The sequence below is a fragment of the Nycticebus coucang genome, chromosome 4 (assembly GCF_027406575.1).
Source record: "Nycticebus coucang isolate mNycCou1 chromosome 4, mNycCou1.pri, whole genome shotgun sequence".
Lineage (NCBI taxonomy): Eukaryota > Metazoa > Chordata > Mammalia > Primates > Lorisidae > Nycticebus > Nycticebus coucang.
Genome location: NC_069783.1, coordinates 61,590,395 through 62,743,827, shown reverse-complemented (window position 1 = coordinate 62,743,827; position 1,153,433 = coordinate 61,590,395). Strand labels below are relative to the sequence as shown.

Sequence of the window (1,153,433 nt, the reverse complement as noted above, 5' to 3'; positions counted from 1 at the left end):
GCATAGATCCAGAGAGAAAGAAACACTCCTGCACTGTTGATGGGACTGAAAACTAATACAACCTTTATGGAAAGAAGTACTGAGAATCCTTAAAGAATTAAACGTAGACCTTCAATTGGATCCTGCAATCCCTTTAGTAGGTATCTACCCAAAAGAAAATAAGACTTTTACCATAAGGACACATGCATTCAAATGTTTATAGCAGCCCAATTTACAATTGCACAGATGAGGAAACAGCCAAAGTGCCCTTCAGCACATGAATGGATTAATAAACTGTGGTATATATGTACTACAGAATACTATTCAGCCATAAAAAGATGGAGATTTTGTATCCTTTGTTACAATTTGGATGGATTTGGAGAACACGCTCCTAAGTAAAGTATTATAAGAATGGAAAAACAAGCATCGCATGTACTAAATACTAATCTGAAACTTGTAGATTTATAACAACATGCTCACATGAAAGAAAAACTCAAATTAAAATCCAAGAATGGATAAGGGGGTTGGCAGATTCCTTCCCAGCAGGAACAATGTGCAGGTATATGGGACACTTCCTATGTGAAGGACACAAGTACCAATTAGACTTTACAGATGCAAACAATGTAATCTAATTATATGTACTCTTGTACTAATCAGAAAATTTGTAAAAAGAACATGCAAAGAAGAGAGGGGTAACTATATTTCTAAGGGTCCAGAAGTTGATCCAGAAGTGTAAATTGTGTCATGTTTAGAACTGTGATTATAAACATGAAAATGCTCTGAAGCAATATGTGCTCCCCTTTTTGTCCCTGAAAACTTAAGCCCATCTGTCCCCCTGGATTAAAATTTCAGTTTTCATTAAAAAAAAAAAAAAAAGGAAGAAAAATTAGCTAGGCATTGTAGCGGGTCCCTGTAGTCCCAGCTACTTGGGAGGCCGAGGCAGGAGGATCGCTTGAACTCAGAAGTTTGAGGTTGCTGTGAGCTAAGCTGATGCCACGGCCTTCTAGCCTGGGCAACAGAGTCAGACTTTGTCTCAAAAAAAAAAAGTAATCATTTAATTTAAACACCCATATAAGCAAAAGCATCTTTAGTAATGTATTAGAAGGAGGATAAGCGAATGGTAAAGATGATAGGAAGGAATGGAGTAGATGCCCAGATTCAGGTATACAAACCAGGAAACAGAGCACACCATGAACTCTTTCTTTTTTCTTTTTCTTTTTTTAAGCCATTGTTAATCTATTTTTCACAACCTTGCATAAGTCAGTGGTAAATAATGATGAGCAAAGCAGCAATCTTTACTATAGATTTTATCCATGAGTTGAGAAATCAAATATTTTGTGCAATAGAACAATGACTAATAATTTAATTACAGATCATCATGTTTAACTGGGTGATTATTAATTTAACTATGTGATATTTAAGATGAGGGATGTGGCAAATTTTGCACATAATTCCAAAATAGAGGTGTGAAATATCATTTTCCCATGTGACTATTTGGTTTATCCTAGATATTTACTATGTATAATATTACAGCTGTCAAGGAGACATAGAAATTAAAAACAAGTTAAAAACCTTGTTGAGTTTTATTTTCCACTTTGAGGCAGCTAAGACTTTTAAAATGTTCTGCCCAGAGTACAGACAGTGCTCCTCAAATGTCCCGATGTGAATGGAGGCGAGAGGACATTATGGTTGACTTTAAGGACAAATCATTTCATCCACACTGTCTTCTCGCATGACTGCCCATGCCCAATGCACTGCTCCTGACTTTCATTTTAGGCATTGCTCAGTACCTTTTGGTGAGAGTGTGCCAGGGGAACAGGTTTTATGAAAGGATGTGATAAAAGATATGATAATCTTGTCCCAAACCACCTCTTCCCTTAAGGCCCTGTCCTCCTCAAAGCTTTGTGATGCCACAGTCCCTAATCAAGGAGTCAGGCTATAAAGGCATAAAGGGACAACAAATTTGCTTTTACAGCCAATTCCCCTCTTTCTGTCCCAAGATGAGAGTTGGGAAAGACGGACTTCACTCAATACATTATTAGAATAATGTGTATTGTTACATTGATGCATTACTGCTCACCGTAGCAATGAGTCTGGGTATTTTAGCTGTCTTAGAATATCCCCTAAGAAAGTGTTTTACCCTTTTTCAGAACCAGCCTTCTTACTGTGGTTCAAGACTTCGCCATCAGCTGAGATCTTGATGTTTGTGAGAAGCTGGATTTAAGGAGTGTACCTTCAAGACCAGAAGTGGCCCCAGTCACAAATGGACATTATCCACACATTTTCATCTGGACTGTCATACCCACTGAGCTCCTCTCCTTTGTCTCCTTGTCAAATCCCTGACACTTTCGACCTCAGATTTGCCCACACACTGTGATTGTTCCCTATACCTTGGAGTAGTCAAGATTCTTGAGTGCAAATAACTTTGTTTTAAGCAGATAAAAAATTTATTGGCAGACTAATAAGTACTTCCTAGGACTGATGAAAAGCCTGAAGAACTAGGCTCAAGAAATAAGCCAGAACCAAGAGAGACCCAGAGATTAGAATAGCTAAATCCACATGCTGAGTTAAGTTTCACTAGGCTGCTGTCACTGCACAAGATGTGGAAAAAACACTGGGAGCCCCTTAGACACTGCTGTCACTGGATGCTGCTACCACTGTCGCTTCTGCCAAAATGAATTATTTCTTGGACTTACTTCTCCATTCTGGAGTCCTTAGTGGCTTAGATCACACAACATACCCTTGTTGCTAGGAATATGGAAACAGAGTCATTGAAGTTATGCCTTAGTCATGGGAAGTGGGCCCTACATCTAATGAAGGGAATTTCCTGAAATAGAAAGGGGTTCATACATCGAACACTGAAAACCAAACTATTATATACATGTACCTATAATCAGACATGAAATCTCCTGTTTTGGCCCAGCATCTAATCCTAAAAGATTGCTGGCTTCAATTTCATATTATGGGCCAGGTTTTGGCACGTTGCACACCATGAAGCTCCAACATGTGCCCATCCTGGTATTCAGAGTTTATCACTCTAGCTAGATATTTGTCACTTATAATGGCTTTGTCCTAGTAGGTATCCCAAGTTAAAGCAATTTTAATAATTATTTTCCTGCTTAATATGATCAGGTCAAATTCTTCCCCTAATATACACTTAATTTATATTGAAGCATTTGAGTATTTTGTGTAATTATCCAAGGGCTAAGAAGTATTTTTTATGTTTCAGGATTTAAATAATAATAACATATTTATTAAAGGTCTACTATGTTCTAGGCATGTATGTTTTTTACTATAATCCCATAAGCATTATTTCACTCATTTTTACAAATGAGAGAAGTGAGGTTAAGTGACTTGCCCACAAAACTAGTAAAGCCAAATTTTTAATTTATTCTGATTCCTCAACCTATGCTTTCCTATGTCGCTTCACCAGAAAACCTAAGACTTCTATAGATACATTATTCCATATGCAGGTAGAGCTAAAATTATGTCAGCCAATTTTGTTTCAGATTTTAGATCTGTGCTTATTGTTTCGTGCCTAATGATTTACTTTCTATACTTGCCTAACAGAGAAGGTAACAGATGCACAGTGCGAGTAGAAGAAAAACAAAATGTGTCCTGATGCCAAAGTCAAAATTAACTCTAACAGGAGGGAAAAGTTGAAGATGGCAATTTTCTTTGCAATAGTGTTTATTTTAAATACCCATGCTCTACAACATTTTACAAATCATTGAGGTTATCGGGGATCTACCTTTTTAAAAATTGTCTCTTTAATGGAAATGTTTGCAAATTCTTGAAAAGCAGATAACTATCTGCATTAATGACTCTTACCTATTCACTTCCATGTCTTTCTTTCCCTACTTGACTCTGTGATCCATGGAGACCATGTCTTATCCATTTTTTCATTACCCCTGCCCTCCCCCCGCCACCCGCCAAAAGTAGAGACTCAATGGAGGAAGGAAGGACTATCAAGCAAATTATTATCAAGTTAAAAACAGTACAAAGGAGGTTGGGCATATCAAGCTAAGGCCATTTCTCTCCCAACCAGAGAATTCTTTCTAGTTCTCTATCAACCTCCTTAATAGGACAGGAGTCTCTTTCCCAAGTCTAACGGGTACATAAAAGGAGGAAGATTCAAATTCAGCTAACACCCACTGAGCACCTGTTATGTGTCAGGAGCTTTCATGTACAATATCTTATGTAAAACATCTAATAACTTCATAGCTATTATTATCTTCACTTTTCAAATGAGAACACTTAGGCTCAAAGAGATTACATGTTTCACCCAAGGTTTCACAGCTAATAAGGGGCAGGATTGAGGTCAAACCCGGTCTCAATTAAAGCACAGGGCTCATTCCACTCCCTCACTTCTCCTTCCACATAATGCACCAATCCATAGACTGTCATTCATCACTTGATGATGGGAATACCTTCTGAGAAATGTGTCGTTAGGTAATTTTATCACTGTGTGAACATCATACAGTATACTTACATAAACCTAGATGGTATAGCCTACTGCACACCTAGGCTATATCATATAGCCTATAGCTCCTGCCTAGGAGTGAACCTTAAAGCATATTACTGTACTAAATACTGTAGACAATTGTAATGCAATGGTAAGTATTCGTGTATCTCAACATCTTTAAACATGGAAAGTAAAATTATTATAATTTTATAGGACCACCCTCATATACCCAGTCCATTACTGAACAAAACATCGTTATGCAGTGCACAACTATACCATATTTTAGTAGAATAGTTGGTACACATTTTTCAAGACTAATATCCCTGAAATAGGGATGAGTTTTATAAATGTTAGCATTTTAAGTTATATGAAATATGGTAACAGTTTCTCAAAAAATATTAAATCTACCATCTCTATCCTATATCATTATCTCTGACCAAGAGCTTGTGTTGGAGACCTCCATTCTGTGTGTAATGTCAAAAGGAAGTTGGAACTTGTGATAATTTATTTTTTATTTTTCATTTCCTTTTCTTTCACTTTGCCTATAGGTATTCTTTAACTGTGATAATTTAAAGAACAGTAGGATGACATCTCTGGTTAAAATAAATTTCTGCACTGTTTTTGTCAGATAAGGAAGTACCAGAAATCTGTACCTTGGTTTATAGTAGTTTTCTTGATTTATTTCCTTTCAACTCTTAACTGAGATCACTTTGGAGGAAATAGGGGTTTTGACTGGGAATTAGATGGAGAGAGATGAGGGAGTTGAAGCCATTTGAGAGGTAGTGCAGACTTTGGGAAAGAGTATAATGTGTCTGAGAAAAGGTGAAACAAAAAAAGCCTGGGTTAAAGAGTAGAGTTTAAAATAGCAGAAAGCATCTTAAGAAGAAGGTAATAAATACGCCCAATACAGATTGCCATATACTAAAGAGATTATTCCTAAGAGACTACAGCCAGTAGGATGGTGATATTAAGAGCAAAGGGAGTAAGTTTTATGAGTAAGTTAATCAAATGCCCAAGGTGAAGTGAAATAGTCCATAATTTATATTTTAACATCAAAATAAATTTTAAATCACTGATTATTACTGTTCCTCAAAAAAAAAAAAAACTATTGCCTTTTGTACATATTATCAACCAAAACATTCTCAAAGTTGACTCCAGCTCATGATCAACAAGTATCTAAGAGGCCAGAAGTCTCTTGCTTTTGACCCTGAGTCACTGAGTTTCATCTAGGAAGATTTGTTAGCTCAACAAAATTTTTGAAACCACTGGACAACTTCCAGGCAAATTTCAAGACAATTGTATAACCAGTTACATGTATATGCCCAGTGGGCTCAGCAATGGAATAATAGCCTCTCTCTTACTGACCTGAAGAATTTGTATTCCAGTTTGCTGGGCAAGCCAACAGTCCCTATAAGGACTCCAACTATAGCTCCTGACAGGAGGAAGAGGCTCCAAGCAGAAGTGACAATGATGTCTAACTTGTGACTCAACCCTCTGGTTGCTGATAGTTGGACTCTTTCCTGGTCCAATTAGCAACTGGGCTGAAAGAAAGTCCATTTTAGCCTTCCCCGTAGCCTATGAAATACAGGCAGTCCCCAGGTTACAAACAAGATTGTTCTTAAATTGAATTTATATGTAAGTTGAAACAGGTACATTTACCTATTACCTGTAATAGTCTCCGTACCTGTAATAGCCTCCATTTATAAGTGTGAGTTGTACGTAAGTTGGATGTTTGTAACTCGGGGACTACCTGCAGACAGTTTCAAGAGCACTTTCTGATCGGTATCCACGTCAGACTAATTGTGTTCTTTGCAAGATGAATGTATGAACTGGCAATTGGAACTGGGAGCAGAAGCAGACAGACACAGAAAGGAACAGATTTACAGGAAGAAGCTGTTCCTTCAGTGGTGGAGCAGTAGAGATTGACAACAAGGATCCTAAACAAACTTCAGTTCTATCATATGAGACAGCTGGCTATGGTTTCTGTTTTTCCTGAGATGTGTTATTTATTCAGATTATCCTGAGTTCTCCTGAGCCCTAATACATAAGTTAGGAATGGCTAAGTTTTGCAATGGTGATAAATAACATGAATATTTCAGAGTTTAACATGACAAAAGTATATTTCATTTTTGCAGAATCCACTCCAGGGCATATGTCCTTCAATATTGCAGACTGTTTCTAGCTGAGAATTGATCACTGGCTCTTAAGTACTTCTTCCTACATATTATATATTATTTCTACTCCCAGACAACAGGCCAGAGCTTATCACATGATCCACCCAACTGTAAGGGAGTTGAGAAATGTGATTTTCGAAGTACTGAGAAGAAGAAAACTGGAAATATGAGTGAATCAGGTACCCAAATGAGGGATACCTTGCTAACATCCCTTTAACCTTTCACTGGGGCCTTATGTTAATCCTTTCAGCCTCCCCTATGCTTCACTGAAACTTATCAGGTTGTGTCATTTACTCACCTTTGATTCACACTCAGACACACCTAGCCACACCTCTTGCCACTAGCAAATTGGATGCCTCATGATAAATAAAACTTGTAGCAAGCAGGGACTTGCATTGTTGAATGGATACTTTCAGCTGCCCCTTTTTTCCTTCTAAAATAAAAATAGTAGCAGAGAATCATGGATTTCTGCCATGTGGGAGAAAAAAGATAATGAGAGCTAATGAGATCATCTCAGTAGGACCAAACTACTATAAATTATTTCTTTGCAAGTTATTATAAAAGAGTAAATTCAATCCAAAAAGGAAAAAAAGGGGGAGAGGGATGCTAAAATTTACTGAGTATCTACTTTGTGCCATCACTTTACACAGACCTTATTTCATTTATTTACCACCAAACAGTACCTATGGGCTAGATACTCTGTTTTCCTGAAAATAAGACATCCTCCGAAAATAAGAGGAAAGGTAAGGAAAATAAGACCTAGCGCATCTTTGGGAGCACACCTTAAAATAAGACACTGTCTTATTTTCGGGGAAACAGGGTAGTACTATTTCCCAGTTGATTAAACTGAGACAGTTGATTAAATTAAAGAGGTTATACAAGTTGCCCAAAATCACACAGCCAGCACCTGGTGCTGTGAAAATTCAACCCAGGCTTCTAAATCCAGACCTCCAAATCCATGCTTCTCATAATTTCACAAAGCATGAAAAGCAGCAAACCTAAAATATATCCTAGGAGAGACAATCCAGATTTTCTGGGACTATTCCAAAAAGAAATTGGTTTAGGAAGAACTGAACTGATTTTAGGAAAGTTCTCAAGGCTTTGGAAGATGACAATCTCTTGTGCATTCATTGATGCATTCACATATTCAAAAAGAATTAATGAATTAGGATAAAAAGGAAATAAACCTAAAAAGTCAAGATTGAAATCCCTGTTCTCAAGTTTGCTCACTGTGTTTAGGCACAGATCCATGAGTAAAGAGAAGACTGTGATACAGTGGGATAAGAGGTGAGATAGGAGTAAGCAAGTGGTATTGAGGGTCTTAACCCAATGTTGCTATTCAGTTCACTGAGAAACAGACTCAGAAGGAAATGGGTGTATAGGAGGCTTCCTTTCAGAATTAGCACCTATATTATGAAGTGGAAAAAGCTGAATTGAGCAAAAGGAGATGTTGGACTATGATACAGTTGCTATAAAGCCATCAGCCTTTCTGTGGAGGATTATGGAGCTGGGATGGCCTACAGAGTTGTCCCAAATGTGGCAACAGGACTAGGTTTTCATGCTTTTCTAACAACTAGTCATTGTTTACAGGCTGCCTCTAGGAAGCAAATCATGACCTTAAGCAAAAATGACTAAGTTCTCTTCAATTAAAGGCAATCTCCAGACAGGGCAGTGGCCCATGCCTGTAATCCTAGTACTCTGGGAGGCTGAGGTGGATGGATTGCCTGAGCTCATGACCAGCCTGAGCCAAAGTGAGACCTCATGTCTAAAAAAATAGCCAGGCATTGTGGCAGGTGTCTGTAATCCCAGCTACTCAGGAGGCTGAGGCAAGAGAATCACTTCAGCCCAAAGTTTGAGGTTGCTGTGAGCTGTGATGCCACAGCACTCTCCCGAGGGCAACAAAGTGAAACTCTGTCTCAATAATAATTATAATAATAATAACAATCTCCAGAATGAAATGTAGCTGAGATCTATTGGTTATCAACACTCTGAACAGTTAGGAGAACGAGTGCTTCAGTCCTGACCCAAGCAACACATCATAGCATCCACCACACCCACCTTCAAGGAAGATTGCCTGGGTAAGATGGCCCTGGAGCTGAGTACTAAAGAACCAGCAGGTGTTATGTAGGAGAATGGCACAAAAACACGATGGGCCTGAAGAGAGCATGTTCAAAGAAGTTTATCAGCACTCATACATGTAGGAATGAATAACACATATAGGAAAAGAGAAAGCACTGAGGTGGAACAGGAGAGTAGAGACCAGAACCTGCAGAACATGGCACACTATGCTGAGGAGTTTGGACTCTTTCCTGAAGGTAGTGGGATGGCATTCAAAAATTGTATTCAGAGAGTGACATAATTGGATTTGCTTTGTAGAAGCATCATTCTGGCAACCAGTGGAGAATATGTTACATGGAGATAAAAATGAATGAAGAGAAGGAAACACATTAGGGGGCTGTGATAGTAATTTCCAGAAGGAAGAATATTTGAATTGACAAATAGCAGTAGCAATGATCATGGATAAAAGAGGACAGATCCCAGGGATATTAAGTGGGCAAAACAAAACTTAAGAAATCAACTGAATATTATGAGGTAGGGAGACTTAAAGAGTCAAGAGTGACTCAGAGAATGGTTCCATTCATGTGTTGATGTCAATCTGGAGTGAAAGATGACTTCAGTTCCGAACATAATGTCTGTGACATACTCATGTGGATATCTCTAGCTATAGATGTTTGCCCTTTCTTGGAGCTTAGGAGAGAAATCTAAGTTGGAGATTACCATGGTTTGGGTATGGTTTTCCCCATCGAATTTTATGTTGAAATTTAATCCCCAATGTAGCAGTGTTGGGAGGTGGGGCCTAATGGGAATTGTTTGGATCATGACAGGTGATGCCTCATGAGTAGATTAATACCCTTTCTCCGGGGGAGAGGTTTAGTGAGTTCCCACTCTATTAGTTGCTACAAGAGTTGGTCATTAAAAAAAACCTGGCACCTCCTGCCCCTCTCTCTTCCTTCCTCCCTCACCACATGATTTCTGCATACACCTGCTCTCCTTCACTTTTCACAATAAGTGGAAGCAGCCTGAGGCCCTCAACAGATGCCTGAATTTGAACCTTCCACCCAGCAGAACTGTGAGCCAAATCATTCTCCTTTTGTTAGAAATTACCCAGCCTCAAGTATGTCTTTATGGCCCTACAAAACTAAGACAGATATAAAGAGTCAGAGTCTACACATAGGTGGTAGGTAGAAGCGATGGGAATGCACGAAATCACCCAAGGAGCATACACTCTGGACTGTACAGAGACACATGGGAGAAAAAGTACTTAAGGTAGAAAGGAGCCCACAAAGAATTGTTAGAAATGTAGGAAGAAAATCAGGAGAGAGAGATGTCTTACAAGTAAAAAGAGGGGAAGTATCAAGAACAAAGAGCAGTTGACTGCCACTGAAAAACAGCAAGACAATTTTTCCAGAGTATTGAAAAAGCAGGGAATTATGGGTAACCATGGAAAGGAATATTTCAATGACATGGAGAAGACAAGGTCAGAGTAAAGAAAATAAAAGAAACACTAATGAACTTTAAAGATAGATTATGCTAAGTAAAATACTTCAGTCACTAACAGCTTGATTCTAATTATATGAAGTACATAGTGTTGTCAAACTGATAAAAACAGAAAGTAAACCCAGCCCTGGCCAAAAACCGCAAAAAAAACCCCAAAAAAACAAAAACAGAAAGTAGAATGATGGTTTCCAGGAGCTGTGGAGAGGGGAAATAGAGAGTTATTGTTCAATGGGTACAGAGTTTCTATTTAGAAGATGAAAAAGTTCTCGAGATAAATGGTGATGGTGGTTACACAACAATTGTGAATGTACTTAGTGCCACAAAACTCTACACTTAAAAATGGTTAAAGGGCATATTTTATGTTATGTATATTTTACTACAATAAAAAAGAGATAGAGAGAATAAAAGAGTGAATGAGAGAAGAGAAAATGGAAGGACTGAATGTAGCCCTCTCTCAAGAAGCTTAAATGGGAAGAGAAGGAAAAACAGGACAAAAATCTATAAAAGGGTGTGAGGCCAAGAGGGGCATTTTTAAGAGAAAGCCAGTAGAAAGGTAGATAATCAAAGGTACAGCAAAGGACTGTGAGCTGAGCAAGACAAAATGATGGGGAAACAGAGGCATTGAGAATCTCATCCTAGTGAACACTAAGGGAAGTAGGATAACATAATGGAAGCATGAATTTGTTTGTCTGTTTGCTTTCAAACAAGGTCTCACCCTGTTACCCAGGTTGGAGTGCATCATCATAGCTCACTGCAACTTCAAACTCCTAGGTTCAAGGGATCACACTTTACTTATTTTTCTATTTTTTGTAGATACAGGATCTCACTCTTGTTCAGGCTGGTTTCGAACTCCTGATCCTCCTGCCTCAGCCCCGCACAGTGTTAGGATTATAGGTGAGAGCCACCTCGCCTAGCCCACCAGAAGCATGAATTACGACTGTAAAGGATAACAAAATGTCTTGCTTTGCCCAGATGAACTTAAATTTGGAAAATATAGAAAACCATTAATGGTCCTTTTAAGTTTGCAAATCAATATCTAATTCATTGTGACTGTTCTAAGCAGCTGATAGTGACCCACACAAGTCACAGGCCAATTACATAAAATAGTGTATCATGTACAATACATGAACCCAATGATAATTTTGCAGTAAATAAGTTTTTGTTTTCCAATTACATGTTTATTTTATTTAAGACAGAGAAAAAATTATGAATTTTGAAAACTGCTTTCAAATTTCAAGAGAAGAGTATTGTCTAAAAGTTGTATTCTTAAATATTTCTCTAATTAAGATTTAATTTACTGTATATTATTTTTATAGAACAAATTTAAAATACCTACAAGAAAAGTATATTTAGATCTTGGATTTATTTGAATCATAGGTAAAAACATAGTTAAATAAAAGACCAAATTATTTTCTCCAGAGTGAAAAAAGGGGTGAGGGATTTCTTTAGAAGCAACACATGTATTTTAGGGCTGTCTAAATGGTCTTTGCAAATGATCATCAGACACATAAGAAATAATGACTAAACACTTGATGTATTTTTTCTGCCTAAATATAAAAGTTTAAGAATTATAAAGATAAAAATCCTTAACCTTTCTATTCATGGGGCGGTGCCTGTGGCTCAAAGGAGTAGAGCACCCGCCCCGTATGCCAGAGGTTCAAGCCCAGCCCCGGCCAAAAAACTGAAAAAAAAAAAAAAAAAAAAAAAAAAAATTCTATTCACGAACATACACATACACTCAAAAGTGCTTGTCAGATTTGGTTATTGGTCATGATTACATGAATTTGTATCATTTATTAGTTATATGAAGATAAAAGGCCAGGAAATCACATACAAACAGTAATTCTCTCTCATTTCCAGTGCCCTGCCTGACATGAATTGAGTATTGGGCTTCCTGTGGCAACCTTTAGATCCAATATATATAAATACATAAATAAAGTAAGAGCTCTCCTGTTCAGTACATGTGTATGAGCTCATTAAAAAACACCTTCAGGGTCATAATAATGACAATATTGACAATAAAAATTGATAATAATGACACTGATGTATACATATCTATGCAACAACATACATAATTCCCAGATAATAGTTAAATTTAACATCTTGATTTGACATGTGAGAAGTATGTCAGAACAGTCATAAAAGATATGTAACACAAGTATTTACAAAAGCAAGTATTTAGAAGCCAGCTACAGTATATCCAAAACATAGGCATTAGGCATTGAGGACAGGCTACATTAAAAATGAAAGATGACATTATCCCCTGAGGTCTGGAACATGTGGACCAGTTAGAAGTTAAATGAGAAAAAGGCAAGGAAATTAAAAGATTGATCTTTTCTGATAAGATGTCAAGCAAGTGAAGATAAGGTCCCCTTTCAACATTTTCTTTAATAAGCTAGAAATAGGTATGCCCTGTTACTACACTGTTATTGCTAAACTGTTCCCTTTCCTTAAAGAGAACAGGATATTATGTTCTTATAATAAGGTAATAAAAGAGCTTCATTTAGGTGTGCAAAGTACTGTTCTAGGCCAATTATTCAATTGTTGCTTTGACTAGACCTGTCACACGGATTCAATATTTAAATAATTTCTTAGAAAATACAATTATAGTAAATATTTTTAAATGGAAAAATATATTCTCTTACATTGTTGAAATTCTTTCCTAATTAGTAATAGATGATGGACTTTTTCTAGATCATGTATTAATCAGTATATATAGACGTAAATATAGTTATAGATATACATATACATAGACTTAAATTGGAAGAAAGCTTTTAGAGTAATTCTAGCACAATAAAGCTGCATAACTACATCTCTCTATGATCTTATGAACCCAGACTTTATATTTAATAAAACTTTCTGAAGCCAATCAGTAGGTGTGTTCAAAATCAATTAATCTTCACTCATTAAATGCTTTAAGTTTTAAATAAGCATAGAACTCATCTTGGGAAACTCTAATATTACATTTGGCATCAATGTAAAAGTAAGATTTTCCTAAGAATGTCTACCATTACCCTCCATGGTGTACAAACATTTTGAGATAAAAGTAAAAGTGAATGGTTTCAAGATAGAATGTTAAAATTTAATCTATCTTGAAAAATCTAGGAATAGTAGTTGTAGTACAGTCTCCACCCATCATATAAATGCCTAGGAGGAAAATAATGTTTTCCTTTCTCTTGTACTTTTTTTTTTTTTTTTTTTGAGGCAGGGTCTCACTCTGGATCAGGCTGGAGTATAAGGCGTGATCATAGTTGACTACGGTCTCGAACTCCTGGGCTGAAGTGATCCTCCCACCTCAGTCTTCCAAGTACCTATGACTATAGCTGTGCATCACCATATTTGTCTAATTTTTTTAATTTTTTGTAGAGGTGGGGTCTCTCTATGCTTCCCAGGCTAGTCTTGAACTCCTGGTCTCAAGTAATCTTTCTCCTGTACTTTAAACTACATTCTTTTCTTTGATTTAAAAAAAAAAAATTCCCCACAATTAGCAAATGGGCTTAACCAAAAATAAGATATATGCCTAATTATGTTTTTATCATTGACATAGACTATTATGCTACTTTCCAGTGCACATATATATAAGGATAACCATAGTTACCTCTTACACAAACTTTTCGCAAGTAAAATGTTTAAACTTTCACTACTGAATGGTATTTTTTGTGTATTTCTATTATTATTAACTAATTAAAAAAATCTTACTATTTTTAAGTTATTAAAATATATACCATGATCTGATAAAGATGAAATAACAACAGACTCCTCAGAAATTCAAAAAATCCTTAATGAATATTATAAGAAACTCTATTCTCAGAAATACAAAAATCTGAAGGAAATAGACCAATACTTGGAAGCACACCACCATCTTCCTATGCAGCCAGAATGAAGTGGAAATGTTGAACAGGCCTATATTGAGTTCTGAAATAGCATCAACTATACAAAATCTCCCTAAAAAAGAAAAGCCCAGAACCAGATGGCTTCACATAAGAATTCTACTAAATCTTTAAAGAGGAACTAGTACCTATGTTACTCAACCTTTTCCAAAATATAGGGAAAAAAGGAATACAACCCAACACATTCTATGAAGCAAACATCACCTCGATCCCCAAACCAGGAAAAGACCCAACAAGAAAAGAAAAATATAGACCATTATCACTAACGAATATCAATGCAAAAATATTCAACAAGATCCTAGCAAACAGAATCCAGCAGCACATCAAACAAATTATACACCATGACCAAGTGGGTTTTATCCCAGGGTCTCAAGGCTGGTTCAATATACATAAATCTATAAATATAATTCAGCACATAAATTAAAAAACAAAGACCATATGATTCTCTCAACTGATGCAGAAAAAGCTTTAGATAATATCTAGCATTCTTTTATGATCAGAACACTTAAGAAAATTAGTATAGAAGGGACATTTATTAAACTGATAGATAGAAGGGACATTTATTAAACTGATAGACACCATCAACAGCAAACCCACAGCCAATATTGTATTGAATGGACTTAAATTGAAATCATTTCCACTCAGATCAGGAACCAGGCAAGGTTGCCCATTGTCTCCACTGCTTTTTAACATTGTAATGGAAGTCTTAGCCATTGCAATCAGGGAAGAAAAGGTGATCAAGGGTATCCATATAGGGTCAGAAGAGATCAAACTTTCACTCTTCACAGATGACATGATTATATATCTGGAAAAACCCAGGGATTCAACTATAAAACTCTTTGAAGTGATCAAGGAATACAGCAGCATCTCAGGTTACAAAATCAACACTCATAAATCTATAGCCTTTATATATACCAAGAATAGTCAAGCTGAAAAAACAGTCAACGACTCTATTTCATCCACAGTAGTGCCAAAGAAGATGAAATATTTGGGAAGTGTATCTAACAAAGGATGTGAAAGATCTCTATAAAGAGAACTATGGGTGCCTGTGGCTCAGTCGGTAGGGCGCTGGCCCCATATACCGAGGGTGGCGGGTTCAATCCCAGCCCCGTCCAAACTGCAACAAAAAAATAGCCAGGCATTGTGGCGGATGCCTGTAGTCCCAGCTACTGAGGCAGGAGAATTGCTTGAGCCCAGGAGTTGGAGGTTGCTGTGAGCTGTGTTGATGCCATGGCACTCTACCCAGGGACATGGAGTGAAACTCTGTGTCTACAAAAAAAAAAAAAGAGAGAGAACTATGAAACTATAAGAAAAGAAATAGCTGAAGATGTAAACAAATGGAAAAACATACCATGCTCATGGCTGGGAAGAATCAACATTGTTAAAATGTCCATACTACCCAAAGCAATATACAATTTTAATGCAATCCCTATTAAAGCTCCACTGTCATACTTTAAAGATCTCAAAAAAATAATACTTCGTTTTATATGGAATCAGAAAAAAACCTTGAATAGCCAAGACATTACTCAGAAATAAAAACAAAGCAGGAGGAATCACATTACCAGACCTCAGACTATACTATACATCTTGTGATCAAAACAGCATGGTTATTGGAACAAAAACAGAGAAGTAGATGTATGGAGCAGAATAGAGAACCAAGAGACGAACCCAGATACTTACCATCATTTGATCTTTGACAAGCAAATTAAAAACATTCAGTGGGGAAAAGATTCCCTATTTAACAAATGGTGCTGGGTGAACTGGATGGCCACCTGTAGAAGACTGAAACTGGACCCACACCTTTCATCATTAACTAATAGACTCTCACTGGATTAAAGATTTAAACTTAAGGCATGAAGCTATAAAAAACTAGAAGAGAGTTCAGAGAAAACACTTGAAGAAATTGGTCTGAGCGAATATTCTATGAGGACCCCCGAGGCAATTGAAGCAACACCAAAAATACACTACTGGGACCTGATCAAACTAAAAAGCTTTTGCACAGCCAAGAACACAGTAAGTAAAGCAAGCAGACAGCCCTCAGAATGGGAGAATATATTTGCAGGTTATGTCTCTCACAAAGGTTTAATAACCAAAATTCACAGAGAACTCAAATGTATTAGCAAGAAAAGAACAAGTGATCCCATCTCAGGGTGGGCAAAGGACTTGAAGAGAAACTTCTCTGAAGAAGACAGGTGCACGGCCTACAGACATATGAAAAAATGCTCATCATCCTTAATCATCAGAGAAATGCAAATCAAAACTACTTTGAGATATCATCTAACTCCAGTAAGATTAGCCCACATCACGAAATCCCAAAACCAGAGATGTTGGTGGGAATGTGGAGAAAAGGGAACACTTCTACACTGCTGGTGGGAATGCTAACTAATATGTTCCTTTTGGAAAGATGTTTGGAGATCACTTAGGGATCTAGAAATAGACCTGCCATTGGATCCTATAATTCCTCTACTAGGTATATATTCAGAAGGCAAAAAATCACTTTAGAACAAAGATATTTGTACCAGAATGTTTATTGTAGCCCAATTCATAATTGCTAAGTCATGGAAGAAGCCCAAGTGCCTATCGACCTATGAATGGATTAGTAAATTGTGGTATATGTACACCAAGGAATATTACGGAACCTTAAAGAAAGATGGAGACTTTACCTCTTTCATGTTTCCATGGATGGAGCTGGAACATATTCTTCTTAGCAAAATATCTCAAGAATGGAAGAAAAAGTATCCAATGTACTCAGCCCTAGTATGAAACCAATCTATAGCTTTCATATGAAAGCTATAACCCAATTATAGCCCAAGAAGAAGGGGAAAGGAGAGAGGGAGGGGAGGGGAGGAGTGAGGATGGGTGGAGGAAGGGTTATTGGTGGGACCACACCTACAGTGCATCTTACAAGGGTACATGTGAAATTTACTAAGTGTAGAATATAAATGTCTTAACACAATAACTAAGAAAATGCCAGGAAGGTTATGTGAAACAGTGTGATGAAAACATGTCAAATGGTCTATAAAACCACTGTATGTGCCCCATGATTGCATTAATGTACACAGATATGATTAAATAAAATATATACATATATTATGAAAAGTATATCAAACTTGTAAGGAGGACATGGGACTTTATTTACTAATTTATTTATTTATTTATTTTATTGTCAGGGATTCCCTGAGGTTACAAAGAACCAGGTTACATTGATTGCATTTGTTAGGTAACATCCGTCAGGACATAGGACTTCAAAAGAACATGTAAGTCAACAAAAGTAACATAAAATATGTAAAAATAATTTTCCTACATTTCTAGTAATACTTTCCATAGATTTTTTTCAAAAGTTTCCATGAATACACTGGAAAATATTTGAATTATCTGAAAGCTACCGGATAGCAATAGTTGAGTTATTTTTTAAAAGATAGGAAGACAAGAACAGCTTCCCTGCAACTGGGCATGGTGACTCGGGGGAGATAAGACTCCAGGCATCTCTGGCTGGTGGGATCTGCCTATAATCATCCCTTTGAGGACACAGGAAGTCAGCAAGGGACTTCTGGACCCCAAGAGGAGGACAAAAACAGTGGAAAACTGGCAAGTGGTTGTGTGTGTTCGATCGACCTAATCCCACCAGCAGCCATAAGTACAAGCAGCAGTGAGATTGCAAACAAGAAAGGTCTTACCTGTGAACTGTTTCAGTGTTTTTGGACTTGGCACTCAGTTGAACTGCCTTGGGGAGAGCTTGAGCAGGAGTGCAGAGAACTTTGGGCATTGTCTAGGGCCCCAGACTGAGCCGCTGAGCCGGATGGAGCTAATAGTGTTTGGCTGTGGGCCGCAGGGAGCCATTGTGAGAGAACTGCCCCAGCAAGCTCCGCCCTCAGGGTCGCAGAGCAAGGATTGGGCAGGAGCTAGTAACCTTGTGACTGAGCAGCCTAAAGGTGGGGACTGAGCTGCCTTACAGCCTTAACCCTCAGGGGCAGAGTGAGACCAGTTTTGGCACACTGGCGCCTCGGGCTGTTGCCCTGGGTAGAGTACCATGGCGTCACAGCTCATAGCAACCTCAAACTCCTGGGCTTGGTGCTGCCTGGACCTTCATAAGAGCTGCGCTGCAACCCCCAACCTGCGACCCGAGCCCACCGGGCCTCTGCATGCCCTGACCAGAAACTGCGGGAGCTGCGCAACCCTGCGTCTTCCCTCCTGTACTATCCCTGCCTCCACACCAGCCGGCTCATCTGTCCAGGGGCTCTGGTAGCCACGTGCCCTCCGGAGCCCTACCAGAGACTGCTGGAGCCTTCAGCTCTCTGTGCCAAAGTGACTGGGTGCCAGGCACTCCCAGAACCGTGCGCACCACCTCCCGCCCTTTTGCTGGATCTGGGTGTGTCACACTCTGGAGCTGCTTCCACAACCAGAACTCCCTGGCTGGGGAAGCCCCAGAGGAACTACACAGGGTCACTCCCTACAAAGATCCAGCAACAACAGAGTGATCCTGCTGGGGTCTAATCTTGGAGAGACACCTCCCCAACTCTGAGGACAGCCAGAGGCAACAGTGAAAAACAATCATGAGGCGAAATCAACAGAAAAACTCTGACAATATGAATAATCAGAGTAGACCAAGTCCCCCAAGGATCAATGAGGCAGACACAGCACAAGATCCTATGCACAAACATATAGCTGAGATGTCAGAAATCGAATTCAGAATCTGGATAGCAAATAAGATTGAATTAGAACTCCAAGCAGTAATGCAAAAGATATCTCAAGAATTCAATGAATTCAAAGACCAAATGACCAAAGATTTTGACACATTGAGACAAGAAGTTGCATCCCTCAAAGATCTGAGAAACACAGTAGAATCCCTCAGTAACAGAATGGAGCAAACAGAAGAAAGGATTTCTGACATTGAAGACAAAGCTTTTGAACGCTCCCAAACTCTCAAAGAGGAAGAGAAATGGAGGGCAAAAACAGAGCACTCTCTCAGAGAGCTCTGGGATAATTCAAAGAAAATCAATATTTGTCTTAGAGGGATCCCCAAAAGCAACAAAGTGGCTTCACAAGGCACAGAGTCTCTTCTCCATGAGATGATGAAGGAGAACTTTCCAGACATGCCAAGAGACTCTGAAATTCAGATAGCAAACAGTTTCAGAACTCCAGTACAACTCAACCCAAATAAGACATCCCCCAGACACATCATAATCAATTTCACTGAAGTTAATATGAAGGAGAAAATTCTGAAAGCAGCCAGATGAAAGAAAACCATTACCTACAAGGGGAAGAATATTAGAATAACTGCAGATCTCTCTGCTGAAAACTTTCAAGCTAGAAGAGTATGGCCATCGACTTTTAATCTCCTAAAACAAAATAACTTTCAACCCAGGATCCTGTACCAGCTAAACTGAGTTTCATTTACGATGGAGAAATTAAATACTTTAATGACATTCACATGTTGAAGCAATTTGCCATAACTAAACCAGCTCTCCAGGATATTCTCAGACCTATCCTCCATAAAAACCAGCATAATCCTCCACCACAAAGTAAACCCACCCAGAAAATTTTGATCAAATTCCAACTTCCACAGTCGCAAAAGGATTAAAAATGTCCAACGGACTCTCGAAAGGCTTATCAATCTCCTCAATTAATGTGAATGGTTTAAATTGTCCTCTAAAGAGGCACAGGTTGGCTGACTGGATCGTGTATAAACTCAAGCCAGATATCTGCTGCATACAAGAATCATTTCTTACATTAAAAGACAAATATAGACTCAAGGTGAAGGGATGGTCATCTATACTCCAGGCAAATGGAAAGCAGAAAAATGCAGGCATTGCAATCCAATCCTCAGCTACTTGGGAAGCTGAGGCAAGAGAATCACTTGAGCCCAAGAGTTGGAGGTTGCTGTGAGCTTTGATGTCACAGTACTGAGGGCAACAAAATGAGACTCTGTCTCAAGGAAAAAAAAAATGATGATGGTTACTTGCAGAATTGTAGGAGAGAGTAAATGAAACAATAACTGTAAGGATCTGGTGATCCTCAACCTTCAGCTCCCTTCCCTGTTGTTCTGTCAGTTGTTGCTCCTACCAGTTAAAGCTTCTTACTATTCCCTGCTGTTTCTAAAGAGAGTGTATTCACAGCCCTTGGTGTTTACTGCTAAAACCTGGAAGTGCATGACTTCATGGCATTTTGGCTAAGATCAAGTGTAAAACCTCAAAGTGCGGGCTCTGGTAAAACACTTGTGTTCAAATCCTAACTATCACTTTCTACTGTGTGGTCCTGGACCAATTAATCAACCTCTTTCCATTTCAGTGTCCTTGTTGGTAAAATAAGGGGTATCATACTACCTCAGAGGATTAAATAAAGCAATTTATGTAATTATCCCTCACACATAGTTAACAAACAATAGATGCCTGGAGAATTTTTTTTATTGCTTCTAATCTTCTGTGGCCTAAGTAGATTTATTTAAATGAGTTTAAAATATAAAAAAAATTATGTTAATAAAGTTTGAGAGCTTTAGTATTTAACTTTTTAAATCTTTTCCTTTCTTCTTTCTTTGTTTCTTTTTTTTTTTTTTTTCCTCTTATTAAGCAGCTCAGAGGTTTTACTTTTACTTCTTGGGTTAGTGAGTTCTGTTTTGATTACTGTATAAGTAATCTCATGTTAATTGGGATTTTTGCCATATAGAACTATGATATAACCTTTTTTCTTTTTTTCTTACTGTGTGACCTGACTGTATTTCCCTGTTCCACTTATAAAGACAGATTTGCAGTTTTCTTCTAAGCCAACCAGTTTGCTTGTGTTTTTGTGTATAAATGTCTGCTTTTGTTCTTGTGTAGCCAATGATTTCAATAGCCAAATCCACAAGTCACCATGTTATCAGCAAAAATTCACAGCAGTTATATTTATAAATCTTAACACCTAACTCATTTCACAATCAAACAACTGTCAAATATTTACATCGTGTGTTTTGTTTGTGTTTAAGTATATCTCCTGCTTGTTTTTAACCACTAGCCCAGCCTAATCCTCCAGTTGGAATTTGGAAATAAAGAGTAAAAATTGAAGGTAGATAGCTGTTGCTGAGTAGTGAATAGCAAGAAATTGTTTAAGACAGCAAAATAATCTCCTAAGTGATGTATATTCATGGTTCTAGTTAAACAATTAAATCTAGAAATTGAATAAACAAATTTAACTGAAACTCGAGTTATGAAAGGGCTTATTTTCTTATTTTGTATCAACCTCACTGTTCTATACTTCTAGAACAAGTTTTTTACTGTATTCGATTTTATGCTTATTTATCAAGACGTAATATGACTATTGATCTGACATCAGTCGAATTTCTAATGGCAATTTCTTCACTCTGTGTCAAGAGTCATAAATAGAGCTCCGAACAGGCATATCAGCTCTGCTCTAATTCTCTGAACAATCTAAGGGACCACTTGAACCACACACTTGTTAAGGTTCGTTGGCCAGGATTTAGGCCTAGCATGCTAGAGACTAGAAATTCAAAAGCTTTCCCACAGAGTGAATGAGAGCTTGTGGGTGGGAGTATTCTTGGCAGATCAGAACATCCCAGAAGGCATTTGGCATTTGCTCAGTGATTGCAGCATAGTAGACATTTTTCCAAGGGGAAAGGTGAAACACAATGACTGCCAGCTAAAGACCATTCCCAAATCTTAGATCTGACTCTAAATTTAACATTACGCATAATCACGAATCCAGGCCTTTGTTACCTTTCTAAGCTTTACACAGGAATCTGTCTTCAGAGTAATCTGACAGGTTCTGATTTTATTATTAAACAGAACCTAATAATAGCCCGCAACTTCTAGCCAAGTCTAATCCTTCCATTTAATAATCTGTTGGAATCTGGAAATGAATGAATCTCACAGACATAATACTGAGAAACAGCTGGACATAAAAGAGTATAAAGTTGTAGAACTGGCGCTAACCTAAAATTTTAAAAAATTAAGACACTGGTTCCTCCAAAAGGGTAAGAGGCAGAAGAGAACCTTCTGAGGAGATGAAAATGTCCTATGTCATGATAATTATGTTGGTTACATTGGTATATCTATTTGTCAAAACTGCACGGCTGGAATTTATTTATATATGTCAATGTCTGTACATGTTATCTCAAAAATTATTTAAAAATAATTGAGTTGGGGAGTGAGTGAAGATGCAGATGATACAAGAGCGATAGTATTGATCATTGTTGATGCTACACATAGACTACATTATTCTGCTTACTTTGTATGTTTGAAATTTTCCATAATATTTTTTTAAAGAGAGACGTATAAGAAATAACATCAGCCATGGCATACATATTTCTAATTTGAATCTCAACTCAAAATTACTGTCTGGATATTTGAGGATATTAAGAAAATATTTCAGGTTTCTATTTTTGGGTGTGATGGTGTTTTTTGTGCTTAAACTTAAAAAAAGATACCCCCCTTTTTAAGTGGCACATATGAAAATACAGATGAAATTATATGGTATCTAGGATTTGTTTTGAAATAAACCAGAGATTATAACAAGATTGACCAAGAGTTGAAACCACTGAAGGTAGATGATGGGTACCTGGAGTTCATTTGCCTATTCTTTTTCCTCCTGTATATTTTGGAAGTTTCTATAATAAAAAGATTTTAAAATAATATAAACAATATTCTTCTCAGTAAAGTATCTCAAGAATGAAAGAAAAAGTATCCAATGTACTCAGCCCTACTATGAAACTAATTTACGGCTTTCACATGAAAGCTATAACCCAGTTATAACCTAAGAATAGGGGAAAGGGGGAAAGGGAGGGGAGGGAGGGTGATTGGTGGGATTACACCTGCGGTGCTTCTTACAAGGGTACATGTGAAACTTAGTAAATGTAGAACATAAATGTCTTAACACTATAACTAAGAAAATGCCAGGAAGGCTATGTTAACTAGTGTGATGAAAATGTGTCAAATGATCTATAAAACCAGTGTATGGTGCTCCATGATCGCATTAATGTACACAGCTATGATTTAATAATAAAAATTAATTAATTAATTAAATAAAATAATGTAAACACTAGTGTAACACTTCGTGTACAATTTAAGATCTTTCTATATAATTCCATTTCCCACTTCCATCCTTTGAGCTATTGTTGGCAAACATTTTACATGTTTATAGACTTCAACTAGAATTTTGTCCCTTATATTTAAATGCAGCTAGAAATCTTTGTGACTCTCATAATATTATTATTTTTTAATAATAGTATTATTATATTTAATAGTATTATTTTTGCTTTAAAGTTACTTAACTTTTAAAAAAATTTTTTAATGGCGTGGGAGTCCTTTATATTTATTCATATATTTACTGTTTTGTCAATCTTCATTCTTTAATACAAATCCATGTTTCCATGTGGTATGAAAGAAGTTGCTTTAACATTTCTTATAGTGCAATTCTGTTGGTGACATTGTCTCAGCTTTTGTTTTCTTTAGACTTCATTTTTGAAAGATATTTTCTGTACAGAGGATTCTGTGTGACAAGTTTTCTTTCAGCATTTTAAAAATGAATTTTTGTAGTCTTCTGACCTGTATAGCTTCTGATCAGAAGTCTACTGAACTTCTGCCTGTGTTCCTCCATGTGTAATGTACCTTTCTCCTCTAGCTGCCTTTAATATTAATATCTTCTTCTTCTCATTGGTTTTCAAGAATTTGATGATAATATCTTTTGCAGGGGTTTTTTGGAGCATGTGCATCTACCCTTCTTAGGGTCTTATGGTGCTTCTTGCATCTGTGCATTTATAATTTTCATCAAATATGAAAATATTTTCACTATTTTACTTCAAATAATTTTTCTGTCACCCCCTGTCACCCTTCTCTCTTCTGGAACTCCAATTACACAAACACAAGAACATTTGGTATTATCCCACAGACCATGGAGGCTTTGATTTTTAGAGTTTTGGGGGGCTTTTTATCTTTGTGTGCTTTATTTTGGCTAAATTCTACTGCTCTGTCTTCAAGTATACTAATCATTTCTTCTCAGCATCAGTTTTACTCAGTGTGCCTCTGAGTGTTAATCTTATCTAGTGAAATCTTTATCTCAGCCGTTATAATTTCTAGAAATTCCATTTTTTATACCTTTAGTTTCTCTTTTTCAGCATATAGAGTGTATCACAATTGTTTTAATGTTGCTGATCATTAATTCTCTCATCTGTCATTTGTGGCTTTGTGTTCAGTGACTTTTCTCCTGGTTATATATTATATTTTCCTGCTTCTTTGTATGTTCTTCACCACTTCCCAGGCATTTTCATATTCTATCTGCCTACTCTTTAAGTGTTGGTGTTCTCCAAGGTACTATTATTGACTCCTCCTTTTCTGCTGTGCATACTCTCCCTGAGTGATATCATCCATTCCCATAATTTCAACAACCATCTACGTCAGTGTTTTGCAACCTTTTTATCTAATAGTTATATTTTCAGGGCACACATAATCAAATTATTTTGATTTTTTAAAAAGTAAATATATATATACATATATATATATACTTACTGTGCTTTGAACTTCTTTCAAAACAATTTCATCAATAATCTTTTTTTTTTCATCAATAATCCTTAAAAATCTTTGTGGCACACCAGTTGAAAATCACTGACCTACATAATGGTACATTCCAGTTATATCTTATGCTCCCCTGATCTCTCCCATAGCCCAAGAATCATATCTATAACTGCCCACTTCTTCACCTAACTACTCCAAAGTCATCTCAAACTCAAAATATCCAAAGTGAAGTGATCAAATTCCCCCTCGAAAGCTCTTTGATATCCTAACTCAGTAAATGACATCATTAGCCAGAGATCTGGGAACCATCATTGGCTTCTTCCTTGTGATAGATATTATGGTCTCCTTTTCATCCTCCATTCTTCTTTTTCTGTAATCAACTCAGTTTTCATTGGGACTCACTCTTACATGTCAGGGCTTCTGGGGAAGCTGACTGCCGTGGCTCTGGGGGCAAGTATATGTCTTCATCCTAAGATAATTAGTGTTGTGCTATCTCCTGGCCACCATTTTTACTGTATTTATGGACGTGTTACTCTACTACTGAGGCTTCTGGAAAAGGAGCTTCCAAAGTGACTCATCTTGGACCTAAATGGCAAAACTTACAGTCACAAGAGTTGTTGGCAACTCATTTGATCATAATGCTAATACCAAGGAACATAAAAAATGTGTTTTTAATGACATCACTGAGTTGTTGAATTAGTCATTCCTGTAGCTACCTTTTTCTGAACTTCCTAGATAGATGGGTCAATAAATCTCCTTTATTGGTTAAGCCACTTAGAAGTAGGTTTTCTGCTTCTTGCAACCCAAAGCACCGTAATTCACAACTTTTCTTCACCCTCACCCCCAAACAAAGGCAATTAGCCATTAGGTTCTATTAATTCTATCCCCTAACTAGTATATGACTGATTACCCTCAATTTTGTCTCCTGCTACTGTCATTGACTTAGTTCAATCTCTCAACATTTTTTTTAAAGTAATACTGTAATAAGCCCTATAGATTCCACATTCCACAGCGTGATCTACCTAAATCTTACCAAAACGTTATCTGCTTACAATTCTAGTGTGGCTTCCCATTGCTTCCAGAAAAAAGTTCATGTTCCTTAGCATATTGTACAAGATTCTTCAAGATTTAAACTATCCCTCTTACCTTTTCCACTCTCCTCAATGCCATTCTACCACCAGCAATGCTGAACTAAGTGCTGAACCAAAATACCTTTGGGTCACATGTCTCTAGGTCTTTGCACTTGCTGCCCTCCCCACCCCCACCACAATGTTCTCACTTACTTCCCTCTTCCTCCTATGTTCTCACTTACTTCTCTCTTCCTCCTTCCCTACCAAAATACACAAACACACTCACTCACAGTCATCTCAAGTTCAAATGATCTTTGAAGTATTTCCTGACCTTGCCTGAATCTGTGTACTTTCCCATTGTAATACTTATCACACTAAGTCTATTTACCTGTCTTCTTTGCATGGTAAGCACTTTGAAAACAAGGTATGTTTCTTTTACATGCTTGTATTTCTATTCCTGCACATAGCAGACGTCTAAGTATTTTTTGAACGAGTGTGTCAATATGTGGTCTGCAGACTTAAGGATTTCTGATCTTGAGACTTTATTTGAAAACTTTGACTTTCACTGTTCTATATGTGTGAATGATTCCCAAGCATTAATCTTTTTCTTCCAGGGTATGGGGTTCTAAGTAGGCAGAGAAAGAAAACAAAAGAGCTTGGGACAGGTTGCTTGTAGCCCTGTGAAGAGCCGGTAATGTGTCTTGCCTTTCCCTCCACATCACCACCTGGCTGCCCAGTATGGGTGTAGACTTAGCTGACCAGCCCAACAACATACTCAAACCTTGGTTCAGACTTCTTTTATTGCCAAATGAATTGGCCAGTATATATACAATGAACAGTTTTCTACTCTCTACTTAGCTTTTGAAATTACAAGTACTTTATGAAATGTGTATGTCTTAAAAACTGTAGGCCTTAAAATGAAAAAAAAAAAGTGGATTATTTACACTGATCAAGTAAAATAAAAGATCCTGATCTTTACCTTTACCAGTCTTACAGTTAGATATGACTAACTGAATAAAGAAATTATGAGATTTTGATAGTGATGTTCCCAACAGTTTCATAACCTGATTAAATTATTGGAAGCAACTACATTTCAGCAAGTAAAGGTAGAGAAATTTGGTTTAGAGTTTTAGAAATTTGGTTTTAGGTAAAGAAATTTGAGTTTATATAGAGGGGACTCGCTTGAGAAAAGCGAGAGAAATGGGTAGTTGTGATTTAGGATTTGTGGAAGATAAATTAAACCTCAGGGAAGACTCAACCAGTAGGAGGAAGTTAGATTTCGCTGGGCACTCGTGAACGGTGCGGCTAGGAGTTTGAGGGCGGAGCGAAGTAGGAAAGCCAGGCTGAAGGCGGATCCCAGCGGCACGATTATACAAGCCCACCCTTATTCCGTCAACAGCAACAACGATCAAGCTCGCTTAGAGGGTCGGTGACCATGGTTACGGTGTGTGTGTGTGTGGGGGGGGTTAATCGCCAACTTCTTCTCGAGCATGCGCAGTGCGGCGCGAGCGTGGCCGGGCTCTCCGTAACAATGCATCGTTTCCTTCCGTTGAAGAACTACAATTACCAAGAGGCCTCTCGGGCCGCGGGACGGCCTTCCGAGAGGCCCTGCCCCGTCCCCCTCCCTCAGGCCCCGCCTCCCTGCTAATCCCCTCCCCAGCCTCCGAGTGTGTGTCAGTGACCCAGAGGCGGTGTAAGGCGGAGGGACCGTCGGGGGGCGCCGCTGCCGCCTCCACCCGCAGCACTACCAGCCTTGCGGCGCGATCAAATTTGTCTCGAGCTCTCTGCGGGCGCCCCACAAAGCGGCCCCGCGCTTCTCCCTCCGTCTGCGGCTCCTCAGCGCTTGGCACCGCGATCAACTTCCCCTAGCTGGGCTTGGCCGGCTGGCAAGCAAGGCGGCGGCAGCACGCCGAGCTGTCTGCTCGCGCTCCCCGCGCACACACACTTCACCCTCTCGCTCCGAGTCTCGGGGGCCGTGTGGGATCCCGGCCACCAGCAATTGTCCGGTGAGTGTGACCGCGGTGCGCCGCGGGAGGGATCGTGGCGAGGTCGGCGAGGGTTGCGGGGAAGGTGGGCGCCCAACTTCCTCGGCGGCTTCCCCCGGCGGCCAGCCAGCCGGCTCTCCCCACCCGCGTGCGCGCCCCCGCGCCGCGCCGGGAGGCGGTGGGGAGCGGAGTTTGCGGCGCCTGCATCCCGCGCCCTCGCAGGAGGAAGAGCCTTTGTCAGGAGCTGGCCCGGCGCGGCCTCCCCCGCCGCCCGAGAGCCGAGCGCGCGGCGGCCAACTCCGAGCCCCACTCCCGGCGCCCGGTGCCCGGCTGCTGGCGGGCCGTGCTCCCTTGCTTGGCTGGGGGAGCGTTGCGGGTGGCGGGGAGGGAAAGGGAAATGGAAGAGAAACAAAGGGGGCGGTGGGTTTTTCTTTTGTTTGTGCGAATCCGGTAACTTCTTTCTCCTTTCTTACATAACGCAGACTTCCAAGTTAGTCATTCTTTTTATTGTTATGATTATTGTCATCACTTCTGTGTGTATCTCACATTTCCTTTCATCTTTGGATCTCAGGGCATTTTAAAAACACTAATTAATTTCACCTACGAAGCAAGTTAATATGAGCATGTTTCGTAAGGGGGTAAACTGAGGTATGGTAAAGCTCTCTAATTGATGGATATACTTGATCTTCTACTGCGCCTGGATCTGAAAGTATTTATGAGTAAGAACTCGTTCTCCAGTGCCCCGTGGAAAAGTTAAAGATGTTCATTTTACTTACAGGTTAACTGAAATCTAAAAGAAGTCTGGGGAATTGTTACATAGTTCAAACAATAATTCTTCTCGCATAGTGTTTGAATATTTAAAAACCTCAAAAGACTTCTTGAAAAATACTCCGAGTGGGGAAAATACTGTATATCATAAACATCTCACCACCTACTTTTATTTTTATATGTGCAGGCCTCTTACAAGGCAAGAGAGCAATGATGGGAACAGAGGGCAGAGGTTTTTTTTAGCGTACATTCAACAGATTTTTAATCACTACACACAAGGAAATGTGTCTTAGTTGTTACAGCACCAACAATCTATGGATTAGTCATCAGTTTATCAACAAATATTATTGAGCTCTTTATACATAAGGTGCTGGTTGTGCTAAGAACTGAAGTTTTAAGTATTTGGGATCAAAGTTGTTTACTTATTCTTAATCTGCACAATGTTACTTTGTTTTCATAGCAAGTGATCTTTTGTTTCTGAAATGGCATTGTCTTATTCTACACTGAGTATATGTTACTCTTATACTTGAGGAAAAATGAATTTATTATTCTGTTTGCATAGCAGGTTGAGTTTAAATTTTTGAATTGTGGAGAAAGTTTAGTTTCTTCAGTTCTGTTTTAGTTTGTGATACATTTTCTTTATGGCTAATAGAAAATGTTTTCTCAAAATGATCAAATTTACATGTCTCAAACATTGTCTTTATTATACAAATACAGCATAAGAATTTCTTACGGTTTTTATTTACACAAACAACCTTTACTGGAGAAAATACTTAACTCTGAGGACCACTTTATTTTGGTAGATTTAATTTGGTACCAAACTGGAAGGTACTAAAATTTAAATCAAGCATCACTTCTGCTAGTTCTTTGCTGAGGGGAATAAGGATCAGAGCTGAGTAACAGTGAATACTTTCACTTACCCTAAATTCTCTTAAATTTAACTTTGTATTGTGTAGTTACCTCCAGATTTTATATTCTGGTGGTTACATCAGAAAATGAAAGTGAGACTTTTGTTCTTTTTCCCAAATCCTATAATCTCTTCCCCTTCTGTAGTATGTTAGCGATCTTGAGTTTAAAACAAACAGTTGGAAAATAGAACAATGAAGTATGTGAAAAGTTGTAGGTAATAAAGTGGTTATATTTGCTTCATCTACTAAATTTATGACTTTCAAAGAGGAAATTATCACCAAGGTTTTTATTAATGTGGTAGAAATGCTGTAAAGTAATAGTACTGTTTATTGACTTGAAAAAAATAAGCTGGAAATTTGTCTCAGTGGCACATTTTGTGGGGGAAGGATTCATGCTCTCCTTAAAATTGGCATTTAAGAATCTTTACAGTTGCATATATAGAACTTTTTCTATAGTATTTGCAAACCAGATTTATCTGAGGCATTTGTACTTTAAGGAAGCTGCTAACATTGTCTTGCCTCAATCACTAGAGTCCAAAGACAGATGTCAGTGATGACTGGCAAAATCTGGCCTTGCAGGTTTCCAAATTTCTCTAAGACCCGTTAAGGAAAGGACCAAAAGTAGGGAGAAAGAAACTGAGTCTAATACTGTTGAATGCTGCTAAGGCAAGTTTCATGGGGCAGCCTAAGGATGTTTTCATTGACTTAGTTTCAGCTTCCTTTCAGGTTGTCTTAATGTCACTTATATTTTAAGAGTGCTATCATTTCAGAATATGCTTTATTGGAGGCCAGGTGATAAGGACTGTAATAACTACAATTTGTAAACAACTGAATGTGTTTAGACAGAAGCTTCTATAGCTGATAAAAGTTTTAAGCCGAAAGACTTAGAATATACATGTACATTTTAATCCTGGTTCGTCAATGTAGACCTGTCCTAGTATTTGTTAAGTCAAAAAAGCTTATATGGATTATTTTATTATATGAATACATTTAACTGTATATACTGTATTAAAATTTCATAATGAACACTAAATGATGGCACTGAAGTGGCTTTAAGAGTTTTTTTGAAAAATTGTATTATTGTAAAAGTTACATTTATGTGTTTTAACTGAAAGGAATAAAGCAGATTTAAGTGCCGGTGGAAAGAAAGAAGGAAGAAACACTGATGAAGATGTTTTTAAAGTATAATATTAAAGATTCCTGGCAGCATTTACGTATAAGGGACACAATTTCTGTTTGAAGTCTATGAACAGTGAATTCCACTTAGCACTTTCTGTTTATAGTTTTCTAGCTATCTCTGTCACATTCCCTCTGAATATATTACATAGGAAAAGTAAATAAGTCATTCTTTCAAGGGATTTGGGTTGTTGAAGATTTTTTTTATGCTTGTGGTAGTTGGGAGTTTATTGATGTTTTCTTAATTTTGACTTCTGCCAGGGTAAGTTTTCCCCAGACTAATGTGTGGGAACCTCAAGACAAGAAGTGCTGGTCACTGAAAAAGCTGGATATGATTTCAAGTTCTGCCACTAACTTTTTTAAACTAGTATTTCACTCAGTAGGTCTTAAATAATTGTTGTTGCTCAGTGAATTTGCAAGTAATAAAGAGAAAGTACAAGATTTCTCAAGTGTCAGGGAATTTTTCATTTTCTCTCTTTTTTAATAGAAAATGAGTAAGAAAACAAACATCTGATTGGAGCCTTTTGATTTAGCATAGCTACCTTCAGAAATAAGGTTAGAGAAAAAGAGCTTCATTGATAATTTAGGGGAAATGAATTATAATGATTCTAAGAAGTATTGATTTTTTTCAGAATGTTGTATAAAGATCTTTTGGATTCTTTTTGTCACAATAAATTCCATTTCAGAGAAATGAGTTTCTATACAGTACCCTTGTATCACCTTGGTAATACTTTTTACACCTTAAACCTCTAAATGCCATTTACAAAAAAAATAGAATGTGTTGCTGGTACCTGTAAATGAGAAAATCCTGATATCTGTCATCATCTTCCAGTTAATCTTGACCATTTATGTAGTTTAAAAAAATTAATTCAGTCATATGTAATTTACTTCTTTTCCAAAGACTCTATTGCTGATATTTAATTAACCTTCTGGGATGTTGCTAATTCTAAAAATATGTAGTATCCTCAGTTTCCCACTATCTTCTGAAGTTTCTTTTTCTACTTTTTTTGGGGTGGGGACTGGCTACAATTTGCTTTTTGCCCTAAACTGGTCTAAAATAAAATAAGAAATGTTCAACATATTTGACAGAAAATAGAGTAAATAATTTATCATACCAAATTTCAACATACAAGGTACATTGACATCTACTTTGGGGATAGAAGCACACTTTTAGAGGGGACTAAAGCAGGGATAACGAAGAGATTTCATCTTGGATACCAAATCTGGTTGCTTGGTGGTGGCTGCCTGGAGTGCTATGTTTAGAAAACTGGGAGTCCTAGTTCAGACATAGCAGGAAGGAGGGCTTCATGATTAGCAATTTCTGCTATTGGGTGGGCAGTCAACTTTGGGCATGGATGTCAAATATTCATTAAGTATTTCTTGGATGCCTTTTATATGTTAGGTGCAGTTCTCAACAGACTGAAATCTCTGCCTTCATAGTGTTTACATTCTAATGGCATAACACATAAATATGTAAAATATTTTGTTTTAAGATTAAAATGGCCTGGTTTCTTCAAAAAATAAATGGCAAGAAATAAGAGAGGGAGGGGGAATTATAAGATTAAAAGAGACTTGAGAGGCTTATCTACCAAATGCAATGTATGAACCTTAGATCCTGCTTTGAACAAACCAACTGTAAAAAGATGTTTATGCAAAATTGGGGAATTTAGACACTAGATATTTAATGAAAAGAATTTGTCACTTTTTTTAGATGTGATAATGTACTTTAAAAAAAAAGTCCTTACCTTTTAGAGATATATAATAAAATAATTATAAATTAAAAAATGAGGTCTAGATTTTTTGCTTTAATTTGACAGGGGAGGAACATAGATGAAACCAAATTGGCCATATATTGAACATTGTTGAAGGTAGTTGCCATGTGGATGTATCATGAGATTTTTACATTCTCTCCTATTTTGTATATATTTTAAATTTTCCATAATGAACAGTTTGACACACACACACAAAGCAGGAAAGAGGAAGAGGGAATATATGGGATATGAATATGAGATGGGTGGAGGATGTAGTTTTAAAGAGTAGTCGGAAAAGACCCCATTGAGAGGGTGATAAATATTTGCATAAAGACCTGAAGAAGGTGAGGGAGAAAGCCATGCAGATAATCTTGGATCAAGGTATTATAGAGAGGGCACAGCAAGTACAGTGACCCTGAAGTGGAAGCCTGCCTGGACTACTAGAAACTATAAAAATACTAGAATGGCTGGATCAGAGTGCGAGTGGGTAGCAGGAGATAAAGTCAGAATGGTAAAGTAGGTAAAGGAGACTAGATTATGTAGGGTCAGTTGTCCATCCTTGCTTTAAAGTAAAAATATTTTATATACTTATCTAAAATTATGTAGTAGTCATCTTTGAAGCTTAAACATATTCAACACTAGCATTACTCAATATTTTTAGAACTACTTTTTTTTTTTTTTTTTTTTTGGTTTTTGGCCGGGGCTAGGTTTGAACCTGCCACCTCCGGCATGTGGGACCGACGCCCTACTCCTTGAGCCACAGGCGCTGCCCAGAACTACTTTTTTTTTAAATGCCTTTTAAGCCAGTTTAAGAACTCATATGAAAATAGCTCATTACTTTATATTTGCTCCTTATTTTTAAGGAAAAGGGCTATTAGCCACATGCTATTTCATCTTATTTATCAGATATGACTTAGAAAGGCTTTTGATACAAAGAAAATAGGAAATAACGAGGCTGTTTCTAAAAATCAGTTCTACTCTGAGAAGGCAATTACTGTTTCTAAAAGTCTTATCTACTATCTACCTATACACTAAAATGGAATTTTAGAAATGGGTTAAAGAATTGTGGCATCATTTGGAATAAGTGTATAACATCTGAGAGTAACGAGTGTGGAAGGTACTGTACTCACTGGGATATTTAAGGTCTTTCTAATACATTAAAATAAACACAAAATCATGTACATTTCTTAATACTTAGGTACTCAAAACAGTCATTGCTGATAAGTTTCGTGTATATCATGCATTCAAGAATAAAGGGACGGCATTTTTAAAATCTAGTGAAATTGTATAACTTTCTTATTACCGTGACATATGTTTAGGGAACTAAAAGACTAAACACACCTTTAGTGTTAAGAGATGAATCTGGCTCTCAAGTTTTCTTGTATTCAGGCTTCATCTCTCAGATTAATTAGTTTGTTTTGAGAGCATGCTTATTTACCATAAAGGATGGTTTTTTAAGCTTTGTTATTAAAAGTATAGGAAAAGGGCGGCGCCTGTGGCTCAGTGAGTAGGGCGCTGGCCCCATATGCCGAGGGTGGCGGGTTCAAACCCAGCCCCGGCCAAACTGCAACAAAAAATAGCCGGGTGTTGTGGCGGGCGCCTGTAGTCCCAGCTACTCGGGAGGCTGAGGCAAGAGAATCGCTTAAGCCCAAGAGTTAGAGGTTGCTGTGAGCCGTGTGACGCCACGGCACTCTACCTGAGGGCGGTACAGTGAGACTCTGTCTCTACAAAAAAAAAAAAAAAGTATAGGAAAAAATTTGATCTCATCCAAATGTTTAAATGTCCACCCAGACCTCAATAAATATGGATTGTTTTAAGTCTGCTCATAGGACAATGTACTTGTAGGATTACTAGTTTTGAGCAATTACACTAGTTCATTCTTTATAGGGATAATTTTTCTAACCTAGAAGACTAAACTCATTTCAATGATGTTTACTGATAATTTTGTTTTTTATTTTATTTATTTATTTATTTATTTTAGAGACAGTGTCACTGTCACCCTCGGTAGAGTGCTGTGGCATCACAGCTCACAGCAACCTCCAACTTCTGGGCTTAGGTGATTCTCTTGCCTCAGCCTCCCGAGTAGCTGGGACTACAGGCATCCACCACAACGCCCGACTTTTTTTGTTGTTGTATTTTTGCTGGGGCTGGGTTCAGACTTGCATATACACACCTATATGGGGCTGGCGTCCTACCCACAGAGCCACAGGTGCTGCCCGTTTACTGATAATTTTGAATAAAGAAAACCATTCTCTTCTAGTTTTCTGTAATTGTGAGGAAGCATAAACTTTTCATTTGTATTTTTAAACAAAAATATGTAGAATTTAATGACATCGAGTATAATTTATGAACTTTTATTATGTAGTAAATTATGTAGTGACAACTAAGAATGTAAGTGTATAACTGTTTAAGGAATCTTTAAGAAACTTGCTATTTTAAATAGTTTTCAGTAAATTGTTAGGAATCTATTTCTTTAATTTACTCAGGTTTTTGGCCTTTGGGGATATGTGTATATGTATACGTGTGTGTGTATATAGGTAGTTAGACCCTTTCTTCATAAGTATATTAATAGGATTGAGCTGCTGCATGGATTACTTCATGTGTATCAGCATGAAATACAGAGCTTATGCTTAATTACTGGGCTTTCCATTAACTCTGAAAGTCTTTTAGGAACTATCTTTCATCTGTAAAGTAAAAGTGGCAGTAGTTTCTCATAAAGGATTTTGAAATTCTATGATGGTGACTATACTGAAGTGGGGCCTATTTTGGAAATAGTTTTCAGTCTCTTGATTTAGCGGTAGGTTTATGAACTGTTTTTCTTTTCCATTTTTGTAAAATATGTGAATAACAGGATGAAAGAGATAGAGGAGGGAGGGAGCAAGAGAAAGAAGGAAAGAAAAACATTGATTCTCACACAATAGTAAACATGACCGTGGATAATTCTCTAAGACCCAAATGTTTAAATTAAGTAGAGAATAGAAGCAATAATACAATTTCTATTTTAGGAAAAGAAATTGCTTTGCAAAAGGGACATCTTATATTTCATGTTGATTTAAACATCATTACTATGATAAAACCTTTGCTTAATTTTAGGGAAATAATAATGATTAAGAAGTATTTGAAAATTTTAATATATTTTACTTAAGCTTTGTAGGTTTTTTTTTTTTTTGGAGACAGGGTCTCACTATGTCACCTGGGTGCTGTGGCATGATCATAGCTCACTACAACCTCGAATTCCTGGGCCCACGCAGTTCTCCTGCCTCAACCTGAGTACTGAGACTACAGGCACTACACCTGGCTAACTTTTCTATTTTTTGTAGAGATGAGGTTTCTCCCTTCATCAGGCTGGTCTTGAACTTCTGACTTCAAGCAGTCTTCCCACCTTGACCTCCCAAAGTTCTAGAATTAAAGGCATAGCCACCTCGCCCAGCCAGATTTGTAGATTTTTAATGCATCAGATTCCAGATTATCTTTCTCCACTTGTACACTGCAACATTCTTGCCACTTTCATCTCTTTGTTACCCTGCCACTAGCTCTCTTTGTCATCTTTTGCCAACTTTAGTCATGCCCATTGCTCTTCCACAGTGTTTTCTGTGTTTGCCATTTTTATACTTACAAAGTAGACTTGGGTTGAATTAAGGGCCCAAAGAAGTAACATGTGGATGACAAGTATAATACTTATTTAGTTGTACATTGCTTAATCTTCTTTTTAACTTTCCTTACCTGTTTTGATGTATGTCCTGGTGGAGATGGTGCATTCTATCACTAGACACTAAGAGATAACTTAAAATATAGAATAGGATACTTTTTAAACTCAGTAACATAGGAAACAGAAATATTTATTTGAAAGCTTTGTGAGTTAATCTTGTGTCCATCCAGAAACTATATACTAAATTAGCAAAATTTGATAGTAGAATTAATAGTGTAGTGGAATTTCAAAAGCTATTTAGAACTCTTGGTGTCTGTTGTCTTTTCCAAAAATGTGAAACAGTTGGGGACTTCATCACTGCAATGAGAGTTAATCGTAAGTGACCATTGGAGAAAACTGCCTGGACTTCTGTTGAGGTTCTTTTGCATAGTCAGAAGGAAAAGATGAAAAAAAATCAATAATGTGGTAAAAAGTTTATAGCGTCTGCTTTCTACAGTAATGAATTATGGAGCAATAGCCCCTAATTTTTTGCTACTTATTTTAGCTCTCAATGTAGCATTTAACTTGATCATTAGAAAACACAATTAAGTTTAATTTTATTTTTTAACAAAAAGTCAAAACAATTGAAGGTGCTTTGTTCTTCAACACCTTAATGCTGTATTTCTGGTTCTTGGCAAATACCGTTCATAGTACTTCATGTTTCTCTGGGTTTATGCCAGATAGTATGTGAACTGCATGTATTAGAAGCACTAAAAGCTGGTTTTCTTTCATTTTAGCCTACAGTTAACATAATAGATTTCTCTTTGAATTGTTTTTAACTACTATTTTTTTAATTTACCATCAAAGGACCAAAACATTCAAATTATAAAACCAGTTAAGTTTATCATTCATGAGAAAATGTATTACGTATGTCTTTTGTGAAGCAGTGGCTGCTTCTAGTTAGAAACCAGTCCTGTAGGCAGCTTAATGTATCAGAAAGCTTTTTAAATGTGCTTATTGCTTTACTGTAATTTTCATTTAAATTAGTATGATTCAGGATCTGAACTAGTCCTTCCTAGTTCACCAAAGGAGCTATGATGAATTTTGAGGTAGGTTCTTAAACTGTTAAACATAGAGCAGATAGATTTGTGACTTCAGTAACATCAAACCTTTTTTAAATCCATCGCTGACATTTATTCAGCAACAAAAACGGCATGTCAATTTATTTGCATATAGTTCCACTCTTAAAAGATCACTCTTATAAGGCTTTGGCCAGAGTTTGTCTCTTAAAGCTGACTTTAAATGGCTTCCAAAAAGGATTTGCTAAGTTTCAGAACTGAGTAGGCTGTTAATGATTCAGTTGGCCCCCTCATTTTCCTCCTACCCCTTAAATTGAAGCTCCTTCATAGCATCTAAGGTGCCTTGAGTCATCATGGCTAAACTCTAAAGAAGAATTGTCATATGGAAAAACTCACCATGAAGTACAATTGTCAGAAAACAATCTGAGTCAGAAATCATTCACCGACCACAGTGGTACAACCTAAAGGTTGTGAGTTTCATTTAAATCTTTGAACATACTTACGTATATGTCCTTATTATAGATTGCAAATCCTATAATACTTAATAAAACCTTTCTGAGGTGTTTGTTCCAAGTTAATTTTTAATTGGTTTGATTTTTATTATCTTTTATATGAAAAGGATTTTATATTTTCTATTGATTAAACGTATCAGAGAAGAGAGACAGTAAGATACAGGAAAATAATCACTATAGGAGAAATTTGGGGACCTAGAATTCTGGCTCATTTATTGGGTATGTGACCTCATCTATTTCATGTAACTTCTCTGGGCCTTAGTTTGTCTTTACAAGGCCAACAACTCTATAATACTTTTGCCCTCTTTGTAAGCAACCATGTCAGATAATGGCTGATCCCAAATCATCTTCAGGTTCCTTTGGATACAGCGCTGTCAGAAACTATAACTGTAGTTGGCATTCTCAATGAAATTGGTCTCTTTCAGCTCCAGGATTCCATTATTTTAATTAATTTGTCTATAGAAAGTCTTTCTCTATTTTCTGAGTCTATACTGTCTCTTTACATTGAATGTTCAGGGTTGAAACTTACTGTACGAGTTTAAGAAAAATGCTTTGTAGTCAAGAATAGCATGTTTATGCTTCAAGTACTGATGTTGAAAACAAATGGTTGAAGAAAATTCATGGAGGCCCTTAAAATTCCAAATGGAATGAAAGCAAATCAAAATGATCCATGCTTATTTGATTTAAATTCATTTCAAGTTCTGAATGTTCTATGGCACAAACCTCAGGTTAGTGAAGTTCAATGTTATATGTTTGTCTGGAGAGTACATATTGGAGCAATACATGTACTAGACTAGACAGAGAGATAAGAGGTCTCAGTTCTAGTTCTGCAAACTGTTTTTAACCTCGTTAGTGTCTTCATCTATGTAATGATATCAGACCGTTGTTTCCCAAGCATTAATATAATTTATGAATTACCTGAGTATAATACTAAAATGCCTTAGTAAAATGAGGTAGTAAGTCTCAGGATTGAGATTCTTCATTTTTAACCAACTCCTAGATGTGTAGCTGCTGTGGGCCATGGACCGCAATTTACTTACAAAAGTACTAGATTTCCTTTATAAAGTCTTTAAATCTTAACTTATTTCTTTCCTACTCTTTCACCATGAAACTTGTTCTTTTTGAAGCTTCTTATTTTTAGACTTATTTCCTATTTTCTCAGTCTGAGAGCTCCCTTAGTTTTGTTGTTTTTCCCAGTTGAGAATCAACTTGATATAGGCCAGGGGTCCTCAAACTGCGGCCCATGGGCCACATGAGGTGGTGTGATTGTATTTGTTCCCATTTTTTTTTTTTTTACTTCAAAATAAGATATGTGCAGTGTGCATAGGAATTTTTTCATAGTTTTTTTTTTTTTAAAACTATAGTCTGGCCCTCCAACAGTTTGAGGGACAGTGAACTGGCCCCCTGTTTAAAAAGTTTGAGGACGCCTGAATAGGCAGTCATTTAAGTTAGGTCGTATATAACAGATGCTTGATTTGAAGAAAACTATATTAGCAGTTCTGTTGTCTTGGGCAGTTGACTCATTTACTTAACTTCTCAATGCTCTGAGTACAAGTTGAGTGAGTATCCCTATCCAAAAGTGTTTCCAATTTTGAATTTTTTTTGAGTTTTGGAGTATTTGCTTTATATTCCAATGGGCATTTTCTTTGAGCATCATAGTCAGCTCTTAGAAAGTTTGAAATTTTGAATTTTGGATTTTTGGATTAGGGGATGCTCAACCCACACCTTCTTAAAATGGTTTTTAAAAAGAATAGAGATAATATATAAAATACTCAGCACAATGTCAAGCATAAAGTAGGTACAGCATTCAAAGATTGTGAGCTATTTTTATTATTCTTCTTGGCATCCTAACTTGATTTTGTAGAAGGAGAAAAAGGTGAGGGCAAGATCTGTCCCCAGCCCAGGAACTTCCTGGTGCTACACTTAAATTTTCAACTGCTTATTAGACATAACTCAAATTATTCAAACTTAACCATAGTCAAAAAGACCTCCATTTTTCTTCCCATATCTGTTCTGCCTCCTTCAGTTCTAATGGAGGTTAGTGTTAAACTCTCTACATGCCAGTCAGGAATATGTCATTTCTGCCTTGGTTTCTCAAGTAATGTCAGCTCTCTGTATCCACAGGTGCTGCATCTGAGTATTCAGCTAACCATGCATGGAAAATATTAGGGGAAAAAACAACATAAAAATAATAATGTAACAAAATAATATGCATTTAAAATACAGTAGAATGACTACGTTGTATGAGGTAATATGAATAATTTAGAGATGATTTAAAGTATACAAGAGAATGTAGGTAGGTTATATGCAAACACTACACTGTTCTAGATAAGAGGCTTGAGCATCTGCAGATTTTGGTGTGGGGGGATGTCTTGGAACCAGTCCCCTGTGGATATTGAGGGACAACTGTATGTATTTGTTTCTCAGTCACTCCAAGAATGTCTCAAAAGTACCTTAAATTCCCATGCCCAGAGTCAAACTCACGGGACCCTCTGGAGTTCCAGACATACAGCAGTTTTTGAAGTTACACAGCTGCTAAGTAGTAGAGCTTATTTATTTGATTTATTATTGTTAATAAAAATGAATCCTTAGTAAAAATGAATTTCCAGCATTGTCCCCTTCACGAAAAATAGCTTCCATATCAAAGTAATCATTGCTAAATAATTAAAAATACAAATATTTGAACTCCAACAATGTACCTTTATTGAGCTACTACTGCATATTAGATGTTAGACATTTATTTAATGTCGCCTTTATAACACTCCTTTGAGGTAAGTAATATTATACTGTTGAAAGATAATAAGGTATAATGATTACAGGTATAGGCTTTTAACCAAGACTTCTCAGGTTCTCATCCCAAATGTCAGCTCTACTACTTAGAGTCAGCTCACACTACTCAGTTGTGTGACCTCAGGTAACTCACTGAACTCACCTGGACCTCAGTTTCCACCCATATAAAATATAGATGATAATATTTCTTAACTCCTAAGAACATTATTAGAAGTTAAAGAATTAATACGTAAAACTCTTTGAAAAATGCCTGGTGCTTATGATAAGCATTGTGTATGTGTTTATTATTGTTATTGTCTTAGATGTACAGGTGAGGAGATTGAGCTTCAGTGAAATTGGTCAAGTCCCACAGCTATTAAATGATGGTGCCAGGAGTCAGATGTGGACAGTTTGGCTCCAGAACGCCCTTGACCATTCTATTTTACTTAATCACAAGTAGTAATAATTTATGTCATCCTTTTGCATGTAGATTCCATGTTAATCGTTTCACTATGATCATAAGATTATTCTAATTCATTCTGGTACACCTAATGGAACAATAGCTCACAGTAGCTCACGCCTGATGCTTAAAATGTAGGCGCTCTAAAATTTGTGAGTAAAACTTAACTTAATATGACCTCACAAACATGAGCACATACATCTTTTTTTTTTTTTTTTTTTTTTTGTAGAGACAGAGTCTCACTTTATCGCCCTTGGTAGAGTGCCGTGGCATCACACAGCTCACAGCAACCTCCAACTCCTGGGCTTAAGCGATTCTCTTGCCTCAGCCTCCCAAGTAGCTGGGACTACCGGCACCCGCCACAACGCCGGGCTGAGAACATACATCTTATTTATACATCGACTTTATTCCATGTGCATTGTTTTTCTCCTTTTCTTTTTATCAGTTAAGTCACCAAAATTCTTAGAATATGGAAGTACTAGTTTTTCATTACTTCTTATAGTGACTTTAGTTGTTATTTACTTAGTCTTTTAAATCTTCTTTTACTGAATATCTTGAGAATTACTTGGGCACTCAATAGGCATGTCATAACTATATAGTATACTTAAAATCAAGAATTTCTGTGAGGATTAACTATCACCTCTTTTGAAATTACATAGTTATTTGCCTATTTTTAAAAGTCTAGGACATTTCAATCTCCCAAGGAGTTTTTTTAAGTTTGAGGGTGTAATCAATTCCACATAAAAGTGTTTTTCTCCAAAAAAGGAAATGAAGATAGTGTTATACCTGAAGGGTAAATGTTTGTTAGACAGTATAAAGTAGATGTCAGTAATGCTTGATAGGACCTTTTTCGTTTTAAGGGTTAGCTCTCAATTAGGAAAGGCCAGTTTTTTGTTTGTTTTCTTATTTAATATTTAATGCTAATTTGCGGTTTGTATGAATTGACTTCCACATTACTGTTTTAAAGCAACATGTAAATGGAATTGCTAGTACTTTTCAACCTCTGAAAACTTTGAGTATGTATCAGATTTCAAAATTTGATGTTACTTTAACAAATACCATATTATTAATTTTCTCATAGCTTTAGTAATCAAATTTGTTGATAACTAGTTCTTTAATGTCTTAAGCAGATTGGGCTTTTAGCCAAAGAAATTGATGAAGAACCATGAAAACAAAGATCCTCTCCTAGGAGAGAGAGAGTAGGAATAAAGAATTATCAGGGACATTAACAGAGACTTTACACGTTGATTTCTATAACTGATTTTAGTCTGAAAATGAAGTCAGTTCTTACAAGAAAGGAAAATAAAATACCCATTGTGTGGTTACTCTTTTCTTTAAACATCAAAAATTTGAAATGAAGTGGAAAACAATACATTTCAGTAGCTACTATAATCATTAGATAGCTCCTCCTTTATGACTTGTTATATTAATGTGTATATGAATAAGTTTATCTATTCTCATACGGCTTTAACATTCTGCAGTCTTTAAGAAATTTTTTTCTTTTAAATATATTGATACCATAGAAATATTTATGCTTTTTTATCCATCAAATTAAAATGAAGACTCCATAAGACCTAATTTAACAGACATTTAAAAAATATCTTTTCCATCAGTGTAACCTGGCTTATTGTACCCTCAAAGAATCCCCAACAATAAAAAAATATATATATATATCTTTTCCTTATTCCTTCAATATTAAGTGCTGTAAAATGAGCAAGACAATTTCTCTGTTGAAGGAATGTTCAGCTTTAATAGGATGTAGAATAAGGTTATATGTAACTTAATACAACTGGATATAAAGTCCACAAAAGAATTGTAGGTAAATTATGGGAGCTTGAAAAAAGATTATACTCAGTTTTGACGATAAGGAAAGACTTTCCTATTATAGGTCTTCAGAATTTTTTAGAAGTGAATATTGTTAACATTAACAACAATTTTTGCTGAGTATTTATTACATATTCATTTCATTTCTGTCAAAAATTTCTGATATATGAGCTGGATTTGGTGGTGTGTCCTTGTAGTCCCAGTTGTCCAGGTGGGAGGATTAGTTGAGCCCAGGAGTTAAGACCAGCCTGGGCAACTTAGCAAGACTTCATCTCAAAAAAAAAAATTATCTGATATATGTAATATAGAAAAGGACAGGCAATCACTTTCTTTTGGAAGAAAGGTTGGGAAGAATTTGAACTATGGTGTATCCAAAAGACAGGTGGTTTAAAGCTTTAAAATCAAAAGTAATAGAGCTGGCCTAGCTCAGTGGCTCGTGCCTGTAATCCTCACACTCTGGGAGGTGGATGCAGGTGGATCGTTTGAGCTCAGGAGCTTGAAACCAGCCTGAGCAAGAGCGAGACTCCTTCTCTACTATTAACAAAATTAGAAAAATTAGGTGGGTATCATGCAGCACACCTTGTAGTCTAGCTCCTCAGGCAGCTGAGGCAGGAGGGCTGCTTCAGCCCACAAGTTTGAGGTTGCAGTGAGCCATGATGATGCAACTACACTCTAGTTAGGCAACAGAATGAGATCCTGTCTCAAAAAAAAAAAAAAAAAAGTTAAAATTAATGGAGCTAATTGGGATACATCATTGAGGAGCTTTCTACTTCAGCCACCACAGTAACTCTTCATAGTATATAATAGAGTTGAGAATCATTTCCAACAAAAATGACATTGTGTCTCTGGGGAGATAATGATTTGCATGAAAACTTAATAGTACATACATTGCCTTAAAAGAGGCTAGTTTAATCTTCTATCATTTAAGGAATTCCTGTGACTATATGTGGATCAGCAATACTAGCAATTGTAGGCTGTATTCTACATATTCTAGAATCAGCAGTGTATTTGGTGTTTATGTAGATCTTAGTGTATTTTGGAAATTTAGGATGATTCACTTAAAATGGGCTTTTCAAGATACAATGTGACTTTAAATGAATGGTCTTAGAAAATTTATGTATGTGAATATATACTGAAGAACATTTTCATTATCATATAGAGGACATAATATATTTCATGAGTTAAGATTTTAAGTCCTCAAAGTCATCTTTTTAAAAAAGTATTAAGAAGAGCAATTAGATAAAACCTATTCAAATTCGTTTTTAATTGCAGTTTATTGAGTTATATGAAAAAGAGTCCAATTAGTTTAAACAAATAAGATGTCTGAATTTATGGTATTTTGAGCCTAGTATTTTTTCATTGAATGCCAGGGGTATATTAAAATGCCTCCATTTATGTTCCTGTACAAAAGAGTGTTCTGACAGTAAGTTTAAGTGATTTTCAAAATTTATTGCTGTCTAAAAATTTCCCTTGACTTCACATTTTGTTCTGAATGTCTTGATTTCTTTCTTCCACCCACACAATGTTGGAAGCAAGTAAAGCAAGAGTTGCAAAGTAATATAGTGAATTTGAGAACCCTGACTTTTTCCCAAAACAAAATAAGCTTTTATCATAAGATTTCTTTTTATTGATACCAAAAGTGAAGGACTTTGACAAATGTTCAATAAATGTGTGATAAACTAATTGATTTAGCGGGAATGAATAGGAAGCTTTGCTGTTTGTCCTTGTAGATACTTGGCTCAGTAAACACAGTGATGATGAAAAACCCACCAAATTTACAGATTCAAAGATTAGCAATTTTATGTCTATGTCAGCATCTTCAAAGAGAAAGTGATGTGTTAATTAGGATCTTGTTTGTATTTCTATTATGAAAAATAATGTTAACTTACATGAAACACAATGGTCTGACAAATGTAATGTGTGAAAATATTAATAGAAGAGATCCTTGTTGAGAATTGTAAGCTGTATGAAATTCAAAGAAAGATGTAGAAATTTAGACATAGTATATACTCTGCAGTAAAACTCCAATAAAGGGAGGGGGCATAGTTAGGACAAATAATTGAAGATAATAATAGAAGCAAAGTATGAATTATTGTTAAAAAAACAAAACTCATTACAAATGTCACATTAGTCAAACTCACTTTGTAACTCTAGTTAGAGATGTAAAATTTTAGGAGATATTTGAGATCCTATTAAAAAAAAGAACTTTGAGGGGAGAATGTGGAAGAGAAAGAAATGTTGGTGGCAATTAAAATGTATACAATACTTTTAAGAGATACATTTGCAGATCTGATCACTTAAAGCAGAAAAATGTAGCATGTGTAACTTTATTTATTTTTAATACTCTTGGGCGGCGCCTGTGGCTCAGTCAGTAAGGCGCCGGCCCCATATACCGAGGGTGGCGGGTTCAAACCCAGCCCCGGCTGAACTGCAACCAAAAAAAATAGCTGGGTGTGTGGCGGGCGCTTGTAGTCCCAGCTACCTGGGAGGCTGAGGCAAGAGAATCACTTAAGCCCAGGAGTTGGAGGTTGCTGTGAGCTGTGTGATGCCATGCACTCTACCGAGGGCCATAAAGTGAGACTCTGTCTCTACAAAAAAAAAAAGAAAGGCTTTCACTATTTTTAATACTCTTAATGTTGTTATTATATGATTAAACATAGGAAATTTTGAAAAATTCTAGGAGGCAAATGTGTTTTTCTCTAATTTTATTATCTCCTTTAAGATGGGATCATTTCTCATCAGTCCTTAATCACAGTACCTGATCTACAGTAGGTACTCCATAAATGTTTCTTGAACTAACCTAAATTTTAGAAATTGTAGGGTAAAGCAGTGTTCTTTTTCTTGGCTTTAAAACTGTATCCCTCTCTTCCATACCTCCAACCTTTGTATCTCAGTTTTGAGTGTGAAGAAAAGTGGTTGATAGTTTTTAATTTACCAAATCTTGGCGTGAGCTGAAATTACTTGAAAGGGAACTTGATTTAACTTGATTTCCTTTTTTTCAGGTATGTGGAGTCTAGAAGATAGGTTTTGAATTACATGAAGAGGAAATGTCTGTTTTTCTCTGAGATAATTGATTGGAAAAAAAGTAGATAAACTGAGGTAGAGAGCTGGTTTGAAAAAAGGTGTATGTATTCCTTTCTATGGGTCAGTCCTAACACTAATTAGAGGGAAGCTAAATTTCACCTTTCAGGTGTTAACTAAGACAACAACCTGATTTTCCAAGTTTTCCAATTTCAATACAGTATTGTATTCCCAAATCTAATAATCCTTTGGCAACAAGAAAAAGAATCACAGTAAAATTGCAATCATCTCAATTAAGGTCTCATTAGAAATGGAGGGTTGGATTAAAAGTTAAAATAGACTGAAATGAATATATTTTTTAACACAACAAGAGTTCCCAGAAGATTTTCACTTCTAATTCAGGCCATATTCATCAATGTTAAAAACCTCATTCTTTAACATTTTTTTAGGAAACACTACAACGATTTGTGATCTACTGAAGTATAGTGGCCCAAAAAGTTTCATACAAAATCACGCTTCTTTGAAATGATTTCAAATAAATTCTTAATGGATTGGACTTTGATAGGTGGTGTACTTTCATTCTCTTTTGTTTTGTTACTATTGTTTAATATTAGCAAAAATGTTATATGACTCTCTGGGCCTTTGCAAAGTAATGTGCTTTGAGGAATTTTTTTTTTAGTCTTGATAGTCTATTCATCATTATAAAAGTATAAAGAGATTTTCTCTAATGTCAGGATATAAAGGTGAATCAATAATTGTTATCCTTTTTGTTTTCACTGAACTGAATTTTTCAACTTGGTTTATATTTTGATGTACAAATATTAAAAATCGTAATTGGTGACTGATTTTTTTTTAATTTTTGTTCCAATTCACCCTGCTCATTCCCCATCCCTATCTGTAAGTGAACTCATACTTTATTTAATTTGTCCTTGTTGTCAGTATCTAAAAATATTATAGGAAGACCCTGTCCTTCTGATCAATTTTGGCATACCTGATTTTACATAGTTTAATAAGCATCTTCCAGCTTTATATACAGTTATTAATTTATTTAATATATTTGCATTCAGAAATGTCTGTGCATTACTTGAGGAAGAGCCACATTACTAATCTGTTCTTGATCTGTTCACCCTGAGAAAAAGGAAGGCTGCAAACCCAACCCTGTCTGATGATCCCAAGGGTCTTCTGTAAGCCTTAGGGAAAGAGCCTTTATCCTGGGAGAAATGGAACAATAATATTTACTAATACTGAGGAAGCCCATACAAGGCTCCTGTATTTATCAGTGTAGATGTTCATAAATTAAAAAATACCAGAAAACTTATATGAGGAGAATCAGTAACCAAAAAGAGGTCCATGCTGTGTATATGTTTTATGGCTTTTAATTTATGGCTTACATCATCCATCTCATCCTAATGTATGTCTTTAGATTAACTTTTCACTTACGTATTAGTTTTATCTGTTCTGAAAGATAACTTTGTTTGAAATGACTTCCCAAGAATCCCCAAAGTGAGTTTTATGCTGCACAACCTATATGGGATTAGACCAGGGGTCCTCAAACTGCGGCCCGCGGGCCACATGCAGCGGTGTGATTGTATTTGTTCCCATTTTGTTTTTTTACTTCAAAATAAGATATGTGCAGTGTGCATAGGAATTTGTTCATAGTTTTTTTTTTACAGTCTGGCCCTCCAGCGGTCTGAGGGACAGTGAATTGGCCCCCTGTTTAAAAAGTTTGAGGACACCTGGGTTAGACTATTTCAGTGTCCATTTAAATTTGACAAAAAAGCCATAATGCAGACATAAAAGTTTAAATTTGATATGATACATCATTTTTGTCCTAGACATTGTCACCAGACATCTTGTGGCCCTGGTGGTTGGTTGGTTGGTTGGTTGATTTATTCATGCGGTGTAGAATATTAGAAAGAATAGATGTATAAATTCAGATCTCCACTTTTACCACTTTCTAAATTACCTTAAACAAATTATTTAGTCTGATTTCCTCATCTGTCACAGTTGTAAAGATTGAGGTTAATGTACAGAAAGTTTTTAGTACCCGCTGTATACATGTTTGTTTTCTTCCCCTATGAAACCTCAAATTAAAGGCTTTTAATTAACTCTGGGGTGAAGTTCAGTCTTAAGCACCTGATTTTTAAGGCCCACTGTATCAGGTACTTCTTTACCTTTTCAGCTGAATCTCATTCAGCAATTAAACATTTATTGAACCCCCTCCTCCATACGTACACACTGAGGTTACAAAGAACTAGTCCTTGATTTCCACAGACTTACTCCATTGGTTTCCTAACCAAACCCTTCACTTTAGGGAACTCACTGATTTTCCCTTTCTTGAGCAAATAATATGGTTTTCTCCCCCTTTCCTTTTGTATCTTGATACGATTGTTTCTTCCACCTGAAATATCTTTTTTTTTTTTTTTTTTTTTCACTTATCAAAATTGAGTCTGTCTCCCAAGATCCAATTCTGATACCTCTCCTTCTATGAAACTTTCCCTGGATTCTCTTCCATCTGCCTGGGAACACTTTTCTTTAAAGTCTTACTGCACTTGGGTTGGGCTGATTGTTTTATACCCTTTCTTCTATTTACATAAGTAACAAGTTTGGTATAGGAAATCATACCTTTTGCATTAGTTTGAATACTCCCATAACTTCTGACATCATGGTGAATGCTCAACATTTCCAGGGTTAGTAATTGTATTTTTTGGTGATTCTAGATGTGCAAAATGAAAAGTGGAGAGACCACAGCTCTTGTTTGAAACTCTGACATTTAAGCTAAACTACAAGAGAAGCCTGCAATTGTTAAAATAGAAGAAATCATTAAGCATTTTAGGGAGCGAATGTGTTCATTATCTCTTACCCAAAATGCTTGAGACCAGAAGTGTTTCAAATTGTGGATTTTCTTGGATTTTCAAACATTTGCGCACATGTAACGAGATATCCTGGGGATGGGACCTAACTCTAAACATGAAATTCATTTATATTTTATATATGACTTATTGCTGGAAGATAGTTTTATATTTTTAATTTTGTTCATGAAACATAGTTCCTGTTAAGTACTTATGTGTGAAATTTTCCACATGTGATGTCATGTCAGTGATCAAAAAGTTTGCTTTGTGAGCATTTCAAATTTTTGGATTAGGGTTGCTCAACCTGTACTAATCTAGATGGCTCTTTACACTCCTGTGGTGGAGGGATATCATCATGTGGTGACCTAGATATACGTGTTGATGGAGGATTTTTATTCTTAGCAATTTAGCCAAATAGGACTGTTAGCTAAGTAGATAGGCAGACTAGACAATTAGTGTTAAGAGATTAGATATTTGTATTAAATAATCTTTAGTTACAGGAATCAAATGAAATTATATTGGCCATAGGTTTATATTGAGCTGTTTGCGTATTCAATTTAATTTGATACTGTTGCTATGGTATAATAACACAAATATGTTCATCTTTGTGCCATGTCAGGTTCCTATCGTAAAACCCTTGGAATTTTTCGAGTGATAGGAATGTCTTTTGTTACTTACAAGTCCCTTTCCTATTATAACTGCATATGCTAATGAGGTGGTTCAGTTTGGGGGCCCCTAGTCTCAGGATGGGGCTGGTCAACAGAAGCACCACCACAGCCCTCTACTGCATCACCACCTCCAAATACCTTGCCCTATGCATCTCTTCCATTTGGCTGTTTCTGGGTTATATATACTCTTTGTAAAATACTGGTAAACATAAATGAAACGTTTTCCTGTGTTCTGTGAGCTATACTAGTAAATTATGGAACTCAAGGAGGGGGTGTAGGAACCCTCAATTTGTAGCTAGTTGATCAGAACTCTGTGAAAATTTACATATTTGTAGCACATGATTAATTCCCCTCAGTTCCTCTGGCTCAAGAAATAGGAGTTTCAGTATCTAGAGTATTTTAAGATTTATGTTACGTTCTAAGATCAGTACCACATTTGAATTCCAGATGTATGCCAGGATCCCAGTGATCCTTAAGTCTATATGTAGTAGCAGGGTATTTTTTAAAAATGTGCTAGTGCTTTATATATTTGTTTACTTGTTCCTTTATTGTTTTTTTATTTTTTTATTATTAAATCATAGCTGTGTACATTAATGCGATCATGGGGCACCATACACTGGTTTTATAGACCGTTTGACACGTTTTCATCACACTGGTTAACATAGCCTTCCTGGCATTTTCTTAGTTATTGTGTTAAGACATTTATATTCTACATTTACTAAGTTTCACATGTACCCTTGTAAGAAGCACTGCAGGTGTAATCCCACCAATCACCCTCCCTTGTTCCTTTATTGTAATAACCTTATTGAGATATACAATAAACTATTCCATTTACCCACTTAAAGTGTACACTTCATTGGGATTTTTGTTTAGTTTTCAGTTGTGAGGCCATCACCACAATCAGTTTTAGAACATTTTCATTACCCAAAAAAGAAACCCCCCTACCCTGTAGCTATCATTCCCCATCCTTTATTATACACCCCTCCCCAAGTAACCACTAATCAATATACTTTCTGCCTCTGGATTAGCCTGTTTGGGGCATTTCATATAAATTGAATCATATAATACATAGTCTTTTATGACTGACTTCTTTCAATTAGAAGAGTTTTCAAAGTTTATCCATGTTCTACCATTAATCAGTATTAGTGCTTCTTTCCTTTTTATTGGCTATATGACATTTTGTTCATCAGTTGATGGACATTTGAGTTATTTGAACTTTTCGGCAGTTACAAATAATGCTGCAGTGAACATTCTTGCATAGTCTTTGTGTGGGTACAGGTTATCCTTTTTCTTGATTATGTATAGAAGAATAGAGTTCCTGGGTCATATGATAACTTAATGTTTAATCTTGTGGAACTGCCAAACTGTTTTCTTAAAGAGACTGCACCATTTTACTTTCCTAGCAGAAATAATGGAAGTATCCAGCGTTTTTACATCTTTTCTAATATTTATCATCATTATCTGACTTTCTGGTTATAGCCATCCTAGTGTGTGTGAAGTGACTTTAAATTGTATTTAAAGGAGGAATTTAAATTAAATTTAAAGAAGAAATATAAAATTGTATATAAATAGAGGAATCATTGTGATTTTAAATTGTATTTCTCAGATGGCTAATGAGTTTCTTTTCATGTACTTACTGGGTATTTGAATATCTTTTTCAGAGAAATAAATGTTCCATCCTTTACCAGTTTTTAATTGGGTTGCTTATATTTTCTTGAGCTGTGAGAATTCTTTATATATTCTAAATACACATACCGTATCAGCTATGTGATTTACAAATTCTTTTCCCTATTCTGTGGGTTATTTATGGCACTACTTTTGATACTTGGATTTTGTTTTAGTTTGTCTTTATTTTAAGTGGAAGTGTGAACAGCCAAGTTAGGGAGGCATATCCTATTTGGTGAGCAAAAACAAACAAATCTTTATGGTATGCCTGTCATCAAACTTTTATTTGTCTCGATTCCAGCATTCTCTTTATGTTATAAAATTAAAACAACACACAGCAAAGAGTGGAGATTAAGTTGACCACTTGGCCATCTCATGTAATAATATACCTACATGGTACAGAATGAGACTTGTTGGCTGACTGCTCTGTTCTTTAGTGTTTGTGGTATTGCCTCCAAAACTCATGAAACAAACTTTAATATAGAAGTGAAAAGATCTATTAGTTAGCTCCACTGCTTAGCTCTATGGCCTTTATCAAATAACTTAACCATCTCTGGATATGTATTTTTCTCATCTACAAAATGAGGGAATTGATAGGAAAATAGAACAGATTGAATAGTATATTCTTTAAGGTCCTTTCCATCTTTGAAATATAGTTATATAATACAGTAACATAAGTGATTTTATTTTTCTTCTTTTTCTGCCCCTTAACAAGGAAGAATTAGACATTGTAGAAAAATCTTAGGCCTCACGTATATTTTCGGAAAAGGATTAGAGTTAGACGGACTTGACAAGTAAACACCTGGGCACATGTAGATATTCAATGAAGACTTATTGTAGAATAGCAAATACTATCCGTGTGAATTTACATTGTCGGATAGAGGAACATAACCTGAGTCACCAGTAAGGTGGAACTGAAGGAAGAAATAATTTAAATATCTGCTGAAGGTGTGGCTAGAGGTAAAGGGACTATGAGAAATGAGTTCTTCATTGCCTCTTTGAAAGTATTCAGAGATCAGTAAGAAAGCAGCAAGCTCTGAGAGGTCAGTTGTATCCAAAGGTGAAACCAAAACCTATACTACAACTAATAAGAAAAAAATTAGGAACATAAGAAAGAAAAAAAAAAACATCAGAAAAGGCCTAGGAATTGTTAGGTAAGTATGCTTTGTTTTGTTTAGTTTTCTTCTGGAGTGATATTTTTTACAGCTTCAAGATACTGAAAGTTTATCATTGGTCCTTGAGCTCAACTGAGATATTAATAATTATGAAAGATATAGACATCACAGAGGAAGATAAGCAAGTTTGACATCTGTGAGCCAAGCAGGATATGGAAGAGTAAGCAGAGGGTTATTGAAATTCAGATCCATTTGTCAAAGTTTGGTGACTTTGACTCCCACCAACAACTACTTAAAGTTTTGGTTAGGTTTCATTTTGTATTTGACTAGCCTCCATGATGTTATTAATCAAACATCATTATAAATAAAGTACATGAGAAAAGCACAAAGAAAAGTTCTTTTTTTAAAAACATAAAGTAACAAGTCAGGAGTGTTAAGATGGGGAGGAGAACCTTAGAAATTTAATTCTAACACTTTTGTCCCCTCTGGATATGGGTCTTTGTCCCATTATAAAAATAGCTCATCATAACCACTTTAAATATATGAAGATTTTATCTTTAATATCTTAGAGTTCTTTTTAATGTTTCAGAGCTCTTTAAGAAAACATGTATTTTGGGCAGCGCCTATAGCTCAGTAGGTAGGGCATTGGCCACAAACACCGAGGCTGGTGGGTTTGAACCCAGCCCAGGCCAGCTAAAATCAACAATGACAACTGCAACAAAAAAATAGTCGTGCGTTGTGGTGGGCACCTATAGTCCCAGCTACTTGGGAGGTTGAGGCAAGAGAATTGCTTAAGCCCAACAGTTTGAGGTTGTTGTGAGCTGTGATATCACGGCACTCTACCAAGGGCTACATACTAAGAATCTGTCTCCAAAAAAAAGTATTTCCTCAGATTATTTGATGTAAACACAGAACTTAAATATTTTTATATTCTGTGTACTCTGTTTTTAATTATTAAGGTAGTAATGATTATGTATGAACTGTTGATGTCTCTGTTTCCCAAGGGTTGAGCAAGAAATACACTTCCAAAGTTAAGAGAGTTGATATGTTGGTTCAAAGTGTGGCTGGTCCTTGTGTTTTGTTATGGAATCAAGCTTGAGACATAGAGAGTCAACTACAGCTACATTCTTTTTGGTATGAGTATTGAACCTTTCATGTCTGGCTTCTTGAGCAGTTTCATCAGGCTAGAATCATGTGACAAGGCAGAATCACCAAATAGCAAAGTCTTAGAAAATACCCAGATCATCTTTGCAGGTGTGTTTCCTGGGCTGAACATGTATCTCCATTGGACATGAGCAGAATACCTGGGCAAATTTCTTTCACTCCAGTCTAAATGGGCCTGCTGCCAGCGTAATGACCAAAAGAAATGTTATGCAGACTTATTGAAGAACAACTTCAGGAATGTGACACAGTTATGGAATGCAGAGGATGGTTCATTTTGTGCCAGGCCCATCAGGTGGCAAGTTATAATCATAGTGATGTTCTCAAAAATGATATCCCTACTGTGAACCAAAGCTGTTGTCCTGTGGACACATTATGAGAAGATAAACTTGGGGCCACCAAAAGTGTTTTTATATAACTTTTTTAAAGAAAGTACAATGTACTTAAAAATAGGACTTTCAGTGATTTCAATTAAGGTCACCTATTGCGTTTCTAGTCATATATTATTATATTAGCAATGTACTGTGCAGTATAGTGTAATTGAATTAAGTCTCACATTGTCTAGTCATTTACATAGGTGGCCCTCAACTGTGGGTCTCAGTATCAATTTTAGAGTTCTGCTATAGTGGTGATTACAGTTTACAAGAAGGTTGAACACTTGAGGCTACTCAAGACCTTTAATAAGAGAATATTGGACACCTAGATTCAAATTGAACTTCAGTTTAATAGGGATTTGCATGTGTATCTTATTGAAAAGTATGAGCAGCATTTACTCTTTGACTGACTTTTAGCATTCTTTTTATTTATTTATTTTTTTGAGACAAGAGTTTCACTCAGTTGCCCTGGGGTTGAGTGCTGCGGTGTCATAGTTCACAGCAACCTCAAACTCTTAGGCTCAAGCAAATCTCTAGCCTCAGCCTCCTGAGTAGCTGGGACTACAGATGCCCACCACAATGCCTGGCTATTTTTAGGGTGGGGTGGCATTCGCTCTTGTTCAGGCTAGTCCTGAATTCCTGAGCTCAAGCAATCTGCCCCCCTCGGCCTTCCAGAGTGTTCGGATTACAGGTGTGAGCCACTGCTTCGGCAGTATTATACCATTCTTTAAAAAAAAAAAAACTCTAAACGTAATTAAGCACAAAGCAATTTGCCTTTGGCTGTGTAGAGAAATACACTCCGCACACGACCATTCACCATAAGAAAACATTTCTCGGGCCGCACCTGTGGCTCAAAGGAGTAGGGCGCCGGCCCCATATACCAGAGGTGGCAGGTTCAAACCTGATCCTGGCCAAAAACTGCAAAAAAAAAAAAAACATACTTTCATGAGAAAGTATATGGGAAAGTCTGGAGTGCCAGGCAGTACCTCCTAGAATGGAACTTATAAATGGGATAGTTTGAGAGCAGCAAAAGTCATTAAGTAAGCGCCTTCCATAGCTATTTGATGACATTTTTCCAATAGCAGGTTACCTCTGGATACTGCTGTTTCTTCATGTTCATGAGCATCAAAGGAATCTAATTTATTTCAAAGTGGAAGTATAAAACTGGAAACAAATGTGATCAAATTGAAAATATCATTGAACCGACTTTTATGCCTGGGATGGATAGTGTTTTGTAACCATACCAAAAAAATAAGGTTCATTGTAATAGTGCTAAAAGGGCATTCTTTCTTTACATATGAATGTTATTGACCTGTTTTTTTAAATGGAGGGTTGCTTAACTGATTATTATACTAAATCTGTTGAAATGGGCTATTTCGCTGTCATTAAAATGTAAGCCAGGATCTTAATTGTACTTCTGACATTTTATAGAGGGTTTATATAGTTAATTCAGGCAGATTTTTAAGAAATTGAATACTTTCCTATTTCTATTCTATACTTTTAAACTACCTTATTCCATAATTTGATATTAATCCTGTGTTAAAAATTACTCTATGCTTCCTCCTAACTTCCACTTCTTCCCTTTTGGGTCACAGACTTCCTAAGGAAGAAATGAATTCTCACTTTAGCCAACAGAATCTAGAATTATGTAGTGTTTACCTATTATTACCCATAATTTGTGTAACATAGGCCCACCCACGTACATTATGAAGTGTTCAAGTAAAGGAACAGTGAGTAGACAGCTATTCAGTGTGATTTTAAGTGTAACTGGCACATGCTTCAGTGTTGTATGGATCTTATTCTCTGAGAAAGTTGTCTGTCTAGCTTGTAGTGATAGCGATGGAATAGAGAACTAGGTTTTTTATGGCTTCATTTTAAGTATCACATTGTTGATGCTTCAGGTTAAAGTAAACTTGCAAAAGGAATGATTGGAAGCATAATTCATCAGATCATTTATATTTAATTTTTCACATTTTTTTCATATTCAGCTTTAGGGATTATATTCTCCCATTTTAGGGAAGGAGTTGAGTAAATCTCAAACTCCAAGGCTTTGTGTTTTTAGGGAGGATTTACACTATTAATCTTATTCTTTATCAATTGCAGAGAAAGCCTAGGAAATACAACCTTAGGTGTTTATTGCCTGTCGATTATTGGTCAACAGAAAACTGAAAGCTGCTCATCATTATAACTTTTTCAATCCAAGCTATAGTACTTAGGTTTTTTAAATATGTTTTAGAATTTAACATGTCTATTGGTTTCCTTTCAATTACAAATTTGAGAATTATTTTGCTCTCTGAAGGAAACTGTTTAGTAGTCAGAATGATGATGCTGTCATTTAACTTTAGTTAGCTGTTGACAACTTATTCAGAATCTTAGTTTTTTAGCAATAAATCTCCCAAGATTCTCTGGGAATCTGAGCCTTTGAAAGAGCTATAATTTAGTATTTAAACGTTATCATAAGGTGGGGAAAGTTATAAAGAATTTTTAAAAATATTGACAGCCATGCTTTACAGGGATTTTAAGTAATGTTTCTACCTGAATATTTTGTTTTATCTTCCTAAGATGTGGTCAGAAGAGATTTAATAATTTTAGATCTGATGATTGATTAGGGAGACTCTTTCTACTAAAAAGTGAAGTTACAAATTTCCTAGCAATATTTTTTTCTGAAGCATTTTATTTTCACCAGACAAAAAGTATAATTGAATTCTTTTCTCTCTATAGAAAATTCATGAAAAGCTTATTCTGGTTTCTAGAATATTGACATGCTGCCCACCACAGTAATGTGTAATTGTTTCAGATCCAATTTTCTAATCTATTTGTGAGGAAGAAGTATTCACCCTCTTCTATATTTATAAAATGGACATTAAGTTAACAAGAGAAAAGTTACAGAACAGAGGGGGAATTGACTATAATAATTTACCATATTGGCACGTTTGTAATGTGATAATATTAATAATAATAATTAGAGTGGAGAATAAAATCTGTAGAAATATCCCAGCTGTATATATTATTGTGATTTTCTTTATGAAAAGGGTTAAATAGAAATACCATAGTGGGGCGGCGCCTGTGGCTCAGTGGGTGGGGCGCCAGCCCCATATACCACAGTGGTGGGTTTGAACCCGGCCCCAGCCAAACTGCAACAAAAAAATAGCTAGGTGTTGTGGCAGGCGCCTGTAGTCCCGGCTACTCAGAAGGCTGAGGCAGGAGAATTGCCTAAGCCCAGGAGTTGGAGGTTGCTGTAGCTGTAATGCTATGGCACTCTTTACCAAGGACGATAAAGTGAGACTCTGTCTCTAAAGCAAAAATAAGTAAATAAAAATAAAAGAAGAAGAAAAAATAAATACCAGGCTGAGGGATTTAAAATATTTGCTGTGCTTTAAAAAAAAAAGATGTTCTGAGCCTCACACACATAGTGTCTCTACATTATTGCTATAAACATTTAACATTCATGGGGAAAACATGATTTGATCAAAGAAAGATCAGCTGCTACTTTTGAGAACTTTTCATGGACCAAAGAAAAAATTTAAATTCTCTTAAGATGAAATTTTTGTTCATTAGTGAGAGTAGTAATAATTGTCATCTTTTAATATTGATGTCTCTATATTAGTAGCTGACTTTTCTGTTAGAAACAATATTGGAGATTCATTCATAATTTGAATTTTCAACTATGTTTTTTCCCCATTCTTTCCAAATGGGGTTTCTAAGCTAAAGACTTAAAGTTGGGCAGCACCTGTGGCTCAAAGGGGTAGGGTGCCAGCCCCATATGCCGAAGGTGGTGGGTTCAAACCCAGCCCTGGCCAAAAACTGCAAAAATAAATAAATAAATAAATTTGACTGTTAAAAAAATAAAATAAAGACTTAAAGTTAACTTCTCTAAAAGAGCAGGGAATATATATGATCTAATTCATTTGATTTAGATACACTGTTTTCTTCTCCTATTGAGAATCAAACATTTATATAGCGTTCAACCTTGAAACTAATTGCAGTGGTTTTTGATGTCTTTGATTATATTTCAGGTTCTGTTTAGTATTAAGAGCAGTAGAAAACCAGAACTTTCTACATGGTATCAAAGTTATATGTAAAGAACAGATTACATAAACATTTGTTCATATCCTAAGAAAGATGAATCTAAGTCTATGGTTTGTAGTCATTTGTAATTTTGCTGGGGCACAGTTTTGAGTTCTTTCTAGGACGTTGGTTTACAAAAGAAATGGTATCTTTAGTGAATGAACATAAGTAGATGGCCTAACATCCAAATCTCAGTGCAGCTTTGTTGTCCTCATTCAGTCCTCACAACAAATCCTATGAGATATAGGAAGTACTGTTGTCATTTTATAGAGAAAATCATGTACTACAGAGCTGGTTTGTACATTTGAGAATTCATGAGAGACCCTCTTAACTATCAGGCGCCACATCCTCAGAGTTGGCCCTAAATACAGTCATGGCTTGGTCCTTCACTAGTGTCTCTTCTTTAAAGTTTAAAGAAAACACTATCTTAATGAAATAATTAGTGATAATTCAAGAAAATATCTGACTTTCTCTTAAGATGAAATTTATGTTCATTAGTGAGAGTGGCTTGGTCTCTCACCAAACATGTAAAAGATTTACATTTTTAAAGCTTTTTTAATGCAAATGTATCGAGACTACTTAGGGCTGCTTCTACTTCTTCTTCACTCTTCCTTCCCCTTCCTTTCCCTCATTTCTATTCCCTTTCATAAACTTTTAAGAATAGGAATCATGAATAGGCAGCAGAACTGAAATAAGTTCAAACGCTATTAAAGATTTTGGTATGCATTATTAATTCAGAAACTATAATATAATTACATATACAATGTGTTTTTTAACAAACCACCAAAAGCATTCAATAGTAAAATTGCCCTTGTATGTCGTAACTCCCCCCACCCCACCCCGACACACATCAACAGTGGCAAATGTTATAACTTTCTTTAGGAAGAAGCCAAGATGCGTGGTGGTGCCAAATTCTGGTCAGTGTGGGATGGGTCACTTTGGTTCAGGTATCACTCAGTCCAGTGAGTGGCCACACTTGTGCATTATAATTTCCATGACCAAGGGGCCTGTGGACAGGGCAATTTCACATCGGAAAAAGAATATGATACCTGACAGGCCCTGTGACTTGACAGGCCCAGTATAACAGAACTCTAAATCCTTTAAGTTGTGAAAAGGCTGACAGGAGGCAAACTGTGAATCTTGAATTTCTTTCTTTTCAATGCCTTGTACTAAATTTAAAGAGCTTTTTTACTTCTCTGTATTTATCTTTTTAAAAATGTTTTTGTTAATGGAAATGTTAGCCTTACTCAAAAATTGGAAAACTTATGCAGTAAGATAATGAACACACCCTTTACTCACTTTCTCAGAGTATATTTATCACACTCAGGAAATTAACATTGGTATAATACTATTAACTCAACTGTAGGCCATATTCACATTTCATCACTGAAAATTTCTCCATGTCAGTAATAAGGCTGTTTTACTTTCTTACCATTTGTGTTCACTAAAGTAGCACTTAATTTCCTCCAAGAATTTTTCCTTTACATTTGCAACTAGGCAGACTGTGGCATAAGGAGCCTAGTTTTGGGCCTGTCTTGGCTTTCAGCATGCTTAGGGCTTTCCTCACTAAGCTTAATCATTTCTTTCTTTTATTTAAAGGAAGAGACTTGCAACACTTCATTTCACTTGGACACTTAGAGGCTCAAGTAGGGTTATTCACTGGCTTGAGTTCAATATTATTGTATCTCAAGGAATAGCAAGGCCAGAGGAGAGATAGAGAAATGAGGAAACTAGCCAGTCAGAACACACACAACACTTGCCTATTAAGTTCACCATCTTACGTGAGCGTGGTTTGTGCCCCCCCCAAATTACAATAGTAACATTAAAGATCACTGATCACAGATCTCTATAGCATATAAAGTAATAATGAAAACGTTTGAAATACTGTGAGAATTACTAAAATGTGACATAGAACACAAAGTGAGCACATACTGTTGGAAAAATGGCACCCCATAGACTTACTGATGCGGAGTTGCCACAAACCTTCAATTTGTAAACGCAGTATCTGTAAGGCACAAGTAAAACAAAGCTCAAAGAAGTGACATATGTCTGTACTTTAAAAACCCAATCATTCTAGCAGTTTCAGAGTGCACGAGTTTGAGTTGTAACCTTAGTTTTCTTATTTATAAAATTAGGGTTATAGGCTGGGCACAGTGTCTCACACCTGTAATCCTAGCACTGTGGGAGGCCAAGGTGGGTGGATTGCTTAAGCTCATGTGTTCTAGACTAGTCTGAGCAAAAGCAAAACCCTGCCTCTACTAAAAATAGAAAAACTGAGGCAAGAGGATTGCTTGAACGCAAGTTGGAGGTTACTGTGAGTATGACACTACAGCACTCTACCCAGGGTGACAGCTTGAGACTATCCCAAAAAATAAAAAATGAGGGTTATAATTGTTCCTATCTCATAAAATTGTTCTGGGGATTAAATCAATTAATTCATGCATCATGCTTAGAAAAGTGGTTGGCACTGAGACAGAACGTGGTAGCCATTATGAAAAGCAACTACCAACCAGTGTTAGTTGCTCACTTTAGAAAATGAAAATTTCCCATGAATATACTTTTATCCTATGTTTTTGTTCCAGATAACTGTTTATTCCCACTGAATATGCTGCTTTATGCATAATTTTATTTGAGATTTCTATGATTAAACCTAGGGGAATTTCCAGTCTGTCCTTCTGAGAAGTATATTACCACTATAAGAACTTCGGTGCTCTAAATTGTTGATTGAGCAGGGACAAGAAATGAGTCTTAGTTATGTCTTTAAATATATTTTTATAGGTTAGGAGAATTAAGTGATTATTTTGGAGTAGGGTGGCAAGATTACATTTAAACACCTCCTCCTTTCCTGAGTCAGGAATTCTGCCCTATAGTTTTTTTTCTGTCTGTTACATTCAGGGAGCACATGAAGCTTTCTATCCCCAGCTGTCAGAATTCACTCTTTGTTTTTTTTTTTTTTTTTGAGACAGGGTCTCACTCTGTTGCTTGGGCTAGAGTCCAGTGGTATCATAACTCAATGCAACCTCAAACACCTGACCTCAAGTGAGCCTCCTGCCTCAGCCTCCCAAGTAGCTGGACTTCAGGCATGCACCACCACACTCAGTTAATTTTTCTATTTTTTTGTAGAGATGAGCTCTCTCTCTTGCTCAGACTGGTCTCAGACTCCTCCCAGAGCTCTTGGATTACAGATGTGAGCCACTGTGTCCATCCTAGACTCCCTTCTAATGTATATGTTTTTCTTCCTGTTAGTACCAGGAATTTACCTTTGTGCAATATTCTGCTTTCCCCCCTTGAAAGCAGAATTCCTTTTGCTCAATTCCTTGAGTTCCTTTTTTCCCCTCCTCAGTTTTTAAACAAGCGTGCAAAGTCCATTTCATATGCTGAAGTTTTTATTGTTGGTCACTATCAGGAAATAGGATTGACAAATACAGTGAGCATTGAGGAAGTGACAAAGGTTGAAATAATCTCAAAAAATACCAGTCATAGTCACATAGTTATTACTAAACTATGCTGAAGTGGAACTTGTTTAAGGCTTTATTTTACATGGATATACTTTCTGGTTTTTCTCTTAAAAGGTCTTTTATTGTATTTATGAATTAGCTCCATTCAGCCTTGTCTGAGTTGTGGATTAGTGCTATCAGAAAGCCTTCACTTCTGATAACCTCAGTTTCCCCATTTGTAAAATAAATATTGTAATATAAATATTGTACTTGATATATTGTGATAGAAAATAAATGAGTGAATGTATGCTGAATTAATACGTGGATCTTAGTCTTAGCTCTTCCAGGACTGTTTGGCCTTGATCCAGCTACTTGACCTTTCTGACCCACTCAGTTACCTTATCTGGAAAATGAAGTCAAGACTTTCTTACCAATTCATAGGGCTAGTGTGAGGGTCAAATAAAGTAATCTTATGTGAAAGCATTTTTCTAGTTAACTTTTTTATGCAAGTGCAAGATATATATTACCCCAAGATTGATTCAGATTGACACCTCCTTTGATTTAAAAGGAGTCTGCTTTTTCCAAAGTCTGCCTTTTATTTTTCTAGGTGTAGGTTCCTTAGATTCAGAAGCTACTTACGTGGCATCTAAAGATTAACCTTTCCCTAAATAACAGGCTACCTAGCACTAGTCTTATAGCTACTTCTGTGCCGTCCCAAGCTCTAATCCCTTTCCTTTAACCATGTGAGGGAGGTGGCAGCAATATTAAAGTGTTCTAAATGCACCAAAATATTAATAATTAATTGCCATCAAGGCAAAATAATTTTCTGTCTCTCACCCACTCTTATCAATTCTAGTAAAATACTGAAACTGCAGCTACCTTCATAATCATCGCCATCACTAACACAAGACTTATATAAATAAACTTTTAGATATCAGTATTACTGTCCCCTACTTAGTATTTTGCTTTTGCTTTTTCAGGGCAGGAATTTTGTACTTGTGTATACTAGGTAGTAAGCAAAAGGCTGCGTGTGATGTAAACAAGATCATATTGAGATAGAGGATAGACCAACTAATTTAATTGAAGACCAAGAAGCGGGACAAAGTTTTAGTAAGCAAACTTATTAAGTACCTATGTGCCAAGCAGTGTGCCAAAAATAGAGGAAGTTTACCTCCTAAAAACAAATTCTGTTATCTCCAACTTAAGATTAAACCAATGGTTCTCACAGAGTGGGGGGAGAGAGGTAGGAGCCAAGAAGAGATGTTTTTGACTATCACAATTAGTGTATGCTGCTGGCTTCTCGGGAGCATAAAGGCCAGGGATGCTTATGAACCTCCTAAAATGTAAAGGCCAGCATCCCACGATATCAAAATGCTGGTAGTGCCCAAATTGAGAAACTCAGAGGAACAAACACTGTCATTGGGAAAGACATTAATGCCGTCCCATCTGGCTGAAAATAACTTATCCCTGTAGGTGATAGACTACCAGCAGGTCATTTGGCTACTCTACGGGGGAGGCTGAGTGTTTGCGAAGGTGCTGCCCTTTACCTAGGGAAGGGGAACATGGCCTTCTTTTCCTTCACTACTGCACTGAGAAGCTGAAAGACTAACAGAAATAGTAATCTCCAGCTACTACCACCACAGTTACAACATAGCAGTTCTTTCTGCTGTCATCCTTTTGAAATCAACCACAGGGGAACTCTAGTGTAGATGGAAATCTGTTTAATCAGAGATAATATATGCAGTGCACATTATGTTTTTCATAATAAAGAAGCCTTATAAAAAACATTTTCGTGTTTTAAAACATTTTCCATTTGTTTCCTCAGCACCCTTTTATGCCTATTTGCCCGCCAAAATAGAAATGCTGAAAAGATTGCAGGGTAAAAATTGTCTAGTTGGAAGTATATTGTTTGTCTTAACTAATTTGGCCAAGGGTTCTAGAAAGTGTATGGAGACTACATGCTAGTCCTACTCTTATTCTTTAGTTCCTTGTCTAAACTAAAAACTGTTCCTTTTGCCTTAGAGAAGCAATAGAACTAAACTTACAGTGTACATTACTTGTAAATTCTTATGTCAGACCAGATGGTGGCTTATATTTTTTTCAGCTCCAAAATATTTTTCATTCTACTTTAGTCTCTTCATTTTTGGAAAAAAAGAAACAGATTGCTTTGTTCAGAGAGCTAGGACTAGAACACAGGCTAAGCATAATACTTCACCCATGTGATATACTAATATCAGCCAAATATGGGCATTCACATAACACTTTCAGATTTTTGCCATATCCATGTACTACTAATACTATTTAATGCTATTTAAATTGGCTTCTTTAAATAAATAAGCTTATGTTTTAAAGGAAATGTTTTGCTACTATAAATGGAAAACCATCATATCCTTTAAATACAAAGTAATTCTAAATGGGAATCCAAATCAAAACAAAGCAGTGGTATTAAAATTTAATTGAATTTAAAATTAATTTAGTTTTAATTAGTTTATGTTATTAAAATTTTAATTATTGCTGTTCCTGGTCAGAAATGTGTCAAAGCAGTGTTTTCATATTTGATAATAGGACTATAATTGTCAAAAAGCACAGCTAAAGCCTGTAGTTATGCTTCTGTTTAACTTTTTAAAATGGAATGCTTCTTAGGGGAATATTAAAGAGTATGAATACGTGTTCATATACTAAAGTACAATTTCATGTATCTAAGAAAGTCCTGTTAAACTATTCTTTGGTTAATTTCAGTTAATTTTTCTTGAAACTCTTAAATTTTTACATTGAAGCTAGTGTGTTTCTTTTCCTAAGTAGGGAATTTGATCAGCATATTTTTGCTTAGTAAAACATTTCATCGGAATTCTAATATCTCACAATTATAGTGAAATACCAATATATTGGTTTTTGTAAATTTTTAAGTTTATCTGGGGAGATTGAGAGGGTTTGGGGGTTTTTTAGTGTATTTGAATGAAGAAAATGTTTTTTTGAAATAATTCTGAAGCATTTTTTATTTCTTTAGTATTTTTGAATTTACTGATAATAGAAATTAGCATATTTGTCTGAATTCCTGGTCTGAATGTGTTTGTAAACTTCTAAGGAATTAAAGAGGATCATAACATAAAGCCTTCTCCTTTGAGTTATTCTTATTCATTTTGGCTACAAATATTCTATGTTGCCTTCTCTCCAAAAGTGCCACTGTATAGGCTATATTTCATTGTAGAAAAAGACAGGTAAACATTTTTTATTCATAAGTTTCCTGTGAAACTTGTTGGTGGAGGTGTAAAAGTAGAAGACTTTATGGGCTAGCTTGTAAGAGTTTTGCTGTGAAACTTTTATAACAACTTTATCAGGGGCCAGGGAGAAGAAATAAATAAAGGAAATTACTGGGCCTATTAAACTACTGATGAAATAGACATGATAGTATTGGGAACTTATTCATTGTAGTGATTTCTCTGGCTTATCAGAAATATTAGTCTTGGGTTTTTTTACTTGTATCAAATTTCTATTTTTTTAATTAAACTTGTTTTTTATAGATAGGGTCTTCCTCCAGTGTTAGGCTAGAGTACAGTGGTATCATCATGGCTCATTGCAGCCTCAAACTCCTAGGTTCAGCAATCCTCCTGCTTGATCCTGCCTACAGGAGTGTGGCTGCCACACCTGGCTGAGTTTTCTTATTTTTGTAGAAATAGGGTCTTGCTCTTGCTCAGGCTGGTCTTGAATTCCTGGTGTCAAATGACCCTCCTGTGTCAGCCTTCCAAAGTGCTAGGATTATAGGTTTGAGTTACCATGCCCGGCCTAACTAAAGTTTTTATTTTGAGATAATTGTATAATTCCATGCAATTTTAAGAAATAAGACTTAGATTCTGCATAACCTTTAACTAATTTCCCTCAATTGCAGCATTCTGCAAAACTGTTGTAAAATATCACACCAGGACATTAAGATTGATAAAGATGGGCAGCGCCTGTGGCTCAAGGAGTAGGGCGCCGGTCCCATATGCCGGAGGTGGCGGGTTCAAACCCAGCCCCGCCCAAAAAAAAAAAAAAGATTGATAAAGATACAGGACATTTTCATCACTACCAGGGTCCCTCATGTTGCTTTTTTGCAGCCACGCCCACTTCCCTCTTATCCCACCCCCATGGTAACTCCTGGCACCCACTAATCTGCTTTCTATTTTTATAATTTTGTCATTCCAAGAATGTCCATAATATAAGTAGAATTATTTGTGAAACCTTTTGAGATTAGTATTTTTTTTTAAACTCAGTATGATTCTCTGGAGATTTATCTGTGTTGCTGCATTTATCAGTAGTTTGTTTCTTTTTCTTGCTGAGTAGTATTCCCTGGTATCAATGTACCAGTTATTCATTCAGTGGGAACATCTGAGTTGTTTCCAATTTTTAGTTATTACAAATAAAGCTGCTGTAAACATTTGTGTACATTACAGACTTGTGGGAATACAAGTCTTCATTTCCCTGAAATAAATGCTCAGAAGTACAATATAATTGTCTTAAGTATTTCTTCTACATACATTAGAACCACATAAAACAGTGTTATAATTTTTGCTTTGAACATCAGACATAATTTAGAAAATTCAAGAAAAAGAAAGCTTATTATTTTTCCCCATGTTTTTTTCACTTCTATCTGGTATTTCAAGGTTCTTATCTTGAATCATTTATTTTCTCTTCAGAGAATTTCCTCTAGCCATTCTTATGTTGGTCTGCTGGTGACAAATTCTCTTAATTTTCCCTTATCTGAGAATGTCTTGATTTTTCCCCTCCAGTTTTGTCAGTACCTAAAAAAATATTATGGCACTGCCTTCTGGCTTCCATGGTTTCTGGAAATCTGCAAATTCTAATTGTTTTCCTCCTATAAATAAGGTGGTGTTTCTTTCTGCTTTCAAGATATTTTCTTTGCCTTTAGTTTTTAGAAGTTTAATTATTTGTCGTGGTGTAGATTTCTTCTGGTTTTTTTCTGTGTGGTTTGTTCAGCTTCTCAATTGATCTATAGTTTTATTTCTCTTTCCAAATTTGACGAGTTTTCAGTAATTATGTTTTGAGTACTTTTTCAGCTCTGCACATCTCTTTTTTTGGATTCCAGCGACATAAATGTTATATGTTTTACTATAGTCCCACTGGTCCATTAGGCTCTTACCTTCCAACTCCCATTTTCTCCCTGATACTCAGATTGAATAATTTCTGCTATTCTGTCTTTCAGTTTGTTAATTGTTTACTATGTCTCCTGCATTCTGCTATTGAGCCTATATAGTGAACATTTTATTTTTGTTAATGTGGTTCTTAGTTCTGATATTATTATTTGCTCTTCCTTTATATTTGCTGGGGTTTTTTTGCTAAGACTTTCTATGTCTTTCATTTGTCCCAAGTGTATTTTGTAATTGGTTATTGAAGCATTTTTATCATGGCTGCTTCTAGTATCTCTGTCATCTCAATTTTGTCATCTATTGATTATCTTTTTACATTTTTAAAAATCTTTCTAGTTCTCGTTATGATGATGGATGATTTTCTGTTAAAACCTAGATGTTCTCTTATTATATTCAGAGACTCTGGTTATTATTTAGACTTTCTCTGTTTCCATTGGCTTTTTCTGACATGTCTTCAGCAGGGTGGTAGGGGGTACCTCCTCATTACTGCCAGGTAGATGTAGAAGTCCATGTTCCCTACTCAGCTTCCATTAATAACAGAGGAAAGAGGATTCTTCTTGTTATTACTGGGTGGGAGTAAAAGTTAACATTCTCACACAGTCTCCACAAACCACTGGAATGGATGTGTGTGGGGACATGCCCGGCCATCAGTGTGAAAATCCTGGCTCCTTACTTGGCCTCCTCACTACCCTAATTGGGCATTGGACTTCCTTATTATGGTTTATAAGGTGGAAGTTAAATCTCCTCACTTAATTTTGGTGTGGGAGGTGGTGAGGGTACAGTGGTTTTAGAGATGTTACTGCCAAGAGTTTTCTATCTTACTTGGCTGTCCCTTGTTGCTTTGGCTTAGAGCGGCAAGGTTTTGTTGTGGCTTTTTATTTTTTTGCCTGTAACGGTTGGCATTTCCAGATTGCTGAATTCTTTAGTTCCAAGTCTAGGGTATGTTAGACAAAAAGGAAACCCAGAGAATTCACACCACCTTGTCGTTCCTTGGATCTTTTACCTAGTCTAGGTCTTTAACCTAGTCTGCCCTTCTCTCCTCTTTTCATAATCGTATATTTTATATATAATGTCCAGGGCTTTTAGTTGGTCTTAGCAGAAATAATAGGGAAAAGTACATCTATTCCATCTTTCTGTAAGTGAAAGTCCCAGATTTATATTTTTGTTCCATTTAAACAGTTCTGTCCATACAACCGTCATTGGGCAAAATGTCATACATTGTTAACCACATAATTTATATAATATTGTACTCAAGAGGGCTACTGGAAAATAACATCTTTAATGAAACTAGAATTCATTGTTACTAATGAAAACTTTTCCTCCTTAGGAAATAATGCAAAAGGTGTCCCAAGGCTCCTGACCAGTGAACAAAGATTTGAGAATAACAGCCAAGCTCATGTTTTCTCCTGACCAAGAAAATCATCCATCTAAAGCACCAGTAAAATATGGTGAACTCATTGTCTTAGGGTAAGGTTTCTCCATTTGATGAGTATAAAAATTGAATAATACATACTAACTTTGGCATGTAGGTTAAAAGTACTTGGGGTGGGGGGGCAGATTTATATTTTAACTACTTTTAAAAAGAATTTAAAGCTACCAGGGTAATGTTAACAAATCAAATTCTTCTTAATTTTCAAATTTATGCTATCTTTTATAAATACTGAAAATAAGCATAAACATTGTCTCTCCCTCACCCACAGAAGGGGCAAAGTTTCTTAAAAATGAAATGAAAATTGTATATTTCTAATGTCACATAGTCATTCCATCTGTCTTTTGTGTCCCATCTTTTACAAAAATTTGTCTCTGCTGACTTAAAATTCCCTTTCCCTGCTTTCAAACATTTTATTAAGGCTAGTATTTATTCTTTTGCCCTTTTGAGTTAGTTACTGCTTTATTATATGTCTTAATTAAAGAGTTATATAGGCATATGCCTTCAGCATAATAACTCTGAAGCCCAAGACCTAGCTATTTGTTTGCTTTAAAAGTAATCTTATCCATATAACTCGCAGAAACACAATCTGACTATTAGAAAATAGATAATTCCATCATTTCAAATTATTCCAATTTATTCAATCTAAATTTGCCATAACTATCAAAATGGAGACATAGTTAGCCTCTGTTACCTAGAGATGTCAGAAAATAGAAATTATAAAATTTTCTTTCCCCCTATTTCTGTCCATTTGCTTTAAAAAACATCTCTAGACATTGCAGTGTTTAGAAATCCAGTTGGTATAAGTTCTTAAGCAAGACTATGTTGTTTCAGATGAAAAGAGTAAGAGAAACTAGGGGGATAATCTATGGAGTTATTGAGCTTGACTGGAAGCCAGGAATCCTAAAGTCCAGTGCTTATTCCAACACTGCTAGCTGTATGATCTCGGGCAAGTTAATTTACTTAACCGTCTGGGCCTTAGTTTCCTCCACTAGTAAAATGACAGTTACACAAGATCATCTGAGGCCCTTTGAGATTTAAAATATTTTTCTTCAAAAAACTTAAATTTGATCATAAATTTAATATAGTAACTACAATATTCCAACCTCGAATCATATGGACTTTAATGGCATTGATGACAAACAACTTTTAACTACCAAAAAGTATTCTAACTTAAAGTCTTCATGCAGGAAATTTGGCAGTCATTTGAGGACTAGAGTTTAAAACTTAGTGTCTGGTTTTAAACTGCTCTCTTTAGAAATTTCCCGGTTAATCATTAACAGTAGCAGTTGTCTCTGTATCTGGCATTTGTATCTTAAAATGCAAATAATTCTTCTTCCCAACCCTCTAGACATGAAGGGGGATAAGGGTTGTCAGTTTTGTGCTTTTGCTACTTAGAAAAGATCTTTGGGCATGGTGTGGTGGCTCACACTAGCATTCTGGGAGGCCCAGGCAGGGTGGATTGCTTGAGCTTAGGAGTTTGAGAACGGCCTGAGCAAGAACAAGATCTTGTCTCTACTAAAAATAGAAAAACTAGCCCGGCATTGTGGGGGTGCTTGTAGTCCCCCAGCTACTTAGGAGGCTGAGGCAAGAGGATCACTTAAGCCTAAGAGTTTGAGGTTGCTCTGGGTTATGATGCCATGGCCCTCCACCCAGGGTGACAAAGTGAGACTCTGTATCCAAAAAAAAAAGAAGAAGAAGAATAAAAAGAAAAGATTGGGACTAAAGAACATAGGTCCAGAGGAGGGATGAGTTACGCCAACTCAGAGAACAGTAGTGAAGAGCGGTGAGGACTCCGTAGTGGGCCTGGTGGCAACACACAGCCTAGAATAGCAAAATTAATGTATTAGCTGAGGGACTACACTTCACAGGGTCACTGTAATTTCTGTGTGTATATGGCAGTCATTGAGTAAACTCATCTCTCAGTTTTAAAACATGATTCTTCCTTTCAGCCACTATTGCAGGCCATTTTATAATTCCTTTCTCTTCCAATTTCAAAACTGTCCCTATTCACTGCCTCATTTCCCCCAAAATCAAACCAGAGATTTTGCCAGAGGTGTGGGCAATGTTTGAGGAAAGATTATTAGTAAACTACAGTTTATGCCTCAATGAAGCAGTAAAGAATGATATAATAATATGACAAATATGCATGGATTCAAATACTGGCTTTGCCATTGTCACACATGTGACCTTCAGAAAATAATTTCTGTGAGCCTGTTTGTAAAAATGGGGACAATGATGCCAATCTTGCAGAGTTTTTCTGGAGATTAAGTGTGGTGATGTATGCGATGTGACTCAATAGTATATAGTAAACACCCAGACGTTTTTGTTTTAAACTTTTTCCTATTGGTTCAATCCTTCCTTACTTATCTTTAGGGTATATGTATGTGTGTTTACACACACACACACACATATTTATCAGAGAATGGACAAAAAATCTGAACAACAAAAGCATGTTTGCTGTTCAGCAGACAAGCCAATTGGACAGGTTCTGCTAAGATAATGGGAAAAGGTGTACAGGTATGTTCAGACTTAACAAACAAGTCTAAGACTTTTGTTATTTCAAAAGTTCAACTATTTCATTTATTTGGTTCACAATTAAAGGAGATTCTTTTTTAAACAATACATACTATTCATTTTAAAGATTGTATTAACATGATTAACATGTGCAAACATTCACCTGAAAAAAATAGAATGAGTTCATAAGGAGTCAGATATGCCATTAATAAGCTTTTTATTCTTTTCAATATAAGAGAGAAAAAATATATAGATAAATCTATGTATACGAAATAACCCAAAAGGTACTTCTTTGTGACTTAGAACGTACCTAGAAAGAATATCGTTTTATTTCACATCCAGGCATTTAGTCTAGAGATAAACAGTTGCTAAAAGGAATTTAAGATAATTATAATGTGCTAATAAAAAATAATTAATTGGAGATTGAGTCTACAAGGCAAAGTAAAACATTTGTTTTATAATTGTGCTATTCTTCCAGGAGATGACCTAAACTTTTTTCCCCCCATCAGGTATAATGGGTCTCTCCCAAATGGCGATAGAGGAAGGAGGAAAAGTAGATTTGCTTTGTTTAAAAGACCTAAGGCAAATGGGGTGAAGCCCAGCACTGTGCATATTGCTTGTACTCCTCAGGCTGCAAAGGTAAAATTATTTAAAAAGCTACATAAATTAACTTGGAGAAATTGAAAGACCTTTATACTTTTATGTGTTTATATTCTCTAGCATTCCCCTCACATTTCTGTTTCAGAATTTCCTTTTTTTTTTTTTTTTTTTTTGGATTAGAGAAGAGACTTTGGAGACATGGTATTTGAAGAGGTGCCATATGGAAGGGGAATTGGATTTTTTATTTTTATGACAAGCTAGGATTGACGGGTGAAAATTAGAAGGAAATGTTCCCTTTCCTTATCAAAAGAAATGGGGGTGGGGCCGGGGCTTTATCTACTATTCAGAATTGTACAGTTATCTATTCTGAGAAGTAGGGAGTTCCCACTCTCCTACTCTGTTACTAGGGGGGCCTCACCTGGGCTAGGTGAAGAATGTGGTGTATAATTATATGTATTCAGGTATTAGAAGCATGTTTGGATGAAGTGATTTTTTTACCTGAGGATCTTCCAAGATTCTATTGTTTTTATTTTTGTTGTATGACCCTCAAAGCTTTTAAAAATGCCTTGTACAAAGTAGACCTCAGTGATTATTAAATTACATCAAAGGCATAAAAGCAAATGCCCAACTGCATCTACAATATAACTTCTCAACTTTCTGGCTTAGTTAGTGCATCTATCCCATTTTTCTTTTCCTGGAGTAATAAACAAGTAGGGGGAATTTCAGATCTTTACATTTTCATGAATTTCTGTGATAAGCAAATAAAATTACAAAGAGTTCTCTGGTTTTTCAAAGTGTCTATATCTTTAGCTAAGTAATCCTAGGATGTACATTAATTTATACCATCTGAAATATATCTTTGTAAGTTAAATAAACAAGAGACAGTAAAATTGGCATATGATGCCCTGTTTTAAGTCACAACTTCAGTCTCTGAAGTTAATTGGGCTTCCAGCTTTGTTTTATATCCAGTTTGGTGTGGAAACCAGAGTACTCAGCGTTCGAATAGAACTCTTTAGTTACTTTCTTGGGAACCAGTAAGTGTAGAAAAGGGATAGTTTCTTTTTTGATGTTTCTTTTTCCTCCTTTGCAGAGAATGGATGTGGTAGAGAATAAGCAAGTGGTAGAAGTAAACAGCTTATTTGATCCAGTCTGAGGAGCTTCTTGCAATATTTCCCCACAGGAGGGCTCTTGGCACTCTGGGTGTGCCTGTTCATTGTTGCAGGATTATCCCACATATTACAGGACGTTTAATATTCTTGGTCCCCTACCTACTAAGTGCTATTTAAGTCTTCAAGTCCTTGCAGCTCAAATCCTTGTAACCCAAAAAATGCATTTAGATGTTTTCAGATGCCCTTTAGACAGTCAGTGCTACATTTGTTTGAAATTCACTATCAGGGAAAATATTTTTAATCTATACTTCTGTAACGTATTATCCTGTACTTTTCTTCCCATTTTTATTCTGTCGTTCCCTTCATGTTTTCATCATTACCTCCTTTTCATCTTTACCTGGCAACAAGAATCTTAGAGGTTGACTCTTTAAATTTTGAAGGAATGTATTAGTGAGGTCATGAAGAAAAGTGTTTAGTTTGGAGTCCTCTGGGATGCGTGGTGAAAATCCTGCCTGCCGGTCCAGTAAGAATCAAACTTAACTTGACATAGATTTTATTCTTAATCTAAGAGTAGGTTTAATATCTAAAAAGCAAAGATTACAATCTCAAAGCACACAAAAACCAAAGGTTTAAATCCCTTTAGCCATTAAGAATTAATTTTCAAAATACTAAGTGATTATTTGATTGAAAAGGTGCTGTGTGGTCCCAGCTATCAGGAGGCTAAGGCAGAAGGATCTCTTGAGCCCAGGAATTTGAAGCTGTAGTGTGCTGTGATTGTGCCTGTGAATAGACACTGCATTCCTGCTTAGGCAACATAGCAAGGCCCAGTCTCTAAAAAGAAGTTTTAAAAAAAAGAGGAAAAAAAGTCAGTTGTTTAATAACTGAGTTAAATTGTAGGTTTTTCAACCTGTAAAAGTTATATAATTTTTTTTTTTTTTGAGACAGTGCCTCATGCTATTGCCCTGGGTAGAGTGCAGTGATATCACAGCTCACAGCAACCTCAAACTCCTGGGTTTAATCAGTTCTCTTGCCTCAGCCTCCCGAGTAGCTGGGACTACAGGTGCCTGCCACAACACCAATACTATTTTTTGGTTGTAGCTGTCATTGTTTGGCAGGCCCAGGACAGATTTGAACCCACCAGCTCTGGTGTGTGTGGCTGGCGCCTTAGCTGCTTGAGCTATAGGCTCCACCCTAAAAATTATATAATTTTTATGACTATCTAAATGTATAGTAAAAAATATTAATAACATGCATATAAATGATCTACAGTGCATTCGTGAGAGAAAGGGGAATAGGGAAGGACATGTATGTAGCCTCAATTATATCTGTAATTTAATTTCTTAAAAAAAAAAAACAAATCAGAAACAATAGTGACATTGTTAAGCTTTGATAAAGCTGAGAATTTGGTACCCAGCTATTTATATATTCTCTTTGTATATTTGAAAATTTGACAAACTTAATCTTAAAACGGTATTTTTAAGGCTTTATCTATTACAGATTAGCTACAAATTAAAATCAAGTAAAAGTTTATAATGCCAAATTTCTAATTAAGAAAGATTTTTTTCATTTAGCATCTTTGCTTTGTATAATCACTCTCTTGTGTCTTTGTATCTGTTTTCCTTTTACACCACCCATTTCTACTTCCTTTGTGCAATGACTAGGTTTTTCCCCCTTTGATATTATCTTCAACTCATATGCATAGAAAATGCCTGAAAACAAAACTGAAAAGTTCTTTTTAGCAGTATTTTTCATTTGGCACAAGTCAGAGATATAGTCATAAACATTACATGCCTTTCCTTTGGCAGTGTTTAATCAGTCTATGAATTTTTCCATATCAAGCCCAGAATATGGCAAACTTTTGTTAACTGTAAAGTCACAGAATTGTTAGAAAACAAATAAATTCTGCTCATTAGTGAACTTTATAACTCCTTGAATGATACCAAAAATAAGATTCCTCTTACCTTGCAAGATTTTGTATTTTATTCTTTACCAGAGCAGTACTGAGTTTTGTTTTCAGTTTCTACATGGGGATTGGTTTTGATTATTTTACAATTTAAAATACATACAAGGGAGACCTAGAATTTATAGAGTTTTAGGAAAATGAAATTATATTCTTATTCTGTTACTACTGCTAAATATTCTTCTGTACCCCGCACAACTTGAGAAATTTCTTTCACAGGTGAGGTTATATAGAATGTATAAATCTCTACCCTAAATTTCAGGGGGAAGAATACATAAGTATGTAATATATAAGATAAATAGATGTCTCTTTTTTAATGAAAAGATTATCTGATTTGATTGATCTGCCTACTAATTTTTGCTATTAACCTTTTTTATTTTTAGGCAATAAGTAACAAGGACCAGCATAGCATATCATATACTTTATCTCGGGCCCAAACAGTAGTGGTCGAATATACTCATGACAGCAACACTGATATGTTTCAGGTATTATAACATCTGAAATTTTTTTTCTTAAAAAAACGTGAAAGTTAAAAATTTATTATTGGTGGTTTTGCTATGGTCAAAAGGATTATTATATTTTAATAATGTATTTCACTGAAATGTATATTGATTTCTAAACCGAATCCATAGAAATTTGTGTAGCATGGTTGAAAAAGGCTCTGGAATTAGAATTCCTGGTAAACATTACTTAGCCACTCCCTTAGTTTCCTACTCTGTAAAGTACAGATAATAGAATCTCCCAAATGACTTTTAGGAGGCTTGGATGATTTAGTGCATGTAAAGTACTCAGAGCTAAATGTTAGCTATTATTGTTCAAAAAAAGAAACCAAGAAACACTCTGCACATATGTATGACTTTTTTTTGCCACTATTTCTTACTTTTTTCTCAAAGCAACAAGAAGCTCAGTCAGTTTCTAACTATTCGTGTCATATATGTAAAGTCAAACTTGTTTCTCAGCACATATTTGGTCAAAGCTACTGGTACAGTAAGTTTTCTTTCTCTCATTCTTTGTACCATCCAGTGCTGATAATTTTTATAAACCAACAGATTTTAGGATAGTCAAGCCCAAAAGCCTTTATTTTCTTCCTTAATTTTGGGCTCTCTAAAGCTTTGAGTTTTTTTAAAAACAAACTTAAGTAGGGCATAGATTGCCTGATAATGTTGTTCTTATAATTATTATACCAGTAACTTCTATTTTTCCTTATTTTATAAGGCTAAATAAAGGTGAAAGGCCCAGAAATATATATAATTTTAATCAATAACAACATATTTCTTTAAAGTCACTCCCTCTACCCAACCCTTTTAAATGAGTTGATGACATTTTTTTCTCCAGTTAAAATTAGAATGTGGGTATTGGTTTATGTTTTCATTGCTTTTACTAAAAATAAATAATATCCTTCATGAAGATGAAGGTTTAGATCTAAGAAAAACCTAACACAAAGCTCTAGGAGGATTTTTAACATTTTACTGCACCAACAGCAATTAAAATAAATGAGCTTAGCTTTTTTGAAAATCAAGATACTACCAAGATATTTAACCATAGACTAGAATTTTAGCTTCAGAAAGTACCTTATATTTATTTTGTAGATGATGTTAACAGAAATCTTACGACTTAAAGATTATAGAATTACTACAGGGCAAAATTGGGATTAAACCAGGCATCCTGAATTCTGGAACAATGTCTTCACCTTTTAATGAATGCCCTTAAATAAGTTGCAACCTTTTTGGTTTTCTCCTTTTTCATAAAGTAAAGAATTTTCCCCAGTATCATAAACTGATTATGCCCTTTCTGCGAGCATTTCTTTGGAAAATTGAAGCATTTCTGCATCCAAAGTGTGAAATCTGTCAGAAACTACTTTATTTAATAAACGAGCCAGTCTTTGGGAACTTGTATTATAAACACTCTAGGATTGTCTACCCTCTAAACTAGGTAAGATCATTGATTGTTCAAGCCATCAGATATTCCTAATCCAACTCTGTGCATTGCTTGGCACTTTGAAGTCAATAAAGGAGATGTGAGTAAATTAAATGCCCAGGTGCTACACTGGCAGTCTACAGAAGTACAGCCTTTTGAAGAAGAATGGAGAAAAGACTTACAGTACTGTCTTTTTATCTAGATCTTTTTATCAGATTGAGTAGGAACAACCAGTAGAAAGCATTCTGGGAAAAGAGATGGCAAAGAAGTACATACACAGTGTGACAAAAGATTGGTGAATAAGCTATACTCAATAGCAACAGGATACTTGTATACCAAAATAGCAGGAAGTTAGGCTGGACTGATAGATGAGAGACAAATCCTGTGTCTGTTTCTAACTTTTATCAGAAATAAGAACATAAGAAGTTTCTATAAACTGTTAACGAACCACTGAATTTCTCATGGTGTGGGAGAGAGTGATATTATAAGATCTGTATTTTTTAAGCTAATAATAGCAGTTAGGGGAATAATTACTAAAGTTTATCCTAATGTGCAGTCCTATCTTATCCCAGTCCTGTAGCTTTTTCTCCTTATAGATACTTCAGATTTCTTCCTTCTCACTGTCATTACCAGTATTGCTTTGATGTCTTAAATCTTCCCCTCCAAGACCCAGATCAAATGTCAATGTTCTGAAACAATCTCTCTTCCCAAATAATTGCTGCTTCTGCTTGATTCTGAATATTACTCTTCAGTTGAAAAGATCTGAGACCATTTTCTTTGGATATCATTATCTTAAAAGTAAAGAAAAGGGACATCTAGTTTTCTATTTGTTAACCAGTTTGCCCCTAAAACTAAACTAAATATAAAGACTTTATTCTTGGCCAGCTATAGTGGCTCATTCTGTAATCCTGGCATTCTGGAAAGTCCTGACAGGAAGATAGCTTGAGGTCAGGAATTTAAGACCAACCTGAGCAAGAGCGAGACCCCATCTGTACCACAAATAGAAAAATTAGCCAGGCTTCGTGGCACACACCTATAGTCCCAGTTACCCAGGAGGCTGAGGCAGGAGGATCCCTTAAACCCAGGAGTTTGAGTTTGCTGTGAGATATGATGATGCCACTGTACTCTAACCGGGACAACAGAGCAAGACTCTGTCTCCAAAAACGCAACAAAAAAAAATTGTATACTTAATGACTTCAAGATTGGACAGAAACACTGAATAATTTTATCTAAAAGTGAGGCTCAACTATGTGAAGAATAACTTTTACAAGTCATTATCCCAGCCCGGCACAGTGGCTCACACCTATAATCCTAGCATTCTGGGAGACAGAGGCAGATGGATTGCTTGAGCTCAGGAGTTTGAGACCAGCCTAAGAAAGAGAGACCTCCATCTCTAAAAATAGCCAAGTGTTGTGGCAGGCGCCTGTAGTTCTAGCTACTTAGGAGGCTAAGGCAAGGGGATCACTTGAATCCAAGAGTTTGAGGTTGCTGTGAGCTATGATACTATGGCACTCTACCAAGGATGACAAAATGAAACCGTCTTAAAAAAAAAAAAATCATAATTCCTTACTCTGCACAGTCAGTGCTTAAAAAAAAAGTCATTGTCTTTGTAGAGGGTTAGTATTTCTAGTCAATACCCACATCCTTATGAAGATGTTTTTAATTCTTGGGTTCCTCACCCATCTAGAACTCTTATCTGGGAACCTTATCTCTCTGAAAAGTGGTCAAGAACCGGAATGAAATAGGAAGGACATCTAGGCATGTATAATAAATGTCACTAAAGTCCACGCACTGAAATTCCTTTTCTGTGTATCCTGGAGAATTCCCACACTCTCACCAAGAACCGTTTAAACTACTCTTCTTTGAAGAGTTACTTGATATCTCAACACATGGCAGAATAAGAGTAGCCAGTTAGAGAAGAGGCTCGTTGCTGGAAATAAGATGACCAAAACCAAGGATGATTGCTGGTGCAACCTGACAGAAAAGAAACAGGAAAATCTGTGAAGCTTACATAAAACTTCAAAACAAGGCCATGCAAGCCCTTAACATTAATCACTGGTCTTATTTACCTCTTATAGCTGCTGAAGACATCACTGCATTTCAGCTAAGTATAGATGGTATTCATAGTGTAATGTCCTGGAGTCATCACAAAAGATTGACTTTTATATTCACTATATTTTCTTAAAGGCGGTAGAGTAATAAATGATAGACACATTTCCAGCCAAAAGGGTTAAAATTAAAGTCTGCAGCCATCTTGAGATCTCACCCATCCTGAATTCTTCATTCCCTGAGAGTTTCATATATTGTTCCTACTTAATTCTGTGCTCTGAGTGATTACAACATCAGAGAAAGTCTGACAGATTAGTTTTCAAGGGTATAGATGCCCCCAGAGTTAAGTATGTTATGTCTGAGCTTTAGAAATTTTAGAAGCTTATGTTTTCTCCTTATTGTGTGCCTTTCTTGAATGGATTTTTCCACTGTGCTTTTTCAATAGGCTTATAGGTTTTCTTTTGTTTTTTTTTCCTCTTAGATTGGTCGGTCTACTGAAAGTCCCATTGATTTTGTGGTAACTGACACAGTTCCTGGAAGTCAAAGTAATTCTGATACACAGTCAGTACAAAGCACTATATCAAGATTTGCCTGTAGAATCATATGTGAACGGAACCCGCCCTTTATAGCACGGATTTATGCTGCAGGATTTGACTCTTCAAAAAACATCTTTCTTGGGGTAAAAAACTTTTTTCCTAAGGGATACTTTTCTGTGTACCAGCTTCTATTTCCAAATTACAAATAAATGGAACCTTACTATATTATTTCTACTAGGAAAAGGCTGCCAAATGGAAGACATCAGATGGGCAGATGGATGGCTTGACCACTAATGGCGTTCTTGTGATGCATCCACGCAATGGATTCACAGAAGACTCCAAGCCTGGAATATGGAGAGAAATATCTGTGTGTGGAAATGTATTTAGCCTGCGTGAAACCAGATCAGCTCAGCAGAGAGGAAAAATGGTAAACACTAGATTGTAGCTTCTTATTTAGCTATAGTAATCACATAGGATGAATTGGACTATGTGATTAATGTACATTCCAAAAAAACTTTTAAATCTATTGTTGACACAGTACTAAATGTAAGAATCAAATGCTGACTATCATATTACACTATAGAAGAGTATTTTAATGTTTCACTTACTAAACTTTAAGAAGTTATTGTTCTGCATATTATGTTAATATATTTTAAAACCTAAGCTTTCCTAAATTAAACAGCACCTTATCTTTCTACTTAAATCTGTATATTATTGATCGTATCTTCTTAATTACAAATATTAACCATTAAATAGCCATAAGTCTAAAAAGAGATATTTGATGTGTTTATTCTTAATTTTCAAACATATACAGGAGTGCCAGAAAATTGTGTACACATTTAAAGAGATGTTACCATCTATGTATTACTTTTCAAAGTTAAATTGAATTGTGGTAGCAGTGTGTAGTATGACATTCGCTCAAAAGATTGCATTAATCAAATGAATGCTAGCATCACTGTGTGACCGGCATGAATAAGATAGCTTTTTCTTTTAAAACGTGCATACTTTTTTTTGGCACACACTGTATTTTTCATGCCTGCCATCAGTTTCTTGATCATTTAATGATAATCATAGAAAATGTCATTTCTTCAGTAAAGAACCACATAATACCAAAACTCTTAGGTAAAATTTCAAATCAGTAGTGAATGTGTTTTTTGATTCTTGTCTTCTGTAGGTGGAAATGGAAACCAATCAGTTACAAGATGGTTCATTAATTGACCTCTGTGGTGCAACATTGCTGTGGCGTACTGCAGAAGGCCTTTCCCACACTCCCACAGTGAAGCATTTAGAAGCTTTAAGACAGGAAATCAATGCAGCACGACCTCAGTGCCCTGTAGGATTCAACACACTAGCATTTCCTAGTATGAAGAGGAAAGATGTTGTAGATGAAAAACAACCATGGGTATATCTAAACTGCGGCCATGTACATGGCTATCATAACTGGGGAAACAAAGAAGAACGTGATGGAAAAGATCGTGAATGTCCTATGTGTAGGTCTGTTGGTCCCTATGTTCCTCTGTGGCTTGGATGTGAAGCTGGATTTTATGTGGACGCTGGCCCTCCAACCCATGCGTTTAGCCCGTGTGGGCACGTTTGTTCAGAAAAGACAACTGCCCATTGGTCCCAGATCCCACTTCCTCATGGTACTCATACTTTTCATGCAGCCTGTCCCTTTTGTGCACATCAGTTGGCTGGTGAACAAGGCTACATCAGACTTATTTTCCAAGGACCTCTAGACTAACAGACAGTTGTCCTCCCAGGACTGCATTATAAATTTATAAGCTAAGTGAGTGGGTTTTCAAACCTGTTGTCCACATCACAGTTTTTTCTGCTCTGGTCATTTGCATTAAGATGAAGAATTTTTTTAAACATTTATATAAACAGTTTCAATTTCTGAGTAAAAATCTGGAAAACTCAAGCAAAAGAATTTCTGAAAGTACCAGTCTTCTGAATTCTGAGTTTTGGAAATATATTTTGAGGAGAAAAAAATATGAATCATCCATCCTCAGTATTGAAACATTGTTTTGTATAACTGAGGGTACTGTTGGTTCAAACTATGTTAGTTTACTGTTTGTTGCAAACATTGTAAAATACAGCAACATGTATATTAACTTTTTTCTATTTATCTTTATTATAGAAAATCTCTTAGAACGTTCTTGATAGAGTAGCATGGTAATGATGGTGTCACACTCTTGGTGTGAATGGTAGATTAGTGAGCACATAGCTCAAGGATTTGCAAAGTTAGGAAGGACAAGAGAGCCTCTCTCCTCCACCCCTCATCTAGATATGGAATTTGGTAAATTAGAATACTTTATAAAACCAAATTCATGTTACCATTGTGTAAGAAGTGTTTGTTTTTAACCACATTGAATTTAATCGGGAAATATTTTTTTCCTTAATGTTTCTCTCGATTGTAGTACTATAACAAAAACTTAATGCTAAGAAACATTTTATATGCTCCTTTGAATATGCAATTTAATCTAGATTATCTATTTTTCTCCCATGATAACTAATCTGTTTTTAGTATCAGCAACACTTGGCAAGTTTATTTTTTGGATATAAACTGTGGTTCATCTGTTCACTGTTTCTAGAAAAAAAACCATTCCTTTAAGAAAAAGCATAAATTAACAAGGAAGGAGAATGACTTGATTTGCTTTTAGAAAGTGAAATGCTTAATTAATTAATCATTCTGTATTTGGCCTTATCCAGACATTAGGAAATCTGGAGATACTATATATAAAGGGTTATATGAAAAAAATGACCCCTTTTTTTCTTTATTGGCCGGGGCCAGGTTTGAACCCGCCACCTCCGGTATATGGGGCCAGTGCCCTACTCCTTTGAGCCACAGGCACCGCCCTGACCCCTAGTAGACCAGCCTTAAATGTGGGCCTGAATCCTAAGGAAAGTTGCCACAATAGACTCCAGTTAGACATCTGGTTGGCAGATGAGCAATGATGACAGCAGAGTGAAGGGCATGGTCTGTTTATTCTCATTTCAGTAAGTCCTTTGCTTTCTGAAGCAAGAACAAGTTTCTTCTCTCCTCTCACTTTTTTAAAAATGTACCACAAGAAGCGTATAGACAGTTGTACCACAAGAAAACTATAGACAGTTGCACTACATCAAACCCTTTTTTGACACTTGTATAAACCAGTACACTTAGATTTAGACAGAATCGTTTTTTTAACCTTTTGTTACTTTACTTTGAAAAGTTGTATAATACCCAATTGACTATAGCAAATTTTTGTATGTGGTAGCATAGCTTTAATTTATCTTATTACAGTGCTGTTCCGAATTTCCTTTTGGTTTTAAAAAAAGCAAAACTTATTGCTTAGAAGCCATGAACTGTTTTATTTTACTTCAGCTGTCAAAATTTCCTTGTTTTTAAAAATGATCATTTGGGTTCACTCAGGAAATGCATGTCAGGAAACTTGTATTATAAGTTTATTAGTTGTGATGTATCAGTAACTGCTGTTACCCCTTTTTCAAAGAAATACAATTAATTTTGAAGTTTTCTAGATTGTCACATGCTTTGTGACTAATGCAAGGAAATCAAGTCCTGTGTTGTATTTGTTCTAGTCATTTCTGTTCAGGCTATATATTGTAGCTTAATTTTTATTTGCAATTAATTTATTCAAACTAAGTAAATACTTTTCAAAATAGATATTTGAATTTGTCTCTGTGAATTCATTTTTGCACAACCAAGAATGAGAAACTAGAAGTGAAAATTGTATACAAATCTCCATACTTCAAAAAATTCATTTGAAATAGATGAAGAGTTTCCATTTAATGGAATACTTTAAAGTCTCTGGTTCTCTTTGGAAAGCATCTCTTACTTATTAACAAAGGAGCTCTGGTAGTGGTTGAATAATTGAGGCTTTTTCTAAGTTAAACCCTGACAGGGGAGTTGGCTTTTTGCAAGTTATAGTGCCTTGGTGACCATAAAAGTTTCATGTCCTTCCCAAAGTACCTGGATTTCCTCCTAATAGCTGGGAAGAAGCTGGGGTACATTTTTCTCTCAAATTCAAGTGTTGAAAACTCAGGCAATTTAAATCATTAATCAGGACTTTTTGTTCAAGCACTTCGAATATTGCTTCTGTCATTTTGCCAGTGCCTAATAGAACAGTTTTACTTACTCATTTGTCTTAAGGGAATGTCAATATTCTGATCAAGAAAGGTAAAAAGTTGTATTTAGGTTTCCTGAATGTACTGTCAAGAAAGATAATCTTAATGGCTCTTTTATCAAAGCAATCTTTGTATTTAAATGTTCCTTAATTCATATAGGGAACTAAATTTCCCTTCATATGTTAGCGTTATGAAGCAAGACATGAGGGCAGACATTCAGATGCAGAAGTCTTTATTGGTTATCCTCTTGCAGCCGTGGTTGCTTACTTCCCCATATGAAAGTCATCTAGTACATGTAAGGCAGGTTAGGAATAAATAATGTAAATATTTAATTACATCTAACATTTGAGTACTCCCACTCCACTCTTCCTTAGGATACCTCAGGAACCATGAGTGATGCATGACACAGACTGAGGACACCATTCATTACGTCTTTAAGTTTGTAAGATAACCGTAATTCTAACACTTTGACCCCTCATTCCAATGGATCATCTTGTGCTACTCAACTTTAGAGACCACACTGGTTAATAGATCTACGATACATTCTCTTTATGTGCTAAGCATTGACCCTGTCACAAATCGGATTAGTAAAACTCTACATAACTGAACTCTTATTATTTGCCCACCTCCCACCTTCAGAATTACTCTAAGTATTCCCTAATGCTTTGTTCTCAAATTTCACTCATTGTTCCAACAAATGTTTGTATGCCCACTGTGTACCAGGCCCTGTCCTAAAGGGGGTGATGTAGCAGAGAAAGGGGGAAAAAAGATCCCTGTCTTCATGATCTTTGTGTTCTGGTAGGAAAGATAGAAAAAGAGCAAAAAAAAGGTTTAAAAATACATGAGGGAACATATGCTGAGGGGGACAAATAAAGCAGGAAAGAGATACAAAATATCATGAGTGGGAGGTGTAGTGTTGACAGTATCAAGTAGGGCCTGGGAAAGCCCCCCAGGGAAGGTGGTATTCGAGTAAAAGTTCTGAAGGCGCAGAAGGGAGAAGGACATCACTACTCACAAGAGCATTTAGGCAACGGAGACACCATTGCAAAGGCCCTGGAATATTTCTATAATAGCAAAGAGGCTAGTGTGTGGTCAAGTGGTATGGAAAGGGAGAGTAAAAAAGTAAAATGACAGAGGTGAAGTGGGAGCTGGGGATGAAAGTAGATTATGGAGGATCTTTTGGGTTTTATTCGGAGTGAGGTAGGGACCATTGTTGAGTTTTGAGCCGCAGAGTAACATGATCTGGCATGTTTTAATGGGATCAAAATAGACTGAAGGTGGGATCAGGGAATTGCAGTGATCCTGGAGGTGAATGATGGTGGCGTGGATCAAGATAGTGGCAGTGAGGGTGGTTTGAAAAATGGTAAGTTTCTGAATGTTTTAAAGGCAGAGCTGACAGATTTAGTAGTAAATCATATATGGGGTATGAACGAAGAAAGAGGAGTCAAGGATGAGATGGCTCAGTCAAGATCAGTGAAGATTATGAGAAAAGCAGTTTAGAGGGAGAGGTGTACTAGCGGTGGAATCAAGAACCTAATAGTCTTAGACATTAGACTGAGTCTCCTATTGGATGAGATACTTGCCAAAGATAGGATGTCTCCATTTTTTCTCATAACTGCAATTAAACGTCTCAGCCATTGTGATCAGTGTTTTCTATCTGCCCCATATCAGTTTAGAAACAAAAAAGAATTCCTCCTGATTAATAGTGAACTTGCTTTCATCAAAATAGATTTGAGACACCTCTCATGTTTCTCTCTTTGCTTTGGCTACCCTCTGAGGAAAGGCACACTCTTGTTTATTCAACTAGAGTAACTTCCTTTAGCCAAGTACTCTGATACATTTTTTTCTTCTTCCTCACCCATATACCTTTTTACTTGGCTCTTGCCTTGTTTAAAAAAAAAAAAAAAAAGTCTTCAGTTGTTTTTTTTTAATCTTAGTATTTTGATGCTTCAAATCCTTTTTGGCAGTGGCAGAGTATAAGTTTTTGTTTATTCAAATACTTAACAGAAAACAGAATTCTTGAACTCTATTTTATAGTCCAGATTTTAATCTCCAGTTTCCCTGAAGGAAATGCACCTATGTTTGATAATTGTCAGCAGAAAATTGAATAAGATCAAAAGAATTTCCCAAATAATCATCATAAAGAATCATATCCAATCATTGTAGCAGGGATGTGATAGTAAGGCTGGGTTCTTTAGGTTGACAATAGGTTGTAAACCCAGCTATGTATGTCAGAGAGTTAAAAGCACAGCATAAAATCAATTCCTTTCAACTAAGATTTGCATGTTTGCTGTGTTCCAAGAACTGTTTTATATACGCCAGACTAAGAATATTACTGACATTATTTAAAACAACCCTAGGACCAGCCACAGCAATGTAACTTGGCTCATAACTGACTTAGAATTAGAACAGTGTAAGTCTCGCCCAATTTGTGTGTGCACAGACACCACTTTTAGCTTCCCTGTTTTAATGCTAGAACACATTGAAGGAATTTTTTTGCAAGTTGGTAAGTATCACTTACCATGGTAGATGGCACATGGTAGATGCTCAAAACCTATTTGTTGGATGACAGGAGAAAACAGAACTCTGAACCTGTAAGCTACCAGAACACCCTGAATAGGAGCATTCACAAAAAGAGTCAAAACAATTTGGGTTACAGAAGCAAATTTATTTGATCAGAAAATGTGTCTTCATTGGCTGAAAAAGGGAAAAGGTGGAAATACTGTGATAAGTGACATTAACTGGAAGGTAGGGCAACAAAGAAAAAACCCATGAATGGTGCCAGAAAAGAACAAAAAGGAGTATCCTGGAGATATGAAATATCAGGTATAGCTAAAAACCAATCCTCCTGCCTCGGTCTCCCGAGTGCCTGGAGGAACTAGAGGTGCCCACCACAATGCCCAGCAAATATTTCTATTTATCATAGAGATGGGCTCTCACTCTCACTCAGGCTGGTCTTGAATTCCTAAACTCCAGCAATTTTCCCACCTTTGCCTCCCAGTGTGCTACAACTACAGGTGTGAGCCACTGCGCCTGCTGACATTCAAGTTTTTGAGAACCTATTATTGAGGAGGAAAGGCACAAAAGGTACCCAATACTGAAAGGGAAAATCAAGGATACCTACATTAGATGTTCCTGATACTATGTTATATCATATTATTGTATAACTATTAATAAAAAATAAAATATAAATTAGAGAGGATCTTGGCAATCAAGTTACATATGAAGAAATGAAGGCCTAAGTGAAGTGATTATTGATTGACAGATCTAATATTAGAACTACTATCCTAATACTCTTAATCATCATAAACTTGAGTCACTTTAATTATAAAGTTACTGTTAAAGCAGAGGTAAGCATGTTGCACTAAGTTTGTATTTTTTAATTATAAGCATCTGCAGAGTAAATACCAATTCTTGTTTTCATGTTAACAATGATTCCCAAATGTAGGGAATGGTCTGCTTCAGATTTCATTTAACTAAAAGGTTGCCTAGTTTGGAATTGAAAGACAGAAGTAGGGTTGCCCAGTAGTTTCACTTTGGTTCTCTGCATAAATCATTTAAAATCATTCAGCAAATATATAAGTGCTTAATGACAAAGCTTTTAATTTACTTTCCTATTTATTGTGAAGTTAGAACAATTATTTTGCATACCACATCTCTGCAGAATGCAATGCATTCAGACACCCCACTTTCAATTGGCTTCTTTGTTAAATGACCTTTGGAAAATGAGTTATTTGAAATAGAGATGGTAACGTCTATTATTACATTGTCAAAGAAACTTCTCAGTTCACAGGATAGTTGAATAATAACCTGGACCCCAAGTGTCTGTAAATTGTCTAAATCTGGAATCATGAAGGACAGATTCCTAAGTAAAGAGGCTGGCGTTGAGTTGGACCAGGTGTACAGTGATGGGAGAATGAGAGGCTCCCACAAACTGTTGGTTATCTATAGCCGGGGGCTTCCAAAGCATGGATGGGCTCAGGTGGCAGCTGAGGAGTAGGGAGGGGAATTCCCTACTGTGGGTCTCTCTCTCTCTCTCTCTTTCTCTCTCTCACACACACACACACACACACACACACACACGACAGCTGCTTCTCAAGATGACTAGTTTGAAAGAAACTGTTCACTTGAGTAAGTTCTAACAAGTTTGTTAGTGTCATTTCTATATTAGTCACCCTGCATAAATGCAAATGTCAATTCTACTTTTCATTGATTTTATTCAAAGAACTCAACCATAGCAGGAGTTCCTGAATCAGGTATACTGTGCACAGTTGGTATCTTGTTGCAGAGGTAATGTAATATAACTTTGAGGTGATACTTGTCACATGATGGAAATGAAAATCAAAGATACTACTCTTGGGATGTGGCCTTTTGTGGAGAAGCATTAAAAGAACATTTAACCACTTTGGTGTATGCTATAGGATTTTTGAAATTTGAGAGTTAACAATCACGAGTTTATTTGAAGGTACTTTTCTGATTCCATTATTGCTACCAACTTCAAATATGGCCATATTTATTTACCAGAGTGTTTTAATTCCTCTTTAAATACAAAAGTACCATTGAAAGTGTCTGGGTGGAATTTCACAACTACAAGGAATTCAGACAAGGCAGGAGTCCAAGTCTCAATCCAGTCTGGGCTCAGATACCAGTCCTTAAATGTTCCTTTATCACAGTAGGTAACAATGGGCAGTTATTCGTTGTAAATAAACTAGAGACTAGGTGAGGAGAGTTAGAAAATATCAAGATAAGCAGTCCTGCCCTTCAGAGAGGATCCAATTATACTGAAGCCAGCATTTTTTTAAATTTTCTAACATGCTTTTATATTTTAACTCCTTGGCTCTGTGGACATAAATCTTATTACCTGCTTTTCTACAGGAGGAAATAATTCAACCCTTTGGCATCAACAAATTAATTTTAGTTCTACCTCATTTTTGTTCCTTAGGTCTTTGGTGCTGGTTCTATGTGTGAAATTAGACTCATAACAGCAGGTGATGTCAGACTAATAAATATCCTCTTCTTTGCGGAGCTCAATAGCCTCTTTGAAATACATATGTACAACAAAATCAAAGCATCTTTAATGAATTATGCAGTTATCTTAAGTTTAAGAAACTTTCTAGTCATTCAATGGCTAATGGAAAAGATAATCCAAATTATTTGGGGACAGAATACAGAACCATGATCCAACATATCAAATTCCCTAAAAATAAATTCCAAAGGACTGCCTCCGGTTTATCCCTCTGCTGGAGCCCCGCAGGCTTTCCTGACCTAATAATATAGACTTAGGCAGACAAACTAAAACTATTTAGTAAAAATACCTCACTGCAGCTTAAATTGACATTTTTTCAATGGTGACTTTTGCCACAGTTTTTTGGAAACTAGTGTGGACTAAAAGCACTAAAAATAGATTAATTGTGAGAGGCGGAGCAAGATGGCAGCCGAGTAACAGCTTCCTTGCATCTGGGCACAGTGAGTCTGGGGATATAGGACACCAGGCATCTCTGGCTGGTGGGATCTGCCTATCATCACCCCTGATAGGATACAGGGAGTCAGCAAGAGACTTCTGGACCCCAAGAGGAGGACTAAAACAGTGGAAAACTGGCAAGTGGTCGCGTGTGTTCAATCGGTCTAAACCCGCCCGCAACTGTAAGTTCAGTAGCAGCAAGACTGCAAATGAGAAAGGCCTTACCTGTGAACTGTTTCGGTGTCTTTGGACTTGGCACTCAGCTGAACTGCCTTGGGGAGAGCCTGAGCGGGAGTGCGGAGAACTTTGGCCTTTGTCTAGGGCCCCAGTCTGAGCCGCTGAGCCAGACGGAGCTAATAGTGTTTGGCTCTGGGTCACAGGCAGACATTGTGAGCGATCTGCCCCGGCAAGCTCCGCCCTCAGGGTCGCAGAGCTGGAATTGGGTGGGAGCTGGTAACCCAGCGACCAAGTAGCCTCAGGGCGGGGTCTGAGCCGCCTTGCAGCCCTAACCCTCGGGGGCAGAAGGAGACCAGTTTTGACACACAGGGTAAGTGGATAGCCACTTCAGCAGTGATTCCAGCGACAAGCACTTCCCTGAGAAAGCTTCTGCTCAGTAAGTGAACAAGTTCAAAGTGCCTTTTAAGTGGGCTGAAGAGAGCTTTAGGGTGTCTACCTGCTCGGGTTTGAGAAACTAGCAGCCTCCAGTCATATCAGAACTGTGATTAACCTCTCATACCCCAGAAGACCACATGTTGCCCAGACAATATTCAATAACATATACATACTGCTTTGTTTTTGGTTGTGGTTTTTTTTTTTTTTTTTTTTGGTTTGGTTGGGTTTTTTTTGTTTATTTTGATGTTGTGGATTGTTGTTTTGTTTTTTAAGTTTAACCTTTTCCATACAGATCCTTTTTCTTTCTCAATTTTTCTAGTTTAATTATAATTTCCCATTGCTGCCTATTTCAATAATTAGAACTTCATTTTTGTTAGTGTTTCTACCGCTATTATTTGGTTTTTCCAGCCAATTTTATCCCGTAAAGTTCTCTGTTTGCTTGTTTTGCTTTGATTTATAGCATTTTTGTCTTTCCTTTCTACTTGGTGGAGGTGGGGTACTGTGTCTGATCAGGTTAGCAAAGAGCTGCTGACCTCAAGGGAACCACCCCACTGGGCACCACCAGAAGGTGTTTTTTTTTTTTTTAAGGTTGTATCAAAGTACCCTACTGTACACCTATATTGCTCTGTCTCCCTCTTTCTGTGCCTCTCTTCTTTTTGTCAATATTCCTTTTACCCACCCCCTCTCCTTTCTCTATTTTTCTTTTTTTTTTTTCTTATCACTCGGTCCTCCTTTCTTTCATCCCTTTTTTGCTCTTAAACCTTCTCACCCTTCTGGTCCTGTAACCCTTAGTCCACAGGCACAAGAACTTAAAGAGCAAGAGGAAGTGAAAGGAAAATTAGGGCAAGGAAACAGATAAAAGAAATCACCCATGAGGAAGAATCAGCAGAAAACTCCAGGCAACATGAAGAACCAGTCCAGAACAACCCCGCCAAGGGACCATGAGGTACCTACTGCAGAGGATTCCACCTATACAGAAATGCTAGGAATGACAGAAAGGGAATTTAGAATACACATGTTGAAAACAATGAAATAAATGATGGAAACAATGAAGGAAACTGCTAATAAAGTGGAAAATAACCAAAAGGAAATACAAAAACAGAATCAAATAAGAGATGAACGATATGAAGAATATAAAAAGGATTTAGCAGAGCTGAAGGAACTCAAACAGTCAACTAGGGAACTTAAAGATGCAATGGAAAGTATCAGCAACAGGTTAGACCATGCAGAAGAAAGAATTTCAGAGGTAGAAGACAAAGTTTTTGAGATAACTCAGATAGTAAAAGAGGCAGAAAAGAAGAGAGAGAAAGCAGAACGTTCACTGTCAGAATTATGGGACTTTATGAAGGGTTCCAACATATGAGTTATAGGAATTCCAGAAGGGGAAGAAGAATGCCCCAGAGGAATGGAAGCCATACTAGAGAATATTATAAAAGAAAATTTCCCAAATATCACCAAAGATTCTAACACACTGCTTTCCGAGGGCTATTGGACCCCAGGTCGCCTCAACTCTAACCGAGCTTCTCCAAGACACATTGTGATGAACCTGTCCAAAGTCAAGACAAAAGAAAAGATTCTGCAAGCTGCCAGGAGTAAGCGCCAGTTGACCTACAGGGGCAAATCCATCAGAGTGACCGCAGACTTCTCTAATGAAACTTTCCAAGCAAGAAGACAATGGTCATCTACCTTTAATCTACTTAAACAGAACAATTTCCAGCCGAGAATTCTGTACCCTGCTAAGCTAAGCTTCAAAATTGACAGAGAAATCAAATCATTTACAGATATACAAACATTGAGGAAATTCGCCACAACAAGACCAGCTCTACAGGAAATACTTCAACCTGTTCTGCACACTGACCACCACAATGGATCAGCAGCAAAGTAAGAACTCAGAAATTAAAGGACAGAACCTAACCTCCACACTAATGCAAAAGATAAAACTAAGCAATGGACTCTCACAAAATAAGACGAATAGAATACTACCACACTTATCAATTATCTCAATAAATGTTAATGGCTTGAATTCCCCACTGAAGAGACATAGATTGGCTGACTGGATTAAAAAACACATGCCATCCATTTGCTGTCTGCAAGAAACACACCTGGCTTCAAAAGACAAATTAAAGCTCCGAGTCAAGGGTTGGAAGACAATTTTTCAGGCAAATGGAATTCAGAAGAAAAGAGGAGTTGCAATCTTATTTTCAGATACATGTGGATTTAAAGCAACTAAAGTCAAAAAAGACAAAGATGGTCACTTTATATTGGTCAAGGGAAAAATACAACAAGAAGACATTTCAATTCTAAATATCTATGCACCCAATTTAAATGCTCCCAGATTCTTGAAACAGGCCTTACTCAGTCTGAGCAATATGATATCTGATAATGCCATAGTAACAGGGGACCTTAACACTCCTCTTACACAGCTGGACAGATCCTCTAAACAGAAATTAAACAAGGATATAAGAGATTTAAATGAGACCCTAGAACAACTGTGCTTCATAGACGCATATAGAACACTCCATCCCAAAGATAAAGAATATACATTCTTCTCATCACCCCATGGAACATTCTCCAAAATTGATCATATCCTGGGACACAAAACAAATATCAACAGAATCAAAAGAATTGAAATTTTACCTTGTATCTTCTCAGACCATAAGGCACTAAAGGTGGAACTCAACTCTAACAAAAATGCTCGACCCCACCCAAAGGCATGGAAATTAAACAATCTTCTCTTGAATAACAGATGGGTGCAGGAAGAAATAAAACAGGAAATCATTAACTTCCTTGAGCATAACAACAATGAAGACACAAGCTACCAAAACCTGTGGGATACTGCAAAAGCAGTTTTGAGAGGAAAATTCATCGCTTTAGATGCCTACATTCAAAAAACAGAAAGAGAGCACATCAACAATCTCACAAGAGATCTTATGGAATTGGAAAAAGAAGAACAATCTAAGCCTAAACTCAGTAGAAGAAAAGAAATCTCCAAAATCAAATCAGAGATCAATGAAATTGAAAACAAAAGAATCATTCAGAAAATTAATGAAACAAGGAGTTGGTTTTTTGAAAAAATAAATAAAATAGATAAACCATTGGCCAGACTAACGAAGAATAGAAAAGTAAAATCTCTAGTAACCTCAATCAGAAATGATAAAGGGGAAATAACAACTGATCCCATAGAGATACAAGAGGTCATCTCTGAATACTACCAGAAACTCTATGCCCAGAAATTTGACAATGTGAAAGAAATGGATCAATATTTGGAATCACACCCTCTCCCTAGACTCAGCCAGGAAGAAATAGAGTTCCTGAACAGACCAATTTCAAGCACTGAGATCAAAGAAACAATAAAAAGTCTTCCAACCAAAAAATGCCCTGGTCCAGATGGCTTCACTCCAGAATTCTATCAAACCTTCAAGGAACAGCTTATTCCTGTACTGCACAAATTATTCCAAAAAATTGAGGAAGAAGGAATCTTCCCCAACACATTCTATGAAGCAAACATCACTCTGATACCAAAACCAGGAAAAGACCCAAACAAAAAGGAGAATTTCAGACCAATCTCACTCATGAATATAGATGCAGAAATTCTCAACAAAATCCTAGCCAATAGATTACAGCTTATCATCAAAAAAGTCATTCATCATGATCAAGTAGGCTTCATCCCAGGGATGCAAGGCTGGTTTAACATACGCAAGTCTATAAACGTTATCCACCATATTAACAGAGGCAAAAATAAAGATCACATGATCCTCTCAATAGATGCAGAAAAAGCATTTGATAAAATCCAGCATCCTTTTCTAATTAGAACACTGAAGAGTATAGGCATAGGTGGCACATTTCTAAAACTGATGGAAGCTATCTATGACGAACCCACAGCCAATATTGTACTGAATGGAGTAAAACTGAAAGCTTTTCCTCTTAGAACTGGAACCAGACAAGGTTGTCCTCTGTCACCTTTACTATTCAACGTAGTGCTGGAAGTTCTAGCCAATACAATTAGGCAAGACAAGGAAATAAAGGGAATCCAAATGGGAGCAGAGGAGGTCAAACTCTCCCTCTCTGCTGACAACATTATCTTATACTTAGAGAACCCCAAAGACTCAACCACAAGACTCCTAGAAGTCATCAAAAAAATACAGTAATGTTTCAGGATATAAAATCAATGTCCACAAGTCAGTAGCCTTTGTGTACACCAATAACAGTCAAGATGAGAAGCTAATTAAGGACACAACTCCCTTCACCATAGTTTCAAAGAAAATGAAATACCTAGGAATATACCTAACGAAGGAGGTGAAGGACCTCTATAAAGAGAACTATGAAATCCTCAGAAAGGAAATAGCAGAGGATATTAACAAATGGAAGAACATACCATGCTCATGGATGGGAAGAATCAACATTGTTAAAATGTCTATACTTCCCAAAGCAATCTACCTATTCAATGCCATTCCTATCAAAATACCAACATCGTACTTTCAAGATTTGGAGAAAATGATTCTGCGTTTTGTATGGAACTGGAAGAAAACCCGTATAGCTAAGGCAGTTCTCTGTAACAAAAATAAAGCTGGGGGCATCAGCATACCAGATTTTAGTCTGTACTACAAAGCCATAGTGTTCAAGACAGCATGGTACTGGCACAAAAACAGAGACATAGACACTTGGAATCGAATTGAAAACCACGAAATGAAACTAACATTTTACAACCACCTAATCTTTGATAAACCAAACAAGAACATACCTTGGGGGAAAGAGTCCCTATTCAATAAATGGTGTTGGGAGAACTGGATGTCTACATGTAAAAGACTGAAACTGGACCCACACCTTTCCCCACTCACAAAAATTGATTCAAGATGGATAAAGGACTTAAACTTAAGGCATGAAACAATAAAAATCCTCCAAGAAAGAATAGGAAAAACACTGGAAGATATTGGCCTGGGGAAAGACTTCATGAAGAAGACTGCCATGGCAATTGCAACAACAACAAAAATAAACAAAGGGACTTCATTAAACTGAAAAGCTTCTGTACAGCTAAGGAGACCACAACCAAAGCAAAGAGACAACCTACACAATGGGAAAGGATATTTGCATATTTTCAATCAGACAAAAGCTTGATTACTAGGATCTATAGAGAACTCAAATTAATCCACATGAAAAAAGCCAACAATCCCATATATCAATGGGCAAGAGACATGAATAGAACTTTCTCTAAAGACGACAGACGAATGGCTAACAAACAAATGAAAAAATGTTCATCATCTCTATATATTAGAGAAATGCAAATCAAAACAACCCTGAGATATCATCTAACCCCAGTGAGAATGGCCCACATCTCAAAATCTCAAAACTGCAGATGCTGGCGTGGATGTGGAGAGAAGGAAACACTTTTACACTGCTGGTGGGACTGCAAACTAGTACAACCTTTCTGGAAGGAAGTATGGAGAAACCTCAAAGCACTCAAGCTAGACCTCCCATTGATCCTGCAATCCCATTACTGGGCATCTACCCAGAAGGGAAAAAATCCTTTTATCATAAGGACACTTGTACTAGACTGTTTATTGCAGCTCAATTTACAATCGCCAAAATGTGGAAAGAGCCTAAATGCCCACCAACCCAGGAATGGATTAACAAGATGTGGTATATGTATACCATGGAATACTATTCAGCCATTAAAAATAATGGAGACTTTACATCCTTCGTATTAACCTGGATGGACGTGGAAGACATTATTCTTAGTAAAGCATCACAAGAATGGAGAAGCATGAATCCTATGTACTCAATTTTGATATGAGGACAATTAATGACAATTATGGTTATGGCGGGTGGAACAGAAAGAGGGAAGGAGGGAGGTGGGTGGGGCCTTGGTGTGTGTCACACTTTATGGGGGCAAGACATGATTGCAAGAGGGACTTTACCCAACAATTGCAATCATTGTTACCTGGCTTATTGTACCCTCAATGAATCCCCAACAATAAAAAAAAAAAAAAAAGTCAGGAAACAGATAAAAAAGAAAAATAAATTCCAAAGACCTATCTTTATTTGCTTGTATTGGAATTTAATTACATGTGACCTGTGACACTAGTTTAAATGTCTTTGTTATCTGGAAAAATGTTGTTATAATGGAAATTTAGATGGAAAGTTGATCTTAACCCTTTTGTTCATTCCTTCATTATGATAAAGCCAGCAACCAATGTGAAGTACTATAGAATGGGAAAGACATGAGCAAAATAACGGACGTGCAGAAATGTACAGTTTTAGGCCAGGCGCAGCAGCTTATTCCTGTGGTCCCAGCTACTCTGGAGGCTGAGGTACGAGGATCGCTTAAGCCCATGAGGCTGAGGTTGCTGTGAGCTGTGGCGATGCCATTGTACTCTGTCACAGGCAATAGAATGAGATTCTGTCTTTAAAAAAAAAAAAAAAGTACATTTTTACTCTGAGAATGTTTGATCTTTGTCATCACTGTTGCTCCTTTACTATGCATAAATTTTGGGATACCAATTAACCTTCTGGATTTTCAAATACCCTTGGTTTGATTTGTAAGTTCATCATAACCATATGACCCAGCATTTACTAGAGAAGGTTTGGTCACAAGTAGCTCACACCTCATTGAGTGAAAACATTTCCAAAAAATCCATTTTGTTCTTTCCTTAAAGTTTCTCTTTATATGGAAAGGTAATAGAAGTCTTTATTAAGAGAACTAGGTATAATTAGGCAACCTTATGCAACGACAGCATCATCTTCCTGGCTGGAAAGAACACATTGACTCTAAATGTTCTCCTTTATGTGCTTCTGTTTGCATGGTTCATTTCCAGCTAACCCAGCACTTCTGAAATGCCAGCATTTGCTTTTTGTTTTCTGGTGTTGTTCTAAGCAAACTAATGTAGGTGCCAACAAGATAATGCCATGTTTTCAACAGAACTCCAGATCATCAGTTTGCTTTCAAGTGGAGTTGGAGGTCGTTGTTTTGTTAATAAATCTAAAATTTGATCTCCTTTTTTGGCCAGTTATTTTCTATGGGGAAAAACTATTCTGACCAGCAATCTCACAAACATGTACCAAGGCTAGTAGACACTAAAGTAAATTGATAAAAGAGTGTGGATGGTGCAATGCCTTGTGATCAACATGATTAGAAAAACAGAGCAAAATTCTCTGATGATTTAAGATACCAAAAGGAGGATTTTTGATAACATAAATTAATGGATCTTCTTTCTGATATCTCAAATTAGTAATGTCCTTTGGACCGCTGGAACTGAAAGTAATTTTATTCTGCTTCTTAAAGGCTAGGGGGCCTTTGGCTATAAAGTAAGAGTCTTATTCTCTTGAAGAGAAGTCTGTATGAAAGAATAAAATATGTACAGGAGACAAAGATTTGACTCTTTATAAAACCTGAGATTATAAAAAATAAGAGGATATCTTGCATATAGTCAGCCTGCAGTTTAATACTCATTAATATCTGAGATTAGAGCTGGACTCTCCATGCTTAATGTGTTAAAGAACTATTTTTACTTTTCTAGCAACCTTGAGACCACAGGATAGGAGAGAGAAACTCCACTCTTAAATAGGAAAGTAGTAGGAATCTTGGCAGACAGTTGGGATAAACCTTCTCTCTCATTCTATGGGACTCCTGGGGAAGCCTCAACCAAGGAAGCCTGTTAATAAACTGGAAAGCAAGGGCTGATTTTAATTTGACCTTTTTCTGTGCATGCACATCACAATTTACAGTGCTTGGTTAAAATGAGTGACTTTTTAAAACATTAAGTGATGTCTGGAGAGAAGAATTCTTTTCACTCACCATGAGAGTGGTTGTTATACTGAGTATCTCTTAATTGTCTGCCTAGTCAGACATGTTGATTCTCTAGGAACATAAAGCATATATTGAAAACTGAATAGCTACTTTGAACTCATTCAATAAAAATATATTGAGCTAAGTGAGAGACCCTGGAGACATAAAGATGAATAAAATAGATGTCATCCCTACCCTCACAATGCTGAAAATGTAGTAGAAGGAAATAAGCAACTACAATATGGTGTGATGAGATCTATGACAGAAGTAAAGCTCTTGGAGAGCATAATTAGGGGCATTGAACTAGGCATTGAACAGGAGGTCAGAGAAGACCTCTAGAATTCAGAGGTGTCCAGTCTTTTTTTTTTTTTTCCTCCGCCACACATTGAAAGAAGAAGAGTTATCTTGGAATACACATCAAATATACAAACACCAAAGAAAACTGATTGACAAAAAAAAAAAAGGTCAGTGCATACGTTTCATGATATTAGACACCATAAATAAGCAAAAAAAGTCCTCACAAAATCAGCAAGCAGCCCTCAGGCTGCAGGTTGGGACGCCAGCTCTAGATAGAAGTGACAGATGAAGGAAAAGGGAGGTGGCTAAGGATGGGGGCAGGGTGTCAGGTGGGGACAATAAGAAAAGGGTTCCCAGAAGAGGGAATCGCTCAGCTTGTGCAAAGACTCAGCACCAATAGAGAGTAGTATGTATTTGAAAAACTGAAATTAAATGTGGCTAAGTGGAGGGTAAAAGGAAAAAAGTGTCAGGAGAAGAGGCCAAAGACACAGGCAGGAGACACATCAGACAAGGCTTTTATAACCAGTCAAGATGTTGAGTTTTATCCTGTGAGCCACAGAGAATCAGCGAATGATGTGATCAGATCTCTACTTTTGAAAGATCCCTTGGGCTGTACTGTGGAGAATAGGTGTGCAAGACTAGAGGCAGAGAGACAAAGTGGTAGAATCCACCCCATTGAGAAATGATGAGGGACTACAGAAGGGAAGTAGCAGTAGGAATGGAGGGAGATGGGTGGATCTGAAATATATTTCACATGTTTAAGAGTAAACCTGGCAAGACTTTATAATTACATGAAAGAGAAGCCATGATTCTGGCTTGGACAACTAGATGGATGGTAGTCTATTCACTGGATTGGAATAACACAAGGGCAGATGTATAGGGAAAGGGAGGAGTGTGAATGTAATTTGAGATGACTATGGGATATTCATGATGCTGTTCTGTTAGCAGTTGGATATATGAATCCAAAGCCCTTAATGGATATCTGCCTTACAGATACGGATTTGGAAATCATCAGCCTGAGGTCCTACAAGTGCATGAAATCTCCTAGGAGCCATGACCTACACAGACTGAGATGATTAGCATTTAAAGGATAAGGTAAGAGAAAAGAAACAACAAAGACTCAGTGAAAGAGGTGGCAGGGAATAAAAGACAAAGAAAACCAGAAGAGATCAATGGCACAGATGCCAAGAGAAGGGAATGCTAAGGAGAGGTGATCTACAATATCACATTACTGAGAAGCAAAGTAAATTAAGGGCTGAGAAATCTCCGTTGGATTCAACTACAAGGAAAATGATGGTGGCTTTAACAACAGCAGTTTCATAAAGTGGTAAAGGAAAAGCTATACTCCAGAGGTTTTGAGATCTTTAGAAATGAAGAAATGGACCCAGAAAAGTCAAGTAATTTATCTGTGGAGGGGAGGAATAAGAGAGGGAGAGGGGAAAGGAAATGAGACAAAGAGAATAAAGTAGAAAGGGAAGAAAATAGCTAGAGAGGAACTAGAAGATGAGGCAAAGTTGAAGGAAACTGAAAGGAAAGAGCCAGTAGAGTAAGCGAGGAAGGTATGCAATAGAGGGTAGTTCCTGAGCAGGATGAAGGAGATTGATCCATAGCAGAGGAGGAATTAGCCAAGGTGAGGGAAAGCAAAGGAAGGGGTTCGGAAAGAGTAATCTTAGAGGTAGGCAGTTGAGAGAAGTTCTTATCTAATGGTTTCTTCTATGTTCCCTCTGAAATAAGCAAAGGTCAGTTGTTGAGAGGAAAGTGGGAGGAGGAGAAGCAAGAAGTTTGAGGAGCATGAAGAAGGCTTAAATTGGCTGCTGGAGAGAATTGGAGAGACTGCTGGAAGCACTGAGGAGGGTCCAGTGAAGTTGGGGAACATACTTGATGCTGACACTGATCTGCTGAGTTGTGTGATTTGACCATCAGAATTTAGAACTTCCAATGTTGGGCCAATCTAACTTCTTCCTCACCTGGGGGAGAAGGATGTTATAGTGGCCCTATATTGATTGTTGTATCAGTTATATTTGGCCACAAATGACAGAAATAATGGTTGCTTAAACAGGAAAGAAGTTGCTGTTTTACATAAAAATCCAGGTAGACAAATAAAGCTAAAATGGAGCTCTATGGTGTCATAAATTCAGATGTTTTTCCTAGCTCCTTGCTTTGCCGTCCCCTGGATATGGCTTCCATGTCCTGGTCCAATACAATTTCTCCAGCTCCATCCATTTTGTTTGCATTCTACTCAACAGGAAGACTTAAATCCACTGATCATACATAGATCCGTCCCATAACATACCTAGTCACAAGGGAGGTTGACAAATACAGTCTTTATTATGGATGGCCATGTGCTAGTTAAATTTTTGAGGTCTTATTTTCAAAGAGACTAGAAAGGGGAGTCCCTGGGAGATTTAAGAGTTGACATAAAGAAACTCAGGCAAAATTAACATAGGTAGAGAGTTTATTTGGGCCAAGTTTGAGGACTACAGCCTTCTTCAGAAAACAAAGGAGAGGCTTAAGTTCTTAAAGAAAAAAAGGACAAATCAGGAGAAGAGGGTCATGACAAAAGTTGTCTATTAGGACAATTAATTGGCTTATGGAAAGAGCATTAGTGATTGGCTATACTTTGTTGAACTATAAGGTATGAGTTATGGTGTCATACAGTGCTAGAGTATAATCGTTAGGTCAGTTTATAGCTATTGGTGGCAACACGCAGCCTAGAATCTATATAGCAGACAACTTCAAAATGATTACTTAGCTAAAGGGGATAGGGTTGGAGGAAGCGGGGTGGGCTGTGACTGATGCCACATTTCAATGTCTCTTTGGGCCTGAGTAAAGGGTACTCACATTTTTCAGATAAAACATTTCTTTTCAGACATGGTATGGTGGCTCATTCCTGTAATACTAGCACTTTGGGAGGCTGAGGAGGGAGGATCACTTGAGGTCATGAGTTTCAGACTTGCCTAAGCAAGAGTGAGATCCTGTCTCTACAAAAAAAAAATTAAAAATCAGCACTGAGTTTGGTGGCACATGCTCGTACCCCAAGCTCTTAAGGAGGTTGAGGCAGGAGGATTAATTGAGCCCTTGAATTTGAGGCTGCAGGCCACCATACCCTAGCCTGGCTGACAGAGCAAGACCCTTTTTCAAGAAAAAAGAAAGTTTCTTTTCTTTCTCAAGTAATTGCCACAATAAGGTTTATCTGGGGGGGTACAACAGAATGGGACTAGGAAGTAAAATTGTCAAGAAGGTAAAGTAAGAGATGAGTAAAGATCTAAATGAAGATAGAAGGGAGCCAGTAAAGCTTAGGAAGGAGCCGAGAGGTTTCATCATTTTTATTTAGGTCTCCATACTGCCTCAGTATGGCTTACATACTTCAGAGATATCAGAATCTCCAGCATCAGTATACCGTGGTGGTCCAAGACAGATTTTCTTCACAGGGGAACTGTGGGCATTCGGGGTAGGCCAGTTCTTCATTGTATAGAACCATCCTGTACATTGCAAAACTTTTGATGCTCCTGGTCCCACCCCACCCCACACCCGAATGGCACCACAGACATAGCAACATTTCCAAATACTCTTGAGATGACAGTACTGTTCCTGGTTAAGAATCACTGGTCTAAATTAAACAAGGTAATCCCAACTCCCTTATCACTGTTGTTGGCTCAAAAGTGGATAATTTAGTTCAGAGCTAAGTGAATTAGCAATGGCATTTCCTAATCACTATGATTGGTTCAAGCTGTTCCAATTAATAAAACATAGGATTTTTTTGTTCGGTAGTTGAAGACTCACTTCTCTGTCCTGGTGGGCATAATGAAAAAGCATGTAGGCCCAGTTGCTGCTGACATCCAGCCTACAAAACCACTAAGAGAGCCAGTTTCAGAAAGAGAGTAGCAGAATGGAGAGATAGAAACAAACATAGTCCTTGGTAAGTCTGAAAAGCAACCTACCCCAAGGCCCTCACTACTTCTGAATTTTCAGTTACTGCAGTCAATAAATCCCCAACATTTAAACCAGTTAGACTTGAGTTTCCTGTTATGAGACAATGAAAACATACTAATTAATAAAAGAGGGGAACAAAGAGATTGAGTTGAGGAAGTAAAATATAGGGAAAGATATAAGAGTAAGGGATACAATAAATGAAGAGGCTTACATCTTGGTTAGAAACAGAGCAAAACAGGATAGGTATGCTGGATGGATGCAAGATTTATAAAAGTTACTCTGCTCTTTTGGACTGGCTATTGGGGGTAATCAGAACAGTACTAGCATTGTGCTAGGACAACCCAATGGGGTTCATGTTACTCTAATATGTGGAAGAAGAAACTTGAGCCTTACCCAAGGACCTAAAGCTAGTAGCTGGCACAGGTAAGCCCTAGTGAGTTTGATTCTATTACCTAAGTGCTTTTCACTACTGCCCCATTGCTGTGTGATGCCAAAGGGGTGGACATAACCAAAGGAGGGACAGAAATCTGTTATCAACAGTTCCCATGCCTCAGTATCAGATGGCAGGCAAGATGGCGTCAGTGGGGTTCCTTTCCCCTGTATAAGGAATGGCCTATATACATATAGGTGTGCAATAGCAAGTCTGGAGTAGGTAGAGAGGTGGGACAGATAGCTTGCAGAGCCAACATAAGCATAAATGAAAGGAATACCCACAGGTACACTGGGGAGAAGTGACTCAAAGATGCTGGTGAGATGAAAAGTATTTAATGTTAATTATCAAGCACTGAATATCAGATTCTGTGCATCTGGATTTTTTCATTTTAGAAACTTATTTTTCACATTTTATCTTTGAATGGTTAATGTATGCATGTGGAACAAATACAAAAGGTACAGAAAAAGTACAGTAAAAAATGTCTTTCTCCGTTCCTCGGTCACCCTCCTCAGAGGCAACCACTGTTGACAGATTCAATCTTGCCCTTTCACTCCCCTTTCTCCCCCTCTCTCCATAGTAGGCAGAGGTACATCAGACTGAGTTCTCTTTATTTGATAACAATGCAGACAGACTTTCCTAATGTAGCAGGATTGAAATGTGCCACTAAAAATTAAATGTATTTAAAGACAAGCAACTTTATTCTCTATAATGACTTCTTGCCAGAAAGCCCCAATTTGTGATGTAGGTAGAAAACACTTGATTTTGCCAACTAAACATCTCAGTCTCTGTGGGTTTAAAACAGTCTCTCTTGGGAAGTCACTTAGTCTTTCCAGTCTTCTCCCCCATCCAAGTGTTCTTGTCTTCCTCTTTTTTCCCCCAGGTACAGAGATGTCTACCACCTTTCAGGTTCTCCCAGGCTCCCTTGGTGAGGAAATTGTTCTCTCAAGCCTTTGGGCATACAGTGATTTCAGCTACTGACAGCCATAGCTCTTCCAGTGATAAAGGCCACAAGCTTTTCACCTTTTGGGTCCACTGGTTCCGATAGCCTCCATCATTTTGCCACTGGATTCCCTGCACAGGCCCTGAGGAATAGAAAGCACTATGTCAAGGCCATTGTTGACTAACCACAGCATTTCCACTTCTCTGTAGTTGCCCTAGTTCTAAATGGGAAGCAAGGTATGTACCTCTTCTGCTTTAGGGTTCCCCTCCACTCATGTGGGGCAACCCTGTGCTCATACTCTGACTCTCCCAACTTCCTGCCTGCTTAAATTTTTATTTTCTTTTCTAGTCATGGGATAATAGCTCTGACATCAAAACCTGTGTTCTTTGCAGCCCTGTCCATGATCTGTTGAGGGGCAATCCACCAAGCTCTGTCTCATTGGTATATTCAAATATATCTTTTTGTTTCAACAAAGTCTGGTTTTTGCTAACCAAAGCACTTGATTTTAAACTATTGACTATTAGTTTAAAATATTATGAAAGATAGGTGCATGGCCTACAGACATATGAAAAAATGCTCATCATCTTTAATCATCAGAGAAATGCAAATCAAAACTACCTTGAGATACCATCTAACTCCAGTAAGATTAGCCCATATCACAAAATCCCAAGACCAGAGATGTTGGCGTGGATGTGGAGAAAAGGGAACACTTCTATACTGCTGGTGGGAATGCAAATTAATACATTCCTTTTGGAAAGATGTTTGGAGAACACTTAGAGATCTAAAAATAGATCTGCCATTCAATCCATAATTCCTCTACTAGGTATATACCCAGAAGACCAAAAATCACATTATAACCAAGATATTTGTACCAGAATATTTATTGCAGCCCAATTCACAATTGCTAAGTCATGGAAAAAGCCCAAGTGCCATCGATCCATGAATGGATCAATAAATTGTGGTATATGTACACTATGGAATATTACGCAGCCTTAAAGAAAGATGGAGACTTTACCTCTTTCATGTTTACATGGATGGAGCTGGAACATATTCTTCTTAGTAAAGTATCTCAAGAATGGAAGAAAAAGTATCTAATGTACTCAGCCCTACTATGAAACTAATTTATGGCTTTCATAGGAAAGCTATAACCCAGTTATAACCTAAGAATATGGGGAAGGGGGAGAGGGAGGAGGGAGGTTGGGCAGAGGGAGGGTGATTGGTGAGATTACACCTGCCGTGCATCTTACAAGGGTACATGTGAAACTTAGTGAATGCAGAATATGATTGTCTTAACACAATAACAAGAAAATGCCAGGAAGGCTATGTTAACCAGTGTGATGAAAATGTGTCGAACTGTTTATAAAACCAGTGCATGGTGCCCCATGATCGCATTAATGTACACAGCTATGATCTAATACTAATTTTAAAAAAAAGGAAAAAAAATTATGAATATTTTAATTCCTATTTTGAAACTAAGATGACTTAACCATGTCTTGGCTGGGTTTTTTCTTCCAGTAATTCAATAGGTGGAGGAGCAATGGGAACAAGGGCTTACTGGGAAGGAAAATACATTGGTTTAACATCTCCCAAATGTTATCTCATTACATCAGCATAAAGTTCCCAGTGCGAGATGAAAGGAGCAAACATCAGTTTGGTAAATGCTACTGAGTTTTCACGTTGTAATATGGGTACGCTCACTGCATGTGAAAATTTCATGGTCCTCAAAGTGAACATGATCAAAATTGAACTACTGATTCCATCACTCTCCACCCAATTATTGATGTGCAAACTTGTGTTCCTGGATTCCTCTCTTTTCTTCATACCTCACATTTGATCTATCTGCTATTCAAGACACCTAAAAGGAAGAGAAGTCTTTTCCTAATTTTTACAAAGGTATTGTGTAGGCCAGTAGTAGCCTGTTGCTGCAACTCTAGGCCAAGCCACTGGTGTCTTTCACCCAGACTTCTGCCATAGCCTTCCCCCTGGTCTCCCCATAAAAGAGGAGAAAATAATCTCCTACAAGCCATTTTCCACAAAGTATCTTTTAAAAGATATCTTTTAAAAATATAAATTAGATTCTGTCTCTTCCCAGCTTCCCTGCTTTGAATCCTCCACCAGCTTCTCATCCTTCCATCTGGCTCTGGCTTTTTTCATCCTAGCTCCTGTCCAGCCTCATCTTTCCAAGCCTTCTCTCTTCACTCTGCTCCAGCCACACCATCCATCTTTCTGCCCCTCAATACACAAGGCTATGTCTTTTGCACTTACTATCTACAGAGCTGTTACACTGCTTCCTTCCCAGCCTTCACATCTCAACTCAGATGTCACCAAATAGCCACACCTCACCCCAGGTACCACCAACTATAATACCCATTTTATCTTCTACATAGCCTTTAATCCTAAAATTACATTATTTGTTCGTTTTCATGTCTATTGCCCATACCCTCCCCCTTTGGAATGCAACTGCCTTGGACAAGGACTTGGTTTGTCATCTTCAGCACTGTTTTTTTCATATTAAACAGTTACCTAGCACATTGTAAAAACTCAGTAAATATTTATGAACCAAAACCAACTAATTTCAACCAGAAGGCAAAAGGAGAAATAATACCTTTTAACGCCACAAGCACTCGTGGATGCCATTTTATTTATATGTTAGAGAATATTAATTTCTGTGTAAGAGAATCATAAAACTAATGTGGCTTTCTGGTGAGAAAACTGGCTGCAAGACTTAACTAGCATCTATATTTATGCCATAGAAAAGTAGTTTTTTCAAATAATCAAGTCAAAGTATAAATTGTTAGCCCTATTTGCCAGGTATAAAATTTGAATGATTTGCATGCATGTTAGTTAACCTGCTGCAGTTCATCTGCTATTTTAGGGTCCCCTGATTGCTGAAAGTTGTTTACTTGATTTCTTTCATTTTAAAATTACTGATCACAGGCAAGCAGGAAAAAGCGGGGAAATGTTAATGATTTTTTTAGGCACACTATAAAACCAACAACAACAATATTTAAGCATCTCTTGTATTTTCAAGAATGAAAACTAAGCTGTCCTTGATAGGTGCTTTAAATATTTGAATAACTGATACACTGAGAAGTTTGGAACAGCTGCATAAACCCTGAAGCAAGAACTTTAAAATTCTGCTCTGAGTGAAATATCTAGAACAAAAGGCAGGAAAATTAGACCTCAGCTTGAACAGAACAGATGAGGTCAAACATCCTTCTCCATCCCTGGTGTCATTGCATCCAAAATTTCTACCATTAGAGCTGTACCTTTTTAACCTGGAGTCCTTTTAAAATGCATATATTCCTGGCAATATATTAAACCAATTCATGAAGAGAAGGAAACTCATTAGATCCATGTTCTTCCCTGTGAGCTCTGAAAAAGATGCATCAGGGGTGAGTAGGCATACCAACTCTGACCTTTCTAAACTTGGAATGGACCCAATACAGCACAGTAGTTGTTGCACTGCTTTGGATAATGACATGCAGGCAAATGATTTAATGAGATTTGTGATATGAGTTGGTTAATCTGATAAAATGAAATTTTGTTTTGAGACAGTCTCTGTCTGTTGCCCCAGACTAGAGTGCTATGTCATCATTCTAATTCACAGCAACCTCAAACTCCTGGGTTCAAGCAATCTTCTTGCCTCAGCCTTCCAAGTAGCTGAGACTAAAAGTGTATTTTTATAACTTCAGGTGTTGCTATGCAATATGATTTTGATTAATTTTTCTCCCCCAAGAAGAAGGGTCCCAACAGGAAAAATGACAAATTTAAATTGGGATAATTTGAGAGTTTATTTTCAAAGAGACTACAAGAGAATTGGTGGGGTAGAAGGAAAACATTAAGGAAAGGAAAACAAACAGTCTAGGAAGTAGGAGTTAGAAGCAGCAAAATGGCTCATACCCTTAAGCACTAAAGGAGTGATGAGAACCTGGAAAGGCAGAGTCATTTGGAGGCTCCTTTGGGAGAAGAAATGACTTCTACTCAAGGGACACAGCTAGCCAGAGGCTGAAAAAGCCCAGGGAATAAAGACTTTGATCTCACTCTTCTCCCTCCCTCTGGTTTTCTGCCAGAGCTTTCTGTTGGCCAAACCTAACTGGGAGACAAAGGTAAAGGGAGCACATTCATCTGGGTCAGCCTCCCAGGGCAGAGGGAAGGTAGAAAAGGATAGAGTGTGGATCTGGAAGAGCAAATAGGAAATCTCCAGCATAACAATACCACCATATACTTGATAAGTGCTGTGTAAGAGCCACCCACACGCCTCCCCACCCACTGCAAGCTTTCCCTGGGAAGCTGTCTCTGGCTGGAGGAGTGGAAGGCATGTGTCCTTAAAAATCAGTTTGGAGTTTTGATTAATATTTTACACCAGACATTCTAATTTCTACATCAAGGCTGTTTGTAACTGAAAGTGACAGTCTATAACCTCAAAGTGGCTGGAAAATTTGAGGGCTTGCCAGAATTTTCATTCTGGATCAGAGAAAGATAGACTTTATATATGTAAAGGGACAGTAGAGACAAAAATTACGTGTTTTTTCTCACAAAGCAGTGTGAGGAAGGAGAAATAACCTGAGTGGGAATGGTGGGAAATGAGACAGACACAAGAGACAAAAGAAGGGATTGAAAGGACTGGTGCAGCTGATGCCTGCAGCCAGCACCAGTCCTTTCTGTGAAAACAGATTTATAAAGTATGTTTTAACAAGGTAAATCTTAACATCTGGGTAAAGATTAACTTTGAGGAAAAGCTGTGCACTTGCTGATAAGGAAAGTATGCATGGACTACATGACTTGTGGCAGGTGAAAAGAATGTTAGAGGAAGAGAAGCAGCTGGTGGGGTCATTCCCTGACACCTCACAGCCTGTTCCCCGCATATCCTCTTTTTCTCCAATTCATGAATAAACAATTTTAATGAGAGGAGTTGTTCAACTCTGCAGAAGACGGATTCATCAAGCCAAGGTTGAGATAAATTTACAGGTAGCATAGCAAAAAGAAGGTTGTTCAATCACAGCAATAGCAAGAAAAAGATTAAAATGATTAACAGACAAATTACAATGTATACAATTTAAAGCAAATTTATATTTAGCCTTAGTTATAGAAATATTTCCAAATAACAAGAGTCTTGGGATTCAGAGTCTTCATCTGAGGAGGAAGAGCGTTCTGCTTCATAATGACACTTCTCATTCTGAAGTTCTTCTGGCTCCATGTCTGACCAACCCTTCACGGAACCAGTGAGGGCTGCCAGCTATTTTAGGAAAAACACAAACATATCCTCTCCCTCAGAGAGATAAGCTTTAGCAACAGATAAGACACCCCATTAAATCCATTGTTTTATTAGTGGCGCTAAGATATTGTAAAAGAGGCCACTTGTCTGACTTTTTTCTCCAAGCTTGTAAAGCTAATTAATTTGTTGATAAGCTTCAGGTGGATAATGTAATTGATTTGTCATAGAAGTCTGAGCCCCTTCACCTAATAACACATCTACAGTGAAAGGAATGTTGCTTTGTCTGTTTCTTTCTGCCTGCTGGAAGCCCCATTTGCCCATTCTGATTTCCATAACAAATAATCACCTCCAGAAAGGCATGCCTCAGTAACTGACTTCCAGTCATTAGGAGGGAGAGCCTCATTTCTTAAAGTATCTACTAAAGCCAAAGTAAAAGGAGCTTTGGGGCCATATTAAGCACACACTTTTTTTTTTAACTCCTTAAGCATTTTAAAAGAAAGTGGCTGAATGCTTTCTTACTCGATTGCCCTGTTGATTAATTTCTAGTCCCGGGAAGTAAGAAAAGCCATCTAGACATTCTCCTTTAACCTCACAGTTTCTAGTTTTAACCTTACAATTTTTTTTGCCAATTAATCAGAGCACTTGTGTATATTTTGATAGTGAAATATCATAGGCACATGACACACACAAACACATAGACATACACAGACATACAGACTTTATATTTGCTGGCTTTTAAACATATTTTAGCAATTCCCACTCTTTTGAGCCTGACTGTCCCATAATTTATTACTCCCAACAATGATTACCCCAGAAAAACACTTACCAACTATGCAGTTTCGCTTTTTTCTTCTCACGGAGGATTTCCTCACCTGCTTAGTTTCACTTTCCTGTACCTCAGTTCCTGTTTGAACCAGAGGGGAAATGGTGGGAGAATAAAGATTCCCTCACTTGCTTGCACTCACTTTCCCATACTCAGGTCCCTGGTAAGGCACCAGCTTTCACGAACCAACATGGAGAAGGAGAAATAACCTGAGTGGAAATGGTGGGAAATGACAGAAAAGAGACAGGATGGGATCAAAAGGTCTGAGGAAGCTGATGACTCCAGCCGGCACAGAACTGTGGAAACAACTTTATTTATAATGTGTCTTTTAACAAGGTAAATCTTAACACCTAGGTAAAGATTAACTTTAAGGAGGAAAAGCTGTGGGCTTGCCGGTACTAAGGAAAGCATGCATGGACTATGTGACTTCTGACAGGTGAAAAGAATGTTTGTTGTTAAAGGAGGACAAGCAGCTAGGGGGTTATTCCTTGAATGTCTCCCCAGGCTGTGAGGGCCCTGCCACCTCATAGCCTGTTCTCCCATAGCACTTTGATTAGGTCAGAGAATTATACTAATTCAACATAATATTTTCCAACTTTCTCACTTTATGGGCAATGAAACTGTTTGATTCCCATGCCTCATTGTAGTAAGCCATTTCTCACTCAGATCTGAGCTAGAACTATCCATTGAGGCATCTATAGGACATTTAGCTTATACAAGTTAGCACTGTGGCAAATTTCTTTTTTATTTTTGGCCGGGGCTGGGTTTGAACCCGCCACCTCTGGCATATGGGACCGGCGCCCTACTCCTTGAGCCACAGGCGCCGCCCGAGCCACAGGTGCCGCCCTGTGGCAAATTTCAAACAAGGTCAAAGACACTGATTAGTAGTCTTTGCTAATGATTAGTAGTCTTTGTCCTTTGGCTATAAACATAGAGTCCAAGTATCTAGTAGGTGATGCAGTATCTAGTAGGTGGGGAAGATTCACTTGCCAGGCCAGGCATCCTTGTTACAGTGACTTATAGTTCTGCTCTGAGTTTTAGGTCTTAATTCTATGATTCAGAAATTCAGTTTTATCTGTTTACCCAAGAATAATCAGTTTCTGAATTGATGTACTTACCAACCTCACAGCAGATTTATTGGTAAATCAAAATGTACATTGAATTATGCTGAAAAATGTTACCTCCAAAGACATAAGACTGGTTTTAGTCAGCACTTTCTCTGGCTGATGTGTTTGGAGGGAGAATATAAACAAATCAGACATTCAGTTTCATTCTCAGGAAACAATTCAAAATGTAAATCCCACTGATAGTGAGCCAAAGGCATAAACTTCACACATAAATGACAACATATAATAATAATTTGCTTTACTAACTGTATGACCTGCATTTTTATAAATTTCTGGGTGTTTTGATACATATATACATCAACATGGTAGAACCTGGGTGTCAAAAAACTTGGATTAGCTAGAAAATTAATTAGAACTCTTTATTTAAAAGAATTTATTTTGGTGTATGTTACAGTTATCAGCGTATTTGCTCTCAGCTCCAAATCCACCCTCCCTGCTCTACTTTGCAATGCTGGAGCTGGGCCTTTCCTTTGCAGGCAAGATGTTAACCTTTGTCAGTAAATAGTACTGGAGGGCCACTACAGCATTTCTCTCTTCTCTGTTCTGATGTGATTTTCCTTCTTCTAGGGTACATAGCAGTCAGTGGGTGCTGAAACCACCCAGGGAGTCTCACAGGTACCCTAGCAGGTAGTTTCTTGCTTCCCAGACTTGCAATGAACTGCTTACCCCTAGTGGATGAGAGCTCTATCCTCTCCAGTGCAGTCAGCCTTGAGAAAGAGAGGGCTTTTCTAAATTTGTTCCTTGTCTGGGTCCTCTGTGATAAGTGGAAGTAAAAATTGGTTCTTGGTGGGGAGTGTGTGTGAAATAATCTTAGGTTATTCCCCCCAAGGGCCAAAGTACACACACATATACAATGCATCTGTAGTATTAAGGTTTCATGGAGCAATGGGGGGTAGGGGGGACTGGTGGTGAAAAGGGGAGGAATTATCTTTAAAAAGTTTCCTTATAATGAAAAAAATGTTTTTGAGGAACACTGGCTGTGAAAGTAGTAGTTGCTCCCTTAGTTATCCCTTAGTAGTTAATCCATTTCCAGTTAATATATTTTATATGAACCTTCCCTGTTCAAATTATTGTGGTGTTGTCTCCTGACTAGACCTTGACTGGTATAGTACATTTGAGATCTATGAAAAAAAATACAAATAATAATTGAAAATACGCTAAAATCAGAGGCTGATTTTTGGTTTTTGTTCTTTTGAGATGGAATCTCACTCTGTCACACTGGTAGAGTGCCATGGGTCATCATAGCTCACAGCAACCTCAGTCTCTTGGATTCAAGCAAACCTCTTGGCTCAGCCTCATGAGTAGCTGGAACTATAGGTGCCAGCCACAATGCCAAGCTAATTTTTCTATTTTTAGTAGAGATAGAGTCTTCCTGTTGCTCAGGCTGTTCTCAAACTCCTGAGCTCAAGCAATCCACCTGCCTCAGCCTCCCAGCATGCTAGAATTATAAGCATGAGCCCCCATACTTGGCCACAAATGCTGAAATTATTTTTAAATTGAAGGATATTTTCTAGAGCCAATAGAGATCAATCTCCAGCTCCTTACATCTTTTACAGTAGGAATCTATGTTTAAAATGATGATCTTGAGATCATGATAGACAATAAACGGCAATAGACAGGTTGTTAGTCTGAATTTAGCAAAGCAAAAGATTCATAAAAAATCAGGGTTGAAATAACACAGGTTTTTTTCATAACCTTTAACCAGTACAATGCATACTATAGACATAGAATACATTTTCATTTATAACTAATTTAAGTGTAAATTAGTTGTCACTAATATAAGCATAAGCTCTATATTAATGATACTGCTGCTGCTAATGATAATAATAATATCTAACATCTATTGGCACTTACTGAATGCCAGCACTCTTTTGAGCTCTATCACTTTGGTACTAGTGTTGAAAATGGATGGAGAAAGCTAAGTAGAGGTTACTGCAGAAGTCCAGGCACAAAATGATGGTGGCTTGGACTAGAGTGACAGCACAGAGATGGCAGGTGGATGATGGCTGATGCCCAGAGCAGAAAGGGCTCTCCGGCCTCTTCAACTACCACACGATCTGCACCAGAGGGGTTATTCAATTCATTAAAAGAGAAACAGGGTTAGAAGTTGAAATAGAGCCACGTGTAGCAACTCATACCTATAATCCTAGTTCTCAGGGAGGCTGAGGAGGGTGGATTGCTTGGCTCAGGAGTTCTAGACCAGCCTGAGCAAGAGTGAGACCTTGTCTCTACTAAAAATAGAAAAATTACCTGCGCTTGATGGTGCGTACCCGAATTGCTTCAACCCAAGAGTTTGAGGTTGCTGTAAGCTATAACACCATGATGGCACTCTATCAAGGGCACAGAGTGAGACTCTGCCAAAAAACAAAAAGGGAAGCTGAAATAGAATTTATTTATTTGTTAAGTTCCTATAATGTAGCCAGTACTGTCTTACACAATGTGGCCAGTAAGTCTTACACAGTGTTTACGATACCCAACAATTATAATCACATATTTTTAGTACCTATTGACCTTTTGTAAAGCTATAAAATGATAAGGCTAATAGATGAACCTAAGAATATATTTGAGAATTTGTGATGGGAAATAATTTTGTAAATCAGACTCAAAGAACACAAGACATAAGAAAACATTTGACAGATCTGACTGCACCAAAATTAAGGATTTGTGTTTAATGAAGGCCATCATAGGTGGGGCGGAGACAAGATGGCTGACTGAAGCCAGCTTTTCACAGAGGTTCCTGTCCAGAAGGAAAGTTAAAGGACAGAAATTTAGCAAATAACCTAGCGGATTAGAGCTGCGCCAAGAGAGAAGGTTGAAGAATGCACATCAACCCTGCTGAGGCGAGCTGCGACCCCAAGGATACAAACACAAGGTACAAAATCTATCACCACACAATGGGAATCACCTCACCCATGAGAACAGCCTGGAGTACCCCATAAACAAACAAGCAGAGTTCGAAAGTCTTCCCATTATACTCCACAAGAGAAACCCTCTGAAAACTGGACCTACTTCCCCTACTAGGGTGCCATGGTGCTCTCCTGCCAGGCATAAAACTGTGTAAAACCATATATATTTTTTACCTGCAATTCTGAGCTCCCAGCACTCCCTTCCACTCTCACTCTGAGGTCTGGAGGCCTGTCCCTCAGGAGTCCAGATTCTTGGGTGATTTCTTGAGGGGTGTGAACAGGGCCTGGGCTGCTGCTGGCCAGTGTTGATTCTGCAGCATAGGAGTGAGGAGAGGATGGTCTCCTGAGAGGGAACCATGCCAGAGCGGCAGTGCCCCGAGAGGCAGAGCAGCAGCCGTTTTTGGCAACAATAGAGCTCACCCATGGATATATTGGAGTCACACCCCCTATCTCTCTGGGCAACCAGATGAGGCTGGGCATCTTCTCAGGTGGCAACCACTGGCGGAACAGATCTGGGATGGAAATGCAGGCCCTGTGAGTAAAGGGTTTGCCTGAAGCGGTACCGGCCTGGGTGGAGTGTGGGGACTAGAAGATGCATGCGCAGTGCCGGCTGACTCCCAGGCTGGGGCAGACCCAGAGGACCACTTTACTGAGCCTAAGACACACCCAGCCCCCAGGGGATCATCAGCCTAGACAAAGGAGGGCAGGAGGCTAGAACTGACAGCTAACCGTGCTGAGAATACAAACCTGTAGGAGCAAAGACAGGGCCTGAGGTGCAGGTTCTGTGAACTCAAAACCGCTTCTCTTCTGCGGGGAATTTAGCCGGGACAGAAAAAACTCCGCAAAGTTGTTCTGTTCTGTCAGTAATATCAATCAGGGGCAGGGCTGGAACTGAATGAACACCCCCAGCCTCCATCAATCCCCACCTCTCCCTGCTGGATAGTGGCAGAGAGCAGCGGACTGGCTGAGGAGACATAGATTCAGGCAGGTACAATCCCCTGGAGTATCTGCTCATTGGAGGCAACTGGGTCACAGCCCTGTGGGGTAATCAGTGACTGGGTGTGACAGAGGTGCAAGGTGGGGAAGGAGGCATCAACCTTCCCAGACTAATCTATTTACTGGGTGGGTCCTCCTGACCACACAGAGCACCGAAGCAAGTCATATTTCAGTGGTCAGCAGACCCCTGCAATCAAGATGCCAGAGACCTTTTAAACTCTTCCACCTGAGACAGGCACTGACTGAGACAATTGATTTGGACCTTTTGAACTGAGCCAATTGCCCGAGGACAATCCAAGTGATGCCCTGGGTGTGTGGTTATAGGAAGGTTTGATTTTCCTTTTCCAATTGTTGCCTGTAGGGGGCGGGGTGACTTAATTACTGGTATTTCCCCACAGTTGAGACTTCAACCCAGAGTAACTGTTTCACTAGGGTCAGACAGAGACCAACTGAAAACTACTCAGAGCCACTTAGCCCCACCACACCAAACAGGTCCCCAGGTTCTCAGGCTGTAGCACTGTACGAGTCCTCGGCAAAGCTCCAGGGGAAAAAGTCAAATGGTGTAAAATAATCATGTGGCGGAATCAGCAGAAAAACTATGGTAACATGAATAACCAGAGTAGATCAACCCCTCAAGGAAAGATAAGGCAGATGTAACTAAAGATCCCATTCATAACCAGATGGCCGAGATGTCAGAAATTGAAGTCAGAATTTGGATTGCAAATAGAATGGAGGAAAATTTGGAATTAGAAATTCGAGGAGCAATTCAAAAGTTGGAATTAGAAATTCAAGGAGAAATTCAAAAGTTGTCTGAAGAATTCAACGAATTTAAAGACAAAACCACCAAAGATTTTGACACATTGAAGCAAGAATTTGCAGTCCTCAAAGATATGAAAAATACAGTAGAATCACTCAGTAACAGAGTGGAGCAAGCAGAAGAAAGGATTTATGACATTGAAGACAAAGTTTTTGAACACTCCCAAACTCTCAAAGAGGAAGAGAAATGAAGAGCAAAAATGGATCATTCTCTCAGAGAGCTCTGGGATAATTCGAAGAAGGCTAATATCTGCCTCATTGGAATCACTGAAAATGATGAAGTGGCTTCGCAAGGCACACAGATTCTTATCCATGAAATTATGAAAGAGAATTTTCCAGACAAGCCAAGAGATTCTGAAATTCAGATAGCAGACAGTTTCAGAACACCAGTATGACTCAACCTGAATAAGACATCTGCCAGGCACATCATAATTAACTTCACTAAAGTTAATATGAAGGAGAAGATTCTGAAAGCAGCCAGACGTAAGAAAACCATAACCTACAAAGGGAAGAATGATGGCAGATCTCTCTGCTGAAACTTTTCAAGCAAGAAGAGGGTGGTCATCGACTTTTAATCTCCTAAAACAAAATAACTTTCAACCCTGGATCCTGTATCCAGCTAAACTGAGTTTCATTTATGATGGAGAAATTAAATACTTTAATGACATTCATATGTTGAAGAAATTTGCCATGACCAAACCAGCTCTTCAGGATATTCTCAGACCTATCTTCCATAATGACCAGCCCAATCCTCTATCACAAAAGTAAACTCACACTGAAACTTTTGATCAAACTCCAACTTCCACAGTGGCAAAAGGATTTAAAATGTCCACTGGACTTTCAAAAAACTCAATACCCAAAATTTTACCAGACTTATCAATATTCTCCATTAATGTGAATGGCTTAAACTGTCCTCTAAAGAGGCACAGATTGGCTGACTGGATACAAAAACTCAGGCCAGATACTTGCTGCATGCAAGAATCACATCTTACCCTAAAAGATAAATATAGACTCAGGGTGAAAGGACAGTCGTCCATATTTCAGGCAAATGGTAATCAGAAAAAAGCAGGTGTTGCAATTCTATTTGCAGATACAATAGCCTTTAAACCAACAAAAGTAAGGAAAAATAAGAATGGTCACTTCATATTTGTTAAGGGTAATACTCAATATCATGAGATTTCAATTATTAATATTTATGCACCCAACCAGAATGCGCCTCAATTTGTAAGAGAAACTCTAACAGACATGAGCAACTTGATTTCCTCCAGCTCCATAATAGTCAGAAATTTCAACACTCCTTTGGCAGTGTTGGATAGATCCTCCAATAAGAAGCTGAGCAAAGAAATTTTAGATTTAAACCTAACCATCCAACATTTGGATTTAGCAAACATCTACAGAACATTTCATCCCAACAAATCTGAATACACATTCTTCTCATCAGCCCATGGAACATACTCCAAAATCGATCACATTTTAGGTCACAAGTCTAACCTCAGTAAATTTAAAGGAATAGAAATTATTCCTTGCATCTTCTCAGACCACCATGGAATAAAATTTGAACTCAGTAAGAACAGGAATCTGCATACTCATACAAAAACATGGAAGTTAAATAACCTTATGCTGAATGATAGCTGGGTCACAGATGAGATTAAGAAGGAAATTGCCAAATTTTTGGAACAAAATGACAATGAAGACATGAATTATCGGAACCTCTGTGATACTGCAAAGGCAGTCCTTAGAGGGAAATTTATAGCTCTGCAAGCCTTCCTCAAGAGAATGGAAAGAGAATAAGTTAACAATTTAATGGGACATCTCAAGCAACTGCAAAAGGAAGAACATTCCAACCTCAAACCCAGAAGAAAAGAAATAACCAAAATTAGAGCAGAATTAAATGAAATTGAAAAGAAAAGAATTATACAACAGATCACTAAATCAAAAATTTGGTTTTTTGAAAAGGTCAATAAAATAGATAAACCTTTGGCTAACCTAACCAGGAAAAAAAGAGTAAAATCTCTAATCTCATCAATCAGAAATGACAAAGACGAAATAACAACAGACTCCTCAGAAGTTCCAAAAATCCTTAATGAATATTACAAGAAACTTTATTCTCAGAAATATGAAAATCTGAAGGAAATTGACCAATACTTGGAAGCACGTCACCTTCCAAGACTTAGCCAGAATCAAGTGGAAATGTTGAACAGGCCAATATCAATTTCTGAAATAGCATCAACCATACAAAATCTCCCTAAAAAGAAAAGCCCGGGACCAGATGGCTCCACATCAGAATTCTATCAAACCTTTAAAGAGGAACTAGTACCTATATTACTCAACCTGTTCCAAAATGTAGAAAAAGAAGGAAGACTACCCAACACGTTCTATGAAGCAAACATCACCCTGATCCCCAAATCAGGGAAAGACCCAACAAGAAAAGAACATTGTAGACCAATATACCTAATGAATATAGATGCAAGAATATTCAACAAGATCCTAACAAACAGAATCCAGCAACACATCAAACAAATTATACATCATGACCAAGTTGGTTTTATCCCAGGGTCTCAAGCCTGGTTCAATATACGTAAATCTATAAGTATAATTCAGCACATAAACAAATTAAAAAACAAAGATCATATGATTCTCTCAATTGATGCAGAAAAAGCTTTTGATAATATCCAGCATCCCTTCATGATCAGAACACTTAAGAAAATTGGTATAGAAGGGACATTTCTTAAACTGATAGAGGCCATCTACAACAAACCCTCAGCCAATATCGTATTGAATGGAGTTAAATTGAAATAATTTCCATTCAGATCAGGAACCAGACAAGGTTGCCCATTGTCTCCACTGCTCTTTAACATTGTAATGGAAGTTTTACCCATCGTAATTAGGGAAGAAAACGTGATCAAGGGTATCCATATAGGGTCAGAATAGATCAAACTTTCGCTCTTCGCATATGTTATGATTGTATATCTGGAAAACACCAGGGATTCTACTACAAAACTCTTAGAAGTGATAAAGGAATACAGCAGTGTCTCAGTTATAATATCAACATTCATAAATCGGTAGCCTTTATATATATCGATGATAGTCAAGCTGAAAAAACAGTTAAGGACTCTGTCCCATTCACAGTAAGGCCAAAGAAGATGAAATATTTGGGAGTTTATCTAACAAAGGAAGTGAAAGATCTCTATAAAGAGAACTATGAAACTCTAAGAAAAGAAATAGCTGAAGATGTAAACAAATGGAAAAACATACCATGCTCATGGCTGGGAAGAATCAACATTGTTAAAATGTCCATACTACACAAAGCAATATACAATTTTAATGTAATCCCTGTTAAAACTCCACTGTCATACTTTAAAGATCTTGAAAAAACAATACTTCGTTTTATATGAAATCAGAAAAAACCTCGAATAGCCAAGACATTACTCAGAAATAAAAACAAAGCAGGAGGAATTACGCTACTGGACCTCAGACTATATTACAAATCGATAGTGATCAAAACAGCATGGTATTGGCACAAAAACAGAGAAGTAGATGTATGGAACAGAATAGAGAACAAAGAGATGAATCCAGCTACTTACCCTTATTTAATCTTTGACAAGCCAATTAAAAACATTCAGTGGGGAAAAGATTCCCTATTTAACAAATGGTGCTGGGTGAACTGGCTGGCAACCTGTAGAAGACTGAAACTGGACCCAAACCTTTCACCATTAACTAATAGATTTTCACTGGATCAAAGATTTAAACTTAAGACATGAAACTATAAAAATACTAGAGGAGAGTGCAGGGAAAACCCTTGAAGAAATCAGTCTGGGTGAGTATTTTATGAGGAGGACCCCGCGGGCAATTGAAGCAGCTTCAAAAATACACTACTGGGACTTGATCATACTAAAAAGCTTCTGCACAGCCAAGAACACAGTAAGTAAAGCAAGCAAACAGCCCTCAGAATGGGAGAAGATATTTGCAGGTTATGTCTCCGACAAAGGTTTAATGACCAGAATCCACAGAGAACTCAAACACATTAGCAAGAATAGAACAAGGGATCCCATCACAGGCTGGGCAAGGGATTTGAAGAGAAACTTCTCTGAAGAAGACAGGCGCGCGGCCTTCAGACATATGAAAAAATGCTCATCATCTTTAATCATCAGAGAAATGCAAATCAAAACTACTTTGAGATACCATCTAACTCCAGTAAGATTAGCCCATATCACAAAAATCCCAAGACCAGAGATGTTGGCGTGGATGTGGAGAAAAGGGAACACTTTTGCACTGCTGGTGGGAATGCAAATTAATACATTCCTTTTGGAAAGAGATATGGAGAACACTTAGAGATCTAAAAATAGATCTGCCATTCAATCCTGTAATCCCTCTACTGGGCATATACCCAAAAGACCAAAAATCACATCATAACAAAGGTATCTGTACCAGAATGTTTATTGCAGCCAATTCATAATTGCTAAGTCATGGAAGAAGCCCAAGTGCCCATCAATCCACGAATGGATTAATAAATTGTGGTATATGTACACCATGGAATATTATGCAGCCTTAAAGAAAGATGGAGACTTTACCTCTTTCATGTTTACATGGATGGAGCTGGAACATATTCTTCTTAGTAAAGTATCTCAAGAATGGAAGAAAAAGTACCCAATGTACTCAGCCCTACTATGAAACTAATTTAGGGTTTTTGCATGAAAGCTACAACCCATTTACAACCAAAGAATAGGAGGAAGGGGGAAAGGGTGGGGAGGGAGGGGGGAGGTGGGTGGAAGGAAGGGGATTGGTGGGATTACACCAGTGGTGCATCTTACAAGGGTATATGTGAAACTTGGTAAACGGTCTGTGAAGCTAGTGAATGATGCCCCATGATTATATCAATGTACACAGCTATGATTTAATAAAAAAATAAAAATAAAAATAAATAAAGACCTTGAAAAAATAACACTTGTTTTATATGGAATCAGAAAAAAACCTTGAATAACTAAGACATTACTCAGAAATAAAAACAAAGCAGGAGGAATCACGCTACCAGACCTCAGACTATACTATACATCGATAGTGATCAAAAAAGCATGGTACTGGCACAAAAACAGAGAAGTAGATGTATGGAACAGAATAGAGAACCAAGAGATGAACCCAGCTACTTACCGTTATTTGATCTTTGACAAGCCAATTAAAAACATTCAGTGGGGGAAAGATTCCCTATTTAATAAACGGTGCAGGGTGAACTGGCTGGCAACCTGTAGAATACTGAAACTGGACCCACACCTTTCACCATTAACTAATAGACTCTCACTGGATTAAAGATTTAAACTTAAGACATGAAACTATAAAAATACTAGAAGTGAGTGCAGGGAAAACTCTTGAAGAAATCGGTCTGGGTGAGTATTTTATGAGGAGGACCCCCTGGGCAAATGAAGCAGCGTCAAAAATATACTACTGGGACCTGATCAAACTAAAAAGCTTCTGCACAGCCAAGAACTCAGTAAGTAAAGCAAGCAGACAGCCCTCAGAATGGGAGAAGATATTTGCAGGTTATGTCTCCGACAAAGGTTTAATAACCAGAATCCATAGAGAACTCAAATGTATAAGGAAGAAAAGAACAAGTGATCCCATCGCAGGCTGGGAAAGGGACTTGAAGAGAAACTTCTCTAAAGAAGATAGGCACACGGCCTACAGACATGAAAAAATGCTCACCATCCTTAATCATCAGAGAAATGCAAATCAAAACTACTTTGAGATATCATCTAACTCCAGTAAGATTATCCCATATCACAAAATCCCAAGACCAGAGATGTTGGTGTGAATGTGGAGAAAAGGGAACACTTCTACACTGCTGGTGGGAATGCAAATTAATACATTCCTTGTGGAAAGATGTTTGGAGAACACTTAGAGATCTAAAAATAGATCTGCCATTTAAACCTATAATTTCTCTACTAGGTATATAACCCAGAAGACAAAAAAATCACATTTTAACAAAGATATTTGTACCAGAATGTTTATTGCAGCCCAATTCATAATTGCTAAGTCATGGAAAAAGCCCAAGTGCCCATCAATTCCCGAATGGATTAATAAATTGTGGTATATGTACACCATGGAATATTATGCAGCCTTAAAGAAAGATGGAGATTTTACCTCTTTCATGTTTACATGGATGGAGCTGGAACATAATCTTCTTAGTAAAGTATCTTAAGAATGAAAGGAAACGTATCCAATGTACTCAGCCTTACTATGAAACTAATTTATGGCTTTCATATGAAAGCTATAACCCAGTTATAACCTAAGATGATGGGGAAGGGAGAGAGGGAGGGGAGGGAGGAGGGAGGATGGGCAGAGGGAGGGTGATTGGTGGGATTACACCTTCGGTGCATCTTACAAGGGTACATGTGAAACTTAGTAAATGTAGAATATAAATGTCTTAACACAATAACTAAGAAAATGCCAGCAAGGCTATGTTAACCAGTGTGATTAAAATATGTCAAATGGGTCTATAAAACCAGTGTGTGGTCTATAAAACCATTTATGTGCCCCATGATCACATAAATGTACACAGCTATGATTTAATAATAAAAAAAGCCATCATAGATAAATTTATACAGAGGGCAGACTGAAAGGAAACATTTAGAAGATACTTCAAATCAAAGAATTAAAACCTAGCATATGGAATAGTCTCCTTTATCCATGGGGACTACATTCTAAAAACCCCAGTGGATGCTTGAAATCTCAGATTGTACCAAACCCTATATGCACTATGTTTTTTCCAGAACAAAAATACCTATGATAAGGTTTAATTTATAAATTATGCATTATAAGAGATTAACAACAATAACTCATAATAAATAGAATAATAACAATATGCTAGCATCACTACTCTTGCACTTGGGGACAATTATTAAGTAAAATAAAGGTGACTTGAATACAAGCACTGCAATATCTTGATAGTCATCTGATAACTGAGGGGGCTACAAGTGACTATGGGTGGAGAGCCTCTATAGCATGGATACACTGCAAAAAGGGAGAATTCACATCCTGGGCAGGGTGGAGTGGGATACATGAGATTTTATCATGCTACTCAGAATGGCATGCAATTTAAAATTTATGAATTGTTTATTTTTGGAATTTTCCACTTAATATTTTTGGGTTGCAGTTAACTGTGGGCAACTGAAACTTTGGAAAGTGAAACCGTGGATAATGGAGGACCAGTGTTAAGGAATTTTTATAAATCAGAAAAAGACCTAATGGAAACATTTACAACAAATATGAATAGCCAGTTTTCAGAAGTGAAAACCCAAATGCCTAAGAAGGGTTGAAAAGAAGTTCAGTGTCACTAGTAAACAGTGGAATGTAAATTAAAATCATTCAAGATACCACGTAACACCCAACAGAGTTGTAAAAATTAGATAGCTAGGCAATCTTAGCATTTTTGGCAAAGATGTGGGGAACAGAAATCCTCATGTGCTGCTGCTGGGACTGTACATAAATCAAGGTATTCTACAGAGTATTTTGGCAATATTTCATTGGGTTGTGTGTATGTGCACACACACGTGCACAACCAATGATCTAACAATCCCTTTCTATTCAAGTTTTTGAGGAGGGCTGTCTGTAATATAAGAAAGTTAGAGACTGTTTTTTGGGGGGTGGTCCATCACTAGGGCAATGGATGTTAAGAATATCAGATACAGGGCCAGGTACAGTGGCTCACACCTATAATCCTAGCACTCTAGGAGGCCCAGGCAACTGGATTGCCTGAGCTCACAGGTTCGAGACCAGCTGGAGCAAGAGTGAGACCCCCCATCTCTTCTAAAAAGAGAAAAACTGAGACAAGAGGAATGCTTGAGCCCAAGAGTTGGAGGTTGCTGTGAGTTATGATACCACAGAACTCCACCCAAGGTGACAGCTTGAGATTCTGTCTCAAAAACAAAAAAAAAAAAAACAGAGTATCAGATACATAATATGGAATCTTATATAGCACTTAGAAGAAATGAGCTATATGTGCATAAATAAACATGGATAGATATTTAAAACAGTGTTGCATAAAGAAGTAACAGAATGAGAACCATTAGATGTTGAAAAATCAAAACACATACCTTCATAAAATATTATATAGAAAACAACTGAGGAAGGCTGGACGCATTGGCTCACGTCTGTAATCCTAGCACTCTGGGAAGCTGAGGTGGGTGGATTGCTTGAGCTCAGGAGTTTGAGACTAGCCTGAGTAAGAGTGAGACCCTGTCTCTACTTTAAAAAAAAAAAATAGAAAAACTGAGGCAAGAGGATCACTTGAGCCCAAGAGTTGCAGGTTGCTATGAGCTATGATGCCACATCACAGCACTCTACCCAAAGCTACAGCTTGAGACTCTGTCTCCAAAACAAACAAACAAAGAAACAAAAAACAAAAACAAATAAACAAACAAAAAATTCAGGGATACGTACATATCCAGATACATATTAAATACATCAGAGTAGCTGCCAATGCTGGTGATGAAGAAGGAAAATAATAGAGTAAAATAAAATAAGAAAAATGTTCATATCAGAGATCTAACAATTAAGTTCCTGAACTTGCCACTGTGTGCTCACATTGGCAGCACTGTACGAACAACTCAGTAAGGTTTCATAACCCTGGTATATGAGTTGTCTCACAGCTGTGTTTGTGTTGATGTGTGGCAGTGTCTTGCTGGATGGCATTCACTGTGTTATTGCATGTTTTTGTGTGCCATTGCAAGAATGTTGGAGCTTGAATTAAAGCTAAAGGCAAATATTAAATTTCTTGTTAGACTTGGAAAGAGTGGAAGTGAAATCAGGGACATGTTAGTCCAAGTTTATGGGGATAATACCATAAAGAAAACAGCAGTGTACAATGGATTAAACTTTTTTTTGAGGGGAGAGAAAGCATTACTGATGAAGAGAGGTTAAGGTGGCTAGTAATAACAAAAACTTTGCAAAAATTTGTTGAATTGTATATCAAAATCATCAACTGACTATGAGAAGCATAGTAGACCCAGTAAACATCGATATAGAAAATGTTTTTGTTGCTGTCGTTGTTTTTTAGTTAGGAAATTCTTTGCTTTTATTTCTCTTTGGGTCTCACTTTGTTGCCCTCAGTAGAGTGCTGTGGCGTCATAGCTCACAGCAACCTCAAACTCTTGGGCTCAAGCAATCCTCTTGCTTCAGCCTTCTGAGTAGCCAGGAGTACAGGCACCTGCGACAATGCCCAGTTGTTTTTTAGAGAAGCTCTTGCTCTGGCTGGTCTTGAGCTCCTGAGCTCAAACAATCTACCTGCCTTGGCCTCACAGGTGTGAGCTCCTGTGCCTGGTCCTAGTTAGGATAATCTTAACAGAAAATCTTGACCAACAACTCATGGCTCTTGCATCACAACAATGCACCAGTTCACAGCACTGTCTGTGAGGGAGTTTTTAGCCAGTACACAAACAACTTAGAACACCCTCCCTACTCACCTGATCTGGCTCCTAGTAACTTTTTTCTTTACCCAAAGATAAAGGAAATATTGAAAAGAAGACGTTTTGATGACATTCAGGGCATCAAGGATAATATGACAGCTTTGATAGCCGTTCTAGGAAAAGAGTTCCAAAATTGCTTTGAAGAGTGAACTAGGCATTGGTGCTTCAAAGGCAATTGTAATGATATTCAGCAATGAGGCATGTAGCACTTTTTTGAGGGTGAGTTTGCAAACTTAATTGTCAGATCTCGTAGATGATTACGTACAATAATCCGACAAAGGTGATTTGTGCAAGTCTTTACACAAAATCTAACAGAAAACAAAAGATATAAATCCTATCTTTCTTTATTGAATTTTTTCATCCCACAAATGGGATCCAGTGCCTATTTTGTTTGTTTGTTTGTTTGAGATAATCCATGTAAACAGCTGTGTGAGCAGCAATTCAAGGCTCCTCCATCTAGCCAGTCCTTTCAGGCCTCTGGGAACACTTGAGTAAAACACACATCCATGAAAAGCCAGAGAGTGGAAATAAAATAGAGTGGAGGATATCTTTGTAAACTAACTCTGTAAACCAAAGCCTAAATGCAGCCTTATTTATGAAACTAGAAGTGCAGTGTGAGACAAATAATAAACACATTGCAGAGTCAGATCAGTGACCCTAGCTTGGTTTTTTCCATCAAGCAAAAAGAAAAGTTATTTGAAATGTTATCTGACTATGGAAAGCAGAACAGAGCAGACAAACGGATAGCTCCAAGACATCTGCAAAGACAATTTAGTTGGGAAGGTGGACCTCGATAGGCAATATAAAATGTACATATGTATGTGTTCATATATATAATATTTTAAAGCAGATTGATTGCAATAGTTTGCTCTCAGTCAAATAGGAAACACAAAGGAGCCTGGTTTGATTCCAGGATTCTTCCTTTTTAAGGCTGCCAGGTCTCTCCTCTTGCAGAGAATGAACGCAACATACAAGGCTTACTTTTTCTCTGTGTTTCTGAGAAGGGCTGTCTGACCCAAGGCCTTGCAGCTGCGAGCACCACCTGTGCAATGACACTGCTGCGCTTTTTCAGTTCGTTCTTTCTCATCTCCAACTATCTGCCTAGACAGATGATTGCTGGGAACTCACATGTCTTTTGTTTTCCTTTGCTTTAAGATTATAGTCACCCCACTGAAATTACACTGTAAAGAAAGCAGGAAGTGAAAGATGTGTGTGAGCGGGTAAGTTTTGATTTTTTAGTGCTGTATTATCACTTGACTCTTCTTCCACTGAATTATCTCTTGTACTTAAAATTCCTTTATTTGGCCATTAAAGTGAGTGATTCTATATACTATACTCACTCAGAATACTTAGATATTTGAAAACATTTTTGGCTACTATTTCATTTGGCTAGCATTTTACAGTGGACTCATCTAGAGATTTAACTAAATATATACAAAGACAATCTTTGACAGCATACAAATTTAATTAGAGAGAACTTTAAAATGTATGTTAATTTAAAAGTACATAATTTTCTAAAAGTATATAATAAGGTATGTACACTAAAAAGTATATAAAGAGTATATCAAAAAGTATATAAACTAAAACTATCACAAAATCTTACAATTTTGGAGAGGAAAAGAACTTTGGCAATTACTGACCAGTTCTCAGCCTTTTTTTCTGCCTCCAAATTGTTTACATTTGCAACATAACTTTGGCTTCTATTTAATGAGTCTCACCTGGAAAAAAGAAGATGCTATGGTTTGAAAAGATCCCTTTTCTTCCCCCCACACCAAGTTTATTCATTTTTAAAGATGTTTGTTGCTAACTGAAGATAAAAGTAATACTATGATTCACAGCCTTTCCCTGTTTATTATCTAGCAGCCTGAACTTCACTTTGAACTGTGTGACATAAGATGGGGGCCATCAACCCCAGATAAGTGAATCCTGATCTTTAGAGAAGGACTGAGTACCCAGGCATTGTCCTTTTAAACCACATAATTAAATTCTATACTTTCTCTGCTATTGTTTAAAGTATTTAAAATAAAATATTTTATTTGCTACGAGTATAAGTATAGTATAAGCATTTACTATATTATCAAAAACATATTAACAAAAAGCCAATTCACAATTTTTATGATACAGTATCTGATTTTTTTTTTTTTTCAGACAGTCTCACTCTGTTGCGCTGGGTAGAGCAAACTCTTGTGCTCAAGCCATCCTCTTGCTTCAGCCTCCTGAGTAGCTGGAACTACAGGCACCTGCTGTAACACTATTTTTTTTAGGAGAGATGAGATCTTGTTCTTGCTCATGCTGGTCTTGAACTCCTAAGCCACTGTGCCCAGTCAGTATCTGATTTTTTAAATTTTATTATGCATATTTATGTAAAAAAGTACAGAATACAAATGAACAGAAAAACAATTTTTTACAATCTCACTATCTTGAAAAAACAGCATTTCCCATATATACTTCTAATCTTCTAGTAAAATAAGAATACTGTACTTCAAATTTTCCGCCCAAATAGACAAGTTTCTACAAAGGTGAGCTTCTGAGAAACCAACTTCCCTTGTGCAGACAGCAGATACTGCTTTAGAGGAAAGGAAGTAGCTCACATCCTGACTAACAGGGGATCATTGTTACTCGATTAGAACTGGCATGACGCCTTCTTCAGCCAGAAAGACAATTATGTGACAGAGCCTTAGGGGAAAGTGGCTTTAAAGCAAATTTTACTCACAGAAATCAGTGCTGCCCAATATGGTAGCCACTAGCTACATGTAGGTATTGAGCTCTTGAAATGTGGCCAGTGCAACTAAGGAATTGAACTTTTAGTTTTAGTTTAATTTTAATTGATTCCAATAGTCACAGTTTGTTCTTTGATTTCTGTCTGCTCCTATCCCTATCTAATCAATCCTATTTCCTTTAGCCACAAAGTAGTTCCGTCGATAGGGACTTTGGTAAATGTCTCCTCATTCACACCAAATTTTGTTTTTTGTTTTCCAAGACAGGATCTTGCTCTGTCACCTAGGCTTAGCATGCAGTAGCATCATGATAGCTCACTGCAACCTTAAACTCCTGGGCTCCAAGTGATCCTTCTGCCTCAGCCTCCCGGGTAGCTGGGACTATAGGCATACATCACCATACCCGGCTAATGTTTCTGTTAATGTGTAGAGACAGTGTCGTGCTCTTGCTCGGGCTGGTCTTTAACTCATGGCCTCAAGCAATTCCTTCTTCTTGGCCTCCCAAAGTGCTAGGATTACCAGTGTGAGCCACCAGGCCTGGCCACACTAAATTTTGACTAACATTTTATTTTCTTATTTTTTTTGAGACAGAGTCTCACTATGTCACCCTCAGTAGAGTGCTGTGGTGTCACAGCTCACAGCAGCCTCAAACTCTTGGACTTCAGCGATTCTCTTACCTCAGCCTCCCAAGTAGCTGGGACTACAGGCACCCACCACAACACCTGGCTATTTATTTTGTTGCAGTTGTTTAGTTGGCCCAGGCTGGGTTCAAAACCTCCACCCTCGGGGTATGTGGCTGGTGCTGTAACCACTGTGCTATGGGCACTAAGCCAACATCATTTTCTATATACAGAGCTTTTATATACATCTTGATAAATGGTAAGTACAATTCTACCATTAACGATGCAGAAATAGGCTATGTGCAGTAGCTCAGGCCTATAATCCTGGCACTTTGGAAGGCTGTGGTGGGAGGATTACTTGAGGCCAGGAGTTAAAGGTTACAGTGAGCTATGATAATGTCACAGCACTTCAGCCTGGGTAGCAGAGAAAGATCCTATCTCTAAAAAAGTGAAGAAAGCACAAACAAACCAGATATATAGAGGATGCCAAAAAAAAGATATACACATTTTAAGAAAGGAAAAAACTGTATTAAATTTGTAATATTCAAGTCACATTTGACTTCTGCAATTACAAGAGGCAATAGACTGATTGCAAGAGGGACTTTACCTAACAATTGCAATCAGTGTAACCTGGCTTATTGTACCCTCAATGAATCCCCAACAATAAAAAAACAAAAAAACAAGATGCAATAGACAACATAACAAATGTTATCAGTATATATAGAGTATCACAAGTTTAATACAGTTTTTTTCCTTTCTTAAAATGTGTATACCCTTTTTTTTAAATACCTTCTGTATTTCCAGTGTTAAGTTTCTCTGTCAAATCTGACGTTTCTTCTACTAAGCTCTCTGCCAATTTGAAGGCAAACAACTTAATCATTTTTTGCAAAATACCACACACACAATTTGGCAAATTAGTTTAAAAGCTGCTTTACAGATCTGGAATGTAAAAAGGGGTACTTCTACAATCAAATGTCCTCCCTTACAATATGTTAATTCTTTTGTAAAATTTATTTTGACTTTATTTTTGAATGTTTTAAGCAGCACAATTCTTGATGTGCTCTGATTCTGTGTATTTGGGGCAGTTCTGTGAATCCCTGTGGCCCTTTGCTCAGAGACATCTGATGGTGTTTGGTCTTGGCCAGACTCCCTGAGGGCAACCACTGAGTTACTCAGAGCCAGCAGCTGTGGGACCGTGCTACGGAAGTGAGTCTACACCCACCTTTCTAATGTACAGGGTCCCTGCTCCTCTTCGCACTGTGACAAAGCCAATCTCAACTTCAGGATCTAGATAAATTCCCTGATCTATCAAAGAAAAGCAATAAATCCCAAACCAGTTTTGGATTAGGAAAGGCTCTTCCTTCTCTCCCAGGGAAAGGCTGCCACCTGCTGTAATACATTAGCATTAGGCTTTCCCAAGGTCACTGAACAACCACTTCCTCCATGAAAAACGAATGTGTACACAGCCCCACCTATCTTCACCTCTGTGTGTCAGGAGCATAAGAAGAAGCCAACAAAGGAGGCACTGATAAAACAAGGAGGCAGCCTCATCCCTATGTGTGGTACCCAGAAGGAACGGCATCACCACGACTCTGAATATGGGAGCAGGCTTTCTTCAGCAGTCAGCAGGAATGTTTCTCAGTAACCTTCAGAAAATCTCTATTGATAGGTTTATGATATCCTCAGTCCTACTAGTTCTTTGCATCTTTGTCTATTCACAACCCTGGCAAGTCTTATGTAGCTAAAAGGATTTGAGGAGAATAAAAATTGACTGTTTTCAGGGCAGCATCCCTGAGCCTTGTTCCTGCCTTCCTGCAAAGATTCTGGGTTGCTCCTTGGGGGCCAGGCCTACCACAGTGCCTATCATTACATAAAATCTTGGCTTGTTTCTTTGTTTCTCAATCTTCTTGGTGGGGACAAGTGTGCCCAAGAAAAGGAAGAGTATTTTCTAGACTCAGAAAAACAAAAGCAAAGAAGTTTGAGATATGCTGCCCCAAAGTATGCTACATTGGTATACTGATTATTTTGAGTTGAAGGCATTTGAAAAATAGCAATTGCAGGGATAGGCTTTTCTCTGAACTCCCTTTATCTACCTATAGAGAGATCTTCCAAAAGGAACTTTGTCATTAATCCCTCCCTGGGAGTTTCATCAACCAGGGAAGATTGACTCTTATTATAGGACAGGAGACTAGATGCAGACACCACACACAAATAAACTGTCCCAGATAAACTATTATATCTCACATCTGTTCTTCTAGGGCCCATTCTTTACCCCAGATTATTTACTTTCCCCTTAAGTTACCTATATCCTTCCTCTCCTTTCCCTTATGAAGACAGTATATAAGCTCCCAATTCTCACTGGTATTTTGGGTATTTGCATTTTTTTCCTCTAGTCCCCTACATATGCAATACATTTGTATACTTTCTCTGGTGCTAACCTGCTCATTGTCAGTTTATTTCATAGACCTAGCTATTGAACCTAGAGGGAAAGAAGGGAGGTCTTTTTCTACAAAAGCATTCTTGCCCTACAAAAGCAAGAATGAGGTGCTACTACAGGACCCATCACTTCATTCCCCTGAACCCTCTTTTCCCTTTCTGCATTCTCCACTCCTGCCTTGAGGCAATTCATCTCCCATCAGCTGCTGTGGTCTACATTCAGTCACCAACTTCTAAGAATTGGTTTTGCTTACCAAGATCTTCCTGCAAAGGGTGCCCCCTCACCCCAACTCCCTTCCTAAATTATGCCTTTGGACCTGAGAACCTACCGAACATGAAGAATTATTAGGAGCTCCATGCCTGTAGCTCAAGCAGCTAAGGCGCCTGCCACATACACCAGAGCTGGCAGGTTTGAATCCAGCCCGGGCCTGCCAAACAACAAAGACAACTACAACCAAAAACTAGCCAGGCATTGTGGCGGACGCCTATAGTTCCAGCTACTTGGGAGGCTGAGGCAAGAGAATCCTCAAGCCCAAGAGTTTGAGGTTGCTGTGAGCTGTGCTGCCACAGCACTCTACCCAAGGCGACAGCTTGAGGATCTGTCTCAAAACAAACAAACAAAAAAAAATTATTAGGGATTACAACATTGAGTAAACTTGAATATAAACAAGTTGACATTTAAAACTAAATATCTAATATCCCCAAACTTTTCAACATAAGGAAAATAGGACCAAACATCAAAGCAAAAATGGCCACAAGAAAGATGATGTACTGCCTGGTTTTAGCCTTATAGAATCCATGGCATTGGCATGGTTGATGCAATTATAAAATATCTGCAAAAGATTGCCACTCTGTTGAGGAAATTGTTATTTTCTACACTGTAAAGTTGACAGGGTAAACCACTGGTAAGCTCTAACATCTCCCAACTGCATTCAAATATAGGGATAAGCAAGCATAAAGATAGGAAAGGACACAAATTTTTTTGTTAGTATAAGATGACAGTTTTGTTTGGTATTTTTTTCTTTTTCTTTTTTTTTTTTTTTTTTCAGTTTTTTGGCCAGAGCCGGGTTTGAACCTGCCACCTGTGGTATATGGGGCTGGCACCCTATTTCTTTGAGCCACAGGCGCCACCCTAAGATGACAGTTTTTAAAAGTTGCATCAATAGCTAAAGAAATGAAATGAACTTTTATTGTATCTGATCCCACTACACATTTATGTATGTGATGGTTTTTCAAATAAGGTTTTTAAGGCACCATTTTATTTATCAAAATATTATAACAATACTAAATATTTAAAATCCCACCTCAACTTTTCTTTCTTTTTTGCTTCAATCGTTTTTTTATATACATTTTACACACAATTTTATAATCTACACACCAATTTTAGTGTTTCAAACTATCCCTTTTAGTTGTTATGTCAAAATTTAGCTAGCTATTGAATATTTCATTTCCCAAGTATTTCATTTTTGTTAATACTGAAGTAAATGTCTTCGTGAAAAGTGGGTGTATTCCTAACTATGAGTTAGTCTACCATCTATTACAGCGAGGAGCATGTGGCAAATGTTTAGCAGCTATTTGTTGTTTAGATAAATTGTTTACTATAAGTTATTAGGAATAAGAATATGAGATCGAGCTTTAAAATAATTCTGGCATAAACAATTTCAATGTTTCCTGATACAGGCTACTAAATTGCTTTCTAAAAGAATTTTATATGCTATGTCAACAGATAAGTTGTTTAACACATCATTTCCAGTGAGACTTCTTTTTAAATCTTGTTAATTAGCCAGAGATCAAGGAATGACTTCAATACTGCTAAAATCAATGAATGTGAAGAATATGAATATGTAGAGTGTTGATTACTTTTTTAAAATTCGTAACTGTTATTAAAGTCTGCACTTGACTGTAGTTTAAGTTTTCATTTCTTTAAGTCCTCATTCTAACTTGCAAGGCAGAACATGAATTGGGATCACTTCACCACTCAGATTTGAACATCTTCTCAGGCTTAGCCCAAGGGACCAAAGGGAAAGACAAAATTTGTTGTAAGGCGAAGTGATGGCTGGAGGGCCACAGAACTTAGCCACTCTAAGTATGAGTCCCAGAGCACCTGCATCAGCATCACCTGGGAGCTTGTTAGGAACGCAGGATCTTGGGCTTTAGCCCAGACTTACCCAGAATCTTAATCTGCATTTAAACAAGAACTCTAGGTGATTCTCATGCATGTCAAATTGGAGAGGCTGTGCTCTAGACAGTGAAAATTGCTACTGCCAGCTGTCTACGGGCTTTAGCAGAAAAGAGTGCTCCACATGAATATTAAAACAGTATCTAAAGATAGCAAAGAGCCATCTGTACTTTTAATTTGGCTGATTCTTTTGAGAACATTTTCTATAGTGTAGTCTGGTTTTTATTTATTTTTTTTTTTTGAGACAGAGTCTTACTCTCTTGCCCAGGCTAGAGTGCAGTAGTATCAGTATAACTCACTGCAACTTCAAATTCCTGGGCTCAAGCGATCCTCTTGCCTCAGCCTCCTGAGAAGCCAGGACTACAAGGTGTGCACCACCATACCAGCTAATTTCTTTTTTTATTTTTGTAGACATGGGTTGGAGCAGGCGGAAGGGACTCTTTTTGTTTTTTAGGCTGGTCTCAAACTCCTGGCCTCAAGTGATCCTCCTGCCTCAGCCTCCCAAACTGCTGGGATTATAGGTGTGAGCCACTGCACCCAGCCTAGCCTGGCTTTTTAAAAAGTCAAGTCACTTATGGAGCATTTTAAACATAGGCTTATTTAGTGTCTTGTAGACCATGCCTTTTCTTTCTTTTTTTTTTTTTATTGTTGGGGATTCATTGGGGGTACAATAAGCCAGGTTACACTGATTGCAATTGTTAGGTAAAGTCCCTCTTGCAATCATGTCTTGCCCCCATAAAGTGTGACACACACCAAGGCCCCACCCCCTCCCTCCATCCCTCTTTCTGCTTTCCCCCCCCATAACCTTAATTGTCATTAACTGTCCTCATATCAAAATTGAGTACATAGGATTCATGCTTCTCCATTCTTGTGATGCTTTACTAAGAATAATGTTTTCCACTTCCATCCAGGTTAATACGAAGGATGTAAAGTCGCCATTTTTTTTTAATGGCTGAATAGTATTCCATGGTATACATATACCACAGCTTGTTAATCCATTCCTGGGTGGGTGGGCATTTAGGCTGTTTCCACATTTTGGCGATTGTAAATTGAGCTGCAATAAACAGTCTAGTAAAAGTGTCCTTATAATAAAAGGATTTTTTCCCTTCTGGGTAGATGCCCAGTAATGGGATTGCAGGATCAAATGGGAAGTCTAGCTTGAGTGCTTTGAGGTTTCTCCATACTTCCTTCCAGAAAGGTTGTACTAGTTTGCAGTCCCACCAGCAGTGTAAAAGTGTTTCCTTCTCTCCACATCCACGCCAGCATCTGCAGTTTTGAGATTTTGAGATGTGGGCCATTCTCACTGGGGTTAGATGATATCTCAGGGTTGTTTTGATTTGCATTTCTCTAATATATAGAGATGATGAACATTTTTTCATGTGTTTGTTAGCCATTCGTCTGTCATCTTTAGAGAAAGTTCTATTCATGTATCTTGCCCATTGATATATGGGGTTGTTGGCTTTTTTCATGTGGATTAATTTGAGTTCTCGATAGATCCTAGTTATCAAGCTTTTGTCTGATTGAAAATATGCAAATATCCTTTCCCATTGTGTAGGTTGTCTCTTTTTGGTTATTGTCTCCTTAGCTGTACAGAAGCTTTTCAGTTTAATGAAGTCCCATTTGTTTATTTTTGTTGTTGTTGCAATTGTCATGGCAGTCTTCTTCATGAAGTCTTTCCCCAGGCCAATATCTTCCAGTGTTTTTCCTATGCTTTCTTGGAGGATTTTTATTGTTTCATGCCTTAAATTTAAGTCCTTTATCCATCTTGAATCAATTTTTGTGAGTGGGGAAAAGTGTGGGTCCAGTTTCAGTCTTTTACATGTAGACATCCAGTTCTCCCAACACCATTTATTGAATAGGGACTCTTTCCCCCAAGGTATGTTCTTGTTTGGTTTATCAAAGATTAGGTGGTTGTAAGATGTTAGTTTCATTTCTTGGTGTTCAATTCGATTCCAAGTGTCTATGTCTCTGTTTTTGTGCCAGTACCATGCTGTCTTGACCACTATGGCTTTGTAGTACAGACTAAAATCTGGTATGCTGATGCCCCCAGCTTTATTTTTGTTACTAAGAACTGCCTTAGCTATATGGGGTTTTTTCCGGTTCCATACAAAACGCAGAATCATTTTTTCCAAATCTTGAAAGTACGATGTTGGTATTTTGACAGGAATGGCATTGAATAGGTAGATTGCTTTGGGAAGTATAGACATTTTAACAATGTTGATTCTTCCCATCCATGAGCATGGTATGTTCTTCCATTTGTTAATATCCTCTGCTATTTCCTTTCTGAGGATTTCATAGTTCTCTTTATAGAGGTCCTTCACCTCCTTCGTTAGGTATATTCCTAGGTATTTCATTTTCTTTGAAACTATGGTGAAGGGAGTTGTGTCCTTAATTAGCTTCTCATCTTGACTGTTATTGGTGTACACAAAGGCTACTGACTTGTGGACATTGATTTTATATCCTGAAACATTACTGTATTTTTTTGATGACTTCTAGGAGTCTTGTGGTTGAGTCTTTGGGGTTCTCTAAGTATAAGATAATGTTGTCAGCAGAGAGGGAGAGTTTGACCTCCTCTGCTCCCATTTGGATTCCCTTTATTTCCTTGTCTTGCCTAATTGTATTGGCTAGAACTTCCAGCACTACGTTGAATAGTAAAGGTGACAGAGGACAACCTTGTCTGGTTCCAGTTCTAAGAGGAAAAGCTTTCAGTTTTACTCCATTCAGTACAATATTGGCTGTGGGTTCGTCATAGATAGCTTCCATCAGTTTTAGAAATGTGCCACCTATGCCTATACTCTTCAGTGTTCTAATTAGAAAAGGATGCTGGATTTTATCAAATGCTTTTTCTGCATCTATTGAGAGGATCATGTGATCTTTATTTTTGCCTCTGTTAATATGGTGGATAACATTTATGGACTTGCGTATGTTAAACCAGCCTTGCATCCCTGGGATGAAGCCTACTTGATCATGATGAATGACTTTTTTGATTAAAAGCTGTAATCTATTGGCTAGGATTTTTGCATCTATATTCATGAGTGAGATTGGTCTGAAATTCTCCTTTTTGTTTGGGTCTTTTCCTGGTTTTGGTATCAGGGTGATGTTTGCTTCATAGAATGTGTTGGGGAAGATTCCTTCTTCCTCAATTTTTTGCAATAATTTCTGCAGTACAGGAATAAGCTCTTCCTTGAAGGTTTGATAGAATTCTGGTGTAAAGCCATCTGGACCAGGGCATTTTTTGGTTGGAAGATTTTTTATTGTTTCTTTGATCTCGGTGCTTGAAATTGGTCTGTTCAGGAGCTCTATTTCTTCCTGGCTAAGTCTAGGAAGAGGTTGTGATTCCAAATATTGATCCATTTCCTTCACATTGTCAAATTTCTGGGCATAGAGTTTCTGGTAGTATTCAGAGATGATCTCTTGTTTCTCTGTGGGATCAGTTATTTCCCCTTTATCATTTCTGATTGAGGTTACTAGAGATTTTACTTCTCTATTCCTCGTTAGTCTGGCCAATGGTTTATCTATTTTATTTATTTTTTCAAAAAACCAACTCCTTGTTTCATTAATTTTCTGAATGATTCTTTTGTTTTCAATTTCATTGATCTCTGATTTGATTTTGGATATTTCTTTTCTTCTACTGAGTTTAGGCTTAGATTGTTCTTCTTTTTCCAAATCCATAAGATGGCTTGTGAGATTGTTGATGTGCTCTCTTTCTGTTTTTCGAATGTAGGCATCTAAAGTGATGAATTTTCCTCTCAAAACTGCTTTTGCAATATCCCACAGGTTTTGGTAGCTTGTGTCTTCATTGTTGTTATGCTCAAGGAAGTTAATGATTTCCTGTTTTATTTCTTCCTGCACCCATCTGTTTTTCAACAGAAGATTGTTTAATTTCCATGCCTTTGTGTGGGGTCGAGTGTTTTTGCTAGAGTTGAGTTCCACCTTTATTGCCTTATGGTCTCAGAAGATACAAGGTAAAATTTCAATTCTTTTGATTCTGTTGATATTTGTTTTGTGTCCCAGGATATGATCAATTTTGGAGAATGTTCCATGGGGTGATGAGAAGAATGTATATTCTTTATCTTTGGGGTGGAGTGTTCTATATGCGTCTGTCAAGCACAGTTGTTCTAGGGTCTCATTTAAATCTCTTATATCTTTGTTTAATTTCTGTTTAGAGGATCTGTCCAGCTCTGTAAGAGGAGTGTTAAAGTCCCCTGTTATGATGGTATTATCAGATATCATGTTGCTCAGACTGAGTAAGGTCTGTTTCAAGAATCTGGGAGCATTTAAATTGGGTGCATAGATATTTAGAATTGAAATGTCTTCTTGTTGTATTTTTCCCTTGACCAATATAAAGTGACCATCTTTGTCTTTTTTGACTTTAGTTGCTTTAAATCCACATGTATCTGAAAATAAGATTGCAACTCCTCTTTTCTTCTGAATTCCATATGCCTGAAAAATTGTCTTCCAACCCTTGAATCGGAGCTTTAATTTGTCTTTTGAATCCAGGTGTGTTTCTTGCAGACAGCAAATGGATGGCATGTGTTTTTTAATCCAGTCAGCCAATCTATGTCTCTTCAGTGGGGAATTCAAGCCATTAACATTTATTGAGATAATTGATAAGTGTGGTAGTATTCTATTCGTCTTATTTTGTGAGAGTCCATTGCTTAGTTTTATCTTTTGCATTAGTGTGGAGGTTAGGTTCTGTCCTTTAATTTCTGAGTTCTTACTTTGCTGCTGATCCATTGTGGTGGTCAGTGTGCAGAACAGGTTGAAGTATTTCCTGTAGAGCTGGTCTTGTTGTGGCGAATTTCCTCAACGTTTGTATATCCGTAAATGATTTGATTTCTCTGTCAATTTTGAAGCTTAGCTTAGCAGGGTACAGAATTCTCGGCTGGAAATTGTTCTGTTTAAGTAGATTAAAGGTAGATGACCATTGTCTTCTTGCTTGGAAAGTTTCATTAGAGAAGTCTGCGGTCACTCTGATAGATTTGCCCCTGTAGGTCAGCTGGCGCTTACTCCTGGCAGCTTGCAGAATCTTTTCTTTTGTCTTGACTTTGGACAGGTTCATCACAATGTGTCTTGGAGAAGCTCGGTTAGAGTTGAGGCAACCTGGGGTCCAATAGCCCTCTGAAAGCAGTGTGTCAGAATCTTTGGTGATATTTGGGAAATTTTCTTTTATAATATTCTCTAGTATGGCTTCCATTCCTCTGGGGCATTCTTCTTCCCCTTCTGGAATTCCTATAACTCGTATGTTGGAACGCTTCATAAAGCCCCATAATTCTGACAGTGAACGTTCTGCTTTCTCTCTCTTCTTTTCTGCCTCTTTTACTATCTGAGTTATCTCAAGAACTTTGTCTTCTACCTCTGAAATTCTTTCTTCTGCATGGTCTAACCTGTTGCTGATACTTTCCATTGCATCTTTAAGTTCCCTAATTGACTGTTTGAGTTCCTTCAGCTCTGCTATATCCTTTTTATATTCTTCATATCATTCATCTCTTATTTGATTCTGTTTTTGGATTTCCTTTTGGTTATTCTCCACTTTATTAGCAGTTTCCTTCATTGTTTCCATCATTTCTTTCATTGTTTTCAACATGTGTATTCTTTTTTTTTTTGTCTCTTTTGGCCGGGGCTGGGTTTGAACCCGCCACCTCCGGCATATGGGACCGGCGCCCTACTCCTTGAGCCACAGGTGCTGCCCCAACATGTGTATTCTAAATTCCCTTTCTGTCATTCCTAACATTTCTTCATAGGTGGAATCCTCTGCAGTAGCTGCCTCATGGTCCCTTGGCGGGGTTGTTCTGGACTGGTTCTTCATGTTGCCTGGAGTTTTCTGGTGATTCTTCCTCATGAGTAGGTTTCTTTTATCTGTTTCCTTGCCCTAATTTTCCTTTCACTTCCTCTTGCTCTTTAAGTTCTCGTGCCTGTGGACTAAGGGTTACAGGACCAGAGGGGTGAGAAAGTTTGAGAGCAAAAAAGGGATGAAAGAATGGAGGACCGACTGATAAGAAAAAAAAGAAAAATAGAGAAAGGAGAGGGGATGTGTAAAAGGAATATTGACAAAAAGAAGAGATGCACAGAAAGAGGGAGACAGAACAATATAGGTGTACAGTAGGGTACTTTGACACAACCTTAAAAAAAACCCACCTTCTGGGGGTGCCCAGTTTGGTGGTTCCCTTGAGGTCAGCAGCTCTTTGCTAACCTGATCAGACACAGTACCCCACCTCCACCCAGTAGAGAGGAAAGACAAGAATGCTATAAATCAAACCAAAACAAGCAAACAGAAAACTTTACGGGATAAAATTGGGTGAAAAGCCACGTAATAGGGGTAGAAACACTAGCAAAAATGAAGTTCTAATTATTGAAAAAGACAGCAATGGGAAATTAGAATTAAACTAGAAAAATTGAGAAAGAAAAAGGATCTGTATGGAAAAAGTTGAACTTATAAAACAAAACAACAATCAACAACATCAAAATAAACAAAAAAAAACAACCAAACCAAAAAAAAAAAAAAACAAAAAAAACACAACCAAAAACAAAGCAGTATGTATATGTTATTGAATATTTTCTGGGCAACACGTGGTCTTCTGGGGTATGAGATGTTAATCACAGTTCTGATATGACTGGAGGGTGCTGATTTCTCAAACCCCAGCAGGTAGACACCCTAAATCTCTCTTCAGCCCACTTAAAAGGCACTTTGAACTTGTTCACTTGCTGAGCAGAAGCTTTCCCAGGAAAGTGCTTGTCACTGGAATCACTGCTGAAGTGGCTATCCACTTACCCAGTGTGCCAAAACTGGTCTCACTCTGCCCCTGAGGGTTAGGGCTGCAAGGCGGCTCAGACCCCGCCCTTAGGCTACTTGGTCTCTGGGTTACCAGCTCCCACCCAATTCTAGCTCTGCGACCCTGAGGGCGGAGCTTGCCAGGGCAGATCACTCACAATGGCTCCCTGTGACCCACCGCCAAACACCATTAGCTCCGTCTGTCTCAGCGGCTCAGACTGGGTCCCTAGACAACGGCCAAAGTTCTCCGCACTCCCACTGAGGCTCTCCCCAAGGCAGTTCAACTGAGTGCCAAGTCCAAAGACACCAAAACAGTTCACAGGTAAGGCCTTTCTGGTTTGCAGTCTCGCTGCTACTGAACTAACAGTTGCAGGCGGGTTTAGACCGATTGAACACACGCGACCACTTGCCAGTTTTCCACTGTTTTAGTCCTCCTCTTGGGGTCCAGAAGTCTCTCGCTGACTCCCTGTATCTGCGCAGGGGTGATGATAGGCAGATCCCACCAGCCAGAGATGCCTGGAGTTCTATCTCCCCAGACTCACGGTGCCCAGATACAAGAAAGCTGTTACTCGGCTGCCATCTTGCTCCGCCTCTCTGACCATCCCTTTTCAAGTATAGATTTTATTTAAATCATCTAAGTGGATAGTAGATTATTCAATTTCTAAAATTGTTTAGTGATGATTTTTCAACACTCTTTGCCACCAATTCCTCCTGCCACCAATTAAAATACCTTGTTCTTCTATGAGATTTAAATTAACCAGTATTAGAGTTTTCCATAGTTAGTTCTTTGATCCACTTTCGTCAGAATCACCTACCCTTGGGTGAATGAAAAATGCAAAGAGGGGGGCAGTGCATGTGGCTCAAAGGAGTAGGGCGCCGGCCCCATATGCCGGAGGTGGCGGGTTCAAACTCAGCCCTGGCCAAAAACTGCAAAAAAAAAAAATAAAAAATGCAAAGAGGACCAACCTTGACTCAGTCCTCTGAATCAGAATCTATGGGGGTGAGGATTCAGAATCTGCATTTTAAATAAACTGACCAATTGATTCTAATACACAACAAAGTTTGAGAACCATTATCTTTCGAGTATTAATAGGAAGCTGAACAACTGAGCATACTTTGGATGAATGATGGAATCACCTGAAAAACTTTTTAAATGAACACATTGATGCCTGGGTTCCACCCCAAAGATTTTTACTTAATTGGACTGGGGTATATAGCCTGGTACTGAACCACTGACTAGGTTCAATAAATACTTATCTCCTTGTACTTATCCACTTTGTGTAGAAAGAAAAAATAATTTGAGGTTAGAACATACACAGAGTCATAAGCATTGGCAAAGGGCTTGAGTAGCTACTCAGAGCCTGGAAGAAGAAAGATTGGAAAATCAGGGACAAGGAAGGCTAGGGAAAGACAGCCATATGGGAGTGAATATGCCTGTTAATGCCTGTCAACAAGGAGCATCTACCATAGAAGAGGCACTGAACAACCAGGAGACAAAATGACTTGACTAGTTCACTTCAGCCAACCTCCAGCATCAGCTTCTAGTGCTAATATAATAGATATAAACAGTATACCATGGTGACAAGGTGTGGGTTATGCAAAAGGATCAGGTCTCCATGGGGATAGCTGGAGCACTATTTGAAATTGCATCACAACTCAACTTCTGCCTCTGTCCGATTTTGCCTCTGCCCCTTCCCTTCTACACGTGTTGATCCCAAGAGCTTCTCCTTACAAAATTTCTGCCTGATAATTTCCTCAGAGTCTATTTTCCAGAGAATCCAATTTACTGCTGACAACACCAAATGTTGGCAATGAGGAACTATTAAAACTCTCATACTGCTTGTGGGAGTATAACTTGGTACAAACATTTTAGAAAACAGAATTTACGAAAACTGAACATGAGCATACTATATGATCCAGCAAAGCAGCTTCTAGGTGTACACACAACAGAAAGGAAGATGTATGTGCAGCAAAAGACTTGTATAAGAATGATCATAGGAGCACTATTTTCAATAGCCAAAAATCGAAAACAACCCAAATATCTATCAATAGTATAGTTATAAAACCTATGGAATATTTATACAATGAAGTACTCTTTCTATGCTCCATAGTATGTAAATATAGTATAATGTATTAACAAACTACATATGAATGAATCTTAAAAACATAATGTTGAATGACATCAAACAATATGATACCATTTATATATGTAAAGTTTGTGATGCAGTTCTATGCAAATAAAGATCAAAACCAGACAAAACTAATTAAAGCTGATAGCAGTTAAAATAGTGCTTAACTTTTGGTAGAGACTCAGAGAGGACGAAAAAGGGATGTCTGAAGCATTGGAAATTTTGTATTTCTTGATATGGAATGTGGTCATATAAGTGTTTTAATTTTGTAAAAATCGAGCTATACACTTTAATATGTATATTACATGTCAACAAGTTACAGAAATGTATTAAAGTATAGATAAATGAAATGATATGATACCTGAGCTTTTCTTAGAAAAATTTAGAAAAATAATTAGATATGGAATAAATAAAACAAAAATATAGATTGTTAATAATTTTTGTTTTGAGACAAGATCTCAATCTGTTGCCCAAGGTGGGCATGTACCACTATGCCAAACTAATTTTTTTAAAGAGATGGGGTATTTTTTGTTTGTTTTTGAGACAAGGTCTCAAGCTGTTGCCCAGGTCAATCTCAAACTCCTATCCTCAAGTGATCCTCCTGCCTCAGCCTCCCAAAGTGTTGGGATTATAGACAAGAGCCACACGACCAGCCATAGACTTCATAATTTTTAAAGCTGTATGATAGATACATGAAATTTCACTATTCTATTCTCTCTACTTTTGTATATTTCAATGTTTTGAAAAGTTAAAAAAAAAAACCCACACATGAAATATTAGTCTTAGGGTAGAGAAAGGTATAAATCCCCAAAATCATAAATGAAAATAATGATGATGGCTTTAGCCTCCATTCCAGCCCCCTTCCTCCCTGTCTTCCATTGTAAAGGCTTTCAGTGAAACATTGGCATTGCTAGTGCCCTGGCCCTAGCCTGTCCCTGTAACCAAGAATGTATTTCTGCTTACATACATAAGCAATACATTTTAAAATAACAATGAAGTGCCATCCATTTTTCACCTATTAGATCGATAAAGATAAAAAAAAGTTAATGTCAGTTGTTGCTGACAGTTTGAGGACTGCTATAAATTCATATAAAATTCTTTGGAAGGGGCTGGCATGGTGTCTCATGCCTGTAATTCCATAACTTAGGGAGACCAAGGCAGAGGATTACTAAAGACCAGGAGTTCAAGACCAGCCTGGGCAACATTGTGAGACCCCCATTTCTATAAAAGAATAAAAAAAAATAACTGGGCTCAGTAGTGTGAACCTATAGTCCCAACTACTTGGGAGGCTGAGGCAGGAGGATCACTTAAGCCTAAGAGGTAGAGGTTACAGCAAGGTATGATCATGCCACTATGCTCCCGCTTGGATAACAGATCAAGACCTTGTTGCTAAAAAAGAAAAAAAAAATTAATGAAATTAAAAATAATTTGTTTGGAAGAGTAATTTGGAAATATCTATCAAAATTCTCCTGAAAGCAAAAACAACATTTGAGTGGTTATAAGTGAGAATAGAAATAAGGCAGGGAGGACGGGTGGAGGGAGGGTTATGGGTGGGACCACACCAATGGTGCATCTCACAAGGGTACATGTGAAATTTACTAAGAATACAAATGTCTTAACACAATAACTAAGAAAATGCCATGAAAGCTATGTTAACCAGTTTGATGAAAATATTTCAAATTGTATATAAAACCAGCACATTGTAGCTCACAATTGCATTAATGTACACAGCTATGATTTAATTTAAAAAAAAGTCTGACCAGAGTCAACTTTAATTATATGACTGGCTAAATAAGGAGGAAAGGGTCAAAAATTATCAGGGGCTATTTATGGAGATAGGGAAGTCCAAAGACACTGTTTCAGACAAGCAGATAAATAATTCAGTTTCGGATATCTTATGTTTTCTGTTACTTCACAATGAAGACAATTTTGGCATTCTAAGTACAGAATCTCGATGTAAATACGGGTGTTTACATAGAAGATTGGTAATTTCATCAAGTATTAATCTAGAAACTCAACAAGAAGCAAACATAAAATGTCACTTAACTTTAGCTACATGCAGGACCTACTTATAAAAGAAGACACATTTTTATCAATAGCGAGATTTTTTTTTTTTTGCCTAAACAATTGGCAAAGATTTTGAAAAATAATCTACATTAGCAAGGACATAGAAAAACAGGTACTATCATATACTGCTGGTGAGAGTGTAAGTAATTACAGTGCTGGAAGACAATTTTACAGTTTATAGAAAAAAACCTTCAAAAAGTTAGTCTTTGATCTAATAATTTCAATTCTATCTGAAAATAAACAAATATACAAATATTTTTAAATTATTTTAAATCAAAGTAATATATGTACATGGTGGGATTTGTTTGTTTATTGTTTTGTTTTTTGGAAACTGGATCTTGCTATGTTGCTCAGGCTGGAGTCCTGTGCTCCTGTCCCAACTATACAAGCCTTTGGAGTAGCTAGACTAAAGACATGCATCACTGGTGCCTGGCTTACACATAGCATTTTATTTTATTTTATTTTATTTTATTTTATTTTATTTTATTTTATTTTAGAGATAGAGACTCACTTTGTCGCCCTCCGTAGAGTGCTGTGGTGTCACAGCTGACAGTAACCTCCAACTGTTGGGCTTAGGCAATTCTCTTGCCTCAGGCTCCAGAGTAGCTGGGACTACAGGTGCCTACCACAATGCCCGCCCAGCTATTTTTTTTGTTGTTGCAGTTTGGCTGGGCCGGGTTTGAACCCGCTACCCTCAGTATATGGGGCTGGCACCCTATTCACTGAGACACAGGCACCGCCCAACACATGGTATTTTAAAAATGAATTATTCTAAAAGACTTAGATAGAAAAATAGTGTACGTCTGCTCCATTTCTTACCCATAGTGCTTTCCAATCTGCCACTTTCATGAAACTTTTAGCTACTTCTTCTGCTGTTTACCTCTTTGTGATTAAATAATTTGCTTATTCAGCCTTTTCTTGATTTCTCCGTTTAAAACATTGTTTCTTGACATTGGCAACCTGTTATGGTATTTGAGGATTTAGCCCTTTAGCTCAATCTCCACCACTTCCTTTCCCCACATCCTCTCATTATAGTTTCATTATAATCTTTAAATGTCATATGGCAGGACTTCTTGGCAAAAATATCACAGGGCAAAAATGTTTTGATTAATTCAGCAGTAGTATTTACATAATTATGACTATATCAAGACTCTAAGCATCAACAGGCTAGTAATATTTTTTCCAAACACAAAACCATCCAACAATCTAGCAATTCCATTTTTTTCTGAAGGCCTCCCTCCCATATCACCTGTCCTCCTGATCTAATCAGAACTGACTCCTCCTGAGGCTTGGGGCATGGTTGTCATCCCAGAATTTCCTCTCATTGTGCTCTATACTACTTCCCCCACTTCCTAGACTCCCTTTTCTTTCTTGGTATACTCTCTTATATTTCTGAAATAGTAATTTCCTAAGAAAAGGTACATAAAGGCAAAGTTTTGTGTCTTTGAATCTTTAAAAATGTCTCTATTTTACCCTCATCCTTTATTGGTGATTAGGTATAAAATTCTTGTGTAAGCATAATTTCACTTCAGAACGTTGAATGTAATATTCCATTGTCTTCTAGAATTCAGTGACACTATTGAGAAGCCTGAAGTTATTGTTTCTTCTCCTTTTAATACAATCAGTTTTCCTTTCTTTGGAAGTTTTTATGGTTTTTATTACCAGTACTCTAACATTTCATGACCATGTCCTTGCTATAGATTTTTTTTCATTCATTGGATTGCATAGTCTGACCTGGAGATGTGTGTTCCTTACTTTATATAAACTTCTTTAGATTTCTTTTATACTTTTTTTCTCTTTGATTTTTGTTCTGTTCTCTCTAGACTAGCAGTTCTCAACCTGTGGGTCGCAACCCCTTTGTAACAATGAAAATAGATCCTGCATATCAGATATTTACATTATTATTCATAACAGTAGCAGAATTACAGTTATGAAGTAGCAACAAAAATAATTTTATGGTTGGGGGTCACCACAACATGAGGAACTGTTAAAGGGGTCCCAGCATTAGGAGGCATAGAAAGGCTGAGAACCACTGCTCTAGACCTAAACAATAGAATTTGGGTTGATTCTTTGTCTCTTATCTATATTCTCCAATTTTCCATCTTATTGTCTTCGTGTTTGACTTTCTGAGAAGTGTCTTCAGTATTCTTCCATGCTTCTCTTGGGATTTTTAATTCAACAATAGTATTTTTAATTTACAAATGCTTTTTTTTTAATTTTATCTATCTATTTATTTATTTTGAGACAGAGTTTTACTACATCGCCCTTGGTAGAGTGCTGTGACATCACAGCTCACAGCAACCTCGAACTCTTGGGCTTAAGCGATTCTTTTGCCTCAGCCTCCCGAGTAGCTGGGACTACAGATGCCCACCGCAATGCCCAGCTATTTTTTTGCTGTGGTTGTCATTGTTGTTTAGCAGGCCGGGTTCGAACTTCCAGCCCCAGTGTATGTGGCTGGCGCCCTAGCTACTGAGCTACGGTGCTGAGCCATCCAAATGCTTTTTAATAAAATTGTCTTCTGCAGCCTCTCTCATCTTGGTTTCCTCTGATTTTCTTGTTTGTTTGCTACCTCTGATTCTGTGGGCTTTTCTGAATTCTTTGGTCTTTTTTTCTGATTTTACTTGAGAAAAATAAACTTTAAATGTACATTAAAAGCCCTTGCTGGAGCAAATCATCAAATGGTGGACTTTACTTACTGTGATGAGTTGATAAACCAGCCTTTTTATTGACAGCCTATCAAATTTCAGTCTGTGAAGGTATTTTTTTTCTAAGACTATTTAGTTGCCTTCTAGAAGAAGCCAAATTCTTCTATCTTTTTTCCTTGGTTTGTTTTGTTTTGTTGTTTTATCTCTTCCTTTCCCCACCTCTCCCTCCTTCTCTCTCTCTCTGCTCTCTCCCCACCTTTTTTTTTTTTTTTTCAAATTCTCCTATCTTAAGTTGCATTTTGTGAGCAAGATGCAGAAATGAATCTGATAGTTCACTGTCAGACAGTAAATTTAGGTTGATACAATCAAGGAAGTTCAGGTTACATGTCTGTAGCATGTACACTCACATAAAAAATAATATGGAAGTACTACACCACAATGTTAATACAGTCATCTCTTAGTTATGGGTTCAATGATGATTTAAATTCTCTTTTTTTCTTATCTGTTTTTTCTCATTTTCTTACAAAATTAGAATTAACAATATTAAATTAATAATATGATTTTTAAAAAGTGTTTAAATAAGCCTAGCATAGTGGTTCACATCTGTAATCCTAGAAATTTGGGAGGCTGAGGCAGGAGGATTGCTTGAGGCCAGGAGTTCAAGACCAGCCTGGGCAACGTAGAGAGACCCTGCTTCTACAAACAAGTAAAATTAAAATTAAAAATTAGCCAGGTATGATGTAATTCCAGCTACTCAGGAGGTTGAAGAAGGAGGATCACTTGAGGCTAGGAATTCAAGGTTACGGTGAGGTATGATCCTGCCACTGCACTCCAGCTTGGGCAACAGAACAAGACTTTATCTTAATAAAAGAAAAAAATAAGTCATTTAAATAAAAGCAAACCATAAAAAACAAAGAACCAGACTTTTAAGATTTCACAATATATTTCACCAAAGAAGATATGTAGATAGCAAATAGGTATATGAAAATATGTGTAACATCTTCAATAATTAGAAAAATACAAATTAAAACCACAATGAGATAATACTACACACTCATTAGAATGTTTTTTAAAAGCAAAATGTATACTACCAGGTGCTGGTAAGAGTGCAGAGCAATTCTCACACATTATGGGAATGCAAAATCGTACCAGTCACTTTGGAAAATAGGTGGCAGTTTTTGTGAAATTAAACACATACTTACCTTATAACCAAACAATCCTTCTTCTGGATATTTACTCAAGAAAAATGAAGGTATGTGTTCACACAAAAACATGTATATGAATATTTATAGTACATTTATTTACAATAGGTAATAACCACAACCTGGAAACAACCCAAATATCTTTTAACTATAGTACCTCCATAGCAACTAAAAGGAATGAACTATTGATATATACAACAATATGAATTAATCTCAAATGCATTCTGCTAAGTGAAAAAGTCAGACTCACAAGGCTATATACTGTCTAATTTCATTTATGTGACATTCTGGAAAAGGCAAATCTATAGGGACAAAGAACAGATTGGTTGTTACCAAAGGTTGGGGAAAAGGGGGCAGCCTAACAAAAGGATAACATGAAGCAATTTTGGGGGTGATGGCATTTTCTGTCTTTTGATTGTGTGACTCTATGCATTTGTCAAAATACATAGTGCTAAAAACAAAGATATAGTATATATATATGTATTTATATACAGTAAATGTCACTCTTTTTAGTGAATAGCACTATAAAATACAAATATAAAAAACACAAATGACCCTCATGTATTAAAATCACAACTTATAAAACACTTCAGTTGGGAGTTAAATATTTCAGAAGGATTTCATATGTGGTTCCTCTAAATAGCAAGACCCTCTAGCATTAAAATATGCTTAAATTTATAATATTAATTCACATAAAGAATCTAGAATGTATGCATTATACCCTGAATGCTGGTGATGATTAGCCCATGACATCATAAAAACTACATCTTTATCTTTGGAAAAGATGAGACATTGGTCAAAGAGAATGTAACATGAAAAAGTGAAATTAATGTAACTCTATTCTAACTATTCCATTCATTAAACGCACATTTATATTTATTTGTAAATATTTGTTAGTTGCTCATTCCATAAGAAACTTAATGATAATCTAAAAAATACAGAGATAAATCATGAATTTTATGTTTAAGATCTAGAAGGGAAAACTAACCTCATAATATACTACTGTACATCCACACGACAAGGCAGAAAATGACTAGTGCATGAGAGTAATGGAAGAGGGATTCAGAGCAGATTACTCTTTCTTTTTCTGCTTTTTATAGAGACATGGTCTCACTCTGTCACCTAGCCTAGAGTGCAGTGATGTGATCATAGCTCACTTTAACGTCAAACTTTTGGGCTCCAGCGATCCTCCTTTACCAAGTTCATTGCCTACTATTTCAGGCAGAAGCCAACACAAGGAGACAGCAGGGTTTAATGCAGAGGAAGAGTTTAATATCACAGGCATTATGTGAAGATACTGAAGGAAGGTCTCAAATCTGTCTCCCCAAGAGGAGAAAGGTTTATTAACATAGTTTAGAGGGCAAAAGCCTAGGCAATTATGCTATTTGCTGGGTTAGGGGCAGAACTATAGGAATGTAGAAAAAATTTTCTTTATTACTGAGTTGGTTTTTGGATGGGGGTTGAAAGAGCAGTTAACTTGGTTCCTTGATATGGGCTACTGGTCTGGGTGGGTCAGCTCTTCCACTGGATGCAGGACCTGGAAGATATCTCAAAAACTAGCCTTAGGTTTCCCAAAGGTGACATTGTCTGTGGGAGCAATGAAGAAAACTAAGAATCTTTATGACCATCAGCTATATGACTCCTGAGTTGTAAAGCAATTACAGGAAAGCAAGCTAGAGAACAATGCCTGGTTTAAAAAAAAAAAAAAAGTACACACATTTTAAGAAAGGAAAAAATTGTATTAATTTCTTTTTTTTTTGTTTTTTGTTTTTTGTTTTTTGAGTCTCACTCCCTTGCCCAGGCTAGAGTGCCCTGGCATCAGCCTAGCTTACTGCAACCCCAAATTTCTGGGTTCAAGTGATCTTCCTGCCTCAGCCTCCCAAATAGCTAAGACTATAAGTGCCCACCATGACACCTGGCTAATTTTTAAAATTTTTTTTAGAAACAAGGGTCTCACTACATTGTTCAAGTTGGTCTTGAACTCCCGGCTTCAATCAATCCTCCTACCTTGGTTTTCCAATGTGCTGGGATTATAGGCATGAGCCACCATGCCCAGCTAGATTGCTCTTTCAAGTATCTGAACAAGTATTGGCTGATATTCTAAAGTTCTTTCTATATTACAGAACACAAGTATTTTTGTTTGTTTGTTTTTTTCAGTTTTGACTGGGGCTGGGCTTGAACCTGCCACCCCTGGTATATGGGGCCAGCACCCTACTCCTTGAGCCACTAGATTGCTCTTTCTTAGTAGTGAGATCAGAGATTGCTGCCTGGATTAAACTGCATTTTAGAAAGGTCTCTGAATGAGAGGTCAAATTTGAATATGAAGATTTGGGAAGGGAGTGTTAGGAAGGGGCCCAGGGAAGGCATCCAAGCAAAAGAAAAACCAAAACTCAGAGAATATTTCTTATAAATAATGGGGAAGTAGCTGTAAACACACCATTATCCTTGTCTTCCTTTCTTGAACACTGTTTGACAATACAGTATTGGCCACTTTGTCTACCATGCTGATTTGTTTTCAACCTTACTTATAATAATAGTAGTTGTGTTTCTCTAGTAGAATCTTCAATGTTAGGCCAGTAGTTCTTGGATTCTAATCATGCAAAACTTGATTTTGTTGAATTTGTCATTAATGTTAAAATATATGATTATTCAGTTAAAAATATGTACCTATGTCAGCCTTTTTCTCTATCTCCCCTTTGCCAGGGTGAATAATACCCTTTTAAAAATGCCATAAGTAATCCTACTTTTCTGGTAAGCTCATTAATATTAAAATTTGCTTGAAATTATTTTGTTCCTGTATTGTTTAACAAGATAAAAAGGAGGAATAGACCAATTTCATGTGCCCTCTGTAATTGCAATTTTTAGTACTTCAGTCATACCCCTTTATATTCTTTCTTTTCTGGTACCTAAATGATCACTTGGCATCAGTTGCTGCAGTGAAACAGGAAACCTGATCACTGAAGAAGCCTGCAATTTATCAGAAAAGAAATCACAGCAGGATCTTCTTTTCCAGCTGCATATCGAGGATTCCAGTCTCCTTAAAAATACCCTTATACTTCTTGTTAGTTTAGCTGCTTTAACAACTTTCCAAAGTTGACATTAAATATGAAGTGACTGATTTTGATTCAAAAGTTTAGTTTATTATGTCTCACATAAGAAGCAGTACAATTAATCAAAGTGTGTTCCTGACCTATCGACACAGTTTTGGCATCTTTGCAGTAGCTTGTATACACCAGTAGTGAAGGAGGCTGGAGAATGAGTGGTAAAGAAATCATGGAAGGTGTTTTCCACAGCTTGTTGACAATTGATTATTTTTCCTTGCAAGAAGTGGTCCAAAGCCTGGAAGAAGTGGTAGTTGGTGCGAGGTCTGGTGAATATGGCAGATGACAGAGAGTTTCCAAGGCCAGCTTCTGTAGTTTGAGCAGTGTTGTTTGTGTGACATGTGGTCAAGCCTTGTCTTACAAGAGGATTGGCCAGCCTCTATTGACCAATCTTAGCTGCTTAATCAAAGCATCCTCATCATATCACCCAAACTGGTTGCAGTAGATATCCATTATAATCAGCTGAGCAGGTTTCATGCAATTGTAGTAGTCAATACCAGTGCTGGACCACCAAACAGATACCATCGCTTTTGTTGATGAATTTTCAGTTTTGGACTGTGTTTTGGCACTTCATCTATATCCAATGCTTGTGATTATCAAAAAATCCATTCTTCATCACACATAACAATACAGGGCAGAAATGATTCATCTTTATGTTGTAACAGCACAGATGATGTCTCTTCTGACATTTGTTTAATTCATGCAGAACCTGTTTGTCCAGCTCCTTACCATACCTATTTGTTTCAAATGGTCCAATATTGTTGGAATAGTAGTGTCAAACATTGCTGCAAATTCATGCATACGTTGAGATGGATTTGCTTCTACTATTGCTTTCAGCTTATCTTTATCCTTTGGTCTCATGTCACCTGCATGGCTCATTTTTGAGATTAAAATCACCAGAATATAAGATCTCAAACTATCAATGTATTCATTAGCCACATCCTTCCTCAGCACTTTGTTGATATTTCAACCTGTCTGTGCTGCATTGGTTCCATGATGAAACTCATATTTGAAAGCAACATGAATTTTTGACTTACCTGGTTTCACAAAAATTGCTTTTAAAAAATATTTGAGACCTGGGCAGCACCTGTGGCTCAGTGAGTAGGGTGCCAGCCCCATATACTGAGGGTGGTGGGTTCAAACCTGCCCCAGCCAAACTGCAACAGAAAAATAGCCGGGTGTTGTGGCAGGCGCCTGTAGTCCCAGCTACTTGGGAGGCTGAGACAAGAGAATCGCCTAAGCCCAAGAGCTGGAGGTTGCTGTGTGCTGTGAGCTGTGATGCCACGGCCCTCTACCGTGGGCAATAAAGTGAGACTCTGTCTCTAAAAATATATATATATATATATTTATTTATTTGAGGCCTGACACGGTAGTGACTCACACCTATAATCCTAGTACTCTGGAAGGCCAAGGTGGGAGAATCAATTGAACTCAGGTATTTGAGACCAGCCTGAGCAAGAGTGAGACCCCCTCTCTACTACAATAATTAGAAAAATTAGGCGGGCATGGGGATAGGCACCTGTAGTTCCAGCTACTTGGGAGACTGAGGAAGGAGCCTCAGGAGTTTAAGGTTGTTGTGAACTAGGCTAATGTCACAGCACTCTAGCCTGGGTGAGACTCTTCTCAAAAAAATAAAAAATTGAGAAGTAATCAGAAGCCAAAATGTGCATTTGAAAGAATGAGGATGTATGTTTGGATGTTTCATACTTAATAACCTAATTCATTCATACCCACCCCCAAATCTTAGGAGGCTCATTTACAGCATCACACTGCTTAACCATAATTTGTAGGAAATGAGATGTGCTGGTTAAATCCTTTTATCTTTAAATCTCGTTGCATGATTCAGAATTTTGAGTTACTTCATTTCAAGAAATGACGCTGTTATTGGCATATGCTGGGCATATGCTGTTAGTTGCTGCTATGATATTATTTTACTGCTGGGCATATGCTTTTAGTTGCTGCTATGATATTATTTTACTACTCTTATCATTTGTCTCTAATAAGGGCAGGTCCTTCCTCACTCTTCTTGCTCTTCTTTTTCTCTCTCTGTTCCTCTCTCTCTCTGCTGTAGTCTGTGTGTGCATGTATGTAACTGGGGGTGCCAATTAATGCCAGTTAATCAAGCCTAGTTAATGGGACTTTTACTATTAGCAGACCAAATTACCTCTACTTAGAAACACCTGGAATAAATTCCCTTATTTTTCTTCTCTTAGTTACTAGTCCTTCTAAATTAAAAAAAAAATTCACAAAACCATATTTCCCAACTATTTGTGGAAACATACTTTTCACAGCTACTAAAAGTTCATCTATACCTAAATTTGCCAAGTTGATATTTGATTGTTCTGAATGTAACCCCTTGATTATCCAGAGAGAACACAAGCTGTAGAGTCTAGGATATGAAAAAGGAGGGAAGATCTAACAATGATTTGCACAGCCCTAAGCCCTAATAGCAGGAAAAATGGTTGGCATATGAAAGTCACCACTGCAACCATTAATTTATTGAGCAACGTTTTTTTAACAAGTGAACCATGTGCAAATCACCATACTAGGGATCATAGAGAGGACAAGATGTGGTCTAGTAGTTTAATATGAAAACTAAGAGCTGCTAATAGCTTGAACTAAGCTAGCATTTTACAAATACCATGTAAGTGGTTCAGGAGATAAATAATACAATTCATCAGACAATGATATCATTTCTGACTATGTGATAAGGGAATGTTTTGTAAAATGATGATGTCTGAGCTATCCTTGAAGAAGGGGTAAGATTTTAGTAGAATTCAGCAGAAACAGAGGCAGGAAAGTCCAAGTCTGTTCAGGGATTGACGAAAGATGCATGAAGGTGAACAATGACAGAAAGGCTTAGGACAGGCAGGATTCAATAAGGGAAAACTTCTCCAAGCTAGTGTTTGAACCTTATTACAAATAAATGAACATTTTTGACAAAGAGCACAGGTTTTGGCATCAGACAGATTTGAGCTCCAATCCTGACCACTATTTATGACCTTGAGCAAGTCACTTACCTTACCTCTCCAACTCTCAGGTTGATCATGTCTATCTCACAGGGTGTTATCAGGATTAAATGTAATTGGAGTATGAATTACTAATTCTGAAAACATTTATGGAGCTTCCATTGTGTGTGTCCCAGACACTGAACTTTGTACTGGTGATGCAATCCCTGCCTTCAAGGAACCCATGAGCCAGTGGTTAAGACAGATAAGTGAACAGAAAATTACAGTACAGTATTCATGAGCACAGAGGTCAGAGAAGCTTAATATCTTAGATCAGGTAAGGCTGTGGTAAAGAAAGCTTAAGAGAGGAGGTAGCACCTGAGGTACTTGAAAGGAGGGTAGAAAGAGAAGTTTTTTTCTAAGGTGGTTTTTGTTTTTGTTTGAGACAGGGGCTTGCTCTGTTGCCTGGACTAGAAGACAGTGGTGTCATCATAGTTCACTGCAATCTCAAACTCCTTGGCTTGAGCCATTCTTCTGCCTCAGCCTTCCAAGTAGTTGAGACTACAGGCAAGTGTCACCACATCTGGCTAATTTTCCTATCTAGAGATGGGTCTTGCTCTTACTCAGGCTGTTCTCAAACTCCTGGCCTCAAGAAATTATCCTGCTCCAACCTCCCAAATTGCTAGAATTACAGATATGAACCACCATACCCGATGTGGTTATTTTTATTAATCCTTACATTATAGTTTCCAGCAGAAACAAACACTTAAAAACCTAAATGGTTTTTTGTTGTTATTGTTCTTGTTTTACACTTGTTTTGTTTTTGGCTTCTTTCAATGTCAGAAAAACAGAGGTGGAGTCGAAGACAGTACCCTATTTCTTGAAAGGGAAGAAGAGTCCAATTCCAGTCATTATAGGAATGGAAGAGGGAGGCAAGCCAAGATGTGTGGTAAAATGAAAGAGATTAAAACAGAAGTTGGCCTAACACAAAGCAGCAGATCTATGTTCTCACTTGTGTGAGAACTGTTACAGATATTTTTTGGGTTTTGAACAGAACATTTATTTCCTCTTCTGAAAGGAGGCCACAGTTTTGTTTTGTTTTCTAGAGAACCACATCTTTCCCCATTCTCATTTTCTGTGTTCTGGTGAAGGTGACTGTATTTGATTCTGGCTTCAGGGAATGGATGTTATTCAGGCCTGACAAATTACAACCTCACATTGGCCATGGTTGTTTGGTCAGGGACTGAAGCTTGACCCAGTTAGAGCCAGTGAGAGGCAATGTGGGATTTTTGCTCAGCTTCTAAGACAAGTATACTTTGGCTTTTGCTGGTTTGAAGCAGGAAGTTGTATAGTAGGAGCTGCTGGCAAGCATCCTTTCATCACTTGCCACCACGCGTAGCCTGAGAATGAAGCCATCTAACAGGGAGGAGAGCAAGGATCCTCACTGCAGAATACAAAGTCTGTGGTAGGAGAAAGTTTGGTTTTGTTTTAAAATCTTTTTTATCACTCACATAAAACACAAAACAAATGTTTGGATCAAAAATTATTACAAGGTAAATATACCCATTTACCTATCACCCAGATCCAGAAAAAGCATTATCCCCTCACGCCTCTCTGAATCACTACATTCTCTCTCCATAGCCACTAACACTGTAGTTTTGACAGTTTTTTAATTTATATAAATAGAATTATATACTATGCATTCTTGTGCATCTGGCTGCTGTCACTCAACATTATTGTTAATGTCTTTGGTGCACATATGCTTGCATATCTACTGGATATATTACTAATAGAATAGAATGTGTAGACTGTAGAGGTATACATCTTCAGCTTTAAGAGAAATTGACTAATTATTTCCCAAAGTGATTGTACAAATTTACTCTTCTACCCTAATACATACCTGTTGTGCCATAGCCTAAGCAATATTCAATATTATTACTTTTTTTTTTTTTTTTTGAGGCAGAGTCTCACTATGCCACCCTAAGTAGAGTGCTGTGATGTCACAGGTCACAGCAACTTCAAACTCTTGGGCTCAAGCAATTCTCTTGCCTCAGCCTCCCAGGAAGCTGGGACTAAAGGCGCCCACCACAACGCCCAGCTATTTTTTGTTACAGTTATCATTGTTAGTTAGCTGGCCCCGGCTGGGTTCAAACCCCCAAACTTCAGTGTATGTGGCTAGTGCTGAATAGTCAATATTATTAATCTTTCAAATGTGGATGTGTAGTATATCACATTGCATTTTCTTAACTACAAATGAAGCTGAATTTTTTTCATATGTTTACTGGCCATTTGTATATCTTTTTTTGTGAAATGTCTACATGATTTTTCTAATGAGTTACCCACTTTTTCCTTTTAGAATTGTGGGAAGTTTTAACATTTTTGTCTTTTAGAATATTCTGGATATGAACTCTTTTTAGTTGCATGGGTTGTAATACCTTCTTATACTCTGGTTTGCAAATGTTCCTGATTTTAATGTGTGTCCTACAGTAAAATATTTTTCTATGTTATCTTGTATAAACTTCATTATTTTCCCTTTGGCATTTAGATCTACAATCCACATGGAATTAAATTTTTGTGTAGGGTGGAAAGTAAGGATCCAATCAACCCAGAACTGTTTGTTTTGTAAAGACCTTTTTACTGCTCTGCAGTGTCACATTTTTCCTAAATAAAGCATCTATATTTTTATGGATATGCTTCTGGACTCTCTACTCTCCTTGATTTAGTCTGCCTATCCTCATATTAATACCTTACTATTTTTACACCATGCCATATTATATTGTAGGTTTACAATAAACCTTGATAATCAGTAAAGTAAGTCTTCCCACCTGTTCTTTATAAGAGTATTTTGGCTATTTTCGGCCCATTGCATTTCCATCTACATTTTATAATAAGGTTGCTATTTTCCACAAATAAACTTGTTGAGATTTTCATCAAGATTTCGTTGAATCTATAAATTAATTTGGAAAGATTGATATATTTACAAAATTAAAACTCCCAATCCATGAACATTGTATATATTTCCATTTATTTAGATTATCTTTAGTTTCTTTTAATAAAATTCTGTAGTTTTCTGTGTAAAGGGATCTTGTGCCCTTTCATTAAATTTATTCCTAGGCATTTGATATTTGTGTATAATTGTAAATGTTAACTTAAAGTTTAAAAGAAATTGTTGCTGGTATACAGGAAAATAATCAAATTTTTGGTTATTGACTTTATACAGTAGTTTTCTATTGTTGCATAATTGATTATCACAAGTTTATCATCTCAAAAAACATAAATTTATTCTCACAGTTCCCAGGAGCCAGTAGTATGGATTAGCTATGTCAGATATCTGTTCAGGACTAAGCTGAAATCAAGGTGTTAGCCAGGGTTACAATCTCATACCAGGCTTAGGGTCCTCTTCCAAGAACACAGGTTTTGGGCACAATTCAGTCCTTTATAATTGTAGGACTGAGATTCCTCTTTCATGCTGGCTGTTATCCAGCAGCCACTCTCAGCTTCTGGAGGCCACTGCAATTTCCTGTCATGTGGCCCTTTCCATAACATGGCATTTCATAAGCAAGCATCTCTTTTGCTTTAAATATCTCTGACTTCTAATTTCTCTGACCTCTAAATTATCTTTTTAAAGGGCTCACCTGATTAGGTAAGGACCAGCAAGATGATCTCCCTTTTGATTAACTCAAGTTCAATTGATTTAGGGGCCTTAAATTATATCTCTGCAAAATTCCTTCACTGGTCCCCCCACATAGCATAACCTAATCATGTACGTGAAATTTCATCATATTCATAAGTCCACCCACACTTAAGGAGAGGTGTTTATATAGGATGTGTATACCAGGAGACTGGACTCTTGGGAGTCTCTTAGACTCTTGGGAGTCAACTTAGAATTTTATCTACCACATCTCATATTCATCAACTTTACTGGTATCTCTTATTAATTCTAGTAATGTATCTGTAGAGTCATTAGAATTTTTAAATATACAATCATATCATCTAAATATAATAATACTTTTATTTCTTCCCAATTCTTATACCATTAAAATTTTCTTGACTTGTTGCCCTGACTAGAACCTCCAGGACAATGCTGAAGAAAAATGTAGCTGATAATGGCATATTGACAACTGGGATAAGCTACTATGGGTTTGCTTGTCTTTTGTGCCATCGTAGCTTAAGGGCACAAAATAGAACCTGGGGCATAGTTGATTTTCAATACATAGTTTTTTGGGGGGTTAGTGGGCTTGAGACAGGGTCTTGCTCTGTCACTCTCGCTAGAGTGCAGTGGTGTCATCACAGCTCACTGCAGCCTCAAATTCTCAGGCTCAAGTGATTCTCCTTCATCCTCCTAAGTAGCTAGAACTACAGGTGAGGGCTAGTTTTTCTATTTTTAATAGAGACAGAATCTTGCTCTTGCTCAAACTGTTCTCAAACTCTTTACCTCAAGCAATCCTCCTTCTTTGGCCTCCCAGAGTACTAGGATTGCAGGCATGAACTACCATGCCTAGACTTACTCAATTTTAAATGAATGACAACAATGCTGAGAGATGGGGAAAGACTAGTTCCAGCTTGATCATTTGAGCCTCCAAATCCCACCATGTCTTAAGTCATCCCTAACTGTGGACTTTTTAATGACATGAGGCAATAAATTGTCCTACCTTTTCTTTCTTTTTTTACTTAAGCCAGATTTTTTTGACAAGTTCAATCAAAAGTTTTAAATAATATTAGATCTCTGACCCACAGAATAACATGAGCAAACAAATATTGGAGGGAAATTGTTATGCTCAATACAGTTACTTTTTTTTTTTGGAGGATATTTCTGGTAGTCAAACATGTTCAAATATCTACCATATTAAAATCTTCCACAGACCCCATGTCCCCTTCTGCCTATCACTCCATCTATCCTTTGTCTATATATATATATATTTTTTTTTTTTCAGTTTTTGGCCGGGGCTGGGTTTGAACCCACCACCTCTGGCATATGGGGCTGGCGCCTTACTCCTTTGAGCCACAGGTGCCGCCCCCTTATTTTTTTTACAACTAAACTTCTAGAAACAATTTACCTGGACTTTACTCATAATCATCTGCTTACAATTCTACAACCCACCATATTTGTTTGCTAGGATCAGCAATGACCTTTATGCCACTATATTAACAGACAGCACACTTCTTATTTCTATTCTATTCTATTTCTCATAGATTGACTACTACTCTCTTCTTCAAAAATTTTTATTTCCCTTGTCTTCTGTGACTCCACAGTTTCCGGTTTTCCTCTTATTTCTCTGGCTCTTCTTTCTGGTCTCCTCTGGTTGCTTTTCCTCTTCTCGGGACCTAGTCCCCTAACCAGGAAGATTCTCTGACCACCTGGGCTCGAAGAAGCACTACTGGCACACATCACTGACCTGGCTTACTCATAAAGACAAAGCTATTATACAATTTTTTTATTTACTCATTGATTTGATATAGGTTTGTTGCATAGATCTGTGGCTAGTCTGAGGTCCTCTTCTTTTATTATCACTCTACTCTTTCCTTCAGGGTTCTCATGCATATCCATCCTTTCGATTATTAACTACATGTTGACAACTTCTGGATTTATATCTTCATTCAGATCTCTCTTCTTAGTTCCACACCTATGTATCTAACTGCCTCCTTAACATCTCCAGGGAGATAGATATTGCCTAGACAGTCCAAGATAGACATGTCCCTTAACTGAACTTATGGTGCCAAATCTTTTCCTCCTCTAATGCTTCCTATTTAATTAAATGGCTGTACTATACTTTTCAGTTGCTAATGTCAGGAACCTAGGAATTATCTTTAACATCTACCTATTTCTTAGTCTCTTTTTTTAACCAATTACCAAGTACTCCTAGATACCTCTTAAATCTGTTATTATGAAATTAATGTTTCCTCCCACTACCTCCCCCAACTCCCCCTACCTCAGGTCTCCAATTCATATGTTGAAGCCCTAATCCTCAATGTGATCATATTTGGGGATGAGCCTTTGGGAAATAATTAGGTTTAGAAGAGGTCATGAGGGTGGAGTTTCGTGAAGGGATTAGTGTCCTTATAAAGAAGAGGAGACAGGAGTCACTCTCTCTCTACCATGTGTGAAGACATAGGGAAAAGGTAGCCATCTGCAAGCCAGGAACAGAGCCTGCACCAGGAACCTGGCTATGTTGACACTCTGATCTCAGCTCCTGGAACTGTGAGAGATAAATTTCTGGTGTTTAAGCCACCAGTTTATGGCATTTTGTTATGGTAGCCCAAGCTAAGACAATTGTCTATTGCTCTCAGACTTTATCATTTCCACCACCTTTGTCTGATACCAGCCAGTTGGATAGCCTTCTAACTGCTGGTACCACACCTTCTATTGGTCATCTCCACTCATTCATTTCCAAAGAGTGCTCAAACTGATCTTTTTAAAGCATGTTGCATCATCTCCTTGCCCAAAGACCTATGATATCTTATAATAAGGTTCAAACTCCAACATGACCTACAATTTCTTGTATGCTTTGGCTTTTGCCAACTTGTTTCACTGCGTGCCAGTTCCTCTTGCTTGCCTAGCTCCTTCATGCCTCAGAGCCTCTTTCTGCTGCCTGCTTCTTTTGCCTGGGACTCTTTACCACAATCATGCCCTTTTTCTGGCTAGATCCTATTCATTTTTTCGGTTTAAATGTTGCTTCCTTGGGCACGAATTCTTTATTCATCGCCATTAAATTATACTGATCTTCACAAGCCCTCACAATTTCTTCTACCTTTTCATGATACTCGTCCCATGACACTTATTCCTGTCAAACAATTTCTATAAACATTTAATGTCTTTCTTCTCACCCCAGATTGTGAGTTCTATTAGAGCATGAACTGAGTCTTGCTTACTGCTAGCATACAAGACCCAGAAAGTCCTTGATAAGTATTCATTGATCTCTTGGAATGAAAAAGGAAAGAAAAACAAACAAAAGAATATTCATTGAGTGTGAATGGATGTCTTATTGTCTGAGAATAAGTATGAATGCTAGGGTGGATTAAGAAATATTAAAAAAGGAATGCTTTTCTTACCTTTTTTCTTTGATTGATTGATTGATTAAGACAGAGTCTCACTCTTTCACTCTGGGTTGAGTACTGTGGCATCATAGCTCACAGCAACCTCAAACTCTTGGGCTTAAGCAATCCTCTTGCCTCAGCCTCCCAAGTAGCTGGGACTACAGGTGCCTGCCACAATGCTCAGCTATTTTTTTTTAGAGATGGGGTCTTCCTCTGGCTTAGGCTGGTCTTGAACTCCTGAGCTCAAGTAATCCAACCACCTTGGCCTCCCAAAGTGCTAGGATTACAGGCACGGGGCACCAACCATTTTTCGTTATAATAAGAGATTTAAAATCACAATTAGAAAACTGGTTCCGCCATTAAGAGAAATCAATTTTGACAAAGTTTACCCTCACTCTGAGGGCAAGTAGTGAATAACTGAGGAAATTTCCATTATACAGGGGCAAAATGTAGGTAGCTCAGGCAGGCAGTAAAGAATAGACAATTTTCTTCTCGGATGCCATTAACCAGAGAGATGTGCTGACCACCTGAAATCAAAGCAGCACTCACAGGCACGCATGGGTGAGCCAGTGTCATCATAAAAACAAACCCATTTATATAGCTTTTTATTTGCTCATTGATTTGATAAATGCTTATTGTAGGGAATCTATGGGGGAGAAACTGTCAGTGGTCTGACTTTCAATCTATAACAGACACAGAAATGCTTATGTTTTGTAAAAGTGTCCTTAATGCTCATTTTACCATTTCTTTTGCTATGTATACTCATCTGCAGAGTAAAGTTGGGATAAACTTAGAAGAATGGAAATAGGCTTTTGCATATTTATAAAGGACAAATACATAAAAATAAGCTATACATTTTCTAAATTACTGGATTCTTGCAACTAAATGTGGGAACTGTCTCTTGGATTTGGGAACTAGTTTAAATTACTTAAAATATTAAATTAATCTATATTGATTATTTGCTAAAGTAATTAAATATGAGTTACCAAAACCTTCCTTACAAGATGGCTTTTTCTTACAACTAATGAGAAGTTTCTTATTTCATATTTTAGTAAAAGCTTAAACTTTTCCTTAGGGAGTGGGAAGGAATCTTATATTTTTGCATTTGAATAATAAGTAATTCCATTTACTGTAATTCTTTGCTTTTTCAGTAATTTGTTGGGGTAGCATTCCCTTAGTACTCTGTGAGACAAAGAGCAATGGACTGGAAGTCCTTAAACCTGGCTTCCGATTAGAAATTGGCTACCACTACTAGAGACCGTATCTGTCTCAGCCCTTTGGACCTCCATTTCTTTGTCAAATGAGATGCTTCTTCTGTTCTAAAAATCTGATTTCAAAGATTTTTTTCTGTCTTTGGACTTTATTATTTTATGTTATATATTAGCTTAAAAGCTGATAAATATATAAAAGAATGGAAGGGGAAAATACTGTTTTAAATCTAAAGTTAGACTTTTAGAAGTAAAGCTTCCAAATTGAAATCAGACTCTGAGAAGTTATTTTTATTAAAGTTCAGGAATTTATAGTAATAAAAAGAATATGGGTTGAAAATGCATATATTTTACTGACTGGTGGAATGACCATTATCTGGTCATTTTGATTAGCAAAACACATATGTTTATTGACTGGTGGAATGAGAATCAAAATGACCAGATAAACGACCTTTATAAAGCTTTTGGGATCCAAGGAAAGTCCATTGCGTAATTGTAACCTATTTTTATATTAATCTTTTACTTTGAATTATATTGTAAATTTTTCTCAATGTTGTTGTCCCTCTGTTTATTTTGCTTATAAAAAATGTCCTCACTATTTGAATTTCTTTTCATTTGTTTAAAAATATTACATAGTGTTGTAAGAATTTGTATCTTTACTACTTAGAGGGTTCTTTCTGAGCAACCACTGGTTTTGTCACATACCCAGTTGATGAACAAGGTAGTTACTGAGAAAATCCTTTATGAGGCCAGCTAAAGCTCCTGTTTTTCTGGAAATGTCTGGCTAATAAAGAGTCTATACTTTTCCTTGAGTATTTTTAAATGAAATTTCTCCTTTTCCTAGAGAAGTTTTAAATGAGTATTTTGTTTTCCTAATAAATGTTTGACCATTCTGTTCTTATAATGCTACTTCATTAAATTAATAGTGGTTTACAAAAATCTTGAGCCCTATAACAATGTATCAGTGGCAAGTTGTTTTCAAGACATTAGACTAACTGGTTATTTATTTTGCTTAGTATATGAAAATAGTTTACGTTTGTTTTTATCATTCATTAACTATTCCAACAAGTATTTACTGAACTCTTACCTTGTGCCAGGCACTGTTCCGGGGGCAAGGGGTACACTGGTAAACAGAACAGACAAAACTCCTTACCCTCATAGAGCTTGCATTCATGTGGGGACAGATAAGCAATAAATAAGTAAAGGAAATGGTGGACTAGATAATAGTAGAGGCTGAGGAGAAAAATAAAAGGGAAAAGCAGGTAAAGCATAGTTTTGTAATGAAAAACATGGATACCAAGGAATGCTTCACTGAGGAGGTAAAATATGGAGGAGGTAAGGAAATTAGCTATGTTCATTTCTGAGAAGATTCCAGGAAGAAGGAAGAGCAAGTGTAAATGCTCTGAGGCAGGAGCATGCCTGGTATGTCCCAGGAACAAGTGAGGAGCCTCATGTGAGAACAGGAGGAAATAAAGTTAGAAAGGTAACAGGTGGGATGAGATCATCTAGGGCCTTGAAAGGGTTTTACCCTTTACTTTGAATGAGAGGGAGCTTCTGAGGGATTTTAAGCATAGGAATGACATGATCTGACTTAAGTTTAACAAGATAAAGCTTACTATTGTGTTGAGAATAGATTGATGGGGGGATAAAAGCAGAAATGAGGAGATGGGCTAGGAAGCTTTTGCATTAATCCAGGCAAGCAGGATCACTTGCCAAGTGATCCAACTCCAAGAGGCATTACTTACCTTGTGTAATGAGCGGTATATTATAGTCCAACAGCCACAGTCAGGGGCCCCACAGGCAAGGTGGTTTGGACCAGGATAGATGTAATGTGAGTGGTAAGAAGTGTTTAGTTTAGATATATTCTGAAGATAGAACTAATTGGAATTGCTGGCACATGTGATATAGTATATAATTTTAAGGTCATTAGTTTCATAAAGTATTAATATTCATTATACCAAATACCATGTACTAAGGAGGAGTAATTCATAATTATTTTTAAATTCCATGAGCATTTATTGGAAGTCTACTATGTGGTATAGTGTTCCAGACTCTGTAGAGACATTTTTTAAAGGTACAAGAGCAGCAACAACAGAAAATTTAGTCTTAGAAATAATGATGATTTAGTCTGTTAGACCAAGCCTCTATAGATTAAAGAACCAAATGAAACAATAAAAGAATCAAATTCTGCATAAAACAAAATAAATAACAGGACTAACGAAATGGTCCACTTTGAAAATAATTTTACATTTGTCAAGATATGTACATGTCTCTGTCATACTCCTTCAGTCTGTTCAACATCTTACTCACTATTTTCTTTTCTTTTTTTTTTTTCGAGACAGAGTCTTACTGTGTCGTCCTGGGTAGTGTGCCATGGCGTCAAAGCTCATAGCAACCTCCAACTCTTAGGCTTAAGCGATTCTCTTACCTCAGCCCACCACAACCCCTGGCTATTTTTTTTGTTGTAGTTGTCATTGTTGTTTAGCAGGCCTGAGCTGGGCTCGAACACACCAGCCTTGGTGTATGTGGCTGGCACCCTACTCACTGAGCTATGGGTGCCGAGCCTCACTATTTTCTGATAGTAACATGACTCACCTGTTTCCTATTCAAAGCTGGGCTAGTTATGCTCCGTGGTCAACTCCTGCTCCAGCAGGAAGTATACAAAAGACTTCATGTTTGAGGTAGGAATTATTTGTTTTCATGTACTCTTTCTGTTGTTGATGTCCTGGGCTGCATTTTTTGCACTTTGGTTTAGAATTCTTACTTGCAGCTTATTGACTTAAGAGAACTTTTGAGATCTCATGGCTTCCCATGCCTCACCTCACCTACCTTATTCGCAGTAATACCTCGCTACTTCTTGTTTTGTGGGTTTTATGACTACAGCTTTCCGAATAATGAGATAGTGAAGAATAGAATAATAATTATGATAGTTAACATTTTAAAGTACTGACTATGAGCTAGGCATTAAGTTATGCTACTTAAGTACTGAGGTGGATTGGTTCCAGGATGCCACCCTCACCCCTGCAGATACCAAAATTAGTGGATGCTGAGTTTCCTTATATAATGGCAAAATATTTTCACATAACCTACCACTACATATCCTCTTATATGCTTTAAATCATCTCTAGATTACTTATAATACCTAATACAATGTAAATGCTACGTAAAGAGTTATACTGTATTGTTTTTATTTGTATTATTTTAAATTAAAAATTTTTTTTCTTTAAGTATTTTTGATCCACAGTGGGATGTAGAAACTACAGATATGGAGGTCTGAGTGTACATTTTAAATGTAATTCTCACAACATACCTAGTGGGTACTATCATTATCCCTATGAAGAACTAAGCCTCAGTGATGTTAGTAACATGCCCAGGGTTATTAAGCTAGAAAGTGGCAAAGCTGGGGTGCAAATGCAGAGCCCATGAGTGCTGTTATGACATAACATGTCCTTTCGTATCTTGTACATATTGAACATGATTCAAAAGTAGAAAATATGCCAATCCCAACAAAATTCTCTAAACTCTCAAAGCCTTCATGTCTAATAACTATCTTTCTAATGTTATGGATTTGTCATTTTATTAATTTTTACCAACCCCAAGTTTGATATGACATTTGCACTATCAGTTCTATTTTTAAATATATTGATACTAGAGTTGATTCTGAATGGCTCCAGATACAGGCACCCAAACATATACATGAACTCTGGACCCAGGATAAAGAAGTAGCAGTTGAAAGGGTAGAAATGCCAATAGAGAATTTTTTTTTTTTTTGATACAGAGTTTTACTCTGTGCCCAGGCTAGAATATCATAGCTCATAGCAACCGCAAACTCCTGGGTCCAAGTGATCCTCCTGTCTCAGCCTCCAGAGTAGCTGAGACTACAGGCACCTATCAAGATGCCAGGTAATTTTTTTACTTTTAGTCCCCAGCTCCTTCAGCCTCCCAGAGTGCTAGGATTATTGGCTAAAGCCACTATGCCTGGCCTCAATGGGGACTTCTAAAAGACCAACATCAAAACAGAAGGAGAGGAGGGAAAGAGAGGGGAGGAAGGAAGAAAACTAACAAATGTTTATTGGGCATTTCATGTCATCAGTTATTGCTTTAAAATGCTTATTTAATCCTTTAATAATTCTATTATTTGCCTCATTTTATACAAGAGAAAAATAAAGTATAAAGAAACTAATGGAGACTTGAGATCAGAGTCACATAGCTAAAGTGTCAAAGCCAAGTTGAAAATCCAATGTTAGCTGAACTGCAAAGCGTGTGCTATCAATTACAGATTTTAGGGCCCCCTTGATTCCTGCCTCCTGGTGTTCACACCCTGCGTAATCCCCTCTTCTTGAGCCTGAGTGAAACTTGTGACCTGCCTGCAAACCACAGACTATGCAAATATCATAGGATATCACTCCAGTTTGCTAACAGATTCACTTTAGAGACTTAGAGAGATTCCCCACTGGCTTGATGAAGAAAGCAGCCATGTTAGGAAAATCTGCAGGGCAAGGAACTGCAGGTGGCCTCTAGGAGCTGGGGCTGCTTCCAGCCAGCAAGAATCCAGGGCTCTCAGTCCTGCAACTGTAAGGAAATGAATTCTGTCAACAACATAAATGAACCTGAAGCAGATTATTCCCCAAACTTTCAGACAAGAACATAGCTTGACTGATGCTTTGATCGCAGCCTTGTGCCCAGACTCCTAACTCACAGAAACTGTGATATAATAAATGTGTGTTGTTTTAAATTGCTAAGCTGATAGTAATTTGTACACATCAACAGTAAACTAATATACCACACATTACTTTGGTTTTCTCTATGCTTGGAGTGCAGCAAATTCTTAGAACATTGTAATTGTAGTTATTACTATTATAATAATAAAGATAGAAAGTTGGAGTATCAGAGTGAAAGAGGAAGGTAACAGAGAAATATAACAGAGATAAATAATTGCTTTCAATCAAGCAGCTAATGTAGAAGACAGACAGATGTTATGTTGAAAACTTGTATATTACTCCCAATAATTGAGTACATTATCATGTGAAATATCACAAATTTTCTAGTAGTGCTTACATCCGCATTTAATTTTGACATCTTACACCGCACTTTAGTTGAAAAATTTTCTGACATTAAAATAGTCCTACATTACATCTGAAGAAGTATCCAAACGAAGTTTTAGATTAGAGTCATATTGTTACAAATTATGGTTTTTAAACATTGTAATATTTAAATATAGCTTAAATATGATAGAAAAAATAATTTAGGAATTGGATCAGAAAAATAAACCCTAATGAAATAACTGTCAGCATAATACTTTCAGTTCATGAGTGCTTGTGAGTTTACTAAATACCTACAAAAGATAATTTATTTATATTAAAAATACAGGTGTAATTATATATATTTGGCCGTAGAGTAGGTTAAGAACTTGAATGGGTTTCCATTTGATAGAGTCAAGGTTTGCTATTGTGGAAAAAAGAGTGGTTAGTGCTCATATTTTACTAAATTGCAAAATGATTTTTCTTTTACTTGTTCCTGCATCAGTGCCTCCTTTCCCCTCTGTATTTATATTGGCAAATGAATGTACAGTTTCTGTCAAATGAGTCATTACAAATGGTAATGTTCATTGATTTAGTAGATTCCTTATGTATTAACCTCACTACTGCCACACATGTAAATGTGCACTGAACATATAATAAACACAAGCATAGGAATTTTATAGCTGTTTTGGCATTATAAAATTTGCCCTTCTCCCTCTAATGGGACTATATGACCCTGATGGACATAATTTCATGTATTCTTAACAGATACAGTAAATTTGCCAAATACAGTGCCAGTGGTATGGTGGAATATGCCAAATACATGCTAGTGGACAATGATGGAATTTTAATTTTTATCAGTTTCTTAATTTTCTATTAATTTCTTAATTTCCTTTCATCTATGCTTTCTGAAAATGAACATCTATATGTATTTGTGATTTGGCTTTTATTTCTTTTTTTTTTTGTAGAGACAGAGTTTCACTTTATGGCCCTCGGTAGAGTGCCGTGGCCTCACACAGCTCACAGCAGCCTCCAACTCCTGGGCTTAAGCGATTCTCTTGCCTCAGCCTCCCAAGCAGCTGGGACTACAGGCGCCCGCCACAACACCCAGCTATTTTTTGGTTGCAGTTTGGCCGGGGCCAGGTTTGAACCTGCCACCCTCGGTATATGGGGCCGGCACCTTACCGACTGAGCCACAGGCGCCGCCCTTGGCTTTTATTTCTAATACTGAAATAATTCAAGTGATAGCAAGTAAATATATTAATTTGAAATCTAGTTTTAAACAATATTGCTTGTCTGGTTTATACTTTAAAAATAAACTTCGCAAACTTGATCATCAATATTTACTTTTCTGTTTAGAGTTAAGATTATAAATTGTCCTATGGAAAATTAAAAGTAAACATTGTGCTAGGTCCCTGAAAGAACTAAGTATAATACAATGCTCAATGTGTGTTTTCTTCTTATGGTATGTTATCAACAGATGGATAATGAGGAAGCAAATTAGTTTGTCTGTTCTAATGTCTATCATTTAATTCAATAACCACTTAGAATCTTTTTTGGAACAAGGTGGGGTGTCAACACAAATATTTTTTAAAAGGCCAAACCAGCCATACTTAAGGTAGATTTAGTTTCATTTTGCTTTCTGAGACAGGGTTTCACTCTGTCACCTAGGTTGGAGCTGGCATGAGCACAGCTCATAATAACCTTAAACGCCTGGGCTCAAGCGATTGTTCTGACAAAACTGCTTAAGTGCTGGGATTATAGCAAAAGCCACTGTGCCCAGTTAACGCAGCTTTTGAACTGTTGTTGACTTCCTGGTGCAGGTTCAAAATATAGGAACTTCCTAAATCCAAAATATATAGGAACTTACTATATAGTAAGTAAGCCATTTCTTACTATAATCTATGAACTTATTCTAGACATAAAGTAAAATCATTTATCCTTCTGGCCATAGATAAAATTTGTTAATTTTCCCTTAATATTTTCATAGTATAAACTCATATTTTTAAATTAAAATTTTAATGAGAAAAAATAATTATATATAATTATTTATGGGGTACAATGTTATGTTTTGATATTTATGTATGCACTGTGAATTGATAAAATCAAGCTAATTAACATGACCTTTACCTCACCTTTTTTTTTTTTTTGTTTGTTTTTTTAAACCAGGGTCTAGCTGTTTTGCCCAGGTTTTATCTGCTTTTATAAGAGATCAGGAATTTAAGAGGACTTTTTTTATCATTTTATAGTTAAATTTATTTCATACTGGGGATTGTTTTTTCACTTTCCTTATGACAAAACTGTAGAGAAATGCATTTAAAAATATATAATGCAAGCCTTTCCTCTCAACTATTTTGTTTCCTTTCTTTTTGTCCTTCCCTTCCCCCAACTTCAGCTCTTCTGTGGGTAAAATATTATTTCGCAAAGAGTTATGTTTGCAGTTTTCAATTGTCTAGAAGTGAAAATTTGAATCACCTGTTTTTTTAATATCCAAATGTAAGAGTTACATTTTCAGTTTTGATTTGTTAAAACATACTGAATATAAGAGTTTGAAGTTATTTGTAGGCAAAGAAATAGTTTTGGAATCAAGTGAAGCCTTCCTAAAATTAAGATATAAGCACTCAAATGATTGAGGATCTTTTTCTTCCTTAATAAAATACATATGTGTACATACCGTATATATTCTCAGATGTTCCCGTCATGTGAATTTTATCGTTTTAAGACTGCAAGCCTTCTAAAACCCGGTAGAAATGGAATACTGCTAAGAATCAGAATTAGGAGGCATTAATACACACACTTCACGCACCTCTGTCAAATAGCAAGATTGATTTCAGGGGCTGGGGAAGCCCAGAAATTGGGGAAGGCTCAGAGGAGAACCCAGTGGGGGAAAGGTCTCAATAGAAAGATAGTGCATTGTTCCAGAGTCCAGGGGGTTTTGGGGAAGAGGGTGATCTTTAACCTTCGTAAGGGCATTTATTTGGGAAACGCTAAACAGCGTTTACTTGGAGGGTGTGAAAGGATAAGTGTAAACTTTTTAAAGTATTTGCTTTAATAGGTCCTGGGTGCTTTAGGGACCTTTACAGCTGGTCGGTCTGTTGGGTGGGAGACGGCCACGCTGGAAGGATCGAGTCCTAGTCCCAGGGAAGGCGGCCAGCAGCATTTGGATGTTCCTGAAACCAATTTGGGGTGGGGGGAAAAGTGGAATTTAGCGCGAATTTTTGTGTTTGCGTGTAGGACTATTAGAGGAGGCGCAAGGGAGCCACGCCGGGTATTCTCCGCGGCGGGTGCGCCGGCCCGCGCCGAGGCCCTGTTCCGAGGCGGCGGCGCTGCTCCCGGTCCGGGCCGCGGCCCTCCCGCCCGGGCGAAGCCGCGCGGTGGATTGTGGGCTGGGGGCTGCGGCGGCCTCGCAGCGGCCTCTGGCGCTGTCTCCCCCGGAGCCCACCGGGCTAGGCCAGGCCGGGCGGGCCGGCAGGGTGAGGCAAAGCAGTTGAGAGGGGAGTTGAAGCGCTAGGGACAGTGCTCGTGGCGCGGCGGCAGCGGCTCCCCTGGAGGCCGGGGATGTGGGAGAGGCGGTGGCAGCAGCGGCGGAGGCGGCGCTGCGGACTCGGAGGAAACTGCTGGCTGACAGGACACCCGGGAGAGACGTGAGGGAGCCGCCGCTGCCGCCTCTCACCCCCGAGCGGAGCTGGGCTCGAGAGGGCGGCCCTGTGCTCCCTGGGCCGACAGGCCAGCCGGCGCGGGGCGCGGGGCGGGGGCGGGAAGCCAGGCTCTGGCCTGGCTGGGCTCCCGGCGCCAGAAGGTGGCGGCCGCGGAGCGGCAGCCTCGATGCGACGTGGAGGGCTGGAGGCGGCGGAGATGCACTAGGCCTCGCTCTGGGCGGCTGCCCTGGACCCGCAGGTAGGTGTGGGGCCGGCCTCCCTCGGGCCCAGCGCGTTGCGGCCCACCCTTACCCTGACCTGCTGCAGAGAGAGGGACTGAGACCCCACCCTCACTGTCACCTCCCCAACCCGAAGCGGACGGAGTTTCGGTCACAACTGACCGGAGCTGAAGCTTCCATACTCCTCTCTGCCACCTCCTCTTCCCTTCCACTCTGGTCCGGATTCGGGCCGGCAGCTGTGCTCCCCACCTTCTGCTGCTCTCGCCCCTCTCCGGGATCCCAGCTCTGAACTTCCATCACCCCCTTTGACGCTGCCCCCAAACTTTCTTTTTCCAGTCGAGCCCTTAGTGCCTTTGGATACCATTGGAATATTAAAAAAATTTTTTTTCCCCCTTCTCTCTCTGGGGAAGGCTAACCCAAAGAATAACGCGGTGTTTTGCATTTTTGGCAGTTTGTCACAATAATTTGTTCAATAATGAATTTTCTTCAGTTATGTTTCCTTTCATTTCTGCATAGATACTAAGGCAGGCCATCCCTGCCCTGTCTTCGTTGACTTGGGAACTTTTGCCTGACAATTATAGTTAGCCACTTAGTCCGTTCATTAGGATGGTATTTTTAGAATTTTGGCTGACAGGGTTGCAAAAAATTTATTTTAAAGTTGTTTTTAACCAGCTTTATTTTTTAGTCTTCATTGAAGTTCTTACTTTCGAAGAATTGTTTGGAGTGTTTTTGTTTTTAATTGGCTCTATTTCTGATTTGTCAAACCCAGGGCAGTCTCAATAGTATAGCTTACAAGGCAAGTGATTCAGTATAAATTACTTGTAGTATACTGAGAACTGTGTTATGATAACTCAAATTGTGGATTTTGATGGACTTTCACGTTTATAAATCTAATGGCGAGTTCTCATTGGAGAAGTAAGGACCCTGAGAGCCCAAATGATTTGTAAGCATCTATGATCAGACAGATGGAATGATGGGATTTGTTTGTTTTACTGTGTTTGTATTGCAGTCAGCATCTGATATCCTAGAAATGGATATTGATGGTTCATAGCGACCATCTTTGCTCATGATAGGCTTGGGTAAAAATTATCAATATGTGTAATTGATAGTTGTGGCATGGGGGATTAAATATTTGCAGTTTTATTGTGATTTGGCTATTTTTGAATTATGATAGTCTGAGGATCACTTTTAAAAGAAATGAACATGTTGTAATGGTTTTTTTTTTTTTTTGATGTTATTGTTAATTGTTTTTTGAGATAGAGTTTTTTTTTTTTTTTTTTTTTGTGATTTTTTGGCCGGGGCTGGGTTTGAACCCGCCACCTCCGGCATATGGGACCGGCGCCCTACTCCTTGAGCCACAGGCATGGCCCTGAGATAGAGTTTTGCTTTGTCGCCCAGGGTGGCATGCAGTGCCACAGTCATAGCTCACTGCTACCTAGAACTCTTGGGTTCAAAAGATCCTCCTGCCTCAGACTTTTGAGTAGCTGGGACTACAGGCAGGCCAGGCTAATTAAAAAAAAATTTTTTTTTAGTGTTTGGATCTTGTGTTGCCCAGGATAGTCTTGAACTACTGGCTTCAAGCTGTCCTCCCAAAGTGTTGGGATTACAGGCATGAACCACTGCGCCTGTGGGGTTTTAAAAATAATGAATCAACAAAGTGCAAAGACTGTCTGTGGCTTTTTGTTGTTAATATATACTATTTTGTTCTTGTAGAACTGTTGATACTATGCTATGAACAAATGCTATTTGTTACTATAGCATTTGGCTTTCTGAAATGTTTTTCATTGTTTTCAAAATTATGACAGGCAATATTATCCAAATTTTAGAAAAAGGTGATTGAATTTACATATGTTTATGTTTTCTGGAAAAGTTAAAATTTATAGCTGCATGAGATAATTATGTTTTTATGTCAGAATTAAAATAAAATCTAAGGTAGCCCATGAAACAGCAAACTTTGCAGAATATTTTCTCAGTCACACTTCTTTTCCTATCAATAAAAGTTAATTAAAATTATTTTTCCTGCTCCAAGCTTTTTAAAAATAGCTTTATTGAGATATGATTAACAGATCACAAAGTACACTCATTTAAAGTGTACAATTCAGTGATTAGTGTGCTACCATCATTGTAATCTAATTCTAGAACATGCTCCTCCCCCCTCGTCCCCGCAACACACAAAAGAAAAATCCTTTACCCATTCTCCTCAGCCAGCTTTAGGGAACCACTGATCTGCTTTCTTTCTCAATATTTGCCTAATGTGAACCTTTCATATGTAGTATAAATGGTATCTGCTCATAGCTTCTTGAAAAGTTTTTCTTTTAAAATCAATTTACATGTTATAATTTTTTTATTTGGGTCAGGAAATAAGCAACTGATCACCTGTATTAAAAATGGTGTTATAACTGATATACAGTTTGGTTGTGTTTGGCATAAATGTGAAGTTGGAGAAAGAAAAAATTGAGCGTGAATGGCTTCAGTGACCTTACGAAGCAATTTGGTCAGCCAGGAGTCAGTAAGAAAAAGTTGTCATTGAGTATTAGAATATCCGGGTTGGAAAAGATCTTAAGGGTCATCAACTTCTTACTGCTTGTCGTCTCGTAAATAGTTGGCAGGAACCAGATGAGGAAATCTGAAGAATATAAGCTTGAATGTTAGATGTTGACTCAGGAACCACAGTGTGGTCATGTAAAGCAAGAAATGGGGATTTAGAATTTGAATTGAGGCTGGGTGCAGTGGCTCATGCCTTTAATCCTAGCACTCTGGGAGCCCGAGGCAGGTGGATCCCTGAGTTCACGAGTTCGAGATGAGCCTGACCCAGAGTGAGACCTTGTCTCTAAAAATAGTTTGGCCTTGTGGTGACTGCTTCTAGTCCGAGCTACTGGGGAGGCTGAGGCAATAGGATCACTTGAACCCAAGCGTTTGAGGTAGCTGTGAGCTATGACACCATAGCATTCTACTGAGGGCAACAAAGGTGAGACTCTGTCTCAAACAACAACAAAAGTTTGGGCCGGTGTGTGGCTTAACCTTGTAGAATCTGGAATTGTTTAGATTTTCATTTGTATGTATGACATTTTGTTAGCAGAGCTGGGAAATAACTGGCCATTCCCCCAACTTTGGGGAAATGTGGGTGACTATAATGTATCCACATAATTGAAATAGGTATAGAAGCCTCTAAAATGCTTTAACCTACAGAAAGATCACATATATATTAGGTATCTTCTTTTACTATTAACATATTATTTTTAAAAAGCCACATTTTAAAAACAAAGTTAATTAAAAAATAATTAATAGTGCTGGTTGGAGGCTTCCTTTTTCAAAGATCTAGGACCCTAACATCTAAAACAGTGGTGCTTCAGGGGTGATTTTGCCCAAAGGACATTTGGTAGTGTTTGGGGAGAGACACTTTGTGGTTCTTACTTCTGAAGGGGACTGCTATTGGCATCTAGCCATGGAGGTTGCTAAATATCCTACAGTGCACACAGGACATGCTCCAGCCCACCCCACCCCTACAAAACAGAATTACTGGGTTTAAAACATCAGCAGTACCATTCTAGGCCTATGATTTGTGTGGTTCTGATGGGGGCCTAAACTAGTTTTCTTGACCCCTACCAGCTCAGAAAATGCTCTCAATGAGCACTGTTGGATGGATTAGATTAATGCTTTAAGATCCTCTATTAACTCTTTCTTTGCAGGGTAAGAGTTGAGGGAAGAGTAAATCTGCTGATAACATAAGGCAGATATTCTTTAGTCTATTTAGTTGTCTTCAAATCTGAAGGAAAAAAACCTTTTTCCTCCGGAAAATGTTAATAGTAGCTTCCTTTCCTGCAAATTTGAATTACTGTTATGCTTTGAGTTGTCGGGTATTGTTGTATAGGTTTTTGAAATCGTGAAAAGACTATATAGTAGTATCTTCTTTATCCAGAAGCAATTATTTTTCCTGGCAACTGCAACTGCCAAGAAAGAAGTAAGCTAAGTGTTTTAATTAATTAATGTTTTGTGAGTGTCCAGAAAAATTCAAAGTGTACGCATGAAATTCTTTTCTTTTCTTTTTTTTTTTTTTTTGTAGAGACAGAGTCTCACTGTACCGCCCTTGGGTAGAGTGCCGTGGCGTCACATGGCTCACAGCAACCTCTAACTCTTGGGCTTACGCGATTCTCTTGCCTCAGCCTCCCGAGCAGCTGGGACTACAGGCGCCCGCCACAACGCCCGGCTATTTTTTTGTTGCAGTTTGGCCGGGGCTGGGTTTGAACCCGCCACCCTCGGCATATGGGGCCGGCGCCCTACTCACTGAGCCACAGGCGCCGCCCAAAATTCTTTTCTTGTTTCCTCCTATAGTCCACAGTTTCAACTCTTATTTAATGTTTTTAACAAGCTTAATTTGCTCATGAAAGGTGAGTGACAGTTGAGATCACTTTTGATTTTTTTTATAATGCTAATAATCTTATTGATAAATTCCTCAATCTTTCTGAGCCTCAGTTTTTTCTCAGTTTCTATAAAATAGAGATGATGATAATTCCTGTATTACAAGGTTATTGTAAGAATAAAATGAGGTGATATGTATTAAGATGCTATGTCAACTATAACCATTCTGTGTAAATTAGTTACTGGCTTCAGAAGAATCAAATTATAAAGGGATAAATAGATTAGAGGTTGCAAAGGGAGGAATGTGTTATAGATAACAAGGGGGAGAACAGGGACTACTGACAGCCTCTCCAGGGAGGAGAGAATTACTAAAACACATACATTGGTAACTAGTAAAAGAACTAGTACATCTCCATTATCTGAAGCTCCTTAATGCAGGGGTAAACTGATTTCCTGCCTGATGAGTATTGCTATTGTAACATAGTATAATAACTGATTATTAGAATGGCGAAATTAAGTTAGCAAGAAAATGTTACCCTGTTTCCAAATATGATATTTCAAAAGACATTAAAATATATTATTTAATTCAGAGTTAAATTTTTGGGAAATGTTTTTTGAACTCTTCAAAAAATTTTAACCTTTTTAAGAATAAGCTACAGTTACCTGGCTTAATTCCATTTTGGAGAATAATTCCTTTTGTCTTCTTTTAGTGTTCATGCTTTCCTTTGTATTTGAAGGGGGTTTCTATCAATGATAATTGCTCTATAAATGTGAGGATTTAACTGAAGAAATAGGGGTTTTAAACCTACTCATCATTTGCAAAATCTCATCTCTTTCTAGAATATTTCTTTATTATTTTTTGAACTTTTTTTTTTTTTTTTTATTGAATCATAGCTGTGTACATTAATGCGATCACAGGGCACCATACACTGGTTTTATAGACCGTTTGACACATTTTCATCACACTGGTTAACATAGCCTTCCTGGCATTTTCTTAGTTATTGTGTTAAGACATTTATACTCTACATTTACTAAGCTTCAAATGTATCCTTGTAAGGTGCACCGCAGGTGTAATCCCACCAATCACCTTCCCTCTGTCCATCTTCCCCCCTCCCTCGCCCCCTTCCCCATCTTCTTAGGTTATAACTGGGCTATAGCTTTCATATGAAAGCCATAAATTAGTTTCATAGTAGGGCTGAGTACACTGGATACTTTTTCTTCCATTTTTGAGATACTTTAAGAAGAACATGTTCCAGCTCCATCCATGTAAACATGAACGAGGTAAAGTCTCCATTTTTCTTTAAGGCTGTGTAATATTCCATGGTGTACATATATCACAATTTATTAATCCATTCGTGGATCGATGGGCACTTGGGCTTTTTCCATGACTTAGCAATTATGAATTGGGCTGCAATAAGCATTCTGGTACAAATATCTTTGTTATAATGTGATTTTTGGTCTTCTGGGTATATACCTAGTAGAGGAATTATAGGCTTGAATGGCAGATGTATTTTTAGATCTCTAAGTGTTCTCCAAACATCTTTCCAAAAGGAATGTATTAATTTGCATTCCCACCAGCAGTGTAGAAGTGTTCCCTTTTCTCCACATCCACCCGAACATCTCTGGTCTTGGGATTTTGTGATATGGGCTAATCTTACTGGAGTTAGATGATATCTCAAAGTAGTTTTGATTTGCATTTCTCTGATAATTAAAGATGATAAGCATTTTTTCACATGTCTATAGGCCGTGCGCCTGTCTTCTTCAGAGAAGTTTCTCTTCAAGTCCCTTGCCCAGCCTGCAATGGGATCACTTGTTCTTTTATTGCTTATACGTTTGAGTTCTTTATGGATTCTGGTTATTAAACCTTTGTCGGAGACATAACCTGCAAATATCTTCTCCCATTCTGAGGGCTGTTTGCTTGCTTTACTTACTGTGTTCTTGGCTGTGCAGAAGCTTTTTAGTTTGATCAGATCCCAGTAGTGTATTTTTGAAGCTGCTTCAATTGCCCAGGGGTTCCTCCTCATAAAATACTCACCCAGACCAATTCTTCAAGTCTTTTCCCTGCACGCTCTTCTAGTATTTTTATAGTTTCATGTCTTAAGTTTAAATCTTTAATCCAGTGAGAGTCTATCTTAGTTAATGGTGAAAGGTGTGGGTCCAGTTTTAGTCTTCTACAGGTTGCCAGCCAGTTCACCCAGCACCATTTGTTAAATAGGGAATCTTTTCCCCACTGAATGTTTTTAATTGGCTTGTCAAAGATCAAATAACGGTAAGTAGCTGGGTTCATCTCTTGGTTCTCTATTCTGTTCCATACATCTACCTCTCTATTTTTGTGCCAGTACCATGCTGTTTTGATCACTATCGATTTATAGTATAATCCGAGGTCCGGTAGCATGATTCCTCCTGCTTTGTTTTTATTTCTGAGTAATGTCTTGGCTATTCGAGGTTTTTTTCTGATTCCATATAAAACGAAGTATTATGTTTTCAAGATGTTTAAAGTATGACAGTGGAGCTTTAATAGGGATTGCATTAAAATTGTATATTGCTTTGGGTAGTATGAACATTTTAACAATGTTGATTCTTCCCAGCCATGAGCATGGTATGTTTTTCCATTTGTTAACATCTTCAGCTATTTCTTTTCTTAGAGTTTCATAGTTCACTTTATAGAGATCTTTGACGTCCTTTGTTAGGTGTACTCCGAAATATTTCATCTTCTTTGGCACTACTGTGAATGGAATAGAGTCCTTAACTGTTTTTTCAGCTTGACTATTGTTGGTATACATAAAGGCTACCGATTTATAAATGTTGATTTTGTAACCTGAGATGCTGCTGTATTCCTTGATCACTTCTAAGAGTTTTGTAGTAGAATCCCTGGTGTTTTCCAGATATACAATCATATCATCTGCGAAGAGCGAAAGTTTTATCTTTTCTGACCCTACATGAATACCATTGATTGCCTTTTCTTCCCTAATTGCCTTGGCTAAAACTTCCATTATAATGTTAAAGAGCAGTGGAGACAATGGGCAGCCTTGTCTGGTTCCTGATCTGAGTGGAAATGATTTGAATTTAACTCCATTCAATACGATATTGGCTGTGGGTTTGCTGTAGATGGCCTCTATCAGTTTAAGAAATGTCCTTTCTATACTGAGTAGAAGTCTCAGCTGTGGAGAAATACCAGCAATTAAGTCACCCCGCCCCCCCCACCCCCCACAGGTAACAACTGGAAAAGGAAAATCAAACCTTCCTACAGCCAAACACCCAGGGCACCACTTGGATAGTCCTTGGGCGATTGGCTCAGTTCAAAAGGTCCAAATCAATTGTCAGTCAGCACCTGTCTCAGGTGGGAGAGTTTAAAAGGTCTCCGGCAGCTAGTTGCAGGGGCCTGCTGACAACTCAAGTATGACTTGCTCAGGTGCTCCGTGAGGTCAGGAGGACCCTCCCAGCAAATAGATTAGTCTGGGAAGGTTGATGCCTCCTTCCCCACCTTGCACCTCTGTCACACCTAGTCACTGATAGCACCCGCAGGGCTGTGACCCAGTTGTCTCCAGTGAGCAGATACTCCAGGGGTTTGCACCTGCCTGAATCACAAGGAAATCTGTATCTGCTCAGCCAGGCCACTGCTCTCTGCCTCTGTCCAGCAGGGGAAGGTGAGGCCTGACAACCTTGGGTGCTTGATGGAGTCTGGGGGGTGTTCACTCAGTTCCAGCCCTGCCGTGATTGATGTTACTGACCGAACAGAACAGCTTTGTGGAATTTGTTTCTGTCCCGCCTAAATTCCCCTGCAGAAGAGAAGCTGTTTTGAGTTCACAGAACCCGCGCCTCAGGCCCTGTCTTTGCTGCTGCAAAGGTTTGTATTCACAGCTCGGTTAGCTGTCAGTTCTAGCCTCCTGCATTCCTTTATCTATAGGCTGACGATCCCCTGAGGGCCGAGTGTGTCTTAGGCTAAGTAAAGCAGTCCTCTGGGTCAGCCCCACCCTGGGAGTCAGCTGGCACTGTGCGTGCATTTTCTAGTCCCTGCGCTCCACCTAGGCCGGTACCGCCTCAGGCAAACCGCTTACTCATGGGGCCTGCGTTTCCGTCCCAGATCTGTTCCGTGATAGTTGCCACCTGAGAGGATACCAAGCCTCCTCTGGTTGCCCGGAGAGACAGGGGATGTGGCTTCAGAATATCCAGGGGTGAGCCCTATTGTTGCCAAAAATGGCTGCTGCTCTGCGCCTCGGGGCACCGCCGCTCAGGCGTGGTTCCCTCTCAGCCGACCATCCTCTCCTCACTCCCATGCCACAGAATCAGCACTAGACCAGCTGTAGTCCAGGCCATGTCCACACCCCTCGAGAAATCACCCAAGAATCTGGACTCCTGGGTGATAGGCCTCCAGACCTCAGAGTGAGAGTGGAGGGGAGTGCTGGGAGCTCAGAGTTGCAGGTAGAGAATATGTACAGTTTTATACAGTTTTATGCCTGGCAGGAGAATGCCGTGGCACCCTAGTTGGGGAGGTAGGTCCAGTTTTTAGAGGGTCTCTCCCATGGAGTATAGTGGGAGGACCTTTGAACCTTGCTTGTTTGTTTGTGGGGCACTCTGAGCCATTCTCATCGGGGAGAGGACTCCCGTCTGCTTGGTGATGGATTTTGTACCTTTTGTTTGTATCCTTGGGGTTGCAGCTCACCTCAGCGGGGTTGATGTGTGTTCTTCAGTCTTCTCTCTTGGTGCAGCTCTAATCCACCAGGTTACTTGTTAAATTTCTGTCCTTTAACTCTCTTTCTGGATGGGAGCTTCTGTGGAAAGCTGGCTTTAGTCAGCCATTTTGTCTCCACCCTGGCATGTGGATCCTCTTGATACCGGAATTTTGCTCTTCAGTAGGTCCTTGGTCTCAGGGAGTCGAAGAATGAACCCACAGACCACAGATCAGTGGTAAGATAGGACTTTTATTAGAAGTTAGAAAGGAATACAGAAAATGTAAAAAACACCAGAGCTTTTGGAAGGGGGAAAGAACTGAAGAACTCACCCTTTTTTTTTGGAAAAAAGAGTTGCTTTAGTTTTTCTGTATGTCCAGTAGTCCACAATTATGCTTTAGCATTTAGAGTTGAATTAATTAAAATACATGAAATGAATTGGAGAAAAGTCTAATGTTTTACAATTTTGTTAACTGGTCACAGTCATATAAAATGAAGGGTGGAGGTGGGCAGAGCTTTGGCTATAAAGTACAATTTGTCTGGAATACAATAGTGGGAGACAATATTCAGAATATCATGTGGTGGCAGTGGTAGCTTTTTTTTTTTAGTATAATGAACTTTAAAAAATTGAATATTAGAAAAATGCGGGTGGGGGGATGCCGCAGCAGTCTACCAAGGGCAACAAAATAAGACTCTGTCTCAAAAAAAAAAGAAAGAAAGAAAGAAAAATGGGGGGAAGGTTTTCCTGGGGAAAATGCTATAGATTTAGAGAATTTTATGTTCTAATAGTTGGCTTTTTGACTAATAGGAAGTTCAAAGAGTGGGTGTTTGTGTATGAATGTTGTAGTGATACGTTGTATTTTATGATGTTTTTCCTCTATAGAGTGAATAAAGTAAAAATTTCAAGTCATAGTAATTATGTTAAGAAAGTCATGCCCTGGTCATCTTTAATGCCTTTTTGCAATTTGGTTAAACTGAAGGACGAGTTGGTTGCTATAGATATCATGATGCTTCACATTTAGTTACTTAAGCATGTATTTCCCAATTACAAGGACATTCTCAACAACCATGATACAATTATGATGCCTAAGAATATCAGCATTTACTCGGTAACATTATTCTACATACAGTCTACACTTAAGTTTTCCCAGTTGTCTCAAAATCTTTATGGCTTTATTTCTCCTCAAATGTAGGATTTGATCAAGGTTTGTACATTAGCATTTGTCTCAACTGTAGGATTCAATTAAGGTTCATACATTACCTTTGCCTGGCATGCCTCTTTAAGTTTCCTCTGATCTAACTTAGTCCCACCACTTCCCTCTCTTCTTTAGATTTATCCTTTGAAAAGTAGAGACCATTTGTCCAAGAGTATGTTCTACATTCTGAATTGGTCTATTTCCTAATGATTAGATTCTGGCATACATTTCTGGTGAGACCACTACACAGATGATGTCTATACCTACTACTGTATTACATCAAGAGGCACACGGTATCAGGCTCTCCCCTATTGGTAATATAAGCTTGATCACTTTGTAAAGGTGTATCTCTATACTATTTAATTAATAAGTAATTGATGGGGAATAATTCATGACCATGTAAATGTTCTGTTCCCTAGCAACCCTTCAACTTGTGATTTTGGTATCAATTAATGATCCTTGCTTGAATCAGTCATGACATTGGAGGTTTGGAAATGATGATTTTCTAACTTTTTCCTTCCTACTACATATATTACCTTCCTTGACTTTTCAGAACAGTGAGATCAGGTTTTATAAAGACTGAATATAGACCATTGAATTTCGAATCAGGTTCTAAACCTCCAACTTTTCTAGGGCCAAGAGAGTGGTGAAGATAGAAGACATATTGCTGAGGAGGTGGACCAAAGAGAGAATAGAGGTTTGCCTATGAAGAGGAGGCAAGAAGTAGCTTGGAGAGACAGGGATGATGGAAAGAACATTAATTTAGTACTTGAACTTTTTTTTTTGATGGGCTGATGAAGAAAGAGATTGAAGGATAGGAGAGTCAGGGTATAATTAATAGAACATGACTCCAGGTAATTTGGGAAGAGGTGATATCAAGAACAGCTGGTTGTGCGGGCGGCGCCTGTGGCTCAGTTGGTAAGGCGCCTGCCCCATATACCGAGGGTGACGGGTTCAAACCCGGCCCCAGCCAAACAGCAACCAAAAAATAGCCGGGCGTTGTGGCGGGCGCCTGTAGTCCCAGCTACTCGGGAGGCTGAGGCAAAAGAATCGCTTAAGCCCAGGAGTTGGAGGTTGCTGTGAGCTATGTGAGGCCATGGCACTCTACCGAGGGCCATAAAGTGAGACCCTGTCTCTACAAAAAAAAAAAAAAAAAAGAACAGCTGGTTGTGGTATTAATTCAGGAAAAGATCTATACCGTATCTCAAAGTTAGGAACTGCATATAGATGAGAATTAGGTATATTTGAATATGGAGGGGAAAAGTCATATCAGAGGATTTTTTTTAACAGTTACTTTTTGAGCATAGGGTTGGTGAGGTAGGCTTGGGGACTTAAGAGTGATAAAAGTGTTAACAAATATGTAGAGAATGGACAAGAGAAGTGTTTCAAGGTAAGTTAAAGGATTATTGAGCAGCATCAAGAGCTCATCTGAGATGGGAATTCATAAATTTATAATCAGTGCCTTTTATAGTTTTCTCTGGCAGTGTTCTATAGCCAGGAATAAAGTAGAGACAGATTGTACTGAAGATGGATGAGAAGGAGATAACTGAAGATGTTAAGGGAGACTGTTGAAGTAATAGGGTATGGGTCCAACCAGTGGAAAGGGATGGAGATGTAATGCCAAACAGTGATTGATTAAAATACTAATTTAATGTTGGTTTGAAGTTATGGCCGTCATGAAGCATATAGTTATTTATTTTTTCTTAAACTAACATTTCTTTTCTTTTTCTTTTTTTTTTGAGGCAGGGTTTCACTTTATCACCCTCGGTAGAGTGCTGTGGCATCACAGCTCACAGCAACCTTAAACTCTTGGGCTCAAGTGGTAACCTCGAACTCCTGGGCTCAAGTGATTCTTTCGTTTCACCCTCCCAGGAGGCTGGGACTATAGGCTCCCGCCACAACACTCGGCTATTTTTGTTGTTGTTGTTGTTGTTGTCATTGCTGTTTAGCATGCCCGGGCCAGATTTGAACCCACCAGCCCCTGTCTGTTTGGCCGACACCCTAACCACTGAGCTACGGGTGCCAAGCCATTAATTTGTTAATATGTTTTGAAAGTATGTTTAAGTTGTAGTGTCATTATTTAGATTGTTGATATATAATTTAAATTTTTTCAAGCACTTAAAAAATTATGATTAAACTAGATTTTTTCAAGTGATAAATCTTAAATAGTTTGCAAGTATATTGTTATTTGTGTCTAGCTTATATGAAAGAAGCTTAACTTTACCATTTACCAGAAATTGCTCTTAAAATTTAAAAAATGTTATGGAAAGTACTTAGAATATAAGATATTTGAGCTATTTTGTAGGCAAATAGCAAGAAACCAACTGAAGGATGAGATTAAAGATGAGTAAGAAAAAAGCAATAGAGAAAGGAGGTGGGCAGAATTTTTACCATGGTTAAAAAAATAATCTGATTTTTGTCAAATTGATCTTTGATAGGGCATTCCAATATGATGATTTAATGTTTTTCTTGTATGTATCAATACTTGGAAATCCAAGTTGGCTATTTTGTATTTGCTCAAAAAAAGTAACAGTGAGTTTTGATTTTTTTCTTTTTATTTAAATCGAAAATTATAGAAAAATGCATGAAAGCTATATCACGAAAGATGAGTTCAGGTCCAGTGTAAGAAAAAATTTCCTACTTTATATTTTCTCAAATTACAAATAGACATGTTATAAGAGTTTATTTATAAGTTAATTATTTGAGTTTAGAACACATTTCCTGTTGAAAGTGCTAACATGATGGCCCATAGTAGCGTATTTATCCCTCATTGCAGCTAAAAAATTATTCCTTTGCTTAGAAAAATATAGTAAATTATACTGATGAAAACATATATAAAAAAACAAAAAACATATATCATCTTTTTCCTTGAGGAATAGTTTTTCTAGTAATATTACAAAATTTTTCCACAATTAGATGTTAATTATCTCTATCATCTTATAGGAGATGAACCTAAGTAATAATTAGTTATGAGAATAAATAATTGTTATTGATTCAGTAATTGATAAGGAGAAAAAAGACAGAAAAAGAAAGCACAGGGTGCCTGAAATGATTGTGAGGCAGTAGTGAAATAACTTAGTTTTTTTTTCTTTTTTATTGGTGCAGAGATAGAGGCATGGAATTTAGAATCAGAAATCTGAATTCAAATCTCATATTCCCAGTTAACTAGCTAAATGTTATGAAATCAAGTTACTCTTGAACCAGTTTCTTCATATGTGGGAGATCATTGATTTCATTCACTGATTCAAATGTTTTCCTTACTAGGTTATTTTGAAGACAAACAAAATAATCTGATTGAAAACAAGCAATCGTGAACTGTTTAGTGTTTAGTCAAATATTAGTGATGATGTAATTCTTCTTCTTAACTGTCTTTCCATTGCTTCTTTCCCTGTTATCCTTCTTTCATCAATAATGTGTTTTCACTGCAGTCCTGATCTAGGACTTTAGAGAGCCTTCAGTACTGGTGGTAGGAGTGAGGCAATCCAAGTTTGCCCAAGTCCCAGGTGATTTCCTCACTGCCTCTCCCATTGGGCACAGGAGTAGGGTGTGAGGCAGCTTTTCTAGGTTAGTTTGCTCATTTTCTCATTGTCGCCTGACAAAGTCCTATATTGTTCTCTAGGTATGGCATGAACCTAAGGTGTCTGTCTCATAGTGTCTGAGCTTCTTGGTCCTTCTTTCTTTGCCTCCTCTCCCCTTACTCTTTACCACCCCATTTTCATGTGTATTTAACTCTGCCTATCTAATTTCCCCACCATTTTTTCTTGTTCCTCTTTAATCTTACCCTTCAGTTGGTCTCTTGTATTCTGCCTACAAATAGGCTGAGGTCTCATAACCTAAAACCCTCTTGCTCAACTCTTTAGTCTTTTTATTTTCTTTTACCATCAAAGAGATGTTGATATTGTTGCCTTTTGTCCTGAAACTGTTCTAATCCAGTATCCTTTCTCAAATTAGTAACATCCTTGACTTCTTTGCAGCATGTTGAGGATGGAGTGCTTCCTTCTTGACACTTCTTTGACTTCTATAAGAATGGTATCTCTGATTGCTTTTTTCCTTTCTTCTATCTAAATGTATTTGGCGCCCCCCCCCCACTTACTCGGACAGTTTATTAGCCCTCTTATGTCCTTTCTCCCACTTCTTTCCTATAACTACAGTTGTCCACTCTATCATTCCTAGAATGCAATTGAACTAGGTAGGAGCAGTGATGGAAAATTCAGGAAGGGAGGATTCTGTTCACTACAAGAAAGAATATTTTTTCCTAAAGCAATTATAGTAGTTGTTTTTATTGTAGTGATCTGCTTTTGCAGTAGTTAATTCTTCATTGTTGAGGTTTTCAAGTGGTGGCAGAAAGACCCCTTATAAAAAGGATTCATGTATTATGTGGAAAATTGAGCCCAAATATCCTTTTAAAGTCTTGTCTGACTCAGAGATTGTGATTTTTATCTCATCTACTCTACTCCAATGGATTCAACTTTGCCCTTTACTCAAATGTCTTCCATAGCATTATTTCCAGCCCTTCCCCTACCATTTCTCATCTTTTTTGCCAAGCAAAAAAATTGCTTCTGTTCTAGGCTACTATGTTTTCTATCTTCATTATAACTTTCCCATATTCTTTCTCCCCCTCCCCCTTTACTGCCGTGGCAATGAGGATTACTTTTCTATGCTTTGGCTACTTTCCTGATAGTAAAGTATACCTGCCCATATTGATTTGCTACTTCCTCTCTCCTCTCACCTTTTCCCTCCCCCCTCCAGGACTTGGAGTGCTCAAATAAAGAAAAGGACATAAAAAAAAAAAAATGGCAGTGCCTGTGGTTCAGTGGGTAGGGTGCCGGCCCCATATACCAAGGTGGCAGGCTTGAACCCAGCCCCAGCCAAACTGCAGTGAAAAAATAGCTGAGTATTGTGGCGGGCGCCTGTAGTGCCAGCTACTTTGGGGGGTGAGGCAAAAGAATCGCCTAAGCCCAAGAGCTGGAGGTTGCTGTGAGCTGTGATGTCATGGCACTCTACCAAGGGTGACAAAGTGAGACTCTGTCTCAAAAAAAAAAAAAGAAAAAAGAAATGGACACCAAAAGAGGAGGCTCAAGATCTTAAAGTTTACATTTATTTTAAAATTTTGTATAGCATATGCATATTCTAAATGTTAATGCTTGCTGACCATTTTAAAATAAGTGTTTATAATAATAGTTATAGTTGCAATTATTTATTGAATGTCTGCCATATACCAAGCCATGAGCCTGCATAAGTTATTTCATTTAAATCTTACAACATTCCTATGAGGGAGATACTGTTGCTGTCCCATTTTACAAATGAGGAAACAGACTTAGGAAGGTAGGAACGTTGTCAGAGGTCACACAACTAATAAATGTCAGTGATTGAACTCAGTGTACAGCCATTACACTTAACCAGTGTGTTGTATTGTATAAGAAAGGTAGAGATCTAGAATCAAATTTCAAAAAGTAAAATAGTGTAATACAAACATAAAAATATATTTTGGACTTAAGTTTTTAGGTTATTTTTAGTGTATGTAACCTATTGAGATAGTGCTCATCATGGCTTGTGTATCCTTACCTCTTTTTCCATGATATTCATTCATCATTCACTCATTGAACATTTGTATAGTTTGTTGAATACTTAAACTCTGTATTGGATGCGGTATAGGAAGTTAAATGAAACAAATGTAAAATTACAGTATAGTGGGGGAGAGAGGCAACAAGCAGGTAAATAATTACTTATAATTTAAAGAAGTACTATAAAGATCACAAACTATAAGGCTAGTGGTGGAGACATAAGGGGTGTATGTGTGTGGAATAGGGGGAGTGAACGGGAAGAATGCACTTAGAAACAATTTAACAATCAAAGGGTTTAAGATTTCATCGAAAACCCTTTCATATATATAAGTATAAAAAATTTTATATCAAAATGAGATACTATATATTGTTTTGCAGTCTCATAATTTTATATCAAAATACTGTATATTCTGTTTTGCAGTCTCATAGTTCCTTAAAACAATAGCCAAATGTTTTTAAATTTTCTCACTTTCTATTCTATCTCAACCTTTGCAATCTAGCTGACTGGGTCCCTCCTACCCATGGAATTGACATTTCTTCTGATGTATCTGGTGATTTCCTAATTGTCAAATCTGAAGGTTTTTTTCTTATTATTTTATGTGTAAATTCTGGGCTGATATTTCTGTCCTGCCTTTTCTTCCACTATTTTGGATGTTCCTTCTTGATCACAAACCTTTCTTTATATCTTTCTTCAGAAATGTTGAATTCTTTAGTTCTGTACTTTGCCCTCCTGTCTTACAGTCCCAGAATATTCAACACTAATGTCTTGAAGTCTACAATGACTTATAGTGGATAAAGTTCAAAGCCATTTATAAGGTACCACCCAGTTTAAGGAATATTTATTTTTTATTTAAAGAAAAAAATTAACTTTCACTAATATTTGTTATAAAGATGGATATCAGCATCTTCAATCAGTCCATAGTCCATGTGTCAGATTATCGCATTTCATGTAATTGAGCAAGCGTAAAGGGATTAGCAGTGGTACGTATCTGTCTTTTATTTAGTTCATCCTGTGATGCAGTACAGTTTATATGGCAGTTAAGTGAGTTATAGATTATGTTATCTAGTTTTAACTAAACCAACTCTCAAAAAATGTCCAATTAACCTAAAATGATTCCTATAGAGAAACCTTGGGTGAAAGATAATTCTAATAATAGAAGCACAAGTAAACAATGAAGTGTAGAGCTAGGTTCTCCTTCTGCTCCTAGTACAAGCTCTTGAATAGCCATATATAAAAGTGTGTAAAAGAGTTGTTTGTTATGTGGTTGGTTGTTTTTTAACAAGAAGAAAAGGCATTTCAAATTTCCTGATCTTTGGACAGCTGGCATATAACTGACAATAATATTGAATCAAACAGCTTAAAAAACACAATCTATTTCTTTAGGATGTTTTTTCTTTTTGTTTTTAACAGTGAGACGTTGTTTAAAACTCTTTTGATTTTCTAGAGATTCTCATGTTAGGGTGAATGTATTTTGAGAATGAATGTTTGGAAATAGTCCATCATTATGTGATTTTTTTTTTTTTTACTAAAGATAATGAACTCTTTAAAAACACACAAATGAAAATTTTTAACTTGCTTTAAAAATTAAGGGTTGAGAAAGTATAATCAATGATGCAGTGATGTTTCTTCCATCTGGTTCCACATATACTTGTAAGGTAATCTTTCTTTTTACAATAGGCCTTAAAGCCAGGTATTAAAAGAAATTGAATTTAGAACCAAATCTTTGAATTGCCATTTCATAAAGTGTTGAATTAAGATTTGTAATGATGGCCAGGCTCAGTGTCTCACGCCTGTAATCCTAGTACTGTGGGAGGTCGAGGCAGGTGGATTGCTTGAGCTCACGAGTTCTAGATGAGCCTGAGCAAGACTGAGACCCTGTCGCTACAAAAACTAGCCAGGTGTTGTGGCAGGTGACTACAGGTCCCAGCTACTTGGGAGGATGAAGCAAGAGGATTGCACGGCACTCTACTCAGGAAGAAAGAGTGAGACTCTGTCACAAAAAGAAAAAAAAAAAAATTTAATGATAATGAGTTATAGTGAGCTACACTGTTACTGGTTAAAACTAGAGAGAATAAAAAGGGTTTTTTTGTACCATTAATTAATAAAATCAAGATTATTTTAAAAAGTCTTTTCTCTAGCTCATCTTTTAAAAGATTTCCATTTGATATAGTTTCATATTGTACATAATATACTATTAATATACTGGTACCCTATGTAATTTATAATTGGTGTTTGCTTAAATATTTTTAAAGGTTGGGGTACATAATAAAATTTATAGACTGCTGATTTAGACGAGCACTTAAAGTTCAAAGGAAGGCTAGTTCTTTGTTGGGTATGGTTATTAGAAAAGATTCCTTGTGAAAGTAGATATAAAGCTGAAGCTGAACTCTTGTAGTTTAATAATAATAGCACTTACTATATAGTCAGCCTTCTATATTTGTGTGTTCAATAAACCATGGTTCAAAAATATTTTAAAAAATTGCATCTGTACTGAACATGCACAACTTCTTTGTCATTATTCTCCAAATAATACAGTATAACAACTGTTTATTTAGCATTTACATTGTATTAGGTATTATACAGGTAATTTAGGGATGATTTAAAGTACCTGGGAGGAGATGTGTAGGTTATATGTAAATACTGCACTGATTTATGTGGGCCTAGAGCATCTGCAGATTTTGGTATCTGAGGGAGGTCCTAGAATCAACACCTGGTGGACACTGAGGGATGATTGTATATTGCTCCTGATAGACAAAGTAATTCATTTTCACAGGAGAACATTTAGAAAATTGAAAAAAAGCAGAACAAAGATTATAGCTAATGGAATGAAAATGTCTTATAAGTCTGTCCTTTGGAGATAACCACTATTAATATTGTGATATAGGTCCCTGCAATCTTTTTTGCAAATATGTGTGCTTACTTTAAGTTAGGAATTTGGGATCATACTCAATGTATTGTTTTGAAAACTGTTTCCTCTTAACAGTATGTAGTAAACATTTTTATGTCACTAAGGATTCTGTAATCCTATTAACTTTTAATTGGGTTGAGTATACATAGCATAGAATTTACCATCTTAAGTACTTTGTTCATTAGTAGTAAATATGTTGCTGGGCACAAATCTCTAAAACATTTCATCTTGCAAAACTGAAACTCTGTACTTACTGAGCAGCAACTCCCTCTTTTCCCCTCCTCTCTGTGCCTGGCAACCATTATTCTATGTTCTGTCTCTGAATTTTACTATTGTAGATACCTCATATAAGGGTAATCATGTAATATTTGTCTTTTTGTGGCTGTCTTCTTTCACTTAGCATAATGTCCTCAGTGTTCATCCATGTTGTAGCATGTGTCAGTTTTCTTCCATTTTAATATTGAATAATATTTCATTTATATACACATACATTTTATTCATTCATCAATGGACACTTGGGTTGCTTGTACTTCTTGGTTATTATGAATGATGTTGCTGTGAACATAAATATATACATACATCCTCTGGACCTTGCTTTCAATACTTTTAGGTATATGCCCAGAAATGAAATTGCTGGATCATATCATAATTCTATTTTTAATTTTTAGGAACGTCTATAATTTTTTTTCAATAGCGGCTTCACCATTTTGCATTCCCACCAACAGTGCACGAGGGTTCCAATTTCCTACATCCTTTCCAACACTTAGTTTTTTTGTTTGTTTGTTTTTGATATTAGCTATCCTAATCAGTGTGAGGTCTGCAGTCCAATATTTAATGACCATGTAATCTGTTGTTTGGTTCTACTAAAGCTTACTAACCAATTCCCTCTTATTTAGAGTTTGGTTGTTTCAGTGTTTTATTCTTAAAAGTAATGCTAGCTTATATCTTCAAATGTGCGTATCTTTATTTTCTTAGGATATATAATCTAAAAATGAAATTTAAAATAAGAGACATTAGATAGATAGGAAGATGGTATGAATATTCCAGGAAAGGCATAGGCTTAACAAAAATAAGGAAGCCTGGATAGCACGATAAATTAAAAGACAGTTAGGCCAGCCTATATGGAGGAGAAGTTATCCACAGGTCATAGGAAATAAGACTAAAAATAAAGATTAGAATTAGATTGTGAAAACCTTTGAATATCAGCTTATGAAGTTTGTGATTTGTTTAGAAAGTAATGAATAATCTTAAAGAAGTATGACAGGTTGAAAACTTTCCAAAAGATTAATCCTAAAGCAATGTGTAGAATTGTTTAGAATGGTAGAAAACAGACCAGTTAGATCATAGTATAATAGAAGCATGGTAGAGGTCAATAAGTTTAGATTTTATAAAATAGGCTATCACTTTTGATAATTAGGAGGAGGGAAATAAAATTATTAGTTAATGTATCTGTATGAAAATTATTAGTTAATGTATCTGTATGATACATCTCTAGTGAGATGTTTTATATAGATTGAAATAGTAAGCTGGAAAAAAAAAAGACTTGCTATTACCTTACTTGTAATAGGCAATCTCATGGATAATTCAGAGTTAACTATAAATGATTTTGTAATATTAACGTTCCCTATAAGTAGTTAGTGTTACAGGGTAGAAGTAAGGGAAAACATTTTTGTATGTAAGAGTAATGCCTATTACAAGTGTTTCTTTGTCTCAGCTGTCTTCTCATTTAGACTTCAAGGAATTCCAGATTTTATATATGGTGTTATTCTTCTGCAGCATAAAAATTTGATTGTAATCTATTGAGAATTTTTCCACCCTTATTTGAAGTTGTACAGTAATGCCATTTACAGTAATACAGTAAATGTTACAAATTGAATGTTTTTCCTTTTCTTATTTGTATTTTGTAGTATTTATCTATTTAATATTTGACAAATATGTAGTTTTTTTTAATTTTTATTTTGAAAAATTTAGAATATGCAGAAAAATGAAATAATATAAAATACATATGTATATATGAAGTATGACAGTTAAGTTCATGAACTTGCCACTGTGCATTTACATTGGCACCACTGTATAAACAACTCAGTAAGGTTTCAGAACTTTGTATATCAGTGTCTCACAGCCCTATTTGTGTCCACTTGTGGCAGTGTTTTTCTGAATGGAGTTCATTATTATTGTGTATTTTTGTGTGTAATTGTGAGAATATCAGAGCTTAAATTAGAGCAACAAACAATAAATATGGAAAGAGTGGAAGTGAAATCAGGCATGTATACAAATGGATTAAAGGTTTTTCTAAGGGGTGGATGAAGAGAGGTCAGGGCAGACAATAATGAGCAGAACTGATGAAAACATTGCAGAAATTCATTGAATTGTGTGTCAAAATCGTTGGCGGACTGTGAGAAGCATAGCAGACCAACTGAACATAAAATAGAGAAATAGGAAAATCTTAACACGAGAAAGGCAGAGCACCAGCTCACATGGCACTGTCTGTGAGGAAATTTTTAGCCAGCAAACAAGTAACCATTGGAACACCTCCCTACTCACCTGATCTGGCCCCAGAGATTTTTTTTTTACCCAAAGATAAAGGAAATATTGAAAAGAAGACATTTTGATGATATTCATGTATCAAAGGTAAAAAAGAATACAGCTTTGATAGCCATTCCAGAAAAAGAGTTCCAAAATTGCTTTGAAGGGTGGACTGGGTGCTGGGATCGGTGCATAGCTTCCCAAGGGGAGTACTTCAGAGGTGACTGTATTAATATTCAGCAGTGAGATAAATGCAGCACATTTTCTAGGATGAGTTCTCCAACTTCATTATCAGAATGGATATATTTCCCTTAAATAAACTACTTTATGTATGTGTATTTTCTTGCTGAATCATTTGAAAGTAAGTTGCACATGAAGTCATACCTTACTCTTAAATACTTTGTTATTCTTTTGTTAAGGATAAGGATATTTTCCTATAATCTCAAAACCATTAACATAGGAAAATCTATAATTCTAAAATATCATCTAGCAGCCAGTCCATATTTAGAATTTCCCAGTTCCAAGAATGTATGAAAACCCATATTTTCTTTTTGAATTAGGATCCTGTCAAGGCTCACATATTGCCTTTAGCTGCAGCCCCTTTATTTATTTTAATCTATAATAGAATAATTCCCCTCTTTTTTTTTTTTTTTTTTGAGACAGAGTCTCACTATGTCGCCCTTGGTAGAGTGCTGTGATGTCACAGCTCACAGCAACCTCAAACTCTTGGGCTTAAGTGATGAATGAATATCATGGAAAAAGAGGTAAGGATACACAAGCCATGATGAGCACTATCTCAATAGGTTTACATATATTAAAAATAATCTGAAAACTTAAGTAACTTGAATGCAGGAGTTCAAGGTTGCAGTGAGCTATGATTGTGCCCCTGCTCTCCCTCCATCCTGGGCAACAGAGTGAGACTCTGTTTCTGAAAACAAAAGAAAAATTTAAAAATAGATGATGAAGGGAATGGAATGTCAAATGGTTGGAAATTGAGACTTACAGTCTCTAGTTTTACATAATTCCTGTATAGCTAGAGATTTTTCCCTTTTCTCATAAGTATTAGGAATGGTGTAGGAAAAACAGAATATACATATATATTAATATTTCCCAATTTAGAATCTTTAAGGAAAAAAAAATAGTATGCCCCCCCCCCCCACATAGGAATAAGGGAGTCTAGCAATATATTTTCCACAATTCCCCATCTCCCTAGGTATTTCTAGGTTCTTAAAATAGCACCTTTTTCTGTAAAACATGATGATAAATAGAACAATTTAAGATAGCTGTGTACTATTGTTGGGGCGAATAGTTTATATTAAGTAATAGATGTTCCACATAAATATATTTTTCACATATCTGTGGCTTACTACTATGAGTCAAAATGTGTTTATTTTAGCCATTTTATTTGAGAAAATAAAAATGTTAACAGAGTCAATTTTAAATTTAGAATTGTCTTCACCAAAGATTTAGTATACAGGATTCTGTTACGGTATTTCCTGTACTTTTTGTTCTCTCTCAAATATGTATAAACTTTTATGCAGAAGCAACCCTGTACTTAATGTATATGGGCATAAATGTGGCCCAGCGATGCTTTGCAAACAGAGGACCTAATTAATTTTCCCAAATATCATTTTCATTGCAGTAGTACTCTCTTGACCCCAAATCTCTGTGGCTCCTTATTGCTCATAGAACCAGCTACAATCTAGTCGTACTCTTGTGATTTGTGTGTAAGTGTAAATATAACGTATTTGTCAGTACTTTACAGTGCAAGCATTTCACTATAGCCAGTTCAGTTTCCACTATACTCAGTTTCGTAGTCTTATGATTGATTATTCTATGTTCCTAACCTTTATTCATGCTATTGTATGTTTTCTGTTTAAGGACCTTTTTTTTTTAAATTTTTTTTTATTAAATCATAATGTTTAAGGACCTTGAAGAAGTTATTTATCTTTGTGTATTGTCTTAGCAGCTTATTTCTTATCTGTGGTTTCAGTGATTGGTGTAATTAGTTATGTTTCCTTTGCATTGAAAGTTCTGAGATATGCAAGGAAGTCTGGGAAATTTAGCTTTCCAGCAAACTAGAGGAAAGTTAAAGTGGATGTACTATTTGTCACATGTCCCAGCCTTATATCTCTGCTCCTTATATCTCTGCTCCTTGGTTCCTACTCTTATTTTTTTATTCACTAGATTTCCTAACTTGGCTTTTTAAAAAAACTTGTTAAACCACATAATCTTCCTGGGCCTTCCTATACTTATCTCTGTTATGAGGGGACTTAAGACTAGGTGATCTCTAAACATTTCAGTAATAAAATAATACATATTCTTCAACTTTGTGCCTGTGCTCAGTCGTTAGGGTGCCGGCCACATACACCAAGGAAGGGGGTTTGAACCCGAACCCAGACGGGCCTGCTAAACAACTGACAACTGCAACAAAAAAATAGCTGAGTGTTGTGGTGGGTGCCTATAGTCCCAGCTACTTGGGAGGCTGAGGCAAGAGAATCACTTAAGCCCAAGAGTTAGAGGTTGCTCTGAGCTGTGAGGCCATGGCACTCTACTGAGGGCAATGTAGTGAGACTCTGTCTCAAAAAAAAACAAAACAAAACAAACAAAAAAAACCGAACATATTCTTCAATATCCTGTTGTAATACTGCTTCATGTATAACATCCTACTTGACACTGTTGTCTTTGTTATGTTGTCTTGCCCCACAATATTTTTTAGCATTTACTAAAAAAAGGTAACCATAGAATAACTTGTTTTTTGCTCACATACATTTATTTTGATCACTTAATCTAGTTGCAAGCTCCTTGTAAAATAACACTTCTTTTTAAAATAATTTAGTTATTTATGATTTTACAATCATAATATTACTACATGGCAGTCATAATAATAATGACAGTGATAATAGCTAATGTTTATGAACTCTAACTTTGAGGCAGGCATTGTTTTAAATGCTTTATAAATATCCATTTGCATAATTCTTAAAAGAAGTTTATGAGATGAGATTTCTTTCCATGTCTATTCTACTGATAAGGAAGTGCGCACAAAGGTTAAGTCAATTTCTTCATGATTATGCTGCTGGTGAGTAAAGGTGGGATATGAACCCAGGCAGGCTGACTTCAAAAATTTGTGCACTTATCCATTTTGCTGCAATGCAGAGTTACTATATATTTGTTGAATAAATGGAATGTGTTCATCTTAAATATATATTGGGCATGACATTGGGATCCTTTGTACTTTGGATGAAAGACTAAGTAAGGATGTTTTAGTTTGGGGAGTTTTTTTTTTTTAACAAGGACTAATAACTTTCTTAACAAACTAAATATTTTCATTGATTTTCATGATTCACAGCAAATATTCAAATTACCTACTTATACTTTGAGGGATTTTGAAAAACCCTTCCGTTTTTAAAAGGGAGTTTGTGAGACACATAATTCTTACAAATACATCTTAATTATGTGTCTTAATTATTATTTGTTTCTTATTCATTTTCAGTTGAGTGGGGATTTTATGCAATGGCTTCAAGCCACAGTTCTTCACCAGTGCCTCAAGGAAGCAGCAGTGATGTTTTCTTTAAAAAAGAGGTAGATCCAACAAAACACATTCGATCTGTGCAGTCACTGCCAGATGTGTGTCCCAAGGAACCCACAGGTAATGCTTTTTTTATTTTTATTTTTTGAAATTTTTACTGGCAATTTATATTACCTTTAAATGAGTAGTCAAGTTTCACATACTTACCTTAGAAAACTAAATTTTATAATTTTAAAAGTATATAAATGTCTTTATAGGGAAATTGCAATGTAATTCTTTTCATACATTTCATACATTATTTATATAAACTGAAAAAGTATTGAAGGTACAGATTGAAACTGGCTTAATTAAAACATAGTATAGTCATTCCTCATTACTTGTAGATTCCATATTGTAAGTCTCATATTCCTTAAAATTTTTGTGCAACCCCAAAATCAATATGTATGGCACTTCTATAGTCATTTGCAGACATGTACAAAACAGTGAAATGTTTGAGTTCCCTGACCCCAGTTCTCAGCTGGGGTTGAACAAGGCAAAGCTCTGCCTTCTCATTTAGTGCCACATGTTTTGGTGATTTTGTTGATTAATATGGCCCCTAAGCTTAATGCTGAAGTGCTGTCTAATGTTCTTAAGTGCAAGAAGCCTGTGATGTGCCTTGCAGAGAACATCCATGTATTATATAAGCTTCATTGAGGCATTAGTTATAGTGCTGTTAGCTATGAGCTTAAAGTTAATGAATCATTTATATATACTGAATAAGGTATCTTTAAACAGAAACACACACAAAACAAGGTTATGTATTGATCAGCTGATGAAACTGTTGTGACCAGAGGCTCTTGGGAACCTAATGCTTTATTTCTTTTAGCAGCAATATTTCAGTGTTTGCTAAGTGTTCGAGGTGACTTTATAGAACAAAACTACCACAAATAATGAGACGTGACTATGTACTTTTCTTCTATAGTTAATGCCATTGCAAAATGTGTGTCACCTAACTATAATCTAAATAAAGTATATTTTAACCAGGAGTGTCTAATTGTACAACAAAAAAAGGCCTACCTCTAAACAATACTGGGTATTAAAGGATAGAAAATATATAACAGAGGGTTATAGCAGAGGTTTGATATTGAAAAAATAGAGTAATTGTACATTAAGGAAAGACTGACTTTGTCTTTCACTCCATCATGTAGCTATAACTCTCAAATTGCATATCCTTTATCTTGTATATATTTTTTCATATCCTTGTCAATTGATGCTGGAAGCTAAGATTATTTAATTATACTAATTTTTTTATTATTAAATCATAGCTGTATACATTAATGCGATAATGGGGCACCATTCACTGGTTTTATAGACCATTTGACACATTTTCATTACACTGGTTAACATAGCCTTCCTGGCATTTTCTTAGTTATTGTGTTAAGACATTTATATTCTACGTTTACTAAGTTTCACATGTACCCTTGTAAGATGCACCGCAGATGTAATCCCACCAATCACCCTCCCTCTGCCCATCCTCCACCCTCCCTTATACTGATTTTTATTAAAGCGTTTACCATGGATAGTTTAGTTGGTTTGTGTAAAATAGAATCTAAGCATTTTTAATTTTCTAGTATGTACTCTCAAAGTTCTCTTGTTTACTTTTTACAGGTGATTCAAATAGTTTATGTGTTGCCCCATCTCTAGTTACAGATCAACATAGATGGACTGTGTATCATTCCAAAGTAAATCTCCCAGCAGCATTAAATGATCCTAGATTAGCAAAAAGAGAATCTGACTTCTTCACAAAAACATGGGGACCGGACTTTGTGGACACTGAAGTCATACCTTCATTCTACCTCCCACAGATCAGCAAGGAACATTTTACAGTATATCAACAGGAAATCTCTCAGGTAATATCTAATCCTGAAGTTAGTTTAGTCAAGTCAATAGTAATAATAGAAAGATTTTTAGTGTGATTTATTGTTGATTTTTGAACACTAATCTCTGATGAACCTATCATATTCTTTTCATACAAATTTTAGTATCCTGGATTGCATTTAATTCTTTGCTTAGCTATATTTTAATACATTTCTCTTACTAAGTAATTTTTCAGAATTACATATTTTCTTTATTTGTTTTGCCTTTTTAAAATTTCAAAATATTAAAGAGGTACTAATGTTACTTGACTTGAGTCAGGGCTATAAATGTACCCATTTGAATAGTGTTCACTATACCCATTAGGTGGGGTTTTGCTCCTCTCCTGCTCCCCTCCCCCCATGATTTTTACTTCCCTCTCTGCACTTGTGTGTCCATCACTTAGTTCCAATTTATTAGAGTATACATATAGTGTTTGTTTTTCCATTCTTAAGATTCTTGAGTTAGGATAATGGTCTCCAGTTCCTTTCAAATTGCACTAAAAGACATTTGGTTCATCCTTTTTAATAGCTGAATAGTACTCCATGGTATACATATACCACATTTTTCAAATTCACTTATGAATTGATATGCAATTCAATTGCATATCAATTTTGGGCAATTGCATATCAATTTTGGGTTGATATGAGATCTTTGTAATTGTGAGAATTACATATTTCTAATAGAGCTAAGATTCAGTATGACACCTATCCTACCTATACAGGAGAATGGTTGTATTAGGCCTATAAAAACCCAGATGATTTGTGAATTTTAAGAAATTAGCAGAGCATTACTGTTTCTATGTATCTTGTTCACCACAGACAATTTAATAGAGCATCTTAGTTAGCCTTATTACCTCTAGATACAATTATATCAATTGTAACTCAATATATTCCTTTAAACTCAGTCTAAGAGCAAGAAGTGAGTATAGTACTGAGTTTGAGATAGCCTCTTATTCGGTTTTAGACTCTTAAGTGACTGCTTTCAATATAATTCTAATAACTATTTTAGTTTTTTAAAAATCATTAAAATATAGAGGATATTTATTATATTTTTATAACTATTCCTTTTTATACTTTTTCATTCTCAAGCTTAATTTGAATTTAGCTGGTTTTATTTTACCTGATGTAAATATATTTTTTGTTTTTCTTTATGATGTGAAGATAGGCTGAATATAACTATATTGTTGACATCACCAGTGTCAGGTTCATTTTGGTTGGTATCAAATATTTTTATACAGAGCCTGTAAATTTTATTTATCTTTATATGTATATATTGCCATATGCTGTCTAGAGTTTTTGTTCTGTTTTCAGTCATCAAATCTAACTAGATGTTAAATAGATGAGCTTTAATTAAGATGCTTTTTTTCTGATAGTTTCTAGCCATGTATTTCATAACTTATAATTTGGCTTTATCCAATTATTGATAAAGTATTTATTGAGTGTCTTCTATATGCCAGGCACTGTTAATTAATACAAGGGATGTAGTAGAGACCAAAGTAGATACCAGTTCCCTCCTTTACAATGATTATATTTCTGGAAAGGGATAGAAACAATAAATCTTAAAGTAACCACTAAAATAGCCAAACAAAGTATACTAGCTAATCAGCCAACAGAAGAGAGAAATGGGATGAAAAAAATCTCAGTTCAAATAAAGGCATAAAAAGAGTAAAAAAGGAAAAAAATGGATGAGATATAAAGAAAATAAATGTCAAGATGATAGTCTTAAGCCTAACCATATAAATAATTACATTAAATGTAAATGGTTTAAGCACCCCAATTAAAAGGCAGTATTCTAATGAAAAAGTAAGACCCAACTATATATTGTATATAAAAAGCACATTTTACATATATAGGCAGGCCAAACATAGTGGCTCATACCTGTAATCTAGCACTTGGAAGGCTGAGGTGGGATCACTTGAGGTCAGAAGTTTGAAGTCAGCCTGGGCAACATAGTTGAGAGCCTTTCTCTACAAAAAAATAAAAAAAATTAGCTGGGCATCATGATGTATACCTGTAGTTCCAGCTTCAGGAGCCTGAGGCAAAAGGATTGTTTGAACCCAGGAGTTTGAGGTTGCAGTGAGCTATCATGATGTCACTGCATTCTAGCCTGGGGAACAGAGTGAGACCCTATTTAAAAAAAAAAAAAAAAAATACAAAGATGAAACATTTAAATGTAAGAGGATGGAAAAAGATACACCATACTTAACACTAGTAAAAAGAAAACAGGAATGGCTATATTAATATCAGACAAAATAGATTTTATTTTATTTATTTTTAATTTTTGTTTTTTCGAGATAAGAGTCTTATTCTGTTGCCCTGGATAGAGTTCCATGGCATCATCGTAGACACAGCAACCTCAAACTCTTGGGCTCAAGCAGTCTTCTCACATCAGCCTCCTAAGTAGCTGGGACTATAGGCGTCTGCAACATTATCAACCAATCTGGTCTGAGTTGAAAGAGCACATTGAAAAACAATAAAAATCCTTGAAGAAAATTTGGGAAAAACACTTGAAGGTATTGGCCTATAGAAAGACTTTATAAAGAAGACTCCAGTGGCAATTGCTACAACAAAAATGAACAAATAGGACTTAGTTAAACTGAATAGCTTCTGTACAGCTAAGGAGACAACAAGTAAAGCAAGGAGACATGCATCAGAATGGGAAAAGATATTTGTGTATTGTCAATTGGACAAAAGCTTGATAACTGGAGTCTACAGAGAACACAAATTAAGCAACAAAAAAGAGCCAATTCCTTGTATCAGTGAGCAAGTGAGATGAATAGAAATTTCTCTAAAGAAGACGAATGGCTAGCAAACATGAAAAAATGCTCATCATCACTAATTATCAGAGAAATGCAAATCAAAACCACCCTGAGATATCACCTAACCCCAGTGTGAATGGCACACATCACAAATTCTCAAAGTTGCAGATGGTGGTGTGGATGTGGAGAGAAGGGAACACTTACACTGCTGGTGGGTCTGCAAACTAATTTAACCTTTTTGGAAGGAAGTATGGAGAATCCTCAAAGAACTCAAACTAGACCTCCCATTTGATCCTGCAATCTCATTACTCGGCATCTACCCAAAAGAAAAAAAGTTACTGTAAGGACATATGCACTAGATTCAACTAGTCATGACCCACAGGAGCTGTATTAAAGGGCTGCGGCATTAGGAAGGTTGAGAACCACTGCACTAGACTGTTTATTGCTGCTCGCTTATAATTGCCAAATCGTGTAAATAACCTAAATGTCCACCAATCCAGGAATGGATTAACAAGCTGTTTTATATGTATACCATGGAATACTATTCAGACACTAAAAAAGATGGTGACTTTACATCTTTTGTATTATCATGGATGTAGGTGGAACACATTCTTCTTAGTAAAACATTCCAAGTATGGAGAAGCAAGAATCCAATGTGCTCAATTCTGATATAAGGACAATTGATACCAGTACATAGGAGAGGTAGGGGAATGGGAGACCAGAGAGTGGAAAGGAGGGAGGGGGAAGGAGGGTCACTGTGTGTGACACACCTCTTGGGGGTGGGACACAATTATAAGAGGAACTTTACCTTACAAATGCAAGCAGTGTAAACCTGGTTCTTTGTACCCTGAACAATAAAAAAAAAAAAAAAAGAACACGTTGGAAGAACATTCTATTTAACATGGCAGAATATAGATTCTTCTCAAGTGTTAATGAAATATTTATCAAGACAGAATATATTCTGGACTTTAAAACTTTGAAACAATATATTGTTTCAAAATATTTCAAATAAATTTCAAAATATTAAGGGGGTACAAATGTTTTTGTTACATGGATAGTGTTTGTAATGCTTAAGTCAGTGCTGTTCATGTGCCCATCACCCAAATTGTGTTTATTGTATCTGTTAGGTAGGTTTTTAACCTCTCCCCTCAAATGTTAATACATTTTAGAAGGCTTCAAGTATGCTGTCTGGTCACAATACAATTAAATTAGAAATTAATAATGGAAAAGTCTGTGGATAATCAACAAATATTTGAACTAAACTTTATGCTTCTAAATAAAGTGTGAATCAAAGAGGAAAGAAAAATCAGATAGTAATGTTAACTGAAAGCACAATATATCTGAATTTGTGGGTTGCTATTCAAACAGTACTTAAGAAACAATTTGTAGCTCTAAATGCATACATTAGAAAAGAATAATAATCCAGATTTTCTACCTTAAGGTGGAAAATGAAGAGCAAATTAAAACTAAAGAGAAAAAAGAAATACTAAACATCAAAATGAAAATCAGTAAAGTATAAGTTAGAGAAACAATAGAGAAAATCAATGAAACCAAAAGCTGATTCCTTGAGAAGATCAATAAAATTGATAAATCTTTGGCAATACTGATCAGGAATAAAAGAGAGATGACATAAATCACCAATAACAAGAATGAGAAAGATGATATCACTACAGATTCTGTGGAGATTATAAGGCCAATAATGAAACATTATGAATAACCTTATGCAAATAATTTCAACAACTTAGAGGAATTGACAAATTACTTGAATAATACAAATATCAAGGGTCTTTAGAAATGAAATAACCCTAATAGCTTCATATTCATTAAAGAAATTGATGTGTAAATATCCTCCCACTAAAAAAACTCAAGTCTGTGTGGTTTCACTGGTGAATTCTACCAATCATGTAAAGAAAAAATAATACCAAGTCTATATAAATTTGTTCAAGTTTTGGCCAAGATGGTGGTGGTGGACAGGACCAATATTAAGATGAGGCAAAGTAAATGAGCAAATTATGAGGGGCACCAGAATCTGAGAATGGGTACCTCTTTAAATATTAAACCTTAGGGTTCTTGCTTGCCTCGCCCTACCACCAACCCTTGTGGAGTAACTAGAACTCTCAAATACCATTGGTGGGAATGTAAAACTTTCCTCTTTGGAAAGCAGGCAGTTTCTTCTGATCAGGTGTGTAAAGAGCTTGGAAGTTGTCACTTTTGTTCTCCCAACAAATATTGTGAATATTGTAAATAATTCTGTGCCCACAAATTTGATAATGTAGGCGAAATGAACCAATTCTTTGATTATCTTGCACAATAAGAAATAGATAATCTGAATAGGTCTATATTTATTAAAGAAATTGTGTCAATAATAATCCATCAAAAGAGAAAGCAGTAGGCTTTCTGATGGGTTCACTGGTGAATTCTCCCAAACATTTAAGTAAGAAATTACACTTATTCTTTACAGTATATTTCAGGAAATAGAAACAAAGGCAGTAACTTTATCTATGAGATCAGTATGAATCTGATACTAAAATCAACAAAGATAATACAAGAAAAGAGCACTATAGACTAATATCTCTCATGAACATAGGTACAAAAATCCTTAACAAAATTAGTTCTATGCAAGGCTAGTTAAAGCAATTAATGTAATCTGTCACATAGATAGGCTAAAAAAGAAAAATCATGTAATTTTATCAACAGATATAAAGAAAACATTTGATGAGTTTCAATACCTATTCATGATAAAAGAAATTCTCAGCAAGCTAGGAATAGGAGGAAACTTCCTAAACTTGATAAAGATTATCTACAAAAACCATAGCTAATGATAGAAAACTAGATGCTTCCCATTAAGATCAAATCAAGGTTAGAATGTCCTCTCTCACCACTCCTTTTCAATATTTTCCTGGAAGCCCTAACTAATAAGACAAGGAAAGGAAATAACAATAAATGTACAGATTGGAAAGGAAGAAATAAAACTTGGCAGAAAATGTGATTGTCTATGCAGAAAATCCCAACAAATTAAAAAAGATATTCCTGAAACTAATAAGTGATTATAGCAATGTTGTAGAATATAAAGCTAATATAAAAAAGTTAATTATCAGCAGTAAACAGTGAAATTTGAAATTAAAAACACAGTATCATTTAATAGCATCAAAGTAAATGAAACACTTATGTAATAAATCTAACTAAATATATAAAAGATCTACGTGTATTTGAAGAAAACCATAAGACTCCCATGAAAGAAATCAAAGATCTAAATAAATGGAGAGATACTCTAGGTACGTGGCTAGGAAGACTTAATATTGTCAAGATGTCTTTTCTTCTTTGTTTGATCTGTAGATTCAACATCATCCCACTTAAAATCCCAGCAGTTTGTTTTGTGGATGTTGAGAAACTTATTCTAAAGTTTATATAGAATGGAAAGACCCAAAATAGCTAACATAGTATTTAAGAAGAGGAGAAAAGTCAGAGGACTGACACCATCTAACTTTATAATACTTGCTGTAAAGCTATAGAGCAATAGTAGTGAAGACAGTGTGGTACTACGTATTGGCAAGAGAGTAGACTATGGATTAATAGATCAGAAAAGAAGTAGACCCCGCACAAATACAGTCAACTGAATTTTGGCAAAGGGGTAAAGGTGATTCAATAGAGAAAGGATATTCTTTTGAAGAAATGGTACTGAAACAATTATACATCCACATGCAAAAAAAAAAAAAATGTAGACATAGACTACCTTATGCTTCTGCAGAAATTAGCTCAAAATTGATCTTAGACCTTAGTGTAAAGCACAAAGTATAAAGCTTCTAAAAATAACACAGGAGAAAATCTAGGTGACCTTGGATTTGGCCCTGAGTTTTTAAATGTGGAACCAAAAACATACAATCATGAAAGAAAAACTTGAAAAATTGGACTTCAATAAAATTAAGACATTCTACTCTGTAAAAGACATTGTTAAGAGAATGAAAAGCCAAAAACTGGGAAAAAATATTTGCCAAACACAGACTGGTTAAAGGACTATTACCCAGAATATACAAAGAAGCCTTAAAACTCAGCAATAAGAAAACAACCCAATTAAAAAATGAAACAAGGATTCTTCCAATGGACTTTTCTCCAGAGAAGATAAATAGATATCTAGTTAACACATGAAATGATCAGCATTAATTAATGATAAATTTTGCTTACGTAACTTTTACCACAATAAAAAGAAAATATGAACAGGCACCTCACCAAAGGAGAAATGTAGATGGAAAATAAACATGAAAAGATGCTAACCATCAAATGTCATTAGGGCATTAAAACAACAATGAAATCCCACCCCATATTTATTAGAATGGCAAAAATCTAAAACACTGACAGCACCAACTGTTGGCACAAATGTAGAGCAACAGGAGCTCTCATTTATTTCTGGTGAGATTGCTAAATGGTAGAGGCACTTTGGAAAACAGGCCTGTAGTATTTGACAGAATTGTTACTAGAACTCTGAACAGTTATAGCCTAGTGCTTTTCTTGTTACTTTACTCTAGCAAAGGATTCTTAGGTATCCTTTCAGTGGTATCTCTGAAAAGATAACAATGTTGTTATTAGTGGTTCTCCAATTCTAAATCAGTGGGATTTTTTTTATTTTGACTCATAAAGTATCAATAACTACTTTCTATCTTAGGTTACATAGGTTTTTAAATTTTCTTGCTTCATTAAAAATGTCATTCTCTTAACTGATTTCTGTTACATAAAGATTTTCTATTTGCTTTTCCATTTTATTCCAAACATGAGGATTTTTTTATAATTAATAAGATGAGGTGAATAGAGGAATATAGGTGTTTATAGATTTCATAGTGGCATTTGGTTTGTTACGCACACTTACTATTTGTATTTAAGTTCAAGAAGATAGTGATTTCATATTAAAAATTGTAGAACTAATTTGGTTTATTCTGATATTCTGTTGTGAAACATTTTGATGCTTTGAATACTCATATTTCTGTTGATCACATTACTTATTTAATTGTCTTTTTATTAGAGAGAGAAGATTCATGAGAGATGCAAGAATATTTGTCCTCCTAAAGATACCTTTGACAGGACTCTTTTACATACTCATGGTATGAATATGTACTATTTGTAGGTAATAAAGCATAGCATAAATACTAATGAACAAAATCTTAATTTGGGGACTTTGTTGGCTGTCATATCTATAATTTTTTTCTAGTCAAATTTTTATAGTCTATGAATATAATTTCTGAAAACTTTAAGAGAACGGCGGGTCTGACAATAGTGTAATTTTTCAGTTCAACAAATATTTATATCTTAGTGCTTGGTACTTTTCTTTTTTGCTTAAAAACAGATGAGTAAGATGGATGCAGTGGTGTGTCCCTGTAGTCCCAGTTATTTGGGAGTCTGAGGTGGGAAGATTGCCTGGGCCCAGGTGTTTGAGGCCACCCTGGGTAACATTGTGAGATATTTTTTTAAAATGAGTAAAAAATAGTCCGAGTCCTCAAAGAGCTGATGGTTTCTTGAATAAGGTCAATGAAATGAATCAATAATCGCAGTGCTGTATATTAAATAGTAATTTCACTGTGGTAAGGTTGTATAGTGTTACTAACTAAACTAGTTAACATGAAACATTTATGTGGGAAAAGGCATTCCAGGAAAAAGGAACAGTTTATACAAAGCCATAGAGTAAAGAGAGAATATAGCACGTTCAAGGAATTGCAAGAGTTTAGTATATTAGCTCTACTAGGAGTAAAAGATGAGGCTGAAACAATAGGCCAAACAATAGGATTGTGAAGAGCCTTGTATGCCGTTGTCAGGAATCTTTATCTAAAGGCAGTCTAAAGCTACAAAATATTTTTAACGAGGTATCACATTTATGATTATCCAGTTTATTGTGAAAACAATTGTAGATAATCAATTATAGGATGATGGTTAAGACTGAAGGCAAAGGAACAAAAAGTGGTCAGAGAGATAGGAAAGTCAGCCAACAGCAAATTCCATCTTAGAGATGAAAGGTAGTGAGAGTTTCAGAAAAGTCAGAATGATTAGTCTATAATGTCAGAATACTTCAGGGAAAGATCAACTTGAACACTGAGAGATCGCCTTCAATTTGACAATTAGGAGATCTTAGGGAGAGGAGGCATTTAGACTGCTGAAATGGATATAGTAACCTGCATATGTAATGTTAAGGAGTGAGTACAAGATAAGGAAATGTAGACTGCTGGCAATGTATTTGACTTGAATATTTGAGTTAGGGTATTGATGCAGGGATGTCCAATGACCTTTTTTCTTTTCTGTAGCACATTGGAAGAATAAGAGTTGTTTGGGGCTACATATTAAATACACAAATACTAACTAAACCTGATTAGCAAAAAAAGGTCTGTGCATATCTTTGATGCCACAGATAAGCAAAAAAAGTCTTCACAAAATCAGCATGTAGCCAGGGGGCCTGCAGGTTGGACACTCCTGAGAGAACAGAGTAGAAAAATGTTTTTAATGTTTTTCATGGCTAAGACTGAATGAGGCCAGACAGGTATTTGCATAACCTTGAGAGAGAGTGCTTTTGCACCTGAGATCCCTCCCTCAACCTAGTTTTGGCTCTGGGTTTTATCTTTTCTTTTTGTTGTTGTTGTTCTTCTTAGTAGAGGGAAAGTAGTTGAAGACAGGAGAGAGTCAGAGTACTTGATGAAGCAAGTTCATAGAGGAGGCAGGAAGGGATAGAGCCCAAATGCCAAATGTTTACTTTTAGAGAGGAGAGGAGTACCTCATCTGATATTGGACTGGTAGGGTAAAGGTAAAGTAGGTTCACGAAGGTAGGTTTGTGGGTCATACAAAACTAAGATTCTGAAAGAAAATTAATACAGTATAAAAAAGCAATCTTTGATCATAAATTCTGAATGAGATGGTGGAAATTTTAAACAATAAAACAATATTCTTAGAATTCAATTCATTTTTAAAAAACTAGATAGCATGTCATATTTAATCTTAACAAAACCTAGTAAAATTGCCTCAAGCTTTCTGTGTCTATTTTAAAAAGATTTGAAACATATTTAGTTTTTTTATTGCTACTATATAATTAAAATTATTTGAAACCTATTTCTTGTTCATTGCTTTGCCTACTAGTAGGCATATAGTAGGTACTTGGTAGATACTTGTTAAAAGAAGAAACTTAGTTATTTGGTTGTGATCCAGTATGATACTAAATCTGTCAAATATATTTTTGGTAAATTATGGAGGTATAGTGAAAACAAGTTCAAAAAATTATATTTCCCTTTCTCTTTGTGTTATAGATAAATCCAGGACAGATCTGGAGCAAGTACCTAAGGTAACAAAGTATAAAAATGAGAAAACTACCTTTTAATATTTATTGAATCTTTAATTTTACCTTTATAAGAAGCTTTCATTTGGCTCTTTTTTCATGCATAGGCCACTTTGCCCCTTCTGGGACTTTTTTGCATCTCTTCTTTCTCTCTCTCTCTCTCTTTTTTTTTTTGGTTAAAAATTTTTTTTAATCGACAAATAAACATTGTGTATGTTTATGGTATTCTTTTTTGCATTGTCACTCTCTTTCTCATCACTGAAACTTACAAATGTGTTTAGGTATCATCGTTTTAAAAAAGAATTTTATTGGTCATACTACCTCTTCAAATTATTAAGTTTTTTTGGTATGAAAAATTTTGTAATGATGTATAATAAATAGATGCATTTTTTTCTGAGATGAGAGGCCATTGCCTTTATTAGGTTCTTAAAGAGGTCTGTGACAAATGCTTTTCAGGGTGAGAAAGATATAAAGATGAAAGACACAAAAAGGGAGAGGAATATAATTTTTAAAGTTCTTTGATTACTACAAAATAAAGTTCAAACTCTTGTCATTTAAGGCTCTTTATTGTTCTCTTTCATGTAATATACATTCTTTGCTTCAGCCAAACTGGTTTTGGGGGCTCCATGCTTTATTTGCAGTGTTCCTTCCTCCTGGAAGACTTTTCCTTTATCTTCTCATGTTCAGTTCTCTATAATCTTTTGCTAATGTGGCAATGTTACATGGGTAATTTCTTGTTCTTCCCATTGAAAATAATTGGCACCTTTGCCGAATTCCTGTAACATTTTATCTGGACTTCCCTTCTGTTCCTGGCCTCCTCTTAAAGCATTTGTCTCTCATTTCTTTGTAAGATTTTATATACATATTTTATCATATCCCTTGGATTGAAGATTCTTGAGGTGAGGACCTGTGTAATAATTTATTTTTGTTTCCTCCTCAGTGCTTAGTGTAAGACTCTCAGTAATTATTGAATTAGACAGCACTTTTAATTATAATAACAAAATGTGAATTAGAAAATCTAATCACACCCGTAGTTAGATTTTCCCTCTCATGTTCATCCTAATTTTCAGACATAGGTGAGATGAATCACTAACTAAAACATAGCGTAGAAAATAATTAGTTAATTTATTAAACTATGTTTTAGGCTTTATTCTAGGTGCTAGGGATACGAAGATTAATAAGCTAGAAGTCCAACACTATAGGAACATATGGCCTCACAGGGGAAATATGCCTATTAAATAAATAATTTTGGTAAAGTATGATATAAATAATTATACATAGTGTATTTGTTTTCAGAGGTGGGGGTGATTAATCTGTGTCATGCACAGAGACACATTTGCCTTTTAATGTGGTCATATTCTCCAGGAAGGTAGGCAAGGAAGGGCATTCTAGGCCAGAAGTATGCATATGAAGATACTTAAGCATAAGAGGGTATGGAAGGTAATTGGTACTGCTAGAATGTAAAGTGGAAATAGTAGAAATGGCAAGATACAAAGAGGTAACTGGGGTCCAAAAAAACAAAAAAAAAAAAAGAAAGAAAGGTTTTGGATGCCATTCTAATTGGTTTGGTGTGCACATCATATCATGGGAATCCATTCAGAGTTTTAAACAAGGATGTTAAAACAGTCGTACATGGTACTTGATATTTTAGAGGGGTTGTTCTGATAGTAACATAGAGGCTAGATTAAAGAAAGATATCAGTGACTGGCTATTTACTATAATACAAAGATAAAGAAGAGCTGAACCAGTGAATGTTGTGGAGATAGAGAAGAGAGGAAATTCAAGAGATATTTAGGAAATATAGAAGATTGGTCTTATTCCTTAGGGTTGTGATAGAGAAGGGAAACAAAATAGTTTATTCATAAAATTGAATTTGTTTTGGTTTTAATTTTTTATATGTTTAATCTAAAAAACTAATTTTGAAAGTATTTTATACAGGAGAAAATAGAAATACAAGCTAGAGAAATTAATATTTAGCTTTTTTTTTTTTTTTGTGGTTTTTGGCCGGGGCTGGGTTTGAACCCACCACCTCCAGCATATGGGACTGGCGCCCTATCCCTTTGAGCCACAGGCGCCGCCCTAGCTTTTTTTTTTGCAATTTTTGGCCAGGTATGGAGCTGGCGCCCTACTCCGTTGAGCCACAGGCGCCGTCCACATATTTAGCATTTTTAAAAACTCCTGTAAGTGGGAAAAAATACAATAATTTTAGGATAAATATTTTGTCTCCCTTTGGTATATACTTGGTATATACTTTTGGCATTTGTGAGTTTGATCATGTAGTAATTGAATGATCATCTCCCTTTTAAAGGCAAAAAATATTTTTCTATCATTTATGATTATTTTAAACTTGATGAGGTATTATCTATACATTTTTATCATACAGACACATATATAAATAACTCACACATTATCATTTGGTTTAGCTGTTTATACTCAAGATCCAAATTAATTTTTATTTAATGGCTGTAATGTTGGAAGGGATATAAAGAAAAATGTTAATCTAATTGAAGGAAATGCATTTTTTTAAATAGATTTTTATGAAACCAGATTTTGCCTTGGACGATTCTTTAACTTTTAATTCAGTTTTACCATGGTCTCATTTTAATACTGCTGGTGGAAAAGGAAATCGTGATGCAGCTTCCTCAAAGTTGCTTCAAGAAAAGGTAATTTCTCTTTGCCTTTTTCCATGTAGAAAACGTTATTCTGGTTAAGTGGTTCTGTTTGTATGGGTTCAGGTTTAATTATTAGTCAGCTTTACTTATTTTAAATTCATTTTTTGTTTTTATTTGCTGATAATTATAAACCTTTCAATCTTAACTGAGAAACTAATATTATTTTGGTTCAATGAAATACAAATTGTTCTGGTGAAAAAGGAAAAACTTACTGATTTAGTGCTACTTAGCTGAAATAGCAGTTGATGGAATTTTAATTGAAAGGATATGTTAGATAACACAAATATGCCACTCAATTCTAGCCTGGGCAACAGAAGGAGATCCTTGTCTCAAAAAAAAAAAAGGAGCTAACACAATGAATTGCTTTGCTTTTATGCCAAACATTGCAATTATATATTGGCTAATTTTATAAGAATGATTTAAAGCACAGAAAACCAACTTTTCTTAAGGTACTGTTTTTCCTCATTTTCACTGGTAAGGAGGATTACTTTGAAGCAAAAATATGTTAGTTAAATTTTTGGTTCATAAAGCCTAGTCTTTTGCACGTTATTAATTAGCAGTTCTTTAAATTTTACAATTTTCTGTAATTCATGAGTCAACATAGTGAAACATTTAACGTTTAGAACTTTAAGCTATGTGCAGTGGTTCATGCCCATAATCTTAGCACTCTGGGAGGCTGAGGAGGGTGGATTGCTTGAATTCAGGAGTTTGAGACCACTCAGAGCAAGAGTGGGACCTTGTCTCTACTAAAAATAGAAAAACTAGCTGGGCATGTGGTGCAATGCCTATCTATAGTCTCAGCTACTGGGAAAGCTGGGATCACCTGAGCCCAAGAGTTAGAGGTTGCTGTGAACTTAGATGCCATGACACTCTACCAAGGGTGACAGACTAAGACTCTTATGTCGAAAAATAAAATAAAAAAATATTAAAATAGAACTTCAAATTTAATTTACATAATTAGAATCTTATAAAACTTGTCTGGTAGTAAATACTTTTGATCTTTGTTATTTCCCACCACTCAGTTTAGAGTTTTCCTAAAACAGACTGTGGTTCTTAAAATGAGAAGAAATCATTTGTTTTACTCTAGTGACATACTTTGGCAATCTGAAAGCTTGTCTTAAGATTATTTAATAAACTAGGTGCCGTCTTCTTCACAAAGTGAAGGAAAGATTAGCTTGGGGGAGGAGAGGAGAAATGTAGATAAAGAATCATGAGTATTTCTTTTCTTACAATTGAAAATTAGCTAAGTTTTTCTTTGGCAACATTTGGCAACATCTATAAAAGATTTCATTAAGAATAAATTCATAAATATGATGAAAACCATGGGCTTATAGACATAGGCTTGCTCCCAGACCGCTTTTTTACATTCTAAGTATATATATATATATATATATATGCCTTGGTAGGATAAGACCTTTAAAAAAGATTAATACCTTAACAAAAGGCAGCAAAAATCTCATCAATCAGTAGAGATCTTTTTAGGAACACTTAAAAAAATTATAGGATTTTAATAGGAAATAGTGAAAATAGTATGTTTCTGAATAGAATATATCAATGGAATATCAATAAATTCCAGAAGTCTTTGAAATTCAAATGAAATGCTTTTTTCTCCAGGGTGAATGTTTAATGTGACTAAAGTAATGGAAATTGTGTTTTACTTGTAAAATCAAATAAATTGTAGAATCAAATTTGCTGTATTTACATTCTAACTCCTTTTCATTTTGCTTTGTTTTTAGCACAGAATGGAAGTTCCAGAATCAAATTTGCTATATTTACATACTAACTCCTTTTCATTTTGCTTTGTTTTTAGCACAGAATGGAATGGGCTCCAAGAGAGCAATTTTGAACTCTTCTTTGTATTGGAGAAGAGCTAATTTATCTTGTTAGCTTTAAAGAGAGGGGGTGCACAACCAGAATTAAAGAAATTTGTATCCTATTATAGTACTACCCAAAATACTAGTTGGCAATGAAATGAGGAGTTTGCACTGCATACAAATCACTGCATTGCTTTCTTTATTAAAAAGGTCTGTGGGAAAAAAATGCAGTGTGCTTAATAGTGTAGTTGGTTTAATTTCTGGCAAAATTCCTTATTTTATTATGTCCCTATTAAATAGTCCACAGATTGGCAGCTGCATGTAAACTATAGTCTGATTAGCACTGTCTTAAAGGAATTATTTATTTTCCATTTACTATTCTAAGACTTGAGTCCACTTGTGCTTGCGATCTACCTTAATACATGTGTGCCCTTGTTGCTTTTTTAGGCAAATAAATATACAGCTATATTGAGGACATAAAGAACAGCACAAAAGAGCATACACTCCAGAGATTTAAACTATGTGGTTGAGTGCAGTGGCTCACGCCTGTAATTCTGGCACTCTGGGAGGCTGAGGCAGGTGGATTGCCTGAGCTCATCAGTTTGAGACCAGCCTGAGCAAGAACAAGACCTCATCTCTAAAAATTAGATGGGTGTTATGATGGGCATTTATAGTCCCAGCTACTGGAGAGCCTGAGGCAAGAGAATTGCTTGAGCCCAAGAGTTTGAGATTGCTGTGAGCTGTGACACCACAGTGCTCTACCGAGTATGACCTTCATACACATGGAGATTCTATCTCCAAAAAAAAAAAAAAAAGAGAGAGATTTAAACTTTGGGAAAATTTCTTATTTGTAATTAATTGGATGTTATAATAAGCTTATTGAAGGGACAGTTTTGAAGATATGAGTGTTACTTTATGGTTTTAAAGGAAACAGATTTGATGACCAAATAATCTCTTGTAATCATACAAGTGCTAAATGCTATGAATTCTTCTGAGATATTCAGAGATAAAGTCTGAGCTATAAGTTTAAAAATGTCTAAAAGTCTAAAAAAAGGAGAGAAATGGAAAGATAACATAGCTAAAAAAAAGCACAAGCAGTTAGAAAAGAAGAAAGACAAATCAAGTTTTAGACGTTCATATTTGAAATTTAGAAGGCATTTTTAACATATACTGTAAGAATTGATCTTGGTAGTATTACAAATAAAATATATATGAGCTAAATGTTAAATGCATTTGTTTAACGTCTTAAAAGGAAAATACATGGGAAATAAACTTAATTTTACTAATTGACAAAAGAATCATTTCTGAAATGTGAAGTAAGCAGCCTGAAGGAAAAAAGATCCAAATAAATTCTGGTACTTTCTGTAATTTGTGACTGAACCATCAATCTGTCTTTCATGGACTCTTTGGCATTTGGGGGCAGCATGGTACAGGAGAAAGAGCTTCAGTTTTGAGTCAGACACACCTGGGCTCACATTTAAGTTTTGCTACTTACTAACTACCTGACTTTACTCAAGTTATCTAATGTCTCCAAGTTTCCTGATCTATAAAATGAAAATAATAACACCTGTTTTCAAAGTTTTTTAAAATTAGAAAAATTACGTGTTTATAAAATATCTGTGCCTGGTATCATAGAAGAAGGTCAATAAATGGAAACTATAATCATACATCTAGTCAGATGTGATGTTGGTGAGGGTAAAGAGATCATTCTTTTTCGGATCTTAGAACTTCTGAAACTAGACACTGAGATGGCTATGGGATCCTCTTATCTTTTAGAAACAACTTTGTGTTTGTAGGGTAGTAGTGGCAGGAGTAGAGGAAAACTAGTAAATCAACTTCTACTCTTCTTATTAATGTTTGGGCTGCACATTTTATCTCTCTTCTGTTTTATGCCCAATTCCAAGGATCTCACAATCAACAGTTCACACAAAGGAATTTAAAATCTGTGTAGAAATATTTTATTTTCATTTTTAGAAAGCATTTGGATAGTAAAGAAGGCATTCTTATAATACTCCATAATTTTTTTCCTTCCTTTTTAAGCTGAGCCATTATCTGGATATTGTGGAAGTAAACATTGCTCACCAGATCTCTCTACGTTCTGAAGCATTTTTTCATGCAATGACCTCTCAACATGAATTGCAGGACTACCTCAAGAAAACTTCCCAGGCTGTAAAAATGCTTCGAGATAAAATTGCACAGATTGATAAAGTCATGTGTGAAGGATCACTACACATTTTAAGACTGGCACTCACCAGAAATAATTGTGTTAAAGTGTACAGTAAACTGAAGTTAATGGCCACTGTACACCAGACTCAGCCTACAGTACAGGTTTTATTATCTACTTCTGAGTTCGTTGGAGCACTGGACTTAATAGCAACAACACAAGAGGTTCTTCAGCAGGAACTTCAGGGCATTCACAGTTTCCGGTATGTCAATTAAGCCATTAGAAATAATGTTAGAAATTTTTAAAGAATAAATTTGAGCATATAATGTTAAAAGTGTGAATGCATTGAAAGTTAAATGGGTATTTTTTCCCAGATTAATCTGTTTAATAATGTTATTATTCTGATATTTTAGGATTAGCAAAGCAAACAGAGCCCATAAGGAATAACATTTACAGAGATATTTGGATGGAGAAGCAAAATTTAAATTTCTAATAGATGAAATAAATGCAAGGCCAGTCACACATTGAAAATAAACTTTTGAAAATGTTGAAATAGCTTTGTGTCAAAATGGAGAAGATGGAGAAGGGAATACTAATATATTTAAAATTAAGTTAATTTATAATTAATTTTAAAAGCCCTTTAATAGATTTTAAATTGAATAATTATTATAATTCATTTGTGATTATTTTTTTTCTGTTTCTACACAGTGATGGAAAAGACCCAATTTTTCCTGTTCTTATTTTGAAAATACCTTTAAAATGATGATTATAGATATTTTATGTGAAATCACTTCAAAATGTTTATTTTATACATAGAAGAATTGCAAACCATTTAAATTTCATTCATTTAAGGCAGCGGTTCTCAACCTATGGGTCACGACCCCTTTGGGGGTCGAACAGCCCTTTCACAAGGGTTGCCTAAGACCATCCTGCATATCAGATATTTACATTATAATTCATAACAGTAGCAAAATTATAGTTATGAAGTAGCAACGAAAATAATTGTATGACTGGTGGTCACCACAACATGAGGAACTGTATTAAAGGGTCATGGCATTAGGAAGGTTGAGAACCACTGATTTAAGGCTTTTGGTGTCCTTGTAGAAGTTTCTATCCACTGGCAAACCCATTCAAACCATATACTACTAAGGAACTACAAAGAAATTTTATGGAAGATGTACTGTATAACTTAATATATTTTAGAAAATTAACTTCAAAATAAATTTATTTTAAATTATAAATTATTGACAAGAATATGTAAATGGAATATTTTTTGAATGTATTTTTTTAACTTGAACTGAATTTAGATGAGCAATTGGTTGATTCATTCCTTCATTCAAGAAATGGCTCTTGAGCACTTACTACTTATCAGTCACTGGGCAGAATACTGGGAATATAGTCATGAATAAAGCAGGGATTCTGTCTGCTTTAATAGTTTCTATAATTTATTTGGCAAGGAGAGGAAAACAAATTACTGTACGGTTATGATACGGTGCAATACATTATGCTGATAATTGTACAGATTGCTGTAGAGCTCTGACCTCAGGGGAAGAACCTAATCCAAATTTGGATTGTTAACAGAAAATGTTTTGAGTAACAAACTTCTTTAACAGTCTATTGAAAGCTATTGTTAGACCATCTTCTCATAAGAATATACATACAATTTTATAGTCAATTTGGGGTGATTCATGGTTCTTTGAAGCCTAATTTGGATTCTCCAGCATGGAAAGCTAAGTGACTAAATGATTTTTAATTTCCCTTTCACCTCTGAAATTTTAAATATTTCCCTTTTGAATTTGTGTGTGATATGTATTTTTCAATAAATAATACTAGTTCTGTCATTACTTTAGATATAATGATAGAAGCTGAGTTCATGACTTGTCACATACTATGTAATATCATGAATGTTGATGAATATTGTGAACTAATATCCTCTGGGATGTGCAATGCTGAGAAACAGAACCAAAGATTGAATGCTTGCTTGCCAAATACAAATTCTAAAACTGTTACATTTTTACCCCAAAGTTCAGGTAGTTTTTTCTTTAGTTCATAAGTTTATGCTCAGTAATATTGATGAAAAGTATAGTTATCCAAAGCTATCTGGAAAAATACTTTAAGAACAGGGTTGAATATTTATGCTCAATAGTTTATTAGATGATAGTATAAAATTTTAATAATCTTGTATTTATTCTGAGCCCAAGGAAGGCTTACCTTTCTTTTCTTTTTTTTTGACATAGAGTCTCACTCTGTTGACCAGGCTAGAGTGCCATGGCATCAACCTAGCTCACAGCAACCTCAGACTCCTGGGTTCAAGTGATCCTCCTGCTTTAGCCTCCTGAGTACCTGGGACTACAGGCAGGCACCCACCACAATGCTTGGCTAATTTTTTTCTATTTTTAGTAGAAATGGGTTCTTGCTCTTTCTCAGGCTGGTCTCCAACTCCTGAGCTCAATGGATCGTTCTCTCCTTGGTCTCCCATAGAGCTAGGATTGCAGGCGTTAGCCATTGGGTCCAACTACTTACCTTTATTTTCAAACTTACTTTTTTCTTTTTACCTTATCTCAAAGGACAAAACATTGTTCATTAAAAAATGTGTGAGTTCCAAAAGACTTTCAAGTGTTCTGATTGTCTACATTTTGCTCAAATATCTTTTCACTACTATCATTTTTAGATCCTATCCATGGGTAAAGTATGTTTATTCTTCATGTAAAACATTTTTATAAAAATGACTATCAAGGGTGGTGCCTGTGGCTCAGTCAGTAAGGCGCCTGCCCCATATACCGAGGGTGGCGGGTTCAAACCCAGCCCTGGCCAAACTACAACCAAAAAATAGCCGGGCGTTGTAGCGGGCGCCTGTAGTCCCAGCTACTCGGGAGGCTGAGGCAAGAGAATCGCCTAAGCCCAGGAGTTGGAGGTTGCTGTGAGCTGTATGAGGCCACGGCACTCTACCGAGGGCCATAAAGTGAAACTCTGTCTCTACAAAAAAAAAAAAAAAATGACTATGAAATGTCAGTTCCAATGTGTTTATAACTGTTTAAAAGTTTGGTATCAGAACTTGAGTTTCTAACATGATAAACATCTTCATAAGCAACTTTTCAAAAAAATACTCTAAAGGAAAATATTTTTCTAATCAAGTAAAAATACTGAATCATACTTGAAATACTTTAAGACTGGCTTCTTATAACTAAATTTTTTTTTTTTGTTTTGAATTTCTGTTAATTCCTGTCTGATTTACTTTCTTCATTTTATCTTTCCTTTTGCTATAAAGTTGTTAAATATCAATATTAGTTACTTTCTTGTATAGCTTCACAGATATTTTTAAGGCCATTTAATTAGAAACAAAGGAATTACTTTTGTACCTTTGTTTTTGTCTAATCAGTTGGGACAGTATGTGTGATAAGTATTTTGCCTACTAATAAGCATTAGTAGCATAAGTTGTGTTCTCCTTAGTTTATTAAAATTATTATGCTCTTTCATGAGGAAATAAAATGTATTCTACATGAACTTAACACACATTTCTCTCTTTTTTCATATCAGAGACTTTATTTAGGTCATTTTTGTGGGATGTATCTTTGAAAAGAATAGAGTCTTAATAGAAATATGAAATTTTTCTCTCAGTAGAAGAAACAAGGGACTCTATTGAATTAATTTGTTAATAGTCTTTCCATTTTATGGAATTTAGTCCAAAATTTGCTTACTATTGCTTTTAAAGGGAGCTTTCATACCAAAATCTTATAATAGTCAAATTACCACAATTACAAATCTGTTTTTTTAAAGAATGTAAATATTTTATTTTATTTATGTACCATTTTTCTATGTACTATTAACAAAACATCGCATTTTTTCTAGTCAGTGGTAGTCAGTAATGTTTGTTTTCTTTTTGCTCATTCTTCTTATATTTTTTGACCTTGAATTGTTTTCTGTATAAACTTGTTTTGTGACTTCTGAACTCCCAGAACACTCTGATTATCCTTTCTAATGAAATTTTATAGCATTCTTTCATATTTCATTATCATTTTTATTTTTGTTTCTTTGTTTATTTATTGAGACTGAGTTTCACTATGTCACCCTTGATAGAGTGCTGTAGCATCACAGCTCACAGCAACCTCAAACTCTTTGGCTTAAGCGATTCTCTTGCCTCAGCCTCCTAAGTAGCTGGGACTACAGGAGCCCAAAAACACCTGGCTGTTTTTTTGCTGCAGTTGTCATTGTTTAGCAGGCCCAGGCTGGGTTTGAACCCCCCTCATCAGTGTATGTGGCTGGTACCCTAACTACGGTGCCAAGCCCATTTTTATTTTTATTTTAAAACTTTTTAGTGGGCCTTAGTGTCTTGGATAAGAGCTGCACATCTTAACACATACTTGTGAAATCTGTTAACTAACCAGTTTATTGTCAAATGCGTTTTGACACTTTGTACTGTCCTCTTTTTCTTTCTTTGTTTTTTTTTCTTTCCATAATTATTGTCCTAATTTGTGCTGAAATTGAGTACCTAATTTATAATTACTATTGCATAAATTATTCCACTATTTCGGGATTTAGAATTAAAGTGGTAACATCTTCCTACATAAATTTGTTCTTTTTAAAAAAAGTATTCAACTAAAACATCTTCTTGTCTCTATTCAAAGAGATTTCTGCTAGTGAGTATTGTAGGTCTCATAGCAATGAGATTGATCCAAAGTTTGATCCTTTATTCTAAACCTGGAGGGTAATTATACAGTAGGAAATTTTGGATCATTGCATAATATATAATTATTACAATTACTCTTTTGTACATTTGTTGATTTTATAGCTTTTGAAGATTTTAAATGCTATTACTGCCTAAATTATTGCAAAATTGGGAATTTTTAATTATTAAGCCATAGATATTTCTAACTTATATTTATGAAATTTTGGTTCATTGCATAATGTGCAATTATTATAATGACTCATTTGCACATTTGTTGATTTTATAATTTTTGAGGATTTTAAATGATTTTACTACCTAAATTGTAAAATTAGGCATTTTTAATTATTAGGACACAGATATTTCTAACTTATAACTTATGAAATTAAATTCTGCTAGTTTTACCAATAAAATGATAATCAGTGAAACAATATATAGTAGAACCTTCATAGTTGACCACTTCTCCACATTGAAAATTAGGCCAACTTAAGGAGGTGGTCATAGACCAGACATGTACCACATGTATGCATTAGTACAGTAATAGGCCTAGTTTCTTATGTTGAATATCTCCATATGCTCCATATGTTGACCACTTTGTTACAGTCCCTTGTGTGGTCAGCTTACAGGGGTTCTACTGTGTGTCATTTGTACTCTATACCTGCAGTCCCCTACCTGTGGGGCTGTGAATGGTACCAGTCAGTGGCCTGTTAGGAACTGCCTGCACAGCAGGAGGTGGGGAAGCAGATGAGTGAGGGGAGCTTCATCTGTACTTACAGACATTCCCCATTGCTCACATCACCCTCTGCCTCCTATCAGATAATCAGTGGCATTAGAGTCTCAGGAGGGTAAACTCTACTGTAAACTGCACGTGTGGGATCTAAGTTGTGTTCTCCTTAAAAGAATCTAATGCCTGATGATCTGAGGAAGAGATGTAATGGCTTGAATCATCTTAAAACTGTATCCTCCCACCCCAATCTGTGGAAAAATTGTCTTCCATGAACCAGTCATTGCTCTATAGTGATGTCATTGCTAAGGCTAATGACATTCAAACGCTTAAGCAGATGCAATATAGAAGTCTCATTGTCTGCCTAAGAATACACCTGAGCATCAGTATCTTGTAGGTATTGATGTAGAAAATCTTCATTTACCTTGAAATTCAGGACTGTAATGTTGTTATTTGCTGTTTCTTATCGTAAAGCTTTAGAAACTTATTTAGTTTTCATCGTTGTTAATATTCTTTTCTTACTACCTACAACCACAATTACTACCACCACCCTACAACTGAGGGCATTTATTGAATACTTCATTATACTATATCAGCTACTGTGCTAAGTATATATCATGTATTATTTGACTTTCTCTGTTTCCCCCTCCCCAGCTATGAGATAGGTCAGGTTAATCTCATTTTTATAGATTGGGAAACAGGCTTAGAAAATCTTAGATAATATTTAGCTTAAGGCTTGTTGGCTCTGAGAGTTAAGCTTTTTAATGTATTTGTTTGAAAATCTTGTAGGATCTCAAATAGGTAACTGTGAACATCAGTGCTAATTCAGTTGAGCTATATGTTTGCTGAGCCAGGAACTACCACAGTATAGGATAAATAGGATAAAAATTACTAAAAGTTTATTTTACAGTTGTAAGCCATTTCTTTTTGAAAACGTGAAAAACATTCAGAGTTTATTATAAATTCCAGTTTATTATGGTTTAATCGATCAGAAATTACCTTGGTATTACATTTGATGGATTTTTATTAATATTATTAGATATATCAAAATATTATTTGATCCTGAAATAATCTCCTATAATTTAGACTTCAAAACATTATAGTAAGAAAACATCCACATTGTGTGTTAGGGGATGAAGTCAAGAAATTGGATTTTGTGCTGTTTGATGAAACTAGATTCACTAAAGAGTTTATTGATATACAAGTTTCTCTTACAAAAACAGCACAAAGGTGACTGTATTGAACATACGGCTTAGTGGAAAATCTGAATTAATGTACAAATTGAGATATTTCTAAGTAGAAAGTATTAGACTTGTTCCAATTTACTTAGTTGGAAATATGGACTTAATATTCTTTTTCAGAAAGTGATATTTTAGTTACTTATCTTTTTCAGAATTTCTCTCACCACTCTAAATTACTGTATATAATTATTAGGTTACATACTTTTAAAGTAAACTGTTAGCAGATTTATGTACTATTAAATATTTTTGTTAAGGTTAATGATGTGCAGGCAATTTTTGCATCTATTATCAAAGTAGACAAGAATACAAAAAGAACAATTAGAGCAAGGATGAATAGGTAAATCTTGTAGGACATTACAGTTCTGGAGGTTTTTTATTTAAGAATTTGTTTACAGGGTGGCGCCTGTGGCCCAGTCGGTAAGGCGCCAGCCCCATATACCGAGGGTGGCGGGTTCAAACCCGGCCCCGGCCAAACTGCAACCAAAAAATAGCCGGGCGTTGTGGTGGGCGCCTGTAGTCCCAGCTACTTGGGAGGCTGAGGCAAGAGAATCGTTTAAGCCCAGGAGTTGGAGGTTGCTGTGAGCTGTGTGAGGCCACGGCACTCTACCGAGGGCCATAAAGTGAGACTGTGTCTCTACAAAAAAAAAAAAAAAAAGAATTTGTTTACATAAATCCTTACATATATATTATCAGATACTAGTGATTATATGATAAATGCCATTTGGTGTTAGTATTGAGATTCTTCTTTATTAAATTAGTTATATAATATTCTGTATTAGGTAGGGTTATGAGACTTTAAAATTACTTTAAGAATGAATAAAAAGATGCTGCTGAAGTTATTTAAGATACTATCTAAGGACCAGGCTCACACCTGTAATCCTAGCACTCTGGGAGGCCAAGGTAGGTGGATTGCTTGAGCTCAGGAGTTTGAAACCAGTCTGAGCAAGTGCAAGACCCTGTCTCCACTAAAAACAGAAAAACTAGCCAGGCATTGTGGCAGGCACCACAATGTAGTCCCAACTACTTGGGAGGCTGAAGCAAGAGAATGCCTTGAGCCCAGGAATTTGAGGTTGCTCTGAGCTGTGACACTATGGCACTCTAACCTGGAGCAACAGAGTAAGAATCTGTCTCAAAATAAATAAGCAAACAAATAAATAAATAAGGCATAACATCTAAGGTCAAATAGAATCTTACATTTAAGTAATTATTACTGAAATGATGAAGTTTTTTTTTTTATTCTAGGTTAATGTGAGGGTATAATCAACCAAATCACAATATTTGAATCTGTTACATAGAGTCCCTCTTAATAGCTGTGTCCTGCAACCAAAAGGTGTGCCATAGGCCCCTACATTGTGCCCATTCACTGGGATCATCTCAACTCTTCTTCATCCGCCCTCATTCTCCTTCCCCCACCCAACTTGAATTGAAATGAGTTTTTCTTCTGTGTGGGCATGAAATAGATCATACTGGCTTCATATTAGTATTGATATTTCCTTTTCCATTCTTGTAATACTTTACTAAGAAGAATGTGTTTTAACTCCATCCATGTTAATACAAAAGATGTTACCATTTTTTTATATGGCTAAATAGTATGCTATCGTATGCATATACCACAGTTTGTTAGTGTATTCCTGAGTTGATGGGCATTTAGGTTGTTTCCACATCTTGATGATTATAAATTGAGCTGTGATAAATAATCTAGTACATATGTCCTTATGATAAAATGATTTTTCTTCTTCTGAGTATATGTCTAGCAGTGGGATTGCGGGGTCAAATGGGATATCTACTTTGAGTTCTCTGAGGGTTCTCTATACTTCTTTCCAAGGAGAATGTATTACTTTGTGGTTCTACTGTGTAGAAGTATTGCTCTCCCTGAACATCTGCACCAGCATCTGCAACTTTGGGACTTTGTAATGTGGGCTAATCTTAGTGGGGTTAGGTGATACCTCAGGGTGGTTTTGATTTGCATTTCTCTGATGATTAGAGACAATGAGCATTTTTTCAAATGTCTGTTAGCCATTTGTCTATCCTCCTCAGAGAATGTTCTGTTCATGTCTCTTCCCTAGTGATAGACGGGATTGTTATCTCTTTTTTTTGTTGATTAATTTGAGTTCTCTATAGATCCTAGTTATCAAGCCTTTGTCAGATCTGTATTATGCAAATATCTTTTCCCATTCTCTAGGTTGTCTGTTTGCTTTGATTGTTGTGTCCTTAGTTGTGCAGAACTTTTCTGTTTAATTAAGTCCCATTTGTTAATTTTTGTTGCAGTTGTCATGGAAGTCTTCTTCATAAAACCTTTTCCCACATTAATATCTTTAAGAGTTTTTCCCACCCTTCTAGGATGTTAATTATTTCTTGCCTTAGATTTAAATCTTCTTTTATCCATTTTGAATCAATTTTTGTGAATTGTGAAAGGTACAGGTTCATATTTGGTCTTTTACATGTGGTTATCCAGCACTATGTTTAATAATAATGGTGGACACTATTAGTAGTAGACATCCTTGTCTGGTTTCAGTTCTAAGTGGAAAAGCTTTCAGTTTTACTTCATTAAGTATTAAGATATTAGCTGTGGGTATGTCATAGATGGCTTCAGTCACTTTAAGAAATGTGCCACCTATGCCCATATTCTTAAGTGTTCTTGTTAGAAAAGGATGCTGAATTTATTTTTTACTTTTTTTTAATTGTTAAATCATAGCTGTGTACATTAGTGCAATCAAGGGGTACAATGTGCTGGTTTCATATACAATCTGAAATATTCTCATCAAACTGTTCAACGTAGCCTTCATGGCATTTTCTTATTGTATGTAGACATTTGTATTCTGCATTTAGTAGGTTTCGCCTGTACCCATTCTAAGATGCACCGTAGGTGTGGCCCCATTCATTGCCCTCCCTGCCCCCTAACCTCTCCCCTTCATTCCCCTCTCTTGGCCTTTCCCCATATTCTTGTGCTATAGTTGGGTTATAGCCTTCATAGTAGGGCTGAGTACATTGGATACTTTTTCTTCCATTCTTGAGATACTTTGCTAAGAAGAATATGTTCCAGCTCCATCCATGTAAACATGAAAGAGGTAAAGTCTTCATCTTTCTTTAAAGCTGCATAATATTCCATGGTATACATGTACCACAATTTGCTAGTCCATTTGTGGGTCGATGGGCAATTGAGCTTCTTCCATGACTTAGCAATTATGAATTGGGCTGCAATAAACATTCTGGTACAGATGTCTTCATTATATTGTGATTTTTGGTCTTCTGGGTATATACCTAGTAAAGGAATTATAGGATCAAATGGCAGGTCTATTTTTAGATCCAAACATCCTTCCAAAAGGAACGTATTAATGTGCATTCTCACCAGCAGTGCAGAAGTGTGCCTTTTCACTACATCCACACCAACATCTCTGGTTTTGGGATTTTGTTATGTGGCTACTCTTACTGGGGTTAGGTGATATCTCAAAGTAGTTTTGATTTGCATTTCTCTGATGATTAAGGATGATGAGCTTTTTTCATGTGTTTGTAGATTGTGTGTCTGTCTTCTTTAGAGAAGTTTCTCTTCAAGTCCTTTGCTCACGCTGAGATGGGATCACTTGTTCTTTTCTTGCTAATACTTTTTGAGTTCTCTGGATTCTGGTTATTAAACCTTTATCAGAGGTATAACCTGCAGATATTTTCTCCCATTCTGAGGGCTGTCTGCTTGCTTTACTTACTATGTTCTTGGTTGTGCAGAAGCTTTTTAGTTTGATCACGTCCCAGTAATGTATTTTTGATACTGCTTCAATTGCCTGGGAAGTCCTCCTCATAAAATATTCACCCAGGCTGATTCCTTCAAGAGTTTCCCCTGCACTTTCTTCAAGTATTTTTATAGTTTCATGTCTTAAGTTTAAATCTTTTATCCAGTGAAAGTCTATCTTAGTTAATGGTGAAAGGTGTGGGTCTGGTTTCAGTCTTTTACAGATTGCCAGTCAGTTCACCCAGCACCATTTGTTAAATAGGGAATCTTTTCCCCACTGAGTGTTTTTAATTGGCTTGTTAAAGATCAAATAATGGTAAGTAGCTGGATTCATCTCTTGGTTCTCTATTCTGTTCCATACATCTACTTCTCTGTTTTTGTGCCAATACCATGCTGTTTTGATCACTATCGATTTATAGTACAGTCTCAGGTTTGGTAGTGTGATTCCTCTTGCTTTGCTTTTATTTCTGAGTAATGTTTTGGCTATTCAAGGATTTTTCTGATTCCATAAAAAACGGAGTATTATTTTTTCAAGATCTTTAAAATATGACAATGGAGCTTTAATAGGAATTGCATTAAAATTATATATTGCTTTGGGTAGTATAGACATTTTAACAATGTTGATTCTTTCCAGCCATGAGCATGGTATGTTTTTCCATTTGTTAACATCTTCAGCTATTTCTTTTCTTAAAGTTTCATAGTTCTCTTTATAGAGATCTTTCACATCCTTTGTTCGATAAATTCCCAAATATTTCATCTTCTTTGGCACTACTGTGAAAGGAATAGAGTCCTTGACTGTTTTTTCGGCTTGGCTATTGTTGGTATATATAAAGGCTACAGATTTATGGGTGTTGATTTTGTAGCCTGAGACATTGCTGTATTCCTTGATCACTTCTAAAAGTTTTGTAGTAGAATCCCTAGTGTTTTCCAGATATATGATAATGTTATCTACAAAGAGTGAAAGTTTGATCTCTTCTGACCCTATGTGGATACCTTTGATCGTCTTTTCTTCCCTAATTGCAATGGCTAAAACTTCCATTACAATGTTAAAGAGCAATGGAGACAAGGGGCAACCTTGCCTGGTTCCTGATCTAAGTAGGAATGATTTCAGTTTAACTCCATTGAATACGATATTGGCTGTGGGTTTGTTGTAGATGGCTTCCATTAGTTTAAGAAATGTCCCTTCTATGCCAATTTTCTTCAGTGTTCTGATCATGAAGGGATGCTGGATATTTTCCAAAGCTTTTTCTGCATTAATTGAAAGAATCATATGGTCTTTATTTTTAGTTTGTTTATATGCTGAATTACATTTATTGATTTACGTATATTGGACCAGCCTTGAGACCCTGTGATAAATCCCACTTGGTCGTGGTGTATAATTTTTTTGATGTGTTGTTGGATTCTGTTTGTTAGGATCTTATTGAGTATTTTTGCATCTATATTCGTTAGTGATATTGGTCTATAATTTTCTTGTTGGGTCTTTCCCTGGTTTGGGGATCAATGTGATGTTTGCTTTGTAGAATGTGTTGGGTAGTATTCCTTCTTTTTCTATATTTTGGAAGAGGTTTAGTAATATAGGTACTAGTTCTTCTTTAAAGGTTTGGTAGAATTCTGACATAAAGCCATCTGGTCCTGGGCTTTTCTTTTTAGGGAGATTTTGTATAGTTGATGCTATTTCACAACTTGATATAGGACTGTTCAACATTTCCACTTCATTCTGGCTAAGTTTTAGTAGGTGGTGTACTTCCAAGTATTGTTTGATTTCTTTCAGATTTTCATATTTCTGAGAGTAGAGTTTCTTGTAATGTTTGTTAAGGATTTTTTGAATTTCTGAGGGGTCTGTTGTTATTTCATCTTTACCATTTCTGATTGATGAAATAGAGATTTTACTCTTTTTTTCCTGGTTAGGTTGACCAAAGGTTTACCTATTTTATTGATCTTTTCCAAAAACCAACTTTTGGATTTATTGATCTATTGCATAATTCTTTTGTTTTCAATTTCACTTAATTCTGCCCTGATTTTGGTTATTTCTTTTCTTCTGCTGGGTTTTAGGTTGGAATGTTCTTCCTTCTCCAGTTGCTTGAGATGTCCCATTAAGTTATTAACTTCCTCTCTTTCCGTTTTCTTGAGGAAGGCTTTCAGTGCTATAAATTTACCTCTTAGGGCTGCCTTCGCAGTATCCCAGAGGTTCTGATAGTTCATGTCTTCATTGTTGTTTTATTTCAAAAAATTGGTGATTTCCTTCTTAATCTCGTCTATAACCCATGTATCCTTCAGCATAAGGTTATTTAGCTTCCATGTTTTTGTATGGGTATATAGATTCCTGTTGTTATTGAGTTCAACTTTTATTCCATGATGGTCTGAGAAGATGCAAGGAATAATTTCTAGTTTTTTAAATTTGCTGAGGTTGGATTTGTGGCCTAGGATATGGTTGATTTTGGAGTATGTTCCGTGGGCTGATGAGAAGAATGTGTATTCAGTTTTGTTGGGATGAAAGGTTCTATAGATGCCTGCTAAATCCAGATGTTGGATGGTTAGGTTTAAATCTAAAATTTCCTTGCTTAGCTTCTTTTTGGAGGATCTATCCAGCACTGCTAAAGGGGTGTTAAAATCTCCAACTACTATGGAACTGGAGGAAATCGAGTTGCTCGTGTCTCTTAGAGTTTCTCTTATAAATTGAGGTGCATTCTGGTTGTGTACATACATACTAATGATTGAAATCTCATCATATTGAGTATTACCTTTAACAAATATGAAGTGTCCATCCTTATCCTTCCTTATTTTGGTTGGTTTAAAGTCTATTGCATCTGTAAATAGGATTGCAACGCCTGCTTTTTTCTGCTTTCCATTTGCCTAGAGCAGAGATGACCATCCCTTCAGTTTGAGTCTATAATTGTCTTTTAATGTAAGATCTGATTCTTGTATGCAGCAGATATCTGGCTTGAGTTTTTGTATCTAGTCAGCCAACCTGTGCCTCTTTAGAGGACAATTTAAACCAGTCACATTAATTGAGAATATTGATAAGCCTTTCGAGAGTCCGGTGGACATTTTTAATCCTTTTGCGACTGTGGAAGTTAGAATTTATAAAAATTTTCTGGGTGGGTTTACTTTTGTGGTGGAGGATTATGCTGGTCTTTATGGAGGATAGGTCTGAGAATATCCTGGAGAGCTGGTTTAGTTATGGCAAATTTCTTCAACATGTGAATATCATTAAAGTATTTAATTTGTCCATCACAAATGAAACTCAGTTTAGCTGGGTACAGGATCCTGGGTTGAAAGTTATTTTGTTTTAGGAGATTAAAAGTCGATGGCCATACTCTTCTAGCTTGAAAGTTTTCAGCAGAGAGATCTGCAGTTATTCTAATATTCTTCCCCTTGTAGGTAATGGTTTTCTTTCGTCTGGCTGCTTTCAGAATTTTCTCCTTCATATTAACTTTAGTGAAATTGATTATGATGTGTCTGGGGGATATCTTATTCAGGTTGAGTCGTGCTGGAGTTCTGAAACTGTTTGCTATCTGAATTTCAGAATCTCTTGGCATGTCTGGAAAGTTCTCTTTCAAAGTCTCATGGAGAAGAGACTCTGTGCCTTGTGAAGTCACTTCATCGTTTTCTGGGATCCCTATAAGATGAATATTGGTTTTCTTCGAATTATCCCAGAGCTCTCTGAGAGAGTGATCTGTTTTTGCCCTCCATTTCTCTTCCTCTTTGAGAGTTTGGGAGCATTCGAAAGATTTGTCTTCAGTGTCAGAAATCCTGTCTTGTGCTTGCTCCATTCTGTTACTGAGGGATTCTACTGTGTTTCTCAGATCTTTGAGGGCTGCAGCTTCTTGTCTCAATGTGTCAAAATCTTTGGTCATTGGGTCTTTGAATTCGTAAATTCTTGAAACATCTTTTGGGTTACTGCTTGGAATTCTAATTCGATCTTATTTGCTATCCAGATTCTGAATTCAATTTCTGACATTTTAGCTATTTGTTTGTGCATGGGATCTTGTGCTATGTCTGCCCCATTGTTCCTTGGGGGGAGTTGATCTACTCTGATTGTTCGTATTGTCAGAGTATTTTCATTGATTTTGCCTCATGATTGTTTTTCACAGTTGCCTCTGGCCGTCCTCAGAGTTGGGGAGGTAGCTCTCCAAGATTAGACCCCAGCGGGATCCCTCTATTGTTGCTGGATCTTTGTAGGGAGTTACCCTGTGTAGCTCCTCTGGGGCTGCCCCAGCCAGGGAGTTCTGGTTGTGGGAGCAGCTCTGGAGTGTGACACACTCAGATCCAGCCACAGGGCGGGGGGTGGTGCACACGGTTCTGGGAGTGCCTGGTGCCCAGTGACTTTGGCACAGAGGGCCCAAGGCTCCAGAAGTCTCTGGCCAGGAGAAGGGCTCTGCACAGAGGCAGAAAGGGTTCCATAAGGCATGCGGCTACCAGAGTCCCTGGCCAGACGAACGGGCCGGTGTGGAGGTAGGGAGGGTACAGGAGGGAGGACGTGGGGTTGCGCAGCTCCCGGAGTTCCTGTTCAGGGTGTGCGGAGGCCCGGCGGGCACAGGTCGTGGGTCACAGTGCAGCTCTTTTGGAGATCTGTGCTGGCGCCCATTGCGGGTCAGGATGCTGAATTTTATCAAATGCTTTTTCTGCATCTATTGAAAGTATCATAAGGTCCTTGTTTTTGCTTCTATTGATATGGTAAATTACATTTATGGATTTGTGTATGTTAAACCAGCTGTGTTAAACCATACTGAGATGAAGCCTATGTCATCATGATGTATAATATTTTTAATGTGTAGCTGTGACCTATTGGCTATAATTTTTGTTGAGTATTTTTACATCTGTATTAATTTATTATTGAAATTGGTCTGTAGTTCTCATTTTTGGTTGGGTCTTTTTCTGGTTTTGGTATCAGGGTGATGTGTGTTTCATAGAACATGTTGCAGAAAATTTCTTCCTTCTCAATGTTTTAGAATAGCTTCTGAGTATGGGTAAAATTTCTTCTTTTAAGATTTGATAGAATTTGATGGCGTGAAGCCATCTGGTCCCAGGCATTTTTTGTTGTTGGAATTTTTAAAATATTTTCTTCGATCTCAGTGCTTGATTTTGGTCTATTCAAGAGATCTATTTCTTTTTGGGTAACTATAGGAAGAGGGTATGATTCTAGTTATAGGTCTGTTTCCTCCACACTGTCAAATTTCTGGGTATGGGATTTCTTGTAGTAATCAGAGATAATATCTTGTATCTCTGTGATACCTGTTATTATTTCCCCCTTTTCATTTCTGATTGAGGTTATTAGAGATTTTACTTTTCTGTTTCTAGTTAGTCTGTCCAACAGTTTATTGATTTTTATTTTTTTATTTTTTGGAAGAACCAACTTTTTGTTACAGAAATTTTCTTAATGATTCTTTTGTTTTCAGTTTCATTAATTTTTGACTTCATTTTGGTTATTTCTTTTTTCTGCTAGGTTTGGAATTAGATTGTTCTTCCTTTTCTGTTTCTGTAAAAGGATTCATTAGTTTGTTGTTTTGCTGTCTTTCTATTTTTTTGGATGTAAGTATCTAATGTCATAACTTTCCCTCTTAAGATTGCTTTTGTTGTATCCCAACTTGTAACTTCATTGTTGTTATGTTTGAGGAATTTAACAATTTTCTCCTTTATTTCTTCTTTGACCAACTTTCATTCAGCATAAGGTTGTTTAATTTCCAAGCTTTTGTGTGGGGATCACAGTTTTTGTCAGAGTTGAGTTCTACCTTTATTTAAGCCTTGTGATCTGAGAAGATACAACGTATAATTTCAATTGTTTTGATTTTCTTGAAGTTTGATTTGTATCCTAGGGTATTATCTATTTTGGAGTATGTTCCATGGGCTCATGAGAAGAAAGTATATTCCATAACTTTAAGGTGCTGTGTTCTGTATATGTCTATTAAGCCCATTTGTTCTAGGGTCACATTTAAGTCCTTTGTATCTTTGTTAGTTTTTGTTTATAGTATCTACTCAGTTATGTCAGAGGGGTGTTAAAGTCCCCAGCCATTATGGTATTATAGGATATCATATTGCTCATATCAATCAAGATCTGTTTCAAAAATCTGCAAGCATTTAAATTGGGTGGATAAATATTTAAAATTGAAATATCCTCTTGTATTGTTCCCTTGACCAGTATAAAGTGACCATCTTTGCCTATCTTAATTTTAGTTGCTTTAAATCCACTTGTATTTGAAAATAAGATTGCAACCCCTCCTTTCTTCCGATCTCCATTTGCTTGAAATACTGTTTTCCATCCCTTTACCTCACTGAGTCTTTATTTGTCTTTCAGGGTTAGGTATGTCTCCTGGAGACAGCATATGGAGGGCTTGTGTGTTTTTATCCAGCCAGAGTCAGCCAGCCTATGCTTCTTCAGTGGGGAATTTAGCCATTAACATTTTTTGAGAGAATTGATAAGTGTGGTGGTGTTCTAGTCATCTTATTTTGTGACAGTCCATTGCTTAGTTTTATCCTTTGCACCTTTGTGGAAACTAGGTTTTGTCCATTAGTTTCTGGGTGTTTATTTTGCTGGTGGTCTATTTTGATGGTCAGTGTTAAGAATAGGTCTAAGTACTTCCCTTAGAGCTATTCTTGACGTGGTGAAATTCCTCAGTGTTTGTATATCAGTAAATGATTTGATTTGTCCATCAGTTTTATTTATTTATTTATTGCAGTTTTTGGCTGGGGCTAGGTTTGAACCCACCACCTCCAGCATATGGACCTGGTACCCTCCTCCTTTGAACCACAGGCACCGCCCTGTCCGTCGGTTTTGAAACTTAGTTTAGCAGGATACAGAATTCTGGGCTGAAGATTGTTTTAAGAGGGTTAAAGGTAGATGATCATTCTTTTCTGGCTTGAAAAGTTTCATTTGCGAAGTCTGCTGTAACCCTTATGGATCTGCCCCTGTAGGTCAGTTGGCACTTAGTTCTGGGTGCTTGCAGAATTTTCTCCTTGTCTTGACTTTGGACAGGTTCATTGGAATGTGTCTTGGAGATGCTCTGTTTGTGTTGAGATGACTTAGGGTTCAATAACCCTGTGAAAGGAGTGTGTCAGAATCTCTGATGAAACTTGGTTAAGTTTTCCTCCAATAGGGCTTCCACTTCTTGGGATGTTTTTCTTCCCCTTCAGAGATCCCTATTATTTGTGTTTAAATGCTTCATGAAGTCCCGTAATTCTCTAAGGGAATGTTCTGCATTCTCTCTCTTCTTTTCTCTCTCTGTAACTACCTGGATAAGCTCATGAACTTTATCCCCTAACTCTAAGATTCTTTGTTCTCCATGGCCAAATTTGTTGCTGATACTTCTAGTGCACCTTTAAATTTCCTGATTGACTCCTTCATTTCCTTAGGCTCTGCCATATCCTTTCTGTATTCTTCATACCTTTAATCCACTTCTGGTTCTGTTTTTCCACTTTCTTATCAATTTTCTTTATTGCCTTTATCTTCTATGTTTTAAGTTTCCTTTTGTCATTTTCATTGCTTCTTTATAGGTGGAGCCCTCTGCAGTAGCTGTCTCATGGTCCCTTGGGGGTGGGTTGTTCTGTTTTGGTTTTTCATGTTGCCAGAATTTATCTGTTGATTCTTCTTCAGGTATGTTTTCTTCTTGTTCACTTCCTTCCCTCACTTTTTCCTTCTCACTATCCCCCTTGCTTTGAACTGCCTTGTCTCAGAGCTTAGGTGTTAAAATGTGGTCTGTTGATATAAGGCCAAAAGGAGGAGAGGGGTAAAGAGTAAGAAAGAAGAAAAAAAAGAAATAAAGAGAAAAAAAGGGGAAGGGTGATTGAAAAAAAAGAATTGGAGAAAAGAAGGACAGAAAGAACAAGAGCAACAGGATAAATGGGGTTGATTGGCAGGGAGCTATGGCCACACTTGCAACTCCAGGACTTTGGGGTGCTGTGCTGAATGGGTTCTTTGTAATCCAGAGAGTTCCTTACCAGTCTAGGCATAAGGAAGGTACCACCTCTGCCAATTATAGGAAGAAAAAGAGAAAAAGAAAAGAAAAATAAATTCAGCAGTATGTCACAGTGGGGAATCTGCCAGTACTGACTTCCAAAGCCAAAGCCTGAAGGACACCCTGGACCCTGAGCTAATGACCTCTTTGAGGTGAACTCCTACTGTGACATTCCAGACAGACCAATGACATGACCCCCCGCCCCCCTCAAGCACTCAGAGAAAAGAAAAAAACATAAAGAAAATTTAAAGTACAATTATATAAGATAAAGAAAAGAAAAAAAGGGATATCTTGTCAGTTGTATGAGAAATTCATCTGGGAAAGATGAGCAAAGTAGAAAAGTCTCAACCAAGAGAGAGACAAAAAGAAGAGAAATGAAGAAGAAAGAGAGAATAAAATAAAAGGGGTAAGAATTCAACCAATGAAACAAAAACAAAACAAATAAACAAAAAAAAAAAAACCCTAGGCGAACAAACAAACTGAAACATCTTCAGCAACAAAAAAAGAGGAAAGAAAAAAATATGAACACCAGGTGGTGCTGTGGTGTTAGGAGATGGAGAACACTTGCCACAAACCACTCTAGTTATGGAGGCAATCTAATCTTGTCTTCCTGACTTAGTTGTCCCCAGTCATACCTGTTTGTCATCAGCATTCAGTCCCCACAGGGTTGAGGTCTTAAAGCTGTCACCAAAATCCTTAGGAGGTACGTTTAATAGTGCCCCCTGACAATTCCAGGGGGTACGGGAGCTGCTCAGCTCACCTCAAGAGTGGATGCCCAAGCTCATCAGGCATGCCAGAGCTGCTGTGTATTAGAACCCAACCAACTCTCCCCACAGGGCATTCCCACAATGGTGGCCCAGCTAGCAGCCAAGTCAATGGGAGATCCATCCCATTGTGTATTCCTTCTCACTACCCCTCTTGCTTTGAATTGCCTTGTCTTAGAGCTTAGGTGTTAAGAAGTGGTCTGTTGATACAAGGCCAAAAGGAAGAGAGGGGTAAAGAGTAAAAAGGAAAAAAAAAGAAAGAAAGAGAAAAAAAGGGGAGGGGTGATTGAAAAAAAAGATTTGGAGAAAAGAAGGACAGAAAGAGAGAACAAGAGCCACTGTACACAGAGCCTACCTACTGGTCTGTGACCTCCCTCACAGTTCTAAAGCATAGTTCAGCCCAAGATCAGAAGCCTGTAGGACAGCCTTCCTGTCTCCATTTCTCTGTGTCAGGGCTGGCGGCTGGCTAGTCCCTGCCTGTTCCCCAGCACTCACCTTCTGTGGCAGTTGTCCTTAGCTCCTAACCGCCTCATATAGTCCACCACTGCCTCAGTTTACTCCCTGAGTGATGACTCCAGGTAGATTTACCTCACTGGAGATGATTGGGGCTTTTTTCCCCCCTGCCTTGCCAGAGCAGGCTAGTAGGGACATGTTTCTAGTCTGCCACCTTGCTCCAAGTTCTGAAATGATGAATTTTATTACTTTAATGCCTAAATATAGGCCAAATTTTATTACTTTGATGCCTAAATATAGGTGCAATCATGTGGATTACCCACCATTATTTTGTATGGTAATTTGTCAAAGACTATTCATACTTGGAGGTAAAATATACCTAGGTGTTAGCCTTTGGGATGCATTATAAAGGAATCTATGATCTTTATAAAAATTGAAAACCAAGCAACATTAAAGTTGTGTATAAATTTATATCCTACCTTTTGGTTATGGTATTTTTAAAAAAACTTATTGGAAACTCAAACATACACAAAAATGACAGAAATTATAGGAAGAGATATATAGGAAACCAGATAATTTAAATATTACCTATGAGTTATTGACTCATGACCAAGTTTTTATTTTTTTTATTTTTTTATTAATACCACTTTCCCTTCTCTTGGATTATTTTGAAACAAATCCCAAACATCATTTTGTTTCATTTATAAATATTTCATTATGGACCTTTGAAAGATAAATATTTTTTAAAAATATAACTAATATCACATATATTTTTGAAATACCTAGTAAGTGATCATTTATGTCTCTGTTTCAGAATTCATTTTTACAGGGTGTTTGTTTGAATCAGGATCCAGATAATATCTATACATTGAAATTGGTTGATAACATCTCAAAAGTCTTTTGGTGTATAGTTTCTCATTCTCATTTTCTCCTTTTCAAAATATTTATTGAAGAAAATGGATTGTCTTGTAGTCTTCTCACAATTTGGATTTTGCCAACTGCACTCCCACATTTAGCATGTTCTTCTTTTAGTTATCTTTTCTATAATTGGTGAAGATTTAAAAGCTTAATCAGATTTAAGTTTTATCTTTTTGACAGGAGCATCTGATAATTATGTATTTTAGTTAAGCATAAAAAGTCTCTTTATGATTAGCAGCCATTCAATGATCATTGCCTATATTTATCATTAATTGTGGGTTATAAATCATGACACACTAATTTTGCAAAATCTGACAATTAAGTTTGCAAACTCATCCTAGACAATGTGCTACATACCTCATTGCTGAATATCACTATGGTCACCTTTGAAGTACTCCCCTTCCCCTTGGGAAGCTATGCACTGATGCTATCCCCTAGTCCACCTTTCAATGCAATTTTAGAACTCTACAGACTGGCCGTGAAGGCTGTTGTCATATTACTCTTGATTCCTTGAATGCCATCAAAATGTCTTTCTTTTGATATTTCCTTTATGTTTGGATAAAGAAAAACTCACTGAGGGCCAAATCAGAGTAAGGAGGGTATTCCAATACAGTTATTTGTTTAATGGCTAAAAACTCTCTCAGACTTTGCCATGTGAGTTGTGCTTTGTTGTGATGGAAGAGCCAGAAGTTGTTGGTCAAGATTTTCACTTAAGATTTTCCTGTTGCTCTATTGATGTTTGTTTGGTCTGCCATGCTTCTCACAGTCAGCCAATGATTTTGACACACAATTTGATGAGTTTTTGCAGTGTTTTCATCAGTTCTGCTCATTATTTGCTATCCTGACCTCTCTTTGTCAATGATACTTTCTTTCTCCTTTGAAAAACATTTAGTACCCATTTTTACATTGCTATTTTCTTTATGACATTGTTACCATAAAGTTGGAGTAACAGGTCCCTGATTTCACTTCTACTCTTGCCAAGTTTGACAAGAAATTTACGAATGCTTGTCCGTTGCTACAATTCAAGTCCAACCATTTTTGTGAAGGCACACAAAAACAAGGAACAATAACGAACACCACTAAGCAAGAGACTGCCACATGTGGTTAGGAACAACTGTGAAACACTGATACACCAATGTTCTGAAACTTTACTGAGTTGTTTGTACAGTGCTGCCAATGTAAGCTCATGATGCCAAGTTCATGAACTTGTCTGATCTTGTGTTTCTACAAAGTGATGTTTCTCCATGATATTTGGTCACCCTTTGAAGGAAAATTCTTATAAGGATAGGCAGGATAAATGCTAGATACTATTCCTTAATTTAGCAATTTTCAAAATAATGAATTGGAAATCTAGCATCCTCCAAAGATGGCTGATGAGGTTTTTAAAAGAATATATAATAAATACATGGATTTACTTGCATTTGAAGTATTTAAGTTCTTTGCTGTTTTTATCGAAATTCAAATTGTCCCATCTTTGTAGGAATCTTCTCAAATTCCTCCTTAAATTTTTTTGACATGATTCCATAAGTAGTGACTGATACTTTTCTTTGTGTTATGACAAGATACTCTTACTAAGATACTATTTGTCTAAGGAACCCTAGTTTCCCTTAGTAAGAAATGGTGCTTAAAAATCTAGGTACTACAAATGTTCTTTGCTCACTAGATTGGTCATTATTTCTAGGCTTTCATAGTGGGTAGGGCTAGAAAATAATTTTCCTTTTCAAATGACTTCAAAACAGTAATTTAGCTGTTCATCCCACATGGGATCTATCTTAAGGAAAAGAAGAGAAAACCTTATATTGTTTGTAATAAAAATATTTTTAGTTTGAGGAGTATTTTTATATATATATATATATATATATATATGGTGAGATAAAACAAGTTAGAAATTATGTTGATGTCATTACGAACCACAATTTTCAGCCTTGTAAAAAGGGTATTCATATATAAGATTGAAGAATTAAAAACCCTGTAGTCCTGAATTTAATTTGGAAATATGAGTATGACCTCATATTTTTTCTGCATTCCCCCCACTCTTTGCCATAAGTCATCATTTAAAAAAAATCATAGTTTATATCTCTCCATTCATCTATCTGTCCCTCACCTTAGGTAAGCATTTGTACACTGTACATTTCTTCACCTTGCTGTTTATACCTTACAATATGCCCTAGATATTGTACCATGCTCTACAGCAGTGATTTTAAGGTTTTTTATCTCACAGCACACTGTAACCTACATTTAAACTTCTGTGGCACACTTAAATTATGTTGATTAAAAAAAAAAAGAATAAAAAAAATATATACTTACTGTGATCTGAACTTCTTTTGAAAATAATTTAATTAATTATCTTTAAATTTTTCCATGGCATACTTAAGATCCTCTCATGGCACACTGGTTGAGTATCACTGCTCTACACTATGTATTCTCAATGGGAAATAGCACTCTAAGAGAGCAAAAATTGGTTTTTGAAGAGTGAAAAAAAAATCCTGGATATTAAAATAGTTTGTGGCTTAATGTGATTTTTGAACAGTGAAAAAATCTTGGCTATTATAATGGTTTGTGGTTTAATACCAGAGATATATTATAGTTTTCTTTTAGTAAAAGAAATTAAAATTTCATGGAAAGCATGTGTGTGTTCTTAGGAATAAAAATATCTAAAAAGGCTTCTGGAGAAGCAATAATGAAAAAAGGTTGAGAAACTGCTTTAGAGCACTATATATAGGTATTCATCAATTCTTTTGAAAGTATATAGTTTCTATTTCAGAATGTGTTATGATTTATTCAACTAGTTCCTTATTGGTCAGCATTTGGGTTGTTTTTATTTCTTTTCAGTTACCAACAATACTACAATTAATGTATGTTCTTTTGTATTTTTATCAGTGCATCTTTGATACAGATTGTAAGAAATGGGACACCTATGTCAAAGGTTAATTGCCTATGTAATTTTGCTAGATGCTTTGCCAGATTCCTTTTGTGGCAATGTATCAGTTTCTACTAGTGGGTATGTTCTAAATTAATTTATTGTGAGATGTAGGTGCCATTTTTGAGAACCTTTCTAATCTTCTAAGTAGCTACAGGAAATATACTTTTCATACTATTAAATGCAAACTATGTTATTTGATTTATCAGAATTGTTTCAAAATTATCACTACCTCTACTTACCATATGTTGTTTATAAAAGAAGGATAAGGCATCTGTCTAAAAAGTTCATATGGTTTTAAGTAATTTTTTAAAAATTGTGCTGGGGGCACCTGCCGCACCCACGGCACCACAGCCGTAGTGAGGCGGCGCTGTCCGCGTTCTAGAACGCCGGTAAGGAGGCTTGTGCTCCACGGAGCTTCGCCCCCAGCGACCCCTGCACAAACGGCATCAGAAACGGTGCTCTACGTGCCAAGTCACCCGCAGGAGCTTGAACGACCGTGGCAGTCTTTAAAATTTATCACTTTGTTTTTCTTTAACATAAGTCTGTGTGTTCTATTACTAATTACAATGTGCTTTCTCAGGGCCGGACCCATTGCACTACAGAATGAGATAAGGCACGAGCTTGCTAGGCTCAATGCCGCCTATAAGTCAGGCACTAAGATGTTTAAGTAATAAATACCTTCACAGTAAATACCAATGATTTCAGACAATGTATAGATGTTTTGTTACAAGAAGAATCATTTATAACTAGAATAGACAATAATCATATACAAATCAAAATAGTACAATCACACAAAGGCAGGGAAAGCAGAATAAACAGAAAAGTAAGAAATTATGCCAGCCTTCCCTTTGCCTTGAGCAGTTAGCAAAAAAATGCAAACCTTGTTATCTCTGGAAAGAGGAAGAAGCAAACAACTTCACAACCATACTGAGACCAGCTCTTTTATAATGAGTTAAACTTTGTATTGTTTAGTCTGGACATGCTTTTGACTGTTATCAACAAAAGGGAGAGCAATTGAATTGTTGTTGAAAATGTCTCAAATAATCAAAACTTACCTAAGCATGAAAAACTGCAAACATAAAAGAAAGATCTATACATCTAAGTAAATGATTGTAACTCTCCCACTAACTCAAAATAACTCTTGTGTATGACGCCCCCTGCCTGTAAGAAAAAGTGTATAAATACTTACATGCTTTCACAGTGAAATTACAGCTACATACTTTAACCCGTGGTATGTCAGACTGTCATTCCTGCGCCGACCTCTCAACCTTCCTCGTTCCTTCTCCCTGCTTTCCCTCGGACTGAAGCCCACCGACAGGGTGGTCCGCGGCAGGCACCCATAGCTCAGTGGGTAGGACACCAGCCCACACACCAGAGCTGGTGGGTTTGAATTCAGGTTGGGGCAGCTAAAACAAAAAAAAAATAGCCAGACGTTGTGGTGGGTGCCTGTAGTCCCAGTTACTTGGGAGACTGAGGCAAGAGAATCACTTGAGCCCAAAGAGTTTGAGGTAGCTGTGACTGTGACACCATAGCCCTCTACTGAGGACAACAAAGTGAGACTCTGTTCAATTTAAACAAAAAAATTGCGCTAAATCTCTTCTTAGTAAAGACAGTTGCCACATTAAGGATTTCTTCATTTTTTTTTTAATTAAATCATAGCTGTGTACATTAATGTGATCATGGGGCACCATACACTAGTTTTATAGACCGTTTGACACATTTTCATCACACTGGTTAACATAGCCTTCCTGGCATTTTCTTAGTTATTGTGTTAAGACATTTATATTCTACATTTACTAAGTTTCACATGTACCCTTGTAAGATGCACCGCAGGTGTAATCCCACCAATCACTCTCCCTCTGCCCATCCTCCTCCATCCCTCTACTCCCTCTGCCCCTTACCCCTATTCTTAGGTTATAGCTTTCATGTGAACGCCATAAATTAGTTTCATAATAGGGCTGAGTACATTGGGTACTTTTTCTTCCATTTTTGAGATACTTTACTAAGAAGAATATGTTCCAGCTCCATCCATGTAAACATGAAAGAGGTAAAGTCTCCATCTTTCTTTAAGGCTGCATAATATTCCATGGTGTACATATAACACAATTTATTAATCCATTTGTGGATCGATGGGCACTTGGGCTTTTCTCATGGCGTAGCAAATATGAATTGGGCTGCAATAAACATTCTGGTACAAATATCTTTGTTATAATGTGATTTTTGGTCTTCTGGGTATATACCTAGTAGAAGAATTATAGGATTGAATGGCAGATGTATTTTTAGATCTCTAAGTGTTCTCCAAACATCTTTCCAAAAGGAATGTATTAATTTGCATTCCCACCAGCATCGTAGAAGCGTTCCCTTTTTTCTACATCCACGCCAACATCTCTGGTCTTGGGATTTTGTGATATGGGCTAATCTTACTGGAGTTAGATGGCATCTGAAGGTAGTTTTGATTTGCATTTCTCAGATGATGAGCATTTTTTCATATGTCTGTAGGCCGTGTGCCTATCTTCTTCAGAGAAGTTTCTCTTCAAGTCCCTAGCCCAGCCTGCGATGGGATCACTTGTTCTTTTCTTGCTTATACGTTTGAGTTCTCTGTGGATTCTGGTTATTAAACCTTTGTCGGAGACATAACCTGCAAATATCTTCTCCCATTCTGTGGCTGTCTGCTTGCTTGACTTACTGTGTTCTTGGCTGTGCAGAAGCTTTTTAGTTTGATCAGGTCCCAGTAGTGTATTTTTGAAGATGCTTCATTTGCCCAGGGGGTCCTCCTCATGAAATACTTGCCAGACCGATTTCTTCAAGGGTTTTCCCTGCACTTGATTTCTTCAAAGGTTTTCCCTGCAGTCTCTTCTAGTATTTTTATAACTTAAAGATTAAATCTTTAATCCAGTGAGAGTCTATCTTAGTTAATGGTGAAAGGTGTGGGTCCAGTTTTAGTCTTCTACAGGTTGCCAGCCAGTTCACCCAGCACCATTTGTTAAATAGGGAATCTTTTCCCCACTGGATGTTTTTAATTGGCTTGTCAAAGATCAAATAACGGTAAGTAGCTGGGTTCATCTCTTGGTTCTCTATTCTGTTCCAGACATCTACTTCTCTGTTTTTGTGCCAGTACCATGCTTTTTTGATCACTATTGATTTATAGTATAATCTGAGGTCTGGTAGCATGATTCCTCCTGCTTTGTTTTTATTTCTGAGTAATGTCTTGGCTATTCGAGGTTTTTTCTGATTCCATATAAAACGAAGTGTTATTTTCTCAAGATCTTTAAAGTGTGACAGTGGAGCTTTAATAGGGATTGCATTAAAATTGTATATTGCTTTGGGTAGTATGGACATTTTAACAATGTTGATTCTTCCCAGCCATGAGCATGGTATGTTTTTCCATTTGTTAACGTTTTCAGCTATTTCTTTTCTTCAAGTTTCATAGTTCACTTTATAGAGATCTTTCACGTCTGTTGTTAGATAAACTCTCAAATATTTCATCTTCTTTGGCACTACTGTGAACAGAATAGAGTCCTTAACTGTTTTTTCAGCTTGACTATTGTTGGTATATATAATGGCTACTGATTTATAAATGTTGATTTTGTAACCTGAGACACTGCTGTATTCCTTGATCACTTCTAGGAGTTTTGTAGTAGAATCCCTGGTGTTTGCCAGATATACAATCATATCATCTGCGAAGAGCGAAAGTTTGATCTCTTCTGACCCTATGTGGATACCCTTGATCGCCTTTTCTTCCCTAATCGTGATGGGTAAAACTTCCATTACAGTGTTAAAGAGCAGTGGAGACAATGGGCAGCTTTGTCTGGTTCCTGATCTGAGTGGAAATGATTTCAATTTAACTCCATTCAATATGATATTGGCTGTGGGTTTGCTGTAGATGGCCTCTATCAGTTTAAGAAATGTCCCTTCTATACCAGTTTTCTTAAGTGTTCTGATCATGAATGGCTGCTGGATATTATCAAAAGCTTTTTCTGCATCAATTGAGATCATATGGTCTTTGTGTTTTAATTTGTTTATGTGCTGAATTATACTTATAGATTTACGTATATTAAACCAGCCTTGAGACCCTGGGATAAAACCGACTTGGTTATGATGTATAATTTGTTTGATGTGTTGCTGGATTCTGTTTGTTGGGATCTTGTTGAACGTTTTTGCATCTATATTCATTAGTGATATTGGTCTATAATTTTCTTTTCTTGTTGGATCTTTTCCTGTTTGGGATCAGGGTGATATTTGCTTCATAGAATGTGTTGGGTAGTCTTCCTTCTTTTTCTACATTTTGGAACAGGTTGAGTAATATAGGTACTAGTTCTTCTTGAAAGGTTTGGTAGAGATCTGATGTGAAGCCTTCTGGTCTCGGGCTTTTCTTTTTATGGAGACTTCGTATGGTTGATGCTATTTCAGAACTTGATACTGGCCTGTTCAACATTTACACCTGATTCTGGTTAAGTCTTGGAAGGTGACGTGCTTCCAAGTATTGGTCAATTTCCTTCAGATTTTCATTTTTCTGAGAATAAAGTTTCTTGTAATATTCATTAAGGGTTTTTTGAATTTCTGAAGAGTGTATTTGGTCTTTCTCGTTTCTGATTGATGAAATTAGAGATTTTACTCTTCTTTTTTTCCTGGTTAGGTTAGCCAAAGGTTTATCTATTTTTATTGACCTTTTCAAAAAACCAACTTTTTGATTTATTGATCTGTTGTATAATTCTTTTGTTTTCAATTTCATTTAATTCTGCTCTAATTTTGGTTATTTTTTTTCTTCTACTGGGTTTGGGGTTGGAATGTTCTTTCTTTTCCAGTTGCTTGAGATGTCCCATTAAGTTGTTAACTTCCTCTCTTTCCGTTCTCTTGACGAAGGCTTGCAATGCTATAAATTTCCCTCTTAGGACTTCCTTTGCGGTATTGCAGAGGTTCTGATAATTTGTGTCTTCATTGTCGTTTTCTTCCAAAAATTTGGCAATTTCCTTCTTGATCTCATCTCTGACCCAGCTATCATTCAACATAAGGTTATTTAACTTCCATGTTTTGTATGTGTATGCAGGTTCTTGTTGTTACTGAGTTCAACATTTATACCTTGGTGGTCCGAGGATACAAGGAATAATTTCTATTCCTTTCAATTTACTGAGGTTAGACTTGTGACCTAAGATGTGATTGATTTTGTAGTATGTTCCGTGGGCTGATGAGAATGTGTGTGTTCAGTTTTGTTGGAATGAAATGTTTTGTAGATGTCTGCTAAATCCAAATTTGGATGGTTAGGTTTAAATCTAAAATTTCTTTGCTCAGCTTCTTATTGGAGGATCTATCCAACACTGCCAAAGGAGTGTTGAAATCTCCGACTATTATGGAGCTGGAGGAAATCAAGTTGCTCATGTCTGTTAGAGTTTCTCTTATAAATGGAGGTACATTCTGGTTGGGTGCTAAATATTAATAATTGAAATCTCATCATTTTGAGTATTACCCTTACCAAATATGAAGTGACCATTGTTACCCTTCCTTACTTTTGTTGGTTTAAAGCCTATTGTGTCTGCAAATAGAATTGCAACACCTGCTTTTTTCTGATTACCATTTGCCTGAAATATGGACGACCATCCTTTCACCCTGAGTCTATATTTATCTTTTAAGGTAAGATGTGACTCTTGTATGCAGCAAATATCTGGCCTGAGTTTTTGTATCCAGTCAGCTAACCTGTGCCTCTTTAGAGGACAGTTTCAGCCATTCACATTAATGGAGAATATTGATATGTCTGGTAAAATTTTGGGTATCAAGTTTTACCAAAGTCCAGTGGACATTTTTAATCCTTACGCTACTTTGGAAGTTGGAGTTTGATCAAAAGTTTCTGAGTGAGTTTACTTTTGTGGTAGAGGATTGGGCTGGTCATTATGGAGGATAGGTCTGAGAGTATCCTGAAGACCTGGTTTGGTTTTGGCAAATTTCTTCAACATATGAATTTCATTAAAGTATTTAATTTCTCCATCATAAATGAAACTCAGTTTAGCTGGATATAGGATCCGGGGTTGAAAGTTATTTTGCTTTAGGAGATTAAAAGTCGATGACCACCCTCTTCTTGCTTGAAAAGTTTCAGCAGAGAGATCTGTAGTCATTCTGATATTGTTCCTTTTGTAGGTAATGGATTTCTTACATCTGCCTGCTTTCAGAATTTTTTCCTTTGTGTATTAACTTTAGTGAAGTTAATTATGATATGCCTGGGGGACGTCTTATTGGGATTGAGTCATGCTGGGGTTCTGAAACTGCCTGCTATCTGAATTTCAGAATCTCTTGGCATGTCTGGAAAATTCTCTTATATAATTTCATGGAGAAGGGCCTCTGTGCCTTTCAAGGCCACTTCATCACTTTCAGGGATTTCAGTGAGGCGGATATTAGCCTTCTTCGAATTATCCCGGAGCTCTGTGAGAGAATGATTCATTTTTGCTCTCCATTTCTCTTCCTCTTTGAGAGGTTGGGAGCATTCAGAAGCTTTGTCTTTAATTTCAGAAATCCTTTCTTCTGCTTGCTCAACTCTGTTGCTGAGGGATTCAACTGTATTTTTCAGATCTTTGAGGGCTGCAAATTCTTGCTTCAGTGCATCAAAATCTTTGGTGGTTTTGTCTTTAAATTCATTAAATTCTTGAGACAACTTTTGAATTTCTCCTCGAAATTCTAATTCTGACTTTTGAATTGCTCCTCAAACTTCTAATTCCACATTTTCCACCCTTCTGTTAATCTGGTTTGCAATCCAAATTCTGAATTCAATTTCTGACATCTCGACCAGCTGTTTATGAATGGATTCTTCAGTTACATCTGCCATATCTTTCCTTGGGGGCGGGGGGGTTTGATCTATTCTGGTTATTCGTGTTACCAGAGTTTTTCCACTGATTCCACCCCATGATTATGTTACACTGTTTGATTTTTCCTCTGGAGCTTTGTTGAGGACCCCTACAGAGCTATGGCCTGAGAAACTGGGGACCTGTTTGGTGTGGTGGGGCTAAGTGTTCTGTCTTGTTTTCAGCTGGTCTCTTTCCAACCCTAGTGAAACAGTTACTCTGGGTTGAAGTCTCAGCTGTGGAGAAATTGCAGCAATTAAGTCATCCCACCCCCCACAGGCAACAATTGGAAAAGGGAAATCAAACCTTCCTACAAGCACACACCCAGGGCACCACTTGAAAAGTCCTTTGGCGATTGGCTCGTTCAAAAGGTCCAAATCAGTTGTCTCAGTCAGCACCTGTCTCAGGTGGGAGAGTTTAAAAGGTCTCTGGTAACTGGATTGCAGGGGTCTGGTGACAACTCAGATATGACTTGCTCCGGTGCTCTGTGAAGTCAGGAGGACCCACCCAGCAAATAGATTAGTCTAGGAAGGTTGATCCCTCCTTCCCCACCTTGCACCTCTTTCACACCCAGTCACTGGTAGCCACTCAGGCGTGTGACCCAGTTGCCCTAGTGAACAGATACTCCAGGGGTTTGTACCTGCCTGAATCACAAGGAAATCTATATCTGCTCAGCCAGGCCGCTGCCCTCTGCCTCTATCCAGCAGGGGGAGGTAAGGCCTGACAACCTTGGGTGCTTGATAGAGGCTGAGGGGTGTTCACTCTGTTCTGGCCCCGCCCCTGATTGATGTTACTGACAGAACAGAACAGAACAACTTTGCGGGAATTTGTTTCTGTCCCTGCTAAATTCCCCTGCAGAAGAGAAGCTGTTTTGGGTTCCCAGAGCCTGCGCCTCACGCCCTGTTGTTGTTCCTGCAGGTTTGTATTTGGTTAGCTGTCAGTTCTAGCTTCCTGCCTTCTTTTGTCTATAGGCTTACGATCCCCTGAGGGCCGGGTGTGTCTTAAGCTCAGTAAAGCCGTCCTCTGGATCAGCCCCGCCCTGGGAATTTCCTGGCTCTGCGCGTGCGTTTTCTAGCCCCCACGCTCTACCAAGGCTGGTACCGTCTCAGGGAAACCCTTTACTCAGGGGGCTGCCTTTCTGTCCCAGATCTTTTTCACTGGTGGTTGCCACCTGAGAAGATGCCCGGCCTCCTCTGGTTGCCCAGAGAGATAGGGGGTATGACTCCGGAATATCCAGGAGTGAGCCCTATTGTTGCAAAAAAATGGCTGCTGCTCTGCACCTCAGGGCACTGCTGCTCATCTGTTGTTCCCTGTCAGCCAACCATCCTCTCCTCACTCCCGTGCCGCAGAATCAGCACTGGCCAGCTGCAGTCTAGGCCCTGTCCACACCCCTCGAGAAATCACCCAAGAATCTGGACTCCTGGGGGACAGGCCTCCAGACCTCAGAGTGAGAGTGAAGGGGAGTGCTGGGAGCTCAGAATTGTAGGTAGAGAATATATACAGTTTTACAGTTTTATGCCTGGCAGAATAGTGCCATGGCACCCTTGTAGGGGAAGTAGGTCCAGTTTTTAGAGGGTCTCTCCCATGGAGTATAAAGGGGGGACTTTAGAACTCTGCTCATTTGTTTGTGGGGTACTCCGAGCCGTTCTCATGGTGGAGAGTTATCCCGTCCGCTTGGTGATAGATTTTGTACCTTTTGTTTGTATCCTTGGGGTCGCAGCTTGCTTCAGCGGGGTCGATGTGCGTTCTTCAGCCTTCTCTCTTGGTGCAGCTCTAATCCACCAGGTTACTTGCTAAATTTCTGTCCTTTAACTCTCCTTCTGGACGGGAGCCTCTGTGGAAAGCTGGCTTCAGTCAGCCATCTTGACTCAGCCCCCCTAAAATGTTTCCTATTTAAATTTAATCACTTACATTTAAATATTTTTAAATTGCCTCTAAAGATAGAGCTGTAAAATTCTTAGGAATAAATAGATTTTCCTATTAGCCTATTTCGCTTAGGTTTTGAAATACTTTAGAGCAACTAAATTATTTTAAGTTTTTCCAGCTCATTGCTTTTGTGAAACTGTTAGATTATATTGTAGCAATTCCTTTGTATATGAAAGTACTTCATTCTTACATTTTCAGTCTTGTGTTCTAATGACATTCATTTTAATTACCTGAGGGATGTTGCAGAGTAACTCAAACTGATTGTGACAGAGACTGAATGGAGTCAGACTGAATGTATGGTCCTTCCAGTATTTATTTGTACCTAGAACGAGGCCTGGCGCATAGTGGGCATTTCTATTTGTTGAATACCTAAACAGCTGGGAGCTACCCCATTGATAATGTGGTAAATGTTTAATAAGGAAAGGAGTTAAAATATCTAATTTTTTGTCCATGAAATGCAGTCACAAAATTTATGAAGTAGCCAGATTTTGTAGAACACATTTAACTGTCTATAGATATAAGGATATACAGTTGACCCTTGAACAACACAGGGTTGAACTATATCGGTCCATTTGTATATATTGAGTTTTTTTTTTAATAAAGTCATTGGAAGATTTTTTTTTTTTGAAATTTGCAGCAATTCGAAAAACTCACAAACTGCCTGCAGAGTGTAGAAATATAAAAACAAATTAAGGGAAAGTTAAGATATGTCATGAATACATAAAATATACATAGATACTAGTCTATTTTTTTATTTACTACTATAAAACACACACAAATCTATTATAAAAGTTAAGATTTATTAAAACAGACTATACATGGGGTCTTTCATATAGTATTAAATCATAACTGCAAAAATTTTACTATAGTATATACTACTATTACAATAATTTCATAATCACCTTCTATTGTTCTTGTGGTGAGCTCAGATGTTACCTAGCTTAAAATGCCATAATGCTAATCATCTCTATGTGAACATTTTTTCTCTCCAGTAAATTGTATGGCAGTAAAGTGTGTTCCCTCATGGTTCTTCTGTATTTTTCATTGTTTGACGTAATATGACAAACTTGGAATAACACCATGGAAGTCATACAGAAGGTCACTAGTGATGCTGGATCTGCTCTTAAGAAGCAGAAGAAAATCATGACATTACAAGAAATACTGTATTGCTTGATACATACGGTCTGCAGGTGCAGGTGCCAGCTATTTCAAAATAAATGAATGCAGTTTAAGGACCATTGTAAAAAAAGAAAAGAAAATTTGTGGATTCATTGGCATAGTTATACCAGCAGTGTGAAAGCCTTGAATATTTGGAAATACCTTTTTATCTTATATTTAAAATGCGGCTTTTACATGGGTGCAGGATTACTGTAAGAACAGCAAACCTATGATTGGAGAAAAAGCAAAGTCATTATATGACAACTTAAAGCAAGAGGAAAAGTGAAAGATCAAAAGCTGGGGGATAAAGTGCCAGGAAAATGTCCTTTGATAATTTCAGGAAGAGCTTTGGCTTAAAAATGTAAAGTTGGGCGGTGCCCATAGCTAAGCGGGTAGGGTGCCAGCCATATACACCCAGGCTGCCAGGTTTGAACCCAGCCCAGGCCAGCTAAACAACAATGACAACTGCAACCAAAAAGTAGCCAAGTGATGTGATGGGTGCCTATAGTCTCATCTACTTGGAAGGCTGAAGCAAGATAATTGCTTAAGCTCAAGAGTTTAAGGTAGCTGTGAACTGTGATATTTTGTCACTTTACCGACATAGTGAGACTCTGTCTCAAAAAAAAAAAAAAAGTACAGGTAACAGTAGAGGCAGCTTCTGCCAACCATTAGGCAACAGAGTTCCAAAATACCATTAAGAAAATCACTGAGGGCTCAGCACCTGTAGCTCAGTGAGTAGGGCACCAGACACATAAACCGAAGCTGGCAGGTTCAAGCCCAGCCCGGGCCTGCTAGACAACAGTGACAACTGCAACAAAAAAATAGCTGGGCAATGTGGTGGGCGCTTGTAGTCCCAGCTGCTTTGGAGGCTGAACTAAGAGAATTGCTTATGCCCAAGAGTTTGAGGTTGCTTTGAGTTGTGACACCACAGCACTCTACCAAGGGTGACATAGTGAGACTCTATCTCAACAAAAAAGAAAAGAAAAGAAAATCATTGAGAAGAAAAAATAACTGCCTGACCAGGCTTGTAAGGTAGAAGAAAGTACCCTACTCTGGATAAAACCACCACAAAAGACATTAATAAGGAAGACAAACAAACACTGGGATTTAAAGCAGGAAGAGATAGTCTACTGTTTTGTGCAAATGCAATTGGGTTTATGTTTAGGACTGCCCTTATCTGTAAAGCTGATAATCCAGGAGCTTTGAAGGGAAAAGATAAATACCAGCTGTCAGTTTTTTTGTAGTATAAAAAGAAGACCTGGATGAAAACCTTTTTTCTGGATTGGTTCCATTGATGCTTTGTTCCTGAAGTCAGGAATTACCTTGTCATTAAGGGACTGCCTTTAAAGGTCTTTAGATATTAGACAATGCCTCTGGCAATCTAGAACCCCATGTATTCAACACCGAAGGTATCAAAATGATCTCCTTTCCCCCAAACACATCGTCTCTAATCTGGCCTTGAGATCAGGGAATCATAAGGACCTTTACTGCTCATTATACACTGTGCTCTGTGCAAAGGATAATTAATGTTATGGAGGAAACCCCTGAAGGAGGAACATCAGGAAAAGTCTAGAAGGATTATATCATTGACGCCACCATTGTTACAGAAAAAGCTGTTTCTCCTGCTGGAGAAAATTATGTCCAAATGTTGTACCTGACTTCACAGGATTAAACAACAGAGCCAATCAAGGAAATCATGAAAGAGATTGCAGATAGGACAAAAAAAAAAAAAAAAAAAAAGAAAACGAATGTGTGTGGAGGGGGAGATACAGAGTTTCAAGCTGTGGATCTTGGAGAAATTAAAGAGCTAATAGACACTACACTAGAGGAATTATCAGAAGATGGCTTGATGGAGCTGAATGCTCCAAAACTAGTACCAGATGATGAGGAAGAATACATAAATTAAAGTACTACCAGAAAATATATTGACATTACATAACCTGGCAGAAGGGTTTAATTATTCAAGATTGCTTTTGACTTTTTTTATGACATTGATTCTTGTATCATGTGGGCACTGAAACTAATGCAAATGGTGGAAAAAAGATTGGTGCTGTATAGAAAAAAACATTTTTAGAGAAATAAGAAAGCAAGAAAGTCAGGCAGAAATTACTGTGTATTTTTGTAAGGTTATATCAAGTGTTCCTGCCTCTCCTTTAATCTCTTCCACTTTTGCTGCCTTTGTCAACCCTGAGACACTGAGACCAACCTCTTTTTTTCTCAGTCTATTAAACCCAAAGATGACCTTTATATTAATCCACTTCCGTGAATCTACTAATGAATAATAAATATTTTTTCTCTTATGATTTTCTTAATATTTTCTTTCTTCTAGCTTATGTTGAGAATACAGTTTGTTATGCATATAATACAAACTATGTGTTAATTTATTATTTATGTTATCAATAAAGCTTTGTTAAGAGTAGGGTATTAGTATTTCAGTTTGGGGGGAGTCTAAAGTCGTATGCAGATTTTTAGCTGTGTAGTGAGGTCAGCACCCTTAACCTCTGCAGTAATAGTCATCTGTAAAGAGAAAAATAAAATTTGGGAGATGAAATTATTGCAGTTCTTTTGGTAAGTTAAAGGAATTCATTTTAATAAACATCACATTATTGCACAGGCACTCTCAGCTAAAAAAGTTTTGCTACTAACTTGCCTTGACTGTGGAGTGAATTTGTGGTTTTTAGTTGATACATGTAACATTTTTCTCTTTCTTTATAGGCATTTGGGATCACAGCTTTGTGAATTAGAAAAATTAATAGATAAAATGATGATCGCAGAATTTTCTACTTATTCTCACAGTGATTTAAATAGACCTCTGGAAGATGACTGTCAAGTTTTAGAAGAAGTATGTGTTTTGAACTATGGAATGAAATTGATGCATTGCTTAGTGTTAATCTCTACCAGTCTTAGCTGAAAATATATTTTTCTCAGATTATAGTAAGCAAAATTACCTTAAATTTCAAGGTCTATCAGAACTGTTAAGTTCTTCACCATGTAACTTAAGCAAGCACCCTAATTATTAACTATCCTTTTTGACAGTGAGCCTAGAGAATAAAATACTTTTATAGCTTAATTAGAAATTATTATTGAAATGAGGTCCTTGTAGCTTACAAACCAAGTTCAAAATATCAATATAGGATCAGATTAATTTATCATTCATGTTCATGTATGTACGTGCTGGAGTTCATCTTTTGTAAAAAATGATCATTTTAGATGGTAATTTATTAATAACTCATATTCACTGAATAACTATTATGAACATGTTTCTATGTTTTATGCCTATGCATATACAAACCATCATATCTAGGCTTCACTTCTCTGGTAACTTCTCAGTGCTAATCACTGCCAAGAACTAGTAAAGAATTCAAAAAGCCCCAGTAACAACCTAAGTAATTCAAGGAATTTTTGTACACGTTAGCAGTTGATTTCCCACCGAGAGTCCAGGTCATCATTCTAGTCTTCTAGACCGAACATGAATTAAAAAGCACAGGGCTGACATTTATTGGTCATTAGGGTTTGAGGAGGAGATTTTTCCAGCTATTTGTTGAAACTAGGCCAGAAAAAACCCTTATATTGTTTTACCCCCAAACCAACTTCATTTGATCCATTGTGCTAGAATACAATTTATCTGTTTTAGAACACCAACTCCAGAAATCTAATGACAAGATTGCTGTGAGAGGGTTTTTTCAGGCTGTGATAAAATACCATGTGTAGGATAGAGATCTGAGAATCAAACAAAACCCTTAATGCTGAGTATTTCTAGCTCTAAGTAAGATTATTTCATATTTAAAATGTGATGTTACATACTTTTATTTTATTTTAATAGGAAAGACTAGTATCTCTTATATTTGGACTTTTGAAACAAAGAAAACTTAATTTTTTAGAAATCTATAGTGAAGAAATGATTATTACAGCAAAAAATATCATTAAACAGGTAATTTTATACATTCTTATTTAATATCTTTGGTGAAGTTTATTTTTATGCTACCCCAGTAATATATGTAGTATAATAGTAATACTTGATCCTTTAGTAAAAATAGAAAAACAGAAAAAAGGAAAACATAGCTCTTTTAATCATAAGATAATTGTTTTAAGAGTATTTCTACGTGTAAAATGTTACTGATATTTTCATTGTTGTCATGGTGTATATATGATTTTGAACATATATTTCAGTTAGAATCATAAGGATTTTCTCATGATTATATAAGTCTCAGAAGCATCATTTTTAACCCTGAAATAAAATTATATTGATATTATGTTGGCTAAACATACTTAACTTCCTCTATGTTGAATATTTAGTTTGTTTTTACTTTGATACTATAAATTACACTGTGATAGACATCTTGGTATAAAGCTATTTTCTTTGTTTTTCATATTTAACATTGCTTTCTTAGATTAATTCCCAAAAGTGGAATTATTGGTCAAAGAGTGAGAAGTATTTTTAAGTTATTTGGTACATAGTATTTAATTGCTGTCTAAAAAGATTTTACCAGTTTATAATCTCAACAGCAGTAGACAAATGTTCATATCCTTTTTACTCTGATCGTTGAGAAATTATAATGATAAATTAAAATTTAGTCTTCCTGATTTTTGGTTTGACTTTTTCTACTCAGATACATCATATTCACTAAAACTTCATTTGTCTACTTATAGATAACATCATTTTAAATATACTTATTGGGATTAATTGATCATTATTATTAGGTTAAATGTACATATTAGAGTTTGTCTTTGTTTTGTTTTTTCTTTTTTTTTTTTTTGAGACAGAGTTTTACTGTGTTGCTCTTGGTAGAGTGCTGTGGCATCACAGCTCACAGCAACCTCAAACTTTTGGACTTAAGTGATTCTCTTGTCTCAGCCTCCCAAGTAGCTGGGACTACAGGTGTCTGCCACAACGCCCAGATATTTTTTATGTTGCAGTTGTCATTATAGTTTAGCTGGCCTGGGCTGGGTTCAAACCTACCAGCCTCAGTGCATGTGGCCGCCGTGGTAACCACTGTGCTACCGGTGCCAAGCCCGTATTAGAATTTTTAACATTTAAATAAAACAAGCAAAAAAAATAGTTATCCCCTCTTTACCTATTTTTAACAATGATTAAAACACTACATTTTTAATTGGTATAGCCACTTTGAAAAATGATTGATAATATCTACTGATGCTAAATGTACATGTATGTTGTGACCCAGAATTTTTATTTCTAGGTATTCCCTCAAAAGAAATACATACACAACTTCACCAAAACACAGTAGGAAAATGTTCATGGTAGTACTATTTATAATAAAAAAGTGGTAACAACTCAAATTCCATCATCAGTAAAAGGGATAAATAGAATTGTGGTATATTCATACAATGGAATACTATATACAATGAGAATGTTTATATTACACAGAACAGCATTAAGTGAATATTACAGACATAACGTGGAGCCGAAGAAGCCAGACACTAAAGAGTATCCACTGTGATTCCACTTATGTAAAATTCAAACACAGTTAAAAATAATCTATGGTTGGAAATAGGATAATAAGTATCTTTTGGGAGAGGAACAGAAAAGGAGCTCTGGGTATTGGCACTATTCAGTTTCATATACTGAGTTCTAATTATACAGATGCATTCCATTTGTATAAAAATATTAAACTATAAACATAATTTGTACAATTTTCTGTATGTCTGCTTTCAAACTTTTTTTTAAATTGATATGTTTCTTAGACTTCTGAAGTCTAAGCATTTTTTTATACTTTAAATTATTTGGTGTATTACAAGGAAATGTAACTTCCAATGTGAATTTCTTTTGGGATTTTAATATGAAACTTACATCATGTTCCTAAGTATTATATTTCTGTTATTTGATGTTTGATTTTTGAACAGTTTTAAGTATTAGGAGGTTTTAATTATTATATTTCTAACATACACTTAAATAATTATTTACTTGGGTAAGGATAACGCTGCAGTTTTAAAAACACCTTGAGATATGTATAAAAGATATAAAAAAAAAGTCTGCTAAAATGGTTATTATAGTCAGTGAGGGCCTTTTTTTTTTTTTTTTTTTGGCTAGGGCTGGGTTTGAACCTGCCACCTCTGGGGCCAGCACCCTACTCCACTGAGCCACAGGCACCGGCAGTGAGGGCCTTTTTAATGTGTAAATGGAACATAAAGAACTTAGGATTTGAAAAACAATTAATCAAACTTTTTCTTTGATCTTTCAGTGTGTGATCAATAAAGTTTCACAAATAGAAGATATAGACACAGATGTTGTTGTGAAGTAAGTATAAATACGTAAGTTGATTATCAGGAAAAAGATGATATATGGAAATTAGAGTAATTTAAGGAGGATTTAGTTAAGGAATTATTTACTAAAGTGTGAGCAGGGTCTAGGAAAAACAGAAGTAAGCATGCGGAACTTTTAAGAGACAAAGGAAGATAGCAATTAACGGAATTTGAGAAAGACAGGTAGCAGCTGAAATAAAGCTGTGGCCTTGAGTAAAGGAAAGCAGTCATCCTGAAGGAGTAAGTACATTTACTCCTTCCAGTCTTTTTAAGGGCACCTCATTGACCAAGCCCAGCAGGTTGGCCTCCCAGGTCAGACGAAGATAATTCATATTGCCACATAGCAAGTATTAAATCTAAATTATTTTGCTATAATTAAAATACAGCTTCTAATTGGCTTTGAGAAGTTTGAGTATATGATTTTGAAATTTTTTCATCCTTGAAATACCTATTCTTTTGAGAAAACTAGGGATAAATATTTTATGAATAAATTTCTCATACATATAGATATTTCAACTTTGTTAACTGGCCTAAGATATGAACAATAATATAGATAACTGTAAAACTTCCCTGGACAAACCCACAGAGTAGAAATTGTAGAGTTTTAATTTCCAAACTGTTGTGTAGGGAAAACACAGTTCAGAACTGAGGTAACTATAATAATGAAGTAATCGCTAGTAATTGGAAAAAATATATCATTGGGGCGCTGTTCGAAGACCAATGGATATGAAGAGTCACTTTTTATTTTCTTCTTTGTAGGGATTTTTTGCAACATAAGTAGAGAACTTCATATGTATCAAGTGTAGAAGTAGTCTTTTGAATAAACTCCTAGCTGCAGTGGCATTTATTAAAAATCTCAAGTAATGGGTGGTGCCTGTGGCTCAGTGAGTAGGGTGCCGGCCCCATATGCCGATGGTGGCAGGTTCAAACCCAGCCCCGGCCAAGCTGCGACAAAAAAATAGCCGGGTGTTGTAGCGGGCGCCTGTAGCCCCAGCTGCTTGGGAGGCTGAGGCAGGAGAATCACGTAAGCCCAAGAGTTAAAGGTTGCTGTGAGCCGTGTGATGTCATGGCACTCTACCCGAGGATGGTACAGTGAGACCCTGTCTGTACAAAAAAAAAATCTCAAGTAATAATTCATTTTAATACTATAAAGACTCTTTGTGGAATTTATTTTGCATTAGTGTTTTCACCTTGAAGTTATTGATTTATGTCATTTATCAAAATAGTACTGACTAATACATAGAACTTTCAAAAATATACCATGCATTGTTCTAAGTACTTTTTATTAATTCATTTAATATTTACAGCACCCATATAAAGTGGGTTCTGTTACTTTCCTCATGTTAAGATGAGAAAAATTAGAACATTGAGATGGTAAATCACTTGCCAGAGTTGCATAGCTAGTAATTCCAGTAAGCTGCTGGAATTTTGAATTGAGATAGTGTGGCTCCAGATCCCATTCTTTTAGCAGCCATGCCATATTACCACTCATATATGGAAAAGTACTTTTTAGGTTGTAGTTAGAAAAGTAGATTATTAAATTTGTTGGAAGAGATGTTATGTTTCTATTTTTATTCCAGAATATATCTTTACCTTTATCCAGAGACCACAAAGCATGTTCACCTGAAATTAATATGTGATAAGGTTCGTGTCAGTATACATGACTTTTTTTCTGGCATATGGGGCTGGTGCCCTACTTCTTTGAGCCACAGGCGCTGCCCAGTATACTTAACTTTTAAGCTTGTCTTAAAGATATTTAAATAAGTCATGGTAGTTTGGTAATTGACCTCTTCAACTTAAGATTCTAAGTAAAACTTCAGTTTTTGCTTTGGTCATTAGGTAGTATGTAGTAGTGTTTCCTCTAATTTTTAAATGTTATCAAATTGGACCAGGGACAATGATTATTTTTGTTTGAATTTTTTTTTCTAGGCTTGCAGATCAGATGAGAATGTTGAATTTTCCCCAGTGGTTTGATTTGCTAAAGGATATTTTCTCTAAGTTTACAGTTTTCCTACAGAGAGTTAAGGTATGTATTGGTTTGTCCAGAATATCCCTAAAATTAATCAGCTCTTGAGATATAACAGATATAGTAAAACAAGAATGAAACACAATTTCTTTGTTTTTGTAACTTTGCTAAAGAGACTTTGTTTTTTTTTAACTTTTTTAAATTTTTATTTATTATTAAATCATAGCTATGTACATTAATGCAATCATGGGGCACCATATACTGGTTTTTATATACCATTTGACATATTTTCATCACACTGGTTAACATAGCCTTCCTGGCATTTTCTTAGTTATTGCATTAAGACATTTATATTCTACATTTAGTAAGTTTCACATGTACCCTTGTAAGATGCACTGTAGATGTGATCCCACCAATCACCCTCCCTCTGCCCATCCTCCCCTCTCCCCTCGCCTCCCTCTCCCCCTTCCCCATATTCTTAGGTTATAACTTGAAAGCCGTAAATTAGTTTCATAGTAGGGCTGAGTACATTGGATACTTTTCCTTCCATTCTTGAGATACTTTACTAAGAAGAATATGTTCCAGCTCCATCCATGTAAACATGAAAGAGGTAAAGTCTCCATCTTTCTTTAAGGCTGCATAATATTCCATGGTTTTAAGTAAGAATTTAGGTACCTCATATTATTGTGGTAATTTTTATAATTTTGGATGATTTGTTTTATATTAAAAAGAAGTATTGTATGGCTGGTTGTGCCTCATGCCTACATTCTCTCTACTTTGGGAGGTTGAGGCAAGAGGATCACTTGAGCCCAGGAGTTTAAGACCAGACTGGGTGACATAGTGGGACACCGTCTCTACAAAAAATTGAAAACAAATGAGCTGGACATCTTGGCCTGGACCCATAGTCCTAGCTACTGGGGAGGCTGAGGCAGGAAGATCACAATCACATGAACTCTGGAGTTCAAGGTTGCAATGAACTATGATTGTGCCACTACACTCTAGCATGAGCAACAGAATAAGACCCTGTCTCCAAAAAAAAAAAAGAAAGAAAGAAAAAAAAATACTATAATGCTTACTGGGCATTGAATATATTCAGTAACATTTACTATGGTGGGTTTGTGATGTTTGAATCCTTTAGATCAGTGGTTCTCAACCTTTGGGTCACAACCCACAGGAACTGTATTAAAGGGCCACAGCATTAGGAAGGTTGAGAACCATTGCTTTAGATTATCTAGAGGTACAAAATTGTGCAACACGCAATATCTATTCCACACTATTAATTTTTTCATAAATTCAATGTTGCTATAATTCTGTTTGTAAACATAATCATATTCAAATTATTTCACTCCCAAGTCATCAGGTGAGAGGAAGTTAAATAACCTTATGCTGAATGATAACTGGGTCAGAGATGAGATCAAGAAAGGAATTGCCAAATTTTTTAAGCAAAACGACAATGAAGACATGAATTATCAGAACTTCTGGGATACCACAAAGGAAGTCCTAAGAGGGAAATTTATAGCACTGCAAGCCTTCCTTAAGAGAACGGAAAGAGAGGACATTAACAACTTAATGGAACATCTCAAGCAACTGGAAAAGGAAGAACATTCCAACCCCAAACCCAGTAGAAGAAAAGAAATAACCAAAATTAAAGCAGAATTAAATGAAATTGAAAACAAAAGAATTATACAACAGATCAATAAATCAAAAAGTTGGTTTTTTGAAAAGGTCAATAAAATAGATAAATCTTTGGCTAACCTAACCAGGAAAAAAAAGAGTAAAATCTCTTAATTTCATCAATCAGAAATGAGAAAGACCAAATAACAACAGACTTCAGAAATTCAAAAAACCCTTAATGAATATTACAAGAAACTTTATTCTCAGAAAAATGAAAATCTGAAGGAAATTGACCAATACTTGGAAGCATGTCACCTTCCAAGACTTAACCAGAATCAAGTGGAAATGTTGAACAGGCCAATATCAAGTTCTGAAATAGCATCAACCATACGAAGTCTCCATAAAAAGAAAAGCCCGGGAACAGAAGGCTTCACGTCAGAATTCTACCAAACCTTTCAAGAGGAACTAGTACCTATATTACTCAACCTGTTCCAAAATGTAGAAAAAGAAGGAAGACTACCCAACACATTCTATGAAGCAAATATCACCCTGATCCCCAAACCAGGAAAAGACCCAACAAGAAAAGAAAATTATAGACCAATATCACTAATGAATATAGATGCAAAAACATTCAACAAGATCCTAACATACAGAATCCAGCAACACATCAAACAAATTATACATCATAACCAAGTCGGTTTTATCCCAGGGTCTCAAGGCTGGTTTAATATACGTAAATCCATAAGTATAATTCAGCACATAAACAAATTAAAACACAAAGACCATATGATTCTCTCAATTGATGCAGAAAAAGCTTTTGATAATATCCAGCAGCCCTTCATGATCAGAACACTTAAGAAAACTGGTATAGAAGGAACATTTCTTAAACTGATAGAGGCCATCTACAGCAAACCCACAGCCAATATCATATTGAATGGAGTTAAATTGAAATCATTTCCACTCAGATCAGGAACCAGACAAAGCTGCCCATTGTCTCCACTGCTCTTTAACACTGTAATGGAAGTTTTACCCATCGCGATTAGAGAAGAAAAGGCGATCAAGGGTATCCACATAGGGTCAGAAGAGATCAAACTTTCACTCTTCGCAGATGATATGATTGTATATCTGGCAAACACCAGGGATTCTACTACAAAACTCCTGGAAGTGATCAAGGAATACAGCAGTGTCTCAGGTTACAAAATCAACATTCATAAATCAGTAGCCATTATATATACCAACAATAGTCAAGCTGAAAAAACAGTTAAGGACTCTATTCTGTTCACAGTAGTGCCAAAGAAGATGAAATATTTGGGAGTTTATCTAACAATGGACATGAAAGATCTCTATAAAGTGAACTATGAAACTTGAAGAAAAGAAATAGCTGAAAACGTTAACAAATGGAAAAACATACCATGCTAATGGCTATACTATAAATCAACATTGTTAAAATGTCCATACTACCCAAAGCAATATACAATTTTAATGCAATCCCTATTAAAGCTCCACTGTCATACTTTAAAGATCTTGAGAAAATAACACTTCATTTTATATGGAATCAGAAAAAACCTCGAATAGCCAAGACATTACTCAGAAATAAAAACAAAGCAGGAGGAATCATGCTACCAGACCTCAGATTATACTATAAATCAATAGTGATCAAAAAAGCATGGTACTGGCACAAAAACAGAGAAGTAGATGTCTGGAACAGAATAGAGAACCAAGAGATGAACCCAGCTACTTACCATTATTTGATCTTTGACAAGCCAATTAAAAACATCCAGTGGGGAAAAGATTCCCTATTTAACAAATGGTGCTGGGTGAACTGGCTGGCAACCTGTAGAAGACTAAAACTGGACCCACACCTTTCACCATTAACTAAGACAGACTCTCACTGGATTAAAGATTTAATCTTTAAGTTATAAAAATACTAGAAGAGACTGCAGGGAAAACCTTTGAAGAAATCGAGTGCAGGGAAAACCCTTGAAGAAATTGGTCTGGTGAGTATTTTATGAGGAGGACCCCCCGGGCAATTGAAGCAGCTTCAAAAATACACTACTGGGACCTGATCAAACTAAAAAGCTTCTGCACAGCCAAGAACACAGTAAGTCAGGCAAGCAGACAGCCACAGAATGGGAGAAGATATTTGCAGGTTATGTCTCCGACAAAGGTTTAATAACCAAAATCCATAGAGAACTCAAACGTATAAGCAAAAAAAGAACAAGTGATCCCATCACAGGCTGGGCAAGGGACTTGAAGAGAAACTTCTCTGAAGAAGATAGGCACACGGCCTACAGACATATGAAAAAATGCTCATCATCTTTAATCATCTGAGAAATGCAAATCAAAACTACCTTCAGATGCCATCTAACTCCAGTAAGATTAGCCCATATCACAAAATCCCAAGACCAGAGATGTTGGGGTGGATGTGGAGAAAAGGGAATGCTTCTACAATGCTGGTGGGAATGCAAATTAATACATTCCTTTTGGAAAGATGTTTGGAGAACACTTAGAGATCTAAAAATACATCTGCCATTCAAGCCTATAATTCCTCTACTAGGTATATACCCAGAAGACCAAAAATCACATTATAACAAAGATATTTGTACCAGAATGTTTATTGCAGCCCAATTCACAATTGCTAGGTCATGGAAAAAGCTCAAGTGCCCATCGATCCACAAATGGATTAATAAATTGTGTTATATGTACACCATGGAATATTATGCAGCCTTCAAGAAAGATGGAGACTTTACCTCTTTCATGTTTACATGGATGGAGCTGGAACATATTCTTCTTAGTAAAGTATCTCAAAAATGGAAGAAAAAGTATCCAGTGTACTCAACCCTACTATGAAACTAATTTATGGCTTTCACAAGAAAGCTATAACCTAGTTATAACCTAAGAATATGGGGAAGGAGGGGAGGGAGAGGAGGGAGAGGAGAGGATGGGCAGAGGGAGGGTGATTGGTGGGATTACACCTGTGGTGCATCTTACAAGGGTACATGTGAAACTTAGTAAATGTAGAATATAATTATCTTAATACAGTAACTAAGAAAATGCCAGGAAGGCTATGTTAACCAGTGTGATGAAAATGTGTCAAACTGTTTATAAAACCAGTATATGGTGCCCCATGATTGCATTAATGTACACAGCTATGATTTAATATTAATAAAAAAAATGTTTTAGAACCCACGAAGATGAATATCAAAACAATGTTAAAATATATTTAGTTTTTATAATGAACCATTATTGCAATGCTAGAATTACTTGTTGGTTATTTTCCTTCCTTATTGAAAACAGACACAAAACATGGTGAAAAGCAGATTAATATTGAAAGCAAACTTTATTTGGAAACTTGAAAGCCATGGTTGGCAATACGCAAATTTGTATCTTATGTTAAAGCTTCCAACACATAGAAATAATAAGGCAAAAGAAAAATTTGTGTGTTCTTTCAATATCATACCCACAGACCCACCCAAAGACTATTTTTAGTTCTTGAGGGGTGTGTCTTTCTTTGATTTTCTCCTTAGTCTTGATGAGGGCATAGAGTCTGTGAGGTTACATGGAACTTGTAGATCTTTGTCCAGAAGCGATACAAATAAATTCTGTCCAGTAGAAAAGATAAAAAAAAACAAAAAACATTGAGGATTCAAAGTTATTCATATTTGAATGATTCTCAATGACTTCAGGATCTATATTGCTGTTAACTATATTTTTATATGTATTTTTAAATTTCTTGTAAAATAAACATAACAAAATTTATCATATTAACTTTTTAAGTGTACTGTTCGGTGGCCTTAAGTTTACTCGCATTGTTGTGCTACTACCACTATTTTCTATTCACAGAACTCTTTTTATCTTGCAAAACTGAAACTCTGTACCTATTAAAAAATAATTCTTCGGTCCCTCCGTCCTCTGGCCCCCGACAGCTACCATTTTACTTTCTTTCTCTATGAATTTGACTATTCTGGGTACCTCATATAAGTGCTATCATAATTCTTCTTATCCTTTTGTGATTGGCTTTTTTCAAAATATCTATCTTGTAGTATGTGTTAGAATTATTTTCCTCTTAAAGGCTGAATAATATTCCATCATATGTATATATACTAAATTTTGTTTATGCATTTATCTGTCAATGAACCCCTGGATTGCTGCTGTGTTTTGGCTGTTCTGAATCATAACATGGATATAGACATATCTCTTTGAGTCCTTATTTTCAGTTCTTTTGGTCATATACCTAGAAGTGGAAGTGCTGCATCACACGGTAATTTTCTTTCTAGTTTTAAAAAAAATCTTCATACTGTTTTTCATAGCAATTACTCCAACAAATAATGCACAAGGGTTCTAGTTTTTCCACATACTTGCCAATACTTACTATCTTCTGGGTTTTTTGTTTTTTAATTTTTTCGAGACAGAGCCTCAAGCTGTCACCCTGGGTAGAGTGCCATGGCATCACAGCTCACAGCAACCTCCAACTCCTGGGCTTAAGTGATTCTCTTGCTTTAGCCTCCCAAGTAGCTGTGACTATAGGCGCCCACCACAACGCCTGGCCATTTTTTGGTTGCAGTTGTCATTGTTGTTTGGTAGGTCCGGGCTGGATTCAAACCCACCAGCTCTGGTGTATGTGGCTAGCGCTTTAGCTGCTTGAGCCACAGGCACCGAGCCTGTTTTTGTTTTTTGAGAGTAGCAATCCTAATGGGTATGAGGTGGTATTTCACTGTGGCATTAATTGGCATTTCTCTAATGATTAATGATACTGAGCATTTTTTCATGTGCTTATTGGGCATTTCTGTCTTCTTTGGAGAAATGCCTTCTTTGCCTATTATTTAACGGGATTGAGTTAAATCCCGTTTTTTGTTGAGTTGTAAGAGTTCTTTATATATTCTTGATATTACCTCTTTAATGGGCATATGATTTGCAGATATTTTCTTCCATTCAGTGTGTTGCCTTTTCCTTTGTTGTGTCTTTTGATGGACAGAAGTGTTTTTATTTTGATGTAGCCTAGTTTTACCTCTCTATTTTTTTGTTGCTTGTGCTTTTTGTTTTATACCTAAGAGATTAATGCCACAACCAGTGTCAAGAAGCTTTCTCCTTGTGTTCTCTTTTAAGAGTTTTATACTTTTAGGCCTTTTGCTTAGTCCTTTTATCTATTTTAGTTAGCTTTTGTATGTGTGTACGTTAAGGGTCCACCTTTGTTCTTTGGCATGTGGATATCCAGTTTTCCCAGCACCATTTGTTGAAAAGACTGCCCTTTCTCCATTGAATGGTCTTTGTACCTTTGTTGAAAAACATTTTACCACCTATGTAAGGGTTCATTTCTGGGCTTTCTTCTATTTCATTGCTCTACATGTCTGTCTTTCTGTTAGCACCATACTATTATGATGACTACAGTCTTGTAGTAAGTGTTAAAATTAGGAAGTAGGAGAGGAGAACTCCATAATTTGTTCTTTTCTATTAATCATATTTTGAGTTTTTATTGAAATTCTTATTTGTTGTATATTACCCCATAGATTAAGGCAATGTTTATAGCTAAAAAAGAAAACAGTCCTTACGTGGAGCTTATATTCTTTTTTAGGAGTTTTTAGCATATATATTCTGTTGTTGTTTTTGAGATAGGGTCTCAGTCTGTCACCAAGGCTAAAGTGCAGTGGCATGATCATAGCTTACTGCAACCTCAAACTCCTGGACTCAAGCAGTCCTCTTGCTTCAGTCTCTAAGTAGCTGGGACAACAGGTGTATGCCACCATGCCCAGCTAATTTTTTTTTTTTTAGAGATGAGATTCTGCTCTTGCTCAGGCTTGGCTTCAAATGATCTTCCTGTCTCAGCCTCCCAAAGTGCTAGGATTACAGGAATAAACCACCATCCCCACTCATATTTTAATTTTGTCGTGTGGACAAATAATCTTAATCTGTCATTGTAGAGACTTGTCAATATTGTTACTATCGTATTTCATTTATTCTCAAGATTAGAAAATTATACAATATAACCTCTGTAAGTTGACCACCTGAGGGACCATAACAAACTGGTCAATATGAGGAACTAAGCGTACTGTACCAATAAGTACATGTAGTACACGTCCAGTCTATGAAAATTAAGTTAACATAAGTTCAGTATAGGAAAGTAGTCAACTCTGGAAGTTCTACTGTTATTTCATTTAGATATCCTGAGTTTTTTTGAAACATGAACTTTTCTACAGATAGTACAATAGATAGTTCAGAAATTATTATAAATCTTGTATCTACTGTTGAACTTGTTATATATTGTAAATTCTTGTTTCTTGGAGACCAACCATCTGGCATCCTTTAACAAGAACATCTCTGGAATTGGAAAACATAATCAGCATATCTCTAAAACTGTAAATATGATGAAAACAACAAAGAAGAATCCCTAAGAGATCACCTGATGTGAAAAATTTATTATTATATCAGCTAGGATATTGCTATTAAAGGTATTCAAATAAAACTTGTTTAAATGATAAAAGGAATGTATTGGCTCAAGTAATTAAGTCCAAGACTAGGATGGGCTTTATACATTGTTTTGTCTTGGTTCTCCAGCTTAGTTCCTCTTGTTTTAAATTTAGTTTTGTCTTCCTCTTTGTTGACTTCATCAGTTCCAGGTCTGCCACATTTGCCAGACATTTTTACTACCTAGAATTTTTCTTTCCTATTTTTTACCTAGAGTTTTTATTCTCCAGTCATCAAATGAAATTCCTTTATTGACTGAACAAATTTAGAATTTTTCACCCAGATTTTTTGTTCTTTAGTCGTCTTTAGTCATCTTTAGCTTTGATTGATTTAACCACTTTAAGTCATATGCCTAGTCACTGTGGTCAGGAAAATGACATGCACTGATTGATGTAGGTCTGGATTTTCTTCTCATCTCTGAACAAATTACAAGGCAAGGAAGTTTGGAACACATCAAATGGACTATTCAAGACTAACTCTTGAAGTGAAAGGCAGGCTCAGTTCCACCTACAACATGGTTGCTATACCATGGAGGAGGTGATATAGAATAGATGTTGAGAAGGAAAAACTATATCCATTTATCCTTTTCTTTTTATTAAAAGTTAAGAAAATTAGCAAGAAAGGAGAGATAAGAAAGAAGAAAAGTAAAACAAAATGGGGTGAGTGATTGCATCAAAGATTGGACAGTGAGGATTAAAAGAAGCAGGCAGAAAATTTGTAGAAGTTAGTGATCAGTGAAGAAAGAAAAATATGTAGCATCCATAGACACTTTGGTACTGCAGCTTTTGAAAGCTGAATACTATATGGGCTATTGTCTCAGAGTGCTTTCAGTTCCAAATAACAAGAAATACAATTCGGAGTGTCTAAAACAATTGAGGGGATTTGTTAGCTCAGATAACTGAAAAATATCCGTAGGTAGGTCAGCTTGATACAGAGGTTGATGATGTCATCAAGACTTGGCTTTGTTTCTTTGCAATTGTCTTATACTTTCTTTAGCTTTAAGCTCAGATAATAGTGTTCCATGTGCTGATTTAACTAGCTTAGACCCTTATCCTGATTTTGGAGATCTCAAGTTGGAGTCTGCTTCTCTAGAACAATAAAGATTCTAAAAATGAAATCAATGGTTTTGAGAAAGGGAGGAACAAATTATGAGAATGCAACCATGAATATTAAAATAGGCAAATAGCCCCTTCTTAATACTAAAGACTTTAATTTACATAAATTTATTCTTCATTCATCTAGCTTTCAATATTTGTTTTGAGTACCTCCTAATTGCCAGGCACTATTCCAGGCTTTAGGATTATAGTATCTCATTGACATTATTTTGTAGTGGAATAAACCTAGAATAAACAAATTTTAAAAAGATAATTTTAGATAGTATTTTTTTAAAAAATAGATAATGGGATAGCGTTGCTGGGAGGACAATTAGGGAAAGCATTTTTGAGGAAGTGAGCATTTGTGTCAGAACCTGAGTGATAAGAAGGAAATGTGTGCAAAGCACTGAGATAGGAGCAATCTTGGAACAATAGAAGAATGGAATAAGAAGAACCAGAATATGTTTTAGGGAGATTTGCATTTAAAAACTAGTTAAAATGCAGGAACTCTATTACTGAACTTTAGCTGAAAATTGTTTTCTTGTCACTTTTACTATATAATAAGAAATTGATAGATATTCTGATATATATGACTTTTATGTTCAATGTTACATGCACAGAATTCACTTTTGAGAACTTTATGTGTAAGATATTTTAAATCTTTTAAAAGTTTATCCTGTTTTCTTGTAGGCAACATTAAATATCATTCACAGTGTTGTTCTCTCAGTTCTTGACAAAAACCGAAGGACTAGAGAATTGAAGGAGATTTCACAACAGAAGAATGCTACAAAAGATAATTCACTGGACACAGAGGTTGCTTATTTAATCCATGAAGGCATGTTTATAAGTGATGCATTCAGTGAGGGTGAATTAACGCCTATGGTAGCCGACACTGCCTCTCAGAGAAATGTGTCTCCAAATAGTGAGCCCTGTAGCAGTGATTCAGTATCAGAGCCAGAATGTACAACAGATTCTTCATCTAGCAAAGAGCAGACATCATCATCTGCTACTCCAGGAGGAGTGGATATTATGTAAGTATAGTAGCTACTGTCAAATTGACAGGATTTTGAGTCATCTTATTAATAGTTTCAATAGGATTGATCATTCCATTTATTGAAAAACCATGTAAACTTTAGAATTTAGCAAAAATATATTAGAATTCAACAAAATATATTAATTTTTGAAACATTTTTGTTTCAAAGATGTATGAAAAGTAAGGAGATAAGCATCAAAAGTAATTGATAATTTCAGAATTTTAAGGCTGGAAAGGAACTTTCAAGACCATTTATTTAAATGCCCTCCTTTCAGTCATAAGGTACTGATGCTCAGAGAGCTTAGATGACTTACTTGAAGTCATTAGTGGCAGAATTTGTACTGGAACCCAGGTTAGTTATTGCTTTAGTCATTTTACTTTCTTTTTTTTTTTGTGGCCGGGGCTGGGTTTGAACCCGCCACCTCCGGCATATGGGACCGGCGCCCTACCCGCTGAGCCACAGGAGCCGCCCCAATCATTTTACTTTCTTCTACTATGCCACCTTTATATTTTATATTTTGTGAAGATATGTTTGACTTACAACCTTCAGTTTTTCAAAGACATGAATTTCTAAGTGGATCACATGTTTTTAAACATTTTTTTGAATTTTGAAATAATTTCAAATTGCTAGAATAATTTCAAGTTGCTAGAATAGAACAAAAATTTTCATTTTTCCTTCATTCAGCTTTCTGAGTAGTTAACAAATTTACCACATTGCCCTCTATCTTCATTTCTCCCTTTTTCACTTCTCTCCTTTTCTGTCTTTCTTTGTCTCTTATGTTAATTATTTTCTGAATCATTTGACAGCAAATTGCAGATAGTCAGTAGCAGACATGATACTCCATTATTCCCAGGTACTTCAGCATACATTTATTTCCTAAGAACAAGAACAATTTTCTATATAACCGTAGTATGCCAATTAAATACAAGAAAACATTGATACATTATTACCATTTAATCCACAGATCCTGTTCAGATAAACCAATTGTCCCAATAACCTGTGATATCAAAAGATTAAAACAACAACAAAAATAAAACCAATAAAATCTTTCTGGTCCAAGAATATAGATTTAGTTATTGTCAAGAATAATGAGAACTTAGTACTTTTGTTTATCTTTACATAAATCACCTTATGATCCAAGAGCTTATGAAGGTCACAGTTACAGCATAAAGTCAGCTATAACACCTTTCTTTTCAACAAGCTAGCAAAGAAAACCTTGAGCTAATAAAAATATTTTTTCTGTATTCAAGCTATTACTTTTCACATTTAATATCTGGGGTACAATCTAAAACTGTCATTAAAAAAAGACTTAAAAACTCTAGAGCTTAGGTTAGGTACAAGGGCTCACACCCTTTGGAGGCTGAGGCAGGAGGATTGCCTGAAGCCAGAAGTTTGAGATCAGACTGAGCAACATAGCAAGACCTGGCTCTACAAAAAGCAGAAAAATTAACTGCGTGTGGTTGTGCAACCTGTAGTCCCACTACTTAAGAGGCTGAGGTGGAAGGATTTCTTAAGCCCAGGAGTTGGGGGCTGCAGTGAACTATGACGATGCTATTGCAGTTTAGCTAGGAGACAGATTAAGGCCTCGTCTCAAAACAAACAAACAACTCTATAGCTTAAACAGTATAAAATTTTATTTATCTCATGATCACATTTTGGAGGTAACATAAATCTTTCTGTACCTTAAGACCTTAGAGATACTCTTTTATGTTATCTTCTAGAAGTTCTGTTACTCTCTTTCACATTTAGATCTATAGTCCATCTGGAATTATATGGTATGAGGTTAAGTGACCTCCCCCAATGTGGCAATGTTTTTGATCTTGCACCATTTATTGAAAAGATTATCTTGCTTACTGTTCTATAGTGCCACTCTTGTCATAAATAAAATATTCAGATACACGTATACCTGCTTCTGGATTTTTTTTTTCTATTTTTCCTTCTTTACACCAGTACCAGTAAGTAAAATTGTCTTGGTTACTTTATGTTTTAATAAATGTTGATATCTAGAAGAGTAATTTCTTCTATCTTTCTTTCTTCAATTTTCCTTGACTATTTTGGTCTTTTGCAAATCCATATGCATTTTTAGTTTTCTGCTGCTTTCATATAGATTTGTTTACGTTTTATTGTTTCTTTTTTAAGAAGAGCATAATTCAGCATTTGCACTTAGTACTTCCACTCAATCCTTAGGACCAGTACATTATTACATGCTTATATCTAACTGTAAGGGAGACTTGAGAAATATAATCTTTAGCTTGTTGGTGATTTGTCCAGCTAAAGCTACTGTTATGGTGCAAGAGAGCAGATACTGAGAGATAGCTAACAGCCTACCATACTATTTGAGATTCTTTTAAACCACATGCAGTCTAATAGTTTAAATCCTTCCCCATCTACCTCCATTGTGGCTCACTTAATACTTTGAACCTTTACTGGCTTTCCCAAAGCACATGCTCCTGTAGCATGGACATGGATCCTATAAACGGTTGTTTCCTATCTTCAGTAGGCATGTAAATGTTTGGGAACTACCCAGCCCAAAGGAGCAATGAATTAATTGAGCATATTTATGTGTAGCCCTAATTAGTTCTTGTATTCAAAGACTCTATTTCTGAATTGTTTTTGGTATATATAAATGAATGATGGATATAGAACATTTAAAAGTGATGCCTGACATTTTAACTCTGTTAATGGTGGACTTGCCCTATTTTCTTTTGTCAAAGTATTATTTGTTAAAATAATCTATAATCCTGTAAGTTTATTGCAATGCAAATATGGATACAAAAGAATAAATACTTTTCTAGGCAGGAAATAAGAAAGGAAAAACAATGGGAAAGATTAAAGAGTTACGGGTTTTAAATTAATTTTCATTGTTAATTGTGGTTTAAAAACATAACATAAAATGTATCATCTTAATCCTTTCTAAGTATAAAGTTCAATAATGTTAAGTGTATATGCATTATTAAAGAACTTCAGAACTTTTTCATTTTGCAAAACTGAAACTATATCCTTTAATTGGCTTGGCGCCTGTGGCTCAAGTGGCTAAGGCGCCAGCCACATATACCTGAGCTGGCAGGTTTGAATCCAGCCTGGGCCCCCCAAACAACAATAATGGAACCGAAAAAATATATCCTTTAATTAACAACTCTACATTTCTGCCTACCTCCAGCCCCTGGCAACCACCATTCTACTTTCTGTCTCTGTGAGTCTGATTGTTCTAGGACCTCATGTAAATGGAAATCATACAATATTTGTCCTTTTATGATTGGCTCATTTCATTAGCATAGTGTCCTCAAGATTCACCCATGTCACACAGCGTGTGCACATCAGAATTTCCTTCTTTTTAGCTTTGAGCAGTGGCAGTATCGTAGCCAATGAGGTTTATCCGAGGTGTGATTATTGCTAATTGAAAACTTTTCCCAATACCCCGCTGTGATGACTTGCAGTATATTCGGCACTGGCAATTTTTGATGGTCTCTATGAAGACTGAATAATAATATAATAAAAATAATGTCCTTTCTTTTTAAGACTGAATGATCTTCCATTATAGGGATTTATTACATTTTGTTTATTCCTCCACCAGTGGGTACTTGGGTTGCTTCTACCTCTTGACTCCTTCAAATAGTGCTGTCATGAGCTACAGTGTACAAAAATAACTTGGAGATCTTATTTTCAGTTATTTTGGATATATACCCAGAAGTGGAATTGCTGGATTAGCTGAATTGCTGAGTGTGTTTCCTTTTTTCCCCCTTGCCATGAATTAGAGATCTAATTAAAATTTAAAAATAAAAAATCTTCTTAAAAACAAATTATAGGTGATTAAATTATTTTTAAAATGTTTCCAGCGTTTTGGATTATGTCACCCTACCTTTTAGACTTGAGTTGCTTTTATTTTCTATTTATATTTTTATGAAATGATAGCATATTGCCCAAGAGTTTCAAATTTCTTAGTCATTCTGTTACATGGGGGCAAATTTTAATAATCTTTTAGAAAATAAACTTTACTTCAGTAGTAATTTTGAACATTGAAATTTAAACAAATTTTTGTAGGAACTAGTATTGAAATATCACTTGACTGTTTATATAGCAATAAATGTTGGCACAGAGGAAGACAATTAAAGATGGACTAATTCTGGGTTCTAGTTCTATTCTTTTAGCCTCATGTCCTTGGGTAGGTCATTTAAACTTTCTAAGATTCAAGATTCGGTGTTCTTCTCTGTAAGTAGATATTTGCCTGCTTTAGAGTGTGATTCTTGAACAAGGTAGTGTCTCTGAGAGTACTTTAAAAATATTAATTCCTCCGTTATTTTAAAGCATTAGTAAATAAACTTAGAGATATTATACTTTTTAAGGATAGCAGGTAATAATATTCTTTTTTTTTTTTTTTTTTTTTCCGCCCTCGGGTAGAGTGCCGTGGCGTCACACGGCTCACAGCAACCTCTAACTCTTGGGCTTACGCGATTCTCTTGCCTCAGCCTCCCAAGTAGCTGGGACTACAGGCGCCCGCCACAACGCCCAGCTATTTTTTTGTTGCAGTTTGGCCGGGGCTGGGTTTGAACCTGCCACCCTCGGCATATGGGGCCGGCGCCCTACTCACTGAGCCACAGGCGCCGCCTATTCTTTAATACCTTAACCCAGAATAGTGGTTTGCCTCAAGTTAGTATACATAAGAGCCTCTTTGGAATACCTTTGAAAAGTATTTTAATACAACTGAAAGGGAGAAAAATGATATTAAGTCACTTAATGTGGCTCATGGTAACACTAAACTGAACTGTTGGCATGGAATCAATGGTCTTTATATATGCCCCTGGAGGGAAATATTTAAAAACAGAAAGCCTTAACTTTTTCCCTCAAAATCAAAAAAGTACATTACATCTTATAAATACTCCTATTCCACTGTGAATTCCTTGAGCACAGTGACCTATTGTATCCTCTCCAGTGTCTAGCACTTAAATCAACACATTAAATGCATCTCAAATATTAGTTCAGTCAGACTGAATATTAATAGTCATTCATAATTGTAAGTAAAAGGGGACCTGTTTGCCATAAAATAATTTTTCTTCCTTCCTCTTTATTCCACAGTGTCGTCCTATGTGTCTGTACAAGGCTCCTTACCCATCACAGCTACCATCTTGTACCTAAACTAAAATTTTTATTTTGCTATAGTTTCTGCAGACTTTGTAGAGTCTTAGTTCTCATTAAACTAAGAATTATTAGAGTCTTAGTTCTCATTAGACTAAGAGTTATTCTCAGAACTAAGTGTAAAAATACTACAATGGAAAGAGAAATTTATTCCTTTTTCTTTTTTGAGACAGAGTCTCACTATGTCACCCTCAGTAGAGTGCAATGGCATCACAGCTCACAGCAACCTCAAACTCTTAAGCAATTCTCTTGCCTCAGCCTCCCAAGTAGCTGGGACTACAGGTGCTTGCCACAATGACCGACTGTTTTTTTGCTGCAGTTGTCATTGTTTAGCTGGCCTGGACTGGGTTCAAACCCACCAGCCTTGGTGCATGTAGCTGGCCCCATAACCACTGTGCTATGAGCACCGAGCCAAGAAAATTATTCTTATATAAGGTAAGGATAAAATATGTTTGCATTATCTGAGCATGTTTAAGTGAGGCTTCATCCTAAAAACTATAAAGTATTTGGTACATCATTGAATATTTCCTCAAACATGGATTTTACAGATTTTTCATCCTTTACGTTGATATGTCACCTATGGAGAATACTGTTTCTGCAACTCCCCCTAAGTCTCATTTTATCATTTTCAGGGTCAGTGAAGACATGAAATTAACTGACTTAGAGCTAGGAAAGCTGGCAAATAATATCCAGGAGTTGTTGTATAGTGCCTCAGATATATGCCATGATCGAGCTGTCAAATTTCTCATGTCAAGAGCAAAGGTAGTTATTTTCTTAAAACTTCAGAATATTTATGTTGTATATATAGTATATTTATTTTGAAGATGTAGAGTTATGTCTTTGCTTGTGCCCTTATATTCCCCATAATGCATATATATTTTTAGCATTTAATGCAGTTAATGGTCCTAATGGTGTTATCTCTTAGATGTTGAAATGTAAAGTAATGTAAATAAAAGAAATAGAAAAATTATTGAAGCATTTATTTCAAATAAATGATTAAAGTATTTACTTTGAAATATGTTAATAATTTTAAATTATTATTGTTTTATGTATGTACATGTATATATGTATACATATATATAGTGAAAGGAATTTTTAATAAAATTAAACTCTAATGTTAATTGTGAAAATTTTATACTATAATCTGAATTCATTTGAACTACTATATTAGTTACAGAGAGATCAGAATCAAATATAAACATCTTAAGCTTTTCATATGCAATTTCTGGGTCTGAAGTGTTAGAAAATTTTGATAAAATTATAAAAAATAATGCTTATTGGTAAATATAATTGTTATGTATTAGAAAATAATATAATTAATATTATCATTTGTCAAACTAAGCTAGTTTTATAGCTCATCCATATTTGGTGTTAAACTAACTGTCTTGATTTTTATGTTATCTTTAAATTTAGGATGGTTTTCTTGAGAAGCTAAATTCCATGGAATTTATAACACTTTCCAGATTAATGGAAACATTCATTTTAGACACTGAACAGATCTGTGGAAGAAAAAGTATGTCATTACTTGGAGCACTTCAGAGCCAAGCTAATAAATTTGTAAATAGATTTCATGAAGAGAGAAAAACCAAACTCAGGTATCATTACAATGTTCATTCTGTTCAATTTTTTCCTTTCCTTACAAAATGCTTTTATATTTAAAAGAGAGAAAACCTGATTGGCCATCCAAAATCACTGATGAAATTTTTTTTTATTGAAGACAGATTAAGGAATTAAAGTCACATTTCTTGGCTTTTCAAAGTGGAGTAAGAGGCTCGGTCCTATGGCTCAAGTGGCTAAGGCACCAGCCATATACACCTGAGCTGGCAGGTTCCAATCCAGCCTGGGCCCACCAAACAACAATGACGGCTGCAACCAAAAAATAGCCGGGCGTTGTGGCAGGCGCCTGTAGTCCCAGCTACTTGGGAGGCTGAGGCAAGAGAATTGCTTAAACCCAAGAGTTGGAGGATGCTGTGAGCTATGACGCCATGGCACTCTACCTAGGGTGACATATGAGACTGTCTCAAAGTGGAGTTAGAATGTTTACTTTTGTTAAATTGCTTATTAGGAAGACCCTTAATAGATCTACTTTTTTTTCCCCCCACTCAAAGTTAAGTAAATGATGTTTCATTACTCTTTTTGGTTAGCACTTTTAAAATCTTATGCACTCATTCAATTTCTCTTCCTTTTATTTTCAACCAAGAAAGATGGTGTCAAAATATTAAAGTTTACTTTCTTTTCTTTTTACTTGTGAATAGTCTCCTCTTAGACAATGAGCGCTGGAAGCAAGCTGATGTTCCTGCAGAATTTCAGGATCTTGTTGATTCTATATCAGACGGAAAGATTGCTTTACCTGAAAAAAAATTAGCGGGTATGTGTATTCATTCACACATTCTCTTTTAATTTTATATTGTTTATTTTATATAGATGCTCTGTAAATTGGTCACCCAAGGGGCTGGGACCCCTGTAAATTGGTTACCCAAGGTGCTGGAACAAACTTGTCAACGTATAGAAGTGGTCAACATAAGAAACTGGGCCTGCTGTACTGATACATGTGGTGTAAATGTGATGTAGTGTGTCTGCTCTAGAGAAATTATGTCAACTTAAGAAGGCAATGTAGGGAGGTGGTCAACTATGGTGGTTCTACTGTATGTCTTTAATTGACAGTGCAAATTGAAAAGCCTAGAACTAATACTCCCAGCTTAGTTAGTAAATAGTTGACAGGAAAAGTATCTATGAAAATTTATAATTTCAAATATTTATTGTTAATCATATGCCAGACAGTGGACCATATACTTTATATGCATTACTCCAGTTTATTATCACAACAACCTATGCTAAAGGTACTATTGCTACCTTGTGTAATGGTGAGGAGACTTAAGGCTTAAAGGGGTTAAAGAATTTTGTACAAGTGACGAGCTGGGATTTGAAATCAGCTTTATGTAATCTCATAGCTACGTTCTTAACTACTATACTAAATTGGAGATGTGTTCATTCAGTGAACACTACTTTCTATTTTATGTCATATGTTGAGACAGATAACAGTTATAATTCTGCTTTAAAGAAGCTACATTTAATGAACAAAACCAAAAAATATATAGTAATATATATTTTTATCACAGTTATATGATAGAGAAAAGCAAATGTTAAAGAATGATAAAGGTGGAGGGTGAGGTAAGATGGCCGACTGGAGCCAGCTTTCAATAGAAGCTCCCATCCAAAGAGAGAGAATGCATCCAGAGAGAGATAATGGCAAGAATGAACCCCAAAAAGCTGAAGGTTGGGAGCTGAGTTGAGAGAGAGAAGTGCATGTCATCCCTGCTGAGGCAAGCTGTGACTCCAAAGAAGCAAATTTCAGGTATAAAGCCCATCCCAAAGAGAATGAGAGTCTCTCCTCCCCCAAGAGAGTGGCTTGCTGTGTGATCTCTACAACGGAGCAGCGAACAGAAGACTTCTTTTTTCACCCCACAGGAGAGAGTCACTGAAAACTGGGACTCCTTCTCCAGAGAGATCCTGTTGTGAGCCTGGACATTGTCTTGCCTGGCATGAAAGTTGAACAAATATTTTCCCTGCCATCTGAACTCCCAATCCACCCTTTCACCCTCATCTGGAGGTCTGGAAACCTACTTTCTGCAGAGATCAGAGTGTCTGGTGGTTCCTTGCTAGGGCTGGACATTGCATGGGCCATGGTGGCGGCAGCTGTGCTGAAACTGTGACTCGAGTAGAAGTGGAGAGAGAGATGTAGGAGTGTGGGTGACTTGCCTGGTGCCGCAAAAGTGGGTATCAGCAACAGGCAGAGGTGCAAGAACTCTCGCAGTGGCACCTGCCACATAGCAGCAATAGTGGTGCGCTCCTGCCAGGGTCAAATTTTAGAGAGACACCTCCCCAATTCTGTGGACTGCCAGAGGGAGCCAAACCTTGCCCTGCAGGGGTACCAGAGGAGGAGTGTGGCTGGGGCAGAGGAGTGGTCTCTGAGGGAGAAAAACACATGTTGCAATATTAACCCCCAGTTTGGAACAGACTCAGATGGAACACTCCCAAGTTTCCAGGGAGTACTAGAGGGAGTCAGGCTTCAGCTCCCCTTGTCTGCTGGTGGCAGAGTGTGGTGGCCCAGCCGAGGAGGTATTGACTCCCCTTTGACTCTGCCAGGCGCAAATCCCTGGTGCATTTGCTCATTGGAGGGAACTGGGCCACAGCCCCACAGGGTTACCAGTGACTGGGTGTGGTGGAGGTGCAAGGTGGAGGAGGAGGCGCCAACCTCCCTGGACTAACTCTTTTGCTAGGCAGGCCTTTCTGACTGCATGGAGCACTGGAACGAGTCACACTTGAGCTGCCAGTGGACCCCTACTGTCTGGTGGCTGGAGACCTTTTGAACTCTCCCACTTGAACAGCGATTATGCTGTCCAGGACAATTGGTTTAGAACTTTTGACCAGGGCTGGCTACCCGGGGACCCTCCAAGATTGAGCCCTGGTTATGTTGTAGTGGGAGGGACTGAGTCTCCTCTTCCAGTTGTTGCCCATGGTGGGGTGTGTCTTAGTTGCTTGTATCTCTCCCCAGCTGAGATTTCAGCCCAAAGTCACTGATTCACTAGGATTGGATAGAAGCTGGCTGAATACAAGACAGAGCTACCTAGCCTCATCACACCAAGCAGGTCACTAGAGTCTTAGGCTACAGAACTGAAAGGGACCTTTGTAAAGCTGTAGGGGGAAAGCCACAGTCACCAGTCCCAGCTCTTTGGTAAAGGGCTGGTTAACTACAACTCCTGGAGCCATCAATAGAATTTCATCTTATCAGCTTCTCTAGTCAAACTGTGAAAAATAATCATGGGGTGGAACCATTGGAAAAACTCTGGAAACATGAATAGTAAGAGTAGATAAACTCCCCCAAGGAACGAAAAAGGAGACACAATAGAAGATACCATTCATAAACAAATGGCTGAAATGTCAGAAATAGAATTCAGAATATGGACGATAAATAAGATTAATAGAATGGAAGTAAAGTTGGAATTAGAAATTCAAGGAGTCTCAAGAAATCAATGAATTCAAAGACAAAATCTTCAAGGATTTAGATACTATCAGGAAAGAAATTGCAGACCTCAAAGAAAGAAATGAGAAATACAGTAGAATCCCTCAGTAATAGAATGGAGCAGGCAGAAGAAAGGATCTCTGACTTTGAAGACAAAGCTTTTGAATGCTCCCAAATGCTCAAAGAGGCAGAGAAGTGGAGAGCAAAAATGGATCACTCCCTGAGAGAGTTGTGGGACCACTCCAAGAGAGCAAACATTCACCTTATAGGAATTCCTGAAGGAGAAGAAGATGGTCCTAAAAGCACTGATGTTCTTCTCCAAGATACAATGAAGAATTTCCCAAGCATGGCAAGAGATACAGAAATTCAGATAGACAGTTTCAGAACCCCAGCCGACTCAATCCAAATAAAGCATCTCTTAGACACATTGTAATTAATTTTGTCAAAGTTAATATGAAGGAGAAAATTCTGCAATCAGCCGGATATAAGAAAATTATAACCTACAAGGGGAATGACTGTAGATCTCTCAGCTGAAACTTTTCAAGCCAGCAGAGGATGGCAATCAACCTTCAACTTCCTAAAACAACTTTCAGCCCAGGATTCTGTATACAGGTAAACTGAGTTTCATTTGTGATGGAGAAATCAAATACTTTACTGACTTACACATGTTGAAGAAATTTGCCATAACTAACCCAGCTCTTCAGGATATTCTCAGATCCATCCTCCATAATGATCAGCTTAATGGTCTACCACTAAAGTAAACTCACCCAGAAAGCCTTGAACAAAACCTAACATCCGTAATGGTGAAAGGATTAAAAATATCCACTGGATACTTGAAAATCATGACAACCAAAATACTACCATGCTTATCAATACTCTCAATTAATGTGAATGGCTTAAATTGTCCTCTAAAGAGGCACAGCTTGGCTGACTGGATATAAAAACTCAGGCCAGATATCTGTTGCATACAATAATCTCATCTTACCTTAAAGGATAAAAATAGACTGAGGGTGAGGGGATGGACATCTATAATTTAGGCAAATGGAAATCAGAAAAAAGCAGGGGTTGCAATTTTATGCACAGATACTATAGGTTTTAAACCAACAATGGTAAGGAAAAATAAGGATGGACACTTCATATTTATCAAGGGAAACACTCAACACGAAAAGATTTTAATTATTCTCCCAACCAGAATGCTCCTCAATTTATAAAGCAAACCCTAACAGACATGAACAATTTGATATCTTTCTGCACTATAATAGTTGGAGATTTTAACACCCCTTTGGCAGTGTTGGATTAAATACTCTATGAATGAACTAAACAAAAAAAAAAAAAAATTGGACTTATACTTGACCCTACAAGAAATGGACTTAACAGACATTTACAGAATATTTTATCCTAATAAAACTGAATATACATTTGTCTCATCAGCCCATGGAACATCCTCCACAATTGATCACATCTTAGTTCATAAATCTAACCTCAGCAAATTTAAAAGAATAGAAATTATTCCTTGTATTTTCTCGGACCATCATGGAATAAAAGTTGAACTCAACAGGAATCATCATACTCACACAAAATCATGGTAACTAAATAACCTTATGCTGATTGATAAGGGTCGAAGATGAGATTAAGTAGGAGAAATCACCAAATTTTTGGAACAAAATGACAATGAAAACACAAATTATCAAAACCCATGTGGGATACTGCAAAGGCAGTCCAAAGAGGGAAATTTATAGCATTGCAAGCCATCCTCAATAGAATGGAAAGAGAGGAAGTCAGCAACTTAATGGGACATCTCAAGAACTGGAAAAAGAAGAACATTCCAACTTCAAACCCAGTAGAAGAAAAGAAATAACAAATATTAGAGCAGAATTAAATGAAATTGAAAACAATCATTCAGAAGATCAATTAATCAAAAAGTTGGTTTTTTGAAAAGATTAATAAAATTGATAAATCTTTGGCTAACCTAACTAGAAACAGAAAAGTAAAATCCTTAATATCATCAATTAGAAATGATAAAGGCGAAATAACAACAGACAACTCAGAAATTTAAAAAATCCTTAATGAATATCTCAAAAAACTCTATTTGGAGGAAATAGCCCAATATTTGGGAGCATGCCACCTTCCTAGACTCAGACAGAAAGAATTGGAAATGTTGAATGGACCTATATCAAGCACGGGAACAGCATTAACAATACGAAATCTCTCAAAAAAGAAAAGTCCAGGATCAGATGGTGTCACCTCAGAATTCTTCCAAACCTTTAAAGAGGAACTAGTACCTCTATTGCATAAGCTTTTCCAAGACACAGAAAAAGAATGAATACTTCCCAACACATTCTTTGAAGCAAATATCACCCTGATCCCCAAACCAAGAAAAGACCCAACAATGAAAGAAAATTATAGATCAATATCATTAATGAATATAGATGCAAAAATATTCAATAAGATCCTAGCAAACAGAATCCAGCAACACATCAAACAAATTATCCACCATGATCAAGTTGGTTTTATCCCAGGGTCTCAAGGTTGGTTCAGCATACATAAATCTGTAAATGTAATACATCACATGAACAAAATAAAGAGTAAAGAACGTATGATTCTCTCAATTGATACAGAAAAAGCTTTTGATCATATCCAGCATCCTTTTATGATCAGAACACTTAAGAAAATAGGCTTAGACGGGTAATTTCTTAAACTATTAGAGGCCATCTATAGCAAGCCCACAGCCAATATCAGATCAAATGAAATAAAATTGAAAACATTTCCACTCAGATCTGGAACTAGACAAGGATGCCCATTGTCTCCACTGCTATTCAACATATTAATGGAAGTCTTAGCCATCACGATCAGGCAAGAGAAGGCTATGGGCAAAATGGGGTCAGAGGAGATCAAACTCTGAAGTCTTCACAGATGATATGATTTTGTACCTGGAAAACCTCAGGAACTCAACTACAAAACTCTTAGAAGTGATCAACGAATATAGCAGCATGTCAGGATACAAAATCCATACTTACAAATCAGTTTTTATATATACCAGTCAAGTATATATAAAAGCTTTTATATATACTAAGGATACAAAATCAAAACTTACAAATCAGTAGCTTTTATATATACCAATCAAGCTGAAAAAATAGTCAAGGACTCTATTCCTTTTACAGTAGTGCCAAAGAAGATGAAATATTTGGGAATTTACCTAACAAAGGACGTGAAAGATCTCTATAAAGAGATGGATCTCTATAAATAGTGGTTGGGTTTCATATAAAGGGGATATAATGGCTAGGAGTTATTTTTGCATACCAGTTAAAGTGGAGTTCTCATTTGATAATAATGTAGATTGATTTACAACACATAATACCAAATCAAATACCAGATTTGATATTTTGAAGTTCTTGAATGTTTTTGATAAAGGAGGCAGTGCATTACTTCACATTTTATCATTTAATAAAAGTTTAATATTTCTGATATAGAAGTATTTTTAAATTGTATACTTCACATTTACATGAAATGCAACTACACGACAAGAGAAAGACTTGGTAAAATACAAATAGCAACTATTGGTTTGACACATAGATTATTCACAATCTTAGTAATTCAGTAGTTTTAGAGTCAGTTTTAGTTTAGTGCTAAGTAACTGGAAAGGTGGAGAAGGGTAGACAAACATAGCCTAGAGGTTTAGCTATGGAGGAAAAGTAAGTAATGACATGGTAGCTAAAGAGATAAAGAGAAAATAGATTAAGGGTGATTTATGAGGCATGGAACCTGGTATTAAATTCAGAATTCAAGAGAAAAGCTACCTTTGCTACTATGATTAAAGAAGGAGTTAAGGACAGGTATAAAATAGATTCATTTCATACAGGCACAGAGAAGAACTAAAGGAAATAAGTAAATTTATCTTATCTAATGATCATTTATATTAGGTAACAGTGTGGGAAGTAGTTAAATTTTTTAACTGATTATATGATATTAGTAACACAAAAGCATTCAAGTAGCGAAAGGTGAAGGAAAAGTAAAACACTAACTGTACTAGTTTAAAATTATAAGACATTATACATCTATTCTGTCAAGCTATATTTGATCGACTTCCCTTTATGTGAGCTACTGTGCTTGATAACTAAGGACTTGTTTTCTGTCTCAGCAGCTCATTGTCTTTTAATTCCACTGTTATGTAAACAGAATATTTTTTTTTTTTTGTAGAGACAGAGTCTCACTTTATGGCCCTTGGTAGAGTGCCATTGCATCACACAGCTCACAGCAACCTCCAGCTCCTGGGCTTAAGCGATTCTCTTGCCTCAGCCTCCCGAGTAGCTGGGACTACAGGTGCCCTCCACAGCACCCGGCTATTTTTTTGTTGCAGTTTGGCTGGGGCTGGTTTTGAACCTGCCACCCTCGGTATATGGAGCCGGCGCCCTACTCACTGAGCCACAGGCGCCGCCCTAAACAGAATATTTTTTAATTAAAATGATAAATGTAGAATGATAACCATTAAGTATATATTTTTCTGCAAAGTTAACTGTTTTTACCACTTCTTTGAAAAATACTGATATTAGGAGGTTTCTCTTATTTTATGTTATCGTTTGCTTCTGTCTCAGTCTTCTTGTTTGTTTTGTTTTGTTTTTTGAGACAGAATCTTGCTCTATTACCTGGACTAGAGTGCAGTGGCATCATCATAGCTCACTGCAACCGCAAACTCCAGGGCTCAAGCAGTCTTCCTTCTTCAGCCTCCTAAGGCTTTCATTCCCAGACTCCTGGCTAATTCAGTCTTAATTTTTTTCTCTCTAAATAGCATAGGTGTATGTTATTAAAAATGCATTAATATTTTACTAGTCCTTATCAAGTTAAGGGTCCTGGGTTATTATTCCTTCATTTACCATCCATTTATTTAGTTACTAGCCATTCAGCTAGGCATTAGAGAAATGATAGTTAATGGATAGTAGCTATATTGAGTACTTACACTGTTTATTCTAAACACTTTATATATGTTGTCTCATTTACAGGCCCTTATGCTAGACACTGTTAGCATTTAACAAATAGGAAACTAAGGCATAAAGAGGTTAAGCAATTTACCTAAGGTTACAGAACTAGGAAGTGATATAGCTGGGATTCAAATTTAGGCAGACTACTTTAAGGCCCTTTCTCTTAACTACTATGCAATGCCACTTCTCTGCGATATAGGTAATTGGTTAAGATACAGTCGTTGCCCTCAAAATTAATTTATAGTCTGACATGCATAGTGAATTATGAATAAAAAATATATCAAATGGGACTTCTTTTCTTCAAAAAGAGGAAGTAGACATTTCAAGTCTTAGAGCTCAAAAGCCCTTGGAGTTTAGGGAAACATTATGACTTGCCCATTGTAATCTAATTTGTGTAATACAGGACAATAATTTGGTCTACTGTTTTTTTCACCTCAATATGCCCGATTTTGTCTTATAATGATAAGTATCACAATTCAAAAAGGAACTTCTGGGTTGAAATCTTGAGAATTAAATATATAATCTTTGTATTGAATTTGAAAATTAACTTGTATTCTAAGAATGATTATATGAAAGACAGCCAGCTAAAATGCTAGTTCTGCCTTTCTAAACTTATTTTTTAACTACTGATCATCTATCATATGCGGGGTAGACAGTTTATAATCCTTATTTCTGACATTAACAACAATCCTGAAAGACAGATACTGTCAATAGCATTTAGTAGATACAAATAGTGAGTTTCAAAGAGGTTAAGTAATTGGCAGTACTGGGACTCAAATCCAAATCTTTCTAATTCCTAATAGACTTTATTTACTATTACTTCACCAAAAGTAGATATTTATTTTCAGAAATGAGATAATTCAGTCCCTGAATGGGACCTGCCTTGTTAGGCTTTTTCTCCAGTATTTTGTTTCATCTTATACCCTTGTCTTTTGTTTATTTGCTTTACTCTCTAGCTACAGAAGAAAGGAAACCAGCTGAGGTTCTCATTGTTGAGGGAAAACAGTATGCTGTTGTTGGGTGAGTGACACATATTTCTTTGTTATTTGATTCAATTATTGAAAACATAAGTCTTGTAGTTCCCCTTTGAAGTGAATTAGAAATTTTAGATTAACTATTCCAAATTCTACTAAGGATTTAAAGGAAATGTTATGGATTTATTTTATTTTCTATGATCTGCAGTATGCATTCTCCATTAAGGACTGCATCGGCTTAACAAAAAGGTTTTTTTTTTTGTTTGTTTGTTTTTCACGTAACAAGAAATATAGACAGTCTGAGAGTGTTATAGTTGATTGAAGATGTTATTTACTACCCATGGTTCTTTCTGTCTTTTTTTTTCTAGAGCTTTCTTTTAGTGTGTAGGATAACAGTAGTTTAAGTTGTGGGCTCTGGAGCCTACAAAACACAGAGAATAGTGCTATACATAGAATTCCTATGAAAATTGTAATAGGTAATGCATATAAAGCATTTAGAATAGTTCTAATACCTAATATGTTCATAGTTGTAGGTATTTTCATTGTCTTCATTTAAGTCATTAGGTTTTTTATACTTAATCCAAATTGAGGTTAACTAAGAAGCCTACCAACAATTCTATTGTTGTTTGTACTACATGTCTTATTATTGCTAATTAAATTAATATCCTCATATTCTTCAACAGTACTTTACAGTTTATTTTCATGTGCATAACTTCTCATTTGATCTTTACAACCACTTTGTAAAATAGACACATAAGGGTTTGTTTCTTGTCTACAGTTAGGAGAATTGAAGACTAGAAGGTTGAGTATGGTTAACATAAGGTGACCCAAATGTAGTGAGAATTAGAATCTAGGTCTAATTCTCTCTCTCTCTTTTCTTTATTTTTTGAGACAGTCTTACTATGTCGCCCTCCATAGAGTGCTGTGGTGTCACAGCTCACAGCAACCTCAAACTCTTTGGACTTAAGCGATTCTCCTGCCTCAGCCTCCCAAGTAGCTGGGACTACAGGCACCCACCACAATGTGCAGCTATTATTATTATTATTTGTTGTTGTTGTTGTTGGCTGTAGTTGTCATTGCTATTTGGCAGGCCCGGGGTGGGCTTAAACCTGCTGCCTCCAGTGTATGTGGCTGGTACCCTAGCTGCCTGAGCTACAGGCTCCAAGCCTAGGTCTAATTCTCAATATCTAGACCAGCATTCCTTTCTCACTTTTATTCTTTGCTGTTTAAGCCTTTTGTGAATACCTATCTAGGCCATGAAGTATGTATCTCTATGTCCCTCTATCATGTCATTTACTGAGCTATATTGGGATTATTTATTTATGTTTATAGCTCCCTAGTTTGAGCTCCTCAAAGGTGTCAAAGATTAAGCCTTACCTTTTTACTGGCATCATAATCATTCTAAAAGTATGTATAGAATTAATATTTTTTCTCAGTCTGTGTTTAAGTCTCAGAAGTCTACACATTCTAAAGTAAGTCTCCGTAGTTCTGCTTAGGGCAAACCTTTTTTCAGCCTTCCTACACTCTCCTCCCTTCAATCTAATTTCAGTTTCCCTCCTTAACTACCCATTTTCTGTTTGCTCTTCATGGGCTTGATGGAAATAGTCCCCTCTGTCTATTTTGCTTTCTAGATTTTTAGTCAGAGGATGTTGTCAAAGAAACAACTCCTTGGCCAAAGGGGAGCTATTATGACTTCCAAGAGAAGATTACAAGAGATAAGTAGTGGACTCATGCCCAGTAAAGCAGACTCTTAGGAGTATGCATAGAGAATAAATATGGTGTGACAAAGTGTTACAAAGGCTAGACACTATCTTTCTGGAATCACTAGTCCCCAATATCCTTCAGACCTTTCTAAACCATTATTTTACGTAGTTCTCTCATTTCTGAACTTCTCATTGAACTTAGTTATCCTACAGTGAATGGCTCTTTTCCCCTTAATTTCTACCTTATTTAATCTCCCAGTAGTCCATCTTTTCAATTTGTGACATATCTGATATTGAGCTACTAACTTTATCATCTTTGGAGAACCTTTTGTGACCTACCATAAATTTTTTTAAACCATTATAGCCTCCTTGTTTGTCTCACCAAGAAAATCTAAACTAGGTTGTCTTCATTAATTCAGTAATTGTGATTGAGGACCTACTATATCAGTAAACAAATACTGGGTAGGCTTTTGGTTAATGTGTCTGAATTGGCCAAGGAATGAAACACCTACCTTACTGGAGAGACTTCCTTCCATGCCATGTGGAGACTGCTATGCCTATAGCACAAAATTTAAGGAGATACTCATTCTCAGTGTAGTGCAAATGCTGACCTTCCCATTGCACAACTCTAAAAGTAAATACCCATAAATTTTGTACACTAAGCACCTCTGTTACCTCACTCTAATTCAGAACCTGCTGCACTTTGTGAGTGAAACACATAATTTAACAATTACTAAGATCATTGTATTCTCAGATTTATTGTATTGGTAAGTAATTTGATTTTTATATGGCAAATGAGTTTGATTTTTCTTGTTTTTATCATGTACTATCTTTCTTTTCTTATAGAACTGTATTACTATTAATAAGAATTATCCTTGAATATTGCCAGTGTGTGGATAATATCCCATCTGTTACTACTGACATGCTTACTCGTCTGTCAGATTTATTGAAGGTGTGTATGACTTCATCTCATTATAGAAAAATAGTTGGAAGAATTAATTAATTAAGGTCTTTTCTAATCTTTCAACTTTAAGACATTTCAAGGTCAAGTTATCTTTAAGACATAAGTTTTATAACATTTGAATGTGATTGAATCACAACATGTTACTGGAAAAAAGCTGCCTGCTTCCTTCTCACTCCACATTTAGTGATTCCTCATTACACCCATAGAGTTGTTAATGACATTGGAGACAGGAGATGATTTGTTCATTAGGTGCTGAACATGACTGAGGCCACTTAGGTCAAAAAACCTGGACTGGTTTCAAATGTACATGGAAGGAATTCACTGAACTTTACAAAATTCATCTCACTAAGGTTAGAGATTTTTCTTGCATCATTCTTTCAGAACCATTGATGTAAAATGAAAATGTGGTTATTTTATTTGGCCATTTTATATTAAGAGATATTTTTAACTGCTAGTTTAAAGGAAAGGCTTTATTTACTTTTTTCAAACTCAAATCTATCTGTTAATTCTGTTCTGAACTTGAGTTGTCATGTTTTAGTCAAGAAAGATTTTTGAAACTCTTGAAAACAGGACATTTTAGTAAGAATAACTGAAACTGAACTCGTTTTGAGAATAAAAATTAAAGATTAATTACTTAAAATACATTTTTAGAATCTCTCAACTTTTTTTCTCTCAGATAGTAAATATTATCACTTAGAATTCCCTTCCTCCCCTTTTTTCTCATTATGTAAGTAAATGCTAATTGCTTCTACTAGAAAATTAATTTGGTCCTTGAATGAGAGGAAAGAGAAATGTATTTTTGAACAGTAGCACATTGCCAGCATAGAAAGAATAGTTTTTAATAAAATGTTTGTTTTTTTCTCCTTTGTTAGTACTTCAATTCAAGAAGTTGCCAGTTAGTTCTTGGAGCTGGTGCGCTGCAGGTTGTTGGACTAAAAACAATAACTACAAAAAATTTGGGTATGGATTCTTGCATTTAGTTTCACATGCTGAAGTGTTACAATGATGTCACTGTACTCACTGTGTTTTTATTATATCTGATGTTTTCATGGTTCTGAACCAAAGACTCTAAAAGTGGAAATGGCACTTCACTCTTTTATGTATTATCATAATAGAAAAATTAACCTTGGGGAAAATGTTATGAGTGATTTCCACTCCAACAAGTGTAAGTTATTTGGAAATTGTACCACTCTAGAAAATGTTAATGTTAAGATGTAATGTGTATGAAGTATGTTGGTATGAAAGGTATCTGAATGTCAGAAGAGGTTCATTTGTCCCAATATTATCTTCATACTGGTAATGCTTACAAATTGAAAGCAGCATGGTCATTACATTAATAAGTATCAAATTATTTTTGTAAGCAAAATCAAATCTGTTGCCTTCTGCCACAGTGCTCTCCATTTATAAAATAAACTGGATCTGTATAAAATTAATGGACATTTTGTACTTAATATGATTTATAATTGAAATCAACTAATATCTCTTTGTGTTTCTCTGTTATATATCCACTTCCTGGATGTTTTAGCTCTTTCTTCGAGATGTTTGCAGTTAATTGTGCACTACATTCCTGTGATCCGGGCTCATTTTGAAGCTCGACTACCACCTAAGCAATATAGTATGCTTAGGCATTTTGATCATATCACTAAGGTACTTTTTCACACATTTTCTATCAAAGTTTCTTGAGTTTAGATCCACAATTGTTAAGTATGTTTTAGATGTGTCCCAGGGACTTTAAAATACAATATTATTTCTCATTACAGGACTACCATGACCACATAGCTGAAATATCAGCTAAGCTTGTAGCGATAATGGATAGCTTATTTGACAAGCTATTATCTAAGGTAATGATTTATGGAAATTATTAGTTTTTGCTTAGGGGCACCATGACTTTCCATTTCATAGAGAATCTTGTATAACTAAGATATGATAAAAGAATCTAAATTTTCAGAAGAATATTTATGAATTGGTAAAATTTTTAAATTATTTTCAGGAAAATACAAACATCTGCTGAGGCCAAGGCTACAAATAGTTGTCTAAACCATAATTATCTAGCAAATCAAATTTTTCAAGGTTTAGAAAACTATTTAATAAAATTTTTAGATTTCCCAAATAATTGGCATTTGCTTTCTAAGCAGCTCAGGGGAAGAGATGATTCTAAGGATGGTAGAAGCCCTGTAGAGAAGCATTTTTATGTTAATCAATTTCAGTATTCATTTTTTGTGTTCTTTTCATTCCCAGTTTGTCATTCAATGAAGTAGTAGTCCCCAAAGAATTCTCTATTATACTGAGAAGGTATCTTCAGAAAACTGTGTTTTAATCAGCCTTAATCATGTTTACCCTATTTCTCACTCTTTTCCTTTCCCTAAATTCTTTAGGGAGAAAGCAGAAATTTCTTAACTTGAAAGTTTAAAGGTTTATCTTTTGCCCAAGATCATATTTGGAAAACTTTACTAAGCAAGGAACTTTGATTTGCTTTTCCTTGTGTTTGCATGTTTGCATCTTTCAGATTCATCAATGGCAAGAATAGCAGGCTCATAAGAATCAAAAGAACAAGATAAAGTGATGTTCATTCATTCACATAGTCATGTGCCTAAAAGTGCTTAGAAAATAATATTGAATTTAATAGTTCTCAAGTTTTGGTCACTGGATACCTTTACATGTTTAAAAGTAATTGAGGACCCCAAAGAGCGTTTGTTTATGTAATTTATACTTATAAGTACCATATTAGAAATTAAAACTAAATTTTTTTTTAAATGTAAGAATACACAAACACACATTCTATTAGCTTTCAGAATGGTGATATCATCACATCACAAGCCATTTGAAAATCCCCACTGTTCAATCATGAGCGAATGAGATTAAAAAGGATAAATACATTTTAGTATTATTATGAAAATGATTTTTACTTCCCGATTCCTTGAAAAGGTCTCTTGACTCTCAGGAGTCCCTAAAACACACTTTGAAAAACTCTAATGTAGTTGATAATGTATATGTTTTATGTTTCACTTTTAAGAAGCTTATGGAGTTGGGCAGTGCCTGTGGCTCAGTGAGTAGGGCGCTGGCCCAATATGGCAAGGGTGGCGGGTTCGGACCCAGCCCTGGCCAAACTGCAACAGAAAAATAGCCAGGTGTTGTGGTGCGCGCCTGTAGTCCCAGCTGCTCGGGAGGCTGAGGCAAGAGAATCGCGTAAGCCCGAGTTAGAGGTTGCTGTGAGCCGTGTGATGCCACGGCACTCTACCCGAGGGCGGTACAGTGAGACTTGTCTCTACAAAAAAAAGAAAAAAACAAACAAAGAAGTTTATGGAGTTTATAATTATGTGCAAACATTTCTATACTATGTTATGACTATTAAATAAGTTTCTATTTTTGTATGGAGAAAAATTGTTGTTTAGAAAATTTCTATTTTCTTGAGTGCCAAGAGCAAGCTAAATTCAGAAGAAATTCTATTCCAACATTCTGATATGTAGCGTTCTTCTGTGTCTGAAAGTCAAAAACACGTTTTGTCTGCTTTCAAGAAGTTTACTATCTAAGAAAGCAAAATAGTGTAATAGTGTAGGATAGAAAAATGTTAAATAGTGGAATTAGAGATGAAATGGAATATAATGAAGCAAAACCAAAAATGTGCCAGGACTTTTCAAACTCTGACTCTAATTTGCCATTTTGGTTATCACAGAGGTTTTGAGTAAGCATTGCAACAATGACTAGACTTTTTCCTGTGAAAATTTATTTTTTTTTTTTAAGTTTTCTGTAAGGAAAAAGATTGATCTTTAATGAGGTTTCATATATTTTTGACCTCTGCTTAACAGTTATTTACAATTTGCTTTTTTGGCTAAAATATTTTATAATAAATTTGAGGTATTCTGGTGTTTCATCTCTAAATACTTAAGTATGCATTTTTTAAAACTAAGAACACATTCTTACATAATCACATTACTCTTATCACACCTAGTAAAATTAACAAAAATTCCTTAATATTATCCTCTAATACCTGTTGTTTAAATTTACTAATTATCTCAATGTCTTTTTATAATAATTTATTTAGAAAAAGTCTTTGCCACACTTTTTCCTTCCCTTCCCTTCCTTCCCTTCTCTTCCCTTTCCCCTTTCTTTTCTCTTCTCCTTTCCTTTCTCCTTCCCTTTCCTTCTTCTTTTTGGTGACAGGTTCTCACTCTCTTGCCCAGGTTAGAGGGCAGTAGCATCGTCCCAGCTCACTACAGCCTCAAACTCCTGGGCTCAGGCACTCTTCTTGCCTCACCCTTTTGAGTACCTGGGTGCACACCACACTCCGGCCTAATTTTTTTGTTTTTTGTAGGCATGGGGTCTCGCTTTGTGCTTAGGCTGGTCTCAAACTCTAGCCTCAAGTGATCCTTCCATCTTGGCTTCCCGAAGTGCTAGTCAATGAGCCAGTGCTTCTGGCCTGTTTTTTGACTTTTTAATGATGGCCATTCTGACAGGGAAAAGGTGGTATCTCATTGTAGTATTCATTTGCATATTCCTCATAATTAGTGATATCTTCTTTTGAAAAAATTCTGTTTCTGTCTTTTGCCTGTCTTTGAAGGGGTTTTTAGTTTTTTTTTTTCTTGCTGATTTCAGTTCTTTATAGATTCTGAATGTTAGTCCTTTGTCACATACGTAGTTTGCAAGTATTTTCTGTAGGTTGTCTGTTTACTCTGTTGATTATTTCCTTTATTGTACAGAAACTTTTCAATTTAATTAACTCCCATTTATTTATTTTTGTTGTTATATTTGCCTTTGGGGTGTTAGTCCTAAATTCTTTGCATAGGCCAATGTCTAGAAGAGTTTTTCCTATATTTTCTTGTAGAACTTTTATACTTTTCATGCCTTAGATTTAAGTTTTTAATCCATCTTGAGTTAATTTTTGTCTGTTGTGAGAGATAGAGATCCTTTTTTATTCTTCTTCGTGTGGCCATCCAGTTTTTCTAGCACCATTGCTTCTCTGCCTTATAGCTAAGATCAAGTACAATTTTCCCAGCCATTTATTGAAGAGAATATCCTTTCCCCAGTACATGTTTTTGTCTGCTTTGCCAAAAATCAGTTGGTCATACCTGTATGGTTTTATTTCTGGGTTCTCTATCATGGTCTATCTCTCTACTTTTATAACAGTATCATGCTGTTTTGGTTGTTGTAACCTTGTAATATAATTTGAAGTCAGGTAATATGATACTTCATGATTTGTTTTTCTTGCTTAAGATTGCTTTGGCTATTGGAGCTCTTTTTTTTTTTTTTTTGTTCTATGTGAAGAGAAGGATTTATTTTGAGGCTTAGGATTATTTTTCAGGATCTGTGAAATATAACATTGGTATTTTCATGAGAATGGCATTGAATCTGTAAATCACTCAGGGCAATATAGACAATACTGTCTGCTTTTTAATTAATGTTAGTCTGCTAGTCGGTATTTATGTGTATGTGTAGTGACATCTCATTGTGGTTTTAATTTACGCAATTACAAATACATGGAGAATCTATTAATATGCTTGTCATCCATATGTTTTCTTTAGTGTAGTATTCAAATTTTTGCTCATTTTTTAAAATTGGGTTATTCATCTTCTTACGAGAGTTCTTAGATATAAGTTCTTTGTCAGATATATAGGTTGTAAGTATTTTCTCTGTGGCTTGTCTTTTCATTTTGTTAATGGTGTCAGTCAATTTTTTATTTTGATGATATCCAGCTTATAATTTTTTTTTTCTTCAGTTTTTGGCCGGGGCTGGGCTTGAACCCACCACCTCTGGCATATGGGACTGGCGCCCTACTCCTTTGAGCTACAGGTGTTGCCCATGTTCATACTTCTTGCGTCCCACCCAAAGAAATCCTTGTATAACTTAACAATAGGGGGAAGTGGGAAAGGGGGGGGGTGGGTAGAGGGAGGGGAATCGGTGGGATCACACCTGTGGTGCATATTACAGGGGTATTTGCGAAACTTGGTAAATGTAGAATATAAATGTTTTGGCACAGTAACTGAGATAACGCCGGAAAGGCTATGTTAACCACTGGGATAAAAATGTGTCAAATAGTTTATGAAGTGAGTGTATGATGCCCCATAATCATATCATTGTATACACTTATGATTTAATAAAAAAATTAAAAAAAAAAAAAAGAAATCCTTGTATAACACAAGTAATAACAATATTCTCCAATATTTTCTTTTAGGCATTTTATTGTTTTAGGTTTTATAATTAAGTCTATGATACATTTCTAGTTGATTTTTATATATAATGCAAAGCATAAATCAGTGTTCATTTTTTGATAGTTCTAGCACTTTTTCTTGAAAAAACTTTTTTCTCCACTGGTACCTTCATGGAAAATCAATCATCTACTTTTGTATAGATCTCCTTTTTTGAATCTGTTCTCTTCCAGTACTATCTTTATACCAGTACCACAGTGTCTTAACTATTATAGTGTTATTGAGAGTCTTAAAGTAAGGTAATGTGAGTCCTCTAACATTGTTCTTTTTCAAAATTGTTTTATGTATTCTAGGTTCTTAGCTATCCCCCATACATATTTTTAAGTTTTTTTCTTTCCTTTTCTTTTTTCTTTTCCTTTTTTTTTTTTTTTGAGACAGAGTCTCACTTTATTGCCCTTGAGACTGCTGTGGCATCACAGCTCACAGCAACCTCAAACTCTTGGGCTTAAGCAATCATCTTGCCTCAGCCTCCAAAGTAGCTGGCACTACAGGCACCTACCACAATGCCCAGCTATTTTTAGAGATGAGGTCTTGCTTTGGCTCAGGCTGGTCTGGAACCCTTAAGCTCAGGCAATCCACCCACCTCAGCCTCCCAGAGTGCTAGGATTACAGGCATGAGCCACCACGCCCAGCCTCCCCCATACATTTTTAAATCACATACTACCAAAAAGAGTGCCCAGATTCTGTTTGAAATTGCAATGAATATATATTCATTGGGGAGAATTTGACATCTTAACATCTCTCTATTTGGGGAGAATTGACATCTTAACATTAGCAAGTCTTTTCATCCACACTGTATATCCAGTGTTACAGGAGCCAGGTTGTACTTGTAGCCAGAATCTATTTTGTGTATCTCTTCCCAGTTCCATATTCTATAGCATCACATTGATAAGCTGAAATTGGCCATGGTGTAATATTTACACTACAGAAATTAACAAATACTACAAACCAGCGCTTTTGCCCCCTAAGAGTACTATTTATCACACACCACGTGGTTTATCTTTATTTCCTGAAGTCTTTAATTTCTCTCATCAAAAATTTGTAGTTTTAAGTAAATATATATTGCACATAGTTTGTTAGGTTTTTTTTTTATTGTTAAATCATAGCTGTGTACATTAGTGCAATCAAGGGGTACAATGTGCTGGTTTCATATACAATCTGAAATATTCTCATCAAACTGTTCCACGTAGCCTTCATGGCATTTTCTTAGTTATTGTATGTAGACATTTGTATTCTGCCTTTTTAGTAAGTTTCACCTGTACCCATTCTAAGATGCACTATAGGCGTGGCCCTCCCCATTATCCTCCCTCCACCCTAACCTCCCCCCTCCCTTCCCCTTCCTTGGCCCTGTCCTCATAGTCTTGTGCTATAGTTGGGTTATAGCCTTCATGTGAAAGCTTCATAGTAGGGCTGAGTACATTGATACTTTTTATTCCATTCCTGAGATACTTTGCTACCAAGAATATGTTCCAGCTCCATCCATGTAAACATGAAAGAGGTAAAGCCTCCATATTTCTTTAAGGCTGCATAATATTCCATGGTATACATGTACCACAATTTGCTAGTCCATTCGTGGGTCGATGGGCACTTGGGCTTCTTCCATGACTTAGCAATTATGAATTTGGCTGCAATAAACATTCTGGTACAGATGTCTTTGTTATATTGTGAATTTTGGTCTTCTGAGTATAAACCTAGTAAAGGAATTATAGGGTTGAATGGCAGGTCTATTTTTAGATCTCTAAGTATTCTCCAAACGTCCTTCCAGAAGGAATGTATTAGTGTGCATTTCCACCAGCAGTGTAGAAGTGTTCCCTTTTCTCCACATCCACGCCTGGTTTAGGGATTTTTGTTATGTGGGCTACTCTTACTGGGGTTAGGTGATATCTCAAAGTAGTTTTGATTTGCATTTCTCTGATGATTAAGGATGATGAGCTTTTTTCATGTGTTTGTAGATTGTGCATCTGTCTTCTTTAGAGAAGTTTCTCTTCAAATCCCTTCCCAACCCTGAGATGGGACCACATGTTCTTTTCTTGCTAATACGTTTGAGTTCTCTGTGGATTCTGCTTATTCGACCTTTATTGGAGGTATAACCTGCAGATATTTTCTCCTGTTCTGAGGGCTGTCTGCTTACTTTACTTACTATGTTCTTGGCTGTGCAAAAGCTTTTTAGTTTGATCAGGTCCCAGTAGTGTATTTTTGATGCTGCTTCAATTGCCTGGGGAGTCCTCCTCATAAAATATTCACCCAGGCTGATTCCTTCAAGAATTTTCCCTGCACTTTCTTCAAGTATTTTTATAGTTTCATGTCTTAAGTTTAAATCTTTTATCCAGTGAGAGTCTATTTTAGTTATTGGTGAAAGGTGTGGGTCCAGTTTCAATCTTCTACAGGTTGCCAGCCAGTTCACCCAGCACCATTTGTTAAATAAAGAATTTTTCCCCACAGAATGTTTTTAATTGGCTTGTCAAAGATCAAATAACCGTAAGTAGCTGGATTCATCTCTTGGTTCTCTATTCTGTTCCAGACATCTACTTCTCTGCTTTTGTGCCAACACCCTGCTGTTTTGATCACTATCGATTTATAGTACAGACTCTGGTCTGGTAGTGTGATTCATCCTGCTTTGTTTTTATTGCAGAGTAATGTTTTGGCTATTCGAGGTTTTTTCTGATTCCATAAAAAATGGAGTATTATTTTTTCAAGATCTTTAAAATATAACAATGGAGCTTTAATAGGAATTGCATTAAAATTATATATTGCTTTGGGTAGTATAGACATTTTAACAATGTTGATTCTTCCCAGCCATGAGCATGGTATGTTCCATTTGTTAACATCTTCAGCTGTTTCTTTTCTTAAAGTTTCATAGTTCTCTTTGTAGAGATCTTACACGTCCTTTGTTAGGTGTACTCCGAAATATTTCATCTTCTTTGGCACTACTGTGAAAGGAATAGAGTCCTTGACTGTTTTTTCGGCTTGGTTATTAATGGTATATATAAAGGCTACAGATTTATGGATGTCAATTTTGTAGCCTGAGACATTGCTGTATTCCTTGATCACTTCTAAAAGTGTTGTAGTAGAATCCCTAGTGTTTGCCAGATATACGATCATATCATCTGCAAAGAGTAAAAGTTTGATCTCTTCTGAGCCTATGTGGATACCCTTGATTGCCTTTTCTTCCCTAATTGCAATGGCTAAAACTTCCATTACAATGTTAAAGAGCAATGGAGACAATGGGCAACCTTGCCTGGTTCCTGATTTAAGTGGAAATGTTTTCAATTTAACTCCGTTCAAGACGATATTGGCTGTGGGTTTGCTGTAGATGGCCTCTATGAGTTTAAGAAATGTCCTTTCTGTACCAATTTTCTTAAGTGTTCTGATCATGAAGGGATGCTTTATATTATCAAAAGCTTTTTCTGCATCAATTGAAAGAATGATATGGTCCTTATTTTTTAGTTTGTTTATGTGCTGAATTACATTTATAGATTTACGTATATTGAACCAGCCTTGAGACCCTGGGATAAATCCCACTTGGTCGTGGTGTGTAATTTTTTTGATGTGTTGTTTGTTAGGATCTTATTGAGTATTTTAGCATCAATATTCGTTGGTGATATTGGTCTATAATCCCTGGTTTGGGGATCAAGGTGATGTTGGCTTCATAGAATGTGTAGGGTATATTCCTTCTTTTTCTATATTTTGGAAGAGGTTTAGTAATATAGGTACCCGTTCTTCTTTAAATGTTTGGTAGAATTCTGACGTAAAGCCATCTGGTCCTGGGCTTTTCTTTTTAGGGAGATTTTGTATAGTTGATGCTATTTTAGAACTTGATATAGGCCTGTTCAACATTTCCACTTAATTCTGGCTAAGTCTTGGTAGGTGGCATAGGTCGATTTCTTTCAGATGTTCATATTTCTGAGAGTAGAGTTTCTTGTAGTATTCGTTAAGGATTTTTTGAATTCTGAGGGGTCTGTTGTTATTTCATCTTTACCATTTCTGATTGATGAAATTAGAGATTTTACTCTTTTTTTCCTGGTTAGTTTGGCTAAAGGTTTACTTATTTTATTGATCTTTTCAAAAAACCAACTATTGGATTTTTTGATCTGTTGTATAATTCTTTTGTTTTCAATTTCATTTAATTCTCCTCTGATTTTGGTTATTTCTTTTCTTCTGCTGGGTTTGGGGTTGGAGTGTTCTTCCTTTTCCAGTTGCTTGAGATGTCCCATTAAGTTATTAACTTCCTCTCTTTCCGTTTTCTTAAGGAAGGCTTGCAGTGGTATAAATTTCCCTCTTCGGACTGCCTTTGCAGTATCCCAGAGGTTCTGGTAATTCGTTTCTTGATTGTTGTTTTGTTCCAAAAATTTGGTAATTTCCTTCTTAATCTCGTCTATAACCCATATATCCTTCAGCACAGAGTTGTTTAGTTTCCATGTTTTTGTATGGGTATACAGGTTCCTGTTGTTATTGAGTTCAACTTTTATTCCATGATGGTCTGAGAAGATGCAAGGAATAATTTCTATTTTTTTAAATTTGCTGAGGTTAGATTTGTGGCCTAGGATGTGGTCGAAAGTTCTCCTTCATAATCTCATGGAGGAGAGACTCTGTGCCTTGCGAAGCTACTTCCTCACTTTCGGGGATCCCTATAAGATGAATATTATTTTTCTTTGAATTATCCCAGAGCTCTCTGAGAGAGTGATCTGTTTTTGCCCTCCATTTCTCTTCCTCTTTGAGAGTTTGGGAGTGTTCAAAAGCTTTGTCTTCAGTGTCAGAAATCCTTTCTTCAGCTTGCTTCATTCTGTTACTGAGAGATTCTACTGTGTTTCTCAGATCTTTGAGGGATGCAACTTCTTGTCTCTATGTGTCAAAACCTTTGGTCATTTGGTCTTTGAATTCATTGAATTCTTGTGATATCTCTTGGGTTATTGCTTGGAATTCTAATTCGATCTTATTTGTTGTCCAGATTCTGAATTTGATTTCTGACATCTCAGCTATTTGTTTGTGCATGGGATCTTGTGCTGTGTTTGCCCCATTGTTCCTTGGGGGAGTTGATCTACTCTGATTTTTCATATTGCCAGAGTATTTTCATTGATTTCGCCTCATGATTGTTTTTCACCATTGCCTCTGGCCGTCCTCAGAGTTGGGGAGGTGTCTCTCCAAGATTAGACCCCAGCGGGATCACTATGTTGTTGCTGGATCTTTGTAGGGAGTGACCCTGTGTAGTTCCTCTGGGGCTTCCCCAGCCAGGGAGTTCTGGTTGTGGAAGCAGCTCCAGAGTGTGACACACCCGGATCCAGCAACAGGGCAGGAGGTGGTGCGCACAGTTCTGGGAGTGCCTGGTGCCCAGTGACTTTGGCACGGAGAGCCTAAGGCTCCAGCAGTCTCTGGCCAGGAAAAGGGCTCTGCGCAGAGGCAGGGTGGGCTCCGTAGGGCACACGGCTGCCAGAGTCTCTGGCCAGAAGTGTGGGCTGGTGTGGAGGCAGGGAGGGTACAGGAGGGAGGATGCAGGGTTGCGTGGCTCCCACAGTTCCTGGTCAGGGCATGCGGAGGCCCGGTGGGCATGGGGCATAGGTCAGGGTTCACAGCGCAGCTCTTATGTAGGTCCAGGCATCGCCAAGCCCAGGAGTTTGAGGTTGCTATGAGCTGTAACGCCACAGCACTCTACCTAGGGCAACAGCCCGAGGCGCCAGTGTGCCAAAACCAGTCTCACTCTGCCCCTGAGAGTTAAGGGTATAAGGCAGCTCAGTCCCTGCCTTTAGGCTGCTCAGTCACTAGGTTACTAGCTCCCTCCCAATCCTTGCTCTGCGACCCTGAGGGCAGAGCTTACCCGGGCGGTTCTCTCACAATGGCTCCCTGTGGCCCACAATAGAACACTATTAGCTCTGTCCGGCTCAGCATTTCAGTCTGGGGCCCTAGACTATGCCCAAAGTTCTCCGCACTCCTGCTCAAGCTCTGCCCAAGGCAGTTCAACTGAGTGCCAAGTCCAAAACCACTGAAACAGTTCACAGGTAAGGCCTTTCTGGTTTGCAGTCTCACTGCTGCTTGTACTTATGGTTGCTGGCGAGGTTAGGTCAATCGAACACACGCAACCACTTGCCAGTTTTCCACTATTTTTGTCCTCCTCTTGGGATCCAGAAGTCCCTTGCTGACTCCTGTATCCTCAAAGGGATGATTATAGGCAGATCCCACTAGCCATAGATGCCTGGAGTCTTATCTCCCCAGACTCACCGAGTTTGTTAGGTTTTATCCCTAAGTAGTTTTTGGTTTTTGATGCCTTTGTAAGTTATATTTTTTGAAGTTAAATTTCCAATTATTCAGTGTTGGTATATCAAAATAACATTTATTTTTCTATTTTAACCTTTGTATCCTGCATACTGACTAAACTTACCTTTTAGATTTAATGCCATTTTTGTCAATTGTTTCAGATTTACTGCATACACAAAATCATGTCATCTACCAATAGAATTTTGCATCTTTTCTACTTGTATGCCTTTTATTTTTTTTCTTCACCTTATGGCATTGGTTAAGACCTTCAGTACAATGTTACATAGAAGTGGTAAAGCAGACATGTTTGGTTTCTCTACTTTGACCTCAAAGTGTTTAATCTTTAACCATTATGTACAGTATTAACTATGGGTTTCTGGAAATACCTCTATCAGGTTGAAGAAGTTCCCTTCTATTTCTGCTTTGCTGAGATGTTTACTTTATTAGTAGATGTTGAATTATTTTAGATACTTTTTGTGCATCCTTCTTTCTTAGCCTGATCTGGTTAATTGCCTTGATTGATTTTTGAATGTTGAACCAACCTTATATTCCTGAGATAAACCACTTAAGGATTTTTTTGGCATGGTATTATGAAAGATATTCGTCTATAGAGTTTTTGTTTTGTATGTGTTTTTGGTATCAGAATAATGCTGGGTTCATGAAATGAGTTGAAGTATTTCTTTCCTTTTATCTTCTGGAAGAATTTGTGGGGAATTGGTATTATTTTTTTCCTTAAATGTTTGTAAGAATTTACCAGTAAGGCCATCTAGTCTTTGTGTTTGCTTTGCAAGTAGGTTTTTAAGTATAAATTCAATTTTTTAAATATATATAGGACTATGTGAGTAATCTAATTCCTTCTTGAGTATACTTTGGAAGTTTATTGCTTCGAATGAATTTATGTATTTGATATATGTTATTAAATTTATATGCATTAACTTGTTTGTAATATTTCTTTATTATCTGCTTTTTTATTTGTGATATTGATAATATTTTTTTTTGTTTGTTTTGGGGGAGATAGAGTCTCACTCTGTCACTAGAATGCTGTGGCATTATAGCTCACAGCAACCTCAAACTCTTGGGCTCAAGTAATCCTTCTGCCTCAGCCTCCCAAGTAGCTAGGACTACAAGTGCCTGCCACCATGCTATTTTCAGCAGAGATGAGTTCTTGCTCTTGCTCAGATTAGTCTTGAACTCCTGAGCTCAAGCAATCCACCTGCCTTGGCCTCTCAGTATGCTAGGATTACAGACATGAGCCACTTCCCCAGGCTGATAATACTATTAGTTTGTAGTGTTCCATCTCTCTTTTCCGTTTAGAAATTTATCACGTTTTGGTCTTTCAAAGAACCAGCATTTGGTTTCACTGATATTTCCTTTCATTTTATATTTCTTTTCTTTTCTCTACTCCTGTCTGTATTATTTTTCTTTGACTAGATTTGGATTTAGTTTGTGCTTCTTTTTCTAATTTCTTAAGATGGAATCCCAGATTATTGATTTGAAACTTTGCTTTCTTAAAAAATATAAGTATTTGATACTCTGAATTTCCCTTCATGAACTGCATTAGCTGTGTCCTGCAGATTTTTTTTCCTTCAAAATATTATAGGAGTACAAATGTTCTTGGTTACCTGTATCTATTTTGTTATGCTCTAGTCAAGGTTGTAAGTGTACTCGTCACCCAAATAGTGTTCATTGTACCCTGTTCATTGTACCCATTAGATAGGGCATCTATCTCCTTCTTCTCTCTCCCACTTCCTTGATTTAAGTTTTTTACTTCCCTCTGTACACATATGTGTTCATTGGTTAGTTCCAATTTAATAGTAAGTACATGCGTTGGGTTTTTTTTTTTTCCATTCTTTAGGTTTTTCCCTTAGGATAATGGTTTTTCCTTTCATCCAAATTGTTGCAAAAGATCTTTTTTCTTTTTTTTTGAGACTGAGTCTCACTATGTTGCTCTCGGTAGAGTGCCGTGCATCACAGCTCACACCAACCTCAAACTCTTGGGCTTAAGCAATTCTTTTGCCTCAGCTTCCTAAGCAGCTAGGACTACAAGTGCCCACCACAATACACAGACATATTTTGTTAATCTACTCACAAATTGAATGGGCACTTGGATTGATTCCACATCTTAGCAATTATGAATTGTGCTGCAATAAACATTTGAGTGCTGGTCTTTTCGATAAAATGACGTATTTTCCTTTGGGTAAATACCTTGTAGTGGGATTGCTGGGTCAAATGGTAGGTCTATTTTAGTTCTTTTTTTTATTTTTTTAAACCATACATCCTTTTTATTGTGAAGTCATAAAGAGGTATCAAAATTAATTAAAAGCAAAACATTACAGGGTAAGACTTAACAAAACTACTAGGAGCGTCAAAAGAACTGAAAATGGGACTAGGCGCAGGGCAATATGAATTAATGAACATGGGAAGGACAAGGATAGGGACAACAGTGAGCATGTGGTGAAGATACTAGGGGGAGAGGATCTGGTGTGAATTTTGATCTATACAAAGCGCCTAGGTAAATAATGGAATAAGATTTCTAAACCTGAGGAGGAGACCAAGATGGCGGCAGAGTAACAGCTTCCTTGCATCTGGGCACCGTGAGTCCGGGGAGATAGGACTCCAGGCATCTCTGGCTGGTGGGATCTGCCTATCATCACCCCTGTGAGGATACAGGGAGTCAGCGAGAGACTTCTGGACCCCAAGAGGAGGATTAAAACAGTGGAAAACCGGCAAGTGGTTGTGTGTGTTCAATCGGTCTAAACCCGCCCGCAACTGTAAGTTCAGTAACAGTGAGACTGCAAACCGGAAAGGCCTTACCTGTGAACTGTTTTGGTGTCTTTGGACTTGGCATTCAGTTGAGCTGCCTTGGGGAGAGCCTGAGCGGGAACGCAGAGAACTTTGGCCGTTGTCTAGGGCCCCAGTCTGAGCCGCTGAGCCAGATGGAGCTAATAGTATTTGGCTGTGGGCCACAGGGAGCCATTGTGAGCGATCTGCCCTGGCAAGCTCCGCCCTAAGAGTCGCAGAGCTAGAATCGGGTGGGAGCTGGTAACCGAGCACCCAGTAGCCTAAGGGTGGGGTCTGAGCCACCTTGCAGCCCTAACCCTCAGGGGCAGAGTGAGATCGGTTTTGGCACACTGGGTAAGTGGATAGCCACTTCAGCAGTAATTCCAGCGACAAGCACTTTCCTGGGAAGGCTTCTGCTCAGCAAGTTTACAAGTTCAAAGTGCCTTTTAAGTGTCCTGAAGAGAGAATTAGGGTGTCTACCTGCTGGGGTTTGAGAAATCAGCAGCCTCCAGTTGTATCAGAACTGTGATTAACATCTCATACCCCAGAAGACTACGTGTTGCCCAGACAATATTCAACAACATATACATACTGCTTTGTTTTTTTTGTTTGTTTGTTTGTTTTTGTTCTTTTTTTGGTTTGGTTGTTTTTTTGTTTATTTTGATACTGTTGATGTTGTTTTGTTTTTTAATTTCAACCTTTCCCGTACAGATCTTTTTCCTTTCTCAATTATTCTAGTTTAATTATAATTTCCCATTGCTGCCTTTTTTAATAACTAGAACTTCATTTTTCCTCCTGTTTCTATCGCTATTATTTGGTTTTTCACCCAATTTTATCCTGTAAAATTTTCTGTTTGCTTCTTTTGGTTTCATTTATAGCATTTTTATCTTTCCTATCTACTTGGTGGAGGTGTGGTACTGTGTCAGATCAGGTTAGCAAAGAGCTGCTGACCTCAAGGGAACCACCCAACTGGGCACCCCCAGAAGGTGGTTTTTTTTTTTTTTAAGGTTGTGTCAAAGTATCCTACTGTACACCTATATTGCTCTGTCTCACTATTTCTGTGCCTCTCTTCTTTTTGTCAATATTCCTTTTACCCATCCCCTCTCCTTTCTCTATTTTTTTTTTTTTTCTGTTCACTCGGTCCTCCTTTCTTTCATCCCTTTCTTGCTCTTCAACCTTCTCACCCTTCTGGTCCTGTACCAAAAAGACTCATCTAACCCTTAGTCCACAGGCACAAGAACTTAAAGAGCAAGAGGAAGTGAAAGGAAAATTAGGGCAAGGAAACAGATAAAAGAAACCACTCATGAGGAAGAATCAGCAGAAAACTCCAGGCAACATGAAGAATCAGTCCAGAACAACACCGCCAAAGGACCATGAGGTAGCTACTGCAGAGGATTCCACCTGTAAGGAAATGTTAGGAATGACAGAAAGGGAATTTAGAATACACATGATGAAAACAATGAAACAAATGATGGAAATAATGAAGGAAACTGCTAATAAAGTGGAAAATAACCAAAAGGAAATCCAAAAACAGAATCAAATAAGAGATGAACAATATGAAGAATATAAAAAGGATATAGCAGAGCTGAAGGAACTGACAGTCAATTAGGGAACTTAAAGATGCAATGGAAAGTATCAGCAACAGGTTAGACCATGCAGAAGAAAGAATTTCAGAGGTAGAAGACAAAGTTCTTGAGATAACTCAGATAGTAAAAGAGGCAGAAAAGAAGAGAGAGAAAGCAGAACGTTCACTGTCAGAATTATGGGACTTTATGAAGCGTTCCAACATACGAGTTATAGGAATCCCAGAAGGGGAAGAAGAATGCCCCAGAGGAATGGAAGCCATACTAGAGACTATTATAAAAGAAAATTTCCCAAATATCACCAAAGATTCTGACACACTGCTTGAAGAGGGATATCGGACCCCAGGTCACCTGAACTCTAACTGAGCTTCTCCAAGACACATTGTGATGAACCTGTCCAAAGTCAAGACAAAAGAAAAGATTCTGCAAGCTGCCAGGAATAAGCACCAGTTGACCTACAGGGGCAAATCCATCAGAGTGACCGCAGACTTCTCTAATGAAACTTTCCAAGCAAGAAGACAATGGTCATCTACCTTTAATTTACTTAAACAGAACAATTTCCTGCCCAGAATTCTGTACCCTGCTAAGCTAAGCTTCAAAATTGACGGAGAAATCAAATCATTTATGGATATACAAACATTGAGGAAATTCGCCTCAACAAGACCAGCTCTACAGGAAATACTTCAACCTGTTCTGCACACTGACCCCCACAATGGATCAGCAGCAAAGTAAGAACTCAGAAATTAAAGGACAGAACCTAACCTCCACACTGATGCAAAAGATAAAACTAAGCAATGGACTCTCACAAAATAAGATGAATAGAATACTACCACACTTATCAATTATCTCTATAAACGTTAATGGCTTGAATTCCCCACTGAAGAGACACAGATTGGCTGACTGGATTAAAAAACACAAGCCATCCATTTGCTGTCTGCAAGAAACACACCTGGCTTCAAAAGACAAAGCTCGGAGTCAAGGGTTGGAAGACAATTTTTCAGGCAAATGGCATTCAGAAGAAAAGAGGAGTTGCAATCTTATTTTCAGATTCATGTGGATTTAAAGCAACTAAAGTCAAAAAAGACAAAGATGGTCACTTTATATTGGTCAAGGGAAAAATACAACAAGAAGATGTTTCGATTCTAAATATGTATGCACCCAATTTAAATGCTCCCAGATTCTTGAAACAGACCTTACTCAGTCTGAGCAATATGATATCTGATAATACCATCATAACAGGGGACTTTAACACTCCTCTTACAGAGCTGGATAGATCCTCTAAACAGAAATTAAACAAAGATATAAGAGATTTAAATGAGACCCTAGAACAACTGTGCTTGACAGACGCATATAGAACACTCCACCCCAAAGATAAAGAATATACATTCTTCTCATCACCCCATGGAACATTCTCCAAAATTGATCATATCCTGGGACACAAAACAAATATCAACAGAATCAAAAGAACTGAAATTTTACCTTGTATCTTCTCAGACCATAAGGCACTAAAGGTGGAACTCAATTCTAACAAAAACGCTCGACCCCACACAAAGGCATGGAAATTAAACAATCTTCTGTTGAATAACAGATGGGTGCAGGAAGAAATAAAACAGGAAATCATTAACTTCCTTGAGCATAACAATAATGAAGACACAAGCTATCAAAACCTGTGGGATACTGCAAAAGCAGTTTTGAGAGAAAAATTCATCGTTTTAGATGCCTACATTTGAAAAAAAGAAAGAGAGCGCATCAACAATCTCACAAGCCATCTTATGGATTTGGAAAAAGAAGAAAAATCTATGCCTAAACTCAGTAGAAGAAAAGAAATATCCAAAATCAAATCAGAGATCAATGAAATTGACAACAAAAAAGAATCATTCAGAAAATTAATGAAACAAGGGGTTGGTTTTTTGAAAAAATAAATAAAATATATAAACCATTGGCCAGACTAACGAGAAATAGAAAAGTAAAATCTCTAGTAACCTCAATCAGAAATGATAAAGGGGAAATAACAACTGATCCCACAGAGATACAAGAGATCATCTCTGAATACTACCAGAAACTCTATGCCCAGAAATTTGACAATGTGAAGGAAATGGATCAATATTTGGAATCACACCCTCTCCCTAGCCTCAGCCAGGAAGAAATAGAGCTCCTGAACAGACCAATTTCAAGCACTGAGATCAAAGAAACAATAAAAAATCTTCCAACCAAAAAATGCCCTAGTCCAGATGGCTTCACTCCAGAATTCTATCAAACCTTCAAGGAAGAGCTTATTCCTGTACTGCAGAAATTATTCCAAAAAATTGAGGAAAAAGGAATCTTCCCCAACACATTCTATGAAGCAAACATCACCCTGATACCAAAACCAGGAAAAGACCCAACCAAAAAGGAGAATTTCAGACCAATCTCACTCATGAATATAGACGCAAAAATTCTCAACAAAATCCTAGCCAACAGATTACAGCTTATCATCAAAAAAGTCATTCATCATGATCAAGTAGTCTTCATCCCAGTGATGCAAGGCTGGTTTAACATACGCAAGTCCATAAACGTTATCCACCATATTAACAGAGGCAAAAATAAAGATCACATGATCCTCTCAATAGATGCAGATAAAGCATTTGATAAAATCCAGCATCCTTTTCTGATTAGAACACTGAAGAGTATAGGCATAGGTGGCACATTCCTAAAACTGACTGAAGCTATCTATGACAAACCCACAGCCAATATTTTACTGAATTGTGTAAAACTGAAAGCTTTTCCTCTTAGAACTGGAACCAGACAAGGTTGTCCTCTGTCACCTTTACTATTCAACATAGTGCTGGAAGTTCTAGCCAGTACAATTAGGCAAGACAAGGAAATAAAGGAAATCCAAATGGGAGCAGAGGAGGTCAAACTCTCCCTCTTTGCTGACGACATGATCTTATACTTAGAGAACCCAAAAGACTCAACCACAAGACTCCTAGAAGTCATCAAAAAATACAGTAATGTTTCAGGATATAAAATCAATGTCCACAAGTCAGTAGCCTTTGTGTACACCAGTAACAGTCAAGATGAGAAGCTAATTAAGGACACAACTCCCTTCACCATAGTTTCAAAGAAAATGAAATACCTAGGAGTATACCTAACGAAGGAGGTGAAGGACCTCTATAAAGAAAACTATGAAATCCTCAGAAAGGAAATAGCAGAGGATATTAACAAATGGAAGAACATACCATGCTCATGGATGGGAAGAATCAACATTGTTAAAATGTCTATACTTCCCAAAGCAATCTACCTATTCAATGCCATTCCTATCAAAATACCAACATCGTACTTTCAAGATTTGGAAAAAATGATTCTGCGTTTTGTATGGAACCGGAAAAAACCCCGTATAGCTAAGGCAGTTCTCTGTAACAAAAATAAAGCTGGGGGCATCAGCATACCAGATTTTAGTCTGTACTACAAAGCCATAGTGCTCAAGACAGCATGGTACTGGCACAAAAACAGAGACATAGACACTTGGAATCGAATTGAAAACCAAGAAATGAAACTAACATCTTATAACCACCTAATCTTCGATAAACCAAACAAGAACATACCTTGGGGGAAAGACTCCCTATTCAATAAATGGTGTTGGGAGAACTGGATGTCTACATGTAAAAGACTGAAACTGGACCCACACCTTTCCCCACTCACAAAAATTGATTCAAGATGGATAAAGAACTTAAATTTAAGGCATGAAACAATAAAAATCCTCCAAGAAAGCATAGGAAAAACACTGGAAGATATTGGCCTGGGGAAAGACTTCATGAAGAAGACTGCCATGGCAATTGCAACAACAACAAAAATAAACAAATGGGACTTCATTAAATTGAAAAGCTTCTGTACAGCTAAGGAGACAATAACTAAAGCATAGAGACAACCTACACAATGGGAAAGGATATTTGCATATTTTTAATCAGACAAAAGCTTGATAACTAGGATCTATAGAGAACTCAAATTAATCCACATGAAAAAAGCCAACAATCCCATATATCAATGGGCAAGAGACATGAATAGAACTTTCTCTAAAGATGACAGACGAATGGCTAACAAACACATGAAAAAATGTTCATCATCTCTATATATTAGAGAAATGCAAATCAAAACAACCCTGAGATATCATCTAACCCCAGTGAGAATGGCCCACATCACAAAATCTCAAAACTGCAGATGCCGGCGTGGATGTGGAGAGAAGGGAACACTTTTACACTGCTGGTGGGACTGCAAACTAGTACAACCTTTCTGGAAGGAAGTATGGAGAAACCTCAAAGCACTCAACCTAGACCTCCCATTTGATCCTGCAATCCCATTACTGGGCATCTACCCAGAAGGAAAAAAATCCTTTTATCATAAGGACACTTGTACTAGACTGTTTGTTGCACCTCAATTTACAATCGCCAAAATGTGGAAACAGCCTAAATGCCCACCAACCCAGGAATGGATTAACAAGCTGTGGTATATGTATACCATGGAATACTATTCAGCCATTAAAAAAATGGAGACTTTACATCCTTCGTATTAACCTGGATGGACGTGGAAGACATTATTCTTAGTAAAGCATCACAAGAATGGAGAAGCATGAATCCTATGTACTCAATTTTGATATGAGGACAATTAATGACAATTAAGGTTATGGGGGGGGAGCAGAAAGTGGGACGGAGGGAGTGGGGTGGGGCCTTGGTGTGTGTCACACTTTATGGGGGCAAGACATGATTGCAAGAGGGACTTTGCCTGACAATTGCAATCAGGGTAACCTGGCTTATTTTACTCTCAATGAATCCCCAACAAAAAAAAAAAAAAAAAAAAAAGATTTCTAAACCCCACTATGTGCTTAAGAGTCATCCTTCCCATTGGCGCTTTCTCTGTCATCCTCTCCTTCCTCAGGCTCTTTTTCATCATCCTTGATGAGCTCCAGCTGTTGAGAAAAACGCAAATAGGATATATGTCACAGGTAGTTCATGTGTCCCTCAACGTCCCTCTGTTGCCTTATACTTTCCTTTCCCATAATTTTCACCTGGTCTTCTCCCCAATCTTCATTATCATCATCCAGGAGGTCCCCCTCCTCAGCAGAGTCATGAGCATCCCCCTCAGACTCCATCTTCACGTTAGTCTCATCTTTCTTCAGGGAGCTGCTGCTCTGCTCCTCTTCTGATTTATCATTCTTCAGCTCTACTGCTGCTTGTTTGCTCTGCTCCTTTTCCAGGTTTTCCAGTAAAGAATCCATTTTTTGTTTTATCTGGGTCAATTCCTTAATGGCCTGAAGATCATCTCCTTTCAACTTTCCAGACTTGGAAGAAGAACCTCGCTGTCCACTCTTAGAATTGAAGCCACTTTTCCCCCTTCGTGAGGTGTTTTCTGATTCATGCTGGCGTTTTGAGGGCACCACAGCCCAAGCAATAGGAGGAGAAGGAACACGGGCTGTGTAACTGTACATCCTGTCATAATAATCCCGTTGAAAGTCATAGTCCAAGTCAAAATAGGAGCCATACATCTCCGCTGCAGATCGTTTCACACCTGCTTTTCCTCGATTCACTTTTGGCTCTGCAGCCAGATTAATATCTAAAACTTAGCCAGCATTCATTCTGCCATTTTCTCCTGCTACAGCAGCCCGGTTATTTCTCTCATTAATGTACTGAACAAAGGCAAAGCCCTTGTGAACAGAGCAGCCCACAATTTTGCCATATTTCGAGAAAATTGCTTCCACATCAGATTTCTTCACCACAATAGTGTTGAGATTCCCAGTGAATACACTGGAGTTCATGGAGCAAGGGTCTGTCTTGTTGGTAACATTGCTAGCCATTGCGTTTGATGATAAGGTTCTTAACAAAGCAAAAAAATGTAGCTGAAGATCAAAAAAATCTCACAGGAGAAGGGAGGGAGAAGAGATTCTATTCTGAGTCTCCTACTCCCGGATTCTATGTGAAGAAGCCAAGTACTGCTCGAGGTGGACAATGCCGCCGCAACCAGCTGCAACCGCTCTGTCTTCGTCTCTTCACAAAATGTACTTTTAGTTCTTTGAGGAATCTCTATACTGTTTTCCAAAGAGGTTATACTAATTTTTTTTTTTTTTTTTTTACAATTTTTGGCCAGCCATCCCTGGTATATGGGGCTGGCGCCCTATTCCTTGAGCCACAGGCGCCACCCAGTTATACTAAATTTCAGTCCCACCAACAGTTTACAAGCGTTCCTTTCTCTCTTCATCCATGCCAGCATCTATTATTTTTGGACTTTTTAATAAAAGCCATTCTAACTGGGGTAAGGTTATATCTCACTGTGGTTTTAATTTGCATGTCCCTGATAATTAGTGATGCTGAGTATTTTTTCATATGTTTATTGGTCATTTGTCTACTTTTGAAAAGCCTCTGTTGATGTCTTTTGCCCACTTTTTATGGTGTTATCTGTTTTTTCCTTGCAGATTTGCTTGAGTTCTTTATAGATTCTGGTTATTGGCTCTTTATTTAATATTTAACTTGCATATATTTTCTCCCATAGGTTGCCTATTTGTTTCTTTGATTATTGCTTTAGCTGTGTAGAAGCCTTTTAATTTAATCAAGTCTCATTTATTTATTTTAGTTGTTGTGATTACCATTGGGATCATCTTCATAAATTCCTTGCCTAAGCTATTATCTAAAAGAGTTGTTTCAGCCTTTTCTTCTAGAATTTTTATAGTTTCATGACTTACATTTAAGTCTTTTATTCATCTTGAGTTAATTTTTGTTGGCGGTGAGAGATATGGATCCTGTTTCAGTCTTCTGCATGTGGTTATCTAGTTTTCTCAGCACCGTTTATTAAATAGGACTTATTTTCCCGAGTATATATTGTCTGCTTTGTCAAAGGTCAGTTGGCTGTTTTGGTTGCTGTAGCCTTATAGAATAGTTTGAAGTGTGGTAATGTGATGCCTGCAGATTTATTCCTTTTGCTTAAGATTGGTTTGGCTATTTAAGTTCTTTTCTTATTCTAAATGAAGCATAGAATTATTTTTCCTAGATCTGTGAAATGCGACATTGGTATTTTGATGGGGATTGCATTTGAATCTGTGAGTCAGTTTGGATAGTATGGACATTTTAACAATGTTGATTCTACCAATCCATGAGCATGATATACTTTTCCATTTGTTTGTGTCATTGGCAATTTCTTTCCTTAGTGTTTCATAGTTTTCTTTGTAGAGATCTTTCCCCTCTTAGGTATTTTATTTCTTTGTAGCTACTGTGAATGATATTGAGTCTTTTATTTGACTCTCAGCTTGACTGTTATCAGTGTATAGGAATGCTACTGATTTGTGTACATTGATTTTATAATCTGAGGCTTTGCTAAATTTATTTATTAATTCTGGGAGTGTCTTGGTGGAACCTTCAGAGTTTTCTAGATATAAGGTCATACTGTCAGCAAAAAGCAATGGATTGAGCTCTTTTTTCCCAATTTGGATACCCTTTATTTCTTTCTCTTGTCTGATAGTTCTGGCGAGGTCTTATAGCACTATATTGTTTAGAAGTAGTCTTCTTCCAGTTCTTAGTGGTAATGGTTTCAACTCAGTATGATGTTGACTACCAGTTTGTCACATATAGTTTATAGTTTATAATCTTGAGATATGTTCCTTCTATACCTAGTTTGTTGAAGATTTATACCACGAAAGAGTGCTAAATTTTGTTAATGCTTTTTCTGCATCAATTGAGATGATCATATGGCTTTTGTTTTTGCTTCTCTTTATGTGGTAATCACATTTATTTTGATTTTATTTTTTTTTTTGGCCGGGGCTGGGTTTGAACCCGCCACCTCCGGCATATGGGACTGGCGCCCTACTCCTTGAGCCACAGGCGCCACCCAGTAATCACATTTATTGATTTACATATGTTGAACCATTCTTGCATCCCTGAGATGAAGCTTAGTTGGTCATGGTAGATTATCTTTTTTGATGTGCTGTTGAATTGGTTTGCTAGTACAGTAGAACCTCTATACTTGACCACCTCCCTAAGTTGACTTAATTTTTATGACATGTACCACATGTACATATCAATACAGTGTGTCTCTTTCCTTATATTGACCATCTACATATATTGACTAGTATGTTACAGTCTCTTTGAGTTTTGAAGTTGCTGTGAGCTAGGCTAATAAAACCTCTGTAAGTTGACTTTATTGAGGATTTTGACATTTATATTTATAAGGGATGTTGGTCTGTTGCTTTCTTTTTTTGTGGTGTCCTTTCTTGGCTTTAGCGTCAAAGTGATATTGGCTTTGTAGAATGAGGTGAGGAGAATTTCTTCCTTCTCATTGTTATAGAATAATTTCTGTAGTATGGGTACCAGCTCTTCTTTATAGGTCTAGTAGAATTCATCTGTGAATCCGTCTGGTCCAGGGCTTTTTTTTTGTTGGAAGTTTTTTTTGTTTTTGTTTTTGTTTTTTACTGCTTTAATCTCATTGCTTGTTATTGGTCTTTTCAGGAGTTCTTTTTCTTCCTGATTGAGTCTTGGAAGGTCATGTTTCCAGGAATTTGTCCATTTCCTTTATGTTTTTCAGTTTGTGCATGTAGAGATTTTCATAGTATTCAGATGATATTTTTGTATTGCTGTGGTATCAGTTGTAAGATCTCCTTTTTCATTTATTTATTTATTTATTTTGAGACAGAGCCTCTGTTGCCCCAGACAGACCAATACTGTCATGGCATCAGCCTAGCTCATAGCAACTTCAAACTCCTGACTCAAGCAATCCTCCTGCCTCAGCCTCCTAAGTAGCTGGGAGTACACACGGCCACAGCAACTCCCAACTAATTTTTTTATTTTTGGTAGAGTCTCTTGCTCAGACTATTCTTGAACTCCTGAGCTCAAGGGATCCTCTTACTTTGGCCTTCCAAAGTAAGAGGCCTCCATACCCTACCCTCCATTTTCATTTCTGATTGAGCTTCTCTGAATCCTTTCTTTTCTGTTCCTAGTTAATCTAGCAAGAGGTCTACCAATTTTATGTTTTCAAATAACTAACTTTGTTTTCATTGATACTTTGTATTTTTTTATTGTTTTCCCTTATTATTTTTTTGTTTTGTTTTTCCATTTCATATTTTTTGGTTTTGGTTTGTTTGACATTTTATTTAGTTCTGCTCTGACCTTAGTTATTTCATTTCTTCTGATGGCTTTGAGTTTGGTTTGCTCTTCCTTTTCTAATTCCTAGAGATGTGTCATTAGGTTGTTAATTTGTGATCTTCTGTCTTTTTGATGTAGGCATTTAAGGCTTTGAATTTTTCCCTTAGGACTGATTTTGTTGACTCTCATAGATTTTGGTAGCTTGTGTCCCTTTGCTGTTCAGTTTGAGGAATCTTTTGATTTCCATCTGAATTTCATTATTGACCCAATAATCATTCAGTAGGTTAATTTCCATGATTTTTTGTAGAATTGAGTGTTTCTCTTGGAGTTTATTTCTAGTTTTATTCCACTGTGGTTTGAGAATTTTGATACTTTGTGCTTTTATTTTTATTTCATTCAAAATATTTTCAAATTTTCCCTGTGATCCTTCTTTGGCTTATGGATTATTTGGACATGAGTGTGTTATGTAGTTTTTAAATATTTTAGGATTTTCTAGCTGTTTTTCTCTGATTAATTTTAAGTCTAATTCTAATTCTGTTTTGGTCAAAGACCATACTTTATATGACTTCAGTTCTCTTTTTTATTTTCTTTTTCCTCAGAGACAGAATTTCACTCTGTTGCCCAGGCTATTGTGTAGTGGTTCAATCGTACCTCAGTGAAGCCTAAAATTCTTTCCTCAGTATCCTGAGTAGCTAGGTCTGCAAGTATGTGCCACCACACCCAGCTGTTTTTTTTTCTCTTTGAGGAGGCAGGGTTTCACTATGTTACCAGATTGGTCTCTTACTCCTGGCCTTATGCAGTCCACCCGCCTTGACCTCCCAAAGTACAATGTCATTTCTTTTAAGTCTGTTGAGATTTGTTTTATGGCTCAGAATATGGCCTACGAGTATTTTGGCTCATATAGTACATGCACATGAACAGAAGGTGTATTTTGTTGTTGATGGGTGGAATGTGCTGTGTTCATCAATTAAGTGTTGTTCCTTGGTGATGTTATTAAGGTGTTTTCTGTTTTTACTGATTTTCTGTCTACTTGTTCTATCAATTACTGAGAGATGACCCCTGAAGTATCTAATTATAATTGGAAATATATATGTTTTTCTGTTTGGTTCCATCAGTTTTTTTGTTTTATATATCTTCAAATTATATTTCTAGATCAATGCATATTTTGGATCATTATGTTTTCTTAATCTTTAATATTATCTAATATCCTTCTTATCCTTGGTTATGTTCCTTGTCTTGATTTTGTTTTGTTTGGTTTTGTTTTTTTGAGAGAGTGTCTCATTTTGTTGCCCTTGGTAGAGTGCTTAACCAGTGCTTTTGATTTATCTATATCTTAACATTCAAAGTTAGTTTCTTATACCCAGAAAAGAGTTATCTTACTTTTTGTTCTATTTTGACAATTGCTATCTTTTATTGAACTATTAAACCATTTAAATTTAATGTCTTTTTACATAGTTATATTTAAATCCACCATCTTACTAATTGTTATCTACTTGCCCCTTTTGTTGTTTGACCTATTTTCCCCTTCTTTTGGATTAAATATTGTATGTGACTTCATTTAATTTAATCTCCAAAGTTGGCTTACTAACTATACATCGGTGTTTGTTTTTATTGGCTGCTCTAGGGTTTATAATATACATCTTTAAGTCTACCTTAAATAATATTTTTATGTCATGTTCTGTATAGTGTAAGAAGTTTATGACAGTTTACTTGTTTCCTCCCTCTCTTACTTAATGCTGTTGTTGCTATATATTTTATTTCCACGTATATTATAAAGCCCTTAATACATTGCCACAATTTTTACTTTAGATTGTCAGTTATCTTTTTTTTTTTAATTTTAGATTAATGTAAGGGTACATAGGATTAGGTTACATTCTTTGCATTTGTTAGATGAAGTCCAAATTGTAATTGAGGCCTTCACCTAGGAGGTGTGCCTTATACCCCTACATTACGTTCATTAGGTGACAGCTTTCCAAGCCCCCTCCCTCTTCTCTTCTCCCTCCTTCCCATCCCCTCTCGTCCCTTCTTAAATTCAATTGTTCTTTTCTCGTGTAGACATGTGGTTGTTCATCTACTAGTTTCATATTTGTTTTGAGTACTTTGGATACTTGCTTTTCCATTCTTGTAATACTTTACTTAAGAGGATGTTCTCCAAATCGTTCCAGGTAAATATAAAAGATATAATGTCTGCATCTTTCTTTATGGCTGAATAGTTTTCCATGGTGTGTGTATGTATGTATATATATATATATACACACCACGGTTTATTTATCCATTCATGGGTGCTTGGGGGGTTGTTCCCACATCTTGGCAATTGTAAATTGAGCTTCTATGAACATTCTAGTGCAAATGCCCTTATGGTAAAATTATTTTTTTCTTTTGGGTAGATAGATTTTCTGTACTTCTTTCCATAAAGTCTATATTAGTTTACAATCCCACCAATAGTGTATGAGTGTTCCACACACACACCAGCATCTACAGGTCTGGGATTTTGTGATGTGGACATTTCTCATTCGGGTGAGGGATATTTCAAGATGGTTTTGATTTGCATTTCTCTGGTGATAAGCGCCAATGAGCATTTTTTCATGTGTTTGTTGACCATTAGTCTGTCTTCTTGTGAGAAGATTCTGTTCATGTCTCTTGACCAATGGCAAATGAGATTGTTTGCTCTTTTCTTGGTGATCATTTTGAATTCTCTGTAGACTCTGGTTATTAGCCATAAAGGTTGTATCAGTTTGCAATCCCACCAGCAGCATAGAGGTGTTCCCTTCTCTCCACTTCCACGCCAGCATCTGCAGTTCTGGGACTTTGTGATGTTTTTGATTTGTATTTCTCTGATGATTAGGGACAATGAGTGTTTTTTCATATGTTTTTTGGGCATTCATCTATCATTTTCAGAGAAGTTCCTGTTCAAGTCTCTTGCACACAAAGACGTGGGGTTGTTTGCTCTTTTCTGATTGATTAATTTGAGTTCTCTGTAGATCCTAGTTACCAGACCTTTGTAGGAATCATAACATGCAAAAATCTTCTCCTATTCCAAAGGCTGGCTGTTTGCTTTGTAGGTAGAAAGCAAACCTTAGCTGTGCAGAAGCTTTTTAGCTTGATCAAATCGTAGTTATTTATTTTTGGTGTTGCTATAATTGCCAGGATGTTCTTCCTCATAAAATATTTCCCCAGGCCAGTACCTTCAAGTGTTTTCCCTTCACTGTCTTCTAGTATTTTTTTTAGTTTCATGTCTTAAATGTAAATCTTTTATCCAGTGAGTATCAATTTTTTTTAGTGGTGGGAGGTGTGGGTCCAGTTGCAGTCTTCTACAAGTGGCCAGCAAGTTCTTTCAGTGTCATTTGTTAAATAGGGATTCTTTTCCCTAATGCAAGTTTTTGTTTGGCTTATCAAAGTTGTGGCTGGGCTCATCACTAGATTCTCTATTCTATTCCATACAGCTTTGTCTCTATTTTTTGTCAGTACCATGCTGTTTTGATCACTATAAATTTGTAGTATAACCTGAAGTCAGGTAACATGATGCCTCCAGATTTGTTTTTATTTCTAAGAATTGTATTGGCTATTTGGAGTTTTTCTGATTCCATATAAAGTGCTATTTTTTCCAAGTTCTTTAAAGTATGACATTGGTGCTTTAATGGGGATTGCGTTGATGTAGATTGCTTTGGGTAGGATGGACATTTTAAAAGTATTGATTCTTCCGAACCATGAGCATGGTATGTTCTACCACTTGTTAACATCTTCTGCTGTTTCTTTTTGCAGGGTTTCATAGTTCTCTTTATAGAGATCTTTCATGTCCTTTGTTAGATATATTCCCAGATATTTCATCTTCTTTGGCACTACTGTAAAAGGAAGTCTTTGATTGTATTCTTGGCTTGACTATTGGTATATGTCTTACCACAAAAAATAAGTAAGTGAGAGGTGAAGGCTATGTTAATGAGTTTGATTTAAGCATTCCACATTGTATATCAAATCATCCACATTGTACCACATAAATGTATACAGTTATGATTTTAATTAAAAAAATAAAGGGCTACTTAAGTGATTCATCATTGCTTATTAAGCCACATTAGTAGCTGATACTTTTTGAGTGCTTACTTTGGATCAAGCACTGTTTTGTGTTGTTATGAGTTATCTTTGTAAATCTTCATAGTAGCCTTTGAGGTAGGGAAATTAAGTAACTTGCCCAACATTACATATATAAGAATTGGAGAAGCTGGGATCTGAATCCTGCAAGTTTCTTTTGAGTCTGAAACCAGTCTGTGGGTTTAGTTGCTAAGCTTTTATATTAACTCTCTCAAAATAGATTAGGATGTGAAATGAAAGATTCTCAAGATTTATGTGAGTTTTGCAGATTACAGTTGAGGTGTAAGCTTCAGTGCTCTACTAGAGTTGAATATGTGGAAGTATAGAAAACATGTCTCTGAGAACAGTGGAAACAGTATGTAATCCAGAAGACATGAACATTATTCTCATTATTTTTTCCTACCAGTATGAGGTGAAAGCTCCCGTTCCTTCTGCCTGTTTCAGGAATATTTGTAAGCAAATGGCAAAAATGCATGAAGCTATATTTGATCTCCTTCCAGAAGAACAAACACAAGTAAGTAGTAATTCCTAAAACTACTTTTGCATACATGAAATGTAATATCCATGCAGAATTGGGGCATCCTCATGCTTTTGGCACATGTGAGCTTAGTTCATGTTTCAGTATTGACTATCATTTTTTTAGATTGTTATATTGATTAGTGGAATATGGATAAAAATTTTGATTTTCAAAGTACCCTTTGCTCTGACAAGCCAAAGTTACAACTTTGTTATATGGTAAGCAGTTCTAAAAAGCATATTTTCAATTTGCCCATTATTATAGATCCCATAGTCTGATATCATTCATTGTTAGTAGTTTGAAAATCTGAGTTAGCATTTATCAGTGAATATCAAAATGTTACTCACTGTGATTGTAATCCAAATCGTATATGGGAGGAATTAGTGATGGAGTTACTAATAAGATTAACTTAGTCTGCTTTATCATTAATATTTGTTAGATCAGCATCAGTGATCTGTAGTTAACTACAAACCAGGAAAAAGAGCAAAATAGGGAAGAGTCTTTGGCACGCCTCCTCTACTAGTATTCACTCTATCCCTGTTGTATTTCCCTACAAAAATATTACCACAGAGTTCTCTTCAGTGACATTTGTCCTCTCTACACCCCGTGTTTCCCTTTCTTGGAACTTTGAAGCTGTTAATATTTCCTTTTTTCCAGTCTTTACCCACTTTAAGCTTATTCCCTTTGTCACAGGTGAGCCTAGTTATAGAACGATAATGCTTGTTATGTAATATAAGCATCATTGCTGTATGACTAATGAAGTTAAATTTCACTGGGATTTTTGCTGTTCAGATTAAATATATTTCAATTTGTCCCTTAATTGGTTGACTGCTTGGAAATGCTACTTGGGAGCAGAGGGTAGCGTTCTTGGTGTCTCTTACCTACGCTTGCTCCTGCTGGCCTCCTTTCCCATGCCACCTCAGACTTCTGTCTTGCACTAGCTGTCACCATTTTCCTTTATACTTGCCTAGGTTTTCACTAATCATACCAACCTCATGATTAAATACCACCCAGCTTCTTTGGGGGTCACTGAGGACCAAGGGGGAACCATAAGATATGGAGCACCCACTAGGGTCTCTTTTCTCCTTCTCATTTCTTTCTTCCAAGCCATCCTTTTCATCCTTCATCTCTGACCTTCTGGATTTGCTATCTGAGTTATAATACTAGAGCAAGCCAGCTCCACGTGAGGGAGCTGGGCACCCAGGTACTTCATGTGTTTTTATCTGCATCATAATTTAAAGGATACTGTCAAAGCTGGACAAATGTTTTAGGTTTTTATGTCCATATTGCCACATGAATACCAGTAATTCCACAAAACTTCCATCAATTATATATATTTTTCCCATAGAAAATACGTATTTTACAAAATCATTTCCATAGATTAATTATATGTAATTTTAGGTCAGATATTTCCCAAGGAAATATTGGACCATTGCATTAAAAAATCTGCATGCAGGGATAATAAAATAGTTTGAAGTAATTTTGCTAGTTTAAAAGAATGAAGCTATCTTTGTCTCCATCATTATGACTTTATTTTTCTGTATCAAGTGCGTACTTGAATACAATGTACTGTAAAATTTTCTACTATTTTTTATTCTTTTTACCTCTCACAGTTGACCACACTTACATATTCAACAGGAATTCTTCCAAGTTATAGAAACCTAGTTTTACTGCTAAAAACATTGCTAAGAAAGGAAAAAAGAGCTTAAAACCCAGCCTAGGAGAAAAATCATAGTAAAATAGCAATTGAATACTTTCAAAGAAACAGTTTGAGAATAGATGATAAAGCAAAAGTTTGTTTTTTTAAATACTCTCTCCAAATAATATTGATAACTGAGATACTTAACACCTTCTATTTCAGTAGAACTTTAACTTAGTTTTATTTCCTTTCCAGATGTTATTTTTAAGGATTAATGCAAGTTACAAACTCCATTTGAAAAAGCAATTATCTCACTTAAATGTGATAAATGATGGAGGACCTCAAAATGGGTATGTTTAAACATTTTTACCACATATTCCCATTTTAGATTATTTTAATGATGGATTTTTATTCTTTATACTATCCTTTTCTGCTGATATCATACCAGGGACTAAAATCAACTGTTCGCTTTTTTCCCTCCTGTAGAAATGATGTCTTTCTGTCTACCTTAAAAATAATCAGTTATTTACCTGACCTTCCATATCTGTTTTGAGGCAGGGTGGATTGGTAGATCCACTCTTAAGATACTCTGTAGTCTTCCTCTATTCAAACAAGACTCAAGGTCTGCTTAGTAGCTGTGTGACCATGTGAAAGTCATTTAACTTCTGTCTCATTTATAAAATGACATGGATAAAATCTGCCTTAATACCTTCATAGGGTTATGAAAAATAGTAAAGTGTGCATATGTATGTATTTTATTATAAGCTGTTGAACAAATTATATGTTACTGTTGAAATAGTATAGTATATAAAAGAATAAACATAGGATTTAGAATCAGAAAACTTGGGTTAAGGTCTAGTTCTGTCATTTACAAGCTGTGTAACCTTGGTCAAATCACTTCTCTCTGGCCCCCAATTTTTTTAGATGTAAAAATAGTGATGATAATAAAAGTTTCCTTATAGGATTTTTGAAATCCTATAGAGTAAAAGTAAGAGTAAATCCTAAGAGTAAGTAGGTAAAAATATTGGGGAAAATTTTTACAAAGTATAAAGGACTAATCATTTAGTTACATCTTAATATGATTTCTTTAGTGTGTTAGCTGTGTCATGGATTTTTAGAAATAAAATTTTATTGTCTTTTAAAGGAATTTCAGGTTTAAATTTCAAACTTGTGAGAACACATGAAAAAAAGTATATTAGGATCAGAAGTTGGCCCTGACATTTATAAATAAATAAATAACACTGAATTGATTTTGAAGAAAATTATTTGGAAGCTTCAGTGTGTTGAATCTATCACCCAAGATAAATTTAGGAGTTTTATGCAAAAATATGATACTTTCTCTGATTATTCTTTGTCTTTTTAAGAATTATTTTACCGGGCGGCGCCTGTGGCTCAGTCGGTGGGGCACCGGCCCCATATGCCGAGGGTGGCGGGTTCAAACCCGGCCCCGGCCAAACTGCAAACCAAAAAATAGCCGGGCGTTGTGGCAGGCGCCTGTAGTCCCAGCTACTTGGGAGGCTGAGGCAGGAGAATCGCTTAAGCCCAAGAGTTGGAGGTTGCTGTGAGCTGTGTGAGGCCACGGCACTCTACCGAGGGCCATAAAGTGAGACTCTGTCTCTACAAAAAAAAAAAAAAAGAATTATTTTACCTTTTACTTTACCTCTTACATGTTTACATGGATGGAGCTGGAACATATTCTTAGCAGAGTATCTCAAGAATGGAAGAAAAAGTATCCAATGTACTCAGTCTTAATATGAAACCAATTTATAGCTTTCTTATGAAAGCTATAACCCAAGAAGAAGGGGAAAGAGAAGAGGGAGGGGAGGGGAGAGGAAGGGGAGAGATGAGTGGAGGGAGAGTAATTGGTGGGACCACACCTACAGTGCATCTTACAAGGGTACATGTGAAATTTACTAGGTGTAGAATATAAATGTCTTAACACAATAACTAAGAAAATGCCATGAAGGCTATGTTAACCAGTTTGATGAAAACATTTCAAATTGTATATAAAACCAGCACATTGTACCCCATGATTGCATTAATGTACACAGCTATGATTTAATAATAAAAAATAAAAAGAATTATTTTTAAAAAGTCAAATCCACAGAAAAGTAAAGGACTATATAATGACCACTAAATACATCTCATCTACATTTACCAATTGTTAAATTTTGCCATATTCTCTTGCTGCTGTCCTCCCTCTCCCTACTACCCAACTTACTTTTTTTCCAAACATCCAAAAAAGTAGGCTACGGTCATCATGAAATTTAACCCCTAAATTTGGCATGTATCTCTAAAAACAAAGACATTTTTATGCCATTCCTTAACTCCTCATATTAATCAAAGTGCCAAAGTACCAAAATACCGTCAGGTATTTTCAACCGGAACACCACATGGGGGTACCGTGCATATTTCCCCCTTGATGTCAAGAGATATAAATTACACATGTATACGGTATATTGAACTTTCTTCTCTTGAAATGATAGTATCATATTAGGAACTTGGAGGCTATTAATACATATGTTTACTGTGCCTAAAGAGGCTGTTATTTTAAAAAAGAGTTAAATATATATATATATTTTTTTTTTTTTTTTTTTTTTGTAGTTTTGGCTGGGGCTGGGTTTGAACCCGCCACCTCTGGCATATGGGACCAGCACCCTACTCCGTTGAGCCACGGGCGCTGCCCGAGCTAATAATATTTTTAAGGCCTACCCCTTTCATCCTTTTTAATTTTCTATAGCTAAATCTGGGTTGGTTGGCTTTTCTCAAATCAAGAGTTCTGAAGTATCCAAGCTAACTCATTAGCTATTATTTTCTTTGTTAATATAGCTATTTGAGAGTTAGTCCCACCTTAGAGATCCTCACTCTCACATACTTACAGACATTAATTATGTATAAGTCAGTTCATTTATGTGAAAGATCTTTGAAAAGTAGGATTCTCTGAAAATTAACTTCTGCAGTCTAATCAAGAACATAATAAACTACCTGCATAAAAGGAATTTTTATCATTAAAAATTTTAGAGGAAAAATCCTCTAAAAATGTACCTTATTTTGAGGTAAAATTCACATAGCATTAGAGATTTTAAAGTGAACAATTCACTGGCACTTAGCACATTCACAATGTTGTGCAATTACTGCTTATGTCTACTTCCATAACATTTTCACTGCCCCAAAAGAAAATCCTATACCTTTTAGGCAGTTGCTCCCTCTTTCTCCCTCTCCCCAGTCCTGTACTTTTTCTTTTCAACAGGATTTTCTCTATTTTACGGTATTTTTAAAATACAGAGACATACGGATAATAGTATATTCATATTCTTCCTACCCAGAATTGATCATTAACATTTATTATTTTGACTTGAAAATATGTTTATCATAGTAAAAAAATGGCATTCAACAATTGTATTCTAAATGAAGCTGAAATACACCTTAATACCCCATCTTCAGTCCCATTCCCCTTTTCTCCCAACTTTCGGGCAACATTTCTTATGAATTTGATCCTATACTCTTTTTAGTCCTTCTCATTTATTGTCTCTGAAAACTGTGTAGTGCTCTTTTTAATTTACTTAAATGGTATATTACACATATGCAGCTTGCTTTTTCCCACTTGACATTGTCACTGATGTTTCTATGTTGAGATATGGAAGTGGTCTATTTTTGCCTGCTATATAGTATTCTATCACGTAAATCAACCATATTTAAAATATCCATTTCCTCTAGTGATAGATTTCTAAGTGATTACTTTTTTCCACTGCAGCCATGCCAACCTGAAGATTCTTACACATGTCTAATAATGTAACCATTTCTTTAGTACATATACTTCACAAGTGAGTGAAAGCACATGCACGTTTTATTTCTACTAGGTATTGCCAAGGACTGTGTCAAGTTTACATCCCCACTTGCTATAGATTTCTTAGTTGTTGCCAGTCTGATGAGGGACAATGGTATCTTGTTTTAATTTGCATTTTCCTAATGGGTTTACCATCTTTTCATAATTTATTGGTCATTCAGGTGTTCTCATCTGTAACTTTTTTTTTTTTAATTAAATCTTAGCTGTGTACCTATAACTTTTCTTATTCTTGTTCTTCCCATTTTTCTCTTAGGTTTGTGGGGGGAGGTTGTTATTTGAATTTTTGTTTATGGTGTGTTAATAATCTGTGAGATTTCTGTATGTTGTGAATATCTGCTTTTTTTATGAAGCAAAATTTGTCAATTTTGATGTAAAAAATATTTTCTATATACTTTCTTGTATATAGTGTAAACAGTTGTTTGCTATGCATAGATATTAGTACTGTTTTAAAATGGAGGTTGGAATAGGTAAGATTTCTTATTTTAGATGTACCCAGCTCAGTGATTTCTAAAATGATGCTTTTCTTGCGGGTCACTTCAGTGTCAGTCAAGGAATTACTCCAGGGGTTGGACAGGAGAGGTAACAACCTCTTTTTCCTAGTAAGTGACAATAACCTATGTGCTCTGTTGCCCAGGTACCAAGGCCATGAACTTTGTATTTTCTTATTTCTAACCTTAGAAGACTGTTGTGAGAATATTAACTCATTTTTAGAATATTAACTCAGCTGGATGAAACTGTATCATTCAACATTTATTTAAATTTCAGACTGTACTTCTATATCACATTATTAGTTACTTCATTTATTCTACCATTTATCATATACTATTTGCAAGGCAAGGATATCTTAGGTAACTGTACCCTACACCAACACATGACTGTTAATGAGTTACAGTCAGACTAAGTTGAAAGCTGAATGTTTTATCTGGAGTAGAACTTTTTAAAAAGAATTTAACTCTAGTTTAATACAATATTAAGAAATTCAGACTTATTATTTCACAATTTCATTTTAATTATCCATTTATAAAGTGCAGTTTTTCTTTTTTCTAAATGAATACATTAGTTGCATCACCTATTTGTCCTAAGAATTGGATTGCTACACTGGGAAATAATTGTGCATAGGTGTGCCCTACTGTCCTGCCTCTGAGGTATTTTATGGGTGGAATGCATCATTGCCCTGCAAACATTAATTCTAAAAATTAACTCTTCTCTTTCATAAACAATTGCAATTCTGCTGGCCATGTATTAAACTTTTGTATGTACTTTTAAAAAAAATTCTCTAACAGTTCTTTACAGTTCAGATTTTTTTCTGGACCTCAATATACTTGCATTTAAAAAGTAAAATTGCAGTTGAACCAAGTAATAACATCAAATCAGCATTTATATGACATTTTTTAAAAGCAATGTTTTTTTTTTTTTTAGTGAGTCAAAGGGTAAATAATTCCTATTTATTTTTTTGTGACGGGGGCTGGGTTTGAACCCACCACCTCTGGTATATAGGACTGGCGCCCTACTCCTTTGAGCCACAGGTGCCACCCCCTACTTATTTTTAAGGAGTGCAGTGTGTGAAGGAAGTGGTCTTTCAGGTATAAGCATTAATGTAACAGCTCAGTACTCAAAAGTATAAATCTTTTTTTATTGTGGTGTTATAAGGGTGTCCCAAAAGTGATCCCTAAAGTTACCATACATAAGGAAAACAAGAAATTGTAGCTAAATGTACCTTTATTTACAAAATATTCATTACAAAATTTTACAAAGAAATGGCCAACATGTAGAGAATAATTTGTTTTTATTTTTTTGCAGTTTTTGGCCAGGGCTGGGTTTGAACCCACCACCTCTGGCATATGGGGCCAGCACCCTACTCCTTTGAGCCAGCAGGCGCCACCCGAGAATATTTTTTAAATATTTTGGAAAATTTTATAACTAATTATTTTCCCTACATATGGCAACTTTAGGTCCAAATCTTTAGGGGCAACTTTGGGGACACCCTGTATTATTAGTGTCAAATTTTATATCCACTAGTACTTATATGGGTGAATACTAACCTTCATTTAACTCCTTAGATAGCACTTAGGAAACCAGTACTTTCCTTCCCTTGAGTTTACTATTTTAGTCACACAACCAGATACTGCAGTGTCAACCAATTAGAAACATTTTAGTTTAACCTGTTATTTTCTCTATATTTTAAGAGATACCTGATTTTATTGGAAAGAAACTAACTTCAACATGCATTGGTTTATTCCTTTTCCAAATATTTATTATTGAAATATAGAGTATTAAATGGCCTAACTGTACTGCTAAGAGACATTTGTTGACATTAGGCCCCTAGAAAATCTGAATTTTAAATAGTATTGTACCAGCTAGGAAAAAGACCAGCTGATTATGAGCATTGCTACTTTACTTACCTGAATAGAAGTTTGGGATTTAAAAATAATTTTCTCTCTAATGTTTAGGTTGGTCACAGCCGATGTAGCTTTTTACACTGGAAATCTTCAAGCCTTAAAAGGCCTTAAAGATTTGGACCTAAATATGGCCGAGATCTGGGAACAGAAGAGGTGATGTCATACTGGAAAACTGGGTAGTTCATCTTACCATGGGAAGTGAAGATAATCTGGATGCGAATGATTTGAGAACTGAACCTGGAACCTAAAAGTGAACTGGGGTGGGGAAAGGGGAAAAGGAAAGTATCAGTGTTGGGAAACTGGATTCAGTGGGATCTACAAGGAATGCCATTTTGGTGCATCCTTCAGTGAGGAGTAATTGATCAGGTGTCTATAATATTTTCATTCTCTCTGGAAACAGACTCAGGTTTCTTTGGACCAAATCCAAAAGAAAACATAGCTGTAACACAGCTGTAGTTGACTAGAATGCTCTGTATACTTTATATTAAAAAAATGCTTTGCATTTCTTCCAGTGCAATGAAATTCATATGGTGTCCCACCTTATTTAATGATGGTTAAAATTTAAAATATTAAAATCTTAGTCAACCTCTGTAGAAAGTTTTCTCTATGAAAGTAAAGCTGTTTGAAAAATTATTTTTTTACAGATCTTTCTATAAAAAATAAACATCTTTTGATTGCTTGGATTTAGGAATTCAATTTTTGTTTTAGTGACCAATGTCAAGTTTTAGGCTCTGTGTTGCATATTTAATATTTCTACTACCACCATATGTCAACTGCGTAAAAGCCTTCCAGAACTGTCTAAATACTTGAAAGGCTGATTACAAATAATAATTAAAGAATAAGATACTGGCATTTATTTATGCAACTAATTAATTTAAATACTTTTCAGAAGTAGTCTCCAAAAGGCTACAGATTAATATCTGTATTTTTATAAAAGTATCTATGAAGGGTTTTAGGTGTTGGTTTTCTGGTTTTTGGCCTCTTATTTCTAACAGAGTTATGAATGCTCATTTTCTGCCTACCTTTGAGTTCTCATTTCAACATTTTAATAACATATAAAGTATAGCCCCTTTGGATTATTTTTAAGTTACTTTCAATGTGTGTAGCAACAAAGACCAGAGAGAAACATAGGCTGCTGTGTTGGGACCTGAAATAAGGTGATAAGTAAGTTGAGGACTTTTGTAATACCTACCTTCAAAATTAGCATCAGCAGCACTCTACAAACGAAAGTGCCTGTGCCTCACCTCACACCAGGAATCTTGCCTAACCCTGTCAGAGTGCCTAATCTTGTGGTGATTATGTACAGTGAAATAAGTCTCACTTTGTGCTCCTTGGCTTCTTAAAAGGAAAGCTTATTTTTTTTTTTCCATTATCATTACAGAGGTATGTCATTAGTTCTTAAACTGTCTAAAATAAAGCTGTAAAAAATTACCAGACTTTAAAAGGCAACTTTTTTTAATGGTATACAGTGAACTTTAAGTTAAATAAGCAGCCTATTCAAAAAGATTATAGACAAATTGGAAAATGCAATTGATTTCTTAGAGAAGACATACATTGTCTTACCAGAAGACCTGATTGAAAAGGTTATTAATGAACATTTTTCAATTGTTAACAGGCTTCAAGAAATGAAGCTTCAAGGTTAAAGAACTTTTTATGAAGTTATACCCCCAAACTACTATTCAAGAGTACAAGGATGTGAAAGAATTACCCTCCCTTTGTCCACCACACCCACTTAGCTGGGAAAAGAAACATCTCTTTGTTTCAATAAATGGAGAGTCTGTGAAAGCATGGCAGACATCCCAGCTTTTAAAAATTATTTACTTTTAGAGACCAGATTTCTGTTGCCCAGACAAGCACAGCTCACTATAGATTCTGACTTGCTCCTGGGTTTAAGCATTCCTCCTGCCTCAGCCTCCCAAATAGCCAGACAACGGGTGCCCAGCTAATTTCAAAAAAATTTTTTTTCAAGACAGGGTCTTTTTGCCTAGGTTGTCTTGAACTCCTTAAACAATCTTCCCACCTCAGCCTCCCAAATAGCTGGTTCAAGCCACCCCAGCTTCAGAACTAGATGAAAGGTACTAAATACCTTCACATTTAATTCCTGTGGAAATAATAATCTGGTTAAGATTCTTAGAAATGCCAAAAACTAGACTTTCTAGGTAACAAGCTAGAGATTAAATATTCCAAGAGCAAATCTTCCAATTTATATAACTTTTTAACAAGAATAAACCATTTTACCATTTTATAGTTAGCATTATAAAGTGCAAGTGTACACAAGTATTGCTTCATCACTTTATTTTTGAAATTACAAGCAATTCAAAATGACCATCATCGAGACTTCTGTTAAAAGATCTTTCAGCAGAGCTGCCCCAGTTTTAGGATTAAATATTGCACTTTAAGATGAACTAACTTTCAGTATCCTCTTCAAAGAAGGAAAGTATTGCTCCATCAGTGCCTTTTTTAGACTAAAAGCATATTGCAGAAAACTCTACTTTAAAAATCAACACTGCAGGGAAGTACCTGCTGATTTTAGAATCCTAGAGAACATTTCATTGTAAGAAACTATTTAGCCCATAATTAGTATAAAGCATCCACAATATTTTTCATTTCAGTGGTCCAAGATGCGAAGGTTTCCAGATACAATCTTGTTCTCTAATACTGCTCCAGGTGGGATGTCAATTCTGTCCCCGTGATTTGCAATGATGATAACCGTTCCCTAAATGATAGAGAAAACCAAAATTTAGAGTGGGTCCTTGCAACTGAAATTCAATTTGATTGTCTTACAACTATCAAGTTTATGTACAACTTTTACAGCTGAGTAATTATATTTATAAATGATATTAAACATGAAAAAGAACATGTTAAAGAAAATTGTAAAGTGTCCTCCTGTAATAATCCTGGTGGTAGTACTAGATTCCTTGCCTCTTTGTCACAAGGTACAAAGAGTGAGAAGTGGACCCAGTATCACAGCGTAACTGGCCATTTTTAAGGCCTACTTTCAAGGCCATCATCCTTCATAAAGAAATTAAAAGGTGCTTGATTTATATTTACTGGTAAAATTTTTCATGTCTTGAGTCTGTAGGCAGTATCAGCAATAAAGCTTAATATATGTATTTTTTTGTTTGGTTTTTTTCAAGATCTTCATTTAAGTAAGTAGCTTTAATTGAAAGAGCACTTAAAATCTTATTAGGGCACTTAAAAAAAAATTACTTGATTAAGAAAAAGCTCTTGTATCTTTGGCTGTGAACTCCTATTTCCTCCCTATTTCTTATGTGAGGGTGGAATGATAAAGTAATCAAGTACTACAGTAATGTAAACATCTTTCTACTGATGACAACAGATTCGTTTAACAGGAATAGACTATATTTAGTATAAATAAAGTTGTCATTTTGTCTACTTTCATTCAACTAGTCAGCTTAAGTAAGCTAATGCTAATAGTGATCCTATTTTAAAAACTGTCTTATAAAATCTAATTCTTAGAAAAAATAAAGACTGTCTCATTTCAATAAAATAGTACCAGTTCAGTTACCTATTAGTGTTTGCTTTCCATATGAATGCTAATTACATGAAATTCCTATATACTAATTATGCTCATATTTTAATTAAGTTTTATATCAGTGGAAGGTAATAGTAATACTAAATACTAATGCAACCTACTTCATGTCCATATCTACTCATTTTAAGAAATATATCTAATAAACATCTGGTATAGACTAAGAGTAGTCTTTAAGACTTTATGACTAGAAAATGAAACTTGTTTTGTAAAGCTGTAAGAAATACAATTTTCATCATAACAACATACCTTTAATGAAACATTCTTGCCAAATGTCACATCTCCTGAAACTGTGAGGTGATCTAATTCAAGCATATCTGGAATACTTTCAAATCTTCTTAGATAATCTTGAACCTTAAGTAGAAACAAAAATTGTTTCAAAAATGAGTTCACAAAAAAAATCAGGAATTATATTATTACGATTGTTTAACTGAACTGTAAAAATATTATATGACCAAGTCAGGTCCATTATGGGAAGCACTTATTAAGTACTCAATGTATATTATATACTATGTAGGAAAAACAAGGCGATATGAACATTGTCCCTATAATCAAGCAACTTACAATATAATTGAGCGGGCCAGACATTGAAAAAAAAAAAAAAAAAAGATAACCAACATAACCAGATAAGTAGCTCACATAATCTGCATTTAGCTGGAAAAAGGGGAACGCATCATGGCCTGAAGCAGGCTAGACTGGAGCTGGGCTTCAGGTGATAGGTAGGATTCAAAAGTGGAGCACATTTTAGGAAAAATACACAAATTATCATTATAATAAATTATCACTATCTTTGCCTCTTTTTTTCCTTAGTCTTACAAGGACTAGAGGTTGTTCTATATGACCTTGCTTCCTATTCTGATGAGAAAATAGAAAACAATCAGAAAACTTCCACTGGCTTCTATCCACCACCACCACCTTGCCTTCTAACCCAGTACACTCACTGTTTTCCCTGCAAGTATTGGGCTGTTTCTATTCCTACATAAAGCCAACCTCTGCACTTGGGCATTAGATCCCTTTTTATGGCCTAGTCAAGGTTTGAGCAATTCTCCCTCTTCAATGTTTTCTCCCTTGTAACTGCATCAATTCCCATCAATGTATAAACACGTTATAAATTCTCTCATATTAAGAATTTTTTACTATTCCTTTCTATGGCCCCATTTGTGTTTCTCTTTAAGGCAGAACTCTTAAATGAGTTTTTTACAATTCATATATCCTAATTCCCTCCTCTCCTATTCTCTTCTAAATTCATGCCAATCAGACTCTAAAACCTCCACATTAATAAATCTAATAGTGAATTCACATTCATCTTACTTTCATCAGCAGAATTGTACACATGATCACTCCCCTCTTTCTTAAAATACTTCATTTGAGAACACACACATACCTATTTTCTACCTAATTCTTCATACGCCCAGCCTGAATAAGTGAGGGTATGTGTGTGAGTGTGCCCTGTGACAGCATTGTCTCCTGGCCAGGCCTTGTGCTCTGAGCTACAGGGGTAGGTTCTGGCTACCCTTGACCCTGAACTGGAATAAGCAACTAAATAATCATCTTATTTTTGTTCATTTTTCTTCAATATTATGTATAGCTCACATTTATTTCCCTGCTTAATATCAGAAGTGTTTGGTCTTTATTCATCAGTCTGTTGATGTTTTAGTGACAGAAATAATACCATAGGAACTTAATTCTTGCTTGTATCAATTAGCATGGTAAAAATTGTTTTGTTTACATGTTTCACTTAAAGTCAGTATCCACGAACCTAGTTGCAATGCTAATAAGGACTTATTATATTTGCTATTGCTCATACCTGGAATACTTTTTGCCCTAGATACCCATGTGTCAGACCCACTCAACTTCTTAATGATAGTCTGCAACTACCTGTTATAAAATTACACCACCAATAACCCACCCAAAACATTCCATGTTAGCCATCTGTGAATCATCCTTACCCCAGGAGAATGTCAATTACTTGAAAACAAAGATTTAGTCTGTTACTGCTAAATCCCTAGCACCTAGAAACTACCCAACACATGGTAGGGGCTCAGTATTTGTTAAACCAGAATTAATCCTTCTGCTGATGAAAGTAGTATCGGTCTTAGAAAAGACATAAGATAGCATGTCCTGAAATTTAAGGTTTCTTTTCTATTCCCTATAACAATTCATGTTTCAAATGTGAAGTAAAATCTTTATCTTCTATCATCAATTCCCTTTAAAAGACAAAGATGAAGGAATACAACAGGTGGAGACTACACTTAAGTACTTAGTCTCTAACTCACATGTATATCACATCTTTATAATAACACATTTAAGAAATATGAATTCATGTGCATATCTTTATAGTTACATACCTTTGTAAAAGAACTGCCTAATTTAACCAAGGGCACTGTAGGAAATTCCCGCTTTTCACTCATTGTCAGCGATCCTGCATTAAGGCTATAGAGGTTTGACATCACAAGCAAGAGATCTGATGTGGTTTTGACAGGCAGAAAACGGCTTCTGGGAACATTAATACCTAGAGAATTCTCAAAACTTTTAATGGCAGCCCCTACTGCAGTTTCTAATTGAATAACATTCAGGCCTCCATCCAAAGTCTGTAAGAAAGGGGTAGAGAGACAGAACAAAGGTTTTAAGCACCTACAACTTAGTTATATGTGGCTAGTTAATATTGAGGAAGTGGTTTCAGAGATCCATTGAAAGAAATAAAATTTTGAGAAGTGCTATTTATCAAGCATCCACTATCTGCCAAGCTCTTATACATATGTGATTTTTTTCAGTCCTAGTTTAGTAATATCATTTCCATTTTACAATAAAGAACCAAAGAAGTCATGCAAGGTACCTATGTCCAAATGACCTCAAGTGTCAGAGCAACAACTGAGACTGAAGTAGACCCTCTCCTTATTTACTTATTCATTTTTTAAAGAGATGAAGTCTTACTCTGTCACCCATGTTGGAGTGCAACGGCACGATCATAGCTCACTAGAGCCTCTAACTCCTGGGCTCAAACTATCTTCCTGCCTCAAGCACCTGGGATTATAGATGTGAGCCCTTGTGCCTCTACTTTTGAGCCCAGTGCTCTTGCCCTTTGCTTGGGGTCAAATAAAGGGCACCACAGCTTGGCACACTACAGGGGCACACACTGACTTTGGAAGACAGTGCCAGAAAATGGAAAGTCTGAACAGGCAAAAAGAGTGACCAAGGTAATAGATGGTGCAGAGAGAGTGGGTAATGGAGTATGTATGTAACCTATTATGACCTAAGAAACCAGGAAGCCCCGGGGGCCACTACCTTGGCTTACCTTTGGATTCACAATGATTTCCATGTCAATGGCATTCTGTTCCTGCAGTCTTTTAACTGCTGCAAGAGAAATCCATAGGTTGTTTGTGTTAAATATTTTGAATTTTGATACAGACTTGAACTCATCAACGTGTGCTTTTGGCACTTGAGCAATTTCCACCAGTCTCAGTTTGCCTTCATATTGAGTGAGTGTCCCACCCTAGAAAGGCAGAAAATAGAGAGTGCTTCCACATCTGCCCCAATTACAACCTCCCGCATTGTTTAAAAAATCTCTGACTTTTATAGAAAAAATATTATTGATAGACTCTCTTAGATTACAAAACAATGTATGTTTCAAGGTAGAACCAAAGAAAGTAATTCAGGCCTTCTGTTGTTTTACACCAAATATATTCGCCATCTTGTCCCTTATAAAAGCCCTGGGAGTACATCAGGATCTTCCTCACTTTTCTAAGGCGTGCTGCAACAGTCATTCTTCTTCCCAAACCACAACATCACCAAACAGGCCTATCTCAGGCCCTGCCCTGATTGGCTCCAGGATAAGGGAAGGAAAGGGAAAACAGATTCACCAATTCAACCTGAATGGCCCCAGCTAGAGATGGTCTTACAGCCAACTAGGTTGTGGCAGTGTGGGAAGAGGGGGACACTGCCAGGGACTGACCACTTTAGTATCAACATACTGCCCGTTTTGCTTTCTTGCTGTGGGTACGTAGTAAAACCCTGTGCAACATCTTATCAAAGGCCAAGGGTCATGACCACCAAACGTGTAAAGTTAAGCAAACTTGTGCTTTGTACCAAATCAACTGCATTTTTTTATAAGTACAGAGATATAGTTATATATTATATTAATACCAAATCAACTACATTTTTTTGTAAGTACAGAGATATAATATATATATTTATTAATATATACATTTAATATATATTATATTTATAAATACATTCTATAGAAATAGTAAATTCTCATAAAAGGGACTGTGAATTAAAAATGGTTCAGTGCCAAACTAGAAAAATATTAAAGGCTTAAGCAAACTTATTAAAAATGTTTCACATCTTCCTTACAAATCTATGTGGAACTATTTTCAGTTAGAATTACTGACACAGATTATCAAAAAAATAAAGATGATTTTAATACTATAAATTCTGGATTTATGTTACAAATATAGTTATATAAATAACAGGACTGAAAGTACTCCAAAGAATACTATCTTACTCTGTCTTAGAAGTAGATAAATGTGTTGTTTAAAATAGAAACTTTTAAATTAAAAAAAAATTTAACTGTATAACCTATGAAATTGAAAACATGAATCCCCAAACTGCTTCCTCTCATTAGTTACCTTTACATCTGCACGTGTTTTATTTGTGACTTCCATGACAAATTCACAGCGTTTTCCATTAGGTGGATTCATTAGATGATTAAGAATATAAAGATCCACTGTGGCACCCAGATTATCTATGTTAGACACAAAAATATACTCTTTGCCCTCTCCTATAAGGGTATCGAGCAAACCAGAGTTGTAGAAACTGGCGTAGATATCACCATGACCAGGAGGGTACCAAGCTTCTGTATTTTCCCCTGAGTAAGATACATCCTTTGCTACAGGAAGTAAAGATTCTTTATTAATCCTTGGGTACCTTAAAACAAACAAACAAAAAGTTCTTTTTCAATATCAACTCTATTGGGCATTCCAGAACTTCATGTAAAACAATGCACTAAAATTAAATTTTCACTGTTTTTGGAGCCTAACAGTAATAAGTAATTTAATTACAGGGGAATGCTTTTAAGAAAATCTCATTAACTGTTTTCCAAATCTGTTCTCTAGATGATTATAATTGCTGCCCCCCCCTGCCAAAAAGCATTCTGTGGTCATACAGATGGAAGTTTACTTCATATTTTTAAGATATTAATTATATGGATTTTTTTTTTTTTTTTTGAGACAGAGTCTCACTCTGTTGCCCTGGGTAGAGTGTGTGTCAGAGCTCACAGCAACCTCAAACTCATGAGCTCAAGAGATGCTCTTGCTTCAGCCTCCCGAGTAGGTGGGACTACAGGTGCCCACCACAGCACCTGGCTAGTTTTTCTATTTTTAGTAGAGATAGGGTCTCACTCTTGCTCAGGCTGATCTCAAACTCTTGTGCTCAAGTAATCCACCCACCTCTGCCTCCCAGAGTACTAGGATTACAGGTGTGAGCCACTTTGCCTGGCAATTATGTTTTATGACTCTCAAGGGATATATTTAGTAAATTTCCTTAAACTTATTTGGTTGTAGGATAGTTCTTTTCCCTAAAAAACCATCTGGGAAAAGGTTCCCATTCTTGCAAACAGGTATATTCAAGAATGGTTCTTTTTCCTTCCCAGAAAATCAGCAGGAGGTTAATATTTCAGCATGCCTGCTTCTCATCACTAAAGGCCACAGGCAGGGCTAGTGATGGAAGAGGAAGACAGAGGAGCCAGCACTGCAACATAGTGAAGACCAACTAGAAAATGGAACCAAAGCATCTGTGATGTAAGAAATTCACCATGGGAAAATAGATTTTTTAAAAAACAAAAACAAATGATAAAACTTTTGAAATGTCCCTTCTGTACAAGTTCGTATAGATTGGTAATCCATCCTTAAAATGGAAGTCTGTTTCCCCAGTTGCCTGGCGTTTATTTGCAATTTATCATTTGAATTCCTTTTTAGTCTCACCTTCCCTAAGTAGAATATTTTCTCCAGAATTTATTACCCTCAAACCTATTCAAGATGTTGAAGAATTCCTTCCTATAATAAACAAGGTTATCAATATGGAAGAATACAGAAAGATTTTCATGGACCTACCTAGAGAATAAATATGCCCTTAGAAAGCAAAGCTAAGCTATCAAATATTCTGGGCATGTAACAGAATCTTAAGCAGAGTGTCTTTTAAGAAGTGGACGTCACAGAACCAAAGGCTGATTATTAATAATCACATACCTATTAACAAATGTTCAGACTTTAAAGGGGTGAAACACTTGTAAACAATCTTTGGCACATGCACATCTTAAGACTGCTCTGTTATAAATAAGACAAGAAATACAGACCCAGAGTTAATGTTTTTACTCTTTGTACCTGCTTTGATTGAAAGTGTAGATTTTCACACGACAATGATTATACTTCTGTAGTATTTTTTTGGTATCTTCATCTGTGTTAAAAGAATTCATTAAAACAAGAGGAACATCTGTATTGTAGGTTTTGTTCAAATGCTAGGAAAGAAAATGACAATCAGATTACCCAGACTTTTCTTTTGCTTAAAAATGTAAAAATTAACTCTTAATGGTTAATCACAAAATGTCTAAATCATTATTTATAGGTACCCAAATATAAAGATTTGATATAAATAACTGCTTAGTGTGCGCCATTTTGCTAAGCAATTCACCATGTATTTGTTCATTAAATCACAACCTTTGAGACAGAAACCATTGACATTTCATAGATGACTAATCTGAGGCCCAACAGGTGGTGTTTTAGCAGCAGCAATGGCAGAGAAAGGATGACACCACTAACATTATTACCATTACCACTACCACCACCACCACCACCACCCCTCACCCCTAAAGTAGTTTGATTCTGGCCACAGTGCTCTGTGGCCTTACTAGGTAGGCAAGTGCTGATTCAGCATCTACTTTGTGTTCACATCTCTGTGGGGATGTAAGTACAAATGTTACAAAGACATGGCTGCCTATTCTCAGGATTAATGGTCAAGAATTCTGAATCACTTCAATGGAAATCTTTTTAATCTCTTAGAAGAGCTAAGAGGTAACACAGAGTGTTAAGAAAACAACAGTATCTTGGAAGTCAGACTGCTCTATGTTCAAATTTTAATTCTGCACTTAATAACTAGCTAGGGAATTCTGAACAAGTAACTCAACCTCTCTGTACCATGTTTTCCTCATGTATAAAATGGGGTAACAGTGAAGAGCTTACAATAATACTTGGTGGACAGTGAGTGCTGAACTTTGTAGTTGCCAACACCATACTAGGCAGTCGGGTTAAAGAAATAGAAAAAATAGGGCCACTGTCCCTGAAGAGCTTATAGTCTATGAGAGATGACTTTGTCTTGACAAAGAAGCCAAGAACACATCTTCGCTAATCCATGGCATCCACCCAAATACGTGACATCCTCTCCACATTCCCAAAAGGGATTAATAAAGCCAAACCATCCCTGCTTTGATGAAGACTGTACTGGAAAGAAAGGGGGTAAAGTGATAGGGAGATCAAAGGAAATTCATTTGAACAGACCCAAAGATTTCAACAAGCCAAATGCTATTTCAGATCAAAAGCTTTTATATCACCCTATATTTCACCCTACGGATTTGCCCTTGTAGAACACTAAACCTTTTTTTACACTAATAAAGAAACTAAAGATAGTAAGTTCTTTGATTAGCTCAAATTCACATCTTCTACATTTATAATATAGTATTTATGATAACCTAAAAACTATTTTAGTATCTCATGAGAAAGAATAAATGTTACTCACTTCGATTTGCTGAACAGTCAGATCCAAAAAGGTATTCTCATTCCTCACCCCAATGAGACTTTTAGGGCCTTTGCAGCCCATGCTAGTTCCCAAACCACCATTGAGTTTCACCACCACTAGCTTGTTCAATACAGAAGATATATTATCAGGCAAGCCCCTGGCCTTTATCTTTTCATAGGGTTGAATCTGAAAGAAAAATAAAATTATAGGTGTAAGTCAAACAACTTTATGAGAAGTCAAAGCATTATCAATCCCAAGGTTATTAACAAGTTTCCTTTTTGAGTTTTGGTTTCTCTCTGTAAAGTTTCAACCACAATGTCATGGGGCCCTTCTGGTTCAAAATCAAGTACTTGTAGGCAACTTCTCTTGCACAGGAAAGTACATCATTTACTTTATAATGGAGTACAAGAAGGGGACAAATTTGTAGTCTACAAATACTGCCTGGCTGGTGAGAACATCCAAGTCTCTTGGACTAGCTTCAAATATTCAGAATTCCCAATTTGCATCAACACAGCAAATGAGATGCATAAAACTCCTCAAGTCTAAATATTTCTGGTACACTATGGATCTACTTCAATTCTAAAGAAGTTTATGTAAAATCACACACCATGCCTTCTACCACAGGAGGAAAAAACCAAAACACACTTGTTCTTTGCCATTCTCCATTCAGGCATAAGTTTTCCCTTCAGAGGAAGGTGGCATAGGATTTTTGTCACACTTCTAGGTACGCGCAAGGACAGAATTCCTTCCTCAAAAATTTACCTTTTGGTTGTCACCATATAAAAGCTCATACTGAAAAAATAAAGTGTTATCACTGTTGCAAGAATGCTCTGGAAAGGAAGGAGAGGGAACATTGCATCTATTTCATCTACTTCTGTGAGAAAAGCCTTAATCTTTAACTGCTCTTATAGGAAATGAACAATAACACAACTTACAGCAGAGGCCTAAATTCTTTTGTTCAAAGCACAGGCTTAAGTAAGTCTAACCATCTTATAAGCACGAATAAAGGCTTTTAAAGAGATCAAAATGCATTCTTCTATCCACTTATGTGACTTTGTTGTCACTTTGGTTTAAGGAATAGGTCCTTAAATGGACTCTTCAGTTATTTCATGGTTGAGGATAGATAATACTTTAAAAGACTAAAAAAATAAAACCACTCAGTAGGTACTGTGTGGACGTTAGCTGTTATTTGTTCTGCTACCTGTAGCTGTGCGTGTGTGTCATGGGCAATGTTTCTGATTGGGAAAGGACTTGGTGGGCTCATATTCCAGTGATCTAGGTCTACAAAGACAAAAATCTCTTTATGCTTGGTCAAATACACATACTTGTATCATATGGCAGGTTCCTGACCACACAATTCTTGCTGTTATCCACTCTACACACACACACACACACACACACACACTAGTCTATAGCTCTATTTCTTCTATCCTACAATATATACTATTAATATATTAACTGCCATGTGCAGATTAATACACTTCCTACTTGGTATAACCACTAAGGAATGTGGAGCATCCTTCTCTACTGGTTACTATCCCAATCATCATTCATTCTGAATTATTTCCTAATGCAGGATTGTCAATCTTCCTAGTAAGTGCTACAAAGTAACCTTCTGCAGCCACTCACATTCATGCACCAAAAGAAGGGCTGGTGGCAGAAAAGATGGTAGGAGAAGATAAGATTGTGGACCTAAATACCAAGATGCTAAATACCAAGAGGACAGGGAGGCAAGAAAGAACACAGACCATCATGGTCACTTCCCCTGCAGCTCATGGTGCAGGTGAGGACAATGTAGGGACGATGACAAATTACCCCCAACACACACACACATACCACAAAAAGTACCATGGCCCAACTTTCCTGGAATGTTGTTTAAATTTGACTTTACTGCCATGAACATCATTTATTTAGCATTTCAAAATAATACTGCTTAGGGGAAAAAGTCCCAATTTAAGTGCCACACTACTAGAAAAATAAGAGTAGATGACAATGCTAGAACCTTTGTCACTCTGATGTAACCAGGCACCTTACAATCGTTTCTAGCTAAGCTGTTGAAATCAACTAAGTAAAAGGAATGCCACAATGATACAAAAGTTTCAAGTAGTCTAACAGGTTAGAAGAATTTCTTGGGCACATTATATTTATTCAAAAGAGTTAATTAGCAAATGGGACCAAGCCAATTATTTTCTAATTATTTTGTAAAAGCCAAGAATGTCTATTTATCACTTACATTTTTCCCTTCCGAGTAAGAATTTTTTATAGAGGTCTCAAAAAATGTGAAAATCAATTTAATATAAAACCCCTAGTTTATGCATTCATTTTAGGTAAAATTGTTGGTTCAGAAATAGTCTTATATATTTAATGACTTGAATATACTTTAAACAAAATAGAGTACCACAAAAGCAGTATTTTTTGCACTGCATATGGCAAGACAGCCTTGTTTTCCAAGTTCACCTAAAACTTCGAATTGTAAAACATCATACATTTAAAAGTTTATAAAATATACATACACAGTTGAAAGAATAACCAATATATATATGTGTGTGTGTATATACATACACACACACACAGAGCCACGAATCTGTTTCTCATCACCTTCCTTTTCCACCCCTAAGGGTAACCACCATCTGAACTTACTCTCTGTCATTTTACCATCTATATGTATATCCCCAGTAACAATATTTTACTTGATTATACTTGTCTCCAAACTTAAATAAATTGAATCATAGAGTAAAGTAGGTGCCTATTTTGTAATTACAACATCAGCAATCAAACAAGGTATATACTGAGATTTCTTGTTATTTGACTATTCTGTTTCAAATAAAGTTAAACATTACTTCAATATATCCTGAAGTGAAAACTTTCATGTATACATTAATATCCTTCAAAGTATAAATTCTTATTATTGCAAGAGTAAAAATTCTGTAAAAATCATTTTGAAAGGGGCGGCACCTGTGGCTCGGTTGGTAGGGCGCCGGCCCCATATACCGAGGGTGGCAGGTTCAAACCCAGCCCAGGCCAAACTGCAACCAAAAAATAGCTGGGCGTTGTGGCAGGCGCCTGTAGTCCCAGCTACTCGGGAGGCTGAGGCAAGAGAATCGCCTAAGCCCAGGAGTTGGAGGTTGCTGTGAGCTGTGTGAGGCCACGGCACTCTACTGAGGGCCATAGGATGAGACTCTGTCTCTACAAAAAAAAAAAAAAAAAAAAAATCATTTTGAAAGCTTTTAATTTCATTAACAATTAATGTCTTCCTATAGTAGTTATTTGAATAAATTGCGAAACAGAATGACTGTAAATGTAAAAACTCAGTACATTAGTTACATATCTTTTTGAGTTGACAAATATTTATACAAATTTGAATAACAATGCCAGGAAGTATACTTTAAATTAGTTGCATCATAATTTAAATTAGTTACATCTTAATTCTGATATTTAAAGAAATGTTTGGTATACTAACATTCATAGAAATTAAACAGAGTAAGCTGACCTATATTTAATTTTTAGCCATTTAAATTTCATTTAGGTCATGATTCTTCAAAAAACAAAAAAAGTACTAATAGGAACTTTTTACCTCCTGTTAAGATGAATTAAAAACCAAATGTCAACCTTGCTGCCTTAAAATGAAACCAGGAAAAAAGAAAGAATGTTAAAATCATGCACATTCATAAATCACCTTTGATCCACACACCATAAACAATATAAAGTTCATGAAAAATAGTTATCTAAATATATTTTGTTCTCAGTAATCAAACTTCAAAACACAGCTTTATTAGAATGCTTTTTAAAAATTCCTTATAATTAAGTTGATGGAGGCTAAACAAATACATGAAAACCACACCAAAATCATTTCTATAGACTGCAAACCTGTTTCAACTAAAAATACCTGATTCTTAATATATGCCCAAGTCTGGTCCTAGGTACAAGGTTCCTTGTAGAAACATGTTACTGGAAAGCTTTACTCTAAATTTAGTTACTGCAATTAAATGTTCTGTTTCTCCTTCCTGTAAGTAGTTATGAAGACCCAATCAGAGACTTTTCAAGCATAATACATTGATGCTAAAAACATACTATCTGACTGAAGAAGTATTTCTAGAATGGAAAACAGTAAAAACTACAAGTGTTATGCAATTATCAGTGACAAATAGGGTGAGAGAATGGTTTCGGAATCACTAACATTCAACGTTTCATTCATACTTGTCAAGTACTAGCTATGACCTGAGAGATGGGTGAGCCACTTTCATCATTCTATATCAAAGACAAGCTACCAGAGAACATTTACTTATATGAGATGTTCACACAAGATGGGACAGCAATTATTACATTTTTATAGCTGCTTGAACAAAATAATAGTCCCCAAAATATACTTTGGGAAGAATAAAACAGAATATAGCAGAATAACAGCCAGTGTTGGTTTCCCTCCTTTGCCAGAACCTGTTAAGAAGGAACCAATCCATGTCCCCTAAGTATGCAAAGACTTCTTATTAAGATAAAGCTGTGAAGGTACTCCACTCAGTCTCCTCTAAGGACCACGCAAAAATTGGTGCTTATGCAATGAAAACTGGTTTTCAGAGACACCTGCTATCTTGAAAGCCATTACTCCATCATCAAATTTCTAGAATCTAAAGCTAAGATCTTAAATGACTGTATAAAGGAACAAGTTCATGCAGGAATATTTTTCTTTCTTTTTCCCCCACTTATTTTTTATTTGTATATATTCAGGGGATACAGGTACAATTTTGCTACATTGATAGACTTCATTGTGGTGAAGTCAGGCCATCACTGAAGCCGTGCACATTGTACCCAGCAAGCTACCTCCCATCATCCACCACTCAATCCCACACCCCTCAGAGTCTCTGTTGTCCTTCATTCCACACTCCATGCAGGATTATTTTTTTAAAACATGCATAAAATCAGGCAATATAAATGAGAAAATATTTGGAAATCATCTGTAAGTACACACATACTTCAGTTTGTGAGATAACTCCAAGGCAACAGCATTATTATCATAAATTAAAGATACTGAAAAGACAGAGCTTCACTTCAATCAGTCACCATTAGAAGGAAAACTTGACAATGTGGCAGCTATGTCACCACCAGCACATCCAAAACTAGCAAAAATAGTTGAAAAATATTTTGTTCCTCCACTAACCTCAGTTGACTAAAGTCTATTTACTGTTACAGATGTGCATTGTAGTGACCACAAAAGCAATCTAGAAGATGACCATACTTAGGATTTAGTGTTCTTGCACTGTAATATCAGCATTTTAAAGTTTTATTACTAATTTTTTTTTGAGAAAGAGTCTCACTCTGTTGCCAGGTAGAGTACCATGGCTTCAGCCTAGCTCACAGCAACCTCAAACTTCCGAGCTCAAGTGATCCTCCTGCCTTGGCCTCCAGAGCAGCTGGGACCACACATGTGAGCCACCATACCTGGCTAGTTTTTTTCTATTTAACTAGAGAAATAAGTATGGAATTGCTCAAGCTGGTCTCGAACTCCTGACCTCAAGCAATCCCCTCACCTCAAGCCTCCCAGCATGCTAGGATTACAGGCCCCTGGCCAGGTTACTAAATTTCTAAATAAAACTATAACAACTGCAGTTTTTTTCAAATATCCCCCAAATTTATTCTGTAATGGTGAGATAAGGTCTCAGCCTCATATTAACTGCAACACTATGCCATTTGGCCTAGTTTTAACTCAAATCTCCTCAAGCTTGGCATCTTAAGAACCTGAGTTTGAATTTAAAATGAAATCCTGAATACTTTTCGAATATTTGGCGTGAAATAAAATGAGCTGATCCACTGCTAACCTTAAAATTCCACAACTGAGTTAATAAAACTCTTGGGCACAGGCCCTAGCAACTCAAAGTACAAACCTGTTAACCACTCAGGTAAGTGCCTGGATTTCTCTGTCAAGTATTTAGAACCTTGCACCCTAAGTTAAGAAGGCAGAATGTCAACCTTCCTCTACAAATATCAAGGAACCATGGTTCTTTATGTGGTGCTTTCAGTTATACCTACTTATCTTACTGTATCTGACCCTTAATGCAACTAATTAAATACAGGTCCTGCTGAGGAATTTGTTAAAGAAGGGACTCTGAGAAGAACTCAGAGAAAAAGGAAGAAGAAAGTAACAAGGTATGGAGAGGGGAGGAAAGGTTTGAGCTGTCAAGGTAATGTTGCTATTGGAAGACTCCAAGGAAGGTGTTAACTTCTGTTTCACCCCTACTCCATACACACAGAGAGACACACATGCACACACAAAGAAAGGGACCAGTCATTTGATTCCAGGAACCAGGACACTTTTTTCCTAAAGCTTATTACACATTTAGTGGTAAGTTCAATTTTCCAGCACATAAATCACCCTGTATGTCAACAGAGGTTCTCTCTGTTGATGACGCTGTCCACACCCTCCACCAGGGGACCTCACCACGCAGTTCCACAAAGCTAAGTTTAACAAGCCAAGGGGATCTGTGTTAGAAAGTTGCTTAAAGCAACAGCTGAAGTCACACAGGACACACCTAGTTGCTGAGACATTTTTAGACCTGCCCTCCACTTTCCCTTCTTAGCTCCTCCCGGAGAATGCACAAGGACATTTACTCAGGCAAAGGTGGATAGTGTTCAGAGGAAACAGGGAGGAGTACCACACATTGCTGGATATTGCTTCAATGTTACTCTGACTGAGTCACTTTAGTCCATCATTAGTGTGATCTTTGTGCTTTCAATCCTCATTGCTGTTTCTCTTTTTCCTCCAAACATGAATAGAATGCAGTGGTCTAAAAAGACCTCTGTTGCAACTAAATACACAGTAGGGCAACCTCCACAGACAAGATGGGCCAAACCCCAGGAAGCTCCTGGCAAAATGTTTCACAGTTCTAAAGGTAACAATCAAAATCTGTGTCATGTGAAAAATACAGATTAGTTTAGTAACAGAAAAATCATACCTGCACCAGAGATTATTTTTCATTAAGGAAAAGCTGGTACATCATATACATGTAAATTATCACAGGGTCCCCAAGTTCGTCAACATTCTCTTAGCCACCAAGATGAGCTCAACTACTATTTCACAGGCCACCCACTCATGTTTTCTTCTCACTGGTAGCAAACAACTGGTCAAATACTTAACTTCTTCAGGGGAATGAGTAAAAGAAAGTAGTTGACAATCTACTAAAGAATGTAATTTAAACAACATTCTGCCCCTTAGGCTGTCATCTAGCTTCTCTGCTGAGAAAGATTTGTAAAAATATCTTTTAAAAACCATCTACCATGATCTATATCTTGCCAAGTCTGTTCACAACTTAGTTTGCAGTTAGAAAGAAAGCCAAATTCATCACACAAGCATGGACACACTGTTCCTGTTACTACTGGTATAACCCAGTTCTTGGTAGCATGTTTGTTCTACTCCTGGAGACAGTGCCAAAGACCAAAAGCAAACTTACAGTACCTGCCCTGTTATGGTTCACAAGGGTCTAATTATTGCAATATGGAAAGAATTTTTTTCAACAAAAGCAAGTTTACCTAAAGGAAAATGAGCTGTGTAAACACTAAAACAAATTAGGAATGACATTCCATATGTACAGAAAATGTTCTAAGAACATTGGATTATTCACCAAACCCTTACTGCACAGTGTTTGTGTGCCAAGTTCTGTGCTGGGCACTTTCACTTATTGTCTCTTCATTTCACATTTCTAAAGGTAACAACCAAATTCTAGGTCATGTGAAAAATACAGACTAGTTTAGTAACAAAAAAAATCATAGGTACACCAGAGGTGTACAAGTGTACACCGTTGCTTCCTCTCCTTTCTTCTAGTTATAGGAAGAGCTGTGCCCTATCCTAAGGCAATCTCTCTGCCAGTATCCATCTCAAGGAACTCACTTCATCCATCATTCAGAGTCTCTCTCCTTATTTTCAGCCTATGCCTCTCTATTCTTTTCCACTAGCATGAACAGTATTTACCATTTAAAAAACAAACAAAGCAGCAATATATAAACACACACTTTTTCTTCCATCTTCCTAAAAGCAAAACTTGAAAGAATAGCTACACCCACCTCCTGATCACTCCCTCACCCCCTCACCCACTGCTACTGTTTTCTCCTCCATCGTTCAATGAACTGCTGATCGTCAACAACCTCCTAATTGCTAACATCAGTAACCTCTTACCTGTACTCCTGGGAGCATTTGACACAAATCTTGAAATGCTCTATTCCCCTTGACTTATGAAACACCATACTCTATTTTCCTCCTCTTTCTGCTCTAATTTATAATGCAAGCTCATTCTAAGTAGATCTCCTCTTCCACGAAATTGGCTCTGATCATTCCTGTGGCATCAAGACACACCCATCTGTCAAGCCTGGAGCATGTTCATATCTGATCACAACCAAGTCTTGTGAGTCTCATGGACTCTTCTCTGCTGCCATGATCAGCCCTATTTGCCTCTGACCTGTGTTACTGCTGTGATTGCATTACCTCTTACCCACCCCTCCGTCACTTGTTGATCTTTTAAAAAAAGAGAATTTGAGCATGTTTTTCTTTTTATTTTACTCAAAAAATAAACCACTGACATGGCATGGCAAAGGTTATTAGCTTTTTACCCTAACATCATTTTTTCCTTCCACTGTAGAACCCTGACTCTCAGCTGGGCATATCACCACACAGAATAAAAGATTACTTTTCCAGCCTCCCCTGTAGCCATTTGTGCCAATGTTCTGATAAACATGATTAAGTAGAAGTGAACCAGAAGATTTCCAGGAAGTTCCTGTAAAAGGAAAGGAAGTGTGCCCATCTTCCTTCTTCCTGTTATTTGGAAGTGAGACATGATGACCTGAGTTCATTCTGGCAGCCATCTGGGACCAAAAGGAGATGCTCTAAAAATGGCAGGGCCCAGGTTTCTGATGACCACCAAACTCTGAACTGCCTATTTTATTTCCTCTCCTATTGTCCCTGACACACTGTGCCCCCAGGAACATGCAGCGTTGGGCTCTCTAATGTACCACATCATCTCTTGCTTATAAGGCCTTATGCTTTCCCCCCCTCACACAACTTCAGTTCACCAACTACACATTCTTGTCTTCCTCCACATCTCAGCTCTGACCAATCATTCACAGGCCTTCTGAGCCATCAGGCACATCTGTCAAGATCAAAAATTAACCCTTTTCCAGAGAAGTTCACCACTTCCTTCAAAAAACCCCAGAACTTTTTGCATGCAATTTATTTCACTACACTGGATATTTCATTCATAGAATATAAAAGTAATCTTTGTAAGAGATGTTACGTATTTCCCAGTGAAAATTAATGTGCAAATAAAGCAGAAAATAAACTTTAACTCTCCAAACTAAATTTAAAAGCCAATGTTTCTGTTTGGCTTGAATAAGAAGTTGATGCCATGATGTGGTTTGAGGTGGCTATATGTACACCATCTTTAATTGCCATTCCATTTTTAATTTTCTTTTTGATGGTCACAAGTGGTGAAAACCCTCTCTCAAAAGCAAGCTCTCACAGCTTGCTCTGTCAGTTAAATGCAAGCTTGTGCTAATAACACCAGAATTCTCTTTCTGAATGAAAGAGCTGAATGGTTCCTGCTTCTTCAAAGACTACAAGGCCAGCTTTGCAGACATCTATATCATTCATGCAGAACTGCACCATCTTTGATACAAGGCAGATACACATAGGATGAATTATAGTAATATGTAGAGCTCACCCTCCTTCACAGCAAGACAGGGAGTACTGGCTGGAATCACAGATACTCTATTGGTGTACAGAGCACCAATACGTCTCTTCAAGCACAAGTTTTGCTTGGCTTAGACACTCAAACGTCTTCAGAAGAGGTTCATAAGTAATTATTCTTTGAGGGCACCAGTATGCCATAATGTTCAATGAAAACCAGTAGCTGGCTGCACTAAGAAATGTCTGAAATTCAAAAGCTTGATAACTAGGATCTATAGAGAACTCAAATTAATCCACATGAAAAAAGCCAACAATCCCATATATCAATGGGCAAGAGACATGAATAGAACTTTCTCTAAAGATGACAGATGAATGGCTAACAAACACATGAAAAAATGTTCATCATCTCTATATATTAGAGAAATGCAAATCAAAACAACCCTGAGATATCATCTAACCCCAGTGAGAATGGCCCACATCACAAAATCTCAAAACTGCAGATGCCGGCGTGGATGTGGAGAGAAGGGAACACTTTTACACTGCTGGTGGGACTGCAAACTAGTACAACCTTTCTGGAAGGAAGTATGGAGAAACCTCAAAGCACTCAACCTAGACCTCCCATTTGATCCTGCAATCCCATTACTGGGCATCTACCCAGAAGGAAAAAAATCCTGTTATCATAAGGACACTTGTACTAGACTGTTTATTGCACCTCAATTTACAATCGCCAAAATGTGGAAACAGCCTAAATGCCCACCAACCCAGGAATTGATTAACATAATGTGGTTATATGTATACCATGGAATACTACTCAGCCATTAAAAAAAATGGAGACTTTACATCCTTTATATTAACCTGGATGGAAGTGGAAGACATTATTCTTAGTAAAGCATCACAGGAATGGAGAAGGATGAATCCTATGTACTCAATTTTGATATGAGGACAATTAATAACAATTAAGGTTATGGGGGGGAGCAGAAAGAGGGACGGAGGGAGGGGGTGGGGCCTTGGTGTGTGTCACACTTTATGGGGGCAAGACATGATTGCAAGAGGGACTTTGCCTGACAATTGCAATCAGTGTAACCTGGCTTATTGTACCCTCGATGAATCCCCAACAATAAAAAAAAAATAATAATAAGAGAACGAGAAAAAAAAAAAAAAAGAAATGTCTGAAATTCCAAGTGAAGTAATGCAGCTCGTTTCCTCCATGAACTACATTAATGCAGGATGGATGGTATCATTTGACAAAAGGCCCTCTCTAAAACCAAAAGCAGCAGTATAGTACAACTGCTGAGAGAGAACATCTGCTTTAATGCCAGATTGCCAGGGATTCAATCTTAGGCTCCACCACTTATTATGGCAAGTTATTTAATTGCCCTAAGCCTGTTTTATTTATTTCATTAATTTGTTATGAAGATAAATGAGATAACACATGTAAAATGCTTAGCAAAGTTCCTGGCCCATAGTAGCACTCAAATGTTGGCTGATATTATTACTACATCATTGATACAGACACATTTCCTTACTCCCACACTTTTAACATTTCTGAAACAGATGCATCATACAACCAATGGGTTCTAACAATCAATTGGTTGCATTTTTTCCCTTATAAATAGTACAGAAAGGTGTAACCTATAATCAATGGCCCAAATTTGATGAGATGTGGTATTAAATTTCTTTCTCTGTTTGAAGTCACAAACCAGCTCAATAATCTCCAAGGCATGGGCTTTACCCAATGTTTCTCTCCACTCACATGTAGCTATGAAGATATTAAGACAGGGGTCCCAGCCTCAGCATGAACAAGACCCCACTGATAGAATCAGGTGTACCCGCCCAAACAGACCTACCCCACCCAGGAAATAGGAATACTGCCAATTGCTGCCCTCCCCAACTCTTTAAATCTGCATTGCCATAACCCATGTGTGGAATTCCTTTCTTGATTTCACCCCACCCACATCCAAATAATAAAGACCATATTATTTCTACAGAACAGGGATTCCATCTTCCTTCTGTTTCATACATCAGAATAATCTTTCATCCTTGGGTCCAGAACCTTTGACCCACCTCTACAAAAAAATAGAAAAATTAGCCAGGCATCATGGTGTACACCTAAGTCCCAGCTACTCAGTAAACTGAGGATTCCTTGAACCCAGGAGTCTGAGGTTGCAGTGAGCTATGATGACACCACTGCACTCCAACCCTGGAATAGAGTAAGACTCTGTCTCAAAAACAAAGGCAAGGGTCAACAAACATGGTCTGTGGGATAATCAGACTTTCCACCTGTTTCTATAAAGTTACTAGAACATAACCATACTCATTAGTTATTTATAGCCTATGGCTATTTTCATGCTATCATGGCTGAACTGAGAAATCATGAGAAAGAATGTATAATCTATAAAGCCTGAAATATTTATTATCTAGTTCTTTACAGAAAGATTTGCTAATCTCTGGTTTAACCGAGACTTCTGAGAAAAATCTAAGATTTCCTAACAGTTATACCTTTTTAAACCATGCTTCCTCTCCAAAAATTGTTCCTTACTGCCTGAGACTCCTTAGGATGACCAGAGAGATTAGGATCTCCCTTAAATTTTGACTATATGTTGGCTTCATGCTTCCATTTGCAAGAACATTGCCATATAACAACCCATAGTCTTCTGTATCTTCTCGTATTTGTTGAGGAAAACAAAATCAATGATATATAGTTGGTAGCACAAATCAAGCAATTTTCAAAAAAATAGAAAACCTGAGATTAAAAAGTTTGTCTACTCCTATGGGCTACCTAGAGTAGTCAAATTCATACAGACAGAAAGAACAATGGTAGCTGCTAGGGGCTTAGGGGACAGGGGGTAAAAGGGGTTAGGGAGTTCTTTAACAGGTATAAAGTTTCATTTTGCAAGAGGAAAAAGTTGTAAAGACTGGTTGCAAAACAATGTGAATATACTTAACACTACTAAAATATACACTTAGAAATGGTTGGGATGGCAAATTTTGTTATGTGTATTTTGTAAATTAAAAAAATTTTAAAGTCTGGGGCGGCGCCTGTGGCTCAGTGAGTAGGGCACCGGCCCCATATGCCGAGGGTGGCGGGTTCAAACCCAGCCCTGGCGCAAAACTGCAGCGGAAAAATAGCCGGGCACTGTGGCAGGCGCCTGTACTCCCAGCTGCTCGGGAGGCTGAGACAGGAGAATCAAGTAGGCCCGGGAGTTGAAGGTTGCTGTGGGCCGTGTGACGCCACGGCACTCTACCGAGGGCGGTACAGTGAGACTCTGTCTCTACAAAAAAAAAAAAAAAAAAAAAATTTTAAAGTCTTTTGTGTTAAATGTTTATTTCTCTTCATGTCACTTATTACCACTTAAAATTACATTATATATTTTTTATTGTCTGCTCTTTCACTAGATTATAAACTAGAAAACAGATCAAGGGAGGGTTTTATCAATATGGTTCTCTATTAATATATAGTTGGTGCTCAAAAATATAGCTGTTGAACCAATAATTAATATGAATGGGAGTACATACAGCATATTCTTTCTAGAAAGCAATTAAAAACACGTAATGAAAACCTTTAAAAGGTTCATATCCTCTGAATCAAACACCATTACTGCCCAACTGGAAAAAAATGTTAAATACACTAAAGGCAGAATGAATTCAGTAGGTGTATGTGGGTAGCCTTTGTAATGGCAGAATATTTTAGTGATTACACTGAATGTGAGATCATTTCTCAGGTAACTATTTTCTAACTATATGAAATCCACACAATACACATGACAAATGTACAGAAATTAAACTGCAAGCTAGCCCTGAGAAAGGGTATTAAAAATTAAGAAACATTAGAGAAAATTAAAAATAACCATTTCTCCAAAAGTAACCAAGAACCATAAAAAATCCAGAATTCTTGGGTTATTTGGGGTTTTGGATTTAAGAACTTAAAGTACAGCCACTCCTCGCCTGCCTCTTAAAACTTCATTTCACTTAACTTGCTGTAAGGCTCAGGCCCTCCCATCTCTGTGTTTCCAGCTTCTAAGTTCAGCCAAAATGATTCCCCCTAATTGACAATAGTTTGCAGACATGGCCTCTACTTACCTTGCCTACTCTCATCTCTCACCCATTTCCATTCTTACTCTTCAGTAGTACTACAAAAACTATAGTTCTTGGAGCATCTTCTGTTCTCTCATGCCTCTAGTACTTTGAATACCAGGTTCTCGAAAACCCAGAATGCTCATCACTGATTTTTTTAGCAAATTCTTACTCATAATTCAAGTCTCAGCTCTGATGTCACCTCTTTATCCTTAACTTGATTAGGACTTGCCCAAATCACAAGCTGCTGCTCCTTCTCCAGTTACACTTGGTACATACATATACCAGAAACTCATTTATGTAAAACATCTGGACAAGTGGACAGGTAGACAGTTAATTTAAAAAATAAGTGTAGAATTGTGAAAAGGTTTTACATAAATTAACCATTTTAGCTTTTTACAAATAAATGTATTCACTCAGGTCTTTTCCTTAGGTAAGGTATGAATCCATTGTTCAGAATTCTGTCTTTTTGTTGTTGTTTGTAAACCACAGCAACAATATATATTCTGTAATTTCTGGTGCAGTTTCTTCCAAGTAGGCCAAAAGCTTAGAGATCTTTAAAATAATCTGCATGTAAAAGAATCATTCTGGACTCACACAATTTTTCCAGTCTTTCATAGTTGTCTTACCAACACCTAACTCAACATATTTTTGCTACTCATCTTTTTCTATTTAATTTTCCCAAAATGTTCAATTCAGTTTTCACAGAAATAACTTTATACCCATTTCACTGGTTTATATAGAATTTAGTTACATATGTCATGATAACAAAGATAACTGGCACAGATTTGAGAACACAATTGACTTTTGGTGAGCAAGCCACCACTTTGGTAACAGAACTTAAAGCATTATAAAAAATAGACTCAAGCATTCAAAAAGAATAGAGACCACCAGTTAATCTAAGTAGAAGCCAGTAAAGTGTCTCCTGAACCACCCACACAGCTTTTACCCTCACTGTGCACTAAACATATCTTTGTGTAAACATCTTAGTAAACTAAAGTTTAGAACTGATTTGTTATTCCATGCCTGTGTTAATTGACTCCTCCAGCCCTCCAAGCAGCTGGGCAGAGCTTAAAAGGCAGTTTTCCCAATTCCACAGCCTCTTGTATGTATTCCATTCATTTTTTCATGTATTTCGTAACACAGGAAATGCTGGAGAGCAGTATAAAAATTGTAAGCTCTTTAAGGCCAATGATTGTCTTTATTTTTGCATTACCAATAATTAAAACAGTGAGTATTTGCTAGATTGATAGAATAAAAGTAAAAAAATAAAGGAGATTTCCACAGCCTCATACAGTGACTACAGAAAAACAAACAAACAAAAAAATAAATAAATACCTCAGCCAGGGAGATGTGATTGTCGAGGGTAAGCCCAAGCCAAGAGAGTAGTGATAGGAAATTAGTTTTTAAAATTATCTTATTTATTTTTGCATTAATGTTTTCTCTCTCCCACTAGCATGGAGGTCCATGAGTGTTAGGACATTGTCTATCTTGTTCACTTATATCTTAGTGCCTAGATAAATGCCTGATAGTATTCAATAAATCTTACATTTGTTAAATGTGTTGCTGAAAACTTCTAAGATAAGTAACAGTATTTTAGGTGCTAAGGAAAGGAGTGGTGCCTATTCAACAGCTCTATTCAAGAAAAGATGAGAAATGATACAAAGCCATGCTTTAAAGACTTCTAAGTTCCTTTCACACATTGATGACAACTGGTGATTGTTCTACAATGTATCATAGTAGTAAAGACTATGAGCTCAAGTAGAGCTGGGCCTAAATTCTGATTTACTAAGGATACTTGTGTGGATAAGGCAATCCCCTCTTAGCCTCTATTTTATCTTCCACTGTGAAACAAAGGATAGTAGCAAGCTCCTAGAGGTATCTGAGAAACACCTAAGGAAATAAAGGTGAAGCATTGAGAACAACTTTTGGCACTTTAGTGGAAGCCTAACTACCTGCCTGGTTCACTTCAAGGCTCCCTCCTCTTTAGGCAACTTACTGGGAACTTCAGCTTCCTCTTTTGTAAAATGAACATAATAATAGTGCCTATCTTCCTGGTCTGTTGTGAATAATAAATGAGATCACAAAGGATTCAGTATAATGCCTGATATATGAGCACCTAAACAACAGTAGTAATCAATAATTACAGAATATAGAGCCTTGCATACATAGTTTTTTACAGACTTTTTAAAATAAAAAATGCTTAAAGCTTTGCTTCATTAAAAACAAACAAAAAGGCCTTTAAAACGGTGTGCCACGTTTTTCCGAAATAATAGAATATCTGCCAATGGCTTTAGGACCAGTAACAAATACACTTGTCTTAAGCCCATCTACAAATAGAAATCTGTGTTTAAAGGCCTACTTCCATTTTTTTTTTTTTTTTTTTGTAGAGACAGAGTCTCACTTTATGGCCCTGGGTAGAGTGCCGTGGCATCACACAGCTCACAGCAACCTCCAACTCCTGGGCTTAAGCGATTCTCTTGCCTCAGCCTCCCGAGCAGCTGGGACTACAGGCGCCGGCCACAACGCCCGGCTCCTACCTTTTTTTTTTTGGCAGGGGCTGGGTTTGAACCCGCCACCTCCGGCATGTGGGACTGGCGCCCTACTCCTTGAGCCACAGGCGCCACCCTCCTACCTTTTTTTTTAATGTACGTCTCTTTCTAGCTTTTCTATGTTTCTTCTCGCTATCGTTTACATATTTTCAATTTTGAGCTTGGAAGAAAAATTCCATCCAATACTTCCAGCAATTGTCTTTTGCTTCTTTTGACTTGGCAGGAAGTTTTAAAAAAATGGATATAGATAACAAAAATTAGCTTGGATGCTTTATGACATTTCTAGTGAAAAAATGCAGTGTATCTTCTCAACTTTTCTGTAAATCAAACTACCTGTGCTCTAAAATTAATAGTTTATTTAAAAACACATTGGAAATTATTTCTCATTTATTCAATTCTCGTCTGTTAACCTGTTACAGAATTTTGTTTCTTACTCTTGTAAACAATCCAGATAACAAAAACAAGAAACAAAGAACAGGGTCAGTGCCCATAGCTCAGTAGTTAAGAGTGCCAGCCACATACACGGAGGCAGGCAGGTTTGAACCTGGCCCAAGCCTGCTAAAACAGCAATGACAACTGCAACAACAACAACAAAAAAAAAATAGTCAGGCACTGTGGTGAATGCCTCTACTTCCAGCTACCTGGGAGGCTGAGGCAAGAGAATCACTTAAGCCCAAGATTTTGAGGTTGCTGTGAGCTATGATGCCACAGTACTCTACCAACGGTGACATAGTAAGACTCTGTCTCAAAAAAAAAAAAAAAAAAAAAAAACAGGGTGGTTACACATACCAAATGATCTTATAAAGAAAAGAAAGTTAACTATGAAGTATAGGTTCCAACTGCTCCCTAAACCTAATCTAGAATTTTTATAGAAATTCTAAGAAGTTCGAAGACTTCTGGGTTTTATTTTTAACTTTATTGCAAAAGTAATATATACAGATGGTTAAAAAAATTCAAATACTATAAACAAGTATATATTTATCATCCTTTTAAAAAAAGCTGAAGTCATAGAATTAGTCAACCTTGGGTATCTGGCCCATATCCTTATCAGCTAAGGTGATAGTTTTCAAAGAACATTGCACTTTAGTATACAGATCAGAGGACAAGGGTAAATGACCCAGGAAGTTGGAAAAGAATGCTAATGGGAGAAATGGGAGGTCCAAACACCAACCAGCTTTGTCACACCTGCTTCTGTCACTAGGATTAGCTCTTTACTAAAATCACCTTAGACAATCTTCCTGTTAGCCTACCTGTGGGCAAGAGAGGTTTTGGAATAACTATGATAATCCTAAATGCCCTAAAAAATAAAACTGAAGCCTCTAAAATCATCTTGTTTATGCTGCATACTCGCTATGAAATTTGAGACACTGAATAGCTAGTGATTAAATCAGTGTAAAGTACATTGTTAGTTTAATTATGTAATTCACATTGCTAGTGCAGCCCTGGAGAAATGAAGGTGAGGAAAGGGGAAAAGGCCAGGGGCTGTAAAAAGAAAGCTCTATGGAAGATTAAAGGGCAGATATGAAAGAAGAAAAAGTCAGTATTTTTAGAAAGATATGTATCTGCTCAGCTTGTGTGTTTAAGGGAAGACCTGTAAAAAAGAAACACAAGGCAACTATTGGGGATGATGGGAAAGTTCTGTATATTGAATGTGGTAGAAGTGACATGACTACATGCATTTGCTAATATTCACAAAAACATACGAAAAAGGGGAGCCCTAAAAGTTATTAATAGCTAAAATGCTGATTAACCTTGTAAGGTTTGCTTATCACAACTAAAAGCAAAAACAACAATAAGCTTCTTTAACTAATTGGGTTTTTTAACAGTGTTGAAAACTCTAAACTGTTTGAAGTACACAATGAAGCATGGTTGTTTTTCTTTTTTTTTTTTTGCAGTTTTTGGCCGGGGCTGAGTTTGAACCCACCACCTCCAGCATATGGGGCCAGTGCCCTACTCCTTTGAGCCACAAGCGCCACCTAATGAAGCATGGTTTTTAAATTTTGTTCCAATCTTCAATCATTGGTGTCTTTCTTAAATGGAAACTGCAGCTTGTGATGTCTCCCCAGTTCAACCAACACAAAGAAGAGGGAGGCTGTCAGCCAGTAATGGAGCAAACAGTGACAGGCAGAGAATCAGCATCTGGCTCTTTCGGGGTCTTTCTTCTGGCCCCAGACATGGATTAGCAGGCATACCCACCATGTGCTCCACCACCAGGCTATTATTTTTAGATTCCTACTATTCTCAAAGCTTTTCTCTCACTGATCATCCCTCCATCCTCAAAGAAGTCTCACCTTAAAGTCACCCTACAAATGTATCCTAATGCCGGTAAGTCCTTCCTGAACCCCATGCCAGATGGATGTTTCCACACCACTCTATGGACAGATTAACATATTGTTCTGCAGTCAGCTGTTTCTGGACCCATTTCCTCCACAAACATGGGGCCAAAATAATGAAAAAAGACCTAAACTTGTTTTTGTAGCCCTAGCATCCAGCTAGTGCCTGACAGTGAGGAAGTTCCTGATAAATGTTACTTGAATAAGATTCTAAGATGGTAGTTCTTACAACCTTTACAGGTCATAAACCCTTTAGGAATCTAAATGAAAATTAGGATGAAGAATCAGGAAATCTACTCTAAAAAAGATGTACATTTATATATAGTGTTACCTATAATTTCAAGAAATCTATAATGGGTCTATAATTCCTATAAGACCTCTCAAAGTGAGATGCCTGGTGTAGACATTCTAGTGTTGTCTATATAGTGAGATAAATGGAGAGTTAGCTATTCAAATTTACTAGAACAAAGAAAAATTAATAGATCCCCCAAGGAATTTCAGGGCAGAAAGAATAAGAGTGAGGCATTGGCCGTGGTGTTACAACTCACAGCAACTTCCAGCTCTTGGACTTAGGTGATTCTCTTGTCTCAGCCTCCCAAGTAGCTGGGACTACAGGCATCTGCCACAACGCCCAGTTATTTTTTTGTTGTAGTTTGGCAGGGGCTGGCTTCAAACTCACCACCCTTTGCATATGGGGCCGGCACCCTACTCACTGAGCCACAGGCACCACCCCAAATCCTTTTATTTTTATTAAGACATTTTTGTTTGTCATTTATATCTTTATTTTTAAATGAATGTGCTTAAAATATCAAAGAATAAAATAAATAAAAACAAAATAATCCTCCCTGATTAACCAACAATTAGAACATTAGTAAGCCATAAGAGGTAAACTGACAGCTGCTGTGCTCATGATTTAGTTCTAACTTGCCCTGCCTGATGGGCACCACTACAGCATGAGGTTGGGTGGTAAGAGTTTATCAGGGTTGAGTATGCCAGTCTGTTTATCTGCTTTTGACAATGGTGCACTGGGTTATATTTGAAGAGGAATTTGTGAATAACTGCACAGCTCAATAGTATTTTTTAATTCTGTCTGCTTAATAGCCCATCGTGTCAGAGAAGTCCAAGGAAAAGCTGAAGAAAAAAAACAGGTATTTTAATCAGGATTGGGAATTGCATTATCATCTTATTTCTGCTAAAGATAAGATGATTTGCTTGCTTTGTGATATTGCAAGATCAATATTAAAGAAATTCAATTCTTATCAGCATTATAACACTAAGACGGACCACAATATTTTATTAAATCCAAGGGAGAAGTGCAAAAGGTTGTAATGCAGAAATTAAAAGATGAAAAGAAAAAGCAAAGACAATTCTTTCAAGCATTAATAGGACCTGGAAACAATGCCACTGAAGCAACTTATAAAATAGTTTAAATGCTCAGGAAAAAAGGGAAGCCATTCAGTGATACGGAAATTGTAAAAGAATGCATTATCAAAGTTGTAGGATGCTTAGACCCTGATAACATTTCAAAGTACAAACAACTGCCTCTTTCAAGGAGAACCACAACTGATTGGCAACAAGAATTAGCCTTCAACTTAATAGAACTTCATGCAATACTTCAAAAGGAAAATATATATTACTCAATCATTTTGGATGAATCAACAGATACTATCGACTGGGCACAGTTTTCTCCTTCTTTGAAGACATAACAAAATACTCTCTTTGCTACAAAGAGTGACTCACTTAGGTACTCTTGGGAACAGAAGTTAGGGGGAAAGATACCTTCAATAGCTTTCAAATAAATGTTGTAAAGTTAGACTGAATTTGGTAAATTTAATGGGTGTATGTATAGAAGATGCACCTTCCGTGACAGGAAAACATTAAGAGTTTATTGCACAGATAAAAAATATATATATTAACAGATCCAGATGCTCTCTTCTTTGCATTCTATCTTCCTGGAGCAAAACCTGTGCTAAAGCTATATTTTAAATGATACTTTGCAGCAAGTTTTAAGTATTGTTAACTATATTCAAAATTTGAAGAATGAGGTGTTCAGTGTGGATGTGCTATACCATTCTAAAGTGGTTGGCTATCTTAGAGACAGGAATTACCCAAAATTTTACCTCGGTAAGAACAGAGAATTAAATTTTATGAAGAACAGAATCAGCAGTGTGAATTATTGAAAGAAGATTTGTATAGGAATGTAGCATTTCTGTATGTTATCATGTCAAATCAAAACAACTTCAATATATCTTTGCAAGATAAAACTAAGTCTATATATGATATGTGGCAAAATATCCAAGCATTTCCAAAAAGCTACATTTTTCAAAACTTTAAAAGGAAATTTCAGATGAACATTTTCCCCCGGTAGCAAAGGTTATTGATGAGCAAGATGATATGTAAATCATTTGAAGAATATGCAGCTTTTACAGACCTATTTATTGGAGAATACAATAAAATGTTCACTAACTTTGAGGATCATGATAATACACTCAAATTAGCATGTTAGCCTCACCTAGTGGATATCATCAAGATTCCTCAAGAATGAAGCTGATTGAGCCCTCAGTAGATGACATTTAAGGTTGCTGTCTGATGCTAAGAATGACCCACTTAAAATACAGAAAAAAGCAGTGGAATAGCCACGCCTGCAGCAACATGCCCCCTAAAGTTTTCTTGCTTTTCAGCCTTATTGCTGCAAATCTACATTCTCCTACCCAACCCAAATCAAGATGCTCTTAAGGTCACAAATGACTAATATCTAGAGCAGTGGTTCTCAACCTTCCTAATGCCACGGTTCTTTAGTACAGTTCTTGTGGGTCACTACCCACAGGTTGAGAACCACTGATTTAGAGGATCAACTGAAACTGCAACCTCCAGGCTGCAACCAAACATTCAAATGCTTTTCAACAAAAAACAGACATAACAAAGTCATCAAAAGGGTAATTAACTTTAAAATTAACAAATAGTTTTCATTTTTTGAAATTATTAAATACATACATTTTTACAAAATAATGTATATTTTTAAGTATATCTAACTAAAGTTTCTTGAATGCAGCCTTATTTGATTACAGCTGAATACAGGGTTCCAACATTTGCTGCCATTAAAGTTCCATGTATTTATTACTCTTACTATTTATTTTTATTTATTTATTTTTGAAGAAAAGGTCTTGCTCTGTCACTTAGGCTAGAGTACACTGTCATGCTCACAGCTTGCTATACCCTCAAATGCCTGGACTTAAGCCATTCTCCTATCTCAGCCTCCTTTCTAGGTAGGAGTACAGGTGGGTACACTGATGACTGGCTAATTTTTTAAAAAAATTTTAGAGCTGGGATCTTGCTGTATTGTCCAGACTGGTATAAACTCCTAGACTCAAGCACTCCTTACTTTAGCCTCCTGAGTAGCTAAGACTACAGGTGTGAGCCACCACACCCAGCCAACTTACCATTACTATTTCTAAAGTGAAATTATAGATATGTAACCAGAATGAAATTAAGACTCATACGCTTGTCACCTGCTCCTTAATCAGGTCCCTTTTGCTGAAATAAAGGTTCTGTATACAAAGGCATGTGAAGGAAGGTAGTGCTGAGGAGAATTCAAAGACTCTTCAAATTAATCATAGAATCTAAAGGTAGAAAATAAAATCTTTGGCAATATTTGCCAAATTATATCTCATTACATTAGTATTTCTATACACTATTTTAAAACTTTATGTCAAGATAACTCTCTTTGGTATTCAGCCACATCCTAGGGGGTATTTCCAAAAATGCCACTAATTCTTTTTTTTTTGGAATCCCATTTTTATCTCTACACAAGCCTCTAATGGCTTTACCATTATCTGACTACAGCTGGGAGATTTCTACACACTCAAAACAAACCACCCCGTGTCAAATCATGTCAGATCCTTGGCCAAAATGCCTCCAGTAAATTTTTCAAAAAAATGTGCAAAGTTTAGATGCACAGTGTAATGCAGTTCACCTTCTGAAAAAAATTCCTATGTAAGTGGAATTCTATACACACATATGTTATAACTTTCTTAGAATTCTTTATAATTTAAATATTAAGATTTTAATGTTTTCAAACTAATAGACTAAAAGTAAGAAAAGCTCTTTTATAGAACAAAATCAAAAAACTGTTGGTGCTAAATATCACAGTGATGCATGACATTCTCTTCATGCCAATTCCCTACCCAATGACCCTGTTCCTGCACATTCGCAAATATAATCTCACCCTTGTGATTCTATCTAAATAAAAAAAGACTTCTTTAGAGAATACTTTCACAGAAATAAGAATGTATCATCACCAGAGGTCAGTGCCAGCCACATAACAAGAATTTTTAAGTCAAGGCTCAGAAGAATCTGTTAGCCCCAGTACCTTCTGAACTCTGTACTTTCAATTATCTTTGCTCTATTTCCCATCCATCTCCACCCGCAATACATAAGCGTGCCCAGAACCAGATACTCCCAGAGCTTCACTAGGAAACAATGAAAGGATCAAGTGAAACTGCACATGCTGGCTTATTCTTTCTTGCTCTAATCTAAAAATTAATCTTAATAATACATTTTTAAGACTTTCTCTTATATAGCTAAATTATCAAGGTAATCTTGATAACAGCATACATTAAGTTAACATTCATAAAGACATGGCAGAACACTATCCATAATTCCATAAATTGGGTTCTTCTTAGCCATAATTCAAAAGATACAGACTCAACAGACTTTTCAAAAAACATCCATGTGCCAGGTTCAGTGGCTCACACCTATAATCCTAGCACTCTGGGAGGCCAAAGCAGATAGGTCACCTGCGCTCAGGAGTTCAAGACTAGCCTGAGCAAAAGCAAGACCCCATCTCTAAAAATAGCTGGGTGTTGTGGCAAGTGCCTATAATCCCAGCTAAGGAAAGAGGATCATTTGAGCCCAAGAGTTTGTGGTTGCTGTGAGCTGCCACAGCACTCTACCTAGGGAACAAAATGAGACTCTGTCTCAAAAAGAAAAGAAAAGAAAAAGAAAAAAAAACTATGTGCTCATTTAAGGGTAAAATGAAGTATTCAACACAGTAGACCTCAGTAAAACCCGACAATATGAAACTTCAATGCTTATTTATAAGTATATCCTTCAATCTAATATTTAGAAAAAGTTATTTTTATATAAAAAGTGATCATCTGAATCGACAGATTTAAGATCAGTTATCTTGGGGCCAAAGAAGTAAAGAAAACTACAGAAGATCTTCTGAAAATACACTAAAACAGAGTCAGCATACAGGCCAAACAATATATATTTTAAGTTTCACAGGCCAGACTCTCTTCATTGCAACTCTTCAACTGTGCCACTGTAGCCAAAACAGACAATATGTAAATGAAGGAGTGTGGCTGTGTTCCAATAAAACTTTATTTATAAACCTTGTAGCTGACTCTGGTAATCTGCCCATCTATGTACAAAAATATAGATCCTTTGTTATGACAATGTTTATGTGTATACCTTTGGTACAAGGCTACCATAAGAATCAGCACTCTAAATCGCTGTTATTCCACAATAATTTCTTTTTGTCATCTACTTTTTTTTTTGGTTTTTGGCTGGGGCTAGGTTTGAACCCGCCACCTTCAGCATATGGGACCAGTGCCCTACTCCTTGAGCCACAGGCCCCGCCCTGTCATCTACATTTTTAAAAAGACCTATGTTCACTAAATAAAATTACACTTTGAGGGAAAATTGATCTCTCTGTAATCTGTAAGACCTGAGAAAGAAAACCTGTGGGGAAGAGGGAGGGGTTGGGAGAGGACAATAGAGGGAGGTATGCAAGGGAAGCAAGGTGAACAAACATTAACCTATGATTTGTACTTTCAGAACTCGGAGCAAAAGCTGGTAATATATGTGACTATTTATAAGATGCATCTGTGCTCTCAAGAAGCTCATGACATAAGTAAAGAGCAAACTTATTTTTTGCCTCTGTATCCCAAAACCTTATTCTAACACTAAAGGTTTAAGAGATTATAAACACATTTTTTAAAAAATGCTCAAAACTTAGGCTTTAAAATAAAGACACTGTTAATGAAAGATTTACATTTTCATAAGCAGAAAAAGACTTGTATAAGATCATGTTACATCCACATCCAGAAGTTACTTTATATTTCTATTCTTTTTTCTACATAAACTCTGCATTCCTCTCAGTAACCATAACTCACTACATAGGCAAAGCCTCCTGAAAGGATTTATCAGAACTTTGTTGAAAATGGCAAAGGGTAGTACTGAACTCTGCTCCTTTCCTTCCCTACCCTCTAACCCCCACTTCAAAAATCCCTACTATTTATCAAAATACACAAAGATTTCTCCACTGACAAATAAAAACCTTCAAATATACTGAAAGTAGCAAATTTGTGTGTCTTCCTTCCAGGTAGGCTCTACCTTCAAAAAGGTAAGTTTGTGTAGGAGACGACAAAAAATTCTCAGGCCTGCAAGCAAGAATTAAGAAGTGAGAAAAACATACCTTATACCCAGGTACATCATTAAGTAGGTAAGTGGCTTACTTCAATTAGGAATAATTCCTAGTCAAAAATTCAAGTATTTCAAAGGGGGAAATAAATGGCACCTGCCTTTATTATACTATAATTTTAGACCTGCTCTGAAACATTTTTTAAAATATGACTAAATTTATATCTAGCTCCTTTTTTAAACAACATAGCTACCTAGAAAAATTATATTATTCTCTTTTGGGAGAAAATAATTAATTCTACTAAAAGCAGAAAAATAAATCACAATTCATTCACTACGGCCAAGGAAGTAAAAAACCAAAAAAGCAGACCTTAAAAAAAATGTATACTCTAATTGTCAAGCATTATAAGCAAGAGACACTTTAACTTCCACATAAAATAAATGATAGATCCTTAAAGTGAGTAATTAGGTAAGATTTTTATTTTATTTTATTTTTTTTGTAGAGACAGAGTTTCACTTTATTGCCCTCAGTAGAGTGCCGTGGCCTCACACAGCTCACAGCAACCTCCAACTCCTGGGCTTAAGCGATTCTCCTGCCCCAGCCTCCCGAGTAGCTGGGACTACAGGCGCCCGCCACAACGCCCAGCCATTTTTTGGTTGCAGTTTGGCCGGGGCCGGGTTTGAACCCACCACCCTCGGTATATGGGGCCGGCGCCTTACCGACTGAGCCACAGGCGCCGCCCATAATTCATAAATTTTTAAAGTTTAATAACTGAAAGATATTTTCCACATGTAGGAATAAAAGCACTCCTAACTGGGAACTACATTTAAGATTTTCTTGGCGGCGCCTGTGGCTCAGTGAGTAGGGCGCTGGCCCCATATGCCAAGGGTGGCGGGTTCAAACCCAGCCCCGGCCAAACTGCAACAAAAAAATAGCCGGGTGCTAGGGCGGGCACCTGTAGTCCCAGCTACTCGGGAGGCTGAGGCAAGAGAATCGCTTAAGCCCAGGAGCTGGAGGTTGCTGTGAGCTGTGTGATGCCACGGCACTCTACCAAGGGCCATAAAGTAAGACTCTGTCTCTAAAAAAAAAAGATTTTCTCATTAGAGGCAGGGCTTGGTGGCTCATCCTATAATCCTAGCACTCTGGAAGGCCGAGCTAGGTGGATCATCTGAGCTCACAAGTTAGAGACCAGCCTGAGCGCCAGAGCAAGACCTCATCTCTAAAAATAGCTGGGCATTGTGGTGGGTGCTTGTAGTCCCAGCTACTCGGGAAGTTGAGGCAAGAGAATCACTTGAACTCAAGAGTTTGATGTTGCTATGAGGCTGTGACTCCATGTACTCTACCAAGAAAAACAAAGTGAGACTCTGTCTCAAAAAAAAAAAAACAAAAAAGAAAGAAAAGGTTTTCTCATTAGTAAAAAATAAAAGAAACCCAATCAGCTTAAACTGCTATAGATGATACATAAATGAATGAGTGAAGCGGTGTTCCAATAAAACTTTTCAAACATAGGCACTCTCCATATAGTAGTTTGCCAAGCCCCTATTCTAAATGGCCTCATTTTTAAATCATATGTAAAACTATAAATACATAAAATATAAGCTACCTACATATAATTATTCCCCTCTATCAAGTCTTTTCTAACTGTAGTGAAGGTGCCAAAAGCAGCAAAGGTCAAAAGAGCAGACAGGAAAGGGAAAAAAGGTTAATGTGTGAACAAAACCTGTTCCTTAATCACTTCATTTAGATCATCCATTTAACAAATATTTGCTCAGGACACATGGCCCCCTGGCCTTAAGACCTGGTACAGAATACAACACACTCAAAAACACCTACTACTAACTAGGCCAACTAAAGTGCTACATGATGGTAGAAATAACAACTAATATCAGCAAAATACTTCATAGTTAACATACCTCCACATATATTATTTAATAAAAGCCTCATAACAACTCTGTGAAGTAACAAAAGACTTGGTATTATTCTCATTTTACACAAAACTCATAAGCAGCAGAATTGGAATTTGAACTTCCAACACTACGAACTCTAAATCTTTTCAAAGTAGCTTTCTTCTAGGGGCCAAAGACAGAGGTACAGACATTTGAATTGAGCCTCTGAGAATGAGCAGGATTTTTTTTTTTTTTAAATTTCAGCTTGTTATGATGTACAGACAATTAGGTTACATTGTTTGTGTTTATTAGTTGTAGTTCTATCCCTCACTATGCCTATTAGTTGAGAGCACACCAATCCCCTTCCTTATCCCCCACCCCTCACTACTTGAGTTTAATTGTGTTTTTCAAAATGAGCAAGATTTTGATAAACAAGATCATAGCTGTCCCAGAAAAGAACACATATAGACATCCAGGAGCAGGGGAAGCACCCCCGACTTGAGTTTAATTGTGTTTTTTTTTAATAAACGAGAAAAGAATACATACAATAGTCCTGGACCAGGGGAATACAATGCTAGATTGGTTCATATAAGGCCTGTAAGATAAAGCCATAAAAATGGGTTGAAAGCATGGGGAGGGGTTTAAGATCTGTAAGTCTATCCACTGCCCTAGGGGTAATGAAAAATCAAATGGTTTGGGAAAGAGAAGGAAGAAACAAATCAATACCGTATGTTTAATAATCTGCAAAACATCACCTCATACATAAGGATGTTAAGTTATAAGGTAGTGCTACAGGAAGATTAGATTTTCACGTTCTCAGCAGAACTCTTAAAAGGCCTACAAAAAGGGAAAGTAATCAAGGCTTTCTCCCTAGTTTAAGCTTGAAGGGTCAGATAATGCAAAGCAATTCCTGTCTGGGTCTGACATGGTACTTACGGGTCACCTCCCCTACCCAACCCTCAAAGTTAAACCAATGCCTAAATTTTCCTACATTTTCTTTAAAACTTACTGAATCTTCTGGAGGTCTCTGGATTTTTCCCCAATCCACAGAAGGCCCTTTTTCTTGCAAAAATCTATGAAATAGCTTCCGAAATCCATCAAGGTCTTTTTCAGTATGCTGTGAAAATAGAAGTCATTATAACAACCAGCAGAATGGTTATTTAATAAAAACATAAAAACAAATACAAACTATACATTTAAAATACCTTTAAATGAAATTCTTATACTATTAGAATATGGAATAGTAGAGCAGAGACTTTTTTTTTCTTTTTTTTATTGTTGGGGATTCATTGAGGGTACAATAAGCCAGGTTATACTGATTGCATTTGTTAGGTAAAGTCCCTCTTGCAATCGTGTCTTGCCCCCAAAAGGTGTGGCACACACCAAGGCCCCAACCCCCTCCCTCCTTTCCTCTCTCTGCTCTTCCTTTCCCTACCCCTCCCTCGTTCTTTCTCTCTCTGCTCTCCCCTTCCCCCACCCCCACCGTGACTTGAATTGTCGTTAATTGTCCTCACATCAAAATTGAGTACAAAGGATTCATGCTTCTCCATTCTTGTGATGCTTTACTATAATGTCTTCCACGTCCATCCAGGTTAATACGAAGGATGTAAAGTCGCCATTTTTTTTTAATGGCTGAATAGTATTCCATGGTATACATATACCACAGCTTGTTAATCCATTCCTGGGTTGGTGGGCATTTAGGCTGTTTCCACATTTTGGCGATTGTAAATTGAGCTGCAATAAATAGTCTAGTACAAGTGTCCTTATGATAAAAGGATTTTTTTCCTTTTGGGTAGATGCCCAGTAATGGGATTGCAGGATCGAATGGGAGGTCTAGCTTGAGTGCTTTGAGGTTTCTCCATACTTCCTTCCAAAAGGGTTGTACTAGTTTGCAGTCCCACCAGCAGTGTGAAAGTGTTCCCTTCTTTCCACATCCACGCCAGCATCTGCAGTTCTGAGATTTTGTGATGTGGGCCATTCTCACTGGGGTTAGATGGCATCTCAGGGTGGTTTTGATTTGCATTTCTCTAATAGACAGGGATGATGAACATTTTTTCATATGTTTGTTAGCCATTCGTCTGTCTTCTTTAGAGAAGGTTCTATTCATCTCTCTTGCCCATTGATATATGGGATTGTTGGCTTTTTTCATGTGGATTAATTTGAGTTCTCTATAGATCCTAGTTCAACTTTTGTCTGATTCAAAACATGCAAAAATCTTTTCCCGTTGTGTAGGTTGTCTCTTTGCTTTGGTTGTTGTCTCCTTAGCTGTACAGAAGCTTTTCAGTTTAATGAAGTCCCATTTGTTTATTTTTGTTGTTGCAATTGCCATGGCAGTCTTCTTCATGAAGTCTTTCCCCAGGCCAATATCTTCCAGTGTTTTTCCTATGCTTTGAGGATTTTTATTGTTTCATGCCTTAAATTTAAATCTTTTATCCATCTTGAATCAATTTTTGTGAGTGGAGAAAGGTGTGGGTCCAGTTTCAGTCTTTTACATGTGGATATCCAGTTCTCCCAACATCATTTATTGAATAGGGAGTCTTTCCCCCACAGTATGTTCTTGTTTGGTTTATCAAAGATTAGGTGGTTGTAAGATGTTAGTTTCATTTCCTGGTTTTCTATTTGATTCCAATTGTCTATGTCTCTATTTTTGTGCCAGTACCATGCTGTCTTGACCACTATGGCTTTGTAGTACAGCCTAAAATCTGGTATGGTGATGCCTCCAGCTTTATTTTTATTACTAAGAACTGCTTAGCTATACGGGGTTTTTTCTGGTTCCCTACAAAACACAGAATCATTTTTTCCAAATCTTGAAAGTATGATGTTGGTATTTTAATAGGAATGGCATTGAATAGGTAGATTGCTTTGGGAAGTATAGACATTTTAACAATGTTGATTCTTCCCATCCATGAGCATGGTATGTTCTTCCATTTGTTAATATCCTCAGAGCAAAGACTTTTTTACACCCTAATTTAAAATTAAAGAGGAAAAACGCTAATAGGGACCTAATTTGTAGGATTAAAGGCAATTAATCCACCCCATCTCCCACCAGTATCACACAATCTGAACATCACGTGGTACTTGGAGATTCCAACGGGTTCTCTACTTTTATTCATCAGTATTTTTCTCTACTTCTTTTTCCTTTACTTCAGGGTAAATGGGGTTACAGGCAATTAGGTTACGCTGTTTACATTTGTAAGGTAAAGTCCAAGTTGTAGTTGTGTCCCATACCCAGGAAGTATGTACTCATTGTTCCCTGCTGGGTAGGAACTAGCTGACCCCTCTCCCCACTTCTTGAATTTCACTGAGTTTTTCCCTCAAGTGAGCACATTGTTGTCAAAGTACAAGTTTCAAATTAGTATTGAGTACATGTGACGCTTGTTTTTCCATTCTTGTGATACTTTATTTAGGAGAGTGTTCTCCAATCCATCAAAGTTGTAACAAAGGATACAAAATCTCCATCTTTTTTTAATGGCTCTATTTCTAAGTGAAAATCTTCACCAAAAACACAAAAAGGAATAAAATACAGCTAACCTCAAAACATTAAGTACAAACTGAAATTTGAAAATGAAAAAGATAATCTATTGATTCATAAGTAAAAATATAAACACCTACCAATTCTGGGAAACTTCTATTAGAGTTGTCAAAATAGCATGGTTCTATTAGAATTAGCTCTTTGGAAAAAGACATGCAGGATATATAGTTGATAAGCTAACTTCTCATGATTCCAGCTGAAAACTGGCATCCATTTCTCCACTCGATATCAAAACAGAACAAATAAAATATAATTTTGTTTTGATTCTTTCAGTGATTTTGGAAACTTCTTAGACTTAAAAAGACTTAATAGTTCTACAATAGGTAAATGTTAAAAGTCCTTAATTATTGAGCAATTCTAATTTTTTATTTTTGATGTTATCACATATCTTGTGCAGCTGGATGACTGACAGCAACTCACCACCCAGACAGATGAAGCAAAGACACACTGTAGAGTCCTTACCTCTAACTCATGCAATGGTGCTGTGGTGAGTATTTTCTCTAGTTCCTTCTTCACAGATAATTCTAGCTCTTGTCGAATGACTTCTTGAAACTGAGAAGCGCCATCTTGAGACATTGCTTTGCTAAGATCTTAAAATAAAAATATAAAACCACTATTTGAAAACTCAGTCATTCAAAGAGCTAGTAAGCTATGTCTGCTGTCTATGCAAATGAAAAGGGCTCAACCCTACAGTCCCATCATCGTCTGGCAAGATTTCAGCAGTATCAACTAGTTAGGACTACACAATTGTATAGGCTTAAATTTCACTAGTATATCTACATGGTTTACAAGTATATCTGGGAAATGAATTAAACACTTTGGAGTAGGTGAGACAGGTAAAGTAAACGGATTAATTTTCATTTGAGCATATACCTCTCTATTTTACTGTTTCCCTATTAACCATAAAAACCAGAGAAAAATTAAAACAACTGGAATGATGTTAACAAAGATACAGAACTGCTACCTTATAAGAGAACTGCTGGGCAATTTTATAGAAGCAAAAGACTCCTCACTCCTCCTCTCTAGGCCACATGAAAAATTTAAGGAATCCTTTCCATTTTAGAAGGGGAGCCACCCCAGTTTCTAAATTTTTACTAAAGCGCCCCTTGAGAGGTACTGGCAATTCCAAGATGCCTTTACTTCCCTGCATCAGAATTTTCACTTTAGAAGGAGAAAGGCACAGGGCAGCCTGCCCTCTTCCAGGCTCCAGTTTCAGCCAAGACTCTTCACTCCTTATCTGTGTCAGATTAGACCTTGAGTGCTTTTGGCATGCCTAGGCACCTATGGATCACATTAAGGTGACAAAAATGCCTATTAGATGACTACAAACAGAAAATACAGCAAAAAAGAAACACCCCAGGCCCAAATACCCTGGGAGAAAAATACCAACACAGGTTGCTTTATACACTTAACTATCTAGAGAGTAAACATTCTATTTACTTCTCATAAATTAGGGGCAATCAGATTATATCATCCACCTCTCCCCTTTTTTCCTCAGCACCTAATTCAATCTTATTTTATAAATGTTTACATTCAAACATTGTTTGATAACTAGTGATTTCTACAAATGCTTCTTAATTTAGCAGAATCATATTTCAGTAAGACTAAAAACTCTGTCCCCTTATTTGCTCCCACACACTATAATTTCTTTCATTTATTATTTGGGCAGGAGAAGGAAACATTTATATAGACAGACTTAAAGCCAACATACTTTTAAAGATACTTTGAAAACAGAAATTAGTAAACTACATAACTCCTGTGGTAATTTATTTACTATAGATAGCTTCTGTCTTCCACAAATATATAAAAATGTTAGAAAGTCATATTTAACATACATTTTAACAAATCTTTTCATATATACTTTCCATATTAAAATCTAAGAAAATTTGGTAAAATTCAAAGCTAAAATATTTTTTAATTTCGTTCTTTTTATAGGCATAAACTACAACACAACTAAGTTTATATTCTCCAGTAAAACTACCAAGTGATGCAAAACTGTGGTTCACACATAACATCTTTGTGAGTCATCATCTTGTGTTCCATTAACAACCTAAAGATATGTTTTGACCAGCAAGCAGCAATTTGATTATGATCTGCAAAAACTCATGACAATAGATGAGCATCTCTGCATAAACTGTCATAGGTAATTAAAAGCTACTACAAAGTGACATCGTCCATGCACATACCTAGTTTCTTGGCATACCTAGTTGTAATTTAAAATCTGTCCCAGAGTTAAGTCTCCTACCTTTACACCTCTTGTGTACTTAGGATGCCTCTTCCAATTCCCTTGCCAATTCCCTTTAAGCCAATTCTCATATTAATATTTGGGAAATAACTTGGAAGAATCTACTAAATACAGAGGAAGAAAAACCTCTATATTAATGAGCATCAGAATTGTTTGATTCTATGTCATCGATCAATTAAAACAGATGAAGTAGCTATACAATAATTTTTTGAATAAGTTTTTTGTTAAACTCAAAGACATCTACAGACTTGCTGCTTTGTTGATGAAGTTAGATCCTGAAGGCCAGTATTCACAATCAGTTTCCTAAAATATAGCGATGGAAACATTTAACTTACTCTTATACTCTGGACAAATGCCAAAATGAGATAAATCTACATGTAACAGCAAAGTTTAAAAATAGCTAAAGTAGCTGTTTGAGATTTGTCTACATGAGAACAGTTTAAACACACACACATACACTCTTTAAAGGCCCTCTCTGCAGAGTGGTAGACTAGTTATCAATTTATATGATTTAAGGTCAAAACACACAGAATCATGTCAATATGCTCCTCCCAAGAAAGCATGGCTGAAAAGACTCACATTTAAGTTATCTCTGTCAACTTGGCTAAACCTCCAGACAAATTCAAAAATATATCTCAGACACAGATTCAAATGTTAGTTGTAAGAAGCATCCCTAACATTTATTTCTCCCATTTGTTTGATACCAATGCACAAGAAGAACAATTCAGATTCTTTCTACCCTTTTTACAAACATGATTTGCTTAAGCAACAAAAGAACATCACAATGAGCCTTTCACTTCTACCTAGATCCACTGCTGTTTTATTCCCTCTCCCCTGGGCAAAGTGCTACTATGAAGTTTTGCTTTTAGTGATTAAAGAATAAAGAAGGGCTTTTAAAAGGAATAAAGAATATGAAAGAGCGCTTAAGCAAAAGAGTAGCTTTCTTAAGCACAGGGGTACAGAACAGGAGACATAGAAATATAAACCATTTCCCTTTGCAGTGGCCTCCTTATTCATCCTATATATTTTAAGAAAGATCTGAAATTTCTAGTAGGAAAAGAAATATAGACCTTAAAAGCTTTCTTGGATTTAACATTCTCAGGTTACATTTCTGACAATGACAGCTGTGTTTCTAAAGGAAGGTCAATTAAAGAATCCCTTGAATAATGCAAGATTTCTAACCTCATAAAATGTTTTGTCTCTCCCTACTTCCTCACAATGCAGAAGTAATCCTCTGTAACTTTAGACAGTGAGTGTTTAGGAATCAAACATTTCATTACCTTAGTCATAAATCAAAACCTTTTTATAGATGGAAGGGAGCATTTCATCTACTCATCACTTTACCCATGAGGAAACCAAAATTGAAAATGGTCAAATGACTTATCCAAGGTCACAGAGAAGGGTAATGCTGGAACTCAGAAGCAAAGACATTTTCTTCTGTGCCCTATCCCACCAGTTAGTAAAAATATCTTGCTCATTTTCCCCCTAGTCTGGCCTTCTTTAATCTTTGGTTGGCATAAAAATCTCTAAATAGCACACTCTCCTCCAAAAGCATTTCTATCAGAACTTCTTCTTATGTCCAGACAACAGATATGACAACTCCCTACCACGTAAAACTGGGCTTACTAGAATTGTAAATGACTTCATTACACTGCAGTCAATTTGAATTTGGGATAGAGCTTTTATTTAGAAGTCCCCACCCCGTGCCCCATTTCCTAATTCTTCCTTGTTCACCAGAACTAAAATTTCAACATCACAGACCTTACTTTATCCAACTGAGCCAAAAAAGAGAGAGCAATAATCTGAAAAGTGATTGTTTTTCTTTCTTAATTCAGGTATTTGGTGTTATACATTTCAGCAACTAAGAGATATATGCAATACCCTTCCTTGACACAGGCACAACTAATTTCATTTTCTGAAGCACAGAGCTAGTTTCACAATGCACAGACCACAGGGAAAACACCAACAGCAACAGATATTGAAGGAGCCACCCCTAGACCATCTCCCACCACTCATTAATTAGAATTGATCAGTCTCATACTTACTTGGAAACCCATATTGAAAGGTACACAAAGTCTGAGAATTGAAGAGCTCACTTAATCTTAAATGAGGACATGACTTGTGATCCAAATGTTCATAAAACTCCAAGAATGTAATGGCAACAAGAAATAATCATGATAAAGTTGAGGAACTATACCTATTCAATTTATGACCAATTCAAGCTAAGCAGCTTCTCTACTGTAGTTGTTTAACTCAATTATCGAGTGAAATGTTCCTCCTAGAAAAGATCTTGGGGTTCTATTATCCTACATCTTCTCTTACCTCTCTCTGACTGTGTCTCAATTTCCATAACTGGCTCCTCCTTTCTTATCCTACTCCCTAGGATTCCTGAGATTCTGTCCCTACACCATTTTCCTCCACCATTCCCCACCAATCTCAACTGATTAACTCCCACACATGTGCCTCTCATCCTGAACTTTTTTTTCTGAGCTCCTCCTGGCTCACATTCCCTATCACTTTCTAGACATTTTGCACCTGGATACCCAGTGGGGTATTTCAAAGTCAACACATCCAAAATAAAACTCATTTTTCAAATGACTCTTCTTGCCCTCCCTGCTCCCTGTGGTATTAACATTTTCCTAGTCACCAAGGTTGGCTCTTCTCTCTTTTTTACATTACATCTACGCCAGTACCAAAACTACTTAATTGAATCACCAAAATTGCACTCATTGCTTTCCATTTCCATACTGCTACCTCAATTCCCCCAGCATTTTCATTCTAGTTGTGACAACAGCTTTCTAACTGGTCTGCCCATTACTTTAATCTGGTAGTGCCAAGTAGAATAGATTGATTTCCCTGTAAGCGTCCACCCCTATCACATTGCTTCCCTTCCTCATTTGGTGGGATTCTCGTCGCCTGCGGAAAGCACGTTCTAAAAGCCAAATTGAAGTAGTACTTTTTCTAAATAACCAAAGCTAATGAAAGTGCTAAAGCATACAGCCTAAAGCCTTCAATTTCTTACTCCATTTGAGGTATCTAGAATGGTGCTTCTAAAACGATAATGTGCATACAAATCATCTGGAGGGCTTGTTAAAACATAGATTCCTGGGCAAACTTCCAGAGATTCTGACTCAGTAGGCTTGAGGTAGGGACAATATACATTTCTAATGAGTAAACATTGCCAGTATAGCTTTGAGTAGCTCTGATATAGACCATATTCCATTTAATCTCAATATATTTGTAGCAGCCATTTCTTGTTCCTACCCCAACGATATTCTGTCACCTATTCTCTGCTCCAAGGCCATGTGTTTCAGAGATGGCATAAGGCCTAGATTGATGTAAACTCTTCCCAGAGATTAAGTATGAACTGTAATATGATTCTGGCCAGTGAGCCACTAGAATATAATTTGTCAAAGGACTTTAGAGAAAGGTGCTCCTCACTGAAAAAAGAGATACATAAGAAAAGATAGTATTTTTTTTCCACGATTGGACATAATGAGTATGTGTCCCCCTCACCCCTATTTTCTTCTGCCATTTAGTGACCTTGAAGAGCAATAATCCAAGAATGAGGCAGATATGCCAAAGACAGTACAGCAGAAGGAAGGAAAAACTGATGAGTTGCTATACTGAGCTAACCAACCCTGGAATATCCTACTTCAAGATGTATGGGATAAAAGTCTCTCCTTTTTTAAGCCAATCGAATTACTATTTTTCTGCTCCATTAAATTAAAAGCATCCTATTATAAGATTGCTCAAAACATGCATCTTAAGTGCCACTCAACATTTTTAGAAAAGGCAAATGAGAAAAAAATAAGAGACTTAATGTCTCAGCATAAATTACAAAATCATGAGAATTATCTCAACCTTTGAGAAACCTTGTTCCCTCAGCTCCTAAGGACTCAAACTCTATAACTTGAGCAGCTTCTACCATTTTGGTGGTGGTGTACCTAGTGTTCTAAGTGGCTTCTGAACTCCCAAACAGGCCTTCCCTTACTACCACAACTCTTTTATGCGGGGGTTTTAATTATTCCTGCCTCTGTAATATATCCTCCTCAAAATCTAAATACTCCCAAATTCCCGTCTGTGCAACCTTAGAACATGTTTTCTTTAAGGGCAAAAACTATATTACATTCTATAATTTTATTTTCCCTGATAAAATGAAAGAGAAAGAAATTATTTGTGGTCATGGAAAGGTGGGGTTAGGAAAAGTACGGGCAATGTCTTAAGTACTTGAAATCCCAGTCCCTAAACCTTCTAAAGAAGAAGCTAAAATTTATTAGTCAAGTATCAAGGGTGTGGTCAAAGAAACATCAAAAGGTAGGCAGTCTTGATAATATGACTTCTAATTTCTTTCCTATTTTTATTAATCCATAAAAATATCAATGTAATGTTTTCACTAACTTTCAAGATTAAACAAAATTGGGCAGTTTATACATTGATACTTAACTTAATTTAGTAAGAAAAATGTAGAAAAAATGTATCTCACGTCATTCAATCATATATAAAGAAAACTAAATTCAGTTTAGTGGTATCTTTTTTTTTTTTTTGAGCCAGAGTCTCAAGCTGTCACCCTGGGTAGAGTGCCATGGCATTACAGCTCACAGCAACCTCAAACTCGGGCTTAAGCAATTCTCTGGCCTCGGCCTCCCAAGTAGCAGGGAATACAGGTGCCCGCCACAACACCTGGCTATTTTTGTTGTTGTTGGTTGTTGTTGCAGTTGTCACTGGTTTTTTTTTTTATTTCAAGTCATTAGAGAAGATTTTACTTTTTATATTCTTTTTAAATTTCAGATTAATATGAGGGTAATCCACACTGTTTTAAGATCCAAGAAATCAGAGGTTTAGAGGTCAAGAGTGAGGGTTGGCTCATGTACTCCAGGGTGGCATTCACCACATCCTCCTTGTTCAAATCAAGGCAAGTATATTGATCTGAGCTCTCTGAGTCTCAAGTGTCCACTTCTGTAAAATGGGGAAAGGAGGACTCAGTACTCGTGGAAGTTTTGTGAGAATTGTAAGTGGTTGGAACACTGTTGGTCCTTATGAAATTAGATTATCAAGGTAGTATTGTTGTTGTTTTTAATCTGGGCCTTTCTTGTCTTCACAGCAATAAAGAGAAGGTAGAAGAAACCCAAAAAGGAGAAGGATAAAGAGGGTAACTAAGGCCTGAGGCTGGAGGAGGGACAGTGGCCTCCAAGCCATGAAAAAAATGGAGAGCCTCCTACATTAAGCCTGTTTTCTCCAGGCAGCCCACCAGAGTTGCTTCAATGCCTCTCCCATGTCTTATAAGAAATGACCTGGTCCTGGAGTCAACAAAATGACTTTATCTGGGGTTCAGGGAAAAGTGTTCCTGGATGAAGAGGACTCAAGATCCACCACCCTCTATTGCAGTTGTCATTGTTATCCCAGCTGGCCCAGGCCAGTTTTGAACCCACCAGCTTTGGTGTATGTGATTGGCGCCCTGCCCACTGAGCTATGGGTGCCGCCAATTAGTTGTATCTTATGCAAATTTGTATGCTCTTTTCATGTTAAAGCCAGTGATGATGATGATTTTAGGTTATAAGCGATAGTACAACTACATTTTTTTTTTTTTTTGGAGACACAGTCTCACTATGTCACCCCTGGTAGTGTGCCGTGGTGTCACAGCTCACAGCAACCTCAAACTCTTGGGCTTAAGTGATTCTCTTGCCTCAGCCTCCCAAGTAGCTAGGGCTACAGGCACCCACCACAATGCCCAGCTATTTTTTTGTTGTAATTGTTATTGTTGTTTAGCAGGCCCAGGCTGGGTTTGAACCCGCCAGCCTGAGTGTATGTGGCCGCCCTACCCACTGAGCTATGGGTGCCACCAGTACAACTACATTTAGATAGGTTTTTAAGTGACTCAGCTTTCCATGCATATGAATGCTTAATAAACATGTTTTTTTTTTTTATTTTTTATAGACAGGGTCTCTGTTATCCAGGCTGGAAGGCAGTAGCATTATCATAGTTCACTATTGCCTCGAATTCCTGGGCTTAAGCAATCCTCTTGCCTCAGCCTCCCAACCAGCTGGGACTACTGGAACTTGCCATAACACTCAGGTAATTTTGTGTATTTTTTGGTAGCAATAGGGTCTTGCTGTGTTGCTCAGGCTTAATAAATGCTTTTTGATAGCAAAAGTAAAAGGATAGTAAGCTTTCTAGAATTGTTCCAGCAACAAATATGCAGAGCTACTTCCTAATCAAGATTTTTGCTAATCATGCATTGATTTAAAAAAAGAAAAGAAACCTGTTACAATTTATATATAAACCATACTTCTTATTAAAAATTAACATTAACTTTACTCTCATATAAGAGGGTAGCTCTTAAAATCTCAAAGAAAGAAGAAAATGTCAGTTCTGGAAAAAAAGAATATTCAGAAGAAATTTGAAAAATTATACTCCTTTAATAGATAATAAGAACGTCATCTCAAGGGGCCAATTCACACTTACTTGTTGAGAAGAGAGGAAAGGTAAAAGGATACAATATAAAATCACCATCAAAGACCAAAAAATGATTTGGTAGTCCTGTCCTGTAACTTGATATATGTACATTTAGATAAAACTTTTAAGCTTAGAAGCTAAGGTTTAAAATCAGTAAGACTGGGCAGCGCCTGTGGTTCAAAGGAGTAGGGCGACAGCCCCATATACTGGAGGTGGCGGGTTCAAACACAGCCCGGCCAAAAAAAAAAAATCAGTAAGTCCAATTCCTTATCTTAAGAGATAAAAAAACAGGAGCTCAGAAATGCAAATTTGCCTAAGGGCACAGTGGTGATGCCAAGCTGGAACCCTGTTGGCCGGGTGCCCTGCTTCTCCCTCTACTGGGGAAGGTCTCTCCTTTCTCAGTTATAGTGTATTTATCTGTTTTACCACTCCTTTCTCAGTTACTGTGTATTATCTGGTTCACCATCTCCCAGTGCAGGCCACTAAATGTGAATGAAAACCAGCAACTCAACTATGTCTGTTATGTGAGGCTACTATGTGAGGTTAAAACTACAAATTATAGGCTCAGCTCCTGTAGCCACAGGAGGGTGCCAGCCACATGCACCTGAGCTGGCGGGTTCAAACCCAGCCCCGGGCCTACCAAACAAGGACAACTGCAACCAAAAAATGGGCGGGTGTTGTGGCAGGCGCCTGTATCCCAGCTGCTTGGGAGGCTGGGGCAGGAGAATTGCTTGGGACCAAGAGATTGAGGTTGCTGTGAGCCGTGATGCCACAGGACTCTACTGAGGGCAATAGTGAAACTCTGTCTCAATAACAAAAAAAACCCTACAAATTAAAACAAACATTCTCTTACTGTACCTTATGCTCATCAACTCTTCCTTATATACTGTTTCTAAGCAATGAAAAAAAATTCAAAAAAGCATTAACGTACTTCATAAATATTTTACTGCTAAGGCTACACATTTTATCACTGGCACAAATAAACCCTATGCAGTGCACAGAACTGTCTTACAGTTAAGAGTACAGGAACTATCTTCTGTTTTTCTGTACTCTTCAGAAGTTTTAAAATGCTAGGTAGAGATACAACACAAATGAAATATCATATCAGCCTTTGACAGGCAGCAACTAGAGAAATACCAAACCCAATTACCCAGCAGCAAGTGGAGCTACTGTGAAAGAAGGGTACTCCAAATGAGCATTTTGTACTGATGATTAGCAAGTAAAAATTATACTACTGGCAAATAAAATAGTACTACCACTATTTTAGGTCCATGAATACAATGAATGACTTTTTTTTTGGTAGAGACAGTCTCACTTTACGGAGTAGAGTGCCGTGGCATCATACGGCTCACAGCAACCTCCAGCTCTTGGGCTTAAGCGATTCTCCTGCCTCAGCCTCCCAAGCAACTGGGACTACAGGCGCCCGTCACAACGCCCGGCTATTTTTTTGTTGTTGTTTCAGTTTGGCCGGGGCTGGGTTTGAACCCGCCACCCTCGGTATATGGGGCTGGCGCCCCACTCACTGAGCCACAGGCGCCGCCTGAGTGACTTTTTCTTTTTTAAAGATGTAAGTGATGTCATAGAGAAACAAGGAATTCTCTTGATTTACACAGAAGTATTTAGAAATATTTTGGGAAAGTATTTTGTTGTTTATGTAAGTTAACACACACAGTGAACACACCCTGTGTTCTCAAAAACAATCCTTAATTGTCAAAATGGTTTGGGGGCACAATCGATTTCATTGGCAAAGGATTGAGAAAAATAAACAACGGAACTATTGATAGTGGCAGAATGAGTCCTAGATAATTACTTTGCAACAAATTAAAAGAGAAGACTGCATCACCAATCAAGAGAAAAGGGAAACAGCTTTTCAAGAGTCTCTGTTCTTACATAAGCTGCCCAATCAAAAAACACAGGAAGTTTAATTTTCTTTCTATAGCTTAGCAAGCCAACTTTCAGAGATTTTAAAAAGTTATCAATAGAAAGAGCATGCCTTGTAGTAGAATTTTAGAGATCAAAGAAACATAGTTTCAATTAATGTCACCGTTCCTGGAACAATCCACCAGGCTACTAAGATTAAAGATGTCTACAATATAAACACTATTACTCCAAGTTCAAAATATCGTTATTTTAGAAAAGAAATTGTAAACTATATCAAAAGGGCAACAGTCTTTAGAAAAACTCCAATTTCTAAAGAGATTCCAGGTAACCAAAAGGGCAGTAAGTGAAACACATTTTCTTATCCATTAAATCCCAAACCCTCATAAGATTTTCCCCGTAAGTTTATTCTGATAATGCTGCAATTTTCTCCAATAATACAAATGTTGGCTATCAGCATGACTGCCATTAAGGTTAATATTCATTTTCACAGATAATCTAGTTTGACTGATATTTCAGCAATGAATATGTCTGACTTTCTGAGAACTCATAATATCTATACTTCTACAAAAAGTATCAAACATGATTTGGTGGAAATTAGAAAACTATAATACATTATTCTTTTATTTAGAATATTTTCATTAGACCAACTAATGTTCCTCTCACAGAGTGTCCCATTATTTTAATTAAGGGTACTACAATTCATCTATTAAAAAAAAGAATATACACACACAAAGAGAAGGTATTTTCTTGTAGTATCACTGTTCTTTAACTGTAAAGTGATATTATAAGAAAATACCTACTGTTCAAAATATCTTAATTTCCTTTTAAAGTTACTTTTTGATTTATCTTCAGAATATTAAAATGGCACTTCCAAGAAGTGTATACCAGTTAATATTTCCTATTTCTCGGGCAGCGCCTGTGGCTCAGTGAGCAGGGCGCCGGCCCCATATGCCGAGGGTGGCGGGTTCAAACCCGGCCCTGGCCAAACTGCAACCAAAAAAAAAAATAGCCGGGCGTTGTGGTGGGCGCCTGTAGTCCCAGCTACTCGGGAGGCTGAGGCAAGAGAATCGCTTAAGCCCAGGAGTTGGAGGTTGCTGTGAGTGTGTGAGGCCACGGCACTCTACCAAGGGCCATAAAGTGAGACTCTGTCTCCACAAAAAAAAAAAAAAAAAAAAAAAAAAAATTCCTATTTCTCTAATGTTCCTTGTCAATATTCTTTCCTCAATAGGCTTTCACAAATGAAAATCATCCATATTATTAGAAGAAAAGCTGAGTTAGAAAGAACAAGGGTAATTTAACCACAGAGATTACAAGGTAATGTCAGAAAACAGTCAATGAAGTTTTCATGAGCTCAACTCTTCCTTTTGAATTTCTTTAAATTTTACATGTATAACTATGATTCTGAATTTAACTAAATCCCTCTCTCTCTCCAGCAACATAATCAATTCTAAGCCACAGCTTTAAAAAGTGAGAGGTATGCCTTAGTCATTACTTTCATGCATCCATTTCTGACTCAAATCCACACCACTATCACCCTGTACCAAAAGCATACTAGTCATCTACATGATCAACAACAGGCTAAATTTGGTTTTAGGATTTGAGAAGAATCAGGCCCCAGAATGCTTCCAATTCCTATATTCATCTAAGACCCCTCCTGTTATAATTAGCTCAGTAATCGTCCCTGGCTTGCTTCCATCTACCAAACAGGAATCACCAAAACAAGGCACAAAAAAATTCTAAGAAATGGGAAAGTTGATAGGGTCTTGAATATTTTTAAAGTGACACTGAAGTACTTAAATGATTTTCCCTAAAATATAAGAAAGTACCTCAATTTAAGAGCATTAGGGACATTTTTACCTAATTTGGATAGGCATATTAAAACGTTTTTAACAGTGCCTCGAATATTATAGCATAAGCACCTAACATGGCCTTAGCTGGCAAGACAACATTAGTCTCTCCTCTATTTATAAGTTTCAGAACATTTAGGAAGATCAGCCCATAGCTCTCAGAACTATTTAAAAGCAAAATGCCATATGGCACCCACTGACAAGCCTGGCAAAAAACACAGCTGCTGCTGACCCCTCCACTCCTCCAACTGTGACAAGGAGCTCCTACTCACTCAGCTAGGTACTCATATTTGTTTAAGACAACTGAGCACACTGCAATAACCCCTAAGGCAGAGAAAATCAGCAGCAGCAGAAGAAATGCCATAAGCAGGCAGAAGGTAACCTGAGGGCAGGATACACCAGTCTAGAATTATACTGCAGATCCAGTAAAGAAGATTCTTCCTATGAGAAGGAACTTTGCAGGGGTCCTCAAACTGCGGCCCACAGGCCACATGAGCCAGTGTGATTGTATTTGTTCTCATTTTTTTTTTACTTCAAAATAAGATATGTGTGGGCGGCACCTGTGGCTAGTGAACTCACCACCCATATCCCGAGGGTGGTGAGTTCAAACCTGGCCCCAGCCAAACTGCACAAAAAATAGCCGGGCGTTGTGGCGGGCACCTGTGGTCCCAGCTACTAGGGAGGCTGAGGCAAGAGAATGGCCTAAGCCCAGGAGGTGGAGGTTGCTGTGACGCTATAGCACTCTACCAAGGGCAATAAAGTGAGACTCTGTCTCTACAAAAAAATAAATAAATAAGATATGTGCAGTGTGCACAGGAATTTGTTCAGTTTTTTTTAAGTACAGTCCAGCCCTCCAACAGTCTGAGGGACAGTGAATTGGCCCCCTGTTTAAAAAGTTTGAGGACGCCTGCTTAAATGCCTGAGGAACACAGATTTGGGAAGATGACCAAAGAAAGCTAAACATTCTGAGAACTCTCCAACCCTTCAGAAGGGTTCCACCAAAATAGCTAAAGGTCAATAAGCTTGAAGATGAAGATGCTCAGCTTTTCCCTAAAGCACATGCCTTGATTTGGGGAAAGATTCAAGTCAAGTGTAGCAACCCCACATTCTATGACATTCAATAACACATGTACATAACAGATAGGTATAATACTCAGATCTGCTAAACTTGAAGCATCCACCAGAAGAGATACACCGCAAATCCCAATACAGTTGAACTTCACATAGTAGGAGCTCAAAAAAATTTCGTTGACTTATCTGAAATGAAAACTGTCACCAGTTCATATTGACCTTCACACTGTCACTCCACACCACAATCCCACCCCTACACTATTTTTTTTTTCTTTTCTTTTTTTTTTTTTTTTTTGGCCAAGGCTGGGTTTGAACCCACCACCTCCGGCATATGGGACTGGCGCCCTACTCCTTGAGCCACAGGCGCCACCCCACTATCTTTTTTTAAACATATCAAATCCCAAGTGCCTGGACCTAAACATCAAACCTGAAACACGAAAATAAAGAACTGTCAAAGCTGCCTTGTTTCTGTGTATTTCTGTTGCTAACGTGGTTATATTCCTGATGATGATGCTATCTGAAAGGCCACTTATCATTTTAGGAAAGTAAACTTTATTGGCACCTATATGTGCTTAGCACATTCACATAATTTATCTCACTTCAGCTTGTCAATAACCCGGAGGCACAATAATAACACCCAATAGGTAGAAACTGAGGTTCAAAAAGTTACGTGCCTAAGATCACCTATTAGGATTCAAGCCCTTCCATCTTTCATGAGACATTTACATAATCTAAGAGGTATTACAAAAATTATAACCCAAAATGTAGGCTAACCTACTAAAAAAGCACACAGAAAGTGCTAAGTTGTAGGTTTTCATTTATTGTCCATAATAAATTCTTTTAGAGTAGCCACTACTTACAAAACACTGTATTTCCCCAGGGATGTAACATTGTCTTTGCCAAAGAAAACTGACAGCCTAACTGGAGAAACAGGCCATTTCCATAGTTGTTAATGTTAGAAGCAACAAAAGGTACGGAAAGGACAAGGGTTTCATACACATCCATATATGAATTTCAGTGTTTCACACTAGCTGTGAACTTTGGACAAGAACTTAACTTTTCTCAGAGGTAAGGGCATACATGATAAAAAATCTACTAGCTTAGAGCTCTGACAAAGTTTAAAAAGAAAACACAAAAACCTAATATTTGTTAACTCTTTCCCCTATAAAGTAGCATGAGAAGTGCCAATAAGTGGAAATTTCATAAAGTTCTGTAGCAAAAGCCTGAGTGCAGTGGCTCACACTTGTAATTCCAGCACTCTGGGAGGCCGAGGCGGGTGAACTGCTTAAGCTCACAAGTTCAATCAATGTGAGCAAGAGTGAGACCCTCCATCTCTCTCTCTCTCTTTTTTTTTTTTTTTTTTTTTTTTTAGAGACAGAGTTTCACTTTATCACCCATGGTAGAGTGCGAGACCCCCCATCTCTAAAAACATAGCCGGGCACTGTGGCAGGCTCCTGTAGTCCCAGCTACTTGGGAGGCTGAGGCAAAAAAGGAACTCTTGAGCCCAAGAGTTTGAGGATGCTGTGAGCTATGACACCATGGGGCACGCTACTGAGGGTGACCAGGCGACATTCTGTCTCAAAAAAAAAAAAAAAAATCTGTAGCAAAATCAAATAATTTGATTTGTTTAAATTAAAAAAAAAAATTCCAACCTCTACACTTGAAAACTGATCTGTGGATACAGCTATATCATTTGCCAATTAGGTTTATCAATTATAACAGCAGCAGACTTAAATATATAAAGGAATCACTTGAAATACAAAATTTAAACAATGTTAAATGGGAACATAGTCATTAAAAAATTGGGTGGAGGGAGTCGTATCTTTTTGTGCAAAATTGCCAGTTTAAAGAAAGAAAACTATCATTTAAAGTAAAAGTGCATAGCAATTGCCAACACATTGGCACACATCTATAGGAGAGTGAAGGGGGTAGATCCCTTGAGGGAAGGAGTTCAAGGCTGTAGTGTGCCATCACTGCACCTGTAAAAAGCCACTGCTCTCCAACCTGCGCAACACAGCAAGACTCCATCATTTTAAAAAATTAAAATTAAAAAAGTGGATGGCAACTAAATGCAATGTGTATCTTAGATGGAATCATAGGATAAGTAATCTGAATGTGGTATGTAGTTAACTGTATTGTACCTACCTTAACTTCTAGTTTTGACAAATGTGCAACTTTTCCATAAATCTAGAAGTATTCCAAAATGAAAAGCTTATTTTTTTTAAAAGTGGATGACAAAGTAATAACATATACTGAAATTTTTAAGTATCACCACTTGATTTTGAATGTCCTTGTGATAGAAAGCCTTAACAGCAGCCGATGATCACCAACTCTACAACCTATCCTAAAACATAAATACACAGTACACCTTAAGTTTAATAATATTCCTAAGTTTTAAAGAGAAATGATTTATGCACGTTTTCCTAGCACATTCTTGAAAAATAAAAACTATGAAAATTGTTGTTATAAAACCAGTACATGTTTAACAATTACCTTCGTCTTTCTAGTCTTTAATAAGACATTTATTCACTCAGAGTGCAAGAAGCATTTCTTACCATGCATAAGGTACAAGAATTTGAAAGTCTAATGACAAGCGACATTTCTGAGCTTAGTGCTAAAGGCTTGTATAATGTCTAATCTGTTTCCATAATAATGCAAGTAGTCAAATTCTTTTACTTTAACCTATCATACAAAATTTAAAGAAGAGTTAATAAAGTAATGTAGAATTCACTGGGGCATTTTATTCCCAGGGTCAAATGATGGCCATTACTGACACAACTTTTTTTTAAAAGTACACCTACATTTATCCACAAGTAATTAAGCGGTGTGAACTTTACTAGCTGTGTGTTCATCAAGATGGCTGAAGCTTTCCAGAGTCTGCGAGGAAAGAGTGTACTTGCACAAGAGAAGACAAATCTTACACTACAAATTTGTTAGAGGTTTAAGGCAGTACCAATTTCAATGTGTACACTGTACACACATACATTCATACATACATGCAATGTTACTGCCTAGCCCAGTTGATGGGCATTCCCTAACCCTTATTTAACGTACATGTGGAATTTAGAAGGCAATTTTCAAATTCCAAAGAAACGTTAATCATATTTTCATAGTTCAAAAAGGGAAAAAACAAACACAGCAATGCAGCAAAGTCATTTCTCAGGCTGAAATGACCTCCAGCTTCTACAGGCTACTCCCGGTTTCGCAATAAATGAATCTGAGACTCAAACCACGTACACACAAACGGAGCAGAAGCAGAGAACACTAAAGCTTCTCCAACAGTCCTGGCAAAACCCACTAGCCCTCCCCCAGCCCTCCCAGGTCCCCTTCCCGTCCGCGCGCGCGCGCGCAGGCACCTTGACACCGACTAGGAAAAGAGAACAGGGCATTATTAATCATCAGCCAAAATCCTGTTTTATTATCATTTACAGGCACTTTCCAGGAGAGCCAGAGTACTACTAACCTGATTTCAGACAGACAGAACTAAACTCAGCAGACCACAGGGGAATAAATTATAGATATCTGACACGCCAACCCAGCATCACAAGGCAGCTCAGATGACAATTTAACTACGAGGGTTTCGCAAATGTTATCTCAGATAAACATTTCCACTTTCAAAACACCCACCAACCTCTTGACTGCCAGTACCCAAACTCAGCTGAAGTAACTCGGGAGATAAGAAGAGGCACGTCTTACCTTGTACAAATCTCGACATTTTAGGGTAAAATACACAGGCTTGTAATTTTTTTTTAATTGCTGGAGGAGTCACGCTATAGGGCAGTTCTCTCTTCCTTCCCTGGTTTAACAACCGATGTGTTCTTTCTCCTCCTCCTATGTTTAGCTACTTAAGGGAGTATTTATCCAAAGTGATTACAATCTCCCCCAAATACACGTAAGAAAATCTCCCCAATTCCAAAAGACAGAAACTTGAAGCGACTGAGTCTGCTTGGAAACTCTTTGCTAAACTGCGCTCCTGACACAAATGAGGGCCAGCTGGAGTCTCCCGGAAAAGGTAAAACCACACGAACTTAAATTTCATCAATGAAAGAGGCGGACCTACAGCTGCTATTTCACCGCCCCCGCCCCCCGTCCCCACGCCCTCCGGGGCTGGACTGCAGCAAGCACCCGGAGGCCGCACCCCTCGCTGCCCTCTCCCCGGCGCCGCCGCTGTTCAGTCTCCAGCCGGTTTCTCGGGAAACTCCATCCACAGAGGGTCCCGCCCAACCAAGGGTCCGGGAAGTGCGTGAGGCCGGCAGAGGGAAGCGGTGCAACCATTTTTATCAGCCATAAATATCCTGGGACTAGAAGGCGCTGCGGCATTCCAACCGGTTGTGGCCTCCAGCTCCCCGCATTCCCGCCGCAAGCGGCTGTTTCGCCTCAGCTTTTTCCCAATGGCTACCTTGCCCCTTTCCTGAAACGGAGCGCGATGGGTGGACCCTTGCACAGGCCCAGGAGTCCCCAGCAAGGGCTCCAATACTTCCCACACATATTCTTGTCCCTCCTGCCCTGCGCTCTTTGGAATCCCAAATTTGGCCTCCAGGGCCACACGGCGGGTAGGGGAGAGCGTCCCTATATCTTTCACAGAGGGAAACAAACCCACCCAAGAGGTCACCGGAAGCTCGACCCCGCCCCTTCCCAAGTAGCCAGCGAGACCCACCTTCTTCCTTTTCCTTCAGCAGCTGAGAAATTGGGGGGCGTTTATGGAGCCCCAGGAAGAAGGCTTGCAGGATGAGAGAAAGTCACCTCTGAGGAACCCTTCTCTGTCTCCCTCTTCCCCCACACATGCGCACCTTGAGCCTCTCGCCAGCAGCGGCAATCCAGCTGCTAACCCCCTCTGCCCACCCGCCAGCCGGCTCCCAAAGCCCAAGCCCCCACTTTCTCTTAAACACCTCCCCTCCCCCTCCATTCGGAGCAGCCCCCCTCAATGCGGAAATGTCCCTACCGCGCAGACCGACGGACGCGGCCGCCAGTCAGGAGGCGAGGCGGACGCAGGGCCTAGCCAATGAAACGCGTGGAGGTGGCAGGGGGCGGGGCGCCTGTGGCACGAGGGACTCGGGCTTAGGCGGGCACTCAGCCAAACGCGGGGATCCAATGCGTAGGAGCGGCACCTGTGGTGGCGCGACGGCGAAGGATGGCCTAGCCAGTAACACTCTGCTGCCTTCAACAGATACCCCAGCAGGGGAGGGAACCTAAGCAGAGCGGTTATTTTTGCAGCCTGTAGAAGCCTTCCCGCTAACCGGGCACTGAAGAGAGCTCTGCGGATGGAGCCCGAGCTCCGCACAGCAGCTATGGGGGAGAGCCTGTCCAGACCTCTGTCAGTGGACACTTTACTCACCACAAAGTTTGGGGAGGGTGAGGATGCCTTAAGGAGTAAGCAATAGGATGTATGGGGCCAACTAACAAGAGGAGGGATTTAGGGCCTTGAAGAAATACCAATGAAGGCTCCCTCGCCAGAACCACCACCATCCTCTTTACTCCCTTTTCTGCAGATTTCTGCTGTGATAGGCCTTTATTTTTCTGATAAATGTGGAAATGGCTTAAGTTACTCCTCAAGAGATGTTTTTCTTTTCATAGATTTTTGACGTCCTCAAGGCAAGAGGGTGTTAAAAGATGGAACTTGACCCTGTCTGGGAACTGAGAGGGGGCCAGCCCAGGGCCCGTAAAATCATACCTGGTATTGCCAACACCATCTACCTGCCTGTAAGACTCAGTGTATCTGTCGGTGGGCGCGTTTCAGACTTTGCATATACAATTCAAGACTCAAACTGCCTGCATCAGGACAGATGAATTGTCAGCGCTCTCTGTTAAGTGCTTCCAATAAATTAAGTACTGTAATTCCAGAAGAGCTTGAGGTTTTGGCAACACTTATCAACTAAGGTAAAGTGAGAATTTTTAAATAACTCATTCTCTAAACAAAGAAACTTTAATTTAGTTCCACTTATCCATATGGAAATGTTATTAGAGCAAATAACACAAATTTAATGATCATTTGTCATGCTAAAGCATGACAACCATTGGTACTATATTTCTTACATGAAATACAACAAGATTACACTTAAAAACCTCTCAACCACAAAACTGATTTCCCCCAAATAAAACCTGACTGTCAAAAATCCAGATGTTTAAGCAGTTTAATAACAGCATTTGAGGATGAAGGTCTTGTCGGAATCTCTACATCCTTTGCATACAGTAAAGAAATTGTTCTACCCCTGAATAAACAGTATTGATCAATCAGCTTTAGCACCAAAATAAAATACCACCAAAAGGTTTGGGCACCATAGGGTTACTTTGCTTCCTGCAAGAGATAAATGAAGTTAAATAAAGAGTCCTTAATTATACAAGTTTATTATAAGAAAACATCATCTACTGTATTTTATATCTTCATAGAAGATTAAGGGAGAGGAAATGGTTTTAATTGGAGAATTTGGTAATACCTAAAAATGACATCTTGATTTATGAGTGTTTAAATATTGAGATACAGTATCAGGAGATATTGTATCTTTGCTGCCTCAACTGCAAAAATTTAAGGAACTGCCCATCTTCAGTGATTAAATCTGTAACTACTCAGGGACTAGTTTATAGAGGAATAGCACTCTGGAAGCCATATTTCTGAATTTTTTTTGAAACAGAGCCCTGTAAAATGGAATTTCTTTATACATAAGCTTAAATTTAAATTATGAACCCCAAACAATTTGTAAAAGAGCCTCCTACTCTATCAGAGCCACTAAGAACAAAGTCACTTGGCAGATCATGTGGAGATGGGAAGATGGGCTATGCGGTTCATAGGTATAGAGCTATCTATTGCTTAGAAAGCAATTGCCTGTTTCTGTTTCTATTTATACATTTCAGTCCCTGAAAAATTGTTTTCTCTCTGTGTATCTATGTGTATTCCCTTAATCTTTTTTCTTTTCATGGTATATTCTGAAATATCCCTTCAAGATGCATGATGTTGCTATGTATCTGTATTGTTAGAAATGTGTAACATGGATAGATTTACAGATGAAACCTTTGTAGAAATTTGGGATGAGGAGATGTAAATGAGGGCAAAGATGGGGCCTGGGAAGAAAGGTGTGTGAGGAATAAGGAGTTGGAATCCGATGGTTTGTGAACTTCTAGTTCTTTTTAAGAACCCTGGAAGCCAATTTTTCTCTGATAACATATGGCACCATCCAAGAATTATATAAATTCTGCCTATCATTTTCTTTATTCCTTCTTTCTGCTTCCCCATAAAAACTTGAGAATATTCCAGTCCTATGTCCTGAAATCTGTAACAATCTCACCATATCCTTTTCTTTTTCCTGAGACAGAAACTTTCTATCAACAATAAAGAAACAATCTGTGTTGCCCTTGCTAAGCATCGTTTTTGGTGACTTTTTAGATTTAGTGCTTGGCACCGTGTCTAGTACCATCCCAAGCATTCCATGAGTGTGTATTGAATGATCAGGTTAGTGCCAGTAAATCTTTTTAACTCACAGTATTGTATCCTCCTCTCTACTCCGAGAAATAGAAAATTTAATTTCTATCTAGAGGTAAAAATTTACACACACACACAGTCTTACTTTGTTGTCCAGGCTGGAGTGCAGCAGCACATGCATAGATCACTGCAACCTCCTTGGACTTAAGTGATCTTCCCACCTCAGTTGGGACTACAGGCATGTCCCACCATGCCTGCCCAATTTTTAAAAAAAAAAAATTTAGAGCAGACATTTCACTATATTACCCAGGCTGATCTGGAATTCCTGCCCTCAAGCCATCCTCCTGCCTCAGCCTCCTGAGTTGTTGGGATTAAATAGAGGTAAAGCTTTTTAAATTTCAATTATTTCCATGTAGAATGTGAACCAGGACCAAAGTGTAAGAATAAGAGTTAATGTGATACTTTGATGACTTTATAATAAGCTTAGGTACCTACACACTATGAGCATCATATATTATAATAAGGAGAGGTTTAGAAATAGCTAAAGTATGAAATAAGTGTGCAGATCAGCAATGTGTGTGGTCTTTTTTTTTCTTGTCTATCCTACCCCATTCCCTGCAGTCAAGATAAAGCAGTGCTATTTGAAGGAATATGTCATAGACACAAAAATTTCTGTCATGCCCAAAGTGGTTAGCTAAGAAACTAGGCATCAATTATCTACTGGACTGTTGCACACACTCAATATTGGCTCCCATCTGTACCCATCCACATACGAGGCCACCTACATGAGAAAGGAAAAAAGGGTTACTGTTACCCAGTCAGCAGTTGCCAGTTACTGACTAGATTTAACAATAGGGCATTTTGCTTGAGTCAAAAGGTAACAAGACAGGGTTAACTGGAAAAAAATATCAAATTATGAGACAGAATGCTAATGAATGAGTAGTCTAAAAATGAATGGAGTTTCCAAATATTTAAAGAAGAGAAAGACTTCATTCTTTCCTGTTGCCAACAGCCTGTTGTTGATGAATCAGGAAGTTTGCTGAAACAGGTCATGAATTTAAATTATGACATATCCTTCCATTTGTTCACAGTATGATTTTAAAATTATGTTTAGAGGTTATGTAACTTTTATATCAGAATAGTAGCACTTATTTCAAATAACTTAAGATATTTAAAAACCAGGGTTGTCTGACATGTAACTATCTTGTAAGTTGATAAACCAATTTTCTATGTGGTTTTAAAAGTCATTAGAATTACAAGTTTAACCACAGCATGCATTATCTTGTTCATGTTTATCAGTAAACGTGGGTTCTCCTTTGAAAGTTAGAGGAGATAGGTCCTAACTGTGTGGTTTCCTGATTGTTCTGCATGTTCTTCAGAGGAGACTGTTGATGAGAAATAGTGATGCCTATGAAATTATTGTATCTCAATCATGTGCCAAACTTTGTCTCCAGACCCCTTCTCGATCAAAGAGGAAAAAGTCATTCTCTTTGGTGAGTAGGCTCAGGAATAAACGTAAAGAAACATCATATAATCCCTTAGGGTTTTTAATAAACATAGATTGTTATGTAATCATAGTTTGGAATTACAAAAAAACTCATTAAGAAATAACACATTTCTTACTAAACTCTAGAGTTAGAATAATTATTATTTTACTTTCCTGTAGTGATATATGTTTAGATGATGAGAGTAGCTATTCTTATTGACTTTGAAATTCTGAGAGATGAGCTGTGAAATAGAAGAGCATTCCGTTTAATTCCATTTTTTCTTTCTCTTTCAACTATATTAAAGATTCCCTGTTGTGCATTGCATCAAAAGACTTTTGATGGTTTTCCAAACATCTCGCCTCTGATCTAGCTTATTAAATTTCCTGCCAGTGCCACCACTGGGAAGGAAAGAATAAAGAACTCCTGTTTTCTAACTTAGTCTTGGGGAATTTATTTTAAGAATTTCACACCTACCACCTAGCTAAAAATTAAAGAGAAGATCATCAGGACTACTTTTCTGGGTGAGCCTTCAATAATAGAGTAATTGTATATTATTAAATGGGTAATATTAGAAAAAATTAAAAGTAAAAATAAAAGTAATAGTGTTTTTCCTCTCTAGAATGAAAAAGAGAAAGAATAACTATTTAGAGAAAAGACCACAGGAAAAAATGTGGAATGTTAATGTTGAGTTCTAGTGCCACTTTAAAGTGAACTTTAGTTTTTTATTTCAATAAGGATTACATCTTTAAAAAAAAATCCAGATAGTACCATGAGGCCTGTAATAAATAGCAGTACTCTCCTGCCCTCTCTCTCTTTACTTTAATCCTGTACCCTAGAGGCAACCATTTTTCTTCTGATGATTGCATTCATATTTCCAAATGCTAATAGTATTGCTATTTCTTTGGTTTCTGGATTTTAGGCATTGTATTTTAATTTCTTGTTATAATAGATATGGACTTAGCTCATTTGTACCCCAGCATTTCTTTTTCCATTGTACTAGTTTCTTAAACTTGATAGAGTTACATTTCCCAACCTATTCCTCATTATGGCACAGAAAATGACAATATATATATATATGGCATTCAGGAGTAACCTAGGGAGAATCTTTGGACCCTCTATATTGGACTTAGTGAAGAATTCATTGCTTTGTAAATATGTAGAGAGAATTATGAACATTAAGATGAATGTAAACTAACGTAAAAATTTTAAGTATTGAAAAATTTTTAAGAGAGCCTGCTCTGTTGTCCAGACTGGAGTGCACTGGTGCAATCATAGCTCACTATAACCTCAAGCTGCTGGGCTCAAGCAATCCTCCCAAAGCACTAGTGTTACAGATTGAGCCACCACATCTGACCTGTAAGTATTGAATTTTCACATATTTAAATGAGAAGCTTGAATTTGTGGAAGTACAATTATTTTGAAAACAGTTTCATGCTTAAATAATTACACATAATTTCTGATCAAGACTTTCAAATGATAACCTCTTTAAATTCTTTTTTTAATTAATTTTTTTTTTAATTTTTTTGAGACATTGTCTCACTCTGTTGCCCAGGGTAGAGTGCAATAGTGTTATCATAGATCCCTGCAACCTCAAACTCTTGGACTCAAGCTATCCTTCTACCCCAGCCTCCCAAGTATCTAGACTATAGGCATGTGCTACCACACCTGACTAATCTTTAAGAAAAAATTTTTGTAGAGACAGGATCTCACTATGTTGCTTAGGCTGGTCTTGAACTCCTCACCTCAAGCAATCCTCACACCTTGGCCTCCCAAAGTACTGGGAGAAAAGGTGATGTCATGTGGAGCTATGACCCAAAGAATAAGGACAACCTCAAGAATCTGGAAAAGAAGCAGTAAAGTGGATTTTCCCCTTGAGCTTCCAGAGGTAGTCAAGCTTATAGACACTGATTTCTATTCAGAGAAACCCATTTCATATTCATAAGAATAAATGTACTGTATATTATAAGCCACCCAGTTTGTGATATAGATCATCAAATATGTGATGTCCAATTTTGAATCAAAAGTTTATTGTATCTCAAACAAGAAGCAGTACAATTAATTAAAGTATGTGCCTAAACTATCAACACAGTTTTGTCATCTTCACAATAGCTTTGTTTATGCAAGCAGTGAAGAAACCTGGAAAGTGAGTGGCAATGAAATCACAAAAGGCATTTTCCATAGCTGTTAACAACTGAGTATTTTACCTAGCAAGAAGCGGTCCAAACCCTGGAAAAAGTGATAGTTGGTATAAGATCTGGGGAACACAGTGGATGACTGAGAGTTCCCAAATCCAGCTTTGATAGTTTGAGCAGCATTGATTGTATGACATGTGGTCAAGCATTGTCTTGAAAGAAGATTGGCCTGTATCTTTTAACCACTCTTGGCTGCTTAATCACAAGCATCCCAGCATCTTCATTGTTTATCCAGTTGGTTACAGTAGACATCTACTGTAATTGACTGAGCAGGTATCATGAAACTATAGTGAATAACACCAACACCAGACTACCAAACAGACACCATTAGCCTTTTTTGATGAATATTCGGTTTTGGACTGCATTTCAATACTTCATCTTTATCCACCCATTGTGTTGAACACTTGTGGTTGTTAAAAAGAATCCCTTTTTCATCACATGTAACACTGCAATATAGAAATCATTCACCTTTATGTCATGACAGCAAAGAAAGGTAAGCTTCAAGATAATGTCTCTTGTGAGGCTTGTTGAATTGATGCTGAACTCATCTGTCTAGCTTTTTTTTATCTTGCCTATTTGTTTCAAATGGTCCATTGTTGTTAGGATAGTAATATCAAATTTTGTGACTAATTCGCACATAGGTTGAGATGGATTTACTTCCATTACAGCCTTCTGGTTATCATTATCCACCTTGGTCTCTGGTCATCTTCATGGCTAATTTTCAAGATTAAAATCATTTTATACCAGCTTTAGGGAACTAATACAGTCACCATTCATGAGAAACATTGCACAAATAGGTGATAAAAATGTCCAAAAAATAATTTCTTTTGCAATAATTCAAAAACATAATGGTTGAAATTATTCAGAGTCCTACAGCTTATTCTTTTTTTTTTTCTTAGAGACAGAGTATCACTTTATCACCCTTGGTAGAGTGCTATGACATCACAGCTCACAGCAATCTCCAACTCCTGGGTTTAGGCGATTCTCTTGCCTCAGCCTCCCAAGTATCTGGGACTACAGGCGCCTGCCACAACGCCTGGCTATTTTTGTTGTTGTTGCAGTTTGGCCAGTGAACCCACCACCCTTGGTATATTGGGCCGGCACCCTACTCACTGAGCCACAGGTGCTGCCCAGCTCTTTTTTTTTTTTTTAATCGTTGGAGATTTATTGAGAGTACAGAGAGCCTGTTACACTGATTGCTTTTGTTAGGTAAAGTCCCTCTTATAATTGTGTGCCACCTAGCTCATTCTTTTTTAATTGACAAATGCGATGATCAAGTATAAGGCAAATGAATTTTGAATTTAATTTAACTTTTTTCTAAAAAATACTTTAAAATAATGACAAAGCTTTAATTTATAAAATATGCATGTATGTTGGATCAATAAGACCAAAACTACTTTGGATACCATTAAAATGGCACTTCACAATCATAAGTATCTGATGTGAAGACAGAGTTCCAGAACCATTAGAACTATACCATTTACAAGTTCCATGTTGGCTGCAGTGTGCTGAGTACAGCCAAGAAGGTATTCCATCAACTGGATGTCTGCTTCAGGAACCAGCTGCCACATATACTGCTGTTTACCTTGATGACAGGCCTCTGGAACTCCCCCTATACAGACTCTGCTCCTCATGGGTTACCCTGCATGAAGCTCTGCTAAACTCTGCTAGCAGATGGAGACAACCAGTCCAAGGGCTTCTAACTTGCCTGAAAAGATCAATATTGTGCTTCACAGCTATATGTTATTCAAAACACAAATTAGAAAAATCAATATTCTTGGGCAGCATTTCAAAAAAATGAGAATTTGGAGCAAAGCTAAGAGAGGCCATTCTCAATTATCAGTGACTTTCAGTAAAAATTTTCAAGAGAAAACCTTAGAGATCAGCAACCTACTGAACTTCTAGCACTGCAAAAATCTGTACAGTAATAAATTAAAAAGATTATTCAAATAATAAAAATTAATGTATTCAAGACTACTGTCTGAATTTGGAACATCATAGATTCAGAGACTTGACCTATTTGATATGTAAGCCTTTCTAACAGACCAGCAAGGGATGGAGATGAGATAAAAGCCACAAATGGAGAAAAAAATGGAGCTGGAAAGACAAAAACTTTCTTTAAGCTGAGGGTTTTAACAGCTTCCTAGTGAAAAGGAATAAAACAATACTAATACACACTGATAATTAATTGAAAATTTTATGTGCAGATATTTACAAATCTTATGTGCAGATATTTAGGCATACAATTTATATATGTGTGTTTGTTCATATATTTATTTATAATTTATATCCTTTCTTACTCCAAAAATAATCTGAGGCCAAGATGTGTATATTCCTGGATAAGTTCATTGCTTAGTAACCTGGGTATAGTATAGTTCATTCTATAGTGGAAATTCAGTTGAGTTATTCTCATCTAATCCTTTTTGTTGTGTTTAGATAGTCATGCTAAGGAACCCCTTCATATATTTTTAAAATTTTTTTGTACATCTAGGGAATCCAAGGGACAATACTTTAAATCAGTGATTTTCAACCAGTGTGCTGCAAAAATTTTAAAAGATCATTAATTAAATTATTTTCAAAAGAAGTTCAAAGCACAGTAAGTATATTTGTTTTTTACTTTCTTTTTTTTTTTTTAACAACGTAATTTAAATGTCCTACAGAAGTTTAACTATAGGTTCAAGTGTGCCGTGAGATAAAAAGGTTGAAAAACACTGCTCTATATTCTGGGTCCAAAGAGGTTTAAAAAGTAAACAAAGTTCCTCAACATTATAGATGATGTCCTGACAGTAATTCTCTAAAGCAGTGGTTCTCAACCTTCATAATGCTACGATGTATTTTCATTGTTACAAAGGGGTCGCAACCCAGAGGTTGAGAACCACTGCAGCTGTAAACACTGAGGTCCCTTCAGAAGAATCCCCACAAAATTATGTCTGATCATGTACATATTTGTATATGATGGCTTGTTGGTTTGTTTTAATTTATTGATTTTTTTCTGTCTCAGGTACTCATAACAATATTGGTGTCTAGGGAGGCAGAAGAGTTCATTAGAAAAAAGAGAGTTTGGGAAATAGGCCTGTTTTTAAACTGAGTTCTGCCACTTAGCATCCTAGTAAACTTAAATAAATTACTTGGCTAACCTTATGAACCTTTGTTTCCTCATTTAAAGAGCAGAATAACAACTAATAACCTGTCTTGCCTCTTAAAGTTATTATAAAGATCATCCCACTGAGACTTGGCACAGAATATTGTATTGCCCTCTCATATCATTAATCTCAAGTTATTATTACTTGATTTATTGTTATTATTTATTAAGTTATAAGCTGTGACCTCTTGGAGAGCAAGGACCAGTTCTATTTTATATCCCCAGAGGATATCACAGTACTTGACACTGTTATAGGCATCCAAGAGAAATTTGGTGAATGAATTATCAAATGAGATATTTATGAATGAATTTTTTAAATTGTAAAGCATTATATTAGGTGTATGATTTTAGAGTTTTCCCATTACTTCTATAGGAAAGTTTTAGTCTATGTTTTGAATGACAAAAATCAACTTATAAATTTACTTTTATAAGACAAAAGGAGACATTTCTAAATAAGTCTTGTTTCCAGAAGTGGCCATAATTTTCCATCCTGGTGCCTCATTCCTTTGCAATGTGAATTTGTCACCCCTCCCATGGTGGAGTCTTTTCTCCCACACCTTGAATCTTTGTTCATCTGGTGACTTTCTTTGACCAGTATAATACAATAGAAGTGATACTATGTGACTTCAAGCCTTGCCCTCAAAAAGCTTTTCAACTTTAAACCTGAAGTGTTAGAATACTGCCCTGAGGTTGCCATGTAAAGATCATTCTATCCTACTAGAAAATGACAGGCCACTTAAAGTAGAGATTAATTTTTCCACTTAAGGCCCCCTAGACCAAACATTACTGTAATACTAACTGCTAGACATGTGTTAAAGCCCATCTTAGGCTATCTAGCTCTGTTCAAATTACCTAATGAGTCAAACTGGCTACATAAACGACCCAGGTAAGACTAGTGGAAGAATGACCCAGGTGAACTATATCCAATGCTGTGTACTGTTACACAGTAAATATAACTTATGTACCATAATTGTAGAGTCAAAGAAAAATTAAACCACACTCAGTTTTTCTTTGCTTAGCCCCAGAACTGCCCTTAATCTTTTCATACCATGACTGTATTTTCAAGCCCCCACACATTTTTCACCTCTAAATTGTCTTCAAACCATTTAGAGGAAGATATTTCCCTCTATCACTTTTCTTATCAAATTAATTCCCCTAAACTTAGAGATCTGCTTTTCCACTAGAGTTTTTGAGATTCTTTAAATGGGAAAAGATTGATTTTGACTTTTATTTATTTATTTATTTGCTTATTTATTTATTTTTTGAGACAGAGTCTCAAGCTGTCAGCTCCAGCTATCCTCTTGCCTCAGTTTTTCTATTTTTAATAGAGACGGGGTCTTGCTCTTGCTCAGGCTGGTTGCAAACTCATGAGCTCAAGCAATCCACCTGCCTTTGCCTCCCAGAGTGCTAGAATTACAGGCGTGAGCCACGATTTTGACTTTTAAATATATTTTCACATAATATGTTGCTTCAAATATGCATTGCATACACACAAATATTCCATGCAGTTTGTTTTTGTCTTGTTTAGAGACAGGGACTCATTCTGTCACTCAGGCTGCAGTACAGTGGTATGAATGTAACTTACTGCAATCTCAGACTCCGAGGCTGAAGTGATCTTCCTGCCTCAGCCTCCTGAGTAGCTAGAACTACAGGCATATGCCATCAGGCCCAGCTAATTTAAAAAAAAAAAAAAAAATTTGTAGAGAAAAGGTCTCACTATGTTTCCCCGGCTGGTCTCAAACTCTCAAAGTGCTAGAATTATAGGTATGAACCACAGTGCCCACACAGTGTTTTAATAAGAAAAAGAGAATACAACTCAAATGTCACGCCTGTGGCTCAGGGAGTAGGGCGCCGGCCCCATATGCCGAGGGTGGCGGGTTCAAACCCAGCCCCGGCCACAAAAAAATAGCTGGGCGTTGTGGCGGGCGCCTGTAGTCCCAGCTGCTCGGGAGGCTGAGGCAAGAGAATCGCGTAAGCCCAAGAGTTAGAGGTTGCTGTGAGCCATGTGACGCCACAGCACTCTTCCCGAGGGCGGTACAGTGAGACTCTGTCTCTACAAAAAAAAAAAAAAAAAAGAGATTAGTTAAACTATCAATATGATGAATACCTGTAGAATCAACATAAAAGGATACTATCAGTCATTAAACAACGTGGCAGCAGTATATATACAGACAGTGTTCCAGACTATAATCCTAGCACTTTGGGAAGCAAAGATGGGAGGATTGCTTGAGGTCAGGAGTTTGAGACCAGCCTAAGCAAGAGTGAGACCACCATCTCTACTAAAAAATAGAAAAAATAGCTGGGTATGGGTACATGCGTACCTGTAGTCCCAGCTGTCTGGGAGGCCAAGGCAGGAGGTTTGCTTGAGCCTAGGAATTTGAGATTGATTTGAGCTAGGCTGAGGCCATGACACTTGAGTCCAGGTGACAGAGCAAGACTCTGTCTTACAAAAGCCAAACATACAAACAAACAAAAACACTTACAGCCTAAGTAAAAAAATTCTAGGCTAAAAAATATACATAGTAAGACTCCCTTTCTATAAAAATGTTTGCCTGTTTTCATCCTACCTCAGCTCTTACAACTGACAAAACCACAAACCATTGCTACTGGGGTCCTCTTACCTCTCTTAGGTACATCAGCAAAATGTCATAAGCCCTGTTACCTGCCAAGGAGTCATTTGGCTAATGGTGAATTCCTACTTCCTTGCTACAGCAAATAGTCTAAGTACACACTGCTGTGCTTCCTCCTCTCCAGTCTGCCATTACTTTACATTCCTTTGTTTCCTAAAAATGTAGTAGTTGAGGTTGATATTGGCCTTCCCTTCTTTTAAAGTGTAATTTTAAGTCTTCATTCTTCACCTTGATTGGGAGATAGGAAACACCCTCCCCTACTCCCCATGGAAAACATCCTATAGAACAATGCTGACAATTTTTTCACTACTCTTCCTCAATCTTCTATTCATAGACACTGGGAATAGATGGGAAGGGTACTAGGTTGGAAATAGCAACATTCCAGTTGTTGATTCCCTTTGAAATGAGAGATACTTAATATCTCTTTGTACTCAGCTTAGTATATCACTAATTTGGGGACAATGGGATAAGTCCCACTTAGATCCTATGATCTGTCAAATAAGGATTCCAGGAAGCAAAGGACAGAAAAATGTAAGGTGCAGAAATAATTGAATAGTAAAAGAAAATGTGAAGAGAAACATAAGTGCTTAGATGAAATGTGCCCATGAAAAACTGAACTGGATGACTGAAACTATTTTCCTTTTCACATTCTTGTGGAATTTCAGAGCTCAGTTTCACTCGTTTATTCATTCAACAAATATTTATTGTATAATACATCTACCATGCACCAGCCATTATGCCTAGTCCTAAGTTTACAATGTGAGCTTGACAGAGATGTTCTTACCCTAATGGAGGTGAACGGACCATAAACAATCAAATAAAATGATCGGATGCATAATTACAGATTGAATTAAACGGTATAATGCAAACAGTACTGTTGTCTAAAATAACAGGGAGCACTGATATTGTAAGGTGTCAAGAAAAGCCTGTTTGAGAGGTGCATTTAGATTGCTGCCTGTAAAGGTCAAAATCTTAACCCATAAAGTGCTCTCCAGAAGGATACCTTTTGCTAATTCGCATAGAATCTCTATATGAGTGAACATGGGTGCCCTGAATATTTAAGCTAAAATCTGAACCATGAAGCAAGTATGCGAGACAGGAAAACAACTACAGAGGCTCTGAGATAGAACAGTATGTATTTTAGGAGACGACAGGCAGTTGGAGTGAGGAAATGAGAGAGTGAAGAATGGCAAGAAGTAAGAAATGAGTTTGGAGAACTGGCTGTGTAAGTTTTAGATTCTATCCTAATGTATTGAAAAGCAATCTAATCATTATAATCATGGAAATGACATGATACAATTTACATTTTTAAAAGAGTATATAGATATATTTTGAAGGTGGAGATGACAGGAATTTGTGATGGGTTGGATGAGGAGTAAATTAAAGGAAAGATCAAGGAGTATAATTATGAGGCCATTTATTGAGATAGTGAAGGGTGACAGAGATCCAGATTTAGAGAGATTTAGTTTGGTCAACTTAAGTTTGAAAATCCTAGGAGACTTAACAACAAAGATGTCAAGTACATATTAAAAGAGGTACATCTGGATCTCAGAAAGTCAGTCTAGCCTTCTGACATAAAAATAGGAATTATCGTCAGCAGATAGTTTTTAAAGCATGAAAATGGAAAAGATCATATGGAGCTCATGGAATAGAAAAGAGGGTACAAAACCTCCATTTAAGATAGAAGTCACACAGAAAAAAAATGAGAGAAAATGAGTAAGAATAGCTAATTATTTAAGAAAACTAGGAGAGTGTATAATATAGAGCCCAGAGAAGACTGTCAGATACACCAGTTATAAAGGTTCATTTAAACTGAGGACAGAAAAGAGAGCTAAATAGAAGTTGTCAGTTACCATTAAAACAGCAGTGGAGTGATAAGGAGATTGGAGTAGATTGAAGTTTGCCATTTATCAGCAACATTGACTTTTAGATGACAATTATAATATTAGAAGATTATTATTAGATATCTTCATAGTTCTGTGAGAAGGTATTCTGAACCTAAAATTCTATAGACAGATAAAACATTCAAAGTTGAAGATAAATTAGGAATTTTGTCACTTTTTTGACCTCTTACACACCTTTTCAGGGAAAAAAATTCTTAAGGAAATATTCTTGTGTAAGGAAAACTATTAAGCAAAATAATAAGAGAGCTCAAGAAGGAATGTGGAGTCTCAGTGATAGGATTTCAGTCATGAGATCCAAGTAAAGATCTCTAGGATAGCAATAAAAAGATATTTCATGAGGGCAAATATTTAGAGCTTCAGGCTGATCAATAGTAATAGAATGTTGGGAGGCTGAGCCAGGAGAATTGCTTGAGTTAAAGAATTTGAAATTGGAGTGAACTATGATGATGCCACTGCAGTTTAGCCTGGCCAACGTAGGGAGACTATCTCAAAAAGTAAATAAAACAAAACAAAAAAAAGTAATAGAACAGGAAGTTAGAGGATTTCAGAAGTATGCAGAAAATATACATTCGTTTTATGACATAACTTAAGTAAAAACCTTAATGTTCTTTATGATAGAATGAAAAATGCTTCTCTCGTCAAGACCACCAAAAATTAGAATCTTTATAAAAGCAAAAAGCTGTGAAAGGCATGATCCAAAGATAAAATAAACTAACATTTCACATTATCATAATCAATGGAAATATAAGAAAATAATACTTTTGGCATTGCCACCTTGAACATTCTACTTCGATAACTATAAATTTAATAACATGGGTTACACTTTCCACAAGTCTACTCATACTACTTGATTCTGAAGTGGGTAAGATTTATAAAATTGTAATATTGAAAGAAATGTTCAATTTTCAAAATAAAATACAAAATGCAGAAGACAATTATTCCAACAAAGCAATATAAATATGGGCAATGTAAAAGTAGTGGCGTAGCTAGTGGTATTTGGGAATTAGAGAAAAGTGAAATGATAAAATTTTTAAATTTTACATGATGGAAGAATCAAGAAACACTTTCTAAAGTATGTGGATCAAGAAATAGGTTAAGTATATTATTTAAAGCAATAAAGTAACAAATAGAACAATGTAATTTAATAAAAATTACAAAGAGGAAACCAAATGAAAAATAGAGAGTAATATAATTGAGCTAAATTCTCACTATTCAATTTCAAAGTGTAGAGTCAATTTTTAAAGTCTGGAGCTGAGCCAAAAGTGACAGTACAGTTTAATGTGTGTTATTTTAAATCATATATATATATTAGAGGTACTAAAAACAGTTTGATGTAGTTACCTTTAGGTTAATGCTTTTTGAACTGTAGGAGTGAAATCAATTTAGTAGGCTGCAAACCTACATTGTAAGAAGGAGAAGAATAAGAAAACAAGAAATATCAGGTTGCATTACACTAATAAGCATAAGTAAAATTTGTAAGACATTTTTCAGCTTTACATATATATGTAAAATATATTTCCTAGCTGGGAAATATATTTTTAGTCAACAAAGCACTATAGGAAGAGAGTGGTTTGGCTGCATTTTTATTTTTAATTTTTATATTGATTTAATTTTATTTTAATTTTTATATTGATCTGTACTGTTTGAATTTTTTTAAACTCATGTATATATTAGTTTTATTATAATATAAAATGTTTCTGTTTTAATACATAAAAATATAAATTCATATGCTTTCGTAACACAAAATGGTGTATGTATTTCCTAACAAAAACAAATATTAGGCAATTTTCTTCAGAAACAAATGACAGGCAATCTTACCATTATTAGCAAGAAAGAAAAGGTTAAACTGAATAATTGTTAAAGATTAAAGCTCAAGGAAGGGTAGGCTGAGACAGGGGCAAGAGTTTAAGACTTTAGGAGTCTAGGGCGGCGCCTGTGGCTCAGTCGGTAAGGCACCGGCCCCATATACCGAGGGTGGCGGGTTCAAGCCTGGCCCCGGCCGAACTGCAACCAAAAAATAGCCGGGCTTTGTGGCGGGCACCTGTAGTCCCAGCTACTCGGGAGGCTGAGGCAAGAGAATCGCTTAAGCCCAGGAGTTGGAGGTTGCTGTGAGCTGTGTGAGGCCACGGCACTCTACCGAGGGCCATAAAGTGAGACACTGTCTCTACAAAAAAAAAAAAAAAAAAAAAAGACTTTAGGAGTCTAGGCAATGGATTGAGTAGGAAGAATGGATGTGACTAATAAAAGACAATTTATAATAAACATACATAGAAGACCACAAAACTGATAAACTGGTTTGACTGAAACATTTGAATAATAGTAATATTTACATCTTTTGAGAATTCTAAGAAAAACAAAGTGACTCTTCCACCATGTTTTATTCAATAAACCCAAAGTTGAAGGGCTGAGGAGAAAATGATGTAGGGTCAAAAGGAGAGCTTAATTTTGTTAGCCAAGAAGAAGGGTCCCGTGAATTGTAGAAAATAAACTCTTGCCTCATCCTCTAGTTTTATTGAAGCAATTTTTACAAATAAGGAGTATAAATTGCTTTTTAAATTCTGGTATTTTGTTCATTAGGGAGTCTTGCTAGGATGGTAATTTTCCAAAATGGCTGGCCAATCATCCTGTCATTTTATGGAATAATCCTTCCATTTCCCACTAATTTGCTGTGCTTTTTCAGCATAATTTTTTAGCAATTATAATGAAGTCTTTATTTTAGTATATCCATTGTACAGTATATCCATTCTTTGTTTCAAGAGGCTTCTGAAAGAGGCAATTTGAGTATAACACAATTTGGTTATCAAAAGTACCTTTCTCTCCTCACCTCCTCATCCCAATTTTTAGTGTCCTTCAAGAGCCGACTCAAAGTTGAGCTCCTCAGTGACACCTGCAAATTCAGATTCCATAGCAGAGTCATCTTCTCTGGGGACTAGACAGACAGTCATAATAGTTGGGAGAGAGACATAAAAACGAACAACAAATACCTGGCCAAAAAGACTATGAATTTCTCAAGGATAGGGACCTCATCCCGGCCCAGGCCTGCTAAAAAAAAAAAAAAAAAAAAAGATAAGAACCTCATCATTTATTTAAGTCTTTGTCCCCAGTATTTAGCAGTCACATAATAAGTATTGAATTTAATTTAACTAAATCATAAGGAACAAAGTTAATAATTATATTTTTACTTCTAAGAATAATAACTATCTAGATTTTTTAAAACTACAGGTTCATAATTTGACCTTAAATCACAAAGAGGCTAGTAAAGTTTTATAAATAAATGTATATCCAATAATTTTTAATAAATCTCAGTTAAATTTATATAGCCTTTTCTTTTTACTTTTAGTAAGGTTTTTTTAGCACATAGAACCTATGTAAATGTTTCAGGATAATTTGAAAATATATATAATAGAAATAATATTGGAATGGATAGTAGAGATACAAATACAAATTGAAGAATAAGATTGTGCCCCCCGCCCCCCAAAAAATACTAAAACTGTTACCTGAAAATAATACATGCTTTTTGCAGAAAGCAAAACCCTGGAATATGTAATGAGGCATTGCAAAAGCCCCCAGGGACGAAAAGTCAAGGTTCAAACTGAACTTTGTTCAGCAAATTTGGAATCATGTGTTTCCAAAGTGAATGAGAGAGATTTGTCAAGATCTGCCAAAGCGTATCATACGCTTAACGTGTGCTTACTGCCTGCTCTCAAAAGTTAGTCTCTATGAACCAGTCAGCTGCTAGCATTTGGGATACCCTCTAACTAGGTCTCACCCTCCGTCACATCTCTGTATTTCCCAAAGGAAGCTCCAGAAACTTTCTGCAGTTCCTCTGTCCCTCAGATTGTCAATTCTGTTTATAAAATGTCTCAATTTTAACCTTAGAGCCATTATGTTAAAATTTATATGTATAAAATTTATAAATGTTAAAATGTTCCTAGCTAAACTATTCCATTCCTGACAAACATTTTCATCTCATTTACTGTTTCTGTTATGATGCAACCATTTTTGGAAACACCCACCTCAAAAAAGTTGAAGTCCTAACAGCAATAGCTACTGTTAATATATTAAGTGCTCTTGATGTCCCAAACAGTATGCTTTTTTAAAAATCTCTTTTAATTCTCATAGGAGTTTCTAGGGTGAAAAATGACTTACGCACATTCCTCACCTCCCTCTTTCTTCCCCTAGTTCCTTACTGGAGCAACTCAGGGACTAAAAGCAACCACCAGAGACCCCTATATGTAATCTGTGTTTTGATGACAACCATGAGGTCTCTGTAAGAGAGGGTAGGTGTGGGGCATAGGAAGTCTGTAGCTAAGAAGACTGAGCACTGTCCGAGAGAAGAAAGGGGTCTGAACAAATAGATGCAGTCATTCTCTTTCCAGGCGTCCACATAGAGCGTCTGTTTCCCCCTCCTCTTTGTACTTGGAGAGCCTAAGAGCAAAGGAGCTCCTTCTAGTCAGTGAGGGGGCCCAATTTGCCAATTTTTTTGATTTTGGGATAGAATAATGGTTCTCAAAATACTGTGATTCTCAAAATACATCCTGGACTGGAAGCAATGACTTGAGAACTTGTTAGAAATACATATTCTCAAGCCTTACTGAAAGCCTATAAATTAGAAACTCTGGAAGTGGGGCCCACCAAGCAGTATTTTATTAATAGTAAGGAGGGTGCAATAAATGCTCATATTTGAAAACTGGGCTAGCTTAATATCCTCCACTTGCTTATTTATCAATATTAGAGAAACCCAAACCATCTGAGGAACTCAGCCATTAGTAAAGCACAGGAAATTGCAGTGCATGTAATGAGCATAGTAATTTGAGAGAGATCTCCCTGCTCATCAATCAGAAAACGTGATAGAAAAATAATGAGAGAGATCAAAACTTTAATCCTAATAATAGCACTGTTAGCTCCCCTTGTAAAAATTGAAACTTAGAGAGGCCGTTTCAAGGTCATAAGTAACAGAATCAAAAGTAATAAGTAACTAATAAGTAACAGAATCAAAGTTTGAACCTAGAGCTTTCTAAGTCCTCTGCCTTGCCTACATATCCTAATTAAGTCCTAATTATGTATAACTTAACTGTTTCTGTGGAATCTTTTTTCTCTTTAAATTTTGTTTTAACCTGAGAGAAATGTATGTATATACATAGAACATATACATAAAAATGCGTATGTGTGTATGTCTGTAGATAAATATACATTGAGAGATATTTGTATTTATATGTGCATATGTATATATATATATATATATATATATATTTTTTTTTTTTTTTACATGGCCAACACCCATATAAGCAATACTGCCCAGGGCCAAAAAATAAAATAGAACATTGTATACCCAGAGCTTCTTTATGGCCCTCTCTTCCCCCAGAGGTAACTACTAACTTGACTCTTGTGATAATTGTCTCCTTGCTTTTTGTTATTAATATCACTTCTATAAGCATTCCCAAAGAACATAGTTTGATGGGGGGTTTTCTTGTTTTGAACTTTATATGAAGGAAATTGAGCTGTGTATATTCTTTTGTGTCATGCTTTTGTTCAGTATCATCTTTGTGACATTCATGCATATTCTAGGAGCCCGCAGATCATTTTCATGGCTGTATACTGTTTCACTGGGTGAATAAACATTTTACTTATCCTGGAATACATTTATTCATTCAACTGTCAGTTTCCTGTCCTAATTTAAGCATTCATTATGTGATTTCTTATTACTTAAGTTATCCCAGTGACCCCTTTCTGTTCTCCTCATCTCCAGGCTCTCCCTGACAGTTGCCAGAGGAATATTAGTAAAGGTCAACACTGATCATGTCCTTCCTACTAAAAAAAAATTACAGAAAGAGAGGAAGAAAAAAGGCTAGGAGACAGATAATGACCACATCATTCAGGGCACTGGAGACCATTTTAGGGATTGTGGTTTTTACTCCAAGGGCAATTAAAAGCCCTTTCTGGCTTATAGCTTTGACTTTCCCGGTTCAGAGACTCCTACGCCAGATTCCCTGGGCCATCATATTGGACTTCCGTGATAATTTATGAGAGAGTCTAAACAAGTTTGCCAGGCCCTGGTTATGTGCTGGCCTACAGTCCGTTAGGATTGCTTTAGCTGCTGGTTAAGTTCTTACAGCCCTGGCCCCATTGGTTTCCAGTTATCTCTTTTATTTCTCTGTAATCAACTGCTTTATACCTAGGATATCTCACAGGGAGACCATAAATGTTAATGTATTTATGGATAAAATGCAATGACTTTTGATAGAACAATAATGAAGTATTAATTATGCTAAAAATAGAAAATGAAAGGAAAAATTAACTAATGAACTAAGAATCATAAGATTTAACTCAAAATCTCACGTAAGTACCTAGGGTAAAGACATTTTAAGTGTTTTAACAAATACCTGTAATTTATACCATTAAGTATAAGAGAATCAGAATTTTAGAGGAAGAAGAGGCTTCCATAGCTATTAACAAAATTACAGACTATAATTTTAGTGTAAGAATTTGTAAACATTTTCTGTAAAGGGACAGATAGTAAGTATTTTGAACTTTGCAGGCCATCTGTTACAACTACTAAACTCTTTTTGTAGGGTAAAAGCAGCCATGGATAATACATACGTAAGTATGTAAATGATTGGGCCTTGTAATGTTCCAATAAAATTTTATTAGTGGCAGTCAAGATCTGGCCGGTGAGCTATAGTTTGCCAACCCCTGCCTTAGTGTATAACTTCAGTCCTCATTGCTGTGTGGCATTCATTATTCCTTAGTGTTTTGTTTAGTTTTAAGATCTAAGTTACACTTAGATGTAGTAGTAGCTCTTAAATGCAGCATCTGGTGAGTGTTTGACAAATTATTTTCCTGCCTCAGCGCCCATAACACAGTGGTTATGGTGCCAGCCATGTGCACCAGGGCTGGTGGGTTCAAACCTGGCTGGGCCAGCTAAACAACAATGACAACTGCAACAAAAAAATAGCTGGGCATTGTGGTGGGCACCTGTAATCTCAGCTGCTCGGGAGTCTGAGGCAAGAGAATCGCTTAATCCTAAGAGTTTGAGGTTGCTGTGAGCTGTGATACCACGGCACCCTACTGAGGGTGACATAGTGAGACTCTGTCTCAAAAAAAAATGTATTTATTTATTTTCCTGTGTAATCACCATCTTAATTAAAATATAGAACATTTCCATTGCCTCAGAATGTGCCATCATGCTCTTTTCAGTCAATCCCCATTTCTACCCTGAGAGGTTAATCACTGTTCTGATTTCTGTTCTCATAGATTAATTTTGCCTGTTCTTGAACTTCATATAAATTACACAGTGAGTGTATACCATCTTTCACTTAACTTATTTGTGAGATTCATCCATGTTGTTGAGGGTATCCGTAGTTCATTCCTTTTTGTTACTGAGTAGTGTGCCATTGTATGAATATATCAGTTTTATTAATATGCCTTTGTTAGTTTCCTGAGGCTGCCTTAACTAATTTACCACAAAGTTGGTGGTTTAAAACCACAGAGTTATACTCTCACAGCTCTGGAGGCCAGAAGCCCAAAATCAAGGGATTGGCAGGGCTATTCTACCTCTGAAAACACTCAGGAATAATCTTTTCTTACTTCTTCTAGCTTCTGGCAGCTGTGGCTATTGTGGGATTTGTGGCAGCATAACTCCAATCTCTCTCTGCCTCTGTCTTCACATGACCTTCTTCCCTGTGTCTCAGTGTCTTTCTTTTCTTCTGTTTCTTGGACAGTGTCATTGGATTTGGTGCCCAACCTAATTGCCGATGATCTCATCTCAGGATCCTTAATTACATCTGCAAAGGCTTTTTCCAAATAAAGCCACATTCATAGGCTCTGGGTGGACAAATATTTTAGAGGGTCACTATTCAATCACTATAGTATCATAGTTTGTGAAGTCACCCAGTAATAGACATCTGAACTATTTTTATTTTTTGGCTATTATGAGTAAAGCTGCTGAGAATAGCCACAGACAAGGCTTTTTGTAGATGTGTTTTCAACCTCATAGTTTTGAATTCTAATTCTAACTAATATAAAATGTGATTAATTTTCTTTTTAGTGATACTTTCCCGTAATAACATTTTTAATTTTGGCAGGAATTTCTGTAAGAATTATTCAACCTGAATATATCCAACTTAAGTATTTTGTATGGCTACAAACATAATGCTGCCAAGAGATTAAAATAGGGAATTCTAGTAAATATTCTTCATTTTGTTTTCTCAAGACATGGTCAAGAAACATGTAAGTTTCAGGAACCATTGCCCTTAACTTTTTAAAATAACAGCAATACTCAAAGTAAAAAAAAAAACAAAAAAAAAAAACAAAGACAGCTGGACCCCATTGTGTCATTTCTTTCTTTCTTTTTTTTTTTTTGAGACAGAGCCTCAAGCTATTGCCCTGGGTAAGTGCTGTGGCATCACAGCTTACAACCTCCAACTCCTGGGCTTAAGTGATTCTCTTGCCTCAGCCTCCTAAGTAACTGGGAATATAGGCGCCTGCCACAATGCCCAGCTATTTTTTGGTTGTAGTTATTATTGTTTGGCAGGCCCGGGCTGGATTTGAACCCACAAGCTCTGGTGTATGTGGTTGGCGCCTTAGGCGCTTGAGCTACAGGCACCGAGCCCTCTTTTCTTTTGTTATGATACTGTATTAGTGCTTACAATCATCATCTAGGCTAAATTTGATATTTAATACAATATGAGAATAACTAATACTGACCTTCCACTGTATTAATTTAAATGTAGCTTCTTTTTTTTTAGTGTCTGACTTTGTTGCCCTTAGTAGAGTGCCATGGCATCACAGCTCACAGCAACCTCAAACTCTTGGGCTCAAGCAGTTCTCTTGTCTCAGCCTCCCAAGTAGCTGGGACTACAGGTGCCTGCCATAACATCCGGCTATTTTTAGAAATGAGGTCTGGCTTTGGCTCAGGCTGGTCTCCAACCTATGAGTTCAGGCAATCCACCTGCCTCGGCCTCCCAAGTGCTGGAATTATGGTGTAAGCCACCATGCTCAGCTTAAATGTAGCTTCTTAAACAAATAAAGCCATTCATCTAGTCTGCCCTCTCACCCTTAGATTCTGATAGGCCTAACTTTAATAAAATTGCTGAGATATAGTTTAGAGACCTCCTGCCTATATTTATGAGTATGTGTTTGGCAGCCACTCTACAATGAAAGCTTCTTAGAGTACAGGGACTCTCCTTTATTCATCTGTGTATCCTCCAGTTCCAGGCCCAGATCACTGCTTTCTTAATTTTGTAAGTTTCCTGACGAAAAAGTGCCTGTGAATAAAAAATAAGAAGGAAGAGAATATCTACTTCATAGTAATTTCACTAATGTAGAACAATGCCAATTAATGAAATTCTTTAGAAAATTTTTTTTTTCTTTTTGGGGACAGAGCCTCAAGCTGTTGCCCTGGGTAGAGTGCTGTGGCATCATAGCTCACAGCAACCTCCAACTCCTGGGCTCAAGCAATTCTCCTGCCTCTGCCTCCCAAGTAGCTGGGACTACAGGCACCCACTACAACGCCTGGCTATTTTTTGGTTGCAGCCGTCATTGTTGTTTGGCAGGCCAGGGCTGGATTCGAACCTGCCAACTCATGTGTATATGGCTGGCACCTTAGCTGCTTGAGCCACAGGCGCCAAGCCAGAAATACTTTTAATGAATTATTTCTTTTTTAATCTATCAGAAAGTCTCCAAATTATTATTTATTGTGCTAGTGGTTTCTTACTGCATATTTGGTTCCTTTGTTCAAAAATTCTAAGAACTGATGATTGGCTACACTGTTCATTTATAAAAGTAATTTAAAACAAGCCCTGTTGACAGTAGGTAGGGTTAACAGAGTAAAGTATAGGGTTCTTATTATACTTTTTAGACAGCTTTAAAAAACCATCATGTAAAATGGTTTGGAGTTTTTTTATGGGCACAGAATTGTGTAATGTGTTTTGTCATTACCACCCCAGTCTTTTGCAACATCTATAAATGAAAAATATTTCTTAACTTCTTTTGAAAAATATAGGTACAGCTTTATTATTTGGAATAGAATTTCTCTGAAACTTCTGGGTAAATAAATTTGGAATTCCAGTAATCCTAATTTCCACTTTTAAGTTATTCTTTTTCTTTAATTTTAATTTTTATTTTATTAGGCTTATACTGGAAATAATAGCTGGCAAGAATACCCTATTGAAACCATGATTTCTTCATTTTTCACACTATTATCCACAGGATGAGGTTTAACAGAAAAGACAGTAAAGACTGACAACATAGCCACATGTTAGTGTAACTTGAGATAGATATTTTTAAAGACACACAAATGCTACAATTTAAAAATCAAATAGGCATTTTAAAGTTATCTCATGGGCAGCATTATTTACCAGATTGTATTATTAGCCAGAACTTTTTTTAAAAATTCCCTCTTCTAGTAGTTTGGGAATATTTTCAGCGACAGATGACAGAATAACAGACTAGTAGATCTTAAACAATAGGGATTTATTTGTCTAACCTAACAAGAATGAGGTGCTTGCTCACATTGGTTAGGTAATTTAATTTTAGGGCTCTAGGTTCATATCTTTGTGATTTCTTTTGCCTTCTCTTTATAGCCACAGATGGATGCAAAAGCTCCACACATCACAACACACAACAGTTTTCAAAGGCAGAAAGTAGGAGGCACTACTATATAAAATGTTCTTTTTTTTTTTTTTTTAACCAAGTAAGGCATATCTTAAGTCCAACCCTGTGTCCACTTAGCCATCCCAGTGATGCTGGAAAGACATTTTTCTCAAACCATCCATCAAGTAGATTTCCCCTTGCGTTTCATTAACAAGATGGTCACATGGCTATCCCTAGCTGTAAAGGAGGCTGAGAAAATTATCTGCTTTCACTTCTGTAATTAGAGGAAGGCAAGGAAAAAGGAGCTGAGGATGGCCTTTGGGTAACCAATCATGTATTGCATAAACTAGGTGCTTGGTAACTATATGTCAATCCATACTAAAACAGAGCTAAAGTTCAGGTACATACCTACCCCTTCCTTATCTTCCCTATCAAATCTACATTTTCTTTTCCTCATTTGTGCATAAACAGAAGAAATTCTTAGTTGTACTTAATAGCAAACCTTGTTAAGCATCTATGGTATGGATTACGTTAGTATTTCCTCTATAACTAGGGAGAATGACTTTATTTAAGACATCTATCCATTCATTCAAGAGATATTTAGAATACCTACCAGACACTGTTCTAGGTTTTTGAAATATATCTGAGAATAAAACAAAGATCCCTGCCCTTGAGGGAGCCTATAAACTAACAGAGCATATTGACATTTAAAAATATTAGTAGAATTCTCATAAATAAATATGAAGGGGAATGCATTTCATTGGAAATGAACAGCATGAGCAAAGATACAGTATTGTGACGTTTGGGGAGCTAACATGGAGTATAAAATGTACAATGAGGTCTGAAAGGGCAGTCCATGAGTTTCGCCAAATCAAAGCTAGCGTCTTTCAAAGTTAATGCAAAAGATACTGGATATTTTTACTTGAAGGATCTGCAGACACATTAGACTTATCATATCCTAGATAGACTCATTATTTTTCTCCTGAAACATTTTCTTCCCCTGCATTTCCTAACTTGGTAAATGGCACTGGTGTAATTTTTCCTGAACCTTACTATAAACTCAGAGGTCAGATGGGGGAAACAGATTATAAAACATCTGTAAACTTGGGGGATGGGGACTGTTATATTTTGCTGTTATAATTTATATTGCTGTATAACCAATTACCACAAAGTTAGAGGCCTACAGCAACAGACATTTATTATTTCACAGTTTCTGTGAGTCAGGAGTCCAGCCATAGTGGCTTTAAATTTATTAATTTTTTGATAATATATTTGTAAGAGATGGGTAAAAGTCTTTTATACATTATTAGAAATAGAGTAGAGCTCTGTATTAATAAATAATTTTTGGTTCATTCCTATTAAACTGCTCTCAAATTATTTTGAAATAAAATGGAAGATTTTATTCACTAGAATTGCTGTGGACTGCCCTCATAATTCTCCCTATTCCTTTTTTCTAAAGACTTCTCTACAGTAGCAGCACTCTAGCCTCCTACATTGCCTGGCTGACAACCATTACTCTATAGATTGTACCTGGGTGGAGCTGATCTGTCAAAAAGACCATAACCATATAAGTTTTCAGTCCTGAACCAAATTGAGTCAGTTTCAAGTTCTGAACCAGGGCCTGATTTGGGGCAGGGTGGAGCTGGGGTAGGGCAGAATATATTAGGAAACATTAGCAAGCTCATTTGGCCCTCCGCCCTAATCCTCATTCTACGAACAGCTTTATCAATAACAAACTTGATATCTTGATTTTTAACTACCTGACTCCATTTGATGTCACTAAGATACCTTCCAGTTCTGAAATTCAATAATTCTAAATGAGATTAGGTGGATACAGTCACTGAGCATATAGGTTCCCAATGGAAAGCAATGCAATTGTCAAAAGTACATCTGTGTTTTGATTTAAACTGTTGTCCTTGGCAGTTTCCTTTCTATAAAAGAGAACAAAGCTGCATAAATTTGACATGAAATGAGTAGTTTTCCTTTTGCTCTTATCTTTAGCTAGAGATATCCAGGCATGAACTCTTTATATGACAAGGTATAGGTCTGAAGAAGAGGAGTTTAGAAGAAGAGAGCTGTTGTACCATACCTCTTAAGAATTCTCCTAAACTGAGGGAGGGGGAGGGGAAAGGAAGAGCAGAGAGAGGGAAGGAGGGGGGAAGTGTGGTCTTGGTGGTGACACACCTTTTGTGGGCAAGACACAATTATAAGAGGGACTTTACCTAACAGATGCAATCAATGTAATCTGGTTTCTTGTACCCTCAGTGAATCCAACAATAAAAAAAGAAAAAAAAGAATTCTCCTAAACCATTCTAGCGGTTCACCAACATTATTTTGCAAAGGTGGGATCCAGCCACCTTGCAGCTAGAAGAAAAGTATATGTATGGAGTTAAAATATGAGCATCTGGCTTATTCCCTGCTCTGAGGATGAAGAAGAGAATCGAGCCAGGTAAAATTTCATAGTCACAATCATAAACTTGTTTTTGAATGAAACTCCCCTCAGAGGCAGCCTTTTCAATTCAATGTCAATTTTTCTCACTCTTATATGTAGTTTTCTGGTGATAGAAAAAATACAGAAATAGAATATTGAAAGAACAAGGTGAAATTGAATATAAAATCATGGCATTTAATTGTCAGTAATGTTAAGTAATATCTAAAACTAAACACTGAAATTATGTGTATCTGTATTCAATAAATTCCCAAAGCCTATCTGAAAATTCTTTATGTGTAGTGAACAATGAATTTCATATATGGTAAATAAAACTGAGGAGAACTGGGGCCCCAGCTGTAACCTCCTCAATAATATTAAATAGATGTTACTAGGAAGCAACATCTTTTTCTTTTAGTCTGTTTTGTAAAAATAATGACACATAATAAAGAAATGTAATATTTTAATAGCAGTTTCTATGTTAAGAGCTGTTAAAAAAAAAAAGTACCCTAAAAGAAAAATGAGGAGGTAGGAGTTACAGCAGATGGTGAGTGCTGGCAAATTATGTAACTCACTACTCAAAGTTACTTAGGCAGACAGCCAAAAGTTTCTACATTTGGTATATTCTAGTTCTATATTATTCAACAATATACTATGAAAAGATGGTACTTCTCTAGTTTAAATTTTATCAATTCTGCCAAAAAGAAATACCATGCCATTTTTAGTATGTATTCCATATATTATTGCAAGCAATAAATTTAACGACCAAATTTATTTTTTTTCAGTATTGAATTAGAAACTATTTTTCTTTGTATGTTTGAAATTCACAGATCACATAGCATGGCCTGCTACCAGGGTTAGTATCTCTGCCAAGGGGAAAATATCTGAAATCTCATGAGACAGTTTCATAGAAGCGTAATGATAAATTTCTAATGATAATTAATGATACATCTAATGTCTACAGATTGAAAATAAATGCTGGTGGGCAGGTACAGCCTCCTGTCATCACTCTTTTGAAGTATCTATGTAACTCCATGTGCAGCTTTCAAGGTTTGGACCTTGGAAATGTCAGGATCTCTAGAAATGCTATAAAGTAGCCAACTACATAGTGAAAACCTTGAACTATTTGTGCTATTACCATATGAAAAGAGCTCACTTCTCAAAGTTGCAGGAATGAAATCTAGTTCAGTTGGATAGAGCTGGAGTTAATGTCGCATGCTACCTCCAATAATTGGTTTAAAATGTACGAAAGAAATCTAATAATTAGAATAATTCAAAACTCTTGCTATTTCTCTTTTATTTTTTTTTCTATTTCTCTTTTAGATGGAAGAAACATAATACATCTTCCTATGTCTTTTTATTAAAGCTATGTTTTATAGGCTAATGATAATTCAGAAAATTTTCTAATAGACATTTGCTGGAGTAGGAACTATGGTGTGAAATTCTTAGGTGAGATATTATGAATATTGTGGAATTTTTGAAAAATCATCATCTATAGGAAATGTTCCTCTAAGAAAGTCAGTTCAATATTCTTCACAATTTAGAGCTAAAGTTCAGTAGGTAGTTCTTCAGTTCTTTTAGGACATTAACTCAGAACATCTATAATATAAGCCTCACTGTGACACAGAAGTATCACTGAAAATATTATTATATGGAGAAAATTGCATAAATGGTATTTAGTGTATGTGAGTTGAAAGAAATATTTGGGTAAACTACTTGGGGCTGGTAAGTAGGGCTACATCCCATAGCACAAGCTGAAAAAAACCATCTTTAATGATGATCATAGAATATTCAAGTTGGAGATAAAAGGTGAATTGTTCATAACAAACGAGTATAGGCAATGTGGTTATTCCTTACTAAGGGTTGAAGTTAAGATGTGTTCACAATTTCTTTTATGCTCTTCCCTTAAAGAGGTGGTGCTTAGTGCTCTCCCTCTTTCCCCTGCTAGACTTCATGGACTGCACTTTTTGACTTGCTTCTTATGGATAGAATATGGCATGAGTGAGAGTGTGTAACTTCTAAGACTAGCTCATTGTGTTTTCCTCCTTGATCTTTCTCTTGGATCCCTTACTTTAGGGAAAGCTAGCTGTCATGTCATGAGGACACTACACAGCACTATGGAGGGACTCACACGGTGAGGAACTGAGTTGGTTTTTTTTTTTTTTTTTGTCTGTTTGAGACAGAGTCTCACTATATCATCCTTACTAGAGTGTCGTGGAATCATGGCTCACAGCAACCTCAAACTCTTAGGCTCAAGTAATCCTCTTGCCTCAGCCTCCCGAGCAGCTAATACTACAGGCACCCACAACAACTCCCGACTATTTTTATAAATGGGGTTTCACTCTTGCTCAGGCTGGCCTTGAACTCCTGAGCTCAAGCTATCCACTGGTCTCAGTTTAAGGGAGCCATCTTAGAAGAGGCTCCTCTAGCCCTAGTGAAGTTTTTATATGACTACTACCCAAACTGACAGCTTGACTGAGCTAGAACCAACCACCTAGATAAGCTGCTCATTAATTCTTGACTCACAGAAATTCTTAGATAATAAATGTTTGTTATTTTAAATTGCTAAGTTTTGGGATAATTTGTTATGCAGCAATAGAGAATTAATACACTCTTTCTCCATGAAGTACTTAGCCTTGCTTCTAAATAAATATTTAACTTTTATTTTTTGTATATTGCTTTGAAAAGATACCAAAGTGTAAATTTGCCTGCGGGACCCACTTATTTTGCTGTGAACTATACCCCAAATTCCTTCAGATTCATATCTGCTATCACAATTTAGAGCTAAAGTTCTAATTTAGAGCTAAAATTACTAATTACTAATCCTTCCTGCTCGTAAACTTCTGATTGTTTTACTTTGTTCATTTATTTAATTTACTCAATCAGAAAAAAATAAATAGTTTTCATTACCATGCTTGAAACTGTGGGGAATTAAAAACATGGACAAAATATGGTCTCTGTCTTTAAAGAATTTACAATCTCTTTTCTTAACTGACACCACTAAAGGGGAGATAGATCTGGAGAAAGACTATTTCTACTATGCAAGAACCAGAATTGCAATTGTAATGAGCTCCATAATTCACTGTACAAAGTAATATTCTATCATCCAAATAAAAGGAACACACGAGCTTGGCAAAGGCTCTGAAGTAATTGCCAAATCTCAATTGGGATTTCTTAGGATTAAGTTACATGTTGCATTCAATTGGGAATGTCATTTGGATATCTTACTAAGAGCCTAAGATTCCTTATTTAGGAGCAGTGCAGTGGATATTCACTAAGACTCTTTTAGAGTTGAGATTTCAGAGACCAATTATATGCATAAATACATACATAATTTCAATTAGGGACATAAGTCACTAATTTTTTTTTAACCAAAGAAGAACATAAAAAACAAAAGAAACCAAAACTTACCATCTATATCATCATTCTGCTATACTGATATTTTAATGTTTCTCCCTCCTCCAAAATGGAGGAAGGTCATGATTTCAAAACAGAGGGAAGTTCTTTAAATTGAATGAATTTAGTTCACTACATTGCCCTTGTTTTTTTCATTTTGCCCTGAGCCAACGGAAACTACTGATAACACTCTCTGACCGATCACAGGAATTGACAAACTACTGGACCAACTGGAACTTCAGCTGGAACTCAGACTACGACTGGTTTTTATATTTGTAAAGAGTTACAAATAAGAAAAAAGAAGTATATAAGACAAAGACTGCTTATGGCCCACTAGGCCAAAATATTTACTATTCAACCTTCACAAAAAAAGTATGCAAACCTCTTGCCTATACGTGTATCATCCTAGAATTAGATCACTTTAGAAAAGACTCTGGCTCGGTGCCCATAGCACAGTGGTTATGGCACCAGCCACATACACTGAGGGTGGCAGGTTCAAACCCAGCCCAGGCTAGCTAAACAACACTGAAAACTGCAACAAAAAATAGTTGGGCATTGTGGGGGGCCTGTAGTCCCAGCTACTTGGGAAGCTGAGGCAAGAGAATCGCTTACACCCAAGAGTTTAGGTTGCTGTGAGCTGTGACACCAGGGCACTTTACCGAGGGCAACATGGTGAGAACTTTGTCTCAAAAAAAGAAAAAAGAAAGATGCTAATGCAAACTGTTGAGTGTTCTACTGGTGGTTCTCTCCATCAGTGTTAGTGTTAAGAAATGACAGGAGTCAAGGCTACTTTGATATATTCCTAAAACTTCCACTAACTACAAACCTCACTGAGTCTCAGTTATGTCATTTGTAACCTGCTTGAGTCACTTCCAATCTAAAAGTCTGTATCTAGGATACCACCACTATTTCATGGTTACCCTCCTTTATATTCCATTTTCCCCCTTAAATTTAATAACTAATGAGATATTTGTAAGTATTCTTACTTAATTTCCTCAATGGCTAGATTTCTTGGACACTTTTGTTCACAATGAACAAGATAGCTTTTCATAAATGCAATTAATTTACATAGAACAGAAAATTCCATGACCAGAAAGCTATTGTCAATAGTTTTGAAACATTCTTAGTAGGTATGGTAATTAAGCAAAGGTAAGAAGCACACATTTGCTCACTTTTAAAACATTTCAGATCATGAATAGATTTTAGATCTAGGAACACTGATGACCTACCAAAATCCAAAATAAGTAATTTTAAGATTGATGTCTTTCAATTGAGAAATGTACATTTTAGGGATATTGAATATAGTGTTATCACCCCCCTTGATCAGAAGAAAGATACCTTAGATTTCAATCCAATAACTAATTACGATAGATGTAATCTAATTATAAGCCAAACTAAAGACATTTATTTTTGTTTAATTCTCTTAGAGATCTCTTTTAGAAAAAAAGAAACATTTGGATATTAAAATGGCATTTTCATAAAGGACCAAAACAGCATAATCATTTCTAAGGTAAAACATGTCATTTACTTATTCTGTTTCTAAAAACACCTCAAATGTTAAGACTAATTTTATGACTTCTTGCAAATAGGTCATAGATTATATTATTAAGGCAAATTTAGATGAGTTTAGGATACATAGCCTTAAAATAAAATTTAAACACTTAGTGTACTAGAACCACTTATTACTTTGGTAACAGTTGCATTTTTTTTTTTTTAAAGCAGCTGAAATCAATTGGACTGAAAGAATTTTATAGCTCACCATAGTTCCTCCCAAGGTGAATTGGCAGGGAAAAGAGACTGGCTGTTAAGTTTCTTTAGTAAAGGGAGCCTGGTGTTTCCTTGGCAAAGTTAATGTTGATCTAATTCTTGGCTCCAAGCAAGGAAGAGAAAGAAAACAGTATCCAATGATGTCTGTATGAAATTTCCTCCTCTCCTTTAAAAGTAAACATGAGAGTTATCACTTTCTACCAGAAAGCCTTTCAAAACTAACCTTTCCTAGTGCTAGCTTCCTTTCAACACTTAGATTTCCTGCCTTCCTTCTTTCCCTTTTGCTTTCCCCTTTTCCATTTCCCTTTCCACTCCTCCTCTCTCTCACTCTCTCTTTTTTCTTTTCTTTTCTTTTCCTTTCTTTTCTTTTTTTAATCATCTTGGCCTGTTGCCCAGGTTGGAGTGCAAAGACACTATCATTATCTCCCTACAGCCACAAACTCCTGGGTTCAAGCAACCTTTCCACCTTAGTCTCCCAAGTAGCTAAGACTATGGGCAGATACCACCACACCTGACTAATTTTACTTAGATTTCCTCTACACCAGCGGTTCTCGACCTGTGGGTCGCAAACCCCCTCCCCCCCTTTTTTTTTGTAGAGACAGAGTCTCACTTTATGGCCCTTGGTAGAGTGTTGTGGCATCACACAGCTCACAGCAACCTCCAACTCCTGGGCTTACGCGATTCTCTTGCCTCAGCCTCCCGAGTAGCTGGGACTACAGGCGCCCGCCACAACGCCTGGCTATTTTTTTGTTGTAGTTTGGCGGGGGCCGGGTTTGAACCCACCACCCTCGGTATATGGGGTCAGCGCCTTAGTCGCTGAGCCACAGGTGCCACCCCATGACCCCTTTTTAACAATGAAAATACATTGCGGCATTAGGAAGGTTGAGAACCACTGCTCTACACCTTACTTTGTTATATCTTGTTTTCATTGTGTTGGTACTTATTAATTACATATTAAGAGATGATAAAGACCACATTTTAAATAATTTGTTACTACCCCTTTTCCTTGATAATCTCCACATTTTAGGAACTTTATTGATAGTCTTTAGCAACTTTTAAAAATAATTTTTTGCAGACATTTTGGATAAAGCCTCACTAACTAGCCAGGTGTGGTGGCTCACACCTGTAATCCTAGCACTCTGGGAGGCCAAGGTGAGTAGATTGAGGTCAGGAGTTGGAGACCAGCCTGAGCCAGAGTGAGAACCCATCTCTTAAAAAATAGCCAGGCATTGGGGCAGGCACCTGTAGTCCCAGTTACTGGGGAGACTGGGGTAAGAGGATGGCTTGAGCCTAGGAGTTTGAGATTGCTATGAGCTATTATGCGATGGAACTCTACCAAAGGCAACAAGGTGAAACTCTTTCTCAGAAAAAAATAAAAAAGCCTCACTAACTATGGCTGATCATAGAAAAGTCAATCTGACTGGATTATCATATATTTTAAGATTAATACAACTCAATTCTTCTCTTGGCATGTGACTTATTGAATTATAAGTAGTTTCTTCTAAAGGTTTTGATAATAATTCTTTCTCTTAACTGGTTGCAAAGCAACTACACAGTAAACTACTGAGATCTTTGCAAACAGGGAGTAAATATTTTATTCATCTCAGTGAACCTTACATTTAACAAATCCTGGTACACAGCAGTTGCTCAATACATTTTTGTCAAATTAAATTACATAATTAAATGAACAAATAACATTGTAATCTTGGATATACTATTTATTAAACCTATTAGGAAAGATAAACTTTCCAGTTCCTGGAAGAAATATCATAGGTACTCTATTAATTTGCTAGGGCTACTATTACAAAGTACCACAAATTGAGTGGCTTATACAACAGAAATGTATTGTTTCACTACTTTGAAGGCTAGAAATCTGAGATGAAGGTGTCAGCAGAGTTGGTTGTTTTCTGAAAGCTGTGAGGAAAGGAATTGTTTCAGGCTTCTCTTCATCTTTGTAGATGGACATTGTTTTCCCTCTTCTCTATGTCTAAATTTCCTTTTCTTGTAAGTACTCAGTATGACTGAGTAATGACCTCATTTTAACTTGACTATGTAAAGATTCTATCACCAAATAAGATCACATTCTGAAATACTGGGGGTTAGTACATCAACATAGGGATTTTGCAGGGGTTGAGAGCATACAATTCATCAGATACTCAAAGTCTATAGAGTCTGAATTAATACCGCATGGTATAACCAAATAAATGTATTTCTGCTCTAAAAAAAATATCACACTTGAATCACACTAGTGTCCAGGCTCTACTTTTAATAAGATGCCTCTAAGGAAGTATATATTAAAAAATATTAATCAGATAAAAACGGCATTGAAAGGATGAGGTGGAGGTGTATCAGTAAGGATGTTTTGAACTGCAAGTAAAGACATCTCAATATAAATAGACTTAAACAATGATATTTATTATTACATAGTACAAGAAATTCTGAGGCAGATAGGCTCCAAAACTTTGTTTTCCTTTCCTTAGCATGTCAACTTTGTGCTTAGTATAAAGCTCTTCTCATGTTCACCAGATGGCCCTAGCAGGTCCATGCATCACAACCTGACATGATAAAGTACATTGTACTGAGAGAAGCTGTAACTTCCTTGTATCTTTTTTAACAGTAGAGAAACCTTTACCAGAAGTCTTGCAGCAGACTTCTCATGTCTCATTGCTTAGCACACCCAGTGAGGGGAATAGGAGAATCATGATTGGCCTTGACCAGTCAGAATTTACCTTTCGGGAGAGACCAATCTCCCCTAGCACATGGACACACAGAAGGGGGTGAGTTCATGAACAAAGAGGTTTTTTTAAATAAGGCAGAAGGAGAAATAGATACATAGTAGAGTCAACCATATCACATATGGTTAGTCATTTTCACACTTTCTGCACTAAAAGCTGTCCATATCTACAGCAACCACATCCAGCTCCAAGTCTAGGATCTCTCTGCCAGCTCTGGGCTTGGCTCCTTGTAAAACAGGGACTCATACCTTAAAGCTAAGTATTCTATCTGAAGCATATTCAAAATAACAATAATGAAGAAGGACAGGATAATTACAATTAAAATCCTCATTTGAAAAAGGAAAGATGGTAAATGATACCCAGTAGATATTTATCCATAGCTAATTCCTTTTTTTTTTTTTTTTTTAAAGAGAGGACTGCCAGCCCTGTTAGTGAGAAGTTCCTTAGCTAGCCAATTTGGTAGCCTCTGATTCTGTTTCCAGAGGTTCTATTGGTCTCTGTGGCCTTTAGTTCTAGGAATATCTTCCTTGTTCTTTGGCCACATTTGGGACAGGTATTGGAGAGTGTGGCAGCACTTCTTATTCCTGGGAGTTTGGGAAACCGGGAGGGTACCTTAGAGAATGAACTATCACAGCATTGTTTGTTGTTGTGAACTGGACAGTCTTAGAGTTCTCTGGTAGTCAATGCTCTTAAAAACTTAGTTCCAATTTCTTTTTCTCTTTTTTAATTTTGAAATATTATGAGGTACAAATGATTTGGCTACATGAGTTGTTTTTGTACAGTTTGGGTCAAAGTTATAAATGTGCCCATCACTTAGATGTGCATTGTACCCATTAGGTGTGATTTTTACCCATTCCTTCCTCTCCCCTCCGACCTGCTTGATTTCCATTGACTTTTACTTCCATATGTGCACATGAGTGTTTTCTTTCAGCCAGTTCCACAAACCAGTTAAGTGAAGCACCAGAGCTCATCTAGACACAGTATTTGGATCTGAGAATGCCAGTCGTCTAGCCATGGGTGTCTTTCTGAGGTTTACCCATTCCTCTGGCTCACATTTTGATGACCTCTGCCCCAGTGCAATTGGAAACAATGGATTTAGATGGAGAGGCCCCATCTGTAATACTGTCTTTGGTACACTAGTTGCCTTCGTTTAAGGTAGATTATTTAACAGCAGATCCTTAAGAGAAACTTTGGCAACTAAGTTTATCTCCTATCATTGCCTCCCATTTCCTTCTCTGCTTTCACCCTAAGCTTCCCTCTTTATTATAGCTTTTTAGTGAGAGCCATTAGAAGTAGCCAGTATTCACCAACATTCTCATTGTTACTGCCATTTTCTTTAATACTAGAGTCTTTCTTAAAGGCTTTGTCTTAAGTGAAAAGTGATAGTTCAATGAAATGTTATTTAACCACAGAACAATGACATGCAGTTCAACAATGTCATCAAGAACCTAGGATTATATCAGTTTTATCCTAATGGTTTCCTTATGGTCATAGAATGGTAGCATCAGTTAGAGCTTCCCCTCTCTTTGTTCATGCCAGGAAGAGAGGAAATGTGATCTTTTCTTTTTTTTTGAGACAGAGTCTCACTATGTTGCCCTTGGTAGAGTGCCATAACATCACAGCTCACAGCAACCTCAAACTCTTGGACTTACATGATTCTCTTGCCTCAGCCTCCTGAGTAGCTGGGACTACAGGCGCTCGCCACAACGTCTAGCTATTTTTTGGTTGCAGTTGTCATTATTGCTTGGCAGGCCCAGTCTGGGCTTGAACCCGCCAGCTTTGGTGTATGTGGCTGGTGCCCTACTCACTGAGCTACGGGTGCCAAGTTGAAATGTCACTTTTTCTAATGATTACTATTTAAAAGTGAGGCAACTTTTCCCAGAAGCCACCAGCAGTCTTGTTTGGCATGTTTCATTGGCCTAGATATAGTCACATACCTATTCCTAAACCAGCCTGTTTCTAAGGGAAGGCCAAGTATTTAATTTAAGCAAGGATTCCTAGACCGTTTCAGGCAAAGAGGATCTGATTTTCTTGTTTGAGTCAGACTGATCAGAGGCTGTCTCAGTTATCAAAGCCAATTCCTTAAACCATAAGGTTACTGCACAATGTGTGAGGGGTGGGACAGTTGTTGAAGAGATGACCTCAGTGTTTACCACAAGAGTGAAAGCTAACATTAAAGAATAAAGAAGAAATGTCAAAGTACAGACATGAAACAGGACAAGTAAGAGCTGGGCTTTTGCTGGAGCATGACTTTTTTTGCATGATCTGGCCAGTTTGACTACACAAGAAATAAAGGCTTCAACAACGAACATCTTTGACCTAATATTTCATCTTTATATATGATTCAGCTGTTGCCTTTAAAATATAGTTCCCTTAAGTTCTTTGGGAATCACTTCTCAAAAATTAAGGTTTCAGTCAACATCCTAAAAATGGCAATGTGATATGTATACTATGCAAGTATTAAATGTTTTATAAATTTGAGAACTTTAATAATTTGTTTTTATTTTATTCATTTTATTATTAAATTTTTTTTAGGGACAAGGTCTTGCTATGTTGCCCAGCCTGGACTCAAACTCCTGGACTCAAGCTGTCCCCTCACCTCAGCCTCCCAAGCAGCTAGAACTATACAGGTGTGCATTTTTACACCCAGCTATTAAGAATTTTTTGATTTAATTTTTCAGTAATATTTATAGAAAGTTTAGTGTAGACATAGGTTTATACTGGTCCCTGGAAGACTAAACATTTCACCTTAAATAATTTTCATTTATAAAGTCATTTTCAGTCAGACCTGTGACTATCAGGGATATGTGTACAGATATTAAAACTACAGATATGGGAGCACATGGTCCTGAAATTTCATTTTAATCATGTTCGAAGATGTATAATTTTGTTTTTAAGTAAATAGTCCCAGCTACTCGGGAGTAGTAGTTCCAGCTACTCGGGAGATTGAGCCAGTGGTCCCAGCTACTCGGGAGACTGAACCAGGAGAATCACCTGAGCCCAGGAGTTCAGGTCTATGCTATACTATGATCATGCTTGTGAAGAGCTACTGCCCTTGTGTGTTTTTATTTTCCTGCCCTTGTAGAATGCTGTGGTGTCTTAGGCTCAATCCTCTTGCCTCAGTCTCCAGAGTATCTGGGGCTACAGGCACCCACCACAATGCCCAGCTATTTTTAGAGATGGGGTCTTGCTCTTACACAGGTTGGCCTTGGAACTCCTGAGCTCAAGCAATCCACCTACCTCGTATAGTGCCAGGACTATAGGCATGAGCCACTGCACTTGGCCTACACTTGTGTTTTAAAAAATAAAATAAAATCATGAGGGCTTTGGAGTGGTTTTTCTAAAACACAAATCTGATCATGGATGTGGCTCCTCCACTTAAAACCCATCAGCAGCCACTCACGGCCCTCATGTTTGATCCCAAACTCCTTAGCACAGCCAAAGAGAGACACCCCTACTTACTTTCCATTTCCCTGTCTGACTCACTTTCCTGCTCCCAGTCCACACTGATAGACTATTTGCAATTTCCCAAATCCACCAAGCTCTTTCACTCTCTGCCAAGAACACTCATTATCCCTCTTTCCTCCTAATCAGCTCTTTTCTTTGGGTTGCTCTTCTAGGATCATCTCTTCCAGTTTAGATACGTTTCCCATGTATATTTATATCACTTGGGGCTTACCTATGTCATTGCCCTATCCACAGCTTCCTGCGTTGAGGATATTTATTGATTCTTTTTCCCCACTAGAAGACTATATCATTTTCACCTTTGTAGTTCTGGAACTCAGTACATTACTTGGCAACAAAAGGGTAATTCCTAAACATTTGTTGGATGAATGAATTTAGTTTTTCCGTACACTAGCTGGCAGTTACAATAGCAATCATTTATTAAGCAGCTTTACATGTAGGATTATAGTAGATGCTTTATATTATTTATCTCATTTAATTTTCACAGTTGTTATGTGAGTAGAAATTATTAACCTCACTTTTACAGATAAGGAAATAGGCTTAGAGAAGTTCAGTAATTTATCTAAAATTAAGTGGCAGAGCTGGGATCAATCCCAAGTCTATCAGGTTCCAAATCTTTGCCTTTTTGCATGCAACACATTATGGAGATCCTCCCCAATACCCTAGGTGAAAAAAGGGACTAGGGATTCTGGTCTTGTCAGATTATGGCTTTTAAGATCAATTCCAGTGGCTCTATTCACTGTCTAAGTGTGGGAGGATGCCAACCTCAGTATTATTCCAGGCAGGTAGTCAGGCAGTAAGTAATACTCTAAGACAAGCAGGCATCATTTCCATGGGTTGTATAGTTCTCTTTAGCCTTCAGAGAAGAACCCAAGAAATACGATTTAGTCTTTTAAGAGACAGGATCCAGAGCTAGAAATGCAGCAGATGCCTAGCCAGTTAGACTGGGGCCCAGTGTAAGTCTCCATCCCTCAAGGAATTGGAACACTAAGTGAGGAACTGAAGTTCAAGCCCTGTGATAGAAACCTAGGCAACATGGCAGCATTAGGGACCAAAATATGGTCATCCAGGCCTTGTTAGAAACTAGGTCTATGACAGCAAGGCTAAATTCCACTTATTATATATTGAATCTTCTAGTGTTTTCCCCACCCTCGTACTAGGAATTGAGCAATGATAAGTGAGAGTAAATTATGGACATCCAGAATCAACATGGCCAATCTCCCTGGTGCGTCAAGCAGTGAGTCAAGAGAAAAAAGTGCTGAGCGGTGTCCTAGGTGAAGAATTCATGTCAAATAGTTGCTAAATTAGTGTTTTCTGGGAAGAGTAGGGTTTTTTTTGTCTTAATCCTTGTATTGACACTTTTTTTTCTTGCTTTATTATTTGTAAAGGAAGTCTAAAGAATGCATGTTTTAAAAATCTGATTATTTCTGTCTCCCACTAAAAAATATTTCACCTTACCAAGAGGTCTTCTCTTTCTCCAGAAGTATCATAAAAGATTCATGTTATCTTCCTTTTGTTGTTAAATATTATTTATATATTCCCTTTTCATAACTTATATCAAAAGTCCATACATAGGTAGGACCTTCCTTACTTCATCATCAGTCAGGTTTTACCTGGTTCCACATCTCTGTATTTCCTTTATTCTTTCAGAAAAGGCTACTTGGTCCTAACCGTGGGCTCAGCTTGTCCTGTTATCCAATCCAGACCTTGAACAAAAGAGACGTAAGGGCTCTAGCACAATACTATGAGATTCAGCATCATGCCACCTTTGTTACTAATCCATCTCTTGACTACCTGCCTAAGTTCTGATTTCAAAGCTCTGGCTTATTTTCCAAGACCCATTTATACTTTAATTTAGTTAAACGTTCTTGCCTTGTTTCCTTGTTCTAGCATCTGACTTCATGTCCTCAACAACCAGGCCATCAACCCTTCCCAGGGACTGGAGTCTGTCCCTAAATTCCAGCCAGGTAGCGAAAGTTCTGTTACTTGCTGCTCATGGGCATCTCTGATTCAGACTCTCTATTTGAACTTCTAAACTGCTTTTCTCCCTTTGGGGACACCCCACTCTGAGTATCAGAATCCATGATATCAACTGTGTGAATCTATCTATTGCCATGCCATTTAGGTATCATGCTGCTCTATACTTTCCCCAAATACCTTGTGCAAGCACTGCCTTCCCCACCCCTCCCATCAGGCTCTACCAAATCTCATGGGTGGGTCTAGTTCTAGGTGCTGGTGCCTCAGAAGCAGCTCCATCATGAAACAGTCCAACTGTATATCTTGATTTGACTTTGTCATTAGTTAAGAGAGATTCCTAGTCTTCTAGTACTTGATGGAAATGAAGCAGTCTAGACATCTTAAAGTTAAACATTATTTTAGGATAAAAATATTGTTAAGTAAGAACATAAATAGAATAACAATATCAGGCAAATTGCATGTTAATTCAAGTAAAGCATTTTAACTTGGAACTTTATGTGGGAGACTTTAGTTACTTCCAAACACTGATATCTTGGGTCTGATGTAATCTTACTCACATATGGTTCACATTATACAGTGTAAAGGGAAGGAAGAGTAACCATTTTCTTCAAATAAGAAGCATAACTCAAAGGAATAAATTTCCAAACACATGAAGATTAATTTGCATATGCTTTGGAGACAGGAAGAGTTTCTTTTCATTAATTTCAATACCTTCGAGAATGAAAGCACAAGGAAAATAATGTGTCCTGACTATAAAAAAAAAATGACAGTCTCTCGCCTTGTTTTCTCTGCTTGGGCTATCCCAGCTTCCTTCCCACTTGCTAAGTTCAGGATCTGTGCTGGCTGGTCAGGCCTGGAGGCTGGATATGGTAAAGAGCCCTCAACACAAGCTCCTCCTTCAATAAGCTAAGCGTCACTATCCTTAGGTTGACAGGGAACAGCTTCTTTCAACAAACAACTAACGTGCCAAGTTCTGAGCCAGGCACTGGGCAGAGGCAGATCCAGGTTTTGTGTGGCCTGAACATAATTTGGGGGCTCTTGTTAAGAAAAAAAATCCTTAATTACCAATCAAAAATGGGCCTGGAAGTAAATTGAGAAAAGAAATTGTGACCAGTGTTTAAAAGCTGACAATACCACCAAAATTACAAAATCCAGAATAATAAGAAAATATTTTTATTAAGGTACTATCTAATACATCCCTATACAATTTCCCCCTATATTTTTGTCTGCATATTCTTTGATCTTTTCCTATAAAAATAATTTTATACATTTTTTTCCAGCAGCAATAAAATAGAGGAGAGCTCTCCAGCATGGATGATTACAAATAAATTTTTTAGTTAAGGATTTAGAAAAGTTTCTTTAAACCTAATTATTAGTAATGTCATGTAAGTTTTAAGATTTGAGAAAACCTCTAACAAGTTTCTCTAATATATACTCAGTAAGATTTGAAGAATTGTAAATCTCCTTGGTGGGATCTAATCTTAATAATCTGAATTGTCATTAATGTTTTCATTTGAGTGGTGTGAGTTTTATATTATTTTGATTGACTAAATATTTCATATAAAGTCAGTAAGCAATTTTAATCTTTTATCAGTGTAGTCACAGTTTTGAAATACATAAAATACTATATAATCAACTTCAGTGGCTATTTTTAATACTGCTACAGGTTTGTGCTTTATTTTACCTAATTCTCATTTGAAAGGTGGGAAAGGGCATACTGCATTGTACAAGATGTTGTCACATTCATTTCACGCAGAAGACAACTTCTACTTTTTGTTTATCATTGATGAGAACTAAATCTTTTATTTGTAATTATACACATTTAATGACCAGTCTATCTTCTGGTTCCATACATTTCAAAATTAGTCTCTCCTCCACTACCCATACACTTCTATGCTTGTTACTATGCCTGACCTGTTCACATCATGATACAACCTCTGGCCTCTTCACCTTTGGTTCAAAACTTACCCAATGTCATGGATGAATTAGGGGCATTCCTGGGAGTCATGCCTACATTAATGACTAACAAAAACTTAAGTATGCCCAGAAGTGACTACAAACTACATGAAACGCCCACTAAACCCAAACTAGATGTATCTACAACTCAACTTTCCTTTAGTTAAATCTACTTGCAGCTATTTCAACACCACAACACAAAGGAGAGTATGAGAAGCTATCATAGAGATACTTTTGGGGATTATGGTTGCAGTTAAAATCTTATTTTTGAAAATTTTTCAAAAGCATTTGTCCTAGGCCTAGATAAGGGAAGGGCCCCAAAGCTTAAACTTCATTAGTCCCAGAGGAAATTTATTTCCATCACTAGAGATAAAACTATAAAAAGCATAGAGTCTCTGTCCCATACCTGTCCCACCTTTCTCCAAAGGCAGGAAATGCATAAGGTAATACATATGAGGAAATAGGCTTCTATATGCTCTGACTTTTCCTTGCATCAACCCTACTATGGGCCACTGTCCAAATGCCAACATCTGGGCTCCTGTGTTATGCCCAGATTTGCATTTCCTGTCTGTCCTACCATACCTCCTTTCCTTCTCCTTAGTCCTTTTGCTTTGTTGGTTGTTTTTTTGTCTTTGTCTTTAATTGTTTATTTTTTGTTGTGGTTCTTATATAAGGATGTGTGTTCAGGGTCTGAATAGTCAGAATTATAGACATACTCTACAGACAGAAGTGAGTAATATGAAGTCAATATGGTTGGATTGGCAAAGAAAGAAAAGTGATTTGAAAAAGTGAGGGCAGCCACCACAGATAGAATTTATGTGCACCTAATCATTTGCAGGATTGATGCAACAAAAAGGAAGAAAACAAGATGTTTCTTTTCTTTGTTTTCTTTCTTTTTTCAAAATCAGCTGTACAACTGAACTATGGCAGTTTGTTTCTCTTGGTGAAAATAAAAATATCCTTTAGATAATATGTTGATTATAATACATAGTGATACAAGTAAATAAAATAGAAGTAGATTTGTATTTAGCATTAGAAAAAGAAGAAGCCGTTAAAAGAGTTCTCAGAGAAATCCTGAAGATGTGCTCCAGGTTGTGGCTACAAACGGTTTTCACAGGCCTCCCACTACTGCTAAGTCTGGAAGTATCAAACCATATGTTTCTCCCAAGTGTAAAAATATGAAGTTGGAAATTTTATTCAGAAAATTTCGTATGTTTATTATGATATCTGTTGAGCTGACTCGTTGTTGGAAAAGTGCATTGCCTAATGCCCTGCGAGTCATACCCATCAATGACATATTGCTCATTTTTTGTTTTTTATAGTACTTGGCTGTACTGGAACACCATGGTCTGGAAAATTATACTACTTGTTTGTGCATGTGTCTTGAAGGGCTGTGTCATTATTCTAGCCATAAAATGTTGCATCATACAACTGCAGATGTGCTAGATATCATGAGTTCTTTTTAAGATTAAAAGAAAAAGAGGTATGGTATTGGTCTCAATTTTACTAATCAAATTGACTTACAATTTTGGTTTCATAGTTTAGTAATTGTATTTACTGTCATTTTAATTGATAAAAAGTGGATTATGGTCAGTTTTCAAATTTACCTCTAATTTTACATAATGCGGTTATGATGTATACTTGTTATAAATATATCTTTTAATGTAATCTGTTCTGAAACAGCTAATGCAAATGTAATTGTGATATTTTTATAATTTCAGTGCTCTTAATATCACCCCTACATTATTCTCCAAAATCAAAATTACTTTGGTCTAAGATAAAACAAGTCCTCCCCCTAAAATGCAAGTTTCTTCTTTTTCTCCAATAGTTTTAGCAATAGACAAAGGTAGAGAAAATTCTCAGTCTATTTTTTCACTCTACTTACTTGTGTTATAGGAATACAGTTGACCTTGAGTGAAAGTACAAAGAAGGTTAACATTTTTCTTGTTTATCTATCTCTTCTTTCCTGAAGGTACCCTTACCTACAGGGGCCCATCTTAGGCACACTAATCCCTCTAGAATTTTCTTTTCATTTTCCAGTATCTCATGATCTATAAGATCATGACTACCATCATTTTTACCCACTTAAAATTTACCTGTTCTGTGTTTATTTTCCTTAGGTTCCAAGGATATGCTAGTTCATAATTAAAACTAAAAGCAGAGGCAGATGTACTCATAGGAGAGGGCTAGAGTAATCATGATCATTGCCTGTAAGTATTTACTGAAATGGTGCCCTTTCCTCATCCATATTCTCTTGATCATTCTTTCATTTGATGTATATTTATTGAGGGCCTTTTGGATGCCAGAAATGTCCAAAGCACTTGGAATACATCTAGTAACAAAACATTAAACTCCTTGTGTTTGTAGTTCTCACGTTTCTTTCTTTTCTTTTTTTTTTTTTTTTTTGTAGAGACAGAGTCTCACTTTACTGCCCTTGGTAGAGTGCCGTGGCATCACACGGCTCACAGCAACCTCTAGCTCCTGGACTTATGTGATTCTCTTGCCTCAGCCTCCCGCGGAGCTGGGACTACAGGCGCCTGCCATGACCCCGGCTATTTTTTGGTTGCAGTTTGGCTGGGGCTGGGTTTGAACCCACCACCCTCGGTATATGGGGCCGGCGCCCTACTCACTGAGCCACAGGCGCCGCCCGTAGTGCTCACATTTATATAATTTTATATCTCTGGAGGGTATGAATCATTCTTTTTCATGCATGCAATTCGATTTTTTTTTTGGCAGTCTATTTCTGTTAATCATGCTTTATGTCATGTCTGTATTATTTGATGAAACACAATTTAGTTTCTCTGATGTGGTCATTTAAATAGCTAATCAATGACAGACTTGCTTCTCTCCATATTGGAAACAAAGTGAGAGGCTAACACTTAAAGGTCACTATTTTCAGGGCGATAAGGATGTAAGTTGGAATTTAATGAAATCGTGGTCAACAGACACATGGCACTGATAGCATCGTAAGCAAATCTTAGTTATTAAGATTTTTCCAGGACTCCTGGAGCTTTGAGTTAAAACGATTATTTAGGTGCCATCTTCAAAACTGAACAGAGCCATTCTCCTAAAGATATTTCATATAATGGGATTTTTTAATTTAAATGTTTCACTTTCTGCTTAATTGAATATCACATAAAGAAACAAAATAAGGCTCAGAGCCTGTAGCACAGTGGTTACAGCACTGGCCACATACACCAAGGCTGGTGGGTTCGAATCCAGCCCAGGCCAGCTAAAACAACTATGACAGCTGCAACAAAAAATAGCTGGGCGTTGTGGCGGGTGCCTGTAGTCCCAGCTACTTGGGAGGCTGAGGCAAGGGAATCACTTAAGCCCAAGAGTTTTAGGTTGCAGTGAACTGTGACACCATGGCACTCTACCCAGGGCTACATAGTGAGACTCTGTCTCAAAAAGAAAAAAAATAAAATAGGAGCATAAATATTTTGAGTAAGGAATTTATATGTGGAAACCACATACCTTTTTTAAAAGTTTAGCTATAGCAGGTTAGTGTGCTTAATCTTGTTTTTAAAACATAAAGCTGTGCTACCAAATGTGCAGCCAAATGTTGCCTAACAAAAATATATATATTGTTATCATGATCAATCAATTTTGCTATATTCTTTTTTTAAAAAAATGTTTGTCTTATGTACAATCACAAAAACAGCGTGTTAAACAAATCCAGATGACCTAATTTAAAATTTATAAGGCTCAGAGTAGGGGACAGAAAATGAATCTAAGAAGATTCTTGTGGTCCTTTTGTTTCAGTTAAGTTGACAATTGCATACAACTAGAAGATTTCTGCTCAAACAACCACAAAATATAGAATAAGACAAGGAGAGGAAAAGAGGAATATGAGAAACCTCTCCTAAAATGCAGCATTCTAGGGGAAAAAAAATCTACAGGAGTGTTACACTGAGAACTTTATAAATATTAAAATAGAAAAGTAAATGTATATAATGTAATATTTATGGATTCTTAATTTATAAATGGCAATTTAGTATCCTTTCAAAGTACTACCAAAAAATATATCACTCTGCCTTCTTCAATAATGAATGAGGTCAGTCTCCACACCCGAGAGAGGGAAAAAATAGTGAGTGTGAGCTCATGCTAAATACACCCAGCCTAGGGGTGTACAAAATAAGCAGAGGGGGAGAAAGGAAGAAATAACTCCTGTAGTGTGAAAAGAACCTGGGAACAAAAATAGACATTTTCTCTCCTCTGTCCTAAAGAAAACATTTTCACTATTTAACTGGGAATAATAAGAATATATTTAAATATTATTCTTATAGATGAGAGAAAAACTCAATGAACTTAAAGAATAAATCTCATGGATAAACAGATTTTTAAGAAATATTTTAATGGTTAAAAGAGATAGTTTCATTTATTTAACAGTAAGTTTCATTTATTGATCCCTCATATGGTAAGCACAGCTAAACTCTATATACATTAATCTTTATAATTTTGTGAGGTAGCACAATTATTTTCATGGTTCAGTGAGGTTTTTAGAGATTAAGAAACCTATCCAAAGCGTCAAGAGTAATGCCCAGGTTTACCAGTTTTAGGGCCTATATCCTAAATATAACATTTGTTCCTTACAGGGTTCAGTACTGAGATTTGAATTTAAATACTTTAATACCTTTGTATGCATAAGTTATGGTTTGAAATTTATAAGAATATAATCATATATATGTACTTTTTTTTTTTTTTTTTTTTAACAGAATCTCACTCTGTTGTCCTTGGTAGAGTGCCATGTCATCATCATAGTTCATAGCAACCTCTTGGCTCAAGAAATCCTCTTGCCTCAGCCTCTGGAGTAGTTGGAACTATAGGTGCCAGCCACAACGCCTAATTATTTTTAAAGACAGGGTCTCACTCTGTTCAGGCTGGTATCAAAGTCCTGAGCTCAGGCAATCCACCCACCTCAGCCTCCCAGAATGCTCACCTAGTGAATATAATCATCTTAAAACATCTGAGTGCTAAAATTTGTGCTGGGTAATTGAGCTTAAATTTTGAGTTGTTTCTTTACTATCTTCACTTATTGCAGCAAGATCTTTGTCAGGGTTCCCACTAGGCTCCTAGAAGCTACATATTTTAAAAAATTGAAGTTTTTTTTTTTAAAGTTCAGAATATTTGTAAATCACTTTAGAAGGGTTGTCTTTCACATTTTGGTCACTTACATCTTCAATCTATACTATTAGCATTATAGAAAGAATAATAATTTTTTTGGACCCACATTCTCTTATGGCCAAATCTGTTATTAAGTACAGGCACAAGTCATTATTTTCAAAAGGAATTTCATACGCCAATTAAGCTAAGACAACATCAGTTAGTATTGGGCCAGACTTTGTCTTTGGAACCCCCTCTATCTTCCTGTGAGGTGCCCTTCTAAAAGAAATCCTTTCCTGGGACTTTCTTGCTGACCCCCTTTTCGCTTAGAGCACTGTGGGCACCCCCACTGCCTTGACTTTTCCCTACCTTCCCTCACTAAAATGCCTTTTTTTATTCCTGCAACACATATTTACTGACCATATACCATGTCTCAAGTATGGTCTCAGCCATACAATGCTGAAGGAAAAGACATGCTCGTGGAGCATGCTCACTGCCCTCAGGGAGTTAATGGTTAGGTACTAATCCAACAAACAAAACCTGCACACATCAAAGCAACACTGCAAATGTGAAATGGTGCTGGGGATTTCGTCCTGGGATTTGGCCTAGTCAGAGAAATCAGGCCAGTTTCCTTGTATGGAAGGGATATTCAGCTGCAGTTTGAAGGATGAATTAATATGAGAAAGAGGGGAAGGGAGAGCTTTCTGGGCTAACTGCCCAATTCTCTCTGAGAATCCAGTCCTGAGGGAATGCAGTTGCCCCAGGTTAACCTATCTCTCTCTCTCTCTCACACACACACACACACACACAGACACACACACACCTGTAGGTTGCCTATGGACTGACTGCCTTGGTTTATGTGCCACCTTTGGTCCAGAGAACTGTGGCTGGGTGAGTGTGCAGGGTCCTGAGGACCAACTGGGTATCTCCTCAGCAGCAAATGACAATTTCACTTACTGGAATTATGGCTGTAATAATTCATGTTGGGGACATGCTGTTGCCTCCAAGAAGCTTTCCTAGTTCCTCCAGGTGAAGTGCTTGTTCCCTTCTCTATTGTCTTCTTATATCTTGTACATGCTTCTATTGTTGGCTGTCCTTACTCCATAGATTGTTTAGCTCCTGTTGTATATCTGTCATCCACCCCGCTAGGACAGAGAATATGTCTTATTTACCTCTGTTTTCCTAGAACCTAGCATAGTGACTGCACAGTGACTAGAGTAAGCACTTGATAAGTAATGCTTAATGAATCTGTGACATAAACTACCACTGGAGTACTTCTCAAGAATGAATGAAATAAAGTACAGGCGAGTTCTTACTACTACTGGGGGAAGTTAAATGTACCTCTCCTTGGACATTGTGCTTTTCTTTTCTCTACCATTCACCCTTTCAGCATGATTAGGGCATTACCCCCTATTATGGCATGGTAGTACTTGGGGCATGATTCCATCAGGAGCAACACTACTCCCCTTAAATGGAAAATCTTAGGTGGGAAAGGGAGAGGAAATACACAAGCTCTTGGCTAACATGTATAAAATATCTTATAGAAAGCCTGGCGTATCATAGGTACTTAAATATAATTCCTATCCCTTCTTTCTTGTTCTCTTACCAAGTCTCCCACATCTGTCCCATTTAACATTTCTGGGTTACATATCTTTGGCATATGTGATATATGAACAGGCATGCAGTGATAATGAATATATGTCAGTCATGGGATGCCCATGCTCACCAAATACCTGTGTGGTATTTCAAGGCCAGCTCAAGCATGGGCATTTGGACTGGGATTGGGTGTGGAATGCTATAGGAAATAGTGGGATCTTGTAGCTTTGAAGTAATGATACAGGGGGGAAATAGCACTAAACAAGCTGAATGGCACAAAGAGCAATACCTTTTCTCAATCCAATTCTGTAATAGACCTGTTTTTTTTAGTTTTCTAATATTGGCTCAATTCTGTGTATAGAGATTTCATCCATTTCTGAAGTGGTGGTCTTTGGTGAAGGAGGAATACAAAATGACTACTTGGCCTGGTTTTCATGTCTCTCGTGTTGTTTTGTTTTATTTTGTGGAGTTTTTGTTTTTAGAGTCTAAAAGGGCTTCATTACACTAAAATTTAGCTACATATTTATTTTCTTTACTGCTTCCATTCTGCCTGAATTTAGTTGCCATAGTAAATGTTGTTCTCCTAGCTGTGCATATATTATCCAGCAGTACTAGAGAAGAAAGAAAGATGTGTTGTCCTGAGAAGACTGCTCTTGTTAAAGCAGCAGGTGTCTTGAGTCTGACTTCATGGGCTGATTAAAATATAGTGATTCTCCTCCTGACTTTGCCTTTCATTTGTTAGGCCAAGAATGTCATTAGGAGTTCTGAGCTTAGAAGGAAAAATATGTAAACGGGAAAATATCTACTTCTCCATAATAGAGGATAATAATGTTCATTTTAGTTCACCAACAGCGTATCCTTCTGGTGAAGAGCAGAATAATCCCTCTATCTGTTTTCTCCTAGATTGTATTCTGGCAGCCACAATCCTCCATGACCAGGAAAAGAACTGTATCCACTAGCTTCTTTTGGTGGTTGGACTTTTTCTCAGAGCAGAGTGTTACACACAATATTAATTTATTAAACAGAAGTGTATTGACCCAAGCCTCCTCTGGGCCAGGTACTATACCTAGGAAGGGAAAGATCCTTGACTGCCAATCACTCTTTGGCACCACACATTTACAACTTATGCAAGACAGAAACAGCTGTGCATAGCTGAAAACAGCAGGGGCATGGAGCCAAAAATAAGAATAAAAGATAAAGTTCCTAGGCACGGCACCTGTAGCACAGCGGCTAGGGCGCTAGCCACATGTACCGGAGCTGGCGGTTTGAATCCAGCCCAGGCCTGCTTAGCAACAATGAGAACTACAACAAAAAATAGGCAGGTGTTGCGGTGGGCGCCTGTAGTCCCAGCTCCTTAGGAGGCTGAGGCAAGAAAATCGCTTAAGCCCAAGAATTTGGGGTTGCTGTGAGCTATGGCACCATGGCACTCTACCCAGGGCGACATAGTAAGACTCTGTCTCAAAAAAAAAAAAAAAAAAAGATAAAGTTCCTAGATTGTTTGGATCCTAAAAACCAGCTATGGCGATACTACAGGCAGGTGGGACATCTTGAGAGCATGAACTCTGTGGTATTCATCTTTGTATGCCAAGAACCCTAACTATTTCTTTGTATACCAAGAACCCTAATTATTAAGAAAATATGTCCAAGATGTGGATGATATCTTAATTCTAAGAACTAGTTCTTGGAATCTTTTTGGAAAAAGAAAAGAAAGGATAATTCAAACATCTACATCTTATCACAAAAATAGCCTAAGCTTTAAAGTCCTTTGCTCACACAGTGGTTTAGAAGTTGAAGCTGAATAAAGTTTAAGGGTTTTTTCACATTATTTTTAGCCCATCTGAGAAGTAATTTGAAAGACTGTTATAAAACTGCCTTCTCTTTTTGCACTCAAAAATGGAAAGCATTTACTGTTTATTCCTCACAAGGTATTTAATTAACCTTAAGCATTAGTCTCTGCCCTAAGGAAATACACACTGTAGATAGTGGTTTGTCCTCAGAAGGGAGGGGTGGGTGCCCCTCCTCACCAGACAGGGGCTGAACAAGTTTGCTCAATCATGGCAGTGTGTTGTCTTAAGTAGGTTTAAGTAGAATCAGAATATGCTGGGACAAGCACATGTCATATTTTTCTAAAGTTTTACTTTGGCTTCTTCTTAACTTGAATATAATTATTCAAGTACTCTAACATCCTACCTTTTATATAGGAATGTAATAATCTGACACTTATTGTTCCTTGAGTATCTTAGGGTTAGAGGTCATAGCAATTCATCCTGCTATAAAATAACCATTTGTACAATAGGTTACATAATTTGGAAAACAGTTCCAGTATTTTCCCAGGTCCTACAGGTCTTTCACATTCTTGAGAGGTTGCCTGCTTAATCCTAGTGATTTATCTGAAAGTTTTTTGTAAAAAAAGAGAAAAAAAAAGGTTTTTGTCACTTAGTTCTGAACCTTCTCGTGAATTTACTTTTTTTTTTTTTTGAGACAGAACCTCAAGTTGTCACCTGGGGTACAGTGCTGTGGCATCACAGCTCACAGCAACCTACAACTCCTGGGCCCAAGTAGCTGGGACTACAGGCACCCGCCACAATGCCCGGCTATTTTTTGGTTGCAGCCATCATCGTCGTATGGCGGACCCAGGCTGATTCAAACCTGCCAGCTTAGGTGTATGTGGCTGGAGCCTCAGCGGCTTGAGCCATAGGTGCCGAGCACTTTTATTTGTTCAATGAGTGTGTCTCTACTCCTCAAAAGACAGTTTCAATTCAATTAGATTTTAGAAACCTTCACTGAGAGTTTACTGTGTGACCAACAGTGGGATTCAAAGAGGAAAAAGATATTCTGTTCTCTTAGTGTTGTGTTTCTTAACTGCAAGAGAAAGGGATGTGGATGTATGATAAAATCTGGGTGGTAGGTGTTGGGGGAGGATAAAACACATCTAACTTGAGAAAAGCATATTCAATATTGAAAATATATTTTATTTTGAAAACAAAAATACTTTATTTTATAACGCAGATCATAGAAAGTAAAGCTTGGACAGAAATTTGGGACTAGTAATAATGTGTACAAGATGCAGAGATTTCAGAATCAAGGGTAAGGTTGAGGGTTAAGATACTTAGGTTTATCAAAAGAGAGCATGGATTTTTATAAAGCTGAGAAATGCTACTCTGCCTAGTGGGATAGAAGACCTATAAAGAGAACATAGAGGCTCAGCGCCCATAGCACAGTGGTTACGGCGCCAGCCACATGCACCAAGGCTAGCAGGTTCAAACCCAGCCTGGGCCAGATAAACTACAATGACAACTGCAACAAAAAAATACCTGGGCATTGTGGCGAGTGCCTGTAGTCCCAGCTAGTTGGTAGGCTGAGGCAAGAGAATCGCTTAAGCCCAAGAGTTTGAGGTTGCTGCGAGCTGTGATGCCATGGCATTCTACCCAGGGTGACAGCTCAAAAAAAAAAAAAAAAAATTAGATAAAGAGAACATAGAATGAATGCATTGTAAGTTTAAGAATAGTGCTTATGCAATGTGTACCAAGAAGACTGTAAGACACTGAGACTAAGAGTAGGGAGATAGGAGGTCCTCCCAGAGGTAGAGGTATTTTAGTTGACTTTTGAAGGTTAGGCAGAAATTCAAGTGGAGAAGGGAGGAGAGGTGACCTGTAAGGCAGAGAAAACACCATGTTCAAAGACTTAAAGAAGAAGACATACTCAGAAAGTGTAAACAGTTCAGAAAGTGACTGTAGGATAGGTCAGGAGGAATTGAAGGAGATAGTGTAGAAATAGTGCAAAAGGCCAGGGCATACTAGTTCAGTTTTTATCCCAAAGACCCATGGTTTCAATCAAAGCTCCTGTCAGAATCATCTCTATAGATTTTAGAAACACCTTTGAGGCGTAATTGCATACAATATACCGTATGCATTTCACGTGTGTAGTTTGATGCTTTGACATATGTGTTCAAACGTAAAATCATCATCATAGTCAGGATAATGAGCATCTCCATCACCTCCAAAAGTTCCTCATACCTCTTCTTGATACCTCCCTCTCACCTCTTCTTACTCGTCCCATTTTTAGGCAACCGCTGGTCTGCCTCTGTCACTATAGATTAATTTATGTTCATACATGTACCCTTTTTTTGTCTGGTTTCTTTCACGCCACATAATAATTTTGACAGTTTATGTGTTGCTTGTGTATTAAGAAGCTGCCAAACTGTTTTCCAAAATGGCTATAGCATTTTGCATCCCCACCAGCTGTGTGTAAGAGTTCCAGTTGCTCCACATCTTTACCAATTCTTGGTACGGTCAGTTTTTTAATTTTGGACATTCTAAATAGTTATGATTTTAACTTGCACTGTGGTTTTAAAAATTTTTTTAATTGATATAATAGATGTGTGTATTTATGGGATATAATGTGATGTTTTGATATATGGGCACATTGTGTAATGATCAAATCAGGTTAATTAGCATATTCATCATCTCAACATTTGTCATTTCTTTGTAGTGGAAACATGCAAAATCCTTACTTCCAGATATTTTGAGGTATGCAATATCATATCATTAACTACAGTCATCCCACTATGCAGTAGGGCACCAGAACTTATTCTTCCTTTCTAATTATCACTTTGTACCTATTGACTAACCTCTCCCCATTCCCTCTTCCTCTACCCTACCCAGTCTCTGATAACACTGTTCTATTTACTACTTCTATGAGATCAACTTTTTTAGAATCCACATTGAGTAAGATCATATGATATTTGTCTTCTTGTGTCTAGTTTATTTTACTTAACATTTTTCTCATCCACATTGTCATAAATGACAGGATTTCATTCTTTTTTGTGGATGAATGGCATTCCTTTGCATTATGATTTTAATTTGCATTCCCTACGAACTAATGGTGTGGAACATCTTTTCATGTGCTTACTTTCCATCTGTTTATCTTCTTTGGTTAAATGATAGTTCAAATATCTCCATATGGGTACTGGGTTATTTGTGTTCTTATTATTGAGTTTTAAGAGCTCTTTAAGTATTCTGGATATAAGTCCTTTATCTGACATGTGATTTGCTAATATTTTTTCCATCTCTGTGGCTTATGTTCTCATCTTTTAATAGTATCTTTCAAAAGTTATTAATTTTTATGAAATCTAATATATCGATTGTTTTACCTGAAAAAGTAAACCATGGAGTTTTATTTTTATTTTTTAATATTAATGCTATGGCCTTTTCCTTTCTTGTTTTTATTTATTTATTTGAGACCCGGTCTTGCTCTTTCTCCAAGGCTAGAGTGCAGTGGCGTCATCATAGCTCACTGCAACCTCAAACTCTTGGGCTCAAGCAATCCTCCCACCTTGGTCTCCTACAGTGCTAGGATTATAGGTGTGAACCAACCCCCTTTCCTTTTTTCCTTTAGATCCTCATTCAGTAAGTCTTAAAAGAAATCTTAGCATCTGTGTATTTATAAAACTTCAAAGGCAATTTTGATATCAGCCACTGTTAAGAATACTTCATGAAACAACATAGAGTGGTGGGATATTGTATTTATTTATTTGAATGTTTGTGTATTTGTTTAGTTACTTCCTTTCATTTCACCTTGTTCCAGGAAGACTCTAAAACAATTTACAGGGATCCAAGATAGCATAACTTGGATCAAAGTGGGTAGAAGAAATAAAAGGAAAGTGGGACTGAAGACAAGTAATGACACTAACACTGCATACTATAATTATCCATGCATGGACTCTGAGCAGGCCACAAATTTGCCTCCAACCTTTCTGATATTTCAATGTGTAATCAGAGACAAGGCAACTGTTTAAAAGACATACTAATACCGAGACTATCCATAAATTTCTCCTAAAGAACCTCATGGGGGAGGAACAGTGTCCTAGACAACAGCAGCAAGTTTCAAAGGGAATTTTTTTATAGTAACATTTAGTATGGGCTGATCACAATATAATTAGATATAATTCATTAAAAATCATTTTTTGAGAGGGCCAATACAACGAAGAATAGATACCCAGGTCTCAGTTGATCTAAATTGATGCAAGAGTGTGTGTTAAGACTATCTGGACTATAAGAACAAGTAAATAATCTTCATTTCATGCAATTATCTATATTTTATCATAGACAGGTTTTTTTTTTAATTTTTTTTATTGTTGGGGATTCATTGAGGGTGCAAGAACCCAGGTTACATTGATTGCATTTGTTAGGTAAAGTCCCTCTTATCATACACAGGTTTTTGAAAGTATTGATTGGTGGCTGTGAGGATGAGCCCAAGATAATACTCTCCACTTTTCTGTGCTGCTTGTTAATTATATACCTATATGAAAAGAGAGACAGTCGAGTTAGGGGTTAGCATCCCTTTGCAAAGACTATTACCTAATAGAGCCATCCCATCTCTACCAGAATGTCAAGGGAATCTCATGTAGAGCCAAGCCCCTTGGAGGCTTTAAAGCATGGGATTCATGTGACTTGTATTTTAGAAAGATGATTTTGGTAGCAGCATGTAGAATGTATTGAAATTAGTCAAGTAGCTAGGGAAGTTAGAGACTTTTAAAATAGTCTAGGCAAACAATTTAATGAAGGGTCTGCTGTGAGACCGTTGTGGTGGGAACTGAGAGGTGGGGATTCAAGAGTGATCTCAGCAGTAGAAGCAGCAGGTGGAGTGATAGTTTGAAATGAGGGTTCAAGGAGAAAAAGGAATTGAAAATGACTCTAAGATTGTTCTACAGTGTGTTCAAAAGTCACCCCTAAAGTCACCATACATAGGGAAAATGGGAAATTATAGCTAAGTGTACCTTTATTTACAAAATACTCATTACAAAATTTTATGAAGGGGTGACCAATATGTAGAGAATTTTTGTGAATATGTTGTAAAATTTTTGTAATGAGTATTTTGTAAATAAAGGTATATTTACGTATAATTTCCCACTTTCCCTACATACAGTGATTTTAGGGGCAACTTTTAGAACACCCTGTAGATTGGTCAACAGGAGGAAGGTGGTACCATTCACTGCAGTTTAAAACAAAGGAGAATAACTGGTTTGCCAAAAACAGTTATGAGTTTGGCTTTTGAGGTTTGGAGGTTATGTCTTTGAGCTCTCCATGTGAAAACAGAAGTAGAACATTAAAAATAAAGCTTTGCAGCTCAGAAAGGAAAAGTGGCCTGGATATAAAGATATGGGGACAAATATACACACATAGGTGGTGGGTTTAAATCTTGAGAATAGATGAAATTATCTGGGGAAATTTTGTAGAGAGGGAACAGAAGAGAATGAAGTTAGAATACTGAGAATAGGGAATATAGATGTAAGACATTTTCTAAAATATTCTTCAGTGAAAAAGAAAGAAAAAAAGGTTCTTTCTGCAGCTATTTCTTCATTTTAAATTTGCCCCATAATGATGGCTTATTTCCCTTAATTCTCAGTCTGATTTTGAACATTTTGGTCATGAACTTTTGTTACTGGATTATGTGACCTTTGAAAGACATTTTCATAATTTTTTGCTCTATGTAATTTCTGACCTACCATTTCCTAGGCTTTACTGATCTTAGTTAAAATGATGTGTGATTTACTTTGCATTTAGGAAAGACATATTTTTATTAAAGTAAGAAGTCTTTTTAATCTGAGGTTCAGTTTTTTTCCCAGACTTCTAATATGACATGTTATATAGTCCGTATAATACACAAAAATTATTGTGGACCCTAAAGGGCTTTTGGTATATCAATATTCATCATGTTAGAAGTTAAAATTGTGAAAATTTAAAAATATTTGTTAATTAATTCATTATACTTTAATGTAAATAACATATTTTATGTTATTTCTAATACAATAGCGATAATAGTGATAAAGTATTTATCTCTAATAAAATAGCATATCTTTTAAAACAAGAAATTGATGGAAGTGACATTTTTACATGTTAAATCTCTTTTAACATCAAGCTTAATAGAAGACAGCTGGAGTCTCTTATCTATTTTTGCTGTCAATCTCTTGCGATATTACCTGTCATGTAGCTACTGGAAAACTAGTGTGTAGTTGTGAGAGAGTAAGGGTGAAAAAGGAAAAATAACCTATTATTACTGGTATTAAAACAATTTTGACCCTGTGCACTCCTTGGTAGGAGATAGGACCTCAGAGAATGCCAGAGTTCCTCTGATCACACTTGAGAGCCTCCATATTAGTCTTCATGAAGAAGCAACTTTCAGTTTTGACTCTCACTATTGTGTTTGTTTTCTATTTCATTATAGCTCATTAAAGTCTGCTCTTTAGTATTTTCTTCATTAGATTTAACAAAATGAAATTGGTGTTTCATCAGTAAAAAATTGTTGAATACAGGGCAGCGCCTGTAGCTCAGTCAGTAAGGCGCCGGCCCCATATACCGAGGGTGGCGGGTTCAAACCCAGCCCTGGCTGAACTGCAACCAAAAAATAGCTGGGCGTTGTGGCGGGCGCCTGTAGTCCCAGCTACTCGGGAGGCTGAGGCAAGAGAATGGCGTAGGCCCAAGAGTTAGAGGTTGCTGTGAGCCGTGTGACGCCACGGCACTCTACCTGAGGGCCATAAAGTGAGACTCTGTCTCTACAAAAAAAAAAAAAATTGTTGAATACAGATAATTTCTTATACTTTTTTTAGGTTTAATTTGGAACTCTTTTCCTAATTTCTTCAAATAATTTCCACTTTGCTTTTCTATGTTCATTTAAGGCAATGTGTACTCCTCTGAGCACAACTTAAGTACACCCTAGTTTTAATATGTTGTGTTTTCATAATATGAAACGAAAACAGTTTTGTTAAAACTTCTTCTTAGAAGCTTTATTTAGAAGTATATTATGTAATTTCCAAACACTTAGATTTTCTAATTATCTTTTTACTGTTTATTTCTAGCTTAATTTTACGGTAATCTGAAAACGTGTCCTGTGTGATTTCAGTTGTTTGAAATTCGTTTAGACTTTATGGCCCAGAAAATGTTCCATTTTGGTCAATATTCTATGTGCCCTTGAGCAAAACTATATTTTTAAATCTATCAAATATTATAATTGCTACTTTGACTCCATACAAACTTTATAGCACAGTATCATCCTGGTCCTTGATCAACACAATAGATTCATTCCATGTATTTTTATATTACTACCTATATGATTCTGAGATTCCTTTTCCCAGTGAGATTGTCCCATTGTTATTATTTTTATTGTCTCTCCTACATAATGCTATATGCCTCTGTGTGTTCTTATCCGTGACACAGAATTAGTTACCTTCCAGCAATGTATTTTAGTTCTTCCCTGTCAACCCTGATAAATGAATTTAAACAAAGTCTGCAGTGGTGACCCAATAGTACAACGTAGCCATTTTACAAAAATTTGATGACAAATTTTCAAGAAGTATAAATATTTCATAGAATCAGAAACTCAGAGTAGTTCTTCCAGAACACCTTTGGGCTAAAAAGCCTCTGCAGCCTACTTATTTGTACATAGTAGGGACATGGCATGTGTTGTGAATAAATCCCACTAGTCTCTAGAACCAAAGGCCCCTCCCTAGAAGACCATTGTTTCTGAGGACATCACTAACTGTTAAAAAGCTGCTCCTGGGCTAAGATATTGTCTGATTCCCTGAAGTTTCTGTCTGTTTGATTAAAAAGAATCTAATTTGAGTGGCACCTGTGGCTCAATGGGTAGGGCACCAGCCCCATATACCGAGGGTGGTGGGTTCAAACCCAGCGCAGCCAAACTGCAACAAAAAAATAGCCAGGGGTTGTGGCGGTTGCCTGTAGTTCCAGCTACTCAGGAGGCTGAGGCAAGAGAATCACCTAAGCCTGGGAGTTGGAGGTTGCTGTGAGCTGTGACGCCACATCACTCTATACAGGGTGACAAAATGAGACTCTGTCTCAAAAAAAAAAAAAAAGAATCTAATTCATCTCCTATATGATAGCCCTTCAAATCCATGTCTTTTTGAAAGTTTTTCTCTAAGCCAGTGTCACAAGTTCCTTCAGTCATTCCTTGTGTTATTCAATGTGCTTTATTTCCTGAAGAGGATTAAAAAGGAGAGCTCCACTAAGAGAAATACCAGGGTTCAGTGTTCACCAGTCTGGCTGCACATTAAAATTACCTGGACAGTTTCGAAGAAAACATGACACCTTGTTCCACCTGCAGAGATTATGAGTCAATTGGTCTGGAGTAGCCAGGCATCAGTATTTTAAAAAAACATAACCAAACAGCTTGATGTCTATAGCCCAGTGTTTATGGCGCCAGCCACATGCACCGAGGCTGGCGGGTTCAAACCTGGCCCGGGCCAGCTAAACAACAATGACAACTGCAACAACAACAACAACAAAAAATAACCAAGTGATTTAACACTTGATATTTTTAAGATATTAATTTCCCTTAAATTAATCTATAGGTTCAATGCAACACCTATCAAAATCTTAGCAGATTTTTTAAGTTGACAAATTGGTTCTAAAACTTATGCAAATGCAGAGAACATAGAATAGCCAAAATAATTTGAAAAGAAAAATAAAATAACAAAGATGGAGCACTTATACTACCTGACTTAAAGACTTAAAGATAATGGTGTGAAAATAGTTAGATAGTTTGATGGTATGGAATACAGAATCCAGAAATAGGCCTACACATGAATGGTTCATTGATTTCCACAAAGGTACACAGCCAATTCATGAAAAGAAGTATAGTTTAATTCAACAACAAAGTACTGGACGAATGGAACATTTATATGCAAAGAAATTAACTTCGATCCATATCTCCTACCTAATTAATTCAAAATGGATTGTAGACATGAATAAAAAATCTAGAACAATAAACCTTCTGTAAAGAAAAAATAGGAGAAAATGTTAATGGTCTTAGGTTAAGCAAAGATTCCTTTAGGTCATACCAAATAGAAGATCCATTTTACAAATTTGATAAATTAGGCTTTATCAAAACTGAGAAATTTTGCTCATGGAAAGACACTGAAGAGAATGAAAAACAAGCCACAGATTGACAGAAAATATTTGCAAATCATGTATCAGATAATGGACATGTATCCAGAATACATAAAGAATTCTTGAAACTCAAAAATAAGCATACACACAAGAAAATAAACATACAGATAAAAGATTTGAACATTTTGCCAAAAACTATATTGAGATGGCAAATAAACACTGAAAAGATGAGTCATTAGAGCATGCAAATTAAAATCACAGTGATATACCTGTATACCCCCTAGAAGGTCTAAGATTAAAAGCACTAATCGCACCAGAATTGAGAAAATATAGATCAACTGGCACTCTTATACACTGCTGGTGAAAACGTAAAATTGTTATAGTTGTTTAGAAAACAGTTTAGCACCTTCTTAAAAACTTGTGTAATACATCCACCAAATGAGGCACACAACTAGGTATTTGCCCAAGATAAATGAAAATGTATATCCATGGAAAGATTTGAGTATGATTGTTCATGGCAGCTTTTTTGTAATAGCCCCAAATTGGAAACATCCTAAATGTCCATGAACAGGTAACTGGATAAACAAATTAAGTATACATAAAATGTGATATTACTGAGCAATAAAAAGGAATGAATTGTTGATAGACACATTAAAATGGAGGAATCTCAAAATAATTTTGCTACATGAAAGAAGACAGAGAAGAGGCTCATGCTTTATAAATCCATTTACGTAAAATTCTAGAGAACACAAACTATAGTGACAAAAGACAGGAGTGGTGTCAAGATAGGAGGCAGAAGTGGGACATCAAGCTAGTATGAAAAGAGACAACATCCAGCTACTGGGAGGCTGAGGCAAGAGACTTACCTAAGCCCAGGAGTTTGAGGTTGCTGTGAGCTGTAACACCACAGCACTCTACCGAGGGTGACATAAAAAAAAAGACAAGATGAACTTAAGAGTAGTCACAATCATAGGGACAGAAAGTAGAATGGTGGCTGCCAGAGTTGTGGGTAGGGGGAATGGGGAGTTTTGTTTAATGGGTGTCCAGTTTCAGTTTTACAAGATGAAAAATGTTGTGGAGATAGATGGTGGTGATGGTTGCAAAACATTATAATTGTTTTTAATACTTCTCTACTGTACATTTTACTTAAAATTGTTAAGATGGAAATATTTTATACTATACATATTTTACCATATTAAAAAAATTTAAATAAAGGGAGGACAAGAAGAGATTTTTGTATTTGTTTTTTGAGACAGTCTCACTTTGTCACCCTGAGTGGAGTGCTATGACATCATAGCTCACAGCAACCTCAGATTCTTGGGCTCAAGTGATTCTCTTGTTTCAGCTCTGTTAGTAGCTGGGAATACAGGCACCCACCACAACACCTGGCTATTTTTAGAGATGGGTCTCAAACTCCTGAGCTCAGGCAATCCATCCACCTCAGACTCCCAGAGTGCTAGGATTATAGGTTAGCCACCAGGCCCTGCTTAAGATAGAGATTTTTTTTCCCCTCCATTTTATTTTTTTATTAAATCATAGCTGTGTACATTAATGCAATCATGAGGTACAATATGCTGGTTCCATATACAGTCTGAAATATTTTCACCAAACTGGTTAACATAGCCTTCATGGCATTTTCTTAATTATTGTGTTCAAACCCTTATACTCTTCGCTTAGTAAACTTCACCTGCACCCTTCCAAGATGCACCCTAGGTGTGGACCCACTAATCACCCTCCCTTCACCCTACCTCCCCCTACCCTACCTCCCCCTCCCTTCCCCTGCCTTGCCCCCTTCCCCATATTCTTGTACTGAGATTGGGTTCTGGCCTTCATATGAAAGCTATAAATTAGTTTCATATTAGGGCTGAGTACATTGGGTACTTTTTCTTCCATTCTTTAGATACCTTGCTAAGAAGAATATTTTCCAGCTCCATCCATGTAAACATGAAGGATGTATAGTCTCCATCTTTCTTTACAGCTGCATAATATTCCATGGTGTACAATAGAGATTTTTGTTGGTGATCTATATGTTCACTGTCTTGATTGTGGTGACAGTTCACAGGTGTATTCATGTGTTAAAATTTATCATATAGACACTTTAAAAAATAAACATGTATAGTTTATTATATGCCAGTTATTACTCAGTAAAGCTTTTTTTTTTTTCCTGTCAGCTCTATTATTATAGAAAGAGAATTGAGGAAAGGAAGGGATCTTTATTTTCAGACCAGTGAAAGATTATTATTATTGTTGTTGTTGTTGCTACTGGATTATTATTTTTTTATTAAATCATAGCTGTGTACATTAATGCGATCATGGGGCACCATACACTGGTTTTATAGACCATTTGACATATTTTCATCACACTGGTTAACCTAGCCTTCCTGGCATTTTCTTAGTTATTGTGTTAAGACATTTATATTCTACATTTAGTAACTTTCACATGTACCCTTGTAAGATGCACCATAGGTAAAGCTTTTTTTTTTTTTTTTTTAAGTAATGTTCCTACCTTGGAATACAGAAGTGCCTCAGACTTAAGATACCTATCATAATTCTAAAAAGTTATTAACTTTCAGCTTAATTCCTTTACAAATATACTTTTAAAAACATATGTGAAATAAAACTGTATATCTATAGGTACAGGTGTGGATGAGAATCACTGATTTAGTTGCTGGCTTCTTACATCTCCGAAAGCAAAGATGCTAATTTTTCAGGATAGCTGGGAATTGCTTTGGCATAACTCCCTGTTCTGTGCCTTGCCTCTGCTCATTCATTACAATGGTGTTTATTGACTTCCTATCATGCACTGTACCAGGTGCTGGGATACTGCTCTAAACAGGCAGACAACTTTTGAGGCTTTCTGGACCTAGAAGATGAGTGGAGGTGCTGTCCACACCCACAGTAATTGTGTCCAAATATCTGATAGGAAACCTGGCCCTGATGTAACTCAGAGATTTATGATTCTTCAGGCTAGGAAGAGCACAAATGTGGCCGTACCCTTTCTACAACAAAGGAGTGAATGTCTTGAGGGATATCCCATGTAGGTGAACAAATATATGTGCTCCTGAATTGAGCCAAAAGTGTTTACCAGGCAGTATTTCAGCCCTGCCAGTTCCACATGCCTTAGTTTTGGTTCCTAGTATGAAGCTTGATGTAGATTCTAGAATAAATCTGGAGTTTCTGGAAAGGATTGAATCTACATCTTTGGGATAATATTAAATAGAAGCCTGAGGCATGTGACCTGGCCACACTAAAATCCTAATACATTTAGCTAGAGGGAAAACCAGACATCTGCCTAATCAATTTACCAAGCCCCTCCAGGTCCCAGTTCAGTTCACACCCCACAATCTTATGTTTGGGAGGGACTCTCCCTTGCCTGTGACTGGCCAGACACTCCTCAAGTCAGGAAGTAGCCAGCTCCTTACTGGCTTCAAACTCAATCCTCCCACCACCTCAAAACATTTACACATGCTATGCCTTCTGCTCTCACCCTCTTGCCTTCCCAACTCCTTATTCTGCAGGTCTCAGATGAAATTTTGTTTTCTTAATGAAGCCTTCCCTGTTTTTCCAGTCCAGGTTAGATTCCCCTACTAAACACTGCCATTCCTTTGTAGCCTTTATTGTAATCAAGATTTAATAGTCCTATTTTAAATATCTATGTTAGACTACAAAATTCTTGAGGACAGAGACTATATTTGTCTTGTCTACCATCATATTTTGCATGTCTAACAAATGTCCAGGATTAGTGCTTTCCACACATCTTTGTTAATTCAGTCCAGACTCTTCCTTCTTAGCTGAGTGGCTCTTTTAGTTTTCAGTATTTTATTCACTGTGTCACTACCCCCATCCTGTCCAGACATAAGCTCCAAGAGAATCTAATCTAGAAGATGAATCCAAATGACAGATATAATACTGGGAATCCAAAGACCACACCCCTCTGGTGACCTGGCCTTTATTTCCAAGTCAAACTCTTCCTTCATGCTCTTCCCTTAAAATAGATTTTCTCCCCAGGAGGCCTTTTGGTCCTTCCCTTAAATAAACTTAAGCCCTTCCCCAGTACATATTCCTCATCAAGAATGGCAAGTTATGAAGAGACAATTCCTGGACCTGTTCATGTGTAGCGTTTGTGGCTTTACTCACTTTCTAATCTGCTTATAAACTTTGAATCAACACACCTTTTTAGCCACTTACCACGTCTGCTGATTACCTTGTTTTTGGTAATTCAAAACCACTGAACTCTGAAAACTTTATGCTTCAAAACTCAGTTGACATTTTGGTCTTCCAGTATCACCCCAGGCTGCTTTCTCAGAGGCTAGAAAGCTATGCAGAGATAAACCTGCTGCCCCTCTGGAGGACAGACCATGCTCATGTGTTCAGAATCAGGGGTCACCAAGGCATCACTGAGGATTACAGGCCAACAACTGGCTGGTCCTACAAAACTTATTGTTAAAGTCACTATTTTTATACTTTGTGTAGGAAAATACTTTTCATGTTATTTGTCTATTAGAGAAGCTGACAGGATTGGAGCTTATTATATGGAGCCAAAAATTAAATAATTCTGAGGGTAACTGCTTAACGTCTATGAGGTTCCTTCTGGGATGACGAAAATGTTTTGAAAGAAGATAGCGGTGATAGTTGGACAACATTGTGAATGTACTAAACATAATTGAATAGCACACTTTAATTAATTTTATGTTATGTGAATTTTACCTCTGTAAAAAAAAGAAAAAGTGACAGCAATTCTCAGGGAAAATAGAATTCTCTCACAAGAAAAATCCAGGAATTTTAGTTGGTCTTCATTCAGGTCATAGAATTTCCCTAGAAATGTGGCCATCTGTGACCCACCCTCAAGTACCATTTGAGGCAAGCCGGATTTATTCTACTACTTAAAGATACTATTTTTAAAAACAAATTCTAGCAGCAAATTGTTGCCACAAAGAAATAGCCATAAGGGGGGCGGCGCCTGTGGCTCAGTGAGTAGGGTGCCGGCCCCATATGCCGAGGGTGGCGGGTTCAAACCCAGCCCCGGCCAAACTGCAACAAAAAAATAGCCGGGTGTTGTGGCAGGCGCCTGTAGTCCCAGCTACTCGGGAGGCTGAGGCAAGAGAATCACGGAAGCCCAAGAATTAGAGGTTGCTGTGAGCCATGTGACACCACAGCACTCTACCCAAGGGCGGTACAGTGAGACTCTGTCTCTACAAAAAATATATATATATATATAAAAAGAAAAAAAAGAAATAGCCATAAGGGAAAAAAATGAAAATAACTCCTGACTAATCTCTAAATTTGTTTTTTTTAATGGAGTATTTTTTTTTACACAATTTCATTTATCAAAATACTTTTTTGGTGTTATGTTTCAGAATATGCAAGATGGATTTTGGTTCCATGAAGTTTCAGTAACACTAAATTAATAGCGTGCATTTTAGATGAATTTCATAAACTATGCTATTCTCAATGCAAATGAATTCATTTGGCCCATAAACAAACATTTTTGTAATACCTTCTGTGTGTCAGTCAGGATATTAGATGCTAAGTATTAGGTATTAAACATGAATAAGACATCCTTCCCTGCACTCAAATATTTGTGATCTAATAATCACATTAAATACATAGATAATCATGTTTCAGAATCTAAAAAGAGCTATATCAGAAAATAGAAGTGAGAATCAGAGTATCAAGAGCCTATTTGTCCTGTCACTGCTGTATCCTCAGCATACACAACAGGTCTGGCACATTGTTGAAACTTAGGAAATATTTTTTGATAAATGGATAATCTTTCCACAATTATGTACTGTCTTCACTGTTTTATGTGATTCTTATATTGCTATGATTTGAATGTCTTCTCTAAAATTCATGTTGAAACTTAATGCCCAAGGAGGCAATATTGAGAGGTGGGGCTTTTAAGAAGTAATTGGACCATGAGAGTTTGTGACTGGATTAATTCATTTACTGATTGATAGGTTACTATGGGAGGTCTTCTTCTTTCTAAGAAGAGGAAAAGAGACCTGACCTAGTATGCTAGCATGCTCAGTCCCCTTATATGTGATACCTTGCCTTGCCTCCAGACTCTTCAGAAAGTTCCCATCAGCAAGAAGGTTCCCACTAGATTTGGCTATTCAACCTGAGACTTCTCAGCCTTCATAATTATAAGAAATAAATTTCTTTATGAATTATCCAATTTAATATATTTTATTATAAACAACAGAAAATGGACTAAGGTAGGAAATTGATACTGAAAATGGGGTGTTGATGATAATGAACCTGAAAATGTGGAAGCAGCTTTGGTGCTGGATAACAGTCAAAGGCTGGAAGAATTTGAAGGAGCAGCCTAAAAAAGCCTTGATTCTAATGAGGGCTTAGAAAACAAGAAGACCAGGGATAGTGTAGAACTCCTTAGCGATGGTTAAGTAGTCATGACCAGAATGCTGATAGAAATATGAACAATAAAAGCCATTTTGATGAGATTTCAAATGAAACTGAGGAACAAGGTATTAGAAACTGAAATAAAGGCCATTCTTGTTATAAATTGGCAAAGAAATTGGCTGAACTGCATCCATCCCCAAGAGCTTTGTGGAATTTGAGAATGATGAACTAGGCTGAACTAGCAGAATTATCCTCAGTCATTGCCTTATCCACCTATCCAACTCTTGGGCTATTAAGAAGATAACAGAAGACTTGGTGCCTATAGTACAGTGGTTAGGGTGCCAGCCACATGCACCAGGGCTGGTGGGTTTGAACCCAGCCAGGGCCTACTAAAACAACAATGACACAATAACAAAAAAATAGCTGGGCATTGTGGCAGGTGCTTGTAGTCCCAGCTACTTTGGGAACCTGAGAGAATCACTTAAGCCCAAGAGTTTGAGGTTGCTCTGAGCTGTGATGCCACAGCACTCTACTGAGGGTGACATAGTCAAACTGTCTCAAAAAAAAAAAAAAAAAAGAAGAAGAAGAAGAAGAAAACAGAAAAAGAAGACCATAAGACTTATAGTTTGCCTTAGTCCATTTTGTGTTGCTGTAAGAAAATACCATAGACTATATAATTAATAAAGAAATGTCTTTCTCATAGTTTAGGGGGCTAGGGAGGATCAGGTGCTGGCGTTTGGCGAGGACCTTCTTGTGTTATCCCATGGCAGAAAGTGGAAGGACAAAAGAGCATGAGGGAGTGTTAGGAAAGAAACCAAACTCATCCTTTTTATCTGGAACCTACTCCAGCAATAATTAACCACTCTTGAGGTAATGACTTTAATCCATTCATGAGGCCAAATCACCCCATAAAGGTTTATTCTGTTGCATTAGGGATTAAATTTCCACCACATGAACTTAGGGGGACACATTCAAACCATACCATGGATCATTGGAGCCTTCACCTCCTACCTCAAGTCAAGTAGGCAGGGAAAAGAAGAGCCCAGTAGTAAGCTCAATAGTAAAATAGTAAAATAAGGTACACTACAGAGAGGGAGAGTGGCGCTGTGGTAAGGGTGACATCTCTTACATTAGTGACTCCTGCAGTGGGCAGACCTTGCCACTGAAGAACTCACATATTTCACCCCATAAGGAAGGCAGAATTTGGTCATCTTAAGAACCATTGTGTTGCCCAGAGAGAATCAGCAACCCCCCACAGTCCTGCCTCCACTGCCTCACGAGATAGGCAGGAGTACCGCCTCCACTGCCCACTTTCCTGTTCCCTGAAGCCCAGAACCTCATCTAGCCTCCCTATCACCACCTTACCTAGTGACAGCTACTAGCCTTTGCCCTCTGGATGTGGGTAGAGGGCGAATTGGGGTCAGGTGAACATAGTGCCACAGCATGTTGGGCAAGGACTTGGCAAAATGAGCCCACAGCCTACCCCTGAGCCCCTAGCACATCTGGAGATTCTCCTTCCATTATGGTTGTGTCAGCAGGCCAGTGAGAAGAGAAAATGTCTGACTTAACTTTCTCCCCCCTGACTATGAAGAAGGATTGATCTCTAGTATCTGGTGGGAGGGAAAACTCAGCAGTTGGTAGAACTTGCCTGGCTGCTTAAGAAAATCCCAAATCTCAGAGAGAATAGTATTAAATAGACAATTAAAAACACCATGACAGGCTGAAAGAAAGAAGGTGGCAGAAAGGAAAAACACTTGTATTTCAGTCCTTTTAACAACACGTTTCCAGCTTTCTGAACAAAGGACCCCTCATTTTTGTTTTGTAGCCAGCCCCCCAATTATGTAGCCAGGTTATCTGCAGGAAAGGATTAATTTCCCCTTAAGAAGTGTCCTCCACCTGGCTCCCAGGGCCTGAGGCTGTGACTCTGGCTTGCTCACTCCACACAGAAGGCAGGCAGAGGATGCCTGCGACTGAAGCTCATACAACTTAAGAGGCACTCTAAAAGAGATCGCAAATACAAAATTCCTATATCCCCTCACAGGACCTTGAAAAGGGTTTATGCCAATGAGGAGTCCTGGAGGTCAGCCTCATGAGCTTCCTGCCAGCGCCACCCCTGTTTTCACAGCATGCCTTCCATTTGCTCCTGGGTCTGCTTTAAGAATCTGGAGGTTTCTTAAAGATCCTAAAACTTCTTTTGCTTACCCTAAAACCTGTAAATTATAAGCTAAACAGTTCTTTCTTTCTTTTTTTGACAAGGAAAAGGTGAACTTTTATTGAGGTCCTCACCATTGTGGTAATTTTCTCTCTCCTCTTTCACTCTTCTGCCACAGAGGGGTCACTTGTGGCTTCCCTGGGATGAATCTTCTGCTGAACCAACCCTAGACTCTTCTTTTTGAGAACTCTTGCCAATTGAATGATGCTGGACTTATGTGCTCTGCTTTAAGTCACGTCCTAAAAGGAAGAAAAAGCTTCCTCTGGCTCTCATTCCTCTAGTCTCTCAATTGATTTTATCCCTCTTTACATATGCATTTTTCATTTGTTTGTTTTCCTTTTTTTGAGACAGAGTTTTACTCTGTCACCCTAGTGTTGAGTGCCCTGGCGTCGTCATTGCTCAGGCTGGTCTGGACCTCCTGAGCTCAAGCAATCCATTGTTCTCTGCCTCCCAGAATGCTAGGATTACAGTCATGAGCTGCTACGCCCAGCAATTTTATCCCTGTTTGAAATCTTTGTGGTTCTATACAAAATAAAAGCATGAATAAATACATAATAATTGTTTTAAAAGTAAGAATAGCTATTTTTAAAATATATAACAATGTTATACATGCACACATGTCCACAGTCATCTAACCTGACAGAATTCACCAGGTAGTTGCCTCTTATTTCACACTGTATGGCAAGGATTCTGGCCTAGCTTCATGGTGAAATAGTCAAGAATAGACGGTAAGATTAGATTGCTAACTCTATCAATTTTTTAGCAAACAATTTCACCTACTTCTGGGAAATACTATTTATTAGATTGGTTTAAAAAACAGCAACACTTTATCTCAGGTTGGTTGACATTGATCTCACTTGTGAAGCTCATTTGTGAAGAAAATGATTTCAATGAATTAATAACATTTGTACTTAAAAGCCTACTGCCTTTTATTGTAGTAACAAGCAACCCCCTTTGTTGATCATAACAAATACTTATTTCTTACTCATTCTGCGTGCAGAACCAAGGTCAGCAAAGAGGTCTCTGTTTATCTTAATGACTCAGGATCCCAGCATCCTCAACATGCGTTACTGTGATCACTACAATAGAAGAGAAGAGAAACATGTGAATAATGCACTGGCTCTTAAAGAATTTTGCCTGGAAATGATATATAACATTGATACTCATATTCATACTTCATTGGCCAAAGGAAATTACCTATCCATGTTTAACTTCAGCAGGGAGGGAAATACAATCCCATCATATCCCTGAAAGAATAACCAGAATATTTAGAACAGCTCTATTGGCTATATCCCTTTTGGTCACCATAAATTTGACTTGCTCTATTTCTGAAATGCAGAATATACTCACCCACTCCCAAAAGGAGAAAGCTCCCAAATCCCATGCAATCATAGCATCAGCTTCATAATCTGTGATCCTTGGGTAAGGTATAGTGGTTTCTAATCATGATACTGCTTCTCTAGATCCTACCTATAGCTATAAAAAAAAAAATACCTGCCTTCTCTCACCTAATGCATAATGATTGATACAGGAACTAGATAATTGTATGACTGTTTTGTTTTGTTTTGTTTGAGGCAGAGTCTCACTTTGTCACCTTGGGTGGAGTGCAGTAGCATCATTGTAGCACATTGCAACCTCAAATTCCTGGGTTCAAGTGATCCTCCTGTTTCAGCATCTCAAGCAGCTGGGACTACAGGTATGCACCACCCTCCCCTGTTAATTTATTTTTATTTTTTTTTTTATTAAATCATAGCTGTGTACATTGATATGATCATGGGGCATCATTCACTAGCTTCACAGACGGTTTACCAAGTTTCACATATACCCTTGTAAGATGCACCGCTGGTGTAATCCCACCAATCCCCTTCCCTCTACCCACCTACTCCCCCCTTCCCCCTTCCCCCTATTCTTAGGTTGTAACTGGGTTATAGCTTTCATGTGAAAACCCTAAATTAGTCTCGTAGTAGGGCTGAGTACATTGGGTACTTTCTCTTCCATTCTTGAGATACTTTACTAAGAAGAATATGTTTCAGCTCCATCCATGTAAACATGAAAGAAGTAAAGTCTCCATCTTTCTTTAAGGCTGCATAATATTCCATGTACATATACCACAATTTATTAATCCATTCATGGATCGATGGGCACCTGGGCTTCTTCCATAACTTAGCAATTATGAATTGGGCTGCAGTAAACATTGTGGTACAAATATCTTTGTTATGACGTGATTTTTGGTCTTCTGGGTATATGCCCAGTAGAGGAATTACAGGATTGAATGGCAGATCTATTTTTAGATCTCTTAAGTGTTCTCCATATCTCTTTCCAAAAGGAATGTATTAATTTGCATTCCCACCAGCAGTGCAAAAGTGTTCCCTTTTCTCCACATCCGCGCCAACATCTCTGGTCTTGGGATTTTGTGATATAGGCTAATCTCACTGGAGTTAGATGGTATCTCAAAGTAGTTTTGATTTGCATTTCTCTGATGATTAAAGATGATGAGCATTTTTTCATATGTCTGAAGGCCGCACGCCTGTCTTCTTCAGAGAAGTTTCTCTTCAAATCCCTTGCCCAGCCTGTGATGGGATCCCTTGCTCTATTCTTGCTAATGCGTTTGAGTTCTCTGTGGATTCTGGTTATTAAACCTTTGTCGGAGACATAACCTGCAAATATCTTCTCCCATTCTGAGGGCTGTTTGCTTGCTTTACTTACTGTGTTCTTGGCTGTGCAGAAGCTTTTTAGTTTGATCAAGTCCCAGTAGTGTATTTTTGAAGCTGCTTCAATTGCCCGGGAGGTCCTCCTCATAAAATACTCACCCATCCCAATTTCTTCAAGGGTTTTCCCTGCACTCTCCTCTAGTATTTTTATAGTTTCATGTCTTAAGTTTAAATCTTTGATCCAGTGAGAGTCTATCTTAGTTAATGGTGAAAGGTGTGGGTCCAGTTTCAGTCTTCTGCAGGTTGCCAGCCAGTTCACCCAGCACCATTTGTTAAATAGGGAATCTTTTCCCCACTGAATGTTTTTAATTGGCTTGTCAAAGAATAAATAACGGTAAGTAGCTGGATTCATCTCTTGATTCTCTATTCTATTCCAGACATCTACTTCTCTGTTTTTGTGCCAATACCATGCTGTTTTGATCACTATTGATTTGTAGTATAGTCTGAGGTCTGGTAGAGTAATTCCTCCTGCTTTGTTTTTATTTCTGAGTAATGTCTTGGCTATTCGAGGTTTTTTCTGATTCCATATAAAACGAAGTATTGTTTTTTCCAGATCTTTAAAGTATGACAGTGGAGCTTTAATAGGAATTGCATTGAAATTATATATTGCTTTGGGTAGTATAGACATTTTAACTATGTTGATTCTTCCCAGCCATGAGCATGGTATGTTTTTCCATTTGTTAATATTTTCAGCTATTTCTTTTCTTAGAGTTTCATAGTTCTCTTTATAGAGATCTTTCACGTCCTTTGTTAGATAAAATCCCAAATATTTCATCTTCTTTGGCACTACTGTGAATGGAATAGAGTCCTTAACTGTTTTTTCAGCTTGACCATTGTTGGTATATATAAAGGCTACCGATTTATGAATGTTGATTTTGTAACCTGAGACGCTGCTGTATTCCTTGATCACTTCTAAGAGTTTTGTAGTAGATTCCCTAGTGTTTTCCAGATATACTATCATATCATCCGCGAAGAGTGAAAGTTTGATCTCTTCTGACCCTATATGGATACCCTTGATCTCCTTTGCTTCCCTAATCGCAGTGGCTAAAACTTCCATTACAATGTTAAAAAGCAATGAAGACAATGGGCAGCCTTGTCTGGTTCCTGATCTGAGTGGAAATGATTCCAATTTAAGTCCATTCATTATGATATTGGCTGTGGGTTTGCTGTAGATGGTCTCTATCAGTTTAAGAAATGTCCCTTCTATACCGATTTTCTTAAGTGTTCTGATCATGAAGGGATGCTGGATATTATCAAAAGCTTTTTCTGCATCGATTGAGAGAATCATATGGTCTTTGTTTTTTAATTTGTTTATGTGCTGGATTACATTTATAGATTTACGTATATTGAACCAGCCTTGAGATCCTGGGATAAAACCGACTTGGTCATAATGTATAATTTGTTTGATGTATTGCTGGATTCTGTTTGTTAGGATCTTGTTGAATATTTTTGCATCTATATTCATTAGTGATATCGGTCTATAATTTTCTTTTCTTGATGGGTCTTTCCCTGGGTTTGGGGATCAGGGTGATGTTTGCTTCATAGAACGTGTTGGGTAGTCTTCTTTCTTTTTCTACCTTTTGGAACAGGTTAAGTAATATAGGTACTAATTCCTCTTTAAAGGTTTGGTAGAATTCAGATGTGAAACCATCTGGTCCTGGGCTTTTCTTTTTAGGGAGGTTTTGTATGGTTGATTCTATTTCCGAACTTGATATGGGCCTGTTCAACATTTCCACTTGATTCTGGCTAAGTCTTGGATGGTGACGTGCTTCCAAGTATTGGTCAATTTCCTTCAGATTTTCATATTTCTGAGAATAAAGTTTCTTGTAATATTCATTAAGGATTTTTTGGATTTCTGAGGTGTCTGTTGTTATTTCGTCTTTGTTATTTCTGATTGATGAGATTAGAGATTTTACTCTTTTTTTCCTGATTAGGTTGGCCAAAGATTTATCTATTTTATTGAGCTTTTCGAAAAACCAGCTTTTTGATTTATTGATCTGTTGTATTATTCTTTTATTTTCAATTTCATTTAATTCTGCTCTAATTTTGGTTATTTCTTTTCTTCTACTGGGTTTGGGGTTGGAATATTCTTCCTTTTCCAGTTGCTTGAGATGTCCCATTAAGTTGTTAACTTCCTCTCTTTCCGTTCTCTTGAGGAAGGCTTGCAGTGCTATAAATTTCCCTCTTAGAACTGCCTTTGCGGTGTCCCAGAGGTTCTGATAGTTCGTGTCTTCATTGTTGTTTTGTTCCAAAAAATTGGCGATTTCTTTCTTAATCTCATCTCTGACCCAGCTATCATTCAGCATAGGGTTATTTAACTTCCATGTTTTTGTATGAGTATGCAGATTCCTGTTGTTACTCAGCTCAAGTTTTATTCCATGGTGGTCCGAGAAGATGCATGGAATAATTTCTATTCCTTTAACTTTACTGAGGTTAGACTTGTGACCTAAGATGTGATTGATTTAGGAGTAAATTCCATGTGCTGATGAGAAGTATGTGTATTCAGTTTTGTTGGGATGAAATGTTCTGTAGATGTCTGCTAAATCCAAATGTTGGATGGTTAGGTTTAAATCTAAGATTTCTTTGCTCAGCTTCTTGTTGGAGGATCGATCCAACACTGCCAAAGGAGTGTTGAAATCTCCGACGATTACGGAGCTGGAGGAAATCAAGTTGCTCATGTCTGTTAGAGTTTCTCTTATAAATTGAGGTGCATTCTGGTTGGGTGCATAGATATTAATAATTGAGATCTCATCATATTGAGTATTACCCTTAATAAATATGAAGTGACCGTTCTTGTCCTTCCTTACTTTTGTTGGTTTAAAGCCTATTGTATCTGCAAATAAAATTGCAACACCTGCTTTTTTCTGATTACCATTTGCCTGAAATATGGACGACCATCCTTTCACCCTGAATCTGTATTTGTCTTTTAGGTTAAGATGTGACTCTTGTATGCAACAGATATCTGGCCTGAGTTTTTGTATACAGTCAGCTAACCTATGCCTCTTTAGAGGACAGTTTAAGCCATTCACATTAATGGAGAATATTGATAAGTCTGGTGAAGTTTTGGGTATCGAGTTTTTCAAAAGTCCGGTGGCCATTTTTAATCCTTTCACCAGTGTGGAAATTGGAGTTTGATCCGAAGTTTCTGAGTGAGTTTACTTTTGTGGTATAGGATTGGGTTGGTCATTATGGAGGATAGGTCTGAGAATATCCTGAAGAGCTGGTTTGGTTATGGCAAATTTCTTCAACATATGAATGTCATTAAAGTATTTAATTTCTCCATCATAAATGAAACTCAGTTTAGCTGGATAGAAGATCCGGGGTTGAAAGTTATTTTCCTTAGGAGATTAAAAGTCGGTGACCACCCTTTTCTGGCTTGAAAAGTTTCAGCAGAGAGATCTGCAGTCATTCTAATATTCTTGCCTTTGAAGGTAATGGTTTTCTTTCTCCTGGCAGCTTTAAGGATTTTCTCCTTCATATTAACTTTAGTGAAGTTAATTATGATATGCCTTGGGGATGTCTTATTGGGGTTGAGTCGTGCTGGGGTTGTGAAGCTGTCCGCTATCTGAATTTCAGAATCTCTAGGCATGTCTGGAAAATTCTCTTTCATAATTTCATGCAGAAGGGCCTCTGTGCCCAGTGAGGCCACTTCATCTGTTTCTGGAACTCCTATGATTCGGATATTCGCCTTCTTCGAATTATCCCAGAGCTCTCTGAGTGAGTGATCTGTTTTTGCTCTCCATTTCACTTCCTCTTTGAGAGTTTGGGAGTGTTCAAAGGCTTTATCTTCGATGTCAGAAATCCTTTCTTCTGCTTGCTCCATTCTGTTACTGAGGGATTCTACTGTATTTTTCATATCTTTGAGGGCTGCAAATTCTTGCTTCAGTGTGTCTAAGTCTTTGGTGGTTTTGTCTTTAAATTCGTTAAATTCTTGAGACAACTTTTGAATTTCTCCTCGAATTCCTAATTCCACTTTGTTAATCTTGTCTGCAATCCAAATTCTGAATTCGATTTCTGACATCTCAGCCAGTTGTTTATGAATGGGATCTTCAATTGCATCTGCCATATCTTTCCTTGGGGGGGTTGATCTATTCTGGTTATTCATGTTACCAGAGTTTTTCCACTGATTCCGCCCCATGGTTGTTTTACTCCCTCTGATTTTTTCCCCAGGGGCTTTGTCGAGGGCCCGTACAGTGCTGTGGCCTGAGAAACTGGGGCCCTGTCTGGTGTGGTGGGGCGAAATGGTTCTGCCTTGTTTTCAGCTGGTTTCTGTTCCACCCTAGTGAAACAGATACTTTGGATTGAAGTCTCAGCTGTGGAGAAATATCAGCAATTAAGTCACACCGCCCCCCACCGGCAAACAACTGGAAAAGAAAAATCAAACCTTCCTACCACCATGCACCTAGGGCACCACCTGATTTGTCCTCAGGTGATTGGTTCAGTTCAAAAATGTCCAAATCAATTGTCTCAGTCTGCACCTGTCTCAGGTGAGAGAGTTTAAGAGGTCTCTGGGAACTGGATCACAGGGGTCTGGTGACTACTCTGGTGTGGCTTGCTCCAGTGCTGCATGGATTCAGGAGAAGCCACCCAGCCTATAAATCAGTCTCGGAAGGTTGCTGCCTCCTTCCCCACCTTGCACCACTTCACACCCAGTCCCTGATAGCCCTGCAGTTGACTGACCCAGTTGCCTGTAGTGAATTGGTACTCCAGGAGTTTGTACCTGCCTGAATCACAAGGAAGTCTGCCAGGCCTCTGTGCTCTGCCTCTCTCCAGCAGGAGGAGGTGAGGCCTGACAACCTCGGGCGCTAGATGAAGATTGAGGGGTTTTCACTCAGGTCCAGTCTCACCCCTGATTAATGTTACTGACAGAACAGAACAGAACAACTCTGCGTTTCCTCTGCAGAAGAGAAGCTGAATTGAGTTCCAAATCAGCTTGTCTTTGCTCTTGTATTGTCTATAGGCTGACGATCCCCTTAGGTTTAGTAAAGGGGACCTCTGGGTCAGCCCCACCCTGGGAGTTTCCCTGGTTTGCAAGTTTATGTTGCCTCAGGCAAACTCAGAGTCTCTGGTTGCCCAGGGAGACAGGGGGTGTGGCTTCAGAATATTCTGTAGTGAGCCGTATTGCTAGCAAAAGAGGGCTGCTGCCTTATGGCTCAGGCAACCGTTGCTCCGGTGTAGCTCCCCTCCGGCCAGTCGTCCTCTCTCCGCTCCATACCCCAGAGTCTGCATGACAGGCTGCAGCCCAGCACTGTCTACACCCCTCAAGCAATCGCCTAAGAGTCTGGACCCCTGGGGGACAGGCCTCCAGACCTTGGAGCGAGAGCAGAGGGGAGCGTGGGGAGCGCTGGAAGCCTGGGGTTGCAGGCAGAGAACACACACAGCTTTACACAGTTTTATGCCTGGCCGTATTATCACCAAAAGACGGCTGTCGCACTATGCCTCAGGGAACTGCCACTCTGGTGCAGTCCCCTCTCCGCCGACCGACCGGGACTGGCCTCCAGACCCCAGTGTGAGCGAAGGAGAGTGCTGGGAGCTCAGAATTCCAGGTAGAGACTATATACAGTTTATACAGTTTTATGCCTGGAGGATGCCGTGGCACCCCAGTAGGGGAGGTAGGTCCAGTTTTTAGAGGGTCTCTCCCATGGAGTGTAGTGGGAGGACCTTTGAACTCTGCCCGGTTGTTTGTGGGGCACTCTGAGCCATTCTCATGGGGGAGGGGACTCCCGTCTGCTTGGTGATGGATTTTGTACCTTTTGTTTGTATCCTTGTGTTCGCAGCTCGCCTCAGCAGGGTTGACGTGCGTTCTACAACCTTCTCTCTTAGTGTAGCTCAAATCCACCAGGTTACTTGCTGAATTTTTGTCCTTTAACTCTCCTTCTGAACGGGAGCCTCTGTGGAAAGCTGGCTTCAGTCAGCCATCTTGTCTCCTCCCCCTCCCCCCCCCGTTAATTTTTATACTTTTGGTAGAGACAGGATTTCCCTCTTGCTGAGGCTAGTCTCAAATTCCTGAGCTCAAGCAGTCCTCCTGCCTCAGCCTCCCAGAGTGCTAGGATTGATTATAGGCCTGAGCCACTGCACCTGGCCAAAATCTAGGTAATTATAACAATATTCTCTTTGGGGGAAATGAAAATATACACAGAAAATACAGGTCTGTAGGAATTCTGAAATCGCGTTGAGGATAATTTTTGAGGGCCTCCTCCCTGTGGTTGAGGAATATCACTAGATTAAACCCTGATTTTGAAAAGTTCCTTTTGCTCATTGTTCTGTATAGCCCCAGGCTCTGCCCTCTGAAAGTTTTATCCTTTTTCCATTTCCTCTTTGGCCAAATCTAAAGTGAACATTGGAAAATATGCCTTCTTTCAGGATTGAGCAGCTTTCACACATATCAATTTGTACTAACATTTCCCTCTGTTTGCTAAACTAGGCACAAAATAGTCCATATTATACTACCCCTAACTCCTATGACACACATAACCAGTTAGGTCCCATGCCCATTTTTTTCTTTTTCTTTTTTTTTTTTTTTTTCTTTTGCTCTTAATTGGTTCAATATGTCCTCTGCAAGAGACTTTGGGATAAGTCCAATGTAATGATAAGTATGCTAGAAAATGTTCTTGGATACACTATTTTAGACAGACTACTTGACTTCTCTGTCTGAATTTTTCCATTACGAAATTCTATTTTTAGAGTAACATGATTAAAGGACAAAAACTTATTTACTATATAAATGATGGCTAAGTGCCTTCACATATTTTTCCTCTTTTAATCCACATAAAACCTTAGAAAGAGAAAGAGGTATTGATATTTTATATGAGGAAACTAGAACTCAAATAGACTAGATGACTTGCCCAAGATTTCCCAGCTAATAAATACCAGAGTCAAGATTCCCAACTTAATGTCCTGTGTACATTCTACTCCTGCCACAGGTGCTTTGTTTTGGGGTCAACATTATTAAACTCTTTAGCAAATGTACAGTATATATTTGTATCATTTTTTTATCATGAGCCAAGATATCAAAGTGATCATATCAGTGACAATAATTTTGCTATGTAATATATGTATTTCTCCATTATAAAGAACTGATAGACCCTGATTTGGGGCTATAGCATTTTTTAATTGTTATAATAACAAAACAGCATGCCATAATTCAAATAATGCAATTTTTTAATATGTGCTGTTTATATGCATGTCATTCCAACCAAGCATAGATAAACTTACTTTAAAAGAATGAACATATACTACCCCTAATATATAAATATCCCCTATGCCCATTTTGAAATATGGGCAAAATCTGTTATGAGTTGTTAAATATTTAGGACTAATCAATCTGAATTCCAGTTCATTGGTACAGAATATGACTCAAAGCCAAAACAGAATGTTTGGGACAAATTAGGAAAAAAAGTTTCTTCTTCTTGAGGTTCATGTTACAAGTGAGATTATCTCTTCCCCATTAAGCAAAATTAATTGATTTAATACTTAATCTTCTGAAGTTTTACTGTTAATGGGAAATGCAATGCAAATTATCTGGTCTCTGACCTAGGCCAGAGCACAGGAAGCATTTTCCCAAGGGAGATTTCTCAAAGAAGGCATAGGATATTTTGCTCCTTAGTTACTAGTTTTCCAGTGAGTATGTAGACAATTTATACTTTCCCTGTTGTGTCTGTGTCTTGAATTTCACTAATGGGTATTAGTAATTTTTGACCTATTTTTTGAAAGTTAGTTACTTAAATTCTAAACATCTGTAAAGCCAAGATTAGGATGTTGATTTTTAAAAAACAACCTATTTGGGATTTCAGAGCTTTTGCCTATGAGATTCTGTTGATAAGAACAATTTCATGAAATGAGAAAAAATATAATTTAAGCATTATGTAGGTTTAGGTATACACCGTTGTAAATTTGCTCACTAACATCACCTTTTGTTGTTTTTGCTTTAGTTATTCATCTCTTGAAGATATTTTTCTTCTTAATTATAGACTGTCTGCCAGATGTACATTTAAATACTTACGCCCCTCTTTCACTGTAATAAAAGACACATGGCTAGCCAGCTATGCTAAATGTTCTTACTTCTCCTGCTATTAAATGCAGTCATGTTACTAAGTATCCTCTAATGGAATGCAACTAGGATTAGTCCTTAAAATCTCTCACACTTTCTCCTCTAAGACAATAGCCCCCTTCTGAGATAGCTCTCATTGATTCTTGGCTCCTGGTGTTTATGTCCTATGTAATTCCCTCTTCCACTGAATATAGGAGACCCATGTAACTAATAGGATATTGCAGAAATGATGGAAGATAATTTTCAAGTCAAGGTCACAAAAGACATTTTCGTTTTGTTCTCTTAGATCACTTTCTCTGAGGGAAGTCAGCTACCATGTCATGAGGACATGCAAACAGCCCTATAGAGAGATCTGTTTCTCAGAGGCAAGCCACCGAAATCACCTGCCAATAACTGAAACTAAGTGAGTCACACTGGAAACAGATACTTGTGAATGTACACAAAATAGACATCTGACTGAAAACTCATTAATGACCTTAATTAAGCAGAAGGTCAGCTGAGCCACTTACAAATCCCTAACCCATGAAAATTATGAGATTATAAATATTAATTGTTATCTTAATCTGCTGAGTTTCTTTGCAGCAGCAGATAATTAATACATCCAATTAAGTGGATGGCAACACTCAATGAAAGTCTTGGAAATTGTGTCTTAAAGATTATAGAGCTGTAATCAGCCCAGATTCCTGAATGCCTATGTAAAGGAGAGCCTTTTCCTTTAGTTCCTCTACTCCCCATGTCAGCGTAGACTGTTGAGAGAGAAATAAACTTCCATAGAGCCACTACATTTTATAGATCTAAAATTTACAACAGAATAGGCCTGCCCTAATTAATAATATACAAACTTTGTGGTCTATTTCTTTCTCATTTTGAGACTTATGTATCCTCTTGGCAAGGATTACTATTAGAATAGTTCTTCAAGCCCTCCCAAAAACATTTTAATGACTAAAAGTCATGGGATTAAATTTTCAAAGCACTTTCCCCACTTGCATGCAAATTCTGCTTTATTTGCCTTGCACTGTATGTTTACTAGCACAGTTGCAGTTGACACTGTTGTGTCCTGCTCACATCCTAGGTACTTGTTTGAAGCTGCCATCCCCTAGGCTGTGATAGGTGGCTGATAATAGCTTACAGCTAGCCCTCCTCTCCAAAGAATTGCCATTGACAGATGGGACCGACTCACTTGGAAATTAGGCCCCCTCCATAGAGACCCACAACCAATAACTGACATGATAGTATAGAAGTCCAGCCCTCATATCATAAGGAATGACCTCTCTGTGGTGCTATTTATATTCAGAGCCTTCCCTTCTGTGGATTGGGCCATAGTTAGCCTTTACCAAGATCTTGCTTGGCAGATCTTTTCCCTTCCCTATTATGCTCCCCTTCTCTCTTTTTCCCAGAGAGCACTCCCTCAATAATGCACGTACCCAAATCCCTGTCTCAGATTCTGTTCCCAGAGAATCTTGCCTTTAAGACTACCTACTTCCGGGGCGGCGCCTGTGGTTCAGTGAGTAGGACGCCTGCCCCATATGCCGAGGGTGGTGGGTTCAAACCCAGCCCCGGCCAAACTGCAACAACAAAAAAAATAGCCGGGCGTTGTGGCGGGTGCCTGTAGTCCCAGCTGCTCGGGAGGCTGAGGCAAGAGAATCACATAAGCCCAAGAGCTGGAGGTTGCTGTGAGCCGTGTGACGCCACGGCACTCTACAGAGGGCAGTAAAGTGAGACTCTGTCTCTACAAAAAATAAATAAATAAAATTAAAAAAAAAAAAAAAGACTACCTACTTCCATGAATAGAGTCTCTCATTATATTTTTCTTCAATAATATATCATTCTTCAGAATTATTTCTCTTTCCTTTTCTTTTTTTTGTCATAAAATATATATTCCCCCATTATTTCAGAGCTCTAGTCAGAATTGTCATAGGGTAAAACATACAGAAACTATTTCAAACCAATAAGCTCACCATTAATGTATTGTTTATCCCAAAGATATTTGCAATGAAAGACCATGTGTATAAGCAATACTAAAAGTAAGATAAGAGGAAGACTATAGGATAAGAAATATTAAACATTTAGTATAGTAATTTTACATAATATGGAAGACTAGGTACCTAGTTTGTCCTTCTTTAAGAAAGCAACAAAAAGTTCTAGATTGTATGTTTTAAAAAAATCTTAAAAGCATCAGTGAACTACTGATACTTCTAGACTTACAATGGGTTGCTTCCTGACAAACCCACTGCAAGTGGAAAATATCATAAATCAAAAATGCATTTAATACATCTCACCTACTGAGCATCATGGTTTAGCCTAGCCTGCCTTAAAGAAGTAGGTTCTCAAAACACCTGCATTAGCCTACAGTTGGGCAAAATCATCTACAATAAGGACTATTTTATAATAAAGTGTTATTATATGTAATATCTTATATAATATATTGTATAATGTACTGAAGGTGAAAAACAGAATGGTTATATGGATACTCAAATTGTTTCTACTGAGGGCATATAGCTTTTGTACCATCGTAATGTCAAAAAATCATACATCAAACCATTGTAAGTTGGGGACCATCTGTATAAGAAGGTAAGAAATTCTTAGATCAGGAGCTAAAAGAGGGAAGGATACCAAAGACATAGCACTTTACCCAGTTTTCTGAGTGTATGGGCTAACTTATGTAAATTTGAGCTGTGGTTATCATAGACTCACAGCCCACAGAGCAGGAAACAAAGACCAGAGCTCTCTAAAATTAGTAATTTGATAGGCATTCCTCTTCCATCTCAAAAAAGCTGAGACATCAGAGTTCTAAATATTCAGTGTAAGCATGACCTAGAAATAACCCCACTCCTTTCTTATCTCTGCAGTCTTTTTTTTTTTTTTTTGTGATTTTTGGCCGGGGCTGGGTTTGAACCCGCCACCTCCAGCATATGAGACCAGCGCCCTACTCCTTGAGCCACAGGTGTTGCCCTTATCTCTGCAGTCTTAAAGAAAATAGCCTTGACCTGTAGCAAATAGGAGAGGAGGTAAAAAAAAAAAAGAAAAAAAAGTTGCTAAGAATTTGGAACCACAAAATGACCCTCACAGAGGTTTGTGGCACGAATTCACAGAAACTGTGTGTTACCAAGAGCCTCAAGCTAATAATTTAGGGTATCCCAGACTTGCAGTACCTCCATATGCATAATCAGAAATAAATGCAAATTTAATCTAGAGCATCCCACCATCATCTCAGACTTCAAAGAGGTCAAAGAAGTGAAATTGCAAGTAAAATGAACTCGTAGGAAAAAATAATAAAACACACCAATAAAGGATCCATGAGTGATAAATAGCAGAAGCAAGAGCTACAAGGTAGCTGGGTGCAGTGGCTCACGCCTGTAATCCTAGCACTCTGGGAGGCTGAGGCAGGTGGATTGCTTTGAGCTCAGAAGTTTGAGACCAGCCTGAGCAAGAGCAAGACCCCGTCTCTAAAATATAGTTGGTGATTGTGGCGGGCATCTGTAGTCCCAGCTACTCACGAGGCTGAAGCAAGAGGATCACTTGAGCTCAGGGGTTTGAAGTTGCTGCAAGCTATGACACCATGTTACTCTCCCCAGGAAAACAAAGTGAGACTCTATCTGAAAAAAAATAAAAGTAAAAAAAAAAAAGCTACAAGGTATATGTCCACATTTATTTCAGACATAAACTATACAACGTTTACTACGCTTAAAAACATAAAAGATAAGCTTCAAAGTATATTTCCAAACATACCCAGTTATGGGTAGAAAGGATAATATATTAGGATCAAATGGGTTTATCCTAATAATTCAAGATTGGTTTAAAATTAGAAAATTAATATAATTCACTTCATTAAGTACAGTATTAGTATGATTGCTGGATTGACAGAGATTTATGAAACAGAACTAAAGCCTACAAATAGACATGATTTGATGCTAAATATAGATACTAAATATATGAAAGAAATGGTATTGCATACCCTGGAAGTGAGAATAATGTAACCTAAAAATTGTATCCTAATATTAATTTGAAAAATAAAAAAATACTCAAAAAATAGTATTGCAAATGTCATGATAAGGATGTATTTTTCAATAAATGGTACTGGATAAAGATGTCTATACAGGGGGAAAAAAATTACATTGGGTCTCTACCCCACACTATAAATGAAATAAAATTCTGGGATGATTAAAGACTTAAAAATTAGAGCCAAAATTAAAGTCTTTAAAATATAACGTGGAAAAAAATATCTTCTTGGCAACAGAGTACAGAAGAGTATCTCAAACAAAGCACAAAAAGACAAACATAGGGGAAGACAACTGAATATTTGAATTGCATTAAAATTAAGAATTGTAGGTGAATTCCAGATCATCAAAAGACACTATAAAGAAAATACAAAGATATTACAAACTACTAGAGAATATTTATAGCATATGTTATTAAGATCTAACTTCTAGAATATGAGATCTGACGATTAAATCTGCAAACTTGCCACTGTGTGCTTACATTGGCAGAACTGTACAAACAATTCAGTACGTTTCATAACCTTGGTATATCAGTGTCTCAGAGCTGTGTTTTTGTCAATAGGTGGCAATGTCTTGCTGAGTGACATTCATTATTGTTATATGTTTTTGTGTGCCAATGACAACAGTTCTGATGGTTATTCCAAAAAAAGAGTTCCAAAACTGCCTTGAAGGGTGGACTAGGCATTGGCAATCGTCCATGGCTTTCTAAGAGAAGTACTTCAAATGTGCCTATAGTGATATTGAGCAATGAGGTATGTAGCACTTTTTCTAGAATGAGATCATGATCTTACTGATCAGATGTCAGTGTAAGAACTGCTACAAATCAGTAGGAAAATGACAAAATAGTAATAAAGGGACAAGAGACTTGACCAGACATTTTACAAAAGAAGAAATTCAATGTCCCATAAACACTGAAAACATGTTCAACCTCATTAGTTATCAAGAAATGCAGATGCAGTTAAGATACCATTTCATATCTGTAAGGTTGACAAAATTTTTAAAATAACCAATACAATGTATTGATGAGCATTTATATTAATGAGGACTCGTTAATATAATGAGTTGTGTTGGTGGAAATATAAAAAGGGCACAAAAACTTAAAAAAAATGTATCCTATACTTCCTGAAGAGGAAAAGAGCCATACTTTACAGCCTTGGAATTCCACATCCAGGTATATGCCCCAGTATTTCTTCTTTGTGTTCATCAGGAGACATACAGGAGAACATTCATGAAAACATTGTTAGTAACAGTTCCTGTGTTAGTCAGGATTCTCCAAAGAACCAATAGGATGAATGGAGATAGACAGATATAATAGATAGATTGATTTTAAGGAATTGGCTAATATAATTGTGGAAGCTCAACAAATCCAAAATCTGATGCAGGAGGCCAGTAGCCTGGAGAGTTAGGAAAGAGTTGTACTTCATGTCCAAAAGTCTGCTGGAAAACCAAGAATAGCCAATATTGCAGATGAAAACCAAAGACAGCCTGCTGGCAGAATTCACTCTTGCCAAAAAAAGGTCAGCCTTTTTTGTCAGGCCTTCAACTATTTGATGAGGCCCACCCACATTATGGAGGGCAATCTGCTTTACTCAAAGTCCACCAATTTAAATGTAAATCTTATCCAAAAAATCCTCACAGAAATATCCAGAATAATATTTGATCAAATATATGGGCACCATGGCCCCACCAAATTGACATAAAATTAAACACCACAGTCCCAAACTAGAAAAAGTCTAAATGTCCATCAGTAGCAGACTGGATTAATAAAGTGTTAGTTTTACATATAATGAAGTATTAAATTGCTACTATGGCAAGCAGAATTCTAAATTGGCCCTCATGATCTCCATCCCAGATGTTATACTCTGTATAATCCCTTCCCCTGGAGTGAAGACAGAACCTGTGACTTGCTTCTAACAAACAGAAAATGAAAAAGGTCATGGGATGGTTCCATACTGATTAGTTTACATGATATGGCAAAGGTATGGATGTCATCCCAATTATATATATTCTCTGTCTCTCTGTGTGTCTCTCTCTCTCACACACACACACGGATGAGCTATATATACACATATATATGTATGATATATACACATACAGTATGATATATATCCATACACATCTCGTGTAAACACGTACTTGTGTATGTGTACACAAGATGTATATGTTTATATATTTATGCAGACTTGTCTCTCCTACTGGCCTTGAAGAAGCAAGTTACCATGAGTTATACAGTTGCAAAAAACTGAATTCTGTCAACAACCTGAAGGAACTTGGAAGCAGATCCTTCCCTAATTATGCCTCCAGTGGAGAATACAGCCTGGATGATACCTTGATTATAGCCTTGTGACACCCTGAGCAGAAGACCCAGTTAAGTCCTGCTTAGACTTTTGGCCCATAGAAAGCATAATAAATGTATGATGTTTTAAGCCACTAAATTTGTGACACTTTGTTACACAGCATAGAAATCTAAACCAACAATACAGAAATAAAAATCATCTATAGCTACATATACCAGCATAGATAAATCAACACAATGTTGAGCAAAATAAGCAAGTAATAAAGTCTACAAGTCATGAAGACAGTATGATTTCCATTTCCATGAAACTCAAACAATATGCAGTTTAGAGAGGCATATATCGAGGTTAAAATTATAAAGAAAAAGTATCACAAAAGATAGGAGAGTGGGTTACTTCTAGAAGGGAAGACAGGGCCCACATAGAAATTCTAAGATAGTAACATATATTTCATAACTGAAGTTCACTTTGTAATTATTATTTAAATATATATACTTAAATAATAACTATTGTATATTTAACAATGAAGATATATTTTAAAAAACAATTTAATTTATAAAGAACATTCTTATATTTGTCACCAGCTTTTCTTCTAGCCCAATCTCCCCCCTTCTGGTGGAATACTTGAGGCCAGGCTAAATTCATGTCTTAAATTCTGTCATTTCCTTCTGTATGATCTTAGTTGTAATGCAAAGTTGTAAGATCAATACCCAAACTGTAGGCTTTCCATATGCAAGGTCTATCCTAATACATACAACGGTCGAAAAATCCTTATCTTATCTAATAAAAAAACTATAAAACCAATAATTATGAGTTCTAGTTATACATATAAATATTATGTATATGTTTGTACATTTTAAAATGATGGTAATAACCAGCAGTATGGAGAAAGTAGTACTCATATGCTACTGGTAGCGTTACAAATTGATAAAATCATTCAGTGGAGGAGTTTTAACCATATTAGAAAAATGAAATGACATAGCAAAGCATTGCCATTCTTTAACTAAGAATTCTACTTTGAAAAATTTAAGGTTATTTAAGAAAATAAATTGCACTCTGAGAGGCCAAGACAGGTGGATTATCTGAGCTCATGAGTTGGAGACCAGCCTAAGCAATAGTGAGACCCCATCTCTAAAAACAGCCGGGCATTGTGGCAGCTGCCGGTAGTCCCAGCTACTCAGGAGGCTGAGGCAAGAGAATCAGTTGAGCCCAAGAGTTCAAGTTGAGGTTGCTGTGAGCTATAACGCCATGGTACTCAACCAAGGATGACAAAGTGAGACTATGTCTCAAAAAAAGGCAAGAAAAAAGAAAAGAAAATAAATTTTAAAGGTCAGAATCAAGCCAATGTGTAAAATAATGTTTAAGGCAGAAATATTTATAAAAGCAAAACTTAAAACAATTCAGATTCCTTATCTTTTGTAAATTCTCAGTGTAGAACATATTGATAAGGAAAATAACATAAATACATATATCTACCTTCTGTCGGTAGATATGTTAAACAACATCAAACGAACAACTACAGCTAAGCACACATTGTCCACATGTTATTTGTATAATTAAAAATATCTCTAGAAGCACTGACAATATCAGAGAAAGTTCATATAAATAGTTGTGTTATGTTTATGAGAATGTTTAATGAAGTGATTATGATTTTTAAAATAAGTGGGTACATATTTAATGTGAAAGAATATATCTAATTATGGAATTTCAGGCAGTGTTATAGACAGATGATGAAGATATTTGTGTAAGAGGTAGGGGGGTAAAGGAAAGGGAGACCTAAAAATCTCACCACATGGAAAGTTTCTGTAATCAGAGGGTTTTCTCTGGGTTGCAATCTGTAGAGCCAAAGGGGAGAGAATCATACAGAAGACTTCTCAAGGGGGAAGAAAACTGAAAGGACTATAATTAGAAAACGTGATTATAAATGGATTCCCTTTAGGATGTAAACTACTTCCTTTTTTATTGTTTCTTTCTTTCTTTTTGGTCCTATTTTTATTTTGAAAGCAATTGCAATTAGGTGATTTACTTCAGTATCAGAGAGAGGCTAAAAAAAATTTTTTTTTGTTTTTTGTAGTTTTTGGCCTGGGCTGGGTTTGAACCCACTACCTCCAGCATATAGGGCCAGTGCCCTACTCCTTTGAGCCACAGGCGCCACCTGGCTAAAAATTTTTTAAAATAATTTCTTTTAAAAAATTATCCAAAAGTCCTATGTGCCTTGGTCTGACAAATTTGTTTGATTTCAGCATTGAGAGAAGTATGAAAAGTGTAACAGTGGAAGAGCCTTATTGATAAAATGCACAGTTGAGCAACATGGTATCAAGTGATCTTATTAGGGAGATTACACTGTAGACCTTCTGATACTAAAAACAAAATTTAAAATAATTCAAATTCCTTTGATGACCATGACATTATGATCATTCTGCTCTCAGAGCCTTTGTTCTGAGTCTTATATCATTTGCTGAAGCAAAAAAGGGAATGACGTCTCATTCTAAACCAAAGGCCAGCATAAAAGAAGGTCAGGGAACAAAAGGAGAGGGCTGCATGGTTGTTACAGCTTTCAGATTACAGCAGATTAGAAACAAGAAATAAGGCACCATTTCCTTAATCTGAATCTATGAAGTATTGATGTTCTGCTCAAGGAGAAAGTGGAATGCAGCTAAAAGTGTGTTGTGCGTCCAAGAACTTCATGACCTCAGCAGATCACTTGTCTATTTCCATTTCTCCAAGTATAAAATAAAATGAGAAATAACTCCCTCTTTCCAATATCCCTTCACAATCCACCCTTTATACCTCTGGTACGTATTGTCACTATAAATTAGAGGAATCAATAATTTTTTTCAATAATATAAGTATAGAAATTGTCCCTGCAATCAGTGGTTTATTACTCTTTAATCAGCACTACTCTCTGTTCCTTAAGTTATATGCTTTCTACTCAAGTATTTTTTTTTAGATATTTTAAAATTAAGAAGAGTGATAAGCCATGAATGTATTTTTACTTCATTTTCCAGGTTATTAAAATTGTAAGAAATAAAAAATCACATATACTATCAATTTTTACCTTTTAGCAGCTTATGTTATTTTTTTAAAAAGCTTTTATTATCACAAGGTCTACAATGTAATCTCCCTAATAAGAACATTTGATATCACATTGCTCAACTGTGCACATGACCTTTCAAATAGAACTCCTTCTCTTAGTACTGTGAACTGTCATGCAAGTATTCATAATTATTTGGGATTAAATTTTGTATACATTATTTGAGAAGTCTACGTAACACTAGCAAAATAACTTTCTAAAAAATTTTATCTTGTTTGCACCGTATGTCTAGATAGATTTTTTTTAAATCTCTTTTAGAATTTGAAGTTTAGATAATGTCACAAACTATTCAAAGGAATTAGTAAGTCTTTCCAGCAGCTGTTCTTCCATTTTCCCTGGCAGCATCAGGTGACAAGCACAGGCAGTAACCAAATCCATTTAGTATTAGGTGTGACTCTAACATTGATGACCTTACCAAAATAGATGGGTCTGATGCTCTGAAGAATGATTAAATAGGGGAGCCCTGTAGCAGCTGCTCCAGGAAGCTTCATATAGTGTATAGTTTGAAATTTTATTGAAATGGTATCTTGCAGGAAGAGAGAACAACTCGGGAAAAAGAGCACAGGAGTTGGACCAATCTGGATTCAAATTCCAACTCATCACTTACAATATCCAGCCATCCAAGCCTTGATTACTTGTCTATAACCTGAAAATACAAACTATATCAATTTTACAGTGTTGTTTGGAGATTAAAGGTTGTAAATATCCTATTTAGCATAAAAATAGTGGCTTAAGAAATGTTAGTTTTGGGCGGCGCCTGTGGCTCAACGGGTAGGGCGCCGGTCCCATATGCCGGAGGTGGCGGGTTCAAGCCCAGCCCCGGCCAAAAAAAAAAAAAAAAAAAAAGAAATGTTAGTTTTCCTTTTCATTCACCTAAGTCATACTGGCCTTTTGTATTAAATTTTCAGTTTGTTTTCAATTATAGTGTCTTTAGATTCTTTACAGTCTAGTTAATGAGATGCAGTTGATAACACTGGATTCTGTGTTGTTGATGCAAGGACTGGTGCTGCTTGGTACATTACCCATATATTCTATAAGGTCTTGGTCAGTGGCATTGTACAGAACATACAATAAACAATCTATCAACATTTTTATGTCATCATGTATGGGTCCTTTTTGGTTGCATTTTTTTTACCATTGCATTAGAGTTTTATTTGATAATCTAAACTTATTAGAATGTTGTAGGGAAAAAAGAAGCCTCACAGCAATTGCAGGCTGCATAAAATAGATTGAACAAGACTAGACTTTTAGTGTAACCCACCTCATTAGTGAGAGGATATGGAGCAGATGGGGCACCATAAACTTTGATGTGACCATCCCACAGGGTCCTTTGGACCTATTCCACAATGAAGTAGGAAAACGACCTATTTAACAAAACACTAGGTTTCCTTGTAAGGCTCAGAGAGTATCATCTGCAAGTTACATGACACTTTAATTAAGAGGATCACTAAAATGACAAACTGGAATATATACATTGAAATAGAAACTTTTCTTCCTTTCTCTTTACCTCCCTTCCTTCCTTTCTTCCCTTTCCTGTTTCTTCTTTCCATTTTATCTTTTTACAGAAAGACTAACAAGTTTCTAACAAAAACACACATGCTGCAATAAGATGAACTATTACAGATTGAGGAAACTAATATTGCTAGACACACTATCAAAAAATTCCTCTCGGCCAGGTGTGGTGGCTCACACCTGTAATTCTAGCACTCTGGGGGGCAGAGGTCGATGCATTGCTTGAGCTCAGGAGCTCAAGAACAATCTGAGCAAAAAACCAAGACCCTGTCTCTACTAAAAATAGAGAAAAACTGAGGCAAGAGGATCATTTGAGCCCAAGAGTTGGAGGTTGCTGTGAGCTATGATGCAACAGCACTCTACCCAAGGTGACAGCTTGAGACTCTGTCTCAAAAAAAAAAAAAGGAAAGAAAGAAAGAAAGAAAAGAAATTCCTCTAAGTTTATGCAAAAAGCTAGAGATCAAACTAAGTCAGTAAGTCAAGCTCAGGCACTGATGATTGAAATCTCTAAAACATGCCTGAAATGTGAGGAAAAATGTATATGAAGTTCAGCTCTTCCATATCATTCAGTTTGCTATTAAAATGAACTATAAAAATGTTTTTATTAAATACTAGCTATTGTATGATCCAATTCTAATAACATTATCTGTTTATCTAATCTTTTATCTGTATATAGGGACAGAGATGTCCTGAATAGTATTCACCTAAGATTACCAATAGTCATTTTTTGAGTGGTGATGGGGGGTTATTTTTCACTTTATTTTTTGTGCCTTTCTTAATTGCTTGAGTTTTTTTCAGATTTCTCTTTAAAAATCATCCAAAACAATGATTTTTTCACTTACTCGGTTTCTTGGTTAAATGTGATAAATAAAGAATGAGTTACGTTGTTAAGCTATCAAATTTTAACAGAAAAAACATAAAATTATCCAGGTGAACCAACAAATTTAAGATGCAGTATATCAAAGTCAAAAATCATTCAAAGAAGGAAAGCAAAGAAAATAAATAAACATTAGGTATAGTGAAATACAAAAGACATAAATTCTAAGGTCATTTCCTGCTCAATTAAACAATTAAATATGTTTATTTATGACACCTGGTTACCAAAGAGGGGCGAAAACTAGCTCAGAGAAGATGCCTTAACTCAAAGGTAAAGAAGATAAATGAGCCTGAAAAAAGAAGAAAGAAGGAGGAGGAGGAGGAGGAGAAGGAGAGAAGGAGAAAAGGAGAAGGAGAAGATGAAGATCCCAGGGATTTGAAACCAGCTAGTCTGTGATGGCATCGCAAAATGTTATATGTTATTAAGTGCTTTGTCTCAGTATTTTTAAAGGATCAGCTTATGGTAAAGTAAGAGGGGTTGCATATATCAGAAAATTGTTGCTGACCATAAGAATCAACCTTTGGCCAGAAAATGCCAACAATATAAAATTTCTGGGCGATGCCAGTGGCTCAGTCGGTAAGGCACCGGCCCCATATACCGGGGGTGGTGGGTTCAAACCCGGCCCCAGCTGAACTGCAAACCAAAAAATAGCTGGGCGTTGTGGCAGGCGCCTGTAGTCCCAGCTACTTGGGAGGCTGAGGCAGGAGAATCGCTTCAGCCCAGGAGTTGGAGGTTGCTGTGAGCTGTGTGATGCCATGGCACTCTACCCAGGGCGATAAAGTGAGACTCTGTCTCTACAAAAAAAAAAAAAAAAAGAATACAAAATTTCTCAGCAATAGCTTTTCAAATACCACAATTTTGGCTAATCAGGATGCAATTTTACAAAATAGATGTTCCAAGAGTGTACGAATAGAAATAATCAAAAGGGCAATTATATGTCCCTCATAGATGGAAGAAAGAATTATTTCTTTTTTTTATTATTAAATCATAGCTGTGTACATTAATGAAATCATGGAGTACAATATGCTGGTTTTATATACAATTTGAAATGTTTTCATAAAACTGGTTAACACAGCCTTCATGGCATTTTCTTAGTTATTGTGTTAAGACATTTATATTCTACACCTAGTAAGTTTCACATGTACCCTTGTAAGATGCACTGTAGGTGTGGTCCCACCAATTACTCTCCCTCCACCCATCTTCCCCCCTCCCCTCCCCTCTCTCTCCCCTTTCCCCTTCTTCTTGGGCTATAATTGGGTTATAGCTTTCATAAGAAACCTATAAATTGGTTTCATAGTAAGACTGAGTATGTTGGATAATTTTTCTTTCATTCTTGAGATACTTTGCTAAGAAGAATATGTTCCAGGTCCATCCATGTAAACATGTAAGAGGTAAAGTTTCCATCTTTCTTTAAGGCTGCATAATATTCCATGGTGTACATATACCACAATTTATTGATACATTCATGGGTTGATGGGCACTTGGGCTTCTTCCATGACCTAGCAATTATGAATTGGGCTACAGTAAACATTCTGGTACAAATATCTTTGTTCTAATGTGATTTTTGGTCTTCTGGATATATACCTAGTAGAGGAATTGTAGGATCAAATGGCAGGTCTATTTTTAGATCTCTAAGTGTTCTCCAAACATCTGTCCAAAATGTATTAGTTTGCATTCCACCAGCAATGTAGAACTGTTCCCTTTTCTCCACATCCATATCAACATCTCTGGTCTTGGGATTTTGTGATGAGGGCTAATCTTACTGGAGTTAGATGATATCTCAAAGTAGTTTTCATTTGTATTTCTCTGATGATTAAGGATGATGAGTACTTTTTCATATGTCTGTAGGCCGTGCGCCTGTCTTCAAAGAAGTTTCTCTTCAAGTCCCTTGCCCACCCTGAGATGGGATCACTTGTTCTTTTCTTGCTAATATGTTTGAGTTCTCTGTGGATTCTGGTTATTAAACCTTTGTCAGAGACATAACCTGCAAATATCTTCTTCCATTCTGAGGACTGTCTGCTTGCTTAACTTACTGCGTTTTTGGCTGTGCAGAAGTTTTTTAGTTTCATCAGGTCCCAGTAGTGTATTTTTGATATTGCTTCAACTGCCCAGGGGATCCTCCTCATAAAACATTCACCCAGGCCGATTCCTTCAAGAGTTTTCCCTGCACTTTCTTCTAGTATTTTTATAGTTTCATGTCTTAAGTTTAAATCTTTAATCCAGTGAGAGTCTATTTTAGTTAATGGTGAAAGGTGTGGGTCCAGTTTCAGTCTTCTACAGGTTGCCAGCCAGTTCACCGAGCACCATTTGTTAAATAGGGAATCTTTTCCCCACTGAATGTTTTTAATTGGCTTGTCAAAGATCAAATAACGGTAAGTAGCTGGGTTCATCTCTTGGTTCTCTATTCTGTCCCATACATCTACTTCTCTGTTTTTGTGCCAGTACCATGCTGTTTTGATCACTATTGATGCATGGTATAGTCTCAGGTTTGGTAGTGTGATTCCTCTTGCTTTTTTTTTATTTCTGAGTAATGTCTTGGCTATTCAAGTTTTTTTTCTGATTCCATATAAAATGAAGTATTATTTTTTTGAGATCTTTAAAGTATGACAGTGGAGCTTAAATAGGAATTGCATTAAAATTGTATATTGCTTTGGGGAGTATGGACATTTTAACAATGTTGATTCTTCCCAGCCATGAGCATGGTATGTTTTTCCATTTGTTAACATCTTCAGGTATTTCTTTTCTTAGAGTTTCATAGTTCTCTTTATAGAGATCTTTCACATCCTTTGTTAGGTAAATTCCCAAATATTTCATCTTCTTTGGCACTACCGTGAATAGAATAGAGTCCTTGACTGTTTCTTCAGCTTGACTATTTTTGGTATATATAAAGGCTACCAATTTATGAATGTTGATTTTGTATTCCTTAATCACTGCTAAGAGTTTTGTAGTAGAATCCCTGGTGTTTTCCAGATACACAATCATATCATCTGTGAAGAGTGAAAGTTTGATCTCTTCTGACCCTATATGAATACCCTTGGTCCCTTTTCTTGCCTAATTGCGATGGCTAAGACTTCCATTACAGAATGATTTCTTAAACCAAAAGAAAATTAGTGTCTTGAGTGTTTGGCATGCCTCTGAGCTATAGGAACTAGCAGTAGCGGAGGGACATGTGGCCTTGCTGTCCAGTAAGGTAGAATGAGGTCTTAAACCTCTTACTGCATTATGGAAATTATGGTCAAGGAAAGCATTACTTGCAGGAAACATTGCTACAAACAACAGCTGCCAGTCAGAAAATGCAAAGTATGTTGGTTACACATTTAGATTATAGTTGTAAACACAGAGAATAATCATATCTTCCCATAAAGAATACAGTCTATGGCTTAAAAACAAACAGTAGATAACATACAGCCAAAGGGATATTTACTCAGATAGCAAATTCCTTAAGATAGTTACTTTAAAAATTGTTGTCATTTCTTTTTTTTTTTTTGTAGAGACAGAGTCTCACTTTATGGCCTTTGGTAGAGTGCCATGGCATCACACAACTCACAGCAACCTCCAACTCCTGGGCTTAAGCGATTCTCTTGCCTCAGCCTCCTGAGCAGCTGGGACTACAGGTGCCTGCCACAACGCCCAGCTATTTTTTGGTTGCAGTTCAGCCGGGGCCGAGTTTGAACCCACCACCCTCGGTATATGGGGCCGGTGCCTTACCGACTGAGCCACAGGCGCTGCCCAAAAAATTGTTGTCATTTCTTAAAGAAAGATGTATGCTTTGATTGCTTGCAAGTGCTAGAAGTTATGCAATAAACCTATGAAAATCAGATGAAGACACGTGACTTAAATCCAAGCAGTTCTATCTTTTTTTAAAGTGACAAGTGAAATCCGAAGTACTGGTGACAATGTGGAGAAACTAGAACTTTGGTACACTTCTAGTGGGAGAATAACTTGGTATAACCACTTCGGAAAACTTTTTGGCACTATCCCCTAAAGCTGAATTTACACATATCCTATGACCCAGCAATTCTACTCCTAGGTATATACTTAATAGAAATAACATGCGTAGGTGGCAGGAAAAGCATATATAGAAAATGTTTGTAGCAGCACTTTTTATAATGGCTGCAAAATGTAAACAATTCCAATCCTCATTAATAGTAGAATGGATAAATTGTAGTAAAAAAAAAAATACTATACAGCAGGCAAAAATGATCTATGATGTTAGAAGTCAGCATAGTCATTACCTTGGATGTTAATATTTTAAAGATCATGAGGGGGTTGGGGGTAGCATTCTGTTTCTTGCTCTGGATACTGGTTTTCCATTTGTGAAAATTCAATGATCCTTACTTATTACTAAGCCTGTACCTATGAATATAATCAGTATTTGGTCTTTGACCAAGATGTAGTTAAAAATTCAAATGCACATATACTTGAAAAATCACCACTTATTTCTAAAAGTGACATGATAAAACAGATAATAATGAAACTGCTTTCTCATTTGTAATAAGCATTCTTACCTTTTTCACTTTCCACTTCTAGACTGAGCTGCTATCAAGCAGATCTGTGTGTACAGGAGAAGGGGTGGGTTGTTGTCAAGAATGGTCAATTATCAGTAGTAGCCACAATAAAATAAAAGAACCTAAGTAACAGAAGCACCATTTACTGAACATTTTGTTGTTAGATCATACAGATAAACCACGTATCACAAGTGAAATAAAGTGGAGATGATAATCATCTCCATGAGTGAGGCCGTAAAAGGGTTTTTACCTAAAATATTGAAACTCATAGAACTTTCAAACTCAAAGGCCAGGCACATAATATAAACAAATAAAGTAGGCCAGATGAAATATTTGGCGGTGGGGTGTGGGAAAACTACAGAGCAGCTAAGCAGTAGTTCTCAGAGTAAGCCTCTAGATCAGCTGCATTGGGACTAGGTAGAAATTCAAATTATCTGGTACCCAACCCAGATCTACTGAATCAGAAACTCTGGGAGGGGGCCCAGCAATCTTAGTTTTAACCAGCCCTTGAACTGTAACAGGCTTCATTCTGATGCACACTCAAGTGTGAAAACCACTGATCTAGATGTATACTAATTCTAAATTTTTTTTTTTTTTTTTTGTAGAGACAGAGTCTCACTTTACTGCCCTTGGTAGAGTGCCGTGGCGTTACACGGCTCACAGCAACCTCCAACTCTTGGGCTTACGTGATTCTCTTGCCTCAGCCTCCCGAGTAGCTGGGGCTACAGGCGCCCGCCACAACGCCCGGCTATTTTTTTGTTGCAGTTTGGCCAGGGCTGGGTTTGAACCCGCCACGCTCGGCATATGGGGCCGGCGCCCTACTCACTGAGCCACAGGCGCCTCCCCTAATTCTAAATTTTTTAAAAAATCATTTGACCAGATATGGCCTATAGGCTACCAATTTGTTTTTTTGTTTGCTTGTTTTATTTCAGATTGATAAAGGGTACATATGATTAGGTTATATTGTTTGCATTTGCTAGGTAAAGTCCAAGTTATAGTTAAGCCCTTCACCCACAGGCTGCCTATTTGTAACTCCGAATAAGAATCAAACAAAAAAGAAAAAAATTAAATTATTTGTGTAATTATGTCAATTCTGTATTTTCCCTTTCTGAGATGTGGTAAAGATTTAGCCTAACTTTTATCCTTCCTAGGATTCAGGCATATCTGGATGTATCTGGCATATATCTGGCGTCTGGTGGGATGGGCCTTCTGGAATTCTATTTATAAGACGTCACAAGTAACCTCCAGGAAAGAACTAATCCTAGTGGAAGAAAGAATGATAGTACACAGATTGTATTAAGACAACAGATAGGTTTAAACATGTCCCAGTAAATCAATGATGTCCCCACTCAGATTGTTTCCAACCCAGCCTGGAGAACTAATTTATTCTTCCGACAAACAGCTATTGAACACCTACCTAGTCTGTCCTTGTGTCCTGTGACCCCAGGGTACCTATAAGACCTAGTAGAAGCTACAGCAGTTATCTTTTTGCTACTCTTCATAGGACACAGACAGTGTAGCTTTTTTGTGGCATGAGTATTAATGCCAGAAGTAGCAGGTTTGGCTCTAGGACCATTAATATCTTTGATGCCCTTGGAAGTTGTACTTTGAGCTTTGGAGGCTTCCTTGCATGCGTCAGCAGCTGCAACAGTGGTGGCAGCACCTTTGGTGAGCGGTGCGACATGGCTTAGAGGATTAGCTGCAGTTGCTTATATCAGGAAAGGAGGATTGAGAAGCACATGGCAGCCAACAGACCTGTTCTCAAAGCACACATGAGATACCCTGGGCATTCCTGGCTGGAGTGTTAAGTGAACCTCCACAAAAGGTAGTAAAAGGATATTTTATAGCTGTGGTTGTTACTTTTCTATGAGTTATACATAGAGGAACTTTTTCATCCTAGAAAAACAAGTTCTTAAATTTGAGCCTTAAAATTTTTTTTTTATCTTGGCAACATTTAAAAAACTACGTGTTGCTTCTTGTGATAAGGTTAACATAATGTGCCTGGAGTAAACATGGTAGACTCAACGATCAAATCTCAAACACTTGGCTTCAGTTTCTTTTTTTTTTTTTTTTTAAGTGAAAAACAACAAGATTATTACATGCTTTGGGACATTAGGTTTTAAAAAAAATCATAGCTCACATTCCTAATGTTTTTCTCTCTCAAAACATCCCTAGAAAATCAAACAGCATTTCTGATGAGCTGTTCTTTGGCACCAATAAGTAATTTACTGCAAAGGAAAAAGAATTTGGGAAACAGCCACTCCTTTCCTGCCAGAATTTTGAGAGATTGATGCCCTTTTCTTTTGCTTCTACAATGCCTATAGGCTGCAGATTTTCAGTTACTTCCTGAAATCTTGAGTAACTTATATCAAAAACATGTTTGTTGTTCTCAGTAAAAACATGTTTGAGAGGGAGTCTGGAAACCACAATTCTCGGTAAGACCTAAGGAATTCCTCTAAGTAAACAGAATTTTCCACAAAGAGTCAAGTGATTGCTACACTGCATTGAACGCAGTGTTTTATGATATCTGATGAGCAAGGCATGTGGTATGTCAATATTCTATCCAGATAGCAATACCTTGCAGATTATCCAATTTTCTGGAGAAGCAATTTTTTTAATTGCTATTTACTTGAAACCAAGTTTTTATGCCCAAGTGAACTGAAAGAGTCACTTTATTTTGATATTTCAGTTCTAGCCAACCCAGAGTATCCACAGCAGAATATGAGTCAGAGAGATAGAGGCAGAGTCAAGGGATTTCAGCTTTAACCAGCAATGTTTCTTTGGACAAGTCAGTTCCCCTGTTGGGCTACTTTTTTAGTATTTTTAAAACTGATGGTGGGGCAAGTTAGCCCAGACTTCTGTGACTAGAATTCTGCATTCTTTAACTCCTGGATACGAGAACTCTCCCTGGAGAATTCTAATGATGAACTGGGTATGGTATCTGAAAAAGAAAAATTTCACTTAAAAGGACTCTCATAAACTAATTTATTTTTCTATAGAGAGCTAGGACAAACATTCTGTTTGTCTTTGGGTATAGATGACCAGTATTGTCACCAGTCAAGCTAAAGCTTGTTTCTATATTAACTTAATTAAATTTAGCTTCCTAGAATACAAATTAAAACAGGAATAGGAAACATTCAATTCTGTTTTTTCATAACATTTTTTTCATCCACACCCCTGGACCTTATCTCTTTCCTGGACCATTGTAATGGCCTCCTAACTGGTCTTCCCACCACAGATCTCTTCCCCCAGTCCTTCTTACACACGCTTTTGTACTTGGATTATCACATTGATTTTTTCCCCCAAGTACATCTCTTCTCATATTACTTTCCTGTTCAAAAACCTTAATAGTTGTTGATTACAATATAAAATATGAACAGATTCTTGTGACTTACAAGACCCTATGCTGTCTGACCCAAATTCACTTCCCATTCTGTGACCCATTTCTCCTTGGACTACAGCCTTATGAGTTCCCCGCTTTTCCTGAACGTGACCAGAAATGGTCTAACTGTGTCTTTTTCCCACTGGTTCTTGTTCCCTGTTCCCACCTGTTGAGAGTCTACCTATCCTTAATGTTTAAGGCCAGGATTCTGATAATATCTTTTTCCTGCTGCTCAACTTGTGTTGGTCTCTCTCAACTGCAGGTGACCTATGTTTTTTCCTGAACTCCTGTGACAATTTATCTGCATCTCTATCACAGAAAGTTATCACTTTCCACTTCACTTTTGTATAACAGATATTTGTGCTTGTATCTGATCTTCCTCACTAGATAATTAGTTTCATGAAGTCAAAAGAAATATTGTTTCATATTTTTAGTCCTCACGGTACCTCCACTATGTTTGTACAATGAACAATAGTGTCAGAGTTACCCTGGAAATCTGAACTTGCCCATGGAAATCCTTCAAACAGGTTTTTAAATAAGAAAATTCCTTTCTTCATCTCTCTTTGTCTGTATATCTATCTAATAATTTATCAGCTTATGTCTGGTTTTAGTGAGGTAGATTAGGAAAAAACAAAAATGAGGTAAGCACAATAACTTAAACTGCTGATTTAGCAGGTGCTTTCTAGTTCACCTTCTTCAGACATTGTGCTGTAGTCAGCTTTTAACAGTAGTTTATGTCCACACATGTTTCCATACTGGGATGTTCAAATGTTTGTTAAAGCTGACGCAACTCTGTGAGAAAGATCAACATTAACTCTGTGGATGGAGCATACAAGGTTTAATCCAATGAGGTGAAGAATTTACTCAGGACATTGCTTCATGTGAAAAAGTCATGGTTTTGAGGGGGTGTGATGTAGCAAAAAGTAGCATTTCAAAGGAAAATGTGCACTTCAATGGCGACTGGTCACAAGATAGGGCTCATTTATATATAATGTATACAGATATAATTAGATGATATGTGTAAGTATCATCTTTTAAATCACTTTATTCATTGCTAGACTTTTTGTGGTATTTGCCAATTTTCACACAAATGCTTTATCTTAAAATTAATTTAGTCCATATCTGTAATCCTAGCACTCTGGGAGGCCAAGGTGGGTAGATTGCCTGAGCTCACAGTTTTGAGACCAGCCTGAGTAAGAGCAAGACCCTGACTCTAAAAATAGGCTGGCCTTTTGGCAGTTACCTGTAGTCCCAGCTGAGGCAAGAGAATCGCTTGAGACCAAGAGTTAGAGGTTGCTGTGAGCTGTGATGCCACAGCACTCTACCAAGGGTGACAAAGTAAGACTCTGTCTCAAAAATATATATATTAATTTTAAGAATCTCATATTACATATTTAAATATATCTGTTTAAATGTAAAAATAATTTCCAAATATTTGCACACTTGAAAAATTAAAGGAAACAATAATAATTGGACATGTCCATCAACTGGTGAATGGATAAACAAAATGTGAGAGTGACTACTAATGGGTATAGTGTTTTCTTAAGAGTAATGAAAATATTAGGCATTAGGTAGTGGTAATGATTGTACAACTTTGTGAATATACTAAAAGCCACTGAATTGTACATTTAAAGGGATGAATATTATGGTATGTGAATTAAATCTTAATTTTTAAGAAAAACAAATTCTGCACAATAAGAAAGTTTTCCAGAGATTTTTTCTGAGCCAACAATGAAGAGTAGAGAGATGGTAGTCATTGAGACTCACAGTCCTCAACCTACTTGCCCTTACTGGTCACTGTGTTTTATGGTAACTGAGCAGAGACCAGCTAAATGCTTCTTCCCTCCATGTCTGGGCTGAGTGTAAAAGCCTACAGCTGCTATGCTCCAGTGAGATAAAACCTTTTTATTTGTATATTATGTTGTAATTTTTTATTTTAGAGTATCACAGGGATATACACGTTTTAGTTACATAGTTTGTTTTGTACATTTCAAGTCAAAGTGTGCCCTTCACCCAGACTGTGTGCTTTATACTTGTTAAGTGTGAATTAACCCAACCCCTTCTCCTCCACCCCAACTTGGTTCCTGTTGAGTTTTACTTCCCTATATGCATGTAAGTGTTGATTGACTATTCTAGTTTATTATTGAGTACATATGATATTTGTTTTTCTGTTCTTAAGATACTTAGAAGAATGGTCTCCAGATCCCTCCAAGTTGTTACAAAAGGTATGTGGATCACTGTAAAAGTTTTGAGATACACAAACATCAGAAACATAAAACTGTACTAGATTGCTGTTTTTTATAGCTGAGTAGTACTCCATGGTATACAAATGTCACATTTTATTAATCCTCTCATGTATTGATGCTGCTATAAACATTTGAGTACAAGTGCCTCTTTAATAAAATGTCCTTTTTTCTTTGGATAAATAATACCTAGTAGTGGAATTGCTGGATTGAATGGTAGGTTTACCTTTAGTGCTTTGAGGTATCTCCATACTACTTTCCATAGAAGTTGTACACGTCTGCAGTCCCACCAACAGTGTATAAGTGTTTCTATCTCTTCACATCCATACCAAAACTTGTTTGGGGACTTTTTGATAAGAGCTATTCCCACTGGAATTAGATAATATTTCATTGTGGTTTCGATTTGAATTTGCCTAATGACTAGAGATGTTGAGCACTTTTTCATGTGTTTATTTGCCATTAGATTATCTTCCTTTGAAAAGTTTCTGTTTATGTCTTTTACTCACTTTTTAATGTGGTTGTTTGATTTTTTTCTTGCGGATTTGCTTGAGTTCTTTGTAGGTTCTGGGTATCATCCCTTTATATGCTTTGTATAGCATGCAAATATTTTCTCCCATTCTCTATTTACTCTACTGATGGTGTCCTTGGTTGTGCATTTGATCAAGTCCCACTTGTTTATTTTAGTTGTTGCTGTGATTGCTTTTGAAGTCTTCATAAAATCTTTCCCAAGGCTAATATCTATACAAGATTTTCCAACACTTTCTTCTAGAATTCTTATAGTTTGATGCTTCAGTTTTAAGTCTTTTATCCATTGTGGATTAATTTTTTTAAGTGATGAGAGGTACAGATCCTGTTTCAGTTTTTTACATGTGGCTATTCAGCACCATTTGTTGAATAGGGATTTTTTTCCCAGTGTATGTTTTTATCTGTTTTGTCAAAAATCTGATGGGAATATGAGGATGGTTTCATCTTTTTTTTTGAGACAGAATCTCACTTTGTCGCCCTGGGTAGAGTGCTGTGGCATCACAGCTCACAGCAACCCCAAACTCCCAGGCTTAAGCAATTCTCCTGCCTCAGCTTCCCAAGCAGCTGGGACCACAGGTGCCTGCCACAATGCCCGGCTATTTTTTGGTTGCAGTTGTCATTGTTGTTTAGCAGGCCCAGGCCAGTTTTGAACCCGCCAGCCTTGGTATATGTGGCCAGCGCCCTACCCACTGAACGATGGGCACTGCCCCAAGGATGCTTTCATCTTTGAGTTCTCTGTTCTGATCCATAGGTCTATGTCTCTGTTTCTGTGCCAGTTACTATACCCTTGTATAGCTTTAAGTCTGGTGAGCCTCTTGTTTTGTTCTTATTACCTTAAAGTTGCATTGGCTAGTCAGAGGCTTATGTGGTTCCATACAAAGTGTAGAACTAGTGTAGATGTGTGAAAAATGGCATTGGTATTTTGATGGGGATTGCATTGAATCTGTAAATTACTTTGGATAGTATAGCCATCTTAGTAATGTTGATTTGACCGATCCATGGAGCATGATATATTTTTACACCTGTTTATATCCTCTGTAATTTCTTTCCTCAGTGTTTCATAGTTTTCCCCATAGAGATCTTTCACATTCTAAGTTAAAATATTCTTAGGTATTTTATTTTCTTTGTTAATTCTCCGCTTGATTGTTTTTGGCATAAATGAAAGCTACTGATATGAAGCAAAAAGTTGGTTCTTTGAAAAGATAAACAAAATGGATAAGCCTCTCACTAGATTAATCAGAAACAGAAAAGAAAGTACTCAAATAAGTTAAATTAAAAATGAAAAGGGGGAAATTACAACTGATATCACAGAAATACAAAATATCATCTTAGAATACTATAAAAATCTCTGTGCTCACAAACTTGAAAATTTGGAGGAAATGGATAAATTTTTGGAAATACACAACCTCTGTAGGCTGAATCAGGAAGATAGACAACTCCTCAACAGACCAATATCAAGCACCAGAATTGAAGCAGCAATAAAAATGTTCCAAGAAAAAAATTCCCAGACCAGACAGTTTCACACTCAAATTTTACCAAACCTCCAAAGAAGAGCTTGTACCTATATTGCAGAAATTATTCCTTAACATTGACAAGGAAGGAATCCTCCCTAACTTGTTCTACAAAGCCAATGTAACCTTGATACCAAAGCCAGGAAAAGACACAACTAAAAAAGAAAACTACAGACCAATGTCCCTTATGAGTATAGATGCAAAAATCTCAATAAAATTTTAGCTAACCAAATTCAGCTGTACATCAAAAAAATAATTCTTGCAGCTGGATGCGGCGGCCAATAGTTATAATCCTTTCACTCTGGAAAGCTGAGGCAGGTAGATTGTTTGAGTTCAAGAGTTTGAGACCAACCTGAACAAAAGCATGACCCCATCTCAAAAAAAAAAAAAGAATTCATCATGATCAAGTGGGCTCCATCCCAGAGATGTAAAGATTGTTCAACATACACACATCTATAAATGTAATCCACCACATAAACAAATGCAAAAACAAGGAACATATGATCCTTTCAATAGATGTAGAAAAAGCATTCAACAAAATTCAGCATCCTTTTATGATCAGAACACTTAACAACATAGGCATATGAGGTGATCCCCAGCAAGATATAGCCTCTAGTTTTCTAAAAATAGTGCAGAGGGAAGACACAAATGCTCGGTATAATACAACCATATGACCGAGGGTCCTGGGGTGGGCGTGGGGGGCAGACACTGTTAAAGTATGGCATGTGGCCCTAACTCAGGTTCCAACGGGTATTTATTGAGATTCAAAGAAGTGTAAGGAAAAAGTTACAAAAAATGTCACAATGTGTAGCAGGATGTGTATACATAACTGTTTTTCTGGGTTACTTTACGTTGGTGTGGGGAATGCCTCGTTTGACACCTGCTGTTTATTGGGCTGACTAGTCTCTGCCTTAGCTATTTCTGTCTAGCTTAGTGATTTCTTTGTTGTGCATATGGCTGCAACTGTTGCTGCTGACATATATGCTGTTTGCTATGCGTGTGACTGCAGCTTTGTTACAGTTACACATACCTAACTAGTGCTACTGCCCTGGACATCCTGTGCCCTGTGCATATCTTGAGATGTCTTTGTTACATGTTTCGCCACACGTATTATCTATCGTTTATGATGTTTCACTTTACCACAGTCACATAGCAAACGAACAAGATTAAGGTTAAGCATAATGAGAATTGCAGTGATCGCTCATTTCTCCACAATCGTTAATTAATATTTTATAAAAGACAATTTGAATTTGTTCTCCCACAGCATAGATGGGACTTACCTCAAAATTATAAAGGCCATATATGAACAAACTCACAGTCCACATTATATTGAACAGGGAAAAATTGGGGGCATTCCCACTCAGAACTGGAGCCAGACAAGGTTAACCACCCTCTCCATCTCTGTTCAACATAGTGCTAGAAGTCCTAGGCAAAGCAATCAGACAAGAGAAGGAAACGAAGGGTATCCAAATGGGAAAGAAGAGGCCAAATTATCACTCTTTGCTGATGACATGATCTTATATCTGCAAAATCTCCAAGATTCAATCAACAGACTTTTGGAATTGATAAATAAATTCAATAAAGTCTCAAGCTACAAAATAAATGTACACAAGTTAGCTTATAGTTTTAAAGTACTTTAACTTCTGTTAACTCATTTGATTCTCGTGTTTTATTGCCAAGCATATTTATATTTTATACATATTTATAATTATTCATCCACCATGAAAACAAAACTTCCATTTCTTTATTTTTTTATTAAATCATAACTGTGTACGTTAATAAAAATTGCCATTTCTTCTTTTTTTTTCCCCATTTCTTATAAATGAATGGATTTCTCTTGGACATCTTTGCTGGCTCTTTAGTTGTTTCTCTGTCCTCTTTTTTCTAATGTATTTTGTCCAGTTCTCCAGAGCTGTCCATATTTGTCCAATTCTCCTGACTTTTTGTATATCTATAGTTCTTCATGTTTTTGTTATATGACTCTTTATTTTCAAATCAATGATTTGTTCTTCATTTTTCTCCCTTCCTCTGAATAAGACTTATAAGCTTTTTCTTTAAAACTATAATTCACTTCTTCCCCCTAATCTTGACTAAATTGTTCCAAAAATATTTGGTCATAGCCCAGGCAATGGTAGTTGCTGTCCCTATTCTGAATGTTTTTATTGTAGAACCATAGTTTGTTCAATAAAACATTTTGTAAGATACTTCTGTTTTATATTATTATTAATACATACTAGTTATATTTATTCTTTTGTTTCCTATAGCCTCATAAAGATTGGCTTAATATTAAGTTTATTGATTTAGTATTCAGGTTTATTATTTATTCTTTTCTTCTTTTCTAAATATATAAAAGATATATATATATATCTTCTGAGTTCTTTGTTTGATAAAAAAATATTTTGAGACAGAGTCTCACTCTCTTCCTCTGGCTAGAGGGCATAGCTCACTGCAATCTCAAATCCCTGGGCTCAAATCCTCCCGCCTCAGCCTCCCATGTAGCTGGGACTATAGGCATGTGCCTGGCTAATTTTTTCTATTTTCAGTGCATAGCTCACTGTAGTCTCAAATCCCTGGGCTCAAATGATCCTCCTGCCTCAGCCTCCCATGTAGCTGGGATTACAGACATGTGCCTGGCTAATCTTTTCTGTTTTTAGTAGAGACAGAGTCTTACTCTTGGTCAGGCTGGTCTTGAGCTCCTGACCTCAAGCAAGCCACCCATCTCAGTCTCCCAGACTCCTAGATTACAGGTGTGAGCCACTGCACAAGTGTACAAATCAGCTTTCTTTGGCACAATTTGCTATTCCATTTTGGACAGATGGAATTTGAAGCTTAATAGTTGCATTTCCTCTTGTTCCAGAGTGTATACCTAATCTATACTTTATCTTAATGCTATTTTAGTCCTCTTTATGTTTTATTTTGTTTGCATTCATAACAGCTTGTCTTACTCATTCTTTATATGCCTTAAATGCTCGCATTCCTTCTATGGACAAATGATGCTATGAAAACTGTAATTGCATAGCATCCTTTTTGTATCCCCCAATGTCTCTTGGATTTAACCTATACATTCTTGGGAGAGTGTCTACACACTACAATACCATAAAAACATGGTAGTCACATGAAGCCTTAACTCTTTCCCTTCTTTCCTCACTTACTCCTAGACATGGGGATTCTATTCATATATCCATGTAACATCCTCTTCAATTTCAGCAGTTTATCTGTCACTTTTTCATTCTTTATGGGTTTTCTGCATTTTTTTTTTTTTTGGAAACTGAGTCTCATGCTGTTACCCTGGGTAGAGTGCTATGGCATCATAGCTCACAGCATCCTCAAATTCCTGGGCTTAAGTGATTATTTTGCCTCAGTCTCCCAAGTAGCTGAGACTATAGGTACCTGCCACAACGCCTGGCTAGTTTTTCTATTTTTAGTAGAGTTGGAGTCTTGCTCTTGCTCAGGCTGATCTCAAACTCCTAAACTCAAACAATCCACCTGCCTCGGCCCCCCAGAGTGCTAGGATTACAGGCTTAAGCTACTGCACCTGACCTACTCTTTATGGTTTTATAAAGAAAATCATCATTTGTCCAAATACTAAACTTTTCTTGATCTAAACAAAACAAGTATACTTCCTATTACCATCCTTTGGTATCTTATCCTTTTTGTAGTCTCTTTTCTTTTGCTTTCCCTATACCATTTGAAGACATGTCTGAATACTTCTTTAGATTACAAGTTGTTTTGAACACAAAAATCAGATCGTATTCATTTTTTCTACCTTACATATCCTCCCCACAACCATAGCATCCAACACTCAGTACAGCACATTATACATTATAATGTTTCAGCAAAATATTTGTTAAATATGCTTTTTAAAATACTTGTTTCTTTTAGGTTTATCAGTTAGCTACTTCTTACTTGTTGCCATGCCACTGGAACATTTGTGTCTTATTTTCTTCTATTCTGTGAGCCTTCCTAATAGTATTTTTGCAAAGCTAAATTACTGTGGATGCCTTGAAGGATGATGTAAATGTCTGCGAACTAGTTAAAGATGATAGTTGCACAACATAGTGAATATTCTAAATGCTGCTAGATTGTACATTTTAAAACGGTTAATGGGGCCAGATGTGATGGCTCATGCCTATAATCCTAGCTGTTTGGGAGGCCAGGTGGAAGGATCTCTTAAGGCCAGGAGTTCAAAATCAGCCTGGGCAATAGTGAAAATTGGTCTCTAGAAAAAAAATTTAGAAGTAGTTCCCCATATTGATACATGCCTGTAGTCCAGCTATTCTGGAGGCTGAGGAGAGAATCACTTGAAGCCAAGAGTTTGAGGTTGCAGTTAACTATGATCATGCCTCTAGATTCTAGCCTGGGTAAAAGAGTGAGACCCCCCATCTCAAAAACAGGGTAGCATAGGATAGGATAGGACAGGATAGGGTTAGTGAGTTAATTATGGTATATGAAGTTTACCTCAATTTTAAAAACTGCATTTCTATGAGTTAATATTGCAAAAACTTCCAATTTATAAACAGTCTCATTCTTGTCTTCTAAAATATTTCTAGTACTTTTCTGTCATGGACTTGGCTATTTCTCCTTTCTCTCACATACCATTGAAAGCAATAGTGAAGTGTGAGTTCAAGGCAACTGTCCAAAGGTTTTGTAGAACTCAGCAGAAAGGCTTTCAACATTGGCACAATTTATTTTTTAGCTATGTGGGTTTCTGAAAAATTTGAGCCAGACTGTATTATGGTCCATTATTTCATTTCCAAGAAATACAGTGGACAGCATCCTTTCTGATTCAGCTGTGCAAGTTTCAACTTGCTGGGCTTTTTGATGTTCTGGGAGGACTTCATTCATTTCCATCTTTGCAGATTTTACATTTCTTGATTTTTGTGTATCTTAAAACTTTCCTAATGATCCATGTATATTTCCTCCTAATAAATCATTATCTTTTCATCCTTTTAACAGTACTCTCCTATTAGTGTCCATTCATTCTCTTTCCTTTTCTCAGTACCTTTTCTTGCTCTTGAATAGAACTTTTCCTTGCCATGGTAGTCACCTGTCTCCTGGAAACTTTCTAAAGAAGACAGTACTTTTAAAGAAAGTAAGTCATTAAGGGAGTACTTGTCCTTGACACAGACCTAACCATTCATATTACTTTCTATTTTCATGGAGAGAGATAGCAAATTGGCCTTCAGAAACAGAAGGTAGAATATTTTTCTTCCTGTGGGTTTCTAAAGTCAGGGAGCCTTAGTTCAATCCTGGTTCTGTCACACATTAGCTGTGTGGTCAGTCAGGTGGCAAGTCAATTTTTTTTTTTTTTTTTTGCAAGTCAATTTTTTAATGTAAAAAATAGGAATCCTGCCTACCTCCTAAGGTCCTTGTGAAAATTGAATGAGATCATTCATATAAATGTCCCTCGGACATTCATACACATGCATGTGAGTTAAGTCTCTCTTAACTTACACACTTAGTCTTTTTCTAGTTCTCCTATAATCTTTGAAACTACTCCTTACCTTCTTGACTACAAACATTGAGCTACTCGTGCTCCATGCCTGGGAGAATGATTCTTTCTCTCATCCCCACTGTACATAAATAAATGTCAGTTGGGGAAGCACAAGGTGGAAAAATGAGCAAGGACCATATTCGATGAATTTCAACCTTCCAAGAAAATAACACAGGAGTAGGTGTTGAGCACAGGGAAAAAAAATCAACTTTCATATGATAAAATTTGTAATTGCTGTCTATGATCTTTATTTTTTGACTGCTAAATTTTATTAATTTCACAAAGTAACATAGGAAACCTAACCTTTGTGCAGAAATTTGGTTAAAACTGTTTTATCCCTTTAGTCTAAGGGAGGAGAAAGCCTTGAACTATAGAAGAAAGTTATTCTGCCTATTGAATAAGAAAATAGAAAGCTGAGTTGCACAATATTTCTGGTTTGTTTTTAGCATGAAAGTGAAATCACCTGATGTTCTATCAGGAGGCAGCAGTATTCAGAGAAACGGAGAAAGAGGTCTAAATTGGGGAACAGGAGAGGCAGGTCCTGGCCCTGATGCTAACTGGGTGACCTTCAGCAGGCTACTTTTTCTGGCTGGGTCTATTTGTTTACCTGAACAATGCAAGCTCTGGAGGTTCCTCACTCTCCATTTTGTAACTTTTTATTTAAAAACTCCTTTTCATAGAACAACTCCACTCCCAAAGAATTTTAAAAATTTTATAATTTTATGTGGTATATTATAAAATGGTTTTAGGTACAAAAACATTTTAGATCAGTATTTTAATAAACAATATCTTAATATAATTTTTATTAAATCATTAATATATAATCAGAATCCTGTATTCCCTTTTGTGACAACACTGGGTTAGAAAACAAAGAATTAAATGATCTCCAATTCAGTGTTTTATTCAGAACATATTTTTGTTTTTTAAGACAAGAGTCTCATTATGTCACCCTCAGTAGAGTGCTGTAGCATCACAGCTCACAGCAACCTCAAACTCTTGGGCTTATGCAATTCTCTAGCCTCAGCCTCCTGAGTAGTTGGGACTACAAGTGCTTGCCACAATGCCTGGCTATTTTTTGGTTACAGTTGTCATTATTGCTTGGCAGGACCAGGCCAGGCTCAAATCTACCACCAGCTTCAGTGTATGTGGCCAGCGCCCTACTCACTGAGCTATGGGCACCAAGCCTAGAAGATATTTTTTTTAAGAAGCATTTTATTTAGGAAAACATGGCACTATGATTAATTGATTTTCTCTTGAACTCTGATATTGAAGAGATTATCATGAGTTTGGATGATATGGTTCGGACTTTTTGGATATACGTAAGTCTTGTTTAAAAGTCATACAAAGTATGTCAGCATAGATTCTTACAAAATATGGTTAAGGATTTTTTTGGTAGAAATGTACTATTCTTGTTACTAATTCCAGAGATTAGATAAATAGATGGAGAATAAGCATTATAACTTCTAAAGTATTTTCAGTTTATGTTGAAAAGACTATATATTGAAAACTTCTTGGCTTCTTGGCTTACTGGTATTCAGAAAGAAGCTGTCTGTGAGTGGCACAGGAGTGGAGCACTTAGTGAAAAGATGAAGTTCTAAGGCCCATGGGCAAGTCTTGATGCCCAACTTGCATTGGAATAACTGAGCAAATCACCTAACCTTGAACTTACCAGTAAAAGGAGGATAATCATATATCTATATCCTAGGGTTGTTGTAAAATTGAAATAAAATTAAGCACAGGTATATGACATTACTTTGAAAAAGAGTCACATGAGCATTTCTTGTTACTGTGTAGTATTTGGCAGAACTAGGCTGAGATTAACGAGGTGCCAGTTTAGGGCTCACAATTTAAGGAAGCCCTCCCTCTCAGGATCATACAAGCAGAAGGTCAGTCCTGAGAGTGAAGGCCTCCTTAAATTTAGAACCCAGGCTACTCACTCCTCTTAACCCTTGGCCAGTTCAGCCAAGCCAGTTCTATGAACAGGAGCCATATAGTTCCAGATACAGATTCAGTTTCTGAAAGACTATTTTTTGCTTATATACACTTAGTAGGTCAGTAGCAAATTTTTCTTCTTGTTTCCAAAAACTATAATGCTGCTGCTTGAATGAAATAATCTTTTTTTAATGAATCTTTCTTTTTTTCCTCCCTTCCTCCCTACCTCCTCTCTCTCTCTCATTATGCTACTTATATCTCTATGCATAAATATTACAAGATAAATTCATTTTATCTTCAGATACTCTCCTAGAGGTAGTTTTCATTATAATGTATTGCTAAATAATACCATGTCTATTTTGTTATTTTCTGAAATATGTAGCACTGAGGGAAGGGTCTTTTACCTTCAGCTTCTTTAAATTGTTTACTTCCAAGTTAGAAGCTATTTACTTGCCAAGTAAAAAGTTTATCATTAACAAAATTCCAGAGAAGAATGAGTATGAAAACAGTTATTTTGGCCTCAGAGCCAGTGTTCTAAAAACAAAAATGAGTTGCCTCTCTGTACAAACTGATTTTTTAAGAAGTGTTCACATGCTCACGTGACTGGTGAAGGTAGGCTTTTCAGGGAGCAATTTATTGACACACTTCTCATTCATTGAATTCTTTACATAAGAGAAGCTAGTGTTATGGTTACAGTTTTAGAGCTTTCTAACATTACTTGCTAGTAGAATTTTTAACTTTATTCCCCACTTCTCATTTTAGTTTCTTCATGATACTATTAAAAAGTTTGACCCACTCTTAAATTTTGCCTCATAATACCCCGTGCGTGTCTTTTAAATATTTGCAGATACCCAGATTTTATATCCTGAATTTTTATATTCTCTCATACTCCCATAAGCGTTGGTATTATTTTACTTAATGGTATTTAAATATGTCACAGAGAAAGTGTGATTTTATTTATTTATTTTTATTATTAAATCATAGCTGTGTACATTAATGTGATCATGGGGCACCATACACTGGTTTCATAGACCGTTCGACACATTTTCATCACACTGGTTAACATAGCCTTCCAGGCACCCTCTCTGTTATTGTGCTAAGACATTTACATTCCACATTTACTAAGTTTCACATATAGCCTTGCAAGATGCACCACAGATGTAATCCCACCAATCCCCCTCCCTCTGCCTACCTCCCGAAAGTATGATTTTAAAAGAAAGAGATATGAAAATATAGTAAGGCTCAATAATTAGTAAAATCTGTAGATGCAGGAGAATTAACAAATAGATTCCATAGCAAATGTGACCACAGTGAAAGTAAAATGAGGTTCTTTCAAAGAGTGCATGTTTTGCCCTTTAGTAGTTAATAAGAAGAAAGAAAGGCTCAAGGCCATTTTAAAGTCGATTAGTTTAATGGAAAGTTAGACAGATAGATGAAATATGGTATTTTTCCCCTATTTTTTTTCCTACCATGAAAGGTAGATTATGCTTACGGGCAACTACATGCATCAAACTAAATGCACCATTCAGGTATTTTTCTTTTATTACTCAACAGTCTGTATTTGGGGATTTATAATTTATCTGTCATATAAATTTTTCAAATTGAGCAGGACATAACAATTTATGTGCTAAATGTGTAAACTATTCATTAAAGATGAAGGAATTTCAAATCGAAACATAGATAGTAAATTGCTAAAATCCCATACAAATTTACCAGAAGTTTAAAATGTACTGGATATTGAAGTTGCAGAAGATATTTTTCTCCTTTTTTAATGTTTTTGAACTTAGCCAGATTTTCTTAGTGAGCACATTTACTTTTATAATCAAATAAACAATATAAGAGTATAGAAAAATAAAAATGCAAGTGAAAGTTACTAAATGCAGAATATAAATTTCTGAACACAATAACTAAGAAAATGCCATGAAGGCTATGTTAACCAGTTTGATGAAAATATTTCAAATTGTATGTAAAACCAGCATATTGTACCCCATGATTGCATTAATGTACACAGCTATGATTTAATAAAAAATAAATAAAAAGAAAAAACACTTTCACATAAATATTTATAATTCATGTTGCCTCATCTTTGTTGGAGGTGTTCTAGGATCTTGGTGAGTCAAATCAGCAATGGGTGGGGCCAAAGGTGCTGCTCACTGGCTGTTCAATTTGGGTGGTGGAAAACTTGGGTACTGTCCACATTGGAATTAATATGCTTTTACTCATCCATCATTCAACAACTATTTATATATGCCAACTTTGTGCAAAGCATTGCATGAGGGTCTAGGCAGCCAAGGACAAACTCCAACATGGAGCTTCAGTTCTGAGAGATTTCTTTAGTTAGCATTATGATAATTTCTGCAAAGAAACTATGAAATTCTAAGATAATTTATAATAGCAGAACCTGACCAGGTCAAAGGGTGGGGGAACTATAAAGGGCAGCTATGAAGAGATGGCATACAGTTTGAAATCTGAGGGTGAGCAAGAATTTTCCAAGCATGAGGGTCTAGGAAAGAGAGCATTCTAGGAAGAGGGAATGGCTTGTGGGAAGTCCCACAAATAGGAAAAAGCTTGTCAAGGTCAAGAAAGTGGAAAACCATTGTGGCTGCAGCTAGGAGAATAAGGGAGTTATTGTTGTGAGGTTTTAAAATTTATTTACATAAAAAAAAAAAAAACACGCTGGACTGGGTACAGTCCCAAAACACTTTGGGAGGCCAAGGCAGGAAGATTGCTTGAACCCAGAAGTTTGAGGTCACAGTGAGCTAAGATCATGGCACTGCACTCCAGCATAGGCAACAAAGGGAGACCCTGTCCCAGACACAACAAATAAAAACAAAAAATCACTCTGACCAAAGAGCAAGGTGGGATGCAGGAAGTCCTATAGGAGGCTATTGTTGCAGCTCAGGTGGGAGAGAACAGTGGTCTGTGTGATATTTGGGGCATCAGGCTTGGGGCATAATAGACAAGTACCAGAGATAACAAAGGTGGTATAATTGAGAAAAATTGCTGCTTGGTTCGTTATGGGAGATAAGAAATTGTTAACAATGACTCTCATTAGCTGACTTATCCAAACAGCCAGGATGCTACCCCTCATGACACCTCTCCTAAGTGGGCAGATCAGGAACACTCATTATCATTGTACAGGTTTGCAAATAAATAAATCAAGGAATCCAGCGGCAGCTCCATTTATGCTGTCATGCCAATTCTTCTTGACTGCTATCTGAATCAGCGTTTGAATTATGAAAACAGTGATTGTCATTTAGATTCTGCCTTGTAAAAGGAAGCCTGTTGAAGAACTCTTGTTTGCTTTAGGGTTTTCTGTTTCAATGTCCCTATTAGCACTTGAAATGTCAGTGAGATATTACTTTGCTATTGACATTTCAGGCTCCAAGTTAATGACTATCTGTCAGGTATGGCAGTGTACTCAGAGAACTGTTAACTGTTTCTGACTAAGGGGAATTCAGCTTAAAAAACGTATAACGTAATTTAGATGTTCTATTCAGGACATTTCAGTAGGTTGTGTTAATATTTAGTTTCTTATTCTGATAGTATTGTTTGCCCTCTGTATTGATTATGTTTAACTGTTTTGTATACATGACTTCATCCCTAGCAGGAATTCCCAAAGAACAGTACAGCATATATTCAGAGGTCTCAGGAATGCTGTTTGTGTTCAAGTGCTCAGCTTTAATTTTTTTGAGAAGTCACCTCACATTAGGGGTCAATTGAAAAAGACACATTGGACTTATGGTATTATCTTCTTTATAGGAAAAAATTAGTGGGAGAGAGTAAGTAGAAATTTGGCACAGCCTGGCTAAGCCATGGCAGGTATTTCATCATGGTTAAAATCCCACATTCTAAATATTTGACTAGGGAATCTGCCTTGAGAATAGACTAAAAAAAAATTTCAGATAGCATATTTCAATTCAATTCAGACTTTTCTTTCTTTTTTTTTTTGAGAGAGAGTATCTCATTTTTTCACCCTAGGTAGAGTGATATGGTGTCATAGCTCACAGGAACCTCAAACTCTTTGGCTTAAGCAACTCTCTTGCCTCAGCCCCCCCAAGTAGCTGGGACTACAGGCACCTTCCATGTTGCCCGGCTGTTTTTAGATACGAGGTCACACTCCTGTTCAGGCTGGTCTCCAACTCCTGAGTTTAAGCAGTCCACCTGCCTCAGCCTCCCAGAGTGTCAGGATTAACAGGCGTGAGACACCACACAGGCCTCTTTGGCTTTCTTTTATCCTGAAGTTCTTTTTATCTCCAAAGGACTATTTAAATGCTTAGGATTTACATTATCCTATTAAAAATTAGTTTTTTATATGACTTGAGATAGACCCATCTTGTTTCTTTTTCTTTTTCTTTCTTTATTTATTTATTGATTGATTGATTTGTTTTTATTAAATCATAGCTGTGTACATTAATGCAATCATGGGGTACAATGTGCTGCTTTTATATACAATTTGAAATATTTTCATCAAACAGGTTAACAAAGCCTTCACGGCATTTTCTTAGTTATTGTGTTAAGACATTTGTAGTCTACATTTAGTAAATTTCACATGTACCCTTGTAAGATGCACCATAGGTGTGGTCCCACCAATTACCCTCCTTCCACCCATCCTCGCCCCTCCTCTCCCCTCCCCTCCCCTCCCTATCCCCCTTTCCCCATATTCTTGGGCTATAATAGGGCTATATAATTTCATATAGCTTTCATATGAAAGCTATAACTTGGTTTTATAGTAGGGCTGAGTACATTGGATACTTTTTCTTCCATGCTTTGCTAAGAAGAATATGTTCCAGCCTGTTTCTTTCTTGTTTAAATTCAGCAGTATATATATATATATATATATATATATATATATATTTTTTTTTTTTTTTTGGCTGGGGCTGGGTTTGAACCCGCCACCTCCGGCATATGGGACTGGCGCCCTACTCCTTGAGCCACAGTCGCTGCCCATCAGTATATATATATTTTTGTCTTTTTTGCTCTGTAGGCAAGTATGCTCTTTTTCTCCCTTAAAAATGAACCAATTACCATTTTCCATTTGAAAATAAATTTTATCATACACTATTCCCTGTTTTCTACGTCATTCATTTTTCTAAACAACTCAAGAGCTCACTTAGAATTTTGTTATCAACTCCAAAGTACAGTGCACTGTAATTTTCCTTTTTGGGGGTTTTTTTGAGACAGAGTCTCACTTTGTCACCCTCGGTAGAGTGCCAAGGCTCACAGCAACTTAAAATTCTTGGGCTCAAGTGATCCTCTTGCCTCAGCCTCCCCAGTATCTGGGACTACAGGTGCCCTCCACAACGCTCAGCTATTTTTAGAGATGGGTCTTGCTCTGATTCAGGCTGGTTTCGAACTCCCGAGCTCAAGCAATCCACCCACCTCTGCCTCTCAGAGTGCTAAGATTACAGGCGTGAGCCACTGCGCCCAGCTTTGGAATTTTCCTTGAAGGCGAAAAGTAATAAGTACAGGACTAAGTTCATCCTTTGGCCTGAGGCTATATATCAGAATCCTAAAAATTGAGTGTTATCATGTTATTTTGACTAACCATAGTGCTGACCTTTTCCTCCACCAAAGAATATCTAGAGACTTCACATGTCAATCACCATAACGTCTGATTCTTAAAGACAGAAAAGCAATAAAGCCAATGCTATAAAAATCGCTTCTTATTCAAATATTTAAGTTCACAGTCTAGTTTTTGCATGAGTGCTTTATTTTTTAAAGGCATTTCATAACTGCAGAAGTATTGAGATGTCAATTTGATCAAAACATCAATAGAAGATTTTTTTGCTGAATGCTTGTGCGAATATTATCACAATATATTTATTTTTATTGTTAATAAAAATATTTATTTTGCATTTTATAGAGAACAACCTGAAATATGCATCATGACTTGACAGTTACAAAGGGGTTTACAGTATGTCCATCTCAATAGCATGGTCCTGGGGCTTGGAGACCCACATGCACACAGGCAGGAGTTCGGAGGGAAGAAGGGGGCACAGAAGGAGTGTTCCAATACTTTCGCAACGAAAAGAAAGTAAAACATTCTGAGTCACTGAAAACTTGAGCAGATGGGGCTTCTGAAACAAATACTATACTGTGAGCTCTTGGGGAAGGAGCAGGAAAAGGACATTGATAAATAAGGAGGAATTTTCTTGAGGCAGGAAATGAGGAGAGAAGCTTACTTTTTTTTTTTTTTTGAGACAGTGTCTCATTGTCTTGCCTCCAGTACAGTGCTATGGCATCATAGCTCACAGCAACCTCAAACTCTTGGGCTTAAATGATTCTCTTGCCTCAGCCTCCCAAGTAGCTGGGACTACAGGCACCTGCAACAGCGCCTGGCTATTTTTTTTGTTGCAATTGTCATTCTTTGTTTAGCTGGCCTAGGCCAGCGAAAACAAACCCACCAGCTTGAGTGTATGTGGCCACTGGCGCCCTACCCACTGAGCTACAGGTGCCACCTATTTTTTTTTTTAATTGTTGGGGATTCATTGAGGGTACAAAGAACTAGGTTACACTGATTGCATTTGTTAGATAAAGTCTCTCTTAAAATTGTGTTTCATCCCCAAGAGGTGTGTCACACCCAATGCCTTCAGCCCCAGGACCTGAACTCAAAGGAGACCATGTCCAATCTTTAATCATTTCCCAGTTCAAAAAGAGGTGCTAGTATCTCTAGAACCAGACCATGAAACTTTCATACTGATCATTCCTGAGTTCCCGATCTATGCCCTGCAGCATATTAAAAGGGGTGGAGGGAAGGTCAGAGGTAGTGACTGTAATCTTTGGAAATAAAAAACATAATTCACATTAGGCACTGATAAAAACCCAATAGCTGGGAAAGACCACAGTTCAGATAGACGTGGTGAAGTAGGGACTTGAAAGTTCAGAGCATCCATAGATTGAGGCACAGTCGATGTAGAAAGTATAAAAGGAGGTAAGTATTAAAGTTGTGAGAAGCAGTGTACTCTCAGACCTTAATTTTAATGGGATAATTTTTTAAAAAATCAAATCAAACACTGGGTGCCAGTCACAAAAAATTCTATGTCTTTCTGGTGACCTGATAGCATAAAAAAATGGCCAAGGCATGTCCAGGTAACCAGTTGGTCTTGCTAGGAGGTGTTTTGTGCGTGGGAGAGGGCCAAGGGGCTTGGTACAGCTGACAATCCAACATATTCCTATTAAAACAGGGCAGAGTACTGAGTTTCTGGCCTGTTAAGGGCTGAGCAGAGTAGAAGCAAAGGCTTCTACATGACTGAAGATTCTCACTCTAGTAATAAGTGGGGGGATGGCCCAAACCTAGCCCATACCACATGCATTAGTCCTGGTCACTTTTCAGTTGACGGGCTGGGGAAGGGAGCTGGTTAGGGAAGACCTCAAATGTATTATCTGTGACTAAGACACAATTTTATATTAAGCATTGAAAAGCCCCCAGAAGGAAAACAAGAGTATAAAAGAGTTTAACTTATTTTAAGCTTCCTTATTTTTTGGCTTTCAGTTTTACTCTGATTTGGATCCACAAACTTTATCAGATCATCTGTGCTTGTGAACTTGGGTCTTTCTAGAGAGAAGCCAAGGGCTTAGCTCCATGATATCCAGTGCCTGTGGCACCCCAAACAGAACCATGTAGTAATTCATGTCTGTCATGCCATAGTATTGGAGGAGCACCCAACTGTGAGCATTGACCCATTTTAGGGGGATATTGGGTACATCTTGTACAGTTGAGCAATAAGCTTAAACAGGGGGTCAGTAGGCAGGTGTTTCAAAGCAAACTGTCACTGACAGGTATATTGTGGGTCAGTCTTCCTTAGTACTGCACAGCCATAGCCTGAGACAATCTGCCCTGAGTCAACTGTATTCCAGATGAAGTCTTGCCACAACACATCTTTGCCGACTTTTCTCTGCAGTTGCATTAGCCAGACAAGTACTTCCTCACTTGCAGGTCCATGAATAGGCCTCACTAGCCCATTCATGAATGCTGCAAAGTACAGGTAAGGGTCTGAAAGGGCATTGCCCACCAAGTGGCTGGTATGGGTACTAACATTGCCACCTTCTTGGTCACTGTGGATCGTGAGGTACATGTGCATGAGCTCAGTGAACTGAGTATAGCCTAACATGTTTGTGAAACTCAGTCCAACTTAGTGTCAATGGCCCCATTACTGCTACCTTCCTGGTGGATTCTGGTAGGATCTTTGCTGCAACACAAAGTAGCTTTGCAATCAGATGCATTCAGTCTTCGTAAATCAATTCCCAGTACTTGCTTGGTTGATACCCTCTGCATGTGTTTCAGCAAAGTTACTTTCACCATCGAGTACTATAATGGCTGTTCATGGAGACATGAGGTGTAGATACATAGAAAAATCGTCCAAGCATAGTGACCAAATGAGAAGCAGAGCTGTCCTCTTTGCCCACTCCTTTGAGAACCAATCTACCTGTTTCTCCTTTGGGATTCTTCCAGTTACCAGCAGCCAAAATAAGCCCTTGGATAGGGGTTCTTACCCACCCTTAGCGTAGGCAACAATTTCTGGCATCCAAGGATACTATGACCTTAGAAATGGATGCCTTCATCAAGATCAAGTATATGATGTTTCATGTACTGATCCCTTCATGCCTTTTATGGTGACACATTATATCCACAGTGATTTGGTCTACCACCATCTTGCCATGTTGCTGTCTGAAGGTCTTAATTCTGGCCTTCTCCTTAGGTATCAGGTCAGCCAATATGTCTTTCAACTTCATGGAGGAAGCACTGGCCTGCTAGGCAGCAAGAACAAGACAGGACGCATTCTTCACTCCCAAGACCCAGGAAGCCATAGTGAGTAAAGCCGTGGCAGGCCAACTTCAGGATCTGGTGGGGAAGGGAGGAGGGAAGAGAGATGCCACAGGAATGGGAACTGTAACACCAATGGGTGGGGAAGGTTGAAAGGAGACAGCTCACAGTATGTTTATTTATATTAACAGGGCTTCCAAATGTAGGCAGCTTTGGCTCAGTGCCTGTAGCTCAGTGCTTAGGGCACCAGCTACATACGTCAGGGCTGGCGGGTTCGAACCCAGCCCAGGCCTGCTAAATGACAGTGACAACAACAACAACAAAAAAAAAATAGCCAGGCACTGTGACAGGCACCTGTAGTCCCAGGTACTTGAGAGGCTGAGGCTAAAGAATTGCTTAAGCCCAAGAGTTTGAGGTTGCTGTGAGCTGTGACGCCATGGCATTCTACAGAGGGTATCATAGTGAGACTCTGACTCAAAAAAAAAAAAAAAATGTAGGCATCTTAGATCAGGAGATGGGGAACTAGATTGGCAATAAAGTGCTCTAAAATTCCAACTTCACTTCTGCTACTGATTGGCTGTGTGTGGTGGAGTAAGCCATTTGGTGTTGCTTTGCCTCACTCAACCCTTTGGCCTTATAAAATAGAATGAGAGTTCCACATAGGCAGACAAGTTCTTATTGTTTGATTTGAGTAATTCTTGGCTCCATGGCTGGTTTTTATTTAATAATAAAGCCCAGTTGGGGCAGTGCATCAATAGTCTCTCCTTCCTGCCCTCCCCTCAGCACCACACTACACACCCCAACCAGGGGCGGGAAACCTTTGGCCCCAATGCCACATGTGACCCTACAGATCCCCAAGTGCAGCCTCTTGCCTGAATCCAAACTTCACAGAACAGACCCCTTTATTAAATTACAGATCTGTTCTGTAAAATGTAGATTCAGTAAAAAGGCCACACTCCAAGATCCAGAAGGCCACATGTGGCCCCAATGTCTCCCAAACAAGGGTTTTTCTATAACCAATAGATTAATAACAACTATCCTTGAAACCAAATGGGTGGATAACTCACATATTCTGTTATTTTTGCATATTTATTCAAATAGTACCCACATGTCTTTTCTTAAGTTAGGCTGCCCAAACATATAGATGATTTCCGAGGACAATAAAGAGCTATAAAGGAGTGAAAAGAATGCCATAGAGATGATCAAGTGGAATCATGAGAAAAAATTTAAGAACTAAGGTTCTTTTTCCCACACAATGGAAAACTTATTTGGGATAAGGATGAGCTTATTGTAACTAGCTTCAATTGCTGGAGAGATAAAGGATAATGACTTCGATCCTTATCCCAGTAGCCATCTGAACCTGAAAACAGGACAAGAGTAGTAGTCATGAAAGAATTCATTACATTAGATACAAGCAGAGAGGTCTATTAAGATGCTAGGAAGGGAGTTTGCCTCTCTGCTCTTCTCTGTCCTGATCTGTTACAGCTATCTCAGAGTAAGACAACTGGATTATCCCTTCAGAGTTCAAGACCACTTCCCAGAGAAAAGCTTTCTCGCCTGAGTCTTAAATGTCTCCTGAAGAAACGTTGTACCTCCTTTGGTGTCTTATTTTAGGCTCTAAATTCTTGCAACAAGAACATAATAATGCAGAATAGAAACCCACTGTGCAGTTAGGCTCATTTCCTCTTTCCTCTGGGAAGAGAGGACAGATGATCACTATCTCTTGTGACATCCCTAACATACTAAATTCCTCTACTATTGTCTTTCTTTGCTTTTCTTCCCAACCCCCACCCCCACCCCCAGTTCTCACTAGGTCTATTTCCCAAAGCCTGAATTATTGTTCTTGCCCCTCTGGTTTTATGGTGAATGGTAATCCTGACACCTCCTGACCTCAAAAACTAAAGATTTCTTGGCCTTATCTTTTGTATTAAGAATTTAAATGCATGGAATGTCTGAGGAGAAATAAGTCATTGTTCTCTTCGTTTTTTTTTTTTTTTTTTTTTTGAGACAGAGTCTCACTCAGTTGCTATGGGATTGAGTGCTGTGGCGCCATAGCTCACAGCAATCTCAAACTCTTGGGCTCAAGTGATCCTCTTGTCTCAGCCTCCCAAGTAGCTGGGAGTACAGATGCCAACCACAGTGCCCAGCTAGTTGTTCTATTTTTGGTAGAGACAGGGCCTCACTCTTGCTCAGGCTGGTCTCAAACTCCTGAGCTCAGGTTATCCACTCACTTCAGCCTCCCAGAGTGCTTGGATTATAGGCATGAGCCACCATACTTGGCCCAAATAGGTCGTTTTTCTTCTGCAGATTACTAGTTGTAAGATTTCATTTAATAAAACCCAGTATATCAATTTTCTACTGAAACTACATTTTTGTGAGGCATGAAAAAATTTAATCCTGAAGTCTGTAGCTGTCAGAGAAATGAATGGCTCTTCTATTTTAAAATAGCTGTCAACAAATATGAGGACCGGGAATCTTTTTTCTCCTTCATGAACTGTCAGGCTTCTCTTTATGAATCTAGCTTGTTCCTGGTAGCTAAAGTGTTTTCTCATTTTCAGGAACTGGTGCAAACTTTAGTTGTTTCTCTACCTAGGGCTTAGAGTCCTATTGCCTAGGACTAAAAAGTATTCTGAGTTACATAGTCCTTAATGCAGAGAATTGAATTAAATTTTCTTTTACACTTATTTTCAAAGTATTTTATTGAGGTGAAATTCATATAATGTAAAATTAACCATTTTAAATGAACAATTCAGTGGGATTTAGTATATTCACAATGTTGTGCAACCACTATCAATATCAAATTCCAAAATATTTTTATCATCCATAGAGAAAGCCCATACCCACATACCACAAAGCCCTAGCAACCATCTGTCTGCTTTCTGTCTCTATGAATTTGTCTACTCTGGATATTTCTTTTTTTTTTTTTTAGACAGTTTCACTATGTCACCCTTGGTAGAGTGCCATGGTGTCACAGCTCACAGCAACCTCAAACTGTTGGGCTTAGGCAATTCTCTTGCCTCAGCTTCCCAAGTAGCTGGAACTACAAGTGTCCACCACAATGCCTGCCTATTTTTTTGTTGCGGCTGTTGTTGTTTAGCAGGCCCAAGCCGGTTAAACCCACCAGCCCCAGTGTATGTGGCTAGTGCCCTAACCACTCAGCTATGGGTGTCAAGTCCTATTCTGGATATTTCATATAAATGGAATCATCTAATGTGTGACTTTTTGTATGTGGCTTCTTTCCACTTAGTATAGTATCTTCAAGGTTCATTCAATTGTAGCGCTCATTTTTTTTTCTGGGTTATATTCTATTGTATGCATATACCACAATTTGTTTATCTCTTCATCCTTTGATGGACATCTGAGCTCTTTCTGCCTTTTGACTATTGTGAATACTGCTGCTATGAACATTAATGTACTAGTATTTATTTGAATACCTATTTTCAATTCTTTTGGGTATATAGAGTGAAATTGCTGAGCCATATGGTAATTTTATGTTTAACCTTTTAAGGAACTGCTAAACTATTTTCCTGTATTTATTTTTTAAGTAGAAAACCCACAGCATTAATGAAATGAACTTCTCTTAGTAAGGGAAATCTAGCCATCTGAACCTGAAATTTTTCTGAGGAATCAAAGGGCATATAGTTGGCAAGAAAAGCATTTTATCTGACTGACTCTTGCTCCTGGAAAGATAGAATCAAAGTACACTCTGAACAACAATAGCAACTACAACCTCCATAAAATACCAGGGTAAAAAATCTCAAATCAGTTTCAAAGTCCAGTTAAAATGTTTCCATGTTATTTCTCTGAGATCTTTGAATCAGCACAGATCTATTGCCCATGTTCCTACTAGAAGTAAACTCCATCACAATGAAGAGAATTGCTTTAAATGAAGAAGCCAATTCTGATGAGGTTTGTTCTGAGGAAAACCTGAAAAACAGTCTAAGGTTGGCAGAACCTGAGGGCACTGGTTGGGTCCCTTTCTTCCTATGGACATAGGAATCATACTTTGAATGTTTGACTAATTTTAGCAAATTAATTGCTATTTAATTATCATATAGAAAGACATCTGCCTATTTTCCCAGACACAGCTACTCTGTTACGGGTAAATTGGTACAAAGATTAATCTAGGGGGAGGAGCAAGATGGTGGCCGAGTAACAGCTTCTTTGCAACTAGGCCAGTGAGATTGGGGAGAGAAGACTCCAGGCATCTCTGGCTGGTGGGATCTGCCTAGAAATATCCCTTTGGGGACACAGTAAGACAGCGAGAGACTTCTGGACCACACGAGGAGGGCAAAAGCAGTGGAGAACTGGCAGGTGGGAGCCTGTGTTCATTAGGTCAGAGGCTGCCCACAGCTGTAACTACAGCAACCGTGAGATTACAACAGGGGGATTTGGGCACTTGGTTGTACTACCTTGGGAGAACCTGGGCGAGAGTGTGGATGACTTTAAGCATTGTCTGGGGCCCCAGACTGAGCCGCTGAGCCAGAAGGGAGCTAATATTGTTCATCTGTGGGCCACCCACATGGCCATTGTGGGAGAACTTCCCCTGCAGACCCTGTCCTCAGGGTTGCAGCACAAGGATGGGGTGGGAGACCTTGGGCCAGTAATCTAGTAACTGAGCACCCATCTCAGCAGGGACTGAGATGTGGAGATTTCAGTGTTTGGCAGATAACAGCCTTGGCCCTCAGGGGAATAGAGTGAGACAGGTTTTAGGGCACTGGATAAATTGGCAGCCACTTCAGGAGAGATCCCAGTGACAAGTCTTTCCTGGGAAAGCTTCTGCTTAGCCAAGGTTAACAGTTTTAAGTGTCTTTTAAGAGGGTTGAGGACAGATTTAGGGTCTCATCCCTGCAGGATTTAAGAAATCAGCAGAGGCCTCCAGTCTCCATCTTGTAAAGGTGTATCAGCATTGCGATTAACATCTCATACTCCAGAAGATCACCCATTTCCCAGACAATATTCAACAAGATATATATACTACTTTGTTTTTATTTTTGTTTGTTTGTTTATTTTATTTCAATATTTTCCCTCTAGATTTTTCTTTTACTCTTTTTTCTTTTTCTTTCTTTTCTTTCTTCATTTTTCTAGTTTAAATACAATTTTCCATTGTTGCCTTCTTTAACAATTAGAACTTCATTTTTCCTAGTGTTTCTGCCCCTATTATTTAGTTTCCCCCCCAATTTTACAGTGTAAGGTTTTTTATTTGGTTGGTTTGGTTTGATTTATAGTATTTTTGTCTTTCCTCTCTACTTGGTGGAGGTGGGGTACTATATCTGAACTGGCTGGCAAAGAGCTGCTGACCTCAAGGGAAACACCCAACCCAGCACCCCCAGAGGTTGGGGGTTTTTATGGTTGGGTCAGAGTACCCTACTATACACCTATATTACTCCTGTCTCCCTCTTTCTGCACTTCTCTTCAATATTCCCTTTTACTCACCCCCCTCCTTTCTCTTTTTTATTTCTTTCCTTTTTTAAATCTTTTTTCCCTTCTTGCTCTTCAATCTTCTCATCCTTCTGGTCCTGCACCAAAAGAACTCATCAAAACCTTAGGCCAAAGGCACAGTAAATAAAAGAGCAAGAGGAAGTGAAAGAAAAATTAGGGCAAGGAAACAGATAAAACACTCATGAGGAAGAATCAGCAGAAAAATCCTGGCAACATGTGAAAACCAGTCCAGAGCAACCCCTCACTCCCAGGGGACCGTGAGGTAGCTACTGCAGAGGATTCCACCTATAAAGAAATGATAGAAATGACAGAAAGGGAATTTAAAATACAGATGATGAAAACAATGGAGGAAATTGCTGAGAAATTAAAAAATCACCAAAAAATATGAAGGAAATTGCTGAGAAAGTGGAAAATAACCAAAGGAAATCCAAAAACAGAATCAAATAAGAGATGAACAACATGAAGAATATAGAAAGGCTATAGCAGAGCTGAAGGAACTGAAGGAGTCAATTAGGGAACTTGAAGATGCAATAGAAAGTATCAACAACAGGTTAGATGATGCAGAAGAAAGAATCTCAGAGGTAGAGGACAAAGCTCTTAAGATAAATCAGATAGTTAAAGAGGCAGAAAAGAAGAGAGAGAAAGCAGAACATTCACCAACAGAATTATGGGACTTTATGAAGCTTTTCAATATACGAGTTATAGGAATCCCGGAAGGGGAAGAATGCTCCAGAGGAATAGAAGCCATTCTAGAGAATATTATAAATGAAAATTTCCCAAATATCACCAAAGATTCTGACACACTCCTTTCAGAGGAATATCCGACCCCAGGTCACCTCAACTCAAATAGAGCCTCTCCAAGACACATTGTGATGAACCTGTCCAAAGTCAAGACAAAAGAAAAGATTTTACAAGCTGCCAGGAGTAAGTGCCAATTGACCTACAGGGGAAAATCCATCAGGGTGACCACAGACTTCTCTAATGAAACTTTTCAAGCAAGAAGACAATGGTCATCTACCTTTAATCTACTTAAACAGAACAATTTCCAGCCTAGAATTCTATATCTCGCTAAGGCAAGCTTTAAAATTGACAGAGAAATTAAATCTTTTACTGATATGCAAACATTGAGGCAATTTGCCACAACAAGACTAGCTCTACAGGAAATACTTCAACCTGTTCTACACACTGACCATCACAATGGACCACCAGCAAAGTAAGCACCAAGAAATTAAAGGACAGAACATAGCTTCCACAATGATGCAAAAGACAAAACTAAACAATGGACTTTCACAAAATAAGATTAATAGAACATTACCACACTTATCAATTATCTCAATAAATGTTAATGGCTTGAATTCCCCACTGAAGAGGCATAGATTAGTTGATTGGATTTAAAAAACACAAGCCATACATTTGCTCTCTGCAGGAAAAACACCGAGCCTCAAAAGACAAATTAAAACTCAGAGTTAAGGGTTAGAAGACAAATTTTCAGGCAAACAGAATTCAAAAAAAAAGAGGGATTGCAATCTTATTTTCAGATACATGTGCATTAAAGCAACTAAAGTCAAAAAAGACAAAGATGGTCACTTCATATTGGTCAAGGGAAAAATACAATAAGACATTTCAATTATAAACATTTATGTGTCCAAATTAAATGCTCCCAGGTTCTTGAAACAGACCTTACATAGTCTGAGCAATGTGATATCCTATAACACCATAATAATGGGGGACTTTAACACTCCTCTCACAGAGCTGGACAGATCCTCTAAACAGAAATTAAACAAAGATATAAAGGACTTAAACAAGACCCTAGAACAGACATATATAGAACACTCCATCCCAAAGATAAAGAATATACAATCTTATCATCACCCCATGGAACATTCTCCAAAATCAATCATATCCTAGGACACAAAACGAACCTCAACAGAATCAAAAGAATTGAAATTTTACCTTGTATCTTCTCAGACCACAGTGCACTAAAGGTGGAACTCAACTCCAACAAAAACATTGAACCCTACACAAAGGCGTGGATATTAAACAACCTTATGCTGAATGACAGTTGGGTGCAGGAAGAAATAAAAGAAGAAATCATTAACTTCCTTAAGCACAAAAACAATGAATACACAAGCTGCCAAAACCTGTGGGATATTGCAAAAGCAGTTTTGAGAGGAAAATTTATCACTTTAGATGCCTACATTCAAAAAACAGAAAGAGAGCACATCAACAAACTCACAAGCCATCTTATGGAATTGGAATAAGAAGAACAACCTAAGCCGAAACCCAGTAGAAGAAAAGAAATCTCCAAAATTAAATCGGAGATCAATGAAATTGAAAACAAAAGAATCATTCAGAAAATTAATGAAACAAGGTTTTTTGAAAAAATAAATAAAATAGATAAAACTTTGGCCAGAATAACTAGAAATAGGAAAGTAAAATCACTAGTAACCTCAATCAGAAATGATAAAGGGGGAAATAACAACTGATGCCACAATGATATAAGAGATATCTCTGAATATTACAAGAGACTCTATGCCCAGAAATTTGACGATGTGAAAGAAATGGATCAATATTTGGAATCATACCCTCTCCCTAGACTTAGCCAGGAAGATATAGATTGCCTGAACAGACCAATTTCAAGCACTGACATCAAAGAAACAACAAAAAGTCTCCCAACAAAAAAATGCCCTGGTCCGGATGGTTTCACACCAGAATTCTATCAAACCTTCACAGAAGATCTTATTCCCATACTACAGAAATTATTCCCAAAAATTGAGGAGAAAGGAATCTTCTCTAACACGTTCTATGAAGCAAACATCACCCTGATACCAAAACCAGGAAAAGACCCAACTAAAAAGGAGAACATCAGACCTATTTCACTCATGAATATAGATGCAAAAATTCTCAACAAAATCCTAGCCAATAGATTACAGTTTATCATCAAAAAAGTCATACTTCATGATCAAGTAGGTTTCATCCCAGGAATGCAAGGCTGGTTTAACATACGCAAATCCATAAACCTCATTCACCATATCAACAGAAGCAAAAAAAAAAAAAAGACCATATGATCCTCTCAATAGATGCAGAAAAAACATTTGATAAAATCTAGCATCCTTTTCTAATTAGAACACTGAAGCGTACAGCCATATGTGGCACATTTCTTAAACTGATCAAAGCTATCCATGACAAACCCACAGCTAATATCTTACTGAATGGAGTAAAACTGAAAGCTTTTCCACTTAGAACTAGAACCAAACAAGATTGCTCTCTGTCGTCATTACTATTCAACATAGTGCTAGAAGTTCTAGTCAATACAATTAAGCAAGACAAGGAAATAAAGGGCATCCAAATGGGAGCAGAGGAGGTCAAACTCTCCCTCTTTGCTGATGATATGATCGTATATTTAGAGAACTCCAAAGACTCAACCACAAGACTCCTGGAAGTCATCAAAAAATACAGACATTTTTAATGTCTCAGGATATAAAATCAATGTCCACAAGTCAGTAACCTTTGTACACGCCAATAACAGCCAAGATGAGAGGCTAATTAAGGACACAACTCCCTTCACCATAGCTTCAAAGAAAATGAAATACCTAGAAATATACCTAACAAAAGATGTGAAGGACCTCTATAAAGAAAATTATGAAACCCTAAGAAAGGAAATAGCAGAGGATATTAACAAATGAAAGTACATACCGTGCTCATGGCTGGGAAGAATCAACATTATTAAAATGTCTATACTTCCCAAAGCAATCTACCTATTCAATGTCATCCCTATTAAAATACCAACATCATACTTTCAAGACTTGGAAAAAATGATTCTGCATTTTGTATGGAACCAGAACAAAACCCATGTAGCTAAGGCAGTTCTTAGTAAGAAAAACAAAGCTGGGGGCATCAACATACCAGATTTTAGGCTGTACTACAAGGCCATAGTGGTCAAGACAGCAAGGTACTGGCACAAAAATAGAGACATAGACATTTAGAATCAAATAGAAAACCAGGAAATGAAACTAATATCTTACAACCACCTAATCTTTGATAAACCAAACAAGAACATACACTGGGGGAAAGACTCCCTATTCAATAAATGGTACTGGGAAAACTGGGTATCCACATGTAAAAGACTGAAACTGGACCTGCATCTTTCTCTACTCACAAAAATTGATTCAGGATGGATAAAGGATTTAAATTTAAGGCATGAAACAATAAAAATCCTCAAAGAAAGCATAAGAAAAATACTGGAAGATATTGGCCTTGGGAAAGACTTCATGAAGAAGACTGCCATGGCAATTGCAACAACAACAAAAATAAACAAATGGGACTTCATTAAACTGAAAAGCTTCTGTACAGCTAAGGAGACAACAACCAAAGCAAAGAGACAACCTACACAATGGGAAAGGATATTTGCATATTTTGAATCAGACAAAAACTTGATAACTAGGATCTATAGAGAACTCAAATTAATCCACATGAAAAAAGCCAACAACCCCATATATCAATGGGGAAGAGAGATGAATAGAACCTTCTCTCAAAAAGACAGACAAATGGCTAGCAAACTTATGAAAAAAATGCTTATCATTCCTAATTATTAGAGAAATGCAAATCAAAACCACCGTGAGCTATCATAACCCCACCAAGAATGGCCCACATCACAAAATCTCAAAACTGCAGATGCTAGCTCAGCTGTGGAGAGAAAGGAACACTTTTACACTGTTGGTGGGACTGCAAACTAATACAACCTTTTTGGAAGGAAGTATGGAGAACCCTCAAAGAACTCAAGCTAGACCTCCCATTTGATCCTGCAATCCCATTACTGGGCATTTACCCAGAAGGAAAAAAATCCTTTTATCATAAGGACACTTGCACTAGACTGTTTATGGCAGCTCAATTTACATGTGGAAAACAGCCTAAATGCCTCCCAACCCAGGATTGGATTAACAAGCTGTGGTGTATATATACCATGGAATACTATTCAGCCATTAAAAGAAATGGAGACTTTACATCCTTTGTATTAACCTGGATGGAAGTGGAAGACATTATTCTTAGTAAAGCATCGCAGAATGGAGAAGCATGAATCCTATGTATTCAATTTTGATATGAGGACAATTAATGACACGGTGGGGACGGGGGAAGGAAAGAGAGGAGAAAGAGAGAAGGAGGGAGAGGGTGGGAAAAAGAAAGAGCAGAGAGAAGGAAGGAAGGAGGGGGTGGGGTCTTGGTGTGTGACACACCTTTGGGGGCAAGGCACAATTGTAAGAGGGACTTTACCTAACAAATGCAATTGGTGTAACCTGGTTTCTTGTACTCTCAGTGAATCCCCAACAACAACAACAACAACAAAAAGATTAATTTGCTTATTGTAGAAATAGACTGGACATTAAAATGTTCATCCCTTATGTTCAGTTTTCAGAATATTCCTATAGATATTGCCTTTCATAACATTGATGTTGAAGATGCAGTGAATCCTTGAATGATACATACATATATCTATCCTATAGTGCCACTGATACAGGGTTCTTCCATTTGGGGATGAACAGAGATCCCTATTTTGTAGGCCTGAGCAAACAGACTTTTTTTCCAAAATGCACTCTCTGAATACAAGCAGGATTTCATCTGGATGGCCCATGTTGGAGTGGAAAGCATACATTCTGCTGCTTTACCTGAGGCAGGAACTAAGAGGACCTAATTTGTTTGCTAATACATTCATTCACTAATGAACATATCAGGGATGTTTTTGTCTGCTAACTCCTCACCAAGTGTGATTTTTTACTCCTAAAATCTCCCTGCTTACATGCAGGTATATGAACCCTGAGACAAAAGACCCACGCAGGTCTTCCCATTTGGAAATTTCCCCACCTCCACTGCTAGAGGCTTTGTTGCCCTTCTCTCTATGTACTTCTCCATAAAATGAACTTTGTCTTGATCTGTGGTTTCATTCTTGAATCTCTAAGACCAAGGACACGTTGTAGAAAAATACTGGTAACATATTTGGGGGCACATCCAGGATTTGAGATTTCTCCCCCCCACCCCACCTGTGGTAAGTAATGGGACCACTGCTTGACTCTATCCTGTTTTTTTCTATAATCATGATAATGGAGATTGAAAATTTGGGCACCCATCAGCCCCTAAAGCACTTAGCACAGCTGCCAAACTTCAAGTCACAGGTGACAGGCTACTGTAGGAAGAACCTTCAAATCCCTCTCAGTTCCAACAGGGAATGCAGTTCCTGAGAAGGTCACAGCTCTCTCTATGAAGGGAGCAGAGCAAAGGAGCCCAAAGGAATGTTGGAAGGCTTTGAACCCATTCTGTTTCCACTATCTTTCCCTGGTTGAGAGCCAAAGAGTGAACAGAAGCAGTACCCAGAGGTCCTGGGATCCCCAGCAGTGGTTGTGACCCCATAGCACTGGGAAGCCTTCTGGAAAAATTCCTCTAAGTGTGAACTCCCAGCTCTTTTACTGTTGGCCCATGTCTCCTGGGTCCTAAGCCTCTTTGCTTGTGTATACAAAGCCTTGCTACCGAGTAGTCATATTTGGTAATGAAATTTCCTTAGCTCTTTCAAAAGGAAAAAAGCCTTAAGAAAGGCTACAAGATGGCCTTTGAAAAGGACCAGGTACCCCACAGAGAGGAGGGTACCTTTGAAAAGCCTATGTGAATTTTTTTTTTTTGGAGACATATTCTCACTTTGTCACCCTCCGTAGAGTACCATGGTGTCATTAGCTCACAGCAACCTCAAACTCTTGGGCTCAAGAGATTCTCTTGCCTCAGCCTCCCAAGTAGCTGGGACTACAGGCACCCGCTACAATGCCCAGCTTTTTTTTTTTTTTTTTTATTAAATCATAGCTGTGTACATTAATGTGATCATGGGACACCATACACTAGTTTCATAGACTGTTGACACATTTTCATCACACTGGTTAACATAGCCTTCCTGGCATTTTCTTAGTTACTGTGCTAAGACATTTACATTCCACATTTACTAAGTTTCACATATACCCTAGTAAGATGCACCGCAGATGTAATCCCACCAATCCCCCTCCCTCTGCCCACCTCCCCCCTCCCTCCCCTCCCATTCCCCCTTCCCCCTATTCTTAGGTTGTAACTGGATTATAGCTTTCCTGTGAAAGCCATAAATTAGTTTCATAGTAGGGCTGAGTACATTGGATACCTTTTCTTCCATTCTTGGGATACTTTACTAAGAAGAATATGTTCCAGCTCCTTCCATATAAACATGAAAGAGGTAAAGTCTCCATCTTTCTTTAAGGCTGCATAATATTCCATGGTGTACATATACCACAATTTATTAATCCATTGTGGATCAATGGGCACTTGACACCCAGCTATTTTTAGAGATGAGGTCTTACTCTGGCTTAGGCTGGTCTCGAACTTGTGAGCTCAGGCAATCCACCCACCTCAGCCTCACATAGTGCTAGGATTACAGCCACGAGCCACCATGCCGGGCTCACCTGTGTGAAATTTTGAGAAGTATTCTTAAACGGAACTCTGAGAATTATTCTCAGCTGCCTCTATTACTCAAGGGAGGTACAAAAATTCTTCAGTTTTAAAAGCATTAAAGATTAAAAATTATCAGTTTATGTGCAATTTCTCAGAAGGCCAAATTATTTTAGAGTGTAAATTCGTTACTCAAATGGCTCCAGACATTAGGAGGAACTTAGAAAATTGGCTCTATGTCCTGACCCTAACTAGAAAAAGCCTCCTAAACAAAAGCCACATAAGTGTTTATAATTAAACCAGGAAAAAAGGAGAGAAGGAAAAAAACAGGAGCTCTAATCCAATGGTGCAGCCTGATAGGCAGGCCTCATCTGACATACAGAGGTAACTTACAGAGATCAGCCTATCCCCAAGAAGTCAAGGCCTCAGGGAATGGAAACTCTTTCGGCCTCTAAACTTAATCACTGCCTGAGAGCCCTACATAGAAAACCAGAAGGTAAGTTTCTTCTAACTGTGCTTCTCTCAAGTCCTGGGTTCTTAAATCCAAGTCTATAACTATCAAGGGGGTATCTAAAAGACTGTTTACCAAATTTTCTCTCAACTTGTATAGTTAAAGAAATGGGCTATTTTCTTGTGTCTTTTTAGTCATGCCTAAAAGCCTTAATAACTCCACTCTTAAAAATACATACTGGTTAGACTGGGTGCAGTGGCTCATGCCTGAAATCCTAGCATTGTGGGAGACTGAGGTGGGTGGATTGCCTGAGCTCACAGGTTTGAGACCAGCCTGAGCCAGAGCAAGATCTCGTCTCTAAAAATAGCCGGGTGTTGTGGTAGGTGCCTTGTAGTCCCAGCTACTTGGGAGGCTGAGGCAAAAGAATTGCTTGAGCCCAGGAGTTTGAGGTTGCTGTGAGCTATGATGCTATGGCACTCTACCGAGGGCAACAAAGTGAGACTCTGTCTCAAAAAAAAAAAAAAAAGTGTGTATACACACACACACATATACTGGTTAAAGCAGAAACAGCAATTTATGTAAATATGGGACTGGATCCCCATTAAAAATAAATATTAAGGCTTGGCCCTTATGGCTCAAGCAGCTAAGGTGCCAGCCACATACACCTGAGCTGGAGGGTTTGAATCCAACCTGGGCCTGCCAAACAACAAAGCGGCTGCAACCAAAAATAAAAATAAAAAAATAAATAGCTGGGCGTTGTGGCGGGCACCTGTTGTCCCAGCTACTTGGGAGGCAGAGGAAGGAGAATCACTTGAGCCCAGGAGTTGGAGATTGCTGTGAGCTGTGATGTCACAGCACTGTACCCAAGGTGACAGCTTGAGGCTCTGCTCAAAAAAACAAAACAAACAAACAAAAAAAACTATTAACCTTAAAGGTATGAACAAACAAAAAGAACAAACATATGTTCAACCTGTTTGTATTTAAGTTTTAAAATCTCACTTTTTTACCTCTTGCCACAGTTAAAAGTGGCAGACCCATACTCATCCCCCCCAAGTGATACCATAAGAGAACCTAAAACACCTTCTTTCACATCTGGACATCAACTCAAGACCGGTAGATGGTAAAGAAATGACTATAGCACACATCCCTCTCCTCCTCACAATTTTTGACTCTAGGAACTTGGAGAAAAGGCCAAGATATAATACTCTTTTCAATGAGATGAAAATGTTTGGACTTACTTAACTAAAGATGTCTAATTCTGTCTTACAAAAGGACACCATATAAATCAAATGTCTATGTTTTTTATCTGCCTCAAAATAGTTAATACCTGAAGGAAATTATGTAAAGTTCTCAGATTACTCCAGCTCCTTTATTGATTTAACTAATAGCCTGCTCCAATATTATAAGACTAAAAATCCTAAAGGATGACTTTTGCTGTATGGGCAACGGGTTTCTCTTATGTTCCAACTAATGCCAGTAAGGAACCCTGTTCTCTAGGGAAATTAGCACCTTTTTTGCCTAAAACTGGGAACCTGAATAACATCCCAGCTGGAAAAGCCCTCCAGGCTCAAGACTGTCAAAATAATACCCTGTTTCCCCCGAAAATAAGACCTACTTACAGGAAAGATAAGATGTCCCCTGAAAATAAGACCTAGCGCATCTTTGGGAGCACCCCTTAAAATAAGACACTGTCTTATTTTCGGGAAAACAGGGTACTTACCTATTCAGCCTGGCTGAATGTATTTCCTTGTCTTTATTTGTGATGCCAACTTTGGTAACTAAATTAAATGATGAAGTAGGTCAACTAGCTTCTGCCATAATAAATGCCTTGAATGCCAACTCACAAGCTTGTCAATGCTCTAAACATAGAACTTAGACAAGTCCTAGAAACTATCTTAGAAAACAAAGCAGCCATTAATTGTTTACTTATAAAATATAATCATAGATTTACAGAATTTAAAGGAATGTACTGTTTTAATTCATTGTTTTCTTGGTTACCTAATTCAGGTTGGTTAAAAGGATTAGTTATGGGTGTAGGAATTATTCTTACTTTAGAATTGTTTATTGTTGCATCCAATGTACTCTACGTTTTACGTCCCACTGCAACTGTTGTTCTTCTAGTTATCATAAGATTAAAAACTCGGGATCATGAGCAGTCCAAAGTTCCATTTACTGGGACCCTTGCATCATCCTTCTCCAAGGAATCCCTAACTGCCCCCCTTTTTGTCATAGTCCAAAATCAGCAGTAAGCAGTTTGGAGCAAATCAATGACCCTTTTTCCCTAACAGCAGTTAGAGCTTCTTACTCAGAGAGAAAAAAATTGATACAGGGTTCCCCAATTCAGGGCTGGACACAGACCCTCATTTTCTAGGCCTAAGCAAACAGACTTTTTTTCCAAACCGCACTCTCTGAACACAATCAGGATTTCATCTGGAGGGCCCCTCCTGGAGTGGAAAATATTCACTAGGCTGCTTTGCCTGAGGCAGGAACCTGAGGACCTAATTTGTTTGCTAATACATTCATTCACTAATCAACATGCCAGGGATGTTTTTGTCTGCCACCTCCTCACCAAGTGTGATTTTTAATCCTAAAATCTCCCTGCTCACACACAGGTATATGAACCCACAGACAAAAGACCCACGCAGATCTTCCCATTTGGGAATTTCTCCCCCTCCCTCCTGGAGGCTTTGTTGCCCTTTTCTCTGTGTACTCTCTGTAAAATCAATTTTGTCCTGTCACTTATTCACATGTTCTGTGGTTTCATTCTTGAATCTCCAAGATCAAGGACCTGAGGGAGAAAGAAACTGGTAATTACCACAATAAAAGGCTATAAGAAACAACTCACCATTTCTATAACCCTACGCTTGATTAAGCTTTCCTGGTCATGGTGCGGGATGGAATTACAACCATAACATAGTTAAGATGGAATGGATTAGAAACAAAAACATTCTTCTTTTTGAAGGTTTTGTTCAAGTCAGAATAATTAAAATAATATGCCCAAAAAGCATGCCCAGAAAATGATTTCATCCATGTTAGAGCTTGCCGTTTTGTAATTCAGAATTACTCCTCAAAATTACAACTCTGTTACAGTACAAGTGGCATGGTTGCCAGAAAATGAATTCTCAGAAAACCCTAGCTAGCCCAAATAGAGGAACTGTCCCTTGGCTGCTAGATGTCCTTAATAGTTCAGCCCTGATCCTTGACATTATGCTGCCTGAGTCACATGCTCTTGGAAAAGACGATGTTAGGTTTAACTGGAAAGGTCAGAAGAGGAGGGAGGGCAGTTTGAGGCTAGGCAGATGTACTCTTTGGTCAAATAGCTTAGGAACCAGATTAGGGAGAAAAGACTCTGGAGTCTCACTGTCCTTGTGGAGAAAATAACTTCTCCTTGAGAAGGGCTCAAAAATTCCTGAGAAGAGAGTAATGATTATGATTGTGGAGAAACAAAATGTCATTGAAGTGGAATTTTTGAACCCAGTTATACATAATGGTCATAAAGACAGGAGAAAGCCTGACACTTGAGGATTAAAAAATGTTTAGGAATATTTGGGTCATAGAAGAATTTCTATTTAAACCTTAAGTCTCAGTCTCTCTTTATCCCAGATTATCACTTTAAGATACTAGAGTGGTTAGACTCCTAAAATTTTATTAACATATTCCAAGGATACTAAAAATTATTCTTTGTGTAAGAGTTGATATTCATCTTTCAGTAATGTATGTTTTTGAGCTATTGTAAAGTACTTAAGATAGTAAATTATCTTTGACATTAAAAAAAAAAATCTTGGGAAATGCATCTGATCCAAGTTAGTAACTCACTGCAGTATGTTTGGATAATGCCTGGGTTCACTGCCCACATAACCTGAGCCCAGCCTCCACATTATATTAGAGATTGTCAGGTGATTTCCTTTCAGTCGGTACACAAGGCCCTTCCTTCTCTTGACAGAGCAGAGGACAAGTTCTTGGTAAATGTGCAAGACTCATATGACTAGTGAGAGTTAGTTTGGCCCCTAATGAAATTCTAAGTTAGTCCCATTAAACTAAAATAGGAATCAGGTCATCACATCAACACTTGTGAAAGTCTCAAGAACTAATTCTATCTATAATACAAAGAAAATGAATTGCAGAACCTCAATGAAAACGAAAATCCATTAATGTTGCCGTACTCACCTAATCCCACATTCAGATATGAGCAGCAGTATCAAGAAAGTTTGTGTAAGAGAAGCCTGGTTTCTCCAGTATCAAACTCAAAAGGTCAGGAATGTGTTTCACCTTCCATCAATAAACCTACTATCAATTCACCAGACATGGAGTTTACCTAACCATTTAGAAGCTATTTCTGTAACCCGTGTATTCCCAGCTTCACAGTCTATGACTACAGCAGAAAGTATTCTTCCATTTCATACCAAAAATATCACGGTATTCTCTTCTACCAGTCCATCTGCTAGAAAGTCACCTCTCTCAAAGTGCTTTCAATTACCTCTGAAACCACCTTACATATGCTCTAAAACAGAGTTTTCCCAGGCTTCCCCTATGGACTTCTCAACTCACTGCTTTGACCTCCAGGAAAGCTTTGGTACCATGGAACCAGTTTTCCTTTCTTCAGCCTAGGAAAAAGAAATTTTTGCTTTGGTACAAAGAGGACGTCTTGATAATGCTTCCCACTTTTTTGTTGGGGCTAGAATGCAGATACAATACATTTTAGGCCTAAGGGTTCCTTACCTGGAATTCCTACCAAAATATACTGGTTATTTTCTTCTATGAACTGCTGTTGTTCCTGCTGCCATTCTTGACAAAAACAGAAGCTTGGCATTACTGCCACCCTGGGGACAGCTCACCAGCATGAGCCTGCTTTAGACCTTTTCATACCTCAAAGTCCAGGACTAAATGGATCCCTACTCCAGAAAGAAGGTGAAATCCCCCCTTCTACAGTCCATTTATTTCCCACTTGGGGATTATTCACTTCCCATTGTGACTGATAGTGGAAACATCCATTCTCTGAAAAGAAAAACCTACTCCCACCCAACCATCTATCCATCCCAACAGGTGACCCTTGGCTCCAATAATACAATCTCAAAATTATCTAACATTGGTCCATTTCCCAAAGTCAAGGTTAGTTTCTATTGACCATGGTGACTTTGTTGTTGTTGGGTTTTTTGTTTGTTCTTACATCTCTTTTAATGATTAAAAATTATACGAACTTGATCTTCTAAATTACTCGAAATTGCCATTGTGGCTCTAAGAACATTTTTTTCCCCTGAAAGTCTTTTTTTTTTCTTTTTGAGACAGAGTCTCACTATGTCACCCTCAGTAGAGTGCTGTGGCGTCACAGCTCACAGCAACCTCAAACTCTTGGGCTTAAGCGAGTCTCTTGCCTCAGCCTTGCAAGTAGCTGAGACTACAGGCGCTGTTTTTTGTTGTTGTTGCAGTTGTCATTGTTGCTTTAGCTGGCCTGGGCTGGGTTCAAACCCACCAGCCTTGGTGTATGTGGCTGCCACTGCAACCACTGTGCTATAGGCTCTGAGCCCTGAAAGACTTTTTTTTTTCCTTGCTTTTTCACCCTTTGTAGAGTGCCATGATGTCATAGCTCATAGCAACCTCAAACTCTTGGGTTCAAGTGATCCTCTTGCCTCAGCCTCCCAAGTAGCTTGGACTACAGGAGCCCATCACAATGCCTGGCTATTTTTTAAGGAGGGGTCTCAGTATTGCTCAGACTGGTCTTGAACTCCTGGGCTCAGGCAATTCACCTGTCTTGGCCTCCCACGATGCTAGGATTACAGGCGAGAGCCACCATGCCTCACCTACTTTCAGGTCTTGTATTTAAGTCTTTTATCTATTTTGATTTGATTTATGTATATGGTAAGAGATAGAGATCTAGTTGCATTCTTCTGCATATGGTTGTCTGGTTTTCTTAGCACCCTTATTGAAGAGTCCAACTTTTCCCTGTTGTATGTTCTTGGTGTTTTGTCAAAAATGAGTTGATTATAAATGTGTGGGTTTATATCTGGGTTCTCTATTCTGTTCCATTGGTATATGTGTGTGTGTATCTGTTTTTATGCCAGCACCATGGTGGGAATCAAAACTTTTAAAACACCGTATATAAAGAAAAGCATTAACAAAAACTGTACCACCTAGAAAGAATCATGAAAGGAAAAAGTATGCAACTGGCCAGGCATGGTGGTTCACACCTGTAATCCCTGCACTCTGGGAGGCCAAGGCAGGCAGATTGCCTGAACTCAGGAGTTCGAGACCAGCCTGAGATAGAGGGACACCTCGCCTCTAAAAATAGCCAGGCGTTGTGGTAGGTACTTGTAGTCCCAGCTACTCAGGAGGCTGAGGTAAGAGAATCGATGGAGCTCAGGAGTCTGAGGTTGCTGTGAGCTGTGATATCACAGCACTTTATAAGTGGTGACAAAATGAGTGAGACACTGACTCACCAAAAAAAAAAAAAGAAAGAAAAGAAAAAGTATGCAACAAGAAAGCATAGTAAGTATGAAACATAAATTACCACAAATATACCACATTCTTTATACATCTGTTATTCATCTTTGACTCCTCTCTCACTCACCATGTCTGTGCAGTTGACTCACTTGATTTTTCCTTAGAAAAATCTCTTATATCTGACCCTTTGCATTCCTACTTTCACCCTTCTAGCTCCTCTAGTTCCCTGGGGCCTGTACTAATACAGTAGCTCTAGCACAGCATATTCTACCTCAGTCTTACACAGAGCAACTAGAGCAATCTTCATAAAGCATAATGTCGCTCCCTCTCAAAAGCCTTCAAGGGCTCTCTACTTCTTATCATCTACCCTCTTTCCTGGTTTTTGAGACCTTCTATCATATGATCCCAGTTAACTATTTTGTCAATTCTAAAACTCATTTTTTAAAAAATACATTTGAAATGTCTGTGAAATCAGAGTGCATCTTACAATCGATGGCAATCATGGCATTTTAGTTTCAATGAGTTTCTTTTCTTACTTTGTCTTGGCTACAGGATACCTCTATTCTAGAAGACAGGACTTCTCACTTTGCTGTGCTATGACTCATTCTTTCACAGCTCTGAACTTTTGTTTAGACATTTTTATCTGTCTGGGTGTCCTTCTCCATTTGCCTCCCTTTCTGTATCAGCCTATAAAAATCCAGCCTACTTTTAAAGCATAGCTCAAAGGCCACTGCCTCAAAGAATACTTTATGTACCATCTCAGATGGAACAGCCATGCCTCTGAATCCTCTCGGGTCTTTCTTTCTACCCCTAGCAACTGTTATCAGGGGGTTTTTTTATTTTTATTTTTTTAGTTGAAGTACTTGTGTCAATATTGCCCTTTTAGAGTCCTGCATATTACTTGAGAAGAAAGCTAAAATGTTGACAGTCTGTGAAAGAACTCGGGTTTGTTTCACTAATGCAGATCCAGAACATCTCAGAGTCTCTTTAAAATCAGTGAAGTACTACAGTTCCAGAACTCAGTAAGTGCCCTGCTTTGAACTGCCCTTTAGGGGTGGTATATTATCAGTGAGCCAGAAAGAGATCTATGACCCTGGATCCGTGTGAGATCCTGGGTGATAACCAGCTGGAAGGGAGAGCTTCTCAGAAAGGCTGTTCCATAGGTAGCGAGAAGCCACTGGAAATGACAAGCTCTCAGAAACCGAGTTGCTTAGGGATTACTAGCCTTCCACTATCCTCTGATGAGTCATTGTGACATCTTGAGAGGGTGAGGCCAGATTAAGTAATTGCTTCTCTCAGGAAATCCAGACGGGGATGGAAGTCCAAGAATTCCGGGTCACCTCCTCAGGCTCTTACAGGAAACACTGAATGTAATCCAGCCCTGTCAGAGAGTGTAGTCCGAGGAGGGAGGGTTACATGTCCACGTCATCGTCTGCAACAGATTCTTCTCTGTCACAGCTAATTTTGCACTCTCCCAAGCAAGACACGTAAATCTTTTTTTTTTTTTTTTGTAGAGACAGAGTCTCACTTTATGGCCCTCGGTAGAGTGCCGTGGCCTCACACAGCTCACAGCAACCTCCAACTCCTGGGCTTAAGCAATTCTCTTGCCTCAGCCTCCCGAGTAGCTGGGACTACAGGCGCCCGCCACAACGCCCGGCTATTTTTTGGTTGCAGTTTGGCCGGGGCCGGGTTTGGACCTGCCACCCTCGGTATATGGGGCTGGCACCTTACCGACTGAGCCACAGGCGCCGCCAAGACACGTAAATCTTTACTGCAAAGACACGTAAATCTTTACTGCAATACATTCAGGGCTTTCTTTCCTTTTTTTCTCAGCAAACTTTCGTGGCTTCAGGAAGATAAAAAATAACGCAAATGCCCTCTGGTCAGGATATTCTGTTACTAAATTTGAAACAACTCCTGAAATTTCCTGTTTAGTTCTGCTTCCTAGAGCAAATGCCATTTTCTATAAGGGCCTCCCAGCTACCTGAGTTGACTTTCTGACTTGACTTTCTCTAGGTAACCCCTCCAGCCTCAGCCTGTACCAACTAAGGGATGAAATTCCAGACGCTTAAGGTCCCTGCCAAGCTTCAACATTCTAACATCTGCTTGGTGCTGAACATAGCTTGCCTCCCAGGCATGGAGTTTATGCATTAATGAGTTTTAAGCTCATTTTCCTCTGAGGAAAAATGGTCTGCATGAGGTGAACTGGGTTTGTCTCCTGAAAGCTTTCCACAGAATGTGACTTCCCTCCATGGCTTCATACCAGAACTTACATAAAGGTCACAATTGTTGAGCTGCTTTCTTTTTTTTTTTTGCAGTTTTTGGCCGGGGCCGGGTTTGAACCCACCAATTCCCGTGTATGGGGCCGGCGCCCTACTCCTTTGAGCCACAGGCAGCACCCTATTGAGCTGCTTTTGCCAAAAGAAATTTTTTTGTTCTAGAATTTTTTCCCCATTAAAAAGTGGTAAATGTTTATTATAGGAAATGTAGACAATACAGAAAATTTTTAAAAAGAAAAAAAGAATCATTTAAATACAACTTCTCAGAGGTAGCACTGTTAACACCATGGCATATATGCTTATAATAATTTTTCTTTGTGTGTATAGTCATATGATTTTTTAAATGTTTGATATAGAGTTGGAATTATACTTTTGAAACTGTTTTTTAGTCTGCTTTTCTCCTATAATACCTGTTTAACATTTTCCTTTGTCATTGTGTAACAGTTCACAGAGTGGGCTTTGGAACTAGCCTGTGTGAATTTGAATCTTTGCTGTGTCATTTACTTTGTAACTCTAGGCATGTCCTTTAACTGAAACAGTCACTTCAGATTCCTGATCTGAAAAATGAAGATAATAATGATTCCCACTTCACAGAGTTGTGAATATTTAAGTGAGTCAGCATTTACTAAACACTGGAACAATGTTGGCAGGTAGTAAGGGCTTTATAGGGCTACCTACTGCTAATACATTTTCTTCTACACTGTTGTTTTAAAGACTGGAGAGGATTACATTGTTCAGATGTAGCATAATGTAATATTTAGTCAAGGTCTCGTTGGATAGTTAGAGTATTCTACTTTTTTGGTGTTATGGACATTACTGCAAAAAACATATGTTCTTCTATTGCATTTATAAAGAAAGGACTATGCACCGAGTAGGGGAGTGAGATGGGAGTGATGGGAGATGGAAGAACTATGTTTACCTTCTTAGTTTTGGGCTTGGTTGGATAGGCAGAGAGGATGCGAGTGTCTCACTTTTGCCTGGAAGGCTACTGCTCAGAAACTATTCAGACCTTCTGGCACCACCGGTGAAATATCATTCCTAAATTGAACCACATGAATCCTACCCTCAGATTCTGGTCAGTGAAGGATCCTTGACAGTGACGTCAGATACTTCCGGTTCTTTACCCAATTGCTGCCATGAAATGACTCAGCCCTGTGGGCTCAGCTCCAGGGAAGCATTGGTGGATATTCAGCAAACTGTAGTGAGTCCCTGGAGACTCCGTCTTTTCCAGGCTGGTGGGGATAAAGGTCCTGTTGGAGATACGTGGTCTCTTTTAGGGCTTTTTTCCTCTTCAACACTACTGGGGAGAAAAGAAAAGGGCTTTCTGAGTTCTGATCTCCTGTCCTTAATTATGGGAATGGTTTTGAGGCATTGTAGAATGGGAACAGTATCCTATCTACAATTTGAGGGAATGAAAGCCCTAGGGAAATTTCATGACTTCATCCAATGGCTTTATTCAACTAAGTTGTGCCACTGCAAATTAACACTGCCGATAGGAAATCCTTGCTGGGGTGACAGCAACACATCAGATCACCTTCATAAAGCTGTGCATGAGGGAGTGTGTCAAATGCTTAGTTTTTACTGGCTCTCAGGTGTCCCTGACTAAACCACCTGCTTGGTTTTCAGCCCCTCCTGGCCAAAACTCCATAACCTGACCATATCCTGCTAGACCCATGACTTCTAGATTTCTGCCTTTATTATCTCTTAGATCTCCTGGAAGGTTCTACCTATGTGCTACTTGCTATGGGGTTCTAGATAAACATACTACTTACAGAATTCACTTAACATGGAGGCAAGTGAGCTTTCCCCCAATCTCAATTGTCTCCAATCAACTGGTGCTGGGGTCCATGTTTCTCCCAAATAGGTGAATATTATTTTAGAATATAAGAATGAGGCCACTGACACTAAATTGAAATAGCGACAAAATGAGCAAAACTAGATGGGCTGGAAGTGGAGCTGCTGTTGCACTGCAGCTCAGGCCGGGGCAATTGTCAGCATTAGTCTGTGAACTCCAGCCAGCATTTGAGATGGCGAGCACTACAGTCTCTAGACTGGCTCCGCCTGTGGGGCAGCTTCGGCACTTGGCAGTGGAGCTGTGACTGTTCCTGCCTAGAGTGGGGGTCGGCAAAGCCTGGGAGACACTGAGGAGCTTGATCGGGAGGTGTTTTGGAGAAGACTCAGAAACTCAGAGGTTCTGTGAACAAGTCCATGCTGCTATCAAGGCAATAATTGCAGTATACTATTCACTTCCTAACGATCAGGGGATCACCCTGAGAAAGCTGGTACGAGGCACCACTTTGGACATTGTGGATGGCATGGCTCAGTATGGAAGGTGTGGAAGCACTTTCCATTACTCTCACTCAGAACACTGACATCAAAGACCTTCTTTCCTGGGACAGTGTCTGAGTTGCATGCCGCAGGTGCCTCGGATACCAAGAGATAACAAAGCTGCAGCCCTCTAATGCTGACAAAGAGTGTGGATTTTGTGAAGGATGCACATGAAGAAATGGAGCAGGCTGTGGAAGAATGTGACCCTTACTGTGGCCTCTCAAATGACAGTGAAGAGGACACCTCTGACAACCATAATAATGAGGATGATGTGTTGGGGTTTCCAACCAATCAGGACTTACATTGGTCAGAGGAAGACCAAGAGCTCATAATCCCATGTCTTGTACTAGTGAGGGCATCCAAAGCCTGCCTGAAGAAAATCCCGATCTTAGTGGCAGCGAATGGGAAGAAAGATCATGTGGCCCAGCTGGATGACATTGTGGATATTTCCGATGAAATCAGCCCCAATATGGATGATTTGGCTCTGAGCATATATCCACCTATGTGCCACCTGACTGTACAAATTATTTCTGTGAAACTTGTGTATGTTTTAAAGAAGGGACTTGAAATTACAAAAGCAAGCCACGTGTCCCTTCAGCCAGAAGATGGTTGGATCCCTTTACTTATTAATGCTGTTGATCATTGCATGAACAGAATCAAGGAACTCACTCAGGAAGAACTTGAATTATGAGTTCTAAGGCTCGTCTGTACTCTGCTCTTTCTCTCTTTTACCCTCCCTTTTAGAGACAGGGTCTTGCTCTTGCCTCAGGCTGGTTTAAACTCGTGAGTTTTCCTTCTCTTACATCACTAGGCTCTGATGTCTGTTTTTGAAATGGAACTACAATGCTTGCTAAATTGGAAGGGAGTTTTTGTTTATATTTAGCATCAGATACTATTGCCAAAGATAGCTGGTTAGGCCAAACTGGAAATTATTTATAAATTGTGTGACTGTAATATATTTTTCTGTGCTAGATATAAAAAATAATCGTATGGGTTTGTGTTCGTCAATTGCTTCTTAGCGATTCCTAGGGAGGCTTCCTTATTCCTTACTTACAATAAAGTATGTTGTTTTTATTCTTAAAAAAAAAAAAAAGAAATGAGCAAATCTATTCTATATGTTAGAAGTTAGGACAGTAGTCACCCTTGGTGGGTGGAAAAGGGCACAAGGGAGGCTTCTAGGGAGGTGGTAACATTCTGAGTTTTGACCTGGGTTCTGGTTATGTGAGTTGTGTTCAGTTTGGGGAAAGTCCAATGACTATACACTCATGATAAGTCTACTTTTTTGTATGTGTTGTACATCAGCAAATACTTTTTTAAGTGAGGGATATTGACAAACAAAATTAAATGCATTAAAATAAAGAGACAAAATAGATCCATCTCTGTTAAGACTAGTGGCTCTTTCCTGGTAAGATCACCAGATTTAGCTAGTAAACATGTAAGATAGTTAAATTCGAATTTCCAATAAACAGCAAGTAACTTCTTAGCGTAAGTGTGTCTCATGCAATATATGGGACATGTTATACTAAAAAAGTATTCATTGCTTATCTGAAATTCAAATTTAAATGGTCATTCTACATGGTAGGACTTGATCTTGCAACTCTAATCTTAACTCTTCTAAACGTGTGTCATGGTCAGTTTAATAAAATGATGAAAGGGCCTGGCGTGGTGGCTCATGCCTATAATTCTTGTACTCTGGGAGGCTGAGGCAGGAGGATCACTTGAACTGAAGCAATCGAGACCAGCCTGAGCAAGAGCAAGACCTTGTCTCTACTAAAAATAGAAAAAATTATCCAGGAGTTATAGCAAGCCTATAGTCCTAGTTACGTGGGAAGCTGAGGCAGAAAGATTGCTTGAACCCAGGAGTTTCAAGTTGCTGTGAGTTAGACTGATGCATGACTCTGTCTCAAAAAAAATAAATGTGATAAAAAGATATCTATTTAATTATATATATTAAGGATATATATTAACTCTTGGAAGGGAATACTAAACATGTAAATAAAGTATAGGAGACAGAGAAATAAAAAAATAAATGTTCTATAATAGTTTTCCCTTTCTTCATTCCTCGTTCATTTCATGCCTCTCTTTGGCTGCTCCTTTGTTTCATATTACCAAATTCATATCAATGAAAAGAGGGGAAATAAAATAAATAAAAGAAATAAGGTAGCTCCAAAATGCTTTACACTTTTATTTATTAAGTTCGAATCTGCAACTCTGTTGGTTAGTGCTTCTGAAAATATTGCTCTTGTATTTCTCTGTGTTTTCATTTCTTATTTTCACTGAACTATTTCCTCTCTATTTCACTCTCTTTCAGAACTTGGCATGTAACCTTTGACCAGATGGAAGTTGAACCCTTCTCAGTATAATCAGTGTTTTTCCTGCCTTTTCTTATCCTTAGGTTTTATAGACTAAACTTAAAAAATCTATTTGTTATTGATCTCAGAAAGGTCACTTTTCCCTTTCCAACAATGCTAACTAATATATATGTACCTGGTACATTTCAACCATATTTCTTACACCAGTGGCATATTAGAACCACAGCTTCAGAATTCTATCTCACTTCCTCTTCTATGCTTCCCCCTCTTTAAGGTGAAGAAATTCTGGTACAAATTATTAAATATGAGGCTCTGTCAGTACATGGAATCAAGTCCCCAAGGTTTTGTGCTTTGACACATTTTCATCACTCAGAGATGGTTGGTGATCAAATGAAATTATTTCCTGCTTTCCCAAAGGCTTCTAAGTCATGATTATGTCACCAAGAGGGTCAGCCATTTTATTTAAAGTTCTCAAGTTAAGAATGATTTTAAAATAGCCTTTTATTTAAACAATAATTACCTGTTCTCCAAAGCTTGAGAGGAGAAAGAGGAAGAGAAGGAAGTTGCATCCACATAAAAGAAAGCAACCCACATTGGAAAGCACTGTTGTAAAGGCTGATCACTCTAATCTTTTCAAGTTAGTAGGTTTTCTGCAATGTTGTCAATTAAAGCAATATTTCTTATAGAGTCACTTCAGCAATCATAGATCTACTCTAAATGATTTCAGGAAATACTTTTCCCTAATTATCTTTCACACATTTGATTAAATTTGCTGGTTATCTTGTCATGGAGACAACTTTTTCTAACCATAAAAGAGATGTATAGAACCTTTATCCTTGTATTAATAAGTTTTACTGTTAGGCTGGGCATGTGGCTCATGGCTGAAATCCCAGCACTCCGGGAGGCTGAGGTGGATCGATTGTTTGAGCTTATGAGTTCTAGACCAGTCTGAGCAAGAGTGAGACCTTGTATCCACTAAAAATGAAAAACTGAGTCAAGGGAATCACTTGAACCCAAGAGGGTTAAGGTTGCTGTGAGCTATGACACTACAGCATTCTACCAATGGTGACAAAGTGAGACTCTGTCTCAAATAAATAAATAAGTTTTACTGGTAAAAAACCTTTGCTCAAAGACTGGAGAGAAAAGAGGAGGGAACATAAAGACTTAATATGTACAGAGGAGAATTTAAAAATACATAAGACAAATTAGTATGAAAGCAGCACAAATGAGGCAGAAAAACAGCATTAATTTTTATGAAACAGCATTTAGCATAGATACAAAAATCATGTAGCTCTGGATTTTTCAGAACACTTCATAAGCATTAGTGAAAGGTCCATTAATCCATAAATGATTTATACAATTGCAGAATCCTCTAATAGTATTTTCAACTCTAATGTTCTTTGGCAAATGCAGTAGTGACCTTTAGAAGCTAAATAAGCTCCCAGGAATATGCTAGGTTGTTAGCAATTACTTATGAACTACTTGCCCTTATAATCCCTACTATTGCTAACATTCAGAGGTTTCTAATTTTTGTTCCCATCTACTTTTTCAACCTTATCTCCCACAACCTGCTCTGGGGTCTATCTCTATCCCCCGGGGCTTCCTGAATAATACCTTTTCTTCCTTCCTTTCTACACCCCCAAATCCTCCCCACTGTCCAGGCCTACCTCAACTCCTACCACTTCCATTAAATTATGTCTGCCTACTCTAGTCAATAGCCACCTTTTCTTTTGCCTGGCTATATTATTAAATTACTGTCTGTACCACTAATGTGGTATTTTATTACATACCAACTTAACACCATCTTCTATCTGTTTTGGTGCGCTCATATTTTTAGTTATTATGTTACTTTTAGATCTGAATTCATAATAATTGCTGAATATTTCTTTTTATTTATTTATTTATTTATTTTTTGTAGAGACAGAGTTTTACTTTATCGCCCTCGGTAGAGTGCCATGGCGTCACACAGCTCACAGCAACCTCCAACTCCTGGGCTTAGGCGATTCTCCTGCCTCAGCCTCCCGAGTAGCTGGGACTACAGGCATCCGCCACAACACCCGGCTATTTTTTTGTTGCAGTTTGGTTGGGGCTGGGTTTGAACCCGCCACCCTTGGTATATGGGGCCGGTGCCCTGCTCACTGAGCCACAGGCGCCGCCCAATTGCTGAATATTTCTGACCTTGGTTTACATTGTTTAGAAGATGATACTTAAAAGTGGCAATTAATTCCAGACAATTTGCTCTTGATATCTGTGTTGAACTACTTTCATATACGTATCAGCGAATTTTGAAGTAAAGGTTCACAATAACAACTTCATGATGAACTTCTTGAAGAATATTTGCTTTGAAAATTTTATCAAAACTTTTGCTTGCCTAAGTTAATTTAGCAAGTTAATTATTTTCTTTTATACTATTCAAATGTATTATGATTATAAAAACAACTCATTCTCACTTTCACATACAGAGAGAGACAGTAAAAAAGATTTCCCACGTTAATGATTTACACATGTAATGATAGAAACTTAAATCACTTCAAGTGAATTTTTTTCTTGTGGTTGCTCTGTGGAGACATCTGCTGGTCAATAGTTTGTTTTATATGTGTATATATAAGCTTTTCACTAAATATGAATAAAGTCAGACTCTAATAATATCAGATACTCTTGTTAAGAGTAAAGCTGAGAATTAGTGGCCCAAACAAAATCTGAAGAAAACATACTTCCAGAAGTAATAATGACAGTAACTTGGTAATAGATTATAATGGAGAAAATCATCTCTAGAAAATAATATGTCCTGTATTTTAGAGAATTATTTCATTCATTTCACAAATTTTCATAAGCTTCTTCCTGTATGGGATAGGAAAATATACAATACACACATATTTTGTAGCATATAATTTTTAAAAATCTGCATAGATTAATACCTTTTCACTCAATAAAATTAATACAGTAAACCCAAAGTTTGTTTATACATCCAAAAGTTGTTTATCTGTATGTTGATGCATTAATGTATTAATGTTGCCCATGTAGTTATTGCCAACTACATTTTTATCACTTATAATTACCATTTCTTCTTCATCATCTGTATGAACTCATAGCCTTTTATAGTCTCAGCTTGTTCCAATTATCCATTATTATTTTAGTACAACTTATTTTTTGAGGCTCAGATGTTCACTATCTATTCATGGGTGGTTCCTTTGTATCGTGTCTTTTGTCCTGTAAGTACTTCCTATCCAAACAACGTGAAGTTTCAGATCCCCCAAAGTATGGAGTCAACTACTCTCCAAGCATATTGGTTCACTTCAGTGTATAATAGTAAGTATTAGAGACTAAAAACTGGGTGCTAAAGGTGCCCATAGGAGATTTAGTTGTAAGCAAAAATTCTATTGGTGATGTTACTGTAGCTTACAACAGAGCTTGTTAATGTCTTTTTTTTTTTTTTTTTTTTGCAGTTTTTGGCTGGGGCCAGGTTTGAACCCACCACCTCTGGTATATGGGGCCAGCACCCTTCTCCTTTGAGCCACCGGTGCCACCCTTTACAACAGAGCTTGAAAAATACATGTTTTAAGGTTATGTGTGTTAATTTTATATTTCCCCATTGACACAAAGTATTACATTTCTATATTCTACTTTTCTTGAATTATATGGAGTTTTGCCCTATCACCAGGGTATCCCCCTATGTATAATAATTTCATTTGCCACCTTTGGTAGATATTTATATTAATTCTAATCTTTTGTTTTTAACAGCTGTACAATGGAAACATTATATGTAAATATTATAGATATCCATAATTATTACCTCAGAGCAATCTGCTTGACGTTCTGGATGCTGAAATGCGGAAGAGCAGGGTGCTGCTGAGAGGTAGTTATTGGCATGGTGTGAGAACAGAGCCAGGAGTTAAGTAGGGATTAAATACCTAATTCTGCATAAATCACTTAACCTCATTGTGTCTCAGTTTCCTCATTTGTAAAAGTATAATGATGATAATTAGCCTTTGCAGCTGAACTTAACAGTTATAAATAAGCTTGTACAATGATTTCTTTCAAATCTATTTCACAGAAAATTGAATTACAGATCAATTAAAATAACCTATTAGAGGTGCTTTGAACAGGGTAAGACAAGCTATACAAATGGGAGGAACATAGTCCATCTCTTGACTGTCCTGTGTGCATGGCTCTAGCGAGTTTAAGCCTCCTGATTCTCCTAATGCCCCCGGTTTTGACCTCTTTAAACACTAGTTCTGGGGTATCCACTGCTGTCTAAATGCAAAGGTGATAGGTACATACAATAATGGGATATTGCTCACATCTATCTTAGCTCCTCTTTTAAGTCTATGCTAGTTGCCTTGCAATGACGTTGTATGACTTTTATCATTGCTCCTGTGTAGTACAATGTGCTAATAACCTCCAGTTGACTCTTTGGCAAGGAAGGTTGAATAGAACCTGGCAATTTCTGAAGGTCTTTATTTTGTATGATATTGAGTAGTTGTATAATTAACTCTGAATAAATAAGAATGAAGTTTATTTCTTCTTCAGAGATCTTATTTCTGAAGAAATAAAAGAGAAGGATGGGGAAAATGGTCAGGCCTTACTTTTAAAAAATGCTTTTTAGTGGAGAAGGCAGCATCATTGACTCTGACATTTCTTTTCTGAAGCTAGAGTTTGACTGGATTATCTAAATTCTGTGAATCCTTCTGCTTTTTGAAGAAAATTTTATGGAAGAAAAAAAAAAAACAGTTGCTCATAATACCATGGATCTTTTCACAGAATAATTCAATCCATTCAGGTTTGTTCCCTCTCCCCCTCTCAACACGTACCCCATGGAAAGTTTTGCCACTTTCCACAAAGTCCTGAAAAAGAGATATCTCAGTTCATTTTCTGTTATTATAACAAGGTAACACAGATGTGGTAATTTATAAAGAATATAAATTTATTTGGCTCATGATTCTGACAGCTAAGAATTCCAAGAGCGTGGCACCAGCATCTGGCAAGGGTCATCGTATGGCCAGAAGGGAAGGGGGGCAAGAGATAGAGTGTAAGAGTACTCAGGATAGGGCAGTGCCCATGGCTCAGTGGGTAGGGCTCCAGCCACACACACGGAGGCTGGCGGGTTCGAACCCAGCCTGGGCCAGTTAAAACAATGACAACTGCAACAAAAGGAAATAGCCAGGCGTTGTGGCAGACACCTATAGTCCCAGTCACTTGGGAGGCTGAGGCAAGAGAATCACTTAAGCCCAAGCGTTTGAGGTTGCTGTGAGCTGTGATGCTATAGCTCTCTATCCAGGGTGACAGCTTGAGATTATGTCTCAAAAAAAAAAAAGAGTACTGGGCGGCACCTATGGTTCAGTGGGTGGGGCACTGGCCCCATATATTGAGGGTGGCAGGTTCACACCCAGCCCCGGCCAAACTGCAACAAAAAATAGCTGGGCGTTGTGGTGGGCACCTATAGTCCCAGCTACTCAAGAGGCTGAGGCAAGAGAATCTCCTAAGCCGAATAGTTGGAGGTTGCTGTGAGCTGTGATGCCACAGCACTCTACCGAAGGCGATAAAGTGAAACTCTGTTTCTAAAGAAAAAAAAAGAGTATTCAGGATAGAGAAAAGGGAGATCAAAGTGCTGTGATAACTCCTGCGATAACTAACCTCTTCCCACAATAATACCATTAATCCATTTATGAGGGCAGAGCCCTCATGACCTAATCACCTTTTAAAGACTCCACCTCCCAGTGTTGTCATACTGACAATTAAATTTCAACATTAATTTTGGGGAAGGGGACATTTAAACCATAGCAAAGATAAACTTGACCTAGAAGTAGGCAATATAAAAAAGATGGAAGAAAACAGTTTTTCTGGGAGATGTGCTCTCTACCTGCTACCTGCAACTCTAAATTGCCTGCAAAAGTCACAATTTGGAATGTTGTGGGGTTAAAAAATAAAACCAATTTCTATAACTGATATGGAAACTAATCCAAGAAATAAGGAAGAGACAAAATTAGACTTTAGGCCTTTCTCAAAAGCATTTCCCCTTAAAAATTCTCTATCAGAGGTAAGAGGAAAAGGGCCAACCCCTGGAGAAAAAATTTGATAAAAGATGGTATCTTCCCACAGAAGGCTATTGATTCAAAGTGTTGTGGCAGTGGTCATGAAGCTTAGGGCTACAAAGAACAGGGAATACAGGATTGCAGGTAAAACAAACAAACAAAAAATAATGAAGCTTAAAGACTATTTTAAAATAAGCCTTTGGTTATGGTTACTTACATCTAGGATTGACAAAATTCCAACAGACTAGAAACCTACTAAGGAGGTTCATGAAAGCTGCAAAGAAATGCTGGGCCTGACTAGCTGACAGCTAGTGTCTGGCTATTTATCCCCCAAAGGGATCCTTGGACTGCTGAATTCATTTCAAAAGGAAGTGCTTTGCAAAATCTGTATGAGAATGGAATGCCCTCCACCACCCAATAAAATGTGGCTATGGAAAATAATAAGATCATCCCGGAAGGTAGAACCATGACTGACAGATGGCTCAAACAAGAAATGATTCCACTGTCAGCATGGAGTCCCCACCATTCCTGCCCAACAGGATTCTGTATGCGCCATGACCATTGACAGCAACATGTGTCACGTTCATAGTGTAGTCATCCTACTTCTTCTCCACACATTGTACACTGGGGATGTTGAAGGCAGATTAACTCCATGGCTCTGTAGGGAGACACATATGAACCTGATAGAGAAGAATAAAACTCAGCCCAAGCTGAATGCACAAACTAAATGGAATCTGGGGGAAGGAATGACTCTCTCTAAATCAAGTATAAATCTGAAGAAAAGTTGGAGTATGGATATTAGGAACCTGAAGAGTGAATTTAGACAGACTATATAGGCCAGGGTCAACTACAAAAAACAGAAACAAAAAAATAAATAAATAAAAAACAGAAACTGGCGATTTAGAGCAAAGGTATTTAATACATGTGATTAAAATCTTACAAAAATTTAAGCAGTAGAATGCTCTAGACTAGGCTTTCAAAAATAACTTCCAGAGTGGCTCTACAGAACTAACCACTAGGGCAGGTATCCTCAAACTTTTTAAACAGGGGGCCAATTCACTGTCCCTCAGACCGTTGGAGGGCTGGACTATAGTTTAAAAAAAAAAAAAAACTATGAACAAATTCCTATGCACACTGCACATATCTTATTTTGAAGTAAAAAACAAAATGGGAACAAATACAATTCACACCACTTCATGTGGCCCATGGGCCACAGTTTGAGAATGCCTGCACTAGGGGATATGTGACTTCTGCAACCAGCAGGAGACCACCACCTAGATGAGGTAGCTGCTGCACCACCACCACCACTGCTAGCTCCAGAGCCATGCTGAATGTCTTAGATGTCCATGTTGTACATTAGGCCCATCACTATCCATGAAGCTATCAACTTGCCACTGAAATGCTGCCACAGAAAAAGCTAGTGCCTCCTTGCTTAACTGGGCTTGCCGGCAGAAAGGATCAAAGGAAATGGCAGAATGCCTTTCACCTCCATCATTTCCATTTCCCAAATCTTGCACAAGTGCTTATGATTAATGAAAGCTAAGTCATACAGGATCCTAGTTGGGAGAAGTAGTTTTTAGCTTTCTAGCCTTTCTAGCACAAAAAAAACACAAAACACTAAACAAGGGTAAAGTGACTAATTAGTGAACCAGTTTACCTTATCCACCATGCAAGTACTATAGGTTGATTTACTTTACATTAGTTTTCTGTTCCCTTCCCTTTTACCTTCTTCTATGTTAGAGGCTAGAAAGATAATTGCTTAATCAGTTTCCTGATCTCTTTTTCAATTGGAGATAACCTTTGTGAAATGGTTCTGGCCAATAGGATGTAAGCAGAAGTTTGATAAATGTTTTTGGGAAAGTGTTGTTTTCCTGTAAGTGAAGAACAAACTATCTGATGCAGCCTTTGACCTTCCCTTTCTTCCTGCCTACAATGGGAATATGATGCTGGGAGGTACATCCATCTGTTGAACATAAGATTGAAAGCCAAAACCTAAAAATGATGAAGCAAAAAGAAAAAGCCTGAGTCCTTGATTACATTTAGCAACAGTAAATACCACAGATTGCCTGCCTTAAATTTCTTGTTATATGAGAAAAATAATCCCTTATTTGTTTTAAGCTTTATTAAGTTTTCAAATACTTGCAACCAAACCTAAATGATACATAGACTTTCCTGTCATAGAAAGGTTATAAAAATCAAATGATATGCTTTATCATATGTGACAATAATTTTCAAAGTGTTAATTGTTATATAACATAAACAAATGTTTTGAAGCATCTACCAAGAAATATTTTCAATAAGATATATATTGGCAATATTCATGTGGATTTATGAACATGTTTACCCTAACTAAATATTGTTTTTCAGTCCTTGCATCCCAATTTCCATTTGGGATTATTTTCTTTCTGTTGGAGTATACACTTATATTTCTTTTAGTGACAAATTCTCTCAATTTTTGATAGTCTAAAGATGCCCCTGGTTTACTTCATCTTGAGGGATAGCTTTACTGGGTATAGAATTCTAGGTTGGTAGTAATTTCCTTTTAGCATTTTGAAACAATCATTACATTTACTCTGACTTTTATTTTTCTGCTGAGAATTCAGACGTCAGTTTAACCTTATTGCTATTCCTTTATAGCTTTTATTCTCTGGCTGCTTTTAAGACTTTTTTGTCTTTTTTTTTTTAATTTTTTTATTAAATCATAACTGTATACAATGATATGATTATGGGGCATCATACACTCACTTCATAAACCATTTGACACATTTTTATCACAGTGGTTAACATAGCCTTTCCGGCGTTATCTCAGTTACTGTGCCAAAACATTTACATTCTACATTTACCAAGTTTCGCAAATACCCCTATAATATGCACCACAGGTGTGATCCCACCGATTCCCCTCCCTCTACCCACCCCCCCCCCTTTCCCACTTCCCCCTATTGTTAAGTTGTAGCTGGGTTATAGCTTTCATGTGAGAGTCCCAAATTAGTTTCATAGTAGGGCTGTGTACATTGGGTATTTTTTCTTCCATTCTTGGGATACTTTACTAAGAAGAATATGTTCCAGCTCCATCCATGTAAACATGAAAGAGGTAAAGTCTCCATCTTTCTTTAAGGCTGCATAGTATTCCATGGTATACATATACCACAATTTATTAATCCATTCGTGGATCGATGGACACTTGGGCTTTTTCCATGACTTAGCTATTATGAATTGGGCTGCAATAAACATTCTGGTACAAATATCTTTGTTATGTTGTGATTTTTGGTCTTCTGGGTATATGCCCAGCAGAGGAATTACAGGATTGAATGGCAGATCTATTTTTAGATCTCTGAGTGTTCTCCATATATCTTTCCAAAAGGAATGTATTAATTTGCATTCCCACCAGCAGTGCAGAAGTGTTCCCTTTTCTCCGCATCCACGCCAGCATCTCTGGTCTTGAGATTTTGTGATATAGGCTAGTCTCATTGGAGTTAGATGATATCTCAAAGTAGTTTTGATTTGCATTTCTCTGATGATTAAAGATGATGAGCATTTTTTCATATGTCTGAAGGCCTTGCGCCTGTCTTCTTCAGAGAAGTTTCTCTTCAAATCCCTTGCCCAGCCTGCGATGGGATCCCTTGTTTTTTTCTTGCTGATGCGTTTGAGTTCTCTGTGGATTCTGGTTATTAAACCTTTGTCAGAGTTATACCCTGCAAATATCTTCTCCCATTCTGAGGGCTGTCTGCTTGCTCTGCTTACTGTGTTCTTAGCTGTGCAGAAGCTTTTTAGTTTGATCAAGTCCCAGTAGTGTATTTTTGAAGCTGCTTCAATTGCCCGGGGGGTTCTCCTCATGAAATACTCACCCAGACCAATTTCTTCAAGGGTTTTCCCTGCATTCTCCTCTAGTATTTTTATAGTTTCATGTCTTAAGTTTAAATCTTTAATCCAATGAGAGTCTATCTTAGTTAATGGTGAAAGGTGTGGGTCTAATTTCAGTCTTCTGCAGGTTGCCAGCCAGTTCACCCAGCACCATTTGTTAAATAGGGAATCTTTTCCCCACTGAATGTTTTTAATTGGCTTGTCAAAAATCAAATAGCGGTAAGTAGCTGGATTCATCTCTTGGTTCTCTATTCTGTTCCAGATATCTACTTCTCTGTTTTTGTGCCAATACCATGCTGTTTTGATCACTATCGATTTGTAGTAAAGTCTGAGGTCTGGTAGTGTGATTCCTCCTGTTTTGTTTTTATTTCTGAGTAATGTCTTGGCTATTCGAGGTTTTTTCTGATTCCATATAAAACGAAGTAATGTTTTTTCAAGATCTTTAAAATATGACAGTGGAGCTTTAATAGGGAGTGCGTTGAAATTATATATTGCTTTGGGTAGTATGGACATTTTGATAATGTTGATTCTTCCTAGCCATGAGCATGGTATGTTTTTCCATTTGTTAACATTTTCAGCTATTTCTTTTCTTAGAGTTTCATAGTTCTCTTTATAGAGATCTTTCACGTCTTTTGTTAGGTAAAGTCCCAAATATTTCATCTTCTTTGGCACTACTGTGAATGGGATAGAGTCCTTAACTGCTTTTTCAATTTGACTGTTGTTGGTGTATATAAAGGCTACCGATTTATGAATGTTGATTTTGTAACCTGAGACGCTGCTGTATTCCTTGATCACTTCTAGGAGTTTTGTAGTAGAGTCCCTAGTGTTTTCCAGATACACAATCATATCATCTGCGAAGAGCGAGAGTTTGATCTCTTCTGACCCTATATGGATACCCTTGATCGCCTTTTCTTCCCTAATTGCGGTGGCTAAAACTTCCATTACAATGTTGAAAAGCAATGGAGACAATGGGCAGCCTTGTCTGGTTCCTGATCTGAGTGGAAATGATTCCAATTTAACTCCATTCAATATGATATTGGCTGTGGGTTTGCTGTAGATAGCCTCTATCAGTTTAAGAAAAGTCCCTTCTAGACCAATTTTCTTGAGTGTTCTGATCATGAAGGGATGCTGGATATTATCAAAAGCTTTTTCTGCATCAATTGAGAGAATCATATGGTCTTTGTTTTTTAATTTGTTTATGTGCTGAATTACATTTATAGATTTACGTATATTGAACCAGCCTTGAGACCCTGGGATAAAACCAACTTGGTCATGATGTATAATTTGTTTGATGTGTTGTTGGATTCTGTTTGTTAGGATCTTGTTGAATATTTTTGCATCTATATTCATTAGTGATATTGGTCTATAATTTTCTTTTCTTGTTGGGTCTTTTCCTGGTTTGGGGATCAGGGTGATGTTTGCTTCATAGAACGTGTTGGGTAGTCTTCCTTCTTTTTCTACATTTTGGAACAGGTTGAGTAATATAGGTACTAATTCCTCTTTAAAGGTTTGGTAGAATTCTGACGTGAAACCATCTGGTCCTGGGCTTTTCTTTTTAGGGAGGTTTTGTATAGTTGATGCTATTTCTGAACTTGATATGGGTCTGTTCAACATTTCCACTTGATTCTGGTTAAGTCTTGGAAGGTGGCGTGCTTCCAAGTATTGGTCTATTTCCTTCAGATTTTCATATTTCTGAGAATAAAGTTTCTTGTAATATTCATTAAGGATTTTTTGGATTTCTGATGAGTCTGTGGTTATTTCGTCTTTGTTGTTTCTGATTGATGATATTAGAGATTTTACTCTTTTTTTCCTGATTAGGTTGGCCAGAGGTTTATCTATTTTATTGACCTTTTCAAAAAACCAGCTTTTTGATTTATTGATCTGTTGTATTATTCTTTTGTTTTCAATTTCATTTAATTCTGCTCTAATTTTGGTTATTTCTTTTCTTCTACTGGGTTTGGGGTTGGAATGTTCTTCCTTTTCCAGTTGCTTGAGATGTCCCATTAAGTTGTTAACTTCCTCTCTTTCCGTTCTCTTGAGGAAGGCTTGCAGTGCTATAAATTTCCCTCTTAGAACTGCCTTTGCGGTGTCCCAGAGGTTCTGATAGCTTGTGTCTTCATTGTCATTTTGTTCCAAAAAATTGGTGATTTCTTTCTTAATCTCATCTCTGACCCAGCTATCATTCAGCATAAGGTTATTTAACTTCCATGTTTTTGTATGGGTATGCAGATTCCTGTTGTTACTCAATTCAAGTTTTATTCCATGATGGTCCGAGAAGATGCATGGAATAATTTCTATTCCTTTAAATTTACTGAGGTTAGACTTGTGACCTAAAATGTGATCAATTTTGGAGTAAGTTCCGTGGGCTGATGAGAAGAATGTGTATTCAGTTTTGTTGGGATGAAATGTTCTGTAGATGTCTGCTAAATCTAAATATTGGATGGTTAGGTTTAAACCTAAGATTTCTTTGCTCAGCTTCTTTCTGGAGGATCGATCCAACACTGCCAAGGGAATGTTGAAATCTCCAACGATTATGGAGCTGGAGGAAATCAAGTTACTCATGTCTGTTAGAGTTTCTCTTATAAATTGAGGTGCATTCTGGTTGGGTGCATAGATATTAATAATTGAGATCTCGTCATATTGAGTATTACCCTTAACAAATATGAAGTGACCATTCTTGTCCTTCCTTACTTTTGATGGTTTAAAGCCTACTGTATCTGCAAATAAAATTGCAACACCTGCTTTTTTCTGATTACCATTTGCCTGAAATATGGATGACCATCCTTTCACCCTGAGTCTGTATTTGTCTTTTAAGTTGAGATGTGACTCTTGTATGCAACAAATATCTGGCTTGAGTTTTTGTATCCAGTCAGCTAACCTATGCCTCTTTAGAGGACAGTTTAAGCCATTCACATTGATGGAGAGTATTGATAAGTCTGGTGGAATTTTGGGTATCGAGTTTTTCAAAGGTCCAGTGGACATTTTTAATCCTTTCGCCAGTGTGGAAGTTGGAGTTTGATCCGAAGATTCTGAGTGAGTTTACTTTTGTGGTATAGGATTGGGTTGGTCATTGTGGAGGATAGGTCTGAGAACATCCTGAAGAGCTGGTTTACTTATGGCAAATTTTTTCAACATATGAATGTCATTGAAGTATTTAATTTCTCCATCATAGATGAAACTCAGTTTAGCTGGATACAAGATCCTGGGTTGAAAGTTTTTTTGCTTTAGGAGATTAAAAGTTGATGACCAGCCTCTTCTTGCTTGAAAAGTTTCAGCAGAGAGATCTGCAGTTATTCTAATATTCTTACCTTTGTACGTTATAGTTTTCTTTCGCCGGGCTGCTTTGAGAATCTTCTCTTTCATGTTAACTTTAGTGAAGCTAATTATGATATGTCTGGGAGATGGCTTATTGGGGTTGAATCGTGCTGGGGTTCTGAAGCTGTCTGCTATCTGAATTTCAGATTCTCTAGGCATGTCTGGAAAATTTTCTTTCATAATTTCATGTAGAAGGGCCTCTGTGTCCTTGGCAGCTACTTCATCAGTCTCCGAAATTCCTATAACCCTTATGTTGTTTTTTTTCGAATTATCTAAGAGCTCTCTGAGTGAGTGATCCGTTTTTGCTCTCCATTTCTCTTCCTCTTTGAGAGATTGGGAGCGTTCGAAGACTTTATCTTCAATGTCAGAAATCCTTTCTTCTGCTTGCTCCATTCTGTTACTGAGGGATTCTACTGTATTTTTCATATCTTTGAGGGCTGTAAGTTCTTGTTTCAGTGTGTCTAAGTCTTTGGTGGTTTTGTCTTTAAATTCGTTAAATTCTTGAGACAATTTTTGAATTTCTCCTCGAATTCCTAATTCCATTTTATTAATCTTGTCTGCAAACCAAATTCTGAATTCGACTTCTGACATCTCAGCCAGTTGTTTATGAATGGGGTCTTCAATCACATCTGCCGTATCTTTTCTTGGGGGGGTTGATCTATTCTGGTTATTCATGTTACCAGAGTTTTTCCGCTGATTCCGCCCCATGGTTTACTCCCTTTGGTTTTTCCCCTGGGGTTTTATCGAGGGCCCGTACAGTGTTGTGGCCTGAGAAACTGGGGCCCTGTCTGGTGTGGTGGAGCAAAGTGGTTCTGTCTTGTTTTCAGCTGGTTTCTGTTCGATCCTATTGCAACTTCTACTCTGGCTTGAAGTCTCAGCTGTGTGGAAAAATCAGCAATTAAGTCACCCCGCCTGCCCACCTCTGGCCCCAGTTGGAAAAGGAGAATCAAACCTTCCTACAATCGCACACCCAGGGCACCGCCTGAAGAGTCCTCAGTCTATTAGCCCAGTTCAAAAGGTCCGAATCAACTGTCTCAATCGGCACTTGTCTCGGGTGGAAGGGTTCAAGAGGTCTCTGGGAACTGGATCACAGGGGCCTGGTGACTCCTCTGACACGGCTCACCCCAGTGCAGCGTGGAGTCAGGAGGTGCCACCCAGCAAACAGAGCAGTCTAGGAAGGTTGACGTCTCCTTCCCCACTTTGCCCCTCCGTCGGGCCCAGTCACTGGTATCTCTGCAGATGGCTAACCCAGTTGCCTGCAGTGAACAGACACTCCAGGGGTTTGCACCTGCCTGAATCGCAAGGAAGTCTGCCAGGCCCCCGCAGACTGCCGCTATCTAGCAGGAGGAGATGGGGCCTGACATCTTTGAGTGTTTGATGCAGGTGATGGGAAGGAGGTGTTCACTCAGGCTTAGCCCGGTCCCTGATGCATGCTGCTAACAGAACAGAACAGAACAGACAACTTTGTGAGGTTCTGTCTCTGTTCTTGTCGTCGCCTACAGGAGACGGGCTGTTTTGAGTTCAAACGTCTTTGCTGCTGGAGAATTGCGTCTGAACACCTCTCTGGGTCGGCCCCGCCCTGGAGGCTTCCGGGTTTGTGAGCCGTGTCACCGGTGGCCTCCTCTGGTTGCCCAGGGAGACAGGGGGTGTGGCCTCAGAATATCCAGAAGTGAGCGTTCTGCCGTTAAAGAAAAAACGGCTGTTGATCTACCTCCAGGGAACTGCTGCTCTGGTGTGGGCACTCAGGCGACCCTTTTCTCCTCTGTCCCACGCCCCAGAGTCAGCACTGAGCGGCCACAGTTTGTGCTGGGTCCACACCCCTTAAGAGATCCCCCAAGAATCAGAACTCTTGGGGGATGGGCCCCCAGACCCCGATTGGGAGTGGGGCGGGGGGAAGCTAGAGTTTCATTCAGTTTTATGCAATACTATGGTCCGGGGAGGGCTCCTGCACTGCACCGCAGGGAAGTGCTGCCAAGGCTTGATTTCCCCTCAGCAGAGTGCCCTCTCCTCGCTCACGTATCCCAGAGTCAGCGCTGACCTGACGCAGCTCAGGCACTGTGCACTCCCCTCGAGAAATCACCCAAGGAGCCGAACTCCTGGGGGATAGGCCCTCAGACCCCGAGTGAGAGTAGGGGTTCTCAGCTCTCAGCGGGGAGGCCGGAGTCTGATTCAGTCTTGGGCCCCGTATGCCCGGGGAGGGTTGCTGCACTGCACCGCAGGGAAATGCCGCGAGTCGTGACTCAGCCCGGTGCCCTCTCCTCACTTGCGCGCCTCAGAGTCAATGCTGACTAGTCGCACTCAAGGGGACTGTCCACTCCCCTTGAGAAATCACCCAAGGATCCGAACTCCTGGGGGATAGGCCCTCAGACCCCGAGTGAGAGTAGGGGTTCTCAGCTCTCAGCGGGGAGGCCAGAGTCTGATTCAGTCTTGGGCCCCGTATGCCCGGGGAGGGTTGCTGCACTGCACCGCAGGGAAGTGCCGCGAGGCGTGACTCCCCCTCAGCCCGGTGCCCTCTCCTCACTCGGCGCGCCTCAGAGTCAATGCTGACCAGTCGCACTCAAGGGGACTGTCCACTCCCCTTGAGAAATCACCCAAGGATCCGAAGTCCTGGGGGACAGGCCTCAGTGGGCGGGAGGGGAGCGCCGGGGATTCAGGGTTGCCGGCAAAGGATTCCCAAAGTTTTATTCAGCCCTATGTCCGGCAGGAGAACGCCACGGCACCCCAGTAGGGGAGGTAGGTCCAGTTTTTAGAAGGTCTCTCCCGTGGAGTGTAGTGGGAGGGCCTTTAATTTCTGCCCGCTTGTTCAATTATGGGGCTCTAGAGCCGGTCTCATGGGGGAGGGGGACTCCCGTCCACTTGGTGGTGGATTTTGTACCTTTTGTTTGCGTCCTTGTGATCACAACTTGCCTCAGCGGTGTTGATGTGCGTTCTTCAGCCTTCTCTCTTGGTGAGGCTCAAGTCCACCAGGATACTTACTAAATTCCTGTCCCTTAACTCTCCTTCTGGACGGGAGCCTTTGTTGAAAGCTGGCTTCAGTCCGCCATCTTGTCTCCCCCCCAAGACTTTTTTGTCTTTGATTTTTATTACTTTTGTTATGTACATAGGCATGATTGTCTTCATATTTTTCTGCTTTGGATTTCTTCAGTTTTCTGTGTGTAGAGGTATTTTATTTGATAAGTATGTTATTTTTAAATCTTTGGCTAATAATGTCAATTTCTTGATCTTCAGTGGATATGTTTTTGTATATGCTTGTATTCTTAGTTTTAGATCAAGTCTTGCCTTCTTAATAGATGTTGAGTCTGAAAAATGATACAGACAATTGAAATTATCATAAGTGGCTTCAGTCTCTTTAAGACAATGATTCTCAACCCTAGATGCACCTTAGATTATGTAGGAATCTTTAAAAATATACATGTGCCTGGACTCCATTTCAGAGATCTGATTCAGTTGATCTGGAATGAGGCATTGATGGGGGAGGGTAGTTTTTTAAAGACTTTTACTTTGAAATAATTATAGATTCACAGGAGCTTGCGAAGTAATGTACTAAAAAGTTCATGTACCCCTTCCCCAGAGCTTGCACACAGAATGCCAACATTCTACACAACTATAGGACAATATCAAAATCAAGAAACTGACATTGATACAATCAATAGAGCTTATCAAGATTTTACCAGTTACATGTGGATTTGTGTAGGGGTGTGTGTAGCTTTATGCAATTTTGTCATATCTGTAGCTTTCCACAATAGCCACCACAATTGAGATTCTCAACTATACCATCATTCCTTGTGTGATTCCTTTATAGCTACACCCAATCTCTCCCTTCTGTTCCTAATCCCTAGCAACCACTTTTTCTCCATCCCTACAATTGTGCCACATTATTATATAAAAGGAATCATGCAATAGGTATCCTTTGAGATTGGTTCTTTAAATTAATCATAATTTTATATTTATTCTTTAAACTATGGGGCTTGATATCTTTTTAAATCTTTCTAGGTAATTCTAATGTGCTTCTGTGAGAACCATTGTTTGTTTCTGGTTTACTGTTACTCCTAGAGAATAGCTTTCCAAAGTCCCAAACAAGGGCTAGGGTGTTTCCCAAGGTCACTCCTTCTTGGTGGGGTTTTCCTAGCCCAAGGATATTGACAAAATTTCTACTCAGTTTCTCATACATTCAGCTATACCTTTCATTTTTAGAATCAGCAATTGCCTTGAGAAAAAAAGAGGACCAAATGGAACTCTGTGACCTGTAAATTCTCACTGTCTCAATGGCTTTCTAATGCTTTTGAACACATGATTATTTTATATTTTGTCTATTTTAAATAATTCTTATAAATGCCAGGATTAGTCAAAAATAACTTAGCTAGCTATTACTGGAGGAAGAACATTATTGAATAATATTTAAGTTGAAGTATAATACTGGACTTAGAGAAAATTTATAGATCAAAAAGAAGGAATTTTAAACTATGAGAGGAAATTCCTCATAGAATATCTGGTCATAAGGTTTTAATATTTGCTATAACTGAACTATAAATTTGTCTGTATTATATTGGGCAATGCTCTGATATTAAATTATAGTTTCCATTCATTTTATCACTTAAACTACACTTAAACTAGTGATATCATTTTATATATTTGGCCTTTAAGGGGAAGATGGCTAACTTTTAAGATAAAAAGTGGCAACTGAATTCCTAAATGAATTTTTAAGTGAATAGTAGAAACAGTGGGCTTAGACACTTTTCATTGGCAAGACTCAGTCTTTGTTAAAAGAGAAAATGGTTTTCCTATAATTCCACCTAGATTTAAGTATAAAATGCCAAATTTGGAGGACTCAGCATAGTTTATACTGAAAACCAGAGTAGAAAGACGTGCATAACACTATATAATAGCTATTTTTCTGCCCTCGCCACCCCTCTTTCTAAAAGAGGGGAATGAAAGAGTTTAAACAGCAGCAGTTAGAGGATATTTTGGAACCAAAGAAAGTGTAGACTCTTTATTTTTGAACCATCCCCCCAAACGGCTCCATTATATACATGCCACCCAAAAGCCCAGATGGAGAGAGTAAGATAGAAACACCCAGAGATCTTTGAGGGAATCCCAGCCAAGGAGACTGTAGAACTCATAGGGAAGCCTGGAGTTCAGGAAGTTCAGCCAGGATTCTGAGAAACTCGCTGCCTGGGTGGTAGAAGAGCCCCACTGAGGGAGGTGTGTAGGCAGATGGGCCTACAAGGCTCTTGGCAAAGTTTCACAATCCTGGGTAATTCCAGAAGGCACGGAAAGTTCCTGAGTTCCTAATGAAAATTAAGTAGTAAAGAGAGAGCTGAAGGACAAAGGGAAGCTTAGGGGTGGGGTTCAAAAGAATCCCATCCTCAAGACCAGGGCAAGTGAAAACCAGTTGTACTCTCACATAGACAGAAGCTGGCATGAGAACAAGATGCCACTGCGCCCTGGCAGGACATCGAACAAGTCCCCACAGTCACTTAGGTCTCGCACATATACCTGTCAAGAAGGAGGGTAGCCTCAGATCTTAGAGTTAATCAAATATTTGCCCACAAAGAACTACATTTTAAACCAAATTGAGTTAAAACGAGGAGGCAAGATTATTTTCCATTATCATGGAAATTTAGAGTCCAAAAGTGAAATTGAATTCAGTTACTGCACATCTTTTCGGTAATTCTAAAACCCATATATTTTAATCCAAAATTTTAAGCCATTGGAGAGCTGTTTTTATTTTATTTATTTATTGGTAGTAAGAACACTTAATATGAGACCTACCCCTTAACAAATTACTTTTTTTAAATTTCAGATTAATGTAAAGGTTCAAACAATTACATTATAATGTTTGCATTATTAGGTACATCCCTGCTGTAGTTGTACCTTAGCAAATTCTTAAGTGTACAGTACAGTACTGTTAGCCGTAGGCACAATGCTGTACAGGAGATCTCTAGTAACTTTTTCATCTTGTGTAACTGAAACTTTATACCAGACAAACAGCAACTCCCCATTTCCCCTTCTTTCCTACCCCTGTTCACCACCATTCTACTCTGGGCTTCTTATGAGTTTGACTATTTTAGGTTCCTCACATCAGTAGAATCATGTAGTATTTGGCCTTCTGTGACTGGCTGATATCACTTAGTTTATCCATGTCAAGGTTCATCCATGTTGTTGCATATAGTAGGATTTTCTTCTTTTTTTAACACTGAACACTATTCCATTGTATGTATATAACACATTTTCTTCTATTGTAGTACTGTTTATAATACATGTAGGGAAGTGCCCTTCTGTATCTTCTTTTTTTCCAGAAATTTTTGACTCCTCTGCCTTTTTCATTCCACAGGATGAACTTTGAACCACTTTGTGGTTCAAATTTTTAAAAAATCCCCGTGAAGTTTTGATTACTATATATAAATCTATATAGTAATTTGGGGGAAATTTTTTTTAGAAGAAAACAACAAAAAACAATTTTTAAATCATTAAAGTTGCAGCCAAAGAAAAAAGGAAATATATAGTTCCAAACATCTTGTTCTTTTTATTCACAAGGACAAAACATTTGTTTTTTAATAACTGCATTCAGCCCAATGGGGCCCTGGGACTCCCAAGTGGGTTTGGTTTCCAGCAACCTGACCCAGGGTCAAGAATAGGGTAGGGCTGGTCTGAGGCTTTGGGAACACAAAACAAATCGAGTAGCAAGGGCAATATCCTGGAGGGATGTCAGACATGGGAACAAATAAAGCAGACCCAACTTCACATCCAACAGGAAGTAGGTAGAAAGGCAAGTCCCACTGCAATGGAAATTGGAAAAATGGAACAGGTTCATGAGGGCAATAAAAAGGAAGGTTGGTAAGATTACCACAGATGGGGATTCAGAGTGCCAGGCCCTTAAGGAACTTCACTTATGTTTGAGGAAGAAGTTGTTACAGGGACTAAGTTTTTGTTTGTTTGTTTGTTTTTATTGAGACAGAGTCTCACTTTGTTGCCCTTGGTAGAGTGCTGTGGCATCCATAGCTCACAGCAACCTCAAACTCTTGGGCTCAAGTGATTCTCTTGCCTCAGTCTCCCTAGTAGCTGGGAGTACAGGTGCCCACCACAAAGCCCAGCTATTTTTTTTTTAGGTTAGCAGGCCCAGGTTGGTTCAAACCCACCAGCCCCAGAGCATGTGGCTGGCACCCTAACCACTGAGCTACGAGTGCCCTTCAAGGACTAAGTTTGTTGAGACATTCAGGAGGACTTTCTCTAATAAAGCTTTCTACGAGAGGTACAGATATATAGTGAAAAGCTTTCATGTCCTTATAGCAAATTCAGTCAATAAATATGGGGTTTTATAGGCTACTGTTGGAGAAGGGAGCATAGAGCTGTGATCTTCAAATGTCCTGTTGAAAGCTTTTTGTGGAGAGCATAGCTAACCAGCAACTTCTGGCTGCTCCTATCCAATGACTGAACATAGTGAGGGTACTTAAATGAGGCCATTCCTGCCCCATAGAGGTTTCTTTAATGCAGTGGTTCCCAACCTTCCTAATGCTGCAAGCCTTTAATTCAGTTCCTGTGGGTCACAACCCACAGGTTGAGAACTGCTGCTTTAATGGGCAACTTTGACACAGGGACTTCCTATTAGCCTGGCTACAACTCTTGTTCAGAACTGCAGTATCTGAGGCTGTTCCTACGCAATTTCTCCTCGTTGCCTCTCTCCTTTCATGTGTGTCAGACCTATATTGTGATCTGAAGGGGATTCCTCCCCAACCCTGCTCCCTCCTACTTTATTCATCAGAGGCACTTATCTAATAAATCTCTTATATATTCTAATCCTATCGTGGCCTCTGCTCTAAGTATCTTCACATCTCCTCTGTACCCTATCCCTACTCACCACATCTACATCTATGTATATTTATTAAGTATTTATTATGTTCCAGGAGCTATGATAATTAATTCACAGTAATTGTATGGTTTAAAATGGTAAATTTTAAGCTGTGTGTATTTTATCACAATAAAAAATTAGAAAATCTTAAGACTCTTAAGAAAATAAAATAAGCCTTCTTGTTTAGAGGATATCTCATTGGTAAGCTTCTTTAAACAAGAGAAGATACTATAGTTTGCATGTTTCCTATGCCAAATAATCCTATGCCAACATCCCCAAATATGTGTTCATTGTATTCACATGCACTAATTTATGTAGAAATTATAAGTTTGTTAAAGTAATACTTCTCATAAGAACTAAAGTGAAAACATATCCTTAGGCTGAACTCAGTTTTTCCTTTGTCCAAGATGAGCTGTACAAGAGTTCAGCTTTCTGATGGATCTAATAATAAAGTTCACAATCTGTAGAAATGGCTGGACAAAGATTATACAATGTCCCTCCAAAAAAGCTTCATCTCTTGACCAGGGCAGTTCAGTGTCAAGGCCTCTGAGAAGCACTAGGGAGCAGGTACTCTCAAACAAGTTGATGCTGCAGTTGACTTTTTTCTAAAGTAACTGGGGAGTAAAAACAAGCATCTTGCCTAGCAAAGTGGACATCCCCTCTCCCCACAAAGATATACTGAGTGCCCACAGATACAGCCAGAACGTCTTCCCAGAAAACTGCATTTATTTGAGCATGAGAATGACCAGTTGAGTCACCAAAGTTTTTATATCACATCCAGGGCAAGAGAGGAAAGAAAGGTTGGATAGAAGTGTCCTAGACTGCCAGAGTCTAAGAAAGGTTCAGCTAGGCTGTGGGGGAGTCCTTAAGCCAAAATACTCATCAGAAGATTCTCGTGTCTCCCACATATGGGACTGTTTTAGTATCCCTTCTGCACTCAGTCATTGACCATGATCAGCATGGCCTCAGAACAAATGCAATGATAACAGATATCAGAGCACAGAAACTGGAAGTGCATCGATTATACTCTCTGTAGTTGGATATCTGATAATCACATTCTCATGGCAGTTCTATGATTGACTCTGTTCTGACTCTGCGCTGGTCCTAACTGCCCTCTGTGGCACTCTGAGGACTACTTTAGTCTCTTTAAAAATTTTAAAGCTGAGCCTGAATGGGGACAGGATTAAGGGTCCAACCTGTGCAATGGGCTTCATCTCTTTCACTCCTTTATCTGCATAATACTTTATGTGTAGCAATGGCAACCAGGCCTATTACTGGTTCTTCAAGAACTAGAACTTTTGTTTTAGCCTTCCTTTTTCCCTATCCTTTTCTCTAGTCTTTTCTTTTCCTTTTTTAACTTTTTTTCTCCCTCATTTAACACTTGTGCCTTAGATTTGTACCCCACATCCCCCTAAGTAATAAGGGACTACTGACCTTTGTTATTTACAATATTTAATATTTAATTGTAAATAACAAAGGAGAGTGTGATTAATAACCTCAGGCACCATTTTTGACTAAGTCCCGGACCTTCACATAGGGTGACAGAGGGCAGATGGAAACATGGTCTTCAGCAACTATATGCTCTCATAGCTTCTTTTTTCCATCTCATTTTCTCTCTTCTTCCCTGTTTTTTATACAACTTCCCCTCCAATCTTCCAGCTACACACACTCACCCTTGGACCCTCATATTCCTATGTTGTACTGCTATTTTGTTGTCTCTGAAGCTTCTCCCCCATGGAACACAACCTGGCATTCAAGGGCAAGAAAGAAAAATGTCCAGTGGCCACCATTTCCAGTGCACTTGTTCCTGGTACTTGCAGCTCCCTATACAAATCCCAGTATCCACTTCTCCTATGTTCTAACTCTGTTTAAGAATCACGTAAACTCTCCATGGTGAGTGGTCATTGTAATGAGAGAACAAAAAGAAAGTGGCCAGAGCCAAGCATGCCAGACAGCACTGAGTATGCAGTGACGCCAGGTCTGCAATAGCATTAAGGGGGGAGATCTGATAATATAATAGCCTGGTACCCTGAAAGCTCTATGGGAGTCAAGATTCAGAAAATTACAGTAAGTTAGATCCTTTGAAAAACCATGTTCCTAGATGATAGCAATGGGTCCTGTGCAAATACTCATTTTACTACCATTACAGATTGGGCTCTCTGTGGCTGAGATAGCAAAAAATGGGAACCATAGAGTATCTAATCTATCTGTTATTTCTATCAATAATACCTACCAATTATTACCATTTCTTTAATAACTTTGACTCATTTAATCCTCACTGCAACCCTAAGATGTAGATACCATTATCATTCCCTTTTTAAAGTTGAGGAATTTGAGGCTTAGATCAGGCTTAAAACTTAGGCTTAAACTTCCCTGACTTCACACAGACCAACATTCAAACCAGGAGCTCCATATATTGTCATTCAAGGTGTACACTGGACAACTCCTAGGGTAGCTATTCACAGAACATAATGCGAATGGTGCTCCCTGGAGTTGTATAATAGCAGGAGCCCTGACAAAACCAGAATGCATAAGCACAGCACTGGGCTTTTGAACAAATGTTTGTAACAATATAAGAGCTTCTCAAATGTATGTAACAAGAGAATTTACTCTTTAAATTAAAAATTAAATGGTGTAAGAATCAGATTGCTTAAATTGCATTTAAGCACATATTCATGTTGTGTTTAGATTTTTTACTACTTTGCACTGTGAAGAATTTAGCTGCTATTTATATCCTGCCAGATTTCTTAGTTTTATCTTCTGGAGTTCTAAAGGGAATGAGTAAATTTCAGAAAAGCTAATGTCAGATCTTTTCCTCTTATGTCGTATATTAGTATGGATCTTGGGACATTGTTATCTACTTCATAGCAAAAAAAAAAAAAAAAACAAACATGTTGCTGCCCTATGCATCCTAGATGTTTACCTAACAACCTCCAAGTTTGGAGCTTTCGGGGTAAGTACGTGCTTTTCACCAGGGTTTAGCCAAAAGCATGTTGGCAGCAATTTCCAAAGCCTGTGCTTTTTCTACCAGGAAAAGAGGGTTATTATAAAAAGCAATTAGTGTCCTTAAAATTACACCAAGCACTAATTTATGGGTGCTATGCCAAAATCAGATTTAGATTTAGTTCCTACCTATTAGAGTCTTCCACAAAATAAGAAAAGAAATAAACCTATAAGGCCAGGCATGGTGGCTGTAATCCCAGCTCTCTGGGAGGCCAAGGCAGGTGGATTGCCTTGAGCTCACAGGGTGGAGACCAGCCTGAGCAAGAGGGAGACCCCGTCTCTAAAAATAGCCGGGTGTTATTGCTGGTGCCTATATCCCAGGTACTTGGGAGGCTGAGGCAAGAAAATCACTTGAGCCCGAGAGTTTGAGATTGTTGTGAGCTTTATGCCACAGCACTCTACCAAGTGTGACAAAGTGAGAAAAAAAGAGAGAGAGAGAGAATAAAGAAAGAAAGAAAGCTAGGATAGAAACAGGAATGTACGGAAAAGAGGAGGGGAAGAAGGAAGAGGTATAGAAAGCAAAGAAGAAAGAGTGTCAAACTTCTCAGTGTAGGTAGGGTATGTGATAAATCTTCTACCATCCTATCCTTACCTCATCTGTGGGACTGCCAAAGGAGGAGGGCACCACAATTTAATATCAAGTTTGGATTAGCATTCACTGCCTTAGGGAACGCAGGTCTTGTAAAAAAAGAGAACCAGAGAGAGGGTCCAGCATTCTGGAGAAGCACTAATCAGATAGAGAAAAGTGGGGAGTAAGAAGAAGTCAAGGGCATGTGAACATCCCCTGGAAGCCCTAAGAAACATGTGGGAAGGAACTGGAGCATGGGGCTCAAGTGACTTTATTTGAGTATTAAAGGAAGGGTGTAAATTAAAACCCATAATGAGATAACATCTTACTCCAATTAGAATAGTCATTACTAAAAAGTAAAAAAAAAAAAAATAGACACTGATAAAAAGAAACACACATACCCTGTTGGTGAGAATCTAAATTAGTTATGTCCTCTTTGGAGATCCTTTGGAGAGTCTTCAATAAACTAAAAGTAGACCTACCAACAATCCTGCTATCCTACTACTGGGTATCTGCCCTGAAGAAAAGAAATTATTATATCAAAAAGATATCTGTATGTATATGTTTATCACAGCATAATTCAAAATCACAAAGAGATGGAATCAACCTAAGTGCCCATCAGCTGATGAGTAAAGAAAATGTGACATATCGGGGGCGGCGCCTGTAGCTCAGTCGGTAAGGTGCCGGCCCCATATACCGAGGGTGGCGGGTTCAAACCCGGCACTGGCCAAACTGCAACCAAAACATAGCCGGGCGTTGTGGCGGGCGCCTGTAGTCCCAGCTGCTCGGGAGGCTGAGGCAAGAGAATCGCTTAAGCCCAGGAGTTGGAGGCTGCTGTGAGCTGTGTGAGGCCATGGCACTCTACCAAGGGCCATAAAGTGAGACTCTGTCTCTACAAAAAAAGAAAAAAAAAAGAAAATGTGACATATCATGGAATACTACTCAGTGATAAGAAACAATGAAATAATGGCTTTTGCAGCAACTTGGATAGAACTGAAAGCCATTTTCCTAGGCAAAGTTTCTCTGGAACAGAAAAATAAATGCTGCATGTTTTCACTTATAAGTGGGAGCTAAACTATAGCTATGCAAGGACACACAGAGTGGTATGATTAACATTAGAGACTCACAAGGACAAAGGGTGGGAAGGGGTAAGGGATGAAAAATTACCTGTAGTGTACAATGGACACTATTAGGGTGATGGGTACACCAAAAGCCCAGACTCTACCCCTATACAATATGTGCATGTAATGGAATTCAACTTGTACCCCCTAAACCTATTAAAATTAAAATTAACAAAATGAAGGAAATCTAGAGAACTTAAAGGCAACCTAATTTCAATAGCCAGAATCTAGAGGATATAACAAATATCAGCTAAAGCCAGTACCTCTTCTTCCTGTTCCTGTATACTTTCCCTATTAGTATGTATTCTCCACCCTGCTCTGCAAAAGATACCCACAGGGGGAAAAGAAGTTTAATGTAGTTCTAGAAGAAGAAAGAAAGAGAAGAAGAAAACATAACAGGGAGAAACACCAGAAAGATTCTGAACTACTTTTGGATGTTCATCATCTAATTACCACTTGAAAAGTGGCTCCTCACAAAAAATACAAACAGGAACAACAACAAAACAACTGAACTCGCAAACAGTTATCAATTACTGTTAAAATGTTAGCAAAACACTATTTCAGAGTTCCATCTGTTTCCACCCAGCCAAGTTCATTGTTGCTGCTCAAGAGAAAGCCAATACACTGAGACAGCAGGGGTTGCACTGAGGAAAGAGTTTAATATCACAGGGCACCAAGTGAGGAGATGACAGAAATTTCTCAAATCCATCTCTTCAGGAATTTTGGAGCCAACGTTTTTAAAGATAGTTTGGTGCGCAAACGGCTAGGCCTACTTATTGGCTAGGGATGAACTCGTAGGGTTGGGAAACAGAAATTGTCTTCTTGCACTCTCAGTTTCCAGGTAGAGTATTGCAGGACCCGTTGAGTTTAGTTCCTAAGTATGGCCATATGGCCACGGGTCTAGTTGGTGTCAGTCAATCCACTGACTGCAGAGTCTGGAAAATATCTCAAAGATCAGTCTTAAGTTTCACAATGATGATGTTGTCTATGGGAACAATTAAGGAGGCTATGAATTTTATTGTCATAAAGCAAGGTATAGAATAATGGCTGATTATATACATATGCATATCTTTTAAATTATGCTATGCCTTTGCAGAATTCAAGCCCCTGCCAAAGTTGCCACCTGGAAGCCTTTTATTAATTTTACAGTTTTTGGCCAGGGCAGGGTTTGAACCCGCCACTTCTGGTATATGGGGCCAGCGCCCTACTCCTTTGAGCCACAGGCACCGCCCTCTTTTATTAATTTTATAAAACGCCCTTTCACATCCAGAAGTTGCTGGATTATTTGTCCAGATTTTTGCAATGACTTTGCATGCAGCGTGAGTGCATGCCTGTCCCCAGCACCTCTGCCAGCTCTGTTCTGCCATCCTTGCCCTGTGGTAAATAAATGAGTATGTGGGTGTCACTGGCCAAATTCTGAGGTGCAGCCATGCCAATGAGAAACCACACAAAAAAACCAGACAGACAAGTTTGCTCAGGGGCCCACTCATCTTCATGACAGCTTTCTGGATGTATACTTGACATAAACTGCACTTATTTAATGTGTACAATTTAAGTTATAACACATGTATGCACCTTGAAATCATCACTACAATCAAGATAGGGACCCATCACTTTAACAAACATTTATGATGTTTCCAGAAGACGGTTTCTTTTAGCCAAGTATCTCATCAAATGAAACAAACTTTTTTTTTTATCATTGGTTGCTTTTATTTACAACTTTTTTTTTTTTCAATTGTTTGGGATTCATTGAGGGTACAATTAGGTTACACTGATTGCATTTGTTAGATAGTTCCTCTTATAATTGTGGCCCACCCCCAAGAGGTATGCCATGCACTGTGAGCCCCCCATCCCTCTTCCCCTGAAATAAAATTCTTAAAAAAATTTTAACAAAAAACAATCTACATTGTGACTATCTAAGCTGCTATTTTTATGGGTTTGTTGAACTCTGTAGGATATTTGACAAGATTTCAATGTTGATTTCCTTGATTCTCCAGCAGGAAATGTTTGTAAAATTGAGTGTGGACATATTCACATGGGGTAGGATTTATGGTAAGATTCCAACATGCTCAATGTGGGCACTCACAATGTTAAACAGATGAAAGTGGTAGGGTAGAAACAGAAGGAAGTAAAAAATGCCTATCACTGAGCAAGCTTGGCTGTAGCAGGAACTTCAAAAGACCCTGGCAGCCAGGTGGTCACAGTTTGGGAGAATCAGTCGTTACCACACAAGCTTAAACTGTTTCTAGCCTTCGGGCGGGAGCACAAAATTCAGTCCTGCGAGAAATGAATTCACCAAAACAGTAGGGAAGTCTGAAAAGGAATAAAGCATTTCTTTTAAACTGGAGTTTTAAACATACACAGGGAATCAACTCCATGTTCTCAGTCATGCATCTTTGCTTTCAGAACTCCTCTGTTTCTGAAATACAGCAACTGGCCCTAGCAAAGAGAAATGAAAACACACAGCAGGCACTGAAACCAGCCTTCTAAATCCTAACTCCTTCCTGCTGTACAGCTCAAAAGCTCTATTTAAATTTGCAGTTATTTGAGCTTTTGCATTTTAGAAGAGTATCTCCAGACAGAGGAGATATTTCATTTTCAGGAAATGAGAGGCATTTAATTTTCAAGAAATGAAAAAGTGTATGAAATGTTCTATTACTCATTTGAATAACATTAACATTCAGGAGGAATATATGTAAAGGGCCTTAGTATCTAAAATTGTGTCTTCATTTTGAAACCTAGACGCTTCAGTGTAAATATCCTGCCCTGAATTCCTTAGAGTGACAATCACTATGGCAACACTACCACATATTGTGCAGATATCTTCCCCACACCAGGTGTTAACTTTAAATCAGAATTCCAAAAGATCTGGCCTCACACATAGGAAATAACACTACCAAACCATAACAATTTCTGTTTAAACCATGGAATTTGTGTTTATACCATCGGGTACCTCGGTATCTAATGCCTCCTTGTATATGGAGAGCTCCATCTTTCATGTCACATCGAACTTATATAGAGAATTGTCTATGCATACTCCCTTGTTATTCCCCCTAAGCGCCTCTCTCGTCAACATCTATAATAAAAGGTGTCCCAAAAGTTGTCCCTAAAGTTGCCCCTTACGGCCCTATCCATAAGGAAAATGGGAAATTGTAGCTAAATGTACTCTTATTTACAAAATATTCATTATACAATTTTACAAAGGGGCCTACATGTAGAGAATATTTAGTAAAATTGTATAATGAATATTTTGTAAATAAAGGTACATTTAGCTACAATTTCCCCTTTTCTCTATGTCTAGAAACTTTAGAGGTGACTTTTGGGACAATCTGTATATGTGTGCCAGCGTCATGCTATTAAAATTGTTCTTGTCAAATCTCCAGTAACCTCCTGGTCACCAAATCTAATAGTTTATTTGCAGTCTGCATTCTTCTTAACCTCTGTCCCATTTGTGTCATTGACCACTGCTATAGTTTGAATTGCGTCCCCCAAAATTCACATGGTGAAGTCCTAAACCCCAGTATCTCAGCATATGGATTTTGAGGAAGCAGGGTCACTGCAGACTAATTAAGATGAAGTCATACTGGAGTAGGGTGGGCCTCTAATTTAATACAATTTTATGGATTTCTAGGGGTTCAAGTGCCCCTCAGTGTTGCTTGGGTTAAAGATGGGATAGTTGTTAATATTGGGAGAAATGACCTACTGATTCCCCAAACTGGGGGAAAAAACATCTGTTTCTGTTAAAAATATTTTTATTTTTATTTTTTTTTGCAGTTTTTGGCCAAGGCTGGGTTTGAACCCGCCACCTCTGGCATATGGGGCTGGTGCCCTACCCCTTTGAGCCACCTGCTGCTGCCCTCTGTTAAAAATATTTTTAAGAAGTCAACAAATGGGCGGTACCTGTGGCTCAGTGAGTAGGACGCGGGTCCCTTTACTGAGGGTGGCGGGTTCAAACCCGGCCCCAGCCAAAATGCAAAAAAAAGAAATAGCCGGGTGTTGTGGTGGGCACCTGTAGTATTCGGGAGGCTGAGGCAAGAGAATCGCCTAAGCCCAAGAGCTGGAGGTTGCCGTAAGCTGTGACATCACAGCACTCTACTGAGGGTGACAAAGTAAGACTCTGTCTCTAAAAAAAGAAAAAAGGTAGTAGTTAACAAATACATGAAATAATCATCTATTTTCAAATTTTTTAATTTTAGTTCTAGTTGTTCCATAATTTTTATGAAAATATAAAGTAAAACCCGTGATTACAACAGGCAATTAATTAAAAACCTCTCTCCAGGTAGGTGTTTTAGTCACACAACACTCAACTTAGAAACCTAAGTAACCCTGAACTCCACCTTCTTTCTCAAATTCTATTTAGTCAGCAAGTCTTATAAATCCCATCTACAAAATCTTAAATACCCTCAAGTTCACACCTGTGTCCTTTCTCTGTTTTTATTACTATGGTTCTTATCTGTCTCTTCTCTGTCCACTTTACAGGAGATTCTATTTCTGCTTTCTCCCAACTCCCCCAGCCCAAGCCGGCTGGGAGCTGACTCACACCAGCATTCACTGTTGCTGTTTCCTTACACTCCCTTCCAGTTATCTGTATCTAGTCCTAAGATAGGGAAGGAGTACGTTATGGAACTGGTTTTATAAGATAGTGTAGTTTCCAAATATGTTTCAGGTCTCAGCCAGAGCTTTTAAAGAACTTGGCATCTTTGTTCTCTGATTCCCTCATGATAAAATTTTCCCAGATAGTGATGATCTTGTGTTGTAGCTCCCAAGGTTGAGGGAGGGCAGTTAAAATTTATACCCTAGCTCACACCTGTAATCCTAGCACTCTAGGAGGCAGAGGTGGGTGGATCTTCCTTGCTCAGGAGTTGGACACTAGCCTGAGAAAGAGCGAGACCCCATCTCTAAAAAATAGCCAGGCATTGTGGTGGGTGCCTGTAGTCCCAGCTACTTGGGAAGCTAAGAAAAGAGGATCACTTGAGCCCAAGAGTTTGAGGTTTCTGTGAGCTAGGATGCAACAGCACTCTACCGAGGGTGACAAAATGAGACTCTGTCTCAATAAATAAATAAGTAAATAAAATAAAATAAAATAAAATGTATAGCCTGCTATAAGATACTCTCTAGAATCTTTCATTTGCAGAAATATGTATGTGTGAAAGAAGCCCAAGAAAGCAGCCAACAGATTGCTGAGCTGAGTTATAAGCTAGGAAATGACAATGGAAGCATGGGTGATATAATACAGTCACTGGAGTTGTTGGGAATACCTTGGGATAGCTCATAGCCAGTGAGCGTTTGGTCTCTCAACAACAGTGGCATCTGTGAGGAAAGGTTTGAAAGTAAAGAGCACTGTTTTTGAATTCATGAAAGGAGATAACACTTTTGTGTACCTACTGTTGGTATATAATTCTCCATGAGTATTTCACACTTCTGTACAATGTGAGTGTTCTGAACAAAGAACACTAGCAAACATGATTGATGACTGAATGGCAAACATGCCTAGGAAATTAGGGGTATAGTATTGCTCTGGAGAGATTTAGAGACTTGTCTTTTCTGGAGACATTTGCCCTTCTTTCCAGGAGACATTTGAGTACATTCCAGAATAAAGATATTTCTCTTTTTGGAAGATATAATGGGCAAATATGCCAGCAGTCATTATATAAGCACCAAGTTTCATAATTTTGTTGTTCTCCTATGATACAACCCTGTTTCATGTGCAGTATAGCATCAGGCCCTTACTATGTTGCCCTATGGGGCTTGGGACTTGGGGAGCCAGTGCTAAGATGCTCTGTGATTAATAAATGGTGTGTCTCTACTCCAGATTTCATGTTTTCTGTCACAAGAATATAAAAATATATATATACATATTTATAAGCACACATACATATACATATAAACACAACCAGACTAGCACCATCTAACTTAATCCTCAAAAAAAACTTCAAGTGGTATTACCACCATTTTACAGACAGGAATCTAAAGTTCAGAGAGGTAGCTGTTCACCTAAAGTCGATCTGATTAGTGGAAGAGCTGGGTTTCAAATTCAGCTGTTTAATACTAAGATATGTAATCTCTGTACTCCAATACTTCCTATTCTGTTATTGACTTGTTGTGACACATAGAAAGAGTCATTTGACCATTTTATGCCTCAGTTTCCCCATATTTAACATGAAAGGATTAGATTATATGACCACTATAATCCATTTCAGTTCTATCATTTTAAGATTTTATGCTTTTCCCCTACCTTGTCTCTAAATTCTCCCTAGAAGTACATTTCTCTCTTGCCAGCTGTTCTGCTATGGATCCCTGTGCATAATATACATACCTTTGCCTTCACGTCTTTGCCCAGGTGATTTTTTCCACCTGAAAGCTGTGCTTACTTTTACTCAGCAAGGTCCTGTTCATCTATCAAGGGGCAGTAATCATTAAGAGAGCCTTGGTGATGGCTTCTCCATACCACCTACTGTCTGCAATATTATTTTGCCCTGCATTGTATTTGGCATCTATTATTTCACTTACTGTTTTGTTTTTTCATAGATAACTTCAAAATATAACATTGGTGTGTGTCTATTTATCTCTATGGCATCTTGCATTTGATAGGTACTTAGGTTGACAACACAAAATTGTAACAGAAAGAAAATGTGTGTGTATTAATCATGTAAGCAATACACAACATGAATGATAATAGAAAGATCTCTTTGTCTTGTTTAAGCGTCAATAATTATAGCCAGTATGTTCTTTCTGTCATTATGTTGACAAGCATATATTAAATCCCACTTTTTGCCATGCCTTGTACTAGGTGCTAGGAAAATAGTCATGAAAAATACATGTGGTCCTGGCCTTCAAAAAGTTTAAAAGTCTGATGAGGAGGTAGAGAGAATAAACATCAATTAAAAGCTGACTATAGTAGACAAGTCTCTAAGACAGCCCCTGAGAACCCCTACTTCTGCTACTTAGGACCTTGTATAATCCTTTCTTCTTATGTGTGGGCTAAACTCAGTGATTCACTTTATGTTTTGTTTTGATTTTTTTTTTTTTTTTGTAGAGACAGAGTTTCACTTTATCGCCCTCAGTAGAGTGCCGTGGCGTCACACAGCTCACAGCAACCTCCAACTCCTGGACCTAGGCGATTCTCCTGCCTCAGCCTCCCGAGTAGCTGGGACTACAGGCGCCCGCCACAATGCCCGGCTTTTGTTTTGATTTTTTTCTGAGACAGGGTCTCACTTTGTTGCCTGAGGCTAGAATGCAAGGGCATCATCATAGCTCACTGCAACCTCAAACTCCGGGCTCCCGAATTCTGCTGCCTCAACTTCTTAAGTAGCTAGCCTTCAGGCACAAGCCATCACCCCTGGCTAATTTTTTAATTATTTTGTAGAGACAGACTCTCACTGTGTTGGTCAGGCTGGTTTCTATTTCCCAGCCTCAAGCTGTCTTCCCACTTCAGTGTACCAAAGTGCTGGGGTTACAGCATGAGCCTGGGCATAATAATTTATACTTGAAAATATTCTTATGTTAAAAGTTCTCATTAACTCAACTACTAAATCTTTTCGAAAATAGTACTATGTTGACCAGGCACAGTGGCTCATGCCTGTAATCCTAGCACTCTGAGAGGCTAAGGCAGGTGGATCTTCTGAGCTCACGGTTCGAGAGCAGCCTAAGCCAGAGTGAGACCCATCTCTAAAAATAGCCAGGTGTTGTGGTGGGGTGCCCGTAGTTCCAGCTACTTGGGAGGCTGAGGCAAGAGAATCTCTTGAGCCCAAGAGTTTGAGGTTGCTGTGAGCTATGACACCACGGCATTCTACCAAGGGATACAAAGTGAGACTCTGTCTCAAAAGAAAAAAAAAAAAAAGAAAGTAAGAAAGAAAGAAAAAATTGACACAAGAGGATTGCTTGAGCCCAAGAGTTGGAGGTTGCTGTGAGCTATGATGATGCCATGGCACTCTACCCAGGGCAACAGTTCGAGACTCTGTCTCAAAATAATAGTAATAATAATATGTTACCAAACTCTTATTCAAAATCAAACATATTTTTGTGCCTCTGAGCTTTTCATTGCCTGATAACACATAAGTATGTCACTGAAACACAGAAGTTGAGGATAGTTTAGAATTTGATATTTTATTTTTGGATTATTCAAGGAGTTTTCATTTTTGAAGTATCAGAATAGGGCAGAGGAGAGATACTGAACTAAGAGCCAGGAAGCCTGTTAGAATGAACACTGTTGTTTCCTCTGCCTATATCCCTTCCCTTTTTTTGTAGTGGTTTCACACGTTCATGTTCTTGGTAGAACTACTCTTCTTCTCCTGTTCCCTGGAATTTTGCTACAGCTACCAGTTGCAAGATGCTGTTTCCTTACTCTTAGGTCACCCTTCAAGCTAGGTTTATCAGAGCCCTTCCCTAGAATTCTTCACCCTGAAGCTGGGAAAGGGATTTCATTTATTTCTCTTTGGTTTGTGAATTGTAAGGATGTAATTCAGATTAACCAGTATGGAGGTAAGAATATCCCAGGGACTTTGACCTTTAGCTCTAACTTAGAAACTGGTCTAGGACTTTCATAGTCTTGATTAAAAAAAAAACAACTAAATTAACTTTAAAATATTTAAGCTACAGCTTAACGATCATGTTGTTAGAGAAAAAGGCTATACTCGTATTTACCTTTACTCGTATTTACTCTTGTTTTATTTAATAGGCCTTTGATTGTGAAAAAGTAAGTCTAAACAGAGACTAGGATAAATACAGTGTGTATAACATATTATGTAAAAACTCTTTTTAAAACACCTGGGCATTGTGGCAGGCACCTGTAGTCCTAGCCACTTGGGAGACTGAGGCAAGAGGATCTTGAGCCCAAGAGTTTGAGGTTGCTATGAACTACGATGCCAGGGCGCACTAGCTAGGGCCATGGAGTTAGATGTTTGTCTTAAAAAATAAAATAGAATAGAATAAAATAAAATCTCTTTTCATTGTAGCCAGAGTTGCATCTTTGCAGATATTATTAAAATGATAGGATTAATAAAATGGAGGGTTTTCTCTGTTCTTCAGAGCCAAAAAGAAATCAGAGTCCTAGAACACAACTAGACAATAGGAAAGTAAGCTTGTCCTACAACCTAAGACAATGAGGATGAAATTGGTCATTAGAGGAAGAAGTCATTAGAGTGGTCATTAGAGTGGAAGTTTGTGGGCCCATATTCAGTAGTATCCCCTAGTATTCCTGTGCTAGGACTCCAATAATAAATTACCACAACTAGATGACTTAAAACATAGAAATGTGGTTCGGCACCTATAGCTCAGCAGTTAGGGATCCAGCCATACACACCGGGGCTGGTGGGTTCATTCCTGGCCCAGGCCTGCCAAACAACAATGACAACTACAACAAAAAAATAACTGGCACTGTGGCGGGCGCCTGTAGTCCCAGCTACTTGGGAGACTGAGGCAAGAGGATTGCTTAAGCCCAAGAGTTCGAGGTTGCTGTGAGCTGTGACACCACAGCACTCTACCAAGGGTGACATAGTGAGACTCTGTCTCAAACAAACAAACAAAACAACAGCAACAACAACAAAAAATGCAGAAATGTCTTCTTTCACAGTTCTGGAGGCCAGAAGTTCAATATCAAGGTGCCCTCCTTCCCAAGGCTCTAGAAGAGAATCTGTACCTTGCCTTTTCCAGCTTCCAGTGGCTATAGGCCTTCTTGGGTTCATGGCTGCAACACTCTAACCCAGTGTTTTTCTACCTTTTTTATCTCAGGACATACTTGATCCTACAGTTAAACTGCCATGCCACACTTAGATTATGCTGATTGAAAAAAAAGTAAAAAAAAGAATATACTTATTATTTATTTATTAATACAAACAAAATGCACCATTAGTCAAAAAATAAAACAATTTATTATAATTTGTATGATAATTAAAATTATTTATAAAATTTATTTATACTTATTTATTTTTCTGTTTATTATATTTAACATTTAATGGGATATCTCACCTTGACTTTTTCTAGAATATCTTCTTTGGACCAGATGGTGGCTCATGCCTATAATCCTAGCCCTCTGGGAAGCTGAAGCAGGTGAATCGCCTAAGCTCAGGAATTTGAGACCAGCCTGAGCAGAGCAAAACCCTGTCTCTACTAAAAATAGAAAAACTATCAGGATTATGGGGGGCGGGGAGCACCTATAGTCCAAGCTACTGAGGAGGCTGAGCAAGAGGATCTCTTGAGCCCAAGAGTTTGAGGTTACTGTGAGCTACGACTCCACAGCACTCAAATCCACGGCGACTGAGTGAGATTCTGCCTAAGAAAAAAAAGAAAGAAAACAGTGTGTAAAAATAGTTTTTGGATTTTTCTTTTTGTGCAGTTTTAACAAATCCTTTTACACCTCTGGACATAGGGCTCCATCTGTACAAATACTTTTATGCAGGAATCCTGAGGCAAGTTATTAGAATTAAAGTAATTGTCAATCAAATTGAAAATATCTTGGTCCTTTGTTGTTGTTTGGAGTGGTTAACAAAATAAAAACTGTTCTATGAGTTCTTCTTTATAAACAAATGTACTGAATGCTAAAAGTTAGGGTTTACCACTGACATCAGTACATTAACCCAAATGAAATGCAAACATGTTTACTTCTTTGAGGTGAGGTATTACTTGAAATTGTATATTTTCAGATAAATCCTGAACACGCTGAGAAAGTATCTTATCTGGAAGCAGAATTTTTAAAATTTCCTTTTTGTGTTCTCCAAACATTGTTTTTACAATTGCACAGCAGGTTGGTAAAATAACAGATTCTGCAATTGTATGAGAATTCATTCTCCTAACTACAATTTCCACAACTATGTACATAACTTGCTTCTTGTGCTTTATCTGATATCACTGCATATTTGATTCATATTTTTTCTTGTTCAGTATTATTGAGTGCAAGTCCTTTGAAATATTCCACTGGCTTTTCAGAGAAGTGGGACTATCTGGATTATAAATGGCTCTTTAGCTGGGCGCAGCAGCTTGTGCCTATAATCCCAGCACTTGAGTAGCTGAGGTGGGTGGATTGCCTGAGCTCACAGGTTTGAGACCAGCCTGAGCAAGAGCGAGACCCTGTTTCTAAAAGTAGCTGGGCGTTGTGGCAGGCACCTGTAGTCCCAGCTACTTGGGAGGCTGAGGCAAGAGAATCACTTGAACCCAAGAGTTTGTGGTTGCTGTGAGCTATGATGCCATAGCACTCTACTGAAGGTAACAAGTGAGAGACTCTGTCTCAAGAAAAAAAAAAAAGTAAATGTCTCTTTAATTTGCTAGGAACCATAGCTTAATTTGCTAATGTCTTGCCACAAATTACTCATGTGGGATGTGATGGATTTTCTTTATGAAACTGAATAATAGTCTTCATTATATTAATGTCTAATTGTTTTTAATTTAGTTGCAGATGTACTGGATAAAGCAGTATTTGACACGTTAGTGTCATCATCTAATTTTTGTTTCTTTCCTAAAAGCTTGTCCATTTTAATTGAACACTATGTAATTAAAATTAAAAGTGCCAAACCAAAGATAATAAAAGTAAGTAAATAAACAGCTCATACTTTTTAAAAAGAAACACAGGTATTAATTAAACACATTTGGAAAATTTTCAAAACTAGGATTTGCAAGGTAATTGTATCTAACTACTTCACTATTTCAAATTTAGACAGAACTGTATGATGTCTTCAGTATGAGCTACACCTTACTACTTCAGGCACAACAAGGAATTGCTGAATCATACAGCTTTCTTCACCTGGGTGATTTCAACATACATCGGTATTCATCGCCAAATCCTTGTCAAATCATGCCATTTGTGGATGTGTTGTGAAGCCTTGTTTTTCAAGGCTACAACCTGCCTACTTTAGAAGTAAGCTGGTGTTTATTTATTATAACCAAAAAATATTTATTTATTATAACAGTGATATACTCATGGGGGGTGGGGGAAAGGAAGAGGAGAGAGAGGGAAGGAGGGTGAGGGAGTCATGGTGTGTGACACACCTTTTGGGGGCAGGACAGAATTATAAGAGACACTTTACCTAACAAATGCAGTCAATGTAACCTGGTTCTTTGTACCCTCAATGAATCCCCAAGGATTAAAAAAAATAAAATGAAAAGATACATCTTTGCCAATGGGGAAAAAATGATATACTCATATAATCAATTTAAAGAGATTTTAATTTTCGTTGTTGTTGTTGTTGTTGTTGAAGTTTGGCCAGGGCTGGGTTTGAACCTGCCACCCTCATTATATGGGGCCGGCACCCTACTCACTCAGTCACAGGTGCCGCCCCAAGATTGATATGTATATTTACTTTGCTTTGAACATCTTTCAAAAATAATTTAATTAATGATCTTTAAAAATTTCTGCAGCACACCTAAGATCCTTTCATAACACACCATTGTGCCGAGACACAACTGTTGAAAATCACTGCTCTACCTCTGCCTCCATGGTCACATTGCTTCTTCCTCCTCTTTGTGTGGCCATATGTCCCTGTGTTTTTGATGTAATCTCCCTTCTCTTATAAGGATACATGTGGTTATATTTAGGGTCCACCTGGATAATCCAGGTTAAACCTTTCAAGATCCTGAACTTAAAATCACATCTATAGAAATCCAATTTCACATTCATAAATTCTGAAGATTAAGACGTGTCTTTTGGGAAGCCACCAAGCAATCCACTCTATCTAGTTTTAACTTTTTTCTCTTGAGCATTGTATTTCATTTCCAATGTCTTGAAATTTTCAGTCAAGTATGGTGGGACCTAGTCTTGTTTTGGCAGAGGGAATTGTTCACTTGTGATGCAGGTGTCAGCAGCAGCAGTCCAGGTGAATGTTGAAGTTAGTGAGAGGAGACCTAAGGAGATAAAAGCAGTGGACCAGACTGAACTGGCCAGCACAGATGATCAACAAAAAGTGGTTCAAACTTGTGGTACATGCCAGCATTTCCCAGAGATTCCCAGAAATACTTGAATCAGAGAATCCAATAAGTCACTGGACTTCTGGCCATTATAAAGGATGGATATTAATAGTTAGAATAACCCCTGACTTTGAGAACTACTAGGTCGTATGTATTGCCTAAATTTTCCATAATGTTTTGATTTTATAATAAACATAGAAGTGGTCCTGTGGTGCAATTGGTTAGAGCATGGTATTGATATTCTAATAAACATAGATAAGTGTTATTTTTAAGTTCTCTTTTAATTGAAATACCACACTCAATTCTTTTTTTTTTTTTTTTAATGATTTTATCTTTTGAATTCCCTGCTAGCCATTTTACACAGCTACTTTCACTCACTTCTAGATCCAATGGACCTTTTTAAAGAGCTGATTATCCCATCACAGAAATGAAGTGGAAAAGTATATAAGTGCAAGACAGCTAACACATCTCAGGAAGGATTTTCTTAAACCATTTGCTCTTTTTCCAGGAATTCGTTTTGAAGTTGGACAGAGATTATCCAGAGCAGAGATTATCTGGACCTTTGTACACACTTTTTGTGCCATTGCAGGGTATTTAAGAAGCAACTCTATTCAAACTATTTAAACACACACTGGGTTTGTTTTTGTTTTTGAGACAGGCTTATTCTGTTGCCCTGGGTAGAGTGCCATGACATCATCGTAGCTCACAGCAACCTCAAACTCTTGGGCGAAAGTGAGCCTCTTGCCTCAGCCTCCCAAGCAGCTAAGACTACCAGTGTGTGCCACCACACCCAGCTAGATGTTTTTCTAATTTTAGTAGAAGCAAGGTCTTGCTCTTACTCAGGCTGATGTCAGACTCCTGAGCTCAAGTAATCCACCTGCCTCAGCCTCACAGAGTGCTAGGATTATATGTGTGAGCCACTGCACCCATCCTGTTTGTTTTTTTTTAACCATACATCAGAATCAGAGTTATAATGTGAAGCAAGATTGGGGCAATCAAGTTGTAGAACATTATTCAGACCCATAGGAAACAATACGATGCCTATGGAGACTACATGTTAAGTTTTTTGAAGTTGAAAATTTGCCATTTAAAAAATGGTAAGTTGTGGCCAAGGTCATACCTATTATCCTAGCACTTTGAGAGGCTGAGTCTGGAGGATTGCTTGAAGCCAGGAGTTTGAGATCAGCCTGAACAAGAGTGAGACCTCATCTCTACAAAAAGTAGAAACATTAGCCAAGCACAATAGCACATATCCATAGTCCCAGCTACTTGGGAGAGTGAGGGAGGAGAATCACTTGAGACCAGGAGTTTGAGGCTACAGTGAGCTACGATGATGCCTGGATGACAGAGCAAGACACTGTCTTCAAAAAAAAGAAAGAAGGAAGGAAGGGCTCCAAGAGTAGGTACTTTCATAACATTTTTATAACTTTTTTCTCTTCACAAAATATAGGAAATAGACTCAGTACTGTTGCATTTTCAGGAACAAATTAATGACATATCCCAAATCTACCCCCTTATCAGCACCTGTACCACCACTGTTATAGCCTAAGCCATCATTTCTTGCCTAGACTATTTCAGTTGCCTTTAGACATTCTATCTGCTTCCACTCCTGCCTTCCCCTCCCCCTAGTCTCCACAGAATAACCAGAGTCATTTTAAAAAATGTAACTAAATACCCGTCTTATCCTTACTCAAAAACCCCCCCAATAATTCCCAACTATCCTTAAAATAAAGTAGCCCTTACCCTGGCTTAAAAGTCTTCGCACAAACCAGCCTCCGCAGACCTCCAGCTCCAGGTCCTAGCACTCTGTCACTGACTCCACTCCAGCCATCCTGGCCCAGATTTCTTTTTTACTTTGTGGAGCCTCAACATGAAGTGTTTGGCATTTATTTGAAATTCCCTTCTGCAAATAGTCTTGTGGTTATTTCCTCACTTCATTCATTTTACCAAATGCCATCTTCCTGTAGAAGCCTTCCCTGGCCACTCTGTCTTAAATAGTCCACAGCTTTCATCACTCTACCCACTTACCCTGCTTCACTTTCCTTTACTGAACTTAAATACCTAGTAGTCTTAGTTTACTGTTTTATTGTCTGTCTCCACCCTGAAAGTAAGTCCAGGAGGGCAATAACAAAGTCTGTTTTGTATTATTTGTTTTTGAAACAGAGTCTCACTTTGTTGCCCTTGGTAGAGTGCCATGGCCTCATAGCTCACAGCAATTTCAAACTCTTGGGCTGAAGTGATCCTCTTGCCTGTTTTTCATTTTTAGTAGAGACAAGGTCTCACTCTTATTCAGCCTGGTCTCAAACTCATGAGCTCAAGTGATCCACCCTGTTCAGCCTCCCAGAGTGCTAGGATTACAGGCATGAGCCTCTGTTCCCAGCCTGTTTTATTTATTACTCTATCTTTAGCATCTAAATAGTGCTTGGCACATAGTAGATTCTCAGGAAATCATTTCTGATGTTTTTGTTATTGTTGCTCAAGTCAACTTTTGATCCTGACTTTGTCCTCTCAGTTTTCATTCTAGGTATGGTCACAGGCTTCTGAATAATTTCTGGCTAGCTGCTCTGAACTCTTGAAATACATTTCAATGTCTGTGTATCTCCTTAGCTTTGGCCCATTTCTGGCTACTGGTCAGCTTCCAGGGCCCTCTCAGCCCTCTATTATCCTAGATATTTAACCTGGGCCCTTTCTGGTGCTGGGGCCATCCATTCTCCATGAATCTCAAAGATTTTGCATTTCTGTGACTTCCAAGCCCCCGAGACAGCCTGCAGCAGGGGCTAACCAAAGCTGATCCACTGTAGAGTTCCAGGTATAGGAGGGAGGCAAACAGGGCACAGCCTCATTCCTCACTCCAGCTGGGGAAGTAGACAGATTGTTGGGATAAGATCTTAGCATAGAGATGCACAGTGGTCAAAGGTGCCACTTAGAATCTTCCTGTTTTCCCAGAAATGGAACTGGATCTCACAGTTCAAAACAAAAGGTATCAAATCCCCACATTCAAATTTCAGAGAAAAGGGATCTATAGTACCATCAGTTCCCCCACGAGATTTGCTTAAGAAGTTCTTTTCAGCAGAACCCACAATAGTTGCCTGCCCTCCTTTAGACTAATTCACATAAAAGGTGGGAATTCTCATGTCTAAGAATACATCCTACAGATGTATCACTTGCACCCATGTGAGTCAATGTATGAGGTCTGACCATTAAGTTCACAATTCATCCTAGAAAAACTGCTACATAGCTCACTACTGAATATCACAACAGTCACCTCTGACGTACTCCCCTTGGGAAACTATGTACGAATGCCAGTGCCTAGTCCCCATTCCACCCTTCAAAACAATGCAGAACTCTTTTTAGAATGGCTGTCATATTACCCTTAATGTCTTGAATGTCATCAAAATGTCATCTGTTCAAAATTTCCTTTATCTTTGGGTAAAGAAAACATCATGCGGGCCAGATCAGGTGAGTAGGGAGGATGTTCCATATAGTTATTTGTTTACTGGCTAAAAACTCCCTTATAGACAGTGCTGTGTGAGCTGGAGCATTGTCATAATGCAATGTTTGGGGCCAAGATTTTCATTCAAGATTTTCCTGTTTCTCTATTGATGTTTACTAGGTCTGCTATACTTCTCATAGTCAGCTGATAATTTTGATGCACAATTAGACAAATTTTGCAATGTTTTTGTCAGTTCTGCTCATTACTGGCTACTCTGAACTTTCTTCATCAGTAACACTTTCTCTCCACTCCGGAAAAACATTTAATCCATTTGTATACTTCCATTTTCTTCACAGCATTATCCCCAAAAACTTGTACTAACATGTCCCTGATTTCACTTCCACTCTTGCCAAGTTTAGTAAGAAATATATGAATGTTGGTTTGTTACTCTAATTCAAGCTCTGACATTCTCACGGCACCCGCAAACATGCCACAACAATAATAAATGTCACTCAGCAAGACATTGCCATATATTGACATGAACACAACAGTGAGACATGGATAAACCAAGGACATGAAACCTGACTGAGTTGTTTGTACAGTGCTGCTAAGGTAAGTGCCTGGTGGCAAGTTCTCTAACTTAATAATCAGACCCTCATATATACAAGGTTACTCAGCAAATTTCATAAGAAACTGGATAAATTATGGCACATACATGCAATGGAATTCCATGCAACTATAAAAACAGAATGAGAAAGCTCTCCATGTAATAATAGAGAAATACCTCCAAGATAATATTGTTAAATTTTAAAAAAGGCTTGGAACAGCATGTGTAGTATGATAATTTTTGTGTAAAAATGTAGAAAACAGAAACTTATATAGAGTTTGCTTTTATATGCATTAAGAATCTCTTAAAGGGGCCAGGCATGTTGGCTCAAGCCTGTAATCTTAGCACTCTGGGAGGCTGAGGCAGGTGGATTGCTTGAGCACAGGAGTTTGAAACCAGCCTGAGCAACAGTGAGATCCCATCTCTAAAAAAGTCAAGCACTGTGGCAGGCATCTGTGGTCCCAGCTACTTGGGAGGCTGAGGCAAGAAGATCACTTAATCCCAAGAGTTTGAGGTTGCTGTGAGCTATGACACCAGGGCATTCTACCAAGAACAACAAAGTAAGACTCTATCTCAAAAAAAAAAAAAAGAATCTCTGGAAGGATCAGGCATAGTGACTCATGCCTATAATCCTAGCACTCTAGGAGGTTGAAGAGGATTACTTGAGGTCAGGAGTTTGAGACCAGCCTAAGAGTGAGACCCCATTCATCAAAAATTAGCCCAGCATGGTGGTGGTATCTGTGGGTTCCACATTTGCACATTCAACTAACCATGGATGAAAAAAATTAAAAATAACAATATAATAATAAAAAATATACAAATTAAAAATCCAATATAGTATAGCTATTTATATAGTATTTACATTGTATTAGGTGTTATAACTAATTTAGAGATGATTTAAATTATTTAGGCACTGTCTGGCCTGGGTCATGCCTATAATCCCAGCACTTTGGGAGGCCAAGGTAGAAGGATCATTTGGGGCTAGGAGTTTGAGACTAGCCTGGGCACAATAAATATGTTTTTTTGTCTCTACAAAAAATAAGAAAATTTATTCAGGCATGGTGGCATGCACCTGTAGTTCCAGCTACTCAGGAGAATCAGGAGTTGGATGCTGCAGTGAGCTATGATTACACAACTGTACTCCAACCTGGACAACAGAGCAAGACCTTGTCTTTAAAAAGAAAAAAGTTAAAATTAAAAAAAAGCATATAGGAGGATGTGCATATATTATATGGAAATACTACCCCATTTCATATAACACACTGAACCACCCATGGATTTTGGCATCCACATGGGGTCCTGGAACCAATCCCTGACAAATACAGGATGGTCACATGTACATGGATAAAAAGTATGTTCCTTATTATGCAAAGTCTGTCCTTTCAGACAAGTTGCATCTTCTGAAAGGAATAGATAAAAGAGAGTGAGAAAGGAACTATCTCCAGCAACATGAAAAAATTCATCCTCTCATCAGTAGCTATCCCATAGTGATTGTCAATACTTGTATCTGCTAATCAGTGACAAATGTCTCCAACAGCAACTTCCCTGCCCATGTTGTTCTGCGGTCATTTTTCAAGTGTAGAGAATGATTTTTAACTATTCTAGTGCCAAGGACCTCTGTTCTGCCACTGCTTGTTCTGTAATCTTACAATCTTTTTTCTCCATGCCTCATCTTGGACAGTTTCTATTGCTTTGTTGCTAGGTTCACAGATCCTTTCTTTTTTGATGTCTAACCAAATATTTTATTTATTCTTTCCAGTGAAATTTTCATTTCAGATATAATATTTTTCATCTCTAGCAATTTCTTTTGGTCCCCCCCCCCCTCCACCAAGGTTGTTGGTTCACATTTATTTCCTCATTCTGTTTGTGTACTCTTTTAAATCTTTGAACATATTTGGGAGATTTCTGATACTTCCTTTAAAGTTCTTATCTAATTATAATAACTTCATAATCTGTCATTTCTGGGTCTATTTCTATCAACTCATTTGTCCTCTGGTATGGGTCATGCTTTCTTTTGTCTTTGCATGTTTAGTAATTTTTATTGGCTGTTGGACTTAAAGTTCACATTACTTAGTGCTGGATACTTTGTATTCCTTTAAAGACTGACTTTGTTTGGCAGAAAATTATTTTCAGATTAACTTGATCTTTTCCAGGCTTGCTTTTAAGGGTTTTTTGGGGGAGGGAGTATATCTAGAGTAACCTTATTCTATATTAACTTAGCCTTATTATGAAAGTTTGATCTATCTGACATCTCTACTTAATTCTTCTTGTATTCAGCCTTCAGTTTGGCTGGTAGGAACCTGATTCAGTCCCTATTTTGTGCAAGCTTTGAGAAACATTTGGCTTACAGTGTCCCAATAATTGCTTTTTCCCATTTCTTTGTCCTTCATTGGAGTTTCGGTCTTTGTATGCACAAATTGGTAGTCAGCCAAAGTCTCAAAGGAACCTCTGTACAGATTTCTGCGTTTCTTTTCTCTGTAATGTTCCCTCTCATTCAGTGGTTATGATCTCTGAATTCACTCAGCAGGACCACCAGGCTCCTATTTTGGTTCCCCGTTCCTGAGACACTGCCAGGAAATCGCTTGCATGAACGAAGCCAGAGAAACTGTAGTGTTCATCTTGTTTTGCTCCCTTCTCTTGGACACCAATCCTAGTACTATGCTATCCAGAATCTGAAAATCGTTTTGTTTTGTTTTTGTCTAGTTACCTAGGCTTTTTATGGGGATTAGGGAAGAGTGCAGACTTGTGGTAGTTATTTTGTTAAGGGCCACAGTCTTTACATTCGAACTCCCTTATCAGGGATCATATCCATTTGTATTCTCTACATTTGGCTGAGAACAAATGGGACCAAGATTGATAGCTTATACTGAATCAGACTTATGATCTCCAACAAAGTACCAAAACCAGTTTAGCTTGTAGTAAATTTGGTAAAATTTATCTTCAGAGCCAACTGCCTTCCACTTTTGAATCCTTTTATCCTTAGGTTCCTGCAGTCTGTATTCTATCAAAATCTTTTTCTCAGTAAATCTGAAACATTTTAGAAGTGATCAGGCCTTAACAGAAGAAAATGAAGCTCCAGTGCTGATAAATTTCAGCAGATGGTAGAGACTTTGAGGCAAGCAGGAAGCCATCTGTTGGAATCCTTTCACACAGTTGCCTACTTGTAGGGCCAGCAACAGTCCTGATTTCAAGCAAATTAATTCTTTCCTTCTCTTGTCAAATACAAACTCACCTTTCCTTGAATTAAGAGTTGCTTCAGTTGAGGGCTTTATTTTTTTCTCAGTAAAAGTTCAAGTGCTTGAATTTCACAAGGATTTATGAATTGCATAAGTCTTATGACCTGCCTTCACCCAGAAGTTGTGCCATCCAAGTTCCTCAATGCCATGTGGAAGCCACCGAAGTTAGGTGGACATAGTCTGCATGTGTGCACATGTGCGTGTGTGTGTGGCAGGAGAACTTCTACTAAGTTAACATTCTGTTCTTGCCAGAACGTCCCAGAAGCAACTCTACAAATGTCATGCCAGCATCCATGTGTGAAACCATCAGGCCACTTGCACCATTCAATATGGCATTATCTGAACAAATGTCCCCTTAGGATTGGTGCATTTAACTCACTGTTTGAACAAGACTGTGCGTTTAAATTATCTCTTTCTCCATATGGAGCCAAGGCTTAAATTAGGCAGTTTATATTCATCAAGAAAGTTATTATAGCTTTAGGAACACATGGCCAGATAATAAGCATATGAAAATCAGCCTGATGTAAGCCATGTAGTTCTTTAAATCTTATCCATTCTTCAAGACTGAGCTCAAATACCACTTCCTATGAAAAGTTGTAATGGGTAGGGTTTTTTGTTTGTTTTTGACACCAAGTATCACTCTGTCACCTAGGTAGAGTTCAATGGCATCTGCTCACTGAAACTTAAAACTCTAGGGCTCAAGGAAGCCTCCTGCTTCAGCCTCCTAAGTAGCTTGAGCCCAGACATTTGAGGTTGCTGTGAGCTATGAAGGCACAGCACTCTAGCCTGGGACAATAGAGTGAGATTATGTCTAAAGAAAAGATTGGGCAGCTGCTGTAGATGACATTGTTACCAAATCTCTTAGGTCATATACCAAGGTGTTAAATTGGGAGTTGTTTCTCTATATGGAGAAATTGAGGTCCCCTAAACTAGATGGTATCTAAAGCCATATTTCTGAGTTTCCTGCAAAACAGAAATTCTCAAATTTTTATTTTCTGAATCTTAAACTGAAATCTCTCATCTTAGTCCTATGTTAACATTTGTATGTCTTAGTTTTTTCTTAGTTAATTTAGGCCTTTTAAATAGATTCTTTTAAAATAAGCTCTGTTGCCGTTTCTATTTATAAAATCATAAATAGAACTGTCAGAAGATGTGTTCACTATCAAAATATTGGATATTGTATTTGACACTATATAAAATGTATAATATTAATATGTGTATTATTATACTATTCTCTTTCACTGAGTAAATTCAATTATCTATCTGATATTTGTTTTGTTTTGAAAGTTCAAAGTGGGAAATAGCTTTCTTTTAACCAAGAAGGAAAAAACCTCAATACCTTTTATAGTTATAAAACAGAAAAATAGAGGCCAGGTATGGTGGCTCGTACCTGTAAACCTAGCATTCTAGGAGGCTGAGGTGGGTGGATTGCTTGAGCTCGTAAGTTGGAGACCAGCCTGAGCAAAAGCGAGACTCCGTCTGTACTAAAAATAGAAAAACAAGGTAAGAGGATCGCTGGAACCTGATTCGAAGGTTGCTGTGAGCTATGATGCCATGGCATTCTACCCAGGGCGATAACTTGAGACTGTCTCAAAAAAAAAGAAAAGAAAAGAAAAATAGCATGTATCATTATCCTATTTTAAAGAGAAGGAAGCTGGTATATAGACTATTCTTTTCTATTGTCGATGGAAAAGAAGCCATACTCGGTGTATGCGGCTGTATGTGGCTGGCGCCCTACCACTGAGCTATGGGCGCCACCCTGACCTCCTTTCTCATGGCTAACAACTTAGTTTTAGGGTATCCCCTTGGCCAAGAGGAGGTCCATTCACTCAGCCATTGTGTATGGGGGGCGGGGAGCCTTAGATTTTGTTTTAGTTCACATCACACTTATGATTTTCAGTATTTTAAAAGTACAAAAGGTACTCCATGTCTCTCTAATCTAGTCATTGACTAAAATGTAAACATTGTCGACTAAATGCTCCTTGAATATCATAACCCCAGATCATGACAATCATGGGGAAAGTTAAGAATAAATGAGCTTTGTATTTTTTAAATTTTGCTTTGTTTTTTGAGATAGAGTCTCACTCTGTTACCTCGGTTACATTGTCGTGTTGTCATCATAATTCACAGCAACCTCAAACTCTTGGGCTCAAGTGATCTTGCTTCAGCCTCCCAAGTAGCTGGAACTACAGGTACCGGCCATGGTGCTCAGCTCCTTTTTCTATTTTTATTAGAGACAGGGTCTCAATCTTGCTCAGGCAGGTCTGGAATTCCTGAGCTTAAGTGAGCCAGCTGCCTTGGCCTCACAGAGTGCTAGAATTAATTTGTGAGCCACCTTCCCTGGCTGAGCTTTTGTGTTTTGAACTACAGGTTCTCTGCTAATAATCCTGTTATTGGAAAACAAAGAAAGAATTTCAGTATTTGAGATTAAATTTTAGAAAATAAAATGATCAAATCAAGATCAAACCAGGAAATTTTTTTTTTTTTGAGACATAGTCTTACTTTGTCACCCTCGGTAGAGTGCCATGAAATGACAGCTGACAGCAACCTCAAACTCTTGAGCTCAAGTGATTCTCTTGCCTCCGTCTGCCAAAGTAGCTGGGACTACAAACGCCTGCCACAATGCCCAGCTATTTTTAGAGAGGAGGTCTCATTCTGGCTCAGGCTGGTCTTAAACTGGTCAGCTCAAGCACTCTACCCGCCTTGGCCTCCCAGAGTGCTAGGATTACAGGCGTGAGCCACGTCGTTGGGCCTGTCAGTAGAAACTTTTTAAAGAAAAAGTCAGTATCCCATTTATTAATATCTTGGAGATTTTCCAAAGAATTTAGTTAAGAATACTATGGAGTCATGGGCAGCACCTGTGGTTCAAGGAGTAGGGCGCCGGCCCCATATACCAGGGGTGGCAGGCCCCAAACTGCAAAAAACAAACAAACAAAAGAGAATACTATGGAGTCAGCTTAACCAAGACTTTTCCAGAGGGCAGTCAGCCCTTCTCAAAATGCATAAACACTGAGAAGTAGGCAGAACAAAGCTAGGAATTGGGGAGTAAATACAAGGCGAAAAGTTTGTAAGTTTCTTCCTCGTTACCAAAGAAGGGACCCACACCTTCCTCTCAGGTGTGTTCTAGCTGCATATAAACTTCAGTGTGTTCTATGTGCTTAAAAGAATTAAACTTTTCCATTAAATTGCCACTGCTACCTGACTTCCTCTTTTCCCACTGGCTCTGCTGCTGCTTGGTTTCCTCTTTTTGTGCCGGCAGAGTCCAAGTGCTTTCAGATTCTGGGGGCTGCTGGCTAGTGGCACCAGAGAAAGCCCAAATCAGGGCTGAGGTCTTTATAACCCCCTGACATTTATTTTTTAAATTAACTGTAATTGTTGGCAGTCCTTGATACAAAGCATAGTGCAGGGGCAGGGTGCTGTTAGAAAATATAAGATGACCCTGCTCTTCCAGTGCTTGCATTCTTGTCAAATTGGATATAGATCCATGGAAAAGTAAATAATAATAGCAGTTTAGGTTCTAAGGGAAACAGTGATGTTAGGCAGCATGTAATTAGTGGCCAAATGAGTTAATTGTACCAAAAATTTCTGTGGGACTTTTGGGGAGGAAGAATCATTTCAGAATAATCTTTATTTATTTATTTTTTTAGAGACAGAGTCTCATTTTGTCACCCTCGGTAGAGTAATGTAGCATCACAGCTCACAGCATCCTCCAGCTCTTGGGCTTAGGCAATTCTCTTGTCTCAGCCTCCTGAGTAGCTGGGACTATAGGCGCCCGCCACAATACCCAGCTATTTTTTTTTTTTTTTTTTTTTTGCAGTTTATGGCCGGGGCTGGATTTGAACCCACCACCACCGGTATATGGGGCCAGAACCCCACTCCTATGAGCCAAAGGTGCTGCCCCCAATGCCCAGCTATTTTTTGTTGCAGTTTGGCCAGGGCCAGGTTTGAACCCGCCACCCTTGGTATATGAGGCTAGTGCCCTACTCACTAAGCCATAGGAGCAGCCCTCAGAATAATCTTTTATAGCGATGGTGATGAATGGAGTCATCAAAGGTAGGAGGGATGTGTATAGATAGAGGTGAAGAGAGTGGGTATTCTAAGCCTTGAGATTACATCTCTGTTAAGATCATTTTAAAGAAACTGTTTGGTTAATTTTCTTGTATGATCTGAGTTACCTATGACCCAACATACTGACATCAGCTTCATTATTTTTTCTTATTTTTTTTTTTTTTTTTGTGGTTTTTGGCCAGGGCTAGGTTTGAACCCACCAACTCCGGCATGTGAGACCGGCGCCCTACTCCTTGAGCCACAGGTGCCACCCAGCTTTATTATTTTTTCTTTCTCCCTATCTGGCCAACCAACTGACATAGTTGGAGGAAGGAAGTGGTGGTCAAGAATGAAAGAGAATCAGAAAATAGAGAAAATCCTCCTGGAAGGCTGGGTATGCTTCTAATTGTAGCACTCTGGGAGGCCGAGACAGGTGGATTGTTTGAGCTCAGGGGTTCAAGACCAGCCTGAGTGAGAGTGAGACCCTGTCTCTACTAAAAAAAAAAAAAAAAAAATACAAGAAAACTGAGGCAAGAGGATTGCTCAAGCCCAAGAGTTGAAGGTTGCTGTGAGTTATGATGACACCATGACACTACCCAGGGTGACAGCTTGAGACATTGTCTTCCCCTCTCCCCCTCCAGAAAAAAGAAAGAAAGAAAAGAGAGAGAGAGAAAAGAAAATCCTCCCGGGAGACCTGATAGTGATTGTGTTTAATTTTACATTTTAATGTGCATCAAGATAAAATAAATCCTTCTCATACCATACAATTTACAACAAATTTAAAACAGAATGATTACCTCTCTTCTATGAAGAGTAACACATTTTAAAAGGGAATCCAGTACTCATGCTTCAAAAAGTAAACCAAGGGGCTACAGAATTGTAACTAGAGCCCAAGTATATTGAATGAGAATTTGCTCCAGTGTGTTGGTATCAACGGCTAAGGGATAAAGATAGGAGATAATCACTAACCATTTGACAGTTGCATTAAACAGATTCAGGAAAGGAAAGAAAAAGCCTAATACCTGATCACATGTAACTGTACTGTTTGTGCTGAAGAAACACAATGAAGTTCTTTTGTATCTTAGTTGCAAATTGTACCTCCTCTTAAACTGTTAAATTCAAAGATGCAGTTTCTCCCCTAGAAATAGAGCCGTCCAGATAAAGCCTTCCCAGTTCTCCATTCCACTCTGTGTTGGCTGTTTTCGTTCTAAGCACTTGTTTGAGCATTTTGGAGAATCTTCTTCTCAACAGGGCTTTGGTATTTGAACAGAAAAGAAAAATTTTTCCCATTTATAACCCAAAGGTAGTATATTTACATGAGCTCCTCTTTCATTTAAATTTTTCTTAAAAAAAAAATAAGTTTCTTAATCTTCAAGGATTTAGTAGTTCAGATACAAAATGCATTTTTTTTAATAAATGGGGGAAAAAAACCCTAAAAGAAAATGAACAGTGCAGATGAAGTATACCTTTAACTTTTATTTTCACAATATTTGTCTTGCTTAAAAAGCAGTGGGTTCAAGATACTTGTTTGTATATTTTCCAGATGGAATGTTGCAGTAAAAGTTTTTACTTATATACATACGACGGTGTTCAGAGCATGCAACCCCAAATATATTGTTTTGACATATTAATTTTTTTGAGCTATAGGAAATTGAGAAGCAGTTCTTTACCTCACATACCTAAAATAAAGTATAAGTTTACCTTTGGTAAAGAAAATTTACATTTATAAGGACATTTTCATTAGTAAAGGTATTTGTGTGAGGAAGAGAGCTACTCCTGGAGGTAACTTTTATCACATGAGAGACTCTTACCTGTATAGCTTGACAACCTTTATTCATATTTCCTCCCCTACCTTCCTGCAGTTTGCCTCCACCAACCCCCCAAGGCCCTAAACCTCTATTCCTATCTGTAACTCAGGATGATATATAGGTCTCAATTAACTGGCTGCTTTCTGTAGTCTCTCTTTTATTTTTTGGTGGGTGTGCTAGGTGCAGTGGCTCACACCTGTAATCCTAGCACTCTGGGAGACAGAGGCAGGTGGATTGCCTCACAGGTTCCAGACCAGCCTGAGCCAGAACAAGACCTTGTCTCTAAAAGTAGCTGGGCATTGTGTTGGGCACCTGTAGTCCCAGCTACTTGGGATGTTGAGGCAAGAGAATCCCTTGAGCCTAAGTTTGAGGTTGCTGTGAGCTATGATACCATAGCACTCTACTGAGGGCGACAAAGTGAGACTCTGTCAAAAAAAAAAGAAAGAAAGAAAGAAAGAAGGAAGAAAGGAAAGGAAGAAAGAAAGAGAAAGAAAGAAAGGAAGGAAGGAAGGAGAGGAGAAGCGAGGAGAGGAGGAAAGAGAAAGAAAGAAATAGAAAGGAAGGAGGGAGGGAAGGAGGGAAGGAAGGAAGGAAGGAAGGAAGGAAGGAAGGAAGGAAGGAAATGTAGCGAGAATAAGATGAAGTCCGTCAGGCTAGGGCTGAAATTCTTAAGTGACTTTTACCTCATCTCTCCCATTCGTGTTGTTTTGTAAATTCAGCTCTAACTGGAAAGTGTATATCTTGAGTAGTTTAGGGCAATTAATTTAGGAGATTAACTTTGAATTAGAAATGTTGTTTGAGGTCGTGGGTTATTTATTATTATTTATTATGGGTAATGGGTTGTGGTGATTACGGTTAAGATAATTGTTAATTACTATTGTTTAAGATAAGGGTTAGTACAGTTCTTGCTTTTCATTTTTATGTATAAAATTGTGATTTTGAAAATGGAAGAATAGAGCAGTCTTAGAGAGGCTCCTTTTGGCCAAGATCTGCCAGAGGCAGCATCAATGGCCAAACTCATTTTTTCTTTTTTTTTTTTTCTGAGACAGAGCCTCAAGCTGTCACCCTGGGTAGAGTGCTGTGGCATCACAGTTCACAGCAACCTCCATCTCCTGGGCTCAAGCGAGTCTCCTGCCTCTGCCTCCCAAGTAGCTGGGACTACAGGCACCTGCCAAAATGTCCGGCTATTTTTTGGTTGCAGCCATCATTGTTGTTTGGCGGGCCCAGGCTGGATTTGAACCCATCAGCTCAGGTGTATGTGGCTGGCACCTTAGCCGCTTGAGCCACAGGCGCGAGCCCAAACTCATTTTTTTTAATCTCATGTTTTTCTAGGGTGATGTAACTACCTTCTAGGGTCTATCCACACCCTCCGTTGGACTTTTGTGGCAAGAGGACTGAATAGTTCTAAAGGGCTTACAGCCAATTAAAAGTCTTAATCTACATGGGACCGGAGGTGAACAGGCACTTATCCCTTTAAACTCTTTTAGCCAATGTAAGTGTAAAAACCAAAATGTCAAAGACAAGTCTACAAAATTAATTTGTCTTATAAGTGTTGAGCTACTATATTGCAAGCTTATAGCAAACATAAGCTTTGTTAACCATTTAACCTAAGGGATTAGAGACTTTCATTGTATCAAGATATTTTAGTCTGTTTAGTAATTTATCTTAAGGTAATAAATAAATTTCTTGTTCTATCTCCTTTTGCATAAACCCCATAACTGAGAGCAATCATACTCAGGAAACTCTTAAGTCTGTGGGAAATAGGACATTTCTTTATAACTGGGATGGATACCTGTGCCATGTGGCCCAGAAAGGCAAAGTCTCTCTTTTAGTGTTTGTTTAGGCCTCTATAAACTTTCATCTGAATGGTTTAAACTAATTCCATCCCTTCCATCCCTTACAGTCTCACAGGCTCCCTTTTCTGCAACAGTCCCTGGGTCTATAGGGTGTGTCAGTAAATATGAGGTTACGCCAGGTAGGATTCCATAGTCTTGAAACCTGGAGATTGCTGGTAAACTTGCTATTTACTCAAAACTTGCCATGGCTCTGGAGAACAAGAGATCAATAAACAAAAGTCACAAAAATCAGCTCAGTCTCATGCAATTTCTGTTCTTTTTGAGGTTACTCAAGTGCACATTAATTTTCTAATTAAAGTCCTGGAAGTTTGCTTTGTTATAGTCTGATGGTATATAATCTCCAAAGCTATGAGAAATCTATATTCAAGAGAACTTGTCAGTCCTTTCCTTTTCTTTCTTTCTTTCTTTTTTTTTTTTTTTTTTGAGATAGAGTCTGACTTTGTCACTCTTGGTAGAGTGCCGTGGTGTCATAGCCCATAGCCCATAGCAACCTCGAACTGTTGGGCTCAAGCGATTCTCTTACTTCAGCCTCCCGAGTAACTGGGACTACAGGCACCTGCCGCAATGCCTGGCTATTTTTAAAGACAGGGTCTCACTCCAGTTCAGGGTAGTCTCCAACCCTTGAGCTCAGGGGATTCTGGCCACCTTGGCCTCCCAGAGTGCTGGGATTATAGGTGTGAGCCACCATGTCTGCCCTCTCCATGGCTTTTCTAAAAGGACAAACTTTGGACCTGACCCCCCCCCCCAAAAAATGCTTTATGACATAAATAAAAATAAAATAATAATTGCCAAAGGAAGACAAAAGTCTTAGAATAGCCATGATTAAAGAGACAACTGGCAAACAATGTTGGTCATTTTGTGGCATACAACAATTTAACATAATAACCATAATTATTATTGACGACATACACCAAGGCATATCAATGTAATACAATGTTGGAACATATATTAACAACGTGTATATGCAGGAACAATCCAAAGAAAATTAAACATCATTTCATATTTGACAATGTTTTCTGTACAGGTTTATACCAAGTAAGCCTGATATCTCTCTTAGACTTTCTGTGGTCCTAATATTTAAAAAGCTAGTTTGAGGTTAAAAAGACTGAATTTAGAATTTTGATTTTGGAAGCTTTGTCAGCTAATAAAGGCTTAGAACATTTGTTCAAATCGGATCATAAATCATTCATTTAACTAAGAGCGATGGTTGTCAAAAGATTCTAAAGGCGATACAGGAACAGGAAGTTATATGAGTGTAATATAAACCTTAGCCCTATTTATTTATTTATTCATTCATTTAATTATTTTTGGAGACAGAGTTGTACTCTGTCACCCTGGGTAGAGTGCCATGGAGTTATAGCTTACAGCAACCTCAAACTCTTGGACTGAAGTGATCCTCTTACCTCAGCATCCGAAGTGTCCGGGACTACAGGCACGAGCCACAACACTCAGCTTGTTTTTCTATTTTTAGTAGAGACAGGGTCTCGCTCTTGCTCAGGCTGGTCTTGAACTTTTGAGTCACCTGCTTTAGCCTTCCAGAGTAGTAGGATCACAGAGGTAAGCCACTGTGCCCAGCCACTAAACCTTAGCTCTTTTAAGGGCCAAGTGCAATTGGAGTTCCAGACCAGCCTAGCATGGTTTTACAGGCATGAGCGACCCCGCCAGGCCTCAAAGTAACCTTTATTAAACCAATATCACAACACCTATTGTCTATGTGAAACTACTTCCTTAAAGTCTCCTGAGACAAACATCCTCCTAATCCTAGTGAAACCTTAACTAGATAATCACAGGTGGGGAGTTTGAGAGAAAATAAGCAGACTAGGTCAGCTATACTGCTTCAGCTTGGCTTCTCAGACATTACCTTGCAGCCTGCTTTTCTGGCTTTTCTTTTATTTTTTTTGAGACAGAGTCTCATTTGTCCCCCTCATAGGGTGCTATGGCATCACGTCTCACAGCAACCTCTAACTCTTGGGTTTAGGCAATTCTCTTGCCTCAGCCTCCTGAGTAGCTGGGACTACAGGTGCCTGCCGCAACTCAGGCTATTTTTTGTTTCAGTTTGGCCAGGGCCGGGTTTGAATCCACCACTCTTGGTGTATGGGGCTGGTGCCCTACTCACTGAGCCACTGGCCCCACTCTACACTTTTCTGGCTTTAATAACACTTGTTATTTTAAATAATTTAACTGATGTTTCCCACTGTGTCTCATAGCTAGTAGGCGTCTAATAAATACTTGTTGAGTAAATGTCTAAAAAAAATAAAATAAAATAAATAATTAAGGTAATTTCTAAATTTTACAAATATAGTAGACATTTTTAGAGTATTTCCTGTTGAAGGTGTTTAATTAGATATTTTCAAAACACCACATCTCAAGCAAAATCTATTGAAAATCGTTGGGATCAAAATGTGTCTGGCTCCCTAAAGTTTAGCCCAACTATAGGGAGAAAAGGACACTGTTTCCATAAAGTTTTGCTGAAAATTCACTATAGTTATGGTCTAAAATTCAGATAGTTATAGTATGATGGTATATAATGAATAGAAGGAACTAAAATTCAGATTGTTATAGTCTGATGGTATATAATTAATGGGAGGAAAAATTACAAACTTACATATAGGTGCCTTCAGAATGAACACTAAAAGATACCAGAGAATTTATCCATTTTTATGCTCAGTGTAACAAAGTATGGGCAGCTGTGTAGAAAGGTGATTGAGCTGATGCTAACAGGCTGAGCGGGAGAACCCAGCAAGGCCCTTTTATTTAGATTCTGTCTGGCCTCTCTGAGTGTGCGTTCCTTCCTCCTAGAAATGGGGCAGGGCCCTTTTTGGAATGGAGGGTTTACAGTAAAATAAAGTAGGCCAGTTTATTACTTTATGGTCAGTTACTAATTACATAGAACAATTTTAAGTTTTATAGCTAGCTTTCAGAAAAAGGAGTTCTGGCTTATATGACCTGCCTTGAGGAAGAGGGATTCTGATTTCAGTGTCCAGCTTCAGGGATGAATTGAAACAAGGCAAGATCAGAGAACTGTTGCTTCTGAGGCCTTCATTTTAAGGTAGTTTTCTGAGTCCCATCAACATGATTCCACTTGACTTTAGACTGAAAAAAAAAAAGCCTTCAACACTAATCTTTAGCACCTCAAACAATGACAAAGTTGTAACAAGTTTTTTTTTTTTACATGAGGATCAAGATTAAGCTGTTTTTAAAATATTTTCTAACTTGGGTATAAATTCGAGTACATGCAGTACTTCTAAAGGGTAAGACTATTTTAAGATTTTCCCTTTGGATTTTAGCAATTCTTTAGTTAGTTTGTTTATTTATTGAGATGGGGTCTTTTTTTTTTTTTTTTTAATTGAGACAGAGTCTCACTTTGTCACCCTCCATAGAGTGCTCTGGCATCACAGTTCACAGCAACCTCAAACTCTTGGGTTTAAGCAATTTTCTTGCCTCAGCTTCCCCAGTAGCTGGGACTATAGGCGCCTGCCACAACGCTCCACTATTTTTTGGTTGTAGTTGTCATTGTTGTTGACTGGGCCAGGCTGGGCTCGAACTCATCAGCCTTGCTGTATGTGGCCGGCGTCCTACTCACTGAGCTATGGGTGCCAAGCCCTTTTTTTTTCTTTTTGAGACAGAGTCTCAAGCTGTCACCCTGGGTAGAGTGCTGTGGCATCATAGCTCACAGCAACCTCCAATTCTTGGGCTCAAGCGATCCTCTTGCTTCAGTTTTTCTATTTTTAGTGGAGATGGGGTCTCACTTTTTACTCAGGCTAGTCCTGAATTTGTGAGCTCAAGCAATCCACCTGCCTTGGCCTCCCAGAGGCCATTACAGGCATAAGCCCCTGTGCCTGGCCTATTTTTTAATTCTTAAAATAAATTTCTATACAAAATTAACAGTTTGGGGGATTTTTCTTTCTTTCATTTTTTTTTTTTTTTTAAGACAGTCTCACTTTGTTACCCTTGGTAGAGTGCTGTGGTGTCATAGTTCACAGCAACCTCAAGCTGTTGGGCTCAAGCCATTCTCTTGCCTCAGCCTCCCAAGTAGCTGGTATTACAGGTGCCTGCCACAATGCCCAGCTATTTTTATAGACAAGGTCTTGCTCTGGCTCAGGCTGGTCTCCAACCTGTGAGCTCAAGCAATCCACCCGCCCAGGCCCCTCAGAGTGCTAGGATTATAGGTATCAGCCACCTCACCTCGCTGTGTAGGGATTTTTTTTCCTAGGCAAAAACTTTGTTAAAGCAACATAATGTATACATAACTAGCTAGCAAAATCAAGAGTGGATTAGGCTCAGGTAAAACTAAAAATTCCAATTTAAGATCTTATAACCAACCTCAACTTCTAAGATAGCTTTGAATTCCTAACAGTACTGTTAACAGCATATGAAAGATAGAGTGAATTAGAAACACGTTTTATGTGTACCTTTTCACAACATTGAAATCAGTGGAAGAAACTGTGTCTGCAGCTAGGGTTAAAAGACAATCAGAAGTTTCAAGGTCCCAGGAAGTTAAGTTCCTACAAATTCCTAAGAGCTGAGTCACCACGGAGAGGACTTTGCAGAAGTTTCCTTGGGCTCCTGTTGGAAGACTTTTGTTCTTTCAGACCTTACTTTCTCCAGGTATCCTCCCTCAACATAAAGATAGAATTTATCACTCTGTCTGGGACTATTTTGGCAAACTAATCTCCCTGTTGAATAAATAAATGAATGGGAGAGTAGTAATTTTTTTTTTTTTTTTTTTGAAACAGAATCTCACTCTGTCATTCTGGGTAGAGTGCCACAGCATCGTAGCTCACAGCGACTTCAAACTCTTGGGCTCAGGTAATCCTCATGCCTCAGCCTCCCAAGTAGCTGAGACTATAGGCCCCCACCACAACACTGGCTTGTTTTTTCTATTTTTAGTAGAGGCAGGGTCTTGCTCTTGTTCAGGCTGGTCTCAAACTCCTGAGCTCAAGCAATCCACTGGCCTCAACCTTGCAGAGTGCCAGGATTATAGGTGTAAGCCAGCATGTGCCCAACCTGGGAGAGTATTGATTCTGATCAACTTTATTCAGGGACTGCTCCAGCTCAAGCCTGAGAATATTATTATTACCAAGGCAGTTTCTAGCCAGAATATGAAGTTAGTGCTATAAATCTATAGCTATAAAGAGTTAGTTGCTCTGTGGTGAAACAAGGAAGCTTATTTTCAGGGCCCCAATTAAGAGAAGAAACATGAGTGGAAAATCATGTAGACATAAATCTACATGTACAGAACCCAGGCTTAATGCTGTAGAGGTGGAAATGTATGATACCTTTCCTCATCCATCAGAGGAGGTCACGGTAGATACTCCTATAACAAAGATAGGTGAATAAGGAAAGCATAACATTTATTTAGTTGAAAATTTTATGTGACATGAGAACCTTCAGAAAAGAAAATCTCAGGGAAAACTTTTTATGCTTAGGTTTGATGAAGAATGGGCAGCTGTGTGAAAATATGATTGGACAAAGAGTGTGATCTAATGGCAATAGACTAGGTGGAAGTGGGAACCGGCAGGGCTTATCTACTTAGATTCTTTTCTTTTGAGGCAGTCTCACTTTGTCACCCTCGGTAGAATGCCATGGCATTGTAGCTCACAGCAATCCCAAACTCTTGGGCTCAAGTGATTCTCTTGCCTCAGCCTCCTGAGTAGCTGGGACTACAGGTGCCCACAGCAGTGCTTGGCTATTTTTTATTTTTTTAGAGACGGGGTCTCTCTTTTGCTTGGGCTGGTCTCGAACCCATGAGCTCAGGTAATCCACCTGCCTTGGCCTCCAGAGTGTGAGGATTATAGGCATGAGCCACTGCACCCAGCCTCATCTCCTTAGATTCTTCTTGGCCTCTCTGTGGAACATTTCTTCTTCTCAGGTATAGGGCAGAACCCCTTTGGAATGAAGGTCTGATGGAAGAGTGTGACCTTTCTAGGTTTTATGGCTTATTTTGGTGGATAGGGGTTTTAGTTTCTACGCCTACCTTGGGGAAAAAGAATTCTGGTTTCTATGACTGCTTTGTGGCAGCAAGACAGGCGGGAGATGGGAGGATGGGAGAAAGCTGGAGAGAGGCTCTGCTTCAGAGGCTCTTTTAATCTTCTTCATTTCAAAGTACTGACCATGCCAAACCCCCATACTTGGGATATCATGTTCTGAGTCCTAACAATGCCATCTCTCTTTGAGCATAAAATGATAGGGTTTAGGGTGGTGCTGTGGCTCAACAGAGTAGGGTGCTGGCCCCATATGCCGGAGGGTTCAAGCCCAGCCCCGGCCAAAAACTGCAAAAAAAAAAAAAAGATGGAGTTCATCTAGGCTCTAGTAGGAGTAAGACTTAAGTGGGTGCGTGTAGGGGCAAAGAGAAAGCTTGTCCCTTGCCTTCTGAAGGTTTGCTGAAATGAACTGAGGCGAGATTAATAATGTCACCAAACCAAACTGTGTCTGGTCAGCTGCCACAGAAAAGCCAGACACTGAAGCAGGGAGTTGCAGCAGGAGCAAATTGCCTTTTTATTGCAAGGCATCATGCTATGCTCGTAAGCAGCTAATGCCTGAGATCCACACTCCCCTATGACATACAGGTCAGGATTTTAAAGGCAACTGTACATTTCTGGCTGGCAAAACTATAAATCAGTACATGGAGGTCACACATTGGCCTGGCACAAAAAAGTGGGCTATACTGAAATGGGGGGCATAGGCAGATTCAGAGATTCTTGGATTAGCAGAAAAGAATGTTAAGATGGGTGTGATAGGCCCCTAGAGGAAATTTAGAAGATAGTGATCAGAGTTCAATTCCTTAGCTCCCCCTTATCTGCATTTTCCATCAGGTGGGGGTTTCTGAAAAACAACTCAAGAACACCATGTTAACAAGCTGTATCTTATTTTTCTTAAGGAACCAGAACTCCTGGAGTGCCATCTTCTCAGCCAGTTGCCCATTAACTTTTCAAGGCTAGTCAGGTCTCCAGAACATCCTCTAAGGGACTGAAGATTTTCTTTTATTTCTATGCTGCTTCCCATCCCCTGCCTTAAGAAGGGTTCCTGCTGCATATCTACAATAGAAAAAGGCATACAAATATACTAACATGGAATGCGCTAGGGAAATATCACCCCAAAATATTGGTATCAGACGAAGAGGGTCTGGCTGTCTGTCATGGTTCCAATATGTAGAGATGGGGACAAGTTATTATGTTTTATTAGAAGACCAGCAATTCTGGAGAATAGTGAGAGTAGTCTTTTTAAGAATTTTATTTATTTATTATTATTATTATTATTTTTGCAGTTTTTGGCCAGGGCTGGGTTTGAACCCGCCACCTCCAGCATATGGAGCCACTGCCCTACTCCTTTGAGCCACAGGTGCCACCCCAAGAATTTTTTTATTTTGAAAATTATAGTTTTATATATGAAAGTTAAAACAACTATATTAATTTTTATCTTAAATAATAATTAACATTTATTTCAGACAACAGTAATTGTTATAAATTAGGATATATTAATAATTATCATAAGTCATGATTTATATCAATATTTTAATTTGAAAGTTTATCTTTTATTTTTTCTTATTTATTTTTTAATCAGGCCCAGGTGAGGATTGAACTGGCAACCCCTGTTTTACAAGGTCAGCACTCTAACCACTGAGCTGGTGCCTAGCCTTGAAAGGTAATCTTTTAAAGTGTTTTAAATTACTTAAGATATATATTTTTAAGTTAAAAGTGAATGTATAAAATAATAAGGATGGAAGATATGAGGTGGAGATTATGTAGGATTTAAACCAGCCAGACTAGCTATGTCGTCTTGCCTTTAGTCTGACTCTATTTTATTCTTACTACATGTGTTTTTATTTTTTATTTTTATATGTATGTTGTATCTATGGAATGGATTTTCAATAGAATATTTGTCCAGGGATTGAATTTATTCAGGCAAGGGATAGGTTTAAAGTTATATTCTGGCATGGTGGCTCATGCCTGTAATCCCTAGGACTCTGGGAGGCTGAGCAAGCAGATAGCTTGAGCTCAGGAGTTCCAGACCAGCCTGAGCAAGAGCAAGACCCTGTCTCTACTAAAAATAGAAAAACTGAGGCAGGAGGACCACTTGAGCCCAGGAGTTGGAGGTTGCTCTGAGCTATGATGACGCTATGGCATTCTACCGATGTTATATTGGGAATAACATGTAGCGTAATTAGCAAAAGATGGGCTGGGTGTGGTAGCTCAAGCCTGTAATCCAGCATTCTGGGAGGCCAAGGCGGGTGGATTGCCTGAGCTCACTGAAAGGTTACGGAGCCAAAGATGAAAGATTATTCTGAGGTGCGAGAAGAAAGGAAAACAGAGGTCTGGTTTCTGCAATTAAAATGGCTTTATTCAACCTGGGTGCAGGTGGGGAGGATCTCCAACCATGCCAGGAAGAAATCCACATGTGGGTAATGGTGAACAGGGGTGGGAGGGTGGAGGATGTTTAAAGGCCAGGAAGGTGGGGGTGGGGACATTCCCTTTCCTGGGTTGGACATCTGTAAGGGTGGGGGTTGGCCCATTTACCTTTCCCAGATGAGACATCCATTAGGGTAGGGTAGGGGGTTGACCCATTCACCTTTCTTTTTATTTTATTTTATTTTTTGCAGTTTCTGGCCGGGGCTGGGTTTGAACCTACTACCTCCGGCATATGGGTCTAGCACCCTACCCCTTTGAGCCACAGACACCGTCTACCCATTCACATTTCTTAAGTGGGACATCTGGTAGGAGAAGGTAGGGAGTTGATTCTTTTAGGCAGGTTCACCCTATTTGGGTGGGGTTTGATTCTATCACTCGCAGGTAGCAACCAGCCTGAGCAGAGATAGACCTCATCTCTAAAAATAGCTGGGTGTTGTGGCGGGCACCTGTAGTCCCAGCTACTTGGTAGGCTGAGGCAAGAGAATTGCTTGAGCCCAAGAGTTTGAAGTTGCTGTGAGCTATGATGCCACAACACTCTAACAATGGCAACAAAGTGAAACTGTCTCAAAAAAAAAAAAAATTAGCAAAAGACAACAAGGACTATATTAAATAAAATAATAAAGATGTCTGCAAATAATATATATATATGTATATATATTTTGAGAAAGAGTCTCATTTTGTCACCCTTGGTAGAGTGCGGTAGCATCATAGCTTACAGCAACCTCAAACTCTTGGGCACAAGTGATTCTCTTGCCTCGGCCTCCAACTAGCTGGGACTATAGGTGCCCACCTCAACACCTGGCTATTTTTTAGATATGGGGTCTGGCTCTGGCTCAGGCTGGTTTCAACCTCATGAATTCAGGCAATCCACCTGCCTTGGCCTCCCAGAGTGCTAGGATTACAGGCACGAGCCACCATATGCAGCAAGAATATATTTTTTATTCTGATGACTAAAGCTTTAAATTATTGTTTCTGCACAGTTTTGTAGTCCACTGCTCTGGCTTGAGTTCAATGGTTTTTTTAGGGGGACAAGACTTGATGTGGAAGTGATGTAATCTAGTCAACTTGACAGTTATAGGGGTGGCAAGAAGGACATCCCAGGGGCCAGTCTATTTTTTTTCTTTTTTTGAGTTGTCAGGTTTTTTAAGTCTTGAGGAGAACTTGGTTACTGGCTGGAATGTATGTAGGTTTTATAAAGCAGGGCATTTAGAGTATAGCATACTGTAGTTTAGGAGGTGGCAAGGCATGTCATGACAGAGGTTAAAGATCATTTGCTGAAGGCCTTGTAAAAGATGGGAGGGTTAGGGTGGCACCTGTGGCTTGAGGAGTAGGGCACCAGTCCCATATACTGGGGGTGGTGGGTTCAAGCCCAGCCCCGGCAGAAACTGCAAAACAAACAAAAAAATAAATAAATAAAAAAGATGGGAGGGCCATCTTGGGTGGAGAGTCCAAGGCCAGTTGAGTAACTTTTTGGTCTGAGTGGGTCTATTATTGGAATGTAGGACCTAGATGATATATCTTAAAAATTATTCTCGGGTAAAGAAGTAAACCTAAAGTGGCAATTTTAAGCCAACATGGATAAAGTTGGGGTTGTGTCTAGGGTAAGAGAATGAAACCAGTTATCTGCAAATATTTGCAAGGGCTGGGTTTTAAGGTTTGCATGATGAGACTATTAGTATTTTTACTTATAGTCTTAGTACAGTTTTTAAGTAAGCTTAAAATAGGTAATACTTAGTTTTAAGAGCTTTTATAGAACTGATCAGAAGTTCTGGTCAATCTTAGTGAATTTTTTTTTTTTTTTTGAGACAGAGTCTCAAGCTGTTGCCCTGGGTAGAATGCCGTGACATTAGAGCTCACAGCAATCTCAAACTCTTGGGCTTAAGCAGTTCTCTTGCCTCAGCCTCCCAAGTAACAGGGACTACAGGCACCTGCCACAACGCTCGGCTATTTTTTTTGTAGCAGTTGTCTTTGTTTTAACTTGCCCAGGCCGGGTTCAAACCTGCCAGCTTTGTACCCTTCAATGAATCCCCAACAATAAATTAAAAAACAAACAAACAAAAAACCCTGCCAGCCTTAGTGTATGTGGCCGGCACCCTACCTACTGAGTGTGGGTGTTGCCCCTTAGTGAATATTTTTGAAAATTAATTGAATCTGGGGCTACTTGTGGGGCCCTGTTGTCGAGTTATTTAGATAGACATAGCAGATAGTGTTTAATACTGTACAGATTTTTTTTAGTGTAGCTAACAGGAAATGTAGTATTGTTTGATTATCTAGGAGTACCTGGACTAATGAATTATCTTTGTTAAGCCTTAAGGCTTTTGTAGTTTCTTTCTTTTTTTTTTTGTAGAGACAGAGTCTCACTGTACTGCCCTCGGGTAGAGTGCCGTGGCGTCACACGGCTCACAGCAACCTCCAACTCCTGGGTTTACGCGATTCTCTTGCCTCAGCCTCCCAAGCAGCTGGGACTACAAGCGCCCGCCACAACGCCCAGCTATTTTTTTGTTGCAGTTTGGCCGGGGCTGGGTTTGAACCCGCCACCCTCGGCATATGGGGCTGGCGCCCCACTCACTGAGCCACAGGCGCCGCCCTGTAGTTTCTTTCTTATCAATTTCAGAGTCAGAGACAAATCTGTTTTTTTGACATATAGTCTGTAGATTGTGAAAGTATTTTTTTTTTCTTTTTTGAGACAATCTCACTTTGTTGCTCAGTAGAGTGTCATGGTGTCATAGCTTATAGCAACCTCAAACTCTTAGGCTCAAGTGATTCTCTTGCCTCAGCCTTCCAAGTATCTGGGACTGTAGGTGCCTGCCACAATGCCCGACTATTTTTAGAGACGAGGTCTCTCTCTGGCTCAGGCTGGTCTTGAACCTGTGAACTCAGACAATCCACCTGCCTCAGCCTCCTAGAGTTCTAGGATTACAGGCATGAGCCACTGCACCCAACCCAGACATAATTCCTTCACATTAATTTTAATTCTACATGAGATCGGGTGCAGTGGCTCATGCCTATAATCCCAGTACTTCAGAGGCCAAGGCAGGATGATTGCTTGAAGCCAGGAGTTTGAGACCAGCCTGGGCAATATAGCAAGATCCTGTCTCTAAAAAAAAAAAAAAAAAATTTAGCTAGGTACAGTGGTGCATGCCTATAGTCCTAGGGGCTGGGGTGGGTGGATCACTTGAGCTCTGAAGTTCCAGATTAAAGTGAGCTATGATTAGGCCACTGTACTCCAGCCTGGACGATAGAGCCCTTGCCTCAAACAGAATGAAACAAACCAAAAAACTCTACTTGAAGGTGGCACCTGTGGCTCAAAGGGGTAGGGTACTGGCCCCATATGCCGGAGGTGGTGGGTTCAAACCCAGCCCCGGCCAAAAACTGCAAAAAAAAAAAAAAACAAACAAAACTCTACTTGAAATTAGTTTTCATGCTTCTAATTAATTATCTTTTTTTTTTTTTTTTGAGACAGAGTCTCAAGCTGTTGCCCTGGGTGGAGTGCCGTGGTGTCATAGATCGCTGCAACCTCCGGCTCCGGCTCAAGCGATCCTCTTGCCTGTTTTTTTATTTTTAGTAGAGATGGGGTCATGCTTTTGCTCAGGCTGGCTTTGAACTTGTGAGATCAAGCTTAACTTCCCAGACTGGGTGGAGGTGAAGCACATTTGTCTTAGTAAAGTATCATAAGAATGGAAAAGCAAGTATACAATGTACTCCATACTAATATGAAACCAACAGAAAAACTGCACACCCACACAAGAGAAAAACACAAATATATTCAAGTGGGGGAAGGGGGAAGAAGGAAGGGGAATTGGTGAGCTCTCACCTTATGTGCACAAGTAAGGGTATACAGCACACCCTCAGGTGAAGGGCTCAACTATAACTTGAACTTTACCTTAGAAATACGAACAGGCTAGGTGGTTCACCCCTTTAATCCTAGCACTCTGGAGGCAGAGGAGAGTGGAATGCTTAAGCTCATGAATTCGAGACCAGCCTGAGCGAAAGCAAGACCCTGTCTCTACTAAGAATAGAAAAACTGAGGTAAGACGATCACTTGAGCCAGAGTTTGAGACAGCTTGAGACTGTTGCAAAAAAAAAGTAAACAATGTAACCTAATCATTTGTACCCTCCTGTTAATCTGAAATTAAAAAAAAAAAAAAAGTGGGGGCAGCACCTGTGGCTCAGTGAGTAGGGCGCCAGCCCCATATACCAAGGGTGGCAGGTTCAAACCCGGCCCTGGCCAAACTGCAACAAAAAAATATAGCCAGGTGTTGTGGTGGGCGCCTGTAGTCCCAGCTACTCAGGAGGCTGAGGCAAGAGAATTGCCTAAGCCCAGGAGTTGGAGGTTGCTGTGAGCTGTGTGATACCACGGCACTCTACCCAGAGTGATAAAGTGAGACTCTGTCTCTACAAAAAAGAATTAAAAAAAGTGGTTTGCAGAGTTCCAGTGCCAATGTCACAAGAATGTAGAAAGAAGTGTTAGGAACTAAAAGAGAATAATTAACAAAGAGTACACATTTGTACTTCCTTTATACAATATTTTATTAATTCCATACGAGACTTTATTTTTATTCTTCTAATTAATAGTAGTTCCAAAGGTATTTCTACTTGTTTTTCTTTTCTTGATCATAAGGAATATGAGGTAGGTAATCTTTTCTTTTTTTTTTTTTGAGACAGTCTCAAGCTTTGCCCTGGGTAGAGTGCCATGGCATCATAGCTCACAGCAACCTCCAACTCTTGGGTTCAAGTGATTCTCTTGCCTCAGTTTTTTTCTATTTTTAGTAGAGACGGGGTCTGGATTTTGCTCAGGCTGGTCTCAAACTCGTGAGCTCAAACAATCCACCCACCTTGGCCTCCTAGAGTGCTGCGATTACAGGTGTGAGCCACTGAGCCCAGCCGAGATAGGTAATCTTTTTTTTTTTTTTTTTGAGCTTCTTTTTCACAAATCCAACCAGTAAGTATTTGAGCATTCATTAAGAGTACTATATTAGGCTCTGAGAAAGTCATGATACTATTAAGTATCTATTATGTATGAATAATGTGTTAAGCACAAAGATGAACAGATAGACAATAACTTTTGTCCTCATGGATTTGGGGAAAAAAAGGCTTTTGAGACAGAGTCCTTACTATGTCACCCTTGGTAGAGTGCCATGGCATCACAGTTCATGGCAACCTCAAACTCTTGGGCTTAAGTAATTCTTTTGCCTCAGCCTCCCTAAGTAGCTGGGACTACAGGTGCCTGCACAATGCCTAGCTTTTTTTTTTTTTTTTTTTTTTTGCAGTTTTTGGCCAGGGCTGGGTTTGAACCCACCACCTCTGGCACATGGGGCCGGCACCATCCCCAACTATTTTTTGTTGCAGTTGTTATTGTTTGTTTAGCTGGCCCAGGCAGGGTTTGAACCCACTAGCCTCGGTGTATGTGGCTGACTATGTAACCACTGTGCTATGGGCACTGAACCAAAAAAAGGCTAGTTTTAAAAAATAGCATGTTTCTAGTTAATAAGCTTAGATTGAGAACTACATGTATTAACAGTAACATACATTTCTGTGGCATTTACTGGTTATGAAATGTAATACCTTGAGGGAAGACTTAATTTTTTCTATTATGATATGTTTAATTTCATTCAATGGCACAAAACTGGTAACAAGAGTATTATCTTCAACCTACTCAATAGCTAATCATTTTTTTTTTAATTTTAACTTTATTTATTTTCTTTTTGAGACAGAGTCTCACTCTGTGGCCCTGGGTAAAGTACTGTGGGATCATGGCTTACAGCAATCTCACATTCTTAGGTTCAAGCAATCCTCTTGCCTCAGCCTCCCGAGTAGCTGGGATTGCAGGTGCCTGCCACAAAGCCTGGCTAGTACAATTTTTTTTTTTTATTAAATCATAGCTGTGAACATTAATGCAATCATGGGGCACCACACACTGGTTTTATATACAATTTGACATATTTTCATCACACTAGTTAACATAGCCTTCCTGGCATTTTCTTAGTCATTGTGTTAAGACATTTATATTCTATTTTTTTTTTTTTTTTATTGTTGGGGATTCACTGAGGGTACAATAAGCCAGGTTACTTTGTCAGGCAAAGTCCCTCTTGCAATCATGTAAGTTTCACATGCACCCTTATAAGATGCACCGTCAACAGCTAATCTTAAAATCAAATTATCTACAAAGTATGAATTAACCTTTAAGATTTTAAAAATATGATAAATATTTGTTTAATTAGGTAATATTTAAAAATATATCCCAAAATACAGATTCATTCATTATATAATATAGGTTTCCCTACTCTATTTAAATTAAGAAATTTATGCTTTAGCTTCTAACATTTTCTAGCTTTATTACCTTTCCTTGATTTAAAAAAATAAAAATCCATTAGGCAGGCTAGGAAACACATAAGTTTGTTTTCTGAACAGACACTAAATATTAACTAGAAATTAAGAGTCTGAGTCACTTTCATTTGAATATGTATTTATTTAGAATGTAGCACTAACACCATGATGATAAACCGTCACAAATCTGTACTAAGAAGCACACAATCTTTAAAATACATTGTTTTCCACAAGTAATTTAAGTATAGTTTTATTATTATTTGGTACTAGAGTCAAAGACGACATTTAGATCCTTTAGCTTTGGGGCATGTGGTAACATCAAAATGATTGTCTAGTCAGGCAGTGGAAAGAAACTCAAAAGCAGTTTCTTTTTCTTCAGCCAGTTCCTTAGCAGTAAGATCCATCTTTTCACGAGAGAAATCATTAATCGGGAGACCTTCAACAAACTTCCAGGTCTTATTCTGTTTGAAAATAATGCAAATAAGAGATTCACAATTAAACTAGAACTGATCTTCCAGCAAGCAGTAACTTAGTTTGAACTTGTATCTAGAAATATACCTGTGTTAAGTCTGATTCTAGAGAAGTAGCTCAAAATCTATTAACTATTAAAATCTAAAAACTATTAGCTTCAGCATTAATATAAAAAAGAGCAACAATATACTTTGTTTTCAGATCATGTAGATCTTTTGCCTTTTTTTTTTTTTTTTGAGACAGAGTCTCACTTTGTCCCCTTTGGTAGAGTGAGGTGGCATCTTAGTTCACAGCAACCTCAAACTCCTAGGCTCAAGTGATTCTCTCGCCTCACCCTCCCAAGTAGCCGGGACAACAGCTGCCTGCCACAAAGCCTGGCTATTTTTAGAGATGAGGTCTTGCTCTGGCTCAGGCTGGTCTTGAACCTGTGAGCTTAGGCAATCCACCTGCCTTGGCCTCCCAAGTGCTAGGATTACAGGCATGAACCACTGCACTGGCCCCTGTTACACCATTTTTAAGAAAAATATGTAACTGCTTTCTCATAAAAGGGAAAAAAAATCCAAAATACCTTACCTTGATTACAACAGGGAATGAGTAGAGCAGATCATCAGGAACACCATAGGAGTTGCCATCAGAGATAACGCCCATGGATACAAACTCTCCCTGCAAGTAACAATGTTCTACGTTCTCACAGTGCATAGGGTTTAGTTTATGCAACTGACACATGAACTAGCAAAATTAAACCAGGTGGCATTTTCTTACTATGTGCTTAACTTCATTACTGTATAAGGAACTGTCACCAGCATCAGGCATTTTTATGACAGAAAATGTTCACTGATATTCTCTCATTCCACTCTTCCAAACCATGTGTGAAATAGGCCAGAGAAAACATAATTCTCATTTTATAGATGAGGAAGCTGTGGCCCAATATTGGTTTAATACGAAACAAAAGTCAACCTTACCACCTGTCAGGCATTGTGCTAGGTGTTTCCCATATATAATCTCATTTAAACCTCACAATCCTGACAAAATAGCTCAGAAAGGTTAAGAAACTCCCAAGGTTATCCAGCTAGTAGGTAGCTGAGGTGGGAAATGAACCTAACCTGATTGTTAAGACGTGGTTCTTTTTACATTATAGCATCAGGGGACAAAATAAAAAAAGAGTGACCTACAGAAATCACTTGAATCCTCACCTCTGGGGTCCCAAACCAGATGTCTCTGACATGGTCAGAGATGGCTTTTGCAGCAGACATTGCACTGGATAGTTTTCGAGCCTTGATGACAGCAGCCCCACGCTGCTGCACAGTCTGGATGTGGCAGGCAAAGGTAGCAGTGTTAATCATGACAGCAAAATTTTCATCAATTTCAAGTTGGACCCTGCAGTGAAAGGCTACTACCATAGCTTAATGTGTACCCAGTGCTGTCCTTACTAACCTGATTAAGTTATAAGCACTAGTCTTTTTGCAAAGAGAAAACTATAAATCCGCATAGAACTATGGTCCCCAATCTCTGGGCGACATAGGAGGTGAGTGGCAAGTGAGTGAGCAAAGCTTCATCTGTATCAACAGCTGCTCCCAATCACTTGCATCATAGCCCGAGCTTTGCTTCCTATCAGATGCCCCTACCCCATGGTCTGTGAAAACACCATCTTCCATGAAGCCAGTCCTTGGTGCCAAAAGGCTGGCTGCTCCCATAGAACCTTTACCATACTTCATACAAAGAGATGGGTCTTGGGATAAAGATAACCAGGTAACTAGAGGATACTCTACTTTTTCCCTCTTTGACAGGCAATCTCAACTGCCAATCAGATCGGATCATGACTGGTTTAGTGTGATCCCAGAAGAAAGTATGCAGCCATGACAGTGACTGAAAGGCCTGCTCTCCTTGAGGTTTTTTCTCCTATCCCTCGGAGAGATAGTCAGCAATGTTATGTCCCTCGAGAGTTCTTTAAGCTTGGCTAGTAAGGGGGCGTTCACAGATTTTTTCTTACCGTGATGAATTCTCCCTTGAGCCAGCTGTCATCTTTTAGAGCTTCATAAACACCAACTTCCTTTCCTTGCAATTTCACCTTGGCATGGTTGACATCTGGGTACTGAGTTGAGGAATGATTTCCCCAGATAATGACATTCTTTACATCATCAGCTGTCACACCAAGTTTAAGAGCAATCTAGTTAAATTAAAAAAAAAAAATTACTTAGACACATGCTTATTTCCAATTGTGACCTGTTTGACAAATGCCTTTAAACAAAGATAAAAAGTTGTTAAAATTCCAAGAGAACACAAGATTTATATTGATATATAAAAATGGAAATTTTATTGCTTCCCAATGTCCTGAAACTGCTTATAGCATTAATAACTGTGAACTGGAATGGGATAGAATATTTAGGAGCAGAGTGTATCCTATATTTTGTGATTAACTTATTAGGAGTACAGTAGGTTTATCTAGTATAAAACATCAACCAAGAGATTAACATTCCTTTAACATGTGTAGATAAATGTAATCTTTGTTTCATGGTTAATTTTTACTTGGCAATGTCTCCTCACTATTTCTGAGCAAAAGGGTATTTAGGTATTTCTCCATATTTAAGTGAAATTTTTATTATGTACTATATACAAATTCATTTTCAAGTAATCCTACAAATGAAATTATGGAGTTAGATGGAACTCAGATTATCAAAGTATGACTGTTTTTATTTTATAGATTAGGAAAATGAGGGACAGAAGTTAAATACATATGCGCACACACACACAAATTATAACAGATGTAACCATCTTTAATTGTATGTTCAGAAAGCACTTTATGATCCTGTAAAGCCTTGTAATCACACATGTAGTACATACAATAGCCACAAAAAGGGTTAGAAAGTTATGTTTAGAAAGATTTAATTGAAATAAAATCAGCTTATTTGTCCGATAAGTTTATGTGTAAACACCCCCCGCCCCCAAATTACAGTTAGGTGTATATATAATTTCTTCCTAATTAGAAAGCAGAATTTATTGTGTGGAAGGGAATGTAGAAAAACATTTTAAGGGCAGTGCCTGTGGCTCAGTCGGTAAGGCACCGGCCCCATATGTCGAGGGTGGCGGGTTCAAACCCGGCCCCGGCCAAACTGCAACCAAAAAATAGCCGGGCGTTGTGGCGGGTGCTTGTGGTCCCAGCTACTCGGGAGGCTGAGGCAAGAGAATCACTTAAGCCCAGGAGTTGGAGGTTGCTGTGAGCTGTGTGAGGCCACGGCACTCTACTGAAGGCCATAAAGTGAGACTCTGTCTCTACAAAAAAAAAAAAAAAAAAAAAAAAGAAAAACATTTTAAGAAGTTGATCTATTAGAGTAACAATTTTTCTTTTCTTTGTAATGGTTAAGAATGAGAGAAAAAACTAGTTGTACCACGGTCTGTAGCTTTAGCCCAAATAAATATAAGGAACTGCACCAAAGCTCCATGTTGAACATTTACCATATTACAAAGGGAATATCCTTTGATATTTTAAGGAAAATTTTAAAAGATAGTAACAGCCCCAAACCAGAAACAACCAATATATCCTTTAAGAATGGTTAAAACAAACTGTGGCATGTCCTACATATACAATGAGATAGATAAATGGGAAAAGTAGAAAATGAATAAAAATGAATGAACTACTTATATAAGAAACAACTTGGATGTACATTAAAGGTATTAAACTAGATTTTAAAAGGCCAATCTCTTATTGCACTTCATTTTGTAACATTGTCATAATGACAAAATTATATAAGAGGAGAGCACATGAATGGTTGTCAGGACTCAGGGAAGGACAGGGAAGTGTGACTATAAAGGGAGAATATGAAAGAGTTCTTTTGTGGGTGATGGGGAAAATCTGTACCTTGATTATGATGGTGGTTATAGGAATCTACCCATGTGATTAAAACAGTCCCCTACCAGTAGAGGGCGGGTCAGGGACTGATGATTTGTTTTCACATGTTTGATTGCCCATCTTAAACAGATATGTAAAAACCACTTCTGTGGAGTCACTTCCTGGCCCCATCCTTTGGTACCTAATTGTTAAATGTCACAGAATCATTCACAAAGACATATAAAAAAAGTAAGTATAAAAACTGGTCAAATCTAAATTTAGTTAACAGCACTGTGTGCAGTTTAGTAAAAACCAATCCTGGTTTTGATAATACTCTATAGTTTGTAAGATGCCACCAATGGAGGAAGCAGGGTGATGGGTACACGGCACTATTTTTGCAACTTCTGAGTCTATAATTATTCCAAAATAAAAATTAAAAAACTCCCAAAAACCAAAAAGTCCAACACAAATGGATAGATAAAAAAAAGGCCATGAAAATGTTTGCAATGATTTGATTGGCTTTCATACTAATTTATTTAGTTAAGTAGTAAATTGTCTTTACATGCACTCTGACCCTTAAACCAGCTGAGATTTTGTAAATTCTAAAATAGATTATCTAAAAAATTAATTGAAAAATCTTTGTGATGATCTTACTTCTGACCTAATCTCTGCTTCATATAGAGTTCTGCAAATATTAGGATTATTAGCTATAATACCAGACTTTTGGTTTCTGGGGTACCCAGCTATCAATCCGCTAGCCTATGGGGTAGAGTGGCATGCTGTTCAATGCATAACATTTTCTGACCTGGAAGGACTTCAGAAGAACTGCCCTTATACTTACACTTATATTTAGCTGGCATTGTAGAGAAAAAAAGAAAATTTATACTTTGGGCAAGTAACCCTCAAGACTATGTGTATCACCAAGAACTTAAGAGCCTATAACTCCAGTGAATGTCAGCTTTAACTGCTCCCAAGTACAGTCAAGATAAAATGCCTCTAGACATCTTTTCCCTCAGATCTCCTTGGCTCCCTTTACTTCCTTTGTTGTCATTGCTGACGTCCTCTTGCTCCTTTGATCTCTTGAGCTAATCAATAATCCACTTTTGTCTGAATAGCAAAGGCCAAGTACTCTGTACTCAATAGATACAATTTCTGAACATCATTCATGTCAAAGTTAGTCTAAATTAACACTTACCTAGGATAACAGTTCCTTGCTCCCTTAGAAACTCCATATAGACCATTAAATCTGTTAGAGGAAAAAACTGCTTCTTCAAAAACTTCCTAAAAGGAGGGCAGGGCACGGTGGTTCATGCTTGTAATCCCAGTACTCTGGAAGGCTGAGGCGGGTAGATTGCCTGAGCTCACAGGTTGGAGACTGGCCTGAGCCAGAGCGTAACCCCACCTCTAAAAATAGCTGGGCATTGTGGAGGGCGCTTGTAGTTCCACCTACTTGGGAGGCTGAGGCGAGAGAATCGCTTGAGCCCAAGAGTTGGAGGTTGCTGTGATCTATGATGCCGCTGCAGTCTACCAAGGGCAACAAGGTGAGACTCTGCCTCAAAAACAAACAAAACTCCCTAAAAGCTCTCACTATACCAGATTGATTTGCTGAAAAACTGTCTAACCTAGGGGCTCTGAAAAACAAAGAACACCTGCCAAATGTGTTGGTGAAAGTTTGATGAGATAGCTTCTTTTTTCCCCCTCTTCGCTTGTTCAGACTTTGCTCCTATAAGGAAAATTGTTTCGCACTGGGACAAACTGTCACTGACTGGTCTCTCTGGAAGAGAACTTCCCAAAGCTTTCCTTCATCAAGGCCTTAGGTGAAATAGCAAAGAAAGGGGTTTCTCAGAGTCCTCATTTTACCTATTCTCCCTAGGAACTAAGTAACCATTTGGTAATCCAGAGTTTACAACTCCAACAGGTCTATCTTTTCCTTTACAATGGCCCCTTAGTACCCAAATCTCCTGCCTCTAATCACTCAAACAACCTCTCATTCTTTCCTAGCCACCAGACTCAGCTCATAGTCTAAAGCCTCTGAGAGAACATTTGCATTTTAAGCTTATTATCCAACACCCTCTAAATTAACTGGAATGTCTAGGCTATATCCCTCTTAATAATAAAAACAAAATGAATAATTTGTTGTTGAATAACAATAGCCAACCTTTATTGTGTTTTACTATGTGTAGGTACCATGCTAAGGGCTTGAATCAATTTTATTTAATTCTTCTAACAACTCTCTGAGGTATATATAATTATTAAAACATTTTATAGGCCAGGTATGTTGGCTCACACCTGCAATCCTAGCACTCTGGAAGGGCGAAGCAGGTAGACTGCTGGAGGTCAGGAGTTTGAGATCAGCCTGAGCAAGTGTGAGACCCCATCTCTAAAAAACTAGCCAAGCATTATGGCAGGTGTCTATAGTGCAGCTACTCAAGAGGCTGAGGCAAGAGGATTGCTTATGCCCTAGAGTTTGAGGCTGCTATGAGCTGTGACCCCACAGCACTTTCCCAAGGATGACAAAGTTAAAACACTATCTCAAAAAAAAAAAAAAAAAATTTTATAGTTTAAATAGACTTTCTTAGGGTCTTAGAGATAGTAAGTGGACTCAGGTCATTTGATATCATTAGGTAAGAATATATGTAAGAGTTCGGAGTCAGACAAATGTAGGTGGCTCCATAATTTACTAGCTGTACGACTCTGAGGAGCTTCCCTGACTTCTCTGGACTCAGATTTCTTACATGTAAAACAGGGATTATTAATAAGAGATACCTCATATAATTACTATAAAAATTAAATGAAAAATCACATGTAAAACATTCAACTTACAGTAGAAGATTACCAAATGTATATTCTTTCCTTTTTGACTAGGCATTCCAGAAGTGTAAGATTATCAATTCTCAGTGTAAGACAATGGTTTTTGAACTTAGACCACTGTCTGGTCAAAAAATAGTTTTCTTGAAACTGTATAAACTTATATTCTCTAGAAGAAAAAACATTAGCTCACAGACATGTAGCAGTGATGACTTTATATTAGGAAGGATGTCCAGAAAAGTACTAGGCCAAAGGAACTATGTCTTTGTGTAAGAACGAGAAGTTTATCATGATTTTGTTTCCAAGGAAACCAAAACCAGTTAGAGTTGTAGAAGCCTAAGAAACTAGCTCAGATGAGTGGCCTGGCTTATAAATTTTTGAAAAGTTGTTAATTCCTGGGTCACTAGCTCCTTGGCCTATTTATCTAAGGCTCCAAGAGGTAAGGGAAATATAATAACAAAGTTTAGCTCTGGTTCAGTGCCTGTAGCTCGCGGCTAAGGGTGCCGGTCACATACACTGGAGCAGGCAGATTCGAATCCAGCCAGGCCTGGCCTGCCAAACAACAACTACAACCAAAAAATAGCCAGGCATTATGGCAGATGCCTGTAGTCCCAGCTACTTGGGAGGTTGAGGCAAGAGAATCGCTTAAGCAGAAGAGTTTGAGGTTGCTGTGGGCTGTGATGCCATAGCACTCTACCGAGGGTGACACAGTAAGACTCTGTCTCAAAAAAAAGAAGTTTAGCTCCTAAGTAGTGAAAGTAGGAAATTTTATAGATACTACTCATAGAATATTAAAAAGACAGAAAACTGAAAACTAAATATAATATTATAAATTAAAATCTGAATTTGACTGCTTAGCTGCAGGGAAAAACAGAACAAAACAAACACATAAAGCTCCAGCCTTTGTTTTTATAATCTCCTTTGTATCTGACAAAATTAAATTATGTACCATTATGTGAATGATTTATATAGGTAACTAATTTTTAACCACTGTAGCAAGAGAACATTAGCGATTCCATTTAATTATAGTTAGCAAATGAGATATAGTTGAGGATAAAATTAAGTAGAAGTCCGAAAAGATTTAAAGACTCCCTAACAAATTTACTAATAATTCACTTTTAACTCAATAAAACAGTTTCTTCCTAAAGAAAAGTAACAACAAAAAAGGATACAGATTCAGTTATTTTATCTTATTTATTTACTGAGGCAGAGTCTCAGTCACCCTGGTTTTGAGTACTATGACATCATAGCTCACAGCAACCTCAGATTCTTGGGCTCAAGCGATTCTCTTGCCTCAGCCTCCTGAGTAGCTGGGACTGCAGGTGCCAGACACAATGCCTGCCTGTTTTTTTTTTTTTTTATAGCTGGGGTCTTGCCCATGCTGGTTTCAAACTCCTGAGTTCAGGCAATCCACCCTCCTCAGCCTCCCAGAGTGCTAGGATTACAGGCACGAGCCACTGTGTGGGCCATTTTTTTATTTTCTATTTTTATCTTACTATTGTTATTATTATTATTATTATTTTTTTTTGGTAGAGACAGAGTCTCACTTTATCCCCTTGGTAGAGTGCCATGGTATCACACAGCTCACAGCAACCTCAAACGCCTAGGCTTAGGCGATTCTTTTGCCTCAGCCTCCCAAGTAGCTGGGTATTTTTTTATTATTATTGTTATTTTTCTTGAGACAGAGTCTCACTAGGTTGCCCTCAGTAGAGTGCTGTAGTGTCACAGCTCACAGCAACCTCAAACTCCTGGGCTTAAGCAATTCTCTTGCCTCAGTCTCCCAAGTAGCTGGGACTACAGGTGCCTGCCACACGCCTGACTGTTTTATTTACAGCTGGGGTCTCACTTTAGCTCAGGCTGGTCTTGAACTCCTGAGCTCAAGTGATTCACCTGCGTTGGCCTCCTACAGTGCTGGGATTATAGGTGTGAATCGCCACGTCTAGCAGATTCAGTTATTTTAAAAGTGAGAGAATAAAATTTTCAAGTTGAACATTCTTCAGATTTAAAATGAAATTTTCTTACTTGAGATTTAGCTCGGTTGTGATCCAAACGAGTCAAGCAACTGAAGTTCTCCTTGGGGATGGATGGAGCTGACTTGGAGGCAGTCAGGCAGTTGGTATTGGCTGGGTTACCCACAACAATCACCTGGGATAGTAGGAGGCACAGAAGTTACAGATCATATATTTATTAACTCATTTATCTGAGAATTTGACTGAAAATGTGTAATAAGTAGCATTTATACCAAGTTTGTATGAGCTAAATATACGCAGTATAGTTACTACTATAATCTTTAGTAGGTTTCTATCCTTCTTTTAGTAGGTAAATTTTTTTTCCTTTGTTCATGTTTAGTGTGACTACAGAAAACATTTCTTTAATAGAGCCACTACCATTATGTATATAAGTCACTGCCCAGGTAGCATGTCTAAGACCTAAGGTATATGCATTTCTATTTTTTTGCAGTTTTTGGCCGGGGCTGGGTTTGAACCCACCACCTCTGGCATATGGGGCTGGCGCTCTACTCCTTTGAGCCACAGGCGCTGCCCCATTTCTATTTTTTTTGTGTGTGTCAAAATACAAATAGACCATTTATCTTCTTGCCTTGCCAGAAAAGAAAAATAAACTAGGGCTCTATCTGTTTGACTGAGTCATAAAAATTTCCTTCTTATGAAAGTAGCCTAAGAAAGATTCTGAGAAGTTTATTTTAGACAATGATTTGTCTCTGCAAATTAAAAATGTTTCTCAAACTTGCCTAATCTTTTTTTTTTTTTTTGTAGAGACAGAGTCTCACTTTATGGCCCTTGGTAGAGTGCCTTGCCCTCACACAGCTCATAGCAACCTCCAACTCCTGGGCTTAAGCGATTCTCTTGCCTCAGCCTCCTGAATAGAAACTTGCCTAATCTTAAGAATTACCTGAGCTATCTGCTAAAATACAGATTATCAGCACCACCATCTATTGAATCAATCTTTAGGATAAAATATTTCAGTTTATTTTTTGTATTGGGGAGGTTTGGGAAACATCAAATATGTACAATATAGCATAGGAAATGTATACATACACTTTTTCAAAAGTTGTGAAAATATTTAAAAAATTTATTTTGAAATATCAAATTTATAGAAAAGCTGGAAGACCAACTCCTTACCTCCTTTACCCAGATTCTCCAATTTGCTCCATCTCTCTCCACACACACATCTCTAGTCTTTTTTTTTGCCTCATCTGAGAGCAAGCTGCAGACAAGATACTGTAGTCCACTGCCCTAAAGTACTCCAGGGTTAGTGAATATTTCCCCCAAACAAGGACACTTTGAGGAAATGAGATTACTGTATAAGCAGTACTACAACTCCAAACATCCTGGATTTTGGCAGTCTAAACAACTTTGCAATCTTACTAAAAGACCTAGGGTTTCCATTCAACTCATTTCTATTAGTGATTATAGATAATACCAATTAACTATTTGCAATGAAGTCTACAGAAAGAAAAAAACGTAGACTTTTATGAAATGTCATAGGTCTATAACATTTAATTGGCAACTTTAAAAATCTTATGAAATTTTTTTTCACCTTTTTTTGAAATCAGGATAGGAAAGTGTATGAATATCAGTAAAACCTCTAAATAGCAAGCCTATCTGTGACAATTATGTTCTAGTTAATTGATAGTTCAGTGGTAACAGGGTTACTGTAACATTAAGAGAAATTTAGAAACTAAAATAAATAGCTTGAACACAAAGAAGTACAGAAGAAAGTCACGTTAACTTTTCAAGAGACAAGCACATTAAAATTCTTCTGCATTGAGAAAATCTGACCATTCAGAAGCCACCACCTGCTATTTGAGAATAAACACATCCTATAGCTGTCTCCCTCCATACTCACACGCAAATCCACACGTCTAAATAAATTCTCCCCCACAGAGCAAAAAGGCACTACAAAGTTCTGTGCCTTCTTCATAGGTTTAAGGATAAATATTAAATTTCCCCATCATAGTATTTAATAGGCAAAATATTTTTGAACACTCTGAATACAAATTTCTAAACTCTAAGAAAAAAACCCAGAAAGGGTGAGTCTACAAAACAAAACTTAGTATGTGTATTTAGCGACAACTGCACAGAACTGGAACAAAAAGGGCAATTTTATTTTCACTTATAAATGTTGAAGTTTCAAATACTAATCAGGAAAAACCCCATAAAATACAGTGTTGGTCACCTTAACTGACTTCTTGGCATATTTCTCCAAGGCTGCACCCTGGGACTGGAAGATCTTCACATTTGCTTTCAGTAAATCTTTCCTCTCCATGCCTTCTCTTCTTGGCATGGAGCCCACAAGAATGGCCACATCCAGGTCTTTGAAGGCAACCTCTTCTTTATCTGTTGCAATGACATCTGTGGACATGGCAATAAATATGCAGAGCTACTTAAACATCAAAGTCTGAAGTCTTCTCTTTCAAATTGAACCTAACCATTAATTCTTTCGCTCATAGCAAATGCTTGCTTTTACATTTCACATTGATTTCAGGGGCCTAAGAAAAGAAAGATAATATGCCAGTGATAATGCTAAGAGATTTTATGTTATCAGATTTATTTAGTCTTCACATTTCAAAGATGCAAAGACAGAGATTTAAAAAGATTAACTAGCTGCCATCAAAGGATCATGGGCTGTAATTCTAGCCTACGTCAGTCTAGAGTTCAACCTCTATGCTACAGAGTATCAGTCCAATAAGCAAACACCGCTTGCTATATAATTAAAGAATGTAAATCATTATTCTCTTTTGTAGGTAAATAAAGTTGTAGCATAGTCAGGAGGCTATAAGTCCAAAAATGGGCACCTTTGGGGGGTGGGGATCTATCATCCTTTTTCTAGCCCTACACCCTTATTTGCTGAACCTCACCTTCCCTGTCATATTCACATCTGCCAGAAGACAAGCTGTCTGTACCCTGGGCCCATTAGAGAGAATAGGGTACTCAGCAGAGAAAGGAATACAATGGGAAACAACAGAGCTGATTTGGAAAGGCTGTGGTTGAGAAAAGGGAGCCAACTGAATAGTTTTAGCAGGGCCATGTATTCTTTCTTTTTTAAAAAAATGATTAAGGGCAGCACTTATGGCTCTGTGAGTAGGGCGCCGGCCTCCTATACCAAAAATGGCAGGTTCGAATCTGACCCCAGCCAAACTGCAACAAGAAATAGCTGGGTGTTATGATGATAGTCCCAGTTACTCGGGAGGCTGAGGCAAGAGAATCACCTAAGTCCAAGAACTGGAGGTTGCTGTGAGGTGTGACGCCACAGCACTCTACCCAAGGGGATAGAGTGAGACTGTTTCAAAAGAAAAAAAAGAATAAAATAAATAAATAAATAAATGCTTCAGATGCTAGAGTATCTATCCCTTCTAGTAAATAATTATTGGATAGATGTGAGAATTTATTTAATTTTAATTTCATTTCATTTGCATCTTCAGAGATGATATAAAAATTTCGAATTCGGTTTTTCTTGGGATGTATATATATTTTGCTTGGTCCAAACTTCTAGGACAGTATCAATTCATCCTTATCAAAAGAAAAAGACTATAATGAAGGTATAGCTAAAGAAAAATATTCAAATTAGTTTCTGATACTTTAACAAATCTTTCCATCAAATTAATACTTCTGCCTTACATTTGAGTAATAGTTCAATGATTCTCAAAGGCAGTTAGCTGAATTCTTGTGGTTTTTTTCAAACTATGCAGTACATGATTAGGATAATTTACTATGTCTCAATCTGATGACTGGCAGATAGTATAGCACCACATATGAAGGACCAAATTCCAGAGCAGTATATGGTTCGGAAGGATACCCTTCAAAATTGAGGAAGTTTTCCATTACAGAAAGCTACTACTACCATTTAAACAGATTTAAAATAACAACACATGACACAATGTAGGTAATTGTGTTTCTTATAATGTGTGAGACTATATAATCTTAGGTGTGTAACCCTTTTGCAACATTATACTTAATTAGTATAATAAATTATATATAGACATTTTGGAGAAAAAAGTACAGTCTTTTTACCTGACACTCATTATTTCTTACCTTTACCCTTATTTATTGTTGGCATATACCTTAATCACTAGCTGGAGTTCAAGAAACAAAAATAAAACAAAAATGAAATAACTTCTAATTGAGAGCTTTTAACAAAAACATAAAACCAATTTTTTGTAAGGCATAAAATAGGTTTATAAAGTATCTTCTTCTTTACTCTCTAACTTACCCTTGAGGAGGGGAAGGGCACAGTCTTGCAGTTCCATTAGGACACCATCCAGGACACCCATCATGGGGGTGATATCCAATAGCACGAGAATTACAGGCTGCCAAATAGCAAGGACAGCATCTGTCAGTGCAGGTTATGTCATTTAGTTACAAAAAGTACTTTCACATAGCTTTTATTTGGTATGTATATGTACATAATTTCTATTAATTAGTCACAGTAACAATGGAGGCCAAGGATATGCCACATTGAGAAAAAGTAATGCTAAAAAACCAGCAATAGTTTGTTAATAGATGCAGTGAGAGGAATGATCATTACTGAATTCTAAAGGAGTACGTGGATAAAATGTCAAATTGAAGTGACATGTCATAGCTGTTCTTATTATTAATAGTCGTGTAGTCAATTTTAGTTCATGGAAGGCTAAGTACAGTGTCCTGGGGTAAAGAGAATATTTCAGAAAAGGATATTAAAGTGTATTAATCTTAGAAGTTGGGATGCCTGCTTCCACCTGAGAAGCAGATTTCCTGTCTATTTTGGTTCTAAAGACCATTATGAACAAGGAAGTTTTGATGCAGCAACTTTCTCACATGGCTTTTAATAGTTATTGTCTTAGTGATATCTTCCATTGACTGACCCTGGCTGGTCACCAAGTCAACTCAATACAGTACACGGAACAGTTCCAGTTTGTAGTGCTTTCAACACCAGGAAAGATGAATATTAATAATTTACTAGCTTCTACGTATAGCAATATGCCTTTACATTTATTGAGACTACCCATTCTTTCACTATTTTCTAATTTATCTGCAACTAAATACAGGGTTTTATTAACAATATTCTTATTCTATGCAGCCTTAAAGAAAGATGGAGACTTTACCTCTTTCATGTTTACATGGATGGAGCTGGAACATATTCTTCTTAGCAAAGTTTCACAAGAATGGAAGAAAAAGTATCCAATGTACTTAGCCCTACTATGAATTAACAGCTTTCATATGAAAGCTATAACCCAATTATAGCCCAAGAATATGGGGAAAGGGGAGAGGCAAGGGAGGGGAGGAGGTAGGAGGGATGGAGGGAGGGTTATTGGTGGGACCACACCTACGGTGCATATTACAAGGGTACATGCAAAATTTACTAAATGTAGAATATAAATGTCTTAACACGATAACTAAGAAAATGCTGTGAAGGCTATGTTAACTAGTTGGATGAAAATACTTCAAATTGTATATAAAACCAGCACATTGTACCCCATGATTGCATTAATGTACACAGCTATGATTTAATTAAAAAAAAAACAAAACACGATCTTATTCTAATGATCTAAGATTTATTAACACTGCCCCTACCTGGTCTTTACCAAAGACAGACCCATTTCCAATACTGTAGAGCAGTGAATATGCAATTTGACCAGCTGCTCCAGTCACAAGGACTCTGATTGGTTCAGACTGTAAGGAAAAAGATCCATTAGTATCTTATTATATCCTCAAAATATTCAGGATTTTATGTCTGATAAGACAACTACACACTTTAAAAGTGAAGGTAAAACTTCACAAGTCTCTTTGCATCTGGCTTGGGGAAAATGAACTTATCAACTCATTTCAGTAAATATAACAAGCACAAATCAACTAAGCAACACCTGTCCTTTGGTTGTGTATTATTTAACTCTCACTGTAGAGGGAGCTAAAAGTGTTATCCTGGATTTAATTCATAATTATATCTACCTTTTTGGAGATATTTTACCACTAAAATAGGCCTAACATATTGATGTGCTGTGTATATAGAGATCCAAACCTGGTGACCACTAGAGCCTCACAAATCCTTATCATGCAAATCTCCCATGCCTATCTGCTCCAAAGAAACTTTCACACTAAGAAGTGGAGTAATAGTAGTTAAAACTTTCCATTTACATTGAGCCAAAACATTTAAATAAAATAATTAATCACGCTTCAATTTAACTACCGGAGGAGAAAAAATAAGCCTTTATTTTTTACTTAAGAAGACAGAAAAATATGGAAATAACATCTGGATTATAATACATTTTAGTATTAAACAATAACAGGAACATGTAGTGATAGTTGACTAGATTCCAAGGGAAAATTATTTAAAAAAAATTTTTTTTTAAGAGACATGGTCTCACTCTGTTGCCCTCCAACTCCCTGGCTCAAGCAATCCTCCAGCCTTAGCCTCCTGAGCAGCTGGGATTATAGATGCATGCCATTATATCTAGCTAATTACAAATTTTTTTTTGTAAGAGTGTTGCTTCAGCTGTTCTTGAGCTCTTAGCCTCAAGCGATCCTCTGGTCTTAGCTTTCCAAAGTGCTGAGATTCCAGGCACTAGACATTGTGTCTAGCAAGGGAACATTATTTTTAAAAGGGAGGGGGAAGAAATGCAAAGAGCACAGTTGTAATAGAGAGAAGTAGCCCTATAGATTTTAATAGACCTGAACAACATACAGACACATGGACAAAAGTATCTGATATTCAAAGTCATAACCATGAGTCATTAAAAAAAGGTCAAATTCGGTTTAGAGAATTTAAAAAATAGAAATATTTCTATTAAAAAGGGACAAAACAGGGCAGTGCCTGTGGCTCAAAGGAGTAGGGCACCGGCCCCATATGCTGGAGGTGGCGGGTTCAAACCCAGCCCCGGCCATAAAAACTGCAAAAAAATAAAAAATAAATAAAATAAAAAAGGACCAAATAATATGGTTAGAAAAATTCAATGAAGGTAAACTATTCCTTTCTCTGAGTGCTGGGTAAATGTCCACTGCGTCACCTCTATCCCTACCTGCATGGAGAAATGGAACACTGAATTAATTAGAAGCATTTGTTTCTTTTTTAAAATTTAGAATTTTCCCTTCCAGATGAATGTCATTGCCTCTGAGATGGATAACCTCAAAGTGTCCTTTTAACTTTCTAACCCTATGCTCCAAAGGTCAGAAGCACTTAGAAATTTGGTTCCCATGGAAATCAAAGGGAAAAAAAACCCTCAAGAAAGAAGTGTCAACTATTGTAGAGAGAAAATCTGATCATAACAGTACCTTCTTCAGAGATGTGACCAGGATGGAAATGGGGGGAAAAAAAAACAACATGGAGAGTTTCTCCCTGAGCTTTTGGACTTCTTCCCCATTTTGTTCACCAACTTCTCTCCAGGTCTTCTTTTCTCTAAATGAACAGAATAGTGGGAACAGTGGCTCACACCTGTGATCCTAGCACTCTGGGAGGCAGGTAGATTGCTTGAGCTTAGGAGTTTGAGACCAGCCTGAGCAAGAGTGAGACCCTGTGTCTACTAAAGATAGAAAAACTAGCTGGGCATTTTGGTGGAGGTGGTGGATGGGGGGGTCTACAGTCCCAGCTACCAAGAGGCTGAGGCAAGAGGATCTCTTGACCCCAAGAGTTTGAGGTTGTTGAGAGCTATGACAATATGGCCCTCAACCCAGGGTTAAAGAATGAGACCCTACCTCAAAAAATAAGGTTAAGAAGAGGTGAGGAAAAGGGACTGGAGGAGGGAATTATTCCCTCTTCTTCCTTTAGAATGCAAACTCCTTAAGGCAAGGGCTTTTGTCTATTTTATTTACTGCAATATCCCCCAGCTACCTAGAACAATGCCTGGTACATAATTTGAGCTCAAGTATTTGCTTGAAATAATAACTACATCTTATAAAAACTACTACCACAAAGATGGAAGTAAGAACTGTTTGAAAGCGTAACTAACATGATTTAAAAAATTTTTAAAGAATTTTATTCATATATACTTACATTGAGGTTGGAAGCTTAGCGACCACAATAGTTCCAGCTATTGTGAACTAAATTATTTATGTCATTTACATCAGTAGTTCAAATGACATCTTTAAATCAACTGATGAACTATTCTCATTTAATTTATTCATTAAACAACATTATCATTGAATCCTTATCTTGTATTTGTTACTGTTTTAGGCCAGGGACTTCATTAGTAGACCACATAAAAGAAACAAGGGGACAGATCAATTCTCTAAAGCAGGGGGGTTAAAGAGGCAGTTAAAGATAACCCTAGGAGCCACATTTTCTGGGTTTAAGTTCTGGCTCCACAACTCATTAACTGTATGCAAGGACAAGTTACATAACCTCTGGCTCCCCATGGTAAAATGGAGATAAAAATAGCAGCTACCTAACAAACAGGGCAGTTTTAAGGATTGAAAGTTAACATATAAAGCACTAAAAATAGTATGAAGCAAGTATTGCACTTATCACCACAGAATTTTCCTCTAAGGACTCCAGTCCTTAGAGGCTCCAGTAGCCTGTGGTTTTCTATTTATATACGTTACTTTCTGCGTGGCTGTGAAGGCCCCTTGAAAGCAGTCTGCTTTTGACTCTATAATTTGCACTCCCATATATGATCAACAAACATTTGTTGAATGAATGAAGGTCAGGGTTAAGAAAAATATGAACATATACTACTTCAATATACAGCAAGCTGGGAAATAACAAATGGGAGAGGAGAAGGAATGTCACCATAAAGCTTAATTTCTCATAAAGTCAAATGTTGTTAGAATTATCAACATTTTGATAATTATCAAATATCAACATACCAATTTTTTTTTTTTTTTTTTGAGACAAGAGTCTCACTTTGTCACCTTGGTAGAGAGCTGTGGAGTCTTGGCTCACAGCAACCTCAAACTCTTGGGCTCAAGTGATTCTATTGCCTCAGCCTTCCAAGTAGCTGGGACTATAACCACCCGCCACAATGCCTGGCTATTTTTAGAGACAGGTCTTGCTCTGGCTCAGGCTGGTCTCAAACCTGTGAGCTCAGGCAATCCACCCACCTTGGCCTCCCAGAGTTGAGGGCGATTACAAGCGTGAGTCACCTCGCTCTCCCTATAGATTCAATTTTAAGAATTAATTTTAGCTACTAAAAAGTGTGTTCACAGTACCACAGTCCTTACTTAAGACGTAAGCCAACTAATGAATAGCTACTAATTCTACCTTGGCAGTTTCCCTCTGTGTTTCTAGGGAAATTATATTTTCACAGGTAGGTAATTCCATCTTGTGAAGAGTAGCATGAAGCCTTGTTAGAGTCTTGAATGTTTGATGATTAAACATGGAAAGCAAAGTGCACATTTGGTTCTTTCAGCTCTTTTGCAACACTGCAGTTGAAAAGTAGGAGGACTGAAGAGTCCCCCTGATTTTGCACAATGTTACAGTGTGAACACAGGTTACTTATTATTCTTTGCTCAGATATTTGGGCAGTCAGCCAAGATCTAAAGAAGAAATGTCTTCACTCTTGGCAGGGCAGTACTGACCTTCCTGCAAATTCCTTGCAAATGTGGTAACTTCTCCATCATAGAGATTGAATTTAAGTATTCTATTATTCCACAGACAGATACATGTATTCCGTCTGTACTTTCTAATGTATCTGATATATATGTATTTTTGTAACACAAAAAATAAGTAATCATTCCAATACTTTCATGCAGTTTATTTTGTTGTCACTCCCTATGGACACAAACATAACATTCCCTCCTGTAAAAAATTATTTTGCAGGCTGGGTGCGGTGGCTTATGCCTGTATTCCTAGCACTCTGGGAGGTCGAGGCAGGTGGACTGCCTGAACTTAGGAGTTCAAGACCAATCTGAGCTAGGGTGAGACCCCATCTCTAAAAAACAGCCTGGTGTTGTGGCAGGCACCTATAGTCCCAGCTACTTGGGAGGCTGACGCAAGAGGATTGCTTGAGCCCAAGAGTTTGAGGTTGCTGTGAGCTATGACATTATCGTACCCTATTGAAGGTGACAAAGACTCTGCCTCAAAACAAACAAACAAACAAACAAACAAAAACTGCTTTGAATTGGCTTACAAAAGACAGCTCTTTTGTAACTCAAGAGATCGTTCATATACTCTCCTGAGGAGGTACAGAGATTAAGTCATGTGTGAGTTTGCTGTCATTTCCAGCAAACTGATGGAAGGATTCTTCCTCACCAACTTTCTCTGTGTTATCGGACACACCAGTGACCTTCCAGGGGTGAGGCCTGGTTTATGGTGCTGCGTAACAAAAACAAGAATTTGGGGCCTATGGTCTTGGGAAAATCATTTGACCTCATCAGGTATATTTTAAGAGTAGGTAAAACTTCCCTTCCAATCCTAGAATTCTAATATTTTGGATCCTAATATTTTGGATCGGAAGGAATAAAGGTATCATGTAATCTACATGCTGGTAAAATAGTTCAGTTTGTACACACAGGATGAGCTTGTATGTTTATACAGAACCTCAGGTACTAAAAATAAAATTTCAGAATGACTTGGTGAGAGTTAAGACATTAACATGGCAAAATGGAAAGACTGAGACTCTTGAGGTGAACTACCGTGTGACCTTGAGCAAGTAATGTTCATTCTCTTTGGATCTAAACAAACTCAATTTTAAGATTTGAAGTCGGGAGGTTTGTCAAGATCATCTTTTTTTTTTTTTTTGTAGAGACTAGAGTCTCACCTTATCGCCCTCGGTAGAGTGCCGTGGCGTCACACAGCTCACAGCAACCTCCAAATCCTTGGGCTTAGGCGATTCTCTTGCCTCAGCCTCCCGAGTAGCTGGGACTACAGGTGCCCGCCACAACGCCCGGCTATTTTTTTGTTGCAGTTTGGCCGGGGCTGGGTTTGAACCCGCCACCCTCAGCATATGGGGCCGGCACCCTACCCGCTGAGCCACAGGCGCCGCCCGTCAAGATCATCTTTTAAAATGTCCCATCTTGTTCTACAATTATAAAGTCTAAGGTTCTCTGATAGTAAGTACCTTTTTTTCTTGCTAAGATTATTACGACAGAAACCAATGAAACCATAATTTCAATGACTTTGTTATGTGACAAAATAAGTAGGAAACCTACATTTACCACTTACTGGGAATTAGCCGTTGTCCCCAACGTACACCTTATAAAGGCAGAAGGAGTAATGTCCTTGCCTTGAAAGCATGTCTTTTTTAGGCTCGAAATTTTTCAATTCATTCAGCCATTTCCCCACACTCCCCAACCATTTTACTATTTTGGAGAAAGAGGAGGAAAAATAGTCTCAACTATAAATACAAGTAATGAAGCGATTTCTCTGTCCAATGGCAAATGTCACCTTCAAACAGAGCAAATTATTCCTACGTCAGAGTCCCTCACCATCCCTTTCCCTTTTAGCAGAGACGAGATGGAGCTCTAGGTATCCAAGTCTTCCATAACAAGATGGTTACATTGTGTTACAGTTAAAAATAGTGCTCCTGGAATTTATAGCATACAGATCAGTAAAGAATACATGCAGTAGTTATTTGGTTAATGATGCCATCACTTCAATATGTCCTTGGCATTACAAAAGGAGATCAATGGACAGGTTTTAAAGAACATTTTGTTAAATAAGATATGGGAGAAATACGTTTCCTGAGAAACGTAGATTATAAACTGGAGCACCTGGTAAACACTACCTTTACAATCAAGGGCCCTTTGCTTTCAGGGATTTTGTAGCAAAAACCCTTAAAAACACTGTGGGCGTTTGAGAAAAACGGGTTAGGACCCAGCCCTTCTCTCCCATATCAAACCTGTCGTCCTTATCAAACCCCATACTGTCCTTCAGAGAAAATCCGCAGCCTCGTATTTTGTCCCCCCGCCATGCAGCAGGACTGAGATCACGTTTCTCTAAGGACAGCGACATCTCCAGATGCCCCTCTCTCCAGATGGAAATCGACACCTTCCCATCACTAGGCTGCCACAATCTCCTTAAGATGAGTCGGGGGCTTCCAAAGGGCGCGAAGGACAGCGTCTTGCATAGCTGCCTCCCAAAACAAACCTCATGTACGAGGAACCCCTCACATCCGAGGTGGGCAGGAGTCCGGGGTCCTACTCACCATGACTGAGAACTGCGCGGACAATTCCAACACCTGCAAAACGAGCTGCAGAGAGCCAGGTCACCTCTACCGCGGAACCCACTCGGGGAAGGCGAGTGGTGTCAGCGAGAAAAAGCTCCGATCCCGACCCGGCGCCTTCTGGGAACTGTAGTCTACGATGCTCTAGTTTTGGCGCGATCTCCAAAGTGCTTGCTTCAAGTGCTGAACTACACTTCCCGAGATCAGAGTGTCTTCTCAAGTCTTTCTCCCTGCGCTCTCAGCAATTGCAAAGTAGTCCTTGAGGACGAGCCGCTGTGATTGGAGGACGATTGTAAGCGGATAGTTTAGGCTCGGGAGAAAAGGACCCGCCTGCTGGCGCCCTGCAATTGGCGGGAGGGGAGGTGAATGTATTTGAGGGCGGAGAGGCGGGCTCCTTAGCCACACTGCTCACACGCGGGCCACTGAGATTTTAATTCTCCCCCGAGGGTAAAAGTAGGAGGCTAAGAGACCTTCCGCTGCGTAAAGGCAGCTCGACCCGGAAACAAATCTTTTTAAAAAAGCTATTCGTGCTGTAGAGGGTGGGTGGGGAGGAGTTTATATTTCTGGAGGACAGCACCGCTTCTCAGGTTGCTAAGCGACGAAGCGAGAGCGTGCGCACGCCGGGGCCGCTGGGTAGTACCTGAGGGAACTGTAGCGGCTGCAACTCCGAAACCCAGGGCGTCCAGCGAGCGCGCCGCTCCCTCCTGGGTCTTTCTTCCTTAGCGCCGAGTAGAAATTCTTTGCCTCAGGTAGTGTCCGGTGACGAGGCAAGGGGTGTGCGAGACGCTTTCCTCGAGGCGGCCGGCAGAAGCTCTTCTTTCCCATTCTGGAGGCAGGTGAGCCCTTTAGAGTTCGGAATACGGTTGTGCAGCGTCTCGCAATGATAACGCGCCGGTGCCTGCCAGTTCTGCGGTACTTTTTCTGCGCTGGATATTAGGGGCTGTGGGAAGGCAACAGTGTTCTGGAAGGCGTAGTGCCCTGGAGTTCGCCTCCCTCCTACACCTGGTGGTAAAACGCAGCTTTGGCAAAGTTAAGTCAGAAGTGTTTATTGAGCGTCTTCTTTGTGGTAGGTGAGCCCTTTCCTACCAGAAGCTTACAGTCCACGGATCTAAGTTTCTGTGAGCCCTCGTGAACGTTGGCCCTTCTGCCAATTCTATTTTGGAAACTGGATACGCTTTAAACTTTGACTCTTATAAATATACCAAACTTGCATTTTTGAGGAAAGAGTTGCAGTTGAATGGGAGGCATTGGTTGCATCATGTAGAGCCTCACCTCGTAAAACAAATTAATAGATTTTCATTTGAAATTAATCTTAAGGAAATTACTGTGCTTTCTGAAAGTTTGTTTCATGCGAATTTTAAAAAGAAGACGTGATGCTCTGGAATAGCATACACGTAATGGAAATGAATGATATTTGTATTAGATAATATTGTTAGAACCTCGGTTTTTTCTCTATGACTGGCAAGTGAATGCCCACTGAAGTCTTTCAATTTTTCTGGTTCAGTGTTTTTTTTTTTTTTTTTTTTTGAGACAGTCTCATTTTGTTGCCTCAGGTAGAGAGCTATGGCATCATAGCTCACAGAAACCTCAAACTGTTGGGCTCAAGCGATTCTCTTGCCTTAGCCTCCGGAGTAAGTGTGACTACAGGCGCCCACCGCAACACCCAGGTATTTTTTTTTTTTTTTTTTAGAGATGGGGTCTCGGTCTTGCTCAGGCTGGTCTGGAACTCCTGAGTTCCAGCAGTCCTCCCTCCTCGGTCTCCCAGTGTCTTAGGATTTGTTGTTTGTCTTTTGAGACAGTCACACTCAGTCGCCCTGAAGTTGAGTGCCTTGGCGTCATAGCTCACAGCAACTTCAAACTCTTGGGTTGGGGAGATCCTCTTGCCTCAGCCTCCAGAGTAGCTGGGACTACAGGTGCCCACCACAATGCGGGGTCTCCTGCTTGCTGAGGCTAGTCTGTTTCAGTTTTTGAGGATTTGCTGTTTTGGGAAAGAACTATAATGTTTGGTTTTCCTCTTTTGTCACTGTCCTTGTCAGTTCTTCCAAAAAAAAAATTTTTTTTTTTTAAGCTCCAATCTCTTTAACATTGGGGTCCCTGTGTTCCTTTTTGTCTATACTCAATCCCTAAATGACCTAATTTGTATTTGCATAGCTTCAACTGCTACCGCCATGTCAAAACTCCCAAATTCATGTATCTATTAGTATAGTAGTCCTGAATTCCGGACTCGTATGTGTGACTGCGTGTTATTTCCATGTGACTTTCTAATAACCTTTATTTCCACTATTTTACAGTGTTTTCCACTGAATAATTGTATATAGAAGTATTAACACTCTGTAATACGAATCACCTGACCTGCTCCCAATTCCAAGATGTTGGTTGTGGATAAGGTTATGAGATTCCGAACGGTAGAATATTAAAGAATCAGTTAGATGGAGACTACTTTGATACCTTCGTGAGGGGAATGTAGGGCAAGGGTTTCAGGATGTGTCACTCCATTAGGCTGTAGGTATTCAGTAATGAATAGGATACATTTCTGTATCCTTTTTGGAGCCCCCAGCATAGAATGTGACACATGTGTAAACATGTAAAGACAAGATAGCGTGTTGGTAGTAAAAGTTAAAAAATCAGTAGTTTTGGGCTACCTGGGCTTCAAAAAGGTGGTGTTGCTTGAATGCGAACAAATGGATATTTCTACCAGGCAGTTAAGGTAGGAGGTAGACTACATTTGCAATGTTGCAGGTCAGGTTTGGGTTGACAGTGAGAAAACATGCATACATGTTTCAAGTTCCTGATTTAAACATGTATACATACATGATTTAAATTCTGAATAATGAATTGTGATAATATTTCTGTCATAGTTCTAGGCTACTGTAACAAAATACTGAGGGGGTTAAACAACCATTTATTCTCATAGTTCTGGAGTCTTGGAATTTCAAGATAAGAATATCAGCAGATTTGGTTCTTGGTGAGGGCACACTTCCTGGTTTACTGATGATTGTCTTTTCCCTGTATCCTTAACATATGAATTTTGGGGGGATGAAAACATTTAGTCCATAACAGTATGTTATTTTTATACACTGTGTTTTTCTCTGTGTCCTTATCTGTAAGTTCTCCCCTTAAATGTTTGCCTGGTTTTATAATTTATACCTTCAGTTAGTATTACACAAACACTTATTTTTATTTATTTATTTTGAGACAGAGTTTCACTTTGTCACCCTTTGTAGAATGCTGTGGCATCACAGCTCAAAGCAACCTCAAACTCCTGGGCTCAAGTCATTGTCTTGCCTCAGCCCCCCAAGTAGCTGTGACTACAGATGCCTGCCACAGTGCCCAGCTAATTTTTTTTCAGACAGTCTCAAGCTGTCGCCCTGCATAGAGTGTTGTGGTGTCACAGTGCTGGGTTATTTTTTGGTTGTAGTTGTTGTTTGGCAGGCCTGGGCTGGATTCGAACCTGCCAGCTCCAGTGTATGTGGCTGGGGCCCTAGCAGCTTGAGTTACAGGCACCAAGCCAGTCCCTGGCTTGTTTTAGAGATCAGGTCTGGTTCTGGCTCAGGCTGGTCTCAAAATCCCCCCACCTTTGCCTTCCAGAGTGCTAGAATTACAGGTGTGAGCCACCACGCCCGGCCCAATGACTTCTTATTTTACCTAAAGATAAAGGAAATATTGAAAGGAAGACATTTTGATGACACTTGAGGCATCAAGGGTGATACAACAACAGCTCTGATGGCCATTCTAGGAATAGAGTTCTAAAATTACTTTGAAGGGTGGACTAGGCAAGGTATCGGTGCATAACTTCCCAAGGAGAGTACTTGGAAGGTGACTATTGTGATATTCAGCAAGGAGGTGGGTGGCACTTTTTCTAGAATAAGTTCACAAACTTAATTGTCAGCCCTCATATTTTGTGATGATAAACTAAGTCACATGAATTATTATTATTATTTTTTTTTCAGGTTTTATTATTATTTTTTTTTATTGTTGGGGATTCATTGAGGGTACAATAAGCCAGTTACACTGATTGCAATTGTTAGGTAAAGTCCCTCTTGCAATCATGTCTTGCCCCCATAAAGTGTGACACACACTAAGGCCCCACCCTCCTCCCTCCATCCCTCTTTCTGCTTCCCCCCCCCATAACCTTAATTGTCATTAATTGTCCTCATATCAAGATTGAGTACATAGGATTCATGCTTCTCCATTTTTGTGATGCTTTACTAAGAATAATGTCTTCCACTTCCATCCAGGTTAATACGAAGGATGTAAAGTCTCCATTATTTTTAATGGCTGAATAGTATTCCATGGTATACATATACCACAGCTTGTTAATCCATTCCTGGGTTGGTGGGCATTTAGGCTGTTTCCACATTTTGGCGATTGTAAATTGAGCTGCAATAAACAGTCTAGTACAAGTGTCCTTATGATAAAAGGATTTTTTTCCTTCTGGGTAGATGCCCAGTAATGGGATTGCAGGATCAAATGGGAGGTCTAGCTTGAGTGCTTTGAGGTTTCTCCATACTTCCTTCCAGAAAGGTTGTACTAGTTTGCAGTCCCACCAGCAGTGTAAAAGTGTTCCCTTCTCTCCACATCCACGCCAGCATCTGCAGTTTTGAGATTTTGTGATGTGGGCCATTCTCACTGGGGTTAGATGGTATCTCAGGGTTGTTTGATTTGCATTTCTCTAATATATAGAGATGATGAACATCTTTTCATGTGTTTGTTAGCCATTCGTCTGTCGACTTTAGAGAAAGTTCTATTCATGTCTCTTGCCCATTGATATAAGGGATTGTTGGCTTTTTTCATGTGGATTAATTTGAGTTCTCTATAGATCCTGGTTATCAAGCTTTTGTCTGATTGAAAATATGCAAATATCCTTTCCCATTGTGTAGGTTGTCTCTTTGCTTTGGTTATTGTCTCCTTAGCTGTACAGAAGCTTTTCAGTTTAATGAAGTCCCATTTGTTTATTTTTGTTGTTGTTGCAATTGCCATGGAAGTCTTCTTCATGAAGTCTTCCCCCAGGCCAATATCTTCCAGTGTTTTTCCTATGCTTTCTTTGAGGATTTTTATAGTTTCATGCCTTAAATTTAAGTCCTTTATCCATCTTGAATCAATTTTTGTGAGTGGGGAAAGGTGTGGGTCCAGTTTCAATCTTTTACATGTAGACATCCAGTTCTCCCAACACCATTTATTGAATAGGGAGTCTTTCCCCCAAGGTAAGTTCTTGTTTGGTTTATCAAAGATTAGGTGGTTGTAAGATGTTAGTTTCATTTCTTGGTGTTCAATTCGATTCCAAGTGTCTATGTCTCTGTTTTTGTGCCAGTACCATGCTGTCTTGAGCACTATGGCTTCGTAGTACAGACTAAAATCTGGTATGCTGATGCCCCCAGCTTTATTTTTGTTACTAAGAACTGCCTTAGCTATACGGGGTTTTTTCCGGTTCCATACAAAACGCAGAATCATTTTTTCCAAATCTTGAAAGTACGATGTAGGTACTTTGATAGGAATGGCATTGAATAGGTAGATTGCTTTGGGAAGTGTAGACATTTTAACAATGTTGATTCTTCACATCCATGAGCATGGTATGTTCTTCCATTTGTTAATATCCTCTGCTATTTCCTTTCTGAGGATTTCATAGTTTTCTTTATAGAGGTCCTTCACCTCCTTCGTTAGGTATATTCCTAGGTATTTCATTTTCTTTGAAACTATGGTGAAGGGAGTTGTGTCCTTAATTATCTTCTCATCTTGACTGTTATTGGTGCACAAAGGCTACTGACTTGTGGACATTGATTTTATATCCTGAAACATTACTGTATTTTTTGATGACTTCTAGGAGTCTTGTGGTTGAGTCTTTGGGGTTCTCTAAGTATAAGATCATGTCATCAGCAAAGAGGGAGAGTTTGACCTCCTCTGCTCCCATTTGGATTCCCTTTATTTCCTTGTCTTGCCTAATTGTATTGGCTAGAACTTCCAGCACTATGTTGAATAGTAAAGGTGACAGAGGACAACCTTGTCCGGTTCCAGTTCTAAGAGGAAAAGCTTTCAGTTTTACTCCATTCAGTAAAATATTGGCTGTGGGTTTGTCATAGATAGCTTCAATCCGTTTTAGAAATTTGCCACCTATGCCTATACTCTTCAGTGTTCTAATTAGAAAAGGATGCTGGATTTTATCAAATGCTTTTTCTGCATCTATTGAGAGGATCATATGATCTTTATTTTTGCCTCTGTTAATATGGTGGATAACGTTTATGGACTTGCGTATGTTAAACCAGCCTTGCATCCCTGGGATGAAGCCTACTTGATCATGATGAATGACTTTTTTGATGATAAGCTGTAATCTATTGGCTAGGATTTTGTTGAGAATTTTTCCATCTATATTCATGAGTGAGAATGGTCTGAAATTCTCCTTTTTGTTTGGGTCTTTTCCTGGTTTTGGTATCAGGGTGATGTTTGCTTCATAGAATGTGTTGGGGAGGATTCCTTCTTCCTCAGTTTTTTGGAATAATTTCTGCAGTACAGGAATAAGCTCTTCCTTGAAGGTTTGATAGAATTCTGGAGTGAAGACATCTGGACCAGGGCATTTTTTAGTTGGAAGCTTTTTTATTGTTTCTGTGATCTCAGTGCTTGAAATTGGTCTGTTCAGGAGGTCTATTTCTTCCTGGCTAAGTCTAGGGAGAGGGTGTGATTCCAAATATTGATCCATTTCCTTCACATTGTCAAATTTCTGGGCATAGAGTTTCTGGTAGTATTCAGAGATGATCTCTTGTATCTCTGTGGGATCAGTTATTATTTCCCCTTTATCGTTTCTGATTGAGGTTATTAGAGATTTTACTTTTCTATTTCTAGTTAGTCTGGCCAATGGTTTATCTATTTTATTTATTTTTTCAAAAAACCAACTCCTTGTTTCATTAATTTTCTGAATGATTCTTTTGTTTTCAATTTCATTGATCTCTGATTTGATTTTGGATATTTCTTTTCTTCTACCGAGTTTAGGCTTAGATTGTTCTTCTTTTTCCAATTCCATAAGATCTCTTGTGAGATTGTTGATGTGCTCTCTTTCTGTTTTTCGAATGTAGGCATCTAAAGCGATGAATTTTCCTCTCAAAACTGCTTTTGCAGTATCCCACAGGTTTTGGTAGCTTGTGTCTTCATTGTTGTTATGCTCAAGGAAGTTAATGATTTCCTGTTTTATTTCTTCCTGCACCCATCTGTTATTCAACAGAAGATTGTTTAATTTCCATGCCTTTGGGTGGGGTTGAGCATTTTTGTTAGAGTTGAGTTCCACCTTTAGTGCCTTATGGTCTGAAAAGATACAAGGTAAAATTTCAATTCTGTTGATTCTGTTGATATTTGTTTTGTGTCCCAGGATATGATCAATTTTGGAGAATGTTCCATGGGGTGATGAGAAGAATGTATATTCTTTATCTTTGGGGTGGAGAGTTCTGTATGCGTCTATCAAGCATAGTTGTTCTAGGGTCTCATTTAAATCTCTTATATCTTTGTTTAATTTCTGTTTAGAGGATCTGTCCAGCTCTGTAAGAGGTGTGTTAAAGTCCCCTGTTATGATGGTATTATCAGATATCATATTGCTCAGACTGAGTAAGGTCTGCTTCAAGAATCTGGGAGCATTTAAATTGGGTGCATAAATATTTAGAATTGAAATGTCTTCTTGTTGTAGTTTTCCCTTGACCAATATAAAGTGACCATCTTTGTCTTTTTTGACTTTAGTTGCTTTAAATCCACATGTATCTGAAAATAAGATTGCAACTCCTCTTTTCTTCTGAATTCCATTTGCCTGAAAAATTGTCTTCCAACCCTTGACTCGGAGCTTTAATTTGTCTTTTGAAGCCAGGTGTGTTTCTTGCAGACAGCAAATGGATGGCTTGTGTTTTTTAATCCAGTCAGCCAATCTATGTCTCTTCAGTGGGGAATTCAAGCCATTAACATTTATTGAGATAATTGATAAGTGTGGTAGTATTCTATTCGTCTTATTTTGTGAGAGTCCATTGCTTAGTTTTATCTTTTGCATCAGTGTGGCAGTTAGGTTCTGTCCTTTGGTTTCTGAGTTCTTACTTTGCTGCTGATCCATTGTGGCGGTCAGTGTGCAGAACAGGTTGAAGTATTTCCTGTAGAGCTGGTCTTGTTGTGGCGAATTTCCTCAATGTTTGTATATCCGTAAATGATTTGATTTCTCCGTCAATTTTGAAGCTTAGCTTAGCAGGGTACAGAATTCTGGGCTGAAAATTGTTCTGTTTAAGTAGATTAAAGGTAGATGACCATTGTGTTCTTGCTTGGAAAGTTTCATTAGAGAAGTCCGCGGTCACTCTGATGGATTTGCCCCTGTCGGTCAACTGGCGCTTACTCCTGGCAGCTTGCAGAATCTTTTCTTTTGTCTTGACTTTGGACAGGTTCATCACAATGTGTCTTGGAGAAGCTCGGTTAGAGTTGAGGCGACCCGGGGTCCGATAGCCCTCTGAAAGCAGTGTGTCAGAATCTTTGGTGATGCTTGGGAAATTTTCTTTTATAATATTCTCTAGTATGGCTTCCATTCCTCTGGGGCATTTTTCTTCCCCTTCTGGAATTCCTATAACTCGTATGTTGGAACGCTTCATAAAGTCCCATAATTCTGACAGTGAACGTTCTGCTTTCTCTCTCTTCTTTTCTGCCTCTTTTACTGTCCGAGTTATCTCAAGAACTTTGTCTTCTACCTCTGAAATTCTTTCTTCTGCATGGTCTAACCTGTTGCTAATACTTTCCATTGCATCTTTAAGTTCCCTGATTGACTGTTTCAGTTCCTTCAAGTCTGCTATATCCTTTTTGTATTCTTCATATCATTCATCTCTTATTTGATTCTGTTTTTGGATTTCCTTTTGGTTATTTTCCACTTTATTAGCAGTTTCCTTCATTGTTTCCATCATTTCTTTCATTGTTTTCAACATGTGTATTCTAAATTCCCTTTCTGTCATCCGTAACATTTCTGTACTGGTGGAATCATCTGCAGTATCTACCTCATGGTCCCTTGGTGGGGTTGTTCTAGACTGGTTCTTCATGTTGCCTGGAGTTTTCTGCTGATTCTTCCTCATGAGTGATTTCTTTTATCTGTTTCCTTGCCCTAATTTTCCTTTCACTTCCTCTTGCTCTTTAAGTTCTTGTGCCTGTGGACTAAGGGTTACAGGACCAGAAGGGTGAGAAGGTTGAAGAGCAAAAAAAGGGGATGAAAGAAAGGAGGACCGAGTGATACCAAAAAAAAGAAAGATAGAGAAAGGAGAGGGGGTGGGTATAAGGAATATTGACAAAAAGGAGAGAGGCACAGAAAGAGGGAGACAGGGCAATATAGGTGTACAGTAGGGTACTTTGACACAACCTTAAAAAAACCCACCTTCTGGGGGTGCCCAGTTGCGTGGTTCCCTTGAGGTCAGCAGCTCTTTGCTAACCTGATCAGACACAGTACCCCACCTCCACCAAGTAGAGCGGAAAGACAAAAATGCTATAAATCAAACCAAAAGAAGCAAACAGAAAACTTTACGGGGATAAAATTGGGTGAAAAACCAAATTATATTGGTAGAAACACTAGCAAAAATGAAGTTGAAGTTATTAAAAAAGGCAGCAATGGGAAATTATAATTAAACTAGGAAAATTGGGAAAGAAAAAGGGATCTGTGTGGGAAAGATTGAAATTAAAAAAACAAAAGAAGATCAGCAACGTCAAAATAAAGAAACCAAAAAAACAACCAAACAAAAAAAAAAAAAGAAAAAAATACACAACCAAAAACAAAGCAGTTTGTATATGTTATTGAATATTGTCTGGGCAACATGTGGTCTTCTGGGGTATGAGATGTTAGTCACAGTTCTGATACGACCGGAGGCTGCTGATTTCTCAAACCCCAGCAGGTAGACACTCTAAATCTCTCTTCAGCCTACTTAAAAGGCACTTTGAACTTGTAAACTTGCTGAGCAGAAGCTTTCCCAGCTTTGTCGCTGGAACCGCTGCTGAAGTGGCTATCCACTTACCCAGTGTGCCAAAACCGGTCTCACTCTGCCCCTGAGGGTTAGGGCTGCAAGGTGGCTCAGAACCCACCCTTAGGCTACTTGGTTGCTGGGTTACCAGCTCCCACCTGTTTCTAGCTCTGCGACCCTGAGGGCGGAGCTTGCCGGGGCAGATCACTGACAATGGATCCGTGTGACCCACCGCCAAACACTATTAGCTCCGTCTGGCTCAGCGGCTCAGACTGGGGCCCTAGACAACAGCCAAAGTTCTCCGCACTCCCGCTCAGGCCTTCCCCAAGGCAGTTCAACTCAGTGCCAAGTCCAAGGACATCAAAACAGTTCACAGGTAAGGCCTTTCTGGTTTGCAGTCTCACTGCTACTGAACTTACAGTTGTGGGCCGGTTTAGACGGATTGAACACACGCGACCACTTGCCGGTTTTCCACTGTTTTAGTCCTCCTCTTGGGGTCCAGAAGTCTCTCGCTGACTCCCTGTATCTTCATAGGAGTGATGATAGGCAGTTCCCACCAGCCAGAGATGCGTGGAGTCCTATCTCCCCAGACTCACGGTGCCCAGATGCAAGGATGCTGTTACTCGGCTGCCATCTTGCTCCACCTGTCACATGAATTATTAATTAATAATAAAAAATAGAAAAATCAGTTAATACCTTTTCCTATTCCCTACTAAACTAGAAATTATGAAAACTTCGTTCACTACTAATTGCTTCACATGTCAAATAATATTGCTATGTAAACACAAACATTTATCATTTTTTCTATAAAGAATAAAGACCAATTATGCCCATTGCTTAAAGAATTGAGATGTATAAAAAGACTCTGAAATGGGTCAATTTATGGTTTGTGACAAGTGGAAGAGAGTCAGAAGAGGTTGACCTTGGCCAGTAATGTCAGTATGGGTTGCAGCAGGGATAAGAGAGTAAGGAAAAAACAAAGCTGTTGAATGTGAAGAATCAACATACTGAAATGATGGCTAAAGGTTGTAAAGAGACAAAATTACAGTGAATTTAGTTATAGATTAATTGGCTTATATTTATGATTCATGAATTGGGACAGCCTTTATTTTACAAGATAGAATGAGAACTCCCAATGGACAGTGGCAGAACAGTGGGTTTTGTAAGGTAAGAGCAGGGAACCAGAATAATAGGGAAAAAAGTCTGAGTTTTCATTAACTCATATGGCAGGAAAAAGGATTGAAGGCTGTTAACACATCTGGACAAACTTTTGTCACACTGCTCTGGGGCCCAACAGACTTTGTCCATTGTATGTTCTCCAAGCCCATTCCCCTAAAAATCAGTTACTATCCCCTTAAAATCATCCACATTCTCCTATTTTTCTTTTCCTTTTGAGGAAGGGTATAGAAGCATCTGTGCCATTGAGTTATTGGGTAATCATACTCCTGCAATTCCTCATACTGTATGTGTTAAAATAAATTTTGTATGTCTTTTCTTCTATTAAAACTCCCTCTTTTTTAAAACTTCTGCTTACTTTCTTTGAAGGGTTAAAGCCAAGAGAGGGGCTTCCTTATCCTGAAAAACTCTTGTTTTCAGGAAAGACTAGTCAGCTTTGGGATCTACCTACTTCCTTAGTTTTAATTTTATTATGTGACGTTTAGCTTGAGTGACTCCATATTGGTTTGACATGGTCTGTTAGGGCTTAGTGTAAGACCTAAGTCCAAAACAGTGGTTTCCCATATGTTTTGTTTAACGAGGGGGAGGAAAAACATTGAACAAACATTCATTTGCATTACACATCTGAAACTTTAGTAAACTATTTGGTGTTGTACAAACATGTCCTGCAGTTTTCTGCCTCCATATTTTATGTGCACATTTTCCTCAGGTACCAGCTCATCCTCTGTATATTCCTATTAAAATCCATTCCAGAAGGCTCTCTTCAACTGCTTTGGTCTTTATGAAACCTTTCTTTTTTTCCTTTTTTTTTTTTTTTTCCTAAATCTACTTTACTATGGAAAATTTCAAACATATACAAAATATCTTGGTATTTCATCTAACTTCAATGGTTAATAACATATTGCCAATCTTTTTCCTTTTTTTCTTTTTTATTAAATCATAACATTGATGCATTTATGGGGTTCAAGTACTGCTTTTTTCACATTTACAATGTGAAATGCATTTATGGGGTTCAGTGTACTGCTTTGATATACAATGTGAAATGCTTACATTGAACTAAGTAATCCATCACAATTATACTCATTTCTTGTTTTGAAATGTACCATTGCATCATGTACATTAGGTAAGGTCCCCCCAGATACCCTCCTTCTTCCCATATCCCCCTTCCCCTCCCCTCTCTCCCCTCTTCCCTTCTACTTTTTGGACTATAGTTACGTTTTTCCATTCATATGAATGTATAGGCGATTGTATATTGATTTCATAGTAGTATTGAGTACATTGGATACCTTTTTCCCATTCTTGAGATACTTTACTAAGAGGAATATGTTCCAGCTCCATCCAGGTAAACACAAAAGATGTGAAGTCTCCATCTTTTTTGTGGCTGCATAGTATTCCATGGTGTACATATACCACAATTTGTTAATCCATTCATGGGTTGATGGGCAATTGGGCTGCTTCCATGTCTTGACTGTTATGAATTGGGCTGCAGTAAACATTCTGGTGCAAATGTCTTTGTTGTGAAATAATTTTTGATCATCTGGGTATGTATCTAGTAGAGGAATTGCAGGATTGAATGGTAGGTCTACTTTTAGTTCCTTGAGTGTTCTCTAAACTTCTTTCCAAAAAGGTTGTATTAACTTGCATTCCCACCACCAGTGTAGAAGTGTTCCATTCTTTCTGCATCCATGCTAACATCTGTAGTTTTGGGATTTTGTGATGTGGGCTAATCTTACTGGAGTTTAGATGATATCTCAAAGTGGTTTTGATTTGCATTTCTCTGATGATTAAGGATGATGAGCATTTTTTTCATGTGTTTGTAGGCCATGCACCTGTCTTCATCAGAGAAGTTTCTGTTCAAGTCACTTGCCCACATAGAAATGGGGTTTCTTATTGATTAGTTTAAGTTCTCCGTGGATTCTGGTTATTAAACCTTTGTCAGAGACATAACCTGCAAATGTATCTCCCACTGTGAGGGCTGTCTGCTTGCTTTACTTACTTTGTTCTGGGCTGTGCAGAAGCTTTTTAGTTTGATCAGGTCCCAGTACTGTATTTTTGATGCTGCCTCAATTGTCCGGGAGGATTCTCCTCATAAAACAATTCTCTCAGCCCAGTTTCTTCAAGTATCTTTATAGTTTCATGTCTTTTTTTTTTTTTTTTTTTTTTTTTGGAGTTTTTGGCCGGGGCTGGGTTTGATCCCACCACCTCCGGTATATTGGGCTGGAGCCCTACTTCTTTGAGCCACAGGTGCTGCCCTAGTTTCATGTCTTAAGTTTAAATCTTTTATCCAGTGAGAATCAATTTTTGTTAATGGTGAAAGGTGGGGGTCCAGTTTCAGTCTTCTATAGGTTGCCAGTGCTTTTACCGAGAACCATTTATTAAATAGGGAGTCTTTCCCCCACTGAATATTTTTGATAGGCTTGTCTAAGATCAAATGATGATAAGTGGCTGGGTTTATCTGTTGGTTCTCTATTCTGTTCCCTAAATCTACCGCTCTTGTTTTTGTGCCATTACCATGCTGTTTTGATCACTATAGATTTATAATATAGCCTGAAGTCTGGTTACGTGATACCTCCTGATTTGTTTTTATTTCTGAGTAATGTATTTGCTATTTGAGTTTTTTTCTGATTCCATATAAAACGAAAAAAACCGAAGCACTATTTTTTACAGTTCTTTAAAGTATGACAATGGTGCTTTAATAGGGATTGCATTAAATCTGTAGATTGCTTTGGGTAGTATGGACATTTTAACTGTTGATTTTTCCCAGCCATGAGCATGGTATGTTTTTCCATTTGTTAACATCTTCAGCTATTTCTTTTCTCAGACTTTCATAGTTCCTCTTTATAGAGATCTTTCTTGTCCTTTGTTAGGTAAATTCCCAGATATTTCATCTTCCTTGGCACTACTGTAAAAGGAAGAGAGTCCCTACCTATATTTTCAGCTCAACTATTGTTGGCATATATAAAAGCTACTGATTTGTAAGTATTGATTGTGTATCCTGAGATGCTGCTGTATTTCTGGATCACTTCTAAGAGTTTTGAAGTTGAGTCCCTGGGATTTTCCAGGTATAGGATCATATCATCAGCTAAGAATGAGAGTTTGATTTCTTCTGACCCTATTTGAATACCCTTGATCGCCTTTTCTTGCCTGATTTCTATGGCTAAGACTTCCATTATTATGTTGAATAGAGCGGAGACAGTGGGCATCCTTGCCTTGTTCCTGATCTGAGTGGAAATGTTTTCAATTTTACACCATTCAATATGATATTGGCTGTGGGTTTGCTGTAGATAGCCTCTATCAGTTTAAGAAATGCCCCTTCTATGCCTATTTTCTTAAGTGTTCTGATCATGAAAGGATGCTGGATATTTTCAAAAGCTTTTCTGCATCAATTGAGAGAATCATATGGTTTTTGCTTTTTATTTTATTGATGTGATGTATTATATATACAGATTTGGGTATGTTGAACCAACCCGGTAACCCTGGAATAAAACCAACTTGACCATGGTATATAATTTTTTGATGTGTTGTTGAATTCTGTTTGCTAAGATCTTTTTTTTTTTGAGACTTTTTAAAAATTGTTACATATACATGTGTTAATTAGGTTTCCATTTTTTTTGCCTTCACAAAATTAAAAAGGCTTAAAATTTAATAACAATAACAATGTTTAAGATAAGGATTAGAAACAAAAAACTTGTAAAGAATGAACGAACATAAATATATTCAGAAAAGGAATCAGACAATTGCTTCATTAAAATATTAAGCAATAATAATAATAATGCAAAGAAAGTAACATTCACATTATCAAATACGAGTATGTCTATTATAGAATACTTTGACTCTGAGATTCAGTATGGAATCATCAGTTAATGTCTTATTATTTTTTTAAGTATCAAAAAATAACTAATATTTATAAATAAAAGTAAAAGATAATTTCAAAAAACCGATCATGCTAAATCTTATAGCAATAGAAAAAGAAGAAATACATCAAAATCATTCTACTTGATCTGGGTACACCTGATATTAAAGTTGGAGAAAATATATTATTATAAAGGAGAATTCAAAAACATACATCACTTATAAATGGGGATACAATATCCTAACCAACATTACCATGTTCAGTTAAAAATTAATGTTTAAGTAATATACTTTGGTCAAAATTAAAACCAATTTATGTGAAAATTAGTCACTATTTTCTTTTCTTTTCTTGTTCTTTTTTTTTCTTCTTTTCCTCTCCCTCAGCCCTTCCGTCCTTCTCTGTCTGCTCTCCCTTTCCCCCATGCCTACCAAATCATTAATTGTCATTAATTGTCTTCAAATCAAAATTCAGTACATAGGATTCATACTTCTCCACTCCTGTGATGCTTCACTAAGAATAATGTGTTCCATCTCCATCCAGGTTAGTACAAATGCTGAAAAATCTCCATTTTTTAATGGCTGAATAATATTCCATTGTATGCATATACCACAGCTTACTGATCCATTCCTGGGTTGAAGGTTGTTTCCTCATTTTAGCAATTGTAAATTGGGCTGTGATAAACAGCCTAGTACAGGTTTTTTTTTCCTTCTGGATAGATGCCCAGTAATGGGATTACAGGATCAAACGGGAGGTCTAGGTTGAGTTCTTTGAGGTTTGTCCATACTTTTTTCCAAAAAGGTTGTATTAGTTTGCAGTCCCACCAGCAGCATAAAAGTGTTCTTTTCTCTCCACAACCGCTCCAGCATCTGCAGTTTTGCGATTTTGTGATATAGGCCATTCTCACTGGGGTTAGGTGATATCTCAGAGTGGTTTTAATCTGCATTTTTCTAATCATTAGGGATGATGAGGATTTTTTAATATAATTGTTGGCCATTCATCTGTCATCTTTAGAGAAGATTCTATTCATCTCTCTTCCCCATTGATGTATAGGATTGTTGGTTGTTTTCTTGTGAATTAATTGAAGTTCTGTATAGATCCTGGTTATTAAGTGTTTGTCTAGTTTCCACAGCGATACAAAGGACAACACCGAGCAATGGACTTTCACAAAATAAGATGAATAGAACATTACCACACTTATCAATTATCTCAATAAATGTGAATGGCTTGAATTCCCCACTGAAGAGGCATAGATTGGCTGATTGGATTAAAAAACAGAAGCCATCTATTTGCTGTCTGCAGGAAACACACCTCATGTCAAAAGACAAATTAAAACTCAGAGTTAAAGGTTGGAAGTCAATTTTTCAGGCAAATGGAATTTAGAAGAAAAGAGGGGTTGCAAATCTTATTTTCAGATACATGTGGATTTAAAGCAACTAAAGTCAAAAAAATACAATATGGTCACTTCATATTGGTCAAGGGAAAAATACAACAAGAAGACATTTCAATTCTAAATATTTATGCACCCAATTTAAATGCTTCCAGATTCTTGAAACAGACTTTGCTTAGTTTGAGCAATATGATATCCTATAACACCATAATAACTGGGGACTTTAATACCCCTCTGTCAGAGCTGGACAGATCCTCTAAACAGAAATTAAACAAAGATGTTAGAGATTTAAAAGAGACCCTAGAACAGCTGTGCTTGATAGACATATATAGAACACTCCATCCCAAAGATAAAGAATATACTTCTTCTCATTGTCCCGTGAAACATTTTCCAAAATTGATCATATCCTAGGACACAAAACAAACCTCAACAGAATTGAAAGAATTGAAATTCTACCTTGCATCTTCTCAGACCACAAGGCACTAAAAGTGGAACTCAACTCCAACAAAAATGCTCAACCTCACACAAGGCATGGAAGTTAAACAACCTTATGCTGAATGACAGTTGGGTGTGGGAAGAAATAAAAAAGGAAATCATTAATTTCCTTGAGTATAACAACAATGAAGACACAAGTTATCAAAACCTATGGGATACAGCAAAAGCAATCCTGAGGGGAAAATGTATCTCTTTAGAAGCCTACATTAAAAAAACAGAAAGAGAGCACATGAACAAACTGACAAGCCATCTGATGGAATTGGAGAAAGAAGAACAATCTAAGCCTAAACCCAGCATAAGAAAAGAAATATCCAAAATTAAATCAGAGATTAATGAAATTGAAAACAAAAGAATCATTCAGAAAATTAATGAAACAAGGAGTTGTATTTTTGAAAAAATAAATTAAATAGATAAACCTTTGGCCAGACTAACTAGAAATAGAAAAGTAAAATCTCTAGTAACCTCAATCAGAAATGACAAAGAGGAAATACAGCTGATGCCACAGAGATACAAGAGATTATCTCTGAATACTACCAGAAACTTTGTGCCCAGAAATTCGACAATGTGAAGGAAATGAATCAATATTTGGAATCACATCCTCTTCCTAGACTCGCCCCAGATGAAATAGATTTCCTGAACAGACCAATTTCAAGCACTAAGATAAAAGAAACAATAAAACATCTTCCAAAAAAAAAAATTCTTCACACCAGAATTTTATCAAACCTTCAGAGAAGAGCTTATTCCTATATTGCAGATATCATTCCAAAAAATTGAGAAGGAAAGAATCTTCCCTAACACGTTCTATGAAGCAAACATCACTCTGATACCAAAAGCAGGAAAAGACCCAGCTAAAAAGGAGAATTTCAGACCAATTTCACTAATCAATGTAGGTGCAAAAATTCTCAAGAAAATCTTAGCCAACAGATTACAGCTTATCATCAAAAAAGTCATGCATCTTGATCAAGTAGGTTTCATCCCAGTGATGCAAGGCTGGTTTAACATACACAGGTCTATAGACATTATTCACTGTATCAACAGAAGTAAAACTAAAAACTATATGATCCTCACAATAGATGCAGAAAAAGCATTTGACAAAGTCCAGCATCCTTTTCTAATTAGAACACTGAGGAGTATAGGCATAGGTGGCACACTTCTGAAACTGATTGAAGCTATTTATGACAAACCCATAGCTAATATTTTACTGAATGGAGTAAAATTGAAAGCTTTTCCTCTTAGAACTGGAACCAGACAAGGTTGTCCTCTATCACCATTACTATTCAACATAGTGCTGGAAGTTCTTGCCAATACAATTAGACAAGAAAATAAAGGGCATCCAAACTCGGAGCAGAGGAGGTCAAATTCTCCCTCTTTGCTGATGATATGATCTTATACTTAGAGAACCCTATAGACTCAACCACAAGACTCTTGGAAGTCATTAAAAAGTACAGTAATGTTTCAGGATATAAAATCAATGTCCACAAGTCAGTTGCTTTTGTATATGCCAACAACAGCCAAGATGAGATGTTAATTAAAGACATAACTCCCTTTACCATATCCCCAAAGAAAATGAAATACCTAGGAATATACCTAACAAAAGAGGTGAAGGACCTCTATAAAGAAAATTATGAAACCTTAAGAAAGGAAATAGCAGAGGACCTTAACAAATGGAAGAACATACCATGCTCATGGCTGAGACGAATTAAAATTGTTAAAATGTCTATACTTCCCAGAGCAATTTATCGATTCAACGCCATCCCTATTAAAATACAAACATCCTGTTTTCAAGACTTGCAAAAAATGGTTCTGCGTTTTGTATGGAACCAGAAAAAACCCTGTATAGCTAAGGCAGTTCTTAGTAATAAAAACAAAGCCGGGGGTATCACCATACCGGATGTTAGGCTGTATTACAAGGCCATAGTGGTCAAGACAGTATAGTACTGGCACAAAAATAGAGACATAGACATTTGGAATCAAATAGAAAACCCGGAAATGAAATCAATAACTTACAGCCACCTAATCTTCGATAAACCAAACAAGAGCGTCCACTGGGGGAAAGATTCCCTATTCAATAAATGGTACTGGGAGAATTGGATATCCACAAGTAAAAGACTGAAACTGGACCCACACGTTTCTCCACTCACAAAAATTGATTCAAGATGGATAAAGGACTTAAATTTAAGGCATGAAACAATAAAAATCCTCAAAGAATAGGAAAAACGCTGGAAGATATCGGTCTGGGGAAAGATTTTATGAGGAAGACTGCCATGGCAATAGCAACAACACCAATAATAAACAAATGGGATTTAATTAAATTGAAACGTTTCTGTATAGCCAAGGAGACAATAACCAAAGTAAATAGACAACCTACCCAATGGGAAAGGATATTTGCATATTTTGTTTGCTAAGATCTTATTGAATATTTTTGCATCAATATTCATTAATGATATTGTTCTATAATTCTTTCTTTGTTGGATGCTTTCCTGGTTTGGGGATCAGGGTGACATTTGCCTCATAGAATAGGTTGGGAAGTATTCCTTCTTTTTCTATACTTTGGCAAAGGTGTAATATAGGTACTAGTTCCTCTTGAAAGATTTGATAGCATTTGGATGTGAAGCCATCTGGTCCTGGACTTTTCTTTTTTGGGAGATTTTGTATTGTTGATGCTATTTCAGTGATTGATAGGTCTATTGAAGATTTCTGATTCTTTCTGGTTGAGTCTAGGAAGGTGGCGTCCTTCCAGATAATGATCCATTTCCTTCAGAATTTCATATTTCTGGAAATAAAGATTTTTGTAGTAATCATTGAGGATTTTTTGAATTTGTCTTGCTATTTCTCCTTTATTGTTTCTGATAGGTGGTATTAGATATTTTAGTTTTCTGTTTCTGGTTGGTTTGGCCAAAGGTTTATCAATTTTGTTAATCTTCTCAAAAAAACCCAACTTTTTGTTTTGTTGATTTTCTGAATGATTCTTTTGTTTTCAATTTCATTTACTTCTACCCTAATTTTGGTTATTTCTTTTCTTCTGCTCAGTTTGGGGTTGGAATGTTCTTCCTTTTCCAGTTGCTTGAGATGATCCATTAAGTTGTCAGCATCCTCTCTTTCTGTTTTCTTGATGAAGGCTTCCAATGGTATAAATTTCCCTCTTAGGACTGCCTTTGCAGTATCCCACAGGTTTCGATAATTAGTGTCTTCATTATCATTTTGTTCCAAAAATTTGGTGATTTCCTTCTTAATCTTGTCTTTGAGCCAGCTATCATTCAGCCTAAGAATATTTAATTTCCATGACTGTGTTTGAGTATGAAGATTCCTGTTGCTGTTGAGTTCAACTTTTATTCCATGGTGGTTCAAGAAGATATAAAGAATAATTTCTAATCTTTTAAATTTGCTGATGTTAGTTTTGTGTCCTAGGACATGATCTATTTGGGGGTATGACCTGTGGGCTTCTGAGAAGAATGTATGTGCAGTTTTATTAGGAAGAAAGGTTCTGTAGAGGTCTGTGAAGTCCATTTGTTCTAGGGTCAGGTTTAAGTCTAATAATTATTTGTTTAGTTTCTTCTTGGAGGATCTATCCAGAACTGTCAAAGGGGTGTTAAAATCTCCAACTGTTATAGTGCAGAAAGATATCAAGTTGTTCATATCCATTAGGGTTTGCTTTATAAATTGAGGAGCATTCTGGTAGGGTGCATTAATGTTAATTATCAAAATCTCTTCATGTTGGGTGTTTCCCTTGACAAATATGTAGTGACCATCCTTATTTTTCTTTATCTTTGTGGGTTTAAAGCCAATTGTATCTGCAACTAAAATTGCAACCCCTGCTTTTTTCTGGTTTCCATTTGCCTGTATTGTAGAAGTCCATTCCTTCACCCCGGGTCTATTTTTATCCTTTAAGGTAAGATGAGATTCTTGTATGCAGCAGATATCTGGTCTGATTTTATGTATTCAGTGAACCAGCCTGTGCCTCTTTAGAGGACAATTTAAACCATTCACATTAATTGAGAGAATTGATAAGCCTGGTTGTTTTTTGAGTGTCATGTTTTTTGGATGTCCAGTGGACATTTTTAATCCTTTCTCCACTGTGGAAGTTGGGTTTTGTTCAAAAATTTCTGTGTGAGTTTACTGCAGAGGTAGAGCTTTGCCCTGGTCATTGTGGAGGATGAGTCTCAGAATATCCTGGAGAGCTGATTTAGTTATGGTAAATTTCTTCAATGTTTGTATGTCATTAAAGTATTTGATTTCTTCATCACAAATGAAACTCAGTTTAGCTGGATATAGGATCCTGTCTGGAAGTTGTTTTATTTTAGGAGATTGAAGGTTGATGACCATCCTCTTCTGGCTTGAAACTTTTCAGCTGAGAGATCTGCAGTCATTCTGATACTTCTCCCTTTGTAGGTGATGCTTTTCTTACATCTGGCTGCTTGAAGAATTTCTTTTTTCGTCTTGACTTTGGCAAAGTTAATCACAATGTGTCTAGGAGATGCTTTATTTGGATTGAGTCTTGCTGGGCTTCTGAAACTGTCTACTATCTGAAGTTCTGTCTCTCTTGCAATGCTTGGGAAATTCTCCAAGATCTCTTGGAGTAGAGCATCTGTAACTTTAGAATCATCCTCTTCTCCTTCAGGAATTCCTATAAGATGAATGTTTGATCTTTTGGATTGATCCCACAGCTCTCTGAGGGAATGATCAGTTTTTGCTCTTCATTTTTCTGCCTCTTTGAGCATTAGGGAGTGTTCAAAATCTTTGTCTTCTGTTTCAGAGATCCTTTCTTCTGCCTGGTCAACTCTATTACTGAAGGATTCTACTGTATGTTGGAGTTCCTTGACTAACTTTTTTGTTTCCTTGAGCTCTGCGATCTGTTTTTTCATTATGTCCATATCTTTGGTGACATGAATTCATTAATTTATTGAGACAACTTTAGAACTACTCTTTGGATATCAATTTCTAACATTTCTTCCATTCTGTTTATCTTACTTGTCATCCATATTCTGAATTCGATTTCTGACGTTTCAGCTATTTGTTTATGTATGGCATCTTCAATTATATCTCCTTTGTCATTCCTTGGTGGGGGGTGGCGGGGTTGATTTACTCTGGTTGTTCATGTTGCCAGAGTTCTTCCATTGCTTCTTCACCATGTTTATTTTCCACCATTTGGTTATTAGAACTGGTAGGGTGACATTGAATTGGGGTTCCCAGGTAGTAGAGATAATCAGCCCCTTACCAAAGCACTGTGCTTTGTAATTGTGGTTTATTTCCTACAACCTTATAAAGGACCCTTTCAGAGTTTTGGCTGGAGAGTCTGAGGACCTACTTGGTGAGATAGCACAAGCTGGCTCTGTTTTGATATCAGCCAACCTCTACCCTATCCTAAGAAGCCATGGTATTAGTTTTAAATATGCCTGGTGAGGTGGTGTCCAGGTTCATAAGTGAGACCTCCCTGGAGAAGGTGTTTAGCGGCACTCTCCAGTGAGGTAAAATGAGTGGTTTTTTTGTTCCCTGTTCACTCGCAGAGAGCCTGTGGTGGGCTTCCCACTTGGGGGAGGGTTCTCCATCCTCTAATTGATAGGTTTTATACCTGTAATTTGTTTTCTTGAATGCTCTTCCTTGGAGTTACAACTTGCTGAACTTCTTTCTTGGTTCAGCTCCCCACCTTTGGCTTCATAGAGTCTGATTCTGTCCAGTTTTTCTCCCTCTGGTCAGGAGCCTCTGCCAAGGTTGCTACCAGTTGGCCATCTTCCCAGAATTCCCTCTAGGAGTGCTTTTTCTTGAAAGCTCGGCTATTAAAAAAAAACAAAAAACTTTCTATTTTGAAATAATTTGAAATGTATTAAAGAATTATAAGTATAGTACAAAGAACTTCTAATGCATGCTTAGCCAAGTTTACCAATTGCTAACATCCCATTACATTTTTTTTTTCTTTTATCTTTTTTTTGAGACAGAGTCTCAGTATGTCACCCTTGGTAGAGTGCCGTGATGTCACAGCTCACAGAAACCTCAAATTCTTGGGCTTAAGCAATTCTTTTGCCTCAGCCTCCCAAGTAGCTGGCACTACATTACATTTTTTTTTCTTTTATCTTTTTTTTTTGAGATAGAGTCTCAGTATGTCACCCTTGGTAGAGCGCCATGATGTCACAGCTCACAGAAACCTCAAATTCTTGGGCTTAAGCAATTCTTTTGCCTCAGCCTCCCAAGTAGCTGGCACTACAGGTGCCCGCCACAATGCCCGGTTATTTATTAATTGCAGTTGTCATTATTGTTTAGCAGGCTCAGGCTGGGCTTGAACCAGCCAGCCTTAGTGTATGTGGCTGGTGCCCTACCCACTGAGGTACGTGTGCTGCCCCATTACATTTCTTTATCATATGTTCTCAGTACCCTACCCTACCCTCACCACAGTTTGTTTTTATTTGAGAGTAAGTTGTACATCATGCCCTTTTATACCCCTATATTTTTCAGTAAATATTTTCCAAGAACAAGGGCATTATTTTACATAAGCAGCATTTGATTATAAAATTCAGGAAATTTGACATTGATGTATATACTATTATCTAATATACTCTCATGTTCATATTCAGCCATCTAGGTAATGTCCAATATTTGTTCATGCATTAAATTTTTATGTCATGTGTGTTTAATCTCTTGTAATATGGAACAGTTTCGTCAGACTGCTTTGTCTTTTGTGATATTTTTGTTTTGATTTGTTTTGCTTTGGAGACAGGGTCTCACTTTGTTGTCTGGACATGAGGTAGTGGTGTGATTATAGCTCACGGCAACCTCAAACTCCTCAGCTCAAGCAATCTTCCTGCCTCAACCTCCCATGTAGCCTGGACTACATGTGCACACCACCACACATGACTATTTTTTTCTATTTTTTGTAGAGAACAGGGTCTTGCTGTGTTTCTGAGGCTGGTCTTGAACTCCTGAGTGCAAGTGATCCTCCTACCTCAGCCTAACAAAGTGTTAGGACTGTAGGCATGAGCCACTAAACTCTGCCTATGATGAGATTTTTGAAGAGTGTAGGCTACTTTTTTGGTAGAATTTCCCTCAATTTGGTTTTTTTCTTAATGTTTCTCATGATTAAATTCAGGTTATGCATTTTTGGCAGAACAATTTATTTAGGTGATGTTGTGGCCTTACCAGAGTGTTATGTCCTTTGTCTTATTATCTGTATATTAATTTGAATCATTTGGTTAATGTAGTATTAACCAGTTACTATAGTATTAACTAGTATACTATAAAATTACCATTTCTCCCTTGTAATAATAAGTAATTAATGAGGACATACTTTGAGACTACATTATCACCCTATTTCTGTTTGATTTTTTTTGAGACTGGGTCTCACCCTGTCACCTGGGCTAGAGTGTAGTGGTGTGATCATAGCTTACTATATGCTCCAGCTGTTGGGCTTAAGTGATCTTTCTATCTCAGCCTCCTGAGTAGCTGGGACTAAAGCCATGAACCATCATGGATGGCTAATTTTTCTATGTTTTGTAGAGATGGGGGTCTTGTTCTTGCTCAAGCTGACCTTGAACTCCTGGTCTCAAGCATTTTTTCTCACCTTGACCTCCTGTAGTGCTAAAATCAGAGGTGTGAGCCACTGTGCTTGACCTAATATCCTATTTCTTATAAAACTTTTTACTCATAGTTTTAGCATTCATTGATGATTTTTCCTGATTTAGTCATTACTATGATTATAAAATGATTTTCAAAGTCTGTCATTTCTTCAGAACTTATTAGATGGCATTCTACTGTAAGTTTGAATTTTCCCTCCTCATCTGTCTTGGTCCATTTTCTGGTGCTATAACAGAATACCATAGACTGGGTAATTTATAAAGAATAAAAGTTTATTTAGCTTATGGCACTGGAGGGTAGAAGTCTTAAGAGCATTGCACTGGTATCTGGTAAAGGTCATCCCATGGCTGAAGGTATCACCTGGCAAATGATTGCAAGTGACAAAGAAAGGAAGGGGGCTGAACTTAATAAGGAGCCTACTCTCTTGATAACTAATCCACCTCCATGATAACAGCATTAATCAATACACGAAGGCAGACACCTCATGACCTACTTACTACTTTTTTTTTTTTTTTTTTTTTGTAGAGACAGAGTCTCACTTTATGGCCCTCGGTAGAGTGCCATGGCCACACACAGCTCACAGCAACCTCCAACTCCTGGGCTTAAGCGATTCTCTTGCCTCTCAGCCTCCCGAGTAGCTGGGACTATAGGCGCCCGCCACAACGCCCGGCTATTATGACCTACTTACTTCTTAAAGGCCCCATCTTTTATTACTGTTATAATGCAGATTAATTTCTATATGAGCTTTGGTAAACATACAAACATAGCACCATTTATCTATCTGTTGATCGACTAACTTATCCATATATCTAATCAGTATGGACTTATAGCTTCTTATTTTATTTATTTATTTATTTGTTAAAGACTTTGATTTATTTACTTTTTGTTGTTGTTGTTTTTGCAGTTTGGCTGGGGCCAGGTTCAAATCCCCCACCCTTGCTATATGGGGCCAGCAACCTACTCACTGAGCCACAGGCACTGCCATAGCTTCTTATTTTAAGTGAATATTGATGACATGTCTCTAACTTGGCATGACTTAATAAGAGGAAATGAGTTAAAAATCAAGACAGGTGATCTTTTATTTAGCCCTCTTTTGGCTTTTAGGAATAGACCACCACAGATGCTTTGTTATAGGAAGCTATGTTATAAGGATAAACATTATGATAAGACAAATTTTGGTCACTTTGCGAGATTTCAGGGGAACCCAGCAAAAGTCAAACTCTGAGATTCTAATCTCATCCTCTCCTCTCCTGAACAGAAACAAATAGGGCAATTATGTGAGCCTCATTCAGAAAGAGAGCCTCATGGAAAACAGAATTGATAGGCAATTCTAGAATCTCAGAAAGTTATGCATTCTGGGTTATCAATTGTCCTTCTAGCTGCAAGAGTTCACTGATCTTATTCTAGTGTTCTTTCAATAACCTAACATCTTTTTAAAATATTCCTGCTTTTTTTCTTCTTCTTAACTGTCTGGTTATCCACAGTTTCTTACCGAGGAATAGAGTTTGGGGGTGTCCTCATTACTGTTGTTTGGGAGAACTTCTACCAAGTCTGTCATATTTTGCTTACCAACCACCAGACTATCTTAGGTGCCCATTCTCAGCCCAGTCAGGTGTATGTGTGGGGAACAATTGGAGAGGAATCAAGATGTTTAGAACATATATTTCACTTCAGGGTTATCTTGTGTCTTTTCTTGTAATAGGGTTGGTGGAGAGGCCAGTTTTCCTATGTGACTACTATGGATATAGTTGGCAATATGGGACTGTCTGGAAAGTATCCAGCCATGTCATGAAAAATGAGATATACATGGCTGGATACTTTCCAGACAGCCCTCGTATATGTCTGCATCCTCTTCATCATTCTGCCAGAACAGAACCTACTGTGTAGGCAATATAAGCTAAGTGATTTATTTTCTGAGTTATTTTCAGAATATGAACACTGTGATATTTATTTAAATTTATTTTAAATTATGATAATGCTGAAAATTGGTATAAAATTGGGACAAGGATTTTCAGTAATTTGGTACTTTGTATTATTTACTTAAATTATTGTGAAGTGTTACTGAAAATTCAGTACTTGTCCCTGAGGCTGAATCAGTGAGAAAGAAAAGCAAGGACAAGTGGTTTTAGGAAAAAGACAGAGAAGTTTGTTAATTTTCTGGCAAATGAGGAGGGTGGCAGACTAGCATCTCAGTGGATCTCTGTTCTGCCTTTATGCAGAAATACAGGGTTCTTAGTTGTTGGTTTTGGGTCTATGAGATCATTGTCACATGTCATGGCTTTGGGCTATTGTTCAACTATGGTTTATGATTTTGGTCAACCTTATGTCCAGAGAGGATGATCTCATGACCTTTGGACAATTCTGTTGAGCCATATCCTGTGGTTTAAGATGCTAGAAAACAAACAGCAAATAACATTTTCCTGCCTCTTTGGTTACCATCTTTAGACATGAATGCAGGTTTTAATCCACAAAAGGGTCGGAGTTTTAAAGGGACAAATTATAAAACATTTTGCCATTTTTCAGAACTTTACCTCTGTTACAAGACCATGTCTGTTAATTAAGTCTGCCTTATTAATTTGGCATTATTAAGAGGTACAGATATAACTCAGTATTTTTTTAACTTTTCTGTTATTATAGCATCATTATTCAGTATTTTCCTTAAAAGAGTCATTCAGCACTTGTGTGAATATCTGTGTAGACCGTCGACCTGTTTGCAGTTAACATTTTCCAGAAAGCAAGGCTAGACTAACCACATGTACAATTTACCTTTTGAAAATTTCCTGCATCGAGTATCACTTGTTCAAGTGTTCTTGTTATTTAATATGAATGAAATATTAGTAACTAATTATTTAAAGTACAGTATTTAATTCCATGTGTAATTAAAAAATTTAAATACATTAACATTTCACAACATAGGCTATGATTGGGATTAGGACTGTTTGTGTTTGCTGTTCAAATACTCAGTATAATATTTGATATTTGGATAAAAAGCTATTTTTCATATCAAGTAATTTAAAATTTTAGAGGCAATATGCTGAAGAGCTTGGAAAGTTTATATGTGACATAACATTATTTGATTATTTTCAGATATTAAAAATGCAGAATAGTTTTTGGGAATCTCACATGCTTACATGACTATTAAATTTTACATGTTTGTGTTCTTTAACATGTTATTTTTTCTGTCATACATAAAGCATTCAATCTCTGAATCATGTTTGAAATGGGATAAAGGAAGGGAAAAATGAGATGAGATGCCTTCTCATCCCTTTTCTAGAGAACATGAAACTATTCTATTTCCTTTAAATAGACTCTCCCAAACAATAACCTTTGTTTCACAAGAGGAAACACATCTTTATTTTCAAGTACAATACTTTCCTTGTACATTGTATGAATTAAGAGTGTTGACATTTAAAAAACTGTCTGACTGAAGCAACTATTTAAAACAAGCCCAGGCCAGCCAGAACTACTTTGGGAAAAGTGATACAGACTTACTGAAGTTAAAACTACTGTGAGGCAAGATTACTCTAGAGACATGAAGTCTGGGTTTTGACTTCATGAAATATCACTTTAGAAATTACTCTGTAGGTAGGATTAAATATAAAAACTTAAAATATGCATCTAAAATGAATTGATATCATACTGCCTAGAACTCATTGTCAAAAGATTTTTAAAAAACAATTTTTATTAGTATTATAACTAATTCTTACAATAATGAGTTACTATTTTTCTTATTTCAGATTAATGGGAGGGTACAAACAACTAGGTTACAATATTTGCATTTGTTAGGTAGAGTCCCTCTTGTAATAATGAGTTATTATTATTTGTAATTACATTAAGAATATTTGGAACTGAATTGTAGAATTACTTTATTATGAAGACTTCAAAAGAACTTGGTTAATTATATGAATCTCTGATTTTAGTAATATAAATTGACTATCAGAAAGCTATTAACTAGAAGACATTTAACCTGTATGTGATATTATGATAAGACGTATATTTGATCTTTGCCCCTGGTTCCTCAATCTTGGACTTTCCCAAGTGATAATCTCGTGTTAATAAGATTATTGGTAGCTGGAGGCCAGCGTCTGGGGAGGGGGGAGAGGCTGAAGGTTCAGTTGATTACTTGTGGCCATTGATAGAATCATGTGCTTACATAATGAAACCTCCATAAAAATCCAGAAGGATTGGGTTCAGAGAGCTTCCAGAAAGCTGACTATGTGGTGGTTCCTGCCCAGAGAGGGCATAGAAGTTCCTTTCCTCTTCCTGCATGCCTTGCATCTCTTCAATTTGGGGGTTCATCTGTATCCTTTGTAATTTCCTTTACAATAAATAGGTAAACTTAAGTGTTTCCCTGAGTTATTTGAGGCACTGTAGGTAATTAATTGAAATCCGGAAAGGGTCTTATGAACCCTGATTTATAGCCATTCTGTCAGAAGCATAGGTCACAACCTACGGCTTGTGATTGGCATCAGAAGTTGGGGCAGTCTTGTGGGACTGAGCCCCTAACCCAGTGGTTCTCAGCCTTCCTAATGCCGTGACCCTTTAATATAGTTCCTCATGTTGTGGTGACCCCCAACCATAAAATTATTTTCGTTGCTACTTCATAACGCTCATTCCTTCATAATTTTGCTACTGTTATGAATCATAATGTAAATATCTGATATGCAGGATGTATTTTTATTGTTTCGAAGGGGTCGCGACCCACAGGTTCTGAACCGCTGCCCTAACCGGTGGGATCTGATGCCATCTCCAGTTAGAGTCAGAATTGAATTAAATTATAGGGCACTTCAGTTTGAGAGTGCTTGCGAATTGCCTGTTGTATGGGCAGAAACCTATACACGTCTGGTGTCAAAATGTTTTTGAGTGGTGTCTGAGAGTAGGAAAAACACTTTTGTTTGTCCTGTCTCTATACTATGTCTAATTGAGACGATAAAATAATAGTTAACTATGTGCCTATGAAAGAATTGTCTTGATGACAATTTATTAATTGTGTTCTTTATTGTAATGTATAACTAAGTGAAGAGTTAAAATGCTGGAGTCAGTCTAGGATTCATAGTTATTTATTGGATTCTTATCCTAAGTAATTGAAACGATCTCCCATTTAAATATTAGTATAGTTCTTATTTTCTACATGTCTGTAATACATGTTAGATGTTGAAAGGTGAAAAGGTGATGCAAAGAACCAGGCTGAATAGAGTTAATAGCAGAGATTTATTAAGAGCATCTGCAAACAGATGAGCTGTGACAAGAAGTGTAAAATGGGGGCAGCACCTAGTTAGGGTAAAGAGCCTCTTTTATAAAACAGTTCAGGGTGTGGTGTACATGTATGTAGCTCAAAAGATATCAGGGCTTGCTATGACAGAGATCAAAGGTCATCTGCTGGAGGCCTTTTAAAAGGTAGGAGGGTTATCTGTTAGAAATCTGTAACCTGGAAGGACTGTTTTAACAGAACCAGAAAAGCAAGGAAAGGTCTCTTTTTTGCTTAATGAATGTCCAGACCCACTACAGCCACACAAAGACTAAAAATTCCTATTTGCTTAAGAATAGTTAGACCATTGGAGGTAGAAGATGACTAATATAACAAGTCCTATCTTAATGAGTGTTTAAAAACCCCAGAGGCAGAGATTTAATGAGTTTTTATTCCCGCAGGTAGAAAAAGACTAAGTATATGTGTATATATATATATATATATATATATAAAGATATGCATATATGTGTGTGTGTGTATGCGTATGCATATCTTTATACTGACTGCTATATAACTATATATGTTTAGTAGTATAAGTCTCTATACTGTATGATAAATGTCGAGAGTTAGTCTGGTGTTATGGCCCCTGCTTATAATCCTAGTAATCTGGGATGCCAAGGTAGGAGGATTACTTAAAGTCAGGCATTTGAGACCATCCTGAGCAAGAGCAAGAAGCTGAATTTACTGAAAATTGAAAAATTTAGCCTAACTCAGTGGCAGTGCATCTGTAGGCTGGATTACTTGGGAGGCTAAGGTAGGAGGATCACTTGAGCCCAGGAGATTGAGGCTGCAGTGAGCTATGATGACACTACTGTGTTCTAGCCAGGGACAGAGCAAGACTCTGCCTCCAAAGAAATAAAAATAAAATAAAGTAAGCTGTATACTATGTATGTATGTATATATATACATATATGCATTTGTATATATAGTATACAGCTTATGTAGTATAAAATATACATAATGTGTTATGTACTGTATGTTTATGGTCAAATAAGGAATGATGAAATGAATTTTACATCTGGGAAATTGATGAGTAGCCACTGGACAATAATCAGTTATTTTCTGCAGAACACAATTTGCATTTCTAGGGGTAGGAATCATTTGTATTAGTGTCATTTCCCCCTCCCTTCCTCCCGCCCTTTTTTTGAGACAGAGTCTCCCTCTGTCATCTGGGCTAGAGTGCAGTGGCATCATCATAGCTCATCATCAGCTCACTGCAGCCTCCAACTCCTGGGTCAAATGATTCTCTTGCCTCAGCCTCCAGAGCAGCACATGGCTAATTTTTCTATTTTTTATAAAGACAGAGTTTTTTTCTTGCTCAAGGTGGTCTCGAATGCCTAGCCTCAAGTGATCTTATCTTCCCAGAGTGCTAGGATTATAGATATGAGCCACTGTACCCAGCCAGTTTACCATAGCTTCTTTTTCTGCAAAGCCACTGTACCCAGCCAGTTTACTGTAGCTTCTTATTCTATAAGGTTGAGTAACTAGCCAAAACATCCACTAAATTTCATTCTTTCAGTTTTTCCTTATTGTTCAATACTGGTGCCTCTGGTACTTTATACTAGCTTGATTTTAGTGGTTGCAGGAGAGAAATTGTTTTGTGTGTACCTAAGTATTTCAATTTATAAATAAATTGAATTTATGATGTAAATTCTGTGAAGGCAGATACTTTAGAATGCATGAATTGGTGAATGAATAAAATGATGTTCCTGGTATAAATACAGGAATTGATTAAAACTGTGTCCTGATTCAGAAAGTAGGGGAAAAAATGGAATTTTTATAAATCTAATTTTAATTATAATGGGGAAACAGTTATTTAAAGGAATTCAGCAATGAGTACTTTTGAAAAGCAAGAATCCTTTTCCAACTAAAGTTATTCTTATTTGTTTTGTAAGTGAGAGAGCTTTGTATACCAGATTTTAAGTTGGGTATAACTGGGGGGTGGGGGTGGGGTGTAGTCCAAGCTACTTGAGAGGCTGAGGCAAGAGAATTTCTTGAGCCCAAGAATTTGATGTTGCTGTGAGCTATGAAGCAGGGCAGACTACCAAGGGCATCATAAAAATGTTAAACTCTGTCTCGAAAAAAAAAAAAGAGCTGGGTATAACTTTTAACTTCAAAATAATTAGAAAATTGAGCCAAGGAAGACTCAGTCATGACAGGTTATTTTTACAAAATCCTTACAGTGTATGATTTTGCCCTGTTTGCTCTCTTGCCAATAGTTTATACTTTCCAGTTCATAATTAATGATAACATATTAGAAATAACTCAAAGATACATACCTTTCTTATTTTCTGGGTGAATACTATATATGATGAGGTAGGCTTTACCTGTCTGTCCTTGGCAGTTAGATTGTGAACCAATCAGTTCTGGCCAGGGCGCTGACTCTTAAGGGATTTGTTGGTGTTAGATTAGTTAGAAGCAGCAGCTATGGGTACTGAAGCAGTAGTATGGGGGTGGGGAGCAAGAGTGAGTATTCAGTGGATTCCAAGGGATATGGGACCTATGTATGTGATTTAGGATTTTTGCCATGCCTTGCCTCCTTTGGTTTCCTCCGGAACCTGAGGGTTTCCTTTGATCTGTGATTGACCTGATTTCCTTACAATAAATTTCTTTTCTGCTAAAGTTAACTGGAGTTGGTTTCTGTTGTTTATTAAAGAAACAAAAAGCAAAAGCTAAAGAAAAGTCTGGTAGAAGAAATAACCAAGTACATGGTTATGTTTCTAGGTAGATGATCTTTATTGACTTTACATAGGAGAAAATAAAGTGTGTACATTATGTTTGGGAAAAATAGAATGCTGAAATAATTTAGGTTGCTGAATTACAATCTAATAGACCATATACATTAATTTATGGAATAATAGTGATAACTATGAATATATCATTTTTTAAGCATTGTAATCCATCTTTCACCCTATGGTCACATGTCTGAGAATAATGTTTGAATACTTAAAACTTTTGTGGCATCTTAAAATACGAACCCTTCCAGTAATGGGGGAGTAGTTCATACTGAACTAATCCTTCTGCAAAAAACCATTATAAATTCTGGACAAAATACAAGAAACCTACAACTCTGTGAAGGCACTGGAGAGTGACCACAAACAGGCAGAAATTGAAGAGCAGTCAATATTTGGACAGTGAGAATAACACTGCTTAAACAAAAATGAGATCTTATTACCAGCAGACCTGCACTAGAAGAAATGCTAAAGGGAGTTCTTCAGGCTGAAAAGAAATGATAGCAGGTGGAGTATCATCTCTAAGGAATGAAGAACACCAGAGATGGTAAATATACAGGGTGCCCCCAAAACCACCACACATGGGGAAGATGGAAAATTGTAGCTAAATGTACCTTTATTTACAACATAGTCATTGTAAAATTTCACAAAATATTTACAGAATTATTTTCTTTGTGTTGGGTACCTCTTTGTAGAATTTATTTCTCTCAGTTTTTAAAAAATACATATGACTATAAGGTAAAAATTACAACATTATGTCATGAGGTTTGCAGCATATGCAAATAGAATGTACTAATTATAGCATAAAGTTCAGGAAGGTTGATTGAAAGGTTCCTACATTTTACATGAAGTGGTACAGTATTAACTCTTGGTAGACTGTGAAAAGAATGTATGTTATCTATCCCTAGAGAAACCACTAAAAAAAAAAAAAAAGTAAAAAAATATTGTTACAATATCAGCAGTTTTCAATATGCTGGCCTGTAGCTGAATCCAGAATAGTTATAAATTTATTTAAATGATTAGATTTTAAAATATAATGTAATTTTTAAATGATAGCGTGGTCAATACAACCAGCCCATAAAAACCACTAAATAATGTAGAAACTCTCTGGTAAGTAATAATTACAGTAGCTAACACTCGGTGCTTACTCTGCATCAAGCATTTTGTTAAGTTCTTTACATGCACTAACACATTTTTTCATTACAATCACCTTAGAGTATTGTTGCTTTTATTATTTCTGTTTTACACATGATGAAAGCAAGGCATGATGATGTTAAATAAATGACAGAGCAAGGATTTTTACACAGGCTGCCTGATTTCAGAGCTTGTACTCAGCATTTAGTTATTTCTGTAGTTTTAGTGTAGAGATAAGTGGTGAAAATGACCCTACTAACAGAGGGTCAAGGAAATCAGTCATTCAACCCTATCTCTAACCCTTTTTCTTAAGTTATCTTTTGTAGTTATAACTTGGCTTGCAAGGCATGTAAGAGTATGAAAGATATTTTAAAACTGTCCATTAGGGTAAGTCTTCTCTGAATGTCTTCTAACTAAACTGAAAATATGCTTGTTAGTCCCATCTGCCAGGATATGGCAAATTCTGTGGAGGTGGGGAGTTTTGGGTAATAGTAGCCATCAGTATACAGTTAGTTTTTTTTTTAAAACTGGCTTTTTGCTTCTGCATGTCAGTGGTAGCTCTTATTATCCCTTCCCCAAGTGAATTAGCAAATGTTTGTAATCAGGAAATTGGGTACAGGCAGGCACCCAGCACTAACGTTGTGGCAAGAAGAAAGCCAGTGTTCAGTATCAAGATAGCACTTATAATTTTTGGACCTTGCCATCCTTTTTGTTTTTGTTTTTTCTTTTTAGGTGGTATCTGTGTCATCTGAGTTACAGTGCAGTAGCGTCCTTACAGCTCCCTGCAGCCTCAAACTTTTGGACTCAAGTGATCCTCCTGCCTCAGTCTCCTGAGTAACTGGGACTACAGGCTCATGCTATGATGGTTGGCTAATTTTTCTGGGTTTTGTACAAATGGGGTCTCTCTCTTGCTCATGCTGGTCTCGAACTCCTGGCCTCAAGTCATTCTTCTCAGCCTCCCAAAGGAGGACTGCAGGGGTGAAACACCATGCCTGGCCTTCCTCTGGTCAGTTATTTGACTTATGATATTGCTTCTTTGCTTTCCCATCCAGCTGGATCTTTCCTTCTGTATTGGTGACATAGTATAGCTCTAGCTTGATATATGTGAAAAAACCCCACATCTATGAAACATAAAGGAAAAAAAAATATGAGAGTATACCTGCTTTCTAGTTTAAGACATGGAACACATTACCAATGCTTTTGAAAAACTTAACAGGTCCTGGCTGGGTGCCCATAGCTCAATGTTTAGGGTGCTGGCCACATGCTCCAGAGTTGGTGGGTTGGAACCTGGCCCTGGCCTGCAAAACAAAAAAAAAAAGCCGGACGTGTGGCAGGTGCCTGAAGTTACAGGTACTTGGGAGGCTGAGGCAAAAGAATCACTTGAGCCCAAGCATTTGAGGTTGCTGTGAGCTATGATGCCATAGCACACTACTGAGGGTGACAAAGTGAGACGCTGTCTCAATTAAAAACAAATAAACAAACAAAAACACTTATAGGTCCCTTTCTATTTGCATTCCTCTTCCCCGTTGTCCCAAGTTTTGACTTATTCCTTCCCTTGCTTTTCTTCATAGATTTCTCTCTCATATTCTAAATAGCATGTTTAGTTTTGGTCATTTAAAAATTTTATGTAAATAAAATTATAAACATTTTTCTCCAGCTTGTTTCCTTGTACAGCACAGTTTTTGAGATTCATCCATGTTGGTTTTCCACGTTAAACTTTTTGTTCTCTATTGACTATATGAATGAACTTTAGATTGTTTCCTATTTTTAACTATTTCAAACATTGCTACCATATACATTTTTATAAATGTCTTTCATTACAAATGAGAGGCTGTGATAAAATTTTTAAAGCTCTTCAGAGAAGGAATTTCTTCAGGAATTTACTGTTTTCTTAGTTCGAGATTGCTTCCTTTTTCGTAATCTAAATGAGTTTTATTACATTAAACTTGTTTCCTTTTATTCCAGAAGGCATAAATGGTTGAAACAGTTTGCTTGGGTTCTAAACTTCCAGCTCTCTCATGACTCTTTAGGGCAAGTTATTTAACCTTTCTGGCCTTACGTCTTCACCATCAAGCTACCTCATGTGGTTCTACTAAGGCAGTGAGTTAATACATGTAAAGTGCCTGAAGCATGGCAAAATTTCAGTAAATATTTTCTTTATTCTTATTTTGCCTGTAATGGAAATGGAAAAAGCTGTCATTATCTTTGATGGGATACCCATTTAAATAGTTAAATTCAATAGTCCTCAACTCTACCCTTTTCAAGCCATATTTTTCAGAATTTTTTTTGGATTACATCAAAATGAATTATATAAACATTTTATTTATGCTTTTATTTATTCAATGAAATAAACATCTGTTAGATGCCTGGTATTGTGCAAGGTCCTGGGCAAAAATGGTCAAGTAAACTGACATGTTTCTGCCCTTAAGAAACTTAATAGTCTAGTAGAGGATAAAGATATAAAGCAAATACACAAATATGGAATTTCAAATTATTATTCGTGCTATGACATTGCTTCTTTGTACATTCCTCAGCCAGCTGGATCTTTCCTTCTGCATTGGTGACATAGTATAGCTCTAGCTAACTATGTTATTAGAGTATGAGAGGGGAAATACAGGGATTTCTACTTTAGATGGAAGGATTGGGGAATGCCTCTTTTAGCAGCTGGTATTTAAGGTACAGCCAAAAGTAAGGAGGGGGAAGAGTGCTGTCTACAGAGGAGTCAGCATGTGCTCACCTCTTCAGGTGGGAAACAGCCTGGTGTATTGGGGGTCCAAGAGAAGCCAGGGAGGCTCTAAAGCTTAGTTAACAAAGTGGGAGCTGCTCGGAGTTTGGAAATAGATGCTTAGGTTTCTGGGAATCGCTAATGTGGTGGGAATGTCTTTTGTATGCTAGTGAGATGACTGATGGCTGAGAGTTTCTAGATAGTTTCTAGGGGCTGATCTTTAGAAAGACCAAGGGAGGATAAGAGGTTTGGAATTTTTTAAGCTCTACTCTCTGACCTCTCGGGATGGGGGAAGGGTGAGTCCCTCACCCATGGCCAGTGATTTAATCACTCTTGCCTACTAAGGAGATTTTCATAAGAGCAGAGTTATGAAACAACAACAGAGTTCAGAGAGCTTCTGGGGTTGGTGAACACATTGAAGTGCTGAGATGGTAGGGTACCAGGAGAGGGAATAGAAGCTCTGCTCTGCCCTTCCCCAATCCCATTTCCTTTATGCATCTCTTGCATTTGGTTGTTTTTGAGTTTTACCCTTTGTGATAAACCAGTAATAGTAGGTAGAATACCTTCTGAGTTTTGTAAGGCATTCTAACAAATTGTTGAACCTGAGGAGGAGGTTGTGGGAACTCCTGAATTAGCCAGTCAGTGAGAAGTACTAGCAACAACTGGGACTTGGACCAGCATCTGAAATGAGGACAGTCTTGGTTGGGACTGAGCTCTTAAACCTGTAGAGTCTGATACTAATTCTGGATAGTGTCAGCATTGAATTGAATTGTAGGACACTCAGTTTCTAGAGAGATGGAGGATAGCTTGGTGCGGAAAATCCCCATACATTCAGTCAGAAGTGTTATGAGTCAAAATAGACCAGAGTGATATATGGAAGGCTTTGAAAACGAAGTAAAGGGCAGTGAATGGGAATTTCCAATGGAATTGAGGTTATAGATGGGAAGTATCCATTTAATATCTTAAAGGATCTGACTTTAAACATAGAGAAGGTACTGAATTTAGATGAGTTAGGAGACTGTAATAGGTTGTTGAGGTGACAGATGATGGTAGCAGTGATGATGGAAAGACATTTCTAGACATTTAGAAATTATTTAGCATATAGAAGAGAAAAGACAGGATTGAGAGGCTGTACAAATACCTGTACATGGTGAGAGAGAGGGAGATGTCAAGGATAACTCAGATATTTGACTCATCAACCTTCTTTACAAACTTTTAAATTATGTTTGTAGTTTTTTATTCAACATGCCCAGGTTTATTTACAACTTTTCAGTTATATAACCTGCAATAGAATTAGAATATTTTTTTTTAAATAGAGCTTAACTAATGTGGGATTACAGGTTATGTCTACTGATTTCTTGCTTGCCTTTTACCAATATATTAATTTTTATTTTATTTTATTAATTTATTTTTTTGAGACAGTTTCACTTTGTCACCCTTGGTAGAATGCTGTCCTTGATAGAGTGCTGTAGCATTATAGCTTACAGCAACCTTAAATTCTTGGGCTCAAGTGATTCTCTTGCCTCACTCTCCCAAGTAGCTGGGACTACAGGGCACCCACCACAATGCCCAGCTATTTTTAGAGGGGCGCTCTGGCTCAGGCTGGTCTCGAACCTGTGAGCTCAGGCAATCCACTCACCGTGGCCTCCTAGAGTGCTAGGATTACAGGCCACTGTGCCTGGCCCAATATATTAATTTATTAAATCATTGAGAATTTATAGTTAGTGAGGCTCTAGTAGGCACAATGGTTCAGAAGTGAATTGAATCTAGGCACAATGCTAAATTACTGACACCTTATTTTCCTCAGTGGCTCCTTGATGTTTTACTATAATTCATATTTTATAGGTTTTAAATATTTCTTTAATTTTCTGAAACTACTCAAAATATATATTTATTATATATTTTCAAGGTTTATGTCTCCAGTTTATTCACTGTTGATTCTGATCAATGGTCATCCATATAATTCTTCAAAACCTATTGAATCTAACAGAATTTTCAGTCATACTTTCATAATAAGTCATCTTTAAGTTTTTTGAAATACAACACAATACTTATCTGTTATTTTTGTCTTAAATCAATCTCCTGAAAGCTTTGAAGTTTGTAGTTTTTAATTCTAATATTCTGGGATTTGGTAATTATTCTATGCTTAGCCTGTTTATGACCTTCATGTGTTAGAATAAATCCTATCCTGTTTTGGTTTGGTCATTCTGGAAGTAGTTGTGCTTTTTGGTCCATATTTGTGTAAATGCACTTACTCTTGATTGTTTTAGCTGCTCTGAAAGGGACCTTGACCAGGTCTGTTATTTCCTTTTTAGTTTATTAGATACTTGGTGGTCATGTCTGGCAGTCATCTATGTCATGGCAGAAAATATTTAGCTAACATTGGGCCTAGAACCAGTTCTTAAAAGTAACATTTATTATTTTCCTTTGGATAGTTTGTATATATTAGATAACACTTAGAAATGAATGTTTAGGGATGTCCAACCTTTTGGCCTCTCTGCATCACATTGAAAGAAGAGTTGTCTTGGGCCACACATTAAATACACACACACACACACACACAAAGTCTGTGTATAATTTTTGTGATATGTGTATAAAGGAATGTAAAGTTAATTGTATCCACTTAATGGGTGTGTGTTATAGGAAACCTGGAAGACTTTCTAAACTTTCTCTTTGCTTCCTTGGTCAGGCTTTCAGAAACCTATTTTGCCTAGTTTTTAGCATATTTTATTTTTTCCATTTATTTTCCTACCAGTAAAAGTTAGGTTTATTGGTTTATAATTTTCATAATCACTGAATCTAATGTTATTGCCAGCTTCTACATTTTATATTCCAATGGAATTTTTCTACTCTTTGGTCACTTTCCAAGCTTTTTTCAGTGAATTTTTCAGAATGATGATTATTAATTCAGTTCTTTTAGCATCACAGGATGTCTTTTATTGAACCTTTAGATTTTAAAATGACCAGTTAACTCACCAGTTAATGAGGCCCTTGCTCAATTGTACTTGGTTTTCTACTTAAGCAATTATTATACTTATTCTTTATTCCCCTCCCTTTTTTTTTTTGAAAAGGAAATCATCACTACCATTAGAAGGGTACAAGTTGCATAAGTTATGGTATTCTAAATTTCCCAGCTACCATTTCCTTTTGCATAACTATGGCTAAATTTGAGGTTTTTATGTAAGTTAAAAGTACAGAATATCTCAAAAATCTTAGTGCAGTTTTAAGCTTTAATAACTTCACAAGTATAAGTGTTACAGATTTAGAAAAACATTATTTGAAAGTGTAATTATTTAAATTTGTTTTATACTCATTTATTTTTGTGAATTTTGAATAACAAAATTTTTACTTTAATTCTGTCATTTCAATTCTTCTGATTGAAGATGGCAAGCATTGAAGAAAAAGTTAACTGTGCTCTCTGGTTAGCCAAACCCAAGTTCATCATGACAGTAAGAAGAGAATTCACTTTCCATTATAAAGAGAATGTTCCCCACAGACATTTCATTAACAACTGGATAAAAACTTCACAACAGACTTAGATCTGGGATATGCCAGCAAATGGACAAATTGTGGCTGAAATTGAGTCCCTAAACCATGCACCATACATTTGCTGAATTGAATATTCCAAAACCACCGATTACAGAAGTCTAACAGTGAAATTCCAAAGTATACCTACATGTTTAAATGCAATAAAAAGTTAACCATGATAAGTTTGGCTTCTGAGAACTAATGAAGTAAAAAACTGAAAATTACAATGATATCTTTGTCAAATTGATCTTTTCTAATGAAGCACCTTTCTACCTAATTGGCAAAGTTGTCTGTCAGAATTGCTGTATTTGGTGTACAGAAAAGCCATGAAAGTTTGGGAACATGAGTATCTTCAGAAGTTAATGTTTGGTGGGCCATTATAGAGTCTTGCAGTATTGTTTTCCCTTTCTTATTGAGATATAGTTTATAAACCATAAAATTCACTTTAAAAGTGTACAATTTAGTAGTTTTTAGAATGTTCAAAAGTTTTCCACCCCACCACTCAGATCATTTTCTGTTGCTGTAACAGAATACTCAAGACTGGGTAGTTTATAGACAGAATAAATTTATTTCTTACAGTCTTGGAGGCTGGAAAGCCCAAGGTTGAGGGACAGTGTCTGGTGAGATTCTTCTTGCTATGTGGCTGAAGGCATCTCATGGCAAGAGAAAGGGAACATTTCAAAGGGCTCTTTTTTTTTTTTTTTTAATGAGGCCATAGTTGTATTAGGTTAGGGCCCTACCCTATGACCTCATTTGACCTTAATTATCTCCTAAAAACCTATTTCTAGATATAATCCCAATGGAGATTATATTCCCAAAGTGCAAACTTTGGGAGAAACTATAGCAACCACTATACACATTTTCATCAGCACCAAAAGAAATCTCATATGCGTTAGCACTTATTCCTTATTTCCACCTCTCTCCAGCTCCTGGCAACTAATCTACTTTTTGTTTTTATGTATTTGACCCATCTGCATATTTCACATGGAATTATACAGGCCTTTTGTGTCTATTGGCCTTTTCTTTTTGAAGAACCTACAGTCAGTGATGAACCTACTTAGCAGTGCTTCAGAAGTTTTTCATTTCCATACTACAATGGTTGCCCTATTAAATAATGCCAGCTTTCAACAAGATGGAGTACTTGTTATGGATTGGAGGTGTGACTGTTTCTGGGTAACACTTTCTCAGTCTAGTGCGTTTGTAGAGGAGGTTGTCTTGCTTGTCTTTCTCTGTCTCATCTTTTCTATTTCCATTAGACTTTTTTGAGGGGTTATATCAAACTGTTATATGTGCATCATAATCTTGTTCTTGGGGTGATCTTAAGACAAGAATTAGAAATGCAATCCTTTCAGTTGTTAAACCAGCAGTGGGCCATGTGTATGTATATATATATTGTGTATCTCTGTGTAGACCTACATGTATTTCCTAGCTTGAGGGGGCCTAGAAGTGATGACATTCTAGTAGCAATGAACATACTACTGCCCAGATTTCTGCTTTAAACTACCATTTTCTACTAAAAGGAATCAGGGCTTTTTAGAGAAATGGCTTGCTGTATCAGAAAGCAATGAAGTGCTGAAATAATGATAAATCATGTCAAAAACACATAGGACCAAGATTGAAGGAACTCCCCTGCCAAATCTGGGACATTTTGAATGTCAAAGTGAATAATGATAGACTTAACGCATTGAATAAATTGAAATCCACGAGTACACACTGATGTCAATAAATTAGTAAGTAAAAGAGGTGGAACAGAAAGCTCTACCTTATAGTAGAATACTAATTAATGTAGAAAAAAATGCTGGAATTAGAGAATCACCTTTGGCAACCCTCATAGTAATAACTGATTTGGGCAGAATCATCAATGAGTTCTGTAACTAGTAGGCAAAAATTCAATGAGAAACAGGACATTTGCATACTTTCAAAATATTTGCCAACAAAATACTTCTTAACTGAGGAAAATCATAGCAGATACTGTCTTAACCAAGTGATAGAAGTTACCAATCCAAATAATGAGACAAATTGATGTTGTGCACCTCCTGAAACATTGAACCTAGAGAGTAGCATCAGTTCTGTGGTATTCTTGGCAGAAGTACATAGCCCGTATCTAACCCCAAGGAAACATCAGAAGAACCCATCTTGAGAAAAAATCCTATAAAGTAATCAGCCTTTATGCTTCAGACATGTCGAAGTCAAGAAAAGACAGGAAGTGTTCCAAATTGAAGTGGACCCAAGAGACATGACAGTGAAAGGCAAAGCATGATGGTGGGTTGGATCTTGAACGTTATTGGAACAACAGATGAAATTTGAATTGGTCTCTGGTTTAAATGATAAAATCATGTTGATATTATTTATTGATTTTGATGGTTGTACTGAGGTTATGTAGGAGAGTGTCCTTAGTTTTAGGAGCTATATGCTAAAGTATCAAGGGATAATGAGACATTGTGTCTGCAACTTTATTTCAAATGGTTCAGGAAAAATTTGTGTGTTTGTGTATATGAGAGAATATTAAGTTTAATGAGGTAAAATGTTAACAATTGGGGAAGCTGGGTGATGGGTGTATAGTAGTTCTTTTTATTTGTTTTTGCAACTTTTCTATTAGTATGAAATTATTTCAAAGTAAAGTTAGAAAATTTTTTCTTCAAATTTCATATCAAGTGCCCTACTTATCAAGAAAAAAAATTTTAAAGCATCAGATTGATGTTTTAATAGTTACACAAAATAGATGAAAGGAAAATTATGCCTTGAATATGATAAGGTTGACATGGGACTTGTTTTTTTTTTAATCTTTAAAAAAAATGCTCCACACTTCAAAATGAATAAATCATTTCTAAATACAGATGAATTAAGGAAAAATAGCATCCTGGAGGACAAAACACCCCAGACATCTGTCCCCTGACCTAACCAAATGACGGATCTTTAAGCAACTTCAAAGCTGCAAAAATAACTGGCTCTGACATGTACCAAGATTGGGGTGTGGGGGGAATACTTCTCACAACCTTGAAGTAAGTGATTAGTCTTTAAAGAGAACAAAAGAAAAAGCAGAATCATATTTCATAAATAGAATTTAACAGTCAAAGAATTCACATTATTCATTAGTGATTTTATTATTACTTCACAAAAGCTGGTAAAATTAAATCAAGCCTATTTTTATGTCCATTCTTCCCCTCTCCCTGGTATATTGGTGTGGGGATAACCATATGCTTTCAAAATACCATTACTTTCTCTGAGTGTCAGTGAAAAGTATATTGGATACTTTTCTTTCAATGCCTATAGGCCCAGACAGGTTAAGTTTACTAGCAACCTATCTTTCTAACTTTTCTTAACTGTACTCCTTAATAGAAATCATCTTTAGACATGATTGTATTTATTTTATGCTGAAAAAAATTTTGGTTCTTATATATAATTCTTCTTCTGTTATTTTCTGAATGTGTGCTACTTATTTGAGAAAACACATTGTGGGTTCAGTTTCTTCTAGGAAGCTGTTTCTAACCACTCTTTGTATATGTATTATGTAATGTGATAGCTTTTGTGTTAGTGCCTTTTATTTGGCATTTAGTTACAAAGTTCTTCTTAAATGTTCTGCATTTTTGTTTTATTATTTATATACTTTGTCTTCTCAACTAAGTGGTAAACTCTAAAAGAGGAAATACTATCCTTATACCCCATAATCGTCCTGACATTGTCTAGCTAGTTGTTTTAGTTGAATGACTTTTTATGTATCTTTAAAAAATGTTTATTTTCAGTTATTATGAGTGCATAATAGTTGTACATTTTTATAGGGTACGTGTGATGTTTTGATGCAGCGATACAATGTGAATTAATCAAATTAGGGTAATTGGGTATCCATCGCTATCCACCCATTTAGCACTTCTGTGTTAGGAACATTCCAATTCCACTCTTATTTTAAAATATACCTAGGTTATTGTTGACTATAGTCATTTTGCTATGCTAGCAAATGTTGTTCCTTCTAAGGTTGTTCTGTATTTTTGTACACACTAACCCTTCTTCGTTCCTCACAGGTATCTGTTAAATACTTGTTACCTAATATAGATATAAATCTTTTAAAATTGGCACTTTATTATTGTGCTATGGAATCTATTGAAAATAAAAATCTTTTCATACATTGGAGCAGGTATATTTCTTTCTGTGGGAATAATGGGGAAAACAACATAAAAGAGAACTAATAGAGAACATTTACCTTTTTATAAAGGAACTTACATTAATATTCTTCGCAGTTTAAGAATGCTCAAATGCATATTATTATAAACGTTGATACTAGTGAAAGAACTTTTTACAATTTGGGGCTATAAAGAAGCATTTGTCTTTTAATAGAATATGAAATATTGTTTTATATAAAGAGGGGAACTTTAATTCTATTTTGTAACATGGAGGCTATCCCAGTTCCTTAAAAAACAAACAAACAAACAAAAAAAAACAAAAAAGAGTATTCATGCTTAAGTGTCTCTTGGATTTAAGATGGAAAGACTATGTTGAAGATAGGTTAATGAAGAGCAACTAGAAATCTAGATTACTGTTAAAATATTGCTGTTTTCAAATGAGTGGTTTTTATTTGAACAAATAATTCATGTCTGTGTATTTAGTTTTAGGAAACCCAAACATACTGACATTTTGCTTTCACTTTCAGTATATTTTGGGTTTTAATTAATGTTACCTAAGATCAGCATGGCCAACATGTCCTTGCCATTTTGGGAGTTATATATTTGATAAGATGGCTTTTTAAAAATACCTAAAATTTCGGGTGGCGCCTGTGGCTCAGTGAGTAGGGCGCCGGCCCCATATGCCGAGGATGGCGGGTTCAAACCCAGCCCCGGCCAAACTGCAACAACAAAAAAAAAATAGCCGGGCGTTGTGGTGGGCGCCTGTAGTCCCAGCTGCTCAGGAGGCTGAGGCAAGAGAATCGCGTAAGCCCAAGAGTTAGAGGTTGCTGTGAGCCGTGTGACGCCACGGTACTCTACCGGAGGGCCATACAGTGAGACTCTGTCTCTACAAAAAAAAAAAAAAAAAAAAAAAAACCTAAAATTTCATTATGAGAACCTTCTTTTTTTCCTCTTTATTAATTTTTTTTGAAGTGTAATAATCATTTCTATTAAACTATTCTTATTAAACTTACACTTTAATAGTTTAAAGCAATGACTTTGGCAACAATTCACATTTTCTTTTTTTAATATTATATTGCTAAGGTTCATCCATATCACTCCATGTTACTATGATTTGTTTGCTGTATGGTATTCTGTTTGAATGTTCATGATTTATTCATTTACTGTCCTGTTGATGAACATTTAGATTTTTTTCAGGTTTTTGATATTCTGAAGACACACCCATTCTTATATATATATATCATCTTTTGTATATGTGCAGGTTTGGGGGGGAATGTATACCTATAATTAGAAATATTGGGCCATCTGATATATGAATGTTTGGTTTTAGAAGATGATGCCCAACTCAAATGTTTTTCAAAATTATTAGTCCTTTCATGTTGGCTCCTGAGACCTTTTGATGTAATCCCAGTAGCCGTTGAGAGTTGTCATGTATTTCTAGCACGGAAGAGTGTTTGAGGCTCATCGTGTACATTTCCTATTTCAGACTTGGAATCACCCATTTCTCCAAGGAGCCCTGATTCTTTGGGAAACATATGTTAATGCTACAATTTGACTATTAGTATGTTGGTCATTGTTTCTAGGTCTTTTTAGTGGACGGAACTAGGAAATATGTATTTTTTTTAAAGAGAAAATGAATCATGAATTCTTACTTATATTTCTAGTTCAAATTACTCAGTTGAATAATGCAGGATTTTCACTTCTTTAATTTTATTTTTTGTATTTCTTTTCTCATACTGAAACTTTGGTGCTAAATGTTAAATAAATATAATTATTTAAACTTATACTAAAACAAATATAGTTTTAGAATAATAATATCAATGTCATTACTAGCATATGATCACCTAAACTAGTAAATTCTCCTGTCTCTTCAAGCTGTCCCCCCCTTCAAGGATTCCTATGGAGATGAACAAGAAATTGCTGTGTTCAAAGTTACTTGCAGTAACTTGTAATATAGTTCGATTTCATTTTGCTTTTGGTTTTTAGGATGGCTTTTCCCACCTCATTTTTATTTAATCTTACATTGTAATTTTGTAAACTATTGTGTGGTTTCCAAATAAAATCTACAAAGCAAGACATACTGAGAGAAGACTAGCCCACATACTTTTTCACTCTACATTGATCTCTTTATCTCTCTTTCCATAATCATTTTTATTACTTTTTTTTTTTTTTGTAGAGATAGAGTTTCACTTTATTGCCCTTGGTAGAGTACCGTGGTGTCACACAGCTCATAGCAACCCCCAGCTCCTGGGCTTAGGCGATTCTCCTGCCTCAGCCTCCCGAGTAGCTGGGACCACAGGCGCCCTTCACAATGCCCGGCTATTTTTTTGTTGCAGTTTGGCCGGGGCCGGGCTTGAACCCGCCACCCTCGGCATATGGGGCCCGTGCCCTGCTCACTGAGCCACAGGTGCCACCCCATTTTTATTACTTTTTGACTTATCCTTCCATTAAAAAAAAAGTGTGTGTCTTTCTTATATAAAAAGTAGGATACTATATACTCTGTTTTCTTCATTGACTACTTTATTCTGGAGATCATGTCATAGGAATGCATAAAAATATTTTCTATTCCTTTTTTTTTTAACAGCTGCATAGAACCCCATTATGTAGATGTATAATGGTTTGTTTAACCAGTTCCCTATTGATGGACATTTGGGTTAATTCTGTTCCTTGGCTGTTACGAATAGTGCTATAGTGAATTGCATTGGGCACATGTCTTTGTATTTTTAACATTCCTAGAAAGAACATTTGCTAGTTCTGAGAGTGCCTATTTCATACCATAATCTTTAGTGTGTAATTTGACAAAGCCCCTTTTGGATTCTATATCCCTCCCTATCTCCTCAGTTGAGAATCACTTTAGTTATTAGAACTTCTTATGGGAGGTTTGGTTACCCACTTGGCTCTTAGGTAATGCCATTTATATCTCATTTTATTGCTTGGGCTGGCTGGCTGGGGTGCAAATGGATTTTTATTTGAACAGGATGCTTCTGAAATGGAAGACAATTGGAATATGAAATCACAATCTTCAGAACCAAGTGTGAAGACCTCTTAGGAAAATATACATCTGGCAGACTAGGTTTTGAGAATTCATAGGTGGCAGTTCTGCTGATGCTGACAGAGGGATACTCCCAAGTGTGATTTTATTTATTTATTTATCTTTTTTTTTTTTTTTTTTTTAGAGACAGAGTCTCACTTTATCGCCCTCCAGAGAGTGCTGTAGCGTCACAGCTCATAGCAACCTCCAGCTCTTGGGCTTAGGTGATTCTCTTGCCTCCGCCTCCCGAGTAGCTGGGACTACAGGTGCCTGCCACAACACTGGGCTATTTTTCTGTTGCAGTTTGGCTGGGGCCAGGTTGAAACCCTCCACCCTTGTCATATGGGGCCAGCGCCCTACTCACTGAGCCACAGGCACCTCCCGTGATTTTGTATATATAGGAAATTTTAGTTCTGTGGTTCAAACCTCTAGATCCCAGAGACTTGGAATTAAAGTCATAGGGCCGTGTGAATTCTACCAAAAGAGGTCTTCTTACCTAGGACTGTTTTTATTGTGCAATCATATGTTGCACTTTTACCTGCAATGCATTAAGGGACACTGTTGATCTCTGACATCTCGTTGCCCTTTTTTTGAAGGAGTAAAATCTATTGGATTTATTTTTCATAGCTAAGATTATTAAAAATTAAAGGTGTTTGTATGTGCAGCAGTCTGAATAATTCTTTAGGGTATAAATTCTATCTCTTTTCCTAGCACAGTGGCTGGAATATATGAGGTATTCAAGAAACCATGAGTGAATGAATTTTCCTAGCACAGTGGCTAGAATATATGAGGTGTTCAAGAAATCATGAGTGAATGAATTTAGTGAATAAATGAATTAAGTTGGGAGTAGAAGGATATAGTTGAGAGTAGTGGGCACTTTTTTTTGTTATTTTGTTTCCTTTTTGTAAATATAGGAGACATTTAAACATAGTTAAGTGTATATAGATGAATGTATAAATAAATTAAATCTAATTTTTCTTATGGAACTAGGAAAAGTTTATATTATTCTAAGAAATAAATTCTAGGGTCTTGGTTTTTGAAATCTTAGAATTAATGCTGATATTTTAGAGAAGAGGTTTAAATCAATTTGAAAGACATTTTTAAAGTAGACTTTAGTGGTTTAAATCAATTTGAAAGACATTTTTAAAGTAGACTTTAGTGAATAGTGATTGATTGGATGCAAGCAACCAGGGAGGAGGAGAAGCAAAGGCCTATATGCAGGTTTCTGCCTTAGGCAATTGAGTAAATGATAGTATTATAGACTAACTAAAACTGGAACCACAGGAAAGTAGGCTTGCTTGGTGAAGATGAGGAATTCAGTTTTATTCTTTGGCAAGTAATTTTATATGCAGGAATTCTTATGCTAGGAGTTGAGGTAGATGAAGGAAAGAAAGTATATTTTCCTACAGGTGTATGCTTGAGATTTAATTTTTTAAATGGAAGTTGAAGGTATGGAAGAAGATAAGACTATCTAGGAGTAGTGGATAAAGTGAGAAGAAAAAAGACCTGGGATAGAATTCGGAGGCATACTAGAGATGAAAATAAAAAATGGTGCTTCAGAAAGAGTGGTCAGAGGGATGATAAGTAAATTAGTTTGGGGAGAATATTTTCAGCAAGAGAGTAAATATTTCCAGGAAGAAAGGATGGATAACAGTGTCAGTAGGAGAAACCTCAACCAAGTGAGATAAGGGCTGAGAAAAGTCCAGTAGCTTGGAAACAAGATCATTGGTGACTTTAGAGGAAGCAGTTTCCTAGGGGAGGTGAGGGTCTGAGGATTGTGAATATGAAATGAGGATGTGAAGAAAATTTTTAAGAGTTGTTTTTTAAATTGAGGAGTAGTGGTAATTGAGAATAGTGGAAGGTTTTTTTGTTGTTTCATTTTCTTCTTGATATGAAATATAGTTAATGCCATTGGGGATGTGTGAGATAAAGAACATATTGAGGACATAGGAGAAGCCAATGGTGTAACTATGGCAGAACCAAATTTTACATAAAGCAAGGAAAGAAAGCAGTTGTTGATGCATTTGAAGATGTGTAAGATTGTATTACAGAAAGCTCTGGCATGGAGGGAAGCAGTAAGAGATTACACAGGTAAGGGAGAGAGTAAGCACTTCTGTATCTTTACTGCATAATTAGTATATTTGGGATCTCCCTTCCTTATTACTTGTAACTACAAGATAAGAACCTTGGTGGAAGTAGCTTTCACTGTAGGTGTGTTCATATGTCTGTCTTCTTAATTCTTAATTCATTATGAGAATAGTTTTAAAATACCTTTTATGCTAATGTATAGTACCTTTTCTTTTTTCTTCAAAAGTATAAAATACTTTCTCAACTCTGTGGTGCTTTTGTTTCTGAATTCATTACTTTCTGCTAATTTTGTTATTTCCTTCTGATTACTCTGAGTTTATTTTGCAGCTCTTTTTATTTTTAACTTGATATGGTTGCTTAGCACAAATGGTATTTTCATTATTGTAAATTCATAACATGTACCTAAACTTTTCTAGTCATGTTACTCTTTCACCCATGGTTATTTAGAAGCGTGTTTCTTGATTTTTAACATATGGACGTTAATTTTCATTCTATTCTTGTTGTCAATTTCTAGCTAAATTAGCTAGAAAATGTGTTCTGTATGATCTAAGTACCTTAACATTTGTCAAGATTTTTAAGATTTTATGGCCTATTTGATTTTTAAATTTCCAAATTGAGTTTGAAAAGAGTATAAATTCTGTAGCTTTTGAGGATAGTGTTCTCTGCATGCTTGGGATAAGTTTGTTAATGGTGTTTTAAAATCTTCTTTATCAATTCTTTTAGAATCAATTTCTTTTTCTAATTGCCAGTTACGATTTAGTTCTGTTAATTTTTGCTTTATATATTTTCAAGCCATGTTATTGGATGCATATTTATTATAATTGTTTTCACGGTGAGTTGAACATCTGTCATTATGACATGATCCTTTTTATCTCTAGCAATACTTTTATCTCACAGTCATTTTAAGTTTTTGCTTGAAATTAATGCAACTGCAATGACCATCTTTTTGTTAGTATTTTCATGATAAATCATTTTTTTGTCTTTTTATTTTGAATTTTTGTATATTTTAGATCTGTGTTTTTTTTTTTTTTTGTAGAGACGGAGTCACTGTACCGCCCTCGGGTAGAGTGCCGTGGCGTCACACGGCTCACAGCAACCTCTAACTCTTGGGCTTACACGATTCTCTTGCCTCAGTCTCCCGAGCAGCTGTATCACATGCTTGCTTTTTAAATTTAATTTGGAATTGCCTCTAATATTTATTTATTTTTTTGTTTTGGGTTGCTTTTTTACTGTGTTACATAATAGATGTACATATTTTCAGAGTACATGTGACAATTTGATATGTTCAAATCAGATCAAGGTACCTGAGATATCCATTACCTTAAATATTTGTCTTTATTCTAGGAACATTTGAATTATTCTTTTCTAACTACTTTGAAATGTACAGTAGATTAATGTTAACTTTAGTCACATTACTAATCAAATGAACACCAGGTTTTCTTTCTTCTGTTTAGTTGTTCCCATTAATTAACTTCTCTTTATCCTCCCTCTCTCCCCCTTCCTGTTTCCAGTAACCACCAATTTACTCTCTCTCTTCATGAAATCCACTTTTTTAGCTTCCATGTATAAATGAGAACATGCAATACTTTTCTGTCTTTGCTTAGGTTGTTTTCGTTAACTTAATGACCTCCACCTCTATCCATGTTGCTGCAAATGATGGGATTTCATTCTTTTTTCATCGTGGTTGTACTCATTTATGTTCCTAACAACAGTGTATAGTAAGAGTTCCCTTTTCTCTGCATCTTTAGCAGTGTCTGTTATTTTTTGTCTTTCTGGTAATAGCTATTCTAACTGGGGTAGATGATGTCCCATTGTGGTTGTGATTTGCATTTCCCTTATGATGTGACTAGTGAGCATTTTTTCATATACCAGTTGGCCATTTGTATGTCTTCTTTTGAGAAATGGCTGTTCAAATTCTTTGCTTAGGCCAGGCATGGTGGCTCATGCCTCTATAATGCCACACTCTGGGAGGCTAAGGCAGGTGAATCACCTGAGCTCAGGAGTTTGAGACCAATCTGAGCAAAAGCAAGACCATGTCTCTACTGGGAAAAAAAAAAAAAAAAAGAAAGAAAAATTAGCTGGGGAGTTGTATGGCGGGGATGCCTGTAGTGGAGGAGGCAGAGGCAAGAGAATACCTTGAGCTCAGAAGTTTGAGGTTGTTGTGAGCTAGAATGAGGCTAAGGAACTCTACATAGGGCAGCACAGTAAGACTGTCTCAAAAAAAAAAAAAAAAAAAAGAAGAAAAAAGAAATTTTTGCTTACTTTTTAATGGGATTACTTATTAAACTATATTTTCAACTCATTCATGATTTTTAGTTCTGATATTCTTTCTATTTCATTTTTAATTTTAATTATGTTTTTCATTTCTGGTTTTCCATCTCTCTAAAATCTGTTAAAGTCTTTTAAAATAGTTATTGTTCTCTGCAGTATTATCAACTCTGTTTTTTTAATGTCTTTAAATATTAAGTAAAGTTATTTTGTTATCTGTACCTGATAATTCTTTTTGGCAGGAGTGGTGTTTTACTATTTATGACAAACATTCCATATCTCTGATTCTCTCTAGTCAGAGGTTCTTGGAAAAGATGACATTGGCTTTGGCCATTGTGAGAATGGATGGAATCATCTGATTCATCTGTATTGCAAATGGCCCCACAGATAGGGTAGGTTTTAAACTGGCCATTAAATTTGCCAGTAATCTTGTTAACCTCCACACGTTAATTTGGATGGACGTGGGGTTCTTGGCACTGATAATGCGGTTGCTGGCCGAGGATTTCCATTGCATGTTCAGGTTGGTGAACTCATGGTGTCATTCTGCATGTCGCACCTGCTGCCACCATAATGCGCAAAGGCATTGTGAAAGGGCAATTCTTTTTTTATTTTCAATTTCAGATTAATGTAAGGGTATAAAAAATTAGATTACATTGTTTGCATTTGTAAAGTCCAAGTTGCAGTTGGGTCCTTCACCCAGAAGGTGTGCCATATACTCCTTACATTGTACCCCATAGATGAGAGTTTGCCACACACCCCCCCTCCACTTTCTTGAATTTAAATGTGTTTTTCCTCTCATGTGGGTGTGTAGTTGTTCATCTGCTGTTTCATATTAGTATAGAGTACGTTGGATGCTTGCTTTTCCATTCTTGTGATACTTTTCTTTCTTTCTTTTTTTTTTTTTTTTTGAGAAAGAGTCTCACTATGTTGCCCTTGATAGAGTGCTGTGGTGTCACAGCTCACAGCAACCTCAAATTCTTGGGCTTAAGTGGTTCTCTTGCCTCAGGCTCCCAAGTAGCTGAGACTACAGGTGCTCGCCACAATGCTCAGCTATTTTTTGGGTGTAGTTGTCATTGTTGTTTGGCAGGCCTGGGCTGGGCTCCAACCCGACAGCTCTGATGAATGTGGCTGGTGCCCTAGCCGCTGATCTACGTGTGCTGAGCCTCTTGCGATACTTTTAAATAAGAATGTTCTCCAAATCCTTCCAGGTAAATACAAAAGATGTGAAGTCTCCATCTTTATGGCTGAAAGTATTCATATACCACAGTTTATTTATCCATTCATGGATTTATAAGAGCTTGGGTTGTTTCCATATCTTGGTGATTGTGAATTGAACTGTTGTAAATATTTGAGTGCAAATATCCTTATGGTAAAATGATATTTGTTTCTTCTGGGTAGATATCTGGTAATGGGATTGCAGGATCAAATGGAAGGTCTATTTTTAACTTTTTGAGAATTTGCCATACTTCTTTCCAAAAAGGCTGTATTAGTTTGCACTCCCACTAACAGTGTATAAATTTTTCTTTTTCTCTGCATCCATGCCAGGATCTTCAGCTTTGAGACTTTCTGATGTGGACAATGAGCATTTTTTCATGTGTTTGTTAGCCATTTGTCTGTCTTTTGGGATAAGGTTCAGTTCATGTCTCTTGCCCAGTAATAAATGGGGTTATTAGTTCTTTTCTCGACTATTTTGAGTTCTCTGTAGATTCTGGTTATTAGGCCTTTGTCAGATTTGTAATATGTGAATGTGTTCTTCCATTCTAAAGGTTGTGAATATGTTCTTCCATTCTGAAGGTTTGCCTTAGTTGTTGTGCCTTTAGCTATGCAGAAGCTTTTTAGCTTGATCAGTGTATCTGATAATTCTAACATACTGTTTTTGAGGTCCCCCCCCCCGATTTCTGTTGATTTTACTGGTTCTTTTTCATGATATCTCATTTCATCATGTCCTTTTTCTTTGAAAAATTAAATAGGAAAGTCTTTAGGTTCTGGAATAAAAGTGTATCTATTCTTATAAGAGGGATTGTGTTTACTTCCGCTATGCATTTGAGGTTACTTACCAGTTTGGGACCACTTTTGGCTAAATTCAACATTTAAAATGTTTTGAATACTGAATTCAAGAGAATTTGAATTGCAACTCTATGCAGTGTCTGGCTTCAGTCTATAGTTTCTCAGGAACAGAATCCCCTGACCCCTTTTCAGTTCCAAGGCAACTTTCCATGGAGACCTCTGGGGTTGGATAGATTGAGTGGGTTTACTTCTCTTTCTCTTTTATGTTTAGAATTCAAGCTTTATGTGGAGATGAATCGTCTTTGTCTTCTTTCGTCTTTAATTTAAAATGTACTTCACTGTTTTGCTCTGAGTTGCATGCTCAAGGCTCTGCGTTATCTCTTTCCACATAGTTCATGCACAAAATAGCTCCTTAGTGTTTTCCACTTTCCTTTTATTCTTCTGGAGAATAGGAATGAATGTTACCCTATCTCTTTTGCTGATTAGAGGAGTAATTACAGGTGAAGGCTCTTCCAAGTATTACTCTCACATAGCATCCCACATTTTAGCATTTCATAGTCCTTTGGGGTCCTAGGTTAGGCTTAGAATCCTGAGAGACATGGCTTTCAGTTCTTAGGAGATTTTATTATTACAGTCAGCTTTTAAGATCATGGGAGCAAGACCCCACATCAGTTTAGTAAAGGGAAAGTTTTTGGTTTTATGTAAGTAAGAAAAAGTTTTCAAACCAAGGTGTGTTTCACAGGACCATCTCAGCCTGTCATATCATTATAAAGCTTAGTTTGTGTGGTAAGTGACAGGAACCTGTCAGAAGAGATGAAAGGGGCTGGAAGAGCAAGCTGCAAGCTTTTGTAGATCATTGTTTGTTTGTTTATTTATTTATTTTTAGTCAAGGACGTGTTATATTGTATACCTTCAGCCTCTACACAGTGGTCCAGGAACATTTCAGTGTTTCTAGGTGGATTGGGCACCAGTGATATCACCTTCAATTGTTCTTATGTCTAGCTTTAGACAGATAAATTATATAAATCATACCTCATCCAAAGGGACGATGAAAAATAAAATGTCAGGGGTAGACTTTCACAGGGTAGATAAAATGCATGGTGGTAGAGAGCTGATGCTGGAGAACAAAGGGAAATAGATACTTTCCAAAGAAAATTTGATTGCATACCTCTGCTGTTTAAGTGGGGAGCTTAGACTGGTTTTCATTTGGATTGAAGCCCTTCATTTTCATCCCCCCCCACCTCTCTCTCTCTCACACATACACACACTTTGTTTCTCTCATACACACACACACACACACACTCTCTCTCTCTCACAGACACACTTTTAACACTTAGGACTACTATTCTAAGCCAAATTGTATTTGGCTCTCTCCTGGCTTTCAACACTGGAGGTTGGCAAGTTGGAGAACTGGTATACTTTCCAGCCAGGGAATTCGTAATCCATGGTCTGCTGCTAGAAAAGGAATAGGATTGGCTCTCCTAAGTATAGATAATGGATCATGAAGTCTATAGAAAGGCCTTAGAGTACCTTTCTGTTCTACTTGAGTTTCTCTTTTTCTCCCTTCAGCTTATTTTATGAAGTTTTGTTTTTTTTTTTGTAGAGACAGAGTCTCACTGTACCGCCTTCAGGTAGAGTGCTGTGGCGTCACACGGCTCACAGCAACCTCTAACTCTTGGGCTTACGCGATTCTCTTGCCTCAGCCTCCTGAGCAGCTGGGACTACAGGCGCCCGCCACAACGCCCGGCTATTTTTTGGTTGCAGTTTGGCCGGGGCCGGGTTTGAACCCACCACCCTCGGCATATGGGGCTGGCACCCTACTCACTGAGCCATAGGCGCCGCCCATTTTATGAAGTTTTAACTGTATAAAGGCAATGTTGATTGTAGTAATTCATATGAACAGTTTATCACTTATGCCTGCTTATCGTGTAGAAGAGCAATAATGACTTGTAATCATAATGTACATTATTAAATGTCAGGTTAATATTGTATATTTAATATAATTATGATAGTTTATCATTCATGGATATATGTTTAAAGAAGTTATTGCTTAATACTATAAAAGGAGCATTAATTTTTAAAAATCTAATAACTATTTATTGAGGAAACTATGCAGCTTTTCTTATAGACAGATAAATAGCTTTTAAAATGTGATTCTGGGGCGGCGCCTGTGGCTCAGTGAGTAGGGCGCCGGCCCCATATGACGAGGGTGGCGGTTTGGGACCCAGCCCCGGCCAAACTGCAACAGAAAAATAGCCGTTGTGGCGGGCGCCTGTAGTCCCAGCTGCTCGGGGGGCTGAGGCAAGAGAATCGCGTAAGCCCAAGAGTTAGAGGTTGCTGTGAGCCGTGTGACGCCACGGCACTCTACCCGAGGGCGGTACAGTGAGACTCTGTCTCTACAAAAAAAAAAAAAAAATGTGATTCTGGGTGGAGAACAGGACTAAGAGCCTACTCTTTTGCCTTCAGGAAACCAAAAGAGTAGAGAGGAGAAAAGGAGCTATTCCATTGCTTACCTGTGAAGAAGCCACCCACTATTTTCTTTTCTTTTTTTTTTTTTGTAGAGACGGAGTCACACTTTATCACCCTAGATAGAGTGCCGTGGCGTCACACAGCTCACAGCAACTTCCAACGGCTGGGCTTAGGCAGTTTTCTTTTTTTTTTTTTTTGTAGAGACAGAGTTTCACTTTATGGCCCTCAGTAGAGTGCCGTGGCCTCACACAGCTCACAGCAACCTCCAACTCCTGGGCTTAAGCGATTCTCTTGCCTCAGCCTCCCGAGCAGCTGGGACTACAGGCACCCGCCACAACGCCCGGCTGTTTTTTTTTTTGTTGCAGTTTGGCCGGGGCTGGGTTTGAACCTGCCACCCTCAGTATATGGGGCCAGCGCCCTTCTTTTCCTTTCTTAATTTTGACATTGATGCACATTTTGAATTTTTAAAAGTGAATATTTTAAAAAAAGATCATTTTCAATATATTTGAAGTACACATTTCAGTGCACATTTAGAATATTTTAAATAGATTACAATTAAATCTAAAATTTTAATAAATCCCAAACTGAATGGTTTATTGTTTTTAATCTTTTATAAGTTAAATAAAATCAAACTTCTATATGTCAAACAAAAGTAACAAGTTCAAGTTTGGATGATTGATGTAGTGTGGTGGTGTCATGGTGGGAACCATAGTGGTTTTTGTTTAAATAGTGAGAAAACTTTATTAAACTTGTAGAATTATTGCCTAGGAAACACTAGGTGGTGCAATTGTGCAAGGACCATATAATGAAGTGTGCATTTTTCTTTAAAGGTGTCAGGATAAAATTAAAATTATGATTTGAAGAAACTCTTTGGAAATAAGGATTCTAAAAATATTAGAATGAATAAATATTGCTATTCTATTAATTAGTCTGGGATTTAAATGAGACCCTATCTTGTGATTTAGACCACAGAGGTCTTAAGGTATTTGTATATTCTTTTATTATTATATTTTAAGTTCAACTAACCACGCTCCTTTCCCCAACAGAAAACAAACAACAGTAAAAAAACCTGTTCAATTTGGTTTTCTGTAAAATATAAATACTGAAGTGCTTTGTGATTACTGTTAAAGATGCTTTCCATCTACTACTTCAAGTCATTTTAAAATATCCTGGGATTTGAGTAATTACCTTTAATATTATATTTCATTTTATCAAATAATTATTGATCAGTAAAACTTGAAAAGTAGTATTTTTACTTGGTATGTTTTGTCTTTTTTATCCATTAAAAAAACTTTGCATTCCTATGTAAGTTCAGGTCATTAAATTATTATATTGAAGAGTCAGTTTTGGAAATGAAGAATAATTATTTTTGGTTTACTTGTATGTTGAAATAAAGAGAAGATAGGAAATTTTTGATATGGATAATAATTTAAAGCTGTAAATCCTAACTATGAGAGGGTTCCACCTCCTTTTAAGTTCTTTTCCAATTTGAGATACAGTTTTTGGAAATTGCAAAGAAAAGTCATGTACGTCTTCCAGTGATTTTTGTGAATAATGTTCCCATGACATTCCTATTTAAATGTTTTTCCATGTTTTGGAAGCACAAAATGAGGCTATCTCACCATCTTAAAGCATTCACTGGTAATAATAGAAAAATGAGGATCAATATAAATACTTCAGTATGCTACCATACTACCATAAGTGACAGAATTTGTTATGTTATTTTTCTGTGAATTAGGTATCTTCTATCAGACACAGTAATACAAATTGATTTTATACTTTCCTATAGCAGTGAAATAACATAGGATTTACACTTTTTTTAAAACTTACTTTCCATGTGTAAAAAACTATTTAAAAATTATAGCATTTTTAGAAATTTAGATATATGTTTTTCCATCTAATTCTTTCCCTCTAACATTATAATACTTCAAAACTACTGCCTTCAGTATTTTTCTTTTGAATCTTTGATATTTTTATATTCAAGTAATATTGTTTCATTCGTTATGAATAAATTATATAGTACACATTTATTTTAGAATATGTTCAATCTTCTTTATAATACATAATGCTAGTTAGATTATTACTAAAAATTAGCAGAGGGGTTCGAAAAGAAGAGTTATTTTCCTTCTGTTTGTAAAATGGATATATGTGTGCACAGACTCACAGACACATATACATATCAGAGACTGTTTGGGATTAACATAAATCCAAGCAGTTGGACCATTGCTTATGGCTTATTTGATGATATTGATAATATTTGCATTTTAAATTTATTTTCAGTCCCCTTTGAAACTTTTAGAATGTAACATGTAATTAATATTTTATTTTAAAAATATAGTTTTAGTATTTGAGTCATATAAGCCAGTTTTAGATAAAATGTTATAGAAACAATTTGTGGAATTGAAAAATCACTGTATTTATAGTAGTTGGCAGGCTTTTCAAATGACTTGCTGCTCTTTCAGATATATCCATTATCGCAATTGCCACTGTTTAATGGCACCCAGGTAGCTACATTAGCCAGGGTGCTGAACAGCCATGAAAATGGGAGTAACCTCTGACCTTAGAAATCATTCTTTTAAAAGAGGATTGAAACATTGGTGGTAGGAAATTTGAAGTGCTCTTGCAGTGGTAGTGTTTGTTCTGTGAATACTTAATTTAGTTTAGAGCTATACTTTTTCTTCCAAATCTTTCAGTCTTTCAGAAGCATCAAATTTATTTCAGGAAGTAAAAAATAATGCCTCCTTTCTTGACGTGTATTATTGAGTATGGTATTCAGGCTTCAAGTAGGTAATACATATAGTCGTGAGAATGGGAATCCTCACATTTGACATGCTCTGTTAAATATATAGCTAATTCAAACCACATCCAAGATGCTGCTGTGCAGGTGCTTATTTTGGATAATCTTTTTAATGACTATAACTGAACTTCTTAGCTATGTAGAAGACTGATAGAGTGTGGAAAAAAATATGTATAGATGTATGCAAAGTTGATGTTTAAATATGGTGTATATATAAGATTTAAGTTTGTTTAGCTTCATAGGGCGCCGGTCCCATATGCCAGAGGTGGCGGGTTCAAACCCAGCCCCGGCCAAAAACCACAAAAAAAAAAAAAAAAAAAAAAAAAAAAAAAAAAGAATTTGTATTTTATATATGTACAAATTATTTAGATATTTGAGTTATGCATGGAATACTCATTAAGATAATGGGATTGCTATGGCTAATTCTCACATGCTGACTGAAAATTTGGCCCAAAGAGATTTGAAAGTGATGTCAAAAAAGCAAAGTGGTCCATAGTCTTATTAGTTCAAAGTTATTAACTAGTATGTATGCCACTGGCTTTTACATGACTCTTACATTCTTCTCTTTAATAGTGATCAGAGAAGGGGGAAAATAAGGGAAGACATCCAGCATTTCCTACTTCAGTACTAACTAAGGTAAAAATCAAAACATTTCTACAGATTTTAATATTCGCTATTTTATTTTTCATAATGATAAATTGTTTTGAAAAAAACCAAGGAAGGATGTTATGGTGGAAACAACAATATTTATAAAAGTAATTTGAAATAAATTTCTTTTTTAACATTACACATTTAAGAATAATGTGGGGCAGCGCCTGTGGCTCAAAGGAGTAGAGCACCGACCCCATATGCCAGAGGTGGTGGGGTCAAACCCAGCCCCAGCCAAAAAAAAAGAATAATGTGAAATGAAAAAGGATATGTGATTGTAACTTTATTATTCACTGCATTGCATAATAAATCTTTGAATTAAGAACTATTTGCATTCAATTTTGAAAAATCACAAAGTATTAACTGAAATCTATTTTGGTAAAAATGTATATTAAATCAAAAAGAGGCCAATTAAAAACCAATTTGGAATTTAATCATATTTTAATTAGGAAAATATACAATATGGTTCTAGTTTAGTGCTTTTCAGCATCTCATACTTAACATTCAGTGCTTATATGCAGAGACATGATTATCCGCATATATAATATAAAACATTGTCATGCATTGTCAGGTCCCCTATTTGCATTTCTATTTTTTTCTTTTTTTTTAATTGTTGGGGATTCATTGAGGGTACAAGAAATCAGGTTACACTGATTACATTTGTTAGGTAAAGTCCCTTTTACAATCGTGTCTTGCTCCCAAAAGGTGTGTCACACACTAAGACCCCACCCTCCTCCTCTCCCTTCCTTCTCTTCACCCTTCTCTTCTTCCACCCCCCAGCATGTACTAGGTCATTAATTGTCCTCATATCAAACTTGAGTACATAGGATTCATGCTTCTCCATTCTTGTGATGCTTTACTAAGAATAATGTCTTCCACGTCCATCCAGGTTAATACAAAGGATGTAAAGTCTCCATCTTTTTAATGGCTGAATAGTATTCCATGCTATACATATACCACAGCTTGTTAATCCATTCCTGGGTTGGTGGGCATTTAGGCTGTTTCCACATTTTGATGATTGTAAATTGATCTGCCATAAACAGTCTAGTACAAGTGTCCTTATGATAAAAGGGTTTTTTTCCTTCTGGGTAGATGCCTAGTAATGGGATTGCAGGATCAAATGGGAGGTCTAGCGAGAGTTTTTTGAGGATTCTCCATACTTCCTTCCAAAAAGATTGTATTAGTTTGCAGTCCTACCAACAGTGTAAAAATATTCCCTTATCTCCACATCCACACTAGCATCTGCAGTTTTGAGATTTTGTGATGTGGGCCATTCTCACTGGGGTTAGATGGAATCTCAGGATGGTTTTGATTTGCATTTCTCTAATAATTAGGGATGATGAGCATGTTTTCATATGTTTGTTAGCCATTCGTCTATCTTCTTTAGAGAAGGTTCTATTCAAGTCTCTTGCCCATTGATTATGGGATTGTTGGCCTTTTTTGTGTGTATTAATTTGAGTCCTCTACAGATGCTAGTTATCAAGCTTTAGTCTGATTCAAAATATGCAAATATCCTTTCCCATTGTGTAGGTTGCCTATTTTCTTTGATTGTTGTTTCCTTAGCTGTGCAGAAGCTTTTCAGTTTAATGAAGTCCCATTTGTTTATTTTTGTTGTTGTTGCAATTGCCAGGGCAGTCTTCTTCATAAAGTCATTCCCCAGGCCAATATTTTCCAGTGTTTTTCCTATGCTTTCTTTGAGGATTTTTATTGTTTCATGCCTTGAATTTTAAGTCCTTTATCCATCTTGAGTTAATTTTTGTGATTGGAGAAAGGTGCAGGTCCAGTTTCAGTCTTCAACATGTGGATATCCAGTTCTCCCAGCACCATTTGTTGAATAGGGAGTCTTTCCCTCAGTGTATGTTCTCGTTTGGTTTATCGAAAATTAGGTGGTTGTAAGATGTTAGTTTCATTTCCTGATTTTCTATTTGATTCCAAATGTCTGTGTGTCTATTTTTGGGCCAGTACCATGCTGTCTTGACCACTACGGCCTTGTAGTACAGCCTAAAATCTGGTATGCTGATGCCCCGGGCTTTGTTTTTATTACTAAGAAGTACTGCCTTAGCTATATGGGGTTTTTCTGGTTCCATACAAAACACAGAATCATTTTTTCCAAGTCTTGAAAGTATGATGTTTGTATTTTAATAGCGTTGGCATTGAACTGGTAGATTGCTTTGGGAAGTATTGACATTTTAACAATGTTGATTCTTCCCATCCATGAGCATGGTTTGTTCTTCCATTTGTTAATACCCTCTGCTATTTCCTTTCTTAGGGTTTCATAATTTTGTTTATACAGTTCCTTCACCTCTTTTGTTAGGTGTATTCCTAGGTATTTCATTTTCTTTGAAGCTGTGGTGAAGGGAGTTGTATCCTTAATTAGCCTCTCATCTTACTTTATTGGCGAATACAAAGGCTACTATACTAAAAACTTGTGGACATTGATTTTATATCCTGAGACATTACTGTATTTTTTCTATTTTTTTTTTTTATTAAATCATAGCTGGGTACATTACTGCGATCATGGGGCACCATACACTGGTTTTAAAGACCATTTGACATATTTTCATCACACTGGTTAACATAGTCTTCCTGGCATTTTCTTAGTTATTGTGTTAAGACATTTATATTCTACATTTACTAAGTTTCACATGTACCCTTGTAAGATGCACTGTAGGTGTAATCCTACCAATCACCCACCCTCCGCCCGTCCTCCCTCCCCTCCCTCTCCCTCTTCCCCATATTCATATATTATAACCGGGTTATAGCTTTCATGTGAAAGCCATAAATTAGTTTCATAGTAGGGCTGAGTACATTGGATACTTTTTCTTCCTTTCTTGAGATACTTTACTAAGAAGAATATGTTTCAGCTCCATCCATGTAAACATGAAAGAGGTAAAGTCTCCATCTTTCTTTAAGTCTTCATAATATTCCATGGTGTACATATACCACAATTTATTAATCCATTTGTGGATCGATGGGCACGTGGGCTTTTTCCATGACACAGCAATTATGAATTGGGCTGCAATAAACATTCTGGTACAAATATCTTTGTTATAATGTTATTTTTGGTCTTCTGGGTATATACCTAGTAGAGGAATTATAGGATTGAGTGGCAGACCTATTTTTAGATCTCTAAGTGTTCTCCAAACATCTTTCCAAAAGGAATGTATTAATTTGCATTCCCACCAGCAGTGTAGAAGTGTTCCCTTTTGTCCACATCCACGCCAACATCTCTGGTCTTGGGATTTTGTGATATGGGCTAATCTTAGTGGAGTTAGATAATATCTCAAAGTAGTTTTGAGTTGCATTTCTCTGATGATTAAGTATAATGAGCATTTTTTCATATGTCTGTAGGCCATGCACCTGTCTTCTTCGGAGAAGTTTCTCTTCAAGTCCCTTCCCCAGCCTATGATAGGATCACTTGTTCTTTTCTTGCTTATACATTTGAGTTCTCTGTGGAGTCTGGTTATTAAACCTTTGTCGGAGAAATAACCTGCAAATATCTTTTCCCATTCTGAGGGCTGTCTGCTTGCTTAACTTACTGCGTTCTTGGCTGCGCAGAAGCTTTTTAGTTTCATCAGGTCCCAGTAGTGTATTTTTGAAGCTGCTTCAAATGCCCAAGGGGGTCCTCCTCATAAAGTACTCACCCAGACCAATTTCTTTAAGAGTTTTCCCTGTACTCTCTTCTAGTATTTTTATAGTTTCATGTCTTAAGTTTAAATCTTTAATCCAGTGAGAGTCTGTCTTAGTTATTGGTGAAAGGTGTGGGTCCAGTTTCAGTCTTCTACAGGTTGCCAGCCAGTTCACCCAGCACTATTTGTTAAATAGGGAATTTTTTCCCCACTGAATGTTTTTAATTGGCTTGTCAAAGATCAAATAACAGTAAGTAGCTGGGTTCATCTGTTGGTTCTCTATTCTGTTGCATACATCTACCTTTCTTTTTTTTTGTGACAGTACGATGCTCTTGATCACTTCGACTTATAGTATAGTCTGAGGTCCAGTAGCGTGATTCCTCCTGCTTTGTTTTTATTTCTGAGTAATGACTTGGCTATTTGAGTTTTTTTCTGATTCCGTATAAAATGAAGTATTATTTTTTCAAGATCTTTAAAGTATGACAGTGGAGCTTTAATAGGGATTGCATTAAAATTTTATATTGCTTTGGGTAGTATTTTAACAACATTGATTCTTCCCAGCCATGAGCATGGTATGTTTTTCCATTTGTTAACATTTTCAGCTATTTCTTTGCTTAGAGTTTCATAGTTCTCTTTTTTAGAGATCTTTCACGTCCTTTGTTAGATAAAATCTCAAATATTTCATCTTCTTTGGCACTACTGTGAATGGAATAGAGTCCTTAACTGTTTTTTCAGCTTGACTGTTGTTGGTATATATAAAGGCTACCGATTTATGAATGTTGATTTTGTAACCTGAGACGCTGCTGTATTCCTTGATCACTTCTAAGAGTTTTATAGTAGAATCCCTAGTGTTTTTCAGATACACAGTCATATCATCTGCGAAGAGTGAAAGTTTGATCTCTTCTGACCCTATATGGATACCCTTGATCGCCTTTTCTTTCCTAATTGCAATGGCTAAAACTTCCATTATAATGTTGAAGAGCAGTGGAGACAATGGGCAGCCTTGTCTGGTTCCTGATCTGAGTGGAAATGATTTCAATTTAACTCCATTCAATACGATATTGGCTGTGGGTTTGCTGTAGATGGCCTCTATCAGTTTAAGAAATGTCCCTTCTATACCAATTTTGTTAAGTGTTCTGATCATGCAGCGATGCTGGATCAGATTCTGCATCGATTGAGAGAATCATATGGTCTTTGTTTTTTAATTTGTTTATGTGCTGAATTATATTTATAGATTTATGTATATGAACCAGCCTGGAGACCCTGGGATATAACCCACTTGGTCATCATGTATAATTTGTTTGATGTGTTGCTGGATTCTGTTTGTTAGGATCTTGTTGAATATTTTTGCATCTATATTCATTAGTGATATTGGTCTATAATTTTCTTTTCTTGTTGGATCTTTCCCTGGTTTGGGGATCGGGGTGATGTTTGCTTCTTAGAAGGTGTTGGGTAGTCTTCATACTTCTTCTATATTTTGGAACAGGTTGAGTAATATAGGTACTAGTTCCTCTTGAAAGGTTTGGTAGAATTCTGATGTGAAGCCATCTGGTCCTGGACATTTCTTTTTAGGGAGATTTTGTATGGTTGATGCTATTTCAGAACTTGATATTGGCCTATTCAACATTTCCACTTGATTCTGGTTAAGTCTTGGAAGGTGACGTGCTTCCAAGTATTGGTCAGTTTCCTTCAGATTTTCATATTTCTGAGAATAAAGTTTCTTGTAAGAATATTTATTAAGGATTTTTTGAATTTCTGAGGAGTCTGTTGTTATTTTGTCTTCGTCATTTCTGATTGATGGAATTAGAGATTTTACTCTTTTTTTCCTGGTTAGGTTAGCCAAAGGTTTATCTATTTTATTTTATTTTATTTTTATTTTTTAATTTTTTTGTAGAGACAGAGTCTCACTGTACCACCCTTGGGTAGAGTGCCGTGGCGTCACACGGCTCACAGCAACCTCTAACTCTTGGGGTTACACAATTCTCTTGCCTCAGCCTCCCCAGCAGCTGGGACTACAGGCGCTCGCCACAACGCCCGGCTATTTGTTTGTCTATTTTATTGACCTTTTCAAAGAACCAACTTTTTGATTTATTGATCTGTTGTATAATTCTTTTGTTTTCAATTTCATTTGATTCTGCTCTAATTTTGGTTATTTCTTTTCTTCTACTGCGTTTGGGGTTGGAATGTTCTTTCTTTTGCAGTTGCTTGAGATGTCCCCTTAAGTTGTTAACTTCTTCTCTTTTGGTTCTCTTGAGGAAGGCTTGCAGTTGTATAAATTTTTCTCTTAGAACTGCCTTTGCAGTATCCCAGGGGTTCTGATAATTTGTGTCTTCATTGTTGTTTTATTCCAAAAATTTGGCAATTGTCTACTTAATCTCATCTATGATGCAGGTATCATTCAACATAAGGTTATTTAACTCCCATGTTTTTGTATGAGTATGCAGATACTTGTTCTTACTGAGTTCAACTTTTATTCCATGGTGGTCCGGGAAGATGCAAGGAAGAATTTCTATTCCTTTTAATTTACGGAGGTTAGACTTGTGACCTAAGATGTGATCTATTTTGGAGTATGTTCCGTGGGCTGATGAGAAGTATGTGTATTCAGTTTTGTTGGCATGAAATGTCTGTAGATGTCTGCTAAATCCAAATGTTGGATGGTTAATTTTAAATCTAAAATTTCTTTCCTCAGCTTCTTATTGGAGGATTTATCCAACACTGCCAAAGAAGTGTTGAAATCTCTGACTATATGGAGCTGGAGGAAATGAAGTAGCTCATATCTGTTAGAGTTTCTCTTATAAATTGAGGCGCATTCTGGTTGGGTGCATAAATATTAATAATTGAAATCTCATCATATTGAGTATTACCCTTAACAAATATGAAGTGACCATTCTTATCCTTCCTTCCTTTTGTTGGTTTAAAGCCTATTGTATCTGCAAATAGAATTGCAACACCTGCTTTTTTGTGATTACCATTTGCCTGAAATTTGGACGACCATCCTTTCACCCTGAGTCTATATTTATCTTTTAAGGTAAGATGTGATTCTTGTATGTAGCAAATATCTGGCCTGAGTTTTTGTATCCAGTCAGCCAACCTTTGCTCTTTAGAAGACAGGTTAAGCCGTTCACATTAATGGAAATTATTGATAAGTGTGGTAAAATTTTAGGTTGAGTTTTTCGAATGTCCAGTGGACATTTTTCATCCTTTTGCCACTGTGGAAGTTGAAGTTTGATCAAAAGTTTCTGAGTAAGTTTACTTTTGTGGTATAGGATTGGGTTAGTCATTATGGAGGATAGGTCTGAGAATATCCTGAAAAGCTGATTTGGTTAGGGCGCATTTCTTCAACATATGAATGTCATTAAAGTATTTAATTTCTCCATCATAAATGAAACTCAGTTTAGCTGGATACAGGATCTGGGGTTGAAAGTTATTTTGTTTTAGAAGATTAAAAGTCGTTGAACACCCTCTTCTTGCTTGAAAAGTTTCAGCAGAGAGATCTGCAGTCATTCTAATGTTCTTCCCTTTTTAGGTAATGGTTTTCTTACGTCTGGCTGCTTTCAGAATTTTCTCCTTTATATAACTTTAGTGAGGTTAATTATGATGTGCCTGGCGGATGTCTTATTCGGGTTTAGTTGTGCTGGGGTTCTGAAACTGTCTGCTATCTGAATTTCAGTATCTCTTGGCATGTCTGGAAAATTCTCTTTCATAATTTCATGGAGAAGGGCTATGTGCCTTGCGAAGTCACTTTGTATTGCTTTCAGACATTCCAATGACGTAGATATTAGCCTTCTTTGAATTATCCCAGAGCTCTCTGAGAGAATGTTCCGTTTTTGCTGTCCATTTCTCTTCCTCTTTGAGAGTTTGGGAGCACTCAAAAGCTTTGTCTTCAATGTCACAAATCCTTTCTTCTGCTTGCTACGCTCTGTTACTGAGGGATTCTACTGTATTTTTGAGATCTTTGAGGACTGCAAATTCTTGCTTCAATGTGTCAAAATCTTTGGTAGATTTGTCTTCAAATTCGTTGAATTCTTGAGATAACTTTTGAATTGCTCCTCGAATTTCTGATTCCAGCTTTCGAATTGCTCCTGAAATTTCTAATTCCAAATTTTCCTCCGTTCTGTTAATCTTGTTTGCAATCCAAATTCTGAATTCGATTTCCAACATCTTGTCCAGCTGTTTATGAATGGGATCTTCAGTTACAAGTGCCATATTTTTTCTTGTGGGGGTTGATCTATTCTGGTTTTTCATGTTACCAGAGTTTTTCCGCTGATTCTGCCCCAGAATTATTTTATACTGTTTGACTTTTCCCCTGGAGCTTTGCCGAGGACCCGTACAGTGCTAGGGCCTGAGAAACTGGGGACCTGTTTGGTGTGGTGGGGCTAAGTGGCTCTGTCTTGTTTTCATCTGGTCTCTGTCTGACCCTACTGAAACAGTTACTCTGGATTGGTCTCATCTGTGGAGAAATATCACCAGTTAAGTCACCCCGCCCCCCACAGGCAACAATTGGGAAAGGAAAATCAAACCTTCCTATAACCACACGCCTAGGACACCACTTGTATAGTCCTAATTTGATTGGCTCAGTTCAAAAGGTCCAAATCAATTGTGTCATTCAGCACCTGTCTCAGGTAGAAGAGTTTAAAAGGTCTCTGGAAACTAGATTGCAGGGGTCTGCTGACAACTCAAATGTGACTTGCTCCTCTGTTCTGTGTGATCAGGAGGATCCACTCAGCAAATAGATTAGTCTGGGAAGGTTGATGCACCTCTGTCACACCCCACCCTGCATGTCTGTCACACCCAGTCACTGATAACCCCGCAGGGCTGTGACCCAGTTGCCTCCAATGAGCAGATACTCCACGGGTTTGTACCTGCCTGAATCACAAGGAAATCTATGTCTCCTCAGCGAGGCTGCTGCTCTCTGCCTCTATCCGGCCGAGGGAGGTGAGGACTGACAACCATGGGAGGCTGGGGCTGTTCACTCAGTTCCAGCCCTGCCCCTGATTGATATTATTGACAGAACAGAACAACTGTGCAGGAATTTATTTCTGTCCCTGCTAAATTCCCCTGCAGAAGAGAAGCTGTTTTGAGTTCCCAGAACCTGTGCCTCAGGCCCTGTCTGTGCTGCTGTAGTTTGTATTCGCAGTACGGTTACCTGTCAGGTCCAGGCTCTGCCCTCCCCTCCTTTGTTTACACTGATGATCGCCTGGGGCTGGGTGCGTCTTAGACTCAGTAAAGCCGTCCTCTGGGTCTGTCCCACCCTGGGAATCTCCTGGCTCTGCGTGTGCGTTTTCTAGTCCCTGCGCTCCACCCAGGCCGGTACCGCCTCAGGCAAACCCTTTACTCACGGGTCCTGTGTTTCCATCTCAGATCTGTTCTGCAGTGGTTGACACCTGAGAAGATGCCTGGCCTCCTCTGTTTGCCCAGAGAGACGGGGGTGTGACTCCGGTATATCTGGGGGTGAGCCCTATTGTTGCCAAAAACGGCTGCTGCTCTGCACCTTGGGAGCATCGCCGCTCCCGTGTGGTTCCCTCTCAGCCAACCTCTTCTCACTCCTGTGCCGCAGAATCAGCACTGACCATCTGCAGTCCAGGCCCTGTCCACACCCCTGGAGAAATCACCCAAGAATCTGAACTCCTGGGGGACAGGCCTCCAGACCTTAGAGTGAGAGTGGAGAGGAGTGCTGGGAGCTCAGAATTGCAGGTAGAGAATATGTACAGTTTTACACAGTTTTGTGCCTGGCAGGAGAGCACCCTGGCACATTAGTAGGGGAAGTAGGTCCAGTTTTTAGAGGGTCTCTTCTGTGGAGTATAATGGGAGAACTTTTAAACTCTGCTCATTTGTTTATGGGGTACTCTGAGCCGTTCTCATGAGGGAGGGGACTTCTATCCACTTGGTGATGGATTTTGCACCTTTTGTTTGTATCCTTCGTGTTGCAGCTTGCCTCAGCAGGGTTGATGTGTTCTTCATCCTTCTCTCTTGGCGAGGCTCTAATCCACCGTGTTATTTGCTACATTTCTGTCCTTTAACTCTCCTTCTGGACAGGAGCCTCTGTTGAAAGCTGGCTTCAGTCTGCCATCTTGTCTCCGCCCCCCCATTACTGTATTTTTTGATGACTTCCAGGAGTCTTGTTCCTGTGTCTTTGGGGTTCTCTAATTATACAATCATATCATCAGCAAAGAGGGAGAGTTTGACCTCCTCTGCTCCCATTTTGATGCCCTTTATTTCCTTGTCTTGCCTAATTGTATTGGCTAGAACTTTCAGCACTATGTTGAATAGTAATGGTGATAGAGGACAACCTTATCTGGTTCCAGTTCTAAGTGGAAAAGCTTTCAGTTTTACTCCGTTCAGTAAAATATTAGCTGTGGGTTTGTTATAGATAGCTTCAATTAGTTTAATAACTGTGCCCCCTATGCCTGTACTCTTCAGTGTTCTAATTAGAAAAGGATGCCAGTTTCTATCGAATGCTTTTTCTGCATCTATTGAGAGGATCATATTGTCTTTTTTTTTTGCTTCTGTTGATACGGTGAATAACGTTTATGGATTTGCATATGTTAAACCAGCCTTGCATCCCTGGGATGAAACCTACTTGATTATGATGTATGACTTTTTCTTTTTTCCAATTATTTATGTATTTATTTTTTAATTTATTTTTATTGTTAAATCATAGGTGTGTACATTAGTGCAATCAAGGGGTACAATGTGCGGGTTTCATATACAATCTGAAATATTCACATCAAACTGTTCAATGTAGCTACCTTCATGGCATTTCTTAGTTACTGTGTATAAGCATTTGTATTCTGCATTTTGTAGATATATGACTTTTTTGATGATAAACTGTAATCTGTTGGCCAGGATTTTGCTGAAAATTTTTGTATCTATATTCATGAGTGATATTGGTCTGAAGTTCTCCTTTTTAGTTTGGTCTTTTCCTTGTTTTGGTATCAGAGTGATGTTTGCTTTGTAGAACGTGTTGGGGAAGATTCCTTTCTCCTCAATTTTTTGGAATAATTTCTGCAGTACAGGAATAAGCTCTTCTTTGAAGGTTTGATAGAATTCTGGTCTGAAGCCATCTGGACCAGGGCATTTTTTTGTTGGAAGATTTTTTGTTTCTTTGATGTCAGTGCTTGAAGTTGGTCTGTTCAGGAGCTCTATTTCTTCCTGGCTAACTCTAAGGAGAGGGTGTGATTCCAAATACTGATCTATTTCTTTCACGTTGTCAAATTTCTTGGCATAGTGTTTCTTGTATTCAGAGATTATCTCTTTTATCTCTGTGGCATCAGTTGTTATTTCCCCCTTTATCATTTCTGATTGTGGTTGCTAGAGATTTTACTTTTGTCTTTCTAGTTAATCTGGCCAAAGTTTTATCTATTTTATTTATTTTTTCAGAAAACCAACTCCTTGTTTCATTTATTTTCTGAATGATTCTTTTGTTTTCAATTTCCATAATTTGTGATTTAATTTTGGATATTTCTTTTCTTTTGCTAGGTTTAGACTTAGATTGGTCTTCTTTTTCCAATTCCATAAGATGGCTTATAAGTTTATTGATGTGCTCTCTTTCTGTTTTTTGAAATTAGGCATCTAAAGTGATAAATTTTCTTCTTAGGACTCCATTTGCTGTATCCCTCAGGTTCTCGTAGCTTCATTGTTGTTATGCTCAAGGAAGTTACTGATTTCCTGTTTTATTTCTTTCTGCACCCAAGTTTCATTCAGCATATGGTATTTAATTTGCATGCCTTTGTGTGGGCTTGAATGTTTTTGTTCTTGTTGAGTTCCACCTTTAATTCCTTGTGGTCTGAGAATATACAAGGTAACATTTCTATTCTTTAGATTCTGTTGAGGTTTGTTTTGTGTCCTAGAATATGATCAATTTTGGAGACTCTTCCATGGGCCAATGAGAATAATGTGTATTCTTTAGCTTTGGGATGGAATGTTCTATATATTTCTATCAAGCCAGTTGTTCTAGAGTCTCATTTAAGTCCCTTATTATCTTTGTTTTATTTCTGTTTATAGGATCTGTCCAGCTCTGTAAGAGAAGTGTTAAATTCCCCTGTTATTGTGGTGTTAGGGAATATCATATTGCTCAGACAATGAATAAGGTCTGTTTCAAGAATCTGGGAGCATTTAAGTTGGGTCCATAGATATTTAGAATTGGAACGTCTTCTTGTTGTATTTTTCCCTTGACCAATATGAAGTGACCATCTTTACTTTTTGACTTTAGTTCCTTTAAATACACTTGTATCTGAAAATAAGATTGCAACCCCTCTTTTCTTCTGAATTTCATTTGCCTGAAAATTGTCTTCCAACACTTAACTCTGAGTTTTAATTTGTCCTTTGAGGCTAGGTGTGTTTCCTGCATATAGGAGATGGATGGCTTGTGTTTTTTAATCCAGTCAGCCAGTCTGTGCCGCTTCAGTGAGGGAATTCAAGCCATTTACATTTATTGAGATAGTTGATAAGTGTGATAGCATTCTTTTCTTTTTTTTTAAATAAATACAAATTTAACATGAAAAAACTCTACTTCAAAAAAATCTAACAGTTCAAGCAAAGTATATCAGTTGCAGTCTAGACATTTAAAACCTATCTCACAATTTAAATTTTAATGGTAAATACAGGTTTGAGAATTGTTTTGTGATGAAGTATCAAAAGAAAAAGCTCTATTAACACCTTTTATTTGGTTTTTAACCATACTAGTGAGAATCAAAATTGTCAAATTTTCCAATGGCAGTTTCTCCACACCAGAAGGTAGTTATGACTCTCATAGTAGAAGAAACAATTTGGGCTTTTCTTGCCTTTAAAATGTTTATCAAATCCTGTATTTCTCGCAGGAAACATGTAGAAAATAAGTAAGAAATATTCCAATGAATGAAACACCAAATGGCAGTAATATAAGCGAGACACATTCCTTTGGGGAAATGGCTGTTAAAAAACAATCCGGTCTGTGTATGCAAAGCAAAGAAATTCAGTCTGTTTTTCTTCTTTAAAAATTCGTTACTCCTATAATACCATTCCACAAAATTGAAAGTGGACTCATGGTCAGGAGAGGGAAGGGATGGAGAAGGAGCACACACCATTAACACAGGAAGTAAAATGGTACAGACATAAGCAGTTTATAACAGACTAGGATCATACTCCCAAGATCGCAAAGGCTGATTGAAAAAATTCACCATTCTGCGGGAGTTAGGGTGTGAACAGCTGTGTGAAGATCAGTGAAGAACAATCCCCCTTCCCACTCCAAATCCTGGTTCCTGCACCATGCCTCCACGGGGAGGGCCTCTCATTCCACCACCCAGCCCACCTCGAGGTCCTCCAGGTCCCTGAAGGCAGTTATCTTGACAGTCCCCTTCCCTGGCAGCTCGAGTCTTCTTCTCTTCCACATTCAGGCGGACCTCACCTCTGAACATGATGAGCCTGTTGCTAAGGATCTTCTGAACAGGCTCAGAATCATCAAACACAACAAAACCAAAATTGGGTAATTTCCCGCCACTGTTGATGCGCAGCTCCATCACATTCCCATAATTTTGAAAGAAATCTTTAAGCTCTGATTTGTCTACCTCATGAGGCAGATTGCTAATGAGGAGTTGATGACTGTCAGGGTGTCTCATAATTCTTTGGGTTCAATATCACCTTGCTCACCAGCCTCACAAATTGGTCTGGGGCCTCTCTGGGGAGGAATATTTATTGGCTGTTCTCACACTCTTTGATCCCTTTGAGGTCTCTGGTGGAATCTGAGTTTCGGCTTAGACTCTGGATGAGGCTGTGAAGCTGGTACTTTAACAACATGAGATGGTATTCCAGTAACTGGAACAGCTCCACTAGGTGGAAGGTTCTTACTAGTCACAGACGCCCAAGAAAAGGTCCTCAAGTCTTCCTGGACTGTCTGAGCTATGTCTACAGGTGCTAGAGAACTCTTCTGCATATCCTCAGGAGCAGTTTCTTCTAACACTGGCTCAGACTTTTCCTCTTGGATTTCAGATACAGGTTCTTGCTCTGGTTCTGGTTCAGGATCAGGTTCTGGTTCAACAACTGGCTCCTCCAAATGTTCTTCCATGTCATTACTGACAACAGTCTGATTGTAGAAAGTTCCAGAATCATCAGGAACCACCTCAGGTGTCTGCTGTCTTTCTTCAGGTTCCTCTACTTCTTCTTTAGATTCCTCCTGAGGCTCAGTGACAAAGCCACCGAAGACGTCATCTTGGTATCTGAAGATATCATTGTGAACATAGAACTTATTTGCAACAGAGCCCTCAGGAGCAAGGACAAATGTCTGCATGAATCACCTCAAAGCCTGGTTGCTATTAGAGAGAAGCCCCATCACTTGGACTACCACACCATCACTCAAAGTGGCATGAGCATCAACATGTCAAATCTTGGTGTGGCAGTTGGTATAGTTTTGTGACGTCACTTTCCTATGGATTTCTTTCTGCCCATAGACTGCATCTGCTGGCTTTCCATTTGAATCCAATCCCCCATGAACATAGGAAGAGTTATTTCCGTAAAATCTAGGTAGCATGTCTAGGCCCTGGTTCAGCAGTGTATAATACTGTCTCACAAACTCCTGCCCGACCAGCAGGGGACTAGGCTTCTCCATCACCATTGCTTTGGTCAATTCAACCTGCACGACAGAGCGGGAGAAGAACAAGCTTTGCTCCACTGCAGTGAGAATGGCAGAAATCCCTCACGCAACTGTGTCCGCACACACACATGCTCCACCACTGGTCTATATAACCACAATTCAGCCTAATTTGTTACAGCCAGGTCTGGCGAGCCAATGACCAATTCCTACTGTGTCCTTTGGACTCATCGAACAGCAATTGGGTACTGACCCAGGATAAATGCGTGGCTCTGGTAGCATTCTATTCATCTTATTTTGTGAAAGTCCATTGCTTACTTTGTTTTTTGCGTCATTGTGGAAGGTAGGTTCTATCCTTTAATTTCTAGGTGCTTACTTGACTGGTGGTCCAATGTGATGGTCAGGGTGTAAAATAGGTTCAAGTATTTCCTGTAGAGCTGGTCTTGTTGTGGCACATTTCCTTAATGTTTGCATATCAGTAAATGATTTGATTTCTCTGTCAATTTTTAAGCTTAGCTTAGTGGGATATCAAATTCTAGGCTGAAAATTGTTTTGTTTAAGTAGATTAAAGGTAGATGACCATTGTCGTCTTGCTTGAAAAGTTTCATTAGAGAAGTCTGCAGTCACCCTGATGGATTTGCCCCTATAGGTCAACTGGCACTTACTCCTGGCAGCTTGCAAAATCTTTTCTTTTGTGTTGACTTTGGACAGGCTCATCATAATGTGTCTTGGAGAAGCTTTATTTAAGTTGAGGTGACCTGGGGTCCGATATCCCTCTGAAAGGAGTGTGTTAGATTCTTTGGTGATATTTGGGAAATTTTCATTTATAATATTGTCTAGTATGGCTTCCATTGGCCTGGGGCATTCTTCTTCCCCTTCTGGGATACCTATAACTCATATTTTGAAATGCTTCATAAAGTCCCATAATTCTGTCAGTGAATGTTCTGCTTTCTCTCTCTTCTTTTCTGCCTCTTTAGCTATCTGATTTATCTCGAGCTTTGTCCTCTACCTCTGAGATACTTTCTTCTGCATGATCTAACCTGTTGTTGATACTTCTATTGCAGCTTTAAGTTCCCTAATTGACTGCTTCAATTCCTTCAATTCTGTTATATCTTTTCATTATTCTTCATCTCCTACTTGATTCTATTTTTGGATTTCCTTTTGGTTATTTTCTTCTTTTTCAGGAATTTTGTTCATTGCTTTTTGGTTGTTTTTGACTTTTTCAGCAATTTCCTTTTTGTTTTTATCATTTGTATTTTAAATTCTCTTTTTGTCATTTCTATCATTTCTTTATAGGTGGAATCCTCTGCAGTAGCTACTTCATGTTCCCTTGCTGGGGTTGCTCTGGATTGGTTTTTCTTGTTGCCAGGATTTTTCTGCTGATTCTTCCTCATGAGTGTTTGCTTTTATTTTTTTCCTTGCCCTAATTTTCCTTTCACTTCCTCTTGCTCTTTATGTTACCATGCCTTTGGCCTAAGGTTTGATGAGTCCTTTTGGTACAGGACCAGAAGGATGAGAAGATTGAAGAGCAAGAAGGGAAGAAAGATTTAAAGAAATAAAAAAGAAAAGAGAAAAGAGAAGGGAGAGAGGGTGAGTAAAAGGAAATATTGACAAAAAGAAGAGAGACACAGAAAGAGGGAGATAGAAGTGTACAGTAGATTACTTTGACCCAACCTTTAAAACCCTTAACCTCAGGGGGTGCCAGTTTGGGTGGTTTCCTTGAGATCAGCAGCTTTTTGCCAGCCTGTTCAGACATAGTGCTCTACCTCCACCAAGTAGAGAGGAAAGACAAAAATGGTATAAATCAAGGAAAAACAAGCAAACAAAATGTTACAGGGTAAACTTCGGTGAAAAACCAAGTAATAGTGGTAGAAACACTAGCAAAAATGAAGTTCTAATTTTTAAAGAAGGCAACTATGGAAATTTATATTTAAACTAGAAAAATGAAGAAAGAAAAGAAATAAAAAAAAGAAAAAATAGAGGAAAAATGTTGAAATTAAAAAAAAATAAAGTTAAAAAAAAGCAATAGAAAAAACCAAAACCAAAAGTAAAGCAGTATATATACCTTGCTGAATATTATCTGGGCAACAGGTGATCTTCTGGGGTATGAGATGTTAATCACAGTGCTGTTACAGCTATACAAGATGGAGACTGGAGGCCTCTGCTGATTTCTCAAACTCCATAGGGTGGAGCGCCTAAGTCTCTCCTCAGCCCCCTTAAAGGGCATTTTAAACTGTCAACCTTGGCTAAGCAGAATCTTTCCCAGGAAAGCACTTGTTGCTGGGATCACTCCTGAAGTGGCTGCCCGCTTACCCAGTGTGCCAAAACTGTTCTCACTCTATGCCCCTGAGGGCCGAGGCAGTAAGGCATCTCAGTCCTTGCCTTTAGGCTGCATAGTCACTAGATTACTTGCCCAGGGTCTGCCCCCAAACCTCGCTCTGAGACCCTGAGGGCAGAGCTTGCAGGGGCAGTTCTCCCACAGTGGCTCCACACGGCCCAGAGCCAAACACTATTAGCTCTGTCTGGCTCAGTGGCTCAGTCTGGAGCTCTAGATAGTGCTTAAAGTCCTCTGTACTCTCGCCCATGTTCTCCCAAGGTAGTTCAACTGAGTCCCGAAGTCTAAAAAAACAAAACAGGTCATAGGGAAGGCCTTTCCAGTTGCAATCTTACTGCTGCTGTACTTACAGCTGCTGGCGGGATTGGACCAAACGAACACACGCAACCAGTTGGCAGTTCTGCAGTGCTTTTGCCCTCCTCAATGGGGTCTAGAAGTCTCCTGCTGACTCACTGTGTCCCCAAAGGCATGTTTCTGGGCAGATCCCAGCAGTCAGAGATGCCTGAAGTCTTCTCTCCCCAGTCTCACTGTGCCCAGTTGCAAGGAAGCTGTTACTTGGTCGCCATCTTGCTCCTCCCCCCATATTCTTTGAAATTTCAGCCTTGCTTTGCCTATCTGAAATTTAAAAAAAAAAAAAAAAAACCTCAAAACCTTTCATTTTTTAGTATATATATGGTGATTGCAAATTTATCAGATTCCTATTTTGCCATTGAAGACTTATATTCTTGTCTGGCAGAGATAAGATATTCATTCATTCATTTGTTCATTTATTCATTCATCTGACAACAGTTATTTATAGAACATCTGCTGTGTTCAAGAACCTCAGTACCGGAAAGGAAAAAAAAAGAACCTTGGTACAAAATAGTGAGTTACTTATCATGCCACACATAGCTTAGAGTCTTGTGGAGGAGACAGATAAGTAAGGAGGTAATTAAAATCTTAAGTATATAAATTGATGGGTACTGTCAATATCATTGAGCAAAGCACAACCTCATGCTGGGGAAAACTCCCTAGAGAAAGTTTTGGACCCAAGGTTTGGCATGTATAAGGGGTAGCCAGGTGAAGTGTTGGAAAGAAAATGAAGTAGGGATAGGTTAAGTGTATTTCAGATGATATAATATTGAAAAGACAAAGAGACTAGGGAGCATGGCATGACCCATAGGACTTTAAGACTTCAGTATTCAGAGGCAAGGCTGGAGTTGTGAGTAAGGACCATTTCATGCATGGTCTTGTGTATCTTTGGAATTTCATGCTAGGTACAACGGGTAGTCATTAAGGCTTTGCAGAGAGAAGTCACAAAAAGTCCATTGTTATTTGAAACAATCACCCTGGTGGTAATGTGGAGAGTGACTGGAAGGAGTCAGATTAGAGGCAGGGATACAAAGTGAGGTCATTCTGAGGTGAGAGGTATTGGAGTCATAAACTATGCTGATAGCAGTAGGGATGGAAAAAACTAGATGAATTTGTGAATATTTAGTAATAGGAGCAGCACTGGTGATTTATTAAATGTAGAAGTTTGTGAAAGAAATAGAAAGGAAAGTCACTCTCAAGTTTTTTGCTTAGGTAACTAGGTGGATAGTGCTTCCATTCAATGTGGTTAGGACCATAGAAGCAGTCTGAAGCAAAAAATGTGAATTCAGTTTCAGAAATACTGAATTTAGCTGAGTGTGGTGACATGCTCCTTCAGTCCCACCTATTTGGGAGGCTGAGGCAAACTTGAAGTTAATACGGAACATTATGTGAAGATGGACAGTAGGCAGTTGGCACATAACCCATATCCTCAGGAAAGAGATAAGGAGTGGTGACTAGGAGGCATCAGCATATAGGTGGTAATTGGAGTGAATGAGATGTTTAGGAGAGAAGAAGGGAAGAGATGATAGAAGGATCCTAGACAGGACCCCAAGGAACCCAACATTTAAGAGATGGACAGAGGAAGAAGTACCAGTGAAAAATATTAAGAAGTAACAGCTGGAGAGAGGTAGGGGGAAAATGAGGAAGAGTGCAGTGTCACTAAAACCAAAGGATGAGAGTGAGTCAAAGGTATCAGGCAGTTAGGGTAGAAATAGAAGTAGAGTAGAAAATGTACATCATGTGGGAAATACATATAAAATGTATTTTTTTTTAGTGGAAAAAAAAAAAATTCTTGGCTTGGTGCCAGTAGCACAGTGATTATGGCACCAGCCATGTACGCTGAGGGTGGCCAGCTAAACCAATGATGACAACTGTAACAAAAAATAGCTGGGTGTTGTGGCGGGCAACTGTAGTCTCAGCTATTTGGGAGGCTGAGGCAAGAGAATTGCTTGAGCCCAAGTTTGAGGTTGCTGTGAACTGCGACGTTACGGCACTCACCGAGGGCAACATGATAAGACTCTGTCTCAAAAAAAAAAAAAAAAATAAATAAATAAATAAATAATAAAAATTCTATCTGACTAGTGAAGAGAAATTCTTCACAGAAGAGGGTGGCATCTGAAAAGAAAGCACCTGAAAGAATGTATTGAGTGATGGAATATATATTCCAGGTGAAAGGGACAGTATAGTGAAAGGTAGGTATATTAGAATAAAAGGTTATAGAGGTAACAAGTTGTACATCACCTAGTGACAGCTGTAGGGTTTGCGTTGGAGTTAGGATGAGAAAGGGAATAGAGAGAAATGATTATGAAAACTTTGATTGCAATGCTAAAGCTCTCTTCTCTTGGCAGTAGGAAACCATAGCAGGATTTTAATGATAAAATACGATACTTATTCTTAGGTGAGTTTAATCTGTCAGAAATGGGTTGGGGCAGAGATAGGTTCCTTTGATAGATAATTGAAACAGCCTAGGAAAGAAGCACAGTGCTTGACCCAAATGAAACTATAGAGCTGAAGAGGGCAGAAAATTAACATCAATCAGACTGAAATCAACAGAATTTTTCAGTTGGTAGAAGGTACAGGGTGAAGATGGGGTATTCATTTCTAGTTTGTTTTCCTGCCTTTTTCTCACCATGACTATTTCCAAAACTGCTCATGTTAAGCCTCCCACTTTTCTCCTTATCTCACTCAGCAGAAGATCTCTCTTCATTCTTCATTAGAAAAAAAGTCATTTAAGCACTAGCTCATGTTTTCCCTCTTCATCTTACATGAAGAATCTGAGACTACCCTGTTTCCAGACTAACAAGTTAGCCTGGAATAATTTCACTGTTACTGGTAGAAAACTTGTCAGAGATGAAGGACAGTTTATTACAGCAAAAGAGTAGCTGAAATATCAGCACCTTTGTGTTGATTTTCTGAATGTTAGTTCCCTTAGGATGACATGAAGAGGTCCAGATGATGTGCATAAACAATGGGTTTAGGAACTGAAATCTTTTATAATGGGTGGTAATTATCCCTGCCATTTGGTCTGTTGCAACAAATTATACTGGATAGTAAGCATGGTTGCCCTCTGCTTCATAAGATAAATAATCTGTATTTTCTAGTTATTTGTTAACCTTGAAAATATAGTCTAGAACTCTAGAACAAAGCAGTGCCTTGCTTGCAGAAATGTGAGAGACCTATAAAGAATTATCCTCCAACACATGAAAACATCATTTTTATCTTTCTTTCATTCTTAAAACATAATTTTTATCCTTTCAATTTTAAAAATAAATATTACTTCTTTTCTTAGGCTAGTACTCTGACTTTGATGTTAATGCTATACTGTCTTGGTTTTTCTGAGACCTTGTTACATTTGCTATGTCTTCTCTCCCCAAATCTTCATTCATTAAATATTTATTGTATAGTTATTATGTTACACTGAGAATATTAGTGAGCAGGCTTATAGCAGATTTATATGGCATTCTAATCCAGTTACTCGGGTAAGTAAGCAAAGAATATTTAAGATAATCTAAGAATAGGAGAAGCACAATAAAGTTAAAACAAAACAGACTGATATGACAAAAGCTGGGACGGAAGTACAGTAGAACTTTTGTAAGCCAACCACTCAAAGGACTTATTAAAAAACTGGTCCACATATAGAGGTGGTCATCATAAGTTGACCACTATACTGATAGGTACGTGTGGTGCTTATCTGGTCTATGAAAATTAGGAGGTAGCCAATGTAGAGAAGTGGTCAACTGTGGAGGTTCTGTATTTTATATAAGGGCCATTGCAGAAGACTTTCAGGAAGAAATGAAATTTGCACAGAGATCTAATCATGAGTAGCAGCCAGCCATGTGAAGACCACAGGGAAGAGATTTCCCATATAAAAGCACAGCATATACAAAGGCTCTGAAGCAGGAATGAGCTTGATATTTTTGGAGGACTAGGAAGAAAAGCCCGTATTTCTGGAGGGTAGTGAGCCAATTAGGAAACGGTAAAGGATGAATTTGGAGAGGTTTGATGAATTTGGAGAGGTTTGATGAATTTGGCAAGAGGTTTGAATTTTACTCTATATCCTTTACCTTTGTTACTCCACTGTATTTTTCCTTTTAATTTACAAATATTCTTGGATTTTTCCCTTTCTAAATCCCTTCTCTCTTTTATCTGAATCTTTTAAAATGGAAGAATAATGAAAAGATAAACAATATTTTTGGACAACAACAAATGTTATCATCAGAAATTATAAGAACTTTCTGAGAGGCAGAAGCAGAAGGGTGGACAGTGAGCACCTGTCTGTAATGGTAAATGAGGGAAAACAACTGTGCATATTCTTGGTTAGGGAGGTATTATTTAATGGCCCATGCTTTAAATAGAAGGGCTGGTATATCTTCTTTCCCATTTCTTCTCTTCTCAGAATATTTACTTATGCATGTGTAGACACACATACACACACAGTGTAGCAACACTGGCTGTATTTTTCCTTCTCTGAAATTCGAAAGCCATACATACATAAGGTAAACCACCTATATGGGAAAGTCTTCTAGTGTGGCTGTCATGGCATGAGGAAAGAGCAGAACCTGACTTGACTTCCCTGTATTATGTATGTAGATAGGAGAAAAACAAAAGGGAATGGCAGTCTTGCTCAGGGGGGACATATGTTAAAGTACTTTACCACCAGAGTAAAGCCTTTCTTCTTTTGCCAGATGTGGTGCCCTCAGCTTGGCTCTCTGGGCCCGCATATCTTATTGTGGGCATTGCCACTAACATATATATATCAGAAATCAGCCCTTCTGTCCAGATAGAGAACTATATACCTTATAGAGAAAACCTGGGCCAACTACATGTATTCATCAACTTAAACTTTCATTTATAAATATGAATAGATAGCCCAGGATTACCAGACACTTAAGAAAACCAATAGCAGTGAAAAGAAGAGCCAAGATGAACAGACAACTGATTCAGATGAAACATTGAACAGAAGAGCACATAAAATATATACTAATTAGTTATCTTTGAGAAAACCCAGAAGATAATAAAATAAAAACAGAGCACCGTTCAAAAGAAGCAATCAGAGAATTCTTTGAAATTAGAAATAAAATTTAAAAATACGAAATTAAAAATAATGCTAGATGTTTGTATGTGTGTATATATCTAGAGAGAGATCAAAACAATGTAATCGGAGATCTAGTTACAGACTGAAATAGTACTATGAAAGATCAAATTAGAGAAGTATTTCTAGGATTTAGAGCTAAAAGAATGTGAGAGGGAAGTTGAGGCATGGAAGGTCAATCCAATTCTTGAGATACAACTAGAGATTGAGAAGTAAAGGGCAGCCCCCACATCTAACCACCTGCCCTATGGGGTCTGTTGGTGTTAGTGGTTTGAATGGGACCCCTGGACCTTGCTTTAAACAGACTATTCCTGCTTTTACAAGTTTTGTATATTTTATATTATGCAATATTTTATTTAAGGAAAAAGTATTCTGCCATGAAAAAACATTTGAAAGATACTGACCTATGGGACAAAGTTTTTTCTTAAAATATAAACCCTTTCTCCATCTTGAGAATCTCTATCCACATCTGTGGCTTCAACTACCGGGTTGGCCCCTAAACCTGTATTTTCATTCTTGATCTAACTCCTATACTCCTTATGTCTATTTACGTGTTTAATGTCTTCCTAAAGCTGTAAATTAGAGCCTGACATCCCACAGAATATAGATGTATGTATCTCCTAAATAATAAATGCTAACTCTGGGCAGCCCAGCAGTTTTGCACCTCTTTTTAAATGCCAGGTGTCCTCATGGAATGTTGCAAAGCCAAATTGGTGAATTATCCTGGAAAAATCCTAGTTGGACTTCTTTTTTTTTTTTTCCTAGTTGGACTTCTAATAGAAAATAGTCTTTCATGGAGGAAGGTAATATTATTAGCTTTGTTAGTATTGCAACCTGTGTGGTTAAATAGATCATCAATTCAAAGAAGAATGAGGAATGTTCACCACACATTAATAAGCATTAGCACAGGGAAGGGTGGAGCACCTGGGATGAGGCATTAATTCAGTGTTCACTGCTATTTCCATCTGCAAATGTGTTCTAAGTGAACTTGGTAGGAGGTGGGAAACTTTTTCCTTAAGTCCATATAACACACACACATAGTATAAAAAGTCAAAGAGTTCTACAAATTTCATAACTAACAGTAGCATTCGTCTTCCCCAGCTCTCTTCAGTAACAATCACTTTTTATTTTTCAGTTATTTGTTCTGGCATTTACTACTATATTAATAAGTACAACATGAATTAATAAGTACAACATTTTTAGAAAAATATTTATTTATTTATGAGACAGAGTCTCACTTTGTTGCCTTGGGTAGAGAGCTGTGGCGTCATAGCTGATAGCAACCTCAAACTCTTGATCTCAAAGCAATCCTCTTGCCTCAGTTTTTCATTTTTAGTAGAGACGGGGGTCTCACTCTTGCTCAGTCTGGTCTTGAACTCATGAGCTAAAGCTATCCACCAGCATTGGCCTTTTAGAGTGCTAGGATTATAGGCGTGAGCCACTGAGCCTAGCTCATTTTAAAAATTTTAGTTTTTAACCTAGTATATTCTTATATTGGACCTGTAGAATTTAACCCTTTAGGGGCACAAAGGGGTTATATTTTTCTTTTTTTAAAAAATTTATTTATTATTAAATCATAGCTGTGTACATTAATGCAATCATGGGGCACCATACACTGGTTTTATATACCATTTGACGTATTTTCATCGTACGGTTAACATAGCCTTCCTGGCATTTTCTCAGTTATTGTGTTGAGACATTTATACTCTACATCCAGTGAGTTTCATATGTACCCTTGTAAGATGCACCGTAGGTGTGATCCCACCAATCACCCACCCATCTTCCCCCCAACCCCACCCGTCCCCATATTCTTAGGCTATAATTGGGTTATAGCTTTCATATGAAAGCCATAAATTAGTTTCATAGTAGGGCTGAGTACATTGGATACTTTTTCTTCCATTCTTGAGATACTTTACTAAGAAGAATATGTTCCAGCTCCATCCATGAAACATGAAAGAGGTAAAGTCTCCATCTTTCTTTAAGTCTTCATAATATTCCATGGTGTACATATACCACAATTTATTAATCCATTTGTGGATCGATGGGCATTGGGCTTTTTCCATGACATAGCAATTATGAATTGGGCTGCAATAAACATTCTGGTACAATTATCTTTGTTATAATGTTATTTTTGGTCTTCTGGGTATATACCTAGTATAGGAATTATAGGATCGAGTGGCAGATGTATTTTTATTTATTTATTTTTTTTTGTAGAGACAGAGTCTCACTGTACCGCCCTCGGGTAGAGTACCGTGGTGTCACACGGCTCACAGCAACCTCTAACTCTTGGGCTTACGCGATTCTCTTGCCTCAGCCTCCCGAGCAGCTGGGACTACAGGCGCCCGCCACAATGCCCGGCTAAGATGTATTTTTAGATCTCTAAGTGTTCTCCAAACATCTTTCCAAAAGGAATGTATTAATTTGCATTCCCACCAGCAGTGTAGAAGTGTTCCCTTTTGTCCATATCCACGCCAACATCTCTGGTCTTGGGATTTTGTGATATGGGCTAATCTTAGTGGAGTTAGATGATATCTCAAAGTAGTTTTGATTTGCATTTCTCTGATGAGCGTTAAGGATGATGAGCGTTTTTTCATATGCCTGTAGGCCATGCACCTGTCTTCTTCAAAGAAGTTTCTCTTCAAGTCCCTTCCCCAGCCTGTGATGGGATCACTTGTTCTTTTCTTGCTAACACGTTTGAGTTCTCTGTGGATTCTGGTTATTAAACCTTTGTCAGAGAAATAACCTGCAAATATCTTCTCCCATTCTGAGGGCTATCTGCTTGCTTTACTTATTGCGTTCTTGGCTGTGCGGAAGCTTTTTATTTTGATCAGGTCCCAGTAGTGTATTTTTGAAGCTGCTTCAATTGCCCAGGGCGTCCTCCTCATAAAATATTCACCCAGGCAGATTTCTTCAAGGGTTTTCCCTGCACTTTCTTCTAGTATTTTTATAGTTTCATATCTTAAGTTTAAATCTTTAATGCAGTGAGCGTCTATCTTAGTTACTGGTGAAAGGTGTGGGTCCAGTTTCAGTCTTCTACAGGTTGCCAGCCAGTTCACCCAGCACCATTTGTTAAATAGGGAATCTTTTCCCCACTGAATGTTTTTAATTGGCTTGTCAAAGATCAAATAACAGTAAGTAGCTGGCTTCATCTCTTGGTTCTCTGTTCCATTGCATACATCTACCTCTCTGTTTTTGTGTCAGTACCATGCTGTTTTGATCACTATCGATTCATAGTATAGTCTGTGGTCTGGTAGCGTGATTCCTCCTGCTTTGTTTTTATTTCTGAGTAATGTCTTGGCTATTTGAAGTTTTTTCTGATTCCATATAAAACAAAGTATTATTTTTTCGAGATCTTTAAAGTATGACAGTGGAGGTTTAATAGGGATTGCATTAAAATTGTATATTGCTTTGGGTAGTATGGACATTTTAACAATGTTGATTCTTCCCAGCCATGAGCATGGTATGTTTTTCTGTTTGTTAACATCTTCAGCTATTTCTCTTCTTAGAGTTTCATAATTCTCTTTATAGAGATCTTTCACGTCCTTTGTTAGATAAAATCCCAAATATTTCATCTTCTTTGGCACTACTGTGAACGGAATAGAGTCCTCAACTGTGGTTATACTTTTCCTTGCTCATCATAAGGGTTATGGCTGACAATTCTTTAACAGAAGACAGGTTAAGAAGAAAAAAGCATAACAAATTTGTTTAATCAAAGTTTTATGTGTTGAAGGAGACTTCAGAAATGAAGACCCAAAAATCCTGGGAAAACTATTTTAATTCTTAGGTTTGATATAAAACGGACAGCTATGTAGAAATGTAATTGGACAAAAGGATATGATTTAATTGTAATACTGTGAGACTGTTGGGGGGGAAACCTAGGAAGACCTGTGTAGCATTTCTTTCCTCTGGGTATAGAGTGGGGCACCTCTGGGAAGGAGAGTTTTGAAAGGGTAAGAGATGGTAAACTTTCCCGGTTTTATGGCTTGTTTTGAGGGAGAGGACTTCTGGTGTCTTTGACCCACCTGGAGGAAGACAAGTCCTGGTTTGTATGACACACTTTGAGGGAAAAAGAGGGGTGAGAGGAGAATAATAGAAGGTCAGAGAGACCTTGCTTTTGAGGTCTTCTGATTTCCCTTGGTTTAAAGTATTCACCATACCAAAGTTTCATGTATTGGTGTATCTTGATCTGAGCCCCAACAACCCCTACCTCAGCGCTTATCCTCTCATCCACATCCTTTCTTTTTCTCCTCTAACTTACAGCTTTTGGGAAATCAATATTGCATATTTACGTTTTTCTATGTAAATATTCAAAACAAAGCTTACACAATCATGTAGCATACTGTGATTACATTTTTCTTTTTGTGCAACTTTTTGTTTTCTCTACGGTTAATTGTATTTAGCTTTTTTTTACTTGTTTACTTTTTATTATTTCTTCATTCTCAGAAGTGGTGTTAGTCTTCTTTAAGTTCAAAAGCCTCAGGCCTCTATTACTCTGTCAACTTTATTTTTTCTTGGAGATATCCTTATTGGAGTTCTTTGTTCTCCTTAAATCTTGAATTACTATCCTCCTCACGAGACACAGATAGCCTTGTAGGATTTCCTTTCATCATTATTCTGGAAATTCTTTTTTCTTTGTTCTTATGTTAGATCTCTTGTTTCCTAGATCCCATATCATCCTCTTTCTTGGATTATTCCATCCTGGGACACATTTTCTAGTAACTTTATGAAAAAAATGCATGACTGTCAATTTTTGAGACCTTGCTTCTGTGAATATTGTCTTCTAACCTCACACTCAAATGATAGTTTGGATATAGATATAGAATTTTAGGTAGGAAATGAATTTGCTTGAGAAATTGAAAGCATAATTCCCTTGTCTTCTAACTTCCAATGTTGCTACTGAAAAATCTTATTCTTTGATTCTTTTTATGTGACCTGGTTTTACTTCTTCTCTGGAAACTGGAGGTATTTTGTTTATCTCTACTGTTCTGAGATTTCATATGCCTAGGGGTTGAGTCTTGTGTAATTTATTTTGGGTACTTAGTGATTTCCTTCAACCTGGAAACTCATGTACTTAAGTTCTGGGAAATTTTCTTGTAGTATTTATTTCTTTGATAATTTCTTCTCTTCCACCATCTCTGTTATCTTTCTTGGTCAGTTGTCTTAAGGATTAGTTCTCCCTCACCATCCACCGCCTGTGCGCGCGCGTGTGTGTGTGTGTGTGTGTTTTCTTTCTGGGATACTTCATCAACAGTATCTTCCAAGTTTTTTTTTTTTTTTTTTAATCTATCTATTTATGATAGAGTCTCACTCTGTCACCCTGGGTAGAGTGCTGTGGCATCATAGGTCACAGCAAACTCAAATTCTTGGGTTCAAGTCATTCTCTTGCCTCACCCTTCCCAGTAGCTGTGACTAAAGGTCCCCACCAAAACCCCCAGGGTCTCGCTTTTGCTCAGGCAGGTCTCAAACACCCACTTCAGCCTCCCAAAGTACTAAGATTACAGGCATGAGCCCTCATGCCAAGCTCCAAGTTTTATTTTGAAGTTTTTGTTTTAGCTGTTATATTTTTATTTCCAAGTGTTCCCTTTCTTCCTCTTTTCAGTATAGTTCTCTCACTCATAGTAATGTTTTGTTTCTTAAGATGTTGTTCTGATACAGCCTCTGGAAAGAGTTCCTTTTCAGTCCTCTGTGGTTAGGAGAGTTCACAGGCTAGCTTATGTTGGCAGAGAAAAACACCTGGAAGTCTAGGTATCAAACAGTTCTCTTGTTCCAGTTCTAATCATAGCTATTCTTTCAGAAGTAGTTGGTGCTTCCAATAATATTTGATGCTTCCAGTTTCTGAGCTTTTGTAGAGTTCTAATGCATGTGCTTTTTGAGCTTTTTTTCTCCAAAAATTTGATGACGTTTATGTTATTGTTATCTTGCCTCTAATTTCTTTGCCACGTGAACTTCGTGTTTTCATTGCCTTATTTAAATAAAATTTTTTTTTAATTAAATAAAATTTTTTTCTTTTTTTTGCCCAGAGTCTCACTTTGTCACCTGAGTAGAGTGCCATGGTGTCATCATAGCTCACAACAACCTCAAACTCTTGGGCTTGAGCAATCCTCTTGCCTCAGCCTTCCGAGTAGCTGGGCACCTGCCTCAATGCCAGTTAGTTTTTCTGTTTTTAGTAGGACAGGGTCTTGATATTGTTCAGGCTGGTCTTCATCTCCTGAGATCAACCAATCCACCCACCTTGGCCTCCCATACTTTGTTATTATTTCTTTTTTTTTTTTTTTTTTTAATTTTTTTATTAAATCATAAGTGTATACAATGATATGATTATGGGGCATCATACACTCACTTCATAAACCATTTGACACATTTTTATCCCAGTGGTTAACATAGCCTTTCCGGCGTTATCTCAGTTACTGTGCCAAAACATTTATATTCTACATTTACCAAGTTTCGCAAATACCCCTGTAATATGCACCACAGGTGTGATCCCACCGATTCCCCTCCCTCTACCCACCCCCCCCTTTCCCACTTCCCCCTATTGTTAAGTTGTAGTTGGGTTATAGCTTTCATGTGAGAGTCCCAAATTAGTTTCATAGTAGGGCTGTGTACATTGGATATTTTTTCTTCCATTCTTGGGATACTTTACTAAGAAGAATATGTTCCAGCTCCATCCATGTAAACATGAAAGAGGTAAAGTCTCCATCTTTCTTTAAGGCTGCATAGTATTCCATGGTATACATATACCACAATTTATTAATCCATTCGTGGATCGATGGGCACTTCGGCTTTTTCCATGACTTAGCAATTATGAATTGGGCTGCAATAAACATTCTGGTACAAATATCTTTGTTATGTTGTGATTTTTGGTCTTCTGGGTATATGCCCAGCAGAGGAATTACAGGATTGAATGGCAGATCTATTTTTAGATCTCTGAGTGTTCTCCATATATCCCTCCAAAAGGAATGTATTAATTTGCATTCCCACCAGCAGTGCAGAAGTGTTCCCTTTTCTCTGCATCCACGCCAACATCTCTGGTCTTGAGATTTTGTGATATAGGCTAGTCTCATTGGAGTTAGATGATATCTCAAAGTAGTTTTGATTTGCATTTCTCTGATGATTAAAGATGATGAGCATTTTTTCATATGTCTGAAGGCCGTGCGCCTGTCTTCTTCAGAGAAGTTTCTCTTCAAATCCCTTGCCCAGCCTGCGATGGGATCCCTTGTTTTTTTCTTGCTGATGCGTTTGAGTTCTCTGTGGATTCTGGTTATTAAACCTTTGTCAGAGTTATACCCTGCAAATATTTTCTCCCATTCTGAGGGCTGTCTGCTTGCTCTGCTTACTGTGTTCTTAGCTGTGCAGAAGCTTTTTAGTTTGATCAAGTCCCAGTAGTGTATTTTTGAAGCTGCTTCAATTGCCCGGGGGGTTCTCCTCATGAAATACTCACCCAGACCAATTTCTTCAAGGGTTTTCCCTGCATTCTCCTCTAGTATTTTTATAGTTTCATGTCTTAAGTTTAAATCTTTAATCCAATGAGAGTCTATCTTAGTTAATGGTGAAAGGTGTGGGTCTAATTTCAGTCTTCTGCAGGTTGCCAGCCAGTTCACCCAGCACCATTTGTTAAATAGGGAATCTTTTCCCCACTGAATGTTTTTAATTGGCTTGTCAAAAATCAAATAGCGGTAAGTAGCTGGATTCATCTCTTGGTTCTCTATTCTATTCCAGATATCTACTTCTCTGTTTTTGTGCCAATACCATGCTGTTTTGATCACTATCGATTTGTAGTAAAGTCTGAGGTCTGGTAGTGTGATTCCTCCTGTTTTGTTTTTATTTCTGAGTAATGTCTTGGCTATTCGAGGTTTTTTCTGATTCCATATAAAACGAAGTAATGTTTTTTCAAGATCTTTAAAATATGACAGTGGAGCTTTAATAGGGAGTGCGTTGAAAGTATATATTGCTTTGGGTAGTATGGACATTTTGATAATGTTGATTCTTCCTAGCCATGAGCATGGTATGTTTTTCCATTTGTTAACATTTTCAGCTATTTCTTTTCTTAGAGTTTCATAGTTCTCTTTATAGAGATCTTTCACGTCTTTTGTTAGGTAAATTCCCAAATATTTCATCTTCTTTGGCACTACTGTGAATGGGATAGAGTCCTTAACTGCTTTTTCAATTTGACTGTTGTTGGTGTATATAAAGGCTACCGATTTATGAATGTTGATTTTGTAACCTGAGACGCTGCTGTATTCCTTGATCACTTCTAGGAGTTTTGTAGTAGAGTCCCTAGTGTTTTCCAGATACACAATCATATCATCTGCGAAGAGCGAGAGTTTGATCTCTTCTGACCCTATATGGATACCCTTGATCGCCTTTTCTTCCCTAATTGCGGTGGCTAAAACTTCCATTACAATGTTGAAAAGCAATGGAGACAATGGGCAGCCTTGTCTGGTTCCTGATCTGAGTGGAAATGATTCCAATTTAACTCCATTCAATATGATATTGGCTGTGGGTTTGCTGTAGATAGCCTCTATCAGTTTAAGAAAAGTCCCTTCTAGACCAATTTTCTTGAGTGTTCTGATCATGAAGGGATGCTGGATATTATCAAAAGCTTTTTCTGCATCAATTGAGAGAATCATATGGTCTTTGTTTTTTAATTTGTTTATGTGCTGAATTACATTTATAGATTTACGTATATTGAACCAGCCTTGAGACCCTGGGATAAAACCAACTTGGTCATGATGTATAATTTGTTTGATGTGTTGCTGGATTCTGTTTGTTAGGATCTTGTTGAATATTTTTGCATCTATATTCATTAGTGATATTGGTCTATAATTTTCTTTTCTTGTTGGGTCTTTTCCTGGTTTGGGGATCAGGGTGATATTTGCTTCATAGAACGTGTTGGGTAGTCTTCCTTCTTTTTCTACATTTTGGAACAGGTTGAGTAATATAGGTACTAATTCCTCTTTAAAGGTTTGGTAGAATTCTGACGTGAAACCATCTGGTCCCGGGCTTTTCTTTTTAGGGAGGTTTTGTATAGTTGATGCTATTTCTGAACTTGTTATGGGTCTGTTCAACATTTCCACTTGATTCTGGTTAAGTCTTGGAAGGTGGCGTGCTTCCAAGTATCGGTCTATTTCCTTCAGATTTTCATATTTCTGAGAATAAAGTTTCTTGTAATATTCATTAAGGATTTTTTGGATTTCTGATGAGTCTGTGGTTATTTTGTCTTTGTTGTTTCTGATTGATGATATTAGAGATTTTACTCTTTTTTTCCTGATTAGGTTGGCCAGAGGTTTATCTATTTTATTGACCTTTTCAAAAAACCAGCTTTTTGATTTATTGATCTGTTGTATTATTCTTTTGTTTTCAATTTCATTTAATTCTGCTCTCATTTTGGTTATTTCTTTTCTTCTACTGGGTTTGGGGTTGGAATGTTCTTCCTTTTCCAGTTGCGTGAGATGTCCCATTAAGTTGTTAACTTCCTCTCTTTCCGTTCTCTTGAGGAAGGCTTGCAGTGCTATAAATTTCCCTCTTAGAACTGCCTTTGCAGTGTCCCAGAGGTTCTGATAGCTTGTGTCTTCATTGTCATTTTGTTCCAAAAAATTGGTGATTTCTTTCTTAATCTCATCTCTGACCCAGCTATCATTCAGCATAAGGTTATTTAACTTCCATGTTTTTGTATGGGTATGCAGATTCCTGTTGTTACTCAATTCAAGTTTTATTCCATGATGGTCCGAGAAGATGCATGGAATAATTTCTATTCCTTTAAATTTACTGAGGTTAGACTTGTGACCTAAAATGTGATCAATTTTGGAGTAAGTTCCGTGGGCTGATGAGAAGTATGTGTATTCAGTTTTGTTGGGATGAAATGTTCTGTAGATGTCTGCTAAATCTAAATACTGGATGGTTAGGTGTAAATCTAAGATTTCTTTGCTCAGCTTCTTTCTGGAGGATCGATCCAACACTGCCAAGGGAGTGTTGAAATCTCCAACGATTATGGAGCTGGAGGAAATCAAGTTACTCATGTCTGTTAGAGTTTCTCTTATAAATTGAGGTGCATTCTGGTTGGGTGCATAGATATTAATAATTGAGATCTCGTCATATTGAGTATTACCCTTAACAAATATGAAGTGACCATTCTTGTCCTTCCTTACTTTTGATGGTTTAAAGCCTACTGTATCTGCAAATAAAATTGCAACACCTGCTTTTTTCTGATTACCATTTGCCTGAAATATGGATGACCATCCTTTCACCCTGAGTCTGTATTTGTCTTTTAAGTTGAGATGTGACTCTTGTATGCAACAAATATCTGGCTTAAGTTTTTGTATCCAGTCAGCTAACCTATGCCTCTTTAGAGGACAGTTTAAGCCATTAACATTGATGGAGAGTAAGGATAAGTCTGGTGGAATTTTGGGTATCGAGTTTTTCAAAGGTCCAGTGGACATTTTTAATCCTTTCGCCAATGTGGAAGTTGGAGTTTGATCCGAAGTTTCTGAGTGAGTTTACTTTTGTGGTATAGGATTGGGTTGGTCATTGTGGAGGATAGGTCTGAGAACATCCTGAAGAGCTGGTTTACTTATGGCAAATTTTTTCAACATATGAATGTCATTGAAGTATTTAATTTCTCCATCATAGATGAAACTCAGTTTAGCTGGATACAAGATCCTGGGTTGAAAGTTTTTTTGCTTTAGGAGATTAAAAGTTGATGACCAGCCTCTTCTTGCTTGAAAAGTTTCAGCAGAGAGATCTGCAGTTATTCTAATATTCTTACCTTTGTACGTTATAGTTTTCTTTCGCCGGGCTGCTTTGAGAATCTTCTCTTTCATGTTAACTTTAGTGAAGCTAATTATGATATGTCTGGGAGATGGCTTTTTGGGGTTGAATCGTGCTGGGGTTCTGAAGCTGTCTGCTATCTGAATTTCAGATTCTCTAGGCATGTCTGGAAAATTTTCTTTCATAATTTCATGTAGAAGGGCCTCTGTGCCCTTGGCTGCCACATCATCAGCCTCCGAAATTCCTATAACCCTTATGTTATGTTTTTTCGAATTATCTGAGAGCTCTCTGAGTGAGTGATCCGTTTTTGCTCTCCATTTCTCTTCCTCTTTGAGAGATTGGGAGCGTTCGAAGACTTTATCTTCAATGTCAGAAATCCTTTCTTCTGCTTGCTCCATTCTGTTACTGAGGGATTCTACTGTATTTTTCATATCTTTGAGGGCTGTAAGTTCTTGTTTCAGTGTGTCTAAGTCTTTGGTGGTTTTGTCTTTAAATTCGTTAAATTCTTGAGACAACTTTTGAATTTCTCCTCGAATTCCTAATTCCATTTTATTAATCTTGTCTGCAAACCAAATTCTGAATTCGACTTCTGACATCTCAGCCAGTTGTTTATGAATGGGATCTTCAATCACATCTGCCGTATCTTTTCTTGGGGGGGTTGATCTATTCTGGTTATTCATGTTACCAGAGTTTTTCCGCTGATTCCGCCCCATGGTTTACTCCCTTTGGTTTTTCCCCTGGGGTTTTATCGAGGGCCCGTACAGTGTTGTGGCCTGAGAAACTGGGGCCCTGTCTGGTGTGGTGGAGCAAAGTGGTTCTGTCTTGTTTTCAGCTGGTTTCTGTTCGATCCTATTGCAACTTCTACTCTGGCTTGAAGTCTCAGCTGTGTGAAAAAATCAGCAATTAAGTCACCCCGCCTGCCCACCTCTGGCCCCAGTTGGAAAAGGAGAATCAAACCTTCCTACAATCGCACACCCAGGGCACCACCTGAAAAGTCCTCAGTCTATTAGCCCAGTTCAAAAGGTCCGAATCAACTGTCTCAATCGGCACTTGTCTCAGGTGGAAGGGTTCAAGAGGTCTCTAGGAACTGGATCACAGGGGCCTGGTGACTCCTCTGAGACAGCTCACCCCAGTGCAGCGTGGAGTCAGGAGGAGCCACCCCGCAAACAGAGCAGTCTGGGAAGGTTGACGTCTCCTTCCCCACTTTGCCCCTCCGTCGGACCCAGTCACTGGTATCTCTGCAGATGGCTAACCCAGTTGCCTGCAGTGAACAGACACTCCAGGGGTTTGCACCTGCCTGAATCGCGAGGAAGTCTGCCAGGCCCCCGCAGACTGCCGCTATCTAGCAGGAGGAGATGGGGCCTGACATCTTTGAGTGTTTGATGCAGGTGATGGGAAGGAGGTGTTCACTCAGGCTTAGCCCCGTCCCTGATGGATGCTGCTAACAGAACAGAACAGAACAGACAACTTTGTGAGGTTCTGTCTCTGTTCCTGTCATCGCCTACAGGAGACGGGCTGTTTTGAGTTCAAACGTCTTTGCTGCTGGAGAATTGCGTCTGAACACCTCTCTGGGTCGGCCCCGCCCTGGAGGCTTCTGGGTTTGTGAGCCGTGACACCGGTGGCCTCCTCTGGTTGCCCAGGGAGACAGGGGGTGTGGCCTCAGAATATCCAGAAGTGAGCGTTCTGCCGTTAAAGAAAAAACGGCTGTTGATCTACCTCCAGGGAACTGCTGCTCTGGTGTGGGCACTCAGGCGACCCTTTTCTCCTCTGTCCCGCGCACCAGAGTCAGCACTGAGCGGCTGCAGTTTGTGCTGGGTCCACACCCCTTAAGAGATCCCCCAAGAATCAGAACTCTTGGGGGATGGGCCCCCAGACCCGGATTGGGAGTGGGGCGGGGGGAAGCTAGAGTTTCATTCAGTTTCACGCAATACTACGGTCCGGGGAGGGCTCCTGCACTGCACCGCAGGGAAGTGCCGCCAAGGCTTGATTTCCCCTCAGCGGAGTGCCCTCTCCTTGCTCACGTGTCCCAGAGTCAGCGCTGACCTGATGCAGCTCAGGCACTGTGCACTCCCCTCGAGAAATCACCCAAGGAGCCGAACTCCGGAGGGATAGGCCCTCAGACCCTGAGTGAGAGTAGGGGCTCTCAGCTCTCAGCGGGGAGGCCAGAGTCTTATTCAGTCTTGTGCCCGGGGAGGGCTCCTGCACTGCACCGCAGGGAAGTGCCGCCAAGGCTTGATTTCCCCTCAGCGGAGTGCCCTCTCCTCGCTCACGTATCCCAGAGTCAGCGCTGACCTGACGCAGCTCAGGCACTGTGCACTCCCCTCGAGAAATCACCCAAGGAGCCGAACTCCTGGGGGATTGGCCCTCAGACCCCGAGTGAGAGTAGGGGTTCTCAGCTCTCAGCGGGGAGGCCAGAGTCTTATTCAGTCTTGGGCCCCGTATGCCCGGGGAGAGTTGGTGCACTGCACCGCAGGGAAGTGCCGCGAGGCGTGACTCCCCCTCAGCCCGGTGCCCTCTCCTCACTCGCGGGCCTCAGAGTCAATGCTACCAGTCGCAACTCGGGGACTGTCCACTCCCCTTGAGAAATCACCCAAGGATCCGAAGTCCTGGGGGACAGGCCTCCAGACCTCAGTGGGCGGGAGGGGAGCGCCGGGGATTCAGGGTTGCCGGCTAAGGATTCCCAAAGTTTTATTCAGCCCTATGTCCGGCAGGAGAACGCCACGGCACCCCAGTAGGGGAGGTAGGTCCAGTTTTTAGAAGGTCTTTCCCGTGGAGTGTAGTGGGAGGGCCTTTAATTTCTGCCCGCTTGTTAAATTGTGGGGCTCCAGAGCCGGTCTCATGGGGGAGGGGGACTCCCGTCCGCTTGGTGGTGGATTTTGTACCTTTTGTTTGCGTCCTTGTGATCACAACTTGCCTCAGCGGTGTTGATGTGCGTTCTTCAGCCTTCTCTCTTGGTGAGGCTCAAGTCCACCAGGATACTTACTAAATTCCTGTCCCTTAACTCTCCTTCTGGACGGGAGCCTTTGTTGAAAGCTGGCTTCAGTCCGCCATCTTGTCTCCCTCTCCTTTGTTATTATTTCAATAAGAGTTTGAAAGACAATGAAAGCAACTACATGTGCTCACTTCCCCTCTTCATTGGGATGATTCTCCATGTACCACATTGTACATGTTGACAAGTCACTTGGAGCTGGTTTTGCTACCAGAGTGACATTTACCATGTTTCCTTGACTATAATTTAACCATTGATTATAAGGTATTATTGATTTAGTGGCAAGTTTTAATGAGAAAAAAAGCAACGCTGTATTAAATGTACACATGGATTGTAAAATACAATTTCAGAAACCATCAAGTATGAATAGCAGTAAATTCATGTGGGTCATATACTTGGTGTTCTTTTCCTTGAAGAAGTTTTAACTTCTGAAAATGTGTATATGATTTCTATTTTTACTGTGATTAAAATTGTGTTAGATGCTAGAAATAATAACTCTGTTCTTTGTACTTTCTTCCTGGACATGGTTCTGTTTTATTTGTCATACTCTAATGTAATTGTATTCATTGTTTTTCTCCTCTCAATCTCCCCCCCACCCAGTTAGGATCTCCTCAAGAATGAGTTCTTGGTGGGAGAGGGGTTTCTTTGCATCCTGAATTTGTAGAACAGTGTCTTGCTCAATGACATTTATCAATGTATGTTGAACCAAACTAAAAATTATCAGAAGATTAAGTGATATCCAGTGAAACTCTAAAATAGAGAATTTTTTCTTTAGGTATTTTTGAAATCAAACTCAATATTTTATGGATATTAAATATTTTCAAAAGGGAAACTAACATATATAGGACAATTATTATTTGCCACAAATTTGCAAATTTTTTCTCATTTATTCCTCAATAAGTTAATATAGAATGCAATTTTAAAAGCATAGGAAACATTTTTTATGAATTCATGCTTTGAAGATTTGGGCAAAAAGTAATCATAATCTAGAATCTTCCTTATTTTATCCTACTGATTTTTAAGTATCAGGTAATAATTTCTTACTATGTTAGGGAGTTATTAACATTTTAAGCCATAATGATATATGCTTGTGTTGAATATATTAAGGTGAAACCAATCCCTTCTTAAAGAACTTTGGTGGTTATTCAGAGACCTTCTATTCTTTCTTAAATAATCTATTTTGACTCTCCATTCAACCATTGAAACAGGTGCTAGAAGTTTTATGTAAGTAAGAACATTGTGACAAACCATTAAGAAAGGTGCAAACCAGTCAGGGAAGAAAGAATATGAAAGAAGATCTGATCAAAATATTCAAGGATTTACTGTAGAATTCTTATAAACTGTGAGCATTTAGGGCTTGTTTACATTTCATTAAGAACATGTCACAGATGGAAGGGCTAAGAACTTAATGTAAGTCACTACTAAATGTAGTCAAAATAGAAATAAAACCTCTCTCCTATAACAGAGTAACTTAAAGATTTTGGTTTATTTGCCAGTGAGCCATAAAACATTAATAATTCATATTGGAAGTCATTTTTATATCATCTGTGAAGTTTGTTAAGCAAATAGTGGTAAAATTTTTTAGTGCCTAAGAAATACCATTTTTAATCAGATAGTTAACGTGCAAACTATTGATATACCTAATTAAAAATAGGCCTAAATAATCATCAATTAACTTTCTTCAATGAGCTTTCTAAGCAAAATAAATTAAATTAAAAGTTGTCCAGAAAATAGTTCCCATTGATACCTTTTGCCATGGATTATACAAGTCTAAATTGATATTTATCTCAGGTGTCAAAAGGCTCTACCTAGCACAGCATTTAGGTAGAGGGAGGTAGAGCAGAAGGAGCACGCACCGTTCTGTGGAAAGGAATTCTAGTCTTAATTGTCCTCTAACAAGCTGATGGAACTTGTGCAAATTTCTTCACCTCCCTACACCTTCAGTTTTGTAAATTAAGGGGTTTAGGATCAGTCAGAGTTGATTTGGTGGGAGATGAGGAATGTGGACTCTCTGGAGAAACTGTTATTCTCTACTCAGAAGAATGCTTTTATGCATATACACACACAGAATACATATAGCGCAAGGTGTTGTACATAGTTTAGTACATAATTTAATTGTTCCTGTGAGGACTAAATGGAATAATGGATATAAAGTACATTTAATAGGTGTTTAATTATGTTATCCGCCTTTCACTTCCCTATGTTAGGAGGGTTTTTTAGGTTCTAAGTTTTGTTAGAAGGCACAGAAAATGTTTTTCAAGTTTCTTTTGGAAAAGAAAGATTTTAAAGTATACAACTATCAAGTTGCATGGGATATTTTACTTTTCATAAGAAGCCATTTCTTTCAACAGTTACTAGAGTTTGTTTTTTAGAGGAGGGGGTAGCAATCTGTCATCAAAGTGTTGACAAGTGAAATCTGACAAGGTTGAGGTGGTATAGCTGCAGGCCACTTCAAAATTTTCATCTTTCCTATTTGTAGAGAAAGGATTTCTGTCTTTCTTTTTCATTCTTGCACACTTTACAACAGTCTTTGATTTATATGTTTTTTTAAAACAGTAGCTCTAAATTGACAAATTATTTTGATATTTAAGCGTTGGTTTAGATAAGAGCATGTCAGTGTTCTCTTGTCTTTATCTTAGCAATTTGGGAATTGTTATTGAAATTCAATTTATTTTCTCCACAAAGTCGCATTGTTTGTCTACTCAAGTATAGCATAATTTATATTTAGAGTTATAATCCAGAATTAATTATCATTATCACATTGCTAAGATTCTTATTTTTCTTCTTATTGTGATTGAAGTACATCCTAAAATGAATTAAGTATGTTTTTTTGAGCATCAGAATTTAGGTACCTGTGTTGGGGATGCTAGTGAGAGAAGATTATTATTGTTGTTATTATTATTTGATTCTGCTAGTATACCCCCCCCTTAAAAAATGCCTATGTAAGCTATTGCAATTATTTTATGAGGTTATGGCAAAATGCACTAAAACTAGACACAAGTCTCTTTGGAATAATGGAAGATTGTGTGAAGCAAAATATTTAAAATGAGCATCAGCAAACAAGATGTTTGTATTAACAAAAACCTAGAAAATGTCTATGCAAAGGTCAGCACTGATCTTTAAATATTAGTGAAATTTAATTTGATGCATGTAATGAATAGAAAGAAGATGATGAAGCAGGCCATAATGAAGAAGCCATTGATAAATTGTCTAAATGTCAAAACTGCTTACAATACAGAAAAATGTTAAATCGACAAGATCTACTTAACTAAGTGAATTAAACTGTTTGCAGCTCAATGCCCTAGAGAAATATTTTCAAAATTTAAGTATAATGGGAGATTTATAATGATTTTTGCTACAATTTCAGTTAAGTGAAGGGATTCCTGCCTTTTTTTCTAGGCATAGAATTTTTTCTAACCTCTTTTAGAAAGAATGATTCATAGGTTCTCTTGGAAAATAGAAATCTGTCACCTTTTGCTTTATACAGAAAATCATCTGACCAATTGTTAGCAGTTATGAAGAACCACCCATTGGCCCTGGGCCTAAATCTCTTTGGCATTTTGCACAACACTAACCAAATTGAGTTCAAAGAGCTTTCTGTTATGTTATGCCCAGTTTTGTAAAAAAAAAAAAAAAGAGAAGTGCATTCTGCATTCTCTGATTTTCTTTATATATAATATGGTTGATGAAATTCTTAAAAATGACTAAATATGTCCAATATATATAATAAAAGATTAATATCATTAATACATAAAGGGATAAAGAATTTAATGGAAAGAAGAACAAAAGATAGGAACAGGTAATTTATAGAGGAAACAAAATTGTTTAAAAATAAATCAAAAGATGGTTTAATCACTTTTTATTTCAGAATGTTAGGGGGTACACATGTTTTGCTTACATACTTTGTTTTTGTACAGACTGAATCAAAGTTATGCATTTAAATGTGCCCTTCATACAGATAGTGTCTTCTGTACCCAATAGGTGTGAATTTACCAATCCCTCTCCACCTTCCCCCAGCTTGATTTTCAGTGAGACTTACTTTCACATGTGCACTTAAATGTTGATCAATTAGTTCCAGTTTGGTATTGAGTACTTGTGTTTTTTTTTCAATTCTTGTGATGTTTCTCTTACATGAATGGTCCAAAAAAAAAAAAAAAAAATACATGAATGGCCCAGTTCCCTCCAGGTTGTTCGAAAAGATACTTGCTCACCATTTTTTCTTATGGCTGAGTAATACTCCATAGTATGCATATAACACATTTTATTGACCCATTCATATATTGGTGGGCACTTGGGTTATTTTCACATTTTTGTGATTGTGAATTGTGCTACTATACACATTCAAGTGCAGGTGTCCATTTTATAAGTTACTTTTTTACCTTTAGGTGTATATCCAGCAGTAGGATTGCTGGATCAAATAGTAAGTAGGTCTCTTAAGTTCTTTGAGGTATTGCCATGCAATTTTTCATAGAAGTTGCTCTATTTTGTAGTCCTACCTACAGTGTACAAGAGTTCCTTTCTCTCCACATCCACACCAGCATCCATTGTTTTGGGACTCTCGTTGTAGTTAGGTGATATCTCATTGTGGTTTTGATTTGAATTTCCCTAACGATTAGCATGGTTGAATATTTTTTTCATGAGTTTGTTGGTCATTAGTTTATCTTCATTTGAAAAGTATCAGTGCATGTCTTTTGCCCACTTTTTAATGGGATTGTTTGGTTATTTCTTGCTGATTTGCTTGAGTTCCTTATAGATTCTGGTTATCAGCCTTTTGATATGGTATGTGAATACCATTCTGTAGTTTGTCTATTTGCTCTTTTGATTGTGTCCTTAGCTGTGCAGAATTTGATCAGGTCCCATTTACTTATTTTTGTTGTTGCTATTATTGCTTTTGGGGTCTTCTTCATGAATTCTTTGTCTAGAGCATTATCTATAAGAGTTTTCCCAGCATTTTCTTGTAGGATTGTTAGAGTTTCCTGCCTTAGGTTTAAGTCTTTTATTCATTGTGAGTTAATTTTTGTGGGTGGTGAGAGGTGTGGATCTTGTTTCAGTCTTTTACATGGAGCTATCCAGTTATGGAAAGATGTCTGATCTTGTTAATGAATGAAAAAAACAAAGCTTAAAATTACAAGAATCTATTTTTCATCTACCATATTGGCAACAATTTAGCACTTATATATGATGCTTCAGGTTGTTGAGGATGTAAGGTAATGGGTAGTCATGTTGTGAGTGGAAATGTAAATTTAATAATTTTGAAGGCTGATTTGATGGCACCTATCAAAACAAAGTGTACATGTGTCTTTTCGTGGTAATGTTAATTGTAAGATAAAAATTAGAAACAGATTGTTGTTTATTCAGAGGATGGTTAAGTCAGTTATGGTCATTAATCAAATGGAACATTTGGTTGCTATTAAGAAATAGTGAGGTAGATCTATATATGCCTACAGAGAGAATAACCATGCTGTGTTGTTCAGTGAAAAAAAGCAAGTTGTATATATGATAAAATCTCTGAATCTTTACAAAAATATAAAATAAGTCAGCGTGGATGTTGGCATAACATAAGTATGTCAAGAATGTCTGGAAGGTCCACATGTTATGCTGTGCAGTGACTCCCTCCATAGTGGAGAGGGAAGGTGGGAGAAGAACACATTCATTTTTACATCAAATACTTTCATTATTTGCATTTTTAAAATAAAAAATATGCTTTACTATTATAATTTTAAAACCCTAGAAGAAACAAAAGACTAGAGAGAGGGTCTAATTGATTTAAAAGTTTCATTTGGGGGGCACATTTTTAGATTCTAAAGCTTGTTTAAAATAAGGACATGATAGTATTTTTAACATAATGCCTGAGCTTTTGCATTTTGCTTCTATCATTTAATTGCTTAGTGTTGTGTTAAATCTAATTTAAAATATTACCTTTTGGCATTTATTAAACACTTGTCTTAATGCTCTTTATCAAATAAATATATCCTGAATATTTATACTCAATATTTAGGTTGAAAAATGTTCTAGATTTCCAAGTGATCTCAAACTTTACATGCTAGGATAAAACACTTATAAGAAATATCTAGATATATTTAAAATAAAAATAACATTAAATGGTATGTCACTAAGAGAGCTAGAATGTTTATTTGATAATTATTTGAATAAAATTAAGGGATAAAATTTTCAGTATTATATGCAATTAGTTATGCAATATCTACTAATAATTCCCAGCGCTTTTCATCTTCAAAGCATTATACAACATTAATTAATCCTTATAACACCCCAACAAATATAGGTCAATATCATTATCCCTCTTTTTACAGGTGGGGAAATTGAGGCAGACAAATTAAATGATTTGGAGAAGCTTGTCATAGCAGGATTAGAATTAAGGCATTGTTGGCTGAGAGCCCAGCATTCAGAACAGTAGAACTACATCTTCTTTAACAGACTTAATCTCTATGTCCTTGATAAAACATTATATCTCATTAAGCCATATTGAGGCCATCTCTATATTAAAATTCAAAACCAACAAGTTTGATCACTATATAACTACTTAAAACACATACACATATACCATTTTCTTTTCCAAGGCTTTCTTGTCACTATATCATCTTTGTCTTTTTTATTGTCTCTTTGTTGGAGAATTACCAAAATAATCTGTCTTTGACTTTTTTGTCTTCTGCAATCTTATTCAGTGGCTTTAAACTTGTTCTCCTTTAGAAAATTCCAAAGTAATTTTTATGTAGTACTGATCCCTTTCCTGTATTTCTCGCTACCAGCTAGATATATCTACCCAGATGATTCCCTTGTACCTTAAATTCCCACTGTGTCTAAAATTCAGCTTGCTAACATTAGCAAAACTTGTTCTTCTAAACTAATCTGTTTCTATATGTTTCAATCCAAGTCCTGCCCTTTAAAGTAGGGTAACCTAGGAGGGAACAATCTGAGTAAGGGGTTTCTAGGAACCAGGTATGGCCAGGAATGGCATTTATGTGTCCTTAGGTTGAAGAAGCTGAATCACACTCTTAAGAAGAAGAGCCAGAGTTACAAACTTCGGGGTGAGGCAAAAGTATCAGATCAAGTAGCCAGGTTAGTGGCTAGGAAATTTAGAGGTATGCGGGTTGAGTAGTTAAGGAGTCATTGTGAACAGATGCAATGTACTGTACCTATTTACTGGGCACATGATGATGGAGGCATGCCTGGTCAGTGGAGCCATGTGACTTCCCATGGTAGTGAAAATAGCTGACTTTAAAGCTTGGCACTGAGACGGAAGCCTGTAATCCTAGCATTCTCTGAGCCTTAGGTAGGAAGATCACTTGAGCTTAGGAGTTGGAGACCAGCCTAAGCAAAAGCGAGATCCTGTCTCTACTAAAAACAGAAAAATTAATCAGGAGTTGGTGGTAGGTAACTGTGGTCCTTGGTACTCAGTAGGCTGAGGCAGGAGGATCACTTGAACCTAGAAGTTTGAGGTTGCTGTGAGTTAAGGTTGACGCCTTGGCACTCTGGCCTGGACAACAGAGTGAGACTCTACTCAAAAAAAAAAAAAAAAAAGAAAGAAAAGAAAGTTGACTTTAAAAACTGGGAAACTACATACTTGTCTCTATTCCCCAGAAAACAAGTGTTTTGTAGATTTATTTAGTGACAATTAATCCGTACTACTAAAATATAGTTTTTAGATTTTAAAAGAAGATTATCAACAGTATATTAGTGAAACTATATTTCATATGTTACTTTCTCAAAATTTAATGTATATGAGAGTAGTTATTCTTAAGGCAAATAAATATTAATCTTAATTTACTTCAATGTAAGCCATGCTGGAGGGAAGGCTTTAACACATTGAGACTTTCTTGAAAATGTTAAGTAGAAAGTAAAAGGGGATTTTCTAGGATTCTCACATCTTTCTGTCCTGAAAGTGTAGGCTATCATAGCTTTTCCCCTGTACAAGAGAACAGTCATTCTAAATTTAGGTCAAGCTCAATTTAAAATCATCCTTTTTTTTTCTCTCATGGAAATTTAAAGTTTAGATTCAGAATGGTCTTCTGAGATGTCTGATACTGAGACATCAACTACCTTATACAATTAAAGACAAAATTGTAAAAATTAGAAAAATATTTAAAAATAAATGAAAATTATGGGTGAATGGCTTTTTCATTCTACTATTTTCATTTGGACAATTCATTTTCCTATTCAATATTCAATAATAAGACAGTTTGCTTTGTTTTTGATTCATTCTTTCATTCATTTCCCTCTGTACAACTAGTTTTTTTCTAGTTCTGTGTAATATCCATTGGGTTTTATCACCCAGAGAAATGCACAAGGGCATTAAGTGGGGCAACATTTCTCAGCTAATTTTGGCAGATGCCCCAACTACTTCAGTACCTTTTAAATCTCTGCCCACACCCTTTTCCCAAAATGTAGAATTCAGCATTCTTCTGAAATTCTTTTCTTCTCTCCTTCAAAACAACTATTTATGCACTAATACAGTATTTGAATAATACAAGCTCAGTCTTGACTACTTTCTCCAGGCAGATTTTTCAAAACAGGAAATTACCAGCATTCTTTTTAACTGTGACACATTTGAGTAAGATTCAAGATGTTTAAAGGTTTTTTTAAAAATCTGCATCTTTCAAAAAACCTGCATAGTGAATAAAGTGGCAAGACATCTTAAGGACTAAAAAAGGCTATTGATTTAGTCCCTACACCCTTGCCCATTTAGTTATTGATATAGATTTTTACATATTTATTTTATTTACTTTATTAATTCTCTTCTGTTTTATGTGGTCTTCCTGGGAGATATTTGAAGTTCAGGAAAAAAGAAATATGAATAATCCACATTTGACTATCTTTTGCCCCCTTCTTGATCACTCATATTTTGAGGAGTCTGTAGGAGTGACAGACAGTGTTTATAAATAAGTCCAGTCATTTACTAATGGACATTAACTGTTTTCTTATCTGACTGACCATCTGCTTGCTAGGTGTACTCCATCAACTGATTGTTGCTGCCATTTCTCCAGGTTATATAAACCACTTCTTGGTCACCATGTCAAGTTTTGCTGGATTCAGATCCTGTTTTGTGTGGGTAAAACCAATCTCATGAATATATCAATTGAATGGACTATCAGTCCTGCTAACTTTCTGCTTGGCATCACCTCTACCCCACCCTTGCTACCACTTCTCTATCCTTATACCATATGTTCCTTATGGGGTCACAAAGAGATCCTCTATAAAATAGGAGGAGAATGTCTTTCTCTTCCTTTTGTTCTGTGCTTTTTAATGGGAAACTAGAACAGTGTTGTTTGCATATCAGAGCATTTTAAGAAATATCTTGTACATTTTTTGAAGTCCTCCCACACCCATTGGAACTACATATGAATCCTTGGGTGCTGAGCTGGAAGACAAGTCCAGGTTATAGACTCCTCTACTTTTCTATTCTCAGAATTTCCTGGGTGTCCAAATGGAGGATTAGCAGCTTTACTCTGGGCATTTGAAGCTCTCCACAGAACCCATTTTGCTTCTCCCAAAACACCAAAATTTCTGATTAGTGTAGGGCTTTCAAACTTAGTAAAGATAAAGGGAGTGGACCTATTGGTTTTTCAAGTTAAAAGCATTTTTCTGCCTCTTAGAAATAATCAATGGAGATTATAAAGAGAACTATACTTCATTCTCCATTATTGTTGTCAGAAGGAAGTTTTAACAAATTATTATTGAATTGACTTAAATTGAAAGATAGAATTTCATGTGTTTCCCTCTTTTGATATGTAAGTAAATTTGTAGCCCTTTAGTTTCAACTATAAAATTTCATATTTAATTTACATGGTAAAAGATATACGTAGCTACAAACAGCTAAACTTCAGCTTTGTCTCTGTGAAAATTGTTGTAAATTGGAATTATTAGTGTCTGACTAAACACTAAATTGTGGAATGAGATTTTTTTATTTTCTAGAATAGTCTATAAGTTAGTGAACTTTGATGCTCATTACTAAAATAAGTATGTACCTGTTTTCATTTTCTTCATTCCCAATGACGTATTAGTCCATTTGGGTATCCTAATTTAAATACCTTTTCTTGTGTAGAAACTTTTCCAGATATGTTTTTCCTTCATAAACTACCTATTGTACTTAGTACTTATTCATTCATATAAGGTCAGAAATCATGTTCGTTACTTCTTTTAGTTTTTTCTATATAAATTTGCATAGTAATAAACATTATATAGTAGCAGAAGCAGCAACGGCAGCAATGGTAAAATAATTAGAGTAAGTATATGCAAAATACATTCCTGATGTAGGCACTTTATTGTGCCCATTATATAGCTGGGAGAATCTTAGAAATAGAGAAGTGAGGTAATTTGTCCAAGTTAGTTTGTAAGCTGAGAAGTCAGAATAAGAAAACAGGATATCAGATTCTAGAATCCACACATTGAATTAAGTAGATACAAAATACATACTTATTTAATTAATTAACCAGTTGTTTTAAATAAACATTCTCTAAATGAAAAGCCTGGATTTACTTATCCTAATACAGTTAAGTATTTTAGTTTTTAAAAAATCTAAAGTTACTAAGCCTCATAAAACGAACTGAAAGTAATTCCAAAGAATTTGGAAACATTTTGGGTAGTGGTGGGGCTCACTAGAGTCACTTCCAAAGTGAAAACTCTGAAAGATAATATTCAATTGAATTGAAAAATTATTAACATTCTTAATATTCCCCTTTCTCTGCTGCTTGCTGAAAATGAATTGCACCCTCTCTCCTAGTAATGCAGTCCACTAGCTCTTCGAATCTGCACTTGTGTATGTGTATAGTAGCAGCCAGAGAGCAGATTTGGGGATCCAGAGGTCCTTTGTTTCATCTCTTACTCTCGTATTTTAATGAGAGAGTAAGAGATGTAAAGAGAGAATTCAGAGCAATCTAAAATTTATGATTGGTATAACCGGTTTCTTTGTTACCCTTTTCATCTTTCCATCATTACCAACCATGCACCTTGACCTATTGCCATCCGTGGAACATCCTATCCTTTTACTCAAACAACTGTCTAGGTTTGTTCCTGTATCTTTATGCCCCCATACAATAGAGTATTGTAATTGTGAGCAGACTCTGGAGCTAGTGTGCAGAGTTTCAAAGCTTATCTCTTTTACTTGTTGGTTGTGAGATCTCTCTGTACTTCACTTTCCTCTTTGTAAGAGTAATGATGATACTACCTCAAAGAGTAGCTATGAAGATTAAATGAGTTAATACAGGCTGGGTGTGGTGGCTCATGTTTATAATCTCAGCACTTGGGGAGGCCAAGGCTGAAGGATCACTTGAGCCCTAAAATTCAAGACCAGGCTGGGCAACACAGCGAGATCCCATCTCTACTGTGAAAAAATTAGCCAGGCATGGTGGTGTGTATCTGTGGTCTTACCTACTCAAGTTGATGAGCCAGGATTGCCTGAGTTTAGGAATTGGAGATTGCAGTGAGTTCTAATCATGCCACTGCATCATTCCAGTTCTGGGGGCAACAGAGGAAGACTTTGTCTCACCAAAAACAAACAAAAAATACATAAAATGTTTAGAACAAGTAAGTGTTTAGTATTACCTGTTGTTATTGTCATAATTTTCTTCATCATCATCATCATCATCATCACTATCATCATCTAACTGGTAAAATCCTATGCTTAATTTGAAGACCCATTAACATTTCACTACTTCTCTGTAGCTTTCTCACAGGCCAGCTGTTTAGGCAGCATTGGGCTTCTCTTCTGTGCTGCTATATTTTTCACTCTGCCATTTCAATGCTTGTTAGTTGAACATGCATCTGTTTTTTGATGTTTGTAAGTGCCTTGAAGTCAAATGTAAAGGTGAAGGAAGGGCAAGGAAGTTTGTCTTATGTCAAAAATTATTTTGGGTTATCACTAATGGGAAGTGTCAGAAATATTTTTGTTCACTCCTAATGTTAAAGAAGCTGAAAGCTTTTTTCTCCATTGAAAAATGTGTTAAAATATTTTTAAAATTTCTTTGTTATTTAAAAGTTTGTTGGAAAGAGTATTTATGTTTTTAATAAATAAAATGTCTGTAGCTCAAGTTACTATATGTTTTTCTAATATATATTCTAGCATACATGTAACATACTACCATATGTATTCCCAAGCAAACATTTGAAAGTTATAAAAATTCCTTTCAAATATTTGTAAAATGTTGACTTTTTTCCTGATGCAGAACTGCCTTCTTCCAATCAATCTAGATTGATGAGGTTTTACTTGATTAAAAAAAAATTAATAGAATCCTTCACCAGCCCCTTCCATAAAAATGGGGGGAAACATAGGAGGTATATTTTTACTATCTTGGTTTTTTAAAAAATGCAGTTAGAATAGAATATCTGGATCTATCATAACATGCAGATTAACAAACTAACTTGAATGGTAATGTGATTTCATACAGTTTACTTTTAAGTAATTGTGTTTCTTATAGTAATAACTGTATACCATTTACCTTGCAAATTCCACTTTAATTAGCCTGTTTGTATGTGAGCTACAAATGTTGGAGATTTTAAATATTTGCTTATATATTAAAATTATAATATAAAAATATTATAATTAAAACCTAATTAACACATGTATATGTAAAAATTAAAATTAAAAAAAGGACCAAAAAACGTGTTTGTCCTTAATAACTACCTAACAGACATTTCTTTTCCTTAAAAATAAAACTTTAAAAAATGCTTAAATACTAAATAACTCTGAATATACTCAGAGCTTAACCAAGCATATGCTATTGAAAACCTAAATACTAAATATATTCTTCTTACCACATTTCTCAATGTGATGACATACTAAATCCAGGAAAAGAAGTGTATTTTTCCTTTTTCTAGAGTTTATTTCTGGATGGTTAACCAAGGATATATTAAAGTATATTTATTCTAATGGTCTATATCTCAAATATTAGTAGTGGAAAATGATTATTTTTAATGTTTCTAAGGGATCTTGGTTTTATTGGCAATAGACAATAATTAATTGGCACCTCTTCTTAATTATTTTTTAAACAGAACATAGATTCCTGTTCTGCCATCAGATGTCTTTCTGCTTGACTGAACTGCACCTGTGGTCTTTGAAGAATACCTTACACATTGGGGGTAAATGAGCTCTAGATTAATTTCAATATTTTTCAAGTATGTTACAACATTATAAGTAAGTACTAGCAAAAATTAGAGCCTAGATTTTCCAGCTAGAGTTGTATTCTTTTCTTTGTTCTTAATGAAAAATTGGTTTTTGGAAAACATTGCTTTTAATTATTCTTATTTTTTTTTCCAGCTTAGTTAGATTGTTAGCTTTGGAAAATAATTTTAATGATTCAGTATTTGTTTCCTTTTAAGATATACACATGTTGAGCGGCACCTGTGGCTCAGTGAGTAGGGCGCCGGCCCCATATGCCGAAGGTGGTGGGTTCAAACCCAGCCCCGGCCAAACTGCAACAAAAACAAAAAAATAGCCGGGTGTTGTGGTGGGCGCCTGTAGTCCCAGCTGCTCGGGAGGCTGAGGCAAGAGAATCGTGTAAGCCCAAGAGTTAGAGGTTGCTGTGAGCCATGTGACGCCACGGCACTCTACCCAAGGGCGGTACAGTGAGACTCTGTCTCTACAAAAAAAAAAAAAAAAGATATACACGTTTAATTTTTTTCTGGGATTATTAACATAATAACAGATTTACATTCATAAATATTTACAGGCTAGCTAATGGTAAAGGCATTTCTATTAGATATTAAAATAACATTTCAAATATATAGCCAAGATGAGTAATTATTTTCATGTTCTTTGTATTTCACATTTCTTGAGAGGGAATAATATAAGTGTGTTTTAACATTGCTTATTAACATTACAGGATAAGTGTATTTCATCAGGAAACATTTTTTAAAAAATTTTTCTTCTTTAATTATCCAAAGCAACAGTTGTATTTAGGAGGGTACTATTATTTATATATCTTTAGCATCATTACTAAGGAAATGGTTTACCTTGCAAAGTATTATTTCTTTATATCAAAATATATAGTTATAATGAATGTAATCTTTTTATTATTTACTTAAAAATGTATAAGGACAGAACTTTCATTAAACAAAGAGGATTTAATACACATTTGCTTCCTCCTAAAACTCTTATAAAACGAGAGTAAATGAATTAAAATAAAGAGGGCATAAACCTATAAGGAATAAGAGAAAAGGAGAGGGGATAACTGCAATTAGGCAATATTTGGAAGATGGAAAGGATGGAAGAATTAGCAGAGCTGAAAAAATCTGAATATCAGTTGCTTATAGAAGTGAATTCCAATGACAGGCAATTTGTATTGTATCTCAAAGCTCTGAAAAGTAACAGAAATTTGAAGAGCCATATACATATATATATATATATATATATATTTTGAGACAGAGTCTCACTATGTCACCCTCCATAGAGTGCTGTAGCATCATAGCTCACAGCAACCTCAAACTCTTAGGCTTAAGTGATTCTCTTGCCTCAGCCTCCCAAGTAGCTGGGACTATAGGTGCCCACCACAATGCCCGGCTATTTTTTGTTTGTAATTGTCACTGTTGTTTAGCAGGCCCAGGCTGGGTTTGAACCTGTCAGGTTTGGTGTATGTGACTGGTGCCCTAGCTGCTGAGCTACAGGTGCTGAGCCAGAAGAGCCATATATTAACAGAAGATGAGAATATGGCATGAGAGTAATAACAAAGAGAATTGAAAGTCTGCAAAAGAAGTTGTGGGACACCTTTCATGTTATGGAAATATTTAATTAGGGAGGCTCTCTAACCTTGGGAAAAACAGTGGAAGAACTGCTGAACAGAAAACAGGGATGAAATGGTAGCCTAAATACTGGTGGGTGAGGTCCTTTTACTCCCACTTCTAAGAATGTCATACCCATTTGTACACTTTCCAAGAAAAAAGGTGCTTGATAGATTCCTCTCTGAAGCAGCTGCATGGCCCCCAATAGAAGACCTATTATTTACATTGACATTTGAAACACCCTAGTCCCTGGCCGATCAATGAAGCCCATCAGTTGGCAAGCTCTATTTTTGTACTCGGGGTTTCCAATCAGCTTTCTAGTGCCTTGTTTCTAAATATGAGCAGAAAGCTAAGGATCACCAAATATTTGAGGTGATTTCTTTCTGAAACTGGAAAGAAAACAAGACAAACAAATTGGTGAAAGGATCTCTGAAGAAATAGAGATAATGTAGGAAGGTGGAAAAAAGTGCAACGGAGACCTAAGCAAAGATCCTAAATCCATGAAACAATAAACAAAACACAGAAGCTTCAAGAACCATATGAAATTATACAGCTCTCTTGGAAGTTATTATAAAAATATGTCACATAAAAACTTCAAAACTCAAACGTGTACAAGAAAAATTTCTCAGAAAAAAAAAAATCCACAAAGGAAGTGAACTTATTTCACTGCTGATGAGGATTTTTCATTGAAGTATTTTCTAGTCAAAATTGCCTGTTTTACATCTTATTCCCTTATTCTCTTATATCTAGGTTTCACCAATCTTTTAATACTTTGATATTCTCCTAGCCCATTGGGACCCTCTTCTCTTCTCTTCCTACCCAGCTTAGACCTCGTGGTTGGAAATCTGATCTATTCTATCTTGATTTCCTTTCATTCCTTGTCTTCTGTTACATGCCCAGCACACTCCTTTGCTGCCCCTCTCTGTGTCCTATAGTTTTTTGTCCCTTCTGTTTCTATTCTGAAGCAGTGAATGGTTTTTAGAGAAGGATTCAGTAGTGGTGCAAAGTGGCCCTGTGGGGAAGGTTATGGTCTTCAGCCACTCTGAGTCTTTAGTAGGGCCTATCTGTTCTCTGTTAGGAACATTCTTCTCTTTGAGCCCGTATGAAACCCTACTTCTTTAGGGCTCAGCTTTAATAAGTCACTCTGCAAGCCTTCCGTGTCATCTGGATGCAGTTAGTAATGCTTTCCTTACGTTTGACATTTAAAAGTATTTTTTTAATTTTTGAAATAATCACAAACTTAACAGAAAAATTGTCAGTACAAAGAATTTATTTTTCTTGAACAATTTGAGAGTAAGTTGTAACTTGATGCCTTATCAACTCCAAATACATTAGTTTGTATTTTTTACAAAAGAGATTTTGTCCTGCATCACCATTATATAGTCACAAAATCAGGAAATTAACAATGATGTACTTTAGTCTAAATTGACCCATTCATCAGATGTCCTATTTTAGTAGAGGGATTTGTTTATAGTCATATGTTATATTTAGTTGTCATTTCTCTTTAGTCCTTCTTTCAGGAACAGATCTTTCATACTTTTTTTTTTAAACGTTCATTACCATAACATTTTAGACCAGTTATTATGTAGGGTGTTCCTAAATTTGTTTGTATTTGAAATTTCCTCACAATTAGATTCAGGTTATGCGTGTGTGGTGGGAATATCTCAGAAGTGGTGCTGTGTTCTCAGTGATTCACATTTTGAATGTCCCTTTTCTGATGGTTTTGTTATTACTTGATTGAGATCGTGTCTGCTAGGCTTCTCTACTACAAAGTTACTTTCTCCTTTGTGATTAATAAGTGTTTTATAAGAGGTATCTTCAAATTATGTAAATTTTATTTTCTGTTTATTTTATCTCTATGGACCCAAGTTTCATATTTTATTCAGTTATTATAATCTATTACTATAATCATTTTGATGTTTAAGTTGTCCCTGATGTTGCCAGAGGACCCTCTTCAAGCTGGTTCTGTGTCTTTTTGACATGTCTCTGTCAACATTTGAGCACTTGCATTCTTTTTGACCCAACAGATATTCCAGGATTATGTTATGCTTTCCTTTTCATAGCCTTGGAATCAGCCACTTCTCTAAGGAGCTTGGTTCCTTTTAGAGGAGAAGGGTGTCTAGAAGCCAAGTTGTGCTTCATGTGTACTTGTTGCTATTGAAGTATTTCCTAGGCCCTCTGTGGACAGAGCTTAAGGAAAATATGTATGTATGAATGTATGTATGTATGTGTACACACATATTCATATTTGTTTAGATATAGGATCTTGGGCTGGTCTCAAATGCTTGGGCTCAGGCAGTCCTCCTGCCTGAGTCTTCTGAGTAGCTGGGGTTATAGATGTGAGCTACCACACCTGGCTCCATATTCACTCATGTTTAAATCTACTTTCATTTCTCCATCTATCTCTATATATTGAAACTATAAGTTTTCACTAGTACTTCAGTCTACCACCACAGGGTTCAGTTAATATCTGTGTGGCCACTCCCTCCCCTGGACGGATATCATTCTCACCTTGTGTGAGTTTTGACACACCATGTTGGTGTCTATGCGAATGTCCTCTTCACCTTGGTCATCTTCTAATAACCCACACCAGGCCATATCCCTGTGAGAATTTCCTTACTCTGCTAGGGTTCTAACATACCAGCCAGATGTGGACTTCTGGAGTCTCTGGGTGAATGTCTTAACTCATTGAGCTCTGGAAACTCTTGTAGGGCAGTTTTCCTTATCTGGATGCCTTCCTTATCTTGCTTGGGTTTTGACAGTTCTGCTCTGATGAGTCAGGGTCCTTTAATATCTCCATAGTTTTATTCTAGAGTTGTGGCACATATTTGAATGTATGGATTGATGGGCATAATTATAGGATGGGATTTTTTTTTTTTTAGAGACAGAGTCTCACTTTATTGCCATTGGTAGAGTGCTATGGCGTCACACAGCTCACAGCAACCTCCAACTCCTGGGCTTAGGCGATTCTCTTGCCTCAGCCTTCCAAGTAGCTGGGACTACAGGCACCCACCACAACGCCTGGCTATTTTTTTGTTGCAGTTTGGCCAGGGCTGGGTTTGAACCCATCATCCTCGGTATATGGGGCTGGTGCCCTGCCCACTGAGCCACAGGCGCCACCCAAGGATGGAATAATTTTATAGAGAATAGTGCCAGTGTACATAATGCTTGTGGTTCTTAGATTTAAAAATATATATTTTATTGAAGTATAACATACATAGATCATAAGAGTATGTTGTGAATTATCAGAAGGTGAACACACCCATAAAATCACCCCTCAGGTCAAGAAATCTAATATTACCAGCACTCATGATGTACCACTCATGACTTTTCTCAATTAATCCTTACTAGATATTTTCCATCTAACTGGTAGAAGTAAACTGCATTCTTTATATGTATCAACTAATAGCATGATGAATAAAATAAACACACGATTGACTATTTTGAAAAAATATTTGAAAAGTAAATTACAGCAGCAATACATTTTTTTTGAAGTTTTATTCAGTTTGAGAAAGTTTGGAGCATTCAGTCACTAGGGGGCAGCCTGTACTGCTTCTACTTTAATAACAGTTGTGTACTCTTAATGTTAGTAACTGAGAATTATTTTGCATGAAGAAAACAAATGTTCCTTCAGTGAAAAAAATACTTCATTCTTCATAAATATGATGAAAAAAGGACAAAATTATTTTGTTCTCTTATATTTAAATAGCAAGAACAGATTCTTTGGTTAAATGAATCTTAACATCTGGGAAGTGTAGCTTTGCTTCTTAAGTAGCCCAGCAGAGTGTCCAGATTTGAATGGGTTTAGAAGGCTTTTTGAATTTAAACAAGTTTCAGATAATAATTTATCCATACCTTTCTCTAATCCTCCCTTTCTTTCCTGCAGATTTTCCCCAAATGGGAAATAGATTCTTAAGCTAAATTGGAGAAAAGAAAGCCACAGCTTGGAATCCAACAGTTAGGGCATTTTCTTCCATCCACTGATTTCATTTGGCATTAGTTAGTGGCAGTTCCTTTTGGTAGCGCCCTGTGAAAAATATCAGAGGAAGTGTGAAAGCGAAAACTTGGTCTTTCTTGATTTCAGTTCTTTACTAATCTTTTCCTCATGCCATTCTAGTTTTGTATAAATCTTTTCTCATTAGATTGATAAACTTGCAGTTTTTGCGTTTTTGGAGATGAACCCATCTCCAGATGCTTTTGAGCCATTTTATTTCTAGTAACATAAGGAGACTGTGTCTGCTGTTCTCCTCCTCCCTTCCCCCTGTATAGTATGGGTGGCTTCTTATTCTCTGGAACTTGTTATATAATTTAATGTTATTTCTTCCTTTCTATAGATAGAGACATCGGGATCTACCAGTATTATGACAAGAAAGATACACCAGGTAAAGTACCTATTCTACTAAGCTAATTTTTTTTTTTTTTTGGCCGGGGCTGGGTTTGAACCCGCCACCTCCGGCATATGGGACCGGCGCCCTACCCGCTGAGCCACAGGCACCGCCGTCTACTAAGCTAATTTTTATAAACTAAATATTCTAAACTGTGAAATACTGACCATTAATAACTGTTTTTTTATGAGCTTTAGATAAATTCTAGAATTTATCTAAAAGTCACTTCAGTACTTTATAAAAATGCTGAGGTTGATACCTATCTATTCTATATAAAGTAAAGTAATATTGAGAAAATGCTGTAGAAGAACATGAAAATTCTGATTTTACTGCTGATCAGGCTGATAACAGGACAGTCTAGTCACGTTTATTTATCGGTGTCCCAGTAGAGGGCATTGTTAACGCATGGGTCGCCCATGCTGGCCTCCCAGATCCTCACCTGATATCTGAAATAGGCATTTCTGAGTGAATGATCAATTTTCTTTATCTGATTAATCCTGTTAATCCCAGAAGTTTTATGATGGGCCAAAAGGTCTTTCTAGCTAGAGTTACTTCCTGTTTTGGTCTGTGTTGAAGTGGGCTTGTGTGAGTATCCTGTGTGCTTAGCTTAGTGGTTAATAGGCTGACTTCACGGTTCTGATGATAGACAGAAGCAGCTTCTATTCTGGCCTTGGTTGCAGTTCTCTTCCCTATCTGATGAGATTGGAGGCTCAGGATATTGGCCTACCTGTTGTGCCTTTTTCACTACAAATTTAAAAAAATATCTCTATGAAAGGAAAACATCTTAATTATGGCATTTTAAAAACTGTCCTTTAGAGAGTTTAGCATAGTTTATTAATCTCAATAATGCATATAATCATCTATAATATTAAAAATATAAGGTATTATAATTAAAATAAATTCCTGTTTTTTCCTTCTTTCTTTCTCTCCTCTGCCGTTATACCAGCAACAGAACATGGTAACTTAGAAGAAAAACAGAAGCTGGCAGAGTGTAAGCTTACTTAATATAATTTTGGAATTATTATAAAACTGTAAAATATTCATTGTGCACAAATAAGAAACATTATTCCCTCTAAATTTCTTATAATTACAAATTCTCATTATTTAGGTACATAAACATGTAAGAATTATATTTGTTGGGCCTTTATAATTTCCAATTTTGATAAGATCTCTGCTTATATAAAGATAAGCTTTCTTCATGAACTATATAGATACTATTTAATATATTTGAAATAAGTGTACCAGTCTTAATTTATTATAGTCACATTTAATTATTCATACTTTGTCTAAATTATTAACTTATTTTACTCATTTTAAGAAAATAAGATTTGTATTATCAGTGTTAGCATTTTATTCACTCTCATCTATTCTGTTGTCAAGTATTGTTGCATATATAATATAGCTACAATGTGATATAGTTTTATTATTGAAAATTAAATAAAATTCCATATTTTATTTGGACTATAGCTGGAACCAAAAGTCTCACTTGTTTTCTGGTTTTAAATTGTGGAACTGATATTTAATTTTTAAAAATAGTGTATTAGTAGCTGCAACACAGATTTTAAAACTTTTACATATTCTCTGCACATCAAAATTATGTTTATAGAACTAAATTAACTTGCTGAAATAAGATGTATAATAATTCTACTCAAATTTAAATATCTGTATATACTATCTTATATATATATGCATATACATATACACCAACATAAATATAATGCTTTAGAATTATTAATTAAAGAATCCAAACATGAATTTATTTTTATGATAAAATAGATTTGAGTTTAACATTTTATTAATTCTTTTTAATAGAACTATTTTTAAGTTTGTTTTAGGCTAACATTGTGACTCTACTAAATAATTTGTCTTTTTAAAAATTTATTTAAAACAAAACTAAGTCTTATCACTATTGAATTGTGGTGTAGATTTTAGAAAAGACTTTTAAATTAAAAAGAGCACTATTAGTTCCTAATTTTTAAAACTTAGATTTCTCTTAATTTTTTCCCTTAGTTTTAAAAATGCTTCATTTAATTTCATTTTCTATATATCATTTTTGTATTCCATTTCTTTTCTCACTTTATTCATTTACTCACAGGAATTTTTAGATCTTAGTATGCCATTTGCAGAATTCAAAATTTCATTTTGATTGAACATTTAATTATTTACATGAAAAAGTTACTTCAGTGGTAAAGAGTGGGCCATTTACCATTAAATACTAGATTCACAGGCCTAGCAACCTTTCCCAGGGATTTTCTAAGCCTTATTGGTTGTCATCATAAAATTATGATTAGGGAGATTGTTTTGTGGTAAAAATCCTGTTCCTATGACAAAGCCTTTCAAAAGGCTGTCATTTGATGATAGAAACGAAGCCCACTTCCTCTCAATTATGGGGGTGTTTTATTTTAATCTTCCTAAGGCACACTGCTAAGCAGAGTTTCCTTTTTAAATCTTGTTTAACTAACTGTAGTACATGTTTTATTTGCCAGCACGAGATTATCCTTGGACGCTTAAAAACAGACGCCCAGAAAAACTCCGAGACTCACTGAAAGAGTTGGAGGTATCTTTTAAAAAGTTTCAAAAATGGCAACAAACAAATCTGTTTTAAAACATCTTTCAACAGCTTTAATTTTCATAAAGGATCAGCTCTCATGGTGATGATAGCTTTGCTTTTGTCCAGTGAGGAGTTCCAAAACAGTTGCATCTTTGTGTGGCATGTTGATCTTTTTTTGCTTGCAAATCAGAAGCACTTTAACTGATAATGACGATATGTGTAGCCAACTGCACTCTCTCTTTTTCTGTTGTACTTCAGGAGCTGATGGAAAACAGTCAGTGTGTGCTAAGCAAATGGAAGAACAAATATGTCTGTCAGGTAAAATGATTTGAGAAGCTTTTGAGGGTTTATAACCAATGGAGCTGAAAACTATGTAGTAATTGGTATTCTTGTACTATGGTAGGTAATGCACAGAATTTTCTTAGGAGTGGATATTTCAGAGTTTGAATTCTAGGTATTCTAGAGCTAAAACTAGACAGACACAGGCCATGAGCCTCATTAATCAATAGTAATCAGTATAATTGTACTAACATAAACACTAATAAAAGTCTTTTCATATTATATTTTTTGTTTGGATCTGTTTTATTAAATGTTTACTTGCATAGACTTAATGATATTTTTGAATAAATATGAGATCATAGGATAAAAGGCTTTTGGGCATACTATTCTTGTGATTTTTAAATACCATGCTTATGGAAAACAACAAGCAGACTAGAGTTAGACCTAATATAACAGGACATTGGTCCTTACCTTTTGAACTTTCTAAGTTGTGCTATTTACTATGTAGCCATTAGTCACATGTGACTATTTGAATAATTACATAAAATTAAAATTCAGTTCCTTAGTTGCACTACCCATATTTTAAGTACTCAGTAGCCACATGTTATCATATTGGACAATGCAGATATAGAAGATTTCCATCTCAAAAAGTTTTGTTGCACAGCACTGTTAGGACCTTTACAAAGTGATCTAAATATTGAATGATGCTAGAGTCAGAACATAATCTGGACTTAAATGCCTTAGCTTTGCTGATAGGCTTTAAAAATACCCTTGGTTGAGAAAAATTTTATATGCTTGTGATAAAAAGAATAATTATTAGTCATTCATGGAATTTAAGTTGCATTAATATTACTAATATTTATAACTGACTTCTGGAATCAAATATCCTGTGTCAATTTAAATTCTTATTTACAGTATAGTTTATATCAAACCATTCTTATTTGCAGTTTAGCTGCATGGTTCTGTTCATGATATACAACAATCAAATTTGTCATAATTATAAGCAGATCTATAATTACCATTTGAATATAGACTATTGTTTTAGTGGATCCTGGTTTTTCCTCATTTTTTATCTAAACTAGTCTACCTTTACTAATGGAGGTATAATAATAGGTTAGCTCCTCAACTGGCATATATTTTTATCTTTCTGAGACTGTTTATAAGGCTGAATTAATATTTTTAGAGACAAAATACTTCTTAAATTTGCCTTAGAATACTATGAAAAATGATGAGATTTTAAAAAATTATAGCTTGTTTGAATAATGGTAAGTTTCAATCAAGCTTTAAAACTTGAGTACAAAATATGTTTCAGAAAGTTTCAAACTTGGTACAACTCAAACTTGTGGTTCTTAATGCCATTACTCACCTTATAAATAGGCTGAAAATTATTTGACTGGAGGGCAAGCCTGCCACCTATAGTAAGAGGTGTGTCTCATGGCCTCCACCCTTACCCATTATACAGGGTAAGTTGGAACATGTTGGGCATCTTAAAATATGCAGTGGAGCATCCCGATAGACAGTCCTTTTTAGATAGACTTTATTGCATTTTAATGTAATAGTGTGTGTGTGTCTGAGGTGGGGAGGGGCATTTGGAGAAGGATGCTCCTCACTATTGAATTAATTCAACACATTAAAACAATTTTCATGATAGTATATATATATATATTGCTATAAATTATAATAATTTATAGCAATTTAACAATACTGATTAATTAGGCTGGTACACCAATGAGTCTGCTTTTAATATTTTCAATAGGACTTAGCTCTTTTATGTTTTGTCATATTTTGTACTTTATTTCTGTGATGAATAAGATTTTTTTCAAGTAGACACTTTGCTCCTAGCACATTCTTTTTTAAAATTTCAGATTTATATGAGGGCACAAACCATTAGGCTATATAATTTAAGCATGTAAGGTTAAAGTTGAAGTTGTAGCTATGTCCTGCACCCAGGAGTGTGCCATATATCCATGCCTTGTACCCACTGGGTGAGAATCTACTGTACCCCTTGCCCCCATCTTGAATATAATTGAGTTTTTCTCTCATGTGGATTGGTATTCAGTATGTGTGATGCTTGTTTTTCCAGTTTTGTAACACTTTACTTAGAGTGTTCTCCAAATCCATCCTGGTTGTTACAAAGTATGCAAAATCTCATCTTTTTTATGGTTTAACAGTATTCCATGGTATACATATACTATAGTTTATTAATCCTTTCATGTGTGATAGGGGCTTGGGTTGTTTCCAAATCTTTGTGATTGTGAACTGAGCTGCTATGAACATTCTAGTGCAAATGTCCTTGTGGTAAAATGTCTTTTCCTCATTTGGGTAAATGCCTAGTAGTGGGATTGGAGGGTCAAATGGTAGGTTAACTTTTAGTTCTTTGAAGAATCTCCATACTTCTTTCCAAAAAGACTGTACTAGTTTGCAGTCCTACCAACAGGGCATGAGTGGTTCTTGTCTCTGTACCCATGCCAACAATTGTTGCTTTGGGACCTTGTGATGTGGGCCATTCTCACTGGGGTTAGGTAATATGTCAGAATGGTTTTGATTTGCATTTCTGTGATAATTAGGCATGATGAGCATTTTTTCATGTGTTTATTGGCCATTCTTCTGTCCTTACGAGAGAAACTTCTATTTATATCTCTTGTCCAGTTTTTAATGGGGTTGTTTGCTCTTTTCCTGTTGATACACTTGAGTTTATTAGATTCTAGATCTGTTAGATTCATAGCATGCAAATATCTTCTTCCATTTGGAAGGTGCTCTTTTTGCTTTGTGGATTGTGTCCTTAGCTGTGCAAAACCTTTTTAACTTGATCAGATCTCATTTGTTTATTTTTGTTGCTGCTGCAATTCCCAGTGGTGTCTTCTGGTCTTCTTCCTAGCACATTCTTAATGTGATATATTTTATTTTATTTTTGGATGAGACCGATTTCCCTTTATTAGTAAGATGGCTTATATTTTAACAAGATAATTTCATCTCCACCCTGTCCACAGGTTCAGGTCTGTTCCTGTATCTTTAGAGCTTTAGAGAGACCTACTAAAATTATCCATCTACTTCTTCAGTTTCTAAATAGGAATCTTAGTTAGGTCTTGTAAAATGTGTGTGTTTTATTCTAAAAGAGCTCTAATATCACAATAAGTTAAAATTGTTATACTCAAGATAAATTTAGCTTAAGGAAAGGATCCATTTAGCTTTTTTTTTTGTTAAATATCTCTTAAATTTTTACTTGGTTATAAAATAAGTAAACCATTTCAACAGGCTCCCCAAAAGTCCTCTTTTTGTGCACATGTCTAGTATGGTGATTCCCAATGTAATGCATGCTTTAATTTTATAAGTGATTTCCTCATATGTTAGCCTTAGGCAGTAGCTGACCACAGCATAATATTCTGGAACTCCTAGAAAAGGAGTGAAAAAAATTGCTCAACATCTTGGTGCTAACACATTTGTACTCACAGTCTTTTAATTTGGCTACCTCTCTTCTAATGTAAATGTTTGACCCCAAGAAATGGTAAATTTAGGATTTGCAAATTTATTTTAATCGTTGTCTCTTTGCAGTCCTATTTCTTCTAAAAGTTCAATTGTTTAAAAATGAATGAAGCATTACAACAAATAAAGGATTTCAAAGGATGTATTCTGGGCTTGGATCTTTCCCTGTGTCTAACGAGGATTTATAGGTTGTCACAATTAATAGTGTCAATTTAATGACCTGTCAATTGTACCATTTAAAAAAATGATTCCCATCACTTACAACTTAAGGACAGTTTGCAGATCAAGACTTACATATATATTAATATATGTTCAGGATAAAAATTATGTCGGCTAATTTTTCAGACTATGCCTATTACTAGTTTAAGATGTATTAAAACAGTGGTTCTCAACCAGGAAGGTGCTTTAGCCTTCCTAATGCTGCAACGTATTTTCATTGTTCAAAAGGGGTTGCGGCCCACAGGTTGAGAACTGCTGTATTAAAAGGTTTGCATAGATAAAAATTATGTTTTCATGGCTCGGTACCCATAGCACAGTGAGTAGGGCGCCAACCACATACACTGAGGCAGGCAGGTTCAAGCCTGGCCTGAGCCTGCAAAACCACGACAACTGCAACAACAAAAAAAAAATAGCCGGGTGTTGTGGTAGGCGCCTGTGGTCTTAGCTGCTTGGGAGGCTGAGGCTAGAGAATCACTTAAGCCCAAGAGTTTTGAGGTTGCTGTGAGCTGTGATGCCATGGTACTCTACCCAGGGCGACAGCTTCAGACTGTCTCAAAAAAAAGATGTTTTTTGATGTTTTCAGGCTAATACTTTAGACTATGCCTATTACTAGTTTAAGATGTGTTAAAAGGTATGACATATAGAATTTTAGTTCTACTACTATTAATTTCTTACTTTTATTTTTTTGTCTTCTAAAATCACTTCATAAAGAAGATATTTAATGATGTCTTGTTTTTAATTTCTTAAACCATTATACAAACTTTCATTAGGGAATAATACTTTCATAATTAAAACACATCACTCTGCTGGGATTTTTTTAAGAGCTATAAAGAATTGTGCTTTAAGTCATATTCATCTTTGCAGATTTACATTATTAGTTTTTTTTTTTCTTTTTATTGTTGGGGATTCATTGAGGGTACAATAAGACAGGTTACACTGATTGCAATTGTTAGGTAAAGTCCCTCTTGCAATCATGTCTTGCCCCCATAAAGTGTGACACACACCAGGCCCCACCCCCCTCCCCCGTCCCTCTTTCTGCTTCCCCCCCATAACCTTAATTGTCATTAATTGTCCTCATATCAAAATTGAGTACATAGGATTCAAGCTTCTCCATTCTTGTGATGCTTTACTAAGAATAATGTCTTCCACTTCCATCCAGGTTAATACGAAGGATGTAAAGTCTCCATTTTTTTTTAATAGCTGAATAGTATTCCATGGTATACATATACCACAGCTTGTTAATCCATTCCTGGGTTGGTGGGCATTTAGGCTGTTTCCACATTTTAGTGATTATAAATTGAGCTGCAATAAACAGTCTAGTACAAGTGTCCTTATGATAAAAGGATTTTTTTTCTTTCTGGGTAGATGCCCAGTAGTGGGATTGCAGGATCAAATGGGAGGTCTAGCTTGAGTGCTTTGAGGTTTCTCCATACTTCCTTCCAGAAAGGTTGTACTAGCTTGCAGTCCCACCAGCAGTGTAAAAGTGTTCCCTTCTCTCCACATCCACGCCAGCATCTGCAGTTTTGAGATTTTGTGATGTGGGCCATTCTCACTGGGGTTAGATGGTATCTCAAGGTTGTTTTGATTTGCATTTCTCTAATATATAGAGATGATGAACATTTTTTCATGTGTTTGTTAGCCATTCGTCTGTCATCTTTAGAGAAGGTTCTATTCATCTCTCTTGCCCATTCATATATGGGATTGTTGGCTTTTTTCATGTGGATTAATTTGAGTTCTCGATAGATCCCAGTTATCAAGCTTTTGTCTGATTGAAAATATGCAAATATCCTTTCCCATTGTGTAGGTTGTCTCTTTGCTTTGGTTATTGTCTCCTTAGCTGTACAGAAGCTTTTCAGTTTAATGAAGTCCCATTTGTTTATTTTTGTTGTTGTTGCAATTGCCATGGCAGTCTTCTTCATGAAGTCTTTCCCCAGGCCAATATCTTCCAGTGTTTTTCCTATGCTTTCTTGGAGGATTTTTATTGTTTCATGCCTTAAATTTAAGTCCTTTATGCATCTTGAATCAATTTTTGTGAGTGGGGAAAGGTGTGGGTCCAGTTTCAGTCTTTTACATGTAGACATCCAGTTCTCCCAACACCATTTATTGAATAAGGAGTCTTTCCCCCAGGGTATGTTCTTGTTTGGTTTATCGAAGATTAGGTGGTTGAAAGCTGTTAGTTTCATTTCTTGGTTTTCCATTCGATTCCAAGTGTCTATGTCTCTGTTTTTGTGCCAGTACCATGCTGTCTTGAGCACTATGGCTTTGTAGTACAGACTAAAATCTGGTATGCTAATGCCCCCAGCTTTATTTTTGTTACTAAGAACTGCCTTAGCTATACGGGTTTTTTTCCTGTTCCATACAAAACGCAGGATCATTTTTTCCAAATCTTGAAAGTACGATGTTGGTATTTTGATAGGAATGGCATTGAATAGGTAGATTGCTTTGGGAAGTGTAGACATTTTAACAATGTTGATTCTTCACATCCATGAGCATGGTATGTTCTTCCATTTGTTAATATCCTCTGCTATTTCCTTTCTGAGGATTTCATAGTTTTCTTTATAGAGGTCCTTCACCTCCTTCGTTAGGTATACTCCTAGGTATTTCATTTTCTTTGAAACTATGGTGAAGGGAGTTGTGTCCTTAATTAGCTTCTCATCTTGACTGTTATTGGTGTATACAAAGGCTACTGACTTGTGGACATTGATTTTATATCCTGAAACATTACTTCAGGAGTAATGACTTCTAGGAGTCTTGTGGTTGAGTCTTTTGGGTTCTCTAAGTATAAGATCATGTCGTCAGCAAAGAGGGAGAGTTTGACCTCCTCTGCTCCCATTTGGATTCCCTTTATTTCCTTGTCTTGCCGAATTGTATTGGCTAGAACTTCCAGCACTACGTTGAATAGTAAAGGTGACAGAGGACAACCTTGTCTGGTTCCAGTTCTAAGAGGAAAAGCTTTCAGTTTTACTCCATTCAGTAAAATATCAGCTGTGGGTTTGTCATAGATAGCTTCAATCAGTTTTAGAAATGTGCCACCTATGCCTATACTCTTCAGTGTTCTAATTAGAAAAGGATGCTGGATTTTATCAAATGCTTTTTCTGCATCTATTGAGAGGATCATGTGATCTTTATTTGTGCCTCTGTTAATATGGTGGATAACGTTTATGGACTTGCGTATGTTAAAGCAGCCTTGCATCCCTGGGATGAAGCCTACTTGATCATGATGAATGACTTTTTTGATGATAAGCTGTAATCTATTGGCTAGGATTTTGTTGAGAATTTTTGCATCTATATTCATGAGTGAGATTGGTCTGAAATTCTCCTTTTTATTTGGGTGTTTTCCTGGTTTTGGTATCAGGGTGATGTTTGCTTCATAGAATGTGTTGGGGGAAGATTCCTTCTTCCTCAATGTTTTGGAATAATTTCTGCAGTACAGGAATAAGCTCTTCCTTGAAGGTTTGATAGAATTCTGGAGTGAGGCCATCTGGACCAGGGCATTTTTTGGTTGGAAGATTTTTTATTGTTTCTTTGATCTCAGTGCTTGAAATTGGTCTGTTCAGGAGCTCTATTTCTTCCTGGCTGAGTCTAGGGAGAGGGTGTGATGCCAAATATTTATCCATTTCCTTCACATTGTTAAATTTCTGGGCATAGAGTTTCTGGTAGTATTCAGAGATGATCTCTTGTATCTCTGTGGGATCAGTTGTTATTTCCCCTTTATCATTTCTGATTGAGGTTACTAGAGATTTTACTTTTCTATTCCTCGTTAGTCTGGCCAATGGTTTATCTATTTTATTTATTTTTTCAAAAAACTAACTCCTTGTTTCATAAATTTTCTGAATGATTCTTTTGTTTTCAATTTCATTGATCTCTGATTTGATTTTGGATATTTCTTTTCTTCTACTGAGTTTAGGCTTAGATTGTTCTTCTTTTTCCAATTCCATAAGATGGCTTGTGAGATTGTGATGCGCTCTCTTTCTGTTTTTTGAATGTAGGCATCTAAAGTGATGAATTTTCCTCTCAAAACTGCTTTTGCAGTATCCCGCAGGTTTTGGTAGGTTGTGTCTTCATTGTTGTTATTCTCAAGGAAGTTAATGATTTCCTGTTTTATTTCTTCCTGCACCCATCTGTTTTTCAACAGAAGATTGTTTAATTTCCATGCCTTTGTGTGGGGTCGAGCGTTTTTGTTAGAGTTGAGTTCCACCTTTAGTGCCTTATGGTCTGAGATGATACAAGGTAAAATTTCAATTCTTTTGATTTTGTTGATATTTGTTTTGCATCCCAGGATATGATCAATTTTGGAGAATGTTCCATGGGGTGATGAGAAGAATGTATATTCTTTATCTTTGGGATGGAGTGTTCTATATGCGTCTATCAAGCACAGTTGTTCTAGGGTCTCATTTAAATCTCTTATATCTTTGTTTAATTTCTGTTTAGAGGATCTGTCCAGCTCTGTAAGAGGAGTGTTAAAGTCCCCTGTTATGATGGTATTATCAAGTATCATAATGCTCAGACTGAGTAAGGTCTGTTTCAAGAATCTGGGAGCATTTAAATTGGGTGCATAAATATTTAGAATTAAAACATCTTCTTGTTGTATTTTTCCCTTGACCAATATAAAGTGACCATCTTTGTCTTTTTTGACTTTAGTTGCTTTAAATCCACATGTATCTGAAAATAAGATGCAACTCCTCTTTTCTTCTGAGTTCCATTTGCCTGAAAAATTGTCTTCCAACCCTTGACTCGGAGCTTTAATTTGTCTTTTGAAGCCAGGTGTGTTTCTTGCAGACAGCATATGGATGGCTTGTGTTTTTTAATCTAGTCAGCCAATCTATGTCTCTTCATTGGGGAATTCAAGCCATTAACATTTATTGAGATAATTGATAAGCGTGGTAGTATTCTATTCATCTTATTTTGTGAGAGTCCATTGGTTAGTTTTATCTTTCGCATCAGTGTGGAGGTTAGGTTCTGTCCTTTAATTTCTGAGTTCTTACTTTGCTGCTGATCCATTGTGGTGGTCAGTGTGCAGAACAGGTTGAAGTATTTCCTATAGAGCTGGTCTTGTTGTGGCGAATTTCCTCATTGTTTGTATATCCGTAAATGATTTGATTTCTCTGTCAATTTTTAAGCTTAGCTTAGCAGGGCACAGAATTCTGGGCTGGAAATTGTTCTGTTTAAGTAGATTAAAGGTAGTCTTCTTGCTTGGAAAGTTTCATTAGAGAAGTCTACGGTCACTCTGATGGATTTGCCCCTGTAGGTGAACTGGCGCTTGCTCCTGGCAGCTTGCAGAATCTTTTCTTTTGTCTTGACTTTGGACAGGTTCATCACAATTTGTCTTGGAGAAGCTCGGTTAGAGTTGAGGCGACCTGGTGTCCGATAGCCCTCTGAAAGCAGTGTGTCAGAATCTTTGGTGATATTTGGGAAATTTTCTTTTATAATATTCTCTAGTATGGCTTCCATTCCTCTGGGGCATTCTTCTTCCCCTTCTGGGATTCCTATAACTCGTATGTTGGAACGCTTCATAAAGTCCCATAATTCTGACAGTGAACGTTCTGCTTTCTCTCTCTTCTTTTCTGCCTCTTTTACTATCTGAGTTATCTCAAGAACTTTGTCTTCTACCTCTGAAATTCTTTCTTCTGCATGGTCTAACCTGTTGCTGATACTTTCCATTGCATCTTTAAGTTCCCTGATTGAGTGTTTCAGTTCCTTCAGCTCTGCTATATCCTTTTTATATTCTTCATATCGTTCATCTCTTATTTGATTCTGTTTTTGGATTTCCTTTTGGTTATTTTCCACTTTATTAGCAGTTTCCTTCATTGTTTCTATCATTTCTTTCATTGTTTTCAACATGTGTATTCTAAATTCCCTTTCTGTCATTCCTAACATTTCTTTATAGGTGGAATCCTCTGCAGTAGCTACCTCATGGTCCCTTGGCGGGCTTGTGCTGGACTGGTTCTTCATGTTGCCTGGAGTTTTCTGCTGATTCTTCCTCATGAGTGATTTCTTTTATCTGTTTCCTTGCCCTAATTTTCCTTTCACTTCCTCTTGCTCTTTAAGTTCTCATGCCTGTGGACTAAGGGTTCGATGAGTTCTTTTGGTACAGGACCAGAAGGGTGAGAAGGTTGAAGAGCAAGAAAGGGATGAAAGAAAGGAGTACCGAGTGATAAGAAAAAAAAAAAAATAGAGAAAGGAGAGGGGGTGGGTAAAAGGAATATTGACAAAAAGAAGAGAGGCACAGAAAGAGGGAGACAGAGCAATATAGATGTACAGTAGGGTACTTTGACACAACGTTAAAAAAAGCCCACCTTCTGGGGTTGCCCAGTTGTGTGGTTCCCTTGAGGTCAGCAGGTCTTTGCTAACCTGATCAGACACAGTACCCCACCTCCACCAAGTAGAGAGGAAAGAGAAAAATGCTATAAATCAAACCAAAACAAGCAAACAGAAAACTGTACTGGATAAAATTGGGTGAAAAACCAAATAATAGTGGTAGAAACACTAGCAAAAATGAAGTTCTAGTTATTGAAAAAGGCAGCAATGGGAAAATGTAATTAAACTCGAAAAATTGAGAACGAAAAAGGATCTGTGTGGAAAAGGTTGAAATTAAAAAACAAAGCAACATCAACAACATCAAGATAAACAAAAAAACAACCAAACCAAAAAAAAAACAAAACCAACAAAGAAAAACCCACAACGAAAAGCAAAGCAGTATGTATGTGTTGTTGAATATTGTCTGGGCAACACGTTTGTCTTCTGGGGTATGAGATGTTAATCACAGTTCTGATACGACTAGAGGCTGCTGATTTCTCAAACCCCACCAGGTAGACACCCTAAATCTCTCTTCAGCCACTTAAAAGGCACTTTGAAGTTGTAATCTTGCTGAGCAGAAGCTTTCCCGGGAAAGTGCTTGTCGCTGGAATCTCTGCTGAAGTGGCTATCCACTTACCCAGTGTGCCAAAACCCGTCTCACTCTGCCCCTGAGGGTTAGGGCTGCAAGGCGTCTCAGACCCCGCCCTTAGGCTACTCGGTCCCTGGGTTACCAGCTCTCAACCGATTCTAGCTCTGCGACCCTGAGGGCGGAGCATGCCGGGGCAGATCGCTCACAATGGCTCCCTGTGACCACAGCCAAACAGTATTAGCTCCATCTGGCTCAGTGGCTCAGACTGGGGCTCTAGACAATGGCTAAAGTTCTCTGCACTCCCGCTCAGGCTCTCCCCAAGGCAGTTCAACTGAGTGCCAAGTCCAAAGATACCAAAACAGTTCACAGGTAAGGCCTTTCCGGTTTGCATTCTCGCTGCTACTGAACTTACAGTTGCGGGCGGGTTTAGACCAATTGAACACACGTGACCACTTGCCATTTTTCCACTGTTTTAGTCCTCCTCTTGGGGTCCAGAACTCTCGCTGACTCCCTGTATCCTCACAGGGGTGATGATAGGCAGATCCCACGAGCCAGAGATGCCTGGAGTCCTATCTCCCCATACTCATGGTGCCCAGATGCAAGGAAGCTATTACTTGGCTGCCATCTTGCTCCACATTATTAGTTTAAAACAATATTATCATTAAGCATAAATAACTTTACATGGTGATCTTAGATTAAGTTATTTGAATTATATATGTAAATTTCACTATAAAAGGGTATAATATAGTTAGCCTATAGTTAGCCTGTGGTCTGGATTCTGTCTATAACAATTCTGCATTTTCAGGCACAATCTTAAAATGTCACAAAAGTTAGTTTCCTTTTTCTAATTCCTGGAATGAATTATTTGACAGGCTGTACAAGAGTAAAAACAATTTTCCAAGCCTATCACTTCATGGAACTCATTGATCACAACTTCCTTAATTATAGAACCCGATCTTTCTTTTCATAAAATTGTGTGAAAATCAAATTGATTTCCTAATAAAATAATAATGGTTTAACTGTGGTTTTAAGTTATGAGTATTCATAATGGCTTACTATTTATACAAAACCCATCACACCATATTAATTGACTGAAAACATTGTGAGAACTGTGGGCGTCACTAAGGAAGTATAAATCATGGGCTGAGACCGTAGTATAACCTAGTCAAGGAAAATAGACAAAAAAAATCACTAGGACACTGATGAGTGCTAAGTTGTATGACAGTGAGTAAGAAGATAATAGATAGTAGAAGTTTAGAGAAAGCATAATTTAAGAAAAAATTTGTAAAGAATTTATAACTTTACTTAGACATAAAAGGACACGTAAAATTTGGTTATGATGAAAGAAAGGCTTCTAGAAAAAAGGAATCAAATTAATTGAGAATTAAATGGGGTACCTACAAGGCAGTAAAGAAGTAGGCCCACATGGAAAGAAATGGTTCATGTTGGAGAACAAAGTAAGAAGCTTGAAAGGCAACTTGGAACTTCCTTATTAGAGACTTTGAATATTACATTAAAGTATTGATACATTGCCCTGTAAGTTTTACATCAAGGTAGAACCATGAAACTTAGACTAATGGAGGTCTTATGGAAGGATTGGCCTGGTAGGTTAAAATGCAAGAATCAGAGGGTGTGAAATTATTTCAAATGATAAGTGCAGTGAGGCTAAGGTGCAGAGAGTTTTGAAAGCCAAAAAACAAATTTAGAAATGCTTGGTAAAAATTTTAGTTTTGACCATATTACATATGAAGCAACCAGAGATAGGCAAATGATTATATTATTGGAAATATGAAATTAGTATGGGATTGGAGTGAAATGTTAGAGCTGAAAATTTGGGAGCAGACATCTAAAGAGGTGGTGTTAAAACTATCCAAGTGAGTGGTGAATATCTTGGGATAAGAACTAAGAGCCAAGGATCTTCTCAATCAGGAGAAAAGAGAGGAAAGTTAAGCCGGCAAAAGAAACAGAGCATGAAACTTTCTAATGAAACTCTATAGAAAAATTTGTTGCTCTAGAAATTAGAAGGTTTAGAAGTCAAAAGGCCTGACAAAAGGCTAAAGCATATTTTGTTTCCTGTTTTAATATTTAACTATTTAGAAGTCTCCAAATTATTATTAAATTGCCTATCAACCAGCACTTATTGAGACGCAGCAAGAAACCCACCTTTATATTAGGGACTGTTGCAAATACTAGAATCCTTACATTCATAGAATTTCAAATGTATTTGGAAAACAAAACTAGTGTACAGAATTAAACAATAATTTGAGTTTAAATGTTAACAGTTTTTGGTTCAGTACCTAAACACATTTAAAGTTCAGGGATTATTGCTGATGAGTATATAAATTTAAGGTTTCATAGAGAAGACTGGACTTATGGGACTTTGAAGGAAAGATATAATTTAGGCCAGTAGAAAGAGAAAGGAAGACAGTCTTACTCATGGTGAAGTGCATTACCAAAGAAAAATTGTCTTCAGATAATTACAAAGCAAGAACTAGAAAGATGCCCTGAAAAGATTGCTCCATAGATGTTTATTTGACCTCTGTTAATGTATACTGAAACTATTAGTTTGCTGCAGGGTTGGGCTAGTTTCACTATTAGTATAAATAAATGTATACCATTGTCTAAAAGGCCCAAAGGTTGTAGGAAAATAAGTACTCAAACTACTGATTGGGGCCAGTTGTGGTGGCTCTAGGTGAGTGGTTCAAACCTGTAATCCTAGTACTCTGGGAGACCAAGGTGGGTAGATTTCGTGAGCTCAGAAGTTCAAGATGGATCTGAGCAAGAGTGAGACCTGATCTCTCGTAAAAATAGAAAAAAGCAGCCAAGCATTGTGTCTCGTGCCTTTAATCTCAGCTACCTGGGAGGTTGAGGCAAGAGGATCTTTTGAGCCCAAGAGTTTGAGGTTGCTATGAGTTATGATGCCATGGTACTTTACCCAGGTGACAGAGTGAGACTCTTGTTTCAAAAAAAAAATACTATGTTTCCCTAAGTTCCTCCCTGTTCCAGCAGTTAGGTTTATGTCTCCATGTTACTTATTTAGAAGACCCTTCTATGGAAAAAATGATTATTTTTTCCCAGAACAAATACTGATATTTGGGAGGTCCTCTGAAAAGGTTGATGTGTCTACTAATCTCCTTACCGTAAAGCTCAAATTAACTAGCTTGCCCATGTAAGCTAACTTTCTAATCACTTTTAAATATAGCCAGAGAGCCATACTTTTGAGGAAATTGTTTATCTAGTAATCTGTGATTCATAAGATAGAGGCTAAAACAGAAAATGGAATCTGAGATAATGCAATAAAAAGAACTAAATTCAGAGAATTAAAATTAATACCCACAGAGAAACAAGAGAACCTGTTACATTCTTGAAACAAGGATAGTATGTTATTTTTAACAAGGAATGATCAGGAAAAAGGGAACTCTTTCATGTGAGAGTCCCAAATTAGTTTCATAGTAGGGCTGTGTACATTATAGGGGTATTTGCGAAACTTGGTAAATGTAGAATGTAAATGTTTTGGCACAGTAACTGAGATAACGCCGGAAAGGCTATGTTAACCACTGTGATAAAAATGTGTCAAATGGTTTATGAAGTGAGTGTATGATGCCCCATAATCATATCATTGTATACAGTTATGATTTAATAAAAAAAATTAAAAAAAAAAAAAGGGAACTCTTGCAAATTAAGAATATGATAGCATAAATAGAAAAATTAATAGAAGAATTGAAAGATAAAGCTAAAATATCCTTATAATGTGCCATAGAATGACAGAAAGACATAATAATGAACCATAGGTGATAGAAGATAAGAAAATTAGAGTATTAGGCCAAAAGGTTCAATATCTAACTAATAATAGAAAGCAGAAGGGAAGAAAATTTCCTAGAACTGGTGGATACATGTTTCCAGTTTAAAAGGACTTAATAATGCACAAAATGATCAATAGGCATATTTTATGAATTTTGGAAAAGGAATTTTTGTGGATTTTGAAAATCAAAGATAAGGAAAAGATCCAAAAAGGTTTCAGAGTAAACAAAGAAAAGAAAAAAGAAAAACAAGATACATCCAAAGGATTGGGAATCAGAATTATATCAGATTTTTCAACAGCAGCAACCCAAGAAGTTAGAATACAATAGGGCCTTCAAATTTTTGAAAGAAAGTGATTTTTAGCATGGAATTGTATACCAAAAATTCTAAATTTTTATTAAATAGGATACTACTATCCAGTCAAAGCCACCATCATGCTTCACCATGGACTATAGAAGCAGCCTTCTAACTGATCTCCTTGCTTTGATCTGCACTCACTTCCACCTATTCCCATTGCAATAGCCTGACCCAATTAAAACATGTGTCAGATCATGTGCCTCCTCAGCTCAAGTTCATCAAGAGCTTCCCTTATCTTTTAGAATAAAAGTCAAGCCCTATCAATGGCCTAGAACAGCGATTCTCAACCTGTACTGTATTACAGGTTTGCAGCATTAGGAAGGTTGAGAATCACTGGCCTAGAAGACCCAATATAACTGTTATTTCCTCTCTGCCTCAATTCCTATTACTCTTCTCCATGATCATTTGAACCCAGTCATGTCAAATCCCTGATGTTCTTCAAACATGACTGACTCAGGGCCTTTGTATCCACTGTTCCCTTTACCTGGAACCCTCTTCCCCAGACATCTTCCATGGCTTATGCCCTCACTTCTGTCACACCTTAGTCTCAATTTTGGGACACCTTTGTGAGTCCTTTCCTGGACAAAAATTATCAAGCCCAACCTGCCCCACTGTCCCCCATCACATTTTCTGTCTTCCTTGCTTTATGTTTCTCTAATAGCTTCATTTTCCTTTTCTTAACTGTCTCCTGTTAGAATGTAAGCTATCTGAGAACAGGAATATCTGTGGCTTTCATCCTTTTTCTCACTGCTATACCCAGCATCTAGAATACAATTTGACATATAGGAAGTACTAAATAAAATATACACAGAATGAATGAATGGACAGAAGATGGCCCTTGCTCCTTTTGGCATCATGTGTCAGATTCAGACTGAAAGAAGTCAAAGCACAGAAGCTGAAAAGGTACAACCCAATTGAGTCTAGCCCCCTTTAATAAGCTTTCTTGAACTCCCACCAGTGACATCTCCTTACTAAATCCAGAAGTGTACCATAAAGCCAACTCCAGTTTAAAGGGGAAACAGGGAAGCTGATTATTTTAAATTGGTTATGTTGCCACTGTGAACAACAGAATCTGTTCAAAAAGAAAAATGGATATTAGACAAGCAACTAGCAATGTCTTCAATATATGCTATATCTTGATTTAGTCTTGACTTCCTGTTGTCGTAAACAGGGCTTCTCTTATATGTTTTATTACTTCTTATTATAAATTCTGTTATGTCAGATGATCTAACAGTTCCTTTCCCCTTCCTCAGCATCTTTCCTGGAACCTTCCATCTCCTGCCCCAATCTGGACTAGTTGCTCTGTGGTCTAAGGTGTAATTATCATTCTAAGACTTTGTTTTACCTCTTTCCTATGTGAGATTCCCTGTTTTGGGGGCAGATACTAAGAATCTTGTTTACTCTGTTGTTTTAGAATACCACATCTTCCTATGACTTCCTGAGAAAAGTGCATGGCAGGTAAATTTTCTTGAAGACCAATAAGTCTAAAAGTATCCTGTTTAATAACAATTTAGAAATAGGGAAAATCAATACAGGGGAAGGGGCGAATTACTGAAGATGTAGGTCTCCCCAAAAAAAGGAAAAAGAAAAAAAGTGAAACATGTCTATTAAGGGGAGGTGAGGGGGAAAAGTAGGTGCTTGGTACCTGATGATACTATGGAATTGCTTTATCAGCCATGGACTACTTGACTCCATATTCCTTGGTAGGTGAGAAAAACAAGTCCTATTCAGTTAAACAAGGAGTTTTCAGGTTTCTGTTACATACACAAGAATGCATTTCTAACTAACACAGCATATTATTTAGAACTGTGGGGGCAGAAACAGAAGGGAACTGCTGAGTTGAAAATAGTTATCTTTTAGAGTAGGATGAGAGGCTGTGAGTGGGAGGGATAAGACATCAAACAACTGTTTTAATCCCAAGTTGTCTTTGACATTTTAACAATTTATATATGTATTTCTTTAATTGAAATACTTTTTAAACACGCCCATTGTCAGTTTGGGTCTTCTAAGAAGCAGATGCCAATATGGTACTAGCCATATGAAAGATTTATAGAGGAGACATGAAAGATCCTGGGGAGGGGAGCAGCAGTAGGTGGGAAGAGATTTTCAACTATGATGCTGGTCCGGAATGTGTGAAGGAAGAGGGAAAGAAAGAGGATTGGGTAGAAAGAGCCACAAACTGCGGCATGGTACTGACAAGGTTTCAGCCTGGCCAAATGTTGCTTGTTAGAGAAGTCCCCTGTTGGACAGGTTTGGGCTGGCCCTTATCTCCACCATGCTCAATGGTTAGCTGGTAACACCCAGGGCAGGGCATGTGTGGTATTTTGTCAGTCAACTGTTGTTCCTAGCCTCTATTTCCCTGGGAGTTTTGAGTGGTACATGTTCATGGCCATCACACTGGCAAAGATGTATATTAAAATAAAGAATGTGTGTTTATATGTTTGTCCTCACATATATACAGCTCTCCCTGCGGAATCCAAATGGTCTGCTAGTAAATTGAATATCATGTCCTAATAATTAATTACTCTTTTTTAGGCAAAAAATTCATTCCTTTCCAGGAAAAATAGAAAGAAAATTTACATTGTACATAATATTTTGACTACTTCAATCCAAAATTTCATAACCTATAATAATCCATGGGTACATTAATTGTAAATATTTAACGATACGATAAAATATAAACCTAGTTTTAGAACATGGTTATGGGCGGCGCCTGTGCCTCAAGGAGTAGGGCGCTGGTCCCATATGCCGGAGGTGGCGGGTTCAAACCCAGCCCCGGACAAAAACCACAAAAAAAAAAAAGAACATGGTTATGACACAAAGAAAACTTTGGTTTTCCTTATAATAATATATTTTTGTATCATCAATCAACATTTTCTTCCTATTCTCTTTATAAATGATTCTTTCTTCTCTCTTACTGTTTTCATTTAAAAATATTTCTTTAAAGAAACCATGATTTCCTGGCTTCCTCCTTGTCTTTTGTGTGTAATAACATTTTGGAAACTTCAGGGTGTTTTGCTACAAAAGAGGTAAATTCAGGACTATGAGTTTCCCCCAGATATTCAGTTATTCAGTTAGAGTTAATAGTAAATATGTATAAAGTTAAATGAGTTTTTAATCTATATAATCTAGTTCCTCTTTTGTTGATTTTCACATGTAGTTTACAAAGAGAAACACATACGAAACATTTATCTGGTTTTTAAATAGAGGATAAAGTTGTACTTTTATAGCCAGAGAATGAGAAGACTTAACATATTATATTTGAATATTTGGGCTGATTTTTTTTATACAAAAGCTTAAAAATGTGACTCCTTTTTAATTTATAACTTTCTTTTAGATGCATAGGTTGGAATGTGACAGAAATGTATCTATAAACTAAGCATCAAAAGTTGGGTGTGGGAACTCAGTAACTTTAGATTCATGATACTTGAATATTTTATATATATGCCAGTATAACTGATAAAGAAAACACATTGAGTACTTTTGTCAAATTGTAATTTATGCCTCTTTGTTTTTTAAATAGTTTCTTTAAAACAAAACTATTACGTTAGCAAAGTACTTAACAAATGATTGTGAAATGAAAAGCAGTTATAACTATACTTTTCATAAAATACTATTATATATAAAATATTCACAGTGGCTCTTCATGTGACGTACTTATGATTTAGTAGTCTCATTGGTCTACGTAGAATCCAAAATTGAATTGTGAGGCCCTGCTAAACATATAAATTGCCCTATTTTTGTATCCATCCTCTGCCATAATAGAACAGTCAGTCCCTCATTTTATCTGGGGTTAAGCTTCCTGTCTAAACCCAAACTGTGTACTGAGGCACCCTGGGTACTGCAGTGATTTCACAGTAATGACATAAGATGTTTCAAAATCTCAAGGAAAATAAGAGACTTCTGTTAATTGCTATATGAACAACTACCTCTAGGTAGTTCAGAACTCTAACATTAGATCGAACTTAGTTCCTTTTGGGAATGAAGCTGGGTTTTGGGGGGTTGCTGTGATAGAAAGCAACTACAACATAATAATTAACGTAGAATAGGAACGAGAGTGAGGGGATCTAATCTGGTACCAAGGTTTGAATGGTTGCGTGGTGCCCAACTTTTATTACTCCATATATCCTGTTAGTAAGTAATGGTAATTATTTAGGAATGAAATAAAATCTTTTTCTTTCAGTCCATGCATTATGATTCTTTTTTTTTTTTTGAGAAAGAGTCTCACTTTGTCACCCTCAGTAGAGCGCTGTGGTATCATAGCTTACAGCAACCTCAAACTACAGGGCTCAAGCCATTCTCTTGCCATAGCCTTCCTAGTAGCTGGGACTACAGGTGCCTGCCACAACACCTGCCTAATTTTTGGGTATAGTTGTAATTGTTGTTGAAACTCTTTTTCTAGAATCACCTTCAGAGCTGTTGTATGGTACACAAAAGCACACAACAATAATGAATGCCACTTAGCAAGACACTGCCACATGCTGACATGAACACAGCTGTGAGACACTGATACACAAAGGTATGAAACCTTGTGGAGTTATTTGTACAGTGCTGCCAATGTACGTGATGGCAATTTTATAAACTTAATTGCTAGACATTGTATGATGACATCTCTGCTAGTTGTTCTAGAAAAAGAGTTCCAAATTTACTTTGAAGGGTGGACTAGGTGCTGGTGTTAGTGCAGATCTTTCCCACGAAGGGAAATTTGGTGATTGGTATTTAGCAATGAGGTATGTAACACTTTTTCTTGGTTGAATTCGTACACTTAATTGTCAGACCTTCACATACACACATTTTTTTCAGATAAATGGAATCATTGTTCTGTAACTTTCTTTATATAGCAGTGTATAACACTTCCGTCAATGATCTACATCTACCTCCTTATTTTTAATAGGTACATAGTAACCCATAGTTTAGACATGCCATATTTAAAAATTGTTACTGGGTATATGCCCAGTAGGGGGATTACAGGATTGAATGGCAGATCTATTTTTAGATCTCTAAGTGTTCTCCATATCTCTTTCCAAAAGGAATGTATTAATTTGCATTCCCACCAGCAGTGCAAAAATGTTCCCTTTTCTCCACATCCACGCCAACATCTCTGGTCTTGGGATTGTGTGATATAGGCTAGTCTCACTGGAGTTAGATGATATCTCAAAGTAGTTTTGATTTGCATTTCACACCATAACAAAGATATTTGTATCAGAATATTTATTGCAGCCCTATTCATAATTGCTAAGTCATGGAAAAAGCCCAAGTGCCCATCGATCCACGAATGGATCAATAAATTGTGGTATATGTACCCCATGGAATATTATGCAGCCTTAAAGAAAGATGGAGACTTTACCTCTTTCATGTTTACATGGATGGAGCTGGAACATATTCTTCTTAGTAAAGTGTCTCAAGAATGGAAGAAAAAGTACCCAATGTACTCACCCTTATTATGAAACTAATGTAGGACCTTCACATGAAAGCTATATCCCAGTTATAACCTAAGAATAGGGAGAAAGGGGAAAGGGAGGGGAGAGAGGGGGGAAGGAGGGGGAAGGAGGGGGATTAATGGGATTACACCTGTGGTGTATCTTACAAGGGTATATGTGAATCCTAGTAAATGTGGAATGTAAAGGTCTTAGCAAAATAACTAAGAAAATGCTATAAAAGCTATGTTAACTAATGTGATGAAAATGTGTCAAACGATCTATGAACCAAGTGTATGGTGCCCCATGATCATACTAATGTACACAGCTATGGTTTAATAAAAATAAAAATAAAATAAAAAAAAATAAAAATTGTTACTGATCATCCTCTTAGTAAATATGGCAACTGGACATGAGTGAATAGTAAATAATCAAGGAAATGTATCAAGAATAAGATTGTCTTAAAATGTTTTAGTAAGTTAAATTTCAGAGGAGAGGAACTCATCTCAGATTCCTGTTTGATCCTTTTAGTAAGGAAGCACTCTTAGTACAGTTTCAGTATTCTTACTTTTCAGAAACATGTATGTAGCATCTCTTTAAAACCATAAAATATAAATATATTTGTGACCAGAAATTTTAAGAGCTTTTTATTTTTGAAAAATTTTATAGAAAATTATGAAATAACATTCAAAAAGTAAAAATAAAATCATCTGTAATATTAGTTTTTTAAAAAACGTGTAAGGCAAGTTAAAGTTCATGCCTTTCAGCTCTTAATTCCATGTCAGTGAGGTGCCTACTATCAACAGTTTTGAGGATATTATTTCAGACATTTTCTTGCGTGTATATAATTTCTGTATATGTGTGTTTATATATACTACTCTTTTATTCCCCCTAGTGAAATGGGATGATGCTACTTGTGTAGGTCCATACTTTTAAAAATATCCTTCTTACTTCAATAAATCATAGACAATGTCAGAAAATTTCTGGTTAATTGAACTTATTTATCTTTTTCTTTTTGCAGTTTTTGGCTGGGGTTGGGTTTGAACCCACCACCCCTGGCATATTGGATTTATTTATCTTTTATGTTATCTTCTATTTAGTTTCTCATACTAATAACATTCACAATAGCCAAATTCAGAAGTGATTCATTTATTAGCTGACAATACAATTTATTAATTTACAATGTGAGATTTATCTGGCATAGACATTGCTTATTTGCTTGGGGCATTCCCACCTGATGGATGAATTACTCAAGAAACTAAAGAATAGATAAGAAGGCTTTTTGGTGAGTAGAAAATTAGAACAAAAGCAAGGAGGTATTCTAACAGGATATTACTATCAAGCTTAGGTAGCTCTATGACTTACCCTTGGGCTCTTTCTGTTTTGAAAACTGTTATTAGTCATCAGAGTTATAGCCCTGAACATAATTAGAGACACACAGAGCAGGTTTCCTCTGGACTCCAGCTCTGAACTGGAGTCAGAGCACTGCCCACCACTCCATTTGAGATATCTGACTAGGTCCTCATTCCTGAGACAGGACCACTTATCACATTACCTTTTCTTTATGTGAGAAAAGTGATGGTTAGAATTTGAGGACCTTTCAAACCTGCTTGATAGAGACATAGGAAATAAATTCACCTCCACATCAACTCATTTACAAGCATATCAGGTTTGGCTCTGTGGGGGTGGCTAATGTAAAGAGGTGGTGACAACCTCAAATACATGTATCTCCAGACATTTCCAGATGTCATGTCCCTTGATGGCTAAAATCACCCTCAGTTGAGAACTACTAGTTTAGGCGAAGACTGGTTTAGAGTAAAGAAAAGAGAGGAAAGCCAGATGGAATATTGCATGGAAATCAACTGAGAAATGTAAGTTAAGGTTATTAGTTTCTCATTGTCAGGGAAAGAGTATATGTTTTTTATTAGTAGATCTGTTTTGGTCTTTTTTTTTTTTTCCCCTCTAAGTATGAGATCTTTGGTTAGTTGCTTTTAGCCTTCTGCTTGGGAATTACTGTGAGGATTAACCTTATTAGTATTAATTTTTTTAACTTCCATACTTATTATATGCCAGAGTTATACTGGTATTTTATATGTATTACATGTATGTGAAAGTCTTCTGTAAATTATAAAATGTTATATAAAAATAATGTATTATATTATCTAGTATGTCTTCTTGGTTACTTCTTAACTCTGCTTTTATCCCTTTAGATATTTAAAACTACTGGAAATAGTATAAAATTCACCTTTAGACCATGGAGAATTTTTTTTGTGTGAATTGGACCAGGATTATAACTATTTTCTAGAACTGATCACTTTCCCTTTTATGTAAGTATAATAAGCTAGATTTTAAAATTATATTAGGGATTAAAGTGTAGCATCAGTTTAATAATGAGAGTAAGTTGGCAAATGACATTTCTTAAATTGAAATAGACTTAGCAGGTTGATTTTCAGCCATGCATCTATTCCGTATATCGAATAGCATCATACAGGTATTTGGGAAACCCCACAGGGGATCCCAGTAGGGAATCCTACTTCACTATCCAGAAATACATTTGTTTATATCTTGTCATTTTGTTTCTTCTCCTTTAGTCAATTCCTATAGTAAGTCAATTAATTTTTTTTAATCCTTGCCTTCACCACATTCACTTTGTCTCTTTCCTTTATGGATTAGTCAGGCATGGTTTCCCTCTATACACAATAAATGTTTGCTAAATGAAGGAATAAATTACAGAAAACATGTTATCTCTCTTGTAGCAGGTTATCTGCTAAAATGATCATTGACCCTACTTTTCATTATAGATTTCCCTAATGTTAAATTGTTTGACTATTTGTAGTTCTCCGAGTTTCTCCAGAATTTATCCTATGAATTGGATTTTGGGAAGAGCATTGTGGGGGTTGTTGGGTACCATCATAATGCAGATTCTTTGGGCTTCCAGGAGAGTAGCTGTGCAGTACCTAAGTATTTGCTGAAGCCCTAGAATTCACTGCAAGGGTCATGATAGCTTGCCAGCTTTCAGGATTGCAGTGTTTAGCCCCTCCTGTTTCCCATGTGTCTCTTAATGATTTCATGGGGTCAGTTTTGGCTCCCTGCCCGCCCATCAAAGATTGAACCTATCACCCATTGTTGATTTTTTTTTTTTTTGTAGAGACGGAGTCTCACTGTTCCGCCCTCGGGTAGAGTGCCATGAGGTCACATGGCTCAAAGCAACCTCTAACTCTTGGGCTTACGATTCTCTTGTCTCAGCCTCCCGAGCAGCTGGGACTACAGGCGCCCGCCACAACGCCCGGCTATTTTTTGTTGCAGTTTGGCCGGGGCTGGGTTTGAACCCACCACCCTCAGCATATGGGGCCGGCGCCCTACTCACTAAGCCACAAGCGCCGCCCCATTGTTGATTTTTGTTATTAACCCTGCATACCTTTACTTTTTATTTCTTCTTACATGTAATAATAATGACATGAATTTGGGGGGGAGTTTTGTTAACTCATGAGAATACTGAATTAATAGAATTGGTTTTGGTCACTGTTATAAAATTGCTTACTCATTGTTATTTATTGTACACATACTAGTTCTTCTTAAATACTTAAGACCAAGTTGGATATATTTCTTTTCTTTATGGGTTTTAATCTGCTTCCATCTATTCTAACCAAAACCTCCACTTTTCTCTCAGATTACAGGCTTATACTGTATTCTATGCATATTCTACCAATATAAGTCTGCCTTGTTCACTATGATATCTTTATCTTGTTCCTGTGATATAGGAGGTACTCATGTATTTTGTGACCTACTTAATGTTGTTATTTATTTTGATTACCTAATATTGTATGTTATATATTTTTCTGTTTCTTTTCAAAGTATCATTTCACTATTTCCTTCTCATTCCCCCAATCTACCCATATGTATTTCTGTAGTAGGACTGGCAACAGCATTTTATAACACTTGTTTGCTTTCATTGCTACCTCTATTTTATAAACCTATTTTAAGAATTATTATTTCATTCTTTTTGAAGCATTAGATTTAGTTTAGTGCTTGGTATATAATTAATATTCAGTTTTTGTTGAATTAAAAAATGAAGGAATGGTCTTTAAATTAATTAACACTGTCTCATTATGGAACGTTTTCCTTGTGAAGCAGTGAGCTCCTGGTCCCTGGGAGTATTAAAGCCTGGGCTTGATGCTTGAAGGGATGCTGCAGAAAGAACATTTATGTCTTATATATGTGGAAGGTTAGACCAGGTTTGCTTTTTTTTTTTTTTCAACTTTAAAGCAATCATTATTGGGCACTCATAATTTCTTTGTCTATGTAGCATTGCTATTCCTGATAACAAGTCTAGATTTTCTAATTAAGTAAAAAATAGAGTATAAGACACTTAGTTCCATATAAAATCCCCAGGCTTACTCTCTCCCTAGATAGAGGAAACTTAGATGAAAACCAATATACTATGTCATCATTGAAGCTATTATTATTTTTTCTTTTTTTGTTTTTTGTTAAATCATAGCTATGTACATTAGTGCAATCAAGGGGTACAATGTGCTGGTTTCATATACAATCTGAAATATTCTCATCAAACTGTTCAACATAGCATTCATGGCATTTTCTTAGTTATTGTATGTAGACAGTTGTATTCTGCATTTAGGAAGTTTTGCCTGAACCCATTCTAAGATGCACCATAGGTGTGGCCCCACCCATTACCCTCCCTCCACCCTAACCTCCCCCCTCCCGTCCCCTTCCTTGGCCCTTTCCCCATATTCTTGTGCTACAGTTGGGTTATAGCCTTCATGTGAAAGCTATAAATTAGCCTCATAGTAGAGCTGAGTACATTGGATACTTTTTCTTCCATTCCTGAGATACTTTGCTAAGAAGAATATGTTCCAGCTTCATCCATGTAAACATGAAAGAGGCAAAGTCTCCATCTTTCTTTAAGGCTGCATAATATTCCATGGTATACATGTACTGCAATTTGCTAGTCCATCCGTGGGTCGATGGGCACTTGGGCTTCTTCCATGACTTAGCAATTGTGAATTGGGCTGCAATAAATATTCTGGTACAGATGTCTATGTCATATTGTGATTTTTGGTCTTCTGGGTATAAACCTAGTAAAGGAATTATAGGATCCAACGGCAGGTCTATTTTTAGGTCCCTAAGTATTCTCCAAACATCCTTCCAGAAGGAACGTATTAGTGGGCGTTCCCACCAGCAGTGTAGAAGTGTGCCCTTTCCTCCACATCCATGCCAACATCTCTGGTTTTGGGATTTTGTTATATGGGCTACTCTCACTGAAGTTAGGCGATATCTCAGAGTAGTTTTGATTTGCATATCTCTGATGATTAAGGATGATGAGCTTTTTTACATGTGTTTGTAGATTGTGTGTCTGTCTTCTTTAGAGAAGCTTCACTTCAAGTCCTTTGCCCATCTTGAGATGGGATCACTTGTTCTTTTCTTGCTAATACGTTTGAGTTCTCTGTGGATTCTGGTTATTAGACCTTTATCAGAGGTATAACCTGCAAATATTTTCTCCCATTCTTAGGGCTGTCTGCTTAATTTACTTACTATGTTCTTGGCTGTGCAGAAGCTTTTTAGTTAGATCAGTTCCCAGTAATGTATTTTTGATACTGCTTCAATTGCCTGGGGAGTCCTCCTCATAAAATATTCACCCAGGCCGATTCCTTCAAGAGTTTTCCCTGCACTTTCTTCAAGTATTTTTATAGTCTCATGTCTTAAGTTTAAATCTTTTATCCAGTGAGAGTCTATCTTAGTTAATGGTGAAAGGTGTGGGTCCAGTTTCAATCTTCTACAGATCGCCAGCCAATTCACCCAGCACCATTTTATTAAGTAGGGAATATTTTCCCCACTGAATGTTTTTAATTGGCTTGTCAAAGATCAAATAACGGTAAGTAGCTGGATTCATCTCTTCATTCTCTATTCTGTTTTAGACATCTACTTCTCTGTTTTTGTACCAGTACCATGCTGTTCTGATCACTATCGATTTATAGTACAGTCTCAGGTCTGGTAGTGTGATTCCTCCTGCTTTGTTTTTATTGCTGAGTAATGTTTTGGCTATTTGAGGTTTTTTTTTATTCCATATAAAACGAAGTATTATTTTTTCAAAATCTTCAAAATTTGACAATGGAGCTTTAATAGGATTTGCATTAAACTTATATATTGCTTTGGGTAGTATAGACATTTTAACAATGTTGATTCTTCCCAGCCATGAGCATGGTATGTTTTTCCATTTGTAACATCTTCAGCTATTTCTTTTCTTAAAGTTTCATAGTTCTCTTTGCAGGGATCTTTCATGTCCTTTGTTAGGTATACTCCCAAATATTTCATCTTCTTTGGCACTACTGTGAAAGGAATAGAGTCCTTGACTTTTTTCAGCTTGGTTATGGTTGGTATATATAAAGTTTACAGATTTATGGGTGTTGATTTTGTATCCTGAGACATTGCTGTATTCCTTGATCACTTCTAAAAGTTTTATAGTAGAATCCCTAGTGTTTTCCATATATACAATTATATCATCTGCGAAGAGTGAAAATTTGATCTCTTCTGCCCCTATGTGGATACCCTTGATCACCTTTTCTTCCCTAATTGCAATGTCTAAAACTTCCATTACAATGTTAGAGAGCAATGGAGACAATGGGCAACCTTGCCTGGTTCCTGATCTAAGTGGAAATGATTTCAATGAACTCCATTCAGTATAATATTGGCTGTGGGTTTGCAGTAGATGGCCTCTATGAGTTTAAGAACTGTCCCTTCTATACCAATTTTCTTAAGTGTTCTGATCATGAAGGGATGCAGGATATTATCAAAAGCTTTTTCTGCGTCAATTGAGAGAATCATATGGTCTTTATTTTTTAGTTTGTTTATGTGCTGAATTATATTTATAGATTTATTTATATTGAACCAGCCTTGAGACCCTGGGATAAATCCCACTTGGTCATGGTGTATAATTTTTTGATATGTTGCTGGATTCTGTTTGTTAGGATCTTATTGAGTTTTTTTGCATCAATATTCATTAGTGATATTGGTCTATAATTTTGTTTTCTTTTTGGGTCTTTCCCTGCTTTGGGGATCAAGGTGATGTTTGCTTCGTAAACTGTGTTGGGTAATATTCCTTCTTTTTCTATATTTTGGAAGAGGTTTAGTAATATAGGTACTAGTTCTTCTTTAAAGGTTTGGTAGAATTCTGATGTAAAGCCATCTGGTCCTGGGCTTTTCTTTTTAGGGAGCTTTTGTATAGTTGATGCTATTTCACAACTTGATATAGGCCTGTTCAACATTTCCACTTCATTCTGGCTAAGTTTTGGTAGGTGGTGTACTTCCAGGTATTGGTCGATTTCTTTCAGATTTTCATATTTCTGAGGGTAGAGTTTCTTGTAGTATTCGTTAAGGATTTTTTGAATTTCTGGGGGGTCTGTTGTTATTTCATCTTTACCATTTCTGATTGATGAAATTAGAGATTTTACTCTTTTTTTCCTGGTTAGGTTGGCCAATGGTTTAGCTATTTTATCGATCTTTTCAAAAAATCAAGTTTTGAATTTATTGATCTGTTGTATAATTCCTTTGTTTTCAATTTCATTTAATTCTGCTCTGATTTTGGTTATTTCTTTTCTTCTGCTGGGTTTGAGGTTGGAATGTTCGTCCTTCTCCAGTTGCTTGAGATATTCCATTAAGTTATTAACTTCCTCTCTTTTCGTTTTCTTGAGGAAGGCTTGCAGTGCTATAAATTTCCCTCTTAGGTCTGCCTTTGCAGTATCCCAGAGGTTCTGATAATTTGTGTCTTCATTGTTGTTTTGTTCTAAACGTTTGGTGATTTCCTTCTTAATCTTGTCTATAACCCATCTATTTTTCAGCATAAGGTTGTTTAGCTTCCATGTTTTTGTATGGGTATGCAGATTCCTGTTGTTATTGAGTTCAACTTTTATTCCATGATGGTCTGAGAAGATGCAAGGAATAATTTCTATTTTTTTAAGTTTTCTGAGGTTAGATTTGTAGCCTAGGATGTGGTTGATTTTGGAGTATGTTCCGTGGGCTGATGAGAAGAATGTGTATTCAGTTTTGTTGGGATGAAATGTTCTGTAGATGTCTGTTAAGTCCAGATGTTGAATGGTTGAGTTTAAATCTATAATTTCTTTGCTTAGCTTCTTTTTGGAGGATCTATCCAGCACTTTTAAAGGGGTGTTGAAATCTCTAACTACTATGGAACTGGAGGAAATCCAGTTGCTCATGTCTGTTAGAGTTTCTCTTGTAAATTGAGGTGTATTCTTGTTGGGTGCATAAATATTAATAATTGAAATCTCATCATATTGAGTATTACCTTTAACAAATACGAAGTGTCCATCCTTATCCTTCCTCATTTTGGTTGGTTTGAAGCTTATTGGGTCTGCGATTAGGATTGCAACACCTGCTTTTTTCTGCTTTCCATTTGCCTGGAATATAGATGACCATCCTTCACCTTGAGTTTGTATTTGTCTTTTAATGTATGATGAGATTCTTTTATGGAGCAGATATGTGGCTTGAGTTTTTGTATCCCGTCAGCCAACCTTTGCCTCTTTAAAGGACGATTTAAACCATTCACATATTGAGAATATTGATAAGCCTTTCTAGAGTCCGGTGGACATTTTTAATCCTTTTGCAACTGTGGAAGTTGGAATTTGATCAAAATTTTCTGGGTGGGTTTACTTTTGTGGTGGAGGATTACGCTGGTCTTTATGGAGGATAGGTCTGAGAATATCCTGGAGAGCTGGTTTAGTTATGGCAAATTTCTTCAACCTGTGAATGTCATTGAAGTATTTTATTTCTCTATCATAAATGAAACTCAGTTTAGCTGGGTACAGGATCCTGGGTTGAAAGTTATTTTGTTTTAGGAGAGTAAAAGTCGATGACCATCGTCTTCTAGCTTGAAAGATTTCAGCAGAGAGATCTGCAGTTATTCTAATATTCTTGCCCTTGTGGGTGATGGTTTTCTTTCGTCTGGCTGCTTTCAGAATTTTCTCCTTCATATTAACCTTAGTGAAATTGATTATGATGTGTCTGTGAGATGTCTTATTTGGGTTGAGACATGCTGGAGTTCTGAAACTGCTATCTGAATTTCATAATCTCTTGGTATGTCTGGAAAGTTCTCCTTCATAATCTCATGGAGAAGAGACTCTATGCCTTGTGAAGCCACTTTGTTTCTTTCGTGGATCCCTATAAGATGAATACTGCTTTTCTTCAAATTATCCGAGAGCTCTCTGAGAGAGCGATCTGTTTTTGCCCTTCATTTCTCATCCTCTTTGAGAGTTTGGGAGTGTTCAAAAGCTTTGTCTTCAGTGTCAGAAATCCTATTTTCTGCTTGCTCCATTCTGTTACTGAGGGATTCTACTCTGTTTCTCAGGTCTTTGAGGGCTGCAACTTCTTGTCTCTGTGTCAAAATCTTTGGTCATTTGGTCTTTGAATTCGTTGAATTCTTGAGATATCTTTTGGGTTACTGCTTGGAATTCTAATTTGATCTTATTTGCTATCCGGATTCTGAATTCAATTTCTGACATCTCTGGTATTTGTTTGTGCATGGGATCTTGTGCTGTGTCTGCCCCTTTGATCCTTGGGGGAGTTGATCTACTCTGTTTGTTCATATTGCCTGAGTTTTTCTGTTGATTTCGCCTCATGATTGTTCTTCACTATTGCCTCTGGCTGTTCTCAGAGTTGGGGAAGTGTCTCTTCAAGATTAGACCCCAGCGGGATCACTCTGTTGTTGCTGGATCTTTGTAGGGAGTGACCCTGTGTAGTTCCTCTGGGGCTGCGTTCTGGTTGTGGAAGCAGCTCCGGAGTGTGACACAGCCGGATCCAGCAACAGGGCGGGGGGTCATGCACACAGTTCTGAGAGTGCCTGGTGCCTAGTGACTTTGGCACAGACAGCCCAAGGCTCCAGTAGTCTCTGGCCAGGAGAAGGGCTCCTCTCAGAGGCAGGGAAGGCTCTGGAGGGCACACGGCTACCAGAGTCCCTGGCCAGATTAGTGGGTACAGGAGGGAGGACGCAGGGTACATGGCTCCCGCAGTTCCTGGTCAGGGCGTGTGGAGTCCCTGTGGGCGCTGGTTCCAGGTCAGGGGTCGCGGTGTAGCTCTTGCCAAGGTCCGGGTGGGCGCCAATTGTGGTTGTGGTGCAGCTCTTATGGAGGTCCAGGCAGCTCTTACAGAGGTCCAGGCTGCGCAGCCCTTACACAGGTCCGGGTGGGCGGCAATTGCAGTCGCTGTGCAGCTAAAAAGTTTACCAGTGGGGCTGTCCTCAGGCATGGCTGGATACCTGGTTCTTCTCCTTGAAGGTCTGCTTTCTCTGGGTAGGCTCCATTCTCAGAAAGGCTCTCCTGATGTAACCATGAGATGACTACCGCAGTTCCTGAAGCAAAGTCAAGGACACTTCAGTATGTTCCTGGCCCAGGTCTCAAGGAAGAAAATGGCAAAGATGAGGCTTGTTTCCAAAGCCAGTCTCTTACACACTTCAGCCCAGGACGCTGGTCCTGCCTCTTCTGGTGCCACTCACTTATCCTTCCTTGCTGGGCCTAAATTCTTCTCTCACTGGTCTCTGCAGGTTTTTTTCTGCAATTCTGAGCTCCCAGAACTTCCCTCCACTCTCACTCTGAGGTCTGGAGGCCTGTCTCCCAGGAGTCCAGATTCTTGGGTGATTTCTCGAGGGGTGTGGACAGGGCCTAGTCTGCAGCTGGTCACTGCTGATTCTGCGGCACGGGAGTCCCAGGTTTGTTTCTAACTGACTCATCTGATCCTAAGAAGAGTAAGTTTTTATTCTGTTTCCAAATATTTATTGAGCACCTACTATGTGCCTGGCATTATTCTAGTACTGAAGATACAAAGATAAATGTGGCCCAGCCAGTCAATATCTATATGGAGCTAATAGTAATTAAGAGGTGCTTAAAAATGTAGGTATAATGTATCGGTAGACCAAAAATAGAAAAGGACAGATTTTAGAGATATTTTGAATAATGGAGGAAAGGCAGTCATGATGGGGAGACATAGATATAAAACATGACCCCCAAATTGCCTATGTACGTAATAAAGGAAAATTTGGGAAGTAAAAGAGTTAAGCTGTTTTGCAATGGGGGACTTCTCCGAAAGGGGCTACAGATATTTGCCATCAAGGGATGTTGAAGGGCTAGATGCAGTTCAGTAGAGATTGATTAATTTGTGAAATATTTTGAAGTTCTTGAAACAAATGTGTCTTATTAGTCTTCAAAACTCATAAAGATGAGTAAGTCCCACCTCCACTCCTATCCCTTCAGAGACAGAGACATTAAGGTGAAATGGCACAGTCCATTAAGTCAAGTAAAAGTAAGCTTTCTGGTGATTAGGACAGGGGTACTAATAGTATATACAAAAGGACCCTTTGGGTTTTTTTTCTGATTCATGTCTGGAATCTGTTAGGCAGTGGAGGAATGGTGGTCTGTCTTTTTATTACCCTGGTCCTTCATGCTGCTCCTCTTTCATACATGTCCAAATATGTTTTAACAGAATCATCTTTTCTAGCTGAGACATGATGCCTAGGTGGGTGGGGGATTCCCCTGTTTTGTTTAAAATCATAGTTGTCTTTGAATTTGGCTAGCATGTTCATGATTAGTTTACTGACAATTGGTTTTTTTCTTTTTATACCATATGCTATTCCATGATTCATCGGCTTTGAGTCTGTTGCTTTGAAGGTGAAACAATTTCTTCCAATGTTGATATTTCATAATCTCATAGATAACAAGCATACGCATATGCATAGTCCTTTTAGGAGTTTTAAACATTTGGAGCTGAATGAATTATGCTGCCACAAATGGAAAAAAGCAGTATAAAATTATAATGATGATATCTAATCATCTTTTGTTGGGTGGTGATGTGAACATTGGTATTGATAAATCCTGGCTGGTTTATGATATTTCTTTATCTCTGATTGCGAAATTGTCACTGTGTTATTTATTTATGATTGAAAAAATTTAACATTTTACTTAATTGCCTTGATTTACATGTATTTTAATATTTTAGACTGACAAGACCTTTATTTTTAGAAGTAGGGTTTAAATACCAAATAAATCATAATATTAGTTATTTATATTGTAATGATGGCATTTATTCTATATTTAATGTGTAGCAATGACTAGGCAAACTTGAAGAAATTACTATAATCTTTCAAATTATTTTAATAGAACACATTACATTTTCTGAATGTAAAACAAAGTAGTATTTCTGAATGCTTTAGTATTCTAAATTTTTAAAAACGAGAATATCACCTAACCCCAGTGAAAATGGCCTACATCACAAAATCTCAAAGCTGCAGATGCTGGCTGGCATGGATATGGAGAGAAGAGAACACTTTTATACTGCTGGTGGGACTGAAAACTAATGCAACTTTTTGGAAGGAAGTATGGAGCATACTTAAAGACTCAAATTAGACCTCCCATTTGATCCTGCAATCCCATTACTAGGCATCTACACAGAAGAAAAAAATCGTTTTATCGTAAGGACATTTGCAGTAGACTGTTTATTGCAGCTCAATTTACAATCACCAAAATGTGGAAACAGCCTAAATGCCCAAGGAGACTTTACATCTTTTGTATTAACCTGGATGGAGGTGAGACACATTGTTTTTAGTAAAGCATCACAAGAATGGAGAAGCAAGAATCCGATGTACTCAATTCTAATATGAAGGCAACAGATGATCTAATGCAAGTGGGGCAGGGCAGGGGAATAAGGGATTGGGGAGAGGGGATGAGGGAGGGGGATGGGGGTTATGATTTATGGTACAACTCTTGGGGGCAGGGTACAATTATAAGAGGCATTTCCCCTAACAACTATAATCAGTATAACCTAATTCTTTGTACCCCAAACAATTAAAAAAAAGAAAAGAAAAACCTGAAACTTCTTTTGATCGCAGACTGAGATATTAAATAATCAGGTAGCCATCTTATCTGCCATGGAAATCACAGTACTTGAATTTTGTAAAACGTCCCCCATCACCAAAACTATATATGTGCATTAGGATTTAAACTATATGTACAACCATCGAACACTATGCAGCCATAAAGAAAGATGGAGACTTCACATCTTTTATGTTTACGTGGATGGAGCTGGAACATATTCTTCTTAGTAAAGTATCTCAAGAAGGGGAAAAAAAGCATCCAGTGTACTCAATACTAGTATGAAATCAATATATAATCACCTACACACTCATATGAATGGCAAAACATAACTATAGTCCAGAAAGTAGAAGGGAAGAGGGGAGAGAGAGGGGAGGGGAGGAAGGATGTGGGAGGGGGGAGGGTATTTTGGGGGAACTCACCTAATGTGCATGATGCAGTGGTACATTTCAAAACGATTAAGGAATGAGTATAATTGGGATGGATGTGTTAGTTCAATGTAAGCATTTCACATTATGTTATCGAAGCAGTACCCTGAACCCATGGCTATAATTGGCATAAATGCATCAATGTACAAAGTTATGATTTAATAAAAAATAATAAAAAAAATAAACTATATGTACGCTAACATTAGCATCTTAAAAAAAAAGAAAAAAGAGGGCGGTGCCTGTGGCTCAGAGGGTAGGGCTCAGCCCCGTATATCAAGGGTGGCGAGTTTGAACCTGGACCCTGCCAAACTGCAGCAAAAATATAGCCAGGTGTTGTGGCAGGCGCCTGTGGTCCCAGCTACTCAGGAGGCTGAGGCAAGAGAATCGCCTAAGCCCAGGAGTTGGAGGTTGCTATGAGCTGTGACATTACAGCACTCTAACGAGAGCAATAAAGTGACTCTGTCTAAAAAAAAAAAAAGGAAAAAGAACATTAGACTGCTAATAAACATGGACTAAAATAGGTTTCCGCATGTAGTTTTACTCAATGCACTTACTGCATTGCCTTGTTTAGCAACCTCTTTTTACTCAGAATGTCAGTGATTGTTTTTCAATGAAAAAAATTCTTGATAATTTCAAGGTGTAGATGCATGTGTAAATTTCTATATAATTTGTACATTTGGAGAGAGATTTTTAAAAAATTGTAATTCTCATCATCTCTTCCTCTCCTTCTCCTGCCTTACCTGGTTTTAGCTCCTCTTTGGTTCAGGTGCGCTGGTGTCCCTAAGCCTTTCTGGGCCGCAGCTGGAGAAAGTGGTGATTGACAGAAGCCTAGTGGGGAAGCTCATCTCAGACACCATCAGCGATGGTAATTACCCCCATGTGCAAATCAATTGCCTACATTAACAGTGGACCAGGAGAAATAGTGTGTCAACAGGTAGACTAATTATTACCACTGGGGACTTGCAAACACAAGTAATTGCTTGTAATGGCATACTTACAACCCCTGAGACCAATACAAGTTTTGACTAAGGTTTAAAATCAAAGTTTTTGTCTTCTTGTCAAGTGTTAGGCTTATATTCTCAGTATTTTTCACATTTCCTTAAAAATGTGAATGTATATTTAAAATGGGGTTTTGTTTTCATTCTTTCAAAATCAATTCTCTATTACTGACATTTCAAATATATTTCATTTTTAAATGAATTTTGAGTAAATAACACAAATACTCCAACAAAACCACCAGTAAAAAAAACCTAATGCTTTGGCTCTTTTAGGAAGATTCGTTCTTGCTAAAGTCTTCTCAAATTTAAATAATCTTCCCATCTTGGCCTCCCAAGGTACTGGGATTATAGGCATAAGCCCCCATGCCTGGCCCTCTTTCTTACTGAAGTCTTATGAACTCTTTACTTCAGAGAGATTTGGAGGTATATTTTCTAAATTTCAAAAATCAGTGCCAAATATACTGGATACATTTAGTTCCATTAAGTGACACTGTAATCAGTATATAATTTGTAAAGAGCACATAAGAAAAAGATTTTAAGCCAATCATTGACTAGAAAGGATACTCATATTTATTGAGCCATTAAGGCTCCATGCTGGGTCCCAATGTACCTATTTCATTTAATACAAGAAAACAAGGTATAGTTATTTCCATTTGTATACCTAAGGAAACTGAAGCTGACCTACTAAAGAACATGCCCAGAGTCATGTAACAGAAAGTGATTGAGCTGAGATTTGAATACAGGTTCTGGCTACAAAGCCCATTTTCTTTTCACTATACTGTGGTGACTCCTAAATTTTTGAGATTATGTTCTTTTATTCAGGGTAAAAAGTCTAGAAACATTACATTATTATGAAAGATTGAAAATGTAGGTGTCTTAAAATGAATAATTAAAGGATAGTGTGGCCTAGTGGAAATGACAGAGGTGAGAATAAAGAAATCTTTCTGCTGTATGCTCTTTGTAGCTACCTGTGGATAAAATGAGACACAATCATGTTATCGTAAAGAAGAGTGTTCTGCAGCATGGCTATAATTGGCAACATTAGCAATAATGATAAGCTGTGGGTAGGATTGTAAGCATGCCATCCCCCCTTACTTAAAGGACTATGGTGCTAAGGAAGCTTCCCTATGGAAGAGGTTTCATTTTCATAGTCTAATAATTGACCTCTTCATTAACACTGCAAATAAAATAGTGGCTTGTGATGATTTTGTCATATTGATGCTCCTTGATAAGAATTAAAAGGAGGCTTCTAATACTATTTGTCTCTGTGAGTTATCTTTTTTCACTTCTTTTATTTATACCCCAAATAATACACTCTCATGGGAACATGATAACAATGTGATTTCTTGGCAGTTCTCCAGATTTTCCTGTAATTGTGTAGATCCACTGTTGGTCACTGCTTGCACAGCCAGGGGTGTGGAAGTAAAGGAAAATGTATAAATCATTTAATAATTTCTTTATGCTAGGAATAATAAAAATTATTTCTGAAATTCCTATATGTTTTTGTCAATAATTTTATATAACATTAATGGCCTTTTATGTAACCCATGAGTATTAATTACCTACATACATGTATGCTTTGGAAATAAGGCTATAGAAATTTTTTTCCTGATCTTCATCATTAAATATCAATTTATGTAATAGATGTTTGGGGCATCATATGGGTTATTTCATGTGATGAAATTGAGCTTACATACCCTGCAAAAGAGTTATTGATGAAAATTTTTAAAATAAGAAAAAATGAAAATGGTAGAAAATGCTGATCAGTATTCCCCTAAAAATCTACTTTATTCTCAGATGGTTTGTATCATATAAACATAGGAGTAAAGTCTAGGCACAAATAAAAATAATTGTTTTCTGTGAATAGTCTTTCTTTGATACTTTCCTCGCCCTGGTTCACATACATTTTATTTGGTGGTTGTATAGTGTATATTGAAATAGTCACAAGAAAAGAAGAAAAACATGAAATCTATGCATGACTAGTTTGATGGTTATTGCTTATTCCTAATAGCTTTAGTATTTCTGTTGTCATAATATTTAGGAAACTTCAGCAATTTCAATTAATATGTATCTTCTGAAAGTAACTTTTTAAATATTTCAGTGGAAAAACTATTCATTTCTTATTATTCTAACTTGGTATTACCAAATCATGTTTTTTAGCTCTTCTCACAGACAGTTTTATCATCTTATCATTTTTGGCACAAAAAAACCTATGTTTTATTCAGTTTACCAAGAAGATGGATTCTCCTGATGTAAACAAAAGACTGGAAAAACTCTCAGCCTTGGATTATAAGGTAGAAATTTCAGTTTATTTAGTCATATTATTACTAAGGACTAGAGTATCACATGAGTTGATGTTATATTCATTACTGTTGAACATTTCTGGATTTCAGAATAACCAGAATTATTATAGGATTAAGCTTGATTCAGTGCTAATAGTGACCATGCTAAGTTTTCTTTTTCACTCTCATTAGATGGGAGTGAGTGTTACAATGGCATTTTTGGAGCAATTTATATAGTACTTCTAGAAGTCAAAGATAGATAATAGACGCATGTTATACTTTTCTAAAAAGTTTTTTTCTTACTGGTGATAGTATGTACACCATTCTCATTTTCTCTCAAGACCATATCATCTTGTTAGGCTAGGGTAGCTGCTCTGATTTCCATTTCAACAGAAAAGAAAGAAGGAAGAAGTCACTTTTAGAGGTTAATAGAAAAGTGTAATAAACAAGGACTGGGAGAACACCCCTGTCTCAGCCAATATAACTGGAGAAAATGCGAAAAGAAATCTCCTTCTTGTGTTAGTATCTCTCCCTTCACTAACTCTGGGTAATTTCTTTCCCTACTGTATCAGAGACTTTACATCTGTTAAGGCAGGATTTTTATTTTAAATTATGTGTTTAAGTTTTGCCACATTACATTTTAACTGCTGAGAAGGCATACTGTTTGCTAGGATGAGTATCTAATACATTTTCCAGGCTGTTTCAGTTCAAGGCCTCTTTTCAACAATGACTTGTGTTTGCAAGATTGATCCAGCCTCTGTGACGTGGATTTGAGACAGTTCACTGTTCACTGGGGACAGAGCTGATATACAGCTTCCTTAAAAAAGACGCACACTTACACCATACCTAGAGCATCTATAGCAAGGGCAAAGAGTTTTAGAAGCCAGCTCTGTGGCTTGAAACTTGTGTGTGTGTTTGGAAGGGTATTTAAACTTTTGCCTGCTGGAATTATTACTTATTATGAACAAGGTGGAAGTGGTGTGAGGAGCATTTAGTTTTATTTAGTGGAAACATCTATTCTTATGAAGAGGGTTTTTAACATGGAATAAAAAATATTAAATGAATTTTTCATTGTTTTGTACTGAACTGCAATCTGGTTTATTTGCTGCCTTTGTGAGCTTCTATAAATATTGATTTTCCTTAACTAGAAATTAGAGGTACTCATATATTCTGCTAGCCCCTCTCCCCCCGCCAAAAAAGAATATTAGCATTTTTACAACAATACAATGTTATTTTCCAGAATGGTTAAGTGAAGATTTACTAGAAATATTGTTTATTTGCTAATATATAAAGATACTGTTTATTTGCTAATATCTTTAAAATGTACCAATGTGCATTAACTCATTGTTGTTAATGCTAGTATATAAAATTTTGTATGACTTGTTTTTTCATCTTACGTGAAGGTGAAGTCTTTTCAACTGAATGATGAGAAACTACCTGTTAATTAGAGCAGAGAGAAACTGTAAGGATGTCATGTTTTCTTATGAAAGGATATGGAAAATAGATCTAATATTTGTGTCCTTAACCTTAAGTAAGGGAATTACTTGCTTATTCTTTCTGCCTTTAGATTTTAGAAATTAGGAACATGGGCACTCCATTTTATTTCTATACATTAGGAAAGTAATCTGTTTCTTTTTGGAAAGCCCATGAATTTCATTTTCTGGTTTTATATTTAAAATATAGATACTTAATGCTAAGTTAAATTTTCTAATTATCCATTAGAAGGATATTTTAAGAATTTAAATGCTCTCCTGATTATCATGATAAAATGAAAATTCATAAAAAACATGAAATATCAAATAACATAAGCGGTTTACATTATGTGAGAACCAGTTAATGATATTTGCTCATTTTAAACTTCTTTTCTTCATCTAGAAATTCATAGGTAACAGTAGGTGTATTTTTAAGTATTTAGCAGTTTCATTGTGGTGTTTCTGTCAAATGAGAAAAGAGTTTAAATACTGATAATGAGAGCTTAAATGTAAGAATTTTCATTTAAAAGCACTAAGTACATCTGTGTTGTCTGCCCATTTGGATTTTAAAACAAGGAGGTGGTATAGAGTATTGTACTTCTGCTTTCTGTTACAGCTGTACCATAATTTAATTCTTTCAGATTGACATAATTTTGGCAAAGAAAATTGTAGGGTAAATATCCTAAAACTATTGACCTTTAACAAATTTTCCTGTCTACATTTTAAAATCCAATTCAATTTATTTAACAGTGAAGGAACAGTAAAAGGAGTTAAATGTTTACCATGAGAGAACAACACTGGTAATTACTTTGATTTCAGTTTCTTTTGATGTGCATTTGGAGGATGAAGAGGTCAATAATATTATGGCCATGCAAATAGAAAAGGGTTCCTTTTGACCATATTGAAAAAAAATAGCAGAGGATTATTAAAGCATTAACCTTGATTTTAATGGCCTTGGTTGAGTGGTGAGATCACAATTTGGATGAGCCTGATTATTTACTAAATACAATACATAAATGCAACGGGTTCTTAACACCCATTGCACTCTGGCATTATCGCATTACTGCCATCCTTTGTTGCCTTGCAGACAGGAATATGAAAGCAATCTGTCATGTAGTGAGACTGGCTCCAGAAGCATTTCTCTGATAAGAAGACCCCCTGCCCTTTGCTAGTGTCTGGTCCAGTAGGCTTAGCCATGCGCTTAATCCCCAGAAAGTGGTTCGATTATTGCTGACCAGCAATGGCAAGATAGTTTTTTTTTTCTTCCAAGCTATCAACCTTCCATTAATTCCTTAAGCAGAAATACGGTGCAATCTATATTTCCTTGGCATGTGTCACCCAGATGGTGCCGTGCTTATGTTTTCAAATAACCATGTTCCAAAATAACATAGTTTGAATAATAAATTCTACAAATCCTTCCTAAGAAAGAGAAGCATAATTCTCAGAAGCTGCATAAACTTTTACGCATGATGCTGTGGCTTATCCTTTTTATGCAGAATATGTACGTCTGTGTCTCATATATTCTTTAAAGAGATATTTGCCTCAAGTTGTTTTTCCTTTTGTTGTTGTCAGTTATTGTTAACGTGTTATGTCTTAAACAGTAGTCAGACACTCTTGGTCAGCAGTACTGAACTTGTCATTTAATACAGCTGGTCTTAAACCCTGTGTGTAGATCGATGCTGTCAAGCAACCATGACTGTACATTTTGGTATTGATTGGAATTGCTACATCCAATTCCTCCCTAACTCACATTTCTCCTTTTCCTCCCTCTGCTAAAAATGGGGAGAATTTTGAACATATGTCTTTTTTACATGTGTGTCAAAAGAATTTGGTAAATTCTGACACCTTCTTAAGCACATATTTAACATGCATATTTACTTGCATGTATCTACATTTCCAGATGCTTTAATTTTTGTAATACTTTGAGGGTTTTGCATCTTTTAAAAGAAATGTTTTTTATATGCTTTTTTATTTTTAATCATTAGGTTTCCTATTGTGAAATACCCGGCCCAATAAACAGGACGACAGAGCGTCATCTTGCTATCAATTATGTTCAGGATATAGTTATTTGCTGGTGGCCACTGGTCAGTGATGATGCTTGGCCTTGGGCCCCCATTTCTTCTGAGAAGGACAGAGCCAATCTTCTGCTTCTGGGTTATGCTCAAGGAAGACTAGAGGTAAACCTAAAACAAATATATACATTTTAATAAAGTACAAATAAAATAGAATTATTGGTTTTTTCTATTCTGAAATCAAGTGAAATTTTTTAAACTTATAATTTATTTTTCAAATCTTAATTGCATATGAAATGAGAGCCTAAGAAGCATCATATCTAGAGGATACTCCTATAGTTTCAAGGCTGGCTGAAATTGTGTAGTGAGTAAGAGAACAGGCTCCTGGGTTCAAATACTGGATGTGTCACTCCCTAGCTCTCTGTCCTTGACCAAATTGCTCACCTTTATGTGCTACAGTTTCATTAGCCAAAAAGTTGAATTAGTGAGATTGATAAATACATGCGTTTAGAGCAATACCAATGTATAGTAAACTCTGAATCACTGTTCACTGTTGTGGCTCTTGTGATTAGTTGTGGTAGTACTGTCCTTACTGTTTGTTCATGATTTCCTGCCCTTGAAAGCTATGTTACCACTTACCTTCTTCAAACATCAATCATTCAATTAACAAACATTAGTCAAATGCCTACTTCGTGCAAGACCCTGTGATGCCAAACCATAGCTGAGGCAAATTGTAAGGAGAGAAATAGAGCGATGGCCTTCTCAGTCCAGTATTGTGTCTCACAATAGGTTAATCTACAGAGTGAGTACGACATCATCACTGTCTATTCTTGACCGTAGTTTGATCTTTCATTCATTCATGTGTGAACCTACCTGTGTCTTCAGTTTGTACTAATACTTTGAGTATGAAATTCCCTATTTGTGTTTTTTGTAACTTTAAAAATAAAAGGTTTGTCATTCCCTGAACTTTTAATGTTTTTATCTAGATATAATAGTGCATTCTTATATTTTCCTCTAAATTTATCATCTTTTAGTCTTTAAGGAGTAGATCCCAGAATTAATATTCTGAGGTAAAATGAACAAGTCTAAGTTTACTCTATCCCTAGTCTAAGTTTACTCTATCCCTACCTACCTCTTTTGGTTTTATTAACTTCAGGATGTCTTTTAAGCCTAAAGAGTCCTAAAATTAAAAATATATTTATATGTATGTATGTATTCGTATGTCTTCTTTAGCAATCTTCTCAATTGCCTATAGATATTTTTAGTTTTCTTTTTCTGGAACTTTACCAATTCTGTTGCAATGACTGACTAGTAACACTTGTGTTTGGGTTTGGATTTTGTGAGGCCGAAGAAGTGCCTATGTTTCCAATCACTTTCTACTCATGCCCATGGTGTTACTGATCTTGAGTCTAGAAGCTCATTGAGTGACAGACTTAGTCAAAATGACTAAAAATAATTAAGCTAATTAGAATTGTATTAAATGTTTTACTTTTACTTACAAATAAAAGTAAAAATAATGAAAAATCAGCTTTTAGTTATACATTTTACATATTACTTTTATTTGAAATGTGTGTATTAAATGAAATTAGGACTGTCCTAAAAAGGTTGTACATATGATCTACATACTTCATCACCTAGTGTCATCTAGATCATGGACTTTGGAACTGAACAGCCCTGGGTTTGCCTGTTGGTTGCAGCATGAATTAACTGTGTGAACTTAAGTTTACTCCCTCTAAGCTTCTGTCTACTTCTAGCTAATTCTGTGTTCTATGGATTTGGGTAGATCTCCTATCCTGTCTGGCTTTAGTTATTTTAATCTTTAAAATGATGGATTTAATCCAGTTAGGTCACCTCTAGGGCCCTAACATCTCTAAAAAAACATAGATCTGATTTAGCCATTGCCTGCTAAAAGTCTTCAGTAGATGCTAAAGCCAAACTCAGCCTCAGGACTGGGAAATCTACCCTGATTGGCCTTATCCACATTTCCAGTGTTATTTCCTTATATAAACCTATGTTTTATCCAAATGAATTAACATGCTAGCTCATTATTTCCCTCCTGTGTGTACACATCAATGGTATTTCAAGTAGAAATACTATTAATGTATCATTCAGCAACTATTGAGCACAACCATGTAGTAAGCACTGTATTTCGTATCGGGGGTATGAATAAGATACTGTCCTGGCCTGCAAGGGCCTAAAGGTGTATACCAATGGTACTGTGAGTAGAGTGTGTGTAAACAATAGTGGGAGACAATGGGGAGTGGTGATGTATTTTATAAAATAAAATACAGTAGAATAGAACAGAATAAGTAGATTGGATTGGAATGAAATGGGATAGAATAGAATGATGGAATAGAATACAACAGAATGGATGAAATAGAATATAATAGAATTCAGTAGAATAGAAATAGAATGGAATATAGTAGATGAGAATAGAATTCAATAGAATAGACTAGAAAGAGGAGAGAATAGATAAAATAGAATAGAATTGAATAAAATAGATGGAATAAAATAGAATAGAAAGAATTAAATAGACTAGAACTTAGTAAAGTAGATATCAGGATTGTACTAGCTCCATAGATTGATTTGGCTAGCTTTTTCTTTTTCTCCTCTCTGAAACAGTACCAAAAAGAATTACCTAGCTGGGTACGGTGGCTCATGCCTGCAATCCTAGTACTCTGAGAGGCTGAGGTAGGTGGATTGCCTGAGCTCATGAGTTCAAGACCAGCCTGAGCAAGAGCAAGACTCCATCTCTCCTAAAAAATAGAATAACTAGCCAGGCACTGTGACGGGCTTCTTAGTCCTGGCTACTTCGGAGGCTGAGGCAAGAGAATCACTTAAGCCCAAGAGTTTGAGGATGCAGTGAGCTATGATATCACGACACTCAATCCCAGGGCAACTGAATGAGACATTCTGTCTAAAAAACAAACAAACATACAAAAAAGGAAGTATCTCTTGGCAGTGCCCATAACTCAATGGGTAGGGCGCCAACCATGTACACCTAGGCTGGTGGGTTCGAGCCTGGCCCAGGCCTGCTAAACAATAATGACAACTGCAACAAAAAAATAGCAGGGCGTTATGGTGGGTGCCTGTAGTCCCAGCTACTTGGGAGGCTGAGGCAAGAGAATCACTTGAGCCTAAGAGTTTGAGGTTGCTGTGAGCTGTGATATCATATTACTCTACAGATGGCAGCATAGTGACACTCTGTCTCAAAAAAAAAAAAGGAAGTATCTGATATTTGAAGGTTTGGTAAAACTTAGCTATAAAATCGCCTGGGTGTGGTATCTTGCAAGGAGGGTAGATGTTTCATTACTGATTCCATTTTTTTAAGTTTTTTATTTTTTAAATTCTGTTTTTTCCTTTTGTTTTCCATGATTTATATTTCTAGAAAATTATCCATTTTATGTATTTGAATATACTTTTATAAAGTTACATGATTTTTATTCACCACTAATTGCATAATGTCCCCCCTTTTGATCCTTTGATCCTGGTATATTATATATGTATATTAAGATACATAATTCATTTTTTGTTGAGAGCTTTTGTTTAAGGATTTGATACTTTTAGTTATTTCAATATTAATCTGTTGGGAAAATGTATAAAGATTATTTTTCAGAATTTCACGTGTAATTCAGTATACAAAAGGTGAACATCTTTTAGAAGAAATGTCTAGGGGAATAATTATTGTTCTTTTTTGTGTGTGTGAAGACATAATCTTTAACTATGAAGTATGAAATATTTTTTAGAATATCATGAACTAAAACTACCAGTCCAGTCTATTAAGGTAATTTTCAGGTATTTCCCTTTAAATTTTTTCAGTAGCAGCCTAGGGACTTCTTGAACTAATTATCAGAAGAAAGACACAATATGCTCTTTAACCCTAGAATTCAAACTAAAAAAATAGCAGCCTTGCAGAGAAGAAATTTAATCTTTGGATCTACTAAACAGTAGAATTTTTAAAAAGGATTTCCCATCCTGATTCAGTTAGAAAAGCTAATAAGCTTTTATTTGGACAGAGGCAGAATCCTAAAGCAATAGGTCCTAGGTTTAGCAACACATTACAATCACCTGTGGAGCTTTTAAAAAGGGACCCACCTAGACTAGTTACATCAAAATCTCTGGAGGGGAGGGAACATCTATAATCTTTCACAGTTCCCTAGGTGGTCGTTATGTGCAGCCAAATTGAGAAGGCTGCTTTACAGCAAATTAAAGATTTTTTAAAGCCATATTTTTTTGCATAACTGACCATGAAAAGGAAAAAGCCCACATACTGAATGAAATGAGAGTTTTAACAGTAGATTCTAAGTAGCAAATTGGCTTATCAAGCAGCTAAAAAAACAAAACCAAGAAACATAGAAATAAGTTCTCCATGACTGAATCATCTGTCTTTCAGAGGAGAAGCATTTTAAAATATATTTTATGGATATTAGAAAACTTCTGGTCTAATTTCATGCTACAGAGCTCTAAACAACAGTCCATATCTGGATTAGGAACAGAGAGCAGAGAGATCTATGTAGTGTAAGAAAAAAAAATGTGTCTTGAGAAATATATAATAATGCAAAAAAAGACAGTTTTTATTGATAAATTCATTTAAAATATATTTTAATTGTATATATGTCAATTAGCATATATAATGGGTTGGTTTTTTCATTTAAACTTTCACATACTCTTATACTTCCTTTTGGAAAGGATCTTCCTAGACCTAGTGTTTTATTTGTTCACTTTGTCAATAATGCGATAACTTATTCTTTCTTTACTTTTTATTTAAGCAGATATTTTAACTTTTTAGATGTTTGGATTTGATAATACTTTCTGAGTATGGTGGGAATTTCATGATATCTTACTCAGAAAAGGTCACCTGAATTTGTTTACCAAATTATCATAAACACATTAGCAGAGCCATTAAACCTTAAAATATATTGTGAGGGCTAGGGAATTATAACCTTATAAATATTATTTTTCCCATAAGAATTAAAAACTATTTTGTAGGGATTTTCAAGACCAGTAACTAATGAGAAAGTAATAATATGACCAACTAAAAATATGTTATAATTTGATAAGAGGCATTCAGAAAACATTATAAATACATTCAGCTGAATACCAAAACATTAAAGAAAAATCTCTTCCAAAGAAATGCATGTACTGTATTATTAACTTTCAGCCAAATATCAAACATACTCTATTTTAGAGATGTTGATTTTTAAAAATATTTCTTTATTAAAAAATAAAACACACATAATAAAAACCATACAAATGTATAGTTTATTGAGCTATAATAAGGGAAACACCATTGGAACCATCACCCAAGTCAAGAAATAGAATTGTACAGGTGCTCAGAAGTACCTCAAAGTACTCTGTCATGATCTTTTTTTTTTTGGGTTTTTGGCCGGGGTAGGTTTGTACCTGCCACCTCCGGCATATGGGACCAGCGCCCTACTCCTTGAGCCACAGGTGCTGCCCATCTATCATGATCTTAATCCTTTCCTTATCCCAAAAAGTAACCACTGCCATGACTTTTTAATCATTCTCCTGTATACCCCTCTAGTTTTTATCATTTCCATCTGCATCTCTAGAAAATATAGTTTAATATTTAGCAATTTAGAACATTTTAATGTATATTTTAAACCTCTTTTAATCCATAAGTTCCCTATCAACCCCTTTCTTTTCTTTAAAATTTATCTGTTGAATCTATACTGTCCCACAATCTAGCTGTTGTAGTTTGTATATTCATGCGTGTTTTGACATGTTTCTCTGTCCTTTGAAAATTCTGCAAGTTAGTCAGTTTTGAGGACTATATGGGATGATTTGTTCTTTCATCAACAGACACATAATTTTAGGTTCTCTCTCGTATCATATCATATATCGTATTTTGAGACAGGGCCTTGCTCTATTGCCTAGGGTAGAGTGCAGTGGAGTCATCATAGTTCAGTGTAGCCTCCAACTCCGGGCCTCAAGCAATCCTTCTGTTTTAGCCTCTCAAGTAGCTGGGATTACAGGTGCTTGACGCCATGTCTGGCTTATTTTTCTATTTTTGGTAGAAATGGGGTCACGCTGTTGCCCAGGCCAGCCTTGATCTCCTGGGCTCAAAAGACTCTCCCACCTTGTCTTCCCAAAGTGCCAGGATTACAGGTGCACCACTGCACCTGGCCTGTTTTTTCTCTTTTTGATGTTAGCAGTGTTGGCATTTAACGCCTAGATCTATTAATTCATTAGGGTTGCAAAATGGTAGTATATATGGTAATATATTTGGGGTAATTTTATAAAGAGACACTTCCAGTCAACTCTTGTTTATCTTCCCAATAGTTATATTCATATAGGATAAGCAGGATAAATGTCTGGTTGTTTTCTATTTACTGATTTTGAAGATAATTGATTTCCCTACCACTCCCTGAAGGTGACATGTTTATTTTTTAAATAGCATTATTAATTCACGAATTTAAACATATTAAATTTGGTGGGATTTATAAATTATAATAATTATCCTTTGGAAGCTCAGATTGTCCTGTCTTTAGCTAGAGGAGCTTCATGAAGTTGGCTCTTTTTATTATGACCTCACCAGTCTTGGGTACCTTGTTTGCTGTCTGGTATGAAAGAATATTCTATGCTGATCCTATATATTTCCTGCCTCAGACCTGGAATTAGTCATTTCTCCAAGATACTCTCATTTTCCTTTAAATAGAAAATGGTATTTTAAGCCCAAGTCAAATTGTTAGAGATATTGGGCTATTATTTTTGAGTTGGTCATTACTTTTAGGTTTCCTCAGTAGAAAAAGTTAGAAATTTTATGCAGACACATATAAAGTTCGTTGATGCTTCTAACTCAAATTCAGGACTACAGGATTTTTGGTTTAACCTTGTTTATATTACATCTAATATTTCCTCTCTTCCATTTTAAAAATCCTAGTTTGTAGGGGAACGGGGGGATGAATTAGAATATCCCATAATTAGTTATTTACTTTAGCATACACCTGACAGTCTCTAGATAATTATGCTAATTCTACCACTATTAGTATAAATTACTAAGAACATTCAAAAAAAATTTGCCTATTTTTTACTCATTCCTCCCCTTCCCATTTTTAAATAGTTGCATTTCATGTTATTGGATCATATAATTGTTACATAAAATGCCCTCTTTTGTTTTCATTTTACAGAAAAAATAATATTTATTTGCAATATAAACTAAGTCTGCTGTTGGTTCAGAATAGATATATACATAGTGCCACAGATTTTCCTTCATAAAATCATAAAGCAAAATTGGCCATCCTCTGACATAACCCTCATTTACACAAATCTGATGCTTCTTTCTGAGTTTTTCTTTTTAAAAGTAAAAGAGAGAGAGAAAGAACCATGTACAACATAGAAGCTTTTTGTCAATTTCTCAACTGTGGTAAAATTTTAATCTGCTGCCTAAAAGAATCCCTGAAAGCCACCCCTGTGAGGTAAGATACAGTGGGGCAGAGTTTCTTTGGCCTCACATGCTGAGTGCTGCTCCATTACGGCCTGACTTGACCACTCACCCCTCACTGGGTCCCCGTGCAGCCTGGACACCTGGCAGAACTGAGATGGAGAAGGAACAAAACTGGAGGAAAATAAAATCTATGGCTTTGTTCTGTGGATATGATGCCCTCTCTCTTTTAATCCTCATCTAGTTGTCCATGGGCTTTTGGTTTTGCTATTTAGTTCAACAGTTTTATGTGGGGATTTAGAGAGGTTAAAAATCTATGGTACCACCACTGCCACCTTTCCATGAATCAGGGATGCTAGGTTCATGGTCATGATAAACATCGTTAGCTTGGATAACTTTTTGGAAAAGGTTAAATCCTATGTGTAGGTTCACGATTTTGCATGTGGGTGTCCAGTTGTTCCAATAATATTTGTTGGAAGGACCTATCCTTTCTCTACTGAATTGCCTTTGCTACTTTGTCAAATTATCAGTTGACTATATCTGTATGGGTCTATTTCTGGGCTCTCTGTCCCATTCTATTTGCCTATTCATAAAATAAGTTTTTAATGTATTTTAGTGACTGTTTTAATAAGTAGTTCTATGTATTATCAGATTATATTAATAAAAACATATAAATTTATAGCTTTTACATGCTAAAAAGTATGGCCAAGGGAATGCTATATCTTTCTCAAAAATATGTTCATCTTTCTAAACTTTTCTGCTTGTAAGACATTTATAAATTTATCTATACATTAATGTCGCAGTTCATTGAAAGCCTTTAAAAATGAGATGTGTCCATTTGAAGATGATTATTACTGTTTTGTTTTTAATTAATATATTAATTAAATATTAATTAATTGAATAATTAATGATGTTGTGGAGTAATAGGGAAATCTCATTCACTACTTATTGAAGAGTGACAAACTATGGAAGAGAGCAATTTAGCAATAGGAAATATTGTAGTTGAGTCTCCTACGCTAAGAGAAACAGTCTCATACGCTTAAGGAGACATGTACAGTAATGTTCATAGCATCATTGCAATAGCAAAAAAAATAAAATCCTCAAAACAACTTAAATTTGTTTAATTAGAGGAAAATGAAAACATTTTGTGATGCATTCAGAGGGTGGAATGCAATATGGCAGTTTAAATGACTGAAGTAGTGCAATGTGATGATGTGAAATCTCAAAAGAATAAATTGAGCAAAAAGAAAGTACAGTATGACAATATAATAACATTTATATAAGAATTTAAAACATTCAAAATAATGCTTTGTGTTCTATAGGGTTGTTTTGGATTGATGAAGTAATAATACATAGGAATAAGTGCCAAAGTCATAATAGTGTTGTCTCTAGAGAACAGGAAATGGACTCTGGCAGGCTTCAACTGTGTGTGTGATATTTTATGTCTTTAAAAAAAAAAAAGGGTAGTATTTCATAAAGCTGTTTTCACATGTATCATTTTATTTTCTTTACTTTTATGTTTGTTTTCAGTGTTTTATAATAAAGAAGTAAAAATAAAATGTACCTTTAACTCTCGTTCCTAAAAATTTACATAAAGTGAGGAGGAAAATTTACATTAAGTGAGGAGGAAAAATAAATTCTACTGACAAGCTAAGAACTTTTGGTTTCTGCATAATCTTTTAAATAACCTGGTTACCTATTAGTGAAGGTTTTCAGTTTTAGAAAGGAACACTCTTTCCTGACATACATATTGAGTAACATTAAAAGGGTTTTAATAAGATACTCTCTAACTGAAACATAAAATAGGAGAATCTTGAGCCTGTCCCTAACTCAATATTATTGCTTCTCTCCTTTTTGTGCATTCTTAATTTCAATCTATCTTCCAGAGATGGCATCAATCATATTGACTGATGATGTCTTACCTTCCCTTTACTCTTTCTTCTTTGAAAACTTTTGGATCACCCCAACAATAAAAAAAAAAAAAGAAAGAAAAACGAAGCACATCAAAAAAAAAAAAAAAAAAGAAAACTTTTGGATCAATTCTGTCTACTTTTCAAATTTAGCTTCTCTAAAAATAAAAATTAATCATCTAGTGTTGCATTTTTCAACTGATCTCAACCTTAAAACTGACTGATTTAACTGTGGCTAAAACAATTTACTTTAGGATTGATACTACCAACTTATTTATTCTTTTTTTTTTTTTTTTTGAGTCTCACTTTTTCACCCATGGTAGAGTGTTGTGGCATCATATGGCTCACAGCAACTTCAAACTCTTGGGCTCAAGTGATCCTCTTGCCTTAGACTCCCAAGTAGCTGGGATTATAGGTGCCTGCCTAAGCTAATTTTTTTTAGAGCCAGGGTCTCACTCTTGCTCAGGCTAGTCTCGAATTCTGAGCTCAAGCAATCCACCTGCTTCAGCCTCCCAGAATGCTACAATTACAGGCGAGAGCCACCGAACCTGGCTCTATTTATTCTTGAAATTGGGAAAATCCAGGACCTTTAGGACTCATAATCTCTTCTGCTATTTCTTAGCTTCAGTTTTTCCCATTTATTTCATTACCATACAGTTTTCTTTAAAAAACAAACAAAAAACAACAAAAAACACTGGGTCATGGCCATCTATCTCTAATATGACAATTTTTTCTCATTGACCACTTCTAACATTGCACAGCCTGTGGTGTAGTTAACACACAGCCTGTATTTCTGTTTTTCTTTTTGTACCTCCCTATTCCCTTCAAATTAAGGCAGAACTCTTTTTCTTTAGATTTTCAGACTTAGCAGACTTTTGCCTTGTAATTAAAGTTTTTGTTTTTTCATCCCTTAATTATCTATGAAGTTCTTCCCCTTCTCATTGTTTGCCTACTTACTATGCCTTTGTTAGAACTTTTTACCCTGTTTGTTATCACAGGCATTCCCACTTGAATTCTAATGACCAGTTCCTAAAGCCTCTGACATATATTTTAAGAATCTTTAAAGGATTAATGGATTTTAGAATTCATGAAGTCGGAGAAGTACCAAAGGCAGGATTAAGACCAAGAACTCAGTGAGAGAAGGGAATTCTTGATCATGAAGTTTGCAGGAGATAACAATGAGCATGCTTCATGGAAGGTGGAAGTAGACTTCAAATTAATCTTGATAGGTTACATAAGTGTCACCAACTACAATCCTCTTTTTGAATTCTTCTTTCTTTCTCTGTTTTGCTTTTCTTCAGGGCATTGTCATTTAGCATTTCTCCCTTCACTACACACCATATTTTTCATTCTTTTATCTTAGCATCATATCTTGGTCTTGATCATCTCCTGACTTCACTCTAAGTTCATTTCGGGAGAAACACAAACTGCATGAATATAAGATGAGCGCTGTCTTAGTATGTGCAAGTTTAGATTTTTAAAAGCTTACATTTTTTCTAGGTATTTTGCAATAACTACATAATTCTATTTGGTGTTTCCAACTTCTTATTTGCAAGGATATGCTAACAGAATGTCTTACAGCTAGAAAATATATTAACATATTTTTTCTTTCATACAGAGTGTAATTCTTCAGTTGATAGGATATACTTTAATAACTTTAAAAGGCTGCTGAAAATGCAGGGGTTTGCTCTTCATGTTCATTATCTTGGTCTATCACATTAGCATTTTCCTCCAGTGGAATGACTGAATTTTTTTCCCTACGTCTCATTGCCAATATTTTTTCTGAGTCCATTTTTATCGATAATTATCTGTTTCTCCTTATTTTTTAAATGCAAATGTTTTACTTCAGAATTCTAATTGAAATTTCAGTCTGTTTTTCCTTTGAATTAAAAATATTAATATCACATTTAAGTAATATCCAAGTATGATTTCACTCTTCTTGATCTAAACGTTTGTACTAAGGGCCTATGCTGTGTCAGTCAATTATTTTATAAACATTTCCCTGTGCAGATTTACTGTTATCTATGTACTTATTTTTTAATTATTTTTATTTTTAATTTTTTGAAACTCAGTGAGACTGAGTTTCACTGTATCACCAAGACTGGTCTTGAATTGGTGGCCTCAAGTAATCCTCCTGCCTCATCCTCTTGAGTAGCTGGGACTGCAGATGTGTGCCACTGTGCCTGGCTTGCTTCGTGTGCATATCATTATAGTCCATGGTACCTCTACTATAACAGAATGTCTAGAAACTTAGAAATGTTTCTTTCATTCTAATGATCTTGATTATCTTTAAAAATCACATAAGTAGGCCAGGCTCAGCGCCTCATGCCTGTAATCCTAGCACTCTGGGAAGCCGAGGCAGATGGATTGCTTGAGCTCAGGAGTTTGAGACCAGTCTGAGCAAGAGTGAGACCTCATTTCTAAAAATAGCTAGGCTCTGTGGCGAGTGCCTGTAATTCCAGCTACTTGGGAGACTGAGGAGGATGATGGCTTGAGCCCGAGAGTTTGAAGTTGCTGTGACCTATGATGCCACTGCACCCTACCACAGGTGACAAAGTGAGACTATGCCTCAAAAAAAAAGAAAATAAAGAAAAAAGAAAAGTCACATACGTATGATTTAAAATAAATTTGTACTCATGAAATTAAATATGAAATTATGTCTTATTTGAATGTATTCCATGAATAGTGTTTATTGGGCCACTACCATGTGCCAAGTACACTGCTAAATATCATAAATCAATTAAATCAGTTTAATATTTAAACTTCCAAGCCACATCTTTGCTATGTTTAAAATTATCTTCCACATTTATAGTTTGCACTATATAAATATCAGCCATAAATTCTAAATAACAAAATATAGATTTTATTTAGTGTCAATGTTTTTCTTTCTTTTTATTATCTACTATCTTTGCTAAAGAATCCAGGGTTTTTATGTCAGGAACAACAATAATAACCACCGTATATTGAGGGTTTCTCTGTCCCCTGCATGCTATCAATAATTACATTATTTTAAATTCTTATAGCAATCCTGCAACACAGGTGAATAAATCCTTATTTTATAGATGAGAAAACTCCAATTCTAAAAGGTGATCTTGTTCAATATCCCAGCACTCTGGCAGAACAAAGAGTCACTTGCTTTTTATTACTGTGTGATGTTGTTTGTAGCAGTTATACAGAAGCAGTTCCAACTTGAAATTAAATTCCGAACCCAAGTATAATAAATACTTTAAATGTACAGGTATTTTGGATGTTAATGCTAAAGTCATATCATTATAAGAGTAATATAACCTTGACCCTGTCTGTTCTTAATATAATACTACTTTTGAAAGACTACATACAACATTATAGAAGATACATAGTTTTCCTTTTTATCTTCTGTATAAACAGATGTAAAAGCAGTGATATTTGTATTTGTATAATTTTTGTATTGAGAAGATAGTTTAGTTTTTGTTTAGTTCAATTTAGGGATGTTTTTCCATTTATATTTACAAAGCATTCTGTTTTCAGTATAAATTAGTTAATTCAAGAATGAAGAATCTTTAAAAGAAGTCAGGTTATTAAGAATTTCCCTTTCCAAATTTCCTTAGTCATACAGAGCAGAGTTGCCTATATTATTAAATACTTGACAAATATACCTTTCCCCACTCACAAAAATTGATTCAAGATGGATAAAGGACTTAAATTTAAGGCATGAAACAATAAAAATCCTCCAAGAAAGCATAGGAAAAATACTGGAAGATGTTGGCCTGGGGAAAGACTTCATGAAGAAGGCTGCCATGGCAATTGCAATAACAACAAAAATAAACAAATGGGACTTCATTAAACTGAAAAGCTTCTGTACAGCTAAGGAGACAATAACCAAAGCAAGGAGACAACCTACACAATGGGAAAGGATATTTGCATATTTTTAATCAGACAAAAGCTTGATAACTAGGATTTATCGAGAACTCAAATTAATCCACATGAAAAAAGCCAACAATCCCATATATCAATGGGCAAGAGACATGAATAGAACTTTCTCTAAAGACGACAGACGAAAGGCTAACAAACACATGAAAAAATGTTCATCATCTCTATATATTAGAGAAATGCAAATCAAAACAACCCTGAGATATCATCTAACCCCAGTGAGAATGGCCCACATCACAAAATCTCAAAAGTGCAGATGCTGGCGTGGATGTGGAGAGAAGGGAACGCTTTTATACTGCTGGTGGGACTGCAAATTAGTATAACCTTTCTGGAAAGAAGTATGGAGAAACCTCAAAGCACTCAAGCTAGACCTCCCATTTGATCCTGCAATCCCATTACTGGGCATCTACCCAGAAGGAAAAAAGTCCTTTTATCGTAAGGACACTTATACTAGACTGTTTATTGCAGCTCAATTTACAATCGCCAAAATGTGGAAACAGCCTAAATGCCCACCAACCCAGGAATAGATTAACAAGCTGTGGTATATGTATACCATGGAATACTATTCAGCCATTAAAAAAAATGGAGACTTTACATCCTTCGTATTAACCTGGATGGACGTGGAAGACATTATTCTCAGTAAAGCATCACAAGAATGGAGAAGCATGAATCCTATGTACTCAATTTTGATACGAGGACAATTAATGACAATTATGGTTATGGGGGGGGAAACAGAGGGAAGGAGGGAGGGGGATGGGGCCTTGGTGTGTGTCACACTTTATGGGGGCAAGACATGATTGCAAGAGGGACTTTACCTAACAATTGCAATCAGTGTAACCTGGCTTATTGTACCCTCAATGAATCCCCAACAATAAAAAAAAAAAAAGAAAAAAAGAATTTCCCTTTCCAAATTTCCTTAGTCATACAGAGCAGAATTGCCTATATTATTAAATACTTGACAAATATAGCTCAGCATAAGCTTTTCTTTCCCACCCCAAAGTTAACAGGCTCCATTGTCATTTACATAATTTGTCTCTTCAATCCCTTCCCCTTTTTCTCACTCTTTCTTTCTTTCTTCTTCTTCTTTTTTTTTTTCACTCTTCTTTCTTCTGTGGAGATCCTTCCTCCACACTTTAAGTCTGTCCCCAGGGCCCTGTCATTCTCCTTCCCTTTCTCTGATCACATAGAGGAAAAGCAGTTATATTTATGTAAACTTCTAATCACTCGTGCTTGCCAGACAGCATGTCCTGTGGAGAAAGACCTTAATTTTTAGTGTCAGACAGACTTGCATTGAAATTGTAGCTCTATCAGTTATTAACTCTGGGACCAAGAACAACATACACCATCTTTCTGACCCCCATTTTCCTTATCTCTAAGAACAGCAGTTCTCAACCTGTGGGTCGCGACCCATAGGAACTGTATTAAAGGGCCGCAACATTAGGAAGATTGAGAACCACTGCTCTAGAATATAGATTGCAGAATGTAGATACCTAACTTTGGAATATTGGAAAGATTAAGTAAGAGATTTTATGAAAAGTTATTGATACAGTACCCTATTTTCTTGCTTATTACTATTATTATTATTGGTAGGGATACTCTTTACTGAAACTTATGCATACTCAAGTAGTTTTTGTTTTTGTTTTTGAGACAGTCTCACTATGCGTCCTGAGTAGAGTGCCATGGTGTCACAGCTCACAGCAACCTCAAAGTCTTGGGCTCAAGCAATTTTCTTGCCTCACACTCAAGTAGTTTTTAATCTTTAAATGTTTATGATGTCTTTAATTATGCCATGCAAGACATTTTCCTCCCTTAAGTGAACATCAGCTATTGAGAATCATCATGTGTACAGCTGGGAAGACAGCAGTGATCTTCTTGACATTGGCTGGCCTTTTTGAGTAATCTGGGATTAGCAGCAGGGAACAGGGAGTGTATGTAGTCTGTGGTCTTATTCTTCTTTTTACTCCTTTATCTTGGTGAAACTACTGAGTCAACTAGAGAGGGTCTCACAAACTTTGGGAAACAAAGGAGCCTGAGACCCTTCTCCCTGGACCTTGAGCATAATCTGTTCTGGGCCAAGAATATGTCTGGCTGGACCCCTCCTTTTTTGGCTGCCCCTGTGTCAGGACGGGCTCTACCCAACATCACCTGACTTCGCAGTCTCTGTCATAAAGCTTCCTTTACAAAACTTATGGCTTTCCAGAAGTGTGACATTATAGCCAGTGTTTGAGTGGCTTTTAAAAAAATTATTAGTTTAAAAAGTTTATTGCATACTTACTACCAGTTCAGCTTTTGGCTAGTTGTTACACAGGTACAAAAAAGTATAAAATATTTGAGATAGTTAATTTTTTAAACTTACAATGAAAATGAAGACATGTAACTAAGTATAAGAAGCAAACAAAAGGGCAGATGTCACAAGAAAGGCATTGGCCAAGTTGGGACTGGGAAGTGGGTATAGAGGCTGGTTTAAAGGAAGGGAAGATGCCATCCAGCTGAAAAGTGTCCATGAAACTGGGATACTTTCAGTCTAGTATTTATGTAAGTATGGTTGGTAGGAAAAGGTGAGTCTCTGTGGGTGAAGAGTGTGGATTTCAGGCAATGGGCGTGAGTGAAGTTACAGAACAGGGAAAATGTGGGACGGTTTAACAGTGACTAGAGTGCTGGAGGGAGAATGCAGGACATAACACTAGATTTTGCAAGTCAAATTGTATTCTTACTTTGTTCAAAACTTATAGCTTCTCATCTCATTTAGAGAAAAAGTCACAGTCCTTATTGACCTACAGGTTACTGCACATTATTTCCCCCACTTCTTGATTTCCATTCCCCATGACTCTCTTCCTTGTTACTTCTCTAGCCGTATTGGTCTCCTTTGTCTGCCCAAAAGAGTTTGTACACCAGGGCCCATTTCCTTTGCATGATGCTCTCTTCTTCCTCGTGGCTGCATGGCTCACTCTTCTTTCAGCCCACCTTTATCACAGAGACCTGTCCTGACCTCTGGATCACACCTCCTCCTCCCCACTCCTGCCATTATCCACCCCCCCTTACTTTGTTTTATTTTACTTCACAGTATTTAGTAAGTATGTATGTATGATATCCATATATGTTCACTTGTTAATTATTGTCTTTTGCTATTATGGTCTGATAGGGTACAGGAAATGCAACCCCAAAATATGGTATCCTGGCATACTGAGTGTTTTAAGATGAAGGAAATTAAGAAAACCAAAGAGGCAGAAAGCGCTCTCTGACCTTCTCTTTTTCTTTCTCTGATATTCCCCTGATTTTTTCCCCTGAAGTCATGAAAAGAATTCTCTGACATGGCTTCTCTGAAAGTAGGTTATAAGACCCTTATGTGACAAGTGTCCCTATACCTGGAGGAAAGGAAGGAAGACACAGGGATTTAAAGAAAAATCTAAACAAACAGGCCTTGCTAAGTTCCACATAGTATCATTAGGTCATATATGCATTTTGTCCAGTCATACTTCTGCAGGACTGTCCATTCTTCATCAAACCTAAACATAAAAAAGAGAGTTTTCCCTGGGTCTTTGGGAAGCCTTTGGTCATGTAAGACTTTGCTTAAATAAATTTGTTATGCTTTTCTCTTAATCTGTGTTTTGCTTTAGGGATGTCAGTTATGAACTTTATAGTGGGTAAGGAAAAGATACCACTTTTTCTCCCTATATGTATATGACCCCGAGGAAGAGGATTTACTTACTGTTGTATCTCCACCACTCCAGACCAGTGCCTGGCACATAGCTTATACTCAAATATTTATTGGACAAAAGAGAAAATGAGAGCAGAAAAAAGAGTGTGAAAGAGGGAGGGAATTGGATTTAAGTGCCACAGAACTTTGTATTCCAGGCATGGGAATAAAAATTTAACTCCTCAATCTGTGGGTAGCCATTGAACGTTTTCAACAGGGGGTGAAAGCAAAAGCATTTAATTTAGCAAGATTATTTTGGTCTTGATGTATAGTATGGATTTTGTTTTTTTAAGACTCATCAACTCCTCCTCCCCAGTTCCGCACTCTGTAACATACCTGTATGTGCTTTTCTTTAAAAACAACAACAACAAAAAAAAAAAACCAACTTTTGGCCAGGCATGGTAGCTCACGCCTGTAATCCTAGCACTTTGAGAGGTGAGATGGGTGGATTGCCTAAGCTCAGGAGTTCAAGACCAGCCCGAGCAAGAGCAAGATCCCATCTCTACTAAAAACTAGCTGGGCATTGTGGCAGATACCTGTAGTCCCAGCTACTCAGGAGGCTGAAACAAGAGGATTGCTTGAGCCTAAGAGTTTGAAGTTGCTGTGAGCTATGGTGGCATGGCACTCTACCCAAGGTGACTTTTTGAGACTCTGTCTCAAAAAAAAAAGGAAAAAAACCCCCAAAAAACAACTTTTAATTTTAAAATAGTTTGACTCATAAGAAATTGATAACATAGTACAGTGAAAGCTCTTTGTGTATCCCTCCAGTTTCTCCCAAAGGTAATATGTTACTGCAATACATTGTCAAATACAAGAAAATAACCTTGGTACAATACTATTAATTCAGGTACAGACCATAGTTGGATTTCATCAGATTTTACGTGCACCATTTTTGTGTGTGCATAGTTCTATAAAATTTTATGACATTTGTAGATATGTGTTATTTAATGTTTCTCGGTCTTTGAGGTTTTTTGACAAAGTGTTAGAAAATATCTTCTTTAATACCACTCTCCTGGTTCTTGGCCTCTTATCAGTTACACACAAATAAAGGGAATGAATGGCGTATTGTTTTGTTTCATTGTTATGCTTTGGTGTTTCTTATAGGTAGTAGCCTTTCCTTTCTATACCAAAGATAGTTTTAAAATTTTACTTCACCAATACTGACAAATCATATCCCAGTCAAATCATATTATAGTCATCCATCAGTACATTAAGGAGATTAGTTCCAGGACACTCCTGCCCCACCATCCACTGATGTACCAAAAGCTGCACATATTCAGCCCTGTTGAACATATTCAGCCCTGTAGAACAGAACAGCAAAAAGCTAGCCCTCTGTATACACAGGTTTAGCATCCTGGGAATACTGTATTTTCAATCCATGTTTATTTGAAAAAAATTCACTGTAATAGACCTATGCAGTTCAGACCCCTGTTATTCAAGGTTCAACAGTGTTTACTAGGTCTTGATTTTTAAATTTTTATTTAAAAACCAGTACACGATATTATTTCTATTGCTCATTTGTCTACTTAGTAATCCTTCATATCCTTTCTGATAGTAAAATATTTCTGTTAGACTGTTAACAGGGTTCTAAACTTTTTTTTTTTCCTGTTTAGACCTACTAATTAGAGATATATTTCTGATAAGTAATTTACCAACAATTTTAGAATCGGCAAGGATTGTGCGCAGAAAGAGATTAATTGTTTAAAGTCTTTTATTCATTCTTTTTTTCTTTTTTAAGAGTTTCAGATTAACATATGGGTACATATAATTAAGTTACATTGTTTGTGTTTGTTAGGCAAAGTCCAAGTTGTTCATTCTTTATAATTTGTAAATTTTTAGATGTTCTGGTAACCATATTATTTTACTAAAATCTGGCCATATTAGTTTGTACAATTAAGTGATTTATGGTCTTTCTAAAACAAAATGCTAAAGTTTAAATCTTATAGCTTAATCCCTTCAGCTGTGCTATATGTATGTATATATGTGCTCCACGTGACCTAGATTGCTGTATGTGCTATTATATACTTATATGTTGCTGATATTTAAAGTACTACTTGATGATCTCTCTTTTTTTTTTTAATTAAGTCATAGCTGTGTACATTGATATGATCATGGGGCATCATTCACTAGCTTCACAGACTGTTTGTTTACCAAGTTTGATGATCTCTTTTTTTTTTTTTTTTTTTTTTGCAGTTTTTTGGCCAGAGCTGGGTTTGAACCCTCCACCTCCAGTATATGGGGCCAGAGTCCTACTCCTTTGAGCCACAGGCGCCGCCCCTACTTGATAATCTTTAATAGGTTTCTAAATTGATATGCTTGCCATTTGTGACAGCTAAAGAAACATCAAGATCTATCTGAATGTACTTGATATATTTCTTACAGGTTCTAAGTTCTGTCCGTACAGAATGGGACCCTTTGGATGTTTGCTTTGGCACCAAACAGCCTTATCAGGTGTTCACAGTGGAGCGCTCCATCAGTGCGGACAAAGAGCCCATGGCTGACAGCTGCATCTATGAATGTGTTCGGAACAAAATCCAGTGTGTGTCAGTCACCAGAATACCACTTAGATCGAAGGTCATCAGCTGCTGCAGGAATGTTACTGAAGACAAACTAATTCTGGGCTGTGAAGATTCTTCAGTAATTCTTTATGAAACTCAACGTAGAGTGACTGTCTTAGCTCAGGCTGAACTTTTGCCTTCATTAATAAGCTGCCACCCAAGTGGCGCTATTCTTCTAGTTGGCAGCAACCAAGGGGAGCTGCAAATTTTTGATATGGCTCTATCCCCTATTAACATCCAGCTCTTGGCTGAAGACTGCTTACCCAGGGAGACTCTGCAGTTCAGTAAATTCTTTGATGTTCCCAGCAGTCTTGTTCAAATGCAGTGGATAGCTCCTCCGGTTGTTTTACAGAAGCCTGAAAGTGGTGTCATCTATGATCTCCTATTCCTCAGGTTTGACAAAGGACCTTTGGGTGTACTTTTGTTTAAACTTGGTAAGTTGATGAGTAAGTAAATTAAAGTGTTTATGATGGTGTCATAATTATGACAATAAAACTATTCTTGGAATATAGATTTTTTTTCTATTTGGTTTCCTGTGAATATGTTTCCTTTTCAAACATTTCATATAGTTTCCTTAAGAATGTTTTATGTATGATTTTCTGTAAAAGGAATATTAGATAGTTAAGAATTTGGAAATTGTACTAATCATTAATCATTTAATCATGATGATTAAAAAGCCTAATTTGGGCAGCATCTGTGGCTCAGTGAGTAGGGCGCCAGCCCCATTTACCAGGGTGGCAGATTCAAACCTGGTCCCAGCCAAACAGCAACAACAACAACAACAAAAATAGCCAGGTGTTGTGGTGGGCACCTGTAGTCCTAGCTACTCAGGAGGCTGAGGCAAGAGAATTGACGAAGCCCAGGAGCTGGAAGTTGCTGTGAGCTGTGACGCTACGGCACTCTACCAAGGGCGACAAAATGAGACTGTCTCAAAAAAAAGCCTTAATTTTCACATTTGATACTCTCTAAAATAAAAAAAAGTGACTATTTTAAAAGTACTTATGTCCACTGAAAAACTCTGTGTTGTTTTTCTATAAAAATTAGATTATTGGTGTCTGTCACTTTCCAGATTGGAATTTTGTGAAGCAATTGTCTTAAAATTTTAAAAAGCAGATTTTTAGTTAGAAATTGCTGAAGATATTCTATAACTCTTAATTTTTGTTTTCCTTTTGGATAAAAGTATTTATCACTATAGCAAATCATGTGTTATTGTAGCCCATTTCAACCAAGAGACCTTAAAATGAAATTTTATTATGATGATTCATTTGCCTTTTATAGTTTGACATTACCAGTTATGCCCTGAGATATATGATATATTTTAGGTAGTTTTCTATAATTTAACATTCTTTCAAGAACCGTAGATCTAGAAAAACAAATTTTAATTAATGTACATTATGTCTACATGAGAACATAAAAATGTAAATACATCTTAAAACCCCTTACAGGATTTGGCTTTGTGGTACAAAGTTAAATTTTTAAAGACGTAGTATTTGTTAAATACCTTTCAGTTTACTTTTTTAAAACGGGTATACTTGTCTCTGAAATTGAACATATCAAAGAAATCTAGTGTAAATGATTTGAATAACCTGAAAGATATAAGACTTGTAGCGTGAGGTCTATGTTCTTTCCATATAATAAATTGCAGTAAAATCTATTCATAATATTAATATTGTCCAAGAAAAAATGTTTGGAATCTATTTATTATGAGATAATACAGTTATACTTTGCCCAACTACATGTTTAACAGTTGTATGTCTCCATACACAACACTAATTAAAGTGGGTGTTTGATGTTTTGCATGTCTGTTAAAGCACACAGACATGCACACATATTCTCTCTCCCTCTTTCTTCCCTGGTCTTGTTCTCTCTCTCCTTTTCACCCTGTAAATTACTCAGTTACCTGTCAAACAGAAGGCTGTCTGCCCACATACACCTTAGCTTTTCTTCAGCCCTCCCTTGTGGGCCTTCTCAAAACAGCTTTGCAAAAAGCACAGTTTTCTCTTCCTATCTCTAGCACATTTGCCTTCTTACTAAAGTAAACAGGCTCTCATTGTAGGGATTTAGAGGGCTTCCTGCTAATTGCCAGCTTGTAAACTTAATTGGACTGTCTCCCTGGGCACTGTTCCTAAATCAATTAGGCAATGAGTTGGCTGTCACTTCTTTTTACCAAGAAGGTCTCTTGGAAGAGAATTATCCTATAGAAGTAAGCATTGAAATGGAAAGGTGATAACTTTTCAACTGACATTTATCATTTAAATTTTGTGTTCAATATGACTTTTAAGTTTTATAGGATAGAGAAATTGGATAGTCTTATAGGCTTTTTAAAATATCTAAATATGGAATTTCCAAGGATTTTTAAAAAGTTTTGTTTCTCATTTTTCATGTATTATGGGATTAATATTTATTACAAATTATTTTTCCTAGGAAGAGTAGATTCCTTGAAATAGAAGATTCCAACTAGCAGATTTTTTAAAAGAAAACTCAGTTTAAAGAACAGATTTTTCTTATGCTCTGCTACTAAATACATCCAAAAAAATTAATATACTTCTTGAATTAACACAGTGCTGATTCTGGGCATCCATGTGGAATTTTCATGTATAATTCAAGTTACTGCATATATAAACAGGTAGTTGCATGTGCAGTCTCTCCACTAGGGAGCATTTATGAGATTTTTTTTTTTTTTCAAATGCTTGTTATGCAAGCCTTTGGAAAATTTGACATGAAAGGTGTAGCTTACAATCTAAAATTGTAAAGATAGATCATAAATCGTAGTTTAAAATAGAAAGCTGTCATATGTAAACGTAGTGTAGCTAACGCCAATATGCTAAGATTTTTGGAGTTTCACTCTTAGATTAGGTCAGTAGTGTAATGTTGAAGGAAAACTGTTTCAAGACTGCAGCTTCCATTCTCAATCCCTGCAATTATTGTAGAAATGTGTTGGACATTAAAAGGCTATAACCACTGTTATTAGAAGAAATCAAAGATCATGTCTTCTTCAAGAGGCAACTAGAAGTGTCATCCTCCCATGTGGAAGCCAAGAAATATTGTTTTATATAAAGCAATATATATTCAGAATTTCTTTATGTGATAGTCATTATCACATATTTCCACATACATAGTCTGAAATTAATTTTAAAAAGAGGTCCTAATTATACTACTGAGATAGTAAAGCTTTTCCATTCTCATCTAATACCTTTCCCAAGTTTCTCTGCTCTCTTTAAACTCACATAATCAACTTCCTGCCTCTCAACAGAGGATCTCACCTTTTTAATTGGTACTTCATTAAGTTTATCTACTCTTTAACTCACCTACCTACCCAACCACTTGTCTATATACATACAAATCTTTCCTTCTCAAGTCAGTAAAAAAGAACCCCCATTTCTAGTCCAAGACTAGTTCCACCATACTTCCACTATGGATCCTACAACATTCCTTTTGACACTTTTTCACCCTCCCCCCTCCTTTGATCTTGCTATGTTAGCAGATAAGTAGACCGAAAACACACCATAAAAATAAAATGCTTCCTTAAAATTGTTTCTCTGTTGTTATTAATCAAATGCTTACCTTCCTTTCATAGCCAAAATCATTGAAATAATAGTGAACACTGCTTCACTTCTTACTCTTTAGAGCTCTGTGTTCTGACTGTCTTCAGTGTTCTTTTGGGAAAGACACCAATGACTTCCTAATTCAGTGGTTCTCAACCTTCCTAATGCCACAGCCCTTTAGTACAGTTCCTGTGGGTTGTAACCCACAGGTTGAGAACTGCTGTCCTAATTGATAAATATATTTCTCTTTGTTGCTTGATGACTTTTCAGCTTTTGGTGATTGCTGACATCAACTGACATAGAACTCTCATTGTTCTTACCTTCTGTGACCTTAAATGTAACCTTCTGTCACTTTTTTTATACTCTTCTGCTTACTTATAAAAATTTGGGGGGGCTCTCCAGGGTTCCATTTTTATCTCTTCTCTCATTTTGTACAGGTTGAAAGTATATTTTTAATTTATTATTCCATCTCTGACTCTAGCGCAGACCATTCTTGACTGCACATCTGCATATTCACCTGACTTGCTGGATGCTTTCCCTTGGATGTACATAAACCTCAAACTCATTATGTGCAGACAAGGAAGTAATCATCACTGTCCTCAAACCTGCTTTTTCTCAATATTCTTTTTTTTTTCCCCCCTGGTTTTTTTTGGGGGGGGCGGGGGGGAGGGAGACAGATTCTGTCACCCTGGGTAGAGTGGCATGGCATCATAGCTCATAGCAACCTCAAACTTTTGAGCTCAAGAGTTCCTCTTGCCTCAGCCTACCAAGTAGCTGGGACTACAGGCATCTGCCATGAAACCCAGCTAATTTTTCTATTTTTAGTAGAGACAGGATCTGGCTTTTTCTCAGGCTGGTCTCAAACTACTGACCTCAAGTGGTCCACCTGCCTTGGGCTCCCAGAGTGCTGGTATTATTGGCATAAGCCACCACGCCCACCTCAATATTCTTTTTTTTTTTTTTTTTTTATTGTTGGGGATTCATTGAGGGTACAATAAGCCAGGTTACACTGATTGCAATTGTTAGGTAAAGTCTCTCTTTATTTTGGTGGATGATACAGTAATTTGGATGGAGCATGCAAGTCGAAAGATACTTTAAAATCTCCCCTCCTTTACTCCAAGACCATATCTAATCAGTGACCAAATCCCATCAACATTGCCTTATAAATGCTGTTAAAACATCTCATTCAGTTCAGTTTCACTGTCATTCCCCTAATCTACATCTTCTGTAGATTAGGAAGGTCTTCTATATGTATTCTTCTATCTTCCAAACTTCCCATCCGACTCCTCAGTTAATCCTGAGTGCCATATGAGTAATCTTTCTAACACTGCAGATTTGGTTATGAATTCTCCAGCTTGAAAGACTCCAGAGGTTAATAAATTCTGTTTTTCACTTGGGCATCATCTCCCCAGCTGTGCTGTACTCATATAGCTTCCCAGGCCTGGCATGTGCTCTTAAGCTCACTCCTTCCATGATGGTACTGATAGTATTCCATCTGCCTGGATGCCCCCACAGTGAGAGCAGATAAGTTGGGGAAAAGGTTAAATGTTCAAATGATAATATTAAATAAGAGATAATTGAAGCTGACATCCTCTCTCACAGAATTTTGAAAAGCACAGATGATATGTGTGTGTGTAAATGTCACTCTTTGTAAAAAACAAGTAATATGAGTTTTCTCTCAAATTTTGTAAGAAATGGAGTCAAAAGAGGTTTTTTTAAAGAGTTATTTTTAATTAATTATTTCATTATTATACTTTACCCAAGTGGTAATTGGTTGTTTATTGCTGGAAAGAAATGTCAGATACTTTGTTAGATGTCTAGGCATCTTTAATTTAGATCTCTTATCATATGAAATGAATTTTTATTTCAGATAGCAGTCTTCTACTTAGAGTGATGATGGATTTTAAGCTCAAGTTTATTGAGGTACAATTTATAACTGAAATATATTAATTTTAAGTTCAGTGAGTTTTTTTTCCTTTTTTTTTGAGATAGGGTCTCAAGCTGTCACCCTGGATAGAATGCCATGGCATCAACCTAAAACTCTTGGGCTCAAGCAATCCCCTTGCCTCAGATTTTCTATTTTTAGTAGAGATAGGGTCTCGCTTTTGCTTAGACTCGAACCTGTGAGCTCAAGCAATCCACCCCGCGTGGCTTCCCAGAGAGGGCTAGGATTACAGGCGTGAGCCACTGAGCCCGGCAGTTCAATGAGTTTTGACAAATGTATATCCCTTTATGATTACTACCACAACCAAGATATAGAACATTTCTTTTTTTTTTCTTTCTTTTTTTTTTTTTGTAGAGACAAAGTCTCACTTTATCGCCCTCAGCAGAGTGTCATAGCGTCACACAGCTCATAGCGATTCTCTTGCCTCAGCCTCCCGAGTAGCTGGGACTATAGGCGCCCACTACAATGCCCGGCTATTTTTTCTTTTTGTTGCAGTTTTTTTGTTGCAGCCACAGGCGCTGCCCCCATATAGAACATTTCTATCATCCCCCCCAAATTCTCAGACCCTTTGCAATTAATTCCCACACCTCTCAAAGCTGATGAGCATTGATCTGTTTTCTGTCATTATTGATTAGATTTGCTTTTTCTACTATAGAATTTCATAGTAATGGGATCATATTCCCAGCTACTTGGGAGGCTGAGGCAAGAGAATTGCTTAAACCCAGGAGTTTGAGGTTGCTGTGAGCTGTGATGCCATGGTACTTTTTTTGAGACTCTGTCTCAAAAAAAAAAAAAAAAGAAAAGAAAGAAACGGGATCATAGAGTAGGTACTTTTTGTGTCTTTGTATTTTCACTCAGCATTATTTGGTGGGAATATTCTATATGTATGTATATGTAATTTTTTATTTATATTTTTCTTCATATTATTGATTAATATTCTGTTATACAGAAAATACCACATTTTTTAAAATCTTTTCTCATGCCAGTGGGCTCTTTCCATATGTAAGCTACTATGACTAAAAATGCTATGTACTTCTATGTACAAGTGTTTGTATAAACACATATTTTCATTTCTTTTGGGAAAACCTGGAAGTAAACAATAGCTGGGCCATAAGCTAAGTGTATGTTTTATTTTAGAAGAAACTGTTACTAAACTGATTGTACCATTTAGCATATCCATCAACAATTTATGGGAGTTGATGTTGCTCCACATTATCACTAACTCTTGACATTAATGTTATTTTTAACCATTCTAGCAAGTGTGTAATGGTGTTAATTTGCATTTCCGTCATGACTGTTGGAATTAAGTATCTTTTCATGTGCTTTTTTTTTTTTGCCATGTATAAATCTTTTGCCCAAATTTAATTAGAATTGTGTGTTTACTTGAGTTATAAGTGGTTTATATTCTGAATATCAAGCCTTTGTTAAGACACTTGTATTGTGAATATTTTTTTCTAAGCAGTAGTTTACCTTTTCATTTTCTTAACAGTATGTTTTGAGTAGCAGAAGTTTTTAATCTAATCTAATTTTATTTTATTTTGTTGAGACATAATCTAACTTTGTTACCCTTGGTAGAGTGCTGTGGCATCATAGTTCACAGCAACTTCAAACTCTTGGGCTCAAGCAATCTTCTTGCCTCAGCCTCACGAATAGCTGGAACTGTAGGTGCCTGCAGCAATGCCCAGCTATATTTAGACATGGGGTCTCGCTCTTCTGCTCAGGGTTGTCTTAAACTCCTGAGCTTAGGCAATCCACCCACCTCAATTCATAAATTTCTTTATTTTATGGCTTGTTCTTTTCATTTTGTATCTAACGCAGGGTCACAAAAATTTTCTTCCATGTTTTCTTCTAGAAGTTTTATGATTTTAGCTCTAACAGTTGGGTTTGTGGTCTATTTCAAGTTAACTTTTGCATATAGTATGAGTATGAGGTAAGAGTTGAGATTAATTTTTTAATATGAATATCTAGTTGTTCCAGCACAAATTGTTGGAAAGAGTATCTTTATCTTTCTCTTGTTGAATGACCTTGCCCATATGTGTGTGTGTGTGCATGCCTATGAATAGATTTGATTCTCTTCAACTAAGCTGTATGTCTACACTTCACCATGTACCACAGTGTCTTAATTACTATGGCTTTACAGTAAGTCTTGAAATCAGGTACTGTTAGTCCTCCAAATTTATTCTTCTTTTTCATTATATTTTTGATATTTTTCATAGTCTGTACTCTTTCCATTTCTATATAAATTTTAAAACTGTCTTGTCAATTTCTACAAAAGCACAAATAAGATGTTGATTGAGATTATGTTGAATCTATACATCATTTTGGGGAGGAATGGTGGAGACTTCTGATCCATGAATATAGGCTTTCTCTTAATTTGTTTAGATTTTCCTGAGTTCTTTCTGCAGTGTTTTATGATTTTTTATTTATTTATTTATTTGAGACAGAGTCTCACTCTGTCACCCAGGGTGGAATGCCCTGGTGTCATAGCTCACAGCAACCTCAAACTTTTTGGGTCAGGTGATCCTCTTGCCTCAGCCTCTCAAGTAGCTGGGACTATAGGCCCCCACCACCATGCCTGGCTAGGTTTTTTTGTTTGTTTGTTTTGTTTTGTTTTTTAGTAGAAACAGGTCTTACTCTTCCTCAGGCTAGCCTCAAGCAATCCACCCAACTTGGCTTCACAGAGTGCTAGGATTACAGGCGTGAGCCACTGTGCCTAGACTATCTTATAGTTTTAAATGCAAAGATCTTGTACATATTTTGTTAAATTTATCCCTAAGTATTTAATGTTTTTGTATTGTAAATAGTATGTTTATATATACTTTTTAATTATTCTTTGGGATATTGACCATGTATCCTGTAGCCCTGTTAAACTCATTTTTAGTTGTAACGTTTTAAAGATTCCTTTCAATTTTCTACATAGATGATAATGACAACTGGATTAAAAACAGTTTTACCTCTCCTTATTCAACCTGTATGTCTTTTGTTTCATTTTCTTCCCTTGTTATCTAGCTAAGACATCCAGTATCATATTAAATAGAAATGGTAAGAGAAGACATCCTTGCTTTATTTCTACTTTTAGGTGGAAAGCACTCAGTCTTTCAGTGTAAGTATAATGTTATTAGGTTGGGGAAGTCTCCTCCCATTTCTAGTCTTCTAGAAATATTGAGTGAATATTGAATTTTTTCAAGTGCTTTTTCTGCATTGATACAAATGATTATATTTTTCTCCCTTTTTTCTCATCATAAGGTGAATTATATTGATTGGCTTTCAGATGTTTACACTTGTGGAGTAAATCCCACTTGTTCATGATGTATTACCTTTTTAATATATTGCTGGATTTGCTAATATTTTGTTAAGGATTTCTGTATTTGTTTATGGAAAATATTGATTTATAGATTTTGTCTTTTCTTGTATCTGTTAGTTTTGGTGTCTGTAATGCTAACCTCATGAAATGAGTTGGGAAGTGTTCCCTCCTCTTATGTTAATATTGTGAATTGTGTAGAGTTTATATTATTTCTTATTTTCTTAAATTATGTTTTTATTTTTTGAGACAGTCTTGGTATTTTGTTCAGGCTGGACTAAAACTCCTAGGTTCAACCAATCCTCCCACTTTAGCCTCCTTACTAGCTGGGACTACAAGTACACACAATCACGCTTAGATTTATTATATCTTCTTCTTTTTTGAGACAGAGTTTCACTCAGTTGCCCTAGGGTAGAGTGCTATGGCATCATATCTCACAGCAACCTCAAACTGTTGGGCTCAAGTGATTCTCTTGCCTTAGCCTTCCAAGTAGCTGGGACTACAGGCACCTACCACCACACCTGGCTAGTTTTAGAGATGAGGTCCCTTTTTTGTTTGTTTGTTTGTTTGTTTGTAGTTGTCATTATTTGGCAGGCTCAGGCTGGATTCGAACCCACCAGTTCCAGTGTACGTGGCTGGCGCCTTAGCTGCTGAGCTACAGATTCCGAGCCAGTTTCAAACCTTTTAAATGTATTGAGGATTGTTTTTATTACCTACATTATGCTCCACTTTGGATACTGTATACGCACATTTAAAAACAATGTATTCTGCTGTTGTTGGGTAAAGGGTTTTATAAATGCCAATTAAATTTTACAAATTTATTGATATTTTCAAGTATTTTTTATTTTTTACGGATTTTCTGCTTATATGCTTTCTTGATTGGTAAGACAAAAGTGCTGAAATCTCCCAGGTATAATAGTAGACTTGATTTTTTCCCCTTGTTATGTCCATTTCTGCTTTATTATTTCTAAATTCTGTTATTGGCGTTAAGGCTTGGTATGTTTCTTTATGAAATTTGGATCCTTTATTACAAGGGTTTAGAATTCTATCTCAACTTATTTTTATCCATCAGCACTTTCAAAAACGTCTTGCTGTTTCTTTCTGCCTTACATAATGTCAGATGCAAAATCTGCAGTCATTTTTATCTTTGTGTGTACATCTTATGTCTTTTTTTTTTCCCTATGGTTGCTTTTTAAGATTTTATCTTTATCACCTTTGAACTATTTGAATATGATTATATGTTAGCTTTTCTTCTCAACAGATCAGTTCTTTCTTTAGCTACTTGTAGCAATGTTGCTTCAGGTTTAGATAGAGTCAGATATTTTTGGTTTCCTGCAAAGTGTCTATGCATTAATATCTACTGTCAAGGAACCACCCTGATTTATGAGAACTTCCAGTGCTTGACTGTAGGCTTGGGAAGGCTTTTGGACAGTCACATTCTTTGATTCTACCAACACAAAAGGAATAGTAAAGTTTTACTGCTTAGTATAGTCAGGGCAATTCCCTGGATTCTCTATCATGTTGAGTCCTGTTCAGTGTAGCACAAGTGTTCATTTTGATGTGACTGAAAGTTAATATGAAGAGTTTTTTCATCTTTTTCATGAATTAATATTTTCTTAAAACCCTGAAGCCTATAACTATTTTAGTTAAATGGTGATGATGTTGATGATTATGATAGTACTACATAGAAGAATTACAGCAATATTTTATAATACTTTATATTATACAAAGTAAATTCACATATATTTTCTCTTTTGTGGTGATTTCTACTGAGAAGTTTTTGTAGACTTGCCCAAATCAGTAAACTTTGGCTGAAGAAAAGATTTTATAGCCAGACATTTTTAAAGGATTAAAAAACAAAACAAAACCTAAACCACATACACACAAAACCTGCCCTAGTTTTATCGTCACTTAATTCACAGAAGTTGTTTCAAATGAGATTAGCCATATTTAAAAGACAATAAAACGAGAACAGAATGCCTCCCTCAACCTTTGTTTTATGCTCTTGAATTTGTAAGATTAAAAGTGAATTTTCTTTCATTATAAAAGTATGAACAAATGTGTTTTTGTTGTACCAAGATATCTTATAGCATATGTTAGCTGCTGAGAAGGGGATCAGTTTCACATTTCTAGTACTTATGCAAGAAATGATTACTGTTGTTTTCCTTTATGGAAAAGTTAACTCACTGTTATTCTACTTTTTATCTTAAAAGATTTACCAGGTTATATGTGTTTTGTGACAGGTATCTTCACTCAAGGACAGCTGGGCCTAGTAGACATCATCTTCCAGTACATTCAGTGTGATGAGATCTATGAGGCAATTAACATCCTGAGCAGCATGAACTGGGACACTTTGGGCCACCAGTGCTTTATCAGCATGAGTGCCATTGTAAACCATCTTCTTAGACAAAAGCTTACACTAGAGAGAGAAGGTCAGACTTGAAATATATTTCATAAATGTGTTTTGTATGTACATAAAATACATGTTATTGAATCAGTTAGATTTTGAAGATATTTTTGAGTTATAAGAGATTAAAAGACAAAAATGTTAATTTAAAAATGTATTAAAACTGAAAGGATTGGATATCAAATAATTGTTCCCATGTGATACTTACTGTAGTATTTGTCAACATAAAGAACAACTTTCTGTATATGTTTATGTTGGAACTCACAATGCAGTCATTATACAATTCAAGCTAATGAATGGAATATGCTCAGATTTCAAACTTTGATCAAGAATTTCATGTATATGCTGGAGTCTGGAAGACAAAGGGCCCCAAACAAAGATCTTTATCCCTTCCTCATATTAGACGTCAGTATTTTTTTCTCACACCCAAGTCTCTATAAAGACCATAGTTCCCAACAGTCACTCTTTTTGTATGTGTCAGAATTGTAGCCCCGGCTGCTCCTCCTTGTTTTTATTCTTCTCACTTGTCATTCTGATATCCTTTCCATTTTACCTGCTTGGATTTCCCTGCCTTTGCTCAGTAAGTAATTTTGCCCCTAGGAATCTCTGATATTTATTGCCAAAAGAGAAGTAAAACACTTTTTAAAAAGGGCGGGGGATGTGACACATACAATAATGAAATAAATGTTTATATTTGCCAATTATCTAATGTTTATTTATTTACTTAATGTAAAATGTACCTGAACATTCTAACATGTGCAACTTTATTTCATATATTTGTGGTAAGCAGTGACATTAATGGTAGGAAATTATGGCCAGTGAGAAACTGTCTTGATGTAATTTACAAAGTAAAAAAACAGGAAGTATGTCAAAACAACTTACTGGGGAACTTTTCCTCTCCTACTATTTTCTCTACATTTTTACAGATTTTTTTATTCCAATTTATTATATTTCCAAAATACACATGTTATTTTAATGGAATTCTGTAAGTAACCTAATTTTTAGTAGTTTTAAAGAAGAATAATCAGTAAGAACATGCTCTTTCCAGAAAGATTATCTTTAATCTTGACCCAAGTTAACAGGAGGCCAATAATATTTATTTAATATTAACTGAATGTTCTTTTGGAGGTAGTCCAAACTCATCTATGGAAATTCCAGTATTTCTGCAATAAGAAAATGCTTGCCACGGTGCTTCACCCACAATAGATACTCAGTGAATATTTGTTAAAAATAAAAATATAATTCCAAGATTTTAGGGTATAAGTTATTACTAAAATATTGTTGCCTGCAGAGTTAACTCAGCTAATTATTTCTTGGTGGTGTTATACTGTTAAGATGGGACACACAAAAAAATTTTTTTTTTTTTTTTTTTGTAGAGACAGAGTTTCACTTTATTGCCCTCGGTAGAGTGCTGTGGCATCACACAGCTCACGCAACCTCCAACTCCAGGGCTTAGGCGATTCTCCTGCCTCAGCCTCCCCAGCAGCTGGACTACAGGCACCCGCCACAACGCCCGGCTATTTTTTGTTGCAGTTTGGCCGGGGCTGGGCTTGAACCCGCCACCCTCGGCATATGGGGCCGGCGCCTTGCTCGCTGAGCCACAGACACCGCCCACACAAAAATTTTTTTAAATAGAATCCTTATAGAAAGCTCATGATATATACACTCTATACAAAAAATCCTAAATTTACTGTTGAAGAAGAAATAATGGAGAAGATAAAATATTAACTCTTCATTTAGGACACTGAGAAATTGCTAGTACCTTAGTGAATTTATGTTGTAAGATTGTTGTTTTATATGAAAGATAATTAGAGAATATACCAATGGGCATTATCAGATTCTTACCTTAATAAAGGATATTTTCAAGAAACCAATTGGGGAGATAAAGAAATAAAAAGCTGGTATGACTAGGGTATTAAAATAAAATGCTTGCACGATGCTGGGTTTTCAGAATATGTACATTTTAAGTAGGTATATGCATTTTTTCCCAAGTAACTGCAAAACACATTTCTAAAAAACATTCAGAATTCTTCTCTGTTGAGATTTATTCTATCTGAATCTAACAAATTTGACATGGTAATTTGTTTTCCTTTTATTAGTGGAACCCAGTGAGTCCTTTTATTTGTAGCCGTGTTGTAGTTATCTTTGAGATCTTCATTTCTGCCTTGAACATCAAGCTGGGCTATCTAATGAATCTATATAACTGTGCTGAGAGTTATGAGTATTCCATGTAGGTTTGAACATTTCAGATGTACGAAACATGCTGTCAAGAAAACAAGCAATGGCAAGAGAATCTGGCTTGTTTTCACAATAGCATTGCTGTATTCAATTTTAATCTAAATTGACTGCTGCTTTGAAAGAAAATACCCCTAAAGTTCATCTTACTTTACTGTCTAGCTCTGAGATTAAAAAGAGAAATTACTTACAGCTTAGCCAAGTCCACAGCAATTACTCTGATGAGGTGTTTAATACTTTCAAACCCACATATGCCTACAACAAAAGAGTTTTGCTAAATGACAAATTGATTATTCAACTCAGTGCTAGAAGCATAAAAATCAGAGGAACCTTACTGTGAACTGTAGTGTTCTCATACATACTCATATGCTCACCATTATGGTAATTACTTAACTTGCAGATTTTTCTGGGAAGAAACCTAGCCCCATAAGCACATATTGGTAAAATTACGAAATAGGCTAAATGTGCCTTTCCTCCCAATCTCTACCCCTCTAGTTTATCAAAACCTGCTCTCCAAGTCTTCTTTGCACTCTCAGGGAAATTAGCTTTCACACTTGGATAAAACCAAGAATGTTTAGGGAAGGATTTAGGGACATCATAGGAACTTATCTTGTTCTCTTAAAATTATAATAGAGACATATTCTTACTCCAGTAAGGCTATGTTTATTTGTATTATTAAAAAAATTTCTACTATACTGGTTTCAATTCCCAATGCAAGAGGTTAGTCTTCTCCTTTAAGCTAAAGAGTAAATGTCAAGCACACTGTGAGTTGATTTTACTGGAAATACTAGTTCAAACTGTGCTACTTTGATGAGTCACTGTTTTAATTACCCATTTGTGGTGAGAGGTTGGTTCATTATGGATTTCTTCAGTTTTGACAGCTTTTTGTTGCTCAGAGTCATTGTCAGCTTTGCCTCAAGTGAAAGTTTATACACAGGTTCATTTTTGTACCAGCTGTCATATTTTAATTTCATTTTTCCTGCAACAAGCTCACATTTCATCCAAGTTTGCAAAACCTGACTGACTGCAAACATGAGTACTCTGTTGTAATTGAAAGAGTTTCACTTGTTTAGTGCTGCTATGTTTGAATTCCACAGCACAGCTTGAGGCAAGCCTTGGAACCTTCTATGCTCCAACAAGACCACTTCTGGATACAACTATATTGGAATATAGAGACCAAATCAGCAAATATGCAAGAAGATTCTTCCACCACTTGCTCAGGTGAATGATAAATTTGAATCGTTTAGTGTCAGACTAATTACCTATTTAAGGAGTCGTGTTCTTTAGTTAAAATATTCTCTAACCTGACTCTATTTCCAAACAGCCCATCTCAGCCTAAAAGAAAAATACACCTTTTTATATTATTTATTTAATTTGTTCTTATTTTACTTTTAAGAAAATATTTGAATATTGCTTACAGCTTTATATCATCAATATTCTTTAATATAACTCTTCCGCTTTAATATGAAAGAAAAATACTAGCCGTGTGAAGGCAGTATAAAAATATTAAAATATGAATGTGCTGTAAAGCTCTGAGATAGTCATCGGTTTGCTTTACTTTCAGAATTGTAGAAAGATTTGTTTATTGTCTTCTTACATACTGTGACAAGTCTCTAATTTCACTGTTATTTTTCCTGCTTTAAATAGGTATAACACATGCCTTTATTTTAGGGAGTGTGTGAAAAATTAGGTAATAATATCAAGAAATTACTCTGAGAAAAATATTACAGAAATTTCATATCAAGGTCAAAAAGTAGGCTTAAGGGATGGATGATTAGATGAATAGATGGATGAAGGGAGGCAGATAAGTGGATGGATAGTTTCAGGATACATGTAACTGTAGCAATATATAAATAAAAACCAGGAAGTGATTAGCACAAAATAGTCTGGAGTGAGTGAAAAGAAATATGATAGAACAGGCACATGGGAGAGTCCAGGTATTAGTCATGTCTCCTTCTTAAGATGAGTAGTATATACCAGTATCCATTAAAATTATTTTATATTATATAAAAGTTCATGCAATTTAAAGTTACAACTATTTTATAGTATATATATATATATATATAGTATTTTATACATGCTTTTTTATACAAATATTTTATTGGGTGTGTGTATATATCATTCATAGAAGTATATGTGGCTTGCTTTCATCAAGCAAGTTATTGGTGGTGTTATATCTTGAAACTGGTTTTTTTGGATTACCAGCTCCCTACTTCTTCCTTAAGACGATTTATCTGTCATTAGATGTGTGTTTTTTGATGCTTTCTTGTAACATAACTGGGAAATTGTCATCTACTTAAGAGTAAACTGCCTAAAAAGAGAGGGGCATTTTCTGATTGGTAAAGATTTGAGGAGTCTTTGTATAGATATTCATGTCTATGATTAGGTTACTATGTATAGAATGGCATTTTGAACTCTATCCAGCAGTGAAACCTTTGGAAAACTATTTTTGAAGCTGAGAAACATTAAAGTATTGTAAGAATTATGATCTGTAATTGAATCTTGCCTTTTTAACTGATTGATGTTAGCATATTCCAAGATTTTTCACATGAATGAGGTTTTCTTCTATGAACGAACATATGCCAAAAATGTTGGGGTAGATGTTACATTTATTTGGCTTAGAATTTTGTTCTTTGCTTTCATTATACTTTTTTGTTTTCTGTGTTTCTGGGAAAAATTAATGAATTCGCCTACTGCTTGATAAAAACAAAAATATTATATGAATGAAACAAGTTTTAGAAGCTTATTCTTGCTGGCCTCAGTGTGTCTTTGCCCTCTGACTTTATGCAGTTTTTGCATAAGTATGGCATTTTTGTAACCATCCTGTTGCCCCTCTGATGGTCATATTCTACTAATGGTATCATTTTTTTGTTCACTGATTTTCCTAAAATGCAGTTTCCTAATTATTTTTGGATGTACTTCAATGGGGTGATTATTATTATTGTTATTATTATTAGACGCTAGTTTTCTATGTTTTCCCTTGGGTCATACTAGCTTTTTCATGTATCGTCTTATATGCTTTTCTACTATTTCGGTTATAATGAGCAATTGCATTGCTCTTTGTCCTTTAGATAATCATTATTTTAATATTAAAAAGAAAGTTATTAGATAATGGGATAAGTCCTACACAGGAAAAATCATCATAGGGAATTTTTAAATTAAAGATGAGGAGAAGGAACCCCAGGGAGATGTATGTACCTGAGATCACTCACATGGGATTCAGATTGCCTGAACCCACTTGGATTCTTATTATTAAAAAGAATAAAATAAAGTAGAAAAGAATAATAAAATATTACATTGATTTTAATTTTATCCAGCATATAAATGGTGAGGTCATAGTATGAGTTTGTGATAATAGACAAGTATACTGTATAGATTATAGATTATTAAAAAAAGTTTTATATACAATTTTGTTTTTGTCTTAAGAGTGGAGGAATTCCACAGATATTTTTTTACATTTCTTGGGATCTTTTGTCTTTGCAAGTATAAAAAATTACCTAAAAGCCTTTCTCCAAATTAAAACAAATGTAAACTTTAAACTTACACCTCCCATATGTGTATCTCTTTGTATGTGTTCAAAGTTACCAATTTTCATAAAGAAGTACTCCCTAGAAATGTAAATCATGCCCCTAACGTAAAGATAGGTAGCAGTAGAAGCACAGTCTTAATATGGTAGCTAAATAAAGTGCTTATTGTGATAAAATTTCAAAGAGATGATATAGTCTAATTCATAAAATCATTAAACTGGGAGACACTTAACTTACAGAAGGCAAATGCAACTTTGCCTACACTAAGTTAAAAGGTATAATTGTTCACCTTTCTGTCTCCATGAAATAGAATAGTTTTTCAGAAATACTGAACAGGAAAGTATTAGCAAATAAGAGCTTTTTATCATAAACAAATAGAAACCATATTAGGAACTTCTTCCTAAATATTGATGAAACGAAAGAGCAAACATTTCAAATGAATGCCACGTATGAAGCTTATTTTAATAACATAGAAGTATATTATAAAGAGTTAACTAATTTATTTTAATTTTTTTCCTTCTTAACTATAAGGCTATTGTTTTCTGACTGAAATGATGTTATGTGATTGTGGCACACACAGTCATGCTTTTTAAATACTTAGAAAATAATAAGCAAAATTTTGTGAATGTGAGCTTTATTGCCTAGAAATCAAATGTTTATGGTATATCTGATGTCTGCAGTTTCCTATGCAGTGCAGTAACAAAAAAAAAATAAAATGAATTGATGGATGGATCGAGGAATAGATAGATAAGATAAAGCAGTATTATAAAATGATAATCAGAATCCTAGTGTTAGATATATATTCTTCCAACTTAGCTGTATGTTTATACATTTTTATAATAAGATATCGGGGAAGATAAATGGGAGTTAATATTTATACTTAGAATTTAGAGAAAATAAGTTTTAATTTATGTAAAATATATATGGTAGGCAAAAAAAGTAATTTTGTATTAAAAAAGTTGTTAACCAATTCCATTTATAAGTGGCTTTTAAAGTTATACTTTTCATCAATAACATACATAGTGAATAGAACAATGATATGAAATCATTTCCAATAATATGAATATGTTATTACTTAAGAATATTCAGACAACAAGACTTCTGTTCATCTGTAGAGAACAACTTCCTGGTCAGATCATATGAAAATGCTGGATAAGATATTTAAAATATTTGTCAAAGTAAGGTTGAGAAGGCAAGAAACTAGGGAAATCAGAGGTTGAAATGACAAGAATGCTTGATTCTAGAAGAGTGAACAAACTCAACATCTGTCTTGAGGCTAACTTGTAGCACCTGGCAGTGAGGTGCTTGGTTTACAAAGGCTGTGCACTCAGAGAATAGGAGACACAACTGAGGGCTCAGTCAGAGTGGGAGATTGGGTCAGAGATTCCTACATAAATCTAGGACCCTTGAAGGGCAGTATTCTTCCTGAGGGAACTAGAAAGAAGGTATAAGATGCAAAAAGGAATGGTGGGCATAATGATAAACTTGTGGGAAAAGCTTAAACAAAACTAGACATATTATGGATATACTAATGTCTAATTCAAGAGGTTAAAAATTAAGATAAAGTAAAATCCTGGACAATAACAATATATAAATCAGGAGGACAGTGAAGAAAGTTAAAACATTCTGAGGTCCTTATATTGTTTAAGATGAAGGTAAAGATAGTTAATAATTCTAGATTTTATTAAATAAAATATACATGGTAAAATGTCTAGGGTAATCACTAAAAGAAAATAGTGCGTAAAATTTTCAAATAAGTAGAGGAACAATGTTGGATAAGGAAAAAAATTTAACCCCAAAGGTGGCAAAAATTGGGGGAAGGTGCTGCATGCAAGGAAGAAACATGGAAAATAAGATTGATAATAGAAAACACACAATGAGGTAGTAGAAGTAAATTCAAAGACTCAATAATCATTGTCACTGTAAGTGGGCTACATTTTTCATTTGCAGATTATTGAAATAGATTCCTCCCCCTTCAGCTTTTCTCAACCATTTGTAACACAGAAAGTTTAAAAGTTAGAGAATGTGAAAAAGTTATGCCAGATAAATGCCTGCAAAGAGACCTAAGGTAGTCATCATAACATTATACAAATAGTCTTTATAGCAAAATCGTTAGCAGAGATTACTAGAGATTAGTATGAACAGAAAAATGAATTCACCAGGAAGATATAACAATTCTAAATTTGTATGTAGTATAACTTAGCTTCAAAATTCCACTATCATAATTAGAGATTTTTAACTCCCTTCGTGTGGCATTTTATAATTAAGCATACATAATATCAGGAAGGAAATAAGATATTTGAACAATACTGTATAATTAAAAGCTTGACTTAATGGATGTATAGATAGAGTACCATATCCAACGAGTGGAGATATACTTTTTTCCACAAATAAACACATATCAATTGACTATATTCTAGGCCAAAAAGTCCATGAAAATTCCAAAGTGTCAGTTTTATTTATTCAGCAATTAATTACTTAGTGCCACATACCTGACATTATTGTTAGAGCTAGGAATATAGCAATGAACAGGACAGACAGAAAAAACAAAACAAAACAAAAAAATCCATGGCATCAGAGTATCTTAGTCCATGTGTGTTGCTATAAAGGAATACCTGAGTTTGGGTTGTTCATAGAGTATTATTTGGCTTCCAGTTCTACAGGCTATACAAGACACATAGCACCAGCATCTGCTTCTGGTGAGGGCTTCAGGCTGCTTCCACTCATGGTAGAAGGAGAAAGGGAGCCAGGTTATGTACAAAGATCACTTGGCAAGAGAGAATGTGGGGGGAGGGATGATAGGGAAGATAGGATGGGGAGGCGGGAAGGGCCAGACTCTTTTTTTTTTTTTTTCTTTGAGACAGAGTCTCAATTTGTTGCCCTTGGTAGAGTGCCATGGTGTCACAGCTCACAGCAACCTAAAATTCCTAGGCTTAAGCGAGTCTCTTGCTTCAGCCTCCCAAGTAGCTGGGAGGAGCACCTCCCACGACACCCAGCTATTTGTAGAGGGAGGGTCTTGCTCTTGCTCAGGCTGGTATTGAAGTCATGAGATCATGCAGTCCACTGGCCTCAGCCTCCCAAGTGCTGGGATTATAGGCATGAGCCACCGCACCCAGCTTACCAGACTCTTTTTAACCATCAGCTCTTGCAGGAACTAATAGAGGGAGAAGTTACTCATTACCACAAAGACAATACCAAGCTGTTCATGAGGGATCCACTCCCACGACCCAAATACCTCCCTTTAGGCTCCACCTCCAACATTAGGTATCAAATTTCAATGATATTTGGAGGAGACAAATATCCAAACTATATATAATGGAGTTTACATTACAGTGAAGGAAACAAGATGTAAATAAGTAGATAAATACATATGTCATATGTCAGATAATGATATGTGCCATGAAGGAGAACGAGCAAGGATGGGGCTAGAGAGTACTGGATGGTGAACTGCAGTTTTAAATAAGGTTGTCAGGGAAGGCCTCACCAGAAAAGTGGAGATGTGTGTTAGAGCTCAGCAGTTTGGTTGGAGCAGTGATTAAGAAGCAGAGGAATAAGAGAAAGTCAGAGAGGTAGTAGAGGGCTAGTTCATGTAGGCCTTTGTAGACTATTGTAAGGAATTGAGGGGTGTTTTTTTTTTGCAGTTTTGGCCGGGACCGTGTTTGAACCCACCACCCCTGGTATATGGGGCCAGCACCCTACTCCTTGAGCAACAGGTGCCGCCCAGGAATTGAGATTATTCTCTTGAATAATAGGGGAAGTCCTTAGATGATTTGAAACCAACTAATGAATGGAAAACTCAGATCCTGTGTTGAGAATTTACCTTAGAAGGTCAAGGACAAGGATACCATTTGGGAAGCTATTAATACTAATTGAGTAAGAAATTGTGGCCATTTATAGCAGATTGGGAACAAAAGGCTTGAGGATAGAGTGGTTGAATTTTGAACATATTGAAGGTTTGACAACAAGATTTGCTGAGAGATTGGACAAAGGATGTGATAAAAAGAGAAGTCAAAGTGGACTTCAAGTGTTTAGACCGGAGCAATTGGAAAAATAGAGTTGCCATTGACAAAACTGCTAAGATTGCAGAAAGAACAGGTTTATGGGAAAAGGTCAGGAGTTGAGTTTCAGACATGTCAGTTTGGGAATTCAGAAGTGAGTTCTGGGACAAAGTTATAAAGGGAAATATATATGCTTAAAATGTTTACATTGGAAAAGAAGCAGGATTCAACATTAATGAACCAAGTAATTTTTTTTAATTAAAAAAAATTAGTCAAATGAACCTAAAGAAAGAGGGAAGGACATAAAGATATGTTTAGAAATTAATATAACAAAACCAAAATTGTGTGATAGGGTTAATAAAACTAAATATTTCTTCTTTAATAAGATTATTAAAAGAAAAATGGTGAAGAGAATACAACAAACAACTTAATTACCACAAACTTGAAAAAAATAGGTAAAGTGGAAAATTTCTTAGAAAAATAAAAATAACCAAAACTGACTGAAAAAGAAATGGAAGATCTGAATAGTCTATATTCATTAAAGACATTGGTAATTAATATTTCTCCTGCAAAGTAAACCACAGTCCCAAGATATTTTTAACAAGTTAGATTCTGTTTCTGCATCCACATAACTCTTTTCTTTGTTGTTTTGCTTTGAGTTTTTTTTTTTTTAATTTTTGAGCCCTTCCATGCTGAATGTTGTTTTCCTTTAAATTCTTTTTTAAAATTCATTTTTTGCATAGTTGTAATCACTCAGTACATTAAATATTAACAACTTTTAAAAATCCTTAGAGGGTTAATTCACTATAATGGAATTCCAAAAGACTTGTACTCTCTCTTTAATATGGTACTTGGATTTAAAGATTGTTTAACCCTAGAGTGGTCTACACACATCTGAACATACCCTCATGAGGCAAAAGGATGAAAGAGAAAAGTGGAAACAAGAGGGAACAAGGACAAAACTTCAAAACTGAAAATACTTAGAAACATGATTTTATAGATGAGGGAGCTTTAATTAGGGCTATTTGGAAAGGGAAATCATGGGTATGGCACTCTTTAGAATCCTGCCAAGGGGTGAGAAGTACTTTGTCACAATGGCAATTTGAACAAAAGTTGTGATACTAATCAGTAAGTTAGGTAACCAAACAAAGTGAAAGAACGTAGGTACAAATAACTGGAAGGCCATTCCATGTACAAATTTTGTACACCTGGCTGTTCTTCCTCCAGGTTCTGATAGTTAATCAGGTGTATAAATCAGGGGTATAGCCAAGAGCACCCAAACTGTGTTTCATCTGGCAGTCTGGATGCCTCCCTATAGATAACACCACCAGTGAAATAAGTCCTTAGATTTTGCTTATGTTGCTTATGTTCTAAATGATATGTCTAAAAATTGAAATAGATAAAAACTGCAGTGTTAAAAGGAAAATCGTTATTTGAAAGCTACCACAATACTTGTTCTGTTCCATTTGCATTGCTATACTGGCTGTAATAGCTCTTTTTTGTCCAGTGTGAGAAAAATAGACTGGATTCTTTGAAGGGATGGAGGTAAGGGGAGGGGTGGTCTGCTTGTTAGGCATGTAATTGAATGGATGAATTTTAAAACTTTCTTCACCCTAGTCATTAGTTATTCCTTTAGACTCCTTTCTGATCGCATGGTTCTTTCTTTTTTTTTTTTTTTCCGGCCTGGAACAAGTCTAAAATATTTATATATTTATTTATTTATTTTTATTATTAAATCATAGCTGTGTACATTAGTGCAGTCAAGGGGTACAATGTGCTGGTTTCATAAACAATCTGAAATGTTTTCATCAAACTGTTTAACGTAGCCTTCGTGGCATTTCATTAGTTATCGTATGAAGACATTTGTATTCTGCATTTAGTAAGTTTCGCCTGTACTGATTCTAAGATGCATCGTAGGTGTGACCCCACCAATTACCCTCCCTCCACCCTAACCGCCCCCCTCCCCTCCCCTACCTTGGACCTTTCTCCATAGTCTTATGCTATAGTTCAGTTATAGCCTTCATGTGAAAGCTATAAATTAGCTTCATAGTAGGGCTGAGTACATTGGATACTTTTTCTTCCGTTCTTGAGATACTTTGCTAAGAAGAATATGTTCCAGCTCCATCCATGTAAACATGAAAGAGGTAAAGTCTCCATGTTTCTTTAAGGCTGCATAATATTCCATGGTAAACATGGAGCACAATTTATTTTATTTTTTTTTTTTTGGAGCACAATTTATTAATCCATCGTGGGTCGATGGACACTTGGTCTTCTTCCATGACTTAGCAATTATGAATTGGGCTGCAATAAACATTCTGGTACCGATGTCTTTGTTATATTGTGATTTTTGGTCTTCTGGATATATACCTAGTAAAGAAAGTATACGAACGAATGGCAGGGCTATTTTTAGATCTCTGAGTATTCTCCAAACATCTTTCCAAAAGGATGTATTAGTGTGCATTCCCACCAGCAGTGTAGAAGCGTTCCCTTTTCTCCACACCACACCAACATCTCTGGTTTTGGGATTTTGTTACGTGGGCTCATCTTACTGGAGTTAGTTGATATCTCAAAGTAGTTTTGATTTGCATTTCTCTGATGATTAAGGATGATGAGCATTTTTTCATGTGTCTGAAGGCCGTGAGCCTGTCTTCTTTAGAGAAGTTACTCTTCAAGTCCTTTGCCCACGCTGAGATGGGATCACTTGTTCTTTTTTTTTTATTATTAAATCATACCTGTGTACATTAATGCGATCATGGGTCACCATAGCCTGGTTCTAGAGACCATTTGACACATTTTCATCACACTGGTTAACATGGCCTTCTTGGTATTTTCTTAGTTATTGTGTTAAGACATTTACATTCTACATTTACTAAGTTTCACATATACCCTTGTAAGATGCACCCACCAATCGCCCTCCCTCCACCCACCTCCAACCTCCCTCCCCTCCCTTTCCCCCTTCCCCCTATTCTTGGGTTATAACTGGGTTATAGCTTTCATGTGAAAGCCATAAATTAGTTTCATAGTAGGGCTGAGTACATTGGATACTTTTTCTTCCATTCTTGAGATACTTTACTAAGAAGAACATGTTCCAGCTCCATCCATGTAAACATGAAAGAGGTAAAGTCTCCATCTTTCTTTAAGGCTGCATAAAATTCCATGGTGTACATATACCACAATTTATTAATCCATTTGTGGATCGATGGGCACTTGGGCGTTTTCCATGACTTCGCAATTATGAATTGGGCTACAATAAACATTCTGGTACAAATATCTTTGTTATGATGTGATTTTTGGTCTTCTGGGTATATACCTAGTAGAGGAATTATAGGATTGAATGGCAGGTCTATTTTTAGATCTCTCACTTGTTCTTTTTTTGCTAATAAGTTTGAGTTCTCTGTGGATTCTGGTTATTAAACCTTTGTCAGAGATAGAGCCTACAAATATTTTCTCCCATTCTGGGGGCTGTCTGCTTGCTATACTTATTATGTTCATGGCCGTGCAGAAGCTTTTTAGTTTGATCAGGTCCCTGTAGTGTATTTTTGATACTGCTTCAATTGCCTGGGGGGGAGTCCTCATAAAATACTCACGCAGGCAGATTCCTTCAAGAGTTTTCCCTGCAGTTTCTTCTAGTATTTTTATAGTTTCATGTCTTAAGTTTAAATCTTTTATCCAGTGAGAGTCTATCAGTTAATGGTGAAAGGTGTAGGTCCAGTTTTAGTCTTCTATAGGTCGCCAGCCAGTTCACTCAGCACCATTTGTTAAATAAGGAATCTTTTCCCCACTGAATGTTTTTAATTGGCTTGTCAAAGATCAAATTAACGGTAAGTAGCTGGGTCCATCTCTTGGTTCTCTATTCTGTTCCATACATCCACCTCTGTTTTTGTGCCAGTACCATGCTGTTTTGATCACTATCAATTTATAGTACAGTCTCAGGTCTGGTAGCATGATTCCTCCTGCATTGTTTTTATTTCTGAATAATGTCTTGGCTATTTGAGGTTTTTTTCTGATTCCATATAAAACGAAGTATTATTTTTTGGAGATCTTTAAAATATGACAATGGAGCTTTAATAGGAATTGCATTAAAGTTATATATTGCTTTGGGTAGTATAGACATTTTAACAATGTTGATTCTTCCCAGCCATGAGCATGGTATGTTTTTCCATTTGTTAACATCTTCAGCTATTTCTTTTCTCAGAGTTTCATAGTTCTCTTTATAGAGATCTTTCACGTCCTTTGTTAGGTATACTCCCAAATATTTCATCTTCTTTGGCACTACTGTGAAAGGAATAGAGTCCTTGACTGTTTTTTTGGCTTGGTTATTGTTGGTATATATAAAGGTTACAGATTTATGGGTGTTGATTTTGTATCCTGAGACATTGCTGTATTGCTTGATCACTTCTAAAAGTTTTGTAGTAGAATCCCTGGTGTTTTCCAGATATACAATCATATCATCTGCAAAGGGTGAAAATTTGATCTCTTCTGACCCTATGCGGATACCCTTGATCGCCCTTTTATTCCCTGAGAAGAAAACTTCCCTAAGAAGTTTTGCAATGGCTAAAAATTCCATTACACTGTTAAAGAGCAATGGGCGACCTTGCCTGGTTCCTGATCTAAGTGGAAATGATTTCAGTTTAACTCCATTCAATACGATATTGACTGTGGGTTTGCTGTAGATGGCCTCTATTAGTTTAAGAAATGTCCCTTCTATACCAATTTTCTTAAGTGTTCTGATCATGAAGGGATACTGGATATTAACAAAAGCTTTCTCTGAATCAATTGAGAGAATCATATGTCTTTATTTTTTAGTTTATGTGCTGATTTACATTTATAGATTTATGTATATTGAGCCAGCCTTGAGACCCTGGGATAAATCCCACTTGGTCACGGTGTATAATTTTTTTGTTGTGTTATTAGATTCTTTTTGTTAGGATCTTATTGAATATTTGCGCATCAATATTCATTACTGATACTGGTCTATAATTTTCTTTTCTTGTTGGGTCTTTCCCTGGTTTATGGATCAAGGTGATGTTTGCCTCAAAGAATGTATTGTGGTAGTATACCTTCTTTTTGTATATTTTGGAAGAGGTTTAGTAATATAGGTACTAGTTCTTCTTTAAAGGTTTGGTAGAATTATGATGTGAAGCCATCTGGTCCTGGGCTTTTCTTTGTAGGAAGATTTTGTATAGTTAATGCTATTTCAGAACTTGATATAAGGCTGCTCAACATTTCCACTTCATTCTGGCTATGTCTTGGTAGGTGGTGTGCTTCCAAGTATTGGTCAATTTCTTTAAGATTTTCATATTTCTGAGAGTAAATTTTCTTGTAATATTCATTAAGAATTCTTTTAATTTCTGAGGGGGTCTGTTGTTATTTTGTTTTTACCATTTCTGATAGATGAAATTAGAGATTTTACTCTTTTTTTCCTGGTTAGATTAGCCAAAGGTTTATCTATTTTATTGACCTTTTCAAAAATCCAACTTTTTGATATATTGATCTGTTGTATAATCCTTTTCTTTTCAATTTCATTTAATTATGCTCTAATTTGGTTATTTCTTTCCTTCTGCTGGGCTTGGGGTTGGAATGTTCTTCCTTTTCCAGTTGCTTGAGATGTCCCATTAAGTTGTAAACTTCCTCTCTTTCCGTTTTCTTGAGGAAGGCTTGCAGTGCTATAAATTTCCTTCTTAGGTCTGCCTTTGCGGTATCCCAGAGGTTCTGATAATTCATGTCTTCATTGTTGTTTTGTTCCAAAAATTTGGTAATTTCTTTCTTAATCTCTCTATGACCCATCTATCCTTCAGCATATGGTTATTTAGCTACCATGTTATTGTAGAAGTATGCAGTTCTGAAACTGTTATTATTGAGTTCAACTTTTATTCCATCATGGTCTGAGAAGATGCAAGGAATAATTTCTATTTTTTTAAATTTGCTGAGTTTATACTTGTGACCTAGGATGTGATCAATTTTGGAGTATATTCCAGGGGCTGATGAGAAGAATGTGTATTCACTTTTGTTGGGATGAAATTTTCTGTAGATGTCTGTTAAATCCAGATGTTGAATTGTTTAGTGTAAATCTAAAATTTCTTTGCTTAGATTCTTTTTGAAGGATGTATCCAACACTGCTAAAGGGGTGTTCAAATCTCTGACTACTATGGAACTGAAGGAAATCAAGTTGGTCCTGTCTGTTAAGAGTTTCTCTTATAAATTGAGGTGCATTCTGGTTGGGTGCATTAATATTAATAATTGAAATCTCATCATATTGAGTATTACCTTTAACAAATATGAAGTGTCCATTCTTATCCTTTCTTATTTTGGTTTAAAATCTATTGTATCTGCGAATAGGATTGTAACACCTGCTTTTTACTGCTTTCCATTTGCCTGGAGTATAGATGACCATCCCTTCACCTTGAGTCTGTATTTATCTTTTAAGGTAAGATGAGATTCTTGTATGCAGCAGATATCTGGCCTGAGTTTTTGTATCCAGTCAGCCAGCCTGTGCCTCTTTAGAGGACATTTTAAACCATTCACATTCATTGAGAATATTGATAAGCCTTTCGAAAGTCCGGTGGACATTTTTAATCCTTTTTCGACTGTGAAAGTTGGAATTTGATCAAAATTTTCTGGGTGAGTTTACTTTTGTGGTGGAGGATTACGCTGGTCATTATGGAGGATAGGTCTGAGAATATCCTGGAGCATTGGTTTGGTTATGGCAAATTTCTTCAACATGTGAATGTCATTAAAGTATTTAATTTCTCCATCATAAATGAAACTCAGTTTATCTGGATATAGGATCCTGGGTTGAAAGTTATTTTGTTTTAGGAGATTAAAAGTCAATGACCATCCTCTTCTAGCTTGAAAGGTTTTAGCAGAGAGATCTGCAGTTATTATAATATTCTTCCCCTTGTAGGTTATGGTTTTCTTACGTCTGGCTGCTTTCAGAATTTTCTCCTTCATATTAACTTTAGTGAAATTGATTATGATGTGTCTGGGGAATGTCTTATTTGGGTTGAGTTGTGCTGCAGTTCTGAAACTGACTGCTATCTGAATTTCTGAATCTCTTGGCATGTCTGGAAAGTTCTCTTTCATAGTCTTAGAAAGAGAGACTCTGTGCCTTGTGAAGCCACTTCTTCGCTTGGGGATCCCTGTAAGGTGAATACTGGTTTTCTTCAAATTATTCCAGAGCTCTCTGAGAGAGTGATCTGTTTTTGCCCTCCATTTATCTTCCTCTTTGAAAGTTTGGGAACATTCGAAAGCTTTGTCTTCAGTGTCAGAAATCCTTTCTTCTGCTTGCTCCATTCTGTTACCGAGGAATTCTACTGTATTTTTCAGATCTTTGAGGGCTGCGACTTCTTGTCCCAATATGTCAAAATCTTTGGTCATTTTGTTTTTGAATTCATTCAATTTTTGTTATATCTTTTGGATTGATGATTGAAATTCTAATTCAATCTTATTTGCTATCCAGATTCTGAATTTGATTTCTGACATCTCAGCCATTTGTTTATGCATGGGATCTTGTACTGTGTCTGCTTTTTTGTTCCTTGGGGGAGTTGATCTATTCTGATTATTCATATTGCCAAAGTTTTTCCATTGATTCTGCCCCATTGTTGTTTTTTACCATTGCCTCTGGCTGTCCTCTGTGTTGGGGAGGTGTCTCTCCATGATTAGACCCCAGTGGGATCACTCCATTGTTGCTGGGTCTTTGTAGGAAAGACCCTGTGTAGCTCCTCTGGGACTGCCTCAGCCAGGGAATTCTGGCTGTGGGAGCAGCTCCGGTGTGTGGCACACCCGGATCCAGCAACAGAGCTAGAGATGGTGCCCCCGTTTCTGGGAGTACCTGGGACCCAGTGATTTTGGCACAGAGACCCTGGTGCTCCAGCAGTCTCCGGCCAGGAGGAGGACTCTGCACAGAGGCAGAGAGGGCTTTTTAGGGAGGGTGCATGTCGTGAGGCTTCCACAGTCCCTGGCCAGACAGGTGGGGCCAGTGCAGAGGCAGGGAGAGTACAGGAGGGAGGACGTGGGTTGCTCAGCTCCTGGAGTTCCTGGCGAGGGCGGGTGAGGCCCAGTGGTCATGGTGCGTGGATCCACTCGGTTGCTGGCAGAGTCCCTGGCTGGGGTAGACGTGCAGAGGTCCGGTGGGTGCGGCCGTGTGGCAGCCAGCGGAGTCCCTAGTCAGGGCGGGCTTGCGGAGGCCCGGTGGGTGTGGGAGGCGGTAGCTGGCGGAGACCCTGTGGGGGAGAGGGAGGTCTGGGAGGTGCTGACCATGGAGCTGCACGGTTGCCAGTGGAGTGCCTGGCAGGCTGGTGGGGGTAGGCACAGCGCCGCCCGGCATCTCTTGTGGGCGGGCGGGGAGGCACTGCTCAAGGACCTACTGCTTCAGTCTCAGCAGGGGTAGGCTTCTGGTTCGTCAGTTGAGGGGAGGAGGGTGTACTGGGAGTTCAGAGTGGCAGGGAAGACTTTAGTTCAGTTTTTCTGCCTAGGAAGAGTGTTTAGAGTCACAGCAGAGTCTCTCTGAGAAAGTAGTCCCCACTTCCCACAGGGTGAGACAAGGTGTCCACAGTTCACCACTTGTCTGTAGAAAACCCGTAGGAGCAAACGAAGAGAAAAAAAAGAAAGGAGACAGAAAAACAAAAAACCGCAGCTTTCTTGGGGGAGGAGATGGACACTTTTCCTTTCAGTTGAATTTTATACATGAAGGTTGGTTTCTTGGAGTTGCAGCTTGTCTTAGGAGAGGTGACCTGCAGTTATCATTTCTCTCTCGCTGGGCTCCCAATCTTCAGCGTAATTGGGCTGTTTTTGGACGTTATCTTTCTTTTGGCTAGGAGCCTCTCTTGGAAGCTGTTTCCAGTCGGCCATATTGCTCCTCCCCCCACATGGTAATTTCTATGCAAGGATATGTATTTGTTTCTTGGTTCCTAGGGTTTATAAATAATGCCGAGGGTGGCGGGTTCAAACCCAGCCCCGGCCAAACTGCAACAAAAAAATAGCCGGGCGTTGTGGCGGCACCTGTAGTCCCAGCTACTCGGGAGGCTGAGGCAGGAGAATTGCCTAAGCCCAGGAGTTGGAGGTTGCTGTGAGCTGCTTGATGCCATGGCACTCTAACCAGGGCAATAAAGTAAAACTCTGTCTCTACAAAAAAAAAAAAAATTGTTTAAACTTAAAGCTCTCCCACTAATGCAAATTTTCCTGCTCCAAAGACGCTACATAATCATTATGTAGTTTTTTAGAATACTAAGCTCTATTTTTTCCACAACAAAAATAACTTTCTGATTATAGAAGTAGCACATGATAAAAAACATCTTTCTTCTTTTTCTTTCTTTTTTTTTTTTTTTGAGACAGAATTTTCCTTTGTCACCCTCAGTAGAGTGCTGTGTTGTCATAGCTCACAGCAACCTCAAACTCTTGGGCTCAAGTGATTCTCTTGTCTCAGCCTCCCTAGTAGCTGGAACCATAGGTGCCCACCACAGTGCCTAGCTATTTTTAGAGGCAGGGTCTGGCTCTGGCTCAATCTTGTCTCAAACCTGTGAAGTCAGGCAATCTACCCTCAGTCTCCCAGAATGCTAGGATTACAGGCATGAGCCACCATGCACCCATCCCTGACATAAAAACTAAAGGTGGTCTGGATGGAAGTGGAAGACATTATTCTTAGTAAAGCATCGCAAGAATGGAGAAGCATGAATCCTATGTACTCAATTTTGATATGAGGACAATTAATGACAATGAAGGTCATGGGGGGGGAGGAAAAGCAGAGAGAGGGAAGGGGTGAGGCCTTGGTGTGTGCCACACCTTCTGGGGGCAAGACATGATTGCAAGAGGGAAGAGGGACTTTACCTAACAAATGCAACCAGTGTAACCTGGCTTAGTGTACCCTCAATGAATCCCCAACAATTAAAAAAAAAAAAGGAAAAAATAGAACAAAAAAACTAAAGATGGTAGAAGGACATATTAATGTACCCAGCCTTTAACAGTGGTAATTACATTCTTCTTGTACTTGTTTGTATTTTTCAAAATTTCTACTCTTTAAAGTTTGTTTCATTATAAATGAAAAACAGTACTAAAATTGTACCCCATCCTAATCTTAGAAACTTTCATGTTACAGGTAATCTGAAGGGGAAAGTATGCTAAGATTAGCCTAGTTCGTAAATATGTAAGCATTCAATCACAGTTGGTAAGAAAATAGATTTAATTCACAGAAGCAATTTTTTGTGTTCATTTTAAGTAAATAGAAAACCCTAATTCCTGAGGGAACCACCTTGTTTTTCTAATCTACAAAAACATTTTAAATATTTCACACTTTCAGGGCCACTCATAGATTCTGCACAGACAGACAAAGCTAAGACGACCAGTGTTATTAGCATAAATTGTTCTCTTGTCAGTACTGGGTACTTCTATTCATAGTCTTGGGACTGCAATATCAAAAACACCACTGATGACCCATATAAGAATAATACATTTTGGGGTCACTCTCTGAGGTGAATATTGTTTTACTTTCTTTTTCCAAGTATTCATTCTTTCCCTCCCGCCCTCCCTTCCTGTCTTCCTCCCTTCCTTCTCCTTCTCTCCCTCTCACTCTTCCCCTTTCTCTTTTTTCCTTCCTTCCTTCCCTTTCTCTTACACACACAATTGACACAAAGAAATGGGAGTCTAATGATTTTACTAAGATATGTATGTGATAATACCTCACTAAAGAGGAAAAAAGTTAGGGTACAAATAATAGGGATAAGTTCTACTATTTGATAGTATAGTAGGGAAATCAATGATAACTTATTGTATATTTCAAAATAGCCAGAAGAATTGTAATGTTCCCAACACAAAGAAAATATAAATGAGGTGATAGATAATCTCATTTAACCAGATTTGATCATTATGCATAGTACAAAGGTATCAAAATACCACATGTATCCCCAAAATATGTATATCAATTTTATAAATGGAAAAAGTTAAAACCTTCCTTCCCCCACCCCAAATTTTCAAATGAAGTTGCCATGCCCTGTTAATATTGGAGTATTGCTACCTTATCTCCCTCCCTCTTAGCAGTACAGATTTAACCTTTGTCAGTCTTGTGATCACTGCTGCTCTGTCTTTTCACGCTTCTCCCTTGCTCTATTTGAAAAAAAATTAAATAATTAGGCTGTTGTTTGGAGTAGGTCATGTGTTACCAACAAAAATCTATGCTGGGAGAGTTCTCTTACCCTAAATGATCACATATGTATATAGTTTAGTGTAAACTGGACTTAGGCAGCTTTATTTTCAAGTCCTCTTCTTTATTTTTGCTGTCCCCATAATCTTCTCCAAATTTCTCTTCAGCTTTTGTAACATCTTTCTTTTATTCAACCAATACAGTAGAGCCTCTGTAAGTTTACCACCCAAGGAACTGTACCAAACTGTTCAACATATGGAGGGAGGTGGTGAACATAAGAAACTAGGCCTACAGTACTAATATATACATGTGGTACATGTTATGTCTATGAAAATTAGGTCAACTTAAGGAGGTGGTCAATGTAGAAAGGTGGTCAACTATGGAGGTTCTACTGTATTTGTTTACTGTGTGCCATACGCTATGCCAGGAGTAGAAAATAGAGCTCAAATCTCTATCTTGTTAATAGCTACTGAGGCTGTAACCCTGTGCTTAGTATAATTTATGATTAGTGGCCAATGATCACTATCAGAATATTCTAATTTATATATTTATTATCTCACACTAGTTATTTTGGCCACAGTATTACATTTCTTAGTCTTGACTACTTTTAATGATCCACCATATAAATATGGTCCATTCTTACCTTGTCCCCCTATCTTATCAATTTTATTTCTTTTTTAGTGACTCACCTATAGTTACTTTCAAAGAACTTTAATCTTTTCTGACTACATGTCTAGGTGATTAAGGTCACTATGAATTCTGATCTGCTGTTTCTCAGCGCTAGATGTACTTCCTTCCTTTCCTTCACCTTGTCCTGTCATGAAACACTGTATCTACAATATCTACAAGAAACTGTGAGAGGGACATAAATTTAACTTATTTACTAAGTTCCTGTTCCCGGAGGTAAAATTATGGGGGTATCACATCTGGACAATTGACATTTATGATTAGAATCTAGTTCTTTTCTAATTAGAACTGTGACTTTGGCTTGCCTGCCCTGACTGTGGGTAGTCATCCTAATAGTTTCACTCAGTAAAACTGTCTGGCTTTCCTATTAAATTTAAATGATCACCACAGTGAAAGACCTGTAGCTGGGATAGAAGAAAAGCCAGATAATTATTGAAATAAAGGATTGGCAGAGTGGGGCTAGAGCAAAAGAACTGAGAAACAACAGGTGCCATGGATTGTTATCAGCATTTTAAAATTAGTGTCTGTTTTTAGCCCAAAGCATTTGCTATGTGCCTATATTCGAAGATAAACATAGACTATTGAGAAGTGGTTAAGTAGTATGAGGTTAGTGAAACATAAAGGTTTTCCTTGGGAGTAAAGAATAATTACTCACTGGTTATAGACCTCTAAGGAAAATCTTTATTAAAACTGTATGTTTGCCGTAGGACAGGGTGTCAATTTAATAATTTAGAGAATTTTTCAAAAGGAAAGTCCACTAGAGTTTGTGGAAGAGAGTAAAAGTAGCTCTCTTGATTAGCTTTTGTCAGATAGGAAAATGTTCACTAATGTCATCTAGCAGTTGAAACTACCCTTAAGATGTAACAAGCACTTAAATTTCTCTGAGTAAAGTTACACCAAGACATAGACTTCCATTATTTGGCCTATAGTCTAATTCAGAGGTAGGTTTGGTTTGGTTTGTGTTGTTGGGGTGGGTGGGAATGTTTCTTTCTTTCTTTCTTTTTTTTCTTCACTTTGTCACACATGGTAGAGTGCTGTGGCACAGCTCACAGCAACCTCATACTCTTGGGCTGAAGTGATCCTCTTGCCTCAGTCTCCTAAGTAGCTGGGACAACAGGCACTTGCCACAACACTCAGCTATTTTTAGAGATGGGGTCTTGCTCTTGCTCAGGCTGGTCTTGAACTGTGCTCAAGCTGTCCACCTGCCTTGACCTCTCAGAGTGCTAGGAATACAGACGTGAGCCACCGTGCCAGAACTGGATGTTTCTTAGAAATGTTCTAATAGATACTACTTTTTTGCATATGTATACACCCACTTACACCTATAGCTAGGTGTATACCTACACCATTCTGACTCTCCCAAGAAATGTCCAATTTTTAAAAAATCATGGAATTTACATATCAAGGGATATTTTGGTCCTTCAAGTTTGGGGCTATTACAAATAAGGCTTCTAAGAATATTTGTATACAGATTTTCATGTGGATATGAATTTGTTTCTCTGGGATAAATGCCTAGGTGTATGATTGCTAAGTTGTGTACTGGGTTGTGTTAGTTTAGTTCTGTAGGAAACTGCCATATTGTTTCCAGAGTGGCTGTATTATTTTTGTATTTCCACCAACAATGTATGAGAGATCTGGTTTCTTCACCATTGTTATTTTTAATTTTAGCTGTTATGTTAATAATAGATGTGTAATGATATCTCATTCATTTATGTTTTATTGATGGCTGATGGTATTGAGTATTTTTCCATATATTTATGTTCTATCTGTATATCGTTTGGTCCAGTTATCTCTTCATATCCTTTGCCTGTTTTCCTACTTGGATTATTTGAACATATACTTCTAAAAAGGTTATGGATTTGCTTCAGAAATGGAAATTTATTTCATAAGCATGAGAAAAATATGTAAGACCATTTGATTTGATGGAATTGCAGATGTTTAAATGTAGATGTAGGAACCATAATGATGTGATTTGCTTATGCTAAAACTCAAACATTGGCAAAACAGTATTGATATATGAGTATAAAGGGAGAGAGGAGGAAAAAGGAGAGAGGGGAATGAGAAGAAGTGGAAAGAGGAAGGAAGGAGAAAGAAAAAGAATGCAAGGATAGGGAAGAAGAGGGAGATAGATTAAGAAGGATAAGTAAGAAATAGATTCCCAGAAAGAAAATGAAATATGCCAAGGCTAAGTACAGCCTAAAGAACAAGAGCTTTGTCAGGTACTAGAAAGAATTTCCATGACTAATGACCAGTGGAGACTGGGTAGTCCATATAGGAAGTTTTTAAGAATTTACAACCTGTGGGGAGTTAGAACCTGCAAAGAAGAAACTGACTTCCTTTAAATTGCATCTGTGCTGTTTGTGATGGAGTTGAAAGAACATGTAATTTTTAATCCCTAATCTACTAAAGGCTAAGAGGCTTTTGGCAAGCTATTTTATCTGCATACTGGGAAGATCAATCACCTGTCTCTCTTATCTCTGGAGTATTTTACATTTGTAAGGTTCTATAATGAAAGTTGTGATTACTAATTTTTAGAAAGCATGCAACATAGCAACAGGACTGAAATCTTAAATGTAAAAATAACCATGATTTTTAAAAAAGAAATACTTTACCAATTTTTATTAAAATGAGCTATTAAATAACTAGTGTTTCACTAGCACAACCATCATTACACACAAATTAGGGTGTAGCAGAAGTGAGAAAATTCTTGTCACATTCACCTTACTTGTAAAGTATGAATACCACCTCCCAAGGCACAGAATTAGCAGTCTTAAGCTAGAGATTGTATCGTCCCTTTATGTGTGTCCCTGGACTTAATGGAGGCCAGGGAAGGGGTCTAGCACCAAAGGTCATATGCTCAACAGCCTTCTTTATACTATAGGAGTTGCTGGCTCCACATTCTTCTCTTCTTTGGATTTGAACCTAGATTGAATCACAAACACTGAACTCTGTTCAGACTTCAAGCTGTTACCTTTTTTGTGGGGGGAGGGGACAGAGTCTGTGTTCCCTGGGTAGAGTACCCTGGCATCACCCCTAGCAACCTCCAACTCTTAGGCTTAAGCAATTCTCTTGCCTCAGCCTCCCAAGTAGATGGGACTACAGGCGCCCGTCACAATGCCCAGCTATTTCTTTTTGGTTTTTGGTTGTAGTTCTCATTGTTGTTTTAGCTGGCCCTAGGCCAGATTTGAACCCGCCATCCTCCGTGTATGTGGCCAGTGCCCTACCCACTGAGCGACAGGCGCCGCCTAGCTATTATCTTTTTTTTTTTTTTTTGGCCGGGGCTAGGTTTGAACCCGCCACCTCCGGCATATGGGACCAGTGCCCTACTCCTTGAGCCACAGGCGCCACCCCTAGCTATTATCTTTTTAAGTGTAACTTTCTATGATCCTCTGAATTTTTTATCAACCATGAGATAAATTTTTTTTTTTTTTTTAAGAGACAGAGCCTCACTCTGTCACCTTCAGTAGAGTGCCTTGGTGTCACAGCTCACAGCAACCTCCAGCTCTTGGGCTTAGGAGATTCTCTTGCTTCAGCCTCCTGAGTAGCTGGGACTATACGCCACAATGGCTTTTTCTGTTGTTGTTGCTGTTTGGCCAGGGCCAGGTTGGAAGCTGCCACCGTCCGTATATGGGGCTGGCACCCTACTCACTGTGCCACAGGCACCACCCCAACCACGATATAATTAAACATCTCTTCAGTTTGTATTTTGTTGTACTACCAAAATAATAATATGAAAAGGTATTAGTAATAAACATTGAAAAATGGTTTCACATTGATTTCTGAAGTATATATATATATTTTTTTTCACTGTTGGAGATTCATTGAGGGTACAATAAGCCAGGTTACACTGATTGCAATTGTTAGGTGAAGTCCCTCTTGCAATCATGTCTTGCCCCCATAAAGTGTGACACACACCAAGGCCCCACCCACCTCTCTCCTTCCCTCTTTCTGTTTCACCCCCATAACCATAATTGTCATTAATTGTCCTCATATCAAAATTGAGTACATAGGATTCATGCTTCTCCATTCTTGTGATGCTTTACTAAGAATAATGTCTTCCAAGTCCATCCAGGTTAATACGAAGGATGTAAAGTCTCCATTTTTTTTAATGGCTGAATAGTATTCCATGGTATACATATACCACAGCTTGTTAATCCATTCCTGGGTTGGTGGGCATTTAGGCTGTTTCCACATTTTGGCGATTGTAAATTGAGCTGCAATAAACAGTCTAGTACAAGTGTCCTTATGATAAAAGGATTTTTTTCCTTCTGGGTAGATGCCCAGTAATGGGATTGCAGGATCAAATGGGAGGTCTAGCTTGAGTGCTTTGAGGTTTCTCCATACTTCCTTCCAGAAAGGTTGTACTAGTTTGCAGTCCCACCAGCAGTGTAAAAGTGTTCCCTTCTCTCCACATCCACGCCAGCATCTGCAGTTTTGAGATTTTGTGATGTGGGCCATTCTCACTGGGGTTAGATGATACCTCAGGGTTGTTTTGATTTGCATTTCTCTAATATATAGAGATGATGAACATTTTTTCATGTGTTAGCCATTCGTCTGTCGTCTTTAGAGAAAGTTCTATTCATGTCTCTTGCCCATTGATATAAGGGATTGTTGGCTTTTTTCATGTGGATTAATTTGAGTTCTCTATAGATCCTAGTTATCAAGCTTTTGTCTGATTGAAAATATGCAAATATCCTTTCCGATTGTGTAGGTTGTCTCTTTGCTTTGGTTATTGTCTCCTTAGCTGTACAGAAGCTTTTCAGTTTAATGAAGTCGCATTTGTTTATTTTTGTTGTTGTTGCAATTGCCATGGCAGTCTTCTTCATGAAGTCTTTCCCCAGTATCTTCCAGTGTTTTTCCTATGCTTTCCTGGAGGATTTTTATTGTTTCATGCCTTAAATTTAAGTCCTTTATCCATCTTGAATCAATTTTTGTGAGTGGGGAAAGGTGTGGGTCCACTTTCAGTCTTTTACATGTAGACATCCAGTTCTCCCAACACCATTTATTGAATAGGGAGTCTTTCCCCCAAGGTATGTTCTTGTTTGGTTTATCAAAGATTAGGTGGTTGTAAAATGTTAGTTTCATTTCTTGGTTTTCAATTCGATTCCAAGTGTCTATGTCTTTGTTTTTGTGCCAGTACCATGCTGTCTTGAGCACTATGGCTTTGTAGTACAGACTAAAATCTGGTATGCTGATGCCCCCAGCTTTATTTTTGTTACAGAGAACTGCCTTAGCTATACGGGTTTTTTTCTAGTTCCATACAAAACGCAGAATCATTTTTTCCAAATCTTGAAAGTACGATGTTGATATTTTGATAGGAATGGCATTGAATAGGTAGATTGCTTTGGGAAGTATAGACATTTTAACAATGTTGATTCTTCCCATCCATGAGCATGGTATGTTCTTCCATTTGTTAATATCCTCTGCTATTTCCTTTCTGAGGATTTCATAGTTTTCTTTATAGAGGTCCTTCACCTCCTTCATTAGGTATATTCCTAGGTATTTCATTTTCTTTGAGACTATGGTGAAGGGAGTTGTGTCCTTAATTAGCTTCTCATCCTGACTGTTATTGGTATACACAAAGGCTACTGACTTGTGGACATTGATTTTATATCCTGAAACATTACTGTATTTTTTGATGACTTCTAGGAGTCTTGTGGTTGAGTCTTTGGGGTTCTCTAAGTATAAGATCATGTCGTCAGCAAAGAGGGAGAGTTTGACCTCCTCTGCTCCCATTTGGATTCCCTTTATTTCCTTGTCTTGCCGAATTGTATTGGCTAGAACTTCCAGCACTACGTTGAATAGTAAAGGTGACAGAGGACAACCTTGTCTGGTTCCAGTTCTAAGAGGAAAAGCTTTCAGTTTTACTCCATTCAGTAAAATATTGGCTGTGGGTTTGTCATAGATAGCTTCAATCAGTTTTAGAAATGTGCCACCTATGCCTATACTCTTCAGTGTTCTAATTAGAAAAGGATGCTGGATTTTATCAAATGCTTTTTCTGCATCTATTGAGAGGATCATGTGATCTTTATTTGTGCCTCTGTTAATATGGTGGATAACGTTTATGGACTTGCATATGTTAAACCAGCCTTGCATCCCTGGGATGAAGCCTACTTGATCATGATGAATGACTTTTTCGATAATAAACTGTAATCTGTTGGCTAGGATTTTGTTGAGAATTTTTGCGTCTATGTTCATGAGTGAGATTGGTCTGAAATTCTCCTTTTTGTTTGGGTCTTTTCCTAGTTTTGGTATCAGGGTGATGTTTGCTTCATAGAATGTGTTGGGGAAGATTCCTTCTTCCTCAATGTTTTGGAATAATTTCTGCAGTACAGGAATAAGCTGTTCCTTGAAGGTTTGATAGAATTCTGGAGTGAAGCCATCTGGACCAGGGCATTTTTTGGTTGGAAGATTTTTTATTGTTTCTTCGATCTCAGTGCTTGAAATTGGTCTGTTCAGGAGCTCTATTTCTTCCTGGCTAAGTCTAGGGAGAGGGTGTGATTCCAAATATTGATCCATTTCTTTCACATTGTCAAATTTCTGGGCATAGAGTTTCTGGTAGTATTCAGAGATGATCTCTTGTATCTCTGTGGGATCAGTTGTTATTTCCCCTTTATCATTTCTGATTGAGGTTACTAGAGATTTTACTTTTCTATTCCTCGTTAGTCTGGCCAATGGTTTATCTATTTTATTTAGTTTTTCAAAAAACCAACTCCTTGTTTCATTAATTTTCTGAATGATTCTTTTGTTTTCAATTTCATTGATCTCTGATTTGATTTTGGATATTTCTTTTCTTCTCCTGAGTTTAGGCTTAGATTGTTCTTCTTTTTCCAATTCCATAAGATCTCTTGTGAGATTGTTGATGTGCTCTCTTTCTGTTTTTCGAATGTAGGCATCTAAAGCGATGAATTTTCCTCTCAAAACTGCTTTTGCAGTATCCCACAGGTTTTGGGAGCTTGTGTCTTCATTGTTGTTATGCTCAAGGAAGTTAATGATTTCCTGTTTTATTTCTTCCTGCACCCATCTGTTATTCAAGAGAAGATTGTTTAATTTCCGTGCCTTTGGGTGGGGTCTAGCATTTTTGTTAGAGTTGAGTTCCACCTTTAGTGCCTTATGGTCTGAGAAGGTACAAGGTAAAATTTCAATTCTTTTGATTCTGTTGATATTTGTTTTGTGTCCCAGGATATGATCAATTTTGGAGAATGTTCCATGGGGTGATGAGAAGAATGTATATTCTTTATCTTTGGGATGGAGTGTTCTATATGCGTCTGTGAAGCACAGTTGTTCTAGGGTCTCATTTAAGTCTCTTATATCCTTGTTTAATTTCTGTTTAGAGGATCTGTCCAGCTCTGTAAGAGGAGTTCTGAAGTATATTTATTACTATATATTAATTTATCACTATAATCCTATAAAGTTTGTTGGGAGAAGAAGTTACATCATTCTCATCTTTTTTTTTTTTTTTTTGAGACAGAGTTTCATTTTGTTGCCCTCAGTAGAGTGCTCTGGCATCATAGTTCACAGCAACCTCAAACTCTTGGGCTCTAGAGATTCTCTTGCCTCAGCCTCCCACGTAGCTAGGACTATAGGCATCAGCCACATGCCCAGCTATTTTTATAGACAAGGTCTTGCTCTGGCTCAGGCTGGTCTTGAACCTGCTTGAACCCATGTCAGCCTCCCAGAGTGCTAGGATTATAGGTGTGAGCCACTACACTTGGCCCATTCTCATATTTTTGATAAGAAATAAGAACACAAACGTGTTGAATAACATTCTGCTAATATCTTTTTTAATTAGATATTTTTAGTAATTTTTATGGTTTCAAAACATTATTTAACCAAATTTCAGACTACAGAGCAAGAGAGAGAGGAAAGATATAACAAAAGCATATATACATTGGCTAGTTACATTTATGTAGGTAAACAAAACATCATAGATAAAACTTATAACTTGCCTTGCTTTGCTGGGAAAATACCTACGAATTGCCAGGAGACACAGAAATCTCTAGTCAAAGCAATAGTCTAATTAGGGCAAAAAATGGAGCAGGCAGGCAGAGTTATATCCATTAACCACAGTTCCTTTTCTTCAGGTTACCCTCTACTATACTTTACAGAGGGCTTTGATCTCAGCGCAGATGGACAGTGTGAGCCTTAAACCTACACTTAACCAGAAACTGACAAGAGGGTGGTTCAGACACAGCTGTTAGAGAGGGGAGGTTGTATGCAAAAGACAAGGCCACGGTGAAGGAGGAAAACCTAGTCTACCCCATAAATTTTTGCACTTCAGTTTTTTGGGGAAGAAGGGCTTGGATCTCACCTGTTCCCTGAATGTGATCCAGGAGAGCCTGTAACTAAAATGGAATGATCCTGCTATTTTCTTATTAAGCAGACATGAGCACTGCTGTGAATGAGAAACCATGTGTGTGCAGATAGTCTCATCAGTCACAAAAACTGTGACTCCTTCTTCCCAAATGTACTTTTTCCCTCAAAGTGTGAAAATAAGACTGCAGCTAATTTCTTGACTTCAGATGATGATACTCATTCTTTCCCTCATCCACTATCCATTTCTTCTTCTCTTTTTTTCGTTTTTTGGGACAGAGTCTTGCTCTGTCACCTTGAGTAGAGTGCAATGGCATCATAGCTCACAGCAACCTGAGACTCTTATGCTCAAGTGATCCTCCTGCGTCGGCCTCCTGAGTAGTTGTGACTACAGGTGTGTGCCACAATGCTCGGCTAATTTTTCTATTTTTATTAAAGATGAGGTCTTGCTCTTGCCAAAGCTAATGTCGAACTCTTGAGCTCAAGCAATCTTCCTCCTTGCCCTCCCAGAGTGCTAGGTTTACAAGTGTGAGCCACTGTGCCCAGCCCATTTTTTCTTCTTACACTATTTACCATGGCAACTCAGGCATTTCCACTACACTGAGTATTGACCATTGCTTTTTCCAGGCTTCTAAGAGCCATTCCAACATCAATTTACCCCGTCCGTTGGGGTCCTTATTAGGGTGTTAATTTCTGTGACTTGAGAAAGTACCCACTGCGTAGGGGAATTTTTACCGAGTTTTCCATTCCAGCTTCTGTGTTAAAGCATCCTCAAAATCCAATCCTAGGAGTGCTGCCCTTTTTTTTTTTGGCACGTACTGTCTAATTCTTGCAACTCTTGAGTGTGTAGTCTTCCACCTTATTAGGTTCAGCAAGTCCCCAGACTGATTATGCCAAGTTTTAACCCTACTTACCAGTGTGGCAGCCAGGATAGGAGTAGGGGCATTTGGTGAGGGGAGGATTATGTGTTGTGTTGTGGGAAAAGGCCTCTCCAGCATCTTATAGAACAGCAGAAGTGCTGGCTCAGATTCAGGAGGTCTGCAGTGTCAACATCCTCAGGGGCATCTATCCAGATGTACCCATTCCTTATTTCAGGATCCTAGGTAATCTTAAGCAGGGCCATGACTTTAGTGAAGCAGATCTGCCTTGGTGGTGCATGTGAATATCTCTAGAGCTCTGTGACTCTAATAATTAGCTCTTCCACCTATCTGCTATGCCTGCCTTAAAATGAAGAAGGCAAGAACTTCTGTGAGTTGTCAGAGAGGCTTTATGGCTCTTACATTTAGCCATTACCTATAAGTAGCACAAGGTCTTTCATAAACCTTTTTTAGGGGATAAATACAAATTAGTAGGAATCATGCAGTTACACTTCTTAGTATTGCCCCACTCCACTTCCACTGCAGAGCAGTTAGAAAGAAAGGCCACAGGGTGTCTCCAAGCCAAAGTTGCCCATTTGCGGAGTCTCAAGTTCTCAGGAACAGGACTGCTTTAATATGCCTATTTCTGAATGATTAGTCATTGCCTGGGAGCAGCTGTGGATAGTAGCCTTAACATAAAAACAGTGGTAAATTTCATAATGCAGCAACTGGGCTAGTAGTCAATTACATACCTGCAGCAGAAAATCTGAGAGGTATATTTGTTTTTGTTTTTGGGTTTTTTTTTTTTTTGAGATAGAGTTTCACTCTGTTGCACTGGATAGAGTGCTGTGGCGTCATCATAGCTCATAGCGACCTCAAACTCTTGGACTCAAGCAATCCTCTTGCTTCAAATTACCAAGTAGCTGGGACTACAGGCACCCACCATAAGGCCTGGGTATTTTTTTTCTATTTTCAGTAGAGATGGGTTCTTGCTTTTCTCAGGCTGGTCTCGAACTTGGGAACTCAAGCAATCCACCCATCTAGGCCTCCCAGAGTGCCAGGATTACAGGCATGAGCCACCATGCCTGGGCTCTGACAGGTATATTTTAATAGATATAAAATAGTCCATAAATAGAAGCAGGAGTGATATCATGAAAAACAGTGGAATGGGGAACTCCAAGAATTCGTACCTCCACTGAAGCAACCATGAAGCAGGCAAAAACTGACAGAATGAACTTAAAAAAATTAGAATCTAAAGAATAGACTAAAACTTAGAGCAATCATGGGAGTGCTTAATGAAGACAGAGATTCTTAATGAAGATGTGGCATTTTTGCTTACCTGCTTACCATCCCTTATTGCCCAGTGGCTGTGGATACGGTGGTCTTCATATTTGGTATGGTTAGGGGTGGTAGAGGGCCACTGCACTTTGTTATCAAAAACTGTGGTTGTGCATTTGGACCAATCAGGTGCCTCCCAGAAGGACTGACTGACATGGAGGTTACTTTGTTTTGTCCCCCGCAGGCTGGAATAGCATTCCTGGCATTGTCTGTTGCAGGGGTTCTCAACCTGTGAGTCAAAACCCACAGGAACTGTATTAAAGGGCCACGGCATTAGAAGGTTGTGAACCACTGTTAAGACATGTAAAGATGTGTAATACCCATAGCTATCTCACACAAGGGATAGCAATGGGGAATGCAGCAGGTAGACCAAAAACCTAGGAAAGACAAGACTGAAGAAGTTATTTAGGAGAATAAGGACAATGAGGGGCTACTGCATTTGGACCGATCAGTCAGCTTCTGTAATCAAGGTTAAAAAACACATGCCCAGAAAGGATATAATAGGATCCTAGGATTAAACCTCTGGAGAACCTTTGGGGTCTGCACAAGCAAGAAGGGAAGGTTCAGGTAGAATTGTAGGCAGCCTAGCTAAGCAATAAAGGTGTGTTCTGGCCAGTCTTCAAGGACTCAGAAAGTTTTTGTTTTTTGTTTTGCTTTAGAATTTAAAGATATTTCTCCTAAATCACTGACCATTAACTGAGGTAATGAAACAGAGACATTAGTAACCACATATGACAAGGAATACAGGGTTTGCAAAAATAGTGTGTGAAAATTACTAAACAAACAGATAACTGCATTCCTCAACAGCAACTTTAGGAAACCCAGGACAGAGGAGAAATCTTATTTTCAGACTCATCGTATTAAAATATTCAAAAGTCAACAAAAATTAAAAGCAGGAAAGTATGGCACATTCACATGGAATTAAAAAAAAAATAGAAATGTCCTTGGGAAAACCCAGATATTAAACTTGATGAAGACGTTATTTCTTTTAATTTGTACAAATATATGGAGTACAGGAGAAAGTTTGTTACATGTATGTAATGCATAGTAATCAAGTCAGGGTATTTAGTGTGTCCGTCACCTGAATATAATATTTTAGGTATAGTCATCCTATTCTATCAAACATTGAATTTATTCCTTCTGTCTTACTGTATGTTTGTTCACTTTAACCCACTTCTATTGATTCTCCTCTCTCCTGGCCACTCACCCCTCCCAGTCTCTGTTATCTTTTCACTTTCTACCTTCATGTGATCAATTTTTTTTATCTCCTACATATAATAGGAACATGTGATATTTGTCTTTTTGTGCCTGCCTTATTTCACTTAAATGCCCTCCAGTCCCATCCATCTTACTGCAAATGACATGATTCCATTCTCTTTTATGGCTGAATAGTATTCCATTGTATATATATTACATTTCCTTTATCCAGTTGTCCACTGATGGACCTTTAGGTTGATTCTGTATCTTTGCTGTTGTGAATAGTGTTGCAATAAATGTGTGAGTGCAGGTACTCCTTTGGTATCCTCATTTCTTTTCCCTTGAGTAGATACCTACCAGTGGGACTGCTGGATCTAATGGTAATTTTGGTTTTGATTTTTTTGATAAACCTCCATACTGTTTTCCATAGCAATTGTACTAGTTTACATTCCCACCAACAGTATATAAGAAGGGTTGCCTTTTCTCTGCAGTTTTGCCAACATCTATTTTTTTTTTTAGTAATAGCCATTTTTACCGGGGTAAGATATTATCTCCTTGTTTTGATTTGCCTTTCTCTGGTAATTTAGTGGTATTGTTCATTTTTTTCATATAGCTGTTGGCTATTTGTATGTCTTCTTTTGAGAAATTATATTCATATCTTTTGACCACTTTTTAATGGGCTTGTTTTTTATCCCATTGAATTGTTTGAGTTCCTTCTATTTGCTATATATTAGTTCCTTGTTTTTGCTTTATCTGAATACTTTTCAATTTGTGTTTTTTCTTCTGTATTACAGGTTATATCTTCATTACGTTGACTAGGTAGAAACTCCATAAGTTCACGATGTATGGCACACCTCTTGGGGGTGGGACACAATTATAAGGGACTTCATCTGAGAAATGCAGTCCGTGTAACCTAATTCTATGTACCCTCAGTGAATCCCAAACAATAAAAAAAACAACAACTCTGTAAGTTGACTTCCCGAAGAACTATATAACAAACTGGTCAACAGACAGAGGTGGTCAACATAAGGAACTAGGCCTCCTCTACTGAAATGTACATATGGGGTATGGTCTATGAAAATTAGGTCAATTTAAGGAGGTGGTCAGTATAGGGAGATGAACAACTGTGGAGGTTCTACTATATTTCTTTTCCTGTGCAGAAGCTTTTTAGTTTAATATAATCTCATTATTTTTATTTTGGTTGCCTGTGCTTTTGAGTTCTTGTTCATAAATTCTCTCCCTAATCTACCCAGAAGAAAAAAATAATTTTATCATAAGGACATTTGCACTACACTGCTTATCGCAGCTCAATTTATAATCACCAAAATGTGGAAACAACCTAAATGCCCACCAACCCAGGAATGGATTAACAAGATGTGGTATGTGTATACCATGGAATACTATTTAGCCATTTAAGAAGATGTAGACTTTACATCTTTTGTATTAATCCGGATGGAGTCGAAGCACATTCTTCTTAACAAAGTATCACAAGAATGTAATAGCAAGAATCCATTGTACTCAATTCTAATATGAAGCCAGTAGACAATCTAATACATACCCACAGAAAAACTCAAATCAATTCAAGTTGAGGGGCAAGGACATGAGGGAATGGGGAGAAGGGGAGAGAAGGGGTGGGGGTTATGGTGTATGGCATACCGCTTGGGGGTAGGACACAATGTAAGAGAGACTTTATCTAACAAATGCAAACAGTGTAACCTAATTCTGTATGCCCTCAATGAACCTGAAACAATAAAAAAGAGCCTCTGTCTAAATCAAAGTCCAGAAGAATTTTCCCTAGATTTTTTTTCTAATATTCTCATGGTTTTGGATTTTTATTTAAGTCTTTAATCCATTTTGAGTTGATATTTGTATAGTAAGAGATGGAGGGTTAAGTATCACTTATTGAAGACACCCATTTATTGAAGAGGGTGTCTCTTCCCCAGTGTAAGTTCTTGTTGGCTTTGTCAAAGATCAGTGGTTGTACATATGTGGTTTCATTTATGGGTTGTCTATTCTGTTTCATTAGCCTATGTATTTATTTTTATACCATACCATGCTGTTTTAGTACTATAGCCTCGTTATCTATTTTGAAGTCAAGTAATGTCATACCTCCAGCTTTATTCTTTTTGTTCAGAATTGCTTTGACTATTTGGGTTGTTTCTTGATTCCATATGAATTTTAGGATTTTTTTCTTACTTCTGTGAGGAATGAAGTTGGTATTTTGATAGGAATTTTATTGTTATGGTCATTTCAACAATATTGATTTTCCCATTTGTTTTTAGCCTCTTCAGTTTCTTTCATCAATGTTTTATAGTTGTCCCTGTTTTACCTTGTTGGTTAAACATATTACTAGGTATTATTTTTCACAGCACTTGTGACTGAGATTTAGGCCTGGATTTTGTTCTCAGCTTTGTTATTGGTGTATAGAAATGCCACTGATTTTTGTTCATTGATTTTTTTATACCTAAATGTTTACTGAATTCATTCATCAATTCTAGTATTCTTTTGGAGGAATCTTAAGAGTTTTCTAGGCATAAAATTCTATCATCAGCAAACAGAGATAATTTGAGTTCTTCTTTTCTAATCTAGTTGCCTTTCATTCGTTTTTCTTGCCTGATTGCTCTGGGTAGGACTTTAAGTACTATGTTGAATAGAAGTGGTAAAGAAGGGGGCATCCTTCTCTGTTTCAGTTCTTAGGGGGAGTGCTTTCAACTTTTCCCCATTCAGTATGACATTACGTATGGGTTTGTGATAGATAGCTTTTCTGAGGTATATTTCTTCTATCCCTAGTTTGCTGAGGGCTTTTACATGAAGGGATGCTGAATTTTATTGAATGCTTTTTCTGTACCTATTGAGATGATCATATGCTTTTTGTTTTTAATTATTTTTATGTCGTGGTTCACATTTATTGATTTGCATGTATGTTGAACCATACTTGGGACCCACTTATAATTATATTCATGGTGTATTATCTTTTTGATATGCTGTTTGTTTTATTTTAATTATTTTTATTAAATCAAAACTTTGTACATCGATGCATTTATGGAGTTCACCCTTCAGTCTCAGTCCACACACAGCTAGCCTCTGCTTGCCAGACCAGTTGGAGTCAGGGGACCACACTCCCGCCTGCCAGTCTCAGTCCACTGCCTGGCAAGCCTCTGTTTGCAGGCTCCGTTAGAGTCAGGACACTGCACTCTACCTGCAGGTCTCAGTCCTCACCTGGTAAGCCTGTGCTCACCAGACCGCTGGAGACAGTGGGCCACACCCTAGCCCTCAGGTCTTGGGTCACACCCAGTAAGCCACTGCTCCAGGGTTCTGTTGGAATCCGGGGATCACGTCCTTGCTCTAAAGTCGCAGTCCATGCCTGTCAAGCCTCTGCTTGCAAGCCCAGCAGGGCCTGGAGACCAGCCCTGTCTGCCGAACTCAGTCCACACAGGGCAACAACTCTCCCGCTGTGGGTGCCTTTAGATCTGGGGATTCTGCAGCCCATCCTGCCAGACATAGCCTGAACCAAGGGTCAACACTACCACTGGCCAGGCATAGTCATAACCAGGGGACTGCTCCTCCTCCCTCTGAGTGTCCTTTTCTTCCCACGCCCTCTTTCTTCCCCGTTAGTCACAGATTCTGTCCTGATGGGTGGTGGACCAGACTATGCCCAGTTCTCTCAGGACAAGACCAAACACTCTTGTGCTTTGCAGGGGGCAGAACTTCAGACTGCCATGCAAAGGGTAGACTGGGAGTTTGGACTTGTGGGGCAAAATATCTGTTCAATTTTATGCCTGGCAGGGTGGTGTCTAGGTTCATAAGTGGGACCTCCCCAGAGAAAGAGACCTGGAGTTAGCGGCTCTCTTCAGCAAGGTAAAATGAGAAGTCTTTTGTTCCCTGCTTGTTCACAGATAGCCTGCGGCAGGCTTGGGGCAGGGGTCTCGTGTCCTTTAGTCTATAGGCTTTGTACCTATAATTTGGTTTCTTGAATGCTCTTCCTTGGAGTTACAGCTTGCTGAACTTCTTCCTGGCTTAGCTCCCCATCTTTGGCTTCATAGAGTCCGATTCGTCCAGTTTTTCTTCCTCTGCTCAGGAGCCTCTGCTGAGGGTTGCTACCAGTCACCCATCTTCCTGCTATTTCTTTTAGTTTGCTGGTATTTTTGCATCTATATTCATAAGGGATATTGGTTTGTAGTTTTCTTTTTTGTGTGTGTTTCATCCTTTCCTGGCTTCAATATCAGGGGGATACTGGCTTCACAGAATGAGTTAGGGGGAATTCCCTCTTTCCTGATCTTCTGGAACAGTTTCTATAGGCTTGGTACCAGTTCTTTGTATGCCTGGTAGAATTTAGCTATGAATTTACCTGTTCTTTGGCTTTTTGTTTTGGGGGGATTTATTATTACTGACTCAATCTCACTAGTTGTTATTAGTCTGTTCAAGATTTCTATTTCTTAAAAACAAAACAAAACAAGAACCAAGATTTCTATTTCTTACTGATTCAAGCTCAAGAGATTGAATATTTTCCAGAATTACCCATTTCCTCTACATTTTTTAGTTTTTATGTCCATAGTATTCTTAGCTGATCTTCTGCATTTCTGTTCTATCAGTTGTGTTGTCTCCTTTTTCTTTTCTGATTGAGCTTATTTGAATTTTCTCTTTTCTTGGTTAATCCAGCTAGCAGTCTGTCAATTTTGTTTATCTTTCCAAAGAATCTGCTTTTCATTTCATTGATTCTTCATATTATTTTTTAATCTCTATTTCATTTAGTTCCACTCTGTTCTTCATTATTTCTTTTCTTCTGATAGCTTTGGGTTTATTTGGTTCTTGTTTTTCTAGATCTTGAGGTATGAGTTGAAGTTGTTAATTTATGATCTTTCAATATTTTTGATGTAGTCATTTAATGCTATGAACTTCCTTCAGCACATCTTTTGCTGTATCACAGAGGTTTTAATGTGTTGTATCACTACTTTTATTCATTTAAAAAATGTTTTTAAATATCTGTCTTCATTTCATTGTTGACCTAATGATCATTTAGGAACAGGCTATGTAATTTCCATGTTTGTATAGTTTTGAGTTTCTCTTGGATTTGATTTCTAGTTTTATTTCACTATAGTCTGAGAAGATACTTGCTATGATTTTGATTTTTTAATTATTGAGAGTTATTTTGTGGACTAATACAAGGTCTATCTTGGAAAATGTTCTGTGTTCTACAGATATTGGGTAGAATGTTCTATAAATGTCTGTTAGGTTCATTTGTTTTAGAGTCTGATTTAAGTCCTGTGTCATTTTTTTCCTGTTCTTGATTTAAAGTATGTTTTGTCTGCTATAAGTATAGCTACCTGCTTACTTTTGGTTTTGATTTGCATGGAATATCCTTTTCTACTCCTTTAACTTGAGTTTATGAAAGTCTTCATTAGTTAAGTCCCTTGAGTTCTTTTTTAAAACATCTATTCCAGCAATATGTATCTTTTAAGTGGGGGCATTTAATCCATTTACTTTCCAAGTCAATATTCTGTTCCTGTAATAATGTTGTTACCTAACAGCTTTGTATTCTCAATTGTATACTTGTTTCATAAGACCTGTTTGTTTTACAGTTTCATGTGTTTTTATGATGTTATCACTTCTTTAACTGATTCCCATAGGGACATTCTAGTGGTGATGAATTCCCTTAGTATTTGTTTTTCTGGGAAAGACTTTCTTTGTCCTTCATTTATGAAGCTTAGTTTAGCAGGATACAAAATTTGGGGCTGGCACTGCTTTCTTTTAAGTATACTGAAAGTATGCACAGGAACATAATTTCTCCTGGGTTGTGAGATTTATGCTGAGAAGTCTAGGGTTAATCTCATGGGCTTTCCTTTAGAGGTGGTCAAACCTTTTTCTCTTGATGCTTTAAACATTTTTCTCTTGATGCTTTAAACATTTTTCTCTTGATGCTTTAAACATTTTTTCCTTCACATTGACTTTAGATAGTCTGGTGACTATATGCCTTGAAGTCTGTCTTGCATTGTATCTTCCTGGTGTTTGCTGAGCCTCTGGTATTTTCTGGATATAGTATCTCTTACATTATCAAGAAAACTTTCCTTAATTATTCCTTCAAGTCAGGTTTCTATCTTTTTTCTTTTTCTTCTTTTCCCTCAAGAATACCTATGACTTGTAGGTCTGGCCACTTACATAGTTCTGTTTTTCTCAAAGCCTCTATTCATTTAAAAAAATTATTAATTAATTAATTAATTCATTCATTCATTCATTTGAACAGTCTCATTCTGTCACCCTAGGTGGAATGCAATGGCATCATCATACTCACTGCATCCTCAAATTACTGGGCTCAAGCGTTCCTCCTGCTTCAGCCTCCCATGAAACTGGGACTACACGCATGTGCCATCTGGTTAATTTTTCCTTTTTTGGCAGAGATGGGGTCTTGCTCTTGCTCAGGCTGGTTTCAAACCCCTGAGCTCAGAGTGCTAGGATTCTAGATATGGGCCACTGTGCCCAGTTTAAAATTTTTTTCTTATTTTCATCTAAGTGGGTTAATTCAAAAGACCTATGTTTAAGTTCTGAAAATTCTTCATTCTCCTTGGTTTATTCTATTGTTTGTGCTTTTACAGCATTTTGTAGTTCTTTCAATGAGTCTTTCCTTTTCAGAAGTTCTGTTTCTTTGTTGTTTTTTTTTTTTTTTTTTTGTAGAGCCAGAGTCTCACTTTATGGTAGAGTGCCATGGCATCACACAGCTCACAGCAATCTCCAACTCCTGAGCTTAGGCGATTCTCTTGCCTCAGCCTCCCAAGTAGCTGGGACTAAGGTGCCTGCCACAACGCCCGGCTACTTTTCTGCTGCAATTTGGCCGGGGCTGGGTTTGAACCCACCACCCTTGGTATATGGGGCCGGCACCATACTGACTGAGCCACAGGTGCTGCCCTCTGTTTGTTTGTTTTAATATCTATCTCTTCAGTAAATTTTTCATTTTTATCCTGAATTGTTTTTCTGGTTTCTTTGTGTTGGTTTTTAACTTTCTCTTGGATCTCATTTGGCTTCCTTGCTGTCCATATTTTGAATTCCATATCATTTCAAAATTTTCATTTTGTCTGGGATCCATTGCTACAGGAGAGGCTGGGGGGTGTCACCCCCTATCCTGTGGTGGGGAGGGGTGCCAAAACATTGTCGATGCATAGTTTCAGATAGTGTTGTATCAGGTTTCTTCTCTGGTGAAACTGTCACTTCTTATTTTTGAAATTACTTTCCATTTAGATGAGACTTTAAAAAATTATTTTAAATCCTTTTTCCCCTTGAGGATGTGACTGAAATTTTTGTTGTGATTGTTCATTTGGCTTTGATTTTGGGTGCGTTTAAGGGGACAAATCTCTGTATGAGTTCCGTGGTTATAGATAGCCTGTGTTTGGTGGCTTCTCTAATGCTGATAATACTAATGATTTACTGGGTATATGAACAGACTCACTTTCTGTGGGACTTGAATTGCAGAAGTCTCAGGAAAATTATCTTGTTCTCCAGGACTGTGCCCTTCTGATAGCAAATTTTGGATTGGTCAGTTCGATCTCCAGGCCAGTAGGTGGCACTTACGTGTAAGACCTGGGTAGGACAAAAGGCAATTTTATGTGCTTGATCTTTGTGTACCAGCAGGGGCTCTCAGGTGGTTCAGGGGGAAGGGTGTTCTGTATGATGCCTCTTGTTCTATATTCCTTGCTTAGCCCCAGAAGGGAGGACAAAACTGGGTGTAGCCAGACCACTAAGCTCACCCTTGTGCACCCCCAAGTGACAGCAGAAGCACCAGCCCTAATGGGGGTGGTAGGAGGAGCTCATGGTGAAATGTGCTGAGGTGCTGCTGGGGGAGCAATAGTGGTGGCTGCCACCAGTTCCATGACCTAGGCAGAAACATGGTCTGCTTCCCTAATACATCCCTGTCCCAGGCTCAGGACTTTCAGTTCAGATAGACATTGTTGTTTACCTCCAGGACACAGTGTAGCTGAAGGCTGCTCCTAAGTGGGGAACTCTTGATGGAAGGGTAGTACACACTCTGGTCTTCTTTGTCCCAAAGGGCACCTCAGCATGCTATATCCTCCACTCCCCTAATGACAGCCTATCCTGAGTGTTAGAACTATAACTGAATCTTGCATTTTCCCTCGGTCATTCTGGCCCCCTGTGCCTGCTGTAGTCCAAGTGGAAACTGGGGGATATTTGTGGGGGATCCAGCAATGCAGCTGAGATTCCCTGGGCAGGACAGCTGCAAACACTGCTGCTATGTGTAAGGAAGGAAACAGGCCACACAGTTCATGCAAAGGCTAGGTGCAATGGACACACCATCAGTAGGGTTGCAGCCACCCCTAAAAGCCCTGGATTAGCTGTCCCCAGAACACTCATATCAACCCCCCCCGCCTCTCCCCCAGGAACCATTGCAGCTATATCCATTGCAGTAGGCAGAGTCAGGAAGAAGAAAAGTCTCCATCTTCACATCCATTCTTAGCCATCGTAGCAGAACCACTCTCCTCCTCTACAAGACACAGCCCCACATGTGTATCTCTGTTGAAAGAGGCAAAGACACCTTCAGCTTACAAGAGAAGGAAGGCACATGCTTTGGTTTTCTTTATTTCAAAGGGTGCTTTGGCATGCTTCACTCTCCCTTCTGTTAGAGGCAGAGATTAGAACTAGGAGAATCACACAGCTCCCCGGGTCTTATCAGCCCTTTGTGGTTATCACAAACCCAGCAGGTGCTAGGGAATATTTGGGGGTCCAGTGATGCAGAGATTAAAGGGCTAAGGCTCCCTAATAGTGTGTGCACAGAGAATATGGCACCTGCTGCCTCAGCTCAGCTCTGAGGGGAGGACAAGAGACCTGTGCTGACTGGCAGCCCTGCATTCTGCCCTCAAGAAGTTCCCAAATTTAAAAAAAATAAAGAAGTTCCTAAATTGCTATTTGCAGCAGTGTTTGGGCTCATGAAGGTTGAGGGGCTCTTCAGCAATTCAGAGGCCATCAGTCTGCTGCATAGGTGAGAGGAACAAAAAACCCATCCCTATCTATTCTTTGCCTCGGACTCCAAGTTCCTCTGGCATCAATCCCTGTCAAGCTCTTGCTTCCTTCTTATTCTGCACCCCACCTTTTCCCCATGGGTTCTCTGGTCAGTTATGGTACTCCTCCCTTAGTATTTCCCTTGGGCCATGATTTTTTTTTACCTATAATTTATTTTATCTTTCTGAGGAGAATTGGTGACTGATGTCTCAAGTCAGACATCTTGAAAAAAATCTATTTAGCCTATTAAAAGATAGAAATTCTGCCATTTACAACAACATGAATGAACCTATGCTAAGAGAAATATGCCAAACATAAACAAATACCACATGATATAACTTTTATGTAGAATCTTTAAAAAGTCAAACTCACAGTAATAGAGAATAAAAAGGTAGTTACTGGGGGTTGGAGGAAAAAGGGAGATGTTGGTTAAAGTTTACAAAAATTAAAACAAAGTTAAAATTTTGCAGATTTCATATAAAAAAATTAAAACTATAAAGGTCTTTGAAGAGGAGTGCAATAATGAAAAAAGAAACTGAGAAACACTGATACAGAACCACCAGAAGAATAAAGTTTACAGTACTATCTTCATTTGCAGGGCAAATTAGGAAGTTCAGTGAATATTACTCAGTCAACAATTCTTAGTAAGATTACATAGGAAACCCAAGTGGAACACTCGCCAGTGGCTATTGAACACCCAAGGCAGGCAAGGCCTCAGCTCCCACACCTGGCTGGTAGCTGAGGGCAGTGGCCGGGCCTTGGGGGCGTTGACCTTCCTTTGACTCTGAAAGGCACTAAGCCCTGGCACTTCTCATTATTGGAGGGAGCAAGACTGCAGCCCTGCGGGGTCACCAGTGATTGGGCGTGAAAAAGGAACAAAGTGGAGAAAGATGCAGCCCCCTGGTCTTACTGTGCTACTGGGTGGGCCTTTCTGACTCCATAGAGCACTGGAGAGAGCCAAATCTGAGCAGCCAGTAGACCTCTGCTATCTAGCTGCTGGAGACCTTTCAAATTCTCTCACCTGAGAGTTCATACTGACTGGGTCAATTGGTTCGGAACCCCTAACTTGGGACAATCACCAAAGGACCCTCTTGGGTGATACCCTGGTTGTGTAATAACAGAAAAGGTTGATTTTCCCATTCCAGTTGTTGTCTGGGGAGGTGGGGTTTCTTAACTGCTTGTATTTCTTCACAACTAAGACATCACCAGAGTCACTGATCCACCAGGATTGGACAAGAACCAGTTGAATACAAGACTGAGCCACCCAACCCCACCACAGTAAGCAGGTTTCCCCATCCTCAGACTGTAATACTACACAGGTCCTTTGCAAAGCTAAAGGGGAAAAAGCTGCAGTCATCAGTCCCAGATCCTTAACAAAGGGCTGGTTAACCACAACTCCAAGAAACCCCAATCCAATCTCACCTTACCTGACTACCTAGCCAACAGTGAAAAACAATCATGAGGCAGAATCAGTGGAAACACTCTGGCAACACGAACAACCAGAGTAGATCAGCCTCCCCAAGAAACGATAAAGCAGACACAGCACAAGATCCCCCACTCACAAACAAATGGCTGAGATGTCAGAAATCGAGTTCAGAGTTTGGATAGCAAATAAGATCAACAAAATGAAGGAAATGATGAAATTAGAATTCAAAGCAGAAATTCAAAAGATGTCTCAAGAATTCAATGAATTTTACCATAAAAGATAAATATAGACTCAGGGTAAAAGTATGGTCGTCCATATTTCAGGCAAATGGTGATCAGAAAAAAGCAGGTGTTGCAATTCTATCTGCAGACACAAAAGGTTTTAAACCAACAAAAGTAAGGAAGGATAAGAATGGTCACTTCATATTTGTTAAGGGAATACTCAATATGATGAGATTTCAATTATTAATATTTATGCACCCAACCAGAATGCACCTCAATTTATAAGAGAAACTCTAACAGACATAAGCAACTTGATTTCCTCCAGCTCCGTAATAGTCGGAGATTTCAACACTCTTCTGGCAGTGTTGGATAGATCCTCCAATAAGAAGCTGAGCAAAGAAATTTCAGATTTAAACTTAACCACCCAACATTTGGATTTAGCAGACATCTACAAAACATTTCATCCCGACAAAACTGAATACACATGCTTCTCATCAGCCCACATCTTAGGTCACAAGTCTAACCTCAGTAATCGAATTTAGCAGACATCTACAAAACATTTCATCCCAACAAAACTGTATACACATGCTTCTCATCAGCCCACATCTTAGGTCACAAGTCTAATCTCAGTAATTGAAAGGAATAGAAATTATTCCTTGCATCTTCTCGAACCACCATGGAATAAAATTTGAACTCAGTAAAACAGGAATCTGCATACTCATACAAAAACATGGAAGTTAAATAACCTTATGCTGAATTATAGCTGTGTCAGAGATGAGAGTAAGAAGGAAACTGCTAAATTTTTGGAACAAAACGACAATGAAGACATGAATTATCAGAACCTCTAGGATACCGCAAAAGCAGTCCTAAGAGGGAAATTTATAGCACTGCAAGCCTTCCTCAAGAGAACGGAAAAGAGAGCAAGTTAACAACTTAATGGGACATCTCAAGCAACTGGAAAAGGAAGAACATTCCAACCCCAAACACGATAGAAGAAAAGAGATAACTAATTAGAGCAGAATTAAATGAAATTGAAAACAAAAGAAGTATACAACAGATCTATAATTCAAAAAGTTGGTTTTTTGAAAAGGTCAATAAAGTAGATAAACCTTTGGCTAACCTAACCAGGAAAAAAAGAGTAACATCTCTAATCTCATCAATCAGACATGACAAAGACAAAATAACAACAGACTCCTCAGAAATTCAAAAAATCCTTAATGAATATTACAAGAGACTTTATTCTCAGAAATATGAAAATCTGAAGGAAATTGACCAATACTTGGAAACATGTCACCTTCCAAGACTTAGCCAGAATCAAGTGGAAATGTTGAACAGGCCAATATCAAGTTCTGAAATAGCATCAACCATACAAAATCTCCCTAAAAACAAAAGCCCGGGACCAGATGGCTTCACGTCAGAATTCTATCAAACCTTTAAAGAGGAACGAGTACCTATATTACTCAACCTGTTCCAAAATGTAGAAAAAGAAGGAAGACTACCCAACACGTTCTATGAAGCAAACATCACCCTGATCCCCCAAACAGGAAAAGACCCAACAAGAAAAGAAAATTATAGACCAATATACCTAATGAATATAGATGCAAAAACATTCAACAAGATCCTAACAAACAGAATCCAGCAACACATCAAACAAATTATACATCATGACCAAGTCAGTTTTATCCCAGGGTCTCAAGGATGGTTCAATGTACATAAATCTATAAGTATAATTCAGCACATAAATTAAAAAACAAAGACCATATGATTCTCTCAATTGATGCAGAAAAAGCTTTTGATAATATCCAGCATCCCTTCATGATCAAAACCCTTAAGGGACATTTCTTAAACTGATAGATGCCATCTACAACAAACCCACAGCCAACATTGTATTGAATGGAGTTAAATTGAAATCATTTCCACTCAGATCAGGAACCAGGCAAGGCTGCCCATTGTCTCCACTGCTCTTTAACATTGCAATGGAAGATTTAGCCATCGCAATTAGGGAAGAAGAGGTGATCAAGGGTATCCATATAGGGTCAGAAGAGATCAAACTTTTGCTCTTCACAGACGATATGATTGTATATCTGGAAAACACCAGGGATTCTACTACAAAACTCCTAGAAGTGATCAAGGAATACAGCAGCGTCTCAGGTTACAAAATCAACATTCATAAATTGGTAGACTTTATATATACCAACAATAGTCAAGCTGAAAAAACAGTTAAGGACTCTATTCAATTCACAGTAGTACCAAAGAAGATGAAATATTTGGGAGTTTATCTAACAAAGGACATGAAAGATCTCTATAAAGAGAACTATGAAACTCTTAAGAAAAGAAATAGCTGAAAATGTTAACAAATGGAGAAACATACCACGCTCATGGCTGGGAAGAATCAACATTGTTAAAATGTCCATACTACCCAAAGCAATATACAATTTTAATGTAATCCCTATTAAAGCTCCACTGTCATACTTTAAAGATCTTAAAAAAATAATGCTTCGTTTTATGTGGAATCAAAAAAAACCTTGCATAGCCAAGACATTACTCAAAAATAAAAACAAAGCAGGAGGAATCACGCTACCAGACCTCAGACTATACTATAAATCAATAGTGTTTAAAACAGCATGGGACTGACACAAAAACAGAGAGGTAGATGTATGGAACAGAATAGAGAACCAAGAGATTAACCCAGCCACTTACCGTTATTTGATCTTTGACAAGCCAATTAAAAACATTCAGTGGGGAAAAGATTCCCTATTTAACAAATGGTGCTGGGTGAACTGGCTGGCAACCTGTAGAAGACTAAAACTGGACCCACACCTTTCACCATTAACTAAGATAGACTCTTCCTGGACTAAAGATTTCATCTTAAGATACAAAACTATAAAAATACTAGAAGAGAGTGCAGGGAAAACCCTTGAAGAAATCGGTCTGGGCGAGCATTTTATGACAAGGACCCTCCGGGCAATTGAAGCAGCATCAAAAATACACTACTGGGACCTGATCAAACTATAAAGCTTCTGCACAGCCAAGAACACAGTAAGTCAAGCAAGCAGACAGCCCTCAGAATGGGAGAAGATATTTGCAGGTTATGTCTCCAACAAAGGTTTAATAACCAGAATCCACAGGGAACTCAAACGTATAAGCAAGAAAACAATAAGTGATCCCATCGCAGGCTGGGCAAGGGACTTGAAGAGATACTTCTCTGAAGAAGAAAGGCGCACAGCCTACAGACATATGAAAAAATGCTTATCATCCTTAATCATCAGAGAAATGCAAATCAAAACTACCTTGAGATACCATCTAACTCCAGTAAGATTAGCCCATATCACAAAATCCCAAGACCCAGAGATGTTGGCGTGGATGTGGAGAAAAAGGAAAACTTCTACACTGCTGGTGGGAATGCAAATTAATACATTTCTTTTGGAAAGATGTTTGGAGAACACTTAGACATCTAAAAATAGATCTGCCATTCAATCCTATAATTCCTCTGCTAGGTATATACCCAGAAGACCAAAAATCACATTATAACAAAGACACTTGCATCAGAATTTTTATTGCAGCCCAATTCACAATTGCTAAGTCATGGCAAAAGCCCAAGTGCCCATTGATTCACGAATGCATTAATAAATTGTTGTATATATACCCCATGGAATATTATGCAGCCTTAAAGAAAGATGGAGACTTTACCTCTTTCATGTTTACATGGATGGAGCTAGAACATATTCTTCTTAGTAAAGTATCTCAAGAAAGGAAGAAAAAGTATCCAATGTACTCAGCCCTACTATGAAACTAATTTATGGTTTTCATATGAAAGCTATAACCCAGTTATGACCTAGGAAGATGGGCAAGGGGGAGAGGGAGTGGAGGGAGGGGAGAGAATGGGTGGAGGGAGGGTAATTTTGGGGATTACACCTGCAGTGCATCTTACAAGGGTACATGTGAAACTTAGTAAATGTGGAATATAAATGTCTTAGCATAATAACTAAGAAAATGCCAGGAAGGCTATGTTATCTAGTGTGATGAAAATGTGTCAAATGGTCTATAAAACCAGTGTATTTTGCCCCATGATTGCAGTAATGTACACAGCTATGATTTAATAAAAAACAAAAGAAAGAAAATATGTCAAACCATTCTTAAAACCAGTGTATGGGATCCCATGATCACATTAATGTACGCAGCTATGATTTAATAAAAAAAAGTAAGCAATAAGAAAAATATTAGAAATTGAAGAGAACCGAAATAGATTTATTTATTTAACACACACACACACACCCAAAAGAATTCAATGAATTTAAAAACAAAATGACCAAAGATTTTGACACATTGAAACAAGAATTTGCAGCCCTCAAAGATCTAAAACATACTGTAGAATCCCTCAGTAAAAGAATGGAGCAGGCAGAGGAAAGGATCTCTGATATTGAAGACAAAGCTTTTGAACAATCCCAAACTCTCAAAGAGGAAAAAAAGTAGAGAACAAAAATAGATCATTCTCTCAGAGAGCTCTGGGATAATTCGAAGAGATCTAATATTCACCTTATAGGAATACCTGAAAGTGATGTGATTCCTGTGAAGGATACCGATGCTCTGCTTCATGAAATAATTAAAGAGAATTTTCCAGACATGCCCAGAGATTCTGAAATTCAGATAGCAGGCAGTTTTAGAACACCGGCAAGACTCAACCCAAATAAAAATTCTCATAAATACATTATAATTAACTTCACTAAAGTTTATATGAAGGAGAAAATTGAAAGCTGTAAGACGTAAGAAAACCATAACATTCAAGGGGAAGAACATTAGAATGACTGTAGATTTCTCCTCTGAAACCTTTCAAGCTAAAAGAGGGTGGTCATCATCCTTTAATCTCTTTAAACAAAATAACTTTCAACCCAGATCCTTTATCCAGCTAAACTGAGTTTCATCTATGATGGAGAATTTAAATGCTTTAATGACATTCACATGTTGAAGAAATTTGCCATTACTAAACCAGCTCTTCGGTATATTCTCAGACCCATCCTCCATAATGAACAACACAATCCTCCACCACCAAAGTAAACTCACTCAGAAACTTTTGATCAAATTCTAACTTCCATAGTGGCGAAAGGATTAAAAATGTCCAGTGGACGTTCAAAAAACTCAATACCCAAACCTCTGTCTGCTTCTCATTACTCTCAATTAATGAGAATGGCTTAAATTGTCCTCTAAAGAGACACAAGTTGGCTGAATGGATATAAAAACTCAGGCCAGACATCTGCTGCATTCAAAATCTCACTTTACCTTAAAAGGTAAACATAGACTCAGGGTGAAGGGATGGTCATCTATAATTCCGGCAAGTGGAAATCAGAAAAAAGCAGGTGTTGCAATTTTATTCAGATACAATAGGCTTTAAACCAATCAACATAAGAAAAGACAATGATGGTCACTTCTTATTTGTTAAGGGCAACACTCAACATGATGACATTTCAATTATTAACATTTATACACCCAACCAGAATGTGCCTCAATTTGTAAGAGAAACTCTAACTGACATGAGCAACTTGATTTCCCCCAGCACCATAATTGTTGGAGACTTTAACACTCCTCTGGCAGTGTTCGATAGATCCTCCAAAAAGAAGCTAAGCAAAGAAATTTTAGAATTAAACTTAACCATTCAACATTTGCATCTAATAGACATCTATAGAACATTTCATCCTAACAAAACCGAATGCACATTCTTCTCATCGGCCCTTGGATCATCCTCCAAAATTGATCACATCTTAGTTCACAAGTCTAACCTCAGATAATTTCAAAGAATAGAAATCATTCCTTGTATTTTCTCAGAACATCACAGAATAAAAATTGAACTCTGTAACAAAAGGAATCTCCACAAGCATACAAAAACATGGAAACTAAATAACCTCATGCTGAATGATATCTGGGTCATAGACAAGACTAAGAAGGAAATTACCAAATTTTTGGAACAAAACAATAATGAAGAAATGAACTATCAGAACCTCTGGGATACAGGAAAGGCAGTTCTAAAAGAAAAATTTATAGCATTGCAAGCCTTCCTCAAGAGAATGGAAAAAGAGGAAGTCAGTCACTTAATGGGCCATCTCAAGCAACTGGAAAAGGAAGAACTTTCCAACTCTAAACCCAGCAGAAGAAAAGAAATTACTAAAATTAGAGCAGAACTAAATGAAATTGAAAACCAAAGAATCATACAACAGATCAACCAATCAAAGAGTTGGTTTTTTGAAAAGGTCAATAAAATGGATAAACCATTGGCTAACCTAACCAGAAGTAGAAGAGTAAAATCCCTATTTTCATCAATCAGAAATGATAAAGGCCAAATAACAACATACTTCTCACACCAGGCAAGATGGCAGCCGAGTAACAGCTTCCTTGCATCTGGGCACCGTGAGCCTGGGGAGATAGGACTCCAGGCATCTCTGGCTGGTGGGATCTGCCTATCATCACCCTTGAGAGGATACAGGGAGTCAGCGAGAGATTTCTGGACCCCAAGAGGAGGACTAAAACAGTGGAAAATCGGCAAGTGGTCGCGTGTGTTCAATCCATCTAAACCCTCCCACAACTGTAAGTTCAGTAGCAGCGAGACTGCAAACCAGAAAGACCTTACCTGTGAACTGTTCTGGTGTCCTTGGACTTGGCACTCAGCTGAACTGCCTTGGGGAGAGCCTGAGCGGGAGTGCGGAGAACTTTGGCCTTTGTCTGGGGCCCGAAAGCGTCTGCTCAGCAAGTGAACAAGTTCAAGCCTTTTAAGTGGGCTGAAGAGAGATTTAGGGTGTCTACCTGCTGGGGTTTGAGAAACTACCAGCCTCCAGTCGTATCAGAACTGTGATTAACATCTCATACCCCAGAAGACCACGTGTTGCCCAGACAATATTCAATGACATATATATACTGCTTTGTTTTTGGTTGTGTTTTTTTTTTTTTTTTTTGGTTTGGTCGTTTTTTTTGTTTATTTTGATGTTGTTCACTGTTGTTTTGTTTTTTAAGTTCAACCTTTTCCATACAGATCCTTTTTTGTTCTCAATTTTTCTAGTTTAATTAAAATTTCCCATTGCTGCCTATTTCAATAATTAGAACTTCATTTTTGTTAGTAGTTCTACCGCTATTATTTGGTTTTCCACCCAATTTTATCCCGTAAAGTTTTCTGTTTGCTTGTTTTGGTTTGATTTATAGCATTTTTGTCTTTCCTCTCTACTTGGTGGAGGTGGGGTACTGTGTCTGATCAGGTTAGCAAAGAGCTGCTGACCCGAAGGGAACCACCCAACTGGGCACCCCCAGAAGGTGGGTTTTTTTTCACGTTGTATCAAAGTACCCTACTGTACACCTATATTGCTCTGTCTCCCTTTTTCTGTGCCTCTCTTCTTTTTGTCAATATTCCTTTTATCCATCCGGTCTCCTTTCTCTGTTTTTCTTTTTTTTTTTGTTATCACTCAGTCCTCCTTTCTTTCATACCGTTTTTGCTCTTCAACGTTCTCACCCTTCTTGTCCTGTAACCCTTAGTCTACAGGCACGAGAACTTAAAGGGCAAGAGGAAGTGAAAGGAAAATTAGGGCAAGGAAACAGATAAATGAAATCACTCATGAGGAAGAATAAGCAGAAAACTCCAGGCAACATGAAGAACCAGTCCAGAACAACCCCGCCAAGGGACCATGAGGTAGCCACTGCAGAGGATTCCACCTATACAGAAATGTTAGGAATGACAGAAAGGGAATTTAGAATACACATGTTGAAAACAATGAAAGAAATGATGGAAACAATGAAGGAAACTGCTAAGAAAGTGGAGAATAACCAAAAGGAAATCCAAAAACAGAATCAAATAACAGATGAACGATATGAAGAATATAAAAAGGATATAGCAGAGCTGAAGGAACTGAAACACTCAATCAGGGAACTTAAAGATGCAATGGAAAGTATCAGCAACAGGTTAGACCATGCAGAAGAAAGAATTTCAGAGGTAGAAGACTAAGTTTTTGAGATAACTCAGATAGTAAAAGAGGCAGAAAAGAAGAGAGAGAAAGCGGAACGATCAGTGTCAGAATTATGGGACTTCATGAAGCATTCCAACATACGAGTTATAGAAATTCCAGAAGGGGAAGAAGAATGCCACAGAGGAATGGAAGCCATACTAGAGAATATTATAAAAGAAAATTTCCCAAATATCACCAAAGATTCTGACACACTGCTTTCAGAGGGCTATCGGACCCCAGGTCGCCTCAACTCTAACCGAGCTTCTCCAAGACAAATTGTGATGAACCTGTCCAAAGTCAAGACAAAAGAAAAGATTCTGCAAGCTGCCAGGAGTAAGCACCAGTTGACCTACAGGGACAAATCCATCAGAGTGACTGTAGACTTCTCTAATGAAACTTTCCAAGCAAGAAGACAATGGTCATCTACCTTTAATCTACTTAAACAGAACAATTTCCAGCCGAGAATTCTGTACCCTGCTAAGCTAAGCTTCAAAATTGATGGAGAAATCAAATCATTTACGGATATACAAACATTGAGGAAATTGACCACAACAAGACCAGCTCTACAGGAAATACTTCAACCTGTTCTGCACACTGACCACCACAATGGATCAGCAGCAAAGTAAGAACTCAGAAATCAAAGGACAGAACCTGACCTCCACAGTTATGCAAAAGATAAAACTAAGCAATGGACTCTCACAAAATAAGACGAATAAATACTACCACACTGATCAATTATCTCAATAAATGTTAATGGCTTGAATTCCCCACTGAAGAGACATAGATTGGTTGACTGGATTAAAAAACACAAGCCATCCATTTGCTGTCTGCAAGAAACACACCTGGCTTCAAAAGACCAATTAAAGCGCCGAGTCAAGGGTTGGAAGACAATTTTTCAGGCAAATGGAATTCAGAAGAAAAGAGGAGTTGCAATCTTATTTTCAGATACATGTGGATTTAAAGCAACTAAAGTCAAAAAAGACAAAGATGGTCACCTTATATTGGTCAAGGGAAAAATACAACAAGAAGACATTTCAATTCTAAATATCTATGCACCCAATTTAAATGCTCCCAGATTCTTGAAACAGACCTTACTCAGTCTGAGCAATATGATATCTGATAATACCATAATAACAGGGGACCTTAACACTCCTCTTACAGAGCTGGACAGATCTTCTAAACAGAACTTAAACAAGGATTTAAGAGATTTAAATGAGACCCTAGAACAACTGTGCTTGATAGACGTATATAGAACACTCCATCCCAAAGATAAAGAATATACATTCTTCTCATCACCCCATGGAACATTCTCCAAATTGATCATATCCTGAGACACAAAACAAATATCAACAGAATCAAAAGAATTGAAATTTTACCTTCTACGTTCTCAGACCATAAGGCACTAAAGGTGGAACTCAACTCTAACAAAAATGCTCGACCCCACCCAAAGGCATGGAAATTAAACAATCTTCTGTTGAATAACAGATGGGTGCAGGAAGAAATAAAACAGGAAATCATTAACTTCCTTGAGCATAACAACAATGAAGACACAAGCTACCAAAACCTGTGGGATACTGCAAAAGCAGTTTTGAGAGGAAAATTCATCGCTTTAGATGCCTACATTCCAAAAACAGAAAGAGAGCACATCAATAATCTCACAAGAGATCTTATGGAATTGGAAAAAGAAGAACAATCTAAGCCTAAACTCAGTAGAAGAAAAGAAATATCCAAAATCAAATCAGAGATCAATGAAATTGAAAACAAAAGAATCATTCAGATAATTAATGAAACAAGGAGTTGTTTTTTTGAAAAAATAAATAAAATAGATAAACCATTGGCCAGACTAACGAGGAATAGAAAAGTAAAATCTCTAGTAACCTCAATCAGAAATGATAAAGGGGAAATAACAACTGATCCCACAGAGATACAAGAGATAATCTCTGAATACTACCAGAAACTCTATGCCCAGAAATTTGACAATGTGAAAGAAATGGATCAATATTTGGAATCACACCCTCTCCCTAGACTCAGCGAGGAGGAAATAGAGCTCCTGAACAGACCAATTTCAAGCACTGAGATCAAAGAAACAATAAAAAGTTTTCCAACCGAAAAATGCCCTGGTCCAGATGGCTTCACTCCAGAATTCTATCAAACCTTCAAGGAAGAGCTTATTCCTGTACTGCAGAAATTATTCCAAAACATTGAGGAAGAAGGAATCTTCCCCAACACATTCTATGAAGCAAACATCACCCTGATACCAAAACCAGGAAAAGACCCAAACAAAAAGGAGAATTTCAGACCAATCTCACTCATGAACATAGACGCAAAAATTCTCAACAAAATCCTAGCCAATATGTTACAGCTTATCATCAAAAAAGTCATTCATCATGATCAAGTAGGCTTTATCCCAGGGATGCAAGGCTGGTTTAACATACGCAAGTCTATAAACGTTATCCACCATATTAACAGTGGCACAAATAAAGATCACATGATCCTCTCAATAGATGCAGAAAAAGCATTTGATAAAATCCAGCATCCTTTTCTAATTAGAACACTGAAGAGTATAGGCATAGGTGGCACATTTCTAAAACTGATGGAAGCTATCTATGACAAACCCACAGCCAATATTTTACCGAATGGAGTAAAACTGAAAGCTTTTCCTCTTAGAACTGGAACCAGACAAGGTTGTCCTCTGTCACCTTTACTATTCAACGTAGTGCTGGAAGTTCTAGCCAATACAATTAGGCAAGACAAGGAAATAAAGGGAATCCAAATGGGAGCAGAGGAGGTCAAACTCTCCCTCTTTGCTGACGACATGATCTTATACTTAGAGAACCCCAAAGACTCAACCACAAGACTCCAAGAAGTCATCAAAAAATACCGTAATGTTTCAGGATATAAAATCAATGTCTACAAGTCAGTAGCCTTTGTGTATACCAATAACAGTCAAGATGAGAAGCTAATTAAGGACACAACTCCCTTCACTATAGTTTGAAAGAAAATGAAATACCTAGGAATATACCTAAGGAAGGAGGTGAAGTACCTCTATAAAGAAAACTATGAAATCCTCAGAAAGGAAATAGCAGAGGATATTAACAAATGGAAGAACATACCATGCTCATGGATGGGAAGAATCAACATTGTTAAAATGTCTATACTTCCCAAAGCAATCTACCTATTCAATGCCATTCCTATCAAAATACCAACATCGTACTTTCAAGATTTGGAAAAAATGATTTGCGTTTTGTATGGAACCTGAAAAAAACCCCTATAGCTAAGGCACTTCTCTGTAACAAAAATAAAGCTGGGGGCATCAGCATACCAGATTTTAGTCTGTACCTCAAAGCCATAGTGCTCAAGACAGCATGGTACTGGCACAAAAACAGAGACATAGACACTTGGAATCGAATTGAAAACCAAGAAATGAAACTAACATTTTACAACCACCTAATCTTTGATAAACCAAACAAGAACATACCTTGGGGGAAAGACTCCCTATTCAATAAATGGTGTTGGGAGAACTGGATGTCTACATGTAAAAGACTGAAACTGGACCCACACCTTTCCCCACTCACAAAAATTGATTCAAGATGCATAAAGGACTTAAATTTGAGGCTTGAAACAATAAAAATCCTCCAAGAAAGCATAGGAAAAACACTGGAAGATATTGATCTGGGGAAAGACTTCATGAAGAAGACTGCCATGGCAATTGCAACAACAACAAAAATAAACAAATGGGACTTCATTAAACTGAAAACTTCTGTACAGCTAAGGAGACAATAACCAAAGCAAAGAGACAACCTACACAATGGGAAAGGATATTTGCATATTTTCAATCAGACAAAAGCTTGATAACTAGGATCTATAGAGAACTCAAATTAATCCACATGAAAAAAGCCAACAATCCCATATATCAATGGGCAAGAGACATGAATAGAACTTTCTCTAAAGATGACAGACGAATGGCTAACAAACAGATGAAAAGATGTTCATCATCTCTATATATTAGAGAAATGCAAATCAAAACAACCCTGAGATATCATCTAACCCCAGTGAGAATGGCCCACATCAGAAAATCTCAAAACTGCAGAGGCTGGCGTGGATGTGGATAGAAGGGAAAAATTTTACACTGCTGGTGGGACTGCAAACTAGTACAACCTTTCTGGAAGGAAGTATGGAGAAACCTCAAAGCACTCAAGCTAGACCTCCCATTTGATCCTGCAGTCCCATTACTGGGCATCTACCCAGAAGGAAAAAAATCCTGTTATCATAAGGACACTTGTACTAGACTGTTTATTGCAGCTCAATTTACAATCGCCAAAATGTGGAAACAGCCTAAATGCCCACCAACCCAGGAATGGATTAACAAGCTGTGGTATATGTATACCATGGAATACTATTCAGCCATTAAAAAAAATGGAGACTTTACATCCTTCATATTAACCTGGATGGACGTGGAAGACATTATTCTTTGTGAAGCATCACAAGAATGGAGAAGCATGAATCCTATGTACTCAATTTTGATATGAGGACAATTAATGACAATTATGGTTATGGGGGTGAAACAGAAAGAGGGAAGGAGGAAGGGGGGTGGGGTCTTGGTGTGTGTCACACTTTATGGGGGCAAGACATGATTGCAAGAGGGACTTTACCTAACAATTGCAATCAGTGTAACCTGGCTTATTGCACCCTCAATGAATCCCCAACAATAAAAAAAATAAAAATAAAAAAAAAAACATAATAAAAAAAACAAAAAATACAATGTACTCCTCAGAAAGTCAAAAAATTCTTAATACAACATAAAACTTTACTCTCAGAAGTATGAAAATCTGAAGGAAATAGATCAATACTTGGAAACATGCCTCCCTCCTAGACTTAGCCAGAAAGAAGTGGAAATTTTGAACAAGCCTATTACAAGCTCTGAAATAGCAAGAAATCTTCTTATAGAAACCTATAAGAAATCTTCCCAAAAAGAAAAGCCCGGGACGAGATGGCTTCACATTAGAATTCTTCCAAACCTTTAAAGAGGAACTAGTACCTATATTACTCAATCTTTTCCAAAATATTGAAAGAGAAGGAATACTTCCCAACTCATTCTATGAAGCAAATATCACCTTGACCCCAAACCAGGAAAAGACCCAACAAGAAAAGAAAATTATAGACCAATATCTCTAATGAATATTGATGCATAAGTATTCAACAAGATCCTAGTAAACAGAATCCAACAACGCATCAAACAAATTATACACCACAACCAGGTGGTTTCATCCCAGGGTCTCAAGGATGGTTCAGTATACGTAATCCATAAATATAATACATCACATAAATTAAAAAACAAAGACCACATGATTCTCTCAATTGATGCAGAAAAAGCTTTTGACAACATCCAGCATCCGTTCTTGGTCAGAACACTTAAGAAAATAGGTATAGAAGGAACATTTCTTAAACTGAGAGAGGCCATGTACAGCAAACCCACAGTCAATATCATAGTGAATGGAGTAAAATTGAAATCATTTCCACTCAGATCAGAAACCGGGCAAGGATGCCCCCTGTCTCCACTGCTCTTTAACATTGTGATGGAAGTCTCAGCCACTGCCATCAGGCAAGAGAAGGCAATCAAGGGGATCCAAATAGGACTAGAGGAGATCAAACTGTCACTCTTTGCAGACGATATGATTATATATCTGGAAAACCCCAGGCAATCAACTACAAAACTCCTAGAAGTGATCAAGGAATACAGTGATGTCTAAGGATACAAAATTAACACTCATAAATCTGTAGCCTTTATATACACCAACAATAGTCAAGGGGAAAAAACAATCAAGGATTCTATTCCCTTTACAGTAGTGCCAAAGAAGATGAAATATTTGGGAGTGTATCTAACTAAGGATGTGAAAGATCCTTAAAGAGAACTATGAAAGCGAACTATGAAACTCTGAGAAAATAAATAGCTGAAGATGTTAACAAATGGAAAGATATACCATGCTCATGGCTGGGAAGAATCAACATTGTTAAAATGTCCATACTACCTAAAGCAATTTACAGTTGTAACGCAATCCCTATTAAAGCACGTCTCTCATCTTTTAAAGACCTGGAGAAATTAGTACTTCATTTTATATGGAAACAGAAAAATCTTCAAATAGCCAAGACATTACTCAGAAATAAAAACAAATCAGGAGGAATCACGCTTCCAGACTTCAGACTATATTATACATCAATTGTGATCAAAACAGCATGGTACTGTCACAAAAACAGAGAGGTAGATGTATGGAACAGAATTGAAGACCAAGAGGTGAACTCAGACACTTATCGTCATTTGATTTTTGATAAACCTATTAAAAATATAAATTGGGGGAAAATTCCCTATTCAATAAATGGTGCTGGATGAATTGGCTGGCACCTTTCAGCCAATAGAAGACTGAAACTGGACCCACACCTTTCTCCTCTAACAAAAATTGACTCTCACTGGTTAAAGGACTTAAACTTAAGACACGGAACTATAAATATTCTTAGAGACAGTGCAGGGGCAACACTTGAGAAAATTGGCCTGGGAGAATATGAGGAAGATACCCTGGGCAATTGAAGCAACATCAAAAATACATTACTGGGATCTGATCATATTAAAAAGCTTCTGCACTGCCAAGAACACACTACGTAAAGCAAATAGACAGCTCTCAGAATGGGAGAGGATTTTTGCGAGTTATACTACAAACAAAGGTCTAATAACCAGAATCCACAGAGAACTCAAACTTATTACTAAGCAAAAAACAAGTGATCCCATTTCATTGTGGGCGAGAGACATGAACAGAAGCTTCTCTGAAGAAGACAGGCGTGTGGCCTACAGACACATGAAAAAATGCTCATCATCTTTAATCATCAGAGAAATGCAAACCAAAACTACTCTTTGATACCATCTATCTCCAGTAAGAGTAGCCCACCTCCCCAAATCAACAGATGTTGGCGTGGATGTGGGGAAGGGGAACACTTTGGCACTACTGTTGGGAATGCAAGCTAGTTTGTTCCTTTTGGAAGGAAATTTGGAGAACACTCAGGGATGTAAATGTAGACCTGCCATTTGATCCTGCAATTCCTGTTCTAGGTGTATATCCAAAGGACTAAAAATAATTTGGCAATAAAGATATTTGCACCAGATTGTTCATTGCAGCTTAATTCATAATTGCTAAGTCATGGAAGAAGCCCAAGTGCCCATTGACCCATGAATGAATGGATTAATAAATTATGGTATATGTATACCATGGAATACTATGCAGCAGTAAAAAAAAATGGAGACTTTACCTCTTTTATGTTTACATGGATGGAACTGCAAAATACTCGTCTTAGTAAAGTATCTCAGGAATGGAATAAAAAGTATCCAATGTACCCAGTACTACTGTGAAAACAATTTATAATAACTCACACTTGCATATGAAAAATGAAACACAACTTTAGCCTAGGATGAAGGAGGGAAGGGGAGGGAGAGGGATGGGGAGGGGGTGGGAGGGACAGTAGGGGACAGTAGGGGGACCACAACTATGGAGCATATTGCAAGTACAAGTTGTATGTATCATGTGTAGAACACAAATGTCCTAATGCTATAATTGGGTAAATGAGGTGAAAGCTATGTCGATTAGTATGATGTAAGCACTCCCATTTGTACAAATACTCAACACACTGAAATTGGCATAAATGTATTTATGATCTATGTACAAAAGACTTAATAAAAAAAAGATTACATAGGAAAAATTTCAAATACTTCCATAGTTCTAATATCATCTGTATCATTCACTTACCTTAAAGTATAATTAATAAAAACAATTTCCTTATAGAAAAAAAGGTGTAGTATTTCTATACAGAGGAATATAATTTACCCTTACAAAAAGTAAGAAATTCTTCCATTTACAACAACATGATGAACCTGGAGGACATTATGCTAAGTATAATAAGCCAGATACAGTAGGAGAAATAGTGCTTACCATTCTCCTTCTGTGAGGAATCCAAAGTAGTAAAACTCAGTGAAGCAGTATGAGGGAGTTGCCAGGGCCAGAGTGAGTGGAAACAGGAGGTATTGGTCAAAAAGTAAAATGTTTTCGATATGCTAGATGAATAAGTCCTAACACTGTATTAAACATTTGCTAAGAGGGTGGTGTCTGTGGCTCAGTGGCTAGAGCGCCAGCCCCATATACTGAGGGTGGCGGGTTTGAACCCAGCCCTGGCCAAACTGCCACAAAAAATAGTCGGGCATTGTGGTGGGTGCCTGTAGTCCCGGCTACTCAGGAGGCTGAGGCAAGAGAACTCACCTAAGCCCAGGAGTTGGAGAGGTTGCTGTGAGCTGTGACTCAACAACACTCTACTGAGGGCTATAGAGCGAGACTCTGTCTCTTAAAAAAAAAAAAAATTGCTGAGAGAGTAGATCTTACGTTAACTGTCCTAATCACAAAAATTAAAAATAAGATAGGAGGAAATTTTTGTGACCAAGGGGTGTTTTTATGGCATTAAGTGGATGATGGTTTCATGGGTGTATACTTATCTCCAAACAGCAAGTTATATACATTAAAATATGTTCAGTTTTGTGCACATTGAGAATACCTCAATAAAGTGATATTTTAAAAGTGGACAATACATTAATCTCTGTACATTAACTGAGTTTATAAAAATGTAAACATTCCTAAACACAAAAACAAATATGAAAACAATTTTTTTTTTTTTTTTTTTTTTTTGTAGAGACAGTTTCACTTTATGGCCCTAGGTAGAGTGCCATGGCATCACATAGCTCACAGCAACCTCCAACTCTTGGGCTTGAGTGATTCTCTTGCCTCAGCCTCCCAAGTAGCTGGGACTACAGGTGCCCACCACAACACCCGGCTATTTGTTTTTTTTTTTTTTTTTTTTTTTGCAGTTCGGCCGGGGCCGGGCCTGAACCCGCCACCCTCAGTATATGGGGCCGGCACCCTACTGACTGAGCCACAGGTGCCGCCCATGAAGACAATTTTTTAAGAAGCAAAGAGTTTGTTGCATGCTAAAAAATACAAAGTTATCAGGAATTGTTACATACTGTATAACAGGAAACAAATAAGCCATAGATCATTAAATAGAACAAGAAAGTTGCTCTACAATGCTGTGGGCCACCTGTCATAGTGATAAAAGTTATGTATATCTGTATGCCAAATAACATAAAAAAAAATTTTCAGAGAGTAGAAATTACTATAGATGCAAGAAAAAGCAGACAAAAGGAAACCAGTAGTAAATTTTCATGTAACACTTCAGTTTAAGACTGGCCAAATGGACAAAAAACAAGATCTAAATGAAGAAAGTTATTCATTAGGGAGCTTATTATGAATATATATCTATATACACATACGTACATATAAATTATACTCTGATAATAGAGACAGATTTTATTCATAAATATCAGCTACATGAAGATGGAGCTTATCTATGACTTTTTTTGTTTCTGTCATTTGCTGAGGGGAGTGCTAAAAACAACTATAATTGTTTTAATTCTGTTACTTTTTGCTCATCTATTAAGACATTTATCCTCATAACTTGTATCTTCCTGATAAATTGACTTTTTTTATTACTACAAAACCTCTCTCCTTTTATACAGCTCTTTGTTTTGAAGTCCATTTTATCTGATAATTATAGACATTCTAGCCTTCTTATAATTACTGCTTCCCATTTATGTACTTTCAAACCATCTTTGCTTGTATATTTTTAGTGGATTTCTTACTAACAGCATGTACTTCAGTCTTGCCCTTTTAATGTCTTGTGACCACCTTTGTTTTTAAATTGGCATATTTAGTCCATTAACATGTATTGTAATATAACTGGTATGGTTGGAATTCAGTCTACCATTTTTTTGTTTTCAGTTTGTCCATTCCAATTTTTGTTTCTCCATTCCTTTTCTGCTTCTTTTGGATTACTTAAATATTTTTCAGAGTGTTAATTTACCTCTTTACGTTCTTAGTTGTACCTATGTACATTATTGTTTTTAGTGGTTGCTCTAGGTGTTACGTTATATATCTTTAATATTCTACAGTCCACATAGAATTAATACAGTACCATTCATGTAAAAAGTAGAAAAGGCACCTGTGGCTCAAAGGGGTAGGGCGCCGGCCCCATATGCTGGAGGTGGTGGGTTCAAACCCAGACCCGGCCAAAAAAAAAAAAAAGTAGAAATTTTGCAGCTGAATTGCTCATTTATCCATCTTACACCATAGTTTATGCTGTAGTTGCCATATATGTTACCTACATATGTTATAATCCTCATATAACAATGTTGTGATTTTTGCTCTAAGTAGATAAATATATATTAAATAAAGGTAGTGGAGTACTTTACATTTACCCAGATATTTATTATTTCTGTTGCTTTTCATTCTTTCTTGAAGATCTGAGTTTGCATCTAGCATTTATTTTAGCCTAAAGAGCTTCCTTTAATTTTTCTTATATAGTGCAGTTCTATTTCTGATAAATTATCTTAGTTTTGTTTTTTCTGAAATTATCATTTCACCTTCATACTAGAAAGACACATTTTGCTACAGATAGAATTCTGTGACTTTGTTCTTCCTTTTGGTGTTTCAAACGTGTTGTTCCTCTAGCTTTTTGTTTATTATACTGTTCTTTTTCTAAATGGTTAAATTGGATATTTAATTCATTATTTTTAACCATTTTTTCTAGTATAAATCCTTAAGGCTATGATTCCCTTTTAGATGCCTCCTTTGCTCAAGTTTTTCTGTATTTTATTAGCATTTGTATCTATAAGTATTTTAATATTTCTATTATAATTTCTTCCTTGAGGCATCGCCTGTGACTCAAGGAGTAGGGCGCCAGTCCCATATGCCGGAGGTGGTGGGTTCAAACCTAGCCCCGGCCAAAAACCAAAAAAATAATAATAATAATAATAATTTCTTCCTTGACTAATGGCTTTAAAATTTCCAAGGGCATGTGTCTGTATTGCTTATCTTTTTGTCAGACTTAATTGCATTATTGACTGATTTATTATGGTATTTTTAAAAATTTGAGGTACACTTTTTTTTTAACCTTACTACAATTTATTGTATAGATATCCCGTGTGTGCTTCAGAATATTTATTCTCTAATTCAAGGTTGACAAGGTCTATATACCAGTAAATCTAGCTTTGTAATTGTGTTATTAAACTTCTGCTTCTTTCCTACTTTGACTGCTTGACCTTGAAAAAATTTAGGGGTAACTTTCGAAACTTATGGTGGGCTTCTCATTTGTTTTAATTCTAGTAATGTTTTACTGTATACATGTTTGAGCTGATTTTATTCAATCACATCCAAATTAATAATTTTTGTATCTTCCTGGAGAGTTGAAACTTACCATTTTGTTCTTATTCTTTCTTTTCCTGAAAATTGTTTTTATATTTGATTTTTATATTTCAGTTCAATATAAGGGTACATAAGATCAGGCTATATTTTTGGCATTTGTTAGAAGTTCCAGTTGTAGTTGAATCCTTCATGCAGGAAATATACCAATTTCCTCTGCATTGTATCTGTTACGTGTGTGGTTTTTTTTTGTAGAATTAAAGGTGGGAGCTCAGGGGTCCATTGCCCATTTGTGAGATTCTGGCAGTGGCCCAGAATGTTTGCTCCACTCTGATCTGATTGAAGTCTATTTGCCCAGAGAGTAAGGTAAGGGGAGGTGGGGGACAAAGATGCCAGCAGTTTCTCTGATTGAGCATACCAGCTCCTATTGTTATTATTATTGACTTTAAGGATAGCCTTTAGAAATCTGAAATCTGAGCCTTATATTGGGAGAGCCTCCTGCTTGAGATCACACACACAGATTTCTTTAAGTGGGTTTTTTTTTTTTTTTTGATGATAGTGCTACCTCAGCTGGCCTTTTCTATTACTAAAAATCATTTATGTGATTATACAGCTACCTCAGCTTACCTTTCTAAAAAAAAGTATTTATGAAGGATTAATTTCTTCTTTTCTCTTCCCTCTCCTCTTCTTCTTTTTGAGACAGAGTCATCATATCTCACGACAACCTCAAACTCTGGGCTTAAGTAATCTCTTGCCTCAGCCTCCCAAGTAGCTGGGATTACAGGTGCCTGCAACAACTGCAGGCTTGTTTTTCTATTTTTAGTAGAGAGGGGTCTCTGTCTTGCTCAGGCTGGTCTTGAATGCCTGAGCTCAGGCAGGCCACCTGCCTTGGCCTCACACAGTACTAGAATTATAGGTGTGAGCCAGAACACCCAGCCTATTAATGATTAATTTAAATGCTATGAAAACATTAATGTAAATTTGTAGTTTTATGACATTTTTATCACTCAAGATAGTCACTCATACCCATTTGCAGATCTCTGTTCTCAATCATAGGCAACCACGAATCTATTTTCTGTCTGGATAGATTTGTCTTTTATGTGCATTTTGTATAAACAGAAGCATACAATATATGGTATTTTGCTTTTTCAGTTAACATAATGGTTTTAGTTAATTTTTTTATTAAATCATAGCTGTGTACATTAATGCAATCGTGGGGTACAATGTGCTGGTTTTATATACAATTTAAATATTTTCATCAAACTGGTTAACATAGCCTTCATGGCATTTTCTTAGTTACTGTGTTGAGACAGTTATATTTGACATTTAGTAAATTTCACATGTACCCTTATAAGATGCACTGTAGGTGTGGTCTCACTAATTACCCTTCTTCCACCCATCCTCCTCCCTTCCTTCCCCTCCTCTTCCTTTCCTCTTTCCCTAAATTCTTGGGCTATAATTGGGTTATCGCTTTCATATGAAAGCTATAAATTGTTTCATAGTATGGCTGAGTACATTGGATACTTTTTCTTCCATTCTTGTGATACTTTGCTAAGAAGAATATGTTCCAGGCCATCCATGTAAACATAAAAGAGGTAAAGTTTCCATATTTCTTTAAGGCTGCATAATATTCAATGGTGTACATACACTACAATTTATTAATCCATTTGTGAGTCTGGGCACTTGGGCTTCTTCCATGACATAGTAATTATGAATTGGGCTGCAATAAACATTCTGGTACAAATATCTTTGTTATAATGTGATTTTTGGTCTTCTGGATATACACCTAGTAGAGGAATTGTAAGATCAAATGGCAAGTGTATTTTTAGATCTCTAAGTGTTTTCCAAACATCTTTCCAAAAGGAAGGTATTAGTTTGCATTCCCACCAGCAATGTAGAAGTGTTCCCTTTTCTTCACATCCATGCCAACATCTATGGTTTTGTGATTTTGTGATGTGGGCTAATCTTACTGGAGTTAGATGATATCTCAAAGTAGTTTTGATTTGCATTTCTCTGATGATTAAGTATATTGAGCATTTTTTCATATGTCTGTAGCCCATGTTCCGGTCTTCTTTAGAGAAGTTTCTCTTCAAATCCCTTGCCCACCCTGAGATGGGATCACTTGTTCTTTTCTTGCTAATACGTTTGAGTTCTCTGTGGATTCTGGTTATTAAACCTTTGTTGGAGACATAACCTGCAAATATCTTCTCCTATTCTGAGGGCTGTCTGCTTGTTTTACTTACTGCGTTCTTGGCTGTGCAGAAGCTTTTTAGTTTGATCAGGTCCCAATAGTGTATTTTTGATGCTGCTTCAATTGCCCAGGGGGTCCTCCTCATAAAATACTGGCCCAGGCCTATTTCTTCAAGAGTTTTCCCTGCACTTTCTTCTAGGATTCTTATAGTTTTATGTCTTAAGTTTAAATCTTTAATGCAGTGAGAGTCTATCTTAGTTAATGGTGAAAGGTGTGGGTCCAGTTTCAGTCTTCTACAGGTTGCCAGCCAGTTCACCCAGCATCATTTGTTAAATAGGGAATTTTTTCCCCACTGAATGTTTTTAATTGGCTTGTCAAAGATGAAATAAGGGAAAGTAGCTGGGTTAATCTCTTGGTTCTCTATTCTGTTCCATACATCTACCTCTCTATTTTTGTGCCAGTACCATGTTGTTTTGATCACTATTGATTTATAGTACAGCCTGAGGTCTGGTAGCATGATTCCTCCTGCTTTGTTTTTATTTCTGAGTAATGTCTTGGCTTTCAAGGTTTTTCTGATTCCATATAAAACAAAGTATTATTTTTTCAAGATCTTTAAAGTATGACAGTGGAGCTTTAATAGGGATTGCATTAAAATTGTATATTGCTTTAGGTAGTATGGACATTTTAATAATGTTGATTCTTCCCAGCCACGAGTGTGGTATGCTTTTCCATTTGTTAACATTTTCAGCTATTTCTTTTCTTAGAGTTTCATAGTTCTTCTTATAGAGATCTTTTACGCCCTTTGTTAGGTAAACTCCAAAATATTTCATTTTCGTTGGCACTACTGTGAACAGAATAGAGTCCTTGACTGTTTTTTCAGCTTGACTATTGTCGATATATACAAAGGCTACTGATTTATGAATGTTGATTTTGTAACCTGAGACCCTGCTTGATCCTTCTAAGAGTTTGGTAGTAGATAGAATCCCTGGTGTTTTCCATATATAGAAACATATCATCTCCAAAGAGTGAAAGTTTGATCTCTTCTGACCCTATATGGATACCCTTGATCACCTTTTCTTCTCTATGTGATGGCTAAAACATCCATTACAATGTTAAAGAGCAGGGGAGACAATGTGTAGCCTTGCCTGGTTCCTGATCTGAGTGGAAATGATTTCAATTTAACTCCATTCAATGCAATATTGGCTGTAGGTTTGCTGTAGATAGCCTCTATCAGTTTAGGAAATGTCCCTTCTATACCAGTTTTCTTCAGTGTTCTGATCATGATGGGATACTGGATATTATCAAAAGATTTTTCTGCATCAATTGAGAGAATCATATGGTCTTTGTTTTTTAATTTGTTTATGTACTGTATTATATTTCTAGATTTACATATATTGAACCAGCCTTGAGACCCTGGGATAAAACCCACTTGGTCATGGTGTATAATTTTTTTGATGTGTTGCTGGATTCTTTTTGCTAGGATCTTCTTGAATATTTTTGCATCTATATTCATTAGTGATATTGGTCTATAATTTTGTTTTCTTCTTGGGTCTTTTCCTGGTTTGGGGGTCAAGGTGATGTTTGCTTCATCGAATGTGTTGGGTAGTATTCCTTGTTTTTCTGTATTTTGGAAAAAGTTGAGTAATATAGGTACTAGTTCCTCTTTACAAGTTTGACAGAATCTGACGTGAAGCCATCTGGGCCTGGGCTTTTCTTTTTAGGGAGATTTTATATAGTTGATGTTATTTAGAACTTGTTTAGGCCTGTTCAACATTTCCACTTGATTCTGGCTAAGTCTTGGAAGGTGTCGTGCTTCCAATTATTGGTCAATTTCCTTCAGATTTTCATATTTCTGGGAATAAAGTTTCTGATAATATTCATTAAGGAACTTTTGAATGTCTGAGGAGTCTGTTAGTATTTCATCTTTACCATTTGTGATTGATGAAATTACAGATTTTACTCTTTTGTTCCTGGTTAGGTTAGCCAAAGGTTTATCTATTTTGTTGACCTTTTCAAAAAACCAACTTTTTGATTTATTGACCTGTTTTATAATCCTTTTGTTTTCAATTTCATTTAATTTTGCTAATTTTCCTTATTTCTTTTCTTGTGCTGGGTTTGGGATTGGAATGTTCTTTCTTTTCCAGTTGCTTGAGAGGTCCCATTAAGTTGTTAACTTCTTTTCTTTCTGTTCTCTTGAGGAAGGCTTACTAAATTTCCCTCTTAGGACTGCCTTTGCCATATGCCAGAGGTTCTGATAATTTGTGTCTTCATTATCATTTTGTTCCAAGAATTTGGTAGTTTCTTTCTTAATCTCATGTATGACCCAGCTATCATTCAGCATAAGGTTATTTAGCTTCCATATTTATGTAAGTGTATGCAGATTCCTGTTGTTACTGAGTTCAACTTTTATTCCATGATGGTCCGAGAAGATGCAAGGAACAATTTCTATTCTTTCAAATTTGCTGAGGTTAGACTTGTGACCTACGATGTGAATGATTTTGGAGTGTGTTCCGTGGGCTGATGAGAAGTATGTGTATTCAGTTTTGTTAGGATGAAATGTTCTGTAGATGTCTGTTAAATCAAAATGTTGAATGGTTAAGTTTAAATCTAGAATTTCTTTGCTTAGCTTCTTATTGGAGGATCTATCCAACACTGCCAAAAGGAGGGTTAAAATCTCTGACTATTATGGAGCTGGAGGAAATTAAATTGCTCATGTCTGTTAGAGTCTCTCTTATAAATTGAGGCACATTCTGGTTCGTTACATAAATATTAATAATTGAAATCTCATCATATTGAATATCACCCTTAACAAATATGAAGTAACCATCCTTATCCTTTCTTACTTTTGTTACTTTTAAAGCCTATTGTATCTACGAATAAAATTGCAGCACCAGCTTTTTTCTGCTTTCCATTTCCCTGGAAATGACCATCACTTTACCCTGAGTCTATATTTATCTTTTAAGGTAAGATGAGATTCTTGTATGTAGCAGATATCTGGCCTGAGTTTTTGTATCCAGTCAGCCAACTTGTGCCTCTTTAGAGGACTATTTAAGCCATTTGCATTAATTGAGAATTATTGATAAGCCTGGTAGAATTTTGGGTATCGAATTTTTTGAAATTCAGGTGGACATTTTTAATACTTTCACCACTGTGGAAGTTGGAATTTGATCAAAAGTTTCCGAGTGAGTTTACTTTTGTGGTAGAGGATTGCACTGGTCATTTTGAGGATATGTCTGAAAATATCCTGGAAAGCTGGATTAGTCATGGCAGATTTCTTTAACATATGAATGTCATTAAAGTATGTAATTTCTCCATCATCAATGAAACTTAGTTTAGCTGGATACAGGTTCCTGGGTTGAAAGTTATTTTGTTTTAGGAGACTAAAAGCCGATGACCACCCTCTAGCTTGAAAGGTTTCCGTTGAGAGATCTGCAGTCATTCTAATAGTCTTCCCCTTGTAGGTTATGGTTTTCTTACATCTGGCTGCTTTCAGAAAATTTTCTTTCATATTAATTTTAGTGAAGTTAATTGTGATCTGCCTGGGGGATGTCTTATTCAGGTTGATCGTGCTGGGGTTCTGAAACTGTGTGCTATCTGAATTTCAAAATCTCTTGGCATGTCTTGGATGTTCTCTTTCATAATTTCACAAAGAAGTGCCTCTGTGCCTTGCAAAGCCACTTCGTTGCTTTCAGATATTCCTATGAGGCCAATATTGGTTTTCTTCTAATTATCCCAGAGCTCTCTGAGAGAATGAACTGGTTTTGCTCTCCATTTCTCTTCCTCTTTGAGAGTTTGAGAGTGTTCAAAAGCTTTGTCTTCAATATCAGAAATCCTTTCTCCTGCTTGCTCCAGTCTGTTACTGAGGGATTCTACCGTATTTTTCAGATCTTTGAGGGCTACAAATTCTTGCTTCAATGTGTCAGAATTTTTCATGATTTTGTCTTTGAATTCGTTGAATTCTTGAGACAACTTTTGAAATGCTCCTTGAATTTCTAATTCCAACTTGACCTCCATTCTATTAATTTTATTTGTAATCCAAATTCTGAATTTGATTTCTGACATCTCAGCCATCTGTTTATGAATAGGATCTTCAGTTGTGTCTGCCATATCCTTTCTTGGTGCGGGGGTGGTGGTGGTGGTGGTTGATCTATTCTGGTTATTCATGTTACCAGAGTTTTTCCACTGATTCCAACCCATGATTATTATACACTGTTTGAATAGATGAGCAGATAAGGAGAAGTTGGGTTGACAGTTCCAGGAGTAGTAATTAACCAGCCTTTTGCCCAAAAGCTGAGACTGGTGTCTGTACCTTTTCCTCCACAGGTTTTCCAAGGACCCATACATTGCTACAGCCTGAGAAACTGGGGACCTGCTTGGAGTGGTGGGGCTAAGTGACTCTGTCTTGTTTTCATCTGGTTTCTGTCCTACCTTGGTGAATTAGTTATTCTGGGTTGAAGTCTCAGCTGTGCAAAAATACCACCAATAAAGTCACCCTACCCCCCACAGGCAACAATTGAAAAAGGAAAATCAAACCTTCCCACAACCACACACCCATGGTACCACTTGGACAGTCCTTGGGTGATTGGCCCAGTTCAAGAGGTCCAAATCAATTGTCCCAGTCAGCACTGTTCTCACATGGGAGAATTCAAAAGGTCTCCGGCAACTAGATCGCAGGGGTCTGCTGGCAGCTCAAGTATAACTCGCTCCAGTGCTCTGTGAGTTCAGGAGGACCCACCCACAAATAAATTAGTCTGGGAAGGTTGATGCCTCCTTCTCCACCTTGTACCTCTGTCACACCCAGTCACTGGTAACCCCTCAGGGCTATGACCCAGTTACCTCCAGTGAGTAGATGCTCCAGGGGTTTGCACCTGCCTGAGTCACAGGGAGATCTGTGTCTCCTCAGCCAGGCTTCAGCTCTCTACCACTATCCAGGAGCAGGAGGCCTGACAACCTCGGGTGCTTAATGGAGACTGGGGTGGTTCACTCAGTTCCAGCCGTGCCCCTGATTGATTTTGCTGATAGAACAGAACAACTTCACAGAATTTGTTTCTGTCCCGGCTATATTCTTTTGTGGATCAGATGCTGTTTGTTTTCTAGAAACTGTGACTCAGCCATGGTCTGTGCCACTGCCTGGTCTTAGCTGCAGTCTATGTTGGGGCGGGTGCAGTTAGATCTCACACTCAGCTGTCAGTTCCAGCCTATGCCTGCCCATCTTTCTCAGCTATGATCCCCTGAGGGCCAGGTGCATCTTACGTTCAGTAAAGCAGTCTTTACTGAACTGCGTCAGCCCCACCGTGGGAGTCTGCTGTCTCTGCGTGCACATATCCTAGTCCTCACACTCCACCCAGACCGCTGTCACCTCAGGCATACCCTTTACTCCTGGGGCCTGTGTTTCCATCCCACTGAGGTTGCTGTGACCTATGGTGATGCCACCACACTCTACACAGGGAGACAAAAAAAGCTACGAGGCTAGCATTTACTAAGAATTTGGGTAGTAATTCCTAGAACTGGGTTCTCTCCCATTTTCATAGTTTATATGATTATTTCTGAACTGCCATGATGGTTTCAAGGGCAGAAATTTAAAACCCACAATGCAAACAATATTGTAATTAGTCAAAGTTCATAAGGTGGCAGAGATGGGTGATAAGTTGGTTAAATATTTATATGCTCCACTAGTTAGGTTCTGCTTGAGGATTGTTTACATTTAACACCTGCCCCCAATTTTATGCCCCAGCACTGTCTCAACTCTCTCTCTGATCTACTACTCTAGTAATCCCTCTTTAGTACTGAATCAGATTCTGTTGTATAGATAACATATTTTGTTCAACCATTCAACAGTTGGATTATTTCTTCTTTTAAACTATTCTGAAGAATGCCACTAAAAACATACATGTATAAGTTACTCTGTGGAATATTCTCATCTCCCTTAGCTACATATCTGGGAATTTCTGTAGAATTGAGTGGAATTACATATATGGCAAATATATCTTTAAGATTTGAGAAAAACCGCCAAACTTTTCCCTGTTGTGGCTATGTATTACATTCTCAATAATATCCTCAGATTATTTTTACTAGTATGTAAAAATTTGATATATTTTCTTACATTATTTTACTTTTAAAATTTTTTGTCTTTATGATTTAAATTTTAGCAGAATATAGATAGCTGCATGTACTTTTCTAGTCAGATGATCAGGCTTTAAACTGATAAACTTAGTCCATTATATGATCATTTTTATAAGGGGGTTCTATGTTTGTGCTGTTTGTTCTTTTTTCTTGTGCTTCCTTTGTTTCCCTTCTTTTCAAATACTTCCAAGAGTTTTTTTCCCATTCAGTTTCCCTACCTTCACTCCAAATGTACTTCTGTTTTTGCAATTTATACACGCTTTTAGTAGTTACCAGTGAAACAATTATACATATAGATAGCTGGCAAATCCAAACATTTAATATCTTGACTAGTACGACGATAAAAAGGACCTTAGTACTTTTGCTCCCTGCCGAGGTAAATAATATTACTAATTTGTATTTCGTAACCTTAAAAAATTTTGAACATTATGTACATGTATGTATTTATCTGTCAGTATACTTACCAAATCCTTTTTTCTTTTATTTTTTTATTGTTGGGGATTCATTGAGGGTACAATAAGCGAGGTTACACTGATTGCAATTGTTAGGTAAAGTCCCTTTTGCAATCATGCCTTGCCCCCATAAAGTGTGACACACACCAAGGCCCCACCCCCCTCCCTCCTTCCCTCTTTCTGTTTCACCCCCATAACCATAATTGTCATTAATTGTCCTCATATCAAAATTGAGTACATAGGATTCATGCTTCTCCATTCTTGTGATGCTTTACTAAGAATAATGTCTTCCACGTCCATCCCAGTTAATACGAAGGATGTAAAGTCTCCATTTTTGTTAATGGCTGAATAGTATTCCATGGCATACTTATACCACAGCTTCTTAACCCATTCCTGGGTTGGTGGGCATTTAGGCTGTTTCCACATTTTGGCGATTGTAAATTGAGCTGCAATAAACAGTCTAGTACAAGTGTCCTTATGATAAAAGGATTTTTTTCCTTCTGGGTAGATGCCCAGTAATGGGATTGCAGGATCAAATGGGAGGTCTAGCTTGAGTGCTTTGAGGTTTCTCCATACTTCCTTCCAGAAAGGTTGTACTAGTTTGCAGTCCCACCAGCAGTGTAAAAGTGTTCCCTTCTCTCCACATCCACGCCAGCATCTGCAGTTTTGAGATTTTGTGATGTGGGCCATTCTCACTGGGGTTAGTTGATATCTCAGAGTTGTTTTGATTTGCATTTCTCTAATATATAGAGATGAGGAACATTTTTTCATGTGTTCGTTAGCCATTCGTCTGTCATCTTTAGAGAAAGTTCTATTCATGTCTCTTGCCCATTGATATAAGGGATTGTTGGCTTTTTTCATGTGGATTAATTTGAGTTCTCTATAGATCCTAGTTATCAAGCTTTTGTCTGATTGAAAATATGCAAATATCCTTTCCCATTGTGTAGGTTGTCTCTTTGCTTTGGTTATTGTCTCCTTAGCTGTACAGAAGCTTTTCAGTTTCATGAAGTCCCATTTGTTTATTTTTGTTGTTGTTGCAATTGCCATGGCAGTCTTCATGAAGTCTTTCCCCAGGCCAATATCTTCCAGTGTTTTTCCTATGCTTTCTTGGAGGATTTTTATTGTTTCATGCCTTAAATTTAAGTCCTTTATGCATCTTGAATCAATTTTTGTGAGTGGGGAAAGGTGTGGGTCCAGTTTCAGTCTTTTACATGTAGACATCCAGTTCTCCCAACACCATTTATTGAATAGGGAGTCTTTCCCCCAAGGTATGTTCTTGTTTGGTTTATCAAAGATTAGGTGGTTGTAAGATGTTAGTTTCATTTCTTGGTTTCCAATTTGATTCCAAGTGTCTATGTCTCTGTTTTTGTGCCGGTACCATGCTGTCTTGAGCACTATGGCTTTGTAGTACAGACTAAAATCTGGTATGCTGATGCCCCCAGCTTTATTTTTGTTACACAGAACTGCCTTAGCTATACGGGGTTTTTTTCCGGTTCCATACAAAACACAGAATCATTTTTTCCAAATGTTGAAAGTACGATGTTGGTATTTTGATAGGAATGGCATTGAATAGGTAGATTGCTTTCGGAAGTATAGACATTTTAACAATGTTGATTCTTCCCATCCATGAACATGGTATGTTCTTCCATTTGTTAAAATCCTCTGCTATTTCCTTTCTGAGGATTTCATAGTTTTCTTTATAGAGGTCCTTCACCTCCTTCGTTAGGTATATTCCTAGGTATTTCATTTTCTTTCAAACTATGGTGAAGGGAGTTGTGTCCTTAATTAGCTTCTCATCTTGACTGTATTGGTGTACACAAAGGCTACTGACTTGTGGACATTGATTTTATATCCTGAAACATTACTGTATTTTTTGATGACTTCTAGGAGTCTTGTGCTTGAGTCTTTGGGGTTCTCTAAGTATAAGATCATGTCGTCAGCAAAGAGGGAGAGTTTGACCTCCTCTGCTCCCATTTGGATTCCCTTTATTTCCTTGTCTTGCCTAATTGTATTGGCTAGAACTTCCAGCACTACGTTGAATAGTAAAGGTGACAGAGGACAACCTTGTCTGGTTCCAGTTCTAAGAGGAAAAGCTTTCAGTTTTACTCCATTCAGTAAAATATTGGCTGTGGTTTTGTCATAGATAGCTTCCATCAGTTTTAGAAATGTGCCACCTATGCCTATACTCTTCAGTGTTCTAATTAGAAAAGGATGCTGGATTTTATCAAATGCTTTTTCTGAATCTGTTGAGAGGATCATGTGATCTTTATTTTTGCCTCTGTCAATATGGTGGATAACGTTTATAGACTTGTGTATGTTAAAGCAGCCTTGCATCCCTGGGATGAAGCCTACTTGATCATGATGAATGACTTTTTTGATGATAAGCTGTAATCTATTGGCTAGGATTTTGTTGAGAATTTTTGCATCTATATTCATGAGTGAGTTTGGTCTGAAATTCTCCTTTTTGTTTGGGTCTTTTCCTGGTTTTGGTATCAGGGTGATGTTTGCTTCATAGAATGTGTTGGGGAGGATTCCTTCTTCCTCAATTTTTTGGAATAATTTGTGCAGTAAAGGAATAAGCTCTTCCTTGAAGGTTTGATAGAATTCTGGTGTGAAGCCATCTGGACCAGGGCATTTTTTGATTGGAAGATTTTTTTTTTCTTTTTTTGCTACAATTTTCAGTTTATTGATACAAGAGAAATTCTATTGAGAATACTGGGCTGATAACCTATTGTTTCTTTGATCTCAGTGCTTGAAATTCGTCTGTTCAGGAGCTGTATTTCTTCCTGGCTGAGTCTACGGAGAGGGTGTGATTCCAAATATTGATCCATTTCTTTCACATTGTCAAATTTCTGTGCATAGAGTTTCTGGTAGTATTCAGAGATGATCTCTTGTATCTCTGTGGGATCAGTTGTTATTTCCCCTTTATCATTTCTGATTGAGGTTACTAGAGATTTTACTTTTCTATTCCTCATTAGTCTGGCCAATGGTTTATCTATTTTATTTATTTTTTCAAAAAACCAACTCCTTGTTTCATTAATTTTCTGAATGATTCTTTTGTTTTCAATTTCATTGATCTCTGATTTGATTTTGGATATTTCTTTTCTTCTACCGAGTTTAGGCTTAGATTGTTCTTCTTTTTCCAATTCCATAAGATCTCTTGTGAGATTGTTGATGTGCTCTCTGTTTTTCGAATGTAGACATCTAAAGCGATGAATTTTCCTCTCAAAACTGCTTTTGCAGTATCCCACAGGTTTTGGTAGCTTGTGTCTTCATTGTTGTTATGCTCAAGGAAGTTAATGATTTCCTGTTTTATTTCTTCCTGCACCCATCTGTTATTCAACAGAAGATTGTTTAATTTCCATGCCTTTGGTGGGGTCAAGCATTTTTGTTAGAGTTGAGTTCCACCTTTAGTGCCTTATGTTCTGAGAAGATACAAGGTAAAATTTCAATTCTTTTGATTCTGTTGATATTTGTTTTGTGTCCCAGGATATGATCAATTTTGGAGAATGTTCCATGGGGTGATGAGAAGAATGTATATTCTTTATTTTTGGGATGGAGTGTTCTATATGCATCTATCAAGCGCAGTTGTTCTAGGGTCTCATTTAAATCTCTTATATCCTTGTTTAATTTCTGTTTAGAGTATCTGTCCAGCTCTGTAAGAGGAGTGTTATGGTCCCCTGTTATTATGGTATTATCAGATATCATATTGCTCAGACGGAGTAAGATCTGTTTCAAGAATCTGGGAGTATTTAAATTGGGTGCATAAATATTTAGAATTGAAATGTCTTCTTGTTGTATTTTACCCTTGACCAATATAAAGTGACCATCTTTGTCTTTTTTGACTTTAGTTGCTTTAAATCCACATGTATCTGAAAATAAGATTGCAACTCCTCTTTTCCTCTGAGTTCCATTTGCCTGAGAAATTGTCTTCCAACCCTTGACTCGGAGCTTTAATTTGTCTTTTGAAGCTAGGTGTGTTTCTTGCAGACAGCATATGGATGGCTTGTGTTTTTTAATCCAGTCAGCCAATCTATGTCTCTTCAGTGGGGAATTCAAGCCACTAACATTTATTGAGATAATTGATCAGTGTGGTAGTATTCTATTCGTCTTATTTTGTGAGAGTCCATTGCTTAGTTTTATCTTTTGCATCAGTGTGGAGGTTAGGTTCTGTCCTTTAATTTCTGAGTTCTTACTTTGCTGCTGATCCATTGTCGTGGTCAGTGTGCAGAACAGGGCGAAGTATTTCCTGTAGAGCTGGTCTTGTTGTGGCAAATTTCCTCAATGTATGTATATCCGTAAATGATTTGATTTCTCTGTCAATTTTGAAGCTTAGCTTAGCAAGTACAGAATTCCGGGCTGGAAATTGTTCTGTTTAAGTAGATTTAAGGTAGATGACCATTGTCTTCTTGCTTGGAAAGTTTCATTAGAGAAGTCTGCGGTCACTCTGATGGATTTGCCCCTGCAGGTCAACTGGTGCTTACTCCTGCCAGCTTGCAGAATCTTTTCTTTTGTCTTGACTTTGGACAGGTTCATCACAATGTGTCTTGGAGAAGCTCGGTTAGAGTTGAGGCGACCTGGGGTCCGATAGCCCTGTGAAAGCAGTGTGTCAGAATCTTTGGTGATATTTGGGAAATTTTCTTTTATAATATTCTCTAGTATGGTTTCCATTCCTCTGGGGCATTCTTCTTCCCCTTCTGGAATTCCTGTAACTCGTGTGTTGGAACGCTTCATAAAGTCCCATAATTCTGTCAGTGAATGTTCTGCTTTCTCTCTCTTCTTTTCTGCCTCTTTTACTATCTGAGTTATCTCAAAAACTTTGTCTTCTACCTCTGAAATTCTTTCTTCAGCATGGTCTAAGCTGTTGTTGATACCCTCCATCGCATCTTTAAGTTCCCTAATTGAGTGTTTCAGTTCCTTCAGCTCTGCTATATCCTTTTTATATTCTTCAGATCGTTCATCTCTTATTTGATTCTGTTTTTTTATTTCCTTTTGTTTAATTTCCACTTTATTAGCAGTTTCCTTCATTGTTTCCATCATTTCTTTCATTGTTTTCAACATGTGTATTCTAAATTCCCTTTCTGTCATTCCTAACATTTCTTTATAGGTGGAATCCTCTGCAGTGGCTACCTCATGGTCCCTTGGCGGGGTTGTTCTGGACTGGTTCTTCATGTTGCCTGGAGTTTTCTGCTGATTCTTCCTCATGAGTGATTTCTTTTATCTGTTTCCTTGCCCTAATTTTCCTTTCACTTCCTCTTGCTCTTTAAGTTCTCGTGCCTGTGTACTAAGGGTTACAGGACCAGAAGGGTGAGAAGGTTGAAGAGCAAAAAAGGGATGAAAGAAAGGAGGACCGAGTAATAAGAAAAAAAAAGAAAGATAGAGAAAGGAGAGGGGGTGGGTAAAAGGAATATTCACAAAATGAAGAGAGGCACAGAAAGAGGGCGACAGAGCAATATAGGTGTACAGTAGGGTACTTTGATACAACCTTAGAAAAAAAAAACCACCTCCTGGGGGCGCCCAGTTGGGTGGTTCCCTTGCAGTGAGTAGCTCTTTGCTAACCTGATCAGACACAGTACCCCACCTCCACCAAGTGGAGAGGAAAGACAAAAATGCTATAAATCAAACCAAAACAAACAAACAGAAAACTTTACGGGATAAAATTGGGTGGAAAACCAAATAATAGCAGTAGAACTACTAACAAAAATGAAGTTCTAATTATTGAAGTAGGCAGCAATGGGAAATTTTAATTAAACTAGAAAACTTGAGAACAAAAAAGGATCTGTATGGAAAAGGTTGAACTTAAAAAACAAAACAACAGTGAACAACATCAAAATAAAAAAAAACAACCAAACCAAACAAACAAAAAAACACAACCAAAAACACAGCAGTATATATATGTTATTGAATATTGTCTGGGCAACACGTGGTCTTCTCCGGTATGAGATGTTAATCACAGTTCTGATACGACTGGAGGCTGCTAGTTTCTCAAACCCCAGCAGGTAGACACCCTAAATCTCTCTTCAGCCCACTTAAAAGGCACTTTGAACTTGTTCACTTGCTGAGCAGAAGCTTTCCCAGGGAAGTGCTTGTCGCTGGAAGCACTGCTGAAGTGGCTATCCACTTACCCTGTGTGCCACAACTGGTCTCCCTCTGTCCTGGAGGGTTAGGGCTGCAAGGCGGCTCAGACCCCGCCCTTCGGCTATTTGGTCGCTGGGTTACCAGCTCCCACCCAATTCTAGCTCTGCGACCCTGAGAGCGGAACTTGCCCGGGCAGATCGCTCACAATAGCTGCCTGTGACCCAGAGCCAAACACTATTAGCTCCGTCTGGTTCATTGGCTCAGACTGGGGCCCTAGACAAAGGCCAAATTTCTCCGCACTCCCGCTCAGGCTCTCCCCAAGGCAGTTCAGCTGAGTGCCAAGTCCAAGGACACCAAAACATTTCACAGGTAAGGCCTTTCTGGTTGCAGTCTCGCTGCTACTGAACTTACAGTTGCGGGCGGGTTTAGAGGGATTGAACACACGCGACCACTTGCCGGTTTTCCACTGTTTTAGTCCTCCTCTTGGGGTCCAGAAGTCTCTCGCTGACTCCCTGTATCCTCTCAGGGGTGATGATAGGCAGATCCCACCAGCCAGAGATGCCTGTAGTCCTATCTCCCCAGACTCACGGAGCCCAGATGTAAGGAAGCCGTCACTCGGCTCCCATCTTGCTCCTCCTCCCCAAATCCTTTTTTCTTAAAAAAAAAAAAAACAAACTTCTTGGTTCTCAGACCTGCTCTCTGGAGTCATTTTCCTTTTTTCCTTAGATATGGTCCCTTGAAGTTCTTTCACTGAAGGTTTGTTGAATATTCTCAGTTTTTTTTGTATCTGAATGGTATATAGTTCGTTCTCATTGTTGAAAGTGCCATTGTTAGATCATATAGGGTTGATGCTTTTTTCCCTCCATAATTTAAAGATACTTTCTCACTGCTTCCTACCTCCCATTATTGCCATTCTCAGGTGTTAGTCTCTGGTGGTTTTTAAGATGTTTTCTTGTTGAGTTCTGCATTTACATTACATATGTGCATAGTTATAAACTCCTTTTTATTTACTGTGTTTGATAATTTCTCTTGTATCTGTTGATTCATATCATTTATCAGTGCTAGAAATTCTCAGCCATGAACTTAATTCCCTGAGTTGACATGTTAAACTTTCTATTATTTTCTGTATTGTTCAACCTCTCTTACATTTTTAATCTCATTTTTCTCTGTTAAATAGTCTATGTAAGTCCTCATCTATACATCACTTACGTGTTTTTAGTTTACTACTTCTCCCTTTAGTAGTTTTAAGTTATTTAACTGTAGTAATTAAAATTTTTATTCCCAAAAGTTCTGTAAAAAATTGACTTGGTAATTTTTTATAATATCATATTACATGCCTATTTTCATGAGTTATTTCTTTAAATATTTTATACTGAATTAGTTTATATTCTAACTTAAATACCTGAATTGTATGAAATCTATTGAGATTTAAATTTATTTTTCTGATCTTTCAGTCATAGTAGCTTGTTTTCTCATGTTTTGATGATCTTTGATTGTGAACTCTTACTTGTTTGATCTTAATTTATTGTAATTCTTGAGGGCTTCAATCAGAAGTATTTTAATTCATACGTGGACTCTTTTTATTGTTTTTACCAAAGGGGCATTACTAACCTGGTATTTTTGTAGTTCTTGGTTTACTCACAAAGTCTTGGGATTAGCTCCTGTAATTAGCTTAAGTCTTGAATTTACCACCTTTACCTTGAGACTTATTCAGGGATTAATCTCCTGAGGGTGATGGCCCTCTCAGTAGTTATGCTTTCCCCCGCTACCCTCCTTATTTGTTGTCTGCTTAGTGATTCTTATTTTGATTTCTATCAAGAGATTTTTTAAGGATATGGTACTGTTGGTTATTTTCTTACTTTTTAGAGTCCTATAATGTACTTTAAGTATATTTTATAAGCAATCTAGTTAGGGCTCTTTCTACTCTTCCTGGTTCACCATGCTGCTAGCTGCCAATGCCCCTTCGTTCATTTTTACCACCTATTGTTTATCATCTGTCATTACCCCTCACAAAGAAAGAAGAGCACAGCCCAACATATCCCCTTTAATTTGACTCTCTGATTTCAGTTGGTCCTATATGGTTGTCCTATATGGACATGGTTAGACATGTTAACTTTGAGGTGTCTGGAAATAAGAATTTGGAGCTTCATAGAGAGATGGATCCTAGAGATATAGTTTTGTGAGTCATTGACATAATTGATTATCAATGCCACAGGAGTGGTAAGGTTATTGAGGAGTTTGGAGAGAATGAGTAAAAAGAAAACCAGACCATAGAATACCGATTTCATAGGGAGGCAGAAAAAAATAAATTGCAAAGAAGACTAGGAAGATGCAATCTAAGAATTGGGAAAACAAATAATGAAGGAAAGACAAGGAAGGAGAAGGTTTCAAGGAAGGGTAGTTTGTAAGATTAGATGTAGTCAAAAGGACACACAAGATGAGATCTTGTCCTTTGGATTCATTATTAGAAGAGAGATGTTTACTATTACCAGAATAGTTATGAGGGAGTAGGGACAAACACAAAATTGCAGTAAATCCATGAACAGGTAGTACAACTTGCTCATCATCTGACCTCTTCCTCAGTGTATCCTACCTCCACTGAATAATGAATCAGTAGACTTCCTGGTATAAAGATACTCTTCACCCACAGAATAAACATGATTGCCTTACGATTTCTATGCTGAGAGGAATTCAGACAAAAACTGGAGATACTAATAGAAAGGGACAAGGAGGAGCCAGAGGTAACAGTCATCAAACATAACATGGAAATTGTGCAAGTGTTTCAAGTTCTGGACCTAGAAGCTCATATATATTAACAAGCCTTGTTTGTTGGGATTTTAATTATTTCAGCTATTTCACTAACATATATGATCTGTTATAATAATTAATATTCCATACATATTTTTTATTTCAAATCTCATTATATCTCTTCCACCATAGTTTACAACATAAGATAGAGAGTGGAAGTGACTTTGTTATTTACTTGCGTGTTTATAGAGAAAAACTGACAGATCTATACTTAGGATTTAGATTAAAAGATGATCTTTCATTCCAAAAACGTGTGCAAAGCGTATGTTCATGACATGATATTCTCCTATGATCTTAAACTTTCTATAAAGGTAATTAATTTAAGCTGTTGGTTGTTTTCATATGTCTTAGTTTAACGTTAAACTTTCCCCCCAAATTGTCAAAATAATACTTTAGAGAAAAAGAATATGATTATAAAAAAGAGTAGAAAAGTAATGTTTTTATAGAAATTTACCAGCTATTTATATTGTTATTTTACAACACCGTGGAATGTATTTTTTTCAAAACTCACAAATATGAATCTTTTCTAATAATGTAACATTTGACTTCTTAAATTTTACCTAAGAAACAAAAAGTATAATGTATAACTATGATTTATTAATTTTCTTTTCCTATTATGTTCTCCAAATCCTTACACTTTCTCTTCTAAAACACAATAAAATTATGTTTTTGAAAAAACATTTTCTAAGCTTAGGGTTATGCTTATTTGGCCTGCACAGGCTCTGTGCCTCAGCTACTAAGTACACTACATTTCATATATGGGAGATCCTAGCAGGCCATATCCCTTGTTTGAAAATATTTTCCCCATCAGCATAATAAAAACAATATCACATAAACACCTTAAACAAAAAGCTCCTCTTATGTAATTTTATTTATAACTAACATACATTTCTTTTCTTCCTTATAGGTACCAGAGATTTGAAAAGGCATTTCTGTTAGCTATTGACATTGGTGCTCATGACCTGTTTATGGTGAGTCATTTCCAGAGATGATTTTTTGTGCCTTCAGTTCTAAGGCTGAGTAAGTTGTCAGCTTTCGTGACCATTAAAAAGGATTAGTGTCATTTGTAGCCTTAGACACATGGTGGGAAAGCATTATTCCACCTTGGCTTTCAGCTTTGCCTTCATGAAACTGGTCAATAGCCATCTAGTGTCCTTTTACTTGTTGACATTTTCCTTGCCAGGGCCCAAAGGATCTTTGTGTTTTTTAAGAATTTTTAATTCTTGAGAACTTTTCTCCTCATGTACCTTGACGTGTGGGTATGACACCTTCCTGTCTAATAAGCTTAAATGTCTTTCTAATCCATTCTCTGTACAGCTGCAGAAGCCAGGACATAGGGAAAAATATGTCCCTCAGATTTTGAATGTGCTTAATTTGTCCCTTGGATTTTAGTGAGAAGAAACAAATCATGAATATTCTTACATGTATTGTTTTAAATGTATGTATGTATTTATTTAGAGACAAGGTCTTGCTTTGTCACCTGGGCAAGGTTTTTATAGTGGCACAGTAAAAACTCCCTATAACCTTGAATTCCTGGGTTGTTCAAACACTCCTCCAACTTTAGCATCCAAGTAGTTGGACTGCAGGCACATGCCACTGCACCTAGCTAATAATTTAGTTTTTTGTAGAGATGGGGGTCTCCCTGTGTTGCCCAGGCTGGTCTTGAACTCCTGGCTTTAAGTGATTTTTTCCACCTCAGCCTCCCAAGTCACATGTATTTTTTTTATTTTTTAATTTTATTTTTTATTTCAGAATATTAAGGGGGTGCAGCTGTTTTTGCTACAAGGATAGCTTTTGTAATGCTTGAGTTAGGGCTATTAGTGTGCCCATCACCTGAACACTGTTTAAATCGTTAGGTAGGTTTTTGCCCCTTCCCTTTTCTCCCCTCACTGTTGCTTGATACCCAATGACTTTTATTTCCTTCTATGCCCTTGTGTGCCCATTGGTTAGTTCTGTCTTATTAGAGTACATGTGGTGTTTGTTTTTCCATTCTTGAGATACTTCACTTAAGATAATGGTCTTCAGTCACATCCCAAATCACACGTACTTTTAAATTAATCACAGCACAAAGTGGATCCAAGAGGCTAACTTCATGTACAGTCTGTTCTCACTACTTACTAGCTTTAGAACAATAAAAATTGACCAGTTCCTCACAGACCTTATGGCTTATATCAGGTTCTTATTTTCTAAAATCTTGCACCATAATTCCACAATGAAGTCAGATGAACAAAGGCAGGGTCCTTTGCTGGTTTCCGAGCATATTTAGCTAGACAGCATTAGAATATGTTGAAAAGCCAGGGTATCAAGAAATCCTGAATAACGGAAATTCAGAAACAATAAAGCAAAATTTTTTTGAAGGCAAGAAAAACACCTAGAAGGCTCTTTTACCTGAAGCTTTTGCACAATGAAGACATTTTGTAGTTTAAATTAAGCTTTGATGTTATTATGGATTCATCACATTAAATCAATTGTCTTTGGATGGAATCTGATATTTAAATTCTAAATATGTATCATTCAATTAAATTGTGCTTTCATTGATCATGAAAAATCTTTCCAATTAGTTTCAAAAGTATGAACATTCTGCTGGTTTTGTTTTTCATCTGTATTTTCTTATATCTAACCAGCATATTAGTAAACTGAGGAAGGTTTGATTATTTTCCTTAAAATCTATACATGCAACCATCACAATGTTAGAAACTTAATTATAATACCTTTTAGATTTTATTACGCCATTGACTTTCCTTCTTTATCTCCTCCTTCTTATCCCTGCCACTTACTAACCACAATAAAAGTAGATTTTTCTTTATGTTTCCTTACTGTATATGTCTATAGTCCAGATCTTTTTTTCCCCCCAAGGTAAGAACCAAGGAGATGAGTATTTAAATTGGCAGAGTCTCTCTCTCAAGTTATTACATTCTCTAATTTCCACTGCTTTGATTATTTTATTTTTATTTTTATTTTATTGTTGGGGATTCATTGATGGTACAAGAAACCAAGTTATACTGATTACATCTGTTAGCACAAAGTGGATCCAAGAGGCTAACTTCATGTACAGTCTGTTCTCACCACTTACTAGCTTTGTAAAGTCCCTCTTACAATTGTGTTCTGCCCCAGAAGGTGTGTCACATGCTGAGACCCCCACCCCCACCCTCCTTCCCTCTCTCTGCTCTTCCTTTCCCCCCACCAACCCCTTCCCACCTTCTCTTTCTCTGCTCTCCCCTTCCCCTACATGTACTAGGTCATTAATTGTCCTCATATCAAAATTGAGTACATAGGATTCTTGCATCTCCATTCTTGTGATGCTTTACTAAGAATAATGTGTTCCAATACCATCTTCTCTCCAGGTTAATACAAAGGATATAAGGTCTCCATCTTGTGTTTTGGTTTTTGTTTGTTTGTTTTTGGAGACAGAGTCTCAAGCTGTCACTCTGGGTAGAGAGCCATGGCGTGACAGTTCACAGCAATCTCAAACTCTTGGGCTTAAGTAATTCTCTTCCCTTAGCCTCCCAAGTAGCTGAGACTACAGGTGCCCAACAAAATGCCTGGCTTTTTTTTTTTTGGTAGTAGTTGTCATTGTTGTTTGGTAGGCCTGGGCTGGATTCAAACCTGCCAGTTCCAGTGTTAGATGGCTGGTGCACTAGTCGCTGAGCTATAAGCGCCGAGCCAAGTCTCCATCTTTTTCAATGGCTGAATAGTATTCCATGGTATACATTTACCACAGCTTGTTAATCCATTCCTGGGTTGGTGGGCATTCAGGCTGCTTCCACATTTTGGCGATTATAAATTGAGCTGTGAGAAACAGACTAGTGCAAGTATCCTTATGGTAAAAGGATTTTTTTTCTTCTGGGTAGATGCCCAGTAATGAGATTGCAGGATCAAATGGGAGGTCTAGCTTGAGTTCTTTGAGGGTTCTCCATACTGCCTTACAAAAATGTTGTATTATGTTGCAGTCCACCAGCAGTGTAAATGTGGGCCATTCTCGCTTGGGGTTAGATGATATCTCAGGGTGGTTTTGATTTGCATTTCTCTAATAATTAGGGATGATGAACATTTTTTCATATGTTCATTAGCCATTTGCCTTCTTCTTTAGAGAAGGTTCTATTCATCTCTCTTGCCCATTGATATATGGGGTTATTGGCATTTTTCATGTGGATTAATTTGAGTTCTCTATAGATCCTAGTTATGAAGCTTTTGTCTGATCCAAAATATGCAAATATCCTTTCCTATTGTGTAAGTTGTCTGTTTGCCTTGGTTGTAGTCTCCTTAGCTGTACAGAAGCTTTTCAGTTTAATTAAGTACCATTTGTTTATTTTTGTTGTTGTTGCAATTGCCATGGAAGTCTTCATAAAGTCTTTCCCCAGGCCAGTATCTTCAAATGTTTTTCCTGTGCTTTCTTTGAGAATTTCTATCATTTCATACCTTAAATTTAGGTCTTCTATGCATCTTGAATCAATTCTTGTGAGTGGAGAAAGGTGCAGATCCAGTTTCAATCTTTTACATGGGGATATCCAATTCTCCCAGCACCATTTGTTAAACAGGGATTCTTCTCCCCAGTGTATGTTCTTGTTTGGTTTATCAGAGATTAGGTGGCTGAAGATGTTGGTTTCATTTCCTGGTTTTCTATTTGATTTTAAATGTCTGTGTCTCCATTTTTGTGCCAGTACCATGCTGCTTTGACCACCGTGGCCTTGTAGTACAGCCTAAAGCATGGTAGGCTGATGCCCAGGCTTTGTTTTTATTACTAAGAAGTGCCTTAGCTATATAGGTTTTTTTCCTGGTTCCATACAAAAGGAAGAATCATTTTCTCCAAGTTTTGAAAGTACGATGTTAGTATTTTAGTAGGGATAGCATTGAATCTTTAGATTGCTTTGAGAAGTATAGACATTTTAACAATGTAGATTCTTCCCAGCCATGAGCATGGTATGTTCTTCCATTTGTTAATATCCTGGGCTATTTTTTTTCTTAGAGTTTCATAATTTTCTTTATAGAGGTCCTTTACCTCTTTTGTTAGGTATATTCCTAGGTATTTTATTTTCTTTGAAGCTATGGTGAAGGGAGTTGTGTCCTTATTAGCCTCTTATCTTGGCTTTTATTGGTGAACACAAAGGCTACTGACTTGTGGACATTGATTTGATATCCTGAGACAGTAGTGTCTTTTTTGATGATTTCCAAGAGTCCTGTGGTTGAGTCTGTGGTTCTCTAAGTATAAGATCATATCATCAGCAAAGAGGGAGAGTTCGACCTCCTCTGCTCCCATTTGGATGCCCTTTATTTCCTTCTCTTGCCTGATTGTATTGGCTAGAACTTCTAGCACTATGCTGAATAGTAGTGGCAATAGAGGACAACCTTATCTGGTTCCAGTTCTAAGAGGAAAAGCTTTCAGTTTTACTCCATTCAGTAAAATATGAGCTGTGGGTTTGTCATAGATAGCTTTGATCAGTTTAACAAATGTGCCACTTATGCCTTTAGTCTTCAGTGTTCTAATTAGCAAAGGATGCTCAATTTTATCAAATGCTTTTTCCGCATGTATTGAAAGGATCATATGGTCTTTGTTTTTGCTTCTGTTGATATGGTAAATAACGTTTATGGACTGGCGTATGTTAAACCAGCCTTGCATCCCTGGGATAAAACCTTTCTTAATGATAAGCTGTAACCTATTGGCTAGGATTTTGTTGAGAATTTTTGCATCTATATTCATGAGTGATATTGGTCTGAAGTTCTCCTTTTTAGTTGGGTCTTTCCCTGGTTTTGCTATCAGGGTGATGTTTGCTTTGTAGAACATGTTGGGGAAGATTCCTTTCTCCTCAATTTTTTGGAATAATTCCTGTAGTATGAGAATAAACTCTTCTTTGAAGGTTTGACAGAATTCTGGTGTGAAACCGTCTGGACCAGGGCATTTTTTTGTTGGGAGATTTTTCGTTGTTTCTTTGATCTCAGTGCTTGAAATTGGTCTGTTCAGGCAATCTATATATTCCTGCCTAAGTCTAGGGAGAGGGTGTGATTGCAAATATTGATCCATTTCCTTCACATTGTCAAATTTCTGGGCATAGAGTCTCTTGTTATATTTAGAGATGATATCTTTGTATCATTGTGGCATCAGTTTATAAGGATTATAAGGATGCACCACCATGCCTGGCTATTTTGATTTGGGGGTTTTTCCTTTGAGATAAGCTTTTGCTCTGTCACCCAGGTAGAGTACATTGGTGTCATCATCTCTAACTGCAAGCTCAAACTCCTGGGCTCAAGAGCTCCCCTGGCCTTTATCTCCCAAGTAGCTGGGACTACAGGTGTATTGTATGCTATGGGACTTGGCTAATTTTTCTACTTTTTATAGAGATGGGGTTTCAGTTTTGCTTAGGCTAGTGTCAAACTTTGGTTCTCAAGTGATCCTCCTGCATTGGCCTCCCAAGTGCTAAAATTAATGCCAGGAGTCACTGCACCTGGCTGATTTGTAAAAAAAAATTTGTAGAGACATTGTCTCACTTTGTTGCACACACTGATTTCAAACTCTTGGGCTCAGGTGATCCTCCTGACTTGGCTTCTTGAAGTGCTAGAATTATAGGCACATTTTTTTCAATTTTGAAGGACAGTTTTGCAGATATGCGATTCTTGTTTGATAATTTTTTTCTTTTGTCACTTTGTATGTCAGCTCAGTAAAGTAGCTTTTAGCCTCCAAAGTTTTTAATAAGGAGTCTGCTGAGAATCTAATTAAGGTTCCCTTGTATGTGACGAATTATTTTTTTATTATTTTCAAGATTCTATTGTGTTTTGAAAGTATGTTTATAATATGTCTCAGTCTGAATTTGAATTCATTTTACTTGGAGTTTATATCATGTTTTTCATCAGATTTGGGGAGTTTTCAGCATTGTTTTCGTGGGAATGCAAATTAATACATTCCTTTTGGAAAGATGTTTGGAGAACACTTAGAGATCTAAAAATAGACCTGCCATTCAATCCTATAATTCCTCTACTAGGCATATACCCAGAAGACCAAAAATCACATCATAACAAAGATATTTGTACCAGAATGTTTATTGCAGCCCAATTCATAATTGCTAAGTCATGGAAAAAGCCCAAGTGCCCCTCGATCCACGAATGGATTAATAAATTGTGGTATATGTATACCATGGAATGTTATGCAACCTTAAAGAAAGATGGAGACTTTACCTCTTTCATGTTTACATGGATGGAGCTGGAACATGTTCTTCTTAGTAAAGTATCTCAAGAATGGAAGAAAAAGTATCCAATGTACTCAGCCCTACTATGAAACTAATTTATGGCTTTCACATGAAAGCTATAACCCAGTTATAACCGAAGAATAAGGGGAAGAGGGAAAGGGAGGATGATTGGTGGGATTACGCCTGCAGCGCATCTTACAAGGGTATATGTGAAACTTAGTAAATGTAGAGTGTAAATGTCTTAACACAATAACTAAGAAAATGCCAGGAAGGCCATGTTAACCACTGTGATGAGAACGTGTCAAACGGTCTATAGAACCAGTGTATGGTGCCCCATGATCGCTTAATGTACACAGCTATGATTTAATAAAAAATAAATAAATATTTTTTCTGACCCTTCCCATCTCTTCTTCTGAAACTACCACAGTGCATCTATTGATCAGCTTGATGGTGTCCCGCAGGTCCCTTAAGTATCCTTACTTTTCTTCAACCTTTTTTTCTTTTAGTTCTTTGGGTTGATAATTGTAATTGTCCTATATTCACTTATTTCTTATTTCTGTCTGCTCCAATCTGCTTCTGAAAACCCCTAGTGAATTTTTCATTTCCATCTTTGTAATTTTCAGCTCCAGGATTCCTTTTTGGTTTCCTTTCAGGCTTTCTTTTTTCTTTTTTTTTTTTTTTATTGTTGGGGATTCATTGAGGGTACAATTAGCCAGGTTACACTGATTGCAATTGTTAGGTAAAGTCCCTCTTGCAATCATGTCTTCCCCCATAAAGTGTGACACACACCAAGGCCCCACCCCCCTCCCTCCTTCCCTCTTTCTGTTTCCCCCCCCCATAACCATAATTGTCATTAATTGTCCTCATATCAAAATTGAGTACATAGGATTCATGCTTCTCCATTCTTGTGCTGTTTTACTAAGAATAATGTCTTCCACGCCAATCCAGGTTAATACGAAGGATGTAAAGTCTCCATTTTTTTTAATGGCTGAATAGTATTCCATGGTATACATATACCACAGCTTGTTAATCCATTCCTGGGTTGGTGGGCCTTTAGGCTGTTTCCACATTTTGGCGATTATAAATTGAGCTGCAATAAACAGTCTAGTACAAGTGTCCTTATGATAAAAGGATTTTGTTCCTTCTGGGTAGATGCCCAGTAATGGGACTACAGAATCAAATGGGATGTCTAGCTTGAGTGCCTTGAGGTTTCTCCATACTTCCTTCCAGAAAGGTTGTACTAGTTTGCAGTCCCACCAGCAGTGTAAAAGTGTTCCCTTCTCTCCACATCCACGCCAGCATCTGCAGTTTTGAGATTTTGTGATGTGGGCCATTCTCACTGGGGTTAGATGATATCTCAGGGTTGTTTTGATTTGCATTTCTCTAATATATAGAGATGAGGAACATTTTTTCATGTGTTTGTTAGCCATTCGTCTGTCGTCTTTAGAGAAAGTTCTATTCATGTCTCTTGCCCATTGATATATGGGATTGTTGGCTTTTTTCATGTGGATTAATTTGAGTTCTCTATAGATCCCAGTTATCAAGCTTTTGTCTGATTGAAAATATGCAAATATCCTTTCCCATTGTGTAGGTTGTCTCTTTGCTTTGGTTATTGTCTCCTTAGCTGTACAGAAGCTTTTCAGTTTAATGAAGTCCCATTTGTTTATTTTTGTTGTTGTTGCAATTGCCATGGCAGTCTTCTTCACGAAGTCTTTCCCCAGGCCAATATCTTCCAGTGATTTTCCTATGCTTTCTTTGAGGATTTTTATTGTTTCATGCCTTAAATTTAAGTCCTTTATGCATCTTGAATCAATTTTTGTGAGTGGGGAAAGGTGTGGGTCCAGTTTCAGTCTTTTACATGTAGACATCCAGTTCTCCCAACACCATTTATTGAATAGGGAGTCTTTCCCCCAAGGTATGTTCTTGTTTGGTTTATCAAAGATTAGGTGGTTGTAAAATGTTAGTTTCATTTCTTGGTTTTCAATTCGATTCCAAGTGTCTATGTCTCTGTTTTTGTGCCAGTACCATGCTGTCTTGAGCACTATGGCTTTGTAGCACAGACTAAAATCTGGTATGCTGATGCCCCCAGCTTTATTTTTGTTACACAGAACTGCCTTAGCTATATGGGGTTTTTTCTGGTTCCATACAAAACACAGAATCATTTTTTCCAAATCTTGAAAGTACGATATTGGTATTTTGATAGGAATGGCATTGAATAGGTAGATTGCTTTGGGAAGTATAGACATTTTAACAATGTTGATTCTTCCCATCCATGAGCATGGTATGTTCTTCCATTTGTTAAAATCCTCTGCTATTTCCTTTCAGAGGATGTCGTAGTTTTCTTTATAGAGGTCCTTCACCTCCTTCGTAAGGTATACTCCTAGGTATTTCATTTTCTTTGAAATTATGGTGAAGAGAGTTGTGTCCTTAATTATCTTCTCATCTTGACTGTTATTGGTGTACACAAAGGCTACTGACTTGTGGACATTGATTTTATATCCTGAAACATTACTGTATTTTTTGATGACTTCTAGGAGTCTTGTGGTTGAGTCTTTGGGGTTCTCTAAGTATAAGATCATGTCGTCAGCAAAGAGGGAGAGTTTGACCTCCTCTGCTCCCATTTGGATTCCCTTTATTTCCTTGTCTTGCCGAATTGTATTGGCTAGAACTTCCAGCACTACGTTGAATAGTAGGGGTGACAGAGGACAACCTTGTCTGGTTCCAGTTCTAAGAGGAAAAGCTTTCAGTTTTACTCCATTCAGTAAAATATTGGCTGTGGTTTTGTCATAGATAGCTTCCATCAGTTTTAGAAATGTGCCACCTATGCCTATACTCTTCAGTGTTCTAATTAGAAAAGGATGCTGGATTTTATCAAATGCTTTTTCTGCATCTATTGAGAGGATCCTGTGATCTTTATTTTTGCCTCTGTTAATATGGTGGATAACGTTTATAGACTTGCGTATGTTAAACCAGCCTTGCATCCCTGGGATGAAGCCTACTTGATCATGATGAATGACTTTTTTGATGATAAGCTGTAATCTATTGGGTAGGATTTTGTTCAGAATTTTTGCGTGTATATTCATGAGTGAGATTGGTCTGAAATTCTCCTTTCTGTTTGAGTCTTTTCCTGGTTTTGGTATCAGGGTGATGTTTGCTTCGTAGAATGTGTTGGGGAAGATTCCTTCTTCCTCAGTTTTTTGGAATAATTTCTGCAGTACGGGAATAAGCTGTTCCTTGAAGGTTTGATAGAATTCTGGTGTGAAGCCATCTGGACCAGGGCATTTTTTGGTTTTAAGATTTTTTATTGTTTCTTTGACCTCAGTGCTTGAAATTGGTCTGTTCAGGAACTCTATTTCTTCCTGGCTGAGTCTAGGGAGAGGGTGTGATTCCAAATATTGATCCATTTCTTTCACATTGTCAAATTTCTGGGCATAGAGTTTCTGGTAGTATTCAGAGATGATCTCTTGTATCTCTGTGGGATCAGTTGTTATTTCCCCTTTATCATTTCTGATTGAGGTTACTAGAGATTTTACTTTTCTATTCCTCGTTAGTCTGGCCATTGGTTTATCTATTTTATTTATTTTTTCGAAAAACCAACTCCCTGTTTCATTAATTTTCTGAATGATTCTTTTGTTTTCAATTTCATTGATCTCTGATTTGATTTTGGATATTTCTTTTCTTCTACTGAGTTTAGGCTTAGATTGTTCTTCTTTTTCCAATTCCATAAGATCTCTTGTGAGATTGTTGATGTGCTCTCTTTCTGTTTTTCGAATGTAGGCATCTAAAGCGATGAATTTTCCTCTCAAAACTGCTTTTGCAGTATCCCACAGGTTTTGGTAGCTTGTGTCTTCATTGTTGTTATGCTCAAGGAAGTTAATGATTTCCTGTTTTATTTCTTCCTGCACCCATCTGTTATTCAAGAGAAGATTGTTTAATTTCCATGCCTTTGGGTGGGGTCGAGCATTTTTGTTAGAGTTGAGTTCCACCTTTAGTGCCTTATGGTCTGAGAAGATACAAGGTAAAATTTCAATTCTTTTGATTCTGTTGAATTTGTTTTGTGTCCCAGGATATGATCAGTTTTGGAGAATGTTCTATGGGCTGATGAGAAGAATGTATATTCTTTATCTTTGGGGTGGAGTGTTCTATATGCGTCTATCAAGCATAGTTGTTCTAGGGTCTCATTTAAATCTCTTACATCTTTGCTTAATTTCTGTTTAGAGGATCTGTCCAGCTCTGTAAGAGGTGTGTTAACGTCCCCTGTTATGATGGTATTATCAGATACCATATTTCTCAGACTGAGTAAGGTCTGTTTCAAGAATCTGGGAGCATTTAAATTGGGTGCATAGATATTTAGAATTGAAATGTCTTCTTGTTGTATTTTTCCCTTGACCAATATAAAGTGACCATCTTTGTCTTTTTTGACTTTAGTTGCTTTAAATCCACATGTATCTGAAAATAAGATTGCAACTCCTGTTTTCTTCTGAATTCCATTTGCCTGAAAAATTGTCTTCCAACCCTTGACTCGGAGCTTTAATTTGTCTTTTGAAGCCAGGTGTGTTTCTTGCAGACAGCAAATGGATGGCTTGTGTTTTTTAATCCAGTCAACCAATCTATGTCTCTTCAGTGGGGAATTCAAGCCATTAACATTTATTGAGATAATTGATCAGTGTGGTAGTATTCTATTCGTCTTATTTGGTGAGAGTCCATTGCTTAGTTTTATCTTTTGCATCAGTGTGGAGGTCAGGTTCTGTCGTTTAATTTCTGAGTTCTTCCTTTGCTGCTGATCCATTGTGGTGGTCAGTGTGCAGAACAGGTTGAAGTATTTCCTGTAGAGCTGGTCTTGTTGTGGCGAATTTCCTCAATGTTTGTATATCCGTAAATGATTTGATTTCTCCGTCAATTTTGAAGCTTAGCTTAGCAGGGTACAGAATTCTGGGCTGGAAATTGTTCTGTTTAAGTAGATTAAAGTTAGATGACCATTGTCTTCTTGCTTGGAAAGTTTCATTAGAGAAGTCTGCAGTCACTCTGATGGATTTGCCCCTGTAGGTCAACTGGCGCTTACTCCTGGCAGCTTGCAGAATCTTTTCTTTTTTCTTGACTTTGGACAGGTTCATCACAATGTGTCTTGGAGAAGCTCGGTTAGAGTTGAGGCGACCTGCGGTCCGATAGCCCTGTGAAAGCAGTGTGTCAGAATCTTTGGTGATATTTGGGAAATTTTCTTTTATAATATTCTCTAGTATGGCTTCCATTCCTCTGGGGCATTCTTCTTCCCCTTCTGGAATTCCTATAACTCGTATGTTGGAACGCTTCATAAAGTCCCATAATTCTGACAGGGAACGTTCTACTTTCTCTCTCTTCTTTTCTGCCTCTTTTACTATCTGAGTTATCTCAAAAACTTTGTCTTCTACCTCTGAAATTCTTTCTTCTGCATGGTCTAACCTGTTCCTGATACTTTCCATTGTGTCTTTAAGTTCCCTGATTGACTGTTTCATTTCCTTCAGCTCTGCTATATCCTTTTTATATTCTTCATATCGTTCATCTCTTATTTGATTCTGTTTTTTAATTTCCTTTTGGTTTATTTCCACTTAATAGCAGTTTCCTTCATTGTTTTCAACATGTGTATTCTAAATTCCCTTTCTGTCATTCCTAACATTTCTTTATAGGTGGAATCCTCTGCAGTAGCTACCTCATGGTCCATTGGCGGGGTTGTTCTGGACTGTTTCTTCATGTTGCCTGGAGTTTTCTGCTGATTCTTCCTCATGAGTGATTTCTTTTATCTGTTTCCTTGCCCTAATTTTCCTTTCCCTTCCTCTTGCTCTTTAAGTTCTCATGCCTGTAGACTAAGGGTTACAGGACCAGAAGGGTGAGAAGGTTAAAGAGCAAAAAAGGGATGAAAGAAAGGAGGACCAAGTGATAAGAAAAAAAAAGAAAACTAGAAAGCAGAGTGGGTGGGTGAAAGGAATATTGACAAAAAGAAGAGAGGCAGAGAAAGAGGGATACAGAGCAATATAGGTGTACAGTAGGGTGCTTTGATACAACCTTAAAAAAAAAAAACCACCTTCTGGGGGTGCCCAGTTGGGTGGTTCCCTTGAGGTCAGCAGCTCTTTGCTAACCTGATCAGACACAGTACCCCACCTCCACCAAGTAGAGAGGAAAGACAAAAATGCTATAAATCAAACCAAAACAAGCAAACAGAAAACTTTACGGGATAAAATTGGCTGGAAAAGCCAAATAATAGCAGTAGAAACACTAACAAAAATGAAGTTCTAATTATTGAAATAGGCAGCAATGGGAAATTATAATTAAACTAGAAAAATTGAGAAAGAAAAAGTATCTGTATGGATAAGTTTGAACTTAAAAAACAAAACAACAATCAACAACATCAAAATAAAGAAAAAAAACAACCAAACCCCAAAAAACAAACAAACAAACAAAGAAAAAAACACAACCAAAAACAAAGCAGTATGTATATGTTATTGAATATTGTCTGGGCAACACGTAGTCTTCTGGGGTATGAGATGTTAATTACAGTTCTGATATGACTGGAGGCTGCTAATTTCTCAAACCCCAGCAGGTAGACACCCTAAATCTCTCTTCAGCCCACTTAAAAGGCACTTTGAACTTGTTCACTTGCTGAGCAGAAGCTTTCCCAGGGGAAGTGCTTGTCGCTAGAATCACTGCTGAAGTGGCTATCCACTTACCCTGTGTGCCAAAACTGGTCTCCCTCTGCCCCCGAGGGTTAGGGCTGCAAGGCGGCTCAGACCCCGCCCTTAGGCTACTTGGTCATTGGGTTACCAGCTCCCACCCAATTCTAGCTCTGCGACCCTGAGGGCGGAGCTTGCCCGGGGCAGATCGCTCACAATGGCTGCCTGTGACCCAGAGCCAAACACTTTCAGCTCCATCTGGCTCAGCGGCTCAGACTGGGGCCCTAGACAAAGGCCAAAGTTTTCCGCACTCCCGCTCAGGCTCTCCCCAAGGCAGTTCAGCTGAGTGCCAAGTCCAAAGACAACAAAACAGTTCACAGGTAAGGCCTTTCTGGTTTGCAGTCTCGCTGCTACTGAACTTACTGTTGCAGGCGGGTTTAGACGGATTGAACACATGCGACCACTTGCCGGTTTTCCACTGTTTTAGTCCTCCTCTTGGGGTCCAGAAGTCTCTCGCTGACTCCCTGTATCCTCTCAGGGGTGATGATAGGCAGATCCCACCAGCCAGAGATACCTGTAGTCCTATCTCCCCGGACTCACGGTGCCCAGATGCGAGGAAGCTGTTACTCGGCTGCCATCTTGCTCCGCCTCCCCTTTTAGGCTTTCTGTCTCCTTTTAGATAGTTCTATTTTGTTCATTCATACTTTCCTTAACATTCTCCAAATTTCTGTTTGGCATATTTAAGAAAGCTATTGTAAAGTCTTTGTTTAACAGATCTGCCATTAGGTCTTTTTTTAAAGGGACAGTTCCTGTTGACTTTTTTTCCCCTTTGCATTGGCTTCCTTCATTACACACCTTGTGATTTTGTTGAAAACTAAGCATTTGAATGTAATAATGTGGTAACTCTAGGAATTGGATTCTCCTCCTCAGGGTTTGGTATTTTTTGTTACTGTTTTATTTTTTAATTATTTTAGGCTGACGGTGGGCCAAGGATCATACTAAGTTGCAAATTTAAGTTTTTCTCAGGCCTTTGGGAAACCTGCACCTTTCTTTCATATGAAAAGTGTGTGTTACCACTTTATAACTTTTCCATATATGTAATTGCTTTTGAGTGTCCTGGTTTGGTTCCCAAAATGGAGAATAAAAAAAAATGAAAGGGAGAGAAAAGGTACAGATCTTTGAATCTACTGGATGTCACTTCAACCAGTGGGAAGGAGCTTGTAACAATGAAGAAGGAGGTGCAGCAGCAATGGCCCCTTGCCTCTTTGTACCTTGTAATCAGAAGTATTAATTCACAATCAAAGCATAGATCACATATATTTGGAGGGCATCCAACATGCCCATCCTGGTTCCAGGTAGCTGTGCATAATCTCCTCTGAAGTTATGTGCAGTTGCCCAGCACAAGGGTAGATTGGGGAGAGAGATGGGTAGCTGCTACTGTGTTAAGAGCAGACATTGACCCAAGTTAACTGAACTTTACCATCCAATCCATTCCCTACAAGTTACAACCTCAAAAGACTCCAGAGTTCCAAAACAATTATATCCAGTAGATTCTGCCAGTGGAATTGTTATCTAGATTAGGAGACAGATCCCTAATTCTTCCTACTCTGCCATCTTCCCACAATCCTCTCCTTCCTTGCTTTTTAAAATTATTTACATTATTTTGTTTTCCCCTTCTGTGGGCTTATAAGTTACGTTTCTTTCCTCTAGTTTTTTTCTCTTCACTTCTGGCCTTTTAGTGGGTATTTTTATTGAAGTCATTGTTGCGGGGGTTTTTTTGTTTGTCTTTTCGTCTTATTTCCTTCTTTTTTTGAAATTAAATGTTGGAAATAACATTTGAAAAATGTGATAATTTGAGGCTATATGTGATGTTATTTTCCTCTGGAAAGAATTTACTTTTCCTCTGGCAGATAGTTAGGGCAAGGGTTAGACCACCTTGATTTCTAGGATTGAGTTTGTTTGAGGCATCGTTTCTATCTGAGAACTGGTTTATTTCCACTTTATACTTATTTCAAGGGTATAGCCCCAGTTGAGAGCCCTTCATCCTCAACATGTCTTGAAATATAACTTTGTACCCTTTGCCCAGTGAATCTACCTAAAACTTTGTACAGATTCCGAACTTTTAGATTACTACTTTAAGTTTCACAGTGTCTTAGCCACCAATTTATAAATTAGCCAATGCCTTGAAAAGGAAAAGAAGCACCAAGTGTCAGGCTTACCTCTTGACCTCTCTGGGAAAAATTTGTGTTTATTCTGTCTAGTATCACTCTCTCCCTCCCTCTCTCTTTCTTTTTTTTTTTTATGTTAAGACAGAGTCTCACTATGTTGCTCAGGCTAGTCTTGAATTCCTAGGATTAAGTGATCCTCCCACCTCAGCCTCCTGAAAAGCTGGGATTACAGGCATGCACCACCTCACCAGGCTTGTCTAGTACCTTGGTTCCTCAAATACTTTTTGCCATGGTAGTTCTCCATGTCTTCAGGCAGAATTTAAAAAAATTTTATTCAGATTTCCTAGTTATTCTCTGCTGGAGTATTGATCTGTTATAACCTTATCTGCCATAACTGGAAGCAGACATTCTGTAGCATATTTTTGGAAGGTGAATGAAATGTTAAACTTGGCACTAGCTGCTTTCCCATTTTGGATAACTCTCTGCAATGTGCTATTATGTCTGAACTATTAATCACAAAGAGCCTGTATGTCACAGATTTCTACTTTTAAGCATGACATGCCAACAATTTTATGCCTAAAATCAAATGAAATATAAAATTTTGTATATACTAGAGTTTATTACTCAATTATAGTAAAAGCACTAGAGGCAAAACAGTGATTTTTCTCAGATTTTAACTCATTTCCAAGAATACAAAAATTTTTTTTCAGCTCTTCAAGTTGAAGAATTGTTTTAATCTTCGGATATTAATAATACAAGTCTTACCTTTTAATAATATTAGAAGTATTATTATTAATGCTTAGTAGAAGATATTTATGTTCATGACTGGTTACATTATAGACTGTCTTGCTCAAGTACATGCCTTATGGCTATCAACAATAAAATCATTGTATCTCACAAAATTAAAGAAGCTAACTTTCAACTTGTTCACCTGCGATGTGCCTGGCATTATACCAGAGGTTTTATTTAAGTGTTCTTATTTCATTTTTATAATTCTAACCAATATACCCATTTTATATTTGATAAAACTGATTATAAGGAAAACTGAACAGAGTTGATTCAATACTGGTTGTGTTTTTCTCTAAAGTTTATGGCATTTCTCATTATGCCAAACTGTTTTCTTATATAAACTAAAGCTTTGGAAGTTCCTTATAGCTTTGTGATTCTAAGAATGCTATTTTTTTCTTTTTTTCCCTGAAATTCATAAAAATTTCAGTAAGACTGCTCATTGTTGAATGATATCTGATCTAGCTTGAATAATTTAAGCTAATTCATCCAAATTAACCATTCTTAATATCAGTCTGTAGTTAAACCAAAAGAAGTCTATTGTGTGCAGTGACAATAAAAAGGAACACAAAAAAGTAGTACCAGTTGCCCATCTCTCTGTTTCCTCATTTCTGACTCCGGGAAACAATACTTTCACAAATTTAAGTATGATTTCCTTTAAGATAGATGTAGCTTACACCAGACATTATGTTGAATAATCTTCCAGGACCATAAGTTTGCTCTTTGAAAACCCATCTCCGGGCGGCGCCTGTGGCTCAAGGAGTAGGGCGCCGGTCCCATATGCCGGAGGTGGCGGGTTCAAACCCAGCCACGGCCAAAAGAAAAAAAAAAAAAAAAAAGAAAACCCATCTCCATCTTGGGAAACACAAAGCAGAGTTGAGTGTTAGAGTGTCATTCATGTGAACTAGAGAGACACAACACATTTTTGAATGTCCATCCCCAAGTTTCTGTCCTTTAGAAAAGTATATGCTTCTCTTGAGATATATACTGGTGAGTTCAAGGTTGTTTCCAAGAAAAGAGACCCAAGAAAAGAGGAGTAATGATATTATTAACATTAGCTCAATGGTTCTAAAATATTAGTGGTGAGGGAACAGGGATCTTCTGCCTCCAGCTAATGAAAATTTGGTTTCAGACTATCCCTTCAACAGTGAACTACTATAAAACTGGATAAAACACATGAGACAACTATACTTAAGCAATAGACAACAAACAATACAGGACTGTGATCCTCAAAAAAATTAAGTGTGGCTCAAGGAGTAGGGCACTTGCCCCATATACTGGAGGTGGCAGGTTCAAACCCGGCCCCAGCCAAAAACTACAAAAAAAAAAAAAAATACTTTGGGTGATGCCTGTGGCTCAGGGAGTGGGGTACTGGCCCCATGTGCTGAGGGTGGTGGGTTCATACCCCAGCCCCAGCCAAACTGCAACAAATTAAATTAAAATTAAAGTTAAAAAAAAATAAAGTACACATGTGAGCTCCACACAATTTAAAAGTTGAGGCCAGTGATGTAATTCAGCTAAAGAGCCAGAGATCAGTGTTCAGAATTCAGGGATGATAAAGGATGTCGAATTGACAGGGCAGAATACCAGAAAGGGAGAATTTCCAGGAAGAGGTGAGACCCAGAAGTCTTCATAGTGGTCCCCTTTGGGTCTTTGATGGAGGTCCAGACTACAGGTAGACAAGGCCTACCAAAAAGCCACTGCTGTGAAACTGAGAGCTAAATGGAGATGCTAAAGGCATCATAGCATCTGAGTTCATAGTTCTGAGACATATTGGAATTTTGATTCCGCCAAACTTAAGCAACCTTAGTAAGCATTTATATGAAATTCCAAAAATGCATTAAGAAAAAGGACCATGTCCGAAAACCATGTACAAAACTGAAATAGATCTGCCCTTAAAAAGAATATAAAACCAAACTTAATAGGATGAAAAGGATTCACCACTAATTTAATGCTCTGCTAAGACAAAACTCAATACCCTTTAAAGAAAGACATTATAATCCAGACTCCTTACAATGTAATACCCACAGTGTCTAGTATATAATGTATACAGAGCAAGTAGTCAAAAAAAATCATGAATGTATAAAATATGTGGACCAACTTGACCTAACATTTTTGAGCCTATATTCAACAAATGAAGAATACACATTCTTTTCAAATATGTGTTACATATTCATTAAACATAAACTATATACTGGTTCATGAAATAAAGTTAACATACTGTTTTAGAAGATTGACATATGATACCAAAGGAATTAAGTTACAAATCAGTAAAATCCAGGTATCTATGAAGTTCCCAAATATTTCCAAATTAACAACACATCTCTAAAAATCTAATGAGTTAAAGAAAAAATCATAAAGGAAATTAGGAAATATTTTGAATTTTAATGAGAAATAATACATCAAAACATGTGGGATGATTATAGCACATAATATGAGGCACCATAAGTCCATAATGATACAAGTAAGTAAGCAAATTCAACTAATAAATGTGAAACAATGACAGAATTAGAAAAATCACAATTTGACAAATATCACAGTAATAAATGAATAAAGCAAAATCAATAATGGATGTTATAACTGGTGAGGGGACATTTCATAAGAAACAGGATATTTACGAGGCCTCAAAATATTTCTCCACAAGATATGTATGATTTACAAAGGGAAAAAGAGTAACTTTGCAGTGGAGAAGGCTGGTAGACAACCTGTAATCAAGTAATCAATGTGACTGTCATCAATAATGGAACAAATCAAAATAATTTTTCACCTTACATACTATTACAGTAAGAACACATGATAGAGGTACTGGCATTTCTGTGGCATTCCTGCAAGAAAGTATATAACCTGAATTTAGTCATTAGGAAGCATCAGTTGAACACAAATTTAGGGATATTCTAATAACTAGCCTATTTTCTTCAAAAATTCCAAGTTCACAGAAGAGTAAGAAATAACAAAGTACTAGTCTAAATTTTAGGGAACTAAAGAGACGTAACAACTAAATGCATATAGAAAAATTACTTTGTAATAGGAAAATCATTATTGAAATGATTGTTGAAGTTCAGTGATTAAGTAGAAGTAATGATATCAGTACTAATTTTGTAATATTGATTGTTTGATTGCAGTTATGTGGGTGAATGGCCTAATTTAGAAAGAAAGAAATGCTAACGTAGTAAAAAGTGTGCTGGCACTTTACTCTCAAATCCTTCAGAACAAAATGATCTTTGTTTTGTACTTGAAACTTTTTTGTAACTTTGAGATTATTTTAAAAATATAAAAAGTCACTTATTTATACAGATCTAAACTTTTTACGGTCTACGCATTCTTTAGGTAGAAACTATGGGTTTGAAAATTTCTTTGGTCACAGAAATGCTGCTGTTAATTCTTTGTCTTTAGGACATTATTCTGCTTTTGAAAACTCAGGTAACCTCTCCAAACTAATTAACTAACATGGCATAAAAACTACTCATTTTGCTTTACTCATTGTAGCATAAAAGCCACCCAAGATTGGTTCTCTGTGTTCATGTTGGATGGCATGAGGATGAGTATGCCTTCTAAACATTCTCACGTTGACATCCCTAATTACCTTGGCCATTGGCACAGGGCCAGTTGGAATGTCAACTGTACCATCTGATAATGCTATAAAAAGACCTATAGCTGCTGCTCTCCAGCCATCTGTGCCTTCCCTTGGCATGATACTGTTGGGTAGTTTGTCTTTCATTGGCATAATTTCTGTAGGGTGGCTTACATCTGCCACTCTTCAGCACTTACTTGGTGATCCAGTTGACATAGAATTGCTTCCTTTGTGCTATTTTCTTTTATAAAGGAGTTTTATACCTGCTAACTTCTGAAACAAGTCTTACCATTTATTACATACATTATAATTGCAATTAAAAATTTTTTCATATAGACTTTTGAGCCAGGTCCTGTGGCTCATGCCTGTAACCCCAGCACTCTGGGAGGCCAAGGCAGGTGGATTGCTTGAGCTCAGGAGTTCAAGACCAGCCTAAGCCAGAGCAAGACCTCATCTCTAAAAATAGCTGGGTGTTGTGTCAGGCACCTGTACTCCCAGCTACTTGGGAGGCTGAGGCAAGAGAATCTCTAGAGCCTAAGAGTTTGAGGTTGCTGTGAGCTGTGATGCCATTGCACTCTATCCAGTGCAACAAAATGAGACTCTGTCTCAAGAAAAAAAAAAAAGAGAGAGAGAGACTTTTTTGGCCTCTATTGACTTGAACCTAGCTTGGACTTCCAAGTTTAAATTCTCCCAATTAGAATTCTCCAGTCAGAAGAATTAACTACCAAATGAAATGTACCTCTGCTATTTTAAGATAGTAGATTGAGTGTACACATAAATCTCTCTCCTTCTTGTGTCAAATTTCTAGAAATGATGGATGATGCATGAATATGTATATTTTTAAGATTTATAACTGAAATTCAAAACAAAAATGTTTGATGGAACAGAGGCTATGAGGAATCTACCAGAAACTATAAAACAGAATGAGATTGAGGAAACAAAGCCAAAACAAAATGTCTAGAGGAAAAGTCTGCTACCAAAGTTGGGAGGAGCACCAAATGTTCTCCATGCCCTGAAAAAGAGGATATTAGGAATGAGAAAGTGTTCCTGGTCAAGCAAGGATGAATAATTGGGATACTATAGCAGGAAGAGCAGGATAAGTGAATGAAGAAAAGTCAGAATAAATAGATACTAATTAAACCCTCATTACTTATAGAAAAATAATTTGGGGTGCGGATCACGGTGTGTGACACACCTTTTGGGGGCAGGACACAATTATAAGAGGGACTTTTACCTCACAAATGCAATAAACGTAATCTGGTTCTTTGTACCCTCAATAAATACCCAACAGTAAAAAAAAAAAGAAAAATAACAAAGAATTTGATAAGAATATGCTGAGAATTTAAGGATATTTGGCAAAAGATTAGGAATGGCTTGTGTTTTGGACTGAATTATATCCATCCCCTTTCTCCCAATTCACATGTTGAAGCCCTAACCTTCTAGGTGACTACCTTTCGATACAGAACCTTTAAAGAAGTAATTAAGGTGAAATGAGGCCGTTAGTGTGAGTCCCTCATTCAATGTGACTGGTGTCCTTATAAGTAGTAGAAGAGATACGGAGGATGTATGTGGACAAAGGGAAGGCCATCTGCAAGGCAACAAGAGAGGTTGGGGGAGAAACTAAACTTGCCAACAGCTTGATATTAGACTTTTAGCTTCTGGAATGTTCTGAAACTAAAATTTCTGTTTTTTAGGCCACCTAGTCTGTGGTATTTGTTATGACAGCCTTAGTGGACTAATACAAATGGTGTAACTTTAGAACCAGTAAATAAGAAAAACACAACAAAGAAACCTAATGATTTTTTTGAAAAGGGATACAGGAAATAATCAAAAGAAAATAACACAAACTAAATCAGCAGGCCAAATATCAGTAATTATAATAAATATGAATGAATTAATTGTACCTGTTGAAAATCAGAGACCCTAACGATTGAGCTTTTAAACTATCCATGCTGCACACTAAAAGCACTCTGCATCCACAATTATACAGGAAGCCTCAATAGTAAAAGATACTGTCTTAGTCCATTTATGCTGCTATAACAAAATACTGCAAACTGAGTAATTGATAAATAATAGAAATTTATTTCATTCAGTTCCGGAAGCTGGGAAGTCTAAGATCAAGGTGCTGGCAGATTTGGTGTCTTATAAAGCTTCACCCTCTATTTCCGAGATGGTATCTTGTTGCTGCATCCTCCAGGGAGGAACAAACACTATGTCCTCACATGGCTGAAGGAGATAGAAGGGCAAAAAGGCACTAGATTGGTCTCTTTTTAGTCTCTTTTATCAGAGCACTAATCCATTCATGACAGTGCAAATCTCATAATTTAATGTTCTTTCCCCACAGGCCCTACCTCTTAAAACAATCACCTTGGCCTTTAAGTTCCAAGTTATGAATTTTGGAGGGGCAAATACATTCAGACCCTAGCAAATGATACAAACAAATGTTGTCAAAACCAACTATCAGAAAAAAAAATCTGAAAGCAAAGGAATAAAAGAGGGAAAGAAGTTGTGGTACTTTAAAAATATATCCACAAATTCTTTGATGCTCCTTTTTCAAATTGTAGCTCCTCATCTTCACCTCCCCTTCAATGTGGGCTGGATTTAGTAACTTGGTTCTAATAAGTAGAATGTGTCTAGTTAGTAAAAGGTAGTGGCTTCTGCTTTGCCCCCTTTCTCTTGGGTCACCTGCTCTGGGAGAAGCTAGCTGCAATACCTATTTTAATCCAAGTTCCAGCCACTTCTCTTTTTTACCACTTGTTTTGAAATTTCTCTGTTGAATAAACTGAACCTTTTGCCCTGAAGAGTTTCCCATATTCTGAATTGTGCCAATTATATATCTTTGGTGTTCTTAACATGTTCTTCATTCTCATGCATATCCACAAACTAGTAATTTGTGTGTGTGTGTGTGTACAAACAAAAACAATTGTTTTCTTTTGGCAGAGATGCTTCATAGGTATTATTACAAATAATGCTAAGTTTTTCTTCATGTGATGTTAAGGTAGATCATTGGGTTCAGGGCTTAGCAGCCTAATCCAATCTATAATCACAGCCAACATCCGTGATTTTATTAGGGCTGCAATGTGGTGACAGGCTATCCTACCTTCTTCATTGGTTAGCTGGAATTCTTTTTTTTTTTTAAGGAGTCTCACTATGTGGCCCTTGGTAGAGTGCTATGGCGTCACAGTTCACAGCAACCTCAGACTCCTAGGCGCTTAAGCTAATCTTTGCCTCAGGCTCCCAAGTCACTGGGACTACAAGCGCTCACCACAACGCCCACTATTTTTTTGTTGTAGTTGTCATTGTTGTTTAGCAGACTAGGGCAGGCGAGCCCTGGTGTATGTGGCCAGTGCCCTAACCACTGAGCAATGAGTGCCAAGCTGTTAGCTGGAATTCTTAAAAAAGTTTTCCTTCTTTGCTATTGGGGTCACCCTGATGAATAGTTTATACAGAAGAGAAAAGGTAAATGCTTCATTCTTTATCTTTATCAGATATCAAAATAGTTATTTCCTCAGCATTCTCTAATAATTACCAATTAAGTCTTTCATATTAGTATTATTAATACATTAATTTAAAAATATTTAATATGTATCAATCCACTGAAAATGTTATTTTTAAATTTACAATATTGAGAGATAATTTAAATACAGTAAAATTACCAATTTTAAATGGCACCTTAGTTTTGGCAAATGTATGTAGTCACATAATCACCATCACAATGAAGTTACAGAACAGCTCCATCAAGAAGTTCTCTTTGTAGTCACCCTTCCCAGTCCCAGGAATCTACCAATCTGTTTTTCTCCACTATAGATAAACTTTTCTAGAATTTAATTTGTATGTAATTACATATGTTTTTTTGGTACAAAAGAGTACTCTCTCTCTCTCCATATAACTGTAACTGGAATTTATTACATAAGTTCAACTTTATAAGTCAGGTCTCAGAAATCTTTACTAACCGATGCTCAATTAATTTGCATATTTTCTTTTAAAAATTGAGTAATTTTAGCTTTTATGTTTAGGTCTATGTTTAGTTAATTTTTTGAATTCAGAATAGGGTATGGGTTGGGGGGGTTTATTTTTGTTTTGATTTTTTGCATATATTTGTCTGATTGTTAAAACTATCCTTTTTCTACCGAATTACCTTTGTACCTCTGTGAAAATCAATTTGGCATATATGTGTGGGTCTAGGTCTGAACTCTCTCTTCTATTCCATTGATTTATGTGTTTATGCCAGTAATTTTTAATAAGGACAATTTTACACTCTGCCCCCAACCACTGCTGGGAATATTTGTCAATGTCTGAGGTTTGTTTGGGTTGTTATAATAATCAATAATAATCCTTTATATTTCTCTTATTGGTATGTATTATTGTCTCCTTTTTTCTTTTTTATTTTATTGGTTTGACTTTTCTCTATTTCTTTGTTAGTCTAGCTAGCGGTTTCTTGATTTTATTTTTCAACAAGCCAACTTATTTCAATTTTTTGTACTTTCCTTCAGTATCAATTTCACTTAATTCTGTCTGATCTTTATTATTTCTTTCCTTCTACTAATTTTGAGCTTGGTTTGTTCTTGCTTTTATTGTTCTTTGAGGTGATAAGTTGTTTTTGAAATTTGTGGCCTAGCATATGGTCCATCTTGAAAAGATTCTATGTGCTTATGAAAGAATACGTATTCTGTTGCTGTTGGATATAGTGTTCTGTAGATGTCTATTATGTCCATTTGCACTAAAGCCAGATTTAAAGCTCATTTTGTTGGTTTTCTGTCTAGATCAGTGGTTCTCAACCTTCCTAATGCTGTGGCCCTTTAATACAGTTCCTGTGGGTAGCGACCCACAGGTTGAGAACTGGTCAAGATGATCTAATACTGAGAGTAGGATGTTGAAATTCCCTACTATTTTTGTATTAGAGTCAGTCTCTGTCTTTAGATCTGATAATACTTGCTTTCTGATTCTGAGTTCTACAGTGTTGTGTGTGTATGTATTAAGAATTTTTATGCAGAATTGGTGAAGGCCCTTCTTTGTCTCTTTTTACAGCTTTTGGCCCAAAATCCATTTTACCTGGTATGAATATATCTAACTCCTGTTCACTTTTGGTTTTGTTGTGTAAAATATCTTTTTCCATTTCTTCCTTTTCAATGTATATTTGTCTTAGTAGGTGAAGTGAGTTTCCTGTAGGCAGCATATAGTTGGGTGGGTCATTTTTTAAATTCATTTAGCCAGTCTGTGTCTTTTTTTTTTTTTTTTTTTTTTTTTTGAGACAGACTGTGGCTCTGTTGCCCTGGGTAGAAGTCTAATGGTGTCATCACGGCTCACTGCACTCTGAAACTCCTAGGCTCAAGCAATCCTCCTGCCTCAGTCTCCTGGGTAGTTGGGATTACAGGCACATCCAGCTAATTCTTGCTCAGGCTGGTCTCAAACTTCTGACCTCAAGAAACCATCCTGCCTTGGTCTCCCAGAATGCTAGGCTTACAGGTGTGAACCACCACACCTGGCCCAGTCTAAATCTTTTAAGTGGGGGATTGAATCTATTCACATTTAATGTTATTACAAATACAGAAGTACTTATTCCTGTTATTTTGCTATTTGTTTTTACATTGTTTTGTAAATCTTGTATTCTGGTCTTTTTCTCTTACTGTTTATAACTATAGTTTGTGATTTTCCATAGTGATAACTGTTGGCTTTTCTCTTTCTCATTTGTATGTCTGCTGTACCAGTGAGTTGTATGTTTTCTTATTTTTTCCTGATGGTAGATATCATCCTTTGCTTCTAGAGCTCACTTAAATATTTCTTGTATGGCCATTCTAGTGGTGATGAATACCCAGATTTTGTTCATCTGGGAAAGATTTAATTTCCACTTGATTTGTGTAGCACAGTTTTGCATGTTATAGTATTCTTGGGTGGAAGTTTTTTTGTTTGTTTGTTTCCAGTGCTTTGAATATATCATACCCGTCTCCCCAGACCTGTAATGTGTCTGCTAAGAAATCTGCTGTTAGTCTGATGGGGATTTTCTTACATGTGAATTGATTTTTTTTCTTGCTGTTTTTAATATTGTATCTTCTGATTGTTTGATAATGCACCTTGAAAACGACTTTGTGGGTCAAATCTACTTGGTTATCTTTGAGCTTCCAGTGTCTGGATGGCTATATTTCTTGAAAGACTTGGCAACTTTTCAGCTATCACTTTTTCTAAAGGGTTTCTTTTCCTTTTTCTGTATCTTTCTCCTTCTGGAACTTATAAAATTTGAATATTTGGTTGCTTTTGGTGTCCATATTTCACATAGGCTTTATTATTTTTGTCTGAGTTATTTTAAAAGATTTGTCTTCAGTTTCTGAAATTCTTTGTATGCTTTATATAGTTTATAGTTGAAGCTCTCAATTGTATTTTTTATATCAATCATTGAATTTACCAATTTCAAGATTTCTGTTTGGTTCCTATCTATGTCATGGTTGAATTTTTCATTCAAATCATGAATTATTTTCCTGATTTTTTTTGTACTGTTAGTTGTGTTCTCCTGTATATCATTGAGATCATTTTTAATTCTTTTCCAGAAATTTTACTTATTTTTTTTCTTTTCCAGAAATTTTATAGATATTTCTTCTTTGGAATCTCTTGCTAGAATGTTATTGTATTTCTTTAGAGTTATCTTTCTTTTTTGCAGTTTTAAGTTTCTCATGTCCATACATTAATATCTGCACAACTAGTGCACAAGTTGTTTCTTCCAATTTTATGGATTTGTTTTCATAGGGAAATGCTTTTTACTATAGGTATATCTATAGTGTGGTTGGGTGCTTTGGCTTTGATTCTAGTTTGGTGCAGTACTGTAGTCTCTGTATGATTCCTCTGGTCATAATCCATGGTGTCTGTGAGCTCCTCAATGGCTTAGGCTGAGGTTGTTAAGGAGGCTGTGGTGAGGCTTCGTTGAGAAAAGAGATCACAGATGGACTGGGCCTCAAGCATGAGTGGTGTGCCAGTCTTTAGGCCCTTAGTCAGCATAATTGGCACTGATGGTAGGTCCTGCAAGGCTGATTCTTGGACCTTCATGTGGCTTGTTCATATGCCAGCAGTGGCAGTGGCCAGCTGTGTAGGTGGATAGGTTCTGGGACTTTGGGCAGTGTATATGGCATCTGTAATGGCAGTAGCAGCCCCCGAGTGACATATGCAGGCACCAGAGATAGTAATGAGCTGTGTGGGCCTATTCCTAAGGACCTAGGTAATACATGTGGGTGGGTGTTTGCAGTGGTGATAGCAGTAGGCTGGGCCATCCTCACCATAGGGTCCTGGAAAGCATGCACAGGTGACAGGATGATGGGTGAGATGAGTTAATCCCCAAGGCCCTGGACATTATGTTTAGGTACCAGCAGTGGTGGCAGTGGGCAAGGCAAGCCTGTACTCAGTGTTTCTTGATGGCACACAGGGCATTAGAAGTGGGGAGGGCAGCTTGTTGTCAGGTCATCCAAGGGTGTGAGCACTGGTGGCAGTTGCAGAGTAGGTCAATCCCTAGGTCATTGTGCTCAGGCACTGGTGGTGATGGTGGCCAGGGCCAGCCTGTTCTTGATTCTCCCCCACTCAATGGTGTGTGTGGGCAGAAGTGGCAGTGGGTGTACACGCCTATCCCAGGGCTCCTCAATGATTTATGCAGTTACTGGCTGTGGTGGATAGGGTTCTATTGATCTCCAGACTCCTGGAAGGCACAAATTGGCAGCAGTGGGCAAGGCAGGCCTGTCCTTAGGGCCCATGATGGTGCCCAGGCAACCTGGTCTCTGGGTTTTCTGAAGGTGAGTAAACTACAAATGTGTAGCAGCTCTGTTGCTGAACCTGCAGAGCTGCTGTCAGTGCAATCTGACAGTTTTACTTCCCTCTCCCTTACGCTAGTGTCACTCCTAGAACTTCTATTTGACACGGGATTATCTTCTTGCTGTTTTGGTCTTTCTATGTGGAGGAGATGAGTACTGAGTACCTCTAGTTGGCTATTTTGAAGCCCCCTTTTCACCATGAGTAATTTTCTGGAAAAATATAAGTGGCTACAATTGACATAAGGAATAAATAAACTATCCAATAACCCCATAAAGAAAATTCAAACAGTATTTAAAAATTTAACTTCTAAAAAGAAGCAGTTGGTTTTATTTATGGGTTCTACAAAACCTTCAAAAACATGTAATTCAAAAAATCATACTCTAATCTGAAAATATATGACATTTCAAGTAAATTCATGTTGTAACAAAATAAAACCTCTTCCCATAAATTTGCATTTTTAAAATGATATTCATTGTCCTGATATAAGAAAGGCTATAAACATTTATATAGACATTGAGAACTGATTTCTGAATTTATATTTCTATTAATGTAAGTTATTTATCTTGAAAAAGTTAGATTCTCTTCACATCTACAAAATATGAAACTTCTAAAATATTAACACAGAATAATAAACAATATTTCCTGATTCTTAAAATTCCTTATTGATCAGCTTTGTCCTATGAAGAGAAATGTTATTTTTAAATATATAAAAAAAGAATTGTATTAACATTTTACGTATTTATGTTTAGGTGAAATAGAGCAGCATGAATTTGGATGTTCTGAGGGCAATTTTGGCTAGAATATTAATAGAATTATTCTAGAATATGAATATAATTATTCAATTATCAATTGATATGAAATAAGAAAGATATCTCAGAGGATGAGAACACAGTAATCTTGAATATGTATCATCTGTTGTATATCTTTGTCAGTGCTTCTGTATCTCATAAAGCTATCAATCCCAGAAGCATTACCAAAAATAGAAAAGGTTATAACAATATCAAAATGTTATGGTATCATCTATCCAGAAGAAAAAAGAAACATTTTGGGGCGGCGCCTGTGGCTCAGTGAGTAGGGCGCCAGCCCCATATACTGAGGGTGGTGGGTTCAAACCCAGCCCCGGCCAAACCACAACAACAACAACAAAAAAATAGCCGGGCGTTGTGGCGGGCGCCTGTAGTCCCAGCTGCTCGGGAGGCTGAGGCAAAAGAATCACGTAAGCCCAAAGAGTTAGAGGTTGCTGTGAGTCGTGTGACGCCACGGCACTCTACCCGAGGGCGGTACAGTGAGACTCTGTCTCTACAAAAAAAAAAAAAGAAAGAAAAAAGAAACATTTTGTTATACAGACATTTGTACTAGATTGTTTATTGCAGCTCAATTTATAACTGCCAAGAGGTGGAAACAACCTAAATGCCCATCAACCCATGAATCAATCAACAAACTGTGATATTAAAAAAGATGGAGACTTTACATCTTTTGTATTAACCTGGATGGAGTTGAAACACATTTTTAGTAAAGTATCACAAGAATGGAAAAGCAAGTATCCAATGTACTCAATGCTAATGTGAAGCCAGTAGAAAATCTAATACATGCCCACATAAGAGAAAAACTCAATTCGAGTTGTGGGGAGAGAGGGGAAGGGAGGAGGATTAGTGTGGTCCCACTTAATGGGCACAATGTAAGGGTATATGGCACCCCTTTTGGGTATAGGACACACAAGAGGGACTGTACCTAACAAATGCAAACATTGTAACCTAGTTGTTTGTACCCTCACATTAATCTGAAATGAAAAAAACTAACTACCATGTTATGGTAGTTATAATTACCTGTTGATAACTAAACCAAAGCATGATTTACAGATGAATCTTTATTCAAGATTTATTTAAATAATTTTTGCATATTCATTCTGCTAGTACATTGAAATTTCTATGTGAGAGGTAATGAGAACACAAAAACAACAAATTTTTAATTGTAGATTATAGACAATATACAGAATTATGGGTAAATTTTGAAATCTGAATCATGGCCAAATACTGTCAATTTATCTTTTGTTGAATAGATAATTTCACTTATTAATGTTAAATGGTGATACTAATATAAGTTAAACTGGCAAACGGCAAAGTATAAAATTATCATTGAGAATAACAGATACTAAGTGGTTCATTCTTCCAAATATCTTTCTGAAAAGTTGCTTCCAAGTTAGTAACCTTTTATAATCTACCAAGTAGGTAACCCTGATAAGGTGGCCATCTCTTGCCATCTATATTAGACTTGTGATATGCCATTTTAATCTTGTACAATGATTCCCCAAAAGGACTAGCAAAACAAAAAAATAAAAGATTGTACGTTATACAATGTTTTCTTGTGCCTCTCTCTCAGATGCATGATTTTACAAAAATTTGTAATTAGCAATTTATGGGGTACCATGTGAAGTTTTGATCTCTGTATACATTGTAGAAAGACTCATTTGAGCTAATGCCTCACCAGCTTACCATTTTTGTGATCAAAACATTAAAAATTTGATTAGCAATTTCCAAATATACAATACATAAACTGTGGTCACTTTGCAACAGATCACTAAAACTTACTCCTTCACTCTTACTGAAACTTTGTACCCTTTGATCAACGTCTTCCTTTTCCCCATCCCTTTCCCACCTACCCCACCTCATGATCTGTAACTGTCTTTCTACTCTGTTTTTCTATGAAATCAACTATTTTTAGATTCCACATGAGTTCACACAGTACTTACCATTTTGAACCTTATTTCACTTAGCATAAACCTTTAGTTCCATTTATATTGTCACAAATGACAGAATTTCCTTCTTTTTAAAGACTGTATAGTATCTCATTGTATATATACACACCACATTTTCTTTATGTGTTCATCCTTTGGCGGACCATTATGTTGTTTCCATTTCTTGGCTATTTTGAAAAATCTTTTTTTTTTTTCTTTTTTAAGACAGAGTCTCAAGCTGTCACCTTGGGTAGAGTGCCATGGCATGGTGTCATAGCTCACAGCAACCTCCAACTCTTGTGGTCAAGCAATCCTCTTCCCTCAGTTTTTTCCCCCTATTTTTAGTAGAGATGGGGTCTTGCTTTTGCTCACGCTGGTCTTGAACTCTTGAGCTCAAGCTATCCACCTTCCTTGGCCTCCCAGAGTGTTAGGATTACAGGCATGAGCCACCATGCCTGGCCTTTTGTGAATAATCTAGAAAAGTACATGGGATTACAAGATACTATTTCTTTTGGCTATATACCCAGAAGTGGTATATATACAAAGGATATTTCTATTTTTAGTTTTTTGTGGACCTTCAACACTGTTTTCCAAAATGGCCATCGACAATGTACAACCATTCCCTTTTCTCCATATCCTTTCCAAAACTTATCATTCATATTTTTGATAGTCGTCATTTTAACAGGTATGAAGTGATGTTTTATTGTGGTTTTAATTTATGTTTTTCCGATAATTAGAAATGTTGAGCATTTTTCATATATCTGTTAGCTGTTCATTTGTCTTCTTTTGAGAAACATCTGTTCACATCCTTTGCCCATATTTTAATCAGGTTATTTTCTTGCTATTGAGTTCTTTGCATTCTTTATTGGATATTATCCAATATTGGATGTATGGTTTGAAAATACTTTCTCCTGGTTGTCCCTTACTCTATTGTTTCCTTTGCTGTTCAGAATCTTTTACCTTTAATGCAGTCCCATACATCTATTTATATGCTTTATTGCCTCTTCTTTTGGATCCTATTCAAGAAATCTTTGCCCAGAACAAAATGTAGGAGCTTTTCTCCTCTATGTTTTTAACTTGTATTTTTATAGTTTCAGGCCTTGTGTTTAAGTCTTTTACTCATTTTGAGTTGGCTTTTGTATGTAGTATAATTTAAAATTTCAATTTCATTCTTCTTCATATGAATATCCAGTTTCCCATCACCATTTATTAAGTTAACTGTCTATTCCCTTTTGTGTCTTCTTGGCACCTTTCCTGAAAATTGGTTGTCCATGAATACTTGGCTATATAGCTGGGCTTTCTATCCTATACTATTTTTGGTGTTTTTGTTTTTATGCCACTACGATGCTGTTTTTATTACAGTAGTTTTATAACATATTTTGAAATCAGGGTGGCTGAGGCCTCTAGCTTTTTTTTTTTTTTGCTCAAGATTGCTTTGGTTATTCAGTCTTTTCTGTTTCCATATGAATTTTAGGATTATTTTTTCTTTTTCTCTGGAAAACAACATTGAAGTTCGATAGGAATTGCATTGACTCTGTAGATCACTTTGGTATCAATATTTTAACAAAATTAATCTACAAATGTGAGAGATATCTTTCCGTTTATTTGTGTCTTTGATTTCTTCATCCATTTAATGTTTTAAAGTTTTTAGTGTATAGATTTGTCACCTTTTTGATCAAATTTACCCTTATTTTCTTTTTTTTTAATGCTATTATAAATGGAATGGTTTTCTAATTTTTTTTCCAAATTGTTCATTGTAGAGATTCTACCAATTTTTATTATGTTGATTTTGTAACCTGAAACTTTAATAAATTTATCAGTTCTAATAATTGTGGGTTGCTTTTTTTCTTTTTTTTTTTTTTTTTTGAGACTGTCTAAAACTGTTGCACTGGGTAGAGTGCTGTAGTGTCACAGCTCACAGCAACCTCAAACTCTTGGGTTCAAGTGATTCTCTTGCCTCAGCCTCAGCCTCCCAAGTAGCTGGAATATAGGCACCCATCACAAAGCCTTGCTATGTTTTTGTTGCATTTGTCATTGTTGTTTTAGCTGGCCTGGGCCGGGTTCGAACACACTAGCTTCAGTGCATGTGGCCAGCGCCCTACTCACTGAGCTACAGGCACCTCCCTTAATAATTGTTTTTTAATGTGAAATCTTTGGGTTTTTCTGTATATAAGATAATGACATCAGCAAATGGAGATAATTTCACATCTTCCTTTACTGTATGGATGCATTTTATTCTTTATTTCTTTTATTAATAGTTTCTCTTGCTAGAACTTCCAGTACTGTGTTGAACAGAAATAATGGGAATAGGCACCTTTGTTGTTTTTTTTTACCCCCCTTGAGGCAGACTCTTGTTCTGTTTGCCCAGGCTTGAGCAGAGGGCCATGGCCTCAGCCTAGTTCATAGCAACCTCAAACTCCTGGCCTCAAGCAGTCCTCATGCCTCAGCCTCTTGAGTAGCTGGGACTATAGGCACATGCCACCATGCCCAACTAACTTTTCTATTTTTCTTTTCTATTGTTTTTTCTAATTGTATTTTTTCTTTGATCTTTGTTAGTTCCTTCCTTCCTTTTGTGTCTGGGATTACTTTGTTCTTCTTTTTGTAGGTATGTGTAAATGATAGTTGAGCTCTTTACTCAGGCTGGTCTTGAACTCCTGACCTCAAGCAATCCTCTTGCCTCAGCCTCCCAAAGTGCTAGGATTGCAGCTGTGAGACACCATGCCTGGCCCCTTGTTTCTGATCTTAAGAGGAAAAGCTTTCAGCTTTTCACAAATGAGTATGTTAGTTGTAGGCTTGTCATATATGGCCTTTGTTGTGTTGAGGTATAGTCCTTCTATATCTGTTTTTGGATGTTTTGTCATGAATGTATGTTAAATTACATCAAATACTTTTTCTACATCTATGAGATGATCATGTAGTTTTGTTCTTTATTTTGTTAATATAATCTATCACATTTATTGATTTACACATATTGAACCATCCTTGTAGCTCCAAGATGAATCCCAATTGATCATGGTGAATGATCTTTTAATGTGCTGTTGAATTCAGTTTTGTTTTGTTTGTTTTGAGGACTTCTGCATCTTTGTTCATCAGAAATATTGGCTTGTAATTTTCTTTTCGTATTCTGCTCTGGTTTTGGTATCAGGATAATGCTGACCTCATAAAATAAAACTCTTCCAGAAAACTAAAGAGGAAGGAATACTTCCAAATTTAAGAAGGACTCATAATTCTTTTTTAAATGTTTCATAAAATTCAGAAATCAGACCATAGGGTCTTGAGCTTTTTTAATGGGAAAATTTTTTATTGCTGATTCAAGCTCCTTGGTCTGTTCAGATTTTTATTTCTTCCTGATTCAGTCTTGGAATTCATTTCTTCTAGGTTATCCAATTTGTTGGTATATATTTGTTCACAGTAGTTCCTTAAGATCCTTTGTATTTCTTTCGTATCAGTTGTAATTCCTTTCCTTTACAATTTTATTTGAGTCTTCTCTTTTTTTCTTCATTTAGTCTAGCTAAAGGTCAGCCAGTTTTATCTTTAAAAAAATGTTTACATTCCAAACTAAAAGTTATAAAACAAGTGAGTCCATCAGATAGCCACTGGGAGGTGATATAGATACTAAATCTATCTTTCACCAGACCCTTAAGACTAATGAATTCTGTCAAATTGAGAATATGGAATTATAGAAATACTGCATTGTGCTACAGTCCACATTCCGATATGAATACTGATGAGGTCCACAAATAAATCAATACCTAAGTGGAGTGCTTAGTGTTTTCAAATAGATGATGAAGATGTTCATGATAGAAGTATAGTATCAATTTAAGAAATGTTGAGGTTTTAATGACCGTAATTACCTGTAACAATACAAAAAAATAAATAGGAGAAATTAGATAATTAAGGAAGAAAGAGTAAAGAGACAGGGAAAATATTCCAGAAATAATTTGTGAATCTCAGATCTTATAGCCAACACTTACAACACTACTAAATACAAAATACTTACATTGGTAATTCACAAATAAACCAAAGGAAAAGAAACATAAATATACCTATGCTTTATGTGCCTGTGTAATGGTGTTATGTAGCCTTAAAATTCATATGTTTAAACAAATGGTCAAGAATTTTAAGATGTACTCCAGTTAATTTTAAGGTAACTTGTTAAATTCCATAAGAAACTTAGAGAAAATTCTTATTGGAATTACACTGAATTTTACAGATTATTTGGAGTCAGAACTGATATCTTAATGACTGATATGTAGTCTTCCCAGACCTAAGCAGATATATGTCTGTATTTTTATCAGGTATTTAACTGTGTCCTTCAGTAAAAGTAGGTAATTTCTTTCCAAATGTATTGTATATCATTTGCTTACTTTTAGTGAAGAATCAAATACAAATTTCACCAGAGAACAGAAACTAGACCAAACCACCTAACTCATTTGACAAGGTATAAACTTGGTACCAGTCAAAAAAAGTTCAAGTAAAGAAAGTCACAGACTATTCTTAATTGGCAACATAGACACAAAAATCTTAAACATTATCAAGTTGGATACAGTAGTATGTATTTTTAAATAACCACTTTCTTCAATGAATATAAGGATCTATTATGAAAATATTATGGAACTCTTAGAGTAAAAGATAAAAACCACATGATTATTTTAATTGATATGTGGCTGCTTCATTTTTTACTGTTACCAATAATACCTTAATCACCAATCTTGGAGATTGTCTGACAGTTTCCTTAGGAAGAGTTCCCCAAAACACAAGTGAAATTTTTTTTTTTTTTGAGACAGATCTCATTAGCAACCTCAAACTTTAGGCTCAAGTGATTTTTTTTATCCCAACCTCTCAGGTAGCTGGGACTCTAGGTACTGCCACAGACTCGGCTGTTTTTAGAGACGGGTCTCACTTTTGCTCACGCTAGTCTCGAAATCCTGAGCTCAAACAATCCACCTGCCTTGGCCTCCCAGAGTGTTAGGAATTCAGGTGTGAGCCACTGCGCCGGCCTCACAAGTGAATTTTAAATTATGATATATTGTTAAAACACAGCACCAGTAAACTTTTTCTGCAAATGGCCACATAGAAAATATTATATGCTTGTGGGCAAAGAAGCAAAACTGAAGTTATTTTGGGTTTTTTTGCGTTTTTGTTAAAAAGTGAGGTTATTATGTAGGTACTTATATAACTAGAGAAAAATATTTTCTATAAATTTTGATTGACAAAATTAAAAATGTAATAATTTAGTGTAATTTTTAATACATGTCTGTATATGTGCAAAATGGAATTCTATTTTAGAATAGGAGAGCAGTTTACTTATTGGAATTGAAATCTAATGTTTCCTATCATCAGTATCTTTTGCAAACTTTAATCTGTTAATGCTGATCTACAGTGAGATTTTACATATTTAACCTTTGAAAATGTCTTTTCACATGCCAAATACTAATATCAATCCATGAATATATGATTTTAATTGTGTATATTCACAGACTGAAAGACATTTTTAGAATTCTATCAGCTAAAAGTCTAGAATGCCTTTTAGCTTGTTATTTCATTGCAAACCACCTCTAATTAAAGTTCTTCAACTGCACAGTTAAAAGGATTTTAGAATATGGAAATTTCCTTTGTACTTGGATCGAGGTTTGAAAAACACTGCTATAGTTTCAAATCAGAAAAAAAAAGTCTCTAGAAATTTGTGTAGGAATGGGGATATCACTTAAAAAAATTTTTTTTGAGAGTCTGTTGCCCAGGCTGGAGTACAGTGGCACAGTCATAGTTCTCTGTAACCTCAAACTCCTGGCTTCAATCAATCTTCCCACCTCAGCCTCCCCAGTAGCAAGAATTAGTCATGTACCACCTTGCCTGGCTATTTTTTAAATTTTTTGCAGACATGGGATCTCACTATGTTACCCACACTAGAATGCAAAACTCCTAGCCTCAAGATGTCTCCCCTCTCAACTTCCCAAAGCACTTGGGATTACAGGGATGGGCTACTATGCCCAGCCTTTTATTTATTTATTTTTTAAACTATGACAGTTGAAGTCATAGTTTTAAAAACCATGGGCCATAGTTTGCTGACCCTTGTTCTATAAAGTCTTAACCAGTTATATTCTCAGTAAATGTTAAGTGCCTATCTTTTTTTTTTTTTTTTTTTGAGACAGAGTCTCACTATAGAGTGTTGTAATGTCACAGCTCAAGGCAAACTCTAACTCTTTGGCTTAAGCAATTCTCTTGCCTCGTCTCCCAAGCAGCTTGGACTTCAGGCACCTGCCACAATACCTGCCTATATTTTTGGTTGTTGTTGTCATTATTGTTTAGCAGGCCTAGGCTCAGTTCGAACCCATCGGCCCTGGTATATAAGGCTGGAGCCCTAACTACTGAGCTATAGGCGCTGAGCCATAAGTGCCTATTTTTCCACAACTTAGCAACATGAGATATAATTTTTTAAATATATATCCAGTTTGAAATATTTTCACTTTGCATTAATTTGAATAAGGTAAAATTATTTTTTATGTTTATAGACCATTTATATTTATGTCTTCATTATAAAGGGACCATATTTTTTCCCATATTTGTAAATTTCCATTCTTTCAATCATTCTGTATACCAAAGAGAGTTCTAAATCCTTTGTAGTGTCTCTTACTGCTATCTTCCACATATCTAACTTCTTATTGAAATATCTGTTATTGCCTGATAGAGCTATGTTTTGTCAAGCTTCTTTGTATAATTGTTGCCTTTTCTCCAGTTTTCACCCTTCTGTAATTCTTATTCATCCTTCAAGACACAGAACAAATATCAGTTCCTCCCCTTTGGCTCTCTAACATTCTGTGAAAATATCTGCCATAAAATCTATTATACTTTTATATAATCAACTGTTGGTTTGAGAAGTGGTATTATAACTGATCTCTCTATACTCCAGAACTGTACGCAACACTTAGTAGGTACTAATCATTTGTTAACTGAATAAGTTCAAAATAATAGTAGTAGTATTGATAATATTAACAAATATATACAACAGACATATAAAATCAACTTGTTTAGTATCTTGTATAGTTCTTGGAACAATATAATTAAATTTTTGAATATCTCTCTCAGATATTAAAGTTTCACCGAAGAAAATAGCAATTAAATTTTTTTTTTATTGTTAAATCATAGCTGTGAACATTAGTGCAATCAAGGGGTACAATGTGCTGGTTTCATATACAATCTAAAACATTCCCATCCAACTGTTCAATGCAGCCTTCATGGTATTTTCCTAGTTATTGTATGTAGACATTTGTATTCTGCCTTTAGTAAGTTTCGCCTGTACCCATGCAAAGATGCACTGTAGGTGTGACCCCACCCATCACCCTCCCACCTCCCTTCCCCAGCCCTTTCCCGATAGTCTTATGCCATAGTTGGGCGACAGCCTTCATGTGAAAGCCACAATTTAGCTTCATAGTAGGGCTGAGTACATTGGATACATTTTCTTCTGTTCCTGAGATACTTTGCTAAGAAGAATATGTTCCAGCTCCATCCATGTAAACATGAAAGAGGTAAAGTATCCAACTTTCTTGAAGGCTGCATAATATTCCATGCTATAAATATACCACAATTTGCTAGTCCATTCGTGGGTCGATGGGCACTTGGGCTTCTTCCATGACTTAGCAATTATGAATTGGGCTGCAATAAACATTCTGGTACAGATGTCTTTGTTATATTGTGATTTTTGGTCTTCTGGGTATAAACCTAGTAAAGGAATTATAGGATCGAATGTCAGGTCTATTTTTAGGTCTCTAAGTATTCTCCAAACATCCTTCCAGAAGGAACGTATTAGTGGGCATTCCCACCAGCAGTGTAGAAGTGTGCCCTTTTCTCCACATCCATGCCAACATCTCTGGTTTTGGAATTTTGTTATGTGGGCTACTCTTACTGGGGTTAGGTAATATCTCAAAGTAGTTTTGATTTGCATTTCTCTGATGATTAAAGGATGATGAGCTTTTTTTCATGTGTTTGTAGATTGTGCATCTGTCTTCTTCAGAGAAGTTTCTCTTCAAGTCCCTTGCCCACCCTGAGATGGGATCACTTGTATCTTGCTGATACGTTTGAGTTCTCTGTGGATTCTGGTTATTAGACCTTTATTGGAGGTATAACCTGCAAATATTTTCTCCCATTTTGAGGGCTGTCTGCTTGCTTTACTTACTGTGTTCTTGGCTGTGCAGAGCTTTTTAGTTTGATCAGGTCCCAGTAGTGTATTTTTGATACTGCTTCAATTGCCTGGGGAGTCCTCCTCATAAAATATTCACCCAGGCCAATTCCTTCAAGAGTTTTTCCTGCACTTTCTTCAAGTATTTTTATAGTTTCATGTCTTAAGTTTAAATCTTTTATCCATTGAGAGTCTATCTTAATTAATGGTGAAAGGTGTGGGTCCAGTTTCAGTCTTTTACAGATCGCCAGCCAGTTCACCCAGCACCATTTGTTAAGTAGGGAATATTTTCCCCACTGAATGTTTTTAATTGGTTTGTCAAAGATCAAATAATGGTAAGTAGCTGGATTCATCTCTTGGTTCTCTATTCTGTTCCTATTCTACTTCTCTGTTCTTGTGCCGATACCCTGCTGTTTTGATCACTATCGATTTATAGTACAGTCTCAGGTCTGGTAGCATGATTCCTCCTGCTTTGTTTTTATTGCTGAATAATGTTTTGGCTATTCGAGGTTTTTTCTGATTCCATATAAAACGAAGTATTATTTTTTCAAGATCTTTAAAACATGACAATGGAGCTTTAATAGGAATTGCATTAAACTTATATATTGCTTTGGGTAGTATAGACATTTTAACAATGTTGATTATTCCTAGCCATGAGCATGGTATGTTTTTCCATCTGTTAACATCTTCAGCTATTTCTTTTCTTAAGGTTTCATAGTTCTCTTTGCCGGGATCTTTCACGTCCTTTGTTAGGTATACTCCCAAATATTTCATCTTCTTTGGCACTACTGTAAAAGGAATAGAGTCCTTGACTGTTTTTTCGGTTTGGTTATGGTTGGTATATATAAAGGCTACAGATTTATGGGTGTTGATTTTGTAGCCTGAGACATTGCTGTATTCATTGATCACTTCTAAAAGTTTTGTAGTAGAATCCCTAGTGTTTTCCAGATATACGATCAAATCATCTGCGAAGAGGGAAAATTTGATCTCTTCTGACCCTATGTGGATACCCTTGATCACCTTTTCTTCCCTAATTGCAATGGCTAAAACTTCCATTACAATGTTAGAGAGCATTCAAGACAATGGGCAACCTTGCCTGGTTCCTGATCTAAGTGGAAATGATTTCAATTTAACTGCATTCAGTATGATATTGGCTGTGGGTTGGCTGTAGATGGCCTCTATTAGTTTACAAAATGTCCCTTCTATACCAATTTTCTTAAGTGTTCTGATCATGAAGGGATGCAGGATATTATTAAGAGCTTTTTTGGCATCAATTGAAAGAATCGTATGGTCCCTATTTTTTAGTTTGTTTATGTGCTGAATTACATTTATAGATTTACGTATCTTGAACCAGCCTTGAGACCTTGGGATAAATCCCACTTGGTCATGGTGTATAATTTTTTTGATGTGTTGTTGGATTCTGTTTGTTAGGATCTTATTGAGTATTTTAGCATCAATATTCATTAGTGATGTTAGTCTATAATTTTCTTTTCTTGTTGGGTCTTTCCCTGGTTTGGGGAATCAGTGTGATGTTTGCTTTGTACAATGTGTTGGGTAATATTCCTTCTTTTTCTATATTTTGGAAGAGGTTTAGTAATATAGGTACTAGTTCTTCTTTAAAGGTTTGGTAGAATTTTGATGTAAAGCCATCTGGTCCTGGGCTTTTCTTTTTAGGGAGATTTTGTATAGTTGATGCTATTTCACAACTTGATATAGGCCTGTTCAACATTTCTACTTCATTCTGGCTTAGTCTTGGTAGGTAGCGTACTTCCAGGTATTGGTCGATTTCTTTCTGATTTTCATATTTCTGACAGTAGAGTTTCTTGTAGTATTCGTTAAAGATTTTTTGAATTTCTGAGTGGTCTGTTGTTATTTCATCTTTACCATTTCTGATTGATGAAATTAGAGATTTTACTCTTTTTTTCCTGGTTAGGTTGACCAAAGGTTTATCTATTTCATTGATCTTTTCAAAAAACCAACTTTTGGATTTATTGATCTGTTGTATTATTCTTTTGTTTTCAATTTCATTTAATTCTTCTCTGATTTTGGTTATTTCTTTTCTTCTGCTGGGTGTGGCATTGGAGTGTTCTTCCTTCTTTAGTTGCTTGAGATGTCCCATTAAGTTATTAACTTCCTCTTTCCATTTTCTTGAGGAAGACTTGCAGTGCTATACATTTCCTTCTTAGAAATGCCTTGGCAGTATCCCAGACGTTCTGGTAATTCATGTCTTGATTGTTGTTTTCTTCTAAAAATTTGGTGATTTCCTTCCTAATCTCATCTATAACCCATCTATCCTTCAGTATAAGGTTGTTTAGCTTCCATGTTTTTGATGGGTATGCAGGTTACTGTTATTGAGTTCAACTTTTATTCCATGATGGTCTGAGAAGATGCAAGGAATAATTTCTATTTTTTTTAAATTTGCTGACGTTAGATTTATGGCCTAGGATGTGGCCGGAGTATGTTCTGTGGGCTGATGAGAAGAATGTATATTCAGTTTTGTTGGGATTAAATGTTCTGTAGATGTCTGTTAAGTCCAGATGTTGAATGGTTAAGCTTAAATATAAAATTTTTTTGGTTAGCTTTTTTTTGGAGGATCTATCCAGCACTGCTAAGGGGTTGTTAAAATCTCCAGCTACTATGGAACTGGAGGAAATCAAGTTGCTCTGGTCTGTTAGAATTTCTCTTATAAATTGAGGTGCGTTCTGGTTGGGTGCCTAAATATTAACAATTGAAATCTCATCATATTGAGTATTACCTTTAACAAATATGAAGTGTCCATCCTTATCATTCATTTTGGTTGGTTTAAAGCCTATTGCATCTGCGAATAGGATTGCAACACCTGTTTTTTCCTGCTTTCCATTTGCCTGGAGTATAGATGACCATCACTTTACCTTGAGTCTAAATTTGTCTTTTAATATAAGATACCATTCTTGTATGCAGCAGATATCTGGGTTGACTTTTTGTATCCAGTCAACCAACCTGTGCCTCTTTAGAGGACAATTTAAACCAGTTACATTAATTGAGAATACTGATAAGCCTTTCAAGAGTCCACTGGACATTTTTAATCCATTTGCGACTGAGGAAGTCAGAATTTGATCAAAATTTTCTGGGTGGGTTTACTTTTGTGGTGGAGGATTATGCTGGTCTTTATGGAGGATAGGTCTGAGAATATCCTGGAGAGCTGGTTTAGTTATGGCAAATTTCTTCAACATGTGAATGTCATTGAAGTATTTAATTTCTCTGTCATAAATGAAATTCAGTTTAGCTGGGTACAGGATCCTGGGTTGAAAGTTATTTTGTTTTAGGAGATTAAAAGTCGATGACCATCGTCTTCTAGCTTGAAAGCTTTCAGCAGAGAGATCTGCAGTTATTCTAATATTCTTGCCCTTATAGGTGATGGTTTTCTTTCGTCTGGCAGCTTTCAGAATTTTCTCCTTCATATTAACTTTAGTGAAATTGATTATGATGTATCTGGGGGATTTCTTATTTGGGTTGAGTCGTGCTGGAGTTCTGAAACTATCTGCTATCTGAATTTCAGAATCTCTTGGCAGGTCAGGAAAGTTCTCCTTCATAATCTCATGGAGAAGAGACTCTGTGCCTTGCGAAGCCACTTCGTCGCTTTTGGGTATCCCTATGAGATGAATATTGATTTTCTTTGAATTATCCCAGAGGTCTCTGAGAGAGTGATCTGTTTTTGTCCTCCATTTCTCATCCTCTTTGAGAGTTTGCGAGTGTTCAAAAGCTTTGCCTTCAGTGTCAGAAATCCTTTCTTCTGCTTGCTCCATTCTGTTACTGAGGGATTCTACTGTGTTTCTCAAATTTTTGAGGGCTGCAACTTCTTGTCTCAATGTGTCAAAATCTTTGGTCATTTGGTCTTTGAATTCATTGAATTCTTGAGCTGTGTTTTGGGTACTGCTTGGAATTGTGATTCGATCTTATTTGCTATCCAGATTCTGAATTCGATTTCTGACATCTCAGCTATTTGTTTGTTCATGGGATCTTGTGCTGTGTCTGCCCCATTGATCCTTGGGGAGTTGATCTACTCTGATTGTTCATGTTGCCAGTTTTTCTGTTGATTTTGCATCATGATTGTTTTTTCACTGTTGCCTCTGGCCGTCCTCAGAGTTGGGGAGGTCTCTCTCCGGAAAAGACAGTTCTCACTCTTCCATTCAGATTTATCTGAACATGCTGTTTAAAATCTGGATATTTAGATGCCAGATATACAAAGTCAGGAGCTTGTCCTTGTATCTATTTTTTGCATGCATTTATTTGCTCAGAGCCATCTGAGTTAGTCCAGAAAGCTAGAGTAGTTAATCCTTGAGTCTGATATTTCCAATTCTCAGAGATTTTTCTCATCTTCATGTTTCTATTTCTTTGGTTTCTCCTGACCATTAATCCTGTTTAACTGCCATTTAATACATAAGCCTAGAAAATAGTCTCTGAGGCCAACATCCTTACCAGACCAGCAATTAAATTTTTATGCCCTGACAAAATTGAGTATGTCAAACACTTTATAAAAATCTGTCTCCTTAAGACCTAAAATAATTTATTTAAATAATCGCCTTTAGTTATACATAGTAGCTGTGACTCCAATTCAGAAAAATTTTCTCGTACTAGAAAAGAAGACTAAGAAATTTAAAATACAAAAGAGAATATTCATTAGCCATTGCTATTCTGTAATCTGAGCAATAAGTTTCTTTCTTTCAAAATCTCCTTTGTAACCTGAGCAAGATTAAATTTGGATTAATCTTTTATTTTGCTTTATTTCCAAAGGATATCCATTACCTTGCCCTAGATAAGGGTGAATTGGCACTAGCTGAAGTGGCAAGAAAAAAAGCTAGTGACATTGCTGCAGAATCAATAACCTCTGGAGTTGGTATGAATTAATGCTGTTTTTTTAAAGTGCTTTTTGTTTTAATCAATACTCAGTATCAATTCTATTTATATTTGTAGGGCATGGTTAGTTAATTTGAATTACTTTGTGCCTTTAAAGAAAGAAGAATGAAGCCTTGACAGATAGTACAATACTAATATGAAAGTTGGAATTGTATAAATGTGAAAACTGATAAATAGCAGACACTATAGTCACCATTTAGCAAAAAGTAAAAAGGACACTGTTCTTTTCATAAGAGTTTAGGGAAAAAATTTTATCATCATCAGTGCTGTTACTAAAATTAACCAACACAGGAATTTATATAATCATTTATTATACGCAGACATGTCCTTTCTGAAAAGAATTCTGTCCTATATTAGGCAAAGTGTTTCATATGGGATTTTAAATTTGATAAGTAATTTATTTCTGTTTAGAAGCCATTAGTCATCTTTCAGTACAGTATTCTAAAGACAGAAGCCTTAGATTTAAATGAAAAGTCCACTTAAACCTTGCAATATAAAAGAAAAATTTTTTTAAAGTACTATAATATCAACACTAACTTCCTTTTTTAAAACTCAGTTTATCTAAGGTCACTCAATATGGCAGTATTGATACTTGGAAATCCATTTCTTATTCTTATTTGTATTTATTACTTCTAAACTAGGCAAAGGACCTCAGGACTTCATTTCTCTGTGGAACTCCTATGAGACAGAAATTTTAAATAGATTTCAACTTTGTAAGTTTCTTGAAAATACTGTAGTTTCATTTTACCATGGTAGCTCTAAACCTGAACACCAGGACTGACAATTACTTACCAGGAGGAAAATTTCATTCTCTCTTCCGTCACCCTAAGGGAGTATCCAAATTGATTGAATCCAAAGGTACATAAACCATTTCCAAATCTCCATAAGGAATACTCACTATTAATATAATATTAGAAAATAATAACTAGCTGACCTATCACTATACTTATTATTTCCTAAGGATGGTAATAGGTAATATTTATTGAAAGCTCATTATGGGCCACATATGTTCTCAGTTATAGATATTAGCTAATTTAATTTGCACCACAACTCTGTGAGGTAGGTTCAATTTATATTTGTTATGTGAAGTCACTTCTAACTAAATGATGAAACCATACCATGTTAACAGGAATGATAACATTATATGATACAAATATCCTCCATCCCGATCCTTCTAGCCATTTAGGAAAATAGTAGGACATTAATTCATTTCCCTAATTTTGTGGGAATTTTCCTTAGTTGTCTCATATCCTGCTTTTTCCATCTCAGTATCACATGTAATAAAGGACTCCTTTGTATTTTAAAGCTATTTAAATTACTCAGGGTGAAAGGGAATGTGACAAAATCACTGTAAAATTTCAGAAAAATGAAGAAATTCCACTATTCACAAAAATGCCTCTTGTGCACTAAGGTAGGGCTCAAAGTGGGTACACCTCCATTTCTGTGTAGGAATTATCAGCTGGCCACAGTAACTTGAATAGAAAATACAGGGAAGCACTTAAGTAGTTCCATCCACATGAGAGAGTCACTAAAAAGAAGTATCAAACATAACAACTATCAACTCAGTTAAAAACAAGCATTGCCAATGAAAAAGTTAAATGATGATAAACAGCACAATATGGTAATTAAAAAAAGTATATATATACAAAAAAAGGGGGGGTGCACAAAACATAAGTGTATGACTAAATGAACTTTTGGCAAAGTAAACCCATCCTTGTAACATTATCAGGACCCCAGAGCCCTACTGTTCCCAAAATTTCTCTGCCGAGTCTTTGGTCTGAGGAAATAGAAGAATGAATTCACAGACCACCACAGGCAAGTGACAGGACAGATTTCATTACAGATAAAAGGAGGAAAACGAAGCCTCCAACACTTGGGATCCCAAGTGGTTTGCCGATTTTGGCTGTTTGTCTAAAGAGTTATATGTGCTTTCTCTTTCTCTGCAAGCAGGGGAGTTTGGGGAAATGGAATGTACGTCTAAAGTATGTTCTAGCCTTTGGCATCAGAGGCCTATGGGCAGACGTTAATTTTAAAACTGCCATTGTCTAGGAATGTGGTCTTGTTTGGGGCATTCAGGAGTAGTGGCTTACATAAATAAAACTGGTTTATGAGCCTGCTCAGGCTCAGAAAATGGAGTCTGTGTCCAGCCCTGAGCAGGGATGGGAGGGACCTACATTAATTCTCCCTCTGAATGGAAGGCCTAATTGCCATTATGGAAAAGGGAACACTGATCTTACTCCTTCCTGCTGGACAGGGGTGAAGGAAAAAAGGGGGGGCCATTAGGTGCCCCATGGAGGAGGCTGATCCAAGGCTCCATGATAAAATAGAGTTGTGGACCAGAATGGTCATCCCCACCTATAGTCTGATGGCATCAATTCTAGAAGAAATGAATTTAGTTAGCATATTTAAAAGGGAAAGCCCAAAGAGTGAGAGGAGGAGAATGATTACACCAGGTAAATGTAAATAAATTTCAGTAGAATTTGAAGGAAAAGGAACAGCAGTTAAAGACATAAGCTTATCAGTGCCAGGTTGGAAATAAAAAGGCCAACAACTATTTAAAGGATAAGCAATTGTATATGCTTGAAACAAATTATAAAAAGAATTGCTTTTATCTATTTCTCCACTGATAGAACAGTAAAAAACATTATCACTTTCCTTGATGGTTTCTAAATGATAACTTCAAATGATAACCTTCCTTTAGGTTCACAAGTGTAGGTGGACTATAGTTGATTCCCTGCATTGATCGTGTCTGTAAGAAGTGGTATGTTCCAGGGCTTTACTTAGGAATGATGTATCCAGGAATCCATTTCAGTAACTTTAACTGCTATCGGGGGAGACAAAATTACCTGGAAAGGACCCTCCTAACTTGGGGTCAAAGAAGGTGAATTGGTGGGTGGGCTTTGATCATAACTAGATATTCAAGGGAGAAAAGTTCTTGGGCAGTCTTCATCAGCTTGAATGTGAAAAAGTAATTGGGAGATCTTCATTAGCTTGTTGAAACTTAGCCAAGGAAGTAATATATTTTACTAATTTTGTAGTTTCTTGATATAGTAAAAAATCATTAGTTAAAAAAGGTTGCAGCTGTGGCTCAGTGAGTAGTGTGCCGGCCCCTTTTACTGAGGGTGGTGGATTCAAACCCGGCCCCAGCCAAACTGCACCAAAAAATAGCCAGGCATTGTGGTGGGTGTCTGTAATCCCAGCTACTCGGGAGGCTGAGGCAAGAGAATCGCCTAAGCCCAAGAGCTAGAGGTTTCCATGAGCTATGATGCCACAGCACTCTACCGAGGGTGACAAAGTGAGACTCTGTCTCAAAAAAAAAAAAGGGTTGCCCATCAGATGGGCTGCAACTAAGTCTTTAAGGGTAGATTTCTCAATCTAAGGAGAACAGTGGATTGTAACTTAGTCCAGGGAACGTGACTTTCCCGAGATAGTTTTCATAACTGTCCTTTGATTTTATCAGTCATTTTTTTTTTTCTTTCCCAGAGAATTGGGAGCCTCCATAACAGTGTAGATGGTATTCTATACCTAAGGCTTTGGATAGCTCTTTGTAACAGCTGCTTTGAAGGCAGGCCCATCACTTTGCGAACTTCAAGGGAGTCCAAACTTGGGCATGATTTCATGTACTATGGCTTTTACAACATCCTGAGCCTTTTCTGCTTTGCAAGGAAATTCTGCTCAATTGGTAAAAGTGTCCACGAATACCAATAAATATTATGTATCATATACTTTGGGGAGCTACCTGCCAATCTTCACCTAGATATTTACCTTGTCTTTATACCTAGGGAAGCTAGTTGACAGTTTGAAGGCTTCTTTGACATACTTCACAAGTTTTATTATCTGTTTTATGGTTTTAAACAAGTTCTTCCCATCAAAGACATCTTTAGTCATTTGATAGGTATTTTCAATGCCAAAATGAAAAGATTAATGTAAAGTTTTAATTGTTTTTCATTGACTTATGGCTGGTAAAAGCAAAAGTCTACTTTCATTTTGTAACCAGTCTGAGGAGGGTAGTGAACAATCTCTGGCCAGGGCCCATTCTTTCTCCCCTTATGTGTACTGAGGGGTTTGATTCTTCAGTGATCCTTCCCAAATGAGGGTGTCATAATGGAGGGAGGTTCCCTTTTGTGCTGTCGCTTTACCTTCCTTATCACCTTCAGAAATGTCACCTGAAGTTCTTTGGTGTCCCTTACAAAGGATAACTGCCGCTTCTCATGGAGCATGAACTTTTGTAATAACTTGTTTACTTCACGATGATATTTTATGGGAGAGCCATTGGAAGTTAAATATTGTCTCTCTTTCCAAATGGCATCGTGGGCATGTAAAATGAGGGAAGCATATTTTGAGTCAGTATATATATTGACTTGTATCTCCCAGTTCCTAAGGTGTGGGTCTCAACGCTATTAAGCTAGTTGTGCACTGGTTCCTGATAGGAGAGGCCCACTCTCAATTACAGCAACCCACTTTGCAAATTCCTTGTTATATGAAAGAATTCCCATTGGTATATAAATCATGTCAGGATTAGACAGCACTAGAGTGTCTTATAATCCTCTCTGGTTGCACAGGTTTCTGCTAAAATTTGTTGGTAATTATATTCTATTTCCTCATTGGAATCAGGGAGGAAAGTGGCAGGATTTAAAGTGGCACAGGTGCACATCTGTAGCATCAGCCCTTCTAATAATAAAGCTTGATATTTAAGGAGGCAGCTGTCTGACAGCCAAAGATTATCTTTTGAATCTAAAAGTCCAGTGAGGTCATGAATAGGGTAAACAATTAAATATCTTCCCAAAGTTAGCTTAGTTGCCTCCTGGGTCAAGAGGGCCACAGCTGCTACTACTCATAAGCAGTGAGGCCATCCCTTAGACACTGTATCAATTTCCTTACTACAATAAGCTGCGGGCTTTTGAACTGGTCTGTGAGCCTGAGTTAAGGCTCCTAAGGCAATTCCAGCCTATTCTGTAACATACAGATTAAATTGTCTGGCAGAAAGACTCAAAGCAGGGACTTGTAAAAGAGCATTTTTCAACTATTGGAAAGTCTTATCTGCTTCTGGTTCCCATTCCAGGGTGACCAGACCCTCTTTTGGTGCAAACTTTTCATGGAACTAGTGTTTTTTGGAATTTACTTTCTGCAACTTAAGCTAAATTACATGCAATTGAGTTACACCTTTGCAAACTTTTGTTCCTATTAAATGGCCTAACAAAATAGCAGTAGCTATTAAAATATAATAACCATTCAGAGAAGTAAAGGATTCAGATATTTATACTTTTACTGCAATTGGCCTCCATATCCATGATTTTACTTTCTGTGGTAATTTTTAGATATCCACAGTTAACTACAGTCCAAAAATATTAAATGGAAAATTCCAGAAATAATTCATAAGCTTTAAAGTGCATGCTATTCTGAGTAGTGTGATGAAATCTCACAATATCCCATTCTGTCCTGCCCAACACGTGACTCATCTCTTCGTGCAGTGGATGTACATTGTATGCACTACCTGCCCATGAGTCACTTAGTAGCCATCTCAGGCATCAGATGGACTGGTGTAGTATTGCAGTGCTTGTTTTCAAGTAACCTTTTTTTCAGTTAATAATGTCTCCTAGGTGCAAAATAATGTCTCCTAGTGCTGCCAATTCACATATACCAAAGAGAATCCATAAAGTGCTTACTTTAAGTAAAAAAGGTAAAAGTGCTCAACTAAATAAGGAAATAACAAAGTCATATGCTGAGCTTGCTAAGATAGTATGAACAAATCTTCTATCCATGAAATTGTGAAGAAGAAGAAAGAAGTTCTTGCTAATTTTGCTAATGCAAAAGTAAATGGCCACAGTGCATAATAAGTGGTTAAGATGGAAATGGCATTAAATTTGTAGGTGGAAGACAAATAGAATCACGTTCAGATTGACAGCAATCAGGTTTAGTAATAGCCACTATTTCATGAATATGCTAGGTCTCTGAACATATTCCCAGTGGATGGTGGGGGGTAGTTCCTCTCCCTTAACCTCTTCCTTATTTCAATTCCACACTCAGAATGACATCAGCAGAACTGAGTAGGCAGCTCTGTCCTTTGTTTCCCTATAGTTACATCCAAAACTCAGAAACTAACTCACCTAGTCTTCTAGGAGCTCTGGAAATAGTCAGATGTGGTCTGCAGCAACCAAGGTGGCACCCAATCAATAAAAAGCCACCTTAAAAACAGGAAATTTCCTGTCATTTTTACTTGCTCTTACCCAGGTTGCACTATCTTGATCTGGAGGACATGACTGAGTTTCCACTTCCCTCCCTTGAATTAGAGAGAGCAGAGCAAATATCATTTGCAATGTTCTAATCTAACCAGATGCCACCTGAAGGGCTGACCTCTATTTTGCCTAACTTGGATCTCAGGTGGAGAAAAATAGCAGGTACTCCTCATGAAAGATGCAAAGAGCCTACAGACTTGCAGATGCCTGGGTCAAGAAATTACAAGCGAAGAGACATACAGTACACAATCTAAGGTCCTAAGAGGAAGCTAGAATAAGAGTCTATGAGAAAGTGTTCTGCCAGGAACAGGTATATACCAATCTACCTCAAAAGACAAAGAAGCTGAATGGCCAAAGAAGCTGACAAATTCAGTTTCTGAGAAATAAATATTTAATAGAGACTTACAAACAGAAGCTATGTCTTGAGTGGTCACATGATGTAGATCCCTACACCCACCCTCCAGAAAGTATCCTTTATATAGCAAGCTTTTAGGGTAAAGATGTGTAGTTGGACATGTCTTGGACTTTCTTGCCAAAACTTGTGTGATTGCTCCCAAACTGGGGATTGCTGTACTACAGGCATTTTAAAGACCTTACTTTAGTATGCAGGAGTTAAATATTGGTCATCATGACAGTTTCATTCAAGATAGTGTCACTATTGCCATGCAACAGGCTATTTTCCTACAGAAATAAAGACATTCAAAAGTAGCCATGTATATAGGGGAATTGAGAAAGCCACACACAGACACAAGAAAGACTACATTATCAGAAAAGACCTGAGGAGAAAATAAACTTTTACGTCAGGCCAATCCCTAGTTTTAGAGCAAGCCTAGCTATTGGTGGGACTGTCCCAGCACAGAGCCAGTAGGCAAAGACTGGGAAAAATGGCTTTTTCAAGTGCTCAATATCTCTTCTCTCTCTCTCTGTCTCTCTCTCTCTTTCACACACACACACACACACACACACACACACACACACACACACACACACGGCATACAAAGAAACAGGAAAACATGTCCTATTCAAAGCAACAAAATTAATCAGGAGAGACTGTCCCTGAGAAAGCAAGGCCAACTTAATGGCTTAAAACAACTGTCTTTAATATGCTCAAAGAGCTAAAAGGAAAACATACAAAGAACTGAAGAACATCAAGAAAACAACATGTGAAAAAAATGAGAGTATCAACAAAGAGAAATTATAAAAAAGAACTAAACAAATTCTGGAGCAAATGAAAATATAATAACTAAATTTAAAAATTCACTAGGGAGGTATTACAGTACATTTGAGAGGGCATAAGAATCAATCAACTCTAAGATACTTGAAATTACCAAGTCTGAGGACCAATACAGATTAAGAAAAATGAATAGAACATAAAGGACTTGCAGAACACCATCAAGTATTCCAATGTACTTATTATGAAAATTCCAGAAAGAATGGGACAGAAAGATTATCTGAAGAAATAAGGGCCCAAACCCTCCCAAATTGTAGGAAAGACATGAATCTACAAATCCAAGAAACTTAATGAACTTCAAGTAGAATTAACCCAAACATTTTACCCAAATTGTTGAAAGTCAAAGAAAGAAGCTACTCATCAGATATGAGGAATTTTCAGTAAGATTATGAGCTGATTTCAGGAGAAACTTTGGAGACAAGAAGACTGTAGGATGGTATAATTAAAGTGCTAAAAGAAAAAAAGTCAACCAAGAAGTTTATAAACAGCAAGACTGTCTGTCAAAAATAAGGGTATTCTCAGATATACAAAAGTTGAAGGCTATTATTACCACCAGACCTTTGCTACAAATGAGGATGGTAGGTAGAAACTCAAAGTATCTCCAGTATAAGTAAATACATGGTCAAATATAAAAACCAGTATTTATTTACATATAACATCCTAAAGTTATAACAGTATAATTTGAATTGACACAAGTTAACTTTTTTAAATGCATTTAAAAAGCTGTATTCTTCAGTTTTGTCCCTGTCCTTCTACTTTGTTACTCATTGCATCTTCATACATTGTGTATGTACTAAATAAGTTTATATTTTTTAGGCATTTGTATTTATAACTTTAGGATGTTATACGTAATCCCCATGACAACCACAAAAAATCACAAGGAAATGAGAAGGAAATCAAGCTATGTCACTACAAAAAAATGCCTCTTTGTTAACCTAGTAATTGTCTTGTAAAAAATTCTATTCTTGAAAAAAGCAAGGACACAAGCTTTTGGCTATCACAACAAGGTTATGCATATGGGTGCCTGCTGCATTAGTACATTCCAGCTCAGTTACTGTATCCTTAGCATCCTTAATTTCTATAGTGGCTATCTTACTTGGAGCAATAACACCAAAACAGATGTTTTATCAGCATTATAGACTTATTCTGGTACCAGATTTTCATCAGCAATGACCCTGGAAAACTCATCAATGAATTTCTCAGCTACTCCAAGATCAACAGATGCTTTATCAGGCCAGGCACTGTGTCTCACACCTATAATTCTAGCACTCTAAGAGGCTGAAGTGAGTGGACTGCTTGAGCTCAGGAGTTCGAGACCAGCCTGAGCAAAAGTGAGACCCCATCTCCACTAAGAATAGAAAAACCTAAGGCAAGAGATTGCTTGACCCCAAGAATTGAAGGTTGCTTTGAGCTATGATGTGAAGGCACTCTACACAGGGCGACAGATGGAGGCTGTGTCTCAAAAAAAAAACAAAACCCAGATGCTTCATCACTATGAATCTTTAAATATCTTTTCTTAAATTTCTGCGACTAGCCTATTGAATATTCACATACTCTTAAATTATCGGTTCATCGTGGTCTTTGCTTGTTTCATGATTAGCATACCATTAAGTAGCATGTATTTGTTGTAACACTGATGGATCCACTCTTTCATTACATGATCAAGATACTCATTTTTAGTTTAATGTAGTTTTTTCCTATTTTTCATTAACTTCTGTTCATCACTTTTAACATAGAACTTCACAATTTATCCTTCTGTTTCTTTAGGTCTTATAGTTTTTATGTCAACACCATAGTCTTCTGTAAGACATTTCACACTCACATCACTGTCCTTTTTACACAAACTTAACTTTCTGTTTTTTCTTATCACGATTACCCATATAGGGTTATTTGACATGGGCCTTTTTGACATTTTCATCAAAAATGTCACAGAGCAGAGAATAAACAAAAAATACAGTGAGCAATGCATATAGGTCTTCGTCCCATGTGAAGCATTATGGGGAACCTGCTAATGGTGCATCTGGCCAGCACCTGTGCCATTTTATTATCCTTTTTAGGCATGCTTGTGGGATAGTTGGGGCATGTGCAAAAAGACATTACAGCTGAAGGGAGCTGAGAGAGTCTTTTTTTCTTAGGGACATTGAATAAACCATGTTGTGCACTTTTTCATGACCCATCACAAGAGATTAAGTGTAGAATTTTCCACTTATGGCATTATGTCAGCACTCAGAAAGCTTCAGATTATGGAGCATTTCAGATTCTGGATTTTCAGATTAGGGATGCTCAACCTGTACTTTAAATGTAATGGATTAAACGCCTATGTCAACTTTGTACTGAAAAGAGGTTTCAGGTAGCACTTGGCCTATGAGTTTATGTGGATAAGGATATCCTAAGTGGCAGATACCCATCTCAAAATAGCTTAAATAAAAATAGGAATATATCATTAGTATCATAGGATATATGCTACTACCAAAGGTAGAAATGTATCTGTACCGCAGAAATAGTTGGAACTAGAAACTTAGAAGTTGTTTGGACTTGTTTCAATATCTTCTCTCCTAGAGACCATATTTCTCTTCTCAGGTTTTTAAGGCAGGAAGTATGTTTACCTGTGGAAACCAAACTTTACATACTTCAATTTAGAAATGCAAAGGGAAAAATTATTGCTTTCTCAGTTCTCATTCCAAAATTTCCAGGGAAGGACTCTGTTCCAGGATGGTTTCATTCAAAATCACTAAATGGGTCAATCAACTATAGCCAGAAGCATAGGTCACACAGCTCTTTAAAAAAAAAAAAAAAAAAGCCCCCACAATAATGCCATGATTGGGACAAGAGGGATGATACTTCTTAAGGCAATATACTAGGTGGATAATCTCATATACATCTTCAGAGATTAGGGAATGGAAAGAATCAAATATGTCTCCATATTATAGGCCACCAGTGTCTTCTTTGGGAGAAAGTAAATTAATGTATGTAAGGTTATAAGAATATAAGTTGTCCCACAGGTATGTGAAAATCTAAGACAAGAGGGATCAGCACTTTACAATAGGATTTGAGTGGAAGAAATTTCTAAGGAAGTAAATAAATAATAAGAAATAAAGAGTACACCTTGGGTAAAAAAACACCTAGAGCTGTTCACCGTCTATTCACTCTTCATTCCTACCCAGCTGCTAGAAAATTATTCTGCCAAAACAGTTTTCATTAACTTAGGGTGATCCCTCCTCCCACAATGACATTGAAATAAGTAGATATTTTTAAGTCCTCAAATTTAATGACTTTTTTTTTTTTTTTTTTTGAGACAGAGTCTCATGCCCTCGGTAGAGTACTGTGGCATCACAGCTCACAGCAACCTCCAGCTCTTGGGCTTAAATGATTCTCTTGCCTCAGTCTCCCAAGTAGCTGGGACTTACAGGTGCTGGCCACAATGCCCGGCCATTGCTTTGTTGTAATTGTCATTGTTGTTTAGCAGGTCCAGGCTGGGTTCAAACCCACCAGCCCCGGTGCATGTGGCCAGTGCCCTAACCACTGAGCTAAGGGCACTGAGCCTTTAATGACCTTTTTAACATATTTTAGAAATTGTTAACTACTCCCACCTTGTTAAAATTGTCTTCTCTTGATTTCTATGACATCGTTATTTCATGATTTACTCACTAACTACTTTTATAACCATTCCTTCTCAGTTTCCTTTGATAGTCAGTCTTTCTCTTTCAAGCCTCTAAATGTTCCTCCAAATTTGGCCCTGGATCCCTTTCATCTACTACTCTATATTCTCTCCTTATGCAATATCATCCATGCCTATATACATGCTAATATCTCCCAAAGTTAGCAGTTCTGATTTCCCTTCTGGATTCCAGACCTATCTAGTCTATTAAGAGCCCAAACATAGTCTATCACTAGGATTCCCTTCTTAATGAATGATACTGCCATTCATACAACTGCATATATCAGAAATGCTACATATAAAGGCTGTCAACACTGTTTCTAATTTTCTCTACTTACGAGTACATTAGTCATATTACATTATGACTCACCACAATGACTTCCTTTTAATTAATTACATCTTGTGAGACTTATCTTAGGCTGAGCGTAGTGGCTCACACTGGTCGTCCTAGCACTTTAGGAGGCCAAGGTGGGAGGATCATTTAAGGCCAGGATTTTGAGGCCAAACCTCTTTTCTTGTGGATTAGTTGGTTGTTTGCTTTAGTTGTTGTGTCCTTAGCTGTGCAGAAGCTTTATAGTATGATTAGGTCCCATTTATTTATTTTTGGTATTGCTGCAATTGCCAAAGGAGTCTTCATAAAATCTTTTAACAGGTCAAGATCGTCAAGAGTTTAACCCAAAATTTTTTATCGTTTCCTGTCTTACATTTAAATCTTTTATCCAGTGAGAGTCAATTTTTCCAAGTGGTGAGAGGTACAGGTCTAGTTTCAGTTTTCTACCAGTTCTGACAGCATCATTTATTAAATAAGGATTCTTTTCCCTGGTGTATGCTTTTCTTTGGTTTACTGAAGATCAGATGGCAATATATGATGGTGTGATGTGGCTGGTTTCCTCTCTAGGTTCTCTTTTCTATTCCATACATCTGAATCTCTATTTTTGTGCTAGGACCATGCTGTTTTCATCACAGTAGACTTGTAGTATAACCTGAAGTCTGATGACGTGATGCCTCTAGATTTGTTTTTATTTCTTAGAATTGCATTGGCTATTTGGCATTTTTTTCAAGTTCCATGTGAAATGAAGTACTATTTTTTCAAGTTCTTCAAAGTATGATGTTGGTACTTTGATGGGGATTGCATTAAAATCTGTAGATTGCTTTGGGCAGCATGGACATTTTAACAACGTTGATCTTTCCTAGCCTAGACAAAATTTCGGGAAAAACTCTTGACGATATTGGCCTGGTAAAAGATTTTATGAAGAAGACTCCTTTGGCATTTGCAGCAACACCAAAAATAAATAAATGGGACTTAACATGCTATAAAGCTTCTGCACAGCTAAGGACACAACAACTAAAGCAAACAAACAACTTTAGGAACGGGAGAAGACTTTTTCATACTACCAATCTGACAAAGGACTAATAACTAGAATCTACAGAGAACTCAAACTAATCCACAAGAAAAGAGCAAACAATCCCATTTACAAGTGGGAAAGAGACATGAACAGAACTTTCCTTGAAGCAGACAGATTGCCAATAAACATCGTCCTAGTCATCAAAGAAATGCAAATAAAAACCACCTTGAAATATCACCTAACCCCAGTGAGAATAGCTTATATCACAAAGTCCCTAAGCTGCAGATGGTGGCATGGTTGTGGAGAGAAGGGAACACTTTTACACTGCTCAGGGGATTGCAAACTAATACAGCCTCTTTGGAAAGAGGTATGGAGAATCCTCAAAGAGCTAAAAATAGACCTTCCATTTGATCTCCATCCCATTTGATCCCACATCCCTTAAGAAAAAAAATCATTTTACCATAAGGACATTTTCAGTAGAATATTTATTTACAGCTCAAATCATAATTGCCAAGATGTGGGATCAACCTCAACCCAAGTGCCCATAGTATACCATATGTATACCATGGAATACTATTCAGCCATAAAGAAAGATGGAGACTTTACATCTTTTGTATTAACCTGGAGGGATGGAGTTGAAGAACATTCTCCTTCATAAAGACAAGAATGGAGAAGCAAGTATCCATTGTACTCAATACTAATATGAAACCAGTAGATAAATAACTACACACCTACACAAGAGAAAAACACAATTAAATTCAAGTGGAGAGGGAGACACAAGCAGAGAGGAGGATTGGTGAGTTCTCACCTATTAGGCACAATGTAAGGGTATACAGCACACCCCTGAAGCAGAGGGCTCAACTACAACTTGGACTGTACTTAACAAACACAAACAATGTAACCAAATTGTACACTAATATTAATATGAAATATTTTACAAAATCAAAATATAGTATATATTTGTAGTAATAAACTTTCTTAAGTGGTAAGATATAACAAATATAATGGACTTTTGTGGGTTCTTCTTGGTCACACTATAATTTCTTACCTGTTTTAGTATTTTTTATTAAACATGGCACCTAATAAATCATTTATGTCAGGAAAGTAGTAAAAATGAGCATCCAGTAAGATTTTTATTTAAAGACGGCTATATTTTTATAATTGTGTCATTTCTAGTGTAAGCCTAAGAAGTCTGATTAACATCTATTTGTAGTGTAATACAAAGTGTAAAGTAAAATCATAGGGTTGTATTTTCATGCTTGGCCAGGGTTAACTGAGCTTCATTGGTGGTGCACCAGTGGTGGTACAATGCCAATGATATATCAGTTATAGAATAATATAAGCTGCTATAAAACAAGAGACCACAAACCCCATTTTCTTTTTGCAATTAACAGTTCTGGGACTTGGTCCAAGATTTGCTTGTACTAGAGTATCAGGCCTTATCAATGGTATTGCTTTGTCATCTCTAGGTTAATAGCTTTCATCTACATTTGTATTCTAGCTTACAGGAAATAGAAAAAGGTAGGAGGACATACTTTTTTCTTGTTTAGGCTACAACTCAAGATTACATCACTTCTGTTCATATCCTATTAGAAAGAAGCTGGTCATAAGGCTACCCTAACCGTAAGAATGTCTGGGAAATACCTTTCATGGATGATCATACACCCAACATAACACTTGATACTATAAAAGCAAAAGCGATTTGCGAGACAGCTAGCAATTGATCTTTTATAATGATCAAAGAATAGTTATTTAGAAAAAAAAGAAAAAGATGAAACAACTTATATAATCCTTACATGCAGAAAACTCAATATATATTTTAAAACCCTATTCAAGGGCAGCACCTGTGGCTCAAGGAGTAGGGTGCCAGCCCCATATACCATGGGGGGCCAAGGTGGGTTCAAGCCTGGCCCCAGTCAAAACTGCAAAAAAAATTAAAAAAAAAATCATAAAACCCTATTCAAATATATCCCAGCTGCACTTAATGTGTATAAAGATAACAAAGATCATATTATTACCCAGTGATAACTGATAAAATTAGTGTATTTACATTTTCCTATGCATATGTTTTAAAAATTGTATTTTCTGGAGGGAGAGAGCAAGATGGCGACTGAGTAATAGCTTCCTTGCATCTGGGCACTGTGAGTCTGGGGAGTTAGGACTCCAGGCATCTCTGGCTGGTGGGATCTGCCTATAATCATCCCTGTGAGGATACAGGGAGTCAGCGAGAGACTTCTGGACCCCAAGAGGAGGACTAAAACAGTGGAAAACCGGCAAGTGGTCGCATGTGTTCAATCAGTCTAAACCCGCCGGCAACCTGTAAATTCAGTAGCAGCGAGACTGCAAACCGGAAAGGCCTTACCTGTGAACTGTTTTGGTGTCTTTGGACTTGGCACTCAGTTGAACTGCCTTGGGGAGAGCCTGAGCGGGAGTGCGGAGAACTTTGGCCATTGTCTAGGGCCCCGCCGCTGAGCCAGATGGAGCTAATAGTGTTTGGCTGTGGGCCACAGGGAGCCACTGTGAGTGATCTGCCCCGGCAAGCTCCGCCCTCAGGGTCACAGAGCAAGAATCGGGTGGGAGCTGGTAACCTAGCGACTGAGTAGCCTAAGGGTGGGGTCTGAGCTGCCTTACAGCCCTAACCCTCAGGGGCAGGGTGAGACCAGTTTTGGCACACTGGGTAAGTGGATAGCCACTTCAGCAGTGATTCCAGCGACAAGCACTTTCCTGGGAAATCTTCTGCTCAGCAAGTTTACAAGTTCAAAGTGCCTTTTAAGAGGGATGAAGAGAGATTTAGGGTGTCTATCCATTGGGGTTTGAAAAATCAGCAGCCTCCAGTCGTATCAGCACTGTGATTAACATCTCATACCCCAGAAGACCACGTGTTGCCCAGACAATATTCAGCAACATGTATATACTGCTTTGTTTTTGGTTGTGTTTTTTTTTGTTTAGTTGTTTTTTTGTTTATTTTGATGTTGTTTTGTTTTTTAATTTCAACCTTTTCTGTACAGATTTTTTCTTTCTCAATTTTTCTAGTTCATTTTTTTTTTTTGAAATTTGACAGAATTTTTATTTCACAGTAATCCAATATTATTCATAAAAGGGACCAGGCAGTTGAAAATGGATGACATTGGAGTAACTGTTAACTAGATTGTATAATAATGTCTTCACGGTTAGCTATAAATAGCAGAAGACTATAAAATGGTGCTCTGTCGTTTTGACATAAGTATAGCTGCAAGTTGGGTCCAGGTTACCACAAGATGTGCACAGCATAGAATTAACAAATAATATAAAAAGTTTATATAGATAGGAAGTTCATATTTTATTTTTCCAGAGACGAATTTACAGGTAAATGAAAGTTAAAGGCCTGCTTGTACACCAAAGCCAGGTCCTTTGGGTGGTTCAGTCAAAGAGGTAAGACCTCCAGCTGGCTCACAGGACAAGCGCCAACTCCTTGGCCCGGGTTTTGGAATTTTGCCAGCCTTAAGCTCATCAATAATATCGTCAATATCCTTAGGCGTTAGATCCTCATAATAGTTGTCATTTATTTGAACCATGGGTGCATTTACACAGGCCCCTAGACATTCTACCTCTATAAGAGTGAAAAGTTTGTGAGGTGTAGTCTCCCCAACTTTTATTCCAAGCTTTTTCTGAATTGCTTCCAGGATGCTGTCAGAGTTTCGAAGCATGCAAGGGGTAGTAGTGCACACCTGAATGTGATACTTTCCAACTGGCTTTGGATTATACATTGTATAAAAAGTTGCTACTTTGTATACTATCATTGGAGGTACTTGTAAAACTTTCGCAACCTTATTCATTGCAGAGATGGGCAACCACCCATGCTGCCTTTGAGCTAAATCCAGGACTGGAAGCACAGCGGCTGCTTTATGCCCTTCTGGGTAGTTTTTTACAATTGCCTCTATCCTCTTATAGTTTTCTGGTGTGAAATCAAATGGAGTATCTGGGTTATTCTCAGGAGTATCTCTGCGCACAAATAAAGCTCCTCCTGCTCCATTTTGCACAGCTGTCTTATGCAGATTTCTCATATGTCTTCCCGGCTTTTTATCAGTAGCTGTCTGCCTAGGATGGCTATCCTCTTGTCAGGGTCGTGAGGATTTTCAGGAGTGTGGGAAGGGGGCTGCTGTGATCATGGAGTTTGGTTTCTGGCCTACTTTCTTTTTCTACCTGTCTCCCAAATAGCTGTGCTCCTGTCAGGGTTATGAGGATTTCTTCCCCGAAACTCCCCACTTTTTATTTTAAGGATAATCTGTAATCTCTCAAAACCACTTCATGATGGAGTGGGCCACAGACTCTTCAGGGGTAAGTGGGGACTTATTGGAGTTAAGAGAGATTTCAGTGTTGTCTTGAATGAGCCTCCTAGAGAAGAAGGACCTGGGTGACATGTTGTTGAGTTAACTTCAAATAGTGTTCCGAATTAGCTGGGTCATAGTCCATTTAAGGAGCAGACCCACTGGGCAGCGAAGCCAGCCGCCCGGGCCCAGACCGCCGCGGAGAACAACATGGATAGCCCGGCAACTCGCCGTCTGCAGGCTGCGCCAAGTGAGAATCGCGAACCAATTTTTCTAGTTTAATTATAATTTCCCATTGCTGCCTTTTTCAGTAACTACAGCTTAATTTTTGCTACTGTTTCTACTGCTATTATTTGGTTTCTCACCCAATTTTATCCTGTAAAGTTTTCAGTTTGCTTGTTTTGGTTTGATTTATAGCATTTTTGTCTTTCCTCTCTACTTGGTGGAGGTGGGGTACTGTGTCTGATCAGGTTAGCAAAGAGCTGCTGATCTCAAGGGAACCACCCAACTGGGCACCCCCAGAAGGTTGGGTTTTTTTAAGGTTGTGTCAGAGTACCCTATTGTACACCTATATTGCTCTGTCTCCCTCATTCTGTGCCTCTCTTCTTTTTGTCAATATTCCTTTTACCCACCCCCTCTCCTTTCTCTAATGTTTTTTTTTTTCTTTTAGCTCATTCCTCCTTTCTTTCATCCCTTTCTTGCTCTTCAACCTTCTCATCCTTCTGGTCCTGTACCAAAAGGACTCATCAAAACCTTAGTCCACAGGCATGAGACCTTAAAGAGCAAGTAGAAGTGAAAGGAAAATTAGGACAAGGAAACAGATAAAATAAATTATTCATGAGGAAGAATCAGCAGAAAACTCTGGGCAACATGAAGAACCAGTCCAGAACAACCCCGCCAAGGGACCATGAGGTAGCTACTGCAGAGGATTCCACCTGTAAAGAAATGTTAGGAATGACAGAAAGGGAATTTAGAATACACATGATGAAAACAATGAAAGAAATGATGGAAACAATGAAGGAAACTGCTAATAAAGTGGAAAATAACCAAAAGGAAATCCAAAAACAGAATCAAATAAGAGATGAATGATATGAAGAATATAGAAAGGATATAGCAGAGCTGAAGGGACTGAAACAGTCAATTAGGGAACTTCAAGATGCAATGGAAAGTATCACCAACAGGTTAGACCATGCAGAAGAAAGAATTTCAGAGGTAGAAGACAAAGTTCTTGAGATAACTCAGATAGTAAAAGAGGCAGAAAAGAAGAGAGAGAAAGCAGAATGTTCACTATTAGAATTATGGGACTTTATGAAGCGTTCCAACATACAAGTTATAGGAATCCCAGAAGGGGCAGAAGAATGCCCCAGAGGAATGGAAGCCATACTAGAGAATATTATAAAAGAAAATTTCCCAAATATCACCAAAGATTCTGACACACTGCTTTCAGAGGGATATCGCACCCCAGGTCGCCTCAACTCTAACCGAGTTTCTCCAACACACATTGTGATGAACCTGTCTAAAGTCAAGACCAAACAAAAAATTCTACAAGCAGCCAGAAGTAAGCGCCAGTTGATCTAAAGGGGCAAATCCATCAGAGTGACCGCAGACTTCTCTAATGAAAATTTCCAAGCAAGAAGACAATGGTCATCTACCTTTAATCTACTTAAATAGAACAATTTCCAGCACAGAATTCTGTACCCGACTAATCTAAGCCTTAAAATTGACGGAGAAATCAAATCATTTACGGATATACAAACATTGAGGAAATTCGCCACAACAAGACCAGCTCTACAGGAAATACTTCAACCTGTTCTGCACACTGACCACTACAATGGATCAGCAGCAAAGTAAGAACTCAGAAATTAAAGGACAGAACCTAACCTCCACACTGATGCAAAGATAAAACTAAGCAATGGACTCTCACAAAATAAGATGAATAGAATACTACCACACTTATCAATTATCTCAATAAATGTTAATGGATTGAATTCCCCACTGAAGAGACATAGATTGGCTGACTGGATTAAAAAACACAAGCCATCCATATGCTGTCTGCAAGAAACACACCTGGCTTCAAAAGACACATTAAAACTCCGAGTCAAGGGTTGGAAGACAATTTTTCAGGCAAATGGAATTCACAAGAAGAGGAGTTGCGATCTTATTTTCAGATACATGTGCATTTAAAAGCAACTAAAGTCAAAAAAGACAAAGATGGTCACTTTATATTGGTCAAGGGAAAAATACAACAAGAAGATGTTTTAATTCTAAATATTTATGCACCGAATTTAAATGCTCCCAGATTCTTGAAACAGACCTTACTCAGTCTGAGCAATATGATATCTGACAATACCATAGTAAAAGGGGACTTTAACACTCCTCTTACAGATATGGACAGATCCTCTAAACAGAAATTAAACAAAGATATAAGAGATTTAAATGAGACCCTAGAACAACTGTGCTTGATAGACGCATATAGAACACTCCATCCCAAAGATAAAGAATATACATTCTTCTCATCACCCCATGGAACATTCCCCAAATTGATCATATCCTGGGAACAAAACAAATATCAACAGAATCAAAAGAATTGAAATTTTGCCTTGTATCATCTCAGACCATAAGGCACTAAAGGTGGAACTCAACTGTAACAAAAATGCTCGACCCCACACTAAGGCATGGAAATTAAACAATCTTCTCTTCAATAACAGATGGGTGCAGGAAGAAATAAAACAGGAAATCATTAACTTCCTTGAGCATAACAATAATGAACACACAACCTACCAAAACCTGTGGGATACTGCAAAAGCAGTTTTGAGAGGAAAATTCATAGCTTAAGACGCCTACATTCGAAAAACAGAAAGAGAGTGCATCAACAATCTCACAAGCCATCTTATGGAATTGGAAAAAGAAGAACAATCTAAGCCTAAACTCAGTAGAAGAAAAGAATTATCCAAAATAAATCAGAGATCAATGAAATTGAAAACAAAAGAATCATTCAGAAAATGAATGAAACAAGGAGTTGGTTTTTTGAAAAACTGAATAAAATAGATAAACCAATGACCAGACTAATGTGAAATAGAAAAGTAAAATCTCTAGTAACCTCAATCAGAAATGATAAAGGGGAAATAACAACTGATCCCACAGAGATACAAGAGATCATCTCTGAATACTACCAGAAACTCATGCCCAGAAATTTGACAATGTGAAGGAAATGGATCAATATTTGGAATCACACCCTCTCCCTAGACTTAGGCAGGAAGAAATAGAGCTCCTGAACAGACCAATTTCAAGCACTGAGATCAAAGAAACAATAAAAAATCTTCCAACCAAAAGATGCCCTGGTCCAGATGGCTTCACACCAGAATTCTATCAAACCTTCAAGGAAGAGCTTATTCCTTTACTGCACAAATTATTCCAAAAAATTGAGGAAGAAGGAATCTTCCCCAACACATTCTATGAAGCAAACATCACCCTGATAACAAAACCAGGAAAAGACCCAAACAAAAAGGAGAATTTCAGGCCAATTTCATTAATGAATATAGATGCAAAAATTCTCAACAAAATCCTAGCCAATAGATTACAGCTTATCATCAAAAAAGTCATTCATCATGATCAAGTAGGCTTCATCCCAGGGATGCAAGGCTGGTTTAACATACGCAAGTCCATAAACGTTATCCACCATATTAACAGAGGCAAAAATAAAGATCACAGGATCCTCTCAATAGATGCAGAAAAAGCATTTGATAAAATCCAGCATCCTTTTCTAATTAGAACACTGAAGAGTATAGGCATAGGTGGCACATTTCTAAAACTAATTGAAGCTATCCGTGACAAACCCATAGCTGATATTTTACTGAATGGAGTAAAACTGAAAGCTTTTCCTCTTAGAACTGGAACCAGACAAGGTTGTCCTCTGTCACCTTTACTATTCAACATAGTGCTGGATGTTCTAGCCAATACAATTCAGCAAGACAAGGAAATCAAGGGAATCCAAATGGGAGCAGAGGAGGTCCAACTCTCCCTCTTTGCTGACGACATGATCTTATACTTAGAGAACCCCAAAGACTCAACCACAAGACTCCTAGAAGTCATCAAAAAATACAGTGATGTTTCAGGATATAAAATCAATGTCCACAAGTCAGTATCCTTTGTATACACCAATAACAGTCAAGATGAGAAGCTAATTAAGGACACAATTTTCTTCACCATAGTTTCAAAGAAAATGAAATACCTAGGAATATACCTAACGAAGGAGGTGAAGGCCCTCTATAAAGAAAATTATGAAATCCTCTGAAAGGAAATAGCAGAGGATTTTAACAAATGGAAGAAAATACCATGCTCATGGATGGGAAGAATCAACATTGTTAAAATGTCTATACTTCCGAAGGCAACCTACCTATTCAATGCCATTCCTATCAAAGTACCAACATCGTACTTTCAAGATTTGTAAAAAATGATTCTGCGTTTTGTATGGAACCAGAAAAAAAACCGTATAGCTAAGGCCGTTCTTAGTAATAAAAATAAAGCTGGGGGCATCAGCATACCAGATTTTAGTCTGTACTACGAAGTCATAGTGGTCAAGACAGCATGGTACTGGCACAAAAACAGAGACATTGACACTTGGAATCAAATAGAAAGCCAAGAAATGAAACTAACATCTTACAACCACCTAATCTTCGATAAACCAAACAAGAACATACCTTGGGGGAAAGACTCCCTATTCAATAAATGGTGTTGGGAGAACTGGATGTCTACATGTAAAAGACTGAAACTGGACCCACACCTTTCCCCACTCACAAAAATTGATTCAAAGTGGATAAAGGACTTAAATTTAAGGCATGAAACAATAAAAATCCTCAAAGAAAGCATAGGAAAAACACTGGAAGATATTGGCCTGGGGAAAGACTTCATGAAGAAGACTGTCATGGCAATTGCAACAACAACAAAAATAAACAAATGAGACTTCATTAAACTGAAAACCTTCTGTATAGCTAAGGATAACAATACCAAAGCAAAGAGACAACCTACACAATGGGAAAGGATATTTGCGTATTTTCGATCAAACAAAAGCTTGATAACTAGGATCTATAGAGAACTCAAATTAATCCACATGAAAAAAGCCAACAATCCCATATATCAATCCGCAAGAGACATGAAGAGAACCTTCTCTAAAGATGACAGATGAATGGCTGGCAAACACATGAAAAAATGTTCATCATCTCTATATATTAGAGAAATGCAAATCAAAACAACCCTGAGATATCATCTAACCTCAGTGAGAATGGCCCACATCACAAAATCTCAAAACTGCAGATGCTGGCGTGGATGTGGAGAGAAGGGAACACTTTTACACTGCTGGTGGGACTGCAAACTAGTACAACCTTTCTGGAAGGAAGTATGGAGAAACCTCAAAGCACTCAACCTAGACCTCCCATTTGTTCCTGCAATCCCATTACTAGGCATCTACCCAGAAGTAAAAAAAATCCTTTTATCATAAGGACACTTGTACTAGACTGTTTATTGCAGCTCAATTTACAATCACCAAAATGTGGAAACAGCCTAAATGCCCACCAACCCAGGAATGGATTAACAAGCTGTGGTATATGTATACCATGGAATACTATTCAGCTATTAAAAAAAATGGAGACTTTACATCCTTCATATTAACCTGGATGGACGTGGAAGACATTATTCTTAGTAAAGCATCACAAGAATGGAGAAGCATGAATCCTATGTACTCAATTTTGATATGAGGACAATTAATGACAATTAAGGTTATGGGGGGGGAAGCAGAAAGAAGGATGGAGGGAGGGGGGTGGGGCCTTGGTGTGTGTCACACTTTATGGGGGCAAGGCATGATTGCAAGAGGGACTTTATCTAACAATTGCAATGAGTGTAACCTGGCTTATTGTACCCTCAATGAATCCCCAACAATAAAAAAAAAAATTTAAGAAAAATTTTAAATGTGTCAAAAATAAATTAAAAATTGTATTTTCTTTTTTGTTAGCCAATGATATGTTATCTACATTCCCATGTCATTAAAAAGTTATTCAAGGGCAGCGCCTGTGGCTCAGTCGGTGTGGCACCCGCCCCATATGGGTGGCGGGTTCAGACCCAGCCCCGGCTGAACTGCAACCAAAAAATAGCTGGGTGTTGTGGCGGGCGCCTGTAGTCCCAGCTACTCAGGAGGCTGAGGCAAGAGAATTGCTTAAGCCCAGGAGGTGGAGGTTGCTGTGAGTTGTGTGATGCTATGGCACTCTACCAAGGGCCGTAACGTGAGACTCTGTCTCTACAAAAAAAAAAAAGTTATTCAAAAGCGTGATTTTTAGTAAGTTATCTTCTTTGTAAAATGACTTTTTGTTTTACTATAATGATGTGGTATCATTGTAAAGTATATAAGAATTATATCAAATAGATGATACATGAAAAAAGTAAAGATTTTTTCGTTTTTAATTTTTTTTTTTTTTTGAGGTAGGTTTTGCTGTGTCATTGCCTAGGCTGGAGTGGTATGATCACAACTCATTTTAGCCTCAAACTCCTGGGCTCAAGCAATTCTCCTACTTCAACCTTCTGAATAGCTGTGACATAGGCATGTGCCACTATGCCTAGGTAATTTTTCTATTTTTTGTAGAGATGGGGATCTTGCTATGTTGCCGAGGCTGGTCTTCAACTCCTACGCTCAACAAATCCTCCTGCCTTGGCCTCCCAAAGTGTTGGGGTTACAGATGTGAGCTACCACACATGGCCATGTCAGTTTTGATCTGTATCTTCCTACTTATAAGCATTTTTGCCTAAAGACATAATTCTAAATCTTTCATGATTATAAGAACATCAAAGACTAACTGATTTGCTTGGCTGCAGAGATCTATACAAGACTATGTTACCTGTATAACTTGAGAGTTACACAGTTTTCAATAAGTTCCTTAGAAAGCCATGATTATCAAAACTTTGTTCCTTTCTTTGTGGTGACATAAACTTATCAATCATAGAATGTGATATATTAAATAACACCATTTCTCAATTACCATAAGTATAGGTTTTTCTAAATTAGGTATTTAGGTGGAAATTATTTACTATTTTATTTGCCATTTTGAATCTTAAAATACTCAATTACTATGTTCTGAAACAAGATATCATTTTTCAGAACTTACCTAGTCGTAAATTAAATTACTAAGCAAAATATAGTAGTTTGTCTTGTGTAGAAAGGTGCAAATGTTAAAGTATTTGGCTTCTGACCCCAATTTTTTTCCCTTTGAGAAAGGAATCAAATGTGTCAAGCTTTCTTGTCTGCTTTACCATCTGGTAAATTATGCTTATCCAGAAACAAAAAAAAAAACAATATTTAAATTTTACGCAAGTAAATAATGAAGAAATTTTGCTTGAAGAGTGGTATATAATATTAAGAATAACTAATGAAACCATGAAGTTAATAAATAGGGCTAAGTGCAGTGGATCATACCTGTAATCCTAGCACTTTGAGAGGCCAAGGCAGGAATATTGCTTGAGACCAGGAGTTTCAGACTAGCCTGAGCAAGAATGAGACCCCATCACTACAAAAAATAGAAAAATTATCTAAGAGTGGTATCACATGCATGTAGTTCCCACCTACTTGGGAGGCTGGGGCAAGAGGATCACTTAGGCCAAGGAATTTGAGGTTGCAGTGAGCTATATGACACCGCTATCCTTTAGCCTGGTTGATTATTTCTCAATAAATTAATTAGATAGACTAGACTAATTAAATAGACTAGAATAAGTGTCAGTGTGGTTAGTGTAGGGTATAACAAAAGTATCTTCTATCAATAATCCCAAAATGTGGGTGGACAAATGGATTCATGTAATAATATGGTCAAACTTTAAGAATACTAATATGGTAGGGGATTGTGGGAAGATGGCTGACTAGAAGCAGCATTTGCTAAAGGCTCGTGTCCAAAGGGAGAAATATTGGACTGAAGTAGATTGAAGCCTAATATAAGGATTTGTGCACCGAGAGGACTATGTGAGGTACATGTCACCCAGGCTGAATCTAGAGGAAGAAACAAGAAAGTGAAAGAAAAACAATAGGTAGGAGCCCAGCTCCAAGAGGAAGAGAGACCTCTCTCCCCAAATGAGAGCTCTGCTGTGGCATGTGACCAGCCCACTTGCGAATAAGGTCCAAAAGTCTGCTCACCTTATGGCACAGGAGAGCAGTTACTAAGTTTTAGTCCTCCTCCTTTATTGAGGTTCCACCACTAAGCCCAAGCCCCAAGCTGCCTGGCACAATAGACCAAATATTGTCCTGCAATCTTGAGCACCCTGATTGCCCTTCCCACATCCTAAATGCTGGAAGGACTACCCTCCAAAGAGGCTGGAGTGTTTGGCAAGATCACCAAAGCTTGGGAACTCTGCCAGCTGCTGCATGGCAGTCCCAACTTTGGTGGGGAGAGGGTGAACTCTCCAGCTACTTGGGAATTCTCAGGCAGATCTGTTTTCTGCCCTCCAGAACAACCTCTGAGCTTGATTAGGTGGGTGGACTGGTGCTTAAAAGACTGACTTTTGACTGAACTTTGGACCTTTGCCTCCATGCACTCAGGGCTCTCTGAACTCAATTGAGTGGGCGGGCTTGGTGTTTAAGTGACTTTGGACTGCACTTTGCATTTACACTCTCCCATGAGTGGAAGCTCTCTGAGGTCTTTTGGGTGGGCTGTGCCTGGTGCCTGAGTGACTCTTCTCTGAACTTTAGACCTGCACTGCCCACTAGGTGGCAGCCCCCTGAGCTTCACTGGGTGGGCAGTGCCTGGTACGAGCATCTTTGAGTGTTGGGCCTACACTCTCCACAGAGCTGCAGCCCTCTGAGCTCGATTTGCTAGATGATGCCCAGTGCATAAGCATCTCTCCTGAACTCTGGCCAATTTGCTGCCAGCTGGGCAGCCCTGTGAGCTTGATTTGGTGGGCATAGTGCTGGCAGAGCAACTTTGACTGGAACTCTGAGCTAGTGCTGTCTACTGATTCTTTTCCCTTTGGAGACACTGTCTGAGGCTTGGATTCATCACTTGTCTACCTTTGTTAGTGCAGCAGTAGCACTTGAACAGTGAGGAGTGGACTCAACAGGGACAACCTATCAATTCAACTAAAAAAAATATATATATATGTATATATATATATTTAAAAATAGAGGAAGAAGCTGAAAATACTCATGGAGTCAGGAGAAGAACTCTGGCAACACGAAAAATCAGACCAGAGAGCAGCGCCTGTAGCCCAAAGGAGTAGGGTGCCAGCCCCATATGCCGGAGGTGGTGGGTTCAAACCCAACCCTGGCCAAAAACTGCAAAAAAAAAAAAAAAAATCAGAGCAGATCAACTTCCCCTGGGAATGTCAAAGAAAATATACAGAAAATCCATCCACAGAGAAATTGCTGAAATGTCAGAAATAGAATTAAGAATATGGATGGCAAATAAGATAATGGGAATGGAGGAAAAGATGAGACCAGAGAACCAAAAAATAGTTCAGAAGTTGTCTCAAGAAATTAATGAATTCAAAGACAAAGTCACCAAGGATATGGACATAATTAGGAAAGATATAGCAGAGCTTAAGGAATTGAAAAAGGTATTTGAGGAGCTACAAAATACAGTAGAGACCCTGAGAAATAGAGTTGAACAGTAGGAAGAAAGAATCTCAGATAAAGAAGGTAAGATTTGGGGGTGGTGCCTGTGACTCAGTGAGTAGGGGGCCAACCCCATATACTGGGTAACAAGTTCAAACCTGGCCCCAGTCAAACTGCAACAGAAAAAACAAGGCTTTTGAACTATTCCAAGCATTCAAAGAGGCAGAAAAATGGATATCAAAAACAGAATATTCCCTGAGAGAGTTAGGGGATCATACCAAGAAATAAAACATCTGAATTATAGGGATTCCTGAAGAAGATGGTCCCAAAAGCAGAAATTCTCTGCTCTAAGACATTATGGTGGAGAACTTCCCAAGTATTGCAAGAGACATGGAAATTCAGATAGTAGATATAGTTTCAGAACCCCAGCACAACTTAATCCAAATAAAGCATCTCCTAGACCAACAGTTCTCAACCTGTGGGTTGTGACCCCTTTGGGGGTCGAATGACCATTTCACAGGAGATGCCTAAATACATCCTGCATATCAGATATTTACATTACAATTTATAACAGTCGCAAAATTACAGTTATGAAGTAGCAACAAAAATAATTTTATGGTTGGAGGTCACCACAACATGAAGAACTGTATTAAAGGGCTATGGCATTAGGAAGGTTGAGAACCACTGTCCTAGACACATTGTAATTAATTTTACTAATGTTAATATGAAGGAGAAATTTCTGCAAGCAGCCAGGCATAAGAAAAGTATGACTTACAAAGGAAAAAGTATAAGGATGACTGCAGATCTTGGAGTGAAAACTTTCTAAGCCAGAAGAGGATGGTCATGAACCTTCAACCTTCTTTTTTTTTTTTTTTTTTTTTTTTTGGTTTTTTTGGCCGGGGCTGGGTTTGAACCCACCACCTCCGGCATATGGGACCGGTGCCCTACTCCTTGAGCCACAGGCACCGCCCAACCTTCAACCTTCTTAAACAAAACAATTTCCATCCCAGGATCCTATATCCTGTGAAACTGAGTTTCATTTTTGATGGAGAAATCAAATTGTTCACTGACATCCATATCCTGAGGATTTGCCATGAGTAGAGCAGCTCTACAGGAAATACTCAGACCCATTCTTCATGACAATCAACAGGATGGTACCACAAAGTAAACCTACCCAGAAATAAAAGAACAAAGCCTACCTTCCACATGATGAAAGGGATAAAAAATAAGCTCTGGACCTCTGAAAAACAAGATATTCAAAACTCTGTCATATCTATCAAGTCTCTCAGTTAATGTGAATGGTTTGAACTGTCCTTTAAAGAGGCATAGGCAGGCTGACTGGATACAGAAACTCTGGCCAGATATCTATTGCCCATAAAAAACTCACCTTACCTCAGAGGATAAAATAAGACTCAGGGTGAAGGGATGGGTAAAGGTATTCCAAGCAAATGGAAAGGAAGAAAAAGCCGGGGTTGCAGTCTTGTTTGCAGATACAATTGTATTCAAACCAACAAAAATAATGAAAGACAAAGATGGGCACTACATACTTGTCAAGACAAACACACAACATGAAGAGATTTCAACAATTAACGTCTATGCACCCTATCTGAATGCTCCTCAGTATATAAAACAAACCCTAACCGATCTGAATCAGTGATGGGGTCACATTCTTGAGACCAAGAGGAGATCAAAGGAATCCAAATTGGGACAGAGGAGGTCAAACTCTCCCTCTTCACAGATGACATCATTGTATATCTGGAAAACCCCAGGAACTAAACTTAAAGACCTTAGACGTGATCAAGGAATACAGCAACATCTCAGGTTACATAATCAGTACCCACACATCAGTAATCTTTATATATGCCAAAAATTGTCAAGCCACAAACAAAATCAAAGACTCTATTCCTTTTATAATAGCACCAAAGAAGATGAAATACCTGGAAATATATCTAACAAGACATAAAAGATCTCTATAAAGTGAATTATAAAACTTTGAGAAAGGAAATAGAAGAATCTGTCAACAAATGGAAGAATATACCATGCTCAAGGCTGGGAAGAATCAACATTGTTAAAATGTCCATACTACCCAAAGCAATCTATACATTTAATGCAAACCTCATCAAAGTACCAATGTCATACTTTAAAGATCTTGAAAAAAATAGTACTTTGATTCATATGGAACCAGAAAAAAACCCAAATAGCAAATATAGTTCTTAGAAATAAAACAAATCTAGAGGCATCACATTTCCAGACTTCAGGTTATATTACAAGTCCATAGTGATCAAAACAGCATGGTACTGGCACAAAAATGGAGATATAGATCTATGGAATAGGAGAGACAATCTAGAGATGATTAGATGGTTGAATAATATTCAGAGATGATCCTAGCCACATATTATCATTTAATCTTTGATAAGCCTAACAAAAACATGCACTGGAGGAAAGACTATTTAACAAACAGTACTGGGAGAACTCATTATCCACATGAAGAAGACTGAAACTGGACCCATACCTCTCACCATTGACAATAATTGATTCTCATTGGATAAACGGTTTAAATTTGAGACACGAAACAATAAAAATTCTAGAAGAGAGTATGGGAAAAACACTTGAAGATAGTGGCCTAGGAAAAATCTTTATGAGGAAGACTCCCACCTCCCTAGCAATTGCAGCAACACCAAAAATAAATAACAGGGAGATCAAGCTAAAAAGCTTTTGCACAGGTAAGAGTACTACAAATAGAGCAAGCATCAGCCCTCCATATGGGAGAAGATTTTTGGATGTTATGAATCTGACAAAGGCCTGCTAAACTAGAATCTACAGAGAACTCAAACAATAAGAAAAGTGAAAACAAACCCCTCTATACGTGGACAAGAGGTTTGAACAGAAACTTTTCCGAGGTTGACAGATAAATGGCAAAAAAAAACACATGAAAAAATGCTCGTCATTAATCATCAGAGAAATGCAAATCAAAACCTCTCTATGACATAACCCCAGCAAGATTAGCCCACATTACAAAGTCCCAAAACACAAGATGCTGATGTGGATGTGGAGAGAAAAGACAACTTCTATACTGCTGGTGGGATTGCAAACTATAATAGTTTTTTGGAGAGAAGTATGGAAAATTCTCAAAGATTGAAACTAGACCCTGTGATTCCATTTGACCATACAATCCCATTACTAGGTATCTACCCAGAAGAACAAAAATCATTTTACCACAAAGAGATTTGCACTAGAATGTTTATGTGGCTCAGTTCATAATTGCCAAGTTAACAATGTAAGTGCCCGTCAACACATGAAAGGATCAACAAACTGTGGTATATGTATACTATGGAATATTATTCAGCCATTAAAAAAGATGGAGACTTTACATCTTTTACATTTATCTGGATGGAGTTAAAATACATTCTACTGGCTCCCACCTGGACCTCCGTAACAGCTGCACCATGACAGCAATGGGCTCCCGCCTGGACCTTGTTAAGAGGCTGCGCTGCAACCGAGATTGGCACCCACCCAGACCTCTGTAAGAGCTGCACCGCCTGGACTTCTGTAAGAGCTGCACTGCAACTGCAATTGGCGCCTGCCCGGACCTCGGTAAGTGCTGTGCCGTGACCCCCGAGCCGAAACCCGTCTCCGCTGAGCCTCCACATGCCCTGACCAGGAACTGCGGGAGCTGTGCAACCCCGCGTCCTCTCTCCTGTACCCTCCCTGTCTCCATACTGGCCTGCTCATCTGGCCAGGGACTGTGGTACCAGCGTGCCCTTTGGAGCCCTCCTGGCCTCTGCACAGAACCCTTCTCCTGGACAGAGACTGCTGGAGCCTCGGGCTCTCTGTGCCAAAGTCACTGGGCACCAGGCACTCCCAGAACCATGTGCACCACCCCCTGCCCTGTTCCTGGATCCAGTGTGTCACACTCTGGAGCTGCTTCAACAACCAGAACTCCCTGGCTGGGGCAGCCCCAGAGGAGCTACACAGGGGCACTCCATACAAAGATCCAGCAACAATAGAGGGATCCCGCTGTGGTCTAATATTGGAGAGACACCTACCCAACTCTGAGGACAGCCAGAGGCAATGCTGAAAAACAATCATGAGGCGAAATCAACAGAAAATCTCTGGCAATATGTATGATCAGGGTAGATCAACTCCCCCAAGGACCAATGGGGCAGACAAAGCACAAGATCCCATGCACAAACAAATAGCTGAGATGTCAGAAATCGAATTCAGAATCTGGATAGCAAATAAGATTGAATTAGAATTCCAAGCAGTAACCCAAAAGATGTCTCAAGAATTCAACAAATCAAAAACCAAATAAATGACCAAAGATTTTGACACATTGAGACAAGAAGTTGCAGCCCTCAATGATGAAAAACACAGTAGAATCCCTCAGTAACAGAATGGAGCAAGCAGAAGAAAGGATTTCTGACAATGAATACAAAGCTTTCTAACACTCCCAAACTCTCAAAGAGGAAGAGAAATGGAGGGCAAAAACAGATCACTCTCTCAGAGAGCTCTGGGATAATTAGAAGAAAACCAATATTAGTCTCATATGAATCCCTGGAAGCAATGAAGTGGCTTCACAAGGCACAGAGTCTCTTCTCCATGAGATTATGAAGGAGAACTTTCCTGACATGCCAAGAGATTCTGAAATTCAGATAGCAGACAGTTTCAGAACTCCAGCACAACTTAACCCTCAGACACATCATATGTAAAGACATCCCTCAGACACATCATATGTAAAGACATCCCTCAGACACATCATATGTAATATGAAGGAGAAAATTCTGAAAGCAGCCAGACGAAATAAAACCATCACCTACAAGGGGAAGAATATTAGAATAACTGCAGATCTCTCTGCTGAAAACTTTCAAGCTAGAAGAGGATGGTCATCGACTTTTAATCTCCTAAAACAAAATAACTTTCAACCCAGGATCCTGTACCCAGCTAAACTGAGTTTCATTTATGATGAAGAAATTAAATACTTTAACGACATTCACATGTTGAAGAAATTTGCCATAACTAAACCAGCTCTCCAGGATATTCTCAGACCTCTCCCTGATAAAGACCAGTGTAACACTCCACCAGAAAAGTAAACCCACCCAGAAAATGTTGATCAAATTCCAACTTCCACAGTCGCAAAAGGATTGAAAATGTCCACTGGACTCTCAAAAGGTTTATCAATATTCTCAGTCAATGTGAATGGTTTAAATTGTCCTCTACAGAGGCACAGGTTGCCTGACTGGATACAAAAACTCAAGCCAGATATCTGCTGCATACAAGAATCTCATCTTACATTAAAAGACAAATATAGACTCAAGGTGAAGGGATGGTCATCTGTACTCCAGGCAAATGGAAAGCAGAAAAAAGCAGGTGTTGCAATCCTATTTGAGGATGCAATAGGCTCTAAACCAACCAAAATAAGGAAAGATAAAGATGGACACTTCATATTTGTCAAAGGTTATACTCAATATGATGAGATTTCAATTATTAATATTTATGCACCCAACCAGAATGCACCTAAATTTATAAGAGAAACTCTAACAGACATGAGCAACTTAATTTCCTCAGTTCCATAGTAGTTGGAGATTTTAACACCCCTTTAGCAGTGCTGGATAGATCCTCCAAAAAGAAGCTAAGCAAAGAAATTTTAGATTTAAACTTAACCATTTAACATCTGGGCTTACCAGACATCTGTAGAACATTTCATCCCAACAAAACTGAATACACATTCTTGTCATCAGCCACGGAACATACTGTAAAGGGTATCCATACTATCAAGTATCCTATCCAACTATCAAGGGTATCAACATAGGGTGAGAAAAGATCAAACTTTCACTCTTCGCAGATGATATGATCGTATATCTGGAAAACACTAGGAATTCTACTACAAAACTTTTAGAAATGATCAAGGAATACAGCAATGTCTCAGGATACAAAATCAACACCCATAAATCTGTAGCCTTTATATATACCAACAATAGCCAAGCTGAAGAAAACAGTCAAGGACTCTATTGCTTTAACAGTAGTGCCAAAGAAGATGAAATATTTGGGAGTATACCTAACAAAGGATGTGAAAGATCTCTACAAAGAGAAATATGAAACTTTAAGAAAAGAAATAGCTGAAGATGTTAACAAATGGAAAAACATACCATGCTCATAGCTGGGAAAAATCAACATTTTTAAAATGTCTATACTACCCAAAGCAATATATAATTTTAATGCAATTAAATTTGTCATATTATAAAGATCTCAAAAAAATACCTCATTTTATATGGAATCATAAAAAAACTTGAATAGCCAAAACATTACTCAGCAATAAAAACAAAGCAGGAGGAATCACGCTTCCAGATCCGAGACTGTACTATAAATCGATTGTGATCAAAACAACATGGTACTGGCACAAAAACCAAGAGGTAGATCTCTGGAACAGAATAGAGAACCAAGAGATGAATCCAGCTACTTACCATTATTTGATCTTTGACAAGTCAATAAAAAACATTCAGTGGAGAAAATATTCCCTATTCAACAAATGACGCTGGGTGAACTGGCTGGCTATCTGTAAAACACTGAAACAGGACCCACACCTTTCACCATTAACTAAGATAGACTCTCACTGGATCAAAGATTTAAACTTAAGACATGAAACTATAAAAATACTTGAAGAAAGCGCAGGGAAAACTCTTGAAGGAATCAACCTAGGTGAATATTTTATGAGGAGGACTCCCCAGGCAATTGAAGCAGTATCAAAAATACATTACTGAGACCGGATCAAATTAAAACGCTTCTGCACAGCCAAGAACAAGCAAGCATACAGCCTTCAGAATGGGAGAAAATATTTGCAGGTTATATCTCCGATAAAGGTTTAATAATCAGAGTCCACAGAGAACTCAAATGTATTAGCAAGAAAAGAACAAGTGATACCATCTCAGGGTGGGCAAGGGACTTGAAGAGAAACTTCTCTAAAGAAGACAGACACACAATCTACAAACACATGAAAAAAAGCTCATCATCCTTAATCATTATAGATATGCAAATCAAAACTACTTTGAGATATCACCTAACCCCAGTAAGAGTAGCCCACATAACAAAATCCCAAACCAGAGATGTTGGAGTGGATGTGGAGGAAAAGGCACACTTCTACACTTCTGGTGGGAATGCACACTAATATATTCCTTCTGTAAGGATGTTTGGAGAATACTTAGGGACCAAAAAGTAGACCTGCCATTCGATCCTATAATTCCTTTACTAGGTTTATACACAGAAGACCAAAAATCACAATATAACAAAGACATCTGTACCAGAATGTTTATTGCAGCCCAATTCACAATTGCTAAGTCGTGGAAGAAGCCCAAGTGCCCATTGATCCATGAATGGACTAGCAAATTGTGGTACATGTATATTGTCATACATGGAATATTACGAAGCCTTAAAGAAAGATGGGGATTTTACCTCTTTCATGTTTACATGGATGGAGCTGCAACATATATTTTTTTTTCTTTTTTATTGTTGGTGTTCACTGAGGGTACAATAAGCCAGGTTACACTGATTGCATTTGTAAGGTAAAGTCCCTCTTGCAATCATGTCTTGCCCCCAGAAGGTGTGCCACACACCAAGGCCCCATCCCCACCCTCCTTCCCTCTCTCTGCTTTACATTACCCCCCCACCATGACCTTAATTGTCATTAATTGTCCTCATTTCAAAATTGAGTACATAGGATTCATGCTTCTCCATTCTTGTGATGCTTTACTAAGAATAATGTCTTCCACTTCCATCCTCGTTAATACAAAGGATGTATAGTCTCCATTGTTTTTAATACCTGAATAGTATTCCATGGTATACATATACCACAGCTTGTTAATCCATTCCTGGGTTGGCGGGCATTTAGGCTGTTTCCACATTTTGACGATTGTAAATTGAGCTGCAATAAACAGTCTAGTACAAGTGTCCTTATGATAAAAGGATTTTTTTTCCTTCTGGGTAGATGCCCAGTAATGGGATTGCAGAATCAAATGGGAGGTCTAGCTTGAGTGATTTGAGGTTTCTCCATACTTCCTTCCGGAAAGCTTGTACCAGCTTGCAGTCCTACCAGCAGTGTAAAAGTCTTCCCTTCTCTCCACATCCATGCCAGCATCTGCAGTTTGGAGATTTTGTGATGTGGGCCATTCTCCCTGGTGTTAGATGGTATCACAGGGTGGTTTTGATTTGCATTTTTCTAATAGATAGGGATGATGAACAATTTTTCATGTTTGTTAGCCATTCATCTCTCTTCTTTAGAGAAGGTTCTATTCATCTCTCTTGCCCATTGATATATGGGGTTGTTGGCTTTTTTCATGTGGATTAATTTGAGTTCTCTATAGATCCTAGTTATCAAGCTTTTGTCTGATTGAAAATATGCAAATATCATTTACCATTGTGTAGGTTGTCTCTTTGCTTTGGTTGTTGTCTCCTTCGCTGTACAGAAGGTTTTCAGTTTAATGAAGTCCCATTTGTTTATTTTTGTTCTTGTTGCAATTGCCATGGCAGTCTTCTTCATGAAGTCTTTCCCCAGGCTCATATCTTCCAGTATTTCTCCTATGCTTTCTTGGAGGATTTTTATTGTTTCATGCTTTAAATTTAAGTCCTTTATCCATTTGAATCAATTTCTGTGAGTGGGGAAAGGTGTGGGTCCAGTTTCAGTCTTTTACATGTGGATATCCAGTTCTCCCAACCCCATTTATTGAATAGGGAGTCTTTCCCCCAAGGTATGTTCTTGTTTAGATTATCAAAGATTGGGTGGTTGTAAGATGTTAGTTTCATTTCTTGGTTTTCAATCGATTCCAAGTGTCTATGTCTCCTTTTTTGTGCCAGTACCGTGCTCTCTTGACCACTGTGGCTTTGTAGTACAGACTAAAGTCTGGTATGCTGATGCCCCCAGGTTTATTTTTATTACTAAGAAGTTCCTTAGCTATATGGGGTTTTTTCTGGTTCCATATAAAACGCAGGATCATTTTTTCCAAATCTTGAAAGTACGATGTTGGTATTTTGATAGGAATGGCATTGAATAGGTAGACTGCTTATTCTACCAAACTTTGAAAGAGGAATCAGTACCTATGTTACTCAACCTGTTCCAAAAGGTAGAAAAAGAAGGAAGACTACCTAACACGTTCTATGAAGCAAACATCACCCTGATACCCAAACCAGGAAAAGACTCAACAAGAAAAGAAAAATATAGACCACTAATGAACACAGATGCAAAAATATTCAACAAGATCCTAACAAACAGAATCCAGCAACACATCAAACGAATTATACATCATGACTAAGTCGGTTTTATCCCAGGGTCTCAAGGCTGGTTCAATATACGTAAATCTATAAATGTAATCCAGCACATAAATAAATTAAAAAACAAAGACCACATGATTCTCTCAATCGATGCAGAAAAAGCTTTTGATAATATCCAGCATCCCTTCATGATCAGAACACTTAAGAAAATCGGTATAGAAGGGACATTTCTTAAACTGATAGAGACCATCTACAGCAAACCCACAGCCAATATTATATTGAATGGAGTTAAATTGGAATCATTTCCACTCAGATCAGGAACCAGACAAGGCTGCCCATTGTCTCCATTGCTTTTTAACATTGTAATGGAAGTTTTAGCCACCGCAATTAGGGAAGAAAAGGCAATCAAGGGTATCCATATAGGATCAGAAGAGATCAAACTTTCGCTCTTCGCAGATGATATGACTGTATATCTGGAAAACACTAGGGACTCTACTACAAAACTCTTAGAAGTGATCAAGGAATACAGCAGCGTCTCAGGTTACAAAATCAACATTCATAAATCGGTAGCCTTTATATATACCAACAATAGTCAAGTTGAAAAAACAGTTAAGGACTCTATCCCATTCACAGTAGTGCCAAAGAAGATGAAATATTTGGGAATTTATCTAACAAAGGACGTGAAAGATCTCTATAAAGAGAACTATGAAACTCTAAGAAAAGAAATAGCTGAAAATATTAACATGGAAAAACATACCATGCTCATGGCTGGGAAGAATCAACATTGTTAAAATGTCCATACTGCCCAAAGCAATAAATAATTTCAATGCAATCCCTATTAAAGCTCCACTGTCATACTTTAAAGATCTGGAAAAAACAATACTTCGTTTTATATGGAATCAGAAAAAACCTTGAACAGCCAAGACATTACTCAGAAATGAAAACAAAGCAGGAGGAATTACCCTACCAGACCTCAGACTTTACTACAAATCGATAGTGATCAAAACAGCATGGTATTGGCACACAAACAGAGAAGTAGATGTCTGGAACAGAATAGAGAACCAAGAGTGAACCCAGCTACTTACCCTTATTTAATCTTTGACAAGCCAATTAAAAACATTCAGTGGAGAAAAGATTCCCTATTTAACAAATGGTGCTGGGTGAACTGGCTGGCAACCTGTACAAGACTGAAACTGGACCCACACCTTTCACCATTAACTAAGATAGACTCTCACTGGATCAAAGATTTAAACTTAACACATGAAACTATAAAGATACTAGAGGAGAGTGCAGGGAAAACCCTTGAAGAAATCGGTCTGGGCAATTATTTTATGAGGAGGATCCCCTGGGCAATTGAAGCAGCTTCAAAAATACACTACTGGGACTTGATCAAACTAAAAAGCTTCTGCACAGCCAAGAACACAGAAAGTAAAGCAAGCAAACAGCCCTCAGAATGGGAGAACATATTTGCAGTTTATGTCTCTGACAAAGGTTTAATATCCAGAATCCACAGAGTACTCAAATGCATTAGCAAGAATAGAACAAGGGATCCCATCGCAGGATGGGCAAGGGATTTGAAGAGAAAATTCTCCTAATAAGGCAGGCGCACGGCCTTCAGACATATGAAAAAATGCTAATCATCTTTAATCATCAGAGAAATGCAAATCAAAACTACTTTAAGATACCATCTAACTCCAGTGAGACTAGCCTATATCACAAAATCCCAAGACGAGAGATGTTGGCATGGATGTGGAGAAAAGGGAACATTTCTACACTGCTGGTGGGAATACAAATTAATACATTCCTTTTGGAAAGAGATATGGAGAACGCTTAGAGATCTAAAAATAGATTTGCCATTCAATCCTGTAATCCCTCTACTGGGTATATACCCGGAAGACCAAAAATCACATCATAACAAAGATATTTGTACCAGAATGTTTATTGCAGCCCAATTCATAATTGCTAAGTCATGGAAGAAGCCCAAGTGCCCATCGATCCACGAATGGATTAATAAATTGTGGTATATGTACATCATGGAATATTATGCAGCCTTAAAGAAAGATGGAGACTTTATCTCTTTCATGTTTACATGGATGGAGCTGGAACATATTCTTCTTAATAAAGTATCTCAAGAATGGAAGAAAAAGTACCCAAAGTACTCAGCCCTATTATGAAACTAATTTAGGGTTTTCACATGAAAGCTATAACCCAGTTACAACCTAAGAATGGGGGAAGGGGGAAAGGGAGGGGAGGGAGGGGGGAGGTGTGTAGAGGGAAGGGGATTGGTGGGATTACACCAGCGGTGCATCTTACAAGAGTATATGTGAAACTTGGTAAATGGTCTGTGAAGCTAGTGAATGATGCCCCATGAATAGATCAATGTACACAGCTATGATTTAATAAAAAAATAAAAATAAATAAATAAATAGCTGGGCATTGTGGTGGGTGCCTGTAGTCCCAGCTACTCGGGAGGCTGAGGCAAGAGAATTGCCTAAGCCCAGGAGTTGGAGGTTGCTGTGAGCCATGACGCCACAGCACTCTACTGAGGGTGATAAAGTGAGACTCTGTCTCTACAAAAAAAAAAAAAAAGAAAAAATGCATTGATAATAAATAGCAACATTTAAGCCTCCAAATATTCTTTGTAAACTGGAACAGGGTTTATAACTGTACAGTCCAATAAAAACAGAATGTAAACCATAAATGTAGTATTAAATTTTCTAATAGTCACAGTAAAAAGAAACAGATTAAGTTAATTTTAATAATACATTTATTTTATCCAAATCCCCAAAATGTTATCATTTCAGTATAAACATTGTTAAATTAAAAAAAAAAAAAAAAAAAAACAATGTTGATGCTTCCCATCCATGAGCATGGTCTGTTCTTCCATTTGTTAATATCCTCTACTATTTGCTTTCTGAGGATTTCATAATTTTCTTTATAGAGGTCCTTCACCTCACCACATCCTTAATTAGCTTCTCATCTTGACTGTTATTGGCGTATACAAAGGATACTGACTTGTGGACATTGATTTTATATCCTGAAACATTACTGTATTTTTTGATGACTTCTAGGAGTCTTGTGGTTGAGTCTTTGGGGTTCTCTAAGTATAAGATCATGTCGTCAGCAAAGAGGGAGAGTTTGACCTCCTCTGCTCCCATTTGGATTCCCTTTATTTCCTTGTCTTGCTGAATTGTATTGGCTAGAACTTCCAGCACTATGTTGAATAGTAAAGGTGACAGAGGACAACCTTGTCTGGTTCCAGTTCTAACAGGAAAAGCTTTCAGTTTTACTCCATTCAGTAAAATATCAGCTGTGGTTTTGTCATAGATAGCTTCAATCAGTTTTAGAAATGTGCCACCTATGCCATACTCTTCAGTGTTCTAATTAGAAAAGGATGCTGGATTTTATCAAATGCTTTTTCTGCGTCTATTGAGAGGATCATATGATCTTTATTTTTGCCTCTGTTAATATGGTGGATAACGTTTATGGACTTGCGTATATTAAACCAGCCTTGCATCCCTGGGATGAAACCTACTTGATCATGATGAATGACTTTTTTGATAAGCTGTAATCTATTGGCTAGGATTTTGTTGAGAATTTTTGCGTCTATATTTATGAGTAAGATTGGTCTAAAATTCTCCTTTTTGGTTGGGTCTTTTCCTGGTTTTGGTATCAGAGTGATGTTTGCTTCATAGAATGTATTGAGGAAGATTCCTTCTTTCTCAATTTTTTGGAATAATTTCTGCACTACAGGAATAAGCTCTTCCTTGAAGGTTTGATAGAATTCTGGTGTGAAGCCATCTGGACCAGGGCATTTTTTGGTTGGAAGCTTTTTTATTGTTTCTTTAATCTCAGTGCTTGAAATTGGTCTGTTCAGGAGCTCTATTTCTTCCTGGCTATGTCTAGGGAGAGGGTGTGAGTCCAAATATTGATCCATTTCCCTCTGTGGGATCAGTTGCTATTTCCCCTTTATCATTTCTGATTGAGGTTACTAGAGATTTTACTTTCCTATTTCTCATTAGTCTGGCCAATGTTTTATCTATTTTATTAATTGTTTCAAAAAACCAACTCCTCGTTTCATTGATTTTCTGAATGATTCTTTTGTTTTCAATTTCATTGATCTCTGATTTGATTTTGGAGATTTCTTTTCTTCTACTGACATTTGGCTTAGATTGTTCTTCTTTTTCCAACTCCATAAGATGGCTTGTGAGTTTACTGATGCACTCTCTTTCTGTTTTTCAAATGTAGGCATCTAAAGCGATAAATTATCCTCTCAAAACTGCTTTTTCAGTATCCCACAGGTTTTGGTAGCTTGTGTGTTCATTGTTGTTATGCTCAAGGAAGTTAATGATTTCCTGTTTTATTTCTTCCTGCACCCATCTGTTATTCAACAGAAGATTGTTTAATTTCCATGCCTTTGTGTGGGGTCGAGCGTTTTTGTTAGAGTTGAGTTCCACCTTTAGTGCCTTATGGTCTGAGAAGATACAAGGTAAAATTTCAATTCTTTTGATTCTGTTGATATTTGTTTTGTGTCCCAGGATATGATCAATTTTCGAGAATGTTACATGTGGTGATAAGAAGAATGTGTATCCTTTATCTTTGGGATGGAGTGTTCTATATGCGTCTGTCAAGCACAGTTGTTCTAGGGTTTCATTTAAATATCTTATCTTTGTATATTTTCTGCTTAGAGGATCTGTCCAGCTCTGACGGAGGAGTGTTAAAGTCCCTTGTTATTATGGTATTATTGGATATCATATTGCTCAGACTGAGTAAGGTCTGTTTCAAGAATCTGGGAGCATTTAAATTGGGTGCATAAATATTTAGAATTGAAACGTCTTCTTGTTGTATTTTTCCTTTGACCAATATAAAGTGACCATCTTTGTCTTTTTTGACTTTAGTTGCTTTAAATCCACATGTATCTGAAAATAAGATTGCAACTCCTCTTTTGTTCTGAATTTCATTTGCCTGAAAAATTGTCTTCCAACCCTTGACTCGGAGCTTTAATTTGTCTTTTGAAGCCAGGTGTGTTTCTTGCAGACAGCAAATGGATGGCTTGTGTTTTTTAATCCAGTCAGCCAATCTATGTCTCTTCAGTGGGGAATTCAATCCATTAACATTTATTGAGATAATTGATAAGTGTGGTAGTGTTCTATTCATCTTATTTTGTGAGAGTCCATTGCTTAGCTTTATCTTTTGCATCAGTGTGGAGGTTAGGTTCTGTCCTTTAATTTCTGAGTTTTTACTTTGCTGCTGATCCATTGTGATGGTCAGTGTGTAGAACAGGTTGAAGTATTTCCTGTAGAGCTGGTCTTGTGGCGAATTTCCTCAATGTTTGTATATCCGTTAATGATTTGATTTCTCTGTCAATTTTAAAGTTTAAGTTAGCCGGGTACAAAATACTGGGCTGGAAATTGTTCTGTTTAAGTAGATTAAAGGTAGATGACCATTGTTTTCTTGCTCGGAAAGTTTCATTAGAGAACTCTGCAGTCACTCTGATGGATTTGCCCCTGTAGGTCTACTGGTGCTTTCTTCTGGCAGCTTGCAGAATCTTTTCTTTTGTCTTGACTTTGGACAGGTTCATCACAATGTGTCTTGGAGAAACTCGGTTATTGTTGAGGCGACCTGGGGTGCAATATCCCTCTGAAAGCAGTGTGTCAGAATCTTTGGTGATATTTGGGAAATTTTCTTTTATAATATTCTCTAGTATGGCTTCCATTCCTCTGGGGCATTCTTCTTCCCCTTCTGGGATTCCTATAACTCGTATGTTGGAACTCTTCATAAGGTCCGATAATTCTGACAGTGAACGTTCTGCTTTCTCTCTCTTCTTTTCTGCCTCTTTTGCTATCTGAGTCATTTCAAGGACTTTGTCTTGTACCTCTGAAATTCATTCTTCTGCATGGTCTAACTTGATGCTGTTTCCATTGCATCTTTAAGTTGCCTAATTGACTGGTTCAGTTCCTTCAGCTCTGCTATATCCTTTGTATATTCTTCATATTGTTCATCTCTTATTTGATTCTGTTTTTGGAATTCTTTTGGTTATTTTGCACTTTATTAGCAGTTTCCTTCATTGTTTCCATCATTTCCTTTATTGTTTTCTTTTTTATTTTTTTGTAGAGACAAAGTCTCACTTTATGGCCCTCGGTAGAGTGCCATGGCATCACACAGCTCACAGCAACCTCCAACTCCTGGGCTTAAGCGATTCTCTTGCCTCAGCCTCCCGAGTAGCTGGGACTACAGGCGCCCACCACAACACCCGGCTATCCTTTATTGTTTTTATCATGTGTATTCTAAATTCCCTTTCTGTCATTCCTCACATTTCTTTATTGGTGCAGTCCTCTGCAGTAGCTACCTCATGGTCTCTTGGAGGGGTTGTTCTGGACTGGTTCTTCATGTTGCCTGGAGTTTTCTGCTGATTCTTCCTCATGAGTGATTTCTTTTATCTGTTTCCTTGCCCTAATTTTCCTTTCACTTCCTCTTGCTCTTTAAGTTCCCCTGGTTGTGGACTAAGGTTTCGATGAGTCCTTTTGGTATAGGACCAGAAGGATGAGAAGGTTAAAAAGCAAGAAAGTATGAAAGAAAGAAGGAAAGAACGAAAAGAAAATAGAGAAAAGAGAGGGGGTGGGTAAAAGGAACATTGACAAAAAGAAGAGAGGCACAGAAAGAGGGAGACAGAGCAATATAGGTGTACAGTAGGGTACTTTTACACAACCTTAAAAAATCGCAACCTCTGGTGGTGCCCGGTTGGGTAGTTCCCTTCATGTCAGCAACTCTTTGCTAACCTGATCAGACAAGTATCCCACCTCCACCAAGTGGAGAGGAAAGACAAAAATGGTATAAATCAAACCACAACAAGCAAACAGAAAACTTTACGGGATAAAATTGGGTGAAAAACCAAATAATAGGGTATAAACACTAGTAAAAATGAAGTTCTAGTTATTGAAAAAGGCAGCAATGGGAAATTGTATTTATACTAGAAAACTGGAGAAAGAAAAAAAATCTGGAATTTGAAATTAAAAAACAAAACAACAGCAACATCAAAACAAACAAAAAACAAACAAAATAAATAAAATAAAAAACAACCAAAAACAAAGCAGTATAGATGTCTTGTTGAATATTGTCTGGGCAACAGATGGTCTTCTGGGGTAGGAGATGTTAATTATAATGCTGATATGACTGGAGGCCTCTGCTGATTTCTCAAACCCCAATGGGTAGAACACCCTAAAGCTCTCTTCAGCCCTCTTAAACGGCAGTGTAAGTTTCTAAACTTGCTAAGCAGAAGCTTTCCCAGGAAAGCGTTTGTCGCTGGCGTCACTGCTGAAATGGCTGTCCACTTACCAGTGTGCCAAAACTGGTCTCACTCTGCCCCTGAGGGTTAGGGCTGTAAGGCGGCTCAGACCCCACTTTTAGGCTGCTCAGTCACAAAGTTACTAGGTCCCACCCGATCCTTGCTCTGCAACCCCTAGGGCGGACCTTGTTGGGGCAGTTCTCTCACAATGGCTCCCTGCAGCCCTCAGCGAAACACTATTAGCTCCGTCCATCCGGCTCAGTGCCTCAGTCTGGGGTCCCAGACAACACCCAAAGTTCTACGCAGTCCTGCTCAAGCTCTCCCCAAGGCAGTTCAACTGAGTGCCAAGTCCAACAACACCAAAACAGTTCACAAGTAAGGCCATTCCGGTTTGCAGTCTCACTGCTACTGCACTTACAGCTGTTGGCGGGATTAGACCAATCGAACACGCGATTACTTGCCAGTTTTCCACTGTTTTTGTCCTCCCTTTGGGGTCTAGAAGTCCCTTGCTGACTCCCTGTATCCTCAAAGGGATGATGATAGGCAGATCCCACCAGCCAGAGATACCTGGAGTCTTATCTCCCCAGACTCACGGTGCCAGATGCAAAGAAGCTGTTACTTGGCCACTATCTTGCTCTCCACCTCGGAACATATTCTTCTTAGCAAAGTATCTCAGGAATGGAAGCAAAAGTATCCAATGTACTCAGCCCTACTATGAATCTAATTTATAGCTTTCACATGAAGTCTATAACCCAACTACAGTGCAAGAACATGGGGAAAGGGCCAAGGAAGGGGAAGGGAGGGGGGAGGGTAATGGGTGGGGCCCCACCTACAGTGCATCTTAGAATGGGTACAGGCGAAACTTACTAAATGCAGAATACAAATGTGTACATACAATAACTAAGAAAATGCCATGAAGACTACGTTGAACAGTTCGATGAGAATATTTCAGATTGTATATGAAACCAGCGCATTGTACCCCTTGCTTGCACTAACGTACACAGCTATGATTTAACAATAAAAAACAAAGAAATACATTCTTCTTAGTAAATTATCACAAGTGTGGAAAAATAAATATCCACTATACTCCATACTAATATGAAATCAATAAACAATTACATGTTTATATATTGATTTTATATATAAACATAAAACATAAGATATATAAGAACTTTAAGAACAATAAAACACCAGTACAGTCCAATTTAGAGGTAGAGGGAGATGGGTAGGGAGAGGAGGAAGGTTGTACGACAAAGGAGGAAGGGCATGAGGCGGTATCTCACCTAATGTGCACATTGTGGGGGGGTGTATAACACGCCCTCAGGGTGAGGTGCTCTTGTACAAATGTAATTTTACCCTGGAAGTGAGAACAATGTAACCTAAATATTGTACCCTCATATTAATTTGAATAAAGTTTTAAAAACTACATGCAAGCCATATATGTGTGTATTACTACATCCTAGAGTACATCTCCAATCAGATGTTAAATTTTTACTAGAAATACCTTACCTGAATTTACATTTCCTAAAACATACAGTTGAAGAATTTCAGGTACCCAAGTTATTCCACAAATTCTTAAAATTATTACAATTAGCAAATTGAATATCAGTTTAATTGAAATTAAATAGAATTTAAAAATTGCATTCTGGAATCATTTTAGCTATGTTTCAAGATTCAACAGTAATTACCTACCATATTGGACAGTGTAGTTCTACAGTACTAGTAATTCAGGAGTTTCCAAGAAGCTCAAGCTTCATTTTACAGTGCCTTGAAGTATGGAATTAAATGAATTATTTCACTTTTTGGTGTCTTAATTTTATGAGACAAAATGAACCTTCAGAGAATAATATATTCATAGGTATAACTATTTAATAATAGAAATTCTTAGCCAGGCGTTGTGGCAGACGCCTGTAGTCCCAGCTACTTGGGAGGCTGAGGCAAGAGAATTGCTTAAGCCCAGGAGTTGGAGGTAGCTGTGAGCTGTGTGATGCCATGGCACTCTACTGAGGGCCATAAAGTGAGACTCTGTCTCTACAAAAAAAAAACCAAAAACCAAATTCTACTTACTGCTGTAATCATGAAATGATTCATCTGATGTTATAGCAGCTTTCATTTTTGGCACATCATGTTATATAACAACTCATCAAGCAGTAACTATTTTGAAGAGCCTAACCATGTTAGGTGTTACTAGAAATAAATGCTAAACATTTAGAGACCAGCACGTTGTACCCCTTTTACTTTTACTTTTTAAGGGGCTTTACAAGTAAGCATTTTTACTTTTAAAGGGCTTTACAAGTAGGCATTAATCTGGTACTGTAATAATATATCATTCCTGTTACAAGCGAATTCTGAGGCTAAGGCAGGCCTTCCTGCTCAAGGGAAACAAACCTTCAATATACTTGTCATACATTCTCTACTACACTGTACATAAATTCAAGTGTTAATGTCTTATTCCTGAATGATATTCAAAATATATATTAACTAACTTTTTTGATTCTGAGTACAGAGAAAGAGGGTGCTTCTTTTATGCTTTAATGTTATTCTTTAATAACACTTGTTTGTTGTCTACAAAACTAACGAAACACATTATTTGTGCATTACCTCATTTGATGGTCACAACAATCTCACCACATATATCTTTTACAGATGAAGAAAAATTATGATGCAGGTGGATTATTGCATAAAAATCTTTTAGGCACGAGCCATTGTGCCTGGCCACAAAGGTCTTTTTGTTAAACCTCAAAGCAAATGGTCTTAATTGTATATTACTATGCTGAATCTAAAAATGGAATATTATCAGGAAAAGAGAATAAAGGAACTAATTTTCTTTATTTTATTTTACTCTGAACAATTTTTTTATTAAATCAGAACTATACATTAATGCATTTGTTCATTTTAATTAAATCATAACTGTGTACATTAGTGCATTATGCATTTATGTGCTGATTTTATATACAATTTGGAATGTTTACATGAAACTGGTTAACATAGCCTTTACCTCACTTACTTAATTGTTGTGTTAAGAAATTTATACTCCACTCATAACAGATTTGATGTGTACCTTTGCTATGTGCACCCTAGGTGAGGTCCCACCAATTACCCTCCCTCTACCTGGCCTCCCCCTTCCCCTCCTCTCCCCCTTCTCTTCCTTTGTTCATTCTGGGTACAGTTGTGTTTTAAAAATAACTTCCAGTGGCCAGGCAAGGTGGCTCACACCTGTAATCCCACCACTTGGGAAACCAAGGTTGGTGGATTGCCTGAGCTCACAGGTTGGAGACCAGCCTGACCCAGAGCAAGAAGACCCCGCCTCTAAAAATAGCTGGGCATTGTGGCAGGTACACCTGTAGTCCCAGCTACTCGGGAGGCTGACACAAAAGAATTGCTTGAGCCCAAGAATTTGAGGTTGCTGTGAGCTGTGAGGCATCGCACTCTACTGAGAGCAATAAAGTGAGACTATCTCCAAAAAAAAGAACTTCTAGTTAGCACATATTATTTGCAGGCATAGTACTAAACTGTGCAACTGCTGTCACATCTCATATATACAACAATCACAAGAGTTAAGTATTAACTTCCCATTTACAAATGTGGACACAGAGAATCAGTATCAGAACAGTATTTTAAATCATGCTTGTTTGACGATCAGTCCCACACACTGAATCATTTTATTATTCTGCTTTTTTAATTTCAAGACTACTACTATTTCTCATATTCCTTGCTGCCATAACATTATTGATTCAGTAGAGGTCTTTTAAAATTTTTGACATAAAAAAAAGATAGCTTACCATATGATACTAATAGTACTAAAAGTAAGTTCTTATACTACTTAAATGGCATACTACAGAACAGTAACTTTACACACTATCTTATACATTCTCTATAATACCACTGCATGGTAATTCCATGCAATAATACCTTTAAAGTTGTAATACTGATGTGGAACTGAATGTTTTTATATTATCCCTAGACCGTGAGCTAAGCAGTCACTTATGAAATGGTAGCTTCTGCAGTTTCCCTAAAAAGAAAGAAATTACATTGTTCATTCAGTGGGTATTTTATTTAAACCTACATTTACAATAAGATATGAGCAGATAAAGTACTGCTTACCATAACTACATAATTTACATTAATGAGGACAGCTGTGTGTGTGTGTAGAGTGACTTCTTTTCCTCAGTGAGAAAAATCTTTTTTTCCTATATTACCTGAACATTGTTCTGAGCATCTCACTTTATGTTGCCTTCTTAATTAGAAATAAAAATGGTGGGAGCTATTTTAGGTCATTTAGAACTTCATAATGTTTTTTCATAACAAATGGTAAGTTTAATAAATACTTTCTGGGAAAATTTTCTGTTAAATTTCAAATAGTTCTTTTTTCTTTATTCTGGCTAAATTCCACTTGGGCTAGATAGTTACCGTGTTATGGGTAACTATGCTTCAAAGAAGGAAGTAAAACAAGTTTATTCACGTACATTCATATGCAAAGACAAGAAATAAGATAAAATGTGAAAGAAGAGCATGCTATTTCTAATAAAACTCCTTCCTTATCTAGAATTAGGTGTACTCACACATGTAGGCACTACTGAGATATAAAGAAATGACTATTTCATTACTTTATAAGATTTATAGTTTTTCTAAAAAGCTAATAATCTAGACATTTGGAACATGTTCATTTAAGCAGAAAAAATAGCTGGCAAATGTCATGTTAAGTTCATATAACCTTTCTTCTGTTTATTCAGTGTAAGATAACTTGATGTGACATATCATAAACATGACTCAGGAAAGGAATTTCACGAAATCATCTTAAAAACAATACCTTTTTAAAAGGATGTAAGTAAACAGTATTTTAAAGATTTATAAGATGTATAGTCTTTTTTCCCTGTTATAAAGAATTGGGTTCAAATGTCTAAATGCTTAGAAAAGTCTTTTACTCAAACAAAAGGTAGTATGTAGTTGTGGTAGTGGATAATTCCCTAGGTTCCTGTGTGTAAAAGTGCCTTCCAGCAGATATAGCTATTTACATATGTATTTCTTACCCCATCTACCCTTCCTTTTGTTTCTAAAGCCTCTGCTGTACGTTTAGCTGTCATAACAAACTCCTGTCCCAAAGCTCAGGGTTTCAAAAAAGAGTGTGGGTTGATGATTTGATAACAAAATTTGCTTCTGAAAGCCATTTTTTTTTTCTCTCATAGGAAAATGAGTACTTCTCAAATGTTAAAGAATAGAATACAGGGTGGCACCTGTGGCTCAAAGGAGTAGGGTGCTGGCCCCAACTGGAGGTGGTGGGTTCAAACTCGGCCCCAGCCAACAACTGCAAAAAAAAAAAAAGAATAGCATACATTTGGAAGAGTATATGTAGGATAAGTGTTCAACTCAAAGAATTTTAACTAAGTGAATGTACCCATGTAACGGGCATCCAGACCATGAAACTAAACTTTACCGGCACTGCAGATGGGACAAAAGGCTGCTTTGTCCCAATTTCTCATACCTGTAGGGTAAATGCTCCTGTCATCTAATACCATAAGTCTATTTTACCTGGTTTTGGAAGAGAATCATCCTTCTCTAGAAATAGGTACACTCATAAAATATATTGACTGTACTGTAGTAATATATAAAGATGCCTATTTGGGTCTTTGGAGGGGAGGTCTGACTTATTTAATTTAATATTGTTTGTGAAATACATCCATATAGTTATATATAGTATTCCAGTGTATACCATAATTTATTTATTCATTTGGTCATTGATGGACATTTGGGTTTTTCCCAGTTTGGGGCTATTATAAATATTCTTCTCCATGTCCTTTGTGAATTTATGTACCCATTTATTTGAGTATAAGATCTATGAATTAAATTGCTGAGACTGGGGGCTCTAGCAGGTATTTTCAAAGATGATTCCAGACTAACAGCAGCAATTTATATTCTCATTTTACCAATGAGAATTCCATGTCATCCCTATCCTTGCCAACACTTGGTATCCGTATTCCCCAGCCACCACCTTATTTTACTCATTCCAGAGGGTGTATGGTGGTATTATATTGTATATTTAATTTGTATATCCCTGTTCACTCATGAAGCTGATTTTTTAAATATAGTTAATGGAAATTTGGATGTATCTTTGTGAGGTGCACTTTTAAGACTTCTGTCCATTGTTTTCTGAGTTACCATTCTTTTTCTTATGCTTTCCAGGAGTTCTTTATACTTTCCCTATATAAATCCTTTTTAAAAAAAATTAATAAATTTAGGGGATACAAATGAGGTGTTTTTGTTTCTGTTTTTTTGAGACAGAGTCTCACTTTGTCACACTTGGTAGAGTGCCATAGCATCATATAGCTCACAGCAACCTCAAACTTTTGGGATCAAGTGATTCTCTTGCCCCAGCCTCCAGAGAAGCTGAGACTACAGGTACCTGCTACAATGTCCAGCTAGTTTTTTTCTATTTTTAGCAGAGATGGGGTCTCACTCTTATTCAGGCTGGTCTGAAATCAAGCAATCCACCTACCTCAGACTCCCAGAATGCTGGGATTGTAGGCATGAGCCATGGCACCTGGCCTACAAATGAGTTTTTCTATAGGGAAGAACTGCATAACGGGCAAGTCACTACTTTCAGATTGAATAGATAACTTAAAATGTTTTAAAATCCAAATTCCTCTTTGTTCTCAGAAGGAGTACTAGAATCCTGGGAACTCCTCCATCCTGTGTGAGTTCTCCAGAGAGAATCCTTAGATTCTCTTTTAGTTTTCAATTTATTTGAGAAATTACTTGTATTAAACAAAGAGTCAATGACTTTTTTGTTGAAATAAATTTATAGAACATAAAATTCACCATTTTAGGCTCGGCACCTGTGGCTCAAGTAGCTAAGACACCAGCCACATACACCTGAGCTGGAGAGTTCGAATCCAGCCCAGACCTGCCAAACAACAATGACGGCTGCAACCCAAAAAAAGCCAGGCATTGCAGTGGGCACCTGTAGTCCCAGCTACTTGGGAGGCAGAGGCAGGAGAATCGCTTAAGCCCAGGAGTTGGAGGTTGCTGTGAGTTGTGATGCCATGGGGCACTCTACCCAGGGAGACAGCTTGAGGTTCTGTCTAAAAAAAAAAAAAAAAAAATTCACCATTTTAAGCATGTCAAAGTAGACAACTGGTTTTTAGTATATGGGTCAATGACATTTTATGCAAGATTATAATTATCCTTAGATCTTTAGATATTATTCTTAGATAATATCATGTGCGTAGCTATTGTGTTTTAACAAGTAATAAATCAAATCTACAATTAATATGACCATAATATACATCAATAACTTATATTTTCTAATGATCATTTATCTGGCTACTTAAACTAAACATGGTTGATAAACAGAAAACAATATTGCAAATAGCCAAAACAGATGTCATAATGTCCATGCAATAAATTAGATCTCAAGTACTTTATTCATGCAGAACTTATTTCTTAAGATTGAAAAGCTTACAGAATTGTCTGATCACAGCAGAAAGGACTCACAGTGTTAATAAAAAATAAGCAATAAAAGCATAAGTGAGGACAGAGAAAAAAATAAAAAACATGAAAGAAATCATAAAGTATGGCACAATTCAGTAAGCTCAAACAATAAAATTACTTTCATATGCAATCTGTGCCTCAATTATCTATAGTTAAACACAATTCCAATCAAAAACTCAAGATTTTTATTGTTTTCTTTGTATTAAGTCAAAGTAAGTCCAGTGAAGAAGCAGTGAAGAAGATTCTTTCTATTTAGTCTCACAATAATATTGTGAAGGTTTACAAACATTTTTCTTGATAATTATCCTTTGAATTAATCAGGATAGGCTACTTACCTTATGCTTTTATGATAATCCAGAAATCTTAATGGCTCCCCAAACAAGTTTATTTTTCTCTCATGATATATTCCATGAAAGTTTCCTGAGGGGGACAGGAAGTTACTCTGTCTCACTCAGGGACTCAGAATTCTACTGGCCTCTTCAGATACTCCTGCCAAGAAAAGGTCATGGAAAATTTTGTTTCCGATGACCCCCTGACCATAACTAGTCACCCAGTCCTACCTAACTGCAAGAGGGCTGAACACAGTTTTCCATATGTCAAGAAAAGATAAGAGAATGAGGTATTGGTAAGCTCCGGTAATACCACTCATATCCCTTTAATTGCAAAAACAAAATTTATCCTGTCAGCTAAAATTAAAATGTTAAATAAACAAAACTGAATATTGCAGTTGATAGATATCACATTAAGCATATATAGCAAGATCCTACAATTCATTCACTGTAACACAGTTGTATGTCTATATTTAATAAGGATTTCCTTCCAACCTTCTGCCTGCTGGTTAGTGGAAGACTGGGTAAGGATTAATTTTCAGTCCTATTCAGTTATAGATTTATTTCAATTTGAACATTAAAATAGTCTCTAGCTAATGCTTCGTCTCTTAGTTTTTCATATTTCTCATACTTAATTCTGTTTCCTATTCCTGGTTTCTCACCATATTTGAGCATCTGATATGCAGGAAATAGAAGGGTTAATACCGTCTCAGCACAAGAGAGATGGGGCTGTTAAGAACCGTGAGGCAATATCCTCGGTTACTGTTGTTTGCTCTGCATTTGTAATTGAAATACAGGCTACCGTAATTTGTCATTTTGCTTGTCCCTTGGTTTTACCAAACCCACTGACTGTCCATGGCTAATGTGGACTTACCATGATTCCCCCTGATAACCAGCTCAGAAGTCTGACTGTAATTCCTGACGAGGGTCAATATAGCTTAGTTAGTAGTAGCACACTCTTTAGAGCCAAACAACTGGGTTCAAATCCCATCTCTCCTACTTCCTACCTATGTAACCTTGAGTAAATCAGTTAACCTCTCTGTGTTTGAGTTTCCTTATCCATAAACTGAGGTTAATAATAGTATTTACCTCATAGGATTATTGTGTTGTAGTATAGTACCTAGCACAGAGTAAGTGCTAGGTGATGGTATGGGATGTGGTTCCTGTTACTGTTATTCAGCTCGAACCCAGTAGTGACCATCATTATTTAACTCATTTGTTTATTCAACCAATATTTATCAAGTTCTATTTCTACCAAACACCAGAGAAATAGCAAAGAAGAAAACATGGAACTTACATTCAAATGGAAAGAGAGAGACAACAAATATTGTATCAGATGGATAACTGCTACAGAGAACAAAGAAGCAGAAAGGGGGTAATTAGACAAGAGTAAGGAGAGGGGTTATTTTTTATATGAATGGTCTGCAAAGCTCCCTTTATAACATAACATTTGAAAGGGACCTAAAGTAAAAGTGTACTTAACATCAAAAGCAAAGGCTCTGATGTAGGAACTGCTAAATGTGTGGATAAAAAATAAGGAGTCCAATATTGCTAGAATGAGTAAGAGGGAGAAAGGTAGGGGATGATATTGGACATACTGGAAAATCCAGATCAATTAGGTCCTTGTAGGCTTGTGTAAGGATCTTAGCTTCGAGAGCCATTAGAAGATTTAAGTGAAGAAGTTATGTTTTTCTGACTGCATGTTAAAACGATGACTCTAACTACAATGTTGAGAATATACTTGGGGTGGGGAAGCAAATGGAAGAAATAGGGAGACTAGTTAGGAGTCTACTCAACCGTCTAAGCAAGATGTGATCATGGCTTTGTTTAAGGTAGTAATTGTGGGAGTGGTAAGAAGTGATCAGATTCTGTCTGTATTTTGAAGGTCCAGACAAGGTTTGCTGATGGATTGCAGTAGAATGAATGAGAAAAGTAAGAGTTGAAGAGTAGGGAACATTTTTGGATTGACCAGCTGGAGGGGAAGATGTGAGAGAAGCAACATTAGAGGAGGAAAGTTAGAATTCAATTTGGGGTGTGGTGTGTTTGAGATGCTATGAGGCATACAAACATAATATGAAGAATGGAGAATATATGAATCAGGAATTTAGGATAAGAGTCTATGTAGAAAATGTAAATTTGAGAAATGTCAGAATATAAATGGCAGTTAAAGCCATTAAGAGCAAATGAGAACACAGAGAAAGTAAATGTAAATAGAGAATAAGTCTGAAGATTAAGACATAAAGCCTTCCACTTAGAGGTGAGAAAAGGTGGGAAAGCCAGCAAAGAAGATTAAAAAAGAGCTGTCAGTTAAGTGGTATTCCTAAAGCCAGATAAGGAAAATATACCTAAAAAGAGGAGGTTATCAAATATTCTAAATGCTGCTGATAGGTCAAATAAGAAGACCATTGAGAACTGACTCACCTAAGAATTTTTGTAAAAGCTCCTGAAAAAATGGCAGTCTGTATTAATATAATTTACCATCTTTCAAAACTGCAATAAGGAAGAAGAGAAGAGTGGGTAACTGACAAATCCAAGAACTAGTAGTGAGGAAGGATCAGAACAAAGCCAAATTATGCAAATCTAAAAGATTAGATTAATTTTGGACTTTTCAATGGCAACACTGGAAGCAAAACAACAGTAGAACAATACCTTTAAAATTTGTAAAAAAATTTTACTCATTAAGATTCTTAAATTATAAAGGAAACTTTTCAAAAGGCTAAAAGAAATGGCAGTAATAGGTAACTACAAAATCAGAGCAGAAAAGGGAGTGCCTAAAAAGGAAAATAGAACAAAGCTCTTTAAGATGCAAAATCTACTGGGTAAATGGTCTTATCCACCCCAGCGTAAGAGTGGAAGTTTATTCTTGGAGGTCAATTCTCTGGAGGGTTGTTCTCTGAATACAGTAAAAGACAGAGAGCCTAAGGTGAGTACCATTTCACAAAATGGAGAGTTAAGTGACTGTCTTTCTTAATTGGGAATACTAAGATCTCTGTCCTTCTTTTTGCTACTTGGCTCCCAGAACACTGAAAGTCAAGGCATAACTTCCAGGCAAGAAATTTCAATACTGATCAGACTAGTCGTAAATACTTCTACAAATCAGCTCTCCAGCACACATTTTCTCCTGCATCCCTGAATTACCCCACATGAAGCTCAAACTCCACCCATGCCCTGAGTTTTTAGTATCACCTTTTTAGTACACCACTTTAAACATTAGCAGATAACCAAAAATAAAGACAGCTTAGAAAAGTCTTTAACTTTTCTAAAAACAATAACAGCATGAAAAAGAACTGAGGCCATGCATGAAGAAGGAAGAAAACAGTCTCAGAGTGGTAAGAAGATAATGTATCCATTAAACAAGAACAGGTAGCTATTTTAAAAGCCCTGAAAACTAAGACCGTTTTTTGGAAATGAAAATATAGGATTGGATTAAAGATGGCAGCCAAGTAACAGCTTCCCTGCAACTGGGCATGGTGAGTCTGGGGAGATAAGACTCCAGACATCTCTGGCAGGTGAGATCTACCTATAATCATCCCTTTGAGGATACAGGGAGTCAGCAAGGGACTTCTGGACCCCAAGAGGAGGACAAAAACAGTGGGAAACTGGCAATTGGTTGCGTGTGTTCGATCGACCTAATCATGCCGGCAACTGTAAGTACAAGCAGCAGTGAGACTGCAAACTGGAAAAGCCTTACCTGTGAACTGTTTCAGTGTTTTTGGACTTGGCACTCAGTTGAACTGCCTTGGGGAGAGCTTGAGCAGGAGTGCGGAGAACTTTGGGCATTGTCTGGTGCCCCAGACAGAGCCACTGAGCTGGGCTGCACAGAGCCATTGTGTGAGAGAACTGCCCTGGCAAGCTCCGCCCTCACGGTCCCAGAGCAAAAATAGGGCGGGACCTAGTAACCTAGCAACTCAGCAGCCCAAAGGCGGGGACTGAGCTGCCTTACAGCCTTAACCCTTAGGGGAAGAGTGAGACGGTTTTGGCACACTGGAGGGTTGGGCTGTTGCCCTGGGTAGAGTGCCGTGGTGTCACAGCTCATAGCAACCTCAAATTCCTGGGCTTGGAGCTGCCCAGACCTCCATAAGATCTGTGCCGCGACCCCGCAACAACTGGGCCTCCGCATGCCCTGACCAGGAACTGCGGGAGCCGTGCAACCCTGCATCCTCCCTCCTGGGTCCTCCCAGCCTCCACACTGGCCCGCTTGTCTGGCCAGGGATACTGGTAGCCGTGTGCCCTTTGGAGACCTCCCTGCCTCTATCACAGCCCTTCTCCTGGCCAGAGACTGCTGGAGCCTTGGGCTCTCTGTGCAAAAGTCACTGGGAGCCAGACACTCCCAGAACCGTGCGCACCACCTCCTGCCCTGTTGATGGATCTGGGTGTGCCACACGCTGGAGCTGCTTCCACAACCAGAACTCCCTAGCTCGAGCAGCCCCAGAGGAACTACACAGAGTCACTCCCTACAAAGATCAAGCAACAATAGAGTGATCCCACTGGGATCTAATCTTGGAGAGACACCTCCCCAACTCTGAGAACAGCCAGAGGCAACAGTGAAAAACAATCATGAGGCAAAATCAACAGAAAATCTCTGGCAATATGAATAATCAGAGCAGATCAACTCCCCCAAGGATCAATGGGGCAGACACAGCACAAGATCCCATGCACAAACAAATTATTGAGATGTCAGAAATCGAATTCAGAATCTGGATAGCAAATAAGATCGAATTAGAACTCCAAGCAGTAACCAAAAGATATCTCAAGAATTCAACAAATTCAAAGACCAAATGACCAAAGATTTTGACACATTGAGACAAGAAGTTGCATCCCTCAAAGATCTGAGAAACACAGTAGAAACCCTCAGTAACAGAATGGAGCAAGCAGAAGAAAGGATTTCTGACATTGAAGACAAAGTTCTCGAATGCTCCCAAACTCTCAAAGAGGATGAGAAATGGAGGGCAAAAACAGATCACTCTCTCAGAGAGCTCTGGGATAATTCGAAGAAAACCAATATTCGTCTTATAGGGATCCCCGAAAGTGACGAAGTGGCCTCACAAGACACAGAGTCTCTTCTCTATGAGATTATGAAGGAGAAGTTTACAGACAAGCCAAGAGATTCTGAAATTCAGATAGCAGACAGTTTCAGAACTCCAGCACAACTCAACCCAAATAAGACATCCCCCAGACACATCATAATCAATTTCACTGAAGTTAATATGAAGGAGAAAATTCTGAAAGCTGCCAGACGAAAGAAAACCATTACCTACAAGGGGAAGAATATCAGAATGACTGCAGATTTCTCTGCTGAAACCTTTCAAGCTAGAAGAGGATGGTCATTGACTTTTAATCTCCTAAAACAAAATAACTTTCAACCCAGGATCCTCTACCCAGCTAAACAGAGTTTCATTTATGACGGAGAAATTAAATACTTCAATGACATTCACATGTTGAAGAAATTTGCCATAATTAAACCAGCTCTCCAGTACATTCTCAGACCTATCCTTCATAAAGACCAGCATAATCCTCCACCACAAAAGTAAACTCACCCAGAAAATTTTGATCAAATTCCAACTTCCACAGTTGTAAAAGGATTAAAAATGTCCACCGGACTCTCGAAAGGCTTATCAATATTCTCAATTAATGTTAATGGTTTAAATTGTTCTCTAAAGAGGCACAGGTGGGCTGACTGGATACAAAAACTCAAGCCAGATATCTGCTGCATACAAGAATTGCATCTTACATTAAAAGACAGATATAGACTCAAGGTGAAGGGATGTTCATCTATATTCCAGGCAAATGGAAAGCAGAAAAAAGCAGGCATTGCAATCCCGTTTGCAGACACAATAGGCTTTAAACCAACCAAAATAATTAAGAATAAGGATGGACACTTCATATTTGTTAAAGGTAATACTCAATATGATGAGATCTCTATTATTAATATTTATGCACACAACCGAAACACACCTCAATTTATAAGAGAAACTCTAACAGACATGAGCCACTCGATTTCCTCCACTTCCATAGTAGTTGGAGATTTTAACACCCCTTTACCAGTGCTGGATAGATCATCCAAAAAGAAGCTAAGCAAAGAAATTTTAGATTTAAACTCAACCATTCGACATCTGGACTTAACAGACATCTACAGAACATTTCATCCCAACAAAACTGAATACACATTCTTCTCATCAGCCCACAGAACATACTCCAAAATCGACCACATCCTAGGCACAAATCTAACCTCAGCAAATTTAAACAAATAGAAATTATTCCTTGCATCTTCTCAGACCATCATGGAATAAAAGTTGAACTCAATAACAACAGGAACCTGCATACCCATACAAGAACATGGAAGCTAAACTACCTTATGTTGAAGGATAGATGGGTTATAGACGAGATTAAGAAGGAAATCACCAAATTTTTGGAACAAAACAACAATCAAGACACGAATGACCAGAACCTCTGGGATACTGCAAAGGCAGTCCTAAGAGGGAAATTTTTAGCACTGCAAGCCTTCCTCAAGAAAACGGAAACAGAGGAAGTTAACAACTTAATGGGACGTCTCAAGCAACTGGAGAAGGAAGTACACTCCAACCCCAAACCCAGCAGAAGAAAAGAAATAACCAAAATCAGAGCAGAACTAAATGAAATTGAAAACAAAAGAATTATACAACAGATCAATAAATCCAAAAGTTGGTTTTTTGAAAAGATCAATAAAATAGATAAACCTTTGGCCCACCTAACCAGGAAAAAAAGAGTAAAATCTCTAATTTCATCAATCAGAAATGGTAAAGATGAAATAACAACAGACCCCTCAGAAATTCAAAAAATCCTTAACAAATACTACAAGAAACTCTACTCTCAGAAATATGAAAATCTGAAAGAAATCCACCCCTAACTGGAAGTACACCACCTACTAAGACTTAGCCAGAACGAAGTGGAAATGTTGAACAGGCCTATATCAAGTTCTGAAATAGCATCTACTATACAAAATCTCCCTAAAAAGAAAAGCCCAGGACCAATGGCTTTACGTCAGAATTCTACCAAACCTTTAAAGAAGAACTAGTACCTATACTACTAAACCTCTTCCAAAATATAGACAAAGAAGGAATATTACCCAGCACATTCTATGAAGCAAACATCACCTTCATCTCCAAACCAGGGAAAGACCCAACAAGAAAAGAAAATTATAGACCAATATCACTAATGAATATTGATGCTAAAATACTCAGTAAGATCCTAACAAACAGAATCCAACAACACATCAAAAAAATTATACACCATGACCAAGTCAGATTTATCCCAGGATCTCAAGGCTGGTTCAATATATGTAAATCTATAAATGTAATTCAACACATAAACAAACTAAAAAATAAAGACCATATGATTCTTTCAATTGATGCAGAAAAAGCTTTTGATAATAGCTAGCAACACTTCATGATCAGAACACTTAAAAAAATTTATATAGAAGGGACATTTCTTAAACTAATAGAGGTCATCTACAGCAAACCCACAGCCAGTATCGTATTGAATGGAGTTAAATTGAAATCACTTCCACTCAGATCAGGAACCAGGCAAGGTTGCCCATTGTCTCCATTGCTCTAACATTGTAATGGAAGTTTTACCCATTTCAATTAGGGAAGAAAAGGTGATCAATGGTATCCACATGGGGTCAGAAGAGATCAAACTTTCACTCTTCGCAGATGATATGATCGTATATCTGGAAAACACCAGGGATTCTACTACAAAACTTTTAGAAGTGATCAAGCAATACAGCAATGTCTCAGGATACAAAATCAACACCCATAAATCTGTAGCCTTTATTTATACCAACAATAACCAAGCCAAAAAAACAGTCAAGAACTCTATTCCTTTCACAGTAGTGCCAAAGAAGATGAAATATTTGGGAGTATATCTGACAAAGGATGTGAAAGATCTCTACAAAGAGAACTATGAAACCTTAAGAAAAGAAATAGCTGAAGATGTTAACAGATGGAAAAACATACCATGCTCATGGCTGGGAAGAATCAACGTTGTTAAAATGTCCATACTACCCAAAGCAATATATAATTTTAATGCAATTCCTATTAAAGCTCCATTGTCATACCTTAAAGATCTTGAAGAAACAATACTTTGTTTTATATGGAATCAGAAAAAACCTCGAATAGCCAAAACATTACTCAGCAATAAAAACAAAGCATGAGGAATCACACTACCAGATCCAAGACTGTACTATAAATCGATAGTGATCAAAACAGCAGGTACTGGCACAAAAGCAGAGAAGTAGATGTCTGGAACAGAATAGAGAACCAAGAGATGAATCCAGCTACTTACCATTATTTGATCTTTGACAAGCCAATTAAAAACATTCAGTGGGGAAAAGATTCCCTATTTAACAAATGGTGCTGTGTAAACTGGCTGGCAACCTGTAAAAGATTGAAACTGGACCCACACCTTTCACCATTAACTAAGATAGACTCTCACTGGATCAAAGATTTAAACTTAAGACATGAAACTATAAAAATACTAGAAGAAAGTGCAGGGAAAACTCTTGAAGGAATCAGCCTGGGTGAATACTTTATGAGGAGGACTCCCCAGGCAATTGAAGCAGTATCAAAAACACACTACTGGGACCTGATCAAACTAAAAAGCTTCTGCACAGCCAAGAACATAGTAAGTAAAGCAAGCAGACAGCCCTCAGAATGGGAGAAAATATTTGCAGGTTATACCTCCGGTAAAGGTTTAATAACCAGAATCCACAGAGAACTCAAACGTATTAGCAAGAAAAGAACACGTGATCCCATCTCAGGGTGGGAAAGGGACTTGAAGAGAAACTTCTCTAAATTAGACTGACACACAATCTACAAACACATGAAAAAAAGCTCATCATCCTTAATCATCAGAGAAATGCAAATCAAAACTACTTTGAGATATCACCTAACCCCAGTAAGAGTAGCCCACATAACAAAATCCCAAAACCAGAGTTGTTGGCATGGATGTGGAGAAAAGGGCACACTTCTACAATGCTGGTGGGAATGCACACTAATACGTTCCTTCTGGAAGGATGTTTGGAGAATACCTAGAGACCTAAAAACAGACCTGCCATTCAATCCTATGATTCCTTTACTAGGTTTATACCCAGAGGACCAAAAGTCACAATATAACAAAGACATCTGTACCAGAATGTTTTTTTTTCTTTTTATTTATTTATTAAATTATAGCTGTGTACATTAATGCGATCATGGGGCACCAGACACTTGTTTTATAGACCATTTGACACTTTTTCATCACACTGGTTAACATAGCCTTCCTGGCATTTTCTTTCTTTTTTTTTTTTTTTTATTAAACCATAGCTGTGTACATTAGTATGATCATGGGGCACCATACACTTGGTTCATATATCGTTTGACACATTTTCATCACATTAGTTAACATAGCTTTTGTAGCATTTTCTTAGTTATTTTGCTAAGACCTTTACATTCCACATTTACTAGGATTCACATATACCCTTGTAAGATGCACCGCAGGTGTAATCCCATTAGTCCCCCTTCTTCCGCCTCCCTCCCCCCTCCCTCCCCTCCCCTTCCCCTTACCTCTTTCATATTTACATGGATGGAGCTGGAACATATTCTTCTTAGTAAAGTGTCTCAAGAATGGAAGAAAAAGTACCCAATGTACTCACCCTTATTATGAAACTAATGTAGGACCTTCACATGAAAGCTATATCCCAGTTGTACCAGAATGTTTATTGCAGCCCAATTCATAATCACTAAGTCATGGAAGAAGCCCAAGTGTCCATTGACGTACAAATGGACTAGCAAATTGTGGTACATGTATACCATGGAATATTATGCAGTCTTAAAGAAAGATCAAGACTTTACCTCTTTCATGTTTACATGGATGAAGCTGGAACATATTCTTCTTAGCAAAGTATCTCAGGAGTGGAAAAAAAGTATCCAATGTACTCAGCTCTACTATGAAGCTAAATTATAGCTTTCATATGAAGGCCATAACCCAACTATAGCACAAGACTATGGGGAAAGGGTCAAGGGAGGGGGGAGGTTTTGGTGGAGGGAGGTTAATGGGTAGGGCCACATCTACAGTGCATCCTAGAATGGGTACAGGTGAAAGTTACTAAATGCAGAATACAAATGCCTACATACGGTAACTAAGAAAATGCCATGAAGGCTATGTTGAACAGTTTGATGAGAATTTTTCAGATTGTATATGAAAACTGCACATTGTGCCCCTTGATTGCACTAATGTACACAGCTATGATTTAACAATAAAAATAAATAAATTTAAAAAAAAACAAGAAAATATAACAGAAATTTATTGAATTAAAGAACATTACAATAAAATTGATTAAAACTCCCAGAAAGTAGATCAAAAAGAGAAAGATGGAAAAATACAACAAAGAAAATAATAGGACAGGTGTGGTGGCTCATGCCTATAATCCCAGCACTCTGGGAGGCTGAGGTGGGAGGACTGTGTGTGCTGAGGAATTTGAGACCAGCCTGAACATTAGTGAGACCTCATCTTGACAAAAATAAGAAAAATTAGCCAGACATAGTCACTTACACCTATAGTCCCAGCTTCTCGGGAGCCTGATCCAGGAGGATTGCTTGAGCCCAGGAGTGTGATGTTGTGAGCTATTATGACACCACTGCACTCAAGCTCAGGTGACTGAGAGAGACCCTGTCTCAGAAAAAAAGAAAAAGAGAGAAGAGATCCATTTCAGAAGATCTAACATAAAGAAATAAAGAGAAAACAAAGTAGAGGATATAGTCCACAATATTATTAAATAAAATTTCCAAAGTGCAACAATTGCAAGATTGAAAGGGCCCACTGAAGCCTCAGCAAAATAGATGGAAAATAGACCACCTAACCACATATCATTATAAAAATTTCAGAACTGTGGGAACAAACCTAAGACTTCAAACTTCAGAGGATCAAAATGGCATTGGGCTTTTCAATAGCAACTTTGGAACAAGACAGTGGTGGAGCAATGGCTTCAAAATTCATAAGGAAATAATTTACTAGTAAAATTCTATACATAGTCAAATTTTATTTAAAATAAAGTTAGAATGAAGACATTTTCAGACATGTAAAAAGTAATTAGTGATGTTCTTAAGTCCATGAAATGCTACACACAGTTTCCAAAGTTTGACCTGTCACATTATGTGTAATCTCTTCCATGGATGAAACTTTTATTTTTCTCTTTAGTGATCAACAGTTCTGTGTAGAGAAAAGCTGAATTTCCTGTAATAATACTACTTCGCAGAGATTGGAATAATTCCTAAAAATGCATCTTTGAGAGCTTGGAAGTGACTCTGCTAAGCAGTGTTCTCTCCAACTATGGGAAAGAATTCACCCCAAAGCAGGACAACCTACACCCCTCTCATCAAAGATATTTAAACATTCCTTGGATTTGAAGAGCATTTTATCTCCTATTTTTCTAGTTTCATTGCCCTGCTTAATTATCCTTCTCAAAAAAGTATAAAATTTTGCTTGTGTTCTGGTCTTAAGTTCTCCACATAGTTTTCATTAACTGCCATAAATAGAAGGAAGCAAGTGGACACCTACACACAGTAATGCCTGACCTAATCAACAATCTTTTAGACGCAAGCCCTTAAAGATAATGAGTGCAGGCCATGAGATAGAAGAAGTCATCTGCCAAAACACCTGGTTCTGTGTATCTAAAAGAAAAACTCCAGCAAAGTTTCTCTTTTGAGATACATGTACCTCCAGTAACCCACATACCATCAGCAAAGATCCAGAACTATCCAAAAGGAAACCATTGCTAAACAAATCAAAATAAACGTCTTTCCTCAATGATGGCATTTAATCTTGATAGTGGTACATGTGATTACCAAAATAGCTCTATTCCTTCATTGGCCTATAGTCCCTTCAGTACTATTGGTATATTCAGCAGAGTTTTCTACCACCATTAACTTCTCCACAACCTCACCTCAAAGAAAATTATTCTATTGTTTTGTGGCAGGTTTTAAACCCCACAGTTATAAAACACACTGCTTAACGGCTTCTTAATGGCTGAAAGAATTCCTTTTCTCCTATTCACTAGCCAAATGAAGGAAAAAGAAAACAAGTATTACATAAATTCTGGGAAAATATCTCTACAACTACACGGTATAGACAATACTCCTGGTTCCTTTATCTCAACATTGAAATATATACATACAATTATTTACTATATTCATTTACACAGAATCTCACTGCATAGTAATTTTGACTTCCATACCTGCCTTTTCTCTGCACCATTGGGTAATTTCACAAGTCTTCACCAATCAGTAGTCAGGAAGAAATTCAGTCAAAGATCCTAATAAGTCTTTAAGAGTAAACCCTCTCATACTACAAATATTGCTCCAAGGACATATCTATCCTACCCATTTTTAGCTAAAAATTTCCTAGAGCCATTCAGTCATAGATGTAACAACCATCTCATGTTCAGTCTAGAGTTGTTTATGTTCAGATTCATCCTGTTTTTCTGCTAATCCCTATTTCTTTCCTTATATTCTCATCTTATACTTTAGCCTCAGAGAGTATGCAAGAAATAATAAATTTCTAATAACCCCATGTCCAGCTGCAAAATCTATAATGGGAACCAGTTTTCTAAAACTAAACAGTACTAAAACATATGCAGTTTTTTTATTATTAAGTCATGTATAGATAGATCATGAATACATTTATGCCTTTGAGGAATTCAATGTGTTGATTATTTGTACAAATTAGAGTACTTACAGCCTACTAATTAACATATCTTTCACCTTATTTACTTAATCACAGTGTTAAGACGTTTGTTTTCAATACTTGATAGATTTGACTTGTACCATTGCAATATGCTCCATATGTGTAGTCCCACCATTAACCCTCTTTCTATCAACCCACCTCCGCTCCTTTCCCATCCTCCTCCCCCTATCTCCTTCATCCTGGGCTACAGTTGTGATTCATCTCTCATATGAAAGTGTGAGTGATTATAAATTGGTTTTATAGTAGTACTGAGTACATTGGATATTTTTGTGCATTCCTGAGATACTTTACTAAAAAGAATATTTTCCAGCTCCATCCAGGTAAACACAAAAGAGGTAAAGTCTCCATCTTTTTTTAATGTTGCATAGTATTCCATGGTATACATATACCATAATTTATTAATCTATTCATATGTCAGTGGGTACTTGAGCTTCTTCGAAGACTTGGCAATTATGAATTGAGCTACAGTGAACAATCTGGTGCAAATACCCTGTTGCCAAGTGATTTTTGGTCTTTTAGATATACACCTAGTAAACTGACTCTCACTGGTTAAAGGACTTAAATTTAAGACATAAAACTATAAAAATTCTTGGAGAGAGTGCAGGGAAAACACTTGAAAAAATTGGCCTGGGAGATTACTTTATGAGGAGGACCCCCCACCCCCACCGGGGCAATTGAAGCAACATCAAAAATACATTACTGGGATCCGATTAAACTAAAAAGCTTCTGCACTGCCAAGAACACAGTAAGTAAAGCAAGTAGACAGCTCTCAGAATGGGAGAGGATTTTTGCAGGTTATATTTCTGACAAAGGTCTAATAACCAGAATCCACAGAGAACTCAAACTTATTGATAAGAAAAGAACAAGTGATCCCATTTCATTGTGGGCAAGAGACATGAATGGAAGCTTCTCTGAAGAAGACAGGTGTACTGTCTACAGACACATGAAATAATGCTCATCATCTTTAATCATCAGAGAAATGCAAACCAAAACCACTTTGAGATATCATCTAACTCTAGTAAGAGTAGCCCACATCACAAAATCCCAAAACTACAGATGTTGGCATGGATGTGGAGAAAAGGGAACACTTCTGTACTGCTGGCGGGAATGCAAACTAGTACGTTCCTTTTGGAAAGAAGTTTGGAGAACACTCAGGGATCTAACCATATGCAGTTTTTTTGCTTAAACCCTACTTTAGCAGTTAAAAATCTGTGCCTTTAAGTTAAAGCTGTATACTAAATTACTACACAACCAAGATAAAATACAGATAGATAATATAAAAATAAAAATTACTAAGGATGCCATATTTGGCATACCAGGGGAAGGCAGTATAGTCAGCATAGCCATGGGTGTTTGTTGTTTTGTTTTTATTATATATTAATATGCATAAAATCACTGAAAATAATATATTTTTAAGTCATTCATATGTTCTAGAGGTATGAAAGTTACCACATATAAAATGTTGGAAACAAAACAATACATAAAAACCAAAGTTTTGAAAATTTTGTTACATTCTAATTTTTATCATTTTTATATCATTGTAAGAAAATCCAAGACTATTTTACTGTTTTATGTAAGACTAAAATCTCTGCTGAAGGACCTTAATCTGGGGTTTTCAAACACTGGTATGGTTGCAAGCCCTTTAAAAGCCTTTGGGCACAAAACTGATAAAATGTGGTTTTAGCTATTTGCATGCCTGTGCAACAAAGCATTAGAGAGGTGTGATTGACAGGCCTGGAGTATATATAAAGGAAAAATCTATACTTATGTCTGCTTCAGTAACTTTATAAACCACACCCTACTTATAAATTGTAAACTGTCATCCAAAATAGCACAGTGATGTTTTAAACAAGCGAGCTTTTAATACCCATATTTCTTTTGTCTTAAGGCCTAGAGGTAAATTCAGAAAATGCTCCCATGTTTTGGCTTATAAAAGATCCATCTGGAAGAAACTAAATAATAAGCCCTAATAGTGAAAAGCAATGCAAAGAAGATTTATGGCCTTATGCATACATCTAAATTGTATGTTTAAACATCATAATTATCTAATTCACCCTTCATTATAGTGCAGCAACTATCTCAGACCAAGGAGAAAAAAATCTTTCCACTAATTGTTTTGTGGCAAGTTTTATACAAGTATTGTAAAACATAACTATTAACAATGAATACTGAAAGAAATTTTCTATTAATGCCCCAAATTTCACTGGAGACTTTAACTATGTTTATAAGGAACTATAGAATAATAATCTATGTTTTAAAGGATGCTGTATTTTCTTCTAAATGCCTAATTTTACTTTAAGATATTAAAATAAATCCAGAAACATATAGTCACATCTGTTTCTAACTATAATTTTAAACTGATATAAGAGACAATTACAGTTTATTAACTTTTTAATATTCTAAATATTCCTTCCTGCACATAACTTAATCTTAACTTTTTTTAATGAAATATGAACTCATCAAAAAAATTCAAACTATACAGAAAAGTTTGCATAGAAAATCTGCCATAATACTTTCCTTCTTTGCTGACTAAAAGCCTTATTGGAAACAAAATAATTTTTGTGTTATTTTATTAAGCTAATAATTAAAGTGTATCTTTTTGATAAATATTAAAGGTTTATTAAGCTGTTTATGAATTATCTGACCAAATTCCACTGTCCTCAAACTTTAAGGCAAAGACCGTTCCATATAACTCCTTAGTAAATCATTATTCAATATGACCCTTCTAATTTTTCATTTTTGAATGATATGTCCATGGAGGCAACCTTAGAGGACATTAGGTAGTACAGTCTTTAACTGTGGATTCAATTGTGGAATTCTTGGGTTTTTCTTTTTGAGGTGAGGTGAACCAAACCACAAAACCATGTATGTCTCAGCAAGCCTATTTATCTGACAAGTAAGAAAAGATAAACACCTGTAAGTTGATGTTTAAAGCCTAAAATAGTTTTGAAGTAACAAGAAAGGGAAAGCTAATAGTTCAAATTTCAGTCACTTTTCATCTAAACCCATCAATGTGTGCACTGGTCCATTAATTATGTGGCCCAGCACAAAATGATATGTTAGTCTTCCTTTTTACTCTAAGGTGACAGCTGCGAGGTAGGAATTTTTAGCTCAGGAGAAAGAATGCTATTTCAAATACTTTATTTGTTGGTCTCAAGAATTTACCTAAGTCGTGAATGAAAATGAAAGCATTTACTAATTGTGGATCAAACCAGTTATTTCTGTGGTCACTTTGTTAGAACCAAAATAAAACTGAAGTGAGGATTTAAAACCTATGATTCTAATGGACCCAGCTTTTCCAGGTTAATGAAATACTTTATTAAAGCAGAGTATTTTTTATCTTGCTCTTCTATAAAGGGCCATAATATATAAATATTTTAGGCTTTGTGGGCCATACAGTTTCTGTCACAGCTGTACTATGCCCTTGTAGTACAAAAGTACCCAAAGAAAATATGTAAATGACTATTCAAGGATAAATTAAATAAAACTTTATGGACACAAATATAAATTTCATATACTGTTGACAAGTCACAGAACATTCTTCTTTTGATGTTCTTCCAACCATTAAAAATGCAAAAAACATTCTTAGCTCACAGGTTACAGAAAGACAACAAGCTAGATTTTACCTGACCATACTTTGGTGACCTCTGTTCTAACAGATTATTTTGGTTCTTCTTTTATGGACTGTACCTATGCTTCAAAGGAAAAACCGTCACAAAGATACTGATTCTTTTGCAAATTTTATTTAAAGTATTTGATAGGTTCAAAAGCTATCAATGGCCAGATAAATAAGTGGAATTAATGCCATTTAAAATATTTCTCCCAAATGAACCCAATTCAGTGTCCTTAGACCACATTATTGTTATAGTAACATTAGTTTTCAGTATAAAATTTTTGGTTCTATTTACTCCCTTAAAGTTTCCTATGCTAATAAATTTTTAGGAAAAAAAAGCAGTTGTTTTGCTATTTTCTAAATTATGTATTTTAGATTAGTTTTTAATTTGTGTAGTTTTACACATATTATCGTAATAAATTCCTTTTAATTTGTGGCAATTATTTACATCAAAGAAGTTTTATTCTATATAAAATATGAAATTTTAAATAACAAATACACACATGCTTCAGAACTCAAAAGGTATAAAATAGTTTCTAGTGAAAAGTTCTATTCCGAAGCTTGTTCTGTAGACACATAGTTTAATTACATCCACTGTGGATGCAAGTAATATTACCATCTATACAAATATGTATTAGGTTTACAATTATATCTGTATGTTAACTTTACATTATAGTATAACCATTGCTTCTAAAATATATTCTTCTAATGACAAGTTAATGCATATGTGTTATATAACATTCAAACATTGATATGTAGTAAAATGCTTAATTTAGAAAATAAGAGTTCTGGCCAGGGAAGGTAGCTCACACCTGTAATCCTAGCACTCTGGGAAGCCTAGCCAGGTGGATTGCTTGGCTCAGGAGTTCAAGACCAGCCTGAACAAGAGTGAGAGCCTGTGTCTAAAAACAGGTGGGTATTGTGGTAGGTAATTGTAGTCCCAGCTACTCAGGAGACTGAGACAGAAGGATTGCTGAAGCCCAAGAGTTTGAGGTTGCTGTGAAGGCAAGAAAAGAAAAGGAGAGTTCTCTATAATACCAACCACCAGAAAAAGAATCTAGTCTTTTCCCTAATTTTCATGTATTTTTACAAAATGGTTCAGAAAGCTGTAAGTCAGTATATGTAGGTTGACCTGTTTCTTTGCTTACAATGATATTATTCACTTGTATAAATATATTATAATTTGTTTAACCAGTGTCCTGTTGGTGAGTGCTTGGGTTGTCCCCTGTTTTTACTCAAATCAGTGCTGCCAAAGAATTCTGAAAAGATGACATCATTGTAGTATTTGAATTTCCCTGAAATCCTTCATAATAGAACAAGCAACTAAGATAGTGAGTCTCAAAATCCACAGATAGGATCTAACACAAACTTAGTGACAACATATTCTTATAAACCCCAAAAATAAATGACTGGGGAGAAATCAGTAATGGCTAAAGGCCAACTAAAAACTTCATGATATCTAGAAGGCCCACAGTAGGTATTGATGAAATGTGATTTCTATAAAATGCTCTAAATGTCAATGTGAAGAAATTCATTGAAGCTCAGGTAGGTGGAATAAATCTCTTAAGGTAGCCAAATGCCTGGACTTCTAATTAGTGATATGTATAAATGGATGACCAAGATTCCCACTGTCCCCCTACCTACTATCTAATAAAACTTCAACCAAAGAAACTGATATAGTAGAAACCAGCTGTGAAAGAAGACCCTGTTGAGCTTGACTCTAATCTGGCACTTTGAAGAGACATGAAAGGTATGTAATAAAGGGGGATGGCATAGGGACAGCCTTTTGAGACAACATTGAAATACCATTACACTGTTTTTTCATTGACCATGTAAGGGAGGAAGAAGGGACAAGCCCAAGTAGCTTTCACCTCTGGCTCTTAGTACCCAGCCACACCAGCCAGACACAGCCCTCTTCAGAGACAGTGCCAGGTAGCACAGCTGTGAAACAATAATGTAGAAACAATATTGTACTCCAATAACAACACCTTCATAGGAACAGCTGAATGAAGGTAAAGGGACTTCTTATGGCCTTGAGAGATGGAGAATTCAAGTACTTAACTGGAAGGGCTTCCAAGGGCATTCTCATAAAAGCAGTAGAAAATGGAAGAGACTCTGTAGATTTCCATTTGTGGATATAAGGAAACTGTGGAAAGGTATGGAGGTGTTGAAATGATCTAGATTCTGAGTCCTATGTATGCTTAAAATTAACAGATTGAAGTAATTCTTATCAGTAAATCCCTAAATGAAGGGAAACAATTGGCCATAACAGGCACAATAGGGTCAAAGGAAAAAGAAAGTATTAATGAAAGGGAGGAAAATAGAACACCATTGTGTCCTTGATGAACACAATAGACTCAGGAGCTCCAGACATATGGAAGGTAAAAAAAAAAAAGCTTTCTAGACCCACTGTACTTTCTTAAAAGTATAGAAAAACTAGTTTCCCATAAAAATGAATAACAGTTAAGGATTGCTATCAAATTCCATAGAAAGTTATTTTTAAAAGACACAATAAAGAGAAAAATTTCCATAATAATAATGAAAGAACTCCAAAAAGACATGCCCACAAATAGATGAAAATTGACCCTAGTATCTTGAAATATGCTTAATTAATATAAAGGTAGATTTTTATGAAAGAATAACATAATTCAGGATTATAGAAACTCAAATGAGGTGATTAGAAAACATTTTTTAGAGAATTAAGAGTAAGAAAATACTTAGAAATATTAAAAAATTCAGAAATGAAAATTAACTTCAAAGGATCACATGACCAAGTAAACACAATGATTTGTGATAGTTAAAGAGAAGTTAAAGGAAGAAAAACTGAAAAAATAAAATATAACCAAAGAGAGAAAAAAGACTCAAGAACAACTGCTAGTAATACGATAGGCAAAGATCCAACATATGGGCTTGCCCGTAGCACAGTGGTTAGAGGGGCCAGCCACCTACACTGAGAGTGGCGGGTTTGAACCCAGCTCAGGCCAGCTAAACAACTGCAACAACAAAAAAATAGCTGGGTTTTGTGGCAGGTGCCTATAATCCCAGCTACTTGGGAGGCTAAGGCAAGAGAATTGCCTAAGTCCAAGACTTTGAGGTTGCTGTGAGCTGTGACACCATGGCATTCTACTGAGGGTGACACAGTGAGACTATGTCTCAAAAACAAAAACAAAAAAAAAAGATCCAACGTATGTAAAATAAGAATTCCTACAGAAGAAAAACCAATGCAATACAGCTCAGCACCCATAGCACAGTGGTTACAGCCTGGCTACATACACTGAGGCTGGCGGGTTCGAACCCAGCCCAGGCCGGCTAAACAATGACAACTGTGACAAAAAATAAACAGCCAGGTGCTGTGGTGAGCACCTGTAGTCTCAGCTACTTGAGAGGCTGAGGCAAGAGAATCACCTAAGCCAAAGAGTTTAAGGTTGCTATGAGCTGTAAGGAATGCCACGGCACTCCAGCAAGTGTGACATAATGAGACTCTGTCTCAAAAACAAAAACAAACCAAAGTAATACAACAGAATACTGATTTCTCTAAAGAAAAACTTCCTGAAACAGAAAAAGGCCCCATTTCGATATCTGATAAGGCAGAATTCAGACCAAAAAGGGGGACAAAGAAGGACATTATGATGCCAAATGCTACAATTTATGATGTAACAGTTATGGAAAATTCCAATAACACAGCAACAGCTTTCATTAAGCAGAAGTAACAGAATATGCAAAGAGAGATAAAGAAAACTATACTATAGAAGGATAATTTAACATATCCAAACACACAAACAAGAAAGGGAAAGGACTTACATGGTACCACTACAAAAAACAACCAAACCATATGACAAACAATATGAGTAGAAAAAAAAAGAACAATGAATATACAAAACAACCAGAAAATTAGCACTACAATAGGCATAAAACATCACATGTCAACAATAACCTTGAATATAAATGGATTAAATACTCCACTTAAAAGATGCAGATCAGCTGAATGGGGGGGAATAAAACATGATCCAAGTAGATGCAGTCTGTAAGAAATGCACTTTACCGGTAAAGACTTAAAGGCTCAAAGTACAGGGAAAAAGATACTGAAACCACAAGTGAGCAGGAATAGCTATACTTACATCAGATGAAACAGATGATATGTCAAAAACAATTTAAAAAAAAACAAAAGACAAAGAAGGTCATCACTGCATGAGAAAGGGTTCAGTCCAGCACAAGGACACACCAATTCCATATATTACCCAATGCTGGAACACCTCAATTCATAAAGCTAATATTACTAGATCTAAAGAGATAGATTCTAATACATTAATAACAGTGGAGGGCTTTAACACCACTTTCAGCATTAGACAGATGATCTAGATAGAAAATCAACAAAGAAACACTATCTTCAAACTGGAATATATTTCAAATTGACCTAGCATTTACAGAACATTTTATTAAACAATTACAGAACATAGATTCTTTTCATCAACCCATTAACAATCTTCAGGATAGACCATATGTTAGGACACAAAACAATACTCAACAAATTTTTCAAAGATCGAAATCATATCAAGTATCTTCTCAGACCACAATAGAATAAAACTAGAAATTAATACCAAGAAGAATGCTGGAAACATGTTAACTAAATAACATACTCCTGAACAACCACTATGGCAATGAAGAAATACAGATGGAAATTTAAAAAATTTTTAAACAAATGGAAAATGGAAACATTAAAAACCTGTGGGATACAGTAATAATGCTAAAAAGGAAGTTTATAGCAATATACATTTACATCAAAAAAAGTAGAAAGATTTCAAACAAACTCAGCAGTGCACTTCAAGGAACTTAGAAAAGTAACAAACCAAACAAAAACTTTGCAAAACAAAACAATAATAAACATCAGGCTTAGTGCCTGTGGCTCAGCAGTTAGGGTGCCAGACACATACACCAGAGGTGGCGGGTTTGAACACAGTCTGGGCCTGTCAAACAACAATGACAACTACAACAACAAGGCAATGTTGGCAGGTGCCTGTAGTCCCAGCTACTTGGGAGGCTGAGGCAAGAGAATCACTTGAGCCCAAGAGTTTGAGGTTGCTGTGAGCTGTGGTGCCACGGCACTCTACTGAGGGCAACATAGTGAGACTCTGTCTCAAAAAAATAAATTAATAATAATAATAAACATCAGAACAGAAATAAGTGAACTAAAAACTTACACAAATAAATAAATAAGTAAAAGCATCAACCAAACAAAAAGTGGGTCCTTTGAAAAGATGAAATTGATAAAATGAAAGATCAAGTGGACCAAAATATAGGGATGATATAGAAGACCTAAACAGCATAATCAATGAATTATATCATGTAATCTATAATAAACTCTGAACTCTAATAATGGAGGATATATCTTTTTTTAAGTGCTCGTGGAAATATTCAGAAAAGAAATGGCCATATCTTTGGCAACAAAGAAAAGTTTGATAAACATCAGTAAATTTCAAAGGATAAAAATATTACTAAAAAGTACACTCTGACCTGAAAGTAATACAATGAGAAATGAATAAAATAACCAGGGTCTGTTACTTGGAAACATTTTTTAAAGTATGTTATTGGACTATTCTGAAGTTGTATATTTTCTTGAAACTGTATAATTTCTTGAAAATAAAACTAATGAAAATCCTATACATAAACATCTTGAGTTATTAGAGATAAATATATAGCATTTCATACTTACATCAACAAAAGTAAAATTTAAGAATCAGACAAGTTTAAGAGCTAGGAAAAATAAAGCAACTCCCTCCTCCAAAAAAGGAGGTAGGATTGAATAAAACCAAATTCAGATATTAATATTAGAATCTACAGAAATTAAATTTAAGAAACAGAGAAACAATAGAACTAATAAATTCAAAATTTGATCATTTAAAAAAATCATCAAAATAAATCACTAACATAATCAACTATTGAGGAAGAGAGAAGGCACAAACACAAAAAATTAGAAATAACAACAGAGGCTTGGGGCCATATATACCAAAGCTGGCAGGTTCGAGGCCAGCCCAGGCCTGCCAAGCAGCAATGACTACTACAACCAAAAAATAGCCAGGCATTGTGGTGGGCATCTGTAGTCCTAGCTACTCTGGAGGCTGAGGCAAGAGAATTGCTTAAGCTCAAGAGTTTGAGGTTGATGTGAGCTATGACACCATGGCCCCAAGGCGACATAATGAGACTATGTCTCAAAAAAAAAAAAATGACAATAGGAATAATTATCAAAACAAAAAATGTTAAGTATTATAAGAAACTACTTCATTCAAGTCTATGCAAATACATATTAAGACTTACATGCCATGGATAATTTCTAAGAAAACTACAATTTACTATTCTTGCATCAACTCTTAATGTCAAGTATCTTGAAATAAAATAAAAAAAGTTAGGAGAGAAAAAAAAGTTAGCAGAGAAACCAAGATGGCAAACTAGAAATGGCCCACATACACTGCTCTCAAGGAAAGAATCAAAGCTTGCAAGTAGATGCACTGCAAATCTACCTGCCCTGAACCAAAAGCAGAAGCTTCAGATGAGAAGAAACCAGCAAAAGAACCAAGCTAGTTTGAAAAAAAAAGATGGCGGCCAAGTAACAGATTCCTTGCAACTGGGAACAGCGAGTCTGGGGAGACAAGATTCCAGGCATCTCTGGCCGGTGGGATCTGCCTATAATCATCCCTTTGAGGATACAGGGAGCCAGCAAGGGACTTCTGGACCCCAAGAGGAGGACAAAAACAGTGGAAAACTGGCAAGTGGTTGCGTGTGTTCGATCGACCTAATCACACCGTCAACCGTAAGTACAAGCAGCAGTGAGACTGCAAACCGGAAAGGCCTTACCTGTGAACTGTTTCAGTGTTCTTGGACTTGGCACTCAGTTGAACTGCCTTGGGGAGAGCTTGAGCAGGAGTGTGGAGAACTTTGGGCATTGTCTGGGGCCCCAGACTGAGCCACTGAGCTGGGCGCAGGAAGCCATTGTGAAAGAACTGCCCCAGCAAGCTCCGCCCTCAGGGTCTCAGAGCAAGGATTGGGCGGGTCAAAGTACCTACTGACTTAGCAGCCTAAAGGCAGGGACTGAGCTGCCTTACAGCCTTAATCCTTAGGGGCACAGTGAGATGGTTTTGGCACCCTGGAGCCTTGGGCTGTTGCCCTGGGTAGAGTGCCGTGACATCACATCTCATAGCAACCTCAAACTCCTGGGCTTGGCACCGCCCAGACCTCCATAAGACCTGTGCAGCGACCCCCGACCGGTGACCCGCACCCACCGGGCCTCCGGATTCCCTGACCAGGAACTGTGGGAGCCACACAACGCTGCGTCCTCCCTCCTGTGTCCTCCCAGCTTCCACACTAGCCTGTTCATCTGGACAGGGACTCTAGTAGCTGCGTGCCCTTTGGAGCCCTCCCTGCCTCTGTGCAGCGCTCTTCTCCTGGCCAGACTGCTGGAGACTCTGTGCCAAAGTCACTGAGCACCTGGCACTCCCAGAACCATGAGCACCAACCCCATCCCTATTGCTGGATCCGGGTGTGTCACAAACGGGAGCTGCTTCCACAACCAGAACTCACTAGCCAGAGCAGCCCCAGAGGAACTACACAGGGTCACTCCCTACAAAGATCCAGCAACAATAGAGTGATCCCACTGGGGTCTAAACTTGGAGAGACACCTCCCCAATTCTGAGGACAGCCAGAGGCAATGGTGAAAAACAATCACGAGGCGAAATCAACAGAAAAACTCTGGCAATATGAATAATCAGAGTAGATCAACTCCCACAAGGATCAATGGGGCAGAAACAGCACAAGACCCCATGCACAAACAAATAGCTGAGATGTCAGAAATTGAATTCAGGATCTGGATAGCAAATAAGATCAAATTAGAATTCCAAAAGTTATCTCAAGAATTCAATGGATTCAAAGACCAAATGACCAAAGATTTTGACAAATTGAGACAAGAAGTTGCATCCCTCAAAGATCTGAGAAACACAGTAGAATCCCTCAATAACAGAATGGAGCAAGCAGAATAAAGGATTTCTGACATTGAAGACAAAGTTTTCAAATGCTCCCAAACCCTCAAAGAAGAAGAGAAATGGAGAGCAAAAACAGACCACTCTCTCAGAGAGCTCTCGGATAATTTGAAGAAAACCAATATTCGTCTTATAGGGATCCCCGAAAGTGACGAAGTGGCTTCACAAGGCACAGAGTCTCTTCTCCATGAGATTATGAAGGAGAACTTCCCAGACATGCCAAGAGATTCCGAAATTCAGATAGCAGACAGTTTCAGAACTCCAGCACAACTCAACCCAAATAAGACATCCCCCAGACACATCATAATCAATTTCACTAAAGTTAATATGAAGGAGAAAATTCTGAAAGCTGCCAGACGAAAGAAAACCATTACCTACAAGGGGAAGAATATCAGAATAACTGCAGATCTCTCTGCTGAAACCTTTCAAGCTAGAAGAGGATGGTCATCGACTTTTAATCTCCTAAAACAAAATAACTTTCAACCCAGGATCCTATACCCAGCTAAACTGAGCTTCATTTATGACGGAGAAATTAAATACTTCAATGACATTCACATGTTCAAGAAATTTGCCACAACTAAACCAGCTCTCCAGGACATTCTTAGACCTATCCTCCATAAAGACCAGCATAATTCTCCACCACAAAAGTAAACCCACCCAAAAAATTTTTGATCAAATTCCAACTCCAACAGTCGCAGAAGGATTAAAAATGTCCACTGGACTCTCGAAAGGCTTATTAATACTCTCAATTAATGTGAGTGGTTTAAATTGTCCTCTAAAGAGGGATAGGTTGGCAGACTGGATACAAAAACTCAAGCCAGATACCTGCTGCATCCAAGAATCGCATCTTACATTAAAAGACAAATATAGACTAAAGGTGAAGGGATGTTCATCTATATTCCAGGCAAATGGAAAGCAGAAAAAAGCAGGTGTTGCAATCCTGTTCACAGACGCAATAGGCTTTAAACCAACCAAAATAATTAAGGATAAGGATGGACACTTCATATTTGTTAAAGGTAATACTCAGTATGATGAGTTCTCAACTATTAATATTTATCCCCCCAACCACAACGCATCTCAATTTATAAGAGAAACTCTAACAGACATGACCCACTCGATTTCCTCCACTTTCATAGTAGTTGGAGATTTTAACACGTCTTTAGCAGTCCTGGATAGATCCTCCAAAAAGAAGCTAAGCAAAGAAATTTTAGATTTAAACTCAACCATTCGACATCTGGACTTAACAGACATCTAGAGAACATTTCACCCCAAGAAACTGAATACACATTCTTCTCATCAGCCCACAGAACATACTCCAAAATCGACCACATCCTAGGCTACAAATCTAACCTCAGCAAATTTAAACAAATAGAAATTATTCCTTGCATCTTCTCAGACCATCATGGAATAAAAGTTGAACTAAATAACAACAGGAACCTGCTTACCCATATAAAAACATGGAAGCTAAACAACCTTATAATAAAGGATACATGGGTTATAGATGAGCTTAAGAAGGAAATCACCATATTTTTAGAACAAAACAATAATCAAGACATGAATTACCAGAACCTCTGGGATACTGCAAAGGCAGTCCTAAGAGGGAAATTTATAGCACTGCAAGCCTTCCTCAAGAAAACAGAAAGAGAGGAAATCAATAACTTAATGGCACATCTCAAGCAACGGGAGAAAGAAGAACACTTCGACCCCAAACGCAGTAGAATAAAATAACCAAAATCAGAGCAGAATTAAATGAAATTGAAAACAAAAGAATTATACAACAGATCAATAAATCCAAAAACTGGTTTTTTGAAAAGATCAATAAAATAGATAAACCTTTGGCCAACCTCACCAGAAAAAAAAGAGTAAAATCTCTAATTTCATCAATCAGAAATGGTAAAGATGAAATAACAATAAAGAGAACTATGAAACTCTAAGAAAAGAAATAGCTGAAAATATTAAGAAATGGAAAAACATACCATGCTCATGGCTGGGAAGAATCAACATTGTTAAAATGTCCATACTACCCAAAGCAATATATAATTTCAATGCAATCCCTATTAAAGCTCCACTGTCATACTTTAAAGATCTGGAAAAAACAATACTTCGTTTTATATGGAATCAGAAAAAACCTTGAATAGCCAAGACATTACTCAGAAATAAAAACAAAGCAGGAGGAATTATGATACCAGACCTCAGACTATACTAAAAATCAATAGTGATCAAAACAGCATGGTATTGGCACAAAAACAGAGAAGTAGATGTCTGGAACAGAATAGAGAACCAAGAGTGAACCCAGCTACTTACCGTTATTTAATCTTTGACAAGCCAATTAAAAACATTCAGTGGGGAAAAGATTCCCTATTTAACAAATGGTACTGGGTGAACTGGCTGGCAACCTGTAGAAGACTGAAACTAGACCCACACCTTTCACCATTAACTAAGACAGACTCTCACTGGAGCAAAGATTTAAACTTAAGACATGAAACTATAAAGATACTAGAGGACAGTGCAGGGAAAACCCTTGAAGAAATCGGTCTCGGTGAGTATTTTATGAGGAGGACTCCCTGGGCAATTGAAGCAGCTTCAAAAATACACTACCGGGACTTGATCAAACTAAAAAGCTTCTGCACAGCCAAGAACACAGTAAGTAAAGCAAGCAAACAGCCCTCAGAATGGGAGAAGATATTTGCAGGTTATGTCTCCGACAAAGGTTTAATAACCAGAATCCACAGAGAACTCAAACGCATTAGCAAGAATAGAACAAGGGATCGCATCAGAGGCTGGGCAAGGGATTTGAAGAGAAACTTCTCTGAAGAAGACAGGTGTGTGGCCTTCGGACATATGAAAAAATGCTCATCATCTTTAATCATCAGAGAAATACAAATCAAAACTACTTTGAGATACCATCTAACTCCAGTGAGACTAGCCTATATCACAAAATCTCAAGACCAGAGATGTTGGTGTGGATGTGGAGAAAAGGGAACACTTTTGCACTGCTGGTGGGAATGCAAATTAATACATTCCTTTTGGAAAGAGATATGGAGAACACTTAGAGATCTAAAAATAGATCTGCCATTCAATCCTGTAATTCCTCTACTGGGCATATACCCAGAAGACCAAAAATCATGTCATAACAAAGATATTTGTACCAGAATGTTTATTGCAGCCCAATTCATAATTGCTAAGTCATGGAAGAAGCCCAAGTGCCCATCGATCCACGAATGGATTAATAAGTTGTGGTATATGTACACCATGGAATATTATGCAGCCTTAAAGAAAGATGGAGACTTTACCTCTTTCATGTTTACATGGATGGAGCTGGAACATGTTCTTCTTAGTAAAGTATCTCAAGAATGGAAGAAAAAGTACCCAATGTACTCAGCCCTACTATGAAACTAATTTACGGTTTTCACATGAAAGCTATAACCCAGTTACAACCTAAGAATAGGGGGAAGCGGGAAAGGGAGGGGGAGGTGGGTACAGGGAAGGGGATAGGTGGGATTACACCAGCGGTGCATCTTACAAGAGTATATGTGAAACTTGGTAAACAGTCTGTGAAGCTAGTGAATGATGCCCCATGAATATATCAATGTACACAGCTATGATTTAATAAAAAAAAAAAAAGAAATAACAACAGACCCCTCAGAAATTTAAAAAATCCTTAACAAATACTACAAGAAACTCTACTATCCCAAATATGAAAATCTGAAAGAATTCGACCAATACTTGGAAGCACGCTACCTACCAAGACTTAGCCAGAACGAAGTGGAAATGTTGAACAGGCCTATATCAAGTTCTGAAATAGCATCAACTATACAAAATCTCCCTAAAAAGAAAAGCCCAGGACCAGATGGCTTTACGTCAGAATTCTACCAAACATTTAAAGAAGAACTAGTACCTATATTACTAAACCTCTTCCAAAATATAGAAAAAGAAGGAATATTACCCAGCAAATTCTACGAAGCAAACGTCACCTTGATCCCCAAACCAGGGAAAGACCCAACAAGAAAAGAAAATTATAGACCAATATCACTAATGAATATAGATGCTAAAATACTCAATAAGATCCTAACAAACAGAATCCAACAACACATCAAAAAAATTATACACCATGACCAAGTCAGATTTATCCTAGGGTCTCAAGGCTGGTTCAATATATGTAAATCTATAAATGTAATTAAACACATAAACAAACTTAAAAATAAAGACCATATGATTCTTTCAATCGATGCAGAAAAAGCTTTTGATAATATCCAGCATCCCTTCATGATCAGAGCACTTAAGAAAATTGGTATAGAAGGTACATTTCTTAAACTAAATAGAGGCCATCTACAGCAAACCCACAGCCAATATTGTATTGAATGGAGTTAAATTGAAATCATTTCCACTCAGATCAGGAACCAGGCAAGGTTGCCCATCGTCTCCATTGCTCTTTAACATTGTAATGGAAGTTTTAGCCATTGCAATTAGGGAAGAAAAGGCGATCAAGGGTATCCACATGGGGTCAGAAGAGATCAAACTTTCACTCTTCGCAGATGATATGATCGTATATCTGGAAAACACTAGGGATTCTACTACAAAACTTTTAGAAGTGATCAAGGAATATAGCAATGTCTCAGGCTACAAAATCAACACCCATAAATCTGTAGCCTTTATATATACCAACAATAACCAAGCCAAAAAAACAGTCAAGGACTCTATTCCTTTCACAGTAGTGCCAAAGAAGATGAAATATTTGGGAGTATACCTAACAAAGGACCGTGAAAGATCTCTACAAAGAGAACTATGAAACCTTAAGAAAAGAAATAGCTGAAGATGTTAACAGATGGAAAAACATACCATGCTCATGGCTGGGAAGAATCAACGTTGTTAAAATGTCCATACTGCCAATTGCAATCAGTGTAACTGGCTTATTGTACCCTCAATGAATCCCCAACAATAAAAAAAAAAAAAAAACAATGTCCATACTACCCAAAGCAATATATAATTTTAATGCAATTCCTATTAAAGCTCCATTGTCATACTTTAAAGATCTTGAAAAAACAATACTTCATTTTATATGGAATCAGAAAAACCTCGAATAGCCAAAACATTATTGAGCAATAAAAACACAGCAGGAAGAATCACGCTACCAGTCCTGAGACTGTACTATAAATCCATAGTGATCAAAACAGCATGGTACTGGCACAAAAGCAGAGAAGTAGATGTCTGGAACAGAATAGAGAACCAAGAGATGGATGCAGCTACTTACCATTATTTGATCTTTGACAAGCCAATTAAAAACATTCAGTGGGGAAAAGATTCCCTATTTAACAAATGGTGCTGGGTAAACTGGCTGGCAACCTGTAGAAGATTGAAACTAGACCCACACCTTTCACCATTAACTAAGATAGACTCTCAATGGATAAAAGATTTAAACTTAAGACATGAAACTATAAAAATACTTGAAGAAAGTGCAGGGAAAACTCTTGAAGGAATCGGCCTTGGTGAATATTTTATGAGGAGGACTCCCCAGGCAATTGAAGCAGTATCAAAAATACACTACTGTGACCTGATCAAACTAAAATGCTTCTGCACAGCCAAGAACATAGTGAGTAAAGCACGCAGACAGCCCTCAGAATGGGAAAAAATATTTGCAGGTTATACCTCCAATAAAGATCTAATATCCAGAATCCACAGAGAACTCAAATTTATTAGCAAGAAAAGAACAAGTGACCCCATTTCAGGGTGGGCAAGGGACTTAAACAGAAACTTCTCTAAAGAAGACTGACGCAAAATCTACAAACACATGAAGAAAAGTTCGTCATCCTTAATCATCAGAGAAATGCAAATCAAAACTACTCTGAGATATCACCTAACCCCAGTAAGAGTAGCCCACATAACAAAATCCCAAAACCAGAGATGTTGGCATGGATGTGAAGAAAGGGCACACTTCTACAAATGGTGGGAATGCCCACTAATACGTTCCTTCTGGAAGGATGTTTGGAGAATACTTAAGAGACCTAAAAATAGACCTGCCATTCGATCCTATAATTCCTTTACTAGGTTTATACCCAGAGGACCAAAAGTCACAATATAACAAAGACATCTGTACCAGAATGTTTATTGCAGCCCAATTCATAATTGCTAAGTCATGGAAGAAGCCCAAGTGCCCATTGACCCACGAATGGACTAGCAAATTGTGGTACATGTATACCATGGAGTACTATGCAGCCTTAAAGAAAGATGGAAACTTTACCTCTTTCATGGTTACATGGATGGAGCTGGAACATATTCTTCTTAGCAAAGTATCTCAGGAATGGAAGAAAAAGTATCCAATGTACTCAGCCCTACTATGAGGCTAAATTTTAGCTTTCACATGAAGACTATAACCCAACTATAGCACAAGACTATGGGGAAAGGGCCAAGGAAGGGGGGAATTTTTGGTGGAGGGAGGGTAATGGGTGGGGCCACATCTATGGTGCGTCTTAGAATGGGTACAGACAATTGCACTAATGTACACAGCTATGATTTAACAATAAAAAAAATTAATTAGAAAAAAAAAAAAACCAAGCTAGTTCAATACCCACAAAGGTATGTAATAGATCTACAACAACAAACCCCAACCAAAAGGAAATTTTTGAAATATCATAAATGGAATTCAGAATATGGATGGCAAATAACATGAATGGAATTGAAGAGAAAGTTGAAAACCAACACAAAGAAGCCACAAACTATCCTAGGATATGAATGAAAACAAATGAAACAATCGCTAAAGAGAAAAAACAGAATAAAACTTAAAGAAATGAAAGTATTATTTAGAGAATTTGAAAATATAGCAGAAACTTTCAACAAGAGACTTAACAAAGCACAGGAAAAAATCTAAAGAGTATGAAGACAAGATTTTCAAACTAACTTGCCCAAATATGCAAAGAAAAGAATAAAGAAAAATTAATAATCACTCTGAAAAATCTGGAACTATAACAAGTAAGCCAATATACATATTATAGGTATCCCTGTGGGAGATGAAGGAAAGAAAAAGACACACATTCATCATTCTGGTGAAAACCAAAATGAAGGAGAAAATTCTATAAGCTGCAAGGTGAAAGCAACAACTAAACTACAGAGGGAAAGCCGTCAGGCTAATAGCAACACTCTCAGCAGAAACCTTATAAGCCAGAAGGGTTTAGGGCTTCATTTTTAGTCTTCTTAAACAGAACTGCTGAGCACCACTAGACCTGCCTTATAGGAAATACTCAAAAGTGTACTATATAAGCAATAGCTCAATAACTACACACTAGTGTAAAAACACTCCAAAGTTAAAGCTAACAGCTTTTATTTGAAAAAAAGAAAGCACAAAAGAGAAAACAAAACAAGGTATCATTCATCATGATGAATAGAACAATATCCCACATATCAATACTAATGCTGAAAGTGAACAATCTTAAGGCTCCACATAAAAGACAGCCTGGCTGAATGGATAAAAATATCATAGTCCAAGTATATGCTGTCCCCCAAACCCATCTAACTTGCAAGGACTCTTAGACTCAAGGTAAAAGTATGGAGAAAAAAAATTCTATCCAAATAGAAACCAAAAACAAGCAGGTGTAGCCATTTTCTTGTGTTGATCATATGAAAATGTTGACTTTTAATCAACAGTAGTAGGAAAAAAAGACAAAAACAGTTATTTCTAATGATGGGTGGCAATTCAGCAAGAAGACATAACAATTCTAAATATAGATGAACTCAATACAGGCCCCCCTAGATTCATAAACAAGTTCTACTAGATGTAAGCGAGAAAATAAACAGTTTTATAATCACCAGGGACTTAAACATGACACTGACAAATCTTAACAGCTCATGAAAACAGGATATCAGCAAAGAAATGCTAGACTTAAATGAGAATCTAGAACAAATGGACCTAACAGACATTTACATAAAACTCTACCCCAAACCTACAGAATATACATTCTTCTCATTAGCATGTGGGATATTTTCTAATATTGATCATATCTTAGGCCATAAAACAAGACTCGGCTAATTCAAAAAAATCAAAATTATACCATGTATCTTCTCAGACCACAGTGGAGTAAAACTAGATATCGATTCTGAGAGAAACTCTCAAATCTACACAAAGTCATGGAAATTAAGAAATCTGTTGCTCAGTGATCCTTGGGTCAGTAATGAAGTTAAAATGGAAATCTAATAGTCTTCAAACTGAATGACAAAGAGGACACAAAAACGTGTGGAATAAAGAAAAAGTAATGGTAAGGGGAAAGTTCATAAACTTAAATGCTTACATCAAAAAGACAGATCAAAGATTATCAACCTCATATCACATCATAAGGAAGTAGAAAAAGAAGAAATCAAACCCAAAGCCAGCAGAAGAAAAGAAATAGCAAAGCTCAGACCATAACCAAATGAAATGGAACAACAACAACAAAAAGATCAACAAAACAAAAAGCTCATTCTTTGGAAAGATAGACAAAATCAATAAACATCTAGCCATATTAACCAGAATAGAAGAGAGAGGATTCAGATAAACTCAATCAGAAATAAAACAGGAGACATTAAAACTGATGGCACAGAAATATAAAACATCATCCATAAATACTATGAAAACCTCTGTGTACAAAACTAGAAAACCTAGAGGAAATAGATAAGTTCCTAGAAACATACAACTTTATGAACATGGATGAAAAAGTACACAAGATACTAGCAAACCTAATTCAACAGCATATTAAAAAGATAATCTACCACAATCAAGTGGGCTTCATCCCAGGGATACAAGGATTGTTCAACATAAACACATCGACAAATGAGATTCGTCACATACATAGAAGCAAAAACAAAGACCATATATATATATATGATCATCTCAATAGATGCAGAAAAGTATTTGATAAAAATCTAGCTTCCTTTCATAATAAAAACCCTCAAGAAACTAGGCACAGAAAAAACATAGCTCAAAATTTTTATAATACATATATAACATACATAATAAACTCACAGGCAACATCATACTGAATGGAGCAAAAGTTGAAAGCATTCCCCCTAAGAACTGGTAGAAAACATTGAGTGCCCACTGCAACCACTTCTATTCAACATGAAACTGAAAGTACTAGCCAACAGATTCAGGCAAGAGAAAGAAGTAAAAGGCATACGAATCAGAAAAAGGAGGTCAGATTATCCCTGTTTGCTGATAGTATGATCCTGTATCTAGAAAACCCTAAAGACTCCTAGAATTGATAAGTACAAAATCCACATACACAAATCAGTAGCATTTCCATCTATTAATAACAGTCAAGCCGAGAGTCAAATCAAGAGCCTAATACCATTTACAATAACTATAAAGGAAATAAAGATCTCTACAAGGAGAACCACAAAACACTGATGAAAGAAATCATAGATCACATGAACAAATTGAAAAAATATCCCATGTTCATGGATTGGTAGAATCAACATCATTAAAATGTCCGTTCTGCCCTAAGCAATCTATAGATTCAATGCATGCCCCATCAAAATACTAACACCTTCTTTCAGAGAACTAATATAAATAATCCTAAACTTAATTTGGAACCAGAAATGAGCCAAAATAGCTGGAGCAATCTTAAGTAAAAAGAACAAATCTTAAGGTATCACGTTACCTGACTTGAAATTAGACTACAAGGCTAAAACAACCATAACAGCATGGTATTTGTATAAAAGTAGAGACACAGACCAATGGAACATAATATAGAACCCAGAAATAAAATATAGATACAACCAACTGATCTTTGAAAAGCAAACAAAAAACAATAAATGGTGCTGGGAAAACTGAATGTCCAAATGCAGAAGGAACAAAAGACCCTTCTCTCTCACCACATACAAAAATCAATTCAAGATATATTAAAGACTTAAATGTAAAGCATGTAATTATAAAAATTCCAGAGGAAAAGAAAACTGAGATAGGCCTAGAGATAGGCCTAGGCAAAGAATTTATGACTAAAACCCAAAGGGCAAATATAGCAGCAAAAAAAAAATTTTTTTAAGTGGGACTTAAGTCTTTTGCAATGGAAATAATCAATAGTAAAAAGTCAACCTACAAAACTTGAGAAAATATTTGAAAATTATACATCTGAGAACGGATTAATAGCCAGAATCCATCCACAAAGAACTCAAAGAAAACAGCAAGGAAAAAAAGAAAAAAACAACCTCATCGGAAAGGTAGCAAAAGACATGTTTTTTTCCTAAATAAACGGCCAATAAACGTATGAAAAAACGCTCAACATCACTAATTATCAGGAAAATGGAAATTAAAACCACAATGAGATACCACCTTACCGCTGTCAGAAGGGCCATTACTGAAAAGTCAGAAAACAAGAGATGTATGCATGGATGTACAGAAGGTATGTTTATACACTCTTATTGGGACTACTAACTAGTAAAACCTCTAAGGAAAACAGTATGGAGATTCCTCAAAGAGCTAAAAGTTTGATGCAGCAATCCCACTTCTGGATATCTACCCAAAGAAAAAGAAATCATTTTATCAAAAAGACACCCACACACAAATGTTTATCATAGCAGAATTCACAATTGCAGAGATGTGGAATCAACTCAAGTGCCCACTGATTCATGAGCAGATAAAGAAAATGTGGTGTGTGTATGTGTGTGTATATACATACATACACACTATACACACACACACAAACCGTGGAGTGCTACTAAAGTATAAAAGGGAATGGGATATTGTTTTTTGCTGTAACTTGGATGGAACTAGAGACCATTATCCTAAGTGAAGTATCTCAGGAATGGAAAAACAAACACATTTCTCACTAATAAGTGGGAAGTAAGTGATGGACACAGACATAAAGGACATTGGAAACTAAGAAGGGGATAGGGTGAAAAGAGGGGATAAGGGATATAAAAACTTATTTATTGGGTATACTGATCCTGGTGACTGTTGCACTCTGACTTTAACATTATACAGTGTATTCATATGACGAACATTTATACCCCCACTTAATATTTTGGAAAAAAAAGAAAATAGAAAAGTTAAAATGCTCCCTAAAATAAAATGTTTGGCTCAGATGTTTGAATAAATTCTTCCAAAACTGTAAAAATCAAATTGTTCAATGGTTTTGAAACTTTTCCAGAACATCAAAAAGGAAAAAAATTTCAAAATTTATGAAGAAAATGTAACATTTATCTTAAACCTATCACAGATTGTGCCACATGCCATTTTCTTATGAATATCATTGACAACCTTTTAAATATTAGCAACTGGAATCCAATAGCGTATTTAAAAAATAATATATCATGACCAAGTGGGGTTTGTTCTAGTTTACAAGTACATTTTTATTAGGAAATTCATTAATTCATCACATACATAAAATTAAAGAGTAAAACCCATGGTCACTACACATAAAAGGCATTTTACAAAAATCACTTATCCCTAGGTTAATTTACAAATGTAGTACCATGTGTATAAAAATACCATGAGAACTTATCGTCTTTCAGTTACACAATTATAAAATTCATTTAGAAGGACAAACAAAAAAAGCTGAGAAAATCCTGCAAAGGAACAATGGAGGCAGCTAGTCTCAAAGTTTAAAGATACTTTAAAAGACCCTTGAACTAAAAGTTTTATATTGGTATCCCAATGGAAAAGAGTAACAAACCATACGAAAATTTAGTATATGATAAAGGCAAGTTCAAATTAGTGGGGAAAATATGAACATCAACTTTCTAATAAATAAAATCTCCATAAAATGTCTATATTCAGTTGTTTAAAGGATAGAATTGTATTTGCTCCTAACACCATAATAAATTACATAAGAATAAGGGAAGTGTAAATAAATAAACCCATATAAATACTAGGAAAAACAAGTGGAATCTCATATAACCTGGGAAAGAAAAACTTTCCTAAAAATAAGTGGTTGAGTAGTAGTAGTACCCCATCATCATCCCCCCCAGATGTTCATATCCGGATGTTCAGAACCTGCGAATAAGCTATATTACATAGCAAAGGGGACTCTCCAGATAATTAGGTTATAGGAAAATTAGCCTGTATTATCCAGGTGGGTTCAATCTAATTAAATGAGCCAGAGAACTTTCTCCAGCTGGAGTTAGAAAGATGTGGTAAAAAAGGAGGTCTAAGAGATTTGAAGTGTGAGAGGGACTTGATCTGCTGGTGCTGGGGGAATCCATATGGAAGGCATGAGAAAGATTACATGAAACCTCTAGAGCAAAGACTGTCCCAGGCTGATAGCTAGCAAGGAAAGGAATATTTCAGTCCTACAACTTCAACTTTTACAAGAGTTCAATAAAATTATCTGTCCAGGATTTGCTTCCAAATAACACCAATGGAGAGGGTGTGAAAGTATAGAGGAAATAAGGGTGGCCATAAACTGATAATTGTTGACACTAGATGATGGGCAGCTTAGTGAGATTTCATTATACAATCCTCTCTAGTTTCAGACATGTTGAAATTTGGTAAGTTTTATGTGTGTATAATTGCAAGCTCACATAAATACCTTTGTACATATCTTTGTGCTATTATATTACTGTTTTTTACAGGATAAATTTCAAGATATAGGCTTTGGAGGCCAAAGAATACAAATAATTTTATGTTTATAAATACTGCCAAATTACCCTTTTAAAACTACAATTGACCATTGAGCAACATAGTGGTTAGGAGAAATGATGTGCACGTAGTTAAAAATCCATGTATAACTTTTGATTTATCATAACTACTAATACCCTATTGTTGACTGGAAGCCTTACTGATAACATAAAGTCAGTAAACACATATTTTGTATATGTATTGTATTCTATTTTCTTATAATAAGCTAAACTAGAAAAAATTATTAAAATCATAGGGAGAGAAAATATATTTATCATTCATTAAATAGAAATGGATCATCATGCAGTCTTCATCCTTTGTCTTCACACTGAGTAAGCTATGTGAAAGGATGACTGGGGGGGTTGGGTCTTGCTGTCTTAGTGGCAGAGGGAGAAGAGGGGAAGAAGGTTGAGACAGTGGCAGGAGAGGCAGGTACACTCAGTGTAACTTTATAGAAATACATCATGATTTCTGTTTGTCTTTTCACTTCTCTAAAAACATTTCTGTATGGTACCAAACCTTCGTCCACCATTTCCTTCAGTTTCACTGTTTGTGAACACAGAAGGGTCCATGTTGTAAAAGAAGTCAAAAGTAGTCTTAAATAATCAGAACCCTTCTGCCAGATTGTCTAATGTCAGCTTTCTGGCATGGCCTCTTCTATATCTTCTTCCTCACTGTCTGGCACTGGTTCAAAAGCAATCATGTCTTCCTTTGTGGCATTTCCCCCCCATAATAGGGCATGTTCATCTGTACTAAAAACCTGTTCAGGGAGAACATGCAGCCTGCTGTGGGGCAGGGACCTGCTGGGAGCCAGGAGTGACTCCCCAGCATGGGTCAGCTGTAAGAGCTGGGAGTAGAGACTGGGTCATGAGGGGAAGCAAGTCAAGTCCCTCACCTGCCAGCGAAGGCTATGGCCACTTTAGCCAGCCCCACCCTCCTAATAAAAAGACCACAGTGCAGCAACAGCTGCCCTTCATCTAAGCATTCTGCCAGGGGCCTAAGGATCACCCTATCCCTTTCCATCATGGTAGTGCATGCACTCACTATTGGAAGGCTTGAATGGAAACTTGCCTGGTCCAGTTCTGCCCAGCTTCACCTCCTACACCCATGACAGAGTATGAGATACAGGATTCTGTGGGTTCCACAACCCAAAAAACCACCATTCCTCATAGGGGAATTAGGTTGGAGATAAACACCTACTACTACTATCTTACCTGGCTCTTACCTGCAAGTGCCACTCGCTAGCCGGGAGGTCAGCCCTCAGAGGCTATTGCAAACTGCCAACACAAGTGCACAGCACTTTGGACTCAGAAGAACATCTCTCCCCTGCTTCCACATCAACACTACACCAGCTTCCCAAGAGCTGAAGAGCCTGTTCACTCACTCAGTACACAGCTACTACAACTGACATCTGAGAAAGTCACCCAAGGCCCAAAAATCAGTCCTCCTGGAACTGCCAACACTGGTGCTAGCATAAGCTGCACTAGGGCAGAAGGACAGACATGCTTAGTTTATCACCACTACCACTGAAACCTAAAGATGGGCCCATCTGGCATTCCAGTCCCCAGCACTACTTCACAGATTCTACCAATAACTGCAGCCTAACACTATTAGGGTATTACTAACACCCTGATACTATGAACACTGTTTATAGCCAGAGACATCATAAAAAGACTTCATTATTGAATATACCCAGAAGCAAAGCTAAACGGCCCTACTCAACCAACATCATAGTAACATCTTCAGGAAAAATCTCCAGCCCTTAATGAAAATAAACTCAAAAAGATGACATGATTGTAATACCAGATGCACAGAAATCAACATAAAGACACAAAAAAACATGAAAAGTCAGGGTAATATGACACTCCCAGGGGGAACACAGAAATTCCCTGTCAGTAGATCTTAACTGAAAACAAATCCCTAAAATTTCACATAATTCAAAATATTGATTTTAAAGAAGCTCAACGAGAGGCAAGAGAAATCTGAAAACCAATACAAAGAATTCAGAAAAATCAATTCAGTTTATTGATTTTACAATACCCTGAATTTTATATAATTTTATAATATATAATATAATGAGAAAGAAATAAAAACCAAAGTAAATTCCAGGACTGAAAAATTAATAGAAGGAAATGCAAAATACATTTGAAAAGTTTAACAATAAACTAGACCAAGCAAAACAGCATTTGGACTGCAGAAAAATAATTTCAAATTTTGAAGACAGGTGTTTTGAAGTAATTCAGAGAGACAAAGAGAAAAGAATAAAAGAGAATGAAGAGAGTGTTCAAGATGTTTACAGGTGACCATAGTTATGAAATATCAGTATCCCCAAGGGTGAAAAGAGATCACAGGTTTTAGAGAACTTATTTAATGAAATAGTAGATGTAAACTACTGAAGTCTGGCAAGAGATATTCAGGTACTGAAAGCTCAGCAGTACCCAGGAAAATACAAAGCAAACAGAACATCACCACAGCCATTTTAATCAGATAATTTAAGTTAAAAGATAAAGAGAAAATTCTAAAAATAGGAAAAGAGTCTAGTCTTCTATAAAGGAAACCCTATCTGACTAATAGCAAACTTCTCAGCAGAAACTTCATAGGTCAAAGGAGAATGGGATGATATATTCAAAGTCCTGAAGAAAAATAAACCCTATAAGCCAGGAGTTCCATATTCAGCAAGAATTAACCTTCATAGATGAAGAACAAATAAAGTCTTTCCCAAACAAGCAATGCTAATAGACTTTGTCACCACTAGACTGACTACACAAGAAATCCAGGGAGTCTTAACATGGAAACAAAAAGATGGCATTTACCATTATGAAAACACATGAAAATATAAAATTCACTAGTAAAGCAGTCATACAAAGGATATCAAATGACACCATTGCAGAATTTCACCAAACTCCAATAAAAAGAAACAAAGAGTTCATCAAGTAACTAGAAAACAATCAAGAAAATGACAGAAACAAAATTTTACGTATCCATATTAATTACTTGAATATAAATGGACTAAATGTTCCACTTAAAAATAGATTGTCTGAATGGATTAAAATCAACATGACTTACCTATGTGCAGCTTACAAGAAATTCACCTTACCTGTATAGACTTGAACTAAAGGGTGCGGAAAAGATATTCCATGCAAATAGAAACCAAAAGTGAGCAGGGATAGTTATATTCATATCAGATAAAATAGGATTTTAAGTAAAGACCATAAGAAAGAACAAAGAACATCATTATATGATGGTACAAAGAGATTAGTTCAGCAAACAAATATAACAATTCTAAATATACTTGCATGTAACTGTATCACCCAGATTTACTATATCACCCAGATTTACAAATATTGAGAGAATGAGAGATTCCCAATAGCAGGCAACTTCAACACTCTATTCACAGAATTAGTACACTGGTCAAATGGTTCTATCAGATGTTTAAAAAATAGTCTACTCATAGCTGTATAATGTATTCTTTTGATAAGCATAGAAACATTCACCAGAATAGACCATGTGTTAGGCCACAAAACAAATCAACACATTTGAAAATCAAAATCATATTAAGTATATTATCAGACCACATTTAATACAAGTAGAGGCCAATACTAAGAACTTTGTTAACTATATAAATACATAGAAATTAAACATGCTCTAAATGACCATTAAATCAATAAAGAAATTAAGATAGAAATTTTTTAAATTCTTAAAACAAATGCAAATTTAAACACAACATACCAAAAGACGCCCGCGGGCCGCAGCCGAACCCAATGGCTATGCCCTGGAGGAGGCTAAGGCATGGCCGGTGCTGGGGCTGCCACGCACAGGGATGAGGGTCACGGTGGACGTGCGCCAGGTGTATGAGGACCCTTGGGAGCAGGTGGTTGCCAGCTTCCTCCGAAAGTACTCCAACCCCATGGATAAAAATATCATCTCTGTAAAAATCATGGAAGAAAAAAGAGATGAATCAACAGGGGTCATCTATAGAAAGAGGATTGCAATCTGTCAGAATGTGGTTCCAGAAATTTTGTGGAAGATAAGCATTTTAAAAGTACCCAGTATCCAGTTAGAAGAGGAATCGAGGCTCTATCCTCAGGAAGGAAAAATGGCTATACCGAGTCACTGCCTCACATGGACACAGTGCATATATGAAGGAAGGATCTGTCTTACAGGAAAGTGTGGAAAAACCAAATTTGACGAGTTCATTTGAAGAGGAAGGATTTCAATCACAGGAGCTGGAGTTCTCAACTACATTTTGGAAACTTTTGCAGTACATTCTTAAGACAGGGTGCCCAGAAAGGAATTAGAATCATGAAGATGCTGCTAAAGGAACAGTGAGGTACCCCTTTAGCTGAATAAAGAATTGTTGGGGACCTATAACCGTGTCCATTTGTTTTTGAGAATTACTTCTTGGCCACAGCACATCATAGACACACACAGCTTCTGGAATACAGGTTTGAGGATACAGTATCCGCAGCTTAAAGAGGAGGAGACCTTCTTGTCAGGACATACACCATGTACTCCCCTGGGAGCCCGCTTCAAATAGTGTGACTCATGGAGATAAAGCCTCTTGCTGGATTTTTATGATGCACCTCTATGATTTTTAGAAATAAAGAAAAAGCCTGTATATGATGATGTTTACCCTTCCTCAGGATATCCTGCTGATTGTCTGGTGATGGTGTCAGGGCAGCCAAAGACAAGACACAGGCCTGGAGAGAGTGCTTATACCCTGATGTTACTAGCTTTATCATTCATAGGATTCTGGAATCAAATAAAGAAGTTGAGCCTGATACCTGATTCATAGGTAGCCTGAAACAAAGATGCATGATGGTGCTAAAAAAAATAATTTTATATATATATATATAAAATATACACACACCAAAAACTGTTGTATACAGTAAAAGCGGTGCTAAAAAGGAAGTCTTAGCCTTAACCATATGGACTCTGCCAACCCATACCAATTTAAACCCATCTCCAAATTCCTCAGCAATTTTTGCATTGTTTAGAATTTACAACACAAAAAATGTTTCATCAGTTATACAAACATTATAAATAATTAAACCAGTTTACCATGCTCTCAGAATTAAGGCTCCATGAATGAAAACAGATTTCTGGTTTCTCAGGATATAGGGAAAAAACTGTCAAACTGGTTTTCTGAGTTTTCAGGTCCATAGGGTCAAATGCCTACATCAAAAACATAAAAAGATTACAAATTAGCAAGCTAACAACACACCCCATGGGAACTAGAAAAAGAATGACAAGCAAAATTTAAGATTAGCAGTGGAAAAAAAAAAAGATCAGAGCAGAATTAAATGAAATAGAGACTTAAAAAAATACAAAGGATCAATGAAATGACAATTTGGTGATGTGAAAGATAAACAAAATTAACAAACCTCTTGCTAACCAAGAAAAGAGAAGTCTCAAATAAACAAACAGTAATGAAAAAGGAGCTATTACAACTTATACCAGAGTAACACAAAAGATCATTGGAAACTATTTTGAACAGGTATATGCTCACAAACTAAAATATCTAAAAGAAATGGATAAATTACTGGAACCAGTATTAAAAAGAAAACCTGAACAGACTAGTAACAAATAGCAAGATAAAATCAGTAATAAACAATCTCCCAACGAAGAAAAGCCCCAGACTAGATGCAGCAATAGCTAAACTCTACCACTTATACAAAGAAAAACTGGTAACAGTCCTCCTGAGGAAGAAGGAATTTTGTGTAATTCATTCTGTGAGGTCAGTATCACTCTGATACCCAAACCAAACAAGGATACAACAAAAAAAGAAAATTACAGGCTAGTATCTCTGATGAACCTAAGTATAAAAATTCTCAACAAACTACTAGCAAAACAAATCCAGCAGCATATAAAAAAGATAATGCACTGTGATCAAGTAGGTTTTATACCTAAGATGCAAGGATGGTTCAGCATAAGTAAATCAATGAATGTGATACAGCACATAAACTGAATCAAGGATAAAAATTACATAATCACCTAAATAGACACAGATGAGGCACTTGATAAAATTCAGCATCGTTTCATGATAAAAAAAGAAATTTAAAAAACTAGACACAGAAGGACCACATCCAAAAAGGATACAAACTATACATAGTATATGAGAAACTCACAGCAAATACCATACTAAATGGGGAAAAGTTAAAAACATTTTCCCTAAGAACTAGGACAAGATAAGAATGCCCTTTTTCACTACTCCTATTCAATGTAATACTAGAAGTCCTAGCCAGAGCAATCAGGCAAGAGAAAGAAATAAAAGACATCTGAGTTGGAAAAAAGGAAGTCAAATTATCCCTGTTTACTAATTATATGATCTTATGTATAGAAAAACTTAAACCTAAAGATCAGCAAAAAAAAAAACAAAAAAAACCCTTAAATTTAATAAATGAATTCAGTAAAGTCATAGGATACAATTCAACATACAAAAATCAGTTAATATTTCTATTTACTATATATAAATAATATGAATTGTGAGAAAGAAATCAAGAAGGTAATCCCACTAAAATAGCTATGGGCCAGGCACAATACTTTACATCTTTAATCCTAGCACTTTGGGAGATCAAGGTGGGAGGATCGCTTGAGGTCAGGAGGAATTCAAGACCAGCCTAGGCAATGGTGAGATCCTGCTTCTACAAAAAGAAAACAAAATAATAATTAGCTGAGTGTGGTGGCACACGCCTGTAGTCTCAGCAACTCAGGAGGCTAACACAGTAGGATTATTGGAGCCCAGGAGTTAGAGGAGTTGGAAATTGCAGTGAGCTATGATGATGCCACTGCTTGCTAGCCTAGGCAACAGAGCAAGACTCTGTTTTTGTTTTTGTTTTTTTTTGGGGGGGGGAGGAGACAGCTACTCCCAACAAAAACAAAAAACCTCCCTGGAATATTTAAACTTAACCAAGGAGATGACAGAGCTTACAAGGATGACTACAAAACACCAAATGAAAGAAATGACTATGGCGCGAAGCAAATAAGAAAATAGCCTATGCTCATGGATCAGAAGAATTAGTATAATTGAAGTGACCACCCTGCCCAAGGAAATCTAAAAACTTCAATGCAATGCAATGCAAAATATGTCATTTTTTACAGAATTAGAAAAAATAATCCTCAAATTCATATGGAGCCAAAAAAAAAAAAAGCCAGAATAACCAAAGCAATCCTCTACTAAGAACAAAGTAGGAGACATCACATTGCCTGAGTTCAAATTATTTCAAATTATTTTCCAAGGCTCGCAGGGGTCCTCAAATTATGGCCCATGGGCCACATGAGGCGGTGTAATTGTATTTGTTCCCATTTTGTTTTTTTACTTCAAAATAAGATATGTGCAGTGTGCATAGGAATCTGTTCATAGTTTTTTTTTTTTAAATTATAGTCCAGCCCTCCAACGGTCTGAGGGATAGTGAACTGGCCCCCTGTTTAAAAAGTTGGAGGACCTCTGTGTCTATAGTAACCAAAACAGCATGGTATGGGTATGAAAATAGACACATAAATCAGTGAAACGGAATAGAAAACCCAGAAACAAAGCCACATATTTAACAATGCTGACAAAAATATACATCCTCTTTAATAAATGGTGCTAGAAAAATTGGATTTCATATACAAAAGAATAAAACCCCTATCTCTTACCATATACAAAAATCAACTGAAGGTAAAGACTTAATCCTAAAACTATAAAAAAAAAAATACTAGAAGAAAACACAAGAAAAACTCTCCTGGACATTGGTCTAGGGAGAATTTATGAGTAAGGACAGGCAACAAAAATAGACAAATAAGACTTAAACTTTGTTTCCACTCTGCAAAAGAAATAATCAACAGAGTGAAAATATACCTGTAGAATTAGAGAAAATACCTGCAAACTATTCATCTGATAGGGGATTAATATCCAGAATATAAAAGTGACTCAGCAGCAACAAATAGTCCCATAAAAAATAATAGACATGAATAATCAATTTTCAAAAGAAGACATGCCATTCTTCTGGTCAAAAGGCCATTTAATAAATGGCCATCACCACTAATCATCAGAGAAATACACATCAAAACCACAATGAGATATCATTTTACCCCAGTCAAAATGGCTGTTATTAAAAAGACAAAAAACAATAGATACCAGCAAGTATGCAGAGAAAGGCGGAGGCTTATAGGGTGTTGGTGGGAACGTAAATTAGTACAGCTTCTAAGGAAAACAGCCTGGAGCTTTCTCAAAGAACTAAAAATAGAAGTACTATTGATCCATCCTGATCCATTCCACTACTGGGTATCTACTCAAAAGAAATCAACCACCACCACCCCAAAAAAGAAAAAAACTAGCTGGGCATTGTGGCTGGTGCTTGTAGTCTCAGCTACTTGGGAGCTGAGGCAAGAGAATCGCTTGAGCCCAGGAGTTTGAGCTTGCTGTGAGCTGTGATGCCACAGCACTCTACCCAGGGTGACAAAGTGAGACTGTCTCAAAAAAAAATTTTTTTAAAAGGAAAAAAATTCTTCCTGGTTGAGTTAATAAAAGCTTGAAGAATTAATGCAAAGTCCTTAATTTAAAATAAAAATATTAATTCAAAAATAAGAGTAAAAAAATGCTTAAAAGTTGAAGACTATTAAGTCATTTAATCAAGACTTCAAGATTTAATCAAGACTTTCCTAGCCCTATCATCTTTAACTATAAAATTATCATACATTTTTGAGGGACTACATAGAAACAAAACAATAGCTTTTTTAGGGGGGGTGTTTATTTTTGTTTTTTACAGATAAGGTCTCACTCTGTTGCCTAAGTTAGAATGCAATGGCATGATTATAGCTGATTTATAACCTCAAATTCCTGAGCTGTAGCAATCCTCCTGCCTCACTCTTCAAGTATCTGAGACTACAAGTGTGTACTACCATGTCAGGCTAACTTTTTTAAATTTTTGTAGAGACAAGGTCTTGCTATGCTGCCCAAGTTGGTCTCAAACTCAGGCTCAAGCAATCTGCCTACCTTGGTGTCCCAAAATACTGAGGTAATAGGATAATTAATATCTTACCACTGCATTTCAATTTTAGAAAATCAAGTGATTACCACTAAAATAAAATAAAAATAAGGAATGATTCTTGATATTCACTACCTTTTCTAACTTGGGACAAGCAATAAAAATTGAAATCTGATCTTGTTTAATGAGATTTCTTTTCATACCAAGTTATACTGAAAATAGACTCATTCAAATATCTGCTTTTTTCCTATAAGGTACTATGATAACATGTGGACACTGAAACTCAACATAAACAATACATAATAATGATAGCTGAAAATGAAACCTCTATAAAATATTTTAATCTCAATATATTTACATCTTTCCAAAGGAAGGGTTGTTTTTTTTCCATTTGTGCACATGAACTCATATCTTAAGTCTCTTAGAGGACAAGACAAAACCAATGTTAAAAAAAATTGACAAACATAAAGTAATATAACACATCATTAATTGTATATTTTTCCTTCTTTTTTTATTTTTCCAATGAAAAGAAAACTGTCAACAAAATATATGCTGATGATTCCACAGACATAATATACAAACTGTTGAGACCAACAATGTGGGACCTCATAATATTTACCCTAAAAGATAAGTTGCTTGTACTTACCCTTTTAGATCAAGGTAACAATTTTCTTTCCTGCTCTACTTATTTATGATAAGCTGTTGTTACTTAATGAGTATCTTATTACCCCACAGTTACCCTGGTTACCTAGTTTTTCTAGTTCTAACAGATAGAAAAATATTGTCTTTGAAAACAGCATATGGAAAATACTATATTTGGAGGGACAATAAAATGTGAACTAAGTGAACTTGAAGGTCCAAAAAGAAAAATGATACCAATTTTTTTAAGGTGTGGAAAATTCCACAATTTATATGAATATTTAATGATGAAAGTATGTGGTTTTCTCAAGCTATTAGAATATCATGGATTTAGAAATTACTACCAGGGATCTGCCTATCATCACCCCTGAGAGGATACAGGGAGTCAGCGAGAGACTTCTGAACCCCAAGAGGAGGACTAAAACAGTGGAAAACCGGCAAGTGGTCGCGTGTGTTCAATCCGTCTAAACCCGCCCACAACTTCCACAGGCACGAGAACTTAAAGAGCAAGAGGAAGTGAAAGGAAAATTAGGGCAAGGAAACAGATAAAAGAAATCACCCATGAGGAAGAATCAGCAGAAAACTCCAGGCAACATGAAGAACCAGTCCAGAACAACCCCGCCAAGGGACCATGAGGTAGCTACTGCAGAGGATTCCACCTATACAGAAATGTTAGGAATGATAGAAAGGGAATTTAGAATACACATGTTGAAAACAATGAAAGAAATGATGGAAACAATGAAGGAAACTGCTAATAAAGTGGAAAATAACCAAAAGGAAATCCAAAAACAGAATCAAATCAGAGATGAACGATATGAAGAATATAAAAAGGATATAGCAGAGCTGAAGGAAATGAAACAGTCAATCAGGGAACTTAAAGATGCAACGGAAAGTATCAGCAACAGGTTAGACCATGCAGAAGAAAGAATTTCAGAGGTAGAAGACAAAGTTTTTGAGATAACTCAGATAGTAAAAGAGGCAGAAAAGAAGAGAGAGAAAGCAGAACGTTCACTGTCAGAATTATGGGACTTTATGAAGCGTTCCAACATACGAGTTATAGGAATTCCAGAAGGGGAAGAAGAATGCCCCAGAGGAATGGAAGCCATACTAGAGAATATTATAAAAGAAAATTTCCCAAACATCACCAAAGATTCTGACACACTGCTTTCAGAGGGCTATCGGACCCCAGGTCACCTCAACTCTAACCGAGCTTCTCCAAGACACATTGTGATGAACCTGTCCAAAGTCAAGACAAAAGAAAAGATTCTACAAGCTGCCAGGAGTAAACACCAGTTGACCTACAGGGGCAAATCCATCAGAGTGACCGCAGACTTCTCTAATGAAACTTTCCAAGCAAGAAGACAATGGTCATCTACCTTTAATCTACTTAAACAGAACAATTTCCAGCCCAGAATTCTGTACCCTGCTAAGCTAAGCTTCGAAATTGATGCAGAAATCAAATCATTTACAATATACAAACATTGAGAAAATTCGCCACAACAAGACCAGCTCTACAGGAAATACTTCTGTTCTGCACACTGACCACCACAATGGATCAGCAGCAAAGTAAGAACTCAGAAATTAAAGGACAGAACCAAACCTCCACACTGATGCAAAAGATAAAACTAAGCAATGGACTCTCACAAAATAAGACGAATAGAATACTACCACACTTATCAATTATCTCAATAAATGTTAATGGTTTGAATTCCCCACTGAAGAGGCATAGATTGGTTGACTGGATTAAAAAACACAAGCCATCCATTTGCTGTCTGCAAGAAACACACCTGGCTTCAAAAGACAAATTAAAGCTCCGAGTCAAGGGTTGGAAGACAATTTTTCAGGTAAATGGAATTCAGAAGAAAAGAGGAGTTGCAATCTTATTTTCAGATACATGTGGATTTAAAGCAACTAAAGTCAAAAAAGACAAAGATGGTCACTTTATATTGGTCAAGGGAAAAATACAACAAGAAGACATTTCAATTCTAAATATCTATGCACCCAATTTAAATGCTCCCAGATTCTTGAAACAGACCTTACTCAGTCTGAGCAATATGATATCTGATAATACCATAATAACAAGGGACCTTAACACTCCTCTTACAGAGCTGCACAGATCCTCTAAACAGAAATTAAACAAGGATATGAGAGACTTAAATGAGACCCTAGAACAACTGTGCTTGATAGACACATATAGAACACTCCATCCCAAAGATAAAGAATATACATTCTTCTCATCACCCCATGGAACATTCTCCAAAATTGATCATATCCTGGGACACAAAACAAATATCAATAGAATCAAAAGAATTGAAATTTTACCTTGTATCTTCTCAGACCATAAGGCACAAAAGGTGGAACTCAACTCCAACAAAAATGCTCGACCCCACCCAAAGGCATGGAAATTAAACAATCTTCTCTTGAATAACAGATGGGTGCAGGAAGAAATAAAACAGGAAATCATTAACTTCCTTGAGCATAACAACAATGAAGACACAAGCTACCAAAACCTGTGGGATACTGCAAAAGCATTTTTGAGAGGAAAATTCATCGCTTTAGATGCCTACATTCGAAAAACAGAAAGAGAGCACATCAACAATCTCACAAGAGATCTTATGGTATTGGAAAAAGAAGAACAATCTAAGCCTAAACTCAGTAGAAGAAAAGAAATATCCAAAATCAAATCAGAGATCAATGAAATTGAAAACAAAAGAATCATTCAGAAAATTAATGAAACAAGGAGTTGGTTTTTTGAAAAAATAAATAAAATAGATAAACCATTGGCCAGACTAACGAGGAATAGAAAAGTAAAATCTCTAGTAACCTCAATCAGAAATGATAAAGGGGAAATAACAACTGATCCCACAGAGATACAAGAGATCATCTCTGAATACTACCAGAAACTCTATGCCCAGAAATTTGACAATGTGAAAGAAATGGATCAATATTTGGAATCACACCCTCTCCCTAGACTCAGCCAGGAAGAAATAGAGCTCCTGAACAGACCAATTTCAAGCACTGAGATCAAAGAAACAATAAAAAATCTTCCAACCAAAAAATGCCCTGGTCCAGATGGCTTCACTCCAGAATTCTATCAAACCTTCAAGGAACAGCTTATTCCTGTACTGCAGAAATTATTCCAAAAAATTGAGGAAGAAGGAATCTTCCCCCAACACATTCTATGAAGCAAACATCACCCTGATACCAAAACCAGGAAAAGACCCAAACAAAAAGGAGAATTTCAGACCGATCTCACTCATGAACATAGACGCAAAAATTCTCAACAAAATCCTAGCCAATAGATTACAGCTTATCATCAAAAGAGTCATTCACCATGATCAAGTAGGCTTCATCCCAGGGATGCAAGGCTGGTTTAAGATACGCAAGTCTATAAACGTTATCCACCATATTAACAGAGGCAAAAATAAAGATCACATGATCCTCTCAATAGATTCAGAAAAAGCATTTGATAAAATCCAGCATCCTTTTCTAATTAGAACACTGAAGAGTATAGGCATAGGTGGCACATTTCTAAAACTGATTGAAGCTATCTATGACAAACCCACAGCCAATATTTTACTGAATGGGGTAAAACTGAAAGCTTTTCCTCTTAGAACTGGAACCAGACAAGGTTGTCCTCTGTCACCTTTACTATTCAACGTAGTGCTGGAAGTTCTAGCCATTACAATTAGGCAAGACAAGGAAATAAAGGGAATCCAAATGGGAACAGAGGAGGTCAAACTCTCCCTCTTTGCTGACGACATGATCTTATACTTAGAGAACCCCAAAGACTCAACCACAAGACTCCTAGAAGTCATCAAAAAATACAGTAATGTTTCAGGATATAAAATCAATGTCCACAAGTCAGTAGCCTTTGTGTACACCAATAACAGTCAGGATGAGAAGCTAATTAAGGACACAACTCCCTTCACCATAGTCTCAAAGAAAATGAAATACCTAGGAATATACCTAACGAAGGAGGTGAAGGACCTCTATAAAGAAAACTATGAAATCCTCGGAAAGGAAATAGCAGAGGATATTAACAAATGGAAGAACATACCATGCTCATGGATGGGAAGAATCAACATTGTTAAAATGTCTGTACTTCCCAAAGCAATCTACCTATTCAATGCCATTCCTATCAAAATACCAACATCGTACTTTCAAGATTTGGAAAAAATGATTCTGCATTTTGTATGGAACCGGAAAAAACCCCGTATAGCTAAGGCAGTTCTCTGTAACAAAAATAAAGCTGGGGGCATCAGCATACCAGATTTTAGTCTGTACTACAAAGCCATAGTGCTCAAGACAGCATGGTACTGGCACAAAAACAGAGACATAGACACTTGGAATCGAATTGAAAACCAAGAAATGAAACTAACATTTTACAACCACCTAATCTTTGATAAACCAAACAAGAACATACCTTGGGGGAAAGACTCCCTATTCAATAAATGGTGTTGGGAGAACTGGATGTCTACATGTAAAAGACTGAAACTGGACCCACACCTTTCCCCACTCACAAAAATTGATTCAAGATGGATAAAGGACTTAAATTTAAGGCATGAAACAATAAAAATCCTCAAAGAAAGCATAGGAAAAACACTGGAAGATATTGGCCTGGGGAAAGACTTCATGAAGAAGACTGCCATGGCAATTGCAACAACAACAAAAATAAACAAATGGGACTTCATTAAACTGAAAAGCTTCTGTACGGCTAAGGAGACAATAACCAAAGCAAAGAGACAACCTACACAATGGGAAAGGATATTTGCATATTTTGAATCAGACAAAAGCTTAATAACTAGGATTTACAGAGAACTCAAATTAATCCACATGTAAAAAGCCAACAATCCCTTATATCAATGGGCAAGAGACATGAATAGAACTTTCTCTAAAGACGACAGACGAATGGCTAACAAACACATGAAAAAATGTTCCTCATCTCTATATATTAGAGAAATGCAAATCAAAACAACCCTGAGATATCATCTAACCCCAGTGAGAATGGCCCACATCACAAAATCTCAAAACTGCAGATGCTGGCGTGGATGTGGAGAGAAGGGAACACTTTTACACTGCTGGTGGGACTGCAAACTAGTACAACCTTTCTGGAAGGAAGTATGGAGAAACCTCAAAGCACTCAAGCTAGACCTCCCATTTGATCCTGCAATCCCATTACTGGGCATCTACCCAGAAGGAAAGAAATCCTTTTATCATAAGGACACTTGTACTAGACTGTTTATTGCAGCTCAATTTACAATCGCCAAAATGTGGAAACAGCCTAAATGCCCACCAACCCAGGAATGGATTAACAAGCTGTGGTATATGTATACCATGGAATACTATTCAGCCATTAAAAAAAATGGAGACTTTACATCCTTCGTATTAACCTGGATGGACGTGGAAGACATTATTCTTAGTAAAGCATCACAAGAATGGAGAAGCATGAATCCTATGTACTCAATTTTGATATGAGGATAATTAATGACAATTATGGTTATGGGGGGAGGACAGAAAGAGGGAAGGAGGGAGGTGGGTGGGGCCTTGGTGTGTGTCACACTTTATGGGGGCAAGACATGATTGCAAGAGGGACTTTACCTAACAATTGCAATCAGTATAACCTGGCTTATTGTACCCTCAATGAATCCCCAACAATAAAAAAAAAAAAAAAAAGAAATAAAACAGAGTATGTTCACTAAAAAAAAAAAAAAAGAAATTACTACCAAAAGATTTTCTCCTCAGTCTAGTGCTCTTACCAGTAAGTAGCAGTCCTTAAATAAAACTGGCAAGCTTATGTTGTCACCAGTGTCATCCTTCCATGTAGCTATCAAGATTGTGCCTAGGGGCATCTCATATATACTTTTTTCCTTTCCTCATAAGTAAACTTGGATTGTAAAAGTAATATATAACTGCTCTCTTATAAGAAAATTAATAACAATTATCCCCAAATACAACTTTTTATTAATATTCACTTGTTAAAAAGACAAAAATCACTACGCTTATATATAAAATGTCCAATTATTAGATAAAGGCATAAATGCAGTGTTCAGTTCTTTAAACATTTTTGTTGACATATATTAGTTTTGCTGTCTTGGTCTGTTTCTCACTGTAATTATTTTCTGAAGAGCCCTCACTGACATTATAGTACAATATAGAACTCAAGTTGAGTTCAATACAGATTCATTCATATAATATCCTCTATGAACAAGCTTCCTTTTTTTTTTTTAAATACCCAAAACCTAACACTTCTTAAAGGATTATGTTTGGGGGGCTTCCTAAATTGTTTAAAAGATCAGTATCAAAATTTCTTATAAACAGTTCAGTGCTTACTGGGTCTATGTCCTTTTAACTCAAAAGGCTTTAATAGTATAATTGCTCTGTAAATATCAGAATTTTCCATATCTTATGCAATATACACAAAGAAGTTGTCAAATGGCTTATCTTGTACTTATCAATTTGTTTATTTTTATACCTGCAAAAAGCTGTATTTTTTACAAGAGCAGCTGCTACTTTGTAAATATTTTAATGGTTCTCTTAAGTAGAGCTGTCAGTTTAACAAACAATATTATAAAAGATTTTCATTCTTCCATGTGACTGCACATCTTGAAATGTGTTTTACCTTGAAAGTCCTCTGGAGATTTTAGACTGGAAAGGATATCTCCTTTGAAGGTACAAAACCAACAAAGAATAGTGTATAAGATCACCAGAGAAACAGTGCCATTTATTTTAGAAGGCAAATATGTAACAACAGTAAGTTCTCTTAGCTCACTTCTCTTCTTTTGACTTAGGCAATTTGTTGAAATGGAATGGTACTGGCTTTGTGCCAGATATTTCAGGTATGAACCTTGATTCTTTTGCCACTTAATAGATATTGGTTTAGAGCAAGCCAATTAACCTCTTTGACCCTCAGTTTCTGTATCTGCAAATGGGGTAATGATACCTACCTTACAGGGTCATTATGAGAATTAGAGATAATATATGTAAATGGCCTAACTGAATAAAGGTGGCAATTATTATTCTATCCTGCCTACCTAGCAACCAGGAATCTCCCAATCCTTCTTTAGTCTTTGTCCTTTACGTTTTTATTCACTCAGCTTATCTCTTCTTTCTTTTTTTGTCTACTTCATGGAATTCAAAGTAAGAAATATTTCAGAGATGATCTAATTTAGCACTTTTGTTGAACAAATGAGGAAATAGAAGCTCAGAGAGATTAAATGACTTGTCCAAGATCTGAGATAGTTAAAAATGAAGATCAAAACCCTGCTTTCCTAAGTTTTCAGTTTCCCTTCTTGCTGTGGAATGGAATTTGATAAAGCAATTCTATCTGAGTCAGAAGGGGAATATCTAAGATAAGATAGCAAAAAAGTAGTGCAAGACACAAGAAATGGACAAAGATTAAAGGAAAGGGGATGGAGAGAACTTTCCCTTTTGTTCTAAAGCAGGGCTCAGCAAATTTGTGTAAAGGACAAGATAGTAAATATTTTTTGCAAATCCTATGGTCTCTATCTCAACTCTGACACTATAATACTAAGGAGCCTTAGACAGTATATTAAAAAAAGAAGAAGAAAAATGTTCCTGTGTTCCAATACAACTTTTCTTGGAGATAGAAATGTTGAATTTCATATAATTTTCACATTTAAAAGATGTTTCCTTTTGATTTTTTTCCAAGCTTTCAAAATGTAAAAACCATTCTTAGATTTCAAATCATACAAAACCAGATGGAGGGCTGTATTATAGTTTGATAACCTTGTTCTATAGCAAAATCGAATGCATCTGGTAGTGTAAGCCTGATGATAAGTGGAACACATACTCAGCCTTAATGCCATGTAAATAATAGGGTTTGATGGGGACTGGGATGAAGTGGAGTGTGCCTACCCTGGGAAAGGGTGGGAAAATAGTAAGTGGGAAATAGCCATTAAGGTTCAGGAGATTACTGCTCTTAGGAAGCAGAGTCCAAATATAGCTAAATCCTCTGACTTTTCAAAAAGAAGCCAGACTTCTGGATTTTTTTTTTTTTTTTGTAGAGACAGAGTCTCACTGTACCGCCCTCAGGTAGAGTGCCGTGGCGTCACACGGCTCACAGCAACCTCTTAACTCTTGGGCTTACGCGATTCTCTTGCCTCAGCCTCCCAAGCAGCTGGGACTACAGGTGCCCGCCACAACGCCCGGCTATGACTTCTGGATTTTTATGTTAATCTTCCAAGTTTTAAGTATTTTAAAATAATTTTAAAATACTGTAGGTCAAACAAACATCTGTAGAATTAATTTGGCACAATGACTACCACTTTTAAAATCTTTGTTCTAGGAAAACAAAGCAAAATCCTAGGTAATCTGTACTTTCTAGCAAACACTTAAATTTTCTCAATTCAGTACTGTACTGTGATAGATCACTAAGGTTATAACCCACTCCATACCCCTTTCCTCTACCCTACTCCTACCGAAATTCCGCTTCTTTATAGTTTATGATATTTAACTTTGTTTACTAGGTGGCACTAAATCTTTAGTCACATCCAGCACCTTCCCTGGAATTCAGTAATCTCAATATTATGTTTTTGTAAATAAAACCACAAAATTGTAGCTATAACTAAAGACTACAAATTTAAAATAGTTGACATAAATTATTCTTTCTTTCTAACTCTACTGGTGATATTTCCCAAAATTACTACCATATTAAATTGCTGCTACTGTAGATCTTACTTTCATTATATACTCAAGAAAGGACAATTTAGGTATATTTACAAGTATAAAGGACCAAAAAGAAGGCATTTTTCATCTTCCAAAAACTTTTCTTCTCTACCTCTGTGTTTTTACTATTTGTTTATTTCTTCTTCCCTGCTATTAAACTGTAAACTCATCGAGGACAGGTATTATGTCTTCTTCATCTTTCTATACCCCAAACAGTACAGCAGTCTGCCCAGAACAGACCTTCTATAAATGTTTGCTTTTATGAATGAACAATCAACCTAATTTTCACATTTGAAAATGTGAAACCATTTGAAAACTCCATTTACCGGTGGAGATGCATACACTGTCATTTTAGTTTCAGGAATACCATGGCCCATGTAATAGTATTCTAGAAAACAAATATGCTTGTAGAAGTGCCTGCTGTACAAGGCCTGACAATTAAGTTCACGAACTCATCCTACAAAAAGTGCTGTGTACCTCATTACTGAATATAACTATGGTTACCTTCAAAGTACTCCCGTTGGGAAGCTATGCACTTATGCCAGCACCTAGTCTACCCTTCAAAGCAATTTTGGAACTCTTTGTCTGGAATGGCTACCAGAGCTATTGTCATATTACCCTCAATGTTTTAAATGTCATCAAAATGTCTTCAATATTTCCTTTACCTTTGGGTAAAGAAAAAAGTCTGTGGGTACCAGATCAGGTAAGTAAGGAGGATATTTCAATACAGTTATTTGTTTACTGGCTTAAAAAACTGCTTTCTAAACAGTGCCCTATGAGCTGGTACATTTATTGTGATGTAAGAGCCATGAATTGTTGGTCTCAGTTAAGATTATCCTATTTCTCTACTGATGTTTACTTGGTTTATTATGTTTCTCACAGTCAGCTGATGATTTTATCTTACAACTGAATGAATTTTTGCAATGTTTTCATCAGTTCTGCTCATTATTGGCCACCTTGATCGCTCTTCATCAGTGACACTTTCTCTCCTCTCAGAAAAATGTTTACTTCATTTGAACAATGCTGTGTTCTTCATGGCATTATCCCCCAAAACTTTGATTCACATATCCCTGACTTTACTTTCACTCTTGCCAAGTTTAACAAAAAATTTAATGTTTATTCATTGCTCTAATTCAAGCTTTGACATTCTTGTGACAGCACACAAAAACATTTAACAATAATGAATACCACTCAGCAAGACACCACCATATATTCACACAAACACAGCTGTGACACACTGATATATCAAGGTTATGAAACCTTACCAAGCTGTTTGTACAGTGCTGCCAATGTAAGTGCAGAGTGGCAAGTTCACAAACTTAACATGTTCAGGCAGAATTTATTACAGAAAGTTTTGAGAAATCTTGAAACTAATTAAGGAGTTATAGCACTCAGGCAGTGCAAACACAAGCAAAACGATGATGCTTTGGAGGGAGGAGAGTTAATTGCATTTTGCTTGCCTAGATCCTCCCTTAAGACAGAAGGAACAGGGTGGCGCCTATGGCTCAGTGAGTAGGGCTCTGGCCCCATATACCAAGGAGAGTTGGTGGGTTCGAACCCAGGCCCGGCCAAACTGCAACAAAAAAAATAGCTGTGCATTGTGGTGTGTGCCTGTAGTCCCAGCTACTTGGGAGGCTGAGGAGCTGTGATGCCCAGCACTTTACCAAGGGTAACAAAGTAAGACTCTGTCTCAAAAAAACAAAACAAAACAAAAAAACCTTGGGTTGTTCCTGTGGCTCAAGGAGTAGGGTGCCAGCCCCATATACCAGAGGTGGCAGGTTCAAACCAGGCCCCAGCTAAAAACTGCAAAAAAGACAGAAGGAATAGTGTGGAACTTAAGTCCAGCATTTTAGCTTGCCTTGGGGCTCCCTGAGGGACTGGTACCTGTCTTGCCTGGCTCAGGGCACTGGTAAGAATGGCAGTGGCATAGTTTGAATACAAGATTAGAGGAACTGAAAACAGAGGTATGTGCATTAGCACATTAGCAGGCAGGCTCCAGGGGGACCAAGAGGGCAAGGACAGAGGAACACAATACAAAACAGAAAGCTCCTCAGATGATACAGGAAAATACAAGTCAAAAGCACCCGATATACTAGAAGCAGATACATCCCCAGAATAAAATCATTCCATAAAGAATGAGAAAGCTGTTTCTTCAAATGCCCAAATCTGAATAAAAGACCACAAGGCAAACAACAAAATAGGGAACCATGACCTGATCAAAGGAACAAAATTAAGCTCCTGAAGCCAACCATAAAGCTCATGGATTTATAAGCTACTTGACAAAGAATTTACAGTACAGTCTTAAAGATGGTCAGTGACCTAAAAGAGAACACATAGAACACCATAAAATCAGGGAGGCAATGCATGGGCAAGATAAAACTAACAGCCAAAGACAGAAACCATTTTTTGAAAAACAAATTATAGACTTAAAAAATACAGTTGAACTAAAAAAGTCACTAGAGAGGTTCAATAGCAGACTTCAGCAAGCAGAAAAATGAGCACATTTGAAATTATTTAATCTGAGGAACAAAAAGAAATAAATGAAGAAAGTAAACAGAACCTAAGAGATGTATGAGACACCATCAAGTAGGACAAAATAAAAGGAGAAGAAAGAGAGAAAAGGACAAAGAACTTATTTGAAAAAACAAGGGCCACAAACTTCCTAAGCTTGAAAAAAGAAATGGACATACAAATTCAACAAGTGAAATGAACTTCAACTCATGATAAACCCAAAGAGACCTACACCAAGGAACTAAGACACATAAACAAAATGTTGAAAATTAAAGAATCTTGAAAGTCACAAGAGAAAAACAACTCATTATATATAAATGAGCCTAATAAGATTGTCATTAGATTTCTCAGTACATAACTGTAAGCCAAAGGAATGGGGTAATACAGTCACAGTGCTGAAAGAAAAAGCCATCAACCAAGAATACTCCACCTTACATAACTGCCCTTCAAAAATGGAGTAATTAAGACCTTTTCAGATAAACGAAAGCTGTACAAGTTAATACCACTAGACCTGCCTTACAATAAAAGCTACAGAGAGTCCTTCAGATTGAAACAAAAGGATGCTATACAACAACACAAAGTCATATGAAAGTATAGAGTTCTTCAGTAAACATATAATCAAATATAGAATCCTATATTATTGTAAATCTGGTGCATAAATCCACTTTTAATCCTTGTATGACTCTAAAGGATAAAATACACACCAAAAAAACTCTAAATTATGTTAATGTTTATATGAAATATAAAGATATAATTTATGACAATAATAACAAGAAAGAGGTACAGAATTGGAAAGTAGTGGAATTTTTGTATCCAATTGAAGTTAAGTTGTTATAGCACCCTGGGAGGCCAAGGCAAGTGGATTGCCTGAGCTCACAGGTTCAAGACCAGCCTGAGCAAGTGTGGGACCCCCCATCTCTAAAAAATAGCATTGTGACAGGCACCTATAGTCCCAACCGTTCGGGAGGCTGAGACAAGATAATCACTTGAGTCCAAGAGTTTGAGGTTGCTATGAGCTACAACACCATAGCACTCTACTGAGGATGACAAAGTGAGACTCTATCTCAAAAATAAATAAATAAAATGAAGTTAAGTTGTTAATCAGTCTAAAATGTTGTTATAGGTTTAAGGTATTTTCCATACTGCAATAATATTCACAAAGAAAATAAAAAAAAAGAAAAGAAAATGCACACAAAAGGAAATCAGAAAGGAATCAAAGCATGTCATTACAAAAATCAATAAAACACAAAGGAAGACGGTATGAGAAAAAATGAGGGACCAAAACCACAAAATATATAGGAAACAGATAATACAATGGCAATAATAAATTGTTGTATCAGTGATCCCATTAAATATAAACAATTAAACTCTTCTGTCAAAAGACATACTGGCCAAATGGATTTAAAAAAACAGGATCCCATTTTAAACTGCATAGAAGCACTTTAGATCTGATAACACATATAATACAAAAATAAAGGATGAAAAAAGATATTCCATGCAAATGCTAACCTTCAGAAAACAGAGGTACCTCTATTAGTATCAGGGAAAATAGACTTTAAGTCAAAAACTTTCACAGGAGTCTAAGAAGGATACTATATAATAATTAAAGGGTCAATTCACCAGAAAGACATATTACACATACTTATGCAAACATCAAAACTCTTAAATATATGAAGCAAACAATAGTATAACTGAAGGGAAGCAACAGAATAATAGCAGGAGACTTTAATAGTGGATAGAACCACCAGACAAAAGATCAATAAAGAAACATAGGATTTCAACAGCACTATAGACAGATTGGACATAACGGACATACATAGAATAATCACCTAACAACTATAGAATACACGTTCTTATCAAGTGCACTTGGAACATCCTCTAGAATAGACCCCATAAAGGCCACAAACAAATCTTAACAAATTTTGAAAGATTGAAATTATAGGAAATATCCTTTCTGACTACAGTGGAATAACACCAGAAATCAACAGAAGAAAAACTAGAAAACCCACAAATACAAGTAAATTAAGCAATGCACTGTAAAGCAATGGATCAAAAACGAAATCACAAGGAAAATTAAAACATCTTTTGAGACAAATAAAAATGAAAACACAACAACATACTAAATTTGTGGAATGCAGTGAAAACTGTACTCAGAAGTTTAAAGCTGTAAGTGCTTACACTAAAAAAGAAGAAAAATCTCAAATCAACAACCTAACTTTACACCTTAGGAAACTAGTAAAAGAAGAACAAACTAAACTTAAAACTAACACAAAGAAGAAAATAATAAACATTGTAGCAAAAATAAACAAAATAGAGAATAGAAAAATAATAGAAAAAAACAGTAAAACTTAAAAAGTTTTTTTGGGCGGCGCCTGTGGCTCAGTGAGTAGGGCGCCGGCCCCATATGCCGAGGGTGGTGGGTTCAAACCCAGCCCCTGCCAAACTGCAACAAAAAAATAGCCGGGCGTTGTGGCGGGCGCCTGTAGTCCCAGCTGCTGGGGAGGCTGAGGCAAGAGAATCGCGTAAGCCCAAGAGTTAGAGGTTGCTGTGAGCCGTGTGATGCCACGGCACTCTACCGAGGGTGGTACAGTGAGACTCCGTCTCTACAAAAAAAAAAAAAAAGTTGTTTTTTCAAAAATACCAACAAAATTGACAGTTAGCTAGATTAAGAAAAAGACTTGAATAACTAACACCAGAAATGAAAAACAGAACATTACTGATACTATGTAAATAAAGAGAATTGTCAGAAAATACAACAAATAAGTATATGCCAACAAACTGGAAAACTTTCAGAAATGAACAGAATCTTATAAACATACAACCTACCAAGACTAGATAATGAAGAAACAGAAAATCTAATCTAATCTAAAACCTAAAGCTATTAGTCAATAAATAAGATAGCACACATAGAAAAACCTAGGACCTGATGGCTTCATTGGAAAATTTTACCAAACATTTAAAGAAGAATTAACACCAATCCTCCTCAAACTCTTCCAAAAAGTTTAAAAGGAAGGCATAACCCAAACTCATTCTATAAGGATATTACCTAACAACAAAGCCAGAAAAAGAAAAATAGACCAGCATTTCTGAAAAATAATGATGTAAAAAATCCTTAACAAAATACTAGCAAACCAAAAATTTCTTAACAAAATTCTAGCAAACCTAGTAAAAGGAGTGTATACCATATTCAAGTAGGATTTATTCTTGGAAATCATGGATGGTTGGTTCAACATTTAAAAATCAATATAATTTATCACAATGAAAGACAAGAACTACATAATCATCTCAACTGATACATAAAAAAGCATCTGTCACAATGTAACATAATTTCACAATAAAAAACACTCAACTACTTCAACATAATAAAACTACATATGAAAAGACCACCATTAACATCATATACATACTCAATGATGAAAAACTTAAAACCTTTCCTCTAAGATCAGGAATGAGACAAAAGTGCATACTCTTGCCACTTATATTTAACATAGTACTGGAATATCCTACCCAGAGCAATTATGCAAGAGACATAAAAGTCATCCAAATCAGAAAGGAAGTAAAATTACCTGTGTTTGCAGATGACATAGTCTTACATATACAAAACCTTAAAGTTACCACTCAAATAGCGTTAGAAGAAATGAAGTCAGCATAGGGAGAGACCTAGGCTCTTTGTCCCCTAAAAGTATGCTGAAAAATTACTGACATGAAACAGATTGATTAATAGAAGAAAAAGCATTCAAATTTTATTTAACATGTATACACAGAAACCTTCAGAATGAAGACTCAAAGGTATAGGGAAAAACTGTCCATTTGTACGCTTAGGTTTAATAAAGTATGAATAGCTATGTAGAAACATGATTGGACCAAAAGGTGTGATCTAAAGTTAATGGGGGAAACCTAACAAAGCTTATCTATTTAGATTCTTCTTGAACTAAGCATGCATTCCTTCTTTCTGGGTATTGGGCAAGGCACTCTCTGAAATGGGGTCTTATGACCTACAGTCAAACAAGATAGATTAGATAATTTCTTTATGGCCAGATTTTACACAGAATAATTTTAGGTTTTATGGCTGGCTTTGAGGAAAGGGAATTCTGGTTTTTATGACCTACCTGGAGGGCAAAGGATTCTAGTTTCTAGCCTCGGGGAAGAATGGACTAAGAGATAAGAGCTTAGATGGTCAGAGACAAATGTCTGCCTTTTAGGTCTTCATTTTGGAGTATTGTTTTCTGAGCCCTAACATTAGCAAAGTTGCAGAATACAAATGAACATGCAAAAATCAGTTGCATTTCTGTAAACTAACAATGAGCAATTTGAAAAAGAAATTAAGAAAACAATCCCATTTATAATAGCATCATAGAAAATAATGCTGAAAGAAATAAAAAACACAAATGGAAAGATATCCCACATTCATGGATTGGAAGAGTTAATATTATTAAGACATCAGTGTGGCCCAAGACAATCTATAGATTCAATTCAATCCCTATCAAAACCCAATGGCATCTTTGCAAAAATAGAAAACGCCACACTAAAATTCATATGGAATTTCAGTATTTTGTTTCAGTGAAAACAGTTTTGATAAAGAACAAAGCTAGAGATTTTACATGCACCAATTCAAAAACATATTACAAAGGTACTGCAATCCAAATAGTGTGTACTGGCATAAAAATAGACATATACACCAATGGAAAAGAACAGGATTAAGAGCTCAGAAATAAATCTCCAATTATATGGTCAAATAATTCTTGACTAGTGTGTCAAGACCACTCAATGGAGAAAGAACGGTCTCTTCAACAAATTGTGCTAGGAAAACTGGATATCCATGTGCAAAAGAATGAGTTGGATGCTTTTAACATGTACAAAAACTAACTGAAAATGAATTAAAGACCTAAACATAAGACCCCAAAGCATAAAACTCTCACAGAAGAAAACATAGGAGAAAAGCATCATGACATTGGATATAGTAATGATTTTTTGAATATGACACCAAAATCACAGACAACAAAAGCAAAAAAAAAATGAGATTACAAATAGTTTGATTTTATCAAACTTAAAAACTTCTACACCTGAAAAGACACAATAAAGTGCCAATAAAGTAAAAAATGATCTATAGAATGGAAGAAAATATTTGCAAATCACGTTATCTGACAGTGTTAATATCCGTTCTAGACTATATGAAGAGATTCTATGACACACAAAAAATTACCTGATTAAAAATGGGCAAAAGACCTGATTCCACATATTTCCAGTGAAGATATACAAATGACCAACAAGCATATGAAAATATGCTCAACATCACTAATCACTGGGGAGATACAAATCAAAACTACAAGATATCACATCCCACCCCGCAGGATGGCTATTTTCAGAAAGCAGAAAATAACAATTATTGTTGAGGATGTTGAGAAATTAGAACCCCTGTTCACCATTAGTGGGATAGTAACATGGTGCAACCACAATGATAAAAGAACTGTGTTTCCTCAAAAAATTAAAAATAGATCTACTGTATAATCTGAGAATCCCATTTCTGAGTATATAACCAAAAGAACTGATAGCAGGGTCTCAAAAGAGATAGCTACACATCTATGTTGCAACATCCACAATACACAGGAAGTGGAAGCAAACCGAATGTCCACAGGTGAATAAACAGAATATTGTATATACATACAAAGGAATATTATTCAGCCTTAAGAAGGCTGTCCTATACAACATGGATAAACCTTGAAGATATTATGCTAAGTGAAAGAAGCCAGTCCCTCAAACAAAAATACTTTTTATCACTTATACAAGGCATCTAAAATGATCAGATTCACAAAAACAGAAAATAAAATGGGGCTTCTCAGGGGCTGAGAGAGGGGTAAATATGGAATTATTTAATATGTACAGTTTCAATTTTGCAAGATGAAAAAGTTTTGTACAACAATGTAAATGTATTTAGTACTACTGACTGTACATTTAAAATGATTAAGATGATAAAAATTATGTTTTTGCTGCAAAAAAGTTTTTAAAATTATACACACAGAGTAATCCTAAGAATTTTTTCATTTTTAGTAAGATTTATGTTTCTTACAACAAATATATCTTTTGGGTAAATATGGAATTATTTAATGTGTACAGTTTTAATTTTGCAAGATGAAAAAGTTTTGTACAACAATGTGAATGTATTTAGTACTACTGACTGTACATTTAAAATGATTAAGATGATAAAAATTATGTTTTTGCTGCAAAAAAGTTTTTAAAAATACACACACAGAGTAGTCCTAAGAATTTTTTCATTTTTAATAAGATTTATGTTTCTTACAACAAATACATCTTTTCACAACTTCATCATGTTTCAAATAATTTTTTAAAACAAGGCCCTGCTAAAATTGCAAATATTACTCTATATATCTCCCTACATACTTTAAAATGCTAATTGAAATCACATATTTAAAAAGATATTTTCCTTTCCTTTTCAAATTATGTGTTACATGGTAAAGATTAAAATAATCACTCCTTACAATATTCTAAGATAATGAAATTCTGTTAATTAACAAAGAAACAGTTGATTAATAAACGAGTAAAAACACTACAAATAGGCAAGATAAAAATTAATTTCAAAAAATATGAACTTAAACATTCATTATTCTAGTCAGCGATAGAGGACTGGGACTACCGAATTTCTATTGTGTGCTACATAGGATATTGACAAAGTAAAAAAAAAGTCTATTGGGACATGTGAAAGTTCTGCAGACTTACTTATGAGGAAGTTGGTAGCAACTGTATTTGTATTTCACTCATATCTTAATCATTTTTTACAGAACTCCTGAGGCCCTTGGACAGAGGCGATATGTGTATGCTAAATGACACTTTTGATGGCCTATCTTTAGCATCTCAAGAGGAAGACTCGTGTCCTGATAATTTTCCTCCTTTTCATTCAACTCACAGACATATTATTCAACAAATACTGAATGGCTCCTCTAGCAGGTAAGAACTGTTGAACTAAAGAAATTGTTCCATAAAGGAAAGTATTTAGCATTGGACAATTTAAATATTACCTGTTCAAATGGAAAACTATTATAATAGCTAAGTAAGAATATTTCAGAATATTAAGAGGGAAGAAATGTGCTATTTCTCATGGCTAAGTCTTAGCAGTTGTTTGGTCATTCAGAGCAGACAATAATAGAGGCAGAAATGAATGTGAAAATAATATTTTCAACATGAATCTTATTCTAGGCCAAAAAGAAATTACTATAAAATACTCACTATTTTTATTCTGTTGTTAAATTCTGGGATTGTTAGATTACCTTGAATAAATAATAGTTTTCAGAACATGTACTTTGAATTATAGCTTATATAGTCATAACTTCTTTAACATAATCTTACCATTGATTTTTTTAATACATAACACTCATTTTAATAATATTGAAACAAAGGACATGCTAAAAATTTATGTTATTAAACAAAAGAGCATAGATAGAAGAATGCTGTTTTGAGGCAATGTATAACATAGTTATATAGTCAAATATCACTTAGTTACTTTATTCTAACTGATTCCCATCTCAGTTTTTTATTTAATTTATTTATTTTTATTGTTAAATCATAGCTGTGTACTTTAGTGCAATCAAGGGGTACAATGTGCGGGTTTCATATACAATCTGAAATATTCTCATCAAACTGTTCAATGTAGCTACCTTCATGGCATTTACTTAGTTACTGTATGTAGGCATTTGTATTCTGCATTTAGTAAGTTTCGCCTATACCCATTCTAAGATGAACCGTAGATGTGGCACCACCCATTACCCTCCCTCCACTAAAACCTCCCCCCTCCCTTCCCCTTCCTTGGCCCTTTACCCATAGTCTTGTGCTATAGTTGCGTTATAGCCTTCATGTAAAAGCTATAATTTAGCTTCATAGTAGAGCTGAGTACATTGGATGCTTTTTCTTCCATTCCTGAGATACTTTGCTAAGAAGAATATGTTCCAACTCCATCCATGTAAACATGAAAGAGGTAAAGTCTCCATTTTTCTTTAAGGCTGCAAAATATTCCACGGTATACACATGCCACAATTTCCTACTCCATTCGTGGGTCGATGGACACTTGGGCTTCTTCCATGACTTAGCAATTATGAATTGGGCTACAATAAACATTCTGGTACAGATGTCTTTGTTATATTGTGACTTTTGGTCTTCTGGGTATAAACCTAGTAAAGGAATCATAGGATCGAATGTCAGGTCTATTTTTAGGTCTCTAAGTATTCTCCAAACATCCTTCCAGAAGGAACGTATTAGTGTGCATTCCCACCAGCAGTGTAGAAGTGTGCCCTTTCCTCCACATCCACGCCAATATCTCTGGTTTTGGGATTTTGTTACGTGGGCTACTTTTACTAGGGTTGGGTGATATCTCAAAGTAGTTTTGATTTGCATTTCTCTGATGATTAAGGATGATAAGCTTTTTTTCATGTGTTTGTAGATTGTGCATCTGTCTTCTTTAGAGAAGTTTCTCTTCAAGTCCCTTGCCCACCCTGAGATGGGGTCGCGTGTTCTTTTCTTGCTAACACATTTGAGTTCTCTGTGGATTCTGGTTATTAGACCTTTATCTGAGGTATAACCTGCAAATATTTTCTTCCATTCTGAGGGCTATCTGCTTGTTTTACTTACAATGTTCTTGGCTGTGCAGAAGCTTTTTAGTTTGATCAGGTCCCAGTAGTGTATTTTTGATACTGCTTCAATTGCCTGGGGAGTCCTCCTCATAAAATATTCACCCAGGCCTATTCCTTCAAGAGTTTTCCCTTCACTTTCTTCAAGTACTTTTATATTTCATGTCTTAAGTTTAAATCTTTGATCCAGTGAGAGTCTATCTTAGTTAATGGTGAAAGGTGTGGGTCCAGTTTCAATCTTTTACAGGTTGCCAGCCAGTTTACCCAGCACCATTTGTTAAATAGGGAATCTTTTCCCCACTGAATGTTTTTAATTGGCTTGTCAAAGATCAAATAATGGTAAGTAGCTGGATTCATCTCTTGGTTCTCTATTCTGTTCCAGACATCTACTTGTCTGCTTTTGTGCCAGTACCATGCTGTTTTGATCACTATCAATTTATAGTATTGTCTCGGGTCTGGTAGCATAATTCCTCCTGCTTTGTTTTTATTGCTGAGTAATGTTTTGGCTATTCGAGGTTTTTTCTGATTCCATATAAAACGAAGTATTATTTTTTTCAAGATCTTTAAAATATGACAATGGAGCTTTAATAGAAATTGCATTAAAATTATATATTGCTTTGGGTAGTATGGACATTTTAACAATGTTGATTCTTCCCAGCCATGAGCATGGTATGTTTTTCCATCTGTTAACATCTTCGGCTATTTCTTTTCTTAAAGTTTCATAGTTCTCTTTGTAGAGATCTTTCACGGTCCTTTGTCAGGTATACTCCCAAATATTTCATCTTCTTTGGCACTACAGTGAAAGGAATAGAGTCCTTGACTGTTTTTTCAGCTTGGTTATTGTTGGTATATATAAAGGCTACAGATTTATGGGTGTTGATTTTGTAGCCTGAGACATTGCTGTATTCCTTGATCACCTCTAAAAGTTTTGTAGTAGAATCCCTAGTGTTTTCCATATATACGATCATCTCATCTGCAAAGAGTGAAAGTTTGATCTCTTCTGACCCTATATGGATACCCTTGATCGCCTTTTCTTCCCTAATTGCAATGGCTAAAGCTTCCAATACAATGTTAAAGAGCAATGGAGACAGTGGGCAACCTTGCCTGGTTCCTGATCTAAGTGGAAATGATTTCAATTTAACTCCATTCAATACGATATTGGCTGTGGGTTTGCTGTAGACAGCCTCTATTAGTTTAAGAAATGTCCCTTCTGAGTGGTGCCTGTGGCTCAAGGAGTAGGGCACCGGTCCCATATGCCAGAGGTGGCAGGTTCAAACCTAGCCCCAGCCAAAAACCACAAAAAAAACAAAAACAAGAAAAGAAATGACCCTTCTATACCAATCTTCTTAAGTGTTCTGATCATGAAGGGATGCTGAATATTATTAAAAGCTTTTTCTGCATCAATTGAGAGAATCATATGGTCCTTATTTTTTCATTTGTTTATGTGTTGAATTACATTTATAGATTTACGTATATCGAACCAGCCTTGAGACCCTGGGATAAATCCCACTTGATCATGGTGTATAATTTTTTTGATGTCTTGTTGGATTCTGTTTGTTAGGATCTTATTGAGTATTTTAGCATCAATATTCATTAGTGATATTGGTCTATAATTACTTTTCTTGTTGGGTCTTTCCCTGGTTTGGGGATCAAGGTGACGTTTGCTTCATAGAATGTGCTGGGTAATATTCCTTCTTTTTCTATATTTTGGAAGAGGTTTAGTAGTATAGGTAATAGTTTCTCTTTAAATGTTTGGTACAATTCTGACGTAAAGCCATCTGGTCCTGGGCTTTTCTTTTTAGGGAGATTTTGTATAGTTGATGCTATTTCAGAACTTGATATAGGCCTGTTCAACATTTCCACTCCATTCTGGCTGAGTCTTGGTAGGTGGTGTACTTCCAGGTATTGGTCGATTTCATTCAGATTTTCATATTTCTGAGTAGAGTTTCTTGTAGTATTCATTAAGGATTTTTTGAATTTCTGACGGGTCTGTTGTTATTTCATCTTTACCACTTCTGATTGATGAAATTAGAGATTTTACTCTTTTTTTCTTGGTTAGGTTGGCCAAAGGTTTATCTATTTTATTGATCTTTTCAAAAAACCAACTTTTGGATTTATTGATTCGTTGTATAATTCTTTTCTTTTCAATTTCATTTAGTTCTGCTCTGATTTTGGTTATTTCTTTTCTTGTGCTGGGTTTGGGGTTAGAGTGTTCTTCCTTCTCCTGTTGCTTGAGATGTCCCATTAAGTTGTTCACTTCCTCTCTTTCCGTTTTCTTGAGGAAGGCTTGCAGTGCTATAAATTTCCCTGTTAGGACTGCCTTTGCAGTAACCCACAGGTTCTGGTAATTCGTGTCTTGATTGTTGTTTTATTCCAAAACTTTGGTGATTTCCTTTTTAATCTCATCTATAACCCATGTATCCTTCAGCATAAGGTTGTTTAGCTTCCATGTTTTTGTATAGGTATGCAGGTTCCTGTTATTGAGTTCAACTTTTATTCCATGATGGTCTGAGAAGATGCAAGGAATAATTTTTGTTTCTTTACATTTGCTGAGGTTAGATTTGTGGCCTAGGATGTGGTTGATTTTGGAGTATGTTCCGTGGGCTGATGAGAAGAATGTGTATTCAGTTTTGCTGGAATAAAATGTTCTGTAGATGTCTGTTAAGTCCAGATGTTGAATGGTTGAGTTTAAATCTAAGATTTCTTTGCTTAGCTTCTTTTTGGAGGCTCTATCCAGCACTGCTAAAGGGTGTTAAAATCTCCAACTACTAAGGAAGTGGAAGAAATCCAGTTGCTTATGTCTGTTACAGTTTCTCTTACAAATTGAGGTGCATTGTGGTTGGGTGCAGAAATATTAATAATAGAGATCTCATCATATTGAGTATTACCTTTAACAAATATGAAGTGTCCATCCTTACCCTTAATTATTTTGGTTTCGTTTAAAGCCTATTGCGTCTGCGAACAGGATTGCATCGTCTGCTTTTTTCTGCTTTCCATTTGCCTGGAATATAGATGAACATCCCTTCACCTTGAGTCTATATTTGTCTTTTAATGTAAGATGCGATTCTTGTATGCAGCAGATGTCTGGCTTGAGTTTTTGTATCCCGTCAGCCCACCTATGCCTCTTTAGAGGACAATTTAAACCATTCACATTAATTGAGAATATTGATAAGCCTTTCGAAAGTCCGGTGGACATTTTTAATCCTTTTGTGACTGTGGAAGTTGGAATTTGATCAAAATTTTCTGGGTGAGTTTACTTTTGTGGTGGAGGATTATGCTGGTCCTTATGGAGGATAGGTCTGAGAATATCCTGGAGAGCTGGTTTAGTTATGGCAAATTTCTTCAACATGTGAATGTTATTGAAGTATTTAATTTCTCTGTCATAAATGAAACTCAGTTTAGCTGGGTATAGGATCCTGGGTTGAAAGTTATTTTGTTTTAGGAGATTAAAAGTCGATGACCATCTTCTTCTAGCTTGAAAGGTTTCAGCAGAGAGATCCGCAGTTATTCTAATATTCTTCCCCTTATAGGTAATGGTTTTCTTTCATCTGGCAGCTTTCAGAATTTTCTCCTTCATGTAACTTCAGTGAAATTGATTATGATGTGTCTGGGGGATGTCTTATTTGGGTTGAGTTGTGCTGGAGTTCTGAAACTGTCTGCTGTCTGAATTTCAGAATCTCTTGGCTTGTCTGTAAACTTCTCCTTCATAATCTCATAGAGAAGAGACTCTGTGTCTTGTGAAGCCACTTCGTTGCTTTCGGGGATCCCTATAAGACGAATATTGGTTTTCTTCGAATTATCCCAGAGCTCTCTGAGAGAGTGATCTGTTTTTGCCCTCCATTTCTCATCCTCTTTGAGAGTTTGGGAGCATTCGAAAACTTTGTCTTCAATGTCAGAAATCCTTTCTTCTGCTTGCTCCATTCTGTTACTGAGGGTTTCTACTGTGTTTCTCAGATCTTTGAGGGATGCAACTTCTTGTCTCAATGTGTCAAAATCTTTGGTCATTTGGTCTTTGAATTTGTTGAATTCTTGAGCTATCTTTTAGGTTACTGCTTGGAGTTCTAATTCGATCTTATTTGCTATCCAGATTCTGAATTCGATTTCTGACATCTCAGCTATTTGTTTGTGCATGGGATCTTGTGCTTTGTCTGCCCCATTGATCCTTGGGGGAGTTGATCTACTCTGATTATTCATATTGCCAGAGATTTTCTGTTGATTTCGCCTCATGATTGTTTTTCACCATTGCCTCTGGCCATCCTCAGAGTTGGGGAGGTGTCTCTCCAAGATTAGACCCCAGCGGGATCACTCTATTGTTGTTTGACCTTTGTAGGGAATGACCCTTTGTAGTTCCTCTGGGGCTGCTCCAGCTAGGGAGTTCTCATTGTGGAAGCAGCTCTGGCATGTGACACACCCGGATCCAGCAACAGGGTGGGAGGTGGTGTGCACGGTTCTGGGAGTGCCTTGCACCCAGTGACTTTGGCACAGAGAGCCCAAGGCTCCGGCAGTCTCTGGCCAGGAGAAGGGCTCTGCGCAGAGGCAGGGAGGCCTCCAGAGGGCACACAGCTACCAGTATCCCTGGCCAGATGAGTGGGCCAGTGTTGATGCTGGGAGGACACAGGAGGGCGGACACAGGGTTGCACGGCTACCGCAGTTCCTGGTCAGGGCATGCAGAGGCCCGGTTGGTGTGGGGTCGCAGCACAGATCTTATGGAGGTCTGGGCAGCACCAAGCCCAGGAATTTGAGGTTGCTATGAGCTGTGACACCAGGGCACTCTACCCAGGGAACAGCCCGACCCTCCAGTGTGCCAAAACCATCTCACTCTGCCCCAAAGGTTCAAGGCTGTAAGGCTTTTCCCCGCCTTTAGGCTGCTCAGTCACTAGGTTACTAGGTCCCGCCCAATCCTTGCTCTGGGACCCTGAGGGCGGACCTTGCCAGGGCAGTTCTCTCACACAATGGCTCCCTGCAGCCCAGCTCAGTGGCTCTGTCTGGGGACCCAGACAATGCCCAAAGTTCTCCGCACTCCTGCTCAAGCTTTCCCCAAGGCAGTTCAACTGAGTGCCAAGTCCAAAAACACCGAAACAGTCCACAGGGAAGGCCTTTCCGGTTTGCAGTCTCACTGCTGCTTACACTTACGGTTACCGGCATGATTAGGTCGATTGAACTGATGCAACCACTTGCCAGTTTCCCACTGTTTTTGTCCTCCTCTTGGGGTCCAGAAGTCCCTTGCTGACTCCCTGTATCCTCAAAGGGATGATTATAGGCAGATCCCACCAGCTAGAGATGTCTGGAGTCTTATCTCCCCAGACTCACCATGCCCAGTTGCAGGGAAGCTGTTACTCGGCCGCCATCTTTAATCTCTCTCCACCATTGATTTTTGAAATCTGATAAATGATAACTTAAATGTCTGTGTAGCTTGCCATATGGATTTTATTGAGAAGATAAAGCATAAATGTGAAATTAAAAATACGGGACAAAAGTAATAGTGTTATTTATAGTGATAATTATGTGAATTAAGATGATGATAATGCTCTCAAGCCAGGATAAGCAATCTTTTTCATATAAAAAGTCAAATAGCAAATATTTTAGGGTTCTTAAATCCTACAGACTCTCTAGCAGCTACTGAATCCTGCTATTAGAGTATGAAATTGGCCATAGGCAGTACATAAATGAATGAGAGTGGCTGTTACAATAAACTATTATTTACAAAAACAAGCAGCAGGCCAGATTTGGCTTGTCTTTAGTTTATACTCCTGTTTTTGAGGATCCTGACTTTTGCAATAATTATGAAAAGAGGCCACATTCTAAAATTCATATATATCAGTTATAATACATAACTAGAAAATCCTCAAGAAAAATGCCTGAAACTACATAAATTAACAGAAAATAAAGAGAAGCAGAATTTCCATTGACAGAGTTTATTTAGATGTCAACGAATCCTCTCTCCAAAATACAATTATAAAACTGGGCAAAAACTATTGTATCATTTCAGGACTCTGAAAATCAAAGGCAGACAACAAATTGGGAGGTACTTATTCATGAAAAACTGATGTACTTCTAGTAATAAACTGGGAGTCTGTGATTTTCTTGCCTGAGGTTGCTCCCATATTCCTCCCCATCCCTAAGTAGGACTTCTTTCAGGGTAGGACTGGCTTTGAAAATGAACACTGACTTGGTATGAAGGTAAGGGCGGAAAAAACCCTCCCCAGCAGCATTGCAAAAAATGTAGCAAACCGATTGTCAGTAAAAGTGACCAACTTGACAGAAAAGGAACGGAGAAAAAGCTACAATTCTGCTCTCCTGATTAGGGCAAACAACAGAATGGCAAACTAGCCAAAATTTAACAGGGAGATCCTGGAAATGAAAGAACTATAGAAGGTCTAATTAAGCTCACCACAAATTCCCAACGAGGGTGTAGAACTATCATTTGGACTCTTAAGTATTTCCTCTTATGCTTCTTTGTCCTTCATACCCAATTGCCAAAAAGTGCCCCCTCTCTTTTTGTCTTATGTGTCACCTACTCTTCAAGACCTCCCCCCACCAGTGGGGAATCATTTTGAAAACTGCCTCTTCAAATGACCTGGTACATTAAAGCACTTTCCTTGTAGCCCATGCTTTTACCTACTAGACTACCAGAAGCCAGAGAGATAAGATCATACATTGGGAATTTGCTGTTTTTTTCCATGTTATTTATAATAATTTCAAAATTTGGACGTTATCAGTCTTCAGTTCATGCTGAGAGCATGCTTGTCATGTAGTTTTATTTTCCCCTTTATTATGTTCTGTTTATAGATAACCACTATTATCTTTAGCTACCTGGAAGCCCTACTTCCTTTATTTCTTTAAAAACAATTTTATTTAGGTATAACTTAACATATATCCTAAAATTTACCCAATGTAAGTATACAAGTCAATGAACTTTGGTAAATTTAGTTTATCAAAGTTTAATTTTAATCTTATTATTACTAGTATTCAAAGGGTTGTTTTTTATTTTTTTGACCTGCTAAGACTTTACTCTTTGACATTAATAATACTATTCATATTGTTGTCTTTTTTTGTATTTTTGACCTGGAAACTAAAAAGAATTATACAACTCCAAGAAATAACAGTGTAGAAGGGGAAACTAAAAAATCATAAGGTGAGAAGGGCAATGTGATAAATAAAATAATGGTTCCTAGAACTAAACTAAAAATAATTCACTTTAGATTTGGGACTGCCCCAAACTAGTTATTGTAGTTCTAATAAGTCAACTTTTCTGGCTGCCTCAATTTTCTCATTCATATTAGATTATCCCTTTCAAGGTCTAAAATTATACTGTAGAACAAATAAGCCTTGTATTTGCAAAAAATTTAACTACCTTGATATTTACTGTTATAAATTAATTGAAATACCAGTTAGCTTCCTGCTACTTATTATATTTGCATTCATACCTAAGAAATTCCAAATGTAATACTATCCTGTTAAAGCTGTTAAATTTTGGCTTGATTTTATTTGATTCATATTTAAGCAGTTTTCATTTAAGTTGGAACACACAAAAAAACTCATCTATTCAAAATCCTGGTGTGTGCCTATAAACAATATAACTGATGAAAATTTTCAGTGTTTACACAACAAAGAAATTGTCAACAGAATGCCTGGCAGTAGACCTACCAGAAAAAAAAAATTACAGCCTATAATTCATGAAGATTGGCTCAAAACAAACTATCCCTGCCAACAGAAAATCTGACAATTATTCCGTTGTCTAATTTGGCTCAGCCAAAGTTGACCTTGTTTATTCATCTCAGTCTTTTAATTCTTGTTAACTTGGCATGAGGGGAGAACATATGGCATATGTCTATGAAGTCCATTTTTGCATCTGAAACTGAAATAAATGTGGACTATTCTAAGCATTTCCAGTGTGTTGAGCTCTTAAGGTAGCTTAAAGGTATATTTGATGAAACTGGTTAAGTTTATAGTAAGCCCAGCAGATGTTTTATGTTTGCTGCCTATAAAAACTAGGAACTCGGCTCCTGATGTTTCTGCCCCTGGGTTAACAATCAAGATGGTACATGCTGAAGCCTTTTCTCGTCCCTTGAGTCGGAATGAAGTTGTTGGTTTAATTTTCCATTTGACAATATTTGGTGCAGTAACATACTTTACTATCAAATGGATGGTAGATGCAATTGATCCAACCAGAAAGCAAAAGGTAGAAGCTCAGAAACAGGCAGAAAAACTAATGAAGCAAATTGGTGTGAAAAATGTGAAGCTCTCAGTGAGTATTGCTGCTCATCTGGTAGACCCTCTTAATATGCATGTTACTTGGAGTGATATAGCAGGTTTAGATGATGTCATTACAGATCTGAAAGACACGGTCATTTTACCTATCAAAAAGAAGCATTTGTTTGAAAATTCCAGGCTTCTGCAGCCTCCAAAAGGTGTTCTTCTCTACGGGCCTCCAGGCTGTGGTAAAACATTGATTGCCAAGGCAACATCCAAAGAAGCAGGCTGTCGATTTATTAACCTGCAGCCCTCAACACTGACCAATAAGTGGTATGGAGAATCTCAAAAATTGGCTGCTGCTGTTTTCTCTCTTGCCATAAAGCTACAGCCTTCCATCATCTTTATAGATGAAATAGACTCCTTTCTACGAAACCGTTCAAGTTCTGACCATGAAGCTACAGCCATGATGAAAGCTCAGTTTATGAGTCTCTGGGACGGATTGGATACTGATCACAGCTGCCAGGTCATATTAATGGGAGCTACTAATCGTCCCCAGGATCTTGACTCGGCTATAATGAGGAGAATGCCTACAAGATTTCATATCAACCAGCCTGCTTTAAAACAAAGAGAAGCAATCCTGAAACTCATCTTGAAAAATGAAAATGTGGATAGGCATGTAGACCTGCTAGAAGTTGCCCAGGAAACTGATGGGTTTTCAGGAAGTGACCTAAAAGAAATGTGTCGAGATGCTGCTCTTCTCTGTGTCAGAGAATATGTTAATTCCACATCAGAAGAAAGCCATGATGAAGATGAAATTCGGCCTGTGCAACAGCAAGACCTGCATCGGGCAATTGAAAAGATGAAGAAATCAAAGGATGCAGCATTTCAGAATGTTTTAACACATGTTTGTTTAGATTAAGAGTAAAGATCATTTGTACAGTTCAGTAATCTAGTTTGGTGTGCCCTCATACCAGTTAGTGGAAGCGGAGTGGAAGGAGTGCTCTTTAAACCACGAGGGAGTTCAATGTTTATGGTTTTATACTCTGAATTCTAAGTTATTGAGATATAGCTGTTATATAAATGGTATTACTACTTGTCAAAAATCATGAGGAGGAACAGTTTGATCCAGCCTGAGCGTGGGTGCTCGTGTTTGACCTCTTTAGCCATATGTTGTTACAGCCTTACAGAATCTAAGCTGGTCTTAAAGTTATACATGATTCATTTGGTCATTAGTGAAAAGTGGGGATGTGGTTAGGTGCTGGTTCTTACACAAATGAGTGTGTGTTTGTGTGTGTGTATTAAATGTATATATTCACACATTTTATATGGACATTCTGTAGATATGTTTGAATACAGAACCTTTTTTTTGTTTGTTTTACCCCAACGACTGAATCCAAAGTACCAAATAGTACATATAGCAAAACTTAAGATTTAAGCTTGTGTCAAAAGGTACAGTGATTCAGACACCTCCCAGTTGTTGTTAGTGTTCGCCTTTTTTAAGTTGAATATTTCTCTGTCTGCAGTTGATTTGTTGGATCTGCCATACCTGGATATATACGTGGGCTCCATTCTTATGGTTGTCAGGATAGTCATATAAAAGTACTTGTTCAGTGATCAGCATTGAATGGTTAGGTAGTCATGTGAACAACACCAATTTCACCACTTTGTGCAAGCACATTGAGTAGAGATTTTTAAAAATTTTAAGCTTATTTACATGAAAGGCAGATTGAAAGCCTTTCAAAAGAATAGATTTGAAAAACCTCAGTATCCTTCAATATGTGTATGTGACTATCTTTTCTTCATTAAATGTAACAAATAGTTCTATTGTAACCATGTTTTTTGTAACATTATTTTAAAGTTGTATGTTCTTTAATTATGGTCTAAAATAGTTTGGTCACCAAAAATGAAATGATACTTTAAAACAAGTAGCTATTACTAAATGTGCTAAAAAATACTTATTTTGTAACTAATTTTTTTTAAGTTTTCTTAGTATGTTATAAATTTTATGCAGGTTAAGTACAAATATACACATCCGTGTACAGATACACAGATCCCATGTTGTATCTGTAGTTATTTGATGTGAACTACATATGAAATTTTTTTGTTCAAAATTCTGCTAAACAGAATTCTGTTACAGCCATCTAAATACACAGCATGAGGGAAATGGCACAGCACAATCTTGAGATGCCCTCTGAATCATCACAAAGATTAAATTATGCTTCATGTTTTTGTTTTTATTGTATTTCTTTGAAAACTCTCGATCTTTAGTCATGAGTTGTTAATTTAATTTCTCTGATAATGTCGTTTACCAGAATCTACTAGATAGTTTATTCTTCAATTGTACTTTGAATGGTAGGATAGAAGTTTCAAAGATTACTTTGGATAATAAAAAGCAAATTATGGAAGATTGTGAAGCTGATGGAAAAATTGAACACAAAATACCAAAAATAAAAAAAGCCACCCGTTTTTAATAACTATATTATACTATAATTTTATAAATGTATAATAAAGGGGTCCCTCTTCATTGATTTATCTCCACTTAATCTTTGGTGTTTTTCAGTTATTTTAAATTTTCTGGAGATTTTTTTGGTTATAAAACTTGTGTTTGGACTTTTTATTTTGCTATGGAGCTCTCACACTTTCATAGCATATATTCCAGTAACTAATCATTCTGTTTTCATACAAATTTCAGTGATCATTTAATTTTAATATGGTAGCATATTGATTGAAAATAAGGAGTGATGTAGCCTCGACCCCATGTTCTTTCTTTTTGGCTTCTCTTCTGTTCAAAATATCCAATAGTAGTAGTTATTGAATTTGTCACAGTTTCAATCATCAGGTGAACTTCGAGAAGTTACTAATGTCAGCAACCATGACTCTTCTAGGCATATTAAGGCCATAAAGTAATTGAGGGAGAATTTCTACTCCTATGATTTTAAAGAACTCCTAGTGTTAGGTAATAATTATCCTTCTGTTTTAGACATGTGCACATATGTAGTTGGATTCTCAGTTCTAAGATCCTTTATTTTGGGTAATACTTATGTGTACTGGATCTAGAATCACATTGCCTTAATCCAGATGCCCCATCAATGAACTATGAGTCCTTGGACAACTTACCTCATTTCTTTGTGCCTCAGTTTCTCATCTATAAAATGGGGCAACAGTGGCACCTACCTTAAAGTGTCAAATAATGAGGTAATGCATGGAAGGCACAGTGGCTGACACAGAGTTAATGCTCACATGTTAGCTATCATATTGTTAAGGTCATTACTGTTACACACTGAGATACATATCCTGTTGACCAGGCTCAATCTTTTAAGTATTCTTCATGCTTAAACCAGTTCTGTGATCCCTATGCCTGTACTCCAGGGATTGAGATCGAAGAGATCACCTGTGTGATGTTTCTCTAAAAGCCTTATTTCTGGAAGACTTGCGATGAGTCTGATGTCTCAAGCTATTACCAGGCCTTTTTTTTTTTTTTTTTTTTAAGAGTTTAGGAACTCAGTATTTGAGTCCATTTAGTATCTCCTTTCCTGTTTCTCTCTTTTCCATCTCACCTACCTGCAAGTTGAATCAGAGTTCATGTTTTCAGAGCCGTATGGGGGTGATCTACATGGACTTTAATAACCTAACCTTATTTAATAACTATTACTTTTAGGTATAGTACTAAATGAGGATATTGCAAGCTTTGAATGTTCTTGTATAAAAATGGCAGGAGCCAGCATCTCAGAAAGAATTTTTTTACTGGAATTGTGTTTTGTGGATAAATGTTACAGCTTTCTTCTGGTTAAAGAAAATAAATTGGATGGTGTATATTTAAAAAAAAAAAAAAAAAAAACTAGGAACTCATGAGAGAGACCTTTTTCTAAGCTTTGGTATAGGTCTAGAACAGGCCAATATTAAACATATTTCCAAAGAAAACAGATGATCTTAAGTTCTTTAAAACATAAAAATAAAAGGGGATCAGCAATTTGGCAACCTAAAGATGTTTATAGGTTGTCACTGTCTCTGTGACTATGTCTATGAAAGCCGATAATATGAGAAAGACAATGTGAGTTGAAGAACAAAAGGGATATTCTCATTTTCGCTCCTACTTAATATGGTTTATTTCCTTAGTTTCTTTTTCTAATCCACAGTATTATGAAAGAGAAGTTACATTTTATCATGACTCTAGTGTGTCTCAAGAAAAGCTGTGAAGAAATGAGCTGCTTTACAGATTCATTATAGAATTGCTGTTAGTTCTCCAGTACCAGAACTAGAAAAACAAAAATCTTAGAAAATCTAATGCTCCAAAACTTATGTATTTTAAAGGGCAGTGTTTTAGCTTGGAGTGCTTTGTTTTCCTTTTATTAATTAAGTCAAATGAAAAATGGAAAGTATAATTTCATGTATGTAATATAAAGCCTTATATATATATTTTGAAACTCTTAACCTATATTAGTGAACTTCATACGACATTTAGTGTTTGGATAGTACTTTTCTTCCTCAAAGCTCAGAACATTCAAACTTCATAAGTTGGATTAAAATATATAAAATTTCATTTATAGGTGGTTCTTACCCAGATATTTATTATCTGAGACCCTATAGTTGTAAGTTTACATGGAACAATAGTTCTGTTAACATGAAATAGTTTGTATTTTATAATGAGTTAACTGGTGATAAACTCAGTTCCTCACAATCATATTTGTGATGGATACCCAGTGAATACTACCATTTATCTCTACCTATAGTCTTAGTTTATCAATATTGTTACTATTTATCAGCTACTTAAACACCCAACACAGCAATATAAGCATATTTCAAAACTAAAAATCCTTTTAAAAGAACATTTCATGAAGTTGTTACTGGCTTATTGTACCCTCAATGAATCCCCAACAATAAAAAAAAAAAAAAGAACATTTCATGAAGTTGATGAAAAGGATATTAAAGATGTGTTCAGAACTCCTGTAAAACCATTGATAAATGAGGAACTGGAACTTACACTCATTAACTGAAGAAGAGAGGTTCAACAAGGATAATAAAAAGAACTATAAATGAGTTTATCATCAAAACATTAATAGAAGCTCTCAGGGAAAATGATGAAGTCCTTGAATATTTTTTGAAAATATGGTCCTTTTTCTGATGTGCTGTGAAAGTTAAAGATGCCATATAATACTATTAGACAATTTGGTCAGAAAAACTAGAACTATTCCCTCCAAATCAAATTGATTTACTCTTTGTCCCTTTTAAGAATTTGTGTAGAGTCAAAATTGTATATTTTATTAAGATAAAATAAGCTTATCTATGTGTTTTTATCTTTTATTTTTTTTAGGCAGATTATATTGTCACTATTTACTGTGCTTTTCAACCCCATTTTAAATGGATTTGCTTTAAAGGGATTTTTTTTTTCTTTACAAAAGTGATTATCCTCAGATATGGCCCTCCTGCAACTTTGTTAAAATACTGAAATGTGCAGTTTCAAAATCATGAAACTCTGCCATTGTGCAGCAGGCAAAAATCTCTATCTGCTTTTACTGTTCTTCATTATTTCTTTAGGTCCAATTTTTATCTGCTATCTTCTTTGAACCTGGTTTCATATACTTTTCTGTGTTAAGAAAAAGAGATGAAAAGTTAAGAAATTAAAACTTCCAGAGGAAGAATTTTGGAACGTAGAAAACAACCTAAGAAACATGGTGCCATTTATATATACACAAAATTATACCTAAATAATTTGTAGGCAGATGCTTTCAGGTTTGTATTTCAGGCACAACTAAAAACAGAGCTGGATAAGGGTGCTGAATAGCCTTTTGCAGATAGAGCAGATCCTCAGGAAACAAGCCTATAAATGAAGTCTGATACCACCATGTAATACTTTTTCTTACAGACCTATCAATAGATGTACAACTATGGTTCAAAGTACACCAAGCTTAGTATGCCTATTCCTAGAAATAACCTTCATATTTGGAACAAGAAAAACACATATTATCTGCAAATCCTCTATATTAATAAATTATTATCTCTTTGCTTTTCTTATAGTTGTTCTTAAAGTAAATTTGGGGAAGCTGTTGCTTTGGTCCCAAATAATGCATAGTAGACAGTGCTTAAACTTATTACATCGTAACATGAGATTCATAATATCTTTTTTGAGGCAAAGACTGATGGATGGAATTCTCCACTATAAAGTTCCCCATCAACCTTTTACTAATGGTATGGAATTTATTGATTGCCTACATTATTATTTTATTAGAGGTTATAAAATGATTTTCTAATTCTGTTATTCCTTCTACTTTTATAAGCTAGAATTCTTCTATGTAGAACAAAGGTTTCCTTATCAACTTTTCAATTACCTTAAAAGAGAAAATGCTTGTTAATTTCCTCAGATTTATTAGTGTTCAGAGTAAAAAATGACCCATCAACTTCCAGTAGTAACCACTATTTAGGGGTAGGGGTATGGTACAGGAAAATCACATGGATTTTTATATGACATTAAATGTGTTTCAACCTTATTGTAGTCAATATTCTTTATGATAGTCAAGTTTTGTAAATCAGTATAAATTTTCATAAAGTCATTTTAGTAGCATGTATTAAAAACCTAAAAATGACAGACCTTAAAATTTCATATTTGCAATGTATAGATTAGATTTGTACACATACACACACATATATATATTTTTAAGGTTTGACAACTAAGTTGACAAACTTGCCACTGTGTACTTACACTGGCAGCACTGTACAAACAACTCAGAGTTTCATGACCTTGGCATACTGTGTCTCGTGGTATCTTGCTGAGTGGCATTCGTTATTATTGTTGCATGTTTTTATGTGCCATTGTCAGAATGTTGGAGTTTGAATTAGAACAACAAACAAACATTAAATTTCTTGTTAAACTTGGAAGGAATAGAAGTGAAATCAGGAACATGTTAGTTCAAGTTTATTGGGCAAGGCCATGAAGAAAACAGCAGTGTACAAATGGATTAAACATTTTTCTGAGGACAGAGAAAGTTTCAATGATGAAGAGAGATCAGGGCAGCCAGTAATATGCAGAACTGACAAAAAAATTGCAAAAATTTGTCAAATTGTAGGTTGAAATCATAGGCTGTCTAATAGAGAAACAGGAAAATCATAACTGAAAATCTTGGCCAACAACTCATGACTCTTGCATTATGATGCACCAGCTCATAGAACACTGTCTATAAAGAAGTTTTTAGCCAGTAAACAAATAACCGTATTGGAACAACCTCCTTAGTCACCTGATCTTGCCCGCAATGACTTTTTTCATTACCTGAAGATAAAGGAAAAATTGAAGACATTTTGGTGGCATTCAGGACAGCAAGGGTAATATGACAATTGCTCTGGTGGCCATTCCAGAAAAAGAGTTCCAAAATTGTTTTGCAGGACTAGGCCCTGGCACTGGTACATAGCTTCCCAAGAAGAGTACTTTGAACATGACCATAGTGATATTCGGCAATGAGGAATGTAGCATTTTTTCCAGAATGAGTTAATGAACTTCGTTGTCAGACCTCACATACAGTAGACCCTCAATAGTTGACCACCTTCCAGCATTGACCACATGCACCACATGTGTGTATCAGTACAGTTGGCCTAGTTCCTTATGTTCACCTCCTTCAAATGTTGATCAGTTTCAGTCCCTTGGGTGGTCAACTTACTGAGGGTCTACTGTATACACATATATACATATACATATATTTTTTATTACATTGTTATCATAAAAGTGAACCTAAATATCTCTTTTGGAAAATACTATCTAAATTACAGTATATACAAATCATGGACACTATATACTCACTTAAAATTGTAATTATCAGGTTCTGGCTCCAGGTAAGCTGGAATAAGCATGCTTCTTCCTGTCTTTTCATTGAATGCACACACTACATTGGAATACCTATTTGAGGACTCTGAAAAGTAAAAATGGCAGATGAACTGAGGAAAAAGACCAGGATTTGAAGTGACTCTGAACTTGTTAAGTTTACTAGTGTTTTTCCTTCAGTTCATCACCACTTGAACCTGGAGGCACCTGTAGCCACAGCGGTACATGGTAGTAAGCCACAGCTTCCTAAATCCAGAAAGAATCATAGGAGTGTGGAGACATGAAGGAGAAGAAAGAAAGAAATCACATTAACAGACAAACCATTAGCCAGGCCACATATAGGCCACTGAATGGTGCATATGCTGACAGCAATGCAAATAGCACCAAATAATACTACAAACAGCCCTGCAAAGACTTTGAAAACTGAACTGATACTAGAACCACAGCCATAGGTCACAGAGGTGTATTGTAACTTGAAGCCTAAACCTAATAAGCAGATTGCCTGCTAAAACAAAAACATCAACATTCATCACAGGGTTTCAAAAAGATCAAGTCTTAATAATATTCGGAATGTCCAAGATACCTAAAATTACTTGGCATATAAAGAAACAGGAAAATCTCAAATTGCATGAGAAAAGATTATCAAAAGACAACACCAAGAGGAGCACTTTGGGAGGCTGAGGTGGCCGGATTGCTTGAGAAACGTTGAAATTATCTGACAAAACTTTAAGGAGTCATTAAAACTCTTGAAACAAGCTGGGCACAGTGGCGGGCACCTGTAGTTCAGCTACTGAGGAGCATGAGGCAGGAGGATTGCATGAGCCCAGGAGTTCAAGGCTGCAATGAGCTATGATTATGCCAGCCTGGGTAACAGAGACTACCTCTAATTAAAAAAATAATAATAATAAAACAAAATATATGTATATATATACACACACACATATATACATATATATTATATACACACATATATATGCAATAGACTTTTTTTACTCTTGAGTTCTTTATGTGTTGAGATTGAATGCAAAAATGAATAACATTATCTGATAGGGTTTTTCAATGTATGTAAATTTAATATATATAAAGAACCTCTGCAAGTTGACCACCAAAAGAACTGTAACAAACTGGTCAACATATGGAGGTGGTCAACATAAGGAATTTCCACTGAGTACATATAGTGCATGTCTGGTCTATAAAAATTAGGTCAACATAAGGAGGTAGTCGAAATACAGAGGTGGTCAACTATGGAGGTTCTACTGTATTTACTACTATAAAAGTACTACAACAAAAAGTACAAAGGATAAAGGGACAGAAATGATGGAAAACATTCTACATTCCACTGGAAGTGATAAAATATTAATTCTAAGTAGACTGTGAAAGTTAGGTATGTGTACTGTAACCCCTACGTCAACCATTTAAAAAAACTACATAAACATATAAAAAACACAACAGATAAATTAAAATACTAGAAAAAGTTCTATAACCAAAAGAAGACAACAAAAAGAGGAAACTGAAGAATGAAAAAAATGGAGTAAATGGGTGGCACCTGTGGCTCAAAGGAGTAAGGCACCAACCCCATATGCTAGAGGTGGTGGGTTCAAACCCAGCCTCAGCCATAAACTGGGGGGGAAAAAAAAAGGAGTAAAAAGAAAACTAACAAAATAGATTCCAATCCAACATATCAGTAACTATATATAAAAGGTCTAAAAATACCAGTTAATTGAAATAGACTATCAGAAGAGATATCATGATCCAACTACATGCTGTCCACAAGGAACTCACTTCAAACATAATGATATCTAGGCCACAAGTTAAAAGATGAAAAAAGATATACATATTATAAAAACTCTAATCAAAAGAAGGCTGAAATGACTGTATTATAGCAATATCAAAGTAGACTTCTGAACAAAGAAAATTATCAGAAATAAAGAAAGGCATTACATGATGATAAACGAATCAATTTATCAAGAAGATATAACCATCTGAAATGTGCATGCATCTGACAACAGAATGTCCTAATATGTGAAACAAAAAATGATAGAAATCACAAAGGAATAGACAAATCCACACTCACAGTTGGAGACTGTATCACTTCTCTTTCAACAGCTGAAAGAACTAGTAGATAGAAAAATCATTCTATCCAACAACAGTAGAATACACATTCTTTTGCAATGCACATGAATATTTGTCAAGACAGACCATATTCTGGGAAATAAAACAAACCTAAAATTTAAAAGAACATAAAAGGTGGTTCTCTGACCATAATGGAATTAAACTAGGTATAAGTAACAGAAAATAACCAAATACAGTAGGACCTCCATAGTTGACCACCTCCCTACATTGACTATATCCTTAAGTTAACCTAATTTTCATAGACCAGACATGCACCACATTTACTTAAGGGAAGCCCAACATCTATGTATCAATTACCTCTGTAAGGTATGTCTTGACCACTTGGACTATGACACACAAAATTAATTCACTGTAACTTGACCAGCTGAGTCCACTCTACACCAAAGGGTAGAAGGTATGGGCTTTGCCCCTTTTGTATTATTTGTTCTTTAGTATATGTTTTTTTTTTCATGTTTTATTATTACCACATGTTGGATTAGGCCTAATATCCATTGTTTATCACATGTTGTGGAAGATTTTTTTCAACATGAAGAACTGGTCTAAATTGTAGATACAACCTACAATTACTGAAAATTTTTATAGTTAATTGAGACATGATGGCCCAAAGGAAAGAACTCAATGAACTGACCTTGAAGGAAGAGGTTGATCTTCTACATTTTCTGGAATGCAGCAGCCAAAGAAAGACAGCAAAACATTTTGGTGTTAGAAAGACCACAATTAACAACATCCAAAAAGGTAAGGAAATATGGTAAGGAAAAGCAGATAGGAAAGGAAAAGCTGAAACACAGCAGACAAGGAGGAAAACTTCCTTCAATGAAGTCTCTGAAGCCATATTAAGTGGGCATGTTTCCACACCAAATTAAATCTATAGTTTAAAAAAGAACTCTGAAAAAGATAGCTCCACGCCCCAATGGTTTCATTGGTGAATTGTAATGAGGAAAAAAATACCATCAACTTTGCACATTTCCTCCAGAAAATGTAAGATGAAACAACTTATCTCACCTCATTTTCTGAGGTTACCATTATCCAAAAATAGATAGTACAAAAAAGAAAACTGTATACCAGTATCTCTCAAAACTACTGAAGCAAAAGTCCTCAAGAAAAGATTAAGAAATTAGATTTAATAATATATAACAAGAATAATACATCACAATCAAGTGGGGTTCAATCTTGGGAATGCAAAGGTCATTCAAAATTCATAAATTAATGTAATCTACTACTTAACAGTCCAAAGAAGAAATATCAATAGATCAGATCAACTGGTACAAAAAGGACATTTGGCAAAATCTAATACCCATTCATGTTTTAAAAAAAAAAAAAAAAAACAGCAGCTGAGTGTGGTGGCTTACAACTGTAATTCCAGCACTTTGGGAGGCTGAGGTGGCAGGATTGCTTGAGGCTCGGAGTTCAAGACCAGCCTGAGCAACATAGCAACACTCAGTCTACAAAAAATACAAAACTTGGCTAACATAGTGGCATGTACGTCCCAGCTTCTTGGAGGGCTGAGTAGGAGGATCACTGGAGCCCAGCAGTTTGAGGTTGCAGCTGAGCTATGGTAACACTCTAGTCCAGGTAACAGAGCAAATCTCTGTCTAAAAAAAAAAACCTCTCAAAGTTCAACAATAAGAAAATAAATAGTCCTCAGAAAGTTAGATACTGCATGTTCTCACTTATAAGTGGGAGCTAAATAATGTGTATATGTGGACATACAGTGTGGATTGATGGACATTGGACACTTAGATGTGTGGAGTGGGAGGGGATGTATGATGAGAAATTACTTAATGTATATAATGTACATTATTTGGATGATGGATACCCTAAAGGTAAGACTTTACCACTATGCACTATATCCATGTAAGTAAAATTGTATTTATTATACCACTTAAATTTAGACAAATTTTTAAAATGAGGAAAAGAGTTGAACAGAAGCTTCAATAAATGTGCTGTTTCCCTTATTTTCCATCAAACATCTAGGAGAATTTTCTGTACCTTTCTTTAAATTCTCTTGTAATTTCTCAGCAAAATCTAAAAGGGGAAGAAAAATGTCCATAAACACTAAAACTTCACATTTTTAGCCAGTGAAGAGGTAATAAACCCTGCCTGTAGAAGGTGTGTTTTCATGCAAACTATGTTTCTGAGCTTATTGGCTTCTAGTTGTATCTTAATAAATACATTTTAGTACTACAGCAAAATGTATTTTTAAGAAAAATAATATGAAATTCCAGAAATTTTCTTTTGGTTAGAGAAGAGCATTAGCTCCGTCTCATCATCACACTGCCATCCTGTTGCACTAGAGCTTGTGTATAGCATGCTAAAATAATTTATTTGTGTGTGTGCAGAAATTAAGGGTCCAATTAAGATTGGTTTGTTAGTGCATAATAACAAGTTGTCTGGCCTGACATAGCATCACATTACACACATACATACACACACACACAAAGAAATGAGTATATCCATGTATGTTAAATATAGATTAAAATAGCACTGCATTTATATAAAGAGTTGTAGTCTTCTAATAAAAGTAGGCTGGAACCCCTAGGGCATTAGGGGAGAAAGTAACTACTTTTGCTCTATACCTTTGCTTAAGAAATGTCCACTTTTGAGCAAATGGTAGTATGAATGGGTTTTCTTGTTTTGTTGATTATTTGAGACTTTTAACGAGTGGTTCATGAATGAAGCTGTTGGACTCAACATAGAGCAGAGAAAATATATTTTTAGCCTAGATTTCTGCCCTGCTTAGATTTTAAAAGTATAAGCATGGATTTTTCAATTCCACTTGATGTAAACAAAACTTTTTTATACATAACATATATAAATAAGTTATTGTTATCAGTCTAGGTTCAGAAACTTGTAGTAGGCCAATTCTAGATAGTTTCATTTCACCTGTAAACTGTATCACTTTTACTGATACTGTAATTTTCAAATGTATAATATGTTTATAGATATGCCCTGCATTTAGTCTGCCTTGGTCCTATTTTGATTTTTGTTGAGCCTCTTGCCTGCTTGCCAAAAGCTAGGATGCTTCAGGCCCATGTACAATTCAAAGCAGAGTCATCCTTGAGCTTTAAAGCATTGAACAAACTGGAAAATACAACATACCACATACTGAAGTGAAGAAATTCTGTTTTTGTGTTTTTTAAATAAAAATTTTTAAAAAGTTGGGCAGCGCCTGTGCCTCAGTGAGTAGGGCGCCAGCCCCATATACCGAGGGTGGCAGGTTCAAACCTGGACCCGGCCAAACTGCAACAACAACAACAAAATAGCTGGGTGTTGTGACAGGTACCTGTAATCCCAGCTACTCAGGAGGCTGAGGCAAGAGAATCGCCTAGGCCCAAGAGCTGGAGGTTGCTGTGAGCTGTGATGCCATGGCACTCTACTGAGGGCAAAAAAGTGAGACTGTCTCAAAAAAATTTTTTTTATTTTTTCAAAAAGTTAAAGGTTTTTTCAGTCTCTCAGGGTTCCGTGTACTGTATGTGGAGCAGAGTACAGTGAAGCGGAGGCAGAGCGGCTCTGTGAGCTCCTCTCCACTTTCCTATAGAGAAACCCTGACTGGCCACTGAGGGCAAGCCACACACACGCCCTCACACCCAGTAAGCCCACGAGATCAGTATCATATGACAAAGGCTTTGCTGAGGTTCATCTTCCTCCATGTGTACTTTCCATTTGCCTTCCTGGAGGCCCAATCAACCACCATAAGAGCTGCACCCTGACTCACGATTGGGGCCTGCCGGACCTCCAAAAGAGTAGCACCAGGACCCACAATCCGCCATTGACACCTGCCCACACCTCTGGAAGTGCTGCACCCTGACCTATGACAGGCACCCGTCCAGACCTTGGTAGGAGCTGTGCTGTGACCCACAATCGGTGCCCACCAGACCTATGGAAGAGCTGTGCTGTGACCCGCAACCAGCGATCAACACCGGACTGGACCCAGGTAAGAGCTGCACCGCAGCCCGCAATCCATGCCTGCCAGACATCTGGAAGAGCTGCATCGTGACCCGAGACTGGCATCTGCCCGGACTTCCGTTTGAGGGGTGCCACGACCCTCAAACAGCGACCTCCCGGACTGGTAAGAGCTGCACCGCCACCCGCAAACCGCACCTGTCCGGACTTCCATACAAGCAGCGCTGCGACCTGGCCACCCTCCCACCCCACCCCCTGCACCTGCTGGGCCTCCGCATGCCCTGACCAGGTACTCCGGGAGCCACGCAACCCCGCATCCTCCCTCCTGTACCCTCCCTGTCTCCACACAGGCCCAATTGTCTGGCCAGGGACTCTGGTAGCCGGGTGCCCTCCGCAGCCCTCCCTGCCTCTGCACAGAGCCCTTCTTCTGGCCAGAGACTGCTGGAGCCTTGGGCCCTCTGCCAAAGTCACTGGGTGCCAGCCACTCCCAGAAAAGTGTGCACTATCCCACCCCTGTTGCTGGATCTCGGTGTGTCACACTACAGAGCAGCTCAAACAACCAGAACTCCCTGGCTGAGGCAGCCCCAGAGGAGCTACACAGGGTCACTCCCTACAAAGATCCAGCAACAATAGAGTGATCCTGCTGCAGTCTCTACTTGGAGAGACACCTCCCCAACTCTGAGGATGGCCAGAGGCAACAGTGAAAAACAATCATGAGGTGAAATCAACGGAAATACTCTGGAAATATGAATAATCAGAGTAGATCAACTCCCTCAAGGAACATTGGGGCAGACACAGCACAAGATCCCATGTACAAACAAATAGCTGAGATGTCAGAAATCGAATTCAGAATCTGGATAGCAAATAAGATTGAATTAGAATTCCAAGCAGTAACCCAAAAGATGTCTCAAGAATTCAATGAATTCAAAGACCAAATGACCAAGGATTTTGACACATTAAGACAAGAAGTTGCAGCCCTCAAAGATCTGAGAAACACAGTAGAATCCCTCAGTAATAGAATGGACCAAGCAGAAGAAAGGATTTTTGACATTGAAAACAAAGTTTTCGAATGCTCCCAAACTCTCAAAGAGGATGAGAAATGGAGGGCAAAAACAGATCACTCTCTCAGAGAACTCTGGGATAATTTGAAGAAAACCAGTATTCGTCTTAAAGGGATCCCTGAAAGCAATGAAGTGGATTCACAAGGCACAGAGAATCTTCTCCATCAGATTGTGAAAGAGAACTTTCCAGACATGCCAAGAGATTCTGAAATTCGGATAGCAGACAGTTTCAGAACTCCACCACGACTCAACCCAAATAAGACATCCCCCAGACACATCATAATCAACTTCACTAAAGTTAATATGAAGGAGAAAATTCTGAAAGCAGCCAGACGAAAGAAAACCATCACCTACAATGGCAAAAATATTAGAATAACTGCAGATCTCTCTGCTGAAAACTTTCAAGCTAGAAGAGGATGGTCATCGACTTTTAATCTCCTAAAACAAAATAACTTTCAACTCAGGATCCTGTACCCAACTAAACTGAGTTTCATTTACAATGGAGAAATTAAATACTTTAATGACATTCACATGTTGAAGAAATTTGCCATAACTAAACCAGCTCTCTAGGATATTCTCAGACCTATCCTCCATAAAGACCAGCATAATCCTCCACCCCAAAAGTAAACCCACCCAGAAAATTTTGATCAAATTCCAACTTCGACAGCCGCAAAAGGATTAAAAATGTCCACCGGACTCTTGAAAGGCTTATCAATATTCTCAATTAATGTGAATGGTTTAAATTGTCCTCTAAAGAGGCACAGGTTGGCTGACGGGATACAAAAACTCAAGCCACATATCTGCTGCATACAAGAATCACATCTTACATTAAAAGACAAATAGAGACTCAAGGTAAAGGGATGGTCATCTACACTCCAGGCAAATGGAAAGCAGAAAAAAGCAGGTGTTGCAATCCTATTTGCAGACAAAATAGGCTTTAAACCAACTGAAATAAGGAAGGATAAGGATGGACACTTCATATTTGTTAAAGGTAATACTCAATATGATGAGATTTCAATTACCAATATTTATGCACCCTACCAGAATGCACCTCAATTTATAAGAGAAACTCTAACAGACCTGAGCAACTTGATTTCCTCCAGTTCCATAGTAGTTGGAGATTTCAACACCCCTTTAGCAGTGCTGGACAGATCCTCCAAAAAGAAGCTAAGCAAAGAAATTTTAGATTTAAACTTTGAACCATTGAACATCTGGACTTAACAGACATCTACATTACATTTCATCTCAACAAAACTGAATACACATTCTTCTCATTAGCCCATGGAATGTACAAAATCGACCACTTCCTGGGCCACAAATATAACCTCAGCAAATTTTAAAAAATAGAAATGATTCCTTGCATCTTCTAAGACCATCATGGAATAAAAGTTGAACTCACTAACAACAGGAATCTGCCAATAAAAAAACATGGAAGCTGAATATCCTTATGCTGAAGGATAGATGGGTAATAGACAACATTAAGAAGGAAATCACCAAATTTTTGGAACAAAAACAATGAAGACATGAACTATCAGAACCTCTGGGATACCGCAAAGGCAGTCCTAAGAGGGAAATTTATAGCAGTGCAAGTCTTCCTCAAGAAAACAGAAAGAGAGGAACTTAATAACTTAATGGGACATCTCAAGCAACGGGAGAAGGAAGAACACTCCAACCCCAAACCCAGCAGAAGAAAAAGAAATAACCAAAATCAGAGCAGAATTAACTGAAATTGAAAACAAAAGAATTATACAACAGACCAATAAATCCAAAAGTTGGTTTTTTGAAAAGATCAATAAAATAGATAAACCTTTGGCCAACCTAACCAGGAAAAAAAAAGAGTAAAATGTCTACTTTCATCAATCAGAAATGGTAAAGATGAAATAACAACAGACCCCTCACAAATTCAAAAAATCCTTAATGAATATTACAAGAAACTTTAGTCTCAGAAATATAAAAATCTCAAAGAAATCGATCAATATGATTGAAGTATTGGAAGTATGCCACCTACCAAGACTTAGCCAGAATGAAGTGGAAATGATGAACAGGCCTATACAAGTTCTGAAATAGCATCAACTATACAAAATCTCCCTAAAAAGAAAAACCCAGGACCAGATGGCTTTACATCAGAATTCTACCAAACGTTTAAAGAAGAACTAGTACCTATATTACTAAACCTCTTCCAAAATATAGAAAAAGAAGGAATACTACCCAACACATTCTACAAAGCAAACATCACCTTGATCCCTAAACCAGGGAAAGACCCAACAAGAAAAGAATATTATAGACCAAGATCACTAATGAATATTGATGCAAAAATACTCAGTAAGATCCTAACAAACAGAATCCAACAACACATCAAAAAAATTATACACCGTGACCAAGTAGTATTTATCCCAGGTATCAAGGCTGGTTCAATATACATAAATATATAAATGTAATTCAGCACATAAACAAACTAAAAAATAAAGACCATATGATTCTTTCAATTGATGCAGAAAAAGCTTTAACAATATCCAGCATCCCGGGCAGCGCCTGTGGCTCAGTCGGTAGGGCGCCGGCCCCATATGCCGAGCGTGGCGGGTTCAAACCCAGCCCCGGCCAAACTGCAACAAAAAAATAGCCGGGCGTTGTGGTGGGCACCTGTAGTCCCAGCTACTCGGGAGGCTGAGGCAGGAGAATCGCTTAAGCCCAGGAGCTGGAGGTTGCTGTGAGCTGTCTGAGGCCACAGCACTCTGCTGAGGGCCATAAAGTGAGACTCTGTCTCTACAAAAAAAAAAAAAAAAAAACACTATCCAGCATCCCTTCATGATCAGAACACTTAAGAAAATTGGTATAGAAGGGACATTTCTTAAACTAATAGAGGCCATCTACAGCAAACCCACAGCCAATATCATACTCAATGGAGTTAAATTGAAATCATTTCCACTTAGATCAGGAACCAGGCAAGGTTGCCCACTGTCTCCATTGCTCTTTAACATTGTAATGGAAGCTTTAGCCATTGCAATTAGGGAAGAAAATGCGATCAAGGGTATCCACATAGGGTCAGAAGAGATGAAACTTTCACTCTTCGCAGATGACATGATCGTATGTATGGAAAACACTAGAGATTCTACTACAAAACTTTTAGAAGTGATCAAAGAATACAGCAATGTCTCACGCTACAAAATCAACACCCATAAATCTGTAGCTTTTATATATACCAACCACAGCCAAGCTAAAAAAACAGTCAAGGACTCTATTCCTTTCACAGTAGTGCCAAAGAAGATGAAATATTTGGGAGTTTATCTAACAAAGGACGTGAAAGATCTCTATAAAGAGAACTATGAAACATTAAGAAAAGAAATAGCCAAAGATGTTAACAGATGGAAAAACATACCATGCTCATGGCTGGAAAGAATCAACATTGTTAAAATGTCTATACTACCCAAAGCAATATATAATTTTAATGCAATTTCTATTAAAGCTCCATTGTCATATTTTAAAGATCTTGAAAAAATAATACTTCGTTTTATATGGAATGAGAAAAAACCTCGAATAGCCAAAACATTACTCAGCAATAAAAACAAAGCAAGAGGAATCACGGTACCAGACCTGATACTGTACTATAAATCCATAGTGATCAAAACAGCATGGTACTGGCACAAAAACAGAGAAGTAGATGTCTGGAACAGAATAGAGAACTAAGAGATGAATCCAGCTACTTACTGTCATTTGATCTTTGACAAGCCAATTAAAAACATTCAGTGGGGAAAAGATTCCCTATTTAACAAATGGTGCTGGGTGAACTGGCTGGCAACCTGTAATAGATTGAAACTGGACCCACACCTTTCACCATTAACTAAGATAGACTCTCACTGGATCAAAGATTTAAACTTAAGACATGAAACTATAAAAATACTTGAAGAAAGTGCAGGGAAAACTCTTGAAGGAATCAGCCTGGGTGAATATTTTATGAGGAGGACTCCCCAGGCAATTGAAGCAGTATCAAAAATTCATTAGTGGGACCTGATCTAACTAAAAAGCTTCTGCACAGCCAAGAACATTGTAAGTAAAACAAGCAGACGGCCATCGGAATGGGAGAAAATATTTGCAGGTTATACCTCTGATAAAAGTTTAATAACCAGAATCCATAGAGAACTCAAATGTATGAGCAAGAAAAGAACAAGTGATCCCATCTCAGGGTGGGCTAAGGATTTGAAGAGAAACTTCTCTAAAGAAGACAGACACATGATCTACAAACACATGGAAAAAAGCTCATCATCCTTAATCATCAGAGAAATGCAAATCAAAACTACATTGAGTTATCACCTAACCCCAGTAAGAGTAGCCCACATAACAAAATTCCAAAACCAGAGATGTTGGTGTGGATGTGGAGGAAAGGGCACACTTCTACACTGCTGGTGGGAATGCACACTAATACATTCCTTCTGGAAGGATGTTTGGAGAATACTTAGAGACCTAAAAATAGACCTGCCATTCGATCCTATAATTCCTTTACTAGGTTTATACCCAGAAGACCAAAAGTCACAATATAACAAAGACATCTGTACGAGAATGTTTATTGCAGCCCAATTCACAATTGCTAAGTCATGGAAGAAGCGCAAGTGCCCATCGACCCATGAATGGACTAGCAAATTGTGGTACATGTATACCATGGAATATTATGCAGCCTTAAAGAAAGATGGAGACTTTACCTCTTTCCTGTTTACATGGATGGAGCTGGAACATATTCTTCTTTGTGAAGTATCTCAAGAATTGAAGATAAAGTATCCAATGTACTCAGCCCTACTATGAAACTAATTTATGGCTTTCACATGAAAGCTATAACCCAGTTATAACCTAAGCATATGGGGATGGGGGAGAGGGAGGGGAGGTGGGTAGAGGGACGGTGATTGGTTGGATTACATCTGCGGTGCATCTTACAAGCGTATATTTGAAACTTCGTAAATGTAGAATGTAAATGTCTTAACACAATAACTAAGAAAATGCCAGGAAGGCTATGTTAACCAGTGTGATGAAAATGTGTCAAACGGTCTATAGAACCAGTGTATGGTGCCCCATGATAGCATTAATGTACACAGCTATGATTTAATTTAATTAATTAATTAATTAATTAAAGAAGAAAGATGGAGACTTTACCTCTTTCATGTTTACATGGATGGAGCTGGAACATATTCTTCTTAGCAAAGTATCTCAAGAATGGAGGAAAAAATATCCAATGTACTCAGCCCTACCATGAAGCTAATTTATAGCTTTCATATGAAGGCTACAACCCACCTATAGTGCAAGAATATGGGGAAAGGGCCAAGGTAGGGGAAGGGAGGGGGGAGGTTAGGGTGGAGGGAGGGTAATAGGTGGGTACTGCGGTAGGTAATACGGTGAATCTTAGAATGGGTACAGGCGGAACCTACTAAATGCAGAATACAAATGTCTACATACAATAACTAACAACATGCCATGAAGGCTACGTTGAACAGTTTTATGAAAATATTTAAGATTGTGTATGAAACCAGCATGTTGTACCCCTTGATTGCACTAATGTACACAGCTATGAAAAAACAATAAAAAAAGAAGATATATGAGTGGCCAATAAGCACTTACACATATTTAACATCTTTAGCCATAGGGAAGATGCAAATTAAAACAATGATGACCTATCCCTGCATACCTATTAGAATGTCTATAATTTTTAAAAATACTGACAACTTCCAAGTGAGGGTAAGGGTGCAAAATAACTGGAACTCTCATGCTTTCTTGATGAGAATACAAAATGGTACACGTAGTCTGGGAAATAGTTTAGCAGTTTCTTATCATGGTAAACATATATTTACCATATGAGTTGGCAATTCTATTCTTTTTTTTTTTTTATTGTTGGGGATTCATTGAGGGTACAATAAGCCAGGTTACACTGATTGCATTTGTTAGGTAAAGTGCCCTTGCAATCATGTCTTGCCCCCATAAAGTGTGACACACACCAAGGCCTTACCCTCCTCCCTCCATCCCTCTTTCTGCTTTTCCTCCCCCCCATGACCTTAATTGTCATTAATTGTCCTCGTATCAAAATTGAGTACACAGCATTCATGCTTCTCCATTCTTGTGATGCTTTACTAAGAATAATGTCTTCCACGTCCATCCAGGTTAATACGAAGGATATAAAGTCTCCATTTTTTTTAATAGCTGAATAGTATTCCATGGTGTACATATACCACAGCTTGTTAATCCATTCCTGGGTTGGTGGGCATTTAGGCTGTTTCCACACTTTGGCGATTGTAAATTGAGCTGCAATAAACAGTCTAGTACAAGTGTCCTTATGATAAAAGGATTTTTTTCCTTCTGGGTAGATGCCCAGTAATGGGATTGCAGGATCAAATGGGAGGTCTAGCTTGAGTGCTTTGAGGTTTCTCCATACTTCCTTCCAGAAAGGTTGTACTAGTTTGCAGTCCCACCAGCAGTGTAAAAGTGTTCCCTTCTCTCCACATCCACGCCAGCATCTGCAGTTTTGAGATTTTGTGATGTGGGCCATTCTCACTGGGGTTAGATGATATCTCAGGGTAGTTTTGATTTGCATTTCTCTAATATATAGAGATGATGAACATTTTTCATGTGTTTGTTAGTCATTCGTCTGTCATCTTTAGAAAAAGTTCTATTCATGTCTCTTGCCCATTGATATATGGGATTGTTGGCTTTTTTCATGTGGATTAGTTTGAGTTCTCTATAGATCCTAGTTATCAAGCTTTTGCCTGATTGAAAATATGCAAATATCCTTTCCGATTGTGTAGGTTGTCTCTTTGCTTTGGTAATTGTCTCCTTAGCTGTACAGAAGCTTTTCAGTTTAATGAAGTCCCATTTGTTTACTTTTGTTGTTGTTGCAATTGCCATGGCAGTCTTCTTCATGAAGTCTTTCCCCAGGCCAATATCTTCCGGTGTATTTCCCATACTTTCTTTGAGGATTTTTATTGTTTCATGCCTTAAATTTAAGTCCTTTATCCATCTTGAGTCAATTTTTGTGAGTGGGGAGAGGTGTGGGTCCAGTTTCAGTCTTTTACATGTAGACATCCAGTTCTCCCAACACCATTTATTGAATAGGGAGTCTTTCCCCCAAGGTATGTTCTTGTTTGGTTTATCGAAGATTAGGTGGTTGTAAGATGTTAGTTTCATTTCTTGGTTTTCAATTCGATTCCAAGTGTCTATGTCTGTTTTTGTGCCAGTACCATGCTGTCTTGAGCACTATGGCTTTGTAGTACAGACTAAAATCTGATATGCTGATGCCCCCAGCTTTATTTTTATTACTAAGAAATGCCTTAGCTATACGGGGTTTTTTCCGGTTCCATACAAAACGCAGAACCATTTTTTCCAAATCTTGGAAGTACGATGTTGGTATTTTGATAGGAATGGCATTGAATAGGTAGATTGCTTTGGGAAGTATAGACATTTTAACAATGTTGATTCTTCCCATCCATGAGCATGGTATGTTCTTCCATTTGTTAATATCCTCTGCTATTTCCTTTCTGAGGATTTCATAATTATCTTTATACAGGTCCTTCACCTCCTTTGTTAGGTATATTCCTAGGTATTTCATTTTCTTTGAAACTATGGTGAAGGGAGTTGTGTCCTTAATTAGCTTCTCATCTTGACTGTTATTGGTGTATACAAAGGCTACTGACTTGTGGACATTGATTTTATATCCTGAAACATTACTGTATTTTTTGATGACTTCTAGGAGTCTTGTGGTTGAGTCTTTGGGGTTCTCTAAGTATAAGATCATGTCAGCAAGGAGAGAGAGTTTGACCTCCTCTGCTCCTATTTGGATTCCCTTTATTTCCTTGTCTTGCCTAATTGTATTGGCTAGAACTTCCAGCACTATGTTGAATAGTAAAAGTGACAGAGGACAACCTTGTCTGGTTCCAGTTCTAAGAGGAAAAGCTTTCAGTTTTACTCCATTCAGTAAAATATCAGCTGTGGGTTTGTCATAGATAGCTTCAATCAGTTTTAGAAATGTGCCACCTATGCCTATACTCTTCAGTGTTCTAATTAGAAAAGGATGCTGGATTTTATCAAATGCTTTTGCTGCATCTATTGAGAAGATCATGTGATCTTTATTTTTGCCTCTTAATATAATAACGTTTATGGACTTGCCTCTGTTAATATAATAATGTTTATGGACTTGCGTACGTTAAACCAGCCTTGCATCCCTGGGATGAAGCCTACTTGATCATGATGAATGACTCTTTTGATAATAAGCTGTAATCTATTGGCTAGAATTTTTTTGAGAATTTTTGCATCTATATTCATGAGCGAGATTGGTCTGAAATTCTCCTTTTTGGTTGGGTCTTTTCCTAGTTTTGGTATCAGGGTGATGTTTGCTTCATAGAATGTGTTGGGGAGGATTCCTTCTTCCTCAATTTTTTGGAATAATTTCTGCAGTACAGGAATAAGCTCTTCCTTGAAGGTTTGATAGAATTCTGGAGAGAAGCCATCTGGACCAGGGCATTTTTTGGTTGGAAGATTTTTTATTGTTTCTCAGATCTCAGTGGTCTGTTCAGGAGCTCTATTTTTTCCTGGCTAAGTCTAGGGAGAGCGTGTGATTCCAAATATTGATCCATTTCCTTCACATTGTCAAATTTCTGGGCATAGAGTTTCTGGTAGTATTCAGAGATGATCTCTTGTATCTCTGTGGGATCAGTTGTTATTTCCCCTTTATCATTTCTGATTGAGGTTACTAGAGATTTTACTTTTCTATTCCTCATTAGTCTGGCCAATGGTTTATATATTTTATTAATTTTTTCAAAAAACCAACTCCTTGTTTCATTAATTTTCTGAATGATTCCTTTGTTTTCAATTTCATTGATCTCTGATTTGATTTTGGATATTTCTTTTCTTCTACTGAGTTTAGGCTTAGATTGTTCTTCTTTTTCCAGTTCCATAAGATGGCTTGTGAGATTGTTGATGCGCTCTCTTTCTGTTTTTCGAATGTAGGCATCTAAAGCGATGAATTTTCCTCTCAAAACTGCTTTTGCAGTATCCCACAGGTTTTGGTAGCTTGTGTCTTCATTGTTGTTATGCTCAAGGAAGTTAATGATTTCCTGTTTTATTTCTTCCTGCACCCATCTGTTATTCAACAGAAGATTGTTTAATTTCCATGTCTTTGTGTGGGGTTGAGCGTTTTTGTTAGAGTTGAGTTCCACCTTTAGTGCCTTATGATCTGAGAAGATACAAGGTAAAATTTCAATTCTTTTGATTCTGTTGATATTTGTTTTGTGTCCCAGGATATGATCAATTTTGGAGAATGTTCCATGGGGTGATGAGAAGAATGTCTATTCTTAATCTTTGGGATGGAGTGTTCTATATGTGTCTATCAAGCACAGTTGTTCTAGGGTCTCATTTAAATCTCTTATATCTTTGTTTAATTTCTGTTTAGAGGATCTGTCCAGTTCTGTAAGAGGAGTGTTAAAGTCCCTTGTAATTATGGTATTATCAGATATCATATTGCTCAGACTGAGTAAGGTCTGTTTCAAGAATCTGGGAGCATTTAAATCGGGTGCATAGATATTTAGAATTGAAATGTCTTCTTGTTGTATTTTTCCCTTGACCAATATAAAGTGACCATCTTTGTCTTTTTTGACTTTAGTTGCTTTAAATCCACATGAATCTGAAAATAAGATTGCAACTCCTCTTTTCTTCTGAATTCCATTTGCCTGAAAAATTGTCTTCAAACCCTTGACTCGGGGCTTTAATTTGTCTTTTGAAGCCAGATGTGTTTTGCAGACAGCAAATGGATGGCTTGTGTTTTTTAATCCAGTCAGCCAATCTGTGTCTCTTCAGTGGGGAATTCAAGCCATTAACATTTATTGAGATAATTGGTAAGTGTGGTAGTATTCTATTCATCGTACTTTGTGAGAGTCCATTGCTTAGTTTTATCTTTTGCATCAGTGTGGAGGTTAGGTTCTGTCCTTTAATTTTCTGAGTTCTTACTTTGTTGGTGATCCATTGTGGTGGTCAGTGTGCAGAACAGGTTGAAGTATTTCCTGTAGAGCTGGTCTTGTTGTGGCGAATTTCCTCAATGTTTGTATATCCGTTAATGATTTGATTTCTCCATCAATTTTTAAGCTTAGTTTAGCAGGGTACAGAATTCTGGGCTGGAAATTGTTCTGTTTAAGTAGATTAAAGGTAGATGACTAGTGTCTTCTTGCTTGGAAGTTTCATTAGAGAAGTCTGCGGTCACTCTGATGGATTTGCCCCTATAGGTCAACTGGCGCTTACTCCTGGCAGCTTGCAGAATCTTTTCTTTCTTTTTTTTTTTAGAATCTTTTCTTTTGTCTTGACTTTGGACAGGTTCATCACAATGTGTCTTGGAGAAGCTTGGTTAGAGTTGAGGCAACCTGGGGTCCGATAGCCCTCTGAAAGCAGTGTGTCAGAATCTTTGGTGATATTTTGGAAATTTTCTTTTATAATATTCTCTAGTATGGCTTCCATTCCTCTGGGGCATTCTTTTTCCCCTTCTGGGATTCCTATAACTCATATGCTGGAACGCTTCATAAAGTCCCATAATTCTGACAGTGAGCATTCTACTTTCTCTCTCTTCTTTTCTGCCTCTTTTACTATCTGAGTTATCTCAAAAACTTTGTCTTCTACCTCTGAAATTCTTTCTTCTGCATGGTCTAACCTGTTGCTGATACTTTCCATTGCATCTTTAAGTTCCCTAATTGACTGTTTCAGTTCTTTCAGCTCTGCTATATCCTTTTTATATTCTTCATATCGTTCATCTCTTATTTGATTCTGTTTTTGGATTTCCTTTTTGTTATTTTCCACTTTATCTGCAGTTTCCTTCATTGTTTCCATCATTTCTTTCATTGTTTTCATCCAGTGTATTCTAAATTCCCTTTCTGTCATTCCTAACATTTCTTTATAGGTGGAATCATCTGCAGTAGCTACCTCATGGTCCCTTGGTGGGCTTGTGCTGGACTGGTTCTTCATGTTGCCTGGAGTTTTCTGCTGATTCTTCCTCATGGGTGATTTCTTTTATCTGTTTCCTTGCCCTAATTTTCCTTTCACTTCCTCATGCTCTTTAAGTTCTTGTGCCTGTGGACTAAGGGTTCGATGAGTCCTTATGGTACAGGACCAGAAGGGTGAGAAGCTTGAAGAGCAGGAAAGGGATGAAAGAAAGGAGGACCGAGTGATAAGAGAGAAGAAAAAAAAAAAAACTAGAGAAAGGAGAGGGGGTGGGTAAAAGGAATATTGAGAAAAGGAAGAGAGGCACAGAAAGAGGGAGACAGAGCAATATAGGTGTACAGTAGGGTACTTTGACACAACTTTAAAGAAAACCCACCTTCTGGGGGTGCCCAGTTGTGTGATTTCTTTGAGGTCCGCAGCTCTTTGCTATCCTGGTCAGACACAGTACCCCACCTCCACCAAGTAGAGAGGAAAGACAAAAATGCTATAAATCAAACCAAAACAAGCTAACAGAAAACTTTACGGGATAAAATTGGGTGCAAAAAACAAATAATAGTGGTAGAAACACTAGCAAAAATGAAGTTCTAGTTATTGAAAAAGGCAGCAATGGGAAATTATGATTAAACTAGAAAAATTGAGAAAGAAAAAAGGTCTGTAAGGAAAAGGTTGAAAATAAAAAACAAAACAACATCAACAACTTCAAAATAAACAAAAAAACAACCAAACACAAGATAAGAAAAAAAAAAACAACACAACCAAAAACAAACCAGTATGTATATGTTATTGAATATTGTCTGGGCAACACGTGGTCTTCTGGGGTATGAGATGCTAATCACAGTTCTGATACAATTGGAGGCTGATGATTTCTCAATCCCCAGCAGGTAGACACCCTAAATCTCTCTTCAGCCCACTTAAAAGGCACTTTCAACTTGTAAACTTGCTGAGCAGAAGCTTTCCCAGGAAAGTGCTTGTCGCTGGAATCACTGCTGAAGTGGCTATCCACTTACCCAGTGTGCCAAAACCGGTCTCACTCTGCCCCTAAGGGTTAGGGCTGCAAGGCGGCTCAGACCCCACCCTTAGGCTACTCGGTTGCTAGGTTACAGCTCCCACCCAGGTTCTAGCTCTGTGACCCTGTGGGCGGAGCTTGCCGGGGGCAGATCACTCACAGTGGCTCCCTGTGGCCCACAGCCAAACACCATCAGCTCTGTCTGCTCAGCGGCCCACACTGGGGCCCCAGACAACAGCCAAAGTTCTCCGCACTCCTGCTCAGGCTCTCCCCAAGGCTCAATTGAGTGCCAAGTCCAAAGACACCAAAACAGTTCACAGTTAAGGCCATTACGGTTTGCAGTCTCGCTGCTACTGAACTTTCAGTTGCGGGCGGGTTTAGACCGATTGAACACACGCGACCACTTGCCGTTTTTCCACTGTTTTAGTCCTCCTCCTGGGGTCCAGAAGTCTCTCGCTGACTCCCTGTATCCTCACAGGGGTGATGATAGGTAGATCCCACCAGCCAGAGATGCCTGGAGTCCTATCTCCCCAGACTCATGGTGCCCAGATGCAAGGAAGCTGTTACTCGGCCGCCATCTTGATCCAATTAGCAATTCTATTCTTAAGTATTTACCCTAGAGAAATGAAAACATAGTCAAACAAGAACCTGTATATTAATGTTTACAGCAGTTTCATTCACAATTGTCAAAAACTGAGAAATCTCAACAGTTGAATAAATAAGCTAGTACATATGTAAAATGGAATGTTGCTGAACAATAAAAAGTAACCAACTATTGATACACATAACAACTTGAGATGAATATTAAGGGTATTATATTAGAGACAAAACCTAGTCACAGAAGTCTAATTGTATGATTTGAAGTCAAAATTATAGTTACAGAGATTTCAGTGGTTGCTGAGGGTTGTGAATAAGGGATGGTATGAGTATAAAAAAATATATATAAGGGAGTTTTTTGGCATGATGAAACTGTTCTGTATTCTGATTGTGGTGATAACAACATAAATCTAAATATCTGTTAAAATTCATAGAACTCTACCCCCGAAGAAAGTCAATTTAAATATATAATAATTTTAACAGTAAAAACTGTAAAACAAATATAGCATGTATATAATAAGTGAAAGATGACATGAAATTTTATAAGGCATTATTATCTCAGTTTTATTTTTTAAGATGCATAAATAATAAGTACAGTAGCTAAATATCCAGAGGAGAATTCTTGTTGGATTATGTTAGTATTCTTTTTCTATGTTTGGGGGGTTTTCCTACACTAATAGTAAATTACTTTTTAAATTAGGAAAATACTATTTAATATAAACATTTTACCATTCATTTTATTTTTGTAATAACCAGGAGTTCAGCACATCACATTTGGTTTCCATGATTCTGTCTTCTAAAAACTGTATATAGTTCATGGCCAGTCTGGGGCAACATGGTGAGATACTGTCTCTACAAATTTTGTTTTTAAATTAGCCAGGCATGGTGGCCCATGCCTGTAGTCCCAGCTATTTGGGATGCTGAGGCTGAGGAGGAAAGAATGCTTGTGGTCAAGAGTTTGAAGCTGCACCGAGCTATCCTTATACCTCTGTACTCCAGCCTTGGCAACAGGGTAAGACCCTGTCTCTGGAAAAAAAAAAAAAAAAAAATAGAAGAAGAAGAAAGAAAGAAAGAAAAATAAAAAAGCTATATATGTAAAATACATCATTTTTATGTTGTATTTAAATGACTACTGTATTTTTTTAAAGGGTCCAGGAAAATGTATTTAAATTATACTTTCTAAAAACTCAAAAATTTGAAACTATTCAATACTCTAAAATTTATAATTTATTCCTAATCCTTAAAATTTTCATTTTTAATCTTCTTTCCCATTAAAATACCCATACACTACAGACAAGGAACTGACAGAAGGAATGAAGTTGAAAAAGACATCTGTGCTGGAACTTTGATGGCTAATCCAAGTAATACAGAAGGTAATAGTATTCAAGGTACCTAAAGTATTCAAAGTAAAACAGAAAAACAATGTCATAGCTTGCAAGAACCTTCAGCAAATAAATAAGAAAACCTTAAGCATTTCTATTTGATGTATTATAAGACTGTTCTTGGCTGATGTATTGTAAAATTACCAAGTAATGTGATTGTAACAGCAAGGCTAAATTTTAATGATCATACAAATAAATGCGGCTAAATTTGAGAATCTCATTAAAGTATTGATTCTGATTCAGTAGGTCTAGGGTGGGGACCATGATTCTGCATTTCTAACAAGCTATCTATTGGTAAGCTGCTATCTTGGAGACTACACTTTGAATAGCCAGGCTCTGAGGGTCACTGAAAAAAATGGCATGAATCTTGCCCAAATTGGTAGAAAAGAAAAAAATGTACATAGTATCATATCACAGGTAATATACTACCTAAAAGCGGTACCAAAAAAACAGCATGACAGTAACAGAAATAACTGCTAGCCAAGCTGTCCAGCTGAACAGGTATCTTCAAAAATCAGTAGACTTTCAACATACAGAAGAAATTCCAGACATAGAAAATACAAATAATATATGTAGATGACTGGCTGTAAAGGGGCAAAAGTAATTAACATTTGAGTGTTCTCACTATGTCCCCTTCTCATTCCCTTCTAAAGATATTAAGATATAACATAAAGATATTAATGAGGCCCACTCATTTTATCACCTTTCCCTCTAAGAAGAGGTCAACTCTGCTGAATTGTCTTTGAGATTTTCAAATGCAAAATTTAGAAGAAAAGGAAAAACAGAGAGGCAAGTAGAATTAAGAGCCTTTGTATGGAGCTTTTCTTCTGGAGAGTTTAGGAAAGGAAATACATGAGAGCAACTTTAATATGTGGAAAAGTGGATAGGAGAAAAGATGCATTTTTAAGAAGTATCACATTATACCGAGTATATAGTACAAGCATATAATTTTTTTTAGTTTGAGTTCAACTAGCTGTATGTCAGAAAGCCTATGTAACATAGCCCCAATTCTGATCCTAAATTTGGTCACTTCAACTCTTTAGTTGTCTTCATCTCTGAAATAAAAATTTTATAAAATGATTTGCCAATCACACAGGACTGGCAAATGAATAAGCAATTAAAGTAATTTTGGTATTAGTAATTTAAAAATATATGATTCCCTGTAGGGGAAAAAAATCGCATTTTCTCTGTAAGTTTCTGTTTTCCCTTGAATTTGGAGGAAAATATGAGTTAATGGTATTCAATGAAGCCAGAAGGAAAGTTGAAATTAAAAGTTAATGGCTACTCCATTTAAAAAATGACTATATTCAAAGAATGAATGTGTCCCTGAAGTTGATAGTTTCCTTCATGGTATTTAAGAAATATAATTGAAGATTATTAGTTATTTCTAAATGACTTTTTTCATTCTAACAGTGATAGTCATTGTTCTAAAGTACGATGGATTTAAGTCAATGGCTTTAAATATGTCATAAGGCCAGTGATGCTAAGGTGTAAAGAATAGTAAAAAATAGGATTGAAAGGTAGGTCAGGAGCCTGATTGTGGACAGACTTCAATGTAAGGAGTTTACATTACAGTTTATTTCATCTGGTAGTGTATGGATTTGAAAGTAATCAGGCAGATAAATGAGATCATCAAAAGCATTTTATAAGAATACTAATCTGATGGCCTCATTCTTAAGTGAGAAACGGCTGAGAAGGTTCAGTGCCTGTAGCTCAGTGGCTAGGGCGCCAGGCAACATACACTGGAGTTGGCGGGTTCAAACCCAGCCCAGGCCTGCCAAACAACAATGACAACTACAACCAGAAAATAGCCAAGTATTGTGGCGGGCACCTGTAGTCCCGGCTACTTGGGAGGCTGAGACAAGAGAATTGCTTGACCCCAAGACTTTGAGGTTGCTGTGAGCTGTGATGCCAGAGCACTCTACCGAGGGCATCAGCTTGAGACTGTCTCAAAAAGAAAAGAAAAAAATGGCAGAGGAAATATCAAACAGCAAGCTTATTAAAATAATTTGGGAGTAAATTAAGCCTGAGTGAAAATATTGATAATAGGAAAAGAAAAAGATAAATTTGAGAGACATTATGAAAAAACTTCACATGACTTGAATTCCTTTATGCCACAATCAAACAGATATTAAATGTCATTATGTGTCAGAAACTACATTATGCAGTAGAAATAGAGGAAGGTAAAAGATAATTCCTGCTTATAAGGTGATCACAGTAAAGAACTGTGGTAGAAGTACAGTAGAATGCTTTGATGCATTATCCAAACTGTCATTTAAAGTGACTGCTGTGGTTTGAATATCCCCTCCAAAATTCATGCTGAAATTTAATTTCTAGTGTTGCAGTATTGAGTAGTGAGTCCTAATTTATGAATGGATTCTTGGGTTAACAGGTTATATGGTAGGGGAACTAGTGGCTTTATAAGAAGAAAAAGAGACCTGAGCTAGTACATTAGCATACTCAGTCCCTTTGCCGTCAGAGTCTCAACCAGCAAGAAGGTTTTTGCCAGTTATAGCCCCTCATCCTTGGACCTCTCAGCCTCCATAACTGTAAGAAATAATTATTTTCTCTTTATAGATCACCCAGTTTCAGGTAGTCTGTCATAAGCAACAGAAAACAGACTAACACAGTAGTCTGTTTTATAATCTGTCCATACCATCTCTATCCGATCTTATTTTTCCACTACTCCACAATTTTTAACTTTCTACTTCCTCATTGCCCAATACCTAAAATGATTCCTTATACCCAACACTTCTAAAAATATTGACTTTGGAAATGATTAATAGTTTCCAATTGACTTACACTAATGATCATGGTCCAGATTTCTTCCACATGGCCTCTAATAGCATTTGACATTATTGACTACTCCCTTCCTTAAAATATTCTTATCTTGGCCTCCTTTGTATTCAGACCACTGAATCCTCTTTTCTCCTATTAAGATCTTGGTCAACTCTAATAACCATTTTAGAAATAGTAAACAAATAAGGTGGGGCTCAGTGGCTAATGCCTGTAATCCCAGCACACTGGGAGGCCAAGGTAGGTGGATTGCTTGACCTCAGAAGTTCAAAACCAGCCTGAGCAAGAGTGAAACCCTGTGTCTACTAAAAAACAAACAAACAAACAAAAAAACTAGCCAGGTGTCATGGTGAGCACCTGTAGTCCCAGTTACGTAAGAGGCTGAGGCAAAGAAGATTGCTTGAGCATTTAGGTATTGAGTTTGAGGTTGCTGTGAATATCATAACACCAAAGCACTCAACCCAGGGGATACACAATGAGACTCAGTATCCCCCCCCCAAAAAAAAGGTAAAGAAAAGAAATAGTATGTAAATAGGTTAAAAACAAAATTTTAAAGTACCTATTCTAATATAGGTGGCCTGGTGAGGGCTCAACTACAACTTGAACTTTACCTCAGAAATAAAAAATGTAACCTAAACATTTGTTCCCTCATATCAATCTGAAATTAAAAAATAAATAAAATTAAAGATTAAAGAAAAATAACACATCTGGTCCTCTCTTTTGGCCTATATGTGATCTGCAAAACTTAAGTACCGAAAGATGAATGCAGTAAGAACAAATTAATGAAAAAAAAGAACAAATTAATGAATATGAATTGTATTAGTCAAGGTTATAATTTCTGTGCTGAGATGGAAATTTTGCTGAATGAGAAGAAGCACCATTAACCACTGTTATCAAACTGAATGGCTTTGGAAATTAGCTTTTGCTGCAAACTTTATAATATTTCTTAATGATTTCAACCTAAAGTTAAAAGGCAAAACAGTACTTACATGCGAAATTTATACTGAAGTAAAGCCATTTGAATGTTTACTGAGGTTGTCTGACTCATAAGTAATGTCAAAATTGTGCTACCAAGAGCAAAAACAAGAAATGAGATACATATTTTCCCACAAAGATCTGAAATAGATACATTTTCTCAGCTGATACAATGGTTCCACCTAAAGTAAAAAAGAAACATCCAAGTTTTTAGCACTTAAAAGTCCCAAATCCTAAGAATCCACTTGGTCCCAGAAAACTGGAACAACTAGTCTCCCTAATTCTGGCATTGTTTTCTGGACCTGGGTTAAAGTGCAAAGGAATTTCCATATTTCAAAATCTATCGGCTGTGCAACTGAGGAGTTTCTATCTAACTTTCAACTGGAAGTGATTAATCTGCAAGGTAATAACATGCTATAAGATAAATATCAGGATAAGACGATAAAATTCTATAAAATACTATGCTATTCATTGATATCAGTATTTGCTAGTACTTAACTATTTGAAAGACATTTTCAGAGGTGAAATACATAAAATCTCATCAGATAAACATTAAAATAAAAATGTACAGTGGAGTTTGATGAGAAAGAATACTAAATTTGAACCCTAATGAAATGAAATGCTATCCTCCTAGAGCATTAGAGGATTTTTTAAAGAAAAAATATTCAGTAATTATTATTATAGTTTGAATTTCATCAATAAAATATTTGTGGAATTTTTCTGTCTTGTTATATAAATACTAGTATCTTCAATTTTTCCTCTGACCCCACCAAGCCTAAAATATTTACAGTTTGGCCCTTTATGTGATGTGGGCCCCTCGTCTAGACAATATAGTTAAGGAATGAGTACTGTCACAGTTGATAAGAAAGTAAATGAAGCAGTAACACTGGCTTTTATGATAAAAATAAACAGAATTGGTATATATTTAAAAGTCTGTAACATACCAGACTTAGAAGCCATCACTTTGCTATACCACTCTCTTTAGATGTCCGTCTAGAATCTAGATTATAGATATTAAAACCTCTGCTATGAAAGTTAATTTTCCTTTATATGAAGACATTGGCATGGATTCAACAAATTCTGACAATGACTAACATGAAAAAATGTATATCTTTTTTTAAAGTTTTTTTAAAAATGAAGTTGTTTAGCTTAAAAATGTCAATATTACAGAAGTAATGACTACTGTGTAAAATTATACAAACTACCCTGGATGTTTTATGGTTTATGGAAAATTTTCTAAAACATGCCAAATTAAAACAGGAGAGTTTGGTTTTAGTTTTGTTTAGAATAAGAAGAATTTATTGACTAAATTTATTGAAAAACAAAATGTTGAACCAGTTTCTAAAAGAAATTATTAATTTTATGCTCCTGGAGATGTTCGAAGATCTTCCCAAAGGCAAGAGCCAATCCATTATTTTTAAAAATTCAGATGTACTATGGAAACATTACAGATTTTTTAGCATAGAGCTATATTATGTTACAAGTATTATAAAATTATCGAAAGATAAAACACTCCAAGTAATATAAAAAATACACCCCCAATAGCAAGTAATTTTGAGTCAATGAGAGACAAATATTTTTATACATACACACAATCATCATCAACACATTACTTGGTGCTACAAGTATGAGGAGGAAGTAAAGGGGGAATTAGATGCTGCCAAGAAGCTTCAGTAAGTGTATAATCTACTTGGGAAGGTAAACTAACGGAAAAACAAGTCTAGTGCCAAATGAATAGTATATGTAAGCATTAAGCACTGGAAGAGAAGAGAAACAATTGGGAGTTACAAATACCACTGATTATACACAATAACTTGTTTCAGGGATGAGAATATGTAAATTAACACCTATTAATAATATCCATCAGTAATGAAAAATTAAGATTGTGGCAGTTACTGTCACAGTTCTTTTTCCTGAGCATATAAAGTAAGGAAGCGTCTTTTAAAAGCATCATTTTGATGTACTAAGACAATGTCTACAGGAATAGTGCTTCTATTAGAGCAGATAACATACTCATCAATTACAGTTTTCTTTCCCACTGAGCAAAAAAGAAAAGAAAAGCCTCATAAAACTCTACACTGTTCCCTAGGTAACCACCACTAATCAACCGGAATTGGCATTTAGATGAAACTTACTTGCCATGTTTGTTTTAAGGTATCAGTTAAAAAACACAAAGAACATACAGACATAGTCTACTCATTTGATTTCAGTGCAGTTATTAGCCATACATGTATGTCTGCAAATAACTGGTACTTTCATACTATGTTAAAGTTTTTATTTTCTCTAGTTTTCAGCATTTTAATTTATTTAAGTTATGATTATTTGAGTATTTATATTTTTAGTAAATAAATATAAAAGTTTTAGTTTTAAACATTTTATTAATAACAATTAATTTTGTTAATATTTTATTAAGGTTTTATTTTATTTTAAGATAATTAATGTTGTGATCTTTTATTTTAGAAAGAGAACTGAAAGAAGACTATAGAAGACAGGTAAAACACTTTCTCTTACTGTTTTTCTCTTATAATTTAAATACTTTATGTATGTTTTGATTATTTTGACTCAGAAAACACTGTGTATTCATCTGCATTAATTAAATAAACAGTTTCTAAAAATAAATTAATTAATTAATTAACAGTTTCTAGAAAACTATTCAACTTTTCAGTATTACCAAGTGGTACTGAAGGAGTTATTTTTAAAATAAAATTACTCATAATGAAAAACGTATAGATGAAACTATATATCTTGAATTTGATTCAAAATAATCTAGTGGGGAGGAAGTAGAAGGGATATAGATGAATTAAGAGTCACCAGGAATTGGTAATTATGAAACTGGGTGATGGGAAATTTAACAGTTTATAAATATAATTTGGATATTTGAAATTATCCAAAATAAAAAATTAAAGGTTTATAATAATGATGAAATTATAAAATACATTTCTTTTACATTTAGGTATACTTTTTGTAAGTAATGCATATTTTAAAAATCACATCTTGTATAGGTGCAGTGGCTCATGTCTGTAATCCCAGCAGCACTTTGGGAAGCCAAGACAGGAAGAGTGCTTGAAGCCAGCAGTTTTGAAAAAATAGAAAGAATTAGCCAGGCATGGTGGCATGTGCCAGCTATTCAGGAGGCTGAGTTGGGAGGATCTGTTGAGCCCAGTAGTTCCAGGTTACAGTGAGCTATTATGACACCATTGTGTGCAATCCTGGGTGATAGCAAGACCCCATCTCTTAGAAACAAAATAGGTCTGATGAGTGATTCTGAACCCCTCTCTATATTCTGTCCCTGAAATCACATTTAAGTTCCTAGAAAGCCATCACATCTAAATTTCTAGTTTCTGAAAAGAAATACCAATTTCCTATTATATGAATATCAAAAAGGTTACATATAAATCAGAGAAATACCTGTAATTTTATTAATCACCCATATAGCCCACAGTGGATTATCGTAGTAACTGATTTGTTATGAGACTTGAGTTTGAATGACAGTTCCACAATTATGAGCATTACAACTCTGTACAAATCATGTCATCTTTTTTAGCCTCAACTTCTTCATCTGTAAAATAGACATAATTCTGCATACCCCAAAGGATTTTTATGAAACGCTATTATAAACATCAACATGGTAGGACTTAGTGATATAGAACTATACTAATGATAATAATTATCAACATCGTTGCTTCAATCAGCCTCTCTGTAAACAGATCTCTTCTGAAGATAAAATAATCTTGATTAGTTTGGCAGCAAATAATCCATATTGCAGTTGTATATACATGCATAAACTTTGCATTTAATTTTCTAAAAAAGAAACTTTACTTCAAATTTTATGTATTTTAAATAGCTTATTTTTTTAGAACACTTGCTTTAAAAAAGATAGCATCCCACCAAAACTTCACAGACATCTCCACTTAGATATACATGTATACATAAGGTCCAATCAAGAAATTCACTTCCAAAAATCTTTCTGGAAGGGTTTTTATACAGAATAAGGGAAACATCAGTTTGTACACTAAAGTTAGAATATACCAGGTGCAGCTGCTCACACCTATGTTCCTAACATTCTGGGAGGCTACAGCGAGAGAATCACTTGAGACCAGTTCAAACCAGCCCAGGGAACACAGTGACACCCCATCTCTACATAAAATAAGAAAAATCATCTAGGTATGGTGGTGTGTGCCTATACACCCACCTATTAAGAAGCTTAGACATGGGCAGTGCCTGTGGCTCAGGGAGTAGGGTGCCAGCCCCATGTGCCAAGGATGGCAGGTTCAAACCCAGCCTCGGCCTAACTGCAACAAAAAATAGCTGGGCATTGTGCCAGGCACCTGTAATCCCAGCTGAGGGAACATACAAACATACATAATCGGGAGGCTGAGGCAAAGAATCGCCTAAGCCCTAAAGCTGGAGGTTGCTGTGAGCTGTAACATCACAGCACTCTACCAAGGGGGACAAAATAAGACTCTGTCTCTAAAAAAGAAAAAGAAGAAGAAGAAGAAGCTGAGACACAGGATCCCTTGCGCCCCAGAGTTTGAGGCTGCGGTAAGCTATGTTAATATCACTGTCTCCAGCCTCAGCAACAGAGCGAGACTCTGTCTCTGATAATAAAGTATAGAAATTATTGTAACCTAATTTATCACAAGACTTTGAGTTCAGATTTTACTGTACTATCTGAGTTCAGATTAGTATTAACTCTTACACACTTTATTCTCAGCCCTCTGCTTTCTTGTTTAGAACTTGTTACTCAGTACAAGTAAGACACCATTTATACCAATTATACCAATTACTATGGCACATAAAGATCTTAATTCAAAATTTTCATATACTACATTTTAAAGTAGTATTTGTGTTCTTTAAATAATTTTCTTTTAATTTATATTAAAATTTATTAACCATTGTTCAACATATTTCTCTTTATCAATTCTTTGTCAGTTTAAACCAATTGAATATATTCAATAAAATATTTTATCACTAATTTATGAAGTCCTTATTATATGGTTGGAACTGGTCGTAGCACCTTATGTGTTTAATTCAATTAATATAACTGTGTTGAGCCAGAGTACTGTGACATTATAGTTCACAAAAACCTCTCACTTTCTTGGGCTCAACTTATCCTCCTGCCTAAGCCTCCCAAGTAACTGGGACTACAGGTGCCCACCACAATACCTGGCTAGTTTTTTCTATTTTCAGTAGAGACAGGGTCTTGCTCTTGTTCAGGTTGGTCTCGAACTCCTGAGCTCAAGCAATCCACCTGCCTCGACCCCTCAGAATACTAGGATTACAGGTATGAATCACTATGCCTGGCCCAGAGAAAATTATTAACATTAACAGTACCTTTGATTTCCCCCGGGTGCTCCTCCTCAGTTACATTCTTCTCCCTCCACCTACTCTTGCAGTCTTCAATATTGTGCTGTCCTTCCCTTGTTTGTCTTTATAGTTTTCCCATATGATGCTATATTCATAAATAACATCCAATTTAGTTTTATCTTTCTGAATTTTATATAAATAGAAACATAGTGCATTCATTTTGTTACTTTTTTCCACTCAATATTATGTTTTTTAATACATCATGCTGAACTCCTGAGCTCAAGCAATCCTCTTGCTTGGGCCTGCCAACGTGCTAGGATTCCAGGCATAAGCTACCATGCCTGGTCTATTCTTATATTGTTAATGGGAATTTATGTTGATTCTAGCTTTTTCTATCACAATCCATATTGCTATGAACATTGTTTTACACATCCCTAGGGTATATATTTAGGAGTGAAATTTCTGGTCACAGGCAATCCACATCTTTAATTTTAATTCCAAAGTAGTTTTACCAATTTGCATCCCTACCAAATTTGAGTTTCCATTTCTCTACATCTTGCTAATACTTAGATTTAAAACTCAGATTTCTAAATTTTTGCCATTCCTAGTAGCTGTGCAATGGTTTCTCACCAAAGTTTTAATTTGCATTTTTTTAATTAATAATGAGGCTGAACATCTCTTCATATGTTTCCAGTCACTATATTTCTTCTTCCTTGAAATGCCTCTTCCTATCTTGTACTCATTTTCTATTGCATTCTTTGCCTTTTTCTCACTGATTTGTAGTCGTTCTTTTTATGTTCTGGAAACTAATCCTTTGTCAGTGTTACAATGACTTTTACTAGGTTGTTACTTATCTCTTCCCTCTTATCAACTATAAAGCTGATAAAGAAAATTTTGACTACATTAAAGAATGTATCATGCTTTCCCTTTCTGTATTGTTTCAGATGTCCTTTTCTACTCCCAATGTTATACAGAACTTTCCTGTTATTTAAGTTTTTGCCTTTCATGTTAATGTCTATATTCCATTTTGGTTCAGTGTGTGTGTGTGTATGTGTGGGCGTGCACGTGTGCGTGCATTCTTTCGATATGATCCCATTAGTTTTGGAAACTGCCTTACTTAAATTAACACATGATATCCCAGACTCATCTTATAAATCCCCTTCCAGTAGACCCGAAATCTATTATATCTCCCTTTTTACCATTATCTCTGTGGTTACCTTGGTTTTTAAACTTTAATGGACAGATCAGGAAATAAATATTTTTTAAAAGAACAAACATGAGTTTTAACTGATGGCTCCAATTTAAAAGAAAGATAAAGGGAGTTAAAAAAAATGATGTAGACTTTATATCTTTTGTATTAACCTGGATGGAATTGGAAAACATTCTCTTTAGTAAAGCATCACAAAAATAAAAAAGTATCCAATGTACTCAGTACTAATATATACGAAATCAGTAGACAAACAAATACACCCCCACACAGGAGAAAAACACGATTAAACCCAAGTGGGGAGAAAAAGGGAAAAGGGAGAAGGGAGGAGGGAGGAAGATTGGTGTGCTCTCACCTAACAGGCACAATATAAGCATTTATGGTATACCTCCTGGGTAAAAAACACAACTACTTTACTTAACAAATGCAAACAATGTAACCTAGTCATCTGTACCCTCATAATCTGAAATTCAAAAGAAAACTAAAAAATGATAAAGGGAGTTTAATTTGGATTTTTTTCTCATATTAAAAATATTTTTCTTGTATTAAAAATCTTGGCCCATAATGATATGTAGTATTAGCATTTTTGTGTATTTTAACTAACCATCACTTCACTGTAACTGCTTCCACTAAAGTTCCCAATGATCTAGAAACTTCCAAATCTAATGGACAGTTATTAGTACTTAACTCATTAGAGATCTCCACAGTATTTAATACTATTATGTTCTTCATCTTGAAACATTTAGCTTCTGCAAAGTATTATACCACACACTATTAGTTCTTCTACCTTTCTATTTTATTTGTATCTCTGAGTCATTTTACTTACCTCTAGCCTTTTTTTCTCTAATGGTTCTCTAAAATACCCCTTGACATTTTTATCAACTCTCAGAAATCAGCAACAGACAGACAGACATTAATTGCTATCTCTAACCCAGCTTACATCCCAAAGTTCAAACTTGACATATCCTGCTGCCTCAACTCATTGCTGGAACAATATAATTGCTCCTCTGTGACATTCCATAGCATTCTGTACTTCTCCTACCACCATAAATACCATTTTTTAATTTTTTATTAATATTAAATCATAGCTGTGTACATTAATGCGATCATGGGGCACCATACACTGGTTTAATAAATAGTTTGACACATTTTCATCACACTGGTTAACATAGCCTTCCTGGCATTTTCTTAGTTATTGTGTTAAGACAATTATATTCTACATTTACTAAGTTTCACATGTACCCTTGTAAGATGCGCTGCAGGTGTAATCCCACCAATCACCCTCCCTCTGCCCATACTCCCCCCCTCCCCTCCCCTCCCTCTCTCCTTTCCCCATATTCTTAGGTTATAACTGGGTTATAGCTTTCATGTGAAAGCCATAAATTAGTTTCATTGTAGGGCTGAGTACATTGGATACATTTTCTTCCATTCTTGAGATACGTTACTAAGAAGAATATGTTCCAGCTCCATCCATATAAACATGAAAGAGGTAAAGTCTCCATCTTTCTTTAAGGCTGCATAATATTCCATGGTGTAAATATACCACAATTTATTAATCCATTCGTGGATTGATGGGCACTTGGGCTTTTTCCATGACTTAGCAATTGTGAATTGGGCTGCAATAAACATTCTGAATACCATTTTTTATTATAACTTCTGGTTTAATTGTCTCTTTCACTAAGCTGTAAGTTTCTTAAAGGTAGTATTTGTACCTGTTTCGCTCAACATCTTTTTTTTTTTTTTTTTTTTGAGACAGAATCTCACTTTATTGTCCTCCATAGAATACCTGTGGTGTTACAGCTCACAGCAACCTCTAACTCTTGGGCTTAAGCGATTCTCTTGCCTCAGCCTCCCAAGTAGCTGGGACTACAGGCAACTGCCACATGCCTAGCTATTTTTAGAGACAAGGTCTCACTCTTGCTCAGGCTGGTCTCCAGCTTGGGAGCTCAGGCAATCTACCCGCCTTGGCCTCCCAGAGTGCTAGGATTCTAGGTGTGAGCCACCATGCCTGGCTTGCTCAAAATCTTATCATGCAAACAGGCATGGAATTCTGAGGTGAATGGTTGTCAGATAACATAGACACAAATGAATGAACAAATAACTTTTCAACTAGGTAAAACACAAAATTTAACATGTCCAACGTCAAACTCACCATTTTGTCACAAGCTCCAAACCTGTTCCTTCTTACGTGGTCTTCATCAGTTTTTTTTGTTTTATTTTTTGAGACAGAGTATCACTTTATCACCCTTGATAAGAGTGCCATGGCGTCCCACAGCTCACAGTGATCTCCAACACCTGGGCTTAGGCGATTCTCTTGCCTCAGCCTCCCGAGTAGCTGGGAGTACTGGCACCCGCCACAATACCCGGCAATTTTTTGTTGCAGTTTGGCTGGGGCCAGGTTTGAACCCTCCACCCTTGGTATATGGGGCCGGCGCCCTACGCACTGAGCCACAGGCGCTGCCCAGCCACCGCAAACTCTTGGGCTTAAGTGATTCTCTTGCCTCAGCCTCCCAAGTAGCTGGCGACAGGCACCCACCAACACGCCCAGCAATTTTTTTGTTGCAGTTGTTTAGCTGTTATTTAGCTGGCCCAGTCCAGGTTCAAACCTACCACCTTTGGTGTATGTGGCTGGTGACATAACCACTATGCTACAGGCGCCAACCCATCTTTGTCATTTTCAGTTCCCTACAACCCACTTACAACTATTCAATCATCAAGTTCAGTTGATTATTGCACCTATCTCTAGAAACTAGGCCTATAACCATTATAATTTATATCTTAATCATTTTCACCTGAAGTATTGCTTCCTATTACACTTGTCTTTATACCTATCACTATCACTACCACCACTTCTTCCAATCTGGCTCCAGAGTAATCTACCTAACGTATCATTCCAAGCTCCTTATTATGGCAAATATGACTCTTTGTTACCTGTCCTGCTCCTTCCTGTTTCACTGTCATGTCTCTGATGCCTATTATATCACTTGGCACACTGTAGCTGGCCAATAAATGTTTATTGAACCAAACTAGACCTACATAGACTTATGTACCTTCTCATTAACAATATTTTATTGCAAAAAAAGGTAAACATAACAAAAAGTTCTAAGATTGCACAAGTAAACATCCCCATACAGTAAACATTCACATATCCACTATCTATAATCTACAATTAATGTTTTACAATAATTGCTTTATCACATATCTATCCCTTGATCCATCCCTTTATTAATCCCTCTTATCCTTTTTCTTTCATCTCTTATTATATTCAAACATCTTATTTTGGGGGTATGTTACAAAGTAGGTTGTAGTACACTTCATTCCTCTAGCTAGTTTAGCATACATATTATTCACTAAAATTTGTTGTTTAAAATCCTTCCTTTCCCCTGTAAACTGTATATAAATGAAATGTACAAATTTTCAGTGTTCCATTGTGAGTCTGTACATGTATAATACATAATATGTATATTTTACTATATTATACCCATATTATTATAGATTCAACCCTCCATCAATTCCCCAGATGACTTTAACCCAAATAATTCCTTTAGTTAGTTCAAAATATTACAGAGATACGAGTATTTTTGGTTACATGGATCACTTTTGTTATTTATGCTTGAGTCAGTGTTATTAGTGTGCCCTTCACTCAGATAGTGTTCATTGTAACTGTTAGGTACATTTTTGTCCATCTTCTCTTCCTACCTCTTTCCTACTTGATTTTCACTGAGTTTTACTTCCCTCTGTTTATATGTTTGCACATCAGTTAATTCCAATTTAATAGCAAGCACATGTGGTGTTTATTTTTTCCATTCTTTAGATACTTTACTTAGGATAATGGTCCCCATTTCCTTCCAAATTGCTGCAAAAGGCCTTAATTCATTATTCTGCATGGCAGAGTAATATTCCATAGTATACATATACCACATTCTGTTAATCTACTCACAAATTGATGAGTACTTGGGTTGATTCTACATCTTTGCAATTGTGAATTATGCTGCAATAAGCATTTGAATATAGGTGTATTTTTTTTTCACCATAAGTATTTTTGATATAATGATTTCTTTCCCTTTGGGTAAATACCCAGTACTGGGATTGCTAGATCAAATGATAGGTCTAGTTTTAGTTCTTTGAGGAATATTAATACTGTTTTCCACAGAGGTTGTACTAATTTGTAGTCCCACCAACAGCGTATAAGCATTCCTTTCAGCATCCCATGCCAGCATCTGTTGTTTTTGGACTTTTTAATTAAAGGCATTCTAACTGGAGTAAATTGACATCTCATTGTGGTTATTTATTTACTTATTTAGACACAGAGTCTTACTCTGTTGCCCTGGGTAGAGTGCTATGGTGTCATAGCTCACAGCAACCTCAAACTCTTGGGCTGAAGTGATCCTCTTGACTCAGCCTCCCAAGTAGCTGAGATTACAGGTGCCCACCAGAACGCCCTTCTGCTTTTAGCAGAGACAGGGAATCACTCTTTCTCAGCTGGTCTCTGAACTCCTGAGCTCAGGGGATCCACCCACGTCGGCCTCTCAGAGTGCTAGGATTACAGGCATGAGATACCGTGCCTGGCGTCATTGTGGTCTTAACTTGGATTTCCCTGATTATTACTGGTGTTGAGCATTTTTTCCTTTTTATTGGCCATTTGTCTATCTTCTTTTGGAAAGCTTCTGGTCATGTCTTTTGTCCCCTTGTTAATGGGGTTGTTTGGCTTTTTCTTGTTCATAGATCCTGGTGATTAGCCCTTTATCAGATGTATAACTTATGGATATTTTTCTCCCATTCTGTAGGTTGTCTATTTGTTTTGTTGATTATTTAACTGCATGTACATATGCTTTTTAATTTAATCAAGACTCATTTATTTATTTTTACTGTTGCTGTGATAGCCATTGGGGTCTTCTTCATAAATTCTTTACTTAGGCTTATATCTAGAAGAGTTTTTCCAACTTTTTTTAAATCATTCTTACAGTTTCATGCCTTACATTTAAGCCTTTCATTCAAGTGTAAAGCTAGTTTATGGTCAAAGTAAGCAGTGACATTATTTTTAAATCACTACTTGTTTTAACCATGACTTAGCTTTAAGCCTCATCAGAATATAATTTTTAATTCTAAGAAAATTATTTGGGTAAAATCCTCTGGGAATATATATATTCCCCAGAATGTACGTATGTGTGTGTGTGTGTGTGTGTGTGTGTGTATATATATATATATATATATATATATCTGAAGTGTAAAGTTCTCTGACACTTTGAATTAACTTACCAAAATCTTAGTCACTAGAGCAGTTACTTTCTCTAATAATATAAATTGCTACCTGTTTGCAACTTCTCAAGAAAGTATTTCCTTCAAATTTCCTTACCACATTGTCTTTTGTAGAAAAACATGAAAAGAGAATTATATAGCCTTGCCATAACTTGAAATAAAATTTGAGAAACAATTTGTTAGTTTTTGTGAAAATAAAAAAGTGTTCCTACAACAAGAAGATATTCTTGTTTAACTAATTTCTTCTCATTTTTAAAGTTTATATACCATCTTCACAGTGATCTTACTAACCTCAGGTGCCCTGCAGTTTTAGAGACTGTTCAGTGACAGTTTAATAAGATTCTTGCACACTTTATCCAGAAGTTTGAAAAACACATTTAAATTAATTTTAACTTAGATACAAAGTGATTTCCCTATAGTCAGCCACAATAAAAAAAGAACAAATTAGGAAATTCATAAAATTTTTCTATTTATATTTCAAAAGTTGACCCAATACTGACTTAATCAGAAGCCATCAGAGGTCACTAATAAATGAAGCAGTTTACATACATCAATTTCACCAGTTTCATATTTCTTACCAAGAACTAAGATTACCAGAATTTCACATAAAAATACCAATGCTCAAAATGTTCAAAGTATAAGCTAAATATCTAAGCCTTTGAAAACATAAAATCCTATGAAAACAGTGTGTGTATATATATATGTATATATAAGCAAACATATAAAAATACGTATTTTTTCCTGGCATTCTATGAACCTTAGCCAGAAATTAATTTTAATTTTATTTATCTACATGCTGAGTAGGTATTACTAATCATAATTGTAATCTATTATATTTGAGCAGAAAAGGATATCAGAGTTGATTCATAGAAATAAAATAAATATGAATTTTAGAGAAACAAACAAAATTGGGGAAGAGGAATACTATAAAGAATCTATATTCTGTGATCACAGGAGTAGAGTGAACAAAAAATACAGAATGACTTGATCAAGTGAAATTAGAATTTCACTAATATCTTCATACTACATATTTGATTCTGGGTTGCTTTGGCACAATACTCCAGCTAATGCTAATACAATAAGGAAACCACATAGAACTGAAGTAAACAGTGATTAAGAAAAGAACTACTAAGAAGAGTAATGTCAGCAAGTAGCAATTAAGAACTCCAGGGCCTCATTCTCCCACATAAACCTTAAAAAAACAACTACAGACTGGCTAAAATAACTTTATAGGAACTGTGGAGAATAGTTAAAAGGCCTACAGAAACCAAGTTAACAAGAAATCAAGAAAAAGCCATATTCAAAGCAGTAGGAAATATCATGGCATTCTTGCTCCACCATCTCCCTAGCCATGGTCTTGGTCTGAAGGAGGTGAGAACCCAGTTCCAAGTTCCATCCCTAAACTGGAGGGAGCAGAGCTGACTTTATTCGCAACATTCTAACTTGTCAGGGTACTAAATAACATATCTTTGATTCTCCTAACTGGGAGCTCAGTTGAGAGTAAGGCATGGCTGGACTCAGGTGGGAGAAGCAGTGGGCATCACTCGGGAAAGCTGCAAGGAGAATTAGCACAGATTCTTGGAACAAGAGATTATGTATGGGTGGAAACATATGATTGACTATCAAGGTCATCAATTTCTTTGGAATTTTAAGAATATTAAAAGCAGCCATGTATACAGGGATTAAAACACCACACACAGGCCTGTGAAAGATGCATACTCAGGCAAATTTTTCACAATTCTAGGCGCCTACCCACCACACATTTGCAATGCTGCTTGGAAGCCAAAGCCACACCTATTGCATGGCCCCTCTGGCTAGCCAGGCACCTCAGATAAGAACTGCATCCAGGCCAGCATCAGCAGCTCAGCCACTAATAGCAACCCCACCATCTGCAGTTGGCTCATCTGCTGCTGTACCTGGCAGCCAGGCCTGATGGCCCAGATGGCAACTACTGCAGCCAGCATAGCTCTGAGCTCTGTAGTTGGGCATACACTAGGTCATGCCATCACTGGGGGCTTCAAGTTTAGGACATAATGCTGAGCCCTCCAGCCCTAACATCACTTACCAGGAGCCTCAGGGAAGCCAGCCAGCATAGTAGTTTCAGGTTGGGCCTTGCTTCTATAAGATAAAATAGTTCTTAGAATGTGCCCAGAACCAGAGCGAAATAAAGCTCTGTGACGGTTTCAGTGAGGTACTGAAACAGTGTCAACTTAAAAATGGATTATCCTAATCAAGAAGTTCAAGTTGAAGAAATGGAAAATTGACTCAAGACCAAGTTAATTTAGCATAAAAATGTAATTGATAATGAAGTATAAAGTCTAAAATTATCAGTTAAACCTCTCCTTTGTCATAAATAGCTTTCTTGCTTCAGAATTACAGTTGAAGAGGGTTTTCTTACTATGTTTATTGAGATGATAAAGAATTGGGAGCTGGGCAAATGTTGGTGTGGCCTCCTTAAACCAGCTATTGTGAAATTATTTGAGTGGTAATTAGAATAAAGTGATCTCTTTCCCCTTCCTCCCAAAAAAGATGCATGCTCAGAAAAGACCTAGTAAGATCTTTAGCTTTTACTTTGTGATGATCCCAAAATTTAAAAGGAAAACCATAATAATTAGGGAAGGACTTCCATGGCAAAGACCCAGTCTACACTTCTGAATAGGTAAGGTACTATTTTTTCAAATGCCCAGTTGGCCCTTTGTGAACAATTCTCCCCCACTAAAATCACAGTCTGTACAAAGAAACAGAGAGACACAGACCATTCAAAAATAAAAACAAATTGGCAGAAGTGATCCCTAAAAAAATATAGGCATCAGACTTAACAGAAAAAGACTTAAAAACTGTCTTAATTATGTTCAAACAACTAAAAGAAAACATGGAAAATATCTAAGGAAGTCAGGAAAACTACATGAACAAAGTTAAAATATCAGTGAAGAGATAGAAATTATTAAAAAACTCAACATCACTAATCACCAGAGAAATGCAAATTAAAATCACAATGACACATAATTCCTTGTCAGTATGGCCATTACTAAAAAATAAAAAAAAAAATGTTGGTGGTGATATGGTGAAAAGAAAATGCTTTTACACTGTTAGTGGGGATGAAAATTAGTACAATCTCTATGGAAAATAGTGTAGATAATCTTCAAAGAAACAAAAGTAGGCCCCCCATTCAGTCTGGCAATCTCACCAGTGAATATCTACCCAAAGGAAAAGAAGTTATTATATTAAAAAGATACATGTACTCATACGTTTCTCACAGCAAAATCCGTAATTGCATAGATATTGAATCAAACTAAGTGCCTATCAATTGAGGAGTAAGTAAAAAAATTTGGTACATATTTATATGGAATACCTCTCAGTCGTAAAAGAGAATGAAATAATGTCTTTTGCAGCAACTTGGATGGAACTGAAGCCATAATCCTAAATGAAATGTCTCAGGAATGGAAAAACAAATACCACATGTACTCACTTGTGAGTAGAAGCTGAACAATGGGTATACATGGTCACATAGAGTGGTGTAAAGGACTTTGGAGACTAGGAAGGGGGGAGAATGAGATCAGATTAAGGGATCAAAAACTACCTATCAGGTACAATCTATACTCTTCAGGTGATAGGTACATTAAAAGCCCTGACTTCTAACTTCACCACTATATGATTCATCCATATAATGGAAAACCACTTGTACCCACTAAATTCATTCAACTAAAAGAGGGAAATATTAAAAGAAATTTAATAATTTCAGAAATTTTGAAACTGAAAAATACCATAGTCAAATTAAAAAATTCACTACACAAGTTCAAACAGCAGACTTAAGTAAGCAGAAGAAGCAGAAGAAAAAGTAAGTGAACTTAAAGATAACTTATTTGAAATTATCGAGTCTGAGTTTCAACAAAACAAAAGAACATAAAAGTGAACAGAGCCTAAGAGACTATAGAACAAGATCAAGGGAGACCATGAATGCATTATAGGAGAAGACAATGAGAAAGATGTGGGGAAACTTATGTGAAGAAACAATGGCCAAACATTTCCTTAATCTGAGGACAAAAATAGACATACAAACTCAAGAAGCTCAGGGAACTCCAACTATGATAAACCCAAAGAAACCCACACCAAAACATACAATAATCAAACTTTTGAAGGACAAAGACAGAATCTTCAAAATTGCAAGAGAAAAAGAACTCATCCCATGGACGGAACCTAATAAGATCCAAAGCAGATTTCTCAATAGAAACCTTGCAATCTAAAAAGGAATGGAATGATACAAAGTGCTGAAAGAAAAAACATCTACCAAGAATACTATGTCAGGAAAAACTGTTCCTGACAGTTCCTGACTGTTCCTGAGAGCAGAGATGCCTAAAATAAAGATAAAATTAAGAATTCCTAGATGAATAAGCTGTTTCATCAATACCCCTAGACCTGCCCAATAAGAAATAAAAATAGAATTCTTCAAATTTAAACAAAAAGATGCTAGAAAGCAACACAATAAAGTTATAATGAAAGTTCAAAAGTTCTATAGTAAAAGTAAATGTGGACAAATATAGAATCCTATATTATAATAATTCTGGTGTATAAATCTACTTTTAATTCTTGCATATAATCTATAAAACAAAATCACACACACAAACTCAATGTCTGTGTTAATGAAAACACAATATATAAAGATGTAATTTGTGGGTGGTACCTGTGACTTAAGGAGTAGGGCGCCAGCCCCACCAGAGGTGGTAGGTTCAAACCCGGCCCCAGCCAAAAACTGCAAAAATAAATAAATAAATAAATAAAAATGTAATTTGTGACAACAGTAACATAAATGGGGAGCTGTAAAGGAGAGCTTTATATGTAAATGAAGTTGCCTTGTTATCAGTCTAAAATATATTGTATAACCTGAAAATGTGTTATGCAATCATAATGATAACCACACATACACACACAAAAAAAAATCAATCCCATGCACACAAAAGAAAATGAGAAGGGAATCAAAGCATGTCACTACAAAAAAAAAAAAAAAATCAATGAAACTGGCCTGTATCTCTGAGGAAGGGTGGCATGCCCTTTGATTTCAGGTTTCACGGGGTGTACAACTTCAGATAATTGGCTTGTGGAATTTTTAACTCTAAGCAAGCTAACTCTGCATATGTCCCAGGGGGCCCCAGGTCCCTTAAGCCTCTGGAAGAATAGCAACTCATTTTAAACTCACACTGAGTTCACTTTGTGTGCTTGATGTAGGATATGTTTATTTCTAAATATTATCCTACAAAACACAAAAGAAGACAGTATTAAAAGAAATGAGGGATGAAAAAGCCACAAGACATACAGAGAAATAAAATGACAATAGTAAATCCTTCCATATCAGTAATTACTTTAAGTGTAAATAGTTAAACTCCACAGTTAAAAGACATATACAGGCTGAACAGACTTAAAAAAAAAAAAAAGGCCCAACAATATAGTGCACACAAGAGATTCATTTTAGATCTAATACATAAGGTAAAATTGAAAGAATATAAAAAGATACCCCCATGTAAAGAGTAAGCTTAAGAGAGCAGAGATGCCTATAATAATATAAGACAAAATAAACTTTAAGTCAAAAACTGTCCCAAGAGACTAGGATGGATATCATGTAATGATTAAGGAATTAACTCACCAGGAAGATATAATGACTATAAATATTTATGCATCAAACATCAGAGTTCTAAAATATATGAAACAGACATTAACAGAATTAAAGGAACAAGTAGACAGCAATGCATTAATATTATGAGACTTCAGTATCTCATTTTCAGTAACGGATAGAACAACAGACAGAACATCAGTAAGGAAAGAAAGTACCTGAACAACACCATCAACCAACTGAATGGAACAAATATATATAGAACATTCCACCCAATCCTTATGAAAATCTCAAATTTTTTCACAGAAATAGGAAAAAAACCTTTCTTAAATTAATATGGAATATCAAGGGACTATAGAAAGCCAAAATAATCTTGAAAATGAAAAACAAAGCTGAAAAAAAAATCACACTTCCTCATTTCAAAACTTACTACAAAGCTACAGTAATCAAAACAGTATGGTACTAGTATAAAGATATACAGAACCATGGGATAGAATAGAATGCCTGGAATTAAACCGTTGTTTATATAAATAAATGATTCTAACAAAGATTCCAAGGTCATTCAATGGGGGAAATGACAGCCTTTTCAACATATAATGCTAAGAAAATGAAATATCATATGGGAAAGTATGAAGTTGGACCCTTACCTTACACCATGTACAAAAATTAATTAAAAATGTATCAAGGACCTGCACATAAGGTCTAAAGCTATAAACCTCTTAGAAGAAAATAGCTTCACAACATTGGATTTGGCAATGATTTCATGAATAAGACACTAAAAGCACCAGTAACAATAAACATAAATTGGATTTCATTAAAATTATAAAAATTTTTGTCCATCAAAAGGACACTATCAACAGAGTAAAAAAGTAGCCTGCACAACAGAAGAAAATACATTTAAGAGATTTGTATCCATGGGGTCCATATCTGTGGATCTAGCCAACTACAGATCAAGGGACCTGGAACCTAACCACAGAGATACTGAGGGACAAATATATTTGTAAATCACATGTCTGTTTAGTGACTAATAACTAGAATATACATATAAAGAACTCCAAGAAGGTAGGCATGCCTTCAAGATCCTCCAAGGATAGCTTGATGACAGGACTTTGAACACTGGAAACATAGCGAGATCTCATCTCTTTAAAAAAAAGGAGGAGGAGGAGAAAGAGAAGAAAGGAGAGAAAGAAAGAAAGAAAATTAGCCAGGTTTAGTGGCACACACTTACAGTGCCAGCCAATCAGGAGGCTGAGGTAGGAGGATTGCTTGAGCGCAGTTCAAGGCTACAATGAGCTAGACTAAGCCACTGCACTCTAGCCTGAGCAACAGAGGGAGACACTGTCTCTTAAAAATAAAACGAATACAACAACAACAAAAACTCCTATACCTTAATAACAATAGAAAAATTTTTAGATGGGCAAAGGATTTAAATAGACATTTATTCCAAGATATACAAATGGCCAATAAGTACATGAAATGATGCTCAACATCATTGTTAGGAAAATGCAAATCAAAATCACAATGAGTTAGGTTGCACCCATTGCTCAGTGGCATCCATAGCTCAGTGCGTAGGGCGCCTGCCACATACACCGAGGCTGGTGGGTTCAAACCCAACCTGGGCCAGCTAAACAGCAATGACAACTGCAACATCAAAAAACAAAAAAAAACAGCTGGGCGTTGTGGCAGGTGCCTGTCTTCCCCATCTACTTGGGAGGCTGAGACAAGAGAATCACTTAAGCCCGAGAGTTCGAGGATGCTGTGAGCTGTGACACCAGGGCACTCTACCGAGGGCCACATAGAAAAAAAAAAAAAATCACAATGAGCAACTACTTCACATACATTAGGATGGCTATTATCACTTGATTTTAGAAAAAAGGCAAAGAAGCAATAGGATGTCTAATATCAAAATGCAGAAAGCAAAAGTATCGTAAGAGTGTGAAGAAACTAGAACATTTGCTTTCTACATTACTGTGGGACTGTAAAATGGTATGACCTCTATGGAAAACATAGGTAGTTTGTTAAAAAAAAAAAATACAGTACTATTATATAATCTAGAAATTTTATTTCTGGTATAAACTCAAAGAATTGAAAGCAGAGACATGAATAAATATTTTTACATCCATATTCATAGAGCTTTAGCCAAAAAGTGGAAACAACCCAATGTCTATCAACACATAAATGCTTACGCAAAATGTGGTACATACATACAATGGATTATTATTTGGCCCTAAAAATGAATCAAATTCTGATACTGTCCACACACAGATGAACCTGCAGACATTATGCTAAGCAAAATAAGCCAAACTCAAAAGGACAAATACTATATGAGTCTATTTATATGAAGTACCTGGCACGGTCAAATTTCTAGAAGCAAAAAGTAAAATAATGGTTTCCAGGGGCTGAAGAAAAGAGAAAATGGAAAATTGTTTAATGACAACAAAGTTTCAGGTTGGGATGATGAAAATGTTCTCAAGATAGATAACAGTGGAGGTTGCACAATATGAATGTACATATGCCACTGAATTGTAGACTTAAAAAAAACAATTAAAATGGTCAATTTCATGTTATATATATTTCACAATAAGAAAAAAGAAGAAATGAAACAAGCTAGCTCTTGGGAAGATTTTCGGAAGAATTAGTGCAAATGACAAAAACTGAAGAAAAGAATTTGAATTCTCCTTTAAACTTTAATAATTTATAGATTAACTTGAGGCTATTAAGTTTGAATGAGTTTCTAGGTATGGAGCATACCTCTTGTTCCCTCGCACCGACTTTTTGTCATAATAAATTAGGTAATAAATCACGGTGATATATATCTACCCTGTCTTGTTTGTACTACTCACTGGCATACTGTCTGGAAGAAATCTTAGGTTTAGAAATAGCAGAAACTCATTGTTTGAATGTGGAATTACTGCAGATATAGCTGCTTATATTGCTTTCTAATTTACTATCACCCAGGAAAGTTAAGCCCAGCCAGAGGGGAGTGGTATAGATAGAATAGGAAATGTGTGTGTATACATAAACACACACTGTATTTACATATAGACAATTACATTAATAAAGAGCACCTTGAAGAATAAGTGTGTAACTTGTAAAAATGATCAATAAAGTAGCAATTTTTATGTTCACTAATACTTCTATAATAAGTTTATTAATTTATTTGACAGATGACAGTAACTAAGTATTTGTTGAAATGGATTAAGTGATATACTATTCTCATTCTTTCCTCAAAAAACTTTTTTTTTTTTGAGACAAAGTCTTGCTCTGTCACCTGGGCTAAAGTACATCATAGCTCACTGAAACCTAAAACTCATAGGGTCAAGGAAGTCTTCTGCCTTAGCCTTTTGAGTAACTGGGGCTATCAGCACACACCACCACTCCCAGCTGATTTTTCTGTTTTTTAGAGCTTAGGCTGGTTTCAAATTCCTCAAGTAACCTTCACACCTTGGCCTTCCAAGGTGCTAGGATTACAGGCATGAGCCACTGTACCTGGCCAAAAAAACTGATTTTTAAAAATACATTTTTAAATGTATCAGTGCACTCCCTTAATGAAGACAGATAAATCATGAGATAAAAAGACAGAACTGTCAACACGGCCATAATATAGTCATCATTCTTCATAAAATGAATTAACTTATCTCAGTATATGTGACTTATTTACTTTCTGAATGATTTGGGACAGTTCATAAAAGTATTTTATATATATTTAAATAAGTGATACACAAAGAAAAAATCAATTAAAAGTTGCAGAGTAAGAGTTGTTGAATATTGGGCTGTTTTCTACAAATTAAAACTGAGTTTAGCTCTGAATTTAAAAAGGCAAAGGCAAGAAAGGAAAATAAGTTTACATTGGGAGGCACCATTATGGTGGGAATGCAGGTTTATAGGCAAACTATTCCAGTACAGTTTTGTTCCACTGCCTCTTCACTGCTACCCTGTTTCCTTGAAAATAAGACATCCTCCAAAAATAAGACCTACTAACAGGAAAGATAAGGCGTCCCCTGAAAATAAGACCTAGCGCATCTTTGGGAGCACACCTTGAAATAAGACACTGTCTTTTCGGGGAAACGGTACATACATCTATACCTGTTTCCTCACCTGTAAAATGAGAGTAATTTTTTTTATTCTAATAATACCACATGATTGCTATATCAAATTAGGTAAAGTGAAACCATTTTTTTTATCCCAAAACAAGGTTCATTATCATTATTATTGACTTAATTTATTAAAGTATGCAAATATTAAATTTATCTGTATAGAACATTTTTCTAGCACTACATTCACACTGAAGAATGCTTGCGTAAAAAAAACTGAAGAACAAAATAAACATGTCCTTAAGTAGGGTTTTGAAAAAGAAATCCAGGCACTGTGGCTCATGTCAGTAATCCTAGCACTTTGACAGGCCAATGCAAGAGGATTGCTTGAGGCCAGGAGCAAGAGCAAGACCTTATCTCAACAAAAAATAGAAAAATTAGCCAGGCATGGCAACTTGGGCCTGTTGTCCCAGCTACTTGGGAGGCTGAAGCTGGAGGATCTCCTGAGGCCAGGAGTTGGAGATTGCAATGAGCTATGGTCACACCACTGCACTCACTCTAGCCCAGACCCTGTCTCAAGAAAAAAGGAAGAGGAAGGGGGAGGAAGGGGGAAGAAAGGAGAGGGAAGGGGAGGAAAGGGAGGTGAGGGAAGGGGAGAGGAGAGAAGAGTCGAGTCCTATTCACATAGATGTTTCTTGTAACTCTTCCATAAAAGCTGGAGGAATTATATTAAATCATAATTTGGGAAGGCTAGGCAAGAAAGGAAAATAGGTTTACTTTGGGAGGCATCATGATATAACATTTCTGTACAAAGGTAAAATGACATGTTCTAAGTACATTCCTTTCTGACAGTATACTTAACACAGTAGTTAGAAAGCTAAACAGTTAGCTTATCAGTTAACCTGTCTTTCATGAGTACCAGAAGCCTTAAGCCAACATTTGGCAAATGCTAGACTATAATCAGTCTGAGAGCATTTTCTATAAAAAACATCAAGCACCAAAAACTCTGTATTGTTTAATCTCTGTATGATATCAGATACTCAAGAAGCAAAATAAATGTTCAGTAGTGAAACTTAAATAGCTGATTAACTTGCTCAGGAAACCATTCTCTGCTACATAGGTGGTCTACTGGCATGCTTGTAAGCAATGTTCTTTAATAACAGGAATAGGGAGTCATAGGAGTTAATCATAAAGCAGACTGTAGAACACGTGTTGTTTGTAAAAAAAAAAAAAAGCTATAGTGAAGAAACACTTCACAGAGAAATTCTAATCCCAGCTCTGCCACTAAATAATTCAGTCTGACAAAACACTCAACCCATATGAACCTCAAATTGTTCATCTATAAAATAAAAGGATTTCAGATTAGAGAGTTTTATAGTTTCTTCTACCTCCAAAATATTGTACTTCCAGGATTTAATTATCATTAAATTGGAAACTTCATAAGAGACCATTAGTAACACAGAGGAAACCTAACATAAAATAATGATGTAATCACTTAGTATATTTTTTAAAAGTAATCATCTCTATTAAGTGAACAAAAGGTCAAAATCTAGTTTGTAGCAAAGCAAACCTTAACTTGTCTGCTGAATTTGCTTACAAAAGTCTGTGTACGTTCAAAATAAAGTGACCTGGTATCACACAACATTAGGTAACAGCAGTAGGGTGTGGCTCAGAAAAGGCTCTTAACCATATGTAGAAATCAATGAGGGACTGGGAAAATCCTTTTGTTGCTGTAAATTACTGCAGGAATTAACATGTAGCTTCATTCAGTCAAGGGTAAGCACAATTTCAGCACATTAAAAATATGAAGATCGGTCTCCCTTGGAAGCACAATATCCTATTACCACACAAAATCTCCTCCCAAACTAGAAAAGAAACAAAGCAAAACTACCAGTTCTAGAGTGTTTATCCAGAGGCCTAAAATTTCATAAACTTTGGTTTAATACTTCTATGTCCATAGTTCTTATTAAATTTACCAAGGAAATAATTTTAAATATAGGAAAAAAAAAAAAACTTCATGCCTAAGAATGTCCTTTATAGGATTATTTATAAAAAAAGAAGAAATTGGAAACAACATAAATTTAACCAAAAAAGAGTGGTTAAATAAAATTGTAGCATTTAATGGAATAAAAATTAGCCATTAAAAACAGACTATGTGGGAACATTGAAAATTATTCAGATTGAAGCCAAAAGAAAATAAAGAAGAAAAGATATAGAATTATATGTATAGTATGATTTCAGCTATGTTTAAAATATAAATAAATAAATACCTAAATAAATAAATAAACAAAACATGGAGGGGGTAGCAAATACATGTTAATCATAGTTTTTATGTGACTGGTGGGACTCTGGGTAAAGTTTTGTACTTTTCTGTTTTCCAAATTTTATTTAATGAATATGCTTTACTTTTAATAATGATTACAAAATACATCATTTCATTAGTCTTCAAATATCTATCTAAGATAAACAGGGTACAAGTCAAGGTTATTTAGCATGGAATAAGATATTCTCAAAACCCTGGAAGTGCTTTGAAGTCAGTCTTGTAAAAACAAGACAGATTTTAAAGGAAATCCTCCAAAGGAAAAGTTTTCTTTTTCTTTTTCTTTTTTTTTTTCCTAAATCCTGAGTGATCCTTGAGAGGTTAATTCCATGATTTCTACTTTTTAAAATGTAATTCCTAATACGAGAGGTATTAAGGCCTGGAAAAAAGACACTACAAAACATAAGAAAATGGCTGAAGCACATGACACTTCTTGGGCATGTAATCTGGCCTTCTAGCAACAAATATATCCAGGTATTAGGACAAAAAGAAAAAAAAAAATTACCTAGGATCTCTGCCAGTCAGTGAACAAGACCAAAACCTAACTAACTCCAGGTTTCTCAATGACCAATCTAGTGGTGTAGAAACTAGACTTTGGTATGATAGTTTATAAGGTAAGAGTTTTAAAACTGCAGTGCTTATATTTTGTTTTTAAATTGAAAGCTACTTAAAACCCTGAAACTTGCTGACACACACACCCCAGGCAATATTAAATTACTCACTCTTCTTGTTACCTGTTTTTCCAGGTTTGTTTTGTTTGTGTGTGTGTGTGTGTGTGTGTGTGTGTGTGTATACATCAGGATCCACAGGCACATTCATACATACGTATGTTGCCCGTACTTTCCAGCCCCATAGATGTTTTCTTTGAGATGTGGCTACTTAAAATAGTATCAGTGCTGACTTTCTGATAGCTTCTCATGGTTTAAAAAAAAAAAAAAAATTAAGATGTAAGGAATAACTTTAAAATAAATTATTTTTTAAAAAATTATTTTCACTATAAGAAAAATGTCTAATAAGTACATAATCTAATAAGAAAAATTATGACATGGTAATGTTCATGCTATCATCCCTACTCTATTTTTACCCTTTCAATTCCAAGTATCTTCACATTATTGAAAATCTCCTCCACTGTATTATTTCTCAAAGAATAGCACTCACCTTATTCTTATCTTCAAAAATCCTTAATTTCAGAATCCCGTAAAATCTTTCATTTTTTCTATACCTGATAGAGCTGGAGGAAAGCTATGGTGCTGGTAGTGTGAAAGAAAGATGGAAAGAGTAACGAATGGGAAATACATGAGGTTCTTGTTAATATTTCTTTGCAGCTTTATAAAATTTTATTAAAAGATTACTGAATCATGATCTTTTCTAATTTGTGAACCATTTCTTTAAGAGTCATTCAAACACTCAATAAAACACCAAAATTAAGAAATGTATGTTATGCAGAACATCTTTTAGAACACACAATTTTTAAATCGAACAATTAGGATACAAATGATATCCACAGTTTGCAATTTTTCATCGTAGGAGCCTTGAGATGCTTTAAAGTTTCAACAAATACCCTGCCTGTCTTTGCTTTTTTATGCTTCATGTATTATCTCTCAAATAATTTTTATGACTACATCAAAATTTTAATAATTAGTATGATAAATATATAATTCTCTTATTCACATATGTACAGTGCATGTTAAATTATTTTACTTTGTTTCACTATTTTTAAATACTTAAATTTAAAATGGTAAGTAAATAAATGTTAAGTCAGTTACTTTTTACTCTGTTTAATCATTATTTTAATTATTTTTATTTATTTGTTTGCAGGAAATTGGAGATGGTGGTTCTCTACGAATGGTTCACTTTGGTTTGGTGTAAATAATTAGAAACTTTAACTTCATAAAGAAACATGCCTTTTTCATATCTGAACTTTTTCATGACCTGATACAGATTAAAATCTCTATGAATTTTTACAAAGGAAATACAATCTGAATTGCTTATGAGTTTCAAATTCAGAGTGTTTTCAAAATAAAGCTTTGTTTCAAAAAAAAAAAAAGCATAACAACAGAAAGGTGATCCTAAGTAAAAGACCTTAGCCTACTCATTTTCAATGATATATAAATTTGAAAGTAGGATAATTCATAGGTGATTCAAAAGTAGAAAATATGGACTTTATTCTCCTAAGTATTTAATCCTCATCTGGTCTTGTTTACATTATTAATTTACATTACAAATAAAGTATTATTAAGCAAAAATTTTATCCCAGACCCATTGTTGATAGATAGTTCTTCATGGGTCTCTCAAGTTATTGCTATGAGTAATTTGCCCTGACTGTCCCTTGGAACACAGAGATACTATCTCCTTCTGAAGCAAAGAGCAGGCATGCTTACTGCCTATTATAAAAGATTTGAGTTCTTTACGTTCATGGTTCCTGTCCTTTACACAGCCCAAGAAGTGTGTAGGTGTCATATGGCCCTCTTCACATTGCCCAATGGGAATAAGGTTCAGGAAGTCAATGCAAAACTAAACCAAACCAAACTAATGCTGATAATTTGGCTATTATTGCTGTGAGTAGAAAACTATCCTTTCTCGGGCGGCGCCTGTGGCTCAGTGAGTAGGGTGCCGGCCCCATATGCCGAGGGTGGCGGGTTCAAACCCAGCCCCGGCCAAACTGCAACAAAAAAAAATAGCCGGGCGTTGTGGCGGGCGCCTGTAGTCCCAGCTGCTCGGGAGGCTGAGGCAAGAGAATCGCGTAAGCCCAAGAGTTAGAGGTTGCTGTGAGCCGTGTGACGCCAGGGCACTCTACCCGAGGGCGGTACAGTGAGACTCTGTCTCTACAAAAAAAAAAAAAAAAAGAAAACTATCCTTTCTCTCTGACTTAGAGACTCATGTCTTCTACCTGTGTCCATAAAACTGTAGTTATAGAACTACAGTTTTAACTACTGTAGTCATAACTTTTAGCTTATAAGTAGGATAAAATATCCAACTCTTTACAGTTCTTGACACCCATTTGTTAGCAGATAGTAGCTATTTTACAGTTGTAGATCTCTATACTATACAAGGTCTGACAAATATGCAAACTTGCAGCCATGCACTTACACTGACAGCACTATACAAACAGCTTGGTAAGTTTTCATAACCTTGACATATCAGTGCAAATTAAATGTGTGGTGGTGTCTTGCTGAGCAGTGTTCAATATTGTTATAGTGCATTTTTGTATGCCAGAGCAAGAATGTTGAAGATTGAATTAGAGCAATGAAGAAACATTAAATTTCATGTTAAACTTGGCAAGAATAGAAGCGAATTGGGTAGTGTTAGTCCAAGTTTATGAGGATAGTGTCAGGAAGAAAATGGCAATGTACAAATGTATTAAACATTTTTTGAGGGAAGAAAAAGCATCACTGATGGAGACCAGGGAAGCTAGTAATAAGCAGAACTGATAAAAACATTACAAAAATTCATTGAATTGTGCATCAAAATCATCAGCTAGACTGGGAGAAGCATAACAGACCAAGTAAACATCAACAGAGAAACAAGAAAATCTTAACTGAAAATCTTGGCCCAACAACTCATGGCACTTACATCACAACAATGCACCAGCTCACAAGGCACTGTCTCGTGAGGGAGTTTTTAGTCAGTAAACAATTAACTGTGGTGGAACACTCTCCCTACACACCTGATCTGGCCCCCTATGACTTTTTTCTTTACCCAAAGAAAGGAAGACATTTTTATGATATTTAGGACATCAAAGGTAATATGACGACAGCCTTGATGGACATGACAGAAAAAGAATTTCAAAACTACTTAGAAGGGTGACCTAGGTGCTTGGTCAGTGCATACACAAGAGGACTACTTTGAAGGTGCCCATAGTGATATTCAGCAATGAGACATGTATTTAATAGCACTTTTTTTTCCAGAATAGGTTTGTGAGCTTAACTGCCAGACCTCATATGAAAGGATGCTTCACATAATATGTCATCAGGGAAATGCAAATGAAAACAATGAGATACCGCAACCCATCTATTAGAATGGCCAAAATCCAGAACATTGATGGTACCAAGTGCTGACAAGTATGTGGAACAAGAACTCTCATTCATTGTTTGGCAGGTTCTTACAAAACTAAATATCCTCTTATCATGTGATCCTGCAATTGAGTTCCTTGGTATTTACCAAAAAGAATTTAAAATTTATGTCCACCAAAAATGTGCACAGTTGTTTATCATAGCTTTATTCATAATTGCCAAAACTTGGAAACAATGAAGATGTCCTTCATTAGGTGAATGGGAAAGCTGTGATACATCCAGATAATAGAATATTATTCAATAGTAAAAATAAATGAGCTATCAAGCCATGAAAAAACCTAGGGGAATCTTAAATACCTATTACGAAGTGAAAGAAGCCAGTCTAAAAAGGCTAATTACTGTACAATTCCAACTATGTGAGTTCAGGAGAAAGCAAACTATGGACACAGTAAAAAGTTCTATGGTTTACAGGAGGAAAGGAGGACTGAATAGGTAGCACAGAACATTTTTAAGGCAGTGAAACTATTCTGCATGACACTGTAATAGTGGATATATGTCACCATAGATTTGTCAAAACCCACAGAATGTAAACCAAGAGTGAACCCAATATAAACTATGGACTTTGGATGGAAGATGTGTCAATGTAGTCATGTCATCAACTGATAAATGTACCATTCTAGGGGAAGATGTTGATAGTAGGGAAGGCTACTGCACATGTGAGTACAGGAATTATTTGGGAAAGCACTGTACTTTCCTCTCAATTTTGCTGTGAACCTAAAACTGTTCTACAAAACAATAAAATCTTACTGAAAAAAGTCACAGAACTTAAAATATAATTCATAAAAAATCCAGATTTTTTAATTTTGTTCTGCTAATAATCTACCTCAATATTCTAGTTCTGTTCTCAACTTTTCAAAGAAACAGTATTTCTTTACAATTATTCTAACATAAATTACACATAAATAGGCCAGGCACAGTGGCTCATGCCTGTGATTCCAACATTTAGGGAGACTGAGTTGGGTGGATTGCTTGAGGCCAGGAGTTCCAGACTAATCTGGGCAACATGGCAAGACCTAAAAAAAATTACACATAAATATTTTTCATGTGTTATGTAAAAGTTTATTAAAACTTTTATCTTTAACTTTTTTATTAAAATTATTTCTGCTGTATCACTAAACTATGTGCCTGAAATAATATGTTTAAATTCTTTCATACAACTTCCTATTAGGGGGAAAAATTATGCTTTAATTCCTTTAAATTTCCTTTAACTATTTCTTAAATACACAGTAATTGCATAACATAATTCCCACAGCTATCCTCATTTTTCATGCTCCATTTTTACATTCATCTTATATGCATTTTAAAAATTTTACCTATTTCATTCAAAATGTATAAGCAAGTGGAGCAGTGTTCTCATAGGACTATTTTATTTAAACAGAAGTTATCTATATTTGAATGATGAGAAAATTAAAGTTTAAACGAATATAAAAATTCATATGAAAAATTTAAAAATATTCTTACCACGTTACTCCAATAATGTGGTAAGAATTAGCATTGAATAGTAAATTGTTCTATTTCATCACATCAACAGAGATACCTTTCCCAAGAACCCCTATGACACCAAGAGAAATGTGTGTTTATGAGGTTTATTTAAATTTAATTTGGAGAATTTAAAAACAACCAGTCAAGAAGCATAGCATTCATCCTACATAAAATAATGAAATGTGTTACTTATCCTTTGAGCTTTTTTGCTGAATGGCAGCCATATTTCTGTCAGGTCAAGTGATGTTCCATATATGAGGGATTAATCTGACACAAGACAGTGAAGTTTAATCCTTCAGCATATCATAATCTATTTACTCTGCATACTAAAAGGATTTCATATTTTAAAATTATAGAGAAAGTGATGTTATAAATGTACATAGAACAAGAGCAATTTTCCTAAAAGATTAGTTTTTAACATCTATATAGCATGAATGGACTTATTTTAAAATATGAAATATGATACTTATTTGTTAAAAGGTATAATTAAAGTCATCATTTAGTAACATTATATAAAATTAAGATGATCGCAAATACAGAGATTCATTTAAGGGAATCCTTTCTAGAAGATAGCATATTCTCATTTTGTGATCACACTAGGAAGCTATCATTTAATAAAAGAAAAGAGACTAACATAATTCACATGTACAGTGGAAGACACTGTCAGACCAAGAATAAGATTGCTTTACTCAAATCATTCGCATTAAATATAAAAAATAAAATTATTCACAACATATACCAGAGATGCCAATAATTTCTTTGAGAACCTGTTCTGCTCATTACCCTGTAAGGGACAGATTCTTCATACTATATGACCCTATTCCTTCACTCCCAATCCTCATCTCAGAACACAAATAATTAAAGCATTAGCTACTCTCTCCTAGAAATTTGGAATGAGAACATCTTAATTTTATATCACTTATATATTATGGGTAAGAAAGCCAGAAGTCACGTAGACTCTAGTCTGAGGCTATCATTTTGATGATGGTCATGATGAGGCCGATGTGCAAGGGAAAGTGTGAGAAGGAAAGTCAATTTAAAATGAATAAAAAGTGAGGAGTAAACATGCAGAAAAACGGCAACAAACCAGCTGGTTCCAGGGAGCTGTTTTCATTAGGCTACTGGCAATTAAATAAAATAAAATGCCCTTATAAAACATCTCCTACTTTTTTATTGGGGCCTTTTTGAATGGCATTCTTCTTTTACAACCAAACGCTTCTTGAGTATGACAATGATTCTCAAAACATTTCACATACCAAATAACACTTCCAAAAACATGACAAAATAAATAAAACTGTTTCATATTCCCTTTAAAATATCTAAGAACTGCTGTTTTTTAAAACATGAGAAGTAGTGGCGGGGGAGGCATCATTAAATAGATACTGCCTGCTCTTCCTCACCAATCTGCAAAAAGGTACTTACTTAAGCGGTGAATTTCCTCCAGCCCAGATAACCCTTTTTATTCTCATTCTTACAGTATGTTGACATCAAGATTCAATTTGGGTCTCTACTTTATCTACTTCCAGCTTAGTGCAAATTTATTTTCAAAATTCATTAATTTTAGATCATTTTATTCATTGTGTCATTTAAGCATATTTATCAGTTTATTAATCTTTTGCCTTCTGGTTTTACTTGTTTAGATTGATTATTCTTAGCTTTATTATCCTACTACTATTATATATTATTCCATGTACTATCTTACTATTCTGCTATCACTTGAAACTCATTATTATCCTTTCATGTATTTAATACTTCATAAATTTTCATTGAAGTGTTTTATTCATATTTATTTCATCCAGAATAGCTAACTTTTAAATTTTCATAGATAATACTTGTACATATTTGTGGGGCATATATGATACTTTGATACATGCATACAAAGTAAAATGATCAAATCAAAGCAATTAGAATATTCTTCACCTCAAACATTTATCATTTCTTTGCACTGGGAACATTAAAAATCTAGTTTTTTAAATATGCAATAAATGATTATTAACTATAGTCACATTACTGTGCCACAGAAAACTAGAACTTACTCTAACTCTTACGTGTATTTTTGTATCCATTAACCAATCTCTCTTTTCTTGCCCTGATTCCCAGCCTCTGGTGACCATTGCAGAATAGGTATCTCTTAACCTTATTTATTTTTCTTCTAAATTTAAGTATATTCATTATGGGATATTTGAAAAAAAATACAAAAAAAAGAAGAATAAAATTTTAAATGTCTTTCCTTTCATTCTCCTTTTCTACAAATATATTCTTCTTATAAAACAAGGATTACATAACATACATGGTCTAGAAATCTTTCTTTGTTTAATGAACATTTTCTACTTAAACATTTATCTATTGGCTGGGCACAGTGGCTCACACCTGTAATCCCAGCACTCTGGGAGGCCAAGGCAGGTAGATCACTTGAGCTCAGGAGTTTGAGACCAGCCTGAGCCAAGAGTAACACCCATCTCCAAAAAATAGCTGGGCATTGTGGCAGGTGCCTGTAGTCCCAGCTACTTGGGAAGCTGAGGCAAGAGAATTGTTTTAGCCCAAGAGTTTGAGGTTACTGTGCGCTGTGATGCCATGGCACTCTACGGGGGCAAGAAAGCGAGACTTTGTCTCAAAACAAAACAAAACAATTATCTATTGATCAATATTGTGATTAGTTTCCAGTTTGTATTAACACTGATATCTTAATATTATTTTTATACACATATTTCTGATTTTTTTTATCACTCGTTAACATTCTTTTATTGTTATTTTTTTGAATATTGATAAATCATAGTTGTATATATTTAGGGGGCACAAAGTCATATGATACGTGTACACATATTTCTGATTATTTCCTTAGAACAATTTAGAATATGTGTGAAAGAAAATAATTGTGAAACATATTATCACATTGTTTTCCACAAAGTTTAATGAATTCTCAGGAAAACATGTTTGAATCTGCTTTTTCTTTTTTTAGCATATCTTCAATATACTGGATTTGTTTCTGTTTGTGAATTTGACAAGTTATTTTCATTGAATTTCTTATATATGGAACAAATTCTCAAATATGTCTGACCATTTGATTCTTCTGTTGTACAATGCTTCCTTTTCTTTCAAGAGAACAAGGCTTCAGAATGAAAACTGCCTCTAGGATGGAGATATCTCTATTAATTTTGCTGACTATAAAAATGCAAAAATTACAGGTCTTCTGAAGGCTGAGTGGAAGGTAAAATAAAAGCATATTACACGCTCTCTTTGTAATTTTATTTTATTTATTTATTTATTTAATTTGGAGCCAGGCTAGAGTGCATCACAGCTCACTGTAACTTCTAACTCCTGAACTTACGTGATCCTCTTGCTTCAGCCTCCCAAGTAGCTAAGACTATAGGTACATACTACTATGCCTGGCTAATTTTTCTCTTTTTAGTAGAAATGGAGGTCTCGCTGTTGCTCAGTCTGGTCTCAAACAATTTAAAAAATACCCTAAAGAATAAAGAAAACAAACAATAAAGGAGGAATAACCATATAGTACAAATATTCAAAAATCAGTAACTGAGGAATTATGTGGAATGGCTAATAGTCTCTAACCCTCTCCCCAATCCTCAGCTCAAAGATGTTCTAAGGAAAGAAGGGGCTTCAGAAAAATCATGAGTTTTCTCACTAGTGCCTCAATTTGGGGGAAAAAGCAGACTAAGGAAATAAATGGCTCAGGGGAAAGAAGACTGAAAAAATCTTCAGAGTAGACAAACTCTAAATAAAGTAACTAGATTCCAGTGAGGAAATCAACTCTCAAGCCCATGATTTAAAAGATGAGCAAAGCTAACTGTCCACAACAATGAACAGGAATTTAGTAAAAAACAAAAACTAAAAAGCATGTGAATTATTATAAACTCTAAAGGTTGAATGGAAATGAGTAAGTAAAATGGGGTAGAATCTTTTCCCTAGTGGAAGATAAGGCACTAGGATTACACAACAAATTGGAGGAAACTATTTCAACTTTGATGGTGTCCTACAGAGGAAAATGATACAGCCTTGTTAGGGAGAATGAACACTGGTTCAGGACATTTAGTAAAATCTCAAAGAGAATACAAAATCCATGTCTTTTAGCAAAGGCTGCACAAACCCCAGCTGAATTACCCCATTCTCAGAGTCTCCTTATGCTCTCAACTGTACGAGTACAGACAGCAAATATAAGGCATTACTCAATCACCAAACTATTGCTCAGAAAAGACAAACTGGTCACAGAGACATCTAGGAGAATATGCACACATATTAGAACAAATAGAAAGTCAGAAGTACAGATCTAGACCTTAATTAAGTACAGGTAAGATAAAATAAATCATAAAACATACAATAGCATAATGAAAAGAAGAAAGTATCTATATAGAAAACTCAAAGATATTATAGAAGCTTCGATTATTGAGTTAAGATCTTTCTTCTTTTCTAATGTAAGTATTTAGTGCTATAAATTTCCTTCTATTTTTAGTGCTATAAATTTCCTTCTATTTCTGGATCCCACAATTTTAATATGCTGTATTTTCATTTCCATTTAATTCAAACTGTTAGAATTTCCCTTGAGACATTTTTGACCTATTGGTTATTTAGAACTATGTAACCCATATGTTAAATCTACAAATATTTGTTAAATCTAGATTTCTAGATTTGTAGATTTTCCAGATACCTTTTTGATAGTGTTTCTTGTTTAATTCCGTTATAATCAGAGAATAGACTTTGTATGATTCTAATTCTTTTAAATGTATGAAGGTTTGTTTTATGAACAAGGATATGATTTTGTCTTATTTTGAGATAGTAACAAAGAACAGCAACATACTGACGTTAACTTCCTAGTTTTTGTTTTGTTTGGAGTTTTTTTTTGGAGACAGGGTCTGACTCTTTTGCCCAGGTTGGAGTGCAGTGGTACATAGTTCATTGCAACCTCAAATGCCTGAGCTCAGGAGTCCTTCCTACCTTAGCCTACTGAATATCTAGGACTACAGGCACGTGCTGTCACATCCAGCTAATTTTTTAATTTTTATACAGACAAAGTCTCACTATGTTACGCAGGCTGTCTCAAACTCCTGGACCCAAGAAGTCCTCCTGACCTCCCAAAGTGCTAGGATTATAAGTATGAGCCACCACACCTGGCCCAGAATATGGTTTATCTTGGTTAGGAGAAAGCAAACTGGCTTTTGTTCTAAGAAAGACCCTGCTGACTTTTGTATGACCCAGGAACTAGGAATTACTGTTACATTTTCAATGACTGTAAATATCAAAAGACATCTCCTAACACATGAAAAAATCACATAAAATTTAGATTTCAGTGTCTATAAATAAAATTATTTGAACATAGCCACACTCATTTACTTATGAATTATTTAAGGTTGTTTTTATACTACAATAACGGAACTGAGTAGTTGTGACAGAGATACAATGCCTAAAATATTTACTATTTAATATCTAAAATATTAATACAGTTTATTAATCCATTCATGGGTTGATGGGCACTTAGGTTGTTTGTACATCTTGGTGTTTGTAAAGTGAGCTATAATAAACAATCTAGTGCAAATGTCCTTATGATAAAATAAATCATTTATCTCATTTTAAAATGATTTATTTTATCATAAGGACATTTGGTAGATGCCTAGTAATGGGATTACAGGCTCAAATGGAAGGTCTATTTTGAGTTCTTTGAGAATTCTACATATTTCTTTCCAAAGAGGATTAGTTTGGAGTATTAGTTATTAGTATTAGTATTAGTATTAGTTTGGAGTCCCACCAACAGTGAAAAGTGTTCTCTTCTCTCCACATCTGCTCCAACATCTGGTGCTTAGATATTTTAAAATGGTAAATGTTCTTGGAGAATAGAGCCCTTGTAATTATGTAAAGCCCCTACCAATTTTCCTTGTTCTGAAATCTGTTTTGTCCAATATGAATATAGCTGCTCCAGGTATCTTTTCATTCATATTTACATGGTATATCTTTTTGCATCTTTTCCTTTTATCCTGCTTATATCATTATATTTAAGGTGAGTGTCCTGTAGACAGATATAATGGAGTCTTTTTTAATTATTGCTGCCTTTTTACTATTGTATTTAAACCATTTACTTTTAATATATAGATATGTCTACATTTAGGACTACAATTTTATTGTGTTTTTTTTTTTTTTTGTCTCCTAAGTTTTCCTGTTTCCCATTTCCAATTGTAATATTTTTAGTATTCCATTTTATCTATTATTTTAATACTATCTATTTAAATATTTTAGTATTCCATTTTAATTTATAATGTTAATGCCAAAAAACGTATACAAATTTTAAGAAAGGATTAAAAACTATATTAAAACTGTAATACTCCAGTCATGTTTGAGATCTGCAATTATAAGAGATACAAGATACAATATACAAGATAATGAACATTATTGGTATATATTATTACAATTTTAATATAGTTTTTTTCCTTTCTTAAAATGTATATACATTTTTTTGGGATCTTCTGTGTGTCTTTGTATCTTTTTTTAATGTTTGCACTAGGGATTACAATAAACTTACTTAACTTTTCACAGTCTTCTTAGAATCACTATTTTAACAATTCAAGTAGACTACAGAAACATTATCATACACGTCCTTTCACTTTTCCCCTTTCTGTTGTAGTTATCTCATATACCCTATCTATACATACATTGAAAACCTCAGTAAAGAGCATTCATTTTTATTTCAAATGTCAAATATACACTAAAGAACTAAAAAAAAAATTATCTATCATTTCAGGTGTTCACACAAATGAACAGATTGGTACAACTGAAAATGCATCATTACCTATATCAGTTTGATCCTCTGCTCTACCCAATAATCCTTCTTCACTTCCCTAGGCAGTTCCCTCCCACTCTTCATTTTTTCCCTCAAATCTCCCATCCTGCTATTTTTCCCCCTTAGTGTCCTTGCCTCCTAATTCACTGATTAAAACAACAACAAAAGGCGTCAACTAAGAATGCCTCACTTTCTTACTACCACACTCAAACTGACCTATATCTATACCTATCCATTTCCCAGAGCAGGACTAAAGGGTTGACTGACCAAATAGCTGCCCGAGGGCCAGTCTTCAAGAGGCCCTATAATTATCACTGGAATAAACCGATAATAAGGAATCATTTAATGCAATTGCTTCATAACTAGACAAATGTGCACCAATCCCCACGTCCCCAAAGTTGACAGCATTTGACAAATTTTAAAATACGTTTTGTCAGCACTAACCTATCTCCATCAAATATTTTTGCAAATTGTATCTACTTACTAAATTGTATAGTGTTAATGAAGGTTACACCACCAATCCTGATCCAGATGGCTAACAGGCACTTGAAATTGACAGTCACAATCTGCAGAAAATTTGAAATTAAACCATGCATTGCCTGGTGCTATTTACCAGGAATGAGTAATTTATTTTTTTAATTTAAACTTGAAACCTTTAAAATGCCTCACAAGAAGCTATCTGGTTCAGAAAACAGCACAATAAAGCTGATTACAGAACAAAATATAGAAAAGTGAGAAGCATGCTACCAACATAAAAACAAGAAATACTTGAAAACATATTTTGAACAAGACTTCTGACTTTAATAATTTATTCGACAATATTACTGAGTACCAATTATGTGCCAGGAACTGTTCTAGGAAACAAAGGATACCATGATAAACAAGGCAAACCAGATCCCTGCTCTTGTGGGGATTTACATTCTAATAGGAGCAGATGCTAAACATGTAAATGAAAATAACATATATGTAGTGGTTTCAGCCATAAAAAAAGAGGGAGACTCTATATCTTTTGTATTAACCTGGATAGAGTTGGAGAATATTCTCTTTATCACAAGAATGGAAAGGCAAGTATCCAATGTATTCAATACTAACATAAAGTCAGGAGACCAGTGATTTTTATCTGGTGTGCTGTGAGAGAATCTTAAGTGTGCTGCAAAAATTTTTCAAGATCATTAAGTTATTTTCAAAAGAAGTTCAAAGCACAGTAAGTATATTCTTTTATATTTACTCCTTTTTTAATCAACATAATTTAAGTGTGCCATAGAAGTTTAACTATAGGTTCAAGTGTAAATAAAAAAGGTTGAAAAACACTGCAGTAGATGAATTAATACATGCCCACACAAGAGAAAAAGTCAATTTAACTCACATTGGGGCAGGGGGAGTAAAAAGGGGAAGGAAAGAGAAGAGGGAGGAGAGAGAAGGCAGAGGGAGAAGGGAGGGGAGAGTGGGGAAGAGGGAGAGGTATTGATGTGCTGTCATCTAATATGGCACACCTCCTGGGTGTGGGATACAACTACAACAGGGACCTTACCTAACAAACATACATACTGTAACTTAATTATTTCTACTCATATTAATCTGAAATTAAAAAACAAAAGAAAATAGGGTGATTAGGAGACTGGGGCTGAAGAGGCTGCTAATATAGATTGGAAATAAGGAAAAGCCACATTGAGGAACAAAAGACCCAAAGAGTAAAAAGGAACCATGTATGCAAAGATAGGACAAAGTAGAGGACAGAACATTCTAAGCAGAGGGAATAACAAGTACCCAAGATACAAGCTTGGCCTTTGAAAATAAAACTCTTCTGTGGCTGAAATATAATGAGCAGGAAAATAAATTTTAGGAGCTGACTTCAGAAAGGCAGGGAGAAGTCAGATCAAATATGAGCTACTACCTCAAATCTTTAGTGAATAGGAATATATAATGCTATCTAACTTTAAGTAATAGGAAAACAATAATTTTTTAAATGTAAGTTAAAATGTTAAGCTACATTCTACACAAGTAGTAAAACTTTTATTGTGAACATTTCATTTCATTTTTTACTAAAATAGAAAGTTAACATCTTCCTGTAGGGTCCTATAGCCATTTCTACCCTGAATAAAATATTGAGTACATGTCTGGAGTCTCTGCTTAGATTTTCCTTTCCACATTCCTACTGTCATTAAGGAACAGAAACCACTCATGGCCTCTACAATTTTTTTTTTTTGACACAGAGTCTCACTATGTCACCCATGGTAGAGCGCTTGTGGGATCACAGCTCACAGCAACCTCAAACTCTTGCGCTTAAGTGATTTTCTTGCCTCAGCCTCCCAAGTAGCTGGCACTCCAAGCGCCCACCACAACGCCTGGTTAATTTGTTGTTGTCATTGTTGTTTAGGTGGCCCAGGCGGGTTCAACCCTGCCAGCCTCAGTGTAACCACTGTACTACAGGCACCACACCTGGCCTCTGGAATTCATCTCTTCCCACCAGAGTCTCTGATAGTTCACATAGTAACACTGTGCAAGAGAAAAGCACCTCCTCCAGGTATACTATCTCTGAACGAGGGCACAAGCTCAGCAGACAACGCACAAGATTTCAGTCCCTCCTTTCCCACTTGGTCCAACGCAATCATTTAAGATGGCCTAACCAGCCACCTCCTCAAGGATCCTCCTTCCATCAATTAACCCCTTTCTGATGTAACTGCAACTACTTCCTCATGGGTAAAAGACATTTTTGTCAGAAATGGTCTAAAGTTATGCCTTTCCCCTCAAGAAATACTGAACATTACTGTACTGTATATCTACCATTATGTACTGCCAAAAGCCTGACAGAGTGCTAAGGCTTGGAATGTTGTGTTAATTTGAAATAAATAATCAACGTTGTAACAGTTCAAAAGCTCTCATCCCTTTATTAAATACCACTTATCTCTATCTAGGTAGCATTAAAAACATATATTATACACCTAGTTATTCCTATTATACACCCTACTTCCTATGGATGTGAGATATATTACGGTTTGAGAATGAATTTTTGGATCACCAACTACCATATATCTGAATCCTGGCATTACAGATAATTATCCTGCCAAAAATAATGATGCAAAAACTGGCAGAGATGCTGATTTGTCTGTCAAGAAAATCTTTTTAAGATAATATAACATTTTAAAATTTCCTAGTCAGCACTTAAAACTTTCAAATGTTTCCTTAACATGGACTGCGTAATTTAGTAACAGCAAATGGCCAATTTTTTATTACACCTTCACAACTGGTAAGCAAACAATTAAGATTAAGTTAATCGCCCAATAAAATATTAAAATTCACTTTTAAGATGTATTATCTTATTTAGGACATTTTTATTAATTGTAAAATAATTTGTTTTAATAAGACACAAATAATGATAGTCATAAAAATTACCTGTGATCCCTTTCCCTCCCCATATAAAATAATATTCATAGCTAATAGGGTCCTGCAGCCATTTTCAGAAAATTAAATGCTTTGACTTTGGTTATGCTTTGAGACTGCCTGATGTAACCACATAGCACAGAGAATTTAGGCTTAAAAAATAAGCTATAGCCTTTCAGATAAAAATCACAGCTCATTTACTCTGGACAAAGTGTTTTATCCAGCTCTTCTTCAGCCATTTGTACAACAAAATTGATCTTTCTCATGCATCACTGATTTGGTCATCTTATATTCCAAAGATAAGTAGAGAACCTTCAATTACAAAATGCTTTTTACTCTTAATAGTAAAGATAGTCCAATTTTGGAAGAAATTAGATATTACCCATAATCCTACTATGCCCAAAACAAATACCTTCTTCTTTTTTACATATCCAATTACTTTATATAAAAGGCTATTTGTATGGAAAGCAGGTACCTTAGGGAAAGTTTTTCCAAAAAATACATTGACAGCTACTAGGGAAGCTGAGGAGGATGGCTTGATCCCAGGAGATAGAGTTCATAATGGGCAACATAGTGAGACAAAAAAATAAATAAAATTGACCTAATAGCCAAAAAGGAAGAAGTAACATTCAAATCAATGTAAACTGGAAAAGTGGTTCAGAACTGAGATGGAAAAAAAGTACATAGTAAAATTCTAGAGTATGAAAGATGGAACTTACTTTAGCAGAGATTTGGTCATATTTTGAAACAAATCATAAGTTGCAATGTTAAAGAGTTTTAGTAATATTTAACTTTATCAAAAACCTTTCAGATAATTTACAAATGAAATGATTTGTTTTCTTCCTAGCACAGTATTCCACTTCGAAACAATCTTGGGGACAAGGCCATGAGCAAAGATGAGTAAGGCTAGCCATGTGTTGATAACTGTTGAAGCTATATGATGGGTATATGAAGATTCATTATATTAATATTTCTCCACTTTAGTTAAAACCTGAAAATTTCCAGAATGAAAAAAAATTTTTTTATCCCCAAATCTAAAAATACACATAAGGCTCCATAACTTGGTGGTTATGGTACCAGCCACATACACAGAAGTTAGCAGGTTCAAACCCAGCCCGGGCCAGCTAAACAACAAGGACAACTGCAACAAAAAATAGCTGGGCATTGTGGTGGGCGCCTGTAGTCCCAGCTACTTGGGAGGCTGAGGCAAGAGAATCACTTAAGCACAAGAGTTTGAGGTTGCTGTAAGCTGTGACATCACAGCACTTTACTCAGGGCGACATAGTGGGCCTCTTTCTCAAAGAAAAAAAATAAATAAAGTGGAAAATAAAAATACACACAAGCTGAAACAGAAAAATCAAGGCTTATCTTTCATATCTGTTAATTCAAGAATCACCAAAATAGTGATATTATTCAATCTAAAATGACTATAGTATCACTCAAATCAACTACTATTTATCAGGGACACCATCCAAAGATAAAACACTGAGAGATTCTATTAGCTACTTGCTGTAGATGACAGACAACCTCTGAGGAAATGAGGAAGACCTCATTCATTCAAAAGAAGTATTTATTAAGCACTTACTCTGTGCCACACACTACTGTAAGCCCTAGGGTTATATCAGTAGTAAAACAGATAAAAAAATAAATAAATAAATAAACTCCATGGAGTTGACATTCCAGTGGGGAAAGAGTAAGCACAGAATAAATTAATTATGTAGTATATTGGAAAGTGATAATTGCTATTAAAAAATATAGAAAGAGCATCAAAGTAGAAGATGTGACAACTTTAAGTACGGTTTTCAGGGTGGCCCTTGCTGAGAAGATGACATCTGATTAATAAGTGTTAGATCTATTGTCTTGCAGCCCTAAGAGTAATTTTCAGGTTGCCTTACCTTGAGAACTCAATCCTAGCTCAAGAGTCTAGGGACCCCCAAGAAGAAGAAGAAAAAGTTTAACACTGGCTTAAGTGAGAATAATTTATGATATGTAGTTTAGTTCATAGTTTAATAATATAGGCACTTTAATATCTATATTAGCATTACATTGAAGGAGCTATATATACTTTTATTTGATGCTTTCATTTTGAAGCAGCAGCTTTGAGATTAAATTTCCCAAGATAGGTAGGTAGCTTTCTAGACTTAATATGAATACAGCTGACATTTTTTTCTTTCACTGAAGTATTTCTTTCACTAAAATTTTTTTTAAATAATCAAAAAGGAACCAAACAAAACCTCAAATCTCAGGTTTATCACTTTATCAGAATTTCCCTATGGAGGGAAGGAAGAAAAATCTAAAACTTTTTCATTTTTATATTTGGAAGTGAATAATTATGTATCAATATTGAAAGGAACACCCAAAAATCATTTGACTATATTTTTGTTGGGAGCCCTTTGATTTATAGAGATGCAGGAAATTTTATTGTACCTAGCATTTATTTCTTGTTACTCCTTAAACTGTAGTTAACCCAGGAGAAAACAAAAGGCAGACTGAATGACAATGAATGTTCCTGCACTTGCCTTTTTAAGTGATAAATGCTATCACTCAAATCATTTATCTTCTTCTCTTTTAAAAATTTTTTCTTCCAATTTTATTTGTAGCAATTAAATGTTAGTGGTTTGCCATTCACTTTGTAAACTGGCAAATACAAACAGAATTCTGCAGTTCTTCTTAAGTGGAAGAATTCAGCTACTGAGGAAGAGACAAAGATTGCTTTTTCAAGCAACATTTCACTATAAATTTCTAGGTGTCTTTGTGTAATCAAACTGTCCCCTCTGACTAACCACTTGTTCTAGTTAGTCCCAGGGTTGGTAAGTAAATCACTGCTTTAGTGTGAGAGACGGGGTTCTGAGTCATCTAGCTTATGATGGGACATCATGCCAGTTCTTCATCTCCAGTGCTGGTCCTGACCAGACAGAATGGGGGTTTTGGAAGATTCTTTTAACAACATCATTCTATCCATCGTATGGTTTCCTTTTGAGGTTCTCTACTATTTTGCCTTAAGAAAACAAAGATGCCCCAACTCAAATAGTGAGACAAACAATGAGCCATTTAATTACACACTCTTACAGTTTAATGGCTGGAGAATCTCCCTTCAAAATAGGTGATGCTCCCTGACCACTACATTCAGGATAACTGATACCAATGCATGCCCTGGAGTAGTAATGTTATAACATGGTCCTCCCGTCATTAACACTACTTTGCTCTCCTAGGAGAGACAAGCTATGACTTTGCTAAATCCAGAAGGAAAGATCCTGGGACCAACAGTCTGAAGTGTTCCCACTCATGCTGCCACACCTACATTTGATCTTGATAAACTTCCTAGGAATTTTTTTTTTTTTTTACCATACTACTAGTGTTGTGGATCATTTGCCACTAATAATCAGAATTTCACAGTGGCCAAAGGGTTCTCTCCACTTTGGCAGTTTTGCTACATTTACATTAGGAGATATGATTTTTTTTTTTTTTTTTTTTTTTTTAGTTTAGACACTGGTCCTTTAAATGGACAGTACCTTCAGAAATATCAACTGTCTAGGCAGGGTGTGGTGGATCATGCCTATAATCTTAGCACTCTAGGAGGCCCAGCCAGGAGATTATTTAAGTTCAGGAGTTCAAGACCAGCCTGAGCAGGAATGAGACCCCTCATCTCTACTGAAAATAGTAAAATTAGCTAGGCATCACGGTGGGTGCCTATAGTCCCAACTACTTGGGAGGCTGAGATAGAAGGATCACTCGAACCCATGAGTTCGAGGTTACTGTGAGGTAGGCTGATGCCATGGCACTCTAGCTTGGGCAACAGAGTGAAATTCTGTCAAAAAATTTTTTAAAATGTCTAAAACGGGGCAGCCGAGTAACAGCTTCCTTGCATCTGGGTACCGTGAGTCTGGGAAGATAGGACTCCAGGCATCTCTGGCTGGTGGGATCTGCCTATCATCACCCCCGTGAGGATACAGGGAGTCAGCCAGAGACTTCTGGACCCCAAGAGGAGGACTACAACAGTGGAAAACCGGCAAGTGGTCACGTGTGTTCAATCGGTCTAAACCCGCCCACAACTGTAAGTTCAGTAGCAGCGAGAGGGCAAACCAGAAAGGCCTTACCTGTGAACTGTTGTGGTGTCTTTGGACTTGGAACTCAGTTGAACTGCCTTGGGGAGAGCCTGAGCGGGAGCGTGGAGAACTTTGGCCGTTGTCTAGGGCCCCAGTCTGAGCTGCTGAGCCAGACAGAGCTAATAGTGTTTGGCTGTGGGCCACAGGGAGCCATTGTGAGTGATATGCCCCGGCAAGCATTGCCCTCAGGATAGCAGAGCTAGAATCGGGTGGGAGCTGGTAACCTGGTGACTCAGTAGCCTAAGAGTGGGGTCTGAGCCGCCTTGCAGCCCTAACCCTCAGGGGCAGAGTGAGACCGGTTTTGGCACACTGGGTAAGTGGATAGCCACTTCAGCAGTGATTCCAGCGACAAGCACTTTCCTGGGAAAGCTTCTGCTCAGCAAGTTTACAAGTTCAAAGTGACTTTTAAGTGGGCTGAAGAGAGATTTAGGGTGTCTACCTGCTGGGGTTTGAGAAATCAGCAGCCTCCAGTCGTATCAGAACTGTGATTAACATCTCATACCCCAGAAGACCATGTGTTGCCCAGACAATATTCAACAACATATACATACTGCTTTGTTTTTGGTTGTGTTTTTTTTGTTTGTTTGTTTGTTTGTTTTTTGTTTATTTTGATGTTGTTGATGTTGTTTTGTTTTTTAATTTCAACCTTTTCCGTACAGATCTTTTTTCTTTCTCATTGTTTCTAGTTTAATTATAATTTCAAATTGCTGCCTTTTTCAATAACTAGAACTTCATTTTTGCTAGTGTTTCTACAGCTATTATTTGGTTTTTCACCCAATTTTATCCCATAAAGTTTTCTGTTTGCTTCTTTTAGTTTGATTTATAGCATTTTTGTCTTTCCTCTCTACTTGGTGGAGGTGGGGTATTGTGTCTGATCAGGTTAGCAAAGAGCTGCTGACCTCAAGGGAACCACCCAACTGGGCACCCCCAGAAGGTGGGGTTTTTTTAAGGTTGTATCAAAGTACCCTACCGTATACCTGTATTGCTCTGTCTCCCTCTTTCTGTGCCTCTCTTCGTTTTGTCAATATTCCTTTTACCCACCCCCCTCCTTTCTCTATTTTTTTTTTCTTTTTACTCGGTCCTCCTTTCTTTCATCCCTTTCTTGCTCTTCAACCTTCTCACCCTTCTGGTCCTGTACCAAAAGGACTTATTGAAACCTTAGTCCACAGGCACGAGAACTTACAGAGCAAGAGGAAGTGAAAGGAAAATTAGGGCAAGGAAACAGATAAAAGAAATCACTCATGAGGAAGAATCAGCAGAAAACTCCAGGCCACGTGAAGAACCAGTCAAGAACAACCCCACCAAGGGACCATGAGGTAGCTACTGCAGAGGATTCCACCTATAAAGAAATGTTAGGAATGACAGAAAGGGAATTTAGAATACACAGGATGAAAACAATGAAAGAAATGATGGAAACAATGAAGGAAATTGCTAATAAAGTGGAAAATAACCAACAGGAAATCCAAAAACAGAATCAAATAAGAGATGAACGATATGAAGAATATAAAAAGGATATAGCAGAGCTGAGGGAACTTAAACAGTCAATTAGGGAACTTAAAGATGCAATGGAAAATATCAGCAACAGGTTAGACCATGCAGAAGAAAGAATTTCAGAGGTAGAAGACAAAGTTCTTGAGATAACTCAGATACTAAAACAGGCAGAAAAGAAGAGAGAGAAAGCAGAACGTTCACTGTCAGATTATGGGACTTTATGCAGCATTCCAACATACGAGTTATAGGAATTCCAGAAGGGGAAGAAGAATGCCCAGGAGGAATGGAAGCCATACTAGAGAATATTATAAAAGAAAATTTCCCAAATATCACCAAAGATTCTGACACACTGCTTTCAGAGGGCTATCGGACCCCAGGTTGCCTCAACTCTAACCGAGCTTCTCCAAGACACATTGTGATGAACCTGTCCAAAGTCAAGACCAAAGAAAAGATTCTGCAAGCTGCCAGGAGTAAGCGCCAGTTGACCTACAGGGGCAAATCCATCAGAGTGACCGCAGACTTCTTTAATGAAACTTTCCAAGCAAGAAGACAGTGGTCACCTACCTTTAATCTACTTAAACAGAACAATTTCCAGCCCAGAATTCTGTACCCTGCTAAGCTTAAAAACTGACGGAGAAATCAAATCATTTACGGATATACAAACATTGAGGAAATTCGCCACAACAAGACCAGCTCTACAGGAAATACTTCAACCTGTTTTGCACACTGATCACCACAATGGATCAGCAGCAAAGTAAGAACTCAGAAATTAAAGGACAGAACCTAACCTCCACACTGATGCAAAAGATAAAACTAAGCAATGGATTCTCACAAAATAAGATGAATAGAATACTACCACACTTATTATTATCTCAATAAATGTTAATGGCTTGAATTCCCCACTGAAGAGACATAGATTGGCTGACTGGATTAAAAAACACAAGCCATCCATTTGCTGTCTGCAAGAAACACACCTGGCTTCAAAAGACAAATTAAAGCTCCAAGTCAAGGGTTGGAAGACAATTTCTCAGGCAAATGGAACTCAGAAGAAAAGAGGAGTTGCATATCTTATTTTCAGATTCATGTGGATTTAAAGCAACTAAAGTCAAAAAAGACAAAGATGGTCACTTTATATTGGTAAAGGGTAAAATACAACAAGAAGATATTTCAATTCTAAATATTTATGCACCCAATTTAAATGCTTCCAGATTCTTCAAACAGACCTTACTCAGTCTGAGCAATATGACATCTGATAATACCATCATAACAGGGGACTTTAACACCCCTCTTACAGAGCTGGACAGATCCTCTAAACAGAAATTAAACAAAGATATAAGAGATTTAAATGAGACCATAGAACAACTGTGCTTGATAGATGCATATAGAACACTTCATCCCAAAGATAAAGAATATACATGCTTCTCATCACCCCATGGAACATTCTGCAAAATTGATCATATCCTGGGACACAAAAAAAATATCAACAGAATCAAAAGAATTGAAATTTTACCTTGTATCTTCTCAGACCATAAGGCACTAAAGGTGGAACTCAACTCTAACAAAAACGCTCGACCCCACACAAAGGCATGGAAATTAAACAATCTTCTGTTGAAAAACAGATGGGTGCAGGAAGAAATAAAACAGGAAATCATTAACTTCCTTGAGCATAACCACAATGAACACACAAGCTACCAAAACCTGTGGGATACTGCAAAAGCAGTTTTGAGAGGAAAATTCATCACTTTCGATGCCTACATTCGAAAAACAGAAAGAGAGCGCATCAACAATCTCACAAGCCATCTTATGGATTTGGAAAAAGAAGAACAATCTAAGCCTAAACTCAGTAGAAGAAAAGAAATATCCAAAATCAAATCAGAGATCAATGAAATTGAAAACAAAAGAATCATTCAGAAAATTAATGAAACAAGGAGTTGGTTTTTTGAAAAAATAAATAAAATAGATAAACCGTTGGCCAGACTAACGAGAAATAGAAAAGTAAAATCTCTAGTAACCTCAATCAGAAATGATAAAGGGGAAATAACACCTGATCCCACAGAGATACAAGAGATCATCTCTGAATGCTACCAGAAACTCTATGCCCAGCAATTTGACAATGTGAAGGAAATGGATAAATATTTGGAATCACACCCTCTCCCTAGACTCAGCCTGGAAGAAATAGAGCTCCTGAACAGACCAATTTCAAGCACGGAGATCAAAGAAACAATAAAAAATCTTCCAACCAAAAAATGCCCTGGTCCAGATGGCTTCACACCAGAATTCTATAAAACCTTCAAGGAAAAGGTTATTCCTGTACTGCAGAAGTTATTCCAAAAATTTGAGGAAGAAGGAATCTTCCCCACCACATTCTATGAAGCAAACATCACCCTGATACCAAAACCAGGAAAAGACCCAAACAAAAAGGAGAATTTCAGACCAATCTCACTCATGAATATAGATGCAAAAATTCTCAACAAAATCCTAGCCAACAGAGTACAGCTTATCATCAAAAAAGTCATTCACCATGATCAAGTAGGCTTCATCCCAGTGATGCAAGGCTGGTTTAACATACGCAAGTCCATAAACGTTATCCACCATATTAACAGAGGCAAAAAAAAAAGATCACATGATCCTCTCAATAGATGCAGAAAAAGCATTTGATAAAATCCAGCATCCTTTTCTAATTAGAACACTGAAGAGTATAGGCATAGGTGGCACATTTCTAAAACTGATTGAAGCTATCTATGACGAACCCACAGCTAATATTTTACTGAATGGAGTAAAACTGAAAGCTTTTCCTGTTAGAACTGAAACCAGACAAGGCTGTCCTCTGTCACCTTTACTATTCAACATAGTGCTGGAAGTTCTAGCCAATACAATTAGGCAAGACAAGGAAATAAAGGGAATCCAAATGGGAGCAGAGGAGGTCAAACTCTCCCTCTTTGCTGATGACACGATCTTATACTTAGAGAACCCCAAAGACTCAACCACAAGACTCCTAGAAGCCATCGAAAAATACAGTAATGTTTCAGGATATAAAATCAACGCCCACAAGTCAGTAGCCTTTGTATACACCAATAACAGTCAAGATGAGAAGCTAATTAAGGACACAACTCCCTTCACCATAGTTTCAAAGAAAATGAAATACTTAGGAATAAACCTAACGAAGGAGGTGATGGACCTGTATAAAGAGAATTATGAAATTCTCAGAAAGGAAATAGCAGAAGATATTAACAAATGGAAGAACATACCATGCTCATGGATGGGAAGAATCAACATAGTTAAAATGTCTATACTTCCCAAAGCAATCTACCTATTCAATGCCATTCCTATCAAAATACCAATATCGTACTTTCAAGATTTGGAGAAAATGATTCTGCGTTTTGTATAGAACCAGAAAAAACCCCATATAGCTAAGGCAGTTCTCTGTAATAAAAATAAAGCTGGGGGCATCAGCATACCAGATTTTAGTCTGTACTACAAAGCCATAGTGCTCAAGACAGCATGGTACTGGCACAAAAACAGACATAGACACTTAGAATCGAATTGAAAACCAAGAAATGAAACTAACATCTTATAACCACCTAATCTTCGATAAACCAAACAAGAACATACCTTGGGGGAAAGACTCCCTATTCAATAAATGGTGTTGGGAGAACTGGATGTCTACATGTAAAAGACTGAAACTGGACCCACACCTTTCCCCACTCACAAAAATTGATTCAAAATGGATAATGGACTTAAATTTAAGGCATAAAACTATAAAAATCCTCAAAGAAAGCATAGGAAAAACACTGGAAGATATTGGCCTGGGGAAAGACTTCATGAAGAAGACTGCCATGGCAATTGCAACAGCAACAAAAATAAACAAATGGGACTTCATTAAACTGAAGGAGACAATAACCAAAGCAAAGAGACAACCTACACAATGGGAAAGTATATTTGCATATTTTGAATCAGACAAAAGCTTGATAACTAGGATCTATAGAGAACTCAAATTAATCCGCATGAAAAAAGCCAACAATCCCATATATCAATGGGCAAGAGACATGAATAGAACCTTCTCTAAAGATGACAGATGAATGGCTAAGAAACACATGAGAAAATGTTCATCATCTCTATATATTAGAGAAATGCAAATCAAAACAACCCTGAGATTTCATCTAACCCCAGTGAGAATGGCCCACATCACAAAATCTCAAAACTGCAGATGCTGGCGTGGATGTGGAGAGAAGGGAACACTTTTACACTGCTGGTGGGACTGCAAACTAGTACAACCTTTCTGGAAGGATGTATGGAGAAACCTCAAAGCACTCAAGCTAGACCTCCCATTTGATCCTGCAATCCCATTACTGGGCATCTACCCAGAAGGAAAGAAATCCTTTTATCATAAGGACACTTGTACTATACTGTTTATTGCAGCTCAATTTACAATCGCCAAAATGTGGAAACAGCCTAAATGCCCACCAACCCAGGAATGGATTAACAAGCTGTGTTATATGTATACCATGGAATACTATTCAGCTATTAAAAAAAATGGAGACTTTACATCCTTCGTATTAACCTGGATGGAAGTGGAAGACATTATTCTTAGTAAAGCATCACAAGAATGGAGAAGCATGAATGCTATGTACTCAATTTTGATATGAGGACAATTAATGACAATTAAGGTCATGGGGGGGGAGGAAAATCAGAAACAGGGACGGAGGGAGGGAGGTGGGACCTTGGTGTGTGTCACACTTTATGGGGGCAAGACATGATTGCAAGAGGGACTTTACCTAACAAATGTAATCAGTGTAACCTGGCTTATTGTATCCTCAATGAATCCCCAACAATGAAAAAAAAAAAAAAGTCTAAAACTGTCTTAATCTGCAGTTGCACTTGCTAACAAACATTCCAAATAATTTAGTGAGGGAAACCACCATAGTTTTCTCAGAAAAATTCACCATGCTAATGCTTCCTCTGGGTACAGGGCATGGAGGTGCTGCAGACAATGTCTCCTTTTCATTTTCTTCCAGGAAATTGGTATATGACCATGGTTAGCAACCCCTATGCTTTTGTGTCAAATTCTCCATAAAGTCAGCCAACTTTTTCCTCAGAGAAGTATGATTATACCTTCCTGTATAAAGTTAAGTAAGGTTTTTGTCAGCTATATGTATAAAAATAGTTTTTCGTTTTCTTTTTCATAGTGTTCTGTCTGCTTACAATAGAAACCAACTGCTGTCACCTACAAGCATCTGAAACATTTGTGGATCATTTATCCTGCCTCAACTCTCTTGTCAATATGTTATTAAAGATATCAATCAAAGGGCTGGTATGTGTTCTGGTTAAAGAAGCTATAAGTATTTTAATTGAGAGGTAGGCTACACCCAAGTGTTTAGTTTACTCTTTTTTTAAATTATTTTTTATTAAATCATAACTTTGTACATTGATGCATTTATGGGGATCAGGGTACTGCTTCCATATACAATGCGAAATGCTTACATTGAACTAAGTAACACATCCATCACAATTATACTCATTTCTTAATAGTTTTGAAATGTACCATTGCATCATGCACATTAGGTGAGGTCCCCCCAAAGACTCTCTCTCCTCCCACATTCCCCCCTCCCCTTCCCTCTCTCTCTTCTTCCCTTCTACTTTCTGGACTATAGTTATGTTTTGCCATTTGTATGAGTGTGCAGATGGTTATATATTGATTTCATAGTATTGAGTACATTGGATACTTTTTTTTCCATTCTTGAGATACTTTACTAAGAAGAATATATTCCACCTCCATCCAGGTAAACATAAAAGATGTGAAGTATCCATCTTTTTTTTTTTTTTTTTTTGTGGTTTTTGGCCGAGGCTGGGTTTGAACCCACCACCTCCAGCATATGGGACTGGCGCCCTATCCCTTTGAGCCACAGGCTGCATAGTATTCCATGGTGTACATATACCACAATGTGTTAATTCATTCATGGGTTGATGGGCACTTGGGCTGTTTCCATGTCTTAGCTATTATGAATTGGGCTGCAATAAACATTCTGGTGCAAATGTCTTTGTTGTAAAATGATTTTTGATCATCTGGGTATATACCTAGTAGAGGAATTGCAGGATCAAACAGGTCTACTTTTAGGTTCTTGAGTGTTCTCCAAACTTCTTTCCAAAAAGGTCGTATTAGCTTGCATTCCCACCAGAAGTGTAGAAGTGTTCCCTTCTCTCCGCATCCATGCCAACATCTGTAGTTTTGAGATTTTGTGATGTGTGCTAATCTTACTGATGTTAGATGACATCTCAGAGTGGTTTTGATTTGCATTTCTCTGATGATTAAGGATGATGAGCATTTTTTCATGTGTTTGTAGGCCATGCGCCTGTCTTCATCAGAGAAGTTTCTGTTTAAGTCTCTTGCCCACATAAAAATGGGGTTATTTATTCTTTTCTTATTGATTAGTTTGAGTTCTCTGTAGATTCTAGTTATCAGACCTTTGTTGGAAGCATAAACTACAAAAATCTTCTCCCATTCTGAAAGTTATCTGTTTGCTTTACTTACTGTGTTCTTGGCTGTGCAAAAGCTTTTCAGTTTTATCAGATCTCAGTAATGGATTTTTGGTGTTGCTTCAATTGCCGGGGAGGCAATTATAGTATAGGCTAAAGTCTGGTAATGTGATACCTCCTCATTTGTTCTTATTTCCAAGTAACGTATTTGCTATTTGAGGTTTTTTCTGATTCTATATAAAACGAAGTACTATTTTTTCAAGTTCCTTAAAGTATGACAATGGTGCTTTAATAGGGATTGCATTAAATCTGTAAATTGCTTTGGGTAGTATGGACATTTTAACAATGTTGATTCTTCCCAGCCATGAGCATGGTATGTTTTTCCATTTGTTAACATCTTCAGCTATTTCTTTTCTCAGAGATTCATAGTTCTCCTTATAGAGGTCGTTCACATCCTTTGTTAGGTAAATTCCCAGATATTTCATCTTCTTTGGCACTATTGTAAAAGGAATAGAGTCCTTGATTGTTTTTTCAGCTTGACTATTGCTGGCATATATAAAAGCTGCTGACTTGTAAGGATTGATTTTGTAACCTGAGATGCTTCTGTATTCCTTGATCACATATAAGAGTTTTGAAGTTGAGTCCCTGGGATTTTCCAGGTATAGGATCATATCATCAGCGAACAGTGAGAGTTTGATCTTCTCTGACCCTATTTGGATACCTTTGATCACCTTCTCTTGCCTGATTGCTATGGCTAAGACTTCCATTATTATGTTGAATAGCAGTGGAGACAGTGGGCATCCTTGCATCATTCCTGATCTGAGTGGAAATGTTTTCAATTTTATACCATTCAATATGATATTGGCTATGGGTTTGCTGTAGATGGCAGGTGGATGGTCTGAGCTCAGGAGTTCGAGACCAGCCTAAACAAGAGCAAGACCCTTTCTCTTAAAAAGAAAATACCCAGGGCTCAGTGCCCATAGCTCAGTGGTTAGGGCGCTGGCCACATACACTAGGCAGGCAGGTTTGAACCCAGCCTGGGCCTGCCAAACAGCAATGACAACTACAACAAAAAACTAACTGAGCACTTGTGCAGGCACCTGTAGCCCCAGCTACTTGGGAGTCTAAGGCAAGAGAATCACTGAAGCTCAAGAGTTTGAAGTTGCTGTGAGCTGTGATGCCATGGCATTCTACCCAGGGAGACATAGCGAGACTCTGTCTCAAAAAAAAAAAAAAATACCCAGGCATTGTGGCAAGTGCCTGCAGTCATAGCTACTTGGCAGGCTGAGGCAAGAGGATTGCTTGAGCCCCAAGAGTTTGAGGTTGTTGCAGCTATGATACTATGACACTCTACCCAGGGTGACAAAGTAGGACTATGCCTCAAGAAATGAAAAAAAATTAAGTAATTCTACAGTGTGCACTTAGATGATGATAATATATGTAATTTTCAGCCATTGCAGTACATTGAACTCCATAGACACAGCACCAGGACAAGTGAAAGCCAAACATGCACTGGGCAACTCTGTGCCTCGCTGAGGAAAAGTAACTAAACATGGGCAAAGGAGATCCTAAGAAGCCGAGAGGCAAAATGTCATCATATGTATTCTTTGTGCGAACTTGTCAGGAGGAGCACAAGAAGCAGCACCCAGATGCTTCAGTCAACTTCTCAGAGTTTTCTAAGAAGTGCTCAGAGAGGTGGAAGACCATGTCTGCTAAAGAGAAAGGAAAATTTAAAGATATGGCAAAAGCGGACAAGGCCCGTTATGAAAGACAAATGAAAACCTATATCCCTCCTAAAGGGGAAACAAAAAAGAAGTTCAAGGATCCCAATGCACCCAAGAGGCCTCCTTCAGCCTTTTTCTTATTCTATTCTGAGTATCGCCCCAAGATCAAAGGAGAACATCCTGGCCTATCCATTGGTGATGTTGCAAAGAAGCTGGGAGAGACGTAGAATAACAGTGCTGCCGGATGACAAGCAGCCTGATGAAAAGAAGGCTGCAAAGCTGAAGGAAAAAAATGAAAAGGATATTGCTGCATACCGAGCTTAAAGGAAAGCCTGATGCAGCAAAAATGGGAGTCATCAAGGCTAAAAGAAAAAGCAAGAAAAAGAAGGAAGAGGAGGAAGATGAGAAGGTGAAGAGGATGAAGAAGAAGATGAATAAGTTGGTTCTAGGAGTTTTTTTTTCTTCTCAATAAAGCATTTAACCCCCCTGTACACAACTCACTCCTTTTAAAGAAAAAAATTGAAATGTAAGGCTGTGTAAGATTTGTTTTTAAACTGTACAGTGTCTTTTTTGTATAGTTAGCACACTACTGAATGTATCTTTAGATAGCCCTGTCCTGGTGGTATTTTCAATAGCCACTAATATTGCCTGGTATGGGGGTTGTAAATTGGCATGGAAATTTAAAGCAGGTTCTTGTTGGTGCACAACACAAATTAGTTATACATGATTTTTTTTCATCTTCAGTTGTCTCTGATGCAGCTTATATGAAATGATTATTGTTCTCTTAACTGAATACCACTCTGGTGTCCTTTTCATAGGTCTGAAATTTTTCTTCTTGAGGGGAAGCTAGTCTTTTGCTTTTTGCCCATTATGGATCACATGAATTATTACATTGTTTATCTTTTCATATAATTAGCTGATAAAAAGCTTTTTGTCTATGCATCCTGCATATCATGATGGGGGTAATAAAAGTTAAATTGAGATAGTTTTCATCTATAACTGAAACTTCAGAGTTGATGACAAATTTCACATAGCCCATTTATATTTTACAAAGTGAAGAGTAAGCAATCTACTCACAACATGGGATTATTAGAATCAAACATTTTGAAAGTCTGTCCTTAAAGGACTAATAGAAAAGTAGGTTCTAATCTTCACATGAGGATTTAGAGACAGTCTCACTTGATCGCCCTTGGTAGAGTGCTGTGGCGTCACACAGCTCACAGCAACCTCCAACTCCTGGGCTTAGGTGATTCTCTGGCCTCAGCCTTCTGAGTAGCTGGGACTACAGGCGCCCACCACAATGCCCGGCTATTTTTTTGTTGCATTTTGGCTGGGGCCAGGTTTAAACCTGCCACCCTCAGTATGTGGGACTAGCGCCCTACCCACTGAGCCACAGGCGCTGCCCAAGGACTCTATTCTTTAACTCCCATTACCATGTAATGGCAGTTATATTTCGCAGTTCCCACATTAAAGAAGACCTGAAAATGTATCCCCCAAAGTGTGAGCTTAAAATATAAGACTGCTATATTGCATTTTTTGCTGATGTTAGTCCTGGCAAAGACTAAGAAAGTGCTGGCTGTAAATGTCTTTTCCCATTTACCTAAAAATGAACTGCTCAGGAAACTTCAGATTCTCCATTAAGAGTATCTTTAATCAATTGGGCCACCCTTTAAATTAATGCCACATTTAAAATAGGTTATATTTTCTTGTATTGTGGTTTGCCCCTTTTTAAATCAAACTGATAGGAAAGAAGACATTTAAACTTCACATCTTAATACAAGTTATTCAATTTATTTGAATTTAATTTTTCCTTACAAAACCCACACTCATTCATTAGAGTCATGTTTGTCTGCTTAGCAGTTTAGGGAACAATTTGGCAATTTTGTGGTTTTTGAGATTATCGTTCTCTTAAAGTGCCAGTATTTTAAAATAATGTTCTTATAATTTTACACACTTTTGTGACGGAGTGCTGTTTTGTTATATAATTTTGACTTGGATTCTTTCCATTTGCATTTGTTTATGTAATTTCAGGAGGAGTACTGAACATCTGAGTCCTGGATTATACTAATAAACTAATAATTGCAGAGGTTTTAAAATAATAATAGTAAAATATACATAATTTATAAAACTCATATGATGTTTGTCAGCCAAAACAAACATTCGAGAATCACCTATTCTCTTCAAGTACAGCTTCTTTGAAAAGTTCTATAATAAACTTATAGACTTCACTTCAGCAAGAAGGATCATTTTCCACATAATTTATTTGTACTCTTTGTATTCTCTCATGCATTTCATTCTTGTTGACTTGTCCACTTAGGCTTCAATTTTGCTTCAAAATTCTGTAAGGAATCTAATTTATTTCTTTGTGCAGTTTGGTATCTTTTTGAAAATTATTCAGATATTTTACATTGAGTGCTGTCTCCTCTAATTTGTATATAATGCCTTTATACATTTTTTGAACTATTAATAAACAAAAATGTTAACAATCTCTACCAGATTGGAGACCAGTATAATCAGCATAGGAGAACTGGTGTTGATCTATTTTGACTACTTTACTTTTGGCCACTCCATCTTCTTGCCACTTTTAGGTGGATATCCAACATTGATATGCAGTAATAGTTTTTCATAACTTACCCTAGGTTTATTAAATTTCACAGCTCAGTACTGAATTGTTCCATAACATTCTGAAGGAATAGAAGCACTTACGCAGTGTGGAAAAAAGGATCGGTGCCTGTAACTCAGTGGCTAGGGTGCCGGCCACATACACTAGGGTTAGTGGGTTCAAACCTGGCCCAAGCCTGCCAAACAATTAACAACTGCAACCAAAAATAGCCGGGCATTGTGGCAGGCATCTATAGTCCCAGCTACATGGGAGGTTGAGGCAAGAGAATTGCTTAAGCCCAAGAGTTTGAGGCTGCTGTGAGGGCACCATAGTGAGACTCTGTCTCTAAAAACAAACAAACAAACAAACAAAAAAAAACCCATGGTGTGGAAAAAACTCTTAATGATATTGCCCTTGAGAAAGAATTTATAAAGACGACCCCATTGGCAACTGCAGCAATTGGAGCAACAACAAAAATAAATAAATGAGACCTGATTAAGTTAAAAAGCTTCTGATGGCTAAAGACACAACAATTAAAGTAAATAGACAACCTTTTGAATAAAAGATATTCACGTTTCAAACTGAACAAAGGGCTAATCAATAAAGAAAATTTATTTGTACAAAGAGTACAAATAAATTATGTGGAAAATAAAGAAAGGCCTTCCTGGCATTTTCTTAGTTATTGTGTTAAGATATTTATATTCTACATTTAGTAAGTTTCACATGTACCCTTGTAAGATGCACCATAGGTGTGGTCCCACCAATTAACCTCCCTTCACCCATCCTCCCCCCACCCCTCCCTTTCTCCTTTCCCTATATTCTTAGGTTATAATTGGGTTATAGCTTTCAGATGAAAAGCTATAACCCAATTTTATATGAAAGCTATAAATTAGTAGCTAAAATCTACAAAAAGCTCAAGCAAATCAACAAGAGCAAACAACACCATTAATAACTGGGCAAGAGACATGAATAGAACATTTTCCTAAGATGACAAACGGCCAAAACATTTTTTAAAAAATGCTCATCATCCCTAATCATCAGAGAAATGCAAATAAAAACTACTTTGAGAATTTTTCATGTGGCTAACCAGTTCGCCCACCACCATTTATTAAATAGGGATTCTTTCCCACAGTGCATGTTCTTGCTTTGTTTATCAAAGATCAGATAGCAATATGCAGCTAGCTTCATTTCTAGGTTCTCTGTTCTGCTCTATTATCTCTTTTTTGTGCCAATACCATGCTGTTTTGAGCACAGTAGACATGTAGTATAACCTAAAGTCTGGTAATATGATGCCTCCAGATTTGTTTTTATTTCTTTTATTTTTTTATTAAGTCATAGCTGTGTACATTAATGCGATCATGGGGCACCATACACTGGTGTAATATACAATTTGACATATTCATCACACTGGTTAACATAGCCTTCCTGGCATTTTTCTCAGTTATTGTGTTAAGACATTTATATTCTACATTTAGTAAGTTTCACATGTACCCTTGTAAGATGCATTGTAGGTGTGGTCCCATCAATTACTCTCCCTCCACCCATCCTCCCCGTCCCCTCTCTTTCCCCTTTCCCCATATTCTTAGGTAATAATTGGGTTATAGTTTTCATATGAAAGCTATAAATGAGTTTCATAGTAGGGCTGAGTACATTGGATACTTTTTTTCCATTCTTGAGATACTCTGCTAAGAAGAATATGTTCCAGCTCGATCCATGTAAACATGAAAGAGGTAAAGTCCCCATCTTTTTTTAAGGCTGCATAATATTCCATGGTGTACAGATACCACAGTTTATTGATCCATTTATGGGTCGATGGGCACTTGGGCTTCATCCATGATTTAGCAATTATGAATTGGGCTGCAACAAACATTCTGGTACAAATATCTTTGTTATAATGTGATTTTTGGTCTTCTGGATATATACCTAGTAGAGGAATTGTAGGATCAAATGGCAGGTCTATTTTTCAATCTCTAAGTGTTCTCCAAACATCTTTCCAAAAGGAACATATTAGTTTGCATTCCCACCAGTAGTGTAGAAATGTTCCCTTTTCTCCACATCCACGCCAACATCTTTGGTTTTCGGATTTTGTGATATGGGCTAATCCTACTGGAGTTAGATGATATCTCAAAGTCGTCTTGATTTGCATTTCTCTGATGATTAAGGATAATGAGCATTTTTTCATGTCTGTAGGCCGTGCGCCTGTCTTCTTCAGAGAAGTTTCTTTTCAAGTCCCTTGCCCACCCTGAGATGAGATCACATGTTCTTTTCTTGCTAATACGTTTGAGTTCTCTGTGGATTCTGGTTATTAGACCTTTATCGGAGGTATAACCTGCAAATATTTTCTCCCATTCTGAGGGCTGTCTGCTTGCTTTACTTACTATGTTCTTGGCTATGCAGAAGCTTTTTAGTTTGATTCGGTCCCCATAGTGTATTTTTGATGCTGCTTCAATTGCCCAGGGTGTCCTCATAAAATATTTGCCCACACCAATTTCTTCAAGAGTTTTCCCTGTACTTTCTTCGAGTATTTTTATAGTTTCATGTCTTAAGTTTAAATCTTTAATCCAGTGAGAGTCTATCTTAGTTAATGGTGAAAGGTGTGGGTCCAGTTTCAGTCTTCTACAGGTCGCCAGCCAGTTCACCCAGCACCATTTGTTAAATAGGGAATCTTTTCCCCACTGAATGTTAATTGGCTTGTCAAAGATCAAATAACGGTAAGTAACTGGGATCATCTCTTTGTTCTCTATTCTGTTCCATACATCTACCTCTCTGTTTTTGTACCAGTACCATGTTGTTTTGATCATTATAGATTTATAGTATAGTCTGAGGTCTGGTAGCATGATTCCTCCTGCTTTGTTTTTATTTCTGAGTAATATCTTGGCTATTAGAGGTTTTTTCTGATTCCATATAAAATTAAGTATTATTTTTTCAAGATCTTTAAAGTATGACAGTGGAGCTTTAATAGGGATTGCATTAAAATTGTATATTGCTTTGAGTAATATGGACTTTTTAACAATGTTGATTCTTCCCAGCCATGAGCATGATATGTTTTTCCATTTGTTAACATCTTCAGCTGTTTCTTTTCTTAGAGTTTCATAGTTCTCTTTATAGAGATATTTCACATCTTTTGTTAGATAAACTCCCAAACATTTCATCTTCTTTGGCACTACTGTGGACGGAATAGAGTCCTTAACTGTTTTTTCAGCTTAACTGTTGTTGGTATATATAAAGGCTACCGATTAATGAATGTTGACTTTGTAACCTGAGATGCTGCTGTATTCCTTGATCACTTCTAAGAGTTTGGTAGAATCCCTGGTGTTTTCCAGATACACAATCATATCATCTGCGAAGAGTGAAAGTTTGATCTCTTCTGACCCTAGACGGATGCCCTTGATCGCCTTTTCTTCCCTAATTGCGATGGCTAAAATTTCCATTACAATGTTAAAGAGCAGTCGAGACAAAGGGCAACCTTGCCAATTCCTGATCTGTGTAGAAATGATTTTAATTTAACTCCATTCAATACGATATTGGCTGTTGGTTTACTGTAGATGGCCTCTATCAGTTTAAGAACTGTCCCATCTATACCAATTTTCTTAAGTGTTCTGATCATGAAGGGATGCTGGATATTATCCAAAGCTTTTTCTGCATGAATTGAGAGAATCATATGGTCTTTGTTTTTTAATTTGATTATATTTATAGATTTATATTTATAGATTATATTTATGTATATTGAACCAGCCTTGAGACCCTGGGATAAAACCCACTTGGTCACGGTGTATAGTTTGTTTGATGTGTTTCTGGATTCTGTTTGTTAAGATCTTGTTGAATATTTTTGCATCAATATTCATTAGTGATATTAGTCTATAATTTTCTTTTCTTGTTGGGTCTTTTCCAGGTTTGGAGATCAAGGTGATGTTTGCTTCATAGAATGTATTGGGTAGTATTCCTTCTTTTTCTATATTTTGGAAAAGGTTGAGTAATATAGGTACTAGTTCCTCTTTAAATGTTTGGTAGAATTCTGACGTGAAGCCGTGTGGTCCCAAGCTTTTCTTTTTAGGGAGATTTTGTATAGTTGATGCTATATCAGAACTTGATATAGGGCTGTTCAACATTTCCAGTTGATTCTGACTAAGTCTTGGAAGGTGGTGTGCTTCCATGTATTGGTCAATTTCCTTCATATTTTTCTGAGAATAAAGTTTCTTGTAACATTAAGGATTTCTGAATTTCTTAAGAATCTGTTGTTATTTCATCTTTGTGATTTCTGATTGATGAAATTAGAGTTTTACTCTTCTTCTCCTGGTTAGGTTAGCCAAAGGTTTATCTATTTTATTGACCCTTTCAAAAAATCAACTTTTTGATTTATTGATCTGTTGCATAATCCTTTTGTTTTCAATTTCATTAAATTCTGCTCTAATTTTGGTTATTTCATTTCTTCTACTGGGTTTGGAATTGGAAAGTTCTTCTTTTTCCAGTTGCTTGAGATGTCCCATTAAGCTGTTAACTTCGTCTCTTTCCATTCTCTTGAGGAAGGCATACATTTCCATTCTCTTGAGGAAGGCTATAAATTTCCCTCTTAGGAATGCCTTTGCTGTATCCCAGAGGTTCTGATAATACGTCTTCATTGTTGTTTTGTTCTAAAAATTTGGTAATTTCCTTCTTAACCTCATCTATGACCCAGCTATCATTCCACATAAGGTTATTTAGCTTCCATGTTTTTGCATGAGTATGCAGATTCCTGTTGTTACTGAGTTCAACTTTTATTCCATAGTGGTCTGAGAAGATGCAAGGAATAATTTCTATTCCTTTAAATTTACTGAGGTTAGACTTGTGACCTAAGATGTGATTGATTTTGGACTATGTTCTGTGGGCTGATGAGAAGAATGTGTATTCAGTTTGTTGGGATGAAATGTTCTGTAGATGTCTGTTAAATCCAAATGTTGGATGGTTAAGTTTAAATCTAAAATTTCTTTGCTCAGCTTCTTATTGGAGGATCTATCCAACACTGCCAAAGGCGTGTTAACATCTCCAACTATTATGGAGCTGGAGGAAATCAAGTTGCTCATGTCTGTTAGAGTTTCTCTTATAAATTGAGGTGCATTCTGGTTGGGTGCATAAATATTAATAATTGACATCTCATCATATTGAGTTTTACGCTTAACAATATGAAGTGACCGACCATTCTTATCCTTCCTTACTTTTGTTGGTTTAAAACCTATTGTATCTGCAAATAGTATTGTAACACCTGCTTTTTTCTGATTTCCATTTGCCTGAAATATAGATGCCTTCACCCTGAGTCTATATCTTTTAAGGTATGATGAGATTCTTTTATGCAGCAGATATCTGGCCTGAGTTTTCGTATCCACTCAGCCAACCTGTTCCTCTTTAGAGGACAATTTAAGCCATTCACATTAATTTAAGCCATTCACATTAAGCCTGGTAGAATTTGGGGTATCAAGTTTTTCGACAGTCCAGTGGACATTTTTATCCTTTTGCCACTGTGGAAGTTGGAGTTTGATCCAGAGTTTCTGATTAAGTTTACTTTTGTGGTAGAGGACTGCACTTGTCATTATGGAGGATAGACATGGAGATAAAACCTGGAGAGCTGGTTTAGCGATAGCAAATTTCTTCAACATGTGAATGTCATTAAAGTATTTAATTTCTCCATCATAAATGAAAGTCAGTCTAGCTGGATACAGGATCCTGAGTTGAATGTTATTTTGTTTTAGGAGATTAAAAGTCAATGACCACCCTCTTCTAGCTTGAAAGGTTTCAGCAGAGAGATGTGCAGTCATTCTAATATTCTTCCCTTTGTATGTTATGGTTTTCTTACATCTGGCTGCTTTCAGAATTTTCTCCTTCGTATTAACCTTAATGAAGTTAATGATGATGTGCCTGGGGGATATCTTATTCAGGTTGAGTCGTGCTGGGGTTCTGAAACTGTTTGCTATCTGAATTTTAGAATCTCTTGGCATGTCTGGGATGTTCTCTTTCATAATTTCATGAAGAAGAGCCTCTGTTCCTTGCAAAGCCACTTCGTCGCTTTCAGGTATTCCTATGAGGCGAATATTAGTTTTCTTCAAATTATCCCTTTAAATAAATGCAAATTATCCCAAATTGAATGATCTGGTTTTGCTCTCCACTTCTCTTTCTCTTTGAGAGTTTGGGAGTGTCAAAAGCTTTGTCTTCAATGTCAGAAATCCTTTCTTCTGCTTGCTCCATTCTGTTACTGAGGGATTCTACTGTATTTTTCAGATCTTTGAGGGGTGCAAATTCTTGTCTCAATGTGTCAAAATCTTTCATGATTTTGTCTTTAAATTAGATGAATTCTTGAGACAACTTTTGAAATGCTTCTTGAATTTCTAATTCCAACTTTTCCTCTATTCTATTAATCTTGTTTGCAATCCAAATTCTGAATTCAATTTCTGACATCTCAGCCATCTGTTTATGAATGGGATCTTCAGTTGTGTCAGCCATATCTTTCCTTGGGTGGGTTGATCTACTCCGGTTATTCATGTTACTGGAGTTTTTCCGCTGATTCCGCCCCATGATTATTTTACACTGTTTGACTAGATGAGTGGATAAAGAGAAGTTGAGTTGGGGGCTCTAGGGGTAGTGGTTAACCAGCCCTTTGCCCAAAAGCTGGGACTGGTGTCTGTACCTTTTCCCCTGGAGCTCTGCCAAGGACCTGTACAGTGCTATGGCCTGAGAAACTGGGGACCTGCTTGGTGTGGTGGGGCTAAGTGGCTCTGTCTTGATTTCAGCTGGTCTCTGTCCTACCCTAGTGAATCAGTTACTCTGGGTTGAAGTCTCAGCTGTGGAGAAATACCAGCAATTAAGTCACCCCACCCCCCATAGGCAACAATTGGAAAAGGAAAATCAAACCACATACCCAGGGTATGACTTGGATAGTTCTTGGGCAATTGGCCCAGTTCAAGAGGTCCAAATTAATTGTCTCAGTCAGCACCTGTCTCAGGTGGGAGATTTCAAAAGGTCTCCGACAACTAGATCGCAGGAGTCTGCTGGCAACTCAAATATGACTCACTCTGGTGCTCCGTAAGGTCAGGAGGACCCACCCACCAAACAGATTAGTCTGGGAAGGATGATGCATCCTTCCCCATCTTGCACCTCTTTGACACCCAGTCACTGATAACCCTGCAGGGCTGTGACCCAGTTCCCTCCAATAAGTAGGTACTCCAGGTGTTTGCACCTGCCTAAATCACAGGGAGATCTAGGTCTCCTCAGCCAGGCCACTGCTCTCTACTACTATCCAGCAGGGGGAGGTGAGGCCTGACAACCTTGGGTGCTTAATGGAGGCTGGAGCAGTTCACTCAGTTCCAGCCCCATCCCTGATTGATATTGCTGACAGAACAGAACAACTTCGCAGAATTTGTTTCTGTTCCAGCTATATTCCCCTGCAGAACAGACGCTGTTTGAGTTCACAGAACCTGCAACTCAGGCCCAGTCTGTGCCACTGCCCGGTCTTGGCTACAGTTTCTGTTGGGGCAGCACAGTTAGCTGTCAGTTCCAGCCTCTGCCTAACCTCCTTTGTCTCAGCTATGATACCCTGAGGACCAGGTACATCTTAGGCTCAGTAAAGCAGTCCTGTGGGTCAGCCCTGCCCTGAGAGTCTGTGGTCTCTGGGCGTGCATGTATTCTGTTCCCTGTGCTCCACTCAGTCTGGTACAGCCTCGGGCAAACCCTTTACTCATGGGGCCTGTGTTTCTGTCCTGGATCAGTTCTGCCAGTGGCTACCACCAGAGAAGGTGTCTGGCCTCCTCTGGTTGCCCAGAGAGACAGAGGGTGTGACTCTGGACTATCCAGGGGGTGTGAACCCTATTGTTGCCACTGCAGCTGCTGCTCTGTGCCTCAGGCACCACCTCTCCTGTATAGTTCCCTCTCAGCTGACCATGCTCTCCCTACTCCCTACTCCCGTGCCACATAATCAGCATTGACCAGCAGCAGGCCATGCCCTGCCCACACCTCTCAAGAAAATACCCAAGAATCTGGATTCCTGGGGGACAGGCTTCCAGACCTCGGAGTGAGAGTGTAAGGGAGTGCTGGTAGTTCAGAATTTCAGGTAGAGAATATATACAGTTTTATGCATGGCAGGAGAGTGCCATGGCACCCTAGTAGGGGAAGTAGGTCCAGTTTTCAGAGGGTCTCTCCCATGGGATAAAATTGGAGGATTTTTGAACTCTGCTCACTTATTTGTACGGAGTACTGTGAGCTGTTCTCATGGGAGAGGGGACTCCCATCTGCTTGGTGATGGGTTTTGTACCTTTTGTTTGTATCCTTGGGGTTGCAGCTCGCCTCAACAGGGTTGATGTGCGTTCTTCAACCTTCTCTCTTGGCACAGCTCTAATCCACCAGGTTACTTGTTAAACTTCTGTCCTTTAACTCTCCTTCTGGATGGGAGCCTCTGTGGAAAGCTGGCTTTAGTCAGCCATCTTGCCTCTGCCCCCTTGTTTTTATTTCTTAAAATTGTGTTGGCCAGTCAGGTTTTTTTCTGTTTCTATGAAACAAAGAACTATTTTTTCAAGTTCTTTATTTTCAAGTTTTCTGTTTCCATATGACACAAAGAAATATTTTTTCAAGTTCTTCAAAGTATGATGTTGGTGCTTTAATTGGGATTGTATTAAATCTGCAGATCACTTTGGGTAATATGGACATTTTAACAATATTGATTCTTCCCACCAATGAGTATAAGGTGTTCTTCCATTTCTTAACATCTTCTGCTATTTCTTTCCTTAGGGTTCCATAGCTCTCTCTGTAGAGATTCTTCACATCCTTTGTTAGGTATATTCCCAGGTATTTCATTTTCTTTGAAGCTACTGTGAAGGGAATTATGTCTTTGATTTGACTCCGCTTGTCTGTTATTGGCATATATGAAGGCTACTGATTTGTGGACATGATTTTATATTTCAAGATATTTCTGTAATTCTTGATCTCTTCCAGGAATCTCATGGTTGAGTCCCTGGGGTTCTCTAAGTATAACATATAATCAGCAAAGAGAAAAAGTTTAACCTCCTCTGTCAAAACTTTCTGCTTTGGCTAGGACTTCCTGCAGTATGTGGACTTCTTTGCTTCCAGTTCTAACTGGAAATGCTTTAAGTTTTAATTCATTCAGTATGATGTTGGCTGGTTAGCCACATGTTAAAGACTGGAAGTGAACCCTACCTCTCACCCCTTACAAAAATTGACTCATGCTGGATAAAATATTTAAATTTAAGACACAAAATGACAAAACTCTAGATGAAAATATGGGAAAAAATCTTGATGACATTAGTCTGGGAAAAGATTTTATGAAGAAGATTCCATTGGCAATTGCAACAACACCAAAAATAAATAAATGGGACCTGATCAAGCTAAAAAGGATCTACACAGCCAAGGACACAATAACTAAAGCAAACAGACAACCTTCAGAAAGGGAGAAGATACTCACATAAATCTAACAAAGTCCTAATAACCAAAATCTATAGAGAACTCAAAATAATCAACAAGAAAAGAGAAAACAACCCCATTTATCATTGAGCAAGAGACATGAACAGAACCTTCTCCCAAGAAGACAGATAAATGCTTAACAAACACATGAAAAACTGCTCATCTTCCCTAATCATCAGAGAAATAAAAATCAAAACCACCTTGAGATATCAGCAAGAATAGCCCATTATTATAAAATCCCAAAGCTGCAGATTTGAGTGTGGAGAGAAGGAAACCCTTATACACCTTTGGGAGGACTGCAAACTAATATAGCCTTTTTGGAAAGAAGGATGGAGAATCCTCAAAGAGCTAAAAATAAGACCTCCTATTTGATCCCATAATTCCATTACTAAGTATCTAACGGTGAGCGGCAGGGGGGCATTTTACCATAAGGACATTTACACTCAGATGTTTATCACAGCTCAATTCACAATTGCAAAGATGTGGAAACAACCCAAGTGCCCATCAACCCATGAATGGATTAATAAACTGTGGTATATGTATAACATGAAATACTATTCAGCCATCAAAAAATGGACATTTTGCATCTTTATTTGCCTGAATGGATTTGGAGAACATTCTTTTAAGTAAAG

The 1,153,433-nt window shown here is 37.1% G+C and overlaps 7 protein-coding genes, 1 non-coding gene and 6 pseudogenes across 20 annotated transcripts; 8 read left to right on the top strand and 6 right to left on the bottom strand.

Moving 5' to 3' along the window:
• The first annotated feature begins 27,287 nt into the window (after positions 1-27,287).
• On the top strand, positions 27,288-81,783 carry PELI1 (pellino E3 ubiquitin protein ligase 1). The gene is made up of 7 exons (XM_053588682.1): positions 27,288-27,644; positions 67,331-67,470; positions 70,459-70,588; positions 74,002-74,103; positions 78,066-78,263; positions 78,359-78,547; positions 79,295-81,783. Exons 2-7 carry the CDS (start codon positions 67,400-67,402, stop codon positions 79,859-79,861), a joined length of 1,257 nt encoding a protein of 418 aa, XP_053444657.1. The 5' UTR covers positions 27,288-27,644; positions 67,331-67,399; the 3' UTR covers positions 79,862-81,783.
• An 86,625-nt stretch (positions 81,784-168,408) lies between these two features.
• On the top strand, positions 168,409-322,677 carry VPS54 (VPS54 subunit of GARP complex). Of its 4 annotated transcripts, none has more exons than XM_053586747.1 (23): positions 168,409-169,022; positions 193,720-193,875; positions 195,439-195,644; positions 203,424-203,502; positions 205,684-205,718; positions 208,244-208,375; positions 212,239-212,624; positions 248,351-248,477; positions 249,459-249,566; positions 251,836-251,891; positions 253,826-253,922; positions 263,723-264,063; positions 269,832-269,961; positions 270,613-270,794; positions 271,455-271,567; positions 280,155-280,218; positions 282,722-282,827; positions 283,712-283,799; positions 284,365-284,486; positions 284,600-284,680; positions 313,246-313,353; positions 315,251-315,345; positions 321,293-322,677. In XM_053586747.1, the coding sequence occupies exons 2-23, from the start codon at positions 193,740-193,742 to the stop codon at positions 321,396-321,398; spliced, it is 2,898 nt and encodes a 965-aa protein (XP_053442722.1). In that variant the 5' UTR covers positions 168,409-169,022; positions 193,720-193,739; the 3' UTR covers positions 321,399-322,677. The 4 variants fall into 4 exon arrangements, with proteins under 4 accessions (XP_053442722.1, XP_053442721.1, XP_053442720.1 ...); XM_053586746.1 differs by having other exon boundaries at positions 195,403-195,644; XM_053586745.1 differs by lacking the exon at positions 168,409-169,022 and adding an exon at positions 177,187-177,208.
• On the top strand, positions 267,403-267,543 carry LOC128585027 (U4 spliceosomal RNA). The gene has a single exon (XR_008379788.1). It is a non-coding gene; the product is annotated as a U4 spliceosomal RNA (small nuclear RNA).
• On the bottom strand, positions 304,514-305,558 carry LOC128582987 (heterogeneous nuclear ribonucleoproteins C1/C2-like; annotated as a pseudogene).
• An 842-nt stretch (positions 322,678-323,519) lies between the features above and the next one.
• UGP2 (UDP-glucose pyrophosphorylase 2) lies at positions 323,520-398,332 on the bottom strand. 6 transcript variants are annotated; one of them, XM_053586753.1, is made up of 11 exons: positions 380,244-380,372; positions 364,012-364,328; positions 363,510-363,637; positions 360,525-360,632; positions 332,583-332,768; positions 331,175-331,308; positions 329,423-329,720; positions 328,090-328,287; positions 327,143-327,385; positions 325,044-325,148; positions 323,520-323,957 (listed from the first exon to the last, which is right to left on the bottom strand). In XM_053586753.1, the coding sequence occupies exons 3-11, from the start codon at positions 363,621-363,623 to the stop codon at positions 323,850-323,852; spliced, it is 1,494 nt and encodes a 497-aa protein (XP_053442728.1). In that variant the 5' UTR covers positions 363,624-363,637; positions 364,012-364,328; positions 380,244-380,372; the 3' UTR covers positions 323,520-323,849. The 6 variants fall into 6 exon arrangements, with proteins under 6 accessions (XP_053442728.1, XP_053442726.1, XP_053442729.1 ...); XM_053586751.1 differs by lacking the exons at positions 364,012-364,328; positions 380,244-380,372 and adding an exon at positions 398,301-398,332; XM_053586754.1 differs by lacking the exons at positions 364,012-364,328; positions 380,244-380,372 and adding an exon at positions 381,490-381,507.
• Positions 398,333-499,399: 101,067 nt separating this feature from the next.
• LOC128584315 (citrate synthase, mitochondrial-like) lies at positions 499,400-518,864 on the bottom strand (annotated as a pseudogene).
• A 5,832-nt stretch (positions 518,865-524,696) lies between these two features.
• LOC128584314 (cyclin-D1-binding protein 1-like) lies at positions 524,697-525,790 on the top strand (annotated as a pseudogene).
• A 70,108-nt stretch (positions 525,791-595,898) lies between these two features.
• MDH1 (malate dehydrogenase 1) lies at positions 595,899-617,325 on the bottom strand. Its single transcript, XM_053586761.1, has 9 exons — positions 616,956-617,325; positions 610,453-610,551; positions 609,113-609,209; positions 607,079-607,254; positions 604,904-605,026; positions 598,238-598,414; positions 597,441-597,554; positions 596,821-596,910; positions 595,899-596,237 (listed from the first exon to the last, which is right to left on the bottom strand). The coding sequence occupies exons 1-9, from the start codon at positions 616,956-616,958 to the stop codon at positions 596,112-596,114; spliced, it is 1,005 nt and encodes a 334-aa protein (XP_053442736.1). The 5' UTR covers positions 616,959-617,325; the 3' UTR covers positions 595,899-596,111.
• Positions 617,326-617,461: 136 nt separating this feature from the next.
• WDPCP (WD repeat containing planar cell polarity effector) lies at positions 617,462-1,113,224 on the top strand. 4 transcript variants are annotated; one of them, XM_053586755.1, is made up of 19 exons: positions 617,462-617,809; positions 676,110-676,172; positions 724,914-725,000; positions 730,973-731,020; positions 731,970-732,014; positions 733,510-733,580; positions 733,833-733,892; positions 768,082-768,196; positions 770,490-770,623; positions 774,069-774,260; positions 793,399-794,008; positions 804,609-804,797; positions 808,105-808,228; positions 886,532-886,595; positions 929,443-929,545; positions 1,044,870-1,045,035; positions 1,083,655-1,083,734; positions 1,089,975-1,090,006; positions 1,113,065-1,113,224. In XM_053586755.1, exons 3-19 carry the CDS (start codon positions 724,940-724,942, stop codon positions 1,113,113-1,113,115), a joined length of 2,145 nt encoding a protein of 714 aa, XP_053442730.1. In that variant the 5' UTR covers positions 617,462-617,809; positions 676,110-676,172; positions 724,914-724,939; the 3' UTR covers positions 1,113,116-1,113,224. The 4 variants fall into 4 exon arrangements, with proteins under 4 accessions (XP_053442730.1, XP_053442731.1, XP_053442732.1 ...); XM_053586756.1 differs by lacking the exon at positions 676,110-676,172; XM_053586757.1 differs by lacking the exons at positions 676,110-676,172; positions 724,914-725,000.
• LOC128584313 (ras GTPase-activating protein-binding protein 1-like) lies at positions 689,011-690,500 on the bottom strand (annotated as a pseudogene). The gene has a single exon (XR_008379674.1). The product of XR_008379674.1 is annotated as a ras GTPase-activating protein-binding protein 1-like (transcript).
• Positions 945,337-946,570, bottom strand: LOC128582993 (NADH dehydrogenase [ubiquinone] flavoprotein 2, mitochondrial-like). The gene is made up of 2 exons (XM_053586762.1): positions 946,502-946,570; positions 945,337-946,091 (listed from the first exon to the last, which is right to left on the bottom strand). The coding sequence occupies exons 1-2, from the start codon at positions 946,553-946,555 to the stop codon at positions 945,393-945,395; spliced, it is 753 nt and encodes a 250-aa protein (XP_053442737.1). The 5' UTR covers positions 946,556-946,570; the 3' UTR covers positions 945,337-945,392.
• On the top strand, positions 1,021,086-1,021,615 carry LOC128582991 (PRELI domain-containing protein 2-like; annotated as a pseudogene).
• On the top strand, positions 1,054,717-1,055,848 carry LOC128582989 (outer mitochondrial transmembrane helix translocase-like). Its single transcript, XM_053586759.1, has one exon. It carries the CDS (start codon positions 1,054,747-1,054,749, stop codon positions 1,055,821-1,055,823), a length of 1,077 nt encoding a protein of 358 aa, XP_053442734.1. The 5' UTR covers positions 1,054,717-1,054,746; the 3' UTR covers positions 1,055,824-1,055,848.
• On the top strand, positions 1,101,056-1,101,517 carry LOC128582992 (coiled-coil-helix-coiled-coil-helix domain-containing protein 2-like; annotated as a pseudogene).
• Positions 1,113,225-1,153,433: the final 40,209 nt, after the last annotated feature.

Coding starts and splice junctions, on each gene's coding strand:
- LOC128582989 (XM_053586759.1), top strand. CDS start 1,054,747: ATGGTACATGCTGAAGCCTTTTCTCGTCCCTTGAGTCGGAATGAAGTT.
- WDPCP (XM_053586756.1), top strand. CDS start 724,940: ATGTCTTTCTGCTTGACTGAACTGCACCTGTGGTCTTTGAAGAATACC. Junction 768,197..770,489: donor CTCAGACACCATCAGCGATG/GTAATTACCCCC, acceptor CATGTTTTTTAG/CTCTTCTCACAGACAGTTTT. Junction 794,009..804,608: donor TGTACTTTTGTTTAAACTTG/GTAAGTTGATGA, acceptor GTTTTGTGACAG/GTATCTTCACTCAAGGACAG.
- VPS54 (XM_053586746.1), top strand. CDS start 193,740: ATGGCTTCAAGCCACAGTTCTTCACCAGTGCCTCAAGGAAGCAGCAGT. Junction 264,064..269,831: donor CCAGGAGGAGTGGATATTAT/GTAAGTATAGTA, acceptor TATCATTTTCAG/GGTCAGTGAAGACATGAAAT. Junction 270,795..271,454: donor GAGAGAAAAACCAAACTCAG/GTATCATTACAA, acceptor ACTTGTGAATAG/TCTCCTCTTAGACAATGAGC.
- LOC128582993 (XM_053586762.1), bottom strand. CDS start 946,555: ATGTTGTTCTCCGCGGCGGTCTGGGCCCGGGCGGCTGGCTTCGCTGCC. Junction 946,092..946,501: donor CTGGCTTCGCTGCCCAGTGG/GTCTGCTCCTTA, acceptor ACTGATAAAAAG/CCGGGAAGACATATGAGAAA.
- UGP2 (XM_053586748.1), bottom strand. Junction 328,288..329,422: donor AAACACGTGCAGATGTAAAG/GTAACTAATGAG, acceptor CTGCCTTTCTAG/GGTGGGACACTCACTCAATA. Junction 327,386..328,089: donor AAATCATTGTGAATCCAAAG/GTAAGCCAAGGT, acceptor CCTTTCTTACAG/ACTTTGGATGGAGGCCTGAA.
- MDH1 (XM_053586761.1), bottom strand. Junction 609,210..610,452: donor CTGTCTTTGGTAAAGACCAG/GTAGGGGCAGTG, acceptor GCTATTTGGCAG/CCTGTAATTCTCGTGCTATT. Junction 596,238..596,820: donor CATTCCCTGTTGTAATCAAG/GTAAGGTATTTT, acceptor ATTTTCAAACAG/AATAAGACCTGGAAGTTTGT.
- PELI1 (XM_053588682.1), top strand. CDS start 67,400: ATGTTTTCTCCTGACCAAGAAAATCATCCATCTAAAGCACCAGTAAAA. Junction 70,589..74,001: donor GTACTCCTCAGGCTGCAAAG/GTAAAATTATTT, acceptor TTTTATTTTTAG/GCAATAAGTAACAAGGACCA. Junction 74,104..78,065: donor GCAACACTGATATGTTTCAG/GTATTATAACAT, acceptor TTTTCCTCTTAG/ATTGGTCGGTCTACTGAAAG.